Source organism: Periplaneta americana, chromosome 17, assembly GCF_040183065.1.
Source record: "Periplaneta americana isolate PAMFEO1 chromosome 17, P.americana_PAMFEO1_priV1, whole genome shotgun sequence".
NCBI classification, from domain to species: Eukaryota; Metazoa; Arthropoda; class Insecta; order Blattodea; family Blattidae; genus Periplaneta; species Periplaneta americana.
The window spans coordinates 87,449,021-88,602,453 of record NC_091133.1 but is presented as its reverse complement, the minus strand read 5'-3'; the positions used below and the strand labels follow the sequence as shown (position 1 = coordinate 88,602,453).

Genomic DNA, 1,153,433 nt, shown 5'->3' with positions numbered 1-1,153,433 from the left:
GAACCACAAGACGCACACGTTTAAATGTAGCCGACCTGCAATGCGATTGGCTGCCGGAAATTAGAGCGACGGGACTATAGCACTTATTTTCACAATCAATTTCGTACTAGTACGTTTTCACTATTATCATCACTACTTCTTACAAGTATAGTATTTATTTATGAAACAAGACACTTGTACACTGGCCTGAAAACACTTGTAATATTAGTTGATGAAACTAGTTACTTGTACCGTACAGTAGTTAGTTTTATGAAACACAAACTTGTAAAACTAGGCAAGATAACAAGTCAAGTACTAGTATTACAAGACTATTACCTTTCATTAAATAGACCCCTGGTCCTCCAAGTTGAAGGTTGAGCGTGGTAGTGACAACCGCATCCCGTAAAACACTACGGTTAAGAAGCCTCTAGGAACTATTTTATCCTTGTCTTTTAAACGAAGAAAGTAAATATGCCATTATAATATTGTTTAAATTGTGCTGTAAAAATTTGAATCCTCAATAATTCTGGCACATAGATTAAATCTGATTTCACCATAGAATCCATAAGAAAATACATTAATAATGATGAAATTGTTTTATATTGACTGTAATTCAACTTGTCTTATATTTAGTTGTAGGAACAAAATTTTAAATGGATCTAGAAAAAAATGGACCAAAGAAAATAGGCAAAATATTTGTGGATCTATGATATTAACGGACAATATTGAAAATGGACAAATTATTTATGGACAAAAAAAATGAACGAAATATTCGTGTACCAAATGAAGATGGACTGTATGACTGTGGACAATATAAAGTGGACAAACTAACCTGGAATGGGTTCAAACCTGTCTTCGGATAGGTTGACTAAACAACAATACCTTCAAAATTTAAACAATAAACAAACTGCCCTGCGTCTTGAACTCTCACACATGTTAAAATTTAGACATGCATGTTGGTAGCCATGAATTAAATAATATTACAAGTGAATATAATCTTCAAATCTCATATGAAAAAAAAAATAATAATAATGGCTCTTAGAGGAACATATCTGTTAAAAGCAAAAATTTGCATAAATAATAAGCCCATCCAACAACAAAGTGATTTTAATTATCTTGGTTACATTGTGTTATATACCGACAATAGAGATGTGCAAAATAAATTAAACAAATTACAAACACTATGTGGTACAATAAAAGGAACTGTTAAAACTTTACAAAGTAATGGCGGTCCCAACCTTGCTTTATGGGTGTGAAAGTTGGGTCTTGACTATCTCACAACAGAAAAAAAATAGAGGCTGCTGAGATGAAATTTTTGAGACAGGTGGCAGGTTATAGATTCATAGATAAAAACAGGAATGAATATACAGTGAAACCTGTTCAAGACGGAAGTGAAATGGTCCTAATTTTTTTTTCCGTTGTGGACAGGCTTCCGTATTATTCAGGTGTTACATTAAAATGGAATATTTTATCATTCGTATCCATGAAAAACAACATAACATGCCGCAAACTTCAAGAAGTACAAAATATTCCGTTTATTACTAATCATGTTAAATTAGCTTTCTGTCGCTTATTCCGTTGGTGAATCATCTTGATTAAAATCTCTTTTTCTGTATAAATTTTATCGTAACTCATTCATCAGTCATTAAACACTGCTGAAGTTTACTAATCTCATTCAGTTTAATATTTAACACTATATTGTAATAATGTTCAGTATATCACTGCACATTATTAATTACCGTGATTAGACTAGGAGCCATCCATTAGAACCCTTGAATTCTGGTTTATGTAATTTCTTTCTTAGTTCAATGGCTTGCTTTGCAGAATAGATCCAGAAATTGGCATGTTCTTTGAAAGATCATGAAGAACCCACTTCCACAACAGTTCATCTATTTCCACATAAACAGTTGCTTTCTGGTTTCTTTTGTGTCACAAATATTGGCCCCAAGCCACTCACTCGTTATGATCGTTATCTTTAAAGTGTCACACCTGAGTTTTCCACAACTGAACTTCAATATTATTTCATATACACTTCGTTTCTAATTTTCCTTTAAGTTTATAACTTTTACTTCATCACTTAATGTTAATGCCACATTTTACGCAACTTTTTTACCAGGAAATCACCACATTTGCGCTCTGTCTAGCTACGACAATATATGGGTGTGAAGCATTGACAATCTTTGAAGGGACTCGTCTGCCTAGTCAACAGGGTAATAAAATTTATGACCGACAGGCCAATACACCCTCGTACCCTCTAAAATTTTGCAAAGAAAACTTGTTTTTTTTTTTCTTAGTGACCTACATATTTCGTATATTCCTTGAAATTACACGCTGTTTCAAAATATAGTTACAAAACATAGTGTGTCTAAAATATTAGTTCCGTTTTTAACAGTAGCAGGCAGTTTCCGTTTCCGCGTTGGACAGTTTCCGTTTTATTCAGGAAAAATTACACATAATACATACGAATTTCGCCGGGACCAATAAATTGTTCCGAAATAGACAGGATTCCGGATTATTCAGGTTCCGATTAGACCAGGTTTCACTGTATTAGAAAAGAATTGGAAATTCAGAGTCTAAATGAAACAATCATTGAATATAGACAAAGATGGCAAGATCGTATACTGTACTCCAACCACGAGAAAGTCTTTGCGGCATACATGGGCACAATTTTCGGTTACGTGAGGCACTCGATTTGAAATAGCTTGTTTACTAGGAGAGGAGACTGCAGAGTAGGATGGAACTGCTGTGACCTGAGTCACCTTATCGTAATCGCTAAGGCGGTCAGGGCGAATTATTAAGAAAGCGCTTGGTTAACGTGAGACTCTCGAAAACTTTTATTCAATTTGGCAAATTAATTCGGCAGCTTTAATCATAAACCTCTTTATTGTTTCTCCGTCGCTGAAATGATTTAAATCACAGGCGAGAAATTGCGTAACTAGCCAATAATATTCCATCACGTTGTCTACGTTTATTTTCTTGAATATTCTGGCGTTTACCAAGATAGATTTGCACGTTCTCGACCTAAAATAATTTCAGAAAATCATATTTCGTTTTCTACGCACATTTGATATTTTTAAAATAAATTTGTTTTGGAAATAATACATACAAACAACATTTAATTCCTCGTACCTTTTAATGCAGCGTGTTTAGAGGCATAATGTCGTATTTAGTATACTATGCAAATGTATATTAAATTTATTAATGCCTAATAGGATTTTCGAGCATAACATACATCGTATGTTCTCCCCTTCTAAACATAAAAAATTCTTCCTCCCATTTCTCATGAAATAATCGTTTTCTAACGCGTACACACTGCTTTGATAATGCCATTATGCCACCACTGATATTGCTTATGAAACTGATATAGAACCTGTCCACGCCTAGGAGCTACGTGAGGGAGGAACGGGGACTGTGAAGATGATGTCACTCAGAGCGATAAGCTCTGTGAAGGTCAGTGAGGCACAAATTCTCAAGTGAGGCACGACGCCCAAGTATTCTTTGCGGAATGAGACGGAGCGGGGTAATGCTGTGAATGAATGTTGATGTCATAAGATGTCATAAGGTCACACACGTGGGTACTCGTATCTCTATTGGCTAGCTCTCACAGCACAAACCATAACATTGATACACATATTTATACTACCCTAGTTACAAAATTATATCACTGTTAATCTCCTGGTCTTTTAATCCCTCCATACAGGAAATAACAAATGCAGGAGAGCGCATGGTTTTTCAACTGACGTTATAACGGTAATATTATCTATCTACTCCAATAGATGACGCAATAGTAAGTACATTCCTTTCACGGTTGATCTCCTGGTTGGAGAACAGTACAAAGAATGGATGAAGATCGTATACCACAAATAATATATAAGTATAAACCTGTAGGTAGAAGAAATGTCGACAGGTCACGGATGAGATGGTCGGATCAGTTTTCTTGAAGACGGAATGAGCCACAAGGCTTATGCCGTGATGATGATGATGATGATGATGATGATGATGATGATGATGATGATGGTCCTGCACATGTGAACATACGAATAACATCGCTGTAAACATGGAAATAATATGACGTCATGGTACCTCGACGAAAGTCGACATCTTTTATTTTGTTGACCGTAGAGATAACATGTAGCCTCGCTTACATGCATCAGGAGTCCGTAATCGGCGGAGATTTCAACACAGACACCACTTCGCATATTAACGAAGTGTCATTCTAGGTTGCAGTACGTGATTTTGAAACTGGTGACTTGATTTAAATATTCTAGGGACTTTTCTTCTTAATCCACAGTCTTGTACGCTCGAAATGCATTCTACTAAGCGAATGTATAATTTCCCCCTCCACTATTCATATAGGCCTATAATCCTCGTCTGTAATGCAATATTTGGCAGTTAGACTCTAAATAATAATTCTGTCACAATACTATAGTATACTGTTAAAATAATCATGCGGTTTTGTATTCCTTAAGTCCGTACATGTTGAAAATGGCCCTCTTCCACCACAGTACACTCCCAACAACGACGTACAACAGAGTGACATACCAACTGGATTGTTGCTAATGGAATATCAATACAGGCATGTTCAATCTGAACTCTCAGTTCATTTATTAAGAAAATATACCCCCTATAATACATAAGCATCATATCTCTGTTATTTGATACGATTTGATCAATTTAATTTAATTTATCATTATTATTATTATTATTATTATTATTATTATGATTGATATTATTATTCATATTATTATTATTATTATTATTATTATTATTATTATTAAATCCCGAAAAGACAAAGTATATGATTATGTCTCGTGACAAGAATATTGTACGAAATGGAAATATAAAAATTGGAAATTTATCTTCTGAAGAGTGGAGAAGTTCAAATATCTTGGAGCAACAGTAACAAATATAAATGGTACTCGGGAGGAAATTAAACACAGAATAAATATGGGAAATGCGTGTTATTATTCGGTTGAGAAGCTTTTATCATCCAGTCTACTGTCGAAAAATCTGAAAGTTAGAATTTATAAAACAGTTATATTACCAGTTGTTCTTTATGGTTGTGAAACTTGGACTCTCACTTTGAGAGAGGAACATAGGTTGAGGGTGTTTGAGAATAAGGTGCTTAGGAAAATATTTGGGGCTAAGAGGGATGAAGTTATAGGAGAATGGAGAAAGTTACACAACACAGAACTGCACGCATTTTATACTTCACCTGACATAATTAGTAACATTAAATCCAGACGTTTGAGATGGGCAGGGCATGTAGCACGTATGGGCGAATCCAGAAATACATATAGAGTGTTAGTTGGGAGGCCGGAGGGAAAAAGACCTTTAGGGAGGCCGAGACGTAGATAGGAAGATAATATTAAAATGGATTTGAGGGAGGTGGGATATGATAGAGAATTAATTAATCTTGCTCAGGATAGGGACCAATGGCGGGCTTATGTGAGGGCGGCAATGAACCTCCGGGTTCCTTAAAAGCCAGTAAGTAAGTATTATTATTATTATTATTATTATTATTATTATTATTATTATTATTATTATTATTATTATTATTATTATAACAAATATAAATGACACTCGAGAGGAAATTAAACGCAGAATAAATATGGGAAATGCCTGTTATTATTCGGTTGTGAAGCTTTTTATCATCCAGTCTGCTCTCGAAAAAGCTGAAAGTTAGAATATTTATAAAACAGTTATATTACCGGTTCTTCTCTATGGTTGTGAAACTTGGACTCTCACTTTGAGAGAGGAACAGAGGTTAGGGGTATTCGAGAATAAGGTGCTTAAGAAAATATTTGAGGCTGAGAGGGATGAAGTTACAGGAGAATGGAGAAAGTTACACTGCATTGAGTCCAACACAACTGTACTTTCATTTCCAAAACTGGGTCACTTATTCTAAGTGCCGGTGTAACCCATGTAGAGCGCCAAATCTTTTCACTATCGCAGATGATGGATAAGATATGGAAAGATTTGGTCAATACTTCAGTGTGAACACAATTTCAAGTAGAACAAAGTTTCGTTAGGAATCCATGTTTTCTGGATTGAACAGGAGTCGCAAGGCCCCCTAGGCACTGCTACGCCTAAACCACTTTGCTACTTAATTACGACTGCGCAGCGCTGAAATAATTACGCATTGATTCTTGTGCTGACATTGATGGAGACTCGGAGTTGTGCGCGAGAAGTCCTGCCACTTGTCAAGTTGGAAACCTCCGAATATGGGCTCGGGGGAACACCACGACGAAGCAAGAAACTACCTTCACATCTAAATTCTTATTTACAATTTATCGAAGTAGGAGTTCAAATAGGGGACCTAGAATATTAACCCAGGCACATCTACAATGATTGGTATTTTTGATATTAGCAATAAATAATAAACAAATACAAAGAAACATGTAATTATTTCTTCAATGTACGATCATCATGGGTCCGCAAAGTGATTTAAGTATAGTAGTCGCTATGAGATCTTACCGACGACGCATGTTGAATCACGCGTATACCTAAAAACAGGGTATAAACCAGGGCTGGGCACATTACGTGATTCTGAGAAATGAGCTCTGTGTGCTTTAAAGAGCGGGTCTTGCGAGCGCTATGACGTATGCATACTATATGTCATTCAGTGTCGATGCAATGGTGACTCTGCAGTATGATGGAGAACTTTGAAGACGGAGCTTCCGCTCATACACTAAAGCGTCCCGCTATGCCCAATGCTTTTAATGTATCATTGGAGGAGGAGTTCTTTTTGGTAGAGAGCAGTAGATTAGCAAAGTTTTTAATTTGGCATAAAACACTCCAACTTATTAAGAAGTTCAATATCCAACGGCATTATTCTTTACAACATGCTATTGAATATGACAAATATGTTGGTAATGAACGCCATAAATTAATCCAACTTAAAGAAAATGTTTCTCAGGTACATTATATTAGAGTATCTATTTGATGTTTACATTGCATTATAAGTTATTATACATTTAGTAATATATAATTTTAAATTATATAAGCATTATGATATATCATAATATTTGTATAATTTAAAATTATATATTACTAAATGTACTATAATAACTTATAATGCAATATAAATATCGAATAGATACTTTAATATAATGTACGTGAGAAACATTTTCTGTAAGTTGTATTAATTTATGGTCATATATTATATTATATTATATTATATTATATTATATTATATTATATTATATTATATTATATTATATTATATTATATTATATTATATTATATTATATCATATATTAACAGGATGACAATAATGTACTTAGTGAATCGGCTATGAGAATTAGCTACAAAATTTGCCACGAAATTGCAAGGGAATTGAAAACATTCAACGAAGGTGAATTCATCAAGCGATGTTTAATTATATTGGTAGGTGAACTCTGTCCAGAGCAAGTAGGGGAAGTGGAAGCCATACGCCTGTCTCGTAAAACCGTGGTGAGGAGATTGCAGAATGTGCGTATGGGTTATTTAATAAGCCTAATGATTTGTGTATGTGCATTGAGCTCAGTTTATTTCATTAAATTAATAAGAGTGTTATAAATTCTGTAATGTACAATGGATTGATGTAATATCCTTATAAACTATTATGTACTGACAGACTGAACGACTAGAACAACCGTGGCTCTTGTTATATTAATGCAGGGAAGGTAGCTGTAATGCGAGTCCGCCACTGCGTGAGCGTTCTGCTCTGGCTTGGAATTGAAGTGCCTTGGGGAGCAAGAGCAGCTCTGGCCGGCCCTGGTATAAACGGTATAATCTTCCGAAATTGTATAGACTATTTCGTTTATATGACATCATTCCATTTTCGGCCAATGAAGTGTATGAAATTTTGAATTCCAACCAATCACAGTTATACATCACGATAATTTCTGCAGCTCGATTTATCACTATCAATTTATCGCATGGCCGTTCTTTTGTTTAGTCAGTATCGCCAACTGTTTTCACGTAAATCGATGAGCATGAATTCATTATACTAAATAAAGTGCGAAATCCTACTTCCACATCTACATCATCTTCCAATTCCATGTCCATTGTTTATGAAGAAAATAACACTCCTTCATAACAATTGTTCATTTAATTAATGTATTAATCAGGTTATTTGTAATTGTACTATAAAGTGTTTAAATTAAATTGTGATTTCAGCAGATAATGAAAACGTATTTCTGTTATAATAACAAGAGAAAAGCGCAGTACATGTAATTAACATTTTAAAACTTTTATTTTGCTTTTCTCGATTGGCATTACTGAATAACATTCAATTTCTTTATTTCAATAATCGTTATTCATCTATTTTGACTTCACAATATCTGAATAGGTTAAGTATTTATAAATATACAATTATTAACATTTTGTGAGCGAATTTTAGGGATATATTATTTACATTCTTATTTTATTCACGAAATAGTCCTAATAAATGTCACTCGAGGTCTGAGATTTCCCATATAAATCCACTCACTTCGCTCGTGGATTTATCGGTAAATCTTAGAGCTCTTGTGACATTACCACAGACAGTACATACCGGTCTACTGAACAAAATATTAAGTGAAATGTAATTATTTTTTATTTGTAAAATACCATGTTGTTAATACTGATAGTAATCTAATAATCCCTTTTGCTTCCTGTGTTAAAAACCTTGGAGTTTACTTTGATACGCATTTAAATAGAATAACCAAGTAACCCATAATACCAAAAAAGTGCTTTCCATACTACATTCCTTAAACAGCATTCGAAAATTCCTTCCGCTATCACTCAAGAATATACTAGTGGAAATACTAGTAATGCCCCACTTCGATTATTGTGATTTTCTACTGACTGACCTCAATGTCAACCAGTTGCAAAGATTACAACGTGTTCATAATTCTTGTGTTCGCTTCGTCTGCGATGTCCGTCGCGCTGAACACATTACCCCATCCTTCCAAACTCTAAACTGGCTACGGCTTAACGAACGTAGAAATTTTCATTCTCTTGTTCTCCTTTTCCAAGTCCTTCACACTTCTACACCTACCTACCTTGCCTCCCGTTTCAGTTACCTGTCATCATATCATAATCTCTTCACACGCACGCAAAATAGCCGCATACTAGCCATACCAATACACAAGACATCATCGTATTCATCATCATACACAATCTCGCTCTCGCGCTTGTGGAATACCCTACCCAGTGACATCAAAGACTGTCGGAATTTAGTAGCGTTCAAAAGCAAACTTATTAAGCATTTTCTTACTGCGTAGAGTAGGTTTAATTTTTACTTAATTAATAAAAAAATGTTCCTCTCTTCTTAACTTTTACAATAAACTGTCTAGCTTTTATTAATCAGTTAATCTTTTAGTACCTTGATTTTTATTGTATTTGTAAATTTATTATTAATTGTAATTGTATTCTTAATATATTGTAGTTGTAAAACAATGGTAGAGGGGAAGATAAGGCCTGATGGCCTTATCTCTACCAGGTTAAATAAATAAATAATAATAATCTAATATTTGTTTACAATTCGAATGAAAGTGAATTCCATTGTATTATATTACATTGTATTGTATTTATTTACATTCCATGGTATTCGTACATCGCTTCATAGCTTGAATATGGAATGTTTAACTACAAAGTAGCTGTCAGAAGAAATGTTGGAAAACAGGTAAGAAATAGCGTGATCTAGGCCTATACTGAATCAGGGAGACGGCACAGGTGTGAAAGCCTAATTCTTGTAGATATTGATGGTGGTAAAATGAAGATGGAAAATATGAATGAGAAATACTGAGCGTGGGAGGATGGTTAAAATTAGAAGAAGACTGGCGTATAATAACCATAGCTCATGAAGAGCACTTAACCGCATTGTGAGAGTAGTCAGCGATAACGTTCCAAATGGGAGGAGAATCTTGCGTAGACTGAAGAAATTACAGAATAAATCTCAGTATGAACAGGCTGGAAGCTAAGAAAGACAAAGAGGAGGATAGGCTCTACATAGCAAATTTTCGAGCACTCATTTACTCGCTGGAGATGAACAGCCTACAAAGTAGAATACAGTGGGCCCTATACAAATAATGGGACTCTGTGCTCACGTAATCGCTATAACGCAAGATGCTTGAAGTACTCAACAAAATATTTATTATTGACTGATTGGACTGATCCATTGATTGGATTCACCGATTTATTCTTTCATTGACCGATCGACAGATTGAATGGGTTGACTGACTGGATTTGATTTACATTGTATTGGATGGTCTCATTGGATTGGATTTACTCACTGGATTGAATTGGATTGACTGATTGAATTTAACTCACTGGATTGGCTGATTGGATTTTATTGATTAATTGGCTTAGATTGACTCATTGGATTGGATTGATTGAATGAATTTGATTGAACGACTGCATTATATTGACTGACTGATTGGATTTTATTGACCGATTGGATTGACTAACTGAATGGATTGACTCGTTGGGTTGAATTTATCGATTTTATTGGATTGACTATTTGGATTGGTTTAATCGGTTGAATGGATTGTATTGACCGATTGGCGGGTTGAAAGCTTTAGATAGAAAAAGAAATGAAGGTACACTATCCACCAAAAAGTAATTGCGCACTGTGTTTGCCCCTTTAGAACCTCGTGGTACCACCTCTTGTTGCTATAACAGTAGCCACCCTGTCAAGCATGCTCTCCACTAGTTTGTGTAGGATATCCACTGGAATTCGTCGCCATTCCTCTTGCAATGGAAGTTGGCTGCATCTCCTGAGACCTCAATCGCTGGTCCAATTCGTTCCAAAGGTGCTCAATGGGATTGAGATCAGAACTCTGTGTAGGCCAGTCCAACAGGTGAACATTATTGTCTGCATACCACTGCATAGTAGCCGCCGAAACATGGGGCCGACTTCCATTGTCAAATTATTGTCCAACCGAGTGCCATGTTGCAAGAGGAATGGCGACGCATTCCAGTGGATATCCTACACAAACTAGTGGAGAGCATGCCTGACAGGGTGGTTGCTGTTATAGCAACAAGAGGTGGTACTACGAGGTTCTAAAAGGCAAAAACAGTGCCCAATTACTTTTTCGTAGATAGTGTATTCGAAATACTTTAAAATCAAAAACACTGTTGAGGTATTTTCAGTTCATGTTTCCTGTTTCCGATAAGTTCGTAATATGAAATTATATAAAGTACATTTTTAGTCATGTAACTTATAATTTGTAATTGATTACATTAACAAAATATAATCAATTTGTAATGTATGACATGTACTTATATCAATAATATATGTATAAACGTTTTCGTCTTGTATTGACCTCTTCAGATACATTAATGAATATATATATATATATATATATATATATATATATATATATATATATATATATATTGCATAAGGATTTGTTGTTATATGTGTACCAAAACATACGACTGAAAATAAACTTTATATAATTTCGTTGTTGAAGAAATAAAATAATACCAACAACAATGGCTATGGCACATCGAGGCGATCGACATCAACAGATATCGAAGACTTGCATTATCATATAAAGCTAACGGGAAACGGTACTTAGGGCATCCAGAGTCAAGAAGGATAGATAAGAAATTTTAGCGTTTAATTAATACCTTAAAATGACATCTTCAAACTTTGCTTCCCAATGTCAAAATACTCCATTATCGGAATAATTTTGACCCTAATCTGGAACACCTAGTATAATTACTTATTTATATATAAAATATTTATTAATTTATATACTTATTCACTTAACATTTACTCGTTTAGTTAGCTGCTTATTTACTGAGAGGAGGCGTAGATTGGCCTTCTTCCTATACTGATGAAGAAACGATTTCACAACGCAACGTTCCGAAGGCTTATTCTACAATATTGTACCGTCAAGTAAACAAAAGCTGGCGGAAAGAGAAGGATTTCTTGCTCGTTGGAGTCGCTACAAAAGGATAAATACAGGGTCAGTCAAGTATATTTAGACATTTATTAAGGACAAGCAGAAAACTGTCCCCTTTCTCTCTCTCTCTCTCTTTCTCTCTCTCCCTCTCTCTCTTACCATCTACCTCTCTCCCTCTCTTTTTCACCTGGAGACGAAGACAGAATCAAATTTCGAAACACTGAGAAATAATTTCTGGAAAAATTCCAGACTACACTTCTTCAGAATAATCGACCGTCACTCCATTGCTTTCTCTCGCATTCAGCACGATACCGTACTATAAGTTATTTTTCATATAAATCTACTTCTTTACTTATTTACTGATGCATTTATTCACTTATTTACTCATATATTCATATATATATATATATATATATATATATATACTCACATATTTATTTATTCATGATGCCCCACTTCGATTACTGTGATATTCTGTTTACTGATCTAAGCGTTACTTCGGCGCAGAAACTGCAACGTGTTCATAATATGTGCGTCCGTTTCGTCTGCAATATTCGCCGGGCTGATCACGTAATACCATCCCTCGAAACGTTGTCCTGGCTCCGTCTAGAAAATCGTAGAAAAATCCACTGTCTTTCCCTTCTCTTTCACATATTGCATTTCTCCACTCCTGTCTATCTTGCGTCTCGTTTTCAAAATTTATCCACTCATCATAACCTAGACACACGATCACAACACTCCTCAATATTATCCATTCCCTCCCACGGAACATCCTCATTTCGTCTTCTTTCACTGTGGCTGTTCCTCGGCTTTGGAACTCCCTACCGAGTAATGTCAGGGACTGTCAGACATCAAACCAATTTAAGAATAAACTAACGAAATATTTTTCTAACAATTCTTGTTAACAATAATAGCTCTTTCAGGTTTCTCAATGTTTAATGGTTATATTATATCACAGAATAAATATTTAAATTATCTCATTATTATTATTATTATTATTATTATTATTATTATTATTATTATTATTACTACTACTATTATTATCAGTATTTCTTACCAATGTTTATTATTGTCACACTAACATTACTTATCCAACTTTCATTATTTACTTTCATGTTGTTTTATGGTCTGGATATTAATTTAATAACTATGTAACCAATTGTATTCTATTAGAATTAGAGTCTGGCTGGGCGGAAGAGAAGGCCTACTGGCCTTAGCTCTGCCAGATTAAATAAATAAATAATTATTATATTTATTTATTTATTTACTTATTTATTTATTTTCTTATTTATTTATTCATTCATTCACCCGTCATATATTTACTTAGGTTTTCGGCCAATTAATTCTACTTGTTCATGTATTTACTTACTAGTTATTTTTATGTTACTTTATTTTTTGTGATCTTTATATTTCGGAATTAAAACTAAAGCTGTAATTATATTTTACCCATGCTGAATTACATTGCGTCGAATTCTTCTCAAAATAAGGAAAATGGTGGAAGTACAGCTTCTTTATTTGATCTTTACACTTATTGCTTTCTGCCGTTTCACACCTCCAAAGTTTTGGTAACTAGTGACAATATTTGTAATATTCTCTCTCTGCAGCTATTTTGCATCTACTGAGAGACGCTGGAAGATGACGCTGCAAGGCGCTAAGTTAATGTTAATGCAGTGTGGAGACTTCTTGCCACAAATCCATCGGATAATCTTTCGGCTTTTAACTGAAACGTACTCCCCTAGCAATACTTGATGAATATCTCAACGTAATTAAAACCTGTTTTCCCAAGTTTAACAAGTTTCTGTAGTTTCGTCTAAGTATTCGAGGATAAACTTTCCTTGCGGATTGGTTTTCAGGGATCTCTGTTTCATAAAACACTTGCTGACACGTCATCTACAGAGGCCGCAGTTGCTATAACAACTCCACTCAAACTGTCATCCAGAAAGCGAGATATATCCCACTTCAATTGTTCTAAAATTCCTGCGATAACCTAAAACCGCATCGAGAGAGATCGGTCTACTTCTGTTTAATTCGCTGGATTAAATTACACCGCGCAGATGGAATTGAAATTAAAGAAAATTCTGATTGGCAGAATCGTTTATTTCTTCTATGGGAACCAATTAAAACTTTTACTACGCAAACTTTTCTTGTTTATAAGTAAAAAAAGTCCATGTTAATTGAACGTCTTTAATTCACGTTTTTATCATCTCCATGGCTTCCGGCATAGACCCGGGCTAGTGAGAGGCACGCGTGATCCGAGATTTTCGAGCGTGTATTCGAAACCTGCTTGAACTGACTACCTGGTTCGGTTTTTGACGTAAAAGTACCATTTTGTAATCGGCACGATAAGTCGTCAACCGCTTGGTAACGAGATCCAAAAAAAAAAAAAAAAAAATGTTACATTAAAATCACTTATGAAGTTTGAACGAAACATAGCGACACGAAAAGTACACCACCTTGTAGACAAAGGAGTCCCGTAGCCGTAAACATCTGCACGAAATCGGCCGGATCCTCAAGGCCGACGAGAAGGGCGGAGCAAAACATGCCTCGAAAACTGTGTCCCGGAGGTCATTTTATTCGCATAACTCCTAGAAACCTCAATCTATCCGGCCGTTTCGGTGTCGATCTATCGAACGCGACGAGTTCGATTAAATAAACGAAAAAGATAGTTAAAAGGTTTTCTGAAAATTTTGTTAATTTTTTTTAAACATTGAGAGAATGCAAAAGTGCAGACTGATATAACAGAAGAAAAGGGTACCCCAAGAAGAATCAAACAAGCCCAAGACCACTGCTGCGGATTACAAGAGACGGCAGAGAGAGCGCAAGAGAGCGGAGGCACAGACGAGCTCTGTGGAATCTGTGGCTGTAGAAAGGCGAGACGTGTCACCGCAGCGGTCTACATCAGCACAAACAGTAAATTCGGATACTGTTAGTCTGTAAGGATACTCTGTTCTCTATAAATCGTTCATTCATTCTAAACATTTCTTTCGCTAATTTTGCCTAGAACCACTCTCGTTGACAAACGTAATTCTAAGTCCTTAACCTCTTCAGCTCACTTCACTAGTTATCTGCTGTTCTCCTTTTGTCAGAGATTTTTTTTCTAACTATAAGATAAATATCAGGTCGTTTCGCTATCATTCGTCCTATGAACGGTAGGTAACTTCGAGGTTGATATAACGCCGTTATATAAAAGATTAGAAATATCGGTATTGAAAAATTTTGCTTATTATCCCTTTCGTGAAAATTGTGAACCAATACTAGAAGCTGGATATCTTGAAGTCTGCTTCACAAATATGTAGAACATCAATACTTTAAATGTTACAAATCTTGTGAGTTCTTGTGAAATTTGTTTTTTCAGTCCCTCTTTTATAGAGAAAAATAATGTTCCTTTAATAAATATTAATAATTTATTACAAATGGCGTCTAGAAATTACAAGTGATGTCTCAGCAATTACAAGTGACGTCCCAGCAATTACAAGTGATGTTCTAGTAATTACAAGTGACGTCCTAGCAAGTACAAGTGACGTCATAACAATTACAAAAGATGTAATTAAGTTACAAAGGCGGAGTTTGTGTAAAACAAAATTATATACAAGTGATATTCTGTTCTGTGATTGAATTGAGAGTAAGAATTTGGAATTTCCAGTTGTGTTGAAATGTTATATTAACGACATTTCGGATCCATAGAGGATATCCAGAAAATAAGTGCCCATCGAATATTACCGACGATCAAGAATTCCGAATAGCTTCCCGCATGTGCAGTCAAAGTAAATCATGTCATGTATCATATTGTGAACTCATATGATTATTTGTCCATTTGAATTATTTGTTTATAATGAACAATGAAATCGAGAATTACGCCAATTGTGACTATCATCAAAAGTGAACACGTGGTATATCTTCTGTTGTCGTCCTCTTACATAATAATGAACGTCCTCACACCGCACAACGCACAGACTTTGAAATGGGGAACTTCTTAGACCTATGCCCCGTACAGCCCGGATCTGGTTCCCATTTCCATTAGCACCTGACAGAGCTTTTATGATCAAGCTTACAGCGTTCCGTGTACGATGAATATATAAGAGATTTGACTGTCTTCATTGGCGGCACTTTTTAACAAAAGCATTAAAACCTCGTTCCATAAAGCGACAAATATTTTAATTGTCATAGTAATTACATAGAGAAAGAAATAATTGCTTAAGTAAGGTTTAGACATATTACATTAATTGTTTAATGATCGAAGGGCAATGATAATTATGAAAAAGATGAATATGACAATAAAAACGATGACAATGGAGTCGACTACCATGAGAACATGAGCTATGACAATGCTGGAAAAGATGACTATGATGACAATGGAGACGACTTACGATGACAAGGGCATGACAATGTTGATGACAATGTAAACTATGATAATGGAGACGACTTACATGACAACGATTAGTAGCAATGATGAAAAAGATGACTATGATGACAATGGAGACGACTATGATGAAAAGGTTAATGGAAATTATGAAAAAGATGACTATGATGGCAATGGAAACGATGACAATGGAGTAGACTACCATGAGAACATGAAATATAACTGATGTGAAATACGACTATGAAAACGGCGAAGATGACGAACACAATGTCGACGGTGAAGACTGACCATTGTTACCAACAGCAATACAGTAAGGTATTATAATAATTCCAGAGAAGTGATACGATTTTCAATGATTTAAATTGTTGAAGACCAGGAAAGCGCTCAGACTTCAGTGACCACAAGCACTAATTGCCCCCAAACAAACTTGCACCGCACGTGCAGACCTTTGAGAATAAGCAACTGCCAGAGGAGGCGCTCATTGGCTTAAGCTTCTGCTCTCAGGCGGCTGTAGAACTGTAGGCGCACTTGTATGTGCTCCTTCCGCAGGAACGTAATGCCCAGATATTGCATTGGGAGGCTCTAATATATTAACAACGGCCTCAAAACATGAAACCGGGATATTAGAAAGGAAAATTCATTTTAAATAACCTGAGCGAGTGTCTGAGAAAGCACGAAATGAAAGTGGACTCGTATTATTCAATAAGAGAATTTACTAGATTTCAATTTCGAGACGTGACGGTTAAGCCAGATAAAACCACCAGCATAGCTCAGAGAGAAGCGCGTCTTTCTGCAGACACGAGACTACGCAGTTTCGATTCCCGCTTGAGCAGCTTAAGCGATAGGGCAGTCATGTCAACTGATGCCCATATGGGCAAGCGCGCGCTTTAGAGCTCAGGAGAGCCTGAGCGCTTTAGAGCGGAAAGGAAAGAGACAGACGAGAGAGGTAATATATACCGCTTGTTTGAGCTATATACAAGGATGGCCAGCACTGATTCAATGGATAAAGGGAAGAGAACTTATTAAAACTGTATCCATGTTAATTTTTTAATTTGTCTAAAAAGTATAAGCGCATTATAAGTATAAGTTTAAATTTTAATGCTCATTTTTCACGAGTTTCCTTTTTATTCAAAAGCAGTATTTTCTCAACTTTTTACAGAAATATTAAATTTTCAGATATATTTATTTAGTAGCCTTACAGGTACTGAAACAGTGTTTTCGTAAATCTAATATATCGTTAATATGTATTACTGAAGATACGTATTGAAAATTTTGAAAATATTCGCATGGAAAATGTTTGTAAGAAAATGAATTAATAAAGGAACTACTGTGAAATCATAAAATGTTTTGTAAAAACGTCAGCTCTATAGCTTCAGCTGATTTCGAGAAAATAATTTAATATTCTGGTGATAGAAAGTTGCGCACCAATATCAACTTAAAAGCATAATGCGATAAGGGTTTTGTTATGTAAGGCTAATAGTTACAGTTGAAACATATACCTAGGTAACTTTGCTTTGTACTGGAATATTCTTTTGATTAGTTTATTACTTTTATAAGGTTAAAGATACTATCAATATCAATTCCAACTTACCATGTCATACTTAATCTCTTTCTTTGGGATATCACTTTCTTTATGAATGATGTTTCATTCACTTAATATAGTATAGTTTTACTACAATGAAATTTATGTGAATATTCCTTCTTAACTCTTCATTATGTTATTAACTGCAATATTAAGAAACTGGTGTTAGTACTTTGTTTTACAGACAATGTAGATAATATCAAACAGCAAATAGCCATACAAAATAACGACATAAAATTTCACGTTCTGTTTGCAGTTTGTACACCACTGTTTTCTTAATCCAACAGGTTCCTTATTCACATATATAATCCTTGATCCTTCCATACTTAGCGCTTGATGCCCGCTCACGAAGTCAAGGTCAGAAAAATGCGCTTGCTTTGACATCACTATGATAGGGTTTCGACGTAGAACTACGTAATTTCATTTGGGGAATGTAATCCCCCTTTTCTTTTCTTCTTGTGCAAGCGCTTCCCCCTTGAATTTCTTTTGTTCTACTTAAATTCACATTGCATTCTTTGTATTCCCCATATAGATCTACTCATTGGATTCCCCTTGTTCTCTTCTTCAAACGTGTCTCGGTGTTTTATTCACAATTCCACTGCTTGTCTCACGTTCCAGTCTTGCGTATTGCGTACAAACTTGTTTCACCCACTTAGCCGCGTGCCTACTGTCACTCTCCTAGGTTCTCCTCTACCCGCCGTGTTCGAGTATCAAACATCTGTATCTCTCAGCGTATTCCGAATCTCACCGGTCCGGTGACATCAATGACGTCACGTTGCAGCGAAATAAGGAACAAAACTGCTGGAAGGATCCATGCTGTCATGGCGACTGTACAAGTTGTTGTCTGTGCTACGCTAGCAAAATTTTGCGAAATTTTCGTACTCCTATCTTGTTCAAAGAAAAGATAGCATAAACAATTTATTTCTTGAACCAGTAGTAATAACTGGTCCGTTGACATGTTCGCTCATAAGCCATTAACATATCGTTTTTACGTTGTGCTCAGTACAAACAATACAGCAGAATTAAAGCAGAACACACCGCCATGACACAACAGTGCACGATGTTATTCGTCTGCTAATTCCCGCCCTATACAAGAACCAATCAGATTCACTGATGGCGGCTGATGGAGACTGCCACCACCTCTGCAAGTTGATGGCACCGGTGGAGCATCAATGACGTCATCGGTGGAATTCGGAACACCGTGATGCCATCGGATTGCTCACCGGTGAGATTCGGAATACGCTCTCTACACGTCTACACCCATTGAAAATTGAAAACATGTTTATATTAACTATTTTACTCGGAATAATTCATACTACCATCTAAAATATTTATTATTAATCCTGCGTACATACATGATGTGAGGACATTTTAGTACTTTTAGTTCAAGAGGTGAATGATGATAAAATTGATCAGAAAGAGAAAAATAAATTGGCTCATGGCTGGGTTATTGGCTGAGAAGATACTGCCTACTGAAGGATGCATTGGTAGGATTGGTGAACGGGAGAAATGTTCGAGGCAGAAGAAGATATCAAATGACAAACGACATTAAGATACATGGATCATATGCGGAGACTAAGAGGAAGGCAGAAAATAGAAAAAAAACTGAAGAATTCAGGGTTTACAATGAAAGACGTGCCCTTGGACAGAAGACTGTGGATGGATGGATGGATGGATGGATGGATGGATGAATGAATGAATGAATGAATGAATGAATGAATGAATGAATGAATGAATGAATGAATGAATGAATACCGCACATATATTATGTGTATACATAAATCTGAGATACTTACTTACTTACTGGCTTTTAAGGAACCCGGAGGTTCATTGCCGCCCTCACATAAGCCCGCCATTGGTCCCTATCCTGAGCAAGATTAATCCAGTCTCTGCCATCACATCCCACCCCCCCTCAAAATCCATTTTAATATTATCTTCCCATCTACGTCTCGGCCTCCCCAAAGGTCTTTTCCCCTCTGGCCTCCCCAAAGGTCTTTTCCCCTCTGGCCTCCCAACTAACACTCTATATGCATTTCTGAATTCGCCCATACGTGCTACATGCCCTGCCCATCTCAAACGTCTGGATTTAATATTCCTAATTATGTCAGGTGAAGGATACAATGCGTGTAGCTCTGCGTTGTGTAACTTTCTCCATTCTCCTGTAACTTCATCCCTCTTAGCCCCAAATATTTTCCTAAGAACCTTATTCTCAAAAACCCTCAATCTCTGTTCCTCTCTCAAAGGGAGAGTCCAAGTTTCACAGCCATAGAGAACAACCGGTAATATAACTGTTTTATATTCTAACTTTCAGATTTTTTTGACAGCTAAATCTGAGACATGCTTATTGAAAAACGTCCCGGTCTTTTATTCTGAATTTTACTGCTTCTTTAGTTCCCCGATCTTATGGCCAAATTTGTTCCACTCTCTTCGGCACGTTAATGTCTATTACTAGTCGCCCTTATTCCCTTTCAGACGGGCTACTGGACATGTACGAGTTTGTGCTAATAGAGATTGATTGATCTCTTGGGACCGAAACACATCAATTCCCTGTAATCTCTTGATACTGCATTCCACGACGGCTGAGAACCGAAAGGAAAGAGGCCACGCTGTCGATTCCTACAGATAATGTTATTTACAATTCACATTTCAAATAATAGTTTTCCTTACTTCAAAATTATGCCTTCTACAGTAAGACAAATCGAAACTTGTCACCCCAGAAACCATTAGATGTGGACAACATCGTAGCATATTAGGTTTCTTAGAGTTTTACCTTTTCTCTCAATTTTACAAATTTGATTTTCAGCATCACCCTCCGTTGCATTTCATAAATGATCATCACACAGGATTCCAAATGGAAGTAGGTGCTATGACAGGCGACGGACAATCACATGTTCTACTTCCGAGTGCAGATCACAACGATCATGAAGAGGTGCTGGTAACCTCGGGGAAACATTTTATAATACCCTCGCCAATCTCCTGATATAAAATGGTGATTAATTAAATCTGGTGACTGTTAGAAGTCTGCCTGACTAACATTTGTGTTATTATCGGATTATTAAATTTAATATCGGTAGTTTTACTTGTGTTTGTGATTCATTCAAGCCGGTGTTGGTAAAAAAAAAGGCAAACTTTAAAATTTAATTAGTAGGAATGATTCTACTACTGCTTCATCCAGCGGCCATAGACTAGGAGTTTCCTCTGTCTCCTCAACGCTTCAAGATATGTATATGCTGAGATGTTATGGCAAGTAAGGGGAGTCTGTATTTTCTTCTCTTTCAAAATATTGTCTCCTTCCAAAATACGGTTTAGGCCACAAATGACCTGTTCCGAGGCACTTCTAAAAGAGATCGACCAAAATCTCTTCCTCTTATACCGGATGATACAATAAAAGCGTGCAAAAATTAAACAGGAAATAGAGGATATTATACTGAACATTTTCATATAAGGAATATGGGATCTGCGAAGCGAGATTAAGGCGATCAATTTAGTTTCGCTCTAAATATCTGGATCGGCATTCTAGTCTACAAGATCATTTCACTGGGCCTTATCTCCTACGGCCTACCTGTCCACCTGAACGGCCACATGGAAGATTCATGCAGAGAGCTTTGTCTGAGCTGGAGGACGTAACTTTGCTGTCTGTGATAGAATGTGACTGCAGCACGACAGAGCATCGCCTCACTTCAAGGTAGATATCCGCAACCATCTGGATGTTACATTTCCTGGTCGCTGGATTGGAAGGGAAGATCCTATTCTAGTATACGCTGCGAGGTCATCCTACAAAAATCCACTCTATTATTATCCTATGACGATATCTAATATCACTTTTTGTAACAACTCAGTAAACACGGACATGGAATTAGTTGCCAGGGCTGTAGGCGACTGAGTTGTGATCAAAAACACGCCAGGGATATTTGAAAGTGTGAAGCTGAATCTCGTACGTCAATGTCATGCTTGCATTGGCGTGGGTGTCTGTCATTGTGAGCAACTGTTGTGAGATACAAAATGATATGTTGTTAACTCAAGTTGAAAATAATTTTAAAGTGTGAATAGTGAAAATGTAAATAAAAGTAATGTGGAAAAAGTAAGCAATAGAGATAGATATGTTTAAGTCCTCCTTAATCTGTTTTCTCAAGCCCCACGTTCACTATCTCAAGAGTGTTCAGCAGATCATTCTCTATTTCCTGTTTAATTTTTGCATGCTTTTACTGAATCACTCTGTAGGCCTATAAAAATTCTTGCTATAGTAGGGAGCAAAGATATTGGCGGGTCGTACATAGCACATTTTTGCACGTACCACCCCCTCTCTTCTGACCTGTCCATTGGGATGACTGACTGGCAGTGTGTCGATGCGTTCGGGTGTAGTTGCTTGCAAGCCAATCGTTGTGTATTGAGAGAGTAGTCATCGTAGCTGTTGTCTGTTCACTGTGCACATATTCAAACAGTAATTTTCAATACTAACAGTGGAATTGCTTCTGTGCCTAGTTGAGCGACATGTCTAGAAAGGGAGCGGATACGCGGAGCCAAGCGAAAGGAATTATTTATAGTGTTTACGAATACTTAAAAAAAAAAACTCTAATTAATACAACAAATTAAAATTTTCGTAATATGATTGAAATTCTGGTTGTTAAGAGAATGAGGAAAACAGGAATTAGGTTACTATAAGTTTAAGTGAAATATTTTAAGATCTGCTAGTATATTGGCAATATACTCATTGCAGTGAAGTAAATCGTTAAAAAGCATTGTGTTAGTATTATTATTATTATTATTATTATTATTATTATTATTATTATTAAATTTGCACTGATGGATTTCATTTAATATAGTATTACTAGCAATTGTTAAGTAAATTATATTATATAAAATAAAACCTGGGTACCGACACAATACTATTTACAAATTATTTACATCGTCAACATTAGTGATTTTACTCACGGGACTGGCTTCATCTTTTCTTGCAACCCTTGTCTTGTTCAAAAGGTCTCTGGTCACTGCTGTCAGTTGGTCACCTGCTGTGATTCTTCCTGCCGGAAGGTCCCTGTTGACTTTCTTTGTCGCAATCCCAGGACCGCTGACATCATTTTTGGCCTCATTTCTGAACAGCTGGAGCCATTCATCACGACTTCTACTCTTTGTGAAGCGGATGACAATTGGACGCGTCTTCCCTGGCCTGGATGGTATGCGATGTGCTACGCTTACATCATGTTGCACCAATTCACTACAGCCTATGACTTCCGATATTTGGTCAATGACTTCATAAGTTGATTGTTCATCGATCTCCGGAACTCCAAATAGCATTATATTGTCTCTGCGTGTGTACTGCTGCAGATCACTCACTTCCTGTTTGAGATGGTCATTTTCTTGCACTAGCCTCTTCATCTCCTCCTGCGTGGAGTTGAGTTCATGTCTTGTGTGCGCCAATTCCTCTCTAAGACTGTCGAACTTGGAAGATATGAATTCAACTGATTTTCTTAGTTCATTCACCTCAAAATACGAATGCTATTCGATACATTCGATACCAGTATAGTAGCTATAAAATCATGTCGCATATTGTATACCAGTAGTTTGTATGATAACAAATGTAGTGTTCACATGTGCTGTTGTTTAATGAAATAATTATAATGCTGCGCACAGAAATTACACTAAATATGACACACAGACAGTGTTTATATATAAACATTATTTCGATGTTACAGACTTTAGGTTACGTAGCGAGGAGTGAAAGATGTTTCGGAAGCGACCCTTCGAAGAACGTTTACAGATAAAGTAGGGGTGGAACGTGGGTTGGGTAGTATGAAGGGGTATACCTCCATCCGCCAATATTTCTGCTCCCTACTATAAGGATATCTTGTCGATAACATCCTAAGAATACGTTCCTTCCAATTGTCTCTGTTAGGCCTGTCCCTCTTCCAATATGTTGATTTGTCCCGATTTCTTCCTTATATCGAAGTTTCTCTGTCACGTTTGGCCACTCCACACAATGATTTCATAAAGGTCATTTGGACTGCTTCTAATCTTTGCTTATATTGCTTTCTTAATATCCATGTTTCACTGGCATACTTAAGAGCTACTTTTTACTATAAATACTGAGCTAACATAAACCAACTGCACTTTTTGTCTAAGACAGTGATGTCAACTGATGTCCATAGGAGCTAGCGCGCGCTTTAGAGCCCAGGAGAACCTGAGCGCTTTACAGCGGAAAGGAAAGAGACAGACGAAAGAGGTAGTATATGCCGCTTGGTCGAGCTATATACAGGGATGGCCAGCACTGATTCAATGGATAAAGGGAAGAGAACTTATTAAAACTGTATCCATGTTAATTTTCAGATTTGTCTGAGATGTATAAGTGCATTATAAGAATCTAAGTTTTAATTTTAATGTTCATTTTTCACAAGTTTGCTTTTTTATTGAAAAGGAATATTTTCTCAACTTTTTTTTTTACAGAAAAGTGACATTTTCAGATATGTTTGTTTAGTAGCCTTACAGGTACTAAAACAATGTTTTCGTAAATCTAATATATCGTAAATACGTATTACTGAAGACAGTGTATTAAAATGTTTGTAAGGAAATGAATTAACAAAGCAAAAACTGTTACATCACAAACAAAAGATATGTGCCTATGTGTTGGTAAAACGACAGCTCTATAGCTTCAGCAGATTTCGAGATAATTTAATATTCTGATAACAGAAAGTTGCGCACCAATATCACCTAAAAATATAATGCGATAAGAGTTTTATTATGTAATATTAGTTACAGTTAAAACATATACCTAGACAACTTTGCTTTGTACTATAATATTGTTTTGATTACTTTTATAAGGGTAAAGATACCATCAATATCAACTTCAACTTATCATGTCATATTCAGTGTCTTTCTTTGGTATAACACTTTCTTTATGAATGATGTGCTTAATTCACTTAGTACAGTAAATAGTTGTAGTCATTACGGAATTTGTGTGAATATTCTTTCTTTGCTCTTTATTATGTTATTAACGTTTAAAACACAACTGCAATATTAGGCTAAGAAATAGGTGTTAGTACTTTTGTTTTACAGACAATATACAAAATAACAAACAGAAAGAAGCCATATAAAAATAACGACATAAAATTTCACGTTCCGTTTGAAGTTTGTGCACCACTGTTTTCTTAATCCAACAGGCTGCTTATTCCTCCTAGCATACCTAGCGCTTAATGCCCGCGCACGACGTCAAAGTCAGAAAAATGCGCTTGCTTTGACATCACTGGTCTAAGACAACACGTTACATTGACAAAAATCTATGTCATAGGCTCAATAGAGCCCATTACTATGGACCACATACAACGTAAAAACGGCGTTTTAAGAGTATGAAACTCTAAGACATATAAATTTTATATGTATATACTAAAATACCAAAAAAGTGAATAAATCGGTTACTACACCTCGGGGGAAATCCACTTTTCTTCGTATACCAAGTTTTAAGAATGTTGTGCTGCATCTAAACTTGCGTCAATTGCCCTACCACGCCTCTACTCTTAAGATTATCTGTAAGAAGAAGCGCCGTTAACATGTTAGAAGCAAAGTTATGTAACATTTTATTTAAAATCATTACTGTCAAAAATGAGGTAACACCTGAATGCCATTTACAAGTTTCGCGGGCGCATGTCTCTACATCACACATTATCAGGGTTGATCAATAAAACCTCTCCACGAAGCATCAGGCATTTGTTTGGCGTAACACATGTCGAAGACTAGCCGCAGAGACAATTCCTGGAAGTCAGATAGCTTTGCGGGAGATCCCACGAGCCTCAGACCAACTCCAAAATGTTCAATTAACCTAATGTAACTTTTTATATGATAGAAGAAATAGAAATTACTCTGCGTAGGTATGTTAATCTAAGTGGCGGATTTTTGCCTATTTGCATATTTTATTCTTTAGTTGCAAATCATTATGCTATCATTGCATAAATGCATTTCAAGTTATTTGTAAACAAAAGTCAAGATTTTATAGTGCATATACTATACTTTTTCCAGTTGTATTTCAGATGGTATCAAATATATTTCAGAAAATAAGCAATGCATTTAATATTACATAGTCACTTTTATTTTACAAAATAACAAATGTAGGCCTACTTGAGATTTTAACATAAGTTTAAAAAAATGGAAAATGGGTTTAAAAATTCCTCAACTTTATTGCACATAGAATGTTAGAAGGTTTAGAACAGAATTAATAAAGTGTCTCCATACTCATACTTTCTATTGAACTGATGAATTGTTTATGCCTGTAAATCTAATTAATTTGTTTACTATGTATCATAGGCCTCTATTTTGTATTGTTCCACGCTTCAAAGCTGCAATGCTAAAGTAAGATCTATGAAATACAATAAACTAAATGAAACTTAATGAAAAATGAAGACTAGTACTTCATACAACGTAAGAATTTTTAACATACATGCGAGGTTAAATGTTGTGGAATGATGATAAAAACATAACTTTGGTATTTGAGGAATTGTACAATAAGCATGGGAGTAATATCAAAGTACTTTAAGAGACCCTACTCAGATCCATTAGACAGTCGAATGAAATACATCGAGTCCGATGACGTGGAAAGCCAGGATTTTACTCAAATGGCGATGGTAAATTATATTGAAATAGCGTTTAAACTATACTTTTTTTTTTAAAGATGGGACATGACAGGAGCGTTGAGATCGGAAAAACAACTGAATGTCACATAGCGTGGTAGGCCTGTTGCTATGGTAACAACGGTTGAGTTGCCAAACTTACCGTTCCCACATGGCGAGTGCTTAATAGCTCTCTTGGCGACATATATTGTGCACACAATGTTAGCATTGGTACGTTTCGTCTTTGATTCTCTGTCGATTTTTGTATTGTTTTCTTACCTTTGCGTCAATTATCAATTAATGTTTTAACGTCAGCCATCTTAACGTCAATTGGTACCTTCCATGAGCTGACCAGTGGCGTAGCATGAAATTTTGAGCAGGGGAAGCTAACTCAAGTTATCTTTCATGCAATATGAGAAAAAGTATTACAAAAATACAATCTTAAAATAAATAATAGTCAATTTCAAGCCAGCAGTCGAAGATTGGTTGGAACATCGTAAGTAACACTAATAAGGCATGACCTCAAATGATACGTAGTAAAATATAATTTCACGGTTTACACATATCTCTTAACAAATAGACACTTATACGTATAACATTAGCTCACTCCCTGTCATACTTAGAGAAATCACAATATTAGTATCATTACGTAAGTATGCGTCTGTCTTTTGGTTGTGTCCTTCATTGACAGCAAGGGAGTCGGTCATTTGTTTTTTTAAATCACACTTTTGTTCGTAAGTCAGTCTTGATAATACAATTGTCCTAAAAAATCAAGTAAATTAGTGTCAGGAACTGTTATTTCGCTCATTATTTATTATATCAGCCACAATGCACACTAACACTTCAACTGAACACAACTGACGAAAAGGGATAACTCGGAAACCACTATTTTAAATGTTAAAGCTAGCTTCTTTAGCTTCTTGCGAGCCTTGCGACTAGGGTAGTTTAGTTAGAAAGGGACGGAAAATCTGCGGGGTGAATTACACAGAAGAAACCAGTCTGCTTGGAAACTGGTATGTGCAGGCTTCTTGTTTACTGCTGCATCACAAATCATCCTGAGCTGCCGCATCACAATATTTAACGCGTAAATATAAATTCTATTAAAATTAATAAATAATTTTCTCCATAAACTGCAGGTTTATTATGAAATTATTATTAACTGGGGAAGCTAAGCTTTTTAGCTTACATTGACGCTACGCCACTGGAGCTGACAGCGTGGTAGTCCATATTGGCAACATAGCACTGTAGTTCCAAGTTCGGCCGCTTAACTGTCATGTCCCATCTTTAAAAAAAAAAAAAAGTATAAGCAACAGTCAATAAATATAGGAGTACCTGAGAAACTTGTCGGAAGTATTTCTTCTATATAAAATCCAATCTTTTGTCTCTGATATAATAATACTCGTAAGTTATGACTTTCGGGTGACTGTCCAACGTTGCTTAAAGTAGATCCTACAAACGTGTAATATGAAGACAGTCAAAGATAACATGAACTTCATTATTTGGTATTATTTCAACAAGGAAGCTTATTTGATTCGCTGGTTCATGGTTTCTGTACTGTTCACATCACGTGCATTTCGTACTTGTACCCTTAGAAATAATCACCATGTCTTCCATCTCTTTGCTCTACAGAAGTCGTAATTGTAATAAATGGGACATATTAAAACAAAAGAGCACATTAAGCACACAGACAGGGTCCCAGATGTAGAGAATTCTCCAGCGGAGGAATGAACGGGAGTGCACACAACGTTGGGGGTTCGCGTATTTCAATAATGCTCCAATGTATACAGACTAGACGTTGATGGTAATATTCTGTCTGGATGTTGCGTTCTGTCTCTCATGAACTCGCTGTTTAAGGCGAAAGGTATCCGGAAATCGTCTTGTAGCTTAAGACAAGCAACGGAGCCATTTAGGGAAAGTGTGGAAGAACACACACACACGTACGTACATTTTCGAAGAAAGCGAGTTTTGTGAAAACGGTTTTACAAAATGCACTTTCCAGATTCCGTTCTTGAGAATACAGCAATAAGATTTTAAATTAAATACTAACTTACTTACTTACTGGCTTTTAAGGAACCCGAAGGTTCATTGCCGCCCTCACATAAGCCCGCCATTGGTCCCTATCCTGAGCAAGATTAATCCAGTCTATATCATCATATTCCATCTCCCTTAAATCCATTTTAATATTATCTTCCCATCTACATCTCGGCCTCCCTAAAGGTCTTTTTCCCTCCGGCCTCCCAACTAATACTCTATATGCATTTCTGGATTCGCCCATACGTGCTACATGCCCTGCCCATCTCAAACGTCTGGATTTAATGTTCCTAATTATGTCAGGGGAAGAATACTATGCGTGCAGTTCGGTGTTGCGTAACTTTCTCCATTCTCCCGTAACTTCATCCCTCTTAGCCCCAAATATTTTCCTAAGCACCTTATTCTCAAACACCTTTAACCTATGTTCCTCTCTCAAAGTGAAAGTCCAAGTTTCACAACCATAAAGAACAATCGGTAATATAACTGTTTTATAAATTCTAACTTTCAGATTTTTTTAATACAATTTAAGAAAATTTTGCCTTTACGTTAAAGTACGAGTAAATTAAATTTAAATAAAATTGCCAATGTAAGTTATTTTTTTTTTTTAATTTTTGTGTTTGTGCTGGTCTTATTGTGCGTCCTTTAATTTGAAAACAGTTTTATTATTATGTGTGCATATATTATGCATGTTCATATATATCATGTATGATATATAATATACTTAAGAAAACTATACATATTTTGTTTTTGATTCGTATATGTAGGTCTACCTAAAAATACAATATTTAATATAGAATTTGCAAATTATTTTTACATACAATTTTTCAGTCAGTTATTTGTGTCTTCTGAAAAATTATAATTTTACAGAAAGCGAGTTTTGGAAATACGGTCCTCGATTTTTTTATAGTGCCTCGTGCGCCAAAAAACAAACTACAACCTTTATGTTTCCTTCAAATTCATGTTTATGCCTTCTCATTAATTTAATTCTCTAGAATATAAAGTTCTTAAACCTGCAAATAGTCACGGATCAGGTATGGAAGAATTTATAGGAATCATAGTATATTTCTTGTCCAATATGTAAGTAAATACAGTAATAGAAAATAATCCATGGTAGGTTCATAAACCGGAATTCCTTTTTTCTCCTCATCCACTTCGTCAGATTGTCCAGATCCAGTTTCACAACGTGCAGTAGGATCTATAATGTAAGCCTCATTGTTCTGACGATCAATAACAAAGACATCAGCACGTCTAGGACTGCTTTTGGTTGCAATACAAGAAACCTCCTGGTGAACATCAAATTTTTGTTTCAATATGCTTGACCAAAATCTCTCCAAGAGAACTTCTAAGCAATGCTCCATACGGACAAGAACCCAACACTTGTGATAATGTTTCCTTCCCAGTAATACTCTGTATTCTTCATTACTATAATTCCTTTTCGGTATCTCACCTTGCAAGCCTTCCCCTCCTTCAGATAATTTCAAGCATATACACAAAAAGAAAGTAGCAAAATGGATTAAAGTAACGCAATGTGTGTCAACACGACGCCGAATCTCCAGTGCAACACAGTTCCAGGTGAATCAATGTAAGAATCTTTGATGATAACAGAAGCACTTGGTGTGTTTTCAGGTGTGGAGCGACTATCAACTGCAGTGGGATGAAGCAGACTACGGCGGTATCGGAGTCCTCAGACTTCCGCCGGATAAAGTATGGAAACCGGACATAGTGCTTTTCAACAAGTAAGTTCAAATATCCAGGCGATATTCTTTATGTGCATACAATCTGATAGTTAAGAGCCAATAAATTATTTATTACTCTCTAGTCGTCAGTAGTAATGCGAATGGAGGCAATAATTTATCATTTTTTCTTTTCTTTATAGTTTGTTTATATCCTTCCGCGCGCATTTTTATATATTTATCACATATATAGTTAGGCTGTGTTTTCTTAATCATTTAGTTCATATGTCCTTATTTATTCATTTCAATGTTCATTATGCCATTTAAACATATATTCCATTAATTCATTTATTTACTTACTCCTATGTGTATTATTAGGACTATTATTATTATTATTATTATTATTATTATTATTATTATTATTATAGCACTAAAAATAAATCATAAGAATTAAAAATTATCGCTTAGACGAAGTTTTCTTGAATTCCTGCTTCATTCTGATCAAAAATAAAATATTTTTTTATTAATGACCATACGTAAAAACTTGTTAAATTAACTACTTTTAATAATGTACAATGTTAAACGTTGAAATGTAAGTTGTACTATACCTTTGTGACTAGTTTCGGCGTCGGTTCCGTCATTATCAAACATTATAGTGAGATTTTGCGACTTCTTTCGGCTTCTTGCTGGGTGTCATTGTGAGGGGAATGTATACCTCGTGGTAGGAGTGTGTTTGTGATTGTGTCAAAAAGGCTATGCGTTTTTAAATTCAGTTGAGTGTTGAGGATTATGTGGCATTTGAGTTTTTGACTACTTTTCTTATTTCAGAAGCAGTATAAAATAGAGTTCAGATTTTTAAGTTAAATGTTTAATTAATTACATATTTTCCCAATTTTAGCTCTATGCTATATTATACTTGTATATCATATAGGCTAATATATTTTGTCAGTTGCCATACCTTGTACAGATGGACAGGTCAATAAATTTAATTACAATAAAATTCTTGAAGTGAATAAAAACACTGTGAATACAAATAGTCCTTTAACATCAACTTAACTTCTTCATTTTATAAAACTGTAATATAGGCTATCAGGTGGTAATTTGTTTACAATGTCACTAATAGAAACAACGGGGATCTTTGAATAATAAGATGCTCTGTACTTTTCAATAATTACTTAATATTTTTGTATAGGCCCTAATACATTCGTTATGTTTGCAAAAAAAAAAAAGTTTTGAAGAGGTGCTTGTGTGTGAATAAAAAATTCTCTGTAAGTCTAAATGTCACAATAGCATGCCTTGTCGCAACAAGGGACTTGTGAGACAAAAAAGTAATAATATTGAGTTCTGTGACATAATTATTCATAATTCAACAAAAAAATAGTAATGTTTAAGCATCCCATAACATAATTATTTGTGTAATAAAACTATTTTGTGTTTTAATAACAACGTCATTGTTTGTTTGTTTGTTTGTGTACTTGTTTACTTTTTTCTTAATCTGTTATCTTTCATCATTTATATTGTTTTGTATGCTTTGTCTCTAATTTGAGGAAGCATAATAAAATAATAATAATAATAATAATAATAATAATAATAATAATAATAATGTTCATGTGCGAGTACCAATTTCCTAAAGTCTTTTTAGTAATACGTTATTTCTAAATGTAATTGAATTACATAAGTGAAAACTAGAATTTCTTCGGGTTTTGTCGGATTTCGCGTTCTGAAATCGTTACAACGGATTTTTACTAATAACAATCAGTTATTTCTAGATCTGACTTCATTATAGTGATCAAAACTAGAATTTCCTGAAGAGTCACAGTTATTTCTAGATGTAACTGAATTACGTAAGTGAAAACTAGAATTTCCTAAAGGGTCATAGTTATGTCTAGATGTAACTGAATTACGTAAGTGAAAACTAGAATTTCCTAAAGAGCTTTGTCAGAACTAGAATTTCCTAGAAACTTCGAGTTTTGACGGATTTGCGTTATGACTGTAACATTGACATGAAACTTAGGAAATACATTCTTGAGATATCAAACCAAATAATGGGCTTAGTTTTAATATATATAGTATGTTTTGTGTGTAAAATTGTAGTGTACTTCGTAAATTTGTAGTGTTTTCTGTAACGCAGTTTTACTCCTGGTTGAGTGTTAGAGAAGGCCGTATGGCCTTAACTCTGCCAGGTTAAATAAATCATTATTATTATTATAATTATTATTATTATTATTATTATTATTATTATTATTATTATTTTACCAAAAATCGCATACATCCTCCTTAAATCAGCAACCGAAATCCAGGCTGTACTCGTCAGTTCATAAGCACAACATTCAACGAAGTTAAACATTGTTAAATTAAGGATATAAAGCTTGTGCTACATTTCCGAGAAAAGTGTAAGGAATTTCATAGTTTGAAGCAAGACAGGTGAGATAATCGGATTCTGAAAGTGAGGTGGGGAGGGTAATGGTGTCGTTCCGCTAGGTGACCAAGCCATATCAAGACGAGTGGATGCCGTATGTATCTAGTAAATGCATCGTGTTTTATCCCCTTTCCAACACTCGCGTAAAAAGCTTATTGGCGTTCCATAAAAACAAGGCCGGGAAGAGTTAGCAGCAGGCGGGAGAGCATGATCCCTTCACAGTGTAAACATCCTTTACCTTGCTGCCATTTTCTTTCCTGGAAGTAAGGATGACCAGCAGTAAGCAGAAGTCTCGGAGAGCGAGAAAGAGAGACAAGCAGGGGAAGAAAGAAACACAGTAAGCTGGGGAATATCCCAAGAGGGACTAGTCTTCCAGAGGAGTGCTGGTGATGGTGTACTAAAGGGAGGGCTCGGCGTATCTGAGTGCCTGAACACATTGGCACGTCAGACCACACTCGTGTGCTTGCTTACTTTGCCCACACCCCACCTCATCGTTTCACTCAACATCATTTACCTTTTCCGTTTTTTTTTTACATTGCCCAAAGGAAAAAAGAATCTCATGCAATCAGAATTTGGTCCTCCCTTAAACTTTATATATTGAGTCGTTTGCTAACGTTACACAAGAAAATGTTGGAAGCCCAAATTGTACGTTCAGCACAAAAAATATACATAAAAGTTCGGAACGTTTAAATAACAGAGATCCTATTCACTTTTTTATTTTCGTTTCTCCCTCTTTCTGAGAAAATAAAAGGGACCCACAGAAATACAAAAATAGTAATATACAGGTCAGTTTTGTTGCATTTGCAAAATGGTCGTCGCTATACCGAATTTTAGATGGGTTTTCTTTAAAGACGACATATCTATCGCATACCGTTTAGATACATAATAGATTTTACCCTAGGTCATATATACCCAGATTGCTCTGCGTTATAGGCTTTGACGGTAACAACTTTGGTCATGTTTACTTTGCTGCCATCTACTTGTTACATAAGGAGTCACGTCATAACTCCCATTTTAATTGCATTAGCGACTGTACTGCCATCTCGTGTGCGTTTACGGCGGACGGGTGGCGATCCTGGTAGTTGTTCTCTTCAAAGTGAAACCGATTTTAACATAGGAAGGAGCAATCTACTGTATGTGTGATCTGGAATTTTACTTATGGGGTTTATCGTAGTTTAGTTTAGTTTAGTTCAGTTTAGTTTAATCTCAAATCATTAAGGCTGTGGATCAGTGAAAAGAAAACATTTGAAAAATGAAAATTTTGTTTTAACTCTAAAAAATAAGATAATGTTTCTAAATCTGTACTTATTTTGACACTTTAAAGTCCCTCAAAACGAATTTAAAGAGATCAGCGCGTGCGTGGAGTTGGGCTTATTGTTGTTTAGTCTAGTTTAGTTTAGTTTAGTTTAGTTTAGTTTAATTTAGTTTAGTTTAATCTCAAATCATTAAGGCTGTGGATCGGCGAAAAAACATTTAAAAAATGGAAATTTTGTTTTAACTCTAAAAAATAATATAATATTTCTAAATCTGTGCTTATTTTGACACTTTAAAGTCCCTCAAAACGAATTTAAAGGGACCAGCGCGTCCGTGGAGTTGCAACCCTTTAAACTGACACTCAGTTGTCATTCTGACGGACTTTGTTCTTCATTCTAACTAATTTTACTTTTCGTTCAGTTCATATTTCGCGCTGTTATATAGGAGAAAAATGTGTGCGGTAGACCTGTATAGGAAGGAAGAATATCGATAATATAAATATCTAAGCTTGTCTTGTATGGGAAAGGATCCCAAAGAATTCAACGGAGCGAGTTCTTCAACAAAGCAACACATAGGTCAAGCACATAAGAGACTCAGACTGGCCAAAATATCTGCAGAGGAATAAAAGAAGAAGGAAGAATGTCCAACATATAGTGTTGGCTAGTTTTAAGCGACAGAATTTTCTGTATATCGTCGTCGTTCCTGCAATAACTCCTCTGTGACATATTTACCGATTTTCAGATTTTTGCTCTATTAAATAACTTAAATAGTGATACAGCAAATAATTAAATCCCCTATATGTAATTATATTTCTTTGTTTCGAAAATGTAACAATTCACAGTCTCCTTTGTGCGGCTGCCATAGGATGAATAAATGTTTTTTTTTCTTACTGAAAATTTTTATATTTTGCACATAGAAGTTATTGCAGGAACAACGACGAAATGCATGTTGTAGTTTGATACTCGTTTTCTCCATTTTCCAATTTTCAACATTTTGTAACATTCAAAATGATCTAATGAATGAGTTTTTATCCAATCTCAGTGAAATTTCGCACAGAAGTTCACTAAAGTGTGTGGAGTAAACTGACACATGTGTTTTCTTCTGCCATTGAAAGTATTGAAATCACCGCATGTTGAGGATGTGATAAGTTTTAAAAAATTTAAAAATTAAAAAATGAAAGAATAAATATTTTTTCTCAAAAAGTAATTGGAAAAATATGAAAATCATGTATCACATTTTACATACGTCTATCCGGAGTAAGTAAATATAAATTTAAAGAAAAATTATTTGAACTTAGAAAATTGGGACAATAATAGTTCAGTATTTTTAAAAAATACAAAAATTAATTATAAGTAAACGAACTGGAATATCAAAGTGAAAATTTGTGTATTGCATTTCCTCATTGTAAGAAATATGTGCTAAAAGTTTCAGATTTCAGATTAATTGGTGTAAAAATGTAGAAGTTAGAAATTTCACAGATTCATAGCCTTAATCATTTTCTACACAGAGACAATAGGCTTAGATCTTTGTTTCAGTTTCTCCTTCCAGACACTCGAGTTTATATATATATATATATATATATATATATATATATATATATATATATATATATATATATATATATTTAAGTCTTATACAGAATGTTCCAGAATTCGGATTACATGCCCGAAAAATGTTGAATTACATAATATAACAATACTGTATTTTGCAAATAAATGTTACTCCTGTGATCGTAGCTCAAGCCATCCACATGCTGCTTTAAAACTAAACGTTCATGGTTCAAACCATGTCTCTCTTTTTTGTTCCTTCATTTCACATGTTATTATAATTATATTATGTCCTTCATAATTTCGTAAAAGAGCATTGTTATTTATCAGTTCCTTATCTTTTTATTGCTTGTTACAATGTTAAACTTCCGTCGACGAATTCAATTCTCTGTTTGCGTTAAATTACGTCTCACTGTTACACTGTACAAAAATGAATTCCCTTAGGAATGTAACACAATAAAAGCCCAATATGAAATTTCCACTTTTGGTGTCAGGCCTATATTAAGGCTAAAATATTTTAACTGTACTTGTGAAGATATACTGTCAGTTGCTGGGTTCTGTGGCCGTCGTAGCGGCACGCACGCGGACAGGGGAGAAGCCGTGAGTGAGAGGGGAATTGGACTGCTTTGTGGAAATAGCTATTTCCCTCTCACTCACAGTTTCTCCCCTGTCCCCGCGAACGATGGTATGATCTCTCTACGCTGACCACAGAACCGAGCAACTGACTATACGTATATTTGTATAACTTGGAAGGATTAGACCCAAATTAATCAAACTACATTACTTTTTACGAGGTTAAATGCAACTTGTGCTAGTAAAACTGCAATGTGTAACAACATTAAGTTCTCATTAGTGAGACAAAGTTGAAGTTTATACAGATGAAGCATCGTTGCAGACATTCTTTGAATTCGTACGGCGATTGTCAGTCAGCAGAAATTATTTATTACACGAATAGGTAGTTTTCATATTCATTATTAGGTTATTGAAGTCACAGATACCCAAGTAGGGGCGTACGCAACGGAGGATTACAGGGTTTGAACCCCCCCCCCTTGAACTTAAAAAAAAATACATATTTAGATTTGAATATTTTTTTATCCATAATTGCTTTCCGTTTCCTAATATTCCACTGTCAGAGTAACAAAATCTACATCGACATAAGGCATAGTCCTCCAACCTCATAGTCCATTGTAACCTTCACCTCTATCGGGGATAGGATCACAGTATACTCCCGGTTATCCGTGAGTGAGTTATCCGTTTCGCCGACTAACCGTGCGTGGTATAATTAATATACAAACCATTTTCCAAATTTGAAATATTTTAAAATTGAACCTTTTAAAAAAGAAATTCATAAAATTATTCATGATATATAATATTAACAAATATGTGTATTTTTTACCTTTTTATTACTGTCGACTGTGGAGTAACGGTCAGCGCGTCTGGCCGCGAAACCAGGTGGCCCGGGTTCGATTCCCGATCGGGGCAAGTTACTTGGTTGAGGTTTTTTCCGGGGTTTTCCCTCAACCCAATATGAGCAAATGCTGGGTAACTTTCGGTGCTGGATCCCGGACTCATTTCACCTTCATCTCATTCAGACGTTAAATAACCAAAGATGTTGATAAAGCTTCGTAAAATAACCTACTAAAAAAAATATATTACTGTCGACTATGATCATGTTTTTATTGAATGTCACTGCCTTGTATCTGATTATCAATTTATATTAATTTTTTTTTCCTTTTTTTTTTTGCTCTTGTGTGTTAGTTATCAGTTTGAATTAAGTTAATTCGTGTATTTAGTAAATTATCTTCGTAAATTTTATGTTATAACTTATTATTGGCTAAGACCACAACGCACACGAGCCTAGCTCTTACGGTAGTGGATAGAAACATTTTTGTTGTATAATTTTAATTTGTACTCGCTTTGCCTATTAGCTAAATAAATAAATAAAATAAAATAAATAAAAATGAAAAGGAACTTAGTCAATTTTTTTCGTCTGCTCATGAACATAAACAAGTTTTCAGAGAAAATAGTGACAATTATGTGTTTTGAAAATACTTCGGGGAACCACAAAATGAATCTGCTTCCAATGGTAAACATAATCCTCGTAACTTTTTTCAGTAAAAGGAAGAATTTTGGAATGACCATCCTACCCCAATATCCCGGTTGCACGGGTAATCGGGCGCAACCGTATTTTACATGCCGTAAATCTACGACACGTGACTCTCAACATTATTTCCCTTCTCGAGGAAGTCATATTCAAAATATTTTATCAACAGTAATCTCACTAGAGGTTTTGATTTATCTAGAGAAAATCAAAACTAGAGTAGGATTTAATTGACTATTACACGATTATAAGAAAGTATATAAATATTAGAAGTAACAAAGTACTCCAATACAATAAAATATTAATTGGCTTACGAAAATACAACTGTCTTCAAATGTATTATTGTACCATCTCAACATTACGCTAGATGGCAGCAGTGTTTTATGATTATGTTTTCTTGTTATCAGTTGTGCCAACTATGGAATCTTCATTGAACTCTGTGGACGGTTACTGTCAAGAAGGCTTTGTTGATTCAGTTTCATTTTTATTAAAACATTTGCATTCCACCTCAATCATCCGGATCCCAGTAATCAACGTCACTTGACAGATGATTTTCAATAAATCAAAGTGCTAGAAACTGAATTTAACTCAGAGTTTGTTCTGAGAATACTTCCAAAACTGGACTGGGAAACACTCTGGAATGCTGCTGATAGTATTGGCCATTCTGGTGACTTGCCGCAGACCCTGAGTGATGATTATGAAAATGATATTTTGAATTCCTGAAGAAAGTTCACCATGTTTTGCTTGAGGTCGAAGTCATCGATGGAGAATTCATCTGCCCAGAATCGGGAAGAAAATTTCCCATAAATAAAGGGATACCAAACATGCTTCTTCATGAAGATGAACTCTAATTAAGTAAATTAAATTTGTACTGTGCTGCTATATTGTTTGTGCACAAACTTGTATTGCCACTGTCCTGTCATTTAATGTATTTTATATTAAGTTGTTTCATAGAGTGTAATATGTGACTTAGAATTGTGAACGTTATGTAGCCTATAACAACTTATAATGCTATTTGTAACATATTGTATATACGTAGAGTAAAAATAAATAACAATATAAATAATAAAAAAAAAAATAAAAAAAAAATAAATCTTAGTATTAAACAATCTCTGATACGTGACTATTCATAATATCATATAGCAGAAGCTATAACATAACCTAAATAATATAAACGAGTGTTAGAAAAGTTTTAATTAGGGATGATGAAATAAGCAAGAAACATTTTAATTAACGATGATGAAATAAAAAATAAACATGAATAATTTTAAAAGAAACAATTATTGAAAGTAGGTACAATTTTCAAATTTGAATGTTTTAGTGATTGGTGGGTTCAGTTGATGTTATATTGGACGTGTGCGTAAAAGAAGTGAACTCGGTGATGTATATGGTGTATTCCTGAACTTATTCAGGATTTCCGAATGGTGCTCTTCATTTATTTGTAAATAGGGTTTCAGGGAAGATGCATAGCTATGACGAGTGATCTTTATTAATTCTTGTTCTTGAATGCCAATGTGAGTCATATTTGAAAGTGCTGTGCATCGACTGGAGTGGTTTGTAATTTTCTGTTTGAAATGTTGGCAAACAAAGAAACAAATGCTAGGGTAGTGATAAAAAATAAACAAATGCTAGGGAAGCGATAAAATTAAACAAATGCTAGGGACGCGATAAAATTGTGCGATAAGCAGCCATGATTGGTTGAAAGACGTCCTTTAGTACCGTTTTATTGGTCAAAAGTAGTGTGACGTAGTAAAAGTGTAATAGTCAGCTTAAAAATCCATCGTTTTCGGCAGGGTTTGAACTCGCGAACTTTGGTTCGAGAGCAAGCTTCGTAGCCTCTAGACTTTATAGGGAGAGGAGAAACGTATATAAATCATTACAGGAAGCACATAGGTTTATTCGTCTTAGTCAATTTCGCAGTGTCAGTTTGGAAACTTCTGCTTTATGCAATAAACGGACAGCCTAATGTTAAAATTATTGATTTGTTTTTGTCACGTCTCTTTTTTTCACGGCGATAACATTGATAGGGTTCTTACGGTGTGTGAATAGAGAGGGAGGCCGTGTGACGTCGGCCTTTGTTGCAAGAATGTTATGTTCGGTTTACGCATCTGATTTTCGAAACAGCGGAAGTACACTTCGGTTGCAAAATTTGTAACAAAACGTCAACGTCGGTTGAAATAGTTGACCGAATATTCACAATAGCTGAGAGATAATGTTATTCAATACGTTACCAACACACCGCATGTCATCAGATTGTTCGTTGGCAAGGCGGTGCTCCTTGAAAATGTCGCCGTACATATTCATGACAAAAGACGGCACAAAACCGCAACAAATATTGTTAAGGAAATTTCAACTTGCTTCGCATTGTTTACCACTGTTATGCACTTCGGCGATAATTCTTCATTTGAAATCTTTTCCAACTAGACTTGCTTTTCAGGAAAAATGAGGCAATAACTATTATTAATAAATTTATCAATGATTTCTACTTTAGACACTATCCGCCATACTGAAATTCATTGCGGTTACTTTTTCCCACACAAGTCACATATTTCACAAGTTTGATGTTACATCCTTTTCCCGGGCACGTCTACATTATGTTTTCTTGGTCCATCCTTCTTATAGGGTTTGTAAATCTCTCTCCCTCACATGTAACCCTTTCCTTTTTAGATGGTTTACATTCACTGCCGTCCATCACTTTCTTATAGTTCGCCACCAGTTTATATGCAATTTGCGTAATTTCCTAATAGTATTGTAATTTAATGTAATTAGGGTGATCAGACGTCCTCTTTTATCCGGACATGTCCTCCTTTTTAGGCCTTTGTTTGGGGTCCGGACGGATGTTTAAAAAATCAAGAAATGTCCTCATTTTCGTAACTTGTATGTCTGATATTTTTATAATAATTTTTAATCTTCCTCAACTTGGTGAGGTTGCCAAAGGCAAAGAATATTAAACAGTGACATTTAAGATGCGACATTTAAAATGTCTTACAAAAAGTTTGTTTACAATAAACTGAAATTTACAATAGGTAATGTTTTACAATAATGAAAATTTGCAGTAAAAACAGATTAAAAAAATAGAATGAGAAAATGTAACTGTAATTTGAATTGAAGTACAAGTATCGCCGTAAAATCTGCAGAGAACCCTTCAAAGCTATCATAGAAATTTCCTTAATTGTTGTTGTTGGTACTCCAAATTTATAAGAGAATGAGACGAATTGTTTTGTTATGGTCCCTCTAGCGCCCACCATTAATCCGATGACTTCTATATTCCTCAGTTTATATGAAGTTTTGTAATAAGGGATAGTTGGTTCATAAATTGCTCTTTTCTCTAGATTAACCTCCTCGGGTTGATTCTGATTTGACGCCTTTTTCAAGTAATTTGCCTGTAGGTGGCAGTAGCACCGACGGAATATACTCTTATCCAACGATTATAACTCTCTTTGCTCCTATTTGTTACGGTCGTTGCTTTCATATGTAGCTAACTGTAAAATAATTTTATATTATTAAGTTTTATCATAAATAAAAAATAGATACTGACATCGTTTTAACTATAATATAGGCGTAAGCCTAAATTTAAATAAATATTTTCTGTCCTCTTTAATATTATAGTTTCCTTGACTTTCATATGTAACTAACTGTAAGTAAAATGATTATCATTATTATTATTATTATTATTATTATTATTATTATTATTATTATTATTATTATTATTATTAACTTTCATCATAATTATTTTGTAAGAAAAAAGATATTAACATACTTTTAATTATAATATAAGCCTAAATCTGTACTATAAATATTTTACAATGAAAGACATATTGACGTAATTTAAAGTATAATATAGGCTTAAGTCTAAATGTAAGTATATATTCTCTGTCCTCTTTTTTTGAACAATGTTCTCTTTTTTTAAGCTTTGTGTCCTCTTTTTTTATCGATGTGAATCTGGTCACCTTAAATGTAATAGTCTTCTCATCAAACAATAGAACAACAGAACTGACATTCTGCGTTTTCAAATTATTAGGGTGCAATTCACGACATGGCAAGCCTGAAATATTTTCTCTTTTCTAATAGAGCTGTTTGAATATGTTGCAATTTTACATATATTCATGCCAGAATCATTACACATAGATGGGTACATAAACGTTCTATTATTTTCATTTGTCAAATTATTTCTCAAATTAAAAAAATTATGGACACAATTACAAAGTAAAAAAGTCCCGTTTTTATCACCACATGGATTTGTGATGGATGTAACAACAGAAAAGGTTTTTTTTTATACCATTGAATACAATTTAACATCCACTTTGTCATTGTCCACATCGACAAGGCCCCATACTTTAACTCACAAATTACATTTTAGAATTTTAAAAGTGGAATTATACAGAGAAGAGGCATGTAAATAATTTTATGACAGCAATAATAACACAATATCTATACGGTCAGATAATAAGTTTATTATGAATTTTTTGAATGGTTACTACAACATTCAGGATGTGTTTGTTTATTATTTGCCATTCCTACAAATCTGTTAATTTTGTAAGTTACTTTGGCATGATATAAAGCTCGTTGAATAAGGGGCATGTCATATTTTTCTTGGTTAAAGAACCTGCTATTTAGTTTGAAGATAATTATTCGAAGGCTCATTTACTACAGTGCTAATACTAGACGATCTGAATAGATACATGTAGTAAAACAATTTTAAGTATCACATTCTTTATTAATGTATATGCAGCAGGGAAACAGAAGAAAAAAGCAAATCAACAGAATATCTAATCTGTTTAATCACCAGTTATAAGCTGCTCACAATGAATCTAAAAGCCAACTAGTTTTATCGTTTTTATTTATTGTCTATGCTCCTACAGCATAGATCGTCTTTAAAACAGGACCGTACCTAGTCCAAGGGTAAATTGAATAGAAATAAGTAAACTCTTTTACTTGCAGAAATTTCAGTAATTGTTTGATGACAAATGAATAAAACCCTAGATCATATATACCCCAGATAGGTCGGCCTTACAGGCTTTGAAGTTAACAACTTTTGTCAGGTTTACTACGCTGCCATCTAGTTGTTACGTAAGGAGTCACGTCATAATTCCCATTTGAATTGCATTAGCGACTGTACTGTCATCTCGTGTTCGTTTACGGAGGACGGGTGGCAACCCCTGGCGGTTGTTCTCTTCAAAGTGCAAACGATTTTAACATAGCGATGACTCTGTTACATATATGATCTAGGATAAAACTTAAGTAATAACTTGTAGTTCAGAGTTTACTGAATACAGATCAGTTATTACATATTTTATTCATTTTTCATTGGACACATATCAAGTATTTACATGTTTTCAAGTTTTCTAAAAAGTTGACTTGAATGTTTGTCGTCAGGTTGTAAAAGAAATCACAGCTTTTCTATCTATACGACAGGAAAAAAGTGCAAAGACAGAAGGGATATCTGTCTCAGTAATTCAAAGAAGGTTTTTCTTCTTCTTCTTCTTCTCCTTCTTCTTCGGTATTTCTCCTCTCAGGAGCTCGTCGTTTTCAGTCTCCACAGATCTCGGTCTTCCAATCACCAGGTATCAGGTCCCTTTCATTCATGGCTTTGTTCATGTACACTTCCCACTCCAATCTCGGCCTACCTCTTCTCCTTTTCCTAGCTCGGGGCCATTTCTTTGGCCATTTACATTCTGTTAGGCGTTGGATATGTCCATACCACTTCAGTGCTCTATTTTCTAGTGTCTTGGATAATGAACATGTAACCCCCATTCTTGTCCAAACTGATCATTTCGTATTCCGTCTCTTCGTGTTAGTGATAAACAACTTCTCATGTAGTTCATTTGAACAACTCTAATTTTTTCATTTATCCGACACATTTATGGTTGTGCCGAGATATTTAAAGGAGTTAGGCCTACATGATTGTATTATTTCACAATCTAGTGTCATATCAACAATTCCTCCACCTATACATATACAGTATTACTAAAGTTTATCATTAAACTCTGTCGTTGGCAGGGGCGACCCGTCCTTATGTGCTACAGTGCTACAGCACAATGATAATTTTTGCTCAAATAATGTATTTGTAATACCAAAGTATTTGACCTGTCATTTGACAGATTCCCGTGGTTATGTTCATGACGCGTTATAAAGTGTTTAGTCTTCGCTCTTCGGTGCCTCAGGGGGTTCGTTATGCTACTCAAAACTCCACATGAGAATGTAGACAGTTACGCGCATGTGCGAAGCTGAAATCACTGCTCTGATTGGCTATTTTTACGCGGGAAAGTGCTGTGGTCAGCTTCAGCACTACACAGCTTGGAGATTGCAAAAGTAAAGCGTAACGAAAGAATGCTTGTTTGTGAAGGAACTCGGAACTATTTACAATGTATTTGGTAATTCAAGTGTCCGACTACTGCTGCCATCTACCTGTTGAAGTTGCTGTCAACAGCTATACTATGCTGAACATAAGAGTGTTACAGATACAACTTGGATTTCTATACGGAAGACCTGACTTCCGAAATATTGATGGTTGTTCAATTGTTACAATACATAGTCTCCAGCAATTTACAGGATCCATTCTGTGAAGTAACGAAGTTGTTAAATATTTTGGTTACAACACCAATGACCACTGCTGAGCCAGAAAGATGTTTTTGTTGCTTGAAACGCATTAAAACGTTTTTAAGGAACACTATGTCCCAGGATCGTCTCACTGCTCTTGCAATACTGTCAATAGAAAAGAGTATGATGTCCAAAATGGAGAGGTTTAACACCAAATGACAAGTTCTGCAGTACGAAAGAACGTCGTATGGACTTCGTATTTCATCACTAGGCGAGACTCAAATTAAGATAAATACATGTAAGTGTAGGCCTATACAGTAGGCCGATATAGAGATTGTAGCACACCCATTATTTTTACCACCAGCCGCTACTGGTATACTTCTTTTAATTTCCTGAGCATATATGTCACATTAAACCAGTAGGCTTCATGTGAAAGCAGGATCTACGCATTATTGCCACCTGGCAACTGAAAACAATGAATAGTAAAAGCGTCGAGATGCATGACGGAGAACCACACATTTTTCTCTTGCTGCTAGAATGATTCTAAGTCAGCGATTCTCTAATAAATGAATAGGTCGTGGGGGACCAATATCCTAGCCTGTTCGTTCCCCTGACCTCAATCGAGTGGATCTTTATTTATAGAGCCATTTAAAGCAACTGTGTATTCAAGACCGATTGAGGACAATGAAATTCTTCGCGTGTAAGGATGTCAGTAGATACAACAAACAACTATAGAATATGGGGAAAAGTAAGACAGTACATGATGCGGCGCTTACAAGTCTGTGTTAGAATTCATGGTGGCCACTCTGATCATTACCTGTAGAATTATGCATCGATTTTGTAAAATAAGGTGTAAAATGAAGTTATAATAAGCAAGTATGTATTAAATAAAAATACTTATTAATTAAAACCAAAGCGAAACTGATTACATATATATTTATATTAAACTTTTTGCTTGTTTTTAGGCATTCTATCCATTCTCCATAGGTTTCTCACATAGTTAACACTCTGTAGCTATATATAAACACCACAATAATACTTCAGCATGTTCATAGTATGATCAATGATTTACTGCTCAAAATTGTTCTACATCATAGATCTATTGGACGAGGTAATGGAAGATCCAAAAGGAGGTGAAGGTAACACGAACATCTTCTGTTGATAGTTTAAAATCAGTTTTGCATTAATTTAAGTTAAAGGAATTGGAGAATAAAGTTTCAGCCGATAAGCTATAATTAAAAGTGGGCATATTTTGATGAAGTTCATATAAGAATTCTAATGCCACAAAATAGAAATTTCAGTAAATGCGTGGGCATAGACTCTACATTTTTCCAGTATCCCTGGTGTCAAGAATATGGGTTTGGGCATGCCGTATTTCTGTCCGTCTGTCTGTAGCGATTTATCTCAAATTGTGGACGGAATATTTTGATGGTATCCACGATTCAATTTATCGGAGATAAATTATTCATATAAATACCACGCACGGTTAGTCGATTTAATTACCTATTGTTTACATATCCCTTTATTTAATTACCTATTGTTTACTTATCCCTTTATTTAATGACCTATTGATTACTTATTTCTTTCTTTTTTAATTATTTATTCTTTACGTAGTTTACTTATTTGTTTCTCAATTTAAGTACATAAATTTTAATTGAGTACCTAGTTTTACCTATTTCTTTATTTAAATACATATTCTTTACTTATTTCGGTCTTAATTTAATTATTTATTATTTCCTTATTTCTTCTTCAATTAATTACGGATTGTTTCCTTATTTCTTTCTCCATTTAATTACGTATTATATATTTATTTTTATTCACTTAATTATGTATTATGTACTTATTTCTTTCTTCATTTAATTGCCTATTATTCACTTCTTCCTTCTTCATTTAATTACCTATTGTTTACTTATTTATTTCTTAATTTGATTAAGTAATATGTACTTATTTTTAATGAATTTAATTACTCATCTTTTACTTCTTTCTTGCATGATTTAATTACCTATTATTTACTTATTTAACCTCATTTAATTATCTATTATTTATTTATTTTCCTACTCGTTCGATTATGTATCATTTATTTATTCATTTATTTATTTATTTATTTATTTTAATTAATTATTGTTCACTTCTTTGTTACTTATTTAACTATCCATTATTTACTTATGCCTTGTTTAGTTTAATTACATATTATTTACTTAGAGGCTGAAGATTGGTAATATCGTGATACTAATAATATTGTGATACTACGTTTTCAGAATTTTTTGCAATTTTACTGAGCGAGAGAGGGACCGGCTTTGTGCAGAAACTTGTCCACGAACATTCCCTTAATACGTTGACGCAAAAAACCGATCTTCCTCTCTCTCAGTAAAATTGTAAAAAAATCCTCAAAAAGAACTATCATAATATTATTAGTATCACAATATTATCAATCTTTACCCTATATTTCTTAAGTTAATCAGCCATTGCTCAGTCATTTTCCTTTTCACTTAATTACCCATAACATACTTTTTTCTTTATTAATTTAATTATCTAGTATACACTTATTTCTTCTCTCACTTAATTACTTATTATGTACTATTTCTTTATTCAGTTAATTATCTATTATTTACTTTTTTCATTTAATTTGTCATTATATAGTTATGTCTTTTTAATTTAGTTACCCATTATTTACTTATTCCTTGCTTAATTTAATTAACTATTATTTACACATTTCTTTCTTAATTTAATTAATTATTAGCTCACTTTCTTGTGGGGTATTTTATGACGCTGTATGAACATCTCAGGTTATTTAGCATCTGAATGGAATGAAGGTGATAATGCCGGTGAAATGAGTCCGGCGTCCAGCACCAATATTTACTCAGCATTTGCTAATATTGTGTAGAGGGAAAACCCCGGAAAAAAAAGCCTCAACCAGGTAACTTGCTCCAACCGGGATTCGAACCCGGGCCACCTGGTTTCGCGGTTAGACGTGCTAACCATTACACCACACTTGTGGGCACTTATTTGTTACCTCATTTATTTATTTATTTATTTATTTATTTATTTATTTATTTATTTATTTATTTATTTATTTATTTATTTATTTATTTATTTATTTATTTATTTATTTATTTATTTATTTATTTATTTATTTATTATCTTCAGCTAATCACCCATTATTTACTTATCTTTATTCAATTTTCTAGAATTTAATGATTTCTTCTTCGATTAATAATTATTACTTACTAATTAATTACTTCTTACTTAGTTCTTTTTTCCTTTAAATTGACCCATTATGCCCTCACTTCTTTATTCACTTACATAGATTATTTACTCTTTAATTACCCGTCGTTTATTTATCCTTACTTTTTAACAACTATTTTCTCGATAGTTTACTCATGTAGGCCTAATTCTTTCGCAATTTTGTTTAATTATTAAATTATTTACTCCTTTGCTATTATTTTTTCCACATTCATATCCCTATTAACTGATTTATCTTATCATTCATTTGGCTGTTTGATTATTTACTTGTCTGTTATTTACTTAATCATCTACTCAGTTATCTTTTAGTTCCTTCACTCTATTTTGTCTATTACATACTTATTATTCACTTATTTACTTACATAAATATGTCTACTCTTTCAATTAGCTTTGATTACTCATTTATTCATTTAAATGATAACTTATTCTATATTTATCTATTTATTTTCGTATTCAAGTATATAATTATTTGGTTATTTATTGACATTTTCTGCTTTTATTTGGTTATTTAAAATTTATTAATAATACAAGTACATAAAAATTTTTCATAAAAATAATTTGATGTTATCATCCAACAATAATATCCAACTTTACAAGAATTATTACATTAATCTTTCCTCAAAATACATCACGTATGAAGTGATTTGTTTCATTAATGTAAGGACGGACGGATGGACAAACGAAGAAACGGGGAATTAATACATGGACACTTTCTGCAATATGAAACTGTATCTACCGAAACACAGCGAGTTCGATTTTTTATAATAAATCAGTGACCATCAGCCTGAGAGTTAATTGGCATCGTGTTCGGATGGAAGCCTGCGTCGCGTTGCGTCGCGACGCTCCTTCGTGCCTCGTCGCGACGCCACTCCGTCTGACTGACATCAACGCTGGAACATCCCCTCTCTGCATCTCATTCACAGTCGGACAAAATTCATTTGCATTTTTAAACAAGAGCCCCACTAGAGATGATGGATAACTACTTGTCCATCAAATATGTATGTCGGCTGCAGATCACGCTAGTTGATTTATATCGCTTACTAACAGAAGGCCTTGCTTCCAGACAAATGGCGGTTATTGTAAATAAGAAAGACAAAATTTTAGCTAACCTGAGTGCTTCGATTATAAAATATTTAGCCAGTATCACAGTACAAAATAATATGATCTCATTTTAAGCAGTAAATTAAACTTCTGGTAAAGTACTATATTAACCACTTCCCTGATTAACCCGAGTTAACTCGGGTTGCTAACTTGTGTCAAAATTTATTAACCCGAGTTAACTCGTTTGAGTCCCATTTTCCCTGCTAAGGATTATATCCCGAATATATACGTTTCCATTCCTTCATTAACCTTTTCCTCACTAGATAGCTACAGAAGTTAGTGATATTGCTATATCTGGTGGTGTTTTTTTGTACTTCTCCCTTGCGAGTGGAATTCTATGCTCATATAGCATTCACACACAGTAGTGAGTAGATGCTAGTTAATTTTGGCGGTTTCTATTTGTGTTTAGTGTTTTTTGTGCTGTTTTGTGTAAAGGTGGATCAATTTAGTGAGTCCGAAACTTTTGATCAGGAATATATTCCTGTAGAAGATTAGGAAATGAAACATCGTTATGAGAAGACGAAGTTATAGACCAACAAACAAATTCAGATCACAGAATGCTGAAAATAATTCGTGGCGGCCTACTACAGACTCTGAAATACGTGTACTTTTGGGCATAGTGATACTGCAGAACATTATTCACAAACCTAAAGAAAAGATGTACTGGTACAAATATTCAATGACTGCTATACCATTCTTCCCAAAACGCTCTCATATAGGAGAGCAGATACTACTGTCCGGAATGCAATGTGCCACTGTGCGTAATACCCTGCTTTCGAGTCTATCACACGACAAACAACATTTAACGCCTTGATAACAGCACTGGTATTGTACCTCATAAATTAATACATTAAAAAAACATAGTTTGGTAAATAGTTCAGGAGAAAATCGAAGTGGGACAACTACCAGAGCTGGAATCAAGGTGCACGAGATAACTCGGGATAATAATTCAGGTATGAATGTATGTCTATTTCATAGTGACTTTTTAGGTATGTAAGAAAATTAGTGATGTACAGTGATTCTGCAATATTAAATGACCTCTTTACGAAAATAAAAAATGACACTTTTTTTCATAGAACTGGTAAAATATATAGTAAGGGAAGAGGTTAAGTGACAATTTTTATATCACATGAGTATAACAAGTAAAGGCTGGTACACAATAAACCGGGAACGGAAACAACAAAGAAAACGAGAACGGAAATAATGTTGAAATATATGCATATAAATGTGAGCATTCACAATAGTTAATTGTGAATTTTCACATATTTTAAATACATGTATTTTCGTTCTCGCTCTCGTTTTTGTTCCTGGTTCATTGTTAACCAGCCTTAAGATATAGAAACGGCAATTAAAAGTATGTAAAATAGTGAACATAGCCAGGTTTAGGTTTCGCTAAGGAAAATACCTTCGGATTTTTTTCTGTTATAGATCCAAAGCGGCTACCAAGGAAATTGTGTGCACATTTTCCCTGGTTCGAGTGTATGAATGCTTTATGTTCCGTAATATAGGCAAAAAAACACAGGGTGAAGGGACGTCAAGGTTACAGCATTTGGATACAGCTGACTTCCATTCAGTGCAGTTCAGCTTAATTCGTGTCAATACAATACACAGTAAAACAACGAACTTCCATTTGTTGTTATTGTTTAGTCGACTGTTCGGAGACAGGTTTGAACCTCATAACCAACACCAAGAAGGCATCACTCATGGGGTAACTAAGCCAGGAAATAACGATGGGAAGGTAGGGTGGCCAGGTCCTTTCCCTCTCCATTTATACATCGCTGACTAATAACTAGGGGGCGGATGTTGATGAAAAGTCATCTTCTTATTTTTACATTAGGACGATGCCTATTAATATAGAAATCCTTTCTATGATAATATCAACGTAAAAAAGTAATTTCTTATATTGCATTTTTGACGTTTTTGAACTAGTAGGTCATTTTTATATTTTTTTCGGCATTTTTTGGTAATTTTTAATACTTTGAAGAACTTTCAGATCATTTGGAATGTATTTTACTTTCTTCTTTACCGATCGGTCTGTTAAATCATTTTCTAATCAAACAGGTCAGTAGTAATTACCTACTGAATAAATGAAGTTTGAGATTTATACTGTAGTTTGGAACAGATTCTAAAGTCCATCCCTCATTCCAGTGAAGGCTTCATTTCACACAATAGAAGTAATATAAAATGCTTGACAGCAGCTTAGTTTAAGTGAGGACTTCGACCGCTACTGCTCTTTTGTCAGTACGAGGATGTCTTTAGAATTTATGTTTGGAAGAGGGGAAACTTTCACCATGTCCTGGACAGGACGTTGTGTCCTCAAAATGGCTCGGAAGAGATGTCTACTGTAAAAAATAGTATTTTTAACACAAATATTGCAAGAATGCACGCTGTGCCCACAATTTGTTTTGTCATTCACACTCCCTCATCTGGAAGGTTTGGTAACAAAAGTTAAGCGCGGAAGGAGGAGGAGACGGAGAATGAAGGCACTGACATGGACCACCCCTGATTGAAACACATTGTAAACCCTCATTAAAATCTATAGTTTTCCCTTAAAACCTTGATTTTGTTGCATGTTCTTTTCCTTTATCTTAACCAAATTCCAGGAAGTTACCTCCTCTCTCCGAGATTTGTAGGGCAGTCATTGAAACAAGGTGACTAATTTTTTAGAATTTGTGGTGCAAGTACGGTGAATAATATTTAAATGTCATTTTCTTTTAATTTTATGTCATTTTTCCATTAGTTTAAGGGCATTTTAATGATCATTTTAAGTATATTTTTAGGTCATCAACATCCGCCCCCTACTAAGAGCATATTATAGTAGAGGAGGCAAGACCTGTCCTGTGACTTTAATATGTGTCATGGCTATATCACCAATGGGTATAGAGGGAGAAGATAGATTTAGTCTGAGATGAACTTCCGTGTCGGTAGGTTCGCATAATATTAACCAGCATGAAACAAACTCTCTTTCTGATAGCTCATTCTTTCCTCTTTCGCACAGCTCACATGCCAAGTCTCGCCTTTTCATCTATACATTAATCAGATTACAGATGTATACAAACAACTGTTGTTATTCTGACACGTATCGATGGCTAAGAAGTAATACCTGCTATCTGTAAATTAGCAGGTGAACAAAAAAAAGTTTTAAAATCATTTTTTCTCAAAAATAGACTAACTTTTTATATATGTTTCTGCTTTGCAAGATCTTCTACTCGAGGACAAAATTTTAGTTAACTATCCCATTTTGTGAACATAATAATAAATAGGCTACATTGTATAAAATACTGCGCAACTCATGTATTGTGACGTGTGAACAACAGTGCAACACGTAAAGAACGGGCTGCCAAGCCAATGTTAACAATTTTTTCATGCTGCGCGCAGCTCTGAAGTAGCCTCGTGTGAACACGTTTGTCATGGTTGCATGCAGTGTAGCCACCAGAATATGGCAGTAATACTTTATATTATTTCTATATAAAATTTAGTGTTTTACTTTATGAAAATGAAAGATTTGTGGCAGTTGTTAAATGCACAACATAGTGTGTATGATGACACAATTTTTGTTTAACTTTCCGTGGCATAGTTTCAAAGAAGGAAATTGCAAACATTGTTTACGAAGTAGTGTTGTTTGTTATTACAAAATGTATTGAAGAATCAGCACAGAGATGCAAAGCTGAGGCTAAACTGGGATTGCAAAAGTAGCGCCTTGTGCGTGAACAGGATCAAAACATTCTGTAGCAACTTTTGCAGCTCTCGGGTTGCGCAGCACGAAAAGTAACGCTTTGCATGCAACTTCTGACTTGTGTGTGAACATAACAGAAAACTTTTTAGCTGAAGTAGAAGAGTTGCACAGCAAAAGTAGGCGTGTAGCAAGGGCCGTCTTAACAGCAATATAGCCCCCCGGGCAAAGCTATGCACTGGGCCCTGCCTATACAACTACTCACATGAATAAAAATATAAATTATCTACAGTAACATCACTAAAGACTTTGATTTATCTAGAGAAAATCAAAACTCGAGTGGGATTTAATTGACTATTACACGATTAGAAGAGAATATATAAAGATTTGAAGAAATAAAGTAGGCCTACTCAAATAAAATAAAAATTGACTTCTTTATTTATTTATTTACTTATTTATTTATTTAAACAAACTTCCCCTAAAATAGGGGTTGCCCAGCAGGACAAAGTATACCAAATATACAAGTATTAGTAAATGTGTACAATTGTCGTGAGAAATATAATTATTATTGTTGTGCTATTAATTTACTTTATATATATATATAAATATATATATATCTGATTTCTCAGAAGATAGACTGAATATTTTAGAGCTGTCAAAGAAACAATCTTGGCCAAAGAGGATTCAAGATTGAACTCTTCGCAGATTTTTTTTTTTTTTTTTTTTTTTTTGTAATCGTGTCTCTAGAATTCACTAATAATCCAACAATTTCAATAGAATGCAACTTATATATATTTAAATAACAAGGAACAGTTCGACCAAAAATTTGATTCTTCTCATTGTTCACATCTTCCGGTTGAGTTGTATTCAATTCGAAGCGGATGGTAGGATCTATTACATAGCCTGTTATGTTGTTAAAGGTTAAGATATCAACTCGCCGACAGGTTCCTGTTTCCGATAGACCATGGATTTCTTCATAGGTGGTATATCCCTTGTCGCGAAGAGCTTGAACGATTGCGGTCCTGATTTTATGATGACTCGCATTGAGTAATGTCTCACCATGCGGGCAGGATCCAACAACGTGGGAGAGAGTTTCTATCTCGTTGAAGCAGTGGCGACAACGGTTGCTGTCCATGGATCTGCACGGAATAGCGCGTACAGCAGCGATATTACCGATCATTTTTATAGCATCCCTCTATTCACGCAGCTCAGTCCTTCATGATGAGTGATCCACCGGTTTGTGGCAGAATGTTCCGTGAAAAGAGAAACTCCTTTCCTTTTTTGAGAAAGCGCGCTCCATTTATGAAATTCTAGATCTCTTAGTGTAGCCCTCACTTTCCTTGAATCAAGAAATCCGTCTCGGGAGTTAGTGAGACTGTCATCGTACGTTAAATTTAGTCTGGTTAAGCAGCGTTTGCTTTCATCTATTGGGCTTTTGATATTTAGAATATAGGGATTATTTGATTTGTATAGTGTTTTCAAAGCATTAATTTGCTGCAGAATTGCTTCCCATTGAGATCTGAAAAGTTCCAAGCCTTTAGATTTTCTAGGGCTGTAAAACAATTTGTCAGGAAAATCAACTGAGAGTTGTAAAATTTCCTTTAAAGTAAAGCTTTATACAACCGGCCCCAAGTATAGTATGTAACTTCTGTATGTTTGGTAAGGACACTAATTTCAAGTGTGAAGGTGCTCGAAGTCGCAAACTGTATGCTTCTTTCGTTTTGGTGGAGGTAGAATAGTTAAGGGGAGGTACATGCGCAACTCGTCCCATATTTCGGAAGGTCAATTGCGAAAAAGTTATTAATTCTTTTTTTGAGCAATTCGGTACTACCGGCAGGTTCTCTTCATCAGGTTATTGTTCGCCACGGAAGGATGGACTGTCTTGAAAATTGTAGTGTTATTGGCAGGAAAAATATAGCATACTAACTCATCTCAGTACTAGAGATAAGACAGACAATGGTGTGTAAAAATGTGCGTCGGCAACTATGGCTATTTGCGCCCTTCTCAACCCAAACAATACCATAACCTAAAATTCGAACACGAACTAAAAAACGTTGTCACACTAAAATCAAGTACACAAACAGTACTAGGGAAGGTAAGGACTAGATTTTGTGACCTCATAAAGCTTATCTCTACCTTCTCCATACGATAGAAGCGTGAATTTCGAGTATGCTAGAATTAGGCCTAACTGTACAATTCGAAGTCCTCGGGAGAAAATAGGATCTACAGGAGGCGAAAACCTGGCTTTATACAGTTCGCTAATTGACAGAGCCCTCTTGTAACTTGTATTCTCGAACTTGAAATTGTGACGTGGAAAGTAAACGGCGGTCACATAATTCAATGATCCCGTTTATTACTTTATATAACAATATATCATCTTGTTTCATTGCACTCCAGAGTGAGATAATATTCATTTGCATTTTAAACAAGAGCCTCTACCAGATATACCGCGTAATTATACGTTCGTCAAATATTTGATGGCAGCGCATGTCACATGCAGATGAGTCATTGTGCGAGGGCATTTAGATACATCAAGTAGCACGGGCTGTAGTTTTATCTTTGCAAGCAAATTGTAACAGCAACAGCCACTGTGGTATCGGGAAACAATGCCACTCTAACAATTGAATACATTTAAGCATCATTTACAACACAGGAAAACTAAATACAGTGTTTGTATCTTAAAATTGGGCTACTGATACATGAATTTCAGTTAGAACTATTGCAATATTGTATATGGTGCAGTTTTAATGTAACCAACGGTCTAAATATAAGTACTATTTTGTGTATTTTATTTGGGGGCATATGAGAACTACTCGATGTTCAGTTCAAAGTGTGTCATGGCTCGCTGTATGCCGTCACATGGCTAGTCGATGAGCCTAGAGCAGTAGTGTCAGAGATGTAAGCTCCAAAACCGGTTGTGGAGCTAGAGAGTGCAATCGGAGCGTGAATTTGCTTATGTCTATGGAAGCACCGGAGCACGCAACGAGACATAGTGGAGCGCTCCGCTCCGTTTAGGCTGTGTCTGACAACGCTGGCCTAGAGAATTCAATCTTCCTACATTTCCGCATAGGTGTATTACTTATCTGCCAGAGAAGTTGCCTAGCAAGTACGGCGTTCATTCAGAAGAGTACTTACCGATACGTACGGTAACGCCGGTAGTGGCATGTACTGAGGTGAGTTTTTTCTTACTGTTGGGATATGGGGAGAGGATTAAGACGATTACTTACGTATTTGTTGACATTAACTTCGACGGTCAACATGGACACGAAGCATTTGATTTGTATTGTGGAATGTTGCCGTACGCAACCGATGATGACAAATACCCTGCGTACGACTTGGCCGCACAAAACACAGTTCGAAAGAGGTTATGGTAGCACACAGACCGTACAGACCGCCATCTGTTCAAGTTATACCGTACACGTTCTGAAGTTCAGATTGAACGCCTTGATTAATAGGCAACTTCTCTGACACAAAAGCTGAAACTCGCTTCAAATCCCTGACTCATCAACAGTGACTTCATGACACACTTTGAAATGAACACCCAGCATGTTCATGAAGGATACCCGGCTGTTAAAAATAGTGGCTTTAAGATTTCTAAATATTTGGCATGATTATACTTTTTCCCGACCGCATCGATATTCTTTATAAGTAGAGGGCGGAAAATACATGTTAGTTTGGTCTGAAGTATGGATGACGTCACAGGTACAAGCGCAGTAACATAAATGCACTACTAGAGGGCGGCAGTACAAGTAGGAATCAACAAATGACCTTCAGTGTCAACTTCTAGTCGTATGGGGAAGGAAGCCAAGTGTTTACAATATTGTTTATTGCCTTTGTGCAGGTATTAATGTTGTGTAAAAGTGATTTAAAATACCTAAGTCGAAGGATTTGGAATTAAACAGTCTAAGAAATAAATACGGAAGAGAGCTTTTGATTCCGCAACGAGAAAAATATTTTCTGTGCCGTGCGCAAATTTGAAATTAAAAAACCTAGGAAATATTACATAGAGCGGCATTATAACAGCAAGAAACATACCGAAAACGTACAAAGGTCTTCGACATCAAATTATTAAAAACATACACGATCTGAATTTAATATGGATTTATGTATTATGATGATTTCTGCAAATATTCCTTTAAAGAAACTTGATTTTCAACATTTTAGAGTTGAAGAAATGAAAGAAAAATTCCATAAATTCTGCAAAAAAAAATACCGCCTATACAGTTATGTGTAACATTTTGATTGAAGGGAAAAACGACGATACTATGGCGCTTTTTTCATTTGCACCTCTAACATCTTGTGACACGGAAAGAAGCTTTTCGATGTTGAAAAACGGTTTGAGTGAGAGACGTCGAACTTTCTCTTTCGATAATTTACGGATGTACATATATTGTGGTTCAGTATAATGCATCCTTTAATCATCCAGGCAGTGGCAGGTAACATTTGAGGTAAGTTTTTAAATCATCGTAACTATATTACAACTTCATTCCAGTATTTATAGATCGATTGAATGGAGTGATGGGGTTTTCATTACCAGACTGTACTCTCTTGTCGCTCTTTACGTAAGTGAATGATAACACTATAGTCCGTTGACACTGAACATATGGCATAACGCACATTTTTTCCGTCCTTTATTTATAAGCCATTTAAGTATAAGAACTTCAAAAAGAAAAAAAAAAAGAAAAAGAAAAAGACGCAACGATTATATACGGTGCTCAAAGAAATTTTTGTGCGAGATCGTGCATATTTGCTTGCTTTTCGCACAAAACCAATACGTGGTAAGTGTGAAATACCACATTCAGTATTCCCAAAGTAACACACATAACAATTTCCCTATTCTTACCGCTTAAGCATCATATTCATTTTACTGCTTTAGGCTTTTAACAAATTATTTTTAAAGATGTTCAATATAGTAATAATTATAAATTGGAAACTTACCACTGCAATTTCACCTAAACTGGACTGTTAATTATTGTTTTAAATATTTGCAAAAATTAAGTAAACTCTACAACAAATGCAGCCATCTATAGTGCTAATGCTTCAACTTCGACGGAAACTGGAAAATCAATATTCATGCAAAAAAGTTTTACAATAGAAAAAACTGGTGGCGGTGCTCCAGTGACTCCGAATAACTGCACAAATGTGACAATTAATTTTAATGTGCAGAAATAAATAATTTTGTTATAATTTCAATGTGCAGAAATGAATAATTTTCTTAAAGTATTAAAATGAAAAATAAATCATTACACAACCTTACCGTTTGTTTTAAGTTCGCATTTATAGACTGGGGGAAAAAAAAGACAGACGTATATCACGGCCTGCTGCAGTATAGTAAACATAGAAAACATTTTATAGGAACAATGTTGAAGATGGATATATTTGTTTTCCAAAGTTGCCGTCATTGAACAGAAACCAAGATGGAGATTTCATTGCAACTAATTAGAAATTCCTCTTTCAGGTATGTAATAAACGATCTTCGCACAAAATAATGTACGATACACGAGCGGTATGTTTGTTTTCATGTTCTCGGAAATTAAAAAAGCTCAACTACATTTCGCTTTTTCAATCTTTTCCTCGAACATGAAAACTTCAACATACCGCTCTTGTAACGCATATTACTATTCCATATTATTATATTGCAACCTTATTAATTATGCGATATATATTTCTTTTTTGTTCAAAAAGATTGTTGCATATAAGTTTATCGCAAATTTACAAAGAAATGTGGAATATTTTTGAACGCAAATATATTTCCATATTTCTTCATAAGTTTGCAAAATAATAATATGAAACAATTTCATTGAGCATTATATTTTATACTGCCACATTACATATATCGATAATTGTTGTATTGTGCAACTCCTAAACGCGGATAGTACAATGGACCCACCCAAGCGGCCTGCGTACGAAGACAGTCCCAGTCGGTGCCCTTCCTGAAGAGGGACTAATAGAACTCTTGAAAGCTGGAAATTTAGAGCGTAACAACGATTGCCACTTAGAGCCATTTTCATTAAACAGTACAACAAAAATAAACAGAATAGAGTATACGATTGAGAACCCACACGAAATCTGTATCCTCAAAATTGTCTTGTGTGGTACGACACGTCTTTGCCGGCATTATTGGAGCTATCTCCTTCGATGATACAGTTAATAATGAATACTATCTACAGATCTTAGAAGGTTTTTTTCTTTTCCAACTCTTCAAGGCATGGAGTTAAACATGGATGAGGTATACTTCCAAGAAGAATGTGCAAGACCGCACACAGAAAATGCAATTTTTGATTTCCTGGGTGAATATTTCGGTTTCAGGAACGATATTATGGTCTTGAATGAACCTGGCCTCCCTATTCACCGGACTTCAATCCTTGTGATTTTCATTTATGGTGATTGTTCAAGGACCAAGTCTATCAGAATAACCTTCACACGATTGAGGAATTCAAAGACAACATTCAAACTGCTGTACAGGAAATTTGTGATGAAACTCTCAAAGAATCAGTGAGTAGTTTCCATCAACGACTGAATATGGCGGTGGCTGGTGGAGGTTTTCATATTGAATTTTTTTTTATAAAGCGTCAAGTTCCCAGTTTTTAGAGATACTTTAACACCAAATCATCGATGTTTCTAATTTAACTGCTGAAATATAACCATTTAGAAGTGTTACGTCATTTTGTAAAGACTTTATACAATATACAAAACATCGAATCAGTAACTTACGTGATAATAAAGGTAGGAATTTATACCACAACATGAGGATATTAGGTTGGGCGTGCTTAGACTGTCGTTACAATCATATGAAAAACTGAATTTAAGAAAAAAATGTGGCTGCAATTCACAATTCAAATGCGCATTAAATATTATGCAATTTTTATATATATATATATATATATATATATATATATATATATATATTACTTTTACATAGGCCTATAATAGTACATTATGCAACGAGCCTATAATGGTAGTAATTAAGACGCGAGTATGTTTATGAAACGAGCGTCTTAATTACCATTATAGTCAAATTTCATACGACTTTTTATGCTCGACCATATTTCTAACTTAAAATTATGCATAAGTATTCATGTTATTCTTATCTGACTGAGGAGCGGAACTGACCTTTTGCAATACCTCGTAAATTGTGAGATGTGCGCAGACGCGAAAGTATTGATTTTTTCCGAGAAACAAATGTGGACATTGACCTTGATATAATCTAGAGAGTAAAATAAACATTAATCTTGATATAACCTTGAAATTGAATTACGCATTGAAAAACGAGATGGCAAATTGAATTTATTTGAATATTATTTACAATTAACGCTAATTATTAATCTAATCTCGCGCTAATTATTAACCTAATCTCGCGCTAGTTGTCTTTCGATTGCATATCCGAGAATAATCGATACTTGCGCTTTCATATTGCTATAATGGTATTTTCTGATTGGTGGAACACCTGAACTTTAATGAATAGGTGTACTTTAATGAAGTCCATTAAAGGGCTGCTACCAGGTGTATAATTACTACATTTCGGCATGGTCGAGCATAAAAAATTTTAAAGGATTTTTTTTTTTTTTTAATTATTAGTCTTTAACCATATTTAACAGTTTTTTCCTCTTAAGGTTACTGTTGACAATTTTTATAAATTGTCTCTATGAAATATCGCAGTACGAAAAAGTGCAAATTCTCTCTCGTTCCGCTCATGTAAGTATGAACACAGACAGAAGCTTGATTGGCAGTTGTGGTCCAAAACACGTACCACCCTACATACGAGTCTACTAGGAAGTTCCATTTGTGGAATTTAATTAAATCTCTTTACAAGAACATTATAGATAGGCCTACCCGTTGATGTACCTATATAGTCTTCCCATTATGCACGCAAAAATGTCCAAATCCACTGAAACCGCATTCAGGATAATCGGCTCTGAGAATCGATCCAGAAACCTTCTGAAAACAAAGCGGAAACGCATTGCTTGTGCTACAATGCTCGTCTCGAATCTGTATTCAAATACAATTAACAAGAGAAAAGACGGCGCAAAAAGACAAAAATAAGCATGCGCTAAAAACAAGTGACATACGAACGTTATCTTCGTAACAGAATTCGCACAGAGAGAACACGCAAAGGTAGAACAAGCGGAGCAACAAAGAGAATGGGAGGGAAAAGGAAGAATGAATGAGAAACGCTAATGGAAGGGGGACTACAAACGATGAATACAGAGAAATTTAATAAAGTAACTCTATGGGTACGCTTCTCTCTTATTTCCCCTTTTCTTCAGCGTACTATCTCTTTGTTTACCGGAGAGCAATACTGCCGGCTCTGTGGCCATTCCTCTTGCATTAAGATAAAAATGCAAATATAGGACGATACAGCCCACACAATTGTACCGCGCGATCAATAAATTAAAACTTGCTACAACACACAAGAAATGCAGAAATCAAGTTTTCAATATTATATCACCTGTTCTCAAAAGGTGCTGAAGTTTGCGGACAACTGACTTCAGTTACGTAGCCTATATTTACACTTGCATTGAATAAATCTCTATTTTAATTTCGTCTGCCATCTGCTTTCCTCTATTATTATCGCTATTATTATAGATCCTGTCTCATAGGCAATGTTGGTTTTGAAGCAAAATACACTACCTACAAAAAGTAATTGGGCACTGTTTTTGCCCCTTTAGAACCTCGTGATACTACCTCTTGTTGCTATAACAACAGCCACCCTGTCAGGCATGCTCTCCACTAGTTTGTGTAGGATATCCACTGGAATGCGTCGCCATTCCTCTTGCAACATGGCACTCAGTTGGACAATGGGAGTTGGCCACATCTCCCGAGACCTCAATCACCAGTCCAATTCGGCCCAAAGGTGCTCAATGGGATTGAAATCAGGATTCTGTGCAGGCCAGTCCAATCGGTGAACATTATTGTCTGCATACCACTGCATAGTAGCCGCCGAAACATGGGGACAACTTCCATTGTCCAACTGAGTGCCATGTTGCAAGAGAAATGGCGACGCATTCCAGTGGATATCCTACACAAACTAGTGGAGAGCATGCCTGACAGGGTGGCTGCTGTTATAGCAACAAGAGATGGTACCACGAGGTTATAAAGAGACAAAAACAGTGTCCAATTACTTTTTGGTAGATAGTGTATTAGTTGGAGAGTGTTGTGATTAGAAATTAATCTAATCTTCAAAGTAAACGCCATTAGATCCTATGATCTTGAGCCACCTTCCATTGAGATTTGTTATCCCCCATCGATAATCTACCAGTTTCTTGTTTTTGATGCGAAGAATTCGGTGATACCTATTTCAACGGCTCCAAGTTTTGAAAATTTCTTCCACGCCGGATGTGGGCCATGGATTGAAACAGTAATCTCAAGGCGCAAGATCAGGGCTATATGCCAGTTGTGGTAGCAGTTCGACTCCTTCCAATTTTTAGATTTTTCTATGGTTGTTCGAGCGGTATGAGGTGTCGCACTATCCTGTTGCAAAATAATTCTGTTCCGATTGACTATTGCCGAGTAAAGTCCGGTTCAGACGGTGCGTGTTTCTGTAATGGATTCCAAGGTGGCTGTGCTGATGGGTAGCCTGCGTGCTCACTTGCCGGAAGTAATGCGCTCTGATGGCTCCGTGGATGGCTAGCTTGCTGGATTTCGAGGGTAGGTTCCTTGCTATTTTTCGTGATGGTTTGCAGGCTGGAACCAAAGATGATCATATAATATCACCACTGAAACCATGTCGCCATGTTCGTTGTTTTCCAACTAAACCTGTTTTTTTTCTATATTCTTTAGTTTCTAAGAAATAACAATTAAATATCGGACTTTAGGTGTTTTGCACTTAAGGCATAATTACTTTATTACGACATTTACTACTGTTAATGTAGGACTTTAGTTGTTTTCCATTCACGGTTTAGTTTCTTTTTGACCATGAGTGTTGGCAACAGATAAAACAGCAGATGATTTTCCAATTTGAACTGTGAAAAGAGCCAGCTCCGTGTGAACAACTACCGTCACCGTAGCCAACACGGGAGCCAGCAAGTGAGCACGCAGGGCACCCATCAGCGCAGCCACCTTGGAATCCATCACATAAACTAGCACCGTCTGAACCAGGCTTTATTCTTTTTCAAAACTTCATGAACTCGTTCTAGCTGTTGAAAGTAAAGATCTGCATTGAAACAAACTCCCAGTGAATCATACCTTCAAATTCCACCAGACATATAACATTACTTTGGGGTCGAACTGATTTTGTTAACGACTTTGGCAAGGTGACGTGCATCAAGCCACTGTATTGAAATGTCAGGGTTGCGGTATTAGACCCAATACTACACTTTCCATTACTGTTTCCCTGAATGTTTTCACTTTTTCCTTCTTGCTGATTGCGTTCCTTGTGTTGTTGTCATGTCTGCATATTTGCCTACCTATGTGTTCGTCCATCCATCCGTTTCTTTCTGTTTACCTATCTCTTTTCTCCGTCTTCCTGTCTCTGTCTCTCTCTCCGTCTCTCTGTCTGTCTGTCCGTCTTTCTTTCTGTCTTTCTGTATACCTGTCTCTCCTCTCCGCTGCCTGTCTCTTCTATCCGTCTGCCTGCGTCTTCTCTTCGTCTGCCTCTTTGTCTTTCTACCTCTCTCTCTCTGTTTTACAGTCTCTCTTTCCGTCGGTCTGTCTCTCTCTCTCTCTCTCCGTCTTCCTGGCCCTGTCTTTCTCTCTCCTTCTTTCTGTTCCTCTTTCCGTCTGCCTGTATCTCTCTCTCTGTCTTCCTGTCTCTCCTTCTTGCTGTCTGTCTCTCTCCCTCCATCTTCCTGTCTCTCCCTCCCTCCGATTTTCTGTCTCTCTCTCCATCTTCCTTCCTCTCTCTCTCCCTCTCTCTCTCTCTCAGTCTTCTTGTGTTTCTCTGTTTTCCTATCTTTCTCTCCATATGTCTCTCTCCGTTTTTCTGTTTCTCTCTCTGTTTGCCAGTTTCTCTCCCTCTCGCTGTCTCTCTCTCCGTCTTACTGTCCATCTATCTCTCTCTCTCTCTCTTCGTCTGCTTGCCTGTCTTTCCTTTTGTTTATCTCATTATTTAAATGTCTGCATTCGTCCCTGTTTTTTTTATCTCCCTGTCTACCTACAGTCCGTCCTTGTCGAACTTTTCCTCCTGAAATATTGACGCATTCAGTATCTTTGAGTCAGCTCGTCCGGAAATTGTGCACGTAAAACAGTGTTTACTAAAAGTAGCAGTTTACTTCATTCTTTGTTCACGGAAATTAAGCTCACTCATGTCTTTCTGTAAAATTAAGACAATTACGTAACTGAACTTCTTACGCCTGTACAGCAACAATTTACTCATTCTTACAATGTATTTTTTTCTAACTCGTGTAATCTTATTGTAAGATTAAAGTAAATTATACAAATAAATAAGACTAACTTGCACTTACACAAGACACTTCCGCCCAGGCAAGTCCCTTCTCGGCTAACAGCGTATCAGTACATTGGAGTTGCTTCCACCGATATATAACTGGATTACTATCTGTTCATGCCTGAATGGCGTGCAATTAGAGACAAAACGGCTGCTTACGTCTCAACACGAACGGAATTGCTACTTCAGTTTCCGCTTTCTTGTATTTACGGAAGAGACAAGGGCAACGACTATGAAAGTTCTCTTTCTCTCAGAGAGAGGGCGATATTTCTCACATACTAGTCAGTTCTATATTTTGTAACAAAAACTAACACGGAAAAGTCGGTTCTTAAGTTGCCGTTGAATAACATTATGTAAAATATTTGTGTTATAATACCATTATTATTATTATTATTATTATTATTATTATTATTATTATTATTATTATTATTATTATGTTGTTGTTGTTAATTTTTTTTCTCGCAAAACATTTCTCGCTAGCGAGATCTCTTCAAGTGTGTAACGGGCCTTAAGCTGTGTCGTCTGCGTCGACTGCTTGTGGCGTCATTCCCTCGCATGCGTACTTAGAGGAACGTGTTCCTGTATATTTAGTCGCTTCTATATTCTTCTATAACATGTATTATTCCAATGACCGTATTTCGAATCTCAGCGCTGTGCAATCTGATGGCATCACGGTGTTCCGAATTTCAGCGTAGGCGTCACTGATGCTCCACCGGTGTCGCACCGGTTCCATCAGCTTGCAGATGTGGTGGCAGTATCCATCAGCGAATCTGATTGGTTCTTATATAGGGCGGGAATTAGCAGACGAATGACATCGTGCACTGTTGTGTCATGGCGGTGTGTTCTGCTGTACTGTTTGTAATGTGCACAGCGTAAAAAATATGTTAATGGCTTATGAACGAACATGTCAACGGGCCAGTTATTAGTACTGGTTCAAGAAATAATTTGTTTATGCTCTCTTTTCTTTGAACGAGATGGCAGTATAGAAATTTCGCGAAATCTTGCTAGCTTAGCATAATAACAACTTGTACAGCCGCCATGATAACCATTGAAACTTCCAGCAGTTTTGTTCCTATTCTGCTGCAGCGTGACGTCATTGATGTCCACCGATCCGGTGAGATTCGGAATACGTTGAATGTATCGAATCACGGAAGCTGTGATCAGACTGATGCATTGAAAATCTTCACTGGATTTCCATTACGGTCATAAATTATTATTAATACAAACATCAATGACTCAATAATTATTTTCCAACATTTAGTGTGAAATGTTATGAATTATATTTCCTTCATTATCACTAGTTACACTACAATGAATATTAGTCATTAACTAAAAAAAATTAAAACCACTTGCTTTAACCACATTAGCCCCTTCTTACACGTGGCTACGCCACTGAGCAGTTCTCTTTGTCTTGAACTTAGCAGTGCTATGTTTTCTGTAGTAACCCAGTAGCTTTGGCAAACAATGGAATTTTAAATAAGCAACGGTAAGTCCGTACAATAAATATCTCAAACGATGAGTATGACCTTATATGATAGATTTAAATACTAAATTCATGAAAAACTTTTCTCTTAAACAGAATGTAAGTTATATGAAATATACTGTAGTAAGTTCTCATACGGTACAAATTTGAATGCTAACGTTATTTTAAAATTATATTGTTTATTAACATAAAATAAGTTACAAATATACACAACAATGTCAGAATATATCTTTACTGTAGATTGTATTATAAATAAATAAACACAGTGCTAAAATATAATTATAAATAAAAGATTCAGTTCTCTCTACAGGGCTTAATATACATTTTGTTGACAGTCTTTGACGCGACGATGCTTGTCGAAGTAATTTCTCATAATTTTAGATTGCATTTAACTTACTGAATATCCCGAATGTTTCAGTGCGGATGGCAACTACGAAGTGAGATACAAGTCCAACGTGTTGATCTACCCGAACGGGGAAGTTCTATGGGTACCTCCAGCCATTTACCAGGTAAATAATGCACAAAATGCAACAAACCTAATATTCACAGTACAAAATGCCACTAATCAATTTTAATATTATCTAGTAGAATGTAACACCCTAATTCATTATCATCAAAAATAAAATTTATGAAGCACTTATTTTTATGTACTAAAATTCAAGATAGATTTTAAGTATTACGAGTATATTTATTCTAGTAATCGAGTTAGTAAATGCACTAGGCCCTAATTGAAATTTTATATTAAATAATATATTAATTTTATGTAAAAGAAGAGTGAGTGAGTGAGTGAGTGAGTGAGTGAGTGAGTGAGTGAGTGAGTGAGTGAGTGAGTGAGTGAGTGAGTGAGTGAATGAGTGAGTGAAAGTTAAGATGTATATCTTTATGTTTCAGTCAGTAATAGGCTATACAGTACTCAATTGTTATAATACTAACACGATAAAATCACTATAATAATATTCATTTATGATATGTGTTAAAAGTATTATTTTATTTTGTGAGTACGAACAAAATAAAATCACTATTAACACGGTTAACATATACTAATTTTAAACAGTTACATCAGAAATTCTTTAGAAATAAGACAAGATGAAAATTTATTGTTTAACAGATTTTTCCCAATTCCAACCTCAATAATTTTTTAACAAATACTGCTACTACGAACAGTTGTTTAAGTGATTTTACACTAAAGGTTACTATAAATAATAACATTAATAACAATATCAACTGTAGTGTTCATATTAATATTTCTTAAATATTATGCACTTTTTATATAAATTCAGAACTAGGTAATTTAATGTAGAACTGTAGGGTTATTCAATAGAAGGGAAAATATTTGAAAGTCCCCTTTGTTAAGAAGTAGCTTTATAGTAAAATAATAATACAGGCTTGTTCATGAAAGGATAGAATTTATTCAGGTACAAACCAATTTGCAAACACTCATATATAGTCGCTATTTTTCTTCTCTATAATTAGTGTCCTTTCTTCTAGGTCATGACCAGCATTCAGAAGAAAATCTTGCTGTATATCTTTAAAGTTTTACAAGTTTTCATAATGATGTAAATTGTAGCGTCCATACTTTAATCCATGTAGAGTTCTGAAACTTCTAGCTTCACTGGAACAGTCTCTATTACTAGGGAACGGATGTCCATGTATATACAATATACTGGGTGCTCAGTTCAAAATGTGTCATGGCTCGCTGTATGTCGTCATGTGGCTAGCCGATGAGCCTAGAGAATTCAATGTTCCTACACTTCCGCAGAGGCGTATTACCTAAATGCGAGAGAAGTTGCCTAGTAAGTACGGCGTTCATTCTGAAGATTACTTACCGATACGTACGGTAACGCCAGTAGTGGCAAGAATGTGAACTGTTTGGAAACACGTACTGAAGTGAGTTTTTTTCTTACTGTCGGGATATGGGGAGAGGGTTAAGACGATTACTTACGTATTACCAGGTGGCCCGGGTTCGATTCTCGGTTGGGACAAGTTACCTGGTTGAGGTTTTTCTGGGGTTTTCCCTCAACCCAATATGAGCAAATGCTGGGTAACTTACGGTGTTGGACCCCGGACTCATTTCACCGGCATTATCACCTTCATCTCATTCAGACGCTAAATAACCAAAGTTGTTGATAAAGCGTCGTAAAATAACCTAATTAAAAAGAACTTACGTATTTGTTGACATTAACTTGGACGGTCAACATGGACACGGAGCATTTTGATTTGTGTTGTGGAATGTTGCCGTACGCAATCGATGATAACAAATACCCTGCGTACGACTTGCCCGCGCAAAACACAGTTCGAAAGAGGTTATGGTAGCACACAGACTTTACATACCGCCATCTGTTGCTACAACATTCAAGTTATACCGTACACGTTCTCAAGTTCAGATTGAACGCCTTGATTAATAGGCAACTTCTCTGACATAAACGCTAAAACTCGCTTCAAATCGCTGACTCACAACAGTGACGTCATGACACACTTTGAAATGAACACCCAGTATATGTATATATATATATATATATATATATATATATATATATATATATATATATATTACTAATAGATAAAAGATTTAAAGATAAAAATTTCGAACCAGAACATGGTAATTTGTATTTGAAATTTTATTTCACATAAAAATACATATTTTCATAATATCTTGTGTAAATACATATTTTTAATAATTTAGGCATAAATACATAAATTGCCATTTTTTCTTTGTTCTAATTTTTAAATTCAATCCAAAAACTCGTACATACTGCATATTAATAAATGAATAAATTACTTTTGTGCGAGATCGTGCGTATTTGCTTGGTTTCCGCACAAAACCAATCCGCGGAAAGTGTAAAATTCCACATTCAGTATGCCCAACCTAACACACACACAACAATTTCCCTCTTCTTACCGCTTAAGTGACATATTGATTTTACTGCTTTAGGCTTAGGAAAATATTTGGGGCTAAGCGGGATGAAGTTACAGGAGAATGGAGAAAGTTACACAACGCAGAACTGCACGCATTGTATTCTTCACCTGACATAATTAGGAACATTAAATCCAGACGTTTGAGATGGGCAGGGCATGTAGCACGTATGGGCGAATCCAGAAATGCATATAGAGTGTTAGTTGGAAAACCGGAGGGAAAAAGACCTTTGGGGAGGCCGAGACGTAGGTGGAGGATAATATTAAAATGGATTTGAGGGAGGTGGGATATGATGATAGAGACTGGATTAATCTTGCACAGGATAGGGACCGATGGCGGGCTTATGTGAGGGCTGCAATGAACCTTCGGGTTCCTTAAAAGTAAGTAAGTAAGGAAGGCTTTTAACATATTATTTTTAGAGACGTTCAATATAGTAATAATTATAAATTGGAAACTTACCACTGCAATTTCACCTAAATTGCACTGTTAATTATTGTTTTTAAATATTTGCAAAAATTAAGTAAATTCTACAACTCCACTAAAGTTACTGCATTTGTGATGCAAGTAACATTAAGGAAGCCGTGAAAAAATCAACAAAATTCCAGACTCGTCATAGATTGGGGGAAAAAAAAAGACAGACGTATATCACGGCCTGCTGGAGTATAGTAAAAACAGAAAACATTTTAAAGCAACAATGTTGAAGATAGATATTTTTGTTTTGCAAATTTGCCGTCATTGAACAGAAACCAAGATGGAGATTTCATTGCAACTAATTAGAAATTCCTCTTTCAGGTATGTAATAAACGATCTTCGCACAAAATAATGTACGATACACGAGCGGTATGTTTTCTTTCAATTCTCGGAAATTAAAAAAGCTCAACTACGTTTCGCTTTTTCAAACTTTTCGTCGAACATGAAAACTTCAACATACCGCTCTTGTAACGCATATTACTATCTTATATGTGTTGCGTCGTGTCCTTGATTCTCTCGCACTCTCGAAGTGGAATTCCCAGTTTATGAAATAACGGCTGACACAATGCATTCGACTCGAATATTCTCCAGTCAGAGGCATTGGCTTGATTCATTCAGACTGTTTATGTAGTGCCGGTACATAAGTAAAATTATTGCTGATATAACGCCGAAAGTGAAGTCAAGTGTTTATTTCATTGTTCACTGCAACAGCGAGCTATTTGAACTCACCACTGTTTCAATATGATCGGCAATATTAAAATATAAACGGAGTCGTATGGCCTTGCTGATTGCCACAATCACTTTGTGGGTTATTTGGATTTGTGTTCTTGACAAGGCAAATATAATATGTTATTGCAGATTATTTCTAACTTTGTGATCTGTAGGACTAAAGGACTCGAAAAATGGCATACATGCGTCCCAAGTAGGAACGTGTTGAAAATGATTACAAGACATCTGTATGCGAAAAGGCTTCCTAATCGGTCTCCAAATGTGAAGACTTTCGAAGAATAGATTAACGCCTAGGGAATAGTGGTTCGTCTAAGAACGAGTTTCTGATAGTAGAAGATCCGAAGAATGTGATTTATACACGAGAGTATTACATCTCATTTTGAGTTACTAGAAACTTTGGATTCCTAAGTAAATAAAAGACCCATTATCTGAATTCAATTTCCTTAATCCGTTAATTTTTCTACAGAAAAAAAGTATTAAAAATTTGTTTAAAAAAGCAGAAATATTACCCAACTGAATTGTTGTTTAAACATTTCAAAGTTTTCAACATTAAACAAATGTATTATTTTATTTTATTAAAATATGTTTATAGAAATTTTAATAACTTTGAAAGGCATATACATAAATATAGAACTAAAAATATGAGTTCTCTGCGTTTGCCTGAACCAAAATGAAAACTAATGCAGCTTTTTATCATAGCATGAGTCAAGGTCCCAGATTATTAAACAAATTTTATTCCAATAATATTTCAACCACGAATCCTCTCCAAATTAATAAAAAAAATAAAAATTGTATTGGATTTATAGTTTGGGTTTAAACGTATTAAACATTATTTAATCTGTATTCACTCTCAATTTTAATTTTATTTTTGTCTGTATTGGAATCCCCTCCTGAGCACGAGTCTTACTCATTCAGGAGTGGGGTAGTTTATCTTTCATTGTATTTATTAATTTGTATTCATTTCAAACTTACTAGCAATAATAAATATATATATATATATTGGTTTTTGCTTATAAGGCCATCATTAATGCCCGGTTTCTGGAAAGACAGTTATCTATACATACAGACTTATCTATGATTTAACGTGCTTATATGTTTAAAATGAGTTTCCGAAACAACAGTTATCGTTATCTTTACAGTTATCTGTGCGTCAACTGGTAACTATACCTCGGCCTGTAGTTACCTGGCTGTTAGTACTGATTCGAACAAATACTGATATGCGGCGCTACTGTATTACTGTTTCGTAAACTATAACAAGTAATATTAAATAATAATATAGACTATGTTATCTGCATAATTTTAAAAATTTGGCGTTTTATTTACATAACTTGCGGCTAGGATAATGATGTGTGTTTATAAAGACAATTTCGAACATCTCAAGCTTAATTTTCGTCATCAACTTCAGATTGTATGTCGTCAGTCAAAGAATATTTTATTTTTGGGTGCTCTACCAATGTCATTTCGGGCTCTGAAAAGTTCATTTGAATACATGAAAACATTCATATGGGCGAAAGTAAAATATTTTAACATGTTTATCAATATGTCTGTCATAACCACTACAGCTGAATACGGTTGCAGTTTTGTAGCAGAAGTTACATCTAGTTCTCTCTCCATTAGTACTATTTATCTCGATGATCACGCCAAATACCAACAATTATTGATTTTTTAATCATATTACGATTGAGATGGAAGTGTACATGCACACTATCGTTTATCACACGGTTCTTTAATTATAAAAAGTCTTGCACCTACTAGTAGTACAGAGCTCACTGTGTACCTATCAGCCATACTACTACTGAAAACTTCTGCAAACAAAAGTAACTATAAATAACTAAAAAAGTCACTAACAAAACACTAGTGGATACATCTATGGATGACAATAGATACTGAACTTTAAGTTACCTCAACTGTTAGTTACAAGCGTTGATAAATCTACATTTAACTTTCAGCATACTCATGAAAGTTATCAGTGCAGTTAAATTTATAACAGCAGTTAAGTAACTGAGAGTTAACTGAGGTGTACCAAAAACCGGGCATAAATCTTTTATTTCCACAAATCAATTGGGGAAGTTTAAATGTCTCGTTGTGTTAAACAAAACTGTCAACGAATTCCATAGACATTAATTGATATAATGAACAAGTCCAAAGTGAAGAGTTTCTGAGCTTCAAACGAGGGTTAAGAAGGATATTTAATAAACTTCTTTAACTGTATGCTTTTGTTACAATACTTTTTCCTCCTTATTTATCAGGTAGCACGATTGACATTTTATAGGACGGACTGTTGTCTTAGCAACGTGATTTTACGTTATTATTTAGTGTAACCTAATAAACATTCCATGACTTAATAATTCACGTCCAATTAAACTTCAAAACTTATTACTTTGTGAGGATTCATTTGAATCACTTTTAAATAGGAAGCCTCTGTTATATAATTGCGAACAGAAGCAATAAAAGAAGTTATTAAATTTTTAGAAAACAAATAATAAAAATGTAATGTAATGCCCCAACAAGATTAAGAAGCAGATCTGGAGAATTTTATACCTGTCTGCAATACTGTTCGAAAGACAGGAATGTGGAGGGGAGAGTTAAGCGCAGTTAAAGTGCAGCTATTGTTTGACTACTGGCTCGCTTTACGAAAACTGGACTCCGGACGGATCAGCCCCTACAATTAGGAAAGATTTGGCCCATTGTGTGCCCTATATATGCGATGGCTAGATGACGAATTTTTGCATATTAGCATGTTTTATTCCTTGAAGGTTAAACAAATGCATGTATGGCAGAAATGTGTTTCATGCTATAGGGAATCAGTGGGGGAAATTTTATAGTGCATAAAAATGCATATTAAAGGGGTTGGTGCGTATTTCACAAATATTTGCATATGAATGCATATATTACACTTTTTACTCAGAGATCGTTGAAATATAAAAATTGTTCCATAACTGTAAGAAAAATATTTATAATGGAATTGAAAACAAAAGTCCAAGTTTCAAGGCAATTAATATTTTTACACCCAAGTGGTACGCATCAAACTTCGCAACCAACATAATCACTAAAACTCGGTCAAGCTGACTCTCGAAACGTGACATTATCTACCGTCGGAAGAAGCTGTACATCATCTTTACTATGTAGCAAGCTACCAGTCACGTCTTTTGTAATTTTAATATTGAAAATGTTATATTTTAACTATATTTATATTGTATATATTCTACATATTACTTACTGATTTCATAGCATGATCAATTTTACGTGTTGTTATGGATCTGAAGATGGCATCATAATGCCGAAAACGTTAATCTCTTTAAAAATGTACTGTAGTACTTAAAACTATATTGTACTTAGATAAGCAAATAGGTGGTCCTCATTTATTTATTTATTTATAAATTATACAGTAGAGGAGGCAAGACCTTATCATGTACCAATGAGTATGGATGTGGAAGATAAGTTTTATGTGAGACGAACTTCCGTAAAATCTCTTTCTGATAACTCAGTCTTTCCCCTCTCGCACAGCTCACATGCCAGGTTTCGCCTCACATGTAAACACTTCACTGGATTTTCCGTGCTCCTAATTTAACTGATGAAGTGCCACCCGAATAGTCTCATTTTTCCCATCATATGCAGTTCTATGTAGAGTGCAGTTGCCCACATGCGGCCAGCTGAGCGGTAAGTTGTGAGAATAACACGCAAGATAAACAGAAGAACGGACAGCTTTTTGCAATTTTAAACTTTAAAAAATGCTAGCTTTTTCAAAGACAATGTTAAAAGTGTTCCCCATTTGCTGTGAGACGGGGTTTATAGCGTCTAAACACATTTTGATTCATACGTTGCAACTCTGCTTCAGAAATATTCGTTATTTCTTCTTGTATGTTGTTTTGTGACGTATTCGATTTGATTTCTTATCCAATCTCGTAGTTTTGAATATAAACTATTCTCCTATTAGGTGGATCAACCCTGGAAAATAATTTCTGAAATTCCGTACGACACTGGGCAGATCATTCGTTTTTTAAAAAGTTACATCAAATGAAAGTTCTTTGTTAGATAGTAAATCTTAGAACCACATTGCAAACATTAGCCACAAACAGAGAACTTAAACCGCATTACACACGTCTCTCAAAACAAATGACACACGCGTCATGCTGCGTGCCTACTGGGCCTGTGCTTACGCAACTGCGAGCCCAAGTAAAATAAATGTACTATATAATTAAAATTTGTTGGTACATACCTGTACCAATATTTATTCGGTCTTTCATCTGTAATCCATCGATATACACGCAGAGCTATTTTTCCTCAAGTTATTTTTGGAGTCGTAAGTACTCCGAATCCAGTTCATTTTTTTTTTTTTTTTTTTTTGTTATCGGTCATTATTATTATTAGTAGCAGTATTATTTTTTGTTATTTCGTCTCTCTTCTGCTCACCATATTTCTTCAGATTTCTAACAATGCTATAAATCCACACAAGTTGTAACACTCAATAGTTTTGCGGTTAGCATCCAGTCACAGTTTAAGAAGAAAACAAGATAAAAACAGGACATGGGACACACATTGGGTGCAAGTTAGCGTCCTGCAATGTTCGAATATGAGAGAGCCAACAAAGACATTACAAACTTCGTCTTATTTCATATGAAAAACTGATCGCAAACTCTGTGCTAAAATCCTTAAGTGGTAAAAACATGAAGGGGTGGCAGTGGTTGACAGCGAATATTTTTTATAACTACGTAGGTCGAACGGTCAATCTAGAGTATCCACCAGTCACTGAACGAATATTGAATACTTTTATCACTGCCAATGTGGCGCTATAAACCAATTTTCAATACTTTTATCACAACACATTTCAAATCTTACTGTACCATATATATATATATATATATATATATATATATATATATAGTATATATATATATATATATAATATATATTATATATATTATATATATATTATATATATTATTACTACATTAACACATTTAGTGTATCACGAAATATGTAAAATGTAATTATTATGAAAGTCGCCATAGCGTCTTCTTCGAATGAGTAATATTAGTACGATCCACTTCCACTAGATGGAACCAACATGATTGGTAGAGCCGGCAATACATGAAAACGAAATGATACTAAATGTGAGGAATGTTACTACAGGTGTGCAGTTTTATGTGACAGGTTAGGTTAGGTTTGATTAGGTATGTATTATGTGACAGGTTAGTTAGGTTTGATCAGGTGTGTATTATGTGACAGGTTAGGTTAGGTTTGATTAGGTGTGTATTATGTGACAGGTTAGTTAGGTTTGATTAGGTGTGTATTATGTGACAGGTTAGTTAGGTTTGATTAGGTGTATATTATGTGACAGGTTAGTTAGGTTTGATTAGGTGTGTATTATGTAACAGGTTAGTTAGGTTTGATTAGGTGTGTATTATGTGACAGGTTAGGTTAGGTTTGATTAGGTGTGTATTATGTGACAGGTTAGTTAGGTTCGATTAGGTGTGTATTATGTGACAGGTTAGTTAGGTTTGATTAGGTGTGTATTATGTGACAGGTTAGTTAGGTTTGATTAGGTGTGTATTATGTGACAGGTTAGTTAGGTTTGATTAGGTGTGTATTATGTGACAGGTTAGTTAGGTTCGATTAGGTGTGTATTATGTGACAGGTTAGTTAGGTTTGATTAGGTGTGTATTATGTGACAGGTTAGTTAGGTTTGATTAGGTGTGTATTATGTGACAGGTTAGTTAGGTTTGATTAGGTGTGTATTATGTGACAGGTTAGGTCAGGTTTGATTAGGTGTGTATTATGTGACAGGTTAGTTAGGTTTGATTAGGTGTGTATTATGTGACAGGTTAGTTAGGTTTGATTAGGTGTGTATTATGTGACAGGTTAGTTAGGTTTGATTAGGTGTGTATTATGTGACAGGTTAGTTAGGTTCGATTAGGTGTGTATTATGTGACAGGTTAGTTAGGTTTGATTAGGTGTGTATTATGTGACAGGTTAGTTAGGTTTGATTAGGTGTGTATTATGTGACAGGTTAGTTAGGTTTGATTAGGTGTGTATTATGTGACAGGTTAGTTAGGTTTGATTAGGTGTGTATTATGTGACAGGTTAGTTAGGTTTGATTAGGTGTGTATTATGTGACAGGTTAGTTAGGTTTGATTAGGTGTGTATTATGTGACAGGTTAGTTAGGTTTGATTAGGTGTGTATTATGTGACAGGTTAGTTAGGTTTGATTAGGTGTGTATTATGTGACAGGTTAGTTAGGTTCGATTAGGTGTGTATTATGTGACAGGTTAGTTAGGTTTGATTAGGTGTGTATTATGTGACAGGTTAGGTCAGGTTTGATTAGGTGTGTATTATGTGACAGGTTAGTTAGGTTTGATTAGGTGTGTATTATGTGACAGGTTAGTTAGGTTTGATTAGGTGTGTATTATGTGACAGGTTAGTTAGGTTTGATTAGGTGTGTATTATGTGACAGGTTAGTTAGGTTTGATTAGGTGTGTATTATGTGACAGGTTAGTTAGGTTTGATTAGGTGTGTATTATGTGACAGGTTAGTTAGGTTTGATTAGGTGTGTATTATGTGACAGGTTAGGTCAGGTTTGATTAGGTGTGTATTATGTGACAGGTTAGTTAGGTTCGATTAGGTGTGTATTATGTGACAGGTTAGTTAGGTTTGATTAGGTGTGTATTATGTGACAGGTTAGGTTAGGTTTGATTAGGTGTGTGATATTATGAGAAAGGTTAGGTTAGGTTTGATTAGATGTGTAGTATTATTACTACGTTGGCAACACTGAAACCCACTGTTATATTAAAGAAATATGGCGGTATTCTTCCTTCACGCACGACGATTTTCATATATAAGTAAGGTACGTATTTACGGTGGGCTTATAGCTCTCCCAGTGATCACATCAATTTCTACTAATCAATACTATAAATCGAAGATATTTTCAAGGTATTTTATCAAGTTCCTATAGTGTCTGGGACATAAGAAAGATTCACCGATGGAACAAACACGACAGGCCTCCTCCTGCAGAGCTAACATCGGCGAATACCGAACTTCGGGCTTCGCCATACTCGGGCAAACTTGAAACGAACATAGAGCCTGTAATGCACGACGCTAGTGCAAGTCAAACCCATTTCTACTGAATGTATGACCCATAAATCTATTTGAACCAGAGTAAACGATGAATAATTGAATCTGCTGAAAAATGAAGGTTGTCCAACGCGAAAAATTTGTAGACTAGTTATAACTTGATGAAAGATAGACAATACTACTAGTAAACATTTCTTCACTCGGGCCTAGTCAGTCGGTACTTAAAGAGGGGCACATTCCCTTCGTTACCAAAGTCGTGAGATTAGATGATCAAATTCTTAGCGGATGGGCGTGGCCCACTGCTCTCCCTCCGCTTTCTATCGTGCCTCATCTCACTCGTTCCGCTTCCCCGTGATTGCGTCTGACGAACACGGAAGGATAGAATATGTCTCTTGCAGCAGTAGGATCTCCTCTTTGGCACCCAGTTGTGGGGCTGCCCTCCTGCTTCAAGGAATGTAAATGCCAAACTGGCTTATTGATTCACATGCAGACTTGGCACCGATATAAGCTTCCTATCGCCTTCCCCCTCGTTCTGCGCTCTCTCTCTCTCTCTCTCTCTCTCTCTCTCTCTCTCTCTCTCTCTCTCTCCCAATGTTCGTCTCTTTCTTTCTCGTTCTTTCCTCTTCCTTTTGAGTTTGTCGCATGGATGAATAAAGATGAAGACGTCGCAGCAACATTAAATGTATCATCTTCAAAACATTCTTCAGACATACACAGTATGTTGCACTAATATGCTTTGTTGTTAGAAACAATCATATTCGCACACCAGCCAATGTCAGTTGTAATACTCAATTCTTGAAAGGGCATTTGGTTTTTAAAAACAGCGTATTTCAATCATCATCATCAGTAGTAGTAGGCCTGGTGGTCTATTATGGTCTCCAACCATCACTTGTGAGGTCTTCCAATAAGTCTTTTCCCTAGTGGTGTGTAGTGAAGCATCTGTCTAATGGCGAAGTGCATCAATCTCGGTTAAAAACGCAGTAATCATAGGTTACGAAACGACTGTTAAACAATAGCCGTGGTTAAAATTTAATTTCTGTGCACCATTCATAATCACCGATTACTTAAACATGGTTAGCTGACACCTCATTTGACCAGAGTAAAGTCTATGATGGTACACTCTTTCTAAAAAATGACTAAAGGAAACCATCCATACCTCTGCAAAGATAATAGTCAACGTCTAAAAACGACTGCGCTTACTCCGTTCTCCATCGAAACGATCGTGTCCTACATTTTCGCGTTGCATTTGTTTGCCTTTGGGCGCTGTTATGTTTTCGTATTGCATTTCTTTGTTTTTCAGTGCTGTTAGATTAAAATCGTACAGAATGTAAAATTAAATCCAAGAATGATTATATCCCACTGTGAGATTGAAGTATCGATAGACTTAATTATTATATTTAAATATATTTAAAAAATGGAATATCCATAAAGCAAAAGGTTGCAGAAGAAGGTGTGTACGATCCAGGACTCCATTCATACTAGGGAATTGTGTATTATCCTAAGATCCATCCATAACCTCTCTTCGTTCAGCCAGTGACTTATAGAAAGAGAGATTCGAGTGTTCCCTCTTAAAATACAGAAAATAACGGTTACATAGAATCGTAATACTGTATAAGCAGTCGATCCACAAGAGAAATATGACTGTTTTTGTGTCATTTCAAGTGACCCATTTGTTGCAGCAGAAATGACACTAGGTAGATTTTGATAAACGAAATCACTTCTGAAATTTCCTGTCGCCTAATTCCTCGCAAGAATTCTCGCTTTTCACTAAAGAAACTTCACGCTCACCATCATCTCTATCCAAGTAATTCAAATACTGCACAATAATAATCGTCTTCGAAATAATCAGCTGTGGATCTGGCCACCATTTTGTTTTACTTGCCCTACTAGTCACTGGTTATCTTCTTTAACCGCTCGAATATGGCCGGTTAGAGATTACCGTGGTTAACCTCCTATTTAAGTCCTAACAGAGGTTGAGGCACCGTAAAAATGCTTAACCAGGGTTTAGGTAGCAATTTTAACCGGTCGGTGGTTACACTAACTGACGTTGATGCACGTGGACATAAGTGTAGATAATCTGGTACACTCCGTTCTTTTCACATGCTGAAGTCAGTCTTGTCTGTATTGCTGTAGATATTGAACAATAAGTGATGAAAGAGTGATGGAACGGAGAAAAATTCTCTCCGGCGCCGGGATTTGAACCCGGGTTTTCAGCTCTACGTGCTGATGCTTTATCCACTAAGCCACGCCGGATACAACCCCGACGCCGGTCAGAATCGTCTCAGATTAAGCTCCATCTCTTGGGTTCCCTCTAGTGGCCGCCCTCTGCACTACGTCATAGATGTCTATGAACGCAGGACCGAAGTCCATACATGTGTTGAGGTGCACTCGAATGAGTGACTGGTTGGCCGGGATCCGACGGTATAGGCGACCGGCGTCGGGGTTGTATCCGGCGTAGCTCAGTGGATAAAGCATCAGCACGTAGAGCTGAAAACCCGGGTTCAAATCCCGGCGCCGGAGAGAATTTTTCTCCGTTCCATCACTTTTTCATCATATGATGACGCAGAATATCTGCATGGAAATATCATATGTACTTCGGTACATCAAAATATATATGATATGCGTAATAAATCACTTTGTGATTTAAGACGGCGCCTATACCGTCGGATCCCGGCCAACCAGTCACTCATTCGAGTGCACCTCAACACATGTATGGACTTCGGTCCTGCGTTCATAGACATCTATGACGTAGTGCAGAGGGCGGCCACTAGAGGGAACCCAAGAGATGGAGCTTAATCTGAGACGATTCTGACCGGCGTCGGGGTTGTATCCGGCGTGGCTTAGTGGATAAAGCATCAGCACGTAGAGCTGAAAACCCGGGTTCAAATCCCGGCGCCGGAGAGAATTTTTCTCCGTTCCATCATTCTTTCATCATATGATGACGCAGAATATCTGCATGGAAATATCATATGTACTTCGGTACGTCAAAATATATATGAACAATAAGTGTTATTTCCAATTCGTCTGCAATTCAGTATTCCTCTTGTGATCCAGAAGACTATAGCCAGACTATAGTAAAAATCTCAATTTTTGCAGCTGTCAACCGTCGGACATTTTGGATTCGAATAGTTCAGGCTTCACTGCCATAGCTGAGAACTGATGATGCCAAAATTGTATAATATTTAACCATTAAGTAGTCGAATGAAATAAACGGACACAGGTAGTCGCGTGGGGGTTGCTTTGACCCCCAAACAAAATCTAAAAAATTAAGGCCCTTAATGACTTTTCTTAAATAACTTTATTTATAGTATTAATTTATAAGTCTCTTACACATTTCTACTTAAAAAAAACACAAAAATTTGAGTGGAATTACAAAAAAAAAAAAATAACACAATTGCAAATCCTGCAATATATTCATGGATGTTAATCGAGTAAAACATGAATTTATATATAATTCAATCTTCCTCAACTTGGTGAGATTGACAAAGACAAAGAATGTTACACAGTAACATTTAAAATGACATTAAAAATGTCTTACAAGAAATTTGTTTACAAGAAACTAAAATTTGCAGTAGATAATATTTTACATAATGAAAATTTATAAAAATACAGATAAAAAAATAGACTGAGAAAATTCAACTGTAATTTGAATTGAAATACAAATGTCGCCGTAAAATCTGCAGAGAACCCTTCAAAGCTATAATAGAAATTTCCTTAATTGTTGTTGTTGGGAATCCAAATTTATGACAGAATGACACAAATTGTTTTGTTATGGTCCCTCTAGTGCCCACCATTAATCCGATGACTTCTATATCTCTGAGTTTATATGATGTTTTGTAATAAGGGATAGTGGGTTCATAAATTCTCCTTTTCTCTAGATTATTATACACTGAAAGGTAGAAATGATGTTTCAAATAGGCTACTTGATTGTTTATACATATTATAACAGTTGCCAAAGTAGACAAAAGTTCAGTCAGGTATAAACAACCGTGGTGATTCAAGGCTGCTTGACTTTCGGGACTTCGGGAGTGATCCGACGTCTCGAAACACTCGCAAGCAGTCTTTACGTCAACGACGCAACGTATACAACATTGTCGTGGGGTTTTTTAGCTTTGAGGATGCTGTTAAGCCTTGGTATTTCTGAACAGACGCATGCGACGTGCGAGGTGCGAGGCCCGCCTCGCACAAATCCGGACTACACGAGGAGAGATAGTGAATAGTTTCTATAACTGCGAGGTCTGTGCACCTCGCAGCTATAGAAACCACTCACTATCTCTCCGGATTTGTGCGAGGCGGGCCTCGCACGTCGCATCCGTCGGTTCAGAAAAACCAAGGGTTTAGTCTTGCTTTCTCGATCGTTGTTCATCTCTAGTGGTCACCTTTTCTAAAGCCACGGTGAAAGACCAGTTAGTTATTTACAATTTAAATTTTCCCTGTTTGTTTTCTACTATTGTTATCATGAATACTTGCATTTAACAACACTGAAGCGATAGTTGACTTCGATCTGAGCATGAGCGTAGCTGGTGCAAATCAGTCCTAATTAACCAACTCTCCGCCGGCAAACAAATGAGAAACGGACGGCGTCCTCGTTTATACGCCCGCCCTCTCTTCACGAACTGTACTTTAACTCAATTTGACTCATTGCTTGTGATGAATTTTGTATATACCCAGTGTGATAAGGTTTCAGAAATACAGTCGCGGCAGGTTAAAAGGGTGCAGTGTTTAAGCTGACCGGCCCCCGTTATTTCATTAGAACACGAGCCAAACCTGCAGCATGCTAACGAACTCGTCTGTATTCTCCTACTAACTGGAGATTTTCAAAGGAATACTGCGCCAAAACAGAGAATAAGTCTTCGTATTTCTTACCGTCCCAAGTTTCCAAGACACGTTTAAATTATATGATTAAACTTTTCTTCTATCGCATTTTGTAGATCAACATACAGCAGTAATCGTGGGGAACTGTTAACAACACTATCTTATACTAGATTATCATAGCAAATGTCACGTGAGATTTGTATTTCAGCAATAAGTTTAAGGACAATTCTAACTGCAAGTTCAAGTAAATTTATGTAGGGAAATCAAAACTTCGAGTAATATTTATTAGAATTACTTCACGAATGAAATAGTAGGCCTAAATAAATAATAACAAGAAATTAATAAGGATTTATTGTTGTTATTATTATTATTATTATTATTATTATTATTATTATTATTAAATTACTAACATATTTCACTGGCTGGCTCGAATCTTTTTTCAACTTTCCAGCATTGTGAAAATATTAATTTTACGTGCATCTGATCTAGTCATGGGCCTCTAAATTACCTGTGTAAGAGGCAACAATTGTCAAGAAGCAATGTTAAAATAAAAACCGGGATAAACTCTATCGGACAGACAGTCGCAAGTTTCATGTGTGAATACGTCGCTGACAGAATTGCTGTTAAGAGAAATGTCAGCAGTTACAATCAACATTTCTTCTTTTCAGATATCAGGAATAGCCATTTTCTATGCATTGAGAGTAAACATGTCGGCTGCTATAGTAATCATCGTGCTCTATCATTTGCTACCCTTTCCTTAATCTGCTCTCAATTGGACATATGTCTTGACATTGTGAATTTTTCTCTTCACTCAACCTCATTTGCAAATTTGTTTCAACTTAATTTGTCGACTGTTCATTGTTGCTGAATTTAGATTGTTGCCTGGTTCGTTACAAATCGTTTTACATCACTGCAAACGTTCTATCGCTTTGTTCTGATTTTTATGTACGTATTGTACCTATTATACACACGTTCACGCAATGAGAATTTGTTGGTAGGCATTACCTAAATGTACAATAATCACTAAACTTTATACACTGATTTTGTACATTTGAAGAATCAAGACTTTTGTAACACGACTTGTGACTACAGCGAATGTCATATGGCGACTGAAGATCTAGTACGCCGCACCTCTTAACAGCCCGCGCATCGCAGATCGCGCAGGGAGCGAGCCGCCAATAATCCGCCGTTTTCGCGCATCACGTCATAATAATGTCTCTATAGATGGCTTGTGTTCATGTAACTTATTTTAGATTTAGATTAATATTTATGATATTGGTGAATCATGGCATGTAAATTTCCAATCTGGCATTTGCCTTTGTGACTGACAATGAGCGAAATCATGGAAAACCCCAGTCAGATTGGTCGGCCACGGAGTTTGAACCTGGGACCTCACGAATGCGAGTCTCAAATGCTATCGTCTGAGCCAACTCGCTCGCTAGAAATTATTGTAACGAATATTTTCATCTAGGTGACTACTTAAACGTATCATGTTAAAAATAATATGTTACACGATCCCTTGTTTGTAGTGTCAAATATTCTATGATACCAATTTTATTAATTCCTCAAAAGACACAAGCTTCTTTCAATAGAATTTTCCAAGAATTAGACTATTTTAAGATATCAGACGCACTTGTCCTTAAGAAGTAGGCCTTAATACCTGCTCATCCATCCAAGTCCTCTAATTTCACCCCCACCTCCAACTTGTAGAATTCACAATAACGTATTATACACATTGTGACGCATATTGCGGGCATAGAACATATTTTGAAAGTCTGTACTGGACAGGTAGCAGAAGTTGGAACAAAATAGCTCATTATTGTAGCCCTACTTCTAATTAACGCGGTTTGGTGCGTAGCTAGAACTTATTAATGCACGCATTGTGCAAATATATAATGAATATTTTCCGTAAACTTAAGTTCTGAATTTTCTGCAATTTAAATAAAATACACTAAATGAGGCAGTATTTTTTTAATTAATAGAGGCTTAATCTAGTGGTCAAAATTGTATAGTGCCCACCTTCCTTGGTTGATAGCATAATACTGTACTATTTATCTCGATTATAATGATGTCTTGTATCAAAATTTATCAGGTCCTTTAAATTACGTTATAACCAAGTTTTACTGTTCTACTTTCGTTTCAGATAAAAAAATTTAATTCGTTCTAAAAGATGATACAACATTTTTTGCAATTATTTCGTAAAAAAAACTGCTCCCAGTCTAATTACTAATAAAGTCTAGAAGCTACAGAAAATATATTCGCAGTTATAGATCAGTTGTGTACTTATTATCAAAGATACTGATTCAAAGTCATCGATTATGCGATATTTCTGTTGTCTCGAACTTGAACACTTCTTTAGTACTGAAATGTTACCACGTCACCGTATCAGTTGTTAAAGATATAGAATAAAATCCAAATTGTACTCACAAAATCTTCAGTTCCACCTCTGAAAAGCACATGGAGCAAGATGAACAGTAGCCATACACTGAAGACTGAAAGCTGAGAGTAAAACACCTGCAATAAATTAGAAAAAACACTTATAACCTATTATTATTATTATTATTATTATTATTATTATTATTATTATTATTATTATCACCACCATCATTAAGGACAACACAACAGAAGAATTTTTAACGAACTTTTTTACTCATTTGATTTACATTGTGGTGTGCCACAGGGCTCAACTTTAGGCCCTATTTTCATAATTTTATACATGATTTCTGTACAGGGTAAGTTATGACTTCATTTCTCGCTGATAATTCACGAATCTTTCATGCGATTAAAAATATTCCTGACTGCCAATCTCTTCAACATAACATTGACGTCCGTTTTTGAACCTCAACCATCAAATCCAATGGCATAACCTATATTTTAATAATAATAATAATAATAATAATAATAATAATAATAATAATAATAATAATAATAATAATGTCACTGGTTGAGAACAAACTGCCTTCTGAAAAATGCAATGGAAGGAATGGTGAACGGGAGAAGTGTTGAGGGCAGAAGAAGATATCAGATGATAGACGACATTAAGATATATGGATCATATGCGGAGACAAAGAGGAAATGCAGAAAATAGGAAAGACTGGAAAATGCTGGGTTTGCAGTGAAATACCTGGCCTTGAGCAGAACACTATGAATGAATGAATTGTCGTAGTTTATAAAATATTTATGTGAATTCTTTACTAATCCCATTCATTATGCATTTTTAGTATGTGTACAATTTATTCTTTATAACTGAGAACGTGGGAACAGGTACACAGAGAAGCAAGAAACGCAACAAGAACAACAACGTTAAGCTGTGGATTCTGAAATATTAGTTGACCTATACTGTAATAATGTATTTGTATATATGAAGGATTTAGAACCATAGTGGGCCAAGCGCCATTTACAAAAACCGTAGAAAACAAAGGTTAAAATGAAGTTATTACCATAATTCAATCGAAACATATAGCAAGTAATATAAAGTATACACATTAAAACTAAATGATATGACAATCTTCATTAAACTATGGTATTCACTTAATTTTAACCCTTCCTTTCTCCGTTTTTAATAAATGGCGCTTGGCCCACTATGGCTCTGAACCCTTCATATATTTATGTGTGAATATGCGTGTATGTACAGTAGTGGCAAAAAAAACGGACCGACCCTTGTAGCTGATTTCAGAGCCTTGTTCACAGTGACAGCACGATAGACTGGTAACTAAGACTTTCGTGGTTCGAATCCTTCATGGGAAGGAAACTTTTTTTTTTGTTCCTCATTCAAATTTATTTCCAATACTTTTCGACTGCAGCGATATTTTACTGCTTAATTAACTTATTATTCCCAGAATATGAATTTTACCAGCTTATTTTCTAACGGATTTCGAAATGGGCTACATCAGCAGTCGAAACTACAACAATTTCAATAGATTACTCGCTATCTTGTGAATGCGGGCGCGGCATGCGCAGTGGCTCACTTCGGGTACTTTGATTATGCCGTCGGTCCAGTTTTTTTTTTGCCACTACTGTACGTGTACATGGGTTGTTTCATAAGCTTAATGTTGGTATTAGTTTGTGTGGAAGTGATATTCTTCCTATTATCATCATCATCATCATCATCATCAGTGCTCGTGTTTCATTCACCAGACCACTGAAAAATGATTAGCGGTATTAGAGTATACTTGGAGTTTGACGTAACGAGTTCTGAGCGGACACTCCCAACTAGAATGTCAAAGCAACAGTCGTCGCGCTTGTTTGAGTGGGCGTTGCATTATCTTCTCATTTTATTAATTTAGAATGTATATTGTTATTTATTGTAACAGAGATCCGTGAACCAGTGACTAATGTTGTTATATTTAAATTATAAATTTATTTTGTATTTTTAAATGTCAGTGAACCAATGACTAGTTTTGATAAATATAGAAATGTATTTAATTTAATTTCCATTCAATTCAAGCTAGACGACCTGGGACATTCCCCCTGTTAGTGGTTTTAAGAAGTTACATATTTGCCTCATTATTGTTAGCAGCGTTTCTGTGTTTCTATATAATTCTCGCAGTTTCAACGATTACAGATCTTGTAAAACATTTTGCTGAAATTAAATTACTACTAGTATCATTATTGTTATAAAATTACAGAATTAATAATAATACTACAGGGTGAATCAAAAGTTTGGAACCATATAAATATCTTCCATATGCTTGATTTTCGATTACTATATGTGTTACTAGTATTTGTAAGACCAAATGCTCTACCAGTGACACATTCGATTTTAGCCCTCAGCTATCTCAAAAGCCGCCACTTTGAATGCAACTTTGAAATTTTAAACGGAAAGGGGGTCATGTAAGTACTCAAAATCATGTGAAATTTTCTGAGAAAAACAATGGTGCAATCCGTTTTGAGATATTTCTAATCTTTTTCAAGTTAATTAAAGATAACTGTAATAATGACACAAACATTAGTTACTGCATCTACAGATATTTTGTAATATGGTACGGTACTAAGGAGGCTTTGGAAAAAGGTGTTTTTATGCAATTCTGGTAATTAACTTTTCCTGCTTTACTGTTTGGTTAACCTATGACAGTTTTAATGCATTGTTGTGATTATTTGAAGCTTTCCTATAACAAATTTCTTGATTTCCGTGATGACATTACCTAAAGAGGAAAGAATTGATATCATTCTTCATTGTGGTAGGTTAAGCCACAGAAATGTTGCAGCAGACTGGACGAACAGTTCCCTGGACATTGGACTGGTAGACGTGGACCAGTAGAATGGCCGGCCAGGTTTCCAGATTTAACACCCCTTGAGTTTTTCTTTTGGGGTTACATAAAGAGCTTGGTAGGATGAAGAAAAACTTGAGAATGTGGAACATTTAAAGAACCGTATCATTGAAGCCTGTGCTAAAGTCACCCCGGAAATGATACAAAATGTTCTATCCACATTCAGAAACAGACGACTACGAATATCCAGCTCCAGCCAATACCTATCCAGCTAATATTTATAGGCCTATTAGCTCTGCCTATACAGGTCACTGGTTCGCCTAATCTGCAGGAGAGACTGGAATTCCTAGTAGCACATTACTCGTTCCTGCCTAAAGTCATTGAAAAACTGGAGACCAGAAGTCTACCTCTCCTTGACTCTTTAGCGGTAGTTGACGATGCAGGAGAATGGAGAAATTCTCTAATAATTTAATCACAGTCTGTCAGAAAAATAGTGATGTAAGTCATTTACAAAAAGTGGTTTTTGTATTGAAGATGCAGCTGGACTCTGGACTAAACACAGAGGATTTTACAAGGATCCCTCTTTCCAAGATTGTCCGAATTACATTCTGTAATGTTGGCCGTTCATTTTCATTATACAGACTTGTATAAACTGAAAAAGGCGTCCCTTCGCAACAGAAAACCTGTGAAAAAAAACCTCATAGTTTATAGCCGTTTAAAATATTGCAAAAGCAGTTGCAATAACACAAGTGAAAGTATGTGAAATGTATTATGATGTACCGAAGTACCTATGATATTTCATTGCAGGAATTCTACATTACCATATATGGTACTGTGACACAGTACATGAGGGTAGGCCACCAAAGGGGGACAGAGACGTAGAACTTAAACTAAGAATGATTCAATCCGGCATCGGGATGGGAATCCGGTGTCGCTTAGTGGATAAAGCGTCAGCACGTAGAGCTGAAAATCCGGGTTCGAATCCCAGTGCCGGAGAGAATTATTCTCCGTTCTCCCCTTTCTTCACTATGTGAAATTTGTTATCAGTATTTTTTAAGTAAAACTATAGTTAAGAGTTATCTGAATTTCTCATTAAAATTGCACTAAAGCATTCCATAGTCAGCTTATTTTTAATTTTTAGTTCATATTTATGTGCATATCTCTGAAGGTTACAGTGCATAGTTGCAAGCATATTTTGGCAGGTTTTACTGCATATAAATTCTCTGTCTTTAGATAATTTATTGAGATTCATTTCCCATCATTCACTTCTTCAGTTATAGACCTAAACAGTTTTCAATGTTAACAAATTTAATAATATTTGGTGTTTTTTACCATGTACAGTCTTAGAAAAAACCTTTGTCGCACAGATAGTTTATAAGTCCCAGAAAGGAGGCAGTGCGCATGACCAGAGTACGTGCGACTGGTTCACAAGAGGAGTAGGTGAGGTAATAAAATTAGTTTTGTTGCATTATATGTCTGATCATGCGCACTGTCTCTTTTCTCGAACTTATGAAGTATCTGTACAACTGACACGGACTGTACTGGCGTTTAAGCGAAGTGATTGCATCTAATTGTGCTGTGTTTGGATTGCAGAGCTCGTGCACGATCGACGTGACGTACTTCCCGTTCGACCAGCAGACGTGCATCATGAAGTTCGGCTCGTGGACTTTCAACGGTGACCAAGTGTCCTTAGCGCTGTACAATAACAAAAACTTTGTGGACCTGTCCGATTACTGGAAGTCGGGTACATGGGACATTATCGAGGTTCCGGCCTACCTCAACATCTACGAGGGCAATCATCCCACAGAAACGGACATTACGTTCTACATAATTATCCGCCGCAAAACACTGTTCTACACGGTGAATCTCATTCTTCCCACGGTGCTCATATCCTTCCTGTGTGTGCTAGTGTTCTACCTGCCAGCGGAGGCGGGAGAGAAAGTCACCCTCGGCATCAGCATCCTCCTGTCACTCGTCGTGTTCCTCTTGCTCGTCTCCAAGATCCTTCCTCCGACATCGCTGGTGCTGCCCCTGATCGCCAAGTACTTGTTGTTCACCTTCATCATGAATACGGTAAGTATCCTCGTCACCGTCATCATCATCAACTGGAACTTCCGCGGGCCTCGCACCCACCGGATGCCGCCCTGGATCCGCGCCGTCTTCCTCTACTACCTGCCCATCGTGCTGCTCATGCGGCGTCCGAAGAAGACGCGGCTGCGGTGGATGATGGAGATGCCGGGCATGAGCGCCCCGCCGCACCCCTCGTACGGGTCCCCCGCCGAACTGCCCAAGCACCTCGCGGTCAGCAGCACCAACCGCAGCAAGATGGAGGTGATGGAGCTGTCGGACCTGCACCACCCCAACTGCAAGATCAACCGCAAGTCGAGCACGGAGCTCGCGGGCGGTGGCGGAGGGGGCGGTGGGGGAGGAGGTGGAGGCGGCGGGGGAGGAGGAGGAGGAGGAGGCGGCGGTGGCGGCGGCAGCGGGCGCCGGGAAAGCGAGAGTTCCGATTCGCTACTGCTGTCCCCAGAGGCCTCCAAAGCCACCGAGGCCGTCGAATTCATCGCCGAGCACCTCCGGAACGAAGACCAGTACATCCAGGTACTACAGCACGCTGTTCTGTGTTCATGTGACGAATATTAGCTGTAGCTGTGCCATGATTTTAAGAATTTCATATCAACAACTACGAATTTCACTGTGTGATTTCTAGACAAAGGATTTATTGGCAATAAAAGCTAACAATGCCACTGAATATACTAACATGAATCTTGTAAACCGCGCGCTGACGTGTAAATTACGATTAAGACCTTTAATAGTGTCACAAAATACAGACAATATTTTATCAACAGTCTTAACCATTACACACACGTCAGCGCGCGGTTTACAAGATGCATGCTGCAGTCCATGTGACTCATTAACCTATTGTTAAATTTCGGAGACTTGTGAATCAGGCCTAGAAACACTTCAAACTGACACCACATCCACGCTAGTATACTCGGTAGCATTCTTAGTTTTTAGTGCCTACAAATCCGATGTCTTGTGATTTAGTTTAATATGACATTTGTTGTCTGAAACTTCACTCGGACATACTAATAAATTACTTTGTGCGTCTCTGTGAAAATTAATTCAAACTCATTTCTTTTCGGAGAATTATGCGTGAGATGAATAAATTCAAATCCATTATCATTGACGACCCATAGATTTTAACATTATAAACCTTTATATTGATAAATTCCACGCTATCAAAAATAATACTAAAAATTAATCAACACCAATTACTAACAGTGCATTTGCTAGCTCTACAAAATAAATAACGAAATACTAAATTCTCTTTTTACTAAAAGCTTAAACAATCAGAAATAAGAAAGTTAACTCCACAAGTAAACACTCTTTCATGCAATCTAAAATCTCCAGCTACGCAACCTAGGAATGTGTAGGAAGGTTCTTTCTTTTGTTATGAACAACTTATCGAAAGGAATAAATTTCGCCGCAAACCTTCGATCCTTTGATAATCATGTAATTTTTAAATCACAAAAGACCGTGAATAAACTTCTATCGTATTTGTATGTCACAGAAAATGAATTTTATCTTTTTTTTTTTTTTTTTTTTTTTTGGAGAAATATTCATGAATTATTTTTCAGTTTTTCAAAATCTAATATCTTCAAATTCAGTTTGATTTATGCTCAATAATTTTTAATATTAATTTTTAAATCAATATATCCAAAGTAATAATTATAACCTGGTTCACAAGAGAATGACTAGTTGAGGTAATCAAATTAGTTTTGTTTCGTTGTAAGTTTCATCATGCGCACTGCCTCCTTTCTGGGACTTATAAACTATCTGTGCGACAAAACTTTTTTCTAAGACTGCACATAACAAATATACAGAGTATTAGCATGACTATGTTACAATTTCTAGTGATTGTGGAGTGGCCATAAAAAAAACTGTCATGAGGAACCGGAGTCTGGAGTCCTAAAATTTAGACTCCAGAAGTCCATACATCCTCACCCTGAAAGCAAGACTACCCGTTTGCAATGTGTGATTTGCATGGTAGGTTGGTCACACAGTGGTTTTATTGCAAGTCTCTCTGAAACATGTTCTTTCTTTAACTTACTAGGAATACATTTTTTATAAAACGATAACATAATTTATTTCAGGGAGTTACATTACAAAAGTGCTCGAAATGGCTTCCCCAGACCTCAATACGACTGCAACGTCGCGGCATTCATTGTCGCCTTCCTTTAAAATTCCCAGGCGTGGCTTGGATTCTCTCACAAGCAAGCAGTATTCTTCCCAGTATTAATTCCTGTTCAATATCGTCAACAATTATTGCTTTGACATGGCCTCACAGGAAAAAATTCAAACGGGTTTAAGGGGTTAGGTATACCTTACAGCAGTAACATTTTGGAAATATTCAACATTTTTTCCTCCATTACTGTATATTGTACAATAATGAAAATTAGTATGTGTAAAACACTGTCCTTCTGCTATATGAAAAAAATATTTTTACGATTTAAAAAATTATTTACACTTTTTTTTTTCAAAATTCAGTTCACTGTACAGTGATGAAGCGTTTCCCACATAACGCAAAACAATCCAGCATTCTGTGGTGAAATTTTTTGTGTGTATTTATGCATGTCATATCTACAATATGATGCAAAATAGCTTCTCTATCTTTGATAGATTGAAAAAAATAAATTTACTGGTCAAATATCAGTATTTCCTTCTAACACAAAATAAAAATATATATTATTTATTAAGGAATGTAGTTGAAAGAGGCTGATATTGTAAACATGAGTTTCAGCAATAAAATAAAAGAGAGAGAACATAAAAAAGTTAACAAGTTTATGAGTTATGAGGGAAACGCTTCATCACTGCAGAGTAAACTGCCATCAATTTGAATTTTGAAAAATAAAATATAAATATTTTTTTTTAAATCGTAAAAATATATATATTTTTTTTTGTATAGCAGAAGGACAGTGTTTTACACATACTAATTTTCATTATTGTATAAGATACAATAATGGAGGAAAAAAATGTTGAATATTTCCAAAAATGTTACTACTGCAAGCTGTAGCCTACCTAACCCATTAAATCTGAGAATAGAGGCGTCGGAATAACAAACCTCCCCTTCCAAGCAATCTCACAGGAAAACGTCCATTCGGTGACGTCGAATTTAATGCCATTGTCGCTAAATAAGCTCATTTTCTGTACTACTATCTCCAGATTTCCCATACTCAAAGCGCGTGTCAATAAGTTCTTGTAACGTGTACTACGCGTTCAATGTTACTTGAATAAGACGATAACGAGGAAACTGGTAAATAGTGGAATTAAAATTGTAAGAATGACAGAAGAAGATCCACCCCACAGACATTTTATTCCCATAATCTAAATAACCCCGAGTCTTTGGGGAGAAGCTAAGAGCTGACTGAACTACCTAGCTTGAGTCTTTACCTTGTACATGCGTTGTCTTCAGTTACTAGAGAACAGCCTAACTTCAGTGTATGTAATCAACAATGTAATGAAAGTTAATACATCATTGACGGGCTCAGATTACGCTGTTGGCATTGAAATGCTTCACGATACAACCATCCGCAAAACGTCGGGGTTCTCTATTGATCTCTGAACTTCTTTTGAGGAACAATTTCTAAGAAGCTGGCGCAATCAGTAAAGTCTGTAGCCCCTGGGTGGCGGTGCCCCTGCCATGACGCAGCAAAGGCAGCGTTGGTGATTGATGCCAAACCGAGCGCTTCTGAGAAATGGAAGCGATCCTTGTCTATGCACACATTCTCGTAAATGGCCTGAGAAGAATCGCGGCAAATGGATTGAAAGAAGGCCTTCTAGACTCGTTCTTCTACGACCACAACTTCGTCTCAGAGCAAGAAAAAATATTGCATGCAATTACACCTGTCACAGAACTCTGGACCCGGATGCAAAAAGCCGACAAAACGAGTTTCTGAACCGATAAAGTAGCGTATCGCTTCGATAAAGCTTTTCATGTCACGGTGATTTTGTCAGGCTGGTGATTATGCGTTATGAATAATTTCGCATTGAAAAAGAAAATGTATCTTAATTTTCATTTGCCAAACTTTTTAATATTTTGTGATTTTATCTCCTAAAATTCTCTAGATTTTAATCCTATATATCGCTCTTAGTTCATCTCCTGTTACTGAAGACATTTTATCTCAAGGGTTGAGAATAACTGCAATCAGTCACACAACTGATTAAATGTTGCTATTTCATTCAAATATGGTCTCTTCTTTACCTCACGGACTTTATAGCTGTCCAAGGCCCAGTTGTATAAAAATCGCTAACTACATATTTTTAACTGCTCATTAATAACTCGTGGTTAGTTTCGTGTTGTACAGGGACATCATTTTATTTTTACTAACATTTTTAATATCAACCTGACTATATCTTTGGATTAAAGGTCTAGAACCGGAAACACCGCTTGCTCCCCCTTCCACGACTGGAGTTCGATGATACTGGCGTAAAATACAAATCACTTTACTACGTATAGGAGGGAAGAAAAGTAGTTCATCCATTTACGTAAACTAGGAAATATCTTAATTTTGAGTCTGATAATTTTCATTAGGTTTTTGTTTAATCAAAATACAGTACTGTATTAACACTTAGTGTTTTTACTCACGAATTGAGCTATCCATTCGGACGTATTCATTATGCAGTGTATATTGTACTGTTACAGCACATTAGCGTACAATATAGAGAAAGGACTTAAATTGAAAAATAATCATAATGTGGATATTTAAACACATTTTTTAAAATGGTGGCCGTTCATTTCAATACAGGCTTCAGTTCTTTTGTGCATATTATCGCACTATAGACTATTGTACCTAATTCCAATTACCAGTTTCGTCCTTCGTACTAGTAACTCATGTTGAAATAATTCTATACCTACTCTATAAAAGAGTACCTTACGTACTGTAAATTCAATCTCCACTTCTACCCGATCCGAAAAGATAAAATTACTCAGAAATGCTATCTACTGTCCGTTCAAGTGGTTTTGTCGCAGGGTCGTAGCAAGGGGGGGGATCACGTGACAGTTAATTACTTAACGAGGCCCTTTTATTTAAGTTATTTTAAATAGTTATATACTATTACGTAGACGTCCAATTCCTAACAGAAATTAATGTTTTCAGAAAAGAGCTAAGACAGCCCAGCTACTAGACTTTACAGAGGGGCGAACAGAAGCAGGTGGGGGAAATCGGGATGCGACGTAAGCAAACGGACGAAGTACCTGTGCGAAAATATGATTCAATATTGAAAGCTCTTTCGTCACTGAAAAACGTGAACATTTTTCTGGGACGCACTATACTCACTAACTCAGTACTGAATAGGCGGCCTCGTTTCTGTGTGGAGGACGCTTGGAGTTTACTAGTAGAGGGGTGGGAGTGAAGTACATTCAAAAACTCAGGTACAATAAAATTGAAGTAAAAATAAAATTCACTTGAGAACATGTAAACTAGGTTTAATACTAACTGTTACAGTATTTGCAATAAAATATGGCAACATCGCGAAACATAAACAAAATTTGTGTAAAACCAGTTGATTTTTAACTGTTTTGCCAATAAGAGAGGAAATATAATCATCACCGCCTCCTGAATTTGCATTTCAATACATGTGAGAAGAATCATGAACATTGGATTCAGAACATGACTTCATTTTGTCTGTGGTTGTAACTGAGGACGTAACCTTAGTTCAAGCTCTTCCACTATGAATTTTGGTAACAAATCTAATTTTAAATTATTTGTCATCGAATTCAATGAATTGACTTCCTTACTCGTGGAAAACACGAACACGGTTAAATTCAATATCATTATCAAATGAGGCATCAGAACAATCAGAAACCCGGAAATAAAATATTAATTTGTCATTTAACTCAACCTATTAAACAAATTAAAAGCGTGTATAACATCATTTCAAAACAATCGGAACTTAAAAATGGTTATATTCATTCATTCAGTGTTTTGCCCAAGGGAAAGTCTTTTACTGCAAACCCAGCTTTCTCCAATCTTTCCTATATATCTATCATCTTATTTCTTCTACCCCGAACTCTTCTCCAGTTCACCATACCTTCCAGTGTATCCTCCAGTAGCCAGTGACCTAACGAATTACTTTTCCTCTTCCTGATCAGCTTCAGCATCTTCACCGATTCTTTTCAACACAGCTTCATTTCTTACGAGTATTCTGTCTGTCCACTTCACACGTTCAATTCTTCTCCATATCCACATTTCTAGTCGCTTCTCTTCTCTTCGTTGTAATGTCCATGTTTCTGCCCCATACAATGCCACACTCCATACAAAGCACTTCACTAGTCTCGTCCTTAGTTCTTTTTCCAGAAGTACGCAGAAGATGCTACTTTTTCTATTAAAAGCTTCCTTGTGCATTGCTATCCTCCTTTTAACTTCCTGGCAGCAGCTCATGTTACTACTTATAGTACACCTCAAATATTTCAAGCTGTCCACTTGCTCTACTGCCTGATTTAGAATTCGCATGTTTACTTTCTTTACTTTTCTTCCTATGACCATTGTCTTCCTTATATGTGCATTTATAGTTGGGAAATAAAAATGTGTTGATATTTGAGGGATGTTTGCATCTTGGAATTGTCGGAATATTTTCTACGACTCTTCTGGCTCCGCTTGCAAGATCGACGTTTAGTACATTCTCTTTGCCTGCTATATCGAATTATACATGATTCCACGCCCAACTACCTTGCCTCTCGGTTTACTCTCCTAGCTTCACATCATAATCGAAATACACGTTCACAGCACAATCTGTTGCTATCAATACCACGTCATCAGACATCTCTGTACTCAAGTTCTTTCTCAATAGCCATGGCCCGCTCATGGAATTCGCTGCCGCTGGAAATCATGGGTAGTCTCAGTCCTCAGTTGTTTAAAATTAGGTTGTTTAGAAATATTTTAAGTGCAAAGAATTAGTTTTTAGGCATATTTATTATTATTATTATTATTATTATTATTATTATTATTGTTATTTTACACAGTCATTACTTTATTTTTCCATTAACACTTATATTTAGGTAATTGTCATTGTCTCAATGTAACACGTGCTGTGCTGATCATACTAATTCTACTATTCCTTTAGTTGTGAGATTATATTCATATGTATTAATTCTTTTTTTTTAAGTTAATACTGTATACTAGAATGTATTTTCCTGTTTGTGATTATGTATTCCGTCTCTTTTTTTTAATTATATATATTTTTTTATTATTATTATTATTATTATTATTATTATTATTATTATTATTATTTAAAGTTAATACTGATTGTGTATATGTATTCAATCTCTCTTTTTTACTTAATTATGTTTATTATTATTATTTTAAGGTAATATTTGTATGTATTTTTCTGTATGTGATTTGATCCTGGTTGAGTGGAAGAGAAGGCCTGATGGCCTTAACTCTGCGAGGGAGAATAAAACTATTATTATTATTATTATTATTATTATTATTATTATTATTATTATTATTATTATTATAAGGGGAGGTTTCACTGCATTACGAAGAAATCTCACAATTAGTACAAAAAATGTCATACTATATGTCTAGTAGTATACAGTTCCAACACTTCTTTTAAGTTAAGCCAATAAATTTCATCTGTAATGTAATGTGTCGAAAGTTGACGCGTTGAATCGACGCTAAGCAGGTTGTTATTAGTCCATGTCACTTTTTCGAACAACCCAGTATTAAGCGAACTTGTCTCCGAGAGTAAACCCGTAGTTTAAATATATTACGTTTATAAGAAGTTATCTGTTTACATACCGCAATTTCATACAGTAGTTTTAAGCTTTATTGCGATCTGGAACATTTTTAAAAGGAAAAACGGCTGAATAGAATTTTATCATATCTATGCAAGACCCAAGAAATAAAATATATCATAGCATTTCCTTTATAGTTGCAGTTTAAAGTTGTAAGATACGATGCCATAATCTGGTGTATAGCCATCGTTTCTCGGCTTATAATAGGATGATATTTTAGCCATATCTGCGGGTTACAGAAGGGCACGGTACTCGATGCAGATCAATAATTTCGCATAACTTGTATTCCCTTAGGATCGGAGCAGATATATAGGACAAGGTTTTATCTTCATTTCTTGCTGCTGATGTTTGAGGAGCATATGAATGAAGTCCTAGTTTGGAAACTCTACTCCCATAAATTCACAACCACATCATATAATAGACTCGAGGATCGTTTCGAAAAAAATGGGTTGCAATGCCCCTGGGGAGCACGAAACGGGAGTTCTCTGCGACCGGCCTAACTCCTACTTCCCGTGTTGAGAAGCGCGAAACATCAATAGCCCCGCTCTCGCTCTCTCTCCCACCCTCCCTCTCGCTTTGCTCGAGGATGTGCGCGTAACATTCTTGTACTGTTGACTGAGGGAACAATACACAAACAGATATTCTTCTACTGAAACGAAGCTAGAAATGTACGTCGCTTCCCTCTCCCTCACATCAAGAAAGTGCTCGCTTAATGTTCTATTTGCTACAGTATTTTCTGCAACGTAACTGGGATTATGAATCAACGAAAATAATGTAATCGGATTTACTACTACCGAAATGTTAAGACTCTCTTGTACACGTTATAAAAAGTGAAAGGGATGAAAGTGCATTCGTTTTTAAACGAAATTAAGCCATGAGATGAACAAAATTTTAGACACTGATTCATTCATTCATTGTGTTCTTCCCAAGGGCGCGTCTTTCACTGCAAACTCAGCATTCTCCAGTCTTTCCTATTTTCTGCCTTCCTCTTTGTCTCCTCATATGATCCATATATCTTATGCCCGGCTTCTGGTACACCTCAGTTAACTCTCAGTTACTTAACTGCTGTTATGAATTTAACTGCACTGATAACTTTCATGAGTTTCCGGAAAGTTTAATGTAGATTTATCAGCGCTTGTAACTAAAAGTTGAGGTAACTTAAAGTTCAGTATCTATTGTCGTCCATAGACATCTCCACTAGTATGTTGTTAGTGATTTTTTAGTTATTTATAATTACTTTTATTTGCAGTAGTTTTCAGCAGTAATATGGCTGATAGGTACACAGTGAGCTCTGTACTAGTAGGTGCAAGACTTTTTATTTAAAGAACCGTGTGATAAACGATAGTGTACTTGTACACTACCGGTACTATCTCAATCTTAATATGATTAAAAAGCATTTGGCGTGATCATCGAGGTAAATAATACTAGAGAAGAGAGGGCTAGATGTAACTTCTGCTTCAAAACTGCAACCATATTCAGCTATGTGTCTATGACAGCCATACTGGTAAACATGTCAAAATAATTTACATTCGTCCATATGAATGCTTTCATGTATTCAAATCGACTTTTCAGAGACCGAAATACCATAGGCATTCGTAGAACATCCAAGAATAAAATATTCTTCGACTGAAGACATAGAATCTTTAGTTGATGACGGAAATTAAACTTGAGATGTTCAAAATTGTGTTTACAAACACACATTATTATCCTAATATGTCATAGAAAGTAAAACACTTACCTTAAGTTACGTAAATACAACGCCAATTTTTTTAAACTATACAGATAATATAATAAATCAATTTATTGTGATTTATATTATTATATAATATAGGTTATTATAGTTTACAAAACAGTAACGCAGTAGCGTCGCATGTCGGTATTTGTTCGAATCAGTACTAACAGCCAGGTAACTACAGACCGAAGCACAGTTACCAGTTGAAGCACAAATAACTGTAAAGACTACGATAACTGTTGTTTCGGAAACTCATTTTAAACATATAAGCACGTTAAATCATAGGTAATTCTATATGTACAGGTAACTGTCTTTTTAGAAACTGGGCATTAATGTCGTCTATCACTTGGTATCTTCTTCTGCCCCGAACTCTTCTCCCGTTCACCATTTCTTCAGAAGGCAGTTTTTTCTGAACCAGTGACCCAGCCAATTCCTTTTCCTCTTTCTGATCAGTTTCAGCATCATTATTTCTTCGCCACTCTTTTCAACACAGCTTCGTTTCTTAGTCTGTTCAATTCACACGCTCCATCCTTCTCCATATCCACATTTCAAATGCTTCTAGTCGCTTTTCTTCACTTCGTCGTAATGTCCATGTTTCTACTCCATACAATGCTACACTCCATACAAAGCACTTCATTAGTCTCTTCCTTAGTCTTTCTCCAGAGGTCCGCAGAAGATGCTCCTTTAGACTCTTTGAAGGAATGTCGGTCTAACTCCCATTACAAAGATGCGGTGGAACAGTGGTTTCAGCAGCAGCCAGCAAGTTTCTTCACAGTCAGTATCGAATGAATAATATACTTTACCTAAATGCTGAGGTGTGTGAAGGAATGTCGGTCTAACTCCAATCAGGAGGTGAAAGATGCGGTGGAACAGTGGTTTCAGCAGCAACCGGCAAGTTTCTTCACAGTCCGTATGGAAAGAATAGTACTCCTTTGGGACCTTTATCTTAATGCTGAGGTGTTTGAAGGAACGTCGGACTAACTCAAATCAGGAGGTGAAAGATGGGGTGCAGCAATGATTTCGGCAGCAACGGCAAAGTTTTTTTGCAGTCAGTATCGAAAGAACAATACAACTTTTGGGACCATTACTTCAATGCTGAGGCGTTTGAAGGAACGTCATTCCTACTCCAAACAGGTAGTGAAAGATATGGTGGAACAGTGGTTTCAGCGACAACCGCCAAGCTTCTTTACAGTCAGTATCGAAAGATAATACACTTTTGGAACCTTAATCTTAATGCTGAGGTGTTTTAAAGAACGGCGGTCCAACTCCAATCATGGAGTGAAAAATTCGGTGGAACAGTGGTTTCAGCGGCAACCGCCAAGCTTCTTTACAGTCAGTATGAAAAGATAATACACTTTTGGAACCTTAATCTTAATCCTGACGTGTTTGAAGGAACGGCGGTCCAACTCCAATCAGGAAGTGAAAGATACGGTGGAACAGTGGTTTCAGCGACAACCGCCAAGCTTCTTCACAGTCAGTATCGAAAGATAATACACTTTTGGAACCTTAATCTTAATGCTGAGGTGTTTTTAAAGAACGGCGGTCCAACTCCAATCATGGAGTGAAAAATTCGGTGGAACAGTGGTTTCAGCGGCAACCGCCAAGCTTCTTCACAGTCAGTATGAAAAGATAATACACTTTTGGAACCTTAATCTTAATCCTGACGTGTTTGAAGGAACGGCGGTCCAACTCCAATCAGGAAGTGAAAGATACGGTGGAACAGTGGTTTCAGCGGCAACCGCCAAGCTTCTTCACAGTCAGTATCGAAAGATAATACACTTTTGGAACCTTCATGTTAATGCTGAGGTATTTGAAGGAACGGCGGTCCAACTCCAATCAGGAAGTGAAAGATACGGTGGAACAGTGGTTTCAGCGACAACCGCCAAGCTTCTTCACAGTCAGTATCGAAAGATAATACACTTTTGGAACCTTAATCTTAATGCTGAGGTGTTTTAAAGAACGGCGGTCAAACTCCAATCATGGAGTGAAAAATTCGGTGGAACAGTGGTTTCAGCGGCAACCGCCAAGCTTCTTCACAGTCAGTATGAAAAGATAATACACTTTTGGAACCTTAATCTTAATCCTGACGTGTTTGAAGGAACGGCGGTCCAACTCCAATCAGGAAGTGAAAGATACGGTGGAACAGTGGTTTCAGCGGCAACCGCCAAGCTTCTTCACAGTCAGTATCGAAAGATAATACACTTTTGGAACCTTTATGTTAATGCTGAGGTATTTGAAGGAACGGCGGTCCAACTCCAATCAGGGAGTGAAAGATGCGGTGGAACAGTGGTTTCAGCAGCAACCGGCAAGCTTCTTCGCAGTCAGTGTCGAAAGAATAATACACCATTGGGATCATTACCTTAATGCTGAGGTGTTTGAAGACACGTCGATCCAACTCCAATCAGGAAGTGAAAGATGCGGTGAAACAGTGGTTTCAGCAGCAACCGGCAAGCTTCTTCGCAGTCAGTGTCGAAAGAATAATACACCATTGGGATCATTACCTTAATGCTGAGGTGTTTGAAGACACGTCGATCCAACTCCAATCAGGAAGTGAAAGATGCGGTGAAACAGTGGTTTCAGTAGCAACCGGCAAGCTTCTTTGCAGTCAGTATCGAAATAATAATACACCTTTGGGACCATTATCATAATGCCGGAGGGAACTGTTTCTAGACCCACCTAATCCTATGGCATATAGTATACTGTCTATATATATTTACATGTTTTGCCAAATGTATAAAAGTCTGACTTTATGTTTTATTTGAAGGAATTAGGCCTACATTTTAATGTAAATACGTCTTTGTTCTTAAGAAAATAATCTACCATCAAACCATGATACTATCTCTATATGGGATGGTTCAACTATTATTGTTAACAAACTTCAAGGCTTTATTTCTACAATTACATGTCTATATTCCGTATACTGCAAATCTAGGACAAAAAAAAGTAGTATCGTCAAAAACAAATAAAAGCATAGAACGAGTTTATCTCATAAGACGGGAATATTATAAAAAAATGAAATAAATTAATTCCTAAATTCCTAGAGATTATTGCATGAATTATTGTAGTGAAATGTTTCATTAAAATTAATTTTCAAATATAGAGAATATTCAGAGACGATGAGACAATAATTTAAAGCGAGCTTACAGAAACGATGAAATAATATAATAAGATTGGGACAATGCTTAAAAGAGAATATTAGGGGAATTGAGTGGCAAAGCCCTTTCTTCAATACTCAGTTTTTATTTGGATTTCTTAGATTGGAATTTCTACACAGTTATCGGAATATTCTTGACGATATTGGATTTCATCAATGTATCGATACCAATTGGAATGCCTAGAACTTTTAATTCACCACTAAGTTAAACAATGTTAAATATCGTCCGACATTCTTCGGCACTGTGGGGAGTCGAGACTACATTCATCGAACAATCCAATGGATTTATATTATATGCAATATTGAGGAATTTAGTTCATGACATGGAAATAAATTTGGAAGAAATAGTAAGGAATTAGGACGTTTAGTAATGTTGTACTCATCACCGCGATTAGGAAATCTTAATTTCATTTAGACTGTTAGCTTCTTACAGTGGTAAAGAATCGAGCCATCTCTCACATAGCTTTCCCGAACTCTGCCGTCCTGTTGGTATGTTTAACAATTTCCGGCTTTTCCACCATTTGCCATTCTGAAGAGGTAGTATAGTCCAATTCCAAGATACATTCGGTGACCCATGCTTCTATTGATTGTAATCCGCACTGTTTTCTAAGTTCTTGATTTTTAATATGATCAAGCCTAGTTTTCCTGGCTATTCTTCTTGCAGTACTCATTTTCATATGATATTTTCAAAGTTTGTTTTATTTTACTAGCGTCAGCATGTGTCTCAACTGTTTATGTAAGGGCTGGTCTTATAACCGATTTATACGAGACTGGGGCATAATTAATCGCAGCTATTTTTGTGAGACTGTGGGAGCGGTTTGAAATGTTGGAATATTCAAATGAAAGGGCAAGATATATGTACTAGTAGGGTAGGATAGGCTGGTGATCAAATATGCATAAACAACACAGCAGTATGCTACTTGAAAGAGCAGGGTATGAGTACAGAGTAGCGTAGGGTAGCTACAGTAGCATGCTACCTGTGTTTATTACGATACCGGTATTTGAATAGTACATTATGCAACGAGCCTATAATGATAGTAATTAAGACGCAAGTATGTTTGTTTATGAAATGAGCGCAAGCGAGTTTCATAATTTTCATACGAGTGTCTTAATTACCATTATAGGCAAGTTTCATACGACTTTTTATGCTCGACCATATTTCTAACTTTAAATTATTCTGAAGTATTCATTTTATTCGTATCCAACTGAAGAGTGGAAGTGACCTTGTGCATACTCGTAAATTGTGAGATGTGCGCAGACGCTTAAGTATTAATTTTTTCCGAGGAACAATAATGTCATTGACCTTGTTATAATCTACAGAATAACATGAACAAATTTTGATATAACCTGGAACTTGATTTAGAGTTGAAAAACGAGATGACAAATTGAATTTATTTGAATATTATTCACAATTAACGCTAATTATTATAGTAACAGAACATAACCTTCTGCGACAGTATTGGATTTCCAGCCTCCGTGACGTTTTCCTCGTTGTCTTTCGATTGCATATCCGAGAATAATCGAAAACCTGAACTTTAATGAATAGGTGTACTTTAATGACATGCAATAAAAGACTGCTACCAGGTGTATAATTACTACATTTCGGCATGGTCGAGCATAAATAACATTACAGCACACACACACACACACACACTCAAAACCCATCGGTTCATGCCCAGTGTGCACGGCGGTCGATACACAACTACATTACGCATTCCGTGTAACATCTTTCTCTGCCATCGCTGTAGTAATGCGACCACATACTCGTACTATGGGTGCATGGCACGGCGATCGACTCACAACTGAATTCACGTTGCTCTGTGTGATAACCATACTTCACACTGGCATCGGCCTGGGTAGCGTAATCGGTATAGCGCTGGCCTTCTGTGCTCGAGGTTGCAGGTTCGATCCCGGCCCAGGTCGATGGCATTTAAGTGTGTTTAAATGCGACAGGCTCGTGTCAGTAGATTTACTGGCATGTAAAGGCACTCCTGGGGGACAAAAATTCCGGCACACGGTGACGCTGATATAACATCTGCAGTTGCGAGCGTCGTTAAATAAATCATAATTTAATTTTACTTCACACTGGCATCTAACGATGTGACTACATACTATGGATGCTATACGGCTTACAACATCTCGTAATATCATTGCTTAACTTTGAAAATGAAAATAGTTGCTATGACTTATATCCCAACCTTCGTAAATAAGACACAGAGAATTGTGTATAATATTTAGGGTAAAGATTGGTAATACTATGATACGAGTAATATTGTGATAATTCTTTTTGAGCGAGAGAAGGACCGGTTTTGTGCAGCAACTTGTCCACGAACATACCCTTAATACATTGACGCAAAAAACCGATCTTCCTCTCCTCAGTAAAATTGTAATAAATTCCCAAAAAGAATTATCACAATATTACTCATATCACAATTTACCAACCTTTACCCTACATAGGAATTACGATGATGGAATTAGAATAAATAAGTAAAATTTCCTGTAAGATTTAAGTGTGTCTAATGAAAGGAATGAAATTAGATACCAATTAATAATAATAATAGGGCCTAATAATAATAATAATAATAATAATAATAATAATAATAATAATAAATATGCATTACAAATAATCTATTAACAAACAAAGTTCTTGAGCCATAGACAATTAACAGTTAACTGATATATTATACATAAACACATCAGCATATTCGGTACATAATATTATTATTTATCCCACTGTAGCCTATATGAATAATGTCAAGGTTCGCGATGTTAAATCGTGTATAAATGAACTTAATAAAAAAAATTAATTATGGAGTTAAATACAAGTTCAGTTAAGCTACAATTTTGAAGAGGTACTGTCATACACATACCGTCAAATAACATGTACAACTTCTGCACAAATCCTGCAGATTATCTGAGGTGTAGAAAATAACGATTTTTTTTTTTTTTTTTTTTTTTGTTTCCATTACCATATTCCAGAAATTGTCGACGATTAAGTGTGTTTGTACAGATACGGAATTAAAATTTGTAGCGAGTCTTCATGGAAGTTCACCTGTATGTAGGCTACAATTTCGCACGACTGTCCACAAGTAGCATATATACAGGGGCTCTTGTTTACTGCACATGCGCAGTGTGTTATAAGCGAAACTTAAGGGTTACAATAAGTGAGCTCCAAATTTTATTTCCGTCTTTGTACATGAAGATAGAAATTCGACGTACATCTGTAGCCTTTATCAGGAATGTGACGTAAATCGATTACAAGGGACTCCCAACTTTATTCCATTTCGGGAAGAAGCCATGTTTAGAATTTTTTTGCGCTTTAAAATACTATGCATCGGTCTCGGCAGTGTTTGAACCTGCATTCATTCAGTGTTCTGCCCAAGGGCAGGTCTTTCACTGCAAACCAGCTTTCTCTAATCTTTCCTATTTTCTGTCTTCCTCTTAGTCTCCTCATATGATACATAGGCCTGTATCTTAATGTCGTCTATTAACTTCCTATAATTACGCATGTATTGTGCATGCGTCCGTTTTGCGACCATGTCGAAGTACAGCTGAATAACATATTTCTTTTTTTTAATACGTCGCAATCCTACATGCATTATAATAAACTCTTCCAAATAGGATATGTACGTATAATTGAGGATTCCCCTTTTGTACAGGAATGGACTGGTTCATATTGTTCAATTTATCATATATGACAACCATTTTCATAGCGACCGAAATAGAATGACGTCAGTGTAATTTCCTTTCCACCAAATCCTTCCATTTTTTATTAATGTAGGTCGAATATAAATGTTACACGTTAAAATAAACAATTTGTAAAAGATTTCACAACATACTCATTATCTTTATTCATCAGCAATACGGAGCTGTGTAACATTCAGATCAACTTTCTAATCGCTGGGAGTTTGTTCAAAATTAAATGTACAGTAGGCTACATAAAAATAAAAACTTCATACTGCCAGGAGAACATGTATTTTTACATTTAAATTATACATTTAATTATACTGTTTAAGTGCATGCAACGGTTCAGTTTCCTTATCAACTTACGAATGACATTTTTGTTTCTTTTCTTAAACTATTTAGAAGACTTGATAGATTTGAAAGCAAGAAAATGTCCTTTCAAGTAGTTTCTAGCCAGAAGAAGGTGATTCCAGAGAGGGGGCTTCCATCTTTCAGCATCTGAACCTACTGATAAATACTGCATTTCCTCAGTATAGGGCCTATGGTGGAATGGTTATACCGCCATAACCAGGTCCCCAGAGCCTCGTTTGTTTATAAACAGGTTGCACCACGTGACGGTGAGGATGAGATTTAGGTAGGAGAGGTTTTAGAAGGAATGAACGTCACTACCCTTTAGCAACCCTTAAATTTAAATTTAATAAATATATTCTTATTGAATTTGGTATTCCCAAGAAACTAGTTCGATTAATTAAAATATGTCTCAGTGAAACTTACAGCATAGTCCGTATAGGTCACTTTCTATCTGATGCTTTTCCAATTCACTGTGTGCTAAAGCAAGGAGATGCACTATCACCTTTACTTTTTAACTTCGCTCTAGAATATGCCATTACGAAAGTTCAGGGTAACAGAGAAGGTTTAGAATTGAACGGGTTAAATCAGCTTCTTGTCTATGCGGATGACGTGAATATGTTAGGAGAAAATCCACAAACGATTAGGAAAAACACGGAAATTTTACTTGAAGCAAGTAAAGCGATAGGTTTGGAAGTAAATCCCGAAAAGACAAATATATGATTATGTCTCGTGATCAGAATACTGTACGAAATGGAAACATAAAAATTGGAGAATTATCCTTCGAAGAGATGGAAAAATTCAAATATCTTGGAGCAACAGTAACAAATATAAATGACACTCGGGAGGAAATTAAACGCAGAATAAATATGGGAAATGCCTGTTATTCGGTTGAGAAGCTTTTGTCATCTAGTCTGCTGTCAAAAAACCTCAAAGTTAGAATTTATAAAATAGATATATTACCGGTTGTTCTGTATGTCTGGTTGTGAAAATTGGACTCTCACTTTGAGAAAGGAACAGAGATTAAGGGTATTTGAGAATAAGTTCTCAGGAAAATATTTGGGGCTAAGGGGGATGAAGTTACAGGAGAATGGAGAAAGTTACACAACGCAGAACCGCACGCATTGTAGCCTATTCTTCACCTGACATAATTAGGAACATTAAATCCAGACGTTTGAGATGGGCAGGGCATGTACCACGTATGGGCGAATCCAGAAATGCATATAGAGTATTAGTTGGGAGACCGGAGGGAATAAGACCTTTGGAGAGACCGAGACGTAGATGGGAATATAATATTAAAATGGATTTGAGGAAAGTGAGATATGATAGAGACTGGATTAATCTTGCACAGGATAAGGATCGATGGCGGGCTTATGTGAGGGCGGCAATGAACCTGCGGGTTCCTTAAAAGTCATTTGTAAGTAAGTATGGGTACCATTATCAACATTAAGAGACCATCATTAGTCCAAAGTCATCAATATGTACTGTACATATTTTCTTAAGTACTCGTCCAGCTTATAAAAGATGTTATTTACTAGGTAGTGAATTTCACAATGAAAACTTTGATATCTGGTCGCAAATGGTGGCTGGACGAGAATTAAAATGTTGGAACAAAGATAAAGAAGAGATGACTCAAAAAGTTACGTAGTGTGTTTGGAGAGATTAATGGCATTTTTATTACGAGTATCATATGAGTGGTTGTCGGAATTTCGTTTTAATGTATCTTTATATCTATATAAAATTTTAAGGTTTACTATGAATTTCGCGAAAGATATTAAAAAGATGAAAAATTTATGTTTTTGTCTTTTTTGCATAAAGGGAACCGTTTATTCACAAATTAATTCCACGTACAATAATAATGGTTTAGTTACACGGAACGTACAGGTAATAAAATTTCAGCATTAATTCGTGAATAAACGGTCACTTTATACAAAAAAAAGACAAAGACATAAATTGTTCATCTTTTTAATATCTATCGTTGACATTCATCGTAAACCTTAAAATTTTAAAGGGATATGAAAACATCGCCAACGAAACTTTCCACGCAATTTATTTTTTATTGGTTGAACTATGCGTTGTATAAAAATATTTCATTAGAAGTAATGGTTCTATTTCATACAAAGAATCTGTTAAAATTTGAACACTCAAGCTCCTAACACCCTGTATATAACACAGAATGATTCACGAGGATTTACCTTCACTTACAGAGCTTATTACCGAAGACATTCTGAGTAAAAAATGTCATATAAACATGTGTCCTAATCTCAATATTTACAGAGTGACACTAATTTGAAGTTGTTAGTAAAATACCTTATTTTATTTAGTTTTAAGGGTAAAAGAATATTACAAATAGAGAATGAACTATTCAGAAGTATCATTTCTTTAAATGACTAGTGTTCTGATGCTAGAAATATGTTGTTAATTGCTTTGTACAGATTTTGTTTTTCAGTTTTAATTAAAAATTGCATTATTCTTATGGACTTATCACAAAAATTGTTACAAATCATACCACTTTAGGAACTTGATTCTTTACAGTTTAATTCCGCATCCTAGTGTACAGTCTTGAAGAATTTACAAGAATGGCGTGATTTGTAACAATTGTTGTGATAAATGCGTAAGAAAAATATAATTTTGTAGTTAAAAATCGAAAAAAAAAAAAAAAAAATCTGTACGAAGCAACTATGGAATTCACAACACATTTTTAGCTTCAGAATACTATTTTATTTTTTTTATTGGGTTATTTTACGACGCTGTATCAACATCTAGGTTATTTAGCGTCTGAATGAAATGAAGGTGATAATGCCGATGAAATGAGTCCGGGGTCCAGCACCGAAAGTTACCCAGCAAATATACTAGTTAATGAAAGAAATGATATTCCTGAATAGTTCATTCCTTAACTGTAATATTCTTTTACCCTTAAAACTAAAGAACAATGGTATTTTATAAACAACTTCAAATTAGTGTAACTCTGAAAATATTGAGATTAGGGCACATGTTTATATGATATTTTTGCTCACAATGACTTCGGAAATAAATTGCGTGAGTAGCGATAAATCCTCGTGAATCGTCCTGTATATATGTATAAGCGGATGCTGTCAATTCTTATCACATCTCTTCTACAGCTCTTTACGCTAAGAAGAAATCTCATCTCCACGGCTTGTAACTTAATTTTATCTTTCCAGTATCCGCTATTCGCTTCCGCACTGAAACTATCATTTTTATTTCATAGTGCATGGAATATTTGTATTTCCAGTTTTGATGTTTAACCATTTCATTTATATAAAAATTGTCTTTTTTTTTAAGTCTTTAAATGCATATCTTGACATTTGAAACTTTGATATTCGCACACGTAACAGTTATATTTTATTTAATGCGACGTAGGTGTACAGAAGCAGGTCATTGCTCTAGCATTGCGGAGCTGCAGCTATTCAGGGGGCTAGCAGCAGGAGGAGGTGGCGTATCATAAGCAATTCAATCTGTAAGCTGGCGCGCTGCGCTCATGTTCAAGCAGCAACTGACGTCACTGCATTATAGTCATACAAGGGCAAGTCTAAGGAAGAACAGCGTTACGCACTCCCTGCAATTAATATAGCTCCGAACAGAAAGCCCATTTACAGCAACAAACGCTCGCGTTCAAATCAGATCATGATTCGAAGTCTCTCCATTAAAAAAAAATCCGTGCCATCAAACTGACACAATTTCTTAATATTTACGCGCTTCGTAACATTTAATTTCTTAATCTTATTACTAATGACAGGCAAAATATGAAATCCTGTATTATTAACCATGCTTGTCAGCGGTATGGGAACGAGAATTTTCCGAATTCACGATATGTAGAATGCAATAAACGCCATTATCATTTGAAGAGTCCACTGCAAGAATGATGGATGTCACTGTCTTGTCGAAAATGAACCAAGACTGTCAATGCGTAGGTTAAGACATATAGAATGTACATAGAGAGTTATATGGCATTAACACTGATAGTCATTTTCCAGTAATGATTGGTAAACTACAGTTAAGCTTTGAGCGCAAAGCATTTCAAACTTTCAATTTCTTCTCCTGCAAAATGTATTCCAAATGACATTCATCATTCTTGCAGTGGACTCTTCATTTTCATATATCATACTGTTTTGACAAATGTTCGTGTCCATAACAATTTTCATATATTTTTTCATATACACTGCTCCGCCGATTTAGTAGAATGCGTTTGAGTCTAAAGAAAGCAGCAAAACAGTACCGGTATGGCATAGTTGCGCCCCGCGGTCAATTGGGAGGCCTAGGCTTGGCATATTGCGCCCCGAAGAAATCAGGTAGCAGAATGGACATGGCATAGTTGCGCCTCGTTGGGCATAGTACACACGAAAGTGATTGTCATAAAATAAGTAAATTAGGCCTACTTAAAAATATTATAGTGGTAGCTGCACTAAAATCAGGTAGCATATACGGTAATCAATTTTTCTATTTAAAATAGCACTTTTTTGTCGACCACATACAATAAATTAACTGCATTTTTTTGTTTGTACACCGATATCTTAACCCTACGGTACAGGGTTTCGCAAATCGAAACTTAGAACCATTGTGAATTATTAACTCTTTACCCTTTTCACTAAACTTAACATTCATTTTAAATTAACCTCACTATACACCACAGACGGTGTGAAAATCACTAATAAAATATCACGATTGCTAAGGCCCCTTATTCCAACGACTCACTCATTTGAATACGTCAACTAATAAAGTACTGCCAACTTCATGGTGTTCACTTTAACGTAGGCTGTCGATAATCACTGTATAAACAATAGAAAAACAGTTAATAAAGTACTGCTAACTTCATGGTGTTCATTTTAACGGTATCGATAATGAATATTAAATCCAATAAGATTGGTTGATTACGAGTCTCGAGTTCCCTTAATGTATTTTTCTCTACCTATTTCATCCGGGCGCAACTATGCCATGCCCCTCTTCTCTACATGATAGGAACAGGGCGCAACTGTGCCCACAAAACAGGGACCCCTTTTATCTGCTGCATCTTACCTGACCGTGGGTGCAACCATGCCCTGCCCAACAGTACAACGTAATCTGTTGTTGTGACGAAAATCCAAGCCTCCTCATACCGCTAAGTCATCAAGTCACAAACACGTTCACGTCTGAGTATTTCTCACTATAAGTAAATATTTGAATTTACACAAGTAAGGTCAAATTCAACAGTGTTCATAAATGAGATATTAAGTATACAGAGAAATAATTTATTATAGTTGTATGAACACTTTTTAATTATTAAAATTAATATAATCAGTTAAAAACCAGATATGTTTCGGAGGAATGCTCCTCCGTCTTCAGTGGCAATACCACGACGCTGGATCTGATGTTCGACCGCGTATCGTGGCTTAAAGGAGACTGACTCAGTCATCAGATCCAGCTTCGTGGTATTGCCACTGAAGATGGAGGAGCATTCCTCCGAAACATATCTGGTTTTTAACTGACTATATTAATTTTAATAATTAAAAAGTGTTCATACAACTATAATAAATTATTTCTCTGTATACTTAAGTAAATATTTATTCAACATCTTGAAAACGGTGCAAATATGAAAAATATTTTAAAGTAATATTTATTTATTTATTTATTTATTTATTTATTTAGTTTGTTTGTTTCTTTCTTTCTTTGTTTATTTATTTATTTATTTATTTATTTATTTATTTATTTATTTATTTATTTATTTATTTTAAATACCCATGTAAACAAGATGTGTAACTTTCCTTGAGCAATTAAAAATTGCATTATTTTAAGTTTCACTCTTCATAATGTGGAAAAGGGATAATTGAATTCTTGATTCTTGTACAGCCTCAGCACGAAGTGACCTAAGAGTCTATCAACCACTGCCATATCTCTTTCAAAATCAGATAACTTGCGACGTCTGTCCATACTTCCAGAAAATTACCTCTTATATCAAGCTGAGCTGTCCTACCTACAAGCTCTCCATCCAAAGGTTTGATATACCACTGAAAGAGATTAAAGCGTTGTATTTCCACGAACCTACTTGTTCACTCAATATACTATGTAACAGCTCACGCTCGACTTATATTGTTATGTAAAGGACCTCAATTATACACATATAAAGCCCAACAGTGCAAGGTTTCCAGTCAAACGACCGGTCAGAAACACTAAATATCTCAAGAATTTAATATTTTCTTACCTGTGATATGTTGACTTCAATTGGAACTCTACGAATCGATTTTGTCGAACTGCTGCTATAAGTATCCCTGAGCTGCTTCACTATTTCGTCAGATGTCCATTCTTGTCTTGGATTGGCTGCTGATTAGCACAGCCAGAAACATAAATCAATGTTCATATCTGAAGGATCCTACGCAAACACACGCCTGTAATTTTTTTACTATGCATGGGCATAAGGGAGGGAAGGTATGGCATAAGGGAAGGGAAGTATAAATGATCGATTTCACTCCTTCCACAATATTTCGAACGTAGCTGCTGTATTTACATCAACGGGTAACTACATGAATTTGGCTTCTCTTCTGCTTAGGGACGTACAAAATTAATGCGGCATGTCATTACATTAAACATTTCAAATCAAGTCAAATACGTAATACAGACATTCATATGGTCACTATGTCTTAGTACTCATTACAAATAATCACTTAACTTATAAGCTCTAGATCGCCTATACTGTTTGGTCAGGACGAGTCTGTATATATTAGGATGAATACTATTACTACATAAACGTAAAACAGTTACGAGATGATAGGCTGTTAGACGTGTACGCACAAAATTTTCATCAGATTTATTTTAGAAAAAAAAAATTGCACGCTGGCATACATACAAATAGTGCCAGTATCTTAGCTGTGAAACTACGTAAATTATGAGACTTATCATTATCTAATAATACATACAAGTCTAATATTTGAAATGGGTATTATTCTCTACAGATAGTCTATTTGTTTTAAATGCGATAAATTGATCGGATTGTATTTTCAACTAGTAGTGATTGTGTGTTTGTTTTTCCATTAACAAATTATTCTTGTATATTTTTGTAAACTTTTTCACTATTCAACCTGTACAACAAATTAAATTACAACAATATTTAGGCCTATGTATTTATTTATTCATTCTGGTAGAATTAAAACAATGAGGCCTTCTCTTTCACACAACCATAAGTGAAATATAACCTACATTGAAACAATAAGAATAGCAAAAGTAGTCAAATTAATGGTAATACTTAAATATAAAATCGTCATCACGCACATTAAGGAGCTTACATTGAAATATTGATTAAACATGATACATAATTAAGTAATTACAATTTATATCCTATCCTATCATTATAAACAGGTTGTTACTACATCCAATATCGTGCGTAATCGGCTTCTTATACACGCGTGCCAATAATAGCAATGACGTAGTACCGGAACGCTTGGTTGAGATACCTCCGAGGCCATCCATTTCTTCTCTTTATTCAATGCCAATGCCAGGCGTAACTAATCGATACGAACATATGAAGACTTTGTCAGCTACGGATGCCGAATTATTAACTGAACAGTTAAGACATTGAGTTTTATCTTTATTCATAACAGCAAAATAGTCTTCTTCCCATGTTTCTTGGATATTAAAATGAAACCTACAATTTATTCACCTAATTAGAACGCTATGGTACCGAATTCAACCTCTGCTTACTGTACATATACACGGTCAGACATAATTTATGTGGAGGGAGAATTGAAAGGATGGTGTATACAGTGCCCGCGCTGGAATGTGTTGCCCATGCCTGTTTTTAACTGTAATTAGCGATTTAGCTTCACAGAACCATACTGCACATCGTCCTCTCTTCTGTGACGACGCCGTTTTTTTCGACTGCAGCACCGCATCTATTACTCAAAAACCTGAAACAAAGAAAAACACTTTAGTTTCTCTATACAACTCAGCAAATATAGGCTATCACAGTTTCACTCAGCTTTTAATTGGTTATTTAGCGACACTGCATAAACTGCGGCTTATCTAGAGTCGGTGTAACAATAGCGATTTGGTAGTTAACTAAAATGAAATCGAAGATATGCTATGGAATACCTACAGTCATCATACAGTTGTGGAAATACTCAGGAAATACCTAACCAGAATACAATTCTAGCGTGAGTCAAACTTACGCCCAAGCGTACAGCGTTGGATCAGGAGACAACAAACGAACAAACGGGGTGACGCCAGAATCAATTATAATGACAGCCAGAGTAATGATCTCATGTCTCCATGTCAATTATAGAATCAGTGCACTCATTAGAACCAGCCACCCAGCTGTCGATGCCGTTAGGCCTGTGAACTAGCAGTTTATTTATTTCTTCTGATAAAAATTTACGTTTTACTATAAGAGAGATTTTTTTTACGTTCTTTGACTATGGCCCTGTTTCTTCAACCTTTGTTAAATTATAACAGTGTGTTTTCCATTTTAACTGTAATCTTAACAGTTGAAGCATTTTTTCAACTACTGTTAGTACTAACAGACTGTTAAACCCCATTTTAATTTAACTGCCCAATTTCATGCACTTAAATCGTTTAACTCTCTGTTAGCATAGAAATATTCAATATGGCTGGTGCGTTAGATGCTGAACTTTTATATTTTGATTATTTAGAAAATGATATCCATGAATACATAAACAGAGCGGATGATTTCAGTGATTTGACAGAACAGAAGTTCATGCAAAGGTAGGCCTATAGGCTATTTTCTGTCATGCCTCACTTTCCTCTTTCAACATAGATGCGTTTGTTTGTTTATTCTCAATAATTGGTTTATATTGCGAAATAATTTCCAGCAGAAGTCTTCTCTCAAATGAAGAAAAATTATTCCCACGATTTCTTTTTGTTTCCAGTGTTTTCAATTTCATAATAGCAATACCAATACGCCGCTCCACGCTACTGTGATGCAGACGACAGAAAGAAGCACAAATCAAACCTGAGAAAATAGAAAGACTTCTATCCTCTCTGAATCAAACAACGGAAACAAGCGAGAATCGCAATTGTCAGAGTTCAGAAAGCAGAATTGAGCCTATACTTGGTTATAGGTTATGGTTAAACTCTAGAATGTCTGGTCCCAACTGAATTAACAAACAAAATGTTAAAATGTGAAATATAAAGTTAAAGAAACGCAATATTTTTAACAGCAGTTTATATTTTTAACTTACCAGTTAATTAACGCTATGTTAGATGCATTTTAACAAAGGTTGAAGAAATCGGGCCTATATTGTGTTAAGCATGTGAAGAGTAATCCGCATTCTGAATGTATAACAGTAGTTCCTCCTTAAACCTGAGCTACGCTGGCTGCCTCACCTCCCAAATGGGTGTCGTTATAAGAGAGGTTTCTTGAGGACACACCTTGTATGTTTGTTGTGTATAGTCTATTCTATAATTCCCTCACTAGAGGCCCCAAATTTTTGTCTATAAAACTGCCATTTACTTAAAGTTTGTCTTCAAATTTTGTATGCACATGCCTTCAACAAAGTAAAACAGGATCTAATCCCTCGCAATAGGTTTGGATTCTTCCAGTGACCTAGATTGACTTTTGTTCCGCTACATTTCATCTCGGTAGTGTTGGCTCGAATTTATAGGGTTAACAATGTACACAATCGAAGAGCGCGTGTTCATCGTTCGTAAATAATGGCAAACGGGCTCATTTAAAGCATGTCAAAGGGCATTTCAGATTAACAAAACCGGACACGTTTTTCATGGTCCATCGGTTGCAATTCTTGAACACAAGACTCACGATAAGCCTGTAGTTTTGATATTTTTGCAGCTTTTTAACACGTGGAATACGGGAGATTAGTTTCTTAAAAAGTATTCGCAATGATTTCGATGGTGACGCCAGTAATCTTCAGACAGTTTTCGGCATCCTGAATGCTGTGTAACAAGTCTCCCCGTTGTCTCTTTCTTACAAAATTCTGGATACAGCACTTTTAAGGTACACGTCTCACACAAAATTCAATCTGAAATACTCTTTGACATGCTTTAAATTAACCCGTTTTCCATTATTTATGAACAAGAAACACGCGCTCTTCGATAGTGTACTGTACATTGTTAATCCCTACACTTTCCAGCTAATACAGGAACATCATTTTATTTTTACTAACATTTCTAATATTAACCTGGCTATAACTTTGGATCTATGATTGAGAACCGGAAACACCGTTTGCTATCCTCTTCCACGACTGAAGTTCGATGGTACTGACATAATATACAAGCAAAGCACTTTACTAGGTATAGGAGGGAAGAAAAGTAGTTCATCCATTTACGTAAAGTAAGAAATATCGCCATTTTGAGTTTGATAATTTTCATTACGTTTTTCTTTAATCAAAATACAGTATAGTATTAACAATGAGTGTTTTTACTCACGAACTGAGGTATCCATGCGGATATTCATTATGCGGTGTATATTATACTGTCTACATAACATTAGCGTACACTATAGAGAATGAAGTTAAATTGAAAAATAATCATAATATGGATATTTAAACACATTTTTGAAAATGGTGGCCGTTCATTTCGATACAGGCTTCAGTTCTAATGTGCATATTATCGCACTATAGACTACTGTACGTAATTCCAATTACCAGGTTCGTACTTCATATCAGTAACTCATGTTGAAATAATTCTGTACCTACTCTATAAAAGAGTACCTTACGTACTGTAAATTCAGTCTTCACTTCTGCCCGATTCGAAAAGATGAAATTACTCAGACATGCTATCCACTGTCCGTCCAAGTGGTTATGTCGCAGGGTCGTAGAAAGGGAGGAAATCACATGACAGTTAATTACTCAACGAGGCCCTTTTATTTAGTAACATCTTTAGTAAAATCCTTTTATTTAAGTTATTTTAAACAATTGTATGGGTATAATATTACGTAGACGTCCAATTCCTAACAGAAATTAATGTTCTCAGAAAAGAGGTAAGACAGTCCAGCCACTAGCCTTTCCAAAGAGGCGAATAGAAGCAGGTGCGGGAAACCGGAATGCGACGTAGGCAAATGAACGACAGTACCTATGCGAAAATGATTCAATATTGAAAGCTCTTTCGTCACTGGAAAACGCGAACATATTTTTGGAACGTACTGTTTATTATGAACGTACGGCTACTATGACTGTATATGCGGTCTTGAATCTGTGTGGAGGACGGTTGAACTTCATTAGTAGAAGGGGTGGGAGTGAAGTACATTCAAAAACTCAGGTACAAAAAAAATTGAAGTAAAAATAAAATGGTGTCCCTCTACCTCCGAGATGCAGTGTAGCAGAACAAAAATCAATCAAGGTCACATGAAGAATCCAAACCTATTGCGAGGGATTAGATCCTATTTTACGTTGTGGAAAGCATGTACATACAAAATTTGAAGGCAAACTTTAAGTAAATGGCAGTTTTATAGACAAAAATATGGGCCCTCTAGCAAGGGAATCACGCTGTATTTTGATAATCTAATATTGAGAAAAATTGTTGTACTTCTTGAATGTATGCCTACAGCCTCAACGGTGTATTCTACGTTGAAAATTCAAGCACATTAGACTGAAAACTACATATTTTCAACAACTTTCCCCTCTTTCCATTTTCCATATCACTGGAACCAACCAATGCACATTAAATAAGCTAGTACGGATCTCAATGAGAACGGAAAATACGTACATTTGCCATACGTGCAATGACAAATTGAAACACGTCCGTCTGCAGCTACCAAGTCCCGTGAATTGTTCCGCAAGCACACCGAGGGAGAATGTGTTCAAATTGGCTGCCATCCTTTAGACGGCACAATCAAATATGGCGAAGAAAATCAGAGGAATTTCTTTCTTGTCCGGCGGTTTTCCTAGAACTTGTGTTGTCAACACAGCTAATTATCGTCATCAATTCGTAATTTACCCAGTACAGTACTGGTTCAGTAATTGCGATAACGTAAATATAGACTACCTTTTATGGGCACCAGATAGTAATTATATTGCATTCTCTGGCTAAAAACGTATAATTTTTTAATGTAATATTTTCATTTCTATTAAAGATAGGACTCTAAAACTTTTACCATCTATTAAACACGCCTCTTTTAATATAGAAATGTGAGAATTAATTATCTGGGAGTGTTTGTTTATGATTACCAGATTTTTAAATTACGAAGTACACAAAAATAAACAAAAAAAGGTTTCAACATATATAGGTATTATTAACTCAGGAACTATTAAAGATAGAGTGATGATTTTTTAAAGCTTAAATATTTTATGGAGACACATACAGCCAATGAAGACTTATTACAGTATTTTGTAAAATTATTGAATCAAAAAAAAATACCGAGTAAAAAATTAGCATAGTAACTGATATGTGAATTACAATATTTTTTATATTTAATCTGAACACGAAGTTCAAAGAAATTTGAATTACAAATTCCACAAACGTTTGAAAAATTTTGCTGAAACAGGTTGAAAATGACTTCATACAGACTTCAGTTATTGCAAGCTCTAAATGACAATTATAAAGTCAAACATTGTGATTTCTGTATTAAAATGCTTCAACGTTGTGAGGAAGATGGTTTTAGTAAGCGGTTAATTTTTAGCGATGAGTCAACATTTCACGTCAGTAGAAAGGTAAATAAACAAAAGTTTCCAATATGTGGTACTGAAAATCCTAGAGCAACAGTAGATTCCATTGTGTTCTGTGCTACGACCTGGAAGAAGGTGAATGGCCCCTTTTCTCCGAGAGAAAACTGTTACAGTAGCTTCTTCTCTGGATGGTAATTAATTGGTTGATGCCTCAATTGTATAAAGACAGTAAAAACTTCATTCTGCAACACGAGAGCACGACCCCTTGGCACAGGAGGAAAGTTATAGATCTCGATAGAACTCTTCCACAATAGTGGATTGGTCGTGCAACAGTTGAAAACAAATTACTCACACCTTGGACACCAAGAAGCACCGACCTAATAGCCTGTGTCTTTTTTCTGTGGGGTATGTGAAAGATCGCGTTTTTATTCCCTCTATTCCTACTAATGTAGATGGCATGAAAATTGCAACTAAGCAGGTGTTGAAAGTATTGATGAAGGTGTATTACTATAAATTTGGCTATAGTTCAACTACCTCCTTGATATATGCCGTGTGTGGTAGAATGTATGCCGGACTTTCGTTTCAAACTTCTCAATGTAAATAACAATTTATTTCAGTAAATTTAATTTACATAAAATAGTATATTGCGATACAAGTGTGGCCCACCTCTCACCTCGCATACGTCGGTTCAGAAACACCACGACTTTACGGGAACGAGGAAAAGTTTTAAAAGACGAGATGAAGTCAAGTTTTTGTAATACATTTAACACACATGTATTGCATACTATTTTTTCACGACGGATATTTATGTGCATTGGATTATATTTTATTTTAAATAAAGTATTATGTTTTATGGATATTTAAATGAATATGATAGAGATTAAAAGATGAATCGCGTATATTGTTGTTATGGCAACATGTTTGTATTGTGATAAATTTATTTGTGCGAGATCGTGCGTATTTGCTTGGTTTCCGCACAAAACCAATCCGCGGAAAGTCTAAAATTCCACATTCAGTATTCCCAACCTAACACACATAACAATTTCCCTCTTCTTACCGCTTAAGTGACATATTGATTTTACTGTTTTAGGCTTTTAACATATTATTTTTAGACACGTCCAATAAAGTAATAATTATAAATTGGAAACTTACCACTGCAATTTCACCTAAATTGCACTGTTAATTATTGTTTTTAAATATTTGCAAAAATTAAGTAAACTCTACAACTCCACTAAAGTTACTGCATTCGTGATGCAAGTAACATTAAGGAAGCCGTGAAAAAATCAACAAGATTCCAGACTCATCATAGACTGGGGGGGGGGGGGAAGACATACGTATATCACGGCCTGCTGGAGTATAGTAAACACAGAAAACATTTTAAAGGAACAATGTTGAAGACAGGCCTAGATATTTTTGTTTTGCAAATTTGCCGTCATTGAACAGAAACCAAGATGGAGATTTCATTGCAACTAATTAGAAATTCTTCTTTCAGGTATGTAATAAACGATCTTCGCAGAAAATAATGTACGATACACGAGCGGTATGTTTCTTTCAATTCTCGGAAATTAAAAAAGCTCAACTACGTTTCGCTTATTCAAACTTTTCCTCGAACATGAAAACTTCAACATACCGCTCTTGTAACGCATATTACTATTACGGCACTAGTGCTTTTTTGGTCATTATTTCAACATTTCGTTTCCATAGCAACTAGATTGCATGTGGGAATGTCAACTTACATTGCATATCAATAATATGCGTAAGTACTAAAGTAGTATATTACGATACAAGGTTAGAAGTGCAAGCACCCGTATCTAAGTTTGAAACAAACTATTTAAAAATATTACATTACATTATAAACAATAAGGTAAACACTATTAATAGAGTATTACTTTAACTTATTCAAACATCTATGGGCCGTATTCATAGACATTCTTAGCGCGGGCTTCCGGTGGATGATCAGCGAACTAACGTTTTTCGTATTCATAAACCAGTGTTAGCGTTATGATATGATATGAATCCTGTACAAGTAACCAGTCGATATCCGGGGCTAGTTTAGCACGCTCGTAGCGCGGGCTAGCGAAACGTCTATGAATAGCACCCTCAGATTCTTATTTGGGTAGATGTAGAATTATGTTCGTATTTGAATTAATTTTAAGAATAATTATTATTATTAAACTTGGTTGCTTCCCTTGCTTCGAAAGTCATGCTACACCACTAGTGTGAAAAAGAGTTCGCCGACCATCACCTATTAACATTTCACCAACCAACCTGTTTTACGGTAAGCTTATGTGTAGCAGTTCCCTTGCTAGTAATTTTAAAACGTTAGTAAGGCTTTATTTTTTCAATGGCGAGTTTTCATTGTCGCAATTACAACTAAGAGTTGGTAGAACTTCGAAGTTGAGAAGGCCGAAGAGAACACGGTCGATATGTTTTGTAACTGCCCAGCCCTAACGTTTATTTCCGTAGATGACGGAAGAACCCACAATAATTTGCTACGACATCAGTTCCGGGTCGATATTCAAGGACTAGTTTTATTCATGAACCCGATTCATCAAGGAAGACTGTGAAATTCCTACGCCAGCGTGGCAAGGTAGCGAGGGGGAGAGAGCTCTAAAGACTTTTAAGTCATCTGTCCACACGGCGTCGCTCCTGGAGGCGGCTGCATCGACATAGTTACCATAGTATTCCGACAAAGGAACGTCGCCATGCAAAAGCGTAGCGTAGATTCTTGGAACGAAATTCCTACCTCACCTATGTAACCGATACACAAACGCAGCACCCCTTTGTATTCTTAGTGCCGTCTTTTCCGGGTCAGACTTTATTCGTGTGCCAACATTCTCTTGGCAGGAAGACGTTCTTTTCCTTCTTCATTTCCCGCTTGTCAGGGACTCAACATAGCTCCGCTTCCGAGATAGTACAATACCTGTCAACTGCGGTGAGGTGAGCATCTTTATTGCTTTATTTAACGACGTTGCTTCAGCTTCCGGGATTATATGACACCAATTGTTTGTTCGTTCTTGACTTTTATTTACTGACGTCTTATCAACTGAAAGGAACTTCATTTTTATCTCCCTCTGCGCTTCTACGTAATGCATTGTCCTGGATGATCTAATGTAGTGGTTATTATTCTCGGTCAAGATCCGATTATCCGATTATCTTCGGAAATTCTCAACCGGTTCCGAATCCTCTTGCTCGGTATATAATTACAGTGAATAAGTTCGACAAAACAGAATTGAAAGTTCAGTCCAATAAAGGTAGTGGGTGTGGCAGGTGAAATGAACACAAATTCTTATTGGTTATCCATAAACGAATACAGTACTTTACTTGCATTTGCTGCCCGCCCCGAGACTTGTGTATGTGCTTCTAGTACCACAGTGGGTATCGACAGTTCCGTCTCACAAACGGCACAATTCTCAAATAGAAAAAGAAGAGTTCAGTAATTTAAAATCAGTGTTCAATATGGATATCCTAATCAATAAAATATTCTGTTTTTCTTTAAGAAAAGTATCACTACAAGACACAAAACCAATTCCCATTCAAATGGCAAACCCATTTCTTAGTGCCCGTACAGGGGCATGTCTAATTCTCCTACGTAAGCAGTCGAACTATAGAATGTCGAACTTAATTTCTGTTGAACTTAAAAGCTTCCACTGTATTAGAGCGGAATTTTAGGCCCTAAAAAGTGGCATTTTAGGCGCCTAAAATATGCTTTTAAACTCCTTTATTAGGGTCTATAAAATTAAAAATAGGGTTTTTTGTTGTTAAAGAATGTCACTAATACAAGATTCAACATTTATTTAATGTAAAATCCTAGGATTGAAAGAAACTTCCACACATTTCACATTTTACAAGACTACACATGCATACACAAAATGAAGATATTCTGTCTTTAAGTTAGTGTTTTTCATTCACCAATCACATTTCCATAGTTTCGTTCACAATAGATGATCAGCCTATTGTGGCTATTGTGTCGCTCACTGCTGTACTTACAAATTGTGAGAAAAAAGGAAGGCGTTGTTATCTGTCTTGGAGTGTAAGAGAATGTTTTATGCGGGTACAACCCAGCGATTTTGTGTTAAATTGCTGACAGACAGCTGAAGAAATGATAATAATGATAATAATAAATAATAATAATAATAATAATAATAATAAATAATAATAATAATAATAATTTGTCCCGCAGGAGTTCTTTTAGATGTCAGTAAATCTACTGACATGAGTCTGTCACATTTAAGCACACTTACATGCCATTGAGCTGGGCCATGATCGAACTCGCAATATTGAGCACAGAAGGCCAGGACTATACTGACTACGCTACGCAGACCGACTGACAGTTCAAATTTTAGGATTGAAAGATTGTAAGAATGAGAAGGGGTGGCCCGGAGGTACTTCTCTATTGTGTTGTTTACTGCTAAGAAGAAGTTATTGTTATCCGTCTTGGAATCCAAATGGCGCAGATGTTAACCCTTAAATTGGCAAAACTTCATTTCTCACACTAGTTTATTAAACCATGTCGGACTGTAAAGAAAACAACTATTGCAATGTCCATATTTTATTTGTACAATATTATAGTACTGTGAAATTTTAACTTTCCTACCAATTTGTTTCTATTATTCTATTAAAATTATAGCATATAACCTATTAATCTGTTGTATCCTATAGGATACTTTGTGAATTTATAGGTTATGAAAAACAGTAAATAGTTACGAAAAATTATCCAAAAAATATATTAAAAACTTAAAAATAGGCACTAACGTCGAAAAAGGCATTTTAGGCACTATAAAAACTGCTTTATTTAAACCTATATTTCCATGAAACATGTAAATATTAAATCTCAAGCCAGTATGTATAAAAAAATAGGTTTTTGCTTAAATTCCGCTCTCTAATAATTATCCAACCCGAGCATGCAGTCTTTTCTCTTCTGTTTGGCTCCTTCTATTCGCATCTGGAATATACTGTAGTCTGATTTGAGCAAGGTGGTTTTTGATTTGGAGGGCTTGATCAAAAATTCAGAATGCTTATCAATAATGCATAGTAAATATCTGTAATGAAGCGGATCTCAGACGTACCGTTATCCCCTTGACAACAGTGCAGAGAGAGCCGTCCATGTCATAGTTTGGAGTCGTATCAGTTCCATCAGCAATATCAAGTTCGTCTATCGATTAGCTCAAACAGCTTATATCGAGGTTATGCGTCTTTTTGGCAGAGTTCACTTCATTCTTCTTCTTGATCTTATCGTGAAGCCTAGACTTCTAATATTAAAAATTATTCTTCTTTCTATTGTTCCTTGGATTGCTCAACTTTGTCATCTGTTATAAACAGAAAGTGCGTCATTGTGCCAATAGGCAGGTTATAATTCAAGAGTTTCAAGCCAGATGTAACTACATCATACTACAAAAAAAAATCTCAACTTAATCACACCTTATCTCAATCTCCCTTATGGTAAGCATGAATATAATATGTTTCCTTAACTGCTGAAGGCTGTAATTGTAAGATTAATTGCCGGTTTTTCCAAGTATTGTTAGAAAATTTAACGATTGTTAAACTCTAAACAGTTTGTTAATTAATAAAATTGTAGTCGACCTGGTTGGCGAGTTGGTATAGCGCTGGCCTTCTATGCCCAAGGTTGCGGGTTCGATCCCGGGCCAGATCGATGGCATTTAAGTGTGCTTAAATGCGACAGGCTCATGTCAGTAGATTTACTGGCATGTAAAAGAACTCCTGCGGGACAAAATTCCGGCACATCCGGCGACGCTGATATAACCTCTGCAGTTGCGAGCGTCTTAAATAAAATATAACATTTAATAAAAATTGTATGTTTTCAACATCAGTTTGGTTTAACAGATTGTTAACAGTTTGTTAATTTCAAATGTAGGAATTCGGGCAGTTAACTCGTTTAACAGTTAGTTAAATATGGCCGATGTTTCCACAGCTGTTCGAACAGAAGTTGAGAAATTAATATTTTGTGTCTCTCTGTAGGGAATGTTTAGCATATGACCGGTAATATAACATTTAAAAAATACTTTGGACTGTTTAAATACATCATTGTTATTTTATTTCTTTTGTATTTCGTATCCATAATAGCAATGAGGAACTATAACCTTACTTATTATTATTCAGCACGTCACCTACAACTTTCATTTGTCAACTGTTTGTTTATGGAGCGTGGCCTACTATAACAGGTTGTCATTTTATGCAAGTTTCATGACTCACTCTATAATATAGAATTTAAAGATTAATTTTAGCCAATCAAAAATTCTCTTACATGGTTAGAATCATTACCAACTGCTGTTGAGTAGTTAAAATAGTGCTAACAGACGTTATAGTTAAGTGTTGGTTATCTTAAACAAAATTATGTTGAACAAATGGAAAATACATTAACAAAGCGTTATAAATAAAAATACTGTTAATTGAACATTCGTTAAGCAAAATTAAACATCACTTGGACAAACTGGCCGTCAGTTTGTCAGAGTATGGATTTAACCTTTCGCAGTTAAACTTAAATTTTGAGTATCTCCGAAATTATTTCCTATGGATTAGTCATACCTTGTTTGAAACCCTTCAATTATTAACTTTAGATATTTCACTTCAATATATGCAATATCTGTATCTAACAGAAAGAAGTTAATTAAACATCCTTGGATAAATCGCTACAGAAGCTTTGACATCTGACGTATTTTCTTATGAATGATAATATACGTCATACTATTGCTTAGCAATGACAACCAATGACATCACACTATTGCATAGCAACGGTAACGAGTTACGTTACACTATTTGTAACAGGCGAATTCACTTAGGCAAGGGGACCATAGCGCTAAAGAGAATGTCTTTTAATGCATTTCTTATGCATTAATAAAAAGAACTACCCCCTAAAACAGGCCTGCACAAGGTTTGCGCTCTCCGAGCCGGCTCACAGTTCATGAGCGGAATGCAGATATTAGCTGCGCTCTGTATAAGGGTGGACTGGAAGAAGGGGTGGATCTCATACAAAATATACACAAAAGGAAGTACTATTACGAATGCTTATGAAATGAATTCCCGTTCAGTGTTTGCAAAACTATCTTGGACTATTATTAATTAATAAAGAAATATTTATTTTACAGAAGTAATAGAAACTCTATAGCTACTTAAATGTAGAATATCATTTTGTTATATTTTTATTTATCAGTTCATCAAAACGAGGTTTTATGCTGTTGACAGCTGAAAGGAACAGTAGCCTACTGATCATAATAAAACATCAGTTACAGATGTTCGATGTCTGCCTTTATTAAAGTTGATTATAGAAAACAGTTGCTCACAAATATAAATGTTGAGCCAAACATAGCAATCATTTTCACAGCCAGCCTGTGTAGTCGTGGATATTATAGCTAATGTTTAGTCTTGTAAAACTCAACCAGGCTAGTAGTATTATTCAAACGGTCTTTAGCTCTTAGATCACATTGAAGATCAATAAGTTCGAGCTGTAAATCGTTAAATGTTATGTTCCGTCTTTTAGATTCCTCCATACCGTACTGTAGCAGTAGGTAAGCAACGTGAAACAGTTACTGAGAATAGGCCTACACACTGCACTCCACTAGATAACTGAGTGGTCGTTTTCCTCTCCTCTACCTATAGCAAGTCTATATCATTCTGACGTATCTTCCTCTCCGTTTCGGCGAGCGGTAAACAACGCTCTCCCGCTCCGAAGGAGCGCGCGCGCTCGTTAAGCGCTGTTTGTGCAGGCCTGCCCTAAAATGAATGAAACCATCATACATCCAAATGTATCATTGTAGTTGGTCGCATTGCATTATGGACTCTCAATCATAATCACAATCCTTAGAAATAAGAATCAATAAAATTCCTTAACCCTTAAATTGGCAAAACTTCATTTCTCACACTAGTTTATTAAACCGTGTCGGACTGTAAGGAAAACAACTATCGCAATGTTCATATTTTATATGTTGTACAGCATTACAGTACTGTGTAATTTTAATATTCCTACCATTTTTTCTATTCTATTAAAATTATAGCATCTAGCCTATTAACCTGTTGTATCCTGTTTAAGAGTTAAAAATCTAAATACTACACACCCAACCGAGGACATAAGCGGGAAGACCATACAACTGATAGAGTATAGTTCGTCCAGGAGTACAGTGCATGAGAAATAAGGTTGTGATTGACACTGCATGAGCGAACATGTACGTATGGAGGCTCATATACAATAATTGAATCAGTCGGAGTTAAAAGGAACTAAGTCACTTTTCACAATTTTTCAGGAGAAACAAAAAACTTTCCACTAATAACACAAATGTATATATTTTATGTGGGTAGAAAGCAAAAGCATATTTAAAAGTCTTAGTTCCTTCTTCCACCGTTCGATGCGCATGACATCCGTTGTTCAAATTGTTGCATAACCCAAAACTGCATATTTTGACTTAGTTCCTTTTAGCTCCGACCGATTCAATCAATACCCAGTTCTTTTTGCTTCTTTTTCAAGATAAAAACTGTTTTAGGTATATGAAACATTTCATACTGTGTTTTCGGAAAGCCAAATGATTTAATTCCCAATATGCTCAGTCAGTTTAAGAGAGCAGTATATTATGATGATGAATAATTGAAATAATTTTAATTTTGTCCTATAAATGTGAAGAAATTTGATCCGAACAAAAATAACATTGTAAAATTCCTTTGCAGAACGGAAGTTATTTCTCTTATAAAAGTACAGTATTCATTTGGGACTAACTTATGGTATGAGAATTTTTTGTTATACTCTAACCAAGGAATAAGTTGCTAAAAATCTGCACAGTTATATTACTTGCATTCCGTATATACACTCACATAAGCGTATTTTAAACTATATTCCGAATGTGTATTCAAAATAAAAAAACTATAACAAAATTTTGGAATTAATTTTATTGGTATCACAAATAAATGGATACTGTAAGAGAAAACAACTTGCTGCTGCCTATGTGGTTTGAAAAGCACCGCTCCGGAGCGGATGCCAATGTGGTGAGAGAGGCTTGAAAGAGGAGGGGTGGGGGGACATGAGTGTGCTGTGAGCCGCACCACTGTGCCGGTGCTTCGCTGTCATGACGTGGTGCATCTGCTTTCATGTTGTAGCGTTGTGTTTCCATTGTTATGCGTAGGAAACATCCTCAAATTCGACGAAAAATAAAATAATGAAACTGATACTGTTACTGAATACGTTTCTTACGTATCGAAATAATGTAATACATTTTATTTTATGACGAATGACTAGGTCACAAGATTAGACTTCGTCAGAATGTGCAAATATATCACTTGGCCTTGATCAGACTTTACTTACCAATGAACTGAGCAATAGGGGAGAAGTGGGTACAGTGACACAGGGAGAACAGTGAGACATTTTTTATTAGATGGTAAATTTTGATGTTGAAATGTTTGTAACAGTGGAGTTGTATGTTGCATGAGTAAAGTAACAGTATTTTCATACTCGATTTGATTCTAGTTATAAAGGTGAGTTATGAGAAAATAATTCGTAATTTTTCACTCTAGAAGTAAAATTTTGGCTTGTGTTTAATGAAGGTTATATTGGATATACAAATTAAATAGAAATATGAATGTTTTGTTACCTAATACTATGGTATTTGACGTTATGTTTGACAAAGTTTCGTCTTTCTTGTTTTGATTTTGAAGTGATGGCGCCATTTTTAAACGAACTATGCGTAAAGGGAACAGTGAGACATGCCATTGAAGGGTACACTGAGACGTTTCACTGTTCCCATGCAGCAATGATTTGCAAAAACAAACTGTAATTATATTACATTTACCGGTAACTAACATTAAAAAAGAACATACTAGTAATCAATTTAGGAACTATACTTACTTACTTACTGGCTTTTAAGGAACCCGGAGGTTCATTGCCGCCCTCACATAAGCCAGCCATTGGTCCCTATCCTGAGCAAGAATAATCCAGTCTCTATCATCATATCCCACCTCCCTCAAATCCATTTTAATAGGAACTATAAGCTTAAAATAATGGATATATTACATTTTAATGGTTTCTTAAATAAAAAAATTATTCACAAAATTTAAGAAAATATATAAAAATAATAAATAATTAAATTACATTCTTATAATTATAAGCTTTGTTGTCACCAAAAATTAATTTTATTTTTTCGCAAAAGTTTGAAAAGTCATGGAAAATTCACTTTTCCTAATGCACCAGATTTATTTATTTATTTATTTATTTATTTATTTAATAATAACATATACATAAAAACGTTACATTAAAATACCCCGAAAGAGCAAAGCTCGTGTTCGGGGACAGTTCCGTTACATAGATACACATACTTTGTAGACAAAATACTTAAGAAAAAAGCTCACATAAAGATTGTAATAAAATTAGTAAATAATAATACTAATAATAACTGAGTGAAAAAAGAGACGATGTTTAGATTGATGGATTAATATTAAATTATTATTAGTAGTATAATTAGTGCAGGTCATGTTGACATAGTAACCAAGATAAAATAGAAAAATACACTTAGGATAGAAATAAACTTGTTTTACAATACATGGTACATAATATATATACAGGGAAGTCTGTCATATAAATTTTTTAATTCTGGATCTGAAAATTTCATTGCTTAAAGTAGTCAATTCTGGATGAAATTTTATTATCGAATTATATAGCCGTGGACCATAATTTGTACTGTGTAGTAAAGCAGCAGATGTGAAATATTTAGGTTCAACTAATTTAAGAATTTCATTTCGTCTCGTATTATGAGCATGTGGCTGAGCTACAAATTTCGTTCTATTTTTATGATAGAATTTCATTAAAGAGTATTCATAAATTTGGTCAATTCTAAAAACATTCAATTCAGAATGGATCAAATTTGTTGGATAATCCAGTCGCCTTTTCAAACAAATTTTGATTATACGTTTTTGCAACATAATTAGAGGAAAAAGAGCAGTTTTTGTAATGCCTCCCCATCCAATTATACCATATTGGATAACAGATTCAACTAGAGCCAAATAAACCAAACGTAATACGTGAGTAGGCAAGTAATGGCGAAGGTTTACAAATTTGTAAATTGTTTTACGTATTCTGTTACATAAAAAGGTGATTTGTCTATCCCATTTCAAGTGCTGATCAACAATAATTCCCAGGTATTTCACATCTACAGATTCTTTCAGGCAAGGACATTTACAGGTTGTAGAGAGTTTACAAAATGAGTTGTGGATTATTAATTTTAAATGAGAAAGTGATTTCAATTTGTTCAATCCAGAGACTGTTAAAGAAAATGGCACCAAAGTAGTTTTAGTTATATTTAGAGATAGCAAATTTGCATCAAGCCAGTTTTTGATAAAATTTATACCTACATTGGCATGTTTATAAGTGTCCTCCCAAGTTAAACCACTGAAAATCACCACCGTATCATCAGCGTAAGAATAACAGGAGCCATTATGTACTTTCAAATCAATGTTTAATAAATCATTAATATATATTAAAAATAGAATAAGACCTAAAATTGTTCCCTGAGGGACACCTATATCAATATTTACATTTTCACTGATATTATCATCAATTTTGGTTACCTGAGTTCTTTTGTTTAATGGTTTCGAAGTCAGACATCAAAATGATTCTAAATAAGTCTACAGAACATGGCAAGATAAAGAGACAGGAAGCTTTCTTTTCTTTTGAAATAAATGTAAATCATTTCAATGTCCGTTAATAGACACTGTGGTGTCTCACTGTACCCTCCTGAATGGGAACAGTGAGACATTTGCATTTTTTTGACAAACACACATTGTATATTATATCCTTTATCTATTAACATTTCTGTTTATATTATTGTACTACATGTTTTAATGTATATTTCTATTGCACTTGATTTTAAAAATACTTGAAATTTCTCTTGCATACATATGTCTTAATATTTTGTGTCTCACTGTACCCACTACTCCCCTACATGGTCCAACAAGGAAATTTTTAATGGGCTTTTGTCGAATCCTCCATTCACATTCTACATAAACTAGTGGCTTATGCAGCAAATGCTGCAAACTAAGTTCATTAGACATTTAAATAACAATTTTTTAGATTTGTTTTCAATGAAGAATACTAGACATTTTGAAAGTTATTTGCTTCCGTAATAATGCAACATACTCCCTCTGAATGGCTTTTTATGCCAAATACTTTTCTTAAACCTATCCACCATCAGTTTTTGAGTTTCAACACGAAAACGCAAGTAACAATGTCAGGACGATCAGTGGGTTTTTCATGTGGGAGTGAAGCAATAACTATTTCAGGTCATTGTAGGTTCTAGGTGAAAGTTAAAAAAATGTCAGGTTTGCTATGCTTTCGAACAATAGACATAGCATCTTGGTATAGCGCTGCATGTAGAGCTTGAAATGTAGAGGGTAAACCATTTTATCCCGCTAAGAGATCTTGCTGAAATGATAGGGAGACTATATAATTTTTTAGGCTTCATATTTTATCAGTAATACCTTTTTGCCTTTCCTTAGGAACTGTAATTTTTGCGCTCTCTCGAGCCAGTACTGAAGAGAATGACGCATATAAATATCTACACCACACCGCCATTAAGTATATGAAAAAGACCTAACCCCACTTGATTCATTATTAGCAAGTTATGCGCAGAAATCATTCTATGAATGACAAAGTAGAAGGTATACACGTAGGGCCATATTTGGGCCAAAATGGTGAAGGTCCTAGACGGAGCAAACTGGGGGCAGCAAATTTATGGGACAACATTTTTTTGCACCGTAGTCGAGCTGTGGAATTTGAAATATTTAAGGCGCAAGCATATGAAAAAACGTTTTACATTAATTTGTATAATAAATCCAAACAAGTGGCTTATTAGCAAGTTATTCCCAGAAATCATTCTGTCTTTCTTTTTTAGTAGGTTATTTTACGACGCTTTATCAACATCTTAGGTTATTTAGCGTCTGAATGAGATGGTGATAATGCCAGTGAAATGAGTCCGGGGTACAACACCGAAAGTTACCCAGCATTCGCTCATATTGGGTTGAGGGAAACCCCCGGAAAAAAACCTCAACCAGGTAACTGCCCCGACCGGGAATCGAACCCGGGCCACCTGAAAATCATTCTATCAATGACAAGGGAGAAGGTACACGCAATGTCGTATTTAGGCAAAAATGGGTTAAGGCCCGGGACGGCAAGTCTTGGGGGCGACAAATTTATGGGACAATATTTTTTGCGCCGTAATCGAGTTGTGGAAGTTTGAGATATTTAAGGCGTAAGCATATGACAAAAGAGTTTACATTAATCTGTGTAATAAATCCAAACAACAAGTGGTACACCTTCATTGGTGTGTCGTGCGATTTCTATTACAACTAATTGCGATAGTGAAAGTGAAATTAATGGTAATTAATGACAGCAATGAGCATGAAAATGAAATAAGTAAAATTAGAGATGATCCAGCATTCTGGGCAATAAACGAAGCAAAGACTATTTCATCATTTAAGGGGTGAAACAAAATTTGAAAGATTTCAGAGTCAGCAAAAAGTGGGTTGGTGATAGCTGGATGTACGGTACCAAACCGATATGGGCATTTTTCCTATGCATCATTTCCTCTTTTTTACTACTTCCATATGAATACTGATTATTCAATTCTTTGTCTTAATTTCGACTGAATGTTCGTAGATCCGTATTTACGTTGAGGGGGCAGCATTATTTTAATGATCCGGGGCGGAAAAATGTTAAATACAGCCTTGGGTACACGTGTGCAATTGTTGACATCAGGATTGCAGTGAACAGACTTCACAATGGAACAATCCGCTACTAATATACATACTAAGCTATCATTCTAAATACAGCAAAACCTCGTTAATTCGGACTAATTGGTAGGATAAATTGACCGGTTTAAAAAAAGTCCGGATTAACTGAAATAACCTAAAAGAAGAGTAGAAAGTGCATTGAAACTCCGTTTATAGCAACAAAACACGTTTATTATGGTTTATTTAAAGGGCATAGTTCTAAATATAATATACAGTACAGTAAAATGTAAAGCAATATATATAAAACAATACATATGTGATAATCATAATTATGGTGATGTGCCAGACGGATCTACAAACTTGATGGATTTTCTTTATTTTTAATACTAAAGCTGTAATATTGTAATTATTGTAATTCCATAGTTATAATGTATAAAAGTAGGTAAGTCTTAAAACAAAGTTCTTTAATTTTTCCAAACTCATCCCTTTTTTGCCTGTCCGGATTAAGAGAAGTCCGGCTTATCGGGGTCCGGATTAACAAGGTTTTTACTGTATATATAAAGAGATTTGAAGTTAGGGTTGTATATTTAAAGAAAACTCCCTTCATTTTGCTAAACTTTTCTATATTTATTGCAAGTTTGAGTTTTTATTAGCACTAATTTTTTACGACACTTTTTGAACACATCATGAAGTTATGTTAAGTAACATTCAATAAAAATTTAATTACGTCATTTAAAATCATGACGTCAGCGATATGTTTATGTATTGATGACAACTGACCGTATGAAATAGAGCTTCTCTCTTAAATAAAAACATATTTTATTTTGTAACTTTTTTATTTCTTGTGAAATAAACAACGTTAATGTTGCTGATCAAGATAAACATAACACCCTATGTACGTTTACTGTACAAGATTAAAATTTTATATGAACCAACGTCTAGTTTCTATGAAATAGAAAACACCCACAAATTGAGTTACACCGATAAACATGAACATTTAAATTTCCTTCTTTTTCAATGGCCCTTTATTAAACACAAATTAAATATTTATCCCTCGGAGCATTAAATAGCATGTCGTGTTTGCCTGCGTCGCGCAAGTTAAATAAAACCGAGTCATGTGCTTATACAATATGAATTATATATAATGTTTATCGTTGGGCTGGGAGGCCTTTGTATCTCGTTTCTTTTAATTTGGTCCTTGTTTCCGGTGACATCACAGTGGTCATGCAGTGGCTCTGCCACTTATTGATCATACGTCACAGCCTCCATAAAACCCACGCGTGTAAGGATGCTCTAAAAAATAATAATAAAAATGGCCATTGTCACATTTTAAATTGGAGTGTGTTCAACTGATGACGTGGTGAGAATAAATATGAGACAGCAGCGACTACTACGTAGCTCCATGTGCCACGGCCATAAACCCAATTTATAGCGTAAACGCGATTCATTTCATCTGACTTACAAACGCTTTCCGATATATGCGTGAAATGGGCAACTCGTGTCCATCCCAGCTGCGAGATATGTTAGGAGATAGATACTCTAAGTAAATTTTATAGCTACTTCGTGTGTGAACTCAACATGTAAACAAACTAAAATGTTGTATCAATTACATTTATTATCAAGCTAATATAAAATAATGAGAAAACTATTAATTAGCTACAAAGCACAATAAATCGTGAAAAGTAAAACAACATAAATTGATCTTATTAAAGATGTACATTAAAAATGTAATATTCATTATGAAAAAATCAAAACAACTAATTACTTTAATGTACCGAAGTACATATGATATTTCCATGCAGATATTCTGCGTCATCATACGATGAAAGAGTAATGGAAAGGAGAAAAATTCTCTCCGGCGCCGGGATTTGAACCCGGGTTTTCAGCTCTACGTGCTGATGCTTTATCCACTAAGCCACACCGGATACCACCCCGGCGTCGGACAGAATCGTCTCAGTTTTAAGTTCCAACTCTTGGGTTCCCTCTAGTGGCCGCCCTCTGCACTACGTCATAGAGGTCTATAAACGTAGGACTGAAGTCCATACATGTGCTGAGGTGCACTCGTTATGAGTGACTAGTTGGCCGGGATCCGACGGAATAAGAGCCGTCTTAAATCACAACTAAGTTATCTGATAGTGAAACATACATATTAAGAAAAAAGGAAAGAAAAGAAAAAGAAAGAAAAAAATAAAAATACAGGGACAAAGAGAAAAAAGAAGAAAAAGAGAAAGAAACAAAGAAAGAAATTAAACAAATAAAGAGATAACGAAACGAAGAAAGAGAGATAGAAAGAGAAAGAAAAAATAGAAAGGAAGAAAGAAAGAAAGAAAGAAAGAAAGAAAGAAAGAACGAAAGAAAGGAAGAGAGTAAGAAAGCAGGGCTAGGGCAGGATGGCCCACCTGTCAGAATCGGATTCACGAATGCCACTCAGACCACCTGTCGGACTTGGACAACCAACACATTTGTGTATGGTACACAACGGATTAAAGCATGGCTAAGTGAAGGACCCGTTCCGAATGAGATCCTCGAGAAGCCAGGCAAAATCAATGACATACACACAATCACCGAGCCTGACAGACTTTCTCGTAGACTAAGTGACTGCCCGATGTACTGGATTTATCTACCCAAATAAAATGTAATACAGACTAGAGTCGTGCACAATCAGTTTCAAAAACAGAAATTATACACCGTATCCCGCTTAGAGGGATCGAGAAATAAATGCTCACCATTTAAAATCAGATGAAGATATTGTTTTGATTTAAATCTGACAAGATGCAAAAACTGTCCAAGTTTATGCTTAAAAACAGTTGCATTTTCATACGCACTAACGTTTATCGTGGAAACAAGCCTGGCGCCATTCAGTAGAACATTCCGTCATTGGACCATTCTCCTTCATCGAGGCGACAATAAAAGGAAATGTGTATCTAGACATGTGCAGAACTTTTATTGTTGATCAACTCCCCCAGGATCGGTTTTTCAGCAACAAGGAGAAACCTTGCCTGGCCACCTAGGTCACCCGACTTGACGCCCATTGATCTCTTTCTGGGGCTTTATGACGAATGTTGTGACCAACGTGGTACAGTTGACATTTTGGAAAAACTGAGACAACGCATTATAAATGCAGCTGCGCTAATCACTCCACAAATGTTATGGAACACTTGGCAGAAGGTTGAGTACCTTTTGGATGTCTTCAGGGTAACTCGAGCAGCACACATCGAATTGCACTGACCATTCTCCGAAACTCGGAGAGTTTTTACATCAAGTTGTACAAAAAGTTATGTTATAAAACCATTATTTATTAGTATTTTAAATAAGCACTTATTTCTCGATCCTTCTAAGCGGGAAACGGTGTAGGTAAGTTATATTGCAATTGAACGTCTGGCGCTGTAGTCAGTATGCATCTTGCGGAGTGTCTCAGATTCGGTATAACGAATATTCTAATTGTTTCTCACTCTGTGGGTGGACGGCAAAGGCAGATTACATTGAGTCATGCAGGAGTTCCAAGAGCCCTTGCAAAGGACGCGATTATGATCGTGTAGGCCTACTATTTAATTGACAATTCTTCTTCTCTCACTACATCAATCACTCATCCATCGATTCACCCATCCTTCCATCCATCGATTCATTGATTCATTCACCCATGGATTCATTCATTGATTCATTGACTGATTCAGTGATTCACTAATTGGTTCGTTCATTCATTCATTAATTGATTCATTAGTTGATTCATTCATTCATTCAGGTATTACAGTTGGTATCGTCAAGAGCAAAACATATATTTTTAAAAATGATTTATTAATGAAACAAAGCAACTGCTTAGAGTAATTAAAAGGCATTAATAACTACTGTTTTAGAGGTACACGTATTTATTTTGAGTTTAGAGTGTAAACGTTACAACAGAATGTATGTATTTATTTTCTCTCCTCTTTAGTAAGTAAATGTAATTTATTCTATTCTTGCATTCCTTTAGGCACCAGATTTCATATTATGCATTACACTTATTTCCTTTGTTGTTACTGTTGTCCATTTGCTGATCTATTATGTTATAAAGTTAAGTGTAATAAAGTACGCAATCAATTGTATGTCTATATTGAGCAAATACTGTACATTTTTTAAGTTACACATGGTAAATTACCTCCAATTTTTATTTCGTTTGTGTGCTCGAAAAATGTCGGTATTCTGTCTAGCCTGCAAAACATCAGGGGCAACCAGTAGAAATTCAAACATTCGGCCGGATGCTTTACCTTGACGGATGCTCTCTGACCGGTCGAATGAAAACCGGTTGTAAGCCCTATTCTGCAGTCCTTTATTGTAAAAGTTTCGCTTCAACACACTGCGCATGTGCAGTAAACAAGAGCCCCTGTATATATTCTACTTGTGGACAACCGTCCGAAATTGTTGCCTACATACAGGTGGACTCCCACCAAGACTCATTCCAAATTTTAATTCAGTATCTGTACAACGAGCGTTTCTTTTGGATTCTTAGCATGCTCATACTGATCATTTTCTTTCTACGATACTGGATAGAACACATGATGCTGCACTTTCAACAGTATTTGAGCAAATCACTGCAACTTTCTTATCGTAATACAAACATCGAACATAAATAAAACAAGTTTATGTAAGTGCAAGAATATAAGATGGGATGTTTGACCACTTACCCAGATACTAAGTTTGAACGGCCATCTCTTGTAGTTTTTTACTAAGAGAATCGATATTGTTGTTGGTGAAGAACACTCATGAACACAATTTCGCAGAAATCGTACCCATTGAAAGCGGTCATTCTGAGGATGGACAAGCATTATGCCTTACTTTCGAGAGAATGGGGTGAAAGTTTTTTTTTATAGCAAAATGTCTTTAACTTTTAAATGGGATGTCCTTCTCTCATAGCGGTTTCTATTTCCAAAGTTCGACTTCCATTATCGATTTCACATCTCATAATAGACTGTTGCCACCTCCCCCCCTACTCTTCTATCCTTAGTGTTGTGATTACATTATGAATCCCCCCAGCGGCCAACTTTTAGAGTTTCTGACTGCTGAGTTTTCATTGTTCGTATCGCTACAGCATGTGTAATTGCCACAGGCTCTTGACAGCCGACATTTTAGGAATTCTGATGGAGAATAAGCCACAAAGTTGGGTCGCCCTGGGAGCACGTCTCAGGGCTACAAACTTCCCCACAACAAACAACATTGCTGTTCTAATTCAATTACTTGCAATTATATCGAGCAAGGCTACTGATAAACGTTCGAATCCCTCAGGAAGGGGACAGTCCAGTCTTGCCAACTTACGGGTATTAGAGTATGTCAAATTGAGTAATTAAATTTTGTATTTAAAATACCATTTAAACCGCAGTGTCTATGCAAACTCACGAATTGATATGACGATAATGAATAAGGGCCTACACCTGTGGAGTAATGGTTAGCGCATCTGGCCGCGAAACCAAGTGGCCCGAGTTCGAATCCTGATCGGAGCAAGTTACCTGGTTGAGGGTTTTTTCCGGAGTTTTCCCTCAACCCAATACGAGCAAATTTTGGGTAGCTTTCGGTGCTGGACCCCGCATTCATTTCACCGGCATCATCATATCCATTGCATTCAGACACTAAGTAACCTGAGATGTTGATACAGCGTCGTAAAATAACCCAATTAAAAATGGAGTAAAGGTGCAATGAAAATGGTGACAAACTAGTACGTCATTGTTACATGGTAATTCTTTGATAATCGTTAGATATAACTTTAAACATGCATTGGTTTAACTTAAGTGACAGTGAAACTAACAAATTAGCCAGTAGGAAGGGGTAGGATGTGCCCAGGTTGGAGTCAGTAAATCGTATCGGCACACAACAGAAGAACGAAGCGAAGTTGCAACACTTGGAGAAGAGATCAGGGATGTATTTCAGGCCTGGTGGACCCTGTCGGTGCCAAGGTACTATTTTCCGAGGACGGGCGGCGCCAGGGCACTTTTCTGATTTCCATATTACCTCAAATTTTGGATTTATAAAAAATTATATTTCATTATTATTTCAACAATTTCGTAGTGAGGTACACTCCGCAGACTTAACAATCTCTTTGCTGTATCTAGATACGAACCCATGTATTTTTGTCTGACATTCCATAAATATTTCTGCGGAGATGATGATGATGATGATGATGATGATGATGATGAAGATATTATTATTATTATTATTATTATTATTATTATTATATGATGATGATAGCCAACAGCGTGGCTCAGTCGGTTAAGGTGCTTGTCTGCTGGTCTGAAGTTGCGTTCGGGCGCGGGTTCGATCCCCGCTTGGACTGATTACCTGGTTGGGTTTTTTTCCGAGGTTTTCCCCATCCGTAATGTAAATCCAAGGTAATCTATGGCGAATTCTCGGTTTCATCTCGCCAAATACCATCTCACTATCACAATCTCATCGACGCTAAATAACCTAGTAGTTGGTACAGCGTCGTTAAATAACCAACTAAAATTAAAAAACGATGATGATGATGAAGACGGCGACGACGAAAATAACTACTGCCGGTACTATCGAAATCCCAGAGCCAGGGCACTTATCTGTTTAGAAATACACCACTGGATGGGGTTAATTAATATTCTTCGCTTACGTGTTGAAACTAAAGGCTCATTCACAATGAAAATTAAACATAACGTAAGCGTTAACTTAAGAATATAAACGTTACGGTAAAATCAAGATCATTCACGATGGGAACATAAACATTTCAGCAAACATACTTGGTAACCATGGAAACATAACGACGCCATTTCCTCACATTCTGTCGTATACTTCAGCGCTCCACGATTGTGTTCTGTTTGCAAATCACGTAAGCATAAGCATGAAAGTTCGGAGTTTGCAAACGTTCATGTTAACGTCTTACGGTAATGTTTATGTCAATGCTTATGTGAATCATTGTGAATGACCCCATTTGGTAGCCTGGGCGCAAACTTCTGTGTTTATGTTACGGTTATGTTTAATTTTCATTGTGAATGGGCCGTGTCAGGTGAAATTAGTCATAGGCCTATTATAGGCTAAACCAAGGGCGGGAAAACTCATTTGTGAGAGGGCTAAATGAAAAATCAAAATTTTTGGGAAAGTTTTTAAAGAAAAACACTCTATATAGAGTTAGTCACTAAATAAGGGTTGTTTTTAAAGTAAAGGTGGCAGTAGTACATTCAAAATCGCAGTTGGGATTTTTCTCGGGGTCTCCCGTTTTTCCTCATATTAGACATATATAATTCCGTCACCATTTCCCAATTTCATCATTTCCCAGCATTCTCCGATCGCCGGCTGGCGACGCACGGAGGGGGCTGGCCTAGGGACGAGGGGATTGCCTGCTCAAAGCCTAAGTATGCAGCGAACCTTAGTGTAGTCAGCCGGTGTGGATTTGGAAATGCGCCTAGCTTCAGAGTTAGCGTAATAGATCGTAGCAGGTCGTAGTGCTGGGCCATAATGCTCCCCTCCTGTAAATTCCATTCCATGCCAATGCATTCAAAATAAGTTATATGGGTAAAAATTACTAAGTGCAATTTAAGCATCATGTTTACATTTTGAAAGAAACTCATGACCATTTCATAAGTTTGCCACTGAATAGATCTATAGGGTGTCCGACAAGTCCCGTATCATAAGGTAAAATGATAACTATGTGCTCGAAATGAGCGCCTCCAAGTTCATAACATGTCTGGAAGCGAAACTTCATGCTATTGAGAATGCAGTGTAACATATCAGCGGTAGTTTCACGACATTCGTGTTCGTAGATGTTGCAGATCACCAATCTTCACTTCGTACACTTTTTCCTTCAGATAACCTCATAAGGCAAAGTGAAGGGAGTTTTAAGTATGGCGATGTTGGAGACCATTCTTTGGATCCTCTGCTTCCTATCCACCGATTATGGAAGTTCTCGTCGAGCCAATTCCGCACACTATAAATTTTATGATATCGCCTATGATGCGAGATTTGTCGGACAGCCTGTATATTTTCGTACGCTGTGCAATAAGTATGTAACAATTAACAAATATCATTCTTTTACGATTTCAATTTCTGTATTACGTAATTTGGTGAAGAATGGCATATTTTTCTATAAATCAACGGACAAGTCTCCTTAAATGATTGCACAGTAGAACTGTTTGGACTGTATATAACGAACTTCCTAATTCCCCTACGTGTCCAAACAACGTGGAGAAGTAGGGCGAAGGTTTCCAGTTAATGTAACATTCTAAATAAATCCCAATGATTCTAACTAGTTTTGCAAGTTCACCTAAACAACAAACACTTCTTATACAATGTTGCCTTTTGAAGCAAGAAGTAGCGAGAGTAAACCCAGTTTGCAAACTTGTAATTACAATACCGTGAGAATGATACACGAAAATCCTACAATAATTTAGGTCCTATCAACGGTTGAGAAGCGACTCTGAAGCTTCGTGAGCACTAGGGCGTGTGTTGGAATTTAGTTTATGATACTGTAAAACGTGGTAAACTTTACTTGTCAAATACAACTAGAAAGTACACATTCAGTGGCAGAATCACATACATCAAACCTACCTAGATCGCTAATTGGCTATCTCGGAAGCGCATGTTCAGCACGGACATTTTCTAGCTTTCAACCGAGGTGCAACACTGACGTAAAATGTCTTTTAAGCATGGGCTTGCATGCAATTCTGAGATTCTATCTCAATGTTGCACCTCGTTTAAAGGCTAGAATTACCCGCGTTGAACATGCCTGCTTTAGGAGCTGAGGCCGTGAATTAGCTGTTTCACCATTTGTCGAGCGGACAAGAAAGTACGCATTACTAACGTAATAGCGGTTTCTGCACCCAATAGCGGCAAATGACATTGGCATTTTGTGATACTGTGATATTCAGTATATACCGTATATGTCTATAGCATATAACAGGTTCCTGCCGGTCTCAATTCCCGATGCGATTAGTAATATAGATAACACAGAAACCTGTGGATAGAACAAACAAATTACTAAATTGATGTTTTTATGCGACCAAGCGACCAGCATTCTTGCCAAAATACAAAACTATCTTACGTCAATCTTGATAATCACAGAGCGTATTACGTTATTTATCACTATAGCAAATTCACTTTAGAGGAAAAATGTTTTATCCGCCGCACAGAAAATAAAATTACATAAATTTCCGGAAAAATCGCTATCCAGGCCGGTGTAGTACAAGTATAACTTATATTTATATATTCAGAGAGAGTTCTTTCCAGTGACATCAAACTTGCCAATCTATGAGAAATGAAATGCGAGAGAAAGGAATTTGGTAGGATTTTTTTTACTAATAGCAGGTACTTAGATAGTCCACCGCTGTGGAGTAACGGTTAGCACAACTGACCGTGAAACTAGTGGGCCCAGGTTCAAATCTTGGTTGGGACAAGTTAACTGATTGGGATTTTTTCCGGAGTTTTCCCTCAACCAATTGTAGCAGAATTGCTGGATAGCTTTCGGCGTTGAACCTCGAACTCATTTCGCCATCATTAATTCACATATTATCATCATCATCATCCATATCATAGCCAGGGTGAAGTTCACGGTACGGTGTACTGTACTTGTGTAAGAGCCGTTCGGCTACCTAATCATTCATGGAATAGTAGTGTAAGCCTTCGAGTCCCTCCTCCATACAAGACAAGAAAAAAGGGGATACCTGAATGTTCGTAATCATCCACATGAAACGAGTTGTGTAGACCAATTTACCGACAGAGTCGTTGCCCAGGATGCGCCGTAGGTGGCTGGTCTACGCTACACCCGCGATGAGATGAGATGAGATGAGATGAGATGAGATGAGATGAGATGAGATGAGATGAGATGAGATGAGATGAGATGAGATGAGATGAGATGAGATGAGATGAGATGAGATGAGATGAGATGAGATGAGATGAGATGAGATGAGATGAGATGAGATGAGATGAGATGAGATGAGATGAGATGAGATGAGATTTGTTGGTACGCCACAGGGGAACCAGAGCTCTCGGAGAAAACCCCTGTGTTACCTGGCCCACGGGCTTGCTCAACACAAGTCTTATAAATCGGGGGCACGCCGGGGATCGAACCGGGGTCTACAGGATTATAAGTCCAGCACTCTAGTTACTATACCATCGTGGCGATTAATTTTTAGTTGTTATTTAGCGAACCTGTATCAACTGCGTCGGTCAGATCGGCGATAGCGAGATTGTATTGGCGACATGAAGCAGAGATTCGTCATAAATGACCTGGTATTCACCTTACGGTTGGGGAAAACCTCAGAAAAACCCCAACTAGGTAATCAGTCCAAGCGGGAATCGAACCCATACCCGAGCGCAACTTTGGATCGGCAGGCAAGTGCCTTAGCCGAGTGAGCTATGCCGGTGGCTAGCACTTAATTTATAATTATAATAATAATAATAATAATAATAATAATAACATTAATAATATGCCTAATAAAAAATGGCCACTGTTGTGAATAGCACTTGTGCTTCTCAGCCATATGGTCCGAGATTCGATTCGATTCTCGGTATTATTTCCATGTGCAATTTTAAATAAAATAAATAAATTACATGATTTTGACATGTTTTTTCTCTTTATAAATTTGTCAATATCAAGTTGAAAACCACACGAGTTCAGTCTTAAAACACAAGTTAAAATCTGAATACACATTTGATATTATTGCGTTGATGCAAGTTCGTAGCGTTTTGCTGCTGTGACAGAAGGTTCTATTTGAGATGGATAGAATAGAGAAATTAATCAGCGCTGTAATATAGTTTTTCCTACACTATGACTCTCTGCCAACGCTGGGGTAGTTTTTCGACTCCGGGTCTAAAAAAAATCTGCTGGCTTGGAGTTAAAATATGTCGTCAAGCCAAGTTTGTAAAGCATCTTCTTTATCAAAGAAGTTCCCTTGAAGATTGATAGATAGAGAAAGGAAAAGAAGGAAGTCTGAGGACACAAGCTCGAAAGAATATGTGGAATCACTTCCCAACTAGCTTCTGGATATGCTTTCGTCATGTTAGCGGGCTTACATTATCGTATTGTAGCAATACTTTATGCAGTCTTCCCGGTCATTTTTCTTCAACTGCGGCCACAAGGCGAATGAGTTGTTTGCAATACATGTCAGTAGTTATGGTTACATTTCTAGGAATAAATTTCGTAGCACATGACGCCATCTTTATACCACCAGACGTATATCATCATCATCTGTGAATGGACACTAACTTTTGAACGGGTGTTGTATGTTGAAACGACAGAACCATTGTCTTATAGTTCTTTCTCCGATGGCATTCTCCCGTACACAGCAAGAATGTTTCAAGCTGCCTTTGCTCCCCTATTAAACTCAAACAGAATAATATGTCAGAAGTGTTCGTTTTTTTCACTTGGTATTCCATTTTTTTTAGCCCACAAGTAGCACAAAGTTTCTTCAAATCCGGAATATTCAAGGCATATTTACAAGCATAACACTCCAAATAACAAATGACAAACAAACAATCTCCTAATAACGCAGTATTGTGATGAACAAAAACACTACCAGTTTAGAAAATACAGTAATCACAAGCGAAATGTACGCAATTCTGGGTAAGTCTCACCTGATAAATATCTGTATAAATTAAGCTCTACTTTACTGCGATACCTAGCTAAGTATTGTTTTGTACTTATATATTAGTTCTAATAATTGGAGATTTCCTTGAGCTTCTGTCGGATTGAATGAGAGTGCTTCAAGAAGCATAGCAGTTTAGCCATAGATTCAAATTATAAATATCTCTCATGAAAGGCCTTTCGAATCCGTTCAATTATCCATTTCTATCGATGATAGATAAGCATGTACATACTGTACATATAACTATTTACCTTCCTATTCCTTGAGGAATTTGTTAAGGAGAACCACGCCATTTAAGTAAAACATTAGAATGTAATCTTGAAATATTTGTTTCACTTCTCTCTAAAGAAGTTTGTGAATAGGGTTGAAGGGGAAGTTACCATATCTCATCCCTGTCCCATATTAAAGTATTTTTAGTAGGTTATTTTACGACGCTTTATCAACATCTTAGGTTATTTAGTGTCTGAATGAGATGAAGGTGATAATGCCGGTGAAATGAGTCCGGGGTCCAACACCGAAAGTTACCCAGCATTTGCTCATATTGGGTTGAGGGAAAGCCTCGGGAAAAAACTCAACCAGGTAACTTGCCCCGACCGGGAATCGAACCCCGGCCACCTGGTTCCGCGGCTAGATGTGCTAACTATTAAAGTATTAATTTACGCTTTACCTCATGTCAAATAGTAAATTTTGAAAGAAAACCTTATAATCAGTATAGAATAAATAGCTATGTCAAATACTTTTAAATACTCAACTCTTTCAGAAAACATTATTACAATTTGTCTACAATTCTCGATTTAAATTAATCTTACAATGTGAACAAAATTCTTCTAAAACACTAGAACAAATCGCTGTACATAGACGGATGGCACAATTTTTTTTTCTATCACCGGTGATGACAACGTTTATTGCAGTGAATGTGTTAAAATAAGTCGTTTACATAATCAAAATTTTATTCTACCTCATTCTGCTTCATACAATGTTTCCTTTCAAGGACCAAACTTGAAAATTCAGGTCTCAGTGGCATTTTCAGGTATTCGAGTGGTCACTTGATCAACATAACATTCAAGGAATTGATATTCTGGGAAAGTTGGTACGATGCGGAAGTTTTCCGTTTCTACTGCACTGATGATAAGTACGGTTGATTGTGAATTATGGTATATCTAACGGTGAAAAAAGAGTATTCTACAAAACCCGAATATATCTATATCCACTAAAAATTTATCTTGGATTGCTAGGATTTCAACGTTTTTTCTGCATGGCAAACGACTTTCCATTCATATCATAAGAAAAAAAAAAAGCAAATTCTCAAAAAGTTTTCCTACCACCGTGAAAACTTGGAATTCTTAAGGTTGCAAACAAAGTGTGGATGCGATAATATTTGACGTGGTAATAAGGCCGTGTGCCATGTTGGAATTGGACCGAGTGTTGTAGGGTGGGTGTGGGGGGATGTGTGTCTCATTGATCCCGGGTCGGTCCGTGCAGCCCTGGCAGGAGCGCAGGGCGCAAGCGCCAAACGACCGCACCCTCCCCAGCACTCCAACACTGCAGAAAAAATGTTGCTACCACTTCCTTTTCTTCACAAAACCCTTTGGACCGTTGTTAATAATATAGGCTTCTATATAATTCACAATTCATTTAAAACTTTAAGTCTTTCTTACATCATTCGAGGATTTTTTTTTCAAGAACGGCAACAGTGTTGGTAAAAACATAGAGTAAAGTTTCCTTCAGAATATTAAGAATACTTGTACACGTATATATCATGTTTTTATGAGAAGATGGTTGTTATAGTGTATGAGAAATTAGAAAAAAAATTTCCTAAAATTATATTGTTACAGATTTGATCCTACTGACGGTAGTTTTTTTACGCTAAATAAGGAAACTTTTGGCTATGGATTTGACGTAGAATGGTTGTCATCTACTGCATTGTAAGGTGGAAATCAATTTTGATTTCTTTCTTCCCGAAAGTTACATTTTTCATTCTATTGGTACACTAATTTAACTTAGGTTTGCGAAATATTCAGAGCATGTTAATACATATTATAAGAGTCTTAATAACGCAGTTGTTTTAAAATATCTATAAAAAAAAAGTTTATGATCTGTGTTCAATTTTAAAGATGAAAAAAGGTAATTCAATTTTTTAAAGTGTATTTGGGATGTGTCAAACTCCTGGAATATAAGTTAATGTGCCTTTTATTACTGTATTAAATATTTGAAGTTTCTATTTTAGTCATAGTAAGCCAGGTGACTCCCTTGGTGCTATTCAACAGGAATAGGCTACGTGCCGGCACTGGGTTTCCTCTTCTCCCTCATTTTCATGATAGAGAAAGAAACTGGCCACCCTACCCCTTTATCTCCTGGCCTAGTTGCCTCATAAGTGATGTCATGTTAGTATCACTTGTGAGATTCAAACCTGTCTTCGGACAGTTGACTAAAGAACAAAAAACAACTATGTTTACTCCAAATTGAAGATTATTATTAAACGTTTATTTCTTACGTGATTCAGGGATTCGTTCTTTTATTTCTTTCTTATGTATGTAAATCCCAAACGTTTAAATTCGGAAGCCGGTATTATATAATTTTCATCATCCATTTGAAGATCTCTTGGTCTATTCCACATGCATAGATATCCTGTTTTATCTATACTGATTTCTAAGCCCCATTTACAATATACTTCCTTCAATTTACATGCCATATATCCAATATTGGAGGATTTAGAGAAGAACTATTTTCAGACCATAGGGGGGGGGGGGTGATAGTAGGAGGAAGAAAAATAAAGTGCATAAGATCTACTGACTATAAGGTTTTGTTAACAGAAGAGGAGACGATACTAAGGGATATGATACTGGAACTAAATGACAGCTGTGAGCGGTATGGGATGAAAATAAATGAAAATGAGACGAATATCATGAGTATCGGAAGAAAAATAAATAAGGTAAACATGCGAATGCTAAATAAGGCAGTAGAGCAAGTGGATAGCTTCAAATACTTGGGTTGTACTATAAGCAGTAAAATGAACTGCTGCCAGGAAGTCAAAAGGAGAATAGCAATGGCCAAGGAAGCTTTTGCGAATCTCTGGAAAAAGAACTAAGGAAGAGACTAGTGAAGTGCTTTGTGTGGAGTGTGGCATTGTATGGGGCAGAAACATGGGCATTACGACGAAGTGAAGAGAAGCGAATAGAAGCATTTGAAATGGGGATATGGAAAAAATGGAGCGTGTGAAATGGACAAACAGAATAAGGAATGAAGCTGTGTTGGAAAGACTGGATGAAGAAAAAATGATGCTGAAACTGATCAGGAAGAGAAAAAGAAATTGGTTTGGTCACTGGCTGAGAAGAAACTGTCTACTGAAGGATGATGCACTGGAAGAAATGGTTAGCGGGAGAAAAGTTCGGGGCAGAAGAAAACATTAGATGATAGACAACATTAAGATTTATGGGCCATATGCGGAGACTGAGAGGAAGGCAGAAAGTAGGGAAAATGCCGGGTTTGCAGTGAAACACCTGCCCTTGGGTATAAAACAATGAATGAATATCAAACTTCATCCTGTTCTTCGGTAATAACTACTTGACCATATGCAAAATCGAGAGAATATATAATCTATCATTTAAGAGTATACTTATCCCCCGACATTTCCTTTCCTAATTTGTAAGAAGAGCTTCAACATAGATATTAAATAATTTAGGGAACGGGATACATCCTTACCATAAACCTTTACTTGTTATAAATCATGGAAATATTTTGTTTACAGCTTTAATTCTTTATATACACAGTTCATTCATACAGGGACATCATTTTATTTTTACTTCAATTTTTGTTGTACCCGAATTTTTTAATGTACTTCACTCCCACCCCTCTACTAGTGAACTTACAACCGTCCACCATACAGAACCAAGGCTCCGTATGCAGTCAAAGTCGCCTTAGGGTCATAGTAAGCAGTACTGAGTTAGTGAGTATAGTACGTTCCAGAAATATGTTCGCGTTTTCCAGTGACGAAATAGTTTTCCATATTGAATCATAATTTCGCACGGGTACTGTCGTCCATTTGCCTGCATTGCATCCCGGTTTCCCCCACCCGTTTCTGCTCGCCTCCCTGGACTGTCTTAGCTCTTTTCTGAAAACATTAATTTCTGTTAGGAATAATATTGGACTTCTACGTAATATTATACTACTGTTTAAAATAATATAAATAAAAGGGCCTCGTTAAGTAATTAACTGTCACATGATCCCCCCCCTTTCTATGACCCTGCGATAAAACCACTTGGACGAACAGTAGATAGCATGTCTGAGCAATTTTATCTTTTCTGATCGGGCAGAAGTGAAGATTGAATTTACAGTACGTAAGGTACTCTTTTATAGAGTAGATAAAGAATTATTTCAACATGAGTTACTAGTACGAAGGACGAAACTGGTAATTGGAATTAGGTACAATAGTCTATAGTGCGATAATATGCACAAAAGAACTGAAGTCTTTATCGAAATGAACGGCCACCATTTAAAAAAAAAATGTGTTTAAATATCCATATTATGATTATTTTTCAACTTAACTTCATTCTCTATAGTGTACGCTAATGTGTACACTATATATAATATACAGTACACTGCATAATGAATACGTCCGAATGGATAGCTCAGTTCGTGAGTAAAAACACTCATTGTTAATACTGTACTGTTTTTTGAATAAAGAAAAACCTAATGAAAATTATCAAACTCAAGATCGCGATATTTCCTAGTTTACGTAAATGGATGTACTACTTTTCATCCCTCCTATACCTAGTAAAGTGATTTGTTTGTATTTTATGCCATTTATCATCGAACTCCAGTCGTGGAAGGGTGTAGCAAACGGTGTTTCCTGTTCTCAACCGTTAATCCAAAGGTATAGGCAGGTTAATATTGGAAATGTTAGTAAAAATAAAATGACATCACTGTACATTCATAGTGTTCTGCCCAAGGGCAGGTCTTTCACTGCAAACCCAGCATTCTCCAGTCTTTCCTATTTTCTGCCTTCGTCTTTGTCTCCGCATATGATCCATATACAGTCTTAATGTCGTCTATCATCTGATATCTTCTTCTGCAACGAAGTCTTCTCCCGTTCACCATTCCTTCCAGTGCATCCTTCAGTAGACAGTTTTTTCTCAACCAGATATGCACTGTAGTTATTTTATTAGAAGCTGTATTTATATTTAAATACTGCAACACATTAAAAAGTATCTAAACTGGGACATTGTTACATGCTTTCTTCAGATCAGAAAATAACAGACGTAATTCTCTTCCTGTTCACCTTCTACTTAATTCTTTTCTGCTACAAATAACGTTTCAGAAATAATTTTCGTTACCACTGCCACCGAACAGCATTGGTGCACAGACGCATAAAATGTTGCTGTGAAGTTAATATATTCGTTGCACTGTTGTGATGAGTACGTTGGGGAGACAACAGGTGCATAATGCGTTAGGGGAATCGTGAAGGGAAGAGGCCCCTTGGGAGACAGGTGACACTCTGTCATAATGGATCTATGGGATGTTGATATAGAATTTGATCTCGATTGATGTACTCTAAGTGGAGAAACTCTCGTGATAATATTGATAAACCTTTCTGTTACATGCATTCCATTATCTTCAAGTAATTTTCTTTTCCGTATTTTAAAAATATTCTGTCAAATTTAATTCGTGGTTCACAATATCGGAACTTGGTCTAGGTTTATACCTCTCATGTGTATGTGAGAAGTTCATGTTATGCTTTGTTAAGATATCATTACACAGACAACATTTGTCAATTGATTTAGACAAACTTGTAATTAATTAGTTCGTTCAATAGAACAGAGCAGGGACTCTAAAACCAACAAACAAAAACTGCAATATTCAATTTGCAAACCACCCAACACAAACACTCACGAACTAACAGAGTTTATAATTAAAACCGTAATAATTTTACAAAATTATAGGTTGGAAACCATTATCAATACAGCAAATTAATATCAAATGTTTACGGAAATTAATATTTTATTAGAATAAGCATTTTTTTTTCTACTCCTCTACAAAGAAAATGACGATCAAAAAATCATTATTTTCATAATTTCTTTCATTTCCTCTTTCTTACCTCTCTCTTTATCTATCCTTTTTTATCATGAACCCACTTTTTCTTTATTTCTTTTCCTTCTCTTCAGCTTTTTCTTTCTTTCTTTTCTTCTTTCTTTCCTTCTACCATCTATCTATCTATCTATCTATCTATCTATCTATCTATCTATCTATCTATCTATCTATCTACTTATCTTCCTACTTATCCATCCATCTATCCATCATCCATCTCCATCCAACCACCAACCTATCTATGTAATTATCCGTCTACCTATTTATCCATCCATCTATGCATCTCTGTATCTATGCATTAATTCATGCACCTACTATCTACCTACCTATCTACCTACCTACCTACCTACCTACCTATCCATCCATCCATCTACCTATGTCAAAATTACATAAATTCTTATTTAACAAATTAATAGCTCATTAATATTTATTACATATAATGAAACTAACATCTGTCCATTCTTATTATCATTAATTTCTCTAAATATATTTACAAAACCTCTAATGGCAATTACATTAATATTCTCATTATAGAAATATATTTTAGATTTATATATATATATATATATATATATATATTCCTCCCTGCAACATGGTTCTAGTAAGCTTATATTAAATTAATGTTCATCATTTTACTAGCTATCACAAATATCAAATTAATTATAATTGATTGAATTAAATTAGCTCATAAATTAAGTTACTACTTTATCTTATAGGTTTATCTAAACTTAAATATATACAGTATGTAGTCTACTAGTCGTTAAAACTTAACTGAAGAATATTGCTGGAGAACCTTTTAAGTGTAGTGTAAATATTCGTAATTTAAATATGTATTGTATTGATTAAGGCTGGTTGAGTGGAAGAGAAGGCCTTATGGCCTTAACTCTGCCAGCGAAAATAAAACATTATTATTATTATTATTATTATTATTATTATTATTATTATCTACCTACCTATTACTGGGAAGTTTAGACATATGCCAAACACGCGCAGAGGGGAAGAACTTCAACGTAATTTCCCAAGTGAAAAATTCCCTCACAGAAACACAACTCGTCGATTAGTAGAAAAGTTAAAAAAAAAAACAGACTCCGTTCTGAATAAAAGAAGATCTAGTAGCCCTCGGTTTCTCTCTGAAGAGAAATTAGATGAACTTGGTGCCAGGCTCGAACAATCTCCGCGCAAAAATCTTTAAAACATCTAACTCAAAAAAGCAGAGTATCCAAATCGTCAGGAGCGACAGCAATCAAGACTCTTCACTTACACCCTAACCAAACACAAGTGACCTATGAATGAAGTGAATATGAACCTGTCTCAAGAGTAAATTACCGTAATTGGCTAAGTTATTTTTTACCGTGGTCATAGGACCGATTTTTACGAGTTCGTTAGCCACTGTGAGAGCTTAGAGACACTATATTTCTATTATTTGAAAACTAAGCATGTTTTCAGTGAATTTTTAAGTAGGTCTGATTAAACAGAAGAATTTCGAAAGCATTATTCTCATTTAAAATAAAGAACTACATTCATGGATAATTTAATGCCTTCGTCATTGTAGAATTACATTAAAATGGAAATTGCTCAAATCCAGCAATCTTGAAGCAAATTATAGGCCTTTCGTTATCTCGTAAAACCTACCTGCTTGTCAGGAGAAGATAAAAGTGGACTGAGAAGCTTCCCTCCCTCACTACGCTTCTACATGTATCCTAGCGAGCTCACTTAGCCCCACCATAAGGTTCTTGCTATAAGCTTCGGCGCATGCAAACGTTGGTTTCATGAGATAGCGAGTGACCTATAATATAGCACTATTAATATAAGAAGCCTATGCAGTGTGTGCTATTATATTTTAAAAGGATCGCATAATGTAAATTATTTTCAGACTTATGCAAAACCATCGTCAATTTCAATACGAATTTTCCTGAAAGTTTTACACGTGATTCTTAGAGTTATTAAGGATACAAATCTTAAGTTTTTAATGGATAAAGGTGATTTCTGTCGTGTTAAATATGAAAAGTGCCTCTCTTACCCAGAAAATATCAAGTGTTCAGAATCAAAATGTCTTAATTCTACCATTATTTATACCTCTATTGATAAGTTTTGATTCATTTACTTATTTTGAGTAGCTTTAATACAAAAATATTTACCATGGTTAAAATAAAAACACTAATATTTTACATACTAATTTAATCACATCTGAATAAATCCTGTGAGCGACAGTCTACAGCAAACTGCTGGCCTCACGTCCATGTACCTCAGCAGAGATGAAAAATCGTACAACCTGTACGACGATAACTTGTGGTTATCACGATTATAACTGGCTTGCGGAACCGGATTTCGCTACTTACAGTAGTTTCCAAAATTTATCACGATTCTGGATGGGCGCGGGTTCCATACACTGGTCGAAATTTCATGAGAGAATTTATTTTCCAGAGATTCAAACTAGCTCTCATTGCGTAAACCTATCCAAAGACATGACGCCTTAGACCACGATGTGATGTCGGGGAACTATCTGAATAAATATTTGTATTATATTAATGAAAGTGTGCGCAAAATTAGGGAACAGTATCTTTCATCATTCTTGGAAAAACAGAACACATGTTTCTGGAAATGTTAAGTAAGAGAAGATGATTTAAAATTTGTTACATGGCATTTACAGTACAATTTTAGTGCCCAAGAATCTATGCACGCATCTCAACCTACAAGGTCACTGCTAATCGCATTCATGACACTGGCCAACGCATCAGCTTATAGCAGTACAGTACTTATAACAGTATAAACTATGTCACCATAATCATAGCGCATCCAATGTATAGGCCCAGTGGCCTGTTTCGGTCTCAGTATCTGTCGAGAAGTCTTTCCATAGTTCTGATCTGGGTGTGGTAGCCTGTTTTTGTCCATGCGTTGTACATGTTGGATCCAATTTTCTCTGTATAAACATATGTGTATTATGTAAATCTACAGAAAATGCTGAATTTTTAGATCAGCCATTTTCAACCAATGTGCCATGGCACAGTAATGTGCTGCGAATGTTCCGCTGGTGTGCCGCGAGAAAATGAAAATAGTGAAAAGGTTGTCGTAGCAAAAATTTGAAAAGTAAAAGTGAAAAAGTAGTAAAAAGAAGTGAATCAAAATTCAATAAACAAATTGTAGGTGTGCAATCCAGAGAGAAGATGTACAGCTAGGGTTCCCAGGCCAGTAAAGTTAGAATATCGTTCAACTTTGAATTGAATTGATTCTGAATTCAGGGCGGGGTACTAAGACCCAGCACAGCGATCTTATTAATTGCCCTCTCTTTGCCAGCCGGCGTTCGGGGAACGCTATGGAATGTTGATGGAATGGAGAAATGTTGTTGTTAGATGCCTAAAATGAGAAAATGGGAGATCCCCGAGGACAACCCCAACTGTGACCTTTTCCGCCACAAGTTTCACTTTGGATCAACTTTAAAAAATACCGTACTTTACATGTTTCAATTAAAAAATTTCAACCTAGTAAGGGACCACTGGTTTAGATTATATGAGTTAAATTACAACTTTATTGTGCCACATGTTTAAAAAGGCTGAAAAACGCTAATTTAGGTCAAAACCAGAAAACATATATATGTTTTATCATTTATATTACCCAATTCCCCGAAGGAGTTTTAACGGCATCATTTGCAATTCTCCGACATTAATATTCAAATTTTAGAACACAATTTAGATAACTCTAGCAACAGATATTTGAATATTATGCATGAATATGGTTTTTTGAAATACTTAAATGCTCCTACTCGATATAATGCATGTCTTCATCAAATATTCTTCAAAACATCTATTAACTTAGATTTCAAATCTGGAGTATATAATAGTGCAATTACAGACCATTATATGGTATTTGGACTAGTAACTATCACTACTAAATATATTATTAAGGATCCCATCATAAATTCACATAATAATTACAAGCAACATATTAATTACCAAGACTTAGTCGCAAATATTAGCTCAGAGACCTGGGAAACGGTTTTTGATTGCCAAAACGCTGAAGTTAGTTTTCAAAATTTTTACAAAATACTCCGCGATCTAATAACTAAATATACCTTTCATACTTGTAATAATGTACCCAGTAAATATAAAAAAATAAAACCCTGGATTACTTCGGGTATTGTTAAATCAATACGCACAAGAGACAGACTAGCCAAAAAAGTAAAACGTGAACCTTTGAATGAAGATTTATCAAAAAAATATAAAAGGTACAGAAATATCTTAACTTGCGTTATAAGAAATATGAAAGTTAGTTACTACTCAGAGAAATTTGTCAACAATAGGAATGACCCCAAAAGATTTTGGCAGACTATTAACGAAGCTACTAACGTTTCAACAAATAAAAGCTGCAGAATTATGGAAATAGTAAATAAAGATGGCTTAATTATTAAGAATCATTATGATATTGCAAACGAATTTAATGCTCATTTTACAAACAAAGGACATAATATAGCATCAAAAATAAACAAAAACACAAGACTCTCTTCTTCCTTTTCTTATCCATCATCATCATCATCATCATCATCATCATCATCAATGTCCATATTTCCCGTAAGTGATAAAGAAATTATAACTATTGCTAAAACTTTAAAAAATAATGTGGCTCCGGGTGTTGATGGTATCACTACTAGAACACTCAAAATGATTATTGAACCTATATCGAAACCACTAACCCATGTCTTTAATTTGTGTTTATCACAAGGTGTATTTCTAACTGATCTTAAATGTGCTGTAGTAATACCTATGTACAAATCTGGTGACAGAAGCAATCTCAGTAACTACAGGCCCATCTCACTCTTATCAAGTCTCTCTAAACTATTAGAAAAATGTATTAAAAGCAGGCTAATTAATGTTTTAGAAAAAAAACAGTCTATTAAGTCAAAAGCAGTTTGGCTTCCGTACTAACATGAGCACGGACGACGCTATTATGAACGTAACATCAAGGATTATCAAAGAATTAGACTCGGGTAAAAAATGTTTAGGAGTTTTTCTAGATATTCAAAAAGCCTTCGATACTGTAGACCATAATATACTCACTTCTAAACTTCATGCCTACGGTATTAAAGGAATCGCTTTAAATTTATTTAAGTCATACTTAAGCAACAGATATCAATTAACGAAATTTAACGACCAACACAGTGAAATTCGTAATATAAATATAGGTGTGTCACAAGGTACAGTTTTAGGCCCACTACTATTTTTCATATACATCAATGACTTGCTAAATATTGATATAGGAAACACATCTGGAGATATATTTGCATATGCCGATGATACAGCCGTAATTTTTAGTGGATCGAATTGGAATGATGCCTACCTAAATGCTAATAGAGGTGTAAATATAATTAAGAAATGGTTAGATGAAAATTTGCTCTCATTGAACATTTCGAAAACAACTGCATTTCCTTTTACATTAACGGCTTCTAGTCTGAGAAAAACCAAACTCGATAAGGATACAAATTTAAAAATACACAATTGCAGTAACATAAACTTGATTGAATGTAATTGCTCTTCCTTGACAGAATCCACGCAAGTAAAATACCTAGGTGTTGTCATTGATCAACATTTAAGATGGAATAAACATGTAACATATTTAGGTTACGGAAAACAATTCACAACTTTGTAACCCTTCGTGTATATATGCCTATCTATGTTCTCCGTGTTGTTTATCTAGTCTTGTTTCAATCAGTCATTCAATACGGAATAATAGGATGGGGTGGAATGACAAAGACTATCTTAACTCCATTAATATTACTACAAAAACGTATCATCAAAATTTGTCTGTATAAACCACTTGATTATCCGACACAATTTATTTATTCTGAATTCCAAGTACTAAAAATTGAGCAAATATATAAACATACATTTCTAACTTATTTTCACAAAAATCGAATGAATTTTATAACTGAAAAACATATACATAACACCAGAAGAAATGTCCCAACTCTTTTGGCAGAACCTAAATGCCACACTACAGCTGGATTAAGACACAGTAGGAATTATGGACCAAGACTATACAATTCAGTATTGAAAAATAATCCAGACCTAAGCAATTTACACATTCTTAAGTTTAAAAATAAAGTGAAAATGTTTGTATGATATTTGATAAATTTTATTATAATTTTTTTGTGTTACTAGCATTATATGGTACTAATTTTTATTGTATTTATCTGATGCATGTACCCTATAAGATAAAACATTGTAATAAATATAAATAGATCATTTTCTTAATTAATAACAGTGTATATCTCCAATAAATGATTCCTTAGCATCGCCACAGATACACTTGATTGTACTTGTCACTATATCTTGTCACTAGAAAGTTATTGAAATTTATATTTTCCCCGCCATTCACAAAATATTTTGATATGATACCTCTTGCTCAAAAGGAGAGATCTATAACTGATCTATAACTGATCGATTAATACATTTCAGTATTATTTGTATTTATCCTGGTAATAATGAACAGTTTGACTCGTAGACATTTTGTTTTTACAGCATTAACTTCCCATGATTGTACGAGAAGATTCGAAGAGAACGGCAGTTACGTAGACATTCAGCTCCCCACTACTACCAATAATGCATAACACAATGTCAATACGGCTGTTGCTGTCGTCTGCGATACAACGAACTTTTCTGTTGATTTTCGAGTTTGGCATTTTTTCCGGTTATTATATGCTTATTTAAGTTGTGTTAACTCTCGCTAGTGGTTTTATATTTTATTTTATCCGTCTTAGTATTTATTTTATTATTGTAAATATTTTTGTTTTATCACTATTGTTATTGTTATTATTATTATTATTATTATTATTATTATTATTATTTTATTTTTTATTTTAGTAGGTTATTTTACGACGCTTTATCAACATCTTAGGTTATTTAGCGTCTGAATGAGATGAAGGTGATAATGCCGGTGAAATGAGTCCGGTGTCCAGCACCGAAAGTTACCCAACATGTGCTCATATTGGGTTGAGGGAAAACCCCGGAAAAAACCTCAACCAGGTAACTTGCCCCGACCGAACCCGGGTCACCTGGTTTCGCGGCCAGACGCGCTAACCGTTACTCCGCAGGTGTGGACGTTTATTATTATTATTATTATTATTATTATTAATGAATTATTTTGTATTACAATCTTTGTATCATTTCTGTCACGATTATTCTATTATTATTATTATTATTATTATTATTATTATTATTATTATTATTATTATTATTTACTTACTTACTTACTTACTTACTTACTTACTTACTTACTTACTTACTTACTTACTGGCTTTTAAGGAACCCGGAGGTTCATTGCCGCCCTCACATAAGCCCGCCATTGGTCCCTATCCTGAGCAAGATTAATCCAATCTCTATCATCATATCCCACCTCCCTCAAATCCATTTTAATATTATCTTCCCATCTACGTCTCGGCCTCCCTAAAGGTCTTTTTCCCTCCGGCCTCCCAACTAACACTCTATATGCATTTCTGGATTCGCCCACACGTGCTACATGCCCTGCCCATCTCAAACGTCTGGTTTTAATGTTCCTAATTATGTCAGGTGAAGAATACAATGTGTGCAGTTCTGCGTTGTGTAACTTTCTCCATTCTCCTGTAACTTCATCCCTCTTAGCCCCAAATATTTTCCTAAGCACCTTATTCTCAAACACCCTTAACCTCTGTTCCTCTCTCAAAGTGAGAGTCCAAGTTTCACAACCATAAAGAACAACCGGTAATATAACTGTTATATAAATTCTAACTTTCAGATTTTTTGACAGCAGACTGGATGATAAAAGTTTCTCAACCGAATAATAACAGGCATTTCCCATATTTATTCTGTGTTTAATTTCTTCCCGAGTATCATTTATATTTGTTACTGTTGCTCCCAGATATTTGAATTTCTCCACTTCTTCAAAAGATAAATTTCCAATTTTTATATTTCCATTTCGTACAATATTCTCGTCACGAGACATAATCATATACTTTGTCTTTTCGGGATTTACTTCCAAACCTATCGCTTTACTTGCTTCAAGTAGAATTTCCGTGTTTTCCCTAATCGTTTGTGGATTTTCTCCTAACATATTCACGTCATCCGCATAGACAAGCAGCTGATGTAACCCGTTTAATTCCAAACCCTGCCTGTTATCCTGAACTTTCCTAATTGCATATTCTAGAGCAAAGTTAAAAAGTAGAGGTGATAGTGCATCTCCCTCCTTTAGCCCGCAGTGAATTGGAAAAGCATCGGATAGAAACTGACCTATACGGACTCTGCTGTAAGTTTCACTAAGACACATTTTAATTAATCGAACTAGTTTCTTGGGAATACCAAATTCAATAAGAATATCATATAAAACTTCTCTCTTAACCTAGTCATACGCCTTTTTGAAATCTATGAATAACTAATGCACTGTACCCTTATACTCCCATTTTTTCTCCAATATCTGTCGAATACAAAAATTCTGATCAATAGTCGATTTATTACGCCTAAACCACACTGATGATCCCCAATAATTTCATCTACATATGGAGTTAATTTTCTCAAAAGGATATTCGACAAAATTTTATACGACGTCAACAAAAGTGATATTCCTCGAAAGTTACTACAGTTAGTCTTGTCCCCCTTCTTAAAGATAGGTACGATTATGGACTCCTTCCATTGATCTGGTACAATTTCCTTTTCCCAAATAGCAAGTACAAGCTTATAAATTTCGTTAGATAATGCGCTTCCACCCTCTTGTATTAATTCTGCTGGAATTTGATCGATACCTGGAGACTTATAATTTTTCAGATTTTCTATCGCAATTTCGACTTCAGAAAGTGTGGGTTCCGGTATATATATGGCTCAGCAGTTTGTATTTCAATTTCGTCCCAATCATTCCTATTTGGCCTATGTATTTAGTAGTTGTCCAAAATAGTTTTTCCATCTGTTCAGGATTGAATGAGCGTCTGCAAGCAAGTCACCATTCTCATCCTTGATCACGTTTACCCTTGCCTGATATCCATTCTTGAATTCCTTTATGCCTTATATAAATCTCTAATATTTTTATTTTTACTATTTGTTTCTACCTCATTCAGTTTTTCCTTCAAGTAATCTCTCTTTTTATTCCTAAGCGTACGATTTGCTTCCCGTCTTTTATTTATTATTATTATTATTATTATTATTATTATTATTATTATTATTATTATTATTATTGTTACTATTATTTTATATCATCAGCATTATTATTTGAACCCTGTAAAATGTATGTAGACTACTGGACTGTACCCGAGCACGAGCATATGCTCATTTCGGGTATCTATCCAAATGTACATTCAAATGTAAATTTTAAATAAATTTGAATTTGAAAAAAAAAAACATACATTTTCTGCATAGCTGAGTTAACTACTGTTTTACACTATCTGAAAAATACTAAATTTAACCAAAACGTATTTAGTAACAGCATCTTTTTCACGCAAAATGACGTGAAAGTGCTACCACGCATTAGAAAGACAGCATCTTTAAAAGTAAATTTTGTTGTGACGATAACTCATAAATTAGGGGCATATGAAACCAAAAGTAATCACGGCCACAGAACGGCCTCGACGCGGTTGCTTGTTAGTTTTCCATTGCCGGGCTATAAATTATCTCGTATTACATATCATTATACAGAACCGATATTTAATTAAGTCCACGGGTCGAGTTTCCCCGCCAAAACGATCCTGTGGAAGAGATGAGTTTGGGAACAGAAGCTTCAGCCCTTTTTAAGCAAAATTAACAAGTCAGTGAAATATTGTACGCCAGTTTCCTTCGGTGTACAAAGTGGTCCACGCTGAAATATTCTGATTATCAAGCTCCAGTTCTTGTTAACAGCTTTTGGTTGGTATATATTACAAGCAATACAATCTTTGTTTTTAAGTCATATTTGGGCAGTTTTTCATTTCTAATTTTATTGCAGATTATTCTAACCAGTTTACGACATTATTTAGACATTTTCAGACATTTCTGTTTCATGTTAATTTATTTCTTCTACTGTACGAAGTTATTTAGCTGCACTTACGAGCCGTACATACAGCATTATCAACATTCTGTTAAATCATAAACATTCCAACATTTGACAATATTTTCACCACGAAATTGTATGACAGGTCAAAGAGAAACAATTTTTGTTCGTTCATTCATTTACAGTTTACTACACAAGGGCGAGTCTTTCACTACAAACCCAGTATTCTCCAACCTTTCCTATTTACCGCCTTTCTCTAAGTCTCTGCATACGATCCATTATCTTAATGTTATCTAGCCTATCATCTGATATTTTATTCTCCCCTGAACATTTCTCCCATACATCACCACTTCCAATGCATCCTTCAGTACGCAGTTTCTTCTTAGTCAGCCAGTTTTTATAACTCGTCCGTAAAATCAGAACACCGGTATAACTTTCTGTACAATGAAATTTAATTTTATATGCATGTTTTGACAATTTACAATAGCCGTTCAAAGTTCATATATCTCATTACTTTTTGGTACCTTCGTCCAACTTTGTCGAGCATGGCAAAATTGTTTTGGATACACACACACAAACATACACACATACTTCATGGAAAAAGATTTCACCGCGTCATTGCCACATGTCAACTATGTTCTGATGAAGTCCTTGAAGTCGGCAGTTTAGTTTGTTCAGCTGTTCAGAAATTTGTTATGAACACCAAATCACTATTCAGATAGTATTGGGTAACAGAATGAGCCACTGCTGACAGTACAGACAATGCTAGTGGAAGGGGAACAGCGCGGAGAGGGGTGTTGTCACGTGAAACTTACGTCAGAGTTCAGGCGCTGTTTCACGAAACAATTTTTCGATGCCAGTCTTAATTAATAACTATGACCTGAAAATATAAGTTTATAAAAAATCATTCAGGAGCATAAATAATGGTTGTTGTATGTGTGTTGGCGTGTCATTGCTGATGTACATAATTCTGTGCCGAAGCAATGACAAGGCAGGACATGTTATACTAACAGACAAACGAATGGTGTTTCAGATCCGGGAAGACTGGAAGTACGTCGCAATGGTGATCGACAGGCTGCAGCTGTACATCTTCTTCTTGGTGACGACAGCGGGGACGATCGGCATTCTCATGGACGCGCCACATATATTCGAATATGTGGACCAGGACCGAATAATCGAGATCTATCGTGGGAAATGAGAAGCAAAGTCGTTACATGGCGTTGGGTTACTTCTTTTAAAACACGAGAGAGAGAGAACGAGCGAAGCACTGTCGAGTGCCGTGTTGATCATGAAAATTTCGTCGCTCTGTGAGCTCTATATATATAGTGATATCCCGTTGTTATAGTGAAACCCAAAAATTTGAATGAAGCAAACAGAGAAAAATATAACAATCATGTCACTGGATATGTTTCATTGTTAGCGTGATGATTTGAATCAACGATAAGAAACTATAACAGACAAATTGTTTTCATTTGTTAATCAGTGGCAATATAGAAATGTTATGTGACTAGAGAGATAGGCCTAACGATTGTTTTGGTCCTAGTTACATTACCAGAACGACATCTTTTTTTAAAACATTTTCCTTTAAGTAACTAGATAATACTGAGTGTTATTGTGACAACTACTGGAAGAAACTGACATCTAAAGCGTTTCCTCTGAGATAACCAGAAAGAACGTGTGCTCAACATTAACAATGTATAAAGTAAATCTTAAATTCTATATATATTATTATGGAAGAAGGAAGTCTACAAACATGTAAATTACCTTCTCTGTACTGTTAAAAGAACAAACATAATGTATTACTAACAAATTGACTTCCTTTCATAGGTTCTATAACTGTCAATGAATGTTCAAGTGTGGTAGAAGGACAGGTATAATCATAACGTTATTATTTCTCTCTGTGGGTGCAGCACGGCCGTAGCGGATACCGTGGTAGTTCACACTGTAGTTGCTTTGTATGCGCCAAAAATGTCCCAAAAATGTAACTACGGAATTTACGGAACACGCAAACACACCTGATTCGTGCTCAGTAATATGAAGAATTAACATCCAGAATACTAACCATTCTCTAATGGACTTGTAATTTTTGTAGTATATACACGATGTGTATGTATAAAAATTAATTTCTCGAAGACAATTTTTTTTCTTCGATGATTTTTTCCCCCTCTCTTCAATATGACATTGGTGGAAATTAGTTTTTTTGATATTTTCCCCTATGAAACTGTCATTTGATTGAGAGTTTTTTTTAAAAACCGATCGGATGGGCATCATAGGAGGACAATGTTACTTTCGCGTTAAGCATGCTACCTGTCTTTCGAAATGGCGTGAATCGAGGGTCGAACTGCAGAACCTGCGCCATAACATATAGCTCACACATTTCTCACCTCAGTTTATATTCCAAACAACAATAATTAATAAACGAAAAATGTTTCTATATTTTCGGCAGGGTTTGGCGAGACGGTCGTTAAAAGTATAATAATGTTCGAGTTTGGTTTCCTCATATCGGAACCTAGTTTCAACTAAATAATTCGTAATAGGTTATGTCAATTCTATTAATGGGTTAGTGATAGTGATTTCGTCGATGAGCGATACACATAAAAAATGCCAAATAATTTTAAACCTGTGCATGAAATGGTTGATTACATTCTATTGATTGAGCATCATGGCGGATGCGCAAGATCCTAGCAATAAAGGTCATTGTGGACATTATGAACGCACTGAACATTACAAGTGAAATGTTTTTGATCTATTTTTCAATTATATATTGTTCCTTTTACTTTTCGTTTGCGAATTACCACAAAGTCAGTCCTGATCTATGCTGACAGGCTCGGAAATGAGAGCTGTATTGTCCAGCAGGTACGGATGGGGGTGCATTCAACTGCCTGAAAACTGTTGTATGCCTGGGTTTGCTGCTGTATCAAAATCTACGCCCAACCAACATGAGTGCTCGGTTCGCTGGGTATTTTTTTCCATCACCGAGAACAGGCAGCAAGTGGCTCGGCGTACTCTGGCAGAGTCTGCCTCTCTTTCGAAAACACGTGTTGTGACTTGGTTCTGGGAAGTCAGGTGAGGGCCCCCCGTGCCCCCACACCCCTCGCAATGTGTAGTGTGACTGTGTGAGTGTGCAGCACTGACCGTACTGTTAGTATATAGCAACAAACAAATATTTTGCACTTGTGAAGAAGTGAATACGTAATGCTCAAACACTTTAATAATATTATAATAACTTGGGACTGGAAACTTAAAACGGAAATAACAATGTAATAATTCAATCCTTGACCCCCTCCCCAGTCTTAGTGCGTCGAGTGTCGAGAGAACAAAAGGACAGACGGACGGACGGAATAGGTAGGACGTGTTCGTGTGTCGTCACCATGTCATTGTTGTCGTTGTTGTCGTCGCCATAGTTACTATCCAAGATCTGCACCCAACCAGACGTTGTAGATAGGCAAGACACTCCAGAACATGTCTACCTCCCACTGTTTCAATGAAGGAAAAAAACAATTTTGCTCTTTTGTTTCGTAAATGGTGAACAATATAAAATATTTCATATTATTTATTTAAATTATAAGTGGTTAGAAGCATTTCTAGTTAGTTTGGTAACAGTATTAGAATATGTATATATGATACAACCGCTGAATAGAAAAAAGGCTTATGTCACCCGAATTAAAATTTACATTGATTAATTTAACCATTAATTCATCACTACATAGATTAGATAGTCACTGGAAATGTAGGTCTACAATATTTTGTGGAATAATATATCCCTACCACATTACTTATTGTAAACATATAAAAATAACTAAAGTGGCAGCACATAAAACAATATACGTTATTATATACTTTAAGATGCTAACGTAACTTAGGTTTAAGTTTTAGATCATGTTTTGGAATCCAAACCTTGTCGTATCTGACTAACTGTCAGCATGGTATATACAGTAACCTCATCACACAATCCAAATATTATATACATTGGCGGGAAATATGCGTCAAATTCATTAATCCCTCAAAATACTGTAATATTCAAAACTGGTATTATTTTAAACACACATCTTAACGGACAATGTGGGACATAATAAACTATTTTCTTAGTGTTTTTTATTTTGTCACTGCCTGAACTCCCCATAAAAAGTTTTAAACAAGTTCTATTACTCTAGAATATTAACGTTATAAACGTGAGTTGACGAAAGAAAAATAAAAAAGGAAACAATCCTAGTGAATCAGTTCTTATAAACTTGTACATATTCCTAAATAAGTGCCCCTCTGCACTAACCTCAACACACTTCGGATAAACTTAAAATAATGTACAGATATCCGTGGTTATGTCTCCACTCTTAAAAGTAAATATGATCCACTTTACTTAAACAATCATATCCTAATCCGCCAATATTCTGTTTGATTAGTCCTTTCCTGTTTGTCCATGTTGGTACTTAACACTTCTTCATATCCTCATTTAATTCTTGGTGGTGTGACGAATTAAAAGCCTGCAAAGAGGCTTCCCGGATGGATTATCATAAAACAGTCCAGTCTTTGACAAAATTAAGTAAATCAAGTTAACCATAAATGCTTGTTGCATTAATAACAAAGATAGGTTATGTTTTCATCTGAAAACAAATTAAAAACACAAAAGGAGATGTTTTAATAGAAACATAAACATACACTTAGAAACTAAACAGCAACTCTATTTTACACCTCTATAAAATCGGGAACAGAAAATATTTATCTGTAATAGTAGACAAAATAATAACTGACAATGAAATAAATATTAATTATTTGGACTTTACTTTGGGAGAAAAAAGTATCAAATATAATATCGGGACTTAAAACATTCCACATGTTTTAATATTATTTCCATTATATTTCTGTATTTCAATATCTCGGGATTGCCATATGTTCCGATTCTTACAAAAAATATATATAAATATTTCTAAAAATGGTTCCGTCTGTCATAAAATTAGAGTCTATTCCCCAGAAATCTTTTAGAGCAATGACTAAATTTTCTGTGCGCTACAATTTCTTATTAATTCAAACTTCGCTTGCAAATATGGTAATCCAAATCGGCTGCTTCTCGACAAAACTTAGTCAAGATATAGAATTTAGCTTATCAAATTCTCATATGACAAAAATTTAAGTTCAATTCTTAACGACTTCTACATATAGTTACAGTACAGACTGAGACGGTAAAATATAATTTCACGACGATGAAAGGATAAGTAAGCGTCATTTCCATACATCGTTTACAAATTACGATCCATTCAATTGCAAAGATTATCTCTATCAACTATCCTTTACACCAGTTCAGGTAAAAAAAAAGGGAGGTGCTACACATACCCCAGTTTACCACGGTAATAACAATCCTTAAGGTACATAAAAATACAAAGTATTTCTTAGATTTGTAACGTGCTTGGGTTCTTCCCTTCTCTAGCTCTGGATAGCGCCTAGCAACATAGGCCTACCGCGCAACAAGAATGCAAGAGGAGCCAACCAACAACGTCCAATGCATCTCCAGCTTCACCAGCGAGAGACAACGCATGTCACTGCACGTGATGGGAGGAGATTACAAGAAACAGGAAATAAATGAAAACACTGTTTTAATACTATTTTATATATACATGAATGATATGTAGTTGGTGATTTCCATAACTGTATGAAATAGCAAAGAGTAGATCGTTGGTATTGCAGCTCTCTGCCAGGTATCAAAGAAATTTAAGTATTTCGTGATTAAAATCTACTTTAAGAATTAAGAACTAATACTCTAATGAAAACTGAAAAGACAAAATAGCAAGATTCCTGTACAGAGATATGTAATACCAATGTTGCACACGAATTCCATTGAATTAGAGTGGTATCTTTGTGCCAAGAAAATTAATATACAATTTTGACAAATCGTTTGCGTTAATAAAATTGTTTTAATAAAAACATTCACAGATATCATTTTTGGAAATTTTTAGAATTGCATTCAGTATCATAACGGATCCACAACAATCTATGTTGAGCCTGAAATTGCAGGCATGAATTCATAATTTCACCGTTAAGAATGATTGATTTTCTCTCGATCTATCTCAAAACGAAATTTTAATTTTAAGGAACCTTATCTATATGAATCTGAAAATTTATTAATTACAAATACACTTTAGTCCAAACTTTCAACGACAAAGAGTCAGATTCGGACCCCGGTAATGTCGAGTAGAAATTTTTATATAAAATAAATTAGATTAGATTTTTCGTTTACACACAATCATTTCTCCATAACGTATCGTTCACATCTCTCCGTAGAAAGCAACCAAAAACAAGTATGTATTTCTTAATAATATCAACACCAAATATATCTGCGATAAAATATGTTCTATGGGCAACTGGCCAATGGGAGTATCCGCATTTGGCAACAATAACTGAAAAAAAAAATCTATTTGTATATGCAGAATGATCTTGCACAAGATGCGAGATTTTATATTTTCGGAGTGATTTTGATTAGAAGAGGAATTCAGAGTTTTCAGACTTTATAAATTGAACTCTCTGAAATTCTTGGAGGTTCCATCACCATAGGTAATGCTAATTTCTGAAAGCAGGTACATTTATCGCATTATTATAACTTCTGAAACATTTGTAATCTTTTGTTCAACATTATTTGTGTTTATGTTTCTAAATATGGAATAAGTACACAGAGTGGTCCACGAAGTTCTCCCTCGGTTTATAGAAGTGATTCCTGAGGATATTTGGAACAAAAAATTTAAATAAAGTAATGGGATCATATTCGTAATTACGGAGTTACAACACATTTTCGAAACGCGACATAGTGAATGGAGCGCTAAGCATGCTTGTTGCCGTAACTACATGCACGTTATTGATAGTCGCTATTTATTAAGCTGATTCAGTCTCATGGTGTGCTGTGGTTTTCTGGAAGACCACCTACTAGGGTTGTTCATTTTTCCTGGACACTTAACTGATGAGATGTACCTTCACTTTTTACAAGAACAGTTATCACAGCTTGAAGATGTTCCTCTGGCAAGAAGACGCCAAATGTACTTCCAACATGATGGGGCACTGCTCACTTCAACCACACAGTAACAGCTCACTTTGATCAGCAATTCCCACAACGACGGATTGGTCGCGAAGGCCCTATCACCTGGCCTCCCAGATCCCCAGATTTAATATCCTTACATTACTGCATCAGGGAGTGGATGAAAGACACCATGTATCAGGTTGAGGTACAGACATGCAAAGAGTTGTTTCAACGCATTCTGGATGCTGCGGCGACAATAAGGAACAAACATGTGAAGCTGTGAAATGCTACACGTGCGGTTCACACTAGTGCGACCCATTGTCTTGAGATTTAGAGAGGCATTTTAGAAAATGTGATTTAAATTCACTCTAAATGAAAGATACTGATACATAAACAACCAATTGTTTGTTTGTTTTTTTTTTTTTTTGCATTTTTATTAGTGAAATCCTGAAATAAAAGTTTTTTTATGCCATTTTCAAATTATCGTAACTCCGTAATTATGAATGTTATCCCATTAATTTATTTACAAAATTTGGTAACACAATCTCAAGGGAAAAAATGGAACTCTCTGCATCATAATCCACAGTTAATTCCCGATTTACCACGAAAATCATATGTAGCTGCATTTAGATTGGCAACAGGCCATGATTGTTTGGCCAAACACCTGCATAAAATTGGAATATATCAGTCCCCTAACTGCCCATTGTGCAACTCAAACCAAGAAATGGATTCGGAACACCTCAAAATCTGTGCTTCAGTGGCTGACCATGATAATATCTTTGAAAAATATTGGAGTGAAGAGGTCAAATGACTTTATTGTCAAAGGCCTGGCATTAGAAAACAAAACAACAACATTTTTCGTTCCAAATAACCTCAGGAATCACCTCCATAAACCGGGGGAGAATTTCGTGAATCACCCTGTATGTTAATAGAGTATTTTGTTCTATTTTGTAAATGATCTCACGACCCCCCTCAGCTTTTTACGCAAGTCAAACTTTGGAAATCACTAGTTTATAAAATCAAAGCCAACTCTAAATGTTCAGCCTGCATTTCGACTAGAATTCGGAGGTCAGAGTAATCGAGCACCAGTTTCTTCATGAAAAATGATAAATAAATGGATAAGTCACAGATGTGATGAAGGAAATGTTCAAAACAATCCGTAAGAACAGAAAGCGTTTACGAATAAGAGTTGCAGTAGGATGTAGTTCTAGTCGATCAGCAGAACGACACTACCATTACAGATATAGGTAGAAGAATTTAAAATTTCACATTGTGACTTATGGTTCCAATCCTACAAAATCCAATTACTCCAATAATAATCTAGCCAGCATTACAAAGATATTCATTTAAAGTGTTTGCGTACTTTATTTTCCACGACACAAAGTGATCCGAACTTTGTCAAATACTTTCTAATGAGTGACCAAAGCAATTGTTTCTATCATATCCGTTAACAAACAGGATCAGAGATACTAGTCACCTGAAAATCCACAAAAAGATCCATGGAAGTCCAATACATAGCGAAAAGTTTGTTCTATGGTGTGGAATGTAAGCTTCCGATATTATTGGACCTTACATTTTTTAAACCCTTGATGCTGAAGCAGTAACGCTTAATGCAGAACGATATTGAAAATATTTCGAAAATTTCTTCATTCCCACAATAGCTATAGCATCAACCAGAAAACCTGTAATTTCTACAAGATGAAGCAACACAGTTCACAGCAATACGCAGACTTTGCGCAGATTCTTCACAGGGCTCATCAACTCCCGATTTGAGTGCATTGTGTGGCCTTGCTTCAGATTTTTTCCTTATAGGAATATTTGAAATAAAGACTATTCTCTCATGTAAAGAATAAATACTCGAGATTTGAAGGAAAACATTCGGTGTAAAGTTGGCAACACTAGTCCAGAGTTACATGGTGAATTTCCGTGAGCGAATACAGCAATTCATTGATTTTTGGGGAGCTTACCTCGAGGATGTAGTTTTAAAAATTAATCGTGTAAACAAAGCAAAGTCTGAAATCTATTTAAACTACTCAGCCGTTCGGATATAGGTTTGGTTTATTTTACAAGTTGTTATTCCATTTTAGGTAGTTGCTTAAAGTGTATTACCACTACCATCATATATAATTCCACGAGAAAATACAGAACTAAATTCCAAGCATTATACCTCAAATTTTTGTGCATACCATTATCAAAGTCCATGAATCAGTAATAAAAGAGTTTATTTTGCTGACTTGGTTATTGTTACTTCTTTCTGCACTAACAAGTAGAAACCGAAGATTTGCTTGGACTTGGAAATACGAGAGTAGGTAAGTTACAATTTGAAGTAACGATCTACACTTTTAATTAGGCGCCTGAAGTTACCACTGATAGATGGCAATAATATCGATGAGCGCACACGCGAAACAAAGAAGCAGCAGTTGCAATATGGCTGCACTTCTGCACGAGTACACTATTGGCGATTTGATCCGAGAATTAATACACGCTTTGTCTCAGGCTGGTAATGATGCATCCAAAACTCATCAGGCTTCGCATGTTTGTCTCAAGAGCTATATTGGATGGAGTAGTTCCTTCTGGTACATTAATGACGTCAGTCACAGGTACAAGCAGGTTACAGTTCTGATTTGTGTTATGCAGAAGCGCACGTTGTTACATATGTTTGTATGTCGGTAAGTTCATGTGATCCCGTTCAGTCGTAGAGAAGGTACACCAGGAGACAAATGCCGCCATCAATATCTACACTGCAGTCCTTTACAACGGAATTTGGAAATGATTATTTATGTGTAAGGAATGGTAATATATTTTTAGAATGCATATTTTTTTCATTGTAATAGTAGTTATTTCAATAAATAAGTGTAAATTATTGTTCGTATACATTATGTATAAAACTTCTGTTGTATATTTATCATCAGATTATTAATTTTGAAATTCAATTGTAATCAATGGCGTGGCAAACATATTTCTTTAAAACGTTTCGACTGTGCAAACCATTAAAATTAGGTTGCAGTGTTGTCATGATATGCTCCATTATATTTTACATTCACCGTAGGCCTACTGTACCGCCACTTATGCAGTGAGCGCCAGACATTTGAACTACCTCCGTACAAGGCTACATATATTCCTCGATAAATTCAGCGTGACAAAAATGCGAAGCCTACTCATCGCCTGCGACCTAGCAGATCGTCTCCTTCATCCTGTCTGCTCGGATCTAGTAGCCTATCTGTTGCACATTTGCCTCCGTGGCAATCTACACTTCGATGTTGGATAATTGTCTGTCTTTCAGGAAACTTCTTTATCCAATTACAACAGCTTGGTGTGACAGGCAATGCTCACCATACATTGGAAGTATTTTTCCCAGAAAAATCGCACAACAGAGCTCTGCTCAACAATGGTACACTCGCGCAGAGATGTCGACATCTAGTAACTGCTGCTTCTTTGTTCCGCTTGTACGCACATCGATCACCTTGACACCTGGATAATACTGCCATCTATTAGCAATAGTTGCAGGCGCCTCACTCAAAAAGTAAGTCACTACTTTGATTTGGTCATTAAAAATGGCTGCGTAGCAATTTTTTTTTTTTTCACTAAGTGTTTCCAAGACTACTTTCATCATTCCATTTGCCTTAAATTTCAAGAGTTTACAACAGTTAAAAACTTGTGATTATTAAATGTAATAATCCATAATGTTGGTTGCTCAAATAAAGATGATTGCAAAATGTACTCAACTTAAGGTATCTACGCAAGTGTAATATAGCCTGTACTTAGGAATTATTATTTACCAGCATTTAAGTTGGGATAAACATGTTTCTTCTTAGACTTCGTACAACAATGTACACGTTAATTATTCTTCACTCTTACATAGGCTACCTACAAATATTCTACAATTAGTTAATGTAGGTTTGGTTAAATCTGTCGTCCAATATAATAAAACTTTATGAAAGATATCATGAATCTGAATATGGGCATGTTTTTGGAAACGAAAGACGTGATTTTCTTCAGAGATTAAAAACAGCAAGACAAACAGCGATAATTTTGATGTAGTGTAATGTTTTATTATTATTATTATTATTATTATTATTATTATTATTATTATTATTATTATACAGGTTTAATTGTTTTCTTTTTAAGTTTATTTTTACACGCTTTAACATCTGAGATCATTCCGCGTGTAGGAACCTTCGGTATAGCAGTAGGCAGTTGTATTGTTTTATTTTTTATTAACGTTTATATTGGTAATTGAGGTAGTGATGAATCATGGCATGTAAATTTCCAATCCAGCATTTGTCTTTGTGACTGAAGGAAATCATGAAAAATTCCAGTAAGATTGGTCGGCCATGAGGTTGGAAGCCGGGACCTCCCGAATACCATCTGAGCCGACTCGCTCTGTGCATAGTTCTTATAACCGTATTATTATTATTATTATTATTATTATTATTATTATTATTATTATTATTATTTACTGTTGTCTTATGACGTCCTGGAATCACATGTCATTGTGATTTTCAGTTTTCATGAGACAATCCGAAATGGCTAGCTGCTTAGCACTAAGGATTGCAAAGACAAGCAAACCATTTAAGGAAGGTGAATTTTTTTCAAAGAGCTATTGACTGCAGTAAGAAGCATTCTGTGTTAAAAGAATTACAGTAGAGCGTTTCGTTTAGGCACAGTGAAAACATAAACAAAGTGCAGGTAACGTGTGGAGGAGGACGAGCCGTACGATAATCATGAGGGATGCACAAGGTTTTAGTTACAACATTTATGGTGGAGCATTAATTGAAATTATATTTTCCAGAAACACACAAAAAAAAGAACGCAAATTGCATAACGTTATCACATAGGCCTACACATTTTAACAAACAGGCAAATTTTTGTAACGTTGAAATAATTCAATATAACAAATCAAATTTTGCTAGGTACTTATATTATGTTGCTTTCAAGCAGCATTTTTACGGTCATGAATTTCATTCTCTGTATGACTAATATAATATCACGAAACTACAGTATATTGGTCTGAAGTGACAACACTATTTCCTGAACATAATTATCCCTTCTCAAAGTTCAATTTATTCAGGTGCTTGTGTTTTGTGTTTTTGGGAAAATATAATTTCAATTAATGCTCCGCCATAAATGTTATAACTAAAACCTTGTGCATCCCTCGTGTTTATCGTACGGCTCGTCCTCCCCCCACACGTTACCTGCGTTACCTACGTTTTCACTGTGCCTAAACGAGACGCTCTACTGTACCTTCGTTTGAGTCAGTAAGTTTATCCAAACATATTTCATCCCATCGAGATCAAGATATGGGCCAAAATCTCAAACGTCAGCTACAAGAGAAAGCTTGAGTTCACGTGTTATTCGATCGCCCTTGTTGAAAGTACCGATATCGGTGATATTGCCCAATTAAACATCTTTATTCGGAGAGTTAACGGAAACCTTGAAGTCACAGAAGAACTTCTATGATATTGTACATTTGAGAGTTTACACTACTATAAATAGTGATTAAACATTACATTAATGTGACGAGTGTTTCAGTGAGTATTTGAGGGGAAAGAAATATAGAGTTACCGTACAGGAAAAATATTGAGTAGGGGAGACAGTTGTACCTTTAGCATAGTGTACCTTTGAACATTTTTTGTTTTTTAATTTTTGCTGCTACCTAGAGGACTCAAACTGAAGTAGATTGTAGAGAAAGCCGCTAAGTAGCTCTGGTCGTAGTTTCAGTTTGACAAAAGAATTTGTTTTAGTACCAAAAGTAAACATTTCGTTCATTGATATTATGTTTTCTGACACAGAACCAGATTGTATTTGTTACTATCTTTCAAGAACGGTGCGTTCCCTATCATCTGGTGAGTATAACATATTTTAATTTCCGTGATTTATTCGAATCTCTAGTTTTGGAAGCCACATTTGTTTAAACGTGCACCCTCTTGTACCTTTAAACACAAAACATCTTGTACCATGGAACATGTTCCAAAGTACACGATACTATCGGTTTTTGTCTTTCTTTTATTTTAAGATCATGTCACGAAGTAAGTCTGGAGTTAAGAGGTCCCCAATTGATCCGGATGCCTTGAAGAAAGCTGTTAAAGCAGTTATTGCTCCTCCAGGGATCAAAATCTCAGAGAGGCCTGCTCTGGTTTATGATTGCAAATACATTCTAAATATGATTGTCAGTTTTTACAGCTATATTCCCACCTATATTCCATGTGTTCCAACATACAAGAGGGTATGTTCCAAGGTACACGAACCTGTTGTACCTTTGAACACATTACATATCCCTTCATTTTATTTTTTCCATCCTTAATACATCTGTAAAACAGAAAAATACATACAGGAATTAGTAAAGGAATCTTCAATAATTATTTCAAGCATTTTTTCATTTTAAAAATTTCATTTCCCAAAATTAAAAAAAAAATAAATAAAATGTGAAAAGTGTTTAAAGATACAACAGTCTCCCCTAATACGCCACTGCTATCTTCACTTATTTTCTGTATTCTCCCTCCCAGCGCGTCATAGCAGGACTCGTGTACACAAAGACTGACTCTGTAGCTTGACTCAGTTGGCAATTCCTGATCTAGGTCCTCTGATTCAGGGTCTGGCTGATGTGTACTTCTTTTATCAGGCAGTGCGCCTCACTTGACGATATGTGTCAGAGGAAGAACAATTGTTTGTATACATCTGAAGTATGATTAGTGTAACATGTAGCTAATCGGGAATGTATGCAATGTATCTCCTGGCCTAATTGCCTCATAAGTGGTGTCTTATTGGTGTCACTTGTGAGGTTTAGACCTGTCTTCAGACAGTTGACTGAACAACAACAATCGTCTAGGAAGGTGTTGATGTTAAGGCAAACATTCAGTGTAGTCAACTATCCCCAGAGCTATTCAGTTTTTTGTATTATTAATTGCTCCTCCAATATTATGTAAAATTTATCAAATTCAGATTTCTGTCAATATCTTGATTTATAGTATTACAGAAAGGTAAGTCTTTTCTTAATTTGCCATTCCTTGACTAGATCTATTCAGACAATATTGTCTAGAAATCGCATATTACAAAAGTGACAACACTACGTTATCATAACATACAACATTGCTATCTTAATAGATCTAAACCTTAATTATGTATCAAAGAAGTATTCATTTCCTTATAAAAATAGGAAAACATGGATCTATATATAAACTATTTTTCCGCCGAAATACCTATATGTATTTATAACAGAAATCAAATGCAGTAAATCCGTTTATGAATTTTTTAATCAATGCCACATGCATATATTATACAATGTTACATTTCACATAAGTGTTTAATTTATATCAGGACTCCAGCAACTACCACGAAACAATGGTGCATATTTTAAAACAAAAACCAAAGACACCGAAATAATTCCTGTTAGAGCATTAAGAAAGAAATTCTAATGTAAACAGAGCTATACAACATATCTATACCATGGCTGAGTTTAAGAAATTCTTGAAGATATAAGAAAGAAGGCAATGATTGAGTTCTGGCGCCCGAATGTAATTTACAACTTAGATAACCTTTTTCATTACGTCTTAGAAATTCTCATCGAACTTCAACTCCAGGCTTCCTTTATGAATAATGCAGAAGAACGTTGACTGAAGAGGGGACTTTCCGGATATTTCTCCATAAAAGAAACGAGAATTACGGCGATACCACTGAAAGAAAACTGCTAGTACAAACAACCACAAATTTATTCAAGTTAAGGTTATGTCGTCTGTAAATAAAATGTTGTAACTGCTATTCTGAAAAAATTCGCCCTTTACATTCAAAGTTATGACTATGACTTTTGGAATTCTTATTTTACCGGTATATAAAGTAGGCCTCAGACTCTGATCAAGGATAAACAAAGATGTTGCTAGCTAAGGCAAAAATAATCAATAAATATTCTGACATGTATGTATGTATGTATGTATGTATGTATGTATGTATGTATGTATGTGTGTATGTGTATGTATGTATGTATGTACAGAGACATCATTTTATTTTTACTTCAATTTTTATTGTACCTGAGTTTTTGACTGTACTTCATTCCCACCCCTTCTACTAATGAAGTTCAACCGTCCTCCCCACAGATCAAAGACCACATATACAGTCATAGTAGCCTTACGGTCATAGTAAACAGTACGTTCCAAAAATATGTTCGCGTTTTCCAGTGACGAAAGAGCTTTCAATATTGCATCATTTTCCATTTGCCTACGTCGCATCACGGTTTCCCCCACCTGTTTCTATTCGTCCCTCTGTAAATGCTAGTGGCTGGGCTGTCTTAACTCTTTTCTGAGAACATTAATTTCTGTTAGGAATTGGACGTCTACGTAATATTATACCCATACAATTGTTTAAAATAATTTAAATAAAATGGCCTCGTTAAGTAATTAACTGTCACGTGATTTCCTCCCTTTCTACGAGGCTGCGACGTAACCACTTAGACGGACAGTAGATAGTACGTCTGAGTAATTTTATCTTTTCGGATCGGGCAGAAGTTAATAAAGTTAATAAGTTAAGTTAATTGTTTATTGTTAATAAAGTAACATTGACAAAAATACAAGACTGAATTTACAGTACGTACGGTCTCTTTTATAGAGTAGGTACAGAATTATTTCAACATGAGTTACTAGTATGAAGTACGAACCTGGTAATTGGAATTACGTACAATAGTCTATAGTGCGATAATATGCACATTAGAACTGAAGCCTGTATCGAAATGAACGGCCACCATTTTAAAAAATGTGTTTAAATATCCATATTATGATTATTTTTCAATTTAACTTCATTCTCTATAGTTTACGCTAATGTGCTGTAGACAGTATAATATACACTGCATAATGAATACGTCCGCATGGAAAGCACAGTTCGTGAGTAAAAACACTCATTGTTAATACTGTACTGTATTTTGATTAAACAAAAACCTAATGAAAATTAGCAAACTCAAAATCGCGATATTTCCTAGTTTACGTAAATGGCTGAACTATTTTTCTTCCCTCCTATACCTAGTAAAGCGATTTGTTTGTATATTTGGCCAGTATCATCGAACTCCCAGTCGTGGAAGGGAGTATCAAACGGTGTTTCCGGTTCTTAATCGTTGATCCAAAGGTATAGCCAGGTTAATATTAGAAATGTTAGTAAAAATAAAATGATGTCCCTGTATATATGTATGTACGCATGTAATGGATGTGTGTACTGTATATATGTACAATCAATTCCATTAATGCTGTCACATTTTAAAAATGTGTTTACAGTCAGTACTTAATTCCCAGTGAAGTCCCGATTTTTCATTTTAAAATCCATAGTGACGCTTGTGGTGGACAAGATCGCTGACGACGCACGGTGGGGGCTGTCCTAGGGATGAATGGGGTTGCCTACTCGAAACCTGGGTACTCAGCGAACCTTAGTGGTCTGCTGGTGTGGATTTGGAAATGCGCCTATCTTGAGGGTTAGCGCAATAAATCGTAAAAGATGTGCTGGGCACTTAGGAAGCAGAAGGCATTAAATGATTACGAAAATCCAGTGTGCGTATGTTGGTATAAACGTACCGTATACAAGTACGTATATATACTACATACTGTATGTCTGCACATATTTACCGTATGTAAATAGGCCTACTGCACAGCAGCGGTGACCAAAACTCGAGCTGCAGTGATTAGGCTACATGCGACAGACAGCCTATGAAGTAAGTAGACGGAGGAAAGGCACTTGGCATAAAAACTACAACCAGTGTGGTTCCTGTACTAACATCTTGATCAATCCCGCGGATAAAAATCTCTAGCTTTGCTGTATCAGTACTGTCACTGCTGTCATCAAGAGCCAGTGAATAATATACGATTTTTCTTTGCTTCTTTTTTAAACCTTCCTCTTGAATATAATCAGGAATTTTCTAAATTCTTCTTTCGATACTTGGTCGAGAAATTCGTAGTTTTTCAAAATTAAAAATTTCTTATGGACAAGTTATTTAAGCTATTTTAATCATTACTCTTTTGAGAAAGTCTGTTCTATTAAAAGGCTTCAGAGCACTAGATAATTTCAAACCCCATTAGGTAGCCGACTTCCTTACATTTACAGTATTTATCTCGTCTTTCTCTTCCTGGCTCTGATTTAAGACATGTCAATTCCTGGCGTTTAACAGTTCCTTGACACATAATCAGTTTTTCTACAATATTATTATTAAATGAATAACTGATAAATAGTTACCCTCATCTAAAGATTAAGAACATTAAAATTGAGATAAAACCTAATAATTTTAGCCTTCTAGGGAGAAGATCTAAAAATATAAATATTCATGCACGTACAGACGAATTATAGAAACACACACTTAGTGGTCAATAATAATAATAATAATAATAATAATAATACATTATTCAGCGTGGCAATGTTTCTATATATTTCTAATTGAACCGCTGAGCAAAGTAAACATATTACATTTTGTCCGAAAGAACAACAAAAAAGTTCTTTACGAAACTACTTCTTGCTGCTTGTTGAGACAGAGTTTGTAGAGCGACATGATACCGCCACTGCTTTCCTCGAGTACGTGAATGAAAAACACAACAATGTACAGGAAACTCCTCGTACCCATTTGAATGTCTGTGATTACACTATGTAATCACGACATCCGCTTTGGTCACCGCTGCTGTACAGTATGTAGACATGTACGTATTTATGTTCCACCATTCTACTACTTACAAGCTCCTCTCTAGTCTTCCGTTCATGTAAACATAAAGTAATGGGCATACTGCATCTGCATTTGACCGATTTTTTATACTGGCATTCACGGCGGACTCATCAGGCAACCGATCTCTGTGAAGTTTGTAGTCATACTGCACACGATCTAAACCAGAGTCAAGACGGACATCTCCCGTCAATATTTAATCAAACTTCATGTGGCGTCCATTACACCATTGGCGTAGCACGAAAGTTTGAACAGGGAAAGAAAGCTAACTCAAGTTGCCTTTCATGTACGAGGAAACGTATTGCAAAAATATAGTGTTACAGTAAATAATAGTAAAATATAATACTTTCATGGTTTACACATACACCTCTAACAAATACACTAGTAGGCCTATGTACAGTATAATTTAACGTCAGTTCAATGCCTGTCAGATTTAGTTAAATCACAATCCCCTTTGTTCTATACTTTTTAAAAAAGGAACGGATATCTCGCGAATTCATTGTCACGTGAAGTGAACTTAATGAACACACTCCACAAAATGTTCCAAGTTTGTCCCATTTCTTTCTTATCCATACTACAAAAAGATAAATCGTATAATGAATGCCTATATTTAGAAACACAACGTTTACGTGAACGTATATTAATTTACAAATAAACCAATAACTCCTCAGAATTATGCTTTCTTCATACAAAGGCCTAATGTTACAGAGAGAGACAGTAACTTACATTACTTTGATCAATAGATTTTTGCCTATGATTACATTTTTGTTCATAAATCAGTCTTAATAACGGTAACTGAATTGTCATAAAAAAAAAACTTCAAGTGGACCAGTGTCAGGGACTGTTATTTCGCTCATTATCAGCCACAGTGCACACTAGCACTTCAGCTGAACACAACTCAAGAAATACAGAGCCTAACTCACAAACTAAATTCTATTCAATTTTAAAGCTAGCTTCTCCTGACGTGAGTCTTGCAACCAGAATAGTTTAGTTAGATACCGATGGAAAATCTCCGGGGCAGGAGTGAGGGTGGAGTTACACAGAAGAAACCAATCTATGAGTAGTGCAGGGGAAGGGATTGGAAGCTAGCGTGTGCAGACTTCATGCTTACTGCTGCATCACAAATAATTCAAAGCTGCCGCATCACAATATTTAACGCATAAATATAAATTGTTTAAAATCAATAAATAATTTGGTTCATAAATGTTAGGTTTATTATGAAATTATTAACTGAGAAAGCCGAGCTTTTAGCTTCCACTGGCGCTACGGTACTGATAAACACACCGCCATGGAATGTTGTTTAAAAGCTGTGACGAGAGTGTAAGATTCAGAGTGGAATATATAATTAATAAATTTCATACGGATTACCTCAAGACTATGTTACTAACTAAAGATGGCTGGCTGGCTTTGAGCCAGGGGCCGTTTTAGGGTCTTATACGCGCAGGATGCCCTCTCCAGCCATTGTACATAAATAACAATAAATATATATTTACATACTTATACACTATTTCTGGCTTAAGTGCCAGTAGGTGTGTGAGTGCGGTGATTGGCTTTGTATTTATTTTATTTTATTTTATTTTTTACTTTATTTTTTTTTTAATTATTTTGGTGTAGGCCTAATTTGTTAATTTGGAATGCTTAAGGAATGGTGAACGGGACAAGAGTTCGGGGTAAAAGATATCAGTTGATAGACAGCATTAAAGTATTATATGGGGAGATTAAGAGGAAAGCAAGAAAGGGAAATGCTGGGTTTGCAGTTAAAGACCTGCTCTTGGGCAGAACACTGTGCATACATACATACATTTTTGAGTTTCCCCTTCCGGTGGCAGAAGCGTCTGAATCGTTATGGAGACTTTCATGGTGTGGTGTTATTTTATTCATCTGCCTCTCTGTTGCTGTCGTGTGTCCTCTCAGACAGTATTCAAATTTCCAACACGTGTTTGTGGTTTTGTTTGTGTGTTTTAGTTTGGTGGTGGGGGCTGGTGGTAGTTGTAGAGGAGTTTCTCCAGTGTTGTTCTGTTGTTTGTGTTCGGGGGATTTGCGAAGATGTGTTGTGTATATACGCGATTTACTGCCGAATGTGTGTATTTCCTGTTTATGTTGTTTAGGTGTGTGAAGAGTGGCTTTGTGAATTCCTAACATTTTGTAACAGCTTCGTTGATGTACAGTAGTGACAAAAAAAAAACGGACCGACCCTTATAGCTGATTTCAGAGTCTTGTTCACTCCAGAGCACGATAGACTGGTAACTAAGACTTTCATGGTTCGAATCCTGCCTGGGAAGGAAACTTTTTTTTTGTTCCTTATTCAGATTTATTCCCAATACTTTTCGATTGCTGGTAAAATTCATGTTCTGGGAATAATAAGTTAATTAAGTAGTAAAATATCGCTGCAATCTTGCTCAGGATAGGAATCGATGGCGAGCTTATATGAGTAAGTCGCCCGTCGAGTAAACAAATCGAGCTCGCGAGCACTTATACTCTTTCCCTCTTTCGCCGCAAAAAGGGTGGCAGGGATGAATACACACAACAGTAGTAGGAAACATACGATTACTTGCTTCACAGTACCTACTGAAAACAATACGATGGCAAGTGGTAGTGAGATCCTATAGTGTTTTATATGTTTATGTATTATGCTTGTTGCATAATTTTATTTTTCAAATTCATTTTTTGGATTGACGGGACGAACTATTTAACCTTGTTTATATTTATACTTCATTTATGGGAAGCTGATCCATTTTTCTTCATCATACGATTAAATTACGTTAGGGATATCAGTGCAATTGTAAAGACTATTAATTGGCACTCAAATCACACTACTACTTCTAGAATCAGCAGTAGCTATTATTCAGTCTTAGCATGAAGATTAGTTATTCCAGCTTTCAAGCTGAAATCACGATGGTGAGACAATGTATAATATGTAAAAAAAAAACACACATTATCTGTAACAAATTTAATGTGTAGCGACATTACGATGTCTATAATTCCCATAAATACAAAGATGATTGGATGAAAATGATAGATGATTATAACAAAAACATTTGAAACTGTAAGAAGTCCAAAATGTTATCAAATATTGAAAATCTGGGTATATATCATATACCCAGATGGCTCGACTTTATAGGCTTTGACGGAACAACTTTTGTCAGGTTTACTATGCTGCCATCTAGTTGTTACATAAGGAGTCACGATATAACTCCCATTTGAATTTCATTAGCGACTGTACTGCCATCTTGTGTTCGTTTACGGCGGACGGGTGGCGATCCTGGCGGTTGTTCTCTTCAAAGTGCAACCGATTTTAACATAGGAATGAGTAATCTATATGTGATCTGGGCTAGAAGTTATAACGCTGTGTTTTAACAATTTTAAAAGTTTTACTGTGTTACTTATTTGTTTAAATTCCATCTCACTTGTAAGTTTACAGTAACTAGTAATGTCAATATTTGGGAGCACTTACAGGTGCGAACAGTCTTTTCACAAATGAATCTCAACAAAATTAAGCAAAGACCACGTTTGATAGATCCTCACACATAGGCCATTATGAGGATAGTTTCCAGCAAGACTGGCATTGAAAGAATTATTTCCAGAGACTATCACACAAATTTAGAAGATTGAAACTTTAATGAATAGGGACAAATCCGGATGTTTGTATACAGTATGTGTGTAAAAACAAAAGAGATTTGAATTGTTTTATTTTTATTTTGAAAAATTAAATAGGCCTATATAAAAATTTTGAAAAGTTATCAGGATATAGTCTGCTGCTCATTTATTCATGGATGGGTAGTGTCATTCACAATATATTTGAAATTGTTTGTTATATTAAATAATTTTATTTAGAATACCTAATTATTGTCTAGTATACCTCCAAAGATATATTTAACATGATTGTCCAAACATAAATTGCCTAAATAAATTATCCTAATAGGGCTATATACAGTATAACCCAGTAAAGGTAAAAAAGGTATCCCCGTAACATGCCATGAAGGCACTTGGGGGGCATGGAGGTAGAGCCCCACGCTTTCCATGACCTCGGCACTAGAATGAGGTGGTGTGGTCGGCACCACGCTCTGACCGCCTTTTACCCCCGGGAAAGACCCGGTACTCAATTTTATAGGGGGCTGAGTGAACCTCGGGGCCGTTCTGAAAGTTTGGCAACGAGAAAAAATCCTGTCACCACCTGGGACCTTCCAGTCCGTAGCCAGCTGCTCTACCAACTGAGCTACCCGGCCACCCGTATAACTCAGTATTAACTTTATATTACTGTAGTAACTTATTCCCTGTACAACGTAGGCTACAGCTCATGCATTTTGTCAAAACACTCGCGATGTGCAGTACGGGAACTTTTCTGTGCAGGGGGGTAAGAGTAGAATGGAAGGTCGGGCGTGTGTCTACCGAGTTCAAGGCAAAAACTAATCCATTCCCATATAATTCGTAAATAGACTCATCCGATCTCGTGCGCAGCTCTGTAGGAAGAGTGGGGAGTCTTGACAAAATGCATGAGCTGTACAGGGTACACCCCTGACTGAGTTCTCTTACGCCGCGTTACTCACTCAAAGTGCATTCTGATGGTAGTTCGTAACCTTGCCCTGTCGACATCCGATATGCCTAACGTTAAGGGTACCGTAACTAGTATTACGAATGATACAGTTTCAGAGAAGCTCAGTGAAGTTAAATGTCAATGCCACAATATTAAACTCGATTGAAAATACGTTCAGGTAAAAATAGAAAAGTTTTGAACACTTACCAAACTCCGGTACCGGTATTATCAAGGAACTTCTAAACGTTAAACTGAAACCGACATTAACAATTCTGATTCCTATTTTTGTATTAATTATTTAGTAATATAGCACAGTTTATCTCGGAAACAGCCACAATTGCGTATTAAACACAGCTACAAATATAATTTCAACCTACTAACGCGACAGGTCAAAACAAACTGTCAAACTGACGGAGCCAAGAAAAAGGGAGGGTCACCAACATTTGAAAATAAAATAAACCTTAATTCCGCCCACTTAACTAAATTTCTCTCAAACTTTTTACAACTTAAATATTAAGTTGTGATGATCGCTTAGCCTTCGTCAGCTGATCGGTTTCATTAACAGCGAACATAGATCAGCGTCTTTTCTATAGAAAGTATTGTCAGAAAATTTGATAGCACTAACCAAATTTCAAGTATTTCAATATTTAGAATTGGCCTACCTTGAATACGGTACTTCACTCTTACTCTTGCTTACAATTTCACATTTCCTTTCGATGGGATCTCTGATTTTTTTGGAACTCACAGCGTACAGGGCAGGATGATCGAAAACGTAATTAATCAGAGTTTTATAATTTATTTGTGAGAAATTTCTAAATACACGACGTATTTCATCCATATTGTGCTATCATCATTCGTTTTCTAAATGAAGACGATCATCGCTGTTAATTTGAAGCCAAGTCAATCCAGAGTGATGATCTCTAACACAGAGTGCTGCAGCCCGCGCTAAACATTGTAAAGAAACCAGCTCTGTATGTTTTACACTTAGCGCTAATCTAACGGCGTTGTTCGCCATAGCGGAACATAACTTTAGTCGTGCATTAGTAGAATAAGAATTCATGTTTCTTTAATCTTTAGATTACTGACAGTTCATTATCAGGATGACTTAAGGGTTGTCATGGCAACAAAGGTTAAACCACAGTCTAGTATATACAGTCACGAAGCTCAATACGTAGTAAATATGCATCCATAGATAGTTGCTAACCACTAGGATCGCTAATATCGCCTCGCAGTCCGAAAAATTTAACGCCATGGCAACGTTTAGCTGCGTTTTAAACAAAATCAACGTAGCTGGCAGCAGCTCCGATTCAATGTTTCTGGCTCGAATTGAAATTTCCTCAGGATTAACACTCATATTTTCACAAAATTAGACAAAGCCTTTTATAAATAAACTTGTTCGTATGTATTGTTGTTTAGAAACGCTCACTCAGGATATACACTGCTGTCTAATATTCGTATGTAGCCTGTACGAGATTTGAATCCAAACAGCAGTGAGAATATTACAATTGACTATGCCTTTTATTTTTATCTTTATTTTTATTTTTATATTTACTTTTACTTTATTTCATTTCATGTAATTTAAAGAGCTTTTACTAAAAACTACTGTATGCACCATGTATGCAAAACCTTTAGCGGACTCATCCCATATTTTGGACTTGACTTATGCTTCGTCCAAAAACACTGAATTCGTCTGCTAAGGGCATATTTTGTGTACTTGATCAGGCATGCTAACCGTTACTCCACAGCTGTTGACTTATAAACAATTTATAAATGAATATAAGTGCATCTTACCTGTGTCACAATAGATGTTCATTGCTTCAATACTCCTTTTACATCACCAAAGATTATTCTCAAATAATCTCTAATCTCTTGTTGCAAAATGTTAGAAATAACTTGTAAGATATTCTCTTCCACTTAACTTAAAACTATAAAAATTCGCTGCAATAGACTATAACCATTATCAACCAATTACAAAATCCACAATAGTTTGCACTACACTACACATGAATGAGTAATCAAAAATAAAAAAATAAACACAAGAGCTTGCATTCTATTACGCACTAATGAGTAATCCCTTCAGTAGCTGACAACAAAGTTGAACTGCATGCATACAACCCCGACACACAACTTAGAGCTTCAGAGCGCATGACAGGTGCACTATGGGAGGCAACGTTTCTATACATCCTGTGGCATCTTATGTGGCGAACTCCGTAGCATATGTAATAAAATTCGAAATCTCTACATTATATCACCTTCTAAGAAGATAGTGATACCACTTTCACGAGTACTACGAGAATATTAACAGGCCACTGGTTTTCAATCCACATCTTCAAAATCATCGTTGTGACAATAGTTCCTCTCCAAGGACAATAGTTTCACCACAGTCTAGTTAGTATATACAGTCACGAAGTTCAATACGCGGTGAATATGCATCCATAGATAGTTGCTAACCACTAGGATTGCTAAAATCGCCTCATTGCAGACAATGCGAAATAGTACCAGCACAGTCTACTGTTCCTAGCACTCTCACAACTCAAGCTTCGTGACTGTATATACTAGACTGTGATTTCACTGTGAAACCAAATACAGTACGATTATTTCTTGGTGTGCTATTAAGGTCGAGGAACTGCTTTCTAGGACGAGTCCATGTACACTAAGTTATCAACAACAGGAGAGTTAAATTTAGCCGATAAAGAGATGATATTCGTTTAAAAAAAAAAACATTAACCTTTAGCTTCCTCCATATCCACAATTCAAATGCTTCCAGTCGTTTCTCTTCACTCCGTTGTAATGTCCAAGTTTTTGCCTCATACAATGCCACACTCCACACAAAGCACTTCACTAGTCTCTTCCTTAGTTCTTTTTTCCAGAGGTCCGCAGAAAATGCTCCTTTTCCTATTAAAAGCTTCCTTTGCCATTGCTATCCTCCTTTTGACTGCCTGGCAGCAGCTCATTTCATTACTTTACACACTCTCTGTGACAAAATGCATCAACCACACAAAGACTCTGAAAATCCGAGAAGCAATTTTATAATTCCAGACTTTTTCTTCAAGTAATATATAAAAAGTGCCTTAGATATGGTATATCATAAACTGTCTCAAAGTCTCTTAAAATTCATAATGCAGTAATAATTTCCATTCTTTCTCTGATGTTGAGCAATCTCTATAGTTGAAACCACTGTAGAATAATAGTACATTATGCAACGAGCCTATAATGGTAGGCTAGTAATTAAGACGCAAGTATGATTGTTTATGAAACCAGCGCAAGCGAGTTTCATAATTTTCATACAAGCATCTTAATTACCATTATAGGCAAGTTTCATACGACTTTTTATGCTCGACGATATTTCTAACTTGAAAGTATTGAAAATTAGGTCTTTTTATGGTTATGTGCGAACTGACCTGAATTGTGAGATGTGCGCAGACGCGAAAGTATTGATTTTTTCTGAGGCCGAATGTCATTGACCTTGGCACAGAATAAGAATAAACATTAGTCTGATATAGCCTGGAAATTGATTTAGAATTGAAAAACGAGATGACAAATTGAATTTATTTGAACATTATTTACAATTAACGCTAATTATTATAGTAACAGAACATAACCTTCTGCGACAGTATTGGATTTCCAGCCTCCGTGACTTTTCGCTAATTTTCTGTCGATTGCATATCCGAGAATAATCTATATAACGGTACAAAGCTGACTTGTGATTGGCTGAAGACCTGTACTTTAATGAGTAGGTGTACTTTAATGACATGCATTAAAGGACTGCTGCCAGGTGTATAATTACTACATTTCGGCATGGTCGAGCATAAAACATAATAAAACACTATGTTATTTCACCTTTCCCTGAACCTAGTGCACTCTTGAGTTCACCTTTTCCTACCACTTGAATCAGGACCAACCCATTCTGATGGAGAGATGGCGACAATCAGTACAAACAATCTTAAAAAATGCAGTCATCTCTCAGTGATTCCAAATCACCAATAGTGTCATCTGCTTCCTTCCCCTTGCAAAAGGATGAAATAAATCAATCCATCAAAATACTTCAGATCCTTCAGAAACAGAACTACATGCAATGGATTCCTTCACATTATGGTTTGAAAGGAAATGATAAAGCAGATTATTATCTGCAAAAATAGACACAAACAAGGATATACTCGTATTATTTCACATATCAAAATAGTTGTTAATACAGAAAATTTACACTAGTATAAATATGAACACTTCATATCTTCTAGTCATAACAAGCAATGGAGTATTATTATGAATAATAACAATATTTTTAATGCCTGATTTCCCACAAGCCTCAGCAGTTGCCTTCTTTAGACTTTATAAAGGCCATGACTACCTAGCAGTCCATTTGCATAAATTCAACAATACTCATTTACCTAATCTTTAGAGGTATTTTATGATGAACAAAGACCATATCGATGAGTAAGAAGTGATACCTTGTATCTGTAAAATTGCAGATGAATCAAACAACTGTTTTAAAAATTCATTTCTCTCAGAATGGACAACATTTTTATATATGTTTCTGATTTCCAAGATCTTATACTCCAGGACAAAATATTAACTGTCTAATTTTGTGCACATAATAATGTGGTTAATCTAAATAATAGAGTAGAACTAAACTACCATTTTTATAGATACGAGGTATCACTTCTTAGCCATCGATGTATTCCTGCGTACAGCTATTCCCAAAGTCGATAATGAACTACACTCTCAACTAGTTATTTATTTTTTATTTTAGTAGATTATTTTACGACGCTTTATCTACATCTTAGGTTATTTAGTGTCTGAATGAGATGATAATACTGGTGAAATGAGTCTGGGGTCCAACACCGAAAGTTACCCAGCATTTGCTCATATTGGGTTGAGGGAAAACCCCGGAAAAAACCTCAACCAGGTAACTTGCCCCGACCGGGAATCGAATCCGGGCCACCTGATTTCGCAGCCAGCCGCGCTAACCGTTACTATACAGGTGTGGACTCAACTAGTTAAATACTATTGGGTTGAAAGATGGAAGATGAATGTTATGTTCTTTACTTAACGATGCTTGCAACTGCAGAGGTTATATCAGCGTCGCTGGATGTGCCGGAATTTTGTCCCACAGGAGTTCTTTTACATGCAAGTAAATCTACTGACATGAGCCTGTCGCATTTAAGCACACTTAAATGCCATCGACCTGGCCCAGGATCGAACCTGCAACCTTGGGCATAGAAGGCCAGCACTAAACCAAATCGCCAACCAGGTCGACTTGAAGAGATGAAGAAATTCAACATTCCAGCATTAGCAACCTTTCCCAACACTATCGGAATCTTTAATATAATTTCTTCCAAAGCCAGTGCAATCTCTGAAATCATTTTTCCTAAAACTAGTGGAAGTTGTAATACTAATTTTATCTAAGGCAACGAAACCTTAAATCTTCTCTACCAATGTATGTAAATCAATCTGTGATGTTATCTTTCCAGAACTATCTTTACACAAAGCCAGTCCCTGATAACCACCTTTTTTTCAAACTTAAGTCATATAGCATCTAGAATCCTTCTCGAACCCGTCAGTTTTCCGAATAATTTTATGTCTCAAATAGCCAGAAAGAATGTTAAAAAAATGGTAGTAACATGATAAAATCTGCTTTATATGAAACTCATTTTTCAATATACATCTACTTTCCAGCATTCATATATGCAATGAATAAATATTTCAGTACATGTTTCCAGCTTTTTCTTGAAAAACAGAAAAGTTAAAGATATATTTCTCAATTTATTGCCTTATTAACCACAGTTATAGTTGTAAAATGTGTCTGAAGTGAACAAATGAAATATCGTACTGGAAATATTACGCAAATATTTTTCAGATTGCTCTCAAAACTCATTTAACATCACAGATAGAAAATAAATAATAACCAAAATGATAGTAAATTAATTAAAAAATCAAGCAATAAATGTAAGTTATGTATATCAATACCTTGGCTATATTTCTTTCCCAGAATCATTGCTTTTAATTTCTATTCCTATAAAAGTATAATGTGGGATACTTAAAAAATCTACAAGAGTATAATATAAGAAACTCTTGAGAAGTCTCAAAATTACAGCATCCATTGAGAAATTTCTAGAAGTTGTCTTCTTCCAGAACAAGTGGGGCTGCAGTTTCGGCATGTCGAATTCCAAATGAGAACTGTGGCTGAGATCTGCCATGTTTGTATGTAGGCAAGTAAGCAGCAGGTCCAGGGTTCCGTGACCGATCTGAGACACCTGGAGTCCGTCCAGTCATTGTATACTGTGGCAACTTGGTCTTGTACACATTCGGTTCAGGAGGACTGTACTGAGCTGGTCCAGGAGACTTGAACTCTTTACCTCCAACGTGTCTTCCAGTCCTAGACAGAAGTGGAAAACATATCAAATATATTCACTGAATTATCATCATTTAATTCGAGAAAAATTCGTTCCGGCACCGGGAATCGAACCTGGGACCTCTCACCTCTGCGCGCTGAGTGCTCTTTCCAACTAAGCTATGCCGGGACACAATCCACGATGCCGGCCGAACTCCTCTCGTTGTAATGTTTTACGGCCTTACTACCTGCACTTTAGACAATGTAAGTCATACATGCAGGAGTGCATATTTAAATGACTATGACCATATTCAACCTCAGTTTGTGACAACTGCTAACAGTTAATACACCACATATTCATTATACAGGGTGTTTAAAAAATACGGGGCATAATTTCAAGTATATATTTCCCACATGTAGACAATCAAAATAGTTCATTACAACATGTGTCCGGAAATGCTTCATTTCCGAGTTATGGCCTTCACAACATTGAAATTCACCGGAACGTTTTTCTTTCCGCAGGTCGTTGTCATTACAGAAGATGTTCAAAATGTCCACCTCCTGCTTGAATACAGACCTCACATCGATGTCTCATTGACCTGCGAACACAATCCCAAACTCCAGGAGTATTGCATATGTCCTCAGAACATGCCACAATTCGATTCCGAAGGGATTCCAAATCAGGCACCGGAGACGAATAAACTAATGATTTTAAATGGCCCCACAAATAGAAATCGAGAGGGTTCAGATCAGATGAGCGTGGAGGCCAAGCAATTGGGCCACCTCTACCTATCCATTGATCAGGAAACCTTCGATCCAAGTACCAGCGAGCCGTACGACTGAAGTGTGCAGGAGCGCCATCATGTAAGAAGTGAATGTGTTGACGATTGATCAGTGGAGTGTCTTCTAACACATGAGGTATGGTTCCGGTGAATTTCAATGTTGTGAAGGCCATAACTCGGAAATAAAGCATTTCCGGACACATGTTGTAATTAACTATTTTGATTGTCTACATGTGGGAAATACATACCTGAAATTATGCCCCGTATTTTTGAAACACCCTGTATATGAGGTCTCGCCTACCTCATTGAATATTACACGACTACTATGAAGTAGCCAATATGTATTATCATCATTTAATTCGAGAAAAATTCGTTCCGGCACCAGAAAGAGCACTCAACGCGCGGAGCTTTAGGTCCCAGGTTCGATTCCCGGTGCCGGAACGAATTTTTCTCGAATTAAATGATGATAATACACATTGGCTATTTCATAGTAGTCGTGTAATATTCAATGAGGTAAGCGAGACCTCATATAATGAATATGTGATATATTCACTGAAGCTATAGAATTCTTTCTTTAACATTTACCTTAATTTTAGTCATTTATTTCAGTTATATATTTTCTATTTATTTACTTACATATAAAGAGTGGGCCATAAGTCATCCTACCCCTCACAATTGCATAGTTTTTCTTTTTTACTTGGTTATTTAACGACGCTGTATCAACTACGAGGTTATTTAGCGTCGATGGAATTGATGATAGCGAGATGATATTTGGCGAGATGAGGCCGAGGATTCGCCATAGATTACCTGACATTTGCCTTATAGTTGGGGAAAACCTCGGGGAAAAAACCCAACCAGGTAATCAGACCAAGTGGGAGTCGAACCCGCACCCGAGCGCAACTCCAGGTTGGCAGGCAAGCGCCTTAACTATGTGGGTGGCTAATTGCACAGATATTCTTATGAATACAACTTATAAATATTTGGAATACCAAATGGTGACATTTAGCGTGATATGACCAGGACATAATTACAAGATGGCTGAACTAGCAAAGTCCAGGGACTCACAAGGTGAAGAAGGCCTTATTGTTATTGTTGTAATTATCATCATCATCATCATCATCATCATCATCATTATCATCACCTTCATATTTTTATCCAGTTCTTTTGTTTCTTGTAATAGCAGTCTTAACATTAAATATATCAAATACATGGCATTCATTTGTGTATACAGCGCATTGATAAGTACTGTTATAGACTAAGATTTCTGAATTGAAATAATAATATGCTACAAAATTTAAATGACACTTAAAGTAAGGTTACCGGATTTTTTTCACAGTTTTTGGGGACAGATATCAGTATATATGAAGAAACTACTTTTAACATTTGTTAGTTTTTCATTCACTTGTATTGTTTTTACACACTTAAAGAATTAAAATATTCATTCTATTTACACGCAAACATTACATCCAGGAAGACATAGAGATATTTCAATCAACTTCTGGAGTTATGTATAGAAAATAATTTTCTCAGAGAAAAAATTAAAAAATATAATTCCATTTTCAACATAGATTATATTCTTCACCTAACATAATTAGGAACATGTTGTGTTGTTGCTGTTGTTATCTAATGCTGGGCTTTGGCAACGAAGCCATTAGCATTCTTGCTCTCCAATATTTCTCTGTGGTGGATCCATCAGGTAGAACTTCACAGGTTTGTAGATGATCTTCAGTCATTTCTTCTTCTTTGTTGCATAGAGGGCAATTTGGATTTGTGTAAATTCCTATTTTATTCAAGTGTTTGGCCAAATAATCGTGTTCTGTAAGCAGTCTGAATTTTGCTACTGCAGATTTACATGGGATTTCTGGAATAATTTCTGGTTTTTTTTATTAAAATGCTCCATTTTTTATCTTTTTTAATTAGGAACATTAAATCCAGATGTTTGAGATGGGCAGGGCATGTAGCACGTATGAGTGAATCCAGAAATGCATACAGAGTCATAGATGAAAGATCTGAGGGAAAAAGACCTTTGGGGATCCTGAGACGTAGAAGGGAGAATAATATCGTCGTCATCATCATCATCAATATCATCACCACTAGTACCATATCACTGTTATCCTAGAGATGGATGTCAAGAATGTCCTCCAAAGTTTGTTCCTCACTAATAATCACATTATCCTTCATGAGAAAAACATGTGGTCACAGAATTTTTTATACTTGAATTTGAAAAATTTACATTGGTAGTAGCAATTTTATGTTCAGTATTTCGCATGAATGTAATCATTTTTTTTCTCCATTTGGTGGAAGCAACATAAATTGTGGGAAGTTAGAAATTATGGCAGTGTAAATACAGGGGGGAAAATATATTATAATAACAGGAAAATTGAAGGTACCAAGGAAAAATGTTGTAAATGGCAGGAATTTAAAACAGAGTTTAGAATGTATTGTGGTTCAAACCAGTGGCGGCTCCTGCATATTTCTTAAGAGGAGGAAAGAAATTAACAGCGCAAAATGATACATTCTTGAGAGAAACATGCTACAAATTAGTCTACATGCATACATGTAATACCAGATAGTGTTAGGGTTGGCCTTCCCTTTTGTATAGAAATAATCTGTTCTTGTAAACTGAGTTTCCTAAATTGTCCAAAATATGTTTTCACTTCCATTCATTGTTGGATAATTGCACAAATTAACAATTACAAGGAAATTCACAAACTCGCAGCATTTTTCGCGCACACTACAGCATCACACACTAGCTACTAACACATAACCAGAACCATTTTACGGAAGTGGGAATGGGAAATAATCTGTTAGGAAAGCGAGAACACTGCACCCACTCACATGGTCTATGTTGCCACATGTACATTTTACAAGTTCAATATCACATGCTTTTGAAGAATGTCAGTTCCTGTAAAATCATATTACCATTATTGTTCAAAGCTGCCGGTGGCCGATTAATTTTTTTATGTTAAAATAATGTAGTTTGGAGTACTTTCAATTTCAAATATATTTGTACAAAACTGACAACTTGGCTGTTGTCCTGTCTAGTACACAATGAATGGAAGTGAATTTCAGGGGCCAAAAAGATCTGCAATACTAACGTAGAACTAACTACTTCCTCTTTGTTTTATATAAATCTAACTTCAACTTTCAGATATCCTCGAAAGTTTCAAACCATGAGTAGTAGCTTATATAAAGTGCAATGAATAATATATTTTGTTTTATAATTTTAAAAAAAGTTTATATGGTGTCTTTCATAGCTTTGCGTTAAAACTGTTTTCATTGTGCCTCCTCCTAGGTGTGTTATAGTCTGATTGAATGCAGCATCGTTAGATGGCAGCGGTAGCAAGCTTGCTGCACGACCAGTCGGTTTCTATATTTCCCGCCCATGCGCTGATTCAGAGGAGGATCTCCTCCCTCTCCGTTCATTTACTTGCTTTAAAACTCTGCTTCTGCCTCTCGCCACTAGTGCGCTGTTGTCTATGTATATTAACTGCAGTAAAGGAGGAATGGATTGACTTTCCTCCACACAAACAATCTCGCATCTTTCTCACAGTTTTCTAGCAGCGCATGAGTGCGCGTCGTTTAAAACTCGATCAACCGAGGTTTTCTTATAGCTGTGAACTTAAAATTATCGAATCTTCCTCGAATTTCAAGGCATATATTTCATTTGGTATTTACTTTCAAAAGAAGAAAAATGTGAGGAGGACGTTCCTCCCTTCCCTCCCCCGAGAAACCGCCACTGGTTCAAACTGTCTGTAAGTAAAACATTATTACTCACATACTATAGGCTGCAGACGCTTGTTTGTCTGGTATTTTGGGACCAATGTATGATGGTACAGTATACTGATTAGGGGCTGGTACTTGTTGTAATTTGTACTGAGGTGTGCGACCTCCCATTGTATATGCTGGTTGCCTGGTTTCCTTCATTAAGGGACATCTTTCTGGAGCATAGGTCCCAGGTCCAGGATTGATGTTGCGAACTACAATAAAAACAACAATTTCATGTGATACTGAAGGCAAAAAAAAATAGTACTAAAACAATCTTTTTCAAATGTAATCTCCATCTTACGATGTTTGGTGATGTATACACGTCTGTTGATGTGACATATTAATGAATTTAAATACTATTATAGTCACAATCATGCCATGTTATAAAAGCTCAGTGGTAGAGCGCCTGACCGGAGAACAGGAAGTCGCAGGTTCGATTCCCGCTCGAGGTTTTGAAATTTTTCTTTCATACCATGGCATGATTGTGACTATAATAGTATTTAAATTCAATCTTTTTCAATATTCTCTGAAGAGACCAAACCCTTTTCTCTGGCTTTTAAATTATGCGTGGCAAAAAGGAAATGCACATTCTGGGAGCCCGTACTTAATCTTTAGACAAGTAAAATTTCTGCAGAAAAATAAAGTCTTTTTATTGTGCTCAATTTTTTCTATAATGGGTAAGATTAATTTTACAGAGTAATTAGTGGAGACATATTCCTGCCGAAATTCTTTTCTGGATAGGTTTTCAAATTAAATACATACTGCGTTTTGTAGTAAATAAATATAACGATTCAAACTTATAATTCAGGTAGTCACTAGAACAGCTTTTTTCCGCCCATGAGTTTAATAATCCGCCATACTTTTCTCTACAATCTCTGCAATTTATGTTTCAATCAAGCAATTGTAGAGGTCAGGGCAGCAGTTTGAATGAATCACTGCACAGCTGATTTCAGCTGCAGAATGATGATAAGTATCCTCCAGGACTATTCCATGTCTTATGAACCAATAATATGTGATAAAATCAGTACAGAAAAGAACTCAGCTCCTTCAAAATAACAAGAATAATTTTTTATATTGAAGATGACATTAAGTTTTATATACCAACTTATTACATTGTAACTGTTTGCATATTGCATCCCTGTAAGAAGACTGTCGCAAGTCAAAAAACATTGTTCTCGGGAAATTAGGAGTAAAGAAGTCAATGTCTTGCATTTTAACATCATTGTCCAAACTCCTTGAAGTGGCATCTATGGACAGGACATTAAATTAAACTTGTGGAATTATTCTGACTTGTAGGATACAAAATATACTATTGGACTGCATATGTAACTAAAAATAATTTTTTTTTTTTTTTTTTACTTATGGCAGTCTTCCTGCAGTTGTGCGATATGTTTTTAAAATTTGTATTCATTTTTTAATGCAATAATTAGGCTATATTACCTGAATAAATATTTTTGTATTTACTGAGTCTTTAATTCATTTCAGTACAATTTTTAAACTCTTTTTCTGTCAATATACATACGTACAGTATACTGTATATAAAATCAAGAAACTAAACTTAATGTAATGAGAAATATACATATTGATTGCACACTTTTACCATTATCATTAAACATATGGTAAATTTGTTATATAGAAATCTGAAGATGGCGACATTAAGCCAAATTTAGTCATTATCATAGTTTAAATTAACACAGGAATGTTGTTTATATAATAAATTTACCAAATCTTTAGTACCGGTAATGAGAAAGCTTAGAAATAATTCAGAATGTGAGAATTACAGTCATGAAGGAATAAATTAAATTTGTCAAATAGGAAGAAAATTACAAAGCAATTTAGCTCAAAATATGGTTACTGACTACGTGCTCTATTTTCCAGTCACCATCCCAATTATAATGTTAAATATTCAATAATTAAGAAGGTTAATTTGTCGCATTAACGTCAAGTAGTTTTCTGCGAAAACTTTAAATATAGTTAATACTTTTCTTGTTTGCAAGCAGTGTAACTGAAGAGCCTTCTGATCTTGTAGAAACTCTTGAATTGTTTCTATCACTCATCTTAATGAAAATTATTCTTTTCTCAAAGACAGAGATTTATTATTATTATTACCATAGTTTCCTGCCACTGTTGTCAGTTGCTAAGCATATTATCATAATAATTGTTGAAATTCAATTTAAATAGAAAAGTACAATAATTAGCCCACATGAGATTTCCAGGAAATCTCTATTAAAATAAGGCACGAGTTTTAACACCAAAGATGTCCATGATTCATTAATTAAATTTACTTCGGAATATATAGTTTATTGCTTTCACATGTTAAATACTACGTATTGATACCTTGTTGACTAGTTTCAGCCTGTTGTGGGCTATCTTCAGAACTGAGTGGTCCTGGTCTTCATACCTTCTGACTGCGTTTCCTGTGGAAGTGTGTTTGTGTAGTGTAATGTGGAGTCAAAAAGTGTGTGTTCTGAAATTGAGTTGTGTGTTGAGGATTTCGTTCAGAACACGAAAAGTCAAAAAGTGTGTGTGTTCTGAAATTAAGTTGTGTGTTGAGGATTTCATTCAGAACACACACACTTTTTGACTTCACATTACACTATATAAATACACCCCACAAGAAACGCAATCAGAAGGCACAAAGATTAGGACCACCCAGTTCTGAAGATAGCCCACAACAGGCTGAAACTAGTCAACAGGGTACCGTAACCTAGTATTTAACACGTGAAAGCAATAAACTATATATTCTGAAGTGCTATAGTGTTAAAAGTTGTGTAGTCAAGATGTATAATTAAATTTAGTTACTGAATTAGTTCACTACAAGTAAACTGCAATGTATGAAGTTCAAATTTTGCTGTTTTTGAACATCTATCAAACTTGGCTAGCTTCATATTGAGTGCCATTGGCACCATTTAGGGGACACGTGGATTGAGGATTTCTACGAACTTGAACAACATTATCTAATTTAACTGCACCGTTTGCATCTGCTAAATTTATTACAAAATAATACTATGAAGAAAAAATTGCTCTGTGTGCCTCAGTTAACTCAAATGTATTATAATCCAGTGCACTATACTGAACAATAAGTATACATTTTTAAATTTAATGAAATATTGGTGGAATACGATTCCTGTGGCTCCTAAGAATATGACACCCTTGGGAAATACTATTATCAAGGAGGATACTGTAATCCGAGATAACCCAATTTATTTACAACAATGAACAAAAGAAAAGCACATATTTATACAGGTGATTTTAGAGTAATTAATTTAGTCTTGTCTTTCATATAAATTTTTTTTAGTCGAAATAAGATTTTTCAGAGTGCATAGGTATAAGATACTGATATTGTAACAGATTTTTCATTATAAGTTATAATCGTAATATTCTACTTTCATTGTATTTGCTTAATGGTTCCCAAGTTTCTGTAATGGAGTTCTGATTGATTTATGCAGGCAAGCCCATTAGCAGTGCTGGTCTAGAGCATAGCATTAATTTTGGCCCTTGGTTGTACTAATTAACTAACTAACCAAATTACACCCAGAACTTCTAACATGTAACCCACTAACATATAACAAGAAAATTAGAAACGTGTTAATATCTTCAATTTGATTAAATAAATTTATAGCCTATGTGTATGAATTAATCAATCTATATTATATTTGTATTCTATAATTTTGAAATATATATATATATATATATATATATATATATATATATATATATATATATATATATATATAAATTGTCCTACTTTTCACGTGCGATATTATTCTTCTCTAGTGTTAATATTATATTATATAATTCCATTGTCGCTGTAATTTAAATTTTAGTTCCTATTTTATTTTATTTATTTATTTTTATTATTTTTTTTCTATATTTCTTTTATATTAATATTGTATTATATAACTTCTGTAACTGTAATTTTAATTTTATTTCCTATTTTATTTTATTTTATTTTATTTTATATTCTCTTATAGGCCTATTAATATTTTATCTGAACTGCGACCGAACATGAGCGCTGCTCATTCGGTCTCAAATTTTGTTAATACTACTGTGTCTCATTTTTTATAGTGATTGTATTATTTTCTTTCTATTTCTCTTGTTTGTTTGTAATTATATTCTTTATTCTGTATAGTTAAATTTAAATAAATAAATACAGAGAAATGATTTCATTTGTCCATCTAATAGGTAATCGTATTAATAAACTCAATGGCGGGTAGCAAGTAAATTACTCAATCTCATTGATGACTAAGAAGATTCATTATTTCCTACATATGTTACTATTTTGACAATCGAAAATACCTATATTGTCTAACACAGGAATGATTTTAAAAAAATATAAGTATTAAACTCTGAAACAAAACCCAGGAACATCAAATTTATACAAGATTATTCCACCAGATAACTTGAGATGAGCCACCAGCATAGCTCAATCAGCTGAGGCACTTGCCTGCCAATCCAGAGTTGTGCTCGGGCGCAGGTTCGATCCCCGCTTGGGCAGATTACCTATCGGGTTTTTTCCTAGTAAGGCGAATGTCAGGTAATCCATGGCGAATCCTCGGCCTCATCTCGCAAAAATACCAGCTCACTATCACCAATCCCATCGATGCTAAATAATATAGTAGTTGATACAGCGTCGTTAAATAACCAAGTAAAAAAAAAAACTTGACATGGTTACAAGTGAAAGCTATGGACCTAACCTGGAACTCCTGTTCTTCCTGCAATGCTATATGATGGAGTACCATCATTTCCAAAACGTGTTTGGTTTTTCTTTATGTTATATGGTCCAGGCCCTGGTTTTCTATGGTCCGCAGGAGCTTTCAGTCCCATAGAATAAGCAGGGTTTCTTCTCCTGGTGACATCGTGCTTTTCATAACCCACGGTAGTAGGCAACATATAGTTGCCTGGACCTGGACCTGAAGATAAAGAAAGCATTGTTTTAACTTTAACAAAATTATTTATTGCATTTTATAACAATGTTCTTTATACTATGCTCTGTACAAATTCCATAACAGATCCATGCTGATAACTTGTGAATCTAGACTAACTGCAATTTATCCACACTATTAACATACAAGGAACAGTCCCAATCTCTTTAATAAATTATTTAAAACATCCAGATGTTAACGATTTTAACACAATATAGAGCATTTTAATAATATGTATACCCACAATCAATCAATGAAAGGTGAAAACATTTTATTATTTATTATGACATCTTCGTGTAAAGCTAACTAACATTTTTCCATAGTTGGCATGTAACTCACAGTTTCTGAAAGCAATTTCTTTTTTATCTGACACTTAAATTTCACACCTCTTTCTCATACACTCTTTAGTTACTTCGCCTCTTATTTCCTGAAGACCTAATAATTTTAATTAATTCAAATTTTGGTAGAATTATGAAGACTTCGGATAACATTTTGAAATGCATTAATTCAAATTAATTCTTCATTTACTTGCAGCAAACGTTCAGTTCTGTATAGTAAAATTAGGTACCGTAAAATAAAGTGAATAAGGGCGAAATTTTACTATTTTCAATTTGTTTGTGTCAAAGAATAAAAACATAAACACTCTCATTATTATATTTACTTTTTCTCCCTGCGTCTCTATTCACCCCATTTTACGGTACCTAAAATCAGTATGACAAATTTAAGTTCTTCGCAAATCTAAACTTTATGACAAGAAATACGGAAAACTAAGTGCTGAGTTTCAAAAGAGGAAAGAATATTTTTGGGCAGAAAATCTCTTAATTGTCCAAAACTGCTATAATGGCTAATAATATTTATTTCTTCCAAATAATGACACTCGTATTTGAGACTTCAAAAGCTTGTCCCATATTGATGCCATATGGGTTGTCCAAAATCCCATATTTACGAATTAGTCAAAACGGAAATGTTTTTTTTTTAATTTTCATGTCTTCTTCTTCTTCGTAGGCTATTCATATATGTTGAAACATCAAATATCAAAAAATACAAAAAGAATACCACATTGTTCAGCATGTGTTCACATTATCATGCATGGTCTTGAATCTATACTCTTACTGTATTATAGCACACAGCAAATACTGGTTCGTTAAACAAATAAAAATACATACACATTCTTCAAAATTCCTTAATGAGTCTAACATATTGAAAATGAGTACAGAATGACATGATTATATACCACATTTCAGAATGAATATTAATTATTTCTCAAATTACGTGACAATGGTTGTTATTCAGTCTTCTATATGCTACAAAACTTCCCAATACCGATTTGCTGGTAATTATAAAAATAAGTGCTAATTAATAAATTCAAGATGAAAGCTATTAATATACAAGGATATAATAATGGTTTGGCATTGTAAGCATAGAGTTCTGTAAGAAAAATTTTGCGCATTCTTCTAGAGGATAAACACCATACCATGCTTCATCCTGTCTGTTATTGGCATTCGAAATACCAAGTAACACTACCGTAACAGATTATTGACAATTGTATAATGTTCGTAAAAGGTACCATTAAAGTCATGTTACCTCTATTTCTGGCCATTTTTTGGATTGGTTTTATATGTTGTAGTGAAATGCAACTGTCCTGGAAGACTGTAAATTTAGGACGACTACATCTGCGTCACCTGTGAGTGGTACCCAAGTAGTCATGGTAATACAACATTATTGCAGAACAATGCGCGACTTTTCATTTCTAAGAGCTTAAATTTGTACTACGAAACATCTAAAAATTATTGTATATCGTTCAGAAACATGGCATTTAAGAAAAATATTATATTTCTACATTATTACCAACTGAAATGGACATTTGACGGAAAGCAGCATTCTGGAAATATAAAATTAGGAACAAGATGAATTAAGATTGATCGTTCCATTATAGATTATGAACACGATGGTTAGAATGCTATGGACATCTCAGGAGAATGCCAGATGAGAGATTGTCTCAAATAATATTTGAATAGGTACCAGCCGAGAATAGAGAACATGGAAGACCAAAAATAACCTGACACCAGGGGATCTGATCAACTTCGAGTAAGAGAAAGCTGAAGGAAATGCCCAGGAAGACATTTCTGAAATATCTTACTGGTCTCAATATTGTGTCAGACCAAAATTTAATTTTGTTCTTTTCTTTACTCTAATTTATTTTAGTTTGTAAGTTTATATTATGATTCTGTGATGTATGTCAACTAGAAGAATGTAGACCAGACAAGATCAGTACAGACAGATAAAACACCTTTCACCTAGATATAAAATTAAGATTTGTAATAGTATTTAAGTAAAAATTTATAATTTCAGTTTTCGTACTTCCTAGTACAATAATTACGCAATAAAAAGATTACTATTTGCTCAGAGTTAATTGTGGTAATGATTTATTATAATGCATTTTAAAAAAGTACTACATTTTAATATATTCATACTATCTCATTTTATTTCTTATTGATCTCTCTTGACTCGTCATTCAATATCAATATAATATAAGAGGAGGATCAGGGACAGACAAGGCAAATATTCTTCACATGCCGCAGTCAGGAGCAAAAGTAAAGAGACGGAAGATAAAGAAAAAAATATAGAATTTGTAGTTGAAGAAGTAAATAGACCCTATTCAATGTCAGAAATTACATAATGTTCAAAATAGCACATTCAAATGAAAGTGGAAAAAATATAAACAGATGAAATCATAAAAAAAATATATATATATAGAGAAAAGTGAATAACGAAGTGAAGAAAATATACAAAGGCATTATTACATACAATGAAGACATTCGTTTATCCATAACTCTTAACTATAAGAAGCACATTAATTTACACCAGCGAATTAACAATGAAGCTCCTGCAAACGATTCACATGATTCTCTGAAGCTAACTAATCATACTCCTATGATTATTTTAAACAATTTATGGCTTCAAAAATGTTGTATGTAGTACAAACTTGCTACAAAGGAATTGATGGAATCTTAAGAACTAATTAATAGTAAAAGCACTTAATAATGATTACTTACATGTTTCTGTAGACTCGTGTACTTGAATTCTTCTCCAAATGGCTTGCAAGTTGATTTATCAGTTCATATCTTGTCTAATAATTGACATATAAATAACCCAACAAAAGTGTAAATCCAACTATAAAAATTCACATAAATTAAACAGTGTAAGTACCTACAGGGCATCCCATTTAGCTACCAGCTGAAAATACAGCCTAGATTTCACCATTATTGATCCATAACCTCCCGCGAATTTCTAGTCATATAACGTTGATTAATGAAAAAATTATGAAAAAACTGCGTAAGGTGTGCTGTAACTGCAACTAAAATAATAGGGCAGATACTGTATATTTTGAAGATACGGTAAATTCAGAGAGGTACGGTAATGCACACAAATATTTGCACCATTTTTTTTAATTTACTGTCATCTAATGAGAGATAAAAATGCATATTTTCAACAAGATTCTGCCACAGCATACACTGCTCAAGATTCTTTTGACTTAACAAGGGAGGCTATGACAGGATCATTTCTAAAGAGTTACGGCCATTTCCCAGACTATACTGTGTGCAGCTATTATTTGTGGGGGGAACTTTAGAGACTACAGGAATAACCTCCACAATACAGACGAACTTAAAAACAATATACCAAGAGAAGAATAGCAGAAAGATAACTTTTACATGTCAATGAAAATTTTATCAAAAAATGTCGAGAATGCAGATGGACATAACTTTAAGCAACTGCTATAACACAAGTTAGTACTCATCATTAAATAAAAATATATTTGTGTGCATGATTTTATTAATCAAAGTTACATGACTATAAATACGCAGGAGGTTATGATCAACAATAATGCAACATAGACCGGCCATGCATGCATGGATTGTGCACGTGTTCTTGGTTGGGGGTTGAATGGAATGCTCTGTACATTTATTTATATAAAATTCAACTAAAACACTTGTTTTATCTGAATATTATTAAACATGATATACTTTAAGAGGCATGTATTTTCAAAGACAATTCTTATTAAATTTCAATACAGTTGTCACAAACTCACGTCAAGGAATGAGACAGCAAAGACAATGACAACCTCATCATAGTCATGTTACAACATTATACATAATGATCTAGCACTTCTTACTCAATTGAAATACCCAAATCCCTAAGTGCAGTTTTGGCATCGTAGTCAGAACCATGGGTCTTCATGGCAATTCTTAGGACTTCCTCAGCTCCCAAACTTAGAAATCCTTTACGCAAGCTTTTATCACGAGATACAATGTTCCGAATTGCCCAACTGCCTTGCTTCTGTAAGAAAACCGAAGAAAAAGAATATTGTTTTAATGATAAATATTTAACTAGAATTAAAAGGTTATACCAGAACGGTGAAGACATGGAAAGGTAAGTCAAACTAAAATTTCTGTTCCGACCCAACTACATCAATGATCATATCACTAAATGTACCACATTACTAAATGCTTAGACGATCATTAGATCATTAGATTTTCAATAAATCTACGCAAATAATATTATGAGATTAAAGTCAACGTGAATATAATTTTAAAAATATATACGAACCTGGACAGCAAAATTTTTGGAATGTATCCTCATAGTTCGTAAAATAACCTCAGGTGCCCCAGCATTGTAAAGAACTCTGGCATTTTCAGGCATTCTCAAACTGAGAGCAGCAATGACCCCACATCCCATTATTCCAAGTTCAGCTGACTGCAAAATTTACTGGGAATGAATATATAATTCCATATTTTAAAAGAGAATCGTGCAAAACAATTCTGAATGTATCAAGCCTTTTCAAATGAACCCATTTGTTTTTCTTATTATATAAATGAATCAGATTAGGTGGTTCAAACTGGTTTATGGCACTCGTAATCTCATTACCATGCAAACAAACTCGAGTAGGTGGTACAAAAGGCTGCTTGCAAAATCATATATTCTACAAAAAAAAAAAATCAATTTCGAGATTTTTAGGGAAATACGCGTTTTCAGTAGGCCCTACTATATTATACAAATCATCTGTGTACAAGTGACGTTTTAGCTTTTAATATATTCCAAGATTTTAATCCTTCGTACAATATTATTTTATCAAACAAATTCAGTATGTATGTGCTACAATACAGATTTCTTACTTTATTACCTGATGCCGACGCATTGCTGATATTATCAGTGGTGCCATCCCTTCCTTAATTATTTTTATCTTTACATCATCATTACCAGCAAGTCCTTTCAGCAATTTCAAACACAGTCTAATTATTTTCTGAAATCAGGAAGACAAGTGAGGCTATCAAGTGCAAAACTCGCCTTAACAAAAATTAAAAAAAAAAAAGTGAGTTACATATGGGACGTTATACTTCTTACAGCTATCTACTGATATAGTCGGTTTGTGCAAATCTTGTCTAATTCCTCTTCCATAGAGCACAGAAAACTACTATCAAATGCAAAACTGTCCATATCCATAACGGTTTTTCCTGTTTTCTGACAAATCATTTTACCTGGATAAGGCGAGTTTTGCATTTGATAGCCTCAAGTAGTAAACTATCACACTCTTAAAATTATCATATTTTCATTCCGGGGTGTTTCATGCTTCAATTTTTGGTCTGAAAGTAAGAATGTTTTATGGTCAGAATTCCGGCCTAAAGTATAATGCCCTTAAACCCCAAAACCCAAAAAAAGGCCTTTTGCTTAAAGTTTTCTTTCCCTTCGCCAGGTTTCGTTCTTCACACTTTTTTTCTTTGCTTGCTTAGAAGGCAGCAGATTCAACTCTTTGTTTTCAATTCGATTCATTAGGCTCGTGAACATCTTCTTAAGCCAAATCTGTTGACATACACGAATCGTACAGTACATAAATAGAGGAACGTAATCCTAGCTACTTTTAACAGTTGCTCACATTAAATATCGCTTGTGCTAAGTGCAGGACAGACCTACCATTGGTGTAAACATCTCCTGGCATTTCACATTCTCAGACACCCAATTTGTATCACAACATAGATGTATATTTTTATTAAGTACTGGTACCAGTTACCATGAATTAGAAATTAATTTTTTTTTTTCATAACTAACAACAGACTCTTACAATATATTTTGTTCTTCAAGATGTATTTAATGCATGATAATAAAATAGTAATAACGTTTGATTTATTTTATGATACACTAGAGAAGATGACTGCCTCCATGGTCTGTTAGTCAGCATGCTGGCTTCCAGATCTGTAGGTCCCAGGTTCATTTCCCGGGCTCAGCTCTTGGTGAATTTTTCTTGAAGAAGAAAAATTGCCTGGGTGTCTAGAGTCTGGAAATTTGTATGAATGTGAGTGTGATCAATGTTAAGAAAAGCTCGAGCATTAAGTCTGTCTTCATTCAACTTTGAACGTAAATAGATCTTTACTTGCCATAAACAAAAAGCTCTAATTTCTGAATTCAAGTTCAGAGGTGTCAGATGATAATGAGGAGTTACATTTCCCCAGATCTGTACCTTTCACAATTTAACTTTCAGTGTAGCATGATTTTGTGACCCGTGAAGAGCTCAAGTTTCGTTCAGATCAGTAAGAGTATAAAGTTGTTTTACTTAATGTGAAAATGGTTGACTGTAATGAGGTATGTCAGTGTGATGTTGGAAAACTTAAATTAGAACTTTTCCGACGTCTGAGCTTCGAGGAAAAGAAGAATTATATTTTCTCGGGACATACCAGTGTCTAAATTAACAGCAGCTGGATTTCACATATAAATATACTGTTAAGTCTACAGAATTACATTTTGAAAATTACTGAATAGAACTTTATTCTGTATAATAATAATAATAATAATAATAATAATAATAATAATAATAATAATAATAATAATAATAATAATAATAATAATAATAATAATAATCTATACTAATAATAAATCTGTAGCCGAAATTTTTCTGATAATTTTCGATTTTCCAAAAATAATTGGTCCTAACATATATAATTAACCACCCTGAAACCGAAAATCGCTTTTTTGACATTTTTGTTTGTATGTCTGTCTGTCTGTCTGTATGTTCGTTACCTTTTCACGCGATAATGGCTGAACGGATTTCGATGAAAATTGGAATATAAATTAATTTCATTGTAACTTAGATTTTAGGCTATATGGCATTCAAAATACATTATTTAAAAGGGGGGTTATAAGGGGGCCTGAATTAAATAAATCGAAATATCTCGCTTATTATTGATTTTTGTGAAAAATGTTACATAACAAACGTTTGTTTAAAAATGATTTCTGATAAGTTTTATTCTTTGAAAAATTTTGATAGGACTGATATTTAATGAGATAAATGAGTTTTAAAATTAAAATAACTGCCATCTAAGGCGGTGTATTGAAATAAAAAACAAATGACTTCGTCTATAAGGGGCCTTGGACACAACAATCGAAAGCTATGAAAGACAGCCTACAGACAATGTTTCTGTGTTTTATGAAGTAATATCGGAAGCAAAATTAACCGATTTGTATAATTAATTATTATTTCATCATTGGAAAGTGTAGTTTCTCTGGATAGACATAATGCTATAATGTTATTACAGTAACTTGTAAGTGAATTGAGAAGAGGTAAGATTAAAATAGCTTCTTATGCATAGAAACCTTGATAGGTTATTCTGTATATTCATTTCCTGTATTTCTGAAAATAATGTTTATGAACACATTCATTTTTATCTCAGAGAATTAACGAACAACGAGAGTGTATTGATTTAGTATGCAGTAATAGTACGTTAGCTTAGCAATCCATTATTTTATAATTCAAATTTTAACTATGCTCAATTGAATCGTGTTAAAATACATAAAATATATATGCAATAAATGCAATGCAAAAAAATTGGGTAATGAGCCAAGCAGATTATGTTGCGCTGTTGTAAAAGCTGTTCCTCCTGAGATTCAAGAGCTCCCACAACAAATTAAAAACTTTCTAATTCGAGTACATCCGTTATCAACACACTTTTTACATAATATAATATATAATATAATATAAACATAATAATAAATCTGTAGCCAAAATTTTTCTGTTAATTTTCGCTTTTCCAAAAATAATTGGTAATAACAATTAAGAAACATGTTAAAGGAATTGTCATTGCACCAAATGAGTGGTCTCTGGACCAAAATGATCGCATTTTAATATTTTAAATACAATTTAAATTAAGTAACATATTAAACGATTTATCCTCCTATCAAACACGAATGTTCCCTGGATCAACTGTCCTATTTTAATTATGTAATTACTTTATATTTATTTCTAAGGGTGCAGCGGAGCACACGGGTACGGCTAGTAATAATAATAATAATAATAATAATAATAATAACGATGATAATTTATTCATTTATATATTTATTATTTATGTGCTGGACAACAGCAATAATAATAATAATAATAATAATAATAATAATAATAATAATAATAATAATAATAATAAAATAGGCTAAGGAATAATGTCCAGCCACACCCACTTTCTTGAGAAAAATTAAAATAATTGCATAGTGCATCCCTTGGTCTTGACTTCACACTTCGCCACTGACATTAGCATAACACGATCCTGAACAACCTCCATAGTTGAAGAGCATTATTAAATAGTCATAAATTCATATATCCACCATTTATGTTTAATATTGTCATTACCTCATTATTTGCATACTGAGAAAATACATCAGAGATGAATTTTAAACATCCAGCTTCCTCCACTTTCTGGCAGAATTCGTTTCTAACAACCAATACAGTTAAAGTGAGAATAATATCAGTTGCTGTTTCCTTATCGCCTTTAAATTCTGAAAACAAAAGCACAAATACTAAAACACAGTGAATGATTAGTTCCTAGAGAATAACATTCCAATGTGTTAAGCACTGTATAAAGGTTACAAAGTTGCACAAGACATGCAAACGTATTTTGATATGGCAGTTTGTATAGTCTCCTCCAATTCCAAAAATGTTCATCTTTATGTCTAAAATCTTCTGTCTAAAACATGTCGGTACGCTATAATAATGAATACAACAAAAAAATAGATGCTATTGTATTATCAGTAGCATAGCGTCAATGTAAGCTAAAAAGTTAAGCTTCCCCAGTTAATAATAATTTCATAATAAACCTGCAGTTTATGAACAAAATTATTTATTAATTTTAACAGAGTTTATATTTATGCGTTAAATATTGTGATGCGGCAGTTCAGGATGATTTGTGATGCAGCAGTAAACAAGAAGCCTGCACACACCAGCTTCCAAGCAGACTGGTTTCTTTCACTCATTCTTCTGTGAACCCACCCCGCAGATTTTGCATCCCTTTCTAACTAACCTACCCTGCTCGCAAGGCATGGAAGAAGCTAGCTTTTACATTGAAAGTTTCCGAGTTATCCCTTCCGTGAGTTGTGTTCAATTGAAGGTTTTGTGTGCATTGCGGCTGATATAATAAATAATGAGTGAAATAACAGTTCCTGACACCAATTTACTTGAATTTTTAGGACAATTCTATTATCAAGACTGACTTACGAACAAAAGTGCGATTTAAAAGACAAATGACCGTGTCTATTTGTTAGAGATATGTGTAAACCATGAAATCATATTTTACCATTTGAGGTCATGCCTTATTGGTGTTACTTACGAGGTTCCAACCAATCTTCGGACTGCTGACTTGAAATTGACTACTATTTATTTTAAGACTATATTTTTTAAATACGTTTTCTCATACGTACACGAAAGACAACTTGAGTTAGCTTCCCCTGCTCAAAATTTCATGCTACGCCACTGTGTATTATACAGATTTATTTACGACATTTTTGTCAGTTGACATACCGGTACCTTTATCAAATGAATCACCTCCAGTTACGAAAGTTACTAACCTAATTATTAGAGAAAAAATTATCTTCCAAAGCATTACATATGAAGAAACTCAGGAACAGGTACATTCAATGTGAGAAAATGAACAAATATGGATAAGTATGTAAATGAAACTTCAAATTCTACTAGCACAAAAATAAGACTTGTCACTATCAGGGTATTAAAACTAATACAATATTTTCAAGAAGATCGTCCCAATTAACATAAAAATAAATAATTTCTGAAAATGCGTGACTGCTGCAAGATTATTCAACGAAGCAATCACTATATTGTGGTCGGGCGGTGTGAAGTATAACACGTTTTATCATTGTTGATGGATGCTGCAGCATACATGAAGAACCCTGTACCATGCATGAAGAAGGCAGCAACAGGTCTTCTTGTTAGTCACTCTAAAATTATTCATGTTAAATACGTTTTGCATGAATTACACAGAATATATGAATAAATCAAAGCAACACATTCTAATTTAAGCTCATTTCAGTGATTTCTAGTATGTATATAAAGAAATTAAATGAAATGATTAGCCTAAAAATGTCCCGTTAAGGGCAAAGGCCTCCTCCTATAGAGGGAGAGCTCTATTTGTCTCACGCGGTGAGCTACTCCATGTAATAGATGTTTATAACCTTGGAATTGTTCACTTGGTTCACATTCTGCACTGTTTGGTATTGTTCGCTTGTTTCTGTCGCACTGGTTGAAAAAGTGATTTTTAAGATGTACTGACAAATCAAAAATAAAAATCATAACATGCCATTGCCATTCTCATCTCTATAGTAGCACGTTGGCGAACTTGATTTGCTGCAATACATTATTACAGAGAACATTTCACAGTTTTACATTTTTTTTTTATACTCGCTTTAACATCTCTGGTCATATCGCGAGTTAATCTTTTAGGTGAAATCCAAAGGCCTGTGTACTATTGTTGAGTACTGGTTCTATTGTTGTGAAGTAGATGGCATCTGTATATGTTTACTGATTTGTTATGAATATGATTTTGGTGATGAATGAAGCCGGTGATATTCAGGGATGTTGTGGCCCGAATTTCCTGACATTTGCCTTACAGTTGAGGGAAACCCCTGAAAAACCTCAACCAGGAAATTCAACCAAACTGGGATTTTACATATTTGTCATCATTAGTCATCAATAAACCAAACAAAGATGACGCCTCTTCTGTTAGAATTCAACATAACTTTTAAGAGACATTATGTCAAAAAAATAGTTTGCATATATTCCTGCTAACTTTGGTTTCCTTTGTGAGACAATTAACAACGGTAGCACTTCTTTTGTCAGAAACATTTTAACAAGATTGTTATGTAGAGAGAAAATTTAACAATCATAATCCAGGAATAATGTAACAAACTTAAAAGTTCAGGCCCTATATAATTAGTTGAAATACATAAAGTGAATAAAATCAGTTGTATTGCAAATTTAATTAATTCAAATGTGTAGTCACGTTAAGATATGCAGTATCGTCATCTGTCTTGGATTCCTGATGAGAGAATATGGCAACCCTGCTGATGATGTTATAATAAAGACAGAGTTGTTTACTGTGTAAGTGAGGGTTTTTTTTAAATATGGCACATACTATACCAGCATGGACAAATGGCTGTCTAAATAACAGTGTATGACACACTTGTTAAAAAGATTTTATTTTGCTCGTATGGTTGCTTCACTTGGCCCATGGCCCCATTTTGCAAACATCCTTACTCGAAAATTAAAATGTCATTTTTAACACTTGTATTGTAAATAACTAATTTCTTATATTTTTTCAAAACTTTTACAAATAAAAAACAAATATTTTCCTATATTTTTGCACCTAAAAACCAGAGCCATAGTCACAATTCTATGATACTGACCTTTCTGCCCTAATTCCTTTCCAAAGAAAGCCATGATAAAAAATAATACTGCACTTAAAAATTACCACTCTCATCCAGTTCTAAACTCGCAAACCTCAGCATGGTAACCACTCAATCACAGATGACATAATGAAAGCTAAATAAATTAAGTACCGTAAACTGGGGTTACTTTGAACATACAGGAAACTTCGAACATTTTTTCAGAAAATCATATTTAGGTTTCTAGATGCTACACTTGTTAAATGGAGGTAAATTTGGTATGAGAATGATTTTTATGATAATTTACCTCCATCTATAACAAGTGCAGCATGTAGAAACCTAAATATGATTTTCTGATAAAAATGTTCAAAGTTTCCTCTGTGTTCAAAGTAACCCCAGTTCACAGTAATAAACTTGTCATTCATAAATGAATACAATATAATATTTTATTACTCAGTCAATGACAAATCAAAGTAAAATAATGACTTAGTTTATAGTCATTAAGTTTATATACATGAATTACAAAATTGCGAACGTTTTCGCCTATTCAGTCATCCTCAGGCAGAGTTATATAATATCTCAATGCCATATACGTAGCTATACGTATTTAAAATTAATTATGTATAGGACATCTCCATTATTAAAATGTAATATTACAGGTAATAAACTTAAATAATGTTAAAAAATGTTAAAAACCATGTAGTAATTAAACTTCATAATATGTAGAACACTTGTTCAGTCTAATGAGTGGTGAATGTATGTCGTTTAAAATGTGACAACTGCATAGTTAGCAACTGTATGGATCACTATAAACATCCTGTGTTTTATGTAAATTATGTAGACGTGAGGCGACCTGGATACCAGGTACAGTCCTAATAGCAGCAGGTCGCCTCATGTCTACATAATTTACATAAAACACAGGATGTTTATAGTGATCCATACAGGTACAGTCCTAATAGCAGCAGGTCGCCTCACGTCTACATAATTTACATAAAACACAGGATGTTTATAGTGATCCATACAGTTGCTAACTATGCAGTTGTCACATTTTAAACGACATACATTCACCACTCATTGGACTGAACAAGTGTTCCATATATTATGAAGTTTAATTACTACATGGTTTTTAACATTTTTTAACATAATTTAAGTTTATTACCTGTAATATTACATTTTAATAATGGAGATGTCCTATACATAATTAATTTTAAATAGTACTCACCACCAATAGCTACGTATATGACATTGAGATATTATATAACTCTGCCTGAGGATGCCTGAATAGGCGAAAACGTTCGCAATTTTGTAATTCATGTATATAAACTTAATGACTATAAACTAAGTCATTATTTTACTTTGATTTGTCATTGACTGAGTAATAAAATATTATATTGTATTCATTTATAGAAATTGACAATCTGAATATTCCATCATGCTTTCTAAGTTGTCATTCATAGCTCAGTACTTCTAATCAAAAGTTACATACAGTACTTACTATTCAGTAAATCTGTCAGTGTACATAACATCTCCATTGCCAAAGCTCTTGTATGCTCATGAGATTTTCCATACTGCACTCTAATGTCGTCCTCCAATACAAGAGCTCTTGCAACACCACATACACCTCTCACAATCAAAGGTGGGGCATCTTTGTCCAACAGCACTTTTAATCTTGGAAGAATCTTCATTTGAAATATATTCTGACGATTTTGTTCATGTTTGATACAACAAGTCTTTGTCCAATCCAATACATTTTTTAGAATGTTCTCATTCTTTTGTTTATCTAAGTATGACATAATTACCAAAATCCCCTGATCATCCAGGAGGTCTGGGTACCCAGACATCAGTGCTATAATTGCACACAGTGCTGCACTTGAAATTTCAACTTCTGATTGAAACGTTTCCAAGATATTGATCAAAATATTATAGGCTCCATGTTTTCCAGCAAAAATCTTGTGTCCATCACTCTTGCAACATTCTTCTTTCACAATTAACAAACCTTCAATAATTTCAGAAGTTTTCTTTGTTGGTCTACTTAATTTAGTCAGTGCCGTGGTGAGCTTATCTTTTGAATCCTGAGGAATATCCTCCATCTTAACTTAAAAATGGTTATAGATCAAGCTAAAAAAAAAAAAAAAAAAACATATCTTAAACTTAATACATACAAAGACATGATTCATATTATCACTTCAGTCTAATAATCCGTATACTGCATACAAGTGAAAATTAACTTCATTAAAAATATACAAGTCATTACTGTGTTGAAAGTTTGGAACGTTTCTTACACATTACCGGTACCTACTTAAACTAACAATGAGTCTTATCAGGCATCCATTTTATTAGCCCGAATAAACTAAAGCAATATTTAATTTCATTATTATCTAAATTCTGAAGACACTGCTAAGGATATTCCTGTACCTCATTGTTAAAGCATGAACTGCCTACATTAAATCCTAGGAAGTTCAAGCGGAATTAGAATAAAGGCAATCTTTGTGAATGTTTCCTCAGAACACTGACAATGCTGCCATGTTCTTATTTTAACCTTTACAAAACTATATTACTTGTTTTACTTACGGTATATAATAATCTAAGTTTCTCACAGGAGAAATCTGATGGTTTAATCAATCTCATATATGAAATCCCGGATACTGAATTACATATAAAATTAAGAAATATGGGTATTTGTGACCTGATACATATGAGTGAAATGAATAGATACCTAAATATAACCTATAAAATATTTTCATAAATATGCTAGAAGTTTTCCATCAGAGCAATAACATGGATAAATAACATTAAGAATTTAGAGTTTTAAAAGTAAAAATTAAAAAAATTATTTATCTGAAAATTTAGCACATGATCAAATTTGGCCACTAGTAAATAAATACACTACCTTGGCATGTGCCACACTAATGGAAAACAACTTCTCAATATACTTAAAATGTAAATAGCACACACAAATATTAACAAATGACGATCCTGTAGCCATGAAAACAAGAAAATGTTATTGTTATTGTTGTCCAAACATAATTTTTAAACTTTAAAAACTAAAATATATTTACACACGTCTGCTAGTTTTTTTATATAGGCCTACCGGTACTAGAAATTATTTCTGTTGCCAAACCTAAATATTTATTTATCTTCCTTGAAATGTAATTAAAGTTTTATTTCATAATAATAGCCAAAATAATTTTTTATGTTCATTCAGTGGCATAGCCAGGAATTTAAGATTGGAGGTTGGGAGGACAAATAATTTTGGGAACATCATATCAAAAACTTACCCATAACTCATATGCAACATATTTAATGAACAATAATACAGTAGCGTGCAAATTAATCCGAACACGACATATTTTTACATTTTCTGTCATTGTTGGCCTCACAGCTGCTCATACTGCTTTAATTGACATCTGTAGTACGTGTAATTCCATTGTTGAAGGTCTGTCATTATTTTTTTTTTATAATATATGACATTTTGCCTGTCGTTTTGTACTCATAAGCATTTCAGTTGTGTTGAAGACTTAATACTGCAATCCTGTGTACATTCTGTCATCTTCACAAATGGATATAACTCCACGAAAACGGTCTAAAATTATAACATTAGCAGAGCATTCTTCTATGACACAGAGGCAAATTGCTGCAGAATGTCACAGGTTTGGCTACTGTTAATTCGATCATAAAACGATACAGGGAGACTGGATCCATTACACCCCAGAAAAAGGAAACTGTGGCCGGAAAAGGAAGACTTCACCTGCAGATGATTGTTTAATTGTCAGGAAAAGTTAATTAAATCCTAGACTAACTGCTGTCGACTTAACCCGCGAGTTAATGGCTACCACTGGGGCGAATATTCACGTCACAACAGTGCAGCGTAGGCTTTTGGAAGCTGGACGAAGGGCTCGTAAGCCTATTAAGAAGCAACTGCTAACCCCTGTTATATGCAAAAAACGCTTAATGTGGGCAAAATTACATCAACACTGGACAGTGAATGACTGGAAGAATGTACGTTTTTCCAATGAGTCTCATTTCGAGGTCCATGGCCACCGTGTTTCTTACGTACGGAAAGGATCCGAAAAAGTAACAGCAGCTCATCTCCAACAAGCACCCAAATACCCCCCTAAAGTAATGTTTTGGGGTTGTTTTACACATGAAGGGCCTGGAGCATTAATACCTATCAAGGGAATGATGAATTCTGATATATATATTCACTTATTGGAAACCAGAATCGTACCCCAGCTGCAAAAATCATTTCCGGATGGCAGAGGTGTGTTCCAACAAGACCTGGCACCATGCCATACATCTCGAAAAACTACAGAATTCTTCAACAAGAAGAATATTCAGGTACTCCCCTGGCCAGGCAACTCACCTGACATCAACCCATTGAGAACTTGTGGTCAATTTGCAAAAGAAGAATGCAAAAAATGGATTGTTCTACAAAGGAGAAGATGATTTCTGCCCTCATTGGTGTATAGTTTCGCGATGAAGAAATGAAGAATATTTGTGAACAATTAGTGGAATCCATGCCAAATCGTCTCAGAGCTGTTATTAGGAACAAGGGAGGCCACATAGATTACTGAGGTATGTCTTAGATCCTTTTTTTTATTCCGTTTGTGTTTTTGCATAAGTAATTGCATTGTTCGGATTAATTTGCACGCTACTGTACTATACTATGTTATGTTTAATACTATGAAATATAAAGTCAATTTAGGCTCCCCAAAAGTAGCTACAAAGCAAAATTAATTCTCTGTCATTGCCAAGTGAATCAACAGATGTCAACCCTAAATAAATTACGTAGGCTACTTAACACTCCTGCTAGCAAGATTTTTCACAACTTAGGCCTACTACCAAGGAGGTTAATACAATTACCCATATTAAAATCATATACCGATCTTTGTTAAGCATCTGGAATAAAACAACTTATGTATTATTGGTTATTATGGTTATCTTTATGTAGATTATGTATTATTGACTACCTAAAGAATTACAAAAAATGTAAAAACATAAAATAATCTTCATGTTTTTTTTTAAATATAGGATTATTCAAAAGTTCTCTTCCATTTTGTTGAAAAGCATACCAAAATTAATTAACTTTAGATGCCTACGTTACCAGTGGCACTATGAGATAACATATACAGTAAATTTAAATTTGTCTCCCTTCCATTACAAGACAAACTCCTCAATTCTATATAGTTTTGACATGATGGAAAACAATTTACAAACAATGACAGTCCCAGTACCATAACATAAATTGGAAATTATTTCAGTTAATTCTTGAGATTTAAATATTCGAGATACAATGAGCCTATCAAAAACATTTGTTTATGATAAAATAGGATCTAAAAAAATTACTTACTTACTTACAAATGGCTTTTAAGGAACCCGCAGGTTCATTGCCGCCCTCACATAAGCCCGCCATTGGTCCCTATCCTGTGCAAGATTAATCCAGTCTCTATCATCATATCCCACCTCCCTCAAATCAATTTTAATATTATCCTCCAATCTACGTCTCGGCCTCCCCAAAGGTATTTTTCCCTCTGGTCTCCCAACTAACACTCTATATGCATTTCTGGATTCGCCCATACATGCTACATGCCCTGCCCATCTCAAACGTCTGGATTTAATGTTCCTAATTATGTCTAAAAAAAATTAAGTTATAAAAATAAATAAATAAATAAGAATATAAACCTAATAAAACAAATTTTAGTTCTTTGTTGAAATTCAAATATTCGAACACCATCAATACAATGGAGGGGGAAAGGAATTGACCACCCTACCCAACCATTTCCTGGCCTAGTTGCCTCATAAGTGGTGCTTCCTTTTATCACTTGAGAGATTCAGACCTGTCTTCGGACAGTTGACCAACAACATCTATCCTACAATGAGCATCTCGAAAAAGGGCTCCACTAATTTATTTCTAACAAAATCACTTTTAGAAAACCCACAACACACAGAAATAAAAAATAAAAAATAAAAAATTGAGAACAAAAAGTCATGATAATATAAATAACAATATAAAAATTGTTATAAATAACACAAACGAAAATAATTTGGAAGCAGAAAAACTCAGAAATGAAGAAAATTAAGCTACAGAATTAATTTTATATCCTAGAATTTTCATGACACGGACTATCGTAAGAAATATATTTACCCCACATACATAATGTGAATTACACCTTAAAGTATATTAATTATTCATGTTATTTTTAATTCAAATTGTTATTATAACGGACAAATACATGGAATTTCAAAACGAAATATGGAGAAAAATGAAAATAATATTGAAAAATCATCAGTGGGGTAATCCTATTACCCCTCTTAGTAGCAAGAGGGTTAATCTAGTTACTGTGTTGAACACGGTAGCTTCATAATTTCTTTGAAAAATCATCAGTCGATTTAAAACAACTTGTGAGCTGAAATATAACAGGTTTTTTTTATTTTTTTTTTTAATATTGGTTATTATCGGTAGAAAACACTCAACAATATTCTTATTTAAGTGTTGCACTTGCAGCGCCAATGGTGAATGTTTCTTCATGCTTCAAATTTAATATAATTTTAAAATATTTCTTGAAAAATGGACAGACGACTTCAGCCCATGAGCCCCCGTGTCTACGACACTCAGTTCATTAATACATCCAATATTGTTTTAAAATTTAGTTTTCTTTCTTCAAAGGAAGACTTAAATGCGATTAGGTTAACAACTAAACTTGTAGTTATTATGTCCTATATTCTTAATTCAATTTTATATCTCGTGTTAATCATGAGACAGACATGTGGACTGAAATAAATATACTTCAAATTTAGCAATATATATGAGACTCCTCAAGAAAACTTGGTACGATTTTTCCAACAGTCATGGTCCCTTACAATATAGCTTCTTGAACGTCTATCTTCTGATAATACTTAAATTGAATCTATTTCTAATCACGATCTCAAAAAAAAAAAAAAAATTAACAAAATGAAAAACCACAAATCATCTGAAGAAAATTTAATAAATTGTGAATTATTATTCCAGTATTCTAGTCGTAACTGCTTAAGATTTTTTAGGTATATAAATCTGTAATGGGAGGGACAAAAAAAATCTCAGAAAGTTGGACTAAATCTGTTTTATTTCTGCATAAAAAGAAAGATATGAAGACGCAAGGAATAAGCTTATTAAGCTCCAGATACAAAATTTATTAAAATATTCTCAAAAATAAACTGTATAAATATTATGAAAATACTGATGGCAAAGAAGAGGAAGGTCCTGCTCTGATGGGTATGATATATTGAAACTATTTATGAGATTCAAAGCTGTCTCTGAAATTTGACTAAATAACAATAAAAAAAAGCACAGACAGTTTCACTTGGAGACACATATTGCTTTCTTTCCTTTTAAAAAAGCTAAAAGCTTTTGAAAGAGTTATAATCGAGAATAATCTATTGTTGCAGATATTATCAAGAGATCAGGCATCATAACAAATTATAAAAAAACATTTATAACATATATAAAATAAAGTTGATAGCAATTAGAAGTAACACCAAACTCTGACAATGCGGAAAATTTAGTAGAATAGTGCAAGGACGTTTATTATACATAAAGTGCCATCAAAATGAAACCGGACTAGGCCTATAAAAATTTGAACACTTACCTTAGAATTTAAATGTGGCCTCCATCCCCTTCGAAGTAGTCCCCTCCTGCATTACAATGATCCCACAACTTCTGCCATACGTCAATTGCTCCTTGAAAGTCTTTGCCTCGAACCACGTGAAGAACCTGCTGCAATTCAGCTTCGATCTTCTCAACAGTGTCAAAACACTGCCACTTAAACCTCAATTTAATTTTTGTAAACAAAAAGGGCTAAATCCGGTGAGTACAGAGGATGGGAATGACTGTCATAGTGTTTTTCAGCATAAAAATCCCGTGTTTTGAAGATGGTTGTGTGGAAGCATTATCGAAGTGCAGGAGCCAGTTTCTGTCATGCTACATATAGTTGTGGTTTTTTGTGACCAACGCCCTTATGTAGCAGCCAAAAGAAGTGACACTAGAAGTCTGTGTTGTCTAACCAGAAGAAACAAATCCTTGTGCAAAACTCCCTGGGTGTCGAAAAAAATAGTCATCATGCTTTTTAGATCATCTGGATTTGTCGAAAAAAATAGTCATCATGCTTTTTAGATCATCTGGATTTTTTAAAGTGGATTATTTTATGACGCTGTATCCACATCTCAGGTTATTTAGCAGCTGAATGGAATGAATGCTGGTAACATGAGTCCAGGGTCCAGACCGATAGTTACCCAGTATTTGCTCATATTGGATTGAGGGAAAACCCCATAAAAAACCTCAACCAGGTTACTTGTCCCGACTGGATTCGAAACCAGATCACTCGTTTTGTGGTCAGACACACTAACTGTTACTCCACAAGTGTGGAAATTGAGCTCTAACTAATGTCAACAATTTTTCAGAGACAAAATTAATACAGTAACATTTTTGTAATATAAGTTGTTTACATTTAATTTAGCGCCTTTTAAAGACCTCAGCAACAGGTACCGCGCCATGGCGTCGCGGTCTAAGGCATCCCGCCTAGGACTCACGTTACGGAATGCGCGCTGGTTCGAGTCCTCATGGGGGAAGAAATTTTCTCATGAAATTTCGGCCAATGTATGGGACCGGTGCCCATCCAGCATCGTGATGCACTTGGGGAGCTACGATAGGTAGCGAAATCCGGTTGCAAATACCAGCTATAACGGCTGGGGGGATCATCGTGCTAACCACATGATACCTCCATTCTGGTTGGATGATCGTCCACCTCTGCTTCGGCATGTGGGCGTGAGGCCAGCAGCCAGCTGGTCGGTCTAGGCCCTTCACGGACTGTAGCGCCACAGATTATTATTATTACAGCAACAGGTATATTTTCTTCATTGATAACATAGTAATGTACTACGTTCTGCCTACCCACTCTTTAAATACTGGCTTCGCAACAGCATTTTATAAATAATTACCAGCTTCAATAAAAAAATCATGTACAATGTATGCTCCACATAAAATTCCAATTCCAATTTCCCTCAATTCGGAACAGATCCCTGGATCTTCCAAAGAAGAAGTGGACTGAACATTCAGCATTAACATCATAACAGACAATTAAGTCTTATACTTAAATGGAAAATTAATGTTAATGATGATGGTGACGAATAAAGATATTACACTCCTTCATTTAAAGCAATATATTAAAAAACTGTATAAATCAAAACTTAACATGTAGCATAAAATAGATTAAACACATTACAAAATTAAATATTAAATTAATTAATACATAGGCCTATATTTATTAATATATTAAAAAATATTTTTAAGATTCTGCTTAAGACATTATATTCTTAATAAAGCATTCACATTATGAGGTCAGATACAATCAAAATGCAACCGTAGAAGCCACAGCATATTACATGTCACAGATGCATAACTGCTTTTCATTCTTATTCAACATCTATGCCCAAATCTCTCAACGCTGCTTTGGCGTCAAATTCGCATTTATTGCCATGTATTTTAATTGCACATTTAAGAATTTCTTCAGCTTCAAGTTTTAGGAAGCCAGTAACCAAACTTTTATCACGAGACACAATGTTCCGAATTGCCCAACTGCCTTGTTTCTGTAAAATAAGAAATAAAACATGTATAAATATTAAGGTAATTTTGTCTGACAGTCAATTTTAACCTTAGAAAGCTATAAGGATAATGACTGGTGTGCATTTAGAAATCTTGACTTTGCCTTGAGAGTACATTCTTTCCCTAATGATGTTTCATATTAAAAAACCAAGACACATTTAGTACTGAACAAGACATTCGTAATTTTAATACAAGACACAAATCAGATCTCCATCTACCCTCTGTTAATCTAAGCCGTTACGAAAAAGGAGTTCACTACTCATGTATTACTGTATTGCTTAATTATCCTGAAGCTTTGAAGGATCATTAGAGGAGGTCAGAACAGAATTAACCTAATTTTTACATACTCATACCTTTTACACAACTAATGTATTGTTTTTTCTTGTAAATTGAATTAATCTACGTACTGTGTCTGTGTATAGCTCAACTTATGAATTGTGTATGATGAAAATTCAATTAATCTGCTCGCAATATATTGTATATTTAATGTATAGCTCAATAGATAAATTGTTTATACTTGTAAATTGAGAATTAATCTGCTTACTCTGTATTGCATATTTTTGTATATTCTTGTAAATTCAATTTGAATTGTATATACACTCAGGGACAAAAAAAACCGGACACTTTAATATTTGCTGGTATTTTGCAAAATATTATCTTCTCATACAATATTATGGTAGCCATCTGTTGTTATGGAGACGTGTATACATTGTTGATTGTTTTTTGTTTTATAAACAAATCAAATATTCCAATTTTGCTTTCGTAGTCTCAGCTATAACAATTTTGTCTTAACCATTTTGTGCTTCATTATCGTTATCATTCGTTATTTCTTTATTTTTACATTTTGTGAGTTTAAGTGGGGTTGTAACATTTGTCTTAAAACAAGATGCGACCTGAAGATGTGACTCGAGCTGTAGTCCTTTACGATAATGGACGCAGTGTACGTTACATTGCAAATGTTATGAATACGGCTAGAAGCACAACCCATGATAACCCATGATGCCATAAAACGGTATAGAGAGACCCTAGAATATACCAGAAGACCAGGTTCGGGTCGTCCAAGAGCTACAAATCCAAATGAAGACAGATATATGGTGTTGAGAGTTCTTAGGGAGTGCAACCTGCCAGCTACTAGTGTAGCCCAGCAATTTGTTAACATGCATGGACGCCCAATTTCGGCCAAAACAGTTAGAAGGAGGTTGAAAGAAAGTGGACTGATATCAAGCAGACCTGCAACTGGTCCCAGATTTCTCAGGATGCATCGAGTTGAATGACTGCGTTTTGCAAATGATCACAGGGATTGGAGAAATGGACAGTGGAGCTGTGTTCTGTTCACCGATGAGTCCCGTTTCAATCTGTGCTCACCTGATGGACGTGAAAGAGTTTGGAGAAGGAGAGGAGAACAATTTTCACAGTGTTGCATTTCCGAAAATGTGCCGTATGGAGGTGGTGGAGTGATGGTTTGGGCAGGAGTGTGTACGGATGCTCGTACAGAGTTGGTTTTTGTTGAAAATGGAAGACTAACAGCTGATAGGTATATAAATGAATGTTTGGCTGATCATGTTGTGCCATTTGGCCAATTTGTAGGCGATAATTTTATTTTAATGCATGATAATGCACGGCCGCATATTGTCCATGCGGTCGGAGATTATCTCCAAGAAGTGGGAATCCATGTTCCTCCATGGCCAGCAAGGAGTCCAGACATGAACCCAATTGAACACGTGTGGGACATGCTGGGACGGCGTGTTAAGAATAGACACAGAGACCAGAATCGTTACATGAGTTGAGGCGAGCACTTGGCGAAGAATGAGAACTTATTCCTCAAGAAGACATTGCTAACCAAATTGAGAGCATGCCAAGACGTATGGATGCAGTTATTCAAGCCAGAGGGGGAAATACTCGTTACTAAAAAGAGTTTTTAATGTTTAAGGCACCATAAAATGAAAAAACAGTTAGACCAAACGATGCCATAGTTATACGCCCTTTGCAATTTTTTGTAAATTTTCTCATCAGACATTTTTATTTTTTTCAAATGTTGTCGTATAAGGTGCTAAATGGAACATTATTTTGTTTAAATGGGTTTTGTTTCATTTTGAAATAATTGGCAACCAAATACAAGCAAATATAGAAGTGTCCGGTTTTTTTTGTCCCTGAGTGTACTTATAAATTGAATTAATTGGCACGTTATATATTGCATAATTTTGTATGGCTCAGATGAAGAATTGTTCAGGCTTGTAAATTGAATTAATATTCTGTGTATTGTGTTTTGGTATAGTTCAACTGCTTGCTATGTATTGCATTTTCTTTTGTATAGTTCAACTACTTATTATGTATTGTACAATCTTTTAGAGCCATCAGTGTAGCTTGATCAGCAGACAAACTTGTCTGTTGATACGGAGCTGCGCTCGGGCTTGGGTTAGATTTCCGTTTGGTTGATTACCTGGTTGGGTTTTTACCAAGGTTTTCCCCAACTGTAAAGCAAATGTCAGGTAATCTATGGCGAATCCTCGGCCTCGCTTAACCTCATCTCGTCAAGAAACTGTGTAACTCTTAAACTGTTCGACATCTTAAAGCTTTAATGCTGATATAAGGTCTATGGAATACAGTAAATGAAATGACATGCAAAATGAAATCATAAATATTTAAAGAAACTAACTAAACAAAGAAACCTTAAGTTTCCACACATGTTTATCTATGTAACCCACCAATAACAACTGGTTGATGCCTGATATGAACTGAATGCAAGAAGTGCTTCATTGCTACACAAGAGCTATTGTTTGCATTGCAAGTTTAAAAGGGATAACACATGAATAAATGCAAGCAAATCATAGAAAGTTTACTGTATTATTGGAACACTTCCATCAAATCGGTTTATCAATTTCTCCTAAGTCCTTTTTATGCACAAAGGAGGAGGATATGGATATTAAATGTCTGGAAAATTGCAAATCTCTTGAGATTTGTGGACCTTGCATCCAAATATTGAGAAGCAAGAAAGAAGGTAACGTCACTGTTAAATCCTGAGCATTAAGTACACACATACATGCTAAATTATTGCTCAGTTGATTTCCCATGTCTTCAAATATGGTCAATTCAGACCTTCTTAGATTCTGCTGGTCTGGCAATATCAAGAATTCCATTTCTGAAGTGAGGTACCTCGAAGGCAGAAATCATTACCCCTAGCACAACTGAATTTTGTTTAGTGCCTGTGATACATGATCTCGTGCGTCACTTTTTTTTAAACATGTCATACCAAGGATTTCTATCATCCTTAAAAATGAATTGCCTTCAATCAAGTTTGAATCTTCGAATCTCACATCCAATACAAAGCTTGGTAACCATTAAGCCAATAAGTTAAATATGATAATTTGAGAATTAATATGAATATGTACATTTTTTTACTAAAAACGTAATATTACAAATAAATTTAAGTATAATTAAGAAAACAGTACACAAACCTGCACTGATGAATCATTTAAATGAATTTTCATGCCTTGCAAAATAACTTCTGGTGCTCCATCATCATAGAGAACTTTGGCATTCGTGGGGCACTTCAGAGTAAGAGCAGCCATTGCTGTACAGCCAGCTCCTACAAGTCCAGCTGAGGCCTAAAATATTATTTAAATAACATAAATTCCAACTGGAAGTGACAAACCTGTAAAATTACCTGTCCTTATTGCATTAAAACTAAGCACGGACAAATCTGTTACAACCTACTTCACTCATTATCAATTTTGAAAGTTCATACATAAAAAATTAAGTACATGAAACAAAAATATTCATTTATATTCAATGCCAAGCCAACTGGGGCAATTAGGGGAAAGAGTGGGGGGAGTTTTAGCATTCTCGTTTCACAGGATTCCACAATGGGATGGATTTAGCGGGGGTTCCTCAGGGCTCCATTTTGGGTCCTTTCCTGTTTATAGTTATGTTAAATGATGTTGGACAATTTGTAAACCGTAATTCTAAAGTTATTTTGTATGCAGATAATACAACTTTCCTAAATGTTAATAGGTCACTTGATATTCTTACAGAACAAACAGAAAGCACATTACATCAGCGTAAAGTTTGGTTTCATAAAAATGTTTTTTTTATCAATGATGAAAAAACACAAATGTTGACATTTACTAAAAAAGATATTAGTGAGGGTAACCAAGAGGATATTAAACTGTTAGGTTTCCTCATAGATAGACATCTATCTTGGAAATCACATATTAGGTATGTATGCATTAAGTGATCTTCTGTAACCTATTTGTTAAAAAAATTGATGAACATTGTTAGTTTTGAATATGTTCGAAATGCATACTTTGCCTTTTTTCAAAGTGTATTCAGATATGCACTTATTTTGTGGGGAAATTCTAGTGATATGACAGACATTTTATTAATTCAAAAGAAAGTTATTAGAATACTGACAGCTTCAAAAATTAGAACACACTGTAGACCTCTGTTCATACAGACAGGTATTCAAACCGTCATAAATCTGTACATATATGATGTTCTAGTGTTCATGAAAGAACATTTGCAAGATTTTAATATGAGAAGTGAGGTACACAATCATACAACGAGGAATAGGCAATTATTAGATTATCCACTTTGTAGACTTAGTGTGACAAAAAAATACTATAAATTGATTGGAATCAAATTATTTAATAAGCTCCCTATAAACATTCAACTTCTTCCTGTTCAAATTTATAAAACAAAATTGTACAGTTGGTTAATTAAAAACCCACTTTACTCAATAAATGAGTTCTTTGAAATTGACATACATTTTTAAACAATGCAGTTTTAAATGTTATGGTTGTTGTTTCTTAATTTTTTTTAATAATGAGATTTTAAATGAAACCTAGTGGTAAATCAATTTACATTTAAATTTCAATGTATTAATGAACAGAGCAAATTGCACTACCTTATGTTGCATTTTTTAAGTTTATTATTAGCCTCTGTTTGTAGTATTCTTAATTAGTTATTAAACATATGACAATTGATACTGTCTTTTATCTAGTAAATATAGTACTTTTAACTTTATATTAAGAATTTGATAAATATCTACATTGTTTTTATAATTAAATTTTTATTTTGTATATCTATGAAATGTATTGCAGTAAGATTGTAACATTTGACAATGTCGATAGTAAAGTTTTTCATTCAATGACAATAAAGATTATTATTATTATTATTATTATTATTATTATTATCCACTGGAATACAATTCTTTTATTGAGTGATATTAATTGAGAGAGCATTTAGATCTTGTATAACAGTTTGTTGGAGGGAAATAATATTTTGTCAGGAGGGAGATGTGTTATTATGGATTCAATATAACGTTAAGTTATTATTCCAGAAAAACACCTCAATTATCGTTCAATTTCATACAATCAGATAGAAATTTTCGATAGTTTAAATTCTGATAGTTTTTGTTATAGTATGACAATCTTTCATGCATGAACAATGGAGGCTACCAGTCAAAAAGACCATCCTTGCTGTATATTCCAACATAATGAAATGGTTATCCCTTGTGAAGCTATCTTCTTTTTAAAATTGGCCGTTTTATTGTAAACAGAAAAAAAGTACACTACATGTCATAGTCCATATCAGATTAAACTAATTCACCTACTCCATTAATTGTACTCACGAAACAAATACATTTGTAAATTAATCATTTCGATATATATGATACACACATAATACTGAAAAATCTAACATCATTACCTCATGTCGGTGCATTGCTGATATTAGGAATGGAGCAATTCCATGCTTAATTATTTTTATCTTCACATTATCATTACCAGCAAGTCCCTTCACCAATTTCAGGCACAGTCGATTCAACTTCTGAAATAAAAAGCACAAAACAGAAAGGTCATTCATTCTTGTCTCCATAGTGCAATAACCGAAATACTCATTGTGATTGGCACCAATTCCAGATACTCCAACAATAATCTATTCTGTAAAATGTATGATCCAGGAAACTCAAAGAGTCAGTCTTCTGATAAAAATGGTGCATGCTTTATTTCCCCACTGTTATTACATAAGTGACAACAGTAATAAAAAACTGCAGAGAAATGATGTATGTACCATTCATACTGCAATGGGTATATACCCGGTGGCAGTGGTAACTAATTACACTCAATAATGACAATAATAAACTTATTAATTAAAAATACAATTAGGCCTAGTAATAATAATAATTAATACTAACAATAATTTATAATAATAATAATAATAATAATAATAATAATAATAATAATAATAATAATAATAACAGGGAATATCCTAAATTAAATGAAGCACAATCACTTAAAATAACATTTAAAATAAATCTAATTTGTATCTTAAACCTAAGTTCGAACTAAAACCCACGAGTATGATATGTTCATATCTGCACAAGTACCTTTCAACATTACACTCATTTCGCTGTCAACTCACTCACTGCACTGGAACTACGACACATTTCACTGATTCTATCCTGATTTCACTAATACTTCAAAAACATTTCACTGTTCAAATACTTTGCACTGCCACTATAAACTATAAAGCTTCACCGACAGGAACACGTTTCACTTACACAACACACTTCACTGACACAACATAATTCTTCAGTGATACAACATTTCAATAACAAAATATCATTTACACCCTTTAAATACTGTGTATAATTACCGTCTATTAGTAAAGTCCTTAAGCCTACTTTTAAATACATTTTTGGTTGTTGGTAAAGCCTTTAGTAAGTCTGCAGGTAAAGCATTCCAGTCCCTGATAATACGATTGAGAAAAGAAAACTTTCCAGTGTCCGTCCTCTGTTTTCTTTCCCTCAATTTATATGAGTGGTCGTTCCTTGAAGAGTAATTTGGTGGCTGCAACCTATTTTTTGTTTCTCTCCAGGCAGGCTCACCTCTGTATATTTTGAACAGTGCGCATAATCAAATTCGCATTCTCCTGTCCGTGAGTGTGTCCCATTTTAATGGTGAATTTTTCCGACAACACTTGAGAGCCCGTTTTTTAATCTTTTCCAGTGTCTTAATATATTCTAATCTGTAAGGATCCCAACATGCAGCACCATATTCAATTACTGGACGTATTAGTGATTTATATGCAATCTCTTTGGATTTATCGGAGCCTTTTCTTAGTATCCTCATCACAAAGTGTAACGCTCTCCATGCTTTTCCTGCTATGTCTGTAATGTGTTCCCCCCAGCCGAGATCGCTGCTAAATGTTATTACGAGGTATTTACATTTGTTAACTTCCGGAATGGTTTCACCCCCTAATGTATACAATGCGACTATTTTATTTCTTTTCCTTGTAAAGATGAAAGGATGACAGCAGTAAGCCCAATGCTTAAAGCTCTGTAACCTAATTCTGACTCCCTTCTAACCTCCAAAGTTCACTTCTTCCTTATAACACGACTTTCCCATTCCCTAATCTTCCCTCTCCTTTCTTTACAAACCATGGCAGATTCACCCTTAGCTTCAGAATCGAAAGCAGATGTTACCTTCTCCCTCCTGTAATACGCCATCACAGGCTTAACCTTGGCTTGAGAGTCAATAACAATAGTACACTTGCATTTCATACCAACTTCAGACATTTCTTCTGCCCCTCTCATAACAAAAGCTCAAGACAAATCTATTATAAATATCCTACACCTACAATCCTATTTCCCTTATCATATAAACCAGTGCAAATTATTCAATCAATCAATCGTTTATTAATGTCATGAGCAACAGTTTGTTGCAATAGACATAAAATATACTAAATTACAATCTATTTCATAAATCCAGAATACATCAAAAACCCCTTTGGTTAATATTCTGGAAAAAACATTTTCTTTAGTTCTCAAACTCATCAATTCAGACGTATTTTAATGTGTTACAAATGTTGAAAGAAAGTGTTTTTAAAGCAAATGACCATATAAAAGGTAGTGAAAAGTAGAAAGCAGTGAATACAATACAATTTGTACTAAATGAATCTACTCTACACTACAATAACCTAACCTAAAAATTGAATAAATGTAAAGCAAGGCATACCAAAAATCTGAACAAACTAAGCTGTCACTGTTCCTAGACCTTACGAAAACTGTGTGTTATCTAATGCCTACACACTTCACTTGTGTGACTCGGGTTCCGAATATTGCGGATAGATGGAAGGACTGTTACCCATTTTCAATTTGTACACCACTTTGGCAGGCCATGCTGGTGATGTGTATCTGTGAAGAGTTACATTGTGTACTAGAGTGACTGTATGTGTAAGTGTCCATGTAAGTATAATGTAGGGAATAGGTGAGGAGGATGATGGTGAGGAAGGGAGAAGGGGAAACCCAGTGCCAGCACATAGCCTATTCCTGTCGAACAGCACCAAGGGAGCCACCAGGCTTAACGTCTCCATCCAACAAACGAATCACTATCAACAGTGACATATGCCTTCCCTTTATGTGCACTGCGGAGAGATTTCGGATTTAACCCAGGCATATTAGTGCACGATTTAGTGGTTAGAAGTTGTGCATCGCCATCTCTTTTAATCCCGAAGTAGAAATTTTACATTAAAATTTCTGACTCCTCTGGGAATTGAACCCGGGCCAGCTAGTCTGGAAGCAGACGCAATGCTACAGAGCTAACTTGGCGGATCCTTACGAAAACTCTTTTTTATCTATTAAAAAGTGTTACACAAGGCATACCAAAAGTCTAAGTAAACCGAACCTAACCTGTCACTCATCCTCGGCTTTACAAAAACTTGATTTCTATTTACCTATCTATCTACCAAGCTTTTTGCCAACCATAGTGAAATATTACCTAGAGAAAACTCTGATCGAAATTGCATATGGAATGTAAATGCAATTTTGATAAAGTTCAGAGGTTCGTCAGTCCTGGTAATACACTCAGGGACAAAAAAAACCGGACACTTTAATATTTGCTGGTATTTTGCAAAACATTATCTTCTCATACAATATTATGGTAGCCATCTGTTGTTATGGAGACGTGTATACATTGTTGATTGTTTTTTGTTTTATAAACAAGCTATTACAACCAATTTTGCTTTCGGAGTCTCAGCTATAACAATTTTGTCTCAACCATTTTGTGCTCCATTATCGTTATCATTTGTTATTTCTTTATTTTTACATTTACTGAGTTTAAGTGGGGTTGTAACATTTGTCTTAAAACAAGATGCGACCTGAAGATGTGGCTCGAGCTGTAGTCCTTTATGATGATGGACGCAGTGTACGTTACATTGCAAATGTTATGAATATGGCTAGAAGCACAACCCATGATGCCATAAAACGGTATATAGAGACCCTAGAATATACCAGAAGACCAGGTTCGGGTCGTCCAAGAGCTACAAATCCAAATGAAGACAGGTATATGGTGTTGAGAGTTCTTAGGGAGCGCAACCTGCCAGCTACTAATGTAGCCCAGCAATTTGTTAACATGCATGGACGCCCAATTTCGGCCAAAACAGTTAGAAGGAGGTTGAAAGCAAGTGGACTGATATCAAGTAGACCTGCAACTGGTCCCAGACTTCTCAGGATGCATCGAGTTGAATGACTGCATTTTGCAAATGATCACAGGGATTGGAGAAATGGACAGTGGAGCTGTGTTCTGTTCACCGATGAGTCCCGTTTCAATCTGTGCTCACCTGATGGACGTGAAAGAGTTTGGAGAAGGAGGGGAGAACGATTTTCACAGTGTTGCATTTCCAAAAATGTGCCGTATGGAGGTGGTGGAGTGATGGTTTGGGCAAGAGTGTGTACGGATGCTCATACAGAGTTGGTTTTTGTTGAAAATGGAAGACTAACAGCTGATAGGTATATAAATGAATGTTTGGCTGATCATGTTGTGCCATTTGGCCAATTTGTAGGCGATAATTTTGTTTTAATGCATAATAATGCACGGCCGCATATTGCCCATGCGGTCAGAGATTATCTCCAAGAAGTGGGAATCCATGTTCTTCCATGGCCAGCAAGGAGTCCAGACATGAACCCAATTGAACACGTGTGGGACATGCTGGGACAGTGTGTTAAGAATAGATGACCGAGACCAGAATCATTACAAGAGTTGAAGCGAGCACTTGGCGAAGAATGGGAACTTATTCCTCAAGAAGACATTGCTAACTAAATTGAGAGCATGTCAAGATGTATGGATGCAGTTATTCAAGCCAGAGGGGGTAATACCCGTTACTAAAAAGAGTTTTTAAAGTTTAAGGCACCATAAAATGAAAAAACAGTTAGACCAAATGATGCCATAGTTATACGCCCTTTGTAATTTTTTGTAAATTTTCTCATCAGAGATTTTTTTTTTCAAATGTTGTCGTATAAGGTGCTAAATGAAACATTATTTTGTTTAAATGAGTTTTGTTTCATTTTGAAATAATTGGCAACAAAATACAAGCAAATATAGAAGTGTCCGGATTTTTGTCCCTGAGTGTATTTCACTTTATACAAAGAACAAACTATAATTTTGAAATATCCCAATAAAATGGAAATATCCCTACCCCTTGAGGTACATGAGTCTTTTACAGCTTTTCAACAAATATTTTAGTCCTCTGCAGACTAAAAGTATGGAATTACAGTGAAACTTAATGAAGAGTAACTTCAAATCATTAACATTACTTATAAAATTCCACGACACATTAAAAAAATTAAAAAGGAAACTGGGTCAAGTATTCCTTATTTCACCAAAATATGAATTATAAACCTCACCATCATGTCGTAACTGAAGACACACATGCTTCCAGTTTCATCAGCCACAAACATGTATTTTCGTAAAATTATTATAAACTGACGAAATAAATTAAATGTGCAGACAAATTCAAATCACTGCTGTTAACAACCATATCAGTGCCTATCCATTTTTCATTCTCCGAGTAAACTCCCTTCTTATTCTGACTATAATTTGTTCCTAAAGTAAATAAGACTTACCTCACTGTCAGGATAATGGACCATAACATCCATAATAAAAGTAAGACCTCCAGCTTCCTCCACTATTTGGCAGAACTCATTTCTAACAATCAATGCAGTTAATGTCAGAATTACGTCACAAACTGTATCCTTATCACCATGAAATTCTGAAATCAGAGATCAGTGTCATAACAACATGACGAAAGTCTCCCAGATAGAGGTCTGGTCTTTCTGTCTATTGACCCCAATGTCCAATATGTAGGCCTATTGAAGTTCACTTCACATATAACATAAATATCTCGCTTTTACTATGCAAATTAATATAATTTATATTTTCCTATTTTAAATTCACTAGTCCTAGAAGAAATCCACTAAGTTATATAATTATGTTTTAACAGACACTAAGTGAATGAAATTATAAGTATTCAAGAAGTCAGCAATGTATGCAATGGAGGGGGAAAGGAATTGGCCACCCTAACCCATTACCTCCTGGCTTAGTTGCCTCAAAAAACCTCCAGTGTCGCATGCTATAGAAAACCCCAAGTTACTGCTTATGCCAACATAGAGTAAATACAAACGATGAACATGCAAAAAATTCCATTACGAAGATAGTAAATAGGCTATTTATCTCTTTATCCTGAAATCAGTGGCGTATACTGGTTAATGGGTTTGGGCTACCGCTGACCCTATTATTACACAAAATATATCTAACAATTACTTTAATTTTAATTACTATGGTAAAACTAATAATATAAAATTATTACATTATGTTATATTATAAACTTTTTCTTTTGTAATTTCCTTGGGCTACCGCCGGTAGCCCCGGTAGCCCGCAAAATACGCCCCTGCCTGAAATGTACTGGAGACCACTGGTTCTCTAGCCAAAAATATTATAATTTGAGACATATGACAAACTTTTTGCAGTTCATTTTATATTTCAGATGTGTCTAGTAATATCATAAAATAATGTTATAAATTTTCAATCAAAGACACAACTATCTGCAAATGTTTATTTGCTACATGAACATAAGGTATATAAACGTTTTCGCCTTGTGGGGCATCATCAGATATATTAAAATTATGTGATATGAACTTAGATTAAATTAGATTTATAAAAGGCAAATACGAACAGTGTGTAATACATGGTGATAAAATTTCATGAGTTATATGTATACTAATTGTAACAAGAAAAAAAATTATGAATTTCAATGTAGTGTAAATTCAAATATGATTAAAATTGGAATTGTGTGTACATATAACTCATGTTACATTATCCATTTATTCATTTTAACATGATCATAATTTGCATAACATTATTCGAAAAGTATGTACTATAATGTAACATGAGTTATATGTACACACAATTCCAATTTTAATCAATTTGAATTTATACTACATTGAAATTCATCATTTTATTTCTTGTTACAATTAGTATACATATAACTCATGAAATTTTATCACCATGTTCGTATTTGCCTTTTATACGAGGGGGATCCAGGAAATAACGACCGTTCGCGCATACCCACCGCGCAGCTGACTCCCCTTCCTTGTTTGAAGGTCAACTGGCTTCCTTAACATGTGTTCTCATAATGTTGTGAGTACTGGTTGCAACAAGTCGCCATTGTGCATTTTGTGTTACTTCAAAATGAACGACGTGATTGATAATCCCGCTGACTGTGAGGTGAGGAGTGTGATTCGATTTTTGAATGCCCGACATTTGAAACCTGCAGAAATTTACCGGCAATTGAAAGAAGTGTATGGTGATACTGTAATGAATGAAAGAAATGTGAGAAAATGGTGTGAAATGTTCAACAATGGGCGAACAAATGTCTACGATGAAACTCGACCCGGACGCCCATCACTCATCACAGAAGACCTCAAGACTAAAGTGAACGACAGAATCTTGCAAGACAGGCGCACATCACCTTTTCACTAAGCTGAAAGACTTTCTGGGTGGTACGCGTTTTGGAAATGATGAAGAGTTGAAGAAGACAGTGAACACCTGGCTTAATGAACTGGCGGCAGAGGAGTATAACACGGGAATTCTAAAGCTAGTGAATAGATACGACAAATGTTTAAATGTAGGTGGTGATTATGTAGAGAAGTAAAGGAAGCTTCAGTTATGTAACAGACTTTGTTTTTTCAAATAAATATATTTTTTTTAATTATTACAACAAAACGGTCGTTATTTCCTGGATTCCCCTCGTAAATCTAATTTAATCTAAGTTCAGATCACATAATTTTAATATATCTGATGATGCCCCACAAGGCGAAAACGTTTATATACCTTATATTCATGTAGCAAATAAACATTTGCAGATAGTTGTGTCTTTGATTGAAAATTTATAACATTATTTTATGATATGACAAACTACCTAAGTAGGCCTACCTAATTGCATTAAGAAAGCTTGTGAACTTACTTTTCAGTAAATCTGTCAGGGTACATAAAATCTCTTCTGCTAAAGCTCTCGCATGGTCATGAGACTTCCCAAACTGCACTCGAATGTCGTCATCCAACACAAGAGCCCTCGCAACCCCACATACGCCTCTCACAATTCCTGGTGGAGCATCTTGATGCAATAATACTTTCAACCTTGTGAGTATCTTCATTGCAAATATATCCTGACGATTTTGTTCATGTTTGATACAACACTCTTTTGTCCATTCCAGAACTTTCTTCTGTATACATTCATCATTTACATTATCTAAGTATGAAATAATGATTTGAATTCCCCGTTCGTTCAAAAGATCTGGATGTCCAGCCATCAATGCTATCATTGCACTGAGCGCTGCATTTGCAATGTCATTAGATGACTGACACATTTCCAATATATCTAGCAACACATTATAGGTCCCAATCTTAGCAGCAAAAACTTTATGTGCAATGCTTTTGTTACATTCTTCTTTCACAGTTAATAACTCTTCAATAATTGTATCATCTTGTCTAGGAGATTTCTTTATAAGTTCACTTAAGTTATTGATTGTTGCTGTAAGTTCATTTCTCGAAGCACCGGGAATACTGTCCATTACAGCTTCTTTAACAATGTTGCTTAAATCAACACCCTGAAACAACACTTTTTTTTTTTTCATCAAGCCTTACAATACACAAAAATAATTTGATTGTGTTATTCAGAATGACAGCAGGATATAGCCTAAAAGAAATTTAGATTTGTAAAGATAATTCAGAAGTTAGTTTACTAATACTGTAATAGGATTAGATTGAAGGAAATTTCGGAAAATCTCATCAGACCTATAAAATGTCTGAACTCCCAATGGAATATAATGAACAAATTTTACAGGCTTAATTGTTAAAATCACTGCTTGCTGGATCACATCCTATGGCTGCTTACACTGCCTGCCCAATCAACGTTTATGCGCGAGTAAATGCTAAATGGCAGGTAGTGGCTTTGCATACACTGATAATGTCAATAGCGGTCAGATAGCGGACTCTGATAACGGTGGGCACTGCCTGCCACCTAGCGGCGAAATAACTTTGATTGAGCAGGTAGTTTACACAGCAGGCAGTGGTTAAAATAATTTAGTAACTTAGTAGAATATGTAGGCCTACACAAAAAACAATAACCTACAGGCCTAAGCAAAACATTGATTGAAAAAAAAGTAGTAATGTTTCATGGAAATTTCATAATAAATTCTCTTTAAATTATACTGCATTAAATATTCAAGAAACTGAGGACTATGAGGTCCCGTAGTCATGAAAACAATAATTATTTAGTGTATTATTGATATTGTTGTCTATAGCATATGGCAGAACTACATAAGAAGCTCAGAAGATCAAAAAAGTTACATCCTAAACAAAATTTAACATGTGGCTGAAGTAGCCTACTTGTGGTAAAATAAAGTAGACTTACTTACAATTATTTGGTGCTGTTACCACTCGGTACCCCTTTTTCAAGGGCAGCTATTCTTTTTGGATTTTTCTCTCTCTATAATCACTTGTTTGTTACTTGGTTACTTGGATACTGTGAGAAACGTTTGCATATACTACATGAAATGTATGTAGAGTTTTTTTGTTGGTTAAAGCCTTAAACAAAAATGTAGTGGGCCTAAGTATTTTCATAATGGGGCATAATAAAATTACCTGCAAGCTTTTTTCGTTTGCTTGATCTATCCTGTAACTTAATATTGTTTTTAATAAAAAAAATACGAAATAGGCCTCATTCATTATCATTTACCGGTAATTCCTTCTGCTTGGAAATTTTACAATTTTGAAGAGTTTAAAATGTACTAGGTGTATCTAAAAATGCCACACTCCCTGTGACATTATCAATTTGAGTATAACAATGTAGATTTTCCATTTATTTAAGACTGCCTAGTGACTGTAAAGTAGATAAACACAAACATTACCAATCACTTCATGACATTATCTTGGCCTATTAGAAAAGTTTATTTATCAGTAAACTCGTATGTGAAGCCCTTAATGAGAATTAAATGGGTACTAAGTTACTACGGTTATTGCTAGTTTAATTATTACCGACACAAAATGACGTACCTAGGCCTAAGGCGATATTAAATTTCCACTGGAGTTGGGTACTGAACACGTAATATTGTAAAGAGATTTCACAGTTCAAAATAATAAGGCCTATGAAATGAAATCTTTTGAAGATTTTTATACCTATACTGATTCCCACTGAAATATTTGACTAAACTTCTGAACACCGTTACCTTCCTTCCCCCTCTTCCCCTTTTAAGATAAATTGACAGTGAGGACACTGATGAATGATCGTTTGCGTTTATAAATTTAATAATCTGATTGGCTATGTATTGTATACTTTTAGTAGAGCCATCGATGTAGCTCAGTCGGCAGACTCACTAGGCTGCTGATCCGGAGCTGCATTCGGGCTTGGATTGGATCCCCCTTTGGTCTTTGGTTTCTTCCGAGGTTTTCCACAGCCGTGGAACTGAAGCCGGATGGTCTATGGCGAGTCCTTGGCATCAACCCCCTTGATTTGATTACCCCCCTTTGATTTGATTACCTGGTTGCGTTTTTCCGAGGTTTTCCCCAACCAAAAGGCAAAGGCCGGGTAATATTTTGGCGAATCCTCGGACCTCACCTCATCTCACTACATCTCGCTCAAATATTGTAAAAAATTGCACAAAATTGTAAAAATTGTAGAAAATTACTAAATTGTAAAACTATAAAAATTTGTAAAAATTGTAATTGTAATATGGTAAAATTTTGACTTGTTCCACATCTTAAAGCTTCATTGCTCATGTAAGATCTATGGAATAAAATAAATGAATGAATGAATACTGAAATTTTCCCTGTTTATTAATTTCGTTTATCTTCACTATTAGCCAAGATAGCAATTTACTTTACAATTTGATAATGACAGAACTTTGCGTTACCACAATATTGTGATTTGAACAATGGTCAATGGAATGTACCGTAACGACAATAACACATTTTGGTTAGAGTGGACTTTTTTTACTTGGTTATTTAACGACGCTGTATTAACTACGGGGTTATTTAGCGTCGATGGAATTGGTGATAGCGAATTGAGGCCTAGGATTCGCCATAGATCATCTGAACTTGCCTTAAGGTGGGGGAAAACTTCGGAAAAAACCCAACCAGGTACTCAAACTAATCGGGAATCGAACCTGCGCCTGAGCGCAACTCCGGATCGGCAGGCGAGCGCGTTAGTCGCCTAGCTACACCGGTAGCTATTAAGGTAGAAATTCAGTAGATTAAAATACCGGTACCTAACCTATTACACCTACTTGCGCTTCGAACTGTTGCACTGCCTCTTGTACTGCTTCTTCAGGACTCATATCAAATTCTTCCATATTTTCCTTCACAACATCATCGAAAGTTTCCTGAGTTATTACGCGAACCATATTGTTAAAGAATGATAATACAATACTAGTTCTTACAATTACCCCAACGCACACACAATTTTTGACAGTTTCCTCTATTTATATGTTTACGCAATACGCACGCCTTTTCCCACTCAACTGTTTCAACCATAGATCACACCCGTAACATGGATAAATATTTATCCATGCCCGTAACTTTACTCAGTCTATTACCAAAGATAATTACTCAATATCAAAGACGAGAAAGATCTCGCAGTTCTTCGCAACGGATGCCATGACATAAATTGGACAGGACCAAACGGCGAGCTGCGCAGCGCCCTGACAAGACTATAAAATAGAGTCTGGAATGACACATGCGGATCTCTTGTCAAAATCATTGACACTTCTAAGAACTGTTAATTATTTATAATTACAGAAATGCTTCAACTTGTCAAACTGTGTGTTAAAAGCTGCTCTACACGGTTCAATTTTCCATGCAATCTGGGGAAAATGATGAAAGAACTGAGTTGAAAACGCACGTTCAATTAAGATGCATGTAGATTTTATGTCTACGTGGTGTGTCGTGTTGAACGTCATCTTCACTACATAATATATATACATAATCGTTTCAAAAAGTTTCCGGAATATTTTTTTTTTTTTTCACCGAAATGAATAATGTTATGTAGTATATTTCTGTTTCTTGTGTTGGCATCATTGATGATGTCACTTCTGTAGATGTGTAGAAGTTTCATGATCTGTCATTGTTGTTGTTGAATTGACTGTTGTTTATGTGATAATCGTTCGTCGCATTTCAGAATGTGGGACACAGAGCAACGCGCAAATATCAAATTTTGTGTTTTATTGCACAAATCTCCTTCTGAGACATTAAGAATGCTCCAAGAAGCTTATGGTGAAGCAGCAATGAAAAAAACGCAGGTCTATACTTGGCATAAACGTTTTTCTGAAGGCCGTATGAGTATCAAAGACGACCAGCGCTCCGGTCGACCTTCAACTGCAATTAATGAAGCAAACATACAGCGTGTGCGGGATGTCATTAGAGATGACCGACGAAAGACTATTAAAAACGTATCAGCGGAGGTTGGAATTTCCGTTGGAAGTGTTCAAAAAATTCTGCACAAAAATTCTTCGCGGGCGCAAAAGAAATCACTGCAAATGCGAGAGCGCTGAGAGCTACTTCACAAAATGGTTTCCAGGATTGCTTCCAAACACTATATGCGTTGACAGAAGTGTGTCACTGAGGAAGAGAACTATTTTGAAGGGAATGTTGTGTAAATCAACTTATTTCTGTATTAATTACAAATTCCGGGAACTTTTTGAATCAAGTAAAGGTGAGGAGACGAAACTTGGCATGTGAGCTGTGTGAGAAAGGAAAGAATGAGCTATCAAAAAGAGAGTTTGTCCATGATGATTAATATTATATGAATCTATCGACATGGAAATTAATCTAAAACTAAAATCTATCTTCCCCCTCCCTACCAATTGGTGATATAGCCAAGGCACATAACATAAGGACACAGGACAGGTCTTGCCTTATCTACTGTAGTATATTTTATTAATATTAAATATCAATCCAGTACTTAAGTCTTACTTGATTCTCAAAATTGTGGTTGAACACTCCATAGGCACATGTATTTGGGATAATCTTCAATAAAATTAATCGTACTTGCGCCATTTTCAGCGTAAAAGAGTCACCGTCACCAAAGAAAACAATTTTCAGTTTATTCACGGTCATCTAGAACAATCAGCTCCTCGACGAAATAACGCACAAGATACACACCAGAGATGGGTAGCTTTCAATAATGCATGCACTTTCGGTTTTAGTCGAAAAAAAGGTGCATCTACACGGTTCAATTTTCCATGCGTTTACGCGTACAACTTGGGTAGACTATTGAAAAAATCAAGTTGAAAACGAACGTTCAATTAAAGATGCATGCAGATTTTGTATCTACATGGTGCGCCGTTTTCAACGTCATCTTCACTACGTATATTATATTAAATATCAATCCAATACTTAGGACTACTTGATTCGCAAAATTGTGGTTGAACACTCCATACACACTCATATTTTCGATAATCTTCAATAAAGCTAATCGTACTTGCCGCCATTTTCAGCTTAAAAGGTCCACCATCACCAAACAAAAGAATTTTCAGTTTATTCACGACCACCTAGAACAATCAGCTGCTCGCTAGATGCTACTGTTTAACGAAATTCGCACAAGATATCCAACGGCGATAGGTAGCTTTCATTGCCGCATGCGCTCCCATTTTTAGTGGAAAAATGGCATGCACAATTGGATGCATTTCATTCACTCTTGCATGCATTGCTTGAATGCTTAAAGTTGAAAGAAAAGTTGAACCGTGTAGATGCATCTAAGCCGCGCCCTCATAATTAACAAGCAAGAGTGCTATCAAGCGAGCATGGGGAAGGACTTTGATAGAGATCATTCTTTTTAAACAGCGCGCTACGACAAAGATTATCGTTTTGACGTGAATAATGTCTTTAAAATCAGAATGACATATGGGGTACCAGGACGGAAAAGACTGATGTAGCATCTGAGTCGATGTAACGTTTGCAGGATTATTCATTGCGACACTGTAACTTCGTGACTACTAACAGGATTGAAATAATTAATGTGATCGGGTATGGACAACGATGAAAACATGGCATTGAGTTAGCCTCGCCAGCGGCGACTGGCGAAAATTTTTGGGACGTTTAGGTCGATGTAATTAACGTTTACAGGGTGATCTATTCCGACATTATAATTTCGTAACTACTAACACGATGAGATGTGGTTTCGTTCGATCGGGTATACTACTACGATGCGAGCATGACTTTGAGTTGTGCCGCCGCGGATTTCCACCCGGGACCATTTTGGGCGTGGACTAACATTTCCATGCAATAGCTATACCTGAGAGACTGATGTGCTAGCACTCGGTGTCAAAACGAAAAATCTCGTCTAGATCTATCGATTTAAGCCATAAAAAGTAAACTTTGTAAAATATGTGTTGGCTGCAAATAAAAAATAATTCAAATGAATTAAAAATGTCAGATGTCGGCCTATACCGGTACTCACCGAAATGCCCAGAAGAAATACAAGCAACGCATATCATTGGAAAGGGGTCTAGCGGCAACTGACGACCATTTTGGACATAGGCGAATAATTTCCGGGCAGTATATCTCCCGACTATGATATGATAAAGCGCAAATTTTGGTGCCAAACGAAAGATCGCGACTAGCGCCATTTTGGGCCTGCGTGAAAATTTCCGGGCAGTTTATCTCGCGATTCCGATATGCTAACGCACTGATTTTGGTGCCAAACGGAAGATCTCGTCTAGATTTGTCGATATAAGCCAGGCATATTCACGTAAAACCCACGACCGTATCCCCCATACAGCCACAACCATTAAAAAAAAAAAAAAAAAAACACGTGACTTGGTGAGAATTGACGCGGAGTTGTCACGTTTGCCGTCTAAAATAGGCTACATCGCACTATCTGAGGAATGAGACATATAATCCTATTTATATTAAGAATAAGTAAGAAATGGCAACACTGTAAGTCTTCACATAGATTTGAAGAGCAGCCATCACCTTTTGTACCTCTGATTAGCCGGCACGTATTTAGTCATTAAAGAGTTTTCGCACTTCCGTCTCCCGCTAAACGTCTAACGTTATGTTCACGTCAGTAGTGACATATGTTCATATTCGTAAACTTCGAAAAGGATCGTAAGGGATCACTGAACGTATTACTTTAATGAAAGGACATTATACGATATTTCGCGTTCCGTTAAATTATTTATCATGTCGTAGCTCCCATGATAGTCAATCAATCGCGCTATAATTTTTTTAATTGATAGTTCAATGTCTAAGGAAAGTACAGTGAAACCTGCCTTTACGGTCACTTCATTTAAACGGCCACCTGGCCAAAAGGCCAATTTTCTCTGGAACCAATTGGATTTTCCATAGGATCAATACAAATTCTCTCTTTATTTAGCGGCCACCTCATGCACCAGCCAGCGGCCAGGGTCTATTTGGATTGGAACCTGACTATAACGGTCACTGTCCAATAAAAAATCTTTTCACAGATACTGTCTGACCTATTTTTTCGATGGTTAGAGGACAGGAAGCAATAGCTAAGTGTACAACAGTACACACTCCATATCTTTGGGGTTAGTTGGTTACTGTTTTATGACTCTTTTGTCACTTTCCACTCCGACCCTGCACAGCTATAAATTCTTACTCGTTTTTTAAGGATTGAAAAACAGCGAAAATGTCACAGATAGAAAATGTCACAGTATGTTTTAGGTAGTTAACCATTCGAATTTTTTTAATTTTTTTTTCTCCTCATTCTATCTTTCTCTATATGGATCAGCTTTTACGAATTTTTCTTTTTCTCATTCACTTGATTCAGAGGAACTGTGAAGTTAGTTTGAAAGAGAAATCATGTCTAATAATAAATTTAGAGTGGTGTTAAGTTTAGAGGTGAGACGAAAAATGATTGAAGAAAGTGAGAAGGGAACATCTGCGAGAAAAATTGCAGAATATTCAAATGTGGAAGGACACAAATAAATGGTATAATTAAGAATAAAGATGAAATATTAGAAGAAAGGGAGGAAGAGAGAACCTGTGTTTAGTAATGTGAATAATTTCGTTTACGAATGGTTCAAGTGTACGAGGGGAAAGAAATTGCAGTAAGTGGGCCTATGATTCAAGAGAAAGCTCTTGAAATTGCCAAAGAATTCAATGTAAGAAATTTTGTTGCTAGTAATAGGTGGTTAGAGTGCTTTAGAAAACGGCATAACTTTGCATTTCGTTCTGTGTCTGGTGAAGGGGGTGACATTGCAACCAATGTTATTGAAGAATGGAAAAAATAGACTGCCTTCAATTCTTGCGGAATATCAACTCAGAGATATTTACAGTGTTGACGAAACAGGTTTTTCTTCAGGGCCCTCCCTAACAAAACTTAAGTTTTAAGAAAAAAGAGTGTAAAGGGGGGAAGTTGGCAAAAGACAGAATAACCCTGCTCCTTTGTTGTAATGCTGCAGGAGAAAAAGAACCACTCTTAATGACAGGGAAATCATTAAAACCGAGATGTTTGAAAAATATTGACATGGGCTTATTGGAGGTGAAGTGGACTGCCAACAATAAAGCTTGGATGACATCATCATTGTTTGAGAATTAGCTATGCGATTTCAATTCTAAGATTAAACGACAAAATCGCAAAGTGATCCGTGAAATTGGCGTTTCTTCCCCCAAATACATCACACCTCCAGTCCCTTGATCAAGGTCATTTAAATTGAGGTACCGCAAGCGAGTTTTGAAAAGGCTAGTTGCAAGAATGGAAGAGGCTGACATTAATATGCATGATTGTTGTACGCGTTCAGTCCTAAAAAGTCAGTGAAATTCAGTATTTTCATGCTGATTCATAAAAGACCCGCAACCTTAATCCAGCGGCCACCTGATAAAACGGCCATTTTACAAGGTAACTTCAGATGGCCGCTTTTGACAGGTTTCACTGTATAGAGAAAAAAAATTCTTCAAAATGATTTTTTTTTAAAGTGAGAAAAAAAAATACTAACTTCGATGAGATCTGTTCAGAATAGACATTTACACCTTCAAAAGTTGGTAAGCGGCAAACTTTTTTTATTTTTCACGTTAAATGGGGGGTCAAGGCAAAAGAAATGTTGAGAAAGAATGGGAATTACTTTTTAAATGTGGTTGCTACGCAAAATCTTTATTGGTTTCCGAGTTACAGTGAGTTAAACAAAGAAGTCTTTTCTATTGGCGGAGTACTGAAGACTGAACCTTTTGTCTGTTGGAATCTCAACGATAAATTCTTTCCTGAGCCTTCTTGTACTTCGACCTAAGTAATTTATCCACCTTGAGTTGTTCTAAGTAGATGAATATCATCCACAATGGTAAATCTCAAACGAGATGCCATGTTTTAACACTGAATTAGGTCTACGGTAAACTTCGTTCTCATGCACGTTATCCACCTAGAGATATCTGGTTCTGCTATTGAAATAATGTGAGAGTGAATGTCTGTGATTAGCTCTCTCATCAATGACGTCAATATAGCATACCGGGAGGATAAGAAAACTCTCTAATGGCTAGATTGCTGTAATATTGTTGTTTAGTCCAGTGTTCCGCAAACTTTTTCTACTCGGCATACCCTAGACTCAACACAGCGCACCAAAACGTTAATCCCCTCAAAAACCTATGATGTGACTCTCTTAATATAATTACGTAATAGAATCAAGTTAATAATAATAATAATATTAATAATAATAATAATAATAATAATAATAATAATAATAATAATAATAATAATAATAATAAGAGAAATCGACTCTTGCATTATCTTATTAACAATCCATGAACTTTAATTCACTGTAGAATATATACATGTATATTACTAATATTAAAGTAAATAATTTTACTCATACCTTCAATGTGATATTTAGGCCTGCTTAGCTGCACAGAGGTGGCTGATCCGTGGCAGAATCGTTGACAGTGCCTCATTTCTTCATTGATGGATCTGAGTCTTTCCCTCTTTGATGTTTTAATTTCGTTAACAAATGTCGTTTCAATTACTGAGAACCATAGCAGCCTTAATGAGTTTTTCACCACACACAACACACTCGGGGATTGGGCATGTTTTGTCACCACACCAAGAAAACCCGTAAGATAAATAATTATCACTAAATTACTGGTGCACTACTTTTTGTTTCTTTTTTTCAGGCTCAATAGTTTCACTACTTGCACCCACAGACAAAACACTCCGTACAAGGAACTTGGCCATCTTGAAAGTATAAAATAGTTTAATAGTAATAGAAAATAGTAAAACTGTCTAACAATTACAATTTTACGTCCAATTCAGAGCATAACTGTGATAGAACTGAAATAATTGTAACTATTGTTGCTTTGAGACATGAAATAATTGCTGTCTTGTGATTGGCCATCCAAATGACCAATCCTATTTGTCAAAATTTTTTCTCACACCACCTTCTCGCGAAATTTTAAATTTGGAAAAATCATGCAGAAACATTTCTTGAAAAATCCTCTGCTAAGGTAATGTGACACGTTTTATTGAACCTGTACGTGACATTAATTGTGAAATGACTCTTCACTGGATCATTCATAATTTTATTTCGTGCCTGTTGTCCTTCATTTTCCCATTGCTATGGCATGTCTATATTAGAAACGGAAAAATGTTGTATTGTCTTGCATGTTGGTTTTTAGATTGTTTGTGGTGCCTTGTAGTTATAGCTATATATGTTTTTATAGTAGTTTTTGGTTTTAGTAGTTTCGGAGATCTTCATTAGCATTACTATTGTTGTTTGTAATATTATATTGTATTATATTATTTTTCTATCTTTTCTTTTGAGGCGTCTCAGTGCTTCTCTGCTTTCATTGTTATTCAAATTTATTCATATTCATTTTAGGTATATATTTATGATTTTATGATATATACAGCAGGGTATACGAAATGGGATCACAAACGCAATGAAGATGTAATGGAACCTGTAATTAATCACATAAAACATTATCAGAACTGGATAAATGATCTGCATCGCATGCATGGAGATAGAATCCCAAAAGTCATGCTCCATTATCGTCCAAACGGGAAGAGATCTCTCGGTCGTCCAAAGAAGCGCTGGATTGAAAATTCAACTGTGAGATCGTAACAGGTCATTTGGCCTAATACTTGAAGGGAAGAAGAAGAAGAAATTTTATATTTATATTCATGCGATTGTTTTTCCATACATGTAACTTGTTTTCACTATATTTATGGATCAATTGTAAGAACTGATTGATGTCGTCAATTTATTCATGTCAGATTATTTATATTTTGTTATATTGTAATATGTTAGGATTTTCAAGTGGGATTTCTCTCTCTTCCTCTCCTGCATTACCTTCAAAGAAGTAACTCATTAATGTTCAGTTCGTTTTCAACACACAGTCAGACCGCTCTGGATGTACTCTTCAGCTCTTTGGTTCTACAAATACGGTGACGGCCACACCAACTTCTACAACCTTACAACATGCAAACTGAATTCATCTGTTTTTTTCTATCTGTGCATCAATTGCATCTTCGAACTACAATGATGAATTCCATACATTTTTTTAACTCAATCCGCTGGACATTGCAGGAGACAATACAGTAGTTTATGGTGATGAACACTATTTAGGTGTGAACTATGTTCATTTTGTTGATATTACAAACGTTATATTTTATTAGTGATCATGCTTTGAACGGTGTATTGTGAAAGAAGTGTCCTTTTTCTATCATGTCATTTTATGACATTTTCTTATATGGACATGGGGAGATGTAATGGAATATTTGTTTTATCATATTGGCGACATCATTTGGTCGGCCCAATTACTGATTTGTCAGTCGTGCATGCATGCTGCTGTCCCAAATCTACCTCTGTGGAGTTCGCTTTGAACAGATGGGCAGTTAAAGAAGTGTTCCAGATCCGGTAATAACGTTTGTCAAGGCCAGTCATCCACCAACAGAGATCAGGTGAAATTTTCCTTATAACTTCACTAGGTGTCAGCTCTGTGGAGCGTAATTAGATAGGAAAATTACTTGACCTTCAGTTGGTTAAATTTTCCAAAATATTAATTTAGATAAAGGTTCTTTTCCTCGATTGTTCGTTATTATCGACTTAAATTTTTAAATTTAAATTGGGCCGACTAATTCAGTTCACCACACATATTAACTTTGTTGAATACTGTTTGATTCATTATCAGACTTTTCATACTTAGTTCGTACAACCATACTTTATTGAAACTGAGTAATCGTTATTGTGCTATTTTCCGAACCTAATCTTATGTGATAATTGTAATGAAATCAATCACATCAGTTGTTAATAAATTTTATCTTAAGTGGTCTAACTGTTTAATTGGCCTCTTGGTGGGGGTTTGTTCCAGAAGCTTTTTTTATTGCATCTGACCTTTCCATTATCCCTTCGACATGTATTTAGGTCATGTGTGATGGTTCAAGGGGAATGACAGAGGCGGCTGGTGCATGTTTCAGAATAATGCTCTCTTCTACGTGGTATCTTAATCTGTGCTCAAAGTATATTGAAACTGCCTCCATTTTCTTCTTTTAATTTTGGTGTCATCAGTCCTTTTACTTGTCTCTACAAATCTTTACTGGAGATGATATTATGCCAAAATACACGAAAAATTCTTCGAAAACTACTACTTACGAAGACTTAGAGGTTATTCATCTTTGCAGTTAACTTTTCAATTTTGACACTAACCATTAATAAATAGTGTGTGTGTGTGTGTGTGTATCTAATGCTCTGGATTTAACAATGAAGTCATCATCCTTCTTGCTTCCCAATATTTTGATGGAAGGTCCACAAATGTCCTAAGAGTTTCACAATTAGTCAGGTGCTCCATCTCCATGTCCTCTTCTCTGGTGCACAGTAAGCATTTAGGTGAATTCAGTACTCCAATACAATGGAGGTGTTTACTGAGGCAATCATGACCAGTAATCAGTTTAAACATGGCCATGGCAGATTTTCGAGGTAACTCAGCAAAATGTTGCATTAATAAATAGTAAAAATAAAAATATAAATTGAATATACTTCATTATTTACTGGTGACTACATTGCTAAGTTCATCTCTAATACGTATAGAAATATACAATTCCTTTTCTGAGGTTTTTACCATTGCATTCTCATGTTTGTTTCAATCATTGTCCAGTCCTCAAATCCATATATTAAGACAGGGATAGCAATTTATTATTTTATAAAATTTAAGCACTGTATGTTTTCTGAAATTTTTTTTTATTGGGTTATTTTACGACACTTTATCAACATCTAGGTTATTTAGAGTCTGAATGAAATGAAGGTGATAATGCTGGTGAAATGAGTCCGGGGTACAGCACCGTAGGTTACCCAGCTTCTGACCTTATTTGTTACACATCTTTTTTTCATAAGATATCAGAAATGCTTCGAAACTTGTGCAACTTTCAAATCTTGATCAGCGCATCATGTGTCACATCCTCTTCTTTTTTTTTCTCCCCTCCTCCTCCCCAATTGTAGGGCCCTTAACTTTCCATTATTTGCCCTGTCTCTACAAGCACGCTCATTAGTGCCGAGAAGCTTAGACCACTTAGTTTGTCAAAGTCAATCCAATGTAGTAGTGGAAGCATATTACACTCATAATGAATGATGATGATAATGGAGAATTGTTGGGATATCACAGGGGAACTAGAGTTCCTGGAGAAAATCCCTGTAATGCTTGGGGCTACAGGCTTGCACAACAAGTTCTAAATTCAGAGTGCATCAGCTGGGATTTGAAGTGGACTCCCTGGCTTATAAACCCAGTGTGCTATCACTGAGCCACTGTAGAATGATGAGAGGACATCAAATGGACTTATATTTGAAAGATGAAAATATGCAAGAAAAACATCGTCATTATCAAAAACACTTCTTATATTTTATGATATTCAATTTACAAAGAAGTAGAAATAAGTGCAACAATGAAGATTCTTAGTACTTTAAAAGTACAAAAAGTATGTAGGCCTACATGAAAAGTCGTACAAAAATACAGTGAATTATTATACATTTTATAGAAATGAGCCATTTCTTAAGGTACTTAATGTACTACTCTATGTAGGTACTACGAAGTGCATGATTTTAATTAAATCATGTGAAATTTAACATACGTGTCATGATATCTTTCAGGACACAAATCTCCTCCAGTCTGGAAATGATTAAGAATTTCACACAATGATATAAATATGGCGAATAACTAAGTCAATTTCTTGAATTGCAAATACAAGAACAACTCTTATTCAATGTCAAACTCTACAAGGATAATAATACTGTAAACAATGAGTCAATCTTAATTCATTTCCAAATAAAGAACACACTTATTTCATATCAGAAATTTGGCCAAATCTCATGAAAGGCATTATAAAAACTGCAAACTAATTTAAATTTGCATTGGTAATAACTTATTTAAAAGATGACAGGAGCTTCAAAGAAGCCCGTTGATTTCGTGAATACCTCTTTTTATTGTTTTCATTTTACTTTTATTTTTTTTATCATTAGGGACATGGGTTTTTTTATTATTTTATTTTCAGTTATTAAGAATATGACGAAATAATACGAATTAAATTAATGTTTTTTGTCTTTTTCTTTTTAAGTCTACTTCCTTGCACATAAATAATGAACTCTTCTGTTTTCAGTTAACATGGATTTGTCCAGTAACATTACAATTTTCTTCTTACAGTATCCGGATATATGCAGATAATGCTAGTTGCTTATTACTTTAGATAATGTTTGCGCCTTATTCATTTGTAAGTAGATTACTCACCATTTGACACATGGCAACTTGTACTAAATTTGTATATGAAGCATCTAGCAGACTTCTTAAACTTATGGTATCCTAAAAATGTATCATCATCAACTATACCTCGAACAAAGACAAATTCTCGTAAAAAAAAACTGCCTCTCTTTAAGATAGACGTTTTACTTAAAAACCTTTAGAACGAGATAAAAACAAAAGCTGGATGAAAGGGTACCTCACTACTGTTTAGTAGCTCCGAGTTATTCCTATTAACCTACTTCACACCCATCACAGCCATACTCTTCTTATTTTTCTTCTTCCAGCATAGCTAGAGGCAAACAGGCCTAGTCTATTCCAGTATTGCTGTAAAACATTGTTTCCTTTGAAAATATTCACACATTTTAAATTTATCAGACTATTACATAAAGCATTTTCATTTCTAACACTTCAAAATCATTAAATATGCATTCTGTTTGTACTTTGGAGAAAATTTACACAAAATCAAAATTACTGTTCAAATCTCCAGTTATCACATGGTAAGGCACCACATCCATTAAAAATGCAGTGGACATTCACTGTAGGTTCGTACAGTAGTGATGGCAGGAGCTGCAATAAGAGAAAAATATTTCATATTCTTTCAATTACAGAATCACAATCACTTTCATAACCAGCAAGATTTCTCTGGGTTCATTTACAGAACCTGAGTTGCAAGAAGTAGTGAAGTGCATTCTATAAACTTTCCTACTTAAATCCCATTTTCACCTTCCCATGGGAATCTAGTTACAGCAGTATAAATGTTCCATCAAAAATGGAGAAAATGCCATTTCAGTATGCTGACCTACTGTGACATGCCTAAGCGTCCTCTAAGTAGTGAAGAGGGGATATGATCGGTGGAGTTGTTTGACAATCCTAAGCCTAGGTCATATGGATCTGTTAATCAAAGGCAGATATGGTCCTCCACACACTTTAGGAGTTGGGTATAGGTGTTATAAACAGTTATACTGTTTGCTACATGCTGTTCAACCTCTTGCAATTGCAAATTTTTCACAAACCTTTAAAACTTCTTGGCAATTTTTTTGTCCAATGCAATTTTCCTTTCTATCATTTTTTCCAGATCCCAATTATCACATGATAAGGCACCACATCCATTAAAAATGCAGTGGACCTTCATTGTAGGTTCGTACAGTAGTGATGGCAGAAGCTGCAATGAGAGAAAAATATTTCATGTTCTTTCAATTACAAAATCACATCTTTCATAACTAGCAAAATTTCTGTAGGTTCAATTACAGAACCTGGGTTGCAAGGAATAATGAAGTGCATTCTATAACCTCTTCTACTTAAATCATATTGTGCAATCCAATTTCTTCTAGTCTAGCAGTAGTGAATTCCATTTCTGAGGTCGAGGCACATGTAAAGCGAAATTTTGTGCTCCCAATGACAGGATGATAGCCAAACTAGCAAACTTAAATTCTGATGTGAACGAAAAATAGTCTTATTTTAAAGACATGCCATAAGCACATTAATTATAATTCCTAGTTTTACCATCCTTTTAAGGAGGGGAGAAAAAAAGACTTCTTCCATTTAAAAATTCACTATTCTCCAATAGTTCAAACCTGCAGACCTCAAAACTAATGGCAAACACGGTAACATTCAACCACCAAAAACGAAATGTTACAGAACTAAAATTCCTATTTATTTAAATCTATCAAAGAGCATAGATAAATATAAGCGTACCTTTGGTGTTAATAGGAAATACTGAGCAGTTCCAGCGTTTCTGGTGGTAGCCACTAGAAGCTCAAATATCATTCGTTCATTAACAGCATCCATTCCCTGAAAATAAATTTAACTGTAACAACAGAAATAATAAAACATTCTTATTACAAATCATTCAGGTATTACGAGCCACATTTCTGAAGGATCGGTTATTTTTTATAGGTGAGTAATTTCTATAACAGCTCTGAATAAGAACATGTACGGGTTTGATACAAGTCTCACAACTTACAACACAGCAAAAGTCAGGCAAGTACATACTTTCCTAGACTGCTATTTCATTTACAGATTTAGTGATTGACAAGAAACCCTGGAATGTTATGGAAGTAATGAAGATAAACTAACTTTTTCAATGAACATGAGAAAAGTATTAAGCAATAATTTTATTATAGGTCTACCCATTTATAGAAAAATGTGCATAGTTGTGCCGCACTTTGATCAGTGGCTTGTCATGTTATAATTCTTGAGAGGGAGGGGTAAAAAGAGAGAACTTTCTATGAATGGACGTTTATTTATAAAAGCTTTAAAAGCCATGAAGGGGGCATTTACATTCTACACTATCAAGAAAAATAGGACAAACATTGGTAAAACGGGTCCTAATTGTGTTGCAAAATTCGTGCACATTTATTGCTTCATTACATATTACAGATTGTTCTTTATAGTTGTGAAACTTGGACTCTCACATTGAGAGAAGAGGTGCTTAGGAAAATATTTGGGGCTAAGAGGAATGAAGTTACAGGAGAATGGAGAAAGTTACACAACACAGAACTGCATGCATTGTATTCTTCACTTGACATAATTAGGAACATTAAATCCAGACGTTTGAGATGGGCAGGGCATGTAGCACATATGGGTGAATCCAGAAATGCATACAGTGTGTTAGTTGGGAGGCCGGAGGGAAAAAGACCTTTGGGGAGGCCGAGACGTAGATGGAAAGATGATATTAAAATGGATTTGAGGGAGGTGGGATATGATGGTAGAGACTGGATAATCTTGCTCAGGATAGGGACAAATGGTGAGCTTATGTGAAAGCGGCAATGAACCTCCGGGTTCCTTAAAAGCCAGTAAGTAAGTAAGTTACATGGAATATCTATCTGTACGTATTTTAGTTTTCCTCCTCTTTACACAGATTTCATTTCACACTTAAGAGCTGATGAAGATGTGAAATTACCTGATTTATTTCATCCACACAACAGAATGGGACATGTGTTAGCTCCTGCAATGAGATCATATATATTGCGGTGGCAACAGCTCTCTCACCACCACTCTGCAGATGCTGGGTGAGTTCTTGCATCTGCTCACCATCCCTATATTTTACTTTAATCTTGAGTCCATAATGCTCATAATCGTCCTGAAAAATAGAACAATTTCATACAATTTATTTGAGCCCATTTAGAATGTGTTTGCCAAAAAAAAAAAAAAGAATAGTAAGTTTAATTTTCTTTTAATAATCTACTAGCAACAGGCATCTATAATGAACACCGATCAAAATACCCCTCATTTCTCGTGAAAAACAACAACTGAATAGACTATAGTGGACTTTATGTTGTCAGCAAACAGCTGGATACATTAAGAAGATTGATTCTTTTCATAATAATAATAATAATAATAATAATAATAATAATAATAATAATAATTCTTTATTTATACTGGCAGAGTTAAGGCCATAGGGCCTTCTCTTACACTCTACCAGGTTACAAAGTATACAAGCAGTTAAAATTTAACAAAAAGTTAGAGAACAGAATACTAACATATTACAAAACAATATTAATAATAATAATAATAATAATAATAATTCTTTATTTATACTGGCAGAGTTAAGGCCATAGGGCCTTCTCTTACACTCTACCAGGTTACAAAGTATACAAGCAGTTAAAATTTAACAAAAAGTTAGAGAACAGAATACTAACATATTACAAAACAACAACAACAACAACAACAACAACAATAATAATAATAATAATAATAATAATAATAATAATAATTCTTTATTTATACTGGCAGAGTTAAGGCCATAGGGCCTTCTCTTACACTCTACCAGGTTACAAAGTATACAAGCAGTTAAAATTTAACAAAAAGTTAGAGAACAGAATACTAACATATTACAAAACAACAACAATAATAATAATAATAATAATAATAATAATAATAATAATAATAATAATTCTTTATTTATACTGGCAGAGTTAAGGCCATAGGGCCTTCTCTTACACTCTACCAGGTTACAAAGTATACAAGCAGTTAAAATTTAACAAAAAGTTAGAGAACAGAATACTAACATATTACAAAACAACAATAATAATAATAATAATAATAATAATAATAATAATAATAATAATAATAATAATAGCATAATAAAATCGACAGTAAACAACATGAAAATAATACAATAATAGAAAAAAGAAAGTAAAATACATTGGAATATAGTAAAAGCAACTCATTTAGTACAAATGGTTAATATGGAAAACGTAAGGTAGAATATAACAAAACAAAGAAGAGAATGGGTACTTGCATAACAATGTCACGAAGAATGTCATTTTGGATATAAAAAAATAACAGCAGAAATACAGGTAGCTGCATGTTTTGTGTTATTTGAATAATTTGCGGTTCTGTTTTATATACCAAACATTATAATTATTTAATTAGGTCTACAATTTATTACTTACAATAAATGCCGCGGAGTAATACATTTAGGTTTTGTTTATGTTTGCTACAATCTCTATCTGGAAAAAGAGTATAAAGGTATTTTTTTCGTGATGATTTTACTTTTTCGTAATAACTGTCTCTTTGGTTGTAATACCGTAATAATGGAGGGGGGGGGGGAATCCGTTATAATTACGGAAAATTTGTAATAGTTGACATCTCTGCTTATGTGTATAATAAATGTCAAGTCTTCTGTACTGTTTTATAACGTTAATGTACATTTCCTATTCAGCCATTTATCACGGAGTTCCTAATTAGCCATCTTCTACATATGGCATCATAATGTAAATTACTTTGGATACTTTCTACTGATGGGTAAAGTGGACATACTTTCATTTTCATCTGGACTACCTCCCTCTATATTGGAACTAATCAAACCCCTGGAGCTGGCCCACAGCAAAAGATTCCTGCTAAAGAAACACCAACATATGAACCAAATACATATGTAAATACACAGTACGTTCTAGTCTACAGTGAACAAAATTTGAAATAATAACATTACCTCATTACTGCCACAGTCAAGCAGTACTTCCCCAGCACAACCTATATGGGAGAAACATTCCCCATATTTTTGGCTGATCTGTGCTACTAGCTCTTTCAGTGGTGGTAGCCATTTGTTTCTAATATCTAAAATATCTGTCTTCAATTTTTCACGTTCTTCTTCTTTCATATAAATAGTATTTTGCAGAGATGCTATGTGAGTTTTTCGTTTCTCGTATTCTTGCATTACCTTAAAAACACAAATGTAAATATGAAAATTATTAATAAGAAGCATGTTCACAAAATAGCTATTGCACATATCCCTCACACATCACTGAGACCGCATCTGTGCACATGCACAGTACCTTCCTCTATCTACAGATGCCACTGGGTGAAAATCATGTTGAGTTACATTTTTTCACGTGCATTAAATATAGAGGAATCTTAATTCGAACTGTAAAGAGAATTTAAAAACATTCGAAATACCCAAAATTGTTGTTGTTGTTTTCTAATGCCAGGCGTTTGACAATAAAGTCATTTGATCTCTTGCACTCCAATATTTTTCAAAAATATTATCATGGTCAGCCACTGAAGCACAGTTTTTTGAGATGTTCCGAATCCATTTCTTGGTTTGAGTTGCACAATGGGCAGTTAGGGGACTGATATATTCCAATTCTATGCAGGTGTTTGGCCAAACAATCATGGCCTGTTGCCAATCTAAATGCAGCTACAGACGATTTTCGTGGTAAATCGGGAATTAACTGTGGATTTTGATGCAGAGAGTTCCATTTTTTCCCTTGAGATTGTGTTATCAAATTTTGTTTGTTGAAGTCTAAGTATGTATAGATTTAATAAATCTTTTCACAGAGTAATACGTAGATTTAGTAACAGGTCTGTAAGTAGCAGTGCTGCCCTTCTTTGCTAAAGCATCTGCATTCTCGTTTCCCAGGATTCCACAATGGGATGGTATCCATTGGAATACAATTCTTTTATTGAGTGATATTAATTGAGAGAGAATTTTAGTTATTTCTGCTGTTTGAGATGAAAGTGTGTGTTTAGAGACTATTGATAGAATAGCTGCTTTGGAGTCTGACAATATAACTGCATTTTTAAATTTATTGATGTGGCATAGAAGATTCCTGAGATTTTCACTTATTGCAATGATTTCTCCATCAAAACTTGTTGTTCCATACCCAAGAGATCTATAAAGTGAGAAGAGACAGCACGTAACACCTGCACCGGCACCTTGTTCTCTGGAGATCAAGGATCCGTCAGTGTATAAATGAAGCCAGTTTTGTGGAGGGTACCTAATATTAATTGTCTCTAAAGACAATTGTTTTAGTATTTCAGTGTTTACTTCTGATTTTAGTATTTCTTCTGTTAAATTTAGATTATATTCTATATTTAATAGAGTTAAAGGGTTTGGTTTAATTTGTAGGTTTTCTTTTAAATTCGGGATATTGATTTTCTGTTTTAATTCTTGCACAATGGATATGAAACTTTTTTGAGTTTTCAATCTACAGAGAGGACTGTATGAATGCCAATTGTTTCCTGGTAATCTAATAAGTTTTTCATATTGAATCAGTGCTTTTTCTTCTATTGTCATTTTGATGCTGTTAATATTAGTGAGGAATCTCATAGAATCTATTGGAGTTTTTGATTCCACCAGTAATGAGTCTGAGAGCTTGGTTTTGAACATATTCTATTTCGTTTATGAAAGATGAAGTAATTAAAATTTCTCCGAGTATGTCAGCACTGGCTGTATAAACATTTTGTATGTAGTGTTCAAAGTATTCCTAGAGCACCCCCATTTCTTTCCTGCTAGTCTTTTTAGAAGGGAGAATCTTTTACGAGCTTTTTCAGAAATGTATTTCAAATGGTTGCTCCATGTTAACTTACTATCGAAAATAACTCCAAGATATTTGGATTCATAAGTCCTAGGAAGGTGTTGGCCATTGTATTGGATATTGAATTCTCTTTCTTTTTTACCAAGTGAAAATATTTGGTAGTTTTTACAATATTTTCAGTGTTTATGGCAACAGTTATTAGATAAATTACATTACCATTTCATCTGCATCACCAAGACAGTCTGCCTTAGCCTGAGTATCTTGAATCTCCTTATCTAGTTCTTCCTCTTCTTCTGGCAGCAGATCCCAGGATTTCACGAATTCACCAAATCCTTCATCTTTAGGATTCAGACCACCTGTCATCTTTTCGGCTTCATTATAAAGTCTGAAAGCTTCTGCTTTTGCTTCTTGAAATTGTTGTCCTATTCTCTGAACCAATTGCTATAAAAGAAATAGTATAAACAGATTCACTTAATATCACATACTTCACATTCCATAAAACATCTCACGAAATCAACACAATCAGGATAAATCTTTCATTTCATATTCCCACATACTGTGTCCAACACCACATTTATAAAAATCCGGACAAAACTGTAGTAATTCTGATCACATTAAGGCTAATATTGGAAAAGAAGAGTTCGAATATGGAAAAAAACAAAACATCAGCAACTTTAGTTTTACCTGTGTCTCTTCACACTTTCTACTCAATTCCCGAGATTCATTCTCAATCACTGCTGCTATGTTCCTTGTATTCTCCAGTTCTTCTTGTAGAATGTTACATTCAATTACACAATCACTGAATTGTCGCATAGCCTCAGCCATCCTACCATGTATGTCTTGTAATTCCAATATGAGAGCCTAAAAGAAATACAAAAACGAAGAAATTTATGTATGAACACAAGATAAATACAAAAACCAAGAAATTAATGCATGAGAACAAGATAAACAATGTAATATAACCTGTAAAACTACAATAAACAATCTGCTTCAAGAAAGAACAGGTTACATTTTTATCAATGATCCTGAATTATTTCTCCATTTTTACAGACAGACCTATGATGCTGATGTTCGTTTCTTGCCTGCCAGAGCAACAACTATTGCTACTCACTCTACCAACTGCACTAATATTACAATTTGTAAACAGTTAAAGGAAAAATTGGGAAAATCATGTCAGAAGGATGGATAGAACATGTATCCCAAAACAAATTCTGCTGTATGCTCCCAGTGGAAGAAGGTTCGTTGGTCACATGGCTAAAACAAACATTCCCTTTTTTATCTAATTATTTATGTTACTATTTTGCTCCTATTTTTAGTTTATTTTTGTCTTTATTAATCTGGTTTGTAATTCCTTATTTTACTGGACTCATGTGGGACCGTAACAGACCACCTAGTCTAATACATGTTTTGGACGATGATGATTATTATTTTCATGCTCCTGGTATGAATTGGTCATCTGGTTGCTGTGCTAAGGATATTCATTACTACGCCAAAATTAAGACTTATGATTTTTATATTCATCTTTTGTTCTTCGGACTTCCAACAACGAATACAGTTAAGAACAAAAACCTCCTTGACTTAGTTTTCAGAAACATAATTATTAAGAATGATGTTAATCTGGCCACTCATTCACGAGTTTCGCAAGAAAACTACAATCAACCCTTACCAATAACTCTTGAAGTCACACTACTTATTTCTGCTCAAAGTCAACAAAATTATTCTATGCTGGAGACTATATAATTAATTATGATTGGTTTTGTGTTCATCAAGCTGTAGATATTAACACGCAGCTGGCTCACTCTGTTCTGTTAATAAAGCCAAATGTCACGCAGTTAATGTTTAATTTTGAATTTGCTATGATTTTTATTATTTTTGTCTCTATTAACATAATTTTAATTTTATCAAATCAACATATAGATTTACTTAAATAAAATCTTTTTACTGTTATCACTGTAAATATTGTTTACATATTATAGTATGGTATTATTGTATCTATTGTGCTAGAATATTATTGGTCATCTGCTGTTGACTAGCACATTAATATTAATAAGCCGCCATCACCGCCGCCACCACCACCACCATTATCATTTACATGACTGACATTTAAACTGCAGGTTGTATCACAGTCTAGTATATACAATCACGAAGCTAGAGTTGTGAGGGTGCTAGGAACAATAGACTGTGCCGGTACTATTTCGCATTGTCTGTAATAAGGCGATATTAGCAATCCTAGTGGTCAGCAACTATCTATGGATGCATATTTACTACGTATTGAGCTTCGTGACTGTATATACTAGACTGTGGTTGTACTTTCATTTCACCATATGCTTCTTCCAAGTATTGTCGTTTCAGATGTTTTTTGTTTGTTTGTTTGTTTTTTTTTTTTTTTTTTGGGAGCAAAACACAAAATTTGATATTTATTCGTTGTTCTGAAAATTACATTTTCAAGTGTGTTGTTTCATAAAAGCACACGAACAAACAACTGCCATTTAGTGACAACAATACTGATGATAAAACTCGCTCTAAAGTGACGTCACAAAAGTTTCCAATTCCTAGCACTGAAATATCCTACACAGTATTTTTCGTTTGGCAGAAATTACGACATTCCGGGAATTTTTTAACCTACTGCATTCTAATGTTTTGCTAATTCTGTAATAATCACTGCAATTTTTCAAAACAGAAAGATATGTAGAAACCATTTTCATAAACAAGCAATTTAAAAGTTAATACTAGGCTCAGAATTTTTAGGTAGTAAGTGTTAAAAATAACAAGAGTATACTGTACCTAGGTGGTTGTAAGGTAAGATCAACCATTATTATTCACAATCTCGGAAATCTAACAAACAGGAACTGAATCACAAATACTGGAGAATGAATCCAGTGAAGTACACTGGCTAATTTGTTTGAGATTATTCAGTTGAACTTGCATTTGAAAAGTGAGCACCACTCAATAATGCTACTCACAAATTTTTGTCACAACTTGATAACTTTCCAGGTAGAGTTAAAATTCGCAGCACTGATCTTGTTAAGTTTTTAATGCTATTTCTTTAGCCAAAATATTATGCATTGTACCATATGATAAATTTGTTTGTTCTACATATGAGGGTAGTAAACATAAGAAATAATTACCAAATGTTTTGAAACTGTGTCAGGAGTGAAGCAACTTAATCAACCAACATATATTACATATGCACAAAATTATAACCAAAAATAGCAGAACTTTCTTCAGTTACCTGATTATTTCTTTTGCATTTGGCTTTCTCGGCATCTGTATCAATTTTTTCATTTTCCAGGCCATTTAACTGCATCTGTTTGCTATTGAGCCTGGCGCTCACAGTTCGCTTGTGGTCCCTACACTCTATCCAAGTCTTTCTCTTTTGCCTGCATTCTTCTATTAGTCGCTCTTCATGATGTAACTGTCTCTGGATAAAATCAAGTCTGTTCATGATTCTCGCCTTCTCTTCATTTTGAGCTTCCAATCTAAAACCAATAAAAGAAAATGTTAAGTGCAAACACAAAATAAACTAAGGCTAATTTGCTAAGCAAATATTTTAATATCCAGTGAAGTAGGTTGTCAGCATTATTTTCCAACACAATGTGGACTGCTGTGAGGGATATCTTTTTTTCGTACATTGCCATCATCACAGATGAGTTTCATCTACAAGAACCAGTTTTGAGTAAAAAGGTATAATGATCATAGATCTGATTTCGAACAGTTAGTGAATTATGATCATTTAGTTGGTAAAAATGAATAAATCACTATGAACCCTGTGTTAACATATGATTTCTTGTGTCATGAGTGTAGGATGACCAGATTCACATCGATAAAAAGAGGAGACAACTTCAAAGAGGAGGACATTGCTCGAAAAAAAAAAGGGGGGGGGCAGAAACTATGTACTTAGATTTAGGCTTAGGCTTATATTAAATTTTATGCTCGACCATGCCGAAATGTAGTAATTATACACCTGGTAGTAGCCCTTTAATGCACCTCATTAAAGTACACCTATTCATTATAGTTCAGTTGTTCAGCCAATGAGAAATCACCATTGTAGCATTATAAAAGCGCAAGTATCGATTATTCTCGGATAAGCAATCGAAAGACAACTAGCGAAACGTCACGGAGGCTGGAAATCCAATACTGTCGCAGAAGGTTATGTTCTGTTACCATAATAATTAGCGTTAATTGTAAATAATATTCAAATAAATTCAATTTGTCATCTCGTTTTTCAATTCTAAATCGATTTCCAGGTTATATCAAGATTAATGTTCATGTTATTCTCTAGATTATATCAAGGTCAATGACATTCGTTCCTCGGAAAAAATCAATACTTTCGCGTCTGCGCACATCTCACAATTTAGAAGGTCAGTTCTGCTCCTCACTTACATAACAATAACATGAATACTTATGAATAATTTCAAATCAGAAACATGGTCGAGCATAAAAAGTCGTATGAAACTTGCCTATAATGGTAATTAAGACGCTTGTATGAAAATTATGAAACTCACCAAAAACTCGCTTGCACTCGTTTCATAAACAAACATACTCGCGTCTTAATTACTACCATTATAAGCTCGTTGCATAATGTACTATTAATTTACGTCAATATCTATTTTATTACAAAATATTTACAGTACAGATTTAGGCTTATATCATATTCAAAAGTATATTAATATCTATTTTATTACAAAATAATAAATGATAAAACTAAATACTAATGATTTTACAGTTAGCTACATACGAAAGCTAAGGGAAATATAATTATTAAAGACAGAAAATATCTATTTAGACTTACATTCACATCTCAATCTCTCGATTTACTAGCTACCTGTGAGCAACGACCATAACAAGGAGGAGCAAAGAGAGTTATGATCGTTGGCAAAGAGTATAATCCATTGATACTACTGCCACCTACAGGCAAATTACTTGAAAAAAGCTTTAAATAGATAATCTCAAAATATCAGTACAATTTACAAAAAGAAGAGACATTTAATTTTTTAGAAATCTGTTCAGACCCCGGACAAAGACCTAAAAAGGAGGACATGTTCAGACAAAGGAGGACGTCTGGTCATCCTACATGAGTGTCATGACTTTGTTCAAACATTATTCATAAGTCATAACTATGTGGGAGGTAGTACTTATATAGGGTGGAAGTGAAATAACCTTGCAGATTGAAAGGGACTATAGGGTATGCTTAAATTAATAGAAAACCTGTCGCGTTTCGTGATTAAATGCACGAAAATTTTTAGAAAATTAAGTTGGAAGTCACAGCAGTTGACAACCTCACCACTAAAAGTCTCCTTCCATATCACAATACAGATGTAAGAGGTCAACGAACTCAGTATACGTGTACTGCCTCGTGCTTCCTTCTCTAGTTACAACATTGCATCATTCAGTGGTTTGAAATTAGTGGTTTTTAAATTAAATTTACACAAGAACCGCCCACATTATTGAAATACGACAGAGGGATAAATGATTCTTTATTAGATTTTCTATCGATATGGACGAAACTCATGATCCAATTCGCAATAGTTACCGGTACCAAATAAAAGTGTGTTAAACATTTGAAAAAAAAAAAACTTTTTTTCTGAACTTTCCACCAATATGGTATTACAGTTTTTTGTTACATACAACATGAGCTATTCACTCTAAAAATCTCCAGAGTTATTTCACTTCACCCTGTAAGCAAATCGGTAGCAGTAATAGTTAGCACTTCTGATGTTTGTAAATACAGTACAACCCCTATTTAAAGTTTTTCTGGGTACACAGACTAATAAAATTAATAGGGCTAGGATTTTGATGAAATTGCATCTTTTTTCTAGTAAGCCAGAAACATTGCTGCTTTAGTATTTATATGTTATGTGATAAACTGAGTGTTTTAAAACATATTTGTTAGGGCATTTTTTTGCCTCTTACAACTCATAAAGAGTATTTTTTTGTTTTATTCGGTAATTTTTGGGGCATTTTCATTTAATTTTGGCCATAAATTCCCATTATTAATGTAAAATATTATTTATTTCCTTTTATATTTTCTCTACATATTTTGTTCATTAATACCCATTATTTTGTGTACCATTTTAATCGGTTTTTCTACACAAATATTTCATTTTAACGTAGTACACCCCCATGTAATGGATCAGTCCAACCACGGCTTCAATACAGACTCCTCTATACCTGCTAGGTCCGAATAAGCATGGCCTTGTGGTGAACTACATGGAACTATATCAGCTAAAATAATTAATTAAAGTGTACTACTTAGAAAAATTATGTAAAATTAAATAAACTTGAATGTTGGTATAGAATTTAATTACCAGTCTAAATATTAATATTCCTATTAAGCCAATTATGTAAGATCAATTTTTAGGGCATTTTTGAAAGATATTTAGGTCATAAATGCATTGTTTTTAGGACATTTTTTCATGATTTACAGGTCATCAAAATCCTAGCCCTAATAATTAACCTTAAATGAGGATTAACAATTAACAGGATTTTTTAAAAAATACTTTTGCGAAAATTCAATTAATTGCAAAAAGATACAATAAGTAAATTATGGATAATACTGTACCAAAAAAAAATGGAAAACATTAAGGGGAAGTTGAGTGCCAATCAAGTCTTCTTCTTGTAGTCTCGAATATCTTAACATTTGGATTTTTTCCATTACATTAACTTTTTCCGTGAGAGAAAACATTTTTCTTTTCACAGCCATTGTTTTGTAGTATATGTAACGGTAAAAATAATGTGTCTCTTCACTATAGTAGTGCTGACATCACACACCTTTGCGAGCACAACAAAGTGATGACACCGTAAGCTGTGATGGTTACACAGGCATGCAGCATCGTATAGGCGTGGGGAGGGAAGAGGGATCACGTGGCAGAGAGGCAGCAGTATTGTCAAGTCGTTGGTTCTTTAAAAAAAATGTGTATTTTACACATTGAATTGAAATGCATTTCGCTTTAGTAGAGATTAAAAAAATAATCTGAAAACACTCATTAACTTAAAATATGGGTCTGACAGCAAAGTGAATAATGTTAAATCAAATATTAAAATACTTTAATTATATGTAATATTAATGGGACCATGAAAATTTAACAGATGCTGAAAAATTTAGATGAAGGTCGCCTAAAATCAGGGTCCTACTGTATTCATCTGGGTTTACATTATTTACAATTTCCTAGGAACTTTCCATTTTTAAAAAATCCCTTTTAATCATTTGATGGGGAGCTTGGTGGATTCCAAAACCCTTTTTAAAGGTTTAGTAAAGAAAAAATTCTGTTTTCTCATTCTGGAACATAAACATAATGCCTTCTCAGTCCATAGCTAACCATTTTATTCACTTAAATTAACTCTGCTTACTAAACAACAAATGACACTAACTTTTAAAATGAAATTAATGACTATTTATTTGACTATCAACTTACTTGGCCTGCAATTCTTGTAAACGTTCAGCATCCAGAGTGATGGCAAGATAAAATGGTGGTGGTATTTCACTTGTCCTTGTTGATCTTTCTCCAGAGTACTTTGATACTGATACTCGGAAAGAATGGTTTTCTGTAACAATAAAAATGGATTAAATATGTTAAAAAAACATCCTAAAAATCAGTGATCTCATATCACTTTCCTCTTCGTTCTATAATTGAATCTAATATTGCTAAAAGGAAGCAAGTTAATTTCTTAAAGTTGTAAGGCAGTTTTTTTATTTGGTTATTTAACGATGCTGTATCAACTACTTGGTTATTAAGCGTCAATGAGATTGGTGATAGTGAGACAGTATTTGGCGAGATGAGGTCAAGAATTTGCCTTACGGTTGGGGAAAACCTCGGAAAAACCCAAACTAATTAGTTACATATTACACTAATCAAAGTCAGAAGAAAAATGTGGGCATTAAATACTGATAACCCTTATATAATGTTCTAGAATTGTTAGTATAAGTTAAGATTCTTGGAATAATCAACATAGACATATTAAAAAACAATGGTCTGTATACTATATTTTATCGCATAATCGTCGCATTTTTATTACCTTTTTTTTTTTGGCGTGAAAATATATAATGTGACCATTATGTGAGGAATAAATTAAAATAATAATGACTGGTCGCGTCAACTTTCACCGATCAGCTAACATATAATGGGGGCGTGTGTGAGCAAGCAAGGCCAAATTGCATGATTCATAGCAGAAGAGGAAGGAGAGAGGAAGGAGGGGAACCAGTATTAGTGTGTGATGCTGGAACTGTAATATGATTAATACTTTAGAAAATAAAAATTACTGTGGTGTTATTGAATTAAAAAACAATTCTCTATTGACTAAATACATTCACGCATTATTGAATCACATGTATTCCAAATAAGTACTTTAGTACGATTCTTGGCATCCCTCAGTGCAGTCCCTACCCAGAGATCCGATTGAGGCACTATTTTACCTCCGGAGAATTTTACACTGAGAGACTACATGAATATAAACAGTGAAAAATATAGTGGGACTGCATTGGTGGTAATGCAGCTTATGTGGGGACCTCTTTGTTACTTGTTAGCTTAAACAACAAGTTTAAGCCTGCTCACCACGACAAGGTGAGTACCTACAAAAGAAACCAAATGATCTGGAAATGTACAAAAACTTGCCCAGACACGTTCAAACATTTTTAACAACAGCCAGAACAGGTCACATTGTCACTCAATTGTACCTACACCAATTTCACATTTCTGATAATCCTACTTGTTTGTGGTGTAATAATCATGATGAAGATCTGGAACACATTCTTCTATACTGTCCATCCACAAACCACAAAAGAAGTAAACTAAAATCATCAGTACCAGTTGCAGAAGACATAGCCCTGCACTATATATTGACTACACCCCACCTCTGGCTACTAGCAACAGGCATTTATAATGAACACCGATCAAAATACCCTCATTTCTCGTGAAAAACAACTGAATAGACTACAGTGGACTATTAGAATTAGCCACGAAATCCCATGAAGGGCAAGGGCCTCCTGACTATGCAGGGTGGCTTGTCAAACAGTTCCCGGTTAGCCACTCCGGGAATAATGGTCACTTTTGTAATGTCATATCTGAAGGGTCCACTGTTCACTAGTCACTGTTTAGGTTGCAAGTCACTTTAGGATTAGTTTCCATTGTTGTCGGTCTTTCGCTGTTCTTGACCATAGATGGCCGAATCTTGCTCTAAGTTCGTCTGCCTATCTTGTCTTCTATCTTCCAGCATTCCTTTTGCCAATCCTTCGGTCCCATGTCATAAGTATGTGTGTCCACCGGTTCGTGTTGAGTCACATCACGTGTCCTGCCCATTTCTTCTTCAGCTTGTCGGCCGTCTCTGGTCTTTGAGGTGTGTTTGTCTTCTTATGTCTTCGTTACGTAGACTATGTCTGAGTGTGATGTTCAGCATCTTCCTCTCCATTTTCCGTTGGCACTTTCTCAGCATGTCCCGCTCTCTTTCCGTTAGAGACCATGTCTGTGCTCCGTATAGGAGAACTGGAAGGATGCAGATGTTCATGACTCCGCTTCTTAAATTTTAAATTGTATGTCTTGTCTGTCAGAATGAAACTGAGGCTCCAAAATCTCTTCCATGCGTTTCCAATTCTTCTCTGAATCTCATTCTGTCGTCTGTTATGAAAGGACATTAGTTGGCCGAGGTAGCTGTATTCAGTCACGTAGTCTAGTTGTCTGCTTCCTATTGTGATTGGTATTTTGGAGTTGTTAGTCATAACTTTTGTTTTCTGTGGGTTTAGTTGTAGTCCTACTTCTGTGCTGAGGTTCTGTAGCTCCACTATCATTGCTTCCAGTTTTTTGGCTGACATGGCTAGGAGTACAATGTCGTCTGCAAACCGTATATTAGAGAGCTTCTTTCCGTCATTGAGCTTTCTCTTTCTGAACACTTCTTCGAGAAGGCTGTTGAACATTTTAGGGGACATAGGGTCTCCCTGTCTGACTCCTCTTTCAAGTCTGAATTCTTTTCCTTCCTTGTCTAGTCTGATTTTTGCTGTGCTATTGGCGTAAATTTTTGTTAATATTCTTATATATTTCGTTTCCACACCATGTCATTTCAGTGCTGTCATGTTCAACTGAGTCAAATGCCTTTGAGTAGTCAATGAAGGCTAAGTACAGGCTGAGGTTAAATTCTTCTGCTTTTTCAATCAATTGCGAGAGTGCTTGGAGATGGTCCGTTGTAGAGTAACCAGAACGGAAACCTGCTTGCTCGACTGGTTGGTTTTCTTCCAGAGTTAGGGTTATTCTGCGTAAGAGGATTGTTGAGAAAAGTACAGTGAACTATAGTGGACTTTATGTTGTCAGCAAACAGCTGGATACATTAAGAAGATTGATTGATTGAATCACATGTATTGGTACATCTGATACACTGAAGTCGATACCATCTGACTACTGGACCAATCTGTGGAAAGATCATTGGTCTAGGCCTAAGAAAAGTATTTGAACACTTGTAAATAACTACCACTCACAACAATTGTACTGGACTGAAGGGAATTACTGGTTTAGTGCTAACATCTCACACCTACACTCCATTCACTTTCGTCAGCTGCCACTACTTTCTCGCACATTCGACCTTGAGTGTAAAGATACTTATGTTGCAGTGGCGGCACGTTATTTTTAAATAATTCTTGATCGTGATAAGCAAAAATACCCAGGCAACAATTATGTGGTGAAATTTTAAAGTCATGATCAGTTTGTCTATGAATAAGGGTGCGACCATTATGCGATGATTGACGATTACACTGCTAATCGACTCTGTGTTCGACAATACAAGCTAATATACATTAGATACTGTAACCAAAAATTAATCTGATGATGCCTAAAGTGGTGAAAATGTTTTAATTCAATCATAGTATATCAGTAAAACAATAGTGTTTTTTCATACTTTACTCAAATAAGTCATTATAATTGTAAATTTCCTTCAAAATCATCGACTACTCTCCTTTCCTTTTAACATTATATTTGTCATTATGCCTCTTTATCAAAACTATCACATAATATATGAATAAATTAATGAATGCATAACAGAAGAAGACACTATACCTGTGAAGAAATATGACATTTTGAGTGGTATTCTTTCGCAATGAGCATAGGTAGAAGCGTCTCCAACAGGAATATTATAGATCTTGTACATTCTGCATAAGTACTTCATAATAGGTTCTGGTGCACTAATCATCTCTCGTAAGTATGAGTGAAAACCATATTGCCTAGAAAAAAAAAAGTTTAAGTTTATGATTAGAGGTTTCTCAACAATTCTTTCACATCAAAGAGTGTGTATAACAAGGAAGACAAATTTTCTGCGTAGGTAAGCACTTATTAAATCCCTGCAGTGGCTGGATTCGGCCTGTTACGCAGGTGGTCTCGATTTGAGTCCTGATCTGACCTGGAATTTGTCATGTGAGGGGCGTCACAGTTGGGATTCTTCTCGGAGTTATTCTGTTTCCCCATATTAATTCTGATCTCCATAACATTATCATTCCACAACATTCCCCAAACATTCTTAAATTATTCATTAGTACTTACTTACAAATGGCTTTTAAGGAACCCGAAGGTTCATTGCCGCCCTCAAATAAGCCCGCCAGAGGTCCCTATCCTGTGCAAGATTAATTCAGTCTCTATCATCATACCCCACCTCCCTCAAATCCATTTTAATATTATCCTCCCATCTACGTCTCGGCCTCCCTAAAGGTCTTTTTTCCTCCGGTCTCCCAAATAGCACTCTAAATGCATTTCTGGATTCGCCCATACGTGCTACTTGCCCTGCCCTCTCAAACGTCTGGATTTTAAGTTCCTAATTATGTCAGGTGAAGAATACAATGCGTGCAGTTCTGCGTTGTGTAACTTTCTCCATTCTCCTGTAACTTCATCCCGTTTAGCCCCAAATATTTTCCTAAGCACCTTATTCTCAAACACTCTTAACCTATGTTCCTCTCTCAGAGTGAGAGTCCAAGTTTCACAACCATATAAATTCTAACTTTCAGATTTTTGGACAGCAGACTGGATGATAAGAGCTTCTCAACCGAATAATAACACGCATTTCCCATATTTATTCTGCATTTAATTTCCTCCCGAGTGTCATTTATATTTGTTACCGTTGCTCCAAGATATTTGAATGTTTCCACCTCTTCGAAGGATAAATCCCCAATTTTTATATTTCCATTTCGTATAATATTCTGGTCACGAGACATCATATACTTTGTCTTCACGGGATTTACTTACAAACCGTTTTACTTGCTTCAAGTAAAATTTCCGCGTTTTCCCTAATCGTTTGTGTATTTTCTCCTAACATATTCACGTCATCCGCATAGACAAGAAGCTGATGTAACCCGTTCAATTCCAAACCCTGCCTGTTATCCTGAACTTTCCTAATGGCATATTCTAAAGCAAAGTTAAAAAGTAAAGGTGATAGTGCATCTCCCTGCTTTAGCCCGCAGTGAATTGGAAAAGCATCAGATAGAAACTGACCTATACGGACTCTGCTGTATGTTTCACTGAGACACATTTTAATTAATCGAACTAGTTTCTTGGGAATACCAAATTCAATAAGAATATCATATAATACTTCCCTCTTAACCGAGTCATATGCCTTTTTGAAATCTATGAATAACTGATGTACTGTACCCTTATACTCCCATTATTTCTCCAATAACTGTCGAATACAAAAAATCTGATCAATAGTAAATTATTCATTAGTGCATTCTTAAATTTATTGATGAGGAATCTTCTATGCCACATCAATAAATTTAAGAATGCAGTTATATTGTCAGACTCCAAAGCAGCTATTCTATCAATAGTCTCTAAACACACACAATCTCAAACAGCAGAAATAACTAAAATGCTCTCTCAATTAATATCACTCAATAAAAGAATTGTATTCCAATGGATACCATCCCATTGTGGAATCCTGGGAAACTAGAATGCGGATGCTTTAGCAAAGAAGGGCAGCACTGCTACTTACAGACCTGTTACTAAATCTACATATTACTATGTGAAAAGACTTATTAAATCTACATACTTAAGACTTCAACAAACAAAATTTGATAATACAATCTGAAGGGAAAAAATGGAACTCTCTGCATCAAAATCCACAGTTAATTCCCGATTTACCACGAAAATCGTCTGTAGCTGCATTTAGATTGACAACAGGCCGACTGTTTGGCCAAGCATCTGCATAGAATTGGAATATATCAGTCCCCTAACTGCCCATTGTGCAACTCAAGCCAAGAAATGGATTCGGAACACCTCAAAATCTGTGCTTCAGTGGCTGACCATGATAATATCTTTGAAAAATATTGGAGTGCAAGAGGTCAAATGACTTTGTTGTCAAATGCCTAGCATTAGAAAACAACAACAACACATTCCCCAAACACCTGATATTGATGCATGGAGGGAGCTGGTCAAGGGACAAGTGGAATTGCCTGCAAAAAAACCTGCATACACAGTATCTGGTTATAGTGACCTCATCCCAAAATTCAATTCAATTCAAAGCACTTTTTAAATATCAAGTCACTTTTAGTTCCTTAAACTATACTCTCTATCTAATGAAATTTATAAGCTTGTACTTGCTATTTGGGAAAAGGAAATTGTACCAGATCAATGGAAGGAGTCCATAATCGTATCTATCTTTAAGAAGGGGGACAAGACTAACTGTAGTAACTTTCGAGGAATATCACTTTTGTTGACGTCGTACAAAATTTTGTCCAATATTCTTTTGAGAAGGTTAACTCCATATGTAGATGAAATTATCGGGGATCATCAGTGTGGTTTTAGGCGTAATAGATCAACTATTGACCAGATATTTTGTATTCGACAGATAATGGAGAAAAAATGGGAGTATAAGGGTACAGTGCACCAGTTATTCATAGATTTCAAAAAGGCATATGACTCGGTTAAGAGAGATGTTTTATATGATATTCTTATTGAATTTGGTATTCCCAAGAAACTAGTTTGATTAATTAAATGTGTCTCAGTGAAACGTACAGCAGAGTTCATATAGGTCAGTTTCTGTCAGATGCGTTTCCAATTCACTGTGGGCTGAAGCAAGGAGATGCACTATCACCTTTACTTTTTAACTTTGCTCTAGAGTATGCCATTAGGAAAGTCCAAGATAACAGAGAGGGTGTGGAATTGAACGGGTTACATCAGCTGCTTGTCTATGCGGATGACGTGAATATGTTAGGAGAAAATCCAGAAACGATTAGGGAAAATACGGAAATTCTACTTGAAGCAAGTAAAGCGATAGGGTTGGAAGTAAATACCGAAAAGACTAAGTATATGATTATGTCTCGTGACGAGAATATTATACGAAATGGAAATATAAAAATTGGAAATTAGAAGAGGTGGAGAAATTCAAATATCTTGGAGCAACAGTAACAAATATAAATGATACTCGGGAGGAAATTAAACACAGAATAAATATGGGAAATGCCTGTTATTATTCTGTTGAGAAACTTTTATCATCCAGTCTGCTGTCAAAAAAATCTGAAAGTTAGAATTTATAAAAGTTATATTACGGTTGTTCTTAATGGTTGTGAAACTTGGACTCTCACTTTGAGACAGGAACATAGGTTAAGGGTGTTTGAGAATAAGGTGCTTAGGAAAATATTTGGGGCCAAGAGGGATGAAGTTACAGGAAAATGGAGAAAGTTAGACAACACAGAACTGCACGCATTGTATTCTTCACCTGACATAATCAGGAACATTAAATCCAGACGTTTGAGATGGGCAGGGCATGTAGCACGTATGGGCGAATCCAGAAATGCATACAGTGTGTTAGTTGGGAGGCCGGAGGGAAAAAGAGCTTTAGGGAGGCCGAGACGTAGACAGGAAGATAATATTAAAATGTATTTGAGGGAGGTGAGATATGATGATAGAGACTGGATTAATCTTGCTCAGGATAGGGGCTTATGTGAGGGCGGCAATGAACCTCCGGGTTCCTTAAAAGCCAGTAAGTAAGTAAACTATACTCTCTATTTTTTATTGCTAACATTAAAGAGAAAAAACGGAAAGATTCAATGCTTTGCAATATACAGTGTCAGTAATATGTGAGTTTGCTAATTCCCCTATGGCACTCATTTTAAAATGTCACATCTTCATTGCAATAGAATGAGTTCAATCACTGTGAATTAACAGGGAAACGAATCTTCTGAGAAATCTGAATTCTAGAGTTACATTTTTTTCTGGCATCCCATGATGTTTAAAAATAAATAAAGCTTAAATACAATATTTATTTGCATTAATCGACCTGGTTGGTGAGTTGGTATAGCGCTGGCCTTCTATGCCTAAGGTTGCGGGTTCGATCCTGGCCAGGTCAATGGCATTTAAGTGTGCTTAAATGCGACAGGCTCTTGTCAGTAGATTTACTGGCATGTAAAAGAACTCCTGCGGGACAAAATTCCGGCACATCCGGCGATGCTGATATAACCTCTGCAGTTGCGAGCGTCATTAAATAAAACATAACATTTAACATCTTTGCATTATTTGCAACCTTCTGTGTAATGTTATTAATGGAAAAAAAAAAATGCAGTCTCATTTTAAAAAAATAAGTGACCTTGATATCTCTGACGTCCTTAATCAAACAAAATTTTTTTTTTTTCCACTGGCAAGTACTTGATTTCGCATCATTCACTCAACCATTCCCATTTATGAGCAACATGTCAAAGCTGTAGTTCTTTTTGTCATTGTAAGTACAGTAGAACTTGGTTATAGCAACCTCGTTTCATGCGACACCTCGCCTTTAACGTCAAATATTCTGTGGTCCCAACTAATTCCCCATAAGATATATGCTTTTCTACCTTGCTTAATACGACGAACATATATGCGTCTACCTCGCATGTAACGTCATTTTCAACCTCAGTTTCGAATACAATTTTCTAAGAACCAAAGTATTTTAAGAAATATTTTGCTGAAATCTGGCAAATCCTTTAGTGTTCCCTTCTATCATAGACCTCTGGAATGCAGGCAGATTCCCATCCCATTGAAACCTGCCCGAATTCATGCGGTATTAATGGTACCTGCAGGAAGTTTTCACCAAGTGCACGCATTTTAATGCAGTATGGCCACTAAAAGAAGTGAGTGACACTTTAGAAGCCATTAGAATTGTGAACATTTCTATGAAGCTAGAGGAGGGAGTATGAATCTAGGAGAAGGAGGAGTGAAATTGCAACTGAAATAATGATCATAGAAAGTAATTTAGAAAGTGTATACTGGGCAAGTAGGAGACAACAAAGTAAAATGATTACTTCACTCCTAAGTTTGGTGAGTAATGAACAAACTGTTTTAATACAGAATACCGTATTTACAATTGTTGTTGTTTTCTAACGCCAGGCGTTTGACAATAAAGTCATTTGACCTCTTGCACTCCAATATTTTTCAAAGATATTATCATGACCAGCCAATGAAGCACAGATTTTGAGGTGTTCCAAATCCATTTCTTGGTTTGAGTTGCACAATGGGCAGTTAGGGGACTGATATATTCCAATTCTATGCAGGTGTTTAGCCAAACAATCATGGTCTGTTGCCAATCTAAATGCAGCTACAGACGATTTTCGTGGTAAATCGGGAATTAACTGTGGATTTTGATGCAGAGAGTTCCATTTTTTCCATTTACAATTGTACGTGTATTTTATTGTGTTCATGGTATGCTTAAAAGTGAATACATAAATCTAAAATAAGCTTAATTATGTTTATTATTTTCAATTTTCCACCTCACTAGACTGATAATATGAATCTCGGTTACTACAGCACTCGTTTATAACAACATAATTTTCAAGGTCCCTTGGATGTCGTTATAACCAAGTTCTACTGTGTTGTTCTTGATGCACCATGGAAGGTGAACTACATAGCATAGCATGGTGAGGTGGTGATGATGATTAATGGAGTATTGGTAGAATACTGGTAAGGGAAATGGATATACTATGCGAAAACCTACTAATCATGGTCTCTGTTCACCATAAATTCCACTTGGATTTCAACCCAGTTACAAGAATAAAAAGCTGAAGTTCTAGCCATTTGGGTAATAGTGTGTCGACCAAACAGAAAATTTGTCTTGATCATTCAAGTACTATTTGATACAATGAAAACGTTGCTGAAAAACTTTTTCAGGAACTCAAAAAGAATGAAGGTATTTCACATGGCAAAGGTTATTTTTTATTTTATTTTATTGGGTTATTTTACGATGCTGTATCAACATCTAGGTTATTTAGCGTCTGAATGATATGAAGGTGATAATGCCGGTGAAATGAGTCCAGGGTCCAGCACCGAAAGTTACCCAGCATTTGCTCGTATTGGGTTGAGAGAAAACCCCGGAAAAAACCTCAACCAGGTAACTTGCCCCGACCGGGATTCGAACCTGGGCCACCTGGTTTCGCAGCCAGACACGCTGACTGTTACTCCACAGGTGTGGACTGGCAAAGGTTATTGAACTATTCTATACAGTATGTAATATATGGAATATGCAATACAAAACTTTAAACTGTTTATACCACTTTGGCCTCATCAGCATTGGAGTTTCTAAATCTGAACCCATGACATAACACAATGATCACTTACCGAATATACGCGAATACTCAATGCCATCGAATAATCCACTCAATCTGATTTTAGGAAAAAAATTAAATAAATAAATATAATTGGCCGTAATTTGTGTTTCAAATAATGCATGCACCCCAGTTTTTCTTCACTAAATTCGGAAAAAATATGTGCAGAGTATTTGTATATATATGATGTGTTTCTATGAAATAATAAAGTTTAACTAGTCTTACTTCTTATTAAAAATTATATATCCCGAGTCTTCATTGCATTTTGCGTATGAGTGTGTAGAGGTGTTGCCCATTCACTCGTTTCATATCTTTTGAATATTTGTTAAACTTTTTTCTTGGACTTTGGACTTGGACAAGTGGGTGTGTGAAGTCGTGTCGGGTGGGCCATGGAACTAGACGGGACACTGTTACTTTGCAGAAGATGCTCGGAATGAGAGTCATTCGTGGTCGGGCAACGTCCCGGTCTGTCACAAAAACAGTCCATTGCCTTTCTCACAGTTACATGACTGATATATCCCAACTCCTATCACAATGGACAATTTTATTGTAGAGTGGAACATTGTTTGGCTGTGGGTGGTTCTCATTTTGGGCGTCTGTGGTAAGGTTTGGTTAGTAATAAGTGTTGTGTTTGGTTTTGTGGCCTACTCAACATGATTTTGCGTACTCATTTGTCTCAAGTGTGGAATTAACGAAACAAGTTTCAGAAATGGGTGAGGGATGTGAGGCGGGTGAATGGGTGGAATTTCTACACGTTCATGCACGGAATTTGGTGGAGATTCGGAATGTGTAAATTTTAATATAGGGTGCCATTAAGTTTTACTGGAGAACGGATAGACAGATAGCTGCAGAAGAAAAGTGAGGGACAATGCGACAATGTCACGTCCATTTTGTGTGTGGCGCCAGAAAGCCAAGTATCATATCCAGTTTCCATTGACTGAGGAATTCGGGGAGCAGATAGAAGTTAAAAGATACAGGTTACAGAGCTGTCAAAAAGTTGCTTCTTTCCTTGTGACCACAGAAACTTCACAAACCTCAGATCGCCTATTGGAATATATGGCTTGTAAGTTGACGTTGACGGATGTTCAGGTCCTGAATGAACAGCATTGATTTTCAAGTGCTGTTCATCTCTCAGCACAGTCAATAATTTGTTCATATCATCTTTATCTTCACATGTGAATGCTACTAAATCTCGAGAACTTACTACATTCTCAACATATTTTGCATTCCCCGCAACTGTTACATTAATCTGGAAAAGAAAAAGCAAATAAAATTGCATACATTAGTATTAATTTTCTTTAAAACTGACATACAGTATGTCTTTTTGGACTATTCATTCAACTTTCTTACAATTCTGTAGTGAAATATAGGATAATTGCAATTATGTCTAGAAGATAAATATTTGTTCTCGTCTCCTCCCTGTCAGTCATTCTCTCATTTTCTTCCCAAGTGCAAATTCATTCAGATTCAATCAAATTACACTACACACATAAATTCAACAAACTGAAAGAGTAGTAAAATGTAACATTACATTGTATTCGAATTAATTTTGTGTGAACAGATAGGACCAATACCATAAAACGTCCTTCCAAAGAATCAATTAAATAGATAATGAGATAGATGAAAGTAAATTATTTTTCTTAAATACTGGAAGAGAGAGAAAACTCTAAGGAGAAATACTGTTCATTACTTACTAATCTACTTATCTACTAATACTTCCCTGGCCAATTTTAATTTTACTGACATTCTCTGATCTTCACTGACTTTCAAGGTCTGTGAGAACCCTAAAATAAAGCAGCTGGTGCGAAATCCGAATTAGCTGTAATGAGTATATATACATTAATTTATGTTCAGTGGCTGGTCATGATAATATCTTTGAAAAATATTGGAGTGCAAGAGGTCAAATGACTTTACTGTCGAATGCCTGGCATTAGAAAACAACAACAACATTAATTTATGTAAATTCATTACCAAACCTGTATGCACATAGAATTCTTCCAATTCAGAAACAACTAAGTAAACTAAAAGAACTCCAAAAGGAAATAACATTTCAATGGATACCTAGTCATTGTGGTATACCTGGAAACGAGAAAGTCGATAGTATTGCAAAACAGGCAACATATTTGCAACCAAGGCCTCTTCAAGTGATATCTCTATCCAGTGCTTTTGCTTCAGTAAAGTCTCATTTTACAAACCTATGGATCAACAATTGGCTGTCTTCTGACAAAGGAAAAATTTTACAGTCTGTACAAAAGAAACCAAATAACCTGGAAATGTACAAAAACTTGCCCAGACATGTTCAAACATTTTTAACAAGAGCCAGAACAGGTCACATTGTCACTCAATTGTACCTACACCGATTTCACATTTCTGATAATCCTACTTGTCTGTGGTGAAGATCTGGAACACATTCTTCTATACTGTCCATCCATAAATCACAAAAGAAGTAAATTAAAATCATCAGTACCAGTTACAGAAGACACAGCCCTGCAGTATATATTGACTACACCCCACCTCTGGCTACTAGCAACAGGCATTTATAATGAACACCGATCAAAATACCCCTCATTTCTCGTGAAAAACAACAACTGAATAGACTATAGTGGACTTTATGTTGTCAGCAAACAGCTGGATACATTAAGAAGATTGATTACCTACCTCTAGCATCATTGGTTCAAATATATTGTACCGAAAATTGTCCTTGTTTCTACGAAACCACATAACAGCTTCGTAAACGTGGTTTCTCCTCCGACGCAAGATTTCCAACCGTTGATTTCCCACATCTTCAATCTTCTGCTTTTCATTCTCTTTTGCTGCAAACGAAAAATATATATATCACACAGGTTGATTCAGGAGGAAATAGCCATACATTGTGAAGTGATAGCATGTGCGTTTCAAAAGCAAAAACATTATACAGGGTGCAAATGATACAACTTGGCAAAATTACATCAACAGAACATATAAGTCTACTGAACAAAATGTACAGCAACATTTAATTATTTCTTGTAATTTTATTTTTAATTTGTAAAATACTATGTTTTTAAAATTGATAGTAATCTAATATTTTTTTTACATTTTGAATGAACATCAAAGAACTTGCACCGATACACAACAAAATAACAAACGAAGGCAGCTTCAGCGTATCGGGCAAAGTAAATAAAGACCGTCTATTCTCATATTAAAAAAAAAAGGTAGAATGATAAAGCACTTTTTTTTTTTTGGAAAAACATGGAAAGATACAGAAAAATATTATTCAATTTTTTCCTTCAGTTATTTATGCTCTACCACCAGTACTTCTTTGGCAGTTTATATTGTTTACACTGGCTATGTCCAACAAGTGAAATCCGGGGGAAAGTGTAACTTACTGCTCTCTGTGCACTCTTCAAGCATAAGCTGAAGTAAGCGCTGGAGTTGAAGTGTCCAACTTGTAACTATGAATAACTGCGCACACCCAACAGATTTACACGGTCATGCACATCTAACAACAGTTTAAACTAGTCTAGTCTGAACATACAATCAGTAAATATACACAAAATGTCAACTGCATGTTCTTTAAAATGAAGATGGTCAAGTGTTTAGTTTGCGCAAAAGAAAGCATAAACATACCAAATTTAATTTCCAAGATATTATTCTTCATTCTATAGTGGACAATATGATAAATACAAAAACCAGAAAGTTGTGGCTATTATTGATATCACACGAATAAGTTGGAGATAATAACTGTATATTATTATTATTTTTCATTAGGTGACGTGTTTTAATAAAATTTTCCACAGCTAGCAATAAAATTAAAACCCTCACCTCTAACATCAAGAACAACACTTTCAAGGCCTGTTTGTAGGTTCTCCCTCTCTTGACGAAGTGCCATTGTGGCTGCTGCCTTGTGATTCATTTCAATTCGCAGTTTCTCCAATTCTTCTTGAATCATATCCACTGAAACACATGAACATAATTTTAAAATGTAGTGAGCATACGCGTATCAAATCTTTCACGTATTATCACGTAAACATAAAAGATTTATAGGAACTGTGATAGACCCTTAAAATGAATGAATTCCATATGAAATCGATCAGTAAAAAACCTCGCTTTTTTTCTTTATACTCTAATTTTTTCCCTACTTATACAAGGTGCTAAGAGGAGTGCATTTTCAAAAATATACTATCGAAAGTCAAACGGTTTTCGTATTATTGAGAGACAAATTTAGCGTATTTTATAAAAACAAGACTCTTTCAGCGCTCAGAACTCTGGAACCATTTACTGCATAACACTGAACGAGACCTTATTTTGAAACTGACATTTGGTAGGTTATGTTAAGAAGTAATCCTTACTTTTATTGTACACAGAGAGACAGATAATCTGATTTTACTTGCTTTTAGGCTTTTTGGCCATTTGTAAAAAAAAATAATGAGAAAAAACCTTGCATTATTAAGAGGGATTCGGCATTGTTTGCTTAGTGGTATGGCAATAAGTTTCGAGGGTATTAAATAGATTATTTTCACACGCCTAGACTTGAAAAGCGTAGTACCGCACGCACTGCCTGAGAGCTGAAGATAAGCGAGCGTTGGGCGTCATTTTACTCCTGTGTTTACGAAAACCTGTGATAAAGCTAGCACAGCCATGACTGCTAGACGGCACATCACGTATTTGTCTCCTGGCCTTGCTTGTCTCGGCTAAGCTCCCGTCAGCTGGTTAGTTCATGCGCGTACTATTTATTTTCTTTATTTGATATTTTCAATACTTTCTTATCAACATACCATCAGTAAAAAATATGTTTATTTGTACTTTCAATGCGGAATCTAACTATATATTTTTAAAATATGTTTTCCTAGACAACGGTGTCTTAATGAGGAAAAATCTAAATTTCTCCATTTCCATAAAAAGTAAGAAAATCTGTTTATATGTCAACATAAAGTTTAATTTCTCAGTACCAAAATAAACCATGATTTTGATCATTAGGTGAAAGGGTTTCGGAGCTAATTTTATGAAAATACGATACATTTATTTTTAATTTAAACACTATGAAGTTCTGATGCCTCAAACTTTGCCCAAAGCATTGTATCACAGTTCTCTACGTACAAAAAAAGTTTCATTGTATTTAGAAATTGTAAGGTCAATTTTCTCTATATTTCGGTCGATTTGAAATGGAATAACTCCAATGTATCTGTGTATGTATGTAATCTTCAGGATTTAACTTTCCAATTTGCAAGAACAATATCTTGGTGCAAATTCAAAGCTTGACATATTCAGAACAGAGTTAATTATATAACTTAATGTACCTGACTCTTCGCTGGCATTTTGAAGGTCATTCTGAAGCTTGCTTATTTGCTGCAAGAGTGCATTAACTTCATTCCGTCTTTTCTCTTCTGATTGAATTTTTCGATCCCTTTCTCGGGTATTCTCCTTAATAGAATCTTCTATTTTTTCTATACATTCTTGCACTTCTCTTATTGCTGTATATTTCTTACTTTTTTCTGAATTCTATGAAAATAAATACAAGGACACTATAATATAATGTATACTATACAAATACAGTTAATGAAATGTGTATCTGCCAAGGAAGATCGCTATTTTTAGTCAGTAATTATACAAAACTACATTATATACTTAAATTTATAAAAGCTGAAAAAAAAAATTACGGAAATTTTACACTTACTTTCTTAAATATCTTCTTTTCTATGTCTGTTACCTTCTCTTTAGCTGCAGAGACTTTTTTCTCCATAGGAGCATATCTTTTCTTATGTTCTGCCAGAGCCTTCATGGCACCTTCTTTGTCAATTTTCATCTAAGAGAAATAAAAATTTATAACACAACACTACGTGAACAAATTCAATATAATGTTTCCCCATAATAAACACAGTGGTATGAGACCTTACGCATTTACTTAGAGTAATGAATGGAAATAAAGGGAAACATTTGGATTTTCTCATTCTCACCCCCTTCAAATTTTAGAATTATGAACAATTAAGGTCTGTCTACTAAATCATAATACAGTCTCAGAGTTTCAAATGTAAGACCTCGAATTACAAAAAGGGAATTCTAATTTAATATTACCTCATTGCTCTTGCGCCTTGCAATGTTAAATAACATCCATGCTCGTTTTTGTTTCAAGAGTTCAACTAACTTCAAGAGTGTTTTCTTTTCAGATATGTTTCCAACTGTCACTTGTATCCTGAAACATGCAACATTTGTACACTTTCAAGTTAAACATACAACATGATTATTATGCATTTTATTTCAAATATGTCTCATAAACCCACGAAGAACCTTGTAACCCCTATCAGGAAGATCCCTCAGACAGCATAAGAGGGACTCCACCAGAATAGCAGTAGCAGTAATAATCTATATATATAATTTGAACTGGTAATGGAAATTACGGGAAAACGGCTGAACGGATTTTAATGAGTGACCCCTCATTTTCATGCCTGGCATCCAACGTTTTTCGGAAAAGTAGTAGATTTCAGTGAAATGTCAATTTTCCTACATAATTTTCCTATTTTCCAAAATCCATCTGTTGTCAGTTTTGAGAACTAATTTTATCGAATCACTGCCGACTTGATTGAATTTCAGATCAAAACACACACTACAATAAACAATAGGCTATTACACGAAGGCCATGACCTGCAGGATTGCCGACATATTTAGAGCTCAATTCAATTTGTTATTAAAAACTGATTCTGCAGTGTATAATTTTCTGAGTACAACTGTGTATTGGATATTCAAATCTACGAAACTGGAGGTGGTTTGATGACATTATTACCATTAGAAATTAAATATTATTATAGTTAATATCATGATGCATCTATTTTTCATTAATTGTACATAATATTGATGCTATATTGATGGCATGAAAGTGAAACGTTTTGTGGTTATGTAAGTAAATGCAGAGAATATCTTAATTTAGATCTTCATTTCTATAATTTACTGAGTGGCTGCTATATATAAACTACAAAACTTAAGATAATAATATTGTTATTAAAAATCAAATATTTTTATACTTATTAACCCAGTGGGGTTGGGTCTTTTTCATATACTTAATGGCGGTGTAGTGTAGATATTGATATGTGTCATTGTCTTCAGTATTGGCTCGAGAGAGCGCAAAAATTACAGTTCCTAAGGAAAGATCAAAAGGTATTACTTACTGATAAAATAAGAGGCCTAGAAAATTTTGTAGTCTCCAGATCATTTCAGCAAGATCTCTTAGTAGGATAAAATGATTTTACGCTCTACATTTCAAGTTCTACATGCAGCAGCTATACGAAAATGCTATTGTTCGAAAGCTTAGCAAACCTGGCATCTTTTTAACTTTTGCCTACAATCCACAATGACCTGAAATAGCTACTGCTATCGTCCTGACATTGCTACTTGCGTTTTCGCGTTGAAACTCAAAAACTGAAGTTGGATAGGTTCAAGAAAAAGTATTTGGCCTAAAAAAATCCATTCAGAGGGAGTATGTTTCATTATTATGGAAGCAAATAACTATCAAAAAGACAAGTATTCTTCATTGAAAATAAATCTGAAAAATTTTTATTTGAACGTCTAACGAACTTAGTTTGCAGCAGTATTTGCTGCACAAGCCACTAGTAATTTATTTATTTATTTATATTTTTGTGCTGGTCAACAGTTGTTGGCCAATTATAGACCAGCACATTAGTACAATAAAAACAAATAATACAAATGTTATTAGTATGTTACAGCTTAAATAAAGATGTAATATTAATGCAGATTAAAATGATAAATATAGTGTTAAAGTTTAAATGCAGATATTCTTTTTTCTTTAATGTTTCAAGTATCACATTATATTGTACAGCTGTCAAAAGAAAAAGTGGCCGCTTTCCTGAAACAAAGTTCCCTTCGGGTATCTTCGCTACAATTCGGAGACAGGCAATGTTACATGTTGTTGGACCACATTGCCTGATATCTAAAGTTATAATTGAAACATTTTGTGTGTTATTCGATAGCGTATTGGTAGTGTTCAGGCTTCTTATTCGTGAGGTCCTGCATTCGACTACAACCTCGTGCTTTTTATGTTCTTTTTTGTTCTGTTTTTGAGAGAGACAAACTATACATAATGGCTCCTTTCTCTTTTACGATTATTTTAGTAATTAACATCAGGTTCATTAATATATTATGCCATGATTTTATCATTATGATATTGTGGCTGCAAATGGAAAGAAAAGAGATTTTATTCTCAATAAAAATATCTTTCGTGGCATAAACAAAACAAATTTACTGGCGTCGGCCTTAAAACATTCAAACAATTAAGCATTCAAAAAACAAAACAAAAAGCCACAATTCAATATTTAGTCTATCTTCCTCTTATCTCGATCATCTTGCAGTCGAGTGGGCATGGAATTGACTAGTCTTTGCAAATAGCGACTGTTCTTAGACACGATATTCCAGGCATTCTGAACATACATAAGTGTTCTGTCCATGGGCAGGTCTTTCATTGCAAGCCCAGCTATCTCCAATCTTTCCTATTTTCTGCCTTCCTCTTAGTCTCCGCATATGATCCACATATCCTAATGTCGTCTATTATTCTTTTCAACCAGAGACCCAACCAATTCCTTTTTCTCTTTCTAATCAGTTTCAGCATCATTCTTTCTTCACTCACTTTTTCAAACATAATTTTATTTCCTATTCTGTCTGTCCACTTCACACGCACCGTTCTTCACCACATCCACATTTCAAATGCTTCAATTCGTTTCTCTTCATTTCGTCGTAATGTCCATGTTCCTTCCCCATACAATACCACACTCCACACAAAGCACTTCACTAGTCTCTTCCTTAGTTCTTTTTCCAGAGGTCCGCAGAAGATCCTTCTTCTTCTATTAAAAGCTTCCTTTGTTCATGTTTGCAGTTTTTCTTGGGAAGGATAGGTCTAAATGCGGTAACATCCCGTTGCTTTCCGCACACCACTATCTCTTTCGCATCTTATTACATTCCAGGGGGCCCAAGCGTGGAGATGAGGAGAGTGGATTTGACTAATTGGGCCCTCCGGACTTCACCGAAAGTCACGGCAAGGGTTAAATATTAATTCTATCAGGATGTTTGACCCGATCAGAGACCGGGAAATCTCAATTAGCCTTTGCCCCCCGCATCCTGGACTAGCTTCTACGAATCATCAGAAAATCTTAGAGTGTGATTGGGCCAATTTTTCCGAAAATGTTTCCACACTTTCGCCCTCGTAGCTCAGCGGACGAACGTCAGAATTTAGATGTCAACGTCTCAGGTTCAATTCCTCATTACTCCTTTTCATTTTATTGTGGTTCAAGATAGTATAATGTAACTTAATAATACAAAAAGAAAAACTAATACCAGTATTATGCAACTGGATTTTTCCAAACCTAATATTAAATTTATGTTATTTATATCGCTAAAGAACAATTACAATATAAATAACTTGAATATTATTTATACAGTATCACTAAAGAACGATAACAGAATATAAATGATAAATATCGGTTTGTTTAATATAAGATATTATATAATACGCATTTAATTATCTAAATAAAATAACCTATTTTACAAAGAAAGATGGTTATTTGTGTTATAATAATTACTTACATAAAATATAGATTATTTATATTGCGAAAGAACAATAACAATATAAATAACTTGAATATTATTTTATAATACTAATCAAGGAAAACAGAATATAAATGATAACTTGAATATTATTTAAATCGCTAAAGAACGATAACAATATAAAAACGTGAATATTATTCATATCGAATTTCACAGATTTATTACAGATGTATTTAAGAAATTGTAGAAGAATAGTAATTAGTAACAGTGTCCTATTTATTCTTCTTGGAGCCAAATTTGTAACTTTTAAAAGTGTGGTTACTATGTTGAAGTGTATGTGTTGTAACGGATGCTTGATTTGTTATGTATGTGAGTCAGTTATGGGATGCTTGATTGTATTTGTGTGACTATTGTGTATTAATTTATGATGTATGGTACGGAAAGCTGCATATTTGTGTTATAGAAGTGTTACGTATGTGTGTTGTTAATGTTTTTGTATGTTTCAAATTGATAACTGATATTTGTTTTGCAATCGCAATGCCTAATTTACAGATTGTTTATGTTTTGTTTACATCGCGTAAGGTAATTTAATTTTCTTTTCCATTTCTCTTTATGCTTATCCTTTTTGTGTATAAAACTATAGCCCTAACATACATATGTAAAATAGGGCTAACCCCCACTGGAGATACAATAATAATAATTATTATTCATATTGTTATAAAACGATAACAGAATACAAATGATGACTTGAATTATATTCATATCTCTAAAGAACGATAACAAAATATAAATAACGTGATAACCATAAAGAACGATAACTGGATATAAATGATAATTTGAATATCATTTACATCGCTAAAGAACGATTAAAAAATAAAATTAAAACTTGAAGAAGGCCCCAACCCACAACCTTTGAATCATTAAACAAGCACTCTACCGCTGGTCTACGAGGCGCAGATATGGAACACTTTCATAGTTCTGGAACTGCTTGTACAAGCACATGCATCGTGTAACATCGCCGCGACCCGAAGTGGACTTTGAAAATATTCGCTGTTCACGAGTGCGGCCACTTTTTTTTTTTGACAACTGTACATGTTTATTGTATTCAGGACCCTTGTGGTCAGTCAAATTCTTTGAGCTGATGTCTTTAATGAATAAATAAAATAGTAAAGATTAAAATGATCAGTAATTAATTAATGAAGAATCATAAATAAACATAAAAAACATGATATGCCAAAATTTACAGATTATATAATGCAATTAAATCATCTGTCAATTAGTCACTACTATACATTAAATGGATCAAAATCACAATCATCCATATTGGCATTTTTTTATGCATCTCAAGATCGGAGAAAGAGATTTAGAATTTCTAGTATAGAAAATTTTGTGAACTCTAAATTCTTTAGTAAGAATAATAATAATAATAATAATAATAATAATAATAATAATAATAATAATAATAACAACAACAACAACAGTAATAGTAGTAGTGTTAGTTGGAAGACCTGAGGGGAAAAGATCTTAGGGAATGTCGAGATGTAGATGAGAGGATAATATTAAAATGTATTTGAGGGAGGTGGAATATGATGGTAGAGACTGGATTGATTGATTGATGGTTGGCTTATGTGAGGGTGGCAGCTGCAGTCGCAGCAGTAGTAGTAGTAGTAGTAGTAGTAGTAGTAGTAGTAGTAGTAGTAGTAGTAGTAGTAGTAGTAGTAGCAGCAGCAGCAGCAGCAGTAGTAGTAGTAGTAGCAGTAGTATAGTGGTGAACATAGCTGATAAAAATAATAGCAAGAAACTAGTATAAAGAAGGTGGATGTCATATTCGTTTCAGTCTCTTTAAAATGTGCCCTACTTTGTTTCCTACATTTACAGAAAATGAATTTTAGGAAACACAATTAAATCAATAATTGAAGAAACATTATGAATCTTGGAGTTCCTGCCCCATACACTTTCAAACCAGGAAATTAAAAAACAACCATCCATCTTCGAAAGTCCTTAAAATGCTCTCTTGAAACATTTTACAAAGAGAAATTTGTTACCTATCATTCCTTTGTTCCTCATTCTGTAGCTTTTGTTGTGTGATAGTAATATGGCGATCAAATTCTGCCAATCTTTTACATAAGTCCTTCAACTGCACGTGATATTCAGTCATTTCTGGAGACCCTGTGTAAAAGAATTGTAAAACACATCAGAACATAATATGTAAGTAGAATTACAATAAAGAATGTGATCAGCTAATTTTAGAAGTAATGATTCAGATTTATAACTTTGCTTTAAATTAAAAATTGGAATATGTTTTGGATATGTATTTATGCTGTAAATAATTCAGTCATGCTTTTACTTAAATAAATACAAAGCTGTGGGACAATTCGAAGACAGTGCATGTAATCTACCTGATATACTACGTATCTAAAATGTAGTAGAACTAGCTGAAAAGCCACTAATTTTGCAGCATTGAGACTGCCGGTTGTGTCATACTAGTGTACAGCTTCAACAGTGTATTCTAAGTTGAAAATTCAAGCACATTGGATTGAAAACTATATATTTCCAACAACTTTCCCCTTTTTCGCTATCTGCACTAATAAAGGAGTTTGTCTATGTCGCCGGACTTCTCAATCACCCTGTACAGTAGCGTGCAAATTAATCCGAACAACGTAATTACTTATGCAAAAACACTCAAACGGGATAAAAAAAAAGGATCTAAGACATACCTCAGTAATCTATGTGGCCTCCCTTGTTCCTAATAACAGCTCTGAGACGATTTGGCATGGATTCCACTAATTTCCCACAAATATTCATTTCTTCATTGCGAAACCATACACCAATGAGGGCAGAAATCATCTTCTCCTTTGTAGAACAATCCATTTTTTGCATTCTTCTTTTGCAAATTGACCACAAGTTCTCAATGGGGTTGATGTCGGGTGAGTTGCCTGGCCAGGGGAGTACCTGAATATTCTTCTTGTTGAAAAATTCTGTAGTTTTTCGAGATGTATGGCATGGTGCCAGGTCTTGTTGGAACACACCTCTGCCATCCGGAAATGATTTTTGCAGCTGGGGTACGATTCTGGTTTCCAATAAGTGAATATATTTGTCAGAATTCATCATTCCCATGATAGGTATTAATGCTCCAGGCCCTTCATGTGTAAAACAACCCCAAAACAATTACTTTAGGGGGGTATTTGGGTGCTTGTTGGAGATGAGCTGCTGTTACTTTTTCGGATCCTTTCCGTACGTAAGAAACACGGTGGCCATGGACCTCGAAATGAGACTCATCGGAAAAAAGTACATTCTTCCAGTCATTCACTGTCCAGTGTTGATGTAATTTTGCCCACATTAAGCGTTTTTTGCACATAACAGGGGTTAGCAGTTGCTTCTTAAGGGAACGAACAAGTGAAAAATGTGGAAAAATGGAAAAAAATACAAATTTTTGTTTTTATGTTCATAATTTTATTTAAACCTTCTACTTTCATAATATGGCCTCATTTTTTATTTGGGAGCCCTTTAAACCGTGTCACATGACGTTTAAATGTCTGCTTGCACGTGCTTCGTTGCCTTTTAAACGAGCTGTCAGCTCTAAAGTTTATGTTGAGCTTTGTAATTTGAATAAAGCGGGCTAGTTTTTTTTCTGGTGTGTATCTAGTGAAATTAAGTTTGTTGTCACTCCTGAATATACTATCAGCTTGCCTGTCAGCCCTGCAAATACTTCGTTTTGAAACTGAACGGCAAAATATTGTTTGTGGACCGTTTCTTCTCGAGTTTGTGCGTTTGTACGTGAATATTCATACTTGTTTTGCTGATTTCGTGTTATTTAGGATGTTATTAAAGTTTTACACTAATTTTGTATTCAATTAGTTGTATATATTAGTGTGAATAAGTTAGTATAAGTGCATTAGGTTAGGAATCGTCACAATAACATTCAAGACCACGTGTATAACTCAACATTTAGCATTTTAGGCATAGTTTTAGTTTTCTAAACATGAATAGACTAAGTGACATTCATAATAAGGGCAAGAAACGATCAAAATATGCTAATAGGGCTAAAAATTTAGCAAATATAAGGTGGAAGAATGCCAAAACTATTGTGGAATGTGTGCAACAAGAAAATGTGTTAGGCCTAGTTGGTGATAATGAAGATCAAGTGTCAAAAGAAACAAATAATAAACAAAGTGCTAGTGAGATAAAGTTGATAAAATATGGCAACTTGCAGGAGAATTCAAATATAAGTGCCCCCCAGTGTAGTGAAGACTACACATTAGTGCATGTAAGTTTGTGGAGTGAACTGTATAAAGGAGTAAAATGTGGTGAATGTGGAATGGATAGTGCAAAAGCTGAGCTTACTGAACCATCAGGCTTTGCATTTAAAGTGATAGTGAAGTGTTATAATTGCAACACAGTGTTGAATGAAATGTATACAAGCCCTAAGGTAGGTAACACTGAGTCAACTCGACCTCCCTTCGATGTAAATAGGAGAATGGTCAACGCCTTTGTTACCATGGGAAAAGGACACTCTGCTATGGAACAACATTGTATGGCTATGGGTATGGCAGGTTTGAGCTCACCATCCTTCAACTCTCACCTGATAAAACTGACGGAAGAAAACAAACTTGTTAGACAACATGTGTTGAGAAATGCTCACTCTGCAGTTAGACGAGCTCACATGGAAGTGGACAGTTCTATTAGTGATAGTGATGTTATAAATATTGGTGTGTCATACGATGGCACATGGATGAAGCGTGGACATACATCAAAGTATGGTTTAGGTTTAGTCATAGATATTTTAACAGGGCTAGTGTTAGATTTTGAAATAATGTCAAAATATTGCAGTACTTGTGAAAAGACAGAAAAAAAAATGGATGTCGCAAGTGACGAATATAAACAGTGGTATCAAAGTCACAAAGATGCTGGTGTTTGTGAGAAAAATTTTGATGGATCTTCAAATGCCATGGAGATGAAAGCTGCAGAAATTCTCTGGACCCGGTCCATTAGGTTGTGTAATATGAGGTACACAACCTTATTGTCTGACGGGGATGCAAAAACACACCATCACCTTCAGCAGCTTCAAGTTTATGGTGAAGGCATTGACATTAGAAAAGAAGAATGTGTGAACCACGTTGCTAAGAGAGTAGGTAAAGGTCTACAGAATATTGTTAGGGAATGGAGAGGGACAGATTCCTCAATCGGAGGCAAAAAAAAGGGAAGTCTGACTGCAGAAATGATACCTCGACTGCAAAATTACTACAGAAAGGCCATTATTGATAATATCCCCGATGTAAACAAGATGAAGAAAGCCATCTATGCAACACTTGACCATGCAATGTCCATGGATGACAAGCCCCTGCATTCAAGATGCCCTAGTGGTGAAAAGTCATGGTGCTTCTTCAACCGGGCCATTGCGATGCAAGAAGCTGTTCCGAAGCATGACTTGAAAACCATGAAGACAGTGTTGCGACCTGATGTTGTGGCTAAAATCATGCCAGTGTACTGTAGACTAGCTAGTGATGAACTTCTTAGCAAGTGCACTGCAGGAAAAACTCAAAATGTGAATGAAAGTGTTCATAGTGTGATATGGCGGAAGTGCCCAAAAGAAATTTTTGTATCAAAAAAAAAACTTGAAGTGGCTGTTACTTCTGCTGTGACTGAATTTAACATGGGTTGTACAGCAAACATTTCCATGAGAGATTTAGTGTCAACAGTGAAATTATCTCCTGCAGCATACAAAATTGGCAATAGGAGAGACAAGCGTCGACTGCAGCAAGCGGCTACTTCAACCAGTGAGAACTTCAAAACAAGCAGGAAGAAGCTACGTTTGTCAAAAAGTGTCACTGAAAGTAGGAAAAAGCAGCAGGAGGGGTCAACATATCAGGCAGGAGGGTTTTAAGCAATTTCCATAATGTGTAAGTACTCAAACATAGTGTTGTACTTTAAAACTTGATTTTCTCCCTTTTAAATTTTATTACATTTTAACATGTTCAAATTGCTCCATATGATGCATTTCTTAACCAATAGTGATGAAATTTTTACCACAAGCCCACATTACCTAAAGGAAAAAGACTGTCACATGGATTTTTAAAATATTTATTATTTGCCAAGATATAAATTGATTAAGATGCATGAAATTAATTTTTTTCTTTAAATTGGCACTCACCCAGTTTTGAATTTTTTTCTCAGTAACTAAGAAGTGCTAACTAAAAATCATGTGATAGATGTTTTATTATTGTTAGAGGAACTGTTCTATATTTTTTTTAAATTCATAATGTTAAGCATTCATCATGCAGCATTTTTTAAATATTAATTAGTATTAATTGGTAAATAATTAATTTCTTCAAAACTAATTAAGATACATTGATGAAATTTATAGGGATGTTTTAAATACATATCAGCACTCTGTGGTAAAAATTTCAGTCCATTAGCATCACAAATGCATAATTTGAATATTTCACCTGTTCATTCCCTTAATAGGCTTACGAGCCCTTCGTCCAGCTTCCAAAAGCCTACGCCGCACTGTTGTGACATGAATATTCGCCCCAGTGGTAGCCATTAACTCGCGGGTTAAGTCGACAGCAGTTAGTCTAGGATTTAATTTACTTTTCCTGACAATTAAACGATCATCTGCAGGTGAAGTCTTCCTTTTCTGGCCACAGTTTCCTTTTTTCTGGGGTGTGATGGATCCAGTCTCCCTGTACCGTTTTATGATCGAATTAACAGTAGCCAAACCGATGTGACATTCTGCAGCAATTTGCCTCTGTGTCATAGAAGAATGCTCTGCTAAGTTATAATTTTAGACCGTTTTCGTGGAGTTGTATCCATTTGTGAAGACGACAGAATGTACACAGGATTGCAGTATTAAGTCTTCAACACAACTGAAATGCTTATAAGTACAAAAAGACAGGCAAAATGTCACATATTATAAAAAAAATAATGACAGACCTTCAACAATGGAATTACACGTACTACAGATGTCAATTAAAGCGGTAAGAGCAGCTGTGAGGCCAACAATGACAGAAAATGTAAAAATATGTCGTGTTCGGATTAATTTGCACGCTACTGTATATTATATTATTACAGAAAGGGATATATCAGGAAATGGAGATGTTTTAAAATACTGGTACATTGCTGGTAGGTGTTACTTCAGAGTGTAGGGCTATAGGCAATTGCACAACATGTGATTCTACTTCAATAAATGTCAAGTTGGTTGGGCAGAAGCAGTGATCTCTGATACCTTTCCATACTTAACTGCAGTTTAATGAGTTGTTTACTCTGTAACTCAAAACTATTAACCACAATCAGGAATAAATGACGTCATCACTGCTTATCGTGTTTTAATATTCCCAAACCAGCAGTGTACCATCCCTAACACCTATCTTCTTTCAGTTGAAGAACTGAATTCATGAGGAGTAGGATCATGTGGAGTCGAAAGTTGATTTTTCTGAGTGGCACTGAATAGCACAGCAAAGTCAACAGCTAGTCCTTCAAAGAAAAATTATAAACGAGGGAAACTCTTGAAAATTGGAGAATGAACCTAACACAGATTTAGAAGGCATCTCTCCATTATCTGAGAGTGAGGTCTTAATGTAAGTAATGTTAACTTAAAACAGGCTGCCCTCTTATACCTGTTCAGTAGTAAAATCAATTTGCAACCAAAAGTATAAATAATCATATACCAGTACTTACAATTATTAATTTCACTTAGAAAAACGGTTCTCAGACGATATTAACTGACCAGTCTCATTTCTGAATTTATTATACCTAATTAAAAAATTCACAAAGAAAAATTTTCTGACGATTCTTGAATTTGAGTACTAATGTGTGCTTTTGAATTCAAATGAAATCGAGAAAAATTATTGTATTTCATGTATATCATTTCCTAACAAATTGACTTGTAGATACTAAATATGAACAAAATCCAAGTAATAGTTTATGGCAGTGATTCCCAAACTTTCTGTCGGCGCAACCCACTTTTGAGCAAGACTTCTGTTTGCGATCACCCCCTTCCCCCAACTACTGTTCTGGTTTTTGATCCCATTCGAAAAATACAAATCCTGCAAAACTGCAAACAACGATAATTTTACTTAAAATCCGTGGATAGCAACCAAAATAGGCTTATCATTTAAACAACAATTTTTTAAATACTTTCCGGAAGAAATTTAATACTTGTTTTTCCCCCGAAAAAACTCAAAACAATTATAAGTCAGATGGATACTGAATCCGTTTTTAGACAGTTGCGTTAAAATGGCTCAAGTTCCAAAAAATACAAGGAAAAACTCATTGAAATGTGTACCTATTGATGGAGTAATGAAACTGGATCTTTTCCACAGAGTGTAGACTAATTTCGTATCAAAGAATATCCCGAGCTAGCAAAAGCTCTTAAATTTTTTTTATAACTTTGCAATCTCGTATTTATGCAAAATAAGTTTCTCGTCTATGACTGCCATGAAAACAAAAGAGAGAATATCCTTGAGCTTGTAAATTATATCAAATACTTAGTTCAGATTTGATCGCTTGATCGAATACTTTGTCCAGATTTAAGAAGCTACTTTCTGAAAAACAGGCAAATTTATCGCATTAATTATTTTTTACTTTATAACTACTGTACTGAAATATTCTTTGTTTATATGTTTAACATTGCTTACATTTATGTTTCTAAATAGGTACAAACTAAATGTATCTTAATAAAGCGATTTTTGTTTTATTTTGTAAATAATTTTGCGACCTCTCTCAGCTCTCCACACGACCCAACTCCCCTGGGGACGTGACCCCCACTTTGAGAATCACTAGTTTAAGGGAAATTGCTGTACACAAACATAGGACATAACTAAAATTTCTTTTTCGGTATCAGAGATGTTGAAAGTGTGCAATCCGCGAAAATCTCAAAAACAGATTTTTTTATGGCATCGAAGCTTATCTCCTTCATAACTGGTATAATTAGAAAGTAAAAATTACTTACCAACACACTTCATTGTGCTTTCCAGCCTCTGTTGTGAATTCATTTTAGAGAAATCTGCTACCCTGTCTTGTGGCAGAAACTGACAGAGATTATCCACCTGGATATTCAGTTTCATTATAAGCTCATCAACCTGTACAAAGATATTCAATTTCATACTTTAAAAAAGATATACAAATAATAGCAGCAAATCCAGAAACAATAGTAATCTAACTTACATCCTTATCGAAAGTGAAATTTCAGTACATTTGGAAAGCCAAAACAGATTTCAGTACATTTGGAATGTCAAAAGTCATTTATTTTTTATTAATAAACTAAACAGGAAGCAATCCTTGGAAAAGAAGCATGGGCTCGAAAGTAAATTCTACATAAGAAAACACTTTCATTTCTCTGCAACAGTAATTTGTGAAAAAGCAGTGTCCTTTCCTATTATTTATTTATTTACTGATTTATTTGTAACTTCCCTAATTTATAGCCCTACTGTTAAAGACAAAATAGGCCTGCTATTAAAGACGAAATATACCAACTTCATATTATCACTCAGAAGTATCTTTAATCTTGTTGATTCTAGTAGTTGTTGCTGGTGCAACAATAACAAAGAAGATTTGGAACATAGCCTCTTAAACTGCCCTGTCACAAACATCCATACAACTAATCTAAAATCTGCAATCCCTGTAACCTTGGACAATTCTCTCCAATACATACTGAATACACCTCATCTTTGGAATGTGGCTGCTGAAATATACAACCAGCATCGTGCTTTTTACCCATCATTTGTAAGAAGAGGAAATTCATAGTGAAACATAGTGGAACACGTGTTGTCAGCAAATACCTGGATACACTATGAAGATAGATATATAAAACTGTTACTGAACAATTATGGTTATTAAAGATATAGTAAATTTACAATGAAAATTACACTAATATGCGAGGAATCTATGGTATGAAAACCAACAATAATAATTAATGTAATAATAAATATGATTAGACACAAATTTGAATTATTTTATAAATATAAATGGTTTCTAAGGATGAATCTGAACATTTTTCAGCTGTAATAGCCAAATGGGATTTATTTAATCCTGTGATAGTTCAAAATTGAGAGAGAAATTTTGATACCGTTCCCCTAGCTCCAATCATCAATCCGAATACAGTGATATCATTGTCCATATTTTTCTTTGTAATATAGAACAAAGGGTCTGTAGACAGTCTTCTTCTCGAGGATACTTACTAATTTCAAAGTAAATTGTAGGATCCAATATTATGTCAGACCTGGGCTGGGATCAAACCTGTAACTTCGAGCACAGAAGACCAGCACTATACCGACTGTGCTACCGAGGCCAACATATTGTATATTAAACATACTTCTCAAAATAAATTTACCTAGTAACTACTAAATGCATTATGAAAATATGAATGAAAATAATTTTAAAGTGCAATTTCTTACTTTATGTGCAGTAAGAAAAGCATACAGAAACAAAAATTAAAAAAAAAATCCGACAGTCTCACTGAGGTTCTAAAAACGTGTATTTTTGTCAAAATTTTAGTATAAAATTTTCTAAGCACCTTAAACCTTTCACTTAAAAAAAGATATAAAAAAGAATAGCTACACTACAAGATAATCTTCCGCATTACCTGCTTCTGGGTTGCTGATTGTCCATTTAACTGCCATGATGATTTTCCATCATCTGTTAGAATTCGTGTTACAATATAATTCGGTCCACTTGTATTCTTCAACTCTATTTCTACTTTTGCAATTTTACAATTAGCCCGAATGTATGAATTTATCTGCAAAATAAAAAGCATTCTTGTCATTAAATATGTAAGAACTTAATAAATCTTCATCGAACACATGGATAGAGATGAGATGTTAAGTAGACTGTGGAAGTTTATGCACTAAAAAGAATGAGACAATATGCATGCATTTATGCATTTAAAATTGTAGAAATATTTACTAAAAATAAATCATTTCTTGCGTCCAGTACTAGGTACAGAAGATCCCCATTGTCCAAACTAAACGGAGCACAGTGTTTTGGACAACTTTTGTTTTTTCTTTTCAGATAATCCATGGGAACTATTTTAGTCAAAGGAAGATATTATGTAGTATTAATAGCTGTAACAGTGTAAAAGAAAACACATACATTCGAAAAAGTTACTCGTCAGTTTTTCTGCAATAAAACATTCTTTGTTACATGTCACTTTTCTACAGATTTCTACCTGAAACATACTTCTTGATTTTCTGGATCAGAAATGATTCCAGTTTCGAAGAGGTGGAAAAATTCAAATATCTTGGAGCAACAGTAACAAATATAAATGACACTCGGGAGGAAATCAAACGCAGAATAAATATGGGAAATGCGTGTTATTATTCGGTTGAGAAGCTCTTATCATCCAGTCTGCTGTCCAAAAATCTGAAAGTTAGAATTTATAAAACAGTTATATTACCGGTTGTTCTGTATGGTTGTGAAACTTGGACTCTCACTCTGAGAGAGGAACATAGGTTCAGGGTGTTTGAGAATAAGGTGCTTAGGAAAATATTTGGGGCTAAGCGGGATGAAGTTACAGGAGAATGGAGAAAGTTACACAACACAGAACTGCACGCATTGTATTCTTCACCTGACATAATTAGGAACATTAAATCCAGACGTTTGAGATGGGCAGGGCATGTAGCACGTATGGGCGAATCCAGAAATGCATATAGAGTGTTAGTTGGGAGACCGGAGGGAAAAAGACCTTTAGGGAGGCCGAGACGTAGATGGGAGGATAATATTAAAATGGATTTGAGGGAGGTGGGATATGATGATAGAGACTGGATTAATCTTGCACAGGATAGGGACCGCTGGCGGGCTTATGTGAGGGCGGCAATGAACCTTCGGGTTCCTTAAAAGCCATTTGTAAGTAAGTAAGTAAGTAAGTAAGAAATGATTCCAGTGTTGATGTGCTTAACGTAGGCCTGAATTCTGTTTGATTCTTCCTTACAGCAATGAAAACTCTTTTAGTAGGAGAGTTCATATGAGGCACACTCAGTATAGCAAATACGACTTTACATAATGTTTTGTATTTTACTTGACTACTTTCATTTTTAAGATCAGTAATTTTGTCCCATTTTACATCTATTCTAGGTCCATTTACAATGTTTTCTGGAAAAATATCACATTGTTAATTTGCATACTCTTCAAGTTTGTCATATATACCTTCCTTCAGCAAATTTGAGTATACTGTATTAGAATAACATAATCAAGATAAATATGAAACATTTTTTCTACGCGAAATATCTACATCATCTGCATCCTTAAGAAATTCATGCTCATTATTATTAACAAAGACCGACAAAATACACTTGTTTTCAAATTTCATTTGTCTATATGTTTTATGCTTCTTTGGATAAATGTGACTTCTACTGTACTGTCATTTTAACCACCATGAGCTACAGAAAAATTACATGACTGCACACTACAAAAAACTTGATTTTCACTGACACACGAAGCAATTAAACATGGCCATTCCTTTGCGTAATCGTCTCAATATTTTTGTAATACTGCTGTCTTCTTATTAGTGCATGCATTTCGGAATTTACATGCTTCATTTCAGAAAACCTATCAATGGAAATTAAAATACTGGAAATAAGTCAAATACGGCGACTGTAGCAGACAGAAGTGACGATTTCACCAGCATAGTTACCAAATGTTGTGCATAGAACTAGAAGCAAGCAGTATTGGCATATTTTCTCTCTTATTAGTGGATCCTTTTCAAAATTTACATGCTTCAATCCATCACAGTAAAAAACAGCTTGTTATGAAAGTCCAAAATAAGCCTTGGAATGGGACTGATTCTTTGGTGCGACCACAGCAAAGGAATAAGAATAAGACTGAGATTTGGTACTTGGAATGTCACAAGTCTATACTGAACAAAACAGGTAAAATTAGTAGCAAAAGAACTAGTTAGATATAGAATAGACTTCGTGGCAGTACAGGAGGTTAGGCTAGATAGGAATGGCATATTGCCAATATGAGATTACTTGTACTATGGGGAAGGAAACAATAATCACCAATTAGGAACAGGATTCTTTATTCATAAAAGAATAAAATCAGCAGTAAAAAAGGCCGAATTTATCAGTAACAGGTTATCATATTTAGTACTTGAGGGAAGATGATGCGATATCATAGTTATAAATGCTTATGTCCCTACAGAAGAGAAAGAAGACGAAAAGTACAACATTCCCACATAAGGATATACATAAATATACTTTAATTTCTCCAGATGGGTTGACATATAACCAAATAGATCTCATTTTGATAGATAAACAAAGACATATTAATATAATAGACATTTGACCCTTCAGAAGGCCAGACTGTGATTCTAACCATATTTGGTAATTGGAGAATTAAGAGAAAGACTATCAGTAGCCACGAAAGTGAAGTGGCGCGCGCGCGCACGCACACTATCAGTAGCCAAGCGAGTAGAGCAACAAGTAAATATTAGGAGATTCAATATTCTAAAATTAAAAGATTAAGAAACTAAGCAACATAATCAGGTAGAAATTTCAAAATATAGGTTTGCCACTTTAGGTTACAGGAGAATGAAGAAAGTTACGCAATGCAGAACTGCACGCATTGTATTCTTCACCTAATATAATTAGGGACATTAAATCCAGAAATTTGAAATGGGCAGGGCATGTAGCACATGAGTGAATCTAGAAATGCATATAGAGTGTTAGTTGGAAGATCTGAGGGGAAAGACCTTTGGGGAGGCCAAGGCGTAGATGGGAGGATAATATTAAAATAGATTTGAGGGAAGTGGGATATGATTGCAGCAACTGGATTAATCTTGCTCAGGATAGGGACTGATGGCAGGCCTATGTGAGGGCGGCAATGAACCTCCGGGTTCCTTAGAAGCCATTTGTAAGTAAGTATTATTTCATTTATTTTACACTATTGTAACATCTCTCAAATACATACATTTGTGGCACGTCCCAGGACTTTTGGTTTTCCACCAAGACCCAAAACCATCGCACAAACCAAAGTAGATTTTCCAGTTCCATTTGGGCCAATGATAACATTAAGATGACTGTTAGGCTCAAACACCACTTTCTTGTAAGTTCTGGAAAAGAAGGAATTTTTAATAAATTCACTATATTAGTACTCATTCTTTCAAAACTTAATGATAAACTACCACACCAACTCCTGCCATGGTCTTGACCATACTAACAGTGAGTAAGTGCTGTACTGGATTCAGATTTCCTTTGGCATAAAATTTTGCAATGTAAAGCCTGGAGTCGTGATTCTCTGATCTAAAATCACTGAGTTCTTTCTAAAGAACATCTCTACGATTTTTTATCTCTGTTCTAAGCTCCAGGACTACATTATACAGTGTGTTCCAGCAAAAGTTCCTGTGCTTCTGCCAGTTGACCTGTAGCAGGGCCCCCAACTATCACCACTGCTTGCATCTGCAAACTTACGACGCTTTATCAGATTAAAACTTACGTACATAAGAGCATTCGTGTATTTGGCCATAGTATTATTAGCAGGGTGTTACGGTATACTAGTTCCACAGATCTAACACCATGCGAAATTTTATTTGTGGGCAACACTGCAAAATAAAAAGTGTATGCAACAAATCCTCATATGGTGGAGAAACTTAAAGAAATGATTCGAACAGAAATTCGTTTTATTATTGCAGAGGAAATGATGCATGTGAATGATAGTTTCTTATGATGGTGTGAATTACGTAAAACACAAGATGGGCAACACTTCCAGCAACTACTGTGAGGAGGGTGAGTACTGGTAAGTTTTAATTTGGCAAAGCACCATTAGTTCTTGGATGTAAGTAGCAGCTATAGTGAAGGAGAGGGGAATCGACTTGCCACTGGTTAGCCAACAGAAACACCAAGAACATATGTTGGGACTCACTGTATTTCCCGACACTCAGGACTCCATAAAACAAAAACAAACGAGTTTCGATTTTTGGTTTGAACATGGTAGACTTCAAATGGTCTCAAAATATTCAGAAGCAGTCTCTCACCTGACTGCAGGTTTGCTCAACTACCATCTTTACCAACATTCTTATATATTTTTTAATTGAATTGAGAATGAAATGTTACTTCTCCCAATAGTATTTCAATTTATTCTTTCTCAGCAGTAATTCATACCAGTGACACATTAGTTTACATTCAGTCTCAGATACGGCCATTTCTCTGTCACCCAGCTGACGATTAAATAGTTGCAGTCAGCACGCAACCTAATAACAGCTGTTCCTGTACATGGTTATAAAATTACTCGTAATTTCATTGTAAAAAGGAACCTCTTTCCTCTAAATTTCGTTCTGTCGATTAAATCTACGTTTTAAGGCTGCTTTCACTACATGTAAAAATTTACAAAATATAAGTTAACTGCAAACACTTATAAATTATCACAAACTGTCAATGACTATTTAAAATCAATGACACTAAGTGTATAACAATATAATATACATATTATCTTTACTTACATGAAATCTTCCAGAAATATGCGTACAATACTTCCATCCATGGTTTAATATGCTCAGTTATGAAATCTGTAAAATAATAGATCATGTGTTAACCTACAATTTTACAATGAGTTGTTCCATATCAAAACAGCAAAATTAGCCAAGTCAGTGGCACACTTCTAACTCACAGTTTATTGAAACTCTGTGAAAACATAGAGATGCTTCACTGAAAATTACAAAGTATTTTGCCTCATTTTTATTTAGAGCCAAGGAACTTGGTGATAGTGGGATGATTTTTTTTAACTTGGTTATTTAACGACGCTGTATCAACTACGAGGTTATTTAGAATCAATGGAATTGGTGATAGCGAAATATTTGGCAAAATGAGGCCGAGGACTCGCCATAGATTACCTGACATTTGCCTTATGGTTGGGGAAAACCTCAGAAAAAAACCCAACCAGGTAATCAGCACAAGTGGGAATCGAACCCGCTCCCAAATGCAACTCCGGATCGGCAGGCAAGTGCCTTAGCCGACAGAGTTACGTTGGTGGCTTAGTGGGATGATATTTGGCGAGATGAAGTAGAGGATTTGCCAAGTGATCACCTCACATTCGCGTAAAAGTTGGGGAAAACCTAAAAAAAAATCCAACCCGGTAATCACCTCAAGCAGGACTCAAACCCACACCCAATCCCAGCTTCAATCAGCATGCAAATGTGCCTAGGCTACCACTGAGGGGCAGCCCAAAATCTTAACAGTTTATAAAAGGAATCAGACTAAGAAAACTCGTATGAAGCTCTTTATTTTCACTTCAAATATTCAATACCATAGAAATAGGAACAAATAGTTTTTTTAACTGACGTCAAAAGTTAACTACAGACCTTAGGTTGGTATGGAGAAGAAAAATGAACAAAAAAATTACGTTATAATAGAGCCATTCCATAGTAATGGACGTGACACATGGACAATATCATCTTTTGTGATCATTCAGTGTTCTGTCCAAGGACAATCTCAGCTTTCTCCAGTCTTTCCTATTTTTTTCCATTTCATTTATTACATTTTATAAACCTTACATGAGCAATGAAGCTTTAAGATGTGGAACAAGTCAAAATTTTACAATATTACAATACAATTTTTACCAATTTTTACAATATTTTACAACTTTTACAGTTTTACAATTCTGTAATTTTCTACAATTTTTTACAATATTTTGGCAATATGTAATGATATGAGGTGAGGCCCGAGGATTCGCCAAAAGATTACCCGGCATTTGCCTTTTGGTTGGGGAAAACCTCGGAAAAAACCCAACCAGGTAATTAGACCAAAGGGGTGAAATGAAGTGAGGCCGAGGACTCGCCATAGACCATCCATTCAGTCCCACAGCTGGGGAAAACCTCGGAAGAAACCATTCAATGAGACCAAAGGGGGATCCAACCCAAGCCCGAATGCAGCTTTGGATCAGCATCCCAGCAAGTCTGCCGACTGAGCTACATTGATGGCTCTACTAAAATATACAATACATAGCCAATCAGATTATTAAATTTACAAAAGGAAACGATTATTCATCAGTTGAGCTATATGTATAATACAAAACAAGCTAATTCAATTTAAGGCATAAACAATTCAATCAGTAATTTCTGCCTTCCTCTTTGTCTCCTTATATGATCCATATATCGGATATCTTCTTCTGCCCTGAATTCTTCTCCTGTTCACCATTCTTTCCAGTGCATCCTTCACTAGACAGTTTCTTCTCAGCCAAACAATTCCTTTTCCTCTTCCTGATCACTTTCAGCATGCATTCATCCATCCGTCCATCCATATCTCTCTATCTCCCTCTTCTTTGCTCCATATCTTTTTTCTCTTTTTCTTCTTATGACTTTGCTTGTTGACAGTAAGTTAGTATTCGACCTGTCGAACTTGCCAACAAAATGCACGCATGGTATTTGGTAATGCTTTAGACCACTCGGCTACCGAGACGACTTCCTGGAAGAAGGGAAAACGAATCTACCTGTGTTCAATGGAGACTACCGTAATGTACTGTAGCAATGTAATGTGTGTCACTGCATGTCTTTAGATGTATTTTACAGTGCTACGTTCACAGATGAGTGTTGTTTTATGCTAAGTAGGTGTGTGTTAAGCTAAATACGTGTGTCGAATGCACATTTCATTTGTTAGCAGTGAGCCACCCGGGGAAGTGGGCGGAGTAGACAGATATATCAGCTGCCATGTAGTGAGCGTGCTGCCGAGCAGCGAGGGTAGGGATAACTTCCCCTACTGGCATTCTGTTCTTTGCGATTTATCCGTTATTTGTTACTGTTTACAAAATTTCATGCGTCATTGTAATAAATGTTCAAAGAGACGTGGTCGCTACTTTCAACAACTGCTCCGAGATCTAAGTTGTTGCTATGAGGTGTACGCTGTTTTGGAAATAAAACATTAAAATAATATATTTTTGTTTGCAAGACAATGTAGCTGTAACACTGCCCACTTCGTAACCATAATCACCTGCGCAACAGATTCTTACCTGCCTGCCTCATTGTACAACAGACACCAAGGATATTTAAGAGAGTGGAGCAAAATGTCATGCATTGCTCTGGATGTATCAAGGCTGGTGATCACTGCTTTGACAGTTGCTATAAGATATGTTGTGTGTAAAAATTAAAGCAGCTTGCAAAAATGTTCAAATTTATTACTTGTTCAAGACCTTACAGCTCCTGAAATATGCATTTCCGACCACTGGTTATGTCAAAATGCTCAGTTTAGAGTCCTCTATCATCTTTTTACGTTCTACAACACAGAATTGCACGCATTGTATTCTTCAGCTGACATAATTAGGAACATTAAAACACGTATGGGCGAATCCAGAAATGCATATAGAGTGTTAGTTGGCAGGCCGGAGGGAAAAAGACCTTTAGGGAGACCGAGACGTAGGTGGGATGATAATATTAAAATGGATTTGAGGGAGGTGGGATATGATGATAGGGAACGGATTAATCTTGCTCAAGATAGGGACCAATGGTGGGCTTATGTGAGGGCGGCAATGAACCTCCGGGTTCCTTAAAAGCCAGTAAGTATATAAATGACATCACAATCTATTAAACACTGTAGACATATCTTATTTGCTGACGACTTACAAATATATACCTCTGCACCTATATCGGCAATAAATTACGCAATAAATGAAGTAAACAATGAACTAAAATCAATTATTTCATGGACGAAAAAGTTTGAACCGAAATTGAACTCAGAGAAATCACAGGCAATTATAATGGGACATCAACGACTTTTAAGTAAATTAAATACAGGTGACATATCTCCTGTTAAAATGAATGAACTATTATCCCTTACAGTGATAGAGTAAAAAATCTAGGAATTTATATGGACAAAAACTTAAGTTGGAATACTCAAATCACACACATATGTAAAATAATTTTTATGAAAATTCACACACTAAAATGAATCCGAAATTTCCTTCCGTTGCTTCTCAAGAAGAATTTAGTGCAGTCGCTCTTGATGCCTCATTTTGATTACTGTGACACTCTCTACACTGACCTTAACATGCGACTGACAGACAGACAGACAGACTACAGAGTGTTCATAATGCATGCGTTCGATTTATTTGCAACGTCCGTAGATCTGACCGTATCACACCTTCACTAAATATGCTGTCCTGGGTCCCTCTCAAGGAGCAAAGAACTATTCACTCTCTCACTTTACTCTTCAATATTCTTCAAACCTCTATCCTAGCTACCTAGCTTTTCGTTTTCAACATTTGTCCTCATATCACGAAATAGATACTCGCTCACAACACCATATTACACTCTCCATTCCTAAACACAGAACATCCTTCTACTCTTCATCTTTCACTGTCTCTGCAGCTCATCTCTGGAACTCTCTACCACAACATGTCAGAGACTGTCGGATATTGTCTAGTTTCAAAAATAAATTAAAATTGCACTTTTTGAATTAGACTCCTTTCAGTTATAAGCCCTTTTCTCTGTCATAGTTTTGTAAAAATATAGGCTATATATTTCTTTTTCCTTCCTTTCCCCTTTTTCTTCTCTTTATCAGCCGATGAATTTATTATCATAGCCTTTTTATTGTGAATTTTATTTCATTTTCGTATTTCTTTTCTTTATTATTATTATTTTATTACATTCCATTTTGATATATTCTTCCTTACGTTTTTCCATATTAACCATTTGTACTAAATGAGTTGCTTTCACTATATTCCAATGTATTTTACTTTCTTTTTTTTTTCTATTATGGTATTATTTTCATGTTGTTTAGTGTCGATTTTATTATGCTATTATTATTATTTCTTTTTTGTAATATGTTAATATTCTGTTCTTTAACTTTTTGTTAAATTTTAACTGCTTGTATACTTTGTGACCTGGTAATGTAAGAGAAGGCCCTATGGCCTTAACTCTGCCAGTATAAATAAAGAATTATTATTATTATCTGTAAAATTTTGACCTTAAGGGTTGAAGACACCCTGCATATGCAAGGCCTGAACTAACCTAACCTTCATATATTCGTATATGCAAGGCATACCAAAAGCTTTAACTGACTTAACCTAACCTGTCACAGATTCGTATATGCAAGGCATACGAAAAGCATCAACTAACCTAACCTGTCACAATCCTCGCACAGCAAAACTGAAAAAATTCAAGTTGACAATTTCAGTGTCGCATTCTATGGAAAAGCCATTGTTTGTACTTCACATCAGTACACCGTAGCTTAAAGATCATAGCCTATCCCCTAATCAAATACTTTGTGTGTCTACTCCGGTCATGTGTATTATAGAAGACCCGTTGCCATACACTAGACCTAAATATTAATCGACAAGCATGCTAGAAAACTCCAAATTACTGCACTGAAACCATACATTTTAACTTGGCTACTATTATTAAATTCTGCCCATCATATTTGTCAAATGTCACTAAACATGTTCACTAAAAACATGGCATGAAAAACGTCGAGGATGTCTATCCGACAGAAAATTCGAAATAAAAACATAGCACACATGACATCTGACGATAAACACTTGACGTGAAGTACATTAAACACGCATCACAATTTAACAAAGCACAACAGCCTTACGCATATATATAAAACCTACCATTATCAAACAAAATCCTTATTCTTTGTTCACACCGAAGCAACGGTTCGCACAAAGTCACTATATTACTATAAGCGCGCGAATTGTGCAACGCCAAAATCAACTTGTTGCAATGTCGCCAACGTGTAGACATTAAATATCCCTAAAATACCTATATCTCCCCTAGATCCCAATAAAAATCCCTAGTATCAAAATATTTTAGATTGAGTACACAGTCAGAGCCTTCTTTAGTTACAAGCCGGGGCCATACGTCGGCAACACTGTAATTAACTGTCACCCGGAGGCTGACCGTACAGTACACGTGTTTGTGCTAATGCCGATTTTCAATGTAAATTAATGTTGAGTCATTCCCCGTCAAATCGCACAGCAATAAAACACGACCTTCTCGGAAATGGTCGATTTTTTTTTCATGAATTCCAGACATCAAATAAGGAGACCCGTATTGTTTTATTTAAACAATTATTAATTATTTATGTAGTTATGACTATTTTAAGTTAAGCAAATTATGCGCGCACTGTTACATAAACTCACTTGGAACTCTGTGTCTACATATAATTGAGATTTGCGGTTTGGCGCATTTGAAAGACTAAATACAACACTTTTTAATACTTTAGGCCTATCACAAATAAATTAAAAATTTGGCCTTTTTTTTAAATAATTTCTTTTTCAAAGCAAAATTACTATATTAAATAGCCAAGTTAAAAATCTGAAAAAATATAGACTTGTTCGCTGATGTATTATCTGTAAACTACTGCATTTATAAATATGGGATCGGCACCCATACATTTGTAACAATTTATTTTCCAGAGGCATGCACGCGCTCGCGATGCCCAGCTAATGAACTGCTTGCAGCCATAGGCTAGAAGCCTGCCCGGGGAAAGTTTTACGAAATCCCCCGTTGCATCTGATGTCACCATACTAATCATCAAATGATTAATACCTTAAGGAACAGTAAATATCTCATCTAAAATTATTTTATTATTGTTAGCTCAGCTAAGACGGGAAGCCCTTCACAGTTCTGTATGTTTATACTGTAATGTGCCAAGTGTTTGATGATAGCAAGGCTGGGTAAGGCAGTAAACTTTATGGCAGTAAACAGATGGCAGGAGACAAAATATAGAAGAGAAAAATAATCAGTTTGGGTTTGAATTTCACGCAGTGACGTGACTTCTATACAACATGAGTGATGGTAAAGATCGCGTAATATATACAAGTGTTTAAATCCATTTACATTCCTAATCACGCTTTTAAAAAGAAAAGTACACTAAGACGCATAAGTCGCGACTTATTGATAAAGCTCAATTTAAAGGAGTCTTTGAATGTGCAAATATGTGATTCGTTCCGTAAAAATAAATCAATTTCCGGATAGGTCAGGTGAAATTATATGTGAAGCCGGTAGTTCTTGTGATATTAATAAACATGAATCAAATGAAAGTGCGGACAGAGAAAGTGATTATCCCAGTTCTTCTTCTAGCAGTTCTATGGATACAATGCTATAAATCATTAATATTGAGGAATTAAACAAGAGTTTGATGTCAATAGAATCCCCTATCAAGAAAAGAAATCTACAACAAAAACGATACCCCCGTGAAAAGTTTCAAAAAGTAAAAGGCTCCCTGGCATGTAAAGTTTTTCATGTAGAAGATGCTTCGTCATCCCTTCAAAAGTCAGCCATATTTTATTTTTGACGAAATGCAAAGAAATGTACAACCTGAAAATTACATAGTTATTGCAGACTTTTCTGAAAATTATTCATTTGTAATACAAGTTTCAATACAAGGTGTGCATTGGAACATATGCCAAGCCACAATACAATACAATTTTAATTTTACTTCCTACTTTATTTTATTTTATATTCTCTTATAGACCTATTAATATTATATGTAAACTGCGACCGAACACGAGCGCTGCTCATTCGGTCTCAAATTTTGTTAATACTGCTGTATCTCCTTTTTTATATTTAAGTTATTGTATCATTTTATTTCTATTTCTCTTGTTTGTAATTATATTCTTTATTCTGTATATTTAAATAAATAAATAAGTAAATAAATACTTTCGTAGTATATTTCAAAAGAGATACAGAAATTCGTTACAAAAGTATTGTCATCTCAGAAACCATGAAACATGACTTTTTCACTTTTTTCAATCCGAAGCAATCAATTTCTTAAAGCAAGAATTCAACGATATGAAAAAAATTATCTACTTTTCCAATGGATCAAGTTCACAATACAAAAAAAAAAAAATAATAATAATAATTTAAAAAATAATTGTTTACATGAAGACGATTATGGAATTAGTGCTGAATGACACTTCTTTGCAACGTCGCATGGCAAAGGTCCATGTGATGGCATTGGAGATACTGTTAAAAGACTTGCCACGAGAGTTAGCCTATACGAGATCCTATAACAACACCAAAAAAAAAAAAAAAAAACTGTTTGATTGGTCACAAAAAAACATTTCTAATGTGTCATTTATATTTTGTCCATTGAATAAGCACAAAAACCAAACTGAAAATTTGCAGGCCAGATACCATAATCTAAAACCAATAACTGGTACATTAAAATTACATTCTTTCATTCCGTTGTCAAAAACTGAAGACTTAGTAAAACAATTTTCTTTCAAGAAAGAAGGTAGGCGAATGAAAATTTAAAGTGTGAATGAAAAGAAACATTTAAAAGGCATAATGTACAATTATTTGAAGATATCATAATAAGTAAATTAGCAGTGTTTCCTCGAGTGACTTGATCCGTACTGGGTGTAATGTTGCAACGTTCAGTCAATCATCCAGCGCCGATAAACCTCCCAGCGCGCTTTAACGCTTCCCGTCCACTGCTGCTGCGCCGACCGCTACACATTTGTGTCGTAAGTAATTAAATTTCCATTAAACTATTGGAGTTCCCATTCTGATTTTTCCTAGAATTATTAAGAATACTTCAGTACACCTAGTAGGCATTTTTTTTAGATTTTTAATAGGGCTATTTCACATTGATATATATGTTTTAAAAATTGAATTATAAAAAATATTTGTAATAATTATATTAAAATTAGTTAGTAAATATTTAATAAAAGACAGTACTTTAAGCTTTTAAATGCATTTTTCAAAAAAAATTTAACATCAATATCGTCAGACATATGACGCTTTAAATGTTGCATTGTGCGACATTTTTAACGAATTTTAACATGTAATATTTTAAAAACATGTGGACTTAGGAGGAAATTAAAATTCACTTATTGGTTTATTAGACCCATAGAGTTGGTTAAAAAATATAAACGCAATCAGAAATATGAAGGTCAAAATTTGTATAATTTTGTGCGATTTGACGTGGAATGACTCTGTTACAATATAAGTGTGTGTCGATGGAATTATGTTTGCGGTCATACCAAACGTTAATTGTTGATGTATTATAAACTAAATGCGTGTTGGTGATAAAAAAACAAGACAATAAATGAAAATAAAATGGTTGCAGTCTTTGGGAATTTTTACGGTTATGGATGACAAAGTAATTGACTATTCTATTAAATATGAAATATTGTATAACCACATTTTTATATTCTTATTTGTGGTTTGTGTGTATCAGAATCTAGTCAAATTGTTGGGTCTCGCCTGCTATATCAAAAAAGTTACGCCGTTGGTTTTCAAAGTCATTGTAAACAGCTCATTCATTCATTCATTCATTCATTCATTCATTCATTCATTCATTCATTTATTTTATTCCATAGATCTTACATGAGCAATGAAGCTTTAAGATGTGGAACATGTCAACTTTTTACAATATTACAATTACAATTTTTACAAATTTTTATAGTTTTACAATTTAGTAATTTTCTACAATTTTTACAATTTTGTACAATTTTTTTACATTTTGGCGAGATGTAGTGAGATGAAATGAGGTCCGAGGATTCGCCAAAATATTACCCGGCATTTGCCTTTTCGGTGGGGGAAACCTCGGAAAAACCCAACCAGGTAATCAAATCAAAGGGGTTGATGCCAAGGACTCGCCATAGACCATAGCTGTTTTGTGATCCCATAAATGTTGAAGATTCGGAATGCCTGCTATACGTCAGAACTATCTATAATTTGTAGATGCATATAATCACTTTGTTGGTTTGGTCAATGTTACTTATGTCCCGCCCACTATAGAAACATAGGCCAATTTTACACATATTTAGTATAACTTGTTGCTTCTTTGACAGGTTAGGTTTGGTTAGTTTAGGTTTTTGTTATAGCCTACCTTGCATATACGATTATAGCGCAACATTGGTGGCGAAGTGCATCAACATTGATTAAAAACGCAGTAATCATAGATTACGAAACGATGGTTAAACAGTAGCCGTGGTTAAAATGTAATTTATGTGCACCATTCATAATCACCAATTACTAAAACTTGGCTAGCTGACACCTCATTTAACCAGAGCAAAGTCTATGATGGTACATTGTTTCTACAAAATGACTAAAGGAAAGCATCCATACCGCTGCAAAGATAATAGTCAACGTCTAAAAACGACTGCGCTCACTATGTTCTACATCGAAATGAACGTATCCTACATTTTCGCGTTGCATTTGTTTGCCTTTGGGCGCTGTTATATTTGTGAGTTCCATTTCTTTGTTTTTCAGTACTTTTAGGTTAAAATCGTACAAAATGGAAAATTGAATCCAAAAATGATTATATCCCAATGTTAGGTTGAAGTATCGATAGACTTAATTACTAGATTTAAATGTAGGCCTATTATATAAAAAAATGGAATATCCATAAAGGAAAAGGATGCAGAAAATTGGTAGGAATGTGTGTACGATCTTGGACTACACCTGGGAATTGTGCATTATCCTAAGATCCATCCATAACCTCTTTGTTCAGCCAGTGACATAGAGAAAGAGATACTGGTATTCGTGTATTCCCTCTTAAAATACAGAAAATAATAGTTACATAGAATCGTAATATAAGCAGCCGATCCGTAGGAGAAATATGATTGTTCTTGTGTTATTTCAATTGATCCATTTGTAGATTTTGATAAACGAAATCCCTCCTGAAATTTTCTGTCACCTAATTGCTCGCAAGAATTCTCTTTCCACTAAAGAACCTTCACGCTCACGCTCTATCCAAGTAATTCAAGTACTGCACAATAATAATCGTCTTCGAAATAATCACCTGTGGTTATGGCCGCCATTTTGCTTTACTTGCTCTACTAATCGCTGGTTATCTCCTTTAACCGCTCATATTTGGCCGGTTAGAGATTACTGTGGTTAACTTCCTATTTAAGTCGTAACCGAGGTCGATCCACCGTAAAAATGCTTAATCGGGGATTAGGTCACAATTTTAACCGATGGTTACACTAACCGACGTTGATGCACGTGGGCATGGCAGTGATAAAAGTGAAATATTCGTTCAGTGGGCGTTGGATACTCTACATTCACCCACTTGGTATTTACAGGATTTAAAGTCCACAGAGTTTACGCTAATTGATACATACATGTACTTAATAGATAATGTTGCATTTTGTTACGTATTATGTTGAAGGGATGTTTTCATTTTTTTCATAGATTGTTTTACTTGGCTTAACTGTATTTACTTCCTCATACTTTTATTATAATAGGAATGTCAATAGTTTCTTCTGTTTACATTTTATTTTAGGCCTATTTGCATAATTCACATTCTTAGCTTGTTTTCTGTAGTTATATTTATTTAAAATTATATTTTAAAAATTTTATATCAAATAATTTATGATAACAGTATTGTTATAGTGACTGGCCAGGTTCAAATTAAAACTGGCTTCCTCGACATCTGAAATATTTATAGAAAAGCACGACATAATCACATGAAATTAAAATGCATATGATATCCTACACCTTTCATGTCAGAGGTGAAACAACATTAAGCGGCAAAACATTGTCAATTTACTAGCCACATAATGGTTAATTGATTGGAATAGGGTATTGCGAAAGTACGTCATTATTTTATTTATTTTTGGTGCAAGTAACATTTCTTTAAGTATTTATTTATTTTCCCTTGTACCATCAATAAAAAAACAAGTATGTTATTATTTTTTTTTAATTATAAGTGTAGTTGCTACGACACATAGGCACACAGCACTTCTAGGCATCTGAAATATTTGTAGAAAAACACGATAGATAATCGCATAAGATAATATTAAAATATATCCTAAACCTTTCACAGATGAAACACCATTAAGTCGCAAAACATTGTCAATTTGCTAGCCACAAATTTGTTAACTAAATGGAACTTAAGAATACTGCGTAGGAACTTACGTCTTTATTGCATTATTGATTTTATTATTTTCGGTGCAAGGAATATCTTTTTTATTTATTTATTTATTTATTTATTTACCTTCGTACTATCAATAAAAACATGTTTTTTTTTTTTTGTAATTATTTTAAGTGGCAGCCTTTGTATGTAAGTAGCCTACTTACGCCGTATTCTGAAGTATAGCTAATTGATTGCAATAAAACACTATTTTCGAACCCGTAATAATTTACATCACTATCTGAATCTTGATCTTACCTTTGTGCATGAAGTAATGTTGAAAAAATACGCGTTACGTATAACGAAAGCAATGAGCAAACACAATATCACTGTAAAATCTCCCGCCTCCACTCTGCGTTGCCAAACCTACCCATGCCCCGGCTTGTAACTAAAGAAGGCTCTGACCGTTGCTTACGTGATTACACAAGCTGGCGCATAGCACGATCGAGAGTAGGTCTCTGTGAGTCATGACAATTTCTGCCGCTAGGTTCGCCTCTCTGCCCTATGAAATGATGAATAGTACCATTACAAAGCATTGTGCATCGTGAAAATAGTTCGATTAATTGTGCATTACTCATTGAGTACGAATATTACAAATATGCCAAGCATATTACAGTGTTATTTGAAGTTTGTTCAGCTAAGTTATATTCGAAAATTGTCTGTGTTTTGCTATGTGAAGAACTCTGTACCAACAGGTCGTATATTTATAGGTTAAGATAAATGTCAAAGTTCTCTCATATAACAAGCAATGCTATGTTAAAAGTGGCGAATTGCATTTTCCGACTCTCGAATGATGTGACCCGAAATATAAAATAATTTTATGCATTGTTTCACTTACCAAGCATTACTGATATAGGCCTAATGAAAATGTGAACGACGTGATGTAAACATTGAAGATAATGTTGTTACTGTTTTCCCTTTCTCTTTTAGAAAATACCGACAAAAGTAATGAATTATTTTCATGCTGTACTTATTAGGTAATTAATGTGTATTTGTCTGTATTTTAGACCTGTGTATTGTTACGTAATTATCAGTGAATTAGGTAAGAGAACTTAACAAGGTTAGTATGAGATTAGGTAATGCACCTCAAACTGGTAACTAATGGCTGCTGCGAAATAGGCTGAGGTGGTTATCGTGTGAATCAAATTATATCTAGAATATCTAGTTTCATTAAATACGGATACGTAAAGTTTTTTTTTTTTTTTTTTTTTTGTTTTAGCATTTTTTTGTAATTTTGTGAGGTTATGTCTAGCCTAATTTCTTTTTATTCTTGTATCATTACCAATACATTAATTTATTTTATATTCATTTCAGGTGTTACGGAGGTGTTACATCTATGGTGGCAACTCTACTTATGTTAGGATATGAAGTAACAGTATATATTCAACTTCATCATTTGCTAAAAATTAAAGAAAACTGTATGTCTTCGACTCATTCCATCGTCATTTTTTCTTACGTATGTGAACCACGTTCATTCTAAAAGTGCTACATTAAATGAACACTATAGACAACGTGATGGAACAATTTACAAGTTACTGTTAAAGTGCTCAACATTTTCAAGTGGTGCTATACCCATTGTTTCAAAATGTACATACATATTTTTACATTTCTATAAGAGGTGTCATAAATTATTTCAGCATATTTGTAAATTCTTCAAAATTAATTCTTCTAATTAAGACCATAAAGTAATGAAATAATATAGCCTAGGCCTATATGTGATTTTATACTACCGGTATTGATGTTGATCTTGGTAAATTAATCCAATTTCACAGTGTTGTCTTTTGTATTGTGGTTCATAACAATTATAACAGTACGTACGTGGAAATGTTTTTAAAATAATAAATCCTAGCTCATGATTTTAAGTGGTCGTTTCAATGGGAGGTTATATTGGAAAGATGATCACAAATGGATAATTTACTGCAAGATACAAGAACTGAATATAAGTGAGTGTTCCGTTGAAAGTGAAAGTGAAAATTTCGTTTTACAAGAGCTAAGTAGGCGTAATATTTATTTTAGAAATTATTTGAAAGCTACAGAATATGAAGAATAGACCTGTAACCATAGAAATCAACTGCGAATGGTGAGTGGCCAGGTTTCATTAATAATTGAAAGCAAGTAAAAATTATTTTCTTCTTATCATCCTGTTTTCAATATTTAAATTTAAGCACCTTTCTCTTCCTTGTTATTTCGTGAGAGATTACTTCATACTATCACGTAAGTTAAATTTTTTCTGTACAGATAATAAAAATTACATACATAAGTAGGCTACTTGAATACTGACGATACAAACTTCATATACATACCTCATCAGGTATATTCAAGAAGACATCTAATGTACTGTAACCAGCACATGATTAAAATACTGATCAGATGTCCAAAAGTTTGGCACATAGTTAATGAAAATCTTGATCAGGAAATCATTCATAAAAAAGTTAAATGTACACGTTTAAAACTTTCCTATAACATAGTGCATCCTCATTGTTACTTTTAAATTTTAGGAATGTACGCTTATAACTGTATCACAATCTGAAATAATCATAATATTTATAACACGAGGGTCCTTGTAGATAGTCAGTTCCAGTGTTCTATATGTAATTAAGAAATGGCCCAGTTTATTGCACTTTCAGCACTTTTCTATTTAGGGGCTTCTGATTAAGTTTCCTAATCACTTCGTATTTACTGGAAATATCTTTGGCAATATTGTCCAGTAGTGGCTTCACAAGTTTTCCCAAAAGAAAGAGGGACATTTCCTCATCTTTACATGTGTCGCACTTCAGTTCTTGCGAAAATCTTGGCTTCAGAAAAGAATACTACAGCGTTTACTATTACTATGCTCAATAGATTAATCAATAGGCCTATAGAAATGTTTTCACCACTGCAAGAAAAAATCGCGTAATAATTATACTTCTCAATTATTGTGACGTTCGTATTTTTTTAAAGAGAGGGAAAAGTTACGCCTTCTTGCAAATGCTTAATTATGAATTCAAGGAAATTAAAGATAATGCAGTACCTTAATTAGTTGCAATGTCTTATTTAATAACAATATTAATAATATTAGGTGAAAAGGGTAGGCTATAGTGCGTATATGTAAGATGTTAAGTTAATTTATTTCCGGAAATGTTTGGTGTATGAACTGAAGTACAGAGCAGACAGTCCCTCAGTTTATATGTAATATGTTTTAATATCAAGAATGACAGCCTTTTATTGTAATATAATTGAGGAGTAGAAGTTTGCAAATTACGTCTATTGTCCATAAAATATTGTACGAAGCATTTAATAAGCAATGGTGAGTCCTTTAAATGTCCCAAATGTCAATGTCTTTTAAGTGTTCTGCTATGAATATATAGGGCAGAACAGCGCTCCGAGCGGCGGATTTGGCATTACGAGGGAACCACTTCAGACTCATTTTTCAAGCTCTATGCGCCAGCTTGTGTAATCTCGTAAGCAACGGCTCTGACACAGTCTAATAGCTAATAGCCTAGATCATAATGATCTAGGGCCTTACCAAAAGGACCAGAGTTGCCAACACCTACTGGAAAAAAGTGCCTACAATCAGCCTGGTCTAGATCGAAAAGGCGTATTTCGCTTTGTTGTGAAAAGTTGTGTAAACTGTGAAATGTTCGTTATCGGTTGTAATAACTGTAAATGGCTAAAATAAAATAATTTGAATAATAATATGGGGCAAGGAGACGTTTGTGGTACCGTACATAAATATTGTAAGAAAAAGAGGTCAGAGTTATCCTTCTTCCGAAAGATCCAGGAAGTTGAGTTTATAAAATGTAATATATACCTTATGAAAATAATATATAAACCTTATGTATTTTATATTTCAATAGTGGAAGGAAGGTGTTAATGTTTTTAAAAGAATACGATATCGAAAGTACAATACATTTTATCGTCTACTGGGAAAAGTGTCTGTGATGAGGCGATAGTAGCGATTCTGGTGGTCAGCAACTACCTATGGATGCATATTTCAACCAACGTCTTTGATTTCAACCACAGTCTACTATATACAGTAACGAAGCTTGAGTTTTGAGGGTGCTAGAAACAATAGACTGTGACTGTACTATTTTGCATTGCCTGTAATGAGGCGATATTAGCGATCCTAGTGGTGAGCAACTATCTAATGTTTGCATATTTACTACGTATTGAGCTTCGCGACTGTATATACTAGACTGACTGAAAACGAAACCATGTCGCCATGTTCGTTGTTTTCCAAGTAAACTTCTTTTTTCTATATTCTTTAGTTTCTAAGAAACAACAATTAAATATCCGACTTTAGCTGTTTTGCACTTATGGCTTAATTACTTTATTACGACATTTACTACTGTTAATGTAGGATTTCAGATGTTTTCCACTCACGGTTTAGTTTCTTTTTGACCATGAGTGTTGGCAACAGATAAAACAGCAGATGATTTTCCAATTTGAACTGTGAAAAGATTACAAACTCTTTGGACAAGAGCCAGCTCCGTCTGAACCAGGCCCGTTGCTTACGGGATTATACAAGCTGGCGCATAGCACGATCGAGAGTAGGTCTCTGTGAGTCATGACAATTTCTGCCGCTAGGTTCGCCTCTCTGCCCTATGAAATGATGAATAGTACCATTACAAAGCATTGTGCATCGTGAAAATAGTTCGATTAATTGTGCATTACTGATTGAGTACGAATATTATAAATATGCCAAGCATATTACAGTGTTATTTGAAGTTTGTTCTGCTAAGTTATATTCGAAAATTGTCTGTGTTTTGCTATGTGAAGAACTCTGTACCAACAGGTCGTATCTTTATAGGTTAAGGTAAATGTCAAAGTTCTCTCATATAACAAGCAATGCTATGTTAAAAGTGGCGAATTGCATTTTCCGACTCTCGAATGATGTGACCCGAAATGTAAAATAATTTCATGCATTGTTTCACTTACCAAGCATTACTGATATAGGCCTAATGAAAATGTGAACGACGTGATGTAAACATTGAAGATAATGTTGTTACTGTTTTCCCTTTCTCTTTTAGAAAATACCGACAAAAGTAATGAATTATCTTCATGCTGTACTTATTAGCTAATTAATGTGTATTTGTCTGTATTTTAGACCTGTGTATTGTTACGTAATTATCAGTGAATTAGGTTAGAGAACTTAACAAGGTTAGTATGAGATTAGGTAATGCACCTCAAACTGTAACTAATAATGGCTGCTGCCGAAATAGGCTGAGGTGGTTATCGTGTGAATCAAATTATATCTGGAATATCTAGTTTTATTATATACGGATACGTAAAGTTTTTTGTTTTTGTTTTAGCATGTGTTTGTAATTTTGTGAGGTTATGTCTAGCCTAATTTCTTTTTATTCTTGTATCATTACCAATACATTAATTTATTTTATATTCATTTCAGGTGCTACATCTATGGTGGCAACTCTACTTATGTTAGGATATGAAGTAACAGTATATATTCAACTTCATCATTTGCTAAAAATTAAAGAAAACTGTATGTGTTCGACTCATTCCATCGTCATTTCTTCTTATGTATGTGAATCACGTTCGTTCTAAAAGTGCTACAATAAATGAACACTATAGACAATGTGATGGAACAATTTACAAGTTACTGTTAAAATGCTCAACATTTTCAAGTGGTGCTATACCCATTGTTTCAAAATGTACATACATATTTTTACATTTCTATAAGAGGTGTCATAAATTATTTCAGCATATTTGTAAATTCTTCAAAATTAATTCTTCTAATTAATACCATAAAGTAATTAAATAATATAGCCTAGGCTTATATGTGATTTTATACTACCGGTATTGATGTTGATCTTGGTAAATTAATCCAATTTCACAGTGTTGTCTTTTGTATTGTGGTTCATAACAATTATAACAGTATGTACGTGGAAATGTTTTTAAAATAATAAATTCTAGCTCATGATTTTAAGTGGTCGTTTCAATGGGAGGTTATATTGGAAAGATGATCACAAATGGATAATTTACTGCAAGATACAAGAACTGAATATAAGTGAGTGTTCCGTTGAAAGTGAAAGTGAAAATTTCGTTTTACAAGAGCTAAGTAGGCGTACACGCACTAAAATACTACAGCGTACTATGCTCAATAGATTAATCAGTAGGCCTATAGAAATGTTTTCACCACTGCAAGAAAAAATCGCGCAATAATTATACTTCTCAGTTATTGTGACGTCCGTATTTTTTTTAAAAAGAGAGGGAAAAGTTAGGCCTTCTTGCAAATGCGTAATTATGAATTCAAGGAAATTAAAGATAATGCAGCACCTTAATTAGTTGCAATATCTTATTTAATAACAATATTAATAATATTAGGTGAAAAGGGTAGGCTATAGTGCGTATATGTAAGATGTCAAGTTAATTTATTTCCGGAAATGTTTGGTGTATGAACTGAAGTACAGAGCAGACAGTCCCTCAGTTTATATGTAATATGTTTTAATATCAAGAATGACAGCCTTTTATTGTAATATAATTGAGGAGTAGAAGTTTGCAAATTACGTCTATTGTCCATAAAATATTGTACGAAGCATTTAATAAGCAATGATGAGTCCTTTAAATATCCCAAATATCAATGTCTTTTAAGTGTTCTGCTATGAATATATAGGGCAGAACAGCGCTCCGAGCGGCGGAATTGGCATTACGAGGGAACCACTTCAGACTCGTTTTTCAAGCTCTATGCGCCAGCTTGTATAATCTCGTAAGCAACGACCAGGCCACAGTATAGAGAACATATGTTCTCTATACTGTGACCAGGCTTTAGTTCCTGATCGCGATCGGGACGGTGACACACTACAAACACAGTCTAAGACATACAGTCACGCAACTCATACGTATAAAATATGCCAACATTTGACAGCTGGCGCGACAGTAGCCCTCTAGCGGCAGGCAAGTTAAAAGTGTGCACACGACATATGATAACATATCAGAAAACGGGTTTTGCGTAATTTGTTTTATATTTTTATGCTATACAGTAAGTGTATATGATTCTTATTAATTTTAATTTAGAATCCTAGAAGAATTTCACACGCAGTTAATCTACAAGTTTCAGAAGCTGAGAATAAACGTAATTCTTTCTGCTCCTTACAACTGAATCATGGAACTGTTCACGTATCATGGTTTGAAATAATATAATTGTTCGTACGTGGATGGTTAATTAAATTCATTCCTGAATATATTTATGAATCATTAGAACTCTATATTTCCTGTGAGAAGAGTCAAAATTAGTAGCTTCAAAATTGTAGGTTACATTGCGTGGTGAACGCCTCTCCCTATTTCCTGAGAAATTAACTATTTTCCATTCCGCAAATTGGGGTAAACTCGGCCGCTGAGGTAAACTTGAAAATAAAAAAGGGGAAGATTTAAACCTTAATATGACAGACATTGATTTATGAAGTTTATTATTTTTCATTTCTTAAGAACCGGCATTTCCTTTATTATTTTGAGTGACAAATAGTGCTGATATTATGGTTTAAATGTTTATGGCAAGTTTACCGCATTTTACATTACATTTCCAGTTTTCACACATAATGCCTAATTTTAACTTATCCTACCTATATAATACGTAATTTACATGCCCTTACTGTTAATATGACGTAGGTGAAAACAAATAAATGAACACACAATTTTGTTGAAAAAATTGTGACTTCAATTAACTCAGAAAATGTAGGCCTAATTTTATTTTCAGAGCAGAAGTGGTGTAAGTCAAAATGGGTAATGAGGGTTAAAGTAAATATTCTTTAAAATACAGCGCAAAGTAGCAGTTAATATTGAATTTATTTAAACTATTAGTAGTCAGTGAATAGCACGAAGGATATATTAATTGCTACTTTGCGCTGTATTTTACAGAATATTTACTTTAAATCTCATTACCTAATTTTGACTTACACCACTTCTGCTCTGAACAGCTCAAATAATCACTGGGAATGTAAAATCAACACCAATAGCAATCATGCAAATTATTACAGAAAAGATTGCTTTTTATATTAAGTTTAAAAAGGCTCTTGAGAACTTAATACGTCTGCCACATGAATCTACACCAACACATCAGAAATCTATCGACACAGTCTGGATTTATTCAAGAAGTGAATATTTTGCAAAAGGATTACAATACTCCATGAATTCTTGAAAAATTAACACCATGATCCCTACTTGAATGCAATATAACGTTCAACTTTTGAAAAAAAAATATATAGAAAAAAAAACACGAATACAAAAAGTATGGAATTACTTGCATTAAAAACTGTAGATACATTATCCAAAATCGGAATGGTTACACATTTACACATATGATTTCTACAAAAAAAATATACTGTAACAGGTATTTACTTTGTTTTTATTTAAACTCTCCTTCCTGACATACAAATAGGTAACTGATAAGTAATAATAATGTTTTATAGAACACAATACGTAGGCTACCTACAACGTGGATTATTGGTTATTCCTGAGTTATGATTTTCTCATGGTCTTTAGGGAATCTGAAGAACGACAAATTCGGAGATTTAAACTTGTTGTTACTGCAATTTTCGTCATTGCACACATTGCCTTTATTCCGATGTATGATTAAAACGTTATTATAACATCTCGCATCGCTTTAAAGCACGTGCTGGCTGAACGAGACTATGGCCAGTGCCTTGCCTGCCGCTTGGGCGCTAGTGTCGCGAATGTTGGCAGAAAAAGTGTTGAAGTTTCGTGACTGTATGTCTTAGACTGTGCTACAAACCCGATCCCGATTAGGTCTTAGACTGTGACTGTAGTCTGTCACCAGTATAATCTTCATTAACATAACTTTTAAATGTTTATAATAACCAATTAAACGGCCAGTATAAGCATTTAATGCTTGCAGATTCTCATTCAATCTTGAACAGATGGAATAATCATTTTGGGCAATTACAAATGTACATAGGCAAAATAGAAATGATCGGGACAAAATTCAAAATACAAACTGCTGAGTCATTTATACCCAAACCCACACTTTCTGAAGTCGAAATTATGATAGGAAAGCTGAAAAAAGCATGTCTCCAGGTATTGATCAAATTCCAGTAGAATACAAGCGCCATATCTAGCAAAATTTATCAGCTTACACTGTACGTACTTGGTATTTGGAAAAGGAAATTGTACCAGAACAATGGAAGGAGTTCATAACAGATGTACAGTACGATTATTTAGTCCTGACAGTCACCGGGAATGTGCACTTGGGTCAGGCGAGTCCATTAAGTTACGCCAAGGGAGTCTGTCGCCTGGAGTCAGAGCGATCGGATGTCACGCATGCGGTATAGCGTTGTTTTTCCAGTACAGTTAAGCTGTACTGCATTCCTTTACCGACCGCTCGCCCTTATCTCTACTCCGGAACTTTCCCCACTATTCCTAGCACTTCCCCTCTTTCGCGTCGCTGAGCTGTCAGGGCTAAATAATCGGTCTGTATTCTGTAGAACCAAAAATAAAAATAATAATCTTTACGCAGTTTCTTCGAACAACTGTGCGTATTACTGTGGAATCCCGGCCACCAAGTCACTCAACTGAGTGCGCTCCTAGTATAATGGCAGTTGATTTAATATAAAAATGTCAACATACATGCCCAACTTGGAGTCAGGCCACAAAGGGAAAAACACTGGAGGAGAGAGGTTCGATCCGGTGCTGTGGATTGAACTTCGGCGTAGTTCAATGGTGAAAGCGCTTGGTACGTAGAACCAAGGACCCGGGTTCGATCCCCTGCGCCAGAGCGAATTTTTCTCCTCTAATATTAATTTACCCAATTAGGTTTACCACCTTCTTTCTCAAATAACAAGCTTGAAAAATAGTACAAACGATTGGTCGCCACAAATCCATGCATTTCTTTCATGAACAGCACACTAAAATTCTCTTCTAAAATCTCTGTTTTTTTGGATTTTATTGCCTGCATGATATTGAGCTGAGATATTGGTCTACTGCTTTGTTTTAATTCTAACTTCTTATCCAATGATAAGAAAATAGCAGTTTTTCAACTTGCTAACTTTACTACAGTCCGTTCCAGGGTTCTGTGGAGTAACTTCGTGCATATGAGGACGGAGTCTATCTTTGCTGGAGTGTATTGCGGGCAGCATGAGCTCGAGTCTGCTAAGGAGTAAGATGCTCATGGTAAAAAAAGGTAGAGTTCAAATAGAAATTATCCCCTCCTGCGAGCGATTGCTCACTTCGTTCATGCACTACCTCCCACTAGAGCAGTCATTGACCCTAGCCCCTAGACCACTTGCGCAGAGGTCGTTTCGTCTTTCTACTCCACAGATACTTGGAACGGACCGTAGCCATCCTCGCAGAATGCCCGAGCACAAATGGCATGTGCTCACACGGCACATGCTCAGCAAATAACAAATGCAATCTTTCTGACACAGTCCAAGAATTTTTATACTTTCTCTTAGAGTGCTCGGAAACAAATGATTCTACGACGTTCTTTTTCTATTATTGTAATATTATATATATATATATATATAATTATTTATTTGTTGAATACTATTCTACTACATTTTTACTGAGGGTTTACGTGCTCAAATAGAGTAACCGACACTGACTGCAGACTTTGAAATATCCTACATTTAAGGAAAAATCCCCTAAGTTGGCTACTCTGGATTACAATTTAAGTAAATATGGATCAGGATTGCCAATCCAATATTAATTTTCCCTGAAGAATAGTGAAGTAACAAATAAATCATAGTTTTGCGTAGGAAAATGAACACCGTGAAGTTAGAGAGCACTATAGCGCTTTCAGAATAAGAAGGCATATGGCCTACGCCAATCGAGTGCTAGCAGCAGTACAGCGTTGTCACACGGAGCACGGTGTACGAGACGTGGAAGACAGAGACAACAGATAAGGACAGAAAATATCAGTATCAGTCGCTGATGGGTACAGCGAGCGGACGGGTCGAAACTTGTTCCTTCACTGTGTGTAATGTTTAAATATAATTACTCTTACTGAAGTAATTTTCATCCCAATTTTTATTATTCTTCGCTTCACAGATCAGTAGATCTTGAAGTCACTAACTTGCGAAATAAAGTGACAGATATGTAGAAATTTACTTTGCTAATGTCAGACGAAGAATGTCTTAATTAAAAAAAAGAATGCTGCATATTGTATTGCACTATCTGACATGTGGAAATTCTCTCCTGAAAAAATTGAGGGCGAGAAACTTTACCCAAATGTTCAGACTTCTTTGTACAGCAGTGCTCAGTTTATTATTGTTTATTTCTCCAGAGGAAAGATGAGATAGAGTTTGTTTGTAGAGGCAGCCTACGAATCTAGCGATAATAAAACGTAAACATATCTGTAGATACGTAATTTAGTATCGATATTGAAGTTGGAAAGTATTTTATTTTTCCTCTGCTAAATGAAGCCTATATAATTTAATTTAATTCTCTAGCTTATACCTTACTTAGGGTCTGGTTACGAATCTGGCATAATGCAATGTAAGCATAATAATTATGTGTTCATACATAATTCAGTATTCATACTGAAACTGTAGATTATTTTATTTTTCTCTGTAAAACTAAGTCTATCTAATTTAATTTTATTCTCTAACTTTTACGTATCTAGAGGTCCAGGGTTCTATATTCTGGCTAATAATCCGGCTATAAGAATATAAGCATATCTGTTCATATGTAGGTCTAATTCAGTACTCATATTGAAATTGAAGTGTACTTTCTTTTACTTTGTTAAATCAAGCCTACCTAATTTAATTTAATCCTCGGGCTTATACCTACCTAGAGGTCCAGGGTTCTGTGTTGTATCACTCTGGCCTGTGGCATATCCTACGAGCGAAGGTAGTTATATAGAAGTGAATGTGAAAACCGTTACCCAATAATATCGTTAATATATTGAAGGTAAATTTGTATATTAGAAAAACGTATAAAATGTAATATATTATATATAACACGAGGTTTTTAAAATAGAAATTGAGTTTTGGAATTGTCAAATCTTCTCGTTTCTAGCATACCTGTATTTATTTTAAAAGTGAAATGTAATTAAATTGCTTATCTAATAAAGTTTTTTAATGCTCTTAAGGAAGAATGTTGTTAATACTCTTCGTATAACTCATCGAAAAAGAGGTAAGAGTGTTTATGTTTACAATATCAACCAAATATCTCATACGTTTAAGCAATATTTCGTCTTATACCATGTATAATATTCCAATGAAAAGTGAAAATCGTATCTGTGGTTATTCTCAGCTTTCTTCTTGCTTTCCACGTTCTATAATGGCACTGCTAATACATACTACTACTACTACTATAGTCTATTTAAAATATCGTACGATGAAGTAATGCACGGTTCTGAAAATCGTCCAAATAATTAACACGTTTGTTTTGCGTTATTTTCCAGGAGAGGTAAATACTGCTATACCACCTATTTGAATTGTTTCTTTGCCCTATCCGAGAATACAAGATAAAGTATGTACTTCTAAACCACACGCCTCTGCAGTCAGATTCTTTGTTTGTGAAAAACTGACACGCACTGCATCATAAGCAGTATTTACAGAAAATACAATACTCCTCGTCTTTGAGAGCAGAACTATCCTTTTGCGTATAACAGATGAAACACCAGAGCCACTTGCAATGCCTTCAAGAGGGTGAATCGGAGTTGGTTTCGGGTTTTAATGTTGAATATAGAAGAGGTGGTTTTGCATTAATTTTTTTGGCTGAATATGCCAGTATTTTATTTATGAGAATATTATTTTGTATTATTTTTTTGGGTAGAGATATTAATTCTATATTTTTTTATTTTAGGCTTTCTTTTCTTTCTTTTATATTTATTTGAGTTCGTGGTACAATACCACGTTTTCGTTATGATAAGTTAATATATTTAGCTTGTTACGGTAAGTTACACAGTACACAAGAGAAAACAACCCACATCTGAATTTGAAAATAAACATTATCTATCTTCGTTTACAGAGAGGGACTCCAGAGCAAAATATGCTGTATATTGTAGGTTGGATATCTCTGTTTAGTCTTAAAGCGATAACACGCGAACCAGTTGACACACAATTGCCATTCTTGTACTGTCGAGTTCAGAATTCGTAGCTTTATCGAATGGCACAGATTAAAATTTATTCCTAGCCATAAATATTGTGCGCGTAAGAAAGAAATTAATACGCGACGATTTAACTGGGCAACACTGCTTCACTGTTACTGGCTAGTCGAGATAGACCGGCCTGAACTAGCTCCGCCTTATATGCCTTCTTATTCTGAAAACGCTTTAGTGATTATATCTTATGAAAAATATTTACAAAAATACTCGTAACATTGTACCATAAGATTAAAATTAAATCCGTGGAACAACAGCTCATGAAGGGTCAAATCCGACTAACCAGCTGCTGGCTTCACTTGCACATGCCTCAGCAGAGTTGAATGATCATCCAACCAAAATGAGATATCGTATGGTTAACACGATATCCACCTCCTCCCAATGTTATAGCAGATTTTGCTGCCTATCGTAATTTTCCAAATTCATCATGATGCTAGGTGGACAGTGATCCCATACTCGGTCGAAATTTTCATAAAATAATCCTCCAGGAGGGCTCGAATTAGCCTTAGGCAACAATGCTATGACATGAGACAATACAGAATTAACTTTTGCTAATTTTTTGCATTTTAGAGTTGACTCCTAGGTAGAGAAAAGGTAGGCCATTTTAGATCAAATTCCTTAGGCTTGCAATCTTTTGAACGCCTAACAATAGATACTTTCTTCTTTAAATACGGTACTGTACCATATGCAGTAATCTGGATGCTGGCTATCAGTGGCGGAGCTAAGTTGTAAATACCTGTAGGGCTACTGGGTAGACTGGAAAAAAATCTGCTTATCTTATATTTTTTTTATACAGCAGATGTTTCTCGGTTTTTCTATCAAAATATTTTTTGAGACACAAACCCCACAAGATGATGATGACCACTCATTTTCAACTCCAAACAGAATACAGGTGTAACAGTAACTTATAACTTATTTATCTCAGAGCACACTGCTTGCCAAGGATATTTCTTATATCATGACAACTGAAATTTTCTATTTTGTCTTTCTTCAGCCGTTATTTTAATATGTAAATTTGATGTCGATCTCCCATCTTTGTAAGCACATTTTGTTTCGTATGTCCAAGTAAAATTATTTCTCTTTTAATTCTACAAATAATGACCTCACTGTCCTTTTATTATGAGCCATTTTACAAAAAATTAATATGTAACACACACACGCATGCACTTTTAATTAAACTAACACTTAACAAAGCAGCTCATTCACAGAACACTAATATAGCGTGATGTATTATTGTGACATAAGACTAGTCTCATTTTATACAGAAATGTAGCGAATCAATACACCTTCCCAGTTCCCCCGCAATCTTGCAAGTCAAGGTCGTAGCCATGACTTTAGAGGCTTCTGCCACAAGCTTCACACTGAATTCATAATCCTGGAATTACTGCCAACAGTGAACTTAATATGCGGAAGAATTGGAATTAAACCAAGTGTTACAAATACATCGTTATTATGAACTTATAGGCCTAGGTATAATAACTCAAATTTTTTTGGGTAGGCTAAGCCTCAAAAGAGTTTTGTTACTGCTGGCTATCGCTTAGGTAACAAATTTCTATCACCATAGTGATAATATCCTGGAAAATAGTGAAATCCCAGGTGGTAGGAAATAACAATACCGGTATGACGTGTTAATCGTTTTATTAATTTGCAAGAAAACCATCCATTTTATTTCAAAACTGCAAAGGAATAAATCATTCCTTATCAGTTTGTCGAAAGTAACACACTGTTAACATTTAGGGGAAAATTATTTCTTTCTGAGAAAAATATTCATTTGGAACTAATATGATACCAATATTAGAATTTTTGTTGTTATTCTATCCAAGAAATAAGATGTTAAAATCTGCACAGTTATATTACTTCCATCTTCTCTTCTTTCTTTTAGTCACTTACCATAAAGAATCTGAAAGTGAAATCCCCCATCCACAATAGATAGACGATATAAGTGTCCTTTTCTTTTTGAAAGGAATCATTAGTTATTAGACTCATTGTTCAGAATAAAAGGAGAACCTCATTCCTAATTACAATATCATATCGCATTAATTACTTATAAGGGTTTGGATATTTAAGCACGCTTGGAGAGAGAATTACTGCAAATGAAAAATATATGTAATTAAATAATGACTGGCAGGTAATATTTATTTCAGGTTCTTCGGTCGTTTCTGAAAAATGCACTTCAGTTTACAACTTTTCTGTACAAAAAATCATATTTACAGAGATGTTTTGATAACTTTCCAAAATGTATGGCCAAACTATTAACATTTTGAATCTCATTATTCTGACATTGGAGTGAAATATTAAAATAATTTTGATAAAAATATGTCAATATGTTTTGATCATCTTATAAAAATACAGCTACAAAGCTGTAGTCATTATCACATTGACATCGCATTTGCTGACTCACAGAAAGGTGTCTTATGGATCAAAATCAGTTTGATAGTATTGCCAGCAGTGACAGATGTAACATCAAAATGAGCATTTTTCAAACCTTCATTTCCAAACTTGGCACGAATTTTCATAAAATCTCGTAGATTTCCTTTCTGTATGAGTTGTATCAATAAAGGTCTGGAAAACACTAAACTTTAAGAAACGAAATCCAGTACTTGTAATGATCTGTTCAATAAGTACTCAATACAAAACTCATTAATACTGAAATTTCATGAAAGATTTAACACTATAAATGTTACTTTCAATTTTATCGTACACAAAATTAATCTAGTTTCTTCTACCATGTTTAATTAGGAACTTCAAAAGTTCGACATCCAATTACTTACCATGGCTTACACTAATTCAAAACAGTTTTTATATTTCAATCTTCTACCCTGTTTACAGAAATGTTAGATTAGATTGAAGGTGAAGGAAACTTAAAGGTATTGTAGCTGTTTGGCATGCTGTGCTAAGAAGTTAAAGGTTGACATTGTTTTGCAATGTGAAAGAATTGTAGTTTTATTTTTTAAAAACACAGAAGAGGTAGTGTTTACAGTGAGGTAAATTATATGTACAATTTTCGTGTGTGTAAGATAGGGGAAATAGAAATAGATTCTTTTAGAACAAGACTTTTAGGCATTATGCACTTGGGTGAATTGATATGAAATAGTTTACAGTCAAAGTAGAAAAATAAGGTGGCAAATATAGATTTTAGAAGAAAGAGATAAGTTTCTGTACAGTACCTATCTTAATTATACATCTGTGTACAATATCACTATGTAAAAGATCTACAGCTCTTCAAATCAGTTTGAATTAATTAACGTATGTATACAGTAACTAATATACAATATAATCCAATACACAATCTACCACAGACAATTTACAGAGCTAAATAAATATGAATATAAAGTGAAGGTTAACTAGGAAACAATCATGATGCTAAGTATCCTAAATACAGTTTTATAATTGTAGTTATCGAATTATGAAAACTAACCAACAGTAAGCACACACTTCTAAAAGCTTGAATGAAAATGCAGTACATAATTAACTATTTTCGTCTTTTAACAAATACATATATTAATTAAAAATTCACGCCCACACCACCTACAAGTAAGAACTCTTTCTTTATGTCAGAGACCTAATGCCAACATTTCACTTCTCTTCAGGAGTCTCACTACTGTAGGTAGTGACTCAAGGTTTATACAAATCTAAAATTGTTTAAATTAACTCCTTTACAAAAGAGTAATTCATCCGAGATATATGGTACAAAGATCAGCACTAAGAAGTAAAACAGATTATTTTTGTGTTGGGTGATGTGTTATGATTCCATTGGTGTTATGTTGTAAAATATTGTTTTTAATAATAAATTACATTTTTGTGGCAAATGGAAGTTACAGAGTTGTGGCAGAATTAATATAATATAGCTTGACAATAGATGGGAACAGAATATGATGATAATGATGTCTGAAATATTTCGTACTGGTTTGTGCTATTTTAAAGAAAATACCCAGGCTACAGTACACAGACAGCATTTTTCATATAAAAGAAAAAGTCACCATTTTTGTCAAATTTTAATTGAAGATTAAACATCAGAGTCTAAACTAAAATAATAATTATGTACCTTTACATCAGGAAGGTTATTTGAAGTTTGAAGGAGTCGAGAACTACATACAAATATAGATCTACTGCTTACTTGAAGTATGTATATCCTACTTCACATACTGGTATCTATGCAGGACCCTATATGGAGATAAAGAAGATTGACATCTCTCTTCCAAACTCAGGCACATGAAAAAAATACATGAAAAGTAAATATATTGTAGTAATAAATTCACAGCTATCATGAAATTGAAAAAAATATTTTTAACATCTGCAATTTTCGAACGAATATAGAAACCACCAAAAACATACCTATTGACGACCAGGAGGACTTTGAAGCTATGTTTCTATTAATGTCATTAACTACCGGTATTTAATTTAATGCGTGGAGTTTTCTTTGCATCCAGCAACTTAATCTGTGAAGATTGCACCTAACCATCCCACATTTTCATGTTACACTATACGTATTTCCTTAAAATGTTGCCTTATCTGAAATAATAACAGAACCTAAGTTTTAAAATTTTTCATAGAATTCTTTAAAAATTGTTGGTGTGTAGCATAAATTGAGTTTAGTATCTAAATATTGATCTGAAGTACCAGTAGGCTATATAGATTTGTAAGGAACAAAGTGAAAAGAAATATAAGATACAGTCAGTACCATTGTAAAGAATAACATCCAGATGGTATCTATGAATTATGCATACTAGAACAGTCCTATTAAATAAAATGTGAAAGACATCAAGACTTATGTTTATTTATCCACTTAGTGCCTCAATTTGATAAAATAATTGAATGTTGTTTTTGGTAAACGACTTGCTCGTTAGTTACCAGTACTATGCAATCCCTGTTCGTCATAAATTATGTAATAATATTAAAAGAACACAATACTGTATATAAATCTATACAAAAAGTTGAAAATAGATGTGCAGTCATGTATGAATTTTATGGGATTTTCAATATTTTACATCTTCAGAGAGAAGAGGAGAAAAAGGTTGTTGTTTCAAGCATACTTTCAAGTTTTTCTAAACTCTCAGTTATCTTAAATATCAGTGAACGATAAAGAATTTCTTATGCCTTTTCTTTGTAAATTTCTAGATTCATATCGGAAATTACAGAATACATTTACCAGATTTCCTGTTTATGTACTGTGTTAGCCTGTATTATAACTCATGTAAGAAAATTATATGGAATAATTTCGAGGGAAAAATTGTTCCGGGGCCGGGCATCGAACCCGGGACCTTTGGTTTAACGTACCAACGCTCTACCAACTGAGCTACCCGGGAACTCTACCCGACACTGATCCAATTTTTCACTCTATATCCACAGACCTCAAAGTGGGCTGACAACTGTCAAGCAACCAACTTCGAGTGCACACTAACTCCGTGTGACTTAAATTGTGGTTTTCTGTTAACGAACAGTTGTAGCTCAGTTGGTAGAGCGTTGGTACGTTAAACCAAAGGTCCCGGGTTCGATGCCCGGCCCCGGAACAATTTTTCCCTCGAAATTATTCAAATCAACTTTGCAGGGAGTTATACCTGAAAATCTTGATTTGCATAATACACGTCACTGTTCGTTAACAGAAAACCACAATTTAAGTCACACGGAGTTAGTGTGCACTCGAAATTGGTTGCTTGACGGTTGTCAGCCCACTTTGAGGTCTGTGGATATAGAAGGAAAAATTGGATCGGTGTCGGGTGGAGTTCCCGGGTAGCTCAGTTGGTAGAGCATTGGTACGTTAAACCAAAGGTCCCAGGTTCGATGCCCGGCCCCGGAACAATTTTTCCCTCGAAATTATTCAAATCAACTTTGCAGGGAGTTATACCTGAAAATCTTGATTTGCAGATTATATGGAAATTTTATAAGAATTTTGTAGTAGGCCTAATGGAGAATAATATTCTTTAAAATTACAAGAACACAACAGTGAACACATTTTATAACGTACTTTCACAAAAACAATTATTACGAGTTTCATAACGAAATGCAATGCACAACAATCTTCTTTCTGTATTATTCTCTAGAATACATAACAATGCAAATGATAAGGTGAAGTGAGTGTCCGACAATAATTTTCATGAATGCCTTCCTTTTATCATGACGTAATATTTTGAATTAGAGCATATATAATGCTTTATTTTGAATCTTGCTATTTCTAAGTTCCAACGTAAAGTAAATACGTAATATAAACTCAGAACATGTATCAGAAATCAACATGTTTAAGTTGTACCATAATCTAAGCATGTAACAATAAAAGTGAATAAAAACTTTCATATTACACCAGTCATACACATCTCTGAAGCACACAATTATTGCTTACCTGCTTATTTATTTTCATTGATTCAGTTTCACTATGGAAGTTCAAATACTACATAATTTTATATTTAAAGTGATGCTAGTAATACTTATGTGTTTTATTTTTAAGAATTTAGCTTATAACCAGTACATAACAAATCGTTCCTTATTAATTAAGGTTGTAAAAATGAGTAACTTTCAATAGAATATTTATTTGTTTATTTTTCTTTAAGAAACAGACTAAAACAGTCATTTTTAAAATGAAGTATTGAATGCCTGTAGTCTCAAAATGTGGAAATGGAAAGCCATGATACATATGTGTAAGGGTACGTACACATTGGAGTGACGATAAACAATAAAAGAAGCAGCGATGCTATATCAGAGAGAATTGAAGCATGCATTGTCATTGAGGTGTGCACATTGGAGTAACGATAAAAACGAAGATACACGATAAAAGCGACGAAAAAGAAAAATTCCATTTTCTTCACTCTTGTAGTTCCTATGATCTCTGATTAAGATAATATTAATCTCTATAATGACTTGTGGTTATCAATTTATCAGAGTATTAATCGATTTATGATTATTTCGGCATATTAAACTAATTATTATGGATAATGACATATTGATCAGTTGTGTATTTATTCGTGATACATTATGTGATCACAAGAACCAATTACATCACAATGAATTTGTACTAGCTTTGGAATAAGAAACAGGTTCAATATTGTACATATTTACGTTATATTAACCTTGAACATAGCAGCTGATATTTTCTATATATATTTTCTTTCATTAAGTGGATGTATAGGATATCTTCTACGTATAATTGAAGATGTTCTCTTCCCGTGACCTTGTTGCTCAGATATGAACACTTGATTCTTTGATAATACCAAAGCGTCGCTACTCTCGGCTCCACAAGTAAAGAACCCTGGCCTCACACCACTTCTGCACAGATGACAGTGATTGACAGGCCAGTTAGGGGAAGCTGTTGCCACGTTTGCTCTTGGCTGGACTCTTTAAATGTATTTTCTTTTGCAACTGGTTGGATTCTTTCAAAAATGGAAAATTCACAACACAGCATTGTCGGCGGTCTCCTGGCGGTATCTTTGTCCACAGTTTCACTAATTGGGGGAGCGTGTCAGTCAGATTTATGGCTTCCTGAACCCAACCCTGCAACGAAGGTTCTTTACTTGTGAAACCAAGAGTAGGTCGTTTCTTTTATCGTTTATCGTTGCTCCAACATGTAAGTACCCTAAGAGAAAAGGGCTTGTAAAAACAATATTTTCAACTTTACTGGCAAGTAATGTGCTATTTGTTGTGGTTATAATGAATCATAGTTTGACAAAAATTGACAACATTTCAGACTATGTTATTTGAAAGATAGAAACTAATAAATTGCTATAATATTTACCATTTTTGACATACTGTAGAACAGAAGTGTATAATATAGAGCTTATAGCTTCCTATGGCACAGTTATGCTTACAAAATTAATTATTTTATTCCAGTAATTTTGTGCTGAATCAGTCACTTCAAAAAGAATTGTACCATACGAATTTTTTTCCCTACAGAGTCATTGTAATAATATCTCTTCCAAATAATTTCTTCATTTAACTTAATGAATTATAAATAAATTCATTAACACATTTGGCTGAATAAGCCATGTTGCTGGAATCATTTGTATTAACCGAATGCTAAGATAAGAGAAGGCATTATTAAATATATCTCTCTGTACTCATCCAAAATGTCATAAAATTATTCAAATTATAAAACTTCTTTACAGTGGCATATATTTTATGAGCAACAGATATCGGATTTATATGCAAATCTCAATACATGTATGTGAATATTAAGTACGCCAAAATATGTTAAAATGTTCAATATAAGTTTAGAAATATACGTATATCGCTACAAAATGCATGGCACAATACAAAACATCATTATTATTCTTAGTACACAGATATTAAGATTTAATATTAAATATGTGGTACGGTGTATTATGTACATTATGCACTCTGTAACTAAAAAGTAAATGACTGAGTAATAACAGATTTACTTTATTTGTAAGCAAAGACAATAACATATAATGATGATGATGATGATGATGATGATGGTGATGATGATAATAATAATAATAATAATAATAATAATAATAATAATAATAGTAATAATAATAGTAATAATATCTCAAATTATTATTATTGATCTTTTCCAATATTCCCACTGCCATCTGATCTGATGATTCATATATAAATAAATTACTCTAAGTCTTAGATTTGTTGAATTCTTGTGGTATCAAGTAATTAGCTTGATAGATTACGTAGAAGGAAATTAACATAATTTTTTTAAAAACAATGTTTTATTAGAAAATGAATAGGATGGCCCAATTTTAGTTCGAGAATAATAATAATGAATTTCAAAGAGATTTATGAATATTTGTCACAATTAAATTATTTTGTTCTTTGCTGGGTATCATCATCTACATCTGTCTTCCTAATATAGAGGTTAATGATTTTCACCGTACAGAAGCCTTATCCTTCCTATCAGACTAGCCAGGAAAATATTACTTGATTATATTTGAAGATGTTAGCAACAAACAACCAACCAAATCGTATTATTACCATAACTATATAGGAGAGACTTTTGTATATCTTGGAACAATCGCTGGGGTTCAGATAAAATGGCTCCACCCTTCACGACTTAGCTTCCTCAGACGGTCACTCCTCACTACGGTCATAAAGCCGATGGAACTTTAATACTTGGGACTGTCTTCATAGAAACTGTATTTAAAAGCGATCATATAGTGGAAAGAATAATTTTATTTTTGTCATTAGGGAAATATGTCCAAGAATTAAATTCCTGTACTTTTCTTTAAACATTTAAAAGCTTCTTTCTGTTATGAAGTTGTTTTATTATTCCTGAAAATGAAGATTAGTATAGTGTATCAAACGGGAGTCCTCCATGTGGTGTTCCCCTGAATCAAGCTAAATGATCTGAACTATGGCGAACAGCTTCCCAAAAACAAAGAAGTCAAAAGAAAAATTGAATATTTACAACAATCTGGCCATTAGAATAATAATAATAAAAAAAGATACAGTATTGTATCAAACATATTAGATACCGGTACCAGTACTGGTAATAATCCTTAAAATTAACGTACTGGTACTCTTAGTTCATGTACATATAAATATAACATTAATGAATTTCTACATAGTGTGACATGGTAAAATATATTTCATAATATTATAATCCATAATCTTATTATTACCTCTGATTGAGGTTTATTGCGACTGAAATATCAAGAGAGGAAAGAAATTTTATTGTTTCACATAAATCCGATATCTAGTATTGCCAATCAGTGGATAGTTTATAGAAGATCTCTTTAGTTTAAAAAAAATCTGGTGTTTATTATCTTGAGTTAAAAACAAGGAATTCTGTACGTTCAATTGTGATATTCATTATTAGAAATGACAAATATATGTCAATCTCTATTTGCTACCGTACTTTAAATCACATTTCCATATACATCTTATTTACAATAACATTCTTCACGATTTCCAGACAAGATTAAAATCCGCAACATCAGTCTGAAAGATCAAAATCAGTATTTGCTAAAATATGTTATGATGTCTATTGCTTTAGTTTATCTGTACATATCACTTCATTTCTTATCACATCAAAGAAAAATATAAGCTTTATTGTACAAATCAGTATACCTCCTATACCTATAGCTCTATTTCTTATAGAATTACTCCCACAATTCAGAGTGTGAGCTAAGTCATAGCTCCTTTAAATTGCATTGAAATTTAGTACAGAAACAAATCTCTTGCATTCAAAAGGAATTGTCAGTGATCATTTTCATACCACCAAAAATAACTAGAACTGATACCGATACTCAGGAAGAATTAAATGTAACACTATGTTATATTCATTTTTTACTTCCTGTACCTAATATTACAGGCTAAAGTCTTATAAAGAAAATACATAATCTTAAAATACATATAAAATCATTATTCACTAATAAGCTTTTAAGTTATTTGAATAAATAATAACTACTTCACTGTGTTAACATAAATTTTGGTGTTATGTTAGCTGATTGAGTAGTTTCGATGTTGTTTGCATCATTCTCTGAATCTTAGTCATGCAAACAACATCGAAACTAGTTAATCACGTAACATAACACCAAAAATGTATAATGTTAACACAGTGAAGTACAGATAGTTATTATTTATTGAAATAATTTAAAAGTTAATTAGTGATTACGTAAGTGTTAAAAGAGTGTATCGGTACTGTATTAAAAATGAAGAAATAATTATTGTGGAATATTTTAGTACTGCATACTTTCTCTAATTAATTACAATATTAAAAACTGAAACACAGTTTAATTAATTTAAATACTATTATAGCCACAATCATGCCATGGTATGAAAGAAAATTTCACAACCTCGAGCGGAAATCGAACCTGCGACTTCCTGATTCCCGCTCAAGGTTGTGAAATTTTCTTTCATACCATGGCATGATTGTGACTATAATAGTATTTAAATTCATTAATATGTCACATCAACGGACGTGTATACGTCACCAAACATCGTAAGATGAAGATTACATTTGAAACACAGTTTATAAAAATAATGTTGGCTTTTCAAAATTAAACGCGATAAATTAATAAAACTATATATTTACGATAATTTTAAAGGAAATATAAAAAATAGTTTTACAGAGTATGAATGAAATTTTGTTTGTTCGAAGACAAGCCAGCAATTATGTAAAACGGGGAATTACAGTTTACGTAAACTGTATTACTGTGCGAGAAGATAAGATTATTTTCTACTTTTCTAAGATAATCAGCTTGTAAAATACGGTAACATGCAAAACAGACATTATGATCATATTCGTAATTCTGTTATGTTATATTCTGTTACCGGTACTTCAAAAGTTTAAAAATAAATTCATCTTTTTTTTATCTAATTGCCGGAATCAAAAATAATTTATTTTCCAAAGCTCTGTCATTCAAAACTTAAACTTAAGCTACTATATACGAATAAGGTGAATTATTATAAAACTCCCTGTAAGTTCGTGCTACTATTAAGGTTAACAACACTCAAATCACTGGTGTAATACGTATTATTACATTTCATAGCATGGTGGCCTTATAAGCTTGGATTTATTTTGCAATAAATGTAAGTTAAATTAATATGGTCGGTATATTCATAAGCACTAGTATGTTATATTGTCAGAAGCAAGTTGACCTGATAGAGAGGTTAAAGGAAAGCTATCCTGTAATGTACAGTATGTTGTAAAAGATAGAGAATAAGATGGTTGAATTTCATACATTAACACCAGGTTTAGATAAACATTCTGAAACACACAGTATTATTATAGTCCATTTCAAAGTGCTTTATGCGACAATAAATAACCTTTATATTATGGGTACAGATATAAGCAAACTTTATGCTACCAGGGAGAAAATTGTCTAATTCTCGCAGTTTTACTGTTCTAGATTTGGGCTACTTCCAACAGAGACTAAAGGTTATAGGCCTACAGCAAGAAATAAAATCTTAGATACAGTGTGGTTGGTAAATCAGTCGTTATCATATATGCATATAGGTTGGAGATAATAAATTTAATACTATTAAAGCTACGAAATATTTTTCCTAATAAATGCATGAGATCTGATTCTCTAAATTTCAGCCAAGCTAGTGGCATGTGAGTCTTATTCTATTGGTTCATTCAAAATAATAATCCAATATCTAAGGCATTAAAATAATAAAAACAGTAATGTAACTCACAAATTCTTATATCCATGGTCTCTTCTCAACTCCTACTTTTCCTAGTGTCTATTGTATTTATTAATTAAAGCTCTTGTAAGCCTACGTTTAAGCCACATCATAGAAGCATTACGGAATTGTGGGGTTTTTCATATGAAACATTCACTAAAAGTTTATAATTATGATATACTGATTATTATTAAAATGTTCTTGGTAGTTGAATTGTCGAGCAATTCTTCCGAAGCCTGCATGATGTCAGAAACTATAGTAGTTGTAATAATTTTAGGCCAGAACTTGTTAACTTTATTCATCACAGTTTTAACAAGAATAATAAGACTCCTGATATGACGGGTGTTATAATTTAAACACCAATACTTTAAAATCCATAGAAACTGTTCATTTATACTCTAGATAATCCAGACCACTTGAAAATAGCTGCTGATGTGTAAATATTATACTAAACACAGAACATCATTCTAATTCTCTTGATATGCACTATCACTGAGACACTCAATTTCACATCTTTAGGAAGTAATTTACTGTCCGTCTAACTTGTTCTCTTTATTTTGAAATTGATACTAAATGTTGCTGTGTTTCTTAAATCCTCAAGTGCATTTTATGAAATTAGTTACTATTCTTAAGCTCTATAGCAGAGCAAATGGTTTCCATCAGCACATGGTTTCTGACGTGGGCACCAAGTTAACTTTGGTGTCAGGCTTGATGGTACCTGCTGTTCCACTGCCACTACTGGTGCCAGCACCAGTCCCTGAACCAGAGGCCTGTGCGGAATCGACGCTGAGAACTTGTAGTTGCTGTGCATCGGTGTCTGTGCAGAATATGGCAGGAGGGCCGTGAACGCAAGGTGTGGGGAAGTCCTTCACCTCGATGGCGCTGCTGCGACGAAGGGAACGACCTGGAGGAGGACTGCGGAACTCCGGTGTCTCGTTGGTCACTCTCAGGAAGAAGGCACTATTTTCTGCAGTCTCCTCGTCATCGTCGTCGTCATCATCCTGGTCCACATGTCGATGGATTAGCGTCTCCATTATATGGTAGTCATTCTCTTCTGCGTCTCGCAGATGTTCCTTTTCGAGGTACAAGGCCATCTCGGGATTTGACATCTCTGAAGTGTGGCGCGTACGAGTCGATTTGGTCTCTCCGGGTCTTGGAGGTGACAACAGCCTGGGCGTACGTGGGGGACTGAGCAGACCGCACACGGTCTCCAGCTCGTCTGTGATGCTGGTGTATTCTGAGTGCATCGCTAACAACATTGCAGCGCGCGGGTTTGCTTTGGTTTTAGGAGGTATCACAGTAATACGAGGCTCTGCCCAAGTAACGCTGCGCTCAACCACGGATGCTCGTGGGAAGTCGTTCTCGTCCATGGAATCGGGACCTGTCGCGTTTTCTGGTTCAGAATGAGTCTTGCTGATCTGTCTCCGCGACAGCGCTGGTGCACGGTGCGTCACACTTCCCCTCTCAGACCCTTCCCCACCTCCTGTATCGAGACTGTGTTTCCTATTGCTAGCAGTGCTGGAATCCCTTCTCTCGGGTCGGAAATCAGAGGAGTTACTCCTGTAGAAATCGCGTGACAACGAGCTATCTTGCGTATCTCCGACATCCGTTGGGCCATCCCCATTACTCCCCGAATGACTGTCGTTCGGCTCTGATAGGGAGTGCCTCGACATGCTCATCTGTTTAGTCAGCTGTCGGGGCACCCTCCTCTTGATCGGTTGTGACAGCTCAGAGATCTCACCTTCTTCTTCGTCTTCTTGTTCCTCCGTTTCTTCCTCCTCGTACACAGGGATGCGCGTGTCTCTTCCCAGATCTGTAGATCTTATCTCGTCATCCAGCCTCATATGCAGACCTTCACCGAGCAGGAAAGAGTCAGGTCTTACCTCTGTGAGGGAACGTGTAGGTCTTCTTCGTTCCCGATTAAACAAGGGCATCAGGTGAATCTTCTCAGGGTGTTCGGATGTTTCTGACAGAGCTTTATGGTCATCCGACCTTTCACTAGCCAGTCTTGTTCTCTCGCTAGTCAACCTGATCTCTGGCAAATCTGCCGAAGAAAGAGCTGCAGAAGAGATAGGGTCCCGCACATGGGTGGCCATAAACCGATGAATTACAGCCAAATGGGATAATGTTTGATCAGCGAGATCCTCCAATTTTCTAAGGCGGAACTCAACTCCTTGAATAGCTGATGTCTGAGTGTTCTCTTTCTGATTAATGTCATCTACTTTTTGATACATATTTTCTACCCTGTCTGACGTATTCTTAATGCGCTCATCATTAGACATATGCAACTTAGTCTCTTGCTCGCGGAAGTAACCTTCAACACACTCTTCCTCAAAATCATATAATCGTTCCAAGTCATCCCTGTCGAGAAACAGTTTGAGTGCATTGTCGTACATCTCTCTCACACCACGAACCTTACGGTGACAATATTTCAACAAAAGGAACGCATGGCACAGTACAATCAATGGAGGTGGAAGTACGGGCTTCTCTTCGTACTCCATGACGACGGTGAACCGCTGAAACATCCAAACTTGATGCGACACTGCATTCACCTCATTGAAGATGTTGTTGAAGACTGCGATGAGCAAGTTGATGAGAAGGATGTTCGCAACGAGGAGGTACATCGCCATGACAGCAGGCGTAATCCAGCGGCCCATCTGACACTTCTCCAGTCCAGGATCGTCGCCACATGGGGGATCAATATGATCTGCAAACACTTCACCGTACAACATGAAGTATGGCTGGAAGAAGAGTTCGCGAACAAGTGACCAGCTTGGTTCTTCTCCAGGATAAAGGATGGACTGACGACACACCCCGAAGCTCATCAACACCACCAGCAAGAGCACCACGAAGTAGATCATGTTCTTCACCATCTTACCCATCATGGTAACAAGTGGACCCAGATATTTGTTCACTCCAAGAATGTTCAAGATGCGTAGGTACCAATACATTATGTCCACACAGAAGATGAGGCGACCAACTTGCATTGAAGAAACTCGGAAGCGTAAACATACCCCAATGAGGAAGAAGATAATGGCAGCAGCATCACATGGATTCCACATGTTCCACGCCCACACTGATAACTTGTGACTGAAAAGAAAATTGAAAATGAGTCATCGTTTACATAGCTAGATAAAAGACGATAATACTTAAGAGATAATGTATATATACAAATCTAAATTCTTGTGGTAATAAGTAATAACTCAATTAACATACATACCCAGGTTGTTCAAATATTCAGCAATGCTCATGCCCTTCTTTGAAAGTTTGAACAGGAATAAAGTATTTAGGAATAATTACTGAGCAACATATAAAATGGGATAAACACATTATTACCTATTTGTGCAATAGATTACGAAAATGTATCCATAAGTTCATTATTCTTCGTTATAATTTGCCAGTGGACGTATTACGTTCTGTTTATTTAGCTTTGACACAGTCTGTAATTGAGTATGGCACAGATTTGGCTGGTGAGACATCTCGCTTAATTATTTTTACTTAAAAAACAAATTATTAAGATTTGCTTAAAGAAACCTATGGATTGTCCAATTAAACTTGCTTTTTTTCGGATTTATGTATTAGAACTTATGCAATTATATAAAAGGAATTTACTTCTTTCATAAACATCGACTTATTTATAAGGCTCATCCTCATTTTATAACACAAGATTCCTTGATTTTTGTAAACTGAATATACACAGACTTAAAAAATAAATATAGTACAACCTCATTTTAACATTCCCGTTTTTAAAGAATAACCTGTTAAGTCCCACACAAATTATCATAAGAATAATTTAATTAATTCCTGCTTTTAAGGAAATCAGATTTAAGGAAAATCCCGCTTTTAAGGAATATTTTTCAAGTGGATTTTGTGATAATGAAGCCCGGAATATTGACTTGACTTTCAATAATCAATAGTACTGGCATATTCAATAACATATCTCAATCGTTAGTATAAATTTAGCCCATACACATCCCATAAGGGCAAGGGCCTCCTGTTGTCACAGGGAATTGCTCATAAGTAGGCTCCTAAGGTGAGCGTGTCTTGGAAGCTTGGTCATATTACTGATATTTCTTCGTTTCACTGTTCCTGACTTCCCTCCTCGATCATTTCTACTATACTCATCCCCCACACTTTCTCATATCACTTCACACGAATTACACTCACTGTCGTTGACTTTCTGTCCTATCTGGTGCTTGCTGATTCATGTTTGGTGCCAGCTGCCTCCATACTTCTCTGTCTCGTGCCACCCTCGACCATTGACTTCCCGCTCTGGTTCTGAAGTAGTCCGCCCATCTGGATTTTTGCCGTCCCACGTGCCGTCATCCTTCTCTCGGGTCCCACATTGTGGTGCGATTCGTCCATTTCTGGTGATCCATACGTGCTACGTGGCTGCCCCATTTCCATTTTAGGTTTTCTGCCCTTTCTACCACATCGCGCATTTTTGTCCTTCTTCATATCAATCGTTAGTAATGCAGCGGAATTATTCTTTATCATTCTTTATGGCCTTGCTTTGCATTGCTTTCACATAGTGGTTGCTTTGCTTGCTTTGTTCTCGCGAGTTGTGTGGGGTTCTGTTTCTAAGTTTTTTGTTAGTTTATGTTGTTAATGCATCATTATAATGGCGACTAAATGAAAGAAATTAACTATCGGACTGAAAGTGAAAATAATAAAGGAATTTAATCCTTAAATAACATTATCACATATGGCAAAAAAGCGTGGTTTGCCAATTACCGGTACTTCATTATGAGGAATAGTGAAGAAGAGAAAAAGAATTTTCACTGTCTAGTTTCAGTGTGGTTCAGGTTCAACCAAATGGAAAAACATTCTTGTCTCACGATTTGAAGAGTTAGAAAATATTATAATGAAATGTATTGTAAATAATAATTGTAGGCCTAATTAAATGATTGTAATTTTTTGTATGTAACATACATATTAGTACTGTAGTAATTGTTTTAGTCTTTCCTTCCCATTTTACTGTATCTTTATTTTATTGGGTTATTTTACGATGCTGTATCAACATCTAGGTTAGTTAGCGTCTGAATGAAATGAAGGTGATAATGTCGATGAAATGAGTCCAGGGTCTAGCACCGAAAGTTACCCAGCATTTGCTCGTATTGGGTTGAGGGAAAACCCCGGAAAAACCTCAACCAGGTAACTTGCCCCGACCAGGATTCGAACCCGGGCCACCTGGTTTCGCGGCCAGACACGCTGACCATTACTCCACAGGTGTGGACCCATTTTACTGTATGTAAACCCCCTTTTCAGGGGGAAAAAAAGTAATCCCTCAGAGATTCGTTAAAAAGAGGGTCTACTGTAATAGGTTTTTTTATAGAATAATTTTCTAATTTATTTTTATTTCTGTTCATTACTAATTGTAATTAAGAATTCCTACGTGGTTCCACATTTTGTTTATTAATTTTATTATTTACTAATTTATAATTCATAATAATTAATAAATGCTTCTACATTTTGTCTTTATTGTATTTTGTTCTTATTTTTGTAAAACAAAATCATTGTTTTTCGTAGCCATCTATTGAACTGACTCCCAAATACAAGCAATGCTTCTTCAGGATCCACTGTATTTTAATTTCTGTGTTTAATTAATTTTCCTCCCTCTTACTATTAAAAAAAAAACTGCTGTAAGCCACACATGCTTACATAATTAACACGAGTAAGATCGCCATTTAATCAATTATTTAAAAAAATATTGTTATTAAAATATATAGAATATTACCTGATGGCAACTGGCTCTGAGGAGACAATTTCTCTTATCTTTTCACAGGCTAACGTGCAGATGTATGCAATTGTATAGAGTTCTTGCCAAGATGGTACTGGGTCAGTTTTCACTAACACTACATATGTGAATGTCATCAAGAATACAATATATGCAATCTGAAATAAAAAAGGAACATTTAATGAACACTTAAGAAGTTGTCGTTTAAATAATTAATAAAAATATTATAACAACAATTCATATTACAAAAAATATAAGAAAGAATTTTATTTTTTTTTATTATTAACCCCTTGACAAATATGACGAATATTCAAACCTCTTAGACGTCTAGAAAATCCATCATATGCAGGTACACTAATATAATGGATGGAGAAGTGGTTAAGTTGGTGAATGAATTAATATTTCATTATAAGGTGAGTTAATGGATTAAATAATCAATTATTCATTAACCTATTTTTTAAAAAATAATAGAGATAGCATATAACGCCCAACGAAAAAGTCTGATATTCTACAATTATATTTAGTATACATCTGTAGATTTTGCATAAGAAAACGTAATTTTTTTTTTATTCTCAAAATTAACCACTATTCAAAATTTTAACTTACAGAATGTCCCCAAAACTTTGTGATTGGTGCAGTGTAAAATTCATACAGTTTCTTCCTAAGTCTAAGGGGTCGATTGTTTTTCACTTCAAAATAATCCAAAGGCAAATGAAAATGTTGATTTAGATCATCTCCTTCTGTTACAACCTTCCCATTTTCCTGCACAATAGTTTCTCTCATACCATAGTTCTCATGAGAAATCAGAGCCTGTGAAACAAAATCAAACAATACATTAAATATCTATATTTGCATATTCATTTATACCGTATATTAAATATTTACAACTACTCAATTCTAAAGGTTATTAGTTCCAAAATAAATAGATCCTGTTTCAGATCTTTTACCATTACATACTGTTACGGTAAAACATTAGCAAACACCAATAATTTTTTGTACTTTGAACATTACATAATTACAGATAATAAAACATATATTATATACAAGTACATAGTAGGTAATTCTATATAAATACAACCAATGTGAAGACATCGACTTTTGTAATTACACAAACAGAAAATAAGAATTCCTGCAGAACATTTATTACATAATAGCAAAACAGAATTGACACAAGAATGTAATTCATGATATATGAATAATGTTTTTGACAACATGTGTGACAAAAGGATAATCATAAAAAGAATAAACTTAATGTTGTGATTAAATATTTTTTGACATTAAAGATAGTAACTTCAAAATTTTATACAATAAAAGCAATGACTAAGACAGGTAATTTAATGTAGTGCCAGTAGCCTATATTACATCTTCATAGATAAAAACTGTGCAGATTCAATTTGATAAGATAATGAAGCACATTCATTGTTAGTCACAAATATATAAGTTTTCCCCTTCCACCAGTCTAAGTTACGGCACTTTTCTCTTATTTGGATCCTATGATTAAGGTGTAAAATAATTATAAAAGACTGAAAAATGTTCATCAACAATTCTGCAGAAGAACTGAAAAGCCTGCTGTGCAGTTTATATTTTTTCACAGAAAAAATGGGATATGTTCTCTTTTGATTAATTAAGTTATCAGTACTGCAAGAAGTCTTAGTTCCTTTTCTGAAAAGTATTGAGCAACATCAAATAGATGACATTTCAACAGTTAGTTCAAGCAATACACAGAACCTACAATGCTGGTCATTTAAGGAATCAGTTTCAAAATATTTTTTTATAGTCCCTCTGTCCCATAATAATTGTCCGGTACACTTTTATTTCTTGTCCCATAATAATTGTCCGATATCCATAATTTTGCACTGGCGTTTACATAGGAGCAAAATGAAACACATGAATGAGTAATACAACTGTATTACTCCAGAATCAGTACAAAATTGTCACTCAATTAGCAAAAGAAAAAAATTATTAGTCCGGGAGTTGTATAAATTGGCCAATCATGAGCCAAAAAAAGAACATGAATACTACTCGTACAACTTTATGACTCCAGGATCAGTACAAATTGGCTTGTCATTGAGCAAAAATAAATATTCCTAGGAGTGCAACTTTATTAACTCCAGGAAAAGTACAAATTGACCAAGAAGTGAAACAAAGAAAAACATTCTCCTACGAGTAAAGACGAAAAAACTGCCTGTTAGACCGAGAAGGTTGTCATTCTAACAGTTTGCCTATAACCACAGATCTACTGCTGCAGTGCTACTGTAGCCTCGTCGTAAATGTTCCGAGGACACTCCAAGCGAGATGGCAGGACGTTGAGGTGGTCCAGGTGTCCCTTCTACATATGGGGAATCTTGTTGTTGTTCCCGTCATTGACTTTCATTATTTCAATAAGATTGAACTGCAAAGTGAGGAAGACATTGTTGAGCTTGTCGCGTGCCAGCTGAGAGAAAGCTGTTCCAATGGCGGCGATCAACTCATCAATAGTTTGTGGAGCTGACTGATGCTGGAGAGACTGAATTGCCCGGAAGTAACCCAGATCTAAAACATTCATATCCGGACTGTTTGGTGGTTGGCACACGAGTTCCAAAGTGATTCCAGCTGCAGCGTCCATCCAGTGCGGTCGTTGGGAGCGATATGTGGACGCGCATTGTCCTGCTGAACTGACATCTGAATTCTCCCTGTGTGCGGTCCAGGAGGCCATTTGGCATTTATTGCTGGGGTTAATTTGGTGATGAGCATGGATCCACTTTCCAAAGATTTCCGCCCCCATTGCCAAATGCAGCGTGCTGTTCTTTTACTGACATGAAATTTCTCGGCCGCACCTGTTATGGCACCTTTCTTCACTACGTCAGCCGTAGTGTTTTTCAACAAAAACTCCTATACCGCCTGCCGTTCACTGTCTGTAAGGTTTTTGCTACCCCTGTCACTCACTACTGCCAGTTGTGTTCCCAGGATGTCCATGTCTGTTCAAATGTACGTACTCACTGCAGGAGTATGCTCTACTAACGATTTCCAGCTTGCTTTGCTACACTAGTTTGTAAATAGTGCCATACCGGTGAGTTGAAAACCAATACCCACTTTCAGTAATCTTCTGGGTGGTGTGTGTTGCTTGTCTCAATAAGATCACGTTATTGCCCTGCATAACCTTGTGCACTGATCTACTGCGCTTCTCCTCATGCGTGCACTTCTCATTTGCCCTGTCGTCTGTAATTACTGTAATACCATGTCGGCATACCGGACAATTATTATAGTACAGAGGGAGTAATATACAATGTTTTATTATGTGGTGTTTTGCTGCTGTCAGATCCTGCCTGGTGGACAACGAGGCATAATTGCTGGGCAGAAATTTGAACGAATTCACTTTTCATTATATTTTAAATTATTTAATTATGTATGTTTTCTTCCATTCAATTATTGTCATGACATTTCGTATTGAATACCTTTTTTTTTTTGATATAAAAAAGACATACTATGTGAAACCGTAGTCTGTGTGTGTTATTCTGTTTAATTAAGAACTTCATGATATACTGGTATTGTATTAAAAATATTTTATCTAGTATCTGTATAAATTTAGTGGCACCTATTTCCTCACATGTGATTAAGACGACAACATTCAATTTCTGTGTTTAATTAATTTTCCTCTCCCATTTTTTTTACGACTTCTATTCCTATCTCTTGGATGCATTACCTTACCAGGTTCATTTCTATAAAATTCCAAAATTTGAAATACATATATTAATTAAATACAACTGTTTTATTTTTCAAAATGGTGTATTTTTATTTTATTACATTCAATACAAAGCAAATACAAAAATAACAAAACAAATAGGTACAGTAACCAAAACACTAACATGACACAGGCATGGAAATGGAAATGATATGGGATTTAGCATAGGAAATGTATCATAATTTACTTTCTACAAAAGTACTGTAGGACCAATAAAGTAAGGCCTACTGAATCCAGAGTAATTGCAAACAACTACTTTCAGAAACTTTTTTCTATGATTGCTTGTTATTCATGTGAGAATCTGAAGAAAAGTCATTTTATGATTACAATATGCAAAGAAATTTAGTTTTTAAGTACAGTACCGCATGCATATACCAGTAATATTTCCTTTCTTAATTTGCTAACAGGCCTTCCGAAGATTTTTTTTGTCCAATGACAGGGCCCTTAACTTGCCGTTATTCGCCCTTCCGCAGAAATATTAATGTAGTTATAAAAAGGAAAGAAAGATCCAAAATGCCTAACATTTTTTATATAAAACTTTAAAGTGTTAAAATCGTTATAAAGGTAATATACACCTTGTATGATGGATGGCACAGCTTCGACACTGGTATCATGTCTTCATCAGTGTCTGTTGGACTACTCATTTACTACTGAACTACTGAACATTTTGGACTACTGAACATCTTTTACAATAAACATATCTACAGTCACAACTAAAATTATACAAAGGCTTGACTGAGGTTTGAAAATAACGGTAATCTAGAATAAAATGTTCCTCATAATATTATGCAAGAGTCATTAAAATTTACAGTTACACTTGATCATTGAAAAGAAAAGGAACACGAGTTATCTTAAAACCGTAAAATCTCTTTCCTTGTAAAAAAAAATATTATTTCTTCATCCTCAGGGGAAAGTGGACTTATTTACCACATTTATCATAGAAGGTATTTGATCATCAGTATTGAAAATGATACTGTCCATGTAAGACGTATGTAATTTAACGTAGTGTACCGGTACCTATTAGTAAGTTTCAGGAAACAATCAGTAAAGCCTAAATGGTGTGTATAAAATAATTAAGTTCTTAATAGGGCTAGTGAAAGTAGGAATGTTCAATTTTTTGCTAAAATGACTTTAATTTTTGCTATTTCAACTTTCGTTTAAAGTTTCTTAAAATGAAGACCAACAGTATAGGTCAATTGTAGTTAATAAGACTGCAACCATTATACCCAATGATAAGTAATAAAACAGACACAATGTTACAACAAAATCAGTGCAATGTGCAATTTTGAATTATTTAATATGTTTAACATCAGTGCAAAAATATCATAACCTGACCCTCTGTTATTTGTTTGTACCTACACATTTAGTGTTTTATATTAAATGTACCGGTACCGGTGATGATATTGTTAAATGTTTGCGCGTTATAAACAAATAAAAATGAAATTTTCAACTAACAAACGTTTAGTGGTAAAGAGCTTTGAGAGAATGCTATTCATAAGAGAGCATACATACCGGAACTCAGAAATGTCATAGGCAAAAACAGTTTTAGATTCTCTAAATAAAACACGTTATAGAAATGATGCAGCTATCTGTTACTACCAGGAGAGCAATATTCACTTGAATTAACCTCTCACAAGTAAAATGTGTGGAATAATCAAATAACACAGGGTCAAACAACAAGGATGAAGTATTATAAATGCAGATTACAACTTCACGTACAAGAATTGTCCACAAAAATTACACAATATGTATGTAAAGTATATCAGGATAATATATAGGTAATATATCAGGGGATAGAGAAAATCTATACTAGTCTATCTCTGGCCACAGAAATTATGAAAGTTCATATATCGCGGGTGCTCATGTAAAGGGGGTTAAGTCAAATTGTAAGGTATGTAAACTTCTCTCCTTTGGTACTGAACAAAACCCCTTTGTCACAAGATATGGAGCACTGTAACTGCATCATGGATACGAGTAGAAGAATGACTTAATCCCTTTAACACAAGAGAAAAGTAATTGTGGATAGTTCAAACCTGTACTTATTCCAATTTAGCCAAATCATACTTAACCCCCTTTACACGAGCACCCGCGATATAACAACTGGACACTGTACATTTGAATAAACCTGTCGACAGAGTCTAGTACTACCTGTAGGAAGAGGATTAAGATTTCAAGATCATACAATGCCCTCCCACCCTCTTTTGTACCACAGAATTACTTCAAAGTCAAGTCAAGCACTGATAAAAATAGAAGAGTTAATAACATACTACACAAACACATGTAACAGAAAAGCATGTGAGACATACAAAACAGCTGTGACATCTGCAAAAGGTGAAAATGCAACAAATTAGCTTACATAATGACACAACACACATATTTACTACCTTGATACCCTGCTGACTGGAAGACTTGCTCCTGATGCTAAACTTTCTTGGCTTCTTCTAAAAGAAATGTTTAACTTTTTTTAATGTTTTTCCTTCCATGATTACAAACAGTGTTATTTTAAAAGTGAGCTTATATTGAATTGTATTAGAAAGGAGAAAATAAAACCTGGTAAGGTAAAATAAATGTAAAATAGGTTATGAAGGACAACAGAATGTTGTACCGGTATCTTTAGTTTTCAAAGTAGACAAAATCATAGTGTTAGGAGTATAGTACACATTCTAGGGACTTCAGTTTCTACCAATATTATACTAAGATAAATATTTTACAGTGAAATACAAACTTATTTAAATTTATTTCACATTTGACAGAGCATATTAAACATATACGCTGAGATCATCATAATTTGAATATTCTGTTTTTCAATTACATAATTCTGTTTCGAGATTTTTTTTAAGAATACCACACTATGCAATTTTACTAATTGTGATGACCAATGTCACATTTTTATCATTGGTAATTGTTTTTATTTACAAGATGTTAAAAGAAAGGTTTAATATTTTGAGAGGAGATAGTATTTATAAAAACAGGGGGAAAAAAATAGAATAAACATGGGTCCTAAAATTAATATCTTTAAAGAAAAAAGGACTGTGCAATGGGTATTGTAACAACAGCATATCTTATAATGTGAAACTCTTTGCTCATGTCTTATTGCAGGCAGATATGATATACCATACCCGAAAAGAAACAAGCAAAGAGCTTACAGTCCTTGTTTCTTCAAAGATGTTAATTTAGGACCCATGTCTATAAGAAATTTTTTTCTCGTTTTTATGAATACTACCTCCTCTCAAAATATTAGGCCCTTTTTTCTTAAAACTCTGTATTTAAGAAAGTAATTAATAAATACCTTCCTAAGGAGTTCGAGAGAGGGAGGGGGTGATGACATCTGCACTACAGTCAATGCAAATTTTCTCTAATTCATTGATTCTCAATGTTCCAAATGAACTCCGAATACTGGGTGTTCATTTCAAAGTGTGTCATGACGTCACTGTTGATGAGTCAGCGATTTGAAGCAAGTTTCAGCTTTTGTGTCAGAGAAGTTGCCTATTAATCAAGGCGTTCAATCTGAACTTGAGAACGTGTAAGGTATAACTTGAACATCGTAGGAACAGATGGCGGTCTGTACGGTCTATGTGCTACCATAACCTCTTTCGAACTGTGTTTTGCGCGACCAAGTCGTACATAGGGTATTTGTTATCATCGGTTGCGTACGGCAACATTCCACAATACAAATCAAATGCTCCATGTCCATGTTGACCGTCGAAGTTAATGTCAACAAATACGTAAGTAATCGTCTTAACCCTCTCCTCATATCCCGACAGTAAGAAAAAACTCACCTCACTACATGTTTCGAAACAGTTCACATTCCTGCCACTACCGGCGTTACCATACGTATCGGTAAGTACTCTTCTGAATGAACGCCGTACTTGCTAGGCAATTTCTCTGGCAGATAAGTAATACACCTCTGCCTCTGCGGAAGTGTAGGACTACCCACGTGACGGCATACAGCGAGCCATGACACACTTTGAACTGAACACCCAGTATAATACATGCAAGAGAAATCAGACCGTATTTGTGGAATTTACTGCTCTTTTCAATGATTCCATGCATTCAAAATTCACTTGAGAGAGCGCTTTTACAGTGGTAGGCAGTGTCAGGCAGTAAGACCAGTGATATATTAGTATGCGCAATATAAACAACACTGTTATATCTGAAGACCAGTGTACTTACATGTTTTAACTGATTAACTTTTTTGAAAATGGCAGATAAAAAAAGTCTCCCGAGGAACTAATTAGGTTCGTCCATCTTTCCAATTAATGGAACCTAACAACAACAGGAATAGATTTCACTGTTCACCACCAGTGGGGACACACTGCAGCGATGTGGTTAAGATTCTATGCTACAAAATCAAAGGTCGCAGATTCAATTCCTGATGGGGTCATGAATTTCTTTGGGGGTAAAGGTGGCAAGCATGCAGGACTGATATTCCTACTGCTACTAATGTCAACTGTCTGCAAAGGTGAGCCTTAAGTACCCACTGTCCTGTGAATCTTCATGGTCTGTAGAAATAACTTTTTCACCTCCAGTATTGTTGAGTCCAAAGTTCCCAATGTGTTTCCAGTGTATAGTTAATAGAAAAAAACTCTGTTTTATCTCATTTATATGTTAAAGAATGGATAAAATTAATTTAACCTATTTTACATTTGAAATAAAGTAAATTTAGGCCTATATCAATTTTTAGAATACCAGATAAAGACATTACCACAGAAGCTAAATGTTATGAACTAATTCGTATTGAAATAATATTTAAAAAGAACTGCATAGTACTTATAATAATAGTACACTATTTTCGCTTTTGGAGAACAATTAGAAGTAAAATACCATTCAAATAATTTGAGTATAAAAAATTAAATTTGTTAAAAAAACGCCAAAAGTATGGGGCAGTAGCTAATTTTTTCTAACTACTCTCATTGCAATTTGTCCTAAATTACGCCAAAACAAAAAGAAATCGAGAAAAGGGAGTAAGATATATTATACTACATAGATTATGTCACATAATATTTTGAAATCGTAAACGAATATTATATCAATTCATTGTTCCAGACTGATTGTAATATGTGTAGAAGTATTACTTTTTTAATGTATAAATATAGCTAATATATTCATAGAAAACAAATTTTATTCTTCATACTGTTAATTGGTAAAAGAGTTCTATTCAGTCATTACTTAACATAAAAACACAATAAAACATGTTATAGCAACATTTAAACAAGTATAAAACAAACGTTTTCGCCAATTTTAATTGGCATCTTCAGGTCGTGTATGTCGAATAGAACATGTTATGATAAGTGAACACTTGGTATATAAGGTTAAAACAGAAGTTAAAAATATAATATACTTAAAAATAGAGAATAGAACCAGCAAAAAGACACCACGATGTATGTAGAAGCACTATGTTGAAAGGGGCGTGTGTGATCCAAGGGAACGGCGCAACTCTTCCGTCATTGCAGGTACAGTTTTCATGACAGATTTAACGATGCTACAAACAGGTCGGTCGTGTGGCCGGTTATGGAAAGCAGGAGAAATCCTGTAAGTTGTAAGGATAGAATGAAAGAGTATTTAGAAGTATTTAGGTATTATTTAAATCTTCTAAACCAATACTTACAAAAAGTTGGAAAAGCGTCTTGAATCCATGAGGTCGGTGACACGACTGAGCTTTACATTAAGTGGTAGCGTATGACGAAAACTGTATACCTGGCAAGACTAGTGGATGGATGAAAGTCATTTGCGCATGATCTTAAACAGCAGGTTATTTGAGTTTGGGTATTGTTCATTAAGTAGCGGGCTATCATTATTATTAGAATGGATGCTAATATATAGTTCTTCTGCAACATTAATATAATTATAATTATTAATAATCTTTAAGACCTGAAGGGCTTCTTCTATGCCAGTAAGTTCGTGCGCCGTTCCCTTGGATCACACGAGCCCATTTCAACATAGTGCTTCTACATACATCATGGTGTCTTTTTGCTGGTTCTATTCTATGTTTTTAAGTATATTATATTTTTAACTTCTGTTTTAACCTTATATACCAAGTGTTCACTTATCATAACATGTTCTACTCGACATACATGACCTGAAGATGCCAATTAAAATTGGCGAAAACGTTTGTTTTATACTTGTTTAAATGTTGCTATAACATGTTTTATTGTGTTTTTATGTTAAGTATTGACTGAATAGAACTCTTTTATCAATTAACATTGCACTTAACGGAAACAATATGCCTTTAAAATTACTTCATACTGTTGTTTTATGATCATTTTTTCATTATTCTAAATATTCTATTTGTGTGAGAATGTCATTACAATTAAAATAGTAAAACATTATTATTATTATTATTATTATTATTATTATTATTATTATTATTATTATTATTTGTGAACAAAGTAAGAGTTTATGGCTTTAAATTGTCCAGAACAAAGCAATAATTACATCAGCAGTCTGCAGAGTCGCAGTTTTGCACATAAAACTAAATATTCCTGATCAAGTTTCAGTACCGGTATCATAGCCTACATAAAACATTATGTAAAATTAAACGTTAGTGTGTGTCAAAACAAAGATCTAGCAGGTTACAACTACTAAATAATTATTCGAAATTATTAAAATAAGGAGTACAGTTGAAAGGCAATAGTAGCAGAAGAAGTAAATTAAAGGTTTATTTTGTCAAGCACGTGCATTATTTTGTACTGAAAAGAAATTAGTTAAAATTCTAATGATTAAGAATTATTAAAGATAATGACTTCGTTTTGCTTACAACATGTAAGTAATATGGCAATTAAAATGTATTACAAGATCTAACCAATTTTCTCATTGCAAATGTATATGCAGTAATTCATTTTACAAAAAAGGTCTATTAAAGAACAAATTATTTCAAACTACATTATAAGTGGTTTATGAATTATTCTACTTTTATCTGATAGAGCAAAGTTTTATCAAACTTACCTCAGCATCAGGGTCTGTGGTGCGATGAGGATCTGCAGGTTGTCCCTCTATACTTTCATTTTCTTCCTCGAGACCAATCAAGTGTTCTTCCTCTGTCTGCGGCATCAGTTGGAGTTCTTCTTTTGACTTGAATTCAAGTTTTGCAATGTAGATTGGACACATCAGTCCAAGAATCACCTAAGAATTAAAAGTTTTCAAAATTAAAACGAGGCAACCAGAATATTATATACACCATAATATAACATAAGAAATATAGGATACAAAAATACTGGGATAGATTAGCTGAAATAAGCTAAGCAGGTACCAGGCAATCAGTCAAGACCGGGTCTATCACAGAGCATTTTTGCTCTCGGTACACAAAGTATTGTTTTCTGAACACTGACAGGCATCTGATACAGCAATGAGGCTCTGAGAAATAGCTCTGTGCGGCAGATAACATAACCTTTGTTTGACTTAGTCATAATCTTTGTTTGACCTGAGCCAATCACCTTCTAATAATAATATTTCGTGCCTGGCATGTATCAGCAAATCGCATAAGATAATTTTCAATAAGTAATGTGAGTTTATTTTCTTATGCTGCAAGTTAAGGAAAATGAATAGCTCTTTCTACTGAAAAAAAAAAGTTCATATATGATTACCATGTACTAAGAGAATTTGCTTGAGAAGTACGAAGGTGATTTGAACAAAACGTTCCTGGTGTTGTTGTTCCAAGTGTTCAACTGTTCATTGTTTAGTAGGCAAATTTAGGGAAACTTGAAGTGTTACAGACAAGAAACTCGATAGTATACATCGAATCCTTACCAAGGAAACTTCGGACAACATTGCATTTCGACTAGAAAACTCTTCTAAAAAGTCTATTACACAGCTTTCTCAACAAAAAAAGTTGAACAAAATACACTTAATATCATACAAAGAAACTTGCAAATTTTTTACTAAATTCTTATATAAACTGACCTATCAGAATAATTTAAACATGCTAATTTTTCATAGTTCACTGTAATATCGCTGAGAAATTCCATTTACATTTAAACATAAGGATTTTTTTTTTTTCGTAGTGAAGAAAATTTTGTGCTCTCCTTCATCGGCTACCTTAACCTCACTTTTAAGTGAACTAATGTGTCACCTTGAGATTAGTGTTCTTGCGAGTGCGCAAGCCTCCCATCCAAAGATCTGCCAATATGATCTGACTACATGGATGGGCAAGGAGAGCCCTGTGATTGGCTGCCACAGCAAGACTCAAGCACGTCTGTCCACTCCAATTCTGCAATTCACAGGTCAATAGTTGTTGTGTCTGATCATCATGCTGGCGGTAGCAGAAGTCCAGGAGTTCTAGTGCTGAATAATAAACATCACGATTGACTTAGTTCACATATATACAAATAACCACGTGAAACTTATAGGAAGACATTGCAAGCTAATGTTATGGGATATGTAACAAAATTAATTGAAGAATTAGAAATATTATGAAGGAGAGTAATCAGAATCTTATATAGGATCCCATATGGAAGTACAAATAGAAAAGTACCAGTACGAGTATATTTTAATAATCAAATTGCATCTATTACAATATTGGTAAAAACATTATTAAAGATTTTTATATACAGCGTATTCCGAATCTCACCGGTCCGGTGGCATCAATGACGTCACGTTGCAGCGAAATAAGGAACAAAACTGCTGGAAGGATCGATGCTGTCATGGCGACTGTACAAGTTATTTTCTGTGCTACGCTAGCAAAATTTTGCGAAATTTTCGTACTCCCATCTCGTTCAAAGAAAAGATAGCATAAACAATTTATTTCTTGAACCAGTAGTAATAACTGGTCCGTTGACATGTTCGCTCATAAGCCATTAACATATTGTTTTTACGTTGTGCTCATTACAAACAATACAGCAGAACTAAGGCAGAACACATCGCCATGACACAACAGTGCACGATGTTATTCGTCTGCTAATTCCCGCCCTATACAAGAACCAATCAGATTCACTGATGGTGGCTGATGGAGACTGCCACCACCTCTGCAAGTTGATGGCACCGGTGCGACACCGGTGGAGCATCAATGACGTCATCAGTGGAATTCGGAACACTGTGATGCCATCGGATTGCTCATTGGTGAGATTCGGAATACGCTCATATGGTACAACATTTTAAATAAACTTACTCACTTAAATCTCAAATTCCAACTAGACATCAAAATTGATATAAACATTGTACTAAAAAAAAAAAACACATAAAACTGACGATACAAAATTCTATTAAATATGTCATTCGATTTGTATTATAGGTGGGCACTAAATATTATCTACTAAGAGAAACTAGGCCTACTCGTATACCAAAATTATCTCAATCTAAAAACAAAGTTAAACAGTATTAGGGTACCTATACTTAGATGTAAGTTTGTTTATGTCCTAGAAAGTTAAATGTTATTTATTTTATTATTCGTAACTTACAATAGTAGAATTTACTTTAATTAAACATTATATAATCTTATGTACGTGTCTATTATGTAATTAAGCATTATATACCGATATATTTTATTCTTACTTACCAATGTTTTCAAACTCTTTTCCGTAATTCCTTAGTTCTTCATAAATCTCTGTCTCCAAGTCATCTTCTGCAGCTTCATGGGCCATAGCCTTATACAGTTTGCACGCCACAAGTGCTTTAGCTAGAGCTTCTTCACCATGTTGCCACATGAGCAGGGCCATCTGTTGCCGTTTAGTTAACACTGCCCATGTCTAAAATAATATAATTAAAACACTCAAAACATTTGTTTAAACGTGTAACTAAAGAACTTTACAATGACATTACTGCTTCATTCTCTAGAACACTTACAAGTAGCTCATTGAAAGGATAGTCAAACAAAGCTGTTTCTTTAGATGCTGGGAGTGTTTCTGCCAGAAGACTTAATGTCACATTGGTGTTTCCATAGTAACGGATGAAGGATGAACTGTTTCGATGTACATGTGGAGATTTCTTCATCACTTTGGCATATATGAGTCGGAATTTCCGTCGTGTGTAATAAGATCTTTGAAAAAAAAAATCAAGGACTTCAAATAATTTCAAATCATAAAGTAAAATATTGCAAACAAAGCATGTTAGCCGTAACTAAAAGTTCTGTGTTTAATTATTATACAGAGCGTTCGCCTACAGGTGGGGCCAGGAAAGCGGCCTGCCTGCGGTGTCGCTTGCTGGAATCGTCTATTCGTAAGCTTCCACTTTCTATACTATACTCTGTAGGGTTTTAATTTTAAAAGTTTACCAGCAGTAAAGACTGATGTTTTTGAAACACTAACTTCCTGTGAAACACTTCTTAGAGATTTATAAGGAGAGCGTGTAAATGATGCACTGGTTTCATCAATTTTTTCTTCCGTCAATACTCTTTGTTTTCGCTTAGGAATTGTAGCATTTATCGACCCTGTTGTCCTTAATTTGTTAACAAGACGTCTAACAGTTTTTCTACCCTGAATTGGAGCACCCGAATATTTCACTTCAAATTGCCTATGCACCTCTCTACATGACTCTGTTTTCACATAGGCCTATGCATCATACATAAAAAAACTCTCTGTTCAAGCGTGAATTTTGCGTTTTCCATTGTTAACAAATTTTACACACACGCTGAATATTTAAGCAACTGTGTCAAGAAACTGCACTGTACGTGTTAAATATTGCAACATCTGGCTCACAACTGATAACTTGTTGACCCTGATGTCCTTGATTGTCGAGCATGTCTCAACAACTGCGCACACAAAGCGGCGTATCAGTACATGCCGCTTTCCTGGCCTCACCCGTAGGTGAACGCTCTGTATATACTGTATATATTTGTATTATGAATCTTCTTATCTTTTCATAAACTTGTAGAAAATTACATTCTTGATATGGTAATACAAATAATGACATTAACCTGTAGGCTCCACCCATGAGCTTGTTGATCACCAGACCAATGTCATGGAGTGTATACATGTATCCTCTGGGAATATGAGGTCGAACATCTCTCAGAATGTATCCCAGTGTGTTTGACGGTCCTTGTTTCTGGAAAATAAATATGGATATTTATCTCATTAACAACACTGTCAGTAGTTAAATAGGTACTGGTATCAAAAAAATAACAAACAGACTGAAGTTTTTTTCTGAATTTCCCTAAAAGGGTGGAGAGAACTTTTTAATTCTATCTATGACCTATTCTCAGATCATACCAGCGAACTATATATGTATGTTTACCAGTGGCGTAGCATGAAATTTTGAGCAGGGGAAGCTAACTCAAGTTGTCTTTCATGCAATATGAGAAAACGTATTACAAAAATACAGTCTTAAAATAAATAGTAGTCAATTCAAGTCAGCAGTCGAAGATTGGTTGGAACATCGTAAGTAACACCAATAAGGCATGACCTCAAATGATACGTAATAAAATATGATTTCACGGTTTACACATATCTCTTAACAAATAGACACGTATACGTATAACATTAGCTCACTCCCTGTCATACTTAGAGAAATCACAATATTAGTATCATTACGTAAGTATGCGTCTGTCTTTTGGTTGTGTCCTTCATTGACAGCAAGGGAGTCGGTCATTTGTTTTTTAAATCACACTTTTGTTCGTAAGTCAGTTTTGATAATACAATTGTCTTAAAAAAATTCAAGTAAATTAGTGTCAGGAACTGTTATTTCGCTCATTATTTATTGCAATGCACACTAACACTTCAACTGAACAACTGACGAAAAGGGATAACTCGGAAACTACTTATTTTAAATGTTAAAGCTAGCTTCTTTGCAAGCCTTACGACTAGGATAGCTTAGTTAGAAAGGGATGAAAAATCTGTGGGGTGTATTACACAGAAGAAACCAGTCTGCTTGGAAGCTGGTGTGTGCAGGCTTCTTGTTTACTGCTGCATCACAAATCATCCTGAAGTGCCGCATCGCAATATTTAACGCGTAAATATAAATTCTATTAAACTTAATAAATAATTTTCTCCATAAACTGCAGGCTTATTATGAAATTATTATTAACTGGGGAAGCTAAGCTTTTTAGCTTACATTGACGCTACGCCACTGATGTTTACCACTAACATCACCAACCTCTTTCTGTGGGAACAAAATATAGGTATAGGTACATTATTACTGTATCTGCAATTGAAGCATTCTCTGGAACAAGAACTTAACTACAAAATCTTGAATTCGAGACAGAGGCATCAAACATTTTAGATCTGGTGTAACAGTATTGCCGTGCTAACCACACGATACCTCCATTCTGGTTGGATGATCGTCCACCTCTGCTTTGGCATGTGGGCGTGAGGCCAGCAGCCGGCTGGTCGGTCTAGGCCCTTCACGGGCTGTAGTACCATGGATTATTATTATTATTATTATTATTATTATTATATAACAGTATTGCGCAGAACAATATTCAAATATTTCTAGAGGGTGTTGTATTTGTTGGAGGGAAATAACATTTTGTCAGGAAGGAATTTGCTGGAAGCAGCAAACGATGTAACGTGCCATACATTAAGTTGTTATTCCAGGGAATGCCTCAATTATCCTCTATTTACTTCAACAAAATACTAACAAGGAAACGGTACCTTAGTATACTATACTAAAAGCCAGGTTATGAACCAACTAAACCGGAAGCAACGTTCTGAGCTCTATTGCCACATAGTGGCGCGAGATTCAAAGCATGTTCAGCGTTTGTCACCGATATGTTTAAATAACTACTGTATATAGTTCTCAATAACACTATCAACAATATTAGTAACTAAAATTACTGTTTTTAAGAAAGCACGAGTTAATGACGCTAGTACGAAATGCGACTCGTAATGCACGTGATACTCCAAAGGAACTGGGAAGTTTGGCTATACTGTCTCCGTGATTCCGTTGCCAGATTTTCGTTAGCAGACGACATTTTCACGTGAGGTCCAATGAAAAGCTCCGTTCTCCTTCCTCCCTCCCCCCGCCATACTCAAAGTGTCATCGCTGCACAGGTTACCCCTCTAACCCGCACTTTCCTCTCGCCCTGCCAACTACTTCCTGTTTAGTCGGTTCATAACCTGGCTTTTAATATAGATATCGTTGTCGCTGGTTGGAGAACCAACACATGTGCGTTACAGAGAAGGTATCAGAGATGTTGATATACGGAATTCAAGATGCAATGGTCAACAGGTAGAGATTCTACAGTCATATTCATGAGCACTATGATATTCCTTATACACATACTATGAGTGTTATGCTGCAATGTCTGTCCATTGTTTTTCTTTTCCAAGAACTGACTGATAAGTAAGGAAACGGTGTCGACAAGCACAACTTGTCTGGAAATGAACATGTATTATATACACCCACCAGCAATGGGAACTATCATTCCAGCAATAGTAGTGAAACTATTGTCGGAATTCTTCGGCCTACCAGAGGAAACATCACATCAAATTGATCTGATAAAATTTGAACAAATCAAGAAGCAATTGTTAGAGAAGGACCTAATTGTGGAGGAGGTCCATACACTCGTCCATTAGGATGCATTATCGTTCGATGAGGATATAGATGGCGACTTCAGAGATGACACCAACATATGACGTAATAATCGCCAGGCGTCACAAAAACAGCAGTTCCTCATACGCACCATATCAAAGAGGGCGCAAACCAAATTTCCAGAGGGATACTTGGCAGATAGTGCAAAGTTTGGACAAAGCAACCAAGGGCGAAATATAACAACGTCGACTTTCTCCCAACTGTGCCTTTCAGGATTGGACATTGAGTTGTCTCCTTGAGTCTGCTTCAAGACCATTATGGCACTAAAGCAAATAATAAAGAACAAAACAGTCCTTCAAAAGTTTGAACAAGTCTGAAGACACCCACCGCTGTAACTAAAACATATCTGATGCAACAGTTAAACAGCGAGGTGTTTGAATATTTTAACCAAATGCGTGCACAGTATCCTATTATCCATGACTGGAGAATTAAGCTCTGGGATATGCAAATAAAGAAGCGCATTGATATCTACAATCAATAGCAGTTTAAGGCATACGATTCCTGAAACGATATTCAAGAAGCATAACAAGATTTTTTTTTTGTGGAAACTAACTCACAAAATTGGCAAAACATTTTGCCAGGAATTCACGATGTTGGCGGTGAAGGAAAAAGACTTTGTCGGTAATGTGTGAATGTTTATAGCAACACACCAGATAGGCGATGAGGATATGCTTTACGCCGACCAGTCATGCTTCGAGAAAAACGTACATACAGGAAGAACCCTTGCTATGAAAGGAATGAAGCGCATCTTTGGGTACACAGGTTCTACTTCTGCAAGAAAACTTTCCTACATGATAATTCCAGTGATCACAATGGCTGAAACTCTTCTACCGCACATGTATGTTTTAGTGTCTGAAGCAACGGGGAAGTTTCCTGCAAATATGATTCTTTATCTACCAAACACCAAAGCCTATCCTGCCAAGTCAGCAAACATGTCCAAACAAGGTCTTCAGGTCTTTTTGAAAGACGTGTTATGGCTAGATTTCACAGGAAGGAAGCACGTGCTCTTATTAGTGGACTAGCAAACAAGAATGATCTCTACACCTCTACTGTTCCTGATGGGGTCGACTCCTGAAAACGTTGGTACCACCAAAATGTATTAGACTCGTGCAGTCGACAGATGTGTACATATTCTGTCCCTCTGAGAATATGGTGAAATTCGTATCGGACACTGTGCTGATGACATCAGACATTAACTTTTGGCACAGAGACCACTTTCTCCATCTACATTATTCGTTTATTACCAACATTTACAGCACCTCGATTTCACAACCTCATTCGGTTTGCATTCATTCGATGTGATTATGTGACAACTTATCCTGGATACTTCGAAACACCTTTCCAATATCGCTTTGAATCGAGTCTCCTTCAGCAATGTTGTAGGGACGATTGCGAGGAACTTGCATTCATGAAATATGTTGTTGTTGTTGTTGTTTTCTAATGCCAGGCGTTTGACAATAAAGTCATTTGACCTCTTGCACTCCAATACTTTTCAAAGATATTATCATGACCAGCCATTGAAGCACAGATTTTGAGGTGTTCCGAATCCATTTCTTGGTTTGAGTTGCACAATGGGCAGTTAGGGGACTGACATATTCCAATTCTATGCAGGTGTTTGGCCAAACAATCATGGCCTGTTGCCAATCTAAATGCAGCTACAGACGATTTTCGTGGTAAATCGGGAATTAACTGTGGATTTTGATGCAGAGAGTTCCATTTTTTCCCTTGGGATTGAGTTATCAAATTTTGTTTGTTGAAGTCTAATTCATGAAATATGCTCACTGTGAGAGCTGCTTGTGTTTGGATCATTGTTTACTTATAAATCTGCATACTTTTTGGCTTGTATAAACAGGTGCTATGTGTATGCATAATTTTCTATTTGAATTTTTGTACTGTATTTTTTATTTCCCATCCATTGCATCTAAAACTGTGCAATTCTACATTCTTTCTTGCGTACTTTTGAATGACATCTGAGGCATCATGATCTTTGCGACAAGGGTTGGTACAGTTTCCTTGTAAGTATGATGTTGAAAGCAAAACATATTTTCGAGAATTTCATGAAGCTTTTTAACTAGATAACTACAGTATTAACGAAAATATAAAGTACCTACTTAAGATGTAATTTATTCTCCTAACCTTTAAGAACTTTTAAGTATTTATTTAATTTTGCTTACGGTGTTGTACAACTCTTCAAGTCGAGGTATGGACAGGAATTTCCTCATGTGCACTCCATTTTCCAGCAGCAACTTGACAAAATCAATTCGATCATGCTCAAGTGCTTGCATCATGGCTTCATCAAGAGCACCTGTCAGCATAAAATAAACTGCATGTTTCCGTTCACATTATCATTCACAATTACAAATAATTATAAATTATAGTGAATGTAAGTCTAGAAACATAAAGCGGTCACAAGACATAACAGAAGGTAAGACTATGAAGGAGATGGGTACTGGAACATACTGAAGAAGAAAAAGAACAAGAGAAGGAAGGAAATGAGGAGAAGCAAGAACAAGGAAATGAAGAAGAGGAGAAGTTGGAAAATAAAAAAGAAAAGGGGGAAGAAAAAGAGACGAAAAGAGGTGGACTAGGAGGAAGAAGGGAAAACAGAGAATAAAGGAGGAAAAAGAAGGATAAAAAGAAAGAGGAAGAAGAGAGAAGAGGAAAAAAAGAGAGGATATGAGGAAGATGAAGAAAAGAGATGAGGAGGAAGACGAAGAAAATGAGAAAGAGAAAGAAATAGAGGAAGAGGACACGGGGAAAAATGAGGAAGAAAGAAATGAAAAAGAGAAGAAAAGGGGCAAAAAAAGAATGGAAAAGAAAGGAACATAAAGAAAAAAATGAGAAGTAAGAAAAGGGAGATGAGGAAGAAGAGAACAATAGGCCCTATTATCGGTCACATTTATAAAACATCATCATATCAATTCTAAGAAATTTTTTTTAAATTCGTTAATAGATTGAAAGAAGTGTTGCGCACTGCATTATTCTTTTTATGGTTATGAGTTACCTGGAGGCCATTCTTGTCCATATACAAATATTTCAGAGCGTGCAATATCCACTCGATTCCACGTGAGAGCAAGACTTAATTGTTCAGATGGAGATAGATGCTGACTCTTGAACAATGCTGTGAGGATAGTTTGATCTAGTTCTTGAGATTTCTCCTCAGGCCGGTCTGTGATTCGGAACACAGTGATCTGAAATAATCCAAAACTATTTAAAAACTCACTTTCAATACATATAATTAAAACTCTTTCTATGACAAACGTTCTGAAATAAATTAAACTCAAATATGGTACGAAGATGTTTGAATAATAATATGTACATCTTGATTACACAACTTTTAACACTGTATCACTTCGGAATATATACTGTATTTCTTTCATGTGTTAAATTAAAACCTAATTTAATTTAATTTAAATTAAATTAAAACCTAAGGTACCTAATTTAAAACGTGAAAGAAATACAGTATATATTCCGAAGTAATAATATGTGTTTATTTTCAAAATGTTAGACAATAGTTACAATTGATATAATGAAGCTAAAGAAAGAGTTCATATTACACTGACTGATATTTTTAATATACGTTATTTCTAACTTACCAGGTTTTTCTTGCGTGTGCACTGCAACAGTTCTGAATAAAGGCATTCGGATTGTTCTACACTCACTTCGAATGTGCGCTGAATTGTGTTGATCAAATAATCCTTCATGCTCTCTAAGACAGTTTGCTCCCCTGATTCAGAAGCATATCTGAAGTTACACAAAAACCAATCGACTATAAAAATAATACAGTAAATCTGTATGCACTCAATACAAGACAATAAACAAGTTAATATTTTCGTTTATCTCCATTGCAATATTCCAGGAAAGTAGATTCTGTCACCCATGAAATGCAACTGATAAAACAGAAAGAGCATTGTTTGGAAAAGTTAGAGCTGATTTAGTTCTCAAATTTTATGATATAAAGACAATTTCAATGTCAGCTCTTGCATCTTAAGTCTAGACACTAGCTTCCAGCCAAATAAAGACAATGGAAGAGGCTAAAATAAGATTTCCAATACCTCTTGCAACATATATTCTATTTCACCAAGAGAATGCAGAAATTCGACAAAAATTGAGAGTACAGAATATTAGTATCAACTTTGCAGAAAGTAAACAAATGGTTAATGGACAGAAAAAATGAAAATAAAACTAAATAAACATTCTTCTAAAGACATTTAATGACGAGATTTAGGATTGTTATACAATAGCAAATTTTTTGTTGAACAATTTAACATTACAGTTTCTTAGTACTGTAACGTTGAGAAACATAAGATTTAGAGCTTAAATGTAGACATGTACGATGCTTATTCAAGATTTTGATGCATATTTCCGGGTATATTATAGATATTTAATATATTTTCATATATATTTATATTTTACCTACATATTTTCAATAGTAAAGAAGTTACAAGTTAATCAGCGATTATACATCTTGACTACACAATTTTTAACACTATATCACTTCGGAAAACGTATTATTTGTATTTGTGTTAAATTTTATATTACCTCGTTAACACATCCAAATGAAATTCTCAACACACAACTCAATTTCAGAACACACACACTCTTTGACTCCACATTACACTACACAAACACACCCCCACAGGAAAAACAAACAAAAGGCGCCAAGACCAGCAACAACCAGTTCTGAAGATGGCCAATAGCAGGCTGCAACATGCCAATGAGGTAATATACAATTTAACACAAGAAAGACAAATAATACGTTTTCCGAAGTAATCAATGTTTATCTAAGTGTTAAAAGTGTATATAGAACAATGAAGATATTAAAAGTTATTTTTAATACAAGTTCATTTCAGTAATTATGCGTGATCAGATGTTTGATTGGGGCATTTCATAGAAGATTCATCTCTCTACTTCCTTCAGCACATGAAGTGTGGCCGCAGGTATATTGTTGCTGCAAGGATAAACCTACCTCTACTCTAGACCATACGCTAAGTTTTGTCCTAGTTTGATGTTTTCTGAGAGTCTACAAAAAATATCTGCCCATTACATTACAGAATAAGTAGAAAGGAATCTATTCATTCATTAGCAACCATCTGTGTACTTTGATTCTAAATCATGTCAAAAAGGAAAACTATTTATAATTCATCTAAATATGTACAATACAACAACTGAATAGACTACAGTGGACTATAGTGGACTTTATGTTGTCAGCAAACAGCTGGATACATTAAGAAGATTGATTGAGTGATGTACAAAATGTATGTCACTTCAATAATACCGGTAGTGGTTATTATAGTATATTGAAAAAAAATAGGTAATTCCATGCAAATATGAACTGTTATTCAATTAAGGAACCATTATTTATAGCTAACCTAGCTACATTCAAATATCTTGTTATATATTGCCACTGAATTCTTACTTGTGAGTGAAAGCCAGAAGGTCTGCTGCACGCCCTGATCCATCACAAACAACTACTGGAACAGGAGGCGTATCTGTCACATATTCCAGCACAGCTCGAATGGTGTTGGTACCTCCTTCTATCACTAGACAAACTACTGGAGTACTACAATGAGTGCCTGTAATAAATAAACATAACTCTAATTTCAAACATTTTACATTTTAGAAATATTTTAGAGGACACATAGCTTAGATAAGCTAGTAAAACATCCAGCATTATGGTTGTTTGATAAACCAAATTCCTGAAAAATTAATTTTGTTGGGTAATCAAAAAGTTTATATAGACAAATTTTTATAATTCTTTTTTGGAGCAAATTTAAAGGATGGAGAGCCGATGAAAAACACTGAATTGCAGTTCTCAAATAAATTAAATGTTACAAATATAAAACATAAAACCTGTACCTGGATGCAGTTTCTGAATGGATATGTATTTCTCTAGTTTCCTTCTTAGAATAAGTTCTGCACCGTACCTCCCTGAAGTTCCATTGTCAACCAATAAGAAATATGCATGGCGATTATTCAGAACTGCATACTTCGACCTAAAACAAATTCATAGTTAGGATAAGAGTTTATGTTCCTGGATATAATTAATCCTCGTCACAATTATAAGTATTCAGTTACATCGATCTTGGACAATGCTCAAGATTAATGCAGCAGAACACCCGTCACTACTACGGCAAACGAGGCATTCTCCATCACTACGTACAACATGCGAGATATCTGTCCTCACGTGATTTTGAACAGATCTAGCTCTAAACGACTACATACACATACAGTGGGTTTGCCTGTGTTTATAAAAAGTATTTGCCTTTGCAGGTGAATTTTTAGCCTTGCACTTTCTTCCCTAACAATTAATTTACAATAAGAAGTAAATACATGAAGTTGGAAGGTGTATTCCAAAACAATGAAAAGAGCTTTTAAAATATTCATGTCTGCCTTAGGAATTTTTTTAAACGGTGAAATTTTTCATGTTGCCAAACTTCCAGAATGGCCCCAGAGTCCAATCAGTTTCTTATCCTGTTCTTTCTCTGGAACATGATACTGATCACACAACACACAACCTCATTCTTGTATGAAAATAAGAAGCTGTACTTCCATGCCACCTATGTGCCTTCATAACATCCAAAAAGGGAACATCAATACCTACGAATAAGGAAATGGACAGACATACAGCCAATACATTAATGATGAGAGGAAGAGCACACTAACATGCATATTGTTGAGTGTTTACACTTTGCTATATTCTTTCATAGAAATAGACAAATTTCTGCATTTTTTATGTGGTATCTGTTACAATGTGATTCACATAAAGAACACAGTCATCACATAAACAAGATCTTCAAAGGACCTTGAATGTTTTGACAGAATGGGCGGACAAAAATCATTTATGCATAAATGAAAAGAAACATGGCGATAGGACCGTCCAACATAGAAGAACTACAACAGGTCCTAAATAAACTCGTGAGATGGGCCGAGGAAAACAGCCTACAGATAAATCACGAGAAAACAAAACAAATGAACTTCAGAAACGGCGGCAAACAAAGAAAAAAAAGACACCCTGACACTGCAGAACGAGCCACTTGAGGTAGTGCAAAAATTTAAATATTTAAGAGTAACACTTCAAGCAACATCAAAATCATACAGAATCCACATTCAAGAAAGAGCAGCCGCTGCAATAAAAGCTATGTACAATATCAAGAATCTGCAACAACTAGAAACAAAAACCGCAATGACCTTATTTAGGTCAGCTATAGCACTAATAGCAACCTACGGACTAAATATCATATGGGGAAACTTAACAGTCAGCGACATGGGGAAAATTGAACGAGTCAAATCATCCTTCATGAAAAGAGTACTATGAGTAGGAAGAACAACACTCTCAGACTAACATACGAACTAATGAAGGAACGCTTCTTCATCGAAGATATTAGAACACAACTCTGCATGCCGAACACCCCAGCATACGAGAAAGCCCTTGAAGTACTCAGAGGAAAGAAGAACGCCATCTGGAGTGAGTTCTACATAACAGACGCCATGACAACCAGAGACTGGGCAAACACAAACTACAAACTGAGACACATAGTGACCCGTTACGCAGTACATAGTTTTCACCATAAGATCTGTGCCACCAAGAGATTCCACGAACCCAACGACGAATGTGTGTGTGAACTGTGTCAGAAGCCGTGTGAACGATATCACGTTGAAAACTGCCGTGAAAGGAAAACCTCGCTCACAAACTTCTGCAAACACTAAACTACAAATCCTATGCGCATTGTGCGCATTTCATTTCATTCATTCATAAATGAAAAGAAGACACTCCAGATGGTCTTTAGAAAGGGGGGCCGACTTGCAAAAGAGGACTCAATAACGCACAAGCATCAACCACTTGAGACTGTCAACTCCTTCAAGTATTTAGGGATCACCCTACAACCAAGAACAACGTCATATCGCATTCATATACAGGACAGAGCTGCAGCCGAAATAAAGAACATTCCTATGCTCTCATTAGGCAGTGCCATGGTACTTTTATACTGCAAAATTGTCCCTATAATAGTTACGGCCTAGAATTAATGTGTGATAAACTAAGCCTCAAAGACCCAGCCATTATTTCTTGAAATGTGTCCTTGGTATCTCGAAATTTACACCTTCCCAGCTGGCTTACGAACTGGCCAAGAAAACTTTTCTACTTGAAGACTCTCACTGTCCTCTACCGCCAACTCATCAGACCACCTACTAGAAAGACGCCTGAAAAGAGAAGAGATGGCCAGAGTTTTACTGTACAGACGATGATGAATAGAGGATGGAAACAACCAAATCAAGATCTATGACATACACTTGGCAGTTCATGGTTACCATCACAAAATATGCAAGACAAAACATTAATAAAATATGTCATTGGATAATCTTAAATCATTTAAGAATATGAGTTAACACTCTAGAAGCAGGAAGTTTTCCATGTGTAAGACAAATTTATACAAATTCTATTGTGAAAGTCACTTGCATAAGAACACTCGAATGAAAGCTAACTTGGGGAAAATGTGACAGTCAATTTGTTTTTATTTTCGCTTTCTCTCTCTTATTTTGTACGTAATGTTTTCGTAATGGAGTCATTTTAATATTTCTTTGATATATGGTTCCGGTTACTTATCATTATCAAATTATTTCTTTTGTAACAATGCAAGGTCTGAAATACAATTCCATTGTAAAGTTCTATTCTAATATTTTTTATGTCTAGATATTCGTAAAACCTGATTTCATTGATTGGCTCATAGTATTCAACTTCCAATTTATGCACTTAGTTCGAGGATACTTTGAACAATGCTGTCACTCAAAACACCTTCACGCAGGTGCTAGAACTCAGTATACAAAGCAGACATATCTATTTCTAGTTATCATGCAAACCATTGTGCTTTACTAACTAAAACTCTATAAGTTATTAGCTTACACCAAGCCATAAGCAGCTTGTTTGAATTGCTATAAATAATACACAGAAGCAAGCATCCTGTCTGCTCTTCTGTACAGATAAAATAGCCACACCAGCAGGAATAATCAAAATCTGAAACACCAATTAGTACACATTTAAAATTTTCGATAACAATTTAAAAAACACCGATTCATAATGCTCGTGGATGACATGGTTTTAAAATATATATTACAATAGATGAGCAAAGAAAATGCATTGCAATTTTTACATTTATTTCACCCATTTTTCCCTTTATTTTCTTCAGACACAACAATGGTACGTTAGATATGAGATTCAATGAGATGACGGATATACACAAAATTAAGAAAAAAATGGTGCAATCAGTGAAAATATAGGGTTATTCAAAAGTCACTTCAAACATTACTATATTAGGGGAAAATGGCGTTTGGCTTTTACTAAACACTGAGAATATGTCTGTTGTTCTCTTATTTAACAAAAACCATTCTTTCTGCAACACCATGCACACCATTTTGCAGAAAATGTCTTGAATTATTCTCAGTTTCTTGCGAGAGGTGTCCATAATAACTCTTTCTTCAAGATTAACTCCATAACTAAAAGCAAGCCAGATTGAGATCTGGAGATTGTGGAGGCCATACTATTAAAAAGTGCCTAATGATGACATGATCGTTAAAGATCCGTCTAATTAATTAGTTACAGGAGTGTAGATGTGGGGTGGTGCGCCATCTTGCATGAAGATTATGTTTTCCAGGTCGTGATTCCTCATTTTAGAGTAGACAAAGTTCTGTAGAATACTGTAGGAGTGCCCCAGTTTACTGTAACAGTCTCTATTATTCCACTGTTGTCTTCTTCGAAGACACTGATTTTAGTTTATATGGGTACAGACAAATGTTTTCTTAGAATTCTCCGCCTGATGTCTGGATACCTGATTAACACTACACTAATTCCATAATACTTATTTCTACTTATTTCATTACCGTACTTGTCTTCAGCACCTTAGCAACATCGGCAAATCTATCGTGCTAACAAAAAGGAATGTGTTATATGGCAGTAAAAAAGAAGTATCTAATTTCTCACACTTTCTATTCTGTAGGTGAATTTATGACATTTAACAATGCTGCATGAATATTTCTGTCTTGTATTAAGTATCGATAATAATAATCTCTTGTACTACTATATTATAAAACTCTGTACACATTTCAACTAGACTGTGATTATAATTAAGACTTCATAGTACTACTAAGATTTTTTGACATGTTCCATATCCTAGTTGTGAAGTGATGTACGAATACCATGGAACATAAATAAATACAATATGATACAATACAATACAATACAATACATGTGACATCATTGATTACCTTTGTTCTTCCAGATTTATTCTTATCACTTATCAGTAACAGAATCATTTTCTTCAAACTTCCTGATTAAATCTCCATGCTGGTAATTACAAATGAAATATGAGCCTTCGCTTATATTGTTAAGTGTTTTAAATTTTCTCAGACCTTGAGAAAGGTCCTTACTGCTTTCATAATAACATAGGACAAGCTCAATCCTAACATTTAATGATAGAACCACGGCTTGAAGCTTCAAAATTTTTGTAGCAGTATACCAAAAAAACAATGTTTTAATCAACAAAATAGTGACAACGGAAAAGCAAAAAATAGTACTGGTACTTCAAATATTATAATATTTATAACACTTTGAAGTTTGAAGTAACTTTTAAATGACTTTATACAACGGATTATTCTATTTTGATATGTCGAAATAGAGTACTGGTATAAACTCGTTGCAGTTAATTTATTAACAACTATTTGACCATCAGTTTCTGACAGATTTAATTTTCTGACATTCTAAATATCGGTATATAGTAAATTTATAAATCTGCAGATATTTCAGTAAAAACTATTCGATTAATTAATTAAAGTTATATAAAACTAACTTAATTAAATAAATTTCATAAAATAGCTTTACACTATTATCTATTTTGCTTGTTCTAGATAATATAGCCTATTACGACTATATGGACGAAGTCTTATTTACCTAAGTCATTCAGTAATATAAACCAGGCAGAAAAGTATATTTGTAATATTACGAATTCATAAAATTAAGGACTGAAATCTTTCTGGTAAAAGTAAAATAAACAGTACTGGTACACCATATTGATTACAACGCTTACAAATTTACTTAAATACTGGTATTATGAAATACGAGCGAAACTTCAGAACAAAGTAAAAAGGGGTTTCGCTATTCAAATAGCATAAACTTATAAGTAAACTAAAAGTACGTACAGTATATATTGCTACAGGCTATTATACAATACCGGTACGTAATCCAATATTGTATAACACAAACTTGAAATTAATCTTATGCAGGAAAGTATGCCTCATTGCCCTCATTGTAATTACAAGATCCAACTAATGATAATGAATAAGGATTTTAAAATACAATGTAAGAAGATCAAAGATTTCTCATTTATGAAAGCTTAACATATTTCTTATGGCAGAGTGACACTTTGATTTTTAAGATTCCAAACCACTAATTCAAAGAAAGAAACTACATGAATATCTATTTTTTTAGTAGGTTATTTTACGATGCTTTATCAACATCTTAGGTTATTTAGCGTCTGAATGAGATGAAGGTGATAATGCCAGTGAAATGAGTCCGGGGTCCAGCACCGAAAGTTACCCAGCATTTGCTCATATTGGGTTGAGGGAAAACCCCGGAAAAAACCTCAACCAGGTAACTTGCCCCAACTGGGAATCGAACCCGGGCCACCTGGTTTCGCGGCCAGATGCGCTGACTGTTACTCCACAGATGTGGACTACATGAATATTAATTATGATATTGTAACATATAGGTCTACGCCTATGAAGAGAAGATTGGGAATATAAATGTAAAAACTAGAAGCTTATATGTGCATGTTTCCAAAGCGTATCATAAAAATGTAAATAATTGTGATGTAATTTTATAATATTACCACATAGTAGGTTTAGCTTGAATCCTTCGTCAAAAGTTGCAATATGTTTTCAAAATGTTGTTATTCTTTCTCTTTATAATAAATGTGAGGCATTTCTGCGACTGGTCTAAGAAGCAATTTCATAATTTTTATTCTCAGAAATGTTTCCCTTTGGAGAGAAAAGCAGAATTTACTTATATTTCAGAATTATATATATATTTTTTCAATCACATTAGCATTTACATTTGTGAAGTTTCACTCAGAAATCAGCATGCCTCAGTAACTTATGGGACGAAAGGAATTAAGCATTTTTTTAATAACGACTTTAAACCAACTTCCTTTACAATACAGAATTTTACCAAATTACCGGTTTTTTAAGAAATTGTTTAAAAAGACGTTTTTGAGAAGATTATTAATTTTAATTCTAACTTGATTTATTTATTTCATGGTTTCAAACTTTTTTCTTCTTTCTGCCCAAAACTTTATGTTTTATTGTTTGTTCTTATTTTGCTTTCTTTCTTAATTCTTGAGATATTGTATGTTTTCCATAGACAGTAGTTTCATGACTTTTTAAATTTCATTGTACAATATATGTATGTGTTCTTGTATAGCCTCTACAGATAAGTTATACCGGTACTCAATAAATTTTAAAAAAATCTAGCAAAACATTTTAAATAGAATGGAGCACAAAATACTTAAAGAATAACCTTACCTACTTCAACTTCAACCTCCTCTTCTATGAATTAAATTTAATGAACAATTTTGTGTATGAATCATATTCAATGTGGTACCAGTACTGGTATTTTGAAGGTTATCACAGTATTACGAAATTCAATAAAAGTACGAAAGAATGTTTTCAATTGAGACTTATATCAGAAATCCTGTGTAAAAAACTAAATATTAATTTCGTACCAGTATTGAACTTTTTCTTCTTAATGAAAGTAACATGTAAACATAATAATCTTTCTCTTCCCATTTAAGATTTCTTTGGTGTTTTATTTCTTTCCTCAACTATTTAATATATAATTAATATGTTTTGTATTTTATCTATTAAGAAGAAAATAAAGAGCCATTTAATATGCAAGCAAGAAGCAATAAGCGGTATCAGAAATTGATGACGCCTCTGGTGGGCCCAGCTACCTTGGTCAGTACCTGGGAGACGATATGGAGTGATAAGGGACATCACGATTGTGCCCACAAAGCTCATGGTTATTTTCAACAATACCCCAGGGAGCTATTCCAATGCTGATCACTCGTCCACTACGTTGGGACCGTTCCAGCAGCAGAGCATCACCAACTTGTCTTGTCACACCTGTTAACATTCACATGCAATGAACCAGTGACACAGTAAATGCCCTGTAGGCTACATCAATTTCAGTGCATTATGTACAACACGTATGAGTGAAAAACGTTTAATATGTTCTCAGCCACAGTACCGGTATCTACAAGTTCGTAAATTATACACAAATTCATTAAGGACTGCATTACACATGCAACTTTCCCGCCAGGTTATTTATACAGAGAATTCGACAGAAAACGGATTTTGCTATGGTAAATGCCGTCGGCCATTTTTTTTGACAAAGAAAGGGCCCGAAGGCTCGCATCTCAGCCTGAGGCTTATTGTGCTTACCACTATTATATATTTCATTAATTCTGCCTTTATAGCAGTGGCGGTTACTCTATCAGAGCATTTGAACCCGTGAACCCCCAGTAAAAATGTAGTAGAACAGTATTCAACAAATAAATAATTATGTATGTATGTACAGTATGTATGTATGTATGCAGTGAGGGAAGTGAGACGATATGCGCCAGTATGGAAACCGCCAGCGGTTTCTATGGCCAGAAAACATACTATTAGTGAAAAATGACATACCGTCACTGAAAAAATGTGATGCATATATTTCTTCACAGCAAAGAGTAGGCCTACTATCTGTTTGCTTCGTAAATCTAAACCACAACCTTCTGGAACTGTATTCAAAGTATATTTAGATCGTTGAGTTCTATAATGTTGAGATAACTGATTTAGATACGCTTGTTTGATAAGTCAACCCCTGGCTTACAAAGAATGTGTTTCAAGTATAGAAGGCTGTGGCCTGTAGCTTGTGATGGCCATTGTTGCCAATTTAGTGACTGTCATTTTTTATGTTGTTCCACTTTTTATAAATAATTAAATAAGGCACTTTAAAAGCTTTAACATTATTTTAAATGATAAGTCTCAATGAACATCGCAAAATAATCTAGTAAATAAGTGAAGTAACTTGAAATTATTTTATTAAGAAATTTAATGTGTTGCGTAAGCTTCAGAGATTCTCGTTATACTGACTGGACGAAACAATTTATTGTATACATCATGTATGTGTATGTTGTTAGGGAGGGGGTATGCCTTTTTTTAAATCAAAGTATGCCGGGAAAATCTTCGGGTAGCATACCGCCTCTGGTTTTTCCCCACTTCCCTCACTGTATGTGTGTGTGTGTGTGTGTGTGTGTGTGTGTATGTACAGAAGACGACCTGGCTCTGGACGAAAACTCGAGCGTCCCCAACTAACCTCACTATATATGTATATTATATTACAACAATAGAAAAAGAACGTGGCAGAATTATTTGCTTCCAAGCATTCTTGCACTGCGGCAGAAAAATTACATTAAATTTGTCGTCTGCTTAGGAGCATGTTCTACGACACGTCAGTGGGAGAAAGACTGGCTGACTCTTAGAAGCGAGATGGTGTGGGTAGCTTCCCTATAAGCACATGTCATTCGTGCCAAGGCATCCTGCGAGGTTGGATAGTAAAGTTAGAGAGTTGAAAAACTGCTGTTTTCTAACTTATCGTTGGGTAAGAAGTTAAAATTAAAACAAATCGGTAGACAAATATCTCAACTCAATATTGTGTAGGTAATAAAAAAAAAAAAGATTTTAAAAGATAATTTAATTTGAGTGTGGTGTTCATGAAAGAAATGCATGGATTTGCGGCTCTGAGGCGACCAATCGTTTGTACTGTTTTCCATGCTTGTTACTTGAGAAGGAAGGAGGCAAACCTAATTAATCCCCATTTCAGTTTGGTTGATAGGCTTTCCCCTCTACTCACACTCTTTACCATCCGTGAACGGGAAGATTCTACTGTCTATCTTACTAACATTCGGATAATTGACTTTGAACATAGTGAAAATTCTTATAATTGAAAAGCTTTACCGGTAATCTATATTTCGAAAATCTATACTAAGCATTTATATTTCATTTTATTTCTGTTTATATCAACTGGCATATTAAAAAGCTACTGACAGCAGAAGATGAATGTTTTCTTCACTGCTAGTTGCTACTCTAAACATACACAATGGGACAATCTGCACTGTGTCACTCCCCCCTGACTTCATAATACAAACTAGCATTCCTTAATATAATTAATTATTAGTTGAAAATATTGAAAGAACGACACTAAAATATACTCAAACATGTAATTGTCAAACATCTGTGTCACTGTATTCTATATCCACTTATGTACTTTATTTAATATTTTATTTTCTTGTGTGTACAACTTGGGGGGTGCAGGTGTAAGAGGTAATAGCTACCGGTCTGTTACAGACGACTCAGGGACAGTAGAAGGGGAAAGAAACGAGTTCGCATCCTCTCAACTTGTATGAAATGTCGTTTAGGTAAAGCTTGGTGTCAGTGATTTGGCGCACTTAAGTCATAAAATAAATAAATATGAAAGTGAGCAGTCACACATTTATTCTCTCCTAGAGTTCAATATTTTAGGAAAAGTGGACGGCTTAATAATGCTTATGACCTGAACATAAAGATACATAATGAAAAAATCTTGGAAAACCGTTATGTGCATTAAATTTTGCGGCGCATTCGAACTAGCACTTCGAGGCCACGATGAAAGTGCAGATTCGAGCAACCTGGATGTTTTTAAAGTCCTCCTAAACTTCTCGGAAAAGTTAGATGCTTCTTTAAAGGACCATTTTTTTTGGTTATTTAACGACGCTGTATCAACTATTGAGTTATTTAACGTCAATAGAATTGGTGATAGATGATATTTGGCGAGATTAGGCCGAGGATTCGCTATAAATTACCTGACATTCGCTTTATGTATGCTGCCATCTAGCGACTGAAAAAGAAGTCACGTTATAACCCTGATGGAAATGCATGGATTAATACTTCCATCTAGCGGTCGTTACCAAAAGTTCATTTCCGATAGTGGAAATCCTAGTGATTGTTCTCTTTTATATGTTGCAATTTTACAACATGAGAATTTCCATGTCTGTTATATGTGATCAGGAGTGTAAAGTCATCCACAATCACTACTAATGACAGGCAGTTTCTGGAATTCATGTGGAAACTACCCTCCAGTTCCACCTCTCAGGGTTGTGAGCTGATGTAAGAATAGTATGCACTAATTGAATCTGATACGTGAACATTTTTACAAATGGAAAAAAAAATGAAGAAATCATTTTAACGAAATTGCAACACATAACAGGATGTTTGCGAGGTAGTGTTACAAACTTTCAGGGATGATGGCGAAGGGCACATGTATCAATTTCAGATAAGGAACCCTTTCCGGAAATGACCGAGTCGAAAGTTACAAGCAAAAATAGTTGTGTGGAAATGGAATAATTTTATTCCTCTGTACACCTTATTTATGTGTATTTATCTGTACATCTTACACATACTGTATTCATCTGACGTTGTTTACGTTGTCTACTTACGGTATTCCATTCAGTGTGTTGTCTGAGGGATGGGGACAGGAAACTACACTAAAGCAATGCAGATAGCGTAATGTTTAACGGACATGATCGGTCCTGATATGCACGTCTGTACACAGCAGAGTATGTTTACAAGCTGCAGTGTCCAGTCGATCAGTCCTGGTGAAATGGAGGAGTACACGAGAGCGGAATAAGTAGACCTGATTTTCGAATACGGATGAGCCAATGGGAACAGTAGACAAACTCACAGATTGTATCGGGTCAAGTACCCACGTAGGAGACAACCGGCCTACCCACGTAGGAGACAACCGGCCTATACCATTGTCCCATAACTGTTCCAAAGGTTAAGGGAAGGAGGGCACATGGTGCCAAATTACAATTCCATTTCCACACAACTATTTTTGCTTATAACTTTCGACTCAGTCATTTCCGAACCATGGTTCCTTATCTCAAATTGATACATGTGGCCTTCGCCATCATCCCTGAAAGTTTGTAACACCACCTCGGAAACAACCTGTATAACAGCGGCGGTAGAAGATTTGCTAAGAATGTCAGCAATTCATAGCATTCCTATATTAATTAAATATTTCATCTTTAAAAGTGTAAGACCTGTATTTGTGCCCCCTGTGAAAATCCATGCTCCGGTGGTCTTGGCAGCCTTAAGCAAGCCTTTACGTAGAACTTTCTTAAGCTTTGTTTGTAGCTCGAAGTTTGCTTTGCCTCCTTGAACTGTGATAAGCAGCTTTGGGAGCTCCAAGCTCCACTCCCTCGTGAAGAGTTGCATGATAAGTTCTGGCCTCGTGTCATATGCCAGACGCACATACTGCAACAGCCAAGTGATAACAAATACATTACATTTGGAAAACAAAGTATGCAAGAATGAACCACTGAAATCTAGAAAAATATAGTTTCTACAAGAAAAATTAGTTCAAAATTTCTATTTATTTTAATAATAAAATTGTTCTAGTTTGAAGTGTGTACGCGAGAGTGGCGGTGCGTCAATAAGAGCACAAGAGCACGTGAACACCTTGTTTTCATTAATGTACGACTAGTTTTATTATTTAATACCGTATCGATGTAGTGGGGATGTACAGGGACATTATTTTATTTTTACTTCAATTTTTATTGTACCTGAGTTTTTGAATGTACTTCACTCCCACCCCCTCTACTAGTAAACTTCCAACCGTCCTCCACGCAGAACCGAGGCCGCGTATGCAGTATTGAGTTAGTGAGTATAGTATGTTCCAGAAATATGTTCGCGTTTTCCAGTGACGAAAGAGCTTTCAATATTGAATCATATTTTCGCACAGGTACTGTCGTCCGTTTGCCTACGTCGCATCCCGGTTTCCCCCACCTACTTACTGTTCGCCCCTCTGTAAAGTCTAGTAGCTGGGCTGTCTTAGCTCTTTTCTGAAAACATTAATTTCTTTTAGGAATTGGACGTCTACATAATATTATGCAACTGTTTAAAATAACTTAAATAAAAGGGCCTCGTTAAGTAATTAACTGCCACGTGATTCCCCCCCCCCTTTTCTACGACCCTGCGACAAAACCATTTTAACGGACAGTAGATAGTATTTCTGAGTAATTTTATTTTTTCGGATCGGGCAGAAGTGAAGAGTGAATTTACAGTACGTAAGGTACTCTTTTATAGAGTAGGTACAGAATTATTTCAACATGAGTTACTCGTACGAAATAGTCTATAGTGCGATAATATGCACAAAAGAACTGAAGCCTGTATCGAAATGAACGGCCACCATTTTAAAAAATGTGTTTAAATATCCATATTATGATTATTTTTCAATTTAACTTCATTTTCTATATTGTACGCTAATGTGCTGTAACAGTAAAATATACACTGCATAATTAATACGTCCGAATGGATAACTCAATTCGTGAGTAAAAACACTAAGTATTAATACTGTTCTGTATTTTGATTAAACAAAAACCTAATGAAAATTATCAAACTCAAAATTGCGATATTTCCTAGTTTACATAAATGGATGAACTGCTTTTCTTCCCTCCTATACTTAGTAAAGTGATTTGTATTTTACGTCAGTATCATCGAACTCCAGTCTTGGAAGGGGTAGCAAGCGGTGTTTCCGGTTCTAGACCTTTAATACAAAGATATAGCCAGGTTAATATTAAAAATGTTAGTAAAAATAAAATGATGTCCCTGTATAATATCAGAATCGAGTATTTTAAACTTCCCGCATCTTGTATAAACTTGGCAACATGCGTTCACGTACAAGCCGTGCTCTTTTCAAGGAGGTTACAGGAATTAAACGCATGCGCGGGAGAAATTGTCTTTCGCTGGTCGCTTATGACTCGTCAAGAGCACAAAGCGTTAAGTGAACAGTGAATCTATCCTACAGATGTCAGATGCATCGATGCCTATTGTTCACGTGCTATATATCTCGAGGAGGAAATTTAATAGTCTGTGTTTAAGCCTGTAGGTGTCAGGATTTCTCACTGCCGGAACGTTTACTTTATATGGGTGTGTGTACAGTGCTGCTACGAGAGAGTAGTTTGTGAATTACTATACTTTAGTGTCTATAGATTGACAAATCGAACTGAAACCCTCACCGAGTTACTAAGTGAGCGCTGGCTGTCTTGGGGAGGAGCAAGTGAGAAAGCACGAGAGAAAGGGAGAGAGCACTATGCACTATGTACTTGCAGGTCCACTCACAGTTTGTCAAACCTGCTAACAAAAGCATTAAAAGGTTGACTAGTTGCCTGCAATGCTAGCATAATGGAACCTTCCTAGCCGACAGTCGAGGCAAAAATGATTGTGGTAATACTGGAGAGTGGTTCTTCTATTGGTCGCGATGCCCACGTAGTGATTGGTGACTGAATGACGAGGAGCGAGGGAGAGAGAAGAAAGAAAGAGATTCCAGAAGTTGGCGTGTTTTACGGGGTTTCAGTTGAAGTTGTCAAACTATAGCATAATAGCATAGTTTGGCTTTCAAACACGTGCTGGCTGAATGTGATAGTGGTATATATTATTTAAGAATAATATTTACTGGCATGTATTCATAGTAATCGATCTATATGGATGGGATTACAATATATCAGTGTGTTGTAAACCAAAATATATTACTGAACACACGCTTTTGTAAATAACGGCAATATGGTATGTATTAATTTTTAACAAACGTAAACAATGAACTCTGTTCAAGCAATTTTGAACAGTAAAGAACTGGGTAAACTGATTTACCAGAAAAAATTGAAAATAAAAGACTGGGTTTCATTATTATTATTGTTATTATTATTATTATTATTATTATTATTATTATTATTATTATTATTATTATTATTATTATATGTTTTGAATTTATATACGGTTTTTTTGACAGTGAAACATTGGAATCATGACATTTCATATTAGGCTAAACGTACGATTTCAAATTCTCTTCGGTTTTGGAACACACAATTGTGAACACACGTAATATTTTATCACGAGCCGCCACTGGTACGCGAGTATATGGTCTAAACTCTAAAATGCACCGTGTTCACATAAGAACGTAGCCAATTTTAATTGTCTATAAAATAAAGTAGATACCTTATACGAATCTGATGTGTATGTTACAAGGTAATAAAACTGTCTAAGTTTTGATCGTAAGCCGTAAATTATTCCTTAATGTCCAGAAAATTGCATTATCATTGTTGAAATTAAAATAGCGTTACCGCGCAAGAACGTCCGCAAACTGTTTTATGGTTTGCTGAGTTAAAAACAGTGATATTAATGCAACGAAACTTTAGACATGTGTAGAGAAAAATGCACCTGATAGAAAGACTAACAAATCATTATAAACAAATTTCTTGCTACTGGAAGCGTCAAAAGGGAATTTTCAAGTGGAAAACAGAGGATATCTGATAAGCAGACATCGGATTCTAGGGCAAATGCCTATTTTGTTTCTTTAGGAGAAAAGTAAAAATAATTATTAATATTTGTGTTTCATGGAAATTGAAAGGTATTCAAAGAGTTTTATAGTGCCCTAAAATGCCCTAAAACGGTTATTAGAGCCTAATTTGTTAATATTCGCCTAAAAATGCCTAACTCACTGTAAAGTTTCGCATTTTACTCTTACTTTTTATAATTTGTACATGCATTCACTGCGAAATTTAAGGCATTTAAAAAGTGGAAAGTTTGCTTCACACCGGCCATGAAACCATTGATAAAGGAAACAAAATGTTTTGAATCTCACGACACTCGCAATAGATTTCACCGAAATTAACATGTTTGGAGGCATAAATGCCGACAAAGAACCAACCTTAGTTTTGAAGCAGGCAACAATCACAACATGTGCTGCTACCGATTCAGAGATATACTATACTATAAAAATGACTGTTTTCGGTCTGTACTGCCCTTCGGAGTGTCATAAAATCACAATTTTTGGAGAAAGAGTGTTTTTGAAATATTTATGAAAAGTCGTAAAACTGCGAATTAGTAGGGTAAACCGTTACAAAATATTTAAAAGAATGACCCTCCTAGTGTTAACACTACCAGGAAATGCAACAATAAGTGGAACTTTGTATTTTTGTCCAATTGAATCTCAATAACAACGGTTCATTTGAATGCTCGTTAACTGTTGCTCTTTCCCTAACCTTATTTGTGTTGAGAAGTTTTGAGCGGTAGGACGTTTTCCTGTGAAGTTTAACGCGATAATGCCGAAAAATATAAGTGCAAAATCTACATTGATCCGGCAATGGCTAACAGAATATTCAGAATTCACTTATGATGGAAAAATAATATTCTGCAAGATTTGTAGCAAACAGGTATGTAACAATAGTTGAAATAAATAAATTCTATTAATTTTAATGAGTAGGCCTATAATATTTATACATTGACTGAGCTATCCTGAGGTGTAATTCTTTTTAAGACCACTACACTTTAACCTTTTAAATTCCGATAGTTAAAGTATTTGCAGGTCATTAAAATTTTGATTGTTCGAACCCACTAACTTTGTGATAGAAATACGGCAATACAACAATTAGGATTTTATTTTAATTCAGTTTACTTTACATTTTTAGATTTCGCAAGAAAAGAAGTGCCCCTAAAGCAGCATGTGCAAGGAGCGGCTCATAAGGCTAAAGCTCAGCAGAAAAATCAACTGCAACAAACTTTACTAACACAGCCTACTTCATCCAATCTCAGCAGCAATTTCTATGCTGATTTAACCAGAGCGTTTGTTGCTGCTAACATTCCCTGGAATGCAATTGAAAATCCGTTTTTAAGACAGTTTTTACAAAAATACTGCAAACAAAATATCCCATCTGAGTCGACCCTAAGAAAAAATTACTTAGACAGAATATACAATGAAACTTTAGCTTCCATTCGGGAGGATATAGGTGATTCTTACATATGGGTCTCTGTGGATGAAACCTCGGATCCTATGAATAGGTATATAGCAAATATGGTAGTAGGAAAACTTAGTCCTGATGGACCTTCGATTCCACACCTCGTATGTGTTAAGGAACTTTCGAAAGTGAATAGCCAAGCCATTGCTTATTTTGTAAATAAAGGCCTACAGTCTTTATACTCAGGTAATATAGACGATTCTAAAGTTCTGTTGTTTTGTACTGATGCTGCCTCATACATGGTTGCTGCAGCTCCACTTCTTAAAACATTTTATCCTAACCTCACGCATGTAACCTGTCTAGCACATGGCCTTCACAGGGTTTCTGAAACAATCCGGAATGAATTTCCTCTTGTCAATTCGTTTATTTCTAACACAAAAAAATGTTTTTGTAAAGCCCCATCCAGGATTTCAATATTCCGAGAGAACTTTCCAGATATCCCACTCCCACCTCAGCCGGTTGTTACACGATGGGGAACCTGGATTCAGTCGTTGGTGTATTATTCTAAGTATTTTAAAGAAGTGGTCACAGTTATTGATAAATTACCTGAAACTGATAGTGCAGCGTGTGTGAAAGCAGTGAAAGATTGTCTGAATGACTCACGAGTGAAAAACGATATTGCCTACATAACATCAAACTTTTCTTTCATACCTGCAAGCATTGAACAATTAGAACGTGAAAAACAATCTCTTTGTAGCCAAATAGCAATAGTAAAGGAAGCTCAAGTGAACATACATTCTGCTTTGGGCGAAACTGGGAAAAAAGTAAAAAATAAGTGGGACAACGTATTAAATAAGAATGTAGGATTTTCATTGTTGGAAAAAATATCAAGAGTAATATCGGGGGAAAGTGTAAATGTTCCAGTAAGTATTGATGTTTCTATTGTACCTAATTTAAAATTTGCGCCTCTCACATCAGTTTCGGTTGAAAGAAGTTTTTCTGCTTTCATAATGATTCTCAGTGACAAAAGGCAAAGGTCAACTGTGGAGAATTTAGAAAAAATTCTGGTGGTGTACTGTGCAGATAATTATAATAAAGTCTGAGCATGGAACTGAATTTCAATAACTTAAAATGAGTAATCTTGATATCAATAATCATTTTTTCATTAGTTTCAATATATTAAATTTGTGCAGCTCTGTTTATAAATATAATATAGTATTCTTTTTTAATGTTTAAACATACTTTTTTGTGCGTATTTTAGTGTATAACTAAAAATTTCAGTGAAAGAAATAAGTATGATACCTTGATGTGCCTAAAATGCCTATTTTCATTAAAATAGAGCCTAATTTTACAAATTTTGAGCTTATTTTAGGCGCCTAAAACGGCAATTTTTAGTGCCTAAAAATCCGATGTCTACAGTGATAAGCTAGTTGAAGAAGTTCGGAAAACTTTACTCGAAGTCCAAGGAAGTCCATCAGATAGGTATCACGCCACCATCGGGTGATGACTAATGGGGAAGTAGTGAAATGATGGCAAGGGAAATGGGAGTACCTCGCGAAAACCTACCACCAAGCATCGTTTTTCTTGACAAAGAATTCCTCTTGGACCCACCGGGATTCGAATTCGGATTATCAGCGAAATAGTATAGGCCTACAGATGTAGAGAGAGATTATTCCCCGAAATTCGTTCACAGTTTCTGGCTAACTCACTATTGCAATACACACAATATTTGCATATTATATTTATACGATGTTGGGTGTTTTCACTGGGGATAGTTTGTAGAATAAAAACAAAATTTCCCTATTGTGAAACCCTGGAGAATGGGTTACGATCTCTCAGGCCTCTAGGTATGCGCAATCGAGTATGAACAATTACCTTGCAAATATCAAATATCACGGAATTACATAACAAGGCTACCTTTCTGTTTCCATCATTTCCAACTAATCTGAAATTACACCTAGTGGCTAAAATTTAAAACAAAACAATTCCACGAAATCAATAGGGAATGCATAATATAACACAGCACAAAGCGGTGGACTTTCAGCCATAGCCTACTCCAAAAACAAATAGTTATTGTTTTACATTTAACAGGCTTTCCAGTGCTGTGGCGAACTGACACTGTTAAATTCCATCGAAATGGCAGCGACATATTTACAGTAGCCCACAAAACCCCAATCAATGATGTTAAAACATAGTATTGGAATATTCTACACGAAGATGCTGCTCAAAAGGAATGAAATATAGCTAAATAAAACAGAACATTAAACTATGGTACATGAAATTCAATTTTTTTTACTTGAATAATTTAAAACTGTAGATTTGGGACAGATATTGTTTCCTTTCTAGTTTTTAGAGATGTTATAAACAGTTACATTTCACGTTCATGAATTTCTGTTACCTTTCTTATTGGTACTCATGGAAGTAAAATATAAAACCGAAAATAATAATTAAACTAAACTAAACTTGTATTTATTTATTCTGCAAGTGGGCAAGCACCCGGTGGCAGTGGTATACACAATAAATTACAATACACAATATAATTATACAATACAAATACAATTATGCAATACATAATACAATTATACAATACACAATACAATAAGAATACACAGTACAATTTAACACAATAATTACAATTAATAATACATAAAATAACCTAATTAATAAGTGAACCTAATTTTACAATACAACCTACATATGTATAGGCCCTACATAAGTTTCACATTGGTACTGATAATAGTCTTTCACTTTACTCTCATCTCACTCACTGTAGTGGCACTGTGACGCATTTCATTGACATTTTAGGACACATTTCACTGACACTATAGAACACATTTCATTTACACTATAAATTATCACTGATCGGAACTATTCACTGCGCTGTAAAACCATAACTTCACTGACTCACCACGCTTCACTGATACAACAGCTCAAATACGACAAATAATTACACCCTTATGAATACTTATAAACAGAACTACATTTAAGCTAAAAATTTCTAGTCTAAGACCCTCTTACACGCTATTTTTAAATAATTTACAATTCAAACCAAGAGAGTAACTCGTCAGGCTAAATAAATACATGTCACCTTAAAAATTAAATGTTAAATGTCACCTTAATTTTAATTTACACTTTATACACAACTTTTTAAGTTATTCTTGAATCTCCTTAAGGACTAAAGTTGTAATGTTGTGATACTGAAATAATTTTAGTTTCAGGTGGTCAGATTTTATTAACAGGCAAGGAATACGATTTCCGGAGTATTAAAATAATATACCATAAAAATAGCACACATTAAAATGAACTTTATGGTGTTAATGCTTAATATTGTTAGAGGAAAATTTAACAATAAACCCTTGCTTACGTTATTTTACAAAGCTGAAATGTCCGACGGTTTATGCAGATCGAAACGTGTCCGCATGTTAGCTATTCTCCACCGCTAGGATCGAGGCACAAATTTCTAAACGAAGATATCAATTCTTACATTTAGAATATTATGAAATATTCAGAAACCATAAATGGTTACTGAATGCTTAATTGTATATTTTACAATATTAATACCATAATCATAATTATAATGTACTCGAAACATCGAAACCTACGTTGTTTGCTCACATAAAATTAGATTTCCATGATGAAATGGTATTTTTTTCAGTATAAAGTCTATATTCGACCTATATTAATACAAAAAAAAAAAAAAATGAAAGGATTTTTAATCTTGATTACACACTTCCAACACTTTGTATCACTTAGGGATATCGTTAGATGTAATAAGTTATAACCACTTTCATGTGTAAAAATGAACTAAGTTGTAATTACCTAGTTGACTTGTTTCAACTTATGTCAGCCATCATCTTTCATAGTTCTTGGTCAACAGTAGCTGTTGAGTATCTACTATGAAGGCTCCATGAGTTGTATGGAAAAGATTAAGAATTCTACAGAGATTTCAAATAGACGTTCATCCGCAAGTGTGCAGCCGCGCGTAGTGGCTGGAAGCACGCTGTTTGCCGGCAGAGTCGGATATTCATACACCCTAAGTCAAGTGCATAATTGCTCATGCCTAATTATAATTACGAGTACTAGGGGGCGGATGTTGATGACCTCAAAATCTACTTAAAATGATCAATAAAATGCCCGTAAAATAATGGGAAAATTACATAAAATTAAAAGAACATGACATTTAAATGAGGGGTTCACAACCAGAATGGACCAAGTCCATCTGGAATAGTTCTGAGATATTGAGTCTTAAAGTTCCTGACTCACGCTTAGCAATCTCCACCTTCCATAGGAAATGCTGCTCTCTGTGGAGTAACAAATGAGTTATGGACTTTGTTTGTTATGGCAATGAATAAATCTAAGTTTTCTTCATCCGAGATTGTATTAATTCACAAACTGATCACTGGTGGACTTGGTCCACTCTGGTTGTGAGCCCCTCAAATATTATTCAAAGTACTCACACCACAACGTCTTAAAAATTAGTCACCTCGTTGCAATGACTGCCCTGCAAATCTCGGAGAGAGGATGCAACTTTCTTGAATTTGACTAAGATAAAGGCAACAAAATTAAGATTTTAAGAGAAAACTACAGAGTTTAATAAAGGTTTACAGTTGTTTCAATCAGGGGTGGTCATTATCAGTTCCTTCATTCTCCTTCTCCTCCTCCTCCTCCTCCTCCTCCTCTTTCCTCTCTTCACTTTTGTTACCAGACCTTCCAGATGAGGGAGTGCGAATGACAAAGCAAATTGTGGGTGCAGCGTACATTCTTGCAATCTTTGTGTTAAAATAATGTCTACTGTCTACTACAGTACATCCCTTGTGAACCATATTGGAGACACAACGTCCTATTCTCCAGGAAACGGTGAAAGTTCTCCCCCTCTTCCAAACATAAATTCTAAAAACACCCTCATACCGATGAAAGAACAGTAGCGGTCAAAGTCCTCACTTAAACTAAGCTGTTGTCAAGCCTTTTATATTACTTCCGTTGTGTGAAGTGAAGTCTTCAGTGGAATGAGGGATGGACTTTGGAATCTGTTCCAAACTAAAAAATTCAAACTTCACTGTTATTCACTTATTCAGTAGGTAATTACTACTGACTTATTTGCTTAGAAAATGATTTAACAGACCTATCGGTAAAGAAGAAAGTAAAATGCATTTCAAATGATCTAAAAGTTCTTCGAAGTATTAAAAATGACCAATTAGTTCAAAAATGTAAAAAAATGCAATATAATAAATTATTTTTTTTACCTTGATATTAACATAGAAAGGATTTCTGTATTAACAGGCATCGTCCTAATGTGAAAAATAAGAATAATTGATTAAATGGCGATCTTACTCGTGTTAATTATGTAAGAATGTTTGGTTTACAGCTGTTTCGGTGGTACTTGACACCATCCTGAGAGTCTACTAGATCTCGGCGCTATCTCAACTTCGCTGCCTGTTGTGTGGGTGCGTTCGTGTGATGAAGAGTTGTGTCAAATAGTGTGTGTTCTGAAATTGATCTGTGTGTTGAGAATTTGATTAGGGTGTGTTTTAGTATGTTTGTATATTTCATATTGTTCTAATGTGTTGAGTTTTTGGTTTTTGGGTTGTATGTGTAGGATTTCCATGTCTGTATGTTATTGTATGTGTGATTAGCATTAGTTATGTGTTCGGCATATGTAGATGTATTGTAGATGTAGATGTATATTTCAGAACACACACACTATTTGACACAACTCTTCATCACACAAACGCACCCACACAACAGGCAGCGAAGTTGAGATGGCGCCGAGATCTAGTAGGCTCTGAGGATGGCGTCAAGTAGCACCGAAACAGCTGTAAGCCACACATGCTTACATAATTAACACGAGTAAGATCGCCATTTAATCAATTATTTATATTCAAGTGATAAAAGTAGTGTACGAAAAATAAGAAGATGACTTTTCATCAACATCCGCCCCCCCTAATAATCGTCTCGGAGGATGTTATAAATTATAAGATTATAGCCAAACTATATTATAATACACAAGTTGGTTCCTATCGTTTTCTCTTACTAAACGGCATTTTAGCTTATGTAATTTGGTGAATGGAGTACATATTATTCGGCAAGCACGCCATTACCTAAATTATAATCACTGAATCTAAGGAAGAGGTATGACCGTCTTATAAAATAACTCTACATGAAGTAAAGGACTGTAAAACTGAGTCACATTTTTAATTATGTACAGGATGAAACACCTATGATTTTAACGAGGCCTAGTTATTTTTGTTAAAATTAAATCTGACGAAGGTTGATGAAAACGACATGATCTATCCCCTATTATTCTTAGCACATCTAGAGGTCTAAAGATTCTCACCTGCGCCTTGCTGGGGTGGGGTCCTCCCTGAAATTCGATAGTGCCATAAGCATCGGTGGGTGACGGCTGAGTGTGCTTGGATGGTGTCCACTGTTGGTCCACAGCCTTGTAGCTGTCGACGTCCACACCAGTTCCGCAGTGGAAGGTGAAGGAGAGTCCGCAACAACACCTGCACATCACAAACCAATGCACTGGTCTCAAAACCCTGAAGTTTAATTTACTGTACATATAAAACATTACTCGAGAAATGAACTTCTTTGTAAGATAGAACAAAGACAAAGCTAAGTTAATAATGACTAGAAATGGGATAAACTGTTCTTTTTAAGAAACAGTTTCGACTGTAACTGTTTCATGAACGAAGCTGTTCCAAAATAACAGTTTCAAAGAAACAGTTTCATAAGAATATGTTTACAACATCAGTGCCAACTGTTCCAACTGTTCCAACTTCTCATCTGCTTCGGGAATATGTTTCAAAGCACTTCAATCGTCTTTAAATCAGCTGTTCAGTGTATTATGACGAAGAAAGTCATTTTTCGTAGATTACTGTTAAGGTTACAGTAAATAACTACAATTGAAAATGAATCGATTTTAGTAAAAATAGTAAAATAGTTTAATAACGATGATATTAGCCGATGATATTTTTCGCGGTATATTAATAATTAACACTATGTTAGGACACCATGAACATATTCTCCATCAATGGACAGCTAATAATTAATATCAGATTTATTAGGGAATTTGATTCGTGCAATTAAATTGCGCGATCCTACATAGGCTACTGTTGCACGAAGGCCGTGTGGAATATGGATAATATTATATCTACTTTCGATTGGAGGTCAATGATAGTACTACACGTGGCATTTGCAGACAGCAAAAAAGAGGAAAACTATTTAGAAATTGAACTGTTTATCTCTTGGAACCATGTGCATCGTTGGAACATGTGCCACTCTTCGGAACAGTTGGAACAAGTTATTTCACGAAACTGTTTCGACGAAACAGTTTCAACTGTGAAACAGTTCCAAATAATATATATTATTTTAATGTACCGAAGTACATATGATATTTCCATGCAGATATTCTGCGTCATCATACGATGAAAGAGTAATGGAACGGAGAAAAATTTTCTCCGGCGCCGGGATTTGAACCCGGGTTTTCAGCTCTACGTGCTGACGCTTTATCCACTAAGCCACACCGGATACAACCCCCGACGCCGGTCAGAATCGTCTCAGATTAAGCTCCAACTCTTGGGTTCCCTCTAGTGGCCGCCCTCTGCACTACGTCATAGATGTCTATGAACGCAGGACCGAAGTCCACACATGTGCTGAGGTGCACTCGATGTGAGTGACTAGTTGGCCGGGATCCGACGGAATAAGCGCCGTCTTAAATCACGAAGTGATTTACGCATATCATATATATTATTTTAATGTACCGAAGTATATATGATATTTCCATGCAGATATTCTGCGTCATCATACGATGAAAGAGTAATGGAACGAGAAAAATTTTATCCGGCGCCGGGATTTGAACCCGGGTTTTCAGCTCTACGTGCTGACGCTTTATCCACTAAGCCACACCGGATACAACCCCCGACGCCGGTCAGAATCGTCTCAGATTAAGCTCCAACTCTTGGGTTCCCTCTAGTGGCCGCCCTCTGCACTACGTCATAGATGTCTATGAACGCAGGACCGAAGTCCACACATGTGCTGAGGTGCACTCGATGTGAGTGACTAGTTGGCCGGGATCCGACGGAATAAGCGCCGTCTTAAATCACGAAGTGATTTACGCATATCATATATATTATTTTAATGTACCGAAGTACATATGATATTTCCATGCAGATATTCTGCGTCATCATACGATGAAAGAGTAATGGAACGAGAAAGTTTTCTCCGGCGCCGGGATTTGAACCCGGGTTTTCAGCTCTACGTGCTGACGCTTTATCCACTAAGCCACACCGGATACAACCCCCGACGCCGGTCAGAATCGTCTCAGATTAAGCTCCAACTCTTGGGTTCCCTCTAGTGGCCGCCCTCTGCACTACGTCATAGATGTCTATGAACGCAGGACCGAAGTCCACACATGTACTGAGGTGCACTCGATGTGAGTGACTAGTCGGCCGGGATCGACGGAATAAGCGCCGTCTTAAATCACGAAGTGATTTACGCATATCATATATATTATTTTAATGTACCGAAGTACATATGATATTTCCATGCAGATATTCTGCGCCATCATACGATCATCGTAGTTCCAAATAAACTGTTCCAGCTTTTTTTTACCAATTTATAATAATGACATTTCGTCAAGTGGAACAAAAATATCATTAAAAATAATTTATAACTGGAGTTCAGTGCTTGAATTATCTGGTTCAAGACCGTGATTAGATTGACGTAGTTCAATTCTTTTCTATTCAAGTATGAATGAAAGTGAGAGAGGTAAGTCATATAAAACAGAGAGGGAGGTGCACACACGAAGTTAGAGTGGGAGAGATAGAAACTACTTTAAATTTGTATCAGACTGTACAGACAAGATGAAATGGAAAGCTCTTATTATCGTAATTTGTGCTCACTATTTCAGTGCACAGACCTACAGATAAGAACGTAATTTTATCGCTATTTGTGTTTAATAATTATCAACATAGACGGTTATTTAGCAACTGACAAAATAATACATTTTTCGTGGTATTTCTTTACCTCCGCATTCGCGTGATGATAAGACAAGTATCAAATGAGAAAGAGATACATTTAAAATGATTTAACAGCATTTATACCACCTAATCTGCAGGCTGAAATGAAACATTATTATTAGGCTATTACTATTATTATTATTATTATTATTATTATTATTATTATTATTATTATTATTATTATTATTATTATTCATCTGCACAGATTAAGGAACTCGACTGTTTTGTTCTCTCCTTTTCGATCATCTTATGAAGTGCGTTGAAAGTTTCCTTTGATTACATACCTCGACATCTCTTGACATTCCCTTCACACTAATAAATTACTGCCAAATAATCATTTATCGTAATAGTATTCTCTACAGTTAAAAAGAACGTTGAAAGAAGATTTACCAAGACTTCCGTACCCAAAAAAAAAAAAAAAAAAAAATTGGCATACGTAGTCCTATTTATTTCATTTATATGGATGAACGAAATGACATCGAGATTAGTTTGGCACAAGAGTCCTAAAAATCTGCCGACTTATGAGTTAGGTATAATAATTTAAGTTTGATTAATTATTATTAGTGGTTTAGTAGTTCTCGCTCAATATAATACAGTACAATACAAATACACACACAAACCTACTGTATAGGCCTAATAGAATATCTATTCTATAATATTAGTAAGTAATTTTCTTTAGTCGGTCATTTAACGACGGTCGGCCTGGGTGGCGCAGTCGGTACAGCGCTGGCCTTCTGTGCCTGAGGTAGCGGGTTCGATCCCGGCCCAGGTCGATGGCATTTAAGTGTGCTTAAATGCGACAGGTTCATGTCAGTAAATTTACTGGCATGTAAAAGAACTCCTGTGGGACAAAATTCCGTTACGCTGATATAACCTCAGCAAGTGCGAGCGTAGTTAAATAAAACATAATTTAAATTTAAAATTTAACGACACTTTATCAACTACTAGGTTATTCAGCGTCGAAGAAATTGAAATATTTCTTACATCAATAAAAATAATAGTAACCATAATTGTAATCATAATTATGTTATTATTAATTATTACTACAGACATAATAATAATATTGTGAATTTTATTAGTTATAACAATGTAATTTATTCGCCACAACAATAATTCCTTTCTACAATTCGCCTTAAACGCTCTCGTCAACAATTGGATTTTCACTCAACACAGTATTCGTTATAGCACTCCACCGACGACAATGACAATTTACTTGGACTAGTACGAACAACAATGAACTGTTAATCTTAACTAATATTTACAAAGCACTATTTACAAATCAGAACTATCAGTTCTCAGTTCACAGTTCTTCTATCTCAGTCACTCGAGTTCACAGTATCTCGAACCACAGACCTTCAGAGACAGTTCACTGTACTCGAACTCGGGTCCCTCCAACTGCGGTCCACTGCACTCGAACTCAGGTCCCTCCAACTGCGATCCACTGCACTCGAACTCAGGCCTTCGGATGCTGACGCAGATGCGGACGAACACTCGAGTCGAACTCCGGTTGGCTTGACTGGCTTGCTTGCTCTGGCTTACTCACTGACTGAATAACTGAAAACTCTGCTGTCGTTCCTTCGCGACCGTAATTTATAACCACAGCGACGTAGCCTCGAAAATTCGCGAGTCTTCCACTTCGACGGATTTCTGGAGTAGTCGGGAAGGTCGTTCCACATTCACTGCGTTAAGTAGCAGCTGCGCGCGCAGCCTCCCCTCGCGTGTAGGCCCCTTTCCCCGTGAAGCCCGCGCGATATGCTCTCTCTCGCGGGACGCTGGTCGTGAGTTCGAATCTCACGTCGCTGTCACAATATAGAAATTATAATTCACGAAAATATTTGTAATAAACATAATGAAATAATACATTCATTAATGAAATTAAATAACCAACCGGTTATATCGAAATGGACATATTTTGCGAGATGTGGCCTAGGATCAGTCACTAATTACCTGACATTCGCCTTACAGTTGGAGAATACCTCGGAGATGAGGATGAAGTGAAGAAGAAAGATGTAAAAGAAGAATAAGAAGTGGATGAGCAATAAGAAAAACTGTGAAGGAAAGGAGTAGTGAGAGGATTTTCTCAAGCCAGAAGTTCACTTCTATCCGTTATTGTGACTCTTCGATTTCCAATGAGTGAAAGTATTGTACTGTAGCAGCTCTGCAAATCTGATTTTCTCAGAGAGTGCGAGACCACACTGTGGATGCAACAGTAACATTTGTGCCTCATTTAAAGCGCTCCCACTGCACTGTGACCATAAATAAACTTTCCGCTTTAACACGTGAACACAGCCGACGATTCGCACCCACGCGCATGAGCACACACCAAACAGAAGGCGGCATAATTTATAATTCTGGTTATCAAACTAGTTGATCCCGGGCACACTGTAAATCCCAGGATAATTTTTCCCAACTCTGCTCGTTCGTGTCATACATCTCTGTAAATCAGAATTATGTAACGAGAAAGAAGAAACGCGTAAAACTTTGGTACACATTCTGCTGTTTACAAATTAACAATAAACATGCAGGTAGGTGAAGGAAATAACCCTTCCTTCGCCGTGATTGTATATTTATGGTGTTTATGCAAGTGTAAAGAATTATAAATCTGTCGTAACTGAGAATATTGTTGCCATAGGGGAATTACCTCAGAACATAAACTTCAGAGTTTTGCGAAACTGTTAACCGACTACGGCAGCGGTTCTAAAAGTGAGGTTCTCGGCTCGGAGTTCTCAGAGCTTCCGGGGAGTTTTCAGGAGTCCGAAATGTCAAGTTATTTTCATGAAAATATGACATTATTCTCTCAGAGCTATAGAATGAAGTTTCCCAGAAGCTATATACAGCTTGATCGGTAATTTTATATACATTAATATGGTAAACAGTATGCAACACAGTAAAACAAGCAAATTATTTGATATAAACAAAGAGCCGGAACAGAAAGTGAAAAATCAGAATAGAGACAATATTACATTTCACATGATGCTATTTACAAGAATAGTAGCACATTGCACTTCACAGGGAATGTAGGAATTGTCCACCAACACATTCATAGCAAAATCGAGCCTTCTTGCGTCATGACGATCGCGAACGTTTGAAGATGTTTGGCATATTCCGGATCCTATTTTCCGCATCCAAAATTATATTCAACAGGTGATCCCAGACTGTGTGACATTGAGAGTACGCAGTACCCTTCGTGTGATCTCACAATCGAAAGTCAGAGAGTGATAGTCGGACGAACGCGCCGGCCATGGTCTATTACGTCCAATCCATCTGCCGTGATATGACTCCCCAATGCATCAGACGACTTTCTTTCACACCAGTTGCTTCAGTAGTGTGTAGCGACTACCATGTCTTCAGTGCGTTGCCTTCGGTAGTGATCTGTCGCTTGTCGGTTCGATTCCCGGTCGTGAAGTCAGGGGGATTTAATTCGGACCTCTTCACGGGGACTGGTTATCTGTCCATTGTCCCAGTGTGTGTGGTGTCACGCAGTGGTCCCCGGGTACCCTGACCCAGTAAACGGGGGAGTCCTGCAGTGTGTGCGTGTGTTCAGTAGAGTTGTGGGTCTAGGCACAATAAGCCTCAGTCTGCGGTGCCGAAATTAGCAAAAAAAAAGTCAAGAAAGGAGGCACTGCGCATGATCAGAGCACGTGCGACCAGGTTCACAAGCGAACCACTAGCTGAGGTAATACCATTCGTTGTTTCGTTGTATTTCGTCTCTAAGTAGCTAGAACAAGTGCCAAGGAAAAGAATTTAGCGTAAATGAGTAGTGCCATGAAAACTTTTTCACCACCAAGAGTCGCGTCATCAATTGCTTCTAAGACTGTACATATCAGCCAGAACCTCAATCAAAGGTATAGTCCGGATCAGCTTACTTAATACCCTAAGGGTGAAACCTAACCATTTTTCCACTATTATTAAATATGCTAGTGGATTATAGTGATTTCCTAGCTGTCAGGTTGAATTTTCTTTTACCAACTTCGTTTCGAATTTCGGGTACTGACAAATATTACAACTGGCAGTTATTTTATAACTGTTATGTTGGCAGCAATGATTTCGGTGTACGGTACATCAAACTGATGAAAATGCAAATAAGTAAATACATTTTTAGGTTAGGTCTCATATATTATAAACTCTTTAGTCAAAGCAATAAATTTCATGTTGCCAGACAAAATAAATTGTAATATTAAATCATACTAATCCTAATTACCAACATAATATGCGAGAAGTGAAGGAAGAAAATATACTATTTCATAAATAAATTATTGAACCATTTGGGAAAAACCTCTTTTTTCTTTTAGTAGGTTCTTTTATGACGCTGTATCAACATCTCAGGTTATTTAGCGTCTGAATGAGATGGTGATAATGCCGGTGAAATGAGTCCAGGGTCCAGCACCGAAAGTTACCCAGCATTTGCTCATATTGGGTTGAGGGAAAACCCGGAAAAAACCTCAACCAGGTAACTTGTCCCGACCGGGAATCGAACCCGGGCTACCTGGTTTCGCGGCCAGACGCGCTAGCCGTTACTCCACAGGTATGGAGGGAAAAACCTCGCAACATGAAGATGAGATGGGTAAATAAGCAAGACATTGTTATTATTAACACTTTATTATTATTATTATTATTATTATTATTATTATTATTATTATTATTACTAGCCGTACCCGTGCGCTCCGCTGCACCCGTTAGAAATAAATATAAAGTAATTACTTAATTAAAATAGGACATTTGATCCAGGGAACATTCGTGTTTGATAGAAGGATAAATCGTTTATTATATTACTTAAATTAAATTGAATTAAAAAATTAAAATGCGATCATTTTGATCCAGAGACCACTCATTTGGTCATAAAAATTATTTTAGGAAATACAGAAAACGAATGTACAGAATAGCCTATCAAGTTTTCTGTACATAAGAATCTATTTTAATCTTATCTGTCCTCGATTCCCTCAGAAGTTACTGTAATAACATTATAGCATTATGTCCATCTAGAGAAACTACACTTTCCAATGGTGAATTAATAATTAATTATACAAATCGGTTAATTTAGCTTCCGATATTACTTCATACAAACACAGAAACATTCTCTGTAGGCTATTTTTCATAGCTTTCGATTGTTGTTGTCCAAGGCCCCTTATAGACGAAGTCATTTGTTTTTTATTTCATTACAACGCCTTTGATGGCGTTGTTATTGTAATTTTGAAACTCATTTATCTCATTAAATATCAATCCTATCAAAATTTTGCACAGAATAAAACTTATCGGAAATTATTTTTAAATAAACTTTTGTTATGTAATATTTTTCATGAAAATTAATAATAAGGGAGATATTTCGATTTATTTAATTCAAACCACCTTATAACCCCCCTTTTAAATAAAATATTTTGAATGCCATATAGCCTAAATTCTAAGTTACAACGAACTTAATTTATATGCCAATTTTCATATAAATCGGTTCAGCCATTATCGCGTGAAAAGGTAACAAACATCCAGACAGACAGACAGACAGACATACAAACAAAAATTTCAAAAAAGCGATTTTCGGTTTCAGGGCGGTTAATTATATATGTTAGGACCAATTATTTTGGTAAAATCGAAAATTACAAGAAACATTTCGGCTACAGATTTATTATTAGTATAGATTATTTCTGTACGTAGAATTGGTGATATCTGGTATTAGTTGGCAACACTGAAGAGACGATCAAATTGGCCTTTTAGGAACTACTCTTACGTGATCCTCACTATACAATGTGCCTTAAGGATGTTAACTGCAGATAGCTGTGAATTCCAGCGTAAAATGGACTTTTTTGCTTCATTTTACCTGCAATATCCATCAGCATCGCGCACATCAGTGTAATGTGTCGGGACATTAAGAGAAGACGAACGTGGCGCAAGGAAATTGAACTTATCACAACTTGAGCGTGATTCCTGAGACGCACCTGGGGGCGCGATGCCACTTGCCCGCCTAATACGGCACGGAGCCGCGCTAAGTGAGCATTTCTTAACGAACAGAATCCTAGGTTATCGCGACCTGTACATTTCTCATGATGGATGTTCATCATTTGGAGTTTTACTGAAATTTGTTTGGATGAACACGATAACGAATTTAAAAGTGGGTAGTGAAAAATTCAAATAGTTACACATGACGTCAAGACAAGTGCAATAGTTTGACTACGCGTGTAAAAAAATGTATATGGGGAAAAAGGAATGAAAGAAACTTTTTTACAGCAGCACGATGGCACGTAGTGACCAAGAAAAATATGGTAGAATGCGTGATGACGTGATGAATCTGATGACCAGGGACACACTTTGTTCCAGCGTGGACAGATTTTAGGTTGGTTGTTGCTTGCCTATATTGACGTCACAGAGGCCATGGGTTCGAAGGTACTACACTGTGACAGGAAAAGGCAACCAGTGTGTGCTGCACCGGAGAAAGAACGTACTTACGTTAGATTTGTTTAGGATTCGAACCTATGCTGCTCTCTGCCGCTGCCTGCTTGTTTTTCATTGTAGTGGCTTACCTACAGTTCCTACAGCGCTACTGGTGCCGTTGTCACTTAATGGCAAGGTGGTTGTGATCGTGACTCTGTGTGCAGTAAACATAATACAAGAGCTCTGACTGAATGCATTGCAACTGCGTTTGGAAGTGAGTATTTTAGTGTCGAGGCCGGCAACATACGCTGAACTAAAGGTAAAAGTTCGTAAAGATTTGCAAAATCAGTGTGAAACGAAAAAGCATAATGAACGTTTGCCGTTATTTCTCTCATCTGCTCGGTTTACAAACTTTGAGTTTTATAATGATTTGTGCGAGATGATGATAACGGCGAATAGTCCAGTACACAAACTCAGTAATCCACATTCTCAGCGGTTTATGGAAAAATATACGTCTAGAAAACTGCTAGTATAACATCAATGCGTACAACCTATTTATCGTCTGTATACGAAAAAACTCTGAACCCATTCCAACAGCTATAGTTAGTAACAAAACATTTGTATCTATAAATGAGACATCGGATGCTGTGGGACGATAAGTAGGATAAGTGGGACAAGTGTTGTATTGCATGTTTCCACGTATTCACATTTTTTTTATGTTCTAGTGATATTTAACTTATTTTATATTTTTGTTTTCACATTTTCCGATAATGGTATATCTCTAATGTGATAAGTTGAGCTATATATAAACATAATTTTCCTTACTGTGTATACTTAAAAATATTGTATTCATTGTATGCTTTGTACTGCACTATTTTATTACTACTATTAGTATTATTATTACTATTAGGCCTGTTATTATTATTTTATTATTATTTATTATTTATTATTATTATCATTACTATTCTTATTCTTATTATTATTATTATTATTATTATTATTATTATTATTATCAATAATTGTCTTATTTTTTATACTTTGTAGACCTCATTTATTTTTGACCTGCTGTTCACATTTTATTATGCTTTTTTCTTTCCTTCTCTATGTTATATATTATGTCTGATTTCTTCTTACTTGTTGTTTACATTTTATTATTATTATCTTATTCACTTTTGTGTGTACTTTGCAAATTTGTAGTGTTTCTGTAACGCAGTTTTTACTCCTGGTTGAGTGTTAGAGAAGGCCGTATGGCCTTAACTCTGCCAGGTTAAATAAATCATTATTATTATTATTATTATTATTATTATTATTATTATTATTATTAATGTCCTCCAATGAACAAGGAAATAAATTTTTGTTGACATTGGAAATTGCTACTAGAAAAAGTAAACAGTGCAACTATTGTTAATCTTTTTGATATGCACCTATGTATAACATCGTGCGATGTTGAGCGAAGCATATTTTTAGTGTAAACAGAAGGAATTTCTCTTTTTCACACTTAAAAATGCACATTGTTATATATTGTAACGGACTACAGTTTGACTATAATTATGTGTGTGTATTCCGCCTTTGCTTATCATACAATATGAATGAATTAATTAGTCATATTTTCTCATTAACGTTTTCGGTACGTAAATTGTACCGAAAACGTTAATGAGAAAATATGACTAATTAATTCATTCATATTGTATGATAAGCAAAGGCGGAATACACACACATAATTATAGTCAAATTGTGACAGCTTATCGGTATATCTTCAACATGGACTACAGTTTGTATCAGAATAATGTAAGAAACTCGATTGCAAATACTTGTGTGTAATTTGACTAACTCGTCGTTGTTGTAAATATGTGTAAGTAATATTGTAAAGATGTAACTAATCAAGCCATATGCGATGGCAGTGGTAACCTGTAGAAACGTTGCATTTTTGTTCCGCCGACCTATACCAGCAAACAGTCGCGTGCTGTCGCTGGACTGCTATCAACTAGTAAACACAGGTATTCTATACACCAGTACCAGTGAACCTCGTGGCGAACTGGGACAAAGTGTCGTCCCTACTGATGACAAAATACAGTGTATCTAAATATAGACTTTGAGGGCTTGTAGTGGGGACCGGGAAGATAACATTTTGCATAGGAATTCATGTCCGGAAACGTACCGTTTCCACACTACAAGCAAAATACCACCACACCACACGTTGAATTCTCTAGAGTTTTTGGTGCCATGAAATATGAAATAATAAAATAATGATTTCAACCATGCTTACAATAACAATCGCAAACAGAAAGAAAAAAGGTTTCTTATTTCTTGTTCACGTTAACACTTGTTTAAAACTTAAAAATTTCTTAGTTGGGTAGTTAGAAAGTCACTGAAGATGTCGAAACGGGACCCGTCTGTCATAAGGTAGGCTACATAACCTCTTTAAAATTATAACACTTTTACGCCCAATTGTATAAAACTCCCTGATTAAAGATCAACTTTGATCGAAGATAGAAAAGTAAACCGAGTTCAGACACTTCTTGTATTGTATAAAACTTTTCTGCGATCAAATTACCTTGGTTCAAATGCAATCAAAGTTCACGTGAAAAGGATTTGGCAACATCGCATAAACAGGTGAAATACGTGATGCGCGGACCATGTTATACAGGTTTGTTCAGTGTTGCCAATCTAGCGATTTTAACTCTTTTTCAACAACAATTTCTTTTAACTTTTATATTGCTTAAATAGGGATTTAGTGGCCTTTTTAGCACTCCATAGTGACAAAATTTAATCTTTCTTTGTTGATAATGAGAAATCTAGCGACTTTACAACTACTTTTTGGCGACTTTCCGTATTACACTCTGTTGGAGACACTGTTTTTTTTTTTTGCAATGTAAATAATGGCGGGCAATAAGAAGGTTGACTGTTCTCCAAGTTGTTATCATGTTATGGTGTTTGATACTGCTAAACATAATAAAGCTTTATAAAACGACAATTTTCTTTTAGTAATACAGTTAATTGAACATTTATGAATGTACCTATCATATCCATTAATAATTAATGGTTGTTACAAACATAATATAATTATAGGTTATGTTATTTGATACTGCTGAACATGATAGAGCCTTATAAAATATAAGAATGTTTGTGTATTAAGGCAAGAAATTGAAAGAAATATATATAAATGTACCTAACATATCTATTAATATTAATAATAATGGATATTTTATTTACACAATCTGTCACCCGTATATTTCAAACAGAAAAGAAATAACTGAACTTGGATCATCTAACTTAATCGGAGAAATTTCTTCAGTCAAAGTTGACTTTAGTTTGAGACAAATTAATCTCAGATTAGACTTTATACAACACAAAATTCCAAGTTCAGCTGAAACAAGGATCAATTTAACCTCTGATCTAAGATTAAATGGTTTATACAATCGGGCCTTAATGTTGTAACTAAGAAAGTTTTAAGTAAAAATGTTTTACTTCAAGAATTCGTAACTGAAAGGGAAAATATTACTCTTTTGTCAGCTCTGTATGATGCGAATCATGGAGATGACTCTTTTATGTCTACAATGTTGGCATTGAAGATGGAGATTTGTGCTACGCCTTGTGGCTGGGAAAGCCGTTTTGAGGGAGTCGAGAGAAAGACTGGAAATTAATCGTGGGGCTTACGTGGTAGCAACATAATGATAAAACTTCCCTGAACCAGTCACATTACGGAGTCTCCGAGGAACTTGAATTTTAAATGTCGGTACTAAACCTGCGGGTCAGTTCATCCCCGTGGGACAGCACTCTCTGCAGATTATGCAGCCAGCGCAGAACAAACTGCTCTACCCAGTCAAAAATAACGTGCGGCATGGGATGTTCACACAATTAAGTCGTCGTCGTCGTCGTCATCATCATCATCATCATCATCATCATCATCATCATCATCATCATCATCATCATCATCATCATCATCATCATCATCATCATCATCATCATCATCATCATCATCATCATCATCATCATCATCATCATCATCATCATCATCATCATCATCATCATCATCATCATCATCATCATCATCATCATCATCATCATCATCATCATCATCCGAGAATTTCAATTGCCTTTCCATACTCCAATAAAATTTCTCATTCCATTTCTTCACTATCCAATTGTAGTTAGTCCGGTACTTCAAGTTTATAATCCACCGTCATTTTACACTGTCATGTTCTATAGAATAATTGAATTTGTAATTTTTGATGAACTAATAGTTTTAGTAGTTACGTTACGACGCTTTATCAACATTTTGGGTTATTTAGCGTCTGAGTGAGATGAAGGTGATAATGCCGGTGAAATGAGTCCGGAGTCCAGCACCGAAAGTTACTCAGCATTTGCTCATAGCCTATTGGGTTGAGAGAAAACCCCGGAAAAAAACCTCAACCAGGTAACTTGCCTTGACCGAGAATCGAACCCGGGCCACCTGGTTTCGCGGCCAGACGCGCTAACCGTTACTCCACGGGTGTGGACAATACAAAATATGTAATACAAAAATACACTACAGTAATACAAAAAACGAATCAGTTAATTTTCATTATTTATTTAACTAGCTAGCTAGCGAGTATAAATTAAAATTATAAAACAAAAATGTTTCTAGCCACTACCGTAAAAGCCAGGCTCGTGTACGGTGTGGTCTTAGCCAATAATATAACATAAAATTTACAAGGACAGTTTACTAAATACAGTAAGTAATTAATTCAAACCAATAAATAACACACAAGAGCAAAAAGAGAAGAAAAACACATTTAATATACATTGAAAATCAGAGAGAAGCCAGTGACATTCAATAAAAACATGAATATTGTCGACAGAAATAAAGGGTAAAAAAAATACACACATTTGTTAATATTATATATCATGAATAATTTTATAAATTTCTTTTTTAAAAGCTTCAATTTTAAAATATTTCAAATTTGGAAAATGATTGTAATTTTATTATAAAGTCTTGGGCCGAAACTAGCACCATGTTTAAGAGCTGCACTTGTATGACATTTAGGCTCAATTAATGGGAAAGTAGACTTTTGTCTTCGAGTACGATATTCATGTCGATTAGATTTATGTTTTATTTGACTTCTGTGGTAGTAAGTTAGTAAACTACGAGTATATTTATAAATTTCTTCAATACCGGTAGTTAATACTTTAAAATCTGTATAAATTAAATTTGTTGGGTAATCCATATTTTTGGTCAGATAAATGTTTATTAATCTTCTGTGTAATAAAAGTAATGGATTAAGTATAATGAATTTGATGCGTTCCCGATCTCATGCAATGGTCAATGACTAACTTGCGAAGAGTAGTGAATAAGTAACTCTATTCTTAACCTCAATTCCCACTGATCTACATGAGGCATCTCACTGTATCAGCACTAGACTTACAGACCGATTATTTAGTCCTGACAGCTCAGCGACGCGAACGAGGGGAAGAGGGGAGTGGTGAGGAAAGCTCCGGAGTAGAGATAAGGGCGAGCGATCGGTAAAGGAATGCAGTACAGCTTAACTGTACTAGAAACACACCGCTCTACCGATTGCTCCGAAGGCAAGCGAGTAACTAACCCAAACATCCCTTGGCGTAACTAAATGGACTCGCCTGACTCAGGCGCACATCTCCGGCGACTGTCAGGACTAATACTGTACTCATACATTCGAATAGATCATAAATAAGAAGGATGGTGGCATTCCACATCCTTGGCATTACGGAATACGTAAAGACCGGAGAAATTTGTTGGTCGCCTAATATTAATCGATATTGTTCATTCAACTTCTGAAGACGGGTCTGGACCCCAAAGCATCACTCATGAGGCAACTAGGCCAGGAGATAATGAGGTAGGGTGGCTAGTTCCTTTCTCCCTCCATTGCGTACAAAGCTGACTAATTACATATTACACAAATCAGACTTCAGATTTATACAAACAATTGTTCTTCCTCTGACACACATCGTCAGATGTACACATCAGCCAGAACCTCAACCAGAGGTGAGTAACCGACAGTCTATGATGTAGTTTAAATCCAGCGATTTCTTTTTAAACAGCAGAAAACAGAAGTTAGAGAGGTGTAACAAACACGCTCTCACCAGGGACACGAAGAGAGTCAGGAATTATAAATGCGGAGTTTGTACCATAAATTTAAACGACTGCCTCGATTCCCGACCAGGCAAGCGCGTCATTACCGTGTAAAGTGATTCCCACTGGTTTTCATACCGACCCGGATCTCCGTAATAAAAATTCATAGGACAGTCCTTTTATTAAATTTCTGAACTCGCACTCCGCAGAGGAGCGAGAGAGGAGATGGGAGGAGAAGATTGATATGTCCTCAGAGATCCTACACCGTAGATTCAATCAAGCTTGCCGGACTGCATCGAAACGCGGAGTTTCTCTTCCATATACTTTTATTAACAGAAGCTTCAGAGAAATTATTTGGTGTCAATCACCAGTCATATTAAAATGACGTTTAGAATCAGCGATTTCGTTAATCAGGGAGGAAAACTGAAATTGTCTGGAAAGTGTGCGGTAAGTTACAAGTCTGTGAGGAGGTGGGGGGGGGGGGGTTTCACATACCGAAGCGTGAATAGGATTTTGCAGCTATCAAGGACAGAATGGCATACGCTTTTGGAATCATCGACTTCGATAATTATTAATTAAAATATAACACTTCTGAGAAAAAAACTTTTATAATGTAATTTCTGTCATTCAAGACTGGTTCACAATAAACCGGGATCGGAAACGACAACGAGAACGGATTTTTTTTTAAATAAATGCATGTAAATGTGAGAATTTACAATTAAAAGTTCGCCAACCTTCACGTTCCCGTTTTCGGGCTCCGGTAAGCTTCTCGTTAATATTGTGTATGCTCAAAATTTAAATATAGCCTATGTATTTCAACAATTTTTCCTTTTTAAAAGTCGTTTCCATTCCCGTTTTATTGTAAGGCTGGTCCACAATAAACCGGGAACGAGAATTCGAAACGGAGAACGAAGATTTTTGATTCACAATAAACCGAGAACGGAAACGGCTATGTATATCGTTATGTATGTCAATAACGATATGTAAAGTCGATATTATGCATTTTTATGTTAAATGTGTGTAATTGACCAATGACGTTCTCTAATGAGAACAAACCAGCCAATACAAACACAGGTTAACCAACTTTAGAATTTATGATATAGAATATTTAAGAATTCAATTCACGTGGTAATCTGATCACATGTATACGTAGCATATATTCAAAGTGATTCTACTGAATTTCCGAGTAAGGGTACGCACACGACGATAAACGATAAAAGAAACAGCGATGCTATATCAGAGAGAATTGAAGCATGTATTGTTATTGAGGTGTGCATATTGGAGTAACGATAAAAACGAAGATACACGATAAAAGCGACGAAAAAGAAACGTACCATTTTCTTCGCTCTTGTCGTTCATATGATCTCTGATTAAGATAATATTAATCTGTATAAATACCGGTGATTATCAATATATCCGGATATTAATCGATTTATTATTATTTCGGCTTATTAAATTAATTATTGTAGATATTGACAAATTGATCAGTTGTGTATTTATTCGTCCTATGTTATGTGATCACAAGAACCAATCACAACACAACGAATTTATACTATCTTTGGGATGAGAAACGGATTTAATTTTGTACGTATTTAAGTTATATTAACCTTGAACTTGGCAACTGATACTTTCTATATATCTTCTCTCATTAAGTGGATGCATAGAATATCTTCTACTGATAAATCAAAATGTTCGCTTCCCACGTTCTCGTTGCTCCGATATGAACACTTGATTCTTTGATAATACCAAAGCGTCGCTAGATCATTTCTCTTATCGTTTATCGTTGCTCCAACGTGTACGTACCCTAAGTTAGAAACGATGCATAAAGAAGAAATTATGTCACGGCCTCCTTGCTACAAAATATACGACGATCAAATAGCTTTATCGTGGCAACAGAATGAATCTAGTAGGTTGTGATAGGAAACGAGCAACCTCACGTTTTCTTTCCTATGCTCCGGCAAGTTTCTGGTTAATTGTGAATGCTCACATTTACATATATACATTTTAACAATTTTTCCATTCTCGTTCTGGTTCTCGTTTCCGGTTTATTGTGAACCAGCCTTAACTTGTCTCGTCGGGAATATGCAGGCCTACAGTACATCGTACCATTTCCAAGACATTAAAAATAAGTCGACTATGCAGGCATTACGTGAGCACCCAGGTACAATCCTGTAACCCAGATATGTCGAGACAAGAGATACAGACACATCACTCGCAAGTAAATCTGGGATTAGCGCCGCAGACATGTGGCTTGCGTCGAATACCTCGGTGAGACTTAGCCCCTCTCTTTATGTCGCCAAGCAACGGGAAAGAACTTTCAACAGACTCTAGAATCTAAAAGTTTCTTCAACACTTAATGTCTGAACTTCATAGTTTTACCGCATGGGTCCAATCGCAGATAAAATCATTAGTTTTGAACCGTGGGATATATATTTTCCCCACAGCAAGACATGGAATGTTATGTAATATCTTACAGAAAACAACTCGTTCAATACCAAAACTTCGGCAAGAAGACTGGAAAGAATTGTCATGAATAAGAAAAATAAAAAATAGTTTTCTATACGCCACGATTTAGATTACATCTGGGTAACAGACACGTTCAAAGCTTTCGTATTTCCCTAGTTACAAATCGCTGATAGAGAAACCAAAATGATAAAAAATACTTTTCATTTACGTGACACGTCAATGTTTGAGGACAAGAGAGAAAAACTGTATCGTTTTGACATAAAAAGTTTACTCTGACGTCACTCATGATACCATGGGGATAGATGTGTAAGATGAACTTCGTGCCTCGGTGGTTTTCCACGCAGTACGTCGCATCCATTCACTATTTGTTGTAGTTCGAGGTTTTCCATACAATAGTCAAGGAAATATTGGTTATATTAGGTTATGTTGTCATGATCATCATCTCATCCTCCTCCTTCTTCTTGTTCTTGTTGTTGTTGTTGTTGTTGTTCTTCTTCTTCTTCTTCTTCTCCTCCTCCTCCTTGCTCTTCACGGGTTAAGCCTGCTGGACTGTTCCGGTTCAGTATTCCACAGATTCTCGGCCTCCCCAAATATCTTCTACAATGTGGCCGATAATTCCATGCTGACTTTGGAAGGCAACCACTGTACATTCTTTTCAGATGTTCACTCCATTTAGTTTTATATTTTATCTGCTCATGTTCTTTCCTTTCTTATTCCTTCATTCCGAATGTGACCCAATCGTTAACATCCTTTTATTACACGTAAAAATTTCATTTCTGAGGACTGTATACTGTTTATCACTCGGGAGGAAATTAAACGCAGAATAAATATGGGAAATGCCTGTTACTACTCGGTTGAGAATCTTTTGTCATCTACAGTAGTCTGCTGTCAAAAAATCTGAAAGTTAGAATTTATAAAACAGTTATATTATCGGTTGTTCTGTATGGTTGTGAAACTTGGACTCTCACTTTGAGAGAGGAACAGAAATTAAGAGTGTTTGAGAATAAGGTTCTTAGGAAAATATTTGGGGTTAAGAGGGACGAAGTTACAGGAGAATGGAGAAAGTTACACAACGCAGAACTGCAAGCATTGTATTCTTCACCTGACATAATTAGGAACATTAAATTCAGATGTTTGAGATGGGCAGGGCATGTAGCACGTATGGGCGAATCCAGAAATGCATAGAGTGTTAGTTGGGAGGCCGGAGGGAATAAGGCTTTTGAGGAGGCCGAGACGTAGATGGGAGGATAATATTAAAATGGATCTGAGGGAGGTGGGATATGATGGTAGGGACTGGATTAATCTTGCTCAGGATAGGGACCGATGGCGGGCTTATGTGAGGGTGGCAATGAACCTCCGGGTTCCTTAAAAGCCGTAAGTAAGTAAGTAAGTAAGTAAGTAAGCAAGCAAGTAAGTATACTGTTTATATGGGTTATAGAGTGAACCTAAGTTATGTCATTAATTTGAGGAGGTTATTATTTGAGATATTCCAAACAAAAATGTTTAATACAATTTTGCTCGTTTTTGCTTCCTTTTCGAGATAAAAATGATTTCGCATGAAACATTTCATAGCGTGTTATGATAAAGCCATTGATTTAATTCCCAATATGTTCAGTCAATTTAAGAGAGCAGTGTATTATGATAATAAATGATTGAAAGAATTTTAGTTTTACCCTTTAAATGTGCAGAAATTTTATCGGAGCAAATGTAACTTTTCGTTGTAAAAAGGAATTTTAAAATGTTACATTTGTTCGGATCATAGATCTGTTTTCGAGCCACAGTTAACAATTAACTGATCTTATACAGAGCACCTCAGAATATCCCGTAAATATTGTTATTGTTACGCATCTGTATGAGAGTAATTTCAACCTTTTATTAACTTTCTATATTTACGCATGTATTGTGCGAGAAACTATTTCTCGTCCATATAAAAAAACTGAATAAAATTATTTTTAAAAATATATTACAATCACATCTCATCGATTATAATAAACTTCGGAATATGTATTATCCTAGATCATATATATGTAACAGATAACTCATCGCTATGCTAAAATCGGCAGCACTTTGAAGAGAACAACCGCCAGGATCACTACCCGTCCGCCGTAAACGAACACGAGATGGCAGTACAGTCGCTAATGCAATTCAAACGGGAATTATGACGTGACTCTTTATGTAACAACTAGATGGCAGCGTAGTAAACCTGACAAAAGTTGTTAACCTCAAAGCCTATAAGGCCGACCTATCTGCGTATATATGATCTTGGGTATTAAAATATCTTTCGCGTGTTAAATATTACAGTACCTGGTTAACTATTTTCAGTCTGTTATTGGCCATCTTCAGAACATCGTTCACATTGTTGTTTATCGGATATGACGTAAGCATTTCCATGGCGACCAGCGTAATTTTCATTCCAAAAATCTTTTCATTTTTTCTATTAATGTAAGTCGAATATAGACTTTACAGGACAAGAACTATTATTGAACCTAGGTCTGGAAACGTACAAGAATTTTATCGCACAGCAGTAGACCTATACTGTATAAATAAATTGCTTCATGAAGAGACGATGTTTTAAGTCCTTTCATTTTAATTGCAAATCTGTTAGCGATCGTTATCTGTTTTCAAAGAATTTCGAATTCCGATAATGCAAGTCTTTTTAACAGAGAAGAGAGAAATTCTTTTTAATTGAACAGATCCTTTGTACAAAGAGATACACAAAAGTATCGCCACAGCATCGGCTTCTATGAAAACATACATGGAATTGTTGTTACGTCTCTTTGCTTTTACGGCTCATAATAACTGTTTTCGTAAAACATCGCAGTTGCAGAACTTGTGCAAATTAATTTTCTTTTCTTTAGCTACGCTGAAGCGTACAAATAGCCTACTTTACTTGCATATCCGCAATACCGACAATACATGAATATTAATTTACTTTATATTAGCAATGATGATGGTGTATAAATAGCCTACTTTACTTACACTCACGTCACACGTACAATATAGGATGGACAGTGTTCAAGACAGTCCTTTCAAGGGATGAATCCTTAGCATAGTTTGAATGAAAAAGTCCTCTACCAATTTGTTCCTTCGCGCTTAGATTTCCCAGAAATATTCTGCGTCATAATTTTTTATCTCATTATTTTTTTAATAAATTTAGAAACACAAATTTTATAAGCATTTTTACTTAAAGAGTTTTCAGTTTCAACAAATTATTTTTGTAATGTTCCTGTCACGTTTACAGTTTAAGAGTATATTTATGCTTTAATTACTAATAAATCACTTTAAGGCTATGGATCTGTGAAATTTCTAACATACATTTTTATACCAATTAATCTGAAACTTTTGCCACGTATTCCTTACAATGTGGACATGCAATACATAAATTTTCGTTTTGATATTCCAGTTACTTTACTTATAATTAATTTTGGTTGTTTTTATTTAATACTGAATTATAATTGTCCCAATTTTCAAAGTTTACATAATTTTTCTTTAAATGTATATTTCATTTATTCCCGATATATTGACCGTTTCTTGGTAAAAGTGACGAAGTCCAAAATGCAAACTTGTAGGGAAAAGGCATTTAAAGGTTTAATGATCCATCCAAAGATAACTGTACTTCTTTAGATGTTAGTAATTAGTTATTTGGAAGGTAAATGTGGTATATTATTAGTTTTTAATATAAAATTATGTCTTAAATTTTCATAATGCTTGGAAGCCTTCAATGTGACTTGGTCACTTTTACCAAGAAACCGACGATATGTAGGTACTCGTAAAATATGATGCATGCTTTTCATATTCTTCCAATTACTTTTTGAGTAAAAAAAATATTTAGTTGTAATTTTTAAAATTTTTTAAATCTAATCAGTACTCACACTTTCAATGGTAGAAAAAAAAACGTGTCAGTTTACTTCACACGATTTTGTGGACTTCTGCGCAAAATTTCACTGAGATTGGAGAAAAACTGCATTTATTAGAAAATTTTGAATGTTACAAAATGTTGAAAATTGTAAAAATCGAGAAAACGAGTATCAAAGTGCAGCATGTGTATGATATATACTATCGATATTCTTCCTTCCTATACAGGTGATCACACGCATTTTTCTCCTACATAACATCGCGAAATATGAACTGAATGAAAAGTAAAATTAGTTAGAATGAAGAACAAAATCTGTCAGAATGACAACTGAGAGATGTAGCTCCAAGCACGCGCTGATTCCTTTAAATTCGTCCTGAGAGGCTTAAAAAATTTCCATTATTAATGCTTTTTTAGTCATTTTCACTGATCCACAGCCTTAAGTAATCATTGTTCGGCAACGCTGTTACTGAAATGTAGACGCATCTTTCATCCTTAACGCCCAAGTACTGTGGGGCAGCATACGTATAGCATTTTGTAGAGCGGAGCATGCAGAAATCAGTGTTTGTTTACATCTTTTCCGCTCACTCCTGTGGAAAAGGAGTTTATCTTTACGTTGGCAAGTGCTTCTGAATTTATGCGATGTTGCAATTATTTATATAAAAAAGTCGACTTCCTACAATATAAAAAGAAATAACTCAAAATGGCAAAAGAAAATTCTTTTTCTTTTATGTTAACGATTTACAAACATAAATAAACACTTTTAAAGACAATGCGAAAGACGCAAAAAATTAAGATCTACAATTTATGTCAGGTACGCCTATATGATTGTGAACAAGAAAATAAAGACTAACATAAGATAGAGGGGGCTAGATATATTAGAGACAAAATTAGATCTCAAATATTAAATCTTCAACTTTGATACATTCTTTATCTTTAAAATCTAGCATTATGCTTGACTTCCGTTGTTTCTGATGACACTGTCCGAGATCATATTGTAATCTCATATGCCTCCAGGGACATCTGCTCTATTCGCGGAGTAGGAAACAGTATAGACGAGAAATGAAATAAGTTTTTCCGAGAGTGTTGTCATTCAGTGACAAGATTTTCATATATGCTAAATATATGTGACGCCCGATTTTGCATTACTTTAAAAATAAACATCCACGCTGAATATTTCATCTCTTAAAATCAAATCCGTCGTTTACATTTTAAGTGAAAATCTCAAATACCATGACTAACATCATATAATTACTTGATCACCGTTAGTGTTGAAAAGTTTCCATCCCTTGTACTCTGTTCATGCGATAAAATTCGATACTGTATTTTGTTTCCGTGATTAACCTGAGGGATAAACGGAGAGCTCAGAACTGCAGTGCAGTCAAGTCGTTATTATTTTCCGCTTCCCATTTCTGTCAAGGTCGGCAAAAGATAAGACAACCAAGGAAGGTGACTGCTGCAAGTGACCGAGCGTCCACTCAACAGTGTCGCACTGACCAGTCATGCGAATTCACCGTCACAGCGTTTCACCAACTGCAATCTGAAATTCATGTAGTAATACAGGGACATCATTTTATTTTTACTTCAACTTTTATTGTACCTGAGTTTTGGAATGTACTTCACTCCCACCCCTTCTACTAGTAAACTTCCAACCCTTCACGACATAGAGCCGAGGGCGCGTAAGCAGTACTGAGTTACTGAGTATAGTACGTTTCAGAAATATGTTCACGTTTTCCAGTGACGAAAGAGCTTTCAATATTGAATCATATTTTCGTACGGGTACTGTCGTCCGTTTCCCTATGTCCCATCCCGGTTTCCCCCACCTGCTTCTGTTCGCCCCTTTGTAAAGTCTAGTAGCTGGGCTATCTTAGCTCTTTTCTGAAAACATTAATTTCTGTTAGGAATTGGACGTCTACGTAATATTATACAAGTGTTTAAAATAACTTAAATAAAAGGGCCTCCTTAAGTAATTAACTGTCACGTGATTTCCCCCCCCCCTTTCTACAACCCTGCGACAAAACCACTTGAACGGACAGTATATAGGATTTCTGAGTGATTTTATCTTTTCGGATCGGGCAGAAGTGAAGATTGAATTTACAGTACGTAAGATACTCTTTTATAGAGTAGGTACAGAATTATTTCAACATGAGTTACTCGTACGAAGGACGAAACTGGTAATTGGAATTAGGTACAATAGTCTATAGTGCGATAATATGCACAAAAGAACTGAAGCCTGTATCGTAATGAACGGCCACCATTTTCTAAAATGTGTTTAAATATCCATATTATGATTATTTTCCAATTTAGCTTCATTTTCTATATTGTACGCTAATGTGCTGTAGACAGTATAATATACACTGCATAATTAATACTTCCGAATGGATAGCTGAATTCGTGTGTAAAAACACTAAGTGTTAATACAGTACTGTATTTTGATTAAACAAAAACCTAATGAAAATTATCAAACTCAAAATTGCGGTACTTCCTAGTTTACATAAATGGATGAAGTACTTTTCTTCCCTCCTATATCTAGTAAAGTGATTTGTATGTTACGCCGGTATCATCGAACTCCAGTCGTGGAAGGGGTAGCAAACGGTGTTTCCTGTTTCAATCGTTAATAGAAAGGTATAGCCAGGTTAATATTAAAAATGTTAGTAAAAATAAAATGATGTCCCTGTAGTAGTAGTAGTAGTAGTAGTAGTAGTAGTAGTAGTAGTAGTAGTAGTAGTAGTAGTAGTAGTAGTAGTATTTAACGACGCTTTATACTGTAGAGGCTATTCAGCTGGAAATTAAAAAATTCAACGTGGGGGAGAAACGACCGACAAATCTATGAGGGAAAGGGCTCTTTTACGTGCCGCAAATCTACTACATGGGATCCACAGCTTTACTTCTCTCCCAGAGAGAGGAAGCCATGCTAAAGAATTTTATTTTTATAAGTTAGTTTATCATTAGATAAAGAATCTTTAAAATTAATGGATCACTAAATTACAGTGCGTTTCTTAAGTGACATTTAACGATCTGTCAGTTATCGATCCGTTAGATATTAATTAACTCTATATTTCGAGAGAGCCAAGTCGCCAGTTATAGCCAAGCATAAAAATTCCACGAGAGATGACAGTAACACAAATGTCTAACTGAATGCAAACTGTCCATACACCTATCTTTTGTAAACCTAAACGACCTAAACAGACATAACTAGAGCCCTGCCTTCAGTCATTTTGGATACAAATTAAGGCTGGTCCACAATAAACCGGGAACGGAAACGACAACGAGAACGAGAACGGAAATATTGTTAAAATAAATGTATTTAAATTTGAGCATTCACAATTAACGAGAAGCTTGCCGGAGCCCGGAAACGGGAACGTGAAAGTTAATTGTGAATGCTCACATTTAAATACATTTAGGCTATTTTAACAATATTTCCGTTCTCGTTCTTGTCGTTTCCGTTCCCGGTTTATTGTGGACCAGCCTTTAGGTATAAGTAGAGCATTTCTAATCTCGCTGAGTACGGAGAGCCCTGTCAATCAAAACAGTGCAAGCAGTAGCGAATCAGTCTCCCCGGTACTGTACTGTGTGTTTACATCTTGCGTCTCTGTGTGTGTGGGTTGTGAACAGTAGGTACGATATATTTTAAAGTAGTCATGCGACAAATTATTATTTTACGACTCATTAAGAATAAGCTATTTCTTTTAAGTCAAACAATTTTATTTTTACAATAAATATATTGCAATTACATACTGTAGACGTCGTACAGGTTGGAATTATTAGTTGAAAAGACGTAACTTACATCTCATTAAACAAAACTATATCTTGTATGAACTTTACGAGCGTCTATGCATTACAATGAATTATCATAAACATTTTCAGATTCCCTTATGTGAGCTACCACATTTTCATAGCAGGGCAGTAAATTATATCTACCTTATGTTGTTGCACAAGAAGGTTTTATTTCTGTATTTTTCCATGAATTCTTGAAAATGACTATTTTCTATCTTTTCAAATGGAATATTCGCTAATACCAACATTTTACGCAAGTCATTGTAAAATTCAGACCGATGAGTGGGAAAGTCGGAAGTGGAAAGCACGTTTCCATGCTTTGTGGACAATTCTTTTACACGTATAACAATGTGTTTTGCAATGTTTCTCTATAAAACGCCGCTTGTTGGTTTTTATTTTTATTTTGCATACATTACAGAAAATATTTTCTTCTTTCTGCATGAAATACACGTTACCAAATTCTTCTATCAGAGCACTGATCGTCAAACGCCTACCTTTGGTTTGTTTTGGCATGTTGACCGCGTACTTCATTCACTGAACAACAGAATGCAACTGTGCAGATGAGGTGGTGCCACGGAGCTATACTCTATATACAGTAAACGTGATGCCACAGATACTCTATATACAGTAAACGTACACTGCTGCGTATTGCTTGGAGTGTTTAGGTGACCAAAGGCAGGGCTCTAGACATAACAAATCAATACTGTCATACTTTTCTAACATATTAAGTCTGGGTAATCAATCCTATAGTTCAGCCTTGAAAAATGACAGATTGTCTTGGAGTATGTAGTTCTCAGGGCCGTTAAGGGTTAAAGGAACAATAAATATGTTCTTGCAATCTGGCATTATTGTTTATGTAAACTATTCTAGGAAGTAAAGCGGAAAAGGGTCAAAGAGTCCAAGTTTTGAATTTTTATAACATATCATTGCATATAAAGGAATTCAGGAAATGAAACGCTGCCATTTATTCATATTTGATATTAAACACGTACTGAAACGTCACGTTATACTCAATTTATTTGAAAGCAAAGAACCAATAATCTGGGAGACAGAACTATAATTTGGAAACTAGTTACCGCAAACAAGCAATCGTCCGTCCAGGTTCATTAAAAAGGAGAAGCACGAAGTTTGTAAATGGGGCATTATGTAAGATAAATAACTCTTTTCACATCGATTTGGCTTTCGTGCGGTACCGGCAGAGCATGCCACGGTAGACGCTCAGATGTTATGAATATTTCTACGTCGGAATACCTCACACGGCTCCCCGTGGTGACCTAGCTTGTCTCGACTTTTCAAACATCTCCATTATTAAAGAGCGTGAGAAGATGGGCAGAGCAACAGGCAACCCTGGAAACGGTGCAGAAACGCAAGTATTCATCTGCATTACAATTCTGCGGCGTGCATTATATTAGTGTTCACCTTCATCAATCACAGAAATAGATAAACAGTAAATTGCAACAAAATAATTACAAGGTAGTAGCACAGTCTAGTATATACAGTCACGAAGCTTGAGTTTATGAGGGTACTAGGAAAAATAGACTGTGCAGGTACTATTTCGCATTGTCTGTAATGAGGCGATAGTAGCGATCCTAGTGGTTAGCAACTATCTGTGGATGCATATTTACTACGTATTGAGCTTCGTGACTATACTAAACTGTGGTAATGGAAACAGGTACACGACAATAAAAACACCTCGAAAAGTTCATACACAAGTTACACATGCCAGATTTTAAAGAACAGTGCAGGTATACATCAACATCTAGCGATAATTTTATGAATATATGGCTATAAATATGAAATCGATATATGATTTGACATTTCATTTGTTCATGCATGACTATCTTCTTATAATTTGAGGAAAAATGTGATTAGTTATGGTTATTATTCGAGGTAAAGGGGGTGGGGTGGCGTGGGAACACTGCAGTTGGTGTTAACCAGTAACAGTTCATCAGCAAAGCTAGAGCGCTATTTAAAGGAGCCAGTAATTAATCCGTGAAATAATGAAAAACAAGGTATGTAGGTGTTTCCCCCTAACAGTACTTAGCCCTGAAGTACCTTGCAGTTCCAAAAACTTCGATGCCTAGCGGAAAGGTTTTTCTAAAGTAGGCGAGCTTTTGTTCGCACGTTCTTCCCAGCTAAAGTCAAAATATTTCAAAACACTCAAGCAAATAAACACGAAGAGAAATGTTTCATAAGCATTGGAACTGATGAGAACATATTAAATAAATGTTTAGTTTTCCTAGAATTTTGATAATTTTTTTAATGTGTCTTTAAAAGACGTCATAAATATTATTGTTGTGTCCCAAATGTATCTTAATGATATCAATATGTACCGGCATAGGTATATATCGATATTTCTAATTAGGCTACTTACACAGGGTGGAAGTGAAATAGCGATGGAGATTTCCAGCGCGAATAGCACATGTTGTATGTAACAAAAACTATAATATCATATTGGTGGAAAGTTAATAGTTTTCGGAAAAAAATGTTTTTCTCAAATGTTTAACAACCTCTTATTCGGTAACTATTGCGAGTAGGATTGTGATTTTTGTCCAAAACGATAAGAAAAGTATTTCAATAGCGTGGACGCTTTTCGTGTAAATTTAATTTTAAAAACCTCTAAGTTCAAGCCACTGCACGATGAGAGTTGGTTGCAACACAGCGCCAGAGAACAGCTCATCTAGCGAGACACCAAGTTCGTTGACCTCTTAAATCTGTATCACGAGATGTGTGTGTTAGCGGCGATGTTGCCGGACTGCTGAAACTTCAAATTTAATTTTCTAATTAACCGTGCATTTAATCACAAGATGTAATATAGGTTTTCTATTCTTTCCAGTGTATCCTATCGTCCATTTCAATCTCTAAGGTTATTTCACTTCTATCCTGTATACAATGGCTGATAACATTTATATTGTAACGATATATCGATAAGCACACCTCTATTTTTCTGGTGAATCAGAAACATGCTGAAACGAAAATTATTTATAGCCACCGGCGCGCGGCGTAGCGCAGTGGGCAGAGGCGCTATGCTCGGAGTGGGTTCGATTCACGCATGCACTGATTACTTGGTTAATGGCGGAGTTAACGCGCAACAGACCGAGAAAATTTACCCTTAAACTGCTGGTCTTCTCACCAACATCGAACTCCAGCCCTTTTTGCAAAAAAAGATCAGCCGACTCACTAGCTGAGCCTACTTCAGACAATAATGCCAGTGACCTCAATATAAATTAAACCAGAACGTCTGGTTGAGAAATTACATGGTGGGTCAACTTGCTTGAGATTGTGGTGCTATCTAGAATGTGTTATAAAATATTTTCAAATTAATGTGCAGCTCTGACATTAAGTCACGAATAAAAATGCTTGGAAATGTCACATGTCTCTCAATCTCGCAGGAAAATCGGGGTCCCGCCTTATCAAAAATTCTTTTCACCCAACACTTTCCGCCCATTATTCACACGCTAGGTCGTTCTCAGCTGTGAACTGCTCTGACAGAACGCTGTGCTTTGTAGGCCACTACGACAACGCAGAATAAGTTGTTCCTTGCTCATTATACACTGGGTAGTCTAACTCCAGACACTGCTTATACAGAGTGATTCACGAGGATTTACCGTCCATTACGGAGCTTATTTATGAAGACATTTTGAGCAAAAAATGTCATATAAACATAGTTCCTATTCTCAATATTTTTATAGTTACACTAATATAAAGTTGTTTGTAAAATACGTTTTTTCTTTAATTTGAAGATAGAAGAATAACACAAATAGAGAGTGAATCATTCAGAAGTATCATTTCTTTAATTGGGAAGTATTATGAAGCTAAAAATGTGCTGTGAACTCTTTAGTTGCTTCGTACAGAATCTTTTTTCTATTTTTAACTAGAAAATGACATTATTCTTACGCACTTACCACAACAGTTATTACAAATCACACCATTTCCACCGAATTATTTGCAGTTCAATTTTGCAACCTAATTACAGTCTTGGAGAGTTTAGAACACATTTTAAAAATGTTGCCGTCCGCTTGAGTACACTTGGCCGCACGCTTGTGAACGGCACTCGTCGCTCTACGTAACTGCATACGGCTATCTTTGATTTTCATAGCGCTCGCGCTGGCTGTTGACTGCACGCTGACCAAGATCACGCGTTCACAGCAATGCGTTCCAATAACGAAACGTAACTCTGTAAATATTGAGAATAGGACCCATGTTTATATGACACTTTTTGCTCAGAATGTCTTCGGAAATAAGTTCCGTAAATAAATCCTCGTGAATCACCCTGTATAAGTACTAGGCCTAAAAGAGGTACGGGATTTGAGGAAAGCAAAATGTAATACTTCGTACTGCTACCAGGAAAAACAGGACATTCTATGTTTAATTTCTTCTAATCCTTTCCATTAAAATATATTTAATTTCATTCTATTTTCTTATCATAGCCTGTTGTATTCTTTTTCGATTTATTATACGTGATTTAATTCTACTTTAATCCATTCTATCATATCCCGTTCCATTCTAACCAGTGGTGTATTTCTAAACAGAAAAGTACCCTTGCTCTGGAATTTCGGTAGTATCGCCATCATCGTCACGATTTCCGCAGGAATCCTTATGGAAAATTAGACGAAAATACATGGATTTGAATCGAGATAAAGAGGTTGTTAGTTAGATCTGCAGGGTAGACATCACTATCAAATTATTTAGACATAAATATAAATAAAATATGACTTTTTATAAATGCACAATTTTACGACAATTAGAAAATCAGAAAAGTGTCCTGGCACCGCCCGACTTCGAAAATAGTACCGTGGCGCTGTCAGGTACACCCCTGAAATACACCCCTGATTCTAACTAGATAATATGGGTCGATACCACAATTTACCAATACTCGATACTCAATACCGATACCCGTTTAGAACTTCGATACTCGATATTACAGCTTTAAAAGTGAAAGCTGAAAAGATAGCACAAAAAGAATTTAACTTGAAAGAACATTGGAATTTGCTACACTTTACCAATATATTTCGCGTCTCATTGGTTTCATTTAAGAAGCAGATAAGAAATTCCTAGGTTACATTTTTTTCTGAAGAATAACGGATATTACCAATTTAATTTAGATATCTAGAGTTCACTCACACGCCTTATACCTAACCCGAATCATTCTGGACGAGCAGTGGCAATACTGAACCTCAGGATGGTCTAGTGCTACAAAGTGCAATTTGACTTTGGATTTGTACTCATTTACACTATGAATTGCATATATTTTTCACCACTCAATGTTTTGTTTATTAGAATGGTGCATTGTGATACTTTTTTGGGCAGGTCTAGAAGAGGTTAAATTATTCACTAATAAAATAATAAATTGTACCATTTAAAAATTAAGTCATTAGGCCTACTCGTATAAACCTTAACAAATAAATAAAACTTACTTATCAGTAGGTGAATGCTTTTCTATTGCACCTTAATGTATTACATATTTTTTTGGGCAAACGTTTTCGCTACATTTAGCATCATCAGGTCCATATTATATTTATAAATTGAACACATTACTGGTAAATAAATAAAATTAAAATATATATCTTAAGGGGTCAAGTACAGATTACAGCAGTAAAATTTTGGAAATATTCAACATTTTTTTCCTCCATTACTGTATCTTCTACAACAATGAAAATTAGTATGTGTAAAACACTGTTCTTGTGCTGTATGAAAAAAATACTTTTACGATTTAAAACAAATTATTTACATTTTTTTTTCAAATTCAGTTTACAGTGCAGTGATGAAGCGTTTTCCACATAACTAAAAAACTATCCAACATGAAATTTTTTGTGTACATTTATGCATGTCATATTTATAATATGATGCAAGATCACTTCTCTACCTTTGATGATTGTCTGATAAAAAATAAATTCATTTAAAAAAATGGTCAAGTATTAGGCTATTATTTTCTCCTAACACAAAATAAAAAAAAATATTATTTATTAAGGAATGTAGCCTAGTTGAAAGAGCATGACATTGAAAACATGAGTTTCGACAATAAAATAAAAGAGAGAACATGAAAAAGTTAACAAGTTCATGAGTTATGAGGGAAACGCTTCATCACTGCACAGTGAACTACCACCATTTTCAACTTAAAAAAAGTATATATATATTTTTTTATTATAAAAATATTTTTTTTCATATAGCAGAAGGACACATACCAATTTTCATTATTGTACAAGATACACTAATGGAGGAAAAAAAAAGTTGAATATTTCCAAAAATTTTACTGCTGTAAGCTGTATCTAACCCCTTAAAAGATATTAAAAGTTAAAGGCTAAAAAAATTATCTTAAGTATTGGTGATACTTTTGTGCTTTATTGGTTTGACTTTTATCTTAAAAGACGTATACAGCATTTCAATTTTATTTATTTACCAGTAGCCTAATGTATTCAATTTATAAATACAATATGGACCTAATGATGCTAATTATAATGTAGCGAAAACCTTCGTCCAAAAAAAAAATGTAATACATTAAAGTGCAATAAAAACATTCACCTACTGATAAGTAAGACTGAGATATTTATTAAGTAGTTTTATTCCAACAATACTTATCTGAACAAAAATGACTTTGAAAACTTAATGAATAATAAAGCTAAAGGAAATATATACCCATAGAATTAATCCCCTATTGTACTTAAACGACTTTTGTTTGAAACAATTTTTCATTTAGTGCTTAAGAAATAAATTATTTTGAGCGAAGTCCAACTAGTGGCTTGAATGACATTCTTCAAGCCGATGCTGACAGATGGACCATCCTGCCTCAGTTCTGACTGAGCAAGATCCCATTCTCAAACAAATACCTGACAGGCCAGAGGGGTCGAAAATTCAAGCCTTTGTAAATATCTGAAGTCCATAACACTCTCAAGACTTCACTCTAGTCTATTTTTAACTTTTGCAGATGACAGATAATGGAGGGGAGATGGTGACTGTTGGCAGAATGAAAGAGGGAAACGGGAGTGTTCCGAGAAAAATCCTCTGCAACGTCTTTGTCCATCACAAATTCCATAAGGACCTGGACGGGAATCGAACACAGAAAGCCTGGATGGAAGATGAGTGCTCTTGCGCCGAGCTACAGAAGCGTACCAGAGTTTAGGTCGGAGGGCTGTTTGTACTCCGATGAAAACTTTGGTGGTTTGATCTCGCGTGTTTTAAATGCATGCATAATAAAGTCTCAAGGACACAAGAATTGTACTCGACCTTGACCTTACCCAACAACTCTTCCGTGAATATAGCACTAAATTAAGCCCGAGAGAATACTCCGTATTAAAGGATTACGAGTAAACAAGCCTGCATAACGCTAGTCCAGCAATACTCTACAGGTTCAACTACAAGTACAGAAAACATAACAAGTGAGATTTGACACTAGTGTACCGTTTGAAACCTTTAATTTCTAGGCGTTAATAGGACGTTTTCAGCGCTCCCGAAATAGTTATTGTGGATGAAGTTCAAATATATAGATACCAGATTTACTAATACAGTATTATAACCTTTAATATTCACAATTGTCCGTTCCTAACTTTAAACTCAGTCAGTATAATATATTCTCATTTGAGGACCTTGCCGTCCGCTATTGAATATTGCGTATTACATGACTATTTTTTCGCCATTATTTAAACTCTCTTTAACATCTCTGGTCATATCGTGAAACCATGACTTTTGTGTAGTCATCACGTAAATACTATTAAGGGGAGAAAAATTCGTTCTGGCACTGGGAATCGAACCCAGGATCCAAGCTGAGAGGTCCTGGGTTCGATTTTCAGTGCCAGAACGAATTTTTTTCCATTAATAATAATTTAAACTCAATGTTTCCGGATTCAATTCTCGGCAGAAAAATATAGTTTACGTTCACTTTATGTGGACTGGAAGTGTGTACTGTTTTATTGTAAGATGTCGATTTTTAACTAAATAATAATAATAATAATAATAATAATAATAATAATAATAATAATTTATTGCTAGAGCAAAGGTAGATGTTTTATATTACAATATTGTTACTCTAGCATCCCCAGAAAGAGTAGGCAGTAGGCCTACATACATGTGCTCATCCGTCCTCTAGAGTCGGTTCAGAATCTGAGCACCAATATTAATCAGAAAAGGCTTCAATGGCTGTTAAAGCCTAGTAATAGTAGTAGCAGCAGTAGTAGTAGTAGTAGTAGTAATAGTAGTAGTAGTAGTAGCAGTAGTAATAGTAGTAGTAGCAGCAGTTGTAGTAATAGTAGTAGCAGTAGTAGTAATAGTAGTAGTAGCAGCAGTAGTAGTAGCAGTAGTAATAGTAGTAGTAGCAGTAGTAATAGTAGTAGTAGCAGTAGTAGTAATAGTAGTAGTAGCAGCAGTAGTAGTAGTAGCAGCAACAGCAGTAGTAGTAGTAGTAGTAGCAATAGTAGTAGCAACAGTAGTAGTACTAGTAATAAGTACAGCAGTACTAATAGTTCTGTACTTTTGTATGTTGATAAGTGAGTGATAGTTATAAGGCTGTAGGTCAATGCTGTCATTCAACATTGTAACGCACTGTAAGTAAATAAATAAATAAATAAATAAATAAATAAATAAATAAATAAATAAATAAATAAATAAACAAATAAGTTAGTGAGTAAGTAAATATATATATATATATATATATATATATATAGAGAGAGAGAGAGAGAGAGAGAGAGAGAGTTCTGTAGTATTAAATACTGGTAGTAGTAAACCTGAAATAAGCAAAAAAACAAGGTAAGGAATACACTGCCTTCACCAAATTTCAGAGCGATGAATCTGCGTTTTCCATCGGGAATCGAACAAGAATCAGCTAGTATTTGAGCCACAGGGGAGAAAAACTCTCAGGAAAGACGCTTAAATTTAATCGCTGACCAGGTCCTTACAAAATTAACCATCACAGTCCATAAACAGACTCGGTAACCTCTAGATGGGCAGTACGAATGCCCAACAAGTGCGGCAACAGTTGACGCCTTCAAGAACAGAAATAAAGCTGCACGGACGGAAGATGGTGTTGTTTTATGCATGAGACTCTCTCGGAACCTGTTATCTGTAATTTACTTACAGTCTGTAATACACAGAATTCATGCAACGTGTGTTCTCGCAGACGCTTCCGTTTTATTCTTATAAGATGTATTTACCTCATTAGATTGCACGCGCCAAACCGTGCAGCACAAGGGTTTCATGTTACATGCAATTACAACGTAAACCGTCCTGCATCAAGACGGATCCTATGTAATCTGGAGCAGTTAGACCCTGATAACACGTGCTTATTTACCAAATTATTAAACTAGATATATTATTCATATTTTTCAGCGTGATTCATTTATCTTTATTTTGCTCATATAATTGTCTGTCATATGACTTATGATATTAAAATATATTACCATACTTTTTGCCTTGTTCAGGCATCTTCAGCTTACAATCGATACACAATTACATTATATAAAAAAGTAACTAGTTACAATATCTAAAACAATTAAAATATAAGGGGAGAATATCATCGAAATGATAGCCGTCCAAATCTTGGATTTAAAATATCGGCATCCTAATCAATTCAAATGAACAAAAAAGAAAATGTAAATGAATGTTAAAAAAATACATAATGAAATTTAAAAAAGAATATTCTGCGACAAGATTTGGTAGCTATCAAAACGATAAAAATTTAATGAAAATAAATAATATACATTGAATATTATAAAGATGAATAGAGATGGTGATTGATGATGTTCAATGAAGATTTTAAAATGGTTGATGCAATTGTCTGAAGAATCTTATCAGGAACCTTTAATTTTCTGAGGATCTCCAATGTAAATTTGGGAATTGTTCCTCGCGCACCAAACATAAGTCCAATGACATTCCAATCTTGAATATTATATTTATGACTGAGATCATCACAGCATGGAAGGTAAATAGCGCGTTTGTCTTCATGTACCAGGTTTGGTTGATCTTCATTAATTTCGAACCTTACAGTGGGGTCAAGAATGAGACCAGTTTTTTTTATCTCGGTCAATTATTATTATGTCAGCACGCCGTGTAGATCCTTCCGTAGAAAGACATTGAACTTCCTCATATACTTCGTATTCACCATGTTCCCTTAATATGTTAGCAGTTATTGAGTGGACTGTGTTATATCTGTCAATTCGCAGTAATTCGCCCTGAGGGCAGCAACCTAACACGTGGGGTAAAGTTTCATGCTCATTGCATCTCCTGCAATGGGTATTGCTTAACTAATAAACTAATAATTTCTTATAACATAATATACATTAATTCTCAGTATGTCATCTATTTATTATTAAGAGAGTTCATATTCATTTCACTTAAGTTGTGATGCTATTTTTCTTTTGATTGAATTTCGAAGCATAGTTCTAATTTCGGTCCAAGAGTATAGAATTATTTTATTAATAATTATCCTCAGGTAGCATTAATGAACAATTTTCGGTTTGAAAGAAAGTAAAGCCTACAAATTATCTTTTCAAACTTTTATCTAACTGAAAAATGGACTCTTGACATTTATTACCTTTTTATATTATAATTAATCATATTTAATTTTGTAATGTATTCTGTTTTATATTTGTACATCATCCTAATATGCTTAATGTATATAATTTTACTTTTATATTTCTAAGAACACTCCCCAGCACAAGCTTTGGTTTTTTCGAGCGTAAGCCAATTATTTATTATAAATTATATAATTTTAAATGTTGTGTAAAGAGCTCAATAAATTCGTTTTATGTTTCGCGATAGAAAGAAATTTAATAATTACATAGGTACGTTTAAAATTATAGAGACACTCCTGAAAAAAAAAATATATATAATTTAATTTATTAGTCTGATCCAATATTTTGGGTTTACCTCGCGGCACAGAATAGCTCACAATAAAACTTAAAATGAAAAATTATGTAAGCAGGGTGAACCGTAAGTAATGTCATTAATTTTAGGGGATTATTATTTGAGATAGCCTATTACAAATAAAAACGTTTAATACAATTTTGCTCCGTTTTACTTCCTTTTCGAGATAAAAATTGGTTTATATTAAATATTTCATTTCCAATATGATCAGTCAATTTAAGAGAACAGTATATTATAATGACTATTCGTTTATATGACGTCATTCCATTTTCGACCAATGAAGTGTAATGAAATTTTGAATTCCAACCAATCACAGTCACACTTTGCACACTTGCGATAATTTTTGCAGCTAGATTTATCGCTATCAATTTATCGCATGGTCGTTCTTTTGTTTAGTCGTTGTCGCCAACTGTTTCCCCGTAAATTCATGATCATGAATACATTAAGATGCAACTACACGGTTAAACTTTTCTTTCAACTTTAAAACAATGAATGCAAGATTGATATTTAATATTAATTAATATATTTACGCAGTGATAACGACGTTTAAAACGGCGCACCATGTAGACACAAAATCTTCATGCATCTTAATTGAACATACCTTTTAAACTTGATTCTTTCAATATTCTTCCCAGATTGCACGCATACGCGATAGGAATACTGAACTGTGTAGATGCAGCTTTAGTTCCGTTACACACTACAGCGAGAATGCGTTTGTCGAGCTATAAAAAATGCTTTCGTGTAGCACTGGTTGTAACGAAGACACAGCTGACATTGGTCCAGCTCCCACAGGTAACTTAACCTATAATTGTAGCCTATAAAATTTGTGTTTTGTGAATGAAATGAAACAATTAATAGAAAGTCAGATGTTCAAATTTATGTAACATAATCGCATATCAAACCCAAAGACCTTGCATTGTAATAATAACGTCTTTGATCAAACTGCCTTCCGTATGGCGTAATAAAATTCGTGTTTTAATTAGGCCTATCTATACAGAGATGGCTTCACTGTGTAGCAACATGTCTCGTTGTGAATACATAAGCATTGGTATGTAACTGTCCCCACTGTTACTGTTAAATTATATTATGATTTCAGCAGATAATGAAAATGTATTTATGTTATAATAATAAGAGAAAAGTGCAGTACATGTAATTAACATTGTTAAATCTATTTTTCGCTTTTCGCAATTGGCATTACTGAATAATAACATCAAATTTCTTTATTGCAGTAATCGATATTCATCTACGAGTATTTCAACTTCACAATGTTTGAATAGGTTAAGTATTCGTTAATATACAATTATTAACATTTTGTGATCGAATTTTAGGGATATATTATTTACATTTTTATTTTATTCACGAAATAGTCCTAATAAATGTCACTCAAGGTCTGAGATTTCCCAGATAAATCCACTCGCTTCGCTCGTGGATCTATCGGCCAATCTCAGACCTCTCGTGACATTACTACAGATAAATGATTGAAAGAATTTTAGGTTTGTCCTCTAAATGTACAGAAATTTGATCGGAACAAATGTAATATTTTAAAATACCTTTTTGGAACGAAAAGTTGACATTTGTTCAGATCAAATTTCTGCACATTTAAAGGACAAATCATTTATTATCGTAATACATTGCTTTCTTAAATTGACTGAACATATTAGAAATTAAATCAATGACTTTCCCAAAACACGCTATGAAATGTTTCATGTAAAACAAATTTCATCTCGAAAAGGAAGCAAAACGGAGTAAAATTGTATGCAACTTTGTTTAAAATATCTCAAAGAATAACCCCACGAAATTAATAACATTACTTACGGTTCACTCTGTATATTCGTCTCCCTAAACGTTTTAACAGTTTCGTACATCGATTACCTATTGAAGTCCCAGTAAATCATAGACATAGCTATTTTCATCCAAATTTTGATTTCAGTTGTAGTTTTAAAGCTTTAACAAACTATTATGTTACCGTTTCTCGCACTCCTCATTCCTTCAATAATGAGTCAAGAATTTGAGAATTTTCTCGTTTACTCTTAATTCTTAAAGTAGTAAAGACAAATTATACATTCAGAATAAGCAATACTTGGTTATGTGGCCAGAAAGATAAAGTATTTCTTGGGCTACAACAGCATAATCATAAAACAAAAGCAACATTGAATTAAGAAAAGAGAGAGATCGCCATTTCTCTAATTGAGGAGAGAATTCAGAAAAATATGTTTCGAAGACTATTTCGAGCCCATGACTTTAATGCTGCTAAGGTAAGCCCAACGTATATTACACTGCAAGGATATTCGGGGTCAACGGTAATATTATGGGACTGAACATCTTCACCAGAATCGAATCGTCTGCGCAGCCTTTATGAATATCGCATGTCAGCTTGTAATACGAGCAGAATATCAAGCTTTGAAATGTTCTTTCAGTAATTAATGCACCAGCAGCCAACGAATTAAAACTTACCGCTTTTACTGACCGTCCGTTAGAACCTGCGAGTGCAGCAATTGGGATCGATAAATTATACATCAAAGGAGCATGGAAATAAAACTACTCTATATCAACAAGACTAAAATGATACAAACTAACACGTTGCTTCCAACAACAGTTGTCAGATAAGGACTTTGTGAATGTGTTACATGGTAGTCCGCTGGAATTATTACCATTTCAGAATTCTCTAATATCCATCGTGTATTTTCAGAAACCCAATTCCTAATATTGTCCCTTGTTTTATTAGTCACGCCTTCAAAATTATCACGTGAGTTCATGTGATGGCGTACCTCGACCTGAGACAAGTGGCCAGCAGCCTTGGAGGTCACATAATCTATTGGTAATTTGACACTGTATGACTTGCAATACGATATTAAATACAATATGGTTTGAACACAGCGTTTCAAACCAACATTCGACCAAAGTACAGAAAACAGATGTTCAGTAGTATGGTCATGTGGCATTGTGTACAGCTGTTGACATGAAAATACCCAAGCAGAAAGCCTAATGTGCCTTCAGAATTGCTCATGCATTACAAGAAAGGAAGTATAAATTATTATGCAGAGATTCTGGATTAAATATTGTCAAACAGAAATATTAGAATCGAATTGCGAATGACGAGTTAAGATTAATATAAAAATTATATGGGAATAGGCGACGAATATTTTGAACTTCTTTGGACAATGAAACATTTCCAAAATCACTGCGGACAGCCTATTATTTAGTTTCCTTCTATACTAAGTCTATGTCCTACTAGTGTTATTTTTGTAATTTTATTCAAATTTCGTATATCCTTCTCCAAGGAAGTCTATTTACGATATGAAACCATTTGATATGCAAAATAAATTGAGAGATATCCAGAAAGACATGAAAAGATAAAATGAAGATGTAACAAGTTACAAAGAGTCCTAAGGGTACTGTCGATACTCTTTAATATTGCATACAGAGTAGTTATTTAAAAGTCACGAAAAATATTCTCAATTTTGTTAAAAAGTAAGTTTATAGCTGAAATGATAGCACAGTGTTGTTCATAAAAGAATGGGATGTACTTTCACATAAACTTCTCTTTCAATTGTTTCACTATTGTTGCTAGGTCTATGACAAATAATAGACTACAGATAAAAGAAATTCAAACTATTCTTGAGTGAGTTAATGTATGTAGGCTATGTTTTTTTGACGTGAATACATCTATAATTTCGGTCCAGTAGTAGGATGTCATCCCAGAAAGTCGACCGATACATTTTCAACCCAGTTTTGTCGCGTCTATAATTTCTAAATTACACAACATATTAACTTACAATGAAGTAAACTGTGTTCGACAGATGAAGGATTACTGTATCTAACGTGACTTGAGTTGGAGCGAGTGACGTCATCTAGCGATAGGAGGGAAGGAGAAAGTTGAGGCACGAACTGGTGGGTCGCGTGGCAGCCGAGGCAGTGTAACTCGAGAATGCGAAGCGATAGGACGTTCGCAGTAGTGTCAAACGATTCGTAACGAACTAGGCTACAACTTCAATTGAGCAACAATCAGCAGTTGAAAAGTTAAATTGGAAAAATTCGCGAGTGAAGTTGAGTGAAGTGAGAAAATTCAAAATGTCGAGCCTTATGCAGCGCAATTGGAAGCGGGCATATAAACAATGAGTACCAAACTATAGAGCACGACGAGACGGTAAGTAAAAAAAAAATGATGTAGAATTAAAAGTACTGAATTAAACAGAACCAACAGGAATGTTCGCTATTAGTTGAGTCACTGTTATTATTATTATTATTATTATTGTTATTATTATTATTATTATTATTATTATTAATGTACTTTTACTATCCACTTTTATTATAATATTTTTGGGAGGATGAGCAAACTCACGTTTTTTGATTCTGATTTCATTACATCTAGTTTAATTTGTTTCCTGAATGCCTCTGTGATGCACTCGGCTTCCTGTTAAATGAAAATAAGTATATTATTATCTTTGAGTTAAAGGAGGAATTGTCAATCCTGTTACCTTGTCAAACGTTTGGAATCACTTTTGTATAATAGATCCGATTCATCTTCCGATCTTCCTATCTTCTTCTCTTCTAATTTTATTCTTTGCATTCTTCTTCCTCCGCGCTCTGAGGGCAGGCCAACTTGCTAATTACCACTTCACTGATGTCCTTTTTTCTTTTTTCAAAGTAGCCTCCGACACCGCTATCACTTACTGCTCTCCAACCAGGAGATTAACCGTGAAAGGAATGTGTTTACTATTGCGTCATCTACTGGAACGAAGTAGGTAGATAATATTACCGTTATAACCTCAGTTTAAAAACATGCGCTCTCCTGCATATGTTATTTCCTGTATGGAGGGATTAAAAGACCAGGAGATTAACCGTGACCTAATTTTGTAACTAGGGTAGTATAAATATGTGTGTATCAGTGTTATCGTTTGTGCTTTGAGAGTTAGCCAATGGAGATGCGTGTACCCACGTGTGTGACCTTGTGACATCTTATGACATCAACATTCAATCATAGCATAATCCCGCTGCGTCTCATTCCCCTGAGACTTTCTCCTGGTTGGAGTACGGTAAATCAGGCATCACAAAATTGTGTTTCATAAAACAGTGCCTAAACTCTGACGTAAGTTCCACGTGACAACACCCCTCTCCGCGCTGAACCCCTTTCTCCAGCGTTGTCTGTACTGTCAGCAGTGGTTCTCATTCTGTTATTCAGTACTATCTGAATAGTGATTTGGCGTTCATAACAGATATATATATATATATATATATATATATATATATATATATATATATATATATAAACAGCTGAACAAACTAAACTGTCCATTTCAAGGACGTGATCAGAACATAGTTGACATATAGGTTATTACGCGGTGAAATCTTTTTCCATGATTATAAATGTTTGGAAAATGCAAATTGAAAGAAAACGAGTTTCATCATTTTTCTTTCTTTCAAACTGGCAGAACTGGAAGCAATAATAATAATAATAATAATAATAATAATAATAATAATAATAATACCTGCCGCTAATACAAGCTGGTTTTATGTTAATTGTTGGAATACGAATATAAGCACTTCAGATCTGCTCTTTACACACGTATGAAACTCGGAGCATAAATGAACGTAGTTAAAGCAATTCTGTGACTTGTAGATTACTCCAATTAGTGTTGTGATTTGTCTCTCCCATTCCCGTTCTAATGCAAAGTATGCACACCGCAGCCTGGCTAGCGTTTCAGAGAGCACTGTTAATGAACATTCCAGTTCCTCGCAAGCAGTTAATTACGAGGATATTGGATAAATGGAATTTGTAACCACAGCTTCTAGAATAGATTGTCAACTAATTACAATATAATACAATATTAATTCATTTCTCATTCATAGTTTTCTGCTCAAGGGCAGGTCATTCACTGTAAACCGAGAATTTTCCGATCTTTCCTATTTTCCGCCCTTCTCTTGGTGTCCGCAAATAATCCATATATCTTAATGTTGTCTATGATCTGATATCTTCTCATTCCAGGTCAATTCGTCCATAGCACAAAGTTCAACATACAGAAAGTGTCCACAAATCAAAATGTTCAATATATAGAAATGTCCACTAGTAGAAATGTCCACTATATAGAAATGTCCACAAATCAAAATGTCCAATATATAGAAATGTCCACAAATCGAAATGTCCAATATGTAGAAAGTCCACAAATCAAAATGTTCAATATATAGAAATGTCCACAAATCAAAATGTCAAATACGCAGAAATGTCCACAAATCAAAATATCCAATATATAGAAATGTCCACAAATCAAAATGTTCAATATGTCCACTAGTCGAAATGTCCACAAATCAAAATGTTCAATAAATAGAAATATCCACTAGTCGAAATGTCCACAAATCAAAATGTTTAATATATAGAAATGTCCACTAGTCGAAATGTTCAATATATAGAAACGTCCACAAATCAAGATGTTCAATACATAGAAATGTCCACAAATCAAAATGTCCAATATGCAGAAATGTGCACAAATCAAAATGTTCAATATATAGAAATGTCCACTAGTCGAAATGTTCAATATAGAGAAATGTCCACAAATCAAAATGTTCAATATATAGAAATGTCCAATATGCAGAAATGTCCACAAATCAAAATGTCCAATATGCAGAAATGTTCACAAATCTAAATGCTCAATAAACAGAAATGTTCACTAATCGAAATGTCCAGTATATAGAAATGTCCACAAATCAAAATGTTCAATATATAGAAATGTCCACAAATCAAAATGTCCAATATGCAGAAATGTCCACAAATCAAAATCCCCAATATGCAGAAATGTCCACAAATCAAAATGTTCAATATATAGAAATGTCCACTAGTCGAAATGTCCACAAATCAAAATGTTCAATATATAGAAATGTCCACAAATCAAAATGCCCAATATGCAGAAATGTCCACAAATCAAAATGTTCAATATATAGAAATGTCCACAAATCAAAATGTCCAATATATAGAAATACATGATATGTACACAGACGATTATTCAACATTTTTACGAAGAGCCTCATTTCGCCAAATACCATCTCGCCATCACCAATTCCATCGACGCTAAATAACCCAGTACTTGACACAGCATCGTTAAATAACAAAGTAAAAAATTTTTACAAGGTGTTTATGGACCAATAATGTAGTGGAAGGTCTCCACTCTAAATTTGAAAAAAAAAAAATGCTATATCATGAAAATGTATAGAAAACATAACACAAGAACGGAAAGAGACAGAGAGTCCCATAATTTAATCCAAATTCGCTATGATTACATAAACGTAAGACATCCTATAAATAAGTACGAGTATATTACAAATTAACGTCGAATAGAAGGGAATGTATGCCGATACAATCAAATATAAGGACAGTCAATAATCATGTCAAAATTTGTGAGCACTTTCATATCGTATTATGAACCTGCATGTTGACCTCAATGCAGAAGACATTTACAAAATAAAATTAGTTACCGGTACAGAATATTGCAGTTTCAGCTTACATTTCTTTGTTAAGTGATTTATTCACATTTGATAAATATTGTTCTAGACATTCATAGTATCATACACGTAATAACTCCGGACATTATTTATAATGGCCATTTAATGAATGTGGACATATTCGACACTGGACATTTAATGATGATGGACATTTTTGCAGTGGATATTTCGCAGTGGACTAATTGATTGATAAGTGATAATCCTTCTTCTACCCCGAACTCTTTTTCCGTTCACTAGATATATCTTCCAGTGCATTCTACAGTAGGCAGTTTCTTCTCAGCCAGTAACCAACCCAATTCGTTTATCTCTTCCTGATCAGTTTGGACATTACAAGTCTATCGACAGCGCCGATCCATCGATGCAACTCTTCGTGAAGTAATGTTTTACATGAGAGCTTCCACACTAGGCGACTGCAATCGATGAACTTGTCAGCGTCGCCAATAAATCGCTCATTGTAGCAACTAGTCGTGTATGAGATCGAACGCTGGCCGTTGTAGCATTTGTTTTAATGAGAGCTTTCACTGTGTGTGACTGGTTGACGCGACTGATCGATGCAACTCTTTAACAAATCATTTCGGTTTCAGACAGTATTCGAGTAGAGTGTGTATTTGGATGTTGAATGAGTGGGAAGTGAACTGTTGACAATAAGTAAGGTAGCAAACGTGATAAATATAGAGGATCTAACAACAGAAAGTGCGCGCAGTTCATCGCCTCTCAACTATGCTGTAAGAGATTTACGGAGTAAATTTTACGCTCCTTAAAACAGCCCGTTCCTCTGCCGGACTCTGTATCCATAATTTGGGTTGAAAATATTGATTATTGCTTACATTTGTTAATAGATGTTTACGAAGAATTTAAAAAATTAGATGGCCAGATATAATCACAAACTCAGAACTATGAGAGATAAATCAGAAAGAAATCACAATAGATATCAAAAGATGAAAGTGGAATTGGATAGGGCACACAATGGAACAGTAGAAAGAATGGCTTTGGATTGGAACCCCCAGGGTAGTAGAACAAGAGAAAGGCCAAAAAATACATGGAAGAGAACAGTTTTGGAGGAAATTGCTAGGGAGGGGAAAACATGGAGCGAAGTGAAGAAGTTGGCTACGAATAGTGTCCGATGGAGGCACTTTGTGAATGCCCTATGCTCTTCATGAGGAGATACAGGAGTTGATTGATTTATTCAATCTAAACTCCGATGGGAAGATGTGATAATTTATAGACAGTAAACTCCTGGGAAAACCAAAAACCAAATTGACACAGAACAAAGACTGGCAGGAACTTCAAAAGAAGGCTCTGACCCAAAGAGGGCTGTTGTACCACTGATGATAATTATCGAATCTACCTTAAACATACATACATAGTGTTCTGCCAAATGGCAGAAAGGCTAACTGATATTTCCCGGTCTTTGATCGGGTCAAAAACCCTAACAGAACTGATATTTAACCCCAGCGGCGAATTTCGGTAAGTCCGGAGGGCCTAATTAGTCAAATCCACTCTCCTCATCTCCACGCAGTCCCCCCCTAGTATCTTTAAAGTTTCGAAAGAGAGAATGTGTGCGGGAAGCAACAGAAGCTATCACATTTACTCTCCGAAGAAAAAATGCAAACATGGCATGATGGAAGGCAGAAAATAGGAAAAATGGGAGAATGCTGGGTTTGAAGTGAAAATCTGCTATTTGGCAGAATACTGTGAGTATGAGTGTGAGTGAGTGTGTGTGTGTGTGTGTGTGTGTGTATGTATGTATGTATGTATGTAAAAAATTATGTTTTATTTAACGACACTCGCAACTGCAGAGGTTATATCAGCGTCGCCGGTGTGCCGGAATTTTGTCCCGCAGGAGTTCTTTTACATGCCAGTAAATCTACTGACATGAGCCTGTCGACCTGGGCCGGGATCGAACCCGCAACCTTGGGGATAGAAGGCCAGCGCTATACCAACTCGCCAACCAGGTCGACGTATGTATGTATGTATGTATGTATGTATGTATGTATGTATGTATGTATGTATGTATGTATGTATGCATGCATGTATGTATGTATCTTAAAAGGGAATAATTAATCTTCATTCCATACAAGAAAACTCCAAATGGTAATAAACATACCGCAAAATCCTTCCGCGCCCCAGCCGCTGAATGGTACAATGTTCACGCCGGAAAATGAGACACGCATCGTGACATAACAGATAATTATTTTAAGCTAACAACCTGAAAAAGCATCGTATGCCTGTAGGATTTTTACAAGAATGTAGGCCTACTTAGAGTAACATTCGTCCACTTATTCAAACATCAGATCAAATCAATTAATACAACTTTACTGTATCAAATATAAACATTGATAGAATTATACAGTCGCCGGTGAGTTTTAAGTACTAATCCGCAGCTGGCTCGGACGTGAGTTCGATTTCCACTTCGATTGATTACCTGGTTGGGGTTTTCAACTGTAAGGCGAATGTAAAGTAATCCCCCGGGAAAACCTCGGACTCATCTCGCCAAATACTATCTCGCTATCATTAATTCCAGCAACGTTAAATAACCTAGTAGTTGATACAGAGTCGTTAAATAAGAGACTGAAAAATCTACCCACACTTTGCAATTAAATATACGTAGAAAATGTTTGTGTTATTACACACCGACACATTAGAATACTCTTATAAAACATTAGCAAGACCTGCGCTATGTTATAGAAGTGAGGCATGGATAACGAGAAATGAAGAGCCAAATCAAATTACACTCAATGGAATTAACGAAAACAACGTTGGGATAATCCTCGCTGGGATCATAAAGAAATGAAAATGTCATGCAGGAACTTCAGTTACACCCGGATATACATTTTATAATTACCAGCTCGAATGGAGAAATAATGTGCCTCGTATGCAACGACAGAGATATGCTTCATTACAGTCCATGGTTTTAAAATGTTTTTCCTTTTTTCTTTTTTGTATCATTTAATATGTTAGAGTAATTTTTATTATTTTCAATTTCTACTTGTATGTTCAGTTACTTTTTTATGTCACACTTTATTACATTAGATTAATTACATCATGATGTATAATTTTAATTGTAGTTGTATTGCATTTCTGGTGGTGTGGAAGAGAAGGCTTGATGGCCTTAACTCCATCACAGTAAATAAATAATATGGGAAGAAATTCTTCAGCCGTCCAAAGAAGAGATGGGCTAAAATCTAACACACAGACAATTTGGTCTTCTGCTTGAATGGAAGGTTATAGTAATGATTACTATGATTATAATTACATTATTAAGAGCATCATAATTAAAAGACTGCACCGTTGTGGCTATGTGAGTAGTGTGTTCGCCTTCCAACCAAGCGGCTCCGTGGTCCGAATCCCGGCGTGGGTAATGGAAGAAATTTACATTGGTATTTATCACTTATCACTTGCTGTTCTGTGTTGTCTCAGCGGTGGCTCTGTACCCTGCTGACCACACGACCAGGGAGGCTCGCAATGCGTGTCTGTCAAGTGTTGGTCCATAGCTATATACGAGTACCTTCCCTACACTGCATTGAATTGTAAGTATGTAGAATAGAAGGTTAAACTGATGAAAAAGAAGGCAGATGGATGGATGGATGGATGGATAGATAGATAGATAGATAGATAGATAGATAGATAGATAGATAGATAGATAGATAGATAGATAGATAGATAGATAGATAGATAGATAGATAGATAGATAGATAGATAGATAGATAGATAGATAGATATAGATAGATAGATAGATAGATAGATAGATAGATAGATAGATAGATAGATAGATAGATAGATAGATAGATAGATAGAGATAGATATAGATAGATAGATATAGATAGATAGACAGATATAGAGAGATAGACAGATATATAGATAGATAGATAGATAGATAGATAGATAGATAGATAGATACATACATAGATATATAGATAGATAGATAGATAGATAGATAGATAGATATATAGAGATAGATAGATATAGATAGATATATATAGATAGATATAGATAGATAGATAGATAGATAGATAGATAGATAGATAGATAGATAGATAGATAGATAGATAGATAGATAGATAGATAGATAGATAGATAGATAGATAGATAGATAGATAGATAGATAGGTAGATAGATAGGTAGATAGATAGATAGATAGATAGAGATAGATAGAGATAGATAGATAGATAGATAGATAGATAGATAGATAGATAGATAGATAGATAGATAGATAGATAGATAGATAGATAGATAGATAGATAGATAGACAGATAGATAGACAGATACATAGATAGATAGATAGATAGATAGATAGATAGATAGATAGATAGATAGATAGATAGATAGATAGATAGATAGATAGACCGAAAAAAGCAGAAAGAAAGACAGACAGAAAAAAGCAAAAAGAAAGACAAAACGAAAAAAGAAAGGGGGAAAAAAAAAAGAATTATCGAATAGGATAAAATGTTAAAACTTGTTAAACTAACAACTTTTAATTATGTACCCTCTTAGCTATTAAAAATTAAAAAAGGTACTATATCTTCGGCATGGTGTTCGGCGAACACCGACTGTTTGAAATTGGCTAACACCACGTCGAAACTAGGCACAAAATTGAATAGTGGAACTTATAGATTAGGTCACTGTATTAAGGGTACATGTTAGGGTACTAGGTTAAAAGATAATGTGCATTAAGACTGGCTTTACCAGAACAAACAATGACTGTAGCCGAAATGCGTTCGACTTGGCACAAGGTACATACTCGTAATTACTATCAAGACAGACCTGTAAACACGAAAGTGTAGCAGGATCGTCTTGAATGGATGTTAATGGAAATAAATATTATCACTTATTATTATTATTATTATTATTATTATTATTATTATTATTATTTACAAAGGTATCTAGTACATTCTTATGAACACAGTACATAATTAAACCCTGTTAGTTCAACACGTTTTAGACTAACGTTTTATCGTATTTGGTACAACAAATGTTAAAAGTGCTGTCAATGAAGAATGAAGAATTATCATTAAAAGAATATTTCATTCTAGTCGATACAGGCTGAAAAACTCATTAGCGTAAACGACATAAAAATATGGTCTTAATGCCGTGAGAATTGTTGCAGATGTCTCGTCAAGCATCATCTATTTGCAGTCCAATTAGGCTTTGTGATGTGTTAATACTCCACCAAGCGAAATAATGAACTAAGAATGATATTACTTTCAAGGGAAAGTATGTCAGAACAAGGAATTCCCCTGAGACTGGCAGAGATTGATCCACGAACTACCTGTAAGTAATTAAGAGATACGTACACCTCCCGGCTGGGACCTGGGAGCCAGAAGCTGAAGGAGGCAGCCTAACGGCAAGTGTGTAACAGTATGACAGATGCTTGACAGCTCATCTATCAAAGAGAAACGCCCCAAGACCACAAAACGACAGCTGTGGAAATTAACCCCTAAAGGAAGTGTGCATTTCACCGTACCCTTCATCACCTTTATCCACAAGCGGTTCGTCTTTAAGCTACTATTTATTTAAAGACATGTTTGATTTACACAATTCATTCCGCGTCTCATAAAACAGAAATCACTACAGTGCGAAATTGTATCTGTCATTAGCGAATGAAAATGATGGAAGTATCTTTGTGACGGTTTTGGATTTTTCAAGCGTGCTATTAAGATATAACTTCTCCAACGTACTCAAATACTTATAGATTACATTACCAGGATCGCATGAGTATTGTCAAAAACTGCCTTGATGCAAATCTACTTTCTTTAATTGTCACGGAATCGAACTTAATTCTTTCTTCATTAAACATAACTGGTATTCAGAAACTAAATTCGAATTTCAATTTCAAAATTAAGATACATCACTCTTATTGTTTATGCTCTTTCTTACTTACTTACAAATAGCTTTTACGGAACTCACACGTCATAGCCGCCCTCACATAAGCCCGCCATCGGTCCCTATCCTGTGCAAGATTAATCCAGTCTCTATCATTATATTCCACCTCTATTGTTTATGCTCTACAAATTGTAATTGTCCATGTTTGGAATAAACTTCACAAGTTAAATATTAAGGGTGCTATTCATAGACATTTCGTTAGCCCGCGCTACGAGCGTGCTAAACTATCCCCGGCTATCGACTGGTTACTTGTACGGGATTCATAAATATCATATCGCTAACAATGGCTTATGAATACGAAAAACGTTAGTTCGCTGATGATCCACCGGAAGCCTGCGCTAAGAATGTCTATGAATACGGCCCTTAGGGATTATCATTGATCAATACACAATATTGGATAAACATATAGCTTACTTATATAATAGGCTCAGTAAAACTATTTATAAATTCGTCATTCTCCGAAATTATTCACCCATTCGTATTTTAAGAATAACATATTTAGTAATATTTCAGCCTTATTTAGATATGCGATACGTGTCAGAGGAAGAACAATATGCATCTGAAGTCTGATTAATGTAATATGTAGCTAATCGACGATGTATGCAATGGAATGGGAAAGGAACTGACCACACTACCCCATTATCTACTGGCCTAGTCGCTTCATAAGTGGTGCCTTGTTGGTATCACTTGTGAGGTTCAGACCTGTCTTCGGACAGATGACTAAACTTAGATATGGTATAATTAGGAAGGAAATGCTAAATCACATTTTATCCGGTTGTCTTTGCTTCAAAGAAGAACAACTAAATTTGTTTATCAAAATTCGTTGATTACCCAACGTTTAATTTTTTCAGAATTTTGTGTTCAAAATATTGAACAAGTTATAATTCAGCTCTGTTGAAATTTTTCTATATAAATCGTTTTAAATACAAAGATAACAGAGAAACATTTCATAATACTAGGCGAAATTTGTTATCTCTTTACTTTAACAAAAATACAATACAAAATCTGAGCAAATTCATTTTTCAAATTATAGACCAAGATTATACAATCAATTTATTAACACAAATCCAGAATTAAGTAACTTCTATAACAATATTTCTAGTATGATAATTAAATGTTCTATTTCTTTAATTGAAACTGTTCATTATTTTAACTTTTTGTATAGATATGTTTTGTTTTCTTTTTCCAACTAGTGTTCTTTTCTCAATTTCCTTTTAAAATTGTAATTAAAACATTTAACTTCTAGTATCATATTATGTAACGGGAACTGCCCCAAGCACACGAGCATTTGTTTGTTTTTTTTATGCAAACTATATATTTTAAATATGTACATGTAATTTGTAACTTCAATAAAAAAATGAAAATAAGATACAAATAAGATCTTCATCTGCCCTCTGTTAATCTTACGTCAGCTGTTAATAAAAAGTTTACAATTAATGTATTATGCTCTTTAGTACACTGCTTAATTATCTCAAAGCTTTGAATATGATGTTCAATGCAATGCCTAATTCGCATTAACATTCATTTATTGCTAGAAATGATATATATATATATATATATATATATATATATATATATATAATGTATACATATATATATATATAGTTTTTATATCAAAATCACTCTAGCACCCCCAGAAAGAGTACAAACTTGTGCTCAAGGGGCATTTCATAAAATTTTAAGTACGCCATTTTTTTAATCAGCAGAATAAAAAGTAGAAAAGAAAAGAAGAAGAACAGAAATATTACAATAATTGAAACTTTACATTTTCTCCCTAAACAATAATTTTTAATTGATTTTTAAAATAAGAAGCATTAGCAAATTGAATGTTTGGGAGCTGTGAAGGAACAAAAGAAAAAGTTCAGAACAGAGTTAACAAAATTTCTCCATAGGCTTGATCATATCTTCTACGGGCTTCTGGTCAACTGATGAATTGTTTATGCTTGTTAATCTACTGACTATATATTATATATATTTTTTAAATTTTTTACTTGTTCTATATCTTATATAGCTTAAATGTAGTTCTGTTTATAAGTATGCATAAGGGTGTAATTATTTGTCTTATTTGAACTGTTGTATCAGTGAAGCGAGGTGAGTCAGTGAAGCTATGGTTTTACAGTGCAGTGAATAGTTCCGATCAGTGATAATTCACAGCATCAATGAAATGTGTTCTATAGTGTCAGTGAAATGTGTTATAGAGTGTCAGTGAAATGTATCCTAAAGTGTCAGTGAAATGTGTCCTAAAGTGTCAGTGAAATGCGTCATAGTGCCACTACAGTGAGTGAGATGAGAGTAAAGTGAAAGACTATTGAAACCTATGTAAGGCCTATACATATGTAGGTTGTATTGTAAAATTAGGTTATTTTATGTTTTATTATTAATTGTAATTATTGTGTTAAACTGTATTGTGTATTCTTATTTTATTGTGTATTGTAATTTTATTGTGTATTGTAATTTTATTGTGTATTGTTTATATTGTGTATACCACTGCCACCGGGTGCTTGCCCACTTGCAGTGTAAATAAATACATACATACATCTCAAACCCTACAATGTTGCAAGATCTATGGATTGCAATAAATGAAATGAAACAAAAAAGTGAAAAATGTGTGTTTTCAATAACAGTTCAAGAAAATACATTATTATTAGCAAAAAATGATGCTACATCTGAATTATGAATTGAAAAACGCACGGAAAGCATAATGGAAAGTTATGGCACCTTCGTAACATTCATTTTTCGATATTCTTTCTAACATAGCTAGACAAAAGAAATCCGTGCCAGAAATGTTATTTAAACAAGTGTATTTGCTATACTAAATTAGTTACAGAAACCACTACTTGCTTCCAATTCTCTGATGCTACGGCTCACGGCTTCTTCCCATATACCTGCTGAAGCATTTTCAGAGTTTCGATTACTATTCTGTATATACAGTGTATCTCCTGACAGAATTTGATATCGCACGCTGTTCGAAGCCTGTCATGACGGACTTCGTTACAGCTCGTTAGGAATGACATAATGCTTCAAAGTTTGATGCGCCATAGCAGAACTAGTCGTCACTGGTGAGGGAGAAACATTTGTTAGTCGTCCTTCGGCTAGAATGTATTGCACAGAATAAACATCGCGCATACCCTTCTGAGCAAGATCTTGTTCGGGAGCATTCCTATAAATAACAACTTTATACTAAATCATAACAAAGTAATGGCAATTCCTTCTTTTCTATACGGCTGCGAATCTTGGGTTCTAAAGAAAAATGAAGAAAGAAGAATTGAAGCAGGTGAAATGAAATTTCTTAGATATGTTGCGCGGGTTATACACTATTGGACAAAAAAAAGAAATGGAAATATTAGAAAAGAATTAAAATTAGATAGTATAACTCAACTTATTAAAGAATATCAACATAATTGGAAAGAACACGTAAATATAATCCCAACAACAAGTATAATGAGAGCAGCCATGAATTATAACCCATCAGGAAGGAGATCATTAGGAAGACCAGTAAAACGTTGGCGAGATCAATTTTAATGGAGGCGGAACAGGACGAAAGGCCTAAACCTTGAAGAAGAAGAAGAAGAAGAAGAAGAAGAAGAAGAAGATGGTGATTATAACAAAAATTAAATACAATTGCAATAAAATGATTACAAAACAAATGTACATTTATTTTAGCGTAATATGATATGGTTACTTAACTAAATTCCGATTTCAAATATGCATATATGAAATTTTGATTTTAATTGGTACAATTAAATGTTTCACAGTTTTTAATGTTTTTTAATATTGACATCAACAATCTATACTTTGATATTACATAAAAATCTTCACTACAGTTTTATGCAATGTATTTTTTCACAAGATACGTCTAATTATCAGTGTCTGAAGATGCCATAGTGAATGGCGAAAACGTTAACAATTGAAGAGTCCACTGCAAGAATGATGGATGTCACTTTCTTGTCGAAAATGAACCAAGACTGTCAATGCATAGCTTAAGACATATAGAATGTACATAGAGAATTATATGGCATTAACACTGATAGTCATTGTCCAGTAATGATCGGAAAATCACAGTTAAGCTTTGAGCGCTAAGCATTTCAAACTTTCAATTGCTTCTCCTGCAAAATGTATTCAAAATGACATCCATCATTCTTGTAGTGGACTCTTCAATTTTATAATATAGGCCTAATGTAAATTTATAATTGCCTAATTTACATTGAAGTAAATCATATGATTGAATACCATTCTTTTATTTTAATTTAGTACTAGAATTATTGGAATTTTCAAAAAAGGAACTAAAAAAATGCCAATCGTTACTCGACAGCGGTGGATCCTTGCAGTATAACAGTGGAAATACCTACTTATGGTGTAGTTCATTATGGAATGAAATGTACAATTTAAGTACCGATAATTAATTTATTTCATACGTCATTCTTCACTCAATTCCTCAGTAGATATTTCTTGATTTCTATGCCGTTAATTTTTTATATGTAATCCCTCTTAATGGGATTCTTTGATCGTCCATTTTGTAGACGTAATCGCACCTTTCTTGATATAATCCTAAATTTTCTCTGCAGTAACACACTATTTGAAGTTTATGGGACTTTGTCCATTCTTTTTTCGTTCGCTGTTTACTTACATTTAACGATACCTTAACTTAATTGTAACTTTACTTCGACATTTAATTGAATTCAATCTCATTCCTGTCCTCTTTTCAGTGTTCCAAATAAAATAACGAAATCAGAAAGACGTGTTCAAACAACTCGTTAGTGGCCATTTGTTTTATTTCAATTTTTATAACCAGATTAATGTTTTAGTTGTCAGGGATCCGTATTTATTCCAAAGAAGTAAAATTTAATATACAATTCTTGAAACAATGGATTAAATATTGCGGTTGAAGGTAATGAAATTCAGAACTCATGAATTTGCAGCGCCGGCGGCTTTTAAAATGTTTATGAGTATGAATTATGCAATAAGAGTAACCAGTTTATGAAACTGAAGATCTGCCATTCGCTACCACAAAAATGATAGCTGTAAACAAAATTAATTAAAACATCGAACGAAGAAATGCAATAATGAAGCTGTAAAAGGAGCGGGGGGGGGGAAGAGGAGGAGGAGGAGGATGGGGATGAGAGAGAGGGAAATTTAAATGTAAACTCCATCTTCGCGTCCGATATTACAGTGTTGCCACTTTTAGTACACCTGTACGCATTTGGTACGATTTTAAATGGTCTGTACGCTTGTACGTACAGTGGATTTTTTGTACAATTTGATATAATTTGGTACAATCTGTATTGTACAGATATCCGACTTTTTAGGACAAGTCTGAATGTAATATCGATAAAAAAAATCGTTCTTTGTGACCAGAATTTCTGAGTTGCAGATCCCTGTCGAATAAATTTTTTCGTAGTAACAAAGATAAAGAAAACGTACAATTGAACAAATGCTACCCACTGAACTCTGAACCAAAGAGATGTCCGCAGCATGCCTTGCCAGCTTGTGTTCCACAAGTTCACAGATCGATACCCGGGACCAGATCTCTCTCTGCAGTTTCTAGGAGGAAAAATTGGAACATCGAATAGTCCATGATTAGATCTTCAATTTCTCTTTATGTTTAACCATATTCCCATTGAAGCATATGACTGGTAACTAAATACGAAGTGGAGTAAGAGAAATACTCGTATTCAAAGTACTCTCTTTCTCTCTCTCTCTCTCTCTCTCTCTCTCTCTCTCTCTCTCTGTATTTCATGCAGTCAGAATGAAAAAAAAAGTTTTAGTTAATCAATAGTTAATTAGCAGGTTAGTCAGTCAGTAATTCAGTCAGCCAATTATTACGAGAATCATCTAGTCACAACAGTAAACCACTCAATCACCAGTTAATAAATAGTCACTGACTCAATTCATTCACTCATTCATGCATCCTTTCATTCATTCATTCATTCATTCATTCATTCATTCATTCATTCAACAAATTCTATAATTCATTCATCTACCCACCCGTCGGCCTCGGTAGCGTAGTTGGTATAGCGCTGGCTTTCTACGCTCGAGGTTGTGGTTCGATCCCGGCCCAGGTCGATGGCATTTAAGTGTGTTTAAATGCGACAGGCTCATGTCAGTAGATTTACTGGCATGACAAAATTTCGGCACACCGGCGACGCTGATATAACGTTTGCATTTGCGAGTGTCGTTAAATAAACCATAATTTCAATTTTCTACACACCCAATTATTCATTCACCCATTTACTTATCTACCAATCAATTTATTCTTTTACCCATTAATTTATATACCTATTCACTTATTCAATCATCCATTAATTAATTAATTCATTCATAATTCCATCAATCCTTCCATTCATTAATTCACTCATTCATCCACATATTCACGTACCGGTATCCATTCATTCACTCATTTAACCAACCATTTATTTATTTATAAGTTCATTCACCTACCTATTCATTCATTCATACATTCATTCATTCACCCATACATTTACCTACCCATTCGTTCATCCATGTACTCACCCATACATTCATCTATTCACCTACTCATATATTCATCTAGCCACTCATTCATCCACGCATCGTTACCAATCATCCATTTACCCAGCCACCCATTCATTCATTCATTAATCAATGTATTCATTAGTTCACCCATGCATTACTTTATTCACAATTCATTCACCTATCTAGTCATTCATTTATCCAACAAAACATTCATTCATCCAACAAATTCATTCATTTACTCATCTACCTATTCATTCATACATTCATTTATACATTTAGTCCATTTACTCCATTACTTAAGTGAGCTTACTCAGTCCCTAATTACTTTATTCATTTTATCAATAAGTTAATTGTTGCAGTCAACTCATAGTTTAAAATGGAGAAATGTTACTCACTCACTCGCTCGCTAATCGACAGTCGCTTCTCATTCAATAATTAATGGATTCAGTCTTTCCGTTAGCTACTTAAGGCAATCAGCTCACAGCTGAAACTACAGAGATGCAAGGAATAGCATGTATACTGTATCTACATACCTTCGATTCTTTTTAAGCACAGATCATGTGTTGTATGTGTCGTTGCGCATCTTACATTTTTCTCATCAGTCGGTCCAAAAAAAGATGTGAAGTCTTACCTGTAACAATAAGAAAAGAACTTATAAGAAGCATTCATCACAACCCACCATAAGGCCCTTAAATTTTGTATTCAACCCTAAAACGTTAATGTTTATGACTCATTAAAGGTCATTATATGTATTGTATAACAAGCTTGTATAGAAATTTATAAGAACTTGAAAAGTTAATTACATAAGTGAATATTTTACTTCATATAAAATCTAATAGAAGTATTATGCAAATCTTGTCTTTCAGATAAAGCTCCCTGTAAAGCAGATTTGAATAATTTCCTGCTTGACTTGTGCTAAACGTAAAATTATTTCTTGTTTAATTTTTGCACGCTTTTATTGAATCACCCGGTATAATAAGCACACATGTTCCATTATTTCTTTAGAAACGTAAGAATGAGGCTTGTTTACAATTTTGTGTTTTAATTTACTTGTTTTACGACGTATTATCAACTGCTATGGTTATCTAGCTTCTGAGAGAAATGAAGGTGATAATGCCAATGAAATGAGTACAGGGTCTAGAAACGAAAGTTATCCAGCATTTGTTCTTAATGGGTTGAGGAAAAACCCGGAAAAATCTCAATCAGGTAACTTATCTCAACCAGGATTTGAACCCGGGGCCCGCTCGTTTCACGGTAACACATGCTAACCGTTATTCCACAGCGGTGGACACAAAGTAGTGTTATGCCATTTAAATCTGAAGGGTAAAACCTTTACAATATTAAATTTTCCTAAGTTGGACATATGTGCACAAGTTGGCAGAAAACAGGTTTGTGTACAAGTTCTGAAGTTTGTCACATTTAGAAATACACTTAGAATTAAGTGTGTTTCTAAGTGCGACTTTGTGGCAGCGACTTTAAAGGCTGACTCGTCTGCTACTGATCTTGAAAAAGATTCCAATTTAAAATGTAATTCAGTAATCTTTCCCGCTCCTCGTCAAGATCACAACGTTATAACACCGAAGCGAATGACACTCTATACAAGGGCACAGGAAATATCGTCCCTGCTTGTGAGTACTACACTGAGAAAAAGACAAGTGACGCTGTATCATATTAGGAGCTGCTGAAAAATACATTTACAACACAAGGTTTCCTAAGCTAGAGAACAATGCAGAACATCACAGATGGTTTACAATTTATGGGAACTGAATGTGACTGAAACACAAAAAGCAATACTCATTAAACTTCCATTCTGATCAGTATACAGTACATATTTTATAAAATTACAATTTTAATGCTAATCCTGCTTTCCATCGTAATCCAATTTAAGCCAACGTATTTATAAACCAGAATGATGTACAAAAAAGTTATTTTTATTGTGTCTTTTTCATATACCATGGTAGGAACGATCATGGTTTTAGAATCAAATGTAGGAAACAGAAAACGGATGTAGGTAAATTCTCATTTTTAAATAGAACTATAAATGATTGGAATGACCTACCTGCAGCGGTATTTGAGGTCTGTCCTTCCTTAAGGAGATTCCAAGAATAACTTAAAATGTTGTGTGTAAAGTGTAAATTAAAATTAAGGTGGCAATTATTTTTTAAGGTGACATGTATTTATTTAGCCTGACCAGTCGATGTCGGATTGAATCCTCTCAGTTTTAAGTTCCATCTCTTGGGTTCCCTCTAGTGGCCTACCCTCATGCATTGCACGGAAATATCATATATGTATTTCGGTACATCGTAATAATATAAGATATGCGAATAATAATCACTTAGTGATTTAAGACGGCGCTTACTCCGTCGGATCCCTGCCACTTAATCACTCACAACGAGTGCATCTCTGCACATGTGCGGGCATAGTGCCACTGTCATACATCTATGACACAGTGCATGAGAGTAGGCCACTAGAGGGAACACAAGAGGTGGAACTTAAAACTGAGAGGATTAAATCCGGCATCGGGATGGGAATCCGGTGTGGCTTAGTGAGCTGAAAACCCGGGTTCAAATCCCGGTGCCGGAGAGAATTTTTCTCCGTTCCACTCATCTTTCATCATAAGATGACGTAGAATTTCTGCACGGAAATATCATATGTACTTCAGTACATCGTAATAATATATAATAAAATAATATAAATATATTAAGCCTACAAGTAATAATTATTAACTGATTAAATTAGATAAATGCGTCTTCCAGTATTTTTTCTGAAGTTATTAAAGGGTACTAATATGAACACTACACCTATATATATATATATATATATTATATTTGAGATAATTTTGATATATTGAGGTATAGAAACATCATTGATAAAGTCGACCTGGTTGGCGAGTTGGTATAGCGCTGGCGTTCTATGCCTAAGGTTGCGGGTTCGATCCCGGGCCAGGTCGATGGCATTTAAGTGTGCTTAAATGCGACAGACTCATGTCAGTAGACTTACTGGCATGTAAAAGAACTCCTGCGGGACAAAATTCCGGCACATCCGGCGACGCTGATATAAACTCTGCAGTTGCGAGCGTCGTTAAATAAAACATAACATTTAACATTCATTGGTAAACACAATACCAATGGTGTTCCATAAATCAATTTTAATTTTATCATTCACCAATTAGCATTAATTATTTTACACCTTTTAACTATGATAACTGATTTTTAACCATGACATTGTTTGTGTATAAACCTTGTAAAGTGTTCATACATTGTAACATCACTTTTCAATTATCTGAAGATGGCAAATCATTGCCGAAAACGTTCATCGATTTAAAATCGCTCTACATGTTATGCTAATTATGTTAATAAATGATCACTTAGCAATTGATAAGCTATCTAAGACGGCAAATACATTGTTTATTTAATTCCGATATATTTTTATCGGAAACTATACAACATGCCTTTAAAATAAGGAACAATGTTTTAATTTAATATACTTGGTAAGGTTTATCTTGTCTCAATAGCAATAAAACCAAGTTCCTTCAAATGAGGGTTGTAAATTTTCGGGATTCCTTTCAAAACCTTGTTATTTTACAGGCTACCGGAACTCAGATTCTTGAAAGACAAGCTCAGTGACGGAACTACACAGTACGAAGAGTGATATTTTGTTATTTTATTTTGCGCTACAGAATGTATAAACTAGTCCCTTCCGCCAATGGATGGATGGCCGGCACCGCTCCACTCCCCCCATCGCCATAACAACACAGACGAGGTAAGACATATCTCCTTTCTCTCTCTTTTCACAGTGAGACCAGATTCATCACACAGGCTTTATCACCTGCACTTTTCCAGTTCCTCATTGTAATGGAAATTAGTTTGCTTCGAAACAATTAAGAACAGAACATATGTTCATATAAACTTTTTTGTTCAGAATCACCAATATTATCACCCCTCAAATCATGTACCTTTCCTCACGACTCACCCTGTATTAGCTTCGGAATGAGTCATGGGCTACTAAATCTTGGAATGAAAGAAGAATATCACAGGCGATTGTAACGCGCGGATTTAGTTCGTGAATATCTCATGTTAAAACACAAATATCAAAGGGTTAGCGATGAGATATGCATAAGTTCATACATTATTAGTTGAAACTGTTTGATCTTTAATGTAGTTTGAAGCATGAAGATGCTTTCTGTACAAAGAACACATATTCAAGAGTATGTCAACAATTCCGGATTGTGACGAACATGCAATCCATCATTACGCCATCATGACACTGTTGAATATCAAAGAAGGGCCTAATCCCTGGTCATGCAACTGGGTTCCCTTTATCTCTGCGGTGCAGGACACCCCGTGGACACAGAAGTAGCGATAAGCTACCTTCTGATTAATTGATTATGTCGACAACTGTTCAACTTCTCAGAGCTTTCGCACCTGTCCAGCAGCTTGTGTGATAGCCGAAAAGCAACAGTGATGACTGGAGGCAAACTGTCGGGCATTGAAGTGAGATTATCATACAATAGCATGTTATAACGTGATTCAAAGTGGACATGAATGTGGGAGGAACGAAGGAAGTGTTTACAGTTCCACTTTGAAGGTCTGAATTTTTCATGCACTGTGTTTTATTAACAAAAAAGGGATTGTCAAATCGATGTCACAGATTTGTTTGTATTGTTTTGTGAGAGTGAACTCAAAATCTAAGGATATATTCACCGACTTTCTCTCCGTCCTAGTTTTCAAGTAAAACTTTAATAATGTACTGGGTGCATCAAAAACACCCGATGGTTTTGGAAATAAATCTGTGGTGTTCGGGTAAAGGGGGATAAGTCATTTTTACTCGGATACAGATGGAAATTTGTTCGCCAGATGAACACACAAGTTAAATTATACAGGTGAGTGCAAAAATCAAAAGAATACTAGCAATTGATGTGTTTTATTTGTGTAGAAAATTATATGCAATAAGGGTCCGAAGTTTAATTTTCATTTATCCCCAAACTCATTTTTATAACCAGGCTTAGGATTCGAGACACTTTAGCAACCAATGTACGCACAACTTGACTATAGAGTTGAACATAGTAGACAGACATACTGTGAATGTAAACAACGACGTTAATGTGCTGCGTTATATTCTACTGTTAATAGTGCAATCTAGTGACGATGGAAAATGAAGTAGAATACATACCTCACAAGTTTTCATGTCCCTCGGCGACATTGAAGTCGTTAGCGTTACAATGAACAATCATGTAGTACATACTTGCAACTAGTTCGAAAAAACTGTTCACTATAGTATATCGAAAATGTACTGTGATGGCCTGAGTTCGTTTCGTTCTAACGCACAGGTAAACAAAACTACCGCGCCACCTCACTCCATCTATACTCCGTTACAATGTTAACTTCACTTCATTATTAAGTTGTCTCGGATCCTAAGCTTGTTTATGACATCTCCCTTTACCCAAGCAACACAGAAATAAAACTTAATTCAAACATAAAGTAAACATGCGTATTTTATTCCATATAGGCCTATTCAATGTAAATTCTCTAAAGATTGATCTGACAGCATTATTTTTTTTAATACGACACCTCTCAAGTATGATAATTTTGCTTATTCACATATCCACACAAACTGAAGTGTGCTTCATTTGACATGAAAGACAAATTTACTATGTTGGTATTATTGTACTCGCATGGCTCATGTGTCATGCGGGATGCATTTTAAAAGAGTATCAGGGGTGATGAAAGCTGTATTCAATCAAGGCTCATTTTCTTCTTAGTATTAAAAGTTATTAAACCAGCATGTGTACTCTCCAATGGCATTATTTAGGACTCCCTATTCCAAAATGTGGGCAGCGTTTCTGGATCATCCTGTATATTTATTTATCGACAAAATTCTTGACAATAAATGCATGATACTTTATTGTATAACTTTAACAAGTGAAAATAGAAATGGAAACATTGTTTCAGTTGAAAAAAGAAGCAGGAAGAAACAAAAGCGTGTACTACAAAGGCAAGCACAAAACTTTAACTTTAAAAGCATGGATTCTGAACACAGTAGACAAACCTATTAAGAATTACACTGCAGAAAACATTTTATTTTGAAGATCGGGCATTTCAAGCGTTAATATATTGAACGGTATGATTCGTTGCGCAAAACAGGAGAAATTTTACAATGAATGAAAAAGTAAATAAATAACTAAATAATTGATTGACTAAATAAATATATATATATATATATATATATATAATATTAAACTGCCCCCCCCCATTGAGGGTAGCTCTTACGGACTCAGTATAGGCCTATCCTCAAAACAATTATAATTGTTATACATATGTAAACATAGATATTAAATTTTAAAGAAAGGAAACAAAGAAAAGGGCGTGAAAAATTACAATTGCTATTAATGTGGCACCATGTGATTAATTAGGATTTGGCAGGATTTTTTTTAACACAATTATCACAATGTCATCCCTCAGAGATGTTGGCAGAGCAAACTGCCATCGAAATTCTTCGAAAAAAGCTGGTATAGTCCCTCGAGCATCTATGAGCAAGCCGAATACCTCAACGTGAATTAAGGCATATTTGAGGTTGAAATAGTTGACTGTAGTCTCATAGATCGACTTCTTCTCAAGGTGGACCTCAGCTGACTGATGACATGCTACTTCAAAACGTATCGTGGGGTCCACAATGATGCCCTGTTTAGTGTCAGCATTGTACGTTAAAATATCTACTCGTCTCGTTGACCCATTTTCAGCTCTCTCTCTATATATATATATATATATATATATACACACACACAAAGAAGGAAATCAGCAAACAAACAAGGAAATAAAGAAAAAACAAATAAATAAATAATGAATACATAAATAAATAAAGAAATAAATAACTGACAAATAAACAAACAAACAAATAATCAAATACATAAATAACCAAACAAGTAACGAAATACATATACAAGTACACAAACAAACATTTCTGTTCGATGTTTTCAATAACAGAATAACAGTATACTGCAATTTACATCTTTACTGTGAGGACCAATAAATAGCAACTAAAGTTCTGCATCACTGGCTTTAACTGCAGAAAGTTCCTTCCCGCATCTCACCAAGTGAATAAACCCCCATAGGGAATTCCTCTTGAGTCACTGACAATGTGTGTTCTGTTTCCTCTCTAACTTGCACCCGCGATAGTCAGAATTCCCAGCTAACACCATTATGTTCAAACTCAAATCATGCGTTGCAAGCAGTTTAAACCACAGCAGCCGGATTCAATGATCAAATAATTGAAAGAGACTAAGGGGAGCAATGATAATCTACAACAGTAATGGTCAGATAGATACCTGCACTGCGTGCATGTACTGTGCAACACAAACGGCGTACGTATTTCATGGACTCGGAAGTCGGAACCGGTTCTCAGGCAAGCGATACCATAACAGCTGAGGATGGGTTAAGAATTAGGTAGTTATTTCGATGGTACAAAGTGAACTAAATCACGTATAGGATGGGGCATGGGAACCAAGTGTTTTTTAAATGGCTTGTACTCGGTCATTATGAAAGGGAGAGACGTGCGGCATGTGACAGTCCATTCCGTGGCTCATAGCATTTCACCTGCAGTCGGCATCATGGAGCAGTGGACGCATGTTTGCGTATGATTGTTTTGTTAGAAATGGCGAGTCGGTGACCTCCATACGGCGTGAGTTTTGCTACAGATTCAATATTAATCGCAATGATTCTGTTCCCGTGCGTGACACAACCTTATGTTGGGTCAAAAAATCTAAAAAAAATAGGCGCAATACTGAAGAATAAATCGCCCGGCCCCCAACCCAGAGTACGTACTCCAGAAAATTTTCAGTCAGATAAGCGATACTGCGCAGCCCAGGCCGCTCTGCTCGAAGACATTCAGCTGCTCTTGGAATCAGCAATCGTACGGTAAGACGGATTTTGCATGGCGATTTACATTTACACCCAAACAAGGTAGGTGGTTTCAGCAAGATGGGGCCACGGCGCATATCTCCAGAGCGTTAATGGCAGTTCTTTGCCTCCTGTTTTCCAATCGTCTCATTTCGAGATTTGGTGACGTTCCATGGCTCTCTCGGTCCCCTGACCTGTCCACGTGATTTTTTTCTATGTGAGACCTAAAGGCACGTGTTTACGAGGATAAGCCCCGAATATTAGATGAATTAAAGGACACAGTACGTCAACACCACCCAAATCAAAAGAGATCCCCTGGAATAAAATGTGTTGAAAACAAAAACTAACTGTTTTATGATTATTTTAAAAACACTTGGTTCCTATGCCCCACCCTGTATATAATAAATAGAGCTCGGATTTAATTACCCTACTCGCTATTGTTAACTGCGCAGCAAGTACATTTCAATTTAAAAGAACTATAAACGGAACACATTCGCAACCAGCGTCTGAAACACTGTTCGCTTGACTACAGGTATAGTCAGGCGATGAACCTACAAGTGAAATCAAACACACTTTAATTTGGAACAAATTGAACGTAAGTTTGCACAACTTTCATGTGGAACCTGAGAGACAAAAAAAAAATCATACGCCACTTTAAAGTTCACTTAGGCTACGTAGACTACTTACTTACAAATAGCTTTTAAAGAAACCGGAAATTCATTGCCGCCCTCACAAAAACCCGCCATCGGTCCTTATTCTAAGCAAAGATTAATCCACTCACTAGCATCATATCTCACCTCCCTCAAATCCACTTTTATATTATCTTCCCATGTATGTCTCCGCCTCTCCAAAGGCCTTTTTCCCCCAGACCTTCCAACTAACATTCTATATGCATTTTTGAATTCATCTATATGTGCTACATGCCCTGACTGTCACAGAAGTAACTTACAAATGAAGAGTCCACTGCAAGAATGATGGATGTTATTTGGAATACATTTTTCAGGAGAAGCAATTGAAAATTTGAAATGCTTAGTGCTCAAAGCTTAACTGTGATTTTCCGATCATTACTGGACAATGACTATCAGTGTTAATGCCATATAACTCTCTATGTACATTCTATATGTCTTAAGCTATGCATTGATAGTCTGGGTTAATTTTCGACAAGAAAGTGGCATCCATCATTCTTGCAGTGGACTCTTCAAATGGCTTTTAAAGAACCCGGAGATTCAGTGCCGCCCTCATATAAGCACGCCATCGGTCACTATCCTAAACAAGATTAATCCAGTCCCTAGTTTCATATTCCACCTCTCTCAAATCCATTTTTATATTATCACCCCAACTGCGTCTCGGCCTTCCCAAAGGTTTTTCCCTCAAGTCTTCCAACTAACATTCTATATGCATTTCTGGATTAAACCACACGTGCTATATCCCTGTCGATCTCAAACGTCTGCATTTAATGTTCTTAATTATGTCAGGTGAAGAATACAATGCGTCAGTTCTGCGTTGTGTACCTTTCTCCATTCTTCTATAACTTCATCCCTCTTAGCTCCAAATATTTTCCTAAGCACCTCATTCTCGAACATCCTTAATCTCTGTTCCTCTCTCAAACTGAGAGTCGAAGTTTCACAGCCATACATAATAACCGGTAAAATAATTGGTCAACTTACAAAATACAAAATAAACACATAAATTCTGTGGCTTAAAAACATGATGTCATTTCTCGCAGTTTTTTTAGGAGCGAGCATTGAAAGTTTGAACGACTGTATAAAATCATAGGAATCATGTTTCGTAAGAACGGGTTAGAGAGCAACATTATAGGGATCCTATACATTTCACCTTTTGACACAATAAAGATACCATCAGGATGCAGATGTGCATGAACTCGTCATAGTCAGTGTTGCTATCTGAAAGTGTATAGAAAGTCGCCAAGCAGTAGTTAAAAAATCTCTAGATTTTTTAATTATCCTTAGTCTGAATTTAGGAGACCGAAACAACTCATTTTAGATGTACCACGGTCGATTACTAAATAAAAGTAACACTCTGTAGAGCAGAGTGCTGCATTGGAGTAATATCGCTCGCTTGAACTCGGTCGAGTGTCGCACCCTCGAGTGAGATACGATCGGTCGTGATACGCTCGTAATAAATAGAAGCACAGTACAAGGTCTTATCTTGTATGGAAGGCGACAGATAAGATACATATATGTTTTGCTCACACGGTAAAAATAAGGTTTTATTTTCTGCGTTTATGACAAATGTTTAATGGAACAGTCAATGGAACGTACCAAAACAGGAATATGACGTTATAAATAAAATAGTATGAAAAACTTCGATATACAGTTATTATTGCTAATTAATAATTATTCAATATTTGATTTACCACATATATAATATGATAGATCCATACATAGTGTTCCGCTTATATACTGCGGCAATGTAGAAACGTTTTACAAAATATTATTGATATAGCAGTAGATTAATAACAATATTAGTACAGAGATAACGTCACAGAAAATATAATAAAACGAATAATCATGCTGCACAACTGTTACAGACGCAAAGATTGATACACTAATTATTAGAGATTATTATTATTATTATTATTATTATTATTATTATTATCATTAGAAAACTTGATACAGTTCTTGCATTATCGTGATTGCGTTCTCCGTTTATAATAATTACATTTACATCCAATAACATCTATCAGATGTGGCAAAAACAAAATCACTCCTGTGCGTGTGGGGGGGGGGGAGGGAAACATTTACCTACAACGTTTATATTACATTTTAAAGCAGAGTCATTAATATAACTGTTTACAATGCTATCAGGATATTGTATTACTTACATTTTGATGTTTAGATTCGTATTCAGAAGCTCGACAATGAGCCACACTCCATGCCAACAAATAGAAATTATTAGCTATGGTCTGCAGAATTCTAGTCAATTACGCAAGCTGAGAGATAGTTTCAAATAAAATGTGAATGGTGCAACACTAATCAAACACAGATGTTCATAACTCAAGACAACACTCTCAGTTGCCAACCTAACTTATAGAAGTCACAATATAACACTACCGGGATATTTTATACAAATTATAATCACTGGGTCGTTAACGACCCAGTGGGCATAAATGGCTTAATACGTTACACAGAAGTAAAATTCTCAAAATCTTCATCTAAAGTTGGGTCATTAACTTATTGATAGTATATTTTTATTTAATTTGATCACTTCTACCTTGGATGAATAGCATAACCGTCTAATTAAGCATATACTGCTAATCAACATAAAACAACCTAACATCTATCTATATACTACTAGGTTCAAAAAGTTCCCGGAATTTTACTACCATTTTTCGTATTAATATATAACAAGGGATATTATACATTTGTTTTGTTGGTAACATTCATGATGTCATTTCCTTAAAGTTTGTTGATAATGGCAATTATTGGTTTTGAGTTGTAGGCAATTGTTTATCATATTGTTTTGTTTGTTCGTCGCATTTTGTAATTATGTCCACAGAGCAAAGTACAAACATCAAGTTCTGTGTTTTGCTGGGGACATGATCAGTATGGCTGATGAAGATGGTGATTTCTTAAACAAAATGAAACTGGTGCTACTTGTACGACCCAGTCCCTAAACGACAGTCATCTGAGTGGAAATCGAAAACATCTCCTCGGAAGCAAAAATTTCCTAGGGACACTTCCAAAGGCAAAGTTATTTTAAATGTTATGTTTTATTTAACGACGCTCGCAACTGCAGAGGTTATATCAGCATCGCCGGATGTGCCGGAATTTTGTCCCGCAGGAGTTCTTTTACATGCCAGTAAATCTACTGACATGAGCCTGTCGCATTTAAGCACACTTAAAGCAAAGTTATGTTGGAAGTTTTCTTCGACTCTCAGGGTCTCATCCACCATGAGTTCATTCCAGAAGGTCGTACTGTAACGAAAGAATTGTACGTAGAAACTCTCCGTCGCCTCTGGGACGCAGTGAGAAGGAAACGTCCAGAAAAGTGGGTAGAAAACAACTGGTTCCTTATGCATGACAATGCACCTGCTGATCGCGCAATTACTGTAAAGAATTTTCTTGCCAGGCACAACATAACTGCTTTGGATCACCCACCATACTCTCCTGATCTCTCACCACTGATTACTTTCTGTTTCCCCGTCTGAAAAGTCATCTGAAAGGACGGAGATTCAATGCTGAAGAGGTTATCGCAAACGCGACGAGAGCACTAAGACGGGTTTCACAAAATGGCTTCCAGGAACTCTACACGCGTTGGCAAAAGTGTGTAGTTGCGGAAGGCAACTATTTTGAAGGGAATTCTGTAGAATAGTGTTTAAGGTACGTTATTTCTATGATGCTAACAAATTACGGGAACTTTTTGAACCTAGTATGTATATATAATTTGAACTGGTAATGGAAATTACGGGAAAACGGCTGGACGGATTTTAATAAATGATCCCTTATTTTGAAGCTTGGAACTCAAAGTTTTTCGGAAAAATAGTAGTTTTCAGTGAAATGTCAATTTTTAAATATAATTTTCCTATTTTCCAAAATCCATCTGTCGTCAGTTTTGAGAACTAGCTAATAGCATTCACGGCCGACTTGATATTCCCTTTGCTTTTTTTTGACGGAGAAGCGAAGCGAGCATCAAGTCGGCCGTGTTGCATTTCAGTATAAAACAAAACACATACTACAGTAAACAATATTACACGAAGGCCATGATCTGCAAGAATGCAGACATATTTAGGCTAGAGCTCAAATTAAATTGGTTATTAAAAACTTAACTTACTAAAAATAATTTACAGGTTCGATTCTGTGGTGTGTAATTTTCTGGATACAGCTGTGTATTGGATATTAAAAACTACAAAACTTGAGGTGGTTTGATGACATTATTACCACTAGAAACGAAATATTATTGTAGTTAATGCCATGATGTGACTATTTTTCATTAATTATACATATTAATGCTATATTGATGATATGAAAGTGAAACGTTTTGGGGTTATGTAAATAGATGTAGAGAATAACTTAAATTAGATTTTGATTTCTATATTTTACTGAGTGGCGGCTATATAGTATATATAGTATATGTTACTGAAAGCTATAAAACTTACTTAAGATAATAATGTTATTAAAAATCAAATATTTTTATAATTATTAATCAAGTGGGGTTGGGTCTTTTTCATATATTCAATGGCAGTGTGGTGTAGATATTTATATGCGTGGTTCTCTTCATTATTGGCTCGAGAGAGAGAGTATCTTTCATTATTATGGAAGCAAATAACTTTCCGAATGTTTGGTATTCTTCATTGAAAATAAATCTGAAAAATGTTTATTTGAACTTAGTTTGCAGCATTTGCTGCACAAGCCACTAGTTGAAATATATTGTCGGACTCAAAGACATCCATAATAAGTTTGAACAAGCACTCAAGGCAAACCTACAAGATATACATCACGATGCACACATATCTGGACAGAGGAAAGGCGTACATCAATAAGAATATAAGAACACGAACATAAACAAATTCGCTAATATAGTTCAAATACTGTAATTGCATCTCTTCACATTTTACAATATGTAGTGTATTCTATTTTATTATTTTTTATTATTTTACTTGTGAAGACTTGCAAACACATATATAAATATTGTAATTCACACGTATACTTTTAACTATTTGATAACAAGGGCAGTCACACAAGTATGACATTTGTATCCTAATTATGTTGGTTTTTAGTATGGTTTCATTACTTTATATGCTATTTAATATGCATTGTATTTGTAGAGACTAATGATATTGCTAGAAGAAATGTCGTATCTGATGATGTTGGCATAATCCAACGAAAACGTTCATACAATTTTTAAAACATGTAACGTAAAGTTTTTGAACCTTACATATGTTGCAGTAAAGTCAGTGACTGAAAAATAAATATTCCTAATATATATTACAGACTTTTCTGAAAATCAATCAAAATGAATTGCAGAATTTTAAAGCAAGTTTTTTAGTTGTACTATGGAGAGGTTAGTTAAACACTGCAAAGTTTTGAAATGATAAACATCTATGATGTTACTACACAGTTCATCACTGTAACAAGAACGAATCTCTAACGCTCGGCTTATACCGTTCGAGGATTTATCGCTCGTAACAATTTTACCCATCATGCATGTGCGCTACCTATCGGATTATGTTATGAACTACTTGGCGCTCGAGCGAAAACGTCCGATGCAGACCTCTGCTGTAGAGTATAAAGTTACTTATCAAGTTTTACCACTAATTATTTCCGCCTCCTTCAAAAGCTGCATCAGATACAGATGTCACATGCTTTAACCGGGTGGGGGCAAGTGTCGCTGCAAATATCTTGATTCTTCTAATTAAGAGAGCAGACATTCTGGGACGAGCCAGTAATATTTGTATGTGTAATTATCTAGCCCTGATAGGCCGCGATGACTGCGAGCAGCCCTTAATGAACCCTCGGGGCCGAGTATCTCTACTTGTGGCTTCCTCCGAACGCGCTCGCTAACGACCGCTTCCAGGACACTGCGCCAACTCGCGTCGGCCGGGGAAATACCTGCAGCGCGGGTTGCATAGCTACGTGGGCGGCGCTCCAAGTACAAATTGAATTTTTAGGGATACAATAGTGGCAATTCAATTCTTGAGCTGCTTTTGTAACGTCTGGCGGTTAGGGAAGATGCGAGTAAACATGAAGAGAAATTTCATTTATATAACTGAATTTCATAATATGTTACTGTCGCTTAAAGCTTCTATGAGCAGTAATCGATAACAGTCCTGGGTGTCTGCCATGACCGAATGGCAGCGCTATACTTTTGTTATATGTTCATAAATTTGTTGTGATGTGTGTATTAATAATTCGGGTCCGTGGTGCCTGTGGAGCTTTGCCGTATTCATATCGTTAAATATTTAACAATATTGAAATATATTTTTTTCCAGTAGAGGATACTTAACTTACGTTACTCACTTAAGCGTCCCATTTACGAGGGACGCGCCCTCATTGTACAGTATGGCTCAGAATAAATATACCAAAGCCCAAGAATATGAAATAAATTTAAACGAGAAACACTAATTTTCATTCATAGTTTACCGTCCAAAGGATACCTACATCATTCACTTAAAACCCAGTATTCTCCAGTCTTCCCTCTTTCCCGTCTTCCTCTTAGTAACCGCATATGATTCATATATCTAAATGTCTCAGTCACCTGATATCTTCTTCTGTCACGAACTTTTCTCCCGGTCACCGTTACTTCCAGTGCACCCTTCAGTAGCAGTTTCTTCTTAGCCAGTGACCCAGCCAATTTCTTTCTCTCTTCCTGATCAGTTTCAGCATTGTTCTTTCTTCATCCACTCTTTCCAACACAGTTTCATTTCTTATTCTGTCTGTCCATTTCACACGCTCCATTCTTCTCCATATCCACATTCCAAATATTTCCAGTCGTTTCTCTTCATTTCGTCGTAATGTCCATGTTTATGTCCAATACAATACCACTCTCCACACAAAGCACTTTACTACTATCTTCCTGAGTTTGTTTTTCAGAGGTTCTCAGTAGTGGAAATAAATTTGAGACCTGGAAATTAAATGTTAAATGTATCCGTTAAAGCGCTGGTCTTCTATGCTCGAGGTTGTGGGTTCGATCCCGGCCGAGGTCGATGGCATTTAAATGTGTTTAATGCGACAGGATCAAGTCAGTAGATTTTTACTGGCATGTAAAAATCTGCGGGACAAAATTCCGGCACATCGTGACGCTGATATAACCTCTGCAGTTGGGAGCGTCGTTAAATAAACCGTAATTTAAATTTTTTGTATCTGTTATACAACCAATTGCACTATTTTCTGCACAATCTTGAATGTATGAGTTGTCAATGATATTTATTTAAAAGTGTTAAAAGAATTTGCAATATATTTTGAATATGTGACGATCTTGCGTAGATTAATCGTTCTGTCTCACCACATCGTTGCTTTCTTCTTTCTCCTGCATATATCCTGAAGAGTTACATAGTAATAATTATTACTAATTCTTAACTTACTAACTACCAAGCTATCAAGCGTAAGTCGTCTATTCTCTATTACGTCAATACTGATTCCAAAACAGCGCCAACGTCACATATTCTTTACCATAACATTCATACTGATTAAGAAATAAGCGCTGATGATTATAATATTTTTTTTCGGAATATGTATTATATGTCTTTCTCATGTTATATTTTACCGTACCAGGTTAACATGTTTCGGCCTGTTAACCAGGTACGGCAAAATATAACACGAGAAAGACATATAATTACATTCCGAAGTGATATAGTGTTAAAATCTGTGTAATCAAGATGTGTAATATTTTTTTTATAACTTTACTGATATAATCTAAACTGTCAAAACACTATTTGCTCCACATGAGGCTGATATATGTCTAGTACTTTAAAATAATAGTGTTGGCTGAGGGAAACATTAGTCTAATATAGCGTGCGGTTCGTGATTCCCTGACTTCATTATGTCTTTAAACTTTCTACTTTATTTTTTACAGCGCATTCACAGCTCAGTCTCCCATATCCACAACAAGTGCGAAATTCTGCGTTGTGTTGAATGTGGTCTATGATTGTTTCGTGTAGTTACTTTCCAGATAACATTAATTTTAAATTCAGATCTGTTTTGAACTGCGCGTGTACAATTTCTATATGATAGTGTAGGCCTAATGTAAAAAAGTTATGTAAATGGTGGCTCTTTGAGCAGCAATTAGTTAATTTACAGACCAGGATAAGAAGTGAGTGATAGTGACTAATCATAAATCTTAGCGGAATCAATAAGCTAAAACATTATTAATAAGGGAACATTTGTACAGGAAAATAGGGTATATAATTTTATTACATCAATACTATTATAAAACTTAGCAAAATCAATGAGTTAAAAAAATGCTTAATAAGGGGAAAATTTTTCATTTTAAAATTGTCTGAACAATTTTCGTTACTGGTCCAATGATTTTCCATGAGATTGCCTGGCATTCACTTATAGTTAGGGAAAGCCTCTGATAAGAACTCAACCAAGTAATTACCCTAAACGGGATCAAGAAGCAAATGCGCTACAAGGATCAAGAACTGAGAGTACACTGTACTTAAATCAATTTTTTTCTAGTGTTCATAAATGATCTTGCCCCCTTAATAAAAGAGGCAGGTCATTCCACATTATTTGCAGATGACAGAAGTATTGTAATTACAGCCAATAACTTCAACACATTCCAATCTTCAACAACGGCAATTCTCCTCAAAATATGTGATTGGTTCTCAGCCAATAATTTAGTATTAAATTGTAACAAAACTAACATAATCCAATTTAAATCCTGTCCAAAGTCAACCTCGCAAATTTCAAGCGCAATAATTAATAGGTCCCTAACAGAAACAACAACAACCAAATTTCTCGGCTTACAAATTGATAATACGCTAAACTGGAAAAATCGTATTAAAGAAATTACTTTCAAACTAAATTCAGCATGTTTTGCTATTAGATCTATGCAAGAGATAGCAATACCTTAAAAACAATATACTTTGCATACTTCCACTCGGTAATGAGTTCTGGAATAATATTCTGGGGAAATTCTACAGATAGTAACAGTATATTCCTACTATAAAAAGAGTAGGCCTAATTAGATTAACAGTAGATGCCAAATCTAGAGAATCGTGTAGGACCATTTAAAAAATTACAAATAATGCCCATGGCTTCTCAGTATATGTTTCTATTAATAAACTTCTTTTTATGCAACCGTGAAAACTTTGTAACTAATTCAATAATTCATACCATAAATATTCGTCAAAAATAACTTTCATACTCCATCGGCAAATCTATTGTGCTATCAAAAATAAATGCGTTATATGGCAGTAAACATTTTTATTAGCCTCCCTATGGAGGTCAAAATTACATAAATTCTTGCTTAACAGATTAATTACTGATTAATATTTGTTATTTATAATTGAACTAACATCTGTCCATTCATATTATTATCATTAATTTACCTAAAAATAATACAAAACCTCTAATGGAAAATCTCATTACATTAATATTCTCATTATATCAATATATTTTAGATTATATTTTGCTCCTATAACATAGTTCTAGTAAACTTCTATTAAATTAATTCTCATCATTTTAACCAACTAGCTATGTCAACTTAGTTTTAATTCTTTACATATTGCATATAGACTGAATTGAATTATATTAGCTCATAAATTAAGTTATTACTTTTTCTTATAGGTTTTATCTCAGAATAAACATGTACAGTACTAGTCGTTAAAACTTTACTGAAGAATATTGCTGGAGATTTTTTTCAAGCTCTGAAGTGATGTACGAATACCACGGAAAATAAATAGATACAATACCAAGATGATGCTCTTTTCTTTACATCTTTCGTCTCTGCTTCAACTATCCAAAGCAAACGACCACTGTAAAATATAAATGATGTAAAAGAGAGAGAAAACAGTGGTTCTTATTCACCGTAGGATGCAGTTTATGAAGTATTCTCAGCACTAGTGCTATATTCCACATGTTTTCTCTAATACGCACATTTTTTCTCCTAATGCATAACCCGCAGCACCAGAAAAATGGAGCAAAATGCACATCGGTCTGTTGTAAGAACGGAGCTGCCAGCAGTTGGAAAAACTCTTCGTACCTCCAGCGTGTAATAACAAAACCTCATTTGGATCCATACTTGTGACCCAGTTGGAGATTCTGCCAGTTTCTCCTACGTGTTTTTGACGTTGCAGCAGACGCAATGTTCTCTGATTGCTATAAATGTCTAAAGATTTTAGTTTATAGATTGGCGTAGACAAGTATTGATGTACGCCCGATACTATTTTCGACAAAAGATGTTCTTCAGCAACATTATCGTGTTTGATTTTTATCGTGTGACACATTAGTTTATAAAATCGATGATTTGTAAGCCTTTAATGTCATCTTTTTATAGGGTTATTTGATGAAAAAAAAAATCGGGTCATTTTATCTGTAAAAACAGTATTTTCCACAAAAATGCAGGACATGGCAATGTGACAAGTGACGTGACACTGATTTTCAATATTTCATATAATACGGTAAATAGTCTTAGTATGCAATAATGTTTATACATAATCAATAATCATTAATTAAATTAGCTATTTAACTGTACATCTTTAAGTAAGTTTATAGTTCACTTAATTTTCTGATAGTTGGTTTACTTCTCTATTGATTCAATTATTTTGTTTAAGCAAGGAATGTTGTCACCCACTAGTCAGTACTTGTTGAAATCTACACAAGATAGGTAGGTGTCTTTAAATTAAATTTTACAAATACAGGGACATCATTTTATTTTTACTTCAATTATTATTGTACCTGAGTTTTTGAATATACTTCACTCCCACCCCCCTCTACTACTAAACTTACAACCGTCCACCACACAGAACCAAGGCTGCGTAATAGTCAAAGTCGCAGTACTGAGTTAGCTCCAGAAATATGTTCGCGTTTTCCAGTGACGAAAGAGCTTTCAATATTGAGTCATATTTTCGCACAGGTACTGTCGTTCCGTTTGCCTATGTTGCATCCCGGTTTCCCCCACCCGTTTCTGCTCTCCCCTCTGGACTGTCTTAGCTCTTTTTTGAAAACAATTTCTGTTAGGAATTGGAGTTCTACGTAATATTATATAACTGTTTAAAATACCTTAAATAAAAGGGCCTCGTTAAGTAATTAACCGTCACGTGATTCCCCCCCCCCTTTTCTACCACCCTGCGACAAAACCACTTGGACGGACAGTAGATAGTATGTCTGAGTAATTTTATCTTTTCGGATCGGGCAGAAGTGAAGATTGAATTTACAGTACGTAAGGTACTCTTTTATAGAGTCGGTATAGAATTATTTCAACATGAGTTACTAGTACGAAGGACGAAACTGGTAATTGGGATTAGGTACAATAGTCTATAGTGCGATAATATGCACAAAAGAACTCAAGCCTGTATGGAAATGAACGGCCACCATTTTCAAAAATGTGTTTAAATACCCATATTTTTCAACTTAACTTCATTCTCTATATTGTACGTTAATGTGCTGTAGGCAGTACCTATACACTGCATAATAAATACGTCCGAATGAGTAGCTCAGTTCGTGAGGAAAAACACTCATTGGTAATATAGTACTGTATTTTGATTAAAGAAAAACCTAATGAAAATTATCAAACTCAAAATCGCGATATTTCCTAGTTTACACAACTGGATGAACTATTTTTCTTCTCTCCTATATCTGGTAAAGTGATTTGTTTGTATTTTACGCCAGTATCATCAAACTCCAGTCGTGGAAAGGGGTAGCAAACAATGTTTCCGGTTCTCAACCGTTGATCTAAAGATATAGTCAGGTTAATATTAGAAATGTCAGTAAAAATAAAATGACGTGCCTGTATAATTCCTCTAATGGACTCCAGACAGTCTTAAATTAATTTTTACTAACATAATTCGTCTAAAGAAGTGGTTCCCAGACTTCTTCTTACGGGCCCTTTGAAGCTTATATTTATTTTGGAAGATTCCCGAAATGCTTTGTATAATTTGGGCTGGTAATAAAGTCCGCTCATCAAACAATGACCCAATGTGATAAATGAAACATTACTAAATTAACAGCGATATTAGACTTCAGTTTTAGTTCTGAATATAATCTGAAAATGCATAAATTCATAGTTATTTTACGTTGTATCATATTTTTGCTGTGAAAAATTAAACAATTTTATAGGAAGAATATTTTGCGATTTAGATAAAGCATTTGATTGTATAGATAATATATTGCTACAAAGATTAAAGTTTTGTGCTATTAAAAATAAGAGCTTAGGTTCGTTTACATCTTATTAATTGATCAAACAGAAAACAACAAGTTAAAATAAATATGCCAAATCATGTATCTGCTGATCCAGAGCTGTGTTCAGGTTTAGATTTGATTCTCGCTTGGGCCGATTATCTGGTTAGGTTTTTTCTAGGTTCTGCTCAACCGTAAAGCAAATGTCAGCTAATCTATAGGGAATCCTCGGCCTCATCTAGTTAAATACTATCACGCTATCACCAATCTCATCGACACTACATACAGCGCCATTAAAACCAATTAAAATTATTTGTGTATAACTTTTGACTTGTTCCACATCTTGAAGCTTCAATTCTGATGTTAGATCTATGGAATACAATAACTGGAATGAAAAATGAAAACTGATCTAAAACCACTCTGCTCTTCTATCTCTTTGTATGTTTTTCTAAAAATAATTGTTAATTGACTCAATAAACTGAGTTGTATACGTTCCACGCCTCGTTCCCTGAGCCCAGTACTTGGTGATGGTTTGAATATTGACGCCACACTGATACAAGCCATTACTGATAATAAATGTCCGGTCACGTCACAAGATTTCCAATTAATGTCAATGCTTTCAGATTCACGCAAAAATCCCCTCGTTGAAAAACAGAATAAAAGGAATAAGCAAATCGTTATAATTGGCTCAATTTCGCTTCATTCCTTCAAATCACTAGCTATCCATTTTAATCTGTCTCATTACACCATCATTCCTGAAAATGAAACAGCACTGTATCGCTCTTCGCAATATAGTAATGGCATTTATAATTTCCATAAAATCAACACAAATAAAAATCTCGGAGTTTTATGTTTGTAGTTTGAAAATTATTTAAACTTCAACAATGTTTCGAGTTCATTCGCTTTTTTATTGGTTTTATATCAAACGATGCCATTTAATTATTTAACAAAAAGTCATTACGGTGCTTACAAAGCATATGAACACAATAACAATTTACAACGTACAATGTATAATATACACAGTTCATTCTGAATGAATTCGAAACTACATGAATGCTACGTGTTTTCCCGGAATTGATTTTGCTTTCCATTATGGCAGGCAATACAATATTAACTAACATTCTGCAAATATACACTGCACCCCGCACTAAGAAGTTATGAAAATCTAACTCAATCTGGATTTGATTGTTGCCAGATTAAGAAATCGCAACCGTCGTACCAGCTTATGAGAATTGTCTTACTTCAGCATAAAATTGTCGTATATTTCTAACCTTCCTAATATAGACGTGGACAAATTATTAGACTAAATTAATTATATGTGCAACGAAGCTGTATTTATCGGTAGAAATAATGAACAAAAATGTATTTTGCACAGATACAATGAACAGAAAATTGAGTCTGGAGGTTACTAATATTTTGTGAACATTCCCTTATTCTTTTTTAACACGTTGATTTTGTTAGAGATGCTGGAAACCAAAGTTTGACACTTTCTTGAATATCAGCATCATTTAGTCAGATATCTCACAGTACTTAAATGGGTCCATGTTTTGTTGTAAGTCTCTTTTTGTTCACTTTCTTCTTCAGTATAGATCACAGATTTTCAATTTCGTTCATGTCCGGTCTTCTTGCAGGCCATGGGAGAATATCTTCTGCAGTATATAATTAAAACACCAGTAATACCAACATAACCAGAAAAAAATATACTTAACCATTGGAAAAACATACCAAAAGATGTAAACAATCATATTTACAACAATAGAGAGACTGTGAATTATACTGATAGTTGATATGACGAATTATATTATGTTCCCAAGAAAAATTTTTAGTCTAATAATTTGTCCACGTCTGTATATATAATTCTAGTCCACTACCATGTAGCAATGGTAAGCATGTCTGACTGTGAAACGAGCGGGTCGGTGTTAAAATCCTAGTTCAGACAAGTTACCTGGTTGAGACTGTTTTCGGGGTTTTCCCTCAACCCATTAAGAGCAAATGCTGGGTAACTTTCGGCTCTGGAGTCATTTCGCTGGCATTATCACGTCATTGACGCCAGTTAACCATAGCAGTTGATGAAGAATAGTAAAATAAACCTATATGATATAGGTCTACTAGTAAATTTTAGTTTCAATTAAGAATACTACTAATTATCGTTCACATCCAGAATGATATTCAGCATTGAAACAAATCAACATCCATTTCTTCTTCATCAACACTGTCTTCGCCCTAAAGAGTGCACGATGACGCTGGGTTAGAAACAACTTTGTTATATATATTAAAGTCAGCAGAAATTTGATCTTTGGCCGGCGCGGCGACAGATATTTTAGTAACAATCAGTGCGGCGCACAGTGGTCTACGATTTTATTTCATTTTAGTTGGTTATTTAACGACGCTGTATCAACTACTAGGTTATTTAGCGTCGATGAGATTGGTGATAGCGAGATGATATTCGGCGAGATGAGGCCGAGGATTCGCCATAGATTACCTTGCATTCACATTACGGTTGGGGAAAACCTCGGAAAAAACCCAACTAGGTAATCACTCCAAGCGGGGATCGAACCCGCGCCCGAACGCAACTTCAGACAGGCAGGCAAGCGTCTTAACCGACTGAGCCACGCCGGTGGCTGTGGTCTACGAGTAGAATGCAAATTTAGCGGGACAAAGTAATAACTTTTCAGCTAGCAGATTTTTTATGAAATTTTACATAGTAGTTACAGGTACCATGTATGTTTTGTATATAAGCTCTCATTACGTTTTTGATCTAAGTGGAACTATCTCTTATAAGGGTGCGCAATTGGACAAAATTAGTAACTTTTGTCCTGTCTAACGGATTTTTTTAATGAAATTTTATACAGCAGTTACACTTAGTACATTTGTTTCGTGTACAAACTCTGATTACGTTGTTATAAGGAGAAGTGCCCCTTATAGGAGGATGCATTTAGACAAAATTTGTAACTTTTCTTCTATCTTAACAGATTTTTATAAAACTTTATACCAGTAGTTACAGGTAGTAAACTTGTTTTGTATACAAGCTCTAATTCTCTGGATTGTCTTTGTTTCGACCTCTACTTGCTGTAATGGAAAAGATTTCTTGGGCAGCCACGACTTTTTCCAGAGGTACGTTTTCTATAAATTTTCATTACCATTACGAGGAGAACCCAATTAAATAAGTAGCTCACTAAGCCAATGTTCATTTCTTAAAAAAAAAACTCATTTTCTTTATCCTCTTGCTCTCCAACGATAAATTATCTTATGGGAAAAAATGTGACATTTTAGGTACTATTGCACCTTTTGGGCACTCTGGAAGCTTATTGATACATAATTAACAAGTTGTCCCTGAACTGTACTTCGGAAGCAGATTCGATTCACAGATATTTAAATAACTGCAATCGAGAAAAATTGCACTACTGCACCTCGAAAGAATAGTGCACATAATTTATTACTTCCGCAAATCTACGCACCTTAAGACTTCATTTAAAATAGAGCTAAATACTCGAGGAAGTGAAAAAAAATCATTTTGGGACGGAATAAAGAGTGTTTTTTTTCTCTACCTTAGCTACGTCTGCACTCAATGGTCACATTTATATTTTGTCCCGTGTCCATTCATGCTAATTTTACATGCTATAATAACATTAAATGTAACAAAATCATACAGACCTAAAGAAGTACTTGACATGTTGATACCAAATATGAATGGAATCGACCACTTACAACAGAGTTACAGCACAAAGAAAACGGCAGACTCGCGGCACTTGCTGAGTAAGAATGCTGGGTGGCGAAATGTGTCATGTTACCGGTCTCTTATATCGCTCTGCAGCCACCTCCGCTGATTAAGATAATCAATTGAGTGTTACTCAGTTATGTAAGAAAAATAATTTAAGGGTTTTATATCATTTTTTTACATGTTATTTTTCTACTTTTGTCCTCCTAAATATGGATTTTGGACCACTGTAATTATTACATTATTATATACCGTAATATATTATGAAAATTATATCAAATTAATTCATCTATAGTCGACTCAAACCCGACACTTCTATAATACAGGAACGTTTAAACTTCTTAATGCCACTGCGGTATTATTTAATTGGTAAAAGATTTCATTTATCGATTCAGGTTAGCAATGTAGAGAGGATGGCGCTTAAGGGTCATCAGCTGAAGAATCAACGCACGCGCAGGAAATGACAGGCTTGGGAATCGCAATGAAATTTGGGAAATGAGAGAAGAAACAATTAACAGGTACGCGATCGCTCGTTCTTGCAAGGGAAACTGAAACTGTGGTGAAGAATCTATGTGAGCTCCAAGCATGCGGGCCACTTGCCTCACTCCATTTTTCACCGTTCCGTTAAAGGAACTTAAAATAATTTTCTGAGACACTCACCGGAGCTGATATTGACTAATATTGCGTACTGTCAGCTTTCGATTGTTGCGTAATCTACTTGCAAGTGAATAAGCGACTATCGTTATGTAATAAGTAGCTCAATCATATTCTTAATAACCGACTTTCTACTTTTCTTTCTTTCTTTCTTTAATCGTTTTACTCCCTACAGTACCGACTTACTCTCTGAATCCACCACTGGATGTGGGATTGGCACAACGCGGGGTAACCACAGAGACATCACAGGACAATCACAAGACAAAAGGCAACCATTCAGTTTCGTAGAAGGAAGATAAATTTCTTCCAGCACATACGCTACCTCAGAGCCACGGCGACGGACAACCGAAATTTAATTACAATAAAAACATAAAAAAACATTGTAATTTTATTCTTCATATTATAGTTGGAATCTCCTGGTAGAGGGGCAGAGAAGGCCTGATGGCCTTATCTCTACCAGGTTAAATAAATAAATAAATACTAAATACTAAATTAAAAAATGCAAACCATATCAATAATAATGCAAAACAGCAATTTAATATACAACAAAGAAACAGTATAATCATGCAATCATTGAGGTTCTATGAATCCCCTGAACACTTTCTTAATTAAGTAGAGTACTCCATTGTTTAATGATATACCGTATATTAAAACTAGTTTCAATTTTTAAAAACCCGGTTTTAGTAATTTAAACCGAACTATTTACGAATAGGTCAATTTTTAATTAGTTATTTTACGACGCTATATCAACTTCTGTGGCTATCTAACGTCTGTATGAGATAAAGGTGATAATGCCAAAGAAATAAGTCCAGGGTCCAGCGCCGAAAGTTACCCAGCATTTGTTCTTAATGGATGGAGGAAACACCCAGAAAAAAAAATAGATCAAAATGGAGTGCAGCTATAAAGATAATGTTATTTAGCTTACTACGATTCTGAAAAAAAAAAAAAAAATCAGGCATTGTTTTCTGAATCACCCTGTAGCTTATCAGTAGCAATGTTAGTAGCAGTAGGAGTGACAGTAATGATGATAATAGAGATGTGGTTATAGAGTTCACAAATTTTCAGAACTAGTGGTATTATATTCCACTATACTTCAATAAACCATGAATTTGCTCCGCAACAGCGTTTTCGTAGAGGGAAATGTCTCTGGAACGAGTAGGGAAGTTTCTGTTTCGCATTCCCTGGGGCTACCTCAAAAGAAGCCGCACGTCAGACCCACAACATCACTAGGCGCTCAACTCTAGTCTTCGCATCTGAGTTCAACTCGTCTCTCTGTCTTCAGATTTCAAATAAATGTATCGGACATTTAGCCGTATAGCATCACGTAGGCTACTGGTGTTCATACTGATTGGATGTAAACTTCAAGAATGCTAAAAAGATTATAAGCGCTTATTTACAGCACGAAAAAGTAGTCAGAGGTGAATCAACGTTGTGATAATCCAGGGGTGGGCAGAACACAATTTGCGCCGAATCCATAGTGAACGCAACCCGGATAACATTCAATGTAACATTACACACTAGCGAACTGTCATTTATTACATACAATCAGAAGTTTACTGTGGTTTGTTGAATTGGTATTTGAATTTCCCCTTCCGCAAACCTAAGTAATACAAAACAGAAGTAGGAAAATTAATCGTCTTGATCTAAACCTTTGACTATACGTTAAAAATGTGCAGTAATGTCTGTATCAACTACACGCAGCTGTGCCGGAAGATTATCATCTGAAAGAGAGCGTCTTGTTTTCGATTTGGCAGCGTTCATTCTAAAAAATAATTGTTCACAAACATATGTGGAGCAAAATATTGCTGTAAGAGAGGAAGCAAAATCTCTGAGACGCTTGTATTTCACTTTACACAACTGTGCAAATAAATTCCTACCCACTAAATCTTTGCAGTTCATTTTCATCATTATGTCTGTTCGTAGGTCAGTAAGTTCACATTGCAAGTTAATTCTTGCACTGGTTACATCTACAGAAAAACGGTTGACAAACACCGCAAGATCACTTTCCATGTCCCTGAAATCGCAGAATTTGCAACTGAATTCAGTTTTTAGGTTATCCATAATAGCTATATACTTATTACAGATTAGGAATTTTACATTTTCATCATCTTTTTCTTTACAACAGAAGAACTTTTCCTCCAATTCCACCAGAAATCTCAGTTTTTTTTGAAGTGAAAGGGTTAGACAAGCCATGCTCCACCACTGCTTTCGCTTGCTTGTACACACGTAAACTGAGTAATGGCACCAAGGGAGGGAGGTATGCTCTGCGGACAGTATATCTACACCGCTTCAAGGTCAGAAATCACGGGAATTCACGAATCTCTTTTGCCCAGGGATGTCATAATCCACCGTCACTCCAATCTTAGTATTGTCACTTTCATGTACTAATTAAGAGTTCCTTTCCTTTCCTCGGCGGTCAGAGCGTGGCGCCGACCACACCACCTCATTCCAGTGCCGAGATCAAGAAAGCAATGCTTGTAGACTTGTTAGGGTGAATTTGACAATAATAACTTAATTTTTTGTGTTAGGTAGAACTGTTTAAGAAAATATTTGGAGCTACGAGTAGACCTATATATGTATCTGAGGCAATCTACCATGATGAAGCGGACGCATCTATACAATTTTGTTCTATATTGCAGAGTTACTCGCGTATGATGAGACTTCACAGTAACACAGGGCGAGAATGTTTGCTTGTAAAACTAGGACTAGACAAGATATAGGTAGATTGTAGAGATGAACAACGATCGAGAAAGCAAGACTAACAGCGCCTGCAAAGCCGAAAAACCGCACGACAATGTTCTATACGCCGCATCGTTGAAGCAAAGACTGCTTGTGAGTGTTTCGAGACGCCGAGATTGATCACTCCCGAAGTCCGAACGTCAAGCAACCTTGAATCGCCACAGTTACTTATACCTGACTGAACTTTTATCTACTTTCGCAACTGTTATATATGTATAAACAATCAAGTAGCCTATTGAAACATCATCTCTATCTTTGAGTGTATAATAATCCGTTCCCAAGTCTTTATTTAATTACTAGGACCTTATTAAAAGGCTAGGAATTTTCTTTTCATATGTTTGAGATCAAGTGTGCAATTTCAAGTAAAAAGATATTAACGTTATGTTTTATGTTTCTTAGAAATGCAAAATTATTTGAGAATTGTTTTTTTTTTCTATTTATATAACCATAGGTAATATCATAGAACCAGAACATTTTTATAACTAAGATACTGTTCTGTTTTGTCTTTTTGTCTCATTTAAACATTTATAATGTTATTTATTTCAATGATGTAAGTTATTCAAAGTTACGAAATCTTTCCACGCCGACCAAATAATATTTCGAGAATGATGAGCGATACTCGAAGCGCACGAGAATGACGAGACGAGACTCGAAAGACAAATGCAACGAACACAGCGAGCGAGAGCGGCAGTTAGTTTTGTTCATCTCTAGTAGAGATGGGAAAAGTTGTTATTTTCTCGTAACAGTTCCAACTGTTCCAGTTCCATGAAAATACTAGGCTCCAAATAACAGTTCCAAAATAACAGTACCACCATATATTATATAGCCTACGCCGAAGTTCGATCCACATAACCGGATCGAACCCCTCTCCTCCAGTGCTTTTCCCTTTGTGGCCTGACTCAATGTTGTTACCATAATAGATAAATTCTGTAGGATCAGAGGTTAATTTTTACATTATATCGGTTGTCATAATGTAGTTCCATACACGGCCGACTTGATGCTAGCTTCGCTTCTCCTTTAAAAGCGAAGGGAGCATCAAGTCGACCATGATCTATAACATAGAGTATATTGTAACAGCAAGTATTTTGTATAACAGGTACAGTACTACTAGTATGTAATGTAACAGTGGTGTTTTGGAACAGGCAGTTACGTTATTTTATAGTCATAACTCATAATGTAGTTCCATAACAGCAAATATTTTGTATAACAGGAGTATGTAATGTAACAGCGGTGTTTTGGAACAGGCCAGTGAGCATAGAGCTCACTGGAAGAGCCACGTACGACTAGTACGTAATGTGACAGTGGTATTTAGGAACATGTACGTACGTACGACTAGTATGCAATATAACAGTGGTGTTTAGGACGCTAAATGATCACATACTTCCCTGTATGCCATGTGATGCAGTACGAAGTCATAATGAGTCGAGATGTGAATCCCTGGAAATGAAATCTTTTCTAATACTAAATTGAATTCGTAGATCAGGTTTGTTCGAAGCAGGAAATGTAATGTAATTTTAAATTATTTGTAAATTGGTCACGAAATCGAAATGGATCCCAGTGGTAAATAAAACCTAACCTATTCTTCCTCTTCTGCTTAGCTGAAGGTCACAATTGTGTTCAATTTCTCCAAAAATTAGTAAATAAAAGCTATAATCATTTCGGCCGAGCTAAAATTCATATTAATAACGTACCGTCATGAAGAATAATAATCTCATTGTAATGAAATATGCAAATTTACCGTTGTACTTTTTTAAACAAAAGAACTTCAATAATACAGTCATGTTTCAACAGACTTTAGTTTAATTTCAAGAATTGGTAATGAAACTAAAACTGTAAAATATTTGGAAATAAAACATAACCTATATATTTTCATCTCCCTTGATAAAATTCACAATGTAGTTACTATAATACAGACATTATGTTATTTTATAGAATCCTATACTCAATTAACATCAGTTCCAAGATAATGTGTACATTTTTTAAAGATGATCTTCGTATCTTTACTATTTATCTTTTACTTTAGTTTCCAACATTTATTTCAGTACAACAAAAGGATTCCCAATTCTGCTTTCAAACAGTGGCGCCAACTTATATGGGCTCGTGGGATCCGAGCCGAGCCCACTCAATAATTTGTAGTGTTGTGAGATTTATTTAACTTAAGACTCGTCAAATGTTTGAGCCCACCCACTGTTTTCCAAAAGTTAGCGTCACTGCTTTCAATAGTACCAAACATGTTCCGTTCTGTGGAACAGATGTTGTCATAATGTAGTTCCAAAGTGAAACGAGTATTTGTAACCGCAAGTATTTCGTACTAGCTCAGAGCAACACTGTTATTTTGGAACGTAGTATTCCAAGGTGCTGTTACTTTTTGGAACAGTTCCAAACAAGGAATGGTTCCAAAATAATCGTTACGTTATTTTTTTCCCCACCTCTAATCTTTTTTTTTTTATGTTTAATATTGGTCGACCAGCAAACTTGCTATACAGACTACTGTTAAATTATGGAATATAACATGCAGAATATCATGCTGAGGTTGGCTCTAAAGGCTCCTCTAATTAATTTAAATTAATTAATTAAACATTTTTGTGAATTATGTGAATAAAAATATGATGATTTTCTGTGTTAAATTTATGAAGAGTCGTCAGTATCACTAAGAAGGATGTCTTGAGGGAGTTTCCTTTTAAGTCTAGATGGCTGACAAGATCTTGCTCCAATGTTATATTATGTCACAGCTCCAGGAACACCAGGAAGTTTGTTGAAGAAAGATTTTGACATTGATTGGATGTACTGTTCTAGTGGAAGAATTCCCAATTCTTGATGCAGTTGTTGATTTCTTACAAACCAGGGGGCATTTGTTGCAGTACGCAGGACACCTCTAATCTCTAGTAGATAGATAGATGTCGGCATCAGATAAATAATAAAACAACGGAAAGAAAGACGAAAGTGCTTGGCGAAAACCTGACGACACAAAGGATTTATTCATCTCACAACTATCATCTGAAAGGATTTGAATCCGTATATAATACAGAAAACCGATGCTGTAGCCGGTCGGCTATATAACATCTATTCTATAACATGAAAGTATCAATCAGACCTTTGCGATGTTCTTGGGAGCCTGACATTTGGTTTGCTAATGACGAGTCACGGACGGAAGGCGGCTGAGTAGGCGTGAGGCTGCAGACGCAGAGGTGTTTGTATCGTCTACAAAATAGCTGATGTGTCGGCAGGCAGGATATTGTTACAGTGCGAGCCACAGGTCAAGGTTTGTGCGCTATTAACTGCAGTCTGAGTCTGCAATTGGTTTCCAATTCAGCACTGCTTATTTGAGTACGGCTAGATTGCACCAGTATTAAATTGTCTACATTGCAGGTGCTTGCTTCTATTCTCTTGCTTGCCCGCATTCGTCTCGTTTACGTGCGGTTAGCACAACTTTCGTAGTCTTTGCGAGATTGCTTACGATAAAATCGTATTCTGGAATTAACTTTATTGTTGGGTTGTACTGGGTGTTTCACAATGACAAGCACAATAAAATTATTTTAGAGACAAGTACTGTATACTAATAATTTTGGCTTCATTAACCAATTAATAAAATGAGAAAAAAAATAGTTGTTTGCATGTGTACGTGAGCCTTATCATAATAATCATTATCATCACTTCATGTATTAGGAGACCTCGATTTGTGTTCCAGTATACATTTTTCTCGATTATCCTGTGTTGCTTCACAGTTCTGGCTGAAATTTATAAGCCTATAGTTAAAAGAGGATAGGCCTAGTCCTCGTTCGTTGTATAAAATTTTAACCTTGCTTTATATCATGCAATAATTTCAATTGCGGAATCATTTTCTAATTCATGTGTTATCATTTTGTTCCTTATCTCACTTTATTTTCTGAACTTTAATGCAGTAGAACAAGTGAAGTAAATTCAACTCTCTATTGGGTACGAAAATGATTAAAGTGCGTCAGTTAATAAAATAATTCGTAAACATTTTCTTTATCTTTCACAATTTGCGAACTCCCAGCTATTTCTCCATTCTGTTTATAGCATCAGCATCACTATTATCATTACTTAATCATAATCATCATCATCATCATCATCATCAACTTCCCCCTCCTCTCAATAATCACACAATCATCGTCTTTGTAAATACCACTATCATCGTCTTAATTATTTGTGACTGTCAAGGTCATGACTATCGTCATCACATCATCAAAATATTTCATCACTGTCAATGTCAGAATCGCCATCATCTTACTTTCATGAATATCATCAACACCACTATCCTTGATTTATTACCTACTTCAATTGTCATCTTTATTGTCTTCTTTATATTTTTATTTTTATCATGTTATCTTCTAGAAATAATAATTCAAATTTTCAAATTTCAAATTTATTTATTTACTACATTAGGTTTCAAATACATTACGCATTGCAGCCCGAAAGAGCAGAAGCTCGTATTCGGGCGCAGTTCAGTTCAGTTATACAAAATACATATTTTACAAAATTGGGATGTGTTCAGTTATCACAGTCTTTGTAAAAAATCATTGTCATCATCATGGTGGTCGTCACTGTTATCACAATCGTTGTCATTAGTATCACTGTCATCATCCTATTCACCAAAACTTCATTACTGTGGTCATTATCATTTCTTCACTGTCATCTTTATTATTACCGGTACCATCTTTGTCGTTTTCATCATGATTTTCATTATATTTATTACCATAAAATAACAGTTTTCATAATTTCCAACGTCAGTATAATCTTTCTCATCATAATTAATACTACCTCCTCCTCCTCCTTCTCCTTCTTCTTCTTTTTCTTCTTCTTCTCCTTCTACTTCTTCATTATCACCACTATCACCATTTGTTAAACATAAAATAATATCAATTATCATCACTACATTTTCCCATTCATTCATTCATTCATTCATTCATTCATTCATTCATATCATTCATTTCTTTCACTCACTCACGCCATTAATTTCATTACGTCATTCATTTGTTTAATTAATTCATTCATTCATTCACTCATATCATTCATTTCTTTCACTCACTCACTCGCTCGCTCACTCCATTAATTTCATTGTCACTCATTTCATTACGACATTAATTTGTTTAATTAATTAATTCATTCATTCACTCATATCATTCACTTCTTTCACTCACTCGCTCACTCACTCACTCCATTAATTTCATTGTCACTCATTTCATTACATTAATTTGTTTAATTAATTAATTCATTCATTCATTTCTTTCACTCACTCACTTACTCCATTAATTTCATTATCATTCATTTCAATACGTCATTCATTTGTTTAATTAATTAATTCATTCATTTCATTCTTTCGTCACTTAATTCATAATACTTTCGCCTTTCTGTGTTTCTATTCTCCACTCTTCCTTTTTGCTCTATCACATCCATTAACTTTTTTTTCTACCTTATCTTTTCTCTGCTCTCTTCCTTCCAATCCTTCTGTCTTTTTATCCCTTTTCCTTGCCTCTTTTCTTCGTATTATATATTACTAAATTTGTTCTCTTCATTCTTCTAAGGCGCCAAGTCTTTTCTTAGTTTTTCATTTTTCTTCTTCTGTTTCTGTCGTCTTCTTTCAGTCTGCCATTTATTTCTCATTTTATGGACTATTACATTCCATATTACTTCCATTCTTTACATATTACTCAAATGTATTTCATACATTTCCTTTGCGTTCATCTTACAAATACGCTATTATTTCTGACTTCGCTACTCAAATATTTTTATTCTCATACTCCGTAGTTGATTTTTAAACTGCAGCGCCACCTACGGATGCACATGACGTCACTACATACAAAACTTCTAGAATATGTAATATAGAAACAAAGCTTCACGGAGACTGAATTTGTTCACTTATAACCGTCAGATATTGCCTTGACTTGAATGGAACATTAGTCACTGTAACTATCAAATAACGACAGGCATACAGTAATTTTACTTGCAGCTTGCTTTCGGAGCAAGTAATCAACAGGAGTTGCATTAAAACATGGCATTTTCCACTCACACTTAATCATATAATGTAATAACTTTTCTATGTGAGAAACTTTCTCCTAATTGGCAATATCAGGAAATGAAACTTTATGCTGTAATCAGAACTGATGTTGAAACACAGTCCTCACCAACTCATAATTGAACCAACTTGAAAATTGCACTTGAAGAAAGTTGTTACAATTACTAACACAGGAAACAAAGGCACTCAAAACTTCAGTTTTAGCAGCACCAAACTGCTTCTGTATCCTACACTCATCGCCTGCTGGTTCACATGTCAGAAGGAACATTTTCTCAGGGCCACAACTTCAAGTATAGTCTTGATAACCTAATATGATTATTTAAAGTCTATTTTGGATTGGAAGCGATTTCAATGAAGTTTGTATAAAGAACTTTGAGGTCGAACTTCTAGGACAGAATTTCGAGGCGAAATTTATACATAAGCGGTCCATCTACAAATCTTGTAGATTAAAATGAATATTACACCAATTGTGAATATAATTCAAATAATGTACTTCAACTGTAGATGTCACACAACAGCTTCAAGAATAAAAGTTGATTGTAAAATGGAAACATTATGCACCAGATAATGTAAGGTAAAAATAAGGTAAAGTAGGGTAAGTGTAGAATGAGGTGAGACAAGATAAATTAGGGTGAAAGTAATATTAGGTAAGGCAAGGAAAGGAAGATTAAAGTTAAGGTGAGTTAAAGTGAACTGAAACTAAGTGGGATTAGATAATTTAAATAAAAATAAGAAAAAATTATGAACAACGGTAGGTATAGAAAAATCAAGATGAGAAGGGAAAGCTATAGAAAAAAATACCCTAACAAAAAGGTAACATAAGGGAAAGGTAACACAAGAAAATCTAAGGAATGGAAAGGATAAAGTATGGAAAATGAAAGGTAAGAAAAGATATAGTATCGCAGACAAAAACTATGGGAAAGATAATATAGAGAAATATAAGATATGGGAAGAGTAATATTTGTAAAAGTTAAGATACGGAGAAGAAAGACTGTAAAATGCAACATAGGAAAATGTAGGGAAAAGTTAAGGTATGGGAAGGCTTATATATGGATAAGCAAGGTACGGAAAACCCCTGCAGTGGCTGAATGGTCAGATATTTAGCCTGTCACGCGGGCGACACGGGTTCGAGCCCCGGTCTGGGCTGGGATTTTTCATAGAAAAATCCATAGTGGCAACTTGTGGTGGACAATGTCGCAGTTGAGGTTTTCTCGGGGTTCTCCCGTTTTTTGCCATTATTAGGCATCTACATCATTCCGCCATCATTTCTTCATCTCTCTACCATTCCATAGTATACACCGATCGCCGGCTGGCGAGGCACGGAGGGGGCTGGCCTAGGGACGAGTGGGGTAGCTTGCTCGAAATCTGGGTAAGCAGCGAACCTTAGTATAGTCAGCCGGTATGGATTTGGGAATTCGCCTAGCTTGAGAGTTAGCGCAATAGATCGTAACAGGTCGCAGTGCTGGGCCATAGTGCCCCCTCCCATAAATTCCATTCCATTCCATCTAAGGAAAGGAAAGCCGTATAAAAGATAAGATACGGAAAAAAAAAATCTATGCAAAGGGTAAGTCATGTGGAAGGCAAAGTGTGAGAAAGGTAAAGATTTGGAAAGAGAAATCTATTGAAAAGTCAAGATAAAGAAAAAAACTCAAGGTATAAGGAGTTTTTATTTTATTTTGAATCCACCACCGACAGAAATAAGCTTCCAATTATAGGATAGTGTCATGTAGTAGTGTAAGATAATAGAAAGGGTAAGTAACAGAAACATAATAATATGGTAAGGAAAGATAGCGTAAGGTGAAGAAATAAATATAGGTTGCTTTTATAAGACTAAGGAAGAGACTAGTAAAGTGCTTTGTGTGGAGTGTGGCATTGTATGGGGGGCAGAAACATGGACATTAAGACAAAGTGGATATGGAGAAGAATGAAGCGTGTGAAATGGACAGACAGAACAAGAAATAAAGGTGTGTTGGAAAAAGTGGGTAAAGAAAGAATGATGCTGAAACTGATCAGAAAGAGAAAAAGGAATTGGTTGGGTCACTGACTGAGAAGAAACTTCCTACTGAAGAACGCACTGGAAGGAATTGTGAACGGGAGAAGAGTTCGGGGCAGAAGAAGATATCAGATGATAGACGACATTAAGATATGCGGAGACTAAGAGGAAGACAGAAAATAGGAAAGATTGGAGAATACTGGGTTTGCAGTGAAAGACATGCCCATGGGCAGAACACTTATGAATGTATGTGCTTTTATAAGATTTTGAAGCTTAGTGCTACGCTGTACTTTTCGAGTCTTAAGTATTAGTTCGTATACTGCGTTTGTGAATAAGTACGCACAAATATAAATCCTTTGCGTTGGCGCTTTTGTCAGCAATGGATAGCAGGGTTTTATACGCAATGCATTCAATATTATGTTTTCTTTAAATTCTCATGCACGCTTGATAAGGTTTCCTCTCTAGCCTAACATATTCATATTTTAATGATTTTATCAATAATTTTATTTCAGTATATTTTATTCCCTTTAGACTCTAAAACCCAATTTTACTGCTCTAATATCTGATGCCTAATAATAGGTAAGAGAAGAAAGAAAATTAAGTTTCAGTCGGACACACCAAAAATATTGCTCCTTGAAACGCCACTGCGTTTTGGCCTATACTATACTACATACTGTAAATATATATGTGCAAATGTGCTAGCTAGCGCAATACTAAAAGCGGTCTGCAAAATGGGAACAGCATGCAGAAGAATTCACAAATAGTCATGAAAGAACGAGAGTCGTAAAAGGGGTTATAAAGTTGCAAGCAATGCACCACGCGACGGAACATTGAAATGAGCCGCATGTTGGAATGACAAGTGAAATTAAGTGGGGCTTATCGGCATGCTGATTTCCTAGTATGTCAAGTATGCTTCGAAGTGAAGTTTCGTGTGAATATAAAATACACATTACGATACGACTTAGCACAGCCAACAGTCAAGTTATTCAAAAGTAATTTTATTGAACTTCATTTAATAACGTTTTCACTACAGAGGTTAATACAGCTACAGCGTTGAAATCCAACGTGGGCAAAAATGACCGATAAATTTTGTCTGGAGACCTTTTTCAGGGACAGGATTTTTTATGTGACGCAGATGTAGGGTAAAGGTTGGTAATATTGTGATATGAGTAATTATTGTGATAGTTCTTTTTAAGAATTTATTACAATTTTACTGAGCGTGAGGAAGATCGGTTTTTTGTGTCAGCGTATTAAAGGAATAAATAATTTCGAGGGAAAAATTGTTCCGGAGCCGGATATCGGATATCGGGACCTTTGGTTAAACGTACCAACGCTCTACCAACTGAGCTACCCAGGAACTCTACCAGACACCGATCCAATTTTTCTCTCTATATCCACAGACCTCGAAGTGGGCTGACAACGTCAAGCAACCAACAGTGAGTGCACACAAACTCTGTGTGAATTGAATTGTGGTTTTCTGTTAACGAACAGTGACGTGTGTTATGCAAATCGAGCTTTCAGGTATAACTCCCTGTGAAGTTGATTTTAATAATTTCGAGAGAAAAATTGTTCCGGAGCCGGGTATCGAACCCGGGACCTTTGGTTAAACGTACCAACGCTCCACCAACTGAGCTACCCAGGAACTCTACCAGACACCGATTCAATTTTTCCCTCTATATCCACAGACCTCAAAGTGGGCTGACAACGTCAAGCAACTAACATTGAGTGCACACAAACTCTGTGTGACTTGAATTGTGGTTTTCTGTTAACGAACAGTGACGTGTATTATGCAAATCGAGCTTTCAGATATAACTCCCTGTGAAGTTGATTTGAATAATTTCGAGGGAAAAATTGTTCCGGAGCCGGGTATCGAACCCGGAACCTTTGGTTAAACGTACCAACGATCTACCAACTGAGCTACCCAGGAACTCTACCATCACTTGACAAATGTGATTCATTCCACTGCATTAAAGAACTCGTGAAAAGGAAAAGGAAAAATTAATTTAAATATGTACAGTCTTAGAAAAAAGTTTTGTCGCACAGATACTTTTGTTGAGTCCCAGAAAGGAGGCAGTGCGCATGATCAGAGGACGTGCGACCTGGGTCACAAGAGGACTAGTTGAGATAATCAAATTAGTTTTGTTTCGTTGTATGTCTGATCATGCGCAATGCCTCCTTTCTGGGACTTATAAAAGTACAGACCGATTATTTATTCCTGGCAGCTCAGGAGCAAAAGAGGGGAAGTAATAGTAGTGTGGAGAGCTCCGGAGTACAGATAAAGGCGAGCGGTAGGTAAAGGAATGCAGTACAGTTTAATTGTACTAGAAACATACTGCTCTACCGCACGCATGACATCCGATCGCTCCGAAGACAAGCGAGTAACTAACCCAAACACTCCTTGGCGTAACTAAATGGACTCGCCTGACCCAGGCGCACATCTCCGGCGACAGTCAGGACTAAATAAGGGGATAGGCCTATGGTTTGTTACGTGTATTTGTAATTTTGGTTAATTTTTCTATACTTAATTGTATTCGTACTGTATTGTGCGACAAAACTTTTTTTCTAAGACTATAATATACCTACTGATGGAATGTCAAAACTAGGAATTTTCGCAGAGTGTAGATCAGTTGTGGATCGAAAGAAACAATGACTACGTCGAGCTTGCAAAAGAAGCACTTAAGTATTTTTATAACAATTACTACTTCATATTTATACAAAATAAGATTTTCATCCATGATTGCCATCAAAACAAAGACGAGAAATCTCCTTGAACCTGAAAGTGATATCACTATGTGTGTATCGAATACATGGTCCAAATTTGAGAAATGCTTTCTGAAAAACAGGCACTTTTATCGCAATAATAAAATTATTTTTTACTTTAGTGTATTACCGAATTTTTTTTATTATATTGAATGTTGTTTATGTTTCTGAATAAATAGTAAGTCTATATTAATATTACTCTTTTGTAAATCACCTCGCGACCCCCCTCACCTCTTTACACGACCGCCTTAGGGGTCGTGACCCCCAGTTTGGGAACCACTGCTTTAGATGATGATGATGATGATGATGATGATGAACCAGGCAACTAAAGAACGTGACTTAATTTCGGTTACATTTTTATATTCAGAACTGTGTGAAAGCTTGTTTGTAGTAGTAATAATAATAATAATAATAATAATAATAATAATAATAATAATAATAATAATTTACGTACTGTAGTGAAATCCTGAAATATATCCGAGTTCCTTGGATAGCAAATCTTCGTCACTTACTGTGATTTTAGCTTTGAATATCTCTTTAAGCAAGCCAGTAGAATGGGAACATAAAGTCTGTGCAAATCATCTTTATTTAATAACGTACGGAAATGCTCCTCTCCCCGGGATGTTCAGTCATTCCAACAGGTTTTGTGTCGATGTATAATGTATGAAGTTCCTGTATTGTGCTCCATCTCTTTCCGGCCATCAAACAGGTGTGTACAACGTGGCCAATCTCACACTTCCCACATTAAGGCTGTTGTCCTAAAAAAAACGACAAACCGTATACGATCGCCATCCGTTTGCGTGTGGATCACCCAAAATTTCTATTACGATTTCGACCAAATACTCAGTGCATACACAGTAAAGAAAATTCGATGCGCAAATTTCTACGGGTAATCAAAGACTCGAAAATAATTTTTGTTTGATAAACAACTATGGGTCTGAAGTGCAATTTGTAGTTGGTTCTTGAGTATTTTTGATTTGAAGTCCAACATCCCTCCTCGGGTGAGATAGGCGTTTAGAAAGCCGAGACTTTTGGTCAGCCAGAACACAAACGAAGCTCGAGAGGAATGTTGTTCTGGGCCCAAAGTTTGCATTCTCGTGGGACGAAAGGGACGAAGGAACTGTTCGTGCATACAAGGTGATGCTGAACACCAAGTCGGGCAACAACCATATAAATAGTAATTCAAAGCATAAACAGGACTTTCTGGACAAACTGAGTCGTACGCAACAGTCGTGGTCAGCCTGCATTACACCTCATTAAGCCTTGGTTTTCTGAACCGACACATGCGACATGCGAGGTGCGCACTTCGCAGCCATGGAAACCACTCACTATCTCTCGTGTAGTATATCATCTTTCAAAATCCAATTGCCATTACTTTCCCAAAAATCTGTACCTTTAAAATGAGACGAACACAATTTTACATAATGAGAAGACACAAATTTGTCTCTTATTATAACAACAAAGCTCGGGCTTCTTCAAAGTGAACCTGTAAAGACAGATTGTTGCCTAATTATAAACTTTTTTCAACTATGGTATCTAAGATATACATATGTTACAGTTTCAATGTAGTCTCCAGAATTCAAATTTATTATTTTAAAGCATTTGTACTTACTTGTGAAAAGAAATTCCTGGCCCTCTACGCCACGTGTTATTGCACTTATACGCCGTACAGGAAATCACAATTTTTCACTATTTACAAAGCACATCAGTTCATATCAACTATAATAATATTTACAAAACCAAAATTCATACTATTATCACATTAATTTACATTACTTTCACACTGTTCACTAAAAACACCCGATACAAAACAAAAAATAAGTATGACACTATCGTGTTTGGCGCTCTGTTTCTACTAGTAACATGGCGGCGTAAACATGCGCAGATGGTTTCAATTTTAGACAGCACACCAGCGCTCTGTGTGAGTTTAGTATAATTACTATACAGGGTGATTCAAAAGTCGCGCGACATAGGACATCTCCGTTATTAGTGTAAGTACAAAAAATAGTTTCAAATAATGTTTTAGATATTGGTACGTGTAGTTCATGTGCAAAATTTTAAGAAAATCGTAAGAGCCATTTTTGAGAAAATTGCAACAAACATGTTCGCGTTTCAAGTAAAGTATCAGTTTGGTTAGGAAAAACGCATCGAAAACTGAGATGTCACATCTTTGGAGCGTACGAAACTTAAATTAGAAATCTGGTTTAGGTCGCGCGCCGTAATTAATAAATTGTGCTTTTTGTGTAGACAGGTGAGTAAGTGCTAGTTTCACCAATGAACCGAGTAGTAACAGACAATGTACACAATTCCTGAGAGGGTGGTTCTCATCCATGTGGGAGGCCTGAGTCTACGGGAAGCAGCAGAAGAATATCACAGACGGCATCCAGATCAACCTACCCCACATCACGGAAGCATTGGTCGTTTAATGGAACGGTTCAAGACAGCAGGCAGTATCCACGACAAAAAAAAAAACGTTCAGGGCGGCCTCGTACAGCAACAGGGGATGCAAACGCAGCTAATGTACTAGCTAAGCTGGTAGTCAGTCCATCACGGTCAACCAGGGAAGTGGCGCAAGATGTGGCACCAGTCAAGTGTCCGTGTCCAGGGTACTATCCGTCAATCATTTCCATCCCTATCGTATGCACTTTGTCCAGGAACTGCATGGGGATATCAGGAGAGAATGTGCACAAATAACACCTGCAGTGTTACGTAATATGCGAAGCAGTTACCTCATCCGTGTATGGATGTGCCGTCAACAAAATGGCCACCAATTTGAACACTAACTCCATTAGTGTGCCTGTGGAACAATTACACAGGTCGTGAAAGTTCAAGTGCTAAAATGTTTCAGTTTGCCATTGTGACTCTCAACTTACTCACTTGTCTACACAAAAAACACAATTTATTAATTACGGCGTGCGACCCAAACCACATTTTTAATTTAAGTTTCATACCCTCCAGAGATCTGACACCTCAGTTTTGGATGCGTTTTCCCTAACCAAACTGGTACTTTACTTGAAACGCGAACATGTTTGTTGCAATTTTCTCAAAAATGGCTCTTACGATTTTCTTAAAATTTTGCACATGAACTACACGTACCAATATCTAAAACATTTATTTGAAAATATTTTTTGTACTTACACTAATAACGGAGATGTCCTATGTCGCGCGACTTTTGAATCACAATGTATAACGTCTTTGTTTAATCCGGATTTGTGCGAGGCGGGCTTCGCACCCCGCACGTCGCATGCGTCGGTTCAGAAAAACCAAGGCTTTACCGATGTTCCCCAGTCGACATATGTCAAGTATATTTCAAAGTGAAGTTTCGTGTGTATATAAAATACATATTACGATATGATAACAATAAAAGAAATTTAGTAGATAGAATATGATGAAACAACCAAAGATAATACAAGAAAACAGAATAGAAGGAAATATGATACAATAGAATAAGAGAATATGATAGAATAGAATGAAAGAATATAATAGAATACAATAAAAAAAATATGATGGAAGAAAGTGAAAGAGATTATGATAGAACAGAATCAAATAGAATGACAGAATAGAATTAAAGAGAATATAATAGAATACAATAAAAGAGAATATGATGGAAGGAAGTAAAAGAGGTTATGATAAAACAGGATGAAATAGTATGTGATATACTTACTTACCTACCGGGTTTTAAGGAACCCGGAGGTTCATTGCCGCCCTCACATAAGCCCGCCATTGGTCCCTATCCTAAGCAAGATTAATCCAGTCTCAATCATCATATCCCACCTCCCTCAAATCCATTTTAATATTATCCTCCCATCTACGTCTCGGCCTCACCAAAGGTCTTTTTCCCTCCGGCCTCCCAACTAACACTCTATATGCATTCTTGATTCGCCCATGCGTGCTACATGCCCTGCACATCTCAAACGTCTGGATTTAATGTTCCTAATTATGCCAGGTGAAGAATACAATGCATGCAGTTCTGTGTTGTGTAACTTTCTCCATTCTCCTGTAACTTCATCCCTCTTAGCCCCATATATTTTCCTATGCACCTTATTCTCAAACACCCTTAACCTACAGTATGTTCCTCTCTCAAAGTGAGAGTCCAAGATTCACAACCATAAAGAACAACCGGTAATATAACTGTTTTATAAATTCTAACTTTCAGATTTTTGACAGCAGACTGGATGATAAAAGCTTCTCAACCGAATAATAACAAGCATTTCCCATAGAATGTGATATAATATAATAAAATAGAATATGACAGAATAGAGTAGGCCTAATATAAAATATGATAGAATAAAAGAAAAGAAAAGAGTAGAAAGAAAGAGAATATGGTGGAATAGAAAGAATGAGAATATGATAGAAGAAATAAGCAGAATACGAAAGAAGAGACTAAAATATGACAGAGAAGAATAAAACTAGTAAGAGAGAAGAATATAGGGGTAAATAATTCATGTTCTTGAATAGAATAAAAGAGAACGAAGTAAAAGGGAATAGAGCAAAGCAGATTAGATTAGAATAAAATAGAAAAGAAGAATATTATGAAACAGAATGTAACACCTAGAATAAAAGAAAATGGAATAGAACAGAATAGGCCTACAGCATAAAAATGGAATATAATACTATAACACAGAATGCTAGAGTCGATTAAGTACGGTATTTCACAGTACGATACGAGCAGCCAGTGGGTTAATGGCAGCTACGTCCACACAAAAAAGTAATTTACCTATCGATGCAGACGAATGAAAAATTTAAGTACGGTGAATGATCCGATTCCGAGAACAGGATATTAAGACATCCAGATCACGGAGCATGATCCTGATTTATTCAGTTATGCTAATCCCCACAGAAAGTAGATCAATGGGTCCATTGTGGATATCAGTTCAGCTTGAAATGTGATTTATGTGACCGGTTCGGTGGAGTTCAATCAACTGGAATAAGAAACGTTTTACTTCTGAGTATCAGTGTCTGTGAAAGGAGTAATGTTAACCTAAATAATATTAGTTCACTTCAAGACAATATAATTTATGTTTGAAAGTCATTTATTACAGAGGCAAGGAAGGAAGAAAAAAATACATAAAAGAAGACAGAGAAGAAACGAAGGACTAGTGGGAAGAAAATACGGAAAAAATACGAAATCAAGAACGAATGAAATGAATAGAGAGATAGGCTAAGTAAGGGATAAAATAATAAAGCTAGGCCCATGTAAAAAGAAGAGGACGAAGGATGAAGAATGATAAAGAAAAACACAAAATATATTTTACAATAAAATAACGAAAGAAAAGGAAAAAAAGAGAAAAAGAGAGACTAGACAGTTTATACAGAGTGAAGAGGAAGGCAGAAAATAGGAAAGATTGGAGGAAGACTTGCCCTTAGACAAAACACATGCAGGCCTATATGAGGCGTTCCGTAAGAGAGAGCGAATCCGCCAAGGTCGTTTTTTTTTTTTTTTTTTTACTCCGCCGATTATTTAAGACACATATCTACAACTTAAGCCTGCCAGACGTTGGCGGGCTCTCCCTTGCTACATCGAAATTATAATTGTTTGTAAGGTTGGAGAAACTGCGTAGTCTGTGACAGGTTCATAATATTCATATTACTCCGTACGAGAAGGGCGAATACGCCACTCCGCCTGAAGGCGCGCGCCATTCATTGTCTGTGTTGTTGTAACCACACAAACGAGTAAGACCATAGTGAGGAATTACGTGTATTTATGTACATTGTAATAGCTTAGTATGAGTAATAGTGACAGTGATAATCAACCAGGCATATCTGGTTAATATAGGAAACGTCAGAGGCATGTCGAAAAATGGATAAACGTACAAGCAAAGATTAAAAGGAACGAAGGTGAATCGTACATTAGTACGAAAACATCTCGACATGTGCAAGCTCGCGGTATAGGCCCGTCATGTACTTGTGGATCTTCAACGCATTAGGTATGGAGAAAATACCTCTATTTCGCCTCTCTGGGAGTTGGGTGATTATGACCTCCAGAATGCCTATATTTCTAAGCTTCTAACCAGTGTTCATGTGAACAGATGTCGCATTAAGAAAAGGCCAACCTCTTTCAACTGATTTGCCAAAGAAGTACTATGTCACGCCAATGAAGCTCACTTCTGATAAAGTAAAGGATCTGAAAGCTCTCTTTATCTGAGTGACGTGATCAGCAACCAAAACGTGCAACTAGCAGTGACCGACTCAGAGGAACATCTTCATGAAGATGAAGTAATGGATTATTAGCATCTCTGTTCGCAGAACAAGTGAGACCACTTTTGATAACAAGAGTAATAACATGACAGAAATCTACTTATTTTTGTTTATTAATAATTTCAGACACTTTGTAAATGTCACATCACAGTGCGATTAAGTGTTTGTATTTATTATTATTATTATTATTATTATTATTATTTCTGCCACTACTGAGTTCATTCTATGCCCTTTGCTTTTTCTAATATACTGTTTTCAAATTATTCCCATTATAATGATGAATTCATAATATCATCAATGATCACAATTAAGTTGGAATATTAAATTGGACATTTAATTGCAATTTTCAATAAAGGTAGGCCTATTGATTTTTCAGTGTACAAAGTAATTATCATTACTTCCAGACGTGTCGTCCTTATCTCGTTTGCAGGTAAAATACTTTGAACATCGACACTTTAGCAACCAAAGTACACACATCTTGACTACAGAGTTCCTTGAACATAGTAGACAGACATACTGTGAATGTAAACAACGACGTCAATGTGCTGCGTTATATTCTACTGTTAATAGTACAATCTAGTGACGGAGGAAAATGAAATGGGATACATACCTCACACACAAGTTTTCAGGTTAACGCACATGTAAACAAAACTCGACGCGCCATCTCACTCCATCTGTACTCCGTTGCACTGGACCTTCATTCTTAAGTTGTCTCGGATCCTAAGCCTCATCATGACGTTACTTAGTCTGATCAATGGAGTCAGCAACATTGCCATGAGCGAGTCAAGTCTCGGATGTTCAAGTCCAGTAATATCTCTTTGTTGTAAATGAGTTCGCAGCCTATCAACACTTGGCTGTTAAAAGCGACAAGCAAGTCGTAAAGGGATCTTAAAATCCCTCGACAAAGTAGTCTCGGATAATGTCGAAGAAACTTCGACCAGTAATAAAATGCAAAGACTAATTTGAGTATCAGTTTACGACATGCTTCTCCGACCTACTTTACACAGTTTCAGATTTATATCGCAAAATTTACAACTTACGAATCACACAGTCCTGGCACAAGAGTTGAATATAGCCTACAAGAATAATTAGTCTCAGTTATTATGGTATTACACAAGGTCAAGTGTAAACTGCAAATTACACAGTTCAAGTTTAATGGGTTGACTTAATGCTTTATCATAAGCACAACTGAAAATCTCTATTTTTGAGATTACGTATTATATTTTTCAGTGGTCTTCGTCTGACCTAGCAGTGTTAAAGGTTTTGCTTGGTTAATTAAGAAGTTGTAATTTATGATTTAAAGCAGTCTGTACGTCAAATTTTCCCGGGCACTTGGGAAAAGATTATGGAAGGATTAAATAAACATATGTAATGTTAATCTTATTCTGCAGAAAGTGCAACCTTTTCCTTTTCCAGGGTCAGATTATCTCCAGCCATTCTGAAGATACAAACCTTTTTCCGAAAGAAAGCCCAACATGGGGAATACTGTTAGTCGCAACGTCGCGCTCTGTCCTTGTACCTTACGCGTGCTTTACTAGAGACGCCAAAAGTCCGATCTTTCTCTTCGATCACTATACAAATCAAAACGCTGGCATGAATATTTTATGGAAGGCCTTAGGGCCTAATATTTGTCATGATGATGATGATGATGATGATGGTGATGACGGAAATCTAACCGATGACCATGACTTTGTCATATCATCTTGATTGTACAATAATTTTTCTTAGGGAAAGACATTATTTTTAGACAAGAAAAGAAAGAATCGACCATCATTTCTGAAACGAAAGACTAATCTTTCAGCCTTGTGTAAATGAAGTTTCTGAAAGTTTGTGAGCGCAAGGAAGACATTAATCTTGTTTCCTCGTCAGCTTCTTCGGTAACAGAGAATGCAATTATCTTTAAAGGTGCGGAATAAATAAAAGTTGTAGGCCCGTAGATACCTACCAGACATGCTTAACAATAAATTCTAAAGCCGACGTAAAGTTGATGCTTCTGTGCTTATAAATGTACTAAATCCGATTACGGAGATGGAGACGACGGATTCCTTGCGTGGGAGTTACAACACGCTTCCTCTTAGCATCGTATTCTTCCACCAACAGACGCAATATTTCCCAGCGATACAAGGAACTGAATATTGCACTGTAATCTGTAATAATAACTTGAAGATGCATGAAAATAAGATATTCGCTATACTTTTTTTTTCTTGAATTGCTTGTGTATATAACACATTTCCAGAACGGGTTGAATATAATGTCATAATAATGATTATTTATTTTAAAATTAACTGAACTGTATTTTGTTTTTAATTGCTTTTAATATGTCGTGAATATATTTATTGAAAGTTTTATTTCTTTATTTTGTATTTCTTTCTTTTCATTTTTGGGGGGGGGGGCTTTCAAAAATGATCTGCGCGGCTTATTCGAGAAAATATGTAGCCTATATAATTATACAAATAGAAAATCCTAAGTTAAGACCGAACTGAGCTGGACTCTGTACTAAGGCAAACTCTGTCCAAGGCCGGGGATGTCACGTCTGCTGAGATCATTGCCCGCTAGGGTACACTATCTCGTCTGTGGATTTGAGCGTATTCCGAATCTCAGCGCTGAGCAATTTGATGGCATCACGGTGTTCCGAATTTCACCGATGGCGACACTGATGCTCCACCGGTGTCGCACCGGTTCCATCAGCTTGCAGAGGTGGTGGCAGTCTCCATCAGCCGCCATCAGTGAATCTGATTGGTTCTTGTATAGGGAATTAGCAGACGAATGACATCGTGCACTGTTGTGTCATGGCGGTGTTTTCTGCTTTGGTCCTGCTGTGTTGTTTGTAATGAGCACAACGTAAAAACGATATGTTAATGGCTTATGAGCGAACATGTCAACGGACCAGTTATTACTACCGGTTCAAGAAATAAATTGTCTATGCTCTCTTTTCTTTGAACGAGATGGTAGTACGGAAATTTTGCAAAATTTTGCTAGCGTAGCACAGACTTATACAGTCGCCATGACAGCCATTGATCCTTCCAGCAGTTTTGTTCCTATTTCGCTGCAGCGTGACGTCATTGTTGTCCACCGGTCCGGTGAGATTCGAAATACGCTGTTTGAGTAGGGTGGTTCAAGGTAAAATAAACGGTGGTAGTGTGCCTGGATGTTTACGGGCAGGTAGATGTAGGTGATGATACCTGTTATGGTAACTAGAAAACTTTAGTACTACATTACTATTACTATATATTCATTGTTTAAATTTTTTTGCTCTTATAATGATAAAATGCTAAAAAATTAACTGATACGAGTAAAATCTTGATTCATGAAAATCGGTCGATCAGTTAGTTATGGTAAATTAATCTTCAAAGTGCACATACAAATCCTCTGTAGAGAAATAAATTTGGCCTTAATGGGTTAAAATTGCTCTGAGGAACGAAAATTTACATTTGTTCAAATTTATGGGACAGAACTAAAATTCCTTCTATCATTTTATTATCAGAATTCACTGCTCTCTTGAATTGATTATGGATAATAGGTATTTAATCAATATTTTTTTCTACAATACGCTACTAAACATTTAATTTAAAACTTTTCTTTTCTAAAAAGAAGCGGGCAAAACGAGCGAAGTTATATGAAACTTTTCAGTTTGAGATATCTCAATGATTAACCCTGAAATTAATGACATGACCCGCGGTTCATTCTGTATATTATATGTCGCTCCGGATGTCTGCAGGTCACGACTGTCTGGCTACCCACTTATATCGACTTTCCATCTTGTCACTGGAATGCGTTTTATGTCATGGACCTGAATCTATTGTGAGAATTTACGTTCCTATAAACGGAACTTGTGTAGGCTGCATTGCATTGGGAAGGAAAAATGCCTATGGTAAATTGTCAAGTGTCTGGACACCAGGAATGATTGAAATGCATATTTCCATGAAAATCTAGAAATACAAACATTTTATGCAGCATCACAATATTTTCTCTAATGGAGCGTGATGGCTCAGATGGTACCAATTGAGACTAGCATTCGGGAGGTCCCAGGTCCGATCCCCGGTGGTGACCAATCTGATCAAGATTTTTTCCGTGGTTTTCCTCGACTGAATATAACTAATTTTAAGTTAAATAAAGGCGAATGCTGGATTGGACCCCAATTACCACGGAACAGTAAAGCATAACAGAACATTCCCAAAAGTAAACTACAACAATCGCGATATGACCTAGGAGTTAAAGCGACTATAAATAAATATAGATCAACAACAACAACAACAACAACAAGGATTGATCTGAATAGACCGTTCCGTCTTAAAAGAAAATTTTATAAATCTATAAACTGGTCTGTCCATATCATTGGTGGTCTTCCTTGCAGTCTTTTTCTTGTTAGTTTGTATTTATAAAATCTGCATGGGTTTCTGTTTGGTCTCATTCTTTAAACATGATGGAATCGTAATTGATAATCTTCAATATTATCCAAGATGTTAAAAATGTTTAATTCTTTCCTTATGTCACTATTTCTCATACGCTCTGCCCTCTTATATCCTGCAATCCCGCGAAAGAAACGCATTTCTGCCACCTCTATTCTTCTTTTTTGTTGTTTAATTAATGTCCAACGTTCTGAGCCATGATGTAATGCAGGTACAGCCATCACTTTGTAGAATTTTATAATTGTGTCTGTTCGTGTTTTTTTTCATAGCGTCCTTTTTATCGTTCCGCACATATTTTGAAAAATATTTAGCTTTATCTCCAAATCTAAGGTATTATTAGAATAAATATTAAGTTATATTCCAGGTATTTAAAGTTACTCACTTGTTTAAGTGGTGAGCCATTTAAAAATATTTTACAAGAGGCTGAGATTTTGCTTTGAAAAGCCATGACTTTCGTTTTCTTTGCTGATATTACCACGTTATACTTTATCATTACCTTATTTAATTCATGCACTGTTATTTGTAAGTTATCTTTTGAATTTGTTATTATCACCTGGTCGTCCGCAAATAAAAGGGTTGTTGCTAAAATATTTCTATTATAATATAATAATAAATTTAGCTTCCCTTATGAAAAGGTTGCCAGATTTGACAAAGCGTATTACATACAATTTGGAAACACGCCTAAAAGGTAAAATGATATACATTTGAAACGATTAGGGAATCGAATATACAAAATGTCAGAAAAATTTACACCTAAGTAGCGTTTGTGCTCATTTACAGTTAAGAAAGGGGGGGGGGGAAATATCATCAAATAGGTTAGAATGATTTGAATGCCATATACCGCGAGAAAAATACTTATCCATTAAAACGTTCTTCCATTCAGTTATTGTTTCTTCAATACAAAAGTTAAAATAAATATACAGTAGATAAAAAAATATTCTCTTTAAACATATTATGAGAAAATAAAAACGACTGTCTCTTCCACGCAAAGTTTAGGCTGTGCATTTTGGTTGTGTACACCTTGATCAACAGAAAGCGAAAAGTTCCAATGTTTCTACGGCTAAATGTCGAACTTGTGCGAGGAATAGTCTCAATAGAGGTTATTGCAGCGAGAGTGTAACTGACGTGTCTACAGGTTAGGTCTTGCAAGTGACACTATCTACGAGACGTCAATACGAGACGCTTGTAATTGATTGTAAGACATCCCCGGTGCTGGCCGCTTGTAAGCGAAATCAATTGAGAAGTTGGAATAGCCTCCCTTTATTGCAATCGAATTGATTGAAGCTCCCGGCTACCAACAGGTGATCAACAAGTTGTGTTCCTACACAAAGGATTTCATACAACTAAACACATGTTTACACACTATTTGGATTCCTACGTCCTTACACTTACAAGGGAACCGTTCCAGGTCATGTAGCTTGAATTTAATGACAATGCATATTTAAGCTAATTTTCGTTCGATAAGAAACGTGGTGATAGTAGTTCGTTTCGTTTTTTCCTCGTTTACGAAATATAATGACTTGAAAATTGATGCTACTTATGCCGTTTCTTGCGCGCACTCGGATCCTCATAGTTCCGCGACACCGTATCATAGCTCCCACATTAATGCTCTGGTCTATTTTCTTTTTCTCTGCTTTTACCCTGCTCAAGCAGCGACCGCCACTACGTCATTTATCTTATGCGAAACTATGCCTTCATGAATGAATTACCTAAACAAAAAGGAAAGGAATTTCACAAATATTAAATTATATAACTTACTTATTTCGAGACTTGTATTTTCATCAATATTTTAGGCATCTGTAACCATCTTTTTTAGAAAAATTAATGTAATTATATTCCTTTTCTTTTGTTGTTTAGTAGGCGATGTTAATTAAAAAATGTTTAAATGTCTTCTGCTTTTATAACTTGGTAAAACTTGACGAAGACAGCTCGTACTTCAATTATGTGTGTTTCTTTGACGAGGCAACTTTGTTTCTGCTAATTGAAAAACAAACGAGATATTCTCCAGAAACGTCCACATGGCTGTAGCTTTATGGCATCAACATTATTACATAAACTGCAAGGTGTATCATATATGTACCAAACCTCGCTAGATTCGTTTCTGTTTGTCGTATACATGTTCAGTTATAACCATTTATTTTATTGATGTTTTAAGCTAGACATGGTTTACCACGCAAACGTATGTCTCGTGTTTTGGGCTTCAAAGCAAAATTTCATGCAACCACTGCTGAAAACATAGCTACAATAGTCAGCAACACGTATTTACATAGTCTGCTGCATTTCAACAACTAAACCGCCGCTTTATTTCATTGGGTTAGTTTTATGGAGCTGAAATTGTGGAGTTAATAAAAGTTTTATTTCGTGACAATTACTGCACTGTGTACTCCCTGAGTTTTATTTTCTGTTGGCACTAATTCATGTAAATATATCAGTTTATATTATTGCAACACCTCTCTATTTCCGCCTTTCCGTCTCATTTTTAACATTTTTTGTTCTTTCAAAATCGAGAACTGCAACTCCACGTCGCATATAAAACGGTAAAATGTGGAACGGGAACATAAATGATTTCCAACCTCGCTCTTCATGTGCGAAATAAAGCTGCTGCATATAGCTTCCGACGGCAGCAATTTCTCAATGCTTATAGAATAATAAAAGAGATTCATGTTTTATAGGTAGACAGATTCAAATAAAATAACAGTCCATGCCACAGTAGTTATAGGCACTCGTTTATAACTTTATTTATCGAAACGTTATATAATTCTTCATATTCTCTTACGACATTTCACCCATTGTAATATATTGCACGATTATTTCGATTTTTATTATATAAAGTTCACGTCAATATTATTTAATGATGTTTTTAAAGTAGAGACCCTACTACGAGCAGGTGTGGTAATTGGTAATAACTTATGCAATTCTTTAATTTACGTTATTTCAATTATGATTCAGAGATAAAAGAGATTACGATATTGTGATAATGAAGCAATGGTGAAAATATCACTCAATTATATGTCCTCCATGGCTAATAATAATGCCCGAAATAGACTTAACATTCAATGAATTGCAAAACATGAAACAGAAAATCATACATTTCTATTAGACCTACACAGTAACGGACTTATTTACAATTATTCTTATTACGCAAATCTAGCTTTCAGGTAAAGCTCCCTATGAAGTAGACTTGAATAATTTCAAGGGAAAAATTTACCGGGGCCGGGTATCGATCCCGGGACCTCAGGCTGAGCGCGCCAACGCTCTTCCGACTGAGCTACCCACGAACTTCACCCGACACCGTCTCAATTTTTCCATTTATATCCACATATCTCAAGTGGGCTGACAAGACGCTAGAAACCCACATCGAGTGGACACAAACTCTACGTGACTTGAAATTGTGGTTTTCTGTTAACGTACGTATAGTAATGTATATATTATGCAAATCTAGCTTTCAGGTAAAGCTCTCTGTGAAGCAGACTTGAATAATTTCAAAGGAAAAATTGTACCAGAGCCGGGTATCGGTCCCGGGACCTCTGGCTAAGCGCGCCAACGCTCTACCGACTGAACTACCCACGAACTTCATCAGACAGAGTCTCAATTTTTCCATTTATATTCACATACCTCGAGTGGGCTGACAAGACGCCAGAAACCCACATCGAGAGCACAGAGATGAAAGATGATCCAACCAAAATGGAGATATCCAGTGATTAGCACGATGATCCCTCCAGCCGTTATAGTTAGCTTTCGTAAACGGGTTTCGCTACCTATCGTAGCTCCGCAAGTGCATCACGATGTTGGGTGGGCACCGGTCCCATACACTGGCCGAAATTTCTTCCCCCATGAGGACTCGAACCAACGCGCATTCCGCAATACGAATCTTAGGCAGGATGCCTTAGACCACGACGCCATGGCGCGGGTCATCAATATCCCTTGGTAAGTACTAAATACAGTAAATATTGAACAAATAGATAAACAACAAAATAGCAACTACAGTACATGGGATGTAAGTAGTAGGCGCATTTAAATGAAAAAATAAATAAGTAAATAAATACTTACTTACTTACTGGCTTTTAAGGAACCCGGAGGTTCATTGCCGCCCTCACATAAGCCAGCCATTGGTCCCTATCCTGAGCATCTACCATCATATCCCACCTCCCTCAAATCCATTTTAATATTATCTTCCCACCTACGTCTCGGCTCCCTAAGGGTCTTTTTCCCTCAGGCCTCCCAACTAACACTTTATATACATTTCTGGATTCGCCCATAGGTGCTACATGTCCTGCCCATCTCAAACGTCTGGATTTTATGTTCCTAATTATGTCAGGTGAAGTATACAATGCATGCAGCTCTGAGTAAATAAATAAATAAAATAAATAAATAAATAAATATATAAATAAAATATCAAGTACGTGGTTTACAACTACGGAAGTAACACATGATTAGGGAATTTAATTAACACAAGTTAGTAACTAAGTAAAATGGTAGAAAATTACTAGTACAATAATAAATTATTAAATAAATACACTACGTCTATATGTGGATAGGCCATATTACTTGAGTAATTAAAATATAAGTAATAACAAAGTAAATAAATAATTCAAATAAGGGGAAGCTTGAATAATAAATAAATAAGTAAATAAATAAATAGATAAATAAATATATATATATATATATATATATATATATAAAATAGTAAGTACGGAAGTAACACATGATTAAGGAATTTAATTAACACATAAGTTAGTAACTAAGTAAAATGGCAGAAAATTACTAGTACAATCATAAATTGTTAAATAAATACAGTAGGTCTATATGTGGATAGGCCATATTACTTGAGTAATTAAGATATAAGTAAATAACAAAGTAAATAAACAATTAAAATAAGGAGGAGCTTGAATAATAAATAAATAAATAAATAAATAAATAAATAAGTAAATAAATAAATAAATAAATAAATAAATGCACCAAGAGTTGTGAATAATTTCAGAGGAATGGAGATTTTTTCCCATTCATTAAGACGCATGAATCTCGGATTGTCTTTAGAGAGACGGAGTATCAGACAGCCGGATGGAAGGTCGTCGAGTCTCGAAACTCGGGATGTATTTTTTTATGCGACTCTTGCACAAAGGAAGTTTTAAAAGTCGTAACTAACCTATCCCACAAGTTCGTGGTAACAATGCGAGATGAGGAGCGCTTCCCTGGACCGAGACCATAGAAAGCCGTAGTGCAAGGGGGCATAAATCTCGGGAGCCGCAGGAAGGAGAGCTGCCTTCACTCTGCAAACACGTACCTATATTAAACAAGGTCACATCATCCGTTAAAGTCCGTACGTTGGGCAACTTCACCTTGTTTAAATAAAGATCACTTTGTCACTACTTAATTTTACTGCTGCATATTTCATCACAGAGTCCTTCATCAGACCTGGGTGTAATATCCGTAGCCATGTGCTTATGCCGTCCTTTTTCAGTACCTATGCCGTGCATAGTAATTGAAACGTTTGACGTCTATATTACATCCAAAAGGAGAAAAAAGATGACAGGGGATTTTTATAATAATAGAAGAAAAGAGCACAAATATGCATTAGATTTTGCTAAAGTCTAGCAAATACCAGAGATTTTGTTCTCTTGGAGATTTTTTATGGAACCCTTTGGATTGCGTGAAACGTTTTTATTCTTGGTGCGCCATTTTTAAGTTGGGTAAGAGTGCATTTGCTGCGTCTGTGACAATAGAGCTAGCCTTCTGGCCTTCCATCTAGACGGCCCAGATTCGAGTCCTTGTCAGATCTGGGTCGAATTTCTGTTGGACAAAACGAACGCTGCAGACGGGTTTTCTCGGGTTACTCCCGTTTCTCTTTCATTCCACAAATATTCTCTACTTTCCCCTCATTTTCATCTCTCATCTGTGGACTTCTGGAAAATGAACTAAGGAACAGACTAGAGAAGAGCTGTGTGTGGAGTGTGGCACTGTATGGAGCAGAAACATGGTCATTACGAGGAAGTGAAAAGAAGCGACTAGAAGCATTTGAAATTTGGATATGGAGAAGAATGGAGCGTGTGACGTGGACAGAATAAGAAATGAAGCTGTGTTGGAAAGAGTGGGTGAAGAAAGAATGATGTTGAAACTGATCAGGAAGAGAAAAAGAAATTAGTTGGGTCACTAGCTGAGAAGAAACTGCCTACTGAAAGATGCACTGGAAGGAATGATGAACAGGAGAAGAGCTCGGGGCAGAAGAAGATATCAGATGATAGACGACATTAAGATATGAAGGGTTCACAACCAGAGTGGACCAGGTTCACCTGGAATAGTTCTGAGATATTGAGTCTTAAAGTTCCTGGCTCACGCTTAGCAACCTTCACCTTCCATAGGAAATGCTGCCCTCTGTATAGTAACAAATGAGTTATGGACTTTGTTTGTTATGGCAATGAATAAATCTAAGTTTTCTTCATCCCAGATTATATTAATCCACAAACTGATCACTGGTGGACTTGGTCCACTCTGATTGTGAGCCCCTCATATATGGATCATATGCGGAGACTAAGAGGAAGGCAGAAAAAAGGAAAGATTGGAGAATACTCGATTTGCAGTGAAAGACCTGCCCATGGGCAGAACACTATGTATGTATGTATGTATGTATGTATGTATGTATGTATGTATGTATGTATGTATGTATGTATGTATGTATGTATGTATGTATGTATGTATGTATGTATGTATGTATGTATGTATGTATGTATAGTAAAAATAGGCTGGTGTGAAGTCTGGAGGTAGTAAGGATTTTTGATATTGATTTAGATTCCAAGGGCTTGGGGCTTCGGGTTCTGGGTTCGTCAGTAGATGATGGGACCTTACCTGAAAGATCCAGGGATAATAGCCCGCCTGTTAGCGTCGGATTCATGTATGCCACCCGGACCATCCGTTCGAGCTTAGACAATCATCGCATATAGAGCGTAAAATGGGCCTGAACAACCTATGTGCAACGATCCGTCCCAGTTCCAGCCATCGTGAAATCATTTACCAATCAAGGTCAGATTTAAAGATTAAATAAATACTACATAAATAGTGAGTACAGACTATCCAGTAATTACATAACGGAGCAAGTCAAGCGAATGACTGAAAGAGAGGAGAAAGTGGGAGGTAAAACAAACTTGTCTACGTCGATTTTCGACGTTCCAGTTGAACGAACATTTTAACTTCTTTATTTTACGACATTTTATCAACTTATCTAGCGTCTGAGTGAAAAGAAGGTGATAATGCCAGAGAAATGAGTCTAGGGTCCAGCACAAAAACGTACTCAGTATTTGCTCTTAATGGGTTGAGGGAAAACCCCGGAAAAAATCTCAACCAGGCCAGTTCAAGGAACATTAGAGAATTCTGACAGCGGATGACCGAAAATAGACATAACCTAATAAAGAGTGCCTCAACAAGAACATCGGATTTAATAATGTGAATAAATACAACAAAACAGACAACAGAATGTCCCAACAATATGTACACTGCCATTCTGCTACCACATGTGAGAGGTATATCGAAAGCAGACAGAATAGCAGGAGGGAAGTGTTGCCGAAGATGAAGCCTGAGCAAAGAGAGTAGGAGGAGGGACACTCGAGTAAGCTCGCCCTTAAGTATCGGTACCCAAGGCAACAAACGAGAACCAAGGCTCTCATTTTCTTGAAGGCTCTAATTAGCGAGAATGCCAATGGGAAAATGGAAGGAAAAATATTTAAAAGGGACGCAAAAAAGCGTCCTTGCAAGGAATTTTAGGGCTGAGAAAAACTGAATATGGAAGCTCCAAGCGTGTTGACCACTAGTCTCATTCCGATTTCTGCTGTTCCACTGCAGGAACTTCAGAGGATTTTGAATGGCGAAGGTGGAAAATGGGCGTAACAACAACCACATACAGGAGGAGGGAACATGGCAAAAGCGAGACGGGTGACGCACATTTTAAATAGAGAACAGTTCGAGACGGACTGCGTGGAAAAGCACTAGACACGAAGTTTAACTTACACTTTGTTTCCATAGTACCACGAGTCACGTCAGAGCACACCTTTCTTGTCAAAATGTTACAATTTTTCTCTCCTTCTGAGTCGAATATAGAGTTATAACAGCCATTGAATGCACGTATGCAAGAAATTTAAACATATCAAATTAATAATGAAAGGTAAAAATAATTCCCTCGAAATATGAAAATAAGGAAGAGAAATAATAACAACCAGTAAACGTGTCTTCAAACTACTGTCGCTGTTCTTGTAACCGCCTGTTGAGACGTGAGACTTTATTGTGTATATCGAGTACAAAATGGTGAATCGTGAAGCCTCACGTAATCCAATCACTGCGCTCGTAACAGACGAAGGAGAAGGCTGATTGGATTTCTGTTCCTCTGTCTTGAACTTGATTTGGGAAACTGTTCCCCAGGGGTCAATTGTTACTAGGAAGTTACGTGTCGTGCAGTAAATATTAGTTTCAGGGAACAAAATGGACGTCTAGAAATGAGCGTCATTACTTATTATAAAATATAAGAACAGTACACTGATATCGATTCAGCAGAGTCTTTAAGTACAGTAAAATAATGAATGTATTGCCTTACTTATTTCATTTCACACATTCGGTTAGGAATTATATACGAGTTTACTATGTTTTTTATATAGGCTACACAGCTGCTCAATCCCGCAGCTTTGTCATTGCGTGGAAGCCAGGTTGGGAGTTCGAATCCCAAGTAGGATATGGATATTTGTCAGTGGTAAATATTATGTCTTGTTTCGTTTTAGGTGGAATCTCACCTTGCGTAGATGTGTCTAATGTGTGTTCGAAAAAATTAAAAAAGAGAGACTAACTCTTCAAGGGTTAGTTGTAGTGCAATGAAGTTAGTCATTATCATTATTATCATTATGCCTCTATGATTTAAAATTTAAAGACTGAAGGAAAATAATAATTTCTACAAAGTAGTAGATATGGAGAATTTCTTTAAAGCGTTTGAGAAGTTACTTCTATCCGCTGTTAATTAAGTAGCCCCAGAGTAAAAACTACAGATTCCGTTTTCCATTTCAGATAGGAAATAAGAGACTTGTGACGCAGTAATAGGATAAATGAAGTTATGTTTAACTCCACGACCGCGACCTCGCGCCACGGTTTTGAATTGCCTATCGAACTCGACTATGAAGAAAGAAAGCAGTGGCGGTTGCTCCAACAATATGGAGGACCTCAACACCGCAGCAGAATAGCTAATGTTTTACTCACAAGTTGAAGAGAGGGAGGTGAGGCGGCAGAGGGAAGAATGTCGGTGATATGAATGCTTACAATATGTGATGCAGTAGCGATCCTGTTCATTAAAAAATATGGGTTCTGTTGGTCAGAACATTTTTTACATAAAAACTGTAAAGATAAAGTAAATTATGTTTGCAAAACATATAACTAATGTTAGATTTAAGCGTCGTTGTCCACTTATCCCCAGTGAAAATACCAATGGATGTCCTTTTTTCCAAAATTCCAAATTTTAAAATTTCATGATGACTATAACGTACAGGAAAACCGATTTCAGATCTGAAATCAGCGGTAAAAGAATTCGCAGGAACAGTTGAAAAATCTCATGAAACAGAAAATTGGAAACAATTTGTTGCTCAGTGTAATTCCTAATGGTATCAATTGAAGAGTCCACTGGAAGAATGATGGATGTCATTTGGAATACATTTTGCAGGAGAACTAATTGAAAGTTTGAAATGCTTAGCGCTCAAAGTTTAACTGTGATTTTCCGATCATTACTGGACAACGACTATCAGTGTTAATGCCACATAACTCTCTATGTACATTCTATATGTCTTAAGCTATGCATTGACAGTCTTGGTTCATTTTCGACAAGAATGTGACATCCATCATTCTTGCAGTGGACTCTTCAATTGTAATTAACAGCTTGACTCCTTATTTCCTAAGTACAAGAGCTGATGTTGGGTGGACACCGGTCTCATCCACTGACCAAAATTTCATGGGAAAATTTCCTTCTCCATGAGGACTCGAATCAGCGCGCATTCCGTAACGCGATGTTGATTCTGAATTAAATTGTTTCTGATTCGCCTTACATTATGCATCTTGATGATTTTAACTTAGTATTACAATCTTTGGAAATACGACAGCAAAATTAAAATTTTTATGTCACCGCCTTTGTCCACATACGGTTAGTCTTCAAGGTACTGTCGGAAAAAATTCCAAATACAAACTCGAGATATGCTCCAAAGAGGATGTAAAATTCTCAAAGAAAAAGAGCATATCACAACTGAATCGCGATGCACTTAAAACTATCAAAGATAACTAACTGTACACTATTTCAAATTTACAGTCAGTGATAATTTAAGATGCAATAAGGTTGGTGCCATAATATGAATCAAAATTTAGTAAGACACACCTCTTAACAGTGGTTCAAGCATGGCCTTGGATGCGCTATGGATGGAATATCTCTACTCCGAAAGATTTCCAACAGCTGCCGTCCACGTAACCTGCGCGAGACAAGGCCATGCTTCAACTATGGTGGAACGGGTTATAGACGCATTACTAACCCATGGAAGCATTCTTTTTTCGCATTTTTTTTTCAACTTTGCGGATAGGAAATTACTTTTCACCTTTTTTTTCGCGAATATTATCTGAGCTATCGCTTTAATTTCGTTTTATTTTTATTGAAATGTTTGAAAAAGAGCATTATGAAAAATATCATTATACCGGTATTATCTTAAATTTTGCTAGAAATGTAAATAAAAAAAATTAATGCAATACAATATATATATTTTTATTTAATTTATTATTCATATTATCTAGTGGTAATTTACAAATTATTTAATTCTTACTTTTATACTTTTGCACACGGCTACATGGATGGATGGAAATTACCTACCATAAATATATTGTAAAAGCTGTGATTCTTGGAAAAGATGAAGCCTATAACGTAAAATCTCCTTAGTGGAAGTAAGAATACTATAAAACAAAATCCAGTTTACTCTGAGACTATCAATGATCAATAAAGAAATGCGTGGTCCTATTGATTGAATGTATACATTCATTCATTTAGTAATCATTTAGTGTTCTGTCCAAGGGCAGGTCTTTCACTGCAAACCCAGCTTTCTCCAGTTTTTCCTATTTTCTGCTTTCCTGTTTGTTTCCTCATATGATCCATATATCTTAATGTTGTCTATCATCTGATATCATCTACCCCGAACTCTTCTCCCGTTCACCATTCCTTCCAGTGCATCCTTCAGAAGGCAGTTTCTTCTCAGCCAGTGACCCAACCAATTCCTTTTCCTCTTTCTGATCAGTTTCAGCATCATTCTTTCTTCACCCACTCTTTCCAACACAGCTTCATTTCTTATTCTGTCTGTCCACTTCACACGTTCCATTCTTCTCCATATCCACATTTCAAATGCTTCTATTCGCTTCTCTTCACTTCGTCGTAATGTCCATATTTCTGCCCCATACAATGCTACACTCCATACAAAGCACTTCACTAGTCTCTTCCTTAGTTCTTTTTCCAGAGGTCCGCAGAAGAAGCTCCTTTTTCTATTAAAAGCTCCCTTTGCCATTGCTATCCTCCTTTTGACTTCCTGGTAGCAGCTCATAAAGCAGCAAATTATAAAAATTATAGCGTCGTCATGATTGTGTTAGGTTTCTTTCAAAACCCATTCGACCATTCCAGTGCTCCACACTACCGCCTGAAGGGTCGCCGTTTGTTGTTATTAGCGTTACATCGTTCGTTACAGTATGCAGGTAAAGGCAAAGTGACACCCACTGGTATTTCCTGGAACTAAGGACGTCATGTTTTGTTCGTAACTATTTATATTTTTGTCACGCTGAAAAAAAGGCTATATATGTACAGTATATATAGCTCATATATATTTTTTTCACTTCACACACATAAACATTGAACAAAATTTTAAACGTGCTTTCTATACATATATTACAGCTAGAATTTCGCGCTTTTCGTAAAATGAGTCAATTACGCTTCAAATTGAACTTTTCGCTATAATTCGCGAAAATAATGTCGAGATTTTACTAATCACAACCAAATGATTTGTGAAGATACCGTCAAATCGCTTTAATATATAATTTGTCGCGTTTATCGTTTATGCGAAAAAAGTTCCTCTACAAATCCACAACAGCTGAATAGACTATGGCCCAATTGGATAAAACTCCCTGACTAAAGATCAACTTTGATCGAAGATCGAAAAGTGAACCGAGTTCAGACACTTCTATTGTATAAAACTTTTCTGCGATCAATTACCTTGGTTCAAATGCAATCTAAGTTCACGTGAAAAGGATTTGGCAACATCGCATAAACAGGTGAAATATGTGATGCGCGGACCATGTTGTACAAGTTTGTTCAGTGTTGCGACTTTAACTCTTTTTCAATAACAATTTCTTTTAACTTTTGTATTGCTTAAATAGGGGTTTAGCGAACTTTTTAGCACCCCATAGTGACAAAATTGAATCTTTCTTTGTTGATTAATGAGAAATCTAGCGACTTTACAACTACTTTTTGGCGACTTTCCGTACACACTGTTGGAGACACTGGTTTATTTGTGCAATGTAAATAATGGCGGACAATAAGAAGAAGGTTGACTGTTCTCCAAATTGTTATCATGTTATGGTGTTTGATACTGCTAAACATAATAAAGCTTTATAAAACGACAAATTGAAAATTTATGAATGTACCTATCACATCCATTAATAATTAATGGTTGTTATAAACATAATATAATTATAGGTTATGTTATTTGATACTGCTGAACACGATAGAGCCTTATAAAATATAAGATTGTTTGTGTATTAAGGCAAGAAATTGAAAAAAAAATATACTGTATATAAGTGTAACTACTATATCTATTAATATTAATAACAATGGTTATTCTATTTGCACAGTCTGCCACTCGTATATTTCAAACAGAAAAGAAATAAGTGAACTTGGGTCATCTAACTTAATCGGAGAAATTTCTTCAGTCAAAGTTGATTTTAGTTTGAGACAAATTAATCTCAGATTAGACTTTATACAACACAAAATTCCAAGTTCAGCTAGAACAAGGATCAATTTTTATTTTTATTTTATTGCGTTATTTTACGACGCTGTATCAACACCTAGGTTATTTAGCGTCTGAATGATATGAAAGTAATAATGCCGGTGAAATGAGTCCGGGGTCCAGCACCGAAAGTTACCCAGCATTTGTTCGTATTGGGTTGAGGGAAAACCCCGGAAAAAACCTCAACCAGGTAACTTGCCCCGACTGGGATTCGAACCCGGGCCACCTGGTTTCGCAGCCAGACGCGCTGACCGTTACTCCACAGGTGTGGACTACACGGGATCAATTTAACCTCTGATCTAAGATTAAATGGTTTATACAATCGGCCCTAAGGATCGCTGAGTATCCAAGTTTCGAGCAGGCAACCCCGTTCGTCCCTAAACTAGTCTCCTCCATGTGTGGGCAGTCGGCGATCAGAGAGTGCTATAGAAAGGACAATGTTGTTGACGTGTAAAGTGTAAAAACGTGAACACCTCGAGGAAAACCCATAATTGCCACTTTTCAGCCACGAGTGTTACTATAGTTTTTTTTAACGAAAAATCCCAAGCCTGACCGAAACTTGAACCCGGATCGCCTGTGCGACAAGCCGATGGTCCAGTCCACTGACTCACCGCAGGCATTTCGGCAGAAAGAATTGATTTTTAGTATGGGTTTTAATTCTTAAATCGGCTCGTCACCGCAAACTACGATGTCCACTTCGATCATTACAGAATTATAGATGATTGAAGTCGTGTGGTAGTTACATGTGCCCCTTCGCCGCCTTGCTCCCTCTCTCTGCCGGCTGCGAGTATAATGGGCATCACAGCAACCACTTAACTCGGAGCGGCGATGATATCGGCGCGCTGTTATAAATTAAACGTTCAGAGGTGTCACTCAACCGAAGGCTTTCAGGAAAGCCATTACTGAAATGACTTTCCCAAACTCGTACGCGAATATGCTGCGAGAGACGTAATATTTTTATTCTCCATGCACTTTCTTCACTTTTTAACATTACAAATATCGAAATCAAATACATTTATGCTATAATAATTAGTACAAATACTAACTTACAAAAATAAAAACAAATCTTAATTTCGTTTTATGAAAACTCAATATTATAATTAAATTAAATTAAATCCTTGGCGCGACATCCCATGAAGGGCCAAGACCGACAAGTCGCTACTGGCCTCACGTCCACATGCCTTAGCAGAGGTGAACGATCATCCAACTGTAACGCAGTGATGAAATGACATCAACATCTGGATACATCTCTCTCTTACGTATTGTATTTTTACAACTCATCGCTACGAGTGACTGAAAACACACGTAGAATGCCAATATCTACATTTTTCATAGACTTTGCTTGCTTGAACATTGTATCACTTGTGGATAATTCCGTCGTTTTTAAACTTTTAAATATTTTAAACTTCAATTTTAAATATATGCACACAATCTGTTATTAGTCACATAACATCTATAGAAATAATCAAAGTGTGGTCTTCTTATTACAAGACTATTTTAACTTACTATTAATTGTTATACAGGGACATCATTTTATTTTTACTTCAATTTTTATTGTACCTGAGTTTTTGAATGTACTTCACACCCACTCTCTCTACTAGTAAACTTCCGTCCTCCACACAGAATCAAGACGCGTATGGAGTCAAAGTCGCCTTACGGTCAAAGTACTGAGTTAGTGAATATAGTACGTTCCAGAAATATGTTCGCGTTTTCCAGTGACGAAAGAGCTTTCAATATTGAATCATATTTTCGCACAGGTACTTCGTCCGTTTGCCTACGTCGCATCCCGATTTCCCCCACCCGCTTCTGTTCGCCCCTTTGTAAAAGTTGGGCTGTCTTAGCTTTTTTTCTGAAAATATTAATTTCTGTTAGGAATTGGAAGTTTACGTAATATTATACAACTGTTTAAAATAACTTAAATAAAAGGCCTCGTTAAGTAATTAACTGTCTCGTGATTTCTCCCCTTTTTACGTTCCTGCGGCATAACCACTTGGACGGACAGTAGATAGCATGTCTGAGTAATTTTATCTGTGCGGGACGGGCAGAAGTGAAGACTGAATTTACAGTACGTAAGGTACTCTTTTATAGAGTAGCTACAGAATTATTCAACATAAGTTACTAGTACGAAGGACGAAACTGGCAATTGGAATTAGATGCAATAGTCTATAGTGCGATAATATGCACAAAAAAACTGAAGCCTGTATCGAAATGAACGGCCACCATTTTAATGAACGGCCACCATTTTCAAAAAATGTGTTTAAATATCCATATTATGATTATTTTTCAATTTAACTTCTTTCTCTATATTGTACGCTAATGTGCTGTAGACAGTATAATATACATTGCATAATGAATACGTACGCATGGATAACTCAGTTCGTGAGTAAAAACACTTATTGTTAATACAGTACTGTATTTTGATTAAACAAAAACCTAATGTAAATTATCAAACTCAAAATCGCGATATTTCCTAGTTTACGTAAATGGATGAACTACTTTTCTTCCCTCCTATACCTAGTAGAGTGATTTGTTTGTGTTTTACGCCAGTATCATCGAACTCCAGTCTTGGAAGGGGTAGCAAACGGTGTTTCCGGTTCTCTAAAGGTATAGCCAGGTTAATATTAAAAATGTTAGTAAAAATAAAATGATGTCCCTGTATATGGCATGCTGTTGTGGCTTAGAGCCACACCTATATTCTCTTATAATGAGTATACAGTTTTAAATTTGTAATACATACAAGTGTTCACCTAATGTATATCACCTGTGTTCAATTTTATTGCTGTTTTTTTATTGTCTCTCCAACCTGAAGATCACTTTATATAAGTTGAAAATATTCGTGGAAATATAATTTTAATGTGATGTGATAGAAAATTTATTCCGTACGTTAGTACTTTGATAGCCGGGTAGCTCAGTTGGTAGAGCAGCTGGCTACGGACTAGAAGGTTCGGGGTTCGATCCCAGGTGGTGACAGGATTTTTTTCTCGTTGCCAAACTTTCAGAACGGCCCCGGGGTTCACTCAGCCTCCTATAAAATTGAGTACCGGGTCTTTCCCGGGGGTAAAAGGCGGTCAGAGCGTGGTGCCGACCACACCACCTCATTCTAGTGCCGAGGTCATGGAAAGCATGGGGCTCTACCTCCATGCCCCCCAAATGCCTTCATGGCATGTTACGGGGATACCTTTACCTTTTACCTTTTTTAGTACTTTGATAAGTTGCTGACAAACTATATAGGCCTAACCATTTCTATGAGAAATTATTAAGTTTATGACAAGTTTTCTTATAGAATAGATAACTATTTTATAATAAAAAAATTCAGTGTGAATGTTGAAATAAAAATAATTTTCCTCTAAATTTTAATCTTAAACTTGTATGATTTGCATGTCGGTCTCTAATACATGTTACTGTAAATTTATAAAAAAAAAAAAGATGTTGCCGATTGAGGGAAGACAGACAAGAGGGTTCGCATGAGAACAACGCGTTGAGAGCTGCTTGCTGCACCGGCAAATAGCATATCGATCCTCAGTCTGTTCCAACATATTCCACACCTGAACTAAAGCCTCGCCGAACATCGCCTGTTAATGAGAATTTATTTTCATCACCGTGAGTTTCAGCACGTTTTCATTAATTTTAGTTATAGTCTACTTATTGTCACTTTTTGTTTTTAATGGTTTTCGTCATAAATAGCTTTAATAACACATCAGCCATCAATTTTATAGTTTTTCAAATTGGCTATTTTACGACGCTTTATCAACTGTTATGCATATCTACATCTGAGTGAGATAAAGGTGATAATGCCGGCGAAAACAGTCCAGAGGCCAACGCCGAAAGTTACTCAGCATTTGCTCTTAATGGGTTGAGGAAAACCCCTGGAGAAAACCTCAACCAGGCAACTTGTCCCAAACAGGATTTGAACCCGGGTCCGCTGAGTTCACGATGAGGCATGCTAACCGTTACTCCATAGCGGTGGACCAATTTTGTAGTTATACCGTGTTTAGTTATATGCCTCTAGGCCTATCCTCTTTTACGAGAAAAACTATTTCTCACCAACAGAACAAATAAAGTTGTGCAATTTTACAAGCTTTCCTCGGAAGGAAACCACGTGCGATATCTACATTCCGAACAAGCAGTAAAGATTTCGTAATACATTTTTTTCTGCGAGATGGTGAGGGAAATGTAACGGCGAGCAAAATTTTCCCCAAAACTGAAGTTATATCGCTCTTACAAGGAGAAATGATTCTCTTAAAGACTAACTGAACTTAAATTTAAATGTAAATAACAGAACAGATAGTATCAAAGGTCTTGGATTACTGTTTCCTAGTAAATTTATTTTCATATGCATTTACTTATTTGAATACCTGCGGGCAAAATGGTTTTAACATGCAAATTCTAAAATTTACTGTTTATATGATGCACAAGAGACAAGAAGTACGTAAACCCATTGTCCGCTCTTTGAGAATATAGTCACTGCTTATCTAAATTGAGTGAATTGTGTAAAAGCTCTAGGTTTTACTGATGAAAACCCATTATCACTTCCTTCATTAAAATTAATATTTTCATTTTTATTAGGTTCTCTAACAAAGCTGTATCAACTGCACGGTTATTTATAAGTGGGATTAGTGACAGCGAGATGAGTCAGAGAATTGGCTTTGCAGTTGGGGAAAACCCCCAAAGAGATAACAGTCCAACCGGGATTCGAACCCACGTCCTAGAGCAGCCTGGAACACGTAACAAACTCACTTGTCGATGGTAACATGGTCATATCTGGCAACACTAATATAAGATAATGTCTATGTTAAAATCCACAAAAATCTCTTGGAGACTTCTTGTACAGACCCAGAAACAAAATTTGGGCTACCAAAATTTGGGCCACCTAAATTTTGTTTCTGAATCTGTACTACGCGTAAAATTCGGCTTTGTAACTACACGAAGTTAAGACATAATCGAAAACAAATCCATTAGATCTACTTGACGAGTTACCCTTTAAGTCTAGGGATGTCAAGAGCCTGCATTGCGTGCTCATAGTACAAGCAGTATAAATCCAACAAGGTTCACTTTTAGCAAGATAAAGTAAAATCACAGTCTAGTATATACAGTCACGAAGCTCAATACTTACTAAATATGCAAACATAGATAGTTGCTCACCATCAGGATAGCTACTATCGCCTCATCACAGACTCTTTCCCTAGCAGACGATAAAATGTATTGTACTCTCGATATCGTGTTCTTTTGAAAAAATTAACACCTTCCTTCCACTATTGAAATATGAAATCATAAGGTTTATATATTATTTTCATAAAATATATATTATATTTTATAACCTCACTTTCCTGGATCTTTCGGAAGAAGGATAACTCTAACCTATTTTTCTTACAATTTTTAGTACTACAAACATCTCCTTGTCCCTTATTATTATTCAAATTATTGTATTTTAGCCATTTACAGTTATTACAACCGATAACGAACATTTCACAGTTTACATAGCTTTTCACAAAAATGCGAAATACGGCACAGTCAATGTCTTTTCGATCTAGACCAGGTCGTAATGTTTATTCGGGCTTTCTATTTCACTGTATGGAGCTCAGTGAAATATTATATTATAACTTTATTGCGTATCATTGCTAAGCTTTATTTAGTGTAACGTGTCCATAAGTTCCGTTTACGTCTTGTTGCATAATATGTTGCAGAAATAATTACAAAACTGTGTTATTTTAATGTGAAGAGAATTTTACATGTTAACATAATCTGTTCACGTCAACATTTTAAGTTTAGAATGAAAGCTATTTTGAGGTTTAATAAAAAAGAATTTACATTGTGATTTCAATTTAGAACATCTACCTTCCTTAATTTTAAACAAAACATTTACCATACCACTCCTATGAAATTAGTGTACGTACAATTGTGTTACTTCGTCTCTTAAGTAGTAGATAAATATAATAATTCAGTACTCAATTGTAGTATTAAAATGCAGACAAATTGAATGTCCGGGGTATCATACCTAACATTATGCTTAATTATAATGTATAATTGCGAATTTAGGAATATAAGTTAAATATAGTAAACATAACCTATTATTTTCATATGAATGGCAAGGCATTGGAGATCACTAAATTTAGACAGAAAGGGGCAACTGGTACAGTAAACATAACCTATAATTTCAACATATCTAAATATCCGTGCGGTACAATTGAAAATTACTGAATCGTGCATAAATGAATGTACAAGAATTTCGCAATATTTAATCGAAATAAAGGCAGGTATTACACATACGAACAACGTAATTTTCACACCATAAATAATATTGCATCTTAACTCGCAAGTTAATTATGTCTGGAGTGTCTCATAATCATTGTTTTAAATTTTATTAATGGAATTACACTACATTTTAGAGAAACATATGTTACTGTTTATGCATTCCAACTAATTTATATGGTTGAAACGCCGCCCTTCGTGATCGGGTTAAGCGAGTTACATGGTCTGCCTTACGACCTGTATTAGATCACGATGGCTGTGGCACAGTCTATTGTTCCTAGTACTCACAGCGCTCCAAGCGGCTAGGAACTACTGCGAGAATTGCAAAAAACCATCCCAAGCTTCGTGACTATATATAGTAGACTGTGGTAAAATCATCGCTTTTACGTAAATGTTGTGCGGGTCCTTAAGAGCAAGCAGTGCAGGCGCTTTGACATTCCTGCTTTAAGTCATGATCGATGGAACAGTATTACATAAACGCTAGGGAAGGTGGCAGACACTTCACATTTAATGTCGTATTATTTATACACAGTTACGCAAATCATAATTTATTTGTCTGGCTCCAACAGCCAACTTCAAATATTGGAATCTGTGCTGCCGTTATGTTTAAAGCCTGTAAAGTCATAAATCACTACATCCATACTACAATGCAGTGCTTATAAACAATGCTCATTTAATAGAGATCGAAATTAAACAAGATGGTTATGTGAAACTACAAATTGTTTAACATATGTAGCAATAACACGAAACAGTTCATGCGTGTAATGCATTAGCTATACATTAAAGCTTTCTATCTGTTCAGATACAGCCGCAGCGCTCGTTTAAAGCTGTATATTTGTATTAATGGGACATTAAAACAGCAAAAATAAACAACCAGGTATGAATTTTTAATGTATTTTTCAGGTACATTAAAATATTAGTAGAACGAGGCAGTTAGGGTCATTATTTGAAAAAACAGTTATGTAAATTTTAACAGGGTGATATGAAAGTACCGTATAAAATACGAGCAGATTAGAGGGGGACATATGTACACCTTTAAGTACTTTTAAGTACGGAAAAATTGGTGGAATTCAGTATTTTTTTCCTCAGCAATGAATAAATCTGTAACCTCGAAATTTTATATGCTGAAAGTAGGGCCTGCACTACTTTTCAATTGTATAGTATTTCCAGATTTAGTGAAACTATTACCGTTACGGGTTATCATCAACATCATCATCATCATAATCATCATCATCATCATCATCATCATCCTTCATGCATTAGGAAATTGATTCCTGTAGCAGCTACTGAAATTGGTCCATCCATCTTTTGGCTAGTCTTCCAATATCTCTTCTTCCCCAAGGTTTATATTTTTAAAACTTATATGGTATCCTGTCCTCCTCCATCCTTGAAATGCGAGACATCCATGTATTTCTATATTTTTCTATTTTGTTGTTTAATTCATATATATATATATATATATATATATATATCAAGTTCTTCTCCTATTTCTTCGTTTCTTTTATGTTCTATTTTCCTGTAACCTGATACTCTTCTCAAAAATTTCATCTCATAGTAAACTGAGCACTGACATCACCTTATAAAATTTTAACAATGTATCTTTTCTAGCTTTTGATTTCAGGGTTCTTCTTATTGTTCCATTTATGTAATTACATTTTTATATTTTTTCTTTTTGATCGTAGTCTCATTTATAAGATAAGGTAACGCCGAAAAATTTAAATTTATTTACCTGTTCTGTGATACTCTTTCCTATTACTATTTTAGATCTTACAGGAGATTTGGCACAAAATGCCATAGTTTTAGTCTTATGTAGCTACGGGTTATTAAAAATACAAAATGGCACCCGTTACTTTTGTTTATTCAAACGGTTTCCCTGGTAACTCCAACAGTTTTTAAGATATTGCGGTAAAAATTTACGTGGAATTCTATTTCATATTTATGAACAAATCTACCTAAAATTATTGGTTTAACATTTATAGGCCTACATAGTTTATTTTTTTAAACATATGTTTGAAGTAATAAAATAAAAAAAATTGAATTTAAAATATAAATTAAAATAATGAATATATTTCATGTTGTTCATATGACATTCAGGAATAAATAGAAAAAAGGATCACTTAGAAATAGTTATATTTGTGGAAATTATCGGGAAAACGGCATTCCAATGCACAAAATGCCTCGCACCTCACATGTTTCGGTTCAGAAAGATCAAGGCCTCAGTGACCTCGGCGCAGCACCGAGATATGAGTCAGTGCCGACTGCGTCATTGTGACTTGAGATACGGAAGCGATCTGTATCTCGTTCTGCAAGTTTAAAGACAACTCTATCAGTGGATAAAAATATCATTAAATTGCGAGAATTACGAGACTCAGTTTGTGAGAGCAGCAGTGAAAATTCCAAACATTCATTCATTTAGTGTTCTGCCCAAGGGCAGGTCTTTCACTGCAAACCCAGCTTTCTCCAATCTTTCCTATTTTCTGCCTTCCTCTTCGTTTCCTCATATGATCCATATGTCATACATGACTAAGAAATTAGGAGCAAAATACTATTGTGACCGACGAAATGCATTAAGAGGAGTAGGCGACCATCTATTTCGGAAAGCAAACCAAAACTAGAGTATAGGTTCTTTTGCATGCAGTAAATCTACGACATGGGCCTCCCAGCTTTATTTCTCTCCCAAAGGAAACCATGCTAAGGATTTTATCTCTGTTTAAAAGCCAACTTTTCGGTCCAGTATGAAACTTCGAACTTCGAACCAAAAGACTAACACAGTATCCGCTAGACCACCGAAGACTCTCAAGATTGTGAAGTAAAATCTACAATTTTGCTTGTTATCTTTTTTCTTCTGTCGTTTAGAGTGATAACTAAGGGCCGGATTTTTAGGCAGTAAATGTTAAAAATGACACTGAGTATATTTAAGTGGATGAGATGTAAGCTGAACCATTTTGAGGCACTGTTCACACCACTTCGAAATCTAACAAAGAAGAGCTGAGTCACAAAGATTGGAGAAAGCATATAGTGAAAAGCGTTCGTTACTTCGTTAAGTAATGATTCAGACCGTTCATTAACTTGCGTTTGAAAAGCGAATACCACCCACTAAAGCCACCCACAAGCCTACATCAGCGAAAGCTGTAACCAACATGGCGCCAACTTCAGGGAACAAGTAGTTTAGCTTAGGGCAATTCACTACAATTGGCTAGCGCTTTCAATGCAGTGGCATTATATATGCCAGAGTGGGAGCATTGCTAGCTCTTTTATAACTATAGCCAGTTGTAAATTGATTTTCAGTACCTAAAATCGTCCCTAGTGAATGCTTTTGAATGAGATATCCGCATTTAAGTAACGGGAACTACAGGACAAATGATGATTCAATATTCTCACTAAAAGTGACAACGAAATGGTCCAAAGGTCCAAATCTTTAAATGCAGATGATGATGATAATGATGAATGGACGATGATATTTCTAAATGAATACGGAAAAGAAATTTAAATACAGTAATAACAGTGGGATGGTGCCGGGCATCAAACATTACACCTTTGAAATACGAAATCAATAAATGTTACGTCATCAAATATTATAGATAGGCCTATTTTACGGAATCTAACTATGGACTGCGAGGGCGTTGGATCTATTCCGGCAGAAGACAAGGGATGTTTCTCTTAGCTGTAACTATTGATATATCATACGAGCATACGTCTAGTGTGTCGGCGAGTTTGTAGTGACTGACTGATTTTACGTCACGATCCCGGTATTTTCGGAATGTATTTGTAATTCAATGCGGAGGAGTGCTGGAACAGAGACCTGGAAGTATATTCTGTGAACATAAAGCATTAGAAGTCTGCAAACACACTGGCGCGACCTTTTCCGTGTCGACTATTCTTCTGAATGAGCACCGATAGACGCAACAGTTTCCTGCAAGGAATTACCTGGTATATATCCCATCTCACAGTCCTGTTTTCTTTCATCACCAGCATCGAACTATAACCATCCATTTATCAACAAATAAATAACCATAGTAATATTAATATTTTTCCGGATTTCTTCACAATACCGATTTTGCGCACAGAGAGCACGTTTGCTGTGGGCGAAACGGATAGGTGGCAGACCTGTCGAGGCAGATGATATATGTTGATGAAATGTTAATTAGGATTGGGAAGGAGGGTCGTGGTCCTCAATTAGCTAAAAATAAAGATTTCCATAACTACGATACTCTTTACGGAAATTTCTTCTCTATTGAAAAACACAAGACTAGTGAATAAAAGAAATCTCCAAAATATGCTAATATCAGATTTTATAACATATCATCTTTATTGAATTTTTTTGAAGTCCGATAAGTTACTGAGATTAAAGAAATATAGTAGTCTACTAGTTGGCTCCGTCTGTAACTTAAGTTTTTAGGTTCGATAACTTTATGTGAAAGTAGCCTATTATACATGTACATAAATTGGCGTTTTATTTTATTTGAACAAATGTTTTCAGCTCAACGGCACCTTCAGGCCGTATGAATTTCCATTTCTGAACACTACATGTATATGACAGTGTACACATAAATGTAAATAATTGATTAAAAATTGTATCAAAAATATTTTACAAAACACGGTATTAAAACAAGCTTAAAACGAGGTTAAAATCACTTTTCTTGAGGTCATAGTAAATGTTATTCTAAAAGGTATGAAATTTTATAAGATTAGCCTACAATTAAAAGCTTATAAAACAAATATTATTCATATCTACAGTTAAAATTACAATATTTACGTATTTGTGTTTGTCAATTTTTTACTATGTAATATTTATTCATGTCGCCACGATTATCTAGTAACTACAGCTCTGGACTTATAATTCTGTGGACCCGGGTTTGGTCCCCGGTGTACTCCCGATTTATAACTAGTGTTGGGGAAGCCCGTGGTCTAGGTAACACAGGGGTTTCTTCCGGAAGCTCCGGTTCTCTTCTGACATCCCAACATAATATCACCGTCATCTCATCGCGGGTATAGAGTAGACCATACTCCTATGGAGCACCCTGGGCAACGACTCTTTCGGTAAATTGGTCTACATATGGGTGAATGATGAACAGTCAAGTACCCGCGATTGCAAAATAAATAAATAAATAAATAAATAAATAAATAAATAAATAAATAAATAAATAAATAAATAAATAAATAAATAAATAAATGATTGAATGACTAAATGAATAAATAAATAAATAAATAAGTAAATAAGTAAGTAATGAAGTAAGTAAATAAATAAATAAGTAAGTAAGTAAATAAATAAATAGATAAATAAAATAAACATGATACATTGAATATTATTCTTTACATTATTATTATTATTATTATTATTATTATTATTATTATTATTATTATTATCACTTATAATTACTAATTTTTTATCTTCTCAAGAAATAAATTATAAATTACAATAGTAATGTACGAAAACATCAGAAGTCAGTATATTTTCTACAACACCAACGGAAGGTAATTTTGAATAATTTCGTTCCCCTGTCTTTATATGAATTAAAACAACACTAATTTTGATTCAGTAACTATGAACTTAGAATTAGAGTAATTGTAAAATAATAATAATAATAATAATAATAATAATAATAATAATAATAATAACAACAATAACAATAATAATATAATAATAATATTATTAATATATAATAATAATATAATATAATAATTATTATTAATATATTATTATTATTATTATTATTATTATTATTATTATTATTATTATTATTACGCATTATAGTCACCCATCTGCTAACATCTTGCCCGCTAATCGTCGTTGCCAACATATTATTACTGATATATAAATAATAACAAAAAACTTGTTTGTTAATTTTTATTGCGATTCGAGCAACTAACTCAAGACAAAAGCAATGTAAGAAATAAATTACATCAACTCTTCTGATTATTGAACCACATATCTAATATTGTTTTTTTTTAGTTATTTTACGGCGCTTTATCAATTGTTGTGGTTATCTAGCATCTGAGTGAGATAAGTCCGGGGTCCAGCGCGGAAAGTTATCCAGCATTTGCTCTAAATATGTTAAGGAAAACCCCGGAAAAACTTCAATTAGATAACTTGTCCCAACCAGGATTTGAAGCCGGGCCTGCTGGTTTCACGGTCAAACGTACTAACCGTTACTCCACAGCGATGGACTACCACTAATATCACTTGAACATGAGACAATAATTTATGTTTACAAAAATATCATAGAAATATATAGTTGCAGTGGAAAACAGAGATGACTGTAAAATTTAAGGAGTGACTCACATGATTGTGGTTACTTTGCAGGAATTGTCGCACTTCCAGTGACGATGCCTTCCCATTCCCAGCGCTATTCAATATTTGGCGCCATTGTGAGAGCATAATTAACTGGGACTCAACTGTTATTGGGTTTTTGTAATGGATCCCTCGCTATCTGCATGAGCTACGCCGCGCGACATAAAGAGAAGCTGTTTTTGTGTGCGCGCCAGCTCTTCATAACAGACGGCACCGGGAAGCGGCAGCCTGCCGACTCAATTCAAACAGTAATTATGAACTAAAGCACGTGAACAATGGGGAGAGTGACGAACCGGACGAATGGGCAGGAAAGAGCATTTGCATTCTAACAAAAATCCAATTAAACATCTTTCTTCTTTAAATGTAAATTTAGTTATTTTCCGGTAGTTATAAATAATATACAATTCTCATATTTTTTTAAAAAATTTTCAATTAAGAAGTAAATTGATAACAGAATTAAGGGCACAATTAACAGAAATGAGTGTCACAAAGATGACACTTTTTTTTTAATTGTTTCACAGCAATTTAGTTACGTTATCATTATGCGGGTGATATTACACTGCTCCGCCGATCTTGAGTCTAAAGAAAGCAGAAAACAGTACAACGTCGTCTGCTATTGTGACGAGAATCCAAGCTTCCGCATAACGGTAAGGCATCATGTCACAAAACGTTCACGCCTAAATATTTTTGATAACGTAATATTATTAAATGCCAAGAAACAGCGAAAATATTAAGGATATTGCTGGAAAGTTTAAGGTAATATTTATATATTTATTTACATATCAATTTATTAACTTTATTCATTTATGTATTGATTGATTCATTCATTCACTCACTTATATACTTATGTTTTTATTTATTTACTTATTTAGTTACGAATTTGTTTGTTTATTTGCTTATTTATTTGTTAATTATTTATCATTGTATTTTATATATTTTATGAAATATTAATGAAAAATTAATTTGTGTTAACGTTGTATAAGATTCACTGCAAACCCAGTCTCTTTATCTTTCAAACTATGGATTATACTGGGTCATCCATATATCTCGCCACCGCAGCTGAGGTGAGGTCCCGCTCGGTCGATAAGCTATCGCTCCCCGCCGGCCGGGCAATACGACAGCCCTATGTTTAGCAAGCTAGAGTGACTGCCTAATAAATTCTAATGCACTTTAAAAGTTATGTACTCATCCATGTCACTAAAGGAGATGCTGGAACTGCCTGCCTTCGTTTTCAACACATTTCTGGCATCTTCTTATGAAATTATCCATTACTTTTCCCGTTTGCTGAGAAAGAGTTTCTTCTGTGAATACTGTATGTCGTCTTCTTCGCTTCTTATCAAGAACACTCCCCGTTTCACAAAATTTATTAACTAATCTACGAATCGTCCCACAACTTGGGACTCGAACAGCTGGGAATTTCTCTTGAAATAATCTCTTGACAACACGAGCGGATTCTGTACGGACATGCGAATCGTAAATAAACACCCGATTTGGAATAGAATAATTATGACTGACATTACTTTCACTTCACTTCGCGTGCTGCTCTCACTGAAAACCAGAACAAACTGCGTTGCGAGACCTTGAATAAACCAGTTATCCCCGCAGATCCATCTCCTCCCGCCCGCACAAACGCGTTGCTGTTGTCGGCTGAGGTGCTTCAAGCAGCTCCGGTTCCAATATATATGGATGACTCAGTATAACAATTTTTTTATAACTGTAGGTACTTTTCCCGGGACAATTTTTCCCTTGAATTTATTCAACAATATTTCTGTTATGAAAACTTACTGAAAAATTAGATTTTTTTGTAGAAAAAAATAATTGCTCCAGAATGGATGTATTTAGATCAATTAATTTTGGGATAGAATTAGATATTATCTCAAGTCATTCTTTCACATCACAATAATCTGCCACTTCTAGTTCACAATCCTGAATTTCGACACATTTTCACCTTTTTTTTTCCAAGAAAGAAATCTAACCTTCCCACACTTATAACAAAATCCATAATTGTTTTCTAAAATGGAGGGAACAGGCCTAAGCTGATTGACCAGTATTAACAACTCCCAGTGTTATGATGTAAGTGGCAGTAAGGATAATACGCTACCTGCCTATTATGCCATCGCAGTATGCAAATATCTTAATTGTTGATGGGGTCAACGTCTTAACTCTTAATGAAGTTCTTCCTGGGCGTTGGGTTGGTCGTGGTTGTCCTGCGCTGCCTGACCACCACGAAGCCCAGACCTCACCACATGTCATACTCGTAATTCCTATGGGGGTTCATAAAGGGTATCGTTTCACAAAACCTTACAATATCACTGACGAACTGAAAGATGCTGTGAGACAAGCTTTCACTCAAGTTACACCAGCAATGCTCCGAAAAATGTCGCACAGAACCTGGTGGCGTATTATCCTTTGCCATGAGAATGACGGTACACAGACTGATCCTTTAGACAAGTAATGGTTCATATCTCAAGAAAATTTCTCTAAAGAACTGTTGTTTATTTTATTTCTTTAAGTTTAGGGGTTTATGTTGGTTATTATAGGGGGTAACGAGACTTTGTGGCCTTCCTGTACATATCACTCAGAACTTCAATAAGAGGTTATATTACTTACGATAATCACGAATTTGATTTTCTGTAACATCACATTTATTTCTTCATATATTTCGCATAGTGAGAAAGTAAACAAGTCTTAATTACTATATTTCTCGAATTTATCATTATCATTATCTCCATTTGAGCATTCGTGTGAGAATTATGAATTAATATCAAACATTCACAGGATAACTGGTTATTTGGACCTTACAATGTCTGTCTTGTGTTGTACGGTTGGTTGTAGTCACAAGGGATTATATACGGTTCAGAAACCATAACAATATGTTCCCTCGTTTCCCTCATAGGATGTATACTCAACATGAACTTCTGAGCACTCAGATATCATACATTTTTAAACAATGAAATTGCCCATACACAGTAAAGCAAATAACACATATGAGGGAAAAAAAGTGAACGATGGAATATCTCAAAGCACTCAGCAAAATGAGAGCTGCTAGTAGGTTTCGTTCTGTTTAGTAACACAGTGTTTATTTTATAACGGTCTTCTCATCTCTGACGTTATGCTATGCCCAGCAGTGGAGAACATCAGGACGAAAATTCTAAACCTTGATACACAACAATCATCTTACTGACAGAACTCAAAGAGAATGACAGTTTTAAATTAACAGTGACCAAAATTTCAGCACTTTATTATGAACAGGTCACTGTGCCTCGGTGATGAAAAATTATTAAATCATAAACATGTCGGTTTTTCTAACAGAAAGAACGTAACACAATTAAAATCAAATTACGGTAGCTTACATTAATCAATATTTCAGTCTCGTCTCCATTTATGGTTTACTATCTGCATATGTGGCGGTAGTTTTATTTCTCCTATACGTTACATGATTTATAATTATGCAAAATATCAATACAAACAAGGGGGAGTTTTTTAAATTTTTACGCGGTATCTATAAGGGGTGGGATCGATAAGATTTAGCCCACCACAGATGGCAATGGATTTCGTGACCAACAGAATTTGCAGTCTCTTATTTCATCTTAACAGACGAAGACGATGGTTATCGGAAGAAAATTGAAAAAGCTAAACGTGCAAATTCGAAATGGGGCAGTAGACATAGAGTAACTTTTGAAGACTTTTAGGAGTTTATGTAAAATTAACAATTAATAATTTTAATTTCAGTGGAATTCATGTACAAAGAACTGGTGCTGACAATGAGTGCTACTGCGCTCAAGACTCAAATTAGATCAGTGAAATAGTCTGAGTGTTGATTGGTCGTTTCATTTCGCATAACGGAGGATCAATTGACTTGAAAATTAATTTGTAGGCTCTCGCCTAACCTGAACAACCTACCACCACTTTTATGCAAGGATGAACTTTTCCAAACGAACTTCGGTTCCAGAAAATTAGGTAACAGTATATTACGATATAAGGTTGGGAGCGTATTTTTACAAAATCGAGGAAAAGCATGAAAAACGAGCAGAGCGAGTTTTTCAATTTCTGAGATTTTGCAATGTACATCACAAACATTTTTTGAACGATCATATTTTTAAAATTGCAAATACAATATATTTTGCATTGAAAATTTAGAGCAATATTTTTCCAAAGCCTTCGCAAAACTGCACTAACTAATAACAATAAGTGCACTGTAATGGGTCTATTTCAGTATAGTTTTGTTATGAAGAATGGTTTCCCTAGCAACAAGTTTTTGTGTGGGAATTCCAACTTTCAAGGCCTAACAACAATAGCTATAAACACGACAAAAAACACGATCGTGCAAAAAAATCATCTTCCTTCCCATATGGGACAAACTCAGCAGACCAGTGTCTGTAAGATTTTTTTTTTTTTTTTTTTACATTCTAAATAGTATTTTTGTAATTTTTGGTCATTTTTGTATTTTTAGTACCGATATTTTTATTTTAAATGTACGTAAAGTACTAAAAAGGCACTTTTCAGGTACAAACTTGGGTTTTAGGCATTTATAGGAGTTTATGGTTCATTTAGGCGTTTTAGGTTCTATAGAATTTTAATAGTAGGGGGATACTGTGTACTGTATGAATTGAACGGATTCTGTCAGGTTAAATAAACAACCACCACCACAACAACAACAACAACCACCACCACCACCACCTCCTCCATCACCACCTCCACCACCACCACCACCTACATCACCACCACCACCACCACCACCACCTACATCACCACCACCACCACCACCACAACACTACTAAAACGTAAATATATTTGAATAACATAGGGTAAAGGTTAGTAATATTGTGATACGAGTAATATTGTGATAGATCTTTTTGAGAATTTATTACAATTTTACTGAGCGAGAGAAAGATCGGTTTTTTTTTTTTGCGTCAACGTATTAAGGGAATGTTTGTGGACAAGTTGCTGTACAGAACCGATCTTTCTCTCGCTCAGTAAAATTGTAATACATTCTCAAAAAGAACTATCACAATATTACTCGTATCACAGTTTACCACCTCTACCCTACATCTAGGACGAAGAAAACAAAACAGATACGTAACTAGAAATCCGTTCGCTAATTATCATTATCCATGGAATAAAGAGTTTCGTTAAGAAGAAATTTATTTGAACTGAACCATTTCTCTGCGTACGTAAAAGCTAAATTAGTGAGGGTTTTCAATTCAATGATATCACTTTGAATGAATGAATATCACTATGGCATCAAAAATTGGCATCATCAGGAAAAAGCACAGAATAAGCAGGGACACACAGAATCCAGGTTAGTCTCGGCTGCAGGCTAGAAGTCCGGAATAAGAGAGATAGATGTGAACTTTGCAACAAAGGACAAGAAAAGCTTGTGAATAAAAATCCAATATCCGAAATGGATGTTTTAATTGAATACTGCACATAATTATTCGGTGCAACGATACGCGACAATAGGAGGCTATGGATTCTTTTTGGAGTGCATATTGGACTCGGGGAGAAGCAGTTTTATCGCCGTAATACCTTCTTTTATCTGAGGGAGAGAGCCGGGGCAGGGGCTGGAACTGGGGTCGGAGCTTATATCAGCTTCCCTGCACCGTGGATGCCTCGGTAATACCTCTTCATACAAATTGCACCTTTTACAAGACCGCGACTGCATGGGGCGTAGGTGGCTTCTATTGCTGCAGGGCTTAAATTCAGCTCAGAAACTTTTGATATAAGGTAGATCACAATGTTGTACAGGCGGATATGCACCCGGCACTTGGCTTGTAATGGAAGAGCTTATAGTTCGGAACTAAATGCAAATTATCTTACGATATTAGCCTTGTTAGCTCAATAACATTTAGAGGCAAATGAGAAATAAGAAATTTGCAAGAAAGTACCGTATATCTGGAGTGTTTCCTTTATTTCTACGGTGACGTCTAATAGGACTCATCTAAGTATAATACTACTACTACTACTACTACTACTACTATTATTATTATTATTATTATTATTATTATTATTATTATTATTATTATTTTAAAATCTTTCGCAAAATTAATATATTACCATTCCTAAACCTGTTTCATAGTTAATGACGCCTAACATTTAAAAAAATCAAAACCTTGTTACGTGTTGGGCTTTTGTCAGAAAGGAGAGTTATTGCATAACAACAGACATCATAGAGTCCGTGGAGCTATCGCCTGTCTTCTTCGGAACAAGGGTTGGGAAGTTCATGAAGAGGTCCACTGTATTTCTGAAGACGACTCTCACAGAAGAGCGGATACAATAGCAATAAACAGGCAACAAAAGGCTATTATCATAAATCCAACTATACGTATGGTGAGAGATCTAAACCAAGGTCATCAGGTTGATCATGAAAAGAGGGTCATTTTGTATTCCCCACCTTAGTGCCAAGTATAACATCCCTCTCTTCAATTGGTCAGTGACAAGTTTATTTTTGGTGCTCGGAGTTCTTTACCAAAATTTACATATAATTTTTTTAAACAATTGAAGAGACCACTGCAAGAATGATGGGTATCACTTTCTTGTCGAAAATGAACCAAGACTGTCAATGCATAGCTTAAGACATATAGGATGTACATAGAGAGTTACATGGCATTAACACTGATAGTCATTGTCCAGTAATGATCGGAAAATCACAGTTAAGCTTTGAGCGCTAAGCATTTCAAACTTTCAATTGCCTCTCCTGCAAAATGTACTCCAAATGACATCCATCATTCTTGCAGTAGACTCTTCAATTATCAATATCATCTTTTGAAATTCAAAAAATCATCTCGCAAATTCTTAAAGATTCCCTGCAGATTATACAATTTCATTTATACCACTCAGAAGGCCTTAATTAAGGATATGCTAATTTTAAATAAAATCTTTTATTTATAAGTATAATTTTAAAGTCATCTTCTAAGATTTTATTTTATAATTGATAATCTGTGGTGCTTAATTATTACATTTTATTTTTATAACAATATTCATATTTAATTAATTATATTTTTATTTGCTGTTAATTTCCGACCCTTGTGGTCATCCTTAATTAAGGCCGGACGATTTTATTTCTCTCTCTTCGATGATTCACTCCTGTAAATATCTACGTATTTTGTTTCTATAAACTTATTTTCATTTGGAGCGCATAAGGATCTTCAGGTTTAACAAATATGGCCTAGTCTTCATAGAAGAAAAACTTCGTTGTGTGACGTAGTGGGAGTTAGTGGCAGAGTGGGTAAAGACCTCGGGGAAAAAAAAAAAAACATTCATCTCTAAGTCCCTTAGAGAATTTTTTTAACACCAGTATCAAAGAAACCTGTACGTCACAATCCAGCATATTTCTAACCTAAAGGAGCTGACAAGCTGTTTTTCCGTGACTGCTTGAGCATCAAAGTAAAAATATATGACAAAAAGTTCTTTCAAATCCTCTGGTAAGAGGAGCCACGCTGTGTTCTATAAGACGAGGACAAACATTTCACAAGGAAAGTGCAGTAGTTGGGGGGTCTTCCTGCAAGTTCAGTCAAGTTCGCACTCTCAAAGCCACTTGTTGGAGAACACTTTGTGAAAGTCCTACACGCAACATCAATCTTCCACACACAATTCGTTTGTGGCGGCGTGGTTCGCAGGTAAAATATTGGTTTATGGCCGCTGAACACTCGGAACAGCTGAAAGAAACATGCGATTCTATCGACACATTGCTGTAGTATAACGTTAGAGACAAATGGGAGCCAATTGTCACGAACGTAAGTTGGAATGCACTTTCCTTTGTTTCGTGTCTAGCTTGCTGTTTAATGAGTAATAAATAACTCTCATACTGATATTCATTTAGAACAACGTTTTACGGCCACCGGCGTTTGCCTGCTGATCTGGAGTTGCGCTCGGGCGTGGGTTCGAATCCCGTTTGGGCTTATTACCTATCTGGTTGGGTTTTTATGAGGTTTTGCCCAACCGTAAGGCGAATGTCAGATGATCTATGGCGAATCCTCGGCCTCATCTCGCCAAATATCACCTCGCTATCACCAATTCTACCGACACTAAATAACCCAGTAGTTCATACAACGTCGTTAAATAACCAAGTAAAAAAATGTTTTAGGCACTGTGTCAACTACCCCGTTGTATAATTTTATTAGTAAGTAATAGAAAATACGTTTGCTATCATTATTGATGCATTATTACCTCAGCGGTGGTTCAACTGATAGTAAATTATAAAACCAGCAGCTCCGTGTTCGAATACTGGAAGGAAAGAAGAGATTTACTGTATCTCTGTGAAACTCTCTCTCACTCTCCTATGGGTGTCTCGTGTTCTTAATCCTCACGAAAATGAGGACGAAATAGTTATAAATGGGGGCAACATCGGGGATCGAACCCTGGAACTTAGTTCTCTAGACACTGGACCACTGTGGCGGCCTATTATTATTATTATTATTATTATTATTATTATTATTATTATTATTAATTGGCTGGGTCACTGGCTGAGAAGAAACTGCCTACTGAAGGTTACACTGGAACGAGATGAAAGTTCGGGGAAGAAGATATCAGATTAGAGATGACATTAAGGTGGGTAAGGTAGTCTACATGGATCGTATGCGGAGACTAAAAGGAAGACAGAAAATAGAAAAGATTGGAGAATTCGTGATTTGCAATGAAATACCTGCATTCTCCAATATTTTCCAATAATAATAATAATATAATAAAATAATATATTATAATATATAACAATATATAATAATAATATAATAATATATAATAATATAATAATATATAATAATATATAATAGTATAATATATAATAATATATAATAATAATAAAAAGGTAAAGGTATCCCCGTAACATGCCATGAAGGCACTTGGGGGGCATGGAGGTAGAGCCCCATGCTTTCCATGACCTCGGCACTAGAATGAGGTGGTGTGGTCGGCACCACGCTCTGACCGCCTTTTACCCCCGGGAAAGACCCGGTACTCAATTTTATAGGAGGCTGAGTGAACCTCGGAGCCGTTCTGAAAGTTTGGTAACGAGAAAAAATCCTGTCACCACCTGGGATCGAACCCCGGACCTTCCAGTCCGTACCCAGCTGCTCTACCAACTGAGCTACCCGGCCGCCATATAATAATAATATAATAATATATTATAATGTAATATATTATTATATATTATTATTATTATTATTATTATTATTATTATTAAATACCTTATCGGAAAGACTGGCGATAAACGGAATATTTAAAGATATACAAAGTCATATCAGAAAAAAAAATTGCGTAACAAAGATTAGAACAGGAATACATTGTGAAATGCGCAATGATTCCCAATTAACAAGGGTTTAAGACAAGGCTTCTATTTGTGGCCAAATTTATTGAAGATATTGGGGCCGCCTTTAACAAATTATAGACATTATTCGCTTTGCATAATATTATGATCTAATTCTAAAAGTATTTGCTAAAGAATTCAAGGATCGGTAACTTCAAAAACTCTTTGGTATTATCTGTAATTGTAAATATTTGTTAGGCTGGACTTACAACACCTCCATTTGTAAAATTCGAGTAATTGTTTGTCATTCTTATGTCATATAAGACAAATCTCAATTCTGGGTGGGTAGTGTAGTAAATAAGTCACGGATACATCACGTGACTCCAACAATGAACAAAACTACATTAGTCTTTTTTCAAGCTAGCGGACTATAGTCCCGTCGCTCTTATTTCCGGCAGCCAATCACGTTGCAGGTCGACTACATTCAAACGTGTGCATCTTGTGATTCGCTCCTGATGACGTTATGCATTTCCTAAGGCTCGATAAATACTTAATATAATCGCCCGCCATTTTGGTTCTTTCGTTGGCGTTCGCAGAAAGCACACGAGGACGTTATTTGCCGCTCAATTATTTGCTCAATTACAGTGCGTTTGATTTATTATCAAAGGAGCCACGACATGATAATGTTTAACGGTGTGGCAAATAGATTCCTCATCTGGTAGCTCGGCAACGAAAGAACAAAAATGGCGAACGATACTACCTACCTAGACTTTATAGAGCCTTCACTTCCTAAGGTGTAAGCAAAGAGGAGGAGTCACGCCGGGAATAACAGCGTCGCGACTATAGCTACATGTTCTCTGAGCAATTTTGAGATTAAATATACGACTCTGATACTCATTTAATTTATTTTCTAGTACCTGTGTGCCAATTATAAGAAATATTGCAATCTAGAGATATAGTGGATACATGGCTATAGAGCGAAACGGGATTACCCCAATAAAACCCTTTATAAATTCTGCTTTGTCCACCACAAAATCCGTAACCTGACCGAGGATCGAATCTGGACCACCTGGATTGAAGACCAGCGCGCTGGCACTTTAACCATAGACGCGGCACTCTCACACCTTAGTGATCTGTAAGTCGGTACTACAGGAGAGATAAAGCGGATAAAGAAAGAAAGAATTTTCAATTTAGCCTATATTCTTTCCCAATTTGGTCAAATATGAACCGTCCTCTCCTCAAAGTTTATCTTCTGTATTTTGTACAATAATCAGGTCACATGCATAAGCTATAATGTTTATATCAATCCCTCCAATTCTAACTCTAGCGACGATAATACACACCCTGCCCTAAATCACCAGTTCCCACACCGTTAAATAAGCTATTACTTGATTTAGAGTCGTTATGTAACCGAATAAAAATCACTAATTACATGGACTACGTTAACCGCGCGGTTGGAACGGCATCATTAAAACATATCTTCTATTCGTTTAAACAGCAATCGATAATTGTAAAATAGAAACACGTGACCCACTTCGTAACACACGAACAAAGAGGAAAGAAGCAGAGGCACGATAAAGCTCTCAATTAGCGGCTCTCCGTAATGAAGGGGATGAAACAGCGCCAGAGGTCCGAGCTTTGTGGCTCACCTGTTGAAATAACAACGTATTTATTATTAAGCGCAATTACGTCGGCTTTCCCGAGCGGTATTGTTCCCTTCTTCCAAAAGAAGGAAGACTCTTCACTTTGCTATTCTCATGACAATGTAATGCTGGGCAGGAATATATCCTACAGGTATTGCAAAGTACGAGAATGAATGTAATTCCTAGAGTTACAAGGTAAAATTGCAGATGGACAGTTTCGCTCTCTAAATCTTTTTACTAAATGCTAAAATGTGTAATCTTTACACGCTTACTAGAGACGAAGTCCAAAAGAAAAGATCAAAATCTGTAAAATATCCATACTATGGTCTGTCCAAAACAACTTCCGACCTGACAAATGGCGCCTTTAACATGTTACCATGGCAACCATTCAAATCAACCAATCACGAGAGACGCGTAACCATGGTAACGAGACGGTGTTGCCGTGTCTATGTTTACAAATTGCACGTGAATACCATGGCCTAGTGGTGAATACAGTGCCCGGAATGACTTTGAGTTGGCTGGTTAGCGCGTGCTTTGCGTGAATTAAAAATATTATTTAGTTGTATTATTGTTTTAGTGTATCGATAATTATTGTGTTTAAATTATATTACACGTATTATCTTCGTTGTCATTGGTGGAGTGTGTGGCTATGTGTGTTTTCTAGTTTCTGCGAGAGTTTCTAAACAGGTGACTTGTGCAATGTCGGAAGAAAGGAAAGGCAAACGGAGAACAAAGAATATTGTACGAGTACAAGGTGGTGCCCCGTTTAAGAGTCAAGCGTGAGAGATGGTGTGTTTTGTAAGAGAGTATTTTCAGAGGGAAAAAGATAATGGCGGGCCTCTTTTACCTTTGGCGCAAGTCGTAATGAGAAGTGCTGCTTGTGTTAAAATTAATAAGATCACTGTTTTCGATATTGGAAAAGAAAACGGTCGTGCAGATTTTTAATCATACATATTTTTATAGTTTACAATTTTTTCAACGCCTTTCTAACAATATTACATTGAAGAACACCGACACTCATAAAAGTAGAGGCTTCGTATTAAATTTAAACCTATTTTTACAGTTTACAGTCCTTTCCACGCTTTTCTAACGGTATTTACATTGAAGAATACCACCACCACCACTAATTATAATAGACTAATAAAAATAATAATGTACAGAAATTTTAATGCCTAGTGTTCAACAAATTGGTTAGAAATGTATGTGTTCATATCAGCCGTTCATTACTGCACTCTATCGGCAGCGCGCTCGCTTACACAAAAGATGGGCAACATGACAACACTTCTCCCCCTCCTCTGTAAACTGTCAAGGCGGAAGTAGTTTTGGTCAAGGTATAGAAAGTCCAGTAAGGAATTTCTCAGGGAAATTTAACGTATGATTGAAAGGTTCAGTGCCTCTACACAGTGATGTTAGAAGTTAAAATGCCCAGTCGGAGAAATATCCAAAGTGAAAAAACGTCTGGAATATAGCATGGTCCAATGATCAGTATTTTTAAATTCCAGGGAGGATACATTTGCCATGTGACATAGTCAAGTCACTAAATTCAAACATGCACAGTTTACAACAGTAAATTTAACGGGAATGAATTGAATTTGTCGATACTGTAATGTCAAAAATGTTTTAAATTCCGTTGAAATAGTGAACATTTTTAAAGGAAGCACAAGAGCTAAGAATAGGCTGTATAAACACAGAAGAATAAACTAATGTTTTTTATAAAGACAAATCCTCTACTATTAACCATTCAGGAAATTCTAGGAAATTACAAAATATTAACGATGTTATGACGGAAGGTTTTCTAATGACCGATGGGTGACGAACGTTGATTTGGAGAGCTTTATAATGAAGAAGGATGGGACAGGAACAACATACATCCATCAAATATAATATCGTCAAGGTGCATTTCCGTGGAGTGTTGAATACAATATCAAAACTTTGATAAACATGACTTTTTTTAAATCGGGCACTTTCGTTATTGAAGATTATTTAATAATGTATAATAATATTATTTATTACAGACTGATAGATATTTTTGTGCTTCGGGACATGAGTCCCACTCGCCATGTCGTGACCCTTGTCGAGGTTCATGTCGTGGTCCTTATCATGATCCTTGTTGTCTTTGTCATGATCCTTATCGTGGTTCTTCTTGTCTTTGTCGTGGTCTCTATGTTAACCATTATTGTCTTTGTCGTACCTATCGTAGATCTTGTCTTTGTCATGGTTCTTATCGCAAACATTGTCATGGCTGTGGTCCTTGTCGTTGACTTCTTTGGGGTCCTTATGTCTTTTTCATGGTACTTATCGTAGTCCTTGTTGTCCTTATCATGGTCCTTATTCGGATTCTTCTTGTCTTTGTCACGATCCCTATCTTGGCCCTTACTGTCTTTGTCGTGGTCCTATCCTGATTTTTGTTGTTTTTCATGGTCCTTACCGTAATCATTGCTGTCTTTGTCATGGTCCTTATCGCGATTGTCATCTTGGCCGTGTTCCTTGTCGTTGACCTTGTTGTGGTCCTTATCGTGGTATCTGTTGTCTTTTTCATGGTCCTTATCCGTTTATAGAAAACAAAACGGATTATTCAGATTTGCTTTTACTAAAAGTTACAGCCACAATAGTTATACTGAAAAATTGTTATAGATAGGGGCCTTACTGTCTTAATAACAGAAACAGAACCGGACTTATATCAATATTCAGCACATTATTATTCTATATAGTGCAGCACTTCATGGGTTTGGTCTATATTTCTTTCTTGAACTTTTTCAGCAACTAAAAATTATTACTAAAATATATTTTAATTGCTATTTTTTTAAATGACAACTTTTACTAAACAATTTATGAACCTTCTATTTTGTTTAGAAATTGTACATAATAATGTACTGTACGTTCCTGGGAACAAACACAAAATATTTAGAATATTTTTATGTCCAGGAATTCTAAAACACAGGAAACTCCATCTTCTTTATTTTTTAAAACAGGATAAATGTAATTATACGAGTATAATTTTAAAAAGTAGATATTTATATGATACTTTCTTTAAATTTTACTTCCCACTAAAGAAAAGGTCTTGATGAGAGGCTGGTGCGGAGTCAAAGTGCAAGGACAACGTGCAGAATTATCTTTAAAAAATCCGCAGGAGCCATAAATCATCTCGTACAATCTGTATCGGTAGATGTCGCAAATGCGTGAAATTCGATATGACGGATGTACGCCTGAAAACAGGTTTCGTTTAATATGGCGCCATTCTAAATGTGACATGGGCCAGTGACAGCCGCATAACCTTGATTCAGAGACTCAGCTTTAGACAATAAAATCTCACGAGTTATAACTTACATTACAGATACAATTTATTGGCTTAGGCCTACTTTACAGTAAATGTTGCAAATGTCGGACATTCCGACTGAAAATATTTCTAGACGTACGCTGGATTTCTTTTATAGGCTATCACTGGAAATTTCCTTTTCTCACTAAATTCAGGATTGCTAAATCAGATGATTATTGAACGCTAGGATATTTCCGTGGAAATATATTCCTACAGTTGAACGATTTCTTCTTAATATACGCATGATAAATGAAAATTCGTTATTCCAATGTGTACTGAATTGTCACGAACTAAACAGGATTCAATGGAAGTCAGCTGTATACTAATTTTCTAAACCTGACGTCCCTTCAGCCAGTGTTATTTGCCCATAATGCGGAATATAAAAGCTTCGCACGCTCGAACCAGGGGAAATGTACACACTTTTTCCCCGGTAGTCGCGTTGTGCCTGTAACAGTAAAAGGGCGACGACATTTACCTGAACGAAACCTATTTCTTGGCGAACGCTTTGTAATTATAATTTTTATTTACATAAAAAATGCACTATACCGAATCGGTGGATACTGCGAGAAAAAAGAAATTCTTCTAACTTGAAAGCATTGTAGGTCCTACAAATGCGCTAATGCATCCGCAACTGAACTATAAAATTGATGTCAACATAAACCAAAAGGAACTTCTAAGATCTTAGATAAAACAATAAACATTTCAAGTCATTTCCTTTTATCTAAATTTGGTCCTTACTCCATGCAGTTATTTATCACCCATTACACAACAATTACTAACTTTCATGGAGCTGCATAATTATTTTCAGGGAAGAAATTACATTACACTAAAATTTTTTCAGTAGCTGATATCATTTTCACGACTCTGCAGAAGTTCTACAATAAAAGTTAAACTAAGATTCTTGCCCTAAAAACTTCCTCTCAAAGTTGACGCCTTGCGCATCTCCGGCTCCTTTCCTACTCTCACGAGAGAAAGGGGACAACAAAGAAATGGGAATAAATAATATCACTCCTGGCACTAGCAGACATCTGCTTACAAATTGTGATTGCGAAGAAGAAAAAGGACTGCAATCAACTCACCAGCGAGCACCCAAAATGCGTAACCAATAATTGAATGGACTGCTACCGACCTGCAAAGAAAGGAACAACAGTTAGCTATGTAGTGAAGATGAGATAGTCTATTTCTTAGGATGGAGATTGTGAATTGATTGGGTAATAATGATTTAATGTACAGTAGTGGCAAAAAAAAAAAAAAACCGGACCGAACCTTGTAGCTGATTTCAGAGCTTTGTTCACTCCAGAGCACGATAGACTGGTAACTAAGACTTTCGTGGTTCGAATCCCGCCTGGGAAGGAAACTTTTTTTGTTCCTTATTCAAATTTATTCCCAATACTTTTCGATTGCAGCGATATTTTACTACTTAATTAACTTATTATTCTCAGAACATGAATTTTACCAGCAATCGAAAAATATTGGGAATAGATTTGAATAAGGAAAAAAAAAAAAAAAAAGTTTCCTTCCCAGGCAGGATTCGAACCACGAAAGTCTTAGTTACCAGTCTATCGTGCTCTGGACTGAACAAGGCTCTGAAATCAGCTACAAGGGTCGGTCCAGTTTTTTTGTCACTACTGTACAACAAGGTAGTTTGAAAGAAGGGATTTTATTCAGTTAGGAATAATACACTAAAACACACACACACACACACTGACAAAGAGAACATACTCCTTCTAGGACATAACTATTTTGATGACACTACTGTTTCGATTGTAAGTTAATGATATAAATACAAAAATGGGTTTCACGAAGTTGACATTCTTTCTCATTACTTATTACGCCTTTCCTAACAATTATATTCATTTAACAAGTCGTGATTTACAGCACAGAGTGCCAAGAAATTGGGGTACCGCACTTTATTTCGCGAATATTTGTGTTTGCGTGTTGGTAACCTTGTAGTTGAAGTAATAACCGGTATCGCACAATGGAAGAGTTACGAGCTGCTGTGGAAGATATCTTCACTCATGTGACTCTGGATTATATCCGCAAAACATCTGCTAGAACATGGCCCAGAATTCAGCTGTACTACAACAATGATGGTTTTCATACAGATGTTCTGGACCCTTAAAGCATTAGGTAAGTATCCATGTTAGGCATTAAATCATAACCATCATACTGTCGAAAATGAAGGCAATTGACCAGTTGTCGAAAATGCCCAATTCTCGGCAACTCCGTACAATTTACAGTTGTCGGGCTGAGTGGTGTAGTCGGTATAGTGATAGCTTTTTGTGCCCTAGTTGCGGGTTCGATCCCGGTCCAGGTCGATGGCATTTAAGTGTGCCGATATAATAATAATAATAACAATAATAATAATAATAATAATAATAATAATAATAATAACAATAATGTTTTATTTTCGCTGGCAGAGTTAAGGCCATAAGGCCTTCTCTTCCACTCAACCAGCCTTAATCAATACAATGCATATTTATATATAAATATACATACATATATACATATTTTACTACTTAAATTAAATTTACTACTTAAATAAAAATTTACTACTAATAAATACCGATATAACCTCGACAGACACATACTATAAATCAAATAACTTATTTGTTGTTTAGTCAACTGTCCGAAGACAGGTCTGATCCTCACAAGTGACACAATACGGCATCACTCATGAGGCAACTAAGCCAGCAGGTAAAGGGGGTAGGGTTGCCATAACGTAACTTAATAGGCACCAAAATAAGGACATGAACTTCCTTTTTCTGCATTGCATATGAAAGACAATCTTCACAATTCCAAATGTAAGAAATTTTACGTTATTTATAAAACGTACGTTTTAAGTAAATATATGTAGTTAATTTTCATACATTATATAACACAGCTGCATGTAGTCTATACAGGGTGTTTAAAACGTGGTAGCACAAATCGAAACTATAAAAAAAGATCCTGCAAACATGTGTCCGGAAACAAATATGAAACATCTGTTGAGATAGGATGACTATGTATGTATGTATGTATGTATGTATGTATGTATGTATGTATGTATGTATGTATGCATGTGTGTATGTATGTATGCATATATGCATGTGTGTTAATTATTTTATTAATTTAACAGAATGCATCATTAGTAATGTAGACTAATGTAATTTTTAAGTCCAATGACAGGTAAGTGTAGTAATTATTAGTCTACTATATACTTAAAATCTTATGCCTTACATATTATCGAAATTTATCCTATGTACAAAGTTAATAAATTATTTGTGTTCCTGCAATAAATTTTTTTAGGTGGCGGCCAGTTTCCGCGTGTTACTGTTGTTTGTTTCCTTCTTAAAAGTTAAACTTTTCGTTGTATAATACAGTGCATTCAAATAATAAATGTTAACAGTTTGTTCATTTTAGTTACAGATACACATGGGAACGACATTTATTTTGAATCGATGGTAATATGAACTTGTTCTCCCATTACCTGTTAGAAATTTTGTTACGTTCGGCGTTAATATAATCTGTTTGCATTCTGTCGCGTAGGGAAGGAAAAAATGACATTGCTGTTTTGCCATTTGATATCGATTGCCATTCTCTTTCTCATTTTTCGTAGCTTGAATTTCTCAGCTGACTATAGGCCTACACTTTACTTTTCGGGGTGTTAGTGCAGCACACTTCAAGACCTTTTGTCACTCGCCGCCTCCTTAGCCAGTTGGTCCACTAACTCGTTGCCATAGTGACGCACGTGTGCCTTTATCTACCTGAAGTGAATTCTCCAGTTGTCGTCTTCTAAGAGCCTCACTTCTTTTCAAATGTTTTCAATTAATGTTCCGTAGTTCCTTGGGTTTCTGATGGATTCTAGAATTATTTGGCTATTTGTATATAAGATTGAGGTAAGTTTTCCATTTTCTATTTATCCCATTTCTTTTATCATAGCAAGCTGTTCTGCCTGTTTATTCGAGCACTTGTCCAGTTTAAATTTACAATGACTATTTCGTTTATATGACGTCATTCCATTTTCGACCAATGAAGTATAATGAAATTTTGAATTGCAACCAATCACAGTCAGACTTTGCGATAATTTCTGCAGCTAGATTTATCGCTATCAATTTATCGCATGGTCGTTCTTTTGTTTAGTCGTTGTCGCCAACTGTTTCCCCGTAAATTGATGATCATGAATACATTAAGATACAACTACACGGTTAAACGTTTCTTTCAACTTTAAAGCAATGAATGCAAGATTGATATTTAATATTAATTAATATATTTACGCAGTGAAGACCACGTTCAAAACGGCGCACCATGTAGACACAAAATCTTTATGCATCTTAATTGAACGTACCTTTTAAACTTGATTCTTTCAATATTCTTCCCAGATTGCACGAATACGCGATTGGAATATTGAACTGTGTAGATGCAGCTTTAGTTCCGTTACACACTACAGCGAGAATGCATTTGTCGAGCTATAAAAAATGATTTCGTGTAGCACAGATTATAAGTAACGGTCGAAATAAGGCACAGCTGACATTGGTCCTGCTTCCACAGGTAACGTAACCTATAAAATTGTAGCCTATAACATTTGTATTGAAATTAAACAATTAATAGACGTTCAAATTTATGTAACATCATCGCATATCAAACTCAAAGACCTTGCATAGTAATAATGTCTTTGATCAAACTGCCTTTCGCATGTCGTAATAAAATTCGTGTTTTAATTAGGCCTATCTATACAGAGATGGCTTCACTGTGTAGCAACATGTGTCGCTGTGAATACATAAGCATTGGTATATAGCTGTCCCCACTGTTACTGTTAAATTAAATTATGATTTCAGCAGATAATGAAAATATATTTGTTATAATAATAAGAGAAAAGTGCAGTACATGTAATTAACATTTTTAAACCTATATTTCGCTTTTCGCAATTGGCATTACTGAATAATAACATCGAATTTCTTTATTGCAATAATCGTCATTCATATGCGAGTATTTCAACTTCACAATGTCTGAATAGGTTAAGTATTCGTTAATATACAATTATTAACATTTTGTGATCGAATTTTAGGAATATATTATTTAAATTTTTATTTTATTCACGAAATAGTCCTAATAAATGTCACTCGAGGTCTGAGATTTCCCAGATAAATCCACGAGCGAAGCGAGTGGATTTATCGGCAGATTTCAGACCTCTCGTGACATTACTACAAATAATGATGTGTCAAGTTGTTTCCAATGAAGACTGCTATGGCTGAACCGACTCCATCCTCGCACCTGCTGCCATCTGTGAATATTTTCATCAAGGTATCTTCATTTATTTCTTCCATCACTGACCCTTAGTGTGCCTGCGAGGCCACTTCTTCGGTTCCTCTTCTAGGTCTAAACTATATTTCATGTCTCCGCTTCCTTTCACAATCTTATCCAGTTGAGCTATAGGCTATAGGGCAGGCCTGGGCGCTACTAGCTCAATTTAGGGATATAGATTTTCCCCTTAATTCCTCACTACATCTTTCCCGTTGACAAGCAAACATTCTGATGGGGCCAGATAAAAAAGTTAGTGATGTCAGAAGAAGTGTTTATATAAATTTTGGCTACTTGACCGCAATTACGAGGCCGTCCAGAAAGTGATTTTCCCTGGGGCCGTTTACATAAAAAAGCACAATTGCATGGAAAGATTTATTGAAGCAGATATAGCAACTGTTGCGCTATTTGTCAACATATCCCCCATTGGAACTGAGACATCTGTCATACCATGGGATCAATTTTTGTCTCCTTGTGCCGTAGAAGTCAGCCGCCTGGGATCGGAACCAGTGTTTGACAGCCATCTGCACCTTTCTGTCGATCCCACGGTATGACAAATTTCTCAGTTCCGGTGGGGAATATGTTGAAAAATAGCTCTACAATTGCTGTGTCTGTTTCAATAAATTTGTCCAATGAAATTGTGCTTTCTTTCTGTTAACGGCTCCTGACAAACTTATTTTTACGGCCCTCGTAATTGCGGTCGAGTGGCCAAAATTTGTATACGCATTTCTTTTGACATAGTGAAAGAAAAAAAAAACTTTTTTATCTGCCCCCATCAGAATGTTTGCTTGTGAGACGACTAGATCGGCATTTAAGCATTGCTCAGTGACGGATTGCATCAGGGGCGGCCCGTCCTTATGTGCTACAGTACAATGATAATTTTTGCTCAAATAATGTATTTGCCATACCACCATAGTATCTGATCTGCCATCTGATAATTTTCCGTGGTTATGTTCATAACGCGTTATAGAGTGTTTAGTCTTCGCTCTTAGCTCTTTGGTACCTCAGGGGGTACAATGTGCTACCCAAAACTCTACATGGGAATGTTGACAATTAATGCGCATGTGCGAAGCTGAAATAACTGCCCTGATTGGCTATTTTTACGAGGGGAAGTGCTGTAGTCAGCTTCAGCACAACACAGCTTGGAGATTGCAAAAGTAAAGCGTAACGAAAGAATGCTTGTTTGTGGAAGAACTCGGAACTATGTACAATGTATTTGGTAATTCAAGTGTCCGACTGCTGCTGCCGTCTACCTGCTTTTTGAGGTTCCTCCTGAATCAGTCAGCAGGGGACGGAAAATGGAATCCCAGGAAATTGAAGCCAAGGAAATATGTGACCGTATAATTCAGGAAACTACTCATCGTTTCCAGTCTAAGCTACCTAGACGCAACAAAATTAGTAAACAGCAAATTTTCTGGCAATTTTTCGCATAGCCTAATTTTCCTGAACGCGAAATTCCTGTCAACAGCTATACTGTACTGAACAAAAGAGTGTTAAAGACACAACTTTGAGTTCTATACGGAAGACCCGACTTCCGAAATATAGACGGCTGTTCAATTGTTACAATACATAGTCTCCAACAATTCACAGGATCCATTCTGTGAAGTAACGAAGTTGTTAAATATTTTGGTTATCAACAGCAATGACCACTGCTGAGCCAGAAAGATGTTTTTCTTGCTTAAAACGTATAAAAACATTTTTAAGGAACACTATGTCCCAGGATTGCCTCACTGCTCTTGCAACACTGTCAATAGAAAGAGTATGATGTCCAAGATGAAGGGTTTAACACCAGGGTAATTGACAGGTTCTGCAGTAGGAAGGAATGTAGTATGGATTTCATATTTCGTCACTAGGCGAGTCTCAAATTAAGATAAATATATATATATATATATATGTGTATACAGTAGGCCAATATAGAAATTGTAGCACATTCATTATTTTGACCACCAGCCGCTACTGGACTACATCATAATTTGTACGAACTTCCGCTCTCACTGGACGCCTGAAATCCAACACTGATGCACACTGCCCACTGTGCGTTTGTTTATAAGGGACCGGATTTATAGGTTTTACCTATTTTTTTTCCTTCTAAACTCATTATTTCGTAGATATTTTTCCGAATCATGATCATGTTGAACCTAAAAAAACCTAAATTGGGCCTTAAGAACTAACTAAATCATAATTAATATGTATTTTTCTATATTTATTATTTTATATAAATATATTTAGAAATTTCAATACATCTTATAATTTTTATCATCTTCTGCACTGCGGTCTTTACCTCTTCAATCTTTTGTTGTTTTGGATAAAATGGTTAACAGGAAATTTCGTCTTTCTTTGTACAGCGGACCGTCCTTCATCCTCTCAAGAGCAATGATTGGGAGTGTATATTTTGAAATTTCCACTGTTCGCAGATATGACATGCCAGTAGGAGGGTATGGAGTGACTAAAATTTCTCTTGAGGTACGGTAAATGAACTGCGAAAAAGTTGTATTACTGAAATTCGTGAAGTTTTTATGGCCATGTTCCCAGATAGAAGACTGTGATCGTGTGTATGCTAGTATACAAGCTGTGAACTTTTCTGAGGTCTTTGTGCAGTCTGTCTTATTCTAGGGCTTCTGGTGTTAACAGTGAAATTTTATATTTTGTGTTTTGTTAAGCTATGCCACAACAAGTGAAATCACATTTATTACGACAGTGGATTGCAAATGATTCCAGCTTTACCGCCGAGGGAAAAGTTATGTTATTTAAAACTGATTGTAAACGTAACTTTATAACAATCGGGCAATTTTTGAGACCCCTTTCACAGTTTGGACAAAAAAACTTAAAAAACCTATTCCACCTATTCCAATAACCTAAAATGAACTTCTTAAAAACTTAAAAATCCGGTTACTATTTACAAGACAGTAAAGCAGAAAGGACATAGGAGAAGGGCTTCACAGTTCCGTTCCACTTCGCTGTTGTGCCAAGGGCTGTTATTATCGCCGCGCTCTCATGGTTAACATTCGGCAGGTCTTTGAGCGGCCTCGTGCATAACATTCGGCAGGTCTTCGAAATTTAATTGCATTATAGTTTTCAATTTCTTATGTCGCCGCTCCAATCACTCGCCTCAATTTCAATATTGCAACCAATAAGCTGCTTCCATTATTAAATGACACCTACTTGTCTAATCCACGTGGACTAAAACCGAGGTTGCAATGTCTTGTGCTGAGGACGAACATTAAGGTATGTGATTAAAAATTATTATTAGAGAGTTATTATTATTATTATTATTATTATTATTATTATTATTATTATTATTATTATTATTATTAAGAGCTAAGAATGTCAACGTACTCGTACATGAAGTAATAATAATAATAATAATAATAATAATAATAATAATAATAATAATAATAATAACCATTTAACAATATAACAAACTAGTGCTTATTCTTATCAAGGAAGTAGACTTGACAACGTGACGCTTAAAGTGAAACCTACAGAGCAACAATCGGTCGGCAAAATTATGTTTTAAAAGCACACCGCACGTTATTGTATGATGCCGGGATGTTAAGCATGAGGCCGCGGCGATAATATAGGGGTTAATTCCGCAATATGCGAAGAGCTCTATTAATTAATGTGGTGAGAAAAGTTTTTGCTATTTTTATACTAGCGAGTCTCTGCATTCTTGTATATTTGTGTCTTTTCTTCAAAGCTTCGATCCAAACAGGTGTTCCATATAGCATAAGGGGTAAAATAGCTCTTTTGTATGTAGTTTTGAGTGCCTCATATGTCAGCCACCAGCTTATTTTAGCAGGCTCTGAGAAAGAGTGCATTAGTTTAGTACATTTCTCTGCCGCGTAGCTTATGTGATCTGAGAACTGGAACATTATGTCCATTATTATCCCTGAATATTTAATCCTGTCTGCTCGTTCTAGTGGTTTATTATTCAGATGACCTTCAATTCTTTTTCTGAGGAGGAGAGATCCGGAGCTTGTAGGTGCTTGATTTCAATTTTTTGCCTGTTATGTTCAATAACAAATAAATAAATAACAAATATCTCTGTGTTCATATACGTATATAATAATATGTAGCTTAGGCATGTATGTATGTATGTATGTATGTATGTATGTATGTATGTATGTATGTATGTATGTATGTATGTATGTATGTATGTGAAAAGTCCACTGCAAGAATGATGGATGTCATTTGGAACACATTTTTGCAGGAGAAGCGATTGAAAGTTTGAAATGCTTAGCGCTCAAAGCTTAACTGTGATTTTCCGATCATTACTGGACAATGACTACCAGTGTTAATGCCATGTAACTCTCTATGTACATTATATATGTCTTAAGCTATGCATTGACAGTCTTGGTTCATTTTCGACAAAAAAGTGACATCCATCATTGTTGCAGTGGACTTTTCATGTATGTATGCATGTATTTTTTTTATTTAAGTAGGTTATTTTACGACGCTTTATCAACATCTTAGGTTATTTAGCGTCTGAATGAGACGAAGGTGATAATGCCGGTGAAATGAGTCCGAGATCCAGCACCGAAAGTTACCCAGTATTTGCTCAAATTGGGTCGAGGGAAACCCCCGGAAAAAACCTCAACCAGTAACTTACCCCGACCGGGATTCGAACCTGGGGCACCTGGTTTCGCGGCCAGACGCGCTAACCGTTACTCCACAGGTGTGGACTGTATGTATGTATGTATGTATGTATGTATGTATGTATGTATGTATGTATGTATGTATGTATTATGTAACCGTACTCATCTTATGTATGTCCATCAAACTTTCTCTTCTTTTTAAATTTGGAACTCGCAATTTTAATTGCGTTAATTTCATTAAACAAGCAAATTCATTCATTTAGTGTTCTGCCCAAGGGCAGGTCTTTCACTGCAAACCCAGCTTTCTCCAGTCTTTCCTATTTTCTGCCTTCCTCTTTGTCTCCGCATATGATCCATATGTCTTAATGTCGTCTATCATCTGATATCGTCTTCTGACCCGAACTCTTCTCCTGTTCACCATTCCTTCCAGTGAGTCCTTCATTAGGCAGTTTCTTCTCTGCCAGTGACCCAACGAATTCCTTTTCCTCTTTCTGGTCTGTTTCAGCATTATTCTTTCTTCACCCACTCTTTCCAACACGTCTGTCCACTTCACACGTTCCATTCTTCTCCACATCCACATTTCAAATGTTTCTATTCCCTTCTCTTCACTTCGACGTATTATCCATGTTTCTGCCCCATACAATGCCACATTCCATACAAACAAGTAAGTTACGAGTTTTTAATCATTTGACTTGATCTTTATGAGTTATGGCTTCGTTGTGAATTAAATATCACATAAATAATTTAGTGATTCATTCATTCATAGTGTTCTGCTCAAGGGCAGGTCTTTCACTGCAAACCCAACATTCTCCACTCTTTCCTATTTTCTGCCTTCCTCTTTATCTCCGCATATGTCGTCTATCATTTGGTATCTTCTTCTACCACAAACTCTTCTCCCGTTCACCATTCCTTCCAGTGCATCCTTCACTAGGCAGTTTCTTCTCAACTAGTGACCCAGCCAATTCCTTATGTGACCATAAAGTATAGGTTACTACAGGATGTTTCAAATGTGATGGTCTATAATTTACAGATGAATACAGGTTAACACAAGCAAAAGAATTCCAATATAGCTTGGTCCGCAAATGAACCGTTGCAACTGAATTCTACGTAGATAAGGTGTTCCAAATTCTGTCCACGGACCTAGGACAGTCCTGGATCATTCCTTATTTGCTGATAGGCACGTTCAATCCGAAATCAGAATTCCTGAAGTGTGTTGGCCTCAGAAGCGTGAACCAGGCTTTTTACGTGACTCCAAACACAGAAATCTATCGGATATAAATCCGATGATCTAGGAGGCCACGGTAGAGGCCCTCCTCTACCTAAGGGAATATTGCCCGAAGGATTAATTTGCGGTTCAATGTTTAATGGAACTTTTTTTTTTTGCTAGTTTCAGCTTGTACTTTTCATCTGTAAATTATTTACCATCACTTTTGAAACATGCTAAATAAATAATTATCGTAGTCTTCACTGAGATATAGTTAATGCATAACATTCCAATCGCATTTATTGATTATTCACGTCAAATCATAACCAATTAGAACAGGTAACTGATGTAAGTTTAGCATTTTTCTTACAGACGAAAATATAAAAAAAAAGTCTTTTATCCAACACAACCTAATAAAATTGTTCCCTGTCATGTTGATATTTTATACAAAGAATGTCTAAGTTAAGGGACCGGCACTCTCGCCGTCTCTTCGCAATATAGTGTGGCAAGCAGATTGCCAGTTCTCACGGATAACGTTCTTTCCGTCTCACGGCACTACAGTGTGGTAGATGACACTTCGCGTAACTAGTGAATTATTTATTAACAGAAATGAAGAGAATCTTACCTGAATTTCGGACCAGTTGCTCAAAATGCTCTTTACAGAGAGGTTCCCTGAAGTTCCAGTTTCAAGTAGGAACTGGAACATCAGAAAACCTCAGTCCACAGAGCTACAAAACTTTTAGGACTAAATCTTAGAGTAGATATAATCCAATTTAATGAAGATATGTCGGGAATATGTGAGTGCAGAGAAACTCAACTTCTGTAACATTGATAAACACTCATTATGAAATAAAAATATAACTGTTTGCATCCTATTATTAATAAAAGTTGTGTGCTGAAATACGCGGGGATTTCAAATTGAAATTGCCACTTTCTACGCCGCGCGCCACTCGCCCTGCATAAACGCATTTTATCGGCCCAGATCCGAGCCGAACGATTTGTACTTCATATAATGAAATGGAAAAGAAGAGGAAATAGAAGATTCGGCCTGTCCCGCAAAATCAAAATAAAAAATAGAAACATAACTTTACCGCATGACATACATGTTGGGAAAAACTACAGCAAAGTGGGATAATTCACACGATTTGGTAATATTACTTACTATCACCCTGTGTCACTGATGCGAGAGGAGATTGACACTACGAAGTTAAGTCGACCAATTAGAAATCACTAATCTAAAATAATACAACCATGTCCTCGGCGAGATTCTAATCCACGATAATGGTCTCCAAGCACACTGTGTATCATACATTATGATCGAGAAGGGAAAGAATTACCATTTATTATTTCTAGTTCGTACTACAAGAGAGCAAATGGTCACAACATTAGATCACAACAGTTTAGCCCCAAAACCCTCGGCAGCGAGTAACGTTGTTTATAGAGAACGGGGCGTGGGAAGAAAAGCGCTAAGCTTGCCGCTGTGGAAAAATACTGAGGTAGTTCTAAATCACGGTCGCGACAGTGATTGGACCGCGTTTTGCAGCAGACTGTCCGTGCAAGGGATTTAGTAAAGTGTATTAAGTGGGCGTCCACAGGGCTGTCCACAAGGAATAATAAAACTTACTGAGGCGAGATAATTTGATTTAACGATCCATTTAAAATACAAAGGCTTAATCGGAGTTGGATGCAAGCAATGTATTTATTTAAGGCACCTTTTATACTACAGAGGCTGTGCAGAGACGATTAGGCCGATGATTTGCATGATATGCAAGTTTTGATCGATACGTAATATTTAAGAAGAAGGCCTATTCATAATTTATCTTTTCGTTTCGAATGAACAGTAATGGAATAAGATCAATTTTATTTTGCATATTGTGCATATTTCAACAGATTTGATGAGAAATGCACATTTTAATTTAATATTGCCTATTTTGCCATTTTTTTTACGTTCTCCACACATTTTTACAATGAAACTTTGAACATTTCCTTGAAGTGAGAGGGATGATAATTACAACTACATTCAAGAAATTCGTGACTCAGTAGGGATGGCCAAGATTCCAATAGTTATTTATGCGTTTGGTTTAAGCCAGCCTCCAAGGAGGAGAAAAGAAATAGCCAGAAACGAACGACTACGTATAGCCGGCTGTTGAAGTTTCAGCGAATACCTATAGCCGGTAGAACGCTAGTTCGCCTGGAAGACCTAGTAGCGCACTGAGGCCACTGAAAACGTGGAGACCAGGAGTCTACCTCCCCTTGATTTCTTGGCGGTAGTTGCATGAAAGGAGCATGGAGAAATTCTCTAAATTTTTGACAATTTTTACGATAATATTTTAATAATGCATGTGTGTATTTTTGTTCAATTTGGAAAGCATTAAAATTGGAATAAATCAAATTTGTTGGAAAATCAACTGACTTCTTTAAGCAAAATTTAATTATCCGTTTTGAAGTAATATCAGTGAAGAAAGCGTAAACTTTGTTGTTCCACTCCATCCGATTATACCACATTGGGATTAGCGCGTCTGATCGCGAAACCAGGTGAATCGGGTTCGAATCCCGGTCGAGGTAAGTTATCTTGTTGAGGTTTTTTCCGGGGTTTTCCTTCAACCCAATATGAGCAAATGCTGGGTAACTTTCGGTGTTGGACCCCGGACTCATTTCACCGGCATTATCACCTTCATATCATTCAGACCCTAAATAACCTGAGATGTTGATACAGCGTCATAAAATAACCCAAAAAACAAAAACCATATTGGATGACAGATTGATCGTAAATAATTAATAATAACCTATCTCCCTCCCTTCAGAAAAAAAGTCAGGGAATTCGTAAAACCCTAAAATTACGTGGAACTTTCGTGGTTGAGAGATTGTATGGGTTTGGAAGTTTGTAGGTTATGTATAAGCTTATGAAATAATTGTTCAAAGGAACCTTAAAGAACTTATGTTCATTAGTTTAAACTAATAATAGGTTACCGCGTGGTGAAAATCAAGTTTATCATAATCAGAAACAAAGAACTTGAACTTTTCATGAATACCATAACCAGAGTAAAAAAAAAAAATAAACGCAGCATTCGCTGCTCAGTGTAATACTTATACAAGTGAAATGGGCATCTATTTGGAAAAAAAAAAAACTTCCGACACCATATTAGGGCCCGTCCATAAGGTGCAGAAATTTCTGGAAACTGACATTTATTCGAATCGATTTCGTACTGATATCAGAGTACACACAGTTCCATTTTTCCCTGTGCATAAGTTTAATTTCATTAAATACTTCAAAGACAATGGATGTCAATACGTTTCTGGTTCTGTATTAGTTGCTCATATGAATAGAGAACCATAAACGTTCTGGTTGGTGATACCAATCCAGAACCAGGAACGTATTCACATCCAGATATTTAATAAAATTAAACCTACGCATGAGAAAAATCGAACTGTGTACACTGCTGTTCACATGAAATCGATTCGAATAAATGTTCGTTTCCAGAAATTACAGTACCGCGAGAACGAGTCCTTCCTTACTCGGTAGATAGTCCGTAGGGAACCCAGAGAGTGGGTTTTCACGTCGCCTGTCCTAAAAACAGTTGGCTTTGATTTCTGGGGTTATGTTAATGAAAAAAAAAAATGAATCTATACGACCTGCAACATCTACGAACGTTGAGGAAAAGTGTATTGAAATCACTGCCGACATGCTACACCGCGTTGTAAATAACATGAAGTTTCGCCTCCAGACATGTTCTGAAATCGGAAGAGGGACATACTGAACATATTTTATGGTTTAATTCAGGCATGTCAAATGATGCCCACAGGAGCAAGCGCGCGCTTTAGAGCCCAGGAGAGCCTGAGCGCTTTACAACAGAAAGGAAAGAGACAGACAAAAGAGGTGGTATATGCCGCTTGGTCGGACTATATTCAGGGATGGCCAGCACTGATTCAATAGATAAAGGGAAGAGAACTTATTAAAACTGTATCCATGTTAATTTTTAGATTTGCCTGAGAAGTATAAGTGCATTATAAGAATATAAGTTTTAATTTTAATGCTCATTTTTCACAAGTTTGATTTTTTTATTCAAAATAAATATTTTCTCAACTTTTCGTATAGAAAAGTGAAATTTTCAGGTATAGGCCTATTTATTTAGTAGCCTTACAGAATGTTTTCGTCAATCTAATATACTGCATTATTGAAGATAGTGCATTGAAAATTTTGAAAATATTCGCATGGAAATTGTTTATAGGGAAATGAATTAACAAGGCAACTACTGTTACACCGTAAGCAAAAGATACGTGCCCATGTGCTGTAAAAATGTCAGCTCTATAGCTTCAGCAGATTTCGAGAAAATAATTTAATATTCTGATGATAGGAAGTTGCTCACAAATATCACCTTAAAAGCATAATGCAATAAGAGTTTTGTTATGTAATATTAGTTACACTTAAAACAGATACAGTACCTAGGTAACTTTGCTTTGTACTGTAATATTGTTTTGATTAGTTTATTGATTACTTTTGTAAGGCTAAAGATACCATCACTATAAATTCCAACTTATGTCATACTCAATCTCTTTCTTTGGAATATCACTTTCTTTATGAATGTTGTGTTTCATCCACTTAATACAGTATAATATTATACTATTATGGAATTTAAGTGAGTATTCCTTCTTAACTCTCTATTATGTTATTAAGATTTAAAACACAAGTGCAATATTAAGAAATCAGTGTTAGTACTTTTGTTTTATAGTCAATATAGATAATATTAAACAGAAAGAAGCCATATAAAAATAACGACATAAAATTTCACGTTCCGTTTGAAGTTTGTGCACCACTGTTTTCTTAATCCAACAGGTTGCTTATTCATACACAACCCTTCCTCTTTCCATACTTAGCGCTTGCTGCCCGCGCACGACGTTAAGGTCAGAAAAATGCGCTTGCTTTGACATCACTGGTTTAGTTTATGATGCGGAACTTATCGAACACTCTGTAGTATACTTTACTGAAGAAAACGAAGTCCTCTGGGAAAACCTGCCGCATGATGGGATTTTCCGTTACAATTCTCATGCACAGAATCACATTTCAGTGGCCTTTGACGACAAATCGATCGTTAACCGACTCGTTTGCGGCTCGCCTGTTGCAGCTATGCAAGTGAGAGACTCGGTTAAGCGAGGCAGGGGCGATAGTCGGACACCTCTCTTAAGTCGCGCGTGTCTGGCGCGCGAACTAATACAAGGCGGTAGGGCTGCAGTAGGCTCAGCTTTTAGGATCGATGCTGCTTGCACGGCCTGCGCTCGAGTCTGGGGGCACTCGCCCGGATGGCTCCGTGCCCAAGCGCCGGGGCGCCACGCACCAAATTCGCGTAGCGAACTGCAGCCCTCGGATTAACTCACAGAAATCATTCCAGGCGCGAGCGACGTCGTGATGGAAGGGGAGGGGGCGAGGGACTTACATGCTCACCGTCCATCTTAAGCCGAAGGGGCTATTGGAGTCGGTGGAATGACGTCATGAAAATGGTAACGCAGTGAACTGAAAGACGGCGAAATGCAAGAGGTGGTTAGAAGGAAGTTTGAGTATCGGCATTAACCCTAGCAATACCAATAGTAATATGCGTTACAAGAGCGGTATGTTGACGTTTTTATGTTCGAGGAAAAGATTGAAAAAGCGAAACGTAGTTGAGCTTTTTTAATTTCCGAGAACATGAAAAAAAAAAAAAAAAAAAACATTCCGCTAGTGTATCGTACATTATTTTGTACGAAGATCGTTTATTACATACCTGAAAGAGGAATTTCTAATTAGTTGCAATGAAATCTCCATCTTGGTTTCTGTTCAATGACGGCAACTTTGGAAAACAAATATATCTATCTTCAACATTGTTCCTATAAAATGTTTTCTGTGTTTACTATACTCCAGCAGGCCGTGATATATGTCTGTCTTCCCCCCCCCCCCCAGTCTATGATGATGCAGTAACTTTTGTGGTGTTGTAGAGTTTACTTAATTTTTGCAAATATTTAAAAACAATAATTAACAGTGCAATTTAGGTGAAATTGCAGTGGTAAGTTTCCAATTTATAATTATTACTATACTGAACGTTTTTAAAAATAATATGTTAAAAGCCTAAAGCATAAAATGAATATGACGCTTAAGCGGTAAGAATAAGGAAATTGTTATGTGTGTTACGTTGGGAATACTGAATGTGGTATTTCAAACTTACCGCGTATTGGTTTTGTGCGGAAAGCAAGCAAATACGCACGATCTCGCACAACGGTATTTTTAATAACATGAAGTACCAACGGGGTGGGGGAGGGGTGTTTTGTGACACTAAAAAATCTTCAATTTTGAACAATTTTTTAGCATTTATAATCAGCAATAGTATGTACTATAATAAAAGAGACAAATTGAAATGCACGGTAATTGTATAGGGTCGGCAGTGGGATATGACGGTTTTTTGTAGCCCTGTTGTTGGGCACTAAGGACGAATTAAAAGAAAGCACAAATACTGAAAGAATCTAGTATAGTGCAATTTATTAATGTATGATTACTTTTTAAAAACTACATTTCGTAAGTAGTCTCCATAGCAACGAATACATTCCTGCAATCTGCTATGAAAGTTCTACATAACTCGCCCCAACAAAATAAATTCGATGGCACTAATTTCGTTCCTTATGTTTTGTTTCAGCTGGATGATGGTGCGAGGCTTGTTGCGATACACCCTACTTTTGAGATAACCCCGTAGGAAGTAATCAGCTGCAGTCAGGTCAGGACATCTTGGCGGCCAGACAATGTCTCTAAATCGTGAAATTATTCGTCCTGGAAAGATGTTTCGGAGACAGTTCATTGAACCATGAGCGGTGTGCGCTGATTACTTCCTATGGGGTTATCTCAAAAGTAGGGTGTATCACAACAAGCCTCGCACCATCATCCAGCTGAAACAAAACATAAGGAACGGAATTAGTGCCATCGAACCTGTTTTGTTGGGGCAAGTTATCCAGAACTTTCATAGCAGTTTGCAGGAATGTATTCGTTGACATGGAGGCTACTTACGAAATGTAGTTTTTAAGAAGTAATCAGATATTAATAAATAGCACTGTAATGGATTACTTTCAGTATGTGTTTTCTTTTAATTAGTCTTGAGTGTCCCACAACAGGGCTATAAAAACTGTCATATCCCACTGCTGCACCCTGTATATTGCAAATCTTATGCATTTATTTTTCTTCCTCCTAATGTCACCCCTCCCATGATAAAACTGATATTTAACCCTTGTGGTGAATTTCGGTGAAGTTCGGAGGGCCTAATTAGTCAAATCGATTCTCCTCACGTCTACACTGGGGGCCCCTGCTTATAATACATCCCAAGTACTATATTTGAAGCTGTCCACTTGCCTAATTTAGTATTCGCACGTTTACCTTCTTTATTTTTCTTCCGACAACCATGGTCTTCGTCTTGTTTGCATTTATCTTCATCCCATACTGTTCACAGCTGTCTTAGCAAGCAATGTTCAATGCAGTGTTATTTAACAGTTTCTACACATCAGCAATTGAATACAGCACGTAACAGAGCAAATACCGTAGGATGTAAAATTAGGAACAATGGTTCCCTTATTTTCGAGTAAGATTATCATACATTTGTTCAGCGGAATTGGGAGACATTTTAAAGAAAATGGTTTCAAAAATATATTGTACTGGACATGAAGAAGAAAATGCATAAGACATTAAATCACAATTTTTGTTTAATTTTTGTTTCTGAGAACTTTTGAATTTGGATATTCAATCATAAACACCCGCAGGAAATTTATTACGCTGTAATATGAAAAGTTCTGAACTTCATACTTAAGGTTTTTAAAAACTATTATTACAAAGGGTGTTAAAAATTCAATATTTTGAGGGATGGTCTAATAAACATGTGTTATAAAATTTAATAATTGATATCTTCCGAGACATCAATAGTTGTTCATCAACACCTTAGGATTTCAATGTGATTACCATTCACTATAACACATCTTTGTACCCTACGCCTTAGGACTCTTATCTTGTTATTCTTGTATGTAGGCCTACTGCATTTCCGATGTGATACTCTATACCCAATAAGACACAAATAAAGAGCTCACATTAGAAGATATGCTGCTTTTACAATAACAATTTAAAAGTCCTCGTTTCGTACAAAATTTAATTTTGGGATCCATACTTATTACATTTTTTTCTTGTTCTGATGAATATTACCATCTCTTCGAATAGTGAATGTCTTTTTCTTAGCGGAAATGCCACCCAGCACATCCTATGATGTTATGAACAAATACTCATATCTCGGAAGACATTAATTTTAGGATCTATGTTTATTATTATTATTATTATTATTATTATTAATAGATAGATAGATAGATAGATAGATAGATAGATAGATAGATAGATAGATAGATAGATAGATAGTGGATTAATCTTGCGCAGGATAGGGACCGATGGCGGGCTTATGTGAGGGCGGCAATGAACCTGCGGGTTCTTTAAAAGTCATTTGTATGTTTATTATATTTTTTCTCTTATTTTGATGAATACTATCGCCTATCAGAATATTTAAATATTTTTTACCACTCTGCATTTGCGATTTATTAATACATCTTAAAATATTTTCGTTAATTAAAAACAGAATTAAATTCAATGAAGGAAATATTTGTCACGTTATTAATTTACATTCAAGCAACTGTTATGCTCTGAAAAAACATAATCCAAAACTATAATATGCTCTGAGAAAAAAAAAACGTAATCCAAAACTATAATGTGAATCCAGAAATTCCCAATTATATAGCCTACAAATTTTAATATCATGCAGGACTACTTTAACAAGTGAAGTAAATAGACATCAACTCACTGGTGTGTTGAATACCTTTACGCGTATTTACACAAGAGCAACATTGTTATTACTCGAACAAGACCAGTGGAGTCCTGCAGCCCGGAGCCGTGGCGCTACTGCTCCTGCGTTCATAATACCGCATCGCGATAGTTCACATTACGCCCGCGGCTCTACTCGCCTTGGTTGAGTAATAATAACGTGTTGACAACGTAAGGTGGAAAGCGGCTGCTCGCTGCCTATGTTTGCTGCTGGAGTGTCGTCACATCCAATACCTAGCGTTTCAATCTGGTCGCAATGCCGCGTATAGGAAGACGTGTGTTTCGTAGCCAAGCGCGGAGCATTATTTATAATGCCATAAAGTTTAGTGATGAAGAAAAGACAACTGATTTATTCCTACCTCTGTCGAAGGCAACAGAGCGTGCTGCAGATATTGTGAAGGTAAATAAGGAAACGATTAGTAGTCTACACCTGTGGAGTAACGATTAGCTTGACTGGCCGCGAAACCAGGTGGCCCGGGTTCTTTCCCGGTCGGGGCAAGTTACCTGGTTGAGGTTTTTCCGGAGTTTTCCTTCAACCTAATATGAGCAAATGCTGGGTAACTATCGGTGCTGGACCCCGGACTGATTTCACCGACATTATCACCATCTCATTCAGACGTTAAATAACCTAAGATGTTGATAAAGCGTCGTAAAATAACCTACTAAAAACAATTAGTAGGATTAGAAAAGAAGGTAAAGAATGAGAAATGCTAAGGTAAGAAATGATATCAAATGCAATATTGTATAAAATACGGTAGCTACTACTTTAGTTTACGTTACTTTCGATTAATGTTCTCTCCTTTACGAACACCGATGTTGTGGTGTTTTTTCTGAATAGATTTCTGTGTGTCTAAGCATATGATAAATAAAACTAAATATAAACTTATACGAATATATAACATATAAAGCGTATTAATAATAACGAAACAAGAGCACAGTTCAGCATGTGCTTCATTTTGCATCTGATGCGGACTTTACAGCACGGCCTGTGTTATGAAGCGAATTGCAGCGCCACCAAACAAAACGGTTCCCGCCTTGGTCGCGATGTATATATTAATTTAGTTTATAAGCACACTCGCTCTCTCTCTCTCTCTCTATATATATATATATATATATATATTTCATTCATTCATTTATTTTATTCCATAGATCTTACATGAGCAATGAAGCTTTAAGATGTGGAACATGTCAACATTTTACAATATTACAATTACAGTTTTTACAAATTTTTATAGTTTTACAATTTAGTAATTTTCTACAATTTTTACAATTTTGTACAATTTTTTTACATTTTGGCGAGATGTAGTGAGATGAGATGAGGTCCGAGGATTCGCCAAAATATTACCCGGCATTTGCCTTTTCGGTGGGGGAAACCTCGGAAAAACCCAACCAGGTAATCAAATCAAAGGGGTTGATGCCAAGGACTCGCCATAGACCATCCGGCTTCAGTCCCACGGCTGGGGAAAACCTCCGAAGAAACCAAAGTCCAAAGGGGGATCCAACCCAAGCCCGAATGCAGCTCCGGATCAGCAGCCCAGCGAGTCTGCCGACTGAGCTACATCGATGGCTCTACTAAAAGTATACAATACATAGCCAATCAGATTATTAAATTTACAAACGCAAACGATCATTCATAAGTTGAGCTATATTATAATACAAAACAATTTAATTAAATTTAAGGCATAAACAATTCAACCAGTTGTGATATACAGAAATTGATAATACATATCATGCAAACTACTTCAAATTACAAACACAAACAATTTATCAGTAGAGCTATATAGATTACTATTCAATTTAAAGCATATACAATTCATCGGCCAAAACTATACAAATATATACAATACAAAGTAGCATACTTTCATTAAGCTATACAAATTTGTGCAATTAATATCAAGTAGATTAATTCAATTTATAATCATAAACAATTCATCAGTTGAGCTATACATATTACCATTCAATTTACAGTAGGTCTATATACAATTCATCAGTAGAGCGACACAGACTAGTAATCATTTTAAGAACATATACAATTCATCAGCCATACTATACAAACATATACAATCAAATTAGTTCAATTTACAAACTTATTTTCGTTAAGCTATACAATTCATATGAAGTAGATTAATTCAATTTATAAGCTTAAACAATTCATCAGTAGACCTATATAGTATACTATTCAATTTACAGTACATACAATTCATCAGTTATGCTAAACAAAAAATACAATACATAGTAAACAGATTAAGTCAATATAAAAACATATTTTAGTTGAGCTATATAAAATTGTACATGTCATTTAAGTAGAATAATTCAATTCACAAGCATAAACAATTCATCAATTGTGTAGAAGGTATGAGTATGTAGAAATTTGGTTAATTCTTTTCTGAACCTTTTCTCGTTGTTCTTCAAATCTTTAAGATAATTAGGCAGTGCATTGAAGACATATATATATATATATATATATATATATATATATATATATGCTTTGCCATAAAAACTTTAATACTGTGGGACACAAGAAAGATAGGTTTTCAATTATCCTTCAAATCATCTCTACGGGTCTCTCGACTCAATAAGTTAATGCATCCAATTCGCCTCTTCCTTATATAAAGCGACTGATAGGCCTAAGCTTACCAGTTTCGGAACTTAGGGAAAAGCGAGCAATTAAAATTACACATAATTACATTACGAAATACAGGAAACTCAACGACCTTACTAATAATCTCTCTCCCCTCTACCTTCTTTGCGAGGCAACGGGGGATGTTGGCGAAACCATGAGGGTTGCGCAGCTTGATTAAATTATACCGACATGTCCCTACCAATTACGAATACCAAAGCCGCTACTGCTGAGATATGTCCTCCTCTCTTTATGTCCTGCAAAATGCCTTACTTTCATATTCTAAGCCAAGTTTAATTTAACGCAGTTTGACAAAAAGTAAGTTTTATGGCTGTTAGCAAGCTACTAAAAACTTTCATTGCAGCAAATATTTGTTAAAGACAAAGAAAGCTCTTGTAAAATTTATAGCATACTAAAATGAACTTATCTCTTGATTGGCACAATTTAAATAAGGGATAAAAATAACTTTTTTCATAGAGAGATATATAATTATATAATGTAATCCACAGTGTTACTTCCAACTTGGGAAGGAAAGATTTGCATGGGCAGTGGCGATTTTGGCTACAGGAGTTTCACCAATTAGAAGCGATTGATTTAATGTGTGGAGATTTAAACGTAACTGCTTTTATTAATAAAAATTCGGTCATTTTACATTATACGAGTCGCGTCCATAAAGTAAATTTCCCACTCGTCCCACAGCTAGCAAACCATATGTTGCGCGAAGCGACTGTTTGTACGTGATAAAGTAATGTCCTGGCATGGCGCATGCGCTTGCGGAACTTCCCGAGTGCTCTCAGTAGCTTCGTTTCATTGGTTGAAGATGGACGCTCCTATTCCAGCTCCCGCCGCGTATGAAGTGCGATCAGTGATAAAGTTTTTGAATGCACAGGGCATAGCGCCGATTGAAATTTATCGTCAGCTGTGCCAGGTCTATGGGCCTAACGTCATGAGCAAGCAGATGGTGCGTTGCTGCTGTAGACAATTTTCAGCAGGACGCCAAAATGCGCATGACGAGCGCAGTGGGAGGCCAACCACCATCACAGATATCCTTGTGGAGCAACGCACCATCTGCTTGCCCACAGACCTGGCACAGCTGAAGATACATTTCAATCGGCGCTATGCCCTGTGCATTCAAAAACTTTAACACTGATCGCAGTTAAAACGCGGCGGGAGCTGGAATAGGAGCGTCCATCTTTAACCAATGCAACGAAGCTACTGAGAGTACTCGGGAAGTTCCGCTAGCGCATGCGCCATACCAGGACTTTACTCTATCACGTACACGCAGTCACTTCGCGCAACATGTGGTTTGCTAGCTGTGGGACGGGTGGGAAAGTTACTTTATGGACGCGCCTCATATTAACTGTCTTTTCTCTTCTCCATATACCTTTGTCTCTTCTCTTTTTTATTTATGTCTGTTTTCTCTTTACCTTACTTTCCTTCCTCTATTTTAGTGTCTTTTTGTCTCTCTGTCTTTGTCTCTTTATTCATAGGTCCGTTTCTATTTCTTCTCTTTCTCCCTTTCCTCCATTCCTCTTTTTCCTCTACCTTTTTTCACTTATACATTAGAACGAGCAAGCAACATTAATTTCACACAGACAAACAATTATTGGCGTTTTTATACTCACAAGACCACGACATGCCGCTGTTTCGTGTTGATACACAGCCCTAGTTTCAATGACATGGGGCGTATAAACGAATGCCTTCCCGAAAGCAAAAATGTAACAGCTTCTCATGTCATGTACAGAAGTCAAGGGTGTTGTTAAATACGAGGGAAAATGATAAAAAAGGGAGTGAACTAAAATAATCTATCACTTCCTACAACATGAAATACGTGTATATCGTACATTTCCATTACGTTGGAAAGCAGTTAACTGCAGCCAATTCTGGTAGTATCATTAACACGATTGGTCCCTCGTGGCTAGGGATGGCCTGGATATCAAAATAATGGCTAGCTAATAAACATCATGTACAATTAACGTTCGTCATTTTCAATTAGTGTACATTATTTACACCCTTCACGGAGCAGATTACGTTTAAATAACATTTCACAATTTTAATTAACACTTTTTAGAAGTACGAAGTAATTAACAATACTTCAGAATTAATTAGCATCTATCCAATGCTAGTCTATGCGGAACCCAGCCCGTGAACCACATTCTCTTCCTTTGGCCCTTGTAATTAAATAAATAATTGGCAGCTTTACAGGCCTACCAATACGTTTGTGACTAGCGTATCCAGATTAAATTCCTCACAGGAAAGTGGAATTTTAACTCCTTTCCTTAGGGACTAGGTGTGTGTCCTAATTTAGTGTTACTCGTACGCTGTCTTAAGTGGAAGCCATGTATCACGCTGACAACATGACAGTTCACAACGCACATATAAATAATAGTAATAATAATAATAATAATAATAATTTATTTATTTAATATTTCATGTGCTGTACAACAGCCAGGGACCAATTTTATTACATAATAATAATAATAATAATAATAATAATAATAATAATAATAATAATAATAATATATGGTAGACCAGGGTAATTGTAAACAGGGGTAATTGTAAACAAATGCTGTGAGAAATACAAAACTGTGAATATAAAAATTTTAATTCGGGGAATATTTAAATTAACATGTTGGCTAACCTACAAAGCAGTGTGGCGCCAAATAGGAGTAACTGCGTACTTGTGAACGAATGTTTTGTAAGAGTCTACAAAAAAAGTTGAGAAAGAATTTTTCTTCACCTTCTTTTTTGGCATCGTAAGTAAACGTACTGTGCTACTTTTTAAGAACATGTTTTTATGAGTAATGTATAGTAGTTAACATTTATTACAATGGTTTTGAGATGTCCCATAACCTCAGTTCATTAAATTATGACGTGTTTACATTTGCCCCATAGTTTTAATTGCTTTGGGGTAATTGTAAACATGTTTTACTATGGTTACATTTCGTACTTTTCAGTAATCAAAATGCCAAGAAATTATATTAGAAAGAAACCCCCATCCAACTACACTGTAGAGGATATAGAGAGGGTTGTCACAGATGTGAAAAATAATAACTACAGTTATCGTGAAGCCCAGGAGAGGTACTCAGTTCCTATATCCGTCATATATCATAGGTTAAAAGGACGAAATGTACCAGTGACCAAAATTGGAGTTGGAAGGAGTACAGCTCTCTCTTCTGAAACAGAACAAAAAATGTTCAGTGTCTGATAGCCCGTGCGAAAATTGGTGTTTACAATTATCTCCCTCCCAAAGAGGTAAATGTAAACTATCAATTCAAAGATGAAAAAAGTCAACCTTATTATTTTAAACCTATTTTCAGGGAAAAGAAAGATCTAAAAATAACGCAATGTTTCTTTGTCATGCTTACCGTTATTGAGGGCTGTGTAATGTTGAAACATATTTGAAATCAGTGAAAAGTGTTTACAATTACCCTGGTCTACCCTACTCTAATTTTATTACAATTATTATTGTTCTCGATGATGATTATTTATTATTATTATTATTATTATTATTATTATTATTATTACATGAAAAGGAGAAAGATACAAAGACTAAGAAGAAAAGGAGAAGGATACGAAGTAGAAATAGAAAATAGGACGATAAGAAAAGAAAAGAAGTAGAGAAGAGTAAGACAAAAGAGGAAAGAGGAGAGAAAAGAAGGATGAAGGGAAATAGAAGAGGAGACGAATAAGCAAGGAAAAAAGAGGAAAAGAAAGGACGGAACAGGAAAAAGGAAGAGAAAATTAAAATGAACGGTATGAAAAGAAAAAGACAAGAAAGGAAGCAAATCAATAATAGCAGTAACAATAATAAGAAGAAAAGGAAGTAAAAGAGAGAAAAATGTTGAAGTCATATATTTTTCATGTACTTGTGCTATTATTCCAGGCATTCCTCCATTTCGTCGTCTGTCAGAGACACTGAATTTTGTATTCAAAAAAGTGTGTTAAATTAAGCAAGTACCGGTACATAGTTTCTAACTAAAGGAAATTCTCTCACGCTCATGTCCTACGTAATCAATGACCTCCAAACAATTCTCCACTCTCGAGTTAATAAAACAGACGCTGATGACTGAAGCTATGAGTGGTAACAGTTGTTCGTATTTCCCATGGGTGGTGTTTAAATATTCGTGAACGCGAAGGGAATTGGTTGCTCACCAGATCGGAGACTATTCCCACCTAATAAAGGCTTGTTCCCAATTAAAACTAAACAAGCAGCAGTAATCAATTTGTTTGCAATACTGCAAACACATCGGGGGTAAAGTGTATACACTATGTTCCTCGGGAGGAAATGGCTTGCAGCATTTTTTATGTTGCGTTTTTACGTATTTCAGACGGTTGCTACAACAAACTCTTTTGTTCCAACAGAAGAGCCTACGTTTACCCATTCAAAGTATTTCATTGTTCAAGCTACTGTAGAAGAACATTTCGTGCTCATTTTAACGCGAAACATTTAATCGGAACTCTGTACAGGTAAAATTGTCCCATTTCCTTATAAAACAATGGCGTCACTCGTGGTACCATGGAAACAGTAGTATACGCGATTCTCTACGTGGTCCGTCTTGATCTGTTCTCTATATAATATTCCTCTATACTGCGTTCCATAATGTCTGACAGAAGATGTAAACATTGCCGGAAGAGGAGGAGAGAAGTATATTTGCTATTCAACCAATGGCAGAGGTCTCGTTCCACGCTTGATTTGAAGTTGGGCGGGTGTAGAACGCTTCAGACCGCCAAAATTCAAGCGTGGAATGAGACTTCTGCCATTGGGTGAATAGCAATTATAGGCTTTTCTCCTCCTCTCCCGGCAATGTTTACCTGTCAGACATTACAGAACGAAGTATAAGTGTTCCACTCAATAGTCATAGAAATATTGCGTACCTATTCACAGTAGTCCTTCTGAGCGGACTGTTTTCCTTTCTTGGCGATAGGGGTATCTTATGCGAAGTTTTACCGTTAGATGGCAGGAGCGTTCCATGCGGCACAGACCTATATTGTGTCATATGCTACAGTTCATTACGTTCTCCCGCTTGTTGGTTGTCTGAGCATGTCAAAATTATATTTATAACTAGCCGTACCCGTGCGCTCCGCTGCACCCGTTAGAAATAAATATAAAGTTATTACATAATTAAAATAGGACATTTGATCCAGGGAACATTCGTGTCTGATAGAAGGATAAATCGTTTAATATGTTACTTAATTTAAATTGCATCCAAATAATGAAAATCGATCATTTTGGTCCAGAGACACTCATTTGGTGCAATGACAATTCCTTTAACATGTTTCTTAATTTTTATTACATGCAACCACAGTTTAATGAACATTGACATCATTTAGATTTAATGTGTATATTTTATTTTACTTGTTATAGGTTTCCATTGAATTATGGTAATAACTTAATTTTAACCCTTGTTTTCTACGTATTCAGTAAATGGCGCTTGGCCCACTATGGTTCTGAGCCCTTCAAATAAATTATATTATATTATATTATATTATATTATATTATATTATATTATATTATATTATATTATATTATATCAGAAGTTACTGTAATAACATTATAGCATTATGTCCATCTAGAGAAACTACACTTTCAAATGGTGAAATAATAATTAATTATACAAATCGGTTAATTTAGCTTCCGATATTACTTCATACAAACACAGAAACATTCTCTGTAGGCTATCTTTCATAGCTTACGATTGTTGCTGTCCAAGGCCCCTTATAGACGAAGTCATTTGTTTTTTATTTCATTACACGGCCTTAGATGGCAGTTATTTTAATTTTAAAACTCATTTATCTCATTAAATATCAGTCCTATAAAAATGTTTCAAAGAATAAAACTTATCGGAAATGATTTTTAAAGAAATTTTTGTCATGTAACATTTTTCATAAAGATCAATAATAAGCGAGATATTTCGATTTATTTAATTCAGGCCCCCTTATAAGCCCCCCTTTTAAATAATGTATTTTGAATGCCATATAGCCTAAAATCTAAGCCACAACGAACTTAATTTATATTCCAATTTTCATCGAAATCCGTTCAGTCATTATCGCGTGAAAAGGTAACAAACATACAGACAGACAGACATACAAACAAAAATTTCAAAAAAGCGATTTTCGGTTTCAGGGTGGTTATTTTTGGAAAATCGAAAATTACCAGAAAAATTTCGGTTACAGATTTATTATTAGTATAGATTATTTTGTATAACCTATTATAATTTAATATAATTCAGTATTTTCTTACCTCGTAATCTAATTTAATTTACAATAAATAATAGCGTAAACCTATATAATACTGAGCTATTCCCCTTAAGAGATGGATGGCGAAATCTGCAGTAAGCTGAATATAGATACGAGTAAATTGAATGTTCATGAACCTAAACGAGAACTTTGAGAACGAGGTGCACGAATAAAAAAAAAAGAAGGGTCTTTGTCGAAGGTGAATATTACCTCTTTAACCATAAGTATTGTAAGTAAGTACCATACGCGATAAACAGGATACGTAGCCACCAATGTTTTGTTTTATAGGGAAGGGACTATGGGGCTTGAATTCCTCTTACTTTTTTTCTCTAATTGTAGAAAGAACAAATGCAACTTTTAATAGGATGATATAATATAATCGCAATAGTATCACGATTATTCGTGCGTTTTGTAGGTTAAGGACATGCAGTTTTGAATATTATGTATGATGATTTTGAAAATTTTAAGTTCAAATATGGTTTCAATAAGTTACATAGTGCTCAATACAGCAGCTTTTGTTAGTAATTTGACTATGAATATGGCACACAGACGACAATTCGGTGTTTAAACAGTCCCAGTGTAAATAACTGTCGCTATGAAAAATTCTTGTAATACACGGAAGAACACGTTGTCACAAGCATTCACTGAATTTTACTGGAGAACTCGGCGTTAATATAACGACCTATCCGTGTTGTGTGGAATTAATAACATCACCGAGTTAGATACGCCGCCACGCTTTGAAGCCCGCGATATCATGTCGCACTGCTGTAATACACTGAATTCTACACGACGAAGGAAAGAAAGGGAATAATTCAGAGGTATTCGTTCCATCAGATGTAGATGTAAGTCGAAAATATTTCGGTATTTGCGAAAAACTTTAAAAATTAATTTGCATGTGTTACGATAAAAGAAAACATACAGTGAATCCCAACGAACGTTCCCGACGCGTCGCGATGTTTCTATAGGCCGATCAATGGCATGCCCCCGCGCTACCTCCGCTGCTTGCTTTCCCGAACTCACCGTGATTCGCTGGATTAAGATTATGTGCTATGATTATATTAATAACATTCGTATATTTGGCCGCAAACTTATTAGCGGGGAGGTTATGGCCTGCTCGTTCCCCAGATCTAACACAATATGATTTTTATTTCTGAGGAACACTGCAAAAAATATAGCGTATGCAACTAATTCTCATACGCTGCAGAACCTTAAAAAAAAAAAACATTTCGATAGAAACCGTTCTATTAGTGCAGAGAGAAGGATGCATGTGAATGATAATTCCTTACGACAGTGCACAGCGATCCAGAAGTGAAAAATTCTTGCCAAAATTCTAATTTTCTACCATAAATTTAAATTACTGTACTAGTCAATGGAATCATCTTTGGAAGAAGTAACCCCATTAAAGAAACGTAAGCAACGAAAGGAAAAGAAACAGAGTATAAAAAAGATTAAAGGAGAGACACACTTCAGACATAACAGAGTATTATTTTTTTCTTAAAACAACCATTGTCTACAGTTACCTACATTTACACATCTATTTCTATGAGACGATTTAAGTTATAAATGTACTTCAGTTTTCAAAAGTTTGTACACAACCTTAAAAAAGGCATGATGAATTTCATACTTGTGTCAACAACACCCATGCCAGTTATTTTTTTTTGTTTCTCCTGAAAATTTGTTTGTTTTTTTTTTTTTTTTCAAAAAACCTTCAATTGAAAATAACCCCCGTCTCGGGAAAAAACTGAAAAGTACAAAACAATAGCAACAGCATGTAAAAAGAATGACAAAGACAGACTGCTCAAGATATAAAAAAATAAAAAATATATGAATAAGATGACGAGGACGACCATGATGAGACTACTGGACTAAAACTAGAAATGACACCGGAAAAGGCCAACAAGTGATCCAACTCTACGATGATGGTGATGATGATGATGATGATGATGATACTACTACTACTACTACTACTACTACTACTACTAATAATAATAATACCGCTAATAAATTAAAGAGCGTTTTACAGAAGAAACATAAATTTCAATAGAACATACAGTATTTCTCAAGTAACATCAGGACATGAAATAACTGAGGAGTTCTGGATTAACACATAATTATCACACAGTCTAGTATATACAGTCACGAAGCTTGAGTTATGAGGGTACTAGGAACAATAGACTGTGCAGGTACCATTTCGCATTGTCTGTAATGAGGCGACAGTAGCGATCCTAGTGGTTACCAACTATCTATGAATGCATATTTACAATGTATTGAGCTTCTTGACTGTATATACTGGACTGTGATTATACAGTGAAAATATTGCACAAAATACGTCGTCATACTGTTAGCTAAAAATGTCCCATGGCATCTTTTTAAGTAATTTATTTAACAACACTGTAAATTATATTATTTGTATAAACAAAAGCCGCCCTAAATAAGGGTTCGATAGATCGGCCTACTAATCAATTCATAAAGAATAATAAGTAAACAAAACAATTTTGTGACACTTGAAAAGAAAAAGAAAAAAACATTAAGATAAGAAAACGTAGGAAATCATTTAGAATAAAAATTTTGTTGGGTACAAATGATTACTAATTATAGCTAAGGATGATTTTAACACGTGAGATCCTATGGCATCAATCGTTGCATCAGAAATTTTATATTGTTTAAGTTGATTTAAAGTTTCACGTGGGATCGTGCCACGGGCACCGAATATGAGCCCAAAAACTGTCCAATGTGTGATGTGGTATTGTGCTCCAAGATGCTGACAACAAGGCTCATATATGACTTGTTTTTCACGACACACCTCTTGTGGCTGTTGCTCATGCATCTCAAAACGGATTGTGGGATCAAGAATGACACCCTTATCCTTCTGCCGATCAATTATGATGATATCAGCCCGTCTAGTAGAGCCATCAGAAGAGACGCAACCAACCTCCTCATAAACCTCATAGGAAGCATTCTGACGGATTGAAGCTGCGATGAGAGAACGAACCGTATTATGTCTGTTGATTCGGAGCAATTCTCCATGATGGCAGAAACCCAAGACGTGAGGAAGCGTTTCTTGCTCGTCGCATCTTCTGCAACGGGTTGAGTCAAGAGTTCTACCAGGGAGAGTACGTACAGGTATTGTATTACAGTTCATCTTAATGGCTTGCGTCCACTGACTGCTCGAAAGTCCCTTTTTGGTTGAGATCCACGAATTACCTTTCTTCCAGTGAGAATAGAAAACAACTCCCAAACTTTTACTTTTCAATTTGCTTCATTGATGAAAAGATGTTATTTAGCGTCAATGGAACTAATGTCAGCGAGATGATATTTGACAAGATGAGGCCTATGATTTTTTACGGATTATCTGATGTTTGTCTTACAGTAGGTAAAAATCACAGAATAAATCCAACCAGGTAATCAGTTCAAGAGGGAATCGAGGAGAGATGTCGGGCATCCAAGGAAACGAAAGTGAAACACTGTGAAGACGGAACAGGTATCATTGCCTAATCTATGTTATGATGACGATGATATATTCCCTAAATGCGTGAAATTAGACGCTACGGCACTTCGGTTATTTTGTTTTTAACTCCAATCTTCGTTCATATTGAACTTTTGCTTCCCAGAGAAGTTTGCTTTTGGTTTGGAGACATATAAATAATATCATATCTTTGGGAAACTTTATTTAATATCTGTGTTACTTTTTGCTTGTTTTGAGTGAAATACAATTTACTGAACAGCTGCATTAAAAGTTAGGACAGTTCTATGTGCGAGTGTGTTTCTTTTTTAAAATAAACTATAGTTAGATATACGACCTCGCGACGCTATCGGCAGTAACAACGAAGCAACAGGCGAGTGGGATCAGTCAGCCAGCGTCTTGCGAGACATCAATCCAGCCATAAAAGCTGGAAGAAAACCCGAGTCCCTGTGCCCGTGGCAGAGGTGTCCTATTTATAAACTGCTCTTCTTGTTCCACTCGAGTGCTGTCAGACGAGATTTTGCTCCGAGACATCTACAGCCCACAAACCCGACAAACCGCGAAACTTCTGGAAAGAAGAACTACAAGCAAATTTATTCTCTTTCAAATGTTTTTCTACGATACAAAACGTTAATCCATACAGCCATAATTATTTAAATACTTGCATTGCCATATTACAATACGACTACAACTCTCCAAAGAGCATAATGACGCTATTTAGGGTTGTTCCGCAGTACGGCATTTTACGAATACATTCGACACACGCAAGGGGCATGCAGACAATATGGAAATTCATGTATTACTGCAAGTATTTTTAGCTTTGGCTTTGTTACATTTTTCTATGAGTCTCCTCTTGCTATTTCCACAGGGACATCATTTTATTTTTACTAACATTTTTAATATTAACCTGGCTATACCTTTGGATCAACGCCGTTTGCTATCCCCTTCCACGACTGGAGTTCGATGATACTGGCGTAATATACAAACAAATAACTTTACTAGGTATAGGAGGGAAGAAAAGTAGTTCATCCATTTACGTAAACTAGGAAATATCGCGATTTTGAGTTTAATCATTTTCATTAGGTTTTTGTTTAATTCAAAATACAGTGCAGTATTAACAATGAGTGTTTTTATTCACGAACTGAGCTGTCCATGTGGACATATTCATTATGCAGTGTATATTTTACTGTCTACAGTATATTAGCGTACAATATAGAGAATGAAGTTAAATTGAAAAATAATCATAATATGGATATTTAAACACATTTTTGAAAATGGTGGCCGTTCATTTCGATACAGGCTTCAGTTCTAATGTGCATATTATCGCACTATAGAATATTGTACATAATCCCAATTACCAGTTTCGGCCTTCGTACTAGTAACTCATGTTGAAATAATTCTGTACCTACTCTATAAAAGTGTACCTTACGTAGGCTTACTGTAAATTCAGTCTTCACTTCTGCCCGATCCGGAAAGATAAAATGTCAGACATACTATCTACCGTCCGTTCAACTGGTTATGTCGTAGGGTCGTAGAAAGGGAGGAAATCACGTGACAGTTAATTAATTAATGAGGCCCTTCTATTTAAGTTATTTTAAATAATTGTATAATATTACGTAGACGTCCAATTTCTAACAGAAATTAATGTTCTCAGAAAAGAGCTAAGACAGCCCAGCCACTAGCTGGCGAATAAAAGCTGATGGGGGAAACCGGGATACAACGTAGGCAAATGGACGACAGTACCTATGCGAAAATGATTCAATATTGAAAGCTCTTTCGTCACTGGAAAACGCGAACATATTTTTGGAACGTACTGTTTACTATGACCGTAAGGCTATTATGAGGTGTATGTGCGCTCTTGGATCTGTGTGGAGAAAGGTTGAACTTCATTAGTAGAAGGGGTGGGAGTGAAGTACATTCAAAAACCCAGGTACAATAAAAATTGAAGTAAAAATAAAATGATGTCCCTGTATAAGCTACAGTGCACAGATAGTACTCGTATATCATCGTCATCATCATCATCATTATTATTATTATTATTATTATTATTATTATTATTATTATTATTATTATTATTATTAAGTCAACTGTCCAAAGACAAGTCTGAACCTCACAAGTGACAGCAACAAGGCACCGCTCGAGGCAACTAAGCCAGGATAGCCAGTTCCTTTTCCCCTCCATTGTATACAGTACATCGCTGACTATACCTGCTTTGGTTTATCTTGTCTCAGTAGCACTAAAACCAAGTTCCTATTGTATCACCTAGTCCCTTCCGCCACTGGATGAATGGACGGCATCGTTCCACTTCCCCCATCGCCATAATAACACAGACGAAGTAAGAAATATCTCCTTTCTCTCTCTTTTCACAGTGAGAAAAGATTCATCACACAGGCTTTAGCTACTGTCAGTGACACAGTTCATCTGCCCTGGAAGGAATGCGGAGCTGGGGTAGTAGTTTCGCACTAGTAGTGGATGGAGTGGAAGGAGAGAAAGTTAGAAATTCAACGTAGCATGCATTATAAAAACATTGATTTACCAATTCCGTGCCACGTTACTATGGAGTACACTACACATGAAAGTTATATTGCTACGTCTTAACTTTGAATATATATTTACTCCAGCAAGTGTATTAAGCAAACATTCACCTTCGTCTTCCAAGTACAAATGAAGAGAGAGAAATGTTTTTTTGGAGAAAATAGAAGGGGGATTAAGCAGAGGGTATTCACACCAAAAGTACCGTTAGCCAGCCACTTGATCCAAAGTTAGCTTCACACCCCTCTAAACAACACCCCTAATTTCCCCAAGGTTCGGGGCAGATGAGCTGTGTCATCGACAGTACATATTATTGCACCAGTCAGACTTCAGATATATACAAACAATTTATTATACATCTTGATTACACAACTTTTAACACTATATCACTTCGGAATAATATGTATTATAAGTCTTTCTCGTGTTAAATTTTACTGTACCTGGTTAACATGTTTCGGCCTGCTATTGGCCTTCTTCAGAACTGGTTGTTGCTGGCCTTGGTGTCTTTTGTTTTGTTTCCTGTGGGGGTGTGTTTGTGTAGTGTAATGTAGAGCCAAAGAGTGTGTGTGTTCTGAAATTGAGTTGTGTGTTGAGAATTTCATTTGAATGTGTTTTTGTGTGTCTGTATATTTCGTACAGTCTAGTGTGTTTAGTTTCTGGCATTTTGGTTGGATATGTAGAATTTCCATGTTTGTGTTGATGTCTCTATAGTGTGGTTAGCTTTTGTGATGTGTTCTGGGTATGTGGAAGTGTTTTGTAATTTTGTTATGGCTGTGATGTGTACTTTGTAACGTGTTTGAAATGTAACACCTGCAACAACTTCTACATAGGATAGACAGGCAGATCATTTCAAACACGTTACAAACAACACATCACAGCCGTAACAAAATTATAAAACATTTCCAAATATGTAGAACACATCACAAAAGCTAACCACACCTACAGAGATATAAAAAAAAGATATGAAAATTCTACACATCCCACAAAAAGCCAGAAACTAAACACACTAGAACAGTACGAAATATACAGACACACAAAAACACATCCAAATGAAATTCTCAACACAATTCAATTTCAGAACACACACATTCTTTAACTCCACATTACACTACACAAACACACCCCCACAGGAAACAAAACAAAAGGCGCCAAGACCAGCAACAGCTAGTTCTGAAGAAGGCCAATAGCAGACCGAAACATGTTAATCAGGTACAGTAAAATTTAACACGAGAAAGACATAATACATATTCCGAAACAATTTATTGTTCTTCCTCTGACACATATCGTCAAGTGAGATGTACTGCCTGTACAACTTATGTAGGGCGACCTGTATTGTTGTTATTGTCAGTTGATTTTAGGATGAAAACACAGTTTATTTTGTGTAATTTCCTAAACAAGGATGATTTATGTTCTCTCTTGAAGGGTATGATGAATCATTTTAAAATAATTTAATACACGAACACAACTATTACATGAAATGCTCAATAGTCTTTTGTAGTTTTATTCTCTTCAGCTCTAATCAACAATAACAAAAATCCAGGTTGCCAGGCGACGATAGAAAACAAAAGATGTGAAAACAAATGAGTGAGGTGTATAAACAATTTAATACTTTTTCAAAGATAGGGGTGCCATTTTAAATTTCAAAGTGGGAGTGGCTGGGGGTAAGGGGGTGAAAGCTAATATGCAATTAAGACTGGTTTCAAACTTCCGCCGCAATATCTAAATTGACGTGTTTTTAATTAAATTCAATTTAAATTATATAGTTATTTATACTGGGAAGTATTGAAATAAACGCTCTGTATGTAGGTTATAATGGAAATTAGATTCTCTTATTAAATAGGTTATTTTAACTATTATTATTAATTATAATTATTGTGTATTGTAATTACATATTGTGTATTAATTGTTTGGCTAACAACCCATCACCGTAAAAACAGCTTGTTACGAAACTACAACACAAGCCTCGGAATGGGACTGATTCTCTGGCGAGACCACAGCAAAGAGCACGTATGGGCGAATCCAAAAATGCATGTTAGTTAGAAGGCCGGAGGAAAAAAGACCTGTGAGGAGGCCGAGACGTAGATGAGGAGATAATATAAAAGTGGATTTGAGGGAGGTGGGGTATGATGGTAGAGAGTGGATTAATCTTGCTCAGGATAGAGACCGATGGCGGGTTTATGTGAGGGCGGCAATGAACATTCGGGTTCCTTAAAAGCCATTTGTAAGTAAGTATTAACTGTTTATGAAGTTACAGGAGAATTTTTTTAGTAGGTTATTTTACGACGCTTTATCAACAGCTTAGGTTATTTAGCGTCTGAATGAGATGAAGGTGATAATGCCGGTGAAATGAGACCTGGGTCCAGCACCGAAAGTTACCCAGCATTTGCTCATATTGGGTTGAGGGAAATCCCCGGAAAAAACCTCAACCAGGTAACTTGCCCCGACCGGGAATCGAACCCGGGCCACCTGGTTTCGAGGCCAGACGCGCTAGCCGTTACTCCACAGGTGTGGACTACAGGAGAATGGAGAAAGTTGCACAACATATAACTGCACGCATTGTATTCTTCACCTGACATAATTAGGAACATTGGACTAAATCCAGACGTTTGAGATGGGCAGGGCATGTAGGTCGTATAGGCGAATCAAGAAATGCATACACAGTATTACAGTCGCGACGCTGTTATTCCCGGCGTGACTCCTCCTCTTTGCTTACGTCTTAGGAAGTCACGGCTCTATAAAGTCTAGGTAGGTAGTATCGTTCGCCATTTTTGTTCTTTCGTTGCCGAGCTACCAGACGAGGGATCTATTTTGCCACACCGTTAAACATTATCATGTCGTAGCTCCTATGATAATAAATCAAACGCACTGTAATTCAGCAAATAATTGAGCGGCAAATAACGTCCTCGTGTGCTTTCTGTGAACGCCAACGAAAGAGCCAAAATGGCGGGCGATTATATATTAACGGTCTTACTAATAAAAACTCTATATACAGATGTTTAACTGACTTATACTTATACAATGAGTAGCTCGTTTATAAGTCGTGTGTAAATTCCTTACTAATAATCACTACATACGTCGTGTATAACAGTATAAATGTTACACAGCTACGTCATAGTTTCGTCATTACTTCGTTACGAAAGGTAATAGAATATCTGAGGTTCTCTATTGCATCCAGTAGAGGGCTCTAGTGTGGCGTGTTAAATATCGATAGTACAACTGGCTCTAATCGATTACCACACTACATTTTGGTCAAAGAGTACAAGCTACAGCAATATTATTCTAATTATTCTATGATCTTTGGTTTGTTCTTCTGTGGTTACAAGGTAACCATCATCATAAAATGACAGTCGATACGAACAGGTGTTAGAGGGGCGGCCATTTTTTCGCTATATACAACGCTTAAACAAGGGGTTTCGTGTATATAACTACTTCAAAGGAATTCCCATTGTATAGTTACAGACTGTTTATACGTCCATAGCGTATTCGCGGTTTATTAGTAACGTTTTCTGTCTCAACTCTGCATAAGCCTCGTATAAAAACTATACACTGTTTATTAGTAAGACTGTAAGTACTTATCCGGCCTTAGGAAATGCTTTATATCTTCATCAGCGAATCACAAGACGCACACGTTTAAATGTAGCCGACCTGCAACGTGATTGGCTGCCGGAAATTAGAGCGACGGGACTATAGTTGGGAGGCCGGAGGGAAAAAGACCTTTGGTGAGGTCGAGTTGTAGATGAGAGGATAATATTAAAATTGATTTGAGGGAGGTGTGATATGATGGTAGGAACTGGAGTAATCTTGCTCAGGATAGCGACTGATGGCGGACTTATGTGAGGGCGGCAATGAACTTCCGAGATCCTTAAAAGCCATTTGTAAGTAAGTATTAGTTGTTTATTGTGTATTAGTTCTAATTATTGTATTATAATATTAACAAATGTGTGTATTTTTTACCTTTTTATTTCTACCGACCATATTCATGTTTATATTGAATGTCACTGGCTTCTGTCTGATTGTCAATTTATATTACATGTTTTTTTTTTCTCTCTTATTCTCTTTCTTCTTTTTTTTTTGCTCTTGTGTGTTAGTTATCGGTTTGAATTAAGTTAATTAGTGTATTTAGTAAACTATTTTTATAAATTTTATGTTGTATTACTGGGTAAGACCACACCACGCACGAGCCTAGCTCTTACGGTAGTGGCTAGAAACATTTTGCTGTATAGTTTTAATTTCTACTCACTTGGCCTACTAGCTAAAATAAAAATTGAAATAAATATTGTGTGCAACTAAATTACCACTGCCACCGGGTGTAAATAAATAAATAAAAATACATACATACAATCATACATACACACACAAACACAGTAGAAGGAAGATTGGTTAAAACTGCGTTTGCAGGGAAGGATGTGCCGTTGAACAGAAAACTATGAATGAATATATAATGATCTCATTAATTTGGTAAAAAATAAAATAAAAAGCATTTCTTATATTATTATTTTGGAATGAATAATTAGTCTATTGGTATATTTTAAAAACTTACTCTTAGGTAAAAGAATAAAAACGGTTATCCGCGATCAAAACCGGAATTGTATTTATCATGGTTTATTTTTCTATATCTAGGGCAGCAGCAATCATTCGAACTTCCTTCCAGAGTCTCATTACAAGTTCTTGGAAAACTGACGCTCTAGCAGTTTGGATAACGAAGTACCGGATTCTATTGTCATTTCGTAAAATTTAAACCAAGACTTTCGAGTGCTTTAATCTTTTCGAATGAAGTATGAGTGAGAATTTCTCTTTTAGATAAGTACAATAACAAGCAATCATTTACAACAGTAATCGACAATATTCTCAAAATAAATTTTAGAAATCTTCTTAATTGGAATTACATTAATTATAAAAAATTAATAATATATTTTTTCCAGCGTTGTATCTCTGAGAGAGTAATACTTACGGCTTGTTTAAGACTGGTCCACAATAAACCGGGAAGAGAACCAGAACGAGAACGGGAAGCGCAGAACGTGAACGTGAATATTTTTTATTCACAATAAACCGAGAACGGAAACGACTATGCATATCGATATATATGCCAATAACGAAACGAAAAGTCGATATTAAGCATTCGGATGTCATTTGTGTATAATTGACCAATGACGTTCTCTCTCATATACAGGGACATCATTTTATTTTTACTTCAATTTTTATTGTACCTGAGTTTTTGAATGTACTTCACTCCCACCCCCTCTACTAGTAAACTTCCAACCGTTCTCCACACAGAATCAAGGCCGCGTTTGCAGTACTGAGTTAGTGAGTATAGTACGTTCCAGAAATATGTTCGCGTTTTCCAGTGACGAAAGAGCTTTCAATATTGAATCATATTTTCGCACAGGTACTGTCGTCCGTTTGCCTACGTCCCATCCCGGTTTCCCCCACCTGCTTCTGTTCGCCCCTCTGTAAAGTCTAGTAGCTGGGCTGTCTTAGCTCCTTTCTGAAAACATTAATTTCTGTTAGGAATTGGACGTCTACGTAATATTATATAACCGTTTAAAATAACTTAAATAAAAGGGCTTCGTCAAGTAATTAACTGTCACGTGATCCCCTCCTTTCCACGACCCGGCGACAAAACCCCTTGAACGGACAGTAGATAGGATTTCTGAGTAATTTTATCTTTTCGGATCGGGCAGAAGTGAAGATTGAATTTACAATATGTAAGGTACTCTTTTATAGAGTAGGTACAGAATTATTTCAACATGAGTTACTAGTACGAAGGACGAAATTGGTAATTGGAATTAGGTACAATAGTCTATAGTGCGATAATATGCACAAAAGAACTGAAGCCTGTATCGAAATGAACGGCCACCATTTTAAAAAATGTGTTTAAATATCCATATTATGATTATTTTTCAATTTAACTTCATTCTCCATATTGTACGCTAATGTGCTGTAACAGTACAATATACACTGCATAATGAATACGTCCGAATGGATAGCTCAATTCGTGAGTAAAAACACTAAGGGCCATATTCATAGACATTCTTAGCGCGGGCTTCCGGTGGTTGATCAGTGAACTAACGTTTTTCGTATTTATAAACCAGTATTAGCGAGATATGATATGAATCCTGTGCAAGTAATCAGTCCATAGCCGGTGCTAGTTTAGCACGCTCGTAGCGCGGCCTAGCGAAATGTCTATGCATAGCACCCTATGTGTTAATACAGTACTGTATTTTGATTAAACAAAAACCTAATGAAAATTTTCAGACTCAAAATTGCGATATTTCCTAGTTTACGTAAATGGATGAACTACTTTTCTTCCTTCCTATACGCAGTAAAGTGATTTGTATTTTACGCCAGTATCATCGAACTCCAGTCTTGGAAGGGGGAGCAAGCGGTGTTTCCGGTTCTAGACCTTTAATCCGAAGATATAGCCAGGTTAATATTAATAATGTTAGTAAAAATAAAATGATGTCCCTGTACAAGCCAGCAAACATAAACACAGGTTAACCAACTTCAAAATTTATGATATAGAATATTTAAGAATTCAATTCAGGTGGTAATCTAGTCACATATATACGTAGCATGTATATTGAAAGTGATTCTACTGAATTTCTGTGTTAGTTACAAGCAATGGGTGAATTAGACTATGTCACGGCCTCCTTTCTACAAAACATACGACGACCAAATAGCTTTTGATGACAACAAAATGAATCCAGTACGCTTTGGTCGTAAACGAGAACGGCAAAGTTAAAAGTTCGCCAACCTTTACGTTCCCGTTCCCGGGCTCCGGCAAGCTTCTCGTCAATTGTGATTGCTCACATTTAAATATATGCATTTCAATAAGTTTTCCGTTCTCGTTTGTCGTTTCCGTTCCCGGTTTATTGTGAACCAGCCTTTAATGAGTAGGGAGATTTAACTGTATTTCATTATGGATGAATAAACAACAAAGGAAATGACACGATAATGGAGGTCAAACATAAAACGAGTCTTGGAGTTACATCAAGTCTGTTGGGAAGTCTTCTATACTGCAAAGAGACGTATTGACGTCTGCAAAGCAAATATTGTCCTTGTCCCCCGTGTGTCAGGAGGTTATTTGGTTTCTAAAATGTGTTCTGGAGTCTAACCGCTGCCAAGCCACATCGCACGTGAAATCATGTGAGATTGGATTCTGCATGTTCAGCAGGAAGAATTGTTTCAAAGAAATAACAAGCTCTCCGAGACGTGAGTTCCTACAGAGAGGCTTAAAATGCGAAAATAATATGTGGCGTCGGAAAAGTATTTCCATACAACTACACTGAGAGAACACTACAATTCTTTTGCTGTCATGTAAAAAATATCGATTTATACAATTCCAGAGTAATAGAGGTTTCCAGCATTCCTGGTATTGAAAATAATGACTTTGATTATGCCGTCTGTGTACAGAGATTTCTTCTAACTACTGAACGCATTGCGGTAAAAGTATCGGATCTATTTAGCTAGGACTTATCCAATTTTACTGAAAAAAATTAATTGACAAATAGGGAAAATATAATTTTTTTTTTTCAAAATCAAGAGTTCATCCTGTCCCACTTAATACAACAATGAATCAATGCTGGAATGACAATCGAAAGAGAAATCACAACAGTGGAAGAAAATCTCCTGCGCAACGGCTTTATTCAATAATTAAATCTCTCAGAATATCCCCACTGATCTCCAGCGACAAAATTGTCCATTTATGGAACTGATCAATGCCTCTAATCTTACAAGACCTTTCGCGAAAATGTCAGCTGATTGAGGCACACTACGTATTGATTGTATATATTTTTTATTTTTATTTTAGTAGGTTATTTTACGACGCTTTATCAACATCTTAGGTTACTTAGCGTCTGAATGAGATTAAGGTGACTATTACACTTTTACTACGTCACAATACTTTCGACCAATAAAACGGTACGAAAGGACGTCTTTCAACCAATCATGGCCGCTTATCGCACAATTTTATCGCGTCCCTAGCATTTGTTTAATTTTATCGCGTCCCTTGCGTTTGTTTATTTTTATCACTACCCTAGCATTTGTTTCTTTGTTTGCCAACATTTAAAACTGCACTGGTCTGGCCGTAAAAAAAAAAAAAACAGAAAATTACAAACCAGTCCAGTCGATGCACATCACTTTCAAATATGACTCGCATTTTGGCATTCAAGAACAAGAATTAATAAAGATCACTAGTCATATATGAAGAGCACCATTCGGAAATCCTGAATGAGTTGAGGGATACGCCATGTACACCAACGAGTTCACTTCTTTTACGCACACGTCCAATATAACATCAACTGAACCACCAAAACATTCAAATTTGAAAATTGTACTTTCAATAATTGTTTCTTTTAAAATTATCCATGTTTATTTTTATTTCATCATCGTTAATTAAAACGTTTCTTGTTTATTTCATCATCCCTAATTAAAACTTTTCTAACACTTGTTTATATTATTTAGGTTATGTTTGTTATAGCTTCTGCTATATATTATGGATAGTCACGTAACAGAGATTGTTTAATACTAAGATTTATTGAAAATCATCTGTCAAGTGACGTTGATTACTGGGATCCGGATGATTGAAATGGAATGCAAATGTTTTAATAAAAATGAAACTGAATCAACAAAGCCTTCTTGACTAGTAACAGTCCACAGAGTTCAATGATGATTCCATAGTTGGCACAACTGATACCGGTAACAAGAAAACATCATCATAAAACACTACTGCCATCTAGCGTAATGTTGAGATGGTACAATAATACATTTGAAGACAGTTGTATTTTCGTAAGCCAATTAATATTTTATTGTACACTTTGTTACTTCTAATCTTTATATAGCCTACTTTCTTCTAATCGTGTAATAGTCAATTAAATCCCACTCGAGTTTTGATTTTCTCTAGATAAATCAAAACCTCTAGTGAGATTACTGTTGCTAATGCCGGTGAAGTAAGTCCGGGGTCCAGCACCGAAAGTTACCCAGGATTTGCTCATTTGAAGGAAAACTCAGGAAAAACCTCAACCAGGTAACTTGCCTCGATCGGGAATCGAACCCGGGCCACCTGGTTTCGCGGCCAGACGCGCTAACCGTTACTCCACAGGTGTGGACGATTATATAGCCAACTGGATCTTTAGGTAAAGGGTATTATGAAGAAAAAATATTAATCGGAACATTCTGAATAACAGATCGTCTCAGTGATACATTTATTACCCCCATTCCTACAGACCTACGTTGAGACGCGTCTCTTCTACTAGAACGCTTCTATTTAATTTCATAAAAGATGAATACACTCCAGTAAAGTTATGAAACGTAAAATAAATATCTTTCTAATGAACAGGACGACTTCTTAACAAACTTGAAATTGTATTTCAGTAAGAGAGTCTTCAAACAATCCAATCTAATGCTTCTGTCCTCATAAAAGCAATTAAGAGATCTGTGTCACGAAGGTCACATACAATTTCTCATTATACGTTCTATACATTCCGCAACAACCAAGACTTCCCCTCATATTAATTCGTAATTTTCTGCCAAAGGGCAGGTTCTTCACTGCAAATCCAGCATCCTCCAATCATCTTTCTTTTTCACCTTCCTCTTAGTCTCCGCATACGATTCGTATATCTTAATGCTGTCTACTATCTGATACCTTCTTCTGCACCGACATTTTCTCCCGTTCACCATTCCTTCTAGTACATCCTTCAGTAGGCAGTTATAATTTTTATCACACAGTGACCCAGGCAATTTCGTTTTCTCTTCGTGATCAGTTTCAGCATCATTCTTTCGTCCCCACTCTTTCCAGAACAGCTTAATTTCTTACTCTGTCTTCTATTTCACACGCTCCATTCATCTCCATAACCACATTTCAAACGCTTCTATTCTCTTTCCAGCTAAAGATTGAAGTAAATGTAAATAAATGCACGTGGGATGATGGTTCCTGATTGGCTATTGGACGCACAACGTCTCCAAACGCATGCTTGTCATCTTCTTCCTCACATTAAAATAGTTCCTTCTAAATTAATAAAATATATAATATACATGGAATACGAGTGAATTAAATATGCTTATAAGAACACTTTCTTACGATATAAACAACATGTTTATATTAGTAGTTTCAGACATTGCGTGTTAAATCATTGTAACGTGTATTATGGCAACGCGCATGCGTAATAGGCATTAAATCCCGCCCAAGGTGACTTGAACCTTCACAGAGCACATCAGCACAGCTGTTAACACAGTGCGAGATTCAGTGTTGCCAACCTCAAATATATTTCTGTAGAATTAAAGAAATTCTCCACTCTTCAAAGAATAACATTCAATCACGAATCTACAGAAAAAGAAAATCCACTATTCCCAGTAGAGAAATAATAAATATTAACCTTCTGTGAGCATTTTACAGGTTAGTTCAATGAATGTGTTGAAATGTCTGCAATATATCAGACGGTGGCTGCCCTGCGTGCTCACTTGCTGAAAATAATGCGCCCTGGTGGCTGCTTTGGTAGCTAGCTTGCGATTGTGGAGTAATACATTTCGGTTTTGTTTACGTCTACTTCAATCTTCAGTTGGAAATAGTTTAGTAGTTTTTCACTTCGTCGTAATGTCCATGTTTCTGTCTCATACAATGATATTTCCTTAGTTATTTTTTTAGGGGTCCGCGGAATATGCTCCTTTTTCTAACAAAAGCTTTCTTTGCTATTGCTATCCTCCTTTTGACTTCCTGACAGTCCATTTTACTACTTACAGTAAACCCCAAGTACTGCAAGCTCTCCTCTTCTTCTACTGCCTCTTTTGGAATTCCCACGTATAGCTTCTTTAACTTTCTTTCGAAAACCTTGGTCTTGGTCATGTTTGCATATATCTTCATCCCATACTGCTCATAGCTGTCATTCAGCTTCAGTAGCATATCCCTTAGTATAACCTCTTTTCCTAACAACCCCATATCATCAGCAAATGTTATGCACTTTATTCTTCTTCCTTCTACTATCACCTCTTCCATCTTCTAAAACAGTTCTTCACTAAATCCTCGAAGTAGATGTTGAACAGGGTAGCTAAGGAAGGACATCCTTGTCGTATTCCTCTTCCTATTCAATTTTCCTCTGATATTTATTCTCCTATCCTGACTTTCACTTATTTCGTATAAAGTTTATTGAACAGCTTTTCCATTCCACAACAGTTTATTTCAGAATCTCCATACATTTATTCCAATTCACTTATTTCGTATAAAGATTATTGAACAGTCTTTCCAATCCACAACATTTTTTTTTTCAGAATCTCCATAAGTTTATTCCAATTCACTTATTTCGTATAAAAATTATTTAACAGTCTTTCCAACCCATAACAATTTTTTTCTGAATCTCCATAAGTTTATTCCAATTCACTCTGTCAAAACCCGTCATATTATCACTACATAATACTACCAATGATTTTGAACTTATCGACAAGAAGTTCAGAACAAGGAGTTGTATTTGTTATGACTACTTTACGAATAAAGCGAAGTAATAGAACTAATAAACTCATAATATAAGATAATATTTCCAATACTTCAAATAAACAACATCTTAACTCACAACAATGATCACTGCATCTTTATGGCTGTCAACATACCACACAAATTAAAAGTTGCGCTGAAGATTGTAATAAATAACGCAATATACTCGTAATATATACAGTACAAACTAGACGTCTCTCCACAGTGCTTCTATAGCCGAGAATCCATTAGGCAGAGAATTCAAGTGGCAGCACTCGCCGCTAAGCATATGATGGACTGGGGGTGTGAAGTTGACAAACCGGAATGGATGAGAGAGAGCCAACTTTCTATAGGGTTCTATTTTAGGTTTACTAGAATTAAGAGAGTTGCGGAGGGATTTTTCAATGGCACTATACTTACTTTCTATTAATTTCGGTATTCTAAGGCTTAGCCTGTTGAGTTAATTTACTTATTTCCTCGTTTGCTGCTTGGCCAACATTTATGGAACTATACAAAGAGTAAGAAGCATCCATGCAAACATTTTTAGACGTAGAGCTAATCGGGGATAATATACTGAACCATAATTATGTAAATTCTCAATCTTCGAAGTTACTGCTTAGACTTAAAAGAAAACGATGTTATTAGGTTCGCTAGTACTTCAAGCCGATTTGTTTTCTATATGAACGTCTGGTTAGTTTTGTGTGGTTTCACTATGGTTCAGGCTTACTTTGAAGGATTTGTACCGTTACAGACAACCGAATAATTTAACAGGTTTCGTGATACATTTTTATACTAATGGGAATACATTCATTATTTATTTTGTACTGTGAGACGTTCAAATTTTGAGCACAGATGCATTTTATTCTCATGTCATAAGGATAGTAAACTAAACACCTATAAAACAAAACCACTAAAAGTAATGTTATCTAAAAAAAAAAAAAAGGTTCATAAACGAAGTGGCATTAATTTTAAAACTATCTCAAGGAGTTAAAAGGAATTCATATTAAAATTGTTATTAAAATAAAATAATCATATGAAAATAAAAGAACTTCTGAATTGTTAGCAGAAAGTATGTTTCAACTAGTGTAGAAAATTATGTTAACTAGGTCTAAAAATGGGAGTACACTTAAAAAAAAAAAAAAGACACACACACACAAAATTCTGGATCCTAGTGGTCAGCCGTAAATGTCGGTCAGATGTCCCAAATTGTGGAATTTGCTGTTGCTTAACCCCTTCAGGCCTGGTGTACATAGTTTCTTTTTTTCATTTTTGGAATGTCTTCGATACTTCTAAATATTTTGAAAAATTCAGTGTGATAGAAATGGAGAATATTATTTTTGAAACATTTCTATATCTGAATTAAAAATAAAATTTAAAATTTTGGAGCCCCAGGGGTCAAAATTGTCCCCTAATTTTGATTTTTTGTGAAGACTTCATTTCGAAATTTTGGATCTCCAGAAAGATTATGCGACCAGTTTTTTTTTCAATTTTTTTAAATATAAATTCAGATCTAAAGGAGTTAACATAATAGTGTACAGTAGAAGTAAATAAATCTATTGTTATCGCAAGTCTATCATTATGAAGGTCATTAACAAGAGCTTCACGATACACTCCTACATATTTATCTGATTAAAATCGAAAGCTTTATAATGGAGCTCAAAATTGAATTTTCTAATACCGGTAATAACTTTTCCACCATTTGTACAACTGAAACCAAGAGGATTCCTGAGACCCTGATCGTCGTTTAATATCACTGGTGCTAGCCATACTGTAACTGACACAAAAGGTCTATTCCTAATACTGTACAACATTGACTGATTCGTCCTTGAGTTCTCTTTCCAAGTGCTGCAATCGATGTTCGTCGATCACGAACTTCGGCGAGACAAGGAAGTCAAGCGCGCCTACAGTTTAGGCAATCTTCAGAACAATGCACCGGAGTGAAAGTACTCACACATGCGGAGCAAATGCACACGAATTCCCATCTCTGCGTTAGAGGAAAAAGCGGTAATCAATTAGGTCGAAGCCCACACCGTATAATGCAGAAAATTATGAAGAAAAAGGAAATTACGTGAAAGAATATGAATATTTTTTTGCACCCACACAATCTTTTTGCAAGCAACATCGCACAATAATAACAAATATTTTTAAAACCCTAAGGCCCGGTTTCTTCAACCTTTGTTAAATTATAACAGTGTGTTATTCCATTTTAACTATAAACTTAACAGTTGAAGCATTTCTTCAACTACTGTTAGTACTAACAGGCTGTTAAAACCTATGTTAATTTAACTGCCCAATTTCATGCAGTTAAATCATTTAACTCTCTGTTAGCATAGAAGTATCCAATATGGCTGGTGCGTTAGATGCTGAACTTATATGTCTGGATTATTTAGAAAATTATATCCATGAATACATAAACAGAGGGGATGATTTCTGCGATTTGACAGACCAGAAGTTCATACAAAGGTACAAGCTATTTTCTGCCAAGCCTCACTTTTCGCTTTCAACGTAGATCCGTTTGTTTGTTTATTCTCATTAATTGGTTTGTACTGCGAAATAATTTCCAGCAGAACGTTTCTTTCGAATGAAGAGAAATTAGTCACACGATTTCTTTTTATTCCAGTGTTTTCCATTTCATAACAGCAATACCAATACGCCGCTCCACACAATTGTGATACAGACGAGGAAAGAAGCAGAAATCGAACCTGAGAGAATAGAAAGACTTCTATCCACTCTGAATCAAACAACGGAAACAAGCGAGAATCGCAATTGTCAGCGTTCAGAAAACAGAAGTGAGCCTATACTTGGTTATAGGTTATGGTTAAACTCTAGAATCTCTGGTCCTAACAGAGAGTTAACAAACAGAATGTTAAAATGTGAAATGTAAAGTTGAAGAAAAGCAATATTTTTAACAGCAATTAACTTACAGTTAATTAACGCTATGTTAGGTGCATTTTAACAAAGTTTGAAGAAACCGGGCCTAACTTTAATAAAGCGAAAATAAAAAAAGATCTAAGTTTCTGACACAGTTACAAAAGAAAAACTCACTCTTTCAAAACTGTAGACTACTATTCCTAAGGGAAGGTCCATTTGCAAGATTATTGTACACAGTCAATCGGAAGACAATCCAATTACTGGGCCTGAAGAATCAATAACTGCGAAAACAACGGGGTGGGGTGTTGGGGGGTAATTAAAAGTTTAAACACAAATTGCTGCCTCAGTCAATAGTAGGCCTATGCTTCCGAGAGAAGGGGACGTTACAGTAATAAGTCAAGATTGGCAATCAAGGAGGAGGCTTCACCAGACCGCAGGTAAGACCATCACAACGCGCGGTAGCGTTCAAGCTCCATTTACAAAGTAAATTAACTACGTAACGTGTTAAAGCCACTCCCCTTTTAGCATCTCCTGGAGTTTATATCGAAAATCCGATATCCCAGCCATGCGGCGTCGAGGTAACTCATACCTCCAGAGCACGCCACAGGTGCCGCAATGCAACTCTGCTCCAGAAATTCGGAATACCGTTATTGGGTTATTTTAAGAATTAGCCAACTCTTGTAATGATATATAAAACGTACTTTATGACTGGCAGAGGCTATTAAAATAATATCTCAAAGTTTCAAAGTAAAAACAGGATTAAAGGGTACATACAAGATGAAGCCTGACTGGTTACCTTGCTGGAAGGAATGCCTAAACATTACGCAATGGAGGCGTGCAAGACAAAGAATGTTCGGTCGATTGTTACCTAGCCTGTTAGCCCGCTGGTAGCTGGTAGAATGGATCCTCTCATTTTTTTCCAGCTACTAGCGACCTAAATCCTTTTACTGCGCATATGTCATGAGAGTTGTATACACTTCCCCACGTGCTAAAGGCCTATTGCTATTCAATTCGACGCGTATAATGGATTAAGATTAATTTCAAATATTTACAATGTATGGAAATAGGCTCATCCCGACTATCAAAGCCTATATCTTATTGTGAAATTATGAGATCAATGTTCTATTTGAAGAGTCCACTGCAAGAATGATAGATGTCATTTGGAATACATTTTGCAGGAGAAGCAATTGAAAGTTTGAAATGCTTAGCGCTCAAAGCTTAACTGAGATTTTCCGATCATTACTGGACAATGACTATCAGTGTTAATGCCATATAACTCTCTATGTACATTCTATACGTCTTAAGCTATGCATTGACAGTCTTGGTTCATTTCGACAAAAAAGTGACATCCATCATTCTTGCAGTGGACTCTTCATTTGCATTGGAATGAAATATATGGGATTTAATGAAAGGCATTTATTATACAGAAGACGCCTTCCAGAAAAGTGGAATTATTTACATGGTTATTTCCGTACTGAAAGTACCGGTACCAAAATATCTAATGTACACTCAGGAGATCCTGGAGATCAGTACACTTCTTCCTGGCACTTTTACAAATTGTCATTGTTTTTAAAGACAATTTTGAAAAACAGAATGAGTTCAGCTACACTGACTGGCAGATACAAATCAAGGTCTCTAGATTTCGCTGTCGAACAGCTCTTAGTCAGGTCCTCTCATCCCATTCCACTAATGTCCGCCATCTTTGCGCCATCGGTTGCTGTTGTCAAGCAGAAAGTTCTCCGAAAGTTATCGAAATATCTGTTTTGGAAACTTATTTTATGAAACATACAAAATTTAAATACAAATTCCTTCCACAACCCAACCACAGTGCAATGTAAACAAACCTAAGAGTTGGCGCAAATATGGCAGCGTGCGAAGACCTGACTTATCGACGGACCTTGTACAAACAAGCTTCGTTTTGATCACCCTGACTTTCTACCCAGCGACCAGCTAGGCTGGGAGCAACGAGCTCGGTAACCAGCCAAGCTTCGTCTTGTACGTACCCTTAGATAGGGAGATGTATTATTTACCATACTTTTTAACCTAGTAGGCCAACTGGTGAAGGTGAGAAGTATTGAAATGAATCCAGGAGGCACAATATACTGGGTAGAAGGTGTTCAATGACAGCTACTCACAGAATAAATCCTAAAGATAAAAGGAATATAAATTTTCTTTGCCATTTTGCGTTATTTATTTTTGCTCAGTGTGAAAACAGCTTTGTTTGTAGAAATAACTGCAACATCATAGTCAATTCAATATGTCTTGTCAACGCATGAAAATAACCCCTATCCGCAGCAGTGAGGATGGTTGAGGATTACTCTTGGTGAAAATAAACTAGACTTTGGATTGGGTTTGAGGTATTGTGTTCAGAGACAGAGGACGACAAATTTAATTACAAAGTAAGAAACTAATACGTAGTTAATGTGGAAACTTTGTACTGCGTGTATGTATAGTGTAATAGGGCCTCTTCACGTCTGAGAAGCTCGCAGTGACTCGAGAAACGTAGCTGTCAGCAAGGCGCGATCCGATCCGCGTTAATTTGTGTAATTACGGGCATCAAGCGCAGCCCTTCACTCCACATTCCCTCACGAGCAGGAGATGTGCTCCCACGTAATGACTGCTAATGTACACAAATGCCTGCGAGAGCCGAGAAACAATTCTGCTTGCTTTTCTTCACTAAGTGACTGATAACATACACTATGACACACTTAACTTTTGTAAATAATTAAAAAGTGCAACTATTTCAAGAATTTTTAACTACTTTTTTGTATTTACAAAGAATAGTACCTTCTTTGGCTCCAGACAAACAACAGAGCAAGAGCTGAGACTATATCAGGCATTCCGTAAAGGGGCGTCTCCACTATTAAACATTTAACAACAACATGTTAAATGTTAAATTGTTTACCGTTAACATCCCAACATGTTGATTGAACATGTTAATGCTAATTTCATTTAACACTTTGTCGACACTGTTAAACATGTTAAACTTGACTTTCTTTGCGTAGTACACCATAAACAGTCTATGAGATTTTAATATAGATAGTGTTTTATTTTCAAACCTTGGACAATGGACTCAGATGATGATCTGACTTTTGTAATTGCCTCTATTGCTTGTTACAAGGCTTTGAAAAGGAAGAAAATGAGAATGTGGATGCAGCAATATCTTAGTAAAAGACACTATGCAGATACATTCTAAACGAGCTTGAAGTTGAATACAGTATCGATTTGGATTAAAAAACTAGTTGAGAATGTCAGAACACGATTTCAATATAGTGATGCAAAAATACTTCCTGTTACATCAAAGAAATACACAATTTAAGAGCAGCCATTTCATCTCAATTAAAAAAAAATTACAGCACGATTATCATTGGACCTACGACATGATAGATGTTAAAGGAATGGGTAATATCGTACAATTATTCTTTCCGAAGTTTTACGAACGTTAACATACATCACCAAATACGACCATTACTGACGTCAACATAGCATTAACGTTTAGCGTACGACGATAGTGCGAAAACTCTCTATTGTATTCTCGAGAACAATTAAATAATAATTCCAGTTCTCTAAAACAGTCGGCCTTCTTAGTTTTGCCCGTGTATTCTTTTGCACATCCCACAAACAAGGCCTTTCCATCAGTGCATTAATTTTATTCTAATGTATTTTCTTTCGTCCACTCCATTACTTCGAACAACTTACAGCCAACACCAAGGACCAATGATAGTATAAAAATGATCAAGATACGCGCCACAAAATAAGAAGTTATAGTTGATGCTATGGAAACTGTACGAACTTTGCCGAACTGTACCGACGCTGCACGAGCAAATGAATTGACTTGACATGTTTTCCATTTCTGCTGGAAAAAACGCCAACATGTTAAAAGTGTTAAATTCAACATACTTAGTTAACATGTTAAGTCAATTGAGACTTGAAATGTCCATATACATGTTAAATTCAACATGTTATATTTAACATGTTGTTGTTAAATGTTTAATAGTGGAGATGCGCCTTAAGAGAAGGGCGAACCCACCAACTGTACCTGTAGAGATAATCTATGTTCAAAGTATTTTACCTGTAATCGAGATAAGGGCGAAGCCGCCAAGGACGCGTCTGTAAATAACGATGATTATTTGTACACCGAAAAACGAATACCTTTATTGAAAATTGCAATGAAATGTCAAATTTAATATTCCAACTTAATAGTGATCATAGATGACATTATAAATTCATTAATATTATGGGAATAATTTGAAAACAGTAATTAGAAAAGGCAAAGGGCGTAGAATGAACTCAACAGTGGCAGACATTAATAATAATAATAATAATAATAATAATAATAATAATAATAATAATAATAATAATAATAAAAACACCTAATCGCACTGTGATGTGACATTTACAAAGTGTCTCAAAATAAAGTAATAAACAAAAATGAGTAGATGCCTGTCATGTTATTATCCTTGCTATCAAAAGTGGTCTCACTTGTTCTGGGAACAGAGGCGCTAATAATCCATTACAATATCTTCATGAAGATGTTCCTACGAGTCAGTCACTGCTAGTTGCACGTTTTGTTTGCCGATCACGGCGTCCAGAAATGTTCTGTGGCACACAGATAAGGAGAGCTTTCAGATCCTTTACTTTCTCAGAAGTGAGCTTTATTGGAGTGACATACCTCTTTGGCAAAACCAGCTGAGAGAGGTCGGCCTGTTTTAATGCGACATCTGTTCACATCAACACTGGTTACGAGCTTAGAAATAAAGGCATTCTGGAGGTCATAATCACCCAACTCCCAGAAATTACGAAATACAGGTTATATTTTCTCCATACTTAATGCGTTGAAGATCCACAAGTACATGGCGGGCCTATACCGCGAGCTTGCACATGTCGAGATGTTTTCGGACTAATGTACGATTCACCTTTATTCCTTTTAATTTTGCTTGTACGTTTATCCATTTTTCGACATGCCTCTGTTTCCTATAACAACCAGATATCCCCGGTTGATTATCACTGTTACTATTACTCATAACAAACTATTACAATAGCCATAAATACACGTAATTCCTCTCTACGGTTATACTCGCCTGTGTGGTTACAACAACACAGACAATGAATGGCGCGCGCCTTCAGGCAGAGTGGCGTATTCGCCCTTTTCGTACGGAGTAATATGAATATTATGAACCTGTCACAGGCTACGCAGTTTCTCCAACCTTACAAACAATGCTAATTTCGATGTAGTAAGGGCGAGCCCACCAACTTCTACCAGGCTTATGTTGCAGATATGTGTCTTAAATATTTGGAGGTGTAAAAAACGCAAAATTCGACCCTTGGCAGGATCGCCCTTCTCTTACGGAACGCTTCATATCATGGGCTTGCACGGGAAAGAAAAGTCCCGACTATACAATGTGTGTATATTGAATAGAAGAACAGTTATTATTAATAGATGAAATTTAAATAGTACATTATGCAACGAGCCTATAATGATAGTAATTACGACGCGAGTATGTTTGTTTATGAAACGAGCGCAAGCGAGTTTCATAATTTTCATACGAGCGTCTTAATTACCATTATAGGCAAGTTTCATACGACTTTTTATGCTCGATCATATTTCTAACTTGAAATTATTCAGAAGTATTCATTTTATTTGTATCTGACTGAAGATCGGAAGTGACCTTGTGCATAGCTCGTGAATTGTGAGATGTGCGCAGACGCGAAAGTATTGATTTTTTTCCGAGGAACAATAATGTCATTGACCTTGATGTAATGTAGAGAATAACATGAACTAATTTTGATATAACCTGGAAATTGATTTAGAATAGAAAAACGGCATGACAAATTGAATTTATTTGAATATTATTTACAATTAACGCTAATTATTATAGTAACAGAACATAACCTTCTGCGACAGTATTGGATTTCCAGCTTCCGTGACGTTTCCCTCGTTGTCTTTCGATTGCATGTCCGAGAATAATCGAAAACCTGAACTTTAACGAATATGTGTACTTTAATGACATGCATTAAAGGACTGCTACCAGGTGTATAATTACTACATTTCGGCATGGTCGAGCATAAAAAAAACAAGCAGGTACTCTCAAAAAGTTCATCAGATAATAAGAGTGTTTAAAAAACCATCTCTACTGATAGTAGGAGACTTGAACTTTGACTTCAGTGGTCATTTTGTAAGGCCAAAATTTTAATTTTTTGTTGCTCTCTGAGCAGATGAGTAAGAAATGTCGACGTTCAGAGCAAATTTTATTAATTATTTTCTAGGAGAGTGCTCGAGACGTTGACTAATGTCCTGAAGGTTTTCATGCAGCACTGCAGGTTTTTCCGTTCTTTTTGTTCAACAATGAATAATTCACTGTTTTATGAATCCTGGAACGTGTTGGAGCTCGCACTCCGGGAAATTTTTCACGAAACTTTTTTAACGTTTTCCTTCATGTTCGTACTTAATGAAATTGCAATATACGAAAATACTCTGTTCAGTAGTAAGACGAAAGACACACTTGTAAAAAAATCTGATCTTCTATTCACTCGTTAAGCCGGTTGAAGCATTTCTTTCCCGGCCACAGAAACAAACATTCAAACTCTCGTTATGCCGCACTTTGACTATTGCGACGTGTTGTTCACTGACTTAAAGGAGCAGTCCGCGATAAAATTCGAAATTTTGATTATATTATAGGATGTTGACCTAAGTAATCCTTAGATTAACGGCGTTTGTCTCATCTCTCTACGCCTTTTAGTTTGTGAAATATTAAAGGTCTTACTGCAAGCTCTGACGTCATAACCACTGATCGCTTCATGAGACTGCATTGCAGTTCCGTTTGACATATAGCGTAGACCGAGTAAATACAAATTCATGTTACAGTCAGTTATTATTAACTCACTTAGGACCTATCACATGCATATACTGTAATAGTAATAATAATAATAATAATAATAATAATAATAATAATAATAATAATAATAATAATAATAATAATAATAATAACTTACCCAAACTCTATCCCACTTTAAATCCCGTGTAGAATGCATTCTGTTCCATTCTGTGATTAGAACGACTTGGGTCTGATAAGGTTTAATATTTTGATCAATTATAACCTAAGTCAACGCCTTCACTGAGTGAGTGAATGTATGTGAGACGTGAAATATTCGTTATGAAGGGACTACTACAGATACGTGTTTATCTCACGTCAGCAATAAATTAGTACATGGTTTATATTATTCTATTGCACCATAGTTGTTGAGTCACACGGTTTAGGCACCGGGGCTATGTTTGAGAGAACTCTAAAACATGTGCATCATCGAATTGCAGTAGTTGATAATCACGAGCTACTTCCAACACATTTCTCTGTATATCTTCTCTCCACGCGTTTTCCTTCCTGCTGTATGTTTTCTTTTCCACCCATCGATTAGTGACTTTAGGGTAGCCTACTGGAGTCTGGAGCCAGTTACATCTCTTTTCATGTTGTAATTATGGCCCACTATCGCAATCATAGTTCTTGTTACTATTCCATCATATGAAAAGTGTTTTCTCTTAGGAATGTAAACCAATCTCTCGTTATGATATGATTCAAGTTTGCTGGTGTGACAAAACTGATTAGTCTGCTTTAAGTCTTTTAAAGGACAGGGTTGCATACAACATTTTTCAGAGCATTGTAATCGTTGGGTCCAGGTTCGATCCATTCCCTCTCGCTATTGTATGGGTGAATGTGTGCCCATTTTTTATATGTCTCTGTTCGTGTATATTACAAACATGATTTAATACAGAAATGAATCTGTCTTCTAAGTCGTCAGAATCACCTTCACATGTAGCACATAACCACCATGAGTGATTTATGATGCTGTCTTTCCACATTTGTATTTTCTCATATGTTTTTTGCGGCGGCTTTAAAGTTTTTAGATAAGCTTTTTGCAATGTGCCAAATGTCAAATTGATGGTCCACCATTCATATTTGGTCCTCATGAATTTCCTAATTCCTCTATTGCGGTCCGACAGAGAGAGGGTAATGTTCATTTTTTCTTTTAGGCGATCTAGAACTTTTTCGCATGCTGTTTTTTCAAGATTGCCTACAATTAGGCCCTTTTGCAGAACTGTGAAGTCTATAAGATTATCTGAATCGAGGTCCATTACACTGTAAGTCACATATTTTGCACTGTAACCAGGTGAGTCAAATTGGTCATCACCGCGATTCTCACGTTTTTATCTTTTAGGGAATTCATAAGTTGTTCATGAATGTGAAAATAACTGCACCTACTGTTGGTCCTACGAATTTTGAAATTATTTTATAAAATGTTGTCTTGCCGATGAAATATAGTTGTGAAGTTTTTGAAAAATTTTCAAACAATTTGCACGTTATACCTGATGAATTAGAATTTGAAGTTTCTTCTTCTATTTGAAAAGATCTGTCTATGTCAGTTTATGGCTCACTCACATCTGATTCACCACACACATTTCTTAGCGTCTCGCACCCTATCTCACACTGCACAGCTTTGTTTATATTAGGTTTCTGTGAATTTTCAGCCTCATCAAGAACTACACATACGTTAATATTTTCAGCTATAGGTGCATCACTGCAACTTGCTATTACTTCCTCGACGATCTTTTTTTTTTTCATTTATAAGCAGAGGAGCGCTTAGTATTAGAACTATTTTGGAGAGATTCTCCTTTCAAAAATAAGGGACAGCAGTTTTCTTCATTTTCATAGAAGTTCTATTGTCTTTCATTAAACGTCTTTTTAATAGACACGATTCTTCAAAATTAATTTCATGGAAAAGATTAGAACACACAACAGCAGTCCGGAAATACATGAAATGATACCCCTTCTCCATGTTCTGCTTTTGTTGTTCCCTCCGAACACGAAAAATCACAACACCACGGCATTTTAAACTGTATTACGATACAATTTTTTCTGTTTAGTCTACTGTGGTTCAAAGTCGTTCATATAAAAGAAAATATGCCCTATATAAAACCACAACGTTGTTATGTGCTGTTTTATGATTAAATGAAAAGCAAAATATAACTTCACTCAATCACAACTAAGTCCGAAATTCTGTTCACGTGTATTACGGCGCGAGAAGATTATTTAATACAAAGCGCTGCACTCGGGATGTTCTCGGCCTACTACGCAATCACACCAGTTCAGTGGCTGTGACGTCATAAGTATTTGTGCGGCGTCAGTAACTCAAGAACCATGCCTCGCATTGACATGAGGTAAATTACATTCTACTTAGATTGAAAAACGTGTTTGATTAAAGCCAACTTAATTTTATCGCGAACTGCTCCTTTAAGCACCGATCTCTTGAACAAATTTCAATGCGACAATGATTATATTAGAGGAGAAAAAATCGCTCCGGCGTCGGGATCGAACCTAGGTCCTTGGTTCTACGTACTAAGTGCTCTAACCACTGAGCTACGCCGAAGTTCAATCCACAGCACTGGATCGAATCCCACCCCTCTAGTGTCTTTCCCTTTGTGGCTTGACTCCAAGTTCGACATATCGATGGCCCAGAACCGGACTGTTCCAAGTCCATTTTACTATTCTTTTTTCAGGAGAGCTATTTTCAGCTCCTGACTTTCGACGCTTCATGAAACAATTTGGAATAGATTCATAGCAACCTTATGGAGAGGAACATTTACAATTTTGTTCGATTTATACATGCAGACAAGAACTGGAACACAATGAAACACAGATTTCTTTCTTATAAAAAGTTGGACTTAGAATAGTATGTTTCTCAGCCACCGATATATGTTAACATATAGTAAGTCAAATGCCATTATAAAAGGAGAGCACTCAACTGAGTGACTTGGTGGCCGGGATTCAACAGTAATATGCATTGTTGGACAATTATTAGAAGAGAAAAATTCGCTCCGGCGTCGGGGATCGAACCCGGGTCCTTGGTTCTACGTACCAAGTACTCTAACCACTGTGCTACGCCGAAGTTCAATCCACAGCATCGGTTCGCATACAGCAGTATTCGTCAGCACTGGCTGAAATGTGCAGTGGGTACGCGGTGCCGTCCCGTGTGCATTGTCGTGCAACAGGGAGAGATAGAGAGCATATCCGCTAGCAGCTACGAGAGCACTATAGTGCACTGCGTTTTCCGCGGGTAAGAGAGGCTAGCCCCAGCGTGCTCTGTGCTGACGACCCCTGGCATACAGTAACAGATATATTCTGTAGGAACAAAAAAATAATCTTTACGTAGATTCTTCGCCCAACAGTGCATATTACTAATGAATCCCGACCATCAAGTCACTCAATTGAGTGCGCTCCTCGTATGACAGTTGACTTACTATATGTCAACATATGTCAAACTTAGAGTCAGGCCACAAAGAGAAAAACACTGGAGGTAGGGGATTCGATCCAGTGCTTTGGATTGAACTTCGGCGTAGCTAAATGGTTAGAGCGAGAATCCGGGTATGTAGAACCAAGAATCCGGGTTCGATGCCCGGCGCTGGAGGGAATTTTTCTCCTATAATCATTGTTACCGTAACATATATTCTGTAGGACCAAAAATTAATCTTTACGTACCGTAAATTTTAATGTGTTCATAATATGTGTGCAATGTCTGACGATACTAATATGTCGCCTTTTTTCGAATCTTTATTTTAGCTCAGACTCAAGGACCCCAGAACTTTACACTCCCTTTCTCTTCTATTTCAAATTCTGCGCACCTCACTCCCAAGTTATCTGTCAACCGCAAGGGTGCAATACGCTGAAGACACTCTACTTCATAATCGCAATATTAACTAAATATGTCACTGGATGTGTCAGGGATAGGATTTGTATCTCTATGGTGAGAAGTTGTCGTCTCTGTGAGCAACGGTTGGATACCTCTAGTAATTGGGTTTAATGTTCTCCCCTCCACGCAAAGAGCCGATGTTCCGCAGGTTGCAGCAAGCGACTGGGTTGCGAACACGGTCCGCCGGCCCGCGGGCGCATATTTATGAGCCAGTCCCGTTGTCAATCTGCATGTCACTCTACTGTATATTCTCAAAACAAGCTCTTCATTCAGATTTAAGTGCTAGCGGTGTGGCGATTTTTCAACGATTTCCATGTTAAAATTTCAGCACTACACGTGCAATGTAGAAACACATTTCCAATTTATATGACCGTATCAGAATTCTGTAATGTAAACATAGCTGACTGGTTTTCGGTTTTCAGCCCCGTGGGGTTTGTGTCGTCCGTGAGAGCTAGCACATGCGACTAAGTTAGGATCAAGGCCCTGGTGTCTGTTATTTATGCGTTATATGTTTATATATTAATAGATAAATCCCTAACATAGAAACACTTGCATTTCAATGTATATGTTCGAGAGACTAGTAAAACGTATAAGCGAATGTTTAAGCCAATGGTGACAAAATTTGGAACTACATCTCGTTACACAGCTCGATCGATATTACAGATATCCATTGTATAATAATAATAATAATAATAATAATAATAATAATATCTATTATTATTATTCGTATTTTCATATTAATCACCAAAGGAGTAGGCAATGATTTATCACTTTCAATTGAAATGTTTAACCACAATATACATACAAAATATGTTTTTTGTGAAACATATCCTTATGAATATAATGGCTGAACATAAACTGAAAACCAATTACAACACCTTCCCTCTGCTACTCGATCTCTCCACAAAAATGGCCCGTTGTGTATTAGATTCAAACGTAATAGGATCGCCAACGTCTAATCACTCACCAACTGGACAAAAGTGACTAATATTGCTACTTGTAAACGACTGTAATTCTAAATCAGCTATACAAAAGAAAACGATTTTATAGTTCAATAATAATAATAATAATAATACTAATAATAATAATAATAATAATAATAATTTAATAATAGTAATAACAATAATAGTATGTCATAAAATTGCTATATCCTGTAAATGGCTTGTATTGATAATGTTTAAAATTGTCAAACTGGCAGCGTTTTATTACCAGTTTTCCCCTATAATTCTCATAGGAGCATAGGAACTCTCCAACACAATGCGGCAAACTGAGGAACTTCAATGGGAATACACCTTAAACTGATATATACAAGGTGTTTCCGGGTTAGTGTTACAAACTTTCAGGGATGATGGGGGAGGGCACATGTATCAATTTGAGATAAGGAACCCTGGTCCGGAAATGACTGAGTCGAAAGTTATGAGCAAAAGTAGTTGTATGGAAATGTAATTGTAATTTGGCACCACGTGCCCTCCTTCCCTTAATCTTTGGAACTCTTGTGCACTCAATGCTGAGTCTGTGACGTCTTGTCAACTCACTTGAGGTATGTGGATATAAAAGCGAATAATTGAGCCGAGATCTGGTAGAGTTCCTGAGTTAAGGGTCCTTGGTTCGATACCCGCCCGGAACAATATTCCCCTTGAAATTATTCATTCGTTTTAATGTTTCCTTCATTGTAATTTATCTACGTAAATTTATTATGTATTGAATCATACATCCTGAGCACGAGATCACTTTTTTATGGGACAGCTCGAATTTTTGTTCCAAGTATATTTCTGCATTGTATATTTTTCTAGCACTAAACCATAATTACACAATATAGTTGAATCGCATGGAGTAGGCCTCAATATCCAAAATGCTGAATTAAATGTCATTGTGTAAGGATCCTGAAGTCACGTCCATTATTGTCAGGAACGGAGATGGACTGAAATTGTGGAAATCACAGGAATCTAATCTCCTTCCAGAGTGGAAATTCATTTTGCTGCTCCACAGTAACATTCCCTTGCAAGTTTACTTTGAACGGATGACTTAGCATTAGTTGATATACAGGAGAACTGTGCAAACATAATGGAGCAGAAAGGGGAGAGACGGTACATTTAATACCACGGGTTGAAGACAGAGAGAGAAGCTCTTTTGATGTTGCAGAATTACCAAGTCGGACATTGGAAACAGTTTTCCTTGTTCAGCAGAAAATCACCATTTAGACTAAAATGCTTCACTCAATAATATCTCGACTACTGTTTCAACGAAGTTCTGCATATCTGGTTACAATGACGCCGGTAGGTAGTTTTATAGATCAGTCAAAACTTAATACAGAATTTCTCCTTTGTTCGAGGAAGTAACTTATTTATGGAAGTTAGGGTAGAAAGCGACTGAAATAATCGTCAATTCTCTTACATCCAACACACGCAAAAATATAGGAAAACAAAATACACATGCAAAAGGAACACATACAAAAACAAATGCAGGTGCATATAAAAACGAACACATGTGCAAATAAAAACAAACACACGAAAAACACACTTACATGCACGCAATGGAGAGCACACACATGCACACAAAAACAAACACATGCATCAAAGCAAACAGCAGCATACTACAAACACATGCTGACATAAAACAAGCACATGGACGAAAAAGAAACAAATAACTAAGAACATTTGTAAGGACACAAAACGAATGCATAAAAAAAAACACATACATCCAAAAGCAAATACACAAATACACGGATACTAGAAAGACACATACAGTATATACGTCACATAAACAAAAATACTCTTCTGAGTCCTGAGATTTGTTGTTTTATTTTTAAAGTTCAATATAATTCTACACGTCAAAAAAAAGTCGCTGATTTATTTATTTGTTTATTTATGTATTTATTTATTTATTTATGACTATAACAGGGCAAAGCCCCAATTACAATAGACAGTACAGATTTGTTTAAAAAACATAGAATTGCATATAACATGAAAAAAGAAGAAAACAGAAACAAATGCAAGATCCAAATGTAATTACAAATTACAAATTAAAAATGAAAAAAAAAGCAAATAGATACAATCTAAATAAAAAGATACAGATATAGATATAAATGAAAAATACCAAATAAAAATAAATTAAAAAGAGTGAAGTATAGATATCATAGCCAAAAATGTAAAATATAGCTATAATTCAAGTTAAAGAAACGATTAAAAAAAATCTGTTCCTCCATTCACTGTTTGAGTCGCTTGAGAAACTTCTTGCCCCAGCAACTAAAACTTACCCTAGTACAAACCCTAGTAATGCCGCACTTCGATTATTGTGACGTTTTGTTAAGTGACCTAAGTTCTGAACTGTCAGTCAAGTTACAGCGAGCTCAGAATATGTGCGTCTGATACGTGTGCAACATCCGACGATATGATCACATATCAACGTCCTTCGCAAGTCTTTCGTGGCTCCGACTTAAAGAACGCAGAACTTTACACTCTGTCTTTACTCTTTCGAATTCTGCACACCTCAACACCAAATTACCTTTCGTCACGTTTCTCTTATCTATAATCTAACCACGACGTAAATACCAGATCACTTATCTGTGGCACGCTAAGTATACCTCTTCATAGAACATCTTGTTCTTCATCTTTTACAGTTTCTACCTCGCGTCAATGGAATTCCTTGTCACAAAGTATTAGGGGCTGCAAGACAATAAACACCTTTAAAAACAGCTTAAAAGATAACCTTATTAGCATTTCACTCCAATCATACTGATTTAAACTATCACTGACTACATTGTTACTTCTTCCTTTAGACATCATCCTGATAGTGTTGTATTTTCAAAATTGTCTCATAATAATCTCTTTCTATTATCTAATATTATTTGAAATATATTAACATTCTATGTATTTTAGCTTAATTCTGTTACACAGTTTATTTCAGTGTTTAATTAATAGTTCATAGTATTTTGTTCTTTAATTCGTAAATAACTCTTGTATACATGTAACTCTCATCTAAATCAAATTGTTGAATTCTTTGTAAGTTCATGCATATGTATATATACTTTTTGCTGGTTGAGTGGAAGAGAAGGCCTTACGGCCTTAACTCTGCCAGCTAAAATAAATTATTATTATTATTATTATTATTATTATTATTATTATTATTATTATTATTATTATAATTGGCAAATTACAGAGTAAATATAACACTATGTTAATAAATTCAGTATATGAGGAAAAAATGGTGAAATAATTCTGCAGGTTACAGTTAGGACACAAATGCAGGTATGTTATACTATACTTCGGGTCTCTGCACATACATCTTATATCATAATCATGTATGAAGTATGGTATAGTGTGCTATACTCTCAGTACTCAGGAGGTTAAGCATTAAAAACATTTACACGAGAGAAAAAGTACGCACAAGACAACAGACACACGTGCACGAGAGAAAACACACACACATATAGCTACACAAGAGCAAAAACACGCTCACGTAAGCAAAACATGCACACAAGAGCAAAACCATGCATACAAGGACAAAGCCACAAACACATGAGCAAAAGCACGAACACAAGGGTAGGCACATGCACACAAGAGTAAAAATATAGGCAACAATGCATGAAATAGATAAATGTGACACGAAGGCACATAAACAGAGCCCGTGGCATACATGATTAGAATTACAAATACTTACTATAACTTACTGAAATGCCTATATAAATCATATAAATACAAATAATAGTTAATTAAGTATGTATGTAATGAAAGAAGCATATTATTTCACTTTTTACGGGGAGTGCTCCTCTTTTAGACTCTGATCTTAAGGGTTCACTGATTGACCCCTTTATTACTTTTAATCCCGTTCTGTCCTGTTTAATTTTGCGTAGTATGGCTTCATCTTGCTTTGAGCACTTAATATTTCAGTAACAATTAATAAGTTAGAGATCAGTAACTTCGCTGTTGAAATATGGAAGAACTGAGAGTAGTTCAGACGTAAAATCACGCGAATTGCAACTAGGAAAATTTAAGACACTCAACATATCAATTATTTTAGAACTGAAACACATAGGTGACCGTAAACGAAACACAGACCTAATATGTAAACACTGCAAATATATTCCCACTTTTCTAAGAAAAAAATTCATCCACATTTTCAGTCGCTTTTAAAGCTTTTAAACAGTACATCTTCTCTTTTTACACTGAAACTGCGTCAGTGACCTCATTGATATTGATAGTACTGTACTGATTGCTACAGCTTCGAGACGAACTATTCAATGAAATTAAAAGACACAAATAATTCGCAGACACTAAGACAGAAGAATGGAGTGACATGAACGCTGCAGTGGGTGAAGCGATGTTTCTAAAGTGCCCCAAAGAAAATATTATTCTATACAAAAGAGCTATTTCAGCAACAAATACACCCGTGGAAAGACCTCTTTCATTCAAGTTCTTTATGGACAGATGAAAAGAAGTCTTTAATCAGCCTACCCATACTGTGAAATCAACGAGTTTAGTCAAAATGCAAATTCAGAAGACTTAGTCTATAGAATTTCATGAGTGTATCTTGAAACATACAAATCCCTTTGGAAGACATGGATTTCCCGCATTAATACAGAGTGCGGTAAAAATAAGTACAGTTTTTGAAAGACAAATAAAAATGACATCATATATCCTACTGAAAAAGTTATTGTACAATAATAAAGAGTAATGTTTACCATTTTCAAAATATTACTTGGCAAGTTAATTTTTTTATCTGTCTTGTTTTAAAAATTATGTTACCCAAATGCCGACCTTCTATACACGTCTTAAAGATCACCCATAAGTTTCGTATCATTCTCGCAGTCATTTCCGGTGATATTCTATGTTACTGTTCGGTTCGCCCGATTTTGGAATAATAGGCCCGTACTTATTTGACGAGGGATAACAGTTATAATGTCTCAGTAACTGCCGATCGTTACGTACAAATCTTATGCAACTTCCTAGAGCCGAAAATCAACGAGCGTGGAAATACTGCTTTTGTGATGATCCCCAATAATTTCACCTACATATGGAGTTAATGTTCTCAAAAGACTTGAAAATATAGGTAGATAAAAACACTTTTCATGGTACGATGAAACAAAAAAAAATCAGGTGGGAAACTATATGAACAGACTTTGTGCAAGGAAGTGTGAATGGGCTATTCCTTATGAAATCGATCAGTAAAAAACTTCGCATTTTTTATACTCTATTTTTTCCCTATTTATAGAAGGTGCTGAGCACAGTGCATTTGCAAAAATATACTATCGAAAGTCAAACGGTTTTCGTATTGTTGAGCGACAAATTTAGCGTATTTTATAAAAACAAGCCTCTTTCAGCGCTCAGAACTCTGGAACCATTTACTGTTGAACATTGAACGAGAGCTCATTTTGAAGCTGACATTTGGTAGGTTATGATAAGAAATAATCCTTATTTTTATTGTGTACAGAGAGACAGATAATCTGATTTTACTTACTTTTAGGCTTTTTGATCATCTGTAAAAATGTAAAAAAAGTATAGAGAAAAAAACCTTGCATTATTAAGAGGGATTCGGCATTGTTTGCTTAGTGGTATGGCAATAAGTTTCGAGGGTATTAAATAAATTATTTTCACACGCCTGTACTTGAACGGCGCAGTACCGTAGGCACTGGCGAGAGCTGAAGATAAGCGAGCGTTGGGTGTCATTTTACTCCTGTGTTTATGAAAACTTGTGATAAAACTAGCCCAGCTATGCGCTACTAGACGAAACATCAAGTGTTTGTCTCCTGGCCTTGCTTATCTGGGCTAGCTCCCGTCTCACAGTCAGCTGGTTAGTTCACGCGCGTACTATTTATTTTCTTTATCCGATATTTTCAATACTTTCTTATCAACATACCATCAGTAAAAAATATGTTTATTTGTACTTTCAATGCGGAATCTAACTATATATTTTTTAAATATTCGTTCCTAAGCAAGGCGTCTTAATGAGAAAAAATCTAAATTTCTCCATTTCCATAAAAAGTAAGAAAATCTGTTTATATGTCAATATAAACTTTATTTCTTAGCATCAAAATAAACATGATTTTGATCATTGGGTGAAAGGGTTTCGGAGCTACAACAGTTTAAAGTTGCTAATTTTATGAAAATACGGTATTTCTTAGCATCAAAATAAACCATGATTTTGATCATTGGGTGAAAGGATTTCGGAGCTACAACAGTTTAAAGTTGCTAATTTTATGAAAATACGATAAATTTAAATATTTTTAATTAAAACACTATGAAGTTCTGATGCCTCAAACTTTGCACAAAGCACTGTATCACAGTTCTCTACGTACAAAAAAAGTTTCATTGTATTTAGAAATTGTAAGGTCAATTTTCTCTATATTTCGGTCGATTTGAGATGGAATAGCTCGAATGATTTAGGCTAAAGTGAATAATAAAATTAACTACCGTAAAGAGAAATATTTTGTGCCACACTATAGGAGTGTATGGGTTTTATTTCGGTTAGAGTTTTAGTTATAGTGAACACATTACAGTGTCGGTTGAAAATATTAATTTGGGGATGAATTAGCTGAGGATCTAGACGTAGTTTACTTGAAAAGATAGAAAAAAAATTCGATGGTGCAACCTAAAAAAAAAAAAAAAAATCAAATGGAAAATTATATGAATAGCCTTTGTGCAAGAAAGTGTGAATGATTTAGGCGTACAGTAGAGATAGAATGCATGCATGGCCTACTGTGGGGCGTTCCCAGCTCACGCAACCAAGCGTGGATATCGCACAAGTCATCTCTGTATCCGGAGCGATTTATCGGATTTGTTCTAGAAACCAAAAGTAGAGAAACTATGAGCTGCTTATCATAGGGAACTTAAGCTCTACTCAGGAATATACATAAGATTTATAAGCACTTAGGCCTATAGATACATGCATGCATACAAACCGCTAAATTAATTGCAAGTGCAATAATTTAATGTCAAGTTTACACCAATAACGATGATAAGATCGATTTTGGTGTATTTCATTGTAAGGATTTACCGTTTCACAACTGCACTTCTCAGCACTGTAACTGCTCGAAAAATACTGAATTAAATTACGAAATGCAAACGTGAAGCACACTTACTGCTACACAGTGTGACGGTAAATGATATCTTTGTCAACAATGGCCCGGTAACGTTGCAATCTATAGCTGAAAAATCATCGAAGCTCTAAAAAAAAATAATAATCAATGAACGTAATGATCCATGTTAAGAAGTGGTGTGTTTCAACCACACAGCAGCGCCACTCGAAAGCGCCAAACGGCTGTGTGTAAAACAACATTAAAACCGATTCTTCTCATTTGGTGACTCGACTTTACTGATACTCATGTACTACATAAACTAATTCAATACTCAGCTTTCCGATCGTTAGAGCTGGGAAGGGTAGCAATTGAAAACGGATAGTGTTTATGGAATGAACGAACATTTTAACAGTCTGCTCAATCAAATGTGTGATTAAATGTTTCAGTTAAATCTCAAGTGACTTGTTTCCTTTTTCTTCCTGCGACATCTGTAAGCCATGATCGTTGAGTGGGGGTGAATAACAGCAATTTAAGCGCCTGACACCGTACAGAAAAAAAATTAACGTTAAATTAGAATGTTTCCGGCATATAATTTATCATCTGAGAGAGGACGCTTGAGTTCAGACATGTTAAGCACTACATTACCGAGAACGATCATTATGGTAAATTGATCGAAATAAAAATTAAATTGATGAAAATAAAAGTTGAATAACTATAACACGAAAACTCGGTGTACTTGAAAAAATCTGTATATTTTAATTCCATAAACATTTTTCCAAGTCTTCAATTCTTCTTGTTTATTGCAATTCTTTTTTTCCACAAATCTGCATCGAAGACAATTCAGAGGAATTATTTAACTTCATTTTTCTTACGTAAAATAGTAGTACACTGAATTCAGTTAATGCTGTCTCGTTCCTTAGTTAAACGTTGTGAATTGTGTATCGAGAAACAGGGCCTCTATTTTAAACAAAATCTGTAAAGGAATTTGTAGTCAAATGTAAATTGAATAATATAATTAAATGTAAGGAGGTGTTTGGAGAAAATTACTTTTAACCCACTCTGTATATCATATGGTATATATTCAATAACGAAATAAAATAAAAATAATAATTAATAATACAACACATTAACCGCATTAAATTTATTTTACTCTCAATCTTATTTACAATCCTTATAAATATATAAGTAGGGGAGTAGTGGGTACAGTGAGACAAAAAATATAAAGACATATGTATGCAAGTGATAATTCAAGCAGTTTTAAAATCAAATGCAATAAAAATATACATTAAAACAATGAGTACAATAATAAATAACAAAAATGTTAATAGATAAAGGAGATAATATATAATACGTGTTTGTCAAAAAAATGCAAATTACTCACTGTTCCCATTCAGGAGGGTACAGTGAGACACCACAGTGTCTATTAATGGACATTGAAATGATTTACATTTATTTCAAAACAAAGGAAAGCTTGCTGTCTCTTTATCTTGTCAATAAAAAAAAACAAAACCTATAAATAATAAAGATATTCAATCAAATAAAAAAGTCATAACAACAGATCCAGAATTAAAGCTGTCTGTAGTTATACTGTTACTATTATTTATACACTAAAGGTTTAATATTACTATTAATAATATTTATACCCCATGGTCTGTAGGCTTATTTAGAATAATTTTGATGTCTGACTTAGAAATCATTGAAACATCTGGAACATTTGGAAAAGTGAGTTTTCCATGACATTTCGAACTTTTGCGAAAAAATGAAATGAATTTTTGGTGATAAAAAAGCTTATAACTATAACAATTTAATTTAATTCTTTATTATTTTTTAACATATTCTTAAATTTTGTGAATAATTTTTTATTTATGAAACCATTAAAATGTAATGTATCTATTATTTTAAGCTATAGTTCCTAAATTGGTTACTAGTATGTATTTTTAATGTTAGTTACTGGTAAATGTAATATAATTACAGTTTGTTTTTGCAAATCATTGGTACATGGGAAGAGTGAGACGTCTCAGTGTACTCTTCAATGGCATGTCTCACAGTTCCCTTTACGCATAATTCGTTTAAAAATGGCGCCACCACTTCAAAATCAAAACAAGAAAGACGAAACTTTGCCAAACATAACCTTAAATACCATAGTATTAGGTATCAAAACATTCATATTTCTATTTAATTTGTACATGCAATATAACCTTCATTAAACACAAGCCAAAATTTTACTTCTAGAGTGAAAAATTACGAATTATTTTTTCATCACTCACCTTTATAACTAGAATCAAATCGAGTATGAAAATACTGTTACTTGACTTACGCAACATACAACACCACTGTTACCAACATCTCAACATCAAAATTTACCATCTAATAAAAAAGTCTCACTGTTCTCCCTGTGTCACTGTACCCACTTCTCCCCTACCAATTATTAAAAGTCTAAATATCGAAAATAACACTCAACCGAGAGCTTAAACGTATTACAACTTAAGAGAGATCATATAAATCCCCTGTTATTTGTTAATACTGAACTGACGTGGACAAGTCATTTGTCTGAAATTATTAGGTTTTATGTGCTGACCCTTTTCTGGAAGATAGAGAGATGAGATGGGAGAACTGAGGGTGGATTCGTAACCCTGGAGATATGACAGAGATAGGCCACGTACTCCCTAGCAGCCACCACAGTGAAAGGCCAACTCCAGCCGAGGAATTGTGTCCCGCTTCATGAATCCCGGATGTTGTTCACCGATCCATAGTCGTGAGCATTACAGAGAGGGAAAGAGAACCGTACCTGGCTGGCGATCTCCATCTGAAATCACCGAGGCTCGCAGCCATATTTTTGAGGAGATGAAATGATATTAAGTAAAAAGTGAGATAGAGTGAAATGGACAACGTTGGAGAAATTAAATTAGTAATGTTGGGGAAAACAGAAAAACCCCAGCTACTCAACTTTAACTTTTCTAGTGTGGGTTATTTGATCTGACATTAAATACTAGAAATCGCTATCATTTAATTCCTTTCACCGCAAATAAAATACTCAAATTTTAAGACAGGGTCCATTTTGCATTTGTTATTATGGGGATTTAATCAGGAGGTTTTAGGAAAATGGTTCTGCTACTGAGGTGCTTCAAGCAAGTAGTGAAGGAAGCAGAAATAATAATTATTATGGAATTAATAGCATGTCACGTGTCCAGGTTTGCACAAATGAGTTATAGCTAGGGGTGTGATTTTTGGTATTAACGATACAAGGAAAATGTGTTAAAAACTTAACTTTATGCAAATAGAAAATGAAAATCCCTTAATGAAACTCCAAAATTGAGTTAAGGGAACCAGGTAGTGATTAGAGGTCAAAAATCCGATTTCTTATTTTGTGTTTTAAAAAAGTACAAAACTTGCTCTTTAAAACAATATAAATACTCTGGGAGGTATTTCTGGAGGTAAATCCTTTAAATAACCTCTTTAAATTTGACTGTGCATGTAATTCATATATCCTTCTGTTTTTTAAATGCAGTTTTCCATAAGTTGACATTTTTCAAACGTAAGTGCATTTTTCTCTGAAACTACTGAATCAATTTACATAAAATTTTTACAGTGTTTTCTGCAGCTTGTGTACTACATAGTAGACCTACGTGTTTAAGAATATCGCAGACATAAGACGAGAAAAAATACATTGAAAAAAATTGCAAAAAAATGTTAAATGAAGTTCAATATTTTTCTGTTTCACTAAACTAAACTAACTAACTAAATTTTGCTTTATTATTTACAATACACATTACTATATAACTTTAAAAAATACAAGGTATATGAGTGAAGATTGTAGAAAGTAATGTACACCTGAAGAATGAGGTACATTTAACAAAGTGGGAAAACAGGTTATTAGTTAGGGCCTTTCTTTTGCACTTGGATAACAAACTAATTAGTTGTATTTTATACCACTGAATTCAGAATGATTGATTGTATCACATGGCAATTTTTATTCCACTCTGAGCACTAAAAGCCTAGAAATATTGAACTAAATTTTTGTAGTGAAATTTTTTAATCGCACAGGCATCACTACCCAGTTCCCTTAAATATATCCGCAAAATTGATAGAAACCCACGAAATTACTTCACAATCAAGATATTTCCAACAAAACACAGATTTTATAGAGAATTCACACGACAAATGACTTTTCCTTCCAAATAAAACGTGACAATTTTCTTCATTATAAAATATACATGAACATTTCTACATATTTAATCGTTCAGAATTACGTACGTGACGTTTGGCAACGATGTAGACATAGTTTCAGGGACTATTTCCAGGGAGCAGCTCAAGCAAAGTTATTTCTCTTTCCTGCAAAAACTGCCTTCGTGAAATCAAGAAGGCACAGCCGTCACCTTCACACTCGAAGGAAATTGAATTATGGATTTAATTAATGATGCAAACAATTTTCTATTAGTTTCAAAGGGCTTGTATAATTAAAAAAAACTGATACTTTATTATGTTTAAGTTCCTTTAGTGTATGAAATATGAGCGAAATTGCTTGTTTCTTTATGAAATATTCACCGAAATTAAACCATTTTAAGCGCAGAAATCAGGGTAAAATAATAACCATAAAATCATACAACTAGCCACAGCACAATTTGAAAAAATTCTATAATATGTTATTCTGTATAAATAAAAACTAAAACCAGTGTTCTTACATGAAGAAAATAAGTTATTTTGCTTTATTTATTCTAGCACCTGGACAAAGTTTTCTGGGCGAAGAAGAATTATTTCTCAATGGTGGAATTAACACACGGCAGAACTTGATCTGAAAATGATGTTCAGGTTTTAATTCACTAAGACATTGATGATTTCTAAATCATTGTATGGTGTGGCTTCATTTAGCAATATATCAAGGGTACATTTCTCCAAATAAGACAATGGAAAAACAGAAACTGTCACAGTAAACGGGGAGCGCTACTGTAGTGTGCTACAGAACTTCGCTATTCCTCGGCTGAGGACAGGAGAACATGATCTTCATGCAAGAAGCGCACCGCTCCACATCTACACCCCTGCAAAACACGGATATTTGGCGATTTTGTCATTAGTCGGTAGTATGGTCTCCAAAGTCTTCAGATCCAATCCGTTTCTAGCAATACATTATTGCTCAAACATTGAACCAGAATTTCCAAGAGTAAGACACATTTGTTTGTTATTCACTTCGTTTACTTCATTATATTTTGTGTGGTGATTTTAATATATTACCTATATTTAACAGAGAAAATATATAAACATATTTTCATTAATCCCCAAAATTAACATTTTAAATAAACTATTCTCTGAAATTAGAAATACAATTTAAATCGACCGACTTTCCGTCATAGGGTAACTTTAAAGAACGACTTTTCGTAGTACATCCAACAACCCTACAGCAAATGAAATGTGTTATCTCGCAAGAAACTGGAAATATTCCAAGACACTGTCTACAAAAAGCTGCGCAAGGTGGCGCACAAAGGATGGTGTTTGTTAAAGAAGAGAACGACGGACATATTCCCAATGCTTTGTAAAAACCAAACCCGATTGCTTGCCCAATATAGTGATATGTTTTATATCTCAAATATTGTAACATATATAGCGCTTTGAAGTTTGAAGTCACTTTTGAAAAACCTTACACTTTAGTTTTCATTTATTATGTCTCGGGAACATTTAATAAAATTGTATTATTTAAACAGGTAGCTTTTTAAACTTGTAACTTTGTAGAATTCTGTTAAAACTTCTTTCTTTGAAAATGGCATTTACTACTTATTGCTATAGATTGATTATTTTATGTAATTGGGTCTATCCATTCTACATTATTATTGAATGCGATGTTCTTATTCTTATCTGATCATGGTTGCAAAAATGAGGCGCAGCCTTTCGATTCCAGTACACGCGTGTCACCTGAGAAAAATTCATGGCTGCTGACTGGATTTAAAAGGGCTGGACTCTTTCTTACACATACGCACTCTTTAGCCCATTGTGCGGCCTATATTTGCGACGATTGTCTTAATTCCGACAGGTGGTATAAGCGGGATTCATTAATCCGAAGCTGACAGGTGGGCCATTCTACTTCAATCCTTGATAGAGCCAGGTCCCGTCCGTATAAGAGTATTTCGATAAGCCCCAGGGGCTCGGAGCCCCAGGCTCTTCCTATATCAGCATCGGAAACCCTTACTACTTCCAAGACTTGACGTCGGTCAATTTTTGCTATTACCGATGACAGATGAATTGAGGGATAGGTGGAAAGTGTTGGTGGAACGATAAAGGAAAACGGGAGTACCCCGAGTAAAACTTTCGCAACGTTTGCTTTTTTTTACCACAAATTCTATTATGACCTCACAGAGAATCGAATCCGGACCGTCTGCATGGAAGATCAGAGCGCTAGCACTTTGAGCCACAGAGTGGAAGAGAAGAGCCCTTTTTCTCCGACCTTATCAATCACGAGTTGACCTACGTCAGTCATGTTAGCGAGGAGAATAAAAGCCCATGATCTAATACTGAGCTATAAGAACACGAATTATTTCTTACACTTATTAATTTTTAAAAGAAAGCCTATATGCAGTCCCGTATTTAGGCCTAGGCAAGAAGTAGCTAGGGCGGCAATTTCGGGGGGCGGCATTTTCTCTCTCTTTCTCTTCCTTTTTTTTTTCTTCAGTGAAATTTGTTTTTAAAACGCTTGTTGGTAAATCTTTTCTGAAGTTTGTTCTTGAACACCTTGTGGAAGTTGGATATTGTTTCGTTATCGCATTGTCGTGGTCGTGGCGAGAGTAAAAGAAAAGTGTGCAGATGCATAGTTATATACAGGCTTCGAGACTTGGGACCCGATAAGTTTACTGTGCATGTACTATAGGTTGTTGACTCGCTGCAGGTAGTGAAAGATAGAGATGTGTTGAGGTAACAACGTTACTATTTAGAGTAGAGTACGGTAGTATGGGGAAACACACATATGTACATTCTGAAAGTAAATATACATTACACAATGACAATGTCAAAAGAATGTGAAAAGCATTTATTCTCCTGTCTTTTATAAGCATTTGTGTTTAATTATACACAGTGTTAATGGTGGAAATAAACATGTAGCAATTTTAATTTCTTCATTTATCCTATTGCTCGTCTTTAGGAAGTGCATTTACAGTACCGAAATGCAATGTATCACAAGATACATTTTCAGTTTCTCAAACGTAAATCTTTTTCGGTTATCTGCCGGTTATTTGTACTGTGAAAAGCTGCGCTGTACGTCGCATGACGTGATAGGAGCAAAACGAAAAATCTAACATCATTGCAGTCTCTAAGAGACAGTCCTCTATTCTCGGGTGACTCTATGTCCACTAATTTGCTGTTTATGTTACACAATGTTCCATATCCGTTATTTTGACATAAAATTGATTTCCACTTCTGTTTTACACGTTCAGTAGACCTAACCGGTGTACTTGGTGTCTCATTAATTCACTGTGTCATTTCCTCAACTAATTTGAGGGCTTCCGGCATCTCTTGCTCTGACTTTTCTAACCGTGTAATAGTTTAAGACACAGTTTGAAAATAGGTTTGTATGAAAACCAAATTATTCGTCAGAACCTTCAAATCCAGAACGTTTTTCTTTGCGTATTTGTTTGCATTCACACAATGTACGCTTTACCACTATACTCAGTACGCCGTTATGCGGATTTCCCACTGAAGTGCTCTCTTAGGTCCGAAGTCTCGAAGCCTAGTTATATGTAATGCCGGTATCACGTTATTATACTATGAAACAGCTTACATTTAACTGCTTGTATAAACAAGAATACATCGTTTAAAATCAAATTGGATCTGTGTTTATTATTTATCGCTATGAATAGCTATTAATCACAACTCTCAGTTACATTTCCAATATATATCCTCAACAATACTACTTAATCACTTTTCAGCATGTGCACTATTATATATTAATTCGATATGAAAGGTTTATTCCACAAAGAGTTGGAGTTTATTTTTCAATTTACTTTATACTTCCTAGCGAAGTAAGAAATACTCGTAATAATTATACCATCAACAAAACCAATGTTTAAAAATAAACCAGAGCCTGGCTTTCAAAATCAATTTTGTTTGAACAATGAATAAATTTGAATATATTTCTTTGCATACAGTCTGATGTGCTTCGTCAGATCGATTTTGGTGACATCATCAATGCTTTCTATGTGAAGAAAGTGCGATGGAAATCTGTATAATTCACAAGTAAGATGCATGTATTTTGATTCGAATTGTTTTCTGAATTGTAACATTTCATTTAAAACTAATTTAAACTAAACATGACCTGTATAATAGCTGCTCAAAAACTGTTTGTGAGAGTTGAGGGGCGGCAAATTTTAGCACTGCCTAGGGGCTGTACTATACCTAAATCCGGCCCTGCCTACATGTATACTGTCAAAATACCTCACTAGAATAATTACAAATGTACTCGTATTTCGTCACTAGTGAATAAACACACGACGGTGAGGAGGCTCCATATTAAGCCTGTTACTTCTGAGAGATGAACTTTAGCCTGGAATTCTCTCGTAAATCTGCCGAGTACGTGCCTCTTTTTACTGCGTTTTCAACCGAGTGAGTTCTGCATAAATGTGTCTGTCCCATGTTTCAAGCTCTTTCTCCTTCACTGCACGTTTTACGAACCTGTTGAGAGCAGCATTGTTCTCCTTCCAATCAGATTCTTAAACTCGCAGACTGCCACATCATAAAAGTTCTCAAGTATGAGGTGCAAACTATAGACCGCAGATCGAATCCATTCTCATAGACAAGAGTTCAATGACTTGTAACTTCAAACCTGTCATAAAAATTTCTATAACTTATCTGAAATTTATATTATTAGATAACGTCAGATACATAGTATGCAGTGATGGTGAGTCGAGGAAAATTTATCGTTTTGGGGGAAATTCTTCCATTGTTTCCATATAAATGGGAAAACGGTAAACAATTTTTTCCAAAATTCAGGGAAATTTTATTATTTGGAAATATGTAACAACATTTGTAACATAAACATGATTATACATCTTTTTAATTTTTTAGTAGGCTATTTTACGACGCTTTATCAACAGCTTAGGTTATTTAGCGTCTGAATGAGATGAAGGTGATAATGCCGGTGAAATGAGTCCGGGGTCCAACACCGAAAGTTACTCAGTATTTGCTCATATTGGGTTGAAGGAAAACCCCGGAAAAAAAACCTCAACCAGGTAACTTGTCCCGACCGGGAATCGAAGCCGGGCCACCTGGTTTCGCGGATAGATGCGCTAACCGTTACTCCATAGGTGTGGACCTTTATATATCTTGATTACACAATTTTTAACACTATATCATTTCGGAATATAAAATTTCTTTCTTTCACGTGTTAAAACTAGGTTATCTTGTTGACTAGTTTCAGCCTGTTGTAGGCTATCCTCAGAACAGGGTGGTTCTGGTTTTCGCGCCTTCTGATTACTTTTCCTGTGGGGGTGTGTTTGTGTAGTGTAATGTGGAGCCAAAAAGTGTGTGTGTTCTGAAATTGAATTGTGTGTTGAGGATTTCATGGGGATGTGTTTTTGTGTGTCTGTATATTTCATATTATTCTAGTGTATTTAGTTTCTGAGTTTTTGGTTGAATATGTAGAATTTCCATGCCTGTATTTATGTTGCTGTATATGTGCTGTATTTGTGATGTGTTCTGCGTATGTGGAATTGTTTTATGATTTTGTTATGGCTGTGATGTGTTCTTTGTAACGTGTTTGAAATGTACTAAACTTGGTGATAGATAAGTTATTAGAGAAATCACACACGGACACTTATAAATCTAGTATCTTCTTTCGGAGAATATTTTAAAAGGAATTAAAATACAAACCTTGTACTTACTTACTTACAAATGGCCTTTAAGGAACCCGAAGGTTCATTGCCGCCCTCACATAAACTCGCCATCGGTCCCTATCCTGAGCAAGATTAATCCAGTCTCTATCATCATACCCCACCTCCCTCAAATCCATTTTAATATTATCCTCCCATCTACGTCTCGGCCTCCCTAAAGGTCTTTTTCCCTCCGGTCTCCCAACTAACACTCTATATGCATTTCTGGATTCGCCCATACGTGCTACATGCCCTGCCCATCTCAAACGTCTGGATTTTAAGTTCCTAATTATGTCAGGTGAAGAATACAATGCGTGCAGTTCTGTGTTGTGTAACTTTCTCCATTCTCCTGTAACTTCATCCCGCTTAGCCCCAAATATTTTCCTAAGCACCTTATTCTCAAACACACTTAACCTATGTTTCTCTCTCAGAGTGAGAGTCCAAGTTTCACAACCATACAGAACAACAGGTAATATAACTGTTTTATAAATTCTAACTTTCAGATTTTTGGACAGCAGACTGGATGATAAGAGCTTTTCAACCGAATAATAACACGCATTTCCCATATTTATTCTGCGTTTAATTTCCTCCCGAGTGTCATTTATATTTGTTACTGTTGCTCCAAGATATTTGAATTTTTCCACCTCTTCGAAGGATAAATCTCCAATTTTTATATTTCCATTTCGTACAATATTCTGGTCACGAGACATAATCATATACTTTGTCTTTTCGGGATTTACTTCCAAACCGATCGCTTTACTTGCTTCAAGTAAAATTTGAAATTTATAAACTTGTACTTGCTATTTGGGAAAAGGAAATTGTACCAGAACAATGGAAGGAGTCCATAAATTGTACCCATTTTTAAAAAGGGGGACAAAACCAACTGTGGTAACTTTCGAGGAATATCACTTTTGTTGACGCCGTACAAAATTTTGTCCAATATTCTTTTGAGAAGATTAACTCCATACGTAGATGAAATTATTGGGGATCATCAGTGCGGTTTTCGGCGTAATAGATCGACTATTGATCAGATTTTTTGTATTCGACAGATAATGGAGAAAAAATGGGAGTATAAGGGTACAGTACATCAGTTATTCATAGATTTAAAAAAGGCATATGACTCGGTTAAGAGGGAAGTATTATATGATATTCTTATATGGTATTCCCAAGAGATTAGTTCGATTAATTAATTAAATACAAACCTTGTACTGTGCAAAATATTACTGCAAGATGTTCTACAAAGCAGAGAGGTTTCTGTGTAAGCTGTATCATACTGTACATGTAATTCATCTGAGATCTCTCACGCAAGACTAAAAACGCAACAGATTGCACAGAAACTCGGGACATTGTAATCATAGAATTTTTCCACTTGAAGTAACATTTCTTCCATTCTGTACAATATTTGCACGACAGAGGGAGAAGACATAAACCTTTTATATCAAAGACAGCCCAACAAGTAGGAAAGAAGCGGCAGGTGGAGAAGAATAATAAAACTGTAAGCATCACGTTGATATAACGTGTCAGATGTATAACTCAATTTTAGTCACTGATTAACTATTGAACGAAGTTCTCACTTAAAGGGGAAAAAAGTGCCATTATGAACTAATACTGCAACGAGAAGAAGAGGAAAATGAATAAGTTTAATTCAATTATCCACCATCTCTAGAAGCTGAAACTTTTATGTTCCTGTGACGAATTAGAACAGATTAATGCAACTAATAATCATCATGATCAACACAATGTGTTCTTAAGGTTCGGATCCTTAGATCTGGTCCATCTCACGTATCCGAGAACCGCTCTACATAAAAGCATTCAAAGTACAAATATAGCGAATATTAAATACAATTCGGTAGCAAACTTAAAATAAATGACAAGTTATATTATGACAGAGCAGTAACAGAATAAATAATAACATTTAAATTACAATTTATCTGGTAAAGAAATGAATATTATAATATTAAATCATTAGGTCAAACATAAGTTAAAAAAAAAATGACGAGCATAGCTTTACCACACTGCATATCTTTAAATAGAGCTACGTGAGGGTGCGATCACCTGTCGACAGGTGCATAGCTGTACTATGCTGCACATCTTTATGTATAATTACGTGCGTGTGCGATCACCTGTCGACAGGTGCATAGCTGTACTATGCTGCACATCTTTATGTATAATTACGTGCGTGTGCGATCACCTGTTGACAGGTGCATAGCTGTATTATGCTGCAGTAGAATTACGTGTGGATGCGATCACTTTTGATAGGTACATAGTTTTATTATGCTGCATTTCTTTACGAAGAAGGAGAATACAAGGAAAACAAGGGGAAGATAAGATGAACAAGTCGGAGAAAATGAGAAAAGGGGAAGACAAGGTGAACAAAGGGAAGACAAGGTAAAGAAGGAGAAGATAAGACGAAGGGGAAGACAATGTGAACAAGAGGAAGACAATGTGAACAAGGTAAAGACATGGCGAAAAGAGAGAAATCAAGGAGATAAGGGGAAGACAAGGAGAAAAGGGGAAGACAAGGATAACAAAATAAATACAAGGAAAATAAGGAAATTACATGGAGAACAAGGAGAATACGAAGAGAAAAGGGGGAATATGAGAAGGGGAATACATGGAGAACAAGGGAAATATAAGGTGAACAAGGGGAATATAGCAAGGAGGGTACAAGGAGAAGAAGGAAGAATACAAGAACAAGGGCAGTACAAGGAAAACAAGGGGAATACAACAACCAATGGAATAGAAGAATACAAGGACAACGGGTAGACAAGGATAACTAGGGAAAGATAAGGAGAACAAGAGGACACGGAGAACATGGAGACGAATAAAAAGAGAAGGGATAAGAAAGCATAAAAAGGGAGAAATAGGGGGAGAACATGGTGAATACAGGGAGAAAAGAGGGATTTAAAGGAGAATAAAGCGATGACAAGAAGAATAAGGGGACGACAAAGAAAGGGGGTTACATATTTACGTGACTGTGAATTTCCAAATTATATTTGGGGGGGGGGGAATGTCATACTAAACTTTATTCATGCAACGAATCTGCTGAAAATATTTCTAAATACCTGATAGTAGGCATACACGTATACTTGTGTGTTTTATGCAGGCGGTACGAGTTCGAGTCCAGGTGGAAAAAGCCATAGGGACTGTTGTGGCGGACAAGGTTGCAGTTGGGATTTTACTACTATTGCCACTAGCAACATTCTGGAATTATTAAAATACACTGAGAAGTATGAATATATGCATTTAGTGTAATCAGGTTATTTCTAGAGGATCTTTATAGACACAGTGTACATTTGGCATTGCACCTTCAAAGGAGGGGGTCCTGTTCTCGAGTTACAGGGATGATGACAGTTTGCAATATTTTATTCAACTTGTGCTTGTATGACTAATTACATTTTTTATTAGTGTTCTTCAAATATTAGTCTGTAAACTTGTATCAGCTTCTTTTGTTTCTGGGTAAGTGGAAGAGAAGGCCTTATGGCCCTAACTTCACCAGAATAAATAAATATTATTATGATAATCGTACTGAATTCCCCGAATTTACTTAATCTTTTCCACAGTATTATCCTCATTACTGAAGTAAAAATTCCAGTATAAAACAAGATCTCATAAATCCATCAGTACTGGCACTTTATGTCCGTATTTGAAAAAACAGGCACAATCACACGTAACACCATGTGGAGAAAGTATCGTTTAATTGCTTTCATGCCGCATTCTCCCTCGTATTGTTGAAGGACACAAGATGGTTCAGGAAGCAAGAAAATATACGAGAAATGCGTTACTAGGTAACGAAGAATTCTCGGTATGCCCGGACGAAACTTGGCCGCAACATAACAATCCGTTGCCACAAACAGCCACAGGTCAAAATCGATTAACCTAGTCGCCGCACGGCCCCGGAATTGGAAGCGGAGCGGGCGTTTGGGGCTGCAGCACGCCACCTCGCGGTTCTCCTTAGCGGTTGGAGTAAAATTGCGTTATTAACTGCTTACTTACACTTGTAATTCAGTTGCTAGTAAAGACATTATTATTATTATTATTATTATTATTATTATTATTATTATTATTATTATTAGCTTCACAGTAAGACGTGAAGGCTCTTCGTTCCAGGAAGAAATAATATTGTGCCAGGTTACTCTATTCAAAGGAACATTTATTCCATTCAATTATGCCTACTATTCGCAAATTTTTCCATGTTGTAAACTAGATTTATCATAGCCGACCTTTCCATAGGTCTACTTTCCGGCGGTTTTTCTTCTGCGACTTTTCTAATTTTCCTTTCTAGCGCGTTTTCATCATATGACTTATACTTACATTTAAATTGTCTTGTTTTTACACTTGAAATTACTTGTGGATGCTTATATTCGGTGTTAAAACTATTCAATATTTTGAGATTTTTAAAATTATTTATCAATACAAAGAAAAAATCTAATAATCGTGGGTTCCAAAATTAGTACCTTCCGAGATACAAGTACTTCTTCATAAACATCATAGGAAATGCTCATCAACATCATAGGAAATGTTGCTATGTATCAATATATTAAACATTTTCAATCTTATGGCTCAACGTAAAATATAAAATAAATTGCTCAGTGTTTATACATTTACATTTGTTGTATTATTCTATTAACGTTTTCACCCTCCTAGGGGGATCATCAGGTACAATATTGTTTACAATGTCAAATGTCTAAAATCAATTATAAAAATATGACATGTTCAAAAGAGTGCGTCATAATAGAATAATAGTATAATGTGTGTAGAATATCAAACATAGTGTGCAATTAAACAAAATATAAATGAACATACAACATGTATACATTAAGGCATAATCTAAGTCAAATTATATCAAATTCACAGGCCTAAATGGCTATTAATTTTGTATTATGTTAATAGTATAAAGAGTGCAATACGTTTTATTATAATATGTATACTTCAGCGTTAAAACATGATGCATAAAAGTTTAATCATAGTGTAACATTAATATGCTATCGTAGAGAAATGTCAACTATCTCATTTTATAGACTTATTGTGGTTAAAGCAAATGATCTTCCATTACTAAAATTTGTATTTAGAGGACTTATTTTATGTAATAGCGTATGCATTAATATGTCATACACTGAATAATAATAGTTTTACAGTTGAATATAATGCAGATGTATCACTAAATGTTGAGTAGTAAATAATGAACTGAAGTCAAGTGTTGTAGTTGGTGTGCTGATGGGGCAAGTAAGAGGTTTACAATATTCATGTAATAGCCATCGTATGCTCAACAAATGCTCTGTAACAAATATTTTATTGTAATGAATGAATTGGTTAAAGATATTAAATTAAAATTTCGTGTAAGGTTATAAACTGTTTTCTACTTACATATTAACATTCGGAAGTAAAATGTAACTATCTGTAGTATATCACGATGCAAGTGTATCACTAAATGTTGAGCTGAAAACTGAATTGTAAGTTATCATAGGAAATGCTTAATGCAAAATTTTCATTCATTGTAAAGAATCCTTCTGCTCTACGACTCATACCTTGTTGCCCTTTTGTTTACTCCATTTTCGATATGATATTGTGTACCCAATAAGAAAAAGCAAAATACTCACATTAGAAGATAATATGCTGTTCTTGAATATCAATTTCAAAGCCATTGCTTCGTACAAAACTAAAGGCCCAAGTTTATTAGATATTTTTTGTTATGAATATTACCACCTTCAGCATACTGAAGGTATTTTTTAAAATGGAAATTACATTGAGCATCTAATATGATGTTGATAAACAAGTACCCTTATATCGGAAGATATTAATTTTAGGACCCATGTTTATTAGAGTTTGTTTTCCTGCTTTGACGAATACTACCACCCCTCAAAAGACTGAATGCTTTTTTCTAACACCCTGCATAAAATTATAACTTTCATTTTCATAAGACATGACTGAAAAACTGTCTCAACACTCCACATTATACTATTGTTCGATGAACTTCTGACGCTTCACTGCAACGAAATTTTTAAATTATAGACTTCGTGGATGAGACGAAATCTTCCAACATGTAATCTATGACTGTGATTCATTCCTTGATGATATCAATTGTGTGTCATAAATTCAGACTAATATTACGAAGATGGCTTGGCTTTTCGAGAGCCGGATCCTTGTACTTGTTTTTTTAGTCGGTTATTTAACGAAGCTGTATCAACTACTAGGTTATTTAGTGCCAATGGGATTGTTGATAGCGAGATAGTATTTAGCGAGATGAGGCCGAGTATTCGCCATAGATTATCCAGAAAACCCAGCTAGGTAATCAACCTAAGCGAGAATCGAACCTACGCCCGACCGCAACTCCTAATCAGCAGGCAAGTACCTGTACCTGAGCTACGCCTGTACCTAATTAGGCTTACTTGACCCGTTATGCGCCCTATACATGCGATGGTTGTTGAAGTACGACAAGTGGCTGGATAACTCATGAATCCGATGCTGGCAGGTGGACCATTCTGCCTTAGCCCTGATAGAGCCAGGAGTCTCTGACAAGTCCCAGGGTCCTAAATCCCAAGTCCTTCCTTTATCAGTATAAGAAACTCGTACTACCCCCCCTCCCCAAGACTTCATTCCAACCTATTTTTAACTATTTCAGACGACAGAGATGAAATGAGGAGAAGGTGGAGCACATTGGTGGAATGAAAATGAGAAACGGGAATTCCCCGAGAAACCTCTACGCAATGTCTTCATTGTCCGGACTAACTGGTTAACAACAGTGCATTAAAGCTTTGGCAATAGATGCGGCATTATGAAAGTGACATAGCCTACGCTTCCTCATTAAAACGTTTTATGTGTTTCGTAATAGTTTATTTCCTTTATCACGTTTCGAATATATTATTTATATACCGTGCTTTGAAGTTTTCATGGGAAAGATAAATGTGGTTGCTTTCCGCACACCACTCTCGCATCTTAAAAGATTCCAGTAATGAATGTGGAGAGCTACGAGAGATAGATTTCGGAAACCAGCTAAAACGGATGAAGAGATTAAGGAATTACGTTACGCCCACATTAGTTGGATGATCGTTCACCTCTGCCGAGGCATGTGGATGTGAGATCAGCAGTTGGCTGGTCAGCCTTTACCCTTCATGGACTGTCGCGACACGGGTTATACTAATGATATTATGAAGCATGTTTGTACTAAAGAGGATCGACTTGAAGGGGACTGCGTCCATTGAAAACAATGTAGGCCTATTAGAAGGAATTCTCTATGTAATATAAAAAATCTCAAATATGATCTTTATGGGCTATACGAGAAGACCATCTCACATCTAATCTATGGATGATCATTAAAACACAGAAGATATCAACTGTCTGGTAACCTAAATCCGAGGCAAGCAATATCATCAGAAGGAATTGAGAGATAGCTCATAAAACTAATTGAAGTGTAGCTACAAGTGGCTGGAGGAGAATGCTCGCGTCTAGATAGTCTGAATAGTTTCGTAACCAAGTAAGAGAATGATTGAAATGTTTCTAAGGAAAATGATAAAATTGTCTTGGCTATGTTATGCGACTTGATGGTTGTGCTGAGTTAGGTTTTGCCCTGTTCTGTTTTATTTGTTCTGTTTTATTTATGTCCATGGGTGGGCAACTCGTGCTCTCAAAGTGTCAACACAATCTCAATGCAGGTAGAACGGACTCTGTATTTCTGTGTGCGGTTCTTTCAAGACATAAGTTCGATCCCGTCTGCAGTCAGTGGCGGCTCGTTTTAAGTGAAAAACAATATAATTCCCAGATCATTTCTCTTTAGTTACGAGTAAAAAGAGATTTTTTTATTAAGAAAAGAGGTAAAGCTTGTATTCTATTACACTTTCTTGCGCATGACATTTTATGTTACAAATAAACAGTGAAGGTTTTAGTAAAGAAATACTGTCTGCATCTGCTTTAGAACAGCTAAACGTAAAAATGAGATATCAACAAGGTGAGACTCATATCAAATATCATTAGCACGTTGTGCGTGCGAGTTACAGAATTGCACGACATATAATCGACTAGCTAAGAACATTTATGGATAAATTTGAAATGTGGTAGTATCATGTAGAACATAGACAACTTCATTTTATTTGACTATAAACTATCTTAAAGAGTGATAAGAAAATCTTATCAAATATAAGACCCTACATCAAGACCTACAGCAGAATTCACTGCTAAGTTTGGAGAAACAGTGACAATTGACAAGGAATCGAAATTTTTCTCAACTTTTTGGCTTACGCCGATAGAAAATCCTGAAAATTTATAGCTTGAATTAATAAATCTTCAGAACAGCACGTCACTCAGATTCTAGCAAAATTAGAAATCGAACTGTTCGTAATGTTGCCTAAGTAGAATTTCCAAATAGGTATTCTCTTTGCTTCCATATATACTGTATGTGTTTGATGCAGAGTTTAATACAAGAAAGAAGTGTAAAATCTCTCAAAGTAAAGAAAGAGATCAGAAGTAAGCTTATTTCATCTGCCGTGACATGTAAAAAATACTTCCTTGAATTTGTTATTGTTTGCGAATATAGACTATTACCTTTCTGAGAACAGAGGAATACTCTTTAATGTATAAAGACTTGTAAATTCTAGCGTTCTACGTTTCAAATAAGACATATAATAAGAAATATTAATAAATAGTGTAACAATAAATGTGTTACAGCTATATTTGTTGTATCTTGAAAAGATTGTATTCAGTTTGTGTTTCCAGTACCAAACTAATTTACAAAGCTATAAAATAATATAATTTTGTTATGTGTTCACGTATAGCCTGTCTAAAATTACTATAATTATTGTACCATGTGTCATTCTGAAATTCAAATCATGGAATAGATATCACGATCACCTGCATGAGCCGCCAGAGCGCACTGTGGCTTTTGCAGCGAAACTACAAACTGCTGCGGCTGGCTCCGTCTGCCTTTCTCTCTTTCAAGGTTTTTTAGCACTTCGGGAGCACGAGTTGCCCATCCATGTTTATGTCCTTTCTCTCATGCCGTGTCATATTTCGTTCAGTTCTGCCTTGTGTCCTATTTGTTATGTCCTGTCGCAGTGTGTTTCGTTTTGTTTTGCCATATTCTGTCTCGCTAAGTTGTTTCATTCAGTTAGGTTTGTTCTATTCTGTTCCGTTTATAAGATTTGTTCTGTCTCGTTTGGTTTAGTTCGGTCTTGTATCGATCACTTCTACCGTCTCGATTCGAAAAGTTGTACCGTTAGGTTTCGATAAGTATTATTGTACCCTCTTTCGATTAACTGTCCCATCGTGTTTCGATGAGCTCTGTCCCATCCTGTTTTGATCAGCCCTGTTTCGAGCAGTATCGATCAGTTGTTTCGTACTGTTTCAGTCATTCGTATTCCATTTTTCTTCGATCAGTTCTGTTCCTTTCTGTTTCGATCAGTTCTTTTGTATGGTTTCGATCAGTTCTATCCCGTTATGTGTCGGTAACTTCTGTCCCATTAGCCTATGTTTTGATTATATCTTCCTTGTTATGTTTCGATTAGTTCTGTTCTGCTTTGTTTCAATCAGTTCCGTCCCCGTTATTCTTCGATCAGTTCCGTCCCGTCTACTTCAATCACTTCCGTCACATTATGTTTCCATTGGTATTGCCTCGTCTATTTCTATCAGCACTGTTGCGTTTGTTTCGATTAGTATTGTCCCGTCTGTTTCGATAACTTCCATTCCTTTCTGTTTCGATAGATTCTATTCCCCGTTATTTCGACAGTTATATTCCGCGTTGCTTCGATCAGTTTTATTCGGTACTGTTTCGATCAATTGTGTCCCGTTCTCTTTCGGTTAGTTCTTTTCAGCATTGTTTCGATTAGATCTATCTGGTTATGTTTCTATTAGTTCTATAGCGTTATGTTTCGATCAGTACTGCTCTATGTTGTTTCAACCAGTTCTATTCCGTATTCTTTCAATCAGTTTCTGAGCCGTCTATTTCAATCAGTTCTGTCCCGTTATGTTTCGATCAGTTCCATTTTTCTTGTTTCGGATCAGTTCTATGTAGCGTTGTTTCGATCAGTTCTATTCCGTGATATTTCGATCACTTTTGCCCTGGCCTGTTTCGATCAGCTGTCTTCATTCTCCGATTCTATTTTACCAACGTCCACTCAGTTCTATCCTGTTCTAATCTCTTTAGTTTTCATGATTTAATCAATTGTCTTGTTCTGTTTAATTTAGCTATGTTCTTGTTCGTTCAGCTATCTTAATCAACTCAGTTCTGTTCTGTCCTGTCTCCTCATTTTTTCTATTCTGTTGTATTAAACTCTGTCCTATTTCGGCCTTTTCTTTCAGTTCTGTTCTCTTAATTCAAGTGTTCTGCCTGATCAAGGCGCTGCAGTAACTAATTCCCAAAGGTAAAACGATAATATTAATATTCAGAACCTTTGGTAAAACAATGACAATTTATAATTGCATCGAAGCATGGATAGTACGGCAATGAAAAAGTCGCATGTGCAAACAATTCCGAATGAGTCCATGCATGGGAAAACATACATTCTACCTGGGAGGAGGAACAGAAATGATGGCACGGGTTTGTCATAAATACGATGTGATCATCGTGCCGTAAAACAACAATAAAGCAGCTTTATTAAATTAATTAATTTGACAGAGAGTACACGCTACGGGGTACAACATGATGAAATGTGTGTTCGATTCCCTGTAGATACCCCATAATTTGTGAACTGTTTGCAAAATGAAGAGAGCGTGCGGTTCTCACAATCAAGAGGGCGTGTGTTTCGTATACTCAACTTGTAATTAAAATCGATGTCTATTTATTTATAACCTATTCCTTTGAGTTATGACACCAATATTTTGCAGAAAATAGTCGTGTATTGGCGCGAATTGCACACAATCCTTCTCACTGTCACTATGAACGATTACATATTTCATTTCATCATCACTGTACAATCTGACTGATACTATGCTAGCCGATGGATCCTAGGGCGATGGATTTTAATGAACGATGAAGTCCTTAGCAAGTCTTCTATCGGGAGAGAAGCCACCTGTAGATCCCTCATCAGTCGTCACGGATGTGTTGCACGTAAAATAATTCTGGCACTGAAAAGGGCTGCAGGCAAATCTGTAGTCAATTTTTCGCCCATGTTCAGTTTCCATGCTGAATAACTTCTGCAGTTAAAAGCGGTGTGAAATAAAAGTCTACAACAATCCCTATACCATCCTATTCTTCCAAAATTACAAATCATTTCATATCACAAAATATGGGTTTCAGAGGAAGACTTACGAGCTTCGGTGACGCCAAATGGAAAACAGCCACTTACTGCTTTTCTGTGCAACGTACACAACTGTGCCGGATGGAGCTTGACGGACGGTATCTGCTGGCGAATCAGGCTAGTATTCTCCTTGGTTTATTAATACTTATGGAATGATCATGCCGGTTGAAGGTCGCCTAGATGGCATTCAGCTAATGGTCGGAAAACATATCTGCTGACCGTTAGACGCCTGCCCTTGTCGTGTCTGCAGTATGTCGGAGCTGATAAGCCACTCATCTCAACCCTATCTCCTGGGAGTTGTACGCTTAAGGTACCTCTTCCTGTAGGGTTTACTTCGGAAGTGCTTACGGCCGTACCCTTTGTAGATTTACAAACACAAAACAAAGGAACTCCGTTAACAGGAAATGCTGTGTTTTGATAAAACCTGTGATAAGTTCCAGAATATCTTTAGTCTACTTTTCAAATTCCATAATTTGGTATACATTTCTTAATATCGCGTGTCCCTTCGGCAATTTGCCGTTACCCGTCTATAAAAATAAAAGATTACACCATGCGATAATCTGATATTTTTATGTACTAAGTGAACAGAACATTGTGTCTTGCCCCTATATCTCCCATACAGACGATTCAGTTGAGTTTCTTCATTAAAAAGTTTATAATGACACTTGTGGATAAAGAGGTCTCAGTTGAATTTTTATTCGGAATTCTCCCGTTTCTCAAATGAAGGCATCCACATCATTCCTTCAACATTTCTCCATTTCATTATACTTTCATTAGCATTTCACCGAACATCGGTCTTTAATGTACAGTGGAGGCTAAAGTCCATGGGCTTAATGGAGTTATTCATATAGCCTAGATCTCAGATATACAGGGTCGTTAGCAAAGACCGCTAGCATGGATGAGTATGCCGATAGGTATGGGCTAGAGTAATACGCCAGTGTAGACAGGCATCCACCCAAGATCAGCAGATGGACTAAACATTCAGAAAAAATAATCGACATATCGACAGGTGCATAGTTTTATTATGTCACATATATTTACGTAGAACTACAGACCGATTATTTAGTTCTTACAGCTCGGCGACGCGAAAGAGGGGAAGTAATAGTGGGGAGAGCTACGAGTAGAGATAAGGGCGAGCGGTCGGTAAAGGAATGCAGTACAGCTTAATTGTACTAGAAACACATCGCTCTACCGCACGCATGACATCCGATCGCTCCGAAGGCAAGCGAGTGACTAACCCAAACACCCCTTGGCGTAACTATATGGACTCGCCTGACCAAGGCGCACATTGCCGGCAACTGTCAGGACTAAATAACCGTACTGTACATGTGGGTGCGATCACCTGTCGACAGGTGCATAATTTTATTATGCTACATATCTTTACACATAACTACGTGTGGGTGCGATCACCTGTCGACAGGTGCATAATTTTATTATGCTACATATCTTTACACATAACTACGTGTGGGTGCGATCACCTGAGGAGAACAAGAGAATAGTAAGGAGAACAAAGGGACAACAAAAAGAACAAGAGAAATACAAGGAGAATAAGGGAAAGTCAACGAAAGACGGGGGAATACAAGGAGAAAAAGAGGACGACAAAGAGGATAAAAGGAGAACAAGAGAATAGTAAGGAGAACAAAGGAACAACAAAAAGAACAAGAGAAATACAAGGAGAATAAGGGAAAGACAACGAAAGACGAGGGAATACAAGGAGAAAAAGAGGACGACAAAGAGAATACAAGGAGAACAAGAGAATAGTAAGGAGAACTAGGGAAAGACAAGGCAAAAGAGGACGACAAACAAGAACAAAGAAAATACCAACAGAACAAGGGGAATACAAGAAGTAGCGATTGCATTTTTATGTGACAGCCATTTCCCAAGTTACAGAGTATGCGGATAAAGACGTAGTTCTACATCAAAGGTCACACGCATCTACCTATCTACATTTAGGATGACAACAGTGGCTCCTTCGCCTGCAAACGACACTGTTAAAGTGAACACGTAATGTGTTCCAGAAGCTATATAATAATTAATTATATGGAATGCACAACATGGCCACCACTGACCTGAATCCTGAATGCAAGCCTGGCAATGCCTCGTAATATGCACTGCATTACAGAAGTTATGCATGAGATGCATATCTGCAGTAACTCGATTTGAGTATCTATGTTATCACAGAATTTAATGTTTGTAGCAAGAGAACAAACAGATGTAATTCAAAGAACACTATGAACACTTATTTAAGCAATTACAAGCCCTTCATGAATTACTAAATGTACAGGATGTAATTAAATAAGTTCTGCAGGAGCGTTTTCATTACATAAGTATGGTCTGAAATGTCATATTTGGAAGGAAAGCAGCAGTTTTTTTTTAAATTACACCGATTACGGGAAATTGAATTTCTTATTATTTTTTTTTTATAATTCATTACGCAGTTGTTTATTACAAAAGCGCCATAACACGACACATCGCGTTATTTCTGCATTAATATCTAAGCAGCCACTTCCAAGAACTTTGTGTTACGTGGACAGAATTATGACATAAATAAAATATAATGCTCTGAGCTCATAACATTTCTGGAATTTCATTTCAGCTACTGCACAACATTTCTTACGGTGACTGCCTTCAGTCGAAAAATTACATTTCATAACATATATAACAAATGTGCACGTTTATTTTTCCTTTAAAATCCTTCAGAGTCTGCAAGATTCATTTCGTTACATGTACTGTATTTTCAATCTCTGAATGGGATCACTTATGATAACGCTGTTTACGGAAGTGGCATCCTCACAAGTTTTGCAAACTTCGCAACAATTCAGTTCCTTAATCATGTTGGGATGATACTACCGTTTATAGCTTTTTAAAATTGTTATTCAAAAGATATACATAAAGTAAATAAAATCATTTCATACGCGCACAGGGTTATTATAGTCACGCGTTCATAGTTATCATGCGGTGGGTGGTCTTTAGATATCTAACTTTGCCAAGAGCTCTTGTCACGCTATTATTATTAGGGCTATTATTATTATTATTATTATTATTATTATTAGGGGTAGTAGTAGTAGTAGTAATAGTAGTAGTAGTAGTAGTAGTAGTAGTAGTAGTAGTAGTAGTAGTAGTAGTAGTAGGAGGCTTAACAGAAGTTTCAAGTTTCTTTATTAGTGTAACTATAGTATTAGCCCTTACACAACATACCAGTAGCAGTAGTAGTAGTAGTAGTAGTAGTAGTAGTAGTAGGCCTAAAAGACGTTTCAAGTTTCTTTATTAGTGTAACTACAGTATTTAGACTTACACAACATACCTACATTATTACTTACTTACTGGCTTTTAAGGAACCCGGAGGTTCATTGCCGCCCTCACATAAGCCCGCCATTGGTCCCTATCCTGAGCAAGATTAATCCACTCTATATGCATTTCTGGATTCGCCCATACGTGCTACATGCCCTGCCCATTTCAAACGTCTGGATTTAATGTTCCTAATTATGTCAGGTGAAGAATACAATGCGTGCAGCTCTGCGTTGTGTAACTTTCTCCATTCTCCTGTAACCTCATCCCTCTTAGCCCCAAATATTTTCCTAAGAACCTAATTCTCAAACACCCTTAATCTCTGTTCCTCTCTCAAAGTGAGAGACCAAGTTTCACAGCCATACAGAACAATCGGTAATATAACTGTTTTTATAAATTCTAACTTTCAGATTTTTTGACAGCAGACTAGATGACAAAAGCTTCTCAACTAAATTATAACAGGCATTTCCCAGATTTATTCTGTGTTTAATTTCCTCCCGAGTGACATTTATATTTGTTACTGTTGCTCCAAGATATTTGAATTTTTCCACCTCTTCGAAGGATAAAACCTACATTATTACTATTATTATTATTATTATTAGTAGTAGTAGTAGTAGTAGTAGTAATAGTAATAGTAGTAGTAGTAGTAGTAGTAGTAGTAGTAATAGTAGTAGTAGTAGTAGTAGTAGTAGTAGGAGGCCTAACAGAAGTTTCAAGTTTTTTTTTATTAGTGTAGCTTCAGTATTTAGACTTACACAACATACCTACATTATTATTATTATTATTATTATTATTATTATTATTATTATTATCATTATCATTATCATTATTATTATTATTATTATTATTATTATTTAATAGTAAGTTTAGCAATAGTACTGAGCGTTCGTCAAGGGAAATGTCGTCGGAATTTTACTATTAATAGATCGAAAGTTCTGGCGATAAAACCGTACGTACATTTTCGCTCGACCGAGCGTGGGAAGGTTTTGTTTTGTCTAGCACTGACAGATAACACAGGTTGAAGGGTCGTTAAAGTTAGGACATTGGCAATAATGAGAACAGCTCTTGGTAACGAATCCAACCGATAGGCCGTCCATTACTTTTATTATTGCGGGGTGGTCTCAACGACTCAGCACTGCGATCTAGTGTGATTTATTGTTCTTATCCTCCAGCTAGGCGCATTGCAAGCCGACACGAGTCGACTACACCAAGGTTCGCTGAGTACCAATGTTTCCACCAGGTAACCCTACTCGTCCCTAGCCGAGACATCTCTGTGTGTTGCTAATCGGCCAGTGGGAAATGCAATGGAACGTTAATTGAATGGAGATCACACGGAATTATATCGATGCTTAACGCGAAAAAAAAAGTAAGAACCTGAGAAAAACCTTAACTGTGAACTTGTCAGCAAAATTTAAGGCATGATCAGGACTCGAATCCAGACCGTCTGCATGACAGTTAAGGTCATCTTTATTTGTATTTTGTGATAAGACTTGATAATATCTCAGAGACTTCGGATATTTCTATATCTATGACACGGTGCGAAACCATAAGATTGAAATCACTCCGAGTCCTGGGAAAATCGAATTCAAATGTTGTATTTGTCGTTCTCGATAAATTGTACAACATAGTTTTCGTATGTTGCTATATTACCTAGACAGAGTGAAAAAATATAACTGTGCAGATTTTAACAGCTTAATCTTGGATAGAGTACAACAAAAAGTTCTAATGCTATATTAGTTCCAAATAAATATTTTTATCAACAGTAATCTCACTAGAGATTTAGATTTATCTAGAGAAAATCAAAACTCGAGTGGGATTTAATTGACTATTACACGATTAGAAGAAAGTACCTATATAAAGATTAGAAGTAACGAAGTACTCCAATACAGTAAAACATTAATTGACTTACGAAAATACAAGTGTCTTCAAATGTATTATTGTACCATCTCAACATTACAAACATTACACTAGATGGCAGTAGTGTGTTATGATTAGCTGTTTTCTTGTTATCAGTTGTGCCAACTATGGAATCTTCATTGAACTCTGTGCAAAGTTACTAGTCCAGAAGGCTTTGTTGATTCAGTTTCATTTTTATTAAAACAGTTGCATTCCACTTCAATTATCCGGATCCCAGTAATCAACGTCACTTGACAAATAATTTTCAATAAATCTTAGTATTAGACAATCTCTGATACGTGACTGTCCATAATATCATATAGCAGAAGCTATAACATAACCTACTATAAACAAGTGTTAGAAAAGTTTTAATTAGGGATAATGAAATAAACAAGAAAAGTTTTAATTAACGATGATGAAATAAAAAATAAACATGAATAATTTTAAAAGGAACAATTATTGAAAGTACAATTTTCAAATTTGAATGTTTTAGTGGTTGGTGGTTCAATTGATGTTATATTGGACGTGTGCGTAAAAGAAGTGGAACTCGTTGATGTACATGGTGCATTCCTCAACTTATTCAGGATTTCCGAATGGTGCTCTTCATTTATTTGTAAATAGGATTTCAGGGAATATGCATAGCTATGACCAGTGATCTTTATTAATTCTTGTTCTTGAATGCCAATGCGAGTAATATTTGAAACTGCTGTGCATCGACTGAAGTGGTTTGTAATTTTCTGTTTTTCTGACGTCCAGACTAGTGCAGTTTCAAATGTTGGCAAACAAAGAAACAAATGCTAGGGTAGTGATAAAAATAAACAAATGCTAGGGAAGCGATAAAATTAAACAAATGCTAGGGACGCGATAAAATTGTGCGATAAGCAGCCATGATTGGTTGAAAGACGTCCTTTCGTATCGTTTTATTGGTCAAAATTAGTATGACGTAGTAAAATTGTAATAGTCAGAAAAAATCCCCTAAATGTTACTCTCTGCCATTAGGAAGTCTGGCAACCGTACTGAGTGACTAAGGGACAGAACTCTGTTGTTCAGATCAAGCGCGTATATGCTTTCCTACGTGAACCGGAGACGCGCTGTTGCCAAACTGCTCAGATATTCAACCTAATTGTGTAATTAACCATGCACTTAATTACAAAAGCTAATAATAGGTATTTTATTTATTTCGATGTCTTCTATTGCCCCATTCAATCTGCACAAAATATCACTTTCATTCTGTATAACAACTTTGAACTTCCACTAGTTATGTCTAGAAGTCTGAAGATTTACTGTCAAGGAACACATACAGTAATATTAATTACCGCATATGCATACAATGAACAGAGCGGACAACCTCCCCCTTTTACATTCCTCGTCGAATCGAAACTCGCTAAGGTATAAAATAGACAACATAGAGCAAGTACAAAGGAACTGTTGGTCAGAACTGAAGCTCATATTTTAAATTATTAAATTACATCATCAAATTTAATTAGCGCTTCCTTTAATGTTTTCACCTCCCCTCTACTCACCAGCTTTTTCTTGTATTAAATTTCGCTCGCTTTGTGAAACATATTAAATTGTAAATTATGTTTTCTCAGAAATTAAAGGCTTCCGGGACTAAACTGCGAGTAAATACTCATTTTTATAGACTTGGAAGGCGCCAGTAATTTCCATCAAATATAAAAGTAACCTCTAAGTCTTTCAACTGAAGACTAATGCAATTTATATTCCTATGGCGGGTGAGTCAGAACAAAATGTTCATTTGTTTCCCGCCCAAGAGCTCAGAGTGGAAGATATGCTGCTCCTATAGTAATGGTAAACATTTGCTTATTTCTCAGAAAATATTAATTTTAGGACCCACGTTTATGGGACTTTTATTTCTTGTTTTGATGCATACTATCTCCTCTCTAAATATTGGAACTTTTTTCAGAACACTCTGTATATGATATTGGACCTAAGTACTTTTTTTCCGCCTGGAGAAAAATATGCTAAGAAGTTTATTTTTCATTGAATCCATGGGTCTCGGCCGGCTTTCAACCTGTGAACAGCTTGATCATCAAGGACTATGACGAGAATAATGATAAAGATCATGACGGTGATAGCGATTGTACTGGTGATGCCGGCAATTCTTCCTCTGGTCCAGATTTTTCTCATCAAAACACACACATTCCATTAGACATATTAATCACAGAAATTAAAATGTTGTCGAGGGCATTTCTATTATTGCTGTACAAAGGCTTTGGTTCGGTGTCACAGGCGGGGGGCCCGGACCCCAGGGAATCAAGTGTTCTATACGAGTAGAAGTCGTTAGTTACCATAATGCTCATTGGCGGCGCTTCCTTCTCTCATTCTTGCTGGCCTGTGACATGATTTATTCACATGCAGACTCTACAGTGTTGGCAGTTTGGGGGAGAGTAGCCAAGTGTAGGGAAATCGAAGATTACAATAGGGACGCAATTTCGTATTTCTGACTAGCGACTTTTTATCAGGTTATTTATTGTACTTTTGGGGGGAAATGTAAGTTATATCTAAAATAAAATTTGCTTATTTTACTGCCGCAACTAACAAGAACATTTCTTGGACACCATTCTTTTGTCAGTCTCGGAAAAAAAATCTTTCTCATGTCCATTCACGCCCATGTGATTCATCAAGTGAAAGCTGTAGGCTATAACCAAAAAACTCCTCATTCATTCATCATTCTCTTTTCCTTTTGTGTAGACCTAAACAAGTAGGCCTAACTTACAATTGTAGTTTTCTCCATATCAGTATGCCTAATTGTATTTAATTTCTAAATGCAGTATCCAATCAAGAAGGGAATAAGAGTTTACGGCAATGCTAATGAGGCAGTAAGTTGTGATGGCTTTTATAATTTTTTCAACACAAATTTCATAATATTTTAATCATTTACTGTATAACCATCAAAATTAAATAAACAAGTTACCTTTTACGTTGAGATTCGTTGAAATCCTCATTGCTTTCTAATCGCTATGGGTGCTATGCATAGACATTTCGCTAGCCTGAGCTACGAGCGTGCTAAACTAGCCCCGGCTATCGACTGATTACTTGTACAGGATTCATATCGTATATCATATCGCTAACACTGGTTTATGAATACGAAAAACGTTAGTTCGCTGATCATCCACCGGAAGCCCGCTCTAAGAATGTCTATGAATATGGCCCTATAGATCTATCTCGAAACGGAAGGATTTCCGAACACTACCGTACTTTTTTACGAAAAAAGTTTCATTAGTTGTCCTCTATCACATCTGAAAATTAAGTAGATAGTTATTTCATAACTTCCTGTATATCGCAATTAAAATTAAGGTTACTGAAATAATAAACAAAATTATGAGAATTTCATTTTCAGTATTTAACCATACTTACTTACAAATGGCTTTTGGAGAACCCGAAGGTTCATTGCCGCCCTCACATAAGCCCGCCATCGATCCCTATCCTGAGTAAGATTAATCCAGTCCCTAGCATCATATCGCACCTTCCTCAAATCCATTTTAATATTATCCTCCCCAAAGGTCTTTTTTTCCTCCGGCCTCCCAACTAACAGTCTCTAAGCATTTCTAGACTCAACCATACGTGCTACATGCCCTGCTCATCTAAAACGTCTGGATTTAATATTCCTAATTAAGTCAGGTGAAGAATACAATGCGTGTGGCGTCCAGATATGGAGGGTAGCTGCGAATATACTAGTATTGAATAAGCAGTCGCGGACAGCCGACAAGGAATGGTCCTCCAGTTTGGGGGTTGGGCGAAGGGCTAACAAGCCATCACCGTAACTTGTTACGAAACCGCAACATAAGCCTCGAAATTAGACTGATTAATATTTAACCTATCAATCAAAGCAAAAAATATAACAAATTTAACTCGGTAAATATATTAGGGTCAAATAGGTATAATAATTATAATACAATTTTGATTACTTCCATATTCTTATTTCTTCTATGAAAAAAAATCTCATCAAAGTATTGAAAATACTTATAAGGGAAAAATATGACAAAGAATCATAGTTGATATCTAAATTTTATTATTCTTAGTAATTAGAGACCTACATAATCATTTTATTACAGAATTACGCCTATTTTCACATTTTTATAGAAATAATAGAACAGGTATCCTCATTTAACTATTTAGGCTGCAATATATCATACTTAAAAGAACAAGACATCAAACATAAGATGAGTAAATTTCAACAGATGTGTGGAGCAATACGAAGGACCTTAAAAAGTAAAACACAACGTTCAACACAACTAAAATTTTATACAACGTTAGCTGTCCCACTATTAACATATGGTTCAGAAAATTGTTCTATAAACCGAGCAACTAAAAAGAAAATTGAAACCAGTGAAATGAAATTCCTTCGAAGTGTTGCTGGTCTCACTCTTTTAGATCATGAAAAGAACAAAAATGTATGACAACCAAATATTTTTAATTTGACTGAGAAAATACAACAACCGAAACATAATTAGTACCAACATATAAGAAGAATGAATGACGATCGGTTACCTAAAGTAATACTGGACTATGAACCAAGAGGACGCAGAAATGTAGATAGACCAAGAACAAGATGGATAGACGACATAAACTTTGAAAACGGAACAGCCAATAGGCCTAATCCCTGTGGTTGATGATGATGATGATGATAATATAAGGGTAACATTAACATTAATATTTTGCCATTATACGGGGATGATGATAATGACTATTATTATTATTATTATTATTATTATTATTATTATTATTATTATTATTATTATTATTATTATTTGGTTGAATCAATATCACCATATATTTCACTTCCTTCTGTCTAGCAGTCGGATTTTTTGGTTCTAAAAAATCTTACTTTAGATATCTAAAATAGGCTCTACTCCAATGCAAAATAGGTCCTACAATGACAAAATAGGGTTTTAAAAATTTAGATTACATTCATAAATTATCAAGTAAAATAAAATAAAGTGAGATGTAATACAAGAAAGTATAACGCAGCAGAAAGAAGTTGCATAATGAGATACATTTCAGTAATAAGGGAAAATTTGCCAAAAGTACTTGCCATCACTGCAAGATAAACATTAGATAAATAAAAACACAGACAGGCAGACACACACACACATACTTTCATGTCCTCGGCATCACTTCATTTCACCCCTTTGATCTGATTACCTGGTTGGTTTTTTTTCTGAGGTTTTCCCCAACCAAAAGGCAAATGCCGGGTAATCTTTTGGCGAATCCTCGGACCTCACCTCATCTCACTGCATCTCGCCAAAATATTGTAAAAAATTGCAGATAATTGTAAAAAATTGTAGAAAATTACTAAATTGTAAAACTGTAAAAATTGCAAAATATTGAAAAAATTGTTTTTTTTTTATTTTTTATTTAAATTTAAACATACAGAATAAAGAAATACAATTACAAAACAAAGAGAAATACAAATAAAATAATACAAGCAATATAAAAAGAAGATACAGTAGTATTAACAAAATTTGAGACCGAATGAGCAGCGCTCGTGCTCGGTCACAGTTCAGATATAATATTAAAATAAAAAATAATAATAATATAAATAAATAAGTAAAATAAAATAGGAACTAAAATATAATTACAGCGGCAATGGAATTATATAATATAATATTAACACTAGAGAAGAATAATATCGCACGTGAAAAGTAGGACTAATATATATTTCAAAATTATAGAATACAAATATAATATAGGTTGATTAATTCATACACATAGGTTATAAATTTATTTAATCGAATTGAAGATATTAACACGTTTCTAATTTTCTTGTTATATGTTAGTGGGTTACATGTTAGAAGTTCTGGGTGTAATTTAGTTAAAGCATTGTACAACCGATGGCCAAAATTTATGCTATGCTTTAGACCAGCAGATATGAGACATTTAGGTTCTACTAATGTTGAATTAATATTTCGTCTTATGTCATAATTGTGTGTCTGTAATATAATTGTAATTGTAATTTTAATATTGTAAAATTTTGACTTGTTCCACATCTTAAAGCTTCATTGCTCATATAAGATCTATGGAATATAATGAATGAATGAATGAATGAATGAATGAATGCCCAAAGTGGAATTCGAACACATAACGTGATATTCACACAACGTCAACATAGCGTTTTAATTGCTGCATTTATCATGACCAGCACATAGTATACTGCAAGCTGCATATACGTACATAACACTAGATTAACTATTAAGACATGTTTATGGGATCTGATTGAACTGTAAGCCGTCTGATACATGGGACGGGGAGTTCACATGAGATCTGTATTTGATTCAGAGCGTAGATCCGGAGTGTTTTGATAAGACCGCTCCTAACTGGTAGACTATCGTGTGTGGTCTGAAGAGGTTGTAAATCGCAAGTGGAGGTTGCAAACAAACACCGTGTGTAGCTGAGACACAGATGTACATACACACAACCGTGTAATGCAGCGTGGTCTAACTTTAGTGTTTGACGGGTCGTGAAATGCCTCAATCAAATTCCAGGTGGCGCGTCACACGTGACAAAGCAAATAGTAAAGCTGACAAGCCCCTGAGAAATCCCGACATCTGACGTGGCAGAAACTTGACACACGAAATCTGAACCAAAATACATCTCAAGAATCTATCGATTTCGGACAGTAAACTCCTTCAAAAAGTGTAAGGGATGGAAATATTGGAATTCGTAACTTTTTCTTTAATGGCACAATTAGTTATGAATATACAGAAAACGATAAGAGATGGATAGACAAAACAGAAAATGATGTAAAGATAGTGTTCGGAGATCGAAGTACTTGAAGAAAACTTGTTCCAAAATCACACACATATATATATATATATATATATATATATATATATATATATATAAAAGAAGGCAGGTACTGCGCCATAACCTTTGAATGACCTTAAAAATTGAAATGTTATGATTCTGGAAAAAAGGAAGAAAAATATTGAAAAACAAGCTACATTAATTTCTTCATTTTTTCATCCCAAGGACAAGTACATCACTGCAAACTCACCATTCTCCAATATGTCCTATATACAGTGCGTTCGTAGCTAGGCCGGACCGTCCCGCGGCCTTGGACTGGATGAAGATTGGCTCGCCTGCCGCCAGAGTTACACGTAAACGACCGGCAAGTCCGGCCGAGTTGCGAACGCACTGTATCTTAATGTTGTGTATTATGCGATATGGCTACATTCTTCTGCCTTGAAGTTTTCTCCCGTTCACTATTTCTTCCACCGCATCCTCCAGTAGGCAATTTCTTCTTAGCCAGTGACCCAACCAGTTTCTTTTATCTCTTCCTGATCAACCTAAGTATTATTTATTCTGTCTCCACCCGCTCTCTCTAGCACAGCTTCATTTATTTTTTTGTTCCTCCATTACAAACGCTCCATTCTTCTCCAAATTTACATCTCAAATGCTTCTAATTGTTTCTCTTCACCTCGTCGTAATGTCCATGTTTCTGCCTCAGACAATGCTACAAAATACTTCACTAGTCTCTTCTTAGTTCTTTTTCTAGAGGTCTGCAGAAGATGATCCTTTTCCATTGCTATCCTCCTTTTGACTTCCTGGCAGCAGCTCATGTTACTAATTACAGTAAACCCTAAGTATTTGAAGATGTCCACTTGTTCTTGTGCCACATTTCGAATTATTCGCACGTTTACTTTCTCTATTTTCCTTTCCATAACCATGGCCTTCGTCTTGCTTACAATGAGCTACAGAACACCTAAAATACACTTTTTTTTCAACCTGGAATTCCTAAATGGAAGATCAGCGCGTACTTACTTACAGATGCTGTAAGGTAAGAGACGTCAGTCTATATCAGGCCTGCACAAGATTTGCGCTCTCCGAGCAGGCTCATAGCTCATGAGCGGAATGCAGATTTAGCTGCCCTCTGTATAAGGGTGGACTGGAAGAAGGGGTGGATCTCGTACAAAATAAACACAAAAGGAAGTACTATTACGAGTGCTTATGAAATGAATTCCCGTTCAGTGTTTGCAAAACTATCTTGGACTATTATTAATTAATAAAGAAATATTTATTTTACAGAAGTAATAGAAATTCTATAGCTACTTAAATGTACAATATCATTTTGTCATATTTTTATTTATCAGTACATCAAAACGAGGTTTTATGCTGTTGGCAGCTGAAAGGAACAGTAGCTTACTGATCATAATGAAACATCAGTTACAGATGTTCGATGTCTGCCCTTATTAAAGTTCATTATAGAGAACAGTTTCTCACAAATATAAATGTTGAGCCAAACATAGCAATCATTTTCACAGCCAGCCTGTGTAGTCGTGGATATTATTGCTAATGTTTAGTATTGTAAAACTCAACCAGGCTAGTAGTATTATTCAAACGAACTTTATCGCTTAGGTCACATTAAAGATCAATAAGTTCGAGCTGTAAATCGTTAAATGTTAAATGTTATGTTCCGTCTTTTAGATTCCTCCATACTGTACTGTGGCAGTAGGTAAGCAACGTGAAACAGTTACTGAGAATAGACCTACACACTGCACTCCACTAGATAACTGAGTGGTCGTTTCCCTCTCCTCTACCTATATCAAGTCTATGTCATTCTGACGTATCTTCCTCTCCGTTTCGGCAAGCGGTAAACACCGCTCTCCCGCTCCGAAGGAGCGCGCACGCTCGTTGAGCGCTGTTTGTGCAGGCCTGGTCTATATTATAGGAAAGTACCTAATTTAAACTTCTATGCCTCAGGGTCGTTGGATATGAAGCGCAATAAGCCAATATTTCAGCTGTAGTGAAGTACAGGACAGAAAGGTAGAAACAAGAACAATTGCTGGTGAAATTGTATAAACTAGAAGTAACAGCATAGTGGACTTGTGTGTTACTGCAGAGGTAAACTTATTAGAACTTTAATGACAATGTCACTTCCATCATATCCGACTGCATTTCGGATCGATGTTCATGAAATATGATGGCAGAGCGTTCGAACTTCTCTCGACTATATCCGCCAGAGTTACTGTCACTCAATTGGTGTCATATCAGCTGGAGAGAAGCCTCACAGCGCTTTCCCGTTATTAATAACAAATATTGAGCTCTTAATTGGTTTTCCGTCGGAAAAATTAATTTTGCAGATAAATACTTGGCATCAACATGAATGACATCTTGTGTAGAAAATATTTTTATAAGTTAATTTTAAAGGTCACAAATTCTATATTGTTTTTAATATATTATACTTGAAGTGATTAATTAAATCTGTTCAACATTTCATTCAGCTACAACTGATCGTGTATTTATCAATAAAATTATATTAACAAGTTGAGTATATTATTAAGATTGAATTGGATTTGCTATTGCAAACTGGGAACTCATAGAAATCTGAGAATTCGGGAAGAAGTGCTGTTCTACATACAAGATGAACCTTAAGTTATATTATTCTCTTCAGGGGGTTAAACTTTGAGATATTTCAAACAGAAACGTTAAATACAATTTTTCTTGTTTCTGCTTATGTTTCGAGGAAAAAAAGTCTTAATCGGTCAATTTAAAAGAGCATTGAATTCTCAAAATAAGTTACTGATCAAAATGTAGTTTCCTGCCACAAATTTGCAAAAATAATATCCGAAGAAATGTAAATTTTCATTTCTCAGAGCAATTTCAAATTGGAAGGAACGGTGACAACGCTGAAGTAGGAGGCAACTATTTCTAATTGATTTAAGAAAAATGCTTTCTGCAGTGTTTCTCTATACATTTAAAACAGAAAAATTAGACAGTACACTCATTGTATTTTTTCTTACAGCAGCGTTGAAGACAATCTACATTACAATGACCCCCAATCCCCTATTCAAAACACGTCCGGTGAAGGGGTTGTTTACCGGAACATAGACTACTGTGCATTCGGCCACCGATTACAACGTTGCACGACACACACTTCACATGTTTTTCTGGAAAGCTAGACAAAACTCAGCATAAAGTTACCAAATAAACCATTTACCAAAATTAATGACATGACTAATGGTTCGCCCGGTATAATAATTAACAACCTAAAGGAAACTTTGTTACAATTCCTCAGAGCAGAGTCGCAACCATTTCATGAGGGTGTGAAGTTGTGAGCTGAACGATATTCGATTAGTGAAAATGGTTGCGAAAACATTGAAACGTTTCTGCATTATTTTTTCATGGAAACTGATGCTCTCTTTTAGGAACACTTTAAACTTTTAGCAAACTCTTTTGGAAAGAGTTCAACAAAAAAATATAATTTTCACCCGATAAAAGAAATTTAAAGAGATCAGAGAATCTATCGAAGACAAACTTACTATATTCAGTGTACTATTATGATGAAAAAGTTCCCGCACTAGATCTGCCGCTGTAAAGTCTTTGTTTTTCTGAACCGACGCATGCGAGTTGCGAGGCTCGCCTCGCACAAATCCGGACTACACGAGAGATAGTGAGTGGTTTCTATAACTACGAGATGCGAGGTCTGCGTACCTCGCAGCCATAGAAACCACTCACTATCTCTCGTGTAGTCCGGATTTGTGCGAGGCGGGCCTCGCATCTCGCACGTCGCATGCGTCGGTTCAGAAAAACCAAGGCTTTACCTCGCACTTCGCATGCGTCGGTTCAGAAAGACGAAGGGAGTGAAAAAATCTGAGAGCTGGGTAAGGAAACTAGTTCTATAGCCACATAACACCTAAATGGAACCTTTCCTTCAAGTTCCTCACTGGAAGATCGCAATCGGATATGTGAGAGAGTGTTATTGTCAGTTGGAAAATATTCCAGATGTGAAAAATAAGAAAAGGAAAGCTGTGGATCCCGTGTTGTAGATTTATCACTCGTCAAGGAACTCTGTTAGCGACAGAAGAATCCCAGGCAAAAGTACAGAATTATCGAACAATGTCCTTAATTTCTAAGATCCAACTTAAGAAGAATCACTGTTTAAGAACAAACTTTTTTCTCTCTTATTGATAGCTTACAACTGTTGCACCTATTATATGGAAAATGAAATACAGATGAAATATTCACGAAACTTCATAAAATTTCACATTAATTTAATTATAGTTCACTACTGACTGTTGCTGTTGGAGAACAAACACCTCATTTTAGATATATGCAGAATTGTTTGTTCTGACACATTGCAATAAAAAAAATCAACTGTTTTCGAGAATGCCTTTGGAACGAATTGCCAATTAAATTCAATCCCCTTCTCCATTTTCCTGTGCCCACGAAGGTGAATTTAATTCTATGTTCATTCCCGTGCTTAATTAGAAATGCCCACTAGTGGAACAACCCAATTTATCGACTGGTCATAGAGCAACATCCACAATCATCGCTGCAGCAAGAGTCCCGCAACTCCCACTCTTCTGCTTTCATCAACATGATCCTAATCAACTCAACAAGTCTTTCTGAAAACAGTTAATTTTCAAGCATCCTTTACTCTCGACAACAACAACCTAACGAGAAAGTAACGGGTCAACACGCTGGCTTTGTTCTTGTTCTATTCTCGTGGTCGTCTGTATTGATCACTACTGCAGTTAAATATCGTTATTTTACTTTCTCAGATAAAGATAAATCCTCGGTAGACTATTAGTTATCATATTAGCTGCTAGGTACGAGGTTCGCCAGTTCAAACTCGGCAGAAGACGATGCATTTGGAATAGTGTCTTACAGTATTCTATTTTTTTTTCAAAAGTATAAAGGACATTTACAAAAAGGTTAATGAAAAACCTGTGACACTTAGCACACAGAAAAACGGGACTCACTAACGGAATTCAAAAATTGTTTACAAAAAATTTATTGACAAATTGTAGTGACCTTTGTACTGTGCATTCAAAGGACTTTTTGTGTCAATCTGCAGAGATAAATGCTTCTTTGTTGCCGTACTTTTCTGATTTATGTAATAATAATAATAATAATAATAATAATAATAATAATAATAATAATAATAATAATTCATTCATAGTCTTCTGTACAAAGGCAGGTCTTTCACTGCAAACCAGAATTCTCCAGTCTTTCCTATTTTCTGCCTTCCTCTTAGTCTCCGCATATGATCTATATATCTTAATGTCGTCTATCATCTGATATCTTCTTCTGCCCCGAACTCTTTTCCCGTTTACCATTTCTTTCAGTGCATCCTTCAGAAGGTAGTTTCTTCTCAACCAGTGACCCAGCCAATTCCTTTTCCTCTTCTTGATCAGTTTCAGCATCATTCTTTCTTCGCCCACTCGATCCAACACAACTCCGTTTCTTAATAATAATAATAATAATAATAATAATAATAATAATAATAATAATAATAATAATAATGTCTTATTATTATTATTATTATTATTATTATTATTATTATTATTATTATTATTATAAGAGCAAAATGTATACGTATTCAATTACATAGAATTCTAAGAGTTAAACAATCAGTGTTAAATAAGATAATTTGAACCAAAGGAATGATGAACATAATGAAGGAAAATTTATATATTAACAATAGAAACAATAAAAACCATATTCTATAAAAGTAATATTTGAAGAAAGATCATATTCTGCAAACAAAAAGACAATCGGCTTTTGAAATTAGGCAATGTCTCACAGATCCTTAACGCTATGTGTACACTATTATGTAGAGTGTTACTGTATGTATTATAATGCAAGCTATTTTACTTAATAATAATATAGCCTATTTATTTTGTAAATAATGTATAATAATGTAAATATGTCTGGTCAATGTAAACCTATATTCTTTATAATAACGTAAATAGTTCAAATAGCGCATTCCAGTGTAAATAATTTAAATTGTACATTAGTGTAATTGTTAAAGTGATCCGTGTTTTATTCTGCCCAACTTTCCCAAACAAGAGTCGCGTGAGCACTCAGTCAAGTACTTCGCTTGCTAGATGCACGCGCGTCGTCCCCTTAAAACTTAATCTTGTAGCCTTGTGGGACAAAGTGCGGTCCGTAGTAATCAGCCTACGAGGGAATGGAACCTACGGCCGATCGCAGCTCCGGATCAGCAGGCAAACACGCCTAAAGCCTGAGTTACAGCGGTGGTTCGGCTATGTTAGATCAGCAGACCAATGAAAATACAAAAAATGAAGTTCGTCGAGGTATCAGTAATTCACAGAATGACAGGGACAGAACCAATGCCATTAGAAGACTCCTAGGCAGGATAATTCATCAAAACGCCATCCGTGACGTTTTGTGCGATACGCCATGTTCTATTAATGATACCAGAAGCCTCGGAGTTACGATTCCTGCTGCTACTGTCTACTGTCTATCACTCCCTTCGCACGTTATGTTCCTCCAGGAGGTAATTACAGAGAATATTACGTAAGAACAAAGCGATCCAACAGACAGCCAGGTCCGCCATAAATCTCAAGGAAGTCATGCAATCTTCTGTGGCAGACTTCGCATTTCATCATTGTTTCGAGAACTATGAGACAACACAAAAACAGGATTACAAAATGTAAAATAAAATTATCACAATCAATACCACCAACATTGTCAACAACAATAATAATAATAATAATAATAATAATAATAATAATAATAATGTAGATATAAATGAACATTACAAATAGTAGAATCATTTCTTGAACATCTGTTTCTTTATAAAGTTATCAATAATTTTATAGTTGACACAGATATTTTAAGCCAAATTAGTTTTCTATGGTAGCGCGTAAAATTGCATTTTGTTCACTGGACAATAAAGATAAAGAATTTCACTTAGGCCTATTGTTTATGGATTATTAACAAGCATTTTATAAATGCCATTGAAAGATATTTTATAAAAGGGGCATTCCTCAACATATGATCCAAATTATAAAGAACATGTAGAAAAACACGAATCAAAACTAGGAAAAACGTACATGGAGAAAATTCACGTAAGTTTTTTTTTTTTTTTTTTTGAGACATTAAAATGAGAGCTTTACAGGTCATATGGTTGCAGACGATCAAGTAATTACATCCAGTTGTGAAAATATATTATAGAAAAGTCTCTTTAGGTTATATGATATAACAAGAGTTAAATCTTACAATCTCCAAACAGAAGACAAAAGAATGGCTATTTCAGACAACTGGGCAGGGAGATATTGGATAACAAAATAATCAAACAAGTAAATCATTTTAATTTCCTGGGAAGTTATGTATCCCATAATGGATAAACAGACATCCACCACAAAACAGTTAGATTCAACAACATATACGATATTATTACATTTAGAAGAACACTGCACGATAAAGATAGGGAGGACACACAGGTTAAATTCTATAAAGTCATACGGGGTGAGCGGGCTAAAGATATACATAAATAACAGCGTATAATGCGAGAATTGTATATTATTATTTTGTAACGCAAAGCCCAATCGATAGAATATCTCTCTGTCTGTCACACTTGCAAGGTCATTGTAGTAGCATCACTTACCGCGCAAGTGCAGAAACGGAATGAGAACATATGCATCAGTTGTTTCCTTGTCAGTCAAGATGTGGACGCCACAGCGTAAAGTGCAGAGCGCACTAATTTTCATTGATACGGTCAATTATATCAGCATCAAAATCATCCTCTGACTGAGGTTCTGGCTAATATGTATATCTATTATCAGGCAATACATCTCACTTGACGATATGTGTCAGAGGAAGAATAATTGTTTGTATACATCTGAAGTCTGCCTAGTGTAATATGTAGAGGTTCAGACCTGTCTTGGGACAGTTGACTAAACAAAATATCAAAATCAGCTCTTTTATGGATTTGGTGTGGGGGGGATCCATATTCCATTCCATTCCTGCACACTGCTAAATACGTGTAACTGATTAAATTCTGAAAACTAGAGCACGCACTGCACTTTAAGCTGTGGCGTCCACAGTTCGATTGGCAAGGAAACTAAAATGCATAACCTGCATTCATTTCGTTTCTACGCTCGCGCGGCAGGTGTTGCATCAATGACTCTGCAATTGCAAGTGCAACAGAACAAATCTCGAAGAGATTTTCTATCGATTGCGCTTTACGTTACAAAATTATAATGTGCAATTCATTCCTTATGTGCTGTTATTTATGTATACTTTTAGCCCGATATATCACTAGATATCAACCAGCTGGCAAAATAATTCGGATGACCGGAGAAAAGATAGTTGAAGTGGAGCAGCAAAAGATTTAAGATCCTGAATCTTAATGTAGAAGAGGAAGATATTAGGTTCTCAGTTTTCGACTATTATTCTGATCTGTTATTCCATATAATTTATATAACAACAAATTTGTCCATATATTAGCTGTTTATTCAAAATGTAAGCTTTTGTTTATCGGGATAACAATATTTAAGTCCATATTTTTGAAGCCGTAACAACCTTTATAATGTAATCACTATTTAATCATGATTCATTAAATACTTGTATATAGTACGCCATAATGATTAGATCGATTAATATAATTTTGAAATATCGTGACTCATTATGTAATTCGGCATAATACTATCATTCAGTTTGTTCAAAACTTTTTGGTTATTCAGAAGGTTTGTTTTTTAACATATGAATTATGCATAAACATCATTTAGAGGCAAAATATGCTCGTTTGTGGACAGCGCTTTTAACTAATTACTCAAATAAAGGACTTCACACATTAGCTTTGCACAAAATTTATGCAATTATAACTCGAGAATATTTATCTCTTGGTACGAGTATTAAACTACAACGAAAATGTATTCTCTCCATAATTCTGCAACGTAAGGCTCTAACAACAGCGTAAAGAGATTTTCTCCGAGTGCCTCATATCGCCTTCTATCCCTTATATTTCACAAGTCGCATAGCGCGGTTGAAGGAATATGCATACATTACAGCTCAAAATTGTATCGTACATTGTAAATTCAGGCTGTGCAACGAACTGGCGCTGGGAATGTGTACCAGTCCCTGGAAGCATTTCCAGATATATGATCAGTAGAATTTTATGGTACAGTCTGACATCCGAAAAACTACCTTGTCATTTATGAACCACAGTAAAGAAACAAGGAGAAGAACGGCCGTGTAAAACAGGAATATAAGTTGAGTAATGAAAGAATGAAGAAGAATGAACGAGGTCCGCACGAACAAAGAGAGGAATACTGTAACTACCTCTCATTCCGCGATGAAATAACGTTGCCGTTTTTATTTCGTGTTTTGTTTTACGTTTCATCTGCAGGACTTATTATTTAGACAGTAGGATGGTAAGACGATAACCGGGAGAATAATAGCGAATATGGAAGTCAAAGGTTACGATCTATTTTAGACGTAGTTTCCATCGTTGTTTCTCTTGGGTTCTACACCTCTTGAACAGTCTTGTTTCGAGTTCGAATCTGGATTTCTTCCCGAAGTGCCAGTATACGTAAAGCCTTGGTTTTTCTGAACCGACGCATGCGACGTGCGAGATGCGAGGCCCGTCTGCGCACCTCGCAACTATAGAAACCACTCATTATCTCACGTGTTGTCCAGATTTGTGCGAAGCGGGCTTCACATCTCGCACGTCGCATGCGTCGGTTCAGAAAAACCAAGGCTTAAGACCGCGTGTGCGGTTCAGCGCATCCAGGTGGCCCGCATTCGATCCCTGACCAGGTTGATGACGGAATTTAATGTGGGTAAAGGAGGCATTGCAGAGGGTCTTCTCGGGTCACTCCCGTTTCCCTCTATAATTTCACTAACTCTCCACTTCACCTAAAATTCCCCCTTTTTATCATCATCCCCGTTTCTTTCCCCCATCCCCATTTCGAGCTTGCGATCGATGCACAGTCGACTGCGGGCAGCCACCGAACTTTACCCATAGTAAGTGGTCATTAGTTACTGGTGGTAGTGCTATGTACCATGGGGCTCTCCCCTGGGGCTCATGGTATCTCGTGGGATCGGGGTTGAGGAAAAGTAGGCTAAATGGATTATGCTGCCTGTAGGGGATATCGGGGGCGACACGTAAGTGAATCTGTAAAGCGAAAGGGTTTTAGGACATGCACATTTTTTCATTCCGTGTAGCACAATGGGCCCATTCAAGCGGTCTATGTGTAAGAGCAGTGCCAGCCCGTGACCCTCGTCTTAAGGGAACTAATATAGTAGAGTACAGTATATTATAGTAGGCTATAGTATACTCGTAGGACTACATATACTGCGTGTATGGCCCAGCAATAGCTCGCTGGTAGTGATGAAAATTTTTCCTTTATTAGACTAAACTTATCTTTTTACAATTCACGGTTCATATAGGTTTCTCGTAAAAAAATCTGACCACTTTATGTATCACGCAGTTTATTTCGGGGCACCATGTTTGCGCCACTTGCAATAGCGTCATAATGTGCTTGCGTCATTTTCTGTGACGCCGCAAAGTCATATATAAATTCAAGAATATTTTTGTTTCAGGTTGGTACAACGTTACGATGTTAGAGCACAATTTTCCGTACCGCTTTCCCAGACTGCGAACTGGCACACGAATGAAAGCATGGTGTGGTTAAAAATTGTGTTCTTATATTTTAACGTCTTTAAAACACGTGAAATTACTTTCTTTAACTAAATACAGTCACATGAAGGGTACGTTTAAATACGAAACATACTTCACAAAAGCAATACGAGAAATTTTGCTGTTTCTGTATTTTTATTATGTAATTTTCAATCTTCAGTCGTTTGTTTTCTATTTTCCTTCTTTTATGGGTCTGCATGTGCATTCCATTAATTTTCAAATAAATTTCATTTTGAATGTTTTTTAAAACCGAAATTATCATAAAAGTGTCAGGGTGTGGGTGTAAAATGAGGCGTTAAATTTTCTATGAAACGCCTCACATACATTGGTTGTGTGAATGATTTTAGACGACTGCTAAGCCCATATTGTAGGAGGAAATATGGCCCCGTCAGATATGTAGTGATCTACAGAGTGGGCACGAAGTCCCGTTACCCCCTATAAATACAGTACCTGAAATATACACACTATTTATGGTAATTCGGGTCGTAATGCAGACATTCATCTACATTACACAAACTATGTGCCCTAAGTGTTCAAAGGGTCAGTAGGCCTATGTCCCCCACCTCCTCACACAAAATAATGCGTCGCCAGGTTCGGTGTGACATTCATCTCAACATTGCTGGTGTAATCTGTTGGAAAGCGCGTCGCACGGAGTTCTTAAATTCATCAATGGTGTCGTACCGTTCCTGTGTAACAATGCTCTTGATGAAACCTCACAGCGCATTGTCACAGGTTTCCACAATGCTGGATTGGTCGTGGGTCACCCATCTTATCAGCTCCTCTCCACTGGCCATCTCGCAGCCCTGACCCTACAACATGTGCAATGCGCTGTGAGGTTTCATCAAGAGCATTGTTGTACAGAAGCGGTATGACATCATTGATAAATTGAAGAACGCCGTGCGACGTGCTTTCCAACAGATTACACTAGCAATGCTGAGACGAATGTCACACCGAATCTGGCGACGCATTATTTTGTATGAGGAGAATGATTGAGGACATCCTGACTCTTTGGACATTTAGGACACACAGTTAGTGTACATTGGCTGTATGTCTGCATTATATCCGGAATTACATAAATAGTGTGTATATTTGAGGTATTTACAGGGGTAACGGAACTTTGTGTCCACGTTGTACAAGATATTCGCTAAACTGTTCAATTTTTGGACATGTTGGCTTAATCTCAGTCACATTAATATTCTATACTGTAGATTACATAAAACTAGTACAAATTTTTCTTTCATGGAGGTGAAATTATATAATAAGCTTCCCAATAAATATTGTAAGTTACCAACCAATAGTTTCAAAACTAGATTTTATAATAAATTGGGTTTCAATTAATCCTTTCTACTCTGTAGACGAGTTTCTTAACATAAATTCATACGAAATTGTTTTTTTAATAAATAAAGTTATTTACATTTAGTTACAAATAATACATTAATGTGTATTTTCAAATGGATGTTTTTTTCCCTTCTGTATTTGTGACGAAGACTATCACTGTATGTTTAATGACTTAATAAATTGAATTGAATTGAATATCAAAAACAAAACAATCATCTACTTCTTCTGGAAGTAAATAGGACAAAACAAAACAATGTGTAAGCCACTTATCAAGATGAGACGAATTGTTTTTTGACCACTTTTGTTAGGCAATACTCCATCAACTTCACAAAAAGAAAAAAAGAAAACATATTTAGGTACAATGTCGTTGGCGCAAATCCATTCCCCTAATATAACCGTATTCCTTAATTACAAACAAATAACAAATCTGGCGCACGCGCATTGCACTACTTTAGCTATAGTTGTAGTGATAATTTCCACTCCAAGTTACAGAGTTCTGCAAAATGTTTGTAGGCCTATTATGGAGGTTGAGATAGTATAAGAGCGAAAACTGTTACGGTCTTACTAATAAAAACTCTATATACAGACGTTTAACTGTTTTATACTTATACAATGAGTAGCTGGTATATATGTCGTGTGTAAATTCCTTACTAATAATCACTACATTTGTCGTGTATAACAGTATAACTGTTACACAGCTACGTCATAGTTTCGTCATTATTTCGTTACGAAAGGTAATAGAATATCTGAGGTTCTCTATTGCATCCAGTAGAGCGCTCTAGTGTGGCGTGTTAAGTATCGATAGTACAACTGGCTCTAATCGATGACCATACTATATTTTGGTCAAAGAGTACAAGCTACAGGAATATTATTTTGTGCTCTTTGGTTTGTTCTTCTGTGGTTACAAGGCAACCATCATAATAAAATGACAGTCGATACGAACAGTTGTTACGAGCCCCTACCACGCCGTAGCGGAGAAGTGAGAAATATGTTCCCAAATTGAAGCAGCCGAAAGCCGCCATTTGTTGGTAGAAAACGCGCGGGATTTCGAAACCGCTATTTGAATACGCGTTTTATTGCGTATCCGAAAGCTAAATGGTTTTATTTACAAGAACAGAACTTCCTTTGCGATTTACCTTTAATACCGTGTTTCTGCTATCAGCAGAGTTGCTACGTTTTCTGCGACAGAAATAGGGATATCAGAAGCTGACTTAAGACAGACTGATCATCACTTTATAGTTGTTTTCTGCAAAGTAGTGTTCGTATGCTTATAATGTAATACTCGCCTCCTTGAGGAACACTAAAATAAGAAGGACACACAATACTACAGGCTAATCGTTTTCTCTTCTATTAACCACGAATATGTTTTAACCATTCGCTACTAAATTAACTTTTCTTTATCGGAACAGGTATTGCAACAGTATATCTGACGATGAATCCATGTTTAAACATAGTTCACTAAACTATACAACGCAGGAATTGTATGTGTCTGTTATTAGTGTAAAATACCATATCAAAACGCTATCTTTTTTGCCACTCAACGCACCTAAAATATACAATGGTGATTAACTGCGAGAGCAGCAACTAAGTACCGAAAAGGATTAATCAACAAAGAGGTAGAACTAGCGGAGCTATTATCTTGCGAGTAGAGTTGCCTTACGGCAATCAGCTGGGTTACCTCACAGACTTACTAAATTTCCGCGGGTTACCTCTATGTTTACAATGCTAAATTTGAATAAATAAAAATATGGGATAATAGCAAATGCAGACTAACTTGTTTAAATACTGTAACATTGTAGACTGTTATCGCTCAAATCGGGATTTTTTATCAATCTCGACTCGCTTTATCGGGATTCAATTAGGCTGTCAGGCTTGCATCATTTTCATAGGAGCTCTGAATGTGAATATTCATAACCACGGTTAATACAAGAATTAATGTTTACTTTTTGCCGTAGGTTAAACTGCTGTATGAAATTAAAAGCAGCAGCAGCAGTAGTAGTAGTAGTGGTAGTGGTGGTGGTAGTAGTGGCAGTACTAGTAGTAGTAGCAGCAGCAGAAGTATAAGAAACTGTTTCATTAATCCGTAACTAAGACAAGAGTCACTTTCAATCATTCAAATTAAATAATTAACGTTTTCTAATTTATACACTTTCTGTACCTTCAAATTCAGCGAATAATTATTCATGTATGCACTGAAACATCAACTGTTTGAAGAAAATGAAGGATATGAAGTGGATGAAAAACAATAGCAATGTATATTGTAATAACGTAGTTTCAAAGTAACAACTATCTTCGAAATGAGTTGAACACACTGACTCATTGTAGGGTAGAAATTCTCTTTTCGGATTGCACCTATCCACTTTCGGTTAAGGGAATCTCTACTCAGAGGAAACCTGAAGCACGAACAGTCATATAAGTATAATAATTTGTCTTCTGTAACATAATTCGGGGCGAAAATCGTAGTAGAAATTAAAGATTAACTAATAAGTGAAATGTAACATTCCTTTCTTCTTTATCTTTACATCCTTGTTCATTGCTGCAATTAAAATACAGCACACGAACGAACCATACTTATTCAGCTCAACCAAACAAATGGCCGACCGTCGGCTGTTCAATTTGGGAGCATAACACTAGCGCCAGTGAGCGGTCTACCGGTTATTTAGTAAGTCTATGAGTTGTTAGAGGGGCGTCCATTTTTTCTCTATATACAACGCTTAAACAAGGGGTTTCGTGTATAAAACTACAGCAAAGCAATTCCCATGTATAGTTACAGCCTGTTTATACATCCATTGCTTATGCATGGTTTATTAGTAAAGTTTTCTGTCTCAACCCTGCATAAGTCTCATATAAAAACTATACACTGTTTATTAGTAAGACTGCTAAAATCTAAGAAATGTAAAATGTCTAACAAAAATAAAAGAAAAATAGTCTACTTAATGATAAAGTGCGCGATAAGTGCGTGTAATTTATAATGGAATGTTAGTTTTGTAGCAATTTTGTGAGCCTGTCCAACGTATCACGATGTGGTCGAGGGAGGTCCTGCACTTTCACCGCTGCCGTCCGGACCCTCCTGCAGCAAATGAGTTGTTGCCGTGTGCTCCGGGGCTTATCGCCCTCGCAACTCTCCAGATCTTCAACGCTCCGACATGCAAGCACGTCCTGAACGCGTATTTCAGAATTCTAGCCTGTCCAAACGCTGCACATTTTTATTCCAGTTTTATCACCTACGACCACATTTCTGTCTACTATGCTAGCAATATCAAGGACTGGAATGTGGGTCAAAGGAACAGTAACAAGATACCTGCATTTACGAGTATTTCAATCATTTATATTCCATACCGAGCCCAACTCATGGCACATATGACGGGCAAAGCAGCAGTAGTCATGAGAATAGTAGTAATTATTGTGAGGAGAACATTTCTGTACAGAATTCCCCGTATAAAACAGGTAGTTCAGTTTTCTGACTTATTTACACAAAAAGGGTATGCTTCGATAGTTTTATAAAATTCGGGTGAAGGAAATTGTATGTAATTTATATTGTCTTTGAAAAAGGAGAAATTTAACAATTTTTTCCGCCGATAGATATTTACTGAAAGCAAATCTCATTTTTTTTTTTTTTTTTTTTTTTTTACTTGTTACGAAATCGTATCACACACCTGTTTTGAAGAGACAAGATATTAAGTTTTTTTTTTCTTTTTTTTTTAAGAGAGGTTTACTCCCTGTTTATAAGTAAGAAAAGGAAGTTTGAATAATTTCAAAGAAAAAATTGTTCCGGGTCCGGGTATCGATCCCGGGACCCTTCGCTTAGCGCACGAATGCTCCACCAACTGAGCTACCGCAGAAACCGTACAAGACACCATCACAATTCTTCCCTTTATATCCACACAACTCAAATGGGCTGACAAGACGCCAGAACATAACTTTGAGTGCACACAATTCTGTGTGACTTGAATTGTGGCTTTCTGTTAACGTACCTCCAGTAACGAATATATTATGCAAATCTGGCGTCTTGTCAGCCCATTTGAGTTGTGTGGATATAAAGGGAGGAATTGTGACGGTGTCGTGTATGGTTCTTGGGGTAGCTCAGTCGGTGGACCATTCGTGCGCTAAGCGAAGGGTCCCGGGACAATTTTTCCCTTGAAAATATTCAAGCCTGCTTCACAGGGAGCTTCTACCTGAAAGTCAGATTAGCATAAAAGGATGTTTCTTTCTTTCTTTCTTTCTTCTTTCTTTCTTTCATGATTGTCTCAAGAATTTACTGTACTTACTGCTATAGATGCTAATGGAGTTGGCAATACGAAGCTGCAATTAGTTATATCAAATATTCAAATGAAGCATGATCTGATAAAAAAAATTCTATGCAAAAGTTGAAGTCCTGGCACCTAGTCCACCATTAAACTTTGAAACTTGGCAATATTTCACTTTCTACTTTGCACTCTTCATTTAATTCTGCAAAGTCATTGCAACTCCATGTTTTTGAGCTCCATTTCCATCGTCGTTGGTTTGACAATAACTCCTACGTGCGTTTCTTGCTATAAATTTGCACAAGCATATAAAGATATTGTATTTTTCCCTAAAACATTATCAGTGTGTTTTCACGTAGTACGTATTACAAATTGAAGCAGCTTGAAAATCTAAGTCTAATATATCAAAAGCGCAAAGTTAATGAAAATGGACTTAGGATGTATTGTTAAAACAACGACGATGAGCTGAAGAGTTTAAAATAAATATTAGAATTAGAATTCCTGGGAAGAAACAAGTGATACTGGTGACGTACAAAGACGTCTTTATAATTCAATTATGGAAATAGTGAGGTCATAAATCATCAAACGGAAGGTCAGTTTTACTAGCTGTCTAAACGTAACAGTTGGTATACTTGGTATATGTTTTCTTTTACAAGGGCAAAAGATCCACGAAACATTTCAATTACATGAAAATTTCTCCATGCAACTTTGCAATTTCATTATGCTTATTTCTTATCAGATTCGCATTAATCCTTCTGTTAAAATCAAACTCATTTCCTTCTTTGCCTCCAGAAGTATTATTCTGCAGAACTGGGTGCACCAGAGATAGTATGTCAATGGAAATTCTCTCAGAAGTAATTCAGAGAACTCACCGACGAAGAAAAGGTAATTCTTTTCTCATACGAAGTAATTCATGCTGCAAAACTACGTAAGGCCAAATACGGTTGTATTATTATTATTATTGTTATTATTATTATTATTATTATTATTATTCATGCACTTTTTTCAAAAGAAATGTACATACAAGAAGCCAGAATACCAAATAAGTACTAAGTAAGAAGTAAATGTTTTTATTAACCTAATATCATTAATTATTATTATTATTATTATTATTATTATTATTATTATTATTATTATTATTATTATTGATGTCGTGAGGATATCATGGAGGAACTCAAGGTTGAACCAGTGTCGGAATACATTTGGCGATATCACGAAAATTGGAAAAATCACGTCAACAGAATGTGAAACAACAGATTTCCAAAGGTAATTTCAAATTATCGATCGAGGAGAGAAAGAGCCACTGGCAGATCTCAAAAGAAATGGACAGAAAACAAGGCTGTAACAAGACCACTCTGCCTAATACTTGTCAGGATAATGATGATGATGATGATGATGATGATGATGATGATGATGATGATGATGACGATGATGAGGATGATGGAACATGATGGTGGTTCTATTACACATATAAAATTGCCAGATACATTTTCTTTTTCTGTTATGTCCAAACACATTTTTTTTCTATTTGTTCAGATTGAACGAGACGGTATTTGTGTCAAAATAATTTTTCCTACACCCTGTTTTCATCTCATCAACTGCTGTTCTCCACTCAACTGTTCATAATCATGATGCTGTTCGAGTACACTCCACCACAATGAAAAGTACTAGCTGTTAGTGTGAACTAATGGATTGGAAACAACTTTGGAAATCTCTCAACGTTGGCTGTGAAATAGTGTGATTTATTTTTTGTGAAGCAACGTTAAAACATTCTAAAATGATATGTATGTTTCTGTCAGAAATGCTATGACAAACCACATGTATCACATCATTTGAAGCATCCTCTGTGATTTATATAAACAGACAGAAAGTTCGATGCCAGTGTGCATTCTGCTTTCTGATTTTGTTGTTCTATATACAGGGTTATTCAAAAGTCAGGAAAGATTATTTTATCTCTTACAGAAAGTTCTATTTTAATAATTGTTTGCTTATTGTTGGTATTCCAAATGCAATAAATAAACAGCAATTCAAGTTATTCTTGAGTGTGTTAAGAGGTTTTTCTCCTTTTGCAATTTTATACCACAAAATAATGGTTTTGCTTCGATAAATACGACTGTGATACAGTGATTGAATTGCCATTTCCTTAATTTTACCTCTTTTAAAAGACCATACTATATTTAAAAAAATTACAATTTAGTATTTTATCACATTACTGTAGCCTAAATAAATTCCAAGAAATTCGTACTGTACTAGAAGTTAAAATGATGTTTGGCAACGTTGTTAAGTGATACCGTATTCACGTTGAATGCCCATCTCTGTCCTTAATCCCTTAAGGAATGTTGGGGATTGCTACGAAAAAGGTACAATGATCGCTTGCAAACGGCCTCCGAGGTATGACAAAGGTTAATTGCAACGCTAGTTAACAGTTTCTTGAAAGGTAAGATTTCTCATGCCGTATTACGGTTTTAATTTTAGTTTTGTACATTGAAAATCAAATCGTTACATGTTAATTACAGTACAATAATTTATTTTTTCTTCCTCTTACCTATTAGAAAATTACGATGATTAACCCACCGATGACGAGGATGAACTCAAGAGAGAATTTAAATCCGAAAAAAATGTGACTAGAACAAGCCTTATGTAATATCGGCACCACTGAAAGACTGTATGAATCGAGAACATATAAATGAACTTCTTAACATGTTAAAGAATAGTTGTTAAAACGAGATTATAAAAAGAAAATGTAAAAAAGTTTAATCAGGGTTCAAGTTATGATTTTGTGAAGGGGAATCAAAGGAGAAAATTGGAAAAATAACGTAAAATAAGAATAAAGTTCTGATTTCAAGGTTTAATCATTAATACTATTTTCCACGTTTTTATCTGATTAACATGGAAACGTTTTAAGCCATTATTTGTGTAAAATAACTCCCACTGTTGAGAGACCACCTCTCTGAAAGACCGGTTTTTCATGGAACCAGCAGTGGTCGTTTAATACAGATTTTATTTACTGTATCTAATTTTTTCGATTTACATTTTCTGGATTGCAAATGAAAGACTTCTGTTACAGTTCTTAAAGAAAGACAAGCGTCGTATTGATATTATAACTGCTCGCCTACATCATATAATGTAACAGATAACTCATCGCTATGTTAAAATCTGCAGCACTTTGAAGAGAACAACCGCCAGGATCGCCACGTCCGCCATAAACGAACACGAGATGGCAGTACAGACGCTAATGCAATTCAAATGGGAATTATGACATGACTTCTCCTGTAGCAACTAGATCCCAGCGTAGTTGTTAACCTCACAACCTATAAGGCCGATCTATCTGGGTATATATGATCTAGGCTGCTCGTATTTGTATTTGCAAATTATAGGCCTAACTATTAAATATTTGTTTAAAATGTTCTTCCTGCGTTATAAAATTAACTTGCAAACTATTCTTTCACTGATTTATATTTCAAAGTTATTTCGCAGGAATACATGAATAACTCTGTACATGAAAGCTACATGTGCGTCGACAGAATTCAATATACCGAGACGCTGAGTCGATCGAATATTCTACAATCTAATACTGAATATCCCGACAGTTCAGTTGAGCTATTTCTTTGTCTTCCATCGCCTCCATTCAAATGACGCTAGGTCCTGGCGACTCCCGTAAGAATTCAACACAATAAACAGTACAGTCTCCAGGGTAAATGACAGCGTTACGATCGAGAATCGACTGTACTGGGTTCATTTTTGTATTCTTTTTTCTGAAATTAGCCTGCAGTGATGTACGCGACTGCTATATAGCATAGTTTTAACGTAAAGTTGAGGATGTTTGTGCAATGTCAATGTAATACTCTTGTGATGTGTTTGGTGAAGTGCATTTGACAATCCCACGACAAAGGATCTTCACAGTTTGTCCATCAATGGCAGTGATCTCAAAGAGCTATAACTGAACACAACGAACTCAATGGTTTCCTTGTCGTTTTCATTAAACAGGGATAGAGGAAATTAGTGTATCTCCGTGTGACTTTATTCAGAACTAGATTAGAATAGCATGATCAATGTTGCTCATTCAGCTACAAATATGTTTTAGTGTCAAATAAAGAAATTATTAATTTATCCTACATTATAATTTTGTAATTAGATTAATTTGCTCTGTCTCATCGAAAATTTTCATCCTTCACCGAAAGCTCAAAACTGCGACGTGACTGAAATATAGGCCATGATCGGTCAGGGTTGCCAGATGTTCCATATTGTACGGGACATCATCATTTTCTTTTAATATTCCAGGTCTTTGCTGTACGGATATATCGTCCGCCTCACGCCAAACCCATGAATGTGCATTTTCCCAGAACTAAGAAAATGCACATTCATAGTTGTGACATTACGTGGATGATAGCATTATGAGGCGTGCAGTTTCAAAACCCTCTAATCTGATTGGAGGAAATTTTTTAAGATATACGAAAAAAACTGCTTTTGTTTTTATTCTATAATGACTAGGTATTTAGAGGAAATTTGAAAAGTAACCAATTTTCAGATGAACTTTTTCACAATGGATCAATAAAAGTGCGTTAATTCTTACTGTGAAGAGATAAAAAATAATTTCGCTGAAAAAGCTAATTTAGAGGGTTTTGGAACGTATTCCCCATATGTAACGGTGTGATTTTATGCTGATTAAGTATTTTACCCTGATTTCGGTGATTAAAATGGTTCGATTTAGGAGAATATTTCGTAAAAAAAAGCAATTTCATGCATATTTCGCATCCTAAAGTAACTTACAAAATAATAAAATAACATTTTTAAAAATCATAATTGAAACAACCCCTTTGAAACTAACAGACTATTCAAATCAAGCTCTCAGGTATAACTCTCTGTAAAGTTGATTTGAATAATTTCGAGGGAAAAATTATTCCGAGGCCGGGCATCGAACCCGGGACCTTTGGTTAAACGTACCAACGCTCTACCAACTGAGCTACCTGGGAACTCTACCAGACACCGATCCAATTTTTCCCCCTCTATATCCACAGACCTCAAAGTGGGCTGACAACCGGCAAGCAACCAACACTGAGTGCACACTAACTCTGTGTGACTGAAATTGAGGTTTTCTGTTAACGAACAGTGACGTGTATTATGCAAATCAAGCTCTCAGGTATAACTCCCTGTAAGGTTGATTTGAATAATTTTGAGGGAAAAATTGTTCCGGGGCCGGGCATCGAACCCGGGACCTTCGGTTAAACGTACCAACGCCATACCAACTGAGCTACCCGGGAACTCTACCAGACACCGATCTAGACTATTGTATGCATCATTAAATTGAATATTATACTTTTACTACGTGTCTAAATTCATTTTGATAGCACTTTTACCTTTTCTGCTAGTCTCTTCTGTAGCATCTCCGCTGAATAAAAATAAAAGAGAAAAGAACATTTGGCTCACCTTGAAGTTCATCGCCCAGTCGGATTCGAACTCGCAAACATCGGATCCAGTAACAAATAAGGCAACTACTAAACCCCCCGGATTAGATTCTGACTTTAGGACAGAGAAAAATGTAATTAAAAAATTGTACATTGAATCTAACAAACAATATGAAGTACACAATTTAGGACAACTTTCCGTATTCTAAATCAGCACGTTATTCCACGGTTAGCCCTGTAGGTGACAATGTAAGAAATGAAAATAGATTTTATTGGTTAATGTGCGCGTAATATGATAACGAAATATTCTTGCTGTGAGGTTATTAGTATTTAAGAATACAATGACCAGCGCATAGAACACCATTCTGTAGACAGATCAACATGATTCACATGTACCTGACAGAGCGTAGTTAAATTAACCGCAAATTTATGACCTCCCGGGGATAATAAAATTGAATCATTCCCAACAGGGGTTAGGAAAACGAGGTAAACAATAACAAACACGGTTCATCACAATGCTGAACATTTCAATATTCAGTTCGTGGGTTTGAAGTCTGAGGGAGCAACAAAATGGAGCAATAGATCTTTTAAGGCAACAACAATACCTCTTAAAATGTGCGTCATTGTATGTGCATTTTTGTTATTTTTTATTATTCCCACTTGACTGTCGTTATTATGTAAGTAATTAAACCTGAAATTTTAAAGAGTTAAAATGTATGTATAGGAACCGAAACTAAGCTTTAATATATAAGAATAGGCTCTTAATTTTACAAAATAAGCATTTAACAAATTTTTTACTACAGCATAACAGGTCCTCAAATTTTGGTTTTTGCCTATTTATTCAGAAACTTGATAATGAATGTAATTTATGTAAAGAATAAACAACTGTATTAAAACATGTATTTTGGCTAAAGTATTAAATCATCAAATAATGTGACACAATATATACAGGCTTGGCTGATGTGTACAGGCGGATTTTAAAATGATCCTGTAATCTGAGAAAATAAACTTCAAAATATGCAGTTTACTGCAGTTATACTGTTCATCTCTTGAAAATAACTTACGTCAAAAGCCTCCACTAAAATTTAAACGCTTGTGTCGCCTTTCCTGTAAATTATGCATTACACTCCGCAATGTCTCACAACGTTTATTTCTTGTCGTCTGCGTTCTTAGCTCTTCTCTAGTACGGACGATAGTGGAAGACTCTAAACTTTAAATAACCCTATAAACTTAGATCCGGAGGTCTTGCTGGCCAAGTGATGTCCTCAGATCTTGAACTCAGTCTACCAGGAAACATGGTTCTGAGGGTAGTTAAGCTTTATATTGCGGTAACCGCTAATGCACCATCTTGTTGAAAGATATTACTATTTATCCCAAGTCTGCGCAGTTTTTCTAAGATTCGTTATCGGAATGTTCAACGTCAGAGACTATCTCAATGCTGAGCGGGTCGGACTTCTTCCCACAGTACCTAGCACTCGTTCAATGTTTTCGGACGTTCGAACGGAGCGTGAAATGATGAATTAACACTGTCGTGAGACCTCCGCTGTGAAGTAACGCTTAACATGTCTAACTATGAAACGAGTGGTTAAAATCCTAGTTTGGGACAAGTTATCTGACTGAGATTTTTCCGGGGTTTACCCTCAAGACATTAAGAGCAAATACTGGGTAATTTTCGACGCTGGATCCTGGACTCATTTTGTTAGCAATATCACCTCTATTTCATTCAGACGCTAGCAGTCAATAAAGCGTCGCAAAATAACAAAAAATAAAATAATAAAACACTGCCATGAACACGAAAATTTCTAACCCATTTTAAAATCTTATCCTGTTTGGGTACCCTTCCATGTCTTGGAACTCGAAACTCAGACACGAAATTTTTTTGTATACCCAGCGTCCAACTCCGTACTTATTATCATTTGCTCAGTATAACATATTTAATGACAAGCTAATGAACAGAACTTAAGGAATAAAAACAAATATGAATACTTCCTTTCATAATTTCTTTTGCAATATATGACAATACACATCTTCAATTTTTCACTTTTAAGCTTTGTCTTTAGTCCGTCAATATTATTTTATAAGCCGAAAAAAGAATGCTCTATACAAACGGAGATAAAAAGAAGGATATGGTTAACCGTGTATATCTGATAGCTCCAGAAAAAAATTCATAGTTTATTTTTCGCTTAAGTTAAACTTAAACTCTGAATAACCTTTGCAGTTGAAAGCGTCGTTAAATAAAATACTACTAGGTTAGTAACAGATTTTATAATATAGTTCCTGAAGTAAGTGACGAAAACTGTAAACAGCAATCGAAATGTACTGGTATTTAAAGTTTAAATTAAAATTGGAACGTAGACTATATAGTGCCATTCGTCCCTCATGCTAGTCGAAACGGAAATTAATCAGCAACAAGAATGCCGGAGTTATAGTAACGAAGTGAAAATTGAAAGTATAGTGTTGATTAACGATGAATTAGTGAGAGAGTAAAGATTATCATTGGATTCACATGATAGAAGAAACGGAAGTACCGGAGTGGAGAAGAGTTACAAAGATTAGAAAAAATATGGAGAATGCCTGCGTACACTCTCGAAAGATTGGATTTTTACCAGACGCTTTTTCAAGGGTCAAGAATGTGTTCCTTTTGGAGAAGGACGAATTTGTATTTTCCCCAAAAATGACAGCTACAATATTTACAGACTTTCGAAGGGGATTTCGTCTGACGCTTAGTCCACATTCTATTAATCCAGTAGTGTCAGAGTTGTAAGCTCCAAAACCGGTTGTGGAGCTAGATCGGAGCGTGAACTTGCTTATGTCTGTGAAAACACCGGAGCACGCAACGAGTCTAATGGAGCGCTCCGCTCCGTTTAGTCTCTGTCTGACAACGCTGTATTACTCCATGGAGAGCACCATCGCTAGGAATCTTGGAAGTCCACCGCTGTGAAGTAACGGTTAGCATGTCTAACCATGAAGCGAGCGGGAACTGTTTCAAATCCTGATTGGGACAAGTTACCGAGGTTCCCCCCCCCCCGTCAACTAATTGAAGTATAATAGCTGGGTAACTTTCAGTGTTGGACCTCAGACTCATTTCACTTCATTCAGCTCAACTTTCTCTGTCATCTTCAACGGTTTCAAATAGACCGAGGATGCAGCAGGACGTAGTAGTATCGTGATTTGCATAAAGATGACATCAATCTGAGGAGGCTACGTAACTCTCAGGGGGATGTAAGGGCGTTCACCGCGGACTCCCGTCGGACTGGATGGTGTGGCTGAAACGATAGATGGCATCAAATAGTGAATAACGATATCACAGTAACGCGATCTTCAGGCGAATATATAGGATGCAGCAGAATGCAGTAACGCGATTTGTATACAGATAATATTGGTGTGAAGAAAGTATAGAACTCTCAAGGTGACGAATGGGCATTTATCACGGTCTTCGTGGGACCGGGAGTTGTGTAGCTGAATAGATATATGACACCAAATAGTGAATCACGATACTTACAGGAATGCGGTCATACGGACTTCAAACAATTATCTCTATCAAAGGAGATAAGCATAATAAGTCTAAGGATGCGGTGCAACTCTTCGGGCCCTCATCCGTAACAGAGAGAAACGTCAGAACGAGTGTTTTACAAGTCGGAATACACACCACTCTTGCGAGCCCGTACTGTTATCGAAATAAAAGCACGAAAATCCTGAACGATTGCTTTTTTTTTTTTTTTTTTGTAGGTTATTTTACGACACTTTATCAACATCTTAGATTATTTAGCGTCTGAATGAGATGAAGATGATAATGCCGGTGAAATGAGTCCGGGGTCCAGCACCGAAAGTTACTCAGCATTTGCTCAAATTGGGTTGAGGGAAACCCCGGAAAAAGCTCAACCAGATAACTTGTCCCGACCGGGAATCGAACCCGGGCCACCTGGTTTCGCGGCCAGACGCGCTGACCGTTACTCCACAGGTGTGGACTGAACGATTGTACGAACCATGAATTTGGGGGGAGCATATTTGAATGCGAAATACTAATGAGGGCAATAAAGTTTTATTACTGTAGATTTATTTAAATCATTCTTAATTTCGTTAGCATATTTCATCGGAGTACGATTATTTCGCGGCCACTGCTTGACTCAACATGTCCTAGACATAATAGCATAGGTGATAAGGCGTCTAGTAATGCTAAGATGAAACATGCATGACAACACCTCGCGGTGTGAATTCTAATAAAGCAAGCGATGGAACGCACCTTGCTATGGAATTCCTTCCCCTTTAATAAACCAGCCCACTCAATGAACCTCTTAACGCACATTGAGCGAGTTCCGAGAGAAACTTGCGGGTATCGTGCAAAGAGAAGCAGATCGGGGGATTCGGCGAAATTAACACTCGAGCAGACGCGACCTCTTTAGTTATACATGAAATGACGCTGGAAGTGAGTTATGACGATGTTTATTAGGAACCAACGTAGTTCAGAGGCAACGAACTGGACTCCTAGTCCAATGTTGCATTCGTGCGTGGATTCGAATCCCGATTGGCTAGTGAAATGATCAAGTTGGGTTTTCTCCAAATATTTTTTCAACTGTAAAGTGAATGTTTGGCAATCTTATGGCGAATCAGTTCTGATCTCATCAAAATCCCATTTCGCCATAACCAATTTCATCGATACTAGATAATCTTGCCGTTGAAATAGTCGCTAAATAAGAGATATAAAGGATTTTTTAGCCTGAAACGTTTATGCGCTTGGCACTTAGGCTATTATGCTACATTTTAATAGAACAATAGAAAAAAAATTGGTAGGAAAATTAAAATTTCACAAGACTATAATATGGACACTGCGATAGTTGTTTTCTTTACAGTCCGACACAGTTTAATAAACTAGTGTGAGATATGAAGTTTTGCCAATTTAAGGGTTAAATATGGCGAGATTTTTAACTGCAGTAGACCTTGGATCACTAAAATTATGATGTGTTTGAAACAAGGCAGTTTCGAATCCAGCCAACATAAAAGAGAAACGAATGTCACTTCGCAACTTATTAATAGGGATCTTCGGAATATATTAATGCAATCAAGATGCCCTGCAACCTTACTGCAGTGCGCTCCGTTCCTGGCAGAGCTTTCAGCACAACCCGTTGCCCGTCAACCTGGCTGCAACGAGATGGAAACTCCTGGCCACATGTTGGGCTTTTGTTGGAAAGGAGAGTTAGTGCGTAACAACAGGCATCATAGAGTCCGTGGAGCTATCGCCTGTCTTCTTCGGAACAAGGGTTGGGAAGTTCATGAAGAGGTCCACTGTATTTCTGAAGACGACTCTCACAGAAGAGCGGATATAATAGCAATAAACAGGCAACAACAAAAGGGTATTATCATAGATCCAACTATACACATGGAAAGAGATCTAAACCAAGGTCATCAGGTTGATCATGAAAAGAGGGCCATTTATGAACCTTGTAGGCTATTCCTTACCTCAGTGCCAAGTATAACATCCCTCTCTTCAATTGGTCAGTGACAGGTTTATTTTTTGGTGCTCGGGGTTCTTTGCCAAAATTTACATATAATTTTTTTAAAACAATTATCAATATCATCTTTTGAAATTCAAAAAATCATCTCGCAAATTCTTAAAGATTACCTGCAGATTATACAATTTCATTTTTTTACCACTTAGAAGGCCTTAATTAAGGGAATGCTAATTTTAAATAAAATCTTTTATTTATAAGTATAATTTTAAAGTCAACTTCTAAGGTTTTATTTTATAATTGATAATCAGTGGTGCTTAATTATTACATTTTATTTTTATAACAATATTCATATTTAATTAATTATATTTTTATTTGCTGTTAATTTCCGGATCCTCGTGGTCATCCTCAATTAAGGCCGGACGATTTCTCTCTCTCTCTCTCTAAGCTAATAAAAATATTATATTTCGAAATAAACATTTTCTTCATTTCGACGTTATTTCACACAAAGACACAACCAAGGGGTAATCGATAAGTAGGCAATGCACAGGACATAGGAAATGGAGAAGTTATCTAGAAGCAGGGAAACGCCTGAAATCTATACTAACTGCACCACTTGAGAGGCAGAGAAGAAGACTAGCCGTATAGGCGTATATGGAGAAACTCCAGGAAAAATCTAAATAGAATCCTTGCCATATTTGCAGAAAATAACGTGTAAAAGACAATCTGACGCTGTTTGATGGACTAACTCAACAGGTATGAAAGCAATGATCTTCAGTGACAAGCGCATGTATGTTTAACGGTAAAATAAATACACGTGCAGTCCGGAAATATATTGATTGCACCGTGTAAATTCGGTGTTATTTCGCACAAGAACACAAATTGGATGTTATTTCATATTTTAAAAATATAGGCCTATCTTTTGTTTCTCCTCGTGCAAACTACATTACTCTACAAAGACCAGAGGTCTACTGTACATCATCAAGAGAATCTTAAGGTTCTTTGTATATATTAACAATAATTAGAGATTTCTATCGGCACTTACATGTTGGCTAGAGAAATGTGTGTACCAGACTCCCATCTTGTATGTGAATTATATACACTAATAACTGCCACAGAATATTGAAGTTACTAAATTTGTATTTAAAAATAAAGCCACAAGAAATCCGGTTTGAATAATAGAGTAACAATTCTGCATTTCAAATAGAATTTGAATATTAAATTGAAAATGTTACACAAATAACAATATTTGGGCAATTTAAATTAAAATTTCCTGAAAAAAAAAATCTTGAAAAGGTGTAATTTCAAATAAATTCGTGTTAAAAATAAAAATTTCGCGCATGTACAAAATGTAACGCTACTGGAGCATTTTATGGGCCCTTTTTCCAGAGAACAAGTTTATTTTATCAAAATACTTTCAATATGATTTTACTTTAGCAGAAATTAAACATTAGCACTAAACAGCTCACATTACAGAGATTTGTAAGTTCATAATCTTTAAGTAAAATTATATTTCTTACATATATCTCATAATTACGTTATAAATTATAGGCCTACCTCATACGTAAATATCAAGACTATCTGTTGGGTACAGAATACAGATTACAGGTTACTCAGTATTAATGTAGAATGGATTCACAATCACTTCAGAGTACAGTTTACATTTGAGTGCACATCCTGGATGAACTCACACTCACTTTGAGGATCATCTTCACTGTGTTTGCTGAGTTCCACAACTATGCAAGGGTGCATGAGTTCATTCAATTAGCTACTCTGCCTTCTGTTTACAAGATATTGAAACAAAACTTCGTAAGCAAGTAGATTTTAAAACGGAGAATCGAATTAAAAATTCTCCCGAAAAAGAGCCTCTACACATAATTATGGGCCCATTTTCCGGTTACCGCCTCAATTAGTAACCAAGCAACAACCTACTGTTGTGGACAAATGAGGCGTTCAGGGCTAAAGTGGATCAAGTCCATGAGACGTAGTTTTGAGATAATATGACTTAAAGTTAACTTGCTTTAATGGATTATCTAATTTCACTAGCAACAATTTTATTGCTCCATTCTCAAATTCTAGATATAAACAATTGTGATGTTAATTGATGCAACGCTTTGGTGACTTGATCCACTATGACTCAGTACATCGTGAACAAATAATCTGAGCCAAAAGTGACTGGTGTCACCTATCGGCGAATGCTTGGAATTAAGACTTGATCCATTACTGCTCGGAAAAGATCCAATTTCAGATAATCAGAAAATGAATTAAACTCAATTATGTAAATTTGTGACTTCATCAACTGTAGCTCTGAACTCCTCAAATACATTGAAACAGAGGTACATCATTTCCAACATAATATGCTGTAGCACTGTAGCTGTCTATGGCGGGTCCTTTTTAAACTGAACGCTCCGTATTTACCCTTACCGAAATAGGTGAAGTTCTCATTTGTCATCTAAACCTATTCTACATAGGCATATTCTCTTGTCCTCGGATATAAAAACCCAAATTCTTAGAATTTAATAAACAATCCAATCTAATGATCCATAAGATACGCTTCGAACAAGAACCACAGTGGAGAACCTGAGAGAAGCCGTCATCCAGAACTAACCTATTTTAAAACTGATGTAAAATTCAACATGGACATTCTAGACGCCTGCCACTTTATAGCGATTTCAGAAACTCGGCTTGCCTCCTCAGTAATTTCATGCTACGTTTAGTTGAAGTCCTGGACGTTGGTTATAGTTAGGTACACACATCAAAGATAAATGGGGTGAATTTGGGAGGAGTGGATGTCGGAATAACTCCCTGGCTTGCCACAGTTTGAGGGAGATCTAATTAATCAGACCGACACACGGTAATAACTTACTGCTAATGCTATATTCTGCTAAGGACGCGTTCTTACTACAGCGACTGCAGGGGAATCTCTTATCTTATGTTTATTATAGTATTTCTGACCAAGAACCAGGAATAATGTGATAAAATCGATTAATTTTTCTAGAATTTCGTACGTGTGGTTAAAAACGCCTATCCTTCTTTAACGTTTTCATTGCATATCTGATTTGTCAAGTCAGATTTAAGGTGAGACCAGAGGCCCCATATTACCAATTTTAAATTAATAGTCTTTCAGTACCTTTATCCTCTGTTTGAGGTTCTGGCTGATATGTATATCTGTTATTATCAGGCAGTACATCTCACTTGACGATATATGTCAGATGTTTGTATGCATCTGTGTATGTATGTATGTATGTATGTATGTATGTATGTATGTATGTATGTATGTATGTATGTATGTATGCATGCATGCATTATAAGAATTTCCGAGGAAATAGAATTTACAAAAAAGAAAAAATACAAGGATTTAAGAAAATCCCAATCATTGCCTGGAGCGTCTATACTCCAATTAATGTAATAACATACAATATATTGTACTTTCCTTTAAATGTAGAGTATATTAATTGTTACGCTCGATTGGCTTCTATGGTGAAGCATTATGCCTACTGACATACATTACACTTGGAAAACAATATAAAAATCCTTCATATTAATGGACTCATCCATGTAGCTCATTCATACACGCGCCCCTGTGTAATAATGAACTCGTTCGGGCGGTTGCGCTTATTTTATCGCGCATGACGTAGCCACATACTTTGAGTGCAAGCCAAGGCCATGGATTATTTAAGAAAGTGACAATAGTCTTCTGTTTCCATGGTACCAATAATGACATCAGAGTTTACAGAAAAACTTTAAATGTCAAAACGTTACAAATTGTCTCTCCTTGTAAGTCAAGTATAGACGTTGCACGCCAAAATCAATTATAAATCTAAACTTTCAAGCATGCTAATGGGCTAGAAGGTACGGGATAACACCAAAATTATGACTACAGCAATACCGTTTTCATCCAACAGACATTACAAATAGATCTCTCCGAGATATGAATCGGGTAATTCAATTTATAAGTTGTATTCTGTGTGCTTACAGACAGACAGACAGAGAGACAGGTAGGTAGGTAGATAGGTAGATAGGTAGATAGGTAGATAGATAGATAGATAGATAGATAGATAGATAGATAGATAGATAGATAGATAGATAGATAGATAGATAGATAGATAGATAGATAGATAGATAGATAGATATAGATAGATATAGATAGATATAGATAGATAGATAGATAGATAGATAGATAGATAGATAGATAGATAGATAGATAGATAGATAGATAGATAGATAGATAGATAGATAGATAGATAGATAGATAGATAGATAGATAGATAGATAGATAGATAGATAGATAGAGATAGATAGATATAGATAGATATAGATAGATATAGATAGATAGATAGATAGATAGATAGATAGATAGATAGATAGATAGATAGATAGATAGACAGACAGACAGATAGACAGAGATAGATAGATACTTTATTAATGCTGAAGACATTAGCACCAATGCAAAGCAACGTCCATAAAAAAATAAAAACATTAAAAATTAATATTACAAAATTCATCAAGACTAAAATCAAATATGTCTTGAGTTTTCGTTTAAAAGCATTGATGGGTAATTCCCTTACATGAATAGGTAAACTTGACAACAGTGCAACTCAAACTATATCAGATATTACGTTTTCATGTAAATTACATCTAAAAAATTGGACGCGATTACGCAGAAATAAGTTGAGGGAAAAGTTATGTATCAATTTATTTAATCTGTACCTCAAAAGTATTAACATAATTCAGTCCATTGATTAAATTTCGTTCTACCTGCACTAGATCTTTTCTTTTGGTTCAGAATTCTCAAACAATGGCTGAACTGAAACAACACTCAGTGGTGAGGAGAGGACGGGGAGAATCTCATACAGATACTGTTTGTGTAAGAAACATAATTAACTTATATCACCTTATTTATTCGATTTTCCGATGAAGTTTCAAACTGCAGCTTAACTCGCAATCGCTGTCAGAATCAATCTTACTAACGACAATGAGATGCGTCTAGAACACCTACACCTCATTTTCGGAAGTTCTTTTATTTCACTCCATGTCTCTATAAAATTTCAAGTCTTCAAGAATTCCTTGATCCAGATCGCAATCTAAAACTTGCTGTAACCAATTACACTATAAAATCTCCAATAACTTTGTTCTGTTTTAATAATAATAATAATAATAATAATAATAATAATAATAATAATAATAATCCGTGGCGCTAGAGCCCGTGAAGGGCCTAGACCGACCAGCCAGCTGCTGGCCTCACACCCACATGCCGAAGCAGAGGTGGACGGTCATCCAACCAGAATGGAGGTATCGTGTGGTTAGCACGATAATCCCCCCCAGCCGTTATAGCTGGCATTCGCAACCGGATTTCGCTACCTATCGTAGCTCCCCAAGTACATCACGATGCTGGGTGGGCACCGGTCCCATACACTGGCCGAAATTTCATGAGAAAATGTCTTCCCCCATGAGGACTCGAACCAGCGCGCATTCCGTAACGCGAGTCCTAGGCAGGATGCCTTAGACCGCGACGCCACGGCGCGGGACTCTGTTTTAATAAATGCTTTAATTTATTCCACTCCAATTACACAAGAATCGTCATTTCTCCTACACATGGAATTTCTGGCGAAAGATGGGTTTCATTCCTTTCAAAGACTAGTCTCATATTCTGTCATCTTCTCTGATTGCACTTGCCCCTTACACACAATAGATATTTTATTCAAGCGTAGAATTGGGACCTGCACTGTAGCGATACAAAGTGCTCCGCATATGACGCCACGTAACGTAGAGAAATGTTGCCTCCCACAGTTCACCTGTCATACGCGCCAAAGTTCAAGGTGGTGTCAGGCGTTGCATGCGTGCAGTTCAGGTCAGTTCATTGTAAGTTACTGAAGGAACTACTAATTCGTGCGTAGTGTAGTGCAAGGTATTGTGTGTTTTTTTGTAATCGTTTGAGAACACTGAAGGAATTACTCATTCATGCGTAGTGTAGTGAAAGCTACTGTTCTTCTGATTGTTTGATAATGGTGTATAACATATTGAAACGAGTTTTTTAAGTTATGCAAAAACTGGAAAAAAAAATCCGACAAGTCATTTCAAACATTTCACAAGAAGAGATTAGTCGAGTATTGCAGTACAATCTACAGAGATGTAAAAATGTACTGAAGTAGGACACTTTAAACATCTCTTGTGACTTACTTGCTTCCAAATGGCTTCTAAGGAACCCACAGGTTCATTCCCGCTCTCACATAACCCCCACCATCGGTTCCTTTCCAGTCTCTATCATCATATTCCATCTCTCTCAAATACATTTTAATATTATCCTCCCATCTACGTCTCGGCCTCCCCAAATATCTTTTTTCCTCCGGCCTCCCAACCAACACTCTATATGCATTTCTGGATTCGCCCATACGTGCTACATGCTCTGCCCATCTCAAACGTCTGGATTTAATATTTCTAATTATGTCAGGTGAAGAATCCAATGCGTGCAGTTCTGCGTAATGTAACTTTCTCCATTCTCCTGTAGCTTCATCCTTCTTAGACCCAAACATTTCTTGTGATACAGGTAAAATTCACTTGTATTCAAGTTGTTTACAAACATTTTCTCCGCTGAACAAGTTTTATTACTACAGTCAGAACGGCGGGCGATGTGTCGGTATAACAGAAAATACCGTTGAATTTGCGGTTTGAGGGAAGCATCACATATGGAGGACCCTGTATAATAAACTCATCCAAAATAATACAATTATGTCAAATCTATAGAACAGTAACGTAATTATCACGACAATTAACACGATTGGGTGTTTTTGCAGAAAGAAGCGGAAGATATACAGGATGTGTGTGTTTACTTTGTTCTTAATCATTTTCTTCGTTGTTCAACTGACAGTCATTAAAACTGGCAGTTATTGATTCTTTACATTCACACTGGCTAACAGAATAAACTTCATCGCGAGTGAAATATGGGTCATTTCCGGAGGAGATAGATAAACTCATTTGGTCGTGTTACGTGTTACATAATTAGATAACCAACAGGGTGAAGGCACGGAACGTCAGGTCTGACCGGACGTGCGAATCTTGTTTCCCACATCTGAAGACTTCCTGCCGGATAAAAATCAACACAGTATTGCTATAGCTACTGACTGTCGTGTTGTGGCCTAAGTCCTATTATTCTGGACATGTTAATTCCGAGTTACAAAGAGACAGTGTAGTATGCCACACAGGAATTTCGAGAGAGGTTTTGCCGAAGTAGTATCATTACAGATAAATACAGTAGACTCTTGCTAATCCGGCCATTTCTTGCACAGAGTGCCGGACTAGAGTGGGTGCCGGATTACTGAGAGCTCTTAAAAGTCATTAAATGTAATATTATAAGATGCATCAAACACTCCACTTGCACTTCTAAACCGAAATTAACGCTCCACACATGGCCAGCAAGCTTAAATTATAACTATACGAGTATAAGTAGGCTATATACGTATGTAAGTAACACATTAAACTAGTGCAAATTTCCCACAAAACTACTACAATAGAAGTGATGGGAAGTACACTAGAAGGAGGCCGGATTAGCGAGAGTCTAGTGTAAACAATAACTTGATAACAAAATGAAAATAAATTATTAATAAATTAGCAAATACAAAAGCAGTAAATAATAACATGAACAAATAAGTAACGTGCAGTAGTGGCAAAAAAAAAACCGGACCGACCCTTGTAGCTGATTTCAGAGCCTTGTTCACTCCAGAGCACGATAGACTGGTAACTAAGACTTTCGTGGTTCGAATCCTGCCTGGGAAGGAAATTTTTTTTGTTCCTTATTCAAATTTATTCCCAGTACTTTTCTATTGCTGGTAAAATTCATGTTCTGGGAATAATAAGTTAATTAAGTAGTAAAATATCACTGCAATCGAAAAGTATTGGGAATAAATTTGAATAAGGAACAAAAAAAGTTTCTTTCCCAGGCAGGATTCGAACCACGAAAGTCTTAGTTACCAGTCTATCGTGTTCTGGAGTGAACAAGGCTCTGAAATCAGCTACAAGGGTCGGTCCGGATTTTTTGCTACTACTGTACATTAATAAATACGTAGCTGTAACTTGTGTGGAGTGTTGCACTGCATGGACCAGAAACATGGACATTACGACGGAGTGAAGAGAAGCGATTAGAAGCACTTGAAATGTTGGTATGGAGAAGAATGGAGCGTGTGAAATAGACAGACAGAATAAGAAACGAAGCTGATTTGGAAGGGGTGGGTGAAGAAAGAATAATATTGAAACTGATCAGGAAGAGGAAAAGGAATTGGCTCGGCCACTGGCCGAGAAGAAACTGCTTACTGAAAAATGCACTGGAAAGAAGGGAGACAGAAGAAGATATCAAATAATAGACGACATTAAGATATATGCCAGTCGGCGAAAGATATCTAGAAAAAAAATAAAGAAGTGTACGTAATATTTGTGGACCTAGAAAAGGTTTTTGACAAAGTGGATTGAAATAAACTGATGGGGATCCTAAAGGAAATAGGTATGCATTGGAAAGAGAGAAGACTGTTCAATAATCTTTATATGAAACAGCGAGTCAAAGTCAGGATAGGAGAATAAATACCAGAAGAAAGTTCAGTACCCCTTCCTTTAAAGAATAGTTACTATTTAAACGTAATATACATTTGGGTAAAAAAAAATGTAAAATCTAAGGCCTGTTGATCAAGAAACTTAGAACTTTCGAGCTGGATACTTCGGACAAAAATGGTACACACGTGTATGAAGAAATAATGTCTAACGCGTTTGAACGCGCATGCACGGAATTATTTTAGAATGTAATATGTTACTGAACTGGAATTTCATTATCCGACTCTTTTACGCGATCTTACATTAACACTTTACGGTGTTACGGCAACATAGCATCACATAAAGCATGTGACAGGTATAGAGCACTCAAATATCGCGGTACGCCAGGAATTTTATTGCTGGGGTGCACTGTAATCCATACAGTGTACAAGTGGAGCATACCGAAGATTCTATATCGCAAGGCTCCTCACAGTTTCATTTAGGTTATATTCTACTCCCATAAACTCAAACAAGCATTCCTATCATTCAAGTAGCGGTAACACGAAGTAACGAACAGAAATTAATCAACATTTCTGGTTAAATGTCCCCGTTGAAATGAATTCATTATATTACTACTTCGTTCCGTACAAATTGTGTAAAGCTATTAATAGACTAATTAAATGAATTTTAAATAAAGTTTACATATACGACATACTACGTAATTAAAATTAGGATACTAAATGACCTTGCATTTTTGCACAAATATATGTACAAGGCAGAATTTGTTTGGCCTATATGTATTCATTCAGTGTTCTGCCCAAGAACAGGTCTTTCACTGCAAACCCAGCTTTCTCCAATCTCTCCTATTTTCCGCCTTCCTCTTTGTCTCCTCATGTATGTATACATGAACAGAACTTTCGTCAGAAAACAGGTTTCGCGCGGCCTTTTACTGTAATAAATCAATCAAACGCCACCGCCGAGCAAATAATGTGTAAGCTTATACATTTAGGCTGGATCAAGCTTGGAAAAGTTTTGTGTTGCGTAGTATGGACATAGGATGAAGGGACGTCAAGGCTAGAGCATTAGTATACAGCTGATTTCCATTCAGTGCAGTGAAGTTCAGTTTAATTCGCGGCAATGTGAACTAATGTACAACATTTGTTATTGTAAAGTACTGCATAAAGGTGTTTCTTTCGGACGGAAGATGTTCTGAATTATCCTAAATTCTACACACAGGCACACGCCCATATTATTATTACTGCGTTGAGCTGATCCTTCACCAGGTGAGTTCCTCCATTGTCCTTATCTCGTGTGTGATTCACAGAATTATGCCTCTCCTATTGGCACTTACTTGTAAGACCTAGGAAGGAAGAGATTAAATGGATAAAGAAAGAAATTATTATTATTATTATTATTATTATTATTATTATTATTATTATTATATAGCAGCAGAAGTAGTATTAGTAGTAGTTGGGTTATTTAAGGACGCCGTATCAGCTACTAGGTTCATTAGTGTCGAGATGGTATTTGGCGAGATGAGGCCGAGCATTCGTCATGCTATTCGCATTACAGTTGGAGAAAATCTCGGAAAAAACAAGCGGGATTCGAACCCATGCCAACGCGCAATCTTCGATCTTGAGTCACGCTCGTTAATTCGAAATTACGCCGGTGGTCTACGCCATGGTCCTATGGCACTTCCCCGACGAATCTAATAGAACCAACTTGCTCTGGCTCGGTTCTCTCGAACTTCGTAGCAAGTTGAACAACGATCTAGAAATCAAGACTAACAGCGCCTGCAAAGCCGAAAACCCGCACGACAATATTGCCTACGTCATTGACTGCTTACATGACCAACTGTGGATAAGAGCGTATTCCGAATCTCAGCGCTAAGCAATCTGATGGCATCACGGTGTTCCAAATTTCAACGATGACGTCACTGATGCTACACCGGTGTCGCATCGGTCCCATCAGCTTGCAGAGGTGTTGGCAGTATCCATCAGCCGCCATCATGTGAATCTGATTGGTTCTTGTATAGGGCGGGAATTAGCAGACGAATGACATCGTGCACTGTTGTGTCATGGCGGTGTGTTCTACTTTGGTTCTGCTGTATTGTTTGTAATGAGCACAACGTAAAAACTATATGTTAATGGCTTATGAGCGAACATGTCAACGGACCAGTTTTTACTACTGGTTCAAGAAATAAATTGTTTATGCTTTCTTTTCTTTGAACGAGATGACAGTACGGAAATTTCGCAAAATCTTGTTAGCGTAGCACAGACAAGAACTTGTACAGCCGCCATGATAGCCATCGAACCTTCCAGCAGTTTTGTTGCTATTTTGCTGCAGCGTGACGTCATTATTGTTCACGGGTCCGGTGAGATTCGGAATACGCTGTAAGTTACACAGCGGACTGTCCGATGTTTTCACAAACGACCATAGTTTACATGTCATCATTACTGGATGTTGTCTGTTGAGCAAGAAAGACTGGGGAGTAGACAATATTAATGTGTTTTTCATTTTAAAATCCATAGTACATTTGTGGCGGACAAGGTCGCAGTGGGTTTTTCTCGGAGTTCTCCCGTTTGCCCATATTAGACATCTGCATCATTCCATCAACATTTCTCCATTTCGTCGTCATTCCATAGCATTCCCCGAACGCCGATTGGCGATGCACGGAGGGGACTGACCTAGGAATGATGGAGGTTGCCTGCTTGAAATCTGGGTACGCAGTGAACCTTAGTGTAGTTAGCCGGTTTTGGTTTGGGAATGCGCCTAGGTTGAGAGTTAGTGCAACAGATACTAAAATGTTGAAATGCTGGGTCATAATGTCCCCCTCCCGAAATTTCAACTACTTTCCAATGTGTTTTTTTACGTCTTATTTGACATCTTGAGTTCTGACTATAGTCATGCGGGGTTAGGCGAAGAGACCTCAGAAATGTCTTTATTTAGATTGTAGTTACAAGTAGAATATAAAACTACAGTAAATGAAATACTCTAGATCTATATACATGCTTCATCACCTAGCAGTTCAATGAAGATTAGTACGAGTAATTATGGAGATCAAGCAGCAGAATATGCGCAGAAGTGCTCTATACCAGACAGCATTCGTACTTGACGGTGACTATATAATGTGTGTGTGCTGCTATATAGTTCTATTTTAATTGTGAATTATCAATAATGTTAACGCAGTAAAGAAGTTATAAAGTTAATCAGTGAATATTTAAATGTAATGTGCCCATCACAGTACCTTGACAATCTTCTGATTATTTAATGGACTTCCTTCACGTACCTGAAAGACAAGAGAAAATAATGTTTAATAAAACTATTTCTCTTTCAACGCTTAATTTATAAGAAAATATTGCTAGTGACTAGTTGCAGGAAATGGGACCTAAAGTCGGATTTTTCATTTTTTTTTTTGTTTTGTTTTTTGTGGTTTCAAAAAGAGGACGAAATACTGATCATTTAAAAAAAATTCATGGTTCTAGGTGCTATAGTTTTTAATATATTACTTATTGAATATTGATATTACATTATGTATTTTTCGAGAAAAATGCGAATTAAAGTTTTCATTTGTTTTCTTAGCAACTGAAAGAAAGATTTAGGTATTTAAGAAGCACTGTGTAAAACTACGTCCTAGTTTAGTATGTAAAAAAAGTCTACAGGTAGCTCAAGTGTCAAAACAGAGAAATGCAGTTTTTACACCACAAATGAGTTATTTTGTTCTCCTGTAAGATTTCGTTTCACGACTTTAGGTCCCTTTTCGCGCAACGGGTCATAACAATTACATAACTAAAATTCATTAAATTGAGAAATCCTGTAACATGACCATTTATCTCATTTTTTTGTATTTTTATAGTACAGGCTAATCCTCGGCGTAAAAATTAAAAGAAGGCCTATAAATGTTTGTGGAGTACTCGATACCTGTGCTGAAGATAGTAAAAGCTCTGATGCAGAGAATGAGACAGAAGAAGAATTCATAATTTGTCCGAACACAGAATGAAGTCCTAAATTGTGTTTATTAGTCAATAAAGCACCTAGACTACTTTTCAGTATACAATTTCCATTAATTGAAAAGAAATGTTTAAATACACACAGTAAAAATAGGCGAGCGGTAGCGTCGCCGTTAAGACATAAGACTGCACGTAGAAAGGTTGCGGGTTCTATTCCCGATAGGGTTATGGATTTCCTCATTTGATCTAATCCTTCCAGTCGCACCATGTTTCAAAGGTTCACTCATCCTCTAAAACAGGTATGCTCAAAATTGTAAAAGCCCCGATTACACGGATGATGCTGCACTGCATAACACACACTGTACGGACTGGGCTCCGCAACTACATTGCAACACCGCCCGTGGCATAGTTCTCACACACTTACAAATACGGATAATAAACTGAATTTGAAAAAGGAAAGAGTATACATTGTAATATTCAGTTATTACATTATTTATTATATTTAATATGGTTATGATATAATAATATCATATATAATATCATTTTCATATTCCACCATACAGTCTACTTTGCGGCGTATTCAACATCTGAATTCTTTTCTGCAAGTAATCGGGAATCTTACTGCAATGCGCTAAAGATGCTCATCTGTTAATCGGGACCTATGTTTGGATTTAGTAACCTTCATTCTCGAAAATAATTGTTCGCACACATATGTCGAGGCGAAGGTAGCTAACATAGTGGCAGCGAATCAGCTCATCTTGTAATATTTAGTTTTGTTCATTTTTTAAATAATTCTATGCTTGTCAAGTCATATTCTCTGCATTTAGTTCTGAATTCTACGTTACTTAGTAAATCAATTAACTCGTCCTGGAACAGCACTCTCACGGATTGTACTAAATTTATGAAAAGATTAACAAAAATACTAATATCACTCTCCATATGTCTAAAATCACTAAATCTATGTTCCGTGAATTCACATTTGAACTGTTGCAGTACAGAGACATAATTAACTATATTTTGTTCAGGCACCATACATCTCTTTACAAGTTCACCATCCGTGAAGGGTTTTAGTGCCTTAGCTAATTCCCAACATACATGGGCTAACTTGCTCCAAAACACAGACTCTGAATTGTTCGACTCTCTTCAGTGTTTGGCCTTTCATGAAGTGCTTTCAATTCTTGAAGCTGTAGTGCACGTTGCACCTCTGAAAAATTATTTTATCAAAATATCTATTTCTGCTGGAATAAAATCACCACAATAACAATAATAATAGTAGTAATAATAATAAAAGGTCTAATAATAATAACGTTGCTATATGAAAATAGGCTATATTACAGAAAACAGCTTCTCTGTCACTTCGGCATGTTCTGGGTAGCAGAGCCTATAATGTAGTTTTATGTTGCTCAGTAGTATTCCTGACAGTACCTTACAATATAGTAATCACTTTCCGTTTTCACCGAACGTACAACAAAAATAGTCTTCCTCCCACACTGTACGGAATGATCGTTTGCCTACAGAAGGTTTTGACTGTGTCATTGTCCCGCACTGTTCGTGCGTTTACTAAGTAGGACTTGAACTGCCTTCTGCAGTCATCCGTCGAGCTTCGAACGAGGAACAGTACGCTCTACATCCGAAGGTTGTGATTACAGAACGTAATCGGGAGTCAGAAAATGAGCATACCTGCTCTAAAAGAAATGAGTACCAGGATATTTTCTTGAGGTTAAAGACGGCAGACACGAAGCATTGACATCGCTACTGCCATTAATGGCAACTGTCTGTATAGGTGGGAGTCTGTAAAGAGCCCCATACATGCAGAGATTTACCTACAAAACTAGGCAAATCTCCTGATGTATAAGCGAAAAGTATGAAAACTTTCGGCCTGGAAGTAAGCCTCCAGCTGCTTGCATTTTTCCGAACTGTAGTTTGGTCAACTGTCCGAAGACACGTCTGAACCTCACAAATGATACCAAGAAGGCACCACTTATGAGGAAACTATGCCAGGAGATAATGGGGTAGGGTAGCCAGTTCCTTTCCCCGTCCATTGCATACATTGCCACTAGCTACATATTATACTAGTCAGGCTTCAGATGCATATAAACAATTATTGTTCTTCCTCTGACACATCCTATTGTCAAGTGAGATGCATTGCCTGATAATACATGTCAAATGTAAGTATTAAATCTATTAACATATATCATAACTTGTTAATTTAAGAAACCTGGAAGAAATGAATCTTTCTGTATTATTATGTTACAAATTATTTATTAATATATTTGCTAAATAGCCTTATTCAAATAAGTTATCACGTGAGTTCCCATCTCTCTGGATAACTCATTCCAGAGTCAGAACTCTTGTAATATAACATTTGTTTGAGTTCTTAACTAATACTTCATATTCGCCGGTAGCGGAATTTTTTTAACGTAAGTTAAGCATGACACAAAGTTAGTCTTTAACAATGAACGAAACGTATAGGTCTAATAAAAAGATAAAGTCAACAGCATAACAGGCCAACTCGGTCCAGAAGGTGGAGATAGATTAAAGCTCTCATCTTTATAATAGGCATTTAATGGTAGTAGGGATGTCAGTCCTACGTACATGCCCGCCGCCAGTACCCTCAAGAAAACGCCCTTGATACTCATTTCTGTTAGAGGGTGAGTAGATCCCAGGACCACAGTGTGGCTGGAAGAATTAGATCAATGGAAAAATCTATGATCCCATCGGGAATCGAACCCGCGACCTTTTGGTTTGCAGCGTTATGTTTTAACAGCGACGCTTCTGCGCGACAGGCCTAATACAAGAGATATTTACACTTAGAGAGAATGAATATTAACTAAAAATGGGTTTCCCGCCGGTGGTAGTTACAGAAAAGACGAAGATACAAAAAAGATATTTCAGGAAGAAAAATAATAGTTTTTAGGTAATAGAGATTCCCATTTTTCTGTTGGAAACAGAACCAGGGTCTCTGTAAGTATGGCCATATCACGCTGAGAAATTCGACTTGCTCGTACAAAGTGTGTCGGCAGTTTGGCTGTGCTTGAGAGGCGAGTAGCAGGGATGACCTTTGCCTGTACGGCTGGGACAGGTAAATGCAGACAATGAACTGCTATCGATCAAGTTATTAAGGAACGAAGGGAGTATCTATCGGACACGGCGCCTATCTCCGTTACTCGTATTGCTCCGCATTGTAGTACAGCTACAAGGAACACTCTCAATCGCACATATATTTGACTGCAATGGAATCATTAATGAAAAAAAAAAACATTTGACTTCAACAGAATGATTAATAAAAAAAACTATATACACCTTGATTACACAACTTTTAACACTATATCACTTCGAAATATGTATTATATGTCTTTCTCATGTTAGATTTTACCGAACCTGTTAACATGTTCCGGCCTGTTATTGGCCTTCTTCAGAACTGGTTGTTGCTGGTCTTGGCGCCGTTTGTTTTGTTTCCTGTAGGGGGGGGGGTGTTTGTGTAGTGTAATGTGGAATCAAAGAGCGTGTGTGTTCTGAAATTGAGTTGTGTGTTGAGAATTTTATTTGAATATGTTTTTGTGTGCCTGTATATTTCGTATTGTTCTAGTGTGTTTAGTTTCTGGCTTTTTGGTTGGATGTGTAGAATTTCCATGTCTGTGTTGATGTCTCTGTAGCATTTGTTAGCATTTGTGATGTTTTGCATATGTGTAACTGTTTTGTAATTTTGTTATGGCTGTGATGTGTTCTTTATAACAGAATAAATAATACTCTACAAAAACATCTTAACACACAAACAATACAAACAAACAAATAAATACAACCACACAGGCGTATACAAACTCAAATGTAACACGTGCAACAACTTCTACATAGGACAGACAGGCAGATCATTTCAAACACGTTACAAACGATAATGAAGGATACGATGACGAGACGATTGCTATGAGGGATACGATGACGAGATGATAACAATGGCGGATACGATGAAGAGACGATGATGACGATGAATGATACAATGACGAGACGATGATGACAATGAAGCATACGATCACGAGACTAAGATGATAATGTAGGATACGATGACGAGATGATGAAGGCAATGAAATATACGATAACGAGACGATGGCAATGAAGATTACAAATACGAGACGATGATAAAAATGGAGAATATGATGACGAAATGATGACAATAAAGGATACGATGACGAGACGACAATGAAGGATACGGTGACGAGACGGCAATGAAGAACACGATGATGAGACGAGATGGCATTGAAGGATACGATGAGGAGGCAATGATAAAGAAGGATACGTTGACGAGACAATGAAAAAGAGGGATACGTTGACGAGACGATTATGACAAAGAAGAATACGACGACCAGACGACGATAACAATGAAGGGTACGATGACGAGACAACGATGACAATGAGGGATATGGCAATAACAAGACGACCATGACAATAAAGTATATGACAATAACAATACGACAATGACAATTGAAGATACGATTGTTATGCCCCAGGGCTAAAGAACGCCCTGTAGCATGATTTCCTGTGGAGTATTAAATTTGAAACAGGAACAGTGTCAGCGGAATACACGGTCTTAAGATGCTTAGCCAGCGGTATAGAGTCTTGCCGGGCGTGTGGTAAATCACTGTCTACAATTATTTGTATTCTTACGCCTCAGATCATTGCTGGACTAATCCCATTGGTCCAGTAGGACAAAGCATACATTTTAATTGGTTAAAATTATATCACGCATTGTTCGACTCTTTTCTTGCGCGTAGTCTCATTATAGCGACTTATCACTATATTGCACTGAATCAAATTAAATGTAAGAAATGTTTGATTAAGACGACATTTGTAAGTACGTGAAATCAAAAGTGCCTTTAAGCCCATCTCACCTGGTGGATGGCTTGGTCGGTACCCCGGGCGGGAAACGGATAACGAAACATAAAAAGTGTTGGTGAGGAGACGCGGCAGTCAGTGGAGATTGACGGAGAGTGTACTTCGAGTCTATTTTTTTCTTGGTGAGAAGAAACGGTAGCGGTGATGGTGTCGGTAGAGGAAAATGATATACCCTGTAAGTAGCTTTGCTGTACATATGTAAATATATAATAAATCAGGTAGAGCTTACAACATTGCAATCATTTCAGACTAAGTTTAGTAATCATGTAGTTTTCCTATAGTATCCTGAGAGCTCCAGCTCTTCCAGTAAAATCGTTTTCCATTGTTGTGTACAATGGTGGTGTCAGAAATCCTGATGAGAAAGAGCAGAAGTCGAACGCAGTACCATCCGGCTAGCAATCAGTGCGACCTAAGTGACGGTCGCACAACACGATCATAACAAGACGATCATGACAGTGAAGGATACGGTCATAACAAGACAACCATGACAATGAAGGATACGGCGCCGGCGGTAACAGGACGCCCATGAGAATGAAGAATACGGTGATAATAAGATGACCATGACAATTAAGTACACTACGATAATAAGAGAATGACGAGGATGACAATGAAGATAGGCAGTAATTATGACAAAGTCAATAACAAAGACTATAACAATGAATATACGAAAATTAGTACGAAAATGTTCATCACAATGAATACAGAACGATAATAATGGAGATGGCAACGACGAGTATAATGGCGAATCCGATAGTGACGATAAATAAAACGACGATTACGGTGACAGTGGTAACGATAACGACGAGGATATTGATGATCTTCCATAACAAAAGTAACGAGTTCGGAGTTTGGAAAATACCTTTGGGTGTATAGGCTTCTTCTTAGCGGACATCTCCCCCTCTTTGTAATATAACTAAAATAAGTTATTTAGGCCTACGTATTTCCTAACATAGTCTACATAAAATGGCAGAAGTAAATCTAAATACAGTAGAAGCTCTTAAGTTCGACATTCCATAGTTCGACTGATTACGTAGGAGAATTAGACATGCCCCTATACGGGCACTAAGAAATGGGTTTGCCATCTGAATGGGAACTGGTTGTGTGTCTTGTAGTGATACTTTTGTTAAAGGAAAACAGAATATTTTATTGATTAAGACATCCATATTTAATCACTGATTTTAAATTAATGAACTCTTCTTTTTTTTTTCTATTTGAGAATTGTGCCGTTTGTGAGACGGAACTGTCGAAACCCACTGTGGTACTAGAAGCGCATACACAAGTCTCGGGGCGGGCAGGAAATGCAAGCACAGTACTGTACTCGTTGATGGATAAGCAATAAGAATCTGTATTCATTTCACCTGCCACACCCACTACCCTTATTGGACTGAACTTTCAATTCTGTTCAGTCGAACTTAGAAGAGTCCACTGTACTGTAACTAAGCATTGCTTCAAATAGAAATGCTTTATGTTGCTTATAAATAGAATTACATACGTATTAGTTTATTTGCATTTCCAATAACCGAATAAACTGAATAAATTTACTTCTGTTACTATACGTTAGAAAATACTAACAAATGTGTTATTTTTGCTACATTACAAATAGGAGAATATCCGATAATAAATCGCTTACATACCCAATTGTACAGGGACATCATTTTATTTTTACTAACATTTTTAATATTAACCTGCCTACACCTCTGACTCAACGCCGCTTGCTACCCCTTTCACGACTGGAGTTCGATGATACTGACGTAATATACAAACAAATCACTTTACTAGGTATAGGAGGGAAGAAAACTAGTTCATACATTTACGTAAACTAGGCTATATTGCGCTTTTGAGTTTGATAATTTTCATTAGGTTTTTGTTTAATCAAAATACAGTACAGTATTAACAATGAGTGTTTTTACTCACGAACTGAGCTGTACATGTAGACGTATTCATTATGCAGTGTATATTATACTGCCTACAGCACATTAGCGTACAATATAGAGAATGAAGTTAAATGGAAAAATAATCATAATATGGATGTTTAAACACATTTTTTAAAATGGTGACCGTTCATTTCGATACAGGCTTCAGTTATAATGTGCATATTATCACACTATAGACTAGACTAATCCCAATTACCAGTTTCGTTCTTCGTGCTAGTAACTCATGTTGAAATAATTCTGTACCTACTCTATAAAAGAGTATCTTACGTACTGTAAGTTCAATCTTCACTTCTGCCCGATCCGAAAAGATATAATTACTCAGACATACTATCTACTGTCCGTCCAAGTGGTTACGTCGCAGCGTCGTAGAAAGGGAGAAAATCACGTGACAGTTAATTACTTAACGAGGCCCTTTCATTTAATTTATTTTAAACAATTGTATGGGTATAATATTACGTAGACGTCCAATTCTTAACAGAAATTAATGTTTTCAGAAGAGAGCTAAGACAGCCCAGCCACTAGCTGGCGAATAAAACTGGTGGGGGAAACCGGTATAAGACGTAGGAAAATGGACGACAGTACCTGTGCGAAAATGATTCAATATTGAAAGGTCTTTCATCACTGGAAAACGCGAACATAACTTATTTTTGGAACGTACTGTTTACTATGACCGTAAGGCTACTATATGCGGTCTTGGGTCTGTGTGGAGGACGGTTGAACTTCATTAGTAGAAGGGGTGGGAGTGAAGTACATTCAAAAACTCAGGTACAATAAAAATTGAAGTAAAAATAAAATGATGTCCCTGTATTTCTAAACTCCGAACACTCTACAAGAAGACGATGATAATAAATAATGCAATGGGATAATAATAAAGACAAACACAATGATTATGGCAATGAGATAACGAAGAGGAGTGATATTGATACTACTGAATTCATTTACTTAATGTTCCATTTCTCTTCCCTTCGTTGTTACACACTCGTCTGTTTTCCGTCCTCCTCCTCCGCCTTCACAGCTAACATTAACAGTATGGTTGATCCAGAGCCATACTTCAGGATATTTTTTACACTTAATGAACGCGGCGGGTGTGTGATAACGATAACCACTTGTAACGCCGGATTAAGGGCGCAAAAAAGGGGTTTATAGCGCACCACTCACTGAACCTCCAGCAAGTTGATGTGAGTGTTAATTGGCAGTTATGCGGCTGGAGGGTTTATAGGCGGAGCATTTCAGTGGAAGGCCGAGATGTCCCGCCAGGGTAATGGTTCGGTGGCCAAACAAGTGACCCGTTAAAATGCAACCCGCCTCGTTAAAAAAATATATAGCCGTTCTGCAATATTACGTGAATTATTTCACATGTGGACTTTCCCCGCGGGGTCAGGCTCCAGTGCATTCCAATAAAATTGTTTTCGTGCTTCATAGTTATTTTGTTTCGGATCACACAATGACACCAAAATAACGTTCCCACACTATGAGAGAGAAAACAAGGTAAACGTCATCATTTTCCATTTCCAGTTTTTCAGTGAAGTGAGGACTGTATAAATACATTTGCAATAATTTTTAAATAGAAATAATGTGGTACATTTTTCAAAGACAAAGATAATATTTTCTTAGAATTATATTGCCCACATTTTTCTGCCATTTTTATATTTCTTCCTTCTTTCCTTCCTGCATCACTACTATTTTCTTCCTCTCCCTCCCGTTTCCCCCCTACTTGTACAGATTGGACCAAGTAGGAAGACTTTCCGAGAGGGGAAACTGTGAGTGAGAGTGTTTACCTCCTCGAGAAGGCTTTGCAACACGTATACTGTAGGTCATTTCAAATATTTCATAGCACTCAATGCTCGAGATTCTGAGTAACTCTATGATCGTACTGCTTTTAAGGCGTTGCGATGAAAATTAGACTGAAGTAGGCTACCTTCCTTTCACAAAGTAAAATATAAAATAGCATGCATGTAAACCGATACCTATACTAGTAATAGACAACTGATAGCATTGTTACTATTTTTTGGGTAGGGTTGCGACAAGTGTGGGGGCTGGGTAAAAAATAAGTATGCGCGACCAGACGTTTTCCTGCCCGGCTACATCTCTACTTTCCTTCATTATCTTTCATCTTCGTCTACATTTTCCTAATTTCTCTTCCTCTGCTTTCTCTGTTTGTCCTATTTCTCAACCACGCTCTTATTCTTTTCCTGTCTCATTTCTCTCCCTTATTCAGCATAATGATCTCCTCTTATTCCCCCTCCTCTACTTCTTTTATTGTATTAATAGTTTACTTCTCCTACATATTCTCCTTCTCAAATAATTAACGAATCAAAGGGTAGAGAACTAATCTAAAAGATACAGTGCACAAGTTCGCGTCCTTGCAAGGGATTCTTGGAACTTATTCTAAAATTGTAAGATCCTAGCCTGAAGACCACCTACAAAACTCTGTTCACACAGTCACATTCAAAATTCCAAGTTCTCAATTATCCATTAAAGGGATATTTTCAGCAGATTCACGGTAGGAGCGCCACTCCCCTTCTCACACTTATATCTAACTAAATCTACTACTGCTACCGCTGCCACTACCGCTACCTTTCCAGTCTACTAAGAGAGACACTGAAATGCGAAACAGCACGCGGTGTTTGTGCTATCGTCGAGCGCTGAGCTCCTAACCATCGCACTGTGGCGTTGATGCAACTTTCAACACAGTTTCTCAGCAATTTATGCAATAAATACATTTAAAAAATTATTTTCTTACTAATTTTATGAAAGGTGGTGCTGAAATTGTCCGTCTTTGTCCTTCACACACTTTTGGCACTCAGGAAAAAAACCATCACTCAGAATTTCAACCCGAGCACGGTAGTTTCGTAGTTAAGACTTGCTGATCATTACTCCATAAAGGTGGACGTCCATTTCTTGTACGACTTATTCCGACATTTGTTTTAATTGCTTAGGGAAACCACAGGCAGGATGATTATATTGACTTTAATAAATTTGGTTTTTATCTGAAAGAACACGTTTGTATTAATAATACTACTCCTAGTTCTCTTCATCTTCTATTCTTATTTACATTCCCCACTTATCTTCTATCTTCTCTTTCTATCCATCTTATTCCTTTCCCTTCTTCTATTCATAGGCCTATATTTCCCTTACATATTGCTTTTCCTCATCTGCTTTTCTTCTTTCATATTTACCACACTTCTTGCACTTCCTTCTCTATTTTCCCCACTTCCTCTTTTCCTTTACCCTTCAGCGGATATCGCAGCTCAGCATTACAACAAATAAGACTGTAAAAAGTTTTTTCAGCAGCACTACTGCCTGACACATCCTTCCCGTGGAGAAATTTATTTGAGGACACCCTGTTTCGTAGTGTGGCTGATATGAATAAACGGTTCCAGCAATGGGATTTATGAATTTGGGTATCACAGTTAACAGTGATGGGCATCAATTTTGATACGCGAGTTGTAAAATTAAAGCCGGATCTTTAGAGAGTGTGATGTGATGTTTAACGTTGCTCTGGGTGCAAAAATGACGCAACTTGTTCATAAAAGCGATGCAATGGGTTCGTATTTTAAAAAATCCATGCTTCCCAAGAGCCTTCATGGTTAGCCACGTTTCTTTCTTTCTTTTTAAATAGAGTGGAGCAGTTAGTAATTCTCTCTCGCACGCATCTCATCAGGCATTAAGTCATCACATTACTGTAAATGGGACAGTATTATACTGTACAAGAGAGTTGTGAAAACGTCGTATTTGAAATCCTAGAGCAATTAATATTTGACCACCTGCATAAATATGAACATTTGCGACAAGATAAGCTGACCCCTCTACTTGGATTGAGGCCGTCTAAGTTTGGCGAGTAGATTAAGTTCTTAACTGCTTTTAGAAATTCGTTTTTTTTTTACCTCTAAAAATGTTAATTTTTGACGTATATACAGTAAGTCTACAATTATTGTTTTCGTTATTACCTTCTGCCACTAATTTTGCCTGTACAATTTCACCATTTCCACTTTCTTCTCTTTTATGCTTTCTATAGTTAATTATGTATTGTGTACCCGTCTGTTTCGCCTCCATGTCGAAGTACAAGTGAATAACATTTTTTAAAACTACCGTAACCCCCTAATGGGTTATAAGAAACTCTTCCAGTGGGTTATGTATATGTGTGGAATCTTCTTGTGTATGGTAATGGACTTATTCACACTGTAGAGTTTATCGCATATTAAAAAATTATGGTTTATTTAACGATGCTCGCAACTGAGTTTTATTCTAGACTCTATAGCCAAAATAACTCCCAGTGATATAAGAAAGTACGAAGAAATATACTTTTTATCCAGAAACTCTGTAGCCAAGTGGATACAAGAATTATCAGGGGACACTGAAGTAAAAAGTAAATACTTATGTAAAGAATCTATTATTTTGTTTCTCATTATTTCTAGATTAAAGCACAGATATCTGACAGCTCGCAGCTTGTGGTTCTTGTTCGTGGTATAAATTAAAACTTCATGCTTACAGAAGAACTATTACTGTATTTTGAAATCGATGGAAAGACGTAATTTAGATTTTAGGTAGTATTAATAGCCTATAGCCTATAACTAAATGTTGAACACAATGTTACTTTAAAGTACCTGTTATGTTATAATGTGGCATTATACCTTTTGAGAGAAAGTTGTTTATGTTACTAATTTCAATGGTGTCATATTCAACTATTATATTTTTATAAAAGTATTGTAGAAAACAACCATGAATATCTACGTATTTAGAAATGCTGAAGTTCATATAGCTGAGGTTATATCAGCGTCATCGGTGTGCCGGAATTTTGTCCCGCAGGAGTTCTTTTACATGCCAGTAAATCTGCTATCGCATATTATGACGTAGCATTTCCAAGGCAATGAAATTCGAATGAAGTCAGTGTAACAAAACGTTCCAACAAATCCTTTATTTTTTTCTACTACAATGGGTTCACGAGAAATTATTTCCTAAGACGCTAATATGACGCCTTTTCAATATTATCAACTCTTACCAGATATCACCAAAGCAGGTAAAATGATCCCACAAGGGAAGTGGAATTCTCGTCACCGCAACTCCCGTCACTGTACCACCTAGTCACTACAATTTTGTCACCCGGTGTTTTGGTCACTTCGACTTTTTGGTCACCAGTATACATTTTGTTAAAAATAATAATTTATTTTGACAAGTAAAATATCCATAGGTACACTGTATAAAATGTTATGTGATTAATGTTTAAAACTTGCCACACTGCATAAAATGTTACAGGATTTATATTTCAAAATTGCCACCCAAATTGTATCCCATGGCTCTAAGGTACGTAAGAACATCACCATCTTCTTTATAATCAGGGTATCGTTCTTTGATCCTACTAATCTTTCTATATAAATCCTAAATTTTTCCAATAAAACATTAATAACTTTTTAAATGTAATGGGTAGTGACTAAAATGTAATCAGTAGCCAGAATGCCGGTGACTAAAATGTAATCGTTGACAAGAAGGTATAATGACAACATCTCCGGTGATGAGAATTCCTAGACCCAAATCACAATACTATGTAGACCCTATGTTGCAATATTGGAAAGCCTAATTCATTTTGATCACATTCATGTGAAAAACTATGAACGCAAAAATACTAATTATAAGGGCATTCGACAAGTAATGGCAACAATGCTGTAAATCAGTGCTCCTAGCGATGACCATTGAAATCTTGTACTACGTAATAGAGTAGCGATTATTTCATAAATTTGCAATATTGAAAGTCTCGAAGTACCCATATTTCATAACACAGTGGCTGTTTCTGATTTGTAGTAAACAATACAGCCCTAAAGGTACGAACAAAAGTGTATCTTAAAAATCCAAGTTGCAAGAGAAAAATATACAACTCATGTTTTAGCGCATTAAAGAAGGCTGTGAAATAAAAGTCCTACCATAGAGCTTTAGATTGATCAGTGAGAGAAATACTGCTGCAGATGGAGTCCGCCATCTTCCAAGAATTTGGTAACGCATTGTTGATATGTCAGGAGACTATTTGAAGTATGTAATGTCAAAAGTAACATAAATAAATTTAGGTGAAACAGTAACTACGTTGCCATTACTTTTCGAATGCCTTAGTATTTATTATTTATTTTTTAAGACTCATTGAGCTAATATTAAAATGTATTTTGTCTGGCAACATGAAATTAATTATTTTGACTCACCAGTTTACAATTCATGAGACCTACCCAATATTTTATATATTGTTTGACAACATAAAATGATTAGTATGAATCTCGAAAACTACCTACCGAATGGCACTTTAAAATGTATGCTGTTTATTAGTAAAATTGTTACTGCATTGTTTATTAATACCGGTACTAATATTAATTAGGATCAAATTTCAAAAACGGCTTCTTTAAAGGCAAACAATGCTGTCAACATGACAGTTAGAAAGTAACTGCCAGTGCACCGAAATTCAAAACAAAAGTTGGCGAAAGAAAATTCAAACTAACACCTACACAACCACTATAAGCCACTAGTGTATGTAGTAATAGGGGGAAAATGGTTAGATTTCACCTTTAGAGTATACAGTGCTTCTTATCCGGAAGGTCGAATATAAACGTTACACGACAAATTAAACCGAGACTGAATCCACGAAATGTAACCTATTTACTAATTAATTTGGAATTTCTCTCCCCCTTTTAACTGTTTCTTCCTTAAGTTGGTATTGTTAACGTAACTTTCTGTACCGAGAGTGATAACCTTCGCCGACGAAAAGTTCGTCAGCCTCTGCAGTAACTCTTCGGAACTTTATTTGGTTCAGACAGGATGGTCGTCCCCCGCATAAGAATCTGACCCTAATTCCATTTGAGCCCCGCTGTTCCTCAGCCGGTGTCCAGCAGTGAACGAGCGCTGTACCGCAGCTTCCTGACCCCCGCATGGTCGCAATTTGTCTCTCCGGTCGATACCATTCTGGCGAAGCGAACTGGAAGAGCTGTGGCCTCGCAATGCTAGAGATCCCTATATTCGATTCCCAGCATGAGCAATTATGTTTTACCTCAAATACACAGATAGTCAAACGTGGGGAGAGGAATTATATAAAACCAATGAACCAAGCGAATTGCCCATCGAGCGAAATAATCTCCCAGCGAACTGGAAATTATACAGAAAAAATTTCTGTAAATGCAGCAGACATAACGCCTGAGGGGCTACCGTCTCCATTGAGAACTACAAGTAAGAGTAGGCCTACAATATCATTAGGCCTAATTGTAAAATATGAATGAAAAGGAATTTTATCAATATTTCTACTTAATCCAATTCGGTTATTTGATCATGTTTGGTTTAGAAATGATATTTATTTTTTTTTTAATTTTAAAAAGAACTAAGCAATATTGATGTGGACTAATAATACTAATACTAATAATAATAATACTAATAATAATAATAATAATAATAATAATAACTGTTTTATTAAATATGTTCTATCATATAATAAACTGTCCTTCACCAAAAACAAATATTATTTAAATTACTTTCTATATGCTGCGCCCTGTTCTGTTAGTCAATACTCCGTCGAAAACTGTCCATCCATATTTCTTTAGGTTTCCCCTTTCTTCTCCTTCCCTCAATCTTTCATCCTAAATTTTAATTGGTAAGCTCAAATTTGATATTATTTTAACATATCCAAACCACATTAATCTTTCCAATCATAAATATTTTTTGTAATAATGATAAGCGCGAAATTTTCCACAATAAAATTACTTTAATTGTTACATTTTACTCTTCCAGATACTCCAAAATACCACATTTAAGCAAAACAAACTCGCCAAATAACGCGAAATTTGGATGACTGTGCGAAATATAGGCCTATCAATACTACGAAATATACTCCTCTGTCGCGAAAAACAAGAAATATGCACCAAAATATTGTAAAAAAACAAACGTGTTTGTGGCTTATACTTCAGTTAATTTGTTCAATCACTCGAAAAGTCCAATATTCCTGTACTTTCTCTATGGACTTGAGTACACTCACTTCTACTATCTCTATGGCTATCGAAAAAGATCGATTTCTATAATTATCTTATTAAAAGCTTGAAGAATGTGTTGTATGCACTGCCTGCTGGATTACATCCTATGGCTGTTTACACTGCCTGCTCAATCAACGCTTATGTGCGAGTCTTGAAAAAAGTTATTTTGCCGCTAGATGGCAGGTAGTGCCCACCACTATTAACATTGTCAGTATACGTAAAGTACCCTAAAATAACTATTATTACGAAGTCTTAAGTACCAGAAGAGACGAGGGCTTAGGGAAACGATGGCCCAGCGTGTCCGAATCCTTCCGCAATGCTTAATATGTAATACTATTAATACTGAACTTAAAAACTTAATATTTTTTCTAAGCGATACTACATCCAAACAAGTAGGCCTATACTTGCTTTAGGCGTTTACTAAAATTATTATTAAAATCAATTAACGTAATAGAAATAATATCTGAAACTTATATAAAATATTTCAACAAGTTTAAACATATTTACGAAAAAATATATGCTTCCTTTAACAGACCTAAGAGATTATTGGAAATCATGGTTTGAATTAACGACAGTATGGTGGTATCTTCCTGCAGTTTCTTCCAATCCATGAAATTGTTATACGGACACTTGGTCTATTGTTTTATTAAGTTCAGTATTGCCAGAAAGTAACTTCCTCATATATAAAAAGGCCCATTTGAAGTGCGATAAATTTTGCGCTCATTAAAAAATTCTTCCCCTCCCCGAAAAGAAATGCCGAGTAAAATACTGCAAACCGATAATTTAACCCGTACTTTTGGAAATATTAATTTATAATTCAATGTGCGTAATTATATTTCCTTGATGAATTTTGAACTGATCGTTCCTTCTCTGTCTGCCATATCATGGTCTAGAAACTGTGAACGGATGTTTCTGATGATGTGACATTAATCAAAACTTAAATATAAATTACGTTGCAAGTTACATGGGTGTACTACGCAAGGCTGTAGATTTCCGCCACCTAAACCCTTAAACATAGCAGTATTAGTTCTATGGTTATCAGTTACAAGTCGAAACACATGAAATCCACAGTCTTCTACAACTTTCAACACTTGCTGAACTAATAAAAGCAGATCATTTTGTTGCAAATTTCGTACCATGAAATATGCTGCCGGTGTTGTGAACTTGGTAGATAATCCATGAATAACCAAACACAGACGTTTGTTGGCTAAGACGGGATTTCTTCCTATTTCTTTATTATAAACGCCTTCAGCTTCGACTAAACAAAAAAAAAAAATCCTCTTCTTTATTATAGAGCAAGCGTTCTTTTATTGCCATCTCATCGCATATAAGAGAAACTATTTTCTCAATTTAATTCAATTTTGTGGCTTCTAACTTAAGTCTCTGTATAATTAAATGAGAAACACCAATGCCACATTCCGTTGAGTCCATATACCTATCTAACGTGCTGCGCGATGGTGCGTGTATTAATTTCAAATTTCTTCCAAAGTCGTAGCTTTTAGGAGACGATATTCTCCAACATAAGCAGTATCGAATAGTTGGCTCGGACCATTTTGGACGTTTTTTTTTTTAAATTTCTAATTTGATCCAGTATATATACAACCATTTTGCCGCCATCATGTGCTGATTTCTTTATGTTATCTACTAACTTTCTCTCAGTATAGCTATTAAGTTCTTCCTTCGCCTGTTGAAGTTCCTTCTCTATTTCCACAATTTTGTTTTCGAGTCTGTACACTTTCGCTCGAATATTTTAATTTAATTTTTTATGATATTCCAGTTCACTTAATCTTACAGTATTTACTTGAACAGCAATATGTCTGGAATCTACGTTTACATCTGCCTTGTCTTTTATAATTCCGGCTTCTCTGTTTTTCTCACGATATTCGGCTTCAATGTCCTGATATTGTGCAGTCAATCTTGAGACTTTGTTCGTCTCGGAGGATGATGAGCTTGAGTTTTTGACTTTTCTCTTCTCTTGTTAGAAGGTTTCTTGTACGAAGGATATCCAGGAAATATAGTTGGTATCGATAAATTTTTCAGTTTCCTATACTTTGTAACTTCTTTAAAACCTTCTTGTTTGAAGTGTAAACTACACACACATGAACGATCAGAAGGAATCCAGTTACTTCCTCTTTTGTCACCTTCTCTTGATATAATATTTAACCACTTTTCCCGCAGCTCACTATTAGGTGGAAATTCATGAAATGATAATCTTCTGAATTTCAATTTTCCTCTGTGCGCTTTGCAGAAAGGGACACAACAAGACACCATTGTAAATATATTATAATTAATATTATTATTTCAGGAAACCAAGTTTTATATCTCACAAAATTAAATTTTTTCAACTCGAATGTTCCTTTCTTTGAATGTATTTTAAGGAAGAAAATAATATCATTAATAAACAATCACTTACAAACACTGTAATTACTTCTAAGATGTCAAATAAAACATTATAATTAATTCTACACATTTAATACAGCCAAACCAACGGCAGTTACTTGCTGCACTCTAGTGTCGAAACTGAACAATAATGGTCCACGCGAAACTCAATGCTAGGAAAGAGGAATGAGCAGGCAGTTACGCAGCGATAAGATGCGATCCAGCAGGCAGTGGTTGTATGTTACACACCGAAGGCTGTATTTTGATGCGAAGAGGTTTTGGGGAGACAAATAGAGAACCACAGAGAATTTGATGTGAATTGCGTGCAGGATGTGTGGTTCCTTACATCTAATGTGGACAGTGAGAGAATTTCTTTTGTAAGGCGATTTCTTAGCAGGATATTTTTAACTGTCGAAGTTAAGATTATACTTAGAAAGGAACACCAGCTTCATTATTTAGTCTACTCACCGGACTACATGCAGTTGGGAAGCAAATAAATATGATCTTGCTGAAGGTTCTTGAGAGGACAACGATGGGCTCTTCAATTACTTAATTCAGGAGCTGTATACGATTTGGACAGTTTCTACTAGTCTGGGGCAACAGCCAGCCTTGTCTTGCAGAGTAATAATGTTATTGCGTAGTCGTTTCTTCCATGTCGTGGCCGGTGGATGTAATTCTCTTCCTTAGAGCCATGAAATGAAGTCGCTCGCTATATCCTTCGGCTTATGTGTAACCAACGGACTACGAGACGGCAACAAATTGCATCTCTATCTTGTGCATCTGACTGACGGCTCGGGAGGAGGGAGGGGAAGTTGGAGGGTTATGAAGACGAGAGCGAAGTACTTTAGCGTAACGTATTTGTGCGATATTTCATTTGAACAACTCGGAATAATTTAAACGAATCCTATCTTCTTCTTTACAGCATTGTCCCAATTCTTCCACCACTTTCTTTTTACTTTTTATGTCCGGTACATATTATTATTATTAATTTAATAATAATAATAATAATAATAATAATAATAATAATAATAATAATCTTGTAGTGTAGGCTTTCACGGCCGGAGTCTATAGATCTAGATTCACAGCCTCTCAGCCCGGAAAATGAATCTAGATATAATAATAATAATAATAATAATAATAATAATTATAATAATAATAATAATAATAATAATAATAATAATAATAATAATAATAATAATAATAATAATAATAATATCTGAGATGTATATAAATCAATAAAACGTCGATTAAAAACGAAGTTCCAGTAGAAATAAGCTTGAAAACTGTGATACACAAATTTTACACGTTTTCTGTATACTCGTTTTATTTTTACGTAATATCACACGGTGCGCATGATGATAGGCACAAGACAAGTAATAGTAATATGCGTTACAAGAGCGGTATGTTGAAGTTTTCATGTTCGAGGAAAAATTTGAAAAAGCGAAACGTAGTTGAACTTTTTTAATTTCCGAGAATTGAAAGAAAACATACCGCTCGTGTATCGTACATTATTTTGTGCGAAGATCGTTTATTACATACCTGAAAGAGGAATTTCTAATTAGTTGCAAGGAAATCTCCATCTTGGTTTCTGTTCAATGATGGCAAATTTGCAAAACAAAAATATCTATCTTCAACATTGTTGCTTTAAAATGTTTTCTGTGTTTACTATACTCCAGGAGGCCGTGATATACGTCTGTCTTTTTTTTTTCCTCCAGTCTATGATGAGTCTGGAATCTTGTTGATTTGTTCACGGCTTTCTTAATGTTACTTGCATCACGAATGCAGTAACTTTAGTGGAGTTGTAGAGTTTACTTAATTTTTGCAAATATTTAAAAACAATAATTAACAGTGCAATTTAGGTGAAATTTCAGTGGTAAGTTTCCAATTTATAATTATTAGTATACTGAAGGTCTCTAAAAATAATATGTTAAAAGCCTAAAGCAGTAAAATCAATATGTCACTTAAGCGGTAAGAAGAGGGAAATTGTTATGTTTGTTAGGTTGGGAATACTGAATGTGGAATTTTAGACTTTCCGCGGATTGGTTTTGTGCGGAAACCAAGCAAATACGCACGATCTCGCACAAACAAAATAACACCGTCTTAAGAGAAATTAGGAGTGAAATTTTGTTACTTTTGATTTAAAAAATGTAAGCTTAAAAATACTAACTTATAATCCATGCTATTTACAGAAATAACCATAGTTTTTATCTTGAAGCCATTTTATAGCCCTTTGCGGCCATATTAAACTGTCTGAGGTGCAGCATTTAAATGACAAGTACACGTCTTTCCCACAATTCTTGCATACTAATTTTCCAGCATGTTTGCATGTACAAAGAGCTCCTTGCTATGCAATTTTTGTTAGATTTTAGCGAGCATTTCGGGAAATATTACTCAGGTGCAAATACTTAAAATTGGTCTGGGTTTTTCAATACTTAGAAATTTAATAGGCATGTATTTTTTCAATTTTTAAAATAACAACAAATTATTTTTTCTGCTTATAAATTATGTGAAACGCACAATTAAGAAGAAATACTTATCTGAAGGTTTAAGTTATAATGAAATTCAGACCAATTTATGTTTGTGTGTGTGTGTGTGTATATATATATATATATATATATATATATATATATATATATATATATATGAGGAAACTGTATTTCGAATTTTGTGAAAATAAAAAAATTAATAAAAATAAGTTTTAAAAAATGTATCGCAAGCAGCATTTTAATAATAATAATAATAATAATAATAATAATAATAATAATAATAATAATAATGATTTATTTTAGCTGGCAGAGTTAAGGCCGTAAGGCCTTCTCTTCCACACAACCAGCAAAAAGTGTATATACATATGCATGAACTTACAAAGAATTCAACAATTTGATTTAGATGAGAGTTACATGTATACAAGAGTTATTTACGAATTAAACAACAAAATACTATGAACTATTAATTAAACACTGAAATAAACTGGGTAGCAGAATTAAACTAAAATACATAGAATGTTAATATATTTCAAATTATATTAGATAATAGAAAGAGATTATTATGAGACAATTTTGAAAATGCAGCACAATCAGGATGATGTCTAAAGAAAAAAAGCAACAGTGTAGTCAGTAATATTTTAAATCAGTATGATTGGAGTGAAATGCTAATAAGGTTATCTTTTAAGCTGTTCTTAAAGGTGTTTGTTGTCTTGCAGCCCCTAATACTTTGTGACAAGGAATTCCATTGACGCGAGGTGGATATTGTAAAAGATGAGGAATAACAAGATGTTCTATGAAGAGGTATATTTAGCGTGCCACAGATAAGTGATCTGGTATTTACGTCGTGGTTAGAGTATAGATAAGAGAAACGAGACGAAAGGTAATTTGGTAACTAAAACGCTAACTGGTTTACATACTTGAAAATTGTTATGGCACGAGTACTAATAAGCATGAATCTCTAACAAAAATTTAGTGACTATAGATGAAAAACTATGAAAGTTGAAGATTTCACTCCTGATTCCCGTCAAAGGTCAGCAATGATTCGAATACAAGATATGACTATATACTGTAAAATGTTACATTGAACTCTCAAGACAGCAATGGTACTACCAAGTACGTATCTTCTCAGCTGATATAGCTTCCGCAAAGCAGCTTATCGCATATACACACTAAAAAATTATAAAACGGTTAACAAATCACCCTCTCGCCGACACACAGTATGAGTGAAATGCCTTGTTTATAGGTCTACGAAAGGCAGAACTTCAACTTGTCTCAAAAGTAGGCTGGAGTGCGACACTGGACACAGTTCTTCCATTATCATTTACAACTAAAATTTTACGGCACTCGGATCCGATTTCCATCTCGAAAATGGTGATTTATTTCTGTCCTAGTGGAGAAGAATATGTTCACTCCATTTCTAGAATCTGTAAATTTCGGTGGAGCCGATGACAACAGAATGGGCGGAGCGTATCAGTGCGGGAGTGTATTGCGGGCTGCGTCGGCTCACGGCCGTTAAGGGGTAAGATGCGCGTGGAAGAAGATGATAAGTAGGGGTGGCATTTTAGACGCTCGTCTTCAAACAATGCTTTCCCCCAGAGCGGTCATTGGTTTAGCCCTCTCCACACACCACTTGCGCAAATAACTTGTTTCGTCTCCTATACTCTAACAGATTTCAGAAACAGAGTATAGCTCTTTTCTTATGTCTTTCTGTGTTATTTTAAACGGAAGGCATCTGCCTATGTCCAGTTGAGAGTGTGCCTAGTTTCGAGTGTCTAAATTTCATAATCCTCACAAAATTAAGAAAAGTGCGTACAAAAGGCTCGAATTCTTCAAGGGAGACAAACACAACAATTCAAACTCCCCCATCATATAGCCAAATTCTATTTCTTGTAAAAAGACAAGTTTCACTTCCCTTCCGAGAATCGAAGTGCAATCAGCTGTATTTCTAACAATACACAACACCGCGAAGGACCTCTTAATTACTTAATTACATCGTCTGTATTATAACTCAATTTATCATGAAGATACATAGCTTATGATGGGTGAACACAATGATTAATGTAGATGACCCAGAACGAATCCTATGCTCAGACTTGAGAATGAGCTTTATACTCTTGCCACTTCATCTTCAGGATTAGTTTGCCAGAGTTAGTGATTACCAGAAGAGAACATTTCGTAGAGAAGGAAATAATCCCAATTTCACTCAGAGTTCTTAGCGAAAATGGAGTCGAGCTAAGACGGACTTTCTCTTAACGTCTCTTCCGTATTATATAATCATACCTTACGTCACTAGTTTGTTGGGAAAAATATTTCATTTATTGTTGATTTTGTTTCAATAATTTATACATTGGATTTCTTTACGGAGTAAAATTAATTTGACAACCAAATACGCTTCACCAGTGTCCCGATGGTTCAGAAATCCATAAGAGTATGATGATAAAATGAGTGAAAAAACTCTGTCCACGATGGATGGTAATGTGGTAGCACTGATGAAGATTACTATTGTAACTTTTATTCTCTTTAACCACCACACACCCGACAACAATGTGACTTTTATTCTTAATGATTCACCCTACAACAATGGGTATTCCACTCAACACAGCAACACAGTAGTCGTTATTGCACTCGACACGACGACAATGACAATACACGACGTGTATTATTGACAAGAACAACAATGTACTTCTAATTTCATTTAATGTTCACAATGCACTATGTGCAGAACAAAATTGTCAGTTCTCAGTTCACAGTTCGCTCGCCTTGGTTATTTCTTCTAACTCACTGTTCAAGTTCACTGCAAATCGAACTCAGGTCTTCCGAACTACGTCGCACTCGCCTGGTGGACACTGTCACAGTTACCGACTCACTCAAGCTCACTGCACGTCGAACCCCGGTCTTCCGGCTACTGTCCACGACACGTCGAACTCGAGTCTCCCCAGTTGCGGTCCACCACACGTCGAGTCCCGGTCTTCCGGCTACGGTTCTCTGCACGTCGGACCGAAGTCTTTCAGATGCTCTCGAAGGCTGGGTTCCGTGCTCGCTCGAAGACTCACTTGTAGACTGACTGACTGACTTCCGAAGACTGATTCTAGCGCTTTTATTTCTTACACCGTAACTACCGGAATCTTCGATTCGCGTGGTTTAAGAATCTTCGACAGAGGTCCGCGTCTCGATGTTTCCTTACTTTTGCCCAGCCACAGTAGCTTTTCTACCCCCTCTTGCACCGTATCGCGGCTAGCATCAGGGTTCGTGTTTCTGTTTCCCCGCGCCTTCCTTCTCGTTGGATGCGCGCGCAACTCCTTGACGCGAACAGAACAAACCAGATGGGTGCCACACTATGGTAGCCATGTGATAGTAAGGAAAGAATTCACTTGATTACTTGAAACCAAAGATGTTCTTACAATAACTAATGAATAATAATGAAGCTACAGGTAATAACTAATGAAGCCACACTTACACGAACATTTATCAATCATATTCGATGAACAGGGGTCAGATCTTTGAACGCCAGTGTACTAGTAAGTATGGAATAGTATGCCCGTGTTTTCAGCACTCTTTAATGATTATGGCGTTGAAAAAATGGAACTGAATTTAAATTTGAATTTAACTACAGGCCTTATCTTTAATCTAGTCGTATTATTAGCGACCTAAATTTCGCAACATTATTTCCTGAAAACAACAGACAAGATTAAATCGCGATTGCTTCCTGAAGCAACTAAAAAGTACTCGGGAAATCAGCTAATGGGTATAAAATAAAATAGCATTACAAGCATTACGGTAATATATTGGAAGCCAGAGAATTATACGTGTAAACATCTGTGACAGCAAATGTTTCAAGTGGCCGTGTTTCCGGTATTACCGCGTGAGTGACTGCTACTCAAACAGATCACACGAATGCTACCAGGTTGATAGATAAATCCCACAGTACAGGGAAAAGGGATATAGGGATCTGCAGTTGAACTTTTAGCAACTCTGATATTTTCAGCTCGAAACTATTAATTCATTTGTCAGGCAAAAGCGATAATACAGGGGGAAAAAAAAGTAATGTAATATTTATTAAGGACCGAGTTTCAACTGAAAAATTACTTTGTTTATTGTTGTACAAATTACTTCGTAATTATTTATGTCCCATATAGTTAGTTTTAACTGAAATACTAGTACGTTACTCATTTGATACTTTCACAAACGATTTAGTAATAATTTAATTCACAACATTTTTATTCATAAGTAAGTCAGAATTTAACATTTTGGAAATTATTTGTTCATCGTTGTACAAATGATTTAGTAATCACAAAATTTATATTAATGGCTCAGTTTAAGTATAACATTTTATTTAGCTTATCGTTTTACGAGTGCAAACGAGTTTCAATTTTAAGTAACAAAGTTTTTATTAATAGCTAAGTTTAAATTGAATATGTTATGTAGTTTATCGCTAGTAATCATTTAAGTCACAAAATGTATTTTTTTTAATTGACAAATGTATGCAGTTTATCATTCTACAAACGATTTAGTAGTCATGGGGTGATGGGTCAAATTTCTATTTTCTACTTTTTCAATCTAAGTCCTTTACTTTTTGTACATATAATGCCGGTGTGATAGATAATGATGTGTTGAAGTTTAATTTCTGTGAGTGAATTAGTTTCTGAATTATTAACAAAAATATTTTAAACAATTTTCATATTTCAAAATGAAATGTATTGCTCAATTTTTCAGTAAAATGTTTGAATTTTTTTGCAAGACCAGTAATATATTTTAAAAAATATCACGAATCAGTTTTCCTATATCTTTACTACAAAAGGAGGAAAGAATTTTTATAACCATTGCATACCTAAAAATAGAAATTTTTCATTGCCACTATGTATGTATGTATGTATGTATGTATGTATGTATGTATGTATGTATGTATGTATGTATGTATGTATGTATGTATGTATGTATGTATGTATGTATTTTATTTTATTGGGTTATTTTACGACGCTGTATCAACAACTAGGTTATTTAGCGTCTGAATGATACGAAAGTGATAATGCCGGTGAAATGAGTCCGGGGTCCAGCACCGAAAGTTATCCAGCATTTGCGCGTATTGGGTTGAGGGAAAACCCCGGAAAAAACCTCAACCAGGTAACTTGCCCCGACCGGGATTCGAACCCGGGCCACCTGGTTTCGCAGCCAGACGCGCTGACCGTTACTCCACAGGTGTACTATGTATGTATGTATGTATGTATGTAGGGGAGAGTCGGGTAGTATCGGACATCGGGTAATATCGGACAGTGCGTTTCTTTCATCTACCACCATATGGTAGTACCTGAATGACATGGTTACGTTTCTCTATGCGACATCACAGAAACGTAACCATGTCAATCAGGTACTATCATCGTGTGGTAGATGAAAGAAACTCACTGTCCGATATTACTCGATGTCCGATACTACTCGATACTCGACTCCTCCCTATGTATGTATGTATGTATGTAAAATTAAATTATGGTATACTTAACGACGCTCGCAACTGCAGAGGTTGTTATATCAGCGTCGCCGTTGTGCCGGAATTTTTGTCCCGCAGTTCTTTTACATGCCAGTAAATCTACTGACATGAGCCTGTCGCATTTAAACACACTTAAATGCCATCAACCTCGGCCAGGATCGAACCCGCATCATCGAGCATAGAAGGCCAGCGCTATACCAACTACGCTACCGAGGGCGACTATGTATGTATATGGAATGTATGGGATCGATTCCCACCTAGCAATGTGATGAATTTGGAAAGCTACGATAGATAGCGAAAACGGTTATAACGGATTGGGGGGGGGGATCGTCGTGCTAACCACATGATACTTCTGTACTGATTGGATGATCGTTCATCTCTGCTGAGGCATGTAGACATGATCGGCTAGTAGGCCTCGACTCTTCATGGGCTTTTGGGATCATCATCATCATCATCATCCTTCAAGTGTTAGATCCCAGTGGATCTGTTACGGTCTCTTGCCAGCGTTTCCTGTCTTCCTAAAGCAGCAGCAGCAGCAGCAGGAGCAGGAGCAGCAGCAGCATTTCTTTACTCTGTTATTTTATGACGCTTTCATAGAGCGTGACTGGAAATCGTGACAGCGAGATTGAATTTAATGAAGAGAATACAAAGGATTTACCATCAGATTACCTGACACTGGCGTTATAGTTAAACAGGTGATCAGCTCGACTTAGATTCGAATCCACAGCGTCGCGACACGTGTCGAGCTCGTTAATTTCTAAGCACTCGCCAGTGGCGACTTCATAATCCCTTTATTGGTATCACTGCATGCTGGATCACATCCTATGGCTGTTTACACTGCCTGCCCAATCAACAGTTACGCGCGAGTAGCCATAAGGTGGCAGGTAGTGATTTTGCATATACTGATAACGTTAATAACGGTGGATACTGCCTGCCACCTAGCGGCAAAATAACTTTGATTGAGCAGGAACTTTACGCAGTTATAGGATGCGATCCAGCAGGCAGTGATTGGTATGTATACATCTTTTGTAATATCTTGTAATTGCTAATTTCTTGAAAGTATCTACTATTTTGCCTTGTTATCTTGAAAATGTAATATTTTCCCATTTATAGTAAACTCTTCTGCACTCCCTGCAATATATTTTCTTCAAGGAAAAGAACAAAATCGTTGATGGAATATAGTCATATTTCTAAAAATTTCAACTGATTTTAATTTGTCATTTTCACTGTAAAATCAAGGCACAGTATTCACATCACAACTTAGTCCTTCCGACGCATTTTCTTTAGAGAGCCTGGGATTACTGGATCACACATTCATTTATCAGGAACAGAGTTGTAATTCACTACATCAATAGATTTTCGTACGTCTGGCTGGCAGTTTTAATGTAAGCTTCGTACATTAGTTACAAAACTAACTCTACGAGTTCCAATAAGACAGCTATTTGTCTTGAAAGTTTTCTAATTGAACGACAAACACGAAAATGATAATGCATTAGAAGTCTGCAGAATCGTTAACTTTTGCCGCAAGTTCTGCTAAAAAGTACTTCAGCTGAGTGAAAACATTAAGCAAATTCTTATTTAAAGATTTTACGAATCATTAATCGCAATTTTTAAAATCAGAACTGGAATTACTAAATATATTTAATGATTTTCAGTTTATTACTTACTTATGGCTTTTAAGGACCCGGAGGTTCATTGTTGCCTTCACATAAGCCCGTCATCGGTCCCTTTCCTGAGCAGCATTAATCCAGTCTCTACAATCATGTTCCACCTCCCTCAAATCCATTTTAATATTATCCTCCCATTTACGTCTCGGCCTCTCAAAAGGTCTTTTTCCCTCCGGCTTCTCAACTAACACTCTATATGCTATGTGGATTCGCCCATATGTGCTGCATGCCCTGCCCATGATTATCAGTTTATTAGATAAAATTATTCGAATTTACAAAATACAAATACCAAGAATATGCAATTAGCACACGCATTTCTAAACACACTCTTATTTGAGAACAACAAAGTAATACTGGAAAAACTAGAAAATGAACTGCTGCTTCTAATAGAGTATAATGAATTCCAGAAGGAGTAGCAGTAGAATTTTAAGTAAAATTTTCATATAAAAAATTGTCTTTTTTTTTTTTTTTTTTTTTTGAGTGGGAATCAACTTGAAAGATTGAAAGGGTCATAAACAATAGTCCTTGAACGACACAGAATATTGGTAATAAGATCCAGAAATTTCATCAAATTAATGGAACAATAATAAGACAATTATAAATGGATTTAAGGGAGGTGGGATTTGATGGTAGAGGCTGGATTAATCTTACTCAGGATAGGGACCGATGGCGGTATATGTGAGGGCGACAAGGAACCTCCGGGTTCCTTAAAAGCCATTTGTAAGTCCACATTCCCTTCTAAAACTGTCAAAATTTCCATCTGACTGAGAACCAGTGCTTTAGATTATATGAAGGGTTCAGAGCCATAGTGGACCAAGCGCCATTTATTAAAAACGGAAAAAACAAGAGTTAAAATTAAGTGCTTACCATAATTTAACGAAACATATAGCATGTAAGATAAAGTATGCACATTAAAATTATATGATATGTCAATATTCATTAAATTATGACATTTACTTAACTTTAACCCTTGCTTTCTCCGTCTTTAATAAATGGCACTTGGCCCGCTATGGCTCTGAACCCTTCATATGAGCGTGCCGCGGAATTTTTAAATTACACCTTTAGTGTGTCACATTTTCAAAAAGGTTGAAAAACACTGTCGTATAGACTGCTGTAACTATTTTGTATAAAGAATTCGCAATTGAAAGTTACAATGCAGTCGTCTTTGCCTCAATGGAGTCGAAACATTTGCACTGTGATGTATTTTTTCTCACGAAATAAAAAAGTAAACTCCATCACATTTACAAAAAGAAGGCATTTTTGAATAAACCACGCAATTCTCCGTCATAATAATGGCTGTGGAATTTATTTAAAAACTAGAAATTAAATTCTAGGCCTACATTGTAGTATGTAGGTGTGTCGTACAAAATTCCATTAAATCGCTGCGTAAATATAACACTGCGGTAAGTCGCTTATAAGAGATTTAATTTTGCAACTATTTATACAGTGGAAACATCTGTATACATCCATCGGCACGAACAAACTCTGGCATTATTTAAATTCGTTTTAAACATAATGCGATTCCTTTGTACGAAGTTCTTCTTCAACTCCACCAACAAAAAGTAGCGATGTGTTATCATATCCTACTTTCTTCTTGAAGCCTCTTATTTGCATCACAAATTTATTATATCCGCTGAGTGCAGGGAAGGAAGCAGCCCTTATCTTAACCTCCTCCATCGATTGGAAGAGCGCGGTGCGGTCCGAGAGTCACATTTCTTTCCCACGCAGAGATACGCACCCCCGCAATCGATATCCACGCACCGACGACTGTTATCAACGGCAGACGCTGGAAAGTGTGCGATATTGTCCCGGCTGATCAATACCCCACGATGTGCGTGTAAACAATAATGCCGCCCGCACAGGTGGGCGGCTGGTCGTGTAGGAGGTATACAGGCGACACGTGTCTCCAATCACACCAGCAACGGTCTACGGGCGTTATTTGTAGCCGTTTCACGGTACAAATATAAACCAACTGACGACCCTTACAAGTTCCCAGTTAAAGGGCATTTCCTTCTGTTATACCAAGTAAAGTAGCAGTTACACATTAAAACGGACTAGAAGACAATAAGACGGCGTTGTCTGCTATAACGTACTCGCACTTCTATTTACATTTTCGTAAATATATTGTCGACAAACATGGGCTCTATTTATGTAGGCTATTTATCTTCATCATCTAGTCATTCATCTTCCATTTTATCTTCTTCAGAAACAGTAGTCTTATTCATAATAGTCATTTTCTTCATCGCTCTTCTCAGTCTAATTTTTCGTGATCTTATTCTTGTCCTTCTTCAGCGAGTCTTCATATTCGTAACAGCCTTCGTTTCCTTTGTCATCTTCATAATATTCTTCTTAGTTTTATTCTTGTCTTCCTTCAGCGACAGTCTTCTTATACCTAACAGCCTTCATTTCATTTGTTGTCTTATTCCCCGTCTTCGTCGTCTTCATCATATTCTTCTTAGCCTTATTCGTGTCCTTCAGCGACAGTCTTATTATTCATAACAGCCTTCGTTCCCTTCGTTGTCTTATTCGTCTTCGACATCTTCAACATATTCTTCTTAATCTTATTCTTGTTCTTCTTCAGCGACAATCTTCTTATTCCTAACAGCCTTCATTTCATTTGTTGTCTTATTCACCGTCTTCGTCGTCTTCATCATATTCTTCTTAGACTTATTCTCGTCCTTCAGCGACAGTCTTCTTGTTCGTAACAGCCTTCGTTCCCTTCGTTGTCTTATTCTTCGTCTTCGTCATCTTCAACATATTCTTCTTAGTCTTATTCCCGTCCTTCATCAGGGACAGTCTTCTTATTCGTTAGTTTTCTTCGCTGTTTTATTCGTCTTCGTCATCTTCATCATATTCTTCTTAGTCTTATTCTTGTCCTCCTTCAGCGACAGTCTTCTTATTCGTAACAGTCTTCGGTTCCTTCGTTGTCTTATTCTTCGTCTTCGTCATCTTCATCATATTCTTCTTAGTATTATTCTTGTACTCCTTCAGCGACAGTCTTCTTATTCGTAACATACTTCGTTTTCTTCATTGTCTTATTATTCGTCTTCGTCATCTTCATAATATTCTTCTTAGTCTTATTTTTGTCCTCCTTCAGTGACAGCCTTCTTATTCGTAACAGTCTTCGGTTCCTTCGTTGTCTTATTCTTCGTCTTCATCTTCATCATATTCTTCTTAGTCTAATTCTTGTCCTTCAGTGACAATCTTCTTATTCGTAACAGTCTTCGGTTCCTTCGTTGTCTTATTCTTCGTCTTCATCTTCATCATATTCTTCTTAGTCTTTTCTTGTCCTCCTTCAGCGACAGTCTTCTTATTCGTAACAGTCTTCGGTTCCTTCGTTGTCTTATTCTTCGTCTTCGTCATCTTCATAATATTCTTCTTAATATTATTCTTGTACTCCTTCAGCGACAGTCTTCTTATTCGTAACATACTTCGTTTTCTTCATTGTCTTATTATTCATCTTCGTCATCTTCATAATATTCTTCTTAGTCTTAATTTTGTCCTCCTTCAGTGACAGTCTTCTTATTCGTAACAGTCTTCGGTTCCTTCGTTGTCTTATTCTTCGTCTTCATCTTTATCATATTCTTCTTAGTCTTATTCTTGTCCTTCAGTGACAATCATCTTATTCCTAACAGCCTTCGTTGTGTTATTCGTCTTCATCATCTTCATAATATTCTTCTTAGTATTATTCTTGTCCTCCTTCAGCGACAGTCTTCTTATTTGTAACAATCTTCGGTTCCTTCATTGTCTTATTCTTCGTCTTCATCTTCATCATATTCTTCTTAGTTTTATTCTTGTCCTTCAGCAACAGTCTTCTTATTCGTAACAGTCTTCGGTTCCTTCGTTGTCTTATTCTTCGTCTTCGTCATCTTCATAATATTCTTCTTAGTATTATTCTTGTACTCCTTCAGCGACAGTATTCTTATTCGTAACATACTTAGTTTCTTCATTGTCTTATTATTCGTCTTCGACATCTTCATCATATTCTTCTTAGTCTTATTCTTATGCTTCATCAGCGGCAGTCTTCTTATTCGTAACACACTTCGTTTTCTTCGTTGTCTTCTTCTTCGTCTTCGTCATCTTCATATTCTTATTAGTCTTATCCTTGTCCTTCTTCAGCGACAGTCTTCTTATTCGTAACAGCCTTCGTTTCCTTAGTTGTCTTATTTTTCGTCTTTGTCGTCTTAATTATAATCTTCTTAGACTTATTTTTGTCCTTCAGCGACAGTCGTCTTATTAGTAACAATCGCTTTTCTCATCTTTTTTTATCATATTCTTCTTAGTCTTATTTTTCGTGATCATATTGTTGTCCTCCTTCAGCAATAGTATTCTTATTAGTAATATGTTTCTTTTTCTCTGTCGTCTTCTTTATCATATTCTTACACTTCGTGTTATTCTTCGTCGTCTTCGTCATATTCTTCATGGTCCTATTCTTCGTGACCTCATTCAGGAATAAATACACGTTTGAAGATGCCACGTAATACCAGTTACTCATATGTCAGTAACGAGAAATAGAGAAAATCTCAAAGGAGCCAAGAGCAGATAAAAAGGAATCGAACAAGCCCAAAATCACCAGCACTGAGAGAGTTCCTGCTTTAGAAATTGTTGTAGCTAAAAACTTTAAATGTTTACTATAGCTACTTTATTTACACTGTGACGAAGTCATTGATCAATTGAAAAATGTATTCAAACTTTTAACCAAGTTAAAAATGTAATAATTATAAACAATTAATTTAGCTAATATTTTTACTAATTTTATTAGGCTATTTTTCTGAGTAAAATAAAAGGGGAAACTTTAATTTCTTAGTTCCCAGCAATCTTATTTAGTCCAATATACAGTCAGAAATAATTTCAGAACTGTAACTTCCGCAAGTATTACTTTAGAAGACAATGGGACATATAATTTTCTGTTTATGCCGTCAAAAGTTTGGGACTCTGTAAATGATAACAACATAAATATTTAAACAAATTCTGTAACTAATATTTTATGCAAATCTGGCTTTCAGGTAGTAGCTCCCTGTAAAGCAGGTTTGAATAATTTCAAGGAAAAATTGTTCCGTGACCGAGTATCGATTCCGGGACCTTCGCATATGCCACGAATGCTCTACCGACTGAGCTACCCCAACTGAGCTAACTATACACGACACCGTCACAATTTCTCCTTTATATCCACACAACTCAAATAGGCTGACAAGATACCAACCCAACTTTGAGATACCCGGCCCCGAAACAATTATTCCTCGAAATCATTCAAACCTGCTTTACAGGGATCTACTACCTGAAAGCCAGATTTCCATATAATATTCTTACTGGAGGTACGTTAACAGGAAGCCAAAATTTAAGTCACACAGAATTTGTGTGCACTCAAAGTTGAGTCCTGGTAACTTGTCAGCACATGTGAATATAAAGGAGAAATTGTGATGGTGTCGTGTATGGTTCCTGGGGTAGCTCAGCCGGTAGAGCATTCGTGCGCTAAGCAAAGAGTCCCGGGATCGATACCCGGCCTCGGAACAATTTTTCTTTGAAATTATTCACATTCTGTAAAAATAAATAGCTGAGAATTATATTTTTTTCGCCAGTCTATGCAGAAAAAGTGGGGATTTTTAAGACCAAAAAAAAAAAAAAAAACCAAATGATATGCTTCTAACAAATTTGCATGTTCTCTTAATGAAGAATAAATCTCCTTTAATCCTGTCTTTCACTAAAGAACAGCAGCTTGAGCGCGCTGGAAGAGAAATAAGCAAGAAGTGATGTTTTTGCGTAGCCTATGACATTTGAGAAGCCTACTTCAATGACTGGCCGGGGCTTTGACGAGGAGGAATGCGTGCTCTACAAGCACAGTCTGCGCGCTGGTCTGGGTCAACTATCCATGTGTGCTTTGCGGTCTGCTATCAAACGCAGCGCGGCTATGTTAAAATTTGTAGGGGTATGGAGTTCACTATGAGCAAACACCACCACATTCAAGTGTCTGAGAGCTTACTGTTCTCCGTGTCACACTTCACCTTATTGCGAGTTTCACACGTAATGAGAGGGGATTCATTCCGCTTTAATAATACTCTGTTGCCATATAAACTAATTTCTGGCACAGTGCCAAATTCCGCGTCACCTACAGAATGCATACAAAAGCCGCTAGACTCTAGCGGCTAGAGGAATATTGTATGTATGTATGTATGTATGTATGTATGTATGTATGTATGTATGTATGTATGTATGTATGTATTTATTCACACTGCAGTGGGTATATACCCGGTGGCAGTGGTAACTAATTACACTCAATAATGACAATAATAAACTTATTAATTAAAAATACAAGTAATAATAATACTAATAATTAATACTAACAATAATTAATAATAATAATAATAACAATAGGGAATATACTAAATTAAATGAAACGATCACTTTAAATAACATTTGAAATAAATCTGATTTGTATCTTAAAACTAAGATCGAACTAAAACCCACGAGAATGATATGCTCATATCTGCACAAGTACCTTTCAAATTACACTCATTTCGCTGTCAACTCACTCACTGCAATGGAACTACGACACATTTCACTGATTCTATCCTGATTTCACTAACACTTCAAAAACATTTCACTGTTCAAATACTGTGCACTGCCACTATAAACTATAAAGCTTCACTGACAGGAACACGTTTCACTTACACAGCACACTTCACTGACACGACATAATTCTTCACTGATACAACACACTTCACTGACAACATAATTCTTCACTGATACAACACTTCAATAACAACATATCATTTACACCCTTTAAATATTGTGTATATTTACCGTCTATTAGTAAGGTCCTTAAGCCTATTTTTAAATACATTTTTGGTTGTTGGTAAAGCCTTTAGTAAGTCTGCAGGTAAAGCATTCCAGTCCCCTGCGTTACTGAAGGCGTCGCAGAGATAGTTTTTATTATAGTAGAACATGGGTTATACTTAACCCAGTTATATGTAGTTCTAGTAGGCTCTCGAAAAATTACATTTAATTACATACTACTTGATTTTCAAATGTACGTAATTCGCTTCTGTAAGTAGTAATTTTTAAAAGTCGAGTTCGAATTCAACATATGTTCATTCGCTTTGATACGTAATAAAGTATCATTTTCAGCTTCACATGACGTCTCATGACTGAATTCATTTTAATCATCCCCCACAATTCTCGAGATCAACTACGGGATACGACGAACATATACTCAAAGCCATGTGGCAGTGAAGACAGCTGCATTACGAAACTCGTAAGCCTACACTACAGACGGGAAATTCACACAGCCCAGGCGAATACAGAGCCGGCATGCTTCGTCTTTACTTGCTAACATATTTCTTTTTTTACAGGATATGTCCCAAACGTTCGAAAACAGTTGCAGAGCACTTATTATCTGTCTAGGAATCATGTGTAACAGTAAAAGAAAAATATATTCTCTGGAAATTAGGTTATAAAAGAATTTGAGGAAAAGGCCAACGAAACAAAAGCTTAAGCCTTGGTTTTTCTGAACAGACGCATGCGACGTGCGAGGCCCCAAGTCCGGACTACACGAGAAAAGTGAGTGGTTTCTATAACTGCGAGATGCGAGGTCTACGCACCTCGCAGCCATAGAAACCACTCACTATCTCTTGTGTAGTCCGGATTTGTGCGAGGCGGGCCTCGCACGTCGCATGAGTCTGTTCAGAAAAACCAAAACTTTAAGTTGCAGGAAGTTCATATGAACATGTACAATACAAAAATTAATAATAAAGATGTCCTGAAGTCTGAGTTCATGATTGAAGAAAAAATATCAATAGTAAATGTATGTACGTTAGTGTATTTATATTAAAGATTAAAATTGTAGTCACTTTCTATTGATTAAAACACGTTTGGAGAAGTTAAAAGAATCCTTAAGTGCTCCTAGTTCTCTAGACTATGTTCTGTCATACTGATTTCTAGTTATTCTAAAATTGAGGAGTGTTTATGGGGAATTGTGTAAGTACCAAAAGATAAATTCGCGGGTGCTCGTGTACAGGGGGTTAAATATGATTTCGCTAAACTGGGATAAGTACAGATTTCAACTTCCCACAATTACGTTTTTCTTGTGTTAAAGGGGTTAAATCATTCTTCCATCCTTGATGCAGTTACAGTACTCCGTATTTTGTAACAAAGGGGTTTTGCTCAGTACCAAAGGAGAGAAGTTTACGTACCTTACAATTTGACTTAACCCCCTTTACACGAGCACCAGCGAATTTTTCAGATAACGAAAAAAAAAAAAAACTGTTAGGAAGATATAATAAGCGAACTCTTTGTACAACATTTAAACTAAATGTGAATGCTTGGCACTTTTATCTTTTTATACAGTATTAACAGCAGTATATAACATTTTTTCAATGAAAAAACCGAAGTGAGACTTCCTAGCACTTATTTCGTTTCTCACAAACACTCAATTATCTTATATTTAAACCTTCTGACTTCTGCGTAATTAAAACCATTCCCCTTCAATTACGTACAACCCAGGTTTTATTGTACGCCATTCTCTTTTTTTCTATGGCTTTCTACACTCTCGTCAGTCAACCCACGTACCTCGGAAATACCACGGCTTCTCACATACTGAGTTCCAGCGAACATTCTCGGTTGTTTAGTTTCTGTCGGCAGGCCAGTGGCAGATCCCTCCACTTCCGCCAACTCACGGCTCATCGCAGGATTAAAACCTGCCTACTATGTTATATTAATAACATTTCACCCTTCTCACAGCAGCTGCTGGTAAAACCTATTCACTAAATATAGAATTGTTCTTCTAAACGGAAATAGACGGGAAGGAAATTTACATCTAAAGTTTTCCTTTGTTCTACCTACAACACGATTTTTTTCAGTATACAGAGTGAATCAGGAGGAAAGGCACATGTTGTGAGGGATGATAATACTGGTGATTCTGGACAAAAAAGTTTATATGAACATATGTCCCTATTCTTAACAGTATCTGATATACAGCTGTTTGAAAATCATGGACGTCAGTCTCGTGTGCTTCATTAACACTCACGTGAACGCAACCAAAACGACATTAGGTTGAAGTAGGATCAATGAAACATATCCTTGGCGTTTGGTCGGTGCGATGAAGTCGCTTCTTGGCCACCGAGGTCACCCGACCTTATTCTATTGGATTATTGTGAAAGGGATTGCCTTAAGAGAGAAGTCTACATGCGCAGGAGGAACTTCTCGCTCGCATTTTACATGTTTATGCTCAAGTAAAGGAATGTCCGAATCAGCTCAGATCAGCAACACAACAGTTGTCTACAAGAACTACAAAGTGCACTGATATTGACGGACTTTTTGGACATGTTCTGTAAAGAAAAGTATACAATTAAACAGAACATAAGGAAGAATGTTTCACTGTATTATCACCTGTACTTTTCCAGTTATTCATTATTTTTTAAATTGGTTATTTAACGACGCTGTATCAACTACGAGGTTATGTAGCGTCGATGACATTGGTGATAGCGAGATGGTATTTGGCGAGATGAGGCCGAGGATTCGTCATAGATTACCTGGCATTCACCTTACGGCTGGGGAAAACCTCGGAAGAAACCCAACCAGGTAATCAGCCCAAACGGGGATTGAACCCGCGCCCGAGCGCAACTTCAGACCGGGAGGCAAGTGCCTTAACCGACTGAGACGCGCCGGTGGCCCTTCTTCATTGTTTCCATTAGTTTTCTCCGAAACCGTTAACACAGGACATATGTTCATATAAACTTTTTTGTTTAGAATCATCAATATTATCATCCCTCAAACCATGCACATTTCCTTCTGACTCACCCTGTATATGTTTTCAAAACTGGATATCCCTGTTTTATGACAAACCATTAAACATGCCGATTGGCTATTATCACGAGTTCAACTCCCCTTATCTCAATGCTTGGAAAATCCCCTAATGCTTACTTTATTTCATCACTCCTGACTGGTGTTTATGTTATCCTACAAATATTAACTCTTATTGTGTACGTGCCACTAGAGAGGAAAAGAGGAAAGAAGGATTCACTACGTGTAAGCTCCATGGTTGGTGAATCCTTGTCCCTCGAAATAGCTATGTCAGTCTGTGGTCTGTTCTTGGCAAGCGGCAGAAAAGATGCGCAGTGACTCAGATAATAAGTGCAGTTTATTACGTTGTGTTATGTTTTGCAATGGTTACACATTCTGTGTATGAACGTGTAGGCCTACCACTCTAGTCGTCGCAGAGATCGAATCTGAGTTCGCGGAAATAAGCCCGCATTTAATCCTGAGCTACAGAAAAAGGTGCTACATTACAATGACAGAAAAATAAAACAAAAATTATTATCACCATTTCTGGCGCTATATGTCTGTCTTGCAATCAGTCCTCACGCGTCATAATTACAAATTACACGAACTCTTGTGTAATTTGAACGTGTGAAAGCATTGTTACACCCAAAGCAAGGGACAAAATGTTCTCTCTGTTAATAGGATGGAGAAGGGAACTAATAAATCCAAAATGATGAGTTTCAAATTGGCTTGTCAGTTGACTGCCTAATTGCGCTGTCGGTTCATGCTCAATGACGCCGCCATTCAGGCAACGAAATGTTTTCCAACATTCTTTGATACCTAATGAAGGTATGGACGAGATTAAATATACTGAAGCGTTTGATGTCACAAAACGAACACGACGCTGTAATTTTGGTTGTTCAAACTGAAGGATATTGACCTTTCCTAACATGATACAGTATGTTTCTACGATAACTAGGCTTTACAGTGTAATTGGTTTTGCATACGGAAACAGGGCTGGATATTTTATCTCTATTTGTAAATAGAATACAAGGAAGTAAGTAATGCCGTATAGTCTTCGTTTATACACAAACTTCAGATCACAGAAGACATGGTTCCTGGCCCTCGACATTTGACTACGTAAAATATATCTGTGCGGTCGGATGACACCCCTGATCACATATACAGGATGGAAGTGAAATAGTCTTGCAGATTTTCAGAGCGAATAGTTCGTGTTGTATGTAACAAAAAACTATAATATCATATTGGTGGAAAGTTAATAGTTTTTCAGAAAAAAAAAATGTTTCTTTCTCAAATGCTTAACAAACTCTTATTTTGTAACCATTACGAAAATGATCATGATTTTTGCCCACATCGATAAGGAAACTAATAAAGAATAATTTATCCCTCTGGCGTATTTCAATAGCGTGGACGGTTTTCATGTAAATTCAATTTTAAAAACCTCTAATTTCAAGCCACTGCACGATACGAGCAGGTTGCAACGTTGCGCCAGAGAACAGCTCACCTAGCGAAACACGCCGAGTTCGTTGACCTCTTACATCTGTATAACGAGAACAGTGCGTTAGCGGCGATATTGCCAGACCGCTGAAACTTCAAACTTAATTTTCTAATTAACCGTGCATTTAATCACAAAATGTAATATAAATTTTCTATTCATTAAAGTGTACCCTATCGTCCCTTTCAATCAGGAAGGTTATTTTACTTCCACTCTGTACATCAGACTAGCCATTCCCATGTTATAAAATGGAAAGATATAAAACAGAACAACCACTGGAATCTCCACTGTCGAAAATTACTTTTTTGTTAACGACCGCTAGATGGAATTATAGCTGCAAGCTATTACCACAGTCTAGTATATGCAGTCGCGAAGCTTGAGTTGTGAGGGTGCTAGGAACAATAGACTGTGCAGGTACTATTTCGCATTGTCTGTAATGAGGCGATATTAGCGATCCTAGTGGTTAGCAACTATCTGTGGATGCATATTTACTACGTATTGAGCTGCGTGACTGTAGCCTATATACTAGACTGTGCTATTACTCCATACAATTCCATCAGAGTTATAACCGGGCTTGTTTTGCAGTCGCTAGGTGACGTACACAGCCTTAGCCAATAAATTTCTGACGTGAATACGTCTTTAAAATCATACCGAGATACAGTTGCATGTAAATTGTAATTATTTCTAATACTTTTTTTTTAATTTAAAATTATTGATATTGAAAGCGAAGTAAATGATATCGGAAAGTCACATCTTCTTAGTACAGTACTTCCTTCCTTCCTTCTTTCTTTCAGTGGCTCGCTTACACATAACAAATGTTTCCATACTCAAAACTGAAACCTTATCAGCAGTAAGGAAGAAAAGGCAGTCCTATCTTTCCAGCAGTCCGGACTTAGGTAATTTCGCAACGAAAGATAAAAGCAGTTCTTATATGTAACAGTTAATTTCTCCTGCCGAAATATTTTCTGAGTCAATACTGTCCAAACCGCCTGATTATCGGTTTATTCTATGTAATACAAACGAACACGAAGAAAATGGATTAGACATTCTTGTTCAGTTGAGCGCCATTGTATGTTTTTGATTGTAAATAAAGGTCCATGAAATTTATACTAAAATTACTGTATTTCACATAGGACCTACATCCTTTATACGAAATCTCTAATGTCCAAAAACACTTTTTCCAGTATCAGAGAGGTGTTGGATAAGAATATTTTTTTCGGAAATCTCTAAAGCGACAGAACCACAATACATTTCTTTATACTTCGTTTATTGAGGAAGTAAAATTGCAACAAGAAAAGCTAAAGATAATGAAATTCTTCTTTCGCATTATCTGGAAAATATCGCACTAGGTCAAATTTAGATAGTTGCCTCTCATAGCGAGCTTAATTCAACGTCGCAAACAACTGAATGCTATACGTTGTTGATTTAAAGAACCTTACTTCCAAGAAGGCTCCAAAGACAAATATCTACCCGAAATTTCTGCAGTTCGAATAAGAAAAAACAGTAAATCGATTTCTAACCTTTGTTGCAAAGTATCTGGAGAATTACGCAAGGAATTAATGAATTTGTATTAAACGTGTTTTACGTAAAATATATTAAAAACATAGATGACAATGTTCTCAGGGAAATCTTCGCCCATTTATAAGACTATTTTGCTATTCTTACTACGTACCGATTTCTTCGTCCATAGGTTACCAGATAGTTGCTCTGAACTCGGAAAAGAATTTAAAAGTACAGGACAACTTATCTTATGATCACCTATAGCAGATGCGGGTAAAATGTAAGGAGCAATGATGCAGACTGCATAACAAAATGACAAGGTGGGGAGAACGAGAAATACAAGATGCCTCAAACTAGCAAGCTGTCTCGTTCGCGCAGGCGCATAGAGCACTTCTCCCCTACCACTGTCCTCCTACTACTGTGCACTGTGGACTAGAATGGTACAGCTCAGTTCTAATAACAGTTGAGAAGGCTGTATAGGGAGGGTACATCTTGTACATTACTGATATTTACGTTTGATTGGCGGGGTAGCCTGACTTCAAGGCGATCACAGAGTTTGTTTTGTGCTGCAACATACATTTTGTCCACCTATAGCAGTGGTCGTCAGCACTCGCTGAAATGTGCAACAGGTACGCGGTGCCGTCCCATGTACACCGTCGTGCAGCAGGGAGAGATAGAGAGCATACCCGCTAGCAGCTACGCAGCGCACTATGGTGCGCTGTTTTTCAGCGGGTAAGAGATGCTAGCCCCACGGTGCTCTGTGCTGACGACCCCTGACCTATAGTAAACGACCAACCACCTTACAGATAAAACATTTTTGAATTGGTTTTCAACACCAATAACATGTGCATTTCAAACTCATATTACATACAATTCCTTGAAGACTAGTTTAATTTAGTACACTTTTGCTTCTATGAAACAATATTGTAATCAATGCTTCTTAGGAATTTCTTTTGTTTCACGAAGTACTATGTAGCTGCATTAGCAGTAAGTAAAGAGTTACTCTAATGACCTATCCATTTCATTTTACTCTTAACAGAGTGCTCCGAAGTGGTATTATGGTCATTATGTCAAAGCAACGGCTTGCACTTACGCCCTGTCAATCATGTCTAACACTGTACAGCGAAATTACGAACTTCATTACCTGCAAGAAAGACTGAGCAAGTATCTCGTCTACTATATCTTTAAGCAGAAAATTATCGTACGTTATTTCTTTATAGCATGTAACAAAAAGTATGATTGCTTCCGAAGAATTTTAAGATCATTTTCAGTCACTTTTTCTTGACATTACGACATTCATCATACAGTACCTCAGTGATAAATATGTGAATCTTTAGGCATAATCATGGCATTCAATAAGACGAAGAGCAACATTCTAACTTTGAACATAAAATGAAAGTGAAAAGGGACTGTCAAAGCGAAAACTTGCGGAAATATTCAACTGTACAAGTGAAGTCAGTTCATTTTTGAAATCTGAGCAATACTTTTTTTTGAAGCGACAAGAAAGTAAAAGTAAAAAAATAAATAATAAACGACATTAAATTTTCGATTATGTTAACAAAATATTATTAAAATGATTTAAAACTGCTCTATCGAGAAAAGATAGGAATGAATAGATCAATGCTAAACATTTAAAAAGTTTCTGTTAGTTCGATGTAGGCAATTTTCCAGTGAGCAATGGATGGTTGCATCGATTTTACATACATCCAACCTTACCCATTTCATCAGTGGGGAAAGAGGTAGTTACGGCGATACTACTCTCGATAAACCAAAAGATGGACTGTTGACACATACTTTCGGAGATGTCCTGTGCTACAGGCAGGAGTTTAATTCCTTTATTATAACGAATGCTATTACTATTTTGTAATCACTTAAGAAGGTGGATGGAGTCAAAATGAGTAGGCTAAGTCAGAATACTAAAAAATAACTACTTTATGCTTCATGTCACACAGTTTTCAATGAAAAGGTCATGAACATGTCGAAACTTATCAGGTTTCTTATTCTGTATTCTTATTTATGTATGAGGCAGTAGGCTAAGCATTTACAACCAACCATTCACAAAGTCCTTCAGAAATGTCTTATACTACGTCCATAAAAAAATGTATTTTCTATACAGCAGTGGTTCCCAAACTTTTTGGAGGTGCGATCCACTTTTGGGCAAGACTTTCTTTTGCGACCTTCTCCATTACCATACTCATACTTAACCCCATTCGACAAATACAAATTTTCAAAATAAAAAATAAGAATAATTTTACTGAAGACCATTGGATACCGACTAAAGTACAACCAAAACAGAAGTATGTGGTGCAATAATGACACTAAATATTAAGTAAATATCATTATTTTGTATTATTTCAAGCTAATACCACCGTGACACTGCAGTAATAGTTCAATACAAAGTGACAAATTCTATCACAGGAAGAGCGTTGCAAACTCGGATTTTCAACAAAATAGCCTATGTGAAGACATGGGTTCGTTATATGAAAATCTCCATCACACGGGAGTAACATGGCTTTCGTGGGGTAACGTATTTACATTTTTTATGTGAGGTTATATAAAGGACAATGTCTGCAGACGGACTGTAATGAATCTTCAGGCCTTACATGAAAGATGCAGATATACATTTATTAACAATCACATACGGTACGTTAAAAAAACAACATCAGAGCAACAAAAAGTGCATACGTGGAAACAGTGTAACTGAACTTCCAACAGTTGTTAATCTAACAAAGCAAACAGAATAAAAATATGCTCGTTGGTTACAAAGTTTCTGCTGTGTGTTTTCGTTACATTTTATGTACATTATATAGTCACGAAATATCTACCATATAACAACTTGTCTTTCTATATATTGTACAAACGCAGCAAAAGGGATAAATCGTTTGCATGTACCCGTTACATGTAACATTAGTTACTCAATAATTGTATTTAGTTTAAACTGGCACATCAAATTAATAGCTGGAATTTCATTACTGAATATGACATGCTGTAACACATCTCACAGTAGGGCATCTGTCCCTGGCTTGATGTTGTTGGTGATGAAACAGTCAAAACAGATTCCGAAATGGAACAAACATCCAGCGTTAAAAATAATGGTTTTTATAAAATTCTGAACATAATGTCTATTAACATTAATTTTTGAAGCACTGTCAGAAAAATTACGAGACCAATATTGTATTTTATAACAAATATCGGTGCTGAAATTGCAATATGTATATTCAAATATACATTTTAAGTGTTATTATTTAGTACAGATTCTCTCAAGATGGTAATAGTCATCGTCATCAACTTCCGTTCAGACCCCAAACTTATAACAATGATTTACTGGTTTCCCCATCTTTCTAACGTCTTCCCAAATATCTCCTGTCAATTGGTGTGTAGTGTAGAATTTTCTTTGGTGCCTGTTGTTAATTCATATTTCATGCCATGTCCATTGTGTTCTACATCGCTCGAATTTTGCGTTTAGTTCGTCTACTGCTATATATTTTCTTGCATCTTCATTTCCTTTCGTGTTTAGTAATCTGCAGCTTCCACTATGCTTAAAAAATTAACAGAGAGTATTAGTTAGGGACCGTATTTTGCCCCAGAAGACTACATGATTAAGTATTACTGGACTTATTACGGTAATGGACGACTTACGTGCATCTAGCAAGCGAAGTACTTGACTGAATGCTCACGAGGCTCTTAAGTTAGGCAGAATAAAATATAAAGTACTTTAACAATTACACTAATACAACTTACATTATTTGCACAATGTACACTAGGATACACTATTTTTACTATTTATACTGTCATAAAGAATGTAGTCTTACAATGATCAAACATTATTTACACTATTTTGTTCACTATTGTATAATATTCTAATGTAAGGTATTTTCATAATACTATATCCTACTCATTTTGTAAATAGTATAAAAAATAATATACAGTACAGTCTCGATTATCCGAGTTTCGATTAACCGAGGTTCCATGTTATCCCAGCCCGATACAAACAAAACATGGCGGCGAAAAAGCAAGGCAGCGTAATCAAACAAAAGACTGTTAAAGATCTTTTTTTATGAAATTACGAGTTTTCAGTGTACTGTACACTATTGCATAATACTTGCTTTTTTAAATGTATAGTACTATCTTTTCAAACGCTTAGTGTTCATATTAACATGATTTCTTCATTCTACTTAGTCTATTAAGTAAATAATTTGTCGATTTTCTATTAAAACATAGTTTTTCAGTAAACATCCGTTTTATCAGAGTTTTTGCTTATATGAGATAGTCTTGGTCCACATTAACTCGAATAATCGAGAACCTACTGTAACAATGTAAACAATGTAAGCCCACATTATTTATGATAAGCAACATAAATACTGAGTGAACAGTATAGAGCAGAACAGCGGACTTCCTGTCACCCGCCTCCGCGTGCATAGCAAGCCTACCAGCCGGCTAAGAGCCGTGAAACCTGTTCTACTCTACAGAGCGTTTAAAAAATACGGGGCATAATTTCAGGTATGTATTTCCCACATGTAGACAATCAAAATAGTTCATTACAACATGTGTCCGGAAATGCTTCATTTCCGAGTTATGGCCTTCACAACATTGAAATTCACCGGAACGTTTTTCTTTCCGCAGGTCGTTGTCATTACAGAAGATGTTCAAAATGTCCACCTCCTGCTTGGATACAGACCTCACACCGATGTCTCATTGACCTGCGAACACGATCCCAAACTCCAGGAGTATTGCGTATGTCCTCAGAACATGCCACAATTCGATTCCGAAGGGATTCCAAATCAGGCACCGGAGACGAATAAACCAATGATTTTAAATGGCCCCACAAGTAGAAATCGAGAGGGTTCAGATCAGGTGAGCGTGGAGGCCAAGGAACTGGGCCACCTCTACCTATCCGTTGATCAGGAAACCTTCGATCCAAATACCGGCGAGCCGTACGACTGAAGTGTGCAGGAGCGCCATCATGCAAGAAGTGAATGTGTTGACGATTGATCAGTGGAGTGTCTTCTGAAACATGAGGTATGGCATATATTATTATAATGTACCGAAGTACATATGATATTTCCATGCAGATATTCTGCGTCCTCATACGATGAAAGAGTAATGGAACGGAGAAAAATTCTCTCCGGCGCCGGGATTTGAACCCGGGTTTTCAGCTCTACGTGCTGACGCTTTATCCACTAAGCCACACCGGATTCCACCCCGGCGTCGGAAGAATCGTCTCAGTTTTAAGTTCCAACTCTTGGGTTCCCTCTAGTGGCCGCACTCTGCACTGCGTCATAGATATCTATGAACCTAGGACCGAAGTCCACATATGTGTTGAGGTGCACTCGTAATGAGTGACTAGTTGGCCGGGATCCGACGGAATAAGCGCCGTCTTAAATCACGAAGTGATTTACGCATATCATATATATTATTATAATGTACCGAAGTACATATGATATTTCCATGCAAGTCTGTTTACAAGTACATGGGGCCCAACTAATCGATCACCAATGATACCGGCCCACATGTTGAGGAAGAACCGCACCTGGTGATGAGATGGAACAGTTGCACGTGGGTTTTCATAAGCCCATACATGCTGATTGTGGAAATTTGTTATGCCATCTCGTGTTAACTGTGTAAATAATACTAAGGCAGGAAAGTTCGGATTTACACCACACTGCTGCAAGAACCACTGACAGAACCTATCTCGTGCAGGGTAATCTGCTGGTGACAGGGCCTGTACAAGCTGCAAATGATAAGGATACAATTGATACCTTTCAACAGTCTCCAGACAGTCGTATGAGGAACATTGACTTGCAACGCTACCCTTCGTGTGCTGATAGAAGGAGTCATGTTCACAGCCTCCAGAATCTCCTCCTGTACTTCTGGAGTTGTAGATCTTGGTCGTCCCCTTCCCAAATCATGAGAGTTAAATTTTCCATACTCGCATAGACGGTAATGGAGACGTACAAATATCTTCCGATCTGGACATTGTCGCTGTGGGTACCTCTCCTGGTACAAACGACGAGTCAGCGCAGCATTGCCGCCCGCCTTACCGTACATGAAGAGTATCTCTGCTAGCTCTTGATTTGAACACATGTCGCACAGTCTAACGCCTACACAATACTGAATGTAACCTTCGCCTCGGAATGAACTGTCAGAGTGCCCTCTTAATGTCTCCTTTGACGGCAACGACCTGCGGAAAGAAAAACGTTCCGGTGAATTTCAATGTTGTGAAGACCATAACTCGGAAATGAAGCATTTCCGGACACATGTTGTAATGAACTATTTTGATTGTCTACATGTGGGAAATACATAACTGAAATTATGCCCCGTATTTTTTAAACATCCTGTATACCGTTCACCCAGTAACTAGTCAAAATAGCGTATTCTAGTGTTCATAGTGTAATGGGACTGTCAGACATTGACTACTTTCAAACGTTAGTTATAAAAAAGACTGATTTTCGTCTCTAGAATGTGATCTTTCTTCAAATACAACTTTCGTAGAATATGATATTTATTTTCAATATATCGATTTTCCTTCATTATGTTGAATATTCCTTTGATCCAAATTGTCTTAGTTAACACTAAATTGCAATTGTTTAACTCCTAGAATTACATGTAACTAAAGGTATACATTTGATCTTATTATTATTATTATTATTATTATTATTATTATTATTATTATCAACATTGTTATATTATCATATTGTTTCCTTATTGCTATTATTTATATGTGCTATGTATTTTTATAATTGGTGAGTGGAAGAGAAGGTCTTATGACTTTAACTCTGCCAATAAAATATATCAATTAAATAAATAATCTAAAGAATAATAATTAAATAATTTAAATTGTAGGAAAAGCCATCGGAGTATCATTCGTAATCACTTGAATGCATTGAAAACAGCCTGCGAGGTTCAGTTTTGGATCATGAATAGAATGTCAACTGCAGCACGAACAAGATACAAGTGTTCCCTGATAGCACCTATAGCACGCGCCAAACATGACGTCATGTCAATATAGTTTATGAACAATTAACTTTATCTCCGCATACCTGGGGCCAGAATAGGTCGTTAGTAATTAATTTAGTGGCATTTTCAACTGCAAAGGTTTTTCGGCGCATAAACTGAATATGGAGAAGAAAAGGTCTTTTTTACATACGTAAATCTACGTCGCGAGATAAACTTCTCACACAGAAGACATGCTAAAGATATTTCTCTATAAAATATATAATGCCCTCGGTCTGGTTTGAACTCGCAAGACTCGGATGCAACCACTAGTCTAGTACCCTCTAGTCTAGACCAAACGGGTTATGTCCACTTGATATTACTGTATCAGAAAAAAACAAGATATATGTAACGGTTCCATCATCAGGGAGTGAGGAATAGGCTAAGATGACCATACCAGAACTATTCTCCAGGACTTTTCTGAATATGGAGCTGCGAAACGTTAAATATTTATATAGCTAAGACATGCTGAAAAATGACAAAGGTGATAAGCACTGCACCATCGCTGACAATCACGAAAAGAGCAACGTCAGTGCGACACTATTTTTCAACATATAATTCAAATCAAAATATGGATTTGTTAAAGATGGCAATAGAATGTTCTAGTTTAAAAAAATCATGTATTGGATATCTATTATTTGATAATTAAGTCATATCTTTTACAACGTACATTCTCTGTTAAATATGAATCTGCTCAGTCAAAATCAAATGTTGTTCAATCTGGACTACCTCAGGGTAGTATTTTGGAACCGCTGTTTTATACTCTAACTAATAATATATTATATACTATTTTCCAGCTAGTCAATATGTTAAAGATGATTTGTTTTCACAGACCCACAGACAACAGAGAGAGAGAGAGAGAGAGAGAGACAGAGAGAGATGGGACAGGGGAGAGGGGAGGGGAAAGAGGGGGAGGAGAGAGAGGGAGGAGGGAGAAGTAACGTCTAGAACCAAGTTAGAATAGTTTCAAAATGAATATGAACTACGAGTATTAGATCTAGAATATACAGTATGTACAGTTTATCTCTTGAGATTTAAAAACTAATTAACTTATAATTACATTTCCTCTTCTTTGAAAATAAAGATGATTTTTAACTTCTGATATCTACCAGCATTTTCTCAACTGCCATATATAAATCGATTTATTTCTTTCACAAGGGATTGAGGAAGAGGTGATGGTGGTGCTGGTGACGGCAGTGGGAGTAGGGATGGTTATTATAGTAGCACAGTCTAGTATATAGTCATGAAGCTCAATACGTAGTAAATATGTATCCATAGATAGTTGCTAACCACTAAGATCGCTAATATTGCCTCATTAAAGACAATGCGACAGTCTATTGTTCCTAGCACCATCACAACTCAAGCTTCGTGACTGTATATTATATTAGACTGTGGTAGTAGTATGGTTGTGATGGAGGTGATAGCAGTGTAGTGTTGATAATTTTGATAGAAGTGAAGGATGTGGTAATGTTGATGATTGTGGTAGAAGTGATAGTTGTGGCGGTGATATTTGTGTCAGTGATTATGGCTGTGGTAGTGGTGATGGTGATGATGAAAATAACAAGACGATGGCCGCATTCTAGCGGCTGTGCGGAAATTAAAATTTAATTCTGATAGAAAAAAATAGTAAATTACACAGAGAAAGATTGAAATCCGTATCGAGAATATCAAGAAGCGCCAGAAAAATAAATAAAGATGCATAATAAGAGTTTAATACCTAACTTATAAGAATTAGACGATTTCTGAAGACAAGGATGGATCAAGCACAAAAAGCGTAAAGCAACATTCGAACTGCAACTTCATTAAAAATCAAATTAAAGAAATGTGAGATATCCGTAGAAGCGACGGGTTGGGAATTGCAGCGTTGAGTACTTAAGAGTTCAATGCATCAGGAAGACTTAGAAGAAGGTGATAATGTGTCTGATTACATCTAGATAACGATAGATTGAAATAATCACAACTTGAAAAAAATCATTCAGAACGAAAATTGTCAAAATTGTTATGACAAATAATAATATTAATTATTAGTGGCTCTTGTAGTCTGTTTACAGAAAAAAATACCTGAGGAGAAACAACAATATTAAACTTGTTTCGTAGAAAAGTAGTTTTACAAATATATCGGTTCTGCGAGAAAAGACTATGTGATGTACTTGGTTGGTGAATTTTCCTTGTGATGAGTAATCAATAAAAAGTGTCGGTGTTGCAATATTTGCTTCTTATTAAGTACTTATGAAAATTAGCAATTATGTCTCAGCTGTGAATCGAACCCATGTAACCTAGAGTTAAGCTGGAAACATTTGTCACTTAAAGAGAACGGAGCACATTATTTAATTACAACTAAATATTGTACAAAATCAAAGGTTTGGGAGTGCCCTTGCGTGTGTATGTGGTCGTGTATATACTCATATAAACATTCCCAATTGCATTATCTATGTTTTAGTTTTGTATAAAATTTTGTATTTTCCGTTCCGAAATTCATGCAGTGTTTACCAATATTATAAATTGGAATATAACTTCTACAAATTACACAAATTATGGTGTCAAGTTCTTCTGTAACAGGATTGGTGAAAACAACTGAGATATTTAATGATTAAGAGAAAAATCACAAACATCGTTACGTAAAAGTCTCATATGGTTGTCAGAAAAATTTAAAAGTTCTTTTTTGGAAGAGATGAAAATACGAATTCTCTTTCCTGAGATGAGATCTGGTCCAGCACGAGAATCCCTAAGGCTACAGATAGCATTACGAAATTTGAATGAAGAGTCTCGCTTTTCTCTCAGAATCCGTAATTTAAGTCTGAAAGAGATTGAGTTTGATCCCCTAAAAGAGGGTAAAGGTGGCATCTGTGCGAAAATGATGGCAATCTGGGAAAAAGGTTTCTATAGAAAAGGATCATAACGCTTTCAACCCAGAGTTTTAAATGAGGGACGAAGCAGAAGAGATGTAACTAGGACTTTTTCCATCACTAGTAAAATAAATGCAAAAGGAAAGTCATGAAGTTGGTTCATATTTTCTCATTCCCATTATTTGATACATGCTGTGCATTTCAAAACAATTTAATCCTTCATGTTATTAGTTGCATTCTTGCCTACTTTATATAATCCTCCTTCATATATTAATCTTCATTCCGTACAAGGTGACTCCGCATGTAAACAAATGCGCGTTTCTGAATCCGATCCTATTGGCTGCAGGACAAAGAACCTTTTTATGGCGCCTAAAACGTAAGTTAAAAAGCTCTCGGTCTGAAAAACAACGTCTTATACATTTTCGAAGACTTAATAGGAAATGTGCTGTTTTTCTAAACACGAAAAAGAAATACGATATACTCGAATGAAACAGCTGAAAATCTAATTACAAAGTCTGTGAAGAAAGAATGTAATTTGGAGGGGCGAGGCCAAACCACAGTCTAGTATATACAGTCACGAAGGTTGAGTTGTTCGAGTGCTAGGAACAATAGACTGTGCCGGTACTATTTCGCATTGTCTGTAATGAGGCGATATTAGCGATCCTACTGATTGGCAACTATCTATGAATGCATATTTACTACGTATTGAGCTTCGTGACTGTATATACTAGACTGTGAAAATGAGGCGTGACATGATGACAAGCAGCTTGTTACCATTCAGAACATAACCCAAACACAAGAGATGAAAACATAGAAAAAAATCTACTGTCGGGGCGCAGAAGGATTCTGCATTATGTTTGTTGGTATGCGAAGTCATCCTGTATGGAATGACGGTTTGGAGAACAAGTGAAGGCTTTTTAAATAGCTACAAATTCTCGTAAATATAAAAATGTAAGAATAGGTAACATGTGCGCAGTTACGTATTTAATGTGACATAATTAACTGATACAATTTATAAGTGGTTTTAAAATTGCCTAATTTCATGCAATGGAAAAAACTGGAGTTCATTTTCTCACAAATGACTACATGGTAATTATTTGAATGATAACTGAAGAAAATGTAACGAAACGCGTAAAATTTACAATGCTAAGGTAATAGACCTACCTATATTCATAACGCCGATTTATTTTCTGAAGTCAGAATCATTCTCGGTTAGTCTGATACAATTCAGCAAATCATTAAGTATCCAGGCTATTAGACCACCCAGTATAATCTCTTCCAAGTCTTGAAACTACCTACTCCTACCGTCTTTAGAATTACGGCTTGTTTAATGTTTAATATTTATGGTTTCCTCACGATTTCCTTATCCTATCGAAGTTTCGTTATACGCTCATTTTACAGCCCTCTCAGTACGACATAAAACAGAGCATGATAGTGTAATATGGTCAGTATCACGATAACCAAAGACGTCGCATTGCTAGAGTCCTAAACAGAACGGCACAAAATTTGACATATAGTATATATGTCACCCTATTATATTTATATAAAAAAAGAATATTACGTAGGTTGCGAACAAAATCGGTCACTTACAAAATACTATTTCTTTTTAAGGAAGTGGAAAAAACTCTATCTAGTCTTCTCTTTACCCCAGAGTGAACGGTAATTTTACGTGTCGTGCATGTTACATGCGATGTTCTAATAGTGTCAATAACCATGATTTTAGTTATTTTATGTGCATTTTATAGACAAAAATATTTTTTAAATGCCCGGTTTTATTTGGAAATGTATACTTTTGCAAATCTTGCTTTCAGGTATAGCTCCCTGTGAAGCAGACTTAAATAATTTCAAGGGAAAAATTGTTTCGTGGCCGGGTATCGATCCTGGGACCGCTGGCTGAACGCACCAGCGCTGTACCGACTGAACTACCCAGGAACTCCACCCGACACCGTCTCAATTTTTTCCCTTATATCCACACACCTCGAGTGGGCTGACGAGACGAGAGAAGCCCACATCGAGTGCACGCAAACTCTGTGTGACTTGAAAATTGACAAAGAATAATTTTATAGCGCCTAAAACGTAAGTTACATAGAGTTTATGTGCACTCGGTGTGGGTTTCTGGCGTCTCCTCAGCCCACTCGAGGTGTGTGGACATAAGAGGAAAAATTGAAACGATGTCGCGTGGAGTTCCTGGGTAGGTCACTCGGTAGAGCGCTGGTGCGTTCAGCCAGAGGTCCCGGGATCGATACACGGCCCTGGAACAATTTTTCCCTTGAAATTATTCAATGTACACTTTTGTTCGAAAAAAAAGCTATTTGACATTTATAATAGTAAAACATACAGGTCACTTACATTAACTGTACCATGGAGTAAGGAATATAACATTACATAGTGCTTACGTAGGAAGCTTACATTACCAAATATATAATATATTAATTAAATTTCGATAATTTTCTTATGACTAGCATATTGTGAGTCTATTTATACTCTAACTGCAAAATATGTGCCCAGGATCTCTATTGTGGGAAGACGATGGCCTGGCCGATGCTTACTACATAATCACCTGTAACGTAACGTTTTTACAATAATTTCAATTAAAAATATATTTAGCTCAACTATGTGAATACACATTGTATGAAAATAATAAGAATTGAAGAGCTTATGAAGCTTACAAATCCTTGACTTTCATTTTACTGTATCACATATTATAACATTTTTACAATAATTTCAATTAACAATAAGATATCACTCTTTCACATAGAAGTGGTAGGCCTAATGACCGATTTTTAACGAATTAGTAATTACAACATACAAAGTGTTGGAAATGACCTTTCTTGATAAAAAAAACACAAGGAAAATAATGGCATTAGTATTATATGGAATTATTGCGTTTTGATTGAAAATACTGATTTTACTATACTGTTTCTCACGGAAATGACCGAGTTAGAATAAAAACCGTAATATATTCAGAAAGATGTCTCTCTAAACATACCGAAACAGTAAAAAAAAAAAACTCATGTTTTTGTTCGCAACCTCCACAATTCCACAAAGGCACCCTCGGTACACGAACCTCTGCTGGCTGGAAAGTCATTAGTGAGTAATCACAAAGTAACCACACTTCCATTGTCTGCGATCGGAGCTGGTTAATGATGCCGCATTATCTGTTCACGATCAATGGTCGCTCAATATAACCACTCCGCTGTTGTGGAAAAGTACGATTAGAAAGTAAGGCTAATTACCATCCACGCACAGCACAACACAACACAATACAATATTTCGTTATGCCTTAAATTGATATTTCCTTGGACTGCTACAAAATGCTGAATGTACAGTTTCTTTTAAATTGTGGCATCGAACTGTGATACCTTGGTTTCGTTTACGTTCAGTTCATTCACTCCGTTTGCTGTATCAGATTTTAAATAATTCCACACCAATTTACCTAGCTCCTCGCTTCACACTTTTAGCATCCCACCACAACCGTGATACACGTTCACAGCACAATCTTGTTATATCAATTCCGTATCATAAAACATCTCTCTACTCTGCTTCCTTCACAATACACACAGCCCGTTCCTGGAATTCCTTGTCACAGGAAATCAGGAGCAGTCGGAGTTTAAAATCTTTTAAGTACATTCTACTGAGAAATGTTTTTATTGATCAGAACCAGACTCTTGCGGAAGTCTCTAAATAGTCCTAAATGACCAAGATGTTATTTTTTTCTCCCCTCTCTTCTTTTTCCCCCTTTTTATCATCTTGATATATTACTTAATCATTTTATCTGCAATGCCATATAGTACGATTTTGCTATTCAACTTTTTATGTCTTGTAACCCACATGTATTTTCTATTAGTATATTAACTGTAATAACTGTATACTATATCTCAAGTGAATTAATCGTCGAAATTATCTCGAGCAGTTTATGTCTTATATCTGTAGTGCTCGGGAAAAGTGACACAAGTCAGTTTCCACAAACCTTTCTTGATAATTTGACAACTGACGGAACATCTGTTCGCTTGGAAAAAAAATACATAGGTATTCCTCCCATTACAATAATTCATATAGAAAGAAATCAAATCGACATAAACCAGTGTAAGTTGTCAATAAATTATCAAAAAAGGTTTGTGAAAACTGACTTATGTCACTTTTCCCAAGCACTGCAGATATATTCCTCTTATGTTATGTAACTGATTTTATTATATGTAATTTTCTACTTTATTTTATATTCTCCTTATATTATGTAACTGATCTTGGCTATTTGTAATTTTCTACTATATTTTATGTTATTTCTAAGATAGACTATCTTTTTTGTGTTGTTTTGTAATCTATCACATAATTTTGTATTTCATGTATATTACTGAAACCTGGTTGAGTGGAAGAGACGGCCTTAAATTGGAATATATGCAGTAAAAATACATTTTAGAGGTTTAATAATACGATATAAATGAAAACAACTTAAAGTAATGTGTTAAGAAGTAACACTGCACAGAAGACGATTTTCCCAAGAGCAGAAAAACATTTGTCTTCAGAAACCCATTTCTTCAATAAATATTTTCTGCTACTTTTTTTCTTTCGGCATGTCGGCGGTTAAACTTGTAAGAAGACCGATCATGTATCGGTTCTTTGCTTGATTACGCAGTAAACTTGTTGAAATGTAAATTTACACTCCAAGAGACTTCAATGTCGCAGGTGTTTAAGTACATTCAGTTTTGTTTCTATGAAATTAGAGCGCACTAGCAGCATTGTCTTCGCAGTAGTTTCATTGCCTCTATAATAGCCTACGTGACTTTACTGCCGCAGGTGTGTTCCTAATTATATTTATTTTGGTTCTACGAAATCAGAATAAAAGTGTGTGTGCATCCAATGCCCACCCACTTCACTTGCGTAATTGGGGTTCCACATACTGCGGATAGATGACAGAACTGTGACTCATTTTCTAGTTGTACACCACTTCGGCGGGTCACGCTGTATTTATTTATTTATTGGGTTATTTTACGACGCTGTATCAACATCTAGGTTATTTAGCGTCTGAATGAAATGAAGGTGATAATGTCGGTGAAATGAGTCCGGGGTCCAGCACCGAAAGTTACCCAGCATTTGCTCGTATTGGGTTGAGGGAAAACACCGGAAAAAATCTAGACCAGGTTAACTTTTCCTGACCGGGATTCGAACCCGGGCCACCTGGTTTCGCGGCCAGACGCGCTGACCGTTACTCCACAGATGTGGACTATGATGTCTATCTGTGTGAAGAGTTATGTCGTGTACTAGGGTGAGTATGTGTAAGCGTTCGTGTAAGAGTAGTGTCGGGAATGAGTGATGATGATGAAGATAAGGAAGGGAGAAGGGGAAACCCGGTGCCGGCACGTAGCCTACTCCTGTCGAATAGCACCAAGGGGGCCGCCAGGCTTAACGTCTCCCCATCCGACGGACGAATCACTATTAACAGTGACATATGCCTTCTCTTCATATGCACTGCGGAGAGAATTGGGATTTAACCCAGGCATATTGGCGCACAATATAGTGATTAGAAGTTGTGCACCGTCATCTCTCCCAGACCCGAGATAGAAATTTTATATTAAAGTTCCTGACCCCGCCGGGAATCGAACCCGGGCCGGCTAGTCTGGAAGCAGACACGCTACCGCAGAGCTAACTCGGCGGACAAATCAGAATAAAAGTGGAAAAATTATAAATTACATCCAGACGACGCGCATTTTCGCTCTGGCTCCTGAAAAAATACACTTACACGGCTAGTATGTACACAGAGCAGCAGTGGAAATGTTAAAGTGGAAAGCAGGCTTACATTCATTCTGGAGTAATTTTTTCCCCCTACAAAAATGTAATTTTTCAACAAGTTCTCATAACAGGACAATTGTTATATAATCCACAATTTGAAAGCTAGAGAGAGACTGGGTTTAAAGTAAAAACATCATTTTTCACAGGCATTAATTGTTCCCTGTACGAGTATAAAGATCAAGGGGTTTCACATAAGTAGCCTATAAAGTCGTGACTGAAACATCACGCACGAAATAACGGCAAAATATGAACGCACGTATGCATTTAAAAACCACGATAAATGCACTAAAAATAACGAAATATGCGCTGTTTAAAGTTGAAAATATATGCACCTATATATATATATATATATATATATATATATATATATATATTACGCAATTCAGGTGTCCTTAAACTTTTTTATTGGGTTATTTTACGACGCTGTATCAACATCTAGGTTATTTAGCGTCTGAATGAAATGAAGGTGATAATGCCGGTGAAATGAGTCCGGGATCCAGCATCGAAAGTTACCCAGCATTTGCTCGTATTGGGTTGAGGGAAAACCCCGGAGAAAACCTCAACCAGGTAACTTGCCCCGACCGAGATTCGAACCCGGGCCACCTGGTTTCGCGGCCAGACGCGCTGACCGTTACTCCACAGGTGTGGACCTTAAACTTTTGGTAGAAGCTGTATGTTGGGAATATTATTTGCGATATGTATTTTGCATATTAATTCCAGAGTTCATGTCCAACATTGGCGTTGTTGAAATAGTCACACACAGAAATGTTTGTTTTGTGTAAGGTAAACATTACGACCTCTATAAAGTGACTGCAGATTTAGTTGCTGGATTCGTGACATGGCGTTCGTCATGTTATTCAGAATAAAAGTCACACCGATCCGCCGAGCGTACGTCGAGTTCCGGCTTCAGCGTATTTCCTTTTCGCATTTGACACAATCCTTGATGAAGTTCTGCCGCAGGCACCGAATTGCAAACCAGTGCCCGACCAACAACTATTACTCGCTTTGTTTCGCTTTTAGACTTTCATTTCCGTCCTTTCTGTTAGTAAAAGTACGCAAGTTTCAACTTTTAATCGTGTGGACATTGATAAAAAAAAATCCAGCAAAATTTTAAAATAATACACTTTTATACTTTAATCGTAACGTTTGGAAAGAAAGGTTAATAATTTATCATACCAATGGCGAAATTATTATTTTTTGTCAGTTATTTAATGATTCTGTATCTAATACCAGGTTATTTTGCGTTAATAGCGGGATGGTTTTTGACGAAATAAGGCCAAGGATTCGACATGGATTACCTGACATTCGCCTCACACCTGAAAAAGCACGAAAGGAAAAAACAACTAGGTAATCAGTTCAAGCGGGAATCGAACCCACAGTCCACACCTGTGGAGTAACGGCTAGCGCGTCTGGCAGCGAAACCTGGTGGCCCGGTTTCGATTCCCGGTCGGGGCAAGTTACCTGGTTGAGGTTTTTCCGGGGTTTTCCCTCAACCCAATATGGGCAAATGCTGGGTAACTTTCGGTGCTGGATCCCGGACTCATTTCACCGGCATTATCACCTTCACCTCATTCAGACGCTAAATAACCCAGTTGTTGATAAAGCGTCGTAAAATAACCTACTAAAAATATCGAACACACACCCGACAGCAACTACGGATAAGCAGTCAAGTGCACGCCATCTGAGCTACGCCCGTGGCCTATTAAGTTATCATAAAGTTACGGAAACTAAAGTACGATTATTTAGTCCTGACAGTCGCCGGAGATGTGCGTCTGGGTCAGGCGAGTCCATTTAGTTACGCCAAGGGGTGTTTGGGTTAGTTACTCGCTTACCTTCGGAGCGACTGGATATTATGCGTTCGGTAGAGCGGCATGTTTCTAGTACAGTTAAGCTCTACTGCATTCCTTTACCGATAGCTCGCCCTTATCTCTACTCTGGAGCTCTCCCCACTACTCCTATTCCTTCCCCTCTTTCGCATCGCTGAGCTATCAGGATTTTTTTTGTAAGTTCTTACAAAAAAACAATACCCTATACAGAGTGGAAGTGAAATAGCCTTGCAGATTTTCAGAGCGAACAGATATATTGGTGGAAAGTTCATAGTTTTTTTTATCTATTTCATAATCATTTTCAACTATTAAGCCTTCTAATTCTTCTTCTTGACTAAGGGCGTAGAATACTTAAGTACTTAGGCAAGAATGGGCCATTGTGAAACGGATATAGGGTAAAGGTTGGTAAATTGTGATACTAATAATATTATGATAGTTCTTTTTGAGAATTTTTTTATAATTTTACTGAGCGAGAGGACGATCGGTTTTTTGTCAACGTATTAAGGGAATGTTCGTGGACAAGTTTCTGCACAAAACCGGTCCTTTTCTCGCTCAGTAAAATTGTAAAAAATTATCAAAAAGTACTATCATAATATTATTAGTATCACAATATTACCAACGTTTTACTCTACTAGACATCATCACAGGAGATAGTACAAATGGCCAGACTACTAAAATTTAAATAGACGAAGAGATGCGGCACAGTGAAACAATAGTTAATTGGAAACGGAAAGTGAATTCTAACTACTCGAGAAAACTCCTTTATCCAAAAATTTCACAGAAATTTCCAGGAAAGCGAGTCACGATCTTTGCAATGACTACGCTAGGTCTACCTCCTTTTTGTTTTGGTGTGCGTCGTTAGGTCTGGCACTAACTTCTCTAAGTGCCTCGATTGATCGACTATAATGTCACAACGATTTGGCTCCTACCATTCTATATATAGTCTACATAGGTGATCGACCTCTAGATTCCAACTTTTATGTTCAAGCAATTACGTGTCTCTTGTGTGAATTATTAGTCGGCTCAGAGCCAATTGAGTTTTGTATTCTTTTTTGGAGAGCGACCGGTCGATATTCAACGCTCCCTTCTGCTTTTCCAACCGGACACTGTGTATTAGCATTGGTGACTATCCGCGGGATATCTCTATGCACTGTATCCCTAACAGATTTTTTGTACAGCCGTTATGGAACGAGTTCCGTGCCGATTGTGCTGCTAGACTAAGCCGGCTCCACCATCCGCAGTACCATAAATTCCTCTCCATCCAACTAGTCCAAGCACCATACCTCTGGTGATGCTTTTTCATCATCTATAGGGATTAATTATTTTGGACCAAGCATACCAGAAATGAGACACTGAATGTGCAGTGTATGTGCGTGGGATCACCGGTCTGTGCAGATTGCGTCATTCACACGTTGCTCTTATCGGTTCTTAGCTTGAGGGTGTACAAGAATCTATTCTGCGCTTCTAGTGTTAGATTAAATTGGCATTTGAACATTATAAACACACTTAGCCACCGGCGTGGCTCAGTCGGTTAAGGCGCTTGCCTGCCGGTTTGAAGTTGCGTTCGGGCGCGGGTTCGATTCCCGCTTGCGCTGATTACCTGGTTGGGTTTTTTCAGAGGTTTTCCCCAACCGTAATGTGAATGCAAGATAGTCTATGGCGAATCCTCGGCCTCATCTCGCCAAATATCATCTCGCTATCACCAATCTCATCGACGCTAAATAACCTAGTAGTTGATACAGCGTCGTTAAATAACCAACTAAAATAAAAAAAAAATAAACACACTTAGCAGAAGGAAAAGATACAATTATTGTCAGTGTCTATATTTGACAAATTGTAACACAAGAAACATTAGGCTTACTCAGTTATAGTTCACAAGGCAGTGGTTTGTAAAACATCATTTATTAACATGATCTATATACAGTATTTGAAGAAAATATAAATATTGCAGTAATTTCGAAACTACAAGAAACGCCATTATTTGGACGATTGGTACACAAATGTTAAAGGCAATTTTATACTTCCAATTAACATGCAGTAGAACATTGTGAGGTTTTTGCACTAAAATTATTTCCTTGCTGTATGTTAATATAAATTAAAATTAATATTAATAAATTGGATAAATTAAGCTTGAACTTAAATTTACATATAGTTTGTTTGGAAAACAACAGTAGGGGAGAGTTGGGTAGTATCGGACATCGGATAATATCGGATAGTGTGTTTCTTTCATCTACCATCAGATGGTAGTACCTGAATAACATGTTTACGTTTCTGTATGCGACATCACAGAAACGTAACCATGTCATTCAGGTACTATCATCTAGTGGTTGATGAAAGAAACTCACTGTCCGATATTACCCGATGTCCGATACTAACCAACTCTCCCCTAATTACAAAGAAGGTTTCTATGCTTATTACAATAATGTTTTAGTAAACATTAAGGGTGCTATTCATAGACATTTCGCAGCACGCGTTACGAGCGTACTAAGCTAGTCCCAGCTATCCACTGGTTACTAGTACAGAATTCAAATCATATCCTATCGCTAACACTGGTTTATGAATACGAAAAACGCTGATCATCCATCGGAAGCCCGCGCTAAAAATGTCTATGAATACGGCCCTAAAACAGTATACCGGTATTAAAATTGGCAATTATTCTCATTATAGCATCAAAAATATGCAATGAGTTTACATGCATTATAACTCGCGCGAACAGCAATTTTGTAGCGTAAGATGAATTATTATTATCAAATTTTAATTTATATTAGACAATGGCTTTCTCTCTGGCGGTTCCTTATAATTTATCACGTCCGTAGGCTTCTGCATGCGAATAAGTAAAATGTCGTTTAATATTATAATAAGTTATGCACTCTAGTTCTACGGAGCAAATCAAACACCGCCATCACATCTAAACGCCACTGCACAATTAACACAGCCGTCCAGGGTACAACACAGAGTAATTAATGCTGAGGCATACGATCACCTCTGAGCACAGAAACACAAGCAAATCTTCACACTTTCGGTGCACAAGTTTGAAGGCATGCCTTAGAACAGTGATGTCAAAGCAAGTGCATTTTTCTGACCTTGACGTCGTGCGCGGGCATTAAGCGCTGGGTACGCTAGAAGGAATAAGCAGCCTGTTGGATTAACAAAATAGTGGTGCACAAACTTCAAACGGAACGTGAAATTTTATGTCGTTATTTTTATATGGCTTCTTTCTGTTTGTTATTTTCTATATTGTCTGTAAAACAAAAGTACTAACACCTATTTCTTAGCCTAATATTACAGTTGTGTTTTAAACGTTAATAACATAATAAAGAGTAAAGAAGGAATATTCACACAAATTCCATAGGCTGTACTAAGTGAATTAAATACATCATTCATAAAAAAAAAGTGTTATCCCAAAGAAAGACACTGAATATGACATAATAAGTTGAAACTGATATTGATGATATCTTTAGCCTTATAAAAGTAATCAAAACAATATTATAGTACAAAGCAAAGTTGTCTAGGTATATGTTTTAACTGTAACTAATATAATAAAACTCTTATCGCATTATGCTTTTAGGTGATATTGGTGCGAAACTTTCTGCTATCAGAACATTAAATTATCTCGAAATCTGCTGAAGCTATAGAGCTGACGTTTTACCAACACATAGGCACATATCTTTTGTTTGTGATGTAGCAGTATTTGTTCTGTTAATTCATTTCCTTACAAAAATTTTCCATGCGAATGTTTTCAAACATTTTAATACACTATCTTCAGTAATACGTATTTACAATATATAAGATTTAAGAAAACATTGTTTTAGTACCTGTAAGGCTACTAAACAAACATATCTGAAAATTTCACTTTTCTGTAAAAAAATTTGAGAAAATATTCCTTTTGAATAAAAAAGCAAACTTGTGAAAAATGAACATTAAAATTAAAACTTACATTCTTATAATGCACTTACACTTTCTTTCTTTCTTTCTTTCTTTCTTTCTTTCTCTCAGTTCAACCTCTCTCTTCTAGGTGCATTTACACGACCCACGCCACCCGGGAGCACTTATACTTCTCAGACAAATCTAAAAATTAATATGGATACAGTTTTAATAAGTTCTCTTCCCTTTATCCATTGAATCAGTGCTGGCCATCCCTGAATATAGCTCGACCAAGCGGCGTAAACCACCTCTTTCGTCTGTCTCTCTCCTTTCTGCTGTAAAGCGCTCAGACTCTCCTGGGCTCTAAAGCGCGCGCTTGCTCCTGTGGGCATCAATTGACATGCCTGCCTTAGAATAACATAGTTTTACTCAATTATTTAACGACACTGTATCGACTGTTATTTAGCGTCGATAGAATTGGTGATAGCGAGATAATATTTGGCGTGATGAGGCCGAAGATTCGTCACAGATTACCTGATATCCGCCTTACGGTTTGGAAAAACCTCGGAAAAAAACCAATCAGGTAATCAACCCAACTCACTCCCGAGTTCAACTCAAGATAACATTCAGTTTAGCGGTAGTTTAACTCTTGTTTAAGATACATATGATGACATGATATGACATAGAGACATAAATCCAGAGGCGGTAGCGTGGACACTGAAGCAGTTGCATTTTCAGCATGTGGCTGCTGGATGACGATCGACCTTCTGAACCAACCTGCTGCATTATTCAGTGCACGTCAAGCGTCTTGCCTTTCGGAACACTGCTATCACACGTTACGTTTTGTCCCGTGTGCCGAACAATGACATCACCTCTCTTGGGGGCCGAACCCTGCAGCATAGGGTCGGAGTCCCACTGTAGTGTCATGTTGCTGGTAACTCTAATCAACAGGAGGTACCATAGGATCAAAAAGTCCGAAAACGCAGATTTCGATCAGTTAATATAGTGATTACTCCGGCAAGTACAGGTATTGATAATGGTAATAAGAGTGCTGTAATGGCTACTGATCATACAAATAAGGGAATTCGTTCCGGTTTTATATTAATGGTTTTATATTGATTGTTGAAGTAAAGTTAACAGCTCCTAGAATTGAGGAAACACCGGTTAGATATAATGAAAAGATTGCTAGGTCAACTGATGCTCCGGCATGTGCAATACCTCTTGCATGTGTTGAATTTATACATACCCCCTCGATGATAATAGTTATTTAGACAACTAGTTACAAAAACAAAACTCTAGTAGCGAGAGGGTTAAGTTAGAACACGATCGGAGGGAGTCGGTCGAAGCCTACTTGATTATGTACAAAGTCGTTTCCAAGGAAATATAGGAAAGTGTGTTATAAAAGTAATACTAGTAATCTATGATACATGTTCGTGAAGTGGATAGTATTTTGACAGGAGTGTTAGTTTGAGAAACGAGGCTTGTCGAGTTTCTCAAATACACGACTGTCAAAATATTTCACGAATGTGTACTATACAATGTTTCTTCTTCGACAGCCTCAAATTATTACTTCAGGCACACTTTGCTTACTTCACGCACTGGTGTTATTACGCACATTATGCTCACGCACTAGTGTCGAAAAGGCTAAATTCACGCACTGCTAACAGTGTGTGAAATTGCACTTCATGCACTATCGTAGAAAACATTATTTTATCTACGTATATTACTGCTAGCAGATTAAAATATAACCATTTTAATTACAATTTAATTCTTATTGTTTCAGTTTATTGTTGTATCAATATAATATTGTGCTAGCCTATTATTGGCTAACCGCTGTTGACTAGCACACTAATATTAAAAATAAACTAATTACTACTACTACTATTATTATTATTATTATTATTATTATTATTATTATTATTATTATTATTATTATTATTAAAATTATTATTCTCGATGACATTATAACTCGCACAACAATAGTTGCAAAAATATTTTGTTTCCAGAAAAATATTCCTTTCAAAATACAAGGTTTTTAGAAGTTTGATATTTTTGCCCAAAATTCCCCTTATTCAATTTTAATTGCAATTACACGTTACTTTTGAAAATTCTGTATAAATTAGACAACTGAGGATAATTTAGAATTCTGGGATCGATTTATACAGAGTGATTCACGAGTATTTACCGTCCTTTATGGAGCTTATTTCTGAAGACATTTGAGCAAAAAATGTCATATAAACATAGTTCCTATTCTCAATATTTTCAGAGTTACACCAATTTAAAAAAGTTGTTTATGAAATACGTTTTTTCTTTAGTTTGAAGGTAAAAGAATAATACAAATAGAGAATGAACCATTCAGAAGTATCATTTCTTTAATTGGCAAGTATTATGAAACTAAAAATGTGCTGTGAACTCCTTAGTTGCTTCGTACAGACATCTTTTTCTATTTTTAATTAGAAAATTGCATTATTCTTATCACAACAATTATTACAAATCACACCACTTCCACCGACTTAATTATTTGCAGTTCAATTTTTTATCCTAATTCACAGTCTTGGAGAGTTTACAACACATTTTTAAAAATGTCGCCGTCCGCTTGAGTACACTTGGCCGCACGCTTGTGAACGGCACTCGTCGCTCTACGAACTGCATACGGCTATCTTTGATTTCCGTAGCGCTCGCGCTGGCTGCTGACTGCACGCTGACCAAGATCACGCGTTCACAGCAATGCGTTCCAATAACGAAACGTAACTCTGTAAATATTGAGAATAGGATCCATGTTTATATGACTTTTTTGCTCAGAATGTCTCGGAAATAAGCTCCGTAAAGGACGGTAAATCCTCGTGAATCATTCTGTATATGGCATGTTTCTAGAATCTAAGCAAAGATTATCCGGAAATGAAGTCCGGACAATTAGGTCGAATGTAGGGTGGGCTTGTGGAGTGAGGGTCACAAGTTCAAGCAGGACGTCTCGCTTGGAGTATTTGTGAGCAAATCTTCTATCCCCCGCCCACATTCACCCATCCCATCCCTCTACGTCTAATTAGAGACATGGAGACGATCCTGCTGTTAAAGTACGAGTGCAAATCGTTTTCAAAAGAAGTCGCGAGCTCAACTTACTCAAAAGTATATTTAAACGGGAAAACTACTTCACCTCGCTTCAAGCAACGGCTATCGTTATGAAATGAAATCCCAGAGAGAGATATAGAGAGAGAGATATATATAGAGAGAGAGAGGCACAGAAAGAGAGGAAGGGTGGAAGAGAGAGAAAGAACGTGACGAGTAGAGAGAAAGAGACAAAGATAATCAGGGAGAGTTTGCGAATAACAACGGTAGAAATAAAAATGTTACTGAAAAAAGGAGCGAATACATTATATGCAACGTCATCGCACGACCCCGTGTCAATACTATCTTCTGTCGGCCAGCCTATTACTTTTTACGCAGTATATGCTGAATGTATGCACTTAAAATATTGAAACGTTATTAAAATTTTGTTTTAATATATTGTATTCCTCCGCTGTTCCCGTATTGGTGGCTGATTGCTAGTGCATAGGACTGCCATACCTGGCTCCAGCGGATATGACATTCATATAGCCAAGGCTACGAGCGTTTATCTCGGGGCTTTCCAGTTTTAACCTTATCCCACCCACATTCTCCAGAATTCCCCTTTAGTATCGTAGAAATATACTCGTACTATATGTATTTTTATAGACTCGCATCATAAAAAACTAAACTGTTTGAAAACAAAGGGCAGTAAATATACTGAAAAAATGACAGTCCACAATCAATATACTACATCAGAATAAGAAAATAACCATTTCTATATTCTTATGTTCTGTAATTTTCTTAAAGCATTAAGACTTTGCTAGATTCATGCCAATACAAACACATGATCATAGCACTCCTCAATACTATCCATACCTTCCCACCAAACAGCCTTATACTTATCTACTTTCGATGTAAATGTTCGACTATGGAATTCCCTACCGAGTAATATCAATCAGTCAGACATCAAATGAATTTAAGACTAGACTGGGGAAGCATTTATAAATTAATTTTCGTTACCAATAGTAAATGCCTTAATTTTTTAAATATATTTTTTAAACAATTGTGTAGGCCTATAGACAGGGTGGAAGTAAAATAGCCTTACAGATTTTCAGAGCTAATAGCTCATGTTGTATGTAACAAAAAACTGTAATATTATATTGGTGGAAAGTTCATAGTTTAAGAACAAAAATGTTTTTTTCCCAAATGTTTAACAATCTCTTATTACGTAACTATTGCGAGTAGGATCGTGATTTTTGTCCATATCGATAGAAAATCTAATAAAGAATAATTTATTCCTCTGGCGTATTTCAATAGCGTGCACTGTTTTCGTGTAAATTTAATTTTAAAAACATCCAAATTCAAGCCATTGCACGAGGCGAGCAAGTGGCAATGTCTTGGCAGAGAACAGTTCTTCTACCGACACTCTCCGAGTTCGTTGACCTCTTACATCTGTATCACAGGTAGAGTGTGTTAGCGGCGATGTTGCCGGACTGCTGAAACTTCAAACTTAATTTTCTAATTAACCGTGCATTTAATCACAAAACGTAATATAACGTCATTTAAGTGTACCTTATCGTCCCTTTCAATCTGCATGGTTATTTCACTTCCATCCTATGTAATAAGAGGATAAATATTCAAATTACCGGCCTTCTATGCCCAAGGTTGCGGGTTCGATCCCGAGCCAGGTCGGTGGCATTTAAGTGTGCTTAAATGCGACAGGCTCATGTCAGTAGATTTACTGGCATGTAAAAGAACTCCTGCGGGACAAAATTCCGGCACATCCGGCGACGCTGATATAACCTCTGCAGTTGTGAGCGTCGTTAAATAAAACATAACATTCATAACATTCAAATTACTTCATATTATTATTATTATTATTATTATTATTATTATTATTATTATTACTATTATTACTATCATTATCAGTCTTACTTACTGATTCAGTAACACTACTTATTTAACTTATTATTTACTTTTATTTGCTATTACGAGTATTATTCACTGTCATATTTAGGCTACTGTTGTTACGTTCTAAATCAGGGTTCTCAACTTTTTGAAGATTGTGAGCACCGCTCACATGTAATAGTAAATGAGCGAACACCATGAAATGGAATAGATTTAATAGGCCTATATGAATACATAAATAAAATAAATAAACAAAGAAATTCATTTTTGAAACACTCATCAGGATAATGATATCCTTGAGCTTAAATGTTACTCAGAATTTCAGTGATGTTCAAGGAGAAATCGCTTATAGCTACATGTGAACAGTATCGCAGATGTGAATTAGTTAATCGTGATCGTGCTTTGTTGTTGAGGTATTTCGTAAGTGAGAAAGTTCCCCCCCCCCCTCTCATAGATACTCTAGATCAGTGATCGCCAAAAGCTGTGTCGCGACACATGCCCCTGCCTCCACTCAAGCGTAACCTTGGCATCATACCCCCATCCTCTGTTTATAGCCATCACTTCGATATAAGTAAAGACATTTATCAGCAGCGGACGTACACATGTAATGTTACAAGTGTGTAGGATAATATGTTTCAATGTCTTTTTGAAAACAAATAATAAGTAAAAACTTAATTTTAAGGAGCATGGGAGGAAAAATATATATTTTGTGCAGATGGCAAAAATATGAGTTACTTAATTGTTGTAAAATTTTTAATCAAGTATAAAAGAACAATGTACGTTGTCGTTGTTCTTCTTGTTATGAAGACTACCACGCCCTCACCTGTAACTTGAATATTTCATTAATAAACGAACAATAAAAAGTATTGGCTTCTATGTCTTAATCGGTGTAAAATACTTCCAGGTTTTTGACGTATATAGAGTAATTCGAATATTTCATTAATAAATAAACAATAAAAAGTATTGGCTTCTATGTCTTAATCGATGTAAAATACTTCGACGGTTTTTTACGTATGTAGTGTAATTTGAATATTTAATTAATAAATAAACAATAAAAAATGTCGGCTTTTATGTCTTAATTGGAGTAAAATACTTCGACTTTTTTTTAAGTTTGTAGTGTGATTTACGACTTCGTGACCAGCCTGGTACGCTCTTCTAATTTCAAATATCTGCTGATGTAAAGTACATGTTCTTTTTATGGTAAATAAGAAAATATATTTATTTTATTTAATTAATAATACAAAAATAATGAATAGGAGGATAAAAAAATTAGCATGGAAAAAAATGTGTATAGTTAATAAGTAGAAGAATATTATATTGCTTTTGTTTTTTGGTCACACAGTCCGTCTCTGCACTGTTATTCACTGCATTACTGAGGAGATACCCACTCCACCCCTCTCCCTGCAATAGTGGTGTGCGGGTTGCATTTCTATTACGTCACAATTTCGTGGTGTTTGGCAACCACTGCTCTAGATTGTCTCGAACATAGCCAGACATTTGAGAGAAACACTCCGCAGTATTTGGAGCCTTTTTGTATCTTCTGCTCCCTAAAGACTATGATTTCTCCTCTTAAAACAAATATTTCAGAGCTGAAAAGGACTGCAGATCTATTAATTCGAGTTCCTCACGCGCATCCATATTATTCTCTTAAATAACCTTGATTTCTCTGTTTAAGTCCACACTGAATTGAAAGGGATTACATACCACGAAATACGAGAAGTTCTATCAGGTCTGTAAAATACTATAATGCAGCCGTGGCGAAAATCCCATCGTGCGCCGAGCCACTGTGTAAGCTGCAACGTGCATAGCACCTATGGAGGGAGGCGGACACCCGAAGAGGAAGGAAGCAACTGCCTGACTTATTAACGGTTTTCATTTTCCTTACATCAAGCACTTAAATAAAATTATATACAGTACAAGGCTATAAACTAATGTTTAGTACGTGTAACGAAGAAAGAAATGAACAAGAAAACATAGGACACATTATCACAACCTAAAATTAATTGTCTTCAGAATGTCTCTGCGACAGAGTTTCAAAATCAGGAGTTATGTCACTTACTATCAGTCGTAGTTGATCACGAAGGTATTTGTCTGTCAGTCGTGATCTAAATTAGGTTTTTACTATTTCCATTGTTGAAAATAATGTTTCACAAACGTAAGTTGTAGCGAACATGGCTTCAACAAATCAAGCGAAAGAAGGAAGCTTCGGATATTTATTTTTTGCCAAAGATTTGAAAAGTTCAACATTTGTAAAGTCCTTACATCTAGCTTTCATTTAACATCACATTGTAAATCTGTGAGTTTAAATTGAAGATCTAACCGCATTATTCGTACATCTGCTGAAAAAGGATCGACGCACAGAGATGATGATGATGATGATAATAATAATAATAATAATAATAATAATAATAATAATAATAATAATAATAATAACCTTTTAATGTTTCATCAGTAACATGTAGTAACTTATAATGCTGTTTTATGTTATACAACCGTTTTCCTAGTAATACTTGTGAACAAATGATACATTTAATATTCTCATCATATTGTCAGGAAAAAAATGCATCCTCCCATCCTACTTGAAACTTTCGTTTTTTATAGAGGTACATGGTTTCGAGAGAGATATTGCGACGATACGCCACTCGCAGGCCCGAGACAAATAAAAATGGAACGGAGTTTGACTCCAGTAAGTGAGAGAGAGGGTGGGGGTTGTAGGTAGGAAGCAAGGGAAATGCACTGCGAGCCACAATGTGCTCGTGAGTCGCATTTTCGTCACGGCTGCTATAATGGATGGATACAACAACATTTTTGTTCCGACTCATAGCTCTACATCGAAGATAAGTTAAAGACGGAACTTTATTATTAAGATTTTGTTCGTATAACAAAGTCTGAATTGAAAGAAAGACTTCAGGAGCGTTTGTGCTCGCGAGCACTTTTTTATTCGCATCACGATAGCACCAAATGTCATTAAAAGAGCACCAGGTTGAGAATGTCTGTTCTAGATATTATTGTAATTAATACTGTAATAAATAAGGTTATATTGTGTTCAATTAGAACCTGGCTGAGCGGAAGAAAAGGCCTGCTGACCTTAGTTCTGCAAGATTAAATAAATAAATAATATCTAATAGTTATTATTATTAATCTGTAGTAACCGGTAGTCCTTCACGGTACTGAATCTGTTTGCAGACTGTTTTGCTACTCGTATATTAGAAATGACACTAATTTTGGAATTTAACTATGTGTACATTATTCATATTGCATCAGAGACTGAAAAAGCAGCGATATAAATAATCCCTCAATTTCCTTAATAACCTTTAGTGAATATGAAATTTGGTTGTTTCGGGATTTATTGTCAAAATGTCCTATCGTACTTTACAAGGGAAGGAGATGAGAAAGTTTCTTTCTATACGGTCTGGAAAGTAATTTCGAACCCAACATCTTTCTACCTTAAAGGGGGGGGGGGAAGAAGAATAATCGGTTCTTGGTGGGTCTCTAGACTGTTCAAATACGTTAGCTAGAGTCTGTGGCGATGAAGTGTTGGAAAACTCTTTATAACCAAGAAAGCAAACTTTTCATAGCCACTCTCTAAATTCTGTGAAAGCGGATTGTGGTTTCATGGAAGATTTCACATCGACCAATATTGATACACGTTCTTCGAAAAGAATGATAATAGAGAAGCGAGGAGGACGGAAGAGCTGTTAGGAAGAGATTAAGTTTAGAGAGGAATGTCCATTGTCGCAACTTCCAAAGATTATAGTTTATCAGATTCAGCAACCTCTTCAGCACCCTTATGGGATATAAAAAACGACAGTTAAATACTGTATGTACACGTACTCTAAGTATTTCTTCCCTTTAATTTAACTACAGGATAGATAACAGGGCTAGATTACAAAAAAAAAATACTTTAAAAACTCACGTTTGATTTATTTAGGCTATTAATAGACTAGTTATTTATTAAACGAATAAAAGTAAATCTTATCCACGACTGGGAGTGTTTAACACACGAGACGTATGCCGAATAGGTCTATGCCCATGCGTGGGCGACTGATCATGGAGGGATGGTTTGTTTACCCCTCACCCCATGATGAACATATTTTATGCGCTATCGAAGAGAGCAAGGCAGCCGTGGCGAGAACGTGACTCGCGAGACATTGTGGCTCGCAGCGATTCGCTTGCTTCTAACCTCCGCCAACCCCCACCCTCTCACTCACTGCAATCAAACTCCGTTCCATTTGTATTTGTCTCTGACCTGCGAGTGGCATATGTCTCTCTCGAAACCATGTACGAAAGTTCCAAGTAGGATGGGAGGACGCATTTTTTTGCTGTCAATATGGTTAGAATATTAAATGTATGATTTGTTTACAAGTATTACGAGGAAAACGGTTGTATAACCTAAAACGGCATTATACTACATGTCACTGATGAAACATTAAAAGGTTAAGTTGTTATTGTTGTTATCATCATCATCATCATCATCATCATCATCATCATCATCATCATCATCATCATCATCTCATCATCATCTTTGTACGTCGACCCTTTTTCAGCAGATGTACGAATAATGCGGTTAGCTCTTCAATTTGAACTCACTGATTTACTATGTGATGTCAAATGAAAGCAGATGTAAGGACTTGACAAATGTTGAACTTTCAAATCTTTGCCAAAAAATAAATATCCGAAGCTTCGTTCTCTCACTTGCTCTGTTGAAGCCATGTTCGCTACAACTTACGTTTGTGAAAAATTATTTTCAACAATTAAAATAGTAAAAACCAAATTTAGATCACGACTGACAGACAAATACCTTCGTGATCAACTACGACTGGCAGTAAGTGACATAATTCCTGATTTTGAAACTTTGTCGCAGAGACATTCTGAAGACAGTTAATTTTAGGTTGTGATATTGCTCATTTATTGTTCATTTCTTTCTTCGTTACACGTACTAAACATTAGTTTCTGGCCTTGTACTGTATAAAATTATATTTAAGTGCTTACCGTAAGGAAAATGAAAATCCGTTAATAAGTCAGACAGTTGCTTCACTTCCCCTTCGGGTGTCCGCCTCCCTCCATAGGTGCTATGCACGTTGCAGGTTACACAGTGGCTCGGCGCACGATTACATTTTCGCCACCGCTGGAGTAAGGTAACCTGTTTTGCTTCCGCTTGCTTCGTTGCATCAGTGGCGGACATCTTTTAAACATAATACTCAGTTTAACATATTGCTACGTAACTGATTATCTATTTCAGTGGTCGTTAGCACTCGCTGAAATGGGTAAAGGGTAAGCGGAGCCGTCCCGTATGCCCCGTCGTGCAGGAGGAAGAGGTAAAGAGCATACCCGCTAGCAGCTACGAGTGCACCATAATGCAGTGTGTTCTCCGCTAACCGGAGGGTGCTCTGTGCTGATGACGCTGATCTACTTCTGTTGTTAGTAAGAAACATTGTACAAACGTGTGTAAACGTCCCAAACATCACTTTAACATCAGTCACCCATCATTTGTAATGTTAGTGTATCATTTTACAAAATATAGGTAATATTGAATCATTGTTCCATAGAGCAATTTGAAGGTTTAATATTAATCTTCACAATAAACCCGAAATAATGACGTATAAATAAAATTTTTACAAACCTATAGGTTTAACCATTTTGCAGTAGTTTTGCAACACAATTAATTTACACTGTTACTATGTGTACCTGGTACATGGGGATGATCCCGAAGACTTTTGACGCCTCTTCCTCTAAACTAGCGTATTAATATCTGGTTTTAAACCCATGAACACAATCGCAAAACTGAAACTAGTGAATTTACTGTGTAGTTGCAATTATTGTTTATATAAGCAATGTCAACTCATCAGTAAATAAAAATGACAAAGGATAATTACGTTTTCTTTTATCTCGAGGGTTTACCCTGTGTCGATCATTGAACACCTTCCACTCTGTATAAAGTGAGAGTATTAAAAAAAAAAAAAGAGTCGCTGCTGACGTTAAAGTAGGAATAATCACAAATGCCTACGAAAATTGTGGCGAACAAAGGTATACACAGCTGTTGTGGTTGTTTGCGAGTACTCCTGAATTACTTAAGTTGGCGCAATTATCGAAGACCACGGTGAACTGCCTCTGTGTTTGAGGTCAACACAAAGGTCTCGTGCATGCATATCGCAGTTCATTATGGGAAGGAATCTGCCAACAATGGCTACTTTAAACCACTCTAAGCTACTCGCCGCCTGTGCAGATAAAGGTAGGGTTCTTGGTTGGGGTGGGAACAATGGCAGTGCGTCCCCAGAGAGCTCTGTGCACACACTGAGAGACCGCTGACTCCGGAGGATTAAGGGCCAAGAAGTGCGATTAACGCCCAGAGTCCAAACTGAAATGGCAGCAATTCCACATAAGATCACGCGGGCCTGTGAACACATCCTCGGGACAAATTTGAGTTTCAACGTTTCATAAACCGATTTACTGCTATTGTAGATTTTACTCTTTCATTACACAGAATATGAGGCAGAAGTGTCACTCATTCATAGTTTTTTTTTTCTCCAAGGACAGACCCTTCACTACAAACCCAACATTCTACAATTTTCTCTCTCTTCCGCCTTCCTCTTTATCACCGCATACGATCCATGTATCTTAACGTTATCTATCATCTGATTTCTTCTGCTCCCAACTTTCCTCCGTTCACTATTCCTTCCGATGCACCCTTAAGTAGGCAGTTTCTTCTTAGGAAGTGACCCAGCCAATTTCTTCTTCTCTTCCTCATCAGTTTCAGCATTATTATTCCTTTACCCTTCTTGCACAGCAGCATTTCCTATTCTGTCTGTCAATTTCACACACTCCATTCTTCTCCATATCCATATTTCAAATGCTTTTAGTCGTTTCTCTTCACTTTGTCGTAAAATCCATGTTTGTGTTCCATACAATGCAACACTACATACAACGCATTTAACAATTCTCTTCGATATAAAATTATCCTGTTCGTATGAAAAGCTTTCTATGCCATTGCTATCCTTCTTTTGAAAATATTTTAAGCTGTCCACTTGTTCTATTGTCTCATTTCGAATTCGCAAGTTTACCTTCTTATTTTTCTTTCGATAACCATGGTCTTCGTCTTGTTTGCAATTATCTTTATCCCATACTGCTTACAGCTTGTCATTTAGCTAATTATTAGCATTTGATTAATTTAACTTAACTTATTTAACTAGATAGCTAGCAATTACAAATTAAAATTATAAAACAAAAATGTTTCTAGCCATTACCGTAAGAACTAGGCTCGTGTACGGTGTGGTCTTAGCCAATAACATAAAATAAAATTTACAAGGACAGTTTACTAAATACAGTAAGTAACTTAATTCAAACCAATAAATAACACACAAGAGCAAAAAAAAAAAAACAGTATTTATTCCCAATACTTTTCGCGATTGCTGGTAAAATTCATGTTCTGGGAATAATAAGTTAATTAAGTAGTAAAATATCGCTGCAGTCGAGAAATATTGGGAATAAATTTGAATAAGGAACAAAAAAAGTTTCTTTCCCAGGCAGGATTCAACCACGAAAGTCTTAGTTACCAGTCTATCGTGCTCTGGAGTGAACAAGGCTCTGAAATCAGCTACAAGGGTCGGTCCGGGTTTTTTCTTTTTTTTTTTTTTTTTTGCCACTACTGTACTCGTAAAAACTCATTCACTTCACAATCAGGTTGCATTTCTCCATGTCTCTCGACATGTTAATATTATATTTCTCTCATTATTCCTCCTCCAGTATTTCCATATTAAACCTCTCGACTAGAATTCCACACGTAATGCTCTCCCATATTTTCCCGTATACTAACCATCCTTGTATCATTCGCTCACTGCCACTCCCAACGTCTGGCTTTATAATACGGAATTATTCTGCAAGTAGATTTCTTCAATCTTTTCAATTCAACTTCTTGTAAGACCAAAAGCGTAAAGGAATCTTTTCAAAAGCATTCACAAGTTTCCCTTTAAAATTTCCCCTTCTTCCTGTTCTTTCTTCTTGTGCTCCCCTAAAATCTTTCCAGTCAACGAGGGTCGAAGTCAAAAAAAGGAGTCGAGGCGAGGCCATGATAAACATGATGACTGGTTATATCAGAATGAGTAAAAGAATGAGTGCAGGTGTATGAGAAAATTGGAGTACATTCTTACCGTGGGAAGGGGGGTGGGTTTACGGTACCAAAACTCAGGACGATGCAAGTGAAGGGAGAAGAAGCATCATATGCTGCTCGAAAAATTAACGTAATTTGCACAATATCTAGAATCTAGATCTAGATGGAAGCCAGTCTTTTTCAAAGACTCTAGAATAATGCTGGTAATCATGAATTAACAAATTATGTTTATTTAATTAATTTCTTAAGAAAGCAGGCATCTAAGAAATATCACTAACAGTGTATTCCGAATCTCACCGGACCGGTTTACAACAATGACGTCACGCTGCAGCGAAATAGGAACAAAACTTCTGGAAAGTTCTATGGCTATGATGGCGGCTGTACAAGTTGTTTGCGCTACGCTAGCAAAATTTTGCGAAATTTCCGTACTGTCATCTCGTTCAAAGAAAAGAGAACATAAACAATTTATTTTTTTAAGCAGTAGTAAGTTAATAACTGGTCCGTTGACATGTTCGCTCATAAGCCATTATCATATTTTTTTACGTTGTGCTCATTACAAACAATACAGCACAACCAAAGCAGAACACACCGCCATGACACAACAGTGCACGATGTCATTCGTCTGCTAATTCCCGCCCTATACAAAAACTAATCAGATTCACTGATGGTGACTGATGGAGACTGCCACCATCTCTGCAAGCTGATGGAACCGGTGAGACATCGGTGGAGCATCAGTGACGTCATCGTTGAAATTCGGAACACCGTGATGCCATCAGATTGCTCAGCGCTGAGATTCGGAATACGCTCTAAGCTAGTAATGCGAATTTTGTTTTATTACTATATCTAGAAATTTGGAGTCTCACGATCAGTTGGTGTAGTAGAGTTGTGTTTGTTAGAGTCTAGTGTCAAATCGGCGCAACATGAGAACAACATTAGTTTTCCTACTTTTCTTTATTCAAATATTATTTTGCTGCTTATACCTACGTATAATGTTTAAATGTTCAAGCTTGTAATATATCAGGAAAGAATAACATAGTTTATAATGGACTCTTTGTGCCGAAGTGCCTGTGTAGCTTGCTACACCCTCAGTGAGGAAGAAGAAGAGGATAAGAAGCAGAAGAAATAGAGAAGGAGAATGAGAATAACGTTGAAGACAGAGATCAGGAGATAGAAGCAAATATGAAAAATTATGAAGAAAAAGAGAAGAAAATAAAATACGAAAATGTAGACAGAAGAGAAGGAAAAGCATGGCAAGAGGCTAAGAATAGAGATGCAAACCTTTGTACATCATTTGAATGTGTCTGTAAGTGTTGTTCGGGTTAAAACGAGATTCACACGAGGGAATATTAAGCATCGAGGTCCGAGGATGAAATCAAGTAGTAGCACTGTCGTATCTGTATGTCACGAAACGACATATTCGGTACGAAGCCTTACGGCTTAGCGATGGAGTTTATGGGTGCTTTTCATAGACATTTCGCTAGCCCACGCTAAGAGCATGCTAAATTAGCCACGGCCATCGACTGGTTACTTGTACAGGATTCATATATCATGTCGCTAACACTGGTTTATGAATATGAAAAGCGTTAGTTCGCTGATCATCCACCGGAAGCCCGAGCTAAGAATGTCTCTTTCGTCTCGTTACAAAAACTGGGCTTCGAATCTCTATCTGAAAAGCACGCGTGTAAACACAGCGCACACGATGATTCCCGAGCTATTCCAAGGTGGGACTTAGTGTCTGAACAGCGATTAATTTCAATGTCAAAGAGTGTACACGTAAAACCCAAACGCATGCGTGCGCGGTAGCTCATAATAAGAACCTTATGGTGGGGGTTAGTTTGCTAGGTAGCTGCAAGTGGAAACGTAGCGAGGAAGGGAAGCTTCCCGATCCACTTCTTTTCCTCACGCGCAAGAAAAAGGAAGAGAAGGAGAAGAACAAGCAGGAGGAATAAACAGAAGAAAGTAAAAGCAGACGAATGAAATATGACTAGACTACTAATAAATGAGTGTCTCATTAACTGGTCATTAAGGATTCTTGCCATTGACTGGGGCAGCTACCCTATGAGGGTATGACGGTATCGTAGTAGCTTTTGAGATGTCCACTGAGAACAGAGTGTCCGATCTTGACCACAAAGCAGTAATCTACTCACTGCGAGGCGCCGACCGACGGACGTCTCAAGTTGTCGGCCCAACGCCCCCTTTGCAACAGGCGCACCGTGGATTAAACTGCACTTGGGCACGCAAGCTTGTACAGAGGTAAACACGCCAGAGGCCTTGTTAAAGCAGTTATCTACACAGTTCTATGCAGTTCTCTGCCAACTTATTTTAAATTGGAGAGCGGCTGACGATCTCAAAACCTGTTGAAGTGGTTGCAGGATATTATTAAAATTGCATTAGAAGTATACGTATAGTACATTCTGTGGGCGCTACGAGCAGCTTTCAAGGGTTTTCACATCATCACGAATTTAAGTTTTTGGAAGATTTATCGATAACTAAACCTGCGCTTTCTAGACTTCCGCTCTATTATTTTTATTGTTAAATTAATAAATAAATAATAATAATAATAATAATAATAATAATAATAATAATAATAATAATAATAATAATAATAATAATAATAACAAACCTATTCTGATTTTATCTTTTACACAGTTATAAACTGCAAAACGCCAGTAAACAAAAATAACCACATTCTTGGGTTTATAGTAATTGTTAAGACTGCACGATTCGCGTCTGATGCAACATTGACTATAATAAGAAGCTCGGAGATTCATTTCCGCCCTCACATAAGCCCGTCATCGGTCTCTGTCCTGAGCAAGATTAATCCAGTCTCTAGCATCATATCCCACCTCCCTAAAATCCATTTCTATATTATCCTCCCATCTACGTCTCTGCCTTCCCAAAGGTCTTTTCCCTCCGGCCTCTCAAGTAACACTCTATAATGCATTTCTGGATTCGCCCATACGTGCTACATGCCCTGCCCATCTCAAACGTCTGAATTTAATATTCCTAATTATACTGAGTGAAGAATAAAATGCGTGCAGTTCTACATTATGTAACTTTCTCCATTCTCCTGTAACTTCATCTCTCTTAGTCCCAGGTATTTTCCTAAGCACCTTATTCTCGAACACCCTTAGCATCTGTTCCTCTCTCAAAGTGACAGTCCAAGTTTCACAACCATAAAAAACAACCGGTATAACATTGACTATATTATTATTATTATTATTATTATTATTATTATTATTACTATAGTTATTATTATTGTTCCTGTCATTGTTATTATGATCATAATTGTTATTATAATAATAATAATTATTATTATTATTTTTATTTGTATTGATATTATTATTATTTTTATTATTATAAATTATTTCTCATCAACTTATCAATATTATCTTTCTTATGTTTTAATCCATTTCTTAACCTTTTCATTTTACCGATCCTCGTCGCTCTTCTTTTCTGTCGAATCCTTCTTCTCTCCTCCTTCATTCTTATCTTCATCCTTCTCTTACCATCTTTCTCTTCCGCCTACTCCTTCTCCTCCTTTCCTCTTCTCCTCATCCTCTCATTTCCATATGATCTTTTTCTCTCTACCCCTTCTCCTCAGCTTCCTCTTCTCTCAGCCCTGCCCTATCCCTCATCAGCTTTCCCCGTCTTCTCCGTATTCCTTCCCCTCATCCTCTTCTTCCTGTCCCTTCTATTCATCCTCCTCTGCTGTCTATCCCATCTCCCTGCTCTATCGCATGCTCCTCTTATACCTCCCCATCCCCGCAATCCTCCTTTTAAGCCCTTCTCCTCGTCCTCTTCTCCGTCTTCTCTTCTCCCTACCCTTCCCTTTCTTCTTCTGTTGCTTGTGCTGGTCCTTTTTCTTCTCTTTTTTCTCCTGTGATTCATTTTCTTTTTCTCCTCATGGTCGCGGTGCTCCCCTTTCTCTCACTAGTCTTCCTACTCCAATATATTCTTCCTTGTCCTCATTTCACCTAGTTCATGTTTATAATAATTTTCCCCAATATTTCCTTCTCTCACGCATCTTCTTCTGTTTCTTATTTTTCTTTCATTGCTTCTCTTTTTCTTCTTCTTCTGAATCGCCATTTAAAATTTTCCTCTCGTTCTTCTTCATCGTCATCTCCCTCCCCCTCACTGCCTGTTACTCTATCTATGCTGGAGTATTACTCTGCTGTCACATATATTCTCGGTTGACTGCTTTACGACTTATATTTTATTTAATATCCAGAATTATTTAACGCCGCGCATATTAGCGTGTTGGCATTTGCTTATCTGCCTTCGTCTTCTTCTTTCCTTTTTTTTTTTTGTGCGAATTATGATGGAGGATTCCGTTCTGATGTTGGGGCTAACATATCCAGACATATTGAACACTAAAATGAATTGCTGTCAATTACCATGATTAAAGAGATTAGTAAAACATACAGAAAAACAGAGAGGGTTTGGAATTTAACGGGTTACATCAGCTGCTTGTTTATGCGGTTGACGAAAATATGTTAGGAGAAAATCCACAAACGATTAGGAAAAACACGGAAATTTTACTTTAAGCAAGTAAAGCGATAGGTTTGGAAGTAAATCCCGAAAAGACAAAGTACTGTATGTGATTATGTCTCGTGACCAAAATATTGTACGAAATGGAAATATAAAAACTGGAGATTTATCCTTCGAAGAGGTGGAAAAATTCAAACATCTTGGAGCAACAGTAACAAATATAAATGACACTTGAGAGGAAATTAAACGCAGAATAAATATGTGAAATGCGTGTTATTATTCGGTTGAGAAGCTTTTGTAATATAGTCTGCTGTCAAAAAAATCTGAAAGTTAGAATTTATAAAACAGTTATATTACCGGTTGTTCTGTATGGTTGTGAAACTTGGACTCTCATTTTTCGAGAGGAACACACTCATTTTTAGAGAGGAACAGAGGTTATGGATGTTCAAGAATAAGGTACTTAGGAAAATATGTGTGGCTAAGAGGGATGAAATTACAGGAGAATGGAGAAAGTTACACAACGCAGAACTGCACGCGTTATATTCTTCACCTAACATAATTAGAGACTTTAAATCCAGACGTTTGAGGTAGGCAGGGCATGTAGCACGTATGAGTGAATCCAGAAATGCAAATAGAGTGTTAGTTGGAAGGCCTGAGGGAAAAAGACCTCTGGGGTTGCCGAGACGTAGATGGGAAGATAATATTGAAATGAATTTGAGGGAGGTGAGATATGATGGTTGGAACTGGATTAATCTTGCTCAGGATAAGGACCGATGGCGAGCTTATGTGAAGGCGGCAATGAACCTCCAAGTTCTCTGAAAGTCATTTGTAAGTAAGTAAGATACCAGGTGAACTTCGGTTACAATAAATTTCTCGCGCTCTGAAATTTAATGTTCCTGATTATGTCAAGTGAAGCGCTTCGAATCTTTTAGATCCTTCCTCACTAGTTTCAATAACAGTAAGTGGCCTTGCGGTACAAATGGTGAAAGGGCATCCCCAGGTACTAAACAAAGAAATCAGAGAGCAGAAGAAAGCGATAATCCGGATTCGAAGCGCTTCTTTATGGGAACGTTTGCACGGCACGCTCTCCAAATTTACGATAATTGCCGCATTTAGGAAATGCAGTTCAATAGCCGAGCACTATACATCTTCCTACTCAATCGCCCACTCGGTCCCATTACGGAATCCTCTCCCCACACTCCTTCGCATTTCCCAGATAGTCTGCGCATTTCTCACAGCGGTGTACCGCTCTGTTCATCCCCAGGCATCGAACAATACCGAAGGGCCCTACAATCAAACATCGAAGCTTGCTCCTAAATATTCGATAACGTTCTTCCCAATAATCCTTTGTTGTAAATGCTCAGTATCTGAAACGGTAAGCCCTTGGATTATAATACCGCTCAACAGCGAGGTACAACATAAATATACCACGTCATGAACGCCACATAGAAATCAACCTTTAAATTCTCGAGTAATCTACTGAAAAAGAATTCTTTGCACTACAAATTTCTATTTCTGATTGTGTCTATATACAATTTCACGCATTTCGGTTAGCTATAATTCCATGAAATGAGACATTATTTTTTTTCTCATTTCAAAATATGGTGTGTTTCACCAAATTTGATAAATTGGTTTAGATCCTGTTTGTATTATTTACTTCTAGCCACAAACTCGACCAAGAATTTTTATATGTTAAGCGAATGCCTTTAATCGATTAATCGATAGGTTAATCAAATTTTAATCGATTTTAAACAATTTAGATATGATTTTACACCATAATTGGTATAAATGTGTGTCGCCCTGGTTGGCAAGTTGGTATAGCGCTGGCCTTCTATGCCCAAGGTTGCGGGTTCGATCCCGGGCTAGGTCGATAGCATTTAAGTGTGCTTAAATGCGACAGGCTCATGTCAGTAGATTTACTGGCATGTAAAAGAACTCCTGCGGGACAAAATTCCGGCACATCCGGCGACGCTGATATAACCTCTGCAGTTGCGAGCGTCGTTAAATAAAACATAATATTGGTATAAATGTTCATCGCAACATATATATATATACTATAAAAAATAAATAAATAAACAGTGCAATTTTAGAATAAAAACATTAATGTAATTTTATAATAGGCCTAGCTATTTATGCAACAAGTTACATACATATATATATATATATATATACTATAAAAAATAAATAAATAAACAGTGCAATTTTAGAATAAAAACATTAATGTAATTTTATAATAGGCCTAGCTATTTATGCAACAAGTTACAAAATGATGGCGTTTTAAGCACGATAAGTGAACACGACGAGTGCTTAAAACGCTAATTTCACACGTGTTTCATACAAGATTCTTTTTAGACAGTCGTTCGAGAATTCCTAATGTATTTATATTTTAAAAAGAATACAATTGTTGATTCGTTCTCTCGTAATGGCTAACTTCTGATGTTAATGACGAAAGAAAGAGCATTATATTCGTAAGCAAAGAAATAGATTTAACAGCCTTCGGATATGTATAGTAGGCTATGATGATTATTTTGCTGGTTGTTACGAAATTGTTTAAGTGGAGTTCTGCTTGCCATGTATTTTGGAATATACAATTATTACAATGAAACTGAAATACTGTATAATTAGCCAGTGCATCTTTCAGTAGGCAGTTTCTTCTCAGTCAGTGACCCAGCCAAATCTTTTTTCTCTTCTTGATCAGTTTCAGCATTATTCTTTCTTCATCCACTTTTTCTAGCACAGCTACATTTCTTATTCTGTCTGCCCATTTCACTCGACCTATTCACATTCATGTTTACATTTCAAATTCTTCTACTCGTTTCTCTCCACTTCGTCGTAATGTCCTCTGCCACACTCCCATACAAAGCAATTCACTAGCCTCTTTCTTAGTTATTTTTTCACAGGTCCGTAGAAGATGCTTCTTTTTCTATTAACAGCTTCCTCTGCCATTGCCTTTGAATTTCCTGGTAGCAGCTTATGTTACTAATCATTGAATTATATCCCAAATATTTGAAGCTGTCCATTTCTTCTACTGCCTCATTTCGAATTCGCACGTTTGCCTTCTTTATTTTCTCTTCCGAAAATCATAGTATCCGTCTTGTTTGCATTTACCTTCGTACAATATTGCTCACAGCTGTCTTTTAGCTCCAGTAGTATATCCCTTAGTACATCTCTTCTGCTATCAATGTAATATAATCGTCAAATCTTATGAACTTAATTCTTCCTACTACTATCACCCCTCCCATGTTCTGAAAAGAGTTCTTCACTAAATCCTCCAATAAATGTTGAACAGGTTAGATATGAAGGGTATCCTTGTTGCACTCCACCCGCATTCCGCTTCCCTCTATTCCCGCGAATGTTGTTTCTTTATTATAAACGAGATTCTACTGTCGAATACTCTCTTAAGGGGACACTCAACCATATTTTGGAACTTTTTTCCTATTTGACCAATCTTTTTCAAATTTGGAGAAAAAGTTTAATATACACATGGAAAGTAACATGCAAAATCTCAGGTCATTAGATCCAATACTTTTCAAAATAAAAAATATTTCAATTTTTAATCAATCATTAATTGAAATATCACTTTTAATTATCATTTTTTTTTTATTTTTTGGCTTTGTGCATTTGACTGTGACTTCTCAATGAATAGGGGAAGAATTCTGCGTATTGATTTAGTTCTGTCACGTAAATTAGTGTAGAAATTTAATTTGTCATTTCTATGACACTTTTTCTCCAATTTTTAAGTTGAGTGTCCCCTTAAGAGGGCTGACGAGTGAAATTTTGGTCATTTTCAGTCAAAAATCGCATTTTCGTTTTCTTGTAAAAAATTAATCTGCAATATTGAGCTAGCCTTCGGCGTTCAAAAGCATAAAAATCACGCAATATATAAATGGCTGCATCCTTGAACTTCAATTTCATGCAAATTTTACAGGCTGTTTTCTTACACTTTTTTTCAGCACATTTCGTCATGTTCGAAGTGTAAAGACTCTTACAATTTTGATACTAGAAACATGACATTTTTACTGCATATTCTATACATTGTGGTTAACAAAACAGCACATGGGTTTCACAATTAAATTAATACTTTCTTAAATAAAAAATAAACAATTTATAGTGGCAATAGAAAATTTCTATTTTTAGGTATGCAGTGGTTACAAAATTGTTTTTGTAGTAAAGATATAGGAAAACTAACGCGTGATGTTTTTCTAAACATGCTACTGGTCTTGCAAAAATTTTCTAAAATTTTACTAAAAAATTGAGCGACATTTCATTTTGAAATCTGCAAATTTTTAAAAATACTTTTGTTAATAACTCAGAAACTAATAGACTCACAGAAATAAACCTTCACCACATCATTATCTATCACACTGTTATTATGTGTACAAAACATCAAGGGTGTTGCTTGAAAAAATGTAGAAAATAGAAATTTCACCCATCACCCCCTTTAAAGTTTATCAGTACAGTTCTTGAATCGCGGGCTTAAACCTGCGTGATAGTCGGGTCAATTCTGTTGAAAATGTGACGTCTAGTCACTGTAAATAAAATCAATTTTATCATATTGTATTAAGGACATTCACAAATATCGGTGTACAGTTGAAACCTCACGAATGACAATATTAAAACGCTTTTTCCTCTTTCTGCAAAAACTGTCTGGTACATCAAACACAGCAGCAGACCATAATTCATTTTAGAGTTAATTTAATAAATATAATGTTACGGCTTTACAATGCGCTGTTCAGTGGGATACAGAAATAATGGTGCACTTTATATGATGAGGGCACTTCTGTCCAAAAAACGCCAGAACACAATGATATCGCGCATGTTAATAAAAATGTGACACAGTTTGCTTTTTTTGCCGAGAGGAAAATTGATGTTGCTGAATGATACATGTGAGAGAGAGAGAGAGAGAGAGAGAGAGAGAGAGAGAGAGTCTGCTGGGCGTCAGAATCTGATGCGACTGCTGGTTAACATTAGAGTGACAGGTGGAGGCGAGGGGCACGAGAGCCAGTAAATACATTTCTGCTGCAAGAGAAGAAGCAGCAACATCTGCTTATATCCCACGACTCATGTTAGAAGACAAATTAGTGAGAAACCTTTGAATATAAGCATCTCCAAAAGTTTGCCTAAAGGAGATGGAGCAATGTAAGTCTGTGTTTCTCCACACTCCATATCTTAGAGAACAAGAACAAGCCTGGAAACATTTATCTCGATCCTGCCGCTGCATTCTAACACTTGAGATAAAAAGCGAGATCACGGACAAGAAAGACAAAGTTTCAGGATAATGAAACTGTAAAATAAAACAGCAATTGAAGCGGTGAAATCAATAACCATTCAAGTCCATTTATATAAGTTTCGAGAAAAATGCAAAAAACTTTTTTTTTTATTTCTTACCCAATTATTATTTTTTGCACATAATATTTCTGGTTGTTTTCGAGATCAAGACAAAGTAGTACACGAACTTTTAAAGTCGTAACACTTGTGGAAATATCCAAAATTTAATTTCAAATATGCAAAACATGAATGACCAGAAGTGGACTTGAATGGTTATTTATCTCACCACTTCACTTTTTCCATTAATCGTGGATATTTTCTAGGTCACGCGTTAGAGGAAATGGGAGTATTACGATGGAAACATTATAGAAGAAAGCTGGATATTGGACTCTTGGAATTATTAAGGATGTTCAAAAGTCTTTACGATTTGTCCATATGGATGTGGATAGCTATGTCAGCTAAAAAACTGGACAAAATCATTAATGAATATTCCGATTATGAACTTAAGTGTTCAGTAAAACAAACTAATTTGTGGTGAAAACGTTGAAGGCACAGAACTTGGCATCACTTTGTCTCAAATTTCATCATTCAAAATTTGCACCTCTCACTTCTTGTGACGTAGAAATGTAATTTTCAGTGTATAAAAACATTTTGACAGATAAACAAACGCATGAACTTGACTGCAGAAAATAAGGAAGTCTGTTAGTACTACATTGTGCCATTCGAAAATAAATTGTAAGTTTAAATTTTGGTAGTGAATATTTTCAGTGTTTCCCCCCCCCCCTTTATTGTGCATATTTGGTCATTTGATAGTGGATGAAAATCATGTCTCTATTCTTGATTTTGCGACTAGCTACTATCTGAATCTACGCAGACATCCCTCCACTGTGGTTCAATACACAGCCTACGGTCCTATCTTGTTGTACAACTGAAGAATGAGCTCAGTCAGGAACAAATTGTGCTACAAGTATCACATGATACGTCTCCCAGTTGCTATTTAGCACTTCACCGATATAATTGCACCCCCGAGGACACATTCCTGTTCCTCCCTCCTAACCCTGGTCATTATCCACAATTACACTTGAGGGAGCAGGTTACATCCTCTGTCTGTGACGATACCTACAATTACAATGAAGGGGATACACACACTTCGTATGTTGTTGTGAATACGAGGCCTTTGGGGAAAATGGACTTTGTGGTAATAATTCCAGACGAAACTTAGTAATAGTTTCATCAATTTATGACTGTCTCTTGGACATTAAGCATGTAATTAAAATACAATAAACGTTCATATCTTCTTTCTTCAGGCCACAAAATTGTTTACTAGGCTATCTCCTAATATATGGAATACATAAAAAGTCATGCAACATTTATCAACAGTAATCTCATTAAAGGTTTTGATTTATCTACAGAAAATCAAAACTCGAGTGGGATTTAATTGACTATTACACGATTAGAAGAAAGTATATAAAGATTAGAAGTAACGAAATACTACAATACAATAAAACATTAATTGACTAACGAAAATACAACTGTCTTTAAATGTATTATTGTACCATCTCAGCATTACAAATATTACGCTAGATGCATGCTAGATGGCAGTAGTGTGTTATGATTAGATCTTGCTATCAGTTGTGCCAACTATGGAATCTTCATTGAACTCTGTAGAGGATTACTAGCAATGCCTTCTCGATCTAGATCACGATGGCAGCGTTACTAGTCAAGAAAGCTTTGCTGATTCAGTTTAATTTTTATTAAAACAGTTGCATTCCACTTCAATTATCCGAATCCCAGTAATCAACGTCACTTGACAGATGATTTTCAATAAATCTTAATATTAAACAATGTCTGATAGGTGACTATCGATAGCCTAATATCATATAGCAGAAGCTATAGGGTCATTCCATATCAAATCAACAAGGCGCTCAACCCGACCGACTCAGATTTCTTTCAAAATTTGAGGGTTTGTTTTACCTGCCGCGCTAACTAAAACTGCCGAGTTTCATATGTCCTGTGCTTTTCGTTTTCTGTCAGTGGCGTTTCAAACATGAAGAAAAATCACATTTTTGTAAGCACGCCGCTTCAATTAAAATTATATATCTCAACAACGTCTCCAGATAAATTTACAAAAATGTAGTGATACATTCTTAATATGTGATAGTTTTTATTGCTTATATTGTTTTCTGCATATATTCAATTACACTAAAAAAAACATGGTGAAACAATTTTCATATATTCATATTTAAAAATGCGGGGGTTCTATTTTAAGCAAAAAATATATAGTACGCCTCAATTAGTGATATAATGAACTGGTAAGTTTCAACTTTGAATCATCATAGGTTACAAAGATAAAAATTATTATGTCACTGCAAGCGTAAGCTAACCGTATAAGTCGCGATAATTATGTCCCACACATTCGTTGTTTTTAATTATATTTGATCATATTCTTGAATGTCGCTATGTAATTTAACATGTAGTACATAATTCGAATTTTTTAAATTATTACCTGAAATAAATTGTCACATGGATTTAGTTAAACCTGAAGTTCTGTAAGAAATGCTTACCTTTCATTGCTGAGATGAAATAGCCTGATCATCTTTCCAGACAGGATGCTGCGTTGTTTCAGCTGCATTTTAAAACTGCTTAGCAAGTATAATACCCATCCTAAACAGCAGGACTGTATGAATCTTGTGTTCCAGGCACTGCGGTGGATTTTGCAAATCAAAGAGCAAGCATTTTTCCTCTTCAGTATAGCTTTTTTTCAGTCACATAAACGGTATTAATGTTTGGGAGATGATCCCTTGTCCAGTCGCACAATTCCCTAGGTGTAGTTTATCGGATGGTCTCTGCAAATTAGCACGAGCCGCAAACATTTTTAAGTGTCCCACCTACAACGTCGCATGCTCTTTTAATATGCGATATGCAAAAAAATGCAATTCTGCTGGAAATCCAAAATCTTCTTCCTGTAATGTGAGGTTCAGGATATTTTTTTCTATTTTTATACTGAGCAGAGAATCCATCGGAGAAATACATAATTTTTGTGGTGAATTACAGATGTTAGTTTTAATGACTCCATTAGATATTTTTAAAACAGATGTAGCTACAGCTGTAGTGTCATTTTTCGGGCAGTGTGAAATTATTACCAGATTTTTAATAGAGACTGTATCGGATACGATTCGTTATAATATATTACGAAAGTATGAATGGTTGTCTGCACATTAGTCCTGTGGTATGACTGAATTTCATCTTGGATTACGAAATAATAGTTTTCAGCGAAGTCGCATAACACAACATGGCTGTAGAAACGATTTCATATCACGTAGAAACTTACTTTGTTCAGGTGATATAAATGAGTGAGTCAGTAAATCACCAAGTTTCTCCAAGAGACAGTCGAAAAATTTGTCTTTGGGTTTCACTATGGTCTCAAGCGTTGATCAGTCAGTCGTCATCCACTGCTTGTAGGTCACTGATTCACTGAAGTTTTATTCGAAACATTTCTCTAAACCCTCTCTTATTTTGAATGGTTCAGGACATCCTGTACATTTCCTGAACAAGCAATTTATATGAGGAGGACTGCACACCATAGTAGCCAAGAAATGTTGATAAGTTGGAAGGTAAAAAGAAAAATTTTCTAGAAATCCACGTAGACCTGAAACTTTAATAAATTGCTTCCGGCATAAGTTTTAAATTCTGATAAGGACACAAACACAGACAGTATAGTCCCACTAACTCCTGCTAGAATACAATTTCTTGGTTTAAAAGCTGAAAATTTGGAGAATATTACCTTCATTTCAGGGTTAGAATTTTTAAACGCTGCATATAATTAATTTCTGCTCATGTGATTTACTCCTTGATTCTTTAATCATAACAAATATTTCTTACCAGGCATCATTCTGCTAATCTCGTCAGAACAACAGAATTCTTTAATTTTACCGGCAACAGCCGCGGGCAAGGGTTTTCCAGCTTCCGGATTTGATGAACACAAAATTCCCTTTTCCCTTGCCAGGACTTTGGCTTTCCGAATTACGTATTCGGAAGCTGAAAGAAACTTTTTTTATATATTATTTAAGCTCCAGCGTTTAGGTAGTAGTGTTAAAATGGTGATTTTCTCACTTTTACCTGAATTTTGAACATTTTCCTGCAACTGAGACAAAATTTCAGAATCAGGACTTGATGAAGGTCCTGGTTCCTCGGCGTTTTTAATATCGAAGACTTTATCTTTTAAGACTTTTTCAATATTTTCAAATTTCTGTCTCTTATATTTCTCTTGTTGTAGCCTTTTTTGTTTAATAAGGAACACATCTTGGTCAAAAAGACTTGTATTTAATGAACTTACATTTGCTGTAGAATCGACGTATTCTTCATTACTAGAGTCATTCTGAGGATTCTGCGTAATAGCATCATATTATATATATTTTTTTATTTCTTTGCGACACATAGCGCACACCTTTTATTCCTGTTTTAATTCAGAAAATACATTAAGCATCCACGATATAACACTTCTTAAATTTTTCCTCTAATTACAATGCCCTGATTTCTCGAAGGGATTGCAGCAAACATATAACTTAAAACGCGACTCCATTACATCGCACAAAACTACCACATTCTAAAAAAAAAAACTAACGAAACTGCACTTGAAACAGATCGCACGTTTTGTATAAATTGAAGACTGTATAAACTGCCACTCATGGCGGTCTGAAAGATCGACGACGCAGATAATAATCAGACAAGTACGAACTCGCACGCATGCAGTGTTGGTGTAAGATGGATTTAAGTGCTACAAACCAAGACATTCATATATTTTTTACTGATATTCCTGAAACGTTCCCAAAATGAAACTTACACCAAGGGGAGAATCCTCTTACCTCTATAACATATACTTTTCGCGAAATAATTTGTCCCCTGCATTTTTAGATATTCAATGTTAAAATGTGATTCACGTGACCATTCAATAAAGAATTCGATACTTCGATGCAAATTTATTTTTATTGAAAAGTATGATTCGTTAGCTTTAAAAAAGCCCAAGTTTAAGATTCTACCTCAATTAGAAGATAAGTTATGAATTATTTTTGTTTATATAGTATGCAACATTTTTACATTTTTTCTCATATTGACAGAATTGCTGTGTGGATATCGTGCATTATTGAGGGCTAAAATTTTATATAATTAATTAACTTAAGGTTCTTTACCATCCCACCAAATTTAATGAAAATCTGAGGTGGTCGGGTTGAAAAGTCCACTTTTTTGTGTTGATTTGACATGGAATGGCCCTATAACATAACCTAAATAATATGTACAAGTGTTAGAAAAGTTTTAATTAACGACGATAACATAAAAAATAAACATGAATAATTTTAAAAGGAATAATTATTGAATGTACAATTTTCAAATTTGAATGTTTTAGTGGTTGGTGGTTCAGTTGATGTTATATTGGACATGTGTGTATAAGAAGTGGAACTCGTTGATGTAGGCCTACATGGTGTATTCCTCAACTTATTCAGGATTTCGGAATGGTGCTCTTCATTTATTTCTAAATAGGATTTCAGGGAAGATGCATAGGTATGACCAGTGATCTTTATTAATTCTTGTTCTTGAATGCCAATGCGAGTCATATTTGAAACTGTTGTGCATCGACTGGAGTGGTTTGTAATTTTCTGTTTTTGTTTTTGTTTTTTTTTTTGTTTTTTTTTTTTGACGTCCAGACCAGCGCAGTTTGAAATGTTGGCAAACAAAGAAACAAATGCTAGGGACGCGATAAAATTAAACAAATGCTAGGGAAGCGATAAAATTGTGCGATAAGCAGCCATGATTGGTTGAAATATGTCCTTTCGTACCGTTTTATTGGTCAAAAGTAGTATGACGTAGTAAAAGTGTAATAGAGTAACTTCGAATTTCCTCATAATATTAAATATACAGAAGAACTGTCATATTGCAAAAATGAAATGGATTAACCCGCTGAGACATATGTATCCAGCATCTCTAATATAAAAAAGTCTTTTCGGCATGCAATCTGTGGGGCCTGAATTTTTGTAACAAAAATAAACGCGAAAATATTCCAAATGACATTTTAGCGGTATTCCGCCTTTTAGATTCATTAAGCAAAATAAAGACGCGAAATATCGCTAAATGTTTTGATTAGTGCAAATGTTATTTACTGTAATTCTAGTACATATTTCTCTTTTTGTCTCCTCCCTACATGCTTCATTTAAAACTTCCATTCAGAAATGTCTGTATAACGCGGGCTGCTATGATAGTTAATCCTTCTGCCGCTTGGTAGTGTTCATACTGTATTTCTTGGCTTTCTCTATGTTTCACCACAAACTAGTATACACAGTCACGAAGCTCGAGTTTATAAGGGTACTAGGAACAATAGACTGTGCAGGTACTATTTCGCATTGTCTGTAATGAGACGATAGTAGCGATCCTAGTGGTTAGCAACTATCTATGGATGCATATTTACTAAGTATTGAGCTTCGTGACTGTATATACTGTGGTTTCACCTTTAATGCTCGAAGGTTTCACCTGTACCGTATACACTAAAATACTTACTGGCTGTCTCACAAATCTTCGTGCAGATAATGATGAAGCTATGCAAGGTGTATCTGAATGCTGAGAATGTTGTTTTGTGTTTATTGTGGGTGTAAAATGTTAAGCAAATACGCGTCATAAATAAAATTTGATAATGAGAAGTAGGTCTATGTGTTAAAATTTGTATTCAATTCACGAAACATCCACCGATGTAGAACCGAGTATAGTATCGAAATCAACAGTTTTATTTAAACAAATCATGTCCCTAGCCATCTGTCTTCCTGAAGGGACTTTTCCTACACTAGAGCCTATTACGAATTTTTCTCTATTCAGTATTTAAGAGTAAATTCAACCGGGAATTATGCACAGCATTGTTATTGACAATAATAATAATAATAATAATAATAATAATAATAATAATAATAATAATACCATCACCATCACTATTATGAAAGCACTATTTAATCGTTCTTGAAATAAAAAACATAACAGCAATTTCATAGAAATCGGTTCTAACGATTTCTTTTTTATTTTATTTTTTAATAATAGCAAGTGATAAATAAAGTTATATCACTGGTATGTCCACAACAATTTTGATGTCAGAAGAATTTCCATTCCAAGACTTTTTCAAATTAGAAAAATTTTGAGCTTAATATCTACCCGAATTATTTAGAAAATCAACGTAATACAAGCCGTTCGGAAATAAGGCAATAGGGCGCAAGTTTATCTTCATTTGATTAGTGATAGGTTATATCGTTTTGAAAGATACCGGATATAGGGCTTGTAAATTTATTTCTTCTCCTTGTCAGTATGAGTTTAGTATTGTTTTTAGGGAATGGTTACAAAATTTCAGGTAATAAGAATCTTCTGCATGTAATATCTCTTTTGAATTAATTTATTTATTAATTTAATTTGATTTTAAATAAACATGAAGTAACAATTTTCTTCCGAATAAAGTCGTCTCTTAACTTTATGAATTTAATATGTTTTTCAGAAGATTGTTCGGCGCAATTTTTATAGCTGAATACGAAGTTTAATACCGTGAAAGAGAGGAGAATAAGATATTGGCCTCCATCTTCTACAGACTTTCGTAACATCTTCGTTGCAAAAAGCTCTTGGGACTGAAGTTCTTCTTTTGTAGTAAGTCACTAAGGAATTTAAGACGCTAAAGAGATTCGGTTGATACATAGAAGCTGCAGTGGTTATCTGGACACAAGTCGATAGCTGAGACAACACAAATTTAGAGCGACACAACCAGACTATATTGAAGTGTATGAAATTATGAAATGGAAGATAACATTATTATAATTAAGTTATCCAAATATTATGATGACTAGAGACGAGAATTTCATGCACTATAAAATCCCAAAATATCCATGCATTCATGCACTATCAAACTATGAAATATTCACGATAAAGCGAAAAATACATTAAAATATGCACTTTCATTTTTGTTCCAAATTTCTTGTTTCACTTCACTTTTTTGCACAGTTAACAACTAACGTTTCTAAATTGGTTTCTGTGACGTTCCTGCGCTTGTCAGTCAATGTGTTTTGTAGGCAGAGAAGGACTTCTCTACATTTCAAGAAGTTATGGGAGCAAACTTGAATGAACCTTTTTCTTTTAATTAGTATTTTTCTTTTCTTTCTTCAATCCTGATTCCTGAAACTAAAATAGGGATTATAAAAATCGAGAAACTTAGGTGTCCACTATCATCATCATCATCATCATCATCTTCCTAACAAGTATTAGGCCAAGTGGCCTGTTACGGTCTCAAACTAGAATTTTCAGTCCATCTCTTCTTTGGACGGCCTAGAGATCTTTTGCCATATGGATGGTAATGAAGCAGTACTTTTGGAATTCTGCATCGATTCATTCGTTCGAGATGACCCTTCCACTGAAGTTGATATTTGCTGATGAACTGCATAATGGGTTCTATTTGAAGTTCTTGCATTAGGTCCTCATTTTTTTATGATCCCAGCGAGTATATCCAGCTGTTGCTCTCATAAACCTCATCTCACTTGCTGTTATTCTACTGACATCTTTATTCTTCACAGTCCACGCTTCGCTACCATAGCTTAATACTGGCTATGCTAAGGTTTTATACAAGCATATTCTTGTGTGTCTTTGTACTAGTGAAGGTTTCATGATTTTATTAATGATCCCCATTGTTTTATTATATTTACATATTTTTTCAGCAATATCTGCTTCATCATAAGGTGATAGTGTATAGCCAAGATAAGTGAAGGTATTTACTCTTTCTATTATTTTATTATTCAAACAGATTTTGCTTGGTACAGGGAATTTCCCACAAAATGACATGATTTTTGATTTTTCAATATTAATTTCCATGTTATATTTTTCACTGACCTTATTTAAATTGTGTACTGAATATTGTAAATCATCTTCAGTTGATGCCATGAGAACTAAATCATCAGCGAAAAGTAAAGCATCAAGCTGCAAATTTCGATTAATTGGAATAAATCCATGTCGTGTCTGTCGCCAATCTTGAATGATTCTATTTATACATATACTATATATATATATATATATATATATATATATATATATATAATAAACAGAAGTGGTGAAAGGCCACAGCCTTGTCGTACTCCACTATAAATGGGTCGCCACTGTGAAAGTTTATTGCTGCTTCGAATTGTTATGTTGAGGTACTTGATCATCTGCCAAAATCTGAAGTAATTTATTCCGATTGACTTAATTTTTTTATGTTCGAACATTGTATTCATGATTTTGAGTTGATTATACATCACAAAATCAATTAATCTATTATCATTATTATTATTACGTTTCTTCACCATGAGTACCTACAAATTGTTCAATTTTTATATTTCCTACTCTAGCATTAAAATCTCCCATGATTAAAAGCATATCTGATTTGTTAACTTTACTGACAATTTTTTTGTAAGTTAATTTACAATTCTTCATTTTCTTCGTCTTTCCCTTCTACTGGAGCATAGATTTTATTTTAGTATGTTATTTTACGACGCTTTATCAACAGCTTTGGTTATTTAGCGTCTGAATGAGATGAAGGTGATAATGCCGGTGAAATGAGTCCGGGGTCCAACACCGAAAGTTACCCAGCATTTGGTCATATTGGGTTGAGGGAAAACCCCGGAAAAAACCTCAACCAGGTAACTTGTCCCGACCGGGAATCGAACCCGGGCCACCTGGTTTCGCGGCTAGACGTGCTAACCGTTACTCCACAGGCGTGGACTTGGAGCATAGATGCCAATAACTGTAAGATAACCTCTTTGCAATTTTAATCGTAATTGAATCAATCGTTCATTCCAGTAATAATAATTATCTACAACATGCCTGAAACGTTTATGTATCATTACCATGATAGCAGCTCTGGCCCTACTCTTGCTGTCAACTCCAGAATAGAACTGAAGGTAGTTTTCAGTTTCTTTAGATCCTTTCAATTTATTTTTAGTTTCCGAAATTACTGCTATATATATATTCTTTTTGGCTAAAATATCATCTAATTGATCTTCTTTGTGTGAAATGCCCTGTACATTCCAAGTTCCAAATTTTAAAATATTTTCTTTTTTCCATGCCTTGTCCTTGTTCTTGCCTGAGTCGTCATCGTTATAATCCATCCTTGTCATCCGAGGCTTCTGTTGAGACTTGAAAGCAATGTGAAAATGACGCTCAATGGGTTGCTAGCCCAAAGAGGTGCAATTGGTGGGGTTCCCACCTATACAGCATTTCCTCTGCATATGACATTTCAGTTATACCGCTGATACTCGGTCCCCAGAGCCTCGTTCGTTCAAAACGGGTTGCACCACGGGAAGGTGGGGATGGGATTTGGGTACGAGAGGTTGTAGATTGAATGCACATCACTACCTACTACTAAAAACCATTAAAACATGCATTTAAACTGAATATAATGTATATTATATGCATTATGAAGCTAAAAATTGCTTAAATATGCATTATGCATGTTTTTATCCCCAAAAAGGCCAAAACATGCAAATATACACGGAAAAAGTACACATATTTGGAACCGAAAAGAAATGAAATGGATATGCACTAAGTTTGAGCTATGTCCTATGTTCCTATAAAAACATGCATTTGCATGGAATTCTCGTCTCTAATGATGACAGATACAGAGTTTTGAAGGAAGAAGGAAGCTGTAGCCTATATATATTTACTAATAACTTACCTAAATAAGAAGAAAATTAGCGAAGGGTTAATGAAAACGAGAACGGCAAATATCAACCTTCATACCAGTATTTTCAGTGACGTCACAGATCCCTTCTGTCGTTCTCACTATGTAGAAATTGCTAACTCGAGAGCACTAAGCTAGCAAAACAGGCTTTCAAGTCGTCCCAATAAAGACGTGATTCAAATATGAACTAATGGCTATGATAATAATTTTAATATATAGGCCTACATTTTCTGATGCTACTTTAGTAATATAAGCCTCTGTAAATACAAGCGATAAAACTAAATTGTGCTTACTTCATCAGTTTTGAACAGAAAACTACTGATCAGGTGAAACTTAATGTGAATAGTTTGGCGGGAAGGTGGAAGAGAGCTCATGAGCTCTGATGGAATAATGAAAAAACAAAGTCAAATGAGCGGTTCAGAGCAGAAGTATTTTACAGAATTTTTACTTTAAACCTCATTACCCAATTTTGACTTACACCACTTTGCTCTGAACGACTCAAATGATCTATAGTACTCCAATTGGCTTCAAACATTTACTGGCAAACTCAGGGAAATTAGAACTGCTTCCAGTTTATCCTATCCAACTAAACATCTATCACGCAGGAATCAAATTCTTATCAATCGATTACGTATTGGACATACCAAGCTCACACATGGCTATTTATTAAAGAAGAAACCTCCTCCAGTTTGTAACACTTGCAGTGAAACTCTTCCTGTGAAGCACATCATCCAGGACTGTCGTCAATATAATCAGTTACAACAACTAAAAATCCTCAACGATACAGCAAGATCTCTTGGTGAACCTTCTTATTGCAATAGTGTCATAAAGTTTTTCAAGTTAACTGGATTGTTTGATAAAATTGTGTAATGATTAGTGTAATGAATTAACTTGCTAAATGTTATGTTATTGTTAAAATAAGTTTGTGTCGCGGTATGATTTTTGTTATAAGTTAAAGCGACGATAAATAAATAAATGAAAAAAAAAATCTAAGAATCTGTGCTTCGAGAAGGAAAATTCATTTCGATATAATAACTTGGATAGTTAGAAATCACTATTTCATGAAAATATAGACTACGTAGCGCATCAAATCAATACGCTTTAAATTATCTCAAACCAATCTAATATATGTATTATAACTACATTTATTTCTACCAACTGAAATTTAACATTTAAAATACATTAAATTTGTAACTGAGTTGTGTTAAGCTTTTAAATGTAAAATATAACTTACAGGTGATGATAGATCTGGTGATCAAACGGAGTATCAGCAACTGTACTCACCTGAAAAAGAAGAAAAAGTATTTACATTTATGCAGTTGATAGCTACGTTGAATAATAATACATAGCTACATTGTGGATGACACCTACTGAAAAATATATCCATTAACTACAGAACAATCGCCAGGAAAAAGGTTTCGCTCAGGTAAATGCCACTGGCCTTTTACTGTTATAAATCGAATGCGACTGTCTATAAAATACTGTGTACTTTCCTTCCTATGGATCAAGTGTAGGAACTACTATGAACATTTAACACAGATTGTAGGAACGTTAAGATTAGAACATTAGTATACAGCTGACTTCCATTCAGTGCGGTTCAGTTTAGTTTGTGACAGTACAGTACACGTCAGAATAGAAAAAGTAATAATGTGCCACACTATTTTAACAATATTCTTATTAGCCTATCACCATCATTATCATCCTTTAAGGTTGATGAAATGATTCAACTAAGACTAAAAGCAAGTCGGCCAGAGAATCGTTCCCATCAATAGTTTTACTGTATGATGTTAACAAACACTGTCCTTAACTCCTCCTCCAAAATTGACTAGGTCAAAGGGATAGGATGGCTTAATTAGACATTCATTCCGTGAAGTGTATCAGTTTAGGCTGCCATAACGGATTCATGAACATCACATTGTTTGCAAGGTGTAAACGATCATGTAAGCTGTCGAACATAAGTAATACAGTATGTAAAACTCCAATGAAGGCAAGCTGCGTGGAGTAACGCGTCATGCCTTGGACTAGGAATGCGAAATGAGCGTTGGTTCGATTCCTCAGGGGGAAATAAATTCTCTCATTAAATCGCGACAAGTTTATGGAACTGTTGTCCATGCATCATCGTCATGAATTTGGAGAGTTACAGTGAACAGTGAAATCAGGTTTGTAAGTCATACGTAACCCCCGTACTGTTCGGGCATTCGTTCACCTCTGCTGAGGAATGTGAACGTGAGGACAGCAGTGGGCTGTTCGGCTTTGGCCCTCTATGGGATATCGCGCCACGACTTTTAAGGTATGTGTTGTAGTCCAAAATGAAGTTCAAGAATGCATCTTGTACCTGAGCAGTAAGTAGTATCCATCCTAGAAATATTGCACTTTATCAAGTTAAACTTACAGTGCGAGATTCAAGAAAACTTTATTGAACCTTTTCATTTCTCAGTGAACGTTCGTAAACTATAATTTTACAGCCCATATAGATTTCACTCCGTATTTTTAATGTACGCCTAACCGATCAAGTTGCAGCATCTGTCACATTTCCTAACTAGCTGAGATTTATTAAGAGAAAATGAAATAATGGCTTTACGTAGTAGAATATGAAAATGCAACGGCAAGGGAAGCCGAATAAATTGCAGAAAATGTGACTCGTAACAGCGCTGCCCATCAAAAAAGTTACAGAATCCGAGCGTCCCTGATAGAAATCCATTATTCGAGTCGGGCGCACTGGATATAAATGAGCAGTTAGCTTCGATAAATGTTAACTTAGGTAAATAATATTTCCGTCAGTGGCTTATCTATTTCAAAGTATTTTATTTTAACTTATTTATTTTGACAAAAGTTTTCGCTCTATTTCGAGCATCTCTTGGCCTTATGTTTTCACGTAAAACCAGTTAACAAACGTAAGACACGAAGATGCTCGAAATAGAAAACGTTTGTCAATTTAAATAATTTAAAATAAAATACATTGAAATAGATAAGCCACATACGGAAATATTGTTTACATAAGTTTACTATTTAGCTTATCGGAACCATAATGTCTATAAAATTGAAAATCCGATAAATATAGTAGTAGTAGTAGTAGTAGTAGTAGTAGTAGTAGTAGTAGTAGTAGTAGTAGAGGTAGAACGGTAGCATTTGTAAAGTAGTAGTAGTGATGGTGGTAGTAGTAATGGTGGTAGTGACGGTAGCAAGTTATAGTAGTAGTTGTGATAAATGTAGTACTTCTGGTAGTAGTAGTAGTAGTAGTAGAGGTAGAACGGTAGCAGTTGTAAAGTAGTAGTAGTGATGGTGGTAGTAGTAATTGTGGTAGTGGCGGTAGCAAGTTATAGTAGTAGTTGTGATAAATGTAGTACTTCTGGTAGTAGTAGTAGTAGTAGTAGTAGTAGTAGTAGAGGTAGAACGGTAGCAGTTGTAAAGTAGTAGTAGTGATGGTGGTAGTGAAGGTAGCAAGTTGTAGTAGTAGTTGTGATAATTGTAATACTTCCGGTGGTAGTAATAGTAGTAGTAGAACGGTAGCAGTTGTAAAGTAGTAGTAGTGATGGTAGTAGTGACGGTAGCAAGTTGTAGTAGTAGTAGTTGTGATAATTGTAGTACTTCTGGTAGTAGTAGTAGAAGTAGTAGTAGTAGTAGTAGTAGTAGTAGTAGTAGTAGTGGTGGTGGTAGTGGTGGCAATAGTAGAGGTAGAGCGGTGGTGGTGGTGGTGGTAGTAGTAGTAGTAGTAGTAGTAGTGCAGTGTAGTGGTTGTGGTAGTAGTGGCAGTAGCGTTAGCAGTTATAGTCGTAGCTTTTTCAGTTGTAGTAATAATAGTACTGGTGGTGGTAGTAGTAATTGTAATGGTGGTTGTAATAGCAGTAGTAATAGTAGTTGTGGCAGTGATAGTTGTAGTCGTGATAGTAGTAGTAATAATAGTAGGCCTAGTTGTGGCAGTGATAGTAATTGTAGTCGTGGTAATAATAGCAGGGTTGTAGTGATATTAGTAGCAGCATGTAGTAATATTTTAGCTATTTAATGATACTAACAACTGCAGAAGTTATTCAGCATCAAAATTCAACTTCGGTGAAAAATGAACGAGTTTTCCCTGGAGTCCTCTACGTGCCAAAAACGTACCAAATGGTTCTTCCTGGTTTACTTCCCTTCTCACCATCCCATAGTGATACGAAACGCAAATCTAGCTGGACAAAATTAATAACTTTTCCCCTATCCTCCTGAGTCTTGAAAAAAAATACTAACATGAGAAAAAATGCTAAAAAAAATTCTGCAGGTTAGAGTTAGGGCACAATGCAGGTATATTATACTATACTTCGGGTCTCTGCACATACATCTTATAATATATCATAGTCATTAAGTACAGTATACTCTCAGGACTCAGGAGACTATATGACTTATATTCTTCAAACTTTATACAGTAGTTACAAGTAGTATATTTGTTTTGTATACAAACTCTAATTACGTTCGTGTAAGGGAAATTACCGCTTATAAGAGACACAGACAAAATTAATAACTTTTCTCCTATGTAAAAGATTTTCATGAAATTTTGTACAGTAGTTACAGTAGTATATTTGTTTTATATACAAACTCTAATTAGTTTGTATAAGAGAAACTACCTCTCATAGAGAGTTACATTTAGACATAATAGCTATTCTTCTATTTAACAGATTTTCTTGAAACTTTGTACAGTAGTTACAGGTACTATTAAAGGACCAGTTTTGTGCGGCAACTTGTCCACGAACATTCCCTTAATACGTTGACACAAAAAACCGATCTTCCTCTCGCTCAGAAAAATTGTAAAAAATTTTCAAAAAGAACTAGGCCTATCATAGTATTATTAGTATCGCAATATTAACAACCTTTACCCTATACACTTCTTTATTCTTCTCTAGGTATCTTTCGCCGATTGTTTGTAGCAGTCCAATTGCATCTCTCCTACTTTTTCCCTTCCTGAAGGATTTTTAAAGCCCTCAAATCCATCGTCCTCGGCTTTGTATGAACCAGCGAACATCAGACAGAGTGACAAGGAAGGGTGCTAACATTAAGAAAATTCGACTCCTAGACATAAGCTACCTTGTAAACACGAAAGACATTTCTTGAGTTTGCGATCGTACCTCTCCTGTCACATTTTTACGATAATAGCCTCAGTTTATCAAAACTTTTAATAACCGAAATGGCAATACTGTTGTATTTGGTACTACACAATAAAATATGTGACTGTTAAGTCTGTGTAAGAGCACAATTCATGATTTTATGGCTACTAAGAGTCAACTGGTAGCAACGACTGCTTGATTAATATTCTGCACGCTGTGAAGTACAATAGCTGTAATATTTCAAGGAAAACGTCCAACTGTAATATTTAAAACGAAAAAGATAAATGAACGAGAATATATTATTCTATCCGTGCAGATAAGACTGCGACAAGTTGTAATGTGGGTGTAATATTTCCATCACACAACAGGGTCACTAGCACCCGAACATAAAAAGAAAACAAAAGCCCATAGTAAAACTTGCCCTAACAAGAGTTAAGATACCAGGTTGACAGTTCGGTATAAATAAAAAACTTGTTAGTGAAACTTGATTCTGAATTCTTTCCAAGGAAATAGGCCAATACGAGGGTCACACGAAACCTTTTGACACACGAAATGAGTAATGCACATAGCAAGGTTTTAGCTATCCAATATGGACTGTCTATGGCATTCCGTAAACCACTACAAACTTCTGAAACAGTTCTGAAAGCACCCATTTTAACCGTTTTCTAATAAGCCTATTGCTCTTAGCTCTATGTCGAAAGCTAAAATCGCTTCTTCAGTACTGTGAAACCAGCGACCTTGTGTTTGGATCTTTACAGTGACAAACAGAATAAGTCATATGGTGCCAGGCAGGGTTGGCAAGAAAATTTACTCTTTACGTCCTTTACCTAACTTTCACGTGATTTACTTGACGCAGAAAACCAGTTCTTTAAGTATCATTTTTTACGCAGACGTAAAAAAATAATTTTCTTTCGTACATTAATAAAAATTACTTTAATTATATTACATTGTAAACCTTAATTTTCTTACACATTTCAGCACGAAATCATCATTTTCGCAACTGCCGAGGCTATATCAGCGTCGCCGGTGTTCCGGAATTTTGTCCCGCAGGAGTTCTTTTACATTCCATTAAATCTACTGACATTAGAATTTCACATTTAACAATTTCATTTTTGTTTTCGTTTTCCGATAAGCTCACAATAATATAAAGTATAATAAGTTTTAATAAAACCATCTATGCTTATCTTATGTTACATTTAAGCACACTTGAATGCCATCGATATGGCTGGGATCGAACCCGCAACCCGGGCGCAGAAGTTCTTCACTGTACCGACTGCGCCACCCAGGCCGACTAATCTGGAGCAAATTTACATAATTATTTTTTCACGATCGTGTTTTTTTCTGAATTTACAGCTATTGTTGTTCGGTCTTGATAGTTAGAATATAATTCCTACACAAACTTGTTGCTAGGGAAACCATTCTTCAAAACATAAAACTATACTGAAATAGATCCATTACAGTGCACTTATTGTTATTTAGTTACCATTACAGTGCAGTTTTGCGAAAACTTTGGAATAATATTGCTCTAAATTTTCAATGCAAAATAATTACGGTATTGTATTTGTAATTTGATAAATATGATTGTGCAAAAAATGTTGTATAGGCCTACACGTTTGTGAAGTGCATTACAAAATCTCGGAAATTAAAACTCGCGTCAAACTTTTCCACGATTTTTTAAAAAGTACTTCCCAACCTCCTATCATAATATGGGCCTAGTATTACAAAATAAGCCTTTAGATATTAAAAGTTTACATTTAACATGCTATCAAATAAAATACAATACATCTGAATAATCAAATAGTTTGTCAGCATCAAGTTCTTACCTGAAGGCAAGAATTATAAAATTATTATTTTTTCGCTGAAAAAAAGTTCTTATAAGTCTCGCAAGCAGAGAATACCGACGAAGGAATGCGGATGAAACAATGCGATAAGGAAGAGTGGGAGACAGGAAGGGTCACGAGATGGCTTAAATGATATTCAAGAGTAGAGTATAGTCGGAAGAGAAATGACATCTATAGAATCAGTCTTGCGTGATAGTTACATTACGACTTTAGTTTGTTCCATTGCATGTGAATACGTGTCTTGTAACGCTCGGTATTATTATTTCATTCGTAAACATATGTTGCGCGTTCAATTAGCTTCGAAGTTTTCTCTTGCTACGTTCTTTATTTCCACAGCGATGTCCTCGTTTGTTCATCTTCTTGGAAGAGGCAGTACTTCCATCGGCCCGCATCTCTCGCCCCCTCGGCGTGCCTACATACACACGTCAAAACAGACAGCAACGTCACTATTGCTTTTCGGTAATCGTTCCTTGCGCGAGATAATTGGCTGGATTCAACACTGTTACAATACAACACAAGTAATAATTTTTATACAGTATATTAGGCCTATCTAGCAGAACATTACGCCTTGTGTCAGTTAATATTGTTTTGTAGGATGAAAATCCCATTAAGTTGCAAGATGAGAAATTAAGGAGCAGCAAAATTGATGTTTGAAACCCATTTAAACGACACAGATAGGACATTCATTGGATTCGTAAGAACGAGCAAAGGTGGAATGGGAACCACTTATTTTGTTTTGGCTCCTCGAATTTATTGACGCTGCGAGTTCATTAACTTTAAAGAGGAATATGGAGATTTCGCTTGCCCTTGGGAATTCGGAATGATGGCGGAATGCTTGGCTTGGATTTTTCAAGTTTTTCCCGGAAAACGTCTCTGTGTCTCCTTACAATGTCTGGAAAGCCCGGTTCAGTGGTAGTTTTAGAAATATTAACGATGGGGAGGAGGAGATCGTGCAAAAAAAAACACAATTTAATATGAAAATTAAGATGAGAGCATGGTCATAGGAAGAAAAATACAGAAGATAAACTTGCGAATTCTTAATGAGGCAGTAAAGCGAGTGGACAGCTTCAAATACTTGGGGTGTACTATAAGCAGTAACATGAGCTGCTGCCAGGAAGTCAAAAGGAGGATAGCATTGGCCAAGGAAGCTTTTAATAGAAAAAGGAGCGTCTTCTGCAGACTTCTGAAAAAAAAAAAAAAGAACTAAAGGAAAGACTAGTGAAGTGCTTTCTATGGAGTGTGGCATTGTATGGAGCAGAAACATGGACATCACGGCGAAGTGAAGAGAAGCGAATAGAAGCATTTGAAATGTAGATATGGAGAAGAATGGAACGTGTGAATTGGACAGACAGAATAAGAAATGAAACTGTGTTGGAAAGAGTGGATGACGAAAGAATGGTGTTGAAATTGATCAGGAAGAGAAAAAGGAATTGGTTGGGTCAATGGCTGAGAAGAAACTGCCTACTGAAGGATGCGCTGGAAGGAATGGTGAACGGGAGAAGAGTTCGGGGGAGAAGAAGATATCAGACGATAGACGACATTAAGATATATGGGGAAGGCAGAAAATAGGAAAGATTGGAGAAAGTTGAGTTTGCAGTGAAAGACCTGTCCTTGGGCAGAACACTGAATGATTTTATAATGAATATGAAAATTTTACCAAAATATTATGGACTATGAAATTTTTTGGTGTTAATTACAATCTACATATCGCGAAAATCATCGTTACCATACGAGATTTTGCCGGTCTCTAGTATAACAATAAGTTACAATCAGCATATTTAGAAATGTAAATTTTATACAGTATTTTTTGTCATTTAGGCAGCCTGTTATGACAGCATGTATTTTCAATAATGTAGAAAACTTATGCCGGCTTCAATTGAGTATAAAAATGTACGATAGCGACGTACACCATTGTTATCTGGGTTTCATGGCCCATTAAAATCGGGATCCAATTCGTGTTGTTTCTTATCTATAACTAGTATGGTATAACATTTGAAATATTACAAAACAAAACAATTTGTGGGAGACACGTAGCTAACAACGTTATCAGACCGATGTGCGCGAAGGACATGACACATAATTGCAGGACGTGTCTATTATGTCAGAGTTCAAGCATCGATCGTGCAGACAGGCTTTCTACTAATGCATGCAAGTCCCTAACTGCAGCTGATTGCGGTCTGCCTGGGCAAACATACATTTTACATTTCTCCCGGGAACTGGAGGATTAAGACGGAATCTAAATCGTCTGAGAGGATCGCGTTCAGATCCTTTTCTAAGGAAGGGAACTAATGTAATATCTTGGATTCTGGTGAAGGTTTTGCACGGCGAAACAGAAGGGATAAAATCTGCTCTTCACTTTCCGTAGGCGTAACTGTATTACAAACAGAATGATTCTGAAACATGACTAAAACTATTTTCTGAAGTCATTTTTATGCGGATTGCTGTTGTTGCTCTATAGTCAATTGTCCGAAGACAGATTGGAACCTCATAAGCGACACCAATAAGCAACTAAGCCAGGAGATAATGGGGTAGGGTGGTCAGTTCTTTTCTCCCTCCATTGCTTACATCGCTGACTAGTAACAAAGGCCTATTTCACTAATCAGACCTGAGATGCATACAAACAATAATTGTTCCTCCTCTGACACATATCAGCAGTAGGGGAGAGTCGGGTAGTATCGGACATCGGGTAATATCGGACAGTGAGTTTCTTTCATCTACCACACAATGATAGTACCTGATTGACATGGTTACGTTTCTGTGATGTCGCATAGAGAAACGTAACCATGTCATTCAGGTACTACCATATGGTGGTAGATGAAAGAAACGCACTGTCCGATACTACCCGATGTCCGATACTACCCGACTCTCCCCTATCTGATAATTGATGTATCAGCCAGAACCTCAATCCGAGGTATTGTGCGGATTATGGAATCAAAATATTAAATGCTCCACCGCGTTTCAATTTTATTATTAGTGTGATAGTCTCGTAGTAATGGATGAGAAGTTAAGAGTTTGACTAATGGAATTACATACAATGATTTAAGTGGGTCTAATGAATGGAATTAAAACATCTATCAATAAATGAGTGGATAATAATAATAATAATAATAATAATAGTAATAATAATAATAATAATAATAATGACATTAAAAGACAATGTTATTTATACTCGCTTTAACATCTTTGGTCATATCGCGAGTTAATCTTTGGTTGAAATCCGAAGGCCTGCGTACTATTGTTGAGACTGGTTCTATTGTTGTGAACTAGATGGCGACTGTATTTGTATTACTGATTTGTTATGAATATGATTTCGGTGATGAATGAGGCCGGTGATATTCAGGGGTGTTGTGGCCCGAATTTCCTGGCATTTGCCTTACGGTTGAGGAAAAACCCTGAAAAACCTCAACCAGGAAATTCAACCCGACCGGGAATCGAACCCGGGCCCTCTGCGTAGGAGACCAGCCTGCTGACCCCCATACCACAGAGGTGGTCGAAAATGTATTATTAAGAGTATAAGTAAATAACCGTTTCTAAGCTACAGACAATTCACAATTAATTCCTACTGCATATAAGCTTACTTATTTACATATAGCTTTTAAGGAACCCGGAGGTTCATTGCCGCCCTCACATAAGCCCGTCATCGCTTCCTATCCTGAGCAAGATTAATCCAGTCCCTAGCATCATATCCAACCTCTCTCAAATCCATTTTAATATTAACCTCCCATCAACGTCTTGGCCTCCCCAAAGGTCTTTTCCCCTCAGGTCTTCCAAGTAACACCCTATATGCATTTCTGGATTCATTCATATATGCTGATAATCTAAGCTGTTTCGCCTTCAAGAGGAAAAATCCAATCTCTTGTTGGTATACTCCACTTCCCGTAAGGTGGTCCTCTGAACATCAATACATTTAAGGAAAAGTTGAGAAGATTAGACTGAAAATGTAATTGTAGGTGCAGTGTAATTATCTAAGTTGTGTCATGTAATTAATTAAGATAATATGTAATTTAGTTGATATGTAAATAAATTAAGGTGATATGTAATTAAGATGATATGTAATTAAGTTGATTTGTAATTAGCAAAGGTGATACGTGATTACTTAAATTGGTAATAGTTGGGTGAAACAGAAGTACTTATAAGTTAGATTTACTTTTGCTTATTGTTAGGCGTTATTATAGAATAATTTTTATTTATAGTCCTAGGTTTATTGCATCTATTTATTTATAGTCAGAAATAAAATTAGGTTTATTTTATTTTATTTCATTTTTTTTCTTTTATTGCTGTAATTATTATATAATTGTAATGGTATTATTGTATATTATATATCACTGGAACATTAGCAGTACGATTAGCAGCCAATATAATTGCAGGACACTTATTATTAAAAACAAATTGAAGATCGGGAAAAAAGATCACCCTTTGAATGCGGATTTGATCCTAAATCAATAGCCCGATTACCATTCCACCGGGTGTATACCCAATTGTAGTGTTAATACATACATACATACATACATACATACATACATACATGCAACCGAACTCCTATTCTGGCCTAGCATAGAGGATGGTAGGTATTTTATTCGAAGATGCTCGGTTTTCTTGCAATGTGCTACCATGACTCCCTCTCGCCGTATCAAGGACAGATGCGGTCTCCTTCGGTGACAATTTTATAGGCCTTCCATGCATCCATTCTTAATCCTCACGGTCTCAAACTTTTCAGCACCTTCCTTATACCAAGCGGGGTACTTGAAATATCCCAATAAATTATTATATTGTACCGAAGTACGTATGATATTTCCGTGCAAGAATTCTGTGTTATCATGTGATGAAGGATAGGTGAAGCGGAGAAAAATTCTCTCCGGCACCGGGACCCGAACCCGGGTTTTCAGTTCTACGTGCTGACGCTCTATCCGATGCCGAATCGAATCCCTCTCTGTTTAAGTTCCACCTCTCAGTTTCTCTTTCGTGGCCAACCCTCATGCACTGTGTCACAGATGTGTGAGTGGCAAAATGTCCAACACACTATGTGCAGAGATGCACTCATTACGAGTGACTAAGTGGCCGGGATCCGACAGAATGAGCGCCGTCTTAAATCACTAAGTGATTATTTTACGCATATCATATGACATTTCCGTGCAGAAATTCTGCGTTATCATATGATGAAGGATGGGTGGAGCAGAGAAAATTTCTCTGAGTGGATAAAGCGTCAGCACATAGAGCTGAAAACCCGGGTTCTGGTGCCGGTGCCAGAGAGAGTTTTTCTCCGCTCCACCCATCCTTCATCACCCCAATAAATGTTTGTATATTTTCAGATGTTTAAAGCAATTTTTTATTATTTAGTGGCATATTATCCATCGGTCTATCTGTTAGTACGTCTGTCCGTTTGTCGGTCCGTGCGTCTGTCGATACAACATAAAAACAACTAAAATAAAATTTACTAATAATATGAGGAATTTCCGAGAAGAGGAAGAAAACATACCATATCATACCAATCGAGGTAATCTGATAACCCAGGCGGTTATTATACAATATTACTTACAAAAATAGGAACCAATAAGTAGCCTATACAATGCATTGCTGCAATGTGAGTAGCTTATTTAACAAAACCACAAAGCCATAAATGCTGTTGTAGCGCACATTGATTTTATACACTAATGTTTCAGCCGGGGTAATCAGAATTATCTTTGCTACAAGAATTTATATATGAAACGATCCTCGTATTATTGCATTTGTTCGATTGCTGCCTGTTTTGTGTTTTCTAATACCAGCATCACGGAAACTTTGCAGTTAGTCTTATATTTCACATTTGTTTCATATGTCTGTTGTGTTGCAATCCAACAGTACATCGTTTTGGACCCCACTTCGCTTTTGGGACACAGTATGCAAGAGAAGAAGAAGTTGTTGTCTATTCTGAAAGAGAAGCCTGGGGGGGCAAGAGTTTTGGTCCTTGTGAGATAGGCGAATTTTCATTTCATCAGAACAGAAGTGAAGTCGGGTCTTCTTGTTACGTCACGTCTGAGCCAGTTGTTTCGCCCCCAGCGACTGCGGTGCACGCAGCGCTTCTTACGAAGTGACGAACCACAACACAGAAGCTCGAGGGCTTGGATCCCACTTTGCTCGCCGGACCGCATCATGTCATCCGTCAAGCCACAATCCAAACCACTGCGACCTAGGCGCTCTCTGTAAATTTAGTATTTACCCAGTCACGTACAACTTCGACCCCAACGCAATCCTTCGCAAATTCTATTACTGAGTATTCCCTGCTTACATAAAACCTATCTATACTCGATGTTCTGTCTTCAAAGAAAAGGAAGATTTCACAGACAGTCGAAGAGGAGAAACAACGCTTCAGTAGTAGTAGCAGTAATAATAATAATAATAATAATAATAATAATAATAATAATGATAATAATAGCTCGGGAGCGGGTTCGAACCCCGCTCGGGCTTCGTTACCTGGTTGGTTTTTTTCTGAGGTTTTCCCAAATCGTAAGCCGAACGTCGGGTAACCTATGGCGAATCTTCAGCCTCATCTCACCCAATACCATCTCGCTATCACCAATCCCATCGACGTTAAATAAATCTAATAGTTGATACAGCGTCATTAAATAGCCAAGTAAAAGAATAAAATTAATAATGATAATAATAACAATAATAATAATAAAATAATAAATCATAATAATAAATAGCAAGAAATAATAACAATAGTAACAGTATTAACAGTAATAATAACAATAACAGTAACAATAATAATAATAATAAATTATAATAATAAATCATAATAATATTAATAACAATAACAATAAATCATAATAAATAGCAATAAATAATAACAATAGTAACAGTAATAACAGTAGTAATAGCAATAACATAATAATAATAATAATAATAATAATAATAATAATAATAAAAATAAATTATAATAATAAATCATAACAGTAATGATAATAATAATAATAATAATAAATTATAATAATAAATCATAACAGTAATGATAATAACAATAAATAATAATAATAATAATAATAATAATAATAATAATAATAATAATAATAATAAATAGCAATAAATAATAATAGTAGCAATAATAATAATAATAATAATAATAATAATAATTTACTTAACGCTTTAATTGCAGTGGTTATTCGGCGTCGAAATTCAACGTGAGAGAGAAATGGGCGAAAAATTGTCTTGAACCCTCTAATAGAATAAGGAGGAATAGCATAAGGAATAAAGAAAGACGGAAAGGAGAAGAAACAGGCGTAGGATCCGCAAGAAAGCTTGAAGTGAGCAGGATTGTTAAAACTTATAGAATAAATTGAATTCCATGAGTATTAACATACTCGGTATGTTGTGTGTAACAAGTGGGAGTCAGAATAACGGTTCCGGTACAGTTTTGCGCATCCCTTTGTTAACATTATTCAACAGCTCACCCCTCAAATCTCGTGCGGGAGCGTCATCCGTCTCCTGGAAGTGCTCAGGGTTTGGGAAAAGGGGGGTTATATGCTAATTTCCGTGCAGCACCTTAAATCCCATCTTAGTGCCCTACAAATGCTTTGTGCGATTCTATACCATGTAACATGAAACGAACAGGTAACCAGACTCGCTGTATCGAGAAGCCATTCAGACACGTGGAAATGTGACCAATGCATTAATAATGATAATATGTACATTAATAATAATAATAATAATAATAATAATAATAATTATTATTATTATTATTATTATTATGGCAGAAAAAATAAATTAATGTCAGAATGTACGAAAATTCTTGTTAATTGCCGCATAAAATTAAGTCAGGAAACAAATTTTTACTCTTTAGCATATGCTGACAATGTGGAAACAATACAAAAAAAGAATTACTATGATCTGTAATATTATCTGTATCTTCTCAATAAATAAGCATGAATTATGATCTGATTACCTGGTTGGGTTCTTTCCGAGGTTTTCCCCAACCATAAGGCAAATGCCAGGCAATCTTTTGGCGAATCCTCGGGCCTCATCTCATCTCACTACATCTCGCCAAAACATTGTAAAAAATTGCATAAAATTGTAAAAATTTGTAAAATTGTAATTGTAATCTTGTAAAATTTTGACTCGTTCCACATCTTAAAGCTTCATTACTAATGTAAGATCTATGGAATATAATAAATGACATGAAAAAAGAAAAAGAAATAAAACTTCGACGGACAAAACTTCCTTCTGGGAATAATGGCCTTCTGGGGAAAATCAACAGTGAGGTTTAAAACTGCAGGCCTATTTGATGATGATATACCGATTTGATATATTGCAAAAGTAAAAGTGGATCTTTGCCGATCATGGATTTTACGTTCCAAAATGAAGACAACTTTATTTTGCATAAATGCATATTTTGAGGGTTTTCCCTTTTAAATGTATATATATTTTTATTTTGCATATTTTAATGCATTTATTAACATATTTCCTTGTTTTACAAGATTCATTATGTAATTTCAAAATTTATCTGTGACACAAATAAGAATAATTCCCAAGTTTTATAAAAACTATGTGAAAAAAGAACCTCAGGAACGAGCCCTCTTATATTCTGTATGATAGAGAGCAGCATCACCATGCTGGAAAACGTGGGTGATCCCCTAACAGGAATCCTTGCAGTTGTGCAAAAAGTAAAAGACTCACTGGAAGCAGTTCCTGGATCAGAAGGTAAAGCAGTGACTGTAAAATTTAAGCGTGTGTTAGAGAATCATCCTGGCTATAAAGAAATGCTCCAAATTTCTGACATTCTCAGTGTAAAATGTGAAACAGTAAAATTCGAAACATTTCTGCTTACAAGTACGTAGCAATCACATCATGTGATGTAGAGAGATCGTTCTCGTCATTTAGACTTATTCTGACAGATAAGAGAAGTTTCACAGTAGAGAACCTGGAGAAATCGTTGGTTGTTTACTGCCATAATAATTACGTGAATGGCAAAGAAAGTTAGTAATTGATATAGCCTATTTATAGAAAAAAAATACTCGTAGATATAGAAAATAATGATGCTTGATGGCAATTATTAATTTAAGTTATTTTAATTCAAATCAAATTATTAAACCAAATAAACATTTTGGGCCATATTCATAGACATTCTTAGCGCGGGCTTCCGGCGGATGATCAGCGAACTAACATTTTTCGTACTCATAAACCAGTGTTAGCGATACGTTATGATCAAAGCTCGGAACTTGGGGACTTGTGCCTTTCCAAGTGGCTAAGCGACCGGACTTCAATGTCAACAAACTCCCGCTTCCAGCACGGAGGTACTGTCAGGTCTGCTATAAAAGTGGTTTCTGGCTGTAACAATGTATTGATAGTATTATTGTAGGTTGAAACACGTAATTTTACAGCATATGTGTAATGAAAATACACACGAGAAATATATAAAATTTATTGTTCTGCTCTGTACATTTTATTACAGTGTATGACTACGTACATTCGAAGATTTTCGAGCCCATAACTTCTTCGCCTGTTAGTTAAACATGATTTGAAACGAAACTTATTTCCACTTCATATGAAGTGACGGGAACAAACTTAAAATACTGTATGTTTTCACTGTTAATGTTTTCTGTTCGATTTTCAGCAGTTGCTAGCTGATCTCGTATCTGAGAAAGATAAGTATATCCCAAATTTTTCTCGAAAATAGTTTTCAATTTGTGTGTCACTACTAGGGCAGGTTCCTCTACGACTTGTTCCATGGCTGTGGATATATTTTCCACCGATTTAAGGGACTGCAATGTCTTTTACCGTTTCCAACCTCTAGTTTATGTGTGGCACAACTTACAAAATATAAACTTTCCATTCGAAGAAAATAATGTATCTCCTCCGAAGTCCTCCACGAAATTCTGTACCTAAAATTAAAAAAATGTATTTTCAAACTTCTAGGCCTATAATATCCATTCGAATAACACGTATTTTCTAATTTCTCAAACAGACCGTTTACCTGTAATTCTCTGAATGTCATTGGCTTCGACACGACACAGTTTCCTCGTCCGTCTTCCTGTCGTTCGATGTGACCACTTTCTTAGTACACACGACTGTCCCTGAGCATTTGCAGCGTGAACATTGTGTACGTTGCACCTGGAACCTTACTCCTGCACACGACACACAAGTCCCCAAGTTCCGAGCTTTAGTAATGATATGAATCCTGTATAAGTAGTCACTCGATACCCCGGGCTAGTTTAGCACGCTCGTGGCGCGGGCTAGCGAAATGTCTATGGATAGCACCCCTAAAGTGTAATTTGTAAAGATATGGTATTTCCTGATGAAAGACTCTATAAAAATATTTTAATAAATATTTACCAAAATCTTTGATAATTTATTATTTTATTATTACAATTTCATACCTCCAACCAGTAAAACAGTGTTGGAAAATATTTGCTTAACCGCTTCAATTATCAATAATTAGAAAACAAGCTCAAATTTATGTATAATATTTTCATAAGACTACATTTAATATAGTATAAATCTATTACAAATGGAAATTACACCTGATAGAGAAGGGGAAGTTAGTTGATTAAACCCAGAGACATAAACTAGGGAAGCTGCAATGAATCAAAAGGCAAATCGACTATCTGGCTGCATCTCCAATTCTCAGTCCTAGTAGAATACAGATGGAAGTCGAGTAATTAGTTCGGAACTAGAATCCGGTTTACCGGAGCGCAGACTTATCAACGCAGCCGAAGTTGGGATTGAATTTAATTACCAGAAATCAAAACAATAGAAAATTGAGTTATTTACAGAAGCAGAAACCTTCATGCCAGCCAATTTCGTGTTGAATTCCCTACGAAATTAAGCATTAACGACTCCTTCTGCTTGAAAACCATGTTGATATACCACTTAAACGCCGTCAATTCTGCTTGTAACTAATCTGCATTTCGAAGCTCCACAATCGAGATAGTAGTTTTGGTTCGTATCAAGTTACACATGTTTATCATTCAAATGGGGCTTCCGCTGTGACTTCACAAGATTACCTTTTACCTTTTTTAAACTTGGATCTGCGTGTGACCAAGGACATACAGAATATTTATAACATGTTGCGGGTGTGACAGAATAGTTAAAATATGAAATGTCAATTATTTTATTATTATTATTTTCTCCAAACATCTTAAAATACAACTAATTAAAGATGTAAAAGGAAACAATAATGTAATCACAAAGCTTTACTGTTCGATTTTACTGTGAAAATTAATCAATTTTAAACAAAAACAAATTGACTATGCTTATTTGTAACTCTTAGATGTTTCAATTTTTTAACTATGATAGAAGCTCTCTCCATAGATACATCTTCCTTCTGTGGCCAGATCAATGAATTCCCAACATAGGAGACAAAACTACTATTGAAATTATCAATCAATTAACAAAGTTTAAGTATACTGTTTATGGTAACATTTAGATTTTTATTTTAAAATGCTATAATATTTACCCTTGTCTCCTGGATTATGTTGCGTATATTAACATACAGAAATAGAATTTTTAAGGAAAATATTTTTTTTAGATACAAGATCAATTGACATGGAATGACCCATAAGTGGAATTGGAAGTATACTAGAAACAACTACAATATACAGTACATAGGACTATTCTATGTAAATTTGTCCAATTATTATGTGTCTACGATTTATAATATCAAAGAAAAATCTTCAGTTTGGGATTATAAATATTAAGTGTTTGTGTGTAATCCGAAAAAGACATGTATTTAATTCGGGAGTTTTCCAGTAAAATAATTCAAGCAAGTAAATTACAAACAGTAATACCGCAACATTATGTTAACGGCTGTTTAAAATTCTCCCACGGGAAAACAATCTTGAATTAATTAGCTAGGCGGATAACTAGACGTGCCGAGTATCACGCATTGTGCGTGAGAGACACTGATTCGAGGCCTATCTCACGCTCACACGCTCACACGCAGGCGAGCTGAAATCTCACACATTTGTGGATTATAAAATTTTGAAACAAGACGGTATCCCTGAAAATGCATGGGAAAGTGCTGAAGTCCAAGATGAGAAGCAAGTAAGTCGGTACGTTTACCGAATGGATATAATTTGAGCATATTTATCTCAGATGAAACTAGCAAATGGAGAAGTACAAGAGGCTATCTGAGGTTGCAAAATAAATTGGTTTTGACTATTACATTTTTGCTACGTCATACTACTTTTGACCAATAAAACGGTACGAAAGGACGTGTTTCAACCAATCATGGCTGCTTATCGTACAATTTAATCGCTTCCCTAGCATTTGTTTCTTTTCCAACATTTCAAATTGCAAATTCTTTACGGTACTATAAAACATGCCTAGCGATCGTAATTTGCTTCCCGCATAGATAGTCGACTGAAAATAGTGATTCCGTTCAAACATCTTGGTGAAGGTAACACTAGTGAAACAGAGTGTAGTAAGTCAATTAATATCTATTTTATTGTATCAGAGTACTTTATTTCTTCTAATTTTTATATATATACTTTCTTCTGTTTTTATCACTTCCTTACCATTTTTTGTCTAAGTTTGCCAACATTTCAAACTGAAAATTCTTTACGGTACTACAAAACATGCTTTGTGATCGTAATTTGTTTCCCGCATAGATAGTCGACTGAACATGGCGGCTCCATTCAAACATTTTGGTTAAGGTAACATTAGTGGAATAGAGTTTTAGTAAGTCAATTAATATCTATTTTATTGTATTAGAGTACTTTATTTTTTCTTCTAATCTTTATATACTTTCTTCTAATCGTGCAATAGTCAATTAAATCCCACTAGAGTTTTGATTTTCTCCAGATAAATCAAACCCTCTACAGTAGTGAGATTACTGTTGATAATTCCACATTCTAATGCTAGCAAAGAACGTGTCTTTTCTATAATAATGAGAAATAAAACAGCTTTTAGACCTTCATTAAACGAAGATGGTACGTTACCAACTGTCTTGATCATGAAAATGGCCATCCCTGAGCCATGCCATACTTTCGAATCACCAAAAGAAGTGGTGGCTAATGCTAAGAAAGCAACGCATCGTATAATAAAACACATTGCAATAAAGAGTGAGATTTTTATCCTTTAAAATTAAGTGCAACATTTGAAATATATTAACTCACTGTGTGTTGTTTTCCACAAAACAGATGAATATGGCATAAAAATAATTTGCATTATAAAAAAGTTGTGGTTGTGTTTGATTAATTATGAAATAAATGGATACATAAAAGAAATTTGGGGACCCTTGGCAGCTCTGAATGAGAGAACTTGCCGATGTGAACAGAGTTTTGGGATGAATAAGAGGTGAGTGAGAAGGAAGGAAACTGGCAGTGTGAACAGATACGGCGAGGCAGCGTGACGCGTCCTTCCGTCTTACATAGAGTGCAGCAGCTGCATATATGAAGAGATGGGGATGCCAGCCACTCTGCCGGACAAAGCCAAGGATGACGTCTGTTCGTTGTTGGTTGAGTACGTCCACGTATTCAATTGTCTTCTGTCGCATTAAATGCAGTTCGAGAACTTCGGAAATAGATTTCACCGAAGTTCAGCACAAGTTATCTGACCGATTCAAGTCCTCCACAAGCTGTCACGGACAGATAAGCTTAGAAAAAAATTCTTCCCCGTCAATTCCCTGTAAAGTGGAATAAATTGGCTTTCTGAAATTCGATATGTAAGTGAGAGTTTTACTTCTTCACCTTAGTACTTTAGGCACTTGGATGAAAGCTGGAATTCCCGTGTATGCTATACCATGCATTCTCTTAACCCGTTCAGAAACTTCCTCCCGCCAAAATTAAAACAGACTTTAGTGCAAACCCTCGTATTACCACTGTTTGACTATTGCGACATAATACTTACAGATTTGACAACTGAACTTTCGAACAAGCTACAGCGTGTGCACAATGTGTGTGTCAGATTCATCAGCAATGCTCGCAAATTTGACCTTCGTTCAGATATTTATCCTGGCTGCGACTCAATAACCGTAGATCACTTCATTCGCTTTCTCTTCTGTTTCGAGTTCTCCACACTTCTACTCCAAATTATCTTCGTTCCCGGTTTAACTACTTATCCTGCAATCACAATCTAAACACCAGGTCACAAGAGAGCCAAATCCTCGCAATTCCTCCCCATAGAACATCCCACTATTCATCCTCTTTCACTGTCTCCGTCCCTCGTGAATGGAATTCTCTACCTCAGAAGATTAGGGGCTGCCAGACAATAAATAAGTACTTTCAAGACAAAGCTAAACAATTTCTTACTGACGCAGACAAATTGAAGTTGTAATTATAATCATAATCGAGTTTAATGATTTAATTATATTTAGGTATGATTATTATTAATGTTATTATTAGTACATAATTATTTCATTGTAGTGTTGGGAAGGTAAAAGAATGGTTATGTATTGTATTGTATTGTATTGTATTGTATTGTACTGTATTGTATTAATTAAGTTTTGCTCCTTAGCAATATAGTAATTTTGTATTTTTGTATCGCACTGGTTGAGTGGAAGAGAAGGCCGAATGGCCTTAACTCTGCCAGTTAAAATAAACCATTATTATTATCATTATTATTATTATTATTATTATTATTATTATTATTATTATTATTATATGCCTTTAGATTTGAAAGAAACCACAGAAACTTTAATTTCGCATAGTCCAAAATATCGAAGATGGATCATTGCGAATACGAAGCAGCCACTGACGCGGTGTAGCTTAGGCGACAGTGACGTGTAGTTGCAATCAGAGCCTGCGCAGGCTTCGAATCTCGCTCAGGCTAGTTAACATGTTTTGACGTAAAACTATATCTTTCTTCTCACTAGGTATGGGGGATAATTTGGGAATTGACTATCACTTAAAAATGCAACTCTCATATTCTCCTTGTCAACTTGTTTTCCATGCTTTCCTCCTGTTCTCCTTTCGTTCTCATTGAATTTCCGCCGTATTTTATTATTCCTCTCGCTGTCCTTATATTCCCCTGTTTCTCCTTAAATTCCCCTGGTTTTCCTCAAATTTCCATCGTTCTCCACGTATTGCTCCATTCTTCTTGTATTTTTCCTGTTCATGTCTTCCCTAGTTGTTCTTGTCTTTTCTCTGTTTTCCTTGTATTCACTTCGTTATCCTTATATTCCCTTGGTTTTCCTCATATCCCCCTTGTTCCACTCAAATTTCACTCGTTCTCCTCGTATTCTCTCCATTCTTCTTATATTCCCCTGGTTCTTCTTTTATCCCACTTCACTCACTCACTCACGTGTTCTGCCCTAGGGCAGGTTTTTGACTGCAAACCCAGCTTTCTCCAACCTTCTCTACGCATTTCAATAGGTTATATATTTAGTGAAGAACAAAATGGCTTCCGGAAGGGCAGATCATGCTGCGATGGATATTTTACAATGCAAATTTTGATTGAGAAGCATCGAGAATTTAATATAGAAACACGTTTGGTATTTATTGATTTTAGAAAAGCATTTGATAAAGTGAACAGAAGTTTATTATTCAAAATTTTGACAAAGGATCAGATCCCAAAGCAGATCATATATACTATTTAAAACCTTTATAAATCAAACCTTATTGCAGTAAAAATAAACGAAAAAATAACTCATTGGACGGAAATAAACTCAGGAGTCAGAGAAGGTTGTGGCCTCTCTCCTTTGCTTTTTAACGTTTATATGAATGCCATTGTGAAAGATTTTAGAGGAACAAAACACGGATACATCACTATTAACAGAAATTTAAAATTAGATTTAATAACGTTTGCAGATCTTGTTTTACAAGCAACATCAGAAGATGATTTGCAATGGTCAGTACATAATTTAAATTTAATATCTCAAAAATATTCAATGGAAATATCCATTAACAAAACAAAAAATAATGGCCTTTTGTGGTAAATACCCAATACCAAGCAAAATTTGTTTAAATAACACAATTTTGGAAAGATTTAATGAGTTTAATTATTTAGGATATAAACTTTCTTTTGTTAAAAATTAGGATTTATCAGAGAAAATTGTAAAATTCAATGGACATCATTAATAGAGTTTTAAAACCTTCATTAGTACAAAAATCAACTCGTACTCGTCTTTATCAAATAATAGCTCGACCAGTCTTATGTTATGGGAGTGAAGCGTGGACTATAAGGACAAAAGATGAAAGCAGAGTAACAGTTTGCGAGATGAGATTCATGCGCCGAACAGCTGGCTACACTAATTGGAATCGAAATAAAAATGAAAATATCCTTCAAGAACTTACTGTGTCATCAATACTGGACTATATCTCCAGATATCAGTTAAACTGGAAGGAACACGTCTAAAGAATGGTTTCATCCAGGGTCCCTAAGGCAATAATGAAGTATCATCCAAATGGGAAACGGTCCCTTGGTCGACCTATGAAAAAATGGCAAGAAAATCGCTTTTTCAGGCCGTAACAGTTTTTTGGGACTAGTACTTGACAGGATGATGATGTTTTCAGAAGTGACTTACAAAATGGTGCCGACATTCTGATTTGTGTTAACCATTCTTGTCCATAGCCTTGAATTCTTTCATTTAATGCATACATTTTTAATTTTCTTCATATTTAAATATAACTTTGTAGTCACAGGACGAACACATCTATGGGAATGAGCATTTATAAAAGGCATATTATGTTTTGGATAAAAAAAAAAGCAACGCTTACATTATACGTTACAAACGTGAATATTAATAAGGGTTCGTTGAAAACACAACTCACATTACCATAATGTGCATTCTATCGTGAAATATTCAATTAATAACTACCATTATGTCTGCATCTGTATAAAGGACAGTAAATAAAATGTAAAAGGGCGCTTCACAGAAATTTTATGCATCTCAATTCACATATTCCAACTCCATAAGCCTCAATTATTCAAAATCGAACACGATCAATGAAGAGCGGAAGATATAAGCCAGTTATTGAAATGAGTTCTAGTCTAAACATCAGTGCCGGCATTCAAAACAATTTCGAGTTGCGAAACTTCAAACAATCCCTTTTAACGAGGTTAAAATATTTCAAAGAGATTTCAATATCGCATAAACTTAAATTGGAAATGCGTAGTCTATAAACGAATGTGCATTAGTAAACAATAACAACAAGATGACTTTGTCAACTTTAAATATACGTACTCCATTACAGATGGCTAGATTTCAGACAATCAAGTAAAAATAAGAACCAGCGATACTGAAGAAATTTTAAAAGAGAGCCAAATGCAATGAAATAAACTGTAGATATATAACAGTGAAGAGAAGGCATACCTTTTCAAAAACAGTGCAGGGAGATGTTAGGCTATAAGCAGAACTAGGAAGTTGGTACCAAAACTGTTAAGTTGTGTCAACTTAGACTAAAGAATGAAAAGTAACAGCGCATACCTCAATGTCAGTGAACCAGAGTGACAAACATGTACAGCCGAGTGGTAACCAAACGTGCTCCAATCGTCCACAGCCTTAGGACAATTTTTTTAAGTAGGTTATTTTACGACGCTTTATCAACAGCTAAGGTTATTTAGCGTCTGAATGAGATGAAGGTGATAATGCCGGTGAAATGAGTCCGGGGTCCAACACCGAAAGCTACCCAGCATTTGCTCGTATTTGGTTGAGGGAAAACCCCGGAAAAAACCTCAACCAGGTAACTTGCCCCGACCGGGAATCGAACCCGGGCCACCTGGTTTCGCGGCTAGACGCGCTAACCGTTACTCCACAGGTGTGGACGCCTTAGGACAAGAAAATAATAAACGAATAATATAAAAAACAACAATTTGTAATTATGGACTTCGTAAATCGCAAACTAAAATAATTTACCTAGGCCTATACATATAAAAATAGCATATAAAGTATACAATTACGATTCTAGTCTCATTATAACAAATAACAATGAACATTTTAATTTTATCAAAAGAAATACTCCTTTTACGTTCAGAAGAAAAAAAAACATACTTGTACTCTGAAAATATTCGTTCTACGTCACAAGATGTTACTGGAGCAAATCTGAAATATGATACTACAGTTTATCTTACTATCATCAGGTGAACAACCACTTTGTGAATCTAATAGTGTATCTCGTATGTGGCACATAATATTAAACCATAATTGTTTTCAAGAATTTTTTTCATTTCTACTGTAATGACAGCTAGGAAGTTCGTATCGTAATTCCGATGTTGCACTTGGAGTGTAACGCAACCGAATGCATAGCAGCACAAGACGTCCAATATTTAACGAAGAATAATCTGAGAAAAATAAACGTTAACACATTCATGTTAGCATAATTAGTTACAGATGAGTTTACTTTTTTGGAACCACGCATAATATTAACATTACGTAAATAATATAATAATAGCAGAATAGCTCACTATGTTCAGAACCTAAAATATGAATACAAATTAACAATATTCTTCAAACTATTCACGACTGTACACAGCTCCACAGAATGCCACTATGCGTTGTTTATGTGAACATACTACGTATCGTCTGTAGCGAGCGGCAGCAGGATGAGGCCGGGTGACATATAACACTCCTCATTGTACTCTACTGAAATCAACTGTTTTGGTACGAACTTCCTACATATGGTTATAAGATAGAACTCCATTACGTCTGATAAAAATCATAAAATAAAATATCAATTTATCATTAAATATAACAAGAAAAATATAACAAATCCACAGTTCTACTAATTCCAGAGATAGCAGTAGATGATTATGATGATGATGATGATGATTATGATAATAGCATAATAATAATAATAATAATAATAATAATATGCGTAAGCCATTTACATGAATTGCGTGCCGATAATATTTACAATATTCTAATAGCCTATAAAATTTTAGAGTTCAAAACAATCCAAGATAACAGTAAACCTGGACACGCATGCAAACGTTATACAAAGAGATATTCTCACTTTATCCTCTGAAAATCAAAACCGTTATCATTACATTTGTAGTCACATGCCCTATCGTTGTGACAGACCGGTCAAAAGATGGATGTAAAACATTTTTTCATATATATCTAATCCGACTAAATACATACAAATAATGGAACAAAAACGTAAATTCTGGTTGGAAAGATTAGTTATTCAACAACATCCCTCCCCCTCCCTGGGTTTTGTATATGAAATTAATCATCTGTGAAATTCTGAATAACATCGATGCGACCCCATACTAAAAGGTTACCATCTGATAAACTGGGTTTATAAAGAGCTTTAGTAGCTATGTTATCATTTTCCTCCTGTGTACTGTATACAACACCGATATCACATGATGCGGTTTAGTACAGTCGATTTTTTACCGACACTAAATAATAAGAAAAAAAAAGAGGAGAAACTCAAAATCAACAAATTCTGTAACTGCATGAACAGCAATAAAAATCTTTAACTACAGTAATAAGTAATAACTACTATCGAGTTTCTGGAGAGAAAAAAATGTAAATTTCGTCATTAGCTAAGCAGGAAGGAGTATGAAGAGCAAGATTGTGAAACTCCCTCGTTGTCTTAGCCTTGACACTAGGAAGAAATACATAATCTACGTTCTTCCTTCCGATTCGTGATCATTACATGGAAACTAAGTGTGCTTCGAAATTAAGATGGTGGTGGTGGTGGTGATGGCGATAATGATAATGACAATGATGATTATTATGCGTAGTTCAGGAGGTAACGAGTTCGACTAGTGATCCGAAGCTGCGCTGGAGAGTGTATTCGGTTGAGACGATTATCTGGTCAGTTTTTACGAGGTTTCCCCCAACTACAAGACGAATTTATGTAATTTTACGACGAATCCGACAAATATTGTCAAATATCATTTGCTATCACTAATCCCACCTTCGTTAAATAACCTCGCAGTTGATACTGCACCGTTAAATAATTTAAAATGTATTTAGAAATGGTGATGATAATGATGATGATGATGAGCAAAAGGAGGATGATGAGGAGGAGGAGAAGGACGACGACGATGACGACCAGCAATTTAATAGCATAACGCTAAAATAAGAAATACCTCTACACAAATCGCAAGACTTTTTATCAGAATACTGATCACAAGTAAGTGTGAATGACTATATCAAAGTATCATGTCATTTTTCACCTCTTTCATAAACAATCAATCTCAAGTGATATGACAGGTAAAGGGCTAATGGAACGAGGTCTGGTTGTGTGGATGGATATGGCACTGTGAGTCCAGTTCAATTATACGGAAAGCGCAGTTAATCTTACAATTATTGCAATAAATAAATTACTGCATCCCCATTTTCATAGGAACTCTTTCTTTTTTATCCATGAAACCACACACTACGTTTTTAGGCATGCTTAATCCTCAAGTGACCTTACAGATGAAAGACTGAAGGATCGAAGTCTGTTTCTCTCGATTACAATGACACTGTGCCATCACGTCCAATCTTTTTCTAAGGAAAATGTATATCGAAATGATCTCTGATGCAACTGTAAAGGTGTGGCATTCTTACATTAATGCTATATTCTCAAGGAGACATGTCAAGTGTAGTCGTCAGAACTGAAAAAAGAACCTTTACAATTCATAATGCCTGTCAAGTAATAGACCTAGTGCAGTAGTGTCAGAGTTGTAAGCTCCGAAACCGGTTGTGATGCTAGAGACGTCCAGTCGGAGCGTGAACTTGCTTATGTCTGTGGAAGCACCGAAGCACGCAACGAGTTATAGTGGAGCGCTCCGCTCCGTTTAGGCTGTGTCTGACAACGCTGGCCTAGTGGCTTGTTACGATCTTCCGCCATTTTCAGAATGATCGACCCACAGACTACTGGGGATGTACCGGAGCATCTGTTTTGGTATTCTAGAACGTTACATTCTATTGACGTGTAACCAATTTTGTCTACAGTCACGGCGATATTCAATTCATTCATTCATTCATTCATTCATTCATTCATTCATTCATTCATTCATTCATTCATTCATTCATTCATTCATTCATTCATTCAGTGTTCTGCCCAAGACAATATATTATGCCTTTTTAAAATTTGTAGTGCCTTTTTCAAAGATTATCTTTTTTTTCTTCTATTTTAACTGTTATAAACGCCTAAACATTCGGGCTCTAATAATTCTTGTAACATATGCAAGTGGAAATGCAATATTATTTCTAGACATGCTAGTTTCCGCAGTAAAATAAACGACACTCTTCATTGAATCATATAGACACAAAATTCGTCTGAGCAGATAATAAAACCATTAAAGGTAACTATACCTCACAGGCAATCTTTAGAGAGACAAAATAAAAATCTCCAGAGAAACTCTCGACCGCGGCATGCCCGTGTAGCGGATCCCATTACTATAACTCTGTAATATCTAATTTTTAAAGTTGAAACCACGCCATTTTAAATTCTTTCCGAGTACAGTAACAACACTGAAAAAAATATAATGGAGAAAGCCACGAATGGTTTCTGCAAAAGAACTATGGAATATTAAGTGCAGTAACCATAATGGAGTTCTTGGATTTAATTTGAAATAACGCGTGTATGAGGGTGGTATTAGCATTTAGACTACTCGGCTCACAAAGGTGTTAGAAAGTTGTCAACTCTGCGGAATTTTATTTAATCTCGGTTTACAGTTGGAGTTTATGATCTACTTTAAGAACTAATTACAAATGAGGATTAAGGCACTTTAAACTCCAATATTTCAGAAAGGAAATCAGTTACAGATGACTCATAAATGTAGTAGGCCTAATCAATTCTCCTACAGTATTTTTCCTGTCTCTATCCATTTCCATTTCTTAGAACTTTCTATTATTCGCCTCTGTATCTCTTTTTTCTATTTTTCTCCATTTCATCCTACTTCTTTTTTTCTCTTTAGTACCCTTCACATTTTTATACGGATTTTTCTCCTAATTCTCTCTTTCTTCTTCTAACTTCCCTCTCATTCTCTATCCTCTTTATTGTAGCATCGTCCCTCTTTTTTCCTATCACTATATTTCTTTTTATACTCTTTCTTTATTGCTTTATTCCTTCCTTATTTTCTTCTTCGACTCTTTCTCTTTACACATTCTACTCTTTCTATCCCTTTTCCCTTCCTGGTACCCTCCCCTGAACTTCCTGAAAATTTTTTGCATATTTACAAGGCAAGTTTCCACAGTTAACATACGCAAAATTGAAAGAAGGGATTTTTTATTGGACCTCAAATCAGAAAGTCATGGAGGACGAAAGGTTTGATAAAAATTTACAAACGTTGAATTAGCAGCTTGGCAATCATTTAAAAGGGTTGTGCATAGTTTTTCAGTAACATAAAAGAAGAAAACTATAAACTTTGGTGTCAAATTTGTTGAAATGCTACAAAAACATGGGTTCTCGAATGTCTGAAAATCTATTTCCTTCATTCACATCAAAACTTTTTTCCGGAAAATCTGGGTGATGTTAATGATGAACAAGGAGAACGGTTTCATCAAGACATTTCCATCATGGAGAAGAGGTACCAAGGTCGTAAGGATCCAATAATGATGGGGGATTACTGTTGGTTTCTTGTGAGGGACAGCAGGCAGGAGTACAAGAGAGAATCACATACTACCAAACACTTTTAAGCAAAGTTACAGGTATGTTCCCTTAAAATATGATCCAAATATTATTGCATGCATATAAAACTACATTTGTGATTAGTCTTAACCTAGGATGAATAGGCCTACATCATTATATCACATATCATTATATCAAAATAATTAATCTGACATATTTTATCTCAAACCGCGTATGTGAGATTCTAAATGTGTTTATATCTTTCTAATCTGGCGTCGTAGGAGATTTCCATGGCGATTTTCAAAATCAGCGCAACTTTTTCGTTAAGAATCACCTATTTTTATCGACAAAAAATGCATGACAAAAAATTTCTTTTGTTGGGTAGTGATTATTATTTGCTTTTCATAGACAGTTGTGAAGATCACTTCAGCATTCGCGTTTTTATAGTCAGTTTTGAAGGCCACTTCTGCATTCACGGGCGAAAGGTAGCGCAACCATAAAAAGAACAAGCATTAAAAGCGTAATGGAACTTTATATCGTCTTTACACTCTAAGTTACATCGTGAGGGTTCTAAGATTTGACATACAGTAATGTAATTTTTAAAATCACAGTTAATAACAAAGCATAGTTAAAAGGATGCAGTATATGTATAACATAAAGCATGATAAATGCAATAAATAATGTAAAAATTTTCAATCTTATGACTTATATTTAACATGTATTAACAAATAGCCATAAGATTGAACTTTTTTACATTATTTATTGTATTTAATAACTGACTTATCTGAAAATCATAACATGAATTGTAAATAAAGCATGATACTTAAAGTTTCATCTCAGATCCAGTATGTTACGTAATTCCCATTTTTCTGAATTCTTTGATTGAAAAACATTAGAGGGGGAAATTATGAAAGTACTCGTATGTACCCTGAGGGGAATTCATAAAGTAGTAATTAGTGCGAAGTTACTGTGCTTAGCCATTGTAACTTATAACAACGCTCTGTGACTACCAAACACAGTAGACTTATTTTTGAATCTTTTCTATAAAATTGGAGATAGCTATTTAGACAGAACAGGTGAACTGTCTAATGTTAGAAGTGAGTTCGCTGTTCCTGAGCGTTTGCGTATCGAAACAAATAGAAAACTTGCCAACGCGAACTGGTCGAATGGAAATCCCAGTGTTCTTTCAATAAGTTACTATAAGTGAGGGAAATATGCGATATTAAATTCCATTTATTTTACTAATTAAAAACATTAAGCGGGGAATTATGTGAAGAAACTGCTTGTGTAATAAAATACGATAATGTTAGTGCATAATAAATTAATTTCATTTTTGTGTATCATTTGAATTACAGTTCTGAATGGTCTATCAAGAAGAATATAATTTGTAATATGATGGAAGAACGGAATTGCTGCAAAACGACTAAAACGTATAATCAGAAAGAATGTATCATCATCTACTCGACACGGATCTTTCGAACATAGAGGGCGTTTCGTAACATATGGGACCCACTTCTTCGCTGAACAGGAGACATAAAAACAATGAAAAATCTTCACATACACATTTGACCCATGTGTCCTTGTTGCTGGGTTAAAGCGAACTGAACAGGTAGTGCAGAACTTATTGGTCGACCTGCACGTTCCCCAGACTTAAATCCATTGGGCTTTTATTTTTGGGACCACTCGAAAACAATTGTTTAATTACAACCGATCCCCAACACTTAAATACTTCGTCAGCGTATCCAAGACTGCTGTCAACTTATCCAACAAACATTTGGCATATTTAGAGAATACTGCAGGCTTGAATTTATGCTGGAGGTAGCCATTTTGAGCACTTCCTGTAACGGTAAGAAGCTCTACAATTCAAGACCTCCCTCGAAAAAGGGTGTAACATGAAATTAATTAAATTTGTGACTTCGGTAGAAAAAGTAATTTTGTAGTAGCCTATTCATTTATCAAAATAAATTAATACATCTAATAGCTGAATAAACCTGCATCCTTGATTAATCAAATGGTTCTGCTACTAAATGTAGGCCTAACGAAATATGCCCCCTGAAACGTGTATTATTGATTTGTTGGTTACACCCTTATTCGAGGGAGGTCTTCAATTACTGACGTACAAACTGACTATAACTTGGAACCAAGATCAAATGAGAGAAACGTTTTATCAATTTTTGCATTGTTTTTTTGTCTCCTGTCCATGGGCGAAGTGGGTCCCACATGTTACGAAACGCCTTGTATTTACTGCTGAAATGAGCAGCAAAGAATGTATGCATAAATGTGTTTCTTCCCAGATGCAGGATGGCAACAAGCACTAGAAGGCGAACTAACATCGGGTGTTGAATATTCATTGCAGGTTTGCAAAATTCGTTCTGAAACATTTCTTACTGAAATGTTCACGAATGCTACCTATATTTGTTCTTTGCATTATCACTTCTCAAGTAATACTGTTCGCAGAAACTCCGTAACACATTTTCCGATACTATCAGTTTTAAACAATTTAAGTACGGACTGAAGTCACGTTTCAAAGTCGTCTTAAGTATTGTAGAAACAAGCGACAACAACGAGCGGTAACTATGGAAAAGATGGACGTGTGTATCATATCCCATGCCATTTGCATTACTGTCTATATACGTCTATTTTTTCGAGAAGACCTTCAAAACCACACTGCACGATCTGAGTGCAGTTTCTATTTCCTTAACGTAATTGGTAAACAAGTCCTTCCAGACTACAAAAGTTATATTGTACATAAGGATGTAATATGTGCAGAAGTAACAAACATTTTTAAAAGTAGCCTACGTGTATTACGTGGGCTATTCCATCTCAAATCGGCCGAAATATAGAGAAAATTGACCTTGCAATTTTTAAATACAATGAAACTTTTTCTGTCCGTAGAAAACTATGATACAATACTTTGTGCAAAGTTTGAGGCATCAGAACTTCATAGTGTTTAGATTTAAAATATTTTAATTTATCGTATTTTCATAAAATTAGCAACTTTAAACTGTTGTGGCTCCGAAACCCTTTCACCCAATGATCAAAATCATGGTTTATTTTGATGCTGAAAAGTTAAAGTTTATATTGACATGTAAACAGTTTTTCTTACTTTTTATGGAAATGGATAAATTTAGATTTTTCTTAATTAAGACATTTATGCCCACCAAAAATATTTTTAAAATATATGGTTAGATTCCGCATTGAAAGTACAAATAAACACGTATTTTTTTACTGGTGCAACGTTAATAAGAAAGTATTGAAAAATTAAATAAAGAAAATAAATAGTACGCGCGTGAGCTAACCAGCTGACTGTGAGGCGGGAGCTAGCCTAGGTAAGCAAGGCCAGGGGACAAAAACACGTGATGTTTCGTCTAGTAGCGCATAGCTGGGCTAGCTTTATCACAGGTTTTCATAAACACAGGAGTAAAATGACGCCCAAAGCTCGCTTATCTTCATCTCTCGGCCAGTGCTTGCTGTGTTGCGCCTTTCAAGTCTAGGCGTGTGAATTTATTTAATACCCCCGAAACTTATTGCCGTGACACTAAGCAAACAATGCCGAATCCCTCTTAATAATGCAAGGTTTTTTCTTAATATTTTTTTACATTTTTACAAATGGGCAAAAAGCCTAAAAGTAAGTAAAATCAGATTATGTGTCTCTCTGTATACAATTAAAATAAGGATTACTTCTTATCATAACCTACCAAATGTCAGCTTCAAAATGAGCTCTCGTTCAATGTTCTGCAGTAAATGGTTCCAGAGTTCAGAGCGCTGAAAGAGGCTTGTTTTTCTAAAATACGCTAAATTTGTCGCTCAACAATACGAAAACCGTTTGACTTTCGATAGTATTCTTTGCAAATGCACTCTCCTCAGCACCTTGTATAAATAGGGAAAAAAATTAGAGTATAAAAAAATGCGAGGTTTTTTACTGATCGATTTCATATGGAATAGCCCGTACACATCTATAAATCGACTTTTGTTTTCCAGTGGCTCAATACTGGCACTCTGGGTCTATAAGTCAGAGGGCTCGAGTTCAGATCCTGATCCACCCTGAATTTGCAACTTATGATGGGCAAGCCCGTGAGCCAGATAACACGGATTTCCTCCGGTCCCATGTGACAGCCCAACAATTCTCCATCATCATCATTCATTACGAGAGTAACCAGAGTGCCTGCGGTACACTCTGGATAGTAGGCCTATCTGACGGACTAAGTGGTCTACACTTCTCGGCACTAGCAACATCTATGAACCACGCTCGTAGAGTAGGGGCGAATAACGGTAAGTTAAGGGACTAACGAGAGGGACTCGTGCTCCGAGGCTGCGCGAGTTCGAATTCTGCTTGATTTCATTATCTGGCTGGAATCTTTCCTGTATGAAGAATGTTAGCTAATTCCAAGACGAATTCTCGGACTTATCTGGCCAAATACCGTGATGCTGAATGTGAAAAAGTGGCTTTTAAAATGTCCATACTGTATTGTTCAGTTCCACTTTGCTTTGACCACTTCAATGAAATCCCACATCTGCGCTTTGAAGATTGAATGGCTGTGCAACACAATCAGGTCAATAGTAAAAAGTTTGTTGTTCAGTTATCGTTACTATTTCAAGAATGTTTGTGACACTGTTGATGAGAAATGTACAGGGACATCATTTTATTTTTACTTCAATTTCTATTGTACCTGAGTTTTTGAATGTACTTCACTCCCACCCCTTCTACTAAGGAAGTTCCAACTCCACACAGAACCAAGACCGCAGATAGTAAGCAGTACTGAGTTACTGAGTATAGTACGTTCCAGAAATATGTTCGCGTTTTCCAGTGACGAAAGAGCTTTCAATATTGAATCATATTTTCGCACAGGTACTGTCCGTTTGCCTACGTCGCATCCCGATTTCCCCCCACCTGCTTCTGCTCGCCCCTCTGTAATAGCTGGGCTGTCTTAGCTCTTTTCTGAAAACATTAATTTCTCTTAGGAATTGGACGTTTACGTAATATTATACAGCTGTTTAATTTAACTTAAATAAAAGGGCCTCGTTAAGTAATTAACTGTCACGTGATTTCCTCCCTTCCTACAATCCTGCGGCATAACCACTTGGACGGACAGTAGATAGCATGTCTGAGTAATTTTATATTTTCGGGTCGGGCAGAAGTGAAGATCGAATTTACAGTACGTAGAGTAGGTACAGAATTATTTCAACATGAGTTACTAGTACGAAGGACGAAACTGGCAATTGGAATTAGATGCAATAGTCTATAGTGCGATAATATGCACAAAAGAACTGAAGCCTGTATCGAAATGAACGGCCACCATTTTCAAAATTGTGTTTAAATATTCATATTATGATTATTTTTAAATTTAACTTCTTTCTCTATATTGTACGCTAATGTGCTGTAGATAGTATAATATACACTGCATAATGAATACGTTCGCATGGATAACTCACTTCGTGAGTAAAAACTCTTATTCTTAATACAGTACTGTACTTTGATTAAAGAAAAACCTAATGAAAATTATCAAACTCAAAATCGCGATATTTCCTAGTTTACGTAAATGGATGAACTACTTTTCTTCCTTCCTATACCTAGTAGAGTAATTTGTGCTTTACGCCAGTATCATCGAACTCCAGTCTTGGAGGGGGGAGCAAGCGGTGTTTCCGTTTCTCTAAAGGTATAGACAGGTTAATATTAAAAATGTTAGTAAAAATAAAATGATGTCCCTGTAGTAATATAGTCACAACATTGAAATACTGTGTATGAGTTTTGTCTTATTTGATATTGATATTTTGCTCCTTTCTCTTATCAAAGTTCTTCTCTGGACCTTGAATAGGTGATCATTCAAATGTCTCTTGTGGTAAAACGCGCAGTTTTGCACGGCAATGACTCATACTACTGTTTTTGTGATGGGCGATTTATATTCTAAGCATGTTTATGTGCGGTTCTGAGCGTTCGAGGTCAAGTACATCCCTGTAAGAAACTACGCGCGCGCTCTCTGTCACCAAGTGAAAGAGTCTTACGTTACAGCGTACTGTGTAACGAGCAGCATATATGAGTGGATATAGAAAACAAGACAAAAACTTATCTTTCTAAATCAAAATGTTACTTCTCTTAAATACCGCTACACTTCACTTACCAAAACAAGTAATACATCAACTCACAACGAAGTCGTACTCGTAACTGAAGGTACTGGAGCAGGCCTGCACAAGGTTTGCGCTCTCCGAGCCGGCTCACAACTCATGAGCGGAATGCAGATATTAGCTGCGCTCTGTGTAAGGGTGGGTGGGTGATCTCGTACAAAATATACACAAAAAGAAGTACTATTACGAGTGTTTATGAAATGAGTTCCCGTTCATTGTTTGCAAAACTACCTTGGACTATTATTAATTAATAAAGAAATATTTATTTTACAGAAATAATAGAAATTCTATAGCTACTTAAATGTACATTATCATTTTGTTATATTTTCATTTATCAGTACATCAAAACGAGGTTTTATCCTGTTGGCAGCTGAAAGAAACAGTAGCCTACTGATCGTAATGAAGCATCAGTTACAGATGTTCGATGTCTGCCTTTATTGAAGTTGATTATAGAAAACTGTTGCACACAAATATAAATGTTGAGCCAAACATAGCAATCATTTTCACAGCCAGCCTGTGTAGTCGTGGTTACTATTGCTAATGTTCAGTCTTGTAAAACTCAACCAGGCTAGTAGTATTATTTAAACGATCTTTAGCCTTAGGTCACATTGAAGATCAATAAGTTCGAGCTGTAAATCGTTAAATGTTAAATGTTATGTTCCGTCTTTTAGATTCCTCCATACTGTACAGCAGTAGGTAAGCAACGTGAAACAGTTACTGAGAATAGGCCTACACACTGCACTCCACTAGATACCTGAGTGGTCGTTTCCCTCTCCTCCTATATCAAGTCTATGTCATTCTAACGTATCTTTCTCTCCGTTTCGGTGAGCGGAAAACACGGCTCTCCCGCTCCGAGGGAGCGCGCGCGCTCGTTGAGCGCTGTTTGTGCAGGTATGTACCAGTGTTCCTGCAGTCCAGCGATATTGTGTCGCCATCTACCAGTAACTTTAGAAACCTCTGGGGTACTCGAGCACCCCGGAAAGTGTTAACTTCATAGGCGTTAATCAAGCAACCATCAGCAGAATGAGTTCCGGCTGCAGCTAAGTTTTTCCAACTCGATTCTTAAAAACCCGCTAAGATACGTGCTGAAACCGCTAATTTGCTATACTGTCAATGTAAAATAATATTAATTTACCGCTGTGAATGTTAAAAAAACCGGCTAAATCCCTATATGAGCAATACAAATTTAATAAATTCTAACCGTTAAACTAACACTAAAAACGCTAGATCTAGCGGGAAAACCGCTGAATTGGCAACACTGCTGCATCTATCGCAATCGGAATCACGTGTACTACCAATAACTATTTGACAAATGAGTACATCGCATATATTAACATTATTGAAAGGGACATAAATTACGTGACACTACTGCAATTTGTACCATAACTAAAGGCGTCGTAAGTATACATTTCTGTTATCTTTGACCTCGAAAATGACGGACATATCGCAACTGAATTCCGACTTCTGTAAAAGGAATTCTAGAAACGTTCCATTCTTCGTAACTTTTTGAATAGCAGAAGTATTTTCTCTTTAGTAAAATTCTTTTAATTATTTTTCAAGTTTTATATGCGTTAATATGAACCAAAAAATCAAGTATTTATAAAGGAATTTACAAGCCAAAGACATAAAAGCAAAAATGCACAGCTTTTAAAACTGCTACTAAAACGTTCAACTCCAGAAGTACAGAGACTGTGTGAAGTTTCAAATTAAAACTTTTAATTAAAATCAAAACAGCTGTTAGGGCTATAGAATAGGCCTTGACTACTTGGTGAAGCGAATTCATCATTTCAAACGAATGATGAAGAGCTTGGTATTTAAATTGCAATAATTGTGTAGCAAACTGACCATGTAGCCCATTGGCAGATTACACGTTCAATAAACGTACTCCGTTACAAGAGCTTGTATAACAGCGCAACTGCTGTTCTCTCCAAAGCTTGGAAGCTGTTTCACACAGTTCTTTTGCGGCGATTGGAAGTACAGAAAATGTTCCAAACGTGTTCTACAACCAGAGGCGTGATTTCACTTTTGCTTGGAGGGGGAGGGAAGACATTTTTTAGGAAAGACTTTATGGGGTATATCGAGAGGCGTACTCCCTCCCTATTTCCTCTGAAAACTATTTTCCATAACGTAAACTGGAGTAAATCTGACCATATATAAAATTAAGATTTAAATAAAATTAGTTGTATTGAACATATTTTTAAAGTTCATTATTTTTCTCCATTTCTTGAGAATTTTAAAAATTATTTTACGCCACAAACATGGCTGATAAAATGGTTTATTATTCTGTTATATAGTCAAGTTCACCTCACTTAACACTTCATTTCCAGTTTCCATACGTAAGAGTAGTTTTAACTTCTTATTCTACCTATGCGATACCGGTATTAAATTCAGTTAACAAAAAGAAATTTACTTTTATTAAATAAAAAATGTTACAATAGGTAGATTAAGAACCACTAATGTAGCAAAGGATTATAGAGTATTAGTTGAGACGGGAGTAAAAAAGATCTTTGTGGAGGCCGAGACGTAGATGGGAGGATAATATAAAAATTGATTTGAGGCAGGTGGGATATGATGGCAGAGACTGGCTTTATCTTGCTCAGGGTAGGGACCGATGACGGGATTATGTGAGGGCGGCAATGAACCTCCGGGTTCCTTAAAAGCCATTTGTAAGTAAGTAATAATTATAGGAAAGGGCAACGATTTCGTTTCATTGGAGATAAACCATTAACATGCTCGTCTTTTATTTCTTAAATGTTTACAAAAGTGGCATATTTGAATATGGAAAGTACAGTTCTCACATTTCTTTACTTTATTAACAACTGATTTACAAACCCACAAAGGTGTATTGTATTCCTATACAGATGATACAGTATTATTATTATTTGGGGGGAAAACTTGGCATGACACTTATTTTAACGCAAATAATGATTTTAAATTAATAAAAACGAATATTCTTTGTCTTAACACTGCTAAAACTACAGTCATTCCTTTTTCCTTAACTAGTAAACCTTATAAATTGCCTAATTCTCCCCTAAACATTAAACTACACAATTTCGGTTGTGCCGCAATTTGCTATAATTGTCCAATTATAAACAAATCTTCAGAGGTAGATGTTTAGGAATCATTATTGGTAAACATCTGAAATGAGACAAACAAATCAACTATCTTTATACTAAATTACTTAGAATTATATATTACTTTGTCCAATTACGAAATTACTTAACAATGGATGTACTATATACAGTTTAACTTGCCTTATTTCAATCTATGAATATTAGAATGGGGTAATACTTATGAAATTAACCTTAATCCGCTAGATTTATTACAGAGGAGAATAACTGAAATATGTTTAAAAATATATATTTATTATCATACCGAAAAATTGGTTTTAGAATTTAACGTCTTGAAAATACATCAATGTTAAATCACTGCATTACTAAATTTTATGCATAAAAATCACACATACTTCCGATCATATACTCACAAACACAAAACCAAAGGCATGAATATAATGTGTTTGTTCGAATCCAAGTGTTTAACGAGCATTGCTTTAAACCATAGTACTAATATCGGCCCTAGAATTAGTAACAAATTAATAAAGAAATACCCACATCTATTTACCTTCAACAGTTTGAAATTTTAAGAACGTATGTAAGGAATTTGTTATGATAATTATTAATTTTTAGATGTTATTTTATTGTAATTTATTAATGTAAATTTATTACATATCGAACTCTCCCCTGAGCACGAGAACACACTCTTTCAGGGGAGTACTTGAATTTTGTTAATTTACAATTTCTTTGCAATGTATTTTTCTGGCAATTAACATTATTATTATTATTATTATTATTATTATTATTATTATTATTATTATTATTAAAATATTTTTGAATAAAAAGTAAAATGTTTCCTAGAACTCTGTGAATTTTATAAATCTGAATATATATTCCTTTAGTTGTCCACTCGCTTTTATATAAGATAAAACTAAATACTGTGAGAATATAGAAAATTTCTAAAGCGATCAAAGCTATTCTAAAAAATTGCAGACATGATGCTTAAAATTTCGAGTAGATTAAAAAATAAAAAAAATGCTAACTAGATTATTTACTTATATCACTTAAATAACTGAACCCACAAACATGGACCTTAAATATATCATTTCCGATATCAACAGGAGTTCGTGTACAAAACAGCAAGTCTCTAGCTTAAGAAACGTAAAAACAGAAATCCCATCAACTCCCTTAATAATAATAATAATAATAATAATAATAATAATAATAATAATAATAATAATAATAATAATAATAATAATCCATGGCGTTACTGCCCACGAAGGCCCAAGACCGACCAGCCGGCTGCTGACCTCATGGCCACATGCCGAAGCAGAGGTAGATGATCATCCAACCGGAATGAAGGTATCGCGTGGTTAGCACGATGAGCCCCCCCAGCCGTTATAGCTGGTTTACGTAACCGGATTTCGCTACCTATCGTAGCTCCCAAAGTGCATCACGATGCTGGGTGGGCACCGGTCCCATACACTGGCCGAAATTTCATGAGAAAATTTCTTCCCCCATGAGAACTCGAACCAGCGCGCATTCCTTAACGCGATTCCTGGGCAGGACGCCTTAGACCACGACGCCACGGCGCGGGACCTTCAACTCCCTTAGCGAGGCAATATTAGAGACATATTGTAATGATCATGCAAGGTATCAGAGCAACACAAAAAAAATCTTCTGAAAATATTTTATTACGAAGCTAGGCTCTTTCCAGATGGGATTATTCAGCTGTAATAAGCAAACTAAGAAATGAAAAGTACCTGTAATTAAGGAGGAAAGCGACATTTCCTATATATTTTTATAAACTTATTTTGCTTGGTTTCAGGTCCTCTATCCATCCCCCAAAGGTTTCTCACATATCAGTTAACATTCTCTATAACAAACAAATATTACCTATTTCCATGAACAAGCGTTACCTGGGAATACAGTACTAATTGAAACGAGAGACCAAAAACGTGGTCGAATACATAAATATGAACACTTTTATGTGAACTGCGACAATAAAAGCCGCAATCAACAAACACTAACAAATTCCACAGCTGTAATAAATGTTTGTGCTTTCGTATCGTTTCTAATGTTGACAGACTCCAGAGCACACCAGTAAACAAAGTTTTAATTATTATTATCGACATGTTAATTGAAATTGCGACTACATACGCATAGGTATTCTGTGGGGCATTGTCGTGTGAAAAACTTACTTTTTAGTAATGTCATTTCCATCTCCTATCCACACAAAATCACTTGAAGTTACTAATATTCATGAAGTCCGATATTGGCATTCATTGCATAAATAATAGTGTTTTTAAATGAAGTCAATTGGGACGCCAATTTGCCCAATAACTCTAAATATTTAAACACGCCTGGCTAAATGTCACACAAAGGTCAGACGAAGTACTGGAATAATAATGTAATATTATCGTGATCGAGGCCTATGTGTATAGTTTTCCCTTTTCGAACACCGATTATAAAATATTAGAAATTGGCAGTATACACATACACTGCGGTAATTGAAATCCGCATTTTAGAGTAACATTGATATTAAACAGTAAAAATACAATTGGAAAACTTATATGATCCATAATATAGTATTTGCACAACAAGTAAACAAGTAGAAATATGAAGTACCAAAAGGTCACTTTCGCGTAGGTAGGTTAATATGTTATATTTTTCCTTTAACGAGAATAAAAAATTTGTTTATTTCGAGTTTAATATCTGGACTAATGCTCTAAACTATACAGGGTGAGTTCTAAATCCACCGACAAACTTCGGGGGGTGATTCGTGACTGAAAATGGAGCACAAAAGTTCATATCACCTTGTGTCCGGAAATGCATAGTTTCCACGGTAGATGGCACTGACGACTTTTCTCATAACTTGCAGTGTGCGTTTTGTGTGTTGCAGATAGTGTGATTTAAGCAACGTAGAAGCACAATGGTTCAGTATTCATTCCAGGAACAAACCGAGATGGTGTTCGTGTATGGCCAAGCAGGTGGAAACGGTCGAGAGGCGGCACGGATGAACCGAGCCACGTACTCTGACAGACAGCACCACCCACATCACACACCATTTCGAGCCATTTTTCGGCGTTTGTGGCCACCCTGCACGTTCGTCTGTCTCAAAAGACCAATGCTCACACAAACGCAGAAAAATGGCTCCAAATGTTGTATGATGTGTGTGGTGCTATCTGTCAGGGTATGTGGCTTGGTACATCCGTACTTATTCTCGACCGTTTCCACCTGCTTGGTCATACACGAACACCATCTCGGCTGGAATGAATACCGGACCATTGTGCTTCTGTGTTGCTTAAATCACAATATCTGCAACAAACAAAACACACACTGCAAGTTATGAGACAATGTCGTCAGTGCCATCTACCGTGGAAACTTTGCATTTCCGGACACATGGTGATATGAACATTTGTGCTCCATTTTCAGTCAGGAATCACCCCCTGAAGTTTGTCGGTGGACTTAAAACTCACCCTGTACATTGCCAGAAGTTAAAAAAAAATATGTTCTTTAAATGACACATGTGTTTGCTTGAGGTAAGATTTATAATTCAAAGTACTTTCATGCCATTTGTGGGAAGCAGCTATAATCTATGGAGGAAACAGAAACTCTCATTACGTTAGTATGCTTTTGGAGTAAGTACATTATGACTAATTTATTCTGCTCTATCTATCTTTATTTCTGAATTGAAATATTCGAAGATATAAATTTACACAAAGAAAACTATGAAATATGAAAATTACATTAATTTACATTTTCTCAGAAGGAAACCTGACAGATGGAATATTTATGTTCGGAAAAAATATTTACGTACGTATGAAAACAGATCGAAATATACTTAAGACTTCAATAAGACTAGAAGTAAACAAGATTTTTAATACACCAATCAAACAGCAGTAAGCGATATATTTAATGTACTTCTTTGTAGAAATGAAGTCGTTAGAAAGCAAAGTCAAACAGTATGAACACAAGGATTATGAAAACAGTAATTAATAAAATAGGAAAGAATGGGAAATAAGTTATTTGGATATTTAAATTAACGGCACTACAATTTATACTTGGATCATGCTTCCACAAGTCTTCAAAGTCGCACTTGTCCCAATAAAAAGTATCGGTAGCGTAACTCATGTCTCGATACACGGTTACTATACAACATAAATCGAAAACAATAATAATCTTCCTATACATCACAATAAAAAAGCAGACAAACACATTTTCAAAATCTATAGAAAACCCACAACAGCCACACACATACATAACACATTCAATCACCTAACACAACACAAACATGCTGCATTTCGAGCCATGGTACATAGACTGCTCAACATACCAAAGAACCAGAAAGATTACAAAGAAGAAATAAACACCATGAAATACATAGCACAAGAAAATGGATACAACCGTAACATAGTCTAATAAAAAAAGACAAACATAATTACAAGAAACACAGAAAAATAACACAAACACAAGAACACAAAAAATACATCACACTAACATACGAAAACAAAAACACACACAAGATGGCATCTCCATTCAAGAAATTAAACTACAACATTGCATATACAATACAAAACACTACAAAAGCACATCAACACACAAACAACACAAACAAATACAGCCTAACAGGTGCATACAAACTCGCATGCAATATCTGCAACAACTTCTATATCGGACAGATAGGCAGATCATTTCAAACACGTTACAAAGGACACATTACAGCCATAACCAAATCACACGACACTTCCACATACGCAGAACACATCACAAACGCCAACCACACCTATAGCAACATAGACACAGACATAGAAATTCTACATATCCAACCGAAACATCAGAAATTAAACACATTAGAATAAAACGATACACAAAAACACACCAACAATAAATCCTCAACACACAACTGAATTTCAGAACACACACACTATTTGACTCCACACTACACAACAGAAACACATCCCCAGTTTTGAAGATGGCTACCAAGCTGAAAGTAGCCAACTAGATATTTATAAACTTAGTTCAATATTAACACGTGAAAGGAATCACCATATATTATATTCCTAAATTCTCCTATTTAATGCATCTTTAAGTAACACACTTTTTCAGTACACTAGTAGTTCAAAATGTTTGGCGATAAATTTACATCGTTATCTACAATACTGTATTTTAATAATACAAGAAATTTACTGTTTTAAATCCAACAGAACATGCAACATTATATATGAAAGTAAACTATATTTTATTATTTGTTTAACAATAACCCTATGGCCACATTTACGGCATTCGACCTTAAACACAAAATAACTGTATTCGGAATTCACACCGTATTTCATACAGGCTATGCACCAATGAATCGTAAGTTTATTTGCAATTCCATGTGCAAAATAAACAAGAAAAAACTTTCCCATCAACATGGGCGTGGGGTCACAAATGCTTCTTTACCAGAACAATATTAAATTTCATGCATGCCTCTTAAAAGCATACATGCCTGTTTCCATGAGGATGCACCGTTAAATGTATTTTTTCCTTACCACAGCCCATATTGGCGTGCAGTCGTTTGCGCCTCTGCCTACTTTTTGGAAATTATGATGAAGAAACCTGTTTCAAGGTTAGACACCCGTTAGGTCGGATTCGTAAGCTTATAATAGGATGACATGAGTATGTATAAAGGCAAGATGGACGAAATGAAGGTAGTAATGATGGCGAAATGAGCCCGGGATCCGGAGCAGAGTTATCTAGCATTTGCTCTTAATGGGTTGAGAGAAAACCCCGCAAAAATCTCACCCAGGCAAATTGTCCCAAACAGGATTCGATCCCGAGACCACTAGTTTACGGCAGGGAAATGGAATTTTATAAGCGATCCATGGATCCCGGATGTTTAATATTGTCTTATGTTCTTCCTGTAATTTTGAAACATAATATTTCGCCGTGCTAAGTACATGGCAAAAGAGTTTACTTGCGAATATCTGGCAGACATGACAGTACAAGTATGTATGTATACCGAGTGGTAAATCAGGAAAAGCAATATAGCAATTTCAAACAAACAATTTACATATTGATATATTAGGCCTGTTAATGTCCTCAAAATCTTTTTCACTAAAATGTGAGGAACATAACACAGCACTAGATGAAGGCGTGAACCATTTTCTCTTGCAGTACTCAGTCCAGATTTTAAACCTTTTAGGTGATGTCGATCTATCAGGAAATTTTTGTGGAAAGATATACCTAGCTTCTTGTTTTCTTCCATCTTTTTACTTGAATTGGTACAACGTAAGCACTGCAACAAGGCATTTTAATTATAAAACTCTTATTAAATTAATATAGAATATGACGAGAACAAGCATCCGCATAGCTCCACACAATGCTGACTGCATGATACAAGCTTCTATAGGTCTCGCAAGCAGGGAATACCGACGACAGGAATGCGAACGAAACAATACGTGCGGGCGATAGGAAAGATCACGAGATATCTTGAATGATATTCAAGAGTACAGTAGGAAGAGAAACTACATCGATAGAATCAGTCTTGCATTGTGATAGTTACATTACTGTTTTAGTTTCAGTTCCACTGCATGTGAATACGTGTCTTGTTCCGAGTGCGTTTATTTTATTATGTAGTGATGGAGCGTTCCCCTCGCAGAGTATCATTATTTTATTCGTAAACATATGTTGCGCGTTTAATTCTCTTGAAATTGTTCTCTTGCTACGCTCCTCATTTCCACAGGCGATGTCCTCATCTGTTCTTATTGAAAGAGGCAGTACATCAGCCCGTACCTCTCGCTCCCTCGGCGTGCCTATATACACACGTCGAAACAAACAGTAACGCCACCACTGTTTTTCGGTAATCGTTCCTTACGCGACCTATATAATTACCATGGCTGGCTGGAAGAGGGAATAGCGTGCGGGAGCAACATGACGTCACATCTTCAGCTAAATCCTTGCGTAACTTCTCAACGCGACGTAGGAAAATGAAAACAATTATATTCATAGTCTTCTATCGTCCTGAGCTTCAAAACAAAAGTGCAGTAATTTGATTTTTGTGATGTGATCCCCTGAAAATTTTACCACTCATTCATAACGCTATTGTGGTAATGTGGATCTATTGTAGTAGAGCTAGAACAAATGATGGAACCACGAAAAAGAAAAAGCTGACATAAAATATTATACCTTGCTTTGGAGAAACGGTATCTTAATAAAAAAAAAATCAGTATGTTTACAAATACGAACCTAAGTTTTGTAAAATTTTCATTGTATTACGGGTATCCTGAATAGTTGCAGAGAAAATGTGGAATGTATTTGATAATTTTACGTTAGCGGGATATGCCTTCCATATTCCCCTAGGTAAACAAAAGTGCTTTCAGCTCTGCAGTAAATGTAAAACGGAAGAGGTATCGCCACAAAACTCCTATATTCTAACAACGTGCTCAACGATATGTAGTGACCAAGAACATAAAATGCAGTAATATAGCTTCATGAATTTAGCCTGATTACTAAATGAGAAGATGAACAACAAAAGTAACATGCAGGAAACTTACTTATTAATAGGCTACCTCAATTCTATTCCTGAAAAGTGAAACGTCGTATTTAAATGTAGGTAGTACCGTATATAAAAGCTGTTACAATTAAAACCAATAACACGAAATAAACTAACAGGAATTTACACATCTTGATTACACAACTTTTACCACTGTATCACTTCGGAATATGTATGGTAAGACTTTCCTGTGTTAAATTTCAACGTACCTCGTTTACATGTTTCGACCTATTTATGGGTCATCTTCAGAACTGGTCGTTGTTTGTCTTGGCGCCACTTGTTCTGTTTCCTGTGAGGGTGTGTTCCTCTGGTATAGTGTAGAGTCAAAGAGTGTGTGTGTTCTGAAGTTGAGTTGTGTGTTGAGAATTTCGTTGGGGTGTGTTTTTGTGTGTCTGTATATTTCATATTGTTCTAGTGTGTTTAGTTTCTGGCTTTTTGGTTGGATTAAAATTGAAACATTTGAATTTATTGCAAGTAATATGCGGAAGAAAAGTGTTAGGCCTATATAATCGTAATAAGTGCAACTTGGCAAATGAGACTCACAATATGGAGAGATAACATTGTCACATGCTGTTCAGACTTAAGATAATGCACAAAGAAAACATGTGAAGTAGCTGGTTTACAGAAGACCAAATGGGCACTTCAAAGGAATATGTTTATAGAATCCCAGCTGTCTGAGATGTACAACAGGTTTCCGGCATCTCAGAGTGTGCGGTAGTCCTTTTCTGCGCCGCAGCGATGTTTGCTTAGATCGGTGGCCGGCACTCTGAGCACTTACCGTGTCAGAGAAACGTTCCCTTTTCAATAAAAGCAAACAACCTCACATTTGAAATGTTTGTGAAATGTAACGCTAGTCTGTAAACTTGTTAAATAATAAAGCAGCTTGGAAAAGTTGTTTCACATTTCTCACGGTACACTTCGCCTTCTAGAGAATTCAGAAGGCATATGATCTCTAAACAGGCTGTAAATTCGAAGTCTGAAACAATTTTGGTTGGAGTCGGAATCTGAAGCAATTGTATTGTGGATGGAGACAAAATCAAAAGAAATTGTTGGTAGAATTGAAATCGGGAGAAATTTTGATTGGTGTCGGAATCGGAAAAAAATTTTGGGAGTCGGAACCAGGAGAAATTTTGGATGGAGTCGAAAATGAAAGAAATCTTGAATTAAATCGAAAATGGAAGAAATTTTGGATGGAGTCGGAAACGGAAGAAGGTTTGGATGCAGTCGGAAACGGAAGAAATTGTGAAGTTTGTAACGGAAGACATTTTGGGTGGTGTACGAGTGAGAAGCAGTAATGGGTGGAGTCGGAAGCAATATCGTGTGGAGTTGGAAAACAATATCGTGTGAAGTCGGAAACAATATCGTGTGAAGTCGGAAACAATAACGTGTGTAGTCGGAAGCAATTTTGTGTGAAATCTGAAGCAATATCGTGTGGAGTCGGAAACAATATCGTGTGTAGTCGGAAGCAATTTTGTGTGAAATCGGAAGCAATATCGTGTGGAGTCGGAAACAATAAAGTGTGTAATCTGAAGCAATATCGTGTGGAGTCGGAAACAATATCGTGTGTAGTCGGAAGCAATTTTGTGTGAAATCGGAAGCAATATCGTGTGGAGTCGGAAACAATAACGTGTGGAGTCGGAAACAATAACGTGTGGAGTCGGAAACAATAACGTGTGGAGTCGGAAACAATATCGTGTGTAGTCGGAAGCAACATTGTGTGGAGTCGGAAGCAATATCGTGTGGAGTCGGAAACAATATCGTGTGAAGTCTGAAACAATAACGTGTGTAGTCGGAAACAACATCGTGTGTAGTCTGAAGCAATTTTGTGTGAAACCGGAAGCAACATTGTGTGGAGTCTGAAACAATATCGTGTGGAGTCGGAAGCAACATTGTGTGGAGTCGGAAACAATAACGTGTGTAGTCGGAAACAATAACGTGTGTAGTCGGAAACAATAACGTGTGTAGTCGGAAACAACATCGTGTGTAGTCTGAAGCAATTTTGTGTGAAACCGGAAGCAACATTGTGTGGAGTCGGAAACAATATCGTGTGGAGTCGGAAGAAACATTGTGTGGAGTCGGAAACAATAACGTGTGTAGTCGGAAACAATATCGTGTGGAGTCGGAAGCAACATTGTGTGGAGTCGGAAACAATAACATGTGTAGTCGGAAACAATATCGTGTGTAGTCGGAAGCAATTTTGTGTGAAACCGGAAGCAACATTGTGTGGAGTCGGAAACCATATCGGAAGCAATTTTGTGTGAAACAGGAAGCAACATTGTGTGGAGTCGGAAACAATATCGTGTCGAGTCGGAAGCAACAGTGTGTGGAGTCGGAAGCAATATCGTGTGGAGTCGGAAGCAATATCGTGTGAAGTCGGTAACAACATTATGCGGAGTCGGAAGCAATACCGTGAGGGGTCGAAAGGAATGTAGTACCGAGTCCGATCTAGATATAAAAATAATTTTACAATACTTTCCAACACCATCGCTACTTTGAAAGTAGCCAATGGTCTCAAACTTGGAAATATACAGTACCTCATTGTGCTTAAAAGTTTTGAAATATGCTTTGTAAGTTGTCCGATACTTCAAGAACAGATTTGATCGTCCTCAAAGTCCCGCGGTTATCTTATAGGCCATGGGATCCTAAGTTCGCTCATTCAATTCGACCGTAGCTGCGCAATGCATTTTAAATTGCGATAAAATCCTTAGCATGGCTTCCGCCGACGGGGAAGAAAAAGAATCCTGTTCCTTATACAGGGCTCCAGATAAATTCGTCGGCCATTTCTCACCCACATTTAATGTCGACGCTGTATAACCTCGGCAGTTGAAAGAGATGAAAATGGAGAATTTGAGACCAAGATGAATTCGAATCTTGCCTATAATATCGTTTTTACGAAGAATTCTATACGGTATATAGCTTTTTAACACAGCCATTAAAAATTCCATAAAGTAAATTGAACCTCCTAAACTTCAGTCACATCTGTTACTCAAAATAGGTTTATGTCAAGTTCGTGATTTTCAAAAAATCTATTTTCAATAGTAGATGTGATATTACGAGTATGCTTACTGTTTTAAAGTCTGAACTCAATTGCTATTTATAAAAAAGTATTATCATTAAAACCCTGTTTATAATAGGGGTTGGAAAAATACACAATCGCGACCATATGCCATTAAAAATAAAAGTCTTGCGCAAAGCAGGACGTGAAGCTTGAAGATATTCTTCAGACCTTTCAGTCAACAGTGAAATACAACAAACATAAGTGACGGACCAATTGTGTTACCGCAAAATGTCCAGTTCAAAACTAGTATTAAAGGTCTCATTTAAGCATGCTTCCGGGAAGAATGGGAAGATACTCGTTTATAATTTCTTACTGATGTTACAAGAGCATCAAATCATCATCAAGGACATAATCATGATGGCACAGTATAATTACATATAGGAGATAATAAACATACAATATATATAAAACACAGTTGTATGAACACTTTACAAATGATGATAATTAAGATTGGTAAAATTCAGACATGTTTCGGAAGGTGCCCCTCCATCTTCAGTGACATTACCACGACGCTGGTTCAGATGTTCGACCGCGATGTATCGTGGCTTAAAGGAGACTAGCGGTCGAACATCTGAACCAGCGTCGTGGTAATGTCACCGAAGATGGAGGGACACACTCCGAAACATGTCTGAATTTTACCAATCTTAATTATCATCATTTGTAAAGTGTTCATACAACTGTGTTTTATATATATTGTATGTTTATTATCTAACCCATGAACACGGTTTAATTGACCTTACATGTGTGAGTTATATATAGGAGACTTTATTATTTGCTGTATCACTAAGTTATTTAATAGAGCAAAAATCTTAAAATCGATAAATATGTGACATAGGAGTTATTGCCGGGACAATGACGATATGATTCTTTAATTGAAATCTGAATATCCCGCTTAACTAACAACCATCAGCCTGCTCAACTAAACCTGATCATGTATGAGTATGTCATAATTCCGATTTTGTAAGTGGTGTAGAGAAAAGAGGCAAATGATAAACTATTTTATGAATCGAATGTAAATACACTTTATAAACACGTCCGACACTGCTCATGATAATAGCAATTATTTTATTTTGTAATTCAGATTTCTACGTACTTCACCACTACCCATGGGGACTTGTATTGTTTACTCCCTATTCGTTACACACTTTGCCCTTCTGTATTGCGGGTGCTATCACAGCTACATTTTCCGCATCGGAAATTTTGTCGACCTTCGGCTTATAGTATGAAATGCAGCTGATGTCGCAAGAGGTTTTTCTTTTTTTTTCTTTTCGTTGTCATGTAAACTAAACGCAGTTCTCGATTACACCATCTGAATTCGTTCGACTGATAAGCTACAGTCATCGACTGATTCCAATTAAACAAAGAAATAACACTGTGTCCATGACATTAAAAGTTACGAGTGTCCATCGCCATCCGATGGGAACAAATTGCAGCATCAGTAGAGCTCTGCAGTGAATTCATCGCTTCCAGTGCGTAGACGTATCCGCTAGACCTGTTTTCCCACAATGCGATTTCTCTGGTAATGAATCCTGCCAGTTCTTTGATCCGCATAAAAAAGTGAGCCGTTCTTGTGTCCATACACGTTTCATTTTTTACCCTCTGACCTGTAAATTCGTTTCTATTGACATTTTTATTACAAAGCTTATTTGATCAATATTATAAACAGAAGGATGACAGATTTGCTAACACCGGAAAAAAAAAAAAAAAACTATCTTTTCTAGGGAAGAATTTCGATACGAGAATACAAAACTATAAATTAGGCTTCAGGAAGGAAAGAAGTACGAGAGATGCAATTGGACTGTTACAATCGGTGAAAGATACCTAGAGAAAAATGAGCCGTTGGGAGCAGAAGTGGTGTAAGTGAAAATGGGTAATGAGGTTTAAAGTAAACATTCTGTAAAAATACAGCGCAAAGTAGCAATTAATACTCAATTTATTTAAACTATTAATAGTCAGTGGATAGCAAGAAGGACATATTAATTGCTACTTTGCGCTGTATTTTACAGAATTTTTACTTTAAACCTCATTACCCAATTTTGACTTACACCACTTCTGCTCTGAACGGCTCAAATAAAGAAGTGTATGTAGTATTTGTGGACTTAGAAAAGGCTTTTGACAGAGTGGATTGGAATAAACTGATGGGGATCTTAAATAAAATAGGTGTGGATTGGAAAGAGAGATGGCTGTTCAGTAATCTTTATATGAAACAACGAGTCAACGAGGATAGGAGGAGAAATATCAGAAGGAATGTCAGAAGGAAGTGAACTTGGGAGAGGATGCTCTTTATCAATTAGAGAGAGGCGGGCTGCACGGTCCTAAGGTGCTAATCCTTGCGGGCAGATAATGATGACGAATTATTAATTCATGGTCGTGAAAATAAATTTGCTCTCCTGCCAATGTAGATAAATGTCATGTAAGCGCTCAAGTAACACGGGAAAGCTTTATTTGTGGAAAGCACCGTGATGGCATACAACATTCCTCTTAGGTAGGTGACAATTTATTAGCGAATCTTTTTCAATATGTAGGGTTTTTTTTTTGTAAGAAATAGGTGACTTTATAATTGCTAATATTTTCTATACAATCCTAAAAAAAAAATTCTGACACTGGCATATTATACAAAAAATGGGATTTTTTACATCATCATCCATTGCCATAACTTCATCGTACATGTTACATTTATCCACTATTTTGTTCTTACACCAACAGCCTCTCTTCAAAGCTGTATACAGCAACTCTGAGTTCGTGTTCTGGAATATCTACCACAGCGTGTGCGTGATGGAGTGCTTCAACTCAAATATCGCAGCTTTGCTCAGGAACACTCTTTCCTTCTCACACCCCCACAATCGATAATCTGCTGGGTTAATATCTGGCGATCTTGCAGGCCAAGTTACAGGAAAGTGCCTATTGATAACACGACCACCAGAACAATCAGAAACAAATTCGTTGTTATGGTGATGCAAAAAATTTCACTTATTGTGTAATAAGCGAATGAAAGAATTTTTAAGATTGTGTAGAAAACGAAGAAAGTACGAACAATCAAAGTTACCTCTTAATTAAAAAAAGAACTCTATATTACAAGGGCCAAAGAGAGACGATGTGATGTCCCAACGATAATAGGACAATTTTAGTATAGAAATCTCAGAGTTCATGGAAGTAATCTTTGAGATTGTTTAAGGTGACAAGTTTATTGAATTAATATTTATCTGCAAACAGTATCTTTTACTCAGTCAGCCCCACTCGCCACCTCTTTTTCATCAGAGTAGCATTACGCCTGAGCTAGGGACGTAAGTCGAACTGTAGTCGTGGCTAACGATAAAGATAGGCTACGGCGCGACGTCACATTCTTAGTCATAACATGGCCAAAACTGAACAAGTTTGTATTGAGTTTAATATAGCAATTCCTATGTGCTTTTTTTATAGAACTTTTAACATGTATTTATATTAGGTGATTATCAAGATGGCCATGACCAGACCATGATAACCACGTCACTCCGATTCGTGCCGAAGCTGTCTTTCTCGTTAGCCACGAACTGTACTTCTTAAACGCGTAAAAGAAATTGATTCAGTATCGATAATACAGTATATAGAAATTCTGCAGTAAAAATCACATTCAAATGTCTGTTGCTATGGAAACGAAAGCATGACGAGACGCAGTAGAGTCATTACACACAGCAAGGATTTTCTGCACACTGGGACCGGTAATATAATCAATTCTGTACTTTTTTCTAGAAAGTTTTAAGCAGCAGGAGTAAAAGCGAACTTTGCAAAGTTCTCATCTCTAACCTATCCACCAAGCTTGGTTCAGACAGCGAACTGTGGATCCAAGGATGTTATAAAACTTGTTTTAGGTATTTAGCAGCTTGTTTTTGTGGAGTACCGAGTTTTAAGTACAGGAATAGTTTGGTCTGTGTCATAATTCCTTGCTTATACCTACAAAAGGAATTTTGATTATGAAAACAGCAATAAATAACAGGAATCTAATACGTTATATGGAGCGTTTCTTACTTCAAATTATGGTGTAAATTAGGCCTACACAAGCATGTGTGTCTATTATAGCATACAGTAAAAAAAGAGAAATACGAAGGTGATACATGTTCGTTCTTCCTCGTTATAAGTTTTACAGGTTTAGCAAGAACTTAGTTTCTTCAGCACGTTACCAATTACACACAGTGTGCATAAAATAAAGTACCAAATACAAAAATACGAGTATCTTATAAGCCAATCACAATAATTTACTTCTGTTTTTTGTAAGATATTACCAAACGTTAGGAGATAATGAGCCCAAGCGGGAATCGATCTCACGTCCGAACGAAGAACCGGTTCAGTAGGCAAATACACCTACCGTCTGAGCTATGCCGAGCCGGTGGCGTTCTAAATATTACATTCAGTAAATTCAGTATAGTAATTCTTTAAGAGAAGAAATCACTGTAGATTGAAAAATTGAGGGGCGATATCATGCATATAGAAATTGTTATATAAGTTTACCGTATTTACTCACATAATTCACGCACTTGAATTTTTACCTTAACATTTTTAAAATTATATATCCTAGAATAATTCACTTTGCCATTTTTTCCAAGAACGTTTCACATTGATGGCCACGTGCAACAACGTCGGTTAGTGCAACCACCGGTTAAAATTGCCACCTAACCCCCTGGTTAAGCATTTTTACGGTGCATCGACCTCAATTAGGACTTAAACAAGAGGTTAACCACGGTGATCTCTAACCGGCAGTTATTGAAAATGTTTTATAATATGATATTTATTATTTATAGTTCACAGAAAAAAAAAAGTACATACACAAACTCGTTGAATAAAAACTTACATTTACACACCTTTATAATTTTACACATAGATAAATAATTTTAATACAATTTCTAAAATTAAATATTTAATATAAGATGTTTACCTTGCACTTGCGTCTAGTTTTGTGCAAGACTCAAATCATTTTATTATATTGTTACAATTTATATTTCAATGCATACTTTTACATCACAAAACAAGCGTATAAACATATTTTTCTAATTATTTCCTATTTAAATTTTTTTGAATATATACATTTAATTATATTTATAGATAGTACTAAAAAGCTAATCCTTTTTTTCCTCATCAGATCACATCTCATTCAATTCTAGTTATTTCATTACATCTTTCCATTCTCATTTTTTTTAACAAAAAAGAGATATAAACCTATTTGCTTTTATAACTTTTTGTTATTATTATTCATAAGTTTTCTTAGTAGGAACTTTTCATTTATAAATTTCACCCGAATTTCTTTTGTAGGTTGATATTCCAGAACAATATGAATGACATCTCTGTGTTCACATAATAGGCAAATATTTTGAGGTAGATTACCTCTGTGTGTTTTATAATATCAGTTGCATTAGTCACGAATAAAACTAAATATCCAAGTCATACAGTGAGTTTCAAATTGAATGTCATATGATATTACGTTGAAAAGCATGGTAACAGTGCAGCTGGACGTGAGTTCACAATTCCAGAGTTAAGTTCCCGCTACTGGAGGAAACAGAAAAAGTCTCTCAAACGATGTATAATGCATCACGTCAGTTAGGGAGTTGTAATTCCTTTCGCCAAATAAATAACACATGATAAAATCCAGTGTAGGATCTCAATTTTTCCTTCTAAGATGCAATATTCTGAAACTTTCCTCGCATAACTTACGTACCCTCATTAGAACACAAAAGTATGGTAAAAATGTGCGTGAATTAAGCGAGTAAATACGGTATATACAGTATGTAAAAACGTATATTTCAGTGAAAATGTAGAAAGTGAATTTCTGCAAAAATTTTCAGTGTAGGTACTTCTAAAATAACAAAATAAAAACGCAAGATAGAAACACTAATTTGACCTAGTTGCATAATAAGTAATATACGTAAATAAATACGTAGCCTTCCGTAACGTCAAAGTAACTTCTTTTGTGTTCGACAAACAGAGTCATGCAGATATGTACATACATTTCCTTTCATCATTGCTCTCGCACCTCCTCTCATAATTGTATTTGAGAGCTCACACACGGGAAGTTCTTATGAATAGCGTCTCGTACAAGAGTCTTATGATGAATACATTTACAGAAACTCTATTCGCGGAAACACCCGCGTCACGTCAATTATGAGATATGAATGAAATATCAGCAGCATGCAAACCAACTCACTCTGTGATCTTAAATCCGGAACATCGTGTTTAGCGCTTACTCGTGTCAGATTATGTACATACAACCCTGTTAGTTGTTCATTACACTGCTCATACAGTCACTGAGATGAGAAAATAAATAAGACGAAAGAAATTATCTAAATATAAAGTGCCTACTTTCTTACAATTTACAATAAGAGCTGTCTGTCGCATGTTTCTCAATAAGACTGAGAACGATAATGAATTAACTGTTTCTCAAGCAACAGCATCGAAACTGATAAAACCCCCGATTGCTACAGAATGTGGCAAAACATGTTTTTTCCATTCTTTTCAGTTACTCACTCCCTTTCTTCCTCCTTTTCTCCATTCCTTCCACGCCTTCTTTATTCTTTCAATCCTTACTACATTCTTTCTCACAAGGAATCCATCCTCCATTCTTTCCCACATGCAATCCATCCTTCATTATTTTCACATGCAATCCAGCAGCCATTATTTCCCCACTTGCAATCCATCCTCCATTATTTTCCATATGCAATCCGTGCTCCATTATTTTCCATATGCAATCCGTGCTCCATTATTTCCCACATGAAATCCGTGCTCCATTATTTCCCCACATGCAATCCATCCTCCATTATTTCCCCACTTGCAATCCATCCTCCATTATTTTCCATATGCAATCCGTGCTCCATTATTTTCCATATGCAATCCGTGCTCCATTATTTCCCACATGAAATCCGTGCTCCATTATTTCCCCACATGTAATCCATCCTCCATTATTTCCCCACTTGCAATCCATCCTCCATTATTTTCCATATGCAATCCATGCTCCATTATTTTCCATATGCAATCCGTGCTCCATTATTTCCCACATGAAATCCGTGCTCCATTATTTCCCCACATGCAATCCATCCTCCATTATTTCCCCACATGCAATCCATGCTCCATTATTTTCCATATGCAATCCATGCTCCATTATTTTCCATATGCAATCCATCCTCCATTATTTTCCCACATGCAATCCATCCTCCATTATTTTCCATATGCAATCCATCCTCCATTATTTTCCATATGCAATCCATGCTCCATTATTTCCCACATGCGATTTATCCTCCATTATTTCCCACATGCAATCCATCGTCCACTATTTGCCACGTGCACTCCACCCACCATTATTTACCACATGTAATCCATGCTCCATTCTTTCCCATACGCAATCCATTCTACATTCCCTCTCACATATACTCTGGCTTCTATTTTTTCTCGCATGCAATTCAGTCTCCAATCTTTCCTCTGTGTAGTCCATCCTTCATTCTTTCACATAAGCAAACAATCCATCCTCCATTATTTCCTCCACGTAATCCTCTCCTTCCATTCTTTCTCACATGCAATCCATCTTCAATTCTTTTCCTCACGTAATCCATCCTCCACTCTTTCCTCTATGTAGGCCCTAATTAATTTTCCATTATTTCCCTTACGTAATCCACATTCCATGTAATCCTCTATTCCACATTCTTTCCCTCACGTAATTCATCCTCCATTCTTTCCCATATGCAATCAATCCTCCATTATTTCCCACATGTAATCCATCCTCAAATCTTTCTCACATGCAATCCATCCTCTATTCTTTCTTACACGCAATCAGCCTTTATTCTTTCATCCATACAATCCATCCTCTTTTCTTTCCTCCATGCAATCCATTTTCCATTATTTCCTCCATGTATTCAATCTTCCATTCTTTTCTCCATGTAATCCACCCTTCAATATTTCCTTCATTCAATTATGCCTCGATTTTTCCTTCCACCATGTAACCCTTCCTCCATGTAGTCTATTTAATTTTTTCTGCAATCCAGTCTTAATTAAATTCTTCTTCAAATTCAATTTAATATCTCCTCCATTTCTACTTCATGTGTGATAATAGTTCATTCAATTCTTTCTAAAACAGTTTTTTCTATACACCATTCCTCCACACAATATTTCCTTTGTTGAACCTTTTTTACCATTCAATTTTTGCTTCACAAAATGTTTTCTCCACTCAAATCTTCCTGGCAATTACTCTTCTTTTTTTTAAATAAATGGAAACGCAAAAACAATTGGTAATATGATAAAAATACAATTGTAACGAAACTCGTAATACGTGTAACGAGAAACAGTTGTTCCCATCGTGATTCCGATTTTTCAACAGATATAGTACATCGTAATAAATACCGGATCTCGTATTTATTAATTACTAAAAAACTCTTTTGTAATTAATTACTATATCGGCGTTCAATTGAGTAATGTATTATACCTGTCTGTTTCACTATTATGCTAAGTACTCAACTAACCCGGACTCTATCCATCATATTCTGTCATGTTAGTTTGATTGCATTGCTTGTAGAGTACACAAGTAGAGTTTCCGGAGCATTTGGAGTAGACACGTATAGTCCATTTGGTATCTCGTGAAACCTACCTGCCCGTAAGGGGAAAGAAGAAGTGGATTGAGAAGCTCCGTCCCTCGCTACATTTCCACTTGAAGGTTACTATCTCGCTTACCCTCACCATAAGGTTCTTATTGTGAGCTAAGACGCACATAGGCCCTTGGTTTCACGAGATAACGAATGACCTATGTGATGAACAAAATAGTACAGGATAACTTTTCTGATCTCGAAGGCACATATTATGAGCATGGAACCTTAAGCACTTCAATGGGACATGGTTAGAAAAACATTTTCAGTATAATTAGTCTAAATTAACAGGCGAAATTATGTATTAGTGGAAATAAAGTAAATCAAAAGTAGACTCTATGACTGAAGATCGCATTCCAGTATGCAATGGTAAAATACCAGCGTTTTCTTTTCACTTTGACTAGCCACAAACGCAAAATTTCAACTTTGAAGTTAACGTAAGTGGCGCGTGAATTAAGCATCTGGGACACCTCGTTCCTGTTCTTGAAATAGTTAATTTGGTATTCTCTTTGCACTCCGAAAGTCTCTGCACATATTTTTTCAGCACCCTTATAATCGGATAGCTTTCCTTCAGTGGAGGACAAAGAAAAACTATTGATAGAATATGAACAATTTTACTATTTCAAATTCCTAGTGCAGAAAAAATCTAGAAATACTACTTCTATGATTGATGATGATAGGACAACAGCGATAACGGCGATCAAAATCAGGAAGATGATAATTATTATAACAAGAAACAACATCTTAATTCACAACCATTAATGCTTCTTAGATGCTTCTCTACCATCAAACTTCGTGCAAAAATCCGCTGTTTATTCAAATCCACTCAATATTGTCGGGTAAAAGGAAGACTCGCGCCGCTTGTTTTTATGGCAGAGTTCAACAGAGTGCAGTGCTTTGCATAGCTTATGAACTAAATCCTCTTTGCCACTCTGGTTTGTGGTACTTTCTGCGGAGTAAATTATTTGGAAAGTTGGTCGCCATTAAATGTTCAAGTTAAGAATTGTGGTAAACGCTAAACACACAACACAGCATCCCCCAACAAGGAACAACTTGGGCACTGCTATGTAGCATTTAATAACAATCAAATTAGCACAATTGCATTACTGGTGCTAATGGAAGGAACGCTGTAACGGCGTCTATCAACCTTCACTGCACAGACTACTAAATTTAGCAACATCCGTGTCTTATAGAACCATGAAAACAATTCGCACTTCTATACTCTGATTACTATTAGAATATGAAGAAAATTACATAACTTTAAAATTGCATATCTACCTATAATATATCGACCGTTTCTTGGTAAAAGTGACGAAGTCCAAAATGCAAAATTGTAGGGAAAAGGCATTTAAAGATTTAGTGATCCATCCAAAGATAACCGTACTTCTTTAGAAGTTAGTAATTAGTTATTTTGAAGGTAAATGCGCTTTTTAATATAAAATTATGTCTTAAATTTTCATAATGCTTGGAAGCCTTCAATGTGACTTGGTCATTTTTACCAAGAAACCGACGATATGCAAAAAAACGTAAAGTTTATTAGACCTTTTTCTATTTTAAAATTCGTAGATTTCTTACAAATACAGAATAAGTAATAAATGACTGAAATAAATTATTCACACGTGGTTCGTAATCCACTCTTTATTGTGACGTTCTTAAGTTGAGCGGAATAAGTGTAACTTTCAAAATAACGACGAAGTGGATAGCATTAAGAAGCGTTCAATCTTCGAGATAGTCATTTGAGTGTCTTCTCTAGCATTATACGAGGTGCAAGTATTATAGCTGTACAGATTGAAGGGAGCAATAGAATACATTAAAATAAATAAACATCTATTATGCACTCTGGCACAGCCAGAATTTGGCTCGAGAGGGGGGGGGGACCTTTTTCAAATTAAAAAAAAAACTAACTATAATACATGCGGTGAAGAACTTTAATGTGTCATTACCAGGCAGCGCATTATCGTTTCCAAACGCACAGGGGATCGAGTAGTTTCTTCTGGTAGCTACATCTATTACGAGGATGCGTAAGCAAGCTCGAATTGCAAGCAGGTACGCATGGTGTCATTAAATAATAATGATGTAATGTATTATAAATATGCCCCTGTAACGTCATATGACGTAGAATCAAGATTTTATTAGTTTAAACCAATTTTATGTGATGTTCGTAAAAGATTTGCATTTCATAACCTCAGAATATATGTTTTCGTTCACTGCAATGGAATTGGTTTTGATAAACGAATTATCTGTATATATTGTATAAAATATAAATATTGATAATTTGTATATTGATTTTTGTTATTATTGTTTTGTCCCTGTAACGTCATGTGACGTAGGAAGAATATTTTCTAAGCTTAAACAAAGTTTTACTGGCAGTTACAGTAAAAGATATGAATTTCATAATCTCAGAATATATATGTTTTTGTTCACCGTAACGGAGTTGATTTCGTTAAATGAATTAATTGAATATATTATATATAGAGAATTTACAGTTAATGTGTATCATGTTTACTGTTATGTTCTATAATATATATTGTATACAAGAGATTTTCGGAGGACTAGCAGAGGACCACAGTGAATTTGGTGTGAACTGTTTGGTTTCCTATATTTAATGTGCACAGTGAAAGAGGTTTTTCTGCGTACACGAATAATTCATAGAGTGCCGCACAAATCTTCGTACGGACAATATAGACACTAAGCTTAGTTTATATTTTGGTGATATGTGATATGAGTAAGCAAAAGAAAGTAGTAAACAAACAATATTAAACATAACATAGTCCAATATACAGATTGGGTTAAAAGTCGCTTTCCCCAAACACTTCCTTACATTTAATTATGCTCATACATTCAATTTACATTTGACTATACATTCCTTTACAGATTTTGTTCAAAATGGAGCCCTGTTTCTCGATACATGTTGTTCTGTGATTAATGAATCATTGCAAGAAACTAGCAGTTATGGCAAATACCTTGCTGTAATAATACCGGACAGCTGTATACTAGTAGCATTGGCGTGAGTGCGAAAAATTGCGGACCTGACATCTAGCGCAGAGGGATGGAATTACGTCCACATTTACAAATATTAACATAGCGGGATTCGGACTATTGTTTAAAACGTAAGTTACTAATGTGGAATTATACATGACACACTTAAGAAATGTTTGAATAATATTTAATGTAAAATTATTATCTTATATCAAAGCTGCATATTATGAGAAACATTGCATACTTCATATTACTTTCCGTAATTAATTGTTGCATATTTTTTCTTTGGTTTACCGAGACAAAATCAATCTGATATTAGGAATAAATTTACAGTAATGTTTTATATACGCATTGCTGACAACTGCAAAGATAAAATTGATAGTAATCTGATGTTTGTAATAATTAGTAAAGGCATGTGGACAACAATAAAACTTAATTTGATAAAACCTTAAAATCCAATACATTTTAACTTCTATTTATTTATTAGGTCTAAATAAAAAAACTAATTTGTATTTTTCTATCAACACAAAGCCTACTAAAGAATGTTGTTGACTTACGTTTTATGAACTGTCGAAATCGAAAGTACGATTTGGAGCAATTTGTAATGCTGCAATTGTCACAATTATAAACAGCACATACGAGTATACACCCTGACATTTTAACACTAGTACTAATTCATAAAACTATTAACAAATTAACTAGCCCAGCAACAATATACATTGCAGTTGATTACAACTTGTTTCGCGAGTATCTCCATCCCGGCAGGTAGGTAGCAGCACCATCGTCGTTCGCACGTAAAACTGCTAGTTGTCCGGTATTATTATAGTAAGGTATTTGGTTATGGCATAGAGACGCAACCCAACACAATAAAACAAAACAACAACAATAAGAAATGACATCAGAAAAACAGTTGACGCACGAACATGGCTGTCACAACACACCACTTATTACACCAGCTATTCGTTTATTCAAGTTATGACATCTGTATATGCGTACGAGTATGAAACCTAAGAACGAATATTAGGAAGAGCGACTTTAGACCCACCTTCATTTAATTGACAACTTATTTCACGTAATAATCACCGAATCGACAAGTTATTTCAAGTAATACCCTCCCAAATAATGGCAGGTTTAACGCCGATATCACCCATTTTATTTCACAAAAATATACGGTTCGTACTCATCTCTGGTAAATATGATTCACATATTCCACTGAGAAAGACTGGGCTTTTCGTTTTACTCAGTGAGAGGTAAATTATTATTGCAAAGGCTCCTTCTGAAAGCAGCAGCTGCTATGCTTCTCTCTTTAGCCTTTATTTCGCACTGCTTTTAGCTACTCAGCTTTTTAATTCAGTCAATATAGAACCCGTCGAATTCCATGAAGTTTCGGTGCTGCATGGGACGGCTCATATTTCATTCCCTGCGTTCCCTATCGGCCGATCAATTACGAAGACGTCAGCCTCACGTCACTTCGAAGGTGTACGGTACACTTGCGCTTCAGAAATCAGTTCTGCTTAAAACCTGCACGTCTGAATCGTCCAGTAGTCAGTCAGGAGAGCTCACACAATTCTCAGATTGAGCGACGCTGTGGGAAACTTGTTGCACTACTCTCCACAGGTGTCTCTGCAGGAGCTTGCTCGGACAGTCACTTAAAAAAAAAACCTCACGATTTTCAGTGTAATTTCCCCTCACTAAAAAAACGAAAACCGCATTTTAATTGTTTCCCTTCGCTGTAGCACGGATAATTTCTTACTCTCCTCTCGTTGTACTTGTTTTTCTGCTGATATCCTTTATTTTTGTCATTATTTTCACGTCTTTTCTAACTGAATCATTTATTTGAGAAACCACACAAGTCCACTATTAGCCAAAACTAGTTTATTGCGTATCTGATATTAATACGTGTATTTGCATGTCTGTAGGAGAAAGTAGAAGTGTCCGCCTTATTTTAGTAATGATGTCATGACAACATTTTCCTGAAAAGGATGAAACCAAAAGATTTTAGGAAAATAAATTTTCCTGGCCTAGTCGCAATAAGAGAAGAAGCACCTGAGGAAAGCAGTGTGTGACTTCAATAAGATATCAGTGTTTTCACTTTCAGGCGTTTTAGAATTTTTCGTTTCATTTTGTAATATGAAGAACAAAACACATTATGTACTACATTTGTACCTATATAGCTTTTATTGTCATTAGCTTAGATTCAAAATAAATATAGACTATTATAATTTTTACAGCAAATATTTCATGTATTTGAAAAACAAATGTCCACGAACTTAATGGCACCCTGGCGCTCTCAAATATAATTAATGGTTATTTTAAAATATTTACAAATGCAATTCAAATGAAAAATTCACCCTAAAAAGGTAAGAACATACATCTAATATTTCTAAACATAATAAAGAATTGTTTTATAATTTCAGTCAATTGATAAGTTGATGACTGAAACTATAAAACAATTCTATATTATATATACTTTCAACTTGTCTGAAATATTAACCTCAATATGACTTTTAAATTTAATATTTCTAAGCTGCAGAGAGATTTTTGCTGTTTTCTCGAAACAAAGCAAGGGCATGTGTGGTTTCTCAAATAACCGATTCAATTCCTTTACATTTCTAGTCACTTTTTCTGCTATCTTTCAGTTATATTCTTTATCTGTCGATTCTTCCATACTTTTTGTTATCTCTCTTCTAATTTATTTCCTATTTTCTAATAATTATTCCCTTTTCCACTCGTCTTTTCCCCTTTCTTTGTATGCTTAACTTAACTTTCTTCTTAGTTTTCTTTCTTCTATGTTCAAATTCTTTATTTTCACTTTCTTTCTTCATCTGCCATCTATGTTCCCTACTCTCCATAATTCTTTCGTAACTTTCTTATCTTTTACATGCTTGTTTAACTTCTTGTCCCCAAAACGATTCACTGACTAGGGGAAATCGAGTGGCCAGCGCACTCATTCATAAGACACATATTCAATTTCTTTTAAATTAACTTGGTTATTTAACGACGCTGTATCAACTACAAGGTTATATAGCATCGATTACCTGATATTTGCCTTACATTTTGAGAAAACCTCGATAATCAGTCCAAGCGGGAATCGAACCCATGGCGGAGAGCAACTCTGGATCGACAGGCAAGCACTTCAGCCGCCTGAGCTACTCCGGTGGCCATATTTCATATTTACAACATTTTAATTTACAGGGTGTTTCAAAATGATTGTAAAGAAAAACTTAAAGGGCTGGTAGGATAGGACATTTGGAAACATTTGAGAAAGAAAGAGAGAGAGAGAGAGAGAGAGAGAGAATGCTTGTCCGCTGAAGCTTCCTTTCAGAACTATTTAATTGTAAAAGTGATAACCCCTGCAGGTAGACAAGTTGCTTGAAATTAATTAAAGATCATTTTGGTGAATCGTAACTGAGTCCGTGTTTGAAAAAACATAGTAAAAAACTTAGTGGGGTTGTAAGCCAGGACATTTGGAACCGTTTTAGTTAGGGCACTTTGCAACCATAGAAACCACTCACTATCTCTCGTGTAGTCCGGATTTGCGCGGGCCTCGCACCTCGCACGTCGCATGCGTCGATTCAGAAAAACCAAGGGAATGCACGTTTACTAGGCCAGGAAAGGGTTTTTAATATCGAGCAACTTAATAACCTCAAGCAGCTTCAGCGGACATGCATTCCCTAGCCCTGCTGATTAGTGAACGCACTCCGTTAAAATATTGCCATTTGTGCGGCCTCTCTTGCGGGGCGGACTAGTAAATGCTTTACATTAATAGAATAATGCTTCAAAAACTAAAAAAGTTCTGAATACAATATCAATATATCACAAAATTACAACATAAAATTATAATACCACTAACAACAAAACCTCAGTAGCTACAAAATATAAAAAAAACGCCAATAACACAATAAAATGTAGAAAAAAAAATCTATTCGACAATAAGAGATGGAAATTTAGAATGAACAAAAATTAAAAGCAAAACGAATCCGGTTAAACATCCTGCTTACTCAAGAGCTAACTAAATATAGTGACCAAGGCTGCTTCTGCTTCTCCTAAGGGAGTTGGGATTCAAGTGATGTCTGCTAGGATCCCAGGAAAGCACTCGGAATGTAGCGAGCTGTCCAAAGGTGGATGAGGGTGAAGTAGTTGAAGTAGATGTTGCGTGTACAAGTCCAAGAAACGGTGAAGGAGAAAGAACATGTCGAGATTATTAGCAGCAACAGAGCTCCCTTTGGATGGAAATGGAAAATCACCGAATTTTACATTTATTCATACCTTCCTTACACTACTTAATTTATTCATGTCCCCGGCAGTGGCTGAGTGGTCACACCTTCAATCTATCACGCTGGCAGTCCAAGTTCGAGTCCCGGTCAGGCCTAGAATTTTTCATTGAAGAATGGCAGACAAGGTCGTAGTTGTATTTTTTTGTCGGATTTCACACATTTTCCTATATTAAGCATCGATATCATTCCATAGCATTCTTTGAACGCCGGCTTATGAAGCACGGAGGAGGCTGGCCTAGGGACAAGTAGAGCTACCTGTACGCAGCGAAATTTAATGTAGTCAGCCAGTGTGAGTTGAGAATACGCTTAGCTTGAGGATTAGCGTAACAGATCTTTGAAACATTGCAGTGCTGGATCGTAGTGCCCCCTCGCGAAATTCAATTCAATAATTTATTCATTACCTTCTCTTGTAATTTCTCTTCTTTTATTAAATTTAATCTTTATCATTTTATGTTGCATATTTCTCTACTCCTTTATCTCTCGGATAATTTTTTTTTGTTTTCGTTTATTTTTTATTTATTTTTTCCTTTCTCTTTACATTGCATAATTACTTTGCCATATTCTTTTATCTGTTGCTTATTTCCTCTTACATATTTCCTCTCCCGACTTTGTTTTTCTTTCTTTCCTTGCTTCATATTTAATTTCTTCCTCATATTCACTCATTCATTCACCTCTTTGTTCACCCCGTAATTCCATATTCATTATTTACTTGGTACTTATTCTTCCACTCTATCGTTTTTGCTTCAACAGTTTCATTATACGAGAGTATATACGTATGTATGTGTATCTTATCACAGCCACTGTTTTAGTTTAACGGTAGCGTGTTTGTCTGCTCATTCAGAACTACGCTCGGGCGTGAGTTCGATTCCCGTTTGGACTGATAGAGTTATTTTCACATTTTCCTCAACTATCAGGTAATCCCACGACAAATTCTCGGCCTTATCTCGCCAAATACTATCTCATTATCCCCAAATCCATAGACGTTAAATAAGCTAGTAGTAGATTCAGCGTCGTTAAATAACCAACTAAATATACACAGATCTTTTTTGAACAGTAGGGTAAACGTTGGTAATACTGTGATACGAGTAACACTGTGATAGTTCTTTTTGAGAATTTATTACAATTTTACTGAGCGAGAGGAAGATCGGTTTTTTGCATCAACGTATTAAGGGAATGTTCGTAGACAAGTTGCTGCACAAAACCGGTCCTTCTTTCGCTCAGTAAAATTGTAATAGATTCTCAAAAGAACTATCACAATATTACTCGTATCACAATATTAACAACCTTTACCCTATTCAAAATTTCAGAATTAAGGCCAAGTCAAAATGTATATAATAATCGAACAAGATTGCGAAGGATATTTCATTCATTAAATTTATGGGTTCGCGTGACGAAGTACGTGACATGACTATGAAGGCCTGGATAATCAAGGAATAATTCTATGTCACTATATAATCGTATCTCACATCCATTTCATTAAGGCGCGATTACTAAATTGACTGCATAAAGAACGCATCGCACACACTGCAGAGGATTTGTAATGAAGATCTGCACAAATTCATTAATTATAATTATTCTAAGTAAAAAAATTGTACAGCAGAGCTTCGGTTCTGTCAAGTATCTGTGGGAGACAGTGCGCCGTGTCAATATGCAATCCGCCGTGTTCATTATCCTGGTAATCTGTGACCCACAAAAGAAGGCTATTATAACTGTTTTCGCTGTAAGAAAAATCCTAATGTAAACACAAGCACGTGGCTGTCATACCTGTGATTGGCTCACAGTCGAAACACTCACACGACGCAGGAAAATATAGTCCGTACTTGGAAACTATCATCTTGTATTATTTGAAAATAAAAAATTGAATTCTAGTTGTTAAACACAATGAAACATATAACTTCACTCATATGTAAAACGATATGTAAAAGAAAAGCTACTTTTATATTTTGTTATGTACTATGAACGCGGATGAATACAAACAGTAATACCGAGGTAGTCTGTTCTTGTAACAAGGTAGCGTCACTTGAGCTCATAGTTGTTCACATTGTAAGCACGTGGTACTGAAGTAAGGCTTCTGCATCCTCGGTGTGTTTGGTTATTAAACTTAAGAGTAGAAACCCTCTCAAAAGCGGAGAAAAACAAATAGTCTTAAATGTATATAATAAGTTAAATGAGTTTTAATCACAGTAATTATAAAGTAAATGTTTCCTAAGCAAATGAATGCATAGTATTACGGTTAGACTTACTTGACGAGTAACGGGAAATGTTTAACATGAAACAGAATGTACGACAGTAGGCGGGAACATGTACTGAGAATCTATGGCGCCAAACAGCGGCCAATGAAGCCTCACTTCAGTCACGTGCTATTGTTTATATTAGGATTTTTCTTACAGCGAAAAGACTATACACTCGATTTTATTGTGAGTAAACAATTTCAGAACGACTTCTTCAGCATCAAAACGTAAGTCAATAGGAAGGCCAAAGATATGTGATACCACAGAACATGGTTGGCAGGGCTGTGCTGAACATCAAAGTCAGGCTCCAGAAGTGCATTAGAAAAAGTGGACGTAATTTGGAGGATGTAATTTTCAAAACTTAATGTTATTCTTTTGCATCAGTAAATGGCAGTAATGCCTCTTTTCGATAAAAGAATAAACACCAACTTACATTAAAATATAACTTTGTTGTCTTATTTAAAAAAAAAAACATGAGATATTTTTGCAGAACTCTATACTTAATAATAGACAAAGAGTGAAGACAGATGAGGCCAAAGAGTACTCTCTTCAAAAGCAGATGTAGGCTATGATAACTGGTCACTTATTAAGATTCAAAGACTAAAATGGTTTAGGCATGTCTATAGAGTGCCAGATGAAATAGTTCTAAGAAAAGCCTGAATGTGAAACGAGATGGAAAGAGAGATCAAAGAAGGCCACGTGCAAGATAGATAGATGGGCGTTAACCCCTTCAGACCTGAATTTATATTAAAACAATTGAAAAAAAACTGGTCACATAATCATTCTGGGGATCCAAAACTCCCAAATCAAGTCTTCACAGAAAATCAAAATTTGGGGACAATTTTGACCCCTGGGGCCCCAAAATTTTAAATTTTATTTTTAATTCAGGTATAGAAATGTTTCAAAAATAGTATTCTCCATTTCTATCACATTGAATTTTTCAAAATATTAAAAAGTATCGAAGTCACTCCCGAAAAAAAAACAATGTACACTATAATGTACATCATGCCTGAAAGAGTTAAAATATTGAGGAAACAGACTGTAGTGCCATAGTATAGTTCTATGAAGGATTCACGAATAGAACAAGTCAAGTCACTTTTTGTTTATTTTTGTTCCCATCTGCTAGCTCATAAAGTGAATTATCTTTCTAGTAAATCAGAATGGCAAAAACTCTGCATTGTACCATGGTACTTAAACTAAATCAGATGTAAACTAGTGATATCTTATCAGTGTATTAAAGTTAAGAAATGCTCCCATGTAAATTGTAAGAAAAGTGACTTAGCATGTTCTTTCCGTGGATCCTTCATGTATGTATGTGTGTGTGTGTGTGTGTGTGTGTGTGTGTGTGTGCTATGATAGTAAATTTATAATGCTCCATCATCACGAGAATCTGGAACACATTAAAAAGCTGTACGCCGTAACAGATTACTGTACGTACTTTTATTATGTCTGCATAACGCTTTTATAGACAAATCAACATGCGGCATGAAGTGCACTTCCAACTCAATCATTTATCAGAACAGAAATCAATATAATAACAACGACGGTGTGACAGTACAGGCGTCACAATTGTGCGGTCTCCACGTTATCCGCCACAGCACCAAGAACAATAAATTCAACTTGCAAATATAACCGGCGTTTCAGAATTTCCATAATCATTACCTACTTTCTGACTATTAATTTGTTTACTTATAACGCAGTAACACATGACCAACAAACACGAGAAAATAGAAAATTATATATCTTCATTACACAACTTTTAACAGTTATCATCAGAACTGGGTGGTCTTCGCGCCTTCTGATTATGTTTCCTGTGGGGGCGCGTTTGTGTAGTGTAATGTGGAGTCAAAAAATGTGTGTGTTCTGAAACTGAGTTGTGTGTTGAGGATTTGATACGGGTATGTTTTTATGTGTCTGTATATTTCATATTGTTCTAGTGTGTTCAGTTTGATTTTTTTCAGTTGGAGATGTAGAATTACCATGTCTGTGTGTGTTTATGTTGCTGTAGATGTGGTTGGCGTTTGTGATGCTTTCTGCGTATGTGGAAGTTTTTTTTTATTAGGTTATTTTATGACGCCTTATCAACATCATAGGTTATTTAGCGTCTGAATGAGATGAAGGTGATAATGTCCGGGGTCCAGCACCGAAAGTTACCCAGCATTTGCTCATATTAGGTTGAGGGAAAACCTCGGATAAACCTCAACCAGGTAACTTGCCCCGACCAGGAATCAAACCCTCGCCAGACGCGCTAACCGTTACTCCGCAGGTGTGGACGTATGTGGAAGCATTTTGTGATTTGGTTATGGCTGTGATGTGTTCTTTGTAACGCGTTTGAAATGATCTGTCTGTCTGTCCTATATAGAAGTTGTTGCAGGTATTGGATTTTAGTTCGTATACACTTGTGTAGCTGTATTCGTGTTGTTTGTGTGTTGAGATGCTTTTGTAGTGTGTTTTGTGTTCTGTATGCGATGTTGTAATTCAATTTCTTGAATGGGGTTGCAAACTTGTGTGTGTTTTTGTTTTCGTATGTTAGTGTGATGTATTTTTTGTGTTCTTGTGTTTGTGTTGTATCCTTATGGTTTTTGTAATTTGTTTTGTCTTTCTTATTATGTTGTCTATTATGTTAAGATTGTATCCATTTTCTTGTGTTATGTATTTGATTGTGTTTAACTTTTCTTTGTAATCTTTTTGGCTGATTGGTATGTTGAGTAGTCTGTGTACCATAGCTCGGAATGCAGCTTTTTTGTGTTGTGTTGGGTGACTGGATGTGTTGTGCATGTTTGTTGTTGTTGTTGGTTTTCTGAGATTGTTTTAATGTGTTTGTTGGCAATTTTTGTTACTGTGATATCTAGGAAATTTATGGATTTTTTGCTTTCCATTTCTCGCTGGTTCGAGTCCTCATGGAGGAAGAAATTTTCTCATGAAATTTAGGCCAGTGTATGGGACCGGTGCTCAACCAGCCAGCATCGTGATGCACTTGGGGAGCTACGATAGGTAGCGAAATCCGGTTGCGAAAGCCAACTAAAAAAAATTATCGTGCTAACCACACGATACCTCCATTCTATTTGGATGATCATCGACCTTTGCTTCGGCATGTGGATGTGAGGCCAGCTGCCTGCTGGTCGGTCTGGGCCCTTCATGGGCTGTAGCGCCACGTATTATTATTATTATTATTATTATTATTATTATTATTATTATTTCAGAACATAGCATTGTGATTTTACTTTCTTTGGTGATATCTGCTAACTTAATAGTTGGCAACATTGAAAAAACGGCCAAATTAGCCTTTTAGGAAGTACTCTTACATGATCCTCACTACACTATACGGTAAACGTGAAGAATTAACAGACACAGTGACACAGTAGCAACATCTTGACATGTGACTAGAGATGAGCTTAAACGATATTTTCAAATATCTGTGACAACTGTGACTGTGACAATTAAATATCTGTGACTTTTATCGGTGATTTTGTCACACCGATATTTTATATCGATACGTAGTATGAATTACACCGATTTTGTCACACCGATAAAAATTAGCAGGAAATATTGAAGAGCAGTGAAATATGAATACGGTTTCTCTATACACATCACTCATCAGTGATTTATATGGGAAAATCCAACAAAGAAATTATGTACATGTACCATTAACAAATAAATACTTACCTAACTGAACAGTAACATGTCAAAAGTTTAAGTCGTACATTAACATTATAATACTGAGTCATAGAATAAAAATTAATGAAACATAAGTGTTCGGAAAAACATTGGAAAATAATTACAAAACAAAACAGTTGTTCAGACAGGATTTTACACAAGATTAAGTACTGGTAACCAATGGTGTTATTATTTAAATCGTGTAATAACTACATCATTTATAATAAGATGGAGAAACTACCGCCAGATTGCTGTTATTGTATCATGCGCACGCGCAAACCTACGACATAGAGGAGAAAATATCAGTCACAGAATACTGAATACGGAGCAGATTTCGATAGCGATATTTTGTCACAGATATTTCGCGTCATCAGTCACAGGTTTATCTGTGACAAAAAAATACCTGTGACAAAATATCGGTTTGTGAAATATCGGCCATCTCTACATGTGACTCACTGGCAGGGTTAGTTGAGCAGCAGCCTGCTACGTACACTCAAATAATATTAAACTTATAATTTCTGCTCAAATAGGTAAAACAAATGTTTGCCGTGGTCTAACCACCAACACCGCCCTCTTTCGTTTAACACAGGAACCGTACGATAGGCGTAGTATCCAGAGTGCTGCATTGTATAAAAACAAAGCACATCGCATGTCTGCTGCACACGCTCCATTAATCATTATCAACTACTGCTAGAGAGAGGCAGGCACCTTGTTTTCCCATATAAATTATTACTTAAGAATCCTGTCACAATAAGGCTACAGAAAGTATCCCACTGACAAAAGGAACATACAGAAATAGGTCAGAGCAAATTGTTATCCAATTTCATATATTACATGCGTAGTACAGAAGCATAAATATTGATGGAAAATTTCGGGAACAAAATTAGAATATAACGACTAATTCAAGGTTAAATTATGACAAATGCCCGACGCCAGTCGATTGCGTTACCGCGCTAACCTTTGCTTCATTAAGGGAAATGTGTTAAATCCATAGGAAAGGATATGAAATTAAGGAAACGAAAAGAGAAATTACACACTTACATATGACTTTTAAGGAACCAGCAGGTTCATTGCCGCCTTCATATAAGCCCGCCATTGGTCCCTATCCTGTGCAAGATTAATCCAATCTCTATCACATCCCACCTCCCTCAAATCCATTTTAATATTATCCTCCCATCTACGTCTCGGCCTCCCCAAAGGTCTTTTTCCCTGCGGCCTCCCAACTAGCACTCTATATGCATTTCTAGATTCGCCCATACGTGTTACATGCCCTGCCCATCTCAAACGTCTGGATTTAATGTTCCTAATTATGTCAGGTGAAGAATACAATACGTGCAGTTCTGCGTTGTGTAACTTTCTCCATTCTCCTGTAACTTCATCCCTCTTAGCCCCAAATATTTTCCTAAGAACCTTATTCTCAAACATCCTTAATCTCTGTTCCTCTCTCAAAGTGACAATCCAAGTTTCACATCCATACAGAACAATCGGTAATATAACTGTTTTATAAATTCTAACTTAGGATTTTTTAACAGCAGACTAGGCGACATATATATTCTGCGTTTAAGAGAAATTTCACACTCTCATTCAAATACCTAGAGTGCCAGATTTCTACGGTACGAAACCCTGGTTTTATAGCCTGTGGTCTAAACAGGAGAACTTTCCATAATACCAAATCGAATCCAACTTTTGAGCTTCGTAGAACCACCGATGTGGCTCAGGAGTTAGCAGAGCTCGAGCGTCGGTTTCAAATCTCGCTTGGACTGATAACTTCCTCTGTTTCTGACAGAAGTTTTCGCAACTGTAAGGAGAATGTTAGGTAATAAACTGTGAGCACTCTGCCTTCTTATCTCGCCAGAAAATGTCTCTACAACCAATTGCACTAACTCTAGATATTCTAACAGTGGATGCGGCGTCGTTAAATAACTTTTCACTACACCATTACGTCAAGGAAAGAGTTTTAATTAATTGTCACTCTTGTGTTTTCTGCCTAAAGAATAAATAATATAATCTTTAAGAAAGTAAGTAACTATGTATATTTTGTAAGTTTTCTACAAACAAATGTTAACTCAAAAATATTAAATATGAACAAAATCTGTCCATAAGTTTAGAAGAAAATGTACAGTACTGTATATTGCGTACAAGGAATAAACTTACTGAATATCCCATTTCTTTTTTCTGAGAACATCGAACAATATACGGTAGTTTTGAATGATAGCAAAACTTCCTCTAGGTTTCTTGTGACTAGAAATTAACATAATGAGTAAAAGATTTTTTCAATTAAACTTCTGCACAGCTACTTCAAGTATGACAAACTTTCAAATAATGAAGCACCACACCTTCCAGACACTGCATCGAATTCACTAGAGACGTCCGCGGTCGTTGGGAGATGAAAGGAAAACGAGATACTCAAACTCCTACCCTCGCAATATTTCAAAAACCATTATAATCGCGTGTTATTAACTCTTCGTGATTCTTTTGTGGCCGGATCTCTGATATTTGTGAGGGAAGGGTCGTTTCCATTTCAGACATGCAGCAGAATTTCTTTCTCTTCCTACCAATGAGATTTATAACTGCCAGGAGACCAAGTCTGTAAAATGTCGTTATCAGGATTTGTCATCCGTTCTCTGTGTAATATTAAAACGTGTATTTGAGCTCGAAAATCACCACAGGGCCAACAAAATGAGATCACATACATATATTTTTTTTTGTACGAAACAGATTTTAATCTCGCTCATCGTGGTGTATCTAACGGTTAAGTAACGGCTTTGACATCGCGAGGAAGCTCAATCGTTGATGCTTTACGACGCTTTAAACTGGAGAGTTATTCAGAAACTAAACTGAACAAAGTGATCGAGAAATGGCCAATTAATTTTGTCTGAAGCTCTCTTTCAGGGGCAGAGTTCTTTTATGTGCATCAAATCTACGCCACGGAAATCACAGTTTTAGTTTACATACCAAGAAAGTAATATTAGGAATTTTACCGCCCTTTAAAATATATTGTCTCTTGACTGAATTTGAACCAGCAACCATGAGGTCCAACGGCTAGTATAGTACTCGTTAGAACCACCGAGAAAAACTCTTGAGGTTTAAACCCTCCAGTTTCTTGGTAAGAGGATATCATATATGTATTGTATTACGTGGAAATTCTGTGTCGAACTAAATTGCTTTGAAGAAGTTCCCATTCATCATAACACCATCTTTCAAAATTATGATAAAGCTTTCATACGATGATTATTATAAAAGCATTAATCATACAATATCTTAGTATAAATAATTTGTTTAAGAAACTCTCAAAATTTTTACTAACACCCTATGAACACTGAATATGAGAATGCCTGGTTAGATGGCATATATCAACATGACAGTCGAAATCTTGGCACACTTTCTCCAACACATTTCTCATTGATTAATATGGTGTCAAGTCTGGTGACCTGGGAGGCCAAAGGCGATAAGTCAGATCAGTGGCGGTAGCAAGTAGTAGGTAGTCGATTCGGAAATGTCTACGAAATAACTTTTGTACCAATGTTATTGAATTTGTTTTGGCAAGCTGCAGAACCCAAAAGACTTGTACTGTGGAGTTGCCATTTTTCAACAACATAATACCAATATGTTTTCCCAAAGAAGTCATAACTTGAAGCTTCAAACGTTTGATGATAAAGTGACTTGTACCATGACCTTACCAATTTTAGATGACCACATAGGCTACAATATTTCCAAGATGTGGGATAAGCACTTCTGACTCTACCTAAAATAACATAGGCTACTAAACAAAAAACTTGCAAATAATCTTGCGTTAGGTGTTCGAATCCTAACCAATGATACTGCAAATCTCACCCAACTATGAGGTTTCTGAGCTAGCTGACGATGTTCTTTGTAAACTAGTCCTTAATACTCCCTTTTCGATTTACATTTTCGTTTCGGTGTTTTTTCCATCGATATTATCTTAACTTAAATACGTACAAAGGTGAACTCTGGAGCGAGCGAGACAAGCTACCAATAGACTTGGGGCTTACATACAATATTGTTCCCGTAACTCCGATTCTTCTTGAAAAAACTTGATACACTTCAGTACATTCCCGATGCGAATAGAGCAACCTTCAACATTGCTGTCGTGACCTTCTTAGTTATCCGAGCGCTCTGATTGGTTAGGGGAGAAGATATCCCCGTAAGCTCACTTCTCCCATGATGATAGCGATACACATTTGTTTTGTGTTTGTGGTCGCCGCAAGTCGTGCTGAAGTTTTACATCGCATTAACAGTGCTCGTGACAGCTGTAATATTTAAAAAATTGGCATGTAGTCCTAACATGAAAGACGTGTGGTGAATAGATTTTTTTATCTTCTGTTTGGACGCCCTATCTTCACATCTGGAATATACTATTTTTGCCTCATTTATTCATTTATAATTCATAATTTGGAATTCGAGCCCACAAAAATAGTTTCAAGATTAAATTAAAGTTGCACTTCAGCAATTTCAAACATCGTGGCCAATAGTGAAACAGCCAAGTCTAATAAAAGTTTGTATTTTCTTTCATGTTTTATAGTTCTTATTTGAAACATGTCTTTATCCATAGCTATAGTAATTTTAATTCGGGTCTGCAGTATGGGAAACTGATGCGCCCCTCATTCGGATAACGGCGCACCAACGAAGAAATATGTAGATAAAGGAAGAGGATGAATCAATTGAACAACAATAAAACAAAAAAGTAAATCTCATTTTGAAATCCTTTTTACGAAAGGAGGGGCTTCAAATGGCCTCCTTTAGCGACTTCTGAATGCTTAGTTCTGTAGTAAAGAAATCCTTTTTGGAGATTCTGCATATCAGAAAACAAGTCGCCTAGAAATAAAAGCCCCCACTCCACATGAAATGTGCAGACAAGGACTTGTAAACTCAATATAAAAGTCAGGGTGAAATCGCCGTTGCATTTGGAAACGCAGATGCCAATCTCAGTCACTGTAAAAAATGTCTGAAGGGAATTCACGGAGAATTAAATGAAATCCAGTTGGTTTTGTCTTTCTCGTAATGAATGAGACCGGGGTTTCGATGGAATTTTATGCTGAAATGCCCAACATCGGTCTTTTGTAGTTGATATTGAAAGCGACGGAACCATTCATAAAAGAAATTCCATCAACATTTTCGCACCTGCGGTCGACGTAAAAGAAAATTTTCACGGTTTAAAAGCAAATGACTGACTGCTCAACAATTTTTAATAGACGTTTTAATTTACTTTCCATGTGGAGGTTAAATCTATTACATGATATAATAATTCACTTGCGAATTAGGAAAAACAAAAATATTTTCGTTAAATAAATAAATAATAAAAGAATAAGAAAATAATAAATAAATGAATGTACATAGGCCTACACTGTAACCCATATTATATTCCAATTTTCCCATCGCAAAGACAATCTCTCAAAGTATTATCCATACCTTACTGAACTCTGTAAATGGACACTGCAAGAGAAGGTTTCATGCGTGTTATGACTAGCAGAGTTAAAAGTTTATACTCTGTGTTTGATACAGAAGAAAACTTCCCGCCGTTGAGTTTAAACGTTAGAGCGAACTTTGCCAATCAGTAACAAGGGGGGATGGGGTGTGCTACTTACTATCGTATACAGAACTTTTATTATATCTCTGCCTCTGTGCAACGTCATAATTTTCGGTGAGGGGGAGGAGAGATAGCAAAAGGTTGTATTGTTTTTAGTACTGTGACGCCCACGACCAAGACAAGGCACTTTAAATTTAATGGTCATTCACCGGCAACGATATAATGTAACATCTTTAGCTGTTTAACAAGTGTTCCTACAACACGTTAACGTTCTTACTTATCCTCCCTCCGTCTATGCCTGCTTTTAACCTAGTTAAGTTTAATTTTTAAACATGTTATTTACAACTACTTTTCATTCAAGATTATGGATATTGTGATTGATGTGCTGGTATTAGTGTGGCTTAACAATTATTAATTACTTTCTATTTAATAGGTGGAAGAGGACATTACATACTTTGATATCAAGTCGTGTGTCGTGTTTATATGTTCTTCCAGAGCGAATATTACAATGCAAGGAATTGAATGTAATGACTTTCCGTTAGTCATGTTTTGGAAAGAACACTTCTAAAATTGCGGTATTTAGTTAGTTAGTTACTTACTTACGGCTTTTAAGGAACCCGGAAGTTCATTGCCGCCCTCACATAAGCCCGCCATTGGTCCCTATCCTGAGCAAGATTAATCCAGTCTCAATCATCATATTCCACCTCCCTCAAATCCATTTTAATATTATCCTCCCATCTACGTCTCCGTCTCCCCAAAGGTCTTTTTCCCTCCGGCCTCCCAACTAACACTCGATATGTATTTCTGAATTCGTCCATACGTGCTACATGCCCTGTCCATCTGAAACGTCTGGATTTAATGTTCCTAATTATGTTAGGTGAAGAATACAATGCATGCAGTTCTGTGTTGTGTAACTTTCTCCATTCTCCTGTAACTTCATCCCTTTTAGCCCCAAACATTTTCCTAAGAACCTTATTCTCAAACACCCTTAATCTCTGTTTCTCAACCACACAGAACAACCGGTAATATAACTGTTTTATATATTCTAACTTCAAGATTTTTTGACAGGAGACTAGATAACAAAAGCTTCTCAACCGAATAATAAGAGGAATTTCCCATATTTATTCTGCGTTCAATTTCCTCCCGAGTGCCATTTATATTTGGCGGTATACAGTTACTTGAAATAAAATTAATCGGGAGAAAAGCATGAAAGCCCTTTCAAAAAAGGTATTCGCTACTCTCCTGTTACAACGTTGGACACATTTAATCAGAAAGCTTTAAGACGTACAGTACTTGCCTTATATAAAGAAGGCTTTATGCTGTACCTAGTTTAGACGATATTTTCCGGAAGCTCGAAAAATATGAAACATTACAAATTAAAATTTCACGTTCCTCACTGCGGAAATACAAAAAGCTATTGGATTCCAGTACAGCAGAAACTAGGGCAATAAGAAATATTTAATGCAACGTGACGACATTGTTGCCCGTCGCAAAGAACTTTTAAGGAAGAAAAGTGAGGGAATTAGAACATCTATAATTTTTTTTAGATGAAATTATTTTAGCGTAGTTCTGTATTTTGCGTTCAAATATTCTTTTACTAGATTTTTTTGTCAACTTAGTTCTGAAACGTCCTATACAGTAACCCTTCCTCAGACCGTTCGAAATTTCAGCGGGAAGCTTCTCTCTGTACGAAAAAAAAGACTACATACTGCTGCATACAGTCGTTATAGAATGCAATATGGACGTAAAATTCTTGAAAGGAAAGAATTCGAAACTGAGGAGTACAGAAAGTCTGCTTTCTTCAATTTTGGATACCTGTCGTCCGGACAAACTATGTTAATGTTACAGGAGGTAAAGATGGTAGAAGGCGAAGAAGGGTAAGAATGGGAGAAAATAAGTTTGTTTTTATAATATTACGAATGATTTGCAATACTTACTTACTTGCTTACTTACTTAGTTACTGGCTTTTAAGGAACCCGGAGGTTCATTGCAGCTCTCACATAAGCCTGCCATTGGTCCCTATCCTGAGCAAGATTAATCCATTCTCTATCATCATATCCCACCTCCCTCAAATCCATTTTAATATTATCTTCCCATCTACGTCTCGGCCTCCCTAAAGGTCTTTTTCCCTCCGGCCTCCCAACTAACACTCTATATGCATTTCTGGATTCGCCCACACGTGCTACATGCCCTGTCCATCTCAAACGTCTGGATTTAATGTTCCGAATTATGTCAGGCGAAGAATACAATGCGTGCAGTTCTGTGTTGTGTAACTTTCTCCATTCTCCTGTAACTTCATCCCTCTTAGCCCCAAATATTTTCCTAAGCACCTTATTCTCAAACACCCTTAATCTCTGTTCCTCTCTCAAAGTGAGAGTCCAAGTTTCACAACAATACAGAACAACCGGTAATATAACTGTTTAATAAATTGTAACTTTCAGATTTTTCGACAGCAGACTGGATGATAAAAGCTTCTCAACCGAATAATAACAGCCATTTCCCATATTTATTCTGTGTTTAATTTCCTCCCGAGTATAATTTATATTTCTTACTGTTGCTCCCAGATATTTGAACTTCTCCACCTCTTCAAAAGATAAATTTCCAATTTCTATATTTCCATTTCGTACAATATTCTCGTCACGAGACATAATCATATACTTTGTCTTTAGGGGATTTACTTCCAAACCTATCTCTTTACTTGCTTCCAGTAAAATTCTTGTGTTTTCCCTAATCGTTTGTGGATTTTGTCCTAACACATTCACGTCATCCGCATAGACAAGCAGCTGATGTAACTCGTTCAATTCCAAACCCTCTCTGACGAATGATTTACAATAAGGAGAGAAAAGAAAGAGAGATATTAAAAATGGGAAGAGTGAGAGATGAAAGAAAAAAAACATAAGAAAGAACCAGTTTTCAGTTCCAAGAATGGTTTACTACAGGATCCTCTGTATAGGACGCTTCCTTCCTAAGCAAACTCAGCGGTATTTTCTGTTATATGCCTGACACAGCGAAATTGCCCTCCGTTTCTGTGACAATAACTTCAGCTTAGAGGAGAAAATGTTTATAAACAACTTAAAAATGAATAAAATTATCCACCTCACCTACGTCACAACAGATGTTCAAGTGTCCTCCTTCTGCTTCAAAACATTTTTTTACATCTCCGAAGATTTGTCTCGAATACTCGAAAAAATTTTCGAAATTATTTGTCGGATATTTTCGTCCACTTTTTGGATAACATAAACTACAAAAACTCACTGCAATATGCTATACCTACACCATTCTCAAACAATTAGAATAAAAACACTAACTTGCACTACACTACGCACGAATAACTAATTCCTTCAGTGTTCGCAAACAAATAGAAGAACATAATTAGACACGAATGAGTTATCCCTTCATTAGCTCACTACAGACTGAGGCGAACTGCACGTATGCAACCCTCGACAAATGTCTTTGAACTTTGACGCGTACGACAGGCGCATTGAGGGAGGCAACGCTATTCTACGTCCCGTGACTTCATGTACGGTGGACTTATAAGGCAGATTCAAAGAGGGAAGAATAGAAAAGAACAGAAGGATGGGGAATGAAAAGGGGAATAATAAAGAATTATCATAACCACTACTACTATTAAAGAAGCGCATCTTCAAATTACCATGCTTGACAAGTGCGTCTCAAAAATCTTCATTACAAAGGCGTACTACAGAATACGATTTTTACTTGTGTGCCTTCGTACTGGAGTTTCTTTTATTACGTACACGAACTCGAGAAATAATGCAATGCCTTCACTACAAAAAAGAAGCAGGGAGTGGGAGTGTAATTTATCTTGAGAGCCTGATGAGACAGTTCGTTCTGCTTGCGCGGCTATCACCTTAACTCAGATGCGGAAGCTATGCGACGCTTGTGGCCGGAAACTACACAACTCCTTCTCTTCATTTCTGATTGAAGTGGAGCTCATGATCTCCAGAGCTTTCCTCCTCTTCTTTAATATTCTGGAGTATTGATCAGTGTTGCTGTCATTACTTCCCCCCCCCCTTTATACGAGGTCACAGAATTGGCCATTCCACCTGCAGGTAACGTCGAGATGAAATGTCATGGAATCGGTCCACGATAGTCAGGGTGAAAACTACACTCAATGTGTGTGCAGTCCATTGTTACGCTTTAAAAAAAGAACCAGAATACTAGTTTTAATAAGCATTTCGTGTTTTACCGCTGTTGTGTATGTGTATGTATTTATTCACACTGCAATGGGTATATACCCGGTGGCAGTGGTAACTAATTACATTCAATAAAGACAATAATAAACATAATTAATAAAAATACAATTAATAATAATACTAATAATTAATACTAACAATAATTTATAATAATAATAATAATAATAATAATAATAATAATAATAATAATAATAATAATAATAATAACAGGGAACATACTAAATTAAATGAAGCACGATCGGTTAAAATAACATTTTAAGTAAATCTAATTTGTACCTTAAACCTATGTTCGAACTAAAGCCCACGAGTATGATATGTTCTTATCCGCACAAGTACCTTTCAACACTACACTCATTTCGCTGTCAACTCACTCACTGCACTGGAACTACGACACATTTCATTGATTCTATCCTGATTTCACTAACACTTCAAAAACATTTCACTGTTCAAATACTTTGCACTGCCCCTATAAACTATAAAGCTTCACTGACAGGAACACGTTCCACTTACTCAACATACTTCACTGACACAACACACTTCACTGACACAACATAATTCTTCACTGATAGAACACTTCAATAACAAAATATAAATACTGTGTATAATTATCGTCTATTAGTAAAGTCCTTAAGCCTATTTTTAAATACATTTTTGGTTGTTGGTAAAGCCTTTAGTAAGTCTGCAGGTAAAGCATTCCAGTCCCTGATAGTACGATTGAGAAAAGACAATTTTCCAGTGTCCGTCCTCTGTCTTCTTTCCCTCACTTTATAAGAGTGGTCGTTCCTTGACGAGTAATTTGGCGGCTGCAACCTTTTTTTTATTTCTCTCCAGGCAGGCTCACCTCTGTATGTTTTGAACAGTGCGCATAATCGAATTCGCGTTCTCCTGTCCGTGAGTGTGTCCCATTTTTATAGTGAATTTTTCCGACAATACTTGAGAGTCCGTTTTTTAATCTTTTCCAGTGTCTTAATATGTTCTAGTCTGTAAGGATCCCAACATGCAGCACCATATTCCATTACTGGACGTACTAGTGATTTATATGCAATCTCTTTGGATTTATCAGAGCGTTCTCTTAGTACCCTCATCACAAAGTGTAACGCTCTCCATGCTTTTCCCGCTGTGTCTGTAACGTGTTCCCCCCAGCCAAGATCGCCGTTATACAAAGTCTAACGAAGACAGTTTTAATTGAAACTGGAGTGAACAGCTAAAAAAAATTTTTGTACCATCCTGAACATTATCAAAAGATTAGTTGCAGGCTACTGCCTGCACATCACACACAGGTGGTAACCTCGTATGTGGTCAACACGCTGGTCTCAAAGAAGAATGGAATATAAATAGAAGACATGTAATTACAATGAAACAGAACAGATAAATTAAAAAGCATGGAAAGAATATATGATAAACTGATAATATGAAGAGAAAATATTTAACAACAGGAGAGAAATATAAGATATTTACTATCAAATGAAATATTTAAGGGCGTGGAAAACAGAATTTAAAAATCACATATTTAACAGCAGGGAAGACATGAGACTAATTTAAATAGAAACTGGAAATTATAATATGAATATATTAAATATAATGACAGGGTAAAAATGTGAGACTTAGAGTTCATGAAATAACTAAGAGAAAGTACACAGTATACCATAAAATACATAAACCGAAACTGAATGGCAAAAAAATAGTTCAAGTTTATTGTACGATAAGCGATATTTAACGACTTGGAAGGAATGTGACAGATTACAATATAAATAACGACGTTTAATGAGAGGGAAGGAATAAAAAATTATTACAACATAAACAGAAGGAATTTAACAACATGGAAACAATATGAGATAATAATATGAATAAGGAAAAAATAAACGACAGGGGAAGAATGTGAAATTATAAATAGAAGAAATTTAGCAACATACGGAAAGAATATGAGAATTGTAATACAAACAATGTGAGGTTATAATTTTAAATGAAGAAATTTAACGACGGGAAATAATGTAAAATTATAATATAAGTAGAAGAAACTTAACGATAGGGGAAGAAAGTGAAATTATAAATAGTAGAAATTTAACGACAGGGAAAGAAGGTGAAAGTTACAATAAAAAAATGTAAGTTTATAATTTAAATGAAACGACAGGGAAATAATGTAAAATTATAACATGAATAGAAGAAATTTAACGACAGGGAAAGAATGTGAAAACTATAATATGTACAAATAATGTAAGGTTATAATTTAAATGAAGAATTTAACGACAGGGAAATAATGTAAAATATAGCAAAATGGCAGAAAAATGTGAGGTTATATATACTATAAACCATATACAGACTATAGATTAATGTAATTTAATGACAGGCAAAGAAAGCAAGATTATTATAAGACTGTGAAATATAGTACGGTACAAATAGAAGAAGTAACGACAGGAAATAATGTGAGACTGATGTAAATAGAAGATATTTTACCACAGAGAAAGAATGTTTGCTATTAATACGATAAAAGAAATTTTATGATAGAGAAAGTATGTGAGATATTAGTAAAAACAGAAGAAATGTAAAGACAGGGGAAGATTGTTGGATATTAATGTAAATAGAAGAAATATAACGATAGGAAATGAATATGATATACTTACTTACTTACAAATGGCTTTTAAGGAACCCAAAGGTTCATTGCCGCCCTCACATAAGCCCGCCATTGGTCCCTATCCTGTGCAAGATTAAGCCAGTCTCTATCATCATACCCAACCTCCCTCAAATCCATTTTAATATTATCCTCCCATCTACGTCTCGGCCTCCCTAAAGGTCTTTTTCCCTCCGGTCTCCCAACTAACACTCTATATGCATTTCTGGATTCGCCCATACGTGCTACATGCCCTGCCCATCTCAAACGTCTGTATTTCAAGTTCCTAATTATGTCAGGTGAAGAATACAATGCGTGCAGTTCTGTGTTGTGTAACTTTCTCCATTCTCCTGTAACTTCATCCCGCTTAGCCCCAAATATTTTCCTAAGCACCTTATTCTCAAAAACCCTTAACCTATGTTCCTCTCTCAGAGTGAGAGTCCAAGTTTCACAGCCATATAGAAGAACCGGTAATATAACTGTTTTATAAATTCTAACTTTCAGATTTTTGGACAGCAGACTGTATGATAAGAGCTTCTCAACCGAATAATAACACGCATTTCCCATATTTATTCTGCGTTTAATTTCCTCCCGAGTGTCATTTATATTTGTTACTGTTGCTCCAAGATATTTGAATTTTTCCACCTCTTCGAAGGATAAATCTCCAATATTTATATTTCCATTTCGTACAATATTCCCGTCACGAGACATAATCATATACTTTGTCTTTTCGGGATTTACTTCCAAACCGATCGCTTTACTTGCTTCAAGTAAAATTTCCGTGTTTTCCCTAACCGTTTGTGTATTTTCTCCTAACATATTCACGTCATCTGCATAGACAAGAAGCTGATGTAGCCCGTTCAATTCCAAACCCTGCCTGTTATCCTGAACTTTCCTAATGGCATATTCTAAAGCGAAGTTAAAATATGATATATTAATAGAAATAGAAATAATTTAATGACAAGGAAAGAATGTGAAATCTTCTTCTCCTTCTTCAAAGTTTAAGTTCGATGTTCTGTTTATTTCTGAGTGAAAGTGCATTTCATCTTTTACGAGGTTTCCCAACGTTCCTCTCTCCTACATTTGTAGGTCAAAATCTTCTCTGGAAGTCTATCTTCGCCCTTCCAGTTTTGTTTTCGATTAGTTATTCTGTCGTTTAAGTACGAAACGTCCAATTCAATTCAAATATTTGTAACTCGTTTCTGACCTAACAGAAATCTCATTTCTGCAGCTTCTATGTTATTCCTGTCCGATCTATTTAAGAGTTCAGTTCTCGCTTCTAAAGTCAAAACTAATACTGTCCTTAGCATTGTGCATTAGTTCGGTTCACTTTTGTCGAGAATGGCGAAGATCGATATTCGCCGATGTTCGCTCTGCCTGTCGGCATTGCTATGGAAATATTCGCTATTCTCAATTTCCACCCCTTCATATTTCAACCGCTTAAGGATTTTAGTACGTATCTTGCTATTAGTTTTTGATACGGAATAAGACGAATTTTGTAAAATCTTGGTTGTCTCTCTCATGTTCGAACTAATGCCATCATCTTGAAGAATTTCAAATGTGGTTATTTTAATGTTGTCTGTGAAAGAATTCTCTTTATTACGCCAAAAACTTTTTTTAAATTTATTTATTTTGTTATTGACATCGTCTTCTGACAGTATGTTACATCTCAAATAATTCAAATTATAGGTCATTCGTTATGGTTGCGTGCGCCGTAGGATATAGTAAGAACCTTATGGTGGGGGTAAGTGAGCTCGCTTGCAACAAGTAGAAGCGTAGCGACGGAGAGAAGCTTCTCAGTCCACATTCTTCTTCCCCTAACGCGCAGGAAAGTTTCACAAGATATCGAATGGTCTATACTCGTTCAATTATTTCACCATAATCTTCGTTCTCAAGAGTATTTTGCCCTGGAATTCCATTGACTTGGTCTCTATTGTGGATATTTTCAAATTAAAATATTTTATAACGAGAGATATTAATATAGAAGAAATTTAACGACTGGAAAAGAATGTTCTATATTAACATAATAGTAAATGTTTGTGAGATTTCAGCCCTACTGCGAATGCGTTCAGGAGGAGACTTCCGGTATTCCGTCGTGTGATAAAACTTCTCCACCGTCACAGAACTGCATCTAGGCAACATTTTTAGGGAAGGCTCAGTTATTTGGAGCAGTCATACATAACAGGCTCAAGAAAGTAGAGTCGGCCTGGGTGGTGCAGTCGGTTTAGTGCTGGCCTTCTATGCCAGCTTAAATGCGACAGGCTCATGTAAGTAGATTTACTGGCATGTAAAAGAATTCCTGTGGGACAAAATTCAGGCACATCATCGATTCTGATATAATCTCGGCAGTTTCGAGTGTCGTTAAATAAAACTTATTTCTGTTTTTAATAGATTGTGTGACCCTTCACGTCGTAGCTACTAATTTCCCCTCAAGATGGAATATACAGTTCAACTATAGAGAGATTAAGTTCCAGCTCTGATCACATTTATAACGGACTGGTCATCACTATGTTAAAATCTGTAAAATGTGGAAGAGAACAATCACCAGAATCGACACCGTCGACTGAGAACGACTGCTAGATGAAAGTAGGCCTCCAGTTGTTCCATGCACTTCAAATAAGCATTATAACCTGAGATGATAAAAAGAAAGGAGGGAGTAATCCAGGCAAATATGCTTGAAATCGACGCGACGGATATGACGTCAAACTACACCTTTTACGCCCTATAATCCACCGGGAAATACGCCAAACGCCAAATATTAAATTGCTACTCTCGGTTTTATCAACATCCCAATCATCATGCATTAAATTTGCTGGATAATAGTCAAACAATAAGAAGACTTAAAAGGACCAATGCTCTTGACCTTCCATTCATTTTTAATACAGCTATTTGAAACATTGTTATTTTTCTTTTGGAGTGTTGTCATGGGATAACATCTCCACTCATATCATATTCTTTTATAATATTTACTTATTGTCTCTTGTAGACAGATTGTAAATTTGGCATGTGTTCAATAAAAAAAAAAACTATCGGTTTCGGTCATACGTAAACGGATTAAACTGGATGTGGAGGTAACAGGAATACTACATTTCACTTATTAAAAGTGTTATGGTTGTGACATGGACTGAACACTTCATTTCCATATTCTTTCTTTTATCAAGAAGGATGTTGGCATTCCTTCATATGTTAAAGCATAGGGGGACATATCAACGGACATATTCTACAGTTCAGCCGAACAGAATATTAGCTTATTTATAAAAAAATAACACCTGCTCAATTTGACTACACTTTTGAAATATTCACAACGCGAAACAATTCGTAATCGTAATAATACGAACACAACAGCTGAACACACCGGAAAAAGAGATGATCTATGGGTAATTTTACGGCCATACTTGTACACCATCTTAGTTCCACCGTTTCAAGCTTATGGCCCAGGGTTGGTTATAACGTTACTCCTTATGCAACAGATAGATGGCAGCATAGTGAAATTAATAAAAGTTGTTGCCGTGAAAGGCTATAAGGCTGAGCAATCAGTTATATATGTAATCTGGGGTTCCAGCAAGAGGTAATACTCAAAAGTATGCTTCTGAGAAAATTTTCAATTAGATTAGGATTTATGTAATATACAAGTTCCATGCATTCGGGTCTGTGGCCCCTAATTTACTTTTTGTTTACTGTTCAGGGCAAATGAAATGGGTTTCCTGAGCAGAATGTTACGGTCATAGTTTTCCGATATTGCTCCATTTACGTAACTGTCTCGATAACATTCTCAGCTATTTTTTGCCCATCTTTACGTAGATTTTTTTTTAGATCGGATGAGTTTAATGCTATCCTATGCGCACCGAATTCTTCTGGCCAGTTCCATTACTTCCTGTGTGCCGAATTAAAATTAAATGTGGTTTCCAAAAGTGTGCGCATGTACTGAGAAAATAATATCGTTTAATCCAACTCTTAGTAATTGTGTGTATCGTGTCAGGGCATATGAAACAATATGAAGTAACGAATTTACATGTAGAGAATCGATACGGCTTTGCTTGAAGGCAATTTTCCCTGCAGGACACAAATCGTTAAATTTATCTGTTTGTCTTGGTCATTGAAGTTGTCTATGCTTGCATGACTACATTCAGATCTGATAGGCTGTAACGATAGAGCTGCACGGTAGTTTACCTATGCACACGACCCTGCAAACAACAGAAAGGGACAGTACAGACTGCTGAGTTGTTACATACAAAGCAACTTCTAGGACCTAGGAGGACGCACCGGCCGTGAATTACGGTGAAACAAGAGCAGTGGGTCTGCACGCCACACCGTTCTCTGCTGTAATATCCGACATTTTTATCTCTTCAATCCATTATAATGTTACTGGAGCTAGATGACAACTGTGAGCAGTATAGGACGAAGATACTATAAATAGAAACAAGACGATGACCATGGTTATCGGAAGAAAAATAAAGAAAGTAAACGTGCCAATTCGAAATGATATATTTTAATTATTTTTCTCTGTAATAAATCTAGTGGAATAAAATTAGTTTTATAAGTACTACGCAATCCTACTATACCATATTGAGTTTATAAACTTATAAACTAAAAAAGGTGAACTGCATGTAGTACAATACGTCTATTGGCAAGTACTTTCGCAACTGAACAAAATCTATATATATACATATATATATATATATATATATATATATATATATATATATATATATATATATATAATTTGAACTGGTAATGGAAATTACGGGAAAACGGCTGACCGGATTTTAATGAGTGACCCCTCATTTTCATGCCTGGCATCCAAAGTTTTTCGGAAAAGTAGTAGTTTTCAGTGAAATGTCAATTTTCCTACATAATTTTCCTATTTTCCAAAATCCATCTGTTGTCAGTTTTGAGAACAAATTTTATTCAATCACGGCCGACTTGATTGAAGTTCAGAACAAAACACATAAACAACAGGCTATTGCACGAAGGCCATGACCTGCAGGATTGCCGACATATTTAGAGGTCAATTCAATTTGTTATTAAAAATTGATTCTGCAGTGTATAATTTTCTGAGTACAGCTGTGTATTGGATATTCAAATCTACGAAACTTGAGATGGTTTGATGACATTATTACCATTAGAAATTAAATATTATTATAGTTAATATCATGATGCATCTATTTTTTCATTAATTGTACATAATTTTGATGCTATATTGATGACATGAAAGTGAAAAGTTTTGTGGTTATGTAAGTAAATGTAGAGAATATCTTAATTTAGATCTTCATTTCTTTAATTTACTGAGTGGCTGCTATATATAACTACAAAACTTAAGTAAGATAATATTATTGTTATTAAAAATCAATATATTTTTATACTTATTAACCCAGTGGGGTTGGGTCTTTTTCATATACTTAATGACGGTGTAGTGTAGATATTGTTATGTGTCATTGTCTTCAGTATTGGCTCGAGAGAGCGCAAAAATTACAGATCCTAAGGAAAGATCAAAAGGTATTACTTACTGATAAAATAAGAGGCCTAGAAATTTTTGTAATCTCCAGATCATTTCAGCAAGATCTCTTAGTAGGATAAAATGATTTTACCGTCTACATTTCAAGTTCTACATGCAGCAGTTATACGAAAATGCTATTGTTCGAAAGTTTAGCAAACCTGACATTTTTTTAACTTTTGCCTACAATCCACAATGACCTGAAATAGCTACTGCTATCGTCCTGACATTGATATTTGCGTTTTCGCGTTGAAACTCAAAAACTGAAGTTGGATAGGTTCAAGAAAAAGTATTTGGCCTAAAAAAATCCATTCAGAGGGAGTATGTTTCATTATTATGGAAGCAAATAACTATGAAAAAGACAAGTATTCTTCATTGAAAATAAATCTGAAAAATTTTTATTTGAACGTCTAACGAACTTAGTTTGCAGCAGCATTTGCTGCACAAGCCACTAGTAATATATAATTTTGGGTAATTTGTTACAAAGATAGTTGATGTGTTTGCCCCATTTGAAATGTTTATCAGTTAAGATCCCTAAATATTTAACTTCGGAAGACTGATTTATAATTGAACAATTACAGCTAATTGCGGAACAATCCGAATTGTATACTACAATGTTTAGGTATATCTGGTTGAAGTTCTGGCTGATATGTACATCTATTATCAGGGAATAGATCTCACTTGACGAGAGAAAGAATAATTGTTTATATACATCTGAAGTATGATTAGTGTAATATGTTACTGTTAAGTAATATAGCAATGGAGACCAATCTATCCCACTATCTCCTGGCCAACGAGTTACTCCTGGCGTAGTTGCCTCATGCATTGGTGTCACTTAGGAGGTTCAAACTTGTCTTCCGGCAGTAACAACAAATTTTTTGGGAGAATTAGACAATTTTTTACATTCGCTAGTTAATGGAAAAAGGAATAACTACAGTTTTAGCAGTGTTAATAGAATATTTGAATCAAACTGTGTTTTTATTCATTTTAAACCAAGTACAATTACTGTTGTGGGTTTGTAATAAATAATGACGCATTGATAGCAGCTGTTTCAAATGAGATCCGATTTGAATTCCGTCCGATGAGCTGCATAAAAGCTCTGTCGTACTGAAAAAAAAAAACAGCGCAAAGACCTAGCACAGGTATTTAAACTAAGGCGGAAAGGAATAACTCTCGAAAGTTTAACATTATGCACCCAAGCCTAACATGATGGTCCGTTACAGAAAATCATAATTCGAAGATGTATTTTCCGTAAGAAGTAGTTTTCTAGAAAACTGTGAAAAGTAGGCCTATATTGGACAACAGGCAAGGACTGACTGGCCATCAGGCGCCTAGGATGGTGACAACCATGCATATTACCTATCCATACCACCAGGCGATAAGCAAACCTTCTTCGGTTTGACAGTAACCACTGCACTAACAAGGGAAGTACTCGAGTTGTCAGAAAGAAATTTTGGATATTTCTATATCATTAACTAGAACTAGTGACGTAATTATAGAATCTAAAAAGAAACATCTAACTTTGAATTGCGTTTAAAGAGGAGCGACTTCACTCTTGTTACATTAGATACGAAATAAATAGCAATATATAAAGAATTCCAATTTGTTCACGTTCGACTTAGGACTCCAAACATTTGTAATAGTTATCATAAACACACTTACATAATACTTTTTTCTTATTAATGGCGAATACTTAACTGTTCGTCATTCACCCACATGAAACCAGTTGAATACTCCAATTTACTTAAGGTGCGTCGTAAGTGACTGGTCTACGCTACACCCGTTCTCTGGACCAAATTTGAATGTCGGACTCGTGAATCAGATGACCCAGCTTTACTTCATTTTTGAAGTCCGACAATACCAAATAGCGCAACCTGTTCAACAAATCTCCTCTATTACCACCTCGAACGATGGATTTGTCGCAAGCTTCTTACGTATTTGAATCGAGCTTGAATTATTGTCACCTTTTTAAGCATTCCATTTTTATTCCTGCAAAAAAGCAACAACCTTTCCTTTCATCTCATCAGTCATGGAGACAGTTGATCGAGCTTTCTTTTCCAGTGAGGGCACATATTCTGATTGGGACGATCCGTCTTCGTCTTCAAGGGCCGTATTCATAGACATTCTTAGCGCGGGCTTTCGGTGGATGATCAGCGAACTAACGTTTTTCGTATTCATAAACCAGTGTCAGCGATATGATATGATTTGAATCCTGTTTAGCACGCTCGTAGCCCGGGCTAGCGAAATGTCTATGAATAGCACCCTATGAGACTTGGATGATTGTGAAGACTGTCTTGTATCTGTTGTTTTCTGGTTGTCTTCGTCGAGTAGCTTTCCAACCGGCGATATTCTTTCTATAAACTAAACACGAGGACAGAGGACTATGTTGCGTTCGAATCGCCAAACAAGTTCGGCTTTCGATTCGGTTTGTGAGAATGTGTCCACGAATTCGGTGTTCCCGGTTGTTTGGAGCATTTTCTTGACGATGATACTTCGATTGACCTAACGTCTCACTATTTTAACAATTACATAATTATAAAATTTACCCAAGTTTGATTTAACCATAAAAAGTCAGATGTTTTATTTTATATTCGATAACTACATCATTAGATCTTTCTAATAATCTAGAAATATCAAATATTTCTTTGTGACAACTTGAGTACTTTCCTTGTAACTCCAGCATATGGACAGCTTGAGCTACGATCATAAGAGTAGTATTTATTTGCAAAATACGGTATTCTTGCATAATTGAAAAATCTTCGGACAAAATTCTGTCACTAACATTAGTCTCCATTTTAATTCTGGATACGCAAGGTGTAATCAGTTTGCGCGAATTTTAGGACACTCTGTATAATGAGAATATATGTATTACCACAGTGACGTTCATTTTCTTTACACATCAGACATTCATTATTTTACTCCTAATAATCCGTGGGTTAGGTACTTGTTACTATTAAAGGTCTGGAGCAAGATACTTCAGTCCAAGGAGGCTGTGCATCGGCAGAGTAATAGAGAAAGTTGCATCGCGATTAGCTTTATAGCCTCCACTTCTCGCTAAACATTGTTAAGGCTATTAAACCAGACGTTTAAAACGAGATGAGGATTTAGAGCAGACACGCGCGCAGACTCTGTTCAGGGTGTGGAGGCCGATAGGGAAATCAGCACATGGAGTGAATTATAATACATGGATGGATATCAGAATTTATATCAACTTTTTTCGACGGCACTGCACCTGTGTGCTGTAAGATTACTCAAGAAGCACTCGATATAAATTTTTTACGGTATTATATCTGTGTAAATAAACTTCTTCTGCAATTTTATGTAATGACTTTAAATAATCTCATGATGATTTTATTGTGAGAGACGCAGAGCTACATGACAAATCAAAATAAATGCTTACTTGTGATCTTATTATGGTTTTTGACGTTGACCTTGTTTTTATCATGGTCCTTAACGTGATCCTTGTTGTATTTGTCGTGGACTTCTTGTGGTCCTTACTGTCTTTGTCATAGTGATTATCGTGGTCGTAGTCCTTATTGTAATCCTTATGGTGCTTGTCGGGCCCATATAGTGATCCTTATCGTGGTCCTTGTCGTTGTCTTTGTCCTTATCGTGGTCTCTGTTGTCTTTATCGTGGTCTTTGTTTCTTTCATGGTCCTTGATAATCGTTGTCTTTATCGCAGTCTTCATCGTCGATCTTGTTGTTTTTATCATGTCCTTATCGTGATCCTTGTTGTCTTTGTTGTGGACTTTATCATGGTCCTTGTCACAGTCCTTATCCGTGGTCGTGTTCCTTGTCGTGATCCTTATCGTAGTTCTTGTTTTTGTCTCTATCCTAACATTGACCTTTGTCGTTTATGTCGTGGTCCTTATCATGATTCTTATTGTCATTGTCGTGGTCCTTGTCGTGACCCTTATCGTAATTATTTTTGTCTTAGTCATGTTGTCTTTGACATGGCCCTTGTCGCAGTCCTTGTCGTGATCCATGCCGTGGTCCTTATAGTGATCCTTGTTGTCTTTGTCATGGTCTCCAGCGTGGTCCTTGTCTTTGTCGTGGTCTTCATCATGGTCCTTATCGTGATCCATGTCGTGCCCCTATCGTAATCCTTATTTATCTTTGTCGTGTTCATCTTGGTCCTTGTTGTCTTTGTCATGGTTCTTATCCTGGTCGAGGTCCTTGTCGTGATCCATGCCGTGGTCCTTATTGTTATCCTGTCGTGGTGTTGTCGGGTCCATGTAGTGATCCTTATCATTTTCCTTGTCGTTTTCTGTGTCCTTATAATGGTCTTTGTTGTTTTTGTCGTGGTCTTTATCGTGGTCCTCGTTTTTGTAATGTCTTTATAGTTATCTTTGTTGTTTTTGTCGTGGTCTTAATCGTGATCCTTGTTGTCATTGCCATGGTCCTTATCGTGGTTGTGATTCTTGTCGTGGTCCATGCCTTGGTCATTATAATGATCCTTGTCGTTGCTTGTCGAACCCATGTCGTGATTCTTATCGTGGTCCTTGTTTCTTGTCGTGGTACTTACAATGGCTCTCGTTGTCTTTATCACGGTCCTACGTTGGTCATTTTAAAGTAATATAATAAAAGAACATGCACGTAAACAGAGACCTATACCTGAAATATAGACAGCTGGCAATTTTTGGACTGATAATGTACTTTGGTATAGGGGTTGTGACGAGAATTTAAGTTGGATAAAAATACGCATGCGAGGTCACACGTCTTTCTGCATGCCTACGTCTATAGTCTTCCTTGATAATGTTATTACATTAATCTTGGAAATATTAATTTTCATACCATTCTCTTCAGACTATTTTGCAACTGTCTCGAGCTATCAGGAACAGAGTTATTTTGCATACCGTAAATTCAGGACTCTGCCGTACCTACTCTTTTAGCTCCCAGAATAACTGTGTTAAAGATTTTATCGCCCCTAAACCCATCTCACTAGATCTGAGAACGTCAGATCCAAAGATTGGCATGGTAATTGTAACATCAGTGAGATTTTGTAGAGATAAGCATATAGAAGGACAAAGACACGTACAAAAGAAAAATCTTTCTTTTTAGAGCTAGGCATAACAAAAATGTGTAGGCTAGTAGGGTCTACACGTAATATGTAAAACTAAAAATAGGAATCATCTTCCGCGTAGGAAGACCCTGATCCGTGTTTCAAGTTTCTGACGTGGGATATAATACGCTGAAGGTAGTCAAGGGTTATAAAAGCACAATGACAGTGACTACGAAGCTGTGACAGCTCTTAATTAAATTACTGTAGCGCCATACAGGTGACTTGCGGAGACGAGAAATGGGGCCGCATCTCGAGAGACCAACTGGCAGCATTTCTGTGTAACTCCCGAAGCTATACCACTACTTCCTAAGAATAGATAGCAATATCAACTCAAATACACACAACACACTTTACAGGAACATCTATTACTGCAGAATTATTACTGGTAGGAAGACTGAGTTGGATTCTAGGTAATGTTGTGTAGATAGGCTTAATATTTTGCTGAATGCAGAGCGTTCAGCTCGAGCTCCCTGCCGGAGACAAGTGCATCAGACGTGATTGTATGGCCGGCGTAGGCTGTGTCATTATCGATCCTAAAGCATTGGTTTTTTTTAACCGACGCATGCGAAACGAGAGGTGCGAGGCCCGCCTCGCACAAATCCGGACTATACGAGAGATTGTGAGTGGTTTCTATAGTTGCGAGGTACTCGCATAAATTCGATTAATAATAGCATGCACACCATTATATTTTTTATTTAATGAGTAGGCATACTAACCCTATGTTATAGTTGCTCAAAGTTCTGTCTGTCTACATTCACACATTCCCGATATCTTAACAAATGCTATTCACACTAAGTTCTACGTAATTCCATAATGTTGGTAATTCCTCTTCTTATACTGTCTCTAAGTTCGTCTATAGTTTGGAGGTTATGTCTATACATCTGTATTTAATTATAAGCTTCTGGTATGCAGCGTATTTGTACAATAATTGCTTCTAAAATCTAAACTATTGAACGGATTTTGTTCATACTGAGTACGGCCTATCTACCCTATAAGTATAATTAATGAGGAAGTGATGCACTTGAAACGTGATATTCATTATTTAACGATCTTGATTAAAAAAACACAAAATATGAATTTCCTAAAAATCGACTTCAACGATTTTCCTCTATTATGTCTGCCATAGCATACTGATTTACATTTTCTGCGACGATTCCATTTCACGCTACTATAGTTGCGTTGCTGTTATTCCGGCGTGACTCCTCCTCTTTGCTTACGCCTTAGGAAGTGAAGGCTCTATAAAGTCTAGGGGCCTAGGTAGGTAGTATCGTTCGCCATTTTTGTTCTTTCGTTGCCGAGTTACCAGACGAGGAACCTATTTGCCGCACCGTTAAACATTATCATGTCGTAGCTATGATAATAAATCAAACCCACTGTAATTGAGCAAATAATTGAGCGGCAAATAATGTCCTTGTGTGCTTTCTGCGAATTCCAACGAAAGAACAAAAATGGTGGGCGATTATATTAAGTATTTATCGAGCCTTAGGAAGTGTATAACGTCATCAGCAGCGAATGGCAAGACGCACACGTTTAAATGTAGTCGATCTGCAACGTTATTGGCTGCCGGAAATAAGAGCGACGAGACTATAGTAGTTACTTGACAGTAATTTAATTTTTTTTTTTGAAAGACCAGAGGCATATTTAGAAAAAATATCACGCATTAGTTTTCTTATATAAAAGGTGGGGCAGGGGTTATAATCACTGCACACCTAAAAATATAAATTTTCCATTGCCACTATAAGTTAAATGTGGCATTTTCTTATTTTAAAAAGTATTCATTTAATAAAAAACCCATGCACTATTTCGTTAACTATAGTGTATTAATAGGACATGCAGTAATAATTTCATGTTTCTAGCATCAAAATTGCAAGATCCTTTAGACTTCGAACCTGACGAAATGTGCTGAAAAAAATTGTGAGAAAACAGCTTGTAAAATCTGCATGACATTGAAGTTCAAAAGTGCAACCATTCATATATTGCGTAATTTTTATGATTTCGAGCGCCGCAGAGTATCGGAACTTGCTCAACATATAAATAAGAGATTGCGGATTCAATTTTTACAAGAAAACGAAAATATGATTTTTGACTGAAAATAACAAAATTTCATCTATCATCCCCCTTAAAGAAAAAGGTAACAATTTTTTTTTTCACACAGAAAATTTTCCTCAGGACAACAGAGGACAAACAGCAACGACCTAGACGGGATTCGAACCCATAATCATGGTTTCCATACAAAGTTAAAATTCTCTTGTGTAACAGCATACCGTACTGAAAATAGAGTTTAGACTGTGTAATGAGTATAAACTCTTCACAGCACGTGTAAAAGTATCAAAATTTAAAGTAGATCCATTCTGTGTTAAGTCCGTATTATTCACGCTGGGGACTGGGGAACGAGGAAGGCAGAATATTGCGTAACAGTTCGCCGTCTGCTGTGCAATGAACAAATTCAATTATCATCCGATGGAGTCTCACAGATTGCCGCAGTATGCAAAATTAGATACATAATTAGAGACGGGTTTGATAATAGCACGGTTCAGTTCCTTTAAACACGACTTCAGTCTGTGCGTTCACCTGGACGAGCTAACAATCTGCAGTTGCCGGATATTGCTACTCTGTCATCAGATGCGCTCAAAACAGCAGTGGCGCAGGAAACTAGCATTACGATTTGGAGTCCAATTTATGATTTTCATAAGTCTTCGGACATTATCTAGTATTTCATTCATTTATTCATCCATAGTTTTTTGCCCAAGGACAGGTCTTTCACTACAAGCCCAACTTTCTTCAATCTTTTCTATTTTTTTGCCTTCCTCTTAGTCCGCATACGATCCATATATCTCAGTGTCGACTGTCATCTGATATCTTCTGCTTCGAACTTTTTTCCCGTTCATAATTCCTTCCAATCCAACCTTCAGTACGCAGTTTCTTCTCAGCCAGTGACCCAACCAATTCCTTTTTCTCTTCCTGATCAGTTTCAGCACTTTTATTTCTTCACCCACTCTTTCGTAAAATGTGAAATAGGAGAGAGCAGACACTGAAGATAGCGTAAAGTATAGAATTTTTTTAGATAGATAGATGGATTTATTGAGTAATATTATACATACAGATTTTTATATTATCATTGTTTTCTCTAAAATCCAATGCACGGGTCTTTAGACGGTTCCGGACAATTGGCCACAGAAAATTGGTAACTGGGACAATTGGCCACAGAAAATTGGTAATAGGGACAATTCGCCACAGATAGACATTTCGCCACAAATAGACAATTTGCCAAAGATAGACATTTGCCTTCCTTGGTTCAGGTGGTAGGTGCAACTTCCTGGCACGGCGCACAGTTTTTTTAATAGATGGTTTCTTCGGTAGATTCACATTGGCTTCGCTTGCAATACGCTGCAAATCATTTTGAATAATGACAGACGTTGGTTCTCGGGAAGTTCCCGCCCTTGCCTTCATGTTCTCTACATATTCCTTTGCCTTAATCCTTCCCCAATCTGCAGAATGATTCTTGTGTTCAGACGGTTCTTTGACGACACTGCTTCCATCTTCTGATAAGTGACTGTTGCATTACACCCGCCACGCATGTCACAGCGCCAAACAACTCCATTTTTATTTTCTCTAAGTCTCGTGTACATGTAGCCAAGATATATTAATTTGTCAGAGCCTCTTTCTGATTTTGTGAAGCGAATTTCTTCCGCCATAGTTCCGAATTAGTTTACAGCTTCTGGATTTGTCTTATGTTACCATAGAAATATATTATAAATTGTAGCGAATTTGGGTATTGCCTTGACTTTTAATGTGTGGCTAATTGTCTTTGATACGAATTTCAATTATGTGGCGAATTGTATTTGACACAAATTTCAATTATGTGGCGAGTTGCCTCTGTGGCCAATTTTCTGTGGCGAGTTGTCCCCAACCCGTCTTTAGAAAGTATAGTGCGCTTATATTATAAATTACCAAATAATTATGAAATTGAGATATAGGTACAAGTTATATATTTTTGAAAACTAGAAGAAATAAGCCTCCAAAGAAGGCAAAATCATTATCAAAATTTTGAAGAAATCTGTCACTTCTACCTTAACTACCATGGTTGTGACGAAAATTAACACAATAATATTAATACATAATCGACTGTTTTATTAGTCATGACAAAATTATTTATTTATTTTTAGGTCATAAACGAATGTTCACCAGAAGCTGTATTAAGGACTAATTATGAAATACTCTATAACAAAAGCTTCGGAATACCATCCGTTCACAGATAAGCATTTTCTGTTATGAAACTGTTAAAATACCAGCAACAAAGGAGGAATTTAAGTGATATTCATTTGAAAAATAATGTACACATTTTCGTATCAAACATAAAAACCGATTTCATCAATATACAGTGCGATCGAGAAGTCTCTCCGCAGTGCTTGTGTAGTCGAGAATCCACCAGGCAGAGAATTCAAGTGACAGCACTGGCCGCTAAGCATGTGATGGACTGAGGGTGTGAAGTTTTCAAACCGGAATGGATGGGAGAGTGCCAACTTTCTATAGGGCTGTATTCTATGGTTACTAGAACTAATAGAGCTGCGGAGAGACTTTTCGATCGCATTGTAGAATTAAATAATAAACTTAGGAAGTAAAAGAGGAATTTAGAACTGCCGAGTGCCCTACACACAACACACAGCGTAACCAGGTCCTATTCCCGTGAAGTACCACCGCACCGGTTCCACCCATGCTACAGCGCCTTGCTGGTGGCAGCGACCTTTACATGCCTGGCCTAAACAAATGCTTCACCGACAAGGAAAGTCCCTCGAAGCGCTGGCATAAATCTGTTTTCGAGACCGCAACAGATCACTACTGTTACAAGCTAATGAGTTGGCCTGTGTCAGGAACGTCACTTATTAGTGACCTGTAGATTGAGGTGCGTGAGTAATGAGGAAAGATTAGCTATTCAGAGACGCGATAATACTGCTATTACGCGTTGAAAAATATAGACTTAACACACTCAAAATAACAGCAGTCCGTCCTTCTCAGTCAAGATAACATACTCCCTCACAGTGTTGCCAAGTGGACGGAAATTCCGTCAAAACTGACGGAATTTCAACGTAGCGGACGGGAAAAGAATGGCTTTGACGGGTGACGGATTTTTGGCAGTAATTACAATTTACATCGTCTTTTGACATTTTTAGCTACTGTTCAAATATCTGGGAGCAACAGTAACAAATATAAATGATACTCGGGAGGAAATTAAACACAGAATAAATATGGGAAATGCCTGTTATTATTCGGTTGAGAAACTTTTATCATCCAGTCTGCTGTCGAAAAATCTGAAAGTTAGAATTTATAAAACAGTTATATTACCGGTTGTTCTTTATGGTTGCGAAACTTGGACTCTCACTTTGAGAGAGGAACAGAGATTAAGGGTGTTTGAGAATAAGGTGCTTAGGAAAATATTTGGGGCTAAGAGGGATGAAGTTACAGGAGAATGGAGAAAGTTACACAACACAGAACTGCAAGCATTGTATTCTTCACCTTACATAATTAGGAACATTAAATCCAGACGTTTGAGATGGGCAGGGCATGTAGCACATATGGGCGAATCCAGAAATGCATATAGAGCGTTAGTTGGGAGGCCGGAGGGAAAAAGACCTTTGGGGAGGCCGAGACGTAGATGGGAAGATAATATTAAAATGGATTTGAGGGAGGTGGGATACGATGATAGAGAATGGATTAATTTTGCTCAGGATAGGGACCAATGGCGGGCTTATGTGCGGGCGGCAATGAACCTTCGGGTTCCTTAAAAGCCAGTAAGTAAGTAAGTCATTTCAATTGTTTAATTTTTGGTGGATTTTACTTTTTCTTTGTACAACCCTACCTGTGCCATATCATGTTAAATGATCGCCTGTTTCAGATTTCCTCGTAATCAAATCAGAAGTTGACGAATTATTATTCTAATTAAGATTGGTAAGTTGTGTTGAAATTTCCTTTTTATTTGAATATATACGTAGATATATTGAGTAGGTCTATATTTTTATTTTGACGGATTCTGACGGATTTCCAGGTGTTAGACTGACGGGAATACAATTTATGTGTTGGCAACACTGCTCTCTCATACATTGCATGCCATCTCGGCAGCTTGTAAGTCGCAATAGGTCCAATGCTTACCAAGATGATGATGATGACTAATGAAGGAATGCCAGTAGGAAAAATGGTAGTATTTCGCGAAAACATACCATTTAACACCGTCTTTGTCCACCAAAAATTCTACTTAGACCCAAGGGATTCGAACCTAAGTTGCCATCGTGTAAAATGGACGCTCTAACCGTTCGGCTAAGGGTATTATTATTATTATCATTATCATTATCATTATCATTATCATTATCATTATTATTATTATTATTATTATTATTATTGTGTTATTTTATACAATATGGACATGATCAAAATCGAGTCTGTTCGCTAGTTATGCAGAAGCAACGGTGAATACATAATTACTACAATTGCATGCCGAATTTATTAATCTTGTGTTTACAAACGGACCTCATGTCATTGAATTTCACTGTAACACCGCAGGCTATGCAAACAACCGCTTAATTAGATTTAACATATTAACATTTTATAAATACTGGCTTATGGTGCAAATTCCAACTAATTGGAAAATATCATTAATTAATTTAATATGAAGTCCAAGTATGCCAGCTTATTTTTCGTTATCTGCTCTGATCGTTACTGAGGTGAAAGATTCGGAGTATTAATATATCTCGTTCCAAATTAAATATCGTAAAATTTTTTGCGTCGAACGCGGTTGCGGCAAATTTTTCATACTAATTCACTTTGGCATAATACTTCGTCCCTTTAATGTCTGACAGGAAATGTAAACATTCCCGGCAGAGGAGGAGAGAAGTATAATTGCTATTCAACCAATGACAGAGGTCTCATTCCACGCTTAACTTGAAGTTGGGCGGTCTTCAGCGTTCTACCTACGTCCACATTTAATATATATTTATTTAACCTGGTAGAGATAAGGCCATTAGGTCTTCTCTTCCTCTCTACCAGGGGATTACAACTACAATATTAAGAATACAATTACAATTAATATTAAATTGACAATTGCAATAAAAATCAAAGTACTAGAAGATTATCTAATTAAAAAAAGCCTAGACAATTTATTATAGAAGTTAAGAACATAGTATATACTATAGGTGTATTAGTTTGTTCTACAGAATTTATCTGTAATATTGACACTTCATATTTTGGGAGAAAAATTCGCTCCGGCGCCGGGGATCGGACCCGGGTCCTTGGTTCTACGTACCAAGCGCTCTGACCACTGAGCTACGCCGAATTCAATCCACAGCACCGGATCGAATCCAGGTACTCGGAGTCAGGTCACAAAGGGAAACATCGAAGGAGGAGAATTCGATCCGGTGATGTGGATTGAATTCGGCGTAGCTCAGTGGTCAGAGCGCTTGGTACGTAGAACCAAGGACCCGGGTTCGATCCCCGGCGCCAGAGCGAATTTTTCTCCTAAAATATTAATAGTCTATACGACTGGAGAGTAGGCCACATACTACACGGACAAGGCAGAGAAGTGGCCTACTGACCATGGCGTTGCCACCCGAAGTTCGGGCACTTTCTGACTCTATTAGAATGTGGTTTGCCTGCAATAGCGTGTCAAAGTTTGTTCCGATTGTTCTTGCCGTCCCTGTAGTTATACTACCCATTAGCCATTAGCGCAACGTTGATGGTCTAACTGCGCCTTACAGCTTTCCTTCGCGTGAGCGACATCACTCCATAGTTTTCTTTAGTAGGTTATTTTATCAATATCTTAGGTTACTTAGCGTCTGAATGAGATGAAGGTGATAAATGCCGGTGAAGTGAGTCTGGGGTCCAGCACCGAAAGTTACCCAGCATTCGCTCATACTGAGTTGAGGGAAAACCCCGAAAAAACCTCAACCAGGTAACTTGCTCCAACCTGGATTCCAACCCTGGCCACCTGGTTTCGCGGCCAGACGCGCTAACCGTTACTCCACAAGTGTGGACTCACTTCACAGTCCATGCTCCACTTCCTAAATGGGTCGTTTGTGGTGTGTTCCAGTAACATTGCTGACGGCGGTAAGACATTTAGGCTTTCAGTACACAACTATGGAAATGACCAATATGTTACTTGCATACGGTAGAATGAATGGCAATGGTGGAAGGGGACCTGTTTCATGGCCCTCACGGTCACCAGATCTTACACCGATGAACTATTTTATTTCGAGTACTATGAAGGATATTGTGTACGAGACTCCTGTAAAATCACAGGAGGACCTCATTGCACGAATTCACACTTAAAACCAATATGGCGGAACGTACTAAGTACGACCACAAAGACCAAAATGTTGATATCATGAAATTAAATGTTACATAACATAAGACGCATGAACTACAAAACAAGAATAAATAAAACAAGAAGTGTACATAAAAATAACAGAGACTATAATACTGCCGTATACGAAGGAAGCTCGTCTGGACAAACTGAAAATTATCTTCGTTATATAACTTTCAAGTCCTCGCATTGTAGCTATTTTAAAAGCGATCAGTAAATATGGAATATGATGTTCCACCTATGATTACAACAAGAGGATGCAGTCTTTTTGGTCCCCGTTTATGTCTTAAAACTATCTTTTCGGGCATTCTTCGACCTCAAGAGATGGACATAGAGAATTTCATGACATAGGGTCCGTGCGATCTCAATCTAGAATTTTCTTTATCCAATGGCGGGCACTTGACTTCGTCATTCACACCAAACGTCTCCACATAGCCGAAACTGTAGTTATTTTGGCCGCCGGTTGGTGTTGCTCCTGATGCATCATGGGAGCCGAATTAAATAGGACCGTATGATGATTAATCGGTAGGGGAAACAGGAGTAACTCACGAAAACCTATCACCAAGCACCGTCTTTGTCCACCACAAATTCTAGTTGGATCAGCCGGGACTCGAACTCGGGTTACCAGCGTGGAGATCAGGCGCTCTAGATGTACGGTTAACGGTGCGACCAATCAAAGAAAATAAGGAACGTCACATTGACAGCCATTGCGGACACTGCGACCAGTGAAAATCAGTTTCCATAAAGTGAAATGCAAAGATTGCAACATAAGTGTTTAGGCTAAGTGTAAGAAGTTAAATGGATTCCCCCCCCCCCTTCGCTACTTTCTATATCAAACTAGTAAAGAAGAATTCCTTTCTTAATAACTTTATCTCTACCTTTGCGTAAATTACTTCATCCCATGTGTTATAATGCATAATCTAAGCATAAGTATTCATAAAATCGTTTTAAACCCTACAATAATAATTTTAGTGTTACGGTAACGTCTTTTCTTTAGAAAGTTTAATAGCCGAATGAATCTCATTAACGAAGTCTGGTAGGGTGCTGTTTCTATTCCATTTAGGACATGAACACAGAAGCACTTGTTTTAGATCGATCATAACACAACCCTCCACTCTGTCCACAGCAGCACGAGTCGGAAATGAGCTCTTGACTGGAGAACACACGGGCATTCAGTCAAGTACCCATAAAAGTCATGATAGATCGTCAATGAAAACACAGATTCAAATCGAGATCCGTGCTTACATTGTAGCTACGTCTTTACCATTCGTTGGTTTTACGAGCAATTCATTCATTCTAACACGGATAATACGCAGCACATTTCAAACGCTCCCTATATAGGTACACACCCACGTTAATACGCTCGTTACAGACTTAATTTTGTTACGACGAGATAAGCGAAATCTGAACACTCAAAACAGGAATAGAAGGGGGGGGGGAGGCAGGTGAATCCCAACAGCCAGCCGTTTGAATGCATTACAGAGTAATACAACGGCTTAGGAGAGCGGTTTCAACACTGCGTGCAAACCGCGGTCTTGGGTTCTAATCCCACTCAGGGCATGGATGTTTGACTGTTGTCGATGTGATGAATTATGTTGTGTTAGGAGGAGGTATGGCTTAATGTTGATTCCATATTATGGGAAGGCCACCGTGTATTCAGTTAAATGTATCAGGTTAGACCAAGGCTCTTCAAGGGACGTCGGTAAGCGGCATGAAAAGTAAAGAAAAAATAAAAATAAAAAAGCAACAAAGAAATAAAAAGAAATGAACAGCGAAACATAATGACTAAGATATGGGAAGTAATGAAGAAAAAATTGAGAAAGGAAACTGAGAAATAAAGAATAACTATAAAAGAAATAATAATAATAATAATAATAATAATAATAATAATAATAATAATTTACTAGCCGTACCCGTGCGCTCCGCTGCACCTGTTAGAAATAAGTATAAAGTAATTACGTAATTAAAATAGGACGTTTGATCCAGGGAACATTCGTGTTTGTTAGAAGGATAAATCGTTTAATATGTTACTTAATTGAAATTGTATTTAAATAATTAAATTGCGATCATTTTGGTCCAGAGACCACTCATTTGGTGCAATGACAATTCCTTTAACATGTTTCTTATTTGTTATTACACGCAACTATAATTTAATGAAGATTGACATATCATTTAGTTTTATTGTGTATACTTTATATTACTTGCTATATGGTTCCATTGAATTATGATAACTTAATTTTAACCCTTGTTTTCTACGTCTTCAGTAAATGGCGCTTGGCCCACTATGGTTCTGAAACCTTCAAATAACTTAAATAGTGATACAGCATAAACAGTGATATGTAATTATGTATATTTCTTTCTTTCGAAAATGTAAGAATTCACGATCTCCTATGTACCATTGCCATGGAATGAATAAATGTGTTTTTTATTCCTACTCAAAAATTTTATATTTTGCACATGGGAATTACTGCAGGAACAACAACGCTACAATCTGAGGCGGCGGTGAAAACGTATTGTATTATTATTTTAAAAGTCTATCAGACCTACCAAATTTTGCATAGAATAAAACTTATCGGAAATCATTTTTAAAGAAACTTTTGTTATGTAACATTTTTCACAAAAAAACAATAATAAGCGAGATTTTTTCGATTTAATTCAGGCCCCGTTAAATGAAGTATTTTGAATGTCATATAGTCTAAAATCTAAATTACAACGAACTTAACTTATATTTCAATTTTCATCGAAATCCGTTCAGCCATTATCGCGTGAAAAGTTAACAAACAGACAGACAGACAGACATACAAACAAAAATTTCAAAAAAGCGATTTTCGGTCTCAGGATGAATAATTATACATGTTAACACCAATTATTTTTGGAAAAGGGAAAATTACCAGAAAATTTTCGGCTACATATTTATTATTATATTATATTATATTATATTATATTATATAAAAAGTGCGTTGATAACGGATGTACTCCGATAAGAAAGTTTTTAATTTGTTGTGGGCGCTCTTGAATCTCAGAAGCAACAACCTTTACAGCAGCGCAACATAATCTGCTTGGCTCATTACCCAATTTTTTTTTTTTTTTGCATTGCATTTATTGCATATATAGTCTATTTTATGTATTTTAACACGATTCAATTGAGCATAGTTAAAATTTGAATTATAAAATAATGGATTGCTAAGCTAACGTACTATTACTGCATACTAAATCAATACACTCTCGTTTTTCATTAATTCTCTGAGATTAAAATGAGTGTGTACATAAATATTATTTTAAGAAATACAGAAAACGAATGTACAAAAAAGCCTATCAAATTTTCTGTGCATAGGAATAGTTTAATAGCTTTCGATTGTTGCTGTCCAAGGCCCCTTATAGACGAAGTCATTTATTATTTCATTGCACCGTCTTAGATGGCGTTATTTTAATTTTAAAACTCATTTATCTCATTAAATATCAGTCCTATCAAAAATTTTGTAAAGAATAAAACTTATCGGAAATCATTTTTAAAGAAACTTGTGTTATGTAACATTTTTCACAAAAATCAATAATAAGCGAGATATTTCGATTTATTTAATTCAGGCCCCCTTATAACCCCCCTTTTAAATAAAGTATCTTGAATGCCATATAGCCTAAAATCTAAGTTACAACGAATTTAATTTATATTCCAATTTTCATATAAATCGGTTCAGCCATTATCGCGTGAAAAGGTAACAAACATACAGACAGACATACAAACAAAAATTTCAAAAATGCGATTTTCGGTTTCAGGGTGGTTAATTATATATGTTAGGACCAATTATTTTTGGAAAATCGAAAATTACCAGAAAAATTTCGGCTACAGATTTATTATTAGCATAGATTTTAGCTGGCAGAGTTAAGGCTGTGAGACATTCTCTTCCACTCAACCAGCAAAAAGTATGCATACATATGAATAAACTTATAAGTTATAGAGAACGCAACAAATTGAGTTCGATAAAAGTTACGTGAGAGTTACTTATGAAGTAAATCGTTAAACACTATGAATTATTAATTAAACAATGAAATACAAACTGCGCAATAAAATTGAACTAACATACACACAATACTGATATATTTCAAATAATGCTAGAATAGGGAGAATGGAAGGAGAAAGGGGATAAAAAGGAATTTTAAAAAATGCCACAATTAAACCATAACGTTTTAAAACAGAAAGGAGAAGGAATTAATGAATGAACGAATGAGTGAACGAACACAGGAAGAGAAAAGAAAGACAAAAAATGAACGAAGGAAAAAAAAAGTTCAAAAGAAATGGAAAAAAATGGATAAAAGAATGAAAAACTCTCAGAAATACAGAGAGAATAAAAAAGAAAGGTGACAATGAAGCAAAGTAACCAATATTGAAGCAATGAGAAAATGATCGAAATACTGGTAGAAAGAGAAACAGAAATATGAAAGATGAAGAAAGGAAATTAAAACAATATGAATTTTGAAAACAATGAAGAAATGGGGAAAAAGTAAAATAGGGAAAGAATAAAAGCAAAATGGAAAACAGAGTAAGAATGAAGGAAAAATGGAAAAGGAAAAGTAGATAAAAAATGGAAAAGTATAAAGAATGGAAATAAAAACAAAGAGAGAACGGAAGAATGGAAGGAAAAGAAGAAGGAAACAAACAAAAATGGAAGAAAGAAAGAAAAACACAGAAAGAATGAAAGAAAGAAAGGCAGTTACAATGGAGAAAAGGAAACGGATGGAACAGAAGACAAAATAGCGGCAGAAACTTGGAAGAGAGAACTGAAGGAAAAATATATTAAATAAATAAAAGATACAATAAGCAAAAATATAACGAGAAAGGGTAAAAAATATAATATAGAAAGAAAAAGAATATAATAACAGCAGAAAATGAATGAAAGTGAGGGATGAAGAAAGGAAAAAAGAATAAACTATCAATATAAATGTGAATGGAAGAATTTAGAAGATGGATGGCCTGACACTTAGAACTGAGGTAGGAATAAACAGAATATGTGTAAGGTACAGCAAAATTTAAAGTTGATATAGCAGTACCCAAGATATCGTGAGTATCGCTATTTATCAACACCACTGTCATCGTCGCACCATAACAGTTTCCATTGTATGAACCGTATTTTTTTAATTCGTTACTTAACGACGCTACATCAACTACTAGGTTATTTAGCGTCGATGGGATTGGTGATAGCGAGATGGTATTTGGCGAGACGAGGCCGAGGATTCGTCATAGACTACCTGATATTCGCCTTTTGGGAAAACCTCGGAAAAAAACAATCAGATAATCGAGCGCAACTCCGGATCGGCAGCCGATTGAGCTACGCCGGTGGCTTTAAGCCGTCTCTAAGTTGATCCGGATCTTCTCTCTTTTTCTCAATTAATGAATTTCCAAATACTTCTGCTTTGTTATACGAGTACATGGGTATTAGAAAGGTACAAGACTTCACCTTCGGAGTAACAACAGTCAGCAAAATTTTGTCACTTGACGCAGAGTATAACTGAACGTAAGATCTCGGTTAACTGTTTGAATTCACACTTTATTATGGATGTGAAGGCGAGACCTGGCATGTAACCTGTGTGATAGCGGAAATAATGAACTATCAGAAAGAGAGTTTTTTTTTCATGATGATTAATATTATACTCGTACGAATCTACTGACACGGAAGTTCATCTCAGACTAAAACCCTAGATCATATATACCCAGATTCTTGGCCTTATAGGCTTTGACGGTAACAACTTTTGTCAGGTTTACTATGCTGCCATCTAGTTGTTACATAAGGAGTCACGTCATAACTTCCATTTGAATTGCATTAGCGACTGTACTGTCATCTCGTGTTCGTTTACGGCGGACGGGTGGTGATCCTGGCGGTTGTTCTCTTCAAAGTGCTATCGATTTTAACATAGCGATGAGAAATATGTTATATATGTGATCTGGGCTAAAACATATCTTCCCCCTCCATACTCGATGGTGATATAGCCACGGAACATGATCACATGATAAGATCACAGGACAGATCTTGTATCTTCTACAGTACTTTACGGAATCTCAAGACTGAAATGCATTCTGCTTCATAATATGATTATTATATACGTAATCCTATACGGTATATTACGAGATATTTATTATTATATTTATTATTATTATTATTATTATTATTATTATTATTATTATTACTAGCAACAATAAACATAGGACCTAGAGTAGGCTATATTTTAATACCACGGAAGTCTATTTCATTTTGATTTCCGGCGAGCGAAATGAATATGTTTGCTCTCTCTCTCCCACAAATAATGAGGGCATAATTCTCGTCCTTTTACCGTATGCAGTTTCACTTAATGGATTTCAATGCTAATCACATGGCTAGTGAATTGAGTTGAATGCATCTAGAGTTCCATGATAATCCCTAAAAGCGCGTACCCAATCCTTGAATGCCCGTGCTGCTATAATGATAATACCTAATAGTGGTATTGATGGTAATGGTACTAATAGCGGTGTTGGTAGTGGTGAAGGTGACTTAACTGATGGTGGTACTAATGATAATGATGACAGTGATAGTCATGTAGGCGATGTTGATACAGCGCGGGCAGTTTAGAAGTCCCAAAACATTGCTCGGCCGATCGGACAATCCAGTCGTAAGTCAGAGTTCATTAGAGAGTACAGACCGATTATTTAGTCCTGACAGCTCAGCGACGCGAAAGAGGGGAAATAATAGGAATAGTGGGGAGAGTTCCGTAGTAGAGATAAGGGCGAGCGGTCAGTAAAGGAATGCAGAACAGTTTAACTGTACTGGAAACACAACGCTATACCGCATACGTGATATCCAATCGCTCTGACTGCAGGCGACAGATTAGCCTGAACATCCCTTGGCGTAACTTAATGGACTCGCCTGACCCAGGCGCACATTGCCGGCGACTGTCAGAACTAAATAATCGTACTTGTACAGTAGAGTTACGCAATGCTGAGATATTCATTGCATCGTCGTATATTCATCTTAAGGCGATAAGTACAGAAAGTTGAGTGGCAGAACAAGACAGCATTTGGGCGTAAATTTCCTGCTACACTGACACAATCGAAACGATTAGAGCAGGGCTGACAATTGGTTTCCAGTATGAGCATTTTACCCGTACGGGCAAGTGAAATCACGTTTATTCCCTCGCGGTGAAGACTGGTACCCCTCGAGACAGCGATGAAGGGGAAACTAGGCATTTCGTTTCGTATAGATCAGCAACCTTTTATTCGGTAACTACTGCCAGTAGGATCGTGATTTTTGTCCATATGATAGGAAATCTAATGAACAGTAATTTATCCCTCTGGTGTATTTAAATAACGTTGACTGTTTTCGTGTACATTTAATTTTTAAAATCTCTAATTTCAAGCCGCTACACGATGCTAGTACGTGGCAACTTCTAGGTAGAGAACAGCTCACCTACCGAGACACGCCGAGTTCGTTGACCTCTTACATCTGTATCACGAGTGTAGTGTGTTAGCGGCGATGTTGCCGGACTGCTGAAAACTTCAAACTTAATTTTCTAATTAACCGTGCATTTAATCACGAAACGTAATATAGGTTTTCTATTCATTTACGTGTATTCTATCATCCCTTTCAATCTGCATGGTTATTTCACTTAAAACCTGTATATATATATATATATATATATATATATATATATATATATATATATATATATATATATATATATAGAACTTTACGCCCAAAATCCGTAAATGTATCAAGAATGAACGTTAAAATTAAAATTTGTATACCCCTCCTCACAAAATCGACAAATAAAAATCGATATACGATAAACCACTTAAAAGAGGGAAAAGCAAATAATATATCGGAAAAATAAAAAAATAGTACATTATGAAACGAGCATATAATTGTAGTAATTAAGACGCAAGTATGTTTGTTTATGAAACGAGCGCAAGCGAGTTTCATAATTTTCATACGAGCTTCTTAATTACCATTATAGGCAAGTTTCATACGACTTTTTATGCTCTACCATATTTCTAACTTGAAATTATTCAAAATTAGGTCATGTTATGGTTATGTGCGAACTGACCTGAATTGTGAGATGTGCATAGACGCGAAAGTATTGATTTTTTCCGAGGCCGAATGTCATTGACCTCGATAGAGAATAAGATGAACATTAGTCTGATATAACCTGGAAATTGACTTAGAATTGAAAAACGAGAAGACAAATTCAATTTATTTGAATATTATTTACAATTAACGCTAATTATTATAGTAACAGAACATAACCTTCTGCGACAGTATTGGATTTCCAGCCTTCGTGACTTTTCGCTAATTGTCTTTCGATTGCATATCCGAGAATAATCGATACTTACGGTTTTATAACGGTACAAAGGTGACTTGGCATTGGCTGAACACCTGAACTTTAATGAATAGGTGTACTTTAATGAGGTGCATTAAAGGGCTCTACCAGGTGTATAATTACTACATTTCGGCATGGTCCAGCATAAAATTAATAAAGTTTTCATCTAAAATCCAATTCCGTTCCATCTTAAGCAGCAATACAATGTTACCGTCCGTTCTGCTTGTAACGTAACTTATACAGGGATATCATGTTATTTTTACTAACATTTTTAATATTAACCCGTCTATACCTTCAGAGAACCGGAAACACCGCTTGCTCCCCCCTCCAAGACTGGAGTTCGATGATACTGGCGTAAAACACAAATCACTCTACTAGGTATAGGAAGGAAGAAAAGTAGTTCATCCATTTACGTAAACTAGGAAATATCGCGATTTTGAGTTTGATAATTTTCATTAGGTTTTTCTTTAATCAAAGTACAGTACTTTATTAAGAATAAGTGTTTTAACTCACGAAGTGAGTTATCCATGCGAACGTATTCATTATGCAGTGTATACTGTCTACAGCACATTAGCGTACAATATAGAGAAAGAAGTTAAATTTAAAAATAATCATAATATGAATATTTAAACACAATTTTGAAAATGGTGGCCGTTCATTTCGATACAGGCTTCAGTTGTTTTGTGCATATTATCGCACTATAGACTACTGCATCTAATTCCAATTGCCAGTTTCGTCCTTCGTACTAGTAACTCATGTTGAAATAATTCTGTACCTACTCTACGTACTGTGAATTCAATCTTCACTTCTGCCCGACTCGAAAATATAAAATTACTCAGACATGCTATCTACTGTCCGTCCAAGTGGTTATGCCGCAGGATTGTAGAAAGGGAGGAAATCACGTGACAGTTAATTACTTAACGAGGCCCTTTTATTTAAGTTAAATTAAACAGCTGTATAATATTACGTAAACGTCCAATTCTTATGAGAAATTAATGTTTTCAGAAAAGAGCTAAGACAGCCCAGCTTTTACAGAGGGGCGAGCAGAAGCAAGTGGAGGAAATTGGGATGCGACGTAGGCAAACGGACAGTACCTGTGCGAAAATATGATTCAATATTGAAAGCTCTTTCGTCACTGGAAAACGCGAACATATTTCTGGAACGTACTATACTCAGTACTGCTTACTATCTGCGGTCTTGGTTTTGTGTGGAGTTGGAACTTCCTTAGTAGAAGGGATGGGAGTGAAGTACATTCAAAAACTCAGGTACAATAAAAATTGAAGTAAAAATAAAATGATGTCCCTGTACTTTCACATAATAAAGAAAACGTTTCTGGGGGAGGGGGTCGGTTGGTGGATGTCAACTACCCGATGTGATTTTGTGTGTGTTTTTTTAAGTACTACGAGATTATTATCGGGTAAAGCATTCTCACAGCGTGGCTCTGCAATAAAAACTAAAAGCCCCAGCGCACTGCATGGCCTCTTTAAAAGCGCGCTGTCTTATTAAAGTACTTAGCTTAACTTCTTAAGTTAGTTCTGCGAAATTAACAGGACAAAACTGGAATGAAGTCTCACTTTAGCGTTTAGCTGAAGCTACAAGACTTAGAAGAGCTCTCATTACGTGTGAGATATAAGCAATCAGAATGCGAGACATGACATGTAGCACAGCAGCACGATATTAAAGTTATGTTGTACCATGTTATAGCACCATATTGTATGATATTTGACAAAACTTACGTGATATAAATATGATGTGATGTGATATATGGTTTGATCTGATACCTAATGTAGTAAAGTATGATATATAGGTAGGCCTATATATGATGTAATGACGTGATAAATTATGTTACGCAATGATGTGATAAATAATATCATGTTATACAGAGCGTCCCATTTATCTTGACCACCAAAACAACTTAGTATGCAAGTAAATGGATAATTATTTCACACAAAAGTGTACAACAGACGGGGAAATAATACTGATGGAGTGGCAACCTTGTAGCGTTATTTATTAACGAGATACGAGTATTAACATTGCTTCTTTAAATGGCACTATGTATTAACTATTCAATATTGCAATTAAGCTCGTCAAGATCTTTTAAAAAATGTATCATAGTGGGCCATTATAATAAAAAGAAAGTTGATAAACGGATGTAATTGGTGTCTTGACGGCATGGTTCATGTATATATTATTATTATTATTATTATTATTATTATTATTTATTTATTTATTTATTTATTTAACGTGGTAGAGATAAGGCCATCAGGCCTTCTCTTCCCCTCTACCAGGGGATTACAACTACAATATTAAGAATACAATTACAATTATAATTACAATTAATATTAAATTTACAAATACAATAAAAAATTAAAGTACTAAAAGATTAACTGATTAATAAAAGCTAGACAGTTTATTGTAGAAGTTAACAATATATTTTTTTTAAATTAAGTAAAAATTAAACCTACTCTACGCAGTAAGAAAATGTTTAATAAGCTTGCTTCTGAACGCCACTAAATTCCGACAGTCTCTGATGTCACTGGGTAGGGTAATGCACAAAAGCGAGAGCGAGATGATGAATACTATGATGTCTTTGTGTTGGTATGGCTAGTATGCGGCTATTTTGCATGCGTGTGAAGAGATTATGATATGATGACAGGTAACTGAAACGGGAGGCAAGGTAGGTAGGTGTAGAAGTGTGAAGGACTTGGAAAAGGAGAACAAGAGAATGAACATTTCTACGTTTGTTAAGCCGTAGCCAGTTTAGAATTTGGAAGGATGGGGTAATGTGGTCAGCGCGACGGACATCGCAGACGAAGCGAACACAAGAATTATGAATTTTTGCGACTGGTTGACATTGAGGTCAGTCAGTAGAAAATCACAATAATCGAAGTGGGGCATTACTAGTGTTTCCACTAGTATTTTCTTGAGTGATAGCGGGAGGAATTTTCGAATGCTGTTTTAGCATGGAAAGCACTTTTTTGGTAATATGGGTTACTTGGTTATTCCAGTTTAAATGCATATCAAAGTAAACTCCAAGGTTTTTAACACAGGCAGCAAAAGGGATTATTGTGTCGTTTAACTTGACTGGAAGAGCAAGAGTAATATTTCATAATGAAGTGGTTTGACTTTAAATTGGTGTAAACAATACGTAGTCCTGTACATTGTAAATTATACTCAAGGTAGCGTACCCCATTACACGTAGCTTTGGTTTTATTCCGCTGAACACTGACGACTGAGAGAGTGGTCTGTGCTACATTTGGTTTCGTGTGTTTACTGTAAACCAAGCTACGTGAAGTGGGTTACGCGACCCTGTAGCCTATATGTGCAATGTAGACCTATAGTTGCCTATAGGCATCCAACAAGGAAATCTCAGTGCGCACAAACCAGCGGGCGTGACAGTCTTGCGCAGATGACGTATGCTCCCGTTTCCAGCATGCTCTCAAGTCTACTGCAGAGGAGTAAGAGTGGTATAGCATGGGCGCCGCGAGGAGTGCGAGCTGAGTTTTGTTGTAGGATACCTTATACTAGGTATTGTTTATACCAACTTAGTCAAATCACTGGAACTATGTCGTCAAGGCATCAAATAACGTTCCGTTTATTAACGTTCTGCTTATTAGAATGACACACTGTGATACATTTTTGACAGAACTTCACGAGCTTAATTGAAACACTGAATAATAAATACATAGTGTTATTTAAAGAAACTGTTAGTACTCGTATCTCATTAATAAATAACGCTACAAGGTTGTCTCTCCATCAGTACATAGGCCTACATATTACTTCCCACCTTCACTTGTACACCTTTTGTATGAAACAATTTTTCATTTGGTGTAGGCGTACGAAGTTATTTTGGGTGGTCAAGATAAATGGGACAGCATGTATATGGTCTAATTTGATATATAGCATAACTATACATCAGTGCTGACCAACTCGTATTCTTTGTGCAAGAACAGTATTCAGTACGCAAAAGCAGATCGAAAGGCATTGGAGGGTTACTGTTGCCAAGCGGCGAAGCACCTCTGGCGCCACTTCTTCCTTCCCACTTACGCTATCAGGACACGCGCGCACGCACACACACACACACACACACTATTCTGTACTGCTATTTATGTTTTATATTGGCTAACCTTTATAGGTTGTAGAATTATAGAAATAAAGGAATAGCATAAAACCATAAATTAGGGTTCTCATTTCAAATGTAAATCTATACTAATAATAAATCTGTAGCCAAAATTTTTCTGGTAATTTTCGATTTTCCAAAAATAATTGGTCCTAACATATATAATTAACCGCCCTGAAACCGAAAATCGCTTTTTTGAAATCTTTGTTTGTATGTCTGTCTGTCTGGATGTTTGTTACCTTTCCACGCGATAATGGCTGAACCGATTTATATGAAAATTGTAATATAAATTAAGTTCGTTGTAACTTAGAATTTAGGCTATATGACATTCAAAATATTTTATTTAAAAGTGGGGTTATAAGGGGGCTGGAATTAAATAAATCGAAATATTTCCCTTATTATTAATTTTCATGAAAAATATTACATAACAAAAGTTTCTTTAAAAATAATTTCCGATTAAGTTTTATTCCGTGCAAAATTTTGATAGGACTGATATTTAATGAGATAAATGAGTTTCAAAATTACAATAACAACGCCATTTAAGGCGGTGTAATGAAATAAAAAACAAATGACTTCGTCTATAAGGGGCCTTGGACAACAATCGAAAGCTATGAAACATACGGTAGCCTACAGAGAATGTTTCTGTGTTTGTATGAAGTAATATCGGAAGCTAAATTAACCGATTTGTATAATTAATTATTAATTCACCATTGGAAAGTGTAGTTTCTCTAGATGGACATAATCCTATAATGTTATTACAGTAACTTCTGACTGAATCGAGGACAGGTAAGATTAAAATAGCTTCTTATGCACAGAAAACTTGATAGGCATTCGTTTCCTGTATTTCGTAAAATAATTTTTATGACCAAATGAGTGGTCTCTGGATCAAAATAATTTTTGTTAATACAATTTAAATTAAGTAACATAATAAACTATTTATCCTTCCATCAATCACGAATGTTCCCTGGATCAAATGTCCTATTTTAATTATGTAATTACTTTATATTTACTTATAATGGGTGCAGCGGAGCCCACGGGGGTACGGCTAGTTATGAAGAAATTTGAATTTGAATTTGAAGATAATTATAGAAGGTGTGTTTCAATGAATTGAGGAACAGTTAAGAATGTGATTACTAATCTTTATTGCAGATAATGATGTATATGCTATGACATCATTTTAATTGCATAACTAATCTTAGTCTGATTAGTGTAATATGTATGTAATGGAGGAGGAACTGAAGTGGCCATCCACTTATTAGGTTCAAACCTATCTTCGAACAAGTCTCGTTATTGGAGTATACTCGTACTAAATAATTTTGCATTTAATGTTAAAAACGCTGTTTCATAAGTTTCCACAGTTCATCTCTACAACCAGCATTAAATCTGAAAATGTCAACTGTTTTTTTTGTCTATTAAAGATCTAGATTTAATCCTTACATACAATTTAAATTTTTAAAACCAAATTAATAACATCATAATTATATTCCATTTATGGACAATCAGGTCTTATTTTTCGTAATTCCAGACATATTTTAATGTTTTGAAATTAATTAAAAATAGTTAATACGTAGAAAATTAGAATATGTTTCAATTGTGTGGTCACCTGTACGTATATAAAAATCGTATTAATTACCGGTACCGTACATTGCAAATGAAAAAGGATAGAACTGTTTTCTTCAATATACGTACAGTACGAATATTTTAAGAATATGGTAAATCTGCTTTAATTAATAACATTTCCTATAATACATTATTAAAGGAATTTCAATATGCAGGCCTAACTTTAATTGGTACAAGATTTATGGCGCAACAATTATTGTTATATAAAATTGTTAAGAGTGTAATTATTATAAATGAACTATTACAGATTACTAATTTTCATGCAGTCAAAACAAATAAAAAAAATATAATTACTGCATATTTCCATTTTTAAACCAACAGTATCGATATTAAAGTGCCCATCTTTAATTCAAATGTTCAACATATTTAATTTCCTCTCATAAAAATAACCTACTGGATTTTTGCTTGTGTATATAAAATTGCTTTATGAACGTTCGTACACGCCATTTAATTGAAGTTTATATGATAATTTGCAATTTTATGTAGGCGTAATATTTTTTATCCTCAGACTTAATAAGTTTGTTATTTTGTTTCGTATTATACATCACAATTTGACATAATTGTGCCAACTGTAAGTGGAATTTATTGCTGTTGTTGGCAGAATAAATAAATCACATGAAAACAGTCCTTAAATCACAATTTTTATAGTGATATATATCTATCATAGTATTTTTCATGGAAATGAAATATTCACAATAAAATACTTGATATTTACTACCTTATTATCATTTGGGTCTGGTCACAATTTTGACGTTGCTATACATTTTTTAATGTCTCCAGCATGAAGTCGTCTATCTGTCTGTATGCGCGAGAGCGCGCGTGTGTATGTGTGTGTGTGACAGAGAGAGAGATATCAGGAGTTTCACCACAGTCTACTATATACAGTCAAGAAGCTTGAGTTTTCAGGGTGCTAGAAACAATAGACTGTGACGGTAATATTTTGCATTGCCTGTGATGAGGCGATATTAGCGATCCTAGTGGTGAGCAACTATATAATGTTTGCATATTTACTACGTATTGAGCTTCGCGACTGTATATACTAGACTGTGGTTTCACTCACTCCGCAAATCGACTAAATACAGGTTAAATAATGCGGTTGATACACTGCAACCTTGCCGAACGCCTTGGTTCAAAGTCTCGTAGTTTGTGGATAGTTTCCTGTCAAGAACAACTCTTAAAAATAGAAATCGAAACGGTATAGTTGCTACTGTTTATTTCTCGAAGTGTTGACGATCTCTTTCGGACGGTGTAGTCGAGAACAAGTTCAGCTATTAAAAAGTACATGCAAAAGGAAGGGTTAGAAAAGTCGACACTCACTGATCTCAAACATTTCTGTGAACACGTTCAATAAAAGCGACGTTTGTCCGAGTGAGAAACAAAATAGACAAGAGGATAATGTGAAATCCAGTTTATGGAATGGTAGAGGTTAGCAAAACTGAACCGTGGGAGGAGAGGAAAATGGGTTAAAACGGTAAGCTCTGAAGAGTCAAATAGATAAGCGTGAATCCCCTTTTCTTTTGATGCACGGAACGGCTAATGGTATTGCCACAGGCACATATGATTGTAACGCAATACTGCAGATAAAAACTATCACACTGAGAAATAAAATTAATATATGACTTTGTAAGTACTCACCTGTGTTCATCCTTGGGGCTGGGTATGAACTTGACGCACTCGCGCTTCTGAAAATTAGCTTCTATCCAGCAACGCGCAGCCTAGAAAAAAAAAAGAAAACAGGAATTATTACAGCAAAATTTGTATTATTGATTTTACACTTAATATTTTACGTCATTTTTTTTTTCATTTCACTTCATTTATAATATTCCATAGATCTTACATTAGCAATGAAGCTTTAATATGTGGAAGAAGTAAAAATTTTACAAGATTACAATTATTACAATTACAATTTTTACATTTTTTTTACAATTTTACAATATTTTACAATTTTACAATTTTGCAATTTTCTAAAATTTTTTACAATATTTTGGCGAGATGTAGTGAAATGAGGTGAGGCCCGAGGATTCGCCAAAAGATTACCTGGTATTTGCCTTATGGTCATACTATTCATTAACAAATATTTCATTACTGGGTTATATAACTGATTTCTTAACGTAAAAATTGGGAAACAATATGGAAGAGATTTTCTTTCGTTTGTCCAAATAAATTTCAATGCCATCAAAGTGGACATAAACGACATCTATATATTTACAATTCCCCTCTACAGACATAGTCATGGGCAGCATCATTTCATTACCATTAACACTATATCGTCACCTTCGTCAGCAGTGTCGTCAATGCAAAAATGTCATCAAAGCAGTCTTGATTACAATGATCGTCGCTGCCGCGAAAGTAAATAAAGGTAAAGACATTCTTTATTTCGTGAAACCTAGGCCTACATGAGCGTGAGGGGAAGAAGAAAGTGGACCAGGAAACTTCCCTCGCCAAGCTTCCATTTGTAGCCAGCTAGCTCACACTCACCAAAGCCCCAGTGGCGGCTGAGTAGTTAGACTGTCACGCAGGCAGTCAGTCCGGCTTCGAGTCCCGGTCATGTCTGAGATTTTTCATTGAAAAATCCATAATGATACTTGTGGGTCGAAACGTTTTTCTAAGACTGTACATCAATAAAGTAAACAGCTAACGTCGATCTATAGCCCGTGTTCCTTAAATAAATAGCCACCTGTAGGCAATGTTCTTGTGTCTCAACTTCGTCCCCTACTCATGAAAAAACTAGGCCAGGAAGTAATGGGGTAGAGTGGCCAGTTTTTTTCCTCTTCCTTTGCATACATCGTTGACTAGTTACATATTACACTAATCAGACTTCAGATGTATACAAGCAATTGTTCTCCCTCTATCACAGATAGCCAAGTGAGATGTACTGCCTCAATCAGGGGATTAAGTTAATTAATAGTTTTAAAAAACAATAATTAAGACTTTACATCAAAAAAACTTTCACCTACAATATCAAACTAGTAATAAACAATGTGTATAAAAATGTTCATTACATTATGACAAGTAGTTTCTGAAAAAGAAAATAAATAAATAAAAAAAATTGTCACTCCAGTATTTAATAAATTATTATCAACTGAAAGAAAATAATCCCAATTACTTATTGTCAGTATCAATCAACTCAGCAAGCGTGGAAGTCTTGTTTGGATATCTGATACACTTCTGAAGAAAATTAAGTTTCTTTCAAGATAAGGTTGGTTAGTTAGTTAGTGGGGCTTAAAAAGAGCGCGTCAGCTACTATGGCTATTTGCGCCCTTATCTAAAATCCTTCACAAAACAGGAATACAATACAATAATCAGAATGCTTAAAAGAATGAAAAAGCGTTGTCACGGTTAAAACGAGGTTCACAAATGCAGTTTCAACAAGATGATGCATAAAATTAATAAAAGTGAGCAAATCTCAGACCACAACTAGATTAAAAAACAAACAATAAAATAATAAAACAAATACCACCAGAAAAAAATTATCTGGCACATTTATAAAATACTCGGATGTAAAAGATCCGAATTGTCAAGTGTGTTAAAACATAAGTATATAAAACAACGAATGTAACCTCCGGATGTAAAGACTCCGGAGGATAAGTAAAACGAGTCAATAAAAAACTAAATCACCCTGTCAAGTCCTGTATTCGATAAAAAATCTCAGAACTGCATTTGTACAATTAAAATCATTTCCGAGAGCGTCACGTAGAGTCGGCTTCAAGATAAGGTAAAGCATACGGAACAGCTGGCAAACTCTACCAAATGTCCTTAAGACCGTCGCCCTTGAGTATCGAACTAATGATATTAACGAGCCAAGACATTTTGCTGGCCATCTAATCAATGAACTGTGTCTGAGCTGCAAGTATTCCAAGAATCCCGCACAACAGCAAGAAAGAGAAAACGATTATAAAGAGGTTTAGAGCGTATGCAACTGACAGATGTCACGGAGTTAAATGGAAGAGACTCCATTACAGCATGCCATTCTGCAGTGGAACAATAGGAATAAAACGTCCAGTTAATTCAGTTTGATGTAGAGCGTAAAGCTCTTGTGAATTCCACGCTCAGATACATTTGACCGCAATACTTCGCATGATGTTAAGTTCGCTTAATAGTTCTGTTTCATGTTCGAGGTATTAGCATACAATGACGGCCACAAAAACACGCATTGTCTCACACACAAGTATACACTTAAAATGGAAACGTTTGGAAGCATAGTTTCAATCTTCAAAGTCAAAAATAGCAAACATAATAAAAACTCTATCAAATGCGATGTCATTCGAGTACAAGCCCATATAGGACTAATATTTGTCTGTACTCTGAAATTTCAGCTTCACCGAACATTTCCGTCATCAGAACAACACGCATTGCATTACGACCAAAAGGATGTCGTCTAGTTCATTTGAAACGAAAACTTTATTACAACTAAAATCCTTTACTTATATGATTTAACTACAAACTTACTTACTTATAACTTTTAAGAAACCCAGAGGTTCATTGCCGCCCTCACATAAGCCCGCCATCGGTCCCTATCCTCTACAAGATTAATCCAGTCTCTATCATCATATCCCACCTCATATGATGAAAGATGAGTGGAACGAAGAAAAATTCTCTCTTGCACCGGGATTTGAATCCGGGTTTTCAGCTACACGTGCTGGACTCTATCCACTAAGCCACACCGGATTCCCATCCCAATGTCGGATTGAATCCTCTCAGTTTAAGTTCCACCTCTTGGGTTCCCTCTAGTGGCCTAACCTCATGCACTGCGTCATAGATGTATGACAGTGGCACAATATCCACACATGTGCAGAGGTGCACTCGGTGACTCTTCATCATATGATGGCGCAGAATTTCTGCACGGAAATATCATTACGTACTTCCGTACATCGTAATAATATATGATATGCGAATAATAATCACTTAGTGATTTAAGACGGCGCTTACTCCGTCGGATCCCGGCCACTTAGTCACTCTTTAACGAGTGCACCTCTGCACATGTGTGGACGTTGTGCCACTGTCATACATCTATGACGCAGTGCATGAGGGTAGGCCACTAGAGGGAACCCAAGAGGTGGAACTTAAAGTGAGAGGATTCAATCCGACATCGGGATGGGAATCCGGTGTGGCTTAGTGGATAGAGCGTCAGCACGTAGAGCTGAAAACCCGGGTTCAAATCCCGGTGCAGGAGGAAATTTTTTCCGTTCCATTCATTTTTCATCATATGATGACGCAGAATTTCTGCACGGAAATAGCATATGTACTTCGGTACATCGTAATAATATATCCCACCTCCCTCAAATCCATTTTAATATTATCCTCCCATCTACGTTTCGGCCTCCCCAAAGATCTTTTTTCCTGAAAACACTTTCTTTTTTGTTATAATATCGTTCTTGTTTGTAATTATGTATTACAACACCCGCAGGAATGTGAAGAGCCAGCAGGATCGATTATGGTGAGTGAAAAAAAAAAATATATATATATATTACATACAGGGTGGAAGTGAAAAAATCTTGGAGATTGAAAGGGACGATAGAGTACTCTGAAATGAATAGAAAACCTATATTACGTTTTGTGATTAAATGCACGGTTAATCAGAAAATTAAGTTTGAAGTTTCAGCAGTCTGGCAACATCGCCGCTAATACATTTTTCTCGAGAGATACAAATGTAAGAGGTCAACGAACTCGGTGTCTCGTTAGATGAGCTGTTCTCTGGCGCTGTGTTGCAACCAACTTGCACAGTGCAGTGGCTTGAATTTAGAAGCTTTTAAAATTAAATTGACACGAAAACCGTCCACACTATTGAAATACGCCAGAGGAATAAATTATTCTTTATTAGTTTTCCAATCGATATGGACAAAAATCACGATTCTACTCGCAATAGTTACCGAATAAGAGGTTGTTAAACATTTGAGAAAAAAAAAATTTCAGAAAAAAAAAAAAAAAAGAGGAACTTTCCAGCAATATATTATTGTTTTTGTTACATATGAGCTATTTACTCTGAAAATCTCCAAGGCTATTTCACTTTAACCCTATATATTACACACCGTCTCGAGCGCCTTTGGACTACAGCCCCTTTAGCCTTTAATAATAAAGTGGCCTTGGATCGTAGTAATACAAGCAATATGAGATGGAACGTATCCAGTCGTAAAGACGCTTCAGCAACCATAACAGTTGAATAGAGTGGCAGTCTCTTTTCATGCGAAGGTTGAAGCAACTGTCACCCAACAAAACCGCACATAAAAACTAATGGAATGTGCCATTACAAAGGCAATTCTCTTCTCACCTTAGGAATGCGACGAATTCGGGTTTTCTTTGGTGATATGAGCATCTCCGGCAGTTGAGCCGTGGCTGTGCCCACGATCGATTGGTGTTCCCGCAACATTTTGAAGTGTTAGTGACCCGAAATCCTTGTTTCTCTCTTTTCACAAACCTTTTATTTCGTCACTGTTGCATTAGAGTGATGAATAATTATGGCACAACAGCTAGAATTAGCGCAGAAATTTATACTCGTCAGACTGAACACCATAATGCTTTTCGGAGACAATTACTTCACTCAAACTCTTGTTCCGAAGCTTCAATGTTAATGTTTGTCTCTTGTAGTTTTCCAGCCTTTTCATCCAGGATTTTGTTATGCAATTTTTGTTGTAAAATTTAGAAGTATGATTAAAAATATACTTTCAAATAGATTTTCTCTATTTAAAAATGTTTATAACCGTTCAGAAAAGAAATCATTTTCACAGGCGATATGTCATTGCAGTTATTGAAAACTAAATAATAAATTTAATAAAGTAAAAAACATCTGCCTTAAAATTCGTACTCGTACTTATAAATTTTGAAATATTTCCATTTCCAGAATTTTTCAATGTATTTGTTGTTTTAAAACTGGAGGCAAATTTAATAAAAATATCTTATCTTATGACAAGAATTTCGTTTTAATTAGGATTATTTCTCAACAAATTTTGGAATCTCTTCGATATGTATTGCTTGATTTTATATTTTACTGAAATCTGGAAATTAAATTAGATTCTAAAACGTCTCTTTTTACAAGGAATTCTTTATCAGTTATAAAGCCATTCACTTGAGATTCTTTAATTTATTTTTGGCAAAACTGAACAGAAATCCAATAAAAAGAATATTCCCACAAAGATGCTTATTTCACTGTTACCCTTACAAACTTTGAAGCATTTCTTAAAAGTTATTTAATTTATTGTCGGAAAACTAGGAGGAAAATTCCCACAGCCAGTCTTCTTTTGTTTCATCTGAGACTATACTCTTTTATACAGGATTATTTAATTCTATTAGTCGCTGTAAAACTGGGAGGAAAATTCAATGAGAATGCCCTCTGCACAATTAAAATGCTATTTATAATTATGTCTTTCTCTCTAGCCATAAGAGTTTTTTGTACGTATTTTCCTTCACCATTACTTCACTCAATTTCTCGTTCGAAAAGCAAGCGGTAAATCTAATGAAAAACACCTTCACATATTAAATGACATATTTCGAACATCTAAAATATTTTAAGCTCGTTTTATTAGTTATTGTCGAGTTTGAATCACGTAATATTTTATTCAGTTACTTGTCGTTGGAGAACTTTAAGATAAATGTAATGAAAATGTCGCCTCCACAAGTTAATGCACTTCTAAAATGTTAATGTCTTTCTCCCTTTTCACCATAAATACATATCACACGCCGTCAAGCCTTAATTTCTTGTTGGAAAACCCAGACAGATTAAAAAGAAAACTTTCCACAAGCTTATAAATACAAGAGTTTTTCTCGGTTTTCACCGTACTTGTTTTTTGTATGCTGCCGAGTCTTTATGTTCGAGATTATTTTATTCAATTTCTTGCTGGCAAACCAAGAGGGACGTTCTATGAAAAAGTCCTCTTTCCACAAGTTAATGCACTTATAAATGTTGGAGTTTTTCTCTGTTTTCCCCATGATTGTTTCTCGCAAGTTGTCAGTGGAGAATTCATTTGCATCTAAATAGAGTTGGTATCAGTAGAGTCTAGGAACGTATATCCGGACGGAGGCAGATGGAATACCCACGCACACTTATCACTCACTATGCAATTTAATACTGAATGGCGGCACCTGTCTTACTCTGCACTTAAAGTAGTCAAGCAATATCTCCTTCAACCGCAAATATTTATTCTTCTAATCTAGGCTGGAATATCTTGCAAACCAAATATTGATGTTTGATACAGATCCGACACAATATTTACAGCATCTTGGCATGAGTATATAGCGACAAGTAACATCGTGTACAGTAATTGAAATTACAACGTTTAAACAACTTCACGGAAGAATGAAGGATTGGCGTTTTTATTCATCAACTAATATAAGGTCGTTTATTATGTAAATAAATGGACGTATAAGTCGGCTATAAATATCACGTGATTAGTTGGAATGTGCGCGTGTTTGATATGCAAATTTGTGCAGTCTTTGGTGTAATACGGTAACTTTTGGGGAATAAGAATCACTGACTGTATTGGAGCACAATTACCTATTACAGAAAAAATACCTCTGACTGAGGTTCTGGTTGATACGTAGCAGTAGTGGCAAAAAGAACCGAACCTACCCTTGTAGTTGATTTCAGAGCCTTGTTCACAGTGACAGCACGATAGACTGGTAACTAAGACTTTCGTGGTTCGAATCCTGCCTGGGAAGGAAACTTTTTTTTGTTCCTTATTCAAATTTATTCCCAATACTTTTCGATTGCAGCGATATTTTACTACTTAATTAACTTATTATTCCCAGAACACGAATTTTACCAGCTTATTTTCTAATGGCTTTCGAAATGGGCTACGTCAGCAGTCGAAACTACAACAATTTCAATAGATTACTCGCTATCTTGTGAATGCGGGCGTGGCATGCGCAGTGGTTCATTTCGGGGACTTCGATTATTCCGTCGGTCCGGTTTTTTTTTGCCACTACTGGCAATACATCTCATTTGACAATATGTGCCAGAGGAAAAAACATTGTTTGTATAGATCCGAAGTGTGATTAGAGCAATATGCAACTAGTCAGCGATATATGTAACGAAGGGGGAATAATAATAATAATAATAATAATAATAATAATAATAATAATAATAATAATAACAATATTTTATTTAACGACGCTCGCAACTACTGTACCCGCAGGATATACTGACATGAGCCTGTCGCATTTGAGCACACTTAAATGCCATCGATCTGGACCAGGATCGAACCCGCAACCTCGGGCACGGAAGGCCAGCACTCTAAATGGAAGGGAAAAGGAACTGGCCAACCTACCCTATTATCTTCTGGCTTAGTTGCCTCATGAGTGATACCTTATTGGTGTCACTTATGAGGTTCAAAACTATCATTGGACAGTTGACTAAATAACAACAAATAGGAAGACACCATACAGTTACCCAAAGGTAACATTTGTGGATAAAAAAAAACAAAACCACTTTCCCAATTTATATTTAAGTACCAAAATACACACAATCATCAATTGACATGGGCCAAGAAATACAAGCAAAGAGAACTGACTGACGAAATTACAAGTAAAATTATCTAGAGCAAATAAGGCCCTACGTTAAGTGTACCTGATTCCAATTCTACAGTGTGAAAAATGCACCATGGGAGTCATTTTAAGGACCAAACCCCTAGCATAGCATAGGTTTTGAAAACACTATATTTTAAATAAAATTAGAAATACACATTTTATAAACGTCTTGGTACTAGATTTCTCGGTTCCAACAAATATTTTGCATAATGTTTCTGTCACATTTTAAGAGTATCTATTTTAATATTTCTTTTTAACGAATCACTTTAAGTAATGGGTGCTTGGCAACGCTGTTAAGAAAATGTACACGCATTCTTCACCCTAAGGCCTGACTACCGGGGAGCGTAGAGCGCGTTGCAGAGCGGAGACTTCTGTGACTTCACTAATGACAAGTACTGTAAAAGGGTTATTCAAATAGCAAAGCGGTATATTTTACGATTTTTTCAAACATTCCATACTTGTCTCTTCTCACAGATCGCATTGGAGCTAGATTTAGTAAGCTAGGTTATTTCTCCTACACGTATTTATCACACACGAGCACCCATATATCCTGACGAAATAAATGATCTATACTATACAACATGCAAAGTAAAATCCAAAATGCTTATCTAAATTGCTAATGAAGTACTTTTTTTCAGCGAGGTGCATTGAATTTTATAACCGGAGTTCCTCCTAGTCTATTTGTTTATGTATAAAAACTCTTTTCAGAACGGCAATATCAATGCACGTTTAAAGCAGTGTTTTTGAGAGACTCAATAAACATTCCCTTTCAACTAAAGTTTTTACCCCTGGTCGATGTAGTTAACGGCATCGTGGAGCGCAGAATGTGTTTATTTAAATTTGCATCCCTATGAAATCATTCGACACAGAAACCCATCAATTATTTATCTGAAATACGAATAAAATAAATGATTTTCAACAGTCGGTCTGGAATTCAGCTTGCAAAAATGCAGAATGCTATATTTAAATTAAACAATACCCTACCGCTTAAAGCAGATCTGCGAATAACCTCTCAATGGAGGAATTTAAAAATTACGACAACAGCAACAATTCCACATTGCAAAACGAGATATTAATGAAGTTCTATAATACATTAGTTGTAACGCCTCATATATAGGCCTATGCCATAAAGGAACTTAAACAGTAGAATATCTACGATCCATTAACAGATACTATATAGAGAGATGTCAGGTAAAAATTGTGAAGATATAAGAAAATTGAACATATTTTCAGCTCCGGAACGAGTACAAAAACAAAACCTTCTTCCTTTCTTGCTCTGCTTAAACTCCTCTTTTATCTGACTACAGCGGGTACGAGAGGGAGAATAATCTGACCCCATACTAGACATCTCACAAATAAGAGACTCTCTGGTAATGGAATCGGCATGAGACAAGGCTACCGCTGAGACATCACAGACTATTACAAAATAATGGACAATTATCCAGTCCCGTGGACAGAAAATAACTTTATTTCACTGTCCACCGCGGGATCGAACCTCGGACCGTTTGGTTAAGAAATGCACTCGCTATCCACATGCCAGAGCGGGGGACGAAGAGAATTACATACTATGAATAAACAAGAGAATCACTGAGAAGCCAGACTCCCATACCGAAAATAGCAATATCGTAAAAATCATGCGGTGTAATGGGTAAAAGAAACGTTGATAAAGAGAAACAAAGAAATGAAAGATAAAAAATAAATATAAAAGAAGGAAAGAAAAGGCGATAAATTAACGCCAGAGAAAAGTTATACCCATGTTACTGTTAAAACCCGAAATCCGTCAAAACCAGTTTCAACTAGTAGGCATAAAAACTAGTTTTAAAAATGTAGATAGATAGAAAGCGAGTTTTCGTAAGATCTAGAATCAATGACAGATTAAGTTTGGTTTACTTAAATTTTTGGTTTGTTTAGGCTTTTACAAACCAAACCTAACCTGTCACTGATTATAGATCTTACGAAAACTCGCTTTCTATCTACCTACATTTGCTTGTACTAGTTTTTACTAGTTGCAACTGGTTTTGACGGATTTCGGGTTTTCGCGGTAACACCCATACAAACAAGGAAACAATAAAATGATGTCGAAAATGCCGGAATAGGAGATAAAAGTTTAATGAACATCAGAGACAATAAAGAAAGCATAAAATTAAATGTGAAGTAAGAGAAGTATAAAATAAATGGAAAAATGGAAGAGTGAAAAGGAGACAAAAATTAAATATAAAAAAGGAAAGAAAGAAAGCTGATAACAAAGAAAGAAAGAAACAACCAAACAAACAAACAAATAAAGAAGGAAAAATAGAAACATACTGAAAACAGGAAAGAAACATTCGTAGAGACCAAACAGCAAGTGGATAAAGAAAATAATGAAAGGAAGGAGGAAAGGAAAATAAAAAGAAAACGATATGGTACCATAATAGGCGATAAATAGACTAAAATAAAACGAAGTTCATCGCGAAGAGTTTCAGAGTAATCAAATCTGGAATAAGGGATAAAGGAAAATAACACGAAAAAAGTGACAGAAGAAAGAAAAGGTTCGTAAACGCATTGGTACAGATAGAAGGAAAGAGAAGGAACATCACTGGGGAAAAGAAAGAAAGAAAAAAAAGAAAGGAAGGAAATAAAGGAATCATAAATTGAAGGCGAAAGAAAGAACAGAATGAAGACAAATGTAAGAAAAAATAGAGAAATTAAACGGAGAAAATGATAAGATATCGTAACAAACAATGAATTCATCAAAGAAATAGGCAGGGGAGATGAAGCAAAATGAAATAAATAAAAGACAGAGAGGAAAAGAGAATTGCAAACACGAATGAACGTTTCACAGAGACAAACAAGCAATGAGATGCTGCCGGAAGAGATGAGAGAAAATATAAAGATCACCAAAGAAAATAAATAAATGGCTTGAAGCTCACGTATTCAGTTTCTTTCAGCCCCGAACCCTTTGCGAGGATGAATTTTGCGTACCTATTAAATTTATCCTTCCATTTCTCCTCTTTCAAATCAATTAAAAAAAATAAATAAATAAAGCAAAGAAAGCTAAAATTAAACTCAAAGAAAGAATACAACAAAATTCAAGATAGAAACAGGAGACAGAAACAGAGAAAAAAGGGTAGAAAACGAGATGATAACATAATCGGCGGTAAATGAAAGAAATCTTTCTTTATCAAAAGGAACTGAGTGATAAAAATCGGAAGTAAGATAAAGAAAAAATAAATAGTAACCAGAAACTGAAGGCATAAAGGAAAAGTTTGTAAATGAAAGAGAAAAACATCAGGGGCAAAGGAAAAAAAGCATAAAACTGAACGTGAAAGATAGGATGAAATAAACAAAGTGTAAGAAATAAAGAAGAACGGGAGAAACAGAGAAAAGGAGGAGAAACCTATGTGGTGTCTTAATATATTATGAATGAAGAAAATCAATCATTAGAGTGGAAAGATTCAGAATTAGAGCTGGGGACGGAGCGAGTAGAACTGTTGAGTTACTCGGTTCTATCGGTTTATGTGCTTGGCAGCGGAGCACCGAAGTTACTCGGTTAACCGTAGCCGTTACCGGTCAGTTCAAGCATTCGAACAGAGTTCGAATGTTTTATTTAATTCTAGCAGACAACGTAGTACTATTGTATTTAAATATTTTCTGCTGCAGGACAAATTATTTCCTTATCCCCAAGGCGGGCTGAAAGGCCTCTAGTATTGAAGAGGAGTTCATCCTATTATATGACCTGTCAAATGGACCTAATGAACATTGACAGTCTGAACATATTACTATACATACTAATAATAATAATAATAATAATAATAATAATAATAATAATATTATTATTATTATTATTATTATTATTATTATTATCATCATCATCATATTAGAGTGTCTGATTAATATTAAAATATGTTAAAAAAGGTAGTGCTTTATATTTTTCTTGTATTTGTGTTTATTGGATTTGTGTTACCTCATCAGTCATAATTTTATTTGTATTTATTTCTACGAATTATGTTACCTAATTACTTTAATTTGTCAATAATATTACTCTTCACCAAAGACAACATGCTTATATTGAAGTCTAGTAATGTTATAAAATAAATAAACATTATGTTCTTCAGTTTAAGATTCCACGTTTTATTGATTATTTTATCCACTTTCCGTAATAGTAAATAATTCTGTGTGTTATTTTTAAGTTTTTTAGGCAGCGCTTCATGGAGCCCGTTTCTTTCTATCTTCTTTTTTAATTAGCTGCAGCGTTTAACGTTTACCTCACATGTTAATTTATTAGTTGTTAGTATTATAAATTATTTTATCAATTTTATTTCGTCTGTCATATATAACAACACTGAAAGTTAAATAGGCCTTTCATACAAAATAACTCCGCAAATAGTTTTAATCACGCAAATGAAATTGCAACCGCCATTTTGCAATGAAGAGAAGCACTTTTTTCTCGTCAATTGGCAAAGCGAAAGCGCTTTACTACAACAGTTTTAAAACACGCTTGGTTTCACTTTCAAAGTACGTTCTAAAATCGACTCTATCTAAATTTTAAATCTGCCGCCACAAATTTGTACTCGGTACTGTACTTGGTTCAACCGAGTAATGACGTCACAGTAACTGCTCCGAACCGAACCGCTCCGTCCCCAGCCCTATTCAGAATGATTAAAATCGGAAGAGGAGATAAAGGAAAAAAGTAACGAAAATAAAACTCATAGGAGGAAGGAAAAGTTCATAAAAGCGTTTGGATGATGTCGGAACAGATGATAAGAAAGAGAAAATCAAAAGGCAAGAAGGAAAGAAAGAAAGAAAGAAAGAAAGAAAGAAAGAAAGAAAGAAAGAAAGAAAGAAAGAAAGAAAGAATCTTATAATTTAACGTGAAAGAAAAAGTCAAAATGAAAGAAGGAAAAGATATGAGAAAACGATATGATATCGAAATGGACGATTGAGAGAAAACGGAATAATTAAAGAAAAGATCATTCAGAAAAAAATAGGCCAGAGAAACAAGCAAAGTTATAAATAAACGATAACGTCAGGACAAACGTATAATGAAAGTAAGAAATTGAGAAAGGAAACAAAGGATAAAACACAAAAAACAAAGAAGATCAAACGAAATGAAAGAATAAAAAGAAAGAGCACAATCGAAGAGGAAAGGAAGGTGTTAAAAATAAAGAAGAAAAGAGAAAGGACCGAATAAAAATAAAAACAGAAATAATAAATAATGCAATTAATTTCTAAGTAAGTGAGACTAAGCTAATGTATCCCATTTACTGTATGAGACTATAAGCGTAAAAATCCATCGTTCTCACGTGAGTAATTAGACCTTAAAACAGCATAATTTTCTTGTTATTTTTTATGAAATTAATTTCAAAACACTATTTATAATTCAGATATATCTCAGAAGTAGTTCTCTCTACTCAAATTATTTTTATATATAATTCATTTCACAGTTGCCTTCAGGATGCTGTAGGCTACTCTTCATCTACCAACAGGTTAGGAACATTATACTCCAGGAAGCAGTTTTCTTATCTTCATTTCCAGTACGTGCTTATTATTAGGGTCCTCGAGGAAATCGTAACGATGAATAGCCATTTATGTTTTATTAATACAGCACAGTAAAAACTCCTAGAATAGCCTATGCTAATGAGAGCCGTCTTGCGTGGTTTGCTGAAGATGACGGGCAAATAGCGTAGCGGCAGACAGTCATTACGGGAAAGCGACGTGTCATACAATATGCATGACGCTGCAACGAGGTGCACGTAGTCTAAGAACAATAAAATTGTTTCTGCTGTCTAGCAGGTCACACTTAGAGGCATCACGATAGCACAACTCCATGAAAAGCTCTATGTTACATTTAAGGACGTTTGTTAGGGCAGTACTTTTAAACATGCATAAGCACATCTCACCATCTACAGCAATTTCGTACTCGTTTTCTTTCAAAATAATGGTCAAACAGACAAGAAGTGAGGGAACATCTTGATGTGGATGTACGTTAGAATAATAATAATAATAATAATAATAATAATAATAATAATAATAATAATAATAATAATAATAATAATAATAACAATAATAATATAATAATAATAATAATAACAATAATAACAATAAATTTAAATAGCAAGCAGACAGCTTCAAATACTTGGGATGTACTATAACCAGTAGAGATGTACAAAACTAACTGCCGCTCTCGCTCGCTGTATTCGTTGAATTTATCTTTCGAGTCTCGTCTCGTCATTCTCGTACGCTTCGAGTCTCGCTCATCATTCTCGAAACAGCATTCGATCGGCGTGGAAAGATTTCGTAACTATGAATAACATATATCATTGAAATAAATAACATTATAAATGTTTAAATGAGACAAAAAGACAAACATTCCACGTCTCCCCACAAAAAGAAATCCAGTGGGGTTAGGTCTGGTGATCGAGGTGGCCACGGTACCGACCCACCCCTGCCAATCCAGCGATCGGGGAATGTAGCACTTAGGTGGTTTCTGATACGACGATCAAAGTGTGGAGGGGCACCGTCATGCTGAAACCATATTCTTTCTCTGATGTTCAATGGGATATTTTCTAAACGTTTTGGTAGGACGACGCGTAGAAAAACAAAATAATTATCACCATGGAGACTGTTAGGCAACAGACAAGGCCCTACAAGGTGGTCGTGCACAAACAGAACTAACCAGTGTGTGTTGTGACGGAAGTCAAGTCATCTATTCCTTCAGGCCATCTAGCGGCAAAACGGCTAAGGTTTTGTCACTTAAACCAGATGTTTGGCTGCGTTCAGCCGGGGCAGCGCTAATTCAGCTATTCATTTTTGCTGAGTTACAGCAGCTGTGAGGTCCTGAACGACCATTGCAAAATGTCCGCTGTGTTTACAGACACGCTGCTATTGTTCCGTCTACTCCGGAATATGATACCATTGGTTGTTGCCTACCCCCTCCACTTTCGCTGGCTAGCAGCAGGCTTGCAGCGAAAAAAATTTTGCTACGAAAAATGGCGCCCGCTATTTCAGCGCTGTCGGCCAGCAAGGTGTTCAGTGCTGTCGCTATTTCAGCGCTATCTCAGCGCTGTCCCGGCTGAACGCAGCCTTTGTTTTTACCTCCTCTATCATCCCTGAAACGTTGTAAACGTTATTTTTAACACCCTGTAGTTTTGCAAATTTTATGTGAAACATAATTCATTATGCGATATTACTATTGGAAGAGACTCTTCTCTTGATTAACTGGTTTGAATACGTTAGGGCTTTTTTTTGGAAAAACCTAATCTATGTGTATTTCATTTACATTCGTGACACATCGCATCCTGGAAGATAGCAGTGCTGTGGGTATAAAATTTATCAATAACTAGATTCTCCTTCTTTCCAATTCCTCATATATTAAGCAGTTGTCTCTTTCCGCATTGAATATGTTTTATATCGGATCCCAACATAAGTAGGCTATAACATGTTATCTTGCAGCATTGCTTAACTAGAGCAATTTTTAAAGGTTGCACAATGCATTACTTACTGCATTTAGAAACACAGACACAGAATAAAAAATGAACAGCATTCCATCTTTTTACATAGAAAAGAAAGTCACTTTTCGAGTTAGTAACATACATATGCGAGCATGTATCATTCATTTAGATAAAATAAGAAGTCACGAAAGTGATTTATGACACTGAATTTCCTAGGAATAAATTCTTCCAACCTTAAATGTCAGTTACACACTGGAAAGCGTAATAATTATATTTAACAGAGTGATTTACACTTTTTAAACCATATATCCATATATAGCATCACTGCGATTAGATAAGCAAATACATGTTGAAGTATTTCGTTAGCTTATATTACCTTTAATTTTCACAGGAACGCTGTCGTCTTTACAACAAACATACTGTGTATTGCAGTATGATACAATCAAAGCAATCTATATAAAAATGTATTTGAAATGTTATTAGATTAAGTTTACAATATTACTTACAAGGACTCAGTGATGATTTCAGATTATTTTTCCTTAGAATTAATCAGAAAAAAACAGCGGAATAGCAACTAATCAGTTGCTTTCGTTGCTAATCGCAAGATCCGAGGTTCGCGGTTCAAACCCGGCAGGAGAAAACAGATTTTAAAAGAAGATACAACCCTTGGCATGCCTTCTTTCCGAAGATAAGTAAAACTGTGGCTACCGTGCCATAGATTTACGGCACTAAAAAACCATGTCCCTGATAAAGAGTTCCTGGCAAAATTTGTCTATTCTCGCCTATGTTGAATTCTGAAGCTAAATAATCTCTGCAGTTGAAAATTTCACTAAGGGGATGAGACCCCCAAAAAATTATAACATTACAATTGTATGGATTGTTGTTTATCATACCCAAAATATTTTAGTTGTATTATGTTTCTAAGTGGTTTTCGAATTTAAATACCAAAACGCTGCGCCCCTGTTTAATAGAAAGTTTGTATCTTTAGTCGGCTGCATACATTAACTCATATTTTCAATACGTTGAACGCATTTTTCTCCGAAACTTCTTACTGTAGGACAATTAAATTTTTACACAACTTTTTTAAACAATAATGATTATAATATTGGTTTCAAAATGTTATGGTATGGTTTTGGTATTGTAAAATGTATGTACATTTTTAATTTAAAAAGAGCTTATATTTCATTTACTTACTTACTGGCCTTTAAGGAACCAGGAGGTTCACTGCCGCCCTCACATAAGTCCGCCATTGATCCCAATCCTGAGCAAGATTAATCCAGTTTCTACCATCACATCCCACCTCCCTCAAATCCATTTTAATATTATCTTCCCATCTACGTCTCGGCCTCCCTAAAGGTCTTTTTTCCCTCCGGCCCCCCAACTAACACTCTATATGCATTTCTGGATTCGCCCATACGTGCTACATGCCCTGCTCATCTCAAACGTCTGGATTTAATGTTCATAATTATGTCAGGTGAAGAATACAATGCGTACAGTTCTGTTTTGTGTAATTTTCTCCATTCTTCTGTAACTTCATACCTCTTAGCCCCAAATATTTTCCTAAGCACCTTATTCTCAAACACCCTTAATCTATGTTCCTCTCTCAAAGTGAGAGTTCAAGTTTCACAACTATAAAGAACAACCGGTAATATAACTGTTTTATAAATTCTAACTTTCAGATTTTTTGACAGCAGAGTGGATGATGAAAGCTTCTCAACCGAATGATAACAGGCATTTCCCATGTTTATTCTGTGTTTAATTTCCTCCCGAGTATCATTTATATTTGTTACTGTTGCTCCCAGGTATTTGAATTTTTCCACCCTTTCAAAGGATAAATTTCCAGTTTTTATATTTCCATTTCGAACAATATTCTGGTCACGAGACATAATCATATACTTTGTCTTTTCGGGATTTACTTCCAAACCTATCTCTTTACTTTCTTCAAGTAAAATTCCCGTATTTTCCCTAATCGTTTATGGATTTTCTCCTAACATATTCATGTCATCCGCATAGACAAGCAGCTGATGTAACCCGTTCAATTCCAAACCCTCTCTGTTATCCTGGACTTTCCGAATGGCATACTCTAGACTCTAGAGTCTAGAGCAAAGTGTTAGTGCTTTAGCCCACAGTGAATTGGAAACGTATCTGACAGAAACTGACCTATACGGACTCTGCTGTACGTTTCACCGAGACACATTTTAATTAATCGAACTAGTTTCTTGGGGTACCAAATTCAATAAGAATATCGTATAAAACTTCTCTCTTAACCGAGTCATATGCCTTTTTGAAATCTATGAATAACTGATGCACTGTACCCTTATACTCCCATGTTTTCTGCATTATCTATATTTAATTTACTTTTATAAAAACAAATTTAAGCAGAAACAAAATTTCAGAATGAACAAAATCATTCTTATGGTGAAAAATACTAGATTAATATAAACCGCAGTTTTTCGAGAATTTGGGTGAAAATGAAAGTTAGTTTTTAACTATGTACTCCAGCAAAAAATGAAATTCCCTTAGTTAAAGTTATGAAAAAATTGGCGGAAATAAAATAATCCGTTATGAGTAAACATACTAGGTACTCGTAATTAAGCTTGAAGCACTTAACTCTGAAACTTTGGAAGTTGAGAATTTGAATACGAATCTACATATTTGCATCCGTTCCCCCTTAAATAAACTGGTGATGAAGTAACGACGTTCGAGGTAAGATTTTAGCATACTTGAACCGCATAAAATGCATAAACATTCGATGTTTCGGAGCTAACTGGTGAACCCCTGGAAACAGGCTATTAGAACGCCATTCTAAAAATGAAATGGGCAAGTAATAGCCCCCTTAGTGGTGATTTAGTGGCAACTTTCGCAAGTAACATTTCTTGAGCATATACATTACATTATAAACGTAATATTGGCTTACTTATCATACTCTCTAATGCACATTTCACATCTTTTAAAAAGATTTCTAGACACACGCTGGATTTCGTCTCTGTCGGTAGAATGAAACCCTAGGCACGTGATCTGTTTCATTCAATTTACCTACGAGTGTTGTCTGATAAGGTACTCCTATATTAGTTCTAACCAGTGACGCCAATTTAACGGTTTTCCCGCTAGATCTAGCGTTTTCCAGTGTTAGTTTAGCGGATAAAATTTAAGAAATTTGTATTGCTGATGTAGGGATTTAGGGGGTATTTTTAGCACTCACAGCGGCAAAATAATCTAATCTTACATTGACAATATAGCAATTTAGCGGTTTCTGCACGGTCTCATAGCGGATTTTTAAGAATCGGTTTGGCAACACTGATTCTAACAATTTCGTCGTTTTTGAAACTGATGTCTCATACAAACCTGCCTACTGATCTTTTTTAAGGATTTTGTGGGAAACTGTTATAGTCTACAGCCTGTCATCAAGTCTCTCTCACTTTTTTCACCAAATTCTGAATTGTTGAATTAGATGGTTGTTCGACGATAGAATATTTCCTTTGAAATATGACATGGCAGTTTTTAAACGATTTCTTCGTAACATACAGTATATGGAGATTTTTTGTTCTAATGTATACTGCATTGTCACAAACTAAACTGAACTACACTGAATGGAAATCAGTTGTATAGCCTATTAATGCTCTAATCTTGACGTTCCTTCAGCCTGTTATGTGTCCATACTAGGAGGAAAAACTGTAGATGTTAAAGAGATTGACTTAAATTCAGACAAAAACGCCCATTTCTTGAGCTCCTGCTCCTAGTGTTCTTAGAAGTATTTAATTAAATTTAAAATTATCTAATTGCAATAATAGCAAAGGCTATTTATTTTCAATGTGTAACATTATTTATATCTTTGTCAACAATTAATGTTTTTCACTTAGAGTTCGTGAATGAATAGAATTTTAACAATGAATATTGTACTTTTCCCATTTGTGCGTCATATAAATACTAGTCTACATAGTAATCACTTTGCGCACGGTTGCTTATATTATACAATTTGCTATAAAATAAGTACTGACATCGGTGTGTAAATTAGAACTTTAAGTTTAAGCACTGTTGTAGAAAAAAAAATAATTTTTAATGGTGGAAATGTTACAGTGGCGCCAACATTTACAGAATGTCCCATTTATCTTGTGTACCTATTATAACTTTTTTGTTTGGATAAGTATTGAAATTTTTGTTTTTGAGCATTATGTTAGAACGAGGGGCTAACATGAATGTAGAGATTTGGTGCATATAACTACATTATGGTACAAGATACATGTGACGTCATCAATTTTCAAAATAGCACTACATACTTTAATCATGTTACATTGATTACACATATTAAGAAGAGTTCAAAAATATATCACAATGTCACCTTCCCAATCAATAACAACAAAATGCAAAATGAATGCCATCAGAATGTGCCTTTTTTTGTGGTGCCCATTCATCTTGTAACTTACACAAAACAAAAGACGACTGACGTCTGTACACGTCGTGTCTTTTGTGTTTGCTGTTTTAACATGTAAACAAACCACAACAGTCGACGCCACAATCCACGTACAGTGGCCTGCACGTTTTCCGGACCTGTTGCCACTCGACTTCTTCCTGTGGGAAACTGTAAAGGACAGTGTATACCAGAAAATTCTGACAATACCAGATGACATGCAGCAACGCATTCGACAGGCTTGTGTGTCCATTCAGCCAGCAACATGCCGGGCAGTCATACGGTCTTTCGGGGAACGCCTTCGAATGCCCATTAATGTGAATGGTTACCACTTGGAACATCTTCTGTGACTCTCAAAGCATAACATTATCACATTGGAAGTACGTTTTTGTTTCGTTTTCTTGTTGTTATTGGTTAGGAAGGTGACACTGTGATACATTTTTGAACTCGTCTTAATGTGTGTAATCAATGTAACATGATTAAAGTATGCAGTGCTACTTGAAAAATTGATGACGTCACGTGTATCTTGTACCATAATGTAGTTACATGCACAAAATCCCCACACTCATGTTAGCCCCTCATTCTAACATAACGTTCAAAAACAAAAATTCCAATACCTATCCAAACAAAAAAGTTATAATAGGTGCACAAGATAAATGGGACATCCTGTATGAGCCCGTGGGGCTCGAGCCTACCCATTAATTTGTCCTGTTATTATTATTATTATTATTATTATTATTATTATTATTATTATTATTATTATTATTATCATATTACTAAATGATATTTATTTATTTTAATTTATAATTCAAGTGTCTCAGCCCATTCAATATTTTCTAGGAGTTGGACACACTGGAAATATATACATGATGAAATGTAGAACTTACAACTTGTGGATTTCATCCGGATATCTCGCTTCTCGTTCGCGACCTTCGCTTGTCAGACATAAATCCGTACAACAGAGTTCGCCGCATAGCGCAACCACTCAGTGTCAGCTGTGTTGACGTCTAGCAAAGACTCGTGTACAGACGAATTACATCAAGCAAGAGCATGTAACATCTAACCCAGCGGTCATCACCACAGTGCACCCTCGGGCTAGTCTCTCTTACCCGCGGATATGACACTGCACTAGCTGCTGGCGGGTATGCTGTCTCCCTATCCCTTCTGCACGACGCGACGGAGCATATTTCGTTGCACTTTACCTTTTTCAGCGAGTGCTGACGACCACTGATCTAACCAATCACGTGGCCACTTTCTAAGCCATTGCAACGAACTATGAAGTTGGGACTAATATAATCCGAAATACTAAAAAGCCTTCAATGTCAACACAGCTTAAAACACCAAAACTCTAAAACCTAACGTTAAATAAAAACATGATTGTTCAAGTTTTGGGGGGACTAGTGGAGGACCACAGTGAATATGTTTTGAATTGTTTGCAGGCAGTGTAGTTGTGTAGTTATATTCATCAAATATGTACAGTGAGAGAGGCTTCTCTGCGTACATGATAATACTCACTGCCGCACAAATAACATACAGTGGAAGCTCTTAAGTTCGACAGAAATAAAGTTCGACAGAAATAAAGTTCGACATCCTATAGTTCGACTGCCTACGAAGGAGTTAGGCACGCCTCTATACGGGCACTAAGAAATGGGTTTGCTATTTCAATGGGAATTGGTTCTGTGTCTTGTATTGATACTTTTGTTACAGGAAAACAGAATATTTTATTGATTAGGACATCCATATTGATCACTGATTTTTAATTAATGAAGTCCACACCTGTGGAGTAACGGTCAGCGCGTCTGGCTGCGAAACCAGGCGGCCCGGGTTCGAATCCCGGTCGGGGCAAGTTACCTGGTTGAGGTTTTTTCCGGATTTTTCCCTCAACCCAATAGGAGCAAATGCTGGGTAACTTTCGGTGCTGGACCCCGGACTAATTTCACCGGCATTATCACCTTCATATCATTCTGACGCTAAATAACCTAGATGTTGATACAGCGTCGTAAAATAACCCAATAAAATAAAATAAAAATTAATGAACTCTTCTTTTTATATTTGAAAATTGTGCCGTTTGTGAGACAGAACTGTTGAAACCCACTGTGGTACTAGAAGCGCATACACAAGTCTCGGGGAGGGCAGGAAATGCATGTACAGTACTTTATTCGTTGATGGATAACCAATAAGAATTTATATTCATTTCACCTGCCACACCCACTACCCTTATTGGACTGAACTTTCAATTCTGTTTTGTCGAACTTAGGAGAGTCCACTGTATTCGTGCGGACAATGTAAAAACCATGCTTAGTTTATATTTTGGTAGTGGTAATAAGTGAGATGCAAAAGAAAAAAAACCTAAACAAAACGCAATAAATAGTTTTATATGAAACATAACACATTTAACTAACAACTTTTTCACGAAATATCCACCGAATTGACCTTTTTTTTTACGAAATACCCACCGAATTGACAACTTTTTTTTACGAAATACCTACAGAAATAGTGACAGGTTAACACCGAGATCACCTATCTCATTTGATCAAAAAATACGGTTACTACGATCCCTAATGATAAAAAGTGGATGGCCCAACGACTGAGAAGAGAAGCTCCATCAGTGTAGAGATAATGGAAGCTAATCTCATTCCATTCTGTGACGGGAAAATTAAATTTTTTAATAATGATCTTATTGTCATAAAAATTACACTCTATGGAGGTACTATTTTATTTATATAAACACTCCAGGGAAAACCAGGTCGGATTAAATTCTATTGGTCTTTAATATCGATGCTCGATAGATCATTTAACAAAAGAAGATTTCAGAAGAATATTTTAACGTTTCTAATAGGAAATAGCGTACATGCAGGTATATATCGACTTCCGTATGTTGCAATACTATTCTCATGAGGGTTTTCAATTGAAGATCCTGGCTTTTTTTTTTTCTATAGATTTTGCATGCCTCCTTCCTCCAGAATTCTCATTCATTGTGGGCGGTCCTTTATAATCACTCACTCCCATTTCTCTTGAGAAATGCAATGAAGGAAACAGAAGCAAAATAGCAACTGGAAGAGAAATGGAAAGATGATATAAAGATAGCTATTGGAACTGTTGGCCTCAGCTGCTTCCTTCCAGTCAGTCTAATCAGCTAAAGTGCACCCCATTGTTGGTATTTCAGGTCGTGAAGCTGAATTATGAGGCTTGATTGACTAGAAAGTAATCTGCGACTCTTGCAAGTCAAGCGAAAGGTCGTTTCTTTTGTGGAATCCATAACCGATAGACTTGAATGTCTGCAGCGAGTAATGGTCGCAATAAGGGAAGCACTCCGCTCCCCCTCGACCAGTCCACGGGTCTTACTTATCTTTCAACGGATTACGCAGAATTCTGCGCTGAATTTTATAACGTGAAGGAAGCCTCCATGCACGGAACGTCGTGGAATTCATTGCAAATGTTTAACACGTGAATACACACACTCGTTTTTCGATATGTAAAATGGATCATATAATAATAATAATAATAATAATAATAATAATAATAATAATAATAATAATAATAATACTTAATAGCTTTTAAGGAACCCGGAGGTTCATTGCCGCCCTCACATAAGCCCGCCATTGGTCCCTATCCTGACCAAGATTAATCTATTCTCTATCATCATATCCCACCTCCCTCAAATCCATTTTAATATTATCTTCCCATCTACGTTTCGGCCTCCCTAAAGGTCTTTTTCCCTCTGGCCTCCCAACTAACACTCTATATGCATTTCTGGATTCGTCCATACGTGCTACATGTCCTACCCATCTCAAACGTCTGGATTTAATGTTCCTAATTGTCAGGTGCAGTTCTGTGTTGTGTAACTTTCTCCATTCTCCTGTAACTTCATCCCTCTTAGCCCCGAATATTTTCCTAAATACCTTATTCTCAAACACCCTTGATCTATGTTCCTCTCTCAAAGTGAGAGTCCAAGTTACACAACCATAAAGAACAATCGGTAATATAACTGTTTTATAAATTCTAACTTTCAGATTTTTTAACAGCAGACTGGATGATAAAAGCTTCTCAACCGAATAATAACAGGCATTTCCCATATTTATTCTGTGTTTAATTTCCTCCCGAGTATAATTTATATTTGTTACTGTTGCTCCAAGATATATGAACTTCTCCACCTCTTCAAAAGATAAATTTCCAATTTTTATATTTCCATTTCGTACAATATTCTCGTCACGAGACATAATCATATACTTTGTCTTTTCGGGATTTACTTTCAAACGTATCTCTTTACTTGCTTCCAGTAAAATTCTCGTGTTTTCCCTAATCGTTTGTGGATTTTCTCCTAAGATATTCACGAATAATAATAATAATAATAATAATAATAATAATAATAATAATAAATATTGTTTTTTTTTCTGAACATAAAAGTAGTTATTTCTTTTGATAAATGAAAATGTTCATTGTTATTTCTTATAATGAGGCTAGAATCATAATTTTATTGCATACTTTGTATGTTACATGGGCAGGGCATGTAGCACGTATGGGCGAATCCAGAAATGCATATAGACATAGAGTGTTAGTTGGGAGACCGGAGGGAAAAAGACCTTTGGGGAGGCCGAGACGTAGATAGGAAGATAATATTAAAATAGATTTGAGGGAGGTGGGATATGATGGTAAAGACTGGATTAATCTTGCTCAGAATAGGGACCAATGACGGGCATATGTGAGAGCGGCAAGGAACCTCCGGGTTCCTTAAAAGCCAGTAGGTAAGTAAATAATTTGCATGTTACTTTTATACTATGTACAGGTAATTTTTTTAGATTGGAAGTTACGAAGTTTATAATTACAAAATTATTGTTTATTTTTATATTATTCGCTTATTATTTCCTTGTTTTAAGGCAGTGGACAATTGGAGCACAAGTTTGGTGAAAACTCGGCTGTACATGTTTGTCGTTCTGGTTCACTGACATTGAGAGCTGCAGAGATATGGTCCAACCTCCCATAAATTAACAGTATCGGTACCAACTTATAGCTCTGAGCGGAACAATTTGTCATTTCTGTCAATCTCAAACGTTCAACGTAAAAAAAATTGTGCTATTCTTCTATCTCAAGTATCAATCCAGACAACGCTGATATAGAACCAGAAGGTAAGTCCGCACTCTGGAATATAACTATAGTAGAGGCAACCTATTTCTTGCATCTTCATCAACCTATAGATTCTGTTAACGAAGAATGGGAGAGTGCATATTCATTTATTTCAAAATGAAATTGACCGCCATAATGGAAGCTGCAAGGACGCAAACAATATATTCCAGTGCCACATCTGTCTATTTCCAACAGAATTTAATACTACGCGGGAGAATTCCCTCAAGAGTGTTCTGAGCCCGCTATTACTTGCTTTTAAGTAGAAAGCTGGCCGGAAACTCTTTCTACCATGTGGAGTGATTGGATTTGACAGTCGATGGGGTTAGTAATCTCCTATCCGTGCGTACTCCATAGTGTGGGTACTTCAGAGCAGATTCGATTCCCCCCGGGGAGCAGACAGAGAGACTACGACAAAAATCCGAGGGGATTTAAACTAGATACGGAAATTCTACTCCATAATGGTGTTCACTCATGTGCACACAAGACGCAACATCGCCAGAGCGCTATGATCTGTATCCACTGATCATTCAAGCTCTTTACAGCCCTAATTCCACTCTCGTGTGTGAGTGTGCATCGACTGCATCCCCCATATTCCTCTTAGTGTTTCGATTTTACAGAGCATATTGGAATCCATCGGTACAGCGACGAAATACTAATATCTGAAAACTTTTAAAGCGGCGCCAAGATCCAATCTGTCTTCTATAAAATTACAGTAGTAAGTAAGAAGACTGTTTTGGCACGAAGAGCACCAACCGTAGCCTAGAGTGCTAAGATGCTATCCACAGACTAAGCGGACGAAAATCCAAGACCCCCGCCTCACGTGTTGCTACATAAAGAATAAAAATTTATTCATTTATCTAATGGCTGATAAACTGATTATAGAATCATTGACCCACAAAGAACACAATAAGTGAACATAAATAAAAAAAAAATCATTATACATCTTCATTACAAACTTTTAACACTATATCACTTCGGAATAATATGTATTATATGTCTTTCTCGTGTTAAATTTTACTGTACCTTGGTTAACATCCCTTTTGTTTTGTTTCCTGTGGGGGTGTGTTTGTGTAGTGTAATGTGGAGTCAAAGAGTGTGTGTGTTCTGAAATTGAGTTGTGTGCTGAGAATTTCATTTGGATGTGTTTTTGTGTGTCTGTATATTTCGTATTGTTCTAGTGTGTTTAGTTTCTGGCTTTTTGGTTGGATGTGTAGAATTTCCATGTCTGTGTTGATGTCTCTGTAGGTGTGGTTAACATTTATGATGTGTTCTGCATATATGGAAGTGTTTTGCAATTTTGTTATGACCGTGATGTGTTCCTTGTAACGTGTTTGAAATGATCTGCCTTTCTGTCCTATGTAGAAGTTGTTGCAGGTGTTACATTTGAGTTTGTATATGCCTATGTGGTTGTATTTGTTTGTTTGTGTTGTTTGTGTGTTGAGATGTTTTTGTAGAATGTTATTTGTTCTGTATGCGATGTTGTAATTTGATTTCTTGAATGAAGTTGCAATCTTGTGTGTGCTTTTGTTTTCGTATGTTAGTGTGATGTATTTTTTGTGTTCTTGTGTTTGTGTTGTATTCTTATGTTTTTTGTGATTATGTTTTATCTTTCGTATTATGTTGTCTATTATGTTGGGGTTGTATCCGTTTTCTTGTGCTATGTATTTGATTGTGTTTTGATTACAGAGAAGAGCTCCTGGCTACCCAGTAGCGTTCCACTTCTCTGAGTGACTGTAGACCTGGACATACTGGAAGGTGATATCAGTCCATCTCTGTATTAGAGTTACACAATTTGCAGCACGGTGTCTGCATTATCCCAAAACGGAAGTGGTTTTTGCTGGTAAATCATGTTGTTAGACGAAAGATTGCGACTGCACTTTCTATTGAGCGAATTGTAGAGGTGGAGTGTGACAGTGTTTTGCCGTCACAGCTGCGAATTGTGACAGCTCCGGAAAAATCGCTGTGACAGATAATAGCGGTTCTGTTACAGTGTGATTTTTGTGTTCAGATGATTCTTGGCGACTGTGAATGTTTCTCATCATGAGCCAATAGATGTTTATGTTTCTAGCTCTTCTGGGAATTGAATTGATGTACCGGTGCCATGTCTTACATCAACAATAGTGATCAGCGTGGCGAGGATGCTAAAAACAAAACACGCTCTGAGCTGTTTTATCGCAATGTGTGGGTGAGTATATTCACGCGAGAATATTTAAGTATAATTAGGTGAATCACTTGTGGTAGCTACAGTATTGAGTTGCCGACGTTAATTTTAGAGTGGGACAATAAATGAATTAGATTCCAATTATGTTTGTTTTGCCAGTTGATCTTCTGATTTGCGATTGTCTGGACTCTGAAGCTGTCACATATGCGTACATGTCTCCACTGTATGAATCACATCTGTCGGATCTGTCGTCATCGCTATCAATCACATATCGATTGGAAATTACGATTTTTGAGATGTGATTTTGAAACTATAGTCATAGTCCGACCCAGTGTCAAACCTGTCACAGCGACAAAATACCTCCTGCCTTCCTTCTTCCTTTCCTCCTCTTGTTCGTTGTTTCCCTCGTATCATCCTGCCTTCCTTCTTTCTTCACTTTTTCTCCGTTCTTACCTTCGTTTCCTCCTGCCTACTTCTTTCTTTCCTTCTTTCGTTCGTTTTTTCTAATTTCCTTCTTTCCTCCTTTAGCCCCCTTTTCTCGGTTTCCTTCTGCCTCCTTTCTTTCTTTTTTCGTTCTTTCCCTCGTTCCCTCCGTCTTCCTTTCCTTTTCGTCTGTTCTTTCCCTAGTTTCCTCCTACCTCCTCCTTTTATTCTTTCCTTCTTTCATTCGTTCTTTCCCTCGTTCCCGTATTGTTTTCCTTCTTCCTTTCCTTTTTATCTCTTCTTTCCCTCGTTTCCTCCTGATCCTTTCTTTCTTTCCTTCTTTCGTTCGTTCTTTTCTTCGTTGCCTCCTGTAATCCTTCTTTCCTCATTTTGTCCGTTCTTTTCTTCAGTTTCTCTTACTTCCTTCCATCCTTATTTTGTTCGTCCTTTCTCTCATTCCCTCCTGCCATTCTTCTTTCTTTCCTTTTTGTCCGTTCTTTCCCTCGTTTCCTTCTGCCTTCTTTCGTTCGTTCTTTCCCTCATTACCTCCTACCTTCTTTCTTTCCATATTACTATGATGTACCGAAGTACATCCTTTTATTCGTTCTTTTCTTCGGTTTCCTCCTGTCTTCTTTCTTTTTATCCTTCTTTCTGACGTTCCATTCTACCTTTTTTATTTCCTTTTTTATTCATTCTTTCCCTCGTTCCCTTTCTTTCACCTTTCCTTCTTTATTCGTTATTTCCCTCGTTCTCCGTTCTTTCCATCGTTTCATCCTGCCTTTCTTCTTTTGTTCAATCTTTCCCTCGTTCCCTTTTGCCTTTGCTCTTTCTTTCCTTCTTTTGTTTGTTCTTTCCTGTCTTTCTTCATTTCCTCATTTTCTTCGTTCTCTCCCTCTTCATTTCCTGCTTTTCTCACACCTTTCCTGTCTTATTCCTGTCTTCCTTCCTATTTTCTCTCGTTCGTTCCTTTCCTCGTATCTTCGCGCCTTCGTTCACTCGCTCGCCTTCTTCAGCAATTCATTCTTCACAACTGTTTGCAATCATATTCAGCAATTCGTTCATTCATTTGCTCATTATTTTCTATTCTTTCTTTCAATTATTCACACCTTAATTGTCACTCCTTCACACATTAGCGCTTTAATAAGTTTGTGTGTTCATTTTCACATTAGTCCAGTCGCGTTTTATTTCGTCCACTGTACAATCAGCCCACTGATACATTGATTAGGTACCTCATTCAATAAACGGAATCTCTACTCAACTAGGTAATTAGAATACTACTGAAATACATTTTCAGTCAATGGAGGGTCTAGATATACAATTTTCAGAGCACGGTCTTTTTTTAATTCTCCACATCTTTCGGACAGAATTTTAATATTTTTATATAATTATCGGACCATCAATAATAATCAGTGACCATCTTCATTGCGTCAAGTCTAAAAATTAAGTGTCTGCCAGATCTATGTGTTGTTATGGTTACTTGCTCTTTGTCACGTTCAGTATAGGAATCTACTTGAGGGTGTCACGTGTGAATAGGACACGATGCAGTAATTTTCCATTAGTAATAAATATCTAGCCTAAGTGTTTCCTACAAGACAAATAACCTAGGGAACCCCAGGAATTAACGTACATAACTACAATATTGGATAAAGAAATTAAAAATGCAGAGATACATCTTATTTCTTTAAGTATGTTATGGCCATTTTGTTACCTTTTCAATTACGTCAAAGATAAAAGACAACAAAAGAAGAAGATTAGTGCAAGCAGGTTTTCCTGTAAGTAATTTATTAGGTCACATTTATTATCTCAGCGTGAAGTGTCCTTTTGCCTTTTTAAAAGAATAGTGGAAAGACACAGTAAACACAAATAAAATAACGAAGAATTATCCATGTTAATACTCGTTGCTAAACTTGCTACACTAAATATTTCATATACAGGAATTTGGTTTCGAAATTTAACGTATACAACAGTAATGTAAGTTCTCGAATTTTCCATGTGTAAATGGTTATAACATTCTATAAACAAATAAAATTAAAACTGTTATTATTATTCCAATCTGCAGAAATAACTAAACCCTTCCTTTGTGGAGTAACGGTTAGCCTTCTAGATCGTGTAATGAGCGGGTCAGGGTTCAAATCCTGGTTGGAACAAGTTATCTGGTTGGGGTTTTTCTGAGGTTTTTCCTCAACCACTCGAACGAGAATTGCTGGGTAACTTTCGGCGTTGGACCTCGGACTCATTTCGTCTTCATTCAATTAATCATCTTAATAGTTACAGGTCGACCAGAATCTGCCTATAGGCGGCATCTGTCTGCGGGAGCTGCACATATCCAGCGTAGCCGCAGAGGCTTTGATAAGCGGACTGCGGGTGACCGGAAGAGTGTAGCTCCCTTGTGTAGATGGCGCCTTGGCGAGTCATGGAATCGACGGCGGTATGTTCTTCTGGTTGAGGATGCAGCAGATTCGGACATATGAATTGCGAACAGATGCCATCGATCTGAGGAGGACGTTTTACATTGTTGGTCACTTATATGCAAATAAAGAAATTGTCAAAATATATACAGCATGGATGATATTCAATGACAGTCCTTTTAAGGGGCAAATCATATTAATACTTTTTCTATTCTCCCTAACAAACCAATTCCGCCACCGGCGTAGCTCAGTCGGCTGAGACGCTTGCCGGCTCGTTTCATGGTCAGATATGTTGTTATTCAACAGCGGCAGGAAAACTACTTAAGAGGTCAAATAACCAGATTTATTTCCACGAACTAATATTAATCAACCGATAATAAAATAAATGTAAGGGGCATATTTACAACTCGAACAAAAACACGATTTATGAAGCCATAATACATGAATACATGAATGTATGTAGGCTATGTTTAACCTCGACCGCCTCTCACGTACCGATTTTTAATTGGGCCGTGTGACCGTGTGGCGCAACTATGCCCTGCCCTTCGCAGGGTATAGTTGCGCCACACGGTCAGATAAAATGCAGCATATAAAAAAGGGTCCCTGTTTTGTGGGCATAGTTGCGCCCCGTTCCCATCAGGTAGAGAAAAGGTCATGGCATAGTTGCGCCCCGATGAAATAGGTAGAGAAAAAGACACTACGGAAACTCGAGCCTCGTAATCAACCAACCTTATTGATTTCTTATTCGATTTATATTCATTATCGATACCGTTAAAATGAACACCATGAAGTTGGCAGTATTTTAGTAACTGTTTTTCTACTGTTTATGCAGTGATTATCAATAGCCTACCGTTAAAATGAACACCATGAAGTTGGCAGTACTTTATTAACTGACATATTAAAATGAGTGAGCCGTTGGAATATGGGGCCTTAGCAGTCTTGACATTTTATTAGTGATTTTCACACCGTCTGTGGCGTATAGTGAGGTTAATTTAAAATGAATGTTAAGTTTAGTGAAAAGGGTGAAGAGTTAATAATTGATCATGGTTCTAAGTTTCAATTTTCGAAACCCTGTATCGTAGGGTTAAGATATCGATGTAGAAACAAAAAATGCAGTCATTTATTGTGTGTGATCAATAAAAAGTGTTATTTTAAATAGCAAAATTGATCATACGCTAGGCCTACCTGATCAATGCAGCTATCACTGTAATATTTTTAAGTAATTTATTTATTCTATGACAATCACTTTCGTGTGTACTATGCTCATCGGGGCGCAACTATGCCATGTCCATCCTGCTACCTAATTTCTTCGGGGCGCAACTATGCCATGTCCCATCTGCTACCTGATTTCTTCGGGGCGCAACTATGTCATGTCCCATCTGCTACCTTATTTCTTCGGGGCGCAATTATGCCATGTCTAGGCCTCACAATTGACCGCGGGGCGCAACTATGCCATGCCGTTTTAATTGTCTATGACATGGCACCCGACTATGAAGAAAGAAAGTAGTGGCAGTTGCTCCAAAAAATATGGAGAACTTCATTCAACACAAATCTTATCATTTGGACTTAATAAAATGTTTGGAAATTATATACATATATAATGTACACACACACACACACATATATATATATATATACATATACACACACATAGATACATAACGAATATACCAAACAGGCATAATATTACAAACAATTATAAAGAAACGCAAAAGAGTTGGACTGAAAATGTAACTTATACGTGAGATATTGAGAGATTGCTATTTTCTCAGTAGCAATTATCGTAAAATAAATTGCCGCTTTCTTGATTAATTTTGGATTAAAGATGTCAATAACCAATAACGTAGGCCTATGCACTTTCGTGTAAATGGGGAAATACGTATTAAGAATATATACAAATATGTTATAGGCCTAATCGGATGTGTGGGAACAGTCGACAATGCCGTAATTCTCAAAGAATGTCACTTTTCCTGTTTTCCTTACGTTACACAATATTATGACTTATGAGCAACGTATATTTTGCATAAAAATTCGGATATTATTTCTGAACAACAAAACAATAGAACAAGTAAGACATTTCCGTTATCTGTATTGCGACGTTTCCTACGATTACGTCAATGACTGAAACAAGAAACTCCAGACATTTAGCTATAGGTCTGTAAATGTGACTCGAAGAGAGAACTAGAATGAATACTTATATTAAATCCTACAAAAGATGCTAACACTAACGTTGCCGGAAACTAATGATATTTTTAGTAGTAGTAATAGCAGAAGTAACAGCACAACCAGCAGTAGTAATAATAGTAAGAGTAAAACAGTAATAGTAGTAGCAGCAGTAGTAGTTACAATAGAAGCAATAGTAATCATAGACTTACTAGTATCAATAGCAATCGTAGTAGTGGTACCAGTAGTAGAGACAGAAATAATAGTCGCAGTAGCACTAATAATAGTTTTAATTGGTTATTTTACGACCTTTATCAACTTCTATGGTTATCTAGCGTCTGAGTGAGATGATAGTAATGCTTGCGAAATAAGTCCAGGGTCCAGGGCCGAAAGTTACTCAGCATTTGCTGGTAAATTGTCCCAACAAGAATTTGAACCCGGGCCCACTCGTTTCACGCCCAGATATGCCAATTGTTGCTCCACAGCGGTGGACAACAATAGTAGTAGGAGCAGTAATAGTAGTATTAGTAGCAGAAAATTTCTTCCTTTATGAAGCCAGAAACCAGCAAAACTGAGAGCTGCTGCTATGGAGAAGATAATGGTCTTAAGAGCTGTGTCGTCATGAAACCCAAACAAGTAATATAAATATTATATACACGCCCTATCCGGTATATAATACAGGGTGTCCCATTTATCTTGTGCACGTATTATAACTTTTTGTTTGGATAGGTATTGGAATTTTTGTTTTTGACAGTTATGTTAGAAGGAGGGGTTAACATGAGTGTAGATATTTGATGCATGTAACTACATTATGGTACAAGATACACGTGACGTCATCAATTTTTTAAATAGCACTACCTACTTTAATCATGTTACATTGATTACACACATTAAGAAGAGTTCAGAAACGTATCACAATGTTACCTTCCCAATCAATAACAAAATGCAAAATGAATGCCATCAGAATGTGTCGTTTGTTGTGGTGCCCCATTCATCTTGTGCATTAACTTACACAAAACGAAAGACGACTGACGTCCGTAAACGTTGTGTGTTTGCTGTCTTAACATTTAAACAAAATACAACAACAGTCGACGCCACAATCCACGTACAGTGGCCTGTTCTCCGGACCTGTCGCCACTCGACTTCTTCCTGTGGGAAACTGTAAAGGATAGTGTGTACCAGAACATTCTGATAACACCAGACGACATGCAGCAAGGCATTCGACAGGCTTGTGCGTCCATTCAGCCAGCAACGTGCAGGGCAGTCATACGGTTTTTCGGGGAACGCCTTCAAATGTGCATTAATGTGAATGGTTACCATTTGGAACATCTCCTGCGACTCTCAAAGCATAACATTATCACATTGGAAGTATGTTTTTGTTTCGTTTTGTTGTTATTGTTTAGGAAGATGACATTGTGATACATTTTTGAACTCGTCTTAATGTGTGTAATCAATGTAACATGATTAAAGTATGTAGTACTATTTGAAAATTTGATTACGTCATGTATATCTTGTAGGCCTACCATAATGTAGTTACATGCACCAAATCTCCACACTCATTTTAGCCCCTCGTTCTAACATAACGCTCAAAAACAAAAATTCCAATAGGCCTACCTATCCAAACAAAAAAGTTATAATAGGTACACAAGATAAATGGGACATTCTGTATACTGTATAATATGTTCTGTTGACCTGGTGTGTTTGCTCTCTCAATTAAATGTACATACGACATAAACAAACATATGTAATTACTCCGTAGTGTTTATTGCTTTGAACTATAATATCATGTCACCTTATCAATACTGCACGTTTCATTTCCTAATATTTATTCAAGTGACGACAGAATACATAGGAATCAGGGTCGAGAAGTTAATATTAATTTCCCCGCCACAGGGAATAGGTGTGTCAGCTTTGTCTTGTGTTTGTACATTTATCTTATGCCTTGGACTGCACCATGTTGACCATTATAATTACGAGTGTAACAATAGGATTTCATTTCGCGACGTTTTCAATTACAGAGGTTATTCAGCGTCGAAATTCAAAGCAGACGAGAAATGTCCCAAGTGTTTGTCTCAAGCTCTTCATCAGACAGGTTTCTCTTAGGTTCCATAAATCTATGATATAGGACTCAATTTTATTTACTCCCGGAAGAAACCATACTAAAAATTTTGTAGTTCAAAATCCATCGCTCTCGGTCGGGTTTGAAACAGTGAACTTTTAATCAAAAGGACAACATGATGACCGTTGCATCATCGAGAACGACTGGCCATTTGTCATATGGAAGATATCGAGCTTTAATAATTTCGAGGGAAAAATTGTTCCGGAGCCGGGTATCGAACCCGGGACCTTTGGTTTAACGTACCAACGTTCTACCACTGAGCTACCCGGGAACTCTAACCGACACCGATCCAATTTTTCCCTCTATATCCACAGACCTCAAAGTGGGCTGACAACCGTCAAGCAACCAACTTCGAGTGCACACTAACTCCGTGTGACTTAAATTGTGGTTTTCTGTTAACGAACAGTGACGTGTATTATGCAAATCAAGATTTCAGGTATAACTCCCTGTAAAGTAGATTTGAATAATTTCGAGGGAAAAATTGTTCCGGAGCCGGGTATCGAACCCGGGACCTTTGGTTTAACGTACCAACGCTCTACCACTGAGCTACCCGGGAACTCTAACCGACACCGATCCAATTTTTCCCTCTATATCCACAGACCTCAAAGTGGGCTGACAACCGTCAAGCAACCAACTTCGAGTGCACACTAACTCCGTGTGACATAAATTGTGGTTTTCTGTTAACGAACAGTGACGTGTATTATGCAAATCAAGATTTCAGGTATAACTCCCTGTAAAGTTGATTTGAATAATTTCGAGGGAAAAATTGTTCCGGAGCCGGGTATCGAACCCGGGACCTTTAGTTTAACGTACCAACGCTCTACCACTGAGCTACCGGGAACTCTAACCGACACCGATCCAATTTTTCCCTCTATATCCACAGACCTCAAAGTGGGCTGACAACCGTCAAGCAACCAACTTCGAGTGCACACTAACTCCGTGTGACTTAAATTGTGGTTTTCTGTTAACGAACAGTTAAGTCACACGGAGTTAGTGTGCACTCGAAGTTGGTTGCTTGACGGTTGTCAGCCCACTTTGAGGTCTGTGGATTAAGAGGGAAAAATTGGATCGGTGTCGGTTAGAGTTCCCGGTTAGCTCAGTGGTAGAGCGTTGGTACGTTAAACCAAAGGTCCCGTATTCGATACCCGGCTCCGGAACAATTTTTCCCTCGAAATTATTCAAATCAACTTTACAGGGAGTTATACCTGAAATCTTGATTTGCATATCGAGCTTTAGTTCAAAACCACCCCACACACACAAGGACCATATTGCAAGAGACGAAAAACGAGAAGATAAGGAAAATGGAATGAGAAGAAAAAACAGCTGGGAGGAAAATAAGGTGCTCGAGAAGGGGCATCAGATGAACAAGGAGAATAAGGAAGGCATTGAGAGTGAGAATTATGCCGGAAAAAGAAGGACAGATATACAAGAATTAGAAAAGAATAAATTCGAGAATGGAGAGGAAAAAAATGAGTATACTGATGAGAATTACAAGGAAAATAAGAAAGACAAAATTAACTGATTAAGGACGAGAAAGTTGGCGAGGCAATGAAGAAAATGAGAAGAAAAATCACAAGAATGACAAGATGTGCAAGAATGAACAAAACAGGAAGCAGAAGGAACAAAACGATGAGCAGAAATAACAAAACGAAGAGCAGAATAAGCAAATTGAGGAGCAGAAGGAACAAACCGAGGAGAAGGAACAAAACTAGGAGCAGAAGGAACAAACCGAAGAGCAGAAGGAACAAAACGAGGAGCAGAAGGAACAAACCGAAGAGCAGAAGGAACAAACCGAAGAGCAGAAGGAACAAAACGAAGAGCAGAAGGAACAAACCGAAGAGCAGAAGGAACAAAACGAGGAGCAGAAGGAACAAACCGAAGAGCAGAAGGAACAAACCGAAGAGCAGAAGGAACAAAACGAGGAGCAGAAGGAACAAACCGAAGAGCAGAAGGAACAAAACGAGGAGCAGAAGGAACAAAACGAGGAGCAGAAGGAACAAAACGAGGAGCAGAAGGAACAAACCGAAGAGCAGAAGGAACAAAACGAAGAGCAGAATGAACAAAATGAGCAAAAAGTACAAACCGAGGAGAAGGATCAAAACTAGGAGCAGAAGGAACAAAACGAGGAGCAGAAGGAACAAAACGAGGAGCAGAAGGAACAAAACGAGGAGCAGAATTAACTAAACGAGGGGAAGAAACAAAGAGAGGAACAGAATGAACAAAACGAGGAAGAGAATGAAGAGAATGAACAAAACAAGACAATGAACAAAACAGGAGAAGAATGAACAAAACAAGGAAGAGATTGAACAAAACAAGCAGCCGAATTAACAAAACGAAGAGCAGAATGAACAAAATGAGCAGGAGGAACAAAATGAGCAGAAGGAACAAAATGAGGAGCAGAATGAGCTAAACGAGGGGAAGAAACAAAAGGAAGAACAAAATGAACAAAACGAGGAAGAGAATGAACAAAACAAGGAGCAGAATGAACAAAACGAAGAAAAGAATGAACAAAATGAGGAGCAGAAGGAACAAAATGAGGACCAGAATGAACTAAACGAGGGGAAGAAACAAGGGAAGAACAGAATGAACAAAACGAGGAAGATAATGAACAAAACAAGGAAGAGTATGAACAAAACAAGGAAGAGAACGAACAAAACAAGGAAGAGAATGAACAAAACAAGGAGCAGAATGAATAAAACGAAGAATAGAATTAACAAAATGAGGAGCAGAAGGAACAAAACGTGGAGCAGAATGAACTAAACAAGGGGAAGAAACAAAAGGAAGAACATAATGAACAAAACGAGGAAGACAATGAACAAAACAGGAGGAGAATGAACAAAACAAGGAAGAGAATGAACAAAACATGGAAGAGAATGAACAAAACTAGGAGCAGAATGAACAAAAAGAAGAACAGAATTAACAAAATGAGGAGCAGAAGGAACAAAACGTGGAGCAGAATGAACTAAAGGAGGGGAAGAAACAAAAGGAAGAACGAAATGAACAACACGAGGAAGAGAATGAACAAAACAAGGAGCAGAATGAACAAAACGAAGAAAAGAATGAACAAAATGAGGAGCAGAAGGAACAAAATGAGCAGGAGGAACAAAATGGGGAGCAGAAGGAACAAAATGAGGACCAGAATGAACTAAACAAGGGGAAGAAACAAGGGAAGAACAGAATGAACAAAACGAGGAAGATAATGAACAAAACAAGGAAGAGAATGAACAAAACAAGGAGCAGAATGAACAAAACGAAGAACAGAATTAACAAAATGAGGAGCAGAAGGAACAAACCGTGGAGCAGAATGAATTAAACGAAGGGAAGAAACAAAAGGAGGAACATAATGAACAAAACGAGGAAGACAATGAACAAAACAGGAGGAGAATGAACAAAACAAGGAAGAGAATGAACAAAACAAGAAAGAGAATGAACAAAACAAGAAAGAGAATGAACAAAACAAGAAAGAGAATGAACAAAACAGGAGGAGAATGAACAAAACAAGGAAGACAATGAAAAAAACGAGGAAGAGAATGAACAAAACGAGGAAGAGAATGAACAAAACGAGGAAGAGAATGAACAAAACGAGGAACTTAATGAACAAAACGAGGAAGAGAATGAACAAAACGAGGAAGAGAATGAACAAAACGAGGAAGAGAATGAACAGAACGAGGAAGAGAATGAACAAAACGAGGAAGAGAATGAACAAAACAAGAGAATGAACAAAACAGGAGGAGAATGAACAAAACAAGGAAGGGAATGAACAAAACGAAAAACAGAAGTGACAAAATGAGCAGAAGGAACAAAACGTGGAACAGAATGAGCTAAAGGAGGGGAAGAAACAAAAGGAAAAACAAAATGAACAACACGAGGAAGAGAATGAACAAAACAAGGAAGAGAATGAACAAAACAAGGAGCAGAATGAACAAAATGAGGAGCAGAAGGAACAAAATGAGCAGGAGAAACAAAATGGGGAGGAGAAGGAACAAAATGAGGACCAGAATGAACTAAACGAGGGGAAGAAACAAGGGAAGAACAGAATGAACAAAACGAGAAAGATAATGAACAAAACAAGGAAGAGAATGAACAAAACAAGGAGCAGAATGAACAAAACGAAGAACAGAATTAACAAAATGAGGAGCAGAAGGAACAAAACGTGGAGCAGAATGAACTAAACGAGGGGAAGAAACAAAAGGAGGAACATAATGAACAAAACGAGGAAGACAATGAACAAAACACGAGGAGAATGAACAAAACAAGGAAGAGAATGAACAAAACGAGGAAGAGAATGAACAAAACAAGGAAGAGAATGAACAAAACAGGAGGAGAATGAACAAAACGAAAAACAGGAGTAATAAAATGAGGAGCAGAATGAACAAAACGTGGATTAGAATGAACTAAACGAGGGGAAGAAACAAAAGGAGGAACTTAATGAACAAAACGAGGAAGAGAATGAACAAAACAGGAGGAGAATGAACAAAATGAGGAGCAGAAGAAACTAACAGATGAGCAGAAAGAACTAAACGAGGATCAGAAGGAAATAAACGAGGAGCAAAATGGACTAAACTAGGAGCAGAACGAACTAAACGAGGAGCAAAGAAACATAACCAGGAGCAGAATGAACAAAACGGGGAGGAGAATGTGCAAAATAAATGTATTTAGCAAAGTGAGGGACAACATGAGTTAAAGAGAAAATAAAAAGGTATAGTCTATAATGTGGAGAAAATTAGAAGGACGAGGAGTAAAATGGGAAGAAGTGGGAAAATAACACTAGCCTGCGAAATTCAACTTTGTGTTTGTTGCCTAAACTAAGTAATGTGATTTTATATAATGTCGATGTGCTGAATCCGAATTTTCAATTCGTTTGCTTCTATCACGTCAGGTTTGTGTGCAAAATCACTTTAAATGCATTTTATAATTACGTGAATTTCATCACGAACTTTTTCATTTCACTTTTTCATTTCAAATTCAAAAACAATATTTAAAAGACACAACTTGCTGAAATTATGTGTATGGTTGTTCATACATGTCACTAGAGTGTTTTTGCTTTGTTTTTCTTGTTTACTTCACTATTGGATGTATAATTTAGCACAATATATCACACAAAAAATTACACCACTTCCTTCTTAGTTGAGAATTCCTTGTATGCTTCAAGCATGTTAGCCACAATGTTTCGGTAATTAGGATCCTTGTTGCCAAGAAATTTTAAAACAATTTCACAAAACAAAATTCATGCTGAATTCTCCTTTTGATCCATACCTGTTTTTAAATGCTGCACCAGACATGTTTTCTTATGTCAGGACCATTAAATATATATCTCCTTTCAATTTGCTTCAGATAGTACTTAAAACAGCCTCCTTCCTTATTTAAAGCTTTTACAAGCTGTTTCATTAAGCCAAGCTTGATGTGGAGAGATGGCAGCACAACTTTAGAAGAACTCACAAGGCTTTCGCGCACAACATTCTTACAACCGACTTCCAAATTTTGTTGAGGTGGCCAGTCTTTCATAGTCCAGTGATCAACTCGTGCCCTACTATCCCACAGGCAAAGAATGCATGGAAATTTGGTAAAACCAGATTGTTGGCCCAGCAACATAGTAAGAACTTTTAAATCATCACAAACTTGCCAGTTGTGTTCCTATAGTCTAGTCGCAATAACAGCAGTTGCAAATTTGTGTATGATTTTTTGAGGATCACTGAATAGGCAATGGGCATTGAACCAAAAATGTTTCCGTTATGAAGGAGTAAATACTTTAAACTTCGCTTGGAAGCATTAATAAAGAGTTTCCATTCACTTAGGTCATAGTTTGGAAGTCCAAGTTTTAGCATAAATTCTTTCACATTATTGCAATATACAAGATTATCATCTTCGGAGAAAAAGTAGTTAAAACCTATTTTACGTTGTCAGTACCAATAGAATGATGTTTGTTTACGATTTTCATTACTAAGGTTCGACTGCTCTCTCCAAACCATAGGTACTCCAAAAGATAGCAACGGTCTTCTCCAATTGATCAAATGACGAAGTTCAGTGCATACCCTACATACTTTGTGTGGTGTCCAAGCTTTACTTTGGTCTTCAAGTTTGATTCCAAAATAGGCGTGGTATGACTTTTTCACAAAATCTGTAATATCACACCTCTGCTTAGGCAATATGTATATCCTACATAAGTTACATAATAAAAGTGGTCTGGATTATTTAGACATCCTCGATGCAACATGGTAAATACTTCTTATTGAACTAAAAACTTTCAACATTCTACTCCAAAATAAAGCTTCAAACTGATTTCGTTTCATTTCCAGATGAAACGCAAACTAATGAAATGAGAGAGAAACTAGACGAGTTGAGTTCAGTCTCTCACCAAGGAGTGGGAGACATTTCTATCTTTCACAAATAAAAATAATGACAAAGCTGCACGTTATTTCGCCCTAACTTCCTTATGTGCTTGCCCCCCTCCTATCTGCTAAGAAACATCCAGTGTCCTGGTTTTTTAATATAAATACCTTAAAAATACGTTGAATACATTTGGTTTTCATATCCTAACATACTAAACTTACATATGTTAAAGTAGTACAGTTTAAATAATTACGCTATACATTGTCGTAATATATTATAAGAAAATTAAAATAACAAAAAAATGGTACGTGATAGGAACTTTTTGGCTTAGAATTTGATTTCAGCATGCTAAAAAATACCCTAAAACATTAAAACTTAGTAGGCAGGAATTTCATCGCAGATTAGTGTAATCAGAGAAATGATGAAAATAATAAGAACAAAATTGAGGACAGGAATAAGGAGAATATGGACCTGCAGCTGAATTGTTATTGGCCTATAGGTATAGAACAAGAAAAGAGGAACAAGGGGGTGGAGAATGTTTTGAATAATGAAGCAACAATGAATTCAATATTTCAATCCAAGAAACAATAAATCCAATGCCAAACTCACCTTCTGGCGAAAAATCCGCTCCCGAGATTCCCAAGAAAGCATGCGCGTCGGACAAGGCCTGCTGCGTGGCACGCTCGATTTTTCGAGTGCCATAATACAGAAAGTCTATACTATCATCACAGGGGTCAAAACTGTGTCGACATCGTCTTTGTTCATAACACATTGTCACGTCACTGAGAGCGACAAGATGGGCTCATCTGTAAGACAAACACTTCACAGCAGACAGCTTAACGACTCCCATACCGAGACAATGCCTCGAGCGCTCCACCGTTTGCACGTAAAGAAAATCCACAGAGAGGAAGTCTTGCACCAAAACTGCACAACAGAGTTCAAGAAGTAGGGTAACAACCTGTGACTGACTCTTGAATGTGAATATATTATATTATCGATACTGGTGTAATAATTGTGGTTATAATCATAACCACAACCACCATCCCAAAACAGTTTAATTTTTTTAAATGACATATTATATGATCCGATAAGCCGATGTCTAAGTATATAAATTACGTTATGGCAGTCCACGCTTATCATGTACAAAGTTTTATTTGATTACACAGTGGTATTAATTATATTTGATAAACGTTTTCGGCTGCACAGAACTATCTTCAGACTAATAGCTTATTTGCTTTATGATTCAGGACCACTGACCAATCCATACTTCAGCATCTTTTAATGATTCAGGACCACTGACCAATCCATACTTCAGCATATTTTATTCAATGACGAATGCCTAATTTTCTGGATGCGTATGCTCATACACAAAAAGCACGATATTGGACTAAAGAAACTCAAGATGGTTGCGTGAATACAATAAGTGCTCAAAAAGTAAGGGTGTGATGTAAATAATGACTGTGGTACCATATTTACTTGACACAAATGTGTATCAGTACACATCTGGCGAATTGTTACACTTGTCATTTCAATATGACATGGTTTTCACCATTTTGGAGGAGAGTTGTGTTAACTTACATTATGCATCACTTTATAGGTATATAATTATATATTAAAGGTAAGGGAAATAAAGATACGTCTGTTTTCAACAAAACGATTTTTTTTTTTAGATTTTTTTAAATCCTCGAGACATAAATCAGTTTGAGAAGCATTTGTAACAATTTGAACTAAAAACAATTAGAACAAAAATAAACACAATGTCATTAGATCTTTCATATTTAAAATCGCTGTCCTCAAAAATTACTGAACGTCGACTTACCCGCTTTATTCCCCTTAACCTTCATATGTATATAATGTATTCCATCGAGGCGTACAAGAGTCAGGGGGTTACGTTTCCCTTCATTCCGGATCTCGCAATAGAAAGGTGATGCAGTCAAAATCATCTTCAAGTCGTCTTTAACTTCCGAAAACTAAACGAAATACAATTTAAAAAAAAAGCTAAACCTGAAGTTTTTTTGAAAGTTACGGAGAGATAAAAGAAACGGTTTTCATCTCACATACAATGCAGGCTCTTTCAGTCTGTCGTCTGTCATTCTATCGACAGAGCTAACTAAAACATCTACACACATTTCTACTTTTGACTTATTTTGCTTTCAAACTAAATAAATAGAAAATTATCAAATATGTTAAAAGATATATGAGAGTGGTTTCACATATCTTACCAATTATTAAACAAGTGTCAGTCACGGTTACTTTTACCCTACTACCCACACACAAAGACTGCAGTAATAATGGATTCAGTAGTCCGTTGGAAACTTGTGATAGTCTCAAAACTGTATACACATCACAGAGAATTTCTTCAATATCCAATAACTTGACACTACGTTATCACAGAAACTAAAGTCACAATTTAAAACGACACATTAAATTCACACCACGCTTAGAAATAGAAAGAGAGCTGCCATCCTTTCACTTTAACGTGTGAGTGCTAACTGAGGTAAAACTGACAAAAATGAATTACTTGTACTAGGTAAAGCTCTTATCAAGTTAAGCAACTTGCCATGCTTCATTATTCTCCTACACGCTAGAAAGCGTATAATGTATTAACAACCCAAGTAGTTTGTTTTTCAATATTTCAGTGTTTTGTAAGTAATTTTACAGAAACAAACCAAAGAATTTGCATTTATTACGCGAAGTTAGTCATAAGACGGATTTGACAGGTTATTTTCCGTAGAGAAAATACAAACTTACTTGCCAACACTTAAAAGGAAAATACCTATACAGAACTAGGAACATCGTTTGGAATCGCGATGGCTTCAAGATTCGATTTCTGAGAAGGATCTTACAGTCAAAATATATTTATTTTCATTACGCCTAGGCTTATATCAAATATAGAAAAGTAGCAAAAGTTGTATTGAAAGATTTTCATAGGCAATACCACGAGTGCTGTTGATTAGTCGTGCTCATGAATTCATCTTAAGTACATGAACGACTTGTATTTGTTCAGACAATTTCACAAATGTGGTACAATAATAAAAAAATATTAATAAAGCTAAGTAAAAAATGAGAAACAACAAATATGAACTATACAGACACACAAAAACACACCCCAACGAAATTCTAAACACACAACTCAACTTCAAAACACACACACACTCTTTGACTCTACACTATACCACAGGAACACACCCTCACAGGAAACAGAACAAGTGGCGCCAAGACCAACAACGACCAGTTCTGAAGATGACCCATAAATAGGTCGAAACATGTAAACGAGGTACGGTGAAATTTAACACAGGAAAGTCTTACCATACATATTCCGAAGAAACAAGTCGTTTAAAATAATATATTAAGTGAAATGACAAACTCAAGATATACATTTTTTCTTCAATGGATCATCGTATCATATCACCTCTCTAAATAATTACTGATGCACGTTTAAACACGTGTTGTTTACTTTCTACAGAATATAACTTATCCATTACTGTTAGTAGATTTCATTTCAGTGCCATCACGTGTAGTAACGGCATACAGAATATCCATCACTTTTCCCTACAGGAATTTCTCACTATTGTTTTGTCTTCGGACAAACATAAACAAGGTAATATTTCAATCATATATAATGGATCTCCATTTATTTATTTTTACTAGTATGATATGTTTGTTTAGAACTGCGAGGAATTCTGTGAAATTTCCAGTGGCGTAAGTTAAGTCAAAGAAGCTTCTAGTAAACTCTTCAAGGTCGGTCTTCATTTCATTTAGCGCTATTAATTCTGTTACCATGTTGCATTTCATTCGAAATTTATTCAATAATATTAATTATATCATGTGCATTAAAAATATATTAGAATACTGCATGCTAAGTAAAAATGAGGATTAGAAATTCATAAGTTTATGTAGTTGCCTTTTTACAGTCCATACAATATCTTTCACACCTTTTAATTCCCGCTTTCTGTTTCTGATTTCGGCATAGTTGTCTGTATAGAAAATATAAAAAAAAAAAATTCCATATTTTGAGAGATGGCAGTATTAATCAAAACAAGAAAACGAAGTCATATTTTCCGAAATGTAAGTACTTGTTCAATATCATAGCAGATACTCAATGTGATTTCCATTTTTAAAAAGCGTTCAATATTATGAGAGGTGGTAGCATTCATCAAAACAAGAAAAGAAAGCATAATAAACATGGGTATACATCGTGATTACACACTTTTAATACTTTGTATCACTTAAGAATTTAGTTATAATAACAACTTTTAGGAGTTACAATGAAAAGTGGTAAATTACCAAGTTGACTAGTTTCGACTTCGTATCAGCCATCTTCAGAACTAGTGAGGACCTTGCTTCTACCGGTTTCTTCAGTTGTTTTACTGGGGGAGGGGTACATTTGTGTTTGGTAGTGTGGAGCCAAATATATATTATTTTTACTAGGTTATTTTATGACGCTTTATCAACATCTTAGGTTATTTAGCGTCTGAATGAGATGAAGGTGATAATGCCGGTGAAATGAGTCCGGAGTCCGGCACCGTAAGTTACGCAGCATTTTCTCACATTAGGTTGAGGGAAAACCCCGGAAAAAACCTCAACCAGGTAACTTGCCCCGACCAGGAATCGAACTCGGGCCACCTGGTTTTGCAGCCAGATGCGCTAGCTGTTACTCCACAGGTGTGGACTGGAGTCAAATAGGGCATGTTTTCTAAAATTTAGTTGTGTATTGAGGATATGTCGTGGATGTGTTTTTGTGTGTTTGTATATTTCGTACTGTTCTAGTGTGTATCCAACCGAAAACCAGATGCTGTAGGTGTGTTTTCGTATGTTTGTAGATAGGCTATATTTCGTACTGATCTAGTATGTATCCAACCGGAAAACCAGAAATTAAACACACCAGAATCATATACATCCAAACGAAACACCAGAAATTAAACATACTAGAATAGTACGAAATATAATGAATGAAGTGCAACGTAGTTTCTCAGGCAATCTTGTGATATTGATATCCTAATGCAGTAAATAACGTTGCGAAGCAAAAGTCATAATTACATATGTTAGTATAACGGATTTAGAGGAAACTTTGTTGAAAAGACTACACTTGTGATCTTGATTTCTCCTATACTACTATGCCATCCACGCTACCGGTGTAGCTTAGTCGGCTAAGGCTTTGCCTGCCCATTTCGAGTTACAATCGAACGCGGGTTCGATTCCCGCTTGGGCTGATTACCTAGCTGGTTTTTTTTTTCCGACATTTTCCTCAACCGTAATATATGGCGAATCCTTGGCCTCATCTCGCTATCACAAAGTCAATCGACGCTAAATAACCTAGTAGTTGATACAGTGTCGTTACTTCACCAACTAAAAAAAAACTATGCCATCCTCGATTTTCTAGGTTTTGGTTTTGAAGGGCGATAATATATTTAGCACCAGTTCTCCAGAAAGGCAGTAAGACTATAGGTCCTGTGTCGTACATATTATAACCTTAGCCTACAGCTCGTAAATAACTGCAGTTGAAGTCGTCACTGAATATAATACCACTAATATTCTGGTACACTAAATCGACTGAGTTATATCTATAGTATATGCTGCCACGGTGGTCTAGTGGCTAGAGCACTAGACTTATAATCCTGTGGACCCGGATTCGATCCCTGGCCTACTCCCCATTTATGACTTGTGTCGGGCAAGCTCGTGGTCCAGGTAACACAGTGATTTTCTCCGGGAGCTCCGGTTTTCTTGTGACATCCCAACAAATCTCCATCATTAACCCATCTCATCGCGGGTGTAGCCCAGATTGCTCGGCGTTATAGGCTTTGACGGTAACAGCTTTTGTCAGGTTTACTATGCTGCCATCTAGTTGTTATATAAGGAGTCACGTCATAACTCCCATTTGAATTGCATTAGCGACTGCACTGCCATCTCGTGTTCGTTTACGGTGGACGGGTGGCGACCCTGGCGGTTGTTCTCTTCAAAATGCAACCGATTTTAACATAGGAATGATCAATCTATATGTGATCTGGGGTGTAGCGTAGACCAGCCTCCTGTGGCGCACCCTGGGCAACGACTCTGTCGGTAAATTGGTTTACACAACTAGCTTCATATTGGCGAATGACTAACAGTCAAGTACTCGTCATAAAAAATCTACATACCACATATGAGTCAGTTCGGTTATCATTTTTCTTAAGATAACGCCGGCATATTGTCTCAAGTAGCAAGAAAACAGCATACGCGTAGTAGTCTCGTGCTGTATTTAGTTTCCATTTTTAGTACCTACAGTAATTATCAGTTGAGGAAAATTTTCGTTCTGTGTGGGGACTGAAGTAATTTCCTTTGATGATAACAATGACCTTAACTTCTGTGGCTATCATTATTAAACATTATCAACCGTTTAACTTCGTGTAATCGTTCTGTGAACTGTAATGTATGTGCTGTTACCTTGGTGTGCTTCATAATGATATTTCGTAAAATATTTTATGAAAGCAGAGTAGGATTGTCGATACCAAAAGTGTTACACCGAATCTATGTTCTACCCTAGATCATATATGTAACAGATAACTCATCGCTATGTTAAAATCGGCAGCACTTTGAAGAGAACAACCGCCAGGATCGCCACCCGTCCGCCGTAAACGAACACGAGATGGCAGTACAGTCGCTAATGTAATTAAAATGGGAATTATGACGTGACTCCTTATGTAACAACTAGATGGCAGCGTAGTAAACCTGACAAAAGTTGTTAACCTCAAAGCCTATAAGGCCGACCTATCTGGGTATAATTATATGATCTAGGGTTCGACATCGTTCATAAGAGAATCCAACGAACATGTGATGTGCATAGGGTGCGAATTAAGATTTCCGATTGGGGGGGGGGGGTGGAAACCTAAATAGGGAATACCATAGGCCTACATAAAAATATTATCCTCATTCGATACGGCTCAACGCTTGGTCGCACTGAGTTTGTCTTGCATTTTGATCAAAATAATAATTATATCCGTGAACAAGCTTAAGATAAGATGTGTAATTAATAAGTTATTGATTGTTGTCAGCTTGTCGGTGATAATAATACAAAAATATTATTTTCTTTGTTTATTTTGTACTTTATAAAGTACATATACTCATATTAAAACAATTATATTTTGTGAAGGGGGGATAGAAGTTATCCCTGGCAGGGATGTTAATATGAATTTATGAGAGGGGGATAATTTTCCAACAGGGAGGAAATTCTCCCCATACCCCCCCCCCCGTTAATTTGCACCTTGGATGTGCATCTGTAAAAGTCGTGATGATTGAAATGTGTCTGTTGACAGAGATTGTCTGACGTTCGAAAAATATTTTCTGTAGATCATTTTCATTGTTGTTTTATTTCCTGTAAAATAACGATATTTCGAAAGTTTATTAAGTATTACATTTCTTTATCGGGCAATGAAGAGGATGTAACGTAACTGATCTGGCAGTGCTAAAAGATCTAAACTGTTTCAAATATATTTAAAACATAGATTTTCAAAGGTTACATTACGTCCACAAGGTACTGAGGAAAGTAGGCCTACAACTTACTTCTCGTTGGGAAAGGTGCAACATTGATTATTGTGAAAATTTCAAGCAAATGTTTCTTTTAAATTCTTAATTTGAAATACTACTATTATTATTATTATTATTATTATTATTATTATTATTATTATTATTATTATTAGGCCTAACGTTACAGTTTTGTAGCTTAAAAAATCCAATACTCCCAAACATTAAACAAATTGCATTGCTGTAAATGTAATACCTCAAGATTTCGAAGTTCAAAATGTGCTTTCTTTATTGGATAGGGAGAAGGGTACAATTTATCAGTGACTGGAAATTTTGTATTTGAATTACAGTACTACGGATTCAATGTTACATGACAGTTGAGTGCTGATGACGCCACTGTCGTATACAGGAGATTGTAGGCCTACGAGGCATTGAGTGAGGGGCTCAAAACATTCGTGGAAGGGAATGACGCACAACTAGTTTATGGAATCATCACCGGTCTATTTACAACGGACGAGTAGTACCTACACTTTTTATATAAAATCTGACGTTTGCAAGGCTGACTCTTCCCAAATAGTAGTTTATCGCATTATTAGAACCGCTGCAATTTGAGAGAGGTTCGGAAATTGTTAATCAACTACTTCCAATGCTGCTACAGTACACCCGAATAAAAGAAACTTGTTTTGTGTCGGTCATATTTTAGAACGTTAGATTTACTGTTCACATGGACACGTGATGTTGATTTTATAATATATCATTTTAAGTTCGTTGAAATTTTCGTTTTGTGTAATTTTATTTTTGGTTTAATTGTTTTAAATTTTAAACTAAATTTCGCATTCGAACAAATGTGCTTTATCACTTGCGAGTTTTCTTGCTGTGTGAGTCACTAATAGCATTGCTATTTTGGATTGTGAATTGTGTTTATAGAGTAATTTAATTCTGTTAGAACTCTTGTAACACCATGGATGATAAAATTTCACCATGGAAAATGATAACAGCAGATACCTAATTCTTAATAGAGAAACCAGAGAGCTTATTTACTCCTTTTACCGCTTCCTTTAGCGAGAAGATAGCGGCACATTCATGTTTAATGTTTAACGTTACGGAGTACAGAAACGTACTACTTAAACTTGTGGAGTTAGTATGAAATTTTCGTTCTTCTCCCCTGTGGCAACAGCACAGTCTGTAGCTACTTCCATCCTCTCTTCTACACGCCAGCCTTTTTTAATATTATGAAAGCTATAATATAGTATAGTATAGTATACCGTTACGAAGCTGGGATAAGGAATTTAAAATTGGTACTTGCCGCCTTGGAAGTCCAGTTGGAAGAACACTGTCTTACGTAGGGTGACCAGATTCACATCGATAAAAAAAGAGGACACAAAGCTTAAAAAACGAGGACATTGTTCGAAAGAAGAGAACAGAAAATATGTACTTAGATTTAGGCTTCGGCCTATATTATACTTTAAATTACGTCAATATCTATTTTATTACAAAATATTTACAGACATTGTTCGAAATAAGAGAACAGAAAATGTGTGCTCAGATTTAGGCTTAGGCCTATATTATAATTTAAATTACGTCAATACCTATTTTATTACAAAATATTTACAGTAGGCCTACATACAAAATATTTACAGTATAGATTTAGGTTTAGGTCTATATCATATTAAAAGTATGTTGATATCTATTTTATTACAAAATAATTATGAAAAACTTAATAATTATTACTTTACAGTTAGCTACATATGAAAGTCTGGGAACTATAATAAAATTATTCAAGAGAATAGAAAATATCTATTTAGATTTACATTCGCACCTCGATTTACTAGCTACCTCTCAGCAACGACCATAACAAGGAGGGGCATATAGAGTAGTTATGATCGTTGCCAAAGAGTATATTACGTCGATACTGCTGTTATCTACAGGAAATTACTTGAAAAGACGTCAAAGCAGATAATTTCAAAATATCAGGCATACAAGTTACGAAAAGAAGGACATTTCTTGATTTTTTATTAATCCGTCCGGACCCCGGACAAAAGCCTAAAAAGGACGACATGTCCGAACAAAAGAGGGCGTCTGGTCACCCTAGTCTTGCTATGATTCAGGACACGGGTTCGAAATCTTGGAGATGGTGGAGTTGTATCTATTTGTGGTTGGCAAAGCCGATATTCCTCAGGGTTATCAGGGTTCTCCAGTTTCCGTTAATTACTCCACCGTCATTATCAACTTCAATATTTACAGTAGGCCTATTATAATTTTAATCCAGCTTCCTATGGCGCAGCCTGGGCAACGATTCTGCCGGTTAACTGGTTATGTTATATTTTATAAATAACAAATCCGTAACAATAGTATACAAAATAAGTTATTTTGCTCTCCTGTACAATTTCCTCAAACGGAGTTACGAGCGGTTAACTGGTCTACACAACTTTCTTTACAGGAGATATTTAATTTTTAATCCGCAATAAAATGCGAAATTGAGTACAAAATGTAAAACGAGCGAAATTACATTTGACGAGACATTTTCACGCTTCTGTAAAAAAGAAAAAAAAATCAGAATCTATGTAAAGGTCCCGCCATATAATAGGATCTTACGGTGGTTGTTTTTTTTTTTTAATAGCTTGGTCAACCCTCCATGAAGCTTTTATAGTATAAATAGCACGGAATGTGATCTACCTCGTACCCTCTTTGTTGATATCTGAAAGTCATCTCGAGTTCTCAACTATTATTTCTCTGGTGCTGTTGGCTGCCTATTCGATCTCATTAGGTCCAGTGTTCGCTCACAAACAAGTTGCATGTGCTAGCAGTTGACTGTGAATCAGTAGAAAAAAGGGTAGGGATAAAATCACAACATACATTTTGGAATCTTTTTTAATGTTCACATTTCAGTGTAATGTTATATTGTGTTCCTTTATTTACTTATTATTTTTAAGAATTTTAATTGGAAAATCTAGAAAATTTACCTGTAAACATATTTAATTTTTACAGCCAAAACTTTCCATAATAAAATCTTCCATCTCAAAACGCTACAAAGTACTAAATTTGAACATTAAAAGTGCTATAAAATGCTATATTTCTAATTTCGAGTTGTTAAAATCTACACATCTTCGATGATGAGATTTCTGTCAAATAATTCCATTGGTAAATAATATTGGAACAGTTTTAGCAGTGAAATTAACACAAGTATAGTGGGTAATCTCTACACAGGAAGTTAGGTCAGATAGACACTAACTGATGCAGGAATTGTTGCTATGCTTGGGGAATGGTTAACCCACGGAGCATGGAATTGTTACCGGTATGACCTTGTTATTATCAAACGTAAGTGATAAGCGTACGCTTTATCTGTCTTTTGACCTTCCAGGAAACCAGTTTCACGAATTACCGCAGCACCTCGCTGTTCTTTAAGATATCAGGGCTACGAGAAGAAAAAATAAAAATGTACAGGTCTACATGTCGTTCATACTGTAATTACATCAACGCGATAAGTTAATAATCACAATAAAATTAGAGTACTGCGCAAAAATTAAACCACATTAGTAACAATTCACCGCTTTAATTCACATTTATATTCCTCTGGATATTGAAATAAGAAATGTAATTCTGAATATGAAGCGGAAGAATGAATATATGCATTAAATTCAGTGATGCAGATTGAGGCTGTATTTCTCCAACGGTTAAAAGAATTTTACGACTGTTCTGGCAGTACCTAGAAGAGAGATCTTCTATACCAGGCCTGCACAAGGTTTGCGCTCTCCGAGCTGGCTCGCAGCTCATGAGCGGAATAGAGGTATTAGCTGCGCTCTGTGTAGGGTGGACCGGAAGAAGGAGTGATCTCGTACAAAATGTACACAGAAGGAAGTACTATTACGAGGTTCATGAAATGAATTACCGTTCAGTGTTTGCAAAAAACTACTTCTTCTTCTTCTTCTTCTTCTTCTTCACTTCAAGGATTAGGTTCACGTTGAACCTGTTCCGGCGCCCATTTCGCTCTTGGTCTTCCTACATCTCGTTTTCCTTTTGGTTTGTATCCCATTGCTAAAGCTGGCAGTCTGTAATTCGGCATCCTTTGTAGATGTTCACACCACCTTCTGTTATTTCTCTTTAATTTCTCCAGCAATGGTTCCACCTCTAATTTCTTCCGTATATCTATGTTCTTCTTTTTATCTTGTATTGTACATCCTAGTGTACTTCTCATAAATTTCATTTCTGCTACCTGGACTTTTGATTTATCTTTTTCTGTCATTATTCTGGCTTCACTTCCATAAGTTATCATAGGTACTGCGATTGTATTGAAAAATTTTATCCGTGTATCTTTTGCAAAACTATCTTGGACTTATTAATTGATACAGAAATATTATTTTACAGAAATAATAGAAATTTTATACCTACTTAAATGTACAATATCATTTTGTTACATTTTTATTTATCAGTACATCAAAACGAGGTTTTATGCTCTTGGCAGCTGAAAGGAACAGTAGCCTAATGATCGTAATGAAACATCAGTTACAGATATTCGATGCCTGCCTATATTAATGTTGATTATAGAAAACAGTTGCTCACAAATATAAATGTTGAGCCAAACATAGCAATTATTTTCACAGCCAGCCTGTGTAGTCGTGGATATTATTGCTAATGTTTAGTCTTGTAAAACTCAACCAAGCTAGTAGTATTATTCAAACGATCTTTAGCCCTTAGGCCACATTGAAGATCAATAAGTCCGAGCTGTAAATCGTGAAATGTTATATTTTATTTAACGACGCTCGCAACTGCCGAGGTTATATGAGCACACTTAAACGCAATCGACCTGGCCCGGAATCGAACCCGCAACCTCGGGCATAGCAGGCCAGCGCTATACCAACTGCGCCAACCAGGCCCACCTGTAACTTAAATGACATTGTTTCAACTGGTGTTGAAGGAATTTATTATGATAACTTTAAACTTCTTTTCAATTAAGACAAGATTTTAGTAGGTTATTTTACGACGCTTTATCAACAGCTTATGTTATTTAGCGTCTGAATGAGAAGAAGGTGATAATGCCGGTGAAATGAGTCCGGGGTTCAACACCGAAAGTTACTCAGCGTTTGCTCATACTGGGTTGAGTGAAAACCAGGTAACTTGTCCCGACCGGGAATCGAACCCTGGCCACCTGGTTTCGCGGCTAGACGCGCTACCCGTTACTCAACAGGTGTGAACCTTAAAACAAGATCTTGGAACTTAGAATTAAATTCATTTTGAATTTCAATTAATATTTGCACATAATAGATTCACATGGCTTCACGAGCAGTTTCTATTGTTCGAAAGTAAGACACATTACCTTCCCGAAACTGACTTACGAAAAGTGTAAGTTTACGACTGAAAACCCGTAATTTATTCAACATATCAACAATGAGCTGGCCTTTTCCTTGAAGATATTTGAATTGTTTAAATTGTTGAAGATTAATATCTTTAGTATCTTCATGTCTGGACTCGTAATGACGTATTATGTTACGTTTCTTTCTACTTTTCAAAATGTTGTGGCAGATAAAGCACTGAGTATTTACTCCAGCAGCTATGAAAAAAATAAGCATTTTCCCATGCAACATTGAAAGAATTTGTCTGATACCACTTTTCCGTCTTTTAGATTCCTTCATACTGTACTGTAACAGTAGGTAAGCAACGTGAAACAGTTACTGAAAATACGCACTGCACTCCACTAGATAGCTGAGTGGTCATTTCCCTCTCATCTACCTATATATAGCAAGTCTATGTCATTCTGACTATCTTCCTCTCCGTTTCGGCGAGCGGTAAACACAGCTCTCCCGCTCCGAACGAGCGCGCGCGCTCGTTGAGCGCTGTTTGTGCAGGCCTGTTCTATACAATGTATACTACTTATGTGATGGCTCGCAAGACAGATCCAGCTATTTCAAGCTGCAGTTAGGAGTATATGGAACGATGCCTTATGCAGAGATAATTATGCCAATCACGAAAATATATTGTTGACTTCAAGGAATTTCACTTCAATAGCCAACAGGCTTACTTTATTCATTTCTTTCTAATCTTTCCGTTAACATAATCTAGGTAAGATACCTAGCACAGTGCTATCGTAGTTAATATTCTTGGCTTGGTTTCAAGAGGTCCGTCTATCCCGACTTTGTTTTTCGTGATTTCCCAAGAATCTCCAGACAAAAATGAGAATAGTATTAATTACAGTGAGCCCACCATCTTTCTCCTAACACTGTCGCGTGGCAGCGTCACTGTTAAAGATGGCCACTCCCGAGCGTATTGCAAACATCACTATAAACGCGATCCAGAATTGCTCTTCTCTCAGCTGCAGAATGGATTACAGAACATCATTTAGCACCAAGACCGTGACATTCTCCAATTTCTTAACGAGGGACGGGAATGATTGAAAAAAGTTTTTCCCCATAGTTGGCTTAGTGGTCTCCGTCAGAATAACATAGTTTTGTCCGGTAGTCTCCAAGGTCTCCAGACTTCACCCGCGATTTCTTTCTATAGGTGTATGTCAAAGATCGGATGTATGCCACAGCTACCTACCCACCTACCTCATTACAGATGCAAGATTGCTGCGGCTGTTGCGTCAATTAAACCATTAAACCAGATTGTGGGAAGAACTCCATTATCAGTTGCATGTGTGCCGGTATCTGCACTGAACACTTGTATGTGTTGTAAAAACTTTAGGACTTAATCTTCTATTCCAAGTATGGCTTATTAATTTAAGTGATAGGTTAAATAAATTAAACAACTTCAAACTTCCATATTCATTTTTTGTACACCCGGTATATTTCAACAACATGTAAGCTTTTCTTGTTTTGTTTTTGCAACGGTGGATACTTTATTTTTAATCAATCAACCCCAATCAATTAAACCTAAGTTCTAGGTCCGAAGTTATAGATTACAAAGTGTGTGTCCAAGTTAGAGGTCACGTAAGGAACATGTTGACACCGTCAGCTCTTCATGCATAATTTTAGCTGCTCATAGTTTTATTTAAGCGAAATTCGCCACCTACCGTAAGACTTGAATTTTCAGATCATGAGGGTAAGTGGATCCTGTTCCAGACCCTATATTGTCGAAAAATGTCATGTGTAGCCGGGAATCGAAACTGGGTCCTCTTGCTTCATAGTAAGCAGTTCAGATATTCATGTCAGGAAAGAATTCCTCGTACAAGTTTTCAATGATCAATTCATGCAATGTGTTGGAAAAGTTAGCAGAGACTAAAATGTTCAAAGCACGATAATATCTCAAATGTGGTAATGTACAGCTGTCAAAAAAAAAAGTGGCCGCACTCGTGAACAGCGAATATTTTCAAAGTCCACTTCGGGTCGCGGCGATGTTACTCGATGCATGTGCTTGTACAAGCTATTCCGGAACTATGAAAGTGTTCCATATCTGCGCCTCTTAGACTAGTGGTAGAGTGCTTGTTTAATGATTCAAAGTTCGTGGGTTCGGGCCTTCTTCAAGTTTTCATTTTATTTTTTAATCGTTCTTTAGCGATGTAAATGATATTCAAATTATCATTTATATCCAGTTATCGTTCTTCATGGATATCACGTTATTTATATTTTGTTATCGTTCTTTAGAGATATGAATAAAATTCAGGTCATCATTTGTATTCTGTTATCGTATTATAACGATATGAACAATAATTATTATTGTATCTCCAATGGGGGTTAGCCCTATTTTACATATGTATGTTAGGGCTATAGTTTTATACACAAAAAAGATAAGCATAAAGAGAAATGGAAAAGAAAATTAAATTAGCTTACGCGATGTAAACAAAACATAAACAATCCGTAAATTAGGCATTGCGATTGCAAAACAAATATCAGGTATCAATTTGAAACATACAAAAACATTAACACACATACGTAACACTTCTATAACACAAATATGCAGCTTTCCGTATCATACATCATAAATTAATACACAATAGTCTCACAAACACAATCAAATTATAATTACGACATTGCGACGACATCAAGCATCCCATAACTGACTCACATACATAACAAATCAAGCATCCGTTACAAGACATACACTTCAACATAGTAACCACACTTTTAAAAGTTACAAATTTGGCTCCAAGAAGAATAAATAGGACACTGTTACTAATTACTATTTTTCTACAATTTCTTAAATACATCTGTAATAAATCAGTGAAATTCCGATATGAATAATATTCACGTTTTTTATATTGTTATCGTTCTTTAGCGATTTAAATAATATTCAAGTTATCATTTATATTCTGTTTTCCATCATTAGCATTATAAAACAATATTCAAGTTATTTATATTGTTATTGTTCTTTCGCAATATATTAATTAAACAAGCCGATATTTATCATTTATATTCTGTTATCATCGTTCTTTAGTGATACTGTATAAATAATATTCAAGTTATTTATATTGTAATCGTTCTTTAGCGATATAAATAACATAAATTTAATATTAGGGTTGGAAAAATCCAGTTGCATAATACTGGTATTAGTTTTTCTTTTTGTATTATTACATTATACTATCTTGAACCACAATAAAATGAAAAGGAGTAACGAGGAGACGTTGACATCTAAATTCCGACGTTCGTCCGCTGAGCTACGAGAGCAAAAGTGTGGAAACATTTTCGGAAAAATTGGCCCAATCAACTCTAAGATTTTCTGATGATTCGTAGAAGCTAGTCCAGGATGCGGGGGGCAAAGGCTAATTGAGATTTCCCGGTCTCTGACCGGGTCAAACATCCTGATAGAATTAATATTTAACCCTTGCCGTGACTTTCGGTGAAGTCCGGAGGGCCCAATTAGTCAGATCCACTCTCCTCATCTCCACGCTTGGGCCCCCTGGAATTTAATAAGATGCGAAAGAGATAGTGGTGTGCGGAAAGCAACGGGTTGTTACCGCATTTAGGCCTATCCTTCCCAAGAAAACTGCAAACATGAACAAAGGAAGATTTTAATAGAAGAAGAAGGATCTTCTGCGGACCTCTGGAAAAAGAACTAAGGAAGAGACTAGTGAAGTGCTTTGTGTGGAGTGTGGCATTGTATGGGGAAAGAACATGGATTACGACGAAATGAAGAGAAACGAATTGAAGCATTTGAAATGTGGATGTGGAGAAGAACGGTGCGTGTGAAGTGGACAAACAGAATAAGAAATAAAATTGTGTTTGAAAAAGTGGGTGAAGAAAGAATGATGCTGAAACTGATTAGAAAGAGAAAAAGTAATTGGTTGGGTCTCTGGTTGAAAAGAATAATAGACGACATTAGGATATGTGGATCATATGCGGAGACTAAGAGGAAGGCAGAAAATAGGAAAGATTGGAGATTGCTGTGTTTGCAATGAAAGACCTGCCCATGGACAGAACACTTATGTATGTATGTTCAGAATGCCTGGAATATCGTGTCTAAGAACAGTCGCTATTTGCAAAGACTAGTCAATTCCATGCCCACTCGACTGCAAGATGATCGAGATAAGAGGAAGATAGACTAAATACTGAATTGTGGCTTTTTGTTTTGTTTTTTGAACGCTTAATTGTTTGAATGTTTTAAGGCCAACGCCAGTAAATTTGTTTTGTTTATGCCACGAAAGATATTTTTATTGAGAATAAAATCTTTTTTCTTTCCATTTGCAGCCACAATATCATAACGATAAAGTCATGGCATAATATATTAATGAACCTGATGTTAATTACTAAAATAATCGTAAAAGAGAAAGGAGCCATTATGTATAGTTTGTCTCTCTCAAAAACAGAACAAAAAAGAACATAAAAAGCATGTGGTTGTAGTCGAACGCAGGACCTCATGAATAAGAGGCCTGAACGCTACCATTATGCTATCGAATAACACACAGTATACTTCAATTATAACTGTAGATATCAGGCAACGTGGTCCAACAACATGTAACATCGCCTGTCTCCGAATTGTAGCGAAGATACCCGAAGGAAACTTTGTTTGAGGAGAGCGGCCACTTTTTCTTTTGACAGCTGTACACTTATGTGAAAGGTCCAAGCGGGGAAAATGTACAATAATAAATTACACAACATAACATTTTTTAATTGGTTATTTTACAACGTTTTATCAACTTCTATGGTTATCTAGCGTCTGAGTGAGATGAAAGTAATAATGCCAGCGAAATGAGTCCAGAATCCAGCGGAAAAAATACCCAGCATTTGCTCTTACTAGGTTGAGGTAAAACCACGGAAAAACCCGTATCAGGTAACTTGTCCCAACTATGTCCATAATAAAAATATCCAAATTGGACGGATATCCAGATTTTAAAAGGTGCAAGGCTTAATTCAATGTAATACAAAGCCTTTGAAAAAAGTTAACTGTAAAATGTCAAGACTTAGTAAAATTAAATTATCAATAAATGGAGAGTGTTAGGCCCTAACTTTGCTTCTGTATAGAATCACAGGTTTATTCTTTTGAGTAGGCCTATACAATTTCAGCCATTGTGATTTACTTGAAAATGTGACTATACCAAAGTTTTTTCAAACAGATTTTACATCACCACATCACAAAAAACAATGTATTTCTGAATTCGTCACTGGACTCTGTCACCTTGGAAACATTTCTGTGTGGATTTTTCTCATTAAACAATGGATCTCATCGTATTCTTTTGTTTTGTATTATTTTAGACCTTTTTCCTTTTGTTCGATTGGATAATTTTTATACGGGATCATTCAGCTTGTTGGACATTTTTACATACTAGACATTTTTGTCTATTGGATATTTTAAGTTTAGATATTTATATTTACTGGATATTTTATTCGTGGGCTAATTTATCTGGACCAATACATGTCTGGACTTTTATGGACATTTTATACATTCGAACCTTTTATCTGGAAAACATTGGACATTTTCATTAGTAAAGGCTTGTAATAATTATTTTGAGGACTGTAACTTCGAAGTTGGGAGTCAATGGGGTAATATGTGGTCTCGAGAGTATATATCCTGCTGACGGATATAATATACTAGAAATCCCATTTATTCCTACATATCCCTATGCATCCATGTCCTTGTCGTGGCTCCTGGATAACGCCAAGGATGCAAGGGTGAGAAAGAGTTCCTGACGCTTTCAAATTGGGACATACCAGTTGAGGGAGACGCTGCTGATTCACAAACTGAATGGCTGTCCAAACTAAACTGGCTTCACCGACTGCTCGCTTTTATTTGTTAGTTTACACTTTCCCGAATGCACTACATCGCGTAGCTTCTACGGATGCAGAGAGGATTGCGCTTCTGGACACTTCTCCGGCTTTCTCCGCTCAGTCGCAGTTGCTTTTCTTCCTTTTCTCCCCCCCCCCCTTTGCCGCGGCCCAGCGTCTCGTCTTTTCCCTCTCCTCTCCGCGCCGCGTCCAGCGCCCCGCGGAGCTCGAGTCTCGTCTCCCGCGCTTCCTTCTCGCGCGCCCTCCCTTCTGCCGGACGCGCTCTCGACCCCCGAGGTAACGAGCACAGTTGCCACAATATCGTCCTCCCAGGATATATGGAGGTTGGAAGTGGGGTTAACAACTCTGCACAGTAAAAATATTTATATTCAGAAACCCAGCAAGCCTCGGACGGGAGGCCAAGGCTAGAAAATTAAGCTGTACCACCATTGGATGGACGGATGGAAATTTGAAGTCAGACACTTTCCTTGGTAGTAATGGCGATTGAAGATGCATAAGCATGAGTAACCAGCAAAATTCTGCTCCAATATCGTCCACAAATTTCACTAGCACACGCCAGGATTAGATCCCAGTTCTCTCGCGTGAAAATTCTACTAACAGCCATTAGAATAACGTAATGGAAGATAATTTACAAGTATCGAATTTTGAACTCGTTATTAAATTAACTGCACGCTATATAACACTGCAGGAAAATTGTTCAGAAACTCATATTTTTAACCAGAGCAAAAATATATTGCTGACCTGACGTCTGACAAATGGATTGAGAACACGTTTGCAGCATACAGTATTAGTTGACAACACGGCCGGAACTGTGAGTGACAATAAATCACAATGACCCAATTTATGCGAGTCTATAAACATACGCACAAAACATATTAGCATTTCGTGACTGCTCATCGCTCATTCTGAACTAATCACGAGATAGGATTCGTTATAACAGACATTATTTACTAGAATGTCTATTGTCTTTGCTCAGTCGGTTGGATCGTCGAGTCCATCTGTCTTTCAATCAGTCTATTACGAACTGTCACTTCAAAAAATATCAGATAAGGCGAGTCTCGTATATGCGATTTTGATTCGTACTAACGTATCTGACATTAAAACATTGCGTGCGTTACATTACTGCACACTTCAAGCATTTTCAAGTTTTGGGATAGAAAAGTTCTGACACTTTATCGTAAGTCATACTCTCGAGTTTTGATATCTGGCCACGTTATCAGGCTAAACAAACGTTAAGAATAAAAGTGAAAACTACCATTCTTTACGTCACATGACACTGTGAAAGTGTAATAAAGTTTATTCGCAGCAGCAGTTTATTTTTGTCCCTCTTCCTCTAGAGTTCCCATTGCTGTTTCTAAAAATAAATTTATGTTATTGCTTGCAGTAAAATACGAGTAAACATTCATTGTTAAATTTAATCAAATTCAATTCAATTACATCTAAATTAATATTCTTTACCTGGATAATAATTAAGGGACGAATTCACAGTCTTATCGAAAGGAAACCCTTAAGCAGTTGCTTGTAATAATTTCCAATTCATAAATCCCACTGAATGAACACTTATTCAAATAAGATAGCTTGTCAGCTTACACAAGTGTTTCCTCAAATGCATTGTAATCAGCGGATTCGGATGATGATTATGATTTTATTGAATTTATTGAGTTTTATAATGGAAATGGAAATGAAAATGAAACGCCATCGGTCCATATACTGAACAAGATTAATCCAGTCACTATCATCATATCCCACATAATTCAAATCCATTTTAATATTAACCTAACTACATCTCGGCCTCCTCAAAGGTCTATTTCTCTCACGTCTTCAAACTAATACTCTATATGCGTTTCTCGATTCATCCATACGTACTACACACCCTTCCCATCTCAAACGTCTGTATTTAAAGGTTCTAATTAATACTCGACCGAGGCGAGTGGAGCCGCGGACGTAATGTGAACTATCGCGATGACGCTATACGAACGCAGGAGAAGTACAAGTGGCGCTCCGGGCTGCAGGACTCCACTGGCCTTGGTCGAGTAATATGTTAGGTGAAGGAGACAATGCATGTAGTTCTGAGTTTCATCTTTTCCATTCTCCTGTAACCTCATTTTTCTTAGTTCAAATATCTTCCTAAGCACCATTCATATTATTTTGTGTATCTTTCATAATATGTACAGTAGCGGCAAAAAAAAAAAAACCGGACCGACCCTTGTAGCTGATTTCAGAGCCTTGTTCACTCCAGAGCACGATAGACTGGCAACTAAGATTTTCGTGGTTCGAATCCTGTCTGGGAAGGAAACTTTTTTTGTTCCTTATTCAAAATTTATTCCCAATACTTTTCGATTGTAGTAAAATTCATGTTCTGGGAATAATAAGTTAAGTAGTAAAATATCGCTGCACTCGAAAAGTATTGGGAATAAATTTGAATAAGAAACAAAAAAAAGTTTCCTTCCCAGGCAGGATTCGAACCACGAAAGTCTTAGTTACCAGTCTATCGTGCTCTGGAGTGAACAAGGCTCTGAAATCAGCTACAAGGGTCGGTCCGATTTTTTTGCCACTACTATAATTTCTCTTTGACATTGTAATTTATACGTTGTTAGTCATAATTATGTCCAATCTTTGTATTTATGTCATACGAGTATTTATTGAATTTGGTACGCTTTGTACTTTCTCGAGGTCAATATGGTGGTAAGTTTAATATAATTACAAATAATGTAGTTAGCTGTGTTTTGCGAGCACTTTTTCTGCGACATACTGCAGCTCTTTACAAGGTAATGAAATGTTTATGTTAACGCGTGTTTTATCTACTGCAAACTAACAAGTGATGAAGTCGTGCACAGTAAAGGTATAACTAGGTTTAAATACCGATTAACGCCGTAATTTTATTTATCACTGCAGTTTACAAGTGCCAATAACGTGACCGGAAATTCCCTGTAGAACTATCTGCAATGGGCGTACATGGAAAGTCGGTGATGTCTAATGCCAGGAGGATTTTCCGAAGGCCAAAGCCAACAAAATTTAAGTTGCTAGTTTTCGTGACAGAAAGGAAATGCAATAACAGTACTGGGATTGCTTACACGTGAACAAATTTGTGGCTTTTCTGAATTACACTGACATGTTAGTAAATCGTTATACACAATGATTACAAAGTTTGCTTGAAACTTCAGTGACATCAATAATGGCCCCAAGTAGAACAGATTTTGGATTGAAATCAGTGATAAGTTCTATGAGCAAACTTTTTGTTCCTCTTTTTTATCATCATCATCATCATCATCATCATCATCATCATCATCATCATCAAGAACTTCAAAGTTTAGGCCGATGGCCTGTTCCGCCTCAAGAATATTATCCGTCAAACTGGTCTCTCCAACGTCTCTTTGGTCTTCCCACTCGTCTTCTTCGTGTAGGTCTGTAACACCTTGTTATAAAAGGTATCCTATCGTTGGCCACTCTTGTTATATGGTCGTGCCAATTATTTCTATATTTTTCAATTATAATTGTTACACTCTCGAAATTCAGTTCTTGACATATATCTTCATTTCTCTTATTGTCCTGTAGTCTTAAGCCTGCTAGTGGCCTTAAGAGTCTCATCTCAGCGGCCTCAGTTCTCCTCTGTTGTGGTCTAGTCAGAATCCACGCTTCTCAACCGTGTAACAATGTTGGAATTGTCAGTGTCTTGTAACATTTGAGCACAGTTTGTCTGTCGACTTTATTGATGAGTGTACGTTTAATTGTACCAATAAGTGTTAAAAATTTATTTAATTTGTCTTCTACGTCTGTGGAGGATATGTAAAAGAGATCACATCCAAGGTAAGTAAAAGAATTTACTTGTTCAATCAACTTATCCTCTATTACAATTTTAGTTCTTAGTGTATTATTTCCGCAGAAACCAAATAAGTTATTTTAGTTTTCCTGTGTGATTTTTTGTCATATATTTAGGCACCTAATTTGCCTAAACTTCATATTGTGTAATAAAGATATCATAATGAACTGGGACCATCTTAGAACTTGTGGTGCACTTTAGATCTACTGAACAAGATCGGACGGACAATTTCATTGGGAAGCCAGAAGACTAATGCCAACATTCAAAACGTCTAGAGCAGAGATCGGCATGAGGACATATTCTGTGAGTGGGTATCCGCTGCTTGCTCCGTGTCCTGTCTTCACACCACCACCACCACCACTTCTTTCCTTTTCTTCTTCTTACTCATCAGTAATTTTTCAGCAAGATGGTGCGCCTCCTCAGCAGATTTCTTAGCCCCCATGTTCCCCAGACATCACACTCCCTCACTGTAAATGATGTTAGAAATATTGTTTATAGAATCAATATTGATAACATTGTAACTCTTCACGTCAGCATAACTGCAGTGATCGAGAGAGTTATCTCTGATACGATGGTAAATACCAGGTCATTCATTCATTCATAGTGTTGTGTCCAAGAGCAGGTCTTTCACTGTAAACCCAGCATTCTCCAGTCTTTCCTATTTTATGCCTTCCTCTTTGTCTCCTCATGTGATCCATATATCTTAATGTCGTTTATCATCTGGTATCTTCTTCTGCCACGAACTCTTCTCCCGTTCACCATTCCTTCCAGTGCAAAATATCAGGGAAGTAGAATATTGTGTTCATGTGCTAAGAAGTTCACTGAGGAATGAGTTTCTTGAGGTAGGTAATAATTATGTAAAAACCATATTGTTCTCTCTCTCTTTAAGTTTTATTTTAATTAATTTGTGTATTTAATTTCATTTGAATGCTAAAAGAAAAGACAAAGAAAGTAAACATAAAGAAAAATATGAGTTGGGTGCCACGGACATCCATGAAAGCATTAACATTGTCAAGGTATACCTCATACGTTCTAAGAGTACCATGCATAATATTGGTAATATCGGAGTACCCACTGCTATTGATAAATAAAGCATTTCTACATGTAAATACTTGCGACACAACAATATCTTGTCTTCAACCGAGGGAACGACGTTGTTCAAATCGTACCCATTAAGTCAACGATGTTGCAAGTAGTCCTATTATATTTTTTATAGGAACTGCAGTCTTAAGTAGTAGATAAATATATACTGTAGTAACCATTTTCCCCACTTTATTTTCACAGCAGGATGTCGCGAAGGCCACAAAAAGTAAAATGATATTACGAAATAAACAACTTAGAGCGATATTTTAGCCCATATTATAAAATCACTTGTTACGCGTGGTCAGTATTCCACAAATACAGGGTGGACGTGATATAACTTTTGCAGATTAAAGGGGATAATAGATTACATTCAAATAAATAAAAAAACATATTATTCGTTTTATGATTAAGAAGAAGATTACTTAGAAAATTAGGCTGAAAGTCTGCGCAGTATGGCAACAGCGCATCGCAGGCTCACCAATGAATACACAAGAACTTAGGTCTGAATATCAGCATTCCGTCCCTTAGTCGCTGCAGTAGGGTTGCCAGATGTCTTAATGGCAGGGAATAATGATACATGTACGTTAAACTTTTATTTAATTTGCAAGAAAATTGTACATTTTATTTAAAAAAACTGCAAAAGGTAAATTACTCACTATCACTTTTTCTAATGATCAAAGTACAAATCAGAATCGTACGGGTAGTACTTATCGAATAAAACAGTATTAAGATTTAAAGGAAAATTATTTTTCTGAGGAAAGCATTCATTTGGGACTCATATGGCATTAAACGTTTTGTTGTACTCTGCCCAAGGAATAATCTGTTAAAATCTGCGCAATTATCCTATTATTATCACCTTTTATAAGCTTAGATCTGTAGCAGAGAACGGAACAGAGCACAAAACAAACTATTTTGCACTTCCTTGCATTATTTCAGCTTTCTCAACGGAATTTCTGTCATAACTTACACATGTAAAAGTTCAAATTTTCATGGGAAGGTTAAAATATTTTTATATTACGGTACACGTTTATTGCAGTGATAAGTGTGGTAACGAATAACGTATTCTTGTTGGGTCAAGCTTTTTGCATAAGTGTTGTCAAGTCATTTTCGTTCTGTACAGGCATAAATAAGATATATAAAACATATACATACTTAAAATACATACATAAAATGCATAAGATACATACATATATGCATAAAATATATAACATATAGCGTCTTCAACTTAAGACGCAACCCAGGCACCGACAGGTGGGCCGTACTCTCAAGCGGTAACACCCAGCGGCGTTTTGCGGTAATTGAACTGCTAAGTGACCCAGCATGCATTCTTTCTACCCATATCTAGTGTTAGTTTGTCTTCTGTAAAATCAATTGAATGGTCTTTATTTCCTTACCTTAAGACATAAGTTGTTCAAAATGACCTTCGCCAGCTTCAATACAACGCTCACACCGGCGAAGAAGATGCTGAAATACGCAATCCAATTCCTGCCTTGAAATGCTGGATATCAAGGCCCGAATATTTTCTTGAAGTTCCTCTAATGTATGAGGACTGTTCACATACACTCTATGCTTTAACATACCCCATCCATGGGCCTATCCAACCGCCCGATACCTGCCGCCGCACAACACCTCTGGGTTTTCCCGCTATTGAGACCGGCCTACCGCCCGCCCGCGTGCCGTGATCAGGGTTGCGTCTTAAATTGAAGGCTCTGTACATACATATACAGGGACATCATTTTATTTTTACTAACATTTCTGATATTAACCAGGCTATACCTTTGGATCAACGGTTGCTACTCACTTCCTCGACTGGAGTTCGATGGCTTAATATACAAACAAATCACTTTACTAGGTATAGGAGGGAAGAAAAGTAGTTCATTAATTTACGTAAACTTGGAAATATCACACTTTTGAGTTTGGTAATTTTCATTAGGTTTTTGTTTAATCAGAATACAGTACAGTATTAACAATGAGTGTTTTTACTCACGAACTGAGCTGTCCATACGGACGTATTCATTATGCAGTGTATATTATACTGTCTACAGCACATTAGCGTACACTATACAGAATGAAGTTAAATGAGAAATAATCATAATATGGATATTTAAACACATTTTCCAAAATGGTGGCGGTTCATATCGATACAGGCTTCAGTTCTAATGTGAGTAATTCCAATTACCAGTTTCGTCCTTAGTACTAGTAACTCATGTTGAAATAATTCTATACCTACTCTGTAAAGGAGTACCTTACGTACTGTAAATTCAATTTTCACTTCTGCTCGATCCGAAAAGATAAAATTACTCAGACATGCTATCTACTGTCCGTCCAAGTGGTTATGTCGCAGGATCGTAGAAAGGAGGGAAATCACGTGACGGTTAATTACTTAACGAGGCCCTTTTATTTAAGTTATTTTAAATAGTCGTATCGGTATAATATTACATAGATGTCCAATTCCTAACAGAAATTAATGTTATCAGAAAAGAGCTAGACAGCCCAATCACTAGCCTTTACAGAGAGGCGAATAGAAGCTGGTGGGGAAAACCGGAATGCGACGTAGGCAAATGGACGACAGTACCTATGCGAAAATGATGCAATATTGAAAGCTCTTTAGTCATTGGAAAACGCGAACATATTTTTGGAACGTACTGTGACGGTAAGGCTACTACTGGGTGTTCAGTTCAAAATGTGTCATGGCTCGCTGTATGCCGTCATGTGGCTAGCTGATGAGCCTAGAGAATTCAATCTTCCTACACTTCCGCAGAGGTGTATAACCTAAGAGGCAGAGAAGTTGCCTAGCAAGTACGGCGTTCATTCTGAAGAGTACGTACCGATACGTACGGTAACGTCGGTAGTGGCAGGAATGTGAACTGTTTGGAAATACGTACTGTCGGGATATGGGGAGAGGGTTAAGACGATTACTTACGTATTTGTTGACATTAACTTCGACGGTCAACATGGACACGGAGCATTTGATTTGTGTTGTGGAATGTTACCGTACGCAACCGATGATAACAAATACCCTGCGTACGACTTGCCGGCGCAAAACACAGTTCGAAAGAGGTTATGGTAGCACACAGACCGTACAGACCGCCATCTGTTGCTACGTCGTTCAAGTTATACCGTACACGTTCTCAAGTTCAGATTGAAGAACGTCTTAAATAATAGGCAACTTCTCTAACATATAAGCTGAAACTCGCTTCAAATCGGTGACCCAACAACAGTGACGTCATGACACACTTTGAAATGAACACCCAGTATATGCGGTCTTGGATCTGTGTGGAGGACGGTTGAACTTCATTAATAGAAGGGGTGGGAGTGAAGTACATTCAAAAACTCAGGTACAATAAAAATTAAAGTAAAAATAAAATGATGTCCCTGTACATAGTGGCGTACGCAGAATTTTGTCAAGGGCAGTCATTATTAAATGTTTTTAAAATTTACATTAGGCCTATCGGTATTTTAAATGTTGTGTATTATTATTATTATTATTATTATTATTGTTGTTGTATTACTTTTATTATCAGCTGAGTTTTCACAGGGGGATGTGAAACTAGTTCTAGGAAGAACGTTCGCGACATCGTCACAATGCAGCTGCGAAGAAACATTTGCCAATGTGAAATTTTCACTTACCTCGCTAGAATCACTACGCGACTTCGTGCTAAAAAAGATAAAACTGAGCTTTGCGGTCCCTTAGACATATCAAAGAACCCGGAACGATTGTGTGAATTTATATTTAAAATATTAAGTGTTAAAGGCACAAAACGTTACACGAACTTTTCACAATAAAGTCAGAATGATAAAAATCACTGTAACCGACACTGTAGGCATGGAAGAGGAAATTTCCCTTTTTACAATGGAATCGCTCCAGTTTAATTACCTAGGATAGGCTACATACAGATTTCATCTTGGTGTGTTAACATTCTTTACTTTGTTGTTACGGCAACGAAAATTTAATTTAACGTTTCGTCCAAGTAATTAGTCCAGCTATTTCCACTTTGTCTCTAAAAGAGACTTTTATTGAGTTTCAATTGCTTTTCTCCAAGAACTGAATTTAATCATGAAATGTCTCTAGTAATGAATGAAGCAGAGCTCTTTTAGTCACCAATCCTCGAGGTACCGTAAGAACACTAATTATTAGAAAAGAACTGCCCAACTAAACAGCTCACAAGTGAGTCTGAACTGACACAAAAGAGGCGTAGCTTAAACTTCTGCTATTATTAGTGAAGCTAGATCTACCTCCGTATTCAAGAGTGAGCACAAGAATAAGAAGCATATCCTATTCGTTAGGGTAGTTACAATTAATAGCGACCCATATAAACTGACCCATCATTGACGACAAGAGAGTCGACCTGTTTGGCGAGTTGGTATACCGCTGGCCTTCTATGCCCAAGGTTGCGGGTTCGATCCCGGGCCAGGTCGATGGCATTTAAGTGTGCTTAAATGCGACAGGCTCATGTCAGTAGATTTACTGGCATGTAAAAGAACTCCTGCGGGACAAAATTCCGGCACATCCGGCGACGCTGATATAACCTCTGCAGTTGCGAGCGTCGTTAAATAAAACATTACATTTTTTTATGACAAGAGGTGTTTACAGCACGATGTAATAGAGGAAGACAAGTAATTGTACTGGAGTAACGACGCAATAATATCGTTGGTTTACAAGTAAAACACATGAAGTTAAAAATACTACTTCCGAAAAAAAAAAAAAGGCGTATATAATGTACATAACGTACGTGTATAAACTTAGAATTGAAAAATGAAATATACATAAAGAGAAACAACCTACTAAAAATAATATTTTGAGGATCCAGTTTTGTAAAGAGATTTCAAAACGACTTTTTATCAGAGGTAATATTTTTGACTTAATGTTTTGTTTCTAAGCTATAATCGACGATATATTAAGGAAGTAATTAAAAGATGAAACAGAACAGAAAATATATATTACAGAGTACGATCAGAGAATATAATGCAAGTTAAAACTGATAATAGATATGTCAGTACTGAAATTATTACAATAGGTCCACACACACTAGATGAAAAAAATTAATTAAAATTATTAGGGAAGCTTCGTTCCAGGATTAACGTCGAATAATGTTAAGTATAAGATTTTGTATTAAAACAAATTTACCTTGACAATACAATTAAACCTTTGTTGAAGCACTATTATATGTACAGTTACGGAATTAAAATTTGGAGCGAGTCTTGAAGGGAGTCCACCTGCATGTAGGCAACAATTTCACACGACTGTCCACAAGTAACATATATAGGGTTTCTTGTTTACTGCACATGCACAGCTTCAAATTTTATTTCCATATCTATACATTATTTGTTTTCAGAACCCAAAATATTTACGTGTTATTGTACGTTACACCAGTAAGTTGAAGACTATGTCGGCTAGTTCTACTTAAAATAGGCCTATTTTTTCTCTCTCTGAGGGCGGGAGGGGAACATCCCATGCACCGTGATCTGAGGTCCATTATGCGCCCTGGGATGAGCTGCATGCCCACCGACCCCATCTACGTCGAACCGATCTAACTGCCAACAGTCCCGCCATTCTTCCAAACCCATGTACCATTCTACGCCAACAGCCCCCCCACATTTCCCCCCCTCAAACGGTTTGAACTGTAAGCCTCTCGCACATCTCCTCAACGGTCTGAGGTGTAAGCCCTCTCTTCCGTCGGGAGGGGAGTGGATGGTAGCTGAAATATGAAACAGCCTAGTTCATACAGGACAACTCGTCCACAATACGTCCAAATACCATGTTATACGTTTTCCCCATATTAGGCATTACATTATTCCATCATTCCCCCATTTCGTCATCATTCCATAGCATTTTCCGATCGCCAACTTGTGACGCACGAAGGGGGCTGGCCTAGGGAGGTGGGGAGGTTGCCTGCTCGAAACCTGGGTACGCAGCGAACCTTAGAGTAGTCAGCCGGTGTGGGTTTGGGAATTGAGAGGTAGCACAATAGGTCGCGACAAGTCGCAGTGCTGGGCCATAGTGCCCCCCTCCCGTAAATCACATTCCATTCAATACATATTACACTAATTAGACTTCAGATGCATACAAACAATATTGTTCTTTCTCTGACATATCGTCAAGTAAGATGTACTGCGTGATAATTGATATCAACCGGAACCTCAATCAGAGTAAGTTGTAAGCATAGGGCTCCTACAAAAGACCTTTCCGATTTCGAACACGTGTAATTTACGTTCTATGAATCTGAGATGCATGAAAATAGCACCAATGGAAAGAGAAACTCAAAGAGTTTAGTTGTGGCAACATTGTTTTCCTAGTTAGTAAAACTTCCTCATAAAAGCGCATATAAACAAATTTGTTCATTGTTAAGGTTAAATGGCTACTATTGAGGACAAAAAAGCTTTTTTGTGTGCTTGATTTTGTTGAAGTGAACCAGTCGGTTGTTAATGTGCAACGGCATTACCAAAGAAAGTTTGGTGCAGATCCACCCAGTGGGCCTACAATTCGTAAATGGTACTTACTTACTGGCCTTTAAGGAACCCGGAGGTTCATTACCGCCCTCACATAAGCCCGCCATTGGTCCCTATCCTGAGCAAGATTAATCCAGTCTCTATCATCATATCCTACCTCCCTCAAATCCATTTTAATATTATCTTCCCATCTACGTCTCGGCCTCCCTAAAAGTCTTTTCCCCTCCGGCCTCCCAACTAACACTCTATATGCATTTCTGGATTCGCCCATACGTGCTACATGCCCTGCCCATCTCAAACGTCTGGATTTAATGTTCCTAATTAAGTCAGTGAATATTACATGCGTGCAGTTCTGTGTTGTGTAACTTTCTCCATTCTCCTGTAACGTCATCCTTCTTAGCCCCAAATATTTTCCTAAGCACCTTATTCTCAAACACCCTTAACCTATGTTCCTCTCTCAAAGTGAGAGTCCAAGTTTCACAACCATAAAGAACAACCGGTAATATAACTGTTTTATGAATTCTTTCAGATTTTTTGACAGCAGACTGGATGATAAAAGCTTTTCAACCGAATAATAACAGGCATTTCCCATATTTATTCGGTGTTTAATTTCCTCCGGAGTATCATTTATATTTGTTACTGTTGCTCCAAGATATTTGAACTTCTCCACCTCTTCAAAAGATAAATTTCCAATTCTTATATTTCCATTTCGTGCAATATTCTGGTCAATTCGTAAATGGTACACTGATTTTAAAGCAAGATTCTTCGCAAGTGGTTGCGATTTCATCCATACCGATTACAGTTGCTGCAAGCCTTAAAACCAGAGGACAAAGTACTACGAAGAAATTTCTGCAGACTTTAATTGAAAACGATGATGAATTTATTCCTTCCGTGGTGTTTTCTGAAGAAGACACTTTTAATCTTTCTGATAAGGTGAACAGACATAACCTCAGAATCTGGGGATCGGAAAATCCGCGTACCTACTTGGAACTTGACTATAGGCCTCATGTGTGCTTTGTTACCAAGGAGGAACACATTGAACATAGGCTATAAGGTAAGGAATTAAACTTTTTGAGTTTCTCTTTCCATTGGTTACCATTTTCATGCACCTCAGATTCATAGAATGTAAATTACTTGTGTTCGAAACCGGAAAGGTCTTTTGTAAGAGCTCTGTATTAGATAAGGCTGCATATTTCATTCCAATAAGTCAATTATGTAAAATAAAAACGTCATTGTAAATATGATAAGATTTGAGATTTTATTTCAGGAAATGCAACTTTAAATACATACCTTGTTAAAAAAATGCGGTGGATAAGAAAATATGTTATAAATAGACAAGAAGTATTGAACAAAACTCGATATTTCATGGATCGATAATCCAGACATATGCTGCATTATACCACACTCACGGGCAAAGCATAAACGTGTTTAGGTCGCTTATATTATGTCAATATATATTTTAAGCTTGCTTTCTGAGAAGTTGTTCACTCTCATTGCACGTGTGTGTTCATTACATTTCATGGTAGTTCACCAATATGCTACATCACAATACAGAATTTTTAGGTACCGGTATGAATTTTGAGACAATATACGAAGAGGAATTGCAAGTATTACAAAAATTGATCTTTTGCGAAAGAATAACAATTTCATCGAAAGATGTCGGGACTGTGTGAGCGTAGGCGGACATCACTTTGAACAACTCCCATATCACAGGTTAATACTCAACGCTCCGTATCAGCGCAAAAGTTCAAAAGCGGTAACTAAAGTTTACGATAAAAAGTAAACTATAGATCTAAGTATCTTTTTTGCCTACACGGCATTCAGGCATTCAGTTGGCTTTGAGGATGAAGTGCAATGTTTGCTTTATCTCTGCACTAAGATGACTTTATATGAGTACTACACTGTGACTACCTTATATCTTCTAAAGATCTAAAATAGTGCATTTTGGGAATCATATGACAAGATGTAAAACTCTGCCTTAAGGGGAATTTGAAGCAGAACCCTTCAGTCAGCAGATTGTCACTTTATCGACAGAGTGAAATGTATTACTAAGTTTAGGGTAGGTTAAGTTAAAATAAGGAAAAACAGTGGGCAACCACAACGCTGAACGTCATTAAACCAGGGGATCTTATTCCGATATCGGCCAACACTCCATTATCCCAGCAGCAGCTCCCGCTTCCATAAATATTGGAGAACTGGAAAAGAGGAGGAACGGATAGTCCGCCAATGCCAGATGTCTCAAATGGATGTTCCATGTTCAGTAGAACCAATATACTGCAGTAAATGAATGGACATTTTCAGTCACTGCATGAGGGGACGGGAATAGTGAAGTAGTAGGGATCCTCTCAAGAATATAGTCTGCTTCAAGCCACAAACATCGTCTTCAATACGACTCTTCTTGTTAAACTCATCATCACTGTATTGCTAACATCATTTTCATAAACGTCATCACCGACGCTTCCTTCATCATTTCAGTAACTATTTTCGTCATTGTTGTCATAGTTAACGTTCTAGTCTTCATCATTATCGTCGTCGTAGTGAACGTTCTCATTTTCATCATTATTGTCATCGCAGACGTTCCTAGATTCATCATTATCGTCACCGTAGTTAACATTTTCATCTTCATTATCATCGTAGGTAACGTTCTCATCTTCAACGTTAACGTGATTGTAGTTAACATTCTTATTTTCAACATTATCGTCGTCGTACTCAACGTGTACGTCTTCATCATTATCGTTATTAAAGTTCTCATCTTCATTTCACTCTCGTAGTTAACGTCGTCATCTTCATTATTTTCGTCATAATTGAAGTTCTCGTTTTTATTATTACAATCGTCCTTGTAGTTAAATTCTAATTTTTATTATTATCGTCGTCGTACTTAACGTTTTCATCTGCATAATTATCGTTACTGTATTAACGTTCACATCATCATTATCGTCATTGTAGTTAACGTTCTCAACTCCACTATTACCGTCGTCATATTTAGCGTTCTCATCTTCATCATTATCGTCATCGTAGTTAACGTTCTCATCTTCATCATTATCGTCATCGTAGTTAACATTCTCATCTTCATCATTATCGTCATCGTAGTTAACGTTCTCATCTTCACCATTATCGTCATTGTAGTTAACGTTCTCATCTTCATCATTATCGTCATCGTAGTTAACGTTCTCATCTTCATCATTATCGTCTTTTAGTTAATATTCTCATCTTCATCATTATCGTCATCGTAGATAACGTTCTCATCTTCATCATTATCGTCATTGTAGTTAACGTTCTCATCTTCATCATTATCGTCTTTTAGTTAATATTCTCATCTTCATCATTATCGTCATCGTAGTTAACGTTCACATCTTCATCATTATCATCATTGTAGTTAACATTCTCATCTTCATCATTATCGCCATCGTAGTTAACGTTCTCATCTTCATCATTATCGTCTTTTAGTTAACATTCTCATCTTCATCATTATCGTCATCGTAGTTAACGTTCTCATCTTCATCATTATCGTCTCTTAGTTAACATTCTCATCTTCATCATTATCGTCATCGTAGTTAACGTTCTCATCTTCATCATTATCGTCTCTTAGTTAACATTCTCATCTTCATCATTATCGTCATCGTAGTTAACATTCTCATCTTCATCATTATCGTCATCGTAGTTAACGTTCACATCTTCATCATTATCGTCTTTTAGTTAACATTCTCATCTTCATCATTATCGTCATCGTAGTTAACGTTCTCATCATCATTATCGTCTTTTAGTTAACATTCTCATCTTCAACATTATCGTCATCGTAGTTAACGTTCTTATCTTCATCATTATCGTCATCGTAGTTAACGTTCTCATCTTCATCATTATCGTCTTTTAGTTAATATTCTCATCTTCATCATTATCGTCATCGTAGATAACGTTCTCATCTTCATCATTATCGTCATTGTAGTTAACGTTCTCATCTTCATCATTATCGTCTTTTAGTTAATATTCTCATCTTCATCATTATCGTCATTGTAGTTAACGTTCTCATCTTCATCATTATCGTCATTGTAGTTAACATTCTCATCTTCATTATTATCGTCGTCGTACTTAACGTTCTGATCCTCATCATTATACAGTAATTCATTATTTATAAAGTGATAAATGTAGACTGAACAGTAACCTAATATGTATCTAATAATTGTAGCTTCATGATGCGTGCTGTTGCAATACCTGGATTGCTGACTGAATGAATGAACGAAAGAACGAGCGAATGGATGGGGGAGAAGAGGAAATATCAATTGAAAGGTGCACGATGATAATCACGTCCTTGCAACGATTCTTGGAACTGTGGATGGCTCAATATTATCTGCCTTTCATGATCCAGAGCCATCCACCCGAGAAAGATTCGGGACATTCGTTAAGCCGAACATTGGACCACTCCGCGAGATGGAAGAGCTTCACATACTGTCTCTAGCGCCAGGCGTTCAGTAGCAATATATCTTTACTATTTTTCGTAACTGGTTATGCACGACTCTAATCTGCACATTAGTCATAATACCAGATTACACAGCAATATGTCAGTGCTCTTTAAGATTAATAACTGATCTTAGTTTATCTCTCCCTAAATGTAATAATTTGCTCATAGGTTTGGATTTTCTTGCTGTGAAGGCGTTAGCACGCCTCATGTTTTATCAGACTCCACTACAGGTTTTCGTTCTCCGTCAAGAATCTTACATGTTACATTGCCCTCAATGGGGTCCCAGAACAGTTTCTGACCTTAGAAATAAACTCTAAGGTCCCTACATAGCCAGGAGTTCTGCAGTTATAAGAAGAGGAGTCAGTAACTTAGAAATTGAAGTAACGACTTACTTTTTTTAATAATTCGCCTGAAGCTATCACCTGTAAAAATGTTTAATAGCCTCCCTATGGATATAAAAAATTAAATTCAAAATATAAAATTATTTAGGGCCAAATTAAAGAAGTAACTAATTTCTCAAGCCTTCTATTCTGCAAGTGAATTCATAACATTCAACAACGTTTCATGAAATTGATACTAAAACTTTGTGTTGTACTGGTAGACTATATTGTAAATCTCTTCTGTATATATTTCAACTAGAATGTGACTATAAATTAAGACTTTATAGTACTATTAAGATTTTTTTTTTTTCGTTTGCTGTGAAGCAATGTTCGAATACCGTTGAATGTTAATAAATACAATACCTCTAGAAGACAGTATGATCAAAGTGTCAAGGTGAAGGATTTGCACAAGCGAAACAAAGAAGCAGCACTGAAAAATGGCTGCACCTCTTCACGAGTTTACCATTGATTGTACGCTTTGCCACGGAAGCTAATGATGCATCCTGTGACTATTCGGGTTACCGTATCGTCTTCATCATGTTAGCTTGGATGAAGTCGCCAATTTATTCCACATCTGCCTTAGTGGCAATTTCCACTGGCCGACCGATTCGGTGTTCGATACTTGTCAGAGAATTTCTGCACGCAATTACACACCACTTCACGTCAGAGACAATGCTCGCCATACAGGGTAGCATTTCTTTACGAATATATTTGTTGCCAGACCTTTCGTCCAATAAATCGCACAACGAAGCACTGTCCGACAATGATACACTCGCATAAAGGTGCCGCCATCTTCCAACAGCTGTTTCTTTGCTTTGCTTGTGCGCAAATCGTTCTGACTCACGTCTGGATATTACTGCCATCTAGCGGTGACAGCTTCAGGCACTTCATTAAATACGTAAGTCGCTACTTCGATTTGTAACTTACTGCCTCGCCTGTGTATTGTGTTCATTTTAACCGAATTGTATGCATTTCTACCAAAAATTCAAGCATTTATTTTCATCAAATGTATATAACATGCGGAAGATACGACTGACCAATCATAATCCTTGCTTCTACAAAAGATGAAAGGCCTTGATAACATTACTGTACATAAGTGAAGTAAGGACATCGTAAAACTGACGAATCGTGAATTATTTCTTGATCGATGTTCCTACACGCTTATTTGAAAGAAAGGTCAGAAAATGATCAATTGCTAAATTTAACGTTCGTGATGCGAAATCTGAAGAACGCTGGTGAAATTACCCATAATATATTGTAAGCAACTTAGACAAAACAAGAATGGCCTCTCTAATTCAGATTTGGACTTATGCCTTTTTTTAGCAACAAGTAACAGAATAGCCACAGAACGAACTGAATGTGAAGGCTGAGCACACACATTTATTTCATCACTGAGCCAGAAGCAGAGAGAGATATCCGGACTAGTTGACCTGCACGCTCTTTCCGTCCCACTGAACACAAAGTCACCGAAATAGAAGCACATTATAATTTCAGTTTAAAGTAAATATCCGGGAGGTAAACATTTGAATGAAGAGGATGGCAGTCACAGTTGCAAATGGTCAAATGCGTCTTCCGTCAAAAAATAAACATGTTATAAATGCGCAACGAGAGGTTTATATCCAACTGTGAAACATGGCGCCCTGTGGGTGTCAGTAATATTAAACATTGTCACACAATTCCAAGAACTGCTTTAAAATTCAATGTACCATCTCGAATTCATACATCAAAATGTATAACAGGGCAGTTAATAAGTGCGAGTAATGTTAAGTAGTGTCACAAAGCTTAGAGATCATTGCTATAAAACTATTTCACTCTTCTCGAATTCACGTTTCAATCTGCAAAACACGGCGATTCGTGGGTGTCATTATTAACCCATTAGTGGTCAGTGATAATTCTGCAGTGCTTGGGAAAAGTGACATAAGTCAGTTTCCACAAACCTTTTTTGATAATTTATTGATAACTTACACTGGTTTATGTCGATCTGATTTTTTTCTGTATAAGTTACTGTAATGGGAGAAATACTTATGTATTTTTTTTCCAAGCGAGCAGATGTTCCGTAAGTTGTCAATAAATTATCAAAAAAGGTTTGTGGAAACTGACTTATGTCACTTTTCCCGAGCACTGCAGAACTTTAGTTCGTTTATTTAAAAAAAATTATAATAAACATAATATTAGGTTGACATTCTTTTCTGGGACTGAAGTTCTTCTAGACATATGTTCCCGTCATCTAAGGCACAATTCTGTGGTATCTGTTTTGTGCAGATGGAATTTTATTCCCCAGTTGAACACAAAAGTTAAATTATACAAGTCGGTGTGCAAAAATCAAAGAATACTAGCAGTTGATGTGTTTTGTTTGTGTAGAAAATTATTTGCAATAAGGGTTCCAAGTTTAATTTTCATTTATCTCCGAACTCATTTTTATGACTTATCTCCCTTTACCTAAACACCACAGAATTATTCATTTCAAAGTCAAATATCATTGAGTGCAGACGCGAAATTCTGCAGTGATTTTGAATGTGTCTACCTACAGTACATGAAAACTAAAATGTAATTACCATTGTTAAATCTCACTTCATTATTTCACATCTTACTAAAATACATTTCAGAATGTTCACTCAATATTTTAAAGCTAGTTTATGACAATTATTTTATTGCGGGTAGGCTATATCCTACAGTGTTGTGAAATCATGTGGCAACTTTAGTTGCCAGTGAGCACTACATTATGCAAAAGTTGCGCTCATTTCGTTACAAATGTCAGGTGATAATTTATTCACTGTCAGCCAGATTTTAAACGCTATAAAAATGATCTCCCTAGTGCTCAGTGGCAACTACTGTAAAGTTGCCATGAAATGTTAGCATCCTCTGATACCTATAGACTTTTTTTAGTATTTTCCACATTACATGAGTGATGTAGAGATCAGGTATATGTGAGAAAATGTATAAAATTAAAACGAAAATAGTTCTGAGCACTAATGGGTTAATACAGTGGAAAACAATTCCAAAATTTGCTTTATAACTTTTTACTCCTTCACTAAGAACATAAAAAAGAAACCTGGACTCTCCTGGGTGTCTGTTATATTAAAAAATGTCACAGCATTAAGCCTACTTCAAGAAATTTAACTCTCCTCTAATTTGAATATGGAAATGTAAAATATTGTAATTTGTGAATGTCAGAAACATTAGTTTCGAGAATTGCTTTAGTATATTTTGCACAGGCATTCAAATAAACTATGAAGCACGGTATTTTGTCTCTATCAGTAATATTAAAGTGTCAAAGTTTCAACAATTATCCCTTACCGTATTCATTAAACTGTGATGCTCGGGGGATATCAATGATATTACAATTTTTCACCATATTCGGATTATGTATCGTATCCGTTACTCCACAGCAGTGGTCTGTGCCAACTTTATGGCGAATCTAGAAATTTCTTCTTGTATATTAAAACACAAGATAACAGACTGGAGTAGAGAAAGCATAAGCCCTTTACGCAAAAAGGAATTCTCCTTCCATGCCTTCCAAAAAATTGACCACGAGCACAGTGACAAGAAGATCACCTACACATAAGATACAGAGTGATCCATTTATAATTCGAGAGCGGTTACAGCGCACATGATTCGATAGGTCATCGGCACTTAAGTCACCTCCTCAAGCATCAAGTTCAGTCACCCATACAACGAACAGCGCGTTATGGTCTTTAGTATCTGTTATTCTAAGGCAAAACTTCTTTACAGTAAATATGAGGTGAAGAATTTTTCCTGTGGAAACATATTTGCAAAATATAAACTCTGTAAAAATTATTTAAGTGCATTAATAAGTTTTGTCACAAATATCAGGATTTTCTCACTCTGACAATATCAATTAATCTTTTCATACAAGTATAAAAATTGTAAGTAATGATTGATGTTGAATCTTGGCAACTCATAATGTTATGTAATATAAATTATCATAATTGTGAACGTCTTATCTTTACTGAATAGTGTGGAAGATACCCCACCCTATAAAAATGCAAGAAACATTGTATAACTTTCAGCCGCAATAAGAGCAGATGTGGCGCACCTGTAGTCTACTTCATATTAATGCATTTGCATAAGCCCAACCAGTGGCGGCTGCTTCTAATCTCCTAAGGTTCAACATTATATTAGTTGAAAATACTGATTTATTTTCTGTTGCGAATATAGGCTTATACTTTTACATTAAAAAGCGCAAATTATTTACCAATTTCCTCTCTGATCGGTTTTAAGAATAATAGTACAAGGCTCAAAAACAAAATAAAATTCTGTTTCTGTCTCAATTCTGATTATTTAGAGACATTGTATCATCAATGTAGTTATTTTGCTTAAGCATAATTGGTGATAGCGAGATGATTTTTGTAAGGACATTGGTCCCAAGGATTGTTCATGGGGTTTTCCTTGCATGGCCTTACATTTTGGGAACGACTTTGGAAAATCCCAGACAGGTAATCGGTTCAAGTAGAATAAATTAGATTATAGGCTAATCTACCCCAACAGTAGTTTCGCTAGCTCCTAGACCACAAACAGTGACTTACTGTAAATTTATAAGTTACAGTAACCCTACTTTATCCAAGCACGATGTTATAATTATACGTACAGTCAGAGTAAGTGAAAAGTCTTGATATAGTATTAGGAGACGGTTTGTGTCGTCTTCTGCTGTGTGTTTTTCTGCTCGTGATTGTTTCTCGCAAACGATGGGAATTAGCAGTTATACACAACATTAAAAATATTGACAATGTAAACTGTAAATAATTTCAATAATGACCCCTCCCCTTGACAAAATTCTGCGTACGCCACTGATATGGCTCGTGGCTCGTCATGGAGTGCAGACCTGTCTGTAGTTGCTCTGCTCCATGCGAAGATGGTGAATACGTGTGGGTTTACATTGGTTCTAATTGTTTTCTATTTTAATCATTGTTTCTCTCTCTATCTCTTTGACAAGTCCTATGGTTGTAACTCTTTTATAGACAAATGAAATGAAATGAAAAATGGCCCATGTTTCATTATAACAGAGGGTAGATCTTTTCAAAACTTCATGACTCTTTAATCTTATGTGTTTTTTTTTTTTTTTTTTTTTTTTTTTCAGCTTTCGTTGTTCCGAAAACTTGGTAGATAATTTTGAGGAATCTGTTATAATTTTGAATTTTGAGTACTAAATCGCATTCAAATATGTTAAGGTATAACCTAAATCTTTAAATAAGTTAACTTGTTCCAATATTGAATTGTTAATACAAATTTTGCTCGAAAGACTATGACTTTTCTTCCAGTTTTTGAGATTTCCATGTTAGTATTAAGTTGGTGAATGGAGTACTACTGTAAGTGAAGGGTTCACAACCATAGTGGGCCAAGCGCCATTTACTAAAACCGTAGAAAACAACGGTTAAAATGAAGTTATTACCATAATTCAATGGAAACATATAGCAAGTAATACTATTAAAACTAAATGATATGTCAATCTTCATTAGACTATGGTATTCATTTAACTTTAATCCTTGCTTTCTCCGTTTTTAATAAATGGCGCTTGGCCCACTATGGCTCTGAATCCTTCAATTCATCCTTTATGTTTGCGAGAAGAACTTGATCATCTGCATACAAGAAGGTATCTATGGCAATATTAATTTGGAGATGAATGTTTCCACAAAGTGTTAGTCTCCAGGTTCTAATGATGCCATTAATGTATGTTAAACAGAACTTGTTGTACTGTATTTGTTGTATCGGCAGCATTTTAGGGAAACGAATCATGGCATTTTAGAAAAGATGGTAAAATCCATTTTAAGATAATTCTATCATATTGGTTCATTAAATAGGGTGAATGGTGATGACAGAAACATCACAGAGTAAATTCTTAAGATCAAAAAAATAGAATTCTCCTTTGCCATTTTGCGTTATTTATTTTTATTTAGTGGGAAATCGACTTTGTTCTTAAAATAATTGAACATCGTACTAAGCTCAGTACCAAAACGCCGAAGAATAGAAATATCTCTTCTTCGTAACAGGGTGTTGAAATTATGTAAGCAAACATTGCCTATTGCACGCTCCACTGAGCAAAACGCTCTACGCCTCGCTGTACTGAATCCTTTAGAGTGAAGCACGCATTTACATTTCGGTAACGCCGTTGCCAAATATTCATTACTTAAAGTGATTCATTAATAATGGAAGTATTGAAATGCTCTTAAACCGTAAACGTGACAGAAACATTACGCAAAATATGTTTTCGAACAGAGAGCTCTAATGTTAAGACGATTATAAAATGTGTATTTCGTTCTATAAAAGGATTGTCATTGAACACTTTCCACTCTATACAAACCGTAACATAGAGGATTTCTTATCTACGATCCGTCACTGAAACTAACTAAAATCAATGTACGAAGAGTGAGTTTCTTCTCTCAGTGTTTCTTCACTGAACTGAGAGTTGAACAACTCTGTGAAGTTTCCAGGCTGATTAGATTAAGTCTGTCGTAGAATTAAACTTCCAACCTTTCCACTATCGCACCAATTGTGCACCGCCAAGAATCAAATTACAATTCCGCCGAAAGTTTCAGCTTTATGGCTGCTGTCTTGAAAACTGTACTGTAAATATTTAACTAGAACTACTCAGCACTGGACTCATAAACGTTTGTTCAGCTTGTCAACGTGTGAACAGGGCCTTATATTAGGAATAGAGTCAACTACACATTTGTGTATCATAATTACACCGCGGAGTAATTCTGATTAGTTAATTGCCGAGCTGTACTGCAATTTTCCGCTGCACAGCAAGTATAGCCTCATTTCGCAAATGGGTCAAAATGTTTTAAGAGGTGATTACAGCTTTAACAGTAGTAATTGCAAGACAAGCGAAAACGAGCATGCAGTTTGTTATGAGAGATTATTGCCAACATTTTGCTAACAAAGAAAACAAAGGCAGAATTTAATTGTAATTTTTATTCAACAATGCTTTTAAATTGTACCTAAGTTACGTGACATTAAAAAAGAATGGACGATGATATAATGATAATACAACCAACGTTACCATATGTACGAAGATTCTCGTACGCAACGAGATTTCTTACTTTTTGTACGATGTTCGAAGGAAACCTCTCCTTGTACGTAAAATGTACGATAATTCTAATATTCCATCCTTTTTTAACGTGTAACATTTATATTTGACCTACACTAATAGTAAAAATTAAAGGATTGCAAGCTGTATTTATTTATCCTAATTCCTGTACAGACGTTACATGCAAAAAATCCCATATTACTTTTATAATGCGCTCGGGCGCGAGTTCGACACCCGCTTCGGCTGATTACTAGGTTGAGTTTTTTCCGAGGTTTCCCCCAACCGTAAGGTGAATGCCAGGTAATCTATGGCGAATCCTCGGCCTCATCTCACCAAATATCATCTCGCTATCACAAATCTCATCGACGCTAAATAACCCAGTAGTTGATACAGCGTCGTTAAATCACCAACAAACAAAACTTTTCTGATACAGTAAAACCTCGTTAATCCGAATCCCGATAAGCCGGACTTCGCTTAATCCGGACAGGCAAAAAAAAAGATGAGTTTGGAAAAGTTAAAGAACCTTGTTTTAAGAATTACTTTTGTTCATTACAACTATGGAATTAATATTTTTTAATGATGCAGAGCCAAATCCGTCAACATAATTATGGATGTCATGTATGTATTGCTTTACATTTTACTGTAGCCTGCTCTATAATGTATTTAGACCTATGACATTTAAATACATCATAACAAACGTGCTTTTTTTGCTATAAGCGGAGTTTTAATGCATTTTATGCTGCTTTTTTAGGTTATTTCAGTTAATCTAGATTTAGCTAACCGGACGACTTAGCCCCCCAATTAGTCCGGATTAACATGGTTTTATTGTATTTAAAAATATTGAAAGGAGTAAGGCCAGAGCTTTAATAAAGGGTGCACAAAGATTTATAAGATTCTGTAAAACATGACAATAAATTAACATTATATTTACTTAATGGCTTTTAAGGAACCCGGAGGTTCATTTAAGCCCTCGCACAAGATCGCCATTGGTCCCTATCCTGAGCAAGATTAATTCAGTCTCTATCATCATATTCCACCTCCCTCAAATCCATTTTAATATTATCTTCGCATCTACGTCTCGGCCTCCCCAAAGGTATTCTTCCCTCCGGCCTCCCAACTAACACTCTATATACATATCTGGATTCGCCCATTCGTGCTACATGCCCTGCCCATCTCAAACGTCTGGATTTAATGTTCCTAATTATGTCAGGTGAAGAATACAATGTGTGCAGTTCTGTGTTGTGTAACTTTCTCCATTCCCCTGTAACTTCATCCCTCATTGCCACCAAATATTTTCCTAAGCACCTTATTCTCAAACACCTTTAACCTATGTTCTTCTCTCAAAGTGAGAGTTCAAGTTTCACAACCATACAGAAGAACCGGTAATATAACTGTTTTATAAATTCTAACTTTCAGATTTTTTGACAGCAGACCGGATGATGAAAGCTTCTCAGTCGAATAATAACAGACATTTCCCATATTTAGTCTGTGTTTAATTTCCTCCCGAGTATCATTTATATTTGTTAATGTTGCTCCCAGGTATTTGTATTTTTCCACCTCTTCAAAAGATAGATTTCCAATTTTTATATTTCCATTTCGTACAATATTCTCGTCACGAGACATAATCATATACTCTGTCTTTTCGGGATTTACTTCCAAACCTATCTCTTTACTTGCTTCAAGTAAAATTCCCGTATTTTCCCTAATCGTTTGTGGATTTTCTCCTAACATATTCACGTCATCCGCATAGACAAGCAGCTGATGTAACCCGTTAAATTCGAAACTTTCTCCGTTATCCTGGATTTTCCTAGGGCAAAATTAAAAAGTAAAGGTGATAGTGCATCTCTTTGCTTTAGCCCACAGTGAATTGGAAACGCATCTGACAGAAACTGACCTATACGGACTCTGCTGTACGTTTCACTGAGACACATTTTAATTAATCGAACTAGTTTCTTGGGAATATCAAATTCAATAATAATAACATATAAAACCTCTTTCTTAACCGAGTCATATGCCTTTCAAAAATCTATGAATAACTGATGCACTGTACCCTTATACTCCCATTTTTTCTCCATTATTTGTCGAATAGAAAATCAGATATTTAAAATTCACTCAACAAGAACAAAAATAATGTATTTCAAATAACAGTGCCGTCACGGTGGTCTAGTGGCTAATGTGCTGGAATTATAATCCTGTGGACCTGGGTTCGATCCCCGGGTACCCCCGGTTTATAACTTGTGTTGGGCAAGCCCGTAGTCAGGTAATACAGGGTTTAATTTGGGAACTACGGTTCCCCTGTGGCATCCCAACGAATCTCCATCATCAGCTCATCTCATTGTGTGTGTAGCGTAAACCAGCCTCTTGTGGCGCATATTGGACGAGGATTCCATCGGTAAACCGGTCTACATAACTGGCTTCATATGGGTGAATGACGAAAATCAAGTACCCTCCATTAGTTAAAAGGAATTCAAGTAACATTTGAATTGTAAGTGAAGCTAAATTTCCAATTAACCAATGAAAGCAAAGTCTACATTGTCATCGACGGACGCAATTTTTTTAATCGGTGCAGTATTCAATCATTGTGCCAGCTGAAGAAATTGAGGTCTGAAGTGTTAAATTTTTAACAAATTTTCATAAATGTGGTTTGTATATTACAGTTATAATACAATAAATTTACTGTAACATGAGGGTTCCAAAATCAGACAGGCTCAAACACAACACACACTGTACACTGCTACAAGGTATAGAGATGATAGGATGTTGAAGATGAAACGGAGATTCAATTTTGCTATTCATTCATTCTGCCCAAGGGCAGATCTTTCACTGCAAACACAGCTTTCTCCTATTTTCTGTCTTATTCTTAGTCTCCGCATATAAAGGTAAAGGTATCCCCGAAACATGCCATGAAGGCACTTGAGGGGCATGGAGGTAGAGCCCCATGCTTTCCATGACTTCGGCACTAGAATGAAGTGGTGTGGTCGGCACCACGCTCTGACCGCCTTTTAGCCCCGGGAAGGACCCGGTACTCAATTTTATAGGAGGCTGAGTGAACCTCGGGGCCGTTCTGAAAGTTTGGCAACGAGAAAAAATCCTGTCACCACCTGGGATCGAACCCCGGACCTTCCAGTCCGTAGCCAGCTGCTCTACCAACTGAGCTATATATATGCCTCTATCATGTTTGCAGTTTTTCTTGGGAAAGGTAAATGCGATAACTTTCCGTACACCATTGTCTTTCGCATCTTGAAAGATCTCAGGGGGTTCTAGCGTGGATGTGAGGAAGGTGGATTTGACTAATTAGGCCCTCCGGATTTCACATCGAAATTCACCGCAAGGGTTAAATATCAGTTCTGTCAGGGTTTTTGACCCGATCAGAGACTGGGAAATCCCAATTAGCCTTTGCTCCCCATTTTGCTATTAATAAATCATTTTCTCAGCCTAGTTTGTTGAAGTTGGAGTACATACAATTTAGTCATTAAAAGGTACGGCTATTCATTTTATTTAGTCCCAGCACAAAGTTGTGCCAATTTCACGTAATATTACTTATCACAGTGTTTTTAATATAAATATACAATAGCTGGTACGAGACGTCATGCTAGTAAATATAATACTGAATACAGCAATAGACTGCAAGTGCAGGTGGACACAAGGAGAACTCTTCTGGCACCACAGTATTTTCTACTACAAAACTCATACTATTCTACCAGGAATATAACAAGTCCCATTTCGGCAAGGTAATTACTGCTGGGTCAGTAGAAAATACTTAAGAGTACTTATAGCTACATAAAAGGAAAGAATTTCATAGATAATTAAGGGTGAATAACATTAATTAAATTCAGAATTAATGACATAAATTGCATAAAGAAAATTATTAAAAAGTTACGTAAGGGAATAATTCGATAAATTACATATTAAAATAGTCAAATTAAATAATGAAATAATTATATGAATTACGTAAGGTAAAAAATAAATTACATAACAAAAGAGGCGCACAAATTATTCAAGGGATTGTGAAAATTACGTACTGGAACAATTCCATACATTACACAATGGGAGAATTCCATACATTACATAATATAAGGATGCAATATGTTACACAAGAGAAGAACTAAGTAAATAACATCCGGAAAAGTTCCTATGTTATGTAAGAGAAAAATTCTATAAGTTATATGGGAAACAACTACGTGGCATGGAGAAATAATTATATATATTACAAAAGTGAAGCATTCTATTTACAGTATGAAACAAGAATAAAATAAGAATAATTATCAACAGTAATCTCACTAGAGGTTTTGATTTTATCGATAAATCTGCGAGTGGAACACAAGAAGGCTTTGTTGATTCAGTTTCATTTTTATTAACACATTTGTATTCCACTTCAATCATCCGGATCCCAGTAATCAATGTCACTTGACAGATGATTTTCAATAAATCTTAGTATTAAACAATCTCTGATACGTGACTATCCACAATATTATATAGTAGAAGCTATAACAAACATAACCTAAATAATATAAACGAGTGTTAGAAAAGTTTTAATTAGGGATGATGAAATAAAAAATAAACATGAATAATTTTAAAAGAAACAATTATTGAAAGTACAATTTTCAAATTTGAATGTTTTAGTTTATTTTTTATTTTATTGGGTTATTTTACGACGCTGTATCAACATCTAGCTTATTTAGCGTCTGAATGATATGAAGGTGATAATGCCGGTGAAATGAGTCCGGGGTCCAGCACCGAAAGTTACCCAGCATTTGCTCGTATTGGGTTGAGGGAAAACCCCGGAAAAAAACCTCAACCAGGTAACTTGCTCCGACCGGGATTCGAACCCAGGCCACCTGGTTTCGCAGCCAGACGCGCTGACCGTTACTCCACAGGTGTGGACGAATGTTTTAGTGGTTGATGGTTTAGTTGATGTTATATTGGACGTGTGCGTAAAAGAAGTGAACTCGTTGATGTACTTTTTGTATCCCTCAACTTATTCAGGATTTCCGAATGGTACTCTTCATTTATTTGTAAATAGGGTTTCAGGGAAGATGCATAGCTATGACCAGTGATCTTTATTAATTCTTGTTCTTGAATGGCAATTCGAGTCATATTTTGAAAGTGCTGTGCATCGACTGGAGTGGTTTGTAATTTTCTGTTTTTTGACGTCCAGACTAGTGCAGTTTGAAATGTTGGCAAACAAAGAAACAAATGCTAGGGTAGTGATAAAAATAAACAAATGCTAGGGACGCGATAAAATTAAGCAAATGCTTGGGACGCGATAAAATTGTGCGATAAGCAGCCATGATTGGTTGAAAGACGTCCTTTCGTACCGTTTTATTGGTCAAAAGTAGTGTGACGTAGTAAAAGTGTAATAAAAGGTAAAGGTATCCCCGTAACATGCCATGAAGGCACTTGGGGGGCATGGAGGTAGAGCCCCATGCTTTCCATGACCTCGGCACTAGAATGAGGTGGTGTGGTCGGCACCACGCTCTGACCGCCTTTTACCCCCGGGAAAGACCCGGTACTCAATTTTATAGAAGGCTGAGTGAACCTTGGGGCCGTTCTGAAAGTTTGGCAACGAGAAAAAATCCTGTCACCACCTGGGATCGAACCCCGGACCTTCTAGTCCGTAGCCAGCTGCTCTACCAACTGAGCTACGTGTAATAGTCATATAAATACATTCAGAAACGAACTCCACGAATCACTAAGTGAATAATAATAATAATTAACCCACATAAATCACATGAAAATACATAAAAAGCAATAAATATAATTTACATAATGAGGTAATACTATACACGAAGCAATGAAATAATCCTATATAAAACAAAGGGAACAATTACATTAAATACTGTATATGGGAATAATTGTAACAACATTAGAGGTGTCAGACAGCCTGTTTCAGAGTTAGCCGTGGCTCTTGACAAAGCCATGCGGCTCCCGCGGGGATTGTGGAGGGGCAATAGATCGACTTCGGTTATGTACCGCGGCGCTGCCGTTTTAGCGTCAATTTGAAGCTGACGTAACACTTCGCACAACCGTTTTTAATAATATTAATTAATATGAGCTGCCACGGCGGTCTATTGGCTAGAGCACTAGACTTATAATCCTATGGACCTGGGTTCTATATTCAGTGTACCCCCAATTTATGACTTGTGTTGGGCAAGTCCGTGGTCCAGGTAACTCAAGGATCTTCTCCGGGAGCTCCGGTTTCCCTGTGGTAACCGAACAAATCTCCATTATCATTTAATCGCGGATGTAGCGTAAACCAGCCTCCTACAGCGCACCCTGAACAACGACTCTGTCGGTAAATTGGTCTACATAACTGCCTGCATATATATATATATATATATATATATATATATATATATATATATACATATATACAGGGACATCATTTTATTTTTACTTCAATTTTTATTGTACCTCAGTTTTTGAATGTACTTCACTCCCACCCCTTCTACTAATGAAGTTCAACCGTCCTCCATACAGATCGAAGACCGCGTATTCAGTCATAGTAGCCTTACCGTCACAGTACGTTCCAAAAATATGTTCGCGTTTTCCAATGACGAAAGAGCTTTCAATATTGCATCATTTTCGCACAGGTACTCTCGTCCATTTGCCTACGTCGCATTCCGGCTTTTCCCACCAGCTGCTATTCGCCTCTCTGTAAAGGCTAGTGGCTGGGCTGTCTTAGCTCTTTTCTGAGAACATTAATTTCTGTTAGGAATTGGACATCTACGTAATATTATACCCATGCAACTGTTTAAAACAACTTAAATAAAAGGGCCTCGTTAAGTAATTAACTGTCACATGATTTCCTTCCTTTCTACGATCCTGCGACCTAACCATTTGGACGGACAGTAGATAGCATGTCTCAGTAATTTTATCTTTTCGGATCGAGCAGAAGTGAAGATTGAATTTACAGTACGTAAGGCATTCTTTACAGAGTAGGTACAGAATTATTTCAACATGAGTTACTAGTACGAAGGGCGAAACTGGTAATTGGAATTACACACATTAGAACTGAAGCCTGTATCGAAATGAACCGCCACCATTTTCAAAAATGTGTTTAAATATCCATATTATGATTATTTTTCAATTTAACTTCATTCTCTATAGTGTACGCTAATGTGCTATAGACAGTATAATATACACTGCATAAGAAATATGTCCGTATGGACAGCTCAGTTCGTGAGTAAAAACACTCATTATTAATACTGTACTGTATTCTGATTAAACAAAAACCTAATGAAAATTATTAAACTCAAAAGCGCGATATTTCCTAGTTTACGTAAATGGATGAACTACTTTTCTTCCCTCCTATACCTAGTAAAGTGATTTGTTTGTATATTACGCCATCGAACTCCAGTCGTGGAAGGGGATAGCAACCGTTGATCCAAAGGTATAGCCAGGTTAATATCAGAAATCTTCGTAAAAATAAAATGATGTCCCTGTGTGTATATATATATATATATACGTATATATAAATTAATACACTATGTATATATATTCATACATACGTATATAAATTAAAATGAAGCTGTGTTGGAAAGAGTGGGTGAAAAAATTTGTAATTTGTAATATTGGTTCACTTACCGCTTGCATATTCATTGAATGTAACTTCTAGCCTTATATTATTTTGTAATTTTATTTAGGTAATATGTTTGCATTATTTTACTCAACTTGTGCTTGTATGACTGTATAAATCTTTTATTACTGTTCTTTAAAATTAGTAACATTGTATCCTCTTCTTTTGTGTCTGGCTAAGTGGACGAGAAGACCTGATGGTCTTAACTTCGCCAGAAGAAGTAAATTATTATTATTATTATTATTATTATTATTATTATTATTATTAATATTATAAGAAAGAATGGTGCTGAAACTGATCAGGAAGAGGAAAAGGAATTGGTTGGGTCACTGGCTGAGAAGAAACTGCCTACTGAAGGATGCACTGGAAGGAGTGGTGAACGGGAGCAGAGTTCGGGGTAGAAGAATATATCAGATCATAGACGATATTTATAGGCCTATGGATCATATGAGAAAACGAAGAGGAAGGCAGAAAATAGGAAAGATTGGAGAGAGCTGGGTTTGCAGTGAAAGACCTGTCCTTGGGCAGAACACTAAATGAAATGAAATTTAAATTAATGTACATGCATTGAAGTACGGATGTTGTTAAACATTTGTTCACCTCCAGGTCACAGGGATTCTATGAAACCGATATCCGTCACCTGGTGTCATAGTGGGGAAAAATGTGTTAACAACCTTGGCGAGTACTAAGCAGTAAGTTTAATTTCATTCCTTATACTAGCGATTGCCGGGTTTCATTTGAACGACCTAATATACAGGGTGGAAGTGAACTAACTCTGCAGATTTTCAGAGCGAATAGCTCATGTTGTATGTAACAAAAAAGTTTAATACTATATGGTGGAAAGTCCAAAGTTTTCTCAGAAAAAATGTTTTTCCCAAACGTTTAACACCCTCTTATTCGGTAACTACTGCTAGTAGAATCAAGAATTTGATCCATATCGATAGACAATCTAATAAAGAATCATTTATCCGCCTGACGTATTTCAATAGCGTGGACGGTTTTCGTGTAAATTTAACTTAAAACCACTAGTTATAAAACGAGAAAAATTCGTTCCGGCGCCGGGAATCGAACCCGGGTCTCAAGTTCTACGCACTGGATGCTCTATTAATATTAATTGTACAAATTCGTATAGCTTAATGAAAGTATGCTTGTAAATTGAATGAATCTGCTTACTTTGTATTGTATATGTTTGTATAATTTTGGCCGATTAATTGTATATGCTTTAAATTGAATAGTAATCTGTATATCTCTATTGATAAATTGTTTGTGTTTGTAATTTGAAGTAGTCTGCATGATATGTATTATCAATTTCTGTATATCACAACTGATTGAATTGTTTATGCCTTAAATTTAATTAACTTGTTTTGTATCATACATATAGGTCACCTGATGAATGATCGTTTACGTTTGTAAATTTAATAATCTGTTTGGCTATGTACTGTATATTTTTAGTAGAGCCATCGATGTAGCTCAGTCGGCAGACTCGCTGGGCTGCTGATTCGGAGCTGTGTTCGGGCTTGGGTTGGATCCCCCTTTGGTCTCAATGAATGGTTTCTTCCAAGGTTTTCCCCAGCCATGGGACTGAAGCCGGATGGTCTATGGCGAGTCCTCGGCATCACTTCATTTCCCCCTTTGATTTGATTACTTGGTTGGGTTTTTCCGAGGTTTTCCCCAACCAAAAGGCATATACCGTGTAATCTTTTGGCGAATCCTCGGACCTCACCTAATCATTGTAGAAAATTACTACATTGTAAAACTGTAAAAATTGTAAAATATTGTAAAAATTTGTAAAAATGTAATTGTAATATTGTAAAATTTTGACTTGTTTCACATCTTAAAGCTTCATTGCTCATGTAAGATTTATGGACGATAATAAATGAATGAATGGAATGAATGAATGAATGAATGAATGAATGAATGAATGAATGAATAACCACTGAGCTACACCGAGGCTCAATTCACAGTACCGGATCGAATCTTCCTCTTTTGGTATTTTCCCTTTTCAATGTGTAGGATTATTTCACTTCCACCCTGTACAATACAGGACCTCTTTATTCCTACGCTTGCCCTATTTTTCTTGTTCAGTCAGCTTTGTGTGTTGTACTTACATTTTTACATTATGGTCTGTTTGGTTGGAAGCTTTGTGCTATACTAAATATTTAGTATCACCCTAACTTCATGTTATTCTTATTTTTTTTTTTGCACGAAGTGTGCAGACACTCAGATAAGATTACTTGTCTACGTAGAATTATGTTTAAATTACACTCAGAATTAACTGGCACAAAGCACTGTATTTCAGGACAGATTTGTGTAGCTATCTGTGCAGCTGCGAACTACAGTAAGCTCATTGTTGCTCCACGACGTGAAACATGTTCCTTTAAATTTAAAGCAATAAATACTGGTTCCGTGTATGGTCACGCAACGGAACATTGCCCACTTTTTTGTTATTTGTACGTGGGCACCCTCAAAGACTCCAAGCTTTGCGCTACTACATTCATCTGCAAACAAAAGGATTCTCCCCATTCTTCATCGTATTATGATATGGTATTTCAGCTTTTTAAATTGTATCATTGCTACTGTCAGTGTTGCCAACCAAGAAACAAGAAATCCCCCTATATCATATTAAAAATTCCCCTAAAATTCAGAGAAACCCTCTAATTTTTTTAATTTGTACTTGGAAAACCGCAATATAAAAATTAGCAAATGTCAAATGTGATTATATATATATATAGAATAGAATACTCTTAGGATTTCTCACAATTCGTCCTTGCAGTACGAACTAGTTCGCTCCTGATGCATCGGGACAACATTGTGTTGCGTTTTGCAAGTATTGCCACAGCACACTGAAAGTCCGTAACACTTGCATCTTGCTGGGTACCGACTTTTACTCGGGCATAGAGACAATTAGTTTCAAACTAAAAATGTTATCCACAGTTCACGTGACTGGCATGTTGCGTATAATATTTAGTATAAAATTAAATCTAATTAAGAAAACATGTGTGTAGAATATAAAAGAAATGAAAATCAGTTGTATCAAAAGTATAAATTTATATTGGGGAAATTGTTTAACTGCATTTTACTGCAGACACTATTGTTGTGTAGACCATGACTTAAGCAATACACAGAGAATGCGTGTACAACGCGACGACGGGCGGGAGAGAGCGTCATAATAATATAATACGAGTAATAAAGAGAGCAAGTGAGGAGACGCTTGCAAGATGCGATGTGAGCCGAAGAGAGGATTCATAACCATGGTATTCATTGTTCAATTACTCAACACAGTAGATAATTAATTTTAAAAATAACTCCTAATGACGTAGTTTTAGAAAAATGTAAAAAAAAAAAAAACCTCTAAAATTTATCTTTCCCCGAAAATTCCCCTACCCTTTTTATTGCCCTCAAACCTCACCCTGGAAAAGTGTTTTCCCCAAAATTTGGGGGAAAACTCCCACGTCGGCAACACTGGCTACTGTATCATGATCTCAGTCTAAATGCCAGTTCTGATATGTTCAATATTACGAGTATGATCGTTTTGATTTCTCAATTCCAATCTTCCTCTTTCTACTTGCGCAGTAATTTTGCTTTTAGAAACTTGGTTTGTTTTTTTGTCTTAAAAGTACTCCGAGCTTTTCTTTCTTTTTTTTATTTAATAAATACAAATACATTCTCTTCTCATCCTTAACACTTTATATATTTGCAGTCAATTTTCTGAACCCAATTACAGTAATTATTATTATTATTATTATTATTATTATTATTATTATTATTATTATTATTATTATTATTATTATTATTGCGCACCAGCATTCGAGCGACTAGATCGTCGGCTTCTCACGATGGTGACCGAGGTTCGGAACCCGCGTCCAAATGAAATAAGTTGTGGACAAAAACAATGCCCAGTGATAGCCATTCACGATGTACTCCCTTTTTCTCATCGGCAATCCACCATTGCTTCATGACTATGGGGTGCTACGTGATGACCTCTCATGGCGTACCCAATACAACACTACGGCGCCGGAAATATGTAGTTACGACGCGTCACTCATAGAAGGGAACGCTTTTGTAAAACCTTGGTTTTTCTGAAGCGACGCATGCGAGTTACGAGTTAAATCGGGACTACACGAAAGATAGTGAGTGGTTTCTATAACTGCGAGATGCGAGGTCTGTGCACCTCGCAGTTATAGAAACCACTCACTATCTCTCGTGTAGTCCGGATTTGTGCGCCTCGCACTTCGCAACTCGCATGCGTCGGTTCAGAAAAACCAAGGCTTTAATAATGCAAGTCAAGTATTCGTCATTCGGTAAAGAAGTATTACAATTACTTATTATCATTATATTTTCAAGTTTCGAAATAACTTGCGATTTCTCCAGGTGAAAGCCGTCATTTTTAAACTTTCCGTTCAGAAATTGATAGAAAAACTTTGACGGTAATCTCTTCTGTACGAAATAGCAATTTTGTTCCATATAAAGTTGTACAATTTTGCATTAAAAAGAGGCAAATTGAAGTATTCTGCTACTATTAATGTCTCTAGACTCTCTGCATTGACCTCAGTGAACTTTAAAGCATACACGTAAAAAAAATGATCGTTCAGTTGACATGGAACTTGTAGTTCGACTATAAGCATTACACAAAATCCACACAGAAGCCATGGAGAAAACAGCTTGTTTTTCACTGTGTAACCGCTATGGTTCACCCCGATGTATCTAAACAGAATATATAACGTTGAGCCAGCGGACGGCTTTGGATCGATGAGAATATGTTGCACAGTTGTAAGAACTGGCAATCTTACATTGTTAGTATAGGCTATGTACGCTCATAATAATCTTAACGACAATAACAAGAAACTTACTTTAAGAGTACAAAAAGTAAATATCTGTTGCACGACATCCCATGGAGGGCCAAGGTCTACAGACTGACTGTTCGTCTCACGACCATATGCCTCAACGGAGATGAACGATCATCTAACCGATATGGGGATAACATGTGGTTAGCATAATGATCCCCCCCCCGTCCAGCCGTAGAAAAAGTGGCCATAAATGACTTGTGAAACAGAGTTTCGCTACTCGCTGTAGCTCCCTAAATTCATCACAATGCAGGGTGCTCACCGGTCCCATACACGCTAGACGCCTTAGATTTAGATCATACAGCTACGGCGCGAGACACTTCAAGAGGAACACTTTGTTAAAACATCCATTAAAAATCTGATTCTAAATCTTAAGAGTACATTTAGCATTCGCTTTACAATCGATCAAATTCACACATTCTGCCATTTTTTCTAAGGTATAATTGGATGTCTTGTATAAGACACTAAAAACATAAGTATTTTCTTGATAGATTCCTATTAAAAACTACATCGTTTCTAAGTTTAGGTAAATTTCTATCATAAAGTAGGTCCATTATATAGGCTATGTTTCAAAATTTTCGAAAATAATAAATTACTGGTAAGGAACAAAAGCATATAGGGGAGAGAGGGGCAAAGTAAAAAATTTAAAATAACTTTCTGTTTCGTGCTGACATATGTAAGGCCGCCTACGTATTAGATGAGGAGTTTAGAGAGAATTCAGTTTGTGTACAATAAATGAATTTAATGTTCTTCCGTCAATGACTTAACATGTTATACATAAGGTATAAAACTTTTGTACTACATATTTAATTGTTGATATCAACGTTTTCGTCGCTTTTACATGCGACATCATCAGATACCATATTTTACATTCATGATATAATAACCTCTGTTTTTGTATACCATTGATATTAATTAAGTTAAAAGCCTAAAATAAATATACACAGTTTAATATAAAATTACAAGTCTTCATTATTTAAACTAAATAAAAAAATAAAATAAAAAATAAAATAATGGAGACTTGTAATTTTATATTAAACTGTGTATATTTATTTTAAGCTTTTAACTTAATTGATATCACTGGTATACAAAAACAGGTTATTATATCATGAATGTAAAATATGGTATGTGATGATGTCGCAAGTAAAAGCGAAGAAAAGTTAATACCAACGATTAAATATGTAGTACAAAGGTTTTATACCTTATGTATGACATGTTAAGTCATTGACGGAACAACATTAAATTCATTTATTGTATTTCAAAGACTTATCTAAAAAAAATTCTTCAAATTAACTGCAAAATTCAGTTTGTGTAGTATCGTTGGTAAGTGATGTTTGGATTGTGCCAGAGCAAGAAGATTGTTTTTCTACATTCCTGATATAAGTTTCCAGCTGTTTTATTTTTGTATTAATGATGTACTAGTGACTCATATTTTGTATTTGTTATAAATGTTACTTTAACTTACGTATTTTACTACACTGTGAAAGCTAAAACCACATTTTATATCAAATGATGATGGCGATACAAGCTTTTATTTCTTAATGGTGGCTGTGGGACAAAGTGAAATGGAAATGAAATATTTTTTGAAACCACGATTTTTTATCAAATGAATAGAAATTGCAATTTAACTTAATAAGTAATGGTACACTTCATATCTACAATTCATTTTACATATGCATGTTTTTTATTTGATTTTTTAATGACGCTGCATCAACTGCGGGGTTATATAGCATCGATGGAATTGATGATAGCGAGATGGTATTTGACGAGATGAGGCCGAGGGTTCGCCATAGATTATCTGACATTCGCCTTACGGTTGGGGAAAGTCTCGGAAAAACTCAACCAGATAATCAGCTCAAGCGGGAATCGAACACGCGTCCGAGCGTTACTCCGGTTCTGCAGGTAAGCGCCTTAGCCGACTGAGCTACATCGGTAGTCTAAGAGAAAATGGAATATGTTATCAGTTTATTATTTTTCTATTTCTGACTTTTAATTTCAGTTTTTGTATTGAGAATTATTAATTCTCAAAAATATAACGTGATTAATATCTATATAATTTATAATAGACCCTAATAAGTATCATACTTAATACTGCAACTTTTTTATTTATTTCCAAACACAAAAAAATCCATTTACCATAATTTTAATCCACATATATTCTAAAATTATGCCTTCATTTAAACTTTTTCACTTTGCCCCATACATGGGGAATCAGGGGTTTGGTAAAAGAAATATACCTAAACAAGTACACAAGATTTTCCTTCGGTGATCGTTGCAAACTATAAAGAAAAGTTTCCTCTACTACATTCAGGATATAAATTTACAAAAGTATTTACTAACAAGCTGTAATTTACGACTTAGTGAAAGGTCTTTCGCTTTGCCCCACTCCCCCCCCCCCCACTCTGAAAGGCGACTTAATGTTGTAAGTGTTATAACTGATGCCATTACATGTCAATCAAAATAGACCTGTGGTGTGCGACCAAGAAAGGGAAGCAAGGACGTCCTGTGAAGCAGTAATTAGGAGAGGGAGAGACCGATTTATTAGCGAAGTGATATCTCCATATTTCTATTACATGTATTCGCGGGGATGTTCTGGCGACTTTGTTAGAATTAGCTTCCTCACACAGGTGTTTCGTCACTTGTCAGCATCGGACAGATTTAGGGCCACCTTGAGCGGGGTTTTCGTATAGAGACTCGATGAAGCATAAAATTCTAAAGCCGGAGTTAGACTGGACCCGTGGGAAAGATACTGCCAAGCTTGGGTTTTCCAAAGAACGGGTATTCTTGTGAGATATACAAACTAATTAGATGTTATGGGAAATCCAAAGTTTAAATTTAGAGATGACATATTTCGCGCCCAATAAGAAGAGATCTTGGTCCAGCTTATGAGGTCACTTTGGACCAATAGGGAATAGATTTTAGGCCAGTTAGTGACGTAGTTTTTAACCAATAGGATAGTTAGTTTTAGCGTAGGATAGGTTTTTATAAATAAGGGTGACGGGGAGCGGAGATAACGACTACTATTCCGCTTCGGAGCGGAGATCATCAAAACAACTTTACATCGTGTCGGCGGCCCTACATACAGGGCAGAATAACTACTTCGTTTGGTGTCGACAGGACTCCTATTTCGCTTCGTGTCATAGTGTACTGGACAGAGTATTGAATTTGTAGTATCGGATAGAGCTTATTCAGAGCCGCCATAGAGTCGATACAAAAGGCGACCAACGATTGAATTATATATCAGCCGGAAATACATATTCTAGGGTTTACCAAGTGGATACGACAATAAACTTATAGTTTTGAAGTTTACGCTGCCTTTTATTTAAGTAGCCGGCTTGGTATTATTCCCGACATCACCCTATACCACAACAGTACCTCGGCTACCCTGAGTGAATCTCACGCAACATCGAGACGCACCCACCCTCAAATGGCGCCCAACGTGGGAACTCAACAACGATCACACCCACAAATGGCGCTTTCCAACGTGGGGCTCGAAGGAAGACAGCTGTTCCAGTGACCGGCCCCGGGTGCGAACACAGCACCAAACAACGAGGAGGACCGGACGGAGCAGTTCAGCCCTGCATAGCCGAGGAACGACGCTGGAAGGCGGGAACAGAACCAAGCCATCGCGACATCACGACAACACTAGAGAAGACAACACGGGGACCACCAGAGAAGGCGACTCGGAGAGGCTGTGGCAAGTATGAATAGAAGACGTGTATATATGTATATGATATTTTGGGGGAATAATTATAAAGTGTATATGTTTCAATTTCTGGTGTGATATTTCGGGTGTATATATATATGTATTTTTTTTTGTGTGATATTTTGGGGGAAAGAGTGAAATAAGTGTATTGCGTAATTTGTTGGAAGTGAGTCGAGTGCAAATACAGGCCTAGTTAGATTATTATTGGGAAAGCAAGCGTCGGATAGATGACAGAGTAGCGTATAGATGATACTACGTAGCCATAGGAGTAAAGTAGTTAGGAAAATACGAGAAAGACGAGGAAATAGAAACAAGGGAACCATGGAGCAAAGGAAGGACGAGGAAATTATGGAAATTAGGGAGGAGGTCGAGAATAACGCAGGACAAGAAATAGAGGGAGAGCGAACGGTGGAAAAGCAACAGAGTAGAGACCGCGGCAAAGGGGAAATGACGCTAGAGCAGTTGTGGGAGCAGATGAGACACTTCATGGAAAATAATTCAAGGGAAAGTAGAGAACAAATAAAACAAATGGAAACTAAATTAGAGAATAACTCAAGGGAAAGTAGAGAGCAGATTCTGAGGGAAGGTAGAGAACAAATAAAACAAATGGAAACTAAATTAGAAAATAACTCGAGGGAAAGTAGAGAACAAATAAAGCAAATGGAAAATAAATTAGACAACAATTCAAGGGAAAGTAGAGAACAAATAAAACAAATGGAAAATAGATTGGGGGAAAGTTCGAGAGAGATTAGAGATCATATTGCAAAATTAGCGGAGAGAGGAAACAAGATGGAGGACAAAATAGAGAAGCTAGAGGGGAAATTAGCCGAGAACGGGATCGGAATGGAGAACCAATTGAAGATAGCTATGGATAGGATGTCAGAAAGTATGAAGGATTTAGAAGTTAGAGTTAGAGATAGCGCTACTAGAGAGAATAGCGACCTAAAATCAGCTGTTGAGGAAACGATAGTGGAGAAGGTTCGAGAAATTCAGAATTCGGTGGAAGAGAAAATAGGTGAGATGGATCAGGAAGTGGACGGTCTCAAGCGAGCCATAAAGAATAAAGAGAGGGCGGATAACGAATGTTTGGAAGAATTAAGAAGTAAACTAAACTCAATAAACGACGTACTAAATGGGGGTAGTCCCGCAGATTTAAGCGGACATAGCAGCTCGGACCGTGCAGTTTCTAGACAAGAGGGCACAAGTGAGAGCCCGGCATCAGGTAGCAACATAAATGTAAGACATGTTAACAATAGTGTTGGTGAGGAATGTCAGACCTCACGGGATGATGTGCGTAGTGAGTTGATAAATGTAAACGACAAGGCATATTTAGGCCGTCCCCAGTACCCCACTCACATTTTGAATGAGATTGGTTACCCTATTTTTGATGAGGTTGAATTTTCAAACCCACATAATTACATAAGTGAGCTAGAAACGTACTTTAGAGTAAGAGGGGTGCCGGATGACTTAAAAATGACTGTCGTACGAAAGAGCCTAAAGAGCCGACCACTCAACTGGGCGCTAGTGGCCCTAGGGGATAATGTCACTTATGAGGAATTCAGAGAAAAATTTTCGGAGAGATACTGGGGACAAAGACAACAACAAAGAATTAGGAAGGAAATTAATCAGAGCAGGTTTGACGCGGGAAGAGGCGCCTCTATGATAGATTATTTTCTTGAACTGGTTAAGAAAGGGAAAAGCCTCAATCCGCCAATACCGGATTCAGAGCTGATCCAAACTGTGATTTCGCAGTATCCCGAGAACATAAGATATAATCTGATTGTAGCAGGGCCCCGAGACTTCGGGGAAACAATAGATTTATTGACGGCGCTGGATGGTTCGGACGCCACGCACTATGAATGTAGTGGACAGGCAGATTATGAACAGGGCAAAGGAAAGGGTTCAAGCCTCACCGACCAGAAAGCGGGGAAGGGGGCAAGTACAGCCTTTTCATCCCCAAGGAAAGGAGCCCAAAATCAGAGTAACTGGGGTGGTGACAGGAGCCCCAACAATGCACATAGTCGGTACCATAATGGCCATAACGGAGGGAAAAGTCCCAACAGGGAGAGAAGGATTGACCCGCCCTTTGGGGGTCCTTACAATAATAGTAGGAATAACCAGAGTAGTCATAACAGGATGAGGAACGATCGAGGAGGTGTTGGTCCCGTGCGTAGGGTTAACCACATACGATGGTACACGGGAAGACAAGAAAATGGAAATAATAGGCTTAGAACCCAACCACACTGGCTTAGGAACAGAAATTACAGACAGGGATTCTGGCAGCCTAATTTTAGCAGGGGACCGCAAAATCGAGGTGATTGGAGGAGACAGGAGCAGGAGAGAGATAGGCGAGGCGTCCTACAAGAAATGGCCTCACAAGGGTGCAATAGGCCCCCTACACAGTGTAATGTGGGACAAAGTAGGAATAGAGACATGAACGGACGTCAGCAAAGTCCGGTCAGAATGAATATGGGCCGGGAGCCTATAAATTGTACAAATAGAGACGAGATAGCAGTGGAACCGACTGCATCGCACTCGGGAAACTGCTAGACAGAAGTCTCAAGGGTTCGGAGATTTCTGTAGCTAAGTGCAATAAGTCACTATCCAAAGAATCCACCAACGCGGTAAGCGTAAAGAGACAGAGCGATATTACTAACCCAGAGTTAGAAAATAATGGGACTTATGTATTGCCTTATATAGATGCTAAAATATTTGGGACAAAGTGTTGTGTGTTGTTGGACTCGGGCTCCACAAATAATGTATGCAGCTTGGAATTTTTTCAAAAGGTTAGGGATTCAGGAATAAAACTGCAAACGTTACCGATATGTTCACTGTACTGTGCAGGCGCCCTAAGTAAGAAGAAGGAAAAGGTAAAATATCAAGTATGGTTCGAGTTAGAGTGCGGAGACGTGAAATTAAATGCTATTTTTCTTGTGATACAAAGGTTGACTACCGACATCATTATTGGAGTAGAAAGCTTTTATGAATGGCACGCGCTATTAGATTTCAGGGAAAACAGACTAGGGGTTACGGCAGGTAACGGCAGTGTAGGCCATGTCCCATTCAGTAGCAATAGCGCTAGATCGGAGTTAGATGAAAGAACCGCAGGAGAGATTGAATTACAGGAAGAGTTATTTTTCGTAGAGCACCTCAAAATTTGTAAGAATGTAATTATAGAGGTTAATCCGTGGAAGGTAACGAGGTAACTAGGGGAGTGTGTCAAGTAGGCTGCGGAGAATGCGAGTTATGTATCGGCGAATTAGTCCAGGCGAGACAAATAGGACGTAATCTCATTAGCGGTAGGGCCAGATATTGTAATGAGATTTCGCTTGGCGATCTTAGGCAGGTAGTCGCGTCTAACAATAGGAGGACAGATATTTTCGAAATAGTGAGAGATAAAGTTAACCAGGCACACGGCCTGAGTGAGAGTGAAAGAAAACGCTTAATGGATGTTGTAGGTAGCCATTTAAATGTCTTTTCAGACGCGCCGGGTCTGTGTAGAGTGTATACACACAAAATTAAGGTGGTAGGAATGGAGGAATTTCGGCATAAATGTAGACCCATCCCCCTATCTTTACGGGATCAGGCAGACGAAGTCATAAACGATATGTTAAAAGACGGAGTTATAGAAGTATCGGACTCGCCTTACGTAAATGCATTGTGCTGGGTTAGAAAGCCCAATGGAAGCTTAAGAGTAACGATCGATGCCCGACACGTTAACTCGTTTTCAGTTAAAGATAATTTCAGGACGGAGTCAGTGGACACTTTGTTAGGCCGTATCAGTGACTGTTCTATATTCACTAGTTTGGACTTGACCAGTTCGTATTGGCAGATTCCGCTTGACGAGGACTCGAGAAAATTCACAGCGTTCCTACATAACGGGAAAGTTTATCAGTATACCCGATGCCCATTCGGCATCGCGAGTTCTGGATCTGCGCTACTAAGGGCACTTGACATAATTTTTGGTGATTCGACGAAAGGTTTTCTGGCACAGTACATTGACGATTTTCTTATATATGGCAATAATGTTGATGGGCATATTAGGGATATTGATTTTGTACTTACTAAATTGAGAGAGGCTGGTATGACAGTCAAGCTGGGGAAAACAGCATTTTTTAAAGCTGAGACAGTTTTCCTGGGTTACGTAATTTCGTCTGACGGAATTAGACCGGACCAAGAGAGAATTCAGAGCATTTCGAGGATCCCGCCGCCGCGGAACCGGAAACAGGTTCGTAGGTATCTAGGTATCCTACAATACCAGAATCGGTTTCTCGTCAATTATGCTAAGCATGTAGCCCCACTCAGAGCATTGTTGAAGAAGGATACACCCTTCAGGTGGGGGTCGGCAGAGCAGGAAGCATTCGATCGAACGAAACTGCTTTTTGCCGACTCAATTCTGCTGGAAAGGCCTAACGACAGCCTACCTTTTCAGATTTATACTGATGCGTCTTCATATGGATATGGAGCAATTCTATGTCAGACGGATGAAGATAATAAGCGACATGTGATTGCCACAGCTTCTAGGGGACTGTCGCGTACCGAAAGCAACGCATCAATCACGGAACTAGAGATTTCTGCTGTGTACTTCGCACTACAGAAGTTCCGTCAGTATATCTTTAATAGGCAGATAATCATATTTACTGACCATGTAAGCCTAGCGTTTCTGAGTAGATGCAAATTGACGAACTCTAGAATATCTAGATATGTGCACGAAATTTTGGCTCATGATGTGACGATCAGACATATTCCGGGGGCAGACAATATCTTTGGTGATTGTCTCTCTCTTTGAATTCCAAATCGGGGCTACCGGAAACTATCACCGCCCCCGCGTACGAAATTGCCGTGATGAAAATTGATTCCACGAGGAATGGAGCTCTGACGGGAAAATTTCGGAAAATTGCAGATTTGCAGCAGGAGGATTCCACGATAAGGGCCTTAATGGACAAAGCTAGAGAAATCTCACAGGTGAAAGACGAAGTGTATGGATTGCGCTCTGGTATCTTGTATAAATTGCATGGTAGGGATATCCAGAAGTGGAAGATATACATACCTGCGAGTATGGAGAATGAACTTATAAATAACTTTCACCTATCTATGTGTCACTCTGGGAGTGATAGGATCATTTTAACTATGTCAGAATCATTTTATATTAAGCAACTGTCAAAGAAGGTTAGAAGGGTAATATCTCGCTGCGAGGTCTGCCAGAGGGCGAAACCTCTAAATGTAAGGTATGACAATGTACCACAGGTCGTTATTAGGGGTAAAAAGAATGAACTTGTAGCAGTGGACGAACACGGTCCAATGCCCACATCGTCCTTCGGACACAGGTACATATTTGTTACGTACGATGTCTTCACAAAATTTGTAAAGATTTACCCTTTAAGAAAGATCTCTAGTAAGTTGTGTGCTGACAAGCTGGTTAGAGATTACATATCGACTTACGGTCCGGTAACAGCGGTGCTCAGTGACAATGTGTCGGTACATAAATCGAAAGTGTTTTGCAAAAGGCTGGAAGATGCGGGTGTGAAGCTGTACAATTGCTCCGCATACTTTCCCAGCGGTAATCCCTGCGAAAGAGCGCTTAGGGATATATCATTGTACCTCCGTATTCTGTGTCACCGAAACCATAAGGACTGGTTTAGGCAATGTGAGGTGATTGAGAGAGTCATGAACCACTCTATCAATCCAACGACCGGAATAGCTCCGATCAAACTTATGTTAGGGATCGATCCCGATCCCATGATAAAGAGTTTGCCGCAGGCAATACAGGAGGGTGAGCCTCCTAGTGCGGAACTACTATGTAAACTAGCTTTCGACCGAATCAGGAAAAAGGCTGAGTATAGACTCGGTAAAGTTAAAAGATATCGCCACAAATGGGAGCCCTCACCCGGCGATTTGGTATTGCTAAGGGACGTGAAGTTATCTTCCGCCCTTAGAGGACGTTACTCACGCATGGAGCTACTGTACAAGGGGCCCTACGAAATTAAAAGTAAATACGGAGACCATACTTTCGAATTGGTAGAAAGGGGAAAAAGTAAACCTGTTGGTAGGTACCACAAGCAACTCTTGCGGCCTTTCAAACAGGAGAGGCTAGGAGGCAGGAATGAGAAAGAGTAGGATGGTTAGTCTCACGCGTACAGCTAGGTGAACCTGTACAGGGCGGCTGGTACAACCAAGCACGCAGAGTGTGTAATTGATCAATTAACAAATAAATGTAAATATGTGAATGAATGGTATTGTACATATGTAAATGTGGATATAAACTGTACATTGTTGTGCTTATTGTGTGAGAGTTGTGTACATAGAAAGGCTTGTGAAGATATATGTAATATTTATTGTAATTGTTTGTAGTGACATTGTAATCTCACTGTATTGTAAATAATGTGTTACCGGCTGATCGCGTGGGGGAAGTATGAGGCTAGTTATAGGCAGAAAGCGGGGACATCTCATAACATTGGAAACTCTTTCGGGAATTTCCAATGGTTATGTAGATGGGCATTTGAAGCAGTAATTAGGAGAGGGAGAGACCGATTTATTAGCGAAGTGATATCTCCATATTTCTATTACATGTATTCGCGGGGATGTTCTGGCGACTTTGTTAGAATTAGCTTCCTCACACAGGTGTTTCGTCACTTGTCAGCATCGGACAGATTTAGGGCCACCTTGAGCGGGGTTTTCGTATAGAGACTCGATGAAGCATAAAATTCTAAAGCCGGAGTTAGACTGGACCCGTGGGAAAGATACTGCCAAGCTTGGGTTTTCCAAAGAACGGGTATTCTTGTGAGATATACAAACTAATTAGATGTTATGGGAAATCCAAAGTTTAAATTTAGAGATGACATATTTCGCGCCCAATAAGAAGAGATCTTGGTCCAGCTTATGAGGTCACTTTGGACCAATAGGGAATAGATTTTAGGCCAGTTAGTGACGTAGTTTTTAACCAATAGGATAGTTAGTTTTAGCGTAGGATAGGTTTTTATAAATAAGGGTGACGGGGAGCGGAGATAACGACTACTATTCCGCTTCGGAGCGGAGATCATCAAAACAACTTTACATCGTGTCGGCGGCCCTACATACAGGGCAGAATAACTACTTCGTTTGGTGTCGACAGGACTCCTATTTCGCTTCGTGTCATAGTGTACTGGACAGAGTATTGAATTTGTAGTATCGGATAGAGCTTATTCAGAGCCGCCATAGAGTCGATACAAAAGGCGACCAACGATTGAATTATATATCAGCCGGAAATACATATTCTAGGGTTTACCAAGTGGATACGACAATAAACTTATAGTTTTGAAGTTTACGCTGCCTTTTATTTAAGTAGCCGGCTTGGTATTATTCCCGACATCACCCTATACCACAACAGTACCTCGGCTACCCTGAGTGAATCTCACGCAACATCGAGACGCACCCACCCTCAAATGGCGCCCAACGTGGGGCCTCAATAACGACATCCACCCTCACCTGCTGGCCTCGCGTCTGCAGGTCTCATCAAAGGTGAACGATCATCCAATCAGTATAGGAGTGACGTGTGATTAGCATGAAGATCCTCCCCTCAACCGTTCTAGTAGGCTAATAAATCAAATTTCATGTGATACTTTGAACTGCACAACTTATTGGCTTTGCACTTGCATTCGTTTAATTTTCAAATAATCTCCTATATAGTATCTTCGTTTAATTAATATCCAGCCGCTGTCAAAGGGATAAAATAAGAGTTTGTTTATTAATTAAGCTTCCTCAGATACCGTCCAATCAAAAGAAGTGGTAATATATGTCTACCAATAGCATTTTCAAATGACATGCCCATGTCACCTCCACGTGGAATATTTAGAACAGTGCCAAATCTAGGATGGCGACAAAAAAGGTTAGTCATTTGAATTTCAATTTAGATTAAAAGTCGTCTTATAAGCCTAACTTAAAATTTACCCACTGTAGGAAGGTGTGATAGAACCACATTAAAAGTGTTGATGCGTGCTAAAAAGATATATCCAACACAAAGCTTGCCGGTAGTAAACTTATTGTTAATCGCCGCAGGTCCGATTTCCAACGACTGCAGAGTTAACGTTGCTTACATACTACCATGAAAGCAGACTAAATCATTTGAATTTACGGAATTGAAGCTTAGTAGGCTTATACAACGCAAAACGAAAACTACAAATTATTACTTAATTATTTCTATAGAAAAAAAAACTTAAAACTGTTTAACGTTAAAAGTGTTAAAATGGAAATTCTACACATCACACCAAAAAGTCCACAGTTAAACATCTTAGAACAATACGAAATATACAAACATACAATAACACACCCACAACATATACTTAATACACAATTACAGTTCAATTCCCACACATTATTCGATATCATGATACATAGCACACAAACAACCACCCCCACCATACGAGCAACACACCACCACACCTACAACTGATGAATGCAAATGGCAGAATGCAAGATCAACAGAAACAATAGTAGTTCGTAGGACACTGAAGATGACCCAGCACCGACGTCGAAACGGGCCGTCTGTCTAAGGCACATCACCTTTTTTTAAAATTTTAACGCTTTTAACGTGTCGTTAAACAATTTTAAGTTTTATAAACAAAGTGTTAACATGAACCAGAATCAATGAATTACTATAGAGTTTGAAAAGTTGAAGGCGACAATCGGCACTAATGGCAGTAGGGATGTCAGTTCCACGTGCCCGCTTCCTCAACCCCAAGAAAATACTCCTGGTAGGCCTACTCATCTCTGTTAGAGACAGCGGTCATCAGCGCAGTGCACCCTCGGGCTAGCGTCTCTTACCCGCGAATAACAGATACACTAGCGTGCATCCGTGGCTGCTGGCGAGTATGCTTTCTCCCTCTCCCTTCTGCACGACGGTGCATATTCCGATACATTCCATACCCGTTACCCAATTCAGCGAATGCTGATGACCACTGTGTTAGACGCTGAACAAACTCAGAACCATAGTGCAGAGGGGAGGATTATATCAATGCAGAAAATCCATAACCCCCATCGAGAATCGAATCCGCGACTTTCCGATTTACAGCTTTACGCCTTAACAGCGACGTAGAAGTATTTATACCGTATCGTTTAAATACTTTCAATGCAATATGTGGAATATATCTTAAAGAAGATATAAGACCATACAGAATTTATTTTAAACAGTTTCACAAGAAAGGAAAAAGTAGATAACACTTTCACCATTTTCAGGTTACTTCTAATGGATAACAGTGAATTTAATTTTCCTACTTGTCTTATCATATGTCTCGTTAGCAAACCAACGACGACGTTATACACACGCTGGTTGTTATCGTCAATGACACTGACCTCTGAACGAAAGTCAAGATTCTCGTAACATCGATTTGTTTGTGTAAGGTCTCATGTTTACTTAGTTTACGCAGCAAAGTCACTGCTTAACACAGCAGTAACCTACTTCATTAGGTCTATACACAAAGTACAGATACCACACTCCATCAATTCACCATTACAATGGAAGACACAACTTCAACTGATACAAAATATACAATAACGCCAATAAACTCTTGCACGATATTACCAGTCCAACAGGTATACAGAGCGGAAGGTCTTCAATTAGAGAATTTTTAAAGGATAAATCCTTAGTATAATATGAATGGAAAAGCCCTCTACCATTTTTTCTTCACAGTTTTATTTCCCCAGAAATAATAATTTTGTTTGATAATGTTTGATTCCATTATCTTTTAAATATAGAAAAAAAACACGCATTTATTCAACGTTTAATTTCCTCCCGAGTGTCGTTTAGGCCTATATTCGTTACTGTTGCTCCAAGATATTTGAATTTTTCCACCTCTTCAAAGCAAAAATTTCCACTTTTTATATTTCCATTTCGTACAATATTCTTGTCACGAGACATAATCATATACTTTTCGTTTCGGGATTTACTTCCAAATCTATTTCTTAACTTGCTTCAAGTAAAATTCCCGTGTTTTCCCTAATAGTTTATGGATTTTCTCCTAACATATTCACGTCATCCGCATAAACAAATAAACAATGCATGCTTACAGAAATACAAACCGCATTAACTGCTAAAAAACCTGTCATGTAACAAACTCTCCAACCGATCGTATCTCTTACATGACACCGCAGCAGCAATATTGCAGACTAAAACGTCACCCACCCCTCGGTATGAAAACATATTAAAGCCTCAGACATCTCCCCTATCTTACACACCACCTGAACCCTGTCAGGATTATGATTCTGCTCCTGACGCCGTTGTCAACAACGTGCACGTATTCAAGGGTAAGAACGGGTTTCTTGTGGAAGTGCAATATTATCACACTGTCAAAGTTATTTACATTCATGAAGTGGCAAGAAGCTCGATAGGAATAAAAATATACTTAAAAGGCGCTCAAGATCGACCATTAAGTTCACATTTTAGGAAAGTATTTTATGAAATGTACGTAGGTTATAATATAAATCAATTATACTGATTAACACAAAGAAAAAAACAGACATTGAGCTCATCTTACAAGGCAACATGTAATAAAATCAAATCAAAATCTTACTAGAAATTTTGAACATTAATTAATAGAGTATAAAGCCCTTTTTCAGTCTATTACTCAATATTATTGTTTGGGGTGGAGTTACGAAAACTAATATTTCATTAATTAATTCATTCATTCAATCATTCAGTGTTCTGCTCAAGAGCAGGTCCTTCACTGCAAATCCAGCATTCTCCAATCTTTCCTATTTTCTGCCTTCCTCTTTGTCTCCTCATATGATCCATATATCTTAATGTCGTCTTCTCCTGTTCATTATTCCTTCTAGTGCATCCTTCAACAGGCAGTTTCTTCTCAGCCACTGACCCAACCAACTAATCTTAAGTCATTAAATTTATTACAAAAAAAAGGAATTATTAAAATTTGTTTAAAGAAACGTTTTGATTATTCAACTAAATTAATTTATTGCGTAACAATTAATATTAGAGCAGAAAAATTCGCTCCGGCGCCGCGGATTGAACCCGGGTCCTTGGTTCTGTGTACCAAGCGCTCTCACCATTGAGATACGCAGAATCCAATCCACAGCACCGGATCGAACTCCCCTCGTCCAGTGTTTTTCCCTTTGTAGCCTGACTCCAAGTTGGGCATGTATGTTGACATTTTATTAAGTCAACTGCCATTATACAAGGAGCGCACTCAGTTCAGTGACTTGGTGGCCGAGATTCCACAGTAACATGCACAGTAATCTATACAGAAATACATAACAGATATATTCTGTAGGACAAAAAAATAATGTTTAGTAATTTATTGTGTATTTAATGTATTTCAAATTGAACAAATAAATGTTGTTAACATTTTACCATAAAAATCATGGTACAAAACGAAATATAACAAATGGTTTGCCATGCTCTTTCCTACATTCTTTCAGACATATTTCACCCGAAATTGAACAGAATAAGAAAACTTCAGATATCAGTTGTCCTTTTGCTAGTCGATTTATAACGATAAATAATACAGTTGTTAGTAATATAAAATAGAAAGTTAACATACACCCTGAAAATTAAGACCGTAGGTGAAGTATCGAGATTTAAATAAATATCGATAAATCTTGAGAGTCCTCTGTTATGATTTCCATATAAGTGTGCAGAGTATCGAAGTTCCGTATCTACTTTTAGTAGGCCTATCTGAATTGTATTTCAAGAGTTTGACAGATATTTCCGTTCTCAATGTTTAATAAAGTTTCTACAGTATAAATACATCCCAACAGTCGTGTCGAGGAAGCCAATGGCATAGCCCAGAGATTTAAAAAAAAATAGGTTTTATTTAACGACGCTAGCAACTGCCGAGGTTATATGAGCGTCGCCGGTGTAGCGGAATTTTGTCCCGCAGGAGTTCTTTTACATGCCAGTAAATCTACTGACATGAGCCTGAGCACACTTAAATGCCATCGACCTGGGCCAGGATCGAACCCGCAACCTCGGGCACAGAGGGCCAACATTCTACCGACTGCGCCACCAAGGCCGACATAGCTCAGAGATAAAAATATATTCTTCTGATCAGATGTTGCGCTCGGGAGTGAGTTCGCATCCCAATTGGACAGATTACCAGAGATTTTTTTTTCAAAGAATCCCTCAACAGTAAGGCAAATATTTGGAAATTTGCGACAAATCTTCGGTTTCATTTCGCAAAAATACCATCTCGCTATTACATATTCCATTGATGCAGCGTTGTTAACTAAACGTTCAAAACCTGTCAAGGATACAGGGATGTCGAAAGTATCTCTAGTATAAAATTATATTTGTTTGATTGTATTTAGTCCACACATGTGGAGTAATGGTCAGCGCGTCTGGCCGTGAAACCAGGTGGCCCGGGTTCGATTCCCGGTCGGGGCAAGTTACATGGTTAAGGTTTTTTCCGGGGTTTTCCCTCAACCCAATATGAACAAATGCTGGGTAACTTTCGGTGCTGGACCCCGGACTCATTTCACCGGCATTATCACCTTCATCTCATTCAGACGCTAAATAACCAAAGATGTTGATAAAGCGTCGTAAAATAACCTACTTAAAAAAATTGATTGTATTTAGCAATCCACATAAATATGCAAATTATCAACGGAAATAATGGCAGACTGTAATACCACAAAAGAGACGTAGGATTAAAATATATTACGAGAGAAAACATCTAACTGTAAGAGAAACGAAAGTTTGCATACGGAGCTCAGGGACCTGTACTAGAATACACAAACGACAAGATGATTAATTTTAATCCTGTACTTCACAAAAGCAATATCAGAATTGGGCGTGTTTGACCGATAACCTGAGTGGGCGTAGACTTAATACTATTTAAATATCAAAAGGTCAGGCAGAGCTCATCATAAGATAGGTAAGAGAGTTGTCAGTGCCCCAATACATCGATCGTTACCATCCGGACACACCTAGCATAAATTTTGCAATACGGTATTCCTTACATAATTTAGACGTTTCGGCTAAATGCTTATACTCTTACTTTGCACAATCACACCTATTCGTTAATTTAATAGGTAGTACCACGTCACTAAGTAGGCATTATCGCTACATTATAGCATTGATAGTACAGATTGAAGATCGCTTGCCTCGGGTTCATCTCTCGGAGATGGAGTTCTACGAGTATTTGTGGTGACTATTACACTTTTACTACGTCACACTACTTTTGACCAATAAAACTGTACGAAAGGACGTCTTTCAACCAATCATGGCTGCTTATCGCACAATTTTATCGCGTCCCTAGCATTTAATTTTATCGCGTCCCTAGCATTTGTTTATTTTTTTCGCTACCCTAGCATTTGTTTCTTTGTTTCCCAGCATTTCAAACTGCACTGGTCTGGACGTCAAAAAAACAGAAAATTACAAACCACTACAGTCGATGCACAGCAGTTTCAAATATGACTCACATTGGCATTCAAGAACAAGAATTAATAAATATCACTGGTCATAGCTATGCATCTTCCCTGAAACCCTATTTACAAATAAATAAAGAGCACCATTCGGAAATCCTGAATAAGTTGAGGGATACACCATGTACATCACCGAGTTCACTTCTTTTACGCACACGTCCAATATAACATCAACTGAACCACCAACCACTAAAACTTTCAAATTTGAAAATTGTACCTACTTTCAATAATTGTTTCTTTTAAAATTATTCATGTTTATTTTTTATTTCATCATCGTTAATTAAAATGTTTCTTGTTTATTTCATCATCCCTAATTAAAACTTTTCTAACACTCCATTATATTATTTAGGTTATGCTATAGCTTCTGCTATATGATATTATGAATAGTCACGTATCAGAGATTGTTTAATACTAAGATTTATTGAAAATCATCTGTCAAGTGACGTTGATTACTGGGATCGGGATAATTGAAGTGGAATGCAACTGTTTTAATAAAAATGAAACTGAATCAACAACGCCTTCTTGACCAGTAACCGTCCACAGAGTTCAATGAAGATTCCATAGTTGGCACACCTGATAAGAAAACAGCTGTTCATAACACACTACTGCCATCTATTAGCGTAATATTTATAATGTTGAGATGGTACAAATTTGAAGACAGTTTTGTATTTTCGTAAGTCAATTAATATTTTATTGTACTGGAGTACTTCATTACTTCTAATCTTTATATACTTTCTTCTAATCGTGTAATAGTCAATTAAATCCCAATCGAGTTTTGATTTTCTCTAGATAAATCAAAACCTCTAGTGAGATTACTGTTGAAAAAAAGTCAAGGTTGTGAAGAATTTTCTCGGAGTTCTCCCATTTCTTCCTCGTTATTCTATCCACATTCTCCACAATACTCCTTTCATTACTATCCCCGTCTCGAAAAATATGGTATCTCCTGCGTCTTCGTGACGCCGAATCGTCCGTCCGCCATAATGGGTGTTCCTCGCGAGTTATCCAAAAATAAAAGGATCCTAGACGACTCATACCTCTGCATCAGAGGCACCGAAACCCTCCAGGATCTTACCATCCTCCTGGTAGGTACGTGACAGTATAAAGTTGTAAAATACGCCGGACTAGCAAGGTACGGTATACGGATTTGAAGACAAAAAAGGAATGCGAAGCATGAAGAATGGTGGGACCGGCTTAGCCAAGCAGCACAGTCGGCACATAATTTATTTCATCAAGGGTTCACAAAACGCTTACTGGATTGAAATGAATAGGAATATCTCATGTGCAATCTGATAAGAACCTGCATACCTCGATGGCTATACGACATCCCAGTATTGCCTCCAAGAATCCAACCTAATGCAGTATAGTTTTTAAAATCGGTTTGTCACCCTGGTTATCTAGCGTCGATAGAAATGGTGATAGTGAAATGCTGTTTTGCAGACACATGGATTGGATATGGAGTCATGATTATCACTAGCCTATTCATCTACAAAGTTTGGTCATTGCATAGACTAGTGTAGTGCGTCAAGTGAAATGTTCAGAATTGTTACCTAACAGTTTTTATTTATTCCTCGTGGTCTTACTTACTTACTTACAAATGGCTTTTAAGGAACCCGCAGGTTCATTGCCGCCCTCACATAAGACCGCCATCGGTCCCTATCCTGTGCAAGATTAATCCAGTCTCTATCATCATATCCCACCTCCCTCAAATCCATTTTAATATTATACTCCCATCTACGTCTCGGTCTCCCCAAAGGTCTTTTTCCCTCCGGCCTCCCAACTAACATTCTACTGTATATGCGTTTCTGGATTCGCCCATACGTGCTACATGCCCTGCCCATCTCAAACGTCTGGATTTAATATTCCTAATTATGTCAGGTCTTACGCCAATCGATTTATTCTGATTATCCATATGTTCCTTATTGGTAATTATTATACAGAGTGTTTCCGAGGTGGTGTTACAAACTTTCAGGGATGATGGGGAAGGACACATGTATCAATTTGAGATCAGGAATCCTGGTCCGGAAATGACTGAGTCGAACGTTACAAGCAAAAATAGTTCTGTGGAAATGAAATAATTTTATTCCTCTGTACACCTTATTTATGTGTATTTATCTGTACATCTTACACATACTGTACGTTGTCTACTTACAGTATTCCATTCAATGCGCTGTCTGAGGGATGGGGACAGGAACCTACATTAAAGCAATGCAGATAGCGTAATGTGTAATGGACATGATCGGTCCTGATATGCACGTCTGTAGACAGCAGTGTATGTGTACAAGTTGCAGTGTCCAGTCGATCAGTTCTAGTGAAACAGACGAGTACACGAGAGCGGAATAAGCAGACCTGATTTTCGAATACGGATGAGCCAATGGGAACAGTAGACAAGCTCACAGATTGTATCTGGTGAAGTACCCACGTAGGAGACATTCGGCCCATATCATTTTTCCACGACTGTTGCAAAAGTTAAGGGAAGAAGGGCACGTGGTGCCAAATTACAATTCCATTTCCACACAACTATTTTTGCTTATAACTTTCGACTCAGTCATTTCCGGACCAGGGATCCTTATCTCAAATTGATACATGTGCCCTTCGCCATCATCCCTGAAAGTTTGTAACACCACCTCGGAAACACCCTGTATATATAAGTTACAACATGATACATAACTTATAATCTCCAGTCCTGAAATGAAAAAGAAATGGAATATCGATCAACTGTTAATTGTTACAGGCAAAGGCTGTGACATTTTTGAAGGTATTAATTTTTACTGCACGTCAACATATTGTAAGCGTAACGTAGAAATATTTTAAAACCTTAACTTATTAGTGTGTCAGTTTCATTTCCTTATCCCTAACGAGCACATAAATCGCAGCTGTATTATAAGTTTCTCTTACGCGCCCCAAGCTGTTTATGCTGGCTAATGGAAGGCCTGAGACAAGTAAAATATAACATAGAATAAACTTCCTAGTTTCCTGGCAGTAAACACGGCGAAAATTTCTTCTACAACTACCGTGTGAGTGGGCGGTTTTCTTTGGTTTACTATACAAAAACGAGTATTTATATTTGTTATGTGCTTATTATTTGAGCTAGACAACTGTAAAGAAAAATATTTTCAGGTGTCATCTTTGGAAGTTTCAAGAGACCGTGGAAAAAGTAAGTCTATAAATTAAATGTACCGGATTCACTATTGTACAAGTTGATAGTTTTAATGTATCTGAAGACAGGGGAAAGACATTTAGAATTTATGTTGTAGGAAAGCTCGAGTTCTCATATAAGAAGTCTAACGCTGTTTATGAAAGAATCCCAAGTTAAAACAGCAAAATCACCTTCAAGGTTCGTGAATAAAAAAATAAAGAATCAAGTTCATGGCTTCTGAAATATAAAATGTGACATTAAAGTATTCACAATTTTTCTCATAATTGTCCACTGGGCAAAAATCTAAGTTTATATGAACGTAACGATGTGAATTTTCGTTGGATAATTTATAAATTTAGCAGAATCTTTGTTGTAACAGAATTCTAGACTACAGATGCATAGGTACTCGAGTTTTGAGCTCACTAACGACCAATTATTAGAAGTGAATTAGGAGTAAAGAATGAGTACGTTATTGTACTATTAGACATAACATTTTAATTGCATACTTACAAATGTAATCCGCATGCTTGTAAAAATAAACTTTACTCTCAAAGAATACTCTAAGAGCTTTAACAGAATCCCTTCTGTTAATATGTATATTTTTTAAGATATAGTTGAATTCAAGGCAAGTAGTTTTCCTCACAATGGATCACCACATTATTCTTGGAAACATTTTCATGCCACTCTCTTCAGACGACTTTGCAATTGCGTCAGCATAATAATAATAATAATAATAATAATAATAATAATAATAATAATAATAATAATAATAATAATAATACCGGTAATAATAACTGTACTAATAATTATAATAAAGGCAAAAACCGTTTTACCATATTTTTACCAAATTAATCTTGGAAATATTTTCATGTCACTTTCTTCAGACCACTTTGCAATTGCGTCAGTATTATATTAATATTAATAATAATAATAATAATAATAATAATAACACCGGTAATAATAACTGTACTAATAATTATAATAATTGCAAAATAGTACATTATGCAACGAGCCTATAATGGCAGTAATTAAGACGCGAGTATGTTTGTTTATGAAACGAGAGCAAGCGAGTTTCATAATTTTCATACTAGCGTCTTAATTACCATTATAGGCAAGTTTCATACGACTTTTTATGCTCGACCATATTTCTAACTTGAAATTATTCATAAGTTTTTATGTTATGGTTATGTAATGACGAACGGAACTGACCTGAATTGTGAGATGTGCGCAGACGCGAAAGTATTGATTTTTTCCGAGGCACAAATATCATTGACCTTGATATAACCTAGAGAACATTAGTCTTGATATAACCTGGAAATTGATTTAAAATTGAAAAACGAAATGACAAATTGAATTTATTTTAATATTATTTACAATTAACGCTAATTATTATAGTAACAGAACATAACCTTCTGCGACAGTATTGGATTTCCAGCCTCCGTGACTTTTCGCTAATTGTCTTTCGATTGCATATCCGAGAATAATCGATACTGGCGGGTTTATAACGGTACAAAGGTGATTTGTCATTGGCTGAACAACTGAATTATAATGAATAGGTGTACTTTAATGAGGTGCATTAAAGGGCTGCTACCAGGTGTATAATTACTACATTTCGGCATGGTCGAGCATAAACAGTTTTACCACATTTTTACCACATTAATCTTGGTAACATTTTCATGTGACTTTCTTCAGACCACTCTGCAATTGTGTCAGTATTTTATTATTATTATTATTATTATTATTATTATTATTATTATTATTATTATTATTATTATTATTAACGGTAACAATAACTGTACTAATAATTATAATACTGGTAAAAACCGTTTATTAAATCAAAAAATTGATCCAAGATATCCTTATATCGCTTTATGAGACAATCATCCGAAAATTCGAACCTTCTACTGCAGAAATCGTAACACCATTTGGATGTGATTACTCTAAAATAACAGCGGGAGACAAACTAGAAACAGCTTGTATCACTGAGACCTCAGAAATTGATAATGAGACATAGGCTACGAAAATGTCACAAAAGTAAGAAATAGAGGAAATCACCTTCCAAAAACGAAAGGTTTTCAAGGTATGAAGAGGGCAAGTCTGGTTCCATCGTTATTATATCATGATGTGTTGTCACAGAACGAGCATTCCAAATAGCACAGAAAATTATTTTTCAAATAAATATTACATATTTTTAAATTTTGATGGACACTTGTTTATTATTTATAAGGAATCATTCAATTTCCTTGAACTCTACTGCATCCGTTGTGACTAATTTATAATATCGAAGTTTTAATGTAGGAGAAGAATCAATGAAGCGACATTGCAATATCACTGTGTTACGGACACGATATTAATAATCCTAGAGATGATCTACAACCCCCACATCAGAAATACAGCCTAGCCACTCACTGACAATGTTGACACCGAGCAAGTCAGGGATGATGGATCGATAATAAATGGGGTCTATGTCTAAAGAGCACACACATGTATCGGTACGCCTGCTTAATGCGAAGCCCAGCCATATGCAGGTCTTGTTCAATTGATAATTAGATAATTAGCATAGCTAAAGTGAGTATAGCTATTCGGGGACTGATTATAATGTATCTACCTTTCTAACTTCTAACATATTTATAAGGGTGCTATATTTTGAGCTCCTAATTAACCACTTGCATTTTGCAACATGACATTTCTGAGGGCTATTAAATATGTTACCGAAAAGTGGAGTTACTTCGGACATGCGGGGTGATTTCGGTCTCCCTGCATAATTATAATAAACGTATTTATTTTAGTGGTTGCTGAGAAGCAAATTAAAACAATTACATACTATTTTATTCCTACTTTCCTGCAGAACTATATTCCTCCACTGCTGAAATATTACCGCAGCTGCTGCATTCGAATAATTACTCAATATTAATTCAGCGCGAATTTAATAACATTTCAGAAGGTATAGAGAAACCTCCAAGCTTGGAGTCATTATTGTGTTTCTGGCTGTTGGTGAGTAAAAACGTTATTGGATACAAGCGCACTGTCTTCGTCCATTACAAATTCCACTTGGACACACCGAGTTTCGAACCAGAGAACACTGATGCTCTACGTGTTCAGCTAACTTAACCTACATGTCTATTAGCTATTTGATCAGGAAACACTATGAGGCGCATAAAACAAAAGACTATCAACATATTTACTAGAACTACTTTTTTATATAGGTATAAAATTATACCACAGTCTAGAACATACAGTCATGAAGCTTGAGGTGATTTTTTGTATTTCTCGCGATATAATGCTCCAAGCGGTTAGCAACTGAGAGAACTAGGAACAATAGGCTGTACGATAGTAGCGATCCTAGTAGCTAGCAACTAAAGTTCAACTGTCATTGGATGCATATTCCCTACGTATTGAGTTGCACTTAGAAATTCTGAATGATACTATATTGTACTAAAGGATCCATTTTCATGCTGCTGGATTATTTTGCCTTGCTAATATATTATTATGATGTACCAAGTACAATGATATTTCCGTGCAGAAATTCTGCGTCATCATATGATAAAGGATGAGTGGAACAGAGAAAAATTCTCTCCGGCACCGGGATTTGAACCCGGGTTTTCAGCTCTACGTGCTGACGCTCTATCCACTAAGCCACACCGGATTCCCATCCCGATGTCGGATTGAATCCTCTCAGTTTAAGTTCCACCTCTTGGGTTTCCTCTAGTGGCCTACTCTCATCACTGCGTCATAGATGTATGACAGTGGCACAATATCCACACATGTGCTGATGTGCATTCGTTATGAGTGACTAAATGGCCGAGATCCGACGGAGTAAACGCTGTCTTAAATCACTAAGTGATTATTTTTCGCATGTCATATATTATTACGATGTACCGAAGTACATATATGATATTTCCGTGCAGAAATTCTGCGTCATCATATGATGAAGGATGAGTGGAACAGAGAAAAATTCTATCCGGCACCGGGATTTAAACCCGGGTTTTCAGCTCTACGTGCTGAGCTCTATCCACTAAGCCACACCGGATTCAAATCCCGGTACCGGAGAGAATTTTTCTCTGTTCCACTCATCCTTCATCATTTCCTTGCAAAGGATCGGGAGGAGTTGGATGTGCAAAGCCAAGTGGGTCACTTTTATCTCCTTGCAAACGTCGCAGCTCCAAGTAGTTTTAATTCTGCGTGGAAATCGCACCATAGAGCTTCACGTAAGCAGTGTAGCCAGTAAAATAAATGGAGCAGGGACACTCCCTGAGGGGTGCTAACGTAATGCAGTGGATACACGGGCAAGACTAGGCGGCCTTTCGGAAGGAGGCTGAGCAAACACGAGCCTGGACGGCAGCGGTTAACAATTCACTACAGACAATCCACACTGCATACAGAGTGAGGTCAGAAAATAACAGCGCAGTTACATTCTTAATTATTTCAAAATTCCACACACGAAGCTCGCGCCCAGAATTAAGTTTTTCTCTCAAGGATAATATCAAAGTCATTTCAACCGCAGCACTGCCTAGAAGTCGGGAAGATCCTGATTCGATTTCGATGGTGGATATTATGGTCCGCCCTACTTCAAATTCATCATCATCATCATCATCATCATCATCATCATCGTCGTCGTCGTCGTCGTCGTCATCATCGACACAGCATGGGACGATCGGCCCGTTACCCATAGGAATTCGTACTAAATTACGTGATCGTTTTTTAAATCGAGTTTGTAATTTAAAGTAATATATTTATATAGATGAATGACAGTCTAAAAAACAAAGAAAGAGTTGGAGAATCAATTTAAATTATCTGTGGATACAAATATTTGATATTCTCGCCAGTATTAAAGAAACAAAAAAGTTCCCATATTAGGCTACTTTCCCCTTTACATCACAAATAGTTAAACTATTAACTTGTTCGATTATATCGGAGTCCTACTATTTTCGATCTTTTTATGCTTAGTTCCGATAAAAACAATCGTTTTAGTTTTCCGTTTTACTTGCATAGCAAATTCTGGAATAGGAATGTTGGTCAAAAATTGATCACTCTCAATTTGAGAAGTTTCGTTCGTTTCTTTTTCCCCAAGTGCAGAAGTGATATGAAGGGTTCAGAGCGATAGTGGGCCAAGCGCCATATATTAAAAATGGAGAAAGTGAGGGTTAAAATTAAGTGAATATCATAATTCAATTAAATATATAGCAAGTAATATAAAGTGTGCACATTAAAACTAAATTATATATCAATCTTCATTAAATTATGGCATTCACTTAACTTTAACCCTTGCTTTCTCCGTTTTTAATAAATGGCGCTTGGCCCACTATGGCTCTGAACCCTTCATATAAGCTATGAAAACAGCATCGGTTTCTTGAATCTAACTCGTGTCTAAATCATATTAGCGGGCAGTATTTTTTACCACCAAAATGAGGACGAGTCTGTATAATTGAGGACGGTGTTCGCATAATTAAGGACGTGTTCGCATAATTAAGGACGTGTCAGCATAATTGAGGACGTATCAGTATAATTCAGAACCTGTCGGAATAAATGAGGTATGGTAACCTTAGGCTGGCTTAGACAAAGCCCCCTGCGGTGGTTGAGTGGTCAGACCTTCAGCCTGTCACTTCGTGTCGAAAGAACGTTTGTGAGATGGACAGTAGCATCTTCCCCTTCACTGATGGTGAACGTGTAAGCAAAGGGGAAAGACCTATCAACCAATCTGAAATGGGGAGTACATCGCACAGAAGCCAGTGAAGAAAATAAATGTGCCTCCTTCAGTGTAAAACTACTGCCCTACTTCACGTTTGAGACATTCTGTTTATTTTTAATCTATAAAAATGCTGAATTTTAAAGGCTAAGGGGGCCTATTCATAGATATTTTTAGCGCGGGCTTTCGGTGGATGATCAGCGAACTAACGTTTTTCGTATTCATAAACCAGTGTTACCGATATAATATGATATGAATCCTGTTTAGCACGCCCGTAGCGCGGGCTAGCGAAATGTCTATGAATAGCACCCTATAAATCTAAAATGTGATGTTAGGTCTTCTACACTATTCCCTTCTCTTAAAATTAAACACGCAAAGCATCGTTCACTAACACAAAGTACATTAGATATACATTTCCACTTGAAACAACTGGACTGCAGTAAAATCATTCGTGTGTTTTCCATATTTAAGACTTTGGATGTGGAGTCATTATATGGGTGATATAGCGCTGTGAAGGCTCCCACACTTAAAACTTCAGCAAGCAAAGAAGCAACTTTTGACAGCTCCGTAACGTACGGTATATTTTTTTAATTCCCACCAACTCTCCCGATCCCTCAGCCAATAGGAATTAGATTCATCACTCGCATTTCTGGAGCCAGACAGGAAGTAAACACTACGTAGTCACACAGATATATTCTCTAACTTTTCTTCTGCGCTTATCTGTCTGCCCGTCAACCCGCCCGCCATCCAGCTGACTGCCATCGGACAAGGAAAGGAGAATGCTGCTGGTTGCAACATTGCACTCTGGCCCTATACGTTCCACTTGCTTTACTAGAGACATAAGAATTCGACTCCTCCTCCGCGAGCACTGTAGTATTAGTTATTTGTTATACAGTGTGTTTCCGAGGTGATGTTACATACTTTCAGGGATGATGGCGAAGGGCACATGTATCAATTTGAGATGAGGAACCCTGGTCCGGAAATGACCGAGTCGAAAATTACAAGCAAAAATAGTTGTGTGGAAATGAAATAATTTTATTCCTTTGTGTACTTTATTTATGTGTATTTATCTGTACATCCTACACATACTGTATTCATCTGACGTTGCTTACGTTGCCTACTTACAGTATTCCATTCAGTGCTCTGTCTGAGGGATGGGGACAGGAAACTACACTAAAGCAATGCAGATAGCGTAATGTGTAACGGCCATGGTCGGTCCTGATATGCACGTCTGTAGACAGCAGTGTATGTGTAAAAGTTGCAGTGTCCAGTCGATCAGTCCTATTGAAATGGAGGAGTACACGTGAGCGGAATAAGCAGACCTGATTTTCGAATACGGATGAGCCAATGGGAACAGTAGATAAGGTCACAGATTGTATCGGGTCAAGTATCCACGTAGGAGACATCCGGCCCCTATCATTTTTCCACGACTGCTCCAAAGGTTAAGGGAAGGAGGGCACGTGGTGCCAAATTACAATTCCATTTCCACACAACTATTTTTGCTTATAACTTTCGACTCAGTCATTTCCGGACCATGATTCCTATCTCAAATTGATACATGTGCCCTTCGCCATCATCCCTGAAAGTTTGTAACACCACCTCGGAAACACCCTGTATTTCTTTTCTCTCTCTCGCTAATAACTGTTGCCGTGAATTTATCTCGTGCCTACTTCATCAAGCATGGGCAATATGCAGATGTCCGGTTCGACCGGTCACTCGGGAATTTGGACAGTGTTCTGCAAATTGACAACGCTGTGTGCATTCCACGTCAAGACGATAATTCTAATTGATGCGTTCCCTGGAATAACAATTTCGTACGTTACGTTCATTTCCCGTTTCCAGTGTATATTCAATCCTCTTGACTAAATATTATTGCCCTCCAAGAAACAAACACAGTGCCTTTAAGAAACATTTGAACGTCATTCTGCGCAATACTGTTATATCAGAACTGCAATACCTTTATATATACATATAACTTTTGGCCGTTAGTATATATATATATATATATATATATATTAGTATATATATATATATATATATATATATATATATATATATATATATACATACACTACCGGCCAAAAGTTTTCGATCAGCTATGAAAACTATATACTTTATTTCAAAGTACAAACACATCGTAAAAACTAAATAGACCAACAAGTTTTCGATCCCTTTTCACAACTTGTTGCTTAAATCATTTCAAGACTGGTTAAATAATTCTAGAATGCATGTACTAGAACTTTTATCTAACATGAGAAGAAATTCCTTAGCTATGAAAGCAAAGTTCTAAGATTAAGGTCAGGCTAAATAACCGCATGGACCTCCCATGACGAAAGTATGAGATCTGCAGCGGTTTAGCGACCTGTCAACAGCTTCTGATCTGAAGTCGAGTGAGGGATAAGACCCAAACTCACGATAAGAAGATATCCCCGGGGGACTCCTATCAAAGACGAACTGTGCGCAGGGAAGAGGCGAAAAATTCAATTCCCACGAGATGCACGTGACTCTCACAGGCATAAAGCCCTCCACGGGTGATTTAGAATCCTTCAACGCGGGAAAGGGAAAAATAAATCGAAAATATAGAATTGTGAACAAAGGGAGTAGCGACGAGGTTGAAGTGAAGTGGAGTTGGAGGTGAGGTCACACGTACTGTCACTTCCAGCTCGACGGAGGAGACATCGGCAGTTTTGCTGTTCTTCTTCCAGTCCTGGATAAGACTCTTCCGGTGCCAAGCTTCGATGTCATCTTTATATTGGTACGTGTAACTTTTCCTTCAGCCAGTAAGTTCATATTCTACAGACTGCTTTGGAATCTGAATGTCTCGTATTTCCATAAGAAATTGTTCAGCTTTCTCTATATTCTGTTCATTATACTTCATTGTCAACATTTAAATTCTTTTCTTACTGCTATGTTTATTCTTTTCTTGTAGTTCACATCCCTTTATTTTTACTAGATTCGTATTTTAATCAATTTCTAAATTTTCGCTTGTCATTACACAAAGCATAACGTGAAACTATTTTCATGCTGCAGATTTTCTCAGAATACATTTTAGTGAGTTTCTTCATAAATAATTTTCTTACATAAGCAATTTTGAATTTATAAAGTGTCCATTCATCATCATTATCAGCCTTTTCCACCCGTGTTGGGCCTATTGACCCGTTACGCTCTCCTTCTAGCTCTTGCACAGTCTTCCCGAAGATCTTGTCTCACAAGGAAGGTAACGAAGAATTTGCCGTTCTGTCCATTCTTTTCGCATTTTGAAGCCAATTTTGTCTGTAATGCTTTACATATTCAGCTATATTTGGAGCTTGTGTAAAACTTCCTGATTTGTTTTCTGATCGATTAAAATAAAGCCAGCAGTCGTAAAAATGCCATTGTATGGTATTTATTTACATTCCATGGAATTCATAGCTAGAATATGGAATATGTAAAAAAAAATCTTAATAGTATTACAAAGTCTTAGGTATAGTCACACTCTGGTTGAAATATATACAGAACAGTTACAATTATACTAGTACAGTATAAGGGGTTAGTATCGATACTTAATACAAGACAGAAATATTCATGCAGCATTGTTGAACATCATAAATTCACCTAAGAATAGAAGGCGTGAGAAATTAGGTACTTCTTTAATTTGACCCTAAATAATTTATGTTCTGACTTCAATTTTTTATATTCAAAGGGACACTATTAAAACTTTTTACTGTCATATAACGTACTCGTTTTTGATAGCACGATAGACTTCTCGATGGAGTATAAAATTCATTCTTTTTATGAGTATTTATGCTATGAACTGATGAATTGATTACAAAGTTTTCACAATTACATACGAGGCAATTTATTAATGACAAGCCATGGGCATTATTTGTAGTTTTTTCAAAATGGTCCTACACGATTCCTTAAATTTGGCATCTACTATTGTTCTAATCACTCTTTTTGTAGTAGGAATATACTGTTGTTATCTGTAGAATTTTCCCAGAACATTATTATAAAACTCATTAGCGAGTGCAAGTAAGCAAAGTATATTGTTTTTAAGGTACTGATATTTACTACCTCTTGCATAGACCTAATAGAAAAACATGCTGAATTTAGTTTGGGGGTAATTTATTTAAATTTGGGGGGTAATTTCTTTTATGGCATTTCAGCTGTAGTAAGTGATGTTCGTCTTCTTTCCTAATGGTCTGTTCTAACCAAATATTACATGCATTTATCCTTGTATGAATTTGTACTGTGTTTGGTCTGAAAATTTGATTAATAATTCTGTGAGCTCTATCAAAATGCTGAATTTTGAAGTCAATATCATGTTCTTCTAAATAAGATAGGTCATGTCACAGGTATTTGAAAGAACTGACCAGTTCCAATATTTTACCATCTACACATATCTTACTGCGTACTGGAAATTTTCCCTGAAATATCACGACTTTTGTTTCCTCAGTTGATAATTTCATGTAAAATTGTCTTAATATAAGTTTTAGATGTTGCATCAATATGGTAGCCAGCAATACTTGAACATCTGCATACAACAGGGTATCGATTGTGTTATTACGCAGAAGCATAATATTTCCATGTACTGTTAATCTGCACTGCCTGGTAATGGCGTTGGTAGAATAAAATATTAAATGTGCTGAAAGCCAGTCTAAGCCCACAATTTATAGATGTACAGAGTGATTTATATAGAATTGACACATTTCTTTCATTAATTGTTTCAAGACGAATTGTGCTAGCGACAACTTATTATACCTAAAATGTAGAGGAATTTTGGGAGATTAAGTAACCCCAAGAAAGAAGTCCGGCGTTGTCAAATCCGGAGATCTCGGTGGTCATAGGTTCCTGGACATTATTCGGTCGTCAAAGAAACTTGCAATTACTGTAGTTCCATGGATTCATTTGATGTATGGCATGTAGCGCCATCTTGCTGAAAATATCCTTGACTCAGCTCTACATCGTCTAGTTGCTCAACAAACTCAAAGACAAACGTCTTAATGATTTTTGGGTGACTGCTCCAGTCGTGCTCTTACGTCAACAACAACCGTGGGGACCCTAGATGAACGATGCTTGCCCTTTTCACTCACCAGAGATCCAGTTATTTCCAATTTGTTTACCAGTCCCAGTATTGTGTTTCTTTTGGGAGGATTGCGAACACCAAATTCTCTCTGGTATGCCCTTTGAGTAGCTGTAATTGAATTCGTAATGCAGTATTGCTGCACAAGGAAGAGTCGTTGATTTAATGTGTACTGCGTTTTCACGTTGACACAAAATGTCGAAAACAGCTGCCAACAATAGGAATAAAACATAAACATCTGCGCATCTAGTGACAAGGAATCGAAACTCCAGAACATTCTGCTTAATTTGGTGCTAAAATTGGGTCAGTGCTGCCAACAATAGGAATAAAACATAAACATCTGCGCATCTAGTGACAAGGAATCGAAACTCCAGAACATTCTGCTTAATTTGGTGCTAAAATTGGGTCATTTAATGAATTTCCAACGGAATAATTAAAGAAAGAAATGTGTCAGTTCTATATAAATCACTCTGTACATAAATGTACATTCATATCTTCATTACAATTCTTTGATTCGGGTGTTCTCTTATAAAAATTACAGGAGATTCACAGAATTCCGATAGTTTAGTGAATACGTCTTCGTTTTATTGTTTTGGGAGTAATTATTTTATTTATAACAATAGCAACAGCCTTCATAGAATATGTCCTCCCATGAGGAAAAATATTTTGAGGAGCAACAGTAATTACAAATTTATTTCACATTTTACTATCGCTAAGGATGTTCATATATTAATACACTTATTTCTATATGCTTACTGGCTATGATTCGCACCACATTGTTAAGAACGCAGGCCTACTTTAACGTCAATACGTCTGTGCATTCGCAATGCACAACCAGTAACTTCAAAATATTGAGAGAGAATTTACACTTTTCGCCTGTAAGCGCAATCTTGTAAGGAAAAAAGAAAGGCTTAACATCTACAGTACGATTATTTAGTCCTGACAGTCGCCGGAGATGTGCGCGTGGGACAGGCGAGTCCATTTAGTTACGCCAAGGGGTGTTTGGGTTATTCACTCGCTTGCCTTTACCGACAGCTCGCCCTATCTCTACTCCGGAACTCTCCCCACTCCTCCTAATACTTCCCCTCTTTCGCGTCGCTGAGCTGTCAGGACTAAATAATAGGTCTGTACTAAAGTAGCGGGAGCATAAGTTTGTTCAATTTTGGAATTGTTTGTAGTGGAAAGTTACATTTTCCCATTTTGTAAATGAGTAAATCCAGAATTTTTCTGGAGAACATTTCGTCGGCTTACTTTTAACATCACGTCAGTCCAATTTTTCTTTAATGTTGGATTACGTATATTTTCAATGCGTATCGTGATAAAACCTCGTAAGTCTACAATTAATGTTGTTATATTTTATAAATAACAAATCAGTAACAATAGTATACAAAATAAGTTATTTCGCTCGCCTGTACAATTTTCTCAAACGGAGTTCCGAGGTTTTAGTAGCAAGTCAACGATTTTCTAGTTTTTCGTGTACTTTTTATCCAATTGTTCGGGTGCTGAGCTACGTTTTCCCCTATCATGAACTAAAATGAGAATGTGTACAGAAAATTGGTTCCCCTGCACTTTCGAAAGAAGTAATCACAGCAACGAAAAATAACAAAATGTGACCTGATATAAGTCATGTTGGTGTCAAAGGTGTCATCCTTAAGAACATTCTTAGCACAGAACTGCAAGTTTTCTCATCTTCCAAAGAGAAAGTACTGTTTACAACTTTATCAAGATGACCGAGTTGAGATTCATTGTTGCAGAGAAAGACTATAGAAACATATTATTAATATTTTGAATAAAACAGACTAAAACAGGTTCTGACGTAAATTACGCATCTTTAGGCTCTATAAAATTAGCACCGTTGCTTACACCAACCCATGAAATGTGTTAATACAACTCAATATCCGTTTCTCTCTTCATGAACAATAATATAGGTTTTTACTTAAAATCGTACGTCTAGTTATCATAAGTAAATATACTTTTGAATATAACTAATTCAAATGAAAGTGGTATTTTCAACTGTGAAAAGTATGCTATAATTTACAGAAAATCAATTTTGGAAATAAAAGGCAATCTATAGTGTAATGTGTACACTATTTAGCCCACGTATTTCATTGCTTAAAAGGAAATTTTAATATAAGACTTATTTAAATAAAACTCTTTGGAACCAAAGTTGCATTCTCAACTTTTTAATCATTTCATTTTATTTTATGTGGTTTAGGTCATAACTTCCTTGACAGTATCCGGTTTCTTGCAGAAAAAGCCAGGTGCTTATAAGATAATGCTCGTCGCATATTCTCTTGCAACTAAATTACACAATACTCGAAATAATTCAACACGCGTACGCTTTGGCATGCGTAGTATCTAGAGGAGAATGCTTGAACTTCACTTTACGCTAAAAATGTTAGATTTATTATCAACTGTATCTTACGTCAAAAATCAACTCAAATAGACTGTCGCCGAGAAGTTGAACTATTAGAAAATGTCTACATGAATTGTAATAAATCACTGGTGAGATAAATATATTCCATATATAATTCTACGGCAAAGTAACAGTAACCGCAACTAACCGCTGGATCTAATACGTCAATTAAAAGAATTCAAATAACACGTTATATATTATTTTCCATTTTAATGTAATTCCCAGCAAGTCTGTGTCATATAAACTCTCAATAAAAACCTTATTAAGTATCAGCTCTCTCATCTGTCACTATTAGACATATACGTGGTTAAAAATATTGTTACATAAAATTTGTTTCACTTACTACTTTCTTGGAGGTTGGAGCTCTTTTGGACTTCATGTCTTCCTATCTCTCTGGATCCAAAGATTGTAGTAAAAATATTTCCCAGAGAAATGGATAGCATCGTTTCCTTTACTGATGAACTACTCTTCTTTCTTTATCTGAAAGTAAAAACAGAAAAAAATAATATTTCAAAATTCACTATATTTTTAAAACCAATGTCTGAACATTTTAATTAGATACATACTTACTTACTTACAAATGGCTTTTAAGGAACCCGAAGGTTCATTGCCGCCCTCACATAAGCCCGCCATCGGTCCCTATCCTGTGCAAGATTAAGCCAGTCTCTATCATCATACCCCACCTCCCTCAAATCCATTTTAATATTATCCTCCCATCTACGTCTCGGCCTCCCTAAAGGTCTTTTTCCCTCCGATCTCCCAACTAACACTCTATATGCATTTCTGGATTCGCCCATACGTGCTACATGCCCTGCCCATCTCAAACGTCTGGATTTCAAGTTCCTAATTATGTCAGGTGAAGAATACAATGCGTGCAGTTCTGTGTTGTGTAACTTTCTCCATTCTCCTGTAACTTCATCCCGCTTAGCCCCAAATATTTTCCTAAGCACCTTATTCTCAAACACCCTTAACCTATGTTCCTCTCTCAGAGTGAGAGTCCAAGTTTCACAGCCATATAGAAGAACCGGTAATATAACTGTTTTATAAATTCTAACTTTCAGATTTTTGGACAGCAGACTGGATGACAAGAGCTTCTCAACCGGATAATAACACGCATTTCCCATATTTATTCTGCGTTTAATTTCCTCCCGAGTGTCATTTATATTTGTTACTGTTGCTCCAAGATATTTGAATTTTTCCACCTCTTCGAAGGATAAATCTCCAATATTTATATTTCCATTTCGTACAATATTCCCGTCACGAGACATAATCATATACTTTGTCTTTTCGGGATTTACTTCCAAACCGATCGCTTTACTTGCTTCAAGTAAAATTTCGGTGTTTTCCCTAACCGTTTGTGTATTTTCTCCTAACATATTCACGTCATCTGCATAGACAAGAAGCTGATGTAGCCCGTTCAATTCCAAACCCTGCCTGTTATCCTGAACTTTCCTAATGGCATATTCTAAAGCGAAGTTAAAAAGTAAAGGTGATAGTGCATCTCCCTGCTTTAGCCCGCAGTGTATTGGAAAAGCATCAGATAGAAACTGACCTTAGATACATAAATAAATAAATTTAAATACCGAAATTTGATAACGTGTAATCACAGTCCAATTCATATTTAGTTCTTTTATTCAATAAAATTATAATTTTAAACAGGTTTCGTTTTACGTTGGAAGACAGTATTGGATCCTGCTTTATTTCCTTACCACTAAGCGGAATTACTCCTATAGCGGTGTTAATAGTTTCCCAAACACGCCTCGCGATGTGTACACTGATTAAAATCAAATAAAATATAATAGTTATACATTTACTGCAAACACTCAAAATATCCTAAATAAATCATGCCTTCATTGAACCTTTAAGACAGAATCAGCAAAGATGTAACTAGTGTTTATTTATTTTTTTTTAGATATAAGCTCATTTATTAAAAATATGCATTTGTATAAATTTGCAAAATCTATTTATAAAACAAGCCTGGAACTGACTCTTGAAATTTCCAAGAAGAAAACAGTGCAATATTCATTACAAATTTCTTTCAAAGACTACGCACTTCAAGTAACATAAGCACAAATCGGTGATGAAATAACATTCATTTTTATTTACACGGCTGAATTTTGACGATGACCTTGTGACGGATTTATCTCTATTTTTATCATCATCATCATCATCATCATTATCATAACCGTTCAGATAGAATACTTATGGGTACTTTCTGATATTACAGTCATGTTGAACATAGTGTCCATTGAAGTCCCTCGTACTTTCTCATGACACGAAATATAAACAGACAATATTTTGTAATGAATAAAAAAAAATTCCAAAATATTCGCGGAAATATAGGTGTTCATTATATCTAATATCAAAATATTAATCTTAATTTTACTATTTAGATCTCTCTTACAACTGTTCCCTAAAACGTGGGTCCTTTGAAGAACGAAAAAAGGCACGCCGCCTGAATGTCATGCACGCCGCAAACCACGTCTGTCAGAGAAGTTGCCGCGAAGTGAAGGGGAAATTTTTACACAAAAAGACAAGCAGTAATACCAAAACGGCTATCACAACACGTAACAAATGATCTGCAACTGATTGACAAACCCTTTTAAAAAAATCCTTTTTAACGACTGACACTTGAATACCTACAATAGAAGTTTAAGTCTAGTATTCAAATCTTACAATTTGGTATTGACTCCTTTAAAATACAACTTTTCCAGCAAGAGATCTTCCTTGTAACCTCTGGATTTTGACAAAACAACGCGTAATAAATAATATTTCAGATTAACTTAGCGTTTAGTCGAAGAGAAAACTGATGTACGCAAACAGTTAAGAATTTCTAATTTAGGCTTTCGTGGTTATTGCGTTTGAGTTTTACACGGTGTGTATGAACATAATTATCCGCAACGTTTCGTATTACTTATAGATCAATCTTCGGAGTAATAGGTAGAGACACTTAGTCCAAACCACAGTTAACTAGAACAAATCTAGCTTGTCCACATCACAGCTTCGGGCGTCAACCTCAAGGTTGACATATACGAAAGTTGTGGTAGTTGTTAATACCACTGATTAAGCCGAGGTGTTCAGTACCTTATTATGCATCTAAAAATGAAAGGATAAAACTTAACTTTCATCAGTGTGATAAAGTAAAATATGAAGATTTCATCTATAGAATGCTTAACTACTAACTTGATTTAAATGAAAACATATATAGGCCGACATAGTTATTCAAACAGTTTAACTCAAATCGTATTTTTATTTCTGTCCTTCCACACCAATGATTATCCCATCCCCATACTGTCTTCTTAACAGTAATGAGAAATACAAACTTTGGCAACAAAACTGGAATTCAATGGGGATTTATGCAACAATTGGAATATGTGAATTTTGCTGATACCTATTCTCCTAAATTTTCAGAACATGGCAGTAAAAATATTCAGGTTGCAAGAGGGTGTTATAAAACTGTTAATCCTGATAAATATTAGTAAAACAAAGGAGATTAATGTAAACAATAACATACATCTAGCAGAAAATTACTTATAAATGAAAGAAAGGTTGAAACTGATACCAGAATTTACATATCTGGGAAGCATGGTGGTGCCCGTACTGATGTAAAAAGCGGCATGGAAAAGGCAATCGCCGCTTTTGTACAGTTATGCTCGGTACGGAGTTCCAATGATATTTCTCTGCAAACCAAATTCAAAACATTGAAGAAAATGTGAAAGCGGTCCTCTTATATGGATGCAAGACAAGGAAGGTAACTGTAGAAATAACCAGAAGTTTCAAACCTTTACGAATCGCTGCCAACATTGGGTAGCCGAACAGAATTACAAATAAAGAGCAGTTGAACAGAAAGGAAGAACAACAAATATAATTGCAAATCAGACGAAGAAAATGGAATTGGACTGACCACAATCTTAGCAAGGAAATTCTATTGAGAAAGAAGCTCTAAAATGGAACTTCTAAGGTAGCAGAAAGAGAGCAAGACCAAAACAACATGGATAAGAAATAAAGATGGCGAAATAAAGAGCGCAAGAACATCATGAAACAAGATAAGCAAAATCTCTCAAAACTGAAAATGGTGGGGAACTTTTGTTGAGGTAATTTGCTCTAGTGGGAGGCACATGAAGGAATTAAAGTAGCTCCAATGATAGTTTCTTTAGGAAGTTTTAGTTTCGTCGATTGTAACAATCGAACCATTTCGAAACAATCGATATGTATGTAATTATTATAATCTAATAGTTCGAAGGCGTTTCCTTCATTATGCTCATCAATATGAAGACAGTTGAAACTTCCACCGCATGGTAAGTAGCACCAATTTGATGAAAAGATGCACAAATCTCAGCATCGTTTACCACAGGAAAGGTGGAAGATTGACTAGACGTGCGTTGTTACTTCAGTTGTCGTCTAAACACACGCTTCCGAAACCGAAATTTATTCTTCTAATATTTAACCTGGCAGACGCAGTGAAAGGAAATCAAATTAAGTACATCATGTACAGAGGATGATGCTGAATAATTTTTTAAAGATATTTAACAGGAGAAGAGGGACGACCAATGAAAAAGTGGAACAGATTTACTGTAGGTCCTCGGTGCCAGAACATTCTAATAGGCATACAGAAAAACTCGTGAAGCCGATGAGAACTTTTTAAATATTGTGGTGCACTCAAAAAGTCGGGAAAGGCTAAGCTTAATCATTGACTCATGACGGTGGTGATAATACGAAGTACAATAGATGGCCGGTACTGATGAACGTAACTGTTGAGGAGCTGCATGGTCGTGAGTTTGAATACCGCTCAGGGCCTTTATGTCTGTCCGTTGTCAAAGCGATGTCCTGTAGACCTATTGTCACACGTAGAGGCTCGACAACATGTCCTATCCACGTCACGCATGTTCAATATTGTGTTGGCTTACAGAATTCTCATGCCTAGAAAAGGATACTATATCATGAATTGAATCCTTAAAATGGTCTTGTCCGTACGTAAGATTCTCCTATTAGCGGTACAGCGGAACTTCAGTTCGCTAACTTAATTACTAAGGAGTGTACGCTTGGAAACAGGTTTAGCTTAGTACGGCGCTGTTCGAAAAGTAACACAGGCAAGTAATAGTCCGCTTAGCGGTGATTCAGCGGTCATCTTTCGGTAATAAAATCTCGAGACTTATACTTTACATTGCAGATGTTATTGGCTTATTTATGATAAGTGCAGGAACTGTCGACTACTGGAAGTATAGCAGAACAATTTTTGCATCATTTCTTTGTAGTATATACCTACTATCATAAATGAAAAACCGTTGTCCTAATGTGTATTCCATTACCACGAATTACACTGAAATACACTGAACGAAAGTCACCTGTATACTAATGCTTTAACCTTTCTGGCTATGTTACCTGTCCATACTACGCAAGAGTAAACCTTCCCACGCTCGATCCAGGGGAAATGTACACACTATTTCCTCGGCACTTGCGTTCGATCCAAAACAGTAAAAGACCAACGGCATTTATCTGAGCCAAACCTGTTTTCTGGCGAACGCTCTGTATAGGCCTACAGAATAATAAAAAAAAAACATTAAATATTTTGAGAGGTAGGATAGTAATATTCATCAAAACAAAACTAAACAATCTATTAAACATGGGTTCTAAAATTAATATCATCCACCTTTCCCGACTGAGATAGTTATGTTTCCGTCCGATACGAGTAGACAGGAAGGTAAGCATCGCTGAGTGACAGATTGTATAAGGCAGGCATCATAGCTTTTACGAACTTTCGGCTCTCGCTGGTCGCCTAAAATCCACCACTGATGCAAAGTGCTTTACTGTGCGTTTGTTCTTAAAGCGGTGCAAGAGAAAAGGGCATGAGCGAGGATATCTCCTTTCCTTTTCCCTTCCCTTTATGCCCAGAGCTGGATTAATCACTATCGTTTAATTACTGGAAATTTTTAGGTTAAGTATCTTAAACTGCAACAATTCCCGGAGAAAATTTGCAATTACTACCACATGTCGATTAAGTCAGAACATACTTGATTCTACTTTTTCTTTTCCTATTCTTATCTCTGCAGTATTCAGACGAAGTATCTTACAATTCTGGTCCATCAAAAATCAATAAAATCAATTTCTCCACTTCTATTTTCATTTAGCCTGAACATACAGCAGAGAATACTAATTTCACGTCCGCTCTTTATCGCTCCGTCTGTCAACTTTAATAAACAAATGCATATCTCAGCATGGACGGATCACGTTGCGACATGAGGGGATCATGGAGCTACATTTGCACGTCCGTGCGTCGGAGAACGTGATTCTTCACTAACCTAAGAGTAACATAACTGCTACCACACAAATTGCCTAATCTCAATATTCCGAACATTTTGTAAGGTATGTATATTAGTTTCCTATTTATCAGATAATATTTTTTTGTCTCGTCTATAACTCTTGTAAATTTCTCACGTTACCCAGGTTTAGGGTGACCAGATTCACATCGATAAAAAAAAGAGGACACAAAGCTTCATTGTTCGAAAAAAAGAGGGCAGAAAATATGTACTTAGATTTAAGCTTAGGCCTATATTATACTTACAATTACGTTATTACAAAATATTTACAGTACAGATTTAGGCTTATATCATGCTTAAAAGTATGATATCTATTTTATTACAAAATAATTACGAAAAACTTAATAATAATGAATCTACTAAAGATGTTATTAATTGGTCCAACAGAATAATACCTGTTATAGTGACAATATTTGAGGAGAAAAATTCGCTCCAGCGCCGAGGATCGAACCCGGGTCCTTGGTTCTACGTACCAAGCGCTCTGACCACTGAGCTACGCCGAATTCAATCCACAGTACCGGATCGAACTCTCCCCTTACAGTGTTTCCCTTCTGCGGCCTGACTCCAAGTTGGGCATATTCGTTGACGTTTATAATTCAAGTCAATTGCCATTATACAAGGAGCGCACTCAGCTCACTATAACAGATATTATTCTGTTGGACCAATTAATAACATCTTTAGTAAATTCGTCCAGCTAGCAGTGCATGATTCTGTGCAGATTGCTGTGCACTTTACTGCGGAATCCCGGCCATTAGTCACTCAGCTGAGTGCGCTCCTTGTATAATGGTAGTTGACTTGAAATATAAACGTCAACGTATATGCTCAACTTGGAGTCAGGCCTCGGCGTAGCTCAGTGGTTAGAGCGCTTGGTACGTAAAACCAAGGAGCCAGGTTCGATCCCCGGCGCCGGAGCGAATTTTTTTCCTCAAATATTAATTAATAATAATGATTTTACAGTTAGCTACATACGAAAGTCAAGGGAACTGTAATTATCAAAGGTAACAGAAAATATTTATTTAGATTTATATTCGCATCTCGATCTCTCGATTTACTAGCTACCTGTCAGCAACGATCATAGCAAGGAGGAGCAAACAGAGTTATGATCGTTGGCAAACAGTATATTCCGTCGATGCTGCTGCCACCTACAGGCAAATTACTTGAAAAAGGCGTCAAATCAGATAATTTAAAAATATCAGGTATACAAATTACGAAAAGGAGGACATTTCTTGATTTTTAAATAATCCACCCGGACCCCGGACAAAAGAGGACGTCTGGTCACCCTACCCAGGTTGGGAAGCATTGTACTTAAAAAAAACATGCGCAAATTCTAATGCTAATCTTCCGTCCCAGTTCTCTCCCCCTCCCCCCCCCACCGACGAAATGTCAGCTGACCCGAGCTACGACTCGACCATGATCTTAATAAAGACAACGGGAAACTGCTCGTGTAACTTATTCCACTCTCTCACTGAGCCACTCAATTTCCCATCAAGCGCTAGACGCATGCCCTGTTTATGCCGAGGGTGAAAGAGAAGGGAGTCTCCCTCCACTTCTAATGGTAAGAAATAACGGTCTCGCTAGCACCCTAACCCTCCGGCAATGGAACTCCCCTGTTTTCGAAACCATGTATTATGCATCTCAAGAAGAAATACGGGAACTTACGGCGTTACATTCGATATTTATTTCATGTAAGGTGAACGAGGGAACTGCTAGCAAGAAAAAAGGCTGTAAATGCCACACGGCCGTGTGGCTAACGTATGGACTTCTAAAGTGTGTCTGTATCTCAAATACTTGGGACGGAGGAATTCCGAACTTCCTCTTGATTCGTATACGACATAGACATTTCCGGGATATAGCAATGCCATTTCGAAGTTCATTGTGCACTCCAACAGACCTTAATCCTCCTCCAGTTTTAAATATAATCAGCGATGATCGGCTTGAAACTAATTGGTTTGAAATTAATTTCAAACCATCTCTGCACGAACGTTCATGTAGTCTACTGTAAAATAATTTACTAATCATGTATATTGAAGATTTAATTAAATGTCACAGTATAATTTTGTAACCAAATAAAGATAAGCATGAAAACAAAAAATATTAGTGCAAAAAGTGCGTCTGTGCTATTCCAGTGGATAAAAGTAGAGCACAACTATCTTAATGTGCATGCTTTACTGTGGTTTGAGATTGGTTTACACTTGATCCGCAAATTTTTCTGACCGTCAGGAAATGGTTTGATGACGGCTTGACTTGCCGCAGGAACGCCTGCAGTAGTCGAGAGTTTCAAGTTATCGCTGCACTAACAGTAAGCACTCTTCGTTCCGTCCCAAAATAATTTGCCACTTCCTCGAGAATTTATCTCTATTTTAAATGACGTCTTAAGGAGCGCAGATTTGCGGAAGTAATAAATTATGCGCACCATTCTTTCCAGATGCAGTAGTGCAATTTTTCTCGATTGCAGTTATTTAAATATCTAAGAACCGAATCTGTTTCCGAAGTACAATTCAGGGATTGCAAAGTGACAGATTGTTAATTATGTTATCAAATAAGCTTCCCGGATGCCCAAAAGGTGCAATACTACCTAAAATGTTACATTTATACATTTTTCCCCATAAATTTATCGTTGAAGAGCAAGAGGATAAAGAATATGAGTTTTTTAACGAAATCAACATTGACTTAGTCAGCTATTTATTAAATTAGGTTCTCATCGTGATAGTAATGACAATTTAGAGAAAACTTACCCCTGGAAAAAGTCGTGGCTGCCCAAGAAAGCTTTTCCATTAGAGTAAGTATGAAGTTGAAACAAAAGTATTCCAGAGAATTAGAGTTTGTATACAAAACAAATGTACTACCTGCAACTATTATATAAAGTTTCAAGAAAATCTTTTAGATATGAGAAAAGTTAACAATTTTGTGTAATTGGACCTCCTATAAGGAGTAATGGGAGCTTGTATACAAAACATATATGCTACCTGTAACTACTGTGTAAAATTTCATAACCTGTTAGGTAGCTGAAAAGTTATTAGTTTGTCCCACTAAATTTGCATTCTGGACAACTGTGTCGTTTAGTCAACTGTCCGAAGACAGGTCGGCACCTCACAAGTGATACCACGAAGGCACAACTTATAAGGCAACTAGGCCAGGAGATAACGGGATAGGGTGGCCAGTTTCTTTCCTCCTCCATTGTATACATTGCGTTGCTCCACAAGGTCGTCTGTGATGATGGTTGGCCTCCCACTACGCTCCTCGTTATGCGCATTTTGGCGTCTTGCTGAAAATTGTCTACACCAGCAACGCACTATCTGCTTGCTCATGACGTTAAGCCCATAGACCTGGCACAGATGGCGATAATTTCAATCGGCGCTATGCCCTGTGCATTCAAAAAACTTTATCACTGATCACACTTCACTCGCGGCGAGAGCTGGAATAGGAGCGTCCATCTTCAAGCAATGAAATGAAGCTACTGGGAGCACTCGGGAAGTTCCGCTAGCGTATGCGCCATGCCAGGACATTACTCAATCACGTACATGCAGTCGCTTCGCGCAACATATGGTTTGCTAGCTGTGAGACAAGTAGGAAAGTTACTTTATGGAAGCACCTCGTAATAGCGTGGAAGTACGATGTAGAGAATATCCGAATGCTGTCACTAAAATAATAATATCCGCTGCACACCAGCCCATGGAGGGAAAGGTCTATCAACTGACTGCTGATATCACGTCGACATGCTTCAGCAGACTTGGATAATCATCCAACCAGTATGCGGGTAACGTATATTACCTCAAATTATATAAGGTGCTTTAAAAGCGTCAATTTCCAACAAAACAATTGGATATATAAAACGAAATTAGATACTTTGGTTTTCAAAATACAATCTTTTATCACCCTTAAGCGCAAGACACTTTATGCTCTTTACATTATAAACATTTGCGGTCGACGAACGTCATGTGTTAATAAATGAAGCAAAACTAAGCCATTTTAATATACTCAGTCCTGAAATGTCATACAGAATAGCTAGAGTGTACCGAAGTTTATAGTTCCCCTTTAAATAGGTAACCCACTGCACATTGTAAAGCACTATATTTATTTACAAGGACATTTTTACTTTTAACACTGGAGTGATTGCATGGCACCGACACGTTTCACGTGAAATGAAAAACAAATATACTGCTTATGACATGTACTTCCGTTTTGTTATTGAAGGTTTATTGTAAAAGCATTGTAACCATTTGAAGTCTCTCCCTTTTCTGCACAGGATTTTTTCATTTAAAAAATCCCAGCTAACACATCATCGTTATTTCTCAGCCACCGAACTATGTAGGATAGAAGGGAACGTATGACATTCCTTCTCAGGTATTTTTCTTATAAGTATGACGAGCAAAAATACTGTAGCATCTTTTTCCTTTGCGGAAGGATTAAAAAAAAATAAAGAAATCCAGTGTTAGGCCTAACATTTTGACTACGGATGGCGTGAAATTGTTGAAAATAACGAGTTGTTTTTTGTAGGATAGTTCAGACAAGCTATAAGTTTCAGTAGTAATTTAGTCACAATACAAGTTTCGATTAATCGTCTAAGAAGGAATTTGAAACTTTCAGTTGTCAATTTGCAATAACAGGTCTATAGCAATGGAAAGCTGGCAACACTGCAATCGGAGCTCCACAGGATTAGTCTCACCCCTCTATAAATATGTGAAGGAGTACGTACTGCTTTATATATTCGGAATTGTTGCCGTATGTTGCATTTAAGTTTCTCAGAAAATTGAACATTTTCAATACGTTATTGGTCTTATCAGAACCATTATTTGGAAAAAAAAATGCTCGTAATGAGTTGATCTATAACTCGGGTGAATTTGTAGCACTTTTTTTTTTAATTCTGTACTTAGAAAGGCACTATACTGTAGATTGCAACTCCCACTAAGGTAGTATTTCCAGACATGGGTTTACGTTAAAATTACTTTTCCTGATCTCATTCATTATGTCAAGAAATTTGTCGATCGTATTTTTCTACACACTGTATACATACATGCATACATGCATGCATGCATGCATACATACATACATACATACATACATACATACATACATACATACATACATACATTCATTCATTCATTACATACACACATGTATACAGAAAACTTTTAGAGCTGGTAGATGGAGTCATAAGAATAAATTACAAAATAATTATAAAGTCAGTATTTTATAATATAATTATTGAAATGCGGAGGAAAACTTCACAACCCATACAAACTCAATTCTGAAGAAAACGAATATTGTGGTGCTTTAACGCTATAAAACTTACCACAAGTTATTGTATGATTTGTCTGTTGGTTACATAAATTTTTGTCATGAAATTGCTCAAACTCTGTTACTTATGTGGGATATCTAGTTTTTCCATTACTCTCTAATAAGGACTGCACACTACACATATTTCGAAATTTATGTAAGATGTTGATCTTCGTACTAATCTCCTTAATTCCCATTTCTTTGTCTACAGCTGTCATGATAAAAATTACAGTTATCAACTTTTTTCTTGTGCTGTAAATATAATGATTATATTTTAACAACATGGGCATAGATTTGCCATCCTCTATTACCGATAGTTTACGTATAATTTTTCATGATCAAGTCGGTTGTGCAGTTATCTCACTTCACGTCACGCTTTTTGAGCCCTTATTTCGGCATATTTTTTAGCAGAAAACTTCAAAAATGTAACTGAAGAGGTGAATTCCAAACTGGTCTAAGTCAAAATGACAAGTTATGAGAAAAATGACAAAAACTGAAAAAAAGAAAATAAAAGTGACGCCCCTAGTGTCTGCATATGTTTTATCAAAAGGATCAAATTCAAGATTTAGGAGAGTCTGTTAAATAAACTTACACAGTTATATATAGGCTTGAAAATAATAAATCAAAAAGTGAATAAAACAAGTTAAAATCTAAAAAAAAAAGTACTTAGGACACTTTGTAATTCATATCTTCAATTTCAATCACTGGTTTCGAATGTAAAAATGTCACAACTGTACACAGAAGACACATTGCCCGAAAACAACCCCACTTTCACTAGTTTCTGCCTTCATTTGTGTAAGTTAATGAAAAACTGCAAAAGTCAACAACTTTATGCAGCGCTACGCGATAACATATCTATGTACACAATACCATAGCAACAACACCAACGTCAATAATTTTTTCATCTAGTTTTTTGCATTGATAAACTACGAGCTTTCTTTGTGTTTCACCAACAAAATTATCTTTGTTTTATGACATTATCTTAGTTTATATTTTATCCGTGGAAAAAAGGATTATCGAAGAAAACTAGCATAACAGAAAATGGCACGTCGGTAATAATTATTGGAATACCTGGTAAGCATGAGGAAAAATGATAGTGATGACTACGACAACATAGATTTCAACACATGTTTCAAGCTGTCTAAAGCTGGAGTTCCCAACAGACAGATAAATATTGTTATCTTTTTATGCAAAATAACACAACTATGAAACAGTCGTATTAACTAACAATTAAATTTCTTGGAAATTAAAGCTATTTGATTTTTTTTACATTTATTTCTCATTTTGGTTGCAGCTCCATCAATTTTTGTCTTCAATTACATTATTTTTTTCTACGAGTTCCAATGATAGATCTTTCTCTTGTTATGTCCTGTTAGGCATCTTTCTTCTTTCATCTTTATGGTAGCAAAACTATATACTATAACACACGAGTGCTGATAGTTTTCCGGTAATTTAATTGAGCTTAACGAATCTTTGTTGTCATGGTAATTATTTCGAGACCGAAGGTCGAAAAATAATTACCTAATTACAGCAAACAAGAGTTTAAAAAGTGAACTTAAATTACCTGAGGATAACTATTATCACGAACTGTATTCGGCAAGATAATTCCAATGCTAACAACAGTAATTCTGAACAACTAAACATTCTAGGTTATAATAAGAGTAATAATATCCAGAAAAACTGTCGAATCGAAGCAGAGAAGATAAGAATAAAAAGCTCCTTAGAATAAAAACAACTGAACATTTGAGATTATAACAACACTTATTTTAAACTCTTTTATCATTGCTTATCTATAATTTTCAACATATTTAATTTTATTGTAAACATTTTTACTTGCAGTAATTAATTGTGCAATTATTGTAATTAATTTATTTTATTTTATTGGGTTATTTTACGACGCTGTATCAACATCTAAGTTATTTAGCGTCTGAATGATATGAAGGTGATAATGCCGGTGAAATGAGTCCGGGGTCCAGCACCGAAAGTTACCCAGCATTTATTGTAATTAATTAATTATTTTTTCATGTTGAGACTGTGAGTCTCACGTAATTGCTTGATTGCTGATGCATCGAAACGGAGACTATACAAATAAAAACAAATTTACATAGGAGGAAAAACAATCACTTATTAATTTTGAGTAGCATACTTTTAACTATCAGTGTAATTCGATTCTCATTGATCAATCTAGAGCCAAAGAGCTCGTTCATTGGCTGAGAGACGTTCGCGTGGAATTATCTTTATAATTCAACTACACCATCGAGATATTCATATTCATTTGTTCTTACGGTTGCTTTAATCAAGAGCTCGTGTGGTGTTAGCCTCGTTTCAAGCAATATCAAACAGATGGTACTGTTTTCAAGATGATAACTTTAAGGATCAAAGTGAAGTGAAACAAAATCTACGTTTTATAAAACTAAGATGACTATTTCGCTTATATTACGTCATTCCATTTTCGACCAATGAAGTGTAATGAAATTTTGAATTCCAACCAATCACAATCAAACATCGCGATAATTTTTGCAGCTAGATTTATCGCTATCAATTCATCGCATGGTCGTTCTTTTGTTTAGTCGGTGTCGCCAACTGTTTCCCGTAAATTGATGAACATAAATCCATCAAGATGCATATACACGGTTAAACTGTTCAAGTTTATGCATTCAAGCAATGAATAAGTTTGTCGATCTATGGAAAAATGCTTTCCTGTAGCACGGAGTAACGATCAAAATAAGGCACAGCTGACACATGGTCCCGCGCCCACAGGTAACTAACCTAATTGTAACCTATAAAATCTGTATTACGTGAATGAAATTAAACAATTAATAGAAAGTCAAAAGTTCAAATTTATGTAACATCAGCGCATATCAAGCCTAAAGGCCTTGTATATTATATACAAACTGCCTTCCGTATGGCGTAATAAAATACGTGTTTTAATTATCTATACAGAGATGGCTTCACTGTTTAGCAACATTTGTCTCGCTGTAGTGTGAATACATAAGCATTGGTATATAGCTCTTTCCACACAATATTACATAGTTCTTAGTTCTCGGTGTAGTGTGTAATGTAACGACGAAGTACTAAAAAGTAAAGTGTGAAATTCTACTTCCACATCTTCATCTTCTAATTCCATGTCCATTATAGGCTATATGAAAAAAATTACACTACTTCATTTAGATTTGATAACTGCGTTTTCAACAATTCTTCATTTAATTAATGTATTAATTAGGTTATTTGTAATTATATTATAAAATGTTTAAATTAAATTATGATTTCAGCAGATAATGAAAACGTAGTTCTGTTATAATAATAAGAGAAAAGCGCAGTACATGCAATTAACATTGTTAAACCTGTATTTCACTTTTCGGAATTGGAATTACTGAATAACATCCAATTTATTTATTGCAGTAATCGATATTCAATCTATCTCAACTTCACAATGTCTGAATAGGTTAAGTATTCGTAAATATACAATTATTAACAATTTGTAAGCGAATTTTAGGCATATATGATTTATATTTTTATTTTATTCGCGAAATAGTCCTAATAAATAAACGTTGCTACAGATAAATGGAGTCGTGAACACAGAGTTGAGTATTATCCGAGATACTGTTATTAACCGAGTTTCAGAAAACTAAGATAACAAATAAATTTACCGGTGTTGGTGAAAACGGCCCTTAAAATGTTCGTCACAGAATATTCTCACAGCGTTCAACTCATACCCTGATTAAAAAGTGTGACTTAAAAATTTTCTCTTGTTATTTTATACAATAGGCCTACTATATGCTGTATTGTGATCATTTTTGTGTTGAATTCTAGTAAATAATTAATGTAATTCATGACTTTATAATAATCATTACCCAGCATTCCGCGTGGCTTCTTTCCTGAAGCTTCCAGTTATCATGATTGTCAGTAAGTTTGGCAGGTGTTAAACCAATAGCAGAGGTAAATAAGTTGATACTGAATGGAAATGTAGCATATAAATGTTGTAAATTAATTAGTGAGTTGGTGGTGATGGATTGATTCAATATGACAGAAAGGCAACAGCATCAAGTGACGATTTGTTACTGTCACACACGCTTCCCTCAGCTGATGAACAGCACACATACGGCGGTGTTGCGCTACATTGCACTCGCCATTCCTATTCAATGCCTAGGCATACATTTTTCAATGCGGAGGTTTAAAGAGAAGCATTTGCCATGACGGCTTCGAGTGTTAAAACCAAATATAAAGGCTGGTCCACAATAAACCAAGAACGGAAAAAACAAGAATGGAAAAATCGTTAAAATAAATATATTTAAATGTGATCATTCACAATTAACGAGAAGCTTGCCCGAGCCCGGGAACGGGAACGTGAACATTGCCGAACAGTTAACTTTGCCCTTCTCGTTTCCGATCACAGCCTACTAGATTTATTCTGTTGTCATCAAAAAGCTATGGTCGTTGTATATTTTGTAGCAAGGAGGCCGTGACATAATTTATTTTTCACCCACTGCTTGTAACTAAAACAGAAATTCAGTAGAATCACTTTCAATATATGTTACGTGTATATGTGACGAATATATTGAGTAAGCAGTCGCGGACAGCCGATGAGGGGTGGTCCTCCAGCTTGGGAGTTGGGCGAAGGGCTAACAACCCATCACCGTAAAAAACAGCTTGTTACGAATCCTTCAACCATTAGGGAGGCCGAGACGTAGATGGGAAGATAATATTAAAATGGATTTGAGGGAGGTAGGATATGATGATAGAGAATGGATTAATCTTGCTCAGGATAGGGACCAATGGCGGGCTTATGTGAGGGCGGCAATGAACCTCCGTGTTCCTTAAAAGCCAGTAAGTAAGTATATGTGACGAGAGCACCACGTAAATCGAACTCTTAAATATTCCGCACCATAAATTTTTAAGTTGACTGACCTGTGTTTATGTTGCTGGCTTGTACTGATGAAAGAATGCATTTGGTCAATTATACACAAATAACATCAGAATATCGACTTTACATATCTTATTGACATAATGCATAGCCGTTTCCGTTCTCGGTTTATTGTGAATCAAAAATATTCACGTTCGCTTTCTTCACTTCCCGTTCTCGTTCTAGTTCTAGTTACCGGTTTATTGTGAACCAGCCTTAAATTGTGAAGAAAAGAGAGACATCTGAGCATGGCGCAAAACTCGACACTTCATGTACTGGTTCAAAACTTTATCATGATGTGTATAGAGCCCGAACGTTCATTTAACACATAGGCGGTGTCAAAGTGGGCGCTTCCTTTTCAAGAGATAAGATAAGAGTTTGTTTATTGATTAGGTCTTCTCAGATGTCACTCTAATCACAAGAAGCAGTAACACATGTCTACCAATGATGCGTTAGCAATTGCAATTTATTGTAATTGACGCTCTCATATCTACTCCACGTAGAGTAAAAGCCAATGTCGTATCTAAAGTTGACCGATGACAAAAAAGGTTTGTAATTTTATTTCCAATTTAATTAAAAATAGTCTTATAGCTTAAAATATATTCACTGTGGTTGGTGGTGGTAGATATCAATGTGTTGATGTAGGTATAAAAATAATTATTGTAATCAGGAATAATCTTTGCAACGAAAATGTGACAACAAAGATTGGCATTACAAGTACTGATGCGTGCAAATACATATAACACAAAGCCTTCCGCCTGGGTATTAATTGGACGCTCGGATTATACCTCATTTTTATATGTTTTACTTCAGAAAGTTTAAAAGAACATTTTGACTGAAAAACCACTGTTTCCTCATAATATTTCAGCGAAGGAAGAAATTAAAATTAAAGTTCTTCTTAAGGTTACCATATCTTTAAATGTAAAATTGAGGATACAAAATCTGTTCTGTTCCCTCAACTTAATAAGAGACTAATACGTATTTATTTAAATAAGCATTTCGATTATCCAACAAATCTCATATATAAAGATTTAAAATATATAACCATTAAAAAAATTAAGGTCTATAAACATATATCATGCATAAGACCTAACATATAACCACAAAAACAAAATCAAGTACTCGTCAAATTATCATGCTTATTCCACAAGAAGATATTATGCTATCTCTCTCCCACTAATTTAACCTAAATAGAATACCGATTCTGGTCTGAGGTATAGCTCCAATTTTGGCTCATTAATAACTACCCAAATTAATAATTTCGGTTTCTAAAAGGAAGTTTATAAATAATTTTTGAAACTTTTCTCTAACAGGAATATGGACTCTTAAGAATATTGCCTTCATTTTTATATTACAGTTAATCTTAACTTATTTTATTTGGTAATGTAAGCTGTTTATATTTTTATTTTATCTTAATGTATATGTATATTTTTTACTTTTCAAGAACACTTCCGAGCACAAGCTTCAGCTTTTTCGGCAGAGCTAAATATACATTACACAATTTTAAATTGTAAAACTGCTCAATAAATCATTATTATTCTTTATATGCGAATCGTTGATACAAACAAAAGGACCTGCATTTCTAATCGAAATTACGTTTTTGTAAAGCTACAAGAATGTGGTCCCTTTTAGGGAATTAAGGCCGAAAGCTGTTGATAGAGAACATTTTTTTTTTTTTACGGATGTACTATGCAAACATAGAAACTTCACAAAACACTGCTCAACGACACAAAAAAGCAACCCTTTGTTTTGAGCATAGTTAATGTTTACACGCACTCACAGCAAGAGGTTTAGCATCAGATGTTGACGCACATCTGTGCTACCTGTTCTCGTAACAATGAGAGAGTGAAAAGAGCAAAGTAGGGGTTATAAAGGCTGGCAAGACAATGTCAGCCATGGTGACAAAAGTACAAAGCGCACGCCCTGTCACGGGGGTGGAGGGTAGCTGATGTATCAACAAGGCTTTATATCGCAGGTCTAATACATCCACTAATAATATATTGATCATAGAGAAGCCATGAGACAAGGTTGTCAATAGACAATGCGGTGGGGTTTGTGAATTCAGTTCAGATATCTATCGCATAGTGTGCTCTTGTATGTTGACGTACTGTACGTTATTACCGATATACACGGAAATATTGTACCAATAATAACAGCACTATAACAGGACACTGAATAGAAAAGCTCAAATCCTTCGTTTTCAGAGTTACAATATAATACTTCATAATTTTTTTTTCTAGAGGCAAGAAGGCAGGTTTGTAATGCTTCCCAACAATTTAGTTTTGAGTACTTCACACTTGGTTCAACGTGACGAAAATTAGTATCGTTTCGCTGGCAGTTACTTAGCGCTACCAAGTGGCGGTGCTTTCTGGCTGATTAATTTCACTGATCTCTTTGTGTCCACAACTCCCAAGCAGCGTTTTCCGAATCTCAGAGGACCGGTGGACATCAATGACGTCACGCTGCAGCGAAATAGTAACAAACAGCGTATTCCGAATCTCACCGGACCGGTGAACAACAATGACGTCACGCTACAGCGAAATAGAAACAAAACTGCTGGAAGGTTCGATGGCTATCATGGCGGCTGTACAAGTTGTTGTCTGTGCTACGCTAGAAAAATTTTGCAAAATTTCCGTACTGTCATCTCGTTCAAAGAAAAGAGAGCATAAACAATTTATTTCTTGAACCAGTAGTAATAACTGGTCCTTTGACATGTTCGCTCATAAGCCATTAACATACTGTTTTTACGCTCATTACAAGCAATATAGTAGAACTAAAGCAGAACACACCGCCATGACACAACAGTGCACGATGTCATTCGTCTGCTAATTCCCGCCCTATACAAGAACCAATCAGATTCATTGATGGCAGCTGATGGAGACTGCCACCACCTCTGCAAGCTGATGGCACCGGTGCGACACCGGTGGAGCATCAGTGACGTCATCGTTGAAATTCGGAACACCGTGATCCCATCAGATTGCTCAGCGCTGAGATTCGGAATACTCTCAAACCATTGGAAGGTTCAATGGCTATCATGGCGCCTGTATGAGTTGTATGCGCTACGCTAGCAAGATTTTGCGAAATTTTCATTCTGCCATCTCGCTCAAAGAAATGGTATGGTATGTTTTATTTAACGACGCTCGCAACTGCAGAAGTTATATCAGCATCGCCGGATGTGCCGGAATTTTGTCCCGCAGAAGTTCTTTTACATGCCAGTAAATCTACTGACATGAGCGTGTCACATTTAAGCACACTTAAATGCCATCGACCTGGCCCGGGATCGAACCCGCAACCTTGGGCATAGAAGGCCAGCGCTATACCAACTTGCCAACCAGGTCGACCGCTCAAAGAAAAGATGTAACATTGTTACATTTGTTTGGACCAAATTTCTGCACATTTGAAGGACAAAACTAAAATTCTTTCAATCATTTATTATGATAATAAACTGCTCTCTTAAACTGACTAAGCATATTTGGAATTCAATGCTTTCCTAAAACCCGCTATGAAAAGTTTCATATAAAACCATTTTTATCTCAAACAGGAAGCAAAAAGGAGCAAAACTGTATTAATATTTTTTGTTTAAAATATCTCAAAGAATAACCCCCTGAAATTAATGGCATTACTTGTGGTTCACTCTGTAGAGTTATATGAACACAAGCGTAGAATGCGTTCTTACATGGGCCGTTTTCCAACGTGAAGGACAACAGGTAGGTGAATATGTGGATGGACAGACAAGTTGGTAGACAGATAAGATGGCAGGTGGATGAGTAACACGAAACTGACTCTCGATGTCCAAAACTGATGACTAGAAAATATTAAAATTCCCCAAGTAATGAACAGCAAGTTCAAAAGCGATTCAGTGACGTACCGGTATATTAGGTGCGACGCAAAAACATTCACACAAACTATCACAAACTGAAGACTAGAGTGTATTAGGAAGAAATGACCTTCTTCACAATGTGCTGGATTATTGCAATATATAAACATTTCTCGTTAACAAAAAAAATGGTGGATTGGATACGTATTACAAAGACTACAAAAGGCACAAACACAATGAAGGTTATGTTCCTACATGACAATTAATCATGTTCATTCTAATGCCCAACCTATGCCATTAGACACAAAAACATACTGCTGGAAATTCAATTTAGGTGAAATCGATTGCGCTACAACAGGACGAACTTACAAAGTTTCCAGACTGAAACAAGTGACAAAATCAACAAAAAGACATATATTCATATAGATTACTACATTTATCTTTTTTTGATCTCTTTTCGTGAAGATTCAAACATAATTTATGGATATGCAATTTTGGTTTCCTAGAAATATAAGCCTCAGTACTTTATAATATATCAACTATCAAGTGAGACAAAGGTTTTGACTTCTCTACTACTATACTGTTAAGGGGTTACATACACCTTCAACCCTTACAAATTTAATATGAATTTGATATGTTTTATACATTTTATTCCTCCATATCCTTAAGCCCTATTTCGATTAATTTTTAATAAATTATTAATGTCTGAAAATGACTCTTCGATCTAAAAGAAAAAAAATAATTGTTGACATATATATATATATATATATTTCTTTAATTTTGAATTTTAAAAGTTTTCATATTGCGATTTGTAATTAAAAAACTACTCCCAAGATTTAAAATATTATTTTTAGTAATTCATGTTTTCCCTTAAAGATAAAATTCATATTAACAACCATAGCAGCCACTGGCGTAGCTCATGCGGTAGCATGTTTGCCTGCTGACCCGGTGTTGCGCTCGGACGTGAGTTCGATTTCCGCTTGAGCCGACTGGGTTTTGGGTCGACTGAGTTTTTTCCGAGGTTTTCTCCAATCGTAAGGTGAATGTCAGATAATCTATGGCGAATCGTCGGCTTCTTTTCGCTAAATACATCTCACTATCACCAATTCTATCGACACTATATAACCTAGTAGTAGATACAGCGTTATTAAATAATCAAGTTAAAAATGAAAAACAATTCTAGCTCAATGATACGAATAACTGCATTGCAAGATGAAGAAATAACTTTCTTCATATCATATATTAAAATTTTTAAGAAATCTTTCACTGATTTTTTTTCTTAATTTCTGTAAAAGGTAAGTAAAAACTTGAGCTACAGTTTGTTTATCTTTCTACGAAAAAGAGTCATGCAAAATATTATGCAATTATAATATAATAAATTGTGAAAGATATGATTTGAGCGATAAAAATAATTATATATTGCTGGCTGATATTGCATTTACATGATAAGGTCATACCGTAATGCATAATTTGGGTAATTTTATAGGAATCTTAAAATTTCTTTCACAGACATAAAGCTGAATGTTCATATTAAATTACTACTGCAACAAAAATGGAAAATCATTTTCTTTTATCATCGGAGGCGTATGTTTGAAAACATGAGTGATGCACATTGCTGACTAGTATTGTGTTTTCATGGCAGGGCATTTTAATGCCTAACTTGGTCAATTTTCTAGGTACTCTAAACATTTATTTCACGAATACAAAACTATCTTTGTTATCTATCCGGTTTCTGTTTCGCTGTGACTTGAAAGTAATGTTAAAATTCCTCATGTCGGGTTACTAGTCAGATGAGTAATCCAGTGGTAGGGTTGCTACCTTTAGCCCCCGGACGATCTTAGAGAACAGGATTAATAACACTTTTTAATATAATTATGGATGACATATTTAGGCACTGGCATGAAAAATACAAGCTGGGAATTAAAAATTTCAGATAATACAAAAATTAACACCATGTTATTTGCTACTTCTGAGGATAATTTACAGAAAGGTTCATTTACATTAAATAATATAACAAATGAGTATGGTATGAACATTTCTCCAAGTAAAACTAAAGTTATGGCATTCAGAGGCACAGATCCAATACGTAGCAAAATAGTAATCGAAAATAATATTTTAGAACAAGTTAATAACTTCTGCTCTCTAGGATGTAATACTCTTATGAAGGTGAAAATGACATAAACAAGAAAAACACAACATTTTTTGCAAATATTAGGACTCTTAAATTAAACACTAAAACCACATGTAGTACAAAAACAGTCCAGATTAAAATTGTATAAAATACCAGCTCTCCCGACTCTCCTATAGGATATAGATATGAAAGTGAAATTTGGATTCTGAAGAAGAAAGCCATCAGTAGATTTTTAGTAGGTTATTTTACGACGCTTTATCAACAGCTTAGGTTATTTAGCGTCTGAATGAGACGAAGATGATAATGCCGGTGAAATGAGTCCGGGGTCCAACACCGAAAGTTACCCAGCATTTGCTCATATTGGGTTGAGGGAAAACCCCGGAAAAACCTCAACCAGGTAACTTGTCCCGACCGGGAATCGAACCCGGGCCACCTAGTTTCGCGGCGAGACACGCTAACCGTTACTCCACAGGTGTGGACCCGCATCAGTAGATTAAGAGCTTCTGAAATGAGATATATGCGTCGAACAGCTGGATATACTCTGCTCGACCACAAGAGAAATGAGAACATATTAGAGAAATTCCATATGAAGAGTTCGCGGGAAAAAACGATGAATGTCACATTTGTGTTAAGGATTAGATAATAATCTAATTTAGTCTATAACTGCAAGATGTAGTGCTGTTTCTACAGAAAATAAAGGAAAGGATTACTGTATTCGTGGTGATAATTCTCCTTTTTACCATTTTTCATAAGAACAACATTAAATTTCGCAGTAATCCATTGAATTAGATAATGACATCAACCTTAAGAAAACTGTGACATTCATCGTTTTTCCCCCGAACTCTTCATATGCAACCATTAGAAGGCAAACATTTTCTATTACAGAGAAAGATGGCTCCAATATGTGTCACGAATGCCATCAACTACAGTAAGATACCTAATGCTGTATTGCATTACCATCTACAAAGAAGACGTCGACCTGCCGTCCACAAAAACCACTCTTAGACCCTGTCTAGCTGAGACCAAAAGAGCTAAACTTATGGTCTAAATTCCTGTTTTGTGAATGATGATGATGATGATGATGATGATGATGATGATGATGATGATGATGATGATGATGATGATGATGATGATGATTATGATGGATATAAAACTATGAGTTTATATAAAATTAATACATACAAGAATAATGCAAAATCAATTATTTTTTTACCCTCGAAAGTGTATGTAGTCCCTTACGTCCTCTACACTATTTTCGGTAGTGATTTATAAATCTCAAAGAACAAAAATGAATTATTCAGCGTTGTAGAGTGACATTCTATAAAATACGAAATGGTGTTGTTTAAGACTTAGGTTAAGTCTGTGCTAATGTTTTTCTATTTTATGGCTACATAAAATTCTATGTAATAGCTTATGATTGTGCAGTTCATTACCAAACGAATCTGCATACAATATAAAGTCGCAAGTAATTAAATTTTGCAGTTTCATAGCATCTTAATCCCTAATCCTCAAGGATGACACAGACTTCTCCGATGCAGGTCTTTCTAACTCTAAGCTAAATGAAGTCATAACCCTTTAACATCTTAATGGCATCTCGGCACTTCCCATCAAGTTGGAAGGAAGCTCAGGAAACAACATTACCGAAATTCACTGAGAAGGGCCCGCCCACACTCTGCTATTATGATTCTGATGCAACACAAGGCTGCGCCATAATTGTATATAAAAGCAACTTTCTTTACGTGCCACGTTATGAACGAACCATTATGTCGCTGTTGTCACATTGGCTATGGAATTGACGTTGGGGCCTCGATCCCTTTCAGAAGAGACCATTTCTTCCGTGTCACTACGTCTAAAATGTCTAGCTCAGAAAGCTGTATTAAGCAATACACACATTCTTATCAAAGGTATTTTGCACAACGAGACTACACAGACAGAAGCTATTCCTACGTGACATGAAGAATAATAATTGTGTAATGGAGAAATGAGAGACAAAACTAGGATTACACCAAGGTAAGAAAAAACAAAGATAAGGAAACAAATAAATGGAAGGAACGAAAAAATGAAGTAAAAGGGGAAAAAATTGCAAACGAGAAAGAAATGAAAGGAGAACGTAAGAAAGGCCGTGAAATGAAGACGACGACGACGGAGAACACAATGACATCAAGAAAACAAAGAAGAAGGCAGTGGAAATAGGATTTTGAATAACGAAATAAATGTTGAGAAACGAAGAGAGTTGAAAAACGAACAGAAGGCTTGAACTAAACGAGGAGTTGAACGAAACGAGAGTTGAAGAACGAAGCGAAGAGTTGAAGAACGAAGCGAGGAGTTGAAGAACGAAGCGAGGAGTTGAAGAACGAAGCGAGGAGTTGAAGAACGAAGCGAGGAGTTGAAGAACGGAGCGAGGAGTTGAAGAACGGAGCGAGGAGTTGAAGAACGGAGCGAGGAGTTGAAGAACGGAGCGAGGAGTTGAGAATAGAAACGAGGAGTTGAAGAACGAAGCGAAGAGTTGAAGAACGAAGCGAGGAGTTGAACGAAGCGAAGAGTTGAAGAACGAAGCGAGGAGTTGAAGAACGAAGCGAGGAGTTGAAGAACGAAGCGAGGAGTTGAAGAACGAAGCGAGGAGTTGAAGAACGAAGCGAGGAGTTGAAGAACGAAGCGAGGAGTTGAAGAACGGAGCGAGGAGTTGAGAATAGAAACGAGGAGTTGAAGAACGAAGCGAAGAGTTGAAGAACGAAGCGAGGAGTTGAAGAACGAAGCGAGGAGTTGAAGAACAAAGCGAGGAGTTGAAGAACGAAGCAAGGAGTTGAAGAACAAAGCGAGGAGTTGAAGAACGAAGCGAGGAGTTGAACCAATCGAAGAGTTGAAGAACGAAGCGAAGAGTTGAAGAACGAAGCGAAGAGTTGAAGAACGAAGCGAAGAGTTGAAGAACGAAGCCAGGAGTTGAAGAACGAAGCGAGGAGTTGAGGAACGAAGCGAAGAGTTGAGGAACGAAACGAGGAATTGAACGAAACGAGAAGTTGAAGAACGAAACGAGGAGTTGAACGGAACAAACGAGGATTGGATAACGAAAAGAACGAGGAGTTGAAGAACGAGACAAGCGGGGATTTGGAGTACAAACCAAACGAGGAGTTGGAGAACAAAACAAACGAGGAGTTGGAGAACGAAACAAACGAGGAATTGAAGGACTAAATAAACGAGGAGTAAAAGAACGAAACAAACGAGTTGAATAATGAAATAAATGAGAAGCAGAACGAAACAGACGAGTTGGAGAACGAAACAAACGAGATGAGGAATGAGACAAACAAGAAGTTGAAGAGGGAAACAAACGTGGAGTTGAAGAACGAAACAAACGGAGAGCTGAACAAAAAAAACGAGGAATTGAAGAACGAAACAAACGGAGAGCTGAACAAAACAAACGGAGAGCTGAACAAAACAAACGAGGAATTGAACAACGAAACAAACGGAGAGTTGAATAAAACAAACAGGAAATGAAGAACGAAATAAAAGGAGAGTTGAAGAACGAAACGAAGAGTTGTAGAATTAAAATGAGTTTAAAAGAAAAAGGTGTTAATTAATGAAAAGAGAAATTAAATAATTAGAGAGGAATAAAATGAACCCGAACAGGAAAGATGGGACATATGAAAGAAAAGAAAAAATACGAAAAGTGGATAGAATATAAAAAACAGAAAAGGAATCAGTAATGAATGGAAGAAAAATGAAAGAATATAGTAATGCATGTAAATAAAAAGGAAATAATACAGAAATAAAAAAATTACAGAAGAAGAAAATAAGATAAATAGACGAAAATGAAAGAAAAGAGGAACAAACGTACAAAACAAACGGGAAGGAAAGTAAACTGAATAGAAAACAGAAACACAGGAAGAGAGAATACATGAAATGGACAAATGTGAGAAAAAAATAAGAACGAAATAAAGAACTGAAAATGAAAGAGTGAATAGATGAAAGAAACAGAGAAAGCAAACCGAAGCTGCGAACTACTTTGTGACATTTGCGTCAATTTTGTAGCACGTAAATTATTAATGCTTGAATACATACATTACCAGATAAGTATACATTTGCCCATGTTAAACAGCACAGAATTTCGTAACGAGCTCTTTGCGTTTTGCGGAGCCAAACACTAGAAAAGCACGCTGTTACAGCTAGGCACGCCAGGGTGATATTCGATTTGAAGCATAATTGAATTACGATATTGGGCATGACAACGTCGTTTTCCAATTTACAACCCATTGTGACCTTACAGTTAGCAATTTACCACAGGAGTTTCGTTTTAGAACTACACTACAAACAAATGATTGGATTTGTGGTTGCACACATAAGGATCGTCCTCAAATTGTTTATCACATTTCATTCAATTAAGTTAATAAAACATGAGAAATCGAACTAAATGTCAAATCATATCCGTGTTACACATTACACACACATTCCCAGTCGACCACACTACACAGAAATTCACCTTTCTAGGCCAAATTTTAAAAATTAATTAACTGAATGAGTAATTATTATGTGCAATTTAGTTATCTATATATTTTTATTATTTCTTGAAAATAATTTGTATAAACCAAGCAGTAAAACACTGCTGTCCGCCGAGTACTGCTCTTTTCAAAATATAATTATAGTGGCAATGTCATTAAAATTGGCAGAAGCGTTTAGGCCTACTTAATAACTACCTAATAAATGATAAAAATTGTAATACAGTATTGTTTGCGGTTGATCAGTGTGTATTTAGCGAGTCCGAGGATGAACTTCAAATAGCTGCATATAATCTTGAGAAAGCGAAAATAAAATAAAATTTGGCAATATCAGATACAAAGTTCAACACAATGGATTTCTGAGGTAAAAACCACATAAGATATAAACTATTGATAAACAATAAATCTACAGAGCTAGTTAAAAATAACTACGTTGGAACTAATGATCTGTTACTTCTGAATGTACGATCAAATGTTAAATTTCTTAATAGTACATTATGCAACGAGCCTATAATAGTAGTCTTAATTACCATTATAGGCAAGTTTAATACGACTTTTTATGCTCGACCATATTTATAACTTGAAATTATTCATAAGTATTCATGTTATTCTTATCTGACTGGGGAGCGGAACTGACCTTGTGCAATATCTCGTAAATTGTGAGATGTGCGAAAGTATTGATTTCTTCCGAGAAACAAATGTCATCGACCTTGATATAATCTAGAGAGTAAAATAAACATTAATCTTGGCATAACCTTGAAATTGATTTAGACATTGAAAAACGAGATGACAAATTGAATTTATTTGAATATTGTTTACAATTAACGCTAATTATTATAGTAACAAAACATAACCTTCTGCGACAGTATTGGATTTCCAGCCTCCATGACGTTTCGCTAGTTGTCTTTCGATGCATATCCGAGAATAATCGATACTTGCGCTTTCATATTGCTACAATGGTGTTTTCTGATTGGTGGAACACCTGAACTTTAATGAATAGGTGTACTTTAATGAGGTCCATTAAAGGGCTGCTACCAGGTTTATTACTACTACATTTCGGCATGGTCGAGCATAAAATATATTTTGATGATTCTCTTTCCTGGGGAAATCATATTGATTACTTGTTAACATGGCTGTCTAAAATCATCTATTTAATTAAAGAATCGCATTCCATTTCAGTACATGACAAGCGCATACTTTGCCTATTCTGAATCAAATTTATTAGATATCGAATTACTGTCTAGGGTATAAGAGAATGAATAAAATTTTACTGTTACATACGAGAGTAATTCGTATTAAAAACTGTAATGATCAAGTTCCTTGTAGACTATTGTTTGTAGATTTAGTTATTTTAACAGTGTCTAATTCATATATATATATATATATATATATATATATATATATATAGGATGTTTCAATTTTAATGCATAATTCCTTAGATCATTTCAGTTTAAGAAATGACCAACACAGCTGTAAAACAAGGTTTAGGAATAAAGTTCATCTCCCAAGTTTTAAAATGTCAAAGTAGCAAGAAATAAAACATAAAACAACAAAAGGCAATTTACCAATATCTAATCGATCTTATACGATAACGAGATATATTCTTCCAAAAAGAAAAGGAAACATACCTCGCTATTTCAATCTTCTCAACGAAATTTTTACTGTAATTGGAAAATGTTTCTCTGCTTGCATTTTCTTAATGGAGAACTACTTTCAACGGCATGCTGTTGTTCTTATAAATGAAGTATAAACAGTCATTAAGGTAAAAAAATGGGTTCCTTAAATGTCCACGTATTTTTTACACAGAGACAAATAGGGATTATCGAATTCCAATAGAAGATTCTCCGAGGTTAGGGAATTAAAAGGAAAGCAAACATCCCAACCCCTAGAATCGATAGAATTGCCTCCAAATTGTGTCCATAGCAACGGAGGGGAAAAGTTTCTCTTTGCAGAAGAAGAAATATTACGAGAAATTGTAGACATTGAAAATGTAGACACTTTCATATTATGGCAACTTACACGCGTAAACATAGTTCATTGAATGTAAGTTATTAAATTGGAAAAAAAATATATTTATTTTATTGGGTTATTTTACGACGCTGTATCAACATCTAGATTATTTAGCGTCTGAATGAAATGAAGGTGATAATGCCGGTGAAATGAGTCCGAGTTCCAGCACCGAAAGTTAACCACCATTTGCTCGTTTTGGGTTGAGGGAAAACTCCGGAAAAACCCTCAACCAGGTAATTTTCCCCGACCGGGATTCGAACCCGGGCCACCTGGTTTCGCGGCCAGACGCGCTGACCGTTACTCCATAGGTGTGGACTTGAAAAAAAAATATTTTTTTGAAAATATCATCATGAACAATAATAACCACCACCAATCACTGGGCAATGAACCTCCGGGTTCTCTAAATGCCATAATTAAGTAATCAAGTTGTTAGTAGAAACCATTCTATTATACCAATAACAACGATATTTTATAAGCAAGAACGTGCATTTACGACATCAGGATTAAATGTAGTGAACAGACTGTGAAGTCACACTGAAATACATTCTACTTTCATTTGACACAGATATATGAAGAGTCCACTGCAAGAATGATGGATGTCATTTGGAATACATTTTGCAGGAGAAGCAATTGCAAGTTTGAAATGCTTAGCGCTCAAAGCTTAGCTGTGATTTTCCGATCATTACTGGACAATGACTATCAGTGTTAATGCCATATAACTCTCTATGTACATTCTATGTGTCTTAAGCTATGCACTGACAGTCTTGGTTCATTTTCGACAAGAAAGTGACATCCATCTTCATTATAAGAATTTTCATACAATCTAATGCAGTCTCACTGGCTTCGTGAGATTGACCTTTCTGATGACTTCCACTACTCCAAGACACATCCTAGCCGTTCAATAGCTCAGTGATTTCACATTCACACTTTACTTAACTTAGTCATAAAAGAGAATAACGATGTGATATTCTTGTCATGTCCATACCCTGTAAAGTTTGTGTGTATGCTGAATTGTCGGCATATGCATATCGTATGTAAATTTCACTTCGTGATTAAATCCTATTCAATAAATCCAGACACTACTTGGAAATTCTATTTCTGATACTAAGGTCTGTCTTATTCAGCCCGCATTTTTCTGGCAATACGAATGTAACTGGGAACATAGTACGTTATAAGGAAGCTGACTCCCGGCTCTATTATTATTATTATTATTATTATTATTATTATTATTATTATTATTATTATTATGAGTAGTCCCGAAAAGACAAAGTATATGATTATGTCTCGTGACCAGAATATTGTACGAAATGGAAATATAAAAATTGGAGATTTATCCTTCGAAGAGGTGGAAAAATTCAAATATCTTGGAGCAACAGTAACAAATATAAATGACACTCGGGAGGAAATTAAACGCAGAATAAATATGGGAAATGTGTGTTATTATTCGGTTGAGAAGCTCTTATCATCCAGTCTGCTGTCCAAAAATCTGAAAGTTAGAATTTATAAAACAGTTATATTACCAGTTCTTCTGTATGGTTGTGAAACTTGGACTCTCACTCTGAGAGAGGAACATAGGTTCAGGGTGTTTGAGAATAAGGTGCTAAGGAAAATATTTGGGGCTAAGCGGGATGAAGTTACAGGAGAATGGAGAAAGTTACACAACACAGAACTGCACGCATTGTATTCTTCACCTGACATAATTAGGAACATTAAATCCAGACGTTTGAGATGGGCAGGGCATGTAGCACGTATGGGCGAATCCAGAAATGCATATAGAGTGTTAGTTGGGAGACCGGAGGGAAAAAGACCTTTAGGGAGGCCGAGACGTAGATGGGAGGATAATATTAAAATGGATTTGAGGGAGGTGGGGTATGATGATAGAGACTGGATTAATCTTGCACAGGATAGGGACCGCTGGCGGGCTTATGTGAGGGCGGCAATGAACCTTCGGGTTCCTTAAAAGCCATTTGTAAGTAAGTAAGTATTATGAGTAGTAGTACCAGTCGTAGTCACCGGCGTAGCTCAGTCGGCTAAGGCCTACCGATCCAGATTTCCGCTCGGGCGAGAGTTCGATTCCCGCTTGGTCTGATTACCTGGTTGAGTTTCTCCCAGCCGTAAGGCCTCATTTCGCCAAATATCATCTCGCTATCACCAATCCCATCGACGCTAAATAACCTAGTAGTTGACACAGCGCCGTTAAATAACCAAGTAAAAAAATGTAGCAGTCGTACTGAGTCGCGCGGAAGCGTCACGATTAAGGCGTAACGCTGCAAACCAAAAGGTAGTGGGTTCGATTCCCGACAGACTCATGATTTTCTCCAATCACCTAATCCTTCACCTTCACTTACTGAAAAATTAAAGGACCCTCTTTACAGTCTGCACAGATTCTTGAACACTAATTCTTCCTTGACCTTTGAATATGACTGCTTCAAGGGTTCAGTAACAAGCATGAATAGTATCTACTACTATCAAGTGTTTCAAACTTTCTGCACACCATATTGGTCAACTTGTAACTAGATATAACAATTGCTTTAGTAGGAACAAGTTAACGTACAAAACAGAACGATGTTACCCTCCAACGACCCAATCAAAATTCGAAGCCCGCGAAAGAAGAATTCTCCGCCAAATCTTCCACCTGCACAGACACACCAGAAACAACACAGTTACACTACGACAAAAACAAAGTCACTCTTCACACATCTAAACAACATAAACAGGAAATACACACATTCGGCAGTAAATCGCGTATATACACAACACATCTTCGCAAATCCACCGAACACAAAGAACAGAACAACACTGGAGAAACTCCTCTACAACTACCACCAGGCCCAACCACCAAACTAAAACACACAAACAAAACCGCAAACACGTGTTGGAAATTTGAATACTGTCTGAGAGGACACACGACAGCAACAGAGAGGCAGATCAATAAAATAACTGTACTCCATGAAAGTCTCCATAACCATTCAGACGCTTCTGCCACCGGAAGGGGAAACTTTAAAATCTCAACAAAAAATATGTATGTAGTAAATATCTATCTATGCATGCTGCAAACCCAGCATTTTTCATTCTTCCCAAATTATTTCTTTCCTCTTAATCTCCCCATAATAATACATTAACGTTGTCCATCAGGTGATATTTTTTTTACCCCGAACTCTTCTCCCGTTCACCATTCCTGATATGTACCATATGTATATTATATTAATACTAACTAGTCCCCTACAAATATAGCAAATCAACAAATTAGGCCTACACAAAATGAAAGGAATCAGTCATTGCACTCACACACTTACTGGCATTTATGCCAGAAATAGTTTCATATGTGTAAATATATTTATATGGTTATTTATGTACAATGGCTGGAGAGGGCATCCTGCGCGTGTAAGACTCTAAATCGGCCTCTGGCTCAAAGCCAGAAATGTCAATAAACGACAACACATGCTTGAAAAAATATATATTATTATTCATGGTTGCTGTCTGCATTTATTCAGAATTCCATCTCATTTCATTCGCGTTTTAGATTTGAGATCACTGAACCACTAACGCAATGAGGGAAGTTTTGGGGGTAAACCCCACCAGAGTCCCAAGAGAAAAAATAAAAGAAATGGTGTTGAAATCTACAACATTGTAACAGTGATTTACTTCCAGTAACACACAATAATGGAAACACTCCATGTAACTACTCGTACTTCTAAAAGTTCTTCATTCAAACTAATTGACGCATTAAAGTTTTGTCACCATTTGTATTACAGTCAGTTTTTTTATTTAAACACACCTCAAAAACCAAAGTCTATCAGGTTTTTAAAACATTTTGAAACCCCCCCTTCAAAACAAAATTCTGACTACGCCACTGACTAAACTATTTGTAGTAGTTATCATGGTTGGTGATATAGATATATGCTATAGCAATGATAGAATAATAACTGAATCGGTATCGTAAGCAAAATATTCATAAAAAAAAACTTGCCTCACGGACGTTTTCTTCTCACAGGGAAATGAACCCTAGTTAAGTTTGGCAAGAAGTGCTTACATAACTGAATGAGCCATGTGCAAGGCAAAATTAAACTTTAAAAAGCCTAGCTCGTTAAAATTCTACTCTCCCCATCCTCAAAGATGAGGAAAATTGTAAGAAACCAGTAATTAAATTTTCCTTTCACTTTATTCAGAAGCAAAATCTTGAAGATAGCCCAACAAGCTGCAAAGGTAAGCAAGGGAATAAAAGAGAATCGTGATAGTGCATCAATATAATCTACTTTACATTTTATACCTCGGCTTGCAAGTCCAGGGAAAAGTTCGAAGCAGCGAGACTAGACTCAACTTCCACTAATATTATTAGCATCAGATTCACGAGGAGGTATTAATGCAGGTCCTCACTTCCTTTCACCCTTCGATCCAAATCTGAAGTGCGGAAGGTCAACAAGTTCGTTCAGTCAGGCAAGATGTGCCATAAAAAACTGCCATTATGGAATATAAATTACGTAATTAATAATAATAAATAAACACTCTCAAAGATTTTGCTCTAAAGTGGAGGTATTAACGCCATACAGATTATAACGCCATCTAATATTTTATAATTAGTTACGTGAAAATCTGTGTTAGCAGCTCTAGTCAGAAGAACCTTTCTCAAACATCTAGAACCAACAATGAAATAACGAAATGGATATAATATGTTTTTACTGTGAGTTTAACAACCTTTAAGTTAAGAAGTCTGCGCTTGAGCTGATGGTCCAGTGACGTAAATATTGAATTCTGTATGAGGTACAGGGACATCATTTTATTTTTACTTCAATTTTTATTGTACCTGAGCTTTTTAATGTACTTCTCTCCCAACCCTTCTACTAATGAAGTTCAATCCTCCTCCACACAGAACCAAGGCCGCATATGTAGTCAAAGTCGCCTTACGGTCATAGTAAACAGTACTGAGTTAGTGAGTATAGTACGTTCCAGAAATATGGTGCGTTTTCCAGTGAAGAAAAAGCTTTCAATATTGGATCATATTTTCACACAGACACTTTTCGTCCGTTTGCTTACTCCACATCTCAGTTTCCCCCACTTGCTTCTGCTCGCCCCTCTGTAAAGACTAGTGGTTGGACTGTCTTAGCTCTTTTCTGAAAACATTAATTTCTGTTAGGAATTGAACTTCTACGTAATATCGTACAACTGTTTAAAATAAATTAAATAAAAAGGCCTCGTAAAGTAATTGTCACGTGATTTCCCCCTTTCTACGATCCTGCAACATAACTACTTGGACGGACAGTAGATAGCAATCTGAGTAATTATATCTTTTCGGATCAGAAAGAAGTGAAGATTGAATTTACAGTACGTAAGGTCCTTTTTTATAGAATAGGTACAGAATTACTTCAACACGAGTTACTGGTACGAAGGACGAAACTGGAAATTGGAATTAAGTACATTAGGCCTAGTCTAAAGTGAGATAATATGCACAAAAAAACTGAAGCTTCTATCGAAATGAACGGCCACCATTTTAAGAAATGTGTCTAAATATCCATATTATGATTACTTTTCAATTTAAATTCACTCTCTATATTGTACGCTAATGTGCTGTAGACTGCTATTTCGCTATTAATAATTACATCGCCACTTTATAACCTGTAGTTGATAAATCGTTGTTAAGGGGTTAAGTACAGCTTACAGCAGTAAAATGTTTGGAAATATTCAACATTTTTTTCCTCCATTGTTGTATCTTGTACAATAATGAAAATTGGTATGTGTAAAACACTGTCCTTCTTCTATACGAAAAAAATATTTTTACCATTTAAAAAAAATTATATATATATATTTTTTTTTTTCAAAATTCAAAATAGTGGCAGTTTACTGTACAGTGATGAAGCGTTTCCCTCATAACTCATAAACTTGTTAACTTTGTATGTTCTCTCTCTTTTATTTTATTGCTGAAACTCGTGTTTACAATATAATGCTCTTTCAATTACATTTCTTAATAAATAATATGTTTTTTATTTTGTGTTGAAAGAAAATACTGATATTTGACCATTTTTAAATTAATTTATTTTTTATCAGACAATCTATCACAGGTAGAGAAGTGATCTTGCATCATATTGTATATATAGCATGCACAAATACACACAAAATTTTCACCACAGAATGTTGGATAGTTTTTAGTTATGTGGGAAACGCTTCATCACTGCACAGTGAACTGAATTTCGAAAAAAAAAAAAAAATTGTAAATTTTTTTAAATCGTAAAAATACTGTTTTCATATAGCAGAAGGACAGTGTTTTATACATACTAATTTTCATTATTGTACTAGATACAGTAATGGAGAAACAACATACAGTAAATCACATACGTTTAGGTACAAAATGAAAATAGCAAAACCTAAATTCAACTTCCAACATATGACGTGATAAAGAAACAAGTTTTAAGCTGAGAATATGTTTCGTTTGAGTTACACAGTAAGGTTGGCAATAGATTTAGTAGGCCTATGAATCGTAAATTTGTCGCCGTTATCAGGAAATATGATACTTGTAAATATGGGTAAGTTCAGATCCGGGTATAACTCCTAAGAAATTGTATCTACCACATTTGCATTTTGTAAGCAAGTGCAATGGAATTTAACCACGTGATATTATACATATACGCAAAAGCATAAAAAGCCCAGGAACATATTTACACTATCTAGAGGTATTATTATGTTGATAAAATTTTGATGATAACGATGATAAAGTGCTGCAATGGCTACACCATTTATTTCCAATGAGAATTTTGAACCCAAAATAGACATTGACAAAGTACCAGAACACTCTGCCCACCGTTGTGGCTGGGGGTTAGCGAGTCTAACTCCGAACCCAACGGTCCCGGGTTCGATTTCCAGTCAGGACGAGTTGCCTGGGTGAGGTTTTTTCGGGGTTTTTCTCTCACTCCTATGGATGAATATCAGGTAACTTTATCAGGCGATTGGAACGTCACTCATTTTCGCCACTTCCTTTCCTCCCCCATCATCCCGTTTCTGGTTTTTACAGATCACTCTACAGACGGCCTCCCGGAACTACTGGCTCTCTCGACCGGCCTCCGTGGAATGTAGCTAAAAGCGACGTTGGATGGCTTCTGCAACGAGCACCCGAGACGGACCTACACGGGGAGGAGTTTCGCCTCGGACCAACGAGGGGGGCTTTAGGGGAAGTTGCCGAAGCAGGAATGGTATATGTATTTCTGTTGGCTGTAGGAACCGGTCGTTAGAGAGTCACGTGGTTGGGTTGGTGCGCGTAGGGGATCTGTGGCACGCAACTCATTCCATATCGAGGGTTAGCGCAATAGATCTCAACAGGTCGCAGTGCTGGGCCATCCGTACTTAAATTCCATTTCATCGGAACACTCTGGTCACGTCTATCTAGCAAAGCGCAATAGCTACTATTTAATAAACGCGACAACAAAAAAAAAAAAACAATGCCAGGATAAGACAACTTGTTCCACGTCCACATCGGGAAACGAACCCGAAAATGATGGATTCCTGGCTGGATATTCTACTTATAACAAGAGCAGTAGCAGTAGTAGAAACGCAACAGTGGTCGACTTGACATTTTATCTGTGGGTTACGAAACTGTTTTCGTGGGAGATATGACTAAGAGACGTGCCTTCCACTCATACTACGAAGCCTATATGTGTTTTGTTACCTTCGCAAACGGACCCTTGCAAGACTTACGTTCGAAAATTGTCATCTCCATACTCTGTAGCCTAACTTTACTATTTAACTTGTATTATTGCAAATTATATCAGTATTTTTTTCTTTTTTTTTTTTTTTTTTTTTTTTTTGTTTCTGGCTAACAAGCAAACATTCTGATGGGGGCAGATAAAAAAGTTAAATTTTTTTCTTCCACCATGTTAATAATGTCAAAACTAATGCTTATACAAATTTTGGCCACTCCACCGCAATTACGAGGTCGTCCAGAAAGTGATTTTCCCCTTGGATCGTTTACAGAAAAAAAAGCATAATTTCATGGAAAGATTTATTGAAACAGCTACAGTAGCTGTTGCGCTATTTTTCAACATGTTCCCCACTGGAATTGAGATATTTAGCATACCGTGGGATCAATTTTTGTATCCTTGTATCGTAAAAGTTTGCCGCCTGGGATCCGAACCGGTATGACAAAGGTCTCATTTCTGGTGTGGAATATGTTGAAAAATAGCGCAACAATTGCTGTATCTGTTCCAATAAATCTTTCCATGAAATTGTGCTTTTTTCTGTAAACGACCCATGGGAAAATCACTTTCTGGACGGTCACGAAATTGCGGTCGAGTGGCCAAAATTTGTATAAGCATTTGTTTTGACATTATCAACATGGTGGAAAAAAATTAACTTTTTTATCTGCCCCATCAGAATGTTTGCTTGTAAGTAGGTCTATAAGAGAAGGCCTGATGGCCTTAACTTCGCCAGAAAAAAATAATGATAATAATAGTAAATTATTATTATTATACTCCTATATACGATTATTGTTCAAGCCCAATAGATGATCTCGATGACATTCGTGAACCCGACGCTGACAGGTGGGTCATCCTGCCTCTGCCCTGACATCCATGTTCCAGCCCCAGACGAGTACCTGATAAGTCCGAAGTTCTTCCCATACCAGCACTGCAAACCAGTACAACCTCAAGACTTCACTCAGCCTATTTTTAATTACTGCAGATGATAAATGAAATGAGACCGAAACGGGAGTACCCCGTCCCTTCTGCAACGTTTGCTTTGTCCACCATGAATTCCATCACGGTCTGGCTAAGAATCGAACTCGAGCCGAGTGGATGGAAGACCAGAGCACTAGTGCCGAGCCACAGACATGGCATCAGCCTATACTGTTAAATAATTCGAATTCTCTGACACAAGTCTGTACTGCTATCTATCGGTGGTGTCCTTACACAAGATTGTTTACTGTTTACACGGAAGTTAAAATTTATGGCGTGATGCTGGAAGATGAATGAGCAGATTTACAAAACAAATAGTACATACTAGCTCTATGAATGAAGGTAAATAGGTGGTGCAAACGTCATTTTGTAGCCACATTCCTTTATGTTGCAAATATTAAGACCTTCGAAAAGAGAAGAAGATACTGAGAAGGAAGAGGATCTTCTTCTTCTTCAGTTGTAGGCGTAGGTGGCTGTTCCTCCTCGCCTTCATATGAAGTGTTTCTGTAGTATGTCAACTCGTAAGTAGGCCTACTTATTGATTTGCTGCGAACAGCGGCAAAAATTTTTCATACAGTCGGGAAGATTTCAAACACTTTCCTTCGAATTAGGTCACAATTAAATTAATCTATTCTACGTAGATCAGTTCTTTTCTTCTGTAGCACACTTTTTTGATTTGTAGTATTTTGCTATTTTACAGTAACTATTTTCTTCAACATTGAGCACATTACTCCTGTTACTCCGAATCTCAGGGCTGAGCAATCTGATGACATCACGGTGTTCCAAATTTCAACGATGGCTTCACTTATGCTCCACTGGTGTCGCACCGGTGCCATCAGCTTGCAGAGGTGGTGGCAGTCTCCATCAGCCATCATCACTGAATCTGATTGGTTCTTGTATAGGGCGGGAATTAGCAGACGAATGACATCGTGCACTGTTGTGTCATGGCGGTGTGTTCTGCTTTAGTTCTGCTGTATTGTTTGTAATGAGCACAACGCAAGAACAATATGTTAATGGCTTATGAGCGAACATGTCAACGGACCAGTTATTGCTACCGGTTCAAGAAATAAATTGTTTATGCTCTCTTTTCTTTGAACGAGATGGCAGTACGGAAATTTCGCAAAATTTTGCTAGCGTAGCACAGACAACACCTTATACAGTCGCCATGACAGCCATCGATCCTTCCAGCAGTTTTGTTCCTATTTCGCTGCAGCGTGACGTCATTGATGTCCACCGGTCCGGTGAGATTCGGAATACGCTGACAGCTATGAGTTTGCAAGTGAGTCATGACATTGTCCTTCTCTCTTCCTAAAATATTTATACACATTTTGTAGAATTTTAGCCGAATGTGTATGTATGGCTTCACCGCGTCCATTCGGTAACACACAACGTTCATTTTCATCATCACTATCAATATTTCAACACAGATTTCCAAAGACGTCACATGATAAACAACTAGTTTACATATAAACTATTCCCAGCACTAAACTTAGGTTCAACTCATATGCGAAGAATGGAATATTGAATAGTATCTTCTTCAAATAAAGTGTTGCAACAGCGCTTGGTTTCTTGTAACTGTTGCGTACCGATACGCTTCACTGGCTACAACCTGTACAGATACTACCCCCTTTCCAATGGCTGAAACTTCAGTGAACGAGCAGTAGTCTTCCATCGTGCTGTCCATAATGGCACACCAGGTAGAAACTAGAGTCGAGATAAGTTTAATCTGAATTAGTTTGTTGAAAGGCCGTTAGCATGAGTCTATGATAAGAAAAATAGGAAATAGGTAGCGTATAATTCATGTAAGAAATTAAATACATCCCTCTAGCAAACACCATGTCAATGCAAGAGTCTGATTTTTTTTTTTTTAATTTCATATTAGATCCAAATCAAAGTTATCTTTAACATAAGTTATAATAAGAACCTGAAAATTCAGAATTATTCATAACAGCTGTGTTAAAATCATTGGATAACACTATTGGCATTTCCCCGTAGATTCCAAAATTTCGAATAGCTCAGTAAATTTATTGGTGACGAACGCGAAACCGTTTCTTTTCCATCACAGAAGAATTCTATATTATGTACACAGAAACAATAATGTGACTTAGTTACTAGTGACGTCAGAATAGTATTGTCGTTGCTAAGCAATAGTGTGACGTTGCTGTTGCTAAGCAAGTGACGTCAGACATACCCCAACAGTAAATACCATAATAATTATAACAAACTACTTTTAATGTATTATGACTATTATCAAAATTACTATTTATACAATCATTAATACATTAACGTAATTTTGTATTAACGAAGTGATCGATGCAATGAATAATAGCACATGAAATATACAACGTGATTTTGTTTATAAAAGTAATCGATTCAGTCGAATTATTGTTATTTAAAAACCGTTTACATATAAGTTTGGACCCTTGCTAAAAAAGCGTACTGTGTTAAAAATTAATTACGATATTAAGAAAATGTAAGTGTGGTTATAAACAAAGTTTTCTCAATGGGGAATCTGAGCTGGTTTTCGTGAAGTAATGTAATTCATCACTGGCTTAATAATTTACTGCACTTATAGTTACGATTCAACCATTTTAGCATTTATTTATTTAACCTGGTAGAGGTAAAGCCGTCAGGCCTTCTCTGCCCCTCTACCAGAAGATTCCAACTATAATATGATGACTTTCTGACTTTTTAAATAATTTCGTATTTTACTTTTCACATAAGATGTCAGAAGCTAGACTTTCAAATACTGTATGTAGAGGAAAAAGGAAGAATTGCGTCAAAGCGATGTCCAGCAGACATACACACAATCTTCCCGAAGGATGTCAGCCTTATCCGAGTTAATTTACGATAGTAAACATTACTACAGTACGTAATTACTTATTATACGAGTATATTGATGACACAAAGTAATTTTTGAGTGATTTATTTTCCACTGCTTTGAAATATTAGACTTACGGTAATACACCCATTTTTCATTACAAGTAACAACTCTCTGATAAATCTAACATCCATAGGATTAGCGATAGACTGATGATATATATCCACTCTGCGTTGAACCTGTTCACGTGTTCATTTATGAGGTATATGTCTACAACTTCTGTATGCTTTAATGTGGCGACGTATTGTATATTTTGAAGCGCCAAGTTCTTTTGACAACCTCCGAGTATAGTTTTGATTAGATGATATAGCGTTGTTAGCAGAAGAGAAGATGATACTAAGGGATATGCTACAGGAGCTAAATGAAAGCTGTGAGCAGTATGGGATGAAGATAAATAGAAATAAGACGACGACAATGATCATAGGAAGAAAAATAAAGAAGGTAAGCTTGCGAATTCTAAATGAGGTAGTAGAGCAAGTGGATAGCTTCATATACTTCGTGTGTAGTATAAGCAGTAACATGAGCTGCTGCAAGGAAGTCAAAAAGAGGATAGCAATGGCCAAGGACGCTTTTAATAGAGAAAGGAACTTCTTCTGCGGACCTCTGGAAAAAGAACTAACTTAAGGAAGAGACTAGTGAAGTGCTTTGTATGAAGTATGGCATTGTATGAGGTATTACGGAGAAGTGAAGAGAAGCGAATAGAAGCATTTGAAATATGGATATGGAAGAGGATGGAGCGTGTGAAATGGACAGAGTAAGAAGAGTGGATGAAGAAAGAATGATGTTGAAACTCATCAGAAAGAGAAAAAGAAATTGGCTGGGTCACTGGTTGAGAAGAAACTGCTTTTTTAATGATCCACTGGTAGGAATGGTGAACGGGAGAAGAGTTCGGGACAGAAGAAGATATGAGATGATAGACGACATAAATATATGTGGATCATATGCGGAGACAAAGAGGAAGACAGAAAATAGGAATGGCTGGAGAATGCTGGGATTGCAGTGAAAGACCTGCCCTTGGGCAGAACACTATGAATGAATGAATAATCATAAGTAATAATCATAGAAATTGCAACTGAATATACAGATGACCAAGATTACCAAAACTGTTTGTATAAAATAGCGTAAAAATATCGACCAGAAGTAAGAAACATGGCTATTTTTAAATTTATAAATGTAATCCAATAATATAATGAAAACATTTTCACTAATAGACGCTAGAGAAGTCAAAGGTCAAAACGATTAATGGACTCCAGTTTATTCTGTATCTTCAAGTTATCACTAGCATATTTGACGATTCTAATATATATGAAATATTTAATAGGAAAAGCTGTAAAGACTTAACGACACAAAAACTGATAGCAGTTGCACAAAGAAACATACTGTACAACTCACGCGACAAAGGAAGTTTTGCTAAACTGTTTCCGAAATCATGCTGCCAATTTATCACCAGCTTACACTTCACTTAAATCCGAGCGAATCATTCAGTTCTTCTTCTACGGCGTACTAACTCTCTACCCGACACTCTCATATTGCGATCTGTACGAAAAAAAAAATCCTGTCTTAGTGGTTTGAAATTTGGAAAGCAACAATGGAAAACGCGCAGGCAATGTCTGTGTATCCTTGACGACTGCAAATCGATCCACAGAACTTCAATAATTGAGAATTATTCTCATCTCTCCCTTCGAAGAAGGCTGGCTGGTAGATAAAATAAACAGGACCCGGATTCTGATGACATGTCATCTTTGTTTTTTCCTTGTATCGGAGACATTGCTCGTTTGTTTATAAATCCCATTTGTGAGTCCATATTCTAAAAATCTGTAATTTATAGGTCATTTTTGCCATTTCCTGGTTTTAGGTCATTTTTAATAGCTATAATATAGCTATAATAATGACATATGTCATTTTTTTTCAAGTTTTGTATCAATATGTTCGTCATTAACGTGATTTCATAAACGCAATCTGCTTTTTGCATTATATTTTGTCATATTTACATTGATAAACTGGAAGAAATGAACAGAAACATACCTTAATATACGATCACATCGCATCGAGTTTTCGTCTGCTTGCTGTGAACGGAAATGAAAGAACAAAAATGGCGAATATACCCAGTATTTATCGATCCAGGAAGTGCATAATGTCTACAGCAGCGAATGACAAGACGCAGACGTTTAAATGTAGCCGATCTACAACGTGATTGGATGCCGGAAATAAGAGCGACGTCACTATAATACACTAATTTTTATCTTGTGACAGACTTTGCAACAATGAAATTTATAATAATTCTAATTTATAATTTACAATAATGAGACATTCCTTATTATGTGTACGCTATTATGAAACCGTTTAACCTTCAGTTGCAATAAAGTTTTCAGTGAAGAAATTCCAGTCACAATATTTTAGTTACCGGTCGGTACTGTTATTTTTTTTCATAAAACATTTAAATAATATTACTCGCTACTCGGCTATCCTTTCCCCCCCCCCTTTCCTTCTTTACAGAAGTTTCAAAGAGGAAAATGATGCTCCGAGACTGTAGATTTTAAATTAATTATTCAAATTACCTAATTAATTCAATTAATTTTGTTCTTGCTTTCTACGTTTGTAACTGTAAAAAAAATTATGTATGCCTACTAATTCAATAATCTTTACTCTATAACTATTGTACAGTAGTTTAATATAAACAATTATTAATTTTTAAAAAATTCAAATTTTTAGTCATTTTTATTTAAATTTATAAAGTCATTTTATAGGTCATTTTTCTTTCAAGAATTTTTAGGTCATCAAAATCCGGGCCATGAATAAACTTCGCAGCGCAGTTCTCGAATAGCCGCCTCGCAATATTTTTTATTGGGTTATTTTACGACGCTGTATCAACATCTAGGTTATTTAGCGTCTGAATGAAATGAAGGTGATAATGTCGGTGAAATGAGTCCGGGGTCCAGCACCGAAAGTTACCCAGCATTTGCTCGTATTGGGTTGAGGGAAAACCCCGGAAAAACCTCAACCAGGTAACTTGCCTCGACCGGGATTCGAACCCGGACCACCTGGTTTCGAGGCCAGACGCGCTGACCGTTACTCCACAGGCGTGGAAGCCTCGCAATATCTATCCTCAAGAAGCTACTTCATCATTTTTATATTACTTGATGGAAATTTTACTTATTTAAAGTCTCTATTCAGCAACAGACATTAAAACATGTGAGATGATGCATCAAGAACAATGGCATAATGGAAACGGCAGGGAAATCTAGGTATTCAGGAGAAAATTGCTCCGCAGTCCTTATTTTGATGAAAACCTCACAGAATCTGCCTGAAATTGTACTTCGGTTCCTTTTAATACGAATTAATCAATAGACTGAATTAGTGGGTCGTTTAATTTCTTGCCAGCAAGGTTACTAAACTGGAAAAAAAGAATAGTAATTTGTTTTTAAATAACTTCTTTCAGATCTTCAATAGAAACGTTTTGTCTCTCTTCTTTTTCATTTTGCGTTAAATACTGCATTAGCTGTTAGACTAGAAAATTGTTAGTACTGTACTGTGACTGAAAACGTCCAAGTAAATTACAAGGTAGGAGGATCGTAAAATGTTCTAAGTAAATGTCACGGAATTTTCCTCATGGTAGTAAAATATATAACAATGGATAATGTTTAACCTAGACCAAGAACAACTGATAAGAAATCGAAACGTCTACCTCCCGCATAAAAAGCTGAACACCTCTACAGTGCAGTAGGCACATTAAACTTTCATTCGAACTAATAAGAAAGCTCGATACTTCGGCGAGTTTTTAAGTGCCAAGGCCACCTGACGAGACTCGTAACCTATTTTTCTATATAATATTGCGTGTTCCGAGTAGGCTAGACGCAGGTAGCGTGCTGGTCTGGTATTCAGGATACCAAGTGTTCGATCCAAAATACCGATTATTCTGAATTAAGTTTTTCATACTTCATGATCGTCTTTCTCAATGGAATATGAAAACCCTGCGTTTTTATGGAAGATGGAGCTCCTCCGCATTATGCTCTGAGTGTCAGAGAGTGGCTTCACCAGCATTTCACCGTGAAACGCAAGGCGTGAATCTGTCCTTCCTACAGTCCAGATCTGTCACCTTGTGATTTCTTTTTGTGGGAGTAGGCAAAAGAGGTAATTTATAAAACATAACCCCAAAATATAGATAGCATTACAGAAGTAATAGAAAATGTGCTCTGTGCATGTTGCAGGCAACAATTAAGGCGTCAGCTTACAAAATCCTTCCTTCCAGTTTCTATCGTTTTCCATGAACCATAAAACAATTTTGTATGGGATTTGATAATACAATGAAACTTCTCTAATCTGGACACGTATGGTTCAATAAAAAATGTCCAACCTAACGGGGTCTTCAAGACAGAGAAAAGTATAATTTTTTTAGCATGCAATGGAAAAGAAATTACTGTACATAATGTTAAAGGAACTACAATATGTCATTTAGTTCGCCATTAACAGTTTTGAAAACTCTTTTCCTTTCCCCATTGCAATTTTCTTCTCATGCATATAATACTGAAATCCTATTGTTGTTAATGTTTGAAACATACTTTACATACACAAGTGTTCTGTCCCTGGGCAGGTATTTCACTGCAAACCCAGCATTGCCCAAAATGCTGGGTAACTTTCGGTGTTGGACCCCGGACTCATTTCACCGGCATTATCACCTTAATCTCATTCAGACGCTAAATAACCTAAGCTGTTGATAAAGCGTCGTAAAATAACCTACTAAAAAAAAAAAAGCATTGCCCAATCTTTTCTATTTTCTGCTTTCCTCTTAGTCTCCGCATATGATCCACATATCTTAATGTCGTCCCTCATCTGATATCTTCTTTTGGCCCAACTCTTTTCCCTTTTACCATTCTTCCAGTGCATCCTTCAGTAGGCAGTTTCTTCTCAGCCAGTGACCCAACCAATTCCTATTTCTCTTTCTGATCAGTTTCAGCATCAGTCTTTCTTCACCCACTCTTCCCAACACAGCTTCGTTTCTTATTTTGTCTGTCCACTTCACACGTTCCATTCTTCTCCATATTCACATTTCAAATGCTTCTATTTGCTTCTCTTCACGTCGTTGTAATGTCCATGTTTCTGCCCCATACAATGCCACACTCCGCACAAAGCAATTCACTAGTCTCCTCTTAGTTCTTTTTCCAGAGGTCCGCAGAAGATGCTCTTTTTTCTATTAAAAGCTTCCTTTGCCATTGCTATCCTCCTTTTGACTTCCTGACAGTAACTCATGTTACTGCTTATAGTACACCCCAAGTACGAAGCTGTCGTATTTGAAGCTGTCCACTTGGTCTACTTCTTCATTTAGAATTCTCAAGTTTACCTTCTTTATTTTTCTGCGTATGATCATGGTTGTTGTCTTATTTGCTTTTATCTTCGTTCCATACTGCTCACAGCTGTCATTTAGCTCCAGTAGTATATCCCCCAGTGTCATCTCTTCTGCTAACAACGCCATATTACATATACCAGCAAATCGTATCCACTTTATTCTTATACCCCGCGAATTTCGGATCCCACTATCAACTTACTAGCCACTAGACTCATCCAGGGCGACAGGGAAAGAAGAGTCAATTTTGCAATATGAAGAATGATGTCTATCAAATTTGTTCCCAGAAGAGTGGCAATAAAGAGAGAGAATAGGATGAATGAAATTTATGGAAAATAAGGGGCTGCTGTCAGCAATGTGAACGTGAACAGCTGTATAATTATAATCGGTAAAATTAATTATTATCGAATCCCAGTGGACGATTTAATAATGACCCCATTATATTAATTAATACCTCCACCACCAACATTTCTTTGCTCAAAATGACCTTTAGAACTGATTCCTAAAACTCGGGTCACAGAATCATTCTGCATAAACTTATTTCGTCCTTGTTTTTAATTGGTTATTTTACGACGCTTTTCCAACTGCTATGATTATATAGCGTCTGAATGAGATGAAGATAATGCGCCAGCGAAATTAGTCCAGGGTCCAACGCCGAAAGTTATCCAGCATTTGCTCTTATTCAGTTGAGGGAAATCCCCGGAAAAAACATCAACCAGGTAACTTATCCCAACCATAGCCCTTGTTAAGATAAAAATATTACCATGGTCAACGTGTGGGCAGCTGTATATTAAAGAACTAGTTCTAATCACTTTTGTAAGATATACATGAATGTAACGTCCTGTATACTGTGTATTATCCACCAGCTCTTCCTTCGATTATTATGTAAACACAGGAGCACATGTTAGACTTACATGTGACTGACAGACTATCGAAGAGTTTCTGTAACACGTCTAACGCTAAAGAAAATTCTGTGCCTTACAATTAAATTATCTTGCACTTGCTTAGAATCAGAAAGATAAAACCAACAATCTCCAAATAAGAAAAAAAGTATTTAACATAACTATGCATTATTTTCACAGTAGAGCTATTCCACTGCAAATGACTCCTATCGAAGCATTTCCTGTAACAACTATCGCTAAAGAAAATACTATAGGCTCAGACATACAAAGCGGGCTGCCGCGGCGGACAGCGATCTGTGCTCGCAACGAGAAGGCATTTGAACTGTATTATTAAGATTTTATCATCCCTGTCAAACAAAAGGCTGGCTGAAGGGCAGCAGATATAGTGAGGGTCACATAAGAACAGTTCCCAAATAGCAAATATTGGCGTCTTGTCAGTGTTGCCAACTGTTACCAGATATCACACGATCCTTCGTACTAAATGACATTTACTTACGGTACTTTATGTTGGTAGGTTATTCTAAATACGGTAATTCAATAATTTGTAACATGTTTTCGTAGGCAAACTATACGAGGAAGACATCAACATGTCAAGTATTTTGTCTGGCATTACGAAATTCATTGATTTGGCTAAACAATTGATTCACGAAACCTAACCTAAAAATGTATTTTGTTTGAACACATGAAATTATTAGTACTAACTCCGAAAACTTACCTGACTATAGTCTTGAATTATAACCACAACGCAACACAAAAAATAACTATTATGTAGACCTATTAATGTTAGTATTGATATTCCTTAATTATTAGTATGTTCAAATTTCACTAGTTTCCAGTAACAGGCTCAGAAATCTAGTACAATTTTAATTTCATAGAACTCCAGTACCGACAAATATTGTCGATATTGTCTCAGCTGCCAACATACTAGTTACAAAATCACTACCATTTGTAGTATCGAAATTCTAAACGAAGTTGGCAAAAGAAAATTGAACCTGCAAACTAGAAAATCACCACAATCCACTAGCATATGTAGTAATGGGGGAAAAATGGTTAGGTTCCACCCTTACGGTATGAAGTAAGCTGACCCGGACTATAGTTTGTGTTATGAGTAGACATCGGATTTTTAGGCACTAAAAATTGCAGTTTTAGGCGCCTAAAATAAGCTCAAAATTTGTAAAATTAGGCTCTATTTTAATGAAAATAGGCATTTTAGGCACATCAAGGTATCATACTTATTTCTTTCACTGAAATTTTTAGTTATACACTAAAATACGCACAAAGAAGTATGTTTAAACATTAAAAAAGAATACTATATTATATTTATAAACAGAGCTGCACAAATTTAATATATTGAAACTAATGAAATAATGATTATTGATATCAAGATTACTCATTTTAAGTTATTGAAATTCAGTTCCATGCTCAGACTTTATTATAATTATCTGCACAGTACAACACCAGAATTTTTTCTAAATTCTCCACAGTTAACCTTTGCCTTTTGTCACTGAGAGTCATTTTGAAAGCAGAAAAACTTCTTTCAACCGAAACTGATGCGAGAGGCGCAAATTTTAAATTAGGTATAATAGAAACATCAATACTTACTGGAACATTTACACTTTCCCCCGATATCACCCTTGATACTTTTTCCAACAATGAAAATCCTACATTCTTATTTAATACGTTGTTCCACTTATTTTTAACTTTTTTCCCAGTTTCGCCCAAAGCAGAATGTATGTTCACTTGAGCTTCCTTTACTATTGCTATTTGGCTACAAAGAGATTGTTTTTCACGTTCTAATTGTTCAATGCTTGCAGGTATGAAAGAAAAGTTTGATGTTATGTAGGCAATATCGTTTTTCACTCGTGAGTCATTCAGACAATCTTTCACTGCTTTCACACACGCTGCACTATCAGTTTCAGGTAATTTATCAATAACTGTGACCACTTCTTTAGAATACTTAGAATAATACACCACTGACTGAATCCAGGTTCCCCATCGTGTAACAACCGGCTGAGGTGGGAGTGGGATATCTGGAAAGTTCTCTCTGAATATTGAAATCCTGGATGGGGCTTTACAAAAACATTTTTTTGTGTTAGAAATAAACGAATTGACAAGAGGAAATTCATTCCGGATTGTTTCAGAAACCCTGTGAAGGCCATGTGCTAGACAGGTTACTTGCGTGAGGTTAGGATAAAATGTTTTAAGAAGTGGAGCTGCAGCAACCATGTATGAGGCAGCATCAGTACAAAACAACAGAACTTTAGAATCGTCTATATTACCTGAGTATAAAGACTGTAGGCCTTTATTTACAAAATAAGCAATGGCTTGGCTATTCACTTTCGAAAGTTCCTTAACGCATACGAGGTGTGGAATCGAAGGTCCATTAGGACTAAGTTTTCCTACTACCATATTTGCTATATACCTATTCATAGGATCTGAAGTTTCATCCACAGAGACCCATATGTAAGAATCACCTATATCCTCCCGAATGGAAGCTAAAGTTTCATTGTATATTCTGTCTAAGTAATTTTTTCTTAGGGTCGACTCAGATGGGATATTTTGTTTGCAGTATTTTTGTAAAAACTGTCTTAAAACCGGATTTTCAATTGCATTCCAGGGAATGTTAGCAGCAACAAACGCTCTGGTTAAATCAGCATAGAAATTGCTGCTGAGATTGGATGAAGTAGGCTGTGTTAGTAAAGTTTGTTGCAGTTGATTTTTCTGCTGAGCTTTAGCCTTATGAGCCGCTCCTTGCACATGCTGCTTTAGGTGGCACTTCTTTTCTTGCGAAATCTAAAAGTGTAAAGTAAACTGAATTAAAATAAAATCCTAATTGTTGTATTGCCGTGTTTCTATCACAAAGTTAGTGGGTTCGAACAATCAAAATTTTAATGACCTGCAAATACTTTAACTATCCGAATTTAAAAGGTTAAAGTGTAGTGGTCTTAAAAAGAATTATACCTCAGGATAGCTCAGTCAATGTATAAATATTATAGGCCTACTCATTAAAATTAATAGAATTTATATATTTCAACTATTGTTACATACCTGTTTGCTACAAATCTTGCAGAATATTATTTTTCCATCATAAGTGAATTCTGAATATTCTGTTAGCCATTGCCGGATCAATGTAGATTTTGCACTTATATTTTTCGGCATTATCGCGTTAAACTTCACAGGAAAACGTCCTACCGCTCAAAACTTCTCAACACAAATAAGGTGAGGGAAAGAGCAACTGTTAACGAGCATTCAAATGAACAGTTGTTATTGAGATTCAATTGGACAAAAATACAAAGTTCCACTTATTGTTGCATTTCCTGGTAGTGTTAACACTAGGAGGGCCATTCTTTTAAATATTTTGTAACGGTTTACCCTACTAATTCGCAGTTTTACGACTTTTCATAAATATTTCAAAAACACTCTTTCTCCAAAAATTGTGATTTTATGACACTCTGAAGGGCAGTACAGCTAATCGGTTTCAGGCCGAAAACGGTCATTTTTATAGTATAGTATATCTCTGAATCGGTAGCAGCACATGTTGTGATTGTTGCGTGCTTCAAAACTAAGGTTGGTTCTTTGTCGGCATTTATGCCTCCAAACATGTTAAATTCGGTGAAATCTATTGCGAGTGTCGTGAGATTCAAAACATTTTGTTTCCTTTATCAATGGTTTCATGGCCGGTGTGAAGAAAACTTTCCACTTTTTAAATGCCTTAAATTTCGCAGTGAATGCATGTATAAATTATAAAAAGTAAGAGTAAAATGCGACACTTTACAGTGAGTTAGGCATTTTTAGGCGAATATTAACAAATTAGGCTCTAATAACCGTTTTAGGGCATTTTAGGGCACTATAAAACTCTTTGAATACTATTCAATTTCCATGAAACACAAATATTAATAATTATTTTTACTTTTCTCCTAAAGAAACAAAATAGGCATTTGCCCTAGAATCCGATGTCTGGTTATGAGACAGATTTTCAGCACGAGCAGTACGGAATGGTACAGGGACATCATTTTATTTTTACTAACATTTTAATATTAACCTGGCTATACCTTTAGAGAACCGGAAACATAGTTTGCCACCCCCCTTCCACGACTGTAGTTCTATGATACTGGCGTAAAACACAAACAAATCACTCTACTAGGTATAGGAGGGAAGAAAAGTAGTTCATCCATTTAAGTAAACTAGGAAATATCGTGATTTTGAGTTCGATAATTTTCATTAGGTTTTTGTTTAATCAAAATACAGTAAGTACTGTATTAAGAATAAGTGTTTTTACTCACGAACCGAGTTATCCATGCGAACGTATTCATTATGCAGTGTATATTATACTGTCTACAGCACATTGGCGTACAATATAGAGAAAGAAGTTAAATTAAAAAATAATCATAATATGGATATTTAACACATTTTTGGAAATGGTGGCCGTTCATTTCGATACAGGCTTTAGTTCTTTTGTGCATACAGTATTATCGCACTAAAGACTATTGCATCTAATTCCAATTGCCAGTTTCGTCCTTCATACTAGTAACTCATATGTGAAATAATTCTGTACCTACTCTATAAAAGAGTACTTTATGTAATGTAAATCCAATCTTCACTTCTGCCCGACCCGCACAGATAAAATTACTCAGACATGCTATCTATTGTCCGTCCAAGTGGTTATGTCGCAGGATCGTAGAAAGGGGAGAAATCACGTGACCGTTAATTATATAACGAGGCTTTTTTATTTAAGTTATTTTAAACAGCTGTATAATATTACGTAAACGTCCAATTCCTAACAGTAATTAATGTTTTCAGAAAAGAGCTAAGACAGCCCAGTTTTTACAAAGGGGAGAGCAGAACCAGGTGGGGGAAATCGGGATGCGACGTAAGTAATCGGACAGTACCTGTGCGAAAATATGATTCAATATTCAAAGCTCTTTCGTCACTGGAAAACGCGAACATATTTCTGGAACGTACTATACTCACTAACTCAGTGCTATTTACTATATGCGGCCTTGATTCTGTGTGGAGGACGGTTGAACGTCATTAGTAGAAGGGTTGGGAGTGAAGTACATTAAAAAACTCAGGTACAATAAAAATTGAAGTAAAAATAAAATGATGTCCCTGTAGAAGAATTCACCGAGAATTAATAGAAAAAGTGCCGGAATACTTGTTCTTGTACAATATAGGTCACCCGGACTACAAGAAGCTTTCCTCTTTTCATTGATTTCGTGTACCGACCAGTTTCTTTTTTTCTTTTATAAAACTCACAACAGACGAAGTACTTCCTCTTCGGAACTGGAAATCATTATCTGAAGGAAAATAAACGACACGAAAACAAAAACTATTCGAGTACCTTGTAGATGGTTTTTCTTCACACTAGATCGCTAAGATGCCCCGCGCTATCTGGCGCCACGATGTCCTGCGATTGAGGGTTTGACTGCCGCGGCAGCCCCGCTTCTGTGTGGCCGAGCCTTACCGTCTTTTAATTACGCAAATGTTGTAGTCAATCTATACCTTACTATTCTGTTAAAATAATCTCACACTGATAATGCATATTTTGTAGCATATTATCTATTTTTACGGCATAAATGCATACATATTCTTCACGTTTTTAGAGCATGAACTTCCTTTCCCTAGTTATAACATACTGTAACTCTCTAAATGCTGCAGAATTCACAGAGTTGAAATGTAAACATTCTCATCCATTTAACACAATTTGCTTCTATTCAACAATGCCACAACGACAAGCAAAAGAGCGGGAACAGCGTCTTTTTTTCTTATGGTGAGATCTATTATTTTCTGCCAACAATTACAATCACACATCCCCTGAAATTCTTTGAGCCGTTCTTTCTAATGAAGAGATGTCAAAATGCCTGCACTGCGTGCTTTCAAGAACCCGCACATCATTTCTTTTAGAGCAGGGATGTCAACAGCGCTCTCGAGCTGTGAACTGCAGAGCCTTCACTCCTCCCTTGCCGTGCAACGGTTGAACACAGGTATAGTAGCCTCTTTTAATTATTAGGCAGCGGCATTCCTTTTAAGATTTGTAGGTCTTTATTGCATGCACCGATAATAAAATGAAAATGCGACGTTGTCACGTCTTGTTTGTTGCTGCTATATATTAATATAACGTGGAGTATTGGAGCGGCCTTCAAAAGACTTGACAATGGACAGCGCGACATAATTAAAATTATTGAAACTACAAAGCTTCCGTCCATACACTCCGCGAGGAGTATTGGAGCGGCCGTCAAAAGACTTGACGACAATGGACAGCGCGACATAATTAAAATTATTGAAACTACAAAGCTTCCGTCCTTTTTGACACCGCTAGCCTACTAATTGAACGTGGTCACTTTAGCAGACAGACCGGCCGAATGATAGTAAACAAAAGCGAAACTGTGGCGGCTGGTACTTTGATAACGTTTATACATCTTACCAATTGATTAGGAACTCAGTTTAGATTTGCACTTGATGAACTCTGATAAACAAAGAATTTAGCCTACCTGAGGACGAATTATGATAATGATGATGATAATAATAATAGTAATAATAATAACAATAACAATAATAATAATAACAATAACAATAACAATAACAATAACAATAACAATAATAATAATAATAATAATAATAATAATAATAATAATAAGAGTTTTATCTACTACGTCATTCCATAAATGTTGTCCGTTAGTGACGGAAATAAATAATAATAATAATAATAATAATAATAATAATAATAATAATAATAATAACAATAACAATAATAATAATGTTGTTAATATCATATTTAAAATATCAACTTAGTATGTGTTGCAGCAGTTCAACTTCAAGTTCAAAAACGTAAACTGTTTTGATGCATAAAATTAATTCCTTTTAGCGTAACTTGAAATTTGTTCATAATTTTTGTTATAGATTCAAAAATATCTTCTCCTCGAGTTCGATCCTTCAGTGAAATGACATCTACAAGATCTCCATGAACATTGAAATCTGAATCGACGCTTCTTATGAATATACTGTAGCTAGCTGCGCCGTATCTTTCCGGTCGGCACTTTCATCAAGAGCTATAGTGAGTAACAAGTGAAAGTTTTCATTCTTGCTATCAGTTGTTCCTCCAAGTTATCTCCCATTTATGATGTACGCTCTGCAACAATATTACGAGATAAACATATAGATTTAAAATCACTAACGTATTCCGGACATATCTCTTTTGCAGCAGCTATGAGACAGCCTTTCACAAATTCTCCGTCAATAAATGAATAGCTTTGAAGCCGTTGCAATAATTTCACAAATTTTGTAGCTAGCACGAACCAAGCTTGTTATAGACTACTAACACCCGATGATGATGGGAGGTTTTCTGAATTCAATCTTGATTTTAATTCTTCTACAGCTTTTTCACGAGTGAAACCGGATAACTTTTCTGATCCTTAAGCTTCACCATGACGTGTAGAATTAAAATGCCTTTTAATATTATGATGGCCAATGTATCCAAGTTCCTTTCTACATATTAAGCAATGTGACTTTCTGTCCTTTGAGATAAATAAATATTTATATGTCCACTCACAATTGAATCGTCGTTTCATATCCATACCAGCCGTCAGAGTTGATAAACACACTGCGTACAAAACACTGCTACAGCGAGCTGACTGTCGTTTCAGCTCAGCTACGGTAGGAAACAGTATTAATCGTTTCACAGTTTGAGAGCGCTGTTCGACATCCCTGCTAGAGGGATGATTGTGCTTTATCTTGCTTAAAAGTGAATCTTGTTCGATTTGTATTGCTTGTAGATGAACACGTAAAATGGGAGCTTTGATATCCCTGTTCTAATGGTACCGGTATGAATAATTCATAATGCCCATAGTTACGAAATTATAGCAGTTTATAATTACGGGTTTTTGTGGACATACTATATTTTATTTCAAGATTATAGTCCTTATCCTATTTAATTAAATGTGTAATTTGTTATGATGTAGTACGTAACTCAAGTAAGTTCTATTATGCAAAAAATATAACACGTATGTGCGCAATATTTGGATCACACTATGCAAAACTAAAACGACGACACATCATTACTGAATTAAAAGATTATCATTAGGACATCAAAGCACGAAGTACATGGGAGTAGACCATTACATGAGTGCGGTCAATCAATTAAATATGACCCCATTCTTCACTTGTCTCTTCAGCCACCCACAAGAGGTAGTTTGAATTGTCTGACCAGAAAAGGAACTCTTAGCTGTTGGAAAAAAGGACAATGATTGATTGCGAATGTGCCGCTATTCCGTCTGCAATGCACTTCTTAACCGTTTTATTTCCTTCACGTTATCGTAGTGCATGCTAGTTAACAAAGATGTCACACACACAGACTTTTTGGGCAAGACCCATTTCACTTCACCACTAACATACTTCGTACTGTATCCTATGTTTAAAGCGAACTCTGTTATAAAAATATATTTCATTCAAAAGAAGCTGTAATCTTCTTAAAACGCAGCACAGCTTAAATATTCTGAAAATTTGCATTTATAAAACGAAATTCTTATGGTTTCAGGGACTTCCAAATAGTACATACATGACAGAAGTGATATAACTGTACAGATTGAAAGGGGCAATTGAACACATTAAAAGAAATAAAAGACCTATTAGGGCTTTTGTGAGTAAATGCATGATTAGTTAGAAAATTGGGTTGAAAGTCTGCGATTTTAGCAACAGCGGATCGCCGGCTCACCTACGAAAACACACACGCACTATGTCTGAATATAAGCATTCCGTCCCTTAGTCACTGTAACACGGTTGCCAAACTTCTTAATGGCGGGAAATAAAGATAAGTGTTAATAATTTTATTTCATTTGCAAGCAAACCGTCCATTTTATTGAAAAACTTCACTCATCAGTTTCTCTAATGGTAAAAGTAAAAATCGGAACCGTACGGATAGTGCCTATCGAGTAAAACAGTGTTAAAATTTAGGGGAATATCGTTTTTTTTTCTGGGAAAAGTATTCATTTCGGACTAATGTGGTATAGGCCTACTAGAACGTTTTTATACTCTATCCAAGGAATGAGCTACTAAAATCTGCACAGTTATATTACTTTCTTTCTGCATTCTGACTATAAATTTAACGACTTCGAATGCACAATTATCTTCTTCCTTAAGATCAAATTGTATACGTCCCTTCTCTTTTATTTTTACGCAATTCTGAAACGGTTTTCACTACTTCTGAATTTCTGTTTTTACGGGTTCCCGCACAGGCAAGTTCATGATACCGAATATATCTATAGTAACTAAATCATTCGTCTTTCTTTTTTGCCACTTGTAAAGCTTGTTACGCGTAACATTCAAACAGCTGTATCTCCACACCCACATAGAAAATTGGACACAGGTTTATATGAACCTTTTTACTCAGAGTAACCCATACTATAACCCCTCAAATATTTACTATTCCTTATGAATCATCCTGTACGTAAAACGACCATATTAGAAAATTCACACAGGTATGGATCCAGGACATTTAGTCCACGATTAAAAGGTCCAGTACACAGAGACGTCAAACGTTACAATGTCCAATAAGCGAAAAGGTGCAAACAGTAAAAATGCCTGGAATGCAATGAGATCCAATGTTTAACATGTTTAAGTTCAGATAGGAATGTTACCGAAGTGACAGAGCCAATTAATTGACCGTGTAATATTTTAACGAGGATGCATTGTTTGTGTTGATATGGTATGTCAAATCTGTTTTAAATTCTATTGGAATGATTAATTTTTCAAACAAACTATAATTTATATTATACAGGGTGATTCAAAAGTCCCGCGACATAGACAAACTCCGTTATTAGTGCAGATAGCGAAAAATGGAAAAGGGGGGAGTTGTCGGAAATATGTAGATTTCAATCTAACGTGCTTGAATTTTCAACGTAGAATACATCGTTGAGATTGTACACCGATACGAACCTCAATGAGAACGGAAAATGCACTGTTGCCACATGCTTCGTCCTTAAAGGAGGCAGTTATGTTACCGCACTCACCGTAGTGTACTAGTTAAATTATAAAATGATGACAATTTGCGTGTTGCCAATACAAGTTCAGGGAAAACGCCAGGCAAGAATGAAATTCCTCTGAATCCATAAGCTACCAATGTAAAGAAATATTTCTTTGCAATGTCAGAAGTTAAATAATCGCTAATCTCAGCATGCCGACTATTTTTCTCTCTTAAATAATACGTATCTAAAATCCGATAGAAGTAGCGGAAAAGTCACTAATTTGGCAGCACTGGGATTCGCGGGTGTGTCGTAATAGCACAGTCACGAAGCTCAATACGTAGGAAATATGCATCCATAGATAGTTGTTTACTACTAGGATCGCTACTATCGCCTCATCACAGACGATGAAAAATAGTACCGGTACTGTCTATTGTTCCTAGTACCCTCAACAACACAAGCTTCGTGACTGTATATACTAGACTGTGGTACAGGGACATCATTTTATTTTTACTAACATTTCTAATATTAACCTGGCTATACCTTTGGATCAATGGTTCCAGAAACACCGTTTGCTACCCCCTTCCACGACTGGAGTTCGATGATACTGGCGTAATATACAAACAAATCACTTTACTAGGTATAGGAGGGAAGAAAAGTAGTTCATCCATTTACGTAAACTAGGAAATATCACGAATTTGAGTTTGATAATTTTCGTCAGGTTTTTGTTTAATCAAAATACAGTACAGTATTAACAATGAGTGTTTTTACTCACGAATTGAGCTTTCCATGCGGACGTATTCATTATGCAGTGTATATTATACTGTCTATAGCACATTAGCGTACACTATAGAGGATGAAGTTAAATTTAAAAATAATTATAATATGGATATTTAAACACATTTTTCAAAATGATGGCCGTTCATTTCGATACAGGCTTCAGTTCTAATGTGTGTAATTTTAATTACCAGTTTCGTTCTTCGTACTAGTAACTCATGTTGAAATAATTCTGCACCTACTCTATAAAAGAGTATCTTACGTACTGTAAATTCAATCTTCACTTCTGCTCGATCCGAAAAGATAAAATTACTCAGACATGCTATCTACTGTCCGTCCAAGTGGTTATGTCGCAGGATCGTAGAAAGGGGGGAAATCACGTGACAGTTAATTACTTAACGAGGCCCTTTTATTTAAGTTATTTTAAACAGTTGTATGGGTATAATATTACGTATATGTTCAATTCCTAACAGAAATTAATGTTCTCAGAAAAGAGCTAAGACAGCCCAGCCACTAGCTGGCGAATAGAAGCAGATGGGGGAAACCGGGATGTGACGTAGGCAAGTGACGACAGTATCTGTGCGGAAATGATGCAATATTGAAAGCTCTTTCGTCACTGGAAAACGCGAACATATTTTTGGAACATACTGTTTACTATGACCGTAAGGCTACTATGACTGTATATGCGGTCTTGGATCTGTGTGGAGGACGGTTGAACTTCATTAGTAGAAGGGGTGAGAACGAAGTACATTAAAAAACTCAGGTACAATAAAAATTGAAATAAAAATAAAATGATGTCCCTGTACTAGTATACAGCCTCAACGGTGTATTCTATGTTGAAAACTCAAGCACATTAGATTGAAAACTACCTATTTCCAACAACTTTTCCCTCTTTTCATTTTTCGCTATCTGCACTAATAACGGAGTTTATATCTACGTATATCGCCGGACTTTTGAATCACCCTGCATAGACACAGAAGAATAAACCTATACCTCTATACGGAGACAACCTCTACCACTACGGAGACAACCTCTACCACTACCATTAAGACATTTAATTGGAAAAGCAAAATATTGTCGCTGTTGCAATAGAACGTCTTGTAATACTTCATGCATGACGCACTCAAAAACGGAGCAACTGGAATTTCCCCGAACATGCAAGTTAATGGTACCGAATATAAACAGTAAAGAGAAGGAAGGCTTCAGCCTTTCGGACATCACCGATAGTGATTTATTAGCAATTTATCATGCATCCTTTCTACCTTCCAACATCACACACTAGTCACGTGTTGCAAAAGAAACTTCCATCGTTACGGTAGGAAGAACTCAAATAGCGACCGTGATACCGATGTTACGAGTGCGTGGGGATATCGATGAACTGTAGAAAAACAACTTCGATAATGCTCATTCTGTGCTTATCGTTTCTTTTCAACTACGACGCTATTCGAGAACAATGAAACGGCGATAATGGACAAGGTGAAATGATAGGAGAAACATAAATGTTCATAAACTACACGGAAGCTTATTTAATAACTACATACGCTACCTCATGAGGATCTACTTGGTTTAAAACCACAGTTTCTTTTGGTGACAATATGTCGTCCATCTGACAGCCTTCGGATCTTGTTTAAAAGTGTATAAGTAAATGATTTTCGAGCTTCAGCGCGAGTTTGTCTTTTACCCATGGAAGCAAGACTTGTAGAATGAATGCTTAAATTATATAGCCTACTGAGTCGTGCGTGTGTGTAATTCAATCTCTCCTTTCATGATCAAGTTTGTGTACTCAAATTGCGAAAATTGATACGCAGTTTCTCGACGAAATTCGAGCTATACGAAGCAAATTTGGCACGTCAGCCGATTAGCTGCATACTCTCTTTCACATCTTGAAGAGACGGAAAACCGTGCTGACATGAAGTACAGTAAATTGGGGCTACTCTGACATAGTTTTAAGAGTTTATAAATGTAACTTTTGTAACGTTCGTTGATACAGTGTAAACTGTTTTTAATCACACCAAATGATCCTTCGACTATGAACATATAATGGTATGATTTCCGTAAAATAATACTAAACATAGTAAAATGCGCCTTCTTTTAGTGTCAAAATAGCCCCGTGTTTTGGGGTTACTTTGACATGCCATTTGCTTTCGTTGTAGTTCAAAGTGGCCCCTCTCTATGGACTACTTTGACACCAACTTCTGTTTTTTTTAATATTTAGTCTTAAAAGAGGACAAATAATTGCTTATTTTCGATTTATTTGGACTTATCTCATAGGCGGAGTTATGGGGGGAGACAGGGAGGGGGCACTGCACCCCCCAAACTTGTCTGAACTCTTTTTTTCTATTAACGTTAGAAAATATTTAATTCAAAAGATCTATTTTGCTTTTGTTTATGATTAAGTTTCTGTGCTTAAATTGATGAATTAATGTCTTCAGATCATGTGTCTGGACTATAATATTTATTTTAAATTTCTGAATGTATTAGAATTTCTATACCTCATTTGAGGAATGGAAGCACTGTAATGTTTCTTTTGTAACAGCCTATACTCATGTGTTAGAAGTCTGCAGGTGTTCAGTCTACCACTTTGAGATGTATGAATAACATACTGCACAACAATGCTGAAAAAATAAAAGTGACCCCTGTATAATATGTAGACTTAAAGACGAGATTAAATAACATAATTAGAGTTTACATTTCATATGATATCTTCAGAAAGGTAAGCTTCATATAAAAATGGTTCTGTTGGCACTGTTACGTAGTTCTATTGATGCATACATATTTTTTTTTGTATGAGAGAGAAAAAAAAACAGGGAGATTGTTTTAAGCTATGCCCTATTACATTTTGTAGTTGACCTATAGTTGAAGCCCAATACAACTCAGTCCGAAACATCGCGAATATGGATGTAACACTATAAGAAACTTGCACCTCCGAAAATATGTTTGTTAAATGATCATATTCCAATATACTCTACCACGGTCAAGCTATAATGGGGGAGGAGGTAAATGATGTCCCCCATAACCCCGTCATACGGGGATTCTATGGTTTTGTTCCCCCCCCCCCACCAAGGAAATGGTTCTCTCTCCGCCTATGACGTATCTAAATTGTATTAACAATGCAATACAGCCAACATGATTGAATGGGTAGACCTATAGAGGAAGAAAACGCTAATTAAATAAGAGTATCAGTAGACTGAATACAAATATGAATGTAAGAACTGCAAGACACAATATAAGAGACAATAAAAAGTCAACTGAACAAATCATACTAAAAGATATACAAACCATAATAGTCACTTTTCAACTTCACATTTTTCACATTAGTGATTTGAACTTCTTGACCCCTTGTTGCATACACCACATACCCACGACTTTAATGACAAGCAGCAAATCTTCACCAGGGAATTTATTTCCCCTTTGGAGAACGTACCTTGCTTGTTCACAAATTTGCTCACAACGCTTCCTGCATCACTGTTTGTCGTAGGGAATCCCAATATATCAACAATCAGGAATGACCTAGATTTCCCGGATGATCACCCAGTATTTCATACTTAAGGTAGTTCTATTTATGCTATACACTTCCGCCGCCTTCTTTACTGACATCTGGTTTATTTTCTACTACCTTAAAAATTTTATCGAGATTTTCCCTGCTATAACTTTTGTAATATTCGACTTTCAAGCTTACTTGTATAATATCGATTATCGAACCACTATAATTCAGGAAAACCTTTCTGTTAATTTCTTTATTCAGTGTAATTAGAACTAAAACTGGCAGGAAAGGATAAAAGAAAAAAGAAAGAAAGGAAAGACGAAATAAAGAAAAAATGAAAAAATAATAAGTATGAACCAAAGAAAGAAAGAGAGAAGTGAAAGCAAGAAGAGATAAATAAAATTAAGAAAAATAGACGGATTAAAGAAACGAAGGAGAAGGATAAAACAAAAGAAAGAGATGAAAAAGAAATGAGGGATATAAAGAGAGAGAACAACGAAAGAAGAGACGGACGAAAAAAGAAAGGAGAAATGAAAGCAAAAATAAAGATAGAGGAGGAGGAAGGAAAAAGGAAATAGAGAAAGAAAGAAAAGCGTTCAATGTAAGAAAAAAGGAAGAAAAGAGAAGAGAGGGGTGAAAGAGAGACAAAGAAAACAGAGATGAAAGAAAAAGAAAGAAAACCGAGACAAAAGAAAAAATAAAGGAAGAATGAAAAAAAGGATTGATTGATTGGATTGATGGGGTAGAGACCGTAATTAAGGTCCCTGAAAAGCGAAGAAAGAAAAAAGAGCGATGAATGAACAAAGGAAAAGGAGTTGAAAAAAGAAAGAAATAAAAGACGGATGAAAGGAAGAATATAGAAAGATGAAAGAAAGAAAAGAAGCGGATGAAAGAAAGAAAAGAAGCGGATGAAAGAAATATGGAAATGAACGAGAGGAGATGAAAGAAGGGAGATTGATGAAATAGAGGAAAAACGTAAAGAACAGGTATGAAATAAATAAAGAGAAGAGAGGTATGGAAGATAGATAAATGAGGGATAGAAGAAAGGAAGGAAAAAGTGAGAAATGAAAGAAAGGTAAAAGAGGATAAACGAAATAAAAATGGGATGGAAGAAAGAGAGTTACGAAAGAAAGGAAGAAAAGAGGGGGTGAAATAAAGGAAGAAAGAAAAGAGGTTTTGAAGAAAGGAGAAGGATGAAAGAAAAGGATGGAAAAACGAAAAAAAGAGAGCGAGAGAGAAAGAAATTGAGAGAAAAACAAAACCGTATACTGCACTTAAAATGTAACTACTGCAATGACGACTTCAAAATAACACTGTGAAAATCGACTCGTATTTCTTAGTTCAAACAATTTTACATGCTAACTCTTCTTCAAAGTAAACCTCCATTAAACTTCTACCCGAATTTGTAGTCATTATCAATAAAAACAGATTTAGAGGAGACTGGAATTAACTGAGACAAAGAGAACTCTAATACTTAGTGATATAACTATGTTCATCCAAGAAGAAACAATCTCTTCCGTACACGCGGCATCATAACGTATAGGCATTTCCTTTCGTGAAGTCTCTTTTCCTGAATACGTCACGCCTTTTCTTATTCCGGTCGGAATACAGCTTGTGTCTGTCGTAAAGTACCAGCGTTATATAAACAAATCTTCGTCCTTGACTGAGATAAGAGTCTCTAATAGATTCGTATTCAGCCGCAGTAACATTAAGAAACACAACTACAAAGGAAATAACAGCTCAGGATACTTTGAAAGATATTTCCAGAGAAAATTAAAAACAATCTTTAAACGTACCGTGGTAAAAAAAAAATCCTCGTTTATTCAGACGATGAAATAACTCACACTGAAGGGAGAAATTTTCGATTCATAGCATTATAAATAAACTTCTCTCCTTATTGTAGCTCGCAGAGTTCATTCAACAGCTAAAGATCCAATTTCAAGTTCTTTTCAAAACAAATGAAATGTGATCAAGATAGTGGTTGAGAGGATTTTCTTTCAAGTGTTTCAGATTTCTCTGCCATCATTCAACCATTTCTCCATTAAATGCACAGTTATCCTATCATCATTTGCGAATTTTTTTAATGTAACCAATTGCTACAGTGCATAAGTTTTCTCTTACTTTCTTTTTTGGCACAGTATTTTTAGTTGGTTATTTAACGAGGCTGTATCAACATCTGGGTTATTTAGCGTCGATGTAATTTGTGATAGTGAAATGGTATTTGGCGAGATGAGGCCGAGAATTCGTCATACCTGACATTTGCCTTACGGTTGGGGAAAACCTCTGAAAGAAAAAAACCAATCGCGTAATCTGCCCAAGCGGAAATCGAACCCACGATCGAGCGCAACTATGGATCGGCAGACAAACGCCTCAGCCGGCTGAGTTACGCCGGTGATTGGCACAGTATAAGCGAGAAAACTCTTTTTAATTTGTTTTAGTAAGCGTCATTTCATTATGTAGATACTGACATTGAGTGCATTGGATTTATCGATCTACAACGTCGCTGCTATTTGAGCGTCCTTACCACATATGAAGTCATTCAAGTTTTCTGCAAAATTTTTTTTCGAAATCTGTGTAATACCTGTGTCGCGAGGCAATAGCGGTTAAGTACGGAGTCTGGCATCGAACATAACAGTGAATTGTAGCTATAGAGATATAGATTTAATGTGAGAGTCTTTAAATGTTCGTGTGATGGAATCTTTCACCATATACACAAGCAATTACTAACTTAAATTAAATTATGTTAATCAATTAAAGAAAATCTCAAGTTACTATTGGAAATACAGCTGATTTATTATTAGCTATTTATTTTTGTGTTTCAAAGAGAGAATAAAGGCAAGTTATCAATTTGCCTAGTTAGTAAATGAATAGAAAATTTATGTTGTACAGCACTTAAAATAATTTTAAGGTTTGAAAGTAACTTCACATAGCTAAATGTATTTAACATTGCAATAGATTCTTTAAAGAAAGTGTTTATTCTGTTTATATAATTACGTTGAGCACCAGATACGTAATATGAAAAACATACCGCATAGTAATTTCTTGTTGAGTCATAGTATAATTGAAGGGTTCAGAACCATAGTGGGCCAAGCGCCATTTAATAAAACTGTAGAAAACAGGGGTTAAAATGAAGTTATTACCATAATTCAATGAAAACATATAGCAAGCAATATAAAGTATATATTTTTTTATTTTAGTAGGTTATTTTACGACGCTTTATCAACATCTTATGTTATTTAGCGCCTGAATGAGATGAAGGTGTTAATGCAGGTGAAATAAGTCCGGGGTTCAACATCGAAACTTACCCAGCATTTGCTCATATTGGATTGAGGGAAAACCCCGAAAAAAAACCTCAACCAGTTAACTTGCCCCAACCGGGAATCGAATCCGGGCCACCTTGTTTCGCGGCTAGACGCGCTAACCGTTACTCCACAGGTGTGGACTATATAAAGTATACACATTAAAACTAAATGATATGTCAATCTTCATTAAACTATGGTATTCACTTAACTTTAACCCTTGCTTTCTCCGTTTTTAGTAAATGGCGCTTGGCCCACTATGGCTCTAAACCATTCAATTGATTACTATAAATTTATCATCTAACAATTTCTCCTGAACTTCGTACCGTTAGGGTATGTTCTTATGGGCAACAGTTTAAATCATTAATTCTGAACATAAAAAGTGAGTCCATTAAACATATTGCGGATTAAAAATATAGACTACTATGTAGGATGCAGTAACAACAGTTTTATTTGGTGTGCATCGTGCAATAAGAATTTGTGCTTTTGTCACTGAATGAAGAATTCACAGTCTTATTCTGTTTATGTTCAGTGAGACTGTAGTGTGTACATAAAACCAGTGGGGTAGGACAAAATAAGAGAAATAAAGAAGGGATAGTGACAAGTTCTATGAGATACGAACGTGTGTCAGTGAGCTTTATAATGTATTTGTGTACTTATTGTAAAATATACTGTTATAAGTTTAATTTGTGAGACCATGAAACATACCTTAGCAATTTAATTTACTATAAATTTGTTTAATTCCACGAAATTCGTTCATATTTCGCTCGTAATGATGGGCCCTATTCAACTCTGCATTTACAGACGAGTTTTAGCCTCGTTTCTTCCTCGTCTCTGGCACACGCTACACTCAAAAGGCTCCTCAACTACTAGATTCACATAATTCACAGCGATAATCGGAACATTGTTCTAATAGCTTGCGTATTATTTTCGCAACTTTTTTTTCGGCAAATCTTACACTAATAAGACGTATCAGTGCACAAAATCTGATGATCCGGCGCAACTTTCCAGTGTTGAACGTTCCGTTGTTAGATTCCTTAACGTTCATGCGACTTCTTACGACACCATGAAATTGAAATAAGTTAAACCAGACATCATAACGATTTGCTTCTAAAGTTGCTATGGTATTAATAACAATGACCCATCACAGACGATGACCTGCATTTGTATTAAGATCGATATTCCACATACACACTCGAGAATAAAACATGACATTAGCATGGTCAAACACAAATTGTCTTATTCCACACGCAATGTGAAGTCGGTAAGTATAGAATAATAGCCACGTACATCAATAAACTGACTTTCAAATGAAGCGACAAGCAGTCACAATGTCATCTTCTTCACCAAGAGACATGTTTAATCCTATTTCAAACCTGTTTTAGTTTTAGTTTTGAAAATCTTGTTCGTTTTTTTCTGCTCTTCTTTTACGCTACGCTATCATCATAATTTAAACAAAGGAAAATGTAATAATGGATCTGGATTGGACTTCATTGCTAGTGAAAAATCAACTATTTTGTACATTTTTCACGCCGCTTCGGCCATTGAATACACCATTTTCCGGGGAAAAAATTCTACTCTCCCTCAGGGATACACCGGCACGTAGAACACATCACCCAATTTCGGGAATGAAAGTATAGTTTTGTTCGTTTCAAAGTTTCACTTTTGTTTCGGTTTACAGCTGGAGAGTATCAGTCTATGATAAGAAAAGTAATGAAAAGCTTGCAATAAATCTACATTTTTTCCTTCATATAAAGCGACATTCCAAAATTAGTCCCAGTACACAACAAATTTTTCACTATGATTCACTCGAAGTGCATCGTGCATGTCCATTATCACTTTAAGGGAGAGGATGGTATTTTTTAAAACTTTTTTCCTATTTGGTGTAAAATATTAATTTTTTGTACGTAGAGAGCTCAATAGCTGTGGCAACTCAACCAAATATAAATATAAAAAAAAAATTATTTGGCGGCCCAAATTTGATAAAAATATATACCCAATGCAGGATTGTACTAAAACCGATATATCTAAACCATTTTCTACAAACTGTCTGTAACAGAATTTTGATATTAGTCCCTACGTTTGTAAAATAAACAATTAAAATTTAATAAAAATTTTCTGATTTTCTTTCTTGCAAACAAATGGACGTATTTTTAAATGAAATCAATTAACAAAATTCTGTTACAGAGAAAAGTTTCTGGCAATGTAGCAAAAAAAAAAAATGAAGTTACTGGAAACCGATAAAAGCGGGCGTGTGATTTAAAAATCCATAGCGCAGGAAGTTTAAAAATGATGTCTCAACATCCGATAAGGGCACAAATACCCAGAAAATGTTATGCAATGCATTCCACACATATCAAAGGGTATTTTAAAGAAAAAATATTTTTTTGAAAATTTAATTTACCGGAAACAACAATAAAAGTGGGCGAGTGATTTAAAAATCTATAACGCAGGAAGTTTAAAAATGGCGACTCAAGATCTGATAAGGGCAGAAATACCCACAAAATGTTATGCTATGCATTCCACACATATCACAGAGTATTTTAAATAATTTTTTTTTTTGAAAATTTATTCATTTTTACCAAAAAATACCATCCTCTCCCCTTAATATTCTCGCGATTACAAAGCAAGCCGCACAGGTCTATAGCTGCTCTCGATGTCGAGATATTACCACAGTCTAGTATATACAGTCACGAAGCTCAATACGCAGGGAATATGCATCCAAAGATAGTTGCTAACCACTAAGATCGCTACTATCGCCTCATCACATACAATGTGAAACAGTACCGGCACAGTCTATTGTTCCTAGTACCTTCATCAACTCAAGCTTCGTGACTGTACATACTAGACTGTGATATTACTGAGAGAGACCACGCGGCACAGCTACTTTTATAAGCAACTTCGGAGTCCTCATGCTCATAGAGGGGGGGAGGCGTTATTGGGCGTGGCCCCACAAGTTACATACGTTCATGGCATAATTACTAATAATATTAGCATTCAGCTGTGGCTCAAAGTGTTACAGTACGCATTTGAAATTCTGTCGTTTTATTTTTTCACCACGGGGCGGCGAAAGACGTAAGCTTACACAGTTTCAAATATCCAAATCTTCAAATGTTCTCCATTACAGAACAAATTTAATAAAGTCCAGTGCCTAGGCGACCAGTTTTATCGCGGTTAATTTCTAAACCGCACGACATATTCCAATGAAGCCAATGGCAATCGACACATGAAGAATCGATGTATCCAACGTGACCTTGAGTTCGAGCGGGTGACGTCATCTAGCGATACGTGGGAGGGAGAAAGTTGCACGAAGCGGAGGATTGAGCGGCACCCAAGGCAGTGTAATTGGAGAATGTTAAGCGATAGAAAGTTCGCAGTGGTGTCAAATGATTCGTCACGAATCAGTCTACAATCTTAATTGAGCAACAATCAGCAGCTGACAAGTTAAATTAGAGAAACTCGCGAGTGAAGTTGAGTGAAACGTGAAATTCACAATGTCGAGACATATGCAGCGTGAATGGGAACAGGCGTATAATCAACGGATTCAACATCCCACCCAGTGAGACTTAGGCCTATTCACGCATAAAACTTTCTGCTATGTCTTGGATGATTTTTTTTTTGTCATAATGTTTCAAAACCTGGCACGGATCACACTTCTGGCCCCCTTGAATGAGAAGCCACACCTGACTGAACTACTGCACGGCTGGACCAGAGCTACGTTTTGAGTCGTTACATGTACCACAGGAAAAGATCAATTTTCGGGATATGAAACAGAATAGCACTGCTATCTAGATTGTACTATAAAGGCTACACTAATGAAGGTTTGCACAAAGCAGATCGTCGGGTTGCGTGACTGAGACACGTTCTGTTGATTCCATTGTTTACACGAAGTCATTCAACAGGCGTCGTAAATTTTACCTTTTCAACTTTTAGATTACATGTCATCCAATCATTCGATGGACAATGATCCTGATCATCTTTATGTATGGAAATCCATTACATAAATGTTATTATATACTAGAGCAGCGTTTCTCAAACTTTTTTGAAGTGGAGACCACTTTTTAAAGTCAGAACAGTTCCGCGGACCACATTACTCTTGTTCCCTTCGAAAGCAAATTTATCATTTTCGTAGTATATTTTAATACCAATAAAATTGAATTAAGGTTCGGTACTTTGGTCCTCTGTTATGAATTCGGGTGGTCCCTGGCTGGGTTACAGCTGCGGCGCCAGATGTGCAGGGAAGAGCTGTCGAGAAACACCGCGTATATAGTGCTTTAAATCCCTCTTTTGTTGCTGAGAGTAGAGTGGAAAATCGATAGACGGATAGGGTAATACATTTCATAAAATGCAGTACTGGGAGAAAAAGTGAAATTCGATTGCCATGTGTCATTTCCAAACCCTGAGATTTTAAGCTATAGTGTGATACGCAATTCGTTTGAATTTTATTTTTTCTTTTGTCTTTATTGAAGGACCACAAGGACAGACTTCGAGGACCACAGGTGGTCCGCGGACCATAGTTTGAGAAACGCTGTACTAGAGAAAAGGAATTAATTTGGATCCTATATGCTGATAAATCTCCACATCCGAAATTCAGAAACAAAGTTCCTGGATTTGTAGCCGTAATCGCCACCACTTGTTCCACACCGATTCATCACAATGATCAGAATGAGCGGTGGGTTAGACGTTAGATGACATCCGTGTCCTCGGTCATCAATATTTCCCATCGGTAACAGGTAATGAAGTATGTATCCGCCGTTGAAACAGAATGCCGAACATTAACTGCCGCATGACGTAACAACAATTCTCGGAGGTAGCTATTTAGTGGCCGAGAGAGCACTAATTATTACACTCTTCTATCAAGAAATCTTGAAGGAAGGGATAACTTTCCTGACACAATTTCATCACTTTTCTTAATAAACAAGAGTTCAAAATCTAATCGACGTAAAACTACCACCAATTTCATCTTAATCTTATTTTTTTAGTCGGTTATTTCTTCTTCTATTTCCCCTTCTTTCTTTGCGATTTCATTGCGATTGCAGCGTCAACATTTAACGTGGACGAGAAACAGACTAATTTTTTTACGTAAATACGTCTACAAGTTCGGTCCAGTACGAGGGTGCCAGCCCAGGATGTCGACAAACACATTTTCAGGCGAATTTTTTAGCGCCTATAATTTCTAAACTACACGACATAATTCCATAAAGAACAACCGGTAATATAACTGTTTTATAAATTCTAACTTTCAGATTTTTTGAGAGCAGACTGAATGATAAAAGCTTCTCAACCGAATAATAACACGCATTTCCCATATTCATTCTGTTTAATTTCCTCCCGAGTATCATTTATATTTATTGCTGTTGCTCCCAGGTATTTGAATTTTTCCACCTCTTCAAAAGATAAATTTCCAATTTTTATATTTCCATTTCGTACAATATTCTCGTGACGAGACATAATCATATACTTTGTCTTTTCGGGATCTACTTCCAAACCTATCTCTTTACTTGCTTCAAGTAAATTTCTGTCTTGAATGAAAATCAATAAATATAAATTAAAATAAAAGACACATTTAAAATGAATTATGTAACACCGAATTTCTTATAAATCATGATAATATGAACTATAGGCCTATGGAAGAAATGGAGGAATCGCGGAAGAGTTGGATCGATGAAGCCATAATAGACTACGAGTTTAGTATAGGCTTAATGACAATGATGGTGATTATTATTATTATTATTATTATTATTATTATTATTATTATTATTATTATTATTTGTTCAATCTGTTGGAATTCTTTTATTCACCCATTACGAGTAAATATGAAGAAACACTAGAAGCTTTATGACAAAAAAAGGCTAACCACTACACTACATCCTTCCATTCTAATTTAGCTTATTTTCCGCTAAATACAGCGTTTTCATATTTAGGTCTGGCGGAAAAAAGAATCATCATTTCCGCTAGACGGAAATACTATTTCTTTTCTCTTTTCTCAGCAGGAGGAAAACGTTATCGGATTATGCAAAACTTATTAGTACCTACATTAAAAGATACACTGAGATACGTGTATACATATTCTTATGAGTTATTTATACATACAGTACTGGCAGATTTAGTTGTAATTCCCCGCGTTCAGTTCATTTAGTTATTTGCGTAAATTAGCAACTTCAACAAATATTGAGGTTTAGATTCTACAGTTAGTTCCTTCTTGAAAGGTTCAAACTTGTTACCGTCAGTTTCTTTGGCCTCCCCACTCTTCTGTTTCTTACGGATTGGTGTTTTTAGTATGTTATTTTACGATGCTTTATCAACATCTTAGGTTATTTAGCATCTGAATGAGATGAAGGTGATAATGCCGGTGAAATGAGTCCAGGGTCAAACACCGAAAGTTACCCAGCATTTGCTCATTTTGGGTTGAGGGAAAACCGCGGAAAAAACCTCAACGAGGTAACTTGCCCCGACCGGGAATCGAACCCGGGCCACCTGGTTTCGCGGCTAGACGCGCTAACCGTTACTCCACAGGTGTGGACGGATTGGTGTTAAAATTGCTTTTAAGTTTTACAGCTTTGCTCTATTCTCTGTAAATAGGTATAGCATTTTCATCTACAATTTTATTGTAAATGGTTTCTTGTATATGTATATATGTCATTCGAATATTTTCATTATTCGTATAGGCCTAGTGACTTACAATAAGCACACTAAGGATTTCAGCAGCTTCCTTTCTGCTGCGCCAATTTGTCGTCTTTGCTGAGTTTCTAGTCGTTTTCGGTTTCATTGAGAAGTGTTAGTACAACCGAAATTGTATAAATTCTAAATATTTAATTTTTATATATCTTCTAAATACAAGTTCAACAAAATAAAGTACAAAATACAACATCCGCAACATCACAGAGGAATTGTTTTATTGAGAAAATTGCAATAAAATCATTTTCACGTCTCATTTTTTTCATGTATCACACTTAACCACTCATATTCCAAAAGTAACGTAACGGAGAGATGTCTTGGATGTATCTACTTACTAATGGAATAACAGAGGAAGGCGTGTGAGGTCACATTTTCACTCCAAATTTTCCAATAAGCCTCTAGCCACGGCAATTCTTGAAAAAAAAATAATAAAAGTAAAAATAATTATCAATGAAATACATCCTAGAAAAGTTTTCGTACTTTAACTGCACAGCATGTGACCTAACGTACAGATTTAACAACAACAAAAGCAATAAGTGTACACTTCAATAAATCTGTGGTATAATACAAAAAAGTTTCTGGAGAGAAAAGTATAAAGAGAAATTTAATATGAGTTCGAAAACAACCGGTTTTTTATATGTAGGTCAGACACACGGGTAGACACAAGAGGGAAAGAAACATAAAATCCAAGCTGCAGAACTGGGGTTTTTAAGAGCAGGCAAGGGATGGACAAAATTGTGAAAAATAAAGAATGAAATATTCGAAATTGATGTAACATATGAGCCATTCAGAGCAGAAGTGGTGTAAGTCAATTTTGACTTACACCACTTTTGCTCCGAACGGCTCAAATAAATAATATACAAAATACAATTCCTACTTTCTCGCTCGCTCTCTCTCTCTCTCTCTCTCTCTCTCTCTCTCTCTCTCAATCTATCTGTTCTTCGTATATACATTTACAGGCAAAATATATATTCATGTCATTTAAATTTGTATAATAACGACCGAATCATTAGCCTAGTTTATATAAGCCGTTCAGAGTAAAAGTGGTGTAAGTAAAAATTGACTTACACCACTTCTGCTCTGAACGGCTCATATACTGTATATATACGGTGGTGGAAGGTATTCAAGGGACGAGTTCTTGCTATAGTATGAATGGAAAAGTTCTCTACCATTTTGTTCCTTGGAGCTTATATTTCCTAGAAATAATTATTTAACAGAGTAATTTTTGATCCCATTAGGTTTTAAACACATTAAAAATTAATACCTATTTCATAAACGTCTTTACATTAGAGCTCTCAGTTCCAACAAATATTCTGCGTAATGTTCCGTGACCTTTACGGTTTAAGAGTAGGATAATACTTTAATTATTAATAAATGAATTTAAGTAACGGATATTTGTGAACACTCCGAATTATATACGTATGCTACACCACCAGGCTTGAACACCGTGACATCTATAGTGTTTTCGCTGTAAGAAAAATCCTAATGTAAACATAAGCACTTTGCTGTCATACCCGTGATTGGCTCCCAGTCGAAACACTCACATGACGCAGGAAAATATAGTTCGTATTTGGAAACCACAATCTTGTATTATTTGAAAATAAAAAATTGAATTCTAGTTAAATACGATGAAACATTAAACTTCACTCATGTGTAAAACGCTATGTAAAAGAAAAGATACTTTTATATTTTGTTACGTACTATGAACGCGGATGAATACCAACAGTAATACCGAGGTAGTCTGTTCTTGTATCAGGCTCGTAGTGTTGTTCACGTAAGCTAGTATTGAAGTATGGCTTCTGTATCCTCAACTGTCCATTGTGAAGACATAAAACTTAAAAATAATTTAATTGTAGTAATTATACAGTAAATGTTTCCTAAACAAATGAATGCATAGTAGTGAGGTTGACGAGTAACGGGAATTGTTTAACATGAAACAGAATGTACAACAGTAGGCGGGAACACGTACTGAGAATCTATGGCGCCAAACAGCGGCCAATGAAGCCTCACTTCAGTCACGTGCTATTGTTTACATTAGGACTTTTCTTACAGCGAAAAGATTATAGACCGTTTTGCATAGCGGAGTGTGCAGCAGACAGCTTCTGTTACATGTTTTTTCCCTTACTGCTACAAGAAGGGGTATTTCCATGCGTTGGCAAGTGCTACTAAATTTACTGCCATGTACAATTATTTCTAGAAATGAAGTGTAACAAGCAAACCTTCTCATGGGTGCAGAGTTATTTTTTTTCTTCCACTATGTTAATAATGTCAAAAGAAGTACTTATACAAATTTTGGCCACTCGAGCGCGATTAGAAGGGCTGTCCTGAAAGTAAGTTCCCCTGGGGCTGTTTACAGAAAGAACACATAATTTCATAGAAAGATTTATTGGAACAGATATAGCAATTCTTTGGTCGGCGGGAAAAGGCACACAAGTCAAAAAATAATAATTTTTTAGGAGAGACTTTCTTTTTAATCTACTCTTAACTGAATATAAGTATAATAATGAAATTCATGTATGTTAAAGTAAGACCCTTTTCAATTTAAAATACAAGAAAATTTATTATTTCAAAAATTAGAAAAAATATTAGACATTCGATTAGGTACAACAGAAAAATCGACTTTTTTTTCTTATGTGCCTTTTCCCGCCGACCAAAGAATTGTTGAGCTATCTTTCAACATAATCCCCCACCGGAATTGAGACATTTGTCATTCTATGGAACCAACATAGAGGTGCAGACGACTGTCACACACTAGTTCCGATCCAAAGCGGCAGATTTCTACGACACAGGAATATAAAAGTTGATCCCATAACATTTCCCTCCATTCTGTTATATTGCACTTATCATGCCTTCAATGTAATATACGTACTAACAATCCAGAGGGAAAGATGAAGTACGGAAAGATTTTAAACACTCACGTACAAGAGAAATTAAAACTCCAGCCACTACAATGTCTAGTCTGTTTAAAAAAATTTCAAACTGAGAAAACATGAGGTAAAATGAATTTCTTCCATATCACGAAGACATACAGAGCGCAGGAAGGAAGAGTTCCCGTGCTCTATCTCAAGACTGGAAGCTATTACAATAAGACGATTATGAAAAGCATATTTCATAGTTGTGCATATGCAAAGTTTCAATAAAACATTATTACTTTACGTACGGTAGATATTTTCACAGTATTCATGGAACTTTCAAACATAAACACCCGCACGGAAAATTTCTGACTGCCGAAAATAAACAACAGATCACCGCCACAACATTGCAAGCCTTCTGGAACCACTTCACACAGCTGTTCTATTCTTAGTATAAGAAAAACACATGTGATCTATTACCTCGCGATTACAAATATGTTATTAGTGCCTGAACACAACTGTCGATATTAATTTACATTAATTTAGTCATAAAAATGTTAAAATTAAAACTAACGCTTTTACAATAATAGTAAACTTCACTTTCTTTCGTTACAAACAACTTTATTTAAGAATAATCCGATCTCTCTATTCATAACAACAATGTATAATAATAAGACTTATACTGAAGAAATAAAAGTAACAGATCAAATATTTCTACGACATGAGCCTTTGGCTCTGGAGGTAGACAACCTTGATATCTAATTCCAGACCATCACGTCACGTTGTATTGATTCGAATAGTAAAATATAATAAAAATCACTGTCGTAATAATAGTAATTACTTACTTCCTTATGGCTTTTAAAGAACCTGCAGGTTCATTGCCGCCTTCACATAAGCCCGCCATCGGTCCCTATCCTGTGCAAGATTAACCCAGTCTCTATCATCATATCCCACATCCCTCAAATCCATTTTAATATTATCCTCCCATCTACGTCTCGGCCTCCTCAAAGGTCTTTTCCCCTCCGGCCTTCCAACTAACACTTATATGCATTTCTGGATTCGTCCATACGTGCTACATGCGCTGCCCATCTCAAACGTCTATATTTAATGTTCCTAATTATGTCAGGTGAAGAGTACAATGCGTGCAGTTCTGCGCTGTGTAACTTAATAATAATAATAATAATAATAATAATAATAATAATAATAATAATAACAATAATAAATATTACTATTACATTACTATTACTACTAAAATTAGAAATTATTCAAAGCAAATTCGTATCTTATATCATCGGTTTACTTTTAAAACTTCGTAAATCCAATGTCGAAATCTGTGTATAGACCTATTTTCAAAATATATTTAATAATACCTATTTATTTATTCTGGAGAAGTTAAGGCCATCAGGGCTTCTCTTCCACTTAGCCGTGAGTGTGCAAATGTTTCTATATTCTCTTAATAACAAATGCATAACAGTTGTTAGCTGAGACATAAAAAGAATAAGAAGTTATTTTCCTCGCTAATACAAGTTCCTCAGATGCAGTTACGATGTTTTGAAAGTAAGCCAACGATATGGAATATAATCTATTTCTACCCAGTGACTTCAGAAATAGATACAAGAAAAGTTGTGATTGTTTTAATTGTCGAAGTGTATAGATATTCCAGACGCCAGGAACTCTATTTTCTACTTTTATTCAAGGTCCTTAAAGGTGATAAAACCTACAACATTAGCTTTCGTGTTCCTATGAAAGGTATGAGAGCTCTCAATCTTTTCTACAATATAAATTCTAACTCCCTTATCCTGCCTCTAGATGCATTAAAATTGTCAAATTGCACAATAGTGAATTCGATCCATTTAATGTATAGACTTAGTTTTTGCATACTTGTAAAATATTTTATATACTTGTAAAATATTTAAGTTTTTTATTTACAAAAAAAATTACAACTCGTGTTTTATCAAAGGGACATCACGGGATATTTACAATGTTTGGTTTACTAGTCTGTAATCAAGTGTTCTATATTTTTATTATATAATAATATAATTTATTGATCGATCAGCGCATTTAGCTCTACACAGACCATTTCTAAATGAAATAAAAGAACAATGCGTGACGCTAAATTGTGGGCAGCCTAGATTGGGCTGTTCAGTGAACAAAAAAATTATAAATGATATACATATGTTGGTGTGAAAATACATTTTGATTATAATATTAGGTTCATTGGAATTCGGCTCTTAATTCTGGTGGGAAATGCGGATTTTCTTCCGAAAGAATAGTGGACGGTGCCTGAAACATTTTCTAGGTTGTTGAAGAACTTCTTAGCTTGTGAATGAATAAATTGTTTGATTGTGTCAATACCAGTTTCTCTGTGTAGTTGGCTGTTAAGGACAAACCAAGAAGAATTGAATGAAATTCGTAGGACTTTATTTCGAAATGACTGGATGAGTTTAATTTCACTTATTGAAGCTCCTCCCCAAATAGGACAGGCGTAAAGCAGTAGAGTTCGTGATAGAGATGAGTAGAGTAGCATGCTATTTGTAGCTTTAGAGGTGATTTCTTGTTGAGAAGGGGATATAATTTAGTGAGTCTTGAGATGGCCAATTTAAGTTTGTTGCTGATATGATGTTTCCATGATAGACGGCGATCTAAGTGCACTCCAAGATACTTTACAGCTTCATCTTTTGGTTTCCATGGTATCATTCATGTTGACATAAATACAGGTTCTGATGATGATGATGATGATGATGATGATGATGATGATGATGATGATGATGATGATGATGATGATGATGATGATGATGATGATGATGACGATGTGTAATAATGGTATGAACGTAAACAACTCACGTAAGAAGAAATGAAAATGGACAGGGTAGGCCTACAGTAATTTGGAAAGAACCTACAAATAATTACAGCCATGGCTCCAACACGCCTAACACCGTAATAATATGAAACAGAGTAAAATGTTCTCTTTTAACAAGTTCCAATGCCACCAGACAGAAAAGTTACAAGAAAGGAAGATCATAATATGGTCTTGTAATAAAAGAAACCGACGATTAAAGTGCAAAGCAAGTGGAACACAGAAACAAAGATCACATCACTAAGTACGGACTCTACTGAGAATATATCATATTCGCTACAAGATATCTGAAAGCTATCCACGGGAAGCACAGATTCGTAGAATTGAAAAACGCAGCTCTACAGGGAAACGTGCACATACTACGAAAATATCTGACGTAAAATTAAACGTTTAATTAGATATACTGTGTGGTGAATTGGAAAGGCACCATAGGGATTTCAATGCTGAAATTTATATACTGAAATATTAGCTCTCCTAATTATTGTACAAGAAAAAGTTATTACAGTATTCTACAGAGAAAGAAAATTCTCCGTCCATTCATGCCATTAAAATTAATGTTTTGGCTCTAGATAATATCATAAATCTAAAAAATTAATTTGCCTCTGAAATGAAATTCTTTTGATTTAATGCATGCTAATTATAGCTGTGGATTATTTTTGTATCTCATACTAGGCACGCGGAGTATTGGTACACAATGGCGAATATTCAGAGCATGCCACGTATGTACTGCATATTCTGTTAATTTTAAAAACTCTCTTTATAATTCAAATTATTAATATTATTATTATTATTATCGTTCTATTTTCCGCGCAAATGTTAAATATTGCTGACTCCTGCGGTGGTCGAGTGGTCAGACCTTCGGCCTGTCACGCAGGCGGCCCGAGTTCGAATCCCGGTCAGGTTTGGCGGAGCTGCCCGATTCCCTCCCGAAAAAAAAGTACAGGTCTATTCCCGCCCATCTGAAATCAACTTCACGGGGGGTTGTGGGTCGATTTCCTCAACCCCCCCCACCTGAAACGGAAACACAACTTCCCGTCTCACTTACAGACTGCGGACTAGCGTAAGTTCAAATTAATATCCGCGGCTTTACGTCTACACAGTTACAGTATATCTCGGTTCAGGATATCATGGTTATGCTTAATATTTCGTTCAACTTTATTTCAGTATTTGAATCAGTTTTAATAAAACAGTTACACGTTTTGTTAATGCATGTTCATCTTTGTACACCGTCCTTCAATGTCTTCTGAAAACTGAATTTAAATCCATTATACAAAATTAAATCCTTTCCTTTCTCACTTAAAATTTTCGTTACCTCAGTCATAGTACACTGCGATCGAAAAAGTTCCTCCGCAGCTCTATTAGTTCTAGTAACCCTAGAACACACCATGTAAAAAGTTGGCACTCCCCGATTCACTCCGGTTTGACCACCTCACAATCCCAGTCCATCATATGCTTAGCAGCTAGTGCTGTCACTTGTTCTCTGTCAAATACACTTGAATTCTCTGCCTAGTGGATTCTCAGCTACACAAGCACTGCGGAGAGACTTCTCGATCGCACTTAGTAACTAACCCAATACAACCACGTAACTGTTATACTACATATGAATACTACTTACAAAACAAGCACAGAACTATTGCGCTAGAAGTGAACAGCGCATGCAGAAACAAAATCAAACACAGTGCCTTCACAAAATAATGTTACTCCCCGTACAGTACAGTCAGGCGGGAAGAGCAGCCCAGAACTATCGCGCTAGAAATGAACAGCGCATGCAGAAAAAAATCAATCACAGTACGTACAACAAAATAATATTACTCTGTGTACAGTAATCAGGAGGGAAGGAGGCTATATGTACTTCTAAATAAAATTTAGTCGGGAAGAAATGGGAATATTAGGATTTTAGTCGACCGGGAGGGAATTGGGCTGTGGAAATTGACCGCGAGAGGGAACTGAACCACATCCAGGTCTAGGACTTTACATTGAAAAATTCATACACACACTTGTGGAGGACAAAGTCCCAGTTGGGGTTTTTCTCGGGGTTCTCCCGTTTTTCCCCAGATTAGGCATCTACATCATTGTCATCATTTCTCTATTTCATCATAACTGTCACCATTTCTCTATTTCATCATAATTCTATAGCATTCCCCGATCGCCAGCCTAGGGATGAGGGGGGTTGCCTGCTCGAAACCTGGGTACACAGCGAACCTTAGTGTAGTGAGTTTGGGAATGCATCTCGCTTGAGGCTTGATCGTAACAGGTCGCAGTGCTGGGCCATAGTGCCCCCTCCCGTAAATTTAAATTTCATTCCATAAATACTGCTGTACTTAGTTTAAATCTAATAAAGTTAGATTGCCTGCAATTATATGCCCTGTATACAGCGTTCCACAAAAATGCCTTGGGGTATATTACTGTTCACAGATCTCAGGAAAGCGCCAATCAGAGAACAGATGTTATAGAATGAAATATCAGTCAGCTTGGGTGCCATAAAAACAGAGTGTAAGGCTGCATGGTGTACGGTAGAGATGGACTTGACAAAGTTTTCTGTTAGCGTGACCGTTTATTTTTATGGTTGTTCCAACAAAAATATTTTTCAGCACAACAGACAAATCGACACAGTTTATTCATAGTTCAAAGATGCGTACCTTTCATAATTTAGCTTTCAGTGTAGAGTGTAGCATGATTTCGTGATACGTGAAATGCTCAAGTTTAGTGCAGATCAGTGAGAAGATAAAGCTGTATTTTGTTGTTTTATTTAATGTGAAAATAGGTGACTGTAACGAGGCGTGTCAGTGTGTCTTTAAGAAAACTTGAATTAAAACCTATCCGACATATGAACTTCGAGGAAAAGCAAATTATATTTTCTCGGGACATATAAGTGCCTAAATTAACTATTAAATTATATTGGTAGGTCCACAGAATTACATTTTGCCGAATTACATTTTGAAAGTTAAAGACTAGAATTTTATTCTGTATAATAATAATAATAATAATAATAATAATAATAATAATAATAATAATAATAATAATAACAACAATAATAATATGAATAATAATATGAATAATAATAATATGAATAATAATAATAGTAATAATAATAATAATAATAATAATAATAATAGTAATAATTCCTCAAACGATTAGGAAAAACGCAAAAATTCTACTTGAAACAAGTAAAGAGATAGGGTTGGAAGTAAATCCCGAAAAGACTAAGTATATGATTATGTCTCGTGATCAGAATATTGTACGAAATGGAACTATAAAAGTTGGAGATTTATCCTTCGAAGAGGTGGAAAAATTCAAAATATCTTGGAGCAACAGTAACAAATATAAATGACACTCGGAAGAAAATTAAACGCAGGATAAATATGGGAAATGCCTGTTATTATTCGGTTGAGAAGCTTTTGTCATCTAGTCTGTTGTCAAAAAGTCTGAAAGTTAGAATTTATAAAACAGTTATATTACCGGTTCTTCTGTATGGCTGTGAAACTTGGATTCTCACTTTGAGAGAGGAACAGAGATTGAGGGTTTTTGAGAATAAGGTTCTTAGGAAAATATTTGGGGCTAAAAGGGATGAAGTTACAGGAGAATGGAGAAAGTTATACAACGCAGAGCTGCACGCATTATATCCTTCACCCGACATAATTAGGAACATTAAATCCAGACGCTTGAGATGGGCATGGCATGTAGCACGTATGGGCGAATCCAGAAATGCATATAGTGTGTTAGTTGGGAGGCCAGAGGAGAAAAGACCTTTAGGGAGGCCGAGACGTAGATGGGAAGATAATATTAAAATGGATTTGAGGGAGGTGGGATATGATAGAGACTGAATTAATCTTGCTCAGGATAGGGACCAATGGCGGGCTTATGTGAGGGCGGCAATGAACCTCCGGGTTCCTTAAAAGCCAGTAAGTAAGTAATAATAGTAATAATAAAGTAAGATATAATGTCTAACCATGCCCACTTTCTTGAGAAAAAATTAAAATAATTGTATACTGCGTGCCTTGGTCTTGATTTCACGCTTAGCTATTGATTCACAATACAAAATTATTTGATTTAAGACCACATTACTAGTAAACTGACTTTTGTTTTACTTCTGACGATAAAATTTTCACCACGATTTTACTTAAGCTATACAGAGTGGAAGGAGACCGATGCACAAAAATTTTAAGAGGTCATTCTATATGTTAAATATAACCCTAGATCATATATACCCCAGATAGGTCGGCCTTATAGGCTTTGACGTTAACAACTCTTGTCAGGTTTACTACGCTGCCATCTAGTTGTTACATAAGGAGTCATGTCATAATTCCCATTTGAATTGCATTAGCGACTGTACTGCCATCTCGTGTTCGTGTTCGTTTACGGCGGACGGGTGGCGATCCTGGCGGTTGTTCTCTTCAAAGTGCAAACTATTTTAACATAGCGATGACCTATCATACATTCATGATCTAGGATATAACGAAACTTTTATTACACATTTCCTTTGATCAAGCACCGTTAAGCAGGAAAAAAAATAGTCTTGCCCAATGGTTTCAGCGCTCTATTGCGGTAACGGCCCGAGAGAAATGGTCCATATACGAGTATATACAGTATATATATATATATATATATATATATATATATATATATATATATATATATGTATATATATGTATATATATTTATATGAAGAGTCCACTGCAAGAATGAGGGATGTCATTTTTTTGTCGAAAATGAACAAAGATTGTAAATGCCTAGCTTAAGACATATAGAATGTACATAGAGCAGCCGTGGCGTGAATGCGACTCGCGAGGACATTGTGGCTCGCAGTGAGAGCTATGCATTTCTCTTGCTTCTAACCTTCCCCAACTCCCACCCTCTCACCCACGGAGTCAAACTCCGTTCCATTTGTATTTGTCTCTGATCTGCGAGTGGCATATGTCTCTCTCGAAACCATGTACCTCTACAAAAACGAAAGTTTCAAATAGGATGGGAGGACGCATTTTTTCGCTGTCAATATGATGAGAATATTAAATGTATGATTTGTTCACGAGTATTACGAGGAAAACGGTTGTATAACATAAAACGACATTATACTACACGTTACTCATGAAACATTAAAATTTAGGTGTTAATAATAATAATATCATCATCATCATCATCATCATCATCATCTCTGTACGTCGATCCTTTTTTCAGCAGATGTACGAATAATGCGGTTAGCTCTTCAATTTGAACTCACTGATTTACAATGTGATGTTAAATGAAAGCTAGATGTAAGGACTTGACAAATGTTGAACTTTCAAATCTTTGCCAAAAAATAAATATCCGAAGCTTCGTTCTTTCGCTTGCTCTGTTGAAGCCATGTTCGCTACACGTTTGTGAAAAATTATTTTCAACAATTAAAATAGTAAAAACAAAATTTAGATCACGACTGACAGACAAATACCTTCGTGATCAACCACGACTGGCAGTAAGTGACATAATTCCTGATTTTGAAACTTTATCGCTGAGACATTCTGAAGACAGTTAATTTTAGGTTGTGATAGTGTTCATTTATTCTTCATTCCTTTCTTCGTTACACGTACTAAACATTAGTTTGTAACATAAAATTATATTTGCTTGACGTAAGGAAAATGAAAACCCGTTAATAAGTCAGACAGTTGCTTCACTTCCCCTTCAGGTGTCCGCCTTCCTCCATAGGTGCTGTGCACGTTGCAGGTTACACAGTGGCTCGGCGCACAACTACATTTTCTGTCCAGTAATGATAGGAAAATCACAGTTACGCTTTGAGCACTAAGCATTTCAAACTTTCAATTGCTTCTCCTGAAAAATGTATTCCAATCCATCATTCTTGCAGTGAACTCTTCATATACAGAAGCTGATAGGTAAAAGTAATCTGAACAGTTAATGTCTTACATATATATATATTTTTTTGCAAATTAAACCGTTTAGTAATCAATTTAAATTTAATAATAGCGAAAATCGTTAAAATAAATCCTGCAACGCAGCTCACTGTCGCGTGTCACCGACTGAATATATGAGGGGGGGGGGGAGGTACGAAGTGCAGGCCTCTCTTGATATAGGCTAGTACGTAATATTGCAGTAGCCGTGATGTTGCCAAATGATTAAAAGAAACATAACGATTTCCTCTAAAACGGAGAATGTTAGAAGAAAAACTTATTCAGATTTTTCAAATCTCTCCTCATGCTCTATAACTAGTTTCATTTTGGTGCCGGGTTTAGCATTCACCTTGTATTCAGCATATCACCCTGTTTTATTGTAAGTCAACACACAATGAACATCAACTGATTTAAGGAGAAATGGCAATAAGCTTATGAATAAAGCACGATACAGCTTCCTGTTTACGAGACATGATTCAATGTGTTGAAATTTCCGCAACGAACCTCATTCCAGTCCTTGTCAGCGATGACAAACGCGTTATGTAACAAGGAATCATTAGTAACACAGCCATCAACTGCATTATATATCATTCCCATTTCTCTTCTGCGAAACCTAAGGTTTGTACTCAGAAGACGTGTAAACAATGGATGACATACCACCTACCCTATTCTAAAATTGCAATATTTCATAAAAACAGCAAAAGTGAAAGCCTTATTACAATAATCTCTTTAGTCCTCTGGAGTGATTACTTTTATACCGTGAAAAATGCACACTTTTTCTCGTGGTGGGGTAAGGGAGAAATATTGGGAATAAGTCCAATAAGGCTTAGATATTATATGGTCAGATTATTATTATTATTATTATTATTATTATTATTATTATTATTATTATTATTATTATTATTATTAGCCGTACCCGTGCGCTCCGCTGCACCCGTTAAAAATAAATATAAAGTAATTACATAATTAAAATAGTACATTTGATCCAGGGAACTTTCGTGTTTGATAGAAGGATAGATCGTTTAATATGTTACTTAATTTAAATAGTATTTAAATAATTAAAATGCGATCATTTTGGTCCAGAGACCACTCATTTGGTGCAATGACAATTCCTTTAACATGTTTCTTAATTTTTATTACATGTAACAATAGTTTAATGAACATTGACATCATTTAGATTTAATGTGTATACTTTATTTTACTTGCTATGTGTTTCCATTGAATTATGGTAATAACTTAACTTTAACCCTTGTTTTCTACGTATTCAGTAAATGGCGCTTGGCCCACTATGGTTCTGAATCCTTCAAATAACTTAAATTATATTATATTATATTATATTATATTATATTATATTATATTATATTATATTATATTATATTATATTATATTATATAAAAGTGTGTTGATAACGGATGTAACTTACATAAACATTATTTTAAGAAATACAGGAAACGAATATACAGAATAGCCTATCAAGTTTTCCGTGCATAAGAAGCTATTTTAATCTTACCTGTCCTCGATTCACTCAGAAGTTACTGTAATAACATTATAGCATTATGTCTATCTAGAGAAACTACACTTTCAAATGGTGAAATAATAATTAATTATACAAATCGGTTAATTTAGCTTCCGATATTACTTCATAAAAACACAAACATTCTCTGTAGGCTATGTTTCATAGCTTTCGATTGTTGTTGTCCAAGGCCCCTTATTTGTCCCGAAGTCATTTGTTTTTTTATTTCATTACACCGCCTTAGATGGCATTTATTTTAATTTTAAAACTCATTTATCTCATTAAATATCAGTCCTATCAAAATTTTTCAAAGAATAAAACTTATCGGAAATGATTTTTAAAGAAACTTTTGTTATGTAACATTTTTCACAAAAATCAATTATAAGCGAGATATTTCGATTTATTTAATTCAGGCCCCCTTATAACCCCCCTTTTAAATAACGTATTTTGAATGCCATATAGCCTAAAATCTAAGTTACAACGAACTTAATTTATATTCTAATTTTCATCGAAATCCGTTCAGCCATCGTCGCGTGAAAAGGTAACAAACATCCAGACAGACAGACAGACAGACATACAAACAAAATTTTCAAAAAAGCGATTTTCGGTTTCAGGGTGGTTAATTATATATGTTAGGACCAATTATTTTTGGAAAATCGAAAATTACCAGAAAAATTTCGGCTACAGATTTATTATTAGTATAGATTATTATTATTATTATTATTATTATTATTATTATTATTATTATTATTATTATTATTATTAGATATAGCATTTTGGGGACCGACTGAGGGAAAACTGTTCTATACCCAAGACTTCACCTCAGTCTAATTTTACTATTGCAGATGACATTAAATGAAGGGAGGTGAAGAGTGTTAGTGGAATGATGGACGGAAACTGGAGTACCCCGAGAAAACTCCTCTACAACGTCTGCTTTGTCCACCACAAATTCATCACGACCTAGCCGGGGACCGAACCCGGCCCTTTTGGAAGGAACACTAGCGCCCAAGCACTTGAGGTTCAGACGAGGCATTTGACGCATGCACAGTTATTGCCTGTTAGGCACTCAGAACACAACAGCGATGGTCCAAAGACTGCTTGGAGACACGCTCGAAGGTGGAGTGGAGAGGGAAGGAAACTGAATGCTCGGAGGTTGCGAAAGCAAGGAATAAATCTGCTACTGTATCAGAAGTACAGTATAGAAGATTAATATCACGCAAAAACGCCTTAACGAAGATGTTAAATATTTTATTCATCCGATGATAACCATTAAGAGTTTACTCGTTCAGTTTTATCAGGCGTTCGAATAGATCGTACTGTATAATACTGATACGAAATGGTGAATTAACGTTGCCATGAACACGAATCGAAAAAAAATCGAAAAATCGAAAGAGAATTGGGAGGACAAATTTAAAAGGTACGCAAAACGCGTCCTTGCAAGGAGTTGGGGGCTGTACAAAACTAAGTATGTGAGCTCCAAGCCTGTTGGCCACTAATCTCACTCCGGATTACGCTGCTCCACTGAAGGAGCTCTAGAAAATTTTGAAGGGGAAGCCGAAATTGGACGTAACCTCTTAGGTACCACATACGCGAGGGGGGCTGAGATTTGATCAAGTGATCACGCAACGGGCGAGGAGGAGATGGCTGGTGTTTGCCGTTAGGATGGCGAGACGCTGTCATCTGTTGTTCGATGACAAAGCATGTGAAGGCCGTCGGAAGAAGCGCCGTGAAATCTAAATCTGCAATCTGAGAGGTCCCTGTCCTTTCAAATTGCGACTAATTGAGTGACCGGGTATATTTAAGACAATTTATAGGTTCTGAACTAGGGCATACGTCGTTTATATTAAAGGGGAATATATATGGGGAAGGATGAACACGAAAATTGCTAACTCATTTTTAAATCCTATTCCATTTGAATATTCTTCCATGCTTTGGAACTCTAAACTCAGTTACGAAACTTCTTTGTGTCTGCACAGCGTTTGGTTCCAGAAAACGTCTCCACAGAAAATGACCGTTGATTTACTGAAAAAAAAATTGTCATGGTTCCTCAAACTGTGTAACACAGAAAATGAATTCGTAACAATATAGGCCTATTCGTCAATTTTTGCGTTCGCATCCCACAGTTTACTAAAATCCCAGTGGCCAATCCTTTATTTACTGTTTTAAGCTACACATTTATTAAGTATGATCACGATAAATAAAGCGCTTTTACAGAACCATCAAAATGATAACAAGAGTGTCTAGAAAATTTCGCTTAGGACACCGAATAATGAAGATCGGCTCTCACTATTGACCTTGAAATCTACAGTTAACGACCAATCATGCCGCGTCGCGCCGTGCCGAAAGCCCTGCTGTGTTCGTATTTCTAGCTGAAAAGCAGTAAAATGAGATTATGTTAGGGTGGTACACAGACAAGGGGAGAAGAGGAGGACAAGCCCTGAAGGGAAATAAGAGTGGGGATGGAAATAATTATCTCGTTGTCAGCGGCATATACGAATGAAATCGTCTTAATTGAAAAGGGGGAGATACGTTGCAATAATGTTTTACCAGTCAAATAGAGTCATGAAAGAGCCAAAGAGATACTCCTATTAATTTAAAACCGATAAAATTCCAACGAAAGCAAGCAGTAAGAATGATATCACAAGCGAGAACAGTCAGAGTAAATCCCTATTACGTGAAATCTTTACATGCGGGTTCGAAACAATCGCATGTTTCTTTCGGAGTAGAAATTTATAGATTTCACAACGAAAACTTTCCGGATAAATTGACTTGTTTAGTCAACTGTCCGAAGACAGGTCTGAACCCCACAAGTGACACCAATAAGGCATCACTCATGAGGCAACTAGACCAGGTGATACAGTCACCGGCGTACTCTGTCGGTTAAGGCGCTTGCCTGGAGTTACATTCGGGCGCGGGTTCGATTCCCGTTTAGGCTGATTACCTTGATTGGTTTTTTCCGAGGTTTTCCCCAACCGTAAGGCAAATGCCAGGTAATCTATGGTGAATCCTCGGCCTCATCTTGCCAAATACCATCTCGCTATCACCAATACCATCGAAGCTAAATAACCTCGTAGTTGATACAGCGTCGTTAAATAACCAAGTAAAAAAAAGACCAGGTGATAATGTGGCCAGTTCCTTTCCCAAATTGACTTGTAGATAGGCCTATATATTTTAAGTACGAAGTCAATCCAAGAGCTGAAAAATGGACTACACAAACGAAGAGGCAAATGATATACCAGAAATCACTTTTTTTTATTATTAATATTATATCGTTGACATCCGATTTTTCAGCATTACAAAACTTTCTCTATGCTGTGTGTAGGCCTAATTATTAGAAAGAAAACTGAATGTTGGTAATAAATTCATTGTTAAGGGGTAATTTCCAGTTCTCTGGCAATAGTTTTTAAAAATAACCCACAAAAGTAAAATTATAAAAGAGTATAGGTCTACCTGCGCGTGAGGGGAAAGAAAAAGTGGACTACGAAGCTTCCCTCCTTCATTACGCTTCGATTTGCTGCTATAGTTAGCTCACCGCCACCATAAAGGTCCGGTCAAACAACGTGGACTGTCCGCGCGGACGGGAGGATCGCAGTCCGCCACGGACTGAGGAAGTCAAACAGAACGCGGACAGTGCAGGACGAACCAGTGTGGAAACATGTTGCCAAGTGCACTACTCATCGTATTTTCTCGATTTGTTTCTAAATTTCTTTGAAATTGTACTTTCAGTTTCGTTTTTTCTCCTGGATTAATTAACATGTCCAGCAGCTCCTCAGATGAAGAATAATTCCTTCATTTGTTCGCTTTGAGCCGTTCATCAAAGCGGAAAAGGAAGTGGGTGCATGAAATAAATGATAAAGAGGGGAACTAGGCAAATTTCACAGACTGTGTAATGAACTGAATTCGTTCGAAGACCGTTTTTACGACTATTTTCGAATGTCTAAACAAAAGTTTGAGGAATTACATAGCCTTATAGAACCAAAAATATTGAAAGTGACAACAAACTGGAGGAGATCGATTGGAATGAAGGAAAGACTAGCGATCTGCTTGAGGAAAATAAAAGATGTTCGTTTGTATTTTAAACTGTATCTGAAAAATAAGTATGAATATAGAAAAGAAAACACGACTCAGAAAACAGTATTATTTCGTAGACGAAATTACAATTGCGGTTTATTTGCGAGCTGCAGTACGTTTTCGTACAAATCTTTTGCAGAAGAAACAATAGTGACAAAAAACGTAATGACATCGGAGGTGTGGTAGCTACCTCCAAGTCAGTACAATTAATTTCATTGGAAGGATTATGTATATAACTAGGATTATCTGACCACGATGAGTTGGTTGAAAAAAAAGAGACGATGGAGGTGGAGTCTGGATGTAGCGTATCATATAAATGAGCATATTCCCGCACAAATTAAATTAATTTTTCCGTTTCATCGGCCATTTTCTACGAGATGTCCGCCGCGAACCCTGTGAAAAAAACACAACTCCCTATCAGTCCGCCGCGAACCAGACTAGACCGCGCGACAGTCCGCGTTCTGTTTGACCGGGCCTTAAGGTTCTCACTGTAAGCAACGGATGCATTTGGTTTCACAAGATAACGAATGACCTATACATCTTTTGTTCCAATTAAAGATAGTTGAACTTAATTGTAGGAACTATATTATGAATATTATAATATTTTAAAAGAGAAGAATAAGTAATTTTAAGATGTCTGACCTTCAGCCAAATAAATTTGGTGACGTCTTTGTTGTAAGCCGGATATTCCAAGTATGAAATATCTACAGTAATATAAGGAGAGTACACTGACGATGATGTCACTTCGTACATTCCTTCATGGCGCAGCATGTTTGTAACGTTACGACAGCACTTTCACTATAATGTAATGCGGTTGATATTAATGTTTATTTTTAACTGAATATTGTAAACAGCTGTCCGAGAAAAGTTTATGGCCCCTTATGTTAATTCGTCAATTAAATTACTTTTTTTTTCTTCTTCAATTTCTAGCTTCATCTGTTGTCATTTGAATCCATCGCTTCCATTGTCTACTTCGAACTCTACTTCTATTCCTTTATAATTCAGAGCTTGTTTTGCAGGACCGTAGCAGTAGGCTATATTCTCTTCTTATCCTCTCTACTTAGCATTTTACCATTGTTTATTCTCAGAAATTTCGTGACTTACCGTTCGCTTTAAAAAAATATCCAATGTATAACAAAGAATATTTCTTACACAAGAACTCGCAGTAACTCTATTTAGCCCACCAATGCAATTGTCGTGAAGTAAAACCATTGTTTATACTTTGTTATCGGTGTCGCAATAGGAAAAAAAAACTTCAGTCCTCTCGCAGTATTTAGGAGCGATGTAAAACAAAATATATTGCCTACGTACGTACAGTTATTGCTAATATTAGATCATTACGCACTTAATCTGTCTCTATCATTTGTGACAGCAATTTCTTATTGTTGAAACAGTTTTTCCCGAAGTTCTATTTTTTTATAGTAATTCTATTGTTTTAATATAAAAGTGAATGAAAAAAAAAAGACTACATAAAGAGAGAAATAGCCAATGCATTCAATCTTACTAATATAGATTTAGTCTTCTTTAAATTCGCATTAATGGTTTCACTTTGAATAATTCCAGAGTTAAGATTCGAGTATTTAACATTTTGGAAACTATAAGACTACAAGGGGTAACTTTTATTTATTTTATTTTATTTGGTTATTTAACGACGCTGTTTCGACTAGGTTATTTAGCGTCGATGAGATTGGTGATAGCGAGATGGTATTTGGCGAGATGAGGCCATAGATTACCTGGCATTCACCTTACGGTTGGGAAAAGCCTCGGAAAAACCAACCAGGAAATCAGCCCGAGGGGGAGGGGGGAATCGAACCCGCGCCAAAGCGCAACTTCAGACCGGCAGGCAAGCGCCTTAACCAACTGAGCCACGCCGATGGCTACAAGGGGTAACAGAATAATGTGTATACTGGTCAGTTTACAAATTACCGTACTGTTTATGACACAATATGGTTTTGCATCCTTTGATAGTAAGACTTCCTGTTATGAGTTGAGAATATAGGCCTATCACTATTACACATACGATCTCTTAAACATTATCATTCAACAACAAATATAACTTCGGAAACTATTTTAAAATTTAATTTCAACAAACAATCCATGTCGCATTGTTATAGATGAGCTACTTCTGGATTAATTTCAAAGGCATATTGGTTCCGTTAAGTTCAATGTTAATTGAAAAATGAGTTCTATTCAGTCAATACTTAACATAAACACAATAAAACATGTTATAATAACATTTACACAGATTTTAAAAACGTTTTCGCCAATTTTGATATCTTCAGGTCGTGTAGGTCGAATGGAACATGTTATAAAAAGTGAACACTTGGTATATGACGTTAAAAACCAAAGTTACAACTGTAATATCACTTAAAAACAGAGAATAGAATATAGCAAAAAGCCTCCACGATGTGTGTAGAATCACTGTGTTGAAAGAGGCGTGTGTGACAATAGTTTTGCTGTTTCCTTGGTTCACACACGCCTCTTTCAACACAGTGATTCTACACACATCGTGGAGGCTTTTTGCTATATTCTATTCTCTGTTTTTAAGTGATATTACAGTTGTAACTTTGGTTTTTAACGTCATATACCAAGTGTTCACTTTTTATAACATGTTCCATTCGACCTACACGACCTGAAGATGCCAATCAAAATTGGCGAAAACGTTTGTTTTTAAAATCTGTGTAAATGTTATTATAACATGTTTTATTGTGTTTATGTTAAGTATTGACTGAATAGAACTCATTTTTCAATTACTTCTCGATTGTTACGCAACTATGAATATCACAGCACAGGTTACAACAAGCATAGATCACAACAAATTATATTCAAGTCCAAAATGTACCTCGCATTAGCCAATGTTTTGTCAGAAACTTCTGGAACCGTTGCAACAATCCAACTCACGCCGCTTGTCTAGTTCAATTGCTGACAAATCCTGCTATATTTATAAAGGAAAATGTGTCAATTATCTGGGACACAACTGACAGTTCTGAGAATACCTATGGTATTTATAACATTTAAAAGGAACCGAAGAAAAACGTTAAAAATTACAACAGGTTGAATGAGAGATGATGTTTATCAAGGCGTGATTCTACTCTTGACGGGCAGGAGCCTGTATGAAGTGTCAAACACAGCTCTACACTGTCCAAAGTTCAAGCACCGGAAAGAAACGAGATGTGCCTGCATTTTATCACCATAAGAAACGACCTTATCTTGTGTTTCTAATTGCAATGATATCTGCGAAACTCAAGACAGTAATAGGGCTTACAAGTTAGCATTATGGGGCGTTGATGGATTTGTGTTGAGACAGCACATTTCTCCAAGGTCAACATATACAATAGGTTTGTCATAGTTCAAGGAACTGGTTTATCGGTACCTAAATATTTACAACACCCATAAAATATGTAACAATGCGTTCAACTCAAATAAAACTCCTTCAAAATCGCATGCCAACTGGTCCATTTTCGACTGAAGTATCAATTCGTATTAACAGCACATAGAATGTACACAAAGTCATTGTTTTTTTTTTTCCGCCCGACAGCTAAGAGATTACAGTATCGCTAAGGTTACAAAAAAAACGGTGCCAGTATTGTTAGCACTACTGACTGACATTCGTACGTCACCGCTTAACCAGTACTGCACTGATTGTGAGAATACCTGTTTGCGAGTTTGCGAAACTAAACGAAGGTGTACTTCTGACAAGTTTATGAATATGTAGCTCACAACGAAATAAAGAACTGTTTCAACTTCGTTTATAAGTTGTCTTTCACTTGACAGGTTTATAATTCATTATTTATACACCCTGACAACAAAACAGAAGGAAATTTCACACGAAATACAATCACTTATACATATTAATAAACTACGTTAAGTAACAAATAAAGTTTACCTTGAGTTTTAAGAAAATAGGCTACAATTGTCGGAATAAACAGTATCTTCCTCTTATTAAACACATTATCACACGGTTTACTCTTGCCACGGAACAACATACAGGTGTTTATAAAGTTAACACAACTACCGCGAAAACTTTGTCAACAGGCCACATGTCACACTCGAAAAACAACAGCACACGACCACGCTACTCGCCGGCCTTGCGACGACTGACGCAACCACTACAGCTGTATTTCGATTAATCGATAGTTCAAATGTAATCGTCGGCAAGATCGACGTCTGTTAACTTCCCAAAATTAAAGTAAAACTTCCCACTTGTTTACATTATAAAGCATTATAGCACGTGCTTAAAACATGCACGTAAGAGTTATGATGCGATCTAAAGTGCTAGTATAAGCTATATTTCTCAATTCGCTTTTCAGGTTAAACACGACAACGTGCTGTTATTGTGACGAGTGACCATATTGATCTGAGACTTGTCAACTATCAAGGTAACTAATCTTCAATTTGTGTATTTTTTCGTACTGTTTGAGGATTAAGTGATTATGTTTTATTAGACTTTAGATAAAAACTACTTGTTATATCATACTATTGAACCACGATAAAATGAAATTGACATTAATATGTATTATACAATCAGTATTGTTCACTGATGTTAAGTGATTTCTTACTTTATCTGTGATATAGTAATTAAAATAAGCCAGATAAGTAAGAATAAAATATGTTTTGCAATATTATCAAGTGACGAGCAAAGCCATATGCATTCAGTGTCACCATCTACCAATATAAATTTCAACTTTTTGAAGTAATTCTTTCTTCCACCACTAGATGGCGGATACATCAATATCTGAATCTATATTGAATAACATTAGATTTATTAATTCTTTCCGAATTTGGGTTTTGTATAGTCTTGAGACCGCGGCCCATATAGCCTTACAACGGTTTATATTACAAAGGAAGACATCTAGTATAAATTATTGATCGAAATAAATGTAAAGCTTACCTTATAGACATCGTCCGGGAGCTGAGTAAATAGACATTTCATGAGCAAAGTACAAATTCACTTACACTAAAAGAAATAAAATCACAATTTGTGGAATTATATTATATTATATTATATTATATTATATTATATTATATTATATTATATTACATTATATTATTATTATTATTATTATTATTATTATTATTATTATTATTATTATTATTATTATTATTATTATTATTATTATTGCTGCTGCTACTTAGTGAAAAAAAAGAGTGCATAGTTTCAAATAGGACCAACTGCAATAAAATTTCAATAGTCAGGAACGTTTTAACATTATTTTGTAAGGGTGCTGGAGAGATTCTGAAACAGGATATGATAATTACAATATAACAGCCGTGGAATACGAAAATGAAATATCAAACCACAAAATTGGTTCAATTAAGAATATACCGGTACTCGTACGTATCACAGCAGCAAAAAATTTTCCGAAAGATATTTTTTTTATTGGGTTATTTTACGACGCTGTATCAACATCTAGGTTATTTAGCGTCTGAATGATATGAAGGTGATAATGCCGGTGAAATGAGTCCGGGGTCCAGCACCGAAAGTTACCCAACATTTGCTCGTATTGGGTTGAGGAAAAACCCCGGAAAAAAACCTCAACCAGGTAACTTGCCCCGACCGGGATTCGAACCCGGGCCACCTGGTTTCGCAGCCAGACGCGCTGACCGTTACTCCACAAGTGTGGACTCTGAAAGATATTTCCTGGAAACACTGCAGCACAGAATTGCAAAAGAACAAGAAAGGCTATTGGCAATTAGGAATTTTACTACGAAAGGGTCGACCTGGTTTGCGAGTTGGTACAGCGCTGGCCTTCTATGCCCAAGGTTGCGGGTTCAATCCCGGGCCAGGTCGATGGGATTTAAGTGTACTTAAATGCGACAGGCTTATGTCAGTAGATTTACTGGCATGTAAAAGAACTCCTGCGGGACAAAATTCCGGCACACTGGCGACGCTGATATAACCTCTGCAGTTGCGAGTGTCGTTAAATAAAACATAACATTTTTAACTACGAAAGTGTATAATGCGAACTCTAATTTGTAGTAGTGCTCAAACCAGGAGAATGCGTCTGAATACACAGGGGTGAAGTAAACAAAATACTTCCAATAATTTAGGAGAAATCTCGGGTGTACGGACAGATGACAATTCTAAACTAACTTTTGACGTGAATACACTACAGTCTTACTAATAAAAACTCTATATACAGATGTTTAACTGTCTTATACTTATACAATGAGTAGCTCGTTTATAAGTCGTGTGTAAATTCCTTACTAATAATCACTACATACGTCGTGTATAACAGTATGACTGTTACACATCTACGTCATAGTTTCGTCATTACTTCGTTACGAAAATTAATAGAATATCTGAGGTTCTCTATTGCATCTGGTAGAGCGCTGTAGTGTGGCGTGTTAAATATCGATAGTACAACTGGCTCTAATCGATTACCACATTACATTTTGGTCAAAGAGTACAAGCTACAGCAATATTATTCTAATAATTCTATGATCTTTGGTTTGTTCTTCTGTGGTTACAAGGTAACCATCGTCATAAAATGACAGTCGATACAAACAGCTGTTAGAGGGCGGCCATTTTTTCGCTATATACAACACTTAAACAAAGGGTTTTGTGTATATAACTGCTGCAAAGCAATTCTCATTGTATAGTTACAGCCTGTTTATACGTCCATAGCTTATTCACGGTTTATTAGTAACGTTTTCTGTCTCAACTCTGCATAAGTCTCGTATAAAAACTATACACGGTTTATTAGTAAGACTGTATAAGACTAAATCGTAATGCAATGTTTTTTTGAACAATACGAAGGTTAGCTGCCGGTGTAGCTGTAGCTCAGTTGGCTGAGGCGCTTGCCTGCCGATCCGCAGTTGCGCTTGGGCTGATTAAGGCTGGTTCACAATAAACCGGGAACGGAAACGACAACGAGAACGAGAGCGGAAATACTGTTAAAATAAATGTATTTAAATGTGAGCAATTAACTATTGTGAATACCCACATTTAGATACATTTTAACATTATTTCCGTTCTCGTTCTCGTTTCCGTTCCCGGTTTATTGTGAACCAGCCTTTACCTGGTTGGGTCTTCCCCGAGGTTTACACCAACTGTAAGCCGAACATCATGTAATCTATGGTGAATCCTCGGCTTCATCTCGCAAAATACCATCCCACTATCACCCATCCCTTCGACGCTAAATAACCGAGCAGTTAATACAGCTTCGTTAAATAATTTAAAAAAAATACGAAGGCAATCTTTTCAAGTCTGATGTAGTTGAGAGGCTCGTCTCAACTGTTGCATACATCTCCTGATTGGGGCACTAGTTGGACTGGCATGTGGTATAAATACTTGAACAGATTTTAACTGGAGAGATGAATTTATAGGGAATTGAAGAGCAAGGTTAAATGTATGCTTTGCGAAAAAAAAAAGTAGTAGTAGTAGTAGTAGTAGTAGTAGTAGTAGTAGTAGTAGTAGTAGTAGTGCCCCCCAAACTTTTCTGAATTCGTTTCTCTTTTTCTATTAACGTTAGAAAATATTGCATTCAGAAGATTTTTCTTGCTTTTGTTTCTGATTAAGTTTCTTTGCTTAAATTTACGAATTAATGTCTTCAGATCATGTGTCTGGACTATAATATTTATTTTTAAATTTCTGAATTTATAAAAATTTCTATACTTCATTTGAGGAATGGAAGCAGTGTAATGTTTCTTTTGTAACAGCCTGTACTCATGTGTTAGAAGTCTGCAGGTGTTCAGGCCGCCACTTGGAGAAATATGAATAACATACTGCACGACAATGCAGAAAAAAGAAAAGTGATTCTGGTATAATGTGTAAACTTAAAGACGAGATTAAATAAAATAATTAGAATTTACATTTCATATGATACCTTAATTTTTTAAATAAACAGATAAATTAAATGTAAAATTGTATATTTTGTTACAATTTTACTTTCAATTTATTGTTGTGAATGCTATAAAAATACCGATCGGTGGCAACAATGCACAACGAAAACGTAACTGTGACTTTGTACTGTCAATTCACCATTATTATGATCGCCAGTTGTGCGAGAGATTTCGGGGCAATGAGTTCGCGACATCACGAGACATTCGTTCATTCTTTGTGAGCGTACACAAATCTAAAAGTGGATTATACCTACAGTTCAACCCTATATAACTCAGTCCGAAACATTGTGGATGTGTATGTAACATTGTAATAAACATACTCCCAGAAAATATCTTCATTAAATTATAATATTCCGATATACTGTACCACGGTCAAGATTTAAGAGGGGAGAAGGTAAATGATGTACTCTATAACCTCATTATATCGGGATTCTATGGTTTTGCTTTGCCACTCCCAAGGAAACGGTTCTCTCTTCCGCCTATGGCAATAGCAGCGGGAATATTACATTTCGAAGAATATGCGATGAATGTCAAAATAAAAATTCCCGCAATTGCAGTTTTACAAACTGAATGCAATGCTTTCCTGGACTTGTGTAAATGTAAACTGTTCATAAAAAGAAACGTAAGTTTGCAAAAAATAGAATCGAGTTGAGATGAGATGAGGACGGTCAACGAAGAAAATAGTTCAGATACAATAATTCCTAATATCCATAATCAACTTAATGGGGAAAATAGCAAGTAGAAAGTAAAAAGACTGATAGGCCTACTTACATATTTTAAGACTCCCAATAGAAGTTCGAAGACGCCGAGATGCTAGACATCCTTAGGCTGGAAGAGAAGATGAATTCTCTTGGTATTAGGAAGAGATCAACACGCCTACAATAATAAAATAGACAGTCATTATTATTATTATTATTATTATTATTGTAAACATCATTTTCATTATCATCACCATCACCATCATTGTTCACACACAAAATCCTTTTCTTCATAAATGTCGAAACCATTATCACAAAACTAAGTTCCTGGAAAGTCATGTCATAACTAAGGAAAATGTGTTTTCAGCTATAGATAACCGGTAGATAGCACAAATATGTTCCTTGTGATGCAGCGATAACATACATCCTGTAAGCTTATTGATGTTCCGCACTGATGAACAAATGACTGTAGCAATCCATACTACAGATCCATTTGGAACAAAGGCACATTGATTATGCTACGAATTGACTGGAAAACAACTTAGATAAAACTTCATACTTCAAGAATGAAACTAACATTCTGTAACAATCCCCTTCAATAAAACATACAGGAACAGTTAAAGAAGTTCGTATTTCTGTGCATGATTTTTGGGAGTTTAAAATAATTTTATTTAAAAGTATTTCTTATAATGTATATTTTTCTTATAATCTACATAGCCAAGAAATAGTAAATATGTGATTTGTCTTGTAGCTTGAAAACTTGCTTCACGTAAATGTTACAATCTAAAAGTGCAGTTCTTTACATTGTACGTTTTATCGAGGCAAAGTCCAAAAACATTTTAATTAGTAACACTATATCGTAGTTTTTTAATTTTTTTATCTGTTTATACATGGTGTTCCCGGGCTGGTGTTACAAACGTTCAGGGATGATAGGGAAGGACACATGTATCAATTTAAGATCAGGAACCCTGGTCCGGGAATGACTGAGTCGAAAGTTATAAGCAAAAATAGTTGTGTGGAAATGGAATTGTAATTTGGCACCATGTGCCCTCCTTCCCTTAACCTTTGGAACAGTCGTGGAAAGATGGTATGGGTCGGATGTCTACGTGAGTACTTGCACCCGATACAATCTGTGAGCTTGTCTACTGTTCCCACTGGTTCATCCGTATTCGAAAATCAGGTCTGCATATTCCGCTCTCCTGTACTCCTCCATTTCACTAGGACTGATCGACTGGACACTGCAACTTGTACCAGGACCGACCATGTCCGTTACACATTACGCTATCTGCATTGCTTTAGTGTAGTTTCCTGCCCCCACTCCTGAGACAGCGCACTGAATGGATAACATGAGTGAAGACATCGTAAACAACGACAGATGAATACAGTATGTGTAAGATGTACAGATTAATACACGCAAATAAGGTGTACAGAGGAATAAAATTATTTCATTTCCACACAACTATTTTTGCTTGCAACTTTCGACTCGGTCATTTCAGGACCAGGGTTCCTGGTCTCAAATTGATACATGTGTCCTTCCCCATCATCCCTGAAAGTTTGTAACACTAGCCCGGAAACACCCTGTATTATGTATATCTGTATGATGAAATACGAGAGTGTGTTTGTGGGAGTGTGAGAGAGAGGGTGACGGTATGATACAGGGGTTGTGTGTGAGAGAGAATGTGTGAATGTGAGAGAGAATTTTAGATAGCAGTGTAAGAGAGAAGAAGTGTTGGAGAGAGAATCGAGAGACCGTCACCACCACTTAAAAAAATAAATTAAAATATTGACTATGTATAATTAAGAAATGTACAATATAATAACTGCCAAATACAGTCTTATAAAAAGAATAGACACCACTCACAATGAGGCATCACTTCATGTAACAGGAAGAGTCATGTCAACCCCAATGGCTGCAGTGAAATCCTCAATCCGAGTTGCGCTCGGGCGCGTGTTCCATTTCCGATTGAGCTGATTACCTGGTTGGGTTTCTTTCCGAGGTTTTCCCCAACTATTAGGCAAATGTCAGGTAATCTATGACGAACCTTCGACCTCATCTCGCTATCACCAATTTCCATCAACGCTAGAAACCTCGCAGTTGATACAGCGTCGCTAAATAACCAAATAAAAAAATAACTCCGAACGCACTATAGGTCTGTCAGTATATTCTCCCAAAGGCTTAAAAATCTTATTTCGGCAGATTGAATCCTACTTTCATCCACTCCATTCAATGTCCAGTTTTTATCGATGTGTCAAGACTCACAAACCGCGTCGTTTTGAAAAATTCCAACTGGATTTTGTTTGGTTTTGTCTTTTTGTGTGTTAAAAACTTCATCTCGTAAATATCTCAAAATCTATTTGTTTCTTGCAAAATCGTAACATTTTTTCCTCATATTCGTGCTATGAGGAATAAAAATAGCAACGTCTTCATTAAAATATATTTTTAAACCCACAAATAACTTATTATCTGTATTTTTTAATTTAAATTTTGATCTATTTCAGCTTTATTCTGGAAAATGTCGACTCTGGCATCAGCTAAAAATGCTCTACGCAAAGAAATTAAGAAAGCAATTGCTCTCCTAACTCCGGAACAGAAGAAATGCCAATCTGATATCGTCACTCAAAAGGTATGTTACCGCAAGGACAGAGGTCAATTTCATTGCTGAGGATTACAATCTTTTAATTGAGCAGCAGCTTTATTACTAAACTTATAGATGGGACGTGCTGGAATGTTTCGCAGCAAGGCCGTGTGGAAATACTCGTATAAACCCATCTGACAGTGAGTAGTTGCAACGTTGTCCAGTAACCGAAATGTTACGAAAGACAAGCATGATGAATTGTGAAAGAATTTAATACTAGGGTCTTTCAAGAAATGTAACTACATTACGTGTCGTCGTATTCGTCCAAAGATTGTGTAAATTACAGAATATCACTAATAATAGACCAAATTTAGTGTCAACAAGGTCATTTTGTCACCAAGATTGAGAATAACACAATGTAAGAAAGACATAAGATAAGCTATAAATATCCTGTTCTAATTTTAATCTATTTATTGTTCAAGATACTTTCCATGTTACATTCATATTTCTCGAAAGGAGATAAGAATAGTTCCTTTCTTGTTTAATCTGTTATTTAATGACTTTGTTTAAACTGTTCGAATACCTAGCATCAACGGAGGAGGTGATAGTGATATGATGCGAGATTAATAAGAGGATCAATCATAGAATTACATTAATAACGGACTGAAAGCTCCTACAACTACTAGATAATCCGATTTTGGAAGTAGATGAGAAATGGATTTTTTTTACGAAACCCAGGCAAAAGAAAGCATGGATATCTCGTAGCCAACAAGTGCATCTCGTGATTCCCTGAAATCATTTTTGGTACACGAGTACAGTACGATTATTTAGTCCTGACAATCGCCAGCATTATGCGCCTGGGTCAGGCGAGTCCATTAAGTTACGCCAAGGGATGTTCAGGTTAGTCTGTTGCCTGCAGTCAGAGCGATCGGATGTCACGCATGCGGTATAACGTTGTGTTTCCAGTACAGTTAACCTGTACTGCATTCCTTTACCGACCGCTCACCCTTATCTCTATTCCGGAACTCTCCCCATTACTCCTATTACTTCCCCTCTTTCGTGTCGTTGAGCTGTCAGGATTAAATAATCGGTCTGTAGTTATATTGTGTGCGGGGTAGAATTTTAAAGGTATGGTTTACTTTGAACATATTCCAAATGGATCGTGTATACGACGTTTCTCGTAATCGGTATCCGTTTTCTGTCAACCGAAAAGAAGAAAGATATCGCTGCCAAATTGAACTATTGGCAGAAATATGACAGATTATCATCGAAAATAATGAACTTTATTTGAAATAATGATCTGTGTTAGTTATTTTTAATTTGCTGTTAAATATATTATTTTCATGAATAAAAATCTGTTGAATAAGTTTTAACGATGATTTCCCAATCTTCAATTTGGGTAAGTTTTGTTAACTTTTGTTGCAGGTGTACGGAATATTTTGGATGTAGGCCTATTGTTTAAGAATTGAATGTCTTTTTAGAATACGAAATTTGAAATATCTTCAAATAAAAACATGTGAAATTATTAGCAGAACATTAATAACCTTCTTTTTAAAGGAAATCATGAAATAGTTTTCAAGTTGCACGTTTCAAATCATGATTTAGGCTACAATATTTAAATATATACTCTAGATTTATAAGGTCTGGGGAATTATAAAAAAGAAAGGTGATAATGTTATGAAACTCGTTATCACCTTGTCTAGAGTTGTGATTGCTAAAAACGTAGGTAAAAAACACTTTTACAAATAAATTCGTTCCGAAGAGCGTCTTCTAGTGTTCGGTAGTACTGCTTGTTGATGCTGAGCCCCATCGTATCTACAACAACGTAATAAAATACCATCCACTGACACTGGACATGGCACGTATCAGGTGTAGGCTCGCCACTTGGAAGACAGCCGTGCGACAGAAGGCAGTGACCAGTCCTCGGTATATTGAATGCTTATCTGCACATGTTGCGAGGCTCTTATGGACGTAACCCACTCTGGAACAGCATTCTTTATCCTCCGCAATTTATATCCCTCTCGTGTTAGACTGAAGAACGTGGTCGTCGATTCATTAAACTTCGATGAAACTCTATACAGTGTATTCAAAAAAGGTTTGACTTTTACAATTGATGATATTCAACAAAAAAGTGAAACAAATTACTAATAAACATAGATCCCAAAACAATACTTTATATAATAATAATAATAATAATAATAATAATAATAATAATAATAATAACAATAATAATAATAATAATAATAATAATAGTAATAATAATAATAATAATAATAATAATAATAATACAATAGTCCTGCCAAGACTCTGGAATTCGTTACCTGCTAGCATCAGGGACTGTCGAAATAAAATTCAATTCAAACGCAAACTTACTAGGCACTTGGTCAGTAATTGAGACTCGTTCAGACATGGTTTCTTGTAAATAGTTCTCTTAATCTATCACAAAATATTTCAATATCCGGTAATTTCATCACTATAGAATTTTGTTATTGTAGGTTTAATTTGTAATTTAGTAAATACAAAAATATTCTTTGTTCTTAACTTCTATGATAAAATGTCTAGCTTTCATTAATCAGGTATTCTTGTCGTACTTTAATTTTTATTGTAATTGTAATTGTAAATTTAATATTAATTGTAATCATATTGTTCATGTTATAGTTGTAATCCCCTGGTAGAGGGGCAGAGAAGGCCTGACGGCCTTATCTCTACCAGGTTAAATAAATAAATAAATACTAATAATAATAATAATAATAATAATAATAATAATAATAATCTACTTGGAGGATTTAGTGAAGAACAGTTTTCAGAACATGGGAGTGGTGATAGTAGGAGGAATAAAATAAAGTGCATAAGATTTTCCGATTATTTATTTTATTTTATTAGGTTATTTTACGACGCTCTATCAACATCTTAGGGTATTGAGATGAAGGTGATAAGGCCGGTGAAATGAGTCCGGGGTCCAACATCGAAAGTTACCCAGCATTTGCTCATATTGGGTTGAGGGAAAACCTCGGGTAAAAATCTCAACCAGGTAACTTGCCCCGACCGGGAATCGAACCCGGGCCACCTGGTTTCGCGGCTAGACGCGCTAACCGTTACTCCACAGGTGTGGACTTTGCCGATGATATGGCGTTGTTACCAGAAGAGGAGATGATAGGCTACTAAGGGATAGCTATGCTACGGAGCTAAATGACAGCTGTGAGCAGTATGGGATGAAGATAAATGCAAACAAGACGAAGAGCATGGTTATCGGAAGAAAAATAAAGGAAATAAACGCGCGAATTTTAAATGAGGCAGTAGAACAACAGCTTCATATACTTGGGGTGTACTATAAGCAGTAACATGGGCTGATGCCAGGAAGTCAAAAGGAGGAGAAGCTTTTAATAGAAAAAGGAGCATCTTTTGCGGAACTCTGGACAAGAAACTAAGAAGAGACTAGTGAAGTGCTTCCTTTGGTATTATAGACCAACGTCTTTCAAATTGGGCTGAAGATGCTCTGACATCTTCTTACGTTGTCATTCTGACTTTCTTTGCCGACACATTATCAAAAAGAAAGAGCTTTTCCTGTGTGAATATGAAGGCTAGGATGATGGCCCACCTGTCAGCATCGGATTCACGAATTTTACCCAGATCACCGCGGATGTGGACAATCATCGCATATAGCCCAAAATGTGCCTCAATGTAAGGATCCGTCTTAGGTTCAGCTCTCGCAAAGCTAAGCCAAGCCAATGTGTCATCTTTATGATACCATTTCTTTTTCAGCACAAGCGAGTAGATTCACGAGAAGGCAGATGAGATGCAAGCAAAGGAGGGAAATTATCCTAATCCGGTTAACTCTTCTCAGGGAACGCACTTTCACTGCTGGTTACTCTCATCGCCAATTGCTAACGAGTTAGTACTCATTAACAGGGAGTAACAAGTTGACTAATTCCTTATTATTCAACAACTCTTGTTGCACAGAGTTCACCAACCCCGTCACATACACAGAAAAATAACACCTTTTAAATCTAGTTCTCATCCTGCCCGCGGCTTCTGATTTATAGCATCCTCTCATTTTGTCGTATTTATTCATGCTTTCGATGCACACGAGATTATAAGATCCCATCACTTCGATGGGGATTCACGGTTGACTGTCTGCTGCGAACTGCATTATTCCGCAGTCTGTGAATACAAGATGCAGAAAAAGTATCTGGACAATTTTTTTGGAATGACATATGGGATCAAAACAAGCATATTTTGTTACTAAACTATGTCGAAATTTCTTCCTTGCAATTGAATTGATTTTGTTAGTAAATTACAGTATGTCTAAACTGCTCCCTTTCGATGAAATTGATTTTGTTAGTAAACTATGTTGAAATTGGTTCCTTTCGATTGAGTTGATTTTGTTAGTAAACTTAGTTGAAATTGCTTTGTGGCGATTGAGTTGATTTTGTTAGCAAACTATGTCGAAATTGCTTCCTTGCGACTGTGTTGATTTTGTTAGTAAACTGCGTCGAAATTGCTTTGTTGTGATTGAGTTGATTTTGTTAGTAAACTATGTCGAAATTCCTTTGTTGTGATTAAGTTGATTTTGTTAGTAAACTATGTCGAAATTGCTTTCTTGCGATTGAGTTGATATTGATAGTAAACTGCGTCGAAATTCCTTTGTTGTGATTAAGTTGATTTTGTTAGTAAACTATGTCGAAATTGCTTCCTTGCGATTGAGTTGATTTTGTTAGAAAACTATGTCGAAATTGCTTTGTTGTGATTAAGTTGATTTTGTTAGAAAACTATGTCGAAATTGCTTTGTTGTGATTGAGTTGATTTTGTTAGTAAACTATGTCGAAATTGCTGTCTTGCGATTGAGTTTATTTTGTTAGTAAACTATGTCGAAATTGATTCCTTGCGATTGAGTTGATTTTGTTAGTAAACTGCGTCGAAATTGCTTTGTTGTGATTGAGTTGATTTTGTTAGAAAACTATGTCGAAATTGCTTTGTTGTGATTAAGTTGATTTTGTTAGAAAACTATGTCGAAATTGCTGTCTTGCGATTGAGTTGATTTTGTTAGTAAACTATGTCGAAATTGCTGTCTTGCGATTGAGTTGATTTTGTTAGTAAACTATGTCGAAATTGATTCCTTGCGATTGAGTTGATTTTGTTAGAAAACTATGTCGAAATTGCTTTGTTGTGATTGAGTTGATTTTGTTAGTAAACTATGTCGAAATTGCTGTCTTGCGGTTGAGTTGATTTTGTTAGTAAACTATGTCGAAATTGATTCCTTGCGATTGAGTTGATTTTGTTAATAAACTGTGTCGAAATTGCGAGTGAATTGATTTTGTCGATTGAATAGAACGGAAAGGTTTGGATTTGAATTTCCGGAGAGAGCACTACGACCCAGCACTGCGACCTTAGAAGATCTATTGTGCTGACTATCAAGCTAGGCGTATTCCTAATTCACACCGGCTGAATGCACTAAGATTCACTGTGTATCCAGGCTTCGAGCAGGCAACCCCACTCGTCCCTAGGCAGCCTCTTCCATGCATCGCCAGCCGGCGTTCGGGGAATTCTACGAATTGACAACGGAATGGAGAAATGTTGACGGATAGATGCCTCACACGGGGAAACGGAAGAACCTCCAGCAAAACCACAATGGTACCTTGTCCACCACAAGTATCACTATGGATTTTTCACATGCAAAACCCCAGGCCAGACCGGGACTCGAACCCGGATCGTCGAAGATCTGATGACTCATCCATCGCAGAGGATGCTTCCTTGCAATGGTACATGCTGTGAAGTTACACCTGCGCTCTGGCTTTCTGAGGCCATTGATTTGACACAGTTGGAATTTCTGCTTATGTTGATATCCATATGAAAGGCAATTTATGTTACGTCAGTGCAGGACGAAATGTACCTCGTTTCTCATATTGCAGAAACAGCAGCAGTCAACAAAGAACATACCGACATTTTTAACAACAGAGAGAATCCCTGCTTCTTTGTTTGCAACTCTGCACGGAAGTTGGCAGCTGTGCTTTAGAACATCTTCATCGTACCGTAAAGTGAATAAATGCAAATCCATTGCCGTCCACATGCCTCAGCAGAGGTGAACGATCATCTATCCAGTACAGGGGTAATGTGTTGACAACAAGACGATCCTCTCCAACCGTTATAGCTCGCTTATGAAACCTGATTTTGCTTCTCACTGTAGCTTCCCAAATTCAACACGATTCCCCCATGAAGAATCGAACCAGTGCTCATTCCATAATGCGAGTCCAAGGTATGACTTCCTAGTCTACGCTGGTTTGGCGTGGGACAAGTTGCGTTCCGTTTCATTAAATTATATATTTAATTTTAGTATATTATATCATGTTGCTTTATATTGTATTAAGATTTTGCACTACTTGATATAACGCCATGTGTTGTGTCGTATCGTCGTAATCATATTATATTTTACGGTATAGAATCTCATTATATTGAGTTGTTCATGTATTTTGTACATATTTCGTTGAAGTTGGTTATTTATTGTATTACACAACTTTGTAGTTGTTTTTTGTCACATGTTGCGTTGCTGTAGGATACATTATATAGGATTCAATACTTTTAAGATACAGTATACAGATTGGACGGAAAGTCTCTCTTTCCTTAGTAGTTGAGTCATTGATATTTCTTTCATTATGGAGATAATACTAATTCTCCCCAGCAAAGGCAGCAGTTTGTTACAGAATGAATATCTTTCTGTTTTTGTGCTGTCATTTTTATCACTTTCCCACGGCTGCAATTCTTGTTTTTCCAGGTGTCATTGTTGTGGTACACGTTTTCTTTAAAGTGCACTGTCATCATTTTAGCAGCGCTGTATTTCATGAGTTATTGTAAAATATGGCTTTGTCATTCTATTAGGTGTTCTCACAGCTTATTTTAACAGAAAAAGGCAAAATCATTTTAATATTAATGCAGAACTGGCAGTTATGTTACAGACAGACAGTGCTGTAAGTCCATGATTTATTCACACTCTCATTTTAATTAATATATGTTTTCTTTACTTTTAAGGTGTGATAATATTAATGAGATCAAAACGAGAACACATTCGTTCACAGATACAAGGGCATGTGGCATGCCTTCTACAAAAACTGCTTCAATTGCGAGAATTCATATAGCCAAAGCTTCAATTAAACTTTTGAAGGAGACATTTTCTAATGTTTGGGAAAATTTGCCTGGAAACAGTCCGGATCTCAATACTGTGGAACACCTAGCAGAAAAAAAAACACAGGACGGAATATTCAAAGAACCTCATAAGCGCAACAGTGATCAGCTGATTGCACGTATTAAAAAGGAATGGAACTACATTACAATTGAAGAGACTACAATGGTGACAGTTTTGCCAGACGTGTAGAAAATGTCTCCATCGAATGTCCAGTTGAATGAGCAAATTGTGATAAAAATTTTTATAGAAAATTGTCCATGTAGTAAATCACCTTAATAGAATTTGAAGGGAGAAATTTTCTAACAACCCTGCAAAACTCATTAACAAATTATTTAAAACGATGAGCCTACCAGTAGGACGCAACACTATATTATCTGTGTTTTGTGCTGATCATCAAGTAATCATGCCTCGAGAAAAAGAACATCTAGAATACATGGCCAGATGATTAAAAAACATGTGCCTATTACTAGAGAAGACTATTGACAAAAATATGTAAAATATAGTATGATGATTTAAAAGCATATGCGTACCAGTAGAGGAGGCAATCGAGAAATATGCAGGGGATGACAGACGAGAGGTTTCCCAGACAATTTCTAAATTAGATACCAACTGAAAGAAACCCTTGAGGAAGATCTAGATAATTTATAGTGGAGAAGTAAGTCGGAATGTGGCAGAATGAAGACCGAAGCTGGTAGAATGGATCAACAAAGAGGAATGTTGACTGGGGAACTTTTAAAACATCTGTAAATAGAAAAAATATCTAGGCACACTTAGGAAGACGACTGGAAAACCTGAAAAAGCCTCTGCAAGTTCCCAAACCGGGCAAAAGGAGAATGTTTATTTTATATCAGATATCGTGAACAGCAATATTATAGTATATACTATTTTCATTATTTTGATAATAGTAAATATTACGAGAACATGAATTCATTTGAGAACGGTAAAAATCTTCATCAGTCTTTCGAGTCTTCCTGTCGCGGAGGTGAAGTGTCACAGAGAAGTTATGCAACTGTTTTGCAAACTCCGTCTACTCTTCATGGTTGATAAACAATGTCAAAGCTCACAGCCATGAAATGCTCATTATGACAGGTCGGGATATAAACGGTACCGGTAAATGACTTCTTTCGCTTTCTTGGAGTAATAAAAGTTGCCTTAACGTGTCATTCTTTTTATTGTCGGTACAGCAAGAACAGAGGTTCATATCGGCAGCTGAATTCTTCTGCTTAAGGGTATATGTACGTGAACGGCCACAAATATCATCAGAAAATGCAGGCTCTAAATTTCTAAAATTTTGTAAGGAAATGAACTCACATTTGGATAAAAATTACAAGGTACCACAACAAGACTTATTAGAACTTAAGTATCTGATAAAAGTATAAAAAAGTTACTAATAATATTTTTTTTAGAATTCACTTTTTATTTTAAGTTAAATTTTTCAAAATTTGACAATTTTCATTATTTCTGAATTAATAATTATCAATAGTGTGAATATGATCATTGTAATTATTATTTTTATTGATATGGAGAATATCTCATTTGATGGTATATTATTTCATAACTCCACAACCATTAGAGATATAATTATGAAAATTTGTACACTGATTTAACATACATTTATGCAAAAAGTAGACTGCAATAATGCCCATTTCTTTGAAAATATAAAAATTAGGTCTCAAAACATTATGTAAATTTTAATATACCTTATATGGGAAAAATAAAAAATTAATTGTATTAATATAAACAACTCTACATATCTGAAAGTAGTCTACTTTTCAGAAATAAGTGTTTATTACACGCAGGAAAAATATTAAAAATGTCAGAGAGACTGTAACAATGTTATGGTTACCAAATGATGTAACTGCAGAATTTTTTTTGATGCTTTGATAAAACTAGTTTGAAAAACATCTTTCGTAACCCTTTTTATACTTTTATTACATATTTAAGTTCTAATAAATCTTGTTCTGGTACCTTGTAATTTTTGTCCAATTGTGAGTTCATTTTCTTATAAAATTTTAGAAATTTAGAGCCTGCATTTTCTAATAATATTTGTGGTCATGCACCCGGCCCCAGAACAATTTTTCCTTGAAATTATTCAAACCTGCTTTACAGGGAGCTACTACCTGAAAGCCAGATATGCATAATATATTCGTTACTGGAGTCTACATTAACAGGAAGCCACAATTTAAGTCACATAGAATTTGTGTGCACTCAAAGTTGGGTTGTGGCGTCTTGTCAGCCCATTTTGAGTTGTGTGGATATAAATGAAAAATTGTTGTTGTTTTCTAATGCCAGGCGTTTGACAATAAAGTCATTTGACCTCTTGCACTCCAATATTTTTCAAAGATATTATCATGGTCAGCCACTGAAGCACAGATTTTGAGGTGTTCCGAATCCATTTATTGGTTTGAGTTGCATAATGGGCAGTTAGGGGACTGATATATTCCAATTCTATGCAGGTGTTTGGCCAAACAATCATGGCCTGTTGCCAATCTAAATGCAGCTACAGACGATTTTCGTGGTAAATCGGGAATTAACTGTGGATTTTTATGCAGAGAGTTCCATTTTTTTCCTTGAGATTGTGTTATCAAATTTTGTTTGTTGAAGTCTAAGTATGTAGATTTAATAAATCTTTTCACAGAGTAATACGTAGATTTAGTAACAGGTCTGTAAGTAGCAGTGCTGCCCTTCTTTGCCAAAGCATCCGCATTCTCGTTTCCCAGGATTCCACAATAGGATGGTACCCATTGGAATACAATTCTTTTATTGAGTGATATTAATTGAGAGAGCATGAAAAATTATGACGGTGTTCGTGTATAGCTCCTGGGGTAGCTCAGTCGGTAGAGCATTAGTGCGCTAAGCGAAGGGTCCCGGAATCGATATCAGGCCCCGGAACAATTTCCTTGAAATTATTCAAATATTTGTAGTCGTTCACGTACATATAACCTTAAGTTTTTCTAATGCAACGTCGGAGTCCAACTTGCCACCGTCTTAGCTATGACGGTTGTTATGGTGATGGAAGAGTAAAATAAAAGGTTTCGGTAAGAATTGCTAAATATATAGCAAGCGGTATTATCTAAAGTAAACTAAATGTTAGATTCGGAAGCACGAAAACTAAATTTCCATACTGTGATATAGCACTTGTGAATGCTCCATGTGAAGATACCGTAACGGTTCGTGCTGTGCGCTTGAATAGATGTTGAAACGTGTACACTCCTCTTCAGTGGGCGATATGGAGTCTATTTACATGAAACAGGAATTTATTGAAGGCATGGATGTTAAATTAACTAGAATCTCCTGAGGGCGCTCGTGCCAACATTGTAATGATGAACAGAACCGTCAAATCCTTCACCATATAATTTCTGATTTTTATCTCAAACTTGTAAAATGAAAGCACGGAAGGAAATTCAGTCGGATTTTGTTTTAGACACTCATAATTATTACAACAGTACACAAATAAATTACAAGCGAACAGAATTCCATAGAAAAAAGATTTTAACGATCAATTGTCATAGGAATCAGTTCAATAATTATATTTGAGAAACAGAATTAAATATACTGTAAAATCAGAATCCGAAGTGAAATTTACATTGGAAATTCTATTTTAGTACAAGTAAATTCTTCTAAATATTCGTCACAATTTTACATACTAGTTAAGTACAGTAGAAAATGAAATAGCATCAAAATTGAGAATTTCAACTAGGAGCTTAGAATCATCAATCGAGTTTTACAAAAACATACAAGAATGCTGTATTATGTTACCGTTAAAACCCGAAATCCGTCAAAACAAGTTTCAGTTTTCCTTACCAGAATTTCATAATTGTTCCATTAATCATCATCATCATCATCATCATCATCATCATCATCATCATAATCGTACAGCGCATGCATTATGTCCAGACACTCCCCCACTCTTGCTACAGAGTTGCGCACTAGATCGGATGAGTATACTTACGAATTATAGGGGAATGGGTTAGTCTTTGCCTTGAACTCTGTAGACACGCCCGACCTTCCCTTCTACTCCTACCCCCTACAGAGAAACGTTGTTCCCGTACTGCATATCGCGTGTGTCTTGACAAAATGTACGGTGTTAAGTACTTCACCTCCTATGGTGCACGAAGGGCAACGCCTTCATGGCGGCTGAAAGAACAAGCTCTGGCGCGTCGTCCTGTAGGTGGGGACGCTTGAGTGAATGATGGAAGTGTCCACCATTAGTTTAAAAAAACTGACTAATAGGAAGCCGACGAAGGCGGAAAATAATAAAAATTGGAGAATTCTATTATTATTATTATTATTATTATTATTATTATATCTTATATAAAGAGATAACAGTTAAAAAAGTAATATACATGCAATATTTTCATTTAAGTTCCTATTTAATGTTTATAAAAATGACTACGATACGATACCCCGGATTCGAGGCATGTCACATGTGACATTTAATTAATTCTAATTAGCGTTGATCATGCATTAATTGTCTTGCTTCTTTCCTGTCCTATCTAGCTGTAATATTAACATGAATGTGTAAGTTATCTGTCTTGCTTCAATACGGTAATACTGAATTCTAATAATTTTCTTCGTTTATTTCAGTTTCTTTCAAGTACCGAGTACCTAAAAAGCAACCGAATCTCCGTTTTCATCAGTATGGATGATGAAATACAAACAGATGAAATTATACGTAACATATTTCAAACTGGAAAATGTTGCTTCATTCCAAGGTAGTATGCTGAAATATAATTTTAAAATTTTCTGTAGGCTAAGTCTGTGTATTATTATTATTATTATTATTATTATTATTATTATTATTATTATTATTATTATTATTAGACTATTATTATTTATAAAACAGTTATATTACCACTTGTTCTGTATGGTTGTGGAACTTGGACTCTCAGTTTGAAAGAGAAACAGATATTAAGGGTGTTTAAGAATACGGTGCTTAGGAAAATATTTGGGGCTAACTGGGATGAAGTTACAGGAGCATGGAGAAAGTTACATAACGCAGAACTGCACGAATTGTGTTCTTCAGCTAACATAATTAGGAACATTAAATAGAGACGTTTGAAATGGGCAGAGCATGTAACACATATAGGCCTAGACTACTCCAGAAATGCATATACATTGTTAGTTGGGAGTACAGAGGGAAACATCTTTTGGGGAGGACTGTGACCGTGAGGATGATGATGGGAGAAGGGAAAACTCGGTGCCGGCACGTAGCCTACTCTTGTCGAATAGCACCAAGGGGGCCGCCAGACTAAACGTCCCTATCCGACGGACGAATCACTATCAACAATGGCATATGCCTTCCCTTTACATGCACTGCGGAGAGATTTGGGATTTAACCCAGTCATATTGGTGCATAATTTAGTGATTAGAAGTTGAGCACCGCCATCTCTCCTAGTCCCCAGGTATAAATTTTATATACAAATTTCTGACCCCGCCGGAAATCGAACTCGGGCGGGCTAGTCTGAAGGTAGACGCGCTACCACAGAGCTAACTCGGCGGACAGGTTGTAAAATGTGGGCCTCAAAACCTAAGGATCGCTCTGAATATTTGTTGTGCATAAAATAATGCACATTGTTGGTTAAAAAAAAAAGTCGCGACGCTCTTGTTCCCCGCGTGACTCCTCCTCTTTGCTTACTTCTTAGGAAGTGAAGGCTCTATAAAGTCTAGGTAGGTAGTATCGTTCGCCATTTTTGTTCTTTCGTTGTTCTTTCGAGGAATCTATTTGCCACACCTTTAAACATTATCATGTCGTAGCTCCTATGATAATAAATCAAACGCACTGTAATTCAGCAAATAATTGAGTGGCAAATAACGTCTTCGTGTGCTTTCTGCGAACGCCAACGAAAGAGCCAAAATGGCGGGCGATTATATTAAGTATTTATCGAGTCTTAAGAAATGAATAACGTCTTTATCAGTGAATCACAAGACGCACACGTTTAAATGTAGCCGTCCTGCAACGCGATTGGCTGCCGGAAATTAGAGCAACGGGACTATATAACCCAACATTTCCAATTTTAAACATATTTGAAGTGTTCATAACTTAAAGGCAAACAACTCACCGTGTTCCTCTCTTCTCTCGTTGCCGTTCCACTAATCATTATTGATCTGAAGGAGTACCGAGCAATGTTGATGCGTTCAATGTACACTGTCAACACAGACTACAACTCAGGGCTCCAAATACCCTGCTATACCATCCCACGTAATATTTATAATATTTTCTGAAACACTCTGTATATATCGATACAAACTTTCATTGTTGCTGAATAAATACCAACAAATAGAATTTCTACATTTTCAATAATTATGATTTTATAACATGTTGAAGCTGTTTATTTCTTTTGCAATCACGGTGTATTTTGTGTGCGTAATTTCCAAATAAATACACGTATGTCGAATGGTTGATGGTACATACCTACGGCTCTGTACAGACGACCAGATAGAAGAAGTTCATACAAAAACCCACAGGTTTCACATAACTTAAAACTTGCCTCCAGCCTAATGAGCAAGTGGAAACATCACAAAACAACTGAATATGATGACTCAGAAGAAGGAAAGTGAAATTCCTTCACTTAGTTTTATTCATATTTCCTTAGCGGACATCCGGCAAATTCCACAGCCAACATGCGAGATGTCTGGAGGAAGTTTTCGGTTGATTTCAGTTAAATGAAAGTTAGAGTTCTTCTCACGTCATCTTCACCAAAGGCGATGTTCAACTTTTTACTCGACGTCATTTGTCTGCCTCTGGGATGTGTTTACTCGCTAAACCCGTTACTATAGCAATATTCCCGAAGCTAGCAGATGATTGCTTATTGGGGCATTGCGCAGTCTACTGGTTTTACTTCACTAATTGTTAAGTACTGCCCCACGTGTCAGTTAATATGACCCCTGTTGGATTATGTACGCATTTCGCAATTACACAGTTGTGCCCTGTTGGTGTTTGGAAATATAGCTTATGTAAGTTCAATATGTAACTTCCAACCCAATATGAGAGCATAAATAAGGCTAAACAGTTTATATGTGATTACGTACGTCTTTACTCCGAACTCATAGCTAAACATCGTAAAAAATTTAAATTATGGTTTATTTAACAACGCTCGCAACTGCAGAGGTTATATCAGCGTCGCCGGTGTTTCGGAATTTTGTCCCGCAGGAGTTCTTTTACATGCCAGCAAATCTACTGACATGAGCCTGTCGTATTTAAACACACTTAAATGCCATCGACCTGTGCCGGGATCGAACCCGCAACCTCGAGCATAGAAGGCCAGCGCTATATCAATTACGCTACTGAGGCCGACAAAACATCGTAATTTCTTAAATGGGGAGGAAGGGTGATTTATTGAGAAAGATTTTAGATTCATTCATTTATAGCAGTGGTCGTCAGCACTCGCTGAAATGTGCAAAGGGTAAGCGGAGCCGACCCGTGTGTCCCGTCGTGCAGCAGGGAGAGGTAGAGAGCATTCCCGCTAGCAGCTACGAGTGCACCATGGTGCACTGTGTAAGAGACGCTAGCCCCAGGGTGGTCTGTGCTGACGACCGCTGATTTATAGTTACTGCCCAAGGACAAGTCTTTCACTGCAAACCTAGCAGTCTCCAATCTTTCTTATTTTTCGCCTTCCCATTAGTCTCCACATACGATCCATTATCTTAATATTGTCGTCTATCATCTGATATTTTCTTCTTCTTCTTCTTCTTCTTCTTCTTCTTCTTCTTCTTCTTCAGGTACGAGGATTAAGTTCGCTAGCTTGTTTCATCTTCAAAGTAGGCCTATATATCATCAACCTATCTCGTCCTCGGCTTTCAAATATTTCTCCTTCCCATTGGTATATAGTTAAGAATTTGAATTTGTTTTGGTATCCTATCACCTTCCATCCGTTTTAGATGGAGATACCAATTCTGTTTTTGTTTTTGAGTTCTTTCTGTCAGATTGAAGATATCTAATTGTTCTCTAAATATTAATTTCTCTGACGATACGGCCGTTCAGCAAGCCGTCATGACGTGGTTTAATGGACTTGACGTAGATTTCCTCTGTACCGGCATCGATGCCTTTGTCTACCGTTGTAACAAATGTTTGGACAATCATTATGACTATGTTGAAAAATAATGCGTACCAGTGTCCTACTACTGTGTAGCAGCATATCTGCCTATGAAATAAAGTTTGACCATGAGAGCTCTTGTTACATTACTTTCTGAAGCATCCTTGTACTTCTCTCAGCACACAATCACGAAGAGCTATAACATAGACTGTACCTTTTACCACACTCAAATTGGTTATGAGTTTCTTCATAATGAGAAATGAACCAATAATTTGGCTCATAACACTATTACAAAAAAGAATATAATTCTCCTAATCTTAATCTTGGAAAAGTATCTAAGGGCCGTATTCATAGACATTTTTAGCGCGGGCTTCCGGTGGATGATCAGCGTTTTTCGTATTCATAAACCAGTGTTAGCGATAGGATATGATTTTAATTCTGTACAAGTAACCAGTCGATAGCCGGGGATAGTTTAGCACGCTCGTAGCGCGGGCTAGCGAAATGTCTATGAATAGCACCCTTAGAGACTAATTTTGTTGTTCATGATGAATCTATTTTCAGATATTCAACCAATAGTTCGGATATGGAAATGGTGAGGCTACATTCTCTTCAGGATTTGGAAAACTTGCCGAAAACCAAGTGGAATATCAAGCAACCTCTGGAGTCAGACGAAAGAGAGAACGCCTTGCTGACAGGTCTGTATTGTAGAGTGTATAAGAATTTGTTTAATGTTCCTTTTAAACCAATGAGGCTACAGAGAGACGATGTGCACTTTGTTAATCAGTCATTATCACAAATCCTGGAGGATTTTCCCGGAATCGAACTAGAGTCCCATTGACAAAATGATGTCACTTTTTTTATAAAGTATATAGGCTATATTTACCTTAATTAAAAAATAATATCTCCAATGAGATAACTAAAATAATATTTCTCCCTTGAAAGGTTTAGAAAAATGGTATGAAGAAACGATTTCACTTCCGTAATATCAGCGACTGGGAACAGCCTCTCTCAGAGAACTTCGCTTCTCCCGCTACCTTAGCTGCTGTTGTATGTAGGTACTCATGTTGAATGCTCTGTTTACAATACGAGTTCCCCATCCCTGGATTATATACAGTATACAGTCCAGTTCGATAAGAGAACTATACGTGATGGCAGTGCTATTACCTATAAACTTTGGAAATCTTTTAGAGCAAAAAGGAAGCAAGCGAATTGCCAGTGCATATCCCAAGTAGACTAACAATATTTGCCGGCGCGGGTCTAGATCACTGTTACCAACATATCGCCCTACAATCTCGCTAACTTTTCAACAAAAAGTATCTAAATCTCTCCAAAGTTTGTTAAAAAATCCCCAGAAATGTCGCTAAAAATTAATAATAAATATCACTAAATAAAAATAAGAAAAACATACATATGCGGAGGAAAATATAATTTCCTCGACGTCACCTTCTTCTGCAGAGTCTGGTTGTATTGTTGACGGCTGTGATGTTGAGGTGGAGGGTGTGGAAACAGCTGATCGTGAATACACTGCACTTGATCCAGTCATTGATACTACACTTTCTGGCAAACTGCAAGTGTGGAAATTTTCACCCAAGCGTTTGATCACAATTTTTTTTTTTTGTGAAATCTAACTCTTTTTAAATCTTATATATTAAAACCAGCAAAAACTACAGTCTCATTTGCTTCACACGAACTGTCGGCACAAAATTCCAAAACTCAATTGTCTCGGGTCGGTTCGGAGTGGAAAATCTCCACGTTGCGGGGAAGAACCAAGAATTAACTAGAGCTCGCGACTCGTCACGTGCCAATCAAAGTTGCCACCGTTTATGGCTGTTGGAGCAGTACCATTGAGAGAGAGAGAGACCTAACCCGTGAGAATTATTGAATCAGCATCTTTAAACCCTGATCACTGATCACAAATATACGAGATCATGGCTTTCACATATGAATCATTGGACGACTCAGTCATGCACCCATGCCTCTTCAAAAACTAAGAAGTGCATGACTTCAGTTGAATGTTTTAACAAAAAAAGGAAAAAGTGTAAGAATATAAAAATCAGCATAAAAGTCGCTAATCGTATTTTACAAATTTTGTCGCCGAGACTGATTCAAAATTCCCTAGATTTAGCGACTTATCGCTAATTATGGCAACACTGGTCTAGATCACGTAGAGGTGCAATAAGGAGAACGCTATCCACATGTCTAATCCTGTCTGAACACGGTCTTTATCCATTACAAATGCCACTTGGCCTTGGAAGTTCTTTCAGTTCCTGTCCACGAGGTCGAAAATTGTTGAAAAAATAACATGAGTAACGGTGAATGCATTAATAGCTATAATCTTTGTATCGGCGTGAACATCACAAGTCAAGTTCACTGGATTACTCGGAAGTGAATGTATGTACGAATGCCTTTACGTCCCAACACAACTTAAAGCGTCTGGGCCAACTTCGAGCATCATGCTCATTTACAGTTACAGCGAACACTTTCTGCCAGGGGCCGTTTAAATTCCACATTCTCCTGCATGGAAAAATTTCAGGCGATACATAAAAACATTATGAAGATTGCTTACACTATCGCTTAATGCTTCATGCGTTTAGTAACAGTAGGCATATATTGTTGACGCGTATGTGGCTACAGTGCTAGCGCGCTGGCCTTTCTTCCAGGCGGCCTGAGTTCGATCGCCGGCCAGGCCGTGATGGAATTTGTAGTGGACAAAGACGACGTTGAATAGGGTTTTTCTCGGGTTACTCCCGTTTCCCGTTATGGTAATCACTTAATTTTAACCCTTGTTTTCCCAGTTTTAATACTATATTTCGCTTGGCCTAATATATCTCTGAACCCTCCATTTTAAATCTAAATGCACAAAAAGTTGCGGCCTTAATCTGATGTAACTTTTATAGCGTTATAATAAATCGTTTAGGAATATGTTAAGAGGTGAGACGTAACTTTTATGTGCGTAGTTTTATTACTCACTATTACATATTATGTGGGAAGAAGTTACAGGTATGAGTGCACAGACTTCAGATATAAATTATGATAGCTGAAAGTACATTTATAGTAAACTATTATTTAGATATGATTATTATTATTAAACATACAAAGAAATAATTTATTACAGTTGTATGAACACTTTTTGATAATAAAATTAAAATTAATATAAACAGTTAAAAACCAGACATGTTTCGGAGGAATGCCCCTCCATCTTCAGTGGCAATACCACGACGCAGGTTCAGTTGTTCGACCGCGTGTCGTGGCTTAAAGGAGTCTTTTTTAAGCGACGACACGCGGTCGAACATCTGAACCTGCGTCGTGGTATTGCCACTGAAGATGGAGGGGCATTCCTCCGAAACATGGCTGGATTTTTATCTGATTATATTAATTTTAATTTTATTATCAAAAAATGTTCATACAACTGTAATAAATTATTTCTTTGTATGTTTAATATCTCATTTATGAACACTGTTGAATTTGACCTTACTTGTGTAAATTTAATGATGATGATGATGATGATGATGATTATTATTATTATTATTATTATTATTATTATTATTATTATTATTATTTTTAGAACTAAACGGGTTACATCAGCTCTTTGTTTTTGCGGAAGACGTGACTATGTTGGGAGAAAACCCACAAACTATTAGGGAAAACACGGGAATTTTACTTAAAGCAAGTAAAAAGCTAGGTTTGAAAGTAAATCTCGAAAAGACTAAGTATATGATTATGTCTCGTGACCAGAATATTGTACGAAATGGAAATATAAAAATTGGAAGTTCATTCTTTGAAGAGGTGGAAAAATTCAAATAACTTGGAGCAACAGTAACAAATATAAATGATACTCGGGAGGAAATTAAAGGCGGAAAAAATATGGGAAATGCGTGTTATTATTCGGTTGAGAATCTTTCTTTATCCAGTCTCTTCTAAAAAAATTTGAAAATTAGAATTTATAAAAACAATTATATTACCGATTGTTCTGTATGGTTGTGAAACTTGGACTCTCACTTTGAGAGAGGGTGTTTGAGAATAAGGTGCTTGGGAAAATATTTGGCGCTAAGAGGGATGAAGTTACAAGAGAATGGAGAAAGTTACACAAGGCAGAACTGCATGCATTCTATTCTTTACCTGACATAATTAGGAACATTAAATCCAGAAGTTTTAGATGGGCAGGGCATGTAACACGTATGGGCTAATCCAGAAATGCATATACAGTGTTAGTTGGGAGGCCGAAGCGAAGATGGGAGGATAATATTAAAATGAATTTGAGGGAGGTAGGATATGATGGTAGGGACTCAGGATAGGAACCGATGGCGGGCTTATGTGAAGGCGGCAATGAACCTCCGAGTTCCTTAAAAGCCATAAGTAAGTATTATTTGCAAGTAACCATTTCACCTAAAGTATATCCCCGCAATGGCCGAGTGGTTAAACCTTCAGATTGTCACGCAGGCGGTCCAAGTCCGAGTACCGGTAAGTCCTGGGATTTTTTACGGAAAAAAAAAAAAAAAAAACATTTTGAAAGAGGAGTGCACTATGTAGCCTAATGTTACATTACGTTAGTTAATATCTTTCTCTCCAGAAAATTGAGCATAAAATAGAAGACTGACGATATGCTTCGTTACAATTCCAGAGGTAATCATTTTCTTTACTAATATGAACTCCTTCAAATTATGACCTAAATATACCATGCGTGGCCTGATAGAGATTGACAATCTATCTGGTGGCAGTAATTGATATTTAACTCGATCTGAAACTGTTGGAAAAACACAAGGGCATACAAGGAGAATGAGGGGAATACAAGAAGAACGGAGGGAATGCAAGGAGATCAAGAGGAATATAAGGACATCAAAGAGAATATGTGGAGATCAAGGGGAATACTTTGAGATCAAGGAAAAAGCAGGGAGAACAAGAGAAATACAAGGAGAAAGAGTGAAAAAAAAAAAACTAAGGGAATACAAGGCTAACATGGGGAACATATGGAAGAAAAGGGAAATGCAAGGACTGCCGTTCATACTGATTTTCCGGTAGCGGCAGGAGATCGGCACTTTCGCACTCACATATAATTCTATGTAAAGATATGCAGCAAAATAAAGCTATGCACCTGTTGATTTTTTTTTATATCAGGGATGTTGAAAAACTTGTATTTCAGTGAAAATGCCAAAAATCGATATATTACTTAAAAATAATATAATGATAAAGTAAAATTGATAGGATTCTCTTTCCCTCGACTGCGTAAGTCAAACAGACAAAATGCCTCTGTCGGTATTCGACTCGTAGCTCTTCCGACCCGTGTTGCTATAACCGGCTCAGCGGTGAAAACGCGAATGCTAATCCGCATCTGTGTGCAATGCGGTGTGACCACCTGAAATATAATTTATTGCTGCGATATCTCGTATGCGTGAGCTCGTAATGAAGCGGTATCGCTCTTCCCTCAAACAGCAGCGACGCTGGTATTAGACTGTGCAGCGTGCAGCTAATCAACGCCGCGCCGCGGGATTTACGAGACATTGCGGTTCATCAAGGGAACACTCGAAATTACAACGCGAACGTTAATTGATACAGATGAAGACGGGAGGACATATTCATCCCCAGTTAAGCAGGGCCTCAGAAAAAAAAACAAATCGATGGCCCAGAACCAGACTGTTCCAAGTCCATTTTACTATTTTTTTTTTTCAGGAGAGCTATTTTAAGCTCCTGACATTCAAAGCTTCATGAAACAATTTGGAATAGCTTCATATCAACCTTATTGAGAGGAATATTTACAATTTTGTTTGATTCATATATGCTGACAAGAACTGGAACACAATGAAACACAGATTTCTTTCTTATAAAAAGTTGGACTTACAACAGTCTGGTTTTCAGCCATCTCTTACAATGGAAATACAGCAAAGGCCTCTTCAGTTCTAAGCGGTATTCAGAGCATAAAATAGCCGGTTGCAAATATGCATCCCAAAGCACTTGGTGTCACCTTTACACTAGTACTCCTTTTATTTTATTACAGGAAGCATAAGAGGAAATTCTGATACTTTGAAAAAATTTGTAAGTTTCGAGTTTTGCCCGGCAGTAAACATTTTAAATACCGGTAAATAAAGAAAAATTTAGACAGCCACTTCTGAAACTAGATTAAGCTAGGCAAGCGTGTTGAAAATTGACTATTGGGCTATTCCATCTCAAATCGACCGAAATGTAGAGAAAATTGACCTTGCAATTTTTAAATACAATGAAACTTTTTCTGTCCGTAGACAACTGTGATATAATGCTTTGTGCAAAGTTTGAGGCATCAGAACTTAATAGTGTTTAAGTTAATAATATTAAAATTTATCGTATTTTCATAAAATTAGCAACTTTAAACTGTTGTGGCTCCGAAACCCTCTCACCCAATGATCAAAATCATGGTTTATTTTGATGCTGAGAAATTAAAGTTTATATTGACATGTAAACAGTTTTTCTTACTTTTTATGGAAATGGAGAAATTTAGATTTTTCTTCATTAAGACGCCTTTGGCCACGAAAAAAATATTTTTAAAATATATGGTTAGTTTTCGCATTTAAAGTGCAAATAAACACACATTTTTACTGGTGGTACGTTGATATGAAAGTATTGAAAATATCAAATAAGAAAATAAATAGTACGCGAGTGAACTAACCAGCTGACTGTGAGGCGGGAGATAGTCGAGGGAAGCAAGGCCAGTAGACATAAACACGTGATGTGTCGTCTAGCAGTCATGGCTGTGCTAGCGTATCACAGGTTTTCATTAACACAAGAGTAAAATGACGCCCAACGCTCGCTTATCTTCAGCTCTCGACCAGTGCGTGCGGTACTGCGCCGTTAAAGTCTAGGCGTGTGAAAATAATCTATTTAATACCCTCGAAACTTATTGCCGAGCCACTAAGCAAACATTGCCGAATCCCTCTTAATAATGCAAGGTTTTTTCTCAATATTTTTTTACATTTTTACAAATGGCCAAAAAGCCTAAAAGCAAGTAAAATCAGATTATCTGTCTGTGTACAATAAAAATAATGATTACTTCTTAACATGACGTACCAAATATCAGCTTCAAAATAAGCTCTTGTTCAATTTTCTGCAGTAAATGGTTCCAGAGTTCTGAGCGCTGAAAGAGGCTTGTTTTATAAAATACCCTAAATTTGTCGCTCAATAATACGAAAACCGTTTGACTTTCGATAGTATATTTTTCAAAATGCACTCCCCTCAGCACCTTGTATAAGTAGGGAAAAAGTTAGAGTATAAAAATGCGAGGTTTTTTACTGATCGATTTCATATGGAATAGCCCATTATACGATAAGGTCCGAATTAACAATAGTGTGAAAAGTATTTTTAACGCTAGTGCGAGAAGTAATTTTAACACTGACTTTCAACTGTTTTCGCTGATTGTAACCGTCTCCTACAGGTCTGGGGCCTATTCCACAAATGTATGGTGTTGTACATCAGAAATTACTGGTGAAAGATGTTGTAAAATATGGAGTTGTATCTTTCTGTTCCACGAAAGAATTCAAGAGTGTGGCCCCAAAACTCGCCAGTCCATTTATAAATTTTTATGATTTATACAGGCATATTATTTTTTATATCTCTATCATTATATTTTAAGCTTTTCTACCAAAACAGCGCCAATCCTTGTCTAAAAGTTTGCGTTATTGTGCATGTTACTTGAAAACTCGCTCAGTCCGTAGACCGGTGGATTAAAAAAAACTAGTCCAATCCTTTCATAAAAGTGAACTGAACCGGGCATCGGAAACTGCACACCAAAATTTTCTACCTGGATTTTGATCATATAGGAACTGCACACTAACATTTTCTACCTGGATTACGGCCATACGGAAACTGCACACCAAAGTATTTTCTGCCTGCTTTGCCAATACTAGCCTATAGATAGTTTTAATTTACCAAACTGTTTTAATTTTGTTCGAAATGGAGCGTCTGTTTACATCTGAAAGTGATCGGGGTAATTTAGTACTGGTATATGACGAATGTAAATTTTATAAAGCCAAGGAATTGAAGAACTATGAAGTAATGTGGAGGTGTTTTGTGTTAGAAGATGCAATGCGAAAATTTATAGCTTGCTGAACAATATGGAAGTTATTAGAGAACGCGGTAGGCATAACATGTGGTGAACATTAGTATATTAAATCGCCAAATAATTAATATACCTACGAAAAGAGAAGCCATCGATGTTGTTAATAGTAAGTCATCAAAAATATTTCATGCTGTTTGTCAAATCTTGCCTACAGAAAACCTAAAAGTGCGTGACATATCTCGAATAAAAGGTAACTTATATAAATCGTGGAGGAAACTTCAACTTATTCTATCTAACTCGCAACCCGAAGTTCATGACAGACTGAGTCATTTAAACTTTATTACTAAACGAAGCGAAGATTTCGTTCTTTTCAATAACAAGAAGTCGGGGATTTCTTCGCTATGGAACTAGTTGAGGTAAAACCGATAGGTTTTAGACTTCAGATTATTTAGCCTACTAGAAACGTACATCTCCGAAGATGCAATTTTCTCTCCTACTGCCCTGACTGCATCGACCTCTTGTACAACAAATGGCTGTGAATCATTTCACAAGCATTTTAATTTCAGTTTTTACAGCAGTAATCTTTCATTGCATAAATTCGTGAATCAACTTTTGGGCATACAAACTGAGACTTGTATTATTAAACTGAAAAGCACTGAAGGAAGTAACCGAAGTTTCAATGTAAAGTAAGCCAAATGCAAAAAATTTTGTAAATTGTGCAGTTTCCGGGTAAGATTAGTAAAACCCTCGTGAATCAGTGTGCAATATCCGGATTAGTGGGTCCCTCGAAAAGCGGTGTGCAGTTTCCGGATCAAAGTGTGCAGTTTCCATCAACTCAACTGAACGCGTTTTGGGATCACGCTCTTCAATTAAAATATTTTGTATATTACAAAAAATCGCTACAAGTGACATTATATCAATAAACATACTACGTTATAGCACGAAACAGCTGTTTATCTTCATATTTCATTCCTCGAATTAGGTTATGTTTGTCTCAATCGTAATGTATTATGTTAAGGTAGGTTTATACGCCGAAAATTTGTAGTACTTTAATATTTCTATGAATTTTGTAACCCTGCAATGTTATTCATCTTTGATAATGAAAAATTACGTCATTATTATCATGCTCTGCGATTCCCGCTTAATGATCCCGTATTAGTCAATAATGATAGTCTAATAACGATCTTCAAAATTTGAATGGTGTCAAAGAAGAAGAAATTATCCTTTTGAAGGAAATGGAAGCAAGAAAAGATATTCTAGATCACGTAGTTACCAAAATATATCTTAATATTATGAAATAAATATATTTAAATAGCACTAGTACATTGTGTATTAGTCTCCTTGGTAAAAAATACTCGAGAATTCACTAGTAAGTTAACAAATACTTTTGTGAAACACAATCATGAAACTTCACTGGTAATTTGTAAGTATGGACTGGTGAAAACTCTTTTGTGGAACAGAAACTGTAACATTTATACTACTTACTAGAGAACTTACTTGTAATATACAACATATCTTTGTGGAATAGGCCCCAAATGCCACACGGCAGCAATCGCAACCGATGAATACACAGCGGTTCAAAGCGAGGCCTACTTCCCGGTTTTGCAAGCTAACTATAACGGCTGGAAGAATCATCGTGTTAAAAAGTTACCTCGTGTCGGTTGGATGACTGTTCACCTCTGCTGAGGCATGTGGACATGAGTTCAATAGTCTCCTGATAGGCTTTAGCCCTCTATGAGCTGTCGCGCAACAGACTTGTTTTTGTGTGTGTGTTTTTTTTTACGTTACTAAAATTAATTTAAACATTGACATTGTAGCAATGTAAACTTATACATCACTGTCAATTTACTAAGGATAGATATTAAAGTTACTACGTTATGAAAATTTTAAAGAGTTTTCTAGTTCTAGTTAAAAGTTTTTATTGAATACAAAATTTATAGTCATACTAAGGATGACTTGACCATGATTATCAACCTAAATTATACAAATCAATTTGGGGTTTCGTCAAAATGAAATATGAGCTCCATTCAAGGTGTCCGTGACTCTCAAAAGATTGGGGATCACTGGTCTAAACTAAAGAGTATGACATAGAAATTGTCATTGTTGGCCCTCGCATAGAAAAAGTTAATTTCAGTAGAATATTGCAGAATATTTGTCGACAGCCTACTTATGTAGTCATGCAGCGAGGATATTTCCCATCTCAGAAAGAAAAGACATTTTCCCTTGGCAGCAGGGTTGCCAGGTGTCCCGAATTGGCGGGACATGTCCCGATTTTCATATAAAAGTCCCGAGTCCCGCTTCGATTCGTTAGTTACCTAGTAACTATTTTGTTCTAGGCCTAAATAATTACAACAAATTTAAATTAATTTTCTTAACAATGTAGGTTTTCGTATTGGAAAAAAAAAAAACTAATATTTTGGCAAGTGTAAGGTTTGTAAGAGCTAATTCAGTGGTGAATATATTTCTAAACATATAAAAAGATACGTTCATTCCAAATGCATGGCAAAGAGAATGGAAAAAAGCTTGTTGAAAATGCTGAAGTCCAGTAATAAATATGTATGAAACTCAGAAAATGTATACTGCACGGTATGTTAAATTATGGGTTTCGAGCAGTACTATGGCAAGTCACAAAATAAATATGAATTCAGGTTTCAATAAATTTTATGTTATTGTTACCAATTAATAAACATTGAAATTTAAATATTTTGTCACATCTGGTGCCATTTTTTGGAAATTGTGCTTTACTTACTTACTGGCTTTTAAGGAACCCGGAAGTTCATTGCCGCCCTTACATAAGCCCGTCATTGGTCCCTATCCTGAGCAAGATTAATCCACTCTCTATCATCATATCCCATCTCCCCCAAATCAATTTTAATATTATCTTCCCATCTACGTCTCGGCTTCCCCGAAGGTCTTTTTCCCTCCGGCCTTCCAACTAACACTCTATATGCAATTCTGGATTCGCCCATACGTGGTACATGACCTACCCATCTCAAACGTCTGGATTTAATGTTCCTAATTATGCCAGGTGAAGAATACAATGCGTGCAGTTCTCTGTTGTGTAACTTTCTCCATTCTTCTGTAACTTCATCCCTCTTAGCCACAAATATTTTCCTAAGCGCCTTATTCTCAAACACCCTTAACCTATGTTCCTCTCTCAAAGTGAGAGTGTGAGTTTCACAACCATAAAGAACAACTGGTAATATAACTGTTTTATAAATTCTAATTTTCAGATTTTTTGACAACAGACTGGATGATAAAGGCTTCTCAACCGAATAATAACAGGCATTTCCCATATTTATTCTGTGTGTAATTTCCTCCCGAGTCTCATTTATATTTGTTACTGTTGCTTCCAGATATTTGAATTTTTCCACCTCTTCATAGGACAAATTTCCAATTTTTATATTTCCATTTCGTACAATATTCTGGTCACGAGACATAAACATATACTTCGTCTTTTCGGGATTTACTTCCAAACCTATCCTTTACTTGCTTCAAGTAAAATTCCCGTGTTTTCCCTAATTGTTTGTGGGAAATCTATGAAATAGAACTACTATTAAGTCATTAAGTTAATAATTTGGCATAACATATTATTGCCACAAGCCCTTCAGAAAGACGCCAGAGAAACGTGATGTAAATTACAGCTAGATAAATATTATTTTGTATTGGAAACATACATTTACAATATGTATTTTAAATTAAATTTTCAATTTTGAGATTCATATTAGTTTCTTCAACTGTACGTAAAAGGATATTTTTTTTATTTTTTTTATTTTTTTTTATTTATTTATTTATTATTATTTTTTTTTTGTAGTCATGAAAATGTCAACTCTGCCCATATTCAAACCATTCGTTCCTTAAAACAAAACGTAAGTACTGTATATTATGATGAAAAAAGAATGTCCCTCTTTGGTAGATCTAAAATCTGGCAACCCTGCTTGGCAGTCAAGATTTACTTAACTTCCTCCGCAGAGAAATTCCCATAATTTGAAAATAATTGTTAGATAAAGATCCGGTTGGAATCAGGTTATTTTTAAACGCATCATTCATTGCCTTCCGTTTCTTTCATTCCCAGTTCTTTGTTAGTTTCCTTACATATAGTAGCTTTGAAGAAGCCATAGTCTTCTAACTACTCATTATTCTACCATTCTTTTATAAATCTACGCAGAGTTGTAAATTAATGACGCCATAAACAGCCACCAGCACAGGGGATCGTAAACAATCCACACCAGCGAGTGTTTTTCAATTACCCCACAATCACTTCCTGCTCGTTCGAGCGTTGTTCCCACTAGACTTAAGAATCGATCAATCGACCAATCTCGAACCGGTGAGAGTAAACAGAGACAGACAGAGAGAATTAATGTGGGTCATGTCGAGGCGGCGTGGCGCGGCGCTGGAACAAGATATTATATAAAAGATCTAAATATTACATTTCCTTTACGAGGTCTGAACTGACCTCGCGGTTCCAATTGGCAGATGTGCCTCTACATGTATCGCCTGTCCCTGTGTGGTTGTACAAGCAGGTAGAAAGTAGCTCGTGTTGCGAGAAAACTAACTTACGCAACAAAACGTTAAACGTTGATTCCGCTAAGTATATCGTTTTATACGGGTGTACAAGATACCTGAGAAATTCTTCGACACATGTTGAATACGAACCTTGTTTAAAGAAGCTTATGCGTTAATAATAATTCATGCTCGACCATGCCGAAATGTAGTAATTATACACCTGGTAGCAGTCCTTTAATGCACGTCATTAAAGTACATCTACTCATTAAAGTACAGGTGTTTTCAGCCAATGACAACTCAGCTTACAGGTGTTTAGCCAATGACAAGTCAGCTTTGTACCGTTATAAAGCCGCAATTATCGATTATTCTCGGATATGCAATCGAAAGAGAATTAACAAAAAGTCACGGAGGCTGGAAATCCAATACTGTCGCAGAAGGTTATATTCTGTTACTATAATAATTAGCGTTAATTGTAAATAATATTCAAATAAATTCAATTTGTCATCTCGTTTTTCAATGTCGAATTCAATAATCAAGGTTATACCAAGTTTAACGGGATTACATCAAGGTCAATGACATTATTGTTCCTCGGAAAAAAAATCAATACTTTCGCGTCTGCGCACATCTCACAATTCACGACCTAGAACAAGGTCACTTCCGATCTTGTCAGATAGAAATAAAATGTATACATCTGAATAATTTCAAGTTAGAAATATGGTCGAGCATAAAAAGTCGTATGAAACTCGCCTATAGTGGTAATTAAGAAGCTCGTATGAAAATTATGAAACTCGCTTGCGCTCGTTTCATAAACATCCATACTCGCTTCTTAATTACTATCATTATAGGTTCGTTGCATAATGTACTGTTTCACATTTGACGAGTTAATTACACATAATGATCCAAAAGTTCCGCAACTTAAGCGGATTACGATTATCGTCAATGGAAGCGTACACGGAATTTTTGTTCCAGGTCATGTTTTCCGATGAAGCTATTTTTTTACGTGAATAGATCTATAAGTTCAGTCAAGTACGAGGGTGCCATCCCAGAAATCCGACCGACACATCTTCAGACCTGCTTCGTCGCGCCCGTAATTTCTAAACCACATGGCATATTCCAATGAAGTAAGCACGATCTACAGATGAGGGATCAATGTATCCAACGTGACCTAGAGTTTGAGCTGGTGGCGTCATCTAGCGATACTCGGGAAGGAGGAAGTTGAAAGACTAACGGTAGGTCGCGCGGCAGACGAAACAGTTCAACTCGAGAATTGGCAGCGATAGAACGTTCGTAGAGATGTCAAACGATTCGTAACTAAAGGCTACAATCTGAATTGAGCACCAATCGGCAGTGGACAAGTTAAACTGGAAAAATTTGCGAATGAAGTTGAGTGAGAGAACATTCACAATGTCGAGACGTAGGCCTATGTAGCGCAAATAGGAGTTGGCGTATAAGTAACGGGAAGCAAACGATAGGTACGATGGTTACTGTAGCAACCGATATGTTTACTAGCGCCCAGGTCTGATACAGTTATGCTGACTGACGGAAAATATTAACATGCTTTGTGGCTAGTGATTCTCCTTCGTTATATCTGTAGATTCCCCACTTCAATTTTACAGCGCATTTACAGCTCGGTGAATCACCCATACTCATAGTAAGTATGGAGATATACGCTGTATTGATGGTGACCTATGAACCTTTTGTGTAGTTTTCGGATAAAATTTATCTATAAATGCTTATCCGTTACAAATTGCACATATACAGTTTTTGTGTGATTGTGCAATACAAAAATATGTTGTGTAATGGTAGCTATTTGAGCATTTATTACTTCATCTACCCATCACGATAAGTGGTGACTGATAACAATCAATGCAATTATAACACTTACTAAAATCAGTAAGCTAAAAATTGTTTAATAAGAGCAAAATTAAAAAAAAAAGTACAATTATTTCATTACAATTGTTATTTAAATCAATACACTAAAAAACTGCTTAGTAAGGGCAGATTTCAGGAAAATGTATAAAATTATATGAGTAGAATTTAATTATAAAACTTTGAAAAAGCAATAGAATAAAAAAAATATTGTTTAATAAGGAGAAATTTTAAGAAAATTTATAATTGCACCATTACAATTTATAAGACTTGGCAAATTATATAGGCCTAATCTTAAAAAAAGCTAAATAAGGGGAAATTTTTCAGATGTAAAATTTTCCGGGGAATTTTCATCAGCAGGAAGGGAAACTTTCGTTCTTAGTAGCGATGTTGTAACTTTTCCTTCAGTCCCATCCAACAGCTTCACACATATTACGTTCTATACTGCATTCCATAATGTCTGACAGGCGACGTAAACATTACCGACAGAGAAAGGGAAAAATATATTTGCTAATCAACCAATGGCAGACGTCACGTTCCAGTCTTATCTTCAAATTTGACGGAGATAGAATGCATCAGACCGTCCAACTTCAATATAAGCCTGAAATGTGACCTCTATCACCGGTTGATTAGCAAGTATCTTTCTCCTTTCCTCTACTGGCAATGTTTACGTAGCCTGTCAGATATTTTGGAACGCAATATAATACTCTACTTTAGTGTGGTAGTATTACATTCTGGTCAAATTAATGCTTCTTCTTATTAAATCTGCAAGGAATAGAAGACTAATATAATTTCTAGTTTATACATTAATCTAAATACATAACTAAACAACTTCAAGACTAAGAACTATGCATTTTTAGAGACCTTCTGTCATTCAACCCGGCAGACGCTCCGGAATCTCTACAGCTACAACTAATACAAGTACAAACAATACATTAATTATGTGTCGCGGTGAGGTAGGACTTGATTTATATAGATCTTTGTCAGACGAGACTTTCCTTTAACTGCATTCATTTGTAAGACGTTTACTTTGTATGCGTGGCTCAACCTTTCCGTGTGGGCAATTATTTTCTACAGTGAACAAAATGAAAAGCATGTCGCGTGGTAACATTATAGATTTTCACTGTTTGCTCCTTTGAGACTAAGCCGATGCGGTCTTCAACCGAGCAATGACAATCTGGTGGAAAGGAAGGTATGTCAGAAATCTACAACACGCCATAAAAATAAATTGTAATTCATTTATTTTTATTAATACTCAGAAAATGATTTTTTTTTATTTTTAACGCCCAACAATAATATACAAACAGAAAGATGTCATTTCTCAAGAAATTTGAAATATTTCAAGACATTATCTGCAAAATACTGTGCATCGTGTCGCACAAAGAATGGTATTTTTTTTTAATAAGAGAAGGGTGAACATATTTCCAATGTTTTGTAAAATACAAATCCCATTGTCTGCTCAACACAGTTATGTTTTTTTTTTCTTTTCTACTACTAATATTATAATTATAATATTTATACTTATTTACTTACAAATGGCTTTTAGAGAACCCGGAGGTTCATTGCCACCCTCACATAAGTCCGCCATCGGTCCCTATCCTGAGAAAGATTAATCCAGTCCCTACTACTGTCTTATACTAATTATAAACCGCACAGTAGATCCTTAGTTTCAATAATCTCAAATTTCCACTTCGTCTTAAGTTTGCAGTTCCGGTGAATAAAGCATGAGCATTTTATAACACCTGAATGGTCCTTCACTGACAGGTTGAATCCTAAATATCCTAATTCAGTACTTCGAATTTGTAAGATTCTAAGTGTTCGACTGAGGTATTTTATTTCTTACTTTTATCCATTTACTATTAATTAATTATTTTTTGTGGAAAAATGTTAATTGCAACCATCGAGCAATCTTTCTTCTTATAGGTCTATTATTTAAATACTTTTTTTCTGAAGGGTAAGAGTTCATTCCTCCGCAAATATTTTGTGCAATGTAATTAAAAATAGCGATAAGATAATTGGCTTTAGCGTTGTACTTAATTCGCAGTTACATGCTTAAGTATCATTCGAGAAGTATTAAATTGCTGGTATTAATTTTGTAATAAAATACAAGTTTCTTCGGACTGCAAAACTGCAGTGTGATGGGTTTTAATGCTATTGAAACACTAAAACAACATGAAGCTGTAAGCTTTCCATTCTTTATAAAAACTTTTAAGATTCTAAATTATACTGGAAATATAAAATTCTCAAGTATAGCTTGTAAAAACTAATTTGAACTTTCTACATCCTTAAAATCCGGAAAGCAGCAGTGATGGCATCACAGGGTCAATAGCAGCAGTGGTTTATGTGCAGTAACAGTAGACCTATTGTAAGCGCTTCGACCCTGATTGGATGTGTTGAAAATCTTCAAGTGCTACAAAAAAATGTTTATTTGATTACCAATTATTGTCCCACTACCCTCACCGTAACAACTTTTTGTACGGCACACAAATTACTATAATTAGGGACAAGTGTATTCTTAATAAATACCAACTTGTTCCCATCCACCAACCGCTGGCAGTTCCTGGAATTCGTAAGGCAACCATCCTCCACCTTCACAACGCTCAAAGTCGCAGATGTTGTGTGCGGACAGTATACGGTACAATGGGTTTCACGTACGATTTGTTACTAAAACGCTAATATGACCGTCTTTTCAATGTTGCCTACTGTAACAGATTTCACCAAAGTAGGTAAAACCACAATGCTGTGTACTGAACTGATTACTTACTTACGGCTTTTAAGAAATCCGGAGGTTCATTGCCGCCCTCACATAAGCCCGCCATCGGTCGCAAGATTAATCCAGTCTCTATCATCATATCCCACCTCCCTCAAATCCATTTTAATATCATCCTCCTATCTACGTCTCGGTATTCCCAAAGGTCTTTTTCCCTCCGCCCTCTCAACACTCTACTGTATATGCATTTCTGAATTCGCCCATATATGCTGCATCCCCTGCCCATCTCAAACGTCTGCATTTAATGTTCCTAATTATGTCAGGAGAAGAATATAATGCGTGCAGTTCTGCTTTGTGTAACTTTCTCCATTCTCCTGTAATTTCATCTCTCTTAGCCCCAAATATTTTCCTAAGAGCTTTATTCTCAAACATCCTTAATCTCTGTTGCTCTCTCAAAGTGAGAGTCCAAGTTTCACAACCATACAGAACAATCGGTAATATATCTGTTTTATGAATTGTAACTTTCAGATTTTTTGACAACAGACTAGGTAACAAAAGCTTCTCAACCGAATAATAACACGCATTTCCCATATTTATTCTGCGTTTAATTTCCTCCCGAGTGTGTTACATTTGTTACTGTTGCTCCAAGATATTTGAATTTTTCCACCTCTTCGAAGGATAAATTTCCAATTTTTATATTCCCATTTCGTACAATATTCTGGTCACGAGATATAATCATGTACTTTGTCTTTTCGGGGTTTACTTCCAAACCTACCTCTTTACTTACTTCAAGTAAAATTTCCGTTTTTTCCCTAATCGTTTGTGGATTTTCTCCTAACATATTCACGTTATCCGCATAGACAAGAAGCTGATGTAACCCTTTCAATTCCAAACCCTGTCTGTTATCCTGAACTTTCCTCATATTCTAGAGCGAAGTTAAAAAGTAAAGGTGATAATGCATCTCCTTGCTGTAGCCTGCAGTGTATTGGAAAAACATCCGACAGAACTGGCCTATACTGAAATAATAATAATAATAATAATAATAATAATAATAATAATAATAATAATAATAATAATAATAATAATAATAATAGAAATAATAACAGAGAGTGGGCGTGATAATTGAAGGGTCATCATAGCAGAAAGAGGAACCAAACAGCTGAAATGATATTGAGCTTCCCAATGCCCAGCAATTGCGAAAGAGAAAGTGAATTATCACAACTTGCAAAATAGGTCTACTACTGGAAAGCAAGACGCAGATTAATGGAACATCAATATCCGGAGCATTGGACTGCTGCTGATGCTCCTACTCCTACTACAACCGTTCAACACACAAAAATGATAAATTGCCGGCTTTGATCTGGGTACCACCGGAAAGAAGGAAAAGGGGAAGATCGAAAGAAGAAGTTGGATTGAGGGAATCCTGGACACTATGAAAAGAAGACACCCCCAAAAAAGGACAGAAGACGGAAATTTTCAAAAGCGTTTATCGAAAAAAAGAAAAAAAAACTATTAATTTGTTTTTACGATCAATTGAATGAGCTCATTAGTTTGGAATTCACAATGAAGTAATAGTCTGCTGGAATTGAGAGCGACCGCAGATTTTCGTCTCAATAAGGGCAAAACACTTCCTCGATATCCATGATGTTAATTTTTAAGAAGCTCTTAGGAAAATATTTGGGGCTAAGAGAGATGAAATTGCAGGAGAATGGAGAAAGTAATGTAATTGGATCTACTTATGAGTTTTTTTGTTGCGTGCTATTGAAAAACCCCAGTTTCTTCTTTCACAAGATTTACTTTTAAAATAGTTCATTTCAATTTTATATGTTCGCTAAAATATTAAAATTTACAGTTTATATTCACTAGTTTTTCCTTAATCTGTCTTAAAAATGTCAAATGGATAACTTTAAAAGTTTATGAGATACAGAGGAAAATGTGTGGTTACCGTATTTTTTTTAGTAGATTTGCACTACCTTGTTCATATTTGATTATAGAACGCAAGTAACGAAGTATACCATTTTAAGCGTGTTTATATCAACGCATTCTTTGTGTGTACTAACCTGACTGGCTTTGCAGGCGGTCTGGACCTGGTGTTGGTGCCGGGGCTGGCCTTCACGGTGGACGGCAGGAGGATGGGTCGCGGCAAGGGCTACTACGACGCCTTCCTGGCCCGCTGCCGTGCGGCCCAGCGCAGTCCGCCCTTCACCGTGGCGCTCGCCTTCCGCCAGCAGATCCTGCCGCACGTGCCCACCGATGACAACGACGTGAACGTCGACCGAGTGCTCTTCGCTCCCGACAACTGACTGTCGACTGACAGGGGTTGCCAACCGTAAAACCACAGTCTACTATATAGTCACGAAGCTTGAGTTTTGAGGGTGCTAGAAACAATAGACTGTGACGGTACTATTTTCCATTGCCTGTAATGAGGCGATATTAGCGATCCTAGTGGTGAGCAACTATCTAATGTTTGCATATTTACTACGTATTGAGCTTCGCGACTGTATATACTAGACTGTGGTAAAACATGGCACTTTGTGGGCATATGACACACTGAAATATCCCACCGTGTCTTAACAGGCCGTCTTGTATACTTAAATACTGCTTCAAGTTAGATTTCAAAAGTTTAGTAAACTGTCTTATAAATGTTATAGGGGAGGGTAGTTTTGTTTACTCGTAATCAAAGTACTTAGTAACTGGTAAAGATATGTCACAAATCAAAATAATTTATACTATTGTATAAATAATATGTGAATACTTATTTTTGCACAAATAAATTATGAATTTGTAACAAATTAATCACTGTATTCTTTATCCGTCCAGCAATACTGAATTCAGTGAAAATTTTGGTAAACTGTCTTATAATTACCACAGGGGAGAGGATTTTTCTTACCCATAATCAAAGTACTTACTGGTAAAGATATGTTTCATTTAATTTCATTTATTGTATTCCATAGAGTTTACATTTGCGTTAAAGCTTTAAGATGTGGAACAAGTAACAAATTTACAGGATTACAACTTTCCAATTTTTTGGCGAGGTGAAGTGAGATGAGGCCGAGAATTCGCCATAGACTACCTGGCGTCCGCCCCACGTCCAGGGTAAGCCTTGGAAAAAAAAATCAACCAGGAAGTCAGGCCAAACAGGGGTCCAACCCAAGCCCTAGCGCAGCTCCGGATCATCAGGCCAGCTAGTATGCCGACTGAGCTACGTTGGTAGCTCTACAAAAAATATACAGTACATAACAATCAGATTACGAAATTTACAAACCTAAACAATTCATCAGTTGAACTATAAAATATAATATATTGTAAGTTAATTGAATTTAAAAGCATTAACAATTCAGTCAGTTGAGATATACAGATTACTATTGAATTTAAAGCATCTCGAACAATTCAGCCAAGCTATACAAAAATATACAATACATAGTAAAACAGATTAATTCAATTTACAAGCATACTTTCGTTAAGCTATACAAAATTGTACATTTCAATATCAAGTAGATTAATTCAATGTATAAGCATAAGCAATTCTATATACAACTAATCGGGTAAGCTATACAAAAAATATTTTATTTATTTCAACTTCAGCACCAGTTAATAAGTAGCTTACATTGATACAGTTTATATACAAAATATACAATAGTGAAAAAACAAAACAAGCAATAACAGTAAAAATACATAGTAAACTAATCAACTCAATTTACAAGCATATTTTAGTTGAGCTATACAAAATTGTACATTTTCATATCAAGTAGAATAATTCAATTTACAAACATAAACAATTCATCAGTTGTGTAGAAGGTATGCGCACAGTCTAGTATATACAGTCACGAAGCTCAATACGTAGTAAATATGCATCCATAGATAGTTACTAACCACTAGGATCGCTAATATCGCCCCATTACAGGCAATGCTAAATAGTACCGGCACAGTCTATTGTTCCTAGCACCCTCACAACTCAAGCTTCGTGACTGTATATACTAGACTGTGGTATGAGTATGTAGAAATTTGGTTAATTCTTTTCTAAATCTTTTCTCATGGTCTTTCAAAGCTTTAAGATAATTAGGCACTGCATTGAAGACTGTCACAAATCTAAATTTATACTATTGTATAAATATATATATATATATATATATATATATATATATATATATATATGTGAATACTTATTTTTGTACAAATAAATTGTGAATTTGTAACAAATTGAACACTATATTCTATATCCATCCACCAATACTGAATTCGTGAAAAATTTTGTAAACTGTCTTATAATCACCACAGGGGAGAGCTTTTTTTACTCATAGTCAAAGTACTTAGTGGTAAAGATATGTCACAAATCAAAATAATTTATACTGTTGTATAAATACATATGTTAATAAGCTACTTATTTTTGTACAAATAAATTGTAAATTTGTAACGAATTAATCACTGTATTCTATCGTATATCCATCCACCAATACTCAATTCAGACTTGCAGGGAAGAAACTGGAGATGGTGATGAGTGGTAGTAACAGATTTTGTCAAATATAGAATCAACAAGCCAAATGGTTTCTTTCTGCACCTTTATCTCACCGGAGACTAAAAATATTACAAGTAGGAATAAGATTAGATTGTTTAATACAAATGTTTAGGGGTTGTTCTCTATGGCTGCGAGACATGGAAAGCCGCAAAGAGATTAGTTATCTAAGTTATTACAAACATCCATTAATCGATTCCTTCTACGGCTAAAAACATAAAATAGAAATTACAGAAAATGAAGACCTGTGCAGAATTACCAATAAACAACAAATTGAAGATTTAATTAAAAAGTAACGAGGAAGTCCTCGAATCTCTGTAATTACGTGAAAACCTTTACGCTGTTCGTGGTTGTAATTTTTAGTATGTTTGGGATTGTAAGGATGTTTGGGATTTGAAATAAAGTTTTGGGGTGCTATTCATAGACATTTCGCAGCACGCGCTACGAGCGTACAAAGCTAGCCCCGGCTATCCACTGGTTACTAGTACAGAATTCAAATCATATCCTATCGCTAACACTGGTTTAGGAATACGAATAACGCTGATCATCCACCGGAAGCCCGCGCTAAAAATGTCTGTGAATACGGCCCTTGATGTTTCTTTCAATTTGTTTTTATATTTATTATTTTATTTATTCTGGTAGAGTTAAGGCCATGAGACCTTCTCTTCCACACTACCAGAAGTGAAATATACATTGAAACAATAACAGAAGTAGTACCAGTATGTTATGTTCTGGATCTTCATGGTCACCCAGTCTGCCGGGCGGATATCCTTGTTTTGGAATTAATAAAATAAAATAATAGTAATACTTAAATATAAAAATCATTATAATGCACATGATTAAATTGCTTACATGTAATGAAATACTGACTGAACATGACATATAATTAAGTAATTTACAATTTACATCCTAATTCTAGTTATGATAGGCCTAAATCGCAATTTATATAAACACATAGAATAACCTATAAAATTAGCTGACACAAATAAATTCCATGTAAAAGTATGTCATTCTTAATTTAAATTGATTAACCGTTCGGCAATCCCTGACATGACGAGTTGAGGAGTTCTATAGGCGACAAACTGAAACGGTGAAAGAGCATGAATACGAATAGGCACAGTGACGAAGAATGGATAGTAAGACCTGACGTTGATTCCGCAACGTTGTAAGATATTCAAAGCGAGTTCTCAGATATTTTGGAATAATATTTTCTAAACAGAACAGATAAAAAATGTGTTATTCTTCGTTTCTTTAGGCCGAACCCCAGCATTTGAATTTAACAAGCTTTCTCGTTAATTACTTAATAATTTCGTCATTTCATGAGGCCTAATCATCAGTCAACATACGATTCATACGTCAGTACAACACCGGATAGATTTCAAGAGATACCGAATGGCCTATACTTCCAGCATGAGAAAACATTCTTGCATGTGGCTATTTCGCAGACTTCATGGGTTGACAACAGAAAGACTTTCTCACGGTTAGAATTAGGCAACGATTCACAGCTGTACACATTGAAGAAATAAATGAATTCGTCATTTATATGTCCATAATTCTTATACGTATTCTAGGACGCCAGGAATAACACGTCTATAAAATTTACGTTCGAGTGCTTGGGGATCGCAAAGCCAGTCAATATGCACTCTTTCATTCATTCCCGCAGCCAATCTGCAAACCTTACACCTGCATATTGTGTTACGATACGAGTGGAATCATAAATCACGTCCAGACAGAGGTTATTGGCTGATACGAATACAGCTTGAGACGGTGTATCAATTTATTATACAGGCTACACGTACGCAAAGAGGAAGTAAGAAAGAAGGCCAGGCAGTCTATGGTAATTAATGTGTAGCCTACTCACATCGATGTGGTAATCTTAATGTTGAAAAGACAATTTACTCTCCATAGAGAATTAGTAGACCTAAATATTATTATTGTTATTATTATTATGATTGTTATTATTATTATTATTATTATTATTATTGTTATTGTTATTATTATTATTATTGTTATTATTATTATTATTATTATTATTATTATATACTTGTCTTATTATTTAATCTTCTCTTTTATGCTGACTTGTAATTCCAAACTTGCTGACCCAAACCAGATCCTCTCACAGTGCAAGCTCCCTGACGTGTGGTTAGCACGATGCAGGACCACTGCTGACACTTCATAAGATACGTACAATACAAGGAACAAAACTCAGTCCTGTGGAATGGAGATAAATCTTCGCCCATGTCCATAATCGAACCACGAACCACTTGGTTGGGAAGCGCACCCGCTATACTATAAGCTATAGCTATTACTTACTTAATTACAAATGTCTTTTAAACAACCCACAGGTTCATTGCCGCCCTCACATAAGCCCGCCATCGGTTCCTATCCTATGCAAGATTAATCCAGTCTCTATCATCATATCCCGGCTCCCTCAAATCCATTTTAATATTATCCTCCCATTTACGTCTCCGCCTCACCAAAGGTCTTTTTCCCTCTGGTCTCCCAACTAACACTCTATATGAATTTCTGGATTCGCCCATACGTGCTACATGCCCTGCCCATCTCAAACATCTGGATTTAATGTTCCTAATTATGTCAGGTGAAGAATACAATGCGTACAGTTCTGCATTGTGTAACTTTCTCCATTCTCCTGTAACTTCGTCCTTCTTAGCCCCAAATATTTTCCTAAGAACCTTATTCTCAAACACCTTTAATCTCTGTTCCTCTTTCAAAGTGAGAGTCCAAGTTTCACAACCATACAGAGCAACCGGTAATATAACTGTTTTATAAATTCTTTCAGATTTTTTGATAGCAGACTAGATGACAAAAGCTTCTCAACCGAATAATACCAGGCATTTCCCATATTTATTCTGCGTTTAATTTCCTCCCGATTGTCATTTATATTTGTTAATGCTGCGCCAAGATATTTGAATTTTTCCACCTCTTCGAAGGATAAATCTCCAATTTTTATATTTCCATTTCGTACAATATTCTGGTCACGAGACATAATCATGTACCTTGTCTTTTCGGGATTTCCTTCCAAACCTATCGCTTTACTTGCTTCAAGTAAAATTTCCGTGTTTTCCCTAATAACTACATCTATTATTATTATTATTATTATTATTATTATTATTATTATTATTATTATTATTATTATCATCGTCATCAATAATCATCATCATCATCATCATCATCATCTGCTACACGGTGAGGATAAAGAAGTCTGTTCCTACTCAAAGTGTGCCCTTCCATATAGCCATAGGCTGGCCGACGCGACGGCGAAGGTACGTCGTTCCTCTACTGTAATATTTGTTTAGACAGTCTTCCTCAGTCCATCCAATCTGTATGTTGATATAATTGTAATTCTGTGCTTATTTTGTCAATTAAGTCCAATATTTTCAATTTTTCTCTTACTACGACGTTGCGAATGTGGTCTATTAAATAATTAATACAATTATTCTATCCTGATATTCGTCTTAAGAATCACATTTCTGCAACTTCTATTATTCTTTTATCAAATCTGTCCAGTTTTCACTTCCAAATGTAAGAAGTGGAACTGCCAGTACCTTAAAAACCTCATCACTGTTTCTCTTCCAGTTTTATTGCGTAGTGTCCTTTGATTAGTTATACACATTTGCTGGTAATTTGGAAGTTTATTTTCTAAATAGAAGACGAAGACCATGGTCATAGGAAGAAAAGTAAAGAAGGTAAACTTGCGAATTCTAAATGAGGCGCCAAAGAAAGTAGACAGCTTCAAATACTTGGGGTGTACTATAAGCAGTAACATGAACTGCTGCCAAAAAGTCAAAATGAGAATAGCACTGACCAAGGAAGCTTTTAATAAAAAAAGGTGCATCTTTGCGGACCTGGAAAAAAAGGGAAGAGACTAGTGAAGTGCTTTGTGTGGAGTGTAGCATTGTATGGGACAGAAACATGGACATTACGACGATGTGAAGAGAAGCGACTAGAAGCATTTAAAATGTGGATATGGAGAAGGATGGAGCGTGTGAAATGAACAGACAGAATAAGAAAAGAAGCTGAGTTGGAAAGAGTGGATGAAGAAAGAATGATGCTGAAACTGATCAGAAAGAGGAAAAGGAACTGGATGGGTCACTGGTTGAGAAGAAATTGCCTTCTGAAGGATGCACTTGAAGGAATGGTGAACGGGAGAAGAGTTCGGGGCAGAAGAAGATATCAGATGACAGACGACATTAAGATATATGGATCATATGCGGAGAAAAAGAGAAAGGCAGAAAATAGGAAAGACCGGAGAATGCTGGGTTTACAGTGGAAGACCTGCGCTTGGGCAGAACACTATGAATAACATTTTCTAAATCTTTTTCTTGCCCAAAGGACGGAAATACAGTAATTGGAAAAAAACTCACTTGTTGTACTATTATGTGATTATTAATTACTATTTTGGATCTGACTGGCTATTTGCATTCATAAACCATAATTTTACATGATGATTATTATTATTATTATTATTATTATTATTATTATTATTATTATTATTATTATTATTAGTGATCACACAAATGATAATAAATGGCGAAGTGGACATACATGAAGCATCCTGGTGGCATAGCTCTCTAGTTCACACAAGGATCTTAGGATTTTGTCAATAAAATCCCACAATATTGTTTTGAGATACCGTATTTGACATTTTTCTGTATTTAGATGAGATATAAGTTTCAGAGGGCATAATGAACATTACTTTTTTTTTTATTGTGTATTTGTCTTTTTTGTGCGTGTGTGCGCATTCGTACGCTCATGATAAGAATACATATTTATGAATTACGTAAAGTTCTATCGCCATCTATAGATCCATATAAAACTGAAAAGCTATTCTCACTAAATTGGCACTATTTCTTGCAAAACATGTACTAAATGGAGATATACACATCTTTCGTCTCCAATCTTCAATTGGAAGCAGGTGATTGCACTTCTCTGTTTATGTCGGGAACAACATTTACTTGAAATGACGTATAAAACTTGAAATTACGTCATAGACGAGGATGCTATCTCTCATATGTTTGTGCGTGGACGCGTATACGTGACTCGATAAGCCTTGTAAATGCAGTTGTCTTGTTTTATAGTGGCTTACATTTCGTATAGTGAATTTGTAGCCGTGTCCGTAACTTATCTTTCTCGCGTCTTCCATAAACGGAAATCGTTGTTCGTGCCCCAGTCGGCGAAGTCTATACGTCGTCTTATGTAAGCTTGTTACCGATACAAAAGCACTGCTGGAAATGTCGTCTGTCAATACTTGTAAGGAAGATGTATGTACATGCTTGATGTGGAACAGTATGTAACTAGATGCAGTTTAGGTTACCGCTGAGAGCAGTCCGAGATTTATTTCCTACATCTAATTGTTGCATTATTTTTTAAGTAACTGCCATAATAGCATCATCAATTCACAGATTCGCTTTTATAAAATATATCTATTTATTTTTTAAAAAGTGCACTTTAAATATCTGTTCAGAACTCTGAAAATAGGCGAAAAATGAGCTTTGTCTTTTATATTTCAGGTGAAAAATACATTATCAAACAAAAAAGTAGGCCTATCTAGAATGTAGATTCGCTTTACTTATTGTGAGAATAATCTTCCGTTGTACATAAGATGGCTTTAACCTCTTCCCTTACTATATATTTTACCAGTTTTGTGAAAAAAGTGTCATATTTTTTTTTTTATTTTCGTAAAGAGGTCATATAATATTCCAGAATCACTGTACATCACTAATTTTCTTACATACCTAAAAAATCACTACGAAATAAACATACATTCATGCCTGAATTATTATCACGAGTTATCTCGTGCACCTTGATTCCAGCTCTGGTAGTTGTCCCACTTTGATTTTCTCCTGAACTATTTACCAACTTATGTTTTTTATGGATTAATTTATGAGGTACAATACCAGTGCTGTTATCAAGGCGGTAAATGTTGCTTGTCGTGTGATAGATTCGAAAGCAGGGTATTACGCACAGTGGCACATTGCATTCCGGGCAGTAGTATCTGCTCTCCTATATGAGAGCGTTTTGGGAAGAATGGTGTAGCAGTCATTGAATATTTGTACCGGTACATCTGTTCTTCAGGTTTGTGAATAATGTCCTGCAGTATTATTATGCCCAAAAGTACACGTATTTCAGAGTCTGTAGTAGGCCGCCACGAATTATTTTCAGCATTCTGTGAACACTTATTAGCATGCCGAATCGTCTCCTCGAATATAATGTTGATGAGGCCATTATTAAAGAATAATTTAAAAAATTGAGAATTAACGTTATCAGAAACAATGTTAAAATTTCAGGGAATGGGGACCTCGGAAGTGCATAAGAAATTGTGTCAGATGTCTTCTATTCAAACCACTGTCGAAAAGATGCGACATCAGCTGATCTGAATTTGTTTGTTGGTCTATAATTTTGTCTTCTGATACCGATGTTTCATTTCCTAATCTTCTACAGGAATATATTCCTGATCAAAAGTTTCGGAATCACTAACTTGACCCACCTTTACACAAAACAGCACAAAAAACACTAAACACAAACAGAAACCGCCAAAACTAACTAGCATCTACTCACTACTGTGTGTGAATGCTATATGAGCGTAGAATTCCACTCGCAAGGAAGAAGTACAAAAAACACCACCAGATATAGCAATATCACTAACTTCTGTAGCCATCTAGTGAGGAAAAGGTTAATGAAAGAATGGAAACGTATATATTCGGGATATAATCCTTAGCAGCGAAAATGGGACTCGAACGAGTTAACTCGGGTTAATAAATTTTGACACAAGTTAGCAACCTGAGTTAACTCGAATTAATCAGGGAAGTGGTTAAATGAATATTTTCTTTGTTGTTAAAAAAATTGACGATTTCGGGTGGAGAATAAAGCTAGGGGTCCCTTGTCTGCTATTTACGACACGTAAAAGAACCCTATCATGATACTAAATAGAAAAAGAAGTAAACAGGATGTAGGTATACAGATCTCCAACCAAAAAATAGAAGTAATAAATGAATTTAAATATTTAGGTGCAACTATCACGCATGACAATGAAGAGATTATAGAAACCCAGAATAGAATTAAAGTCGCTAATAAAGCATTTTATTCACTTATCCCTCTAATTAGGTACCGTGGAGCCAATTGGAGAAGTCGAATTGAATTATATAAAACAATGATCCGTAGTATAATTGTATGTGGATGTGAAAATGGGACTTTCACAAAATAATCACAGAATGCAGTTGACAACTTCGAAAGAAAGATGTTAAGGAGGATATTTGGACCAGTGGTAACGGAAGGAAAATGGAGAATCCGATATAATCATGAATTATACACCTTATACAATGATATAGCTTTGTCAACTTTCATACGGATCAGGAGACTGCAATGGGCAGGACATATAGTCAGGATGGAGAAGGGAAGGATAACAAGCACAACTTTAGAGGGGCAATATGGAGGAAAAAGACCTGTTGGAAGAGCACGGAATAGATGGGAGGATATGGTTGAAGAAGATACTACCACTTTGCTGCGATTGTGGAACTGGAAGGTGGCAGCAAGGGACAGAGAAGAATGGAGAGGAAGAATTGGGGAGGCCATGACCCGAAAACGGGCCGAAGAGCCATAGATAGATAGAAAGAGATTGGATTTCAGGCAACATTTCTTTCTCTCTTGTAGAGAAGAGGGACCCGAAGGCTTGCACTGCAGCCTGAGGCTTACCACTCCTATTCTGTGAATGATTGGGTAGCCGAACGGCCGCGCTCTTGTACAAGTACAGCACGCCGCACCGTGAACTTAACCCAGACTGTGGAATGGATGATGATGATGATGATGATGATATGTGAATTAATGATGGCGAAATGAGTCCGAGGTCCAACGCCGAAAATCAATCAGCAATTCTGCTTCAATTGGTTGAGGAAAAACCCTGGAAAAAAAACCCAACCACGTAATTTCTCCTAACCAAGATTTGAACCCGGGCCCGTTCGTTTCACGGTCAGACGTGCTAACTCTTACTTCAAAATGAGTATAGTAATTATATCACTAACAACATATTATTGCTATGCAAGTTTTTATATATTGAACCAAAATGAAATTTCCAATTTCATAATAATAAAATCATCACAATTAGAATAATTTTATCATAAATCTCTATATTAGGTTTAATTCTCACAGCGGTGGACTACAAGAAATTTCTCTCTCATGTCAATATTATGATAACAGAGAGTAAAAATATGAAGAAACTTTTGTCAAAATATGAAAAAGATCATATCAAAATATGAAATCTTACATGACAAAATATGAGTTTTTTTCTGTCGGCTTTAATTGTAATACTCGGCAGGTAAATAGTGGACATTCAAGTGAAAATGTAATAAAGAAACGCACAGTAGCTATGGTGCCCGTCTGACATAATCCGTCACTAATCTTCCTGTTTGCTCGTACCGCACCAAAAAATTACTCTCTCAGCCGTGGAAAATGGATTAGGGAATTAAGGGGTGGTATGCAAGGACTCAATCGAGTTATT

At 35.9% G+C, this 1,153,433-nt stretch overlaps 7 protein-coding genes across 12 annotated transcripts in view; 2 read left to right on the top strand and 5 right to left on the bottom strand.

The window, feature by feature from the left end:
- The window catches only part of nAChRbeta1 (nicotinic acetylcholine receptor beta1), a 584,647-nt gene extending 421,859 nt beyond the window's left edge, over window positions 1–162,788 (top strand). The window contains exons 4-7 of the mRNA XM_069816523.1: window positions 30,055–30,164; window positions 65,264–65,354; window positions 87,649–88,656; window positions 159,729–162,788. Coding sequence (XP_069672624.1) covers window positions 30,055–30,164; window positions 65,264–65,354; window positions 87,649–88,656; window positions 159,729–159,893 — 1,374 coding nt within the window. The 3' untranslated portion in view covers window positions 159,894–162,788. The remainder of the gene's footprint in view (window positions 1–30,054; window positions 30,165–65,263; window positions 65,355–87,648; window positions 88,657–159,728) is intronic.
- A 22,265-nt stretch (window positions 162,789–185,053) lies between these two features.
- On the bottom strand, window positions 185,054–196,733 carry LOC138693201 (ciliary microtubule associated protein 1A-like). Its single transcript, XM_069816945.1, has 3 exons — window positions 196,486–196,733; window positions 191,799–192,000; window positions 185,054–187,283 (listed from the first exon to the last, which is right to left on the bottom strand). Exons 1-3 carry the CDS (start codon window positions 196,718–196,720, stop codon window positions 187,019–187,021), a joined length of 702 nt encoding a protein of 233 aa, XP_069673046.1. The 5' UTR covers window positions 196,721–196,733; the 3' UTR covers window positions 185,054–187,018.
- Window positions 196,734–200,870: 4,137 nt separating this feature from the next.
- On the bottom strand, window positions 200,871–211,094 carry LOC138693200 (armadillo repeat-containing protein 6 homolog). Its single transcript, XM_069816944.1, has 5 exons — window positions 209,921–211,094; window positions 205,385–205,530; window positions 201,896–202,015; window positions 201,322–201,468; window positions 200,871–201,051 (listed from the first exon to the last, which is right to left on the bottom strand). Exons 1-5 carry the CDS (start codon window positions 210,513–210,515, stop codon window positions 200,884–200,886), a joined length of 1,176 nt encoding a protein of 391 aa, XP_069673045.1. The 5' UTR covers window positions 210,516–211,094; the 3' UTR covers window positions 200,871–200,883.
- Window positions 211,095–217,605: 6,511 nt separating this feature from the next.
- On the bottom strand, window positions 217,606–234,994 carry LOC138693154 (armadillo repeat-containing protein 6 homolog). Its single transcript, XM_069816844.1, has 6 exons — window positions 234,681–234,994; window positions 231,362–232,004; window positions 228,963–229,108; window positions 223,769–223,888; window positions 221,518–221,667; window positions 217,606–218,046 (listed from the first exon to the last, which is right to left on the bottom strand). Exons 1-6 carry the CDS (start codon window positions 234,795–234,797, stop codon window positions 217,873–217,875), a joined length of 1,350 nt encoding a protein of 449 aa, XP_069672945.1. The 5' UTR covers window positions 234,798–234,994; the 3' UTR covers window positions 217,606–217,872.
- Window positions 234,995–245,210: 10,216 nt separating this feature from the next.
- Window positions 245,211–300,585, bottom strand: SMC5 (structural maintenance of chromosomes 5). The gene is made up of 22 exons (XM_069815996.1): window positions 300,475–300,585; window positions 295,376–295,441; window positions 293,848–293,989; window positions 290,525–290,677; window positions 288,893–289,022; window positions 281,988–282,111; window positions 276,469–276,586; window positions 276,071–276,199; window positions 275,694–275,895; window positions 274,219–274,350; window positions 273,076–273,230; window positions 271,452–271,666; window positions 263,924–264,087; window positions 260,303–260,432; window positions 256,120–256,366; window positions 253,572–253,748; window positions 253,104–253,328; window positions 251,063–251,290; window positions 249,029–249,208; window positions 247,822–247,917; window positions 247,140–247,288; window positions 245,211–246,693 (listed from the first exon to the last, which is right to left on the bottom strand). The coding sequence occupies exons 2-21, from the start codon at window positions 295,414–295,416 to the stop codon at window positions 247,142–247,144; spliced, it is 3,135 nt and encodes a 1,044-aa protein (XP_069672097.1). The 5' UTR covers window positions 295,417–295,441; window positions 300,475–300,585; the 3' UTR covers window positions 245,211–246,693; window positions 247,140–247,141.
- Window positions 300,586–326,304: 25,719 nt separating this feature from the next.
- On the bottom strand, window positions 326,305–1,101,114 carry Trpm (transient receptor potential cation channel, subfamily M). Of its 4 annotated transcripts, none has more exons than XM_069815677.1 (20): window positions 1,100,852–1,101,114; window positions 1,009,217–1,009,353; window positions 880,695–880,774; window positions 382,986–383,154; window positions 371,960–372,173; window positions 367,802–367,961; window positions 360,651–360,787; window positions 360,211–360,367; window positions 358,388–358,535; window positions 357,796–357,982; window positions 356,966–357,096; window positions 352,180–352,307; window positions 351,111–351,303; window positions 350,824–351,013; window positions 349,402–349,613; window positions 348,279–348,455; window positions 343,718–343,774; window positions 338,219–338,422; window positions 337,613–337,770; window positions 326,305–334,965 (listed from the first exon to the last, which is right to left on the bottom strand). In XM_069815677.1, the coding sequence occupies exons 2-20, from the start codon at window positions 1,009,250–1,009,252 to the stop codon at window positions 332,535–332,537; spliced, it is 5,169 nt and encodes a 1,722-aa protein (XP_069671778.1). In that variant the 5' UTR covers window positions 1,009,253–1,009,353; window positions 1,100,852–1,101,114; the 3' UTR covers window positions 326,305–332,534. The 4 variants fall into 4 exon arrangements, with proteins under 4 accessions (XP_069671778.1, XP_069671776.1, XP_069671775.1 ...); XM_069815675.1 differs by lacking the exons at window positions 1,009,217–1,009,353; window positions 1,100,852–1,101,114 and adding exons at window positions 921,754–922,068; window positions 923,416–923,620; XM_069815674.1 differs by lacking the exons at window positions 1,009,217–1,009,353; window positions 1,100,852–1,101,114 and adding an exon at window positions 885,328–887,111.
- On the top strand, window positions 1,101,077–1,143,501 carry LOC138692627 (5-formyltetrahydrofolate cyclo-ligase-like). Of its 3 annotated transcripts, XM_069815679.1 has the most exons (6): window positions 1,101,077–1,101,154; window positions 1,101,276–1,101,344; window positions 1,108,008–1,108,132; window positions 1,119,849–1,119,976; window positions 1,123,859–1,123,992; window positions 1,142,482–1,143,501. In XM_069815679.1, the coding sequence occupies exons 3-6, from the start codon at window positions 1,108,022–1,108,024 to the stop codon at window positions 1,142,706–1,142,708; spliced, it is 600 nt and encodes a 199-aa protein (XP_069671780.1). In that variant the 5' UTR covers window positions 1,101,077–1,101,154; window positions 1,101,276–1,101,344; window positions 1,108,008–1,108,021; the 3' UTR covers window positions 1,142,709–1,143,501. The 3 variants fall into 3 exon arrangements, with proteins under 3 accessions (XP_069671780.1, XP_069671781.1, XP_069671779.1); XM_069815680.1 differs by lacking the exon at window positions 1,108,008–1,108,132 and having other exon boundaries at window positions 1,101,125–1,101,154; XM_069815678.1 differs by lacking the exon at window positions 1,101,077–1,101,154 and having other exon boundaries at window positions 1,101,169–1,101,344.
- The last annotated feature ends 9,932 nt before the right edge of the window (window positions 1,143,502–1,153,433 follow it).

Excerpts from the sequence above, each read along its gene's own strand:
- LOC138693154 (XM_069816844.1), bottom strand. The coding sequence starts at position 234,797 with ATGGTTCGCGTAATAACTCAGGAAACTTTCGATGATGTTGTGAAGGAA. Across the intron at positions 232,005-234,680 it reads TGCAACAGTTCGAAGCGCAA|GGTGTTGATTTAAGCAACAT; the intron begins GTAGGTGTAATA and ends GTGTTGTTTCAG. Across the intron at positions 223,889-228,962 it reads TCCATTATCCTGACAGTGAG|AAGTTGAATCGACTGTGCCT; the intron begins GTAAGTCTTATT and ends TTTTTATTTCAG.
- Trpm (XM_069815674.1), bottom strand. The coding sequence starts at position 885,426 with ATGTTGCGGGAACACCAATCGATCGTGGGCACAGCCACGGCTCAACTG. Across the intron at positions 338,423-343,717 it reads CCAGTCAGCAGGGTATCAAG|GCTCTGATTTCTCATGAGAA; the intron begins GTAGTAAATATG and ends TTTGTTTCACAG. Across the intron at positions 334,966-337,612 it reads TCAGAGCCAGTTGCCATCAG|TCACAAGTTATCAGTGTGGG; the intron begins GTAATATTCTAT and ends TTTTCTTTTCAG.
- LOC138692627 (XM_069815679.1), top strand. The coding sequence starts at position 1,108,022 with ATGTCGACTCTGGCATCAGCTAAAAATGCTCTACGCAAAGAAATTAAG. Across the intron at positions 1,108,133-1,119,848 it reads CTGATATCGTCACTCAAAAG|TTTCTTTCAAGTACCGAGTA; the intron begins GTATGTTACCGC and ends CGTTTATTTCAG. Across the intron at positions 1,119,977-1,123,858 it reads AAATGTTGCTTCATTCCAAG|ATATTCAACCAATAGTTCGG; the intron begins GTAGTATGCTGA and ends ATCTATTTTCAG.
- LOC138693200 (XM_069816944.1), bottom strand. The coding sequence starts at position 210,515 with ATGGAGGATATTCCTCAGGATTCAAAAGATAAGCTCACCACGGCACTG. Across the intron at positions 205,531-209,920 it reads ACTGACAGATTTACTGAATA|AATTTAAAGGCGATAAGGAA; the intron begins GTAAGTACTGTA and ends TTTTGTTTTCAG. Across the intron at positions 202,016-205,384 it reads CTCAGTATGCAAATAATGAG|AAAATAATTAGACTGTGTTT; the intron begins GTAATGACAATA and ends TCCTGATTTCAG.
- SMC5 (XM_069815996.1), bottom strand. The coding sequence starts at position 295,416 with ATGGATGGAAGTATTGTACGCATATTTCTGGAAGATTTCAT. Across the intron at positions 274,351-275,693 it reads AAATGCCAGCGAAGAGTCAG|TGGATATGATTCAAGAAGAA; the intron begins GTACATTAAGTT and ends CATGTGTTTCAG. Across the intron at positions 253,329-253,571 it reads GAAAGTGTGAAGAGACACAG|CAATTGGTTCAGAGAATAGG; the intron begins GTAAAACTAAAG and ends TTTCTTTTATAG.
- LOC138693201 (XM_069816945.1), bottom strand. The coding sequence starts at position 196,720 with ATGCTTTCTTTATCTTCAGGTCCAGGTCCAGGCAACTATATGTTGCCT. Across the intron at positions 192,001-196,485 it reads AGGAAGAACAGGAGTTCCAG|TTCGCAACATCAATCCTGGA; the intron begins GTTAGGTCCATA and ends TTTTTATTGTAG. Across the intron at positions 187,284-191,798 it reads GCGTCTGCAGCCTATAGTAT|GACTGGAAGACACGTTGGAG; the intron begins GTGAGTAATAAT and ends ACTTCTGTCTAG.